This window comes from Ranitomeya imitator, chromosome 2, assembly GCF_032444005.1.
Source record: "Ranitomeya imitator isolate aRanImi1 chromosome 2, aRanImi1.pri, whole genome shotgun sequence".
NCBI classification, from domain to species: domain Eukaryota; kingdom Metazoa; phylum Chordata; class Amphibia; order Anura; family Dendrobatidae; genus Ranitomeya; species Ranitomeya imitator.
Genome location: NC_091283.1, coordinates 249,356,546 through 250,341,678, shown reverse-complemented (window position 1 = coordinate 250,341,678; position 985,133 = coordinate 249,356,546). Strand labels below are relative to the sequence as shown.

The following is a 985,133-nucleotide window of genomic DNA, read 5'->3' as shown; positions in this document are numbered from 1 at the left end:
TCTGATTTAAACATTGAAGATGTCAGCTGTCCTGCTGATCTTCTGGTACGATCATCTGCCAAGAATAAAACCAATTATTTTAGAATAAAATATCCTTGAATTCTATATTTTTGACCATTTCTACGTAAATGGTCTGTAAAAATGGCAAGTTATGCAAAATTATTGAATTATTCACCAAGACAATGACAATTTACAGTTTACTAGACTGTGCTCAAACCACATTAAGCATCAATGCTTTTGGCATTACTATAGTGAGAAGAAACCACTTATTGTATGGCATGTGTATCTCCTGGAGCACAATCTGGGCACTATGTGTTGGGTAATAACTTGGGATATTTGCAATTTTCACTTTCCAACATTCACTGCGCGTGCTAATATCTGGAAACTGCAAGTGGAGTTAAAATAGTCACTATTCCTATAATTTATTGAGGGTTATAATTTACAAAATGGAGTCATTTTAACCCCATCATGACCCCAGCTTTTTTTGGTTTTGCGTTTTCGTTTTTCGCTCTCCTCCTTCCCAGAGCCATACCTTTTTTTATTTTACCATCAATATGGCCATGTGAGGGCTTATTCTTTTGCAGGACGAGTTGCACTTTTGAACGACATTATTGGTTTTGGCATGTTGTGTACTAGAAAACGGGAAAAAAAATTCCAAGTGTGGTGAAATTGCAAAAAAGTGCAATCCCACACTTGTTTTTTGTTTGGCTTTTTTTGCTAGGTTCTCTAAATGCTAAAACTGACCTGCCATTATGATTTTCCAGGTCAGTATGAGTTCATAGACACCAAACATGTCTAGGTTATTATTTATCTAAGTGGTAAAAAAAATTCCAAACTTTGCTAAAAAAAAAGTTGCGCACTTTTCCGATACCTGTAGCGTCTCCATTTTTCGTGATCTAGGGTTGGGTGATGGCTTATTTTTTGTGTGCTATGCTGACATTTTTAATGCTACCATTTTGGTGCAGATACATTCTTTTGATCGCCCGTTATTGCATTTTAATGCAATGTCGCGGTGACCCAAAAAAATTGTAATTCTGACGTTTCAATTTTTTTCTCGCTACGCCGTTTAGCAATCAGGTTAATTTTTTTTATTGATAGATCGGGCAATTCTGAGCGCGGTGATATGAAATATGTGTATATTTGATTTTTTTTTTTTTTATTTTGAATGGGGCGAAAGGGGGGTGATTTAAAACTTCTATATTTTTTTCATATTTTTTAAAACATTTTTTTCACTTTTGCCAAGCTTCAATAGTCTCCATGGGAGGCTAGAAGCTAGCATAGCCTGATCAGCTCTGCTACATAGGAGCGATGCTCAGATTGCTCCTATGTAGTAGATTTACTGCATTGCTATGAGTGCTGACCACAGGGTGGCGCTCACAGCAATCAGGCATCAACAGCCATAGAGGTCTTCAATAGACGTCTGGTTGTCATGCCGACGCATTGCTGACCCCCGATCACGTAACGGGGGTCAGCAATGCACGCATTTTAGACCCGATGGCCGGAAGCGCTAGTTAAATGCTGCTGTCAGCGTTTGACAGTAGCATTTAACTAGTTAATAGTGTCGGGTGGATCGTGAATCCACCCCGGGTGGATCGTGAATCCACCCCACCCACCCCGCTATTGCGAGCACATGTCAGTTGTTTTGAACAGGCTTTGATGCGGGCTCACCGCCGGAGGCCACATCAAAGCGGGTGTTCTGACCTCGGATGTACTATCCTGTCCGAGGTCAGAAAGGGGTTACAGGGATTTCATCTGCTCTGGTTTTCTGCAATTTTGTCATATTAGGAATTCTGCAAATGGTGTGTCCTCTCTCCTCTTGTATCTGCTCCTGCAATGTCTGCTTTGGACACCAGACGCTGCCTTACTCATTCTGAAGGCAATGCTGGTAACAGAGGTGGGGTTGGAACCAGAAGCTCTTGGCGGTGCAGGCTCCTCCCACCCACTAAGATTAGGGTGCCTGGCATCTGTAGTACCATCCAGTCTGGCAGTATAGGTGTGTGTGTATTCAGCTGCAGTAATCTGCTCCCTGTTTTAGCCATTTGGAAAGCACCAAACATTTTTTAATCAGATAAATTTGTATTAACGATAACAAGATTCACATCAGATCGCATGTTTATACTCATTTTATGCTTAACAGTAAATTAACCCCCCCATGGAGGCCATATCAGGAGCAAACAATAATTTGTCTGTAGTTGACAATATCAAACAGAGTTCCAGTTTACCATAAGTTGTACTCTATAATACTATATACTGGTAGAACATTAATCCTATTCAACCACGGCTGCCATAATTTATGGAAGAAATCTAGCTCATCCCTCCTGGTGTAAATGCTTTTCTCAAGCTCAGTTATGTGGTTCGTTTGAGCAATGAATTCACGTCTGGACGGAGGCTCCTCTTTAACCCAATATTTTGCAATCAGTTTCCTTGCAGCAAACTATAATCTTGCAGTTACAATTTTAGTCGTATTGTCAGTTAATATTTACCCTAATATGCATATCAACGGATCCCTAGGGATAACGTACCCATACATCACTCCAATGAGGACAATCTGGGACAATGCCAAAGCATATGCAATATGTCTGCCTGAGGCCGGTTTCACACGTCAGTGGCTCCGGTACGTGAGGTGACAGTTTCCTCACGTACCGGAGCCACTGACACACGTACACACAGTGAAATCAATGCATCTGTGCAGATGTCATTGATTTTTTGCGGACCGTGTCTCCGTGTGCCAAACACGGAGACATGTCAGTATTTGTGGGAGCGCACGGATTACACGGACCCATTAAAGTCAATGGGTCCGTGTAAAACACGTACCACACACAGACGTTGTCCGTGTGCAGTCCGTGTGCCGTGCAGGAGACAGCGCTACTGTAAGCGCTGTCCCCCCACTGGTGCTGAAGCCGCGATTCATATCTTCCCTGCAGCAGCGTTTGCTGTAGAGAAGATATGAATAATCGTGTTTAAAATAAATATCTTCTATTGTATGAGCGGTCACGTGGGGCCGCCGATTACAGTCATGAATATGCGGCTCCACCTCCCATAGGGGTGGAGCCGCATATTCATTACTGTAAATGAGTGGCCCCACGTGACCGCTCATACAGTAGAAGGTGCGGCCAGGACAGGAAGCAGCGCCAGCCATCAAGGGAGCCGGGTGAGTATTTTAACAACAGCGGGGGGGGGGGCGCACAGGGGGTGGGAGGGGGTTTGGCACATGGATATTTATTTTAAACACGATTATTCATATCTTCTCTACAGCAAACGCTGCTGCAGGGAAGATATGAATCGTGGCTTCAGCACCAGATGCAGGGGACAGTGCTAAACTTTATATTAAATGGGAGCAAGCATATGGCAGACTATACTAGATTTGAGAAAAAATAATGAGATATGTCATGGAGCAGTGGAGAAATTCCAGATTACTTAATATATACAAGTGAAAGAAATTTTCAATATATATAAGTATACCGTGATAAGCAAGTGAGAAAATAGTATAAACAAATAACTAAAAAAAAATAATCCTTTTTTTTTTGTTTCTCGTGTTTACAATAAAGATCCATGTCCCCACCCCCCTCCCACCCCCTGTGTGCCCGCCCGCTGTTATTAAAATACTCACCCGGCTCATTCGTTGGCGCTGCTTCCTGTCCTGGCCGCACCTTCTACTGTATGAGCGGTCAAGTGGGGCCACTCATTTACAGTAATGAATATGCGGCTCTACCCCTATGGGAGGTGGAGCCGCATATTCATGACTGTAATCGGCGGCCCCACGTGACCGCTCATACAGTAGAAGGTGCGGCCAGGACAGGAAGCAGCGCCAGCGAGGGAGCTAGCCGAGTAAGTATTTTAAGAACAGCGGGGGGGGGGGGGGGGCGCACAGGGGGTGGGAGAGGGGTGGGGACATAGAGCTTTATTTTAAACACGAGAAACAAAAAAAACAAAAAAAGAATTATTCATATCTTCTCTACAGCAAACGCTGCTGCAGGGAAGATATGAATCGCGGCTTCAGCACCAGTGGGGGGGACAGCGCTTACTGTAGCGCTGCCTCCTGCATGGCACACGGACTGCACACGGACAACGTCCGTGTGCGGTACGTGTTTTACACGGACCCATTGACTTTAATGGGTCCGTGTAATCCGTGCGCTCCCACGAACACTGACATGTCTCCGTGTTTGGCACACGCAGACACGGTCCGCAAAAAATGAATGACATCTGCACAGATGCATTGATTTTAATGTGTCTACGAGTGTCAGTGGCTCCGGTACGTGAGGAAACTGTTACCTCACGTACCGGAGCCACTGACGTGTGAAACCGGCCTAAACTGGTGTTGCACTCATTTATGGTGGACCATTGGAGCTACTATGAATCCTGACCAGAAGATTACAGAAAATAATATTGCTCCCCATTTCAGGAGAGATTGTGCAGTAATCTGAATTCCTTAGGATGAAAAACAATGTAATTTATGAGGTGGAGTGAATCCATGAAACCAGGGCTGGAGCCAACACATCTCCTGCAGGCGGGAATAAATGTACGGTGGGTACAGAAAGTATTCAGACCCCTTTACATTTTTCACTCTTTGTTTCATTGCAGCCATTTGGTAAATTTAAAAAAGATCATTTTTCTCTCATTAAATGTACACGCTGCACCCCATCTTGACTGAAAAAAAATCAGAAACGTAGAAATTTTAGCAAATTTAATAAAAAAGAAAAACTGAAATATCACATGGTCATAAGTCTTCAGACCCTTTGCTCATACACTCATATATCAGTCACACGCTGTCCATTTCCTTGTGATCCTCCTTGAGATGGCTCTACTCCTTCATTGGAGGCCAGCTGGGTTTAATTAACTCCCAGAGCCTTTTTCAGTTTTGCGTTTTCATTTTTAACTCCCCTTCTCCTCAGAGCCATAACTTTTTTATTTTTCCATCAATATGGCCATGTGAGGACTTGTTTTTGCGGGACGAGTTGTACTTTTGAATGACACCATTTATTTTACCATGTCGTGTACTAGAAAATGGGGAAAAATTCCAAGTGTGGTGAAATTTTAAAAAAAGTGCACTCCCACACTTGTTTTTTGATTCTCCGGGTCATTATGAGTTTATAGACACCAAACATGTCTAGGTACTTTTTCATCTGTGTGGTGAAAAAACAAAAACAAACCTTTGTTAAAAAAAAAAAAGAAAGAAAATTTGCGCCATTTTCCGATACCCGTAGCGTCTCATTTTTCGCAATATCGGGTCGGGGGAGGGCTTATTTTTTGTGCGCCGAGCTGTCGTTTTTCAATAACATCATGTTGGTGCAGATACAATCTCTTGATCGCCCATTATTGCATTTTTATGCAATGTTGCGGCGACCAAAACAAGTAATTCTGTCAATTTTACTTTTTTCTCGCTATTCCGTTTAGCAATCAGGTTAATCCTTTTTTTATTGATAGATCGGGCGATTCTCAATGCGGCGATATCAAATATGTGTAGGTTTGATTTTATTTTTATTGTTTTATTTTGAATGGGGCGAAAGGGGGGTGATTTGAATTGTTATATTTTTTATTTTTATATATTTAAAAACTTTTTTGTTTTACTTTTGGCATGCATCAATAGTCTTCATAAGAGACTAGTAGCTGCTACAACCCGATCGGCTCTGCTACATAAAGGCGATGTTCAGATGGCCTGTATATAGCAGATTTACTCACTTGCTATGAGCGCCGACCACTGGGTTGTGCTCACAGGAAGCCAGCACTGACAACCATAGAGGTCTCCAGGATACCTCAGGTTGTCATGCCAACACATCGGTGACCCACGATCATGTGACGGGGTCACCAGTTTGCATATTTCCTTTGTGATTGCCATAAGTAAAATTTAAATGCCGCTTCAGAGTTTGACAGCGGCATTTAACTGGTTAATAGCCATGGGTGGATCTCTATTCCACCCGCGGCTATTGTGGGCACATGTCAGCTGCTCAAAACAGCTGACGTGTCCCCGGAAAGATGTGGGCTCACCGCCGGAGCCCACATCAAAGGGAGGGAGTCCGACTTCAGCATACTATTACTCCCGATGTTGTTAAGGGGTTAAACTGATAGGACTTGATTTGGAAAGGCACACACCTGTCTATATAAGACCTAATAGCTCACAGTGCATGTCAGACCAAATGAGAATCATGAGGTCAAAGGAACTGGCCAAGGAGCTCAGAGACAGAATTGTGGCAAGGCACAGATCTGGCCAAGGTTACAACAGAATTTCTGCAGTACTCAAGATTCCTAAGAGCACAGTGGCCTCCATAATCCTTAAATGGAAGAAGTTTGGGACCAACAGAAGTCTTCCCAGACCTGGCCGTCCAGCCAAACTGAGCAATTGGTAAGAGAGGTAAAGAAGAACCCCAAGATCACTGTGGCCGAGCTCCAGAGATGCAGTAGGGAGATGGGAGAAAGTTCCACAAAGTCACCTATCACGGCAGCCTCCACCAGTCAGGCCTTTATGGCAGAGTGGCCTGACGAAAGCCTCTCCTCAGTGCAAGACATATGAAAGCCGCATAGAGTTTGCTAAAAGCACATGAAGGACTCCCAGACTATGAGAAATAAGATTCTCTGCTCTGATGAGATGAAGACAGAACTTTTTGGTGATAATTCTCAGCGGTATCACTGCTCATCACCTGCCCAATACAATCCCAACATTTATACATGGTGGTGGCAGCATCATGCAATGGGGTGTTTTTCAGCTGCAGGGACAGGATGACTAGTTGTCATTGAAGGAAACATGAATGCGGCCAAGTACAGAGATATCCTGGATGAAAACCTCTTCCACAGTGCTCTGGACCTCAGACTTGGCCGAAGGTTCACCTTCCACCAAGACAATGACCCTAAGCACACAGCTAAAATAACAAAGGAACGGCTTCAGAACAACTCTGTGACCATTCTTGACCGGCCCAGCTAGAGCCCTGACCTAAACCCAATTGAGCATCTCTGGGAAGACCTGAAAATGGCATCCACCAGCGTTCACCATCCCACCTGACCATACTGGAGAGGATCTGCAAGGAAGAATGGCAGAGGATCCCCAAATCCAGGGGTGAAAAACTTGTTGCATCATTCCCAAGAAGTCTCAAGGCTGTACTAGCTCTAAAGGGTTAATACTGAGCAAAGGGGCTGAATACTTATGACCATGTGATATTTCACTTTTTCTTTTTTAATAAATTTGCAAAAATTACTACATTTATGTTTTTTTTCAGTGAAGATGGGGTGCAGAGTGTACATTAATCAGAAAAAATGAACTTTTTTTGAATTTCCAAATGGCTGCAATGAAACAATGAAAAATGTAAAGTCTTCTTCTGAATACTTTCCGCACCCAATGTATATTACAGCCATCAGCCACGCACAACTTAGAGATATATCATGGCACAGGTGTACTGTTTATTATGTGTATCACAATCTTGTATGAAGTTAGTCGGTTTAATAAGAAATTGAAAAGTCAGGATAAAGGGAAACTCTGTTATTGTCCAGAAATTCACACTTGGCCTCACTGCACATTTAATGCTGTCGATCATAGAAGGGAAGTTTGGCCAGAAAGCCGGGACCTGGTCTTGTAGGGAACATATGATCACATTCAGCAGCACAGAAGGGAGAGAAGGGAGATTCATCCAATATTAGGGATCTAAAAACGACCCCAGCGATCCATAATAGGATGACCAGCCAGAGACATAATATTAGGAAAGGTGTAATCTGTCTGTTTAGGCATTTCGTTTTAGAATATAAAAGAGATCCCACCAGTTTAACCCCTTAGTGACAGAGCCACTTTGGTACTTAATGACCGAGCCAATTTTTACAATTCTGACCACTGTCCTTTTATGAGGTCATAATTCTGGAACGCTTTAACGGATCCCACTGATTCTGAGACTGATTTTTCGTGACATATTGTACTTCATGTTAGTCATAACATTTCTTCGATAATACTTGCAATTATTCATGAAAAAAACGGAAATGTGAAAATTTTTAAAATTTTGCAATTTTAAAACTTTGAATTTTTGATGCCCTTAAATCGGAGAGATATGTGACACAAAATAGTTAATAAATAACTTTTCCCACATATCTACTTTACAGCCGCACAATTTTGGAAACAATTTTTTTTTGTTAGGAAGTTAAAAGGGTTAAAAGTTGACTAGCAATTTCTCATTCTTAAAACAAAATTTACAAAACCATTTTTTAGGGACCACATCACATTTAAAGTCACTTTGAGGGGTCTATATGGCTGAAAATACGCAAACTTGACACCATTCTAAAAACTGCATCCCTAAAGGTTCTCAAAACCACATTCAAAAAGTTTATTAACCCTTGACGTGCTTCACAGCAACTGAAACAATGTGGAAGGAAAAAATGAACATTTAACTTTTTTTTGCAAACATTTTACTTCAGAACCAATTTTTTTTTTAATTTTCACAAGAAAAAAAGAGAAAAAGAACCACAAAAAAGTTCTGGGCGACCGCACGCCATCTCACAGTCTCTATACGTCTCCATACACACAGCCTCATATGTTGCAGACACTACACACGCCAGCCCTCCTCTGACTAGTTCTCGTGGGTGTCTTGCATCGCTGTATCACAGTCTCTTTACAGACTCTTTACTCACACAGTCGCACACAGCTCAGGACATCCTCCAGATAGCAGCCGGGCACCATATCCACCTGTTTGCAATCGTTGCAAATGCTACTCCTTTTTTGGGTACAGGACATCCACCTCCAGGCACAGGACTGTCCACATCCGACTCGTTCGGGCACAGGACATCCACCTCCGGGCACAGGACTGTCCACTTCCGAGACCAGTACCATGGACGACTTGCATCTCTGTGTACGCTGCGGGTGCCAGGCTATTCAGCTGCCCTGGGTGCTGGCTCTGCTGGCCTCCATGCACTCTGCAGACCAGCACACACCAGACTGACACTGACGTGCACCTCGCACACCTGGCCTGACCTGGCCAGACACCTGACACACCCATACCCCTTACTGCAGGGTTTTTAAACACACACACCTGTGGCCTTCAGCCACATGGAAAAGCCGGACCGGAAATCCATGACTCTCATGCACACCTATGGACTTCATCCGTCTGCATGCACATTCTGGGAAGAACAAACAGCGCCCCCTAGCTGTATCAGAGGCCACAGCCTCACAATGGATATAGTGACCATTATCACTACATGGATGATTTCCAGAAACACGTAGTGGAAGTTTTAGAACAAAAATTGCCATTGTAGTGCCCAATATATTGTCCCCAGCTTGTGTCTCTGGAGACATCCCCCCACCTAGCCCTGGAAATTGTTAAGTCAGGTCTACTTAAATGTGTCTGTCACTAAATAAACCAAATGCTTGAATGTCAAAACACTTTAAAAACGTGGTTTTGTGCGGAAGATTATAAATCAGTCATGGAGGCATAAAGCTGGCAATGATGGGCGTTGTGGGCAGTAATAGCGGGTATCATGCCTCATTCCTCTCTTGGAACATACACAACATCTTCTCTGGGGGTTCTTTCTTGTTTCAGTTTCTTGGAAGAGTGCAATAGAATGTTGCTCAGTGAGTCTTCTGACATCTTCAGGTTCTGAAGGATTGGCGGGGATAATATTTTCAAAAACAAGATTTTCAATGACCTTTTCCTGATAATCAAGGAAAGTATCTGCATTTCCGGCTTTTTTCTATAACACAAAAGAATTATATGAGGCCACCTGAAACAAATGACAAACTTTTTATACCAGGTTTATGATTTTCTTGATGCCTGGTATGGCTGTAGAACCTAATCTGCAAGGTCCACACCCCCCATATATTTGTTGTAGTCAATGACAGACACAGGTTTTGGAGTAGTGGATCCCTGATGGTCTGCAGTGGCCCTTGTGGCATCTGTGTGGATCGAGCGCAGGATAAAAATATCTTTATCCTTATTCTTAAGGGCAAGCATCTATCCATTGCGTAAAGCCCCTGACTGCCCCTTTCGGAACATTTCATTGACCAATGATTGTGGAAACCCCTTATGGTTTTTGCGAATGGTTCCTTAAACCCTCATGTTATGTTCAACCAGACTTTTAAATGGGGGTATGCTGGTGTAGTAGTTGTCAACATACAGATTGAAGCCTTTTTGTAAATATGGAGTTATCCGCTTCCAAATGATTTTTTCAGATGTCCCCAGATAAGTAGAACATCCTGGTGGGATCATAAATGCGAAAACCTTGCCCTCTTAGAAGGAATAAATTGCTTGAGGTGCAGTCATCCTTTGAATTTTACAAGGGACTCCTCAATGGAAATGTTTTCTTTAAAGCTTTACACAAGCTTTAAGATCTTTTCTGTCATAGCCAAACCAGAATCTCAATTTCCAGACACTGCGTTTCGGGGTACTGCCCCTCGTCAGTGCAAAGCGGAGATCTGGTTTGGCTGTGCGAGAGGCGTCAGACCGTTATCCAAGAAGTATCGTTTCTCCTTGCGGAGATCGACATGCTAAACATGCCGAGATGAGGAGACTTAAAGCCGCAATGCTCTGACGCCTCACGCACAGCCAAACCAGATCTCTGCTTTGCACTGATGAGGGGCAGTACCCCAAAACACAGTGTCTGCAAACTGAGATTCTGGTTTGGCTATTATCCTAAGTCACATGACAAGGTGTTAGGTGTCAAGTTCCCGCCTCTGCACAGGGGGAATCTCGAACCACCTCTGCTGCGGTGTCCCATTCTTCTCCAGCCGCAGTGGAGCCTGCTCTGCAGAGACATCCATCCCAGGGTCTGGCTCAAGCTGATACTGTGCGGCTGGTTACAGCTGCCGCCCCATGTTCCGCTTTGTAACCAGCATTGATCAGCGGCGAGCAGACGTTCCAGGGACTAAGTCCTGCTTTTCATCTACTGAGCATGCCCATGGGACGATCTCTCATTGGAGTTCGGAGGTCACATGCTCAAGTCCTGTAGCAGCTCCGATTGGACCACTAGGATGGTCCTGTTAGGCTACATCTATAAAAGGCTCGCATGGCCGCTCGGCCATGCGCTAGTATAAATCAGTACTTGTGTGTGTGTGTTGTGAATTCTGCTTTTGAGCTCCCTCTGGTGGTAGCAGATGGTAATGCAAGTGTTCTTGGGCTGCAGTCTTGGACAGGTGTATCTGCTAATTACAGTGCTGACTGGGCTATTTAGGCTTGCTGGACTCATTAGTCCTGGCCAGTTGTCAATGTTTTTTGGGGATTATGGATCTCTTTCTGGCTTCTCCAGCTTGGCTGCCATTTCAGCAAAGATAAGTGTATGTTTCTTTTTCTGTGGCACACAGGCAGTGTGCTTGTTTTTGTTTGTATTCCTGCTCTGATTGTAGGATTCGCTGGAGTTGCAGATATACGCTCCTACGTCTTTAGTTAGATGTAGGAAGTTTTTGTATATTCTGCTGTGGATATTTTTGAAGGGTTTTAATACTGACCGCACAGAACTCTGTCCTATCCTGTCCTATTTTAGCTAGAGTGGCCTCCTGTGCTAAGTCCTGTTTTTCTGCCTGTGTATGTTTTTTCCTCTCCGACTTACCGCCAATATTTGTGGGGGGCTGTCTATCCTTTGGGGATCTGCTCTGAGGCAAGATAGTTTTCCTATTTCCATCTTTAGGGGTATTTAGTCCTCCGGCTGTGACGAGGTGTCTAGGATTGGTTAGGTACACTCCACGGCCACTTCTAGTTGCGGTGTTAAGTTCAGGATTGCGGTCAGTATAGTGACCACCTACTCCAGTGAAAGTTCTCATGCTGCTCCAAGGTCACCGGATCATAACGTGTGTGTGTGGATGTATGGCTGTTCTGGTGAAAGCTCCAAATCATTCCCATCCCTAGAGTTGATGAATGTTTGCGAATGTTGGAGCTGTCATCCAGCACCAAGCACAATCTATACTGCGTCTAACCAGCAGTGTCCGCCAGTGCATTGGTGTACGCACTCTGTGTGGCTATCTCCTGTTGCTCCTGACAAACCGTCAGTGTAGGGTGGGAACTCCCGCTTGGTCCCAGCATCTGACTCTGGGCGTCCTCAGGCGCAGGCTCAAAAGCCACCGACGGTCAGAGCGGGATCAACCAGCAGCATAGTGGGGGTGAATTGCAGGGATCCCACTAGTATCCATTTGCTGCACCCTGTGTCTGCTAACAGGGCACAGCGCTACCTTTATTCCCAGCGACTCTGTGAAGCAACAGAGTTCGCTCCTATACAGACCGGGTGACGGAACCCGTGTCTATTCTGGCGTAGTACCGCCATATAGTGCCGCCATTTACTAGCAGCTGGTCTCACTCCTGCACGGTGGACCTCGGGCTGCGAACGCACCTTTACTGTTATTATATTTACTTGCTGCGTTCCGCCAGCCCTAACACAAGGCTCGTTAAAGGGTCAACATTGACTTGTAGGATTGCTGCCTTCCAATAGGTGGCACTAGAGTTCTAGAGCTCTTCCTCTCTGAAGAGACAATTTGCATAATTAGCATATTACCCAGAGGAGCATTGCGGCTTTGAGTCTCCTCATCTCAGCATTCTTAGCATGTCTATCTCCGCAAGGAGAAGCGATATTTCTTTTCTAGGACATTAGTTGGTGCCCATAAATTTGACCTAACATAATAGGATTGTGGATTCTAGCTGATGAATTGGGACATATATAAATTTGTTTGTAGGACAATTTGCTCTAGCAAGCTATCTGTCAGAAACAAATTAAAAAAATTAACTGGTCCAAAATTTTCCACCTCCACATTTATACTAGGAATGGCATTAAAATTAAGGATGAATGGAGTAGCCAAATCCGAAGCCTCCCATCTGGGAAATGCTACATCAAGAGGCAAAACCCCTTGGACATTGGTGTGTGCCATTCACGAGTACTATGGACATCGCTAGTACTGGGCATTGTTCCCTGAGTTGGAGACATTTCTCCAGAAGCGCTATTTGTCCTTCTTGTTGTACTGGTCCTTGTGTGCGAGGATGGAGCAGAATCACTGCTCATTTCTAAACTATCACTGTCGCTGCTACTAAAGCCCTCAAAATCCACATCGCCATCTGGCACTGCACTTTCTTCGCTGTCAGAAAAAAAAAAGTGCATAAGCCTCCTCTGCACTATAATACTGAAAGGCCATTTTATTTGTTTTTTATTAATTTTTTTCTGGAAGTAGAAAACTCTGACGTGACGAAATTATTGGGGAGACAATTGGGAAAAGCCTAGTTCTTTAGCCTAACTCTAACTTTAGCCTAATGGCGACGCTAACTTTAGCCTAACGGCGACGCTAACTTTATGCAAAGAAAAAAGAAAAAAAGCCAGCTCACCATATCCAGCAGAGCACGGAACCAAGTCCTGACACGATGCGAACCAATGGAGAAAAAAAACCACGATGTTCCAGCTCCAAAAGGTAAAATAAACAAACTTTATTGGGAAAATTTAAAAACATGAAAAATCATGAGCTCCATGAAGACAACACCATGACCTGCGTGAGTTTGGCTACGCGTTTCGACCGGAAAGGTCTTTGTCAAAGCACATCTACCAAGATTCCTGTGAGAATACAAAGAACCCTTCTGCCAATCAGGTAACTACAAAAAGGTCACATGTTTAAGGTCTTATAGGACATGATATATCTAAACTAAAAAAAAAAAAAAAGGAACCCTTCTGCCAATCAGGTAACTACAAATAGGTCACATGTTTAAGGTCCTATAGGACATGATATATCTAAACTAAATTTAAGAAAACGTATACAAAAATATATACAAAACATGCAAAAACAACAAACAAATACATGAATAATAACAAAAATATGATAAAATTATCATGAAAGATCATTCTCAATAGTGAAACATAATTTCGTGACGTTTATTTAACCCTTCAGGAAATCTGGTCCCTAGATTAAATATCCAAAATGCTTCACGTGTGAGCAAAGATCTGGCCAGATCACCGCCGCGGGGAGGTTTTTTCACTTTTTCAATGCCGGTAATTGTTAAAGAACTAGTATTCCTGGCATGTACGTCCACAAAATGTTTTGCTGCTGCAGATATATTGCGGTTGATATTTCTGATACTGGAAATATCATACAGATGTTCGGAAAAACGTGTTTTTAGTTTCCGGGTGGTGCAACCAATATAAGATTTGTTACAAAGGTTGCAATCAATTTTGTAGACAACATGTCTTGAATTACAATTAATGAAATCACGAATATGAAAATCATAAAACGTTTTTGTAACAGCCATATGTTTGCACGTAGTGCAATTAACGGTGCCGCATTTGTAACTGCCCTTGCAGTCTAACCACGTTTTAGACCTGCGGTTATTCTGTGATACAAATAAACTCGGAGATAGAATGTTACCGAGAGTTAACTTTAGCCTAACGGCGACGCTAACGTTAGCCTAACGGCGACGCTAACGTTAGCCTAACGGCGACGCTAACGTTAGCCTAATAAACTCGGAGATAGAATGTTACCGAGAGTTGGAGCTCGTCTGGCCACAACATTGCAGCCTCTGTCCAATATTCTCGCTAAAATGGGATCCTCATACAATATAGGTATGGTTCTATTAACCCCTTCATGACCAGGGGATTTTTCGTTTTTCCGTGTTCGTTTTTCGCTCCCCTCCTTCCCAGAGCCATAACTTTTTTATTTTTCCGTCAATTTGGCCATGTGAGGGCTTATTTTTTGCGGGACGAGTTGTACTTTTGAACGACATCATTGGTTTTAGCATGTCGTGTACTAGAAAACGGGAAAAAAATTCCAAGTGCGGTGAAATTGCAAAAAAAGTGCAATCCCACATTGGTTTTTTGTTTGGCTTTTTTGCTAGGTTCACTAAATGCTAAAAATGACTTGCCATTATGATTCTCCAGGTCATTACGAGTTCATAGACACCAAACATGACTAGGTTATTTTTTATCTAAGTGGTGAAAAAAAATTCCAAACTTTGCTAAAAAAAAAAAAATTGCGCCATTTTCCGATACTCGTAGCGTCTCCATTTTTCGTGATCTGGGGTCGGTTGAGGGCTTATTTTTTGCGTGCCGAGATGACGTTTTTAATGATAGCATTTCGGTGCAGATACGTTCTTTTGATCGCCCGTTATTGCATTTTAATGCAATGTCGCGGCGACCAAAAAAACGTAATTCTGGCGTTTCGAGTTTTTTTCCCGCTACGCTGTTTAGCGATCAGGTTAATACTTTTTTTTATTTGATAGATCGGGCAATTCTGAGCGCGGCGATACCAAATATGCGTAGATTTGATTTTTTTTTATTGATTTATTTTGATTGGGGCGAAGGGGGGGGTGATTTAAACTTTTATGTTTTTTTTTATTTTTTTCACATTTTTTTAAACTTTTTTTTTTAACTTTTGCCATGCTTCAATAGCCTCCATGGGAGGCTAGAAGCAGGGACAGCACGATCGGCTCTGCTACATAGCAGCGATCTGCTGATCGCTGCTATGTAGCAGAATTGCACGTGTGCTGTGAGCGCCGACCACAGGGTGGCGCTCACAGCGACGGGCAATCAGTAACCATAGAGGTCTCAAGGACCTCTATGGCTACAATGGAGACGCATCGCCGACCCCCGGACATGTGACGGGGGTCGGCGATGACGTCATTTCCGGCCGCCCGGCTGGAAGCGGTAGTTAAATGCCGCTGTCTGCGTTTGACAGCGGCATTTAACTAGTTAATAGGTGCGGGCTGATCGCGATTCTGCCCGCGCCTATTACGGGCACATGTCAGCTGTTCAAAACAGCTGACATGTCCCGGCTTTGGTGCGGGCTCACCGCGGAGCCCTGCATCAAAGCAGGGGAGCCGGCATCGGACGGTATAGTACGTCCGATGCCGGTAAGGGGTTAATAATGGTTTTGATGGCATTAAATTGGGGACTATATTGCAGACATACGAATGGTTTGTTCGAGAATTCTTTTTTCTGTCTGTGTTTCATGATTCTTTTGAGATGAAATAAGGTCTTTTTGATTTTTATTAATAACGATGTTATAGGCTCGATTTAGCATCCAATTTGGGTAACCTCTATCATGAAATTTTTTACAAGATTTAGTTAAGTCGTTATTAAGGTGATCATTGTTGTTGCAGTTCCTTTTAAGTCTAATAAATTCACCAACTGGAATCGACTTTATTGTGTGCCTAGGATGGCCACTATTAGCACGCAAAATTGTATTGCCAGAAATTGGTTTGGAATATGTTCTGGTAGAAATACATTGCCCAGGAATACCAGTCAACTCCAAATCCAGAAAAGAAATAGTTGTTGTGTGATGAACAAAAGTAAATTTTATATTAAAATTATTAGTATTAATATAATCAATGAACATCGGTATGGCAGACACATCGCCCGACCACACGATCAACGTATCGTCGATGTATCTGCCATACCAATTGATACATGTAGAAAAAGGATTAGTAGATGAAAACAAAAAAGAAAATTCCCATGAGGCCATAACCAAATTGGCTAACGAAGGTGAAAATTTAGCACCCATGGCTACTCCAGTATGCTGTAAATAATATTTACAATCAAAAGAAAAAAAATTGTGTGTTAGAAGAAAAGAAGTCACCTGCAAAATAAAATTAATTAACTCATTTGAATAAGAACTGTAACGATCTAAATGAAACCGTAAAGCTTGAATGGCTATATTGAATGGTATACATGTATAAAGTGAAGTGACATCACAACTGAGCCAACTGTATTCAGAAGACCATTTCTTACATGATAATGGACCCAATACGTCCTTGGTGTCTTTAATAAGACCTGGAATCCTAAGAACAAGAGGCTGCAAAACAGAATCAAGCCACTGACCCAAATGTTCATTAATAGACCCAATGCTTGAAATTATGGGTCGCATGGGAGGAAAACCGCCAGTTTTATGTGTCTTAGGAAGACCATGTAAAATAGGCATGACGGGATGTGATACTTGTAAAAACTCTGCTTGTTTTTCAGAGAAAATGCCCAAAGACACACCCTCCATAATTATTTCATCTGCCTGCTTTTTAAACAAAATAGTGGGATCCGATGATAATTCTCGATAGACATCAACGTCAGATAATAACTCCAAAATACCGCTTTTATAGTCCTCAGAATCCATTATAACAATTAATCCGCTTTTATCGTTCATTTTGATGGTAATGTCCCCCATGTTTTGATGTCTTCAATAGCTTTCCTGTGTTTTTTGGATAAATTGCTGATCCTTTTGTTGGTAGAGACATCATTCTGAAGAATTTTAAGTTCACGTTCAATAATTTCCTGAAATCTGCTCATGCAATCAGATCTTGTTTGGACAGGATAGAAAAAATAATTTTTCGTGATAAAATTGTCAGAATAATGAACCAAATAATCAGGCACTTCATTGCTGTGTTGTAATTCTTGTAATGTTAAGAGGGACATTTGATCTTGAAAATCCAAAGGGCGAAATTCATTAACAGGAGTCACTTCAGAAACATCCTCGACCGTGTCATCATTAGTCCAAAAATGTTTCTTGATAGTAAGATTGCGAATGAATTTATTCAAATCCAAAATAGTCGAAAAAATATTGAAATTGTTATCCGGGACAAAATTGAGTCCATATGACAAAACTTCCAATTGTTCTTGTGAAAAAACCTTAGATGATAAATTTAACACATTGCTTGTATCAATTTTCAAGTGGCCTTCTTGCGGCGCGTTACCATGCCAGAACTGTTTTCGATGCTTACGCCCGCCACGCCTTTTACGTTTTTTGTTTTGTTAGAATACTTGTTCAAACCACCACTAAAAGATTCATTGGTTGAGGTATCAGACATATTGGGATTGCTATCACCAGAATCAGCATCATGTGAGCTAAAACTCACATAGCGTTTATGTTTTTTCCGGTAATACGTATTTCTTAAAATAGATCTTGGTGTTCTGGTGGAGGAATTGTCATCGTTCCAATCATAGATTTTGTTAGACGAGTAATCTTCCAAATCACGCTGGAATTTACGTTTTTTACGGGACATAATCTCATCCTCCAATTTATTAATTTCATCTTGTGTTTTTTTGAACGATGTATTATCCTCTATAACTGTGACATGTGTATTTAAACTCAATTTAGTAGCGTCAATCTCTTTTTGTATGTCTGTTAATTTTATTTCCTCATACTTGATGATCAGCCGCATCAGATTCAGTGAACAAGCGCTTAAGATAGAATTCCATTCATTGGAAAACTGATCACCAAAAGTGGTGGTACCTTTTTTCTTGATCCTCAGACCCCTAGGAATCATATCCTTAGAGACATAATTATTTAAAGTGGTATAATCACACCATGTTTTAGTCTCTTGGATCATTAACTTGTGCAACTGTGTCCACAAATTGGATACATCTGAGGTCTCTTTATCCATGGTGGAGGAATCAGAGAAAACATGTGCGGCTTTTTGAAGGCGATTTTTAGCAAAGTCAGACATGATAAAAAAATTGCTAATGACTGCGGTAGATGTTTAACTGACTTAAAAATAACAGGGTGGTGTGTCAAAAAAGTATAATATGTAAAAAATACAGAGCAAAAAAAAAAAAAAAAAGGAATGGGTGCACGGCAATCAATTGAAACATATGCAAAGAAAAAAGAAAAAAAGCCAGCTCACCATATCCAGCAGAGCACGGAACCAAGTCCTGTCATGATGCGAACCAATGGAAAAAAAAACCATGATGTTCCAGCTCCAAAAGGTAAAATAAACAAACTTTATTGGAAAAATATAAAAACATGAAAAATCATGAGCTCCATGAAGACAACACCATGACCTGCGTGAGTTTGGCTACGCGTTTCGACCGGAAAGGTCTTTGTCAAAGCACATCTACCAAGATTCCTGTGAGAATACAAAGAACCCTTCTGCCAATCAGGTAACTACAAAAAGGTCACATGTTTAAGGTCTTATAGGACATGATATATCTAAACTAAATTTAAGAAAACGAATACAAAAATATATACAAAACATGCAAATACAACAAACAAATACATGAATAATAACAAAAATATGATAAAATTATCATGAAAGATCATTCTCAATAGTGAAACATAATTTCGTGACGTTTAGTAACCCTTCAGGAAATCTGGTCCCTAGATTAAATATCCAAAATGCTTCACGTGTGAGCAAAGATCTGGCTAGATCACCGCCGCGGGGAGGTTTTTTCACTTTTTCAATGCCGGTAATTGTTAAAGAACTAGTATTCCTGGCATGTACGTCCACAAAATGTTTTGCTGCTGCAGATATATTGCGGTTGATATTTCTGATACTGGAAATATCATACAGATGTTCGGAAAAACGTGATTTTAGTTTCCGGGTGGTGCAACCAATATAAGATTTGTTACAAAGGTTGCAATCAATTTTGTAGACAACATGTCTTGAATTACAATTAATGAAATCACGAATATGAAAAAAATTAGTTTTATTAGAATCATAAAACGTTTTTGTAACAGCCATATGTTTGCACGTAGTGCAATTAACGGTGCCGCATTTGTAACTGCCCTTGCAGTCTAACCACGTTTTAGACCTGCGGTTATTCTGTGATACAAATAAACTTGGAGATAGAATGTTACCGAGAGTTAACTTTAGCCTAACGGCGATGCTAACTTTAGCCTAACAGCAATGCTAACGTTAGCCTAACGGCGACGCTAACGTTAGCCTAACGGCGACGCTAACGTTAGCCTAACGGCGACGCCAACGTTAGCCTAACGGTGACGCTAACGTTAGCCTAACGGCGACGCTAACGTTAGCCTAACGGCGACGCTAACGTTAGCCTAACGGCGACGCTAACGTTAGCCTAATGGCGACGGTAACATTAGCCTAACGGTGTTTTGTTAAGGTTCAAGGAATTGTGATGAATAAATAAATGCTCACACGAAAATTGAATAAACAAAATGAATTTACTTAATAAATAATAAGAAAATACACAGTCACTAAAAACCGTAAAATAACATTATTCATACATTACATTATGGTACAGGTCATCAGGCTGTGTCTCTCATCTCTCTTCCATGTGAGTGTTCCCTATATCTCCTCTCTTGCATGTCTGTCTTTATATCTTATACTGTCCAATGTACTTCAGTGAAAAACTTTGGTCATTGGAATGCCAGGAAGAAACCTCCTTAAAGGGAACCTGTCACCTGAATTTGGCGGGACAGGTTTGCGGTCGTATGGGCGGGGTTTTCAGGTGTATGATTCACCCTTTCCTTACCCGCTGGCTGCATGCTGGCCGCAATATTGGGTTGAAGTTCATGCTGTGTCCTCCGAAGTACACTCCTGCGCAATTCCAACCCTAAGGCTATGTGCCCACGTTGCGGATTTTTCCGCACCGTTTTTGAAAGTGTTTTTTGTGCGGATTTCACCTGCGGATTCCTATACAGGAACAGGTGTAAAACTCTGTGGAATCCACACAAAGAATTGACATGCTGTGGAAAATACCGAGCGGTATTTTCCTCACCATGGGCACAGCGGATTTGGTTTTCCATAGGTTTATATGGTCCTGTAAATGTGATGGAAAAGTGCTACGAATCCGCAGCGGCCAATTCTAACCCTAACCCTAATTCCAACCCTAATTCTAACCCTAACGCTAATTGCAACCCTAACCCTAACCCTAGTTGCAACCCTAACCCTAATTGAAGAAAAAAGGAATGTAGTCAGCTTACCGGTCTTAGACGAAATCCCCAGACCTGCCAATGCCCAGCACGGATCGGGGTGAGCGTCCACAGCAAATGAAGACAAAAAGAAATGATCCAGCTGGAGGTGGAGGCAGTTCAGACTTTGTGAGACTTTATTAGACAACTAATGCAATAAAAAGTTCTTCAACAAGAAAAATCTTTACATAGCAAACACCTGGCACACCAGTGAGGAGGATCAACGCGTTTCAACTATGAAGTCTTACTCATGATCTACCTAATAGTGCAATAAGAGCATATATATATATAGTGTGCACAAGGCATTGATTGGACAAACAATTAAAAATGCAAAAAAAAAAAAAAAGGAAAGAAAAAGGGGAAACACCAGTTAAAGTAATCATAAAAATAACAGATTGATATATGAAATGCCCTTGAGAGACATTGCTAGAACATACTTGAACATTAATTAATATTGCTTTATTAAATCATGTCTAGCATTGAGGCCATAGGGAATACGTGTGTCTAACATAAACATCCAGTACGTTTCCCGATTAAAAAGTTTCTGCTGTAAATTCCCTCCTCTCGGAGGTTTGTAAACCTTTTCTATTCCACAGAATCTGAGACTAGTTAAGTTACCTTTGTGCACGTGGTAAAAGTGTCTGGACACAGCTGAGGCACAGAGGGCCTTAGAATTCACTGCATCTGATAGATGCCGTCTCACTCGTACTTTAAGTGGACATGTAATGCAGCCTATGTACTGAACTTTACATGTAATACACTACATTTTCGGTGTTACAATTAATGTAGTCATGTATATCAAATTGTTTATGGTTGTGAAAAGATGAGAATTTGTTAGTTTTATGCACATAGTTACATGTTTTGCAACGAGTGGCTCCACATCTAAAAAACCATGTGGCGTTGAGCCATGTAGCTCTGTTAGTGTCCCGTAGAGAGCTGGAGAATAGGCTTGGAGATAGGATCGAGCCCAAGGTGGGAGCTCGTTTAGCAACGAATTTGATATCGTTCTGTATTAAAATTTGTTTTAATTTGTCATCTTGTTTTAGCATGGGTAAATGATTCTTGACAATATCCACGATCTGCCTGTATTGTGAGCTATATGGGGTACTGAATACTACATTATTGTTGTTTTTCTGGGGATTACTATAAGTAGATTTATAATTTTTCGTTGTTAAAGAATTTTTGCAATCTACTTTGGAGATTTTTCTTCGTGCTTTGTCCAGATTCCATTTAGGATACCCTCTATGAGAAAGACGCTCACAGGTTTTCTCTGTCTCTGCCAAAAAGACATCATTGTCAGAGCAATTCCTTCTTGTTCTGATAAGTTCACCATATGGAATGTTATTTATGACATGATTTGGATGGCAGGAATTGGCTCTAAGAATTGAATTACTTGAGGTAGGTTTTCTATAGGGAGTAATCTCAACAGTATGTTTTAGTGTATTACCTGAGAGATTCAAATCCAGAAAATTGGTGTGTGTTTTCTGAAAGGAATGGGTGAATTTTAAATTAAAATTATTATTATTGATATGATCAACAAATTTAGTCACTTCCTCCTGGGAACCCCTCCATACTAGGATCAGGTCATCTATATAGCGACCATACCATACAATATGTTTGCATATATAATTATCATCATTGTAGATATGGCTCTCTTCCCATTTCAACATAACAATATTCGCTAAAGAAGGCGAAAATTTAACGCCCATACTCACTCCCGTTAGTTGTCTGAAAAACCTATTGTCAAAACAAAAATAATTGTGATTAAGTAAGAAGTCCACTGCAGATATTAGAAAACTTTTTGTATCATTATTGTAGGGAGAGTATGTATCCAGATAGTATGACAAACTCGACAATGCCACTGAATAGGGAATTGATGGATATAAGCCTACCACATCACATGTAAGCCATGCATATTCTTCCTTCCAGTAAAATTGATCAAAAACTGAAGTTACATATTTTGAATCACGTATAAAGCTAGGGGTATTTTGCACCAATGGTTGCAGGTAATGGTCCACCCAAGATCCCAATCTTTCCCCTATGGAACCAATACCTGCAACTATTGGTCTCATTGGGGGAGGAAACACATTTTTGTGTAGTTTAGGGAATGAATGATAAATTGGTGTGACTGGATGATCGTTTTTTAAAAATTCTACTATTCTATCGTCAATAACATTCATATGTACACCTTCCTGTAATAGGTTGTGCAACAGTGAGTTAAATTCTTCGGTAGGGTTAGAACTAAGTTCAGAATACATCTCCTTATTTTCCAAGTCTTGTAAATTCAGTTTTTTATATACAGCCCTGCGTCTAGTAACACAATAGTGCCTCCTTTATCTGATTGTCTTATTATCAAATCCTGGTTATCATGCAGCTCTTTCAGCGTTTGTCTTTCCTTTTTTGTCAGATTAGAATAGTTAGTTTTGGAATCTAAAACAGATTTATTCAGATCGACCAATTCCTTTTCAACTAGGTCCTGAAATTGATCCAAGACTACTGGTCTGGATTTCAATGGATAAAAAGATGGATTACTGACAGGAAAAGAATCATTAAGAGAGACAGAACCTAAAAAAGATTCTCTCTCCAACGCTTTTAAACTGAGAAGTGCTTTTTGCTCATAAAACATGCGTATATTATCAGTAGTGGAATAATCAAGATTCTCTATACGTACAGCATTTTCACTAGCCGCATCTGGAAGAAAATGGCATTTTACTGTCAGGTTACGTGCAAATTTATTCAAGTCAAGTAAGGTTTTAAATATATCAAAGTCAATAGTTGGAGAAAAGCTTAATCCCTTGCTGAGAATTGCTATCTGTTCTTCCGAGATCACATAGCTGGATAAATTCCACACTGGAGCCTCTAGTAGTGGCGGCGATTCCTGTTCCGAGTTGGATATTTTCTTCCTCTTGTGCTTCCGGCCTGCACGTTTCCTGCGTTTTTTGGAATCGCTCCACTAGCACTCGGAATATTAGGAACTGATCTCTGCTGCATTGAATATGTGCTATTTGTGGAGCCTACTGATGAATCAGAAAGTTCCTCTGTGGTGGAAAAAAAGGAAGAAATATCCGAGGAGTAGTATTTATCTCTGAAACTCACTTTTCTGGTGGAGGAATTGTCATCGTTCCAATCATAGATTTTGTTAGACGAGTAATCTTCCAAATCACGCTGGAATTTACGTTTTTTAGGGGACATAATCTCATCCTCCAATTTATTAATTTCATCTTGTGTTTTTTTGAACGATGTATTAGCCTCTATAACTGTGACGTGTGTATTTAAACTCAATTTAGTAGCGTCAATCTCTTTTTGTATGTCTGTTAATTTTATTTCCTCATACTTGATGATCAGCCGCATCAGATTCAGTGAACAAGCGCTTAAGATAGAATTCCATTCATTGGAAAACTGATCACCAAAAGTGGTGGTACATTTTTTCTTGATCCTCAGACCCCTAGGAATCATATCCTTAGAGACATAATTATTTAAAGTGGTATAATCCCACCATGTTTTAGTCTCTTGGATCATTAACTTGTGCAACTGTGTCCACAAATTGGATACATCTGAGGTCTCTTTATCCATGGTGGAGGAATCAGAGAAAACATGTGCGGCTTTTTGAAGGCGATTTTTAGCAAAGTCAGACATCATAAAAAAATTGCTAATGACTGCGGTAGATGTTTAACTCACTTAAAAATAACAGGGTGGTTTGTCAAAAAAGTATAATATGTAAAAAATACGGAGCAAAAAAAAAAAAAAAGGAATGGGTGCACGGCAATCAATTGAAACATATGCAAAGAAAAAAGAAAAAAAGCCAGCTCACCATATCCAGCAGAGCACGGAACCAAGTCCTGACACGATGCGAACCAATGGAAAAAAAAACCACGATGTTCCAGCTCCAAAAGGTAAAATAAACAAACTTTATTGGGAAAATATAAAAACATGAAAAATCATGAGCTCCATGAAGACAACACCATGACCTGCGTGAGTTTGGCTACGCGTTTCGACCGTAAAGGTCTTTGTCAAAGCACATCTACCAAGATTCCTGTGAGAATACAAAGAACCCTTCTGCCAATCAGGTAACTACAAAAAGGTCACATGTTTAAAGTCCTATAGGACATGATATATCTAAACTAAATCTAAGAAAACGAATACAAAAATATATACAAAACATGCAAAACCAACAAACAAATACATGAATAATAACAAAAATATGATAAAATTATCATGAAAGATCATTCTCAATAGTGAAACATAATTTCGTGACGTTTATTTAACCCTTCAGGAAATCTGGTCCCTAGATTAAATATCCAAAATGCTTCACGTGTGAGCAAAGATCTGGCTAGATCACCGCCGCGGGGAGGTTTTTTCACTTTTTCAATGCCGGTAATTGTTAAAGAACTAGTATTCCTGGCATGTACGTCCACAAAATGTTTTGCTGCTGCAGATATATTGCGGTTGATATTTCTGATACTGGAAATATCATACAGATGTTCGGAAAAATGTGTTTTTAGTTTCCGGGTGGTGCAACCAATATAAGATTTGTTACAAACGTTGCAATCAATTTTGTAGACAACATGTCTTGAATTACAATTAATGAAATCACGAATATGAAAAAAATTAGTTTTATTAGAATCATAAAACGTTTTTGTAACAGCCATATGTTTGCACGTAGTGCAATTAACGGTGCCGCATTTGTAACTGCCCTTGCAGTCTAACCACGTTTTAGACCTGCGGTTATTCTGTGATACAAATAAACTCGGAGATAGAATGTTACCGAGAGTTAACTTTAGCCTAAAGGCGACGCTAACTTTAGCCTAACGGCAATGCTAACGTTAGCCTAACGGCGACGCTAACGTTAGCCTAACGGCGACGCTAACGTTAGCCTAACGGCGACGCCAACGTTAGCCTAACGGCGACGCCAACGTTAGCCTAACGGCGACGCCAACGTTAGCCTAACGGCGACGCCAACGTTAGCCTAACGGCGACGCTAACGTTAGCCTAACGGCGAAGCTAACGTTAGCCTAACGGCGACGCTAACGTTAGCCTAACGGCGAAGCTAACGTTAACCTAACGGCGACGGTAACGTTAGCCTAACGGTGTTTTGTTAAGGTTCAAGGAATTGTGATGAATAAATAAATGCTCACACGAAAATTGAATAAAGAAAATGAATTTACTTAATAAATAATAAGAAAATACACAGTCACTAAAAACCGTAAAATAACATTATTCATACATTACATTATGGTACAGGTCATCAGGCTGTCTCTCATCTCTCTTCCATGTGAGTGTTCCCTATATCTCCTCTCTTGCATGTCTGTCTTTATATCTTATACTGTCCAATGTACTTCAGTGAAAAACTTTGGTCATTGGAATGCCAGGAAGAAACCTCCTTAAAGGGAACCTGTCACCTGAATTTGGCGGGACAGCTTTGCGGTCGTATGGGCGGGGTTTTCGGGTGTTTGATTCACCCTTTCCTTACCCGCTGGCTGCATGCTGGCCGCAATATTGGGTTGAAGTTCATGCTGTGTCCTCCGAAGTACACTCCTGCGCAATTCCAACCCTAAGGCTATGTGCCCACGTTGCGGATTTTTCCGCACCGTTTTTGAAAGTGTTTTTTGTGCGGATTTCACCTGCGGATTCCTATACAGGAACAGGTGTAAAACTCTGTGGAATCCACACAAAGAATTGACATGCTGTGGAAAATACCGAGCGGTATTTTCCTCACCATGGGCACAGCGGATTTGGTTTTCCATAGGTTTATATGGTCCTGTAAATGTGATGGAAAAGTGCTACGAATCCACAGCGGCCAATTCTAACCCTAACCCTAATTCCAACCCTAATTCTAACCCTAACGCTAATTGCAACCCTAACCCTAACCCTAGTTGCAACCCTAACCCTAATTGAAGAAAAAAGGAATGTAGTCAGCTTACCGGTCTTAGACGAAATCCCCAGACCTGCCAATGCCCAGCACGGATCGGGGTGAGCGTCCACAGCAAATGAAGACAAAAAGAAATGATCCAGCTGGAGGTGGAGGCAGTTCAGACTTTGTGAGACTTTATTAGACAACTAATGCAATAAAAAGTTCTTCAACAAGAAAAATCTTTACATAGCAAACACCTGGCACACCAGTGAGGAGGATCAACGCGTTTCAACTATGAAGTCTTACTCATGATCTACCTAATAGTGCAATAAGAGCATATATATATAGTGTGCACAAGGCATTGATTGGACAAACAATTAAAAATGCAAAAAAAAAAAAAAAGGAAAGAAAAAGGGGAAACACCAGTTAAAGTAATCATAAAAATAACAGATTGATATATGAAATACCCTTGAGAGACATTGCTAGAACATACTTGAACATTAATTAATATTGCTTTATTAAATCATGTCTAGCATTGAGGCCATAGGGAATACGTGTGTCTAACATAAACATCCAGTACGTTTCCCGATTAAAAAGTTTCTGCTGTAAATTCCCTCCTCTCGGAGGTTTGTAAACCTTTTCTATTCCACAGAATCTGAGACTAGTTAAGTTACCTTTGTGCACGTTGTAAAAGTGTCTGGACACAGCTGAGGCAGAGAAGGCTTTAGAATTCACTGCATCTGATAGATGCCGTCTCACTCGTACTTTAAGTGGACATGTAGTGCAGCCTATGTACTGAACTTTACATGTAATACATTCTACTAAATACACTACATTTTCGGTGTTACAATTAATGTAGTCATGTATATCAAATTGTTTATGGTTGTGAAAAGATGAGAATTTGTTAGTTTTATGCACATAGTTACATGTTTTGCAACGAGTGGCTCCACATCTAAAAAACCATGTGGCGTTGAGCCATGTAGCTCTGTTAGTGTCCCGTAGAGAGCTGGAGAATAGGCTTGGAGATAGGATCGAGCCCAAGGTGGGAGCTCGTTTAGCAACGAATTTGATATCGCTCTGTATTAAAATTCGTTTTAATTTGTCATCTTGTTTTAGCATGGGTAAATGATTCTTGACAATATCCACGATCTGCCTGTATTGTGAGCTATATGGGGTACTGAATACTACATTATTGTTGTTTTTCTGGGGATTATTATAAGTAGATTTATAATGTTTCGTTGTTAAAGAATTTTTGCGATCTACTTTGGAGATTTTTCTTCGTGCTTTGTCCAGATTCCATTTAGGATACCCTCTATGAGAAAGACGCTCACAGGTTTTCTCTGTCTCTGCCAAAAAGACATCATTGTCAGAGCAATTCCTTCTTGTTCTGATAAGTTCACCATATGGAATGTTATTTATGACATGATTTGGATGGCAGGAATTGGCTCTAAGAATTGAATTACTTGAGGTAGGTTTTCTATAGGGAGTAATCTCAACAGTATGTTTTAGTGTATTACCTGAGAGATTCAAATCCAGAAAATTGGTGTGTTTTTTCTGAAAGGAATGGGTGAATTTTAAATTAAAATTATTATTATTGATATGATCAACAAATTTAGTCACTTCCTCCTGTGAACCCCTCCATACTAGGATCAGGTCATCTATATAGCGACCATACCATACAATATGTTTGCATATATAATTATCATCATTGTAGATATGGCTCTCTTCCCATTTCAACATAACAATATTCGCTAAAGAAGGCGAAAATTTAGCGCCCATACTCACTCCCGTTAGTTGTCTGAAAAACCTATTGTCAAAACAAAAATAATTGTGATTAAGTAAGAAGTCCACTGCAGATATTAGAAAACTTTTTGTATCATTATTGTAGGGAGAGTATGTATCCAGATAGTATGACAAACTCGACAATGCCACTGAATAGGGAATTGATGGATATAAGCCTACCACATCACATGTAAGCCATGCATATTCTTCCTTCCAGTAAAATTGATCAAAAACTGAAGTTACATATTTTGAATCACGTATAAAGCTAGGGGTATTTTGCACCAATGGTTGCAGGTAATGGTCCACCCAAGATCCCAATCTTTCCCCTATGGAACCAATACCTGCAACTATTGGTCTCATTGGGGGAGGAAACACATTTTTGTGTAGTTTAGGGAATGAATGATAAATTGGTGTGACTGGATGATCGTTTTTTAAAAATTCTACTATTCTATCGTCAATAACATTCATATGTACACCTTCCTGTAATAGGTTGTGCAACAGTGAGTTAAATTCTTCGGTAGGGTTAGAACTAAGTTCAGAATACATCTCCTTATTTTCCAAGTCTTGTAAATTCAGCTTTTTATATACAGCCCTGCGTCTAGTAACACAATAGTGCCTCCTTTATCTGATTGTCTTATTATCAGATCCTGGTTATCATGCAGCGCTTGTCTTTCCTTTTTTGTCAGATTAGAATAGTTAATTTTGGAATCTAAAACAGATTTATTCAGATCGACCAATTCCTTTTCAACTAGGTCCTGAAATTGATCCAAGACTACTGGTCTGGATTTCAATGGAAAAAAAGATGGATTACTGACAGGAAAAGAATCATTAAGAGAGACAGAACCTAAAAAAGATTCTCTCTCCAACGCTTTTAAACTGAGAAGTGCTTTTTGCTCATAAAACATGCGTATATTATCAGTAGTGGAATAATCAAGATTCTCTATACGTACAGCATTTTCACTAGCAGCATCTGGAAGAAAATGGCATTTTACTGTCAGGTTACGTGCAAATTTATTCAAGTCAAGTAAGGTTTTAAATATATCAAAGTCAATAGTTGGAGAAAAGCTTAATCCCTTGCTGAGAATTGCTATCTGTTCTTCCGAGATCACATAGCTGGATAAATTCCACACTGGAGCCTCTAGTAGTGGCGGCGATTCCTGTTCCGAGTTGGATATTTTCTTCCTCTTGTGCTTCCGGCCTGCACGTTTCCTGCGTTTTTTGGAATCGCTCCACTAGCACTCGGAATATTAGGAACTGATCTCTGCTGCATTGAATATGTGCTATTTGTGGAGCCTACTGATGAATCAGAAAGTTCCTCTGTGGTGGAAAAAAAGGAAGAAATATCCGAGGAGTAGTATTTATCTCTGAAACTCACTTTTCTGGTGGAGGAATTGTCATCGTTCCAATCATAGATTTTGTTAGACGAGTAATCTTCCAAATCACGCTGGAATTTACGTTTTTTAGGGGACATAATCTCATCCTCCAATTTATTAATTTCATCTTGTGTTTTTTTGAACGATGTATTAGCCTCTATAACTGTGACGTGTGTATTTAAACTCAATTTAGTAGCGTCAATCTCTTTTTGTATGTCTGTTAATTTTATTTCCTCATACTTGATGATCAGCCGCATCAGATTCAGTGAACAAGCGCTTAAGATAGAATTCCATTCATTGGAAAACTGATCACCAAAAGTGGTGGTACATTTTTTATTGATCCTCAGACCCCTAGGAATCATATCCTTAGAGACATAATTATTTAAAGTGGTATAATCCCACCATGTTTTAGTCTCTTGGATCATTAACTTGTGCAACTGTGTCCACAAATTGGATACATCTGAGGTCTCTTTATCCATGGTGGAGGAATCAGAGAAAACATGTGCGGCTTTTTGAAGGCGATTTTTAGCAAAGTCAGACATGATAAAAAAATTGCTAATGACTGCGGTAGATGTTTAACTGACTTAAAAATAACAGGGTGGTGTGTCAAAAAAGTATAATATGTAAAAAAAAAAAGGAATGGGTGCACGGCAATCAATTGAAACATATGCAAAGAAAAAAGAAAAAAAAGCCAGCTCACCATATCCAGCAGAGCACGGAACCAAGTCCTGACACGATGCGAACCAATGGAAAAAAAAACCACGATGTTCCAGCTCCAAAAGGTAAAATAATCAAACTTTATTGGGAAAATATAAAAACATGAAAAATCATGAGCTCCATCAAGACAACACCATGACCTGCGTGAGTTTGGCTACGCGTTTCGACCGTAAAGGTCTTTGTCAAAGCACATCTACCAAGATTCCTGTGAGAATACAAAGAACCCTTCTGCCAATCAGGTAACTACAAAAAGGTCACATGTTTAAGGTCCTATAGGACATGATATATCTAAACTAAAAAAAAAAAAGGAACCCTTCTGCCAATCAGGTAACTACAAATAGGTCACATGTTTAAGGTCCTATAGGACATGATATATCTAAACTAAATTTAAGAAAACGAATACAAAAATATATACAAAACATGCAAAAACAACAAACAAATACATGAATAATAACAAAAATATGATAAAATTATCATGAAAGATCATTCTCAATAGTGAAACATAATTTCGTGACGTTTATTTAACCCTTCAGGAAATCTGGTCCCTAGATTAAATATCCAAAATGCTTCACGTGTGAGCAAAGATCTGGCTAGATCACCGCCGCGGGGAGGTTTTTTCACTTTTTCAATGCCGGTAATTGTTAAAGAACTAGTATTCCTGGCATGTACGTCCACAAAATGTTTTGTTGCTGCAGACATATTGCGGTTGATATTTCTGATACTGGAACTATCATACAGATGTTCGGAAAAACGTGTTTTTAGTTTCCGGGTGGTGCAACCAATATAAGATTTGTTACAAAGGTTGCAATCAATTTTGTAGACAACATGTCTTGAATTACAATTAATGAAATCATGAATATGAAAAAAATTAGTTTTATTAGAATCATAAAATGTTTTTGTAACAGCCATATGTTTGCACGTAGTGCAATTAACGGTGCCGCATTTGTAACTGCCCTTGCAGTCTAACCACGTTTTAGACCTGCGGTTATTCTGTGATACAAATGAACTCGGAGATAGAATGTTACCGAGAGTTAACTTTAGCCTAACGGCGACGCTAACTTTAGCCTAACGGCGATGCTAACGTTAGCCTAACGGCGACGCTAACGTTAGCCTAACGGCGACGCTAACGTTAGCCTAACGGCGACGCTAACATTAGCGTGACGGCGACGCTAACGTTAACCTTACGGCGACGGTAACGTTAGCCTAACGGTGTTTTGTTAAGGTTCAAGGAATTGTGATGAATAAATAAATGCTCACACGAAAATTGAATAAATAAAAAACACCGTTTTTTAAAGTGTTTTTTGTGCGGATTTCACCTGCGGATTCCTATACAGGAACAGGTGTAAAACTCTGTGGAATCCACACAAAGAATTGACATTCTGTGAAAAATACCGAGCGGTATTTTCCTCACCATGGGCACAGCGGATTTGGTTTTCCATAGGTTTATATGGTCCTGTAAATGTGATGGAAAAGTGCTACGAATCCGCAGCGGCCAATTCTAACCCTAACCCTAATTCCAACCCTAATTCTAACCCTAACGCTAATTGCAACCCTAAGCCTAACCCTAGTTGCAACCCTAACCCTAATTGCAACCGTAAACTTAGTTCTAACCCTAATTGCAACCCTAACCCTAGTTGCAACCCTAACCCTAATTGCAACCCTAACGCTAATTGCAACCCTAAGCCTATCCTTAGTGGAAAAATAAAAATAAAAATATTTTCTTTATTTTATTATGTTCCATACCTATGGGGGTGCTAAAGTGGGGGGTTGTATACTATTTTTGTAATTTTGATCACGGTGATAGAACCTATCACCGTGATCAAAATGTACCTGGAATGGCAGATTCGGCGGGCGCACTACGCATGCGCCCGCCATTTTGGAAGATGGCGGCGCCCATGAAGAAGACAGATGAACACCGGGAGGGACACCGAAACTCGGTAAGTATGTGGGGGTGGGATCGGACAGCGGGGGGTGACAGCAGGGGGTGACATCGGACTGCGGGGGGAGCGGACGGGAGGACGGATGGGAGCAGAGGACTGGACAGAGGATGAAGGGGAGCAGTGGCGGAGGTAGATCGTGGTGTCCAGCCATGGCCGATGATATTGCAGCATCGGCCATGGCTGGATTGTAATATTTCACCAGTTTTAATTGGTGAAATATTACAGATTGCTCTGATTGGCTGTTTCACTTTCAACAGCCAATCAGAGCGATCGTAGCCACGGGGGGGTGAAGCCTCCCCCCGGGCTGAAGTACCACTCCCCCTGTCCCAGCTGGTTGGGTGAAATTACAGTTAACCCTTTCACCCGATCTGCAGGGACACGATCATTCTGTGACGCAGCATATGGGCCACAGGTCGGATTGGCACCGACTTTCTTGACGCATACGCTGTGTCACAGGTCGGGAAGGGGTTAAACCAGTCAGTTACTGACAACAAGTAGCTGGTCAGTTACTAACAACAAATGACCTTCTGCTAGATGGGTCATCTGGTTGGACATTTAAACTTCAATGACCTTATGCAAACTCCATACAGTAAGGATATACTGAATATTAGAACTGATTGAAACCATATCAATAATTAGTATTAATTAATTGGAGTGTTTGAAACCATTAAAGATAACTTACTACACAAACAGCAAAGCTAAATTTAGCCTAACAGCAACGCTAGCTTTAGCCCCAACACTAACCCTAACTATAGCACTAACCCTAACCTGCCTTATCTGTTTTTTTTTACTTTATACTAAGATCGCTGACTGACACAGCTGTTGCCAGCGGCACTTGTAACACTGTTTCTCCTCTAATCTCTCACTGACAGGAGATCTCAGAAGAAACAGCGTTTTTATGAGGCAGATCGCCCGAGAAAGTTTGTTGCTATAACAAAGTTTCCTAGTGATGTCTCATTGGCTTCTGTGATGCTGACATCATCAGGACCTTAACCAATCAGGTCTCGATAAAGTCGAAGGAAGCGTTATAAGGTACGAGGGGATCCTGATGAGCACAAAACCGCCATCCGTAGAGAAACGTCGGTGCTGCACAAAGCCCTGCTAGCACCGACATTTATCCACCGTTGGCGGTCACGTAGCGGTTAAGTTAAGGGTTCCATCATTTCTCTCCAGGCCTATTTCATGAGTTTTTTATTTTTTTTTAAATTCTGTGGAGGCATGGTTGAAAAGCAATGTCTGACATTCATTTTCATACATTTTTGATTTATTATTATTACTTTTGTCAGATTCAAGTTATTTCTGTGACCATTGTGGGTTTTTCTGTCATTAAACAATGGGTACCAACAATTTTGACCACGTGTGTAGGTGGAATTAATATTTTGACTCCACAGCCACTTTCTGGTGGATGTTGGAGAGTGAAAATTACATATTTTCCATTTTATTACCCAGCACATAGTGCCCAGATTGTGCTCCGGGAGACACACACTGCAAATTAAGTGGATTCATCTCACTATATAATATTGCTAAATACAGGGATCTTAATGGTATGTGCACATGTTGTGGATTTCCTGCAGATCCGCAGCATTTTTTTCCGTGCAGAAACGCTGCAGATTCACAAGTGATTTACAGTGCAATGTAAATCAATGGAAAAAAAATGCTGTGCTAATGGGGTGGAAAAATCCACACAGAAAACACAGCAGATTAAAAAAAGGACCATGTCAATTCTTTTTGCGGATCTGCAGCGTTTCTGCACCCATTCCATAACAGAAATCTGCAAGGGTAAAAAACGCCTGAAATCCACAGCAAATCCACAAAAAAAGCTGAAAAAACGTGCAGATTCTGACCTGTGTTTTCTGCCAAGAAATGCATAATCTGCACAGAAAATTCCACAGCCAAATCCGCAACTCGTTGATATAGCCTAAATGTTGTTTGAGCACACTGCAAGACTCAGAAGTGAGAGCGGATTTTGCTGGACTGGTTTATAGAAACTCTGTTGCTTTTCAACAGCCTTTGAGCCACTGATAGTGTGGGAACCTCTGTTTTTCCATTGACAGATGATGGACCTGAGTGGGGACTTGTTTTTTATGGGATGAGAATTGGTATTATTTTCTCCTAAAAAAGTCACAGAGAAAAAAGAAGAGATGATTACCTGCTGAAGCCTCCAAACAAATGCACTGGCAGGGTGCAGCGGACCCGACTAATGATGGCAAAAACACAGGTGCAAAAAATATCGATGAAACAACCACTTTCAATCCAGTGTTGGCTGTTTGGTATTAGTGCACAAAAAGATAAGAAATAATAGTCTGTATGTGGCATTGTTCACACAGGCAATGCAGAGCATCTGGTTTACAGCCTATTACTAATGCACATACAGGTGGGCCGCCCAGTGCTACAAAATGCATGCTGTGTGAATAGAGGCCTACAGTTTACAGAGCTATCTTGGTCCGACTGCACCCTGCAAGATAAAGTGCAAAAAAAAACATAATGTATGCAAGGTATTAGTTAATATTGGGGGCTCAATACGTAATCTGGCAACCCGCCTCAAGGGTCCTTACATTTTGCCAGTCCTAACGCTAAACATAGAGTAAAAGCTCACAGACACAAAAAGAGGACTTAAGAATCCTCCAAAAAATTGAAAAAAGTCACAGAGAAAAAAGCAGAGATGATTACCTGCTGAAACCTCCAAACAAATGCACTGTCAGGGTGCAGCGGACCCGATTAATGATGGTGGGAACACAGGTGCAAAAAATACCGATGAAACAACCACTTTCAATGCAGTGTTGGCTGTTTGGTATTAGTGCACAAAAAGATAAGAGATAATAGTCTGTATGCGACATTGTTCACACAGGCAATGCAGAGCATCTGGTCTACAGCCTATTACTAATGCACATACAGGCGGGCCGCCCAGTGCTATTATTTTCGCCTACATAACATTGATTGGTTTCTTTTTATTCTATATTGGGGAGGCAGAATGAACAAACAGTTGAACACCATGCACTACTGGCTCATCCAACACGGTTTTCTATTAGACTGTGAACTGTCATTGTCTTGGTAAATAATTCAAGTTTTTTACATAGCTTGCCATTTTTATGGACAGTTTAAGTAGAAATGTTCAAAAATATAAAACTCAAGGATATTTTATTTAAAAAAAATTGTTTTTTACCTTAGCAGATGACTGTACCAGGAGATCAGAGGGACAGCTGATATCTTCAATTTTTAAATCTGATGATCTTGAGATCCTACAAGATACAACTGAAGTGATTGCTGTTACTCCAGATATATCATCATCCATTCACAGCAAAGATCTGTCATCTGATCCTATGAAACAGGTCCCATTTTCTGATTCATTACTGACTACTAAGGAAAATCAAAGTCACAAAAGAGGCATTAAAACACAAACTGCTCCTAAAGCAAATAAGTCATTTTCATGTTCAGAATGTGGGAAATGTTTTAACCAGAAATCAGATTTGGTTTTTCACCACATAACTCACACAGGGGAAAAGCCTTTTTCCTGTTCAGAATGTGGGAAATGTTTTAAGCATAAATGGAAACTTGTCACACACCAGAGAACTCACACAGGGGAGAAGCCTTTTTCATGTTCAGAATGTGGGAAATGTTATAGCCAGAAAGGGAATCTTGATGAACACAAAAGAACTCACACAGGAGAGAAGCCTTTTTCATGTTCAGAATGTGGGAAATGTTTTACCTGCAAAAGGAATTTTGTTAAGCACCAGAGAAACCACACAGGGGAGAAGCCTTTTTCTGTTCAGAATGTGGGAAATGTTTTAACCAGAAATGGCATCTTGTTAGTCACCAGAGAACTCACACAGGGGAGAAGCCTTTTTCCTGTTCAGAATGTGGGAAATGTTTTAACCAGAAATCATGTTTGGTTACTCACCAGAGAGTTCACACAGGAGAGAAGCTTTTTTCCTGTTCAGAATGTGGGAAATGTTTTAACCAGAAATGGCATCTTGTTAGTCACCAGAGAACTCACACAGGGGAGAAGCCTTTTTACTGTTCAGAATGTGGGAAATGTTTTAACCAGAAATGGCATCTTGTTAGTCACCAGCGAACTCACACAGGGGAGAAGCCTTTTTCCTGTTCAGAATGTGGGAAAGGTTTTAACAGGAAAGTGCTTCTTGTTAGACATCAGAGCAGTCACACAGGGGAGAAGTCTTTTTCCTGTTCAGAATGTGGGAAATGTTTTACCTACAAAGGGAATCTTGTTATTCACCAAAGAACCCACAGAGGAGAGAAGCCTTTTTCCTGTTCAGAATGTGGGAAATGTTTTAACCAGAAATGGCAACTTGTTCGTCACCAGAGAACACACACAGGGGAAAAGCCTTTTTCCTGTTCAGAATGTGGGAAATGTTTTAACCAGAAATGGCATCTTGTTAGTCACCAGAGAACTCACACAGGGGAGAAGCCTTTTTACTGTTCAGAATGTGGGAAATGTTTTAACCAGAAATGGCATCTTGTTAGTCACCAGCGAACTCACACAGGGGAGAAGCCTTTTTCCTGTTCAGAATGTGGGAAAGGTTTTAACAGGAAAGTGCTTCTTGTTAGACATCAGAGCAGTCACACAGTGGAGAAGTCTTTTTCCTGTTCAGAATGTGGGAAATGTTTTACCTACAAAGGGAATCTTGTTATTCACCAAAGAACCCACAGAGGAGAGAAGCCTTTTTCCTGTTCAGAATGTGGGAAATGTTTTAACCAGAAATGGCAACTTGTTCGTCACCAGAGAACACACACAGGGGAAAAGCCTTTTTCCTGTTCAGAATGTGGGAAATGTTTTAACCAGAAATGGCATCTTGTTAGTCACCAGAGAACTCACACAGGGGAGAAGCCTTTTTACTGTTCAGAATGTGGGAAATGTTTTAACCAGAAATGGCATCTTGTTAGTCACCAGTGAACTCACACAGGGGAGAAGCCTTTTTCCTGTTCAGAATGTGGGAAAGATTTTAACAGGAAAGTGCTTCTTGTTAGACATCAGAGCAGTCACACAGGGGAGAAGTCTTTTTCCTGTTCAGAATGTGGGAAATGTTTTACCTACAAAGGGAATCTTGTTATTCACCAAAGAACCCACAGAGGAGAGAAGCCTTTTTCCTGTTCAGAATGTGGGAAATGTTTTAACCAGAAATGGCAACTTGTTCGTCACCAGAGAACACACACAGGGGAAAAGCCTTTTTCCTGTTCAGAATGTGGGAAAGGTTTTAACCAGAAATGGCATCTTGTTAGTCACCAGAGAACTCACACAGGGGAGAAGCCTTTTTCCTGTTCAGAATGTGGGAAAGGTTTTAAGAGGAAAGTGCTTCTTGTTAGACATCAGAGCAGTCACACAGGGGAGAAGTCTTTTTCATGTTCAGAATGTGGGAAATGTTTTACCTACAAAGGGAATCTTGTTATTCACCAAAGAACTCACACAGGAGAGAAGCCTTTTTCCTGTTCAGAATGTGGGAAATGTTTTTCCTACAAAGGGAATCTTGTTATTCACCAAAGAACTCACACAGGAGAGAAGCCTTTTTCCTGTTCAGAATGTGGGAAATGTTTTTCCTACAAAGGGAATCTTGTTATTCACCAAAGAACTCACACAGGGGAGAAGCCTTTTTCCTGTTCAGAATGTGGGAAATGTTTTAACCATAAATGGCAACTTGTTCGTCACCAGAGAACTCACACAGGGGAGAAGCCTTTTTCCTGTTCAGAATGTGGGAAAGGTTTTTACCAGAAATGGCATCTTGTTAGTCACCAGAGAACTCACACAAGGGAGAAGCCTTTTTCCTGTTCAGAATGTGGGAAAGGTTTTAACAGGAAAGCGCTTCTTGTTAGACATCAGAGCAGTCACTCAGGGGAGAAGCCTTTTTCATTTTCTTAATATGGGAAATATTTTACTTGGAAATAAACTGTTAATAAACATCAGAGAGGTCAGTCACATAGGGGAGAAGCCATTTTATGTTCATAATGTTGGAATAGTTTTAACCACAATTGAATCTTCCTAAATGGGTTGTCTCTTGTCGTTCTTCATGTTTGCTGACAAAAGGATAAAACTAAACTTTATTAATTCCAAATGTAAAACTATATCTTTAATTCACCCCCTGAAAGTTAGTTAATAGGTGACTACTAGAATAAACGTGTACCCCACAGTTCTGTATATAGGGTGAGGTGATGTATACACACTCACTCTCCAAGCCTCTCATTTCTACAGGTTTCATCGTCCTCACCAAAGGCGACTCATCAGGACACTATTTAATATTTACCTATATTCAAGCGAGACTAGACAAAAAAACTAAAATCATGTATCATGTTATCGGAAACAGTCAGAAAACCAGCCACATATTGCAAATTCCAGACCTCAAACTATATACTTTGTAAGTTTATAAACCACTCCAGTGTCAGGAATAGATAGTATGTGAAAATACAGTGTAATTCTTGTGTTTTCCTCCTATAGGGACTGCCCTAGTTTGGTATTGTAACAGCTGTTAATTAGTAGTGCAGACAAATTGTCCTAGACTAAACTCCGTTTTCAGACAGCCCAATATGTACCACTCAGGGAAAACTTACCTTTTCCAAAGATCAATAGCAGCTTCTAACTAATGGCCATGCTGCGGTCTGTCAAGGAATGAGTGCAATATCGTTATAAAGACTAGGGATGTGTGCAATCATAGTGTCTGGAAGATCTGTGCCATTATTTAGTATGAATATGGAAATTATCTCTGAAAGTTAATTGTTCCCTGGGCGGTATATACTGTATTTTCACATACTATCTATTCCTGACACTGGAGTGGTGTATAAACTTACGAAGTATATAGTTTGAAGTCTGGGGTCTTCCAATATGTGGCTAGTTTTCTGACTGTTTCGGATAACATGATACATGATTTTAGGGTTTTCTTCGTCTAGTCCCGCTTGAATATAGTTCAATATTAAATAATCTCCTGATGAATGAATCCAATGAATATTCATTTCTCTTAAGTAGTGGCACACGTGACCGCCGGCAGCAACAGGAAGCCGGTGGCTGACACTGCCCACTACTGAAGAGCAATGAATACTCACCACTCTCTGTGAACAGTCCCGGCGAGTACTCCAGCAGCTGTGCTCTGCTTGTGACGTCCCAGCCATGTGCTGCTTACAAGCATAAAGCAACTGCTGGCATCGGAGCAGGACGCTGCTAGGGAGCGCCGGGTAGGTAAGTGTAATGCTTTGGGTTTTTTTATGTTTTCTGATGGGGCCATGCAGACCAGGATGGGTATGGGGGGAGTTATAAGGATTGGGCCATGCATACCAGGACTGGGATGGGGGCCAATCATACCAGAATTGGGATGGGGCCCTGCATACTAGGACGAGATGGGGGCCCTGCATACCAGGATAGGGATGAGGGCCATGCATGCCAGGATAGGGATGAGGGCGATCATTCCTGCCAGGATAGTGATGAGGGCCATGCATACCAGGATAGGGATGGGGCCATGCATACCAGAATAGGGATGAGGGCGATCGTTCCTGATGGGATAGGGATGAGGAGACTTGCATGCCAGGCTAGGGATGAGGGGCCAGGTGTATCAGGATAGGGGATATTAACCCCTTCCCAACCTGTGACACCACGTAGGCATCATGAAAGTCAGTGCCAATCAAACCTGTGATGCTTATGTGACATCATGGTGGGATCACGTTTTTGCAGATCGGGTGAAAGGGTTAACTCTAATGTCACCTCACAAGCAGGTACAGGAGGAGTTGTACTTGAGCCCAGGGGGGTGGCTTTGCCCAAACCCCCCCCTCCCACCCCCGTGGCTACGATCGCTCTAATTGGCTGTTTCACTTTCAACAGCCAATCAGAGCAATTGTAATATTTCACCAATGAAGCTTGGTGAAACATTACAATCCAGCCATGGCCGATGCTGCAATATCATGCTTGAGACCCTGATCTGCCCCCCGCCACCGACTGATGGCAGCGATCTGCCGCTGCCGTCAGTCTTTCCTCCCCTCCGTCTTGTCCTCCACTGCCCTCCCCTCCCCTCTGACCTGTCCTCCGCTGTTTGATCCCACACTCCCGTACCTCCTGAGTTCCAGTGTCCGTCCATCTTCCCTCATGGGCACCGCCATCTTCCAAAATGGCAGCAGATTCATTCATTCATTCAGGCACATTTTGATCCCCCCCCCCCCCGATAAAGACGCTCTGAGAGTGTCGATGCGTGTGGGGTTTTGTTTCCTTCCTCCCCCCCCCCCCTTCCCATGGTGAGCACTCTATTTTTGGTTGTTGTATCTTCATCTGACCGTCTAGGTGTATTAGGTGTCCGGACTATCAGTTTTGATAAGTGACCTCAGGTTTTCTTGGGATGTCTTTTTCTATTTTATGGACCTGACTCCTGTGCATCATATCTGGTAAATATGTCTATATTAATGCCTCTATATTTAGGATATGAGTATTTCATCAGAGGGTTATTTTATATAACTGGCAGCAGACAGGCAGGGGGTTTGAGCATTCCTTATATACCTTAGTCTGGGCAGATTGTCTATTGTAAAGTGCTTTGTCAGTACATTCTTTACTTACCTGGGGGGATGTGTGGCTTACCAGCCGTCTTTTTGTGATTTTAAATGTTTTTAACAAGAATGTCTTGCCTTGCTGTGTTTTTGTTTTGAAAATAATAAACTTTGTATATTTTTTGAGGTTGATCCCAATTGTGTGCATATCTTTTCCTGTTTGAATTATATTGTGTGTGTGTGTATATGTATATATATATATATATATATATATATATATATATATATATATATGCACTTGGTTGATCCCGCTACCCTTTCTTTTTGGCACATCTTCACCACACGCACACAGTCTCGGCCCACACACAGTCACCGCCCACACTCCGTCCACACACTCTTCCTCCTCCCACTCTGCAGCTTTTCTCGCACCCAACTCCGCAGCAAAACCGCAGATCTTTTTTAAACCTGCGGTTTTGCTGCAGATTGGCCTGACACAATGGAAGTCAATGGGTGCAGAAACGCTGCAGATCCGCACAAAAGAAGTAACATGCTGCGAAAAATAAAACGCTGCATTTCTGTGCGGATTATTCCGTAGCATGTGCCCATCAAGTGTGCAGTTCCCATAGACTTACATTGGTTGTGCACTACATTGCGGATTTGATGCAATTTTGCGCCAAAAAAGCATTGCGGATCCGCAATAAAATCCGCAACGTGTGCACATAGCCTTACTGTTCATCCATACCTTCTTCGTTCTTCATCCATACCTTCTTCATTCTTCATCCGTACCTTCTTCGTTCTTCATCCGTACCTTCTTCGTTCTTAATCCGTACCTTCTTCATTCTTCATCCGTACCTTCTTCGTTCTTCATCCGTACCTTCTTCGTTCTTCATCCGTACCTTCTTCGTTCTTCATTCGTACCTTCTTCTTTCTTCATCCGTACCTTCTTCGTTCTTCATCCGTACCTTCTTCTTTCTTCATGCGTACCTTCTTCGTTCTTCATCCGTACCTTCTTCATTCTTCATCCGTACTTTCTTCATTCTTCATCCGTACCTTCTTCGTTCTTCATCCGTACCTTCTTCGTTCTTCATCCGTACCTTCTTCGTTCTTCATCCGTACCTTCTTCGTTCTTCATCCATACCTTCTTCATTCTTCATCCGTACCTTTTTCTTTCTTCATCCGTACCTTCTTCGTTCTTCATCCGTACCTTCTTCGTTCTTCATCCGTACCTTCTTCGTTCTTCATCCGTACCTTCTTCGTTCTTCATCCGTACCTTCTTCGTTCTTCATCCGTACCTTCTTCATTCTTCATTCATACCTTCTTCATTCTTCATCCGTACCTTCTTCATTCTTCATCCATACTTTCTTCGTTCTTCATCCGTACCTTCTTCGTTCTTCATCCGTACCTTCAGCGTTCTTCATCCGTACCTTCTTCGTTCTCTACCTATGGACTTTTTTTCAAATCTCCTGCTTTGATTCATGGTTTTTGTAATGCTATATTTGGCTTTCCCACCATGCACTGCTCTGCTCTATATTGACACGAAATCTTCATGTCTTTATAATATGTGGTTTAGGTTGCTGTGGGCTTGTTTTCATTATCTGTGGATCTTGTTAATTTTGAACACATACAAAAAAATCTTTTTTCGTCCAATCTTGAACATGCCTAATATGGGTCCATTTCCTAGTGAACAATATACATTCTTCTGACTCGCTGGCGCTTTCGGTGCTATATATTTGCTATTACATTCTATGCATTAAATCTCTAAGCAGCATTTTATGTTGTTCTTCGCCTTTTTAATTCTATTCTATCTGTACCGGGGGGGTTTGGGTTCGGGGCACTGACATCTGTCATAGATGCCTTGTGCATCTCCCCTTTATCGATGAATCATTTAATCTTACACCTACTGAGGGCTAATTTTACCCTTGATGTGCTGTTCTGCATTGCTGTACTGGCTTCCTCACACTTGTACACTACATATATTTAATACTCTTCCTTTTTTTTTACACACCTCTTACTTGTGCCTGAGTGACTGACTGCTATTTACAGACTGCATGACGTCTTTCCTACACTTCCCCTGAGGAAGCTCTGTAGCGATACGCGTGGGGCTTCCCACATCACTCTGGTCCCGGGACCACTGTTCTCTTGACTTTTAGACCCCTGACGCCCTGCAGTTGGCTGCCTCATATGGTGATTGCTATCTCAGCCCTCTTGTTTAACCCCTTGGTACATGCTTTCCTCCTCACTGCTCTATGTGGCAGCTCCCTCTCTAACTTCTTGCCTTAAGAGAGATTTTTTTCATCTTACTTCAATGGGATTTCTATGTTAGTTTCCCCACAGTATTAAATAGGCTTATTGTGACCTTTCAAATGTACCTTCCAAGTTATCCCAAGTACCCTCACTTGTCTTCCCTTCCTTTGAGGTCCATGCTGTCAGACTCTACATCCCCTTCTCCATGAGAGTGGCGGTGGTGTATCGTCCTCCCGACCCTCTCATCAGTTCCTGGATCACTTTGCCACCTGGCTTCCACACTTTCTCTCCTGTGACACCCCCACCCTCATCATGGGTGATTTCAACATCCTCATTGCTTCTCCCCTCTCCCCATCTGCTTCTCACCTTTTATCTCTAACCTCCTCTTTCGGCCTCTCGCAGCATACTAACTCTCCAACGCATGAAAATGGAAATTCCCTCGACTTGATTTCACAAACTCCCCCCTTCCGCTCTCTGACCACAACCTTCTTTCATTCTCTATCAAGAACTGCCATCCCGCTCAGGTCACCCCCACTTTCCACACGTATTGAAACATACAGGCCATTAACACCCAGAAACTTATGAAGAACTTGCAGTCCTCAATGGCCCCAATCTCCTCCATCTCATGTCCTGATTCTGCTCTGAAGCATTACAATAAAACCCTGCAAAGTGCCCTGGATGAAGCTGCACCTCCTATACATAGAACAACTCAGCACAGATGGCGAAAACCGTGGCACACGTTGCAAACACGTTTCCTGCAGCGGTGCTCCAGGTGCGCTGAATGTCTGTGGAGAAAATCTAATCTACCCGAAGATTTCATCCATTATAAGTTCATGCTAAAATCGTACAACATTCCCCTTCACCTCTCCAAACAAACCTATTTCAACACCCCCATCACCTCGCTGTCCAATAACCCTAAACATCTCTTTGACACTTTCCAGTCCCTACTCAACCCAAGACTGCAGGCCCCAAGCAAAGATCTCCACGCTGACGATCTGGCCAATTACTTCAAAGAAAAAATTTACCACATTTGACAGGAAATCATCTCCCAACCTCTTCACACCATGCACTGTCCTCCCTCCCCCACTGCATCTAGTTCACTCTCTGACTTTGAACCAGTTACAGAAGAAGAAGTAATCAGGCTCCTTGCATCTTCTCGCCTAACCACTTGCACCAGTGACCCCATTCTGTCACATCTCCTCCAGTCCCTTTCCCTGGTTGTCACCTCTCACCTAACAAAAATATTCAACCTTTCTCTCACTTCCGGTATTTTTCCATCCCCATTTAAGCATGCTATCATACACCCATTACTTAAAAAACCATCCCTCGATCAAAACTGTGCCGCTAATTATAGACCTGTCTCTAATCTTCCCTTCATCTCTAAACTCCTCGAACGCCTGGTCCACTCCCGTCTTACCCGCTATCTCTCAGATAACTCTTTTCTAGACCCTCTTCAATCTGGTTTCTGCTCTTTACACTCTACTGAAACTGCCCTCACTAAAGTCTCTAATGACCTACTAACAGCTAAATCTAATGGTCACTACTCCATGCTAATTCTCTTGGATCTCTCCGCAGCATTCGATACTGTGGATCATCAGATCCTCCTCACTATGCTCCGCTCCATCGGCCTCAAGGACACCGTTCTCTCCCGGTTCTCCTCCTATCTCTCTGACCGTTCCTTCACTGTATCTTTTGCTGGTTCCTCCTCCTCTCACCTTCCGCTTACTGTTGGGGTTCCTCAAGTCCTAGGCCCCCTCCTTTTCTCTTTGTATACTGCCCCTATTGGACAAACAATCAGTAGATTTGGTTTCCAGTACCATCTCTATGCTGACGACACCCAATTATACACTTCTTCTCCTGTTATCACGCCGACCTTTTTAGAAAACACCAGTGATTGTCTTACCGCTGTCTCTAACATCATGTCCTCCCTCTATCTGAAACTGAACCTGTCAAAAACTGAACTCCTTGTGTTTTCTCCCTCTATTAACCTACCTTTGCCTGACATTGCCATCTCCGCGTGCGGTTCCACCGTTACTCCCAAGCAACATGCCCACTGCTTTGGGGTCATACTTGATTCTGAGCTTTCATTCGCCCCCCCCCCCCCCCACATCTGATCACTGGCTCGCTCTTCTTATCTGCATCTCAAAAATATTTCTAGAATTCGCCCTTTTCTTACTTTCGACTCTGCAAAAACTCTTACTGTTTCACTTATTCATTCTCGTCTGGACTATTGTAGCTCTCTACTAATCGGCCTCCCTCTTACCAAACTCTCCCCGCTCCAATCTGTCCTGAATGCTGCTGCCAGGATTATATTCCTCACCAACAGTTACACCGATGCCTCTACCTTGTGCCAGTCATTACACTGGCAACCCATCCAATCAAGAATCCAGTACAAAACTACTACCCTCATCCACAAAGCACTCCATGGCTCAGCACCACCCTACATCTCCTCCCTGGTCTCACTCTACCACCCTACCCTTGCCCTCCGCTCCGCTAATGACCTCAGGTTAACATCCTCAATAATCAGAACCTCCCACTCCCGTCTCCAAGACTTTACATGTGCTGCGCCGATTCTTTGGAATGCACTACCTAGGTTAATACGATTAATCCCCACAGTTTTAAGCGTACCCTAAAAACTCATTTGTTCAGATTGGCCTACCACCTCAACGCATTAACTTAACTGTCCCTGTGTGGCCCATTAAAAAAAAAAAAAAAAAAAAAACATAATTGGGTTCCTCGCATCATGTTCTCATACACTTTATGCAGTTAATAGCCCTCTTTGTCTGTGCTGCTTCATACTTAGGCAGTTAACTGGTTCATGCAGCTTTATATGAACACCCGATCCTTACACTATGGCTGGTCCGACTAACTAAAGCAATTGTTACCATCCACCTCTCGTGTCTCCCCTTTTCCTCATAGTTTGTAAGCTTGCGAGCAGGGCCCTCACTCCTCTTGGTATCTATTTTGAACAGTGATTTCTGTTATGCTGTAATGTCTATTGTCTGTACAAGTCCCCTCTATAATTTGTAAAGCGCTGCGGAATATGTTGGCGCTATATAAATAAAATTATTGTTATTATAAGGGGGTTTCCATTATCTGGTTTTCTGGGGGCGCCCAGAACAGGGTTTTGTCTATTTCATGTGCAACTATTGTATGTATCTGTGGTGTAGTTTTAGGTATTTTTCTGTCATTTGAATATAATATTGTATACGCTATAGTGTTAATGTTTTTATTGTGGGCTTGACTACCAATAAACTTTGCATTTATTTTTCTCCATTATCTTGGGTGTGCGCCTAATATGCATGGTTCTTTCCTTTTTTGATGCATTACTTTATCCTGTGCATTGTGCAGCACCCCTATACATGTAAGACGCCAGCTATTTTTACGTTCGTTAGTGGTGCTCCCTGTTTCTCTTTATTTACCACAATTGTTAGCTTTAAGGGACGTAGCAGAGCTCAGTGTGCATGATAATACACAATCAATTACCTCTTGTTCCTGACAGTGGGTATCGCCTGGTACGGAGCCAGTGGAACTACTAATCTCACATTGGGAACTTGTGGACTGAGGACATTGTATCTTGACCATCTACGTGTATTTGTTGCACAACCATGGATGTAAGGAATAAAAAACAGTTGCATCATTAACCTGCCTAGGTGATTATTACAACCCACAACCTCAGATCTTCACAAGTGGTGGCAGCAGTGGGATCACCTATCTCTGGACAGGGGAAAGTTACTGAGCGGGGACTTGGCAGAAGAGATGGCAGACTCCATCTATAAGAGGCTAAAAAAGGAGGAGCTGAGGCGCATGCGTGGGACTCGATGATGGCGCTCAGGCGGCACTGAGCTCCGCTCCCTGATGAGCTAAAAGTAACCCCTTCCAGAGCACGGACGGTGTCAATGCCGACATCTGTGGCCCCCCACTCACCCGGGACCCCCACGCTGCACAATGCTGAAGAAGGGAGGCTCTGCATAGCTGGTAAGCCGCTCTATAGCTGATCTCATTGATAGCACCAGCTCCAAAATGGCGGCTACAGCAGCCTCAGCCATCTCCTCTCCTGCTGTGCAGACGAACGCTGCAGCAGACAGCGATGATCAATCCTCCCAGGAGGACCCTGTGGTGCCTACTGTAGCCCTCATAAAAACGCTCCAAGAGACATTTAAATAGGAACTCACTTCTATGCAGAATGTTACAGCACAACTGCAGGATATCATACAATGTACCTCCTCATTAGAGGAAAGAATGGACTCAGTAGCTGACACTTTAGAGGACGACCAGCAGACCATAAAACAACATATGGAACATATTAATGACTTGGAGCTGAAATGTGAAGACTATGAAAACAGATCTTGCAGAGGCAACCTGCGAATACGTGGCCTCCCTGAAAACAATCTTGCACTTAAAGACACAGCAACCGCTCTATTCACAGCACTACTCCCACAGATGGACCCGGCCATGCTTCACATACCCAGGATACACAGAGCTTTGAGAAAACCAAGATCGGATAATACCCCTAGAGATGTGGTGCTGAAGCTACACTATGAAGAGTCCTGAGACTTAATATTGGCCGCAGCGTGGGACTCTCCAGCTCTCCATGGCTTGCCGTACTCGGTCCACCTCTATGTGGACATCGCTCCGGCTACACTTAACAGAAGGAGAGCTCTCAGACCAATCACTTCAGCTTTGCAGGCCGCTCGAATAAAATATCAATGGGGATTCCTCTTTGCTTTATCTTTCTCTTAGAACAATAAATCGTTTATGTACTGCTCCCTGGAAGAAGGAAAACACGTCCTCGATCAGGCGGGCATTTCATTCTCAGATATTGCACAACCGTTACCACCGCGAAAGCCGAGACCAACCAGAGAGTGGAAAGAAGTCCTCAGAACCACAAGGAGTCAGTGGACGACTATTACCTGACCGAACTCTGGTTTGATGGCTGAAACTTCTAGTTGAATGGTTAATGATTCCCGTGTCTGACAGTTCAGATATTTGGCTCAGACTTGAGGATTTGACCTTTCTTCAGTTATTCATATATAAGCAATAGGTTTCTTTGCCTATTACAGAGAATGGGCTGATTGAGGGGGGTTACACGGGTCTTTATAGTTTTTGATTGATTAAGTTATGATTCCACAAGCGCAGTCAGTGTATTATTATCCGTGAGGTTCGATTATAACAAATAATAATAGTTAAGTTTGGCTTCTGAACCTCATGGACACCCATAAAAATATGGGGTTTGGCTCTCAGGGTCTATCCATGTTGCCTACCCCTAGTGATCTCTGGACCACCCTCATGATATGGGTTTCCAGTTCACTATGTTAACCGGGTTGTATGCCCGTATGATTGTAATTGTATGTTATGTGTTGTGTCTCTGTCTACCTTCCCTCCCTATTTCTCATCCTATTCTACCACAGGATTGTACATTTATATTTCGTTCATAATACCCAGGTTCCAGGGACTCTTACCAGACCGTGCTCTGTGAAATGCGCCAATGGGGGAGGAACCAAGGGTGAGCCCTATTATAGCAAAATGTATCATTTCTTTCATGTGTAAAGTACATTCTCATAATTTGCAGGGATTCCACTCCCCTATCAAACGTGAAAACGTAAGAAAAAAACTGATCCGGATTGTGCCTGAAACTGCCGGATTGTGCCTGAAAGAAAAAACCTGATTTGTGAAAGCAGCCTAAGGTCACCTTTTATAAATATGCTAACAAACCCAGTAGAATGCTAGCACGTAAACTACGCGTGAGAGAATCATTCAATACAATTTTTTCGATAATATCAACACCCACCCACTCAATTTATGAAAAAAGAAAATTACTTAACCTACCTGGTGTTAACTTAACAACAAATAGGTCGACCCTTTTTAAGTGGAACTGTACACCTCTTATTCAGAGCTTCCGAAATGATCTGACTAGATGGTCATCATGACTGCGTATTGCGAAGATTGGTCCTTCTCTCTCATGACATCATAATCCCACCATACCAAATTCTCCATAAAACCAAGACTTATTACTGAAAAAATTAACACATGACCATTTTTTCTTTGGATAAATTGGCCACAGTGGCCGTTTATTAACAAAACAAACACAATAACACTATTTATACAATTGTGTAAAAACTTGAGGGGAGGGTTCTTGGAGCTAACAAAACTGGCACACCATGGGCAAAAGCCCCCCCACAAACTTTTTTAACCTAACCTTCTTTACCCTCAGCCGTAACCACCAGCTCGAGGGCACCATGTAACCCGTTTCCGGGCAAACCAACTCCAAAAGCGACCGAGGTAAACATCCCGTCCAGAGCCCGTAAACCGAAGCCAGTTCAACCCCATAAAACATCAACTCCAAGAACCCAACCCCCCGCCAACCACGAGCAGCCCTGACAACCTCAGGCTCGCGAGTGCCCCACCACCGCCACTGCTCTCCCAACTCCTTCGTGTATGTCTAGCGCCTACAAGTCCAAACCTATATCGTTTAAATGAACACCGTCATTTCTCCAAAAGTTCCCCATCCAATCTTCCAATTCCAAATGCCGAATCGCCACACCCCCATTCCGGGAAACAAAAATTCCTACAGCCCTGTTCAGCTTGACCCGTGCCCTATTAATACCCTTATGAGAACATGCCACCCTCCAAGTCTTCCTCGGCACGATATCAGACCAAACCGTCACCATCCCAGGAAAAGATACCCACAATCTCAGAAAGTCAAAGCGGATATCCCGAATCAACTCCTTCACCGGCTTAGACCCCAAGTCGTTCCCTCCCAAATATACCACCACTATATCCTGCAAATTCAGACAACAATCTGCACCACAACATGCCCCAAAATCCCAACCAACAAACAACCACTGTATCTCTGCAAAAACCCAGTTGCCTCCCATTTTGCCTAACGTCAGCCCGAATCGCTCCTCAATGAACGAAGGAATGTCCAAGTATCCAAGCCAACAGATGAGTCAGACCTGCAAGATACAACAACAATTAATACCAAAATAACAAATGTCCACCCTCGATCAAGATACTCCCTTCAATGCCGAACGTAAGACAAATATCGATTAGACGTCCATCTTCCTATACGCCTTATTACATCCGCACCCAAACCCAAGCCATCCGACTCCGACGCTGCCCTAATTCTAAATGAGTGTGAGCCAAAGAAAAATGGGTCAAGATCTAACAACACTAAGACTTTTTTTTAACACCGCCGTCAATTGAAACTGCGACAAAAACTCCCCTTGACGGTGCCTCAACAGTGGACCGGACTGACCATACCACAATCCCCAATAATCCTCCAAACAACAACGTGTACACATCAAACCACCCACCACCTTCCCTAACACCACCCGTTTTCCCTTCCCCAGCTGATCAGTCTTTGAATGTCTAATCCAAAAGGTAATAGCCCCTGCCCAAAAATCTACATCCTCGGCTAACAAGCCCCCGGCCAAATCCTTTGTAGGGGACACCAGCTCCCCAAGTCTCAATGCCCCAAAAAAGGCCAAAGAAAAAGCCAAGCGAAACAGAACGGCCTCAAAATGAGAACTACAAATCTCCCCCAAAGCCCCCCCTTTCCCCCACACACACATTCCAACATCCCAAAAGTTATGGGCCTGCGCTTGTCGCAAATCAAGGATCCTTTACGAAAACCTCTTAATGCCTGTCGTATCAAAAAGTCTTTCGTAACATCTATAGAACCCTGAAGCTTGAGACCAAAAGCCACACCAGCTATAAATTTGTTCAACTTTGACACTGACCAATCCCATTCCTCCGTTGACCCTAACAATAACAAAAGCGCCATTATCTTATCACTGTCAGACACCACCGTACCCAACTGATCTAACCACTGCTCCTATGTATGCCACGACGATTCGTAACCTGACCAAGTCCGTCCTGACACCGAAGCCTGTATCAAACGACCGCCTCGTCCGCAACAATCTGCCACAAATGTGAAGGGCATCCTGTTCCTGCCTCCTCTGCGTATGGTGCCAACTCCCGGAAACGCTCCCACTGCAAACGAGACAAAGCATCCGCAATAGAATGTTGAACGTCGGGTACATGAACAGCTGAAATCCATATATTCAACTCCAGGCACCGCAACACCAACTCCCGCACCAATCTAATCACCGGGGAAGAGGAAGAAGAAAGGCTATTAATCACCGCCACCACACTCGCATTATGGTAATGGAAACGCACCCGCCTATCCTTAAACATGTCGCCCCAGATAAGCACAGATACAACAATTGGAAACAATTCCAGCAACACCAAATTTTTTGTAAATCCATTTTTACACCACCAATCGGGCCAAACGCCAACGCTCCATTTACCTTCACAATAGGCGCCGTAACCAACACTGCCCACCGCATCCGTAAAAATCTCACAATAAAAATCATTAAGTTCCTCCTGTAGAATCAAAGACCTTCCATTATATTTTTCTAAAAAACGCATCCACACAATTAAATCCTTTCTATGCTCTTTATTCAACCGAATGAAATGATGCGCCGACCGCACTCTAGAAGTCGCTCTGGATAATCTTCTGGAAAAAATTCTACCCATAGGCATAATACGACATGCAAAATTCAAACAACCTAACAGCGACTGTAACTCCTTCAATGTAACCTTGCACAATTTTTCAACTCTCAGCACCTCCTGCTGGAGAGATAACAACTTATCTTCGGGCAACCTGCACTCTATTCTCTCCGAATCAATAAGAATTCCCAAAAAACTCAACACCGTGCATGGGCCCTCCGTCTTTTCCTGCACTAATGGAACACCAAAGTGTCCCGACACCCATTCCATGGCAGCCAACAAATTCCTACACACTAATGAATCTGGCGGTCCAACAAACAAAAAATCATCCAGGTAGTGGATGACTGAAGGAACCAGCGAAACATCGCGCACAACCCACTCTAAAAAAGTACTAAAAGACTGAAATAGTGAGCAAGAAATCGAACAGCCCATGGGTAAAGACCTATCCAAATAAAAAAACCCATTTCAAAAGCAACCCAAAAGAGGAATGCTATCGGGGTGAACCAGAAGCAATCGGAAAGCCGATTCAACATCTGTCTTAGCCATTAACGCACCAACACCATGCCTACGTACCCATTGCACGGCTGCATCGAAAGATGTGTATACCACGGAGCACAGCTCCTCAGCAATGCCATCATTAACAGATAGCCCTTTAGGGTATGACAAATGTTGAATCAAACGAAACTTGTAACAGTAAAATATCGATATTTGCAGATGATACAAAACTATGTAAAGCAGTTAATACAAGAGAAGATAGTATTCTGCTACAGATGGATCTGGATAAGATGGAAACTTGGGCTGAAAGGTGGCAGATGAGGTTTAACAATGATAAATGTAATGTTATACACATGGGAAGAAGGAATCAATATCACCATTACACACTGAACGGGAAACCACTGGGTAAATCCGACAGGGAGAAGGACTTGGGGATCCTAGTCAATGATAAACTTACCTGGAGCAGCCAGTGCCAGGCAGCAGCTGCCAAGGCAAACAGGATCATGGGGTGCATTAAATGAGGTCTGGATACACATGATGAGAGCATTATACTGCCTCTGTACAAATCCCTAGTTAGACCGCACATGGAGTACTGTGTCCAGTTTTGAGCACCGGTGCTCAGGAAGGATATAATGGAACTAGAGAGAGTACAAAGGGGGGCAACAAAATGAATAAAGGGGATGGGAGAACTACAATACCTAGATAGATTAGCGAAATTAGGATTATTTAGTCTAGAAAAAAGACGACTGAGGGGCGATCTAATAACAATGTATAAGTATATAAGGGGACAATACAAATATCTCGCCAAGGATCTGTTTATACCAAGAAAGGTGACGGGCACAAGGGGGCATTCTTTGTGTCTGGAGGAGAGAAGGTTTTTCCACCAACATAGATGAGGCTTCTTTACTGTTAGGGCAGTGAGAATCTGGAATTGCTTGCCTGAGGAGGTGGTGATGGCGAACTCAGTCTTCCTGGAGCAGAACAATATTGTATCATACAATTATTAGGTTCAGTAGAAGGACGTAGATCTGGGGATTTATTATGATGGAATATAGGCTGAACTGGATGGACAAATGTCTTTTTTCGGCCTTACTATGTTACTATGTTGTTAGGTTCCTTTTTTGGAACAACCCCCAAGGGCAAAACAATCACTTCCTCCCCAGGTAAACAACTAAATGGCCCTGTCATTCGCCCCAAATCCACCTCCTTCGCCAATTTTGCCTTAACTACGTCTGCATGTAAATCAGCCGACCTCAGATTCTTTTTTGAAAAAGGGACTTCATGAGTAGGATGAGGAATCCGAAAACCCTCAAAAAAACCTTCGAAAAGTAACTTTGCCTTTAACCAATCCGGATACCTATTTAGATAAGGGGCCATCTTTTGTACATTCACTGGTGTCACCCCTTTGACCAAAACCCACTGCAGGTCTACCCCTTGCTTTTCTAAAACATTTGGCTACTCCATGTGAGGCCCCATTGCAGTGGGAACATACATGCTTGAATTTACAAGTGCTACCATACTTGCATTGGCCGTCCTTAAACTGCCAACACATCTCTGTTTTGTCTTTCGTCCCCTGAGTCCCTTGACCCCCACCTCCCTGTCCCGGATGCTGCCCAACACTCCCTCCGCCCCCTTGAAAGGACTGCCCAAACCGTGTTGGTGCCATAACTTTCAACCACAACCCTATATCTTTCTGGTCCCATTTTATCTCAGGCCTAACCGCCTTCCTTTGCCTAAATTGCTCATCGTACCGCAGCCACGCCAGGCCACCGTACGCCCTATGTGCTTCACCAATAGCATCCAAGTAACAAAAAAGACCTGAACAATTTTCCGGAAACTTTTCACCAATAACACTCGCCAGAATAGCAAACGCCTGCTGCCAATTAACGAATGTCTGCGGAATCAAACGCCACCTACGCTTTTCCTCCTCCTCTTTTCTGCTATCATCCTTACTCCCCTTTTCTAGATTAAATTTTTCCAAAGGAAGGAGGGAGAAAATCTCCACATATTCATCCTTCCAACTTTTTTCCTTTACTTCTTGTTTTAAATAAGCGCCTAAAGGCCCTTCAAAACAAACGTAAACCTCCCCTCTTGCCCTATCATAAAATTTAACCGTATCAGCCTTATCCTTTCCAGTTTGTATAGCCACTGACACCCCACCCGATGCTGACTGCTCCCCCCACTCAACATGTCCGAACCCAAAGGCCCTACTGAACCCTGACCCAAAGCAGGTAACCACGCTCCCACAGGGGATGCCTGTAAACTATCTGCGCCCCCCCCCCCCATCCAGCCTCCTCAAAATCTGTGACATACTTGACAAAAGCTCTTTCACCCCGGGAATCCCAAAACTACCAGCCTCACCACAGTTCTCCCCTAAAGGTACCGTCACATTAAGCGTCGCTGCAGCGATATAGACAACGAGCCGATTGCTGCAGCATCGCTGTTTAGGTCGCTAGGAGACGTCAAACACGGCAACAGCAGAACGATGCAGGAGCAATCCAGTGACATACTTATCGTTCTCGCTGGTTGTTAGCTCCATGAAAAAACATTGCAGGCATCGTTGCTTTTGCTGTCAAACATGACGAATCACTCCGACCTGACGACCAAATAAAGTTCGGGACTTCTAGCTACGACCATTGATGTCACAGCGGGATCCTGATCGCTGCTGCGTGTCAAACAGAACGATATCGCTATCCAGGACGCTGCAACGTCACGGATCGTTGTCGTTCTCGTTGGAAAGTTGTTCAGTGTGAAGGTACCTTTAGTCCCCCGACCAAACCCCACTAATTGGCATACAAGGACTATACTCACACACACATGAGGCTGCATAGGTGCTGTGTTCCCACCAGCCGTGCTTCCAGAATCCAGCGGTTCGCGATAGCCGCGTAGGTCACTGCAGGATCCGGAATCCTCCACGCCACCTTGTTGCTCCAGACCCGCGCCCCCCGCCTCCTCGTCACCGGGGGGGTACCAAAGCAGGAGATGATCTATTCCTTGATCTCCTCACCGACTTCGACCTGTCTGCCGCCTGTATGTCCCCACACCTGCCCTCCTGCTGAGCCTCCTGCTGACTTCGTCTGCGCGCCACCGCCGTCACAGTACGCCCCAGCCGCACAGGGCAAGGCTGAGGGCCAGGAATCTGTCTGCCCGCCGATCTGCTGCTCAGTGCACCGGACCTGCCAGGCACCCCCGCAGCGTCTGTTCCAGGGTCATTCGCCGCAGTGCATACATCTCCGGGCCGCTGCTGACCCGACGCTCCATTCCTGCTCCTCCTCCTCGTCGGCGCCAGAGCCACTGTCAGTGCCGCACCCCGCCTCTGATTGCCGCCTCTCTTCACCGCTGCCACGTGTCCCACCTCCATGGCCACCCCATGTGCAGCCATCGCTTCAGGGTGCGCCTGCACCTCCGCAGCCCTAGGCCGCCTACCGACGCCAGCAGCGCCGGTCGATGGATTCCTGCCAGAGGGCAGGCCAGGCTGGATACCATCACCGCGGCCTGTACCCTCTGCAGGGTCCCTAGAGGGGCTCCGTGGCCGGCGTCTACCGTGCGTACTTGCCTCAGGCGATAGACGTTCCGGTAGCCGGATTCTCCTTGTCCTGGTGCCCTGGGTTCCTTGTGCTCCAAGAAGCGTCGCCAGCTGGTCCTCCAGCCAGCCACCCCTTCTTGACCGGGCCAGCTGCGACAGCATGGAGTCTACAGAGGCCATGGTACGAACGTGTGCTTTCTTTCTTCTTTCCCTGCTAATGCCACATGTACTGTCCCTAACCACACATTTTTCTTTATACCCACACCCTCCTCAGCCTAAACACCCGCCCCCTCCTTTGTCCCCTTTCAACCAATCCCACTGCACTGCCTTTAAATGTTCCCACTCCCCTTGGCACTACAGTCATGGGGGGGCTTTCATTTAGCTGTGCATATTGCAGCCCCCTCGATTTAAATCTATCCTGGCTAGGTAGAATACACATAATAAATATGGTACCTTTACCTCAATTTTTCTACCTTTTTCGATCTTTACCAATAGCAATACCGGCCAAGATGTTTTCTAAATTACACTCCACTATTACCAGATTCATATGGCAAGGAGAGAAAGCTAGAATTTCACAAAAAGTATTGTTTCTCCATAGAAGACTAGGGGGTATATCACTTCTGAACTTTGCACTTTATTTTAAATCCGCCCAAATAGCACAATTGACAAATATCTGCTCCCAAAATAATAAGCCAAGATGGGTCCATTTAGAGTTCATCTCATTAAACCATTCTCATTACCCTGTCTAATGTGGTCTACAGAGAAAATCCCAAAAGATGTAAACTTAACGGCACCCTTTACAGCCCATTCTCTTATTCTTTGGAGGAAAGCTAGATTTAAATATAAGCTACAATCTGAACCTTCCCTGTTATGAAAGGCAATTCAGAATCACAATGGACATGGAGGTCAGAGCACATACAGTGAACTGACAATAACCCAAAATAATAGAACGAGCTCTGAGACATGGGAACTCTGCAGACCGCAATCCCTAAGCCTATCAAACCACACTAAAGGTAGCCGTGGAGCGCTCCTGACCAGAACCTAGGCGCCTCGTCACAGCCTGAGAAACTAGCTAATCCTGAAGATAGAAAAATAAGCCTACCTTGCCTCAGAGAAATTCCCCAAAGGAAAAGGCAGCCCCCCACATATAATGACTGTGAGTAAGATGAAAACACAAACATAGAGATGAAACAGATTTAGCAAAGTGAGGCCCGACTAGCTGAACAGAACGAGGATAGGGAAGATAACTTTGCGGTCAGCACAAAAACCTATAAAAAACCACGCAGAGGGGACAAAAAGACCCTCCGCACCGACTAACGGTACGGAGGTGGTCCCTCTGCGTCTCAGAGCTTCCAGCAGGCGAGAAAAACCAATAAAGCAAGCTGGACAGAAAAATAGCAACAAAATAACACAAGCAAAACTTAGCTTTGCAGAGCAGCAGGCCACAGGAATGATCCAGGGAAAAAACAAGTCCCACACTGAAACATTGACAGGAAGCATAGATCAAAGCATCAGGTGGAGTTAAGTAGAGAAGAAGCTAACGAGCTCACCAGATCACCTGAGGGAGGAAACTCAGAAGCTGCAGTACCACTTTCCTCCACAAACGGAAGATCCCAGAGAGAATCAGCCGAAGTACCACTTGTTACCACAGGAGTGAACTCTGCCACAGAATTCACAACACTTCCCCTCTGATTTCCATAGTATGCAACCCGATGTTCTTACCAGGCCTCAACTCAAACATGTTTACATGGTGGATCCTATGGGGGATTACTACTTTAAAACATTTGTGCTCTCCATTAAATATTGTATTAGGCCGGATTTTGTTCGGAAATTTGAGACTCCGGATAGAGAGACCATGCGCATAAACCAGGTCTTCCATTTTGCCAGTAGTTTTCTTCCAAACAAAAACTCCCTACGTGTGTCTAGTTTTGAGCAAGAAAGCATCAGTGACCCAATGGGAAGAGGAACAATATCTTTAATATACTCAATTATTAACCCACCTCATGATGAGAAAAAATTGAAATTTATAATACAGCGGGAGATGGGATTTGATTTGCCACTGGAGGATTGGAGATCTTGCTGTGATACATTGTCCAAGGGAAGCAATCAATCATCCCTTGTTGAGACCTCATTAAAGGTCCTCCACAGAACCCACCTAGTGCCCACTAAACTTCAGAGTATATATCCAAATATTTCAGCTGTATGCATTCGAGGCTGTGGTCTACCGGGGGACATGAAACACATCTGGTGGACCTGTCCAGCAGTCTCGGCTATCTGGCATAGAGTGAATCTCATGGTGACTCAATTGATAGGCAAAAAAATAATTCTATATCCTTCTGTCTTCCTCCTTGGGGCAAAGCACCCGTCTCTTCCTAAAGGTCTTCATAAGTTAGAAAATGTTCTTTTCATGGCTACCAAATTTCATATAGCAGGAAAATGGAAATCCCCAACGCTGTCATTACTGCTTGTTAAAGAAAGGATGATTATTATTATTATTATTATTATTATTTATTATTATAGCGCCATTTATTCCATGGCGCTTTACATGTGAGGAGGGGTATACATAATAAAACAAGTACAATAATCTTGAACAATACAAGTCACAACTGGTACAGGAGGAGAGAGGACCCTGCCCGCGAAGGCTCACAATCTACAAGGATGAATAATATTATGCTTTGTGAATGCATTGAAGCTACTAGAAATGACACGTGGGATCAGTTCATTATGATTTGGAGACCATGGATGGAATTGGAATCTAATACACAAATGGACCAGATTTTACGTCTTTCACTGTAACATCTTTGGACTGGGGAAATGGGGAATTAGATCTAGAACCTCAATACAAAATCAATCTGTGTTTGTCCTTGGTTCGTGGTGCGGTTGAGATCGGACTGGAACTATAATTGAAACCGAGGTATTGAAAAAATAATGATATTGTTACAATATTTACTGTGGATTCAATACTCCCTTTCCCTACTGTTTTATTCTCTTGTTGTCATTGTATTGTCTTTCCCCATGTCAGTTATGTTTCTTATAATAAGCCAAATATTCCCGTGAGGGAGTATGTTTCCAATGTGTTTTTTTTCTGTTAAAAATTCCAATAAAAACATGTTGAAATTAAAAAGGAGGGGCTGAGAGACCTTTGCTCTGAGAGAGAGCTAGAGTGGCTGCCGGAGGACCACCGGGCAACCCCAATACAATGCTTGAACAACTGGGACCGTGAACAACCACATCAGGAGGGACCACAGCCCAGGACCTACATCCAGATGGTGGAGGATCGACCGAATGAACTGAGGTGGATTCTGGATGCGCTAGGAGAGCGGGCCATGGAGATAGAGGGCGGCAGTGTTAAGCGAATATCTGGGTGTGCATGTAGCAGTACCACCACAAGCCCCAGCGCAGAGGACAGTGGATTACAGGAGAGATGGGCCCCCATCTTTAAGGTACCAGGATATACCACAGTTCAATGCGGACACCTCCAAAATTTATGAACATCTCCAGTTATTTGAGAACATCTGCCTGCTACATGAGGTGTCAGTCAGTGAATGGCCCAGATTTTTGAGCATTGGCCTGACTGGAAAAGCAAGAGAATCTTTTAATAACTTGTCTTCTGGAGATCAGAGATATTACTCTACAATTCGCAGCGCATTACTAGAGAAGCATGCCGTCATTCCTGAAACCTACCGGAGGAAGTTTTGGGAGTCTGACAAGCCTGATGCACACACACACACATCGGGGCTTTGCTAACACACTACATACGGCATGCACTTGGTGGATAGGACTGGGAGTTTGGGAAGTAGAACATGTGTTGGATATCTTCATGCTGGAACAATTTATGTCTAACCTCCCAGGTGGCGAATGGGTGGCGGATAGAAAACCACTCAGCCTGGATGAGGCTGAAAGATTGGCAGATGATTGGTCTGCTCATCGACCCGGGCTACAAGGAAGTACAGCCCCGGCGAGTCACGAACAGGAGCTTACATGGAGACCAGTGAGACCCATCGACTGGACAGAGGAGGAACTGAGGGGATTTCGGACTTCACAAAGAGGGGGGTTTTCCAAGCTCCCCAGTGCAGCCCTCGTCGGGATGAGGAGGGTTAAGCTGCCGTAACTGTGGACGCATGGGACACTTTGCCAGCAAATGCCGGGAACATTCTAGCCCACATCATCCATGTCCCCAGCCGATGAACACTGTGCTACAATGGGGCTGGAATGCTGAAGGAGAGGCTCCCACTATCCCAACTGGAAGAGACATATGTGGTGCAAGGCACAAGGGGGCATTCTTTGCGTCTGGAAGAGAGAAGGTTTTTCCACCAACATAGAAGAGGATTCTTTACTGTTAGGGCAGTGAGAATCTGGAATTGCTTGCCTGAGGAGGTGGTGATGGCGAACTCAGTCGAGGGGTTCAAGAGAGGCCTGGATGTCTTCCTGGAGCAGAACAATATTGTATCATACAATTATTAGGTTCTGTAGAAGGACGTAGATCTGGGGATTTATTATGATGGAATATAGGCTGAACTGGATGGACAAATGTCTTTTTTTGGCCTTACTAACTATGTTACTATGTTACTAAGTGTCCCGGACTAGGGACACCCCAGCGATAATGAACCAGCATCTGCAGTCGGTCTGGGTAGAGGGCGTGGAGGCTGCGGGGCTCCATGACTCCGGAGCCTCTGTTACATTGATCAAAGAACATCTAGTACCGGACCAGTGTATTGTTCCCGGCGGCCGGATGTTAGTCAAAATAGCCAGAGGAGAATCTCTGAACATTCGGAGGGCCCGACTACATTTAGACTGGGGTCACAGGTGTGGAATGGTGCATGTAGCAGTAGTGCAGCACCTACCAGTAGATGTGTTGTTGGGAAACAACCTAGGAGCAGGGTTGGTGTGCCACTGGGCCAATGTCGTAAACCAAAGCCAAGGATCGGTTCACACTGCATCAGCCGAGATGGAGGAGAGCAGTCTCAACATGCCGACTACTCCCCTGCCAGTGGTAATGCACAAAATGTAATGACTGTTACCATGAAGGAATAATAATCTTTATTTTTATATAGCGCTAACATATTCCGCAGCGCTTTACAGACATTATCATCGCTGTCCCCGTTGGGGCTCACAATCTAAATTCCCTATCAGTATGTCTTTGGAATGTGGGAGGAAACCAGAGTACCTGGAGGAAACCCACGCAAACACGGAGAGAACATACAAACTCTTTGCAGATGTTGTCCTTGGTGGGGTTTGAACCCAGGACTCCAGACTGCAAGGCTGCTGTGCTATGTGACCTGGGGGAGGTAAAGGACGTCAGAGAGGTGACCCCGGGACTTCGGTTCTACCATCACCGTGGTCAGCTCAAATAATGCCCCCCAGAACATTATTTACCAGGCCGTCAAGTGACCATTCCCCCAGCTGGGGGTCAGCACTCTGGGGTTGGATACAAGTTCAGTTCTCATCGGGTAGGTGTGGAGTTTCTCTGGTCCAACCTTTGATCAGGGGGAGGATATGGAGGACCCCGCAGATGAAACAGACCCCTGTCCCAGCTAACTTATACAGAGTCCTTGTCTCAGGGCTTCCCCCATCGGGGAGTTGGCAGGATCTGAAAGATCATATGAGACAAGCTGGTGATGTCTTCTATGCCGAATGTACACCAGGGAGGAATGGGGACTGTGGAGTTTATTCACAAGGATGACATTGTATATACCTTGAGGAAACTAGATGATACAAAGTTTTTGTTCTCATGAAGGTCCGTGCTGAAAAAAGTGGGGGAGGAATGTGAGGATATGGCCGCTTACCAAAGACTATAGGACAAATGGACGTAGAGCGGAGACTTTTTTCAGCACGGAGCACCGGTTGTGTCGATATTGTTGTTTTATTAGATATTTTCTGTCTGTGTTTTATTAGTGATTTTCTTGCTCCTCAGTTCATCCTCAGCAATGTTTACATACACTGATAGTAAGGCCAGCCAGTAGATTGCTAAAGGTACCTTCACACTAAATGATATCGCTAGCGATCCGTGACGTTGCAGCGTCCTCGCTAGCGATATCGTTCAGTTTGACACACAGCAGCGATCAGAATCCTGCTGTGATGTCGTTGGTCGGGGCTAGAGGGCCAGCACTTTCTTTAGTCGCTGGCTCTCCCGCTGACATCGCTGAATCGGCGTGTGTGACACCGATTCAGCGATGTCTTCGCTGGAAACCAGGGTAAACATCGGGTTACTAAGCGCAGGGCCGCGCTTAGTAACCCAATGTTTACCCTGGATACCATTCTAAAAGTAAAAAAAAACAAACGCTTCATACTTACCTTCGGCTGACTGTCCCCGGCGCTGTGCTTTCCTGCACTCACTGTGAGCACAGCGGCCGGAAAGCAGAGCGGTGACATCACCGCTCTGCTTTCCAGCCGCTGTGCTCACAGCCAGTACAGAGAAGCAGAGCGCCGGGGACAGACAGCCGGGACTGTGCGCAGAGAGCGGTGAATATTCATTTCTCTCCAGTAGTGCGCAGTGTCAGCCACCGGCTTCCTGCTCCTGCCGGTGGTCACGTGTGCCGCTACTTAAGAGAAATTAATATTCATTGGATTCATTCATCAGGAGACTATTTAATACTGAACTATATTCAAGCGGGACAAGACTAAGAAAACCCTAAAATCATGTATCATGTTATCCGCAACAGTCAGATAACCAGCCACATATTGGCAGATCAGACTTCAAACCATATACTTCCTAAGTTTATACTCCACTCCAGTGTCAGGAATTATTATTATTATTATTTATTTATATAGCACCATTGATTCCATGGTGCTTTACATGAGAAGGGGTTACATACAAGTTACAGATATCACATACAGTAAACAAACAAACAATGACAGGCTGATACAGAGGGGCGAGGGCCCTGCCCTTGCAGGCTTACATTCTACAGGATTATGGGGAAGGAGACAGTAGGTTGAGGGTTGCAGGAGCTCCGGTATTGGTGAGGCGGTAGCTTCGGTAGTGATGAGGCGGCAGCGGGGTCATTGCAGGCTCTAGGCTTTCGTGAAGAGATGGGTTTTCAGGTTCCGTCTGAAAGATCCGAATGTGGTTGATAGTCGGACGTGTTGGGGCAAAGAATTCCAGAGGATGGGGGATATTCGGGAGAAGACTTGTAGGCGGTTGGATGAGGAGCGAATAAGTGTGGAGAGAAGGAGGTCTTGGGAGAATAGAGGAATAGACAGTATGTGAAAATACAGTATATACCGCTCAGGGAACACTTAACTTTCAGAGATAATTTCCATATTCATAATAAATAATGGCACAGATCTTCCAGACATTATGATTGCTCACATCCCTAGTCTTTATAACGATATTGCACTCATTCCTTGACAGACCGCAGCATGGCCATTAGTTAGAAGCTGCTATTGATCTTTGGAGCAGTTAAGTTTTCCCTGAGTGGTACATATTGGGCCGTCTGAAAACGGAGTTTAGTCTAGGACAGTTTGTCTGCACTACTAATTAACAGCTGTTACTATACCAAACTAGGGCAGTCCTTTTGAAGAAACCAGATCTTAATATATAGTATCTTAATTACCCAGACAGCTACATTTTTGCAAAACAATAAGAACTGACTTTTCATCTGTATATTGGCTTGTGCATTTAAGTGTTTATGTCTGGTGGTTCAAGAAGACAGACTTGCAAACTGATACCATTTAACATACAGTGTAAGTCTGTAATAGTGACTTGTACATAGTGTGTGTTTATCTTTGTTTATTGATGTGTGCTGATATGCTAATGGTGCATTGAATTCCAGAACTAGCTTGGTGACTTCTAATTAAGAGAAGGAAAGACTGTGCAAATAGATTGAATGGTCAAGTAGTACTACATAATCTCATCACCATTGTTTGCCATATCTTGATGTTGAACTAAAGGACACTGGGTAATTCTAAAAACAGCTTACATGCCTTGGGTATAAATTGACTCAGAGATCACATCCTGGGGGACTGAAGTAACACAGAGCTACCAGCCAGACATTCTGCAAACCACCCAACAGACAAGAGAACGGACTGCAGCAAATTCATCATGGCACCATCACGAGGGACACTGATCTAGGATTCTATAGGATACAACCTAGGGGTTTTCGGCTCTGGTTGGAAGGACACAGATCTGATCCAGTGACCATCTCTGCACCATGGATATGTTTGGAGAAAACCAGGATTGGGACCCGCTGGTCGCCTGGTTCCATGGAGATGGTCCCATAAGACAGGTGGTGACTCACGTGTCAACTGGCTTTGGACCTTGTATAGACTCTATGGACAGTTCTTGGTCATCTCCCTATGCTTGTCGTTGCCCCTTCTCTGTGCGTTCATCCACAGATGGAGTAGCGACCCTGGGAGCTCTGACATCATGTCATACTGAAAACACATGGAGACGCAGTGATATTTTATATGCGCCCATGTACCCATACAATTCCAGGCATGTTGGGAATGCTCCGTTTGCTATTGTGTGCTGTGGTTCAATAAAGTATTGCCACCCTGTTTTACCTTAACCCTGTGTTGTCTGTGTAGTGTATTGCCCACTGGGAGATAGAGCGGGCGTTCAGTGGTATGAGCCGTGGTCCATGCAGTTTTGCTAAAGACAGCCGGGCCAGCGGACAAGAGCACCCACTGACCCCGCTTCTCCGTAACAGTCCTTATAGGAGAAAAACACAAGAATTATACTGTATTGTCACATACTATCTATTCCTGACACTGGAGTGGCTTATAAACTTACGAAGTATATAGTTTGAGGTCTGGGGTCTGCCAATATGTGGCTGGTTTTCTGTTTCGGGTAACATGATACTTGATTTTAGTGGTTTTTTTGTCTAGTCTCGCTTGAATAAAGGTCAATATTAAAGGGAACCTGTCACCCCCAAAATCGCGGGTGAGGTAAGCCCACGGCATCTGGGGCTTATCTACAACATTCTGGAATGCTGTAGATAAGCCCCTAATGTATCCTAAAAGAAGAGAAAAAGACGTTAGATTATACTCACTCAGGGGCGTTCCCGCTGTTGGTCCGGGTCCGGCGCCTCCCATCTTCATCAGATGACGTCCTCTTCTAGTCTTAACGCTGCGGCTCCAGCGCAGGAGTACTTTGTCTGCCTGTTGAGGGCAGAGCAAAGTACTGCTGTGCGCAGGCGCCGGGCCTCTCTGACCTTTCCCGGCGCCTGCGCACTGCAGTACTTTGCTCTGCCCTCAACAGGGCAAAGTATGCCTACGCTGGAGCGAAGGTGTTAAGACCAGAAGAGGACGTCATCTGATGAAGATGGGAGGCGCCAGACCCGGACCAACAGCGGGAATGCCCCTGGATGAGTATAATCTAATGTCTTTTTCTCATCTTTTAGGATATATTGGGGGTTATCTACAGCATTCCAGAATGCTGTAGATAAGCCCCTGATGCCGGTGGGCTTACCTCACCCGCGATTTTGGGGGTGACAGGTTCCTTTTAAATATTCTCCTGATGAGTCGCCTTCGATGAGGACGATGAAACCCGGAAGAAAAATAAGAGGCATGGAGAGTATGTATACGTCACCTCACCCTATATACTGAACTGTGGGGTACATGTTTTTCCTATTAGTCACCTTCTGACTAACCTTCAGCGGGTAAATTATAGGTCTAGTTTTACATTTGGAATTAATAAGGTTCAGTTTTATCCTTTTTTTCAACAAACGTGAGGAATGACAAGAGACAACCCATTTAAGAAGATTCAATTTTGGTTAAAACGATTCCAACATTATGAACATAAAAAAGGCTTCTCCCCTATGTGACATCTCTGATGTTTATTAACAATTGATTTCCAAGTAAAATATTTCCCACATTAAGAAAATGAAAAAGGCTTCTCCTCTGTGTGAGTTCTCTGATGTCTAACAAGAAGCGCTTTCCGGTTAAAATATTTCCCACATTCTGAACAGGAAAAAGGCTTCTCCCCTGTGTGGGTTATTTGATGTTCAACAAGATTCCCTTTATAGGTAAAACATTTCCCACATTCTGAACAGGAAAAAGGTTTCTCCCCTGTGTGAGTTCTATAGTGTTTAACCAAATCTAATTTCCATTTAAAACATTTTCCACATTCTGAACAGGAAAAAGGCTTCTCCCCCGTGTGAGTTCTATGGTGATTAACCAAATCTGATTTCTGGATAAAACATTTTCTACATTCTGAACATGAAAAAGGCTTCTCCCGAGTGTGGGTTCTTTGGTGTCTAACAAGATTCTCTTTGATGGTAAAACATTTCCCACATTCTGAACAGGAAAAAGGCTTCTCCCCTGTGTGAGTTCTATGGTGTTTAACCAAATCTAATTTCCATTTAAAACATTTTCCACATTCTGAACAGGAAAAAGGCTTCTCCCCCGTGTGAGTTCTCTGGTGATTAACCAAATCTGATTTCCGATTAAAACATTTCCCACAATCTGAACATGAAAATGACTTATTTGCTTTAGGAGCAGTTTGCTTTTTAATGCCTCTTTTGTGACTTTGATTTTCCTTAGTAGCCGGTAACGTATCAGAAGATGGGACCTGTTTCATAGGATTAGATGACAGATCTTTGCTGTGAATGGATGATGATATATCTGGAGTATGAGCAATCACTTCAGTTGTATCTTGTACGATCTCAAAATCATCAGATTTAAAAATTGAAGATGTCAGCTGTCCCTCTGATCTCCTGGTACAGTCATCTGCTAAGATAAAAACAATTATTTTTTAATAAAATATCCTTTAGTTTTATATTTTTGAACATTTCTACTTAAACTATCCATAAAAATGGCAAGCTATGTAAAAAAACACCTTTAATTACATAATGTAACAATAATTTTTTCTTCCTGAGTAGACAGTGTGTTTTCCTAACCTGTTATGCATAAAACAAATAGAAAATAATTGTTGTTCCACCAAAACTTTGCTTCTGTGATCAGGACAATGAAATTTTGAAATTTGTCTGTGTTCGGTAAAAATCTCGATTCGTATTCAATACTGAGTAGTCTTCTAGAATATTTTTGAATTGCTAGAATTGTGCAGAGGTTTCTACAATTTTCCAGAATTATCTAGAAGTTTCTAGAAACTTCTAGAACTTCCTAGAACATTCTCGGACTGTTCAATAGTAGTCATCTATAATATAACGGTAGGAGCAACACTCTGTCCAAAGCCTTTATAGACTGCGCAAATGCGACGCTCCGTATTCACGAAAAAATGGCGCCGGAAAGTGCAGACTGCGCTGGTGCTGAAATCTGTGTCACAATCCCGCCCATATCACTTAGTTTCCACCCCCACAGTGTCCCCACGCCCCCTGATTCCGGCCCATAAATGTCCCTCTGCTCCCGGAATCAGGGGGCGTGGGGACACGGTGGACACGATTCCGCCTTCATGACGTTGCAGCAGGTCATGCCACAGCAATTACTTACGCCCCTCATTCTGGCGCATGAATGTCCCCCTGCTCCCGGAATCGGCGCCTGCGCAGTCCGCGCTTTCCGGCGCTATTTTCTTGAATACATATTACAGTGTGTCTTCAAGAAAATGGCGCCGGAAAGCGCAGACTGCGCATGCGCGGATTCCAGGAGCAGGGGGACATTTATGAGCCGGAATCAGGTGGCGTGGGGACACGATCCCTCCCTCATGACGTTGTGGTTCATGCCACAGCAATTACTTAGGCCCCCTGATTCCAGGGCATGAATGTCCCCCTGGAATCGGCGCCTGCGCAGTCCGTGCCGTACTGACCGCACAGTATCCTTCCCTATCTATCAAGCTAGACTGGCCTCCTATGCTAAAATCTGATTTCATTTCTGCGTATGTTATTTTCCCCTCCTCTCACCGTCAATATTTGTGGGGGGCTATCTTTCCTTTGGGGATTTTCTCTCTGAGGCAAGATAGGTTTCCTGTTTCCATCTTTAGGGGAAGTTAGATGTTAGGCTGTGCCGAGGGGTCTAGGGAGCGTCAGGTACCCCCCACGGCTATTTTTAGTTGTGCTGCTAGACCACCAGATCATAACAGTACAAGTGGCCCAAAAATGAATTAAATGCATCTCAAAAGAAGGAAAAGAAAGTTCTGAACCATTTTTTTTTCTGTGCTTTGGTTTGTCCTTTTTTTTTCCCTCTTGATATCTGGGTGGTTCAGGATATATGTTTTGGCATGGATGTTCAGGGTTTGTTTTCTCGTGTGGATCAACTTGCTGCAAGAGTACAGAGTATCCAGGACTATGTTGTCCAGACTCCGGCTTTAGAGCCCAGAATTCCTACTCCTGATTTGTTTTTTGGGGACAGATCCAAGTTTTTGAACTTTAAAACTAACTGCAAATTGTCTTTTGCTTTGAAACCCCGTTCTTCTGGTGATCCCATTCAGCAAGTAAAAATCATCATATCCTTGCTGCGTGGTGACCCTCAAGACTGGGCCTTTTCTCTTGAAACAGGGGATCCGGCGTTATTGAATGTAGATGCATTTTTTCAGGCGCTCGGATTATTGTATGACGAACCTAATTCTGTGGATCATGCAGAAAAAACCCTGTTGGCCTTGTGTCAAGGTCAGGAAGCGGCAGAGTTATACTGCCAGAAATTTAGAAAATGGTCTGTGCTCACTAAATGGAATGAAGAGGCTCTGGCTGCTATTTTCAGAAAAGGTCTTTCTGAAACCCTTAAAGATGTTATGGTGGGCTTTCCTACGCCTGCCGGTTTGAGCGAATCGATGTCTCTATCCATTCAGATTGATCGGCGTCTGCACGAGCGCAAAGCTGTGCACCATATGGCAGTATCCTCTGAGCAAAGTCCTGAACCTATGCAATGTGATAGGATTTTGACTAGAATAGAACGGCAGGAATTCAGACGTCAGAATAGGCTGTGTTTTTACTGTGGTGATTCGGCTCATGTTATCTCTGATTGCCCTAAGCATACTAAGAGAGTCGCTAGGTCTGTTACCATTAGTACTATACAGCCTAAATTTCTCTTATCTGTGACCTTGATTTGCTCATTGTCGTCCTTTTCTGTCATGGCATTTGTGGATTCAGGCGCTGCCCTGAACTTAATGGACTTAGAATTCGCCAGGCGCTGTGGTTTTTCCTTGCAGCCTTTGCAGAGCCCTATTCCTTTGAGGGGCATTGATGCTACACCCTTGGCCAAGGATAAACCTCAGTACTGGACACAGATGACTATGTACATGGCTCCTGCACATCAGGAAGATTGCCGTTTTCTGGTGTTGCATAACCTGCATGATGTTGTTGTGCTGGGATTTCCATGGTTACAGGAACATAATCCGGTGCTGGATTGGAAAACTATGTCGGTGACTAGTTGGGGTTGTCGAGGAGTACATAGTGACGTTCCTTTGATGTCAATTTCCTCTTCCCCCTCTTCTGAGGTCCCTGAGTTTTTGTCGGATTTCCAGGATGTATTTGATGAGCCCAAGTCCAGTTCCCTTCTTCCACATAGGAACTGTGATTGTGCTATTAACTTGATTCCTGGTTGTAAGTTCCCTAAGGGCCGACTTTTCAATCTGTCTGTGCCAGAGCATGCCGCCATGCGGAGCTATGTTAAGGAATCTTTGGAGAAAGGGCATATTCGGTCCTCTTCGTCACCATTGGGAGCGGGTTTCTTTTTTGTTGCTAAGAAGGATGGCTCCTTGAGACCCTGTATTGATTATCGTCTTCTTAATAAGATCACGATCAAATTCCAATACCCCTTGCCTTTGCTTACTGATTTGTTTGCTCAGATTAAGGGGGCTAGTTGGTTTACTAAGATTGACCTCCGAGGGGCATATAATCTTATTCGTATTAAACAGGGTGACGAATGGAAAACTGCATTTAATACGCCCGAAGGCCATTTTGATTACCTTGTGATGCCATTTGGGCTCTTTAATGCTCCATCTGTGTTCCAGTCTTTCATGCATGATATTTTCCGCAATTATCTTGATAAATTCATGGTCGTATATTTGGATGATATTTTGATTTTTTCCAATGATTGGGAGTCTCATGTGAAGCAGGTCAGGATGGTGTTCCAGATCCTTCGTGATAATGCTTTATTTGTGAAGGGGTCTAAGTGCCTATTCGGAGTTCAGAAGGTCTCTTTTTTGGGTTTTATTTTTTCTCCCTCGTCTATAGAAATGGATCCTGTTAAGGTCCAAGCTATTCATGACTGGATCCAACCCACATCTGTGAAGGGTCTTCAAAAATTTTTGGGCTTTGCTAATTTCTATCGCCGTTTCATTGCCAACTTTTCTAGTGTGGTTAAGCCCCTTACTGATTTGACGAAGAAAGGCGCTGATGTGACGAATTGGTCCTCTGAGGCTGTTGAGGCCTTTCAGGAGCTTAAACGCCGATTTACTTCTGCCCCTGTGTTGCGTCAACCGGATGTTTCTCTTCCTTTTCAGGTTGAGGTCGACACTTCTGAGATTGGGGCAGAGGCCATTTTGTCTCAGAGGGAGTCTGGTGGTTCTTTGATGAAACCGTGTGCTTTTTTTTCCAGAAAGTTATCGCCTGCGGAACGCAATTATGATGTCGGCAATCGGGAGTTGTTGGCTATGAAGTGGGCGTTTGAGGAGTGGCGACATTGGCTTGAGGGAGCTAAACACCGTGTTGTGGTCCTGACCGATCATAAGAATCTGATTTACCTCGAGTCGGCCAAGTGGCTGAATCCTAGACAGGCTCGATGGTCCCTGTTTTTCTCCCGTTTTGATTTTGGGGTCTCGTATCTTCCGGGATCTAAGAATGTTAAGGCTGATGCCCTCTCTAGCAGTTTTTCGCCTGATTCTCCTGGAGTCCTTGAGCCGGTTGGTATTCTTAAGGAGGGGGTGATTCTTTCTGCTATCTCCCCTGATTTGCGGCAGGTGCTTCAGGAATTTCAGGCTGATAGGCCTGACTGCTGACCAGTGGGGAAGCTGTTTGTTCCTGATAGATGGACAAGTAAGGTAATTCCTGAGGTTCATTGTTCAGTGTAGGCTGGTCATCCTGGGATTTTTGGTACCAGAGATTTGGTTGCTAGGTCCTTTTGGTGGCCTTCCTTGTCTCGCGATGTCCGTGCTTTTGTGCAGTCCTGTGGGACTTGCGCCTGGGCCAAGCCTTGCTGTTCCCGCGCTAGTGGGTTGCTTTTGCCTTTGCCGGTCCCTGAGAGGCCCTGGACGTATATTTCCATGGATTTTATTTCGGATCTTCCTGTTTCCCAGAATATGTCTGTTATCTGGGTTGTTTGTGACCGGTTCTCTAAAATGGTCCATCTGGTACCTTTGCCTAAGTTGCCTTCCTCCTCAGATCTGGTTCCATTATTTTTTAAGCATGTGGTTCGTTTGCATGGCATTCCGGAGAATATTGTGTCTGACAGAGGTTCTCAGTTTGTCTCTAGATTTTGGCGGGCCTTTTGTGCTAGGATGGGCATTGATTTGTCTTTTTCTTCGGCGTTTCATCCTCAGACTAATGGCCAAACTGAGCGAACTAATCAGACATTGGAGACCTAATTGAGATGCTTTGTGTCTGCTGATCAGGATGATTGGGTGTCTTTCTTGCCGTTGGCCGAGTTTGCCCTTAATAATCGGGCTAGTTCGGCTACTTTGGTTTCACCTTTCTTTTGTAATTTTGGTTTTCATCCTCGTTTTTCTTCTGGGCAGGTTGAGCCTTCTGATTGTCCTGGTGTTTATTCTGTGGTGGACAGGCTGCAGCAGATTTGGACTCATGTGGTGGACAATTTGACGTCTCAGGAAAGGGCTCAATGTTTTGCTAACCGCCGTCGGCGTATTGGTCCCCGGCTTCGTGTGGGGGATTTGGTTTGGTTGTCTTCTCGTCATGTTCCTATGAAGGTTTCTTCTCCTAAGTTTAAGCCTCGGTTTATTGGTCCTTATAAAATTTCTGAAATTATTAATCCGGTGTCTTTTCGTTTGGCTCTTCCTGCCTCTTTTGCCATTCATGATGTTTTCCATAGATCTTTGTTGCGGAGATATGTGGTGCCCGTTGTTCCCTCGGTTGACCCTCCTGCCCCGGTGTTGGTTGAGGGAGAGTTGGAATATGAGGTTGAGAAGATTTTGGATTCTCGTTTTTCGAGGCGGAGGCTTCAGTATCTTGTCAAGTGGAAGGGTTATGGCCAGGAGGATAATTCTTGGGTTGTTGCCTCTGATGTCCATGCCACCGATTTGGTTCGTGCTTTTCACTTGGCTCGTCCTGATCGGCCTGGGGGCTCTGGTGAGGGTTCGGTGACCCCTCCTCAAGGGGGGGGTACTGTTGTGAATTCCGCTCTTGGGCTCCCTCCGGTGGTTTTAAGTGGCACTTTTGTGAGTTATGCTCTTGGGCTCCCTCTTGTGGTTTCTAGTGGTAAGGCTGTTCCTTGGAGTTAGCTGTCATCAGCTGCCTCCACTTATCGTCTCTTCTGCTCGGCTATTTAAGTCTGGCTCTTTCTTCAGCCTGTGCCACTTGTCAATGTTTCCTGGCTGGATTCACATCTCTGCTTGGATTCTCCTGGTTTCCTGACCAGTTCTGCAAAGATAAGTTCTGGCCTTGCTCATTTCAGTCCACATGTTGTGGACTTATTGTTCTGTGCATTCTATATTTGTCCAGCTTGTCAGTATGGATTATTTCTGTTAGCTGGTAGCTCAGGGAAGCAGATTTACCCTCCACACCTTTAGTCAGGTGTGATTTTTGTAAACTCTGTGTGGATTGTTTTGTAGTTTTTATACTGACCGCACAGTATCCTTTCCTGTCCTATCTATCAAACTAGACTGGCCTCCTATGCTAAAATCTGATTTCATTTCTGCTTATGTTATTTTCCCCTCCTCTCACCGTCAATATTTGTGGGGGGCTATCTTTCCTTTGGGGATTTTCTCTGAGGCAAGATAGGTTTCCTGTTTCCATCTTTAGGGGAAGTTAGATCTTAGGCTGTGCCGAGGGGTCTAGGGAGCGTCAGGTACCCCCACGGCTATTTTTAGTTGTGCTGCTAGGTTCAGGGTTTGCGGTCAGTACAGATACCACCTCCTTCAGAGCTTGTCTCATGTTGTTCCTAAACCACCAGATCATAACACGCTCCGTCTTCCCGTCCTCTGCACTGACTGTTCAGGTCAGAGGGCGCAATGACGTACAGTGTGCGCGCCGCCCTCTGCCTGAACAGTCAGTGCTTAGAGATGCCGAGAAGGGACGCTGAGGAGCTGCGGGCAGCAAGAGAGGTGAGTATGTCATTTTTTTTTATTGCAGCAGCAGCAGCATTATATATTGCACAGCTTTATATGGAGCGTCTATGTGGCCATAATGAACGGTGCAGAGTATTTTATATGGCACAGTTTTATATGGAGCATCTATGGGGCCATAATGAACGGTGCAGAGCATTATATATGGCACAGCTTTATATGGAGCATTTATGGGGCCATAATGAACGGCGCAGAGCATTATATATGGCACAGCTTTATATGGAGCATCTATGGGGCCATAATGAACGGTGCAGAGCATTCTATATGGCACAGCTTTATGTGAAGCATCTATGGGGCCACAATGAACGGTGCAGAGCATTCTATATGGCAGTTTTATATGGAGCATCTATGGGGCCATAATGAACGGTGCAGAGCATTATATATGGCACAGCTTTATATGGAGCATCTATGGGGCCATAATGAACAGTGCAGAGCATTATATATGGCACAGCTTTATATGGAGCATCTATGGGGCCATAATGAACGGTGCAGTGCATTCTATATGGCACAGTTTTATGTGGAGCATCTATGGGGCCATAATGAACGGTGCAGAGCATTATATGTGGCACAGCTTTATATGGAGCATCTATGGGACCATAATCAACGGTGCAGAGCATTCTATATGGCACAGCTTTATATGGAGCATCTATGGGGCAATAATGAACAGTATGGAGCATTATATATGTCACAGCTTTATATGGAGCATCTATGGGGCCATAATGAACGGTGCAGAGCATTATATATGGCACAGCTTTATATGGAGCATCTTATGGGGCAATAATGAACAGTATGGAGCATTATATATGGCACAGTTTTATATGGAGCATCTTATGGGGTAATAATGAACAGTATGGAGCATTATATGTGGCACAGTTTTATATGGAGCATCTTATGGGGCAATAATGAACAGTATGGAGCATTATATGTGGCACAGTTTTATATGGAGCATCTTATGGGGCAATAATGAACAGTATGGAGCATTATATGTGGCACATTGTTATATGGAGCATCTTATGGGGCAATAATGAACAGTATGGAGCATTATATGTGGCATAGTTTTATATGGAGCATCTATGGGGCCATAATGAAATGTATGGAGCATTCTATATGGCACAGTTTTATATGGAGCATCTATGGGGCCATAATGAATGATATGGAGCATTATATGTGGCACAGCTTTATATGGAGCATCTTATGGGGCAATAATGAACGGTATGGAGCATCTATTTTTATTTTTGAAATTCACCGGTAGCTGCTACATTTCCTACCCTAGGCTTATACTCGAGTCAATAAGTTTTCCCAGTTTTTTGTGGCAAAATTAGGGGGGTCGGCTTATACCCGGGTTGGCTTATACTCGAGTATATACGGTATATGCTTTTAATTAAATAAATACGATCACTCAGTCCCATATAGGGATGGGTACTAGGAAGTCACAAAACAGATGAAATAAACAAAATGAGTATAAATATTTTAGTAATGATTGCCCATTTTTTAAATAAAGTAACCACAACGCACCAATCACCGTAGCCATTATTGTTCCATCTACTTCTTACGTGTGTAATCCAGGAAAATGATCATCATTATTTTAATGATTTTTAGTGCATATAATTTCAATTTTTATGACTCCGACACAAATCTTGAACTTACATTTTATATTTATTCATGCACATAAGACATCCAGCATCTTAATGTATTTTACCGTATATACTCGAGTATAAGCCGACCCGAGTATAAGCCGACCCCCTAATTTTGCCACAAAAAACTGTGAAAACTTATTGATTCGAGTATAAGCCTAGGGTAGGAAATGCAGCAGCTACTGGTAAATTTCAAAAATAAAAATAGATGCTCTATACCGTTCATTATTGCCCCATAAGATGCTCCATATAAAGCTGTGCCATATATAATGCTCCATACTGTTCATTATTGCCCCATAGATGTGCCATAGAAAGCTCTGCCATATAGTGCTCTGCACCGTTCATTATTGCCCCATAGCTGCCATATAGTGCTGTGTGCCGTTCAGTACTGCCCCATAGCTGCCATATAGTGCTGTGTGCCGTTCAGTACTGTGTTATGAAACGCAATTCAGTAACACAATGTACATAGCGATCAGAGCACATACAGTGATCTGACAATAACCCAAAATAATAGAACGAGCTCTGAGACGTGGAAACTCTGTAGACCGCAATTCCTGATCCTCTCCAAACACAACTAGAGGCAGCTGTGGATTGCGCCTAACGCTCCCTATGCAACTCGGCACAGCCTGAGAAACTAACTAGCCTGAAGATAGAAAAATAAGCCTACCTTGCCTCAGAGAAATACCCCAAAGGAAAAGGCAGCCCCCCACATATAATGACTGTGAGTAAGATGAAAAGACAAACGTAGGGATGAAATAGATTCAGCAAAGTGAGGCCCGATATTCTAGACAGAATGAGGATAGGAAAGGTAACTTTGCGGTCTACACAAAACCCTAAAGAAAACCACGCAAAGGGGGCAAAAAGACCCTCCGTACCGAACTAACAGCACGGAGGTACACCCTTTGCGTCCCAGAGCTTCCAGCAAAACAAATAGACAAGCTGGACAGAAAAAATAGCAACAAATAGTAAAGAAGCACTTAGCTATGCAGAGCAGCAGGCCACAGGAATGATCCAGAGAAACACAAGTCTAACACTGGAACATAGACAGGAAGCATGGATCAAAGCATCAGGTGGAGTTAAGTAGAGAAGCAGCTAACGACCTCACCAGATCACCTGAGGGAGGAAACACAGAAGCTGCAGTACCACTTTCCTCCACAAACGGAAGCTCCCAGAGAGAATCAGCCGAAGTACCACTTGTGACCACAGGAGTGAACTCTGCCACAGAATTCACAACAGTACCCCCCCCTTGAGGAGGGGTCACCGAACCCTCACCAGAGCCCCCAGGCCGACCAGGATAAGCCACATGAAAGGCACGAACAAGATCGGGAGCATGGACATCAGAGGCAAAAACCCAGGAATTATCTTCCTGAGCATAACCCTTCCATTTAACCAGATACTGGAGTTTCCGTCTTGAAACACGAGAATCCAAAATCTTCTCCACAATATACTCCAATTCCCCCTCCACCAAAACCGGGGCAGGAGGCTCAACAGATGGGACCATAGGTGCCACGTATCTCCGCAACAATGACCTATGGAATACGTTATGTATGGAAAAAGAATCTGGAAGGGTCAGACGAAAAGACACAGGATTAAGAACCTCAGAAATCCTATACGGACCAATAAAACGAGGTTTAAACTTAGGAGAGGAAACCTTCATAGGAATATGACGAGAAGATAACCAAACCAGATCCCCAACACGAAGTCGGGGACCCACGCGGCGTCTGCGATTAGCGAAAAGTTGAGCCTTCTCCTGGGACAAGGTCAAATTGTCCACTACCTGAGTCCAAATCTGCTGCAACCTGTCCACCACAGTATCCACACCAGGACAGTCCGAAGACTCAACCTGTCCTGAAGAGAAACGAGGATGGAACCCAGAATTGCAGAAAAACGGCGAAACCAAGGTAGCCGAGCTGGCCCGATTATTAAGGGCGAACTCAGCCAAAGGCAAAAAGGACACCCAGTCATCCTGATCAGCAGAAACAAAGCATCTCAGATATGTTTCCAAGGTCTGATTGGTTCGTTCGGTCTGGCCATTAGTCTGAGGATGGAAAGCCGAGGAAAAAGACAAGTCAATGCCCATCCTACCACAAAAGGCTCGCCAAAACGTCGAAACAAACTGGGAACCTCTGTCAGAAACAACATTCTCTGGAATGCCATGCAAACGAACCACATGCTGGAAGCACAAAGGCACCAAATCAGAAGAGGAAGGCAATTTAGACAAGGGTACCAGATGGACCATCTTAGAAAAGCGATCACAGACCACCCAAATGACTGACATCTTTTGAGAAACGGGAAGGTCAGAAATAAAATCCATAGAGATATGTGTCCAAGGCCTCTTCGGGACCGGCAAGGGCAAAAGCAACCCACTGGCACGAGAACAGCAGGGCTTAGCCCGAGCACAAATCCCACAGGACTGCACAAAAGTATGCACATCCCGCGACAGAGAGGGCCACCAAAAGGATCTAGCCACTAACTCTCTGGTACCAAAGATTCCAGGATGACCAGCCAACACCGAACAATGAAGTTAAGAGATAACTCTATTCGTCCACCTATCAGGGACAAACAGTTTCTCCGCTGGGCAACGATCAGGTTTATTAGCCTGAAATTTTTGCAGCACCCGCCGCCAATCAGGGGAGATGGCAGACACAATTACTCCTTCCTTGAGGATACCCGCCGGCTCAGATAAAGCCGGAGAGTTGGGCACAAAACTCCTAGACAGAGCATCCGCCTTCACATTTTTAGAGCCCGGAAGGTACGAAATCACAAAGTCAAAACGGGCAAAAAACAGCGACCAACGAGCTTGTCTAGGATTCAAGCGCTTGGCAGACTCGAGATAAGTCAAGTTCTTATGATCAGTCAATACCACCACGCGATGCTTAGCTCCTTCAAGCCAATGACGCCACTCCTCGAATGCCCACTTCATGGCCAGCAACTCTCGGTTGCCCACATCATAATTTCGCTCAGCAGGCGAAAACTTCCTGGAAAAGAAAGCGCATGGTTTCATCACTGAGCAACCAGAACCTCTCTGTGACAAAACAGCCCCTGCTCCAAGCTCAGAAGCATCAACCTCGACCTGGAACGGAAGAGAAACATCTGGTTGACACAACACAGGGGCAGAAGAAAAACGACGCTTCAACTCTTGAAAAGCTTCCACAGCAGCAGAAGACCAATTGACCAAATCAGCACCCTTCTTGGTCAAATCGGTCAATGGTTTGGCAACACTAGAAAAATTGCAGATGAAGCGACGATAAAAATTAGCAAAGCCCAGGAACTTTTGCAGACTTTTCAGAGATGTCGGCTGAGTCCAATCATGGATGGCTTGGACCTTAACCGGATCCATCTCGATAGTAGAAGGGGAAAAGATGAACCCCAAAAATGAAACCTTCTGCACACCAAAGAGACACTTTGATCCCTTCACAAACAAAGAATTAGCACGCAGGACCTGAAAAACCGTTCTGACCTGCTTCACATGAGACTCCCAATCATCCGAGAAGATCAAAATGTCATCCAAGTACACAATCAGGAATTTATCCAGGTACTCACGGAAGATGTCATGCATAAAGGATTGAAACACTGATAGAGCATTGGCAAGTCCGAACGGCATCACTAGATACTCAAAATGACCCTCGGGCGTATTAAATGCAGTTTTCCATTCATCGCCTTGCCTGATTCTCACCAGATTATACGCACCACGAAGATCTATCTTAGTGAACCAACTAGCCCCCTTAATCCGAGCAAACAAATCAGATAACAATGGCAAGGGGTACTGAAATTTAACAGTGATCTTATTAAGAAGGCGGTAATCTATACACGGTCTCAGCGAACCATCCTTCTTGGCCACAAAAAAGAACCCTGCTCCCAATGGCGACGACGACGGGCGAATATGCCCCTTCTCCAGGGATTCCTTCACATAACTGCGCATAGCGGTGTGCTCAGGCACGGATAAATTAAACAGTCGACCTTTTGGGAATTTACTACCAGGAATCAAATTGATAGCACAATCACAATCCCTATGCGGAGGCAGGGCATCGGACTTGGGCTCATCAAATACATCCCGGTAATCAGACAAGAACTTTGGAACCTCAGAAGGGGTGGATGACGAAATTGACAGAAATGGAACATCACCATGTACCCCCTGACAACCCCAGCTGGACACCAACATGGAATTCCAATCCAATACTGGATTATGGGCTTGTAGCCATGGCAACCCCAACACGACCACATCATGCAGATTATGCAACACCAGAAAGCGAATAACCTCCTGATGTGCAGGATCCATGCACATGGCTGGTCAGCTGGGTCCAGTATTGAGGCTTATTCTTGGCCAAAGGTGTAGCATCAATTCCTCTCAATGGAATAGGACACTGCAAGGGCTCCAATAAAAACCCACAACGTTTAGCATAATCCAAGTCCATCAAATTCAGGGCAGCGCCTGAATCCACAAACGCCATGACAGAATACGACGACAAGGAGCATATCAAGGTAACGGACAGAAGAAATTTTGACTGTACAGTACCAATGGCGGCAGACCTAGCGAACCGCTTAGTGCGCTTAGGACAATCAGAGATAGCATGAGTGGAATCACCACAGTAGAAACACAGCCCATTCAGACGTCTGTGTTCTTGCCGTTCAACTCTGGTCATAGTCCTATCGCACTGCATAGGCTCAGGTTTAATCTCAGGTAATACCGCCAAATGGTACACAGATTTACGCTCACGCAAGCGTCGACCGATCTGAATGGCCAAAGACATAGACTCATTCAAACCAGCTGGCATAGGAAATCCCACCATGACATCCTTAATGGCTTCAGAGAGACCCTTTCTGAAAATGGCTGCAAGCGCAGATTCATTCCATTGAGTGAGCACGGACCATTTTCTAAATTTCTGGCAATATAGCTCTATCTCATCCTGAGCCTGACAAAGAGCCAGCAATTTTTTTTCTGCCTGATCTACTGAATTAGGCTCATCGTACAGCAATCCAAGCGCCAGGAAAAACGCATCGATATCACTCAATGCAGGATCTCCTGACGCAAGAGAAAATGCCCAGTCCTGAGGGTCGCAACGCAAAAAAGAAATGACGATCCTAACCTGTTGCGCTGGGTCACCAGAGGAACGAGGTTTCAAAGCCAGAAACAGTTTACAATTATTCTTGAAACTCAGAAATTTAGTTCTATCTCCAAAAAACAAATCTGGAATAGGAATTCTCGGTTCTAACAAAGAATTCTGAACCACAAAATTTTGAATATCTTGAACTCTTGCCGTGAGCTGATCTACACATGAAGACAGACCTTTAATGTCCATTGTAACACCTGTGTCCTGAACCACCCAAATGTCTAGGGGAAAAAAAAGACAAATCACAGTGCAAAGGAAAAAAAATGGTCTCAGAACTTTTTCCCTCTATTGAGAATCATTAGTACTTTTTGGCTTCCTGTACGGTTATGAAAGGCAATTCAGTAACACAATGTACATAGCGATCAGAGCACATACAGTGATCTGACAATAACCCAAAATAATAGAACGAGCTCTGAGACGTGGAAACTCTGTAGACCGCAATTCCTGATCCTCTCCAAACACAACTAGAGGCAGCTGTGGATTGCGCCTAACGCTCCCTATGCAACTCGGCACAGCCTGAGAAACTAACTAGCCTGAAGATAGAAAAATAAGCCTACCTTGCCTCAGAGAAATACCCCAAAGGAAAAGGCAGCCCCCCACATATAATGACTGTGAGTAAGATGAAAAGACAAACGTAGGGATGAAATAGATTCAGCAAAGTGAGGCCCGATATTCTAGACAGAACGAGGATAGGAAAGATAACTTTGCGGTCTACACAAAACCCTAAAGAAAACCACGCAAAGGGGGCAAAAAGACCCTCCGTACCGAACTAACAGCACGGAGGTACACCCTTTGCGTCCCAGAGCTTCCAGCAAAACAAATAGAAAAGCTGGACAGAAAAAATAGCAACAAATAGTAAAGAAGCACTTAGCTATGCAGAGCAGCAGGCCACAGGAATGATCCAGAGAAACACAAGTCCAACACTGGAACATAGACAGGAAGCATGGATCAAAGCATCAGGTGGAGTTAAGTAGAGAAGCAGCTAACGACCTCACCAGATCACCTGAGGGAGGAAACTCAGAAGCTGCAGTACCACTTTCCTCCACAAACGGAAGCTCCCAGAGAGAATCAGCTGAAGTACCACTTGTGACCACAGGAGTGAACTCTGCCACAGAATTCACAACAGTACCCCCCCCTTGAGGAGGGGTCACCGAACCCTCACCAGAGCCCCCAGGCCGACCAGGATAAGCCACATGAAAGGCACGAACAAGATCGGGAGCATGGACATCAGAGGCAAAAACCCAGGAATTATCTTCCTGAGCATAACCCTTCCATTTAACCAGATACTGGAGTTTCCGTCTTGAAACACGAGAATCCAAAATCTTCTCCACAATATACTCCAATTCCCCCTCCACCAAAACCGGGGCAGGAGGCTCAACAGATGGGACCATAGGTGCCACGTATCTCCGCAACAATGACCTATGGAATACGTTATGTATGGAAAAAGAATCTGGAAGGGTCAGACGAAAAGACACAGGATTAAGAACCTCAGAAATCCTATACGGACCAATAAAACGAGGTTTAAACTTAGGAGAGGAAACCTTCATAGAAATATGACGAGAAGATAACCAAACCAGATCCCCAACACGAAGTCGGGGACCCACGCGGCGTCTGCGATTAGCGAAAAGTTGAGCCTTCTCCTGGGACAAGGTCAAATTGTCCACTACCTGAGTCCAAATCTGCTGCAACCTGTCCACCACAGTATCCACACCAGGACAGTCCGAAGACTCAACCTGTCCTGAAGAGAAACGAGGATGGAACCCAGAATTGCAGAAAAACGGCGAAACCAAGGTAGCCGAGCTGGCCCGATTATTAAGGGCGAACTCAGCCAAAGGCAAAAAGGACACCCAGTCATCCTGATCAGCAGAAACAAAGCATCTCAGATATGTTTCCAAGGTCTGATTGGTTCGTTCGGTCTGGCCATTAGTCTGAGGATGGAAAGCCGAGGAAAAAGACAAGTCAATGCCCATCCTACCACAAAAGGCTCGCCAAAACTTCGAAACAAACTGGGAACCTCTGTCAGAAACAATATTCTCTGGAATGCCATGCAAACGAACCACATGCTGGAAGCACAAAGGCACCAAATCAGAAGAGGAAGGCAATTTAGACAAGGGTACCAGATGGACCATCTTAGAAAAGCGATCACAGACCACCCAAATGACTGACATCTTTTGAGAAACGGGAAGGTCAGAAATAAAATCCATAGAGATATGTGTCCAAGGCCTCTTCGGGACCGGCAAGGGCAAAAGCAACCCACTGGCACGAGAACAGCAGGGCTTAGCCCGAGCACAAATCCCACAGGACTGCACAAAAGTACGCACATCCCGCGACAGAGAGGGCCACCAAAAGGATCTAGCCACTAACTCTCTGGTACCAAAGATTTCAGGATGACCAGCCAACACCGAACAATGAAGTTAAGAGATAACTCTATTCGTCCACCTATCAGGGACAAACAGTTTCTCCGCTGGGCAACGATCAGGTTTATTAGCCTGAAATTTTTGCAGCACCCGCCGCAAATCAGGGGAGATGGCAGACACAATTATTCCTTCCTTGAGGATACCCGCCGGCTCAGATAAACCCGGAGAGTCGGGCACAAAACTCCTAGACAGAGCATCCGCCTTCACATTTTTAGAGCCCGGAAGGTACGAAATCACAAAGTCAAAACGGGCAAAAAACAACGACCAACGAGCTTGTCTAGGATTCAAGCGCTTGGCAGACTCGAGATAAGTCAAGTTCTTATGATCAGTCAATACCACCACGCGATGCTTAGCTCCTGAAGATAGAAAAATAAGCCTACCTTGCCTCAGAGAAATACCCCAAAGGAAAAGGCAGCCCCCCACATATAATGACTGTGAGTAAGATGAAAAGACAAACGTAGGGATGAAATAGATTCAGCAAAGTGAGGCCCGATATTCTAGACAGAACGAGGATAGGAAAGATAACTTTGCGGTCTACACAAAACCCTAAAGAAAACCACGCAAAGGGGGCAAAAAGACCCTCCGTACCGAACTAACGGCACGGAGGTACACCCTTTGCGTCCCAGAGCTTCCAGCAAAACAAATAGACAAGCTGGACAGAAAAAATAGCAACAAATAGCAAAGAAGCACTTAGCTATGCAGAGCAGCAGGCCACAGAAATGATCCAGAGAAACACAAGTCCAACACTGGAACATAGACAGGAAGCATGGATCAAAGCATCAGGTGGAGTTAAGTAGAGAAGCAGCTAACGACCTCACCAGATCACCTGAGGGAGGAAACTCAGAAGCTGCAGTACCACTTTCCTCCACAAACGGAATCTCCCAGAGAGAATCAGCCGAAGTACCACTTGTGACCACAGGAGTGAACTCTGCCACAGAATTCACAACAGTACTGCCCCATAGCTGCCATATAGTGCTGTGTGCCGTTCAGTACTGCCCCATAGCTGCCATATAGTGCTGTGTGCCGTTCAGTACTGCCCCATAGCTGCCATATAGTGCTGTGTGCCGTTCAGTACTGCCCCATAGCTGCCATATAGTGCTGTGTGCCGTTCAGTACTGCCCCATAGCTGCCATATAGTGCTGTGTGCCGTTCAGTATTGCCCCATAGCTGCCATATAGTGCTGTGTGCCGTTCAGTACTGCCCCATAGCTGCCATATACTGCTGTGCCGTTCAGTACTGCCCCATAGCTGTGCCATAGAAAGCTCTGCCATTGCTGCTGCTGCAATAAAAAAAAAAAAAGCCATACTCACCTCTCTTGCTTGCAGCTCCTCTGCGTCCGGTCCCGGCGTCTCTCCGCACTGACTGATCAGGCAGAGGGCGGCGCGCACACTATATGCGCCATCGCGCCCTCTGACCTGAACAGTCAGAGCGGAGCGACGCCGGGAAGATGGAGCGACGCCCGGCGGCTGGAACGCGGACAGGTGAATATTACATACTTACCTAGTCCCAGCGATCCTGACGCTCCCTCTGCCTGTCACAGCTGGTCTTCGGTGCCGCAGCCTCTTCCTCTATCAGCGGTCACCGGCACCGCTGATTAGAGAAATGGATACGCGGCTCCACCCCTATGGGAGGTGGAGCCGCCTATTCATTTTTCTAATGAGCGGTCCCACGTGACCGCTGAAGAGGGGAAGAAGCTGCAGCACAGAAGACCGTGAGACGGCAGGGGGAGCGCCAGGATCGCTGGGACTAGGTAAGTATACCTCAGCGCCCTCACCCGCCAACCCCACCGCTACCGTGACTCGAGTATAAGCCGAGAGGGGCACTTTCAGCCCAAAATTTTGGGCTGAAAATCTCGGCTTATACTCGAGTATATACGGTATTTAAATCTATGCAGTTCATCTGAATTATAAACATATTTTATAATTTTTATTCTCTCATATTAATTAAATTCTTTTTTACACACAAATGCTATTTCTAGAGGAACTTTTTTAATTATTGAAATAAATAAATCTCTTTTAAATTCTATTCGCGTCCTCCTACCTATTTACCTCTAGTTCTATCTACCCATTCATAACTAGGCAAGCACTTGTTTTATTTTCTGCCCTTTTTCAATTACTTGTAGGATACAGCCCATTCACCCATCCTTTCAGACAGACATCATTCTAATACTAAGTTTATCCTCCGCCGCAACAAGTAATACTTGGCACAGGTGACATGCAATCTAATTAGCATAGAAGGGGTGCGAGCGATAGGGCGTACCAATGCATCAAAGTCCTGATGAAGAGAGAACGATTTCCCTAAACCGTGTTGGCTATCCCACTGATCTCATTGGCACTTGTCCTCGCTAGTTCGTGATGTCATGCTTAGCTCCTCCCCTTCAATTCGCGCATCACTGCTTCCGGCTGGAGCACACCAGGCGCCGATGTCTCCACTGATTCAGCGTTAGTTCCTCCTCTTGATTGCAGCCACCGACAACTACCGCCACCGCGCTGTATCTACAGGTGGACTCGCGGCTGTGGTCCACCTTTAGGAACGGCACTCCAGCAAGACTATTCACACCACTAACAGCCCCACGGACCGCAGATTACCAACAACGCTCCAACAAGCAAGGTACTGCTATTTTGGTTTAAAAACCAGCAACTGTATGTACGTACCACACGTAAATCTCAGCCCTGTCTTAGATTGTTAAATTGAGTACAGTGTTGATTATTATTAAATATCCAGACAACCATGCTACAATCAGCGCAAAGACTCCATCTGGAACCTATCTATACTCCATCAAATTGGTAGAAGATTAACTATGTAAGTGTACAGCATATCTCCTCAAAACGGTGCGTTTTTGAACTGAGATTACCATAATCTACATATTATACCTATTCCAGCATTAGCAGCACGGGCCCCTGGAAATTAGAGGTCTATTCCAATTATCCACGGTGGAACAACAACATATCCCACCACTTCTATTGTCCCTTCAAGGTGAATCCATTATCCTTCGGGTACACTGAGTAAGCGCATTTATACATTTAACACTGATATATTAAGTATATACTCGAGTATAAGCCGAGAATTTCAGCCCATTTTTTTAGGCTGAAATTGCCCCTCTCGGCTTATACACGAGTCATACCCAGGGGTCAGCAGGGGAGGGGGAGCGGCGGCTGTGTAATCATGCTCACCTGCTCCTGGCGCGGTGTCCCTGGTTCCCCGGAGCCGGCAGCTTCTTCCTGTAGTGAGCGGTCACATGATACCACTCATTACAGTAATGAATATGGACCAGACTCCACTCCCATAGGGGTGGAGCCGCATATTTATTTCTGTAATGAGCCATACTATGTGACCACTCACTACAGGAAAAAGCTGTCAGCGACCGGAGAACCAGGGACATGCAGGTACCGCGCCAGGAGCAGGTGAGTATAACGCAGTGCGCGATATTCACCTGCTCCCCGTTCCACCGCCGCCGCTGTGTCTTCCCCATCCTCTGCAGTGACGCTCAGGTCAGAGGGTGCGATGACAGAATTAGTGTGCGTGCCGCCCTCTGCCTGATCAGTCAGTGCACAGGACGCGAAAGACGCAGTGGCGGCCGGCGGTGGAACGGGGAGCAGGAGACTATAGCAAGTGCCGGGGGCCACAGCGACGAGAGGAGAGTATGTGATTTATTTATTTTTTATCGCAGCAACAGCAAATGTCTACACGGAGCATCTTATGGGGCATAATCAATGTATGTGCAGCTTTATATGGGGCAACTGTCTTTATGGAGCATTTTATGGGGCATAATCAATGTTTGTGCAGCATTATATAGGGCAAATGTCTGTATGGAGCATCTTATGGTGCCATAATTAACGTTTGTGCAGCATTATATAGGGCAAATCTGTCTGTTGAGCATCTTATGGGGCCTTTATTAATCTTTATACAGGATTATATGTGGCATATTTTAATATGGAACATCTTATGGGGCCATCATAAACTTTATGGAGCATTATATGGGGTTCCTGATTCAATATGGATATTCAAAAACACTTAACCTACTAATGTCTCAATTAATTTTACTTTTATTAGTATCTATTTGTATTTTTGACATTTACCGGTAGCTGCTGCATTTCCCACCCTAGGCTTATACTCGAGTCATTAAGCTTTTTGTGGCAAAATTAGGGGGGTCGGCTTATACTCGGGTCGGCTTATACTCGAGTATATACGGTATATAAAAATCAGATGTAAGTGGCTCATTATATTACAGGTTCTAGAACCCAGCTGGGATGGTACGATTATATCACTGACAAACTTATCACCCACCCTCTATGTTGACTTCCCCACATGCAGTGGACAGACGCAGTACCACAGCCGCATATGTAAGTACATTTGTTGATCCAAACTATTAACTCTGTTCTTCAACTGTAATTAGCGCAGGTGATTACAATCCCTTTTTTTCATTTTTAATAGCACTAGTGCACAAACAGGAAACAGTACACAGAGCCTGTACAATCACCAGCAGCTTTTTCAGTTTTTTGCTACCAGTATCCTTTCTGGTGGATCGCCAGTGTATACAATTTAAGTAGTAAATTCCTGTTTTTTTTAATATGGCTTAATGTGGGAGAGTATACATCACTCTGAATAAACCCACTAGCCAAATATCACTACCCTAAGGATAAAAACGACACTCAAACAAAGTCCTGCTTACTAGTGATGAGCGAATATACTCGTTACTCGAGATTTCCTGAGCACGCTCGGGGGTCCTCCAAGTATTTGAAAGTACTTGGAGATTTAGTTTTCAGCGCCGCAGTTGAATGATTTTCATCTGTTAGCCAGCATAAGTACATGTGGGTGTTGACTGGTTGCTAGGGAATCCCCACATGTAATCAAGATGGCTAACAGATGTAAATCATTCAGCTGTGGCGCAGAAAACTAAATCTCCGAGTACTTACAAATACTCGGAGGACACCCGAACGTGCTCAGGAAATCTCGAGTAACGAGTATATTCGCTCATCACTACTGCTTACCCATGTTGCCTGTCAGCATGTGTTCAAGGCAGCCCCGACGCACATTCAGGAGGAAGCCTCCCAAAGAAGCCCACGCGAAACGCGCGTCGTGGCTGCCCTGGACACACGCTGACAGGCGAGATGGGTAAGCAGGACTTTGAGTGTCACTTTTAACCCTACGTTAGTGATATTTGGCTAATGGGTTTATTTACAGTGATGTATACTCTTCTACATTAAGCCATATTAAACCCTCTACTTTTTCGGATAATTGGTATAATGTTTGCACCTTATTTGCACTATGCACTTTTTTACTATTGCATTGAAGTTTATTGAGGTGGAGATTTATGACCTCTGCTTGCCCAGCCTGCTTTTTCTCAGTGCCACTGTTTTTCTGTCCTTCACACAGAAGCTCTCTATGTGCCTTGTTATTGATAAGCTGTTTTTATCATTTTGTTTGTGATTTTCGTGTAATATCAGGTTTTCAAATAACTTTATTTTTACGAAATAACTCTTTTTTGACTGTGAGTATCTGTAGCCCAATATACAGACCACTCACTGAATCCAAGATTGCAGACACCTGTGATGATAGTTAGTGGTCACACCGCGATTTAACATGTCCCTTTGTCACATTATTTTCAGGGGTACCATCATTTCTGTCCAGGCCTATTTCATGAGTTTTATTTTTTGGTTAAATTCTGTGGAAGCATGGTTGAAAAGCAATGTCTGACTTTCATTTCTTCATTTTCATAGATCTTTTATTTCGTATTACTTTTGTCAGATTCAAGTTATTTCTGTCACCATTGTGGGTTTTTCTGTCATTAAACGAGGGGAACCAACAATTTTGACCACATATGTATAGATTATAACCCTCAGTGAATTAATTTATTAAATGGAATCACTTTATGGGGATTTCGACTATTCTGGTTTTCTGTCATTTAGTCATATTAGGGCTTCTGCATATGGTGTGTCCAATCTCATCTGGGATCTGTTCCTGCTGTCCAGCTGGAGTAATCTGCTCCCTACTTCAGCCAACTGGAAAGTACCACACCCTACTAAAGCTCAAAGCACATGGCCGGAATCTGCCAGAATCAGCGTTGTTCTCCTCTGGTTCAGTCCTCTGTGCTCAGCTTGCGGCTTGTGTATTTGTTTCCTGTTGTGACCGTGGTCCGTTTACTGACTACTCTTGTGTCTTTTGATTCTGTATTCTGGCCTTCTGGTTCTGACCCAGCTACCTGACTATTCTTCTTGCCATCTAATACCACAGAATAGCAGGTAACGCCATGGTCCAAGCCTAGGGGTCCCAGTGTAAGTCCTGATCCATGTAATGGTGTTAAAGGGCGATGAGCAAGGCAATCCTTGGGATATGGAAAGCAGAGGAGATAGTGCCAAGCATGTTCATGGTGGAGATCTTTTGAGCTGCCAGTTGACCACGAACAGTGCTCCCAATACATTATATCTGCAAACTAGTCCAGCTAGATCTGCATTCAAACAGCTAAATGGCGCTCCTTCCCTTCTGAACACTGCCGTGTGCCCAGAGAGTAGTGTACAATCGTATGTAGGGTATTGTGAGAAGCTGGAAAATAATTTGTAAGATCCATTTGTTTTCTATTATCCTTTGTGAATAATTCCAAAGTTATCACCACATAAAGTGACACACGTCAGATTGTAAAAATGGGGCCTGATTAAGAACACAAAACTGGCTGCAGGAAGAGGATATATCAGAGGATTCTGGACACTACTGTAATCAGAAACTGACTATAGACAATAACATCTACTGAAATGCTCAAACTGAACAGTCTCCATCAGTAATAAATGAGCAGCTAGTGGTGAAACCTCTCTGGGGTAATTAGAGCACGGGGCTCGGTGACTTCACAATCTAAACTATCGGAGGCTCCAATATTTTCTGTCAGATGAGTTTCAAGAAGAAATATTACACATTTAAAGAGAACTGTGTATAATAGTGCAGAGGGGAGATGTTTTAAAGGGAACCTATCAGCACGATTGTGCTCAGTGACTACAGACACTGTCAGGTCGGTGCCGTTATACTGATTACACTGACATCTGGTGATGAAATCCGTCTTGTGGTTGTTGTTAAGTCTGTGTTTGTAGTTTTCAGTTAATGAGATTCTCGTGCTCTGGGGCGGAGATGTGGGCGGGGCTTTATGTGGTGCTCTGGGGCGCGGCTTTGGGTGGCCGATGGGTGGGGCTTTATGTGGTGCTCTGATTACATATTCATCTGTATTGACCTATGACAGGTCACTGATCCCTCACTGACCTGCCCCCATTTTTACATAATGCATATAATAGTGCTGATATTGTTGATAATGCCTATAATATTGTGGCTTTTGGGAGGCTTAGAAAAAAAATCACATCCAGTAATAAGCAAGAGACAGATGTTACTGGACAGGCGCCGGTGGTGGCATTTTGCTGGATGTAATTTTTTTCTAAGCCTCCCAATAGACACAATATTATAGGCATTATCAACAATATCAACACTATTATATGCATTATGTAAAAATGGGGGCAGGTCAGTGAGGGATCAGCAACCTGTCATAAGCCAATACCGATGAATATGTAAACAGAGCACCACATAAAGCCCCGCCCCAGAGCACCACATAAAGCCTCGCCCACAGCCTCGCCCCAGAGCACGAGAATCCCATTAACTGAAAACTACAAATACAGATTACACAACCGTAAACCAGAGTTGCATTCATTTATGGTGGACCATTGGAGCTACTATGAATCCTGACCAGAAGATTAGAGAAAATAATATTGCTCCCCATTTCAGGAGAGATTACTGCACAATCTGAATTTCTTAGGATCAAAAACAAAATGTAATTTATGAGGTGGAGTGAATCCATGAAACCAGGGCTGGAGCCAACACATCTCCTGCAGGCGGGAATAAATGTACCGTATTTTTCAGATTATAAGACGCTCCAGATTATAAGACACACGCCAAATTTGAGGCGAAAAATAAGAAAAAAATATTTTTTAATAAAATGGTGGTGCTTCTTATAATCCATGAGTCTTATTGCTTACAAGGGGTGGTGGCTGCGGTGAAGCGGAGTCCCAGGGTCGCTGCTGGAGGAGGCAGGAGTGGGGTGATGCTGCAGACCGCAGGCTAGTATGAAGTGGGCTCCGATGTGCGGTGCGCTGGTCTTGTGCTGGTGCATGTCCAGTGCTGCTGCCAGGTATCTCCGGGTGCTCGGCGGTTGCTGGCCGGTGCGGCTGGTTGGTGTCTCCGGTGCCCAGCGGTGCTGCGTGGGTGTCCGGCGCTGCCCGGGGCTCTGCCAACATTTTGCAACAGGCCAGAGCCCCAGTAATTCCATGGTTCCCTGTGCATGTGCGGTTCACTCCGGGAATATGGCTGCCGCCGGGGGCGGCGCATGTGTAGATGTGACCACAGGACCAAGATCTTGAGAAATGAGATCTCAGCGCTGAAATCTTATCTCTTGAGATCACATCTGTGCATGCGCTACCCCAGGCAGCAGCCATATTTCCGGAGTCCACCGGGAACCGAGGAGTTACCGAGGCTGTGGCCTAATGCAAAATGTCAGCAGAGCCCAGGGCAGCGCCGGACACCCACACAGCACTGCTGGGCACCGGAGACACCCGCAGCATGGGCCAGCAACCGCCGGGCACCTGGAGACACCCCCTCATCCCAGCCTACGGCCGACACCCATGGTATCGGTAAGGCATGTACGCTTTGTAAGACGCACCCCCCCATCTTTGGAGGAAAAAAGGGGGCTCCCTGCGTGCTTCCCTAAGATGATCGGTCCAAGGCGATGTGCTCACCTTGTACCGAGTGTCTCCTCCCTGCAGGCCCCGGATCCAAAATGGCTGCGGGGCTACTTCCGGGTCCTGCAGGGAGGTGGCTTACCGAGTGCCTGCTCAGAGCCGGCGCTGGTAAGCCTGCAGCTGTGCACGTCAGATCGCTGATCTGACACAGTGCTCTGCAAAGTGTCAGATCAGCGATCTGTCACTATACAGTGATGTCCCCCCTGGGACAAAGTAAAAAAAAAATTTTTTAAATGTGTAAAAAAAATTAAAAAATTCCCAAATAAAGAGAAAAAAAATGTTGTTCCCATAAATACATTTCATTATCTAAATTAAAAAAAAACAATAAAAGTACACATATTTAGTATCGCCGCGTCCGTAACGACCCGACCTATAAAACTGGCTCACCAGTTAACCCCTTCAGTGAACACCGTAAAAAAAAAAACGAGGCAAAAAACGCTTTATTATCATACCGCCGAACAAAAAGTGGAATAACACACGATCAAAAAGACGGATACAAAGAACCATGGTACCGCTGAAAACGTCATTTTGTCCCGCAAAAAATGGGGCGCCATACAGCATCATCAGTGAAAAAATAAAAAAGTTATAGTCCTCAGAATAAAGCGATGCAAAAATAATTATTTTTTCTATAAAATAGTTTTTATCATATAAAAGCGCCAAAGCATAAAACAATTATGTAAATGAGGTATCGCTGTAATCGTACTAACCTGAAGAACAAAACTGCCTTATCCATTTTACCAAAAGTGGAATGGTATAAACGCCCCTACCCCTAAAGAAATTCATGAATAGCTGGTTTTTGGTCATTCTGCCTCACAAAAATCGGAATAAAAAGCTATCAAAAAATGTCACATGCCCAAAAATGTTACCAATAAAAACGTCAACTCGTCCTGCAAAAAACAAGATGTCACATGACTCTGTGGACCAAAATCTGGAAAAATTATAGGTCTCAAAATGTGGTAACGCAAAAAATATTTTTTGCAATAAAAAGCGTCTTTTAGTGTGTGACAGCTGCCAATCATAAAAATCCGCTATAAAAGTAAATCAAACCCACCTTCATCACCCCCTTAGTTAGGGAAACATAAAAAAATTTAAACAATGTATTTATTTCCATTTTCCCAATAGGGCTAGGGTTAAGGCTAGGGTTGGGGCTAAGTTTAGGGTTGGGGCTAGCGTTAGGGCTACAGTTAGGGTTGGGGCTAAAGTTAGGGTTAGGGCTGGGGCTAAAGTTAGGGTTAGGGCTGGGGCTAAAGTTAGGGTTTGGATTACATTTACGGTTGGGATTAGGGTTAGGGGTGTGTCAAGGTTAGGGGAGTGGTTAGGGTTATGGTTGGGATTAGGGTTAGGGGTGTGTTTCGGATAGGGTTTCAGTTAGAATTGGGGGTTTCCACTGTTTAGGCACATCAGGGCTCTCCAAACGCGACATGGCATCCGATCTCAATTCCAGCCAATTCTGCATTGAAAAAGTAAAACAGTGCTCCTTCCCTTCCGAGCTCTGCCGTGCGCCAAAACAGGGGTTTACCCTTGGGAAAATAAAAATTTAGGGGCTAAAAAACATTTTTGTGGGAAAAAATGAATTTATTTAATGTATTATCACGACTATGCGTTATAAACTGTAGTGAAACACTTGGGGGATCAAAGTTCTCACCACACATCTAGATAAGTTCTTTGGGGGGTCTAGTTTCCAATATGGGGTCACTTTTTACTGTTTAGATGCATCAGGGGCTCTGCAAATGCAACGTGACGCCTGCAGACCAATCCATCTAAGTCTGCATTCCAAATGGCGCTCCTTCCCTTCCGAGCTCTGCCATGCACCCAAACGGTGGTTCCCCCCCCCACATATGAGGTATCAGCGTACTCAGGACAAATTGCACAACAACATTTGGGGTCCAATTTTAACTGTTACCCATGAAAAAATACAAAACTGGGGGCTGAAAAATAATTTTTGTGAAAAAAAAAAAGAATTTTTATTTTCACGGCTCTGTGTTATAAACTGTAGTGAAACACTTGGGGGTTCAAAGCTGTAAAAACACATCTAGATAAGTTCCCTAGGGGCTCTACTTTCCAAAATGGTGTCACTTGTGGGGGGTTTCAATGTTTAGGCACATCAGGGGCTCTCCAAACATGACATGGTGTCCCATCTCAATTCCAGTCAATTTTGCATTGAAAAGTCAAATGGTGCTCCTTCCCTTCCGAGCCCTGCCATGCGCCCACATATGGGGTATCGACGTACTCAGGATAAATGTCACAACAACTATTGGGGTCCAATTTCTTCTCTTACCCTTGGGAAAATAAAAAATTGGGAGTGAAAAGATCATATTTGTGAAAAAATATGATTTTTTATTTTGACGGCTCTGCATTATAAACTTCTGTGAAGCACTTGGTAGGTCAAAGTGCTCACCACACCTCTAGATAAGTTCCTTAGGGGGTCTACTTTCCAAAATGGTGTCACTTGTGGGTGGTTTCAATGTTTAGGCACATCAGGGGCTCTCCAAATGCAACATGGCGTCCCATCTCAATTCCAGTCAATTTTGCATTGAAATGTCAAACGGCGCTCCTTTCCTTCCGAGCTCTGCCATGCGCCCAAACAGTGGTTTACCCCCACATATGGGGTATCAGCGTACTCAGAACAAATTGTACAACAACTTTTGGGGTACATTTTCTACTGTTACCCTTGGTAAAATAAAACAAATTGGAGCTGAAGTAAATTTTTTGTGAAAAAAAGTTAAATGTTCATTTTTTTTAAAACATTCCAAAAATTCCTGTAAAACACCTGAAGGGTTAATAAACTTCTTTAATGTGGTTTTGAGCACCTTGAGGGGTGCAGTTTTTAGAATGGTGTCACACTTGGTTATTATCTATCATATAGACCCCTCAAAATGACATCAAATGTGATGTGGTCGCTAAAAAATATTGGTGGTGTAAAAATGAGAAATTGCTGGTCAACTTTTAATCCTTATAACTCCCTAAATAAAAAAATTTTGGTTCCAAAATTGTGCTGATGTAAAGTAGACATGTGGGAAATGTTACTTATTAATTATTTTATGTGACATATCTCTGTGATTTAAGGGCATAAAAATTCAAATTTGGAAAATTGAAAAATTTTCAAAATTTTCGCCTAATTTCCATTTTTTTTTCACAAATAAACAGACGTTATATTGAAGAAATTTTACCACTATCATGAAGTACAATATGTCACGAGAAAACAGTGTCAGAATCGCCAAGATCTGTTGAAGCGTTCCAGAGGTATAACCTCATAAAGGGACAGTGGTCAGAATTGTAAAAATTGACCCGGTCATTAAAGTGCAAACCACCCTTGGGGCTTAAAGGGTTAATGTTGTCGATCATAAAAGTAACGTTTGGCCAGAAAGATGGGACCTGGTCTTGTAGGGACCATATGATCACATTCAGCAGCACAGAAGGGAGAGAAGGGAGAATCATCTGATAAGATCTCAGGGTTCTAAGGAAGCCAACAGCATCATTACCCTCCGCTTTCTCTTACAGGACCATCACAATATTTTTCTTCAAGTGATTTTCTATCTTGTCAGCACATTCTACGTACGCTGTCATTTGGCTTTATAGTTTACAGATCTGGGCAGGTAACAGCGTCTCCTAAACCCAGGGGGGAGGTGGATCTACCAGGTTGTAAGTTCTATAGAAAAGGGCTTTCAATGCCCAAAGTCATTTGAACAGTTTTGGGTGGAGGAGAATGTTGTGGTCTAGAGGCAAAATGGTGATCATGGTAATACGGCCGGACTACACCACCGATAAAGCAGCCACAGCCAGTGATGAGAAGAATCTGTGACTTCTCTGCATTTAGTGGTTACTACTCACCTGGGTAGTCATATGCAGGAATCTCCTCTTTACACCGCTCATCCCCCCTCACATATGTCTCTTTAGTATTAATATGGGTCAGATTTTCACCCTGAAACAAATATTATGAAAGTCACCGACAGAAGGAGAAGTCCCATCTATGATCAGCTCTAATCCTGCCATCTCCACCGTTCTCATTACACAAGTATAAAACATATAATACTGGTGGATAAAACAAGACTGAGCACAAGACCTTCACCGGCGTCTACACATCATAGGGGAGATCTCCTGACACCTTCTCTCCATCTACCTGATGATCCTGAGGAGCATTGGGATCTTCTTGGTTACAGTCCTGTGGAAGAAGAGGACGGGGACATCTCTCTGGTGTTGTCCTCTTACTGGATAGATCTGGAGGAAACACATACAGGGAGTGAATTCATTCTTTACATACAGATAATTATAGGCCGTGTGTATTTAGTCCTGTCTATTACCTGGAGATGTGAGGGGCTGGGGAACCTCCATTATGACGTTCTTGTACAGATCTCTGTGTCCTTCTAAATACTCCCACTCCTCCATGGAGAAATAGACAGCGACATCCTGACACCTTATAGGAACCTGACACATACAATGATACCGTCATCCCCCGAGCCCTTCATAGTGTTACTGTATAATGTCCCAGCATTCCCAGCAGTGTCACCTCTCCAGTCAGCAGCTCAATCATCTTGTAGATGAGTTCTAGGATCTTCTGGTCATTGATGTCCTCATGTATCAGGGGGTGAGGTGGAGGCCCCGTGATTGGGCTCAGGGGTCTTCCCCATCCCTCAGACACAGGGTCCTGACAGCGATCACTAGAGGTCTTCTTCACCACTGTGTAATCCTGGTAATGGAGAGACACATTAATAAATCTCACTACAGACATTTCCAGAGTCCTCACCTCTCCTGTTCTGTCTATCTGTTATTCCCATAGATAAGAATGATGTAATGTGACGTCATCAGAATCTCTCACCTCTCCAGTAAGCCGGAAGAGGATCTCTAGGGTGAGGTGTAATATCCTCTCCGCCATCTTGTCTCTGTCCATATCCATCTTTGATGGGTAAATCAGGAAAATTCTCTTTTGTAGAAGATCTTCACTGAGAGGATCCGATATTGTAGATACCTGAATGAGAAGATGAGCTGATGTAACATCATAAGAATCCTGTGTAATAATACAATTACTGGAGATAATAAGGGAAACATATGAGATTTATTATTTTACAGTATTTAGTTTCCTTCTTTACATCTACTAATAAATCCTATATATTTAGGCCACAGACAACAAGCAGTTTCATCCTCGGAGTCGGCAGCTGAATACGTTTCTCATAGACTCATCTTCCATAACGCTAATTCTCGTCTCATTTACCGACCCTGGAATCGGCATTAGTAATACTGCAGGAGATATTCATTACACGCGACATGAGAAATAACTACTTCATGATGAGGACGACATCTTCATCTTCTACTACGGCTCTAGAGACATATTTGGCCAGAGTCGGTCACTGACTCCATCACCACCGGCCTCTATATGAAGGTTTCCCGTCTTCCCCGCACTGTAATCTTCTATCACGTTAGATCTCAGCTCTGATTCTCACACACAGAAGTTTGAGGCTTTTAGAAAAGATTTTTTGTTTCCACAATCAACGCGGACAGAAATGATCTGATCCCAAAGTCTCCATGTACAGTGATTTATAGGGTTTATTTCTGGCCTTAGGCTTTCCTATATTACAGGAAAAGCACCAGAAAAAAAAAACATATTAAAATGTTTCTAAAGAAAATTAGCTCCAACAATTCTTGTAAAAAGATAAAAACACAAGAAAAAGCAGAAGACACATTTTATAATTTTTAACATGTTAAACATTTATTAAAAAGAAATTAATCCTTTTGTGCACAGAACATAGATGTGCACCGCAGGGACGGCACAGATGAGGCTTCAACAAAAACCCTGGCAGTTTATCCACTTACTGCTGTGAAAAGCAAACATGACATCTAAGAAGGTGACAGAGTTAAGGTTCCTTCACATTTAGCGACGCTGCAGCGATCCAGACAACGATCCCGATCACTGCAGCGTCTCTGTTTGGTCGCTGGAGAGCTGTCACACAGACAGCTCTCCAGCGACCAACGATGCCAGTCCCCTGGTAACCAGGGTAAACATCGGGTTACTAAGTGTGCTTAGTAACCCGATGTTTACCCTGGTTACCAGCGTAAACGTAAAAAAAAAAAACACTACATACTTACCTTCCGCTGTCTGTCCTCCGGCGCTCTGCTTCTCTGCACTGACAGTGAGCGGCCAGCCGGAAAGCAGAGCGGTGACGTCACCGCTGTGCTCTGCTTTCCGGCTTGCCGGCGCTCACAGTGCAGAGAAGCACAGCGCCGGAGGACAGACAGCGGAAGGTAAGTATGTAGTGTTTGTTTTTTTTACGTTTACGCTGGTAACCAGGGTAAACATCGGGTTACTAAGCGCGGCCCTGCACTTAGTAACCCGATGTTTACCCTGGTTACCAGTGAAGACATCGCTGAATCGGCGTCACACACGCCGATTCAGCGATGTCTGCGGGAGATCCAGCGACAAAATAAAGTGCTGGCCTTCTAGCTCCGACCAACGATCTTCCAGCAGGATCCAGATCGCTGCTGCGTGTCAAACTCAACGATATCGCTATCCAGGACGCTGCAACGTCACGGATCGCTAGTGATATCGTTGAGTGTGAAAGTACCTTTAGGCTGAATGCCCCCCGCCCCCAAGTACTCGATAGTATGGGGCGGCCTAGTTATTACGATACTTACATGCCTAATAATGGGGTCTGAGCTGCAATGTATGAAGGTCTATTAGGCCGGGCCAGAGGCGGCGTCCAATAAGTTACCTTTTACCGCCCCCATACACATTACATAGTTACATAGTTATTAAGGTTGAAGGAAGACTATAAGTCCATCTAGTTCAACCCATAGCCTAACCTAACTTGCCCTAACATGTTGATCCAGAGGAAGGCAAAAAAAAACCCATGTGGCAAGAGTAAGCTCCACATTGGGGAAAAAAAATTCCTTCCCGACTCCACATACGGCAATCAGACTAGTTCCCTGGATCAACGCCCTATCAAGGAATCTAGTGTATATACCCTGTAACATTATACTTTTCCAGAAAGGTATCCAGTCCCCTCTTAAATTTAAGTAATGAATCACTCATTACAACATCATACGGCAGAGAGTTCCATAGTCTCACTGCTCTTACAGTAAAGAATCCAGTGAGGCTAAAGTTCCATGAAATCACTGATTTCGGGGGTTTGGGCAACTATATAATGTATTTGGGGGCCTCCCGACAGATGATGTCAGGGCAGAGAAGGATCTGACATCCTGAATTTCAGAGGATAATCCATTTGTTCTTCCTGTAGATAATCCTCCGCTAGAGGAGTCTGGAGGCGACTCTCTCATACAGACCCCAGGAAAGCTGGAATATTTGTGTGTATGGGGGAGTCGGGAGAGATGGCCGTCTGCCAAATGACCGTTCAGTCAACTCTTATCTCATGTGTATGGGGCCGTTAGTATTACACTGACAGCAGTGATGATACACGGCACTACAGTAGTACAGGGCATCACCGGAGCCATCAGAGGCTTGTATGCTGTATGATCGCACTGATCAGAGGTGTTTAACAAAGGTTTAAAGTGAAAAACATCATAGTTTCAGCAACAAGAAATATCCATCACTATATGGAAAGCAGAGTCACTGCACAATGTTAGTTAAGTCTCGTCCATAACTACTTTATTACACTTTATTATCCTGTACACAGTGGAGGAGATAGAAATCACAGGTCCGACAGCAACAGCTGGAATTGGGCCCTCCAACGTAAAGAAAAAAAATCTATATATATAAAGCTGAGTGTATGTATGTATGTATGTATGTGTGTGTGTGTGTGTGTGTCTGTATGTGTGTGTGTCAAGCCACACCCATTCCACATAGCAACCAATCACTAAGCATCTTTCATTTCACCAGAACTGTTTAAAAGAAGCTGAGCTGTGATTGGTTGCTATGAGCAGCAGTTTTCCCGCTCCACAACACCTCAGCAGACACTGACCGGGTGGGAGAAATCTAGCATCCCTGGGAACATAAGCTCCAGCCATTGTCTGCCCCCCAGAAAGGAGCAGAGAGCACATGACAGAAATGAATCCCCCTCCTCTATTACTGCCGCGCTCTATTGTTACCGGCGTAGAAAATCGCATCATCAGCGGCCGCACACAGAGCCGCACTGCCAGGTTACATAACAGCACATCTCCAGGAACTCCCTGCTCAGCGCCACCCAGCTCGGGACTATGGGATGGAGGATGTGTGATGGGTATATGGGCACTGGACTATGGGATGGAGGATGTGTGATGGGTATATGGGCACTGGACTATGGGATGGAGGATGTGTGATGGGTATATGGGCACGGGACTATGGGATGGAGGATGTGTGATGGGTACAGTGGGGCAAAAAAGTATTTAGTCAGTCAGCAATAGTGCAAGTTCCACCACTTAAAAAGATGAGAGGCGTCTGTAATTTACATCATAGGTAGACCTCAACTATGGGAGACAAACTGAGAAAAAAAAATCCAGAATATCACATTGTCTGTTTTTTTATAATTTTTTTTGCATATTATGGTGGAAAATAAGTATTTGGTCAGAAACAAACAATCAAGATTTCTGGCTCTCACAAACCTGTAACTTCTTCTTTAAGAGTCTCCTCTTTCCTCCACTCATTACCTGTAGTAATGGCACCTGTTTAATCTTGTTATCAGCATAAAAAGACACCTGTGCACACCCTCAAACAGTCTGACTCCAAACTCCACTATGGTGAAGACCAAAGAGCTGTCAAAGGACACCAGAAACAAAATTGTAGCCCTGCACCAGGCTGGGAAGACTGAATCTACAATAGCCAACCAGCTTGGAGTGAAGAAATCAACAGTGGGAGCAATAATTAGAAAATGGAAGACATACAAGACCACTGATAATCTCCCTCGATCTGGGGCTCCACGCAAAATCCCACCCCGTGGGGTCAGAATGATCACAAGAACGGTGAGCAAAAATCCCAGAACCACGCGGGGGGACCTAGTGAATGAACTTCAGAGAGCTGGGACCAATGTAACAAGGCCTACCATAAGTAACACACTACGCCACCATGGACTCAGATCCTGCAGTGCCAGACGTGTCCCACTGCTTAAGCCAGTACATGTCCGGGCCCGTCTGAAGTTTGCTAGAGAGCATTTGGATGATCCAGAGGAGTTTTGGGAGAATGTCCTATGGTCTGATGAAACCAAACTGGAACTGTTTGGTAGAAACACAACTTGTCGTGTTTGGAGGAAAAAGAATACTGAGTTGCATCCATCAAACACCATACCTACTGTAAAGCATGGTGGTGGAAACATCATGCTTTGGGGCTGTTTCTCTGCAAAGGGGCCAGGACGACTGATCCGGGTACATGAAAGAATGAATGGGGCCATGTATCGTGAGATTTTGAGTGCAAACCTCCTTCCATCAGCAAGGGCATTGAAGATGAAACGTGGCTGGGTCTTTCAACATGACAATGATCCAAAGCACACCGCCAGGGCAATGAAGGAGTGGCTTCGTCAGAAGCATTTTAAGGTCCTGGAGTGGCCTAGCCAGTCTCCAGATCTCAACCCCATAGAAAACCTTTGGAGGGAGTTGAAAGTCCGTGTTGCCAAGCGAAAAGCCAAAAACATCACTGCTCTAGAGGAGATCTGCATGGAGGAATGGGCCAACATACCAACAACAGTGTGTGGCAACCTTGTGAAGACTTACAGAAAACGTTTGACCTCTGTCATTACCAACAAAGGATATATTACAAAGTATTGAGATGAAATTTTGTTTCTGACCAAATACTTATTTTCCACCATAATATGCAAATAAAATGTTAAAAAAACAGACAATGTGATTTTCTGGATTTTTTTTTCTCAGTTTGTCTCCCACAGTTGAGGTCTACCTATGATGTAAATTACAGACGCCTCTCATCTTTTTAAGTGGTGGAGCTTGCACTATTGCTGACTGACTAAATACTTTTTTGCCTCACTGTATATGGCACGGGACTATGGGAGGGAGGATGTGTGATGGGTATATGGGCTCGGGACTATGGGATGGAGGATGTGTGATGGGTATATGGGCATGGGACTATGAGATGGAGAATATGTATGATGGGTATATGGGCACAGGAATATGGGATGGAGGATGTGTGATGGGTATATGGGCACTGGACTATGTGATGGAGGATGTGTGATGGGTATATGGGCTCGGGACTATGGGATGGAGGATGTGTGATGGGTATATGGGCACGGGACTATGAGATGGAGAATATGTATGATGGGTATATGGGCACAGGAATATGGGATGGAGGATGTGTGATGGGTATATGGGCACTGGACTATGGGATGGAGGATGTGTGATGGTTATATGGGCACTGGACTATGGGATGGAGGATGTGTATAATGGGTATATGGGCACTGGACTATGGGATGGAGGATGTGTGATGGGTATATGGCACTGGACTATGGGATGGAGGATGTGTGATGGGTATATGGGCACTGGACTATGGGATGGAGGATATGTATGATGGGTATATGGGCACTGGACTATGGGATTAAGGATATGTATGATGGGTATATGGGCACTGGACTATGGGATTGAGGATATGTATGATGGGTATATGGGCACTGGACTATGGGATTGAGGATATGTATGATGGGTATATGGGCACGGGACTATGGGATGGAGGATGTGTGATGGGTATATGGGCACTGGACTATGGAATGGAAGATATGTATTATTAGCATATGGGCACTGGATTATGGGATTGAGGATATGTATGATGGGTATATGGGCACTGGACTATGGGATGGAGGATGTGTGATGGGTATATGGGCACTGGACTATGGGATGGAGGATGTGTGATGGGTATATGGTCACTGGACTATGGAATGGAGGATATGTATGATGGGTATATGGGCACTGGACTATGGGATGGAGGATATGTATGATTGGGATATGGGCACGGGACTATGGAATGGAGGATATGTATGATGGGTATATGGGTACTGTACTATGGGATAGAGGATATGTATAATGGGTATATGGGCACTGGACTATGGGATGGAGGATGTGTGATGGGTATATGGGCACTGGACTATGGGATTGAGGATATGTATGATGGGTATATGGGCACTGGACTATGGGATTGAGGATATGTATGATGGGTATATGGGCACGGGACTATGGGATGGAGGATGTGTGATGGGTATATGGGCACTGGACTATGGTGTGGAGGATGTATGATGGGTATATGGGCACTGGACTATGGAATGGAAGATATGTATTATTGGCATATGGGCACTGGACTATGGGATTGAGGATATGTATGATGGGTATATGGGCACTGGACTATGGGATGGAGGATGTGTGATGGGTATATGGACACTGGACTATGGGATGGAGGATGTTTGATGGGTATATGGGCATGAGACTATGGGATGGAGGAAATGTATGATGGTATATGGGCACTGGACTATGGGGTGGATGATATGTGTGATGGATATATGGGCACTGCGCTATGGGATGGAGGATGTGTGATGATCTCCCGCTACGACTACTGCAACATCCTTTTCTGTGGCCTCCCTGGTAAAACCCTTGCACCTCTCCAGTCCAGCCTTAACTCTGCTGTCCGACTAATTCATCTCTCTCCTCGCTACTCCTCCGCTTCTCCCCTCTGCAAATCTCTTCACTGGCTTCCATTCCCTCAGCGTATCCAGTTCAAATTACTAACACTGACCAACAAGGGAATCTATAACCTGTCTCCTCCATACGTCTCTAAACTAATCTCCCGATATCTTCCCTCACGTAATCTCTGGTCCTCCCAAGACCTCCTCTCCTCCACACTTATTCGCTCCTCACCCAACCGCCCCCAAGACTTCTCCCGAATATCCCCCATCCTCTGGAATTCTGTGCCCCAACACGTCCGACTATCAACCACATTCGGATCCTTCATATGGAACCTGAAAACCTACCTCTTCAGGAAAGTCAACTGCCTGCACTGACGCCGCTGCCTCCTCACCACTACCGGAGCTACCGCCTCACCAACACTGGAGCTGCTGCAACCCCCCAACCTACTCTCTCCTTCCCCTGCCATCCTGTAGAATGTAAGCCCACAAGGGCAAGGTCCTCTCCCCTCTGTACCAGTCTGTGATTGTTAGTTTACTGTAAATGATAGCTATAATTTGTACATAACCACTTCTCATGTACAGCACCATGGAATCAATGGTGCCATATAAATAAATAATAATAATAGTATATGGGCACTGGATTATGGGATGGAGGATAATCATTATAAATTGTTATAACTAACCACAGTTAGTTACTATGCCCAGTGCCAAGATGTGACCGTTCAGGCTGAGAACCACTGATGAATGAGCTGCTGGGAACGCAGCATCAGTGACTAGCAGTGACATCACTGAGGCTGCGTTCCCAGCTGGGCTGAACTGCGGTGACCTCAGTGAGATCCCCGCTAGCACCATGAGAAAGTCGCACAGTGCAGAGGCGAGTTGAAATTCACCGCTGTGAAATTCTCCCGGTGAACTCGCCTCTGCATCGAGCGACTTCCTCACGTTGTTAGCGGGGATCTCACACAGCCCACGCCATCTTTTATTAATTAAATACATGTACAGTAAGCTGCACACACTGTACTAATTGTATTTGTCACTGACATCTGTATATCTACCTATTCTATTTGTATTTACTGTATGTAATCCATGTCTTCTAGCCTGACGGCTCCTGCTGTGATTTTACACTACTGCGGATGCTGAATTACCAGCTTTTCTTCTATCTACCGTATATACTCGAGTATAAGCCGACCCGAGTATAAGCCGACCCCCCTAATTTTGCCACAAAAAACTGGGAAAACTTATTGACTCGAGTATAAGCCTAGGGTGGAAATGCAGCATTTACCGGTGAATTTCAAAAATAAAAATAGATCATTATTTCCCCATAACTGTGCCATACAGTGCTCTGCACCGTTCATATTTCCCCATAGCTGTGCCATATACGGTGCTCTGCACTGTTCATTGTGCCCCATAGATGTGCCATATACGGTGCTCTGCTCCGTTCACTGTGCCCCATAGATGTGCCATATACGGTGCTCTGCACCGTTCACTGTGCCCCATAGATGTGCCATATACGGTGCTTAGCACCGTTCACTGTGCCCCATAGATGTGCCATATACGGTGCTCCGCACCGTTCACTGTGCCCCATAGATGTGCCATATACGGTGCTCTGCACCGTTCACTGTGCCCCATAGATGTGCCATATACGGTGCTCTGCACCGTTCACTGTGCCCCATAGATGTGCCATATACGGTGCTCTGCACCGTTCACTGTGCCCCATAGATGTGCCATATACGGTGCCCTGCACCGTTCACTGTGCCCCATAGATGCTCCACATAAATTTCTGCCGCCGCCGCTGCTGCAATAAAAAAAAAAAAACACATACTCACCTCCCTTGATTGCAGCTCCCGGCGTCTCGTTCCGGCGCCTCCATCTTCCCGGCGTCTCTGCTCTGACTGATCAGGCAGAGGGCGCCGCGCACACTATATGCGTCATCGCGCCCTCTGCCTGAGCAATCAGAGCGCAGACGCCGGGAAGATGGAGGCGCCGGCCGGGAAGATGGAGCGACGCTCGGCGGCTGGAACGAGGACAGGTGAATATGCTATACTTACCTAGTCCTGGCGATCCTCGCGCTGTCCCTCTGCCTGGTCTTCGGTGCCGCAGCTTCTTTCTCTATCAGCGGTCACCGGCACCGCTGATTAGAGGAATGAATAGGCGGCTCCACCCCTATGGGAGGTGGAGCCGCTTATTCATTTCTGTAATGAGCGGTCCCACGTGACTGCTGAAGAGGGGAAGAAGCTGCAGCACAGAAGACCGTGGGACGGCAGGGACAGCGCGAGGATCGCTGGGACTAGGTAAGTATGCCTCAGCGCCCTCACCCCCTCACCCGCCGACCCTGCCACCCACCTTGACTCGAGTATAAGCCGAGAGGGGCACTTTCAGCCCAAAATTTTGGGCTGAAAATCTCGGCTTATACTCGAGTATATACGGTATGTAATATATATATACACGGTGTCACTGACATCTATAAAAGCAAACTTCCTTCTCACCCCCAATGGAGGTGGTCTTTGTTGTCCTTTCTCATTCTCGGGTCCTCTACCAGAGACATGGGAGTTTGAGGGTTCTGCACAGGATCTTAGTCTTCTTGAAAGAGAGCTCAGATGTTGCTCCTGGGATCTGTTGTAGCCATTATTCCCACTTAGGGCTCACTGCTCCAAGTGCTCCTATCACCACTGGAACCACTGTTGCCTTCACCTTCCACATCTTCTCCAGTTCTCCTTTGAGGTCCTGGTATTTCTCCAGCTTCTCATATTCCTTCTTTCTGATGTTGCTGTCACTTGCCACTGCCACATCCATTATCACTGCTGTCTTCTGATCCTTTTCTACTATCACAATGTCTGGTTGGTTAGCCATCACCTGCTTCTCAGTCTGGATCTTGAAGTCGCACAGGATGTAGCCCTTTCATTCTCCACCACTTTTTCTGGGGTCTCCCATCTGGTCTTAGGGGGAATTAGCCCATATGCTGTGCAGATGTTCCTGTATACAATTCCCGCTACTTGGTTGTGGCATTCAGTAAACGCTGCTCCTGCATTTTGCATCCTGCCACTATGTGTTGGACGGTTTCTGAGATTTCTTCGCATAGTCTACACCTTGGGTCTTGTCTTGTGTGGTAGATTCCTGCTTCTATGGATCTGGTACTTTGTGCTGGCTCTTGTGCCGCTATGATTAGTGCCTCTGGCTTTCTCCAGCCATTGGTAGGATTTCTCCATGTCAGCCACCTCCATTATCTGTCGATGTTACATCCATGCAGCAGCTTGTCTTGCCATGGCGCTTCATGCTTCTCTTCTTCCTTCCAGATCTGTTGTTGTTGCTGCCTTAGGCTTTCTCTCAGCATCTCATATTTTGGTGCCATTTTTCTGATGTATTCCTGGATACTCCTTGTTTCATGTGTGATGGTGGCTTGGATGCTTATCAAGCCTTGACCACCCTCCTTTCTGTTGGTATACAATCTTTGGGTGTTAGACTTAGGGTGGAGACCTCCATGCATTGTGAGGAGCTTTCGGGTCTTCACATCTGCAGCTTCCATCTCTTCTTTTGGCCAGCACACTATGCCAGCAGGGTATCTGAGGGCATATATATTGATGGCGTGGATGGGATTCCTAATTGAGGCCCTATCAGCAGCTAATAATGTTAAAATCACTGAAACAGAAAATTACTGCAGACGGCAGATCTTAAAAGCTATATAGGAAAGGAACCTGCTAGCTAAAGCTCAGTCCCGTACAGCTAGATCTATAAATAGTGGACCTATCAGAACAGGAACTGTTGTTTCTTTCAACCTGGACAAAGCATGGGGGTTTATTAGAGAACAAGGAGGACATATGGAACTATTTATCAACCGCAGAGACGTGGAGTTGGATCGCCCCCAGAGACAGGGCCACAGGTTACTTGGTACCGGTCCTTTCTGTCTCAGTTCTGGGGTTGTCACGGTGGCTAGACCCGGTCCGTGACCCTGCTAAGGGGCGTCCAAGAAAGGGTGATGATGCGTAGTGCGAGGAATAACGAGGACACAGGGTTCAGTTTCTTTACCTTTTACTGAAGGTTTCAGGATCCTCAATCCAGGGCACTGTCACCAGGGCTGTCTGAGACCGGCCAGTCCGAAGGCACATCCAGAGTTCCCTTTGCAGGTGGAAATCAGTGTCTACCCACTAGCGCCTGTGTGTTGTAGTGCTTCCCTGCTGAGCATTCAGGATAGTCCTCACAACTTCTGTTCTCATTCGTTCTAGATCTTTCTCTTCTCCGTCCCCCAGGTATGTTATGGCTAGGACGCACCTTTATGACATGTAGGCCTGGAGGTATTCTGGAACCCTAGTGTCGCCCCTCTCCCATGATTGCCTCCTATGTCCTTCTTAGGTGTCGTATGGTAGACAGCCAACCTGTAATTAACTGTCCTGCCGCTGTTTGAAGTAATGCGTGGAGACTGTTACTTCTTCGGTGCTCCGGCCACCGGCTATGCGCCTCAGTAAGATGTTGCCGTTCTCGGGGCACGACTCCTACTGGATCTCCTTTGTGCTGATCTCGTTTCTCACTGTTCCACAATATCCTTCCTTTCTTGTCTCTTTCTTAGGATACCGCCGCAAGGTAGTGCAGGCGCGGTTCCGTAACAATCTGTCCTTTCGCTAGGTAACTGCCAGATTTCCCAGTTCTGACAGGTCCTCCCTAGAGCTCTCCCAGGCTTCGTTCCCCTAACTTCCTGTCCGACCCCTAGTTTTATTAATGTGAGAAGTGGCCCAATAAATAAGCCTTTTGCTCCCCCTAGTGGCCGGAGTGTGAAGTGTAGTGTGTGCTTGGTGATACCTGGTCAGTAGAACTCCTTCAGTGCCATCAGACATACCATCACTCCCCTTAGTGGCAGAGCGACGTTACTGCAATGAACAAATCTCTGGGGCGCTGCACTCCCCCCAGTTAAATCCAGTACTCCCAGACTGGGAAAAGAAGAACAACAATACATGTTAATAGAAAACACACAAAAATTCTTATATATATACTATGAACAAATATCCGTTATGGAAGGTAAGGATGCTTGAACGTTGCAAAAGATTGGTCATTGGTCTAACCTCTATTGTTGGTAAAATATTTGAAGGGTTTCTGAGGGATGTTATTCTGGATTATCTCAATGAGAATAACTGTTTAACTCCATATCAGCATGGGTTTATGAGAAATCGCTCCTGTCAAACCAATCTAATCAGTTTTTATGAAGAGGTAAGCTATAGGCTGGACCACGGTGAGTCATTGGACGTGGTATATCTCGATTTTTCAAAAGCGTTTGATACCGTGCCGCACAAGAGGTTGGTACACAAAATGAGAATGCTTGGTCTGGGGGAAATTGTGTGTAAATGGGTTAGTAACTGGCTTAGTGATAGAAAGCAGAGGGTGGTTATAAATGGTATAGTCTCTAACTGGGTCGCTGTGACCAGTGGGGTACCGCAGGGGTCAGTATTGGGACCTGTTCTCTTCAACATATTCATTAATGATCTGGTAGAAGGTTTACACAGTAAAATATCGATATTTGCAGATGATACAAAACTATGTAAAGCAGTTAATACAAGAGAAGATAGTATTCTGCTACAGATGGATCTGGATAAGTTGGAAACTTGGGCTGAAAGGTGGCAGATGAGGTTTAACAATGATAAATGTAAGGTTATACACATGGGAAGAAGGAATCAATGTCACCATTACACACTGAATGGGAAACCACTGGGTAAATCTGACAGGGAGAAGGTCTTGGGGATCCTAGTTAATGATAAACTTACCTGGAGCAGCCAGTGCCAGGCAGCAGCTGCCAAGGCAAACAGGATCATGGGGTGCATTAAAAGAGGTCTGGATACACATGATGAGAGCATTATACTGCCTCTGTACAAATCCCTAGTTAGACCGCACATGGAGTACTGTGTCCAGTTTTGGGCACCGGTGCTCAGGAAGGATATAATGGAACTAGAGAGAGTACAAAGGAGGGCAACAAAATTAATAAAGGGGATGGGAGAACTACAATACCCAGATAGATTAGCGAAATTAGGATTATTTAGTCTAGAAAAAAGACGACTGAGGGGCGATCTAATAACCATGTATAAGTATATAAGGGGACAATACAAATATCTCGCTGAGGATCTGTTTATACCAAGGAAGGTGACGGGCACAAGGGGGCATTCTTTGCGTCTGGAGGAGAGAAGGTTTTTCCACCAACATAGAAGAGGATTCTTTACTGTTAGGGCAGTGAGAATCTGGAATTGCTTGCCTGAGGAGGTGGTGATGGCGAACTCAGTCGAGGGGTTCAAGAGAGGCCTGGATGTCTTCCTGGAGCAGAACAATATTGTATCATACAATTAGGTTCTGTAGAAGGACGTAGATCTGGGGATTTATTATGATGGAATATAGGCTGAACTGGATGGACAAATGTCTTTTTTCGGCCTTACTAACTATGTTACTATGTTACTATGTATGCACAGTCCATGACTTCCAGTTCTGTAGGCGTAACCATAGAATAGCAGGGACCCCGGGTAAACAAAGGGGCCCCTGTGAAAGTTTTGGAGTGATTCACTGTCCATCACACCATTGTCCATTTTTTAACCTATAACACAAATATTTACACAAGCATTTTTTTTTTTAACCAAATAACAACTATCGTTAATATCGCCAAGGTCTGTAAGGAAGTGGAGTCTGATTCTTGGTGCTACACGTGGACCTCCGCAGCGCAGGGGTTGCTACTGGCCTGGCAGGACCTGCTACGCTTGCTATCGCTAGTGTAGTGCACTGTCTTCTAGCTACACTTCGAGTGAGTCTGGGCAGCACTGGCATACTGGCGTCCTCAGTGCTACCACTATTAGTGGTGGGCATGGCAGATTCACCGATGACAGAGGGAGGACCCGCTGGTTCGACCGTTGGCATCGCATATTCTGGTGGGGTCCAGCTGCCCTGGCACCACATTTAGTTCTGGCGGTCTTGGTTGACGGAACGTTAGGACAGGTACCACAATGGCCTGATTTATTTGAGTCCAGGACTGGGGAAAATCGCCAAGAATAGTGTGTATCATCTTCTCTTCTTCCACGGGCGGAGAAATCCTGGGATCTGTTTCCCCATCTTTCAGCTTATCCGGGCATATTTTCAGATGGTCTCTGGATATGGCCGCTGAGGTCTCTCCTCCGTCCTTACTGATGAGACAGACCTTTGTATTGTCGAAGTAGGAGGGGAGAACGGTATACGGTTCCGCTTCCCATTGATCATCAAGCATGTGCAGTCTCCTCTTTCTTTTGAGTACTTGCTCACCAGGTGCCAATGGAGCCGCGGGAGCATGCTGGTTGTAGTCCCTCTCTTGCTTCTGTCTGGCCTGAGCGAGACTCTTTTCCACACATTCCTGTACTTTGCGGTACCTCTGCTGCCTCTCGGTATCCCAATCCGCATCTGGTGATATATCTTCGGGGGTCAGAACCCCCATGTCCAGATCGACGGGTAAATTGCTAGACCTTCCTCGCATCAGGTACGCTGGGGTGCAGTTGGTGGAATTCACCGGAATGTGGTTGTACATGTCCACCAAGTCTGGTAACTTTGTAGGCCACAAGTTCCGCTCCTCTGCAGGTAAGGTTTTCAGTAAGTCGATCACCACTTGATTCATCTTTTCACACATCCCGTTGGTCTGTGGATGGTGTGGCGTGGTTCGGATCTTCTTACACCCGTACAAATTGCAGAACTCCTGGAACACCTCCGCTTCAAATGCCGGCCCCTGATCGGTCAACACCTTCTCTGGGTACCCATGGGGTTGACAGAAGTACTGCTGGAAGGTTTTGGCAGCCGTCCTAGCCGTCAGATCTTTGACTGGTACGACTACCAGGAACCTGGAATAGTGGTCCACCATGGTGAGAGCATAGATATACCCTGACCGGCTAGGTGTTAGCTTTACGTGATCCAGCGCGACCAACTCGAGCGGCCGTTTGGTGATGATGGGCTGCAGGGGAGCCCGTTGGCTGTCACGATCCTTCCGACGTAGGCCACAGGGGCCACACTCTCGACACCACTTCTCGATAGCCTTCCTCATGCCGACCCAGTAGAACCTCCCACGGAGTAGCCTCTCCAGCTTTCTCCATCCGAAGTGTCCTGCCCCATCATGGTATGCTCCCAGGACCATGGGCACATCTTGTCTGGGGACCACAATCTGCCACACTAATTCGTGAGTGCGAGGGTCGATGTTCCTTCGGCACAGCTTGCCATCGTGAAGAAACAGCTTGCCCCTCTCCTTCCACAACTGTAATGTCTCCGGTGGATCATCCGGGCCAGGATGCAAACCTGCCTGCGTCAGGAGCTCCTTCACCTGACGGACCGCAGGGTCACCATCCTGGTTCTCTGTCCACCCGTGGTGGGGCAGGGGATTCAACGGGGTGCCCTGTTTGTTTCTGCGCCTGTTCTCCACCTGATGGGAACACTGAGTTGCCTTGGGACGATGGAAAGCGGGCAACTCCACTTCTTCGAATGCTTCTTGGTCTTCCTCTGTTTCGGGTAGGTGAGGCTCTCGGGACAATGCATTGGCATTCGCATTCTTGTGCCCCGCCCGGTACTTGATGGTAAAATCGTAATTAGACAACCGGGCCATCCACCGCTGCTCCAAGGCGCCGAGTTTCGCTGTGTCCAAGTGCGTAAGTGGATTATTATCCGTGAAGACGGTGAATTTCGCTGAGGCCAGATAGTGCTTGAACCTCTCCGTCACGGCCCAAACGACTGCGAGGAACTCCAGCTTAAAGGAACTGTAGTTGTCTGGGTTTCTTTCAGTGGAGCGAAGCTTCCTGCTGGCATAAGCGATTACTCGTTCCTTGCCCTTCTGGACCTGGGACAGCATCGCTCTCAGCCCCACGTTGCTGGCGTCCGTGTACAATACAAATGGTTGGCCGTATTCTGGGTAGGCTAGTACTTCCTCTCCCGTTAATGCCGATTTTAAGCAAGTGAACGATCCTTCCAGTCCGTCGTTCCAATCCAACGGGGTATTCTTACCCTTGGACGGCGAGGCCTTCTTGGTGAAGTCCTTGATAAACCTCCGGTAGTAACCCACCAACCCGAGGAACTGCCGGACCTCATGAATGTTACTGGGCTGCGGCCAGTCCCTGATCACCGTGACATAGTAACATAGTAACATAGTAACATAGTTAGTAAGGCCGAAAAAAGACATTTGTCCATCCAGTTCAGCCTATATTCCATCATAATAAATACCCAGATCTACGTCCTTCTACAGAACCTAATAATTGTATGATACATTATTGTTCTGCTCCAGGAAGACATCCAGGACTCTCTTGAACCCCTCGACTGAGTTCGCCATCACCACCTCCTCAGGCAAGCAATTCCAGATTCTCACTGCCCTAACAGTAAAGAATCCTCTTCTATGTTGGTGGAAAAACCTTCTCTCCTCCAGACGCAAAGAATGCCCCCTTGTGCCCGTCACCTTCCTTGGTATAAACAGATCCTCAGCGAGATATTTGTATTGTCCCCTTATATACTTATACATGGTTATTAGATCGCCCCTCAGTCGTCTTTTTTCTAGACTAAATAATCCTAATTTCGCTAATCTATCTGGGTATTGTAGTTCTCCCATCCCCTTTATTAATTTTGTTGCCCTCCTTTGTACTCTCTCTAGTTCCATTATATCCTTCCTGAGCACCGGTGCCCAAAACTGGACACAGTACTCCATGTGCGGTCTAACTAGGGATTTGTACAGAGGCAGTATAATGCTCTCATCATGTGTATCCAGACCTCTTTTAATGCACCCCATGATCCTGTTTGCCTTGGCAGCTGCTGCCTGGCACTGGCTGCTCCAGGTAAGTTTATCATTAACTAGGATCCCCAAGTCCTTCTCCCTGTCAGATTTACCCAGTGGTTTCCCGTTCAGTGTGTAATGGTGATATTGATTCCCTCTTCCCATGTGTATAACCTTACATTTATCATTGTTAAACCTCATCTGCCACCTTTCAGCCCAAGTTTCCAACTTACCCAGATCCATCTGTAGCAGAATACTATCTTCTCTTGTATTAACTGCTTTACATAGTTTTGTATCATCTGCAAATATCGATATTTTACTGTGTAAACCTTCTACCAGATCATTAATGAATATGTTGAAGAGAACAGGTCCCAATACTGACCCCTGCGGTACCCCACTGGTCACAGCGACCTAGTTAGAGACTATACCATTTATAACCACCCTCTGCTTTCTATCACTAAGCCAGTTACTAACCCATTTACACACATTTTCCCCCAGACCAAGCATTCTCATTTTGTGTACCAACCTCTTGTGCGGCACGGTATCAAACGCTTTGGAAAAATCGAGATATACCACGTCCAATGACTCACCGTGGTCCAGTCTATAGCTTACCTCTTCATAAAAACTGATTAGATTGGTTTGACAGGAGCGATTTCTCATAAACCCATGCTGATATGGAGTTAAACAGTTATTCTCATTGAGATAATCCAGAATAACATCCCTCAGAAACCCTTCAAATATTTTACCAACAATAGAGGTTAGACTTACTGGCCTATAATTTCCAGGTTCACTTTTAGAGCCCTTTTTGAATATTGGCACCACATTTGCTATGCGCCAGTCCTGCGGAACAGACCCTGTCGCTATAGAGTCACTAAAAATAAGAAATAATGGTTTATCTATTACATTACTTAGTTCTCTTAGTACTCGTGGGTGTATGCCATCCGGACCCGGAGATTTATCTATTTTAATCTTATTTAGCCGGTTTCGCACCTCTTCTTGGGTTAGATTGGTGACCCTTAATATAGGGTTTTCATTGTTTCTTGGGATTTCACCTAGCATTTCATTTTCCACCGTGAATACCGTGGAGAAGAAGGTGTTTAATATGTTAGCTTTTTCCTCGTCATCTACAACCATTCTTTCCTCACTATTTTTTAAGGGGCCTACATTTTCAGTTTTTATTCTTTTATTATTGATATAGTTGAAGAACAGTTTGGGATTAGTTTTACTCTCCTTAGCAATGTGCTTCTCTGTTTCCTTTTTGGCAGCTTTAATTAGTTTTTTAGATAAAGTATTTTTCTCCCTATAGTTTTTTAGAGCTTCAATGGTGCCATCCTGCTTTAGTAGTGCAAATGCTTTCTTTTTACTGTTAATTGCCTGTCTTACTTCTTTGTTTAGCCACATTGGGTTTTTCCTATTTCTAGTCCTTTTATTCCCACAAGGTATAAACCGCTTACACTGCCTATTTAGGATGTTCTTAAACATTTCCCATTTATTATCTGTATTCTCATTTCTGAGGATATTGTCCCAGTCTACCAGATTAAGGGCATCTCTAAGCTGTTCAAACTTTGCCTTCCTAAAGTTCAATGTTTTTGTGACTCCCTGACAAGTCCCCCTAGTGAAAGACAGGTGAAACTGCACAATATTGTGGTCGCTATTTCCTAAATGCCCAACCACCTGCAGATTTGTTATTCTGTCAGGTCTATTAGATAGTATTAGGTCTAAAAGTGCTGCTCCTCTGGTTGGATTCTGCACCAATTGTGAAAGATAATTTTTCTTGGTTATTAGCAGAAACCTGTTGCCTTTATGGGTTTCACAGGTTTCTGTTTCCCAGTTAATATCCGGGTAGTTAAAGTCCCCCATAACCAGGACCTCATTATGGGTTGCAGCTTCATCTATCTGCTTTAGAAGTAGACTTTCCATGCTTTCTGTTATATTTGGGGGTTTGTAACAGACCCCAATGAGAATTTTGTTACCATTTTTCCCTCCATGAATTTCAACCCATATGGACTCGACATCCTCATTCCCTTCGCTAATATCCTCCCTTAAAGTGGACTTTAGACAAGACTTTACATAGAGACAAACCCCTCCTCATCTCCGATTTTTACGATCCTTTCTAAACAGACTGTAACCCTGTAAGTTAACTGCCCAGTCATAGCTTTCATCTAACCATGTCTCGGTTATTCCCACTATGTCAAAGTTACCTGTAGATATTTCTGCTTCTAGTTCTTCCATCTTGTTTGTCAGGCTTCTGGCGTTTGCGAGCATGCAGTTTAGAGGATTTTGTTTTGTTCCAATCTCCTCACTGTGGATTGTTTTAGAAATGTTCTTACCTCCCTTCTGAGTATGTTTTCCTGGGTCGTCTTTGTTCGAGTCTAATGTTTTTCTTCCCGTCCCCTCTTCTTCTAGTTTAACGCCCTCCTGATGAGTGTAGCGAGTCTTCTGGCGAATGTGTGTTTCCCAGGTTTGTTGAGGTGTAGTCCGTCTCTGGCGAGGAGTCCATCATACCAGTAATTCACACCGTGGTCCAGGAATCCAAATCCTTGTTGTCTGCACCATCGTCTTAGCCAGTTGTTTGCATCAAGGATCCTGTTCCATCTCCTGGTGCCATGCCCGTCTACTGGAAGGATAGAAGAAAAAACTACCTGTGCATCCAGTTCCTTTACTTTCTTCCCCAACTCTTCAAAGTCCTTGCAGATTGTCGGTAGGTCCTTCCTTGCCGTGTCATTGGTGCCAACATGTATCAGAAGAAATGGGTGGACGTCCTTGGAGCTGAAGAGCTTTGGTATCCTATCGGTCACATCCTTGATCATCGCACCTGGAAGGCAGCATACTTCTCTTGCAGTTATGTCCGGTCTGCAGATTGCTGCTTCGGTGCCTCTCAGTAGTGAGTCTCCCACCACCACCACTCTTCGTTGCTTCTTGGCTATACTTTTTGCTGTCACTTGTTGCTGTGTGCCCTTTTCTTTTTTGCTTGCTGGTATTGCTTCATTCTTAGGTGTGCCATCTTCATCCTCTACAAAGATTTGATATCGGTTCTTCAGTTGTGTGGTTGGTGATTTCTCCATGGTCTTCTTGCTTCTTTTGGTCACATGCTTCCACTCATCTGCTTTTGGAGGTTCTCTGACACTTTTTGCACCTTCTGTGACCAGTAGAGATGCTTCTGTTCTGTCTAGAAAGTCTTCATTCTCTTTGATGAGTTTCAAAGTTGCTATTCTTTCTTCCAGACCCCGCACCTTTTCTTCTAAAAGGGCCACTAGTCTACACTTCTGACAGGTGAAATTGGATTCTTCTTCTGGTCGATCTGTGAACATGTAGCACATGCTGCAGCTCACCATGTAGGTTGTCACATCTGCCATGTTGCTCCTAGATCCTGCTGACTTGCTGTGTGTTTTCCTTCTTGTGTAATCTACTCAGCCAAGCTCTCTTGCAATAATGTCCTACAGGCAAAAATTCGCGCGCCGTAAGGCGCGCGGTTTGGTGATGCTTTCGAAGCAGCTGGTCCTGGCTGTACCCAACGATCTTCTAGCTTAGGGAGACTTCGCTTCTCCCAGAAGGCACCTGGAATATGCAAATTAGCCTCCTGAAGCTTGAATCCCTGGTTTGGTGATGCTTTCGAAGCAGCTGGTCCCGGCTGTACCCAACGATCTTCTAGCTTAGGGAGACTTCGCTTCTCCCAGAAGGCACCTGGAATATGCAAATTAGCCTCCTGAAGCTTGAATCCCTGGTTTGGTGATGCTTTCGAAGCAGCTGGTCCCGGCTGTACCCAACGATCTTCTAGCTTAGGGAGACTTCGCTTCTCCCAGAAGGCACCTGGAATATGCAAATTAGCCTCCTGAAGCTTGAATCCCTGGTTTCCCTGACCTTGTCAGGGTCTGTGGCCACTCAGTCGGCACTCACCACATGGCCCAGGTACTGTACTTTGGGTTTGAGCAGATGGCATTTGGATGGTTTCACCTTTAAGCCAAAGTTGGACAGCGCTTCAAAGACCTCGGCCAGGTGCTTCAGATGGTCTTCATAGGTCTTAGAGAAGACAATGACATCATCCAAATACAGCAGCACGGTCTCAAAGTTCTTGTGTCCCAAACAGCACTCCATCATCCTCTGGAACGTCCCCGGGGCGTTGCACAATCCGAAGGGCATGTAATTGAACTCGCAGAGACCCATTGGCGTCGTGAAGGCTGTCTTTTCTTTGTCCGCCTCTGCCACGGGAACCTGCCAATACCCACTGGTGAGATCTAAAGTAGAGAAGTAATTAGCAGACTTCAACGCAGCCAAGGACTCCTCTATCCCAGGCAGGGGGTATGCGTCCTTATGTGTAATGCGGTTTAATTGCCTATAATCCACACACATCCTCATGGTGCCATCTTTCTTTCTAACGAGGACTAATGGAGCTGCCCAGGGGCTACAGCTGTCTCTCACTACCCCAACCTCCTTCGTCTCTCGCAACATGTCCTTGGCACACTGATAATGAGCTGGGGGTACAGGACGGTATCTTTCTTTTACGGGCGGGTGATCTCCTGTGGGGATGTGATGTTGAATCCCTTTTACCCGCCCGAAATCAAGGGGGTGTTTGCTGAATACCCGCTCATACTCGTGAACCACCCTGTAGGCCCCCTGTATCTGGTGAGATGGAGTAGCATCAGTGCCCACATGTAATTCTTGGCACCAATCTTTTGATTGCTCTGGAGAGCCGTTGTCCTCCACCGACTTGGACGGAGCCAAGGGCCCGGGTGCCTGTATCACACTATTATTAAAAGTAAACAGCTTGGCAAGTGTGACATATTTAGTTAGATGGACTTCCTCCTCCCCGCAGTTAAGAACACGTACCGGCACCCTCCCCTTGTGGACATCAACCACCCCTCTGGCTGTCAGGAGGGTAGGCCTATTCTGCGAATACACAGGTTCTACCAGGGCCTGATAGTCTTTACCCCCGAGACCTATGGCTGCCCGACACCATATTAACATTTCACTCCTGGGGGGTATTGCAATGGGTTTCGAATCACTCACTGTGACCCGGCCAATTTCACCACCAGTCAGCTCCACTTGCTGTCTCCGCATTAGGGCTCTGATTTCTTTCTGTAAGGCACGTTGTTCACTGTGACCAGCTGTCTCTGCTACTTGCTGCAACAAAACAATAACTTCTGCAAGACAATATTCTATGACATTAGTACCGATGGTCATCATGGGGTTACGTTCACGCCGGTCAATATCAACAATGACAATTCCTTGGGCCTCCAATTCTACCCGCCCCACCTTAATAGTGACCTCTTTATATCCCACTTGCGGCAGTGGCTGACCATTGCTAGCTATTATGGTGAAATCATCATCAGGGGCACGGGTGATGTCAGTGTCCTCCCAATAACACCTATAAAGAATGTAGGGCATAGTTGTCACCTGGGAACCGGTGTCCAGCAAAGCGTTCATGGGGATACCGTCGATCACGATGGGGAGAACAGGACGCCCCCCGACGTATTTGGCTCTCCAATTTTTCGGGCCTGGGCGTTCTACTCCTGGGGGTTGGCCCTTGGCCCCAGGGGTTGCGCGTTTAACTGACAGTACCATGCAAGATGGCCCACCTGATGGCAACGGCGGCAAATAGGTCGTCCATCCTGATGAAAACGATCGTCGTCTCTGCCTCTGGTCGATGGAACCCGCCTCTGTCGTTGCCAGGGGACATCCTCCGGTCTGGAAGCCAGCTGGATCTTCTCATTGGGGGCCTCCTGTAGGGACTGAACGGTCCGGGCTAGGGCAGCAACGCTCCTGGTCAGTTCCTGTATCTGGAGGCGCAGTCCTGCAGGGGAGTCGTCATCCAGGATCTGGGCATCGGCCTCGGCGGAGACAGGTGCGTCCGGCGCCACCTCCTGGTGGTATGTGAGGGCTTGCCGCCTGGGAAGTGTGGCACGGCTGAGCTGCCACTCCGGTAGCGCCTGGATAGCTTTATCTTTGAATTGCGCGAAAGTCAGGTCTGGATTCTGCATGGCCAGGAAGTGTAGCTGGGTCCTTTGGTTAGTGCACAGGAGCCCTTCGATGAACCGCTCTTTCAGGAGTTTATCTTCATCTTGCATGCTGTTTGGGTCACTTTGCTTGATGGCCCGCAGCGCCTCCTGCAGATTAAGGGCATAGTCCCGTAAGCTATCCTGCGGCCGCTGCTTGCACCCATAGAACGTCAATTTAATTTCCGTAGTGGTGCGGGTGTCAAAGGTGGGTTTAAGCTTGGCAAATAATTGTTGCGCAGTTTTCTTGTCCGCAGCGGGCCAGGACTTTACTTCCCTCAATGCCGCTCCAAAGAGTTGGCCGATTATCATATGAACCTTCTGAGGCTCCGTCAAGGGATAAAACTCGAGCAGGCTACAAATCCCTTCTTTAAAGTCAGTTAACGTATGAGCTTCTCCAAAGTATCGGGGGAGCCAGGCGGCCCCTGGTAGGTACGGCATAGAGAAGGGCATTATGGCTGCTGTAGCGGCGGCACTATCCGGCTAGTTGGTGGAAGCGGCAGCCCCGCGGCCTCTAGCGGTGATACCGGGTTTACGGCTGCGCATACCGCGGAATCCAGAAGTGCTCCCGAGTCTGCAGCTGTGGCCGCCGCCTCCGCTCCTCCGGGGTCCGACATGGCCGTTCCTCCCCCTTGCTAATCGGTCGGGGTTCTCCTTCCGGGGTCGGCGCCTCACCGCGTCTTCCGCTCTGCGCGCTTTTCCAGCCGGCTCCACCCACGAAGCTATGACTCCTCCCTTCACGCTCCACGCGGCGCGGCAATGGCGGATTTTTGGCGGCAAATAGCGGTACACAGTCTTTGCAATACGTCACAGTTCAATCACAGTTCCAAGGCACACATGACCTGATTCTTCAGGCTTAAGTACAATCCTGTTCGTGACGCCAAGTTGGATCGCCCCCAGACACAGGGCCACAGGTTACTTGGTACCGGTCCTTTCTGTCTCAGTTCTGGGGTTGTCACGGTGGCTAGACCCGGTCCGTGACCCTGCTAAGGGGCGTCCAATAAAGGGTGATGGTGCGTAGTGCGAGGAATAACGAGGACACAGGGTTCAGTTTCTTTACCTTTTACTGAAGGTTTCAGGATCCTCAATCCAGGGCACTGTCACCAGGGCTGTCTGAGACCGGCCGGTCCGAAGGCACATCCAGAGTTCCCTTTGCAGGTGGAAATCAGTGTCTACCCACTAGCGCCTGTGTGTTGTAGTGCTTCCCTGCTGAGCATTCAGGATAGTCCTCACAACTTCTGTTCTCGTTCGTTCTAGATCTTTCTCTTCTCCGTCCCCCAGGTATGTTATGGCTAGGACGCACCTTTATGACAGGTAGGCTTGGAGGTATTCTGGAACCCTAGTGTCGCCCCTCTCCCATGATTGCCTCCTATGTCCTTCTTAGGTGTCGTATGGTAGACAGCCAACCTGTAATTAACTGTCCTGCCGCTGTTTGAAGTAATGCGTGGAGACTGTTACTTCTTCGGTGCTCCGGCCACCGGCTATGCGCCTCAGTAAGATGTTGCCGTTCTCGGGGCACGACTCCTACTGGATCTCCTTTGTGCTGATCTCGTTTCTCACTGTTCCACAATATCCTTCCTTTCTTGTCTCTTTCTTAGGATACCGCCGCAAGGTAGTGCAGGCGCGGTTCCGTAACAATCTGTCCTTTCGCTAGGTACCTGCCAGATTTCCCAGTTCTGACAGGTCCTCCCTGGAGCTCTCCCAGGCTTCGTTCTCCCTAACTTCCTGTCCGACCCCTAGTTTTACCAATGTGAGAAGTGGCCCAATAAATAAGCCTTTTGCTCCACCTAGTGGCAGGAGTGTGAAGTGTAGTGTGTGCTTGGTGATACCTGGTCAGTAGAACTCCTTTAGTGCCATCAGACATACCATCACTCCCCTTAGTGGCAGAGCGACGTTACTGCAACGACCAGATCTCTGGGGCGCTGCAGAGTCACACCTCTTAAGGGGACACCCTGACCGTGATCTGTACTCCAGTGACAAAGTGACCTATTCCCAGCACCATGGAGAAAGGGGATACATTAATAGGTGCCCAACACAGCAGATTCGTACCCATGTAGCCACTGATAGTGGGATGCAGACCCGGGCTACACAGAATTTGGAAGCAGAACAGTTTTCTATGGAGTCACCTGTTGACACCTGCACCAAAAAGCTTCCCCAGTCAGGAGACTGTGCACACCAGGACCTGCCCTGGAAGAAACTATAAAGAGACATTCACCTGCGTAAACGTAATTTTGTGAATATGTTATAATGTTTTTCTTTACAGGTTAAATGGACAGTGCTACTTGAGGACAGTATTATAAATAGTGCCCTTATTGAAATTGCCATGCACTGGTAGCGTGAGCGGGGCTGCATGTATACCTGTTTTGCTTTTCAAACCTGGAGCAGAACTGCATGGCGTAGCCGAGACCAGGACTTGTAAATGCACCTTGCTATCCAAATGTTTGCACTTTACCCGAGTGCACTTATAATAAATAGAATAAATGCTTATGTAAAGTTTTGTTATGCAACATTCAAGAACCGTTCCTCCCATAAAGGGATGCTTAGCTTTTCACCAGTTAACCTGTTGACATGCATGTCTCAAAAATTGTCTTTAACCTGTATGCTTATGTTTTCCTTTCCCAGTCCAGGAGTACTGGAGTTAACAGGGGGGAGTGTAACACCCTAGGTAACCGGTTGTTACAGTGATGTTGCCTTCTCTTCGGGGAGGGCAATATCATGCTTCGAGGCAAGGGGAATTCTTTTTACCAGGTAAGGCACCCACACACAACACATTCCAAATCCAGGCCAGAAGGGGGAGCTCAGGACCCAGATTCAGGGGAGCTCCCCTTAGCTATAGGCATCCTGGTCTGGAGGAGGAGCTAGTTAATCTCCAGGAGGGAGAAATAGGAGAAGGAAGCCTGGAACTGGGTGCAGACAACGGAGCCGTGCAGCCAGACCAGTGCTGCAGCTACAGGGAAGACAGAGAACCCTAGGGGTTGAATGTGGTGGAGCTACAGAGGAAAGGAGCAGAGGAGAGGTAAAGGGCTCAGAGGGGAACTGCAGCCGGGCACCCTCAGAACCAGAGTGCAGTAACCTGGTACCGGGAGCCCGAGGTCGTGTCGTTCTCCAGGACGCACGACAGAACCGGAGGGTTAAGAAATTTAAGTGGTCGGCCCACACAACGCCTGAGATGCAGAAACACTTGAAGAGCCTGGGACATGATAGAGACCCTGTAAAACTGCTCAAGCTGCTCGTCATGCAAGTACCTGTTCCAGGACAGGGGAAAAGAGGAATTTGCCTGTAAGCTTCAGGCAGCAGGGACCTCATACAACAGCGCAAAGAGGAAAGGCTCACGGACCTCAACTGGGAAAGGGATTCTTCCATTGCCTCCGAGCCGGCCGAACCACAGGACACCTGTACCTGGTACTCTGGACTGAGATGCACTACTACCATCAGTAAACCAGGTAAAGATTTTACAACACTGTGTCTTCCACTTATTTACCGGCAATCTACCATCTCTGCCCTGGGGACCCCGCTTCACCTGTGGGAAGCGTTACCAACTAGCTGCCATCTCATCACCCCAGGGGACCCCTTTAAGCGGCGTCGGTCCCCACTGACCGAACACCACAGGTGGCGTCATGAACAATAGACTTTATTCACAATTCCCCTTAAAGGGAACCTGTCACCCCCCCTCCCCCAGGCGTTTTTAACTAAAAGAGCCACCTTGTGTAGCAGTAATGCTGCATTCTGTCAAGGTGGCTGTTTTAGTTCGGGTCCCTTCAAACGCTGAATTAATCTCTTTTCTGATGTGCCCCTCATACCTGAATTTGTCAGGGGGCATGTCTTTTCCTCCCTGACACAAACGCCTCCCAGCTGTCACTCAGGGTCTCTGTGCGCCGCCTCCATTTCCTTCATGAACGTCTCCGGTGCCTTCACTGTTCGAAGGGCAGTGCAAACTGCGCATGCCCGAAAAAAAAACCTTACAGTGCAGGCACCGGGGACGTTCAGGAAGGAAATGGAGGCGGCGCCCGGTGCATGGAGGCCCTGAGTGGCGGCTGGGAGGCGTTTATGTCAGGGGTGGGAAAGACATGCCCCCCTGACAAATTCAGGTATGAGGGGCACATTAGAAAAGCGATTATTTCAGCATTTGCAGGGTCCCGAACTAAAAAAGCCACCTTAACATAATGCAGCATTAGTGCTGCACAAGGTGGCCCTTTTAGTTAAAAACACCTTGGGGGGGGTGACAGGTTCCCTTTAAAAGACCTTTCCCTTTAAATGGGCGCCCAGGGCCACGGAGCGGGTCACAGCCGCCATGACATCGTCTTTAAGTGCGACCGAACCCGATACCGAGTACTCCACAGCCAAAGAAGGCAACCCACCAGCTGATGGTAAAGTGCCCGAGGCAGCTGGGTGTGGGGCAGAACCTGCTTACAGGGCATAATGGGGGCATTACACTGTGTGGGGCAAAGAAAGGGGCCCTGTACTAGGAGAACAATCCGCTCCCTCACTTCCTGTCCTCCATAGTTGGCTCGTATGTATCTATTACAGGAAACAGAACAACAACGTTATGATTCTTATAGTCTCAGTGCAGAAGGGGTTAATGTCCCCGCGCTCAGTAATGGGGAATCGGTAGAGGCTAAATCCAAGTCGGCTAAGGCAGGGGTCCCCAACTCCAGTCCTCAAGGCCCACCAACATGTCATGTTTTCAGGATTTCCTTAGTCTTGCCCAGGTAATAATTCCATCACCTGTGCAATGCAAAGGAAATCCTGAAAACATGACCTGTTGGTGGGCCTTGAGGACTGGAGTTGGGGACCTCTGGGCTAAGGGACCTCTGCTGACGTCGTGCCCATGTGACCGGAAGGGGCGGCGCTTCTTCCTCCATGGAGCAGACAGAGCAGACAGTCACAGGAGGAAGCTGTGGATGTCATGGCGGGATTTCGAGGATTTTGTACAAGAGTTGGAGTGTTTTGGGTCGTTCTCCATAGTCACAGATCAGGTAAGTGGGAGCCTGCCTGGAGAGAAGGGTGATGCTTGCATGGGGCTGCATGTGCATGCTGGAGGGGGCTTGCATGGGGCTGCATGTGCATGCTGGAGGGGGGCTTGCATGGGGCTGCATGTGCATGCTGAAGGGGGTCTGCCTGGGGAGAAGGGGGTGATGTTTGCATGGGGCTGCATGCGCATGCAGGACGGGGGTCTGCCTGGGGAGAAAGGGGTGATGCTTGCATGGGGCTGCATGTGCATGCTGGACGGGGGTCTGCCTGGGGAGAAGGGGGTGATGTTTGCATGGGGCTGCATGTGCATGCTGGAGGGGGGCTTGCATGTGCATGCTGGAGGGGGTCTGCCTGGGGAGAAGGGGGTGATGTTTGCATGGGGCTGCATGTGCATGCTGGAGGGGGTCTGCCTGGGGAGAAGGGGGTGATGCTTGCATGGGGCTGCATGTGCATGCTGGAGGGGGGGGGGCTTGCATGGGGCTGCATGTGCATGCTGGAGGGGGGGCTTGCATGGGGCTGCATGTGCATGCTGGAGGGGGGCTTGCATGGGGCTGCATGTGCATGCTGGAGGGGGCTTGCATGGGGCTGCATGTGCATGCTGGAGGGGGCTTGCATGGGGCTGCATGTGCATGCTGGAGGGGGCTTGCATGGGGCTGCATGTGCATGCTGGAGGGGGCTTGCATGGGGCTGCATGTGCATGCTGGAGGGGGCTTGCATGGGGCTGCATGTGCATGCTGGAGGGGGCTTGCATGGGGCTGCATGTGCATGCTGGAGGGGGCTTGCATGGGGCTGCATGTGCATGCTGGAGGGGGCTTGCATGGGGCTGCATGTGCATGCTGGAGGGGGTCTGCCTGGGGAGAAGGGGGTGATGCTTGCATGGGGCTGCATGTGCATGCAGGACGGGGGTCTGCCTGGGGAGAAGGGGGTGATGCTTGCATGGGGCTGCATGTGCATGCTGGAGGGGGCTTGCATGGGGCTGCATGTGCATGCTGGAGGGGGTCTGCCTGGGGAGAAGGGGGTGATGTTTGCATGGGGCTGCATGTGCATGCAGGACGGGGGGTCTGCCTGGGGAGAAAGGGGTGATGCTTGCATGGGGCTGTACGTGCATGGGACTGCATGTGCATGCTGGACGGGGGGTCTGCCTGGGGAGAAAGGGGTGATGCTTGCATGGGGCTGCATGTGCATGGGGCTGCATGTGCATGCTGGACGGGGGTCTGCCTGGGGAGAAAGGGGTGATGCTTGCATGGGGCTGCATGTGCATGCTGGAGGGGGGCTTGCATGGGGCTGCATGTGCATGCTGGACGGGGGTCTGCCTGGGGAGAAGGGGGTGATGTTTGCATGGGGCTGCATGTGCATGCTGGAGGGGGCTTGCATGGGGCTGCATGTGCATGCTGGAGGGGGTCTGCCTGGGGAGAAGGGGGTGATGTTTGCATGGGGCTGCATGTGCATGCAGGACGGGGGTCTGCCTGGGGAGAAGGGGGTGATGCTTGCATGGGGCTGCATGTGCATGCTGGAGGGGGCTTGCATGGGGCTGCATGTGCATGCTGGAGGGGGTCTGCCTGGGGAGAAGGGGGTGATGTTTGCATGGGGCTGCATGTGCATGCAGGACGGGGGGTCTGCCTGGGGAGAAAGGGGTGATGCTTGCATGGGGCTGTACGTGCATGGGACTGCATGTGCATGCTGGACGGGGGGTCTGCCTGGGGAGAAAGGGGTGATGCTTGCATGGGGCTGCATGTGCATGGGGCTGCATGTGCATGCTGGACGGGGGTCTGCCTGGGGAGAAAGGGGTGATGCTTGCATGGGGCTGCATGTGCATGCTGGAGGGGGGCTTGCATGGGGCTGCATGTGCATGCTGGACGGGGGTCTGCCTGGGGAGAAGGGGGTGATGTTTGCATGGGGCTGCATGTGCATGCAGGACGGGGGGTCTGCCTGGGGAGAAAGGGGTGATGTTTGCATGGGGCTGCACGTGCATGGGACTGCATGTGCATGCTGGACGGGGGGTCTGCCTGGGGAGAAGGGGGTAATGTTGCTTGCATGGGGCTGCATGTGTATAGTGGAGAGGGGTCTGTCTGGAGAGAAGGGGGTGATGCTTTCATGGGGCTGCATGTGCATGCTGGAGGAGGTCTGCCTTGGGGGAAGTGAGTGATGTTGCTTGCATGGGGCTGCATGTGCATGCTGGAGGGGGCTTGCATGGGGCTGCATGTGCATGCTGGAGGGGGCTTGCATGGGGCTGCATGTGCATGCTGGAGGGGGGCTTGCATGGGGCTGCATGTGCATGCTGGAGGGGGGCTTGCATGGGGCTGCATGTGCATGCTGGAGGGGGCTTGCATGGGGCTGCATGTGCATGCTGGAGGGGGCTTGCATGGGGCTGCATGTGCATGCTGGAGGGGGCTTGCATGGGGCTGCATGTGCATGCTGGAGGGGGCTTGCATGGGGCTGCATGTGCATGCTGGAGGGGGCTTGCATGGGGCTGCATGTGCATGCTGGAGGGGGCTTGCATGGGGCTGCATGTGCATGCTGGAGGGGGCTTGCATGGGGCTGCATGTGCATGCTGGAGGGGGCTTGCATGGGGCTGCATGTGCATGCTGGAGGGGGTCTGCCTGGGGAGAAGGGGGTGATGCTTGCATGGGGCTGCATGTGCATGCAGGACGGGGGTCTGCCTGGGGAGAAGGGGGTGATGCTTGCATGGGGCTGCATGTGCATGCTGGAGGGGGCTTGCATGGGGCTGCATGTGCATGCTGGAGGGGGTCTGCCTGGGGAGAAGGGGGTGATGTTTGCATGGGGCTGCATGTGCATGCAGGACGGGGGGTCTGCCTGGGGAGAAAGGGGTGATGCTTGCATGGGGCTGTACGTGCATGGGACTGCATGTGCATGCTGGACGGGGGGTCTGCCTGGGGAGAAAGGGGTGATGCTTGCATGGGGCTGCATGTGCATGGGGCTGCATGTGCATGCTGGACGGGGGTCTGCCTGGGGAGAAAGGGGTGATGCTTGCATGGGGCTGCATGTGCATGCTGGAGGGGGGCTTGCATGGGGCTGCATGTGCATGCTGGACGGGGGTCTGCCTGGGGAGAAGGGGGTGATGTTTGCATGGGGCTGCATGTGCATGCTGGAGGGGGGCTTGCATGGGGCTGCATGTGCATGCTGGAGGGGGTCTGCCTGGGGAGAAGGGGGTGATGTTTGCATGGGGCTGCATGTGCATGCAGGACGGGGGTCTGCCTGGGGAGAAGGGGGTGATGCTTGCATGGGGCTGCATGTGCATGCTGGAGGGGGCTTGCATGGGGCTGCATGTGCATGCTGGAGGGGGTCTGCCTGGGGAGAAGGGGGTGATGTTTGCATGGGGCTGCATGTGCATGCAGGACGGGGGGTCTGCCTGGGGAGAAAGGGGTGATGCTTGCATGGGGCTGTACGTGCATGGGACTGCATGTGCATGCTGGACGGGGGGTCTGCCTGGGGAGAAAGGGGTGATGCTTGCATGGGGCTGCATGTGCATGGGGCTGCATGTGCATGCTGGACGGGGGTCTGCCTGGGGAGAAAGGGGTGATGCTTGCATGGGGCTGCATGTGCATGCTGGAGGGGGGCTTGCATGGGGCTGCATGTGCATGCTGGACGGGGGTCTGCCTGGGGAGAAGGGGGTGATGTTTGCATGGGGCTGCATGTGCATGCAGGACGGGGGGTCTGCCTGGGGAGAAAGGGGTGATGTTTGCATGGGGCTGCACGTGCATGGGACTGCATGTGCATGCTGGACGGGGGGTCTGCCTGGGGAGAAGGGGGTAATGTTGCTTGCATGGGGCTGCATGTGTATAGTGGAGAGGGGTCTGTCTGGAGAGAAGGGGGTGATGCTTTCATGGGGCTGCATGTGCATGCTGGAGGAGGTCTGCCTTGGGGGAAGTGAGTGATGTTGCTTGCATGGGGCTGCATGTGCATGCTGGAGGGGGGGCTTGCATGGGGCTGCATGCGCATGCTGGAGGGGGTCTGCCTGGGGAGAAGGGGGTGATGCTTTCATGGGGCTGCATGTGCATGCTGGAGGAGGTCTGCCTTGGGGGAAGTGAGTGATGTTGCTTGCATGGGGCTGCATGTGCATGCTGGAAGGGGGGGTCTGCCAGGGGAGATGGTGCTTGCATGGGACTGTGTGCTGGTGGTCTGCCTGGGGAAGCTGGTGATGCTTGCATGGCACTGCGTGCTGGTGGTCTGCCTGGAGAAGGGGGTACGTTGCTTGCATGGGACTGCGTGCTGGGGGTCTGCCTGGGGAAAGGGGTGATGCTTGCATGGGACTGCACGCTGGAGGGGCCTGCCTGGGGAAGGGGGTGACATTGCTTGCCTGGGACTGTGTGCTGGAGGGGCCTGCCTGGGGAAGGGGGTGACGTTGCTTGCCTGGGACTGCATGCTGGAGGGGCCTGCCTGGGGAAGGGAGACTGCATGCTGGGGGTCTCTGTTGGAAGGGGGTCATGTTCCTTGCGAGCGGGGCTGGGTGTCTGTTGGGAAGGGGGGCAGCGTGCTGGGGGTCTCTGGGGAAGAGAGGCTGTGTGCTGGAGTCTCTGTTGGGAAGGGGGTCATGTTGCATGTGTGGGGGATCTGTGTGCAGGGGGGTCTACCTGCTGAGTGGGGCTGATGTCAGCCACTACTTGAGTTTTCTGCATGATTTTTTCTGTTTTATTCTAGGTATTGTGGCTTTTCCCCATCCTGTGTCCCCCAGAGCAGTGACCTCCCTACAGATGTCATTTCATCACTGGACTTCTCTTCACCAAGTGGAATGCTTGTGCCCCCACAATCCATGCGAGGACCCAAAGTGATGGCACTGTGGGTGTCTGATAATGTCAGATAGATGAGTATATTTCCTACAAAAAACCCCCAAGAAAGCAAAAGCCCCCTCCGCCTCCCTCCGGCCCCGTCGGCTCCCTCCGCCTCCCTCCGGCCCCGTCGGCTCCCTCCGCCTCCCTCCGGCCCCGTCGGCTCCCTCCGCCTCCCTCCGGCCCCGTCGGCTCCCTCCGCCTCCCTCCGGCCCCGTCGGCTCCCTCCGCCTCCCTCCGGCCCCGTCGGCTCCCTCCGCCTCCCTCCGGCCCCGTCGGCTCCCTCCGCCTCCCTCCGGCCCCGTCGGCTCCCTCCGCCTCCCTCCGGCCCCGTCGGCTCCCTCCGCCTCCCTCCGGCCCCGTCGGCTCCCTCCGCCTCCCTCCGGCCCCGTCGGCTCCCTCCGCCTCCCTCCGGCCCCGTCGGCTCCCTCCGGCCCCGTCGGCTCCCTCCGGCCCCGTCGGCTCCCTCCGCCTCCCTCCGGCCCCGTCGGCTCCCTCCGCCTCCCTCCGGCCCCGTCGGCTCCCTCCGCCTCCCTCCGGCCCCGTCGGCTCCCTCCGCCTCCCTCCGGCCCCGTCGGCTCCCTCCGCCTCCCTCCGGCCCCGTCGGCTCCCTCCGCCTCCCTCCGGCCCCGTCGGCTCCCTCCGCCTCCCTCCGGCCCCGTCGGCTCCCTCCGCCTCCCTCCGGCCCCGTCGGCTCCCTCCGCCTCCCTCCGGCCCCGTCGGCTCCCTCCGCCTCCCTCCGGCCCCGTCGGCTCCCTCCGCCTCCCTCCGGCCCCGTCGGCTCCCTCCGCCTCCCTCCGGCCCCGTCGGCTCCCTCCGCCTCCCTCCGGCCCCGTCGGCTCCCTCCGCCTCCCTCCGGCCCCGTCGGCTCCCTCCGCCTCCCTCCGGCCCCGTCGGCTCCCTCCGCCTCCCTCCGGCCCCGTCGGCTCCCTCCGCCTCCCTCCGGCCCCGTCGGCTCCCTCCGCCTCCCTCCGGCCCCGTCGGCTCCCTCCGCCTCCCTCCGGCCCCGTCGGCTCCCTCCGCCTCCCTCCGGCCCCGTCGGCTCCCTCCGCCTCCCTCCGGCCCCGTCGGCTCCCTCCGCCTCCCTCCGGCCCCGTCGGCTCCCTCCGCCTCCCTCCGGCCCCGTCGGCTCCCTCCGCCTCCCTCCGGCCCCGTCGGCTCCCTCCGCCTCCCTCCGGCCCCGTCGGCTCCCTCCGCCTCCCTCCGGCCCCGTCGGCTCCCTCCGCCTCCCTCCGGCCCCGTCGGCTCCCTCCGCCTCCCTCCGGCCCCGTCGGCTCCCTCCGCCTCCCTCCGGCCCCGTCGGCTCCCTCCGCCTCCCTCCGGCCCCGTCGGCTCCCTCCGCCTCCCTCCGGCCCCGTCGGCTCCCTCCGCCTCCCTCCGGCCCCGTCGGCTCCCTCCGCCTCCCTCCGGCCCCGTCGGCTCCCTCCGCCTCCCTCCGGCCCCGTCGGCTCCCTCCGCCTCCCTCCGGCCCCGTCGGCTCCCTCCGCCTCCCTCCGGCCCCGTCGGCTCCCTCCGCCTCCCTCCGGCCCCGTCGGCTCCCTCCGCCTCCCTCCGGCCCCGTCGGCTCCCTCCGCCTCCCTCCGGCCCCGTCGGCTCCCTCCGCCTCCCTCCGGCCCCGTCGGCTCCCTCCGCCTCCCTCCGGCCCCGTCGGCTCCCTCCGCCTCCCTCCGGCCCCGTCGGCTCCCTCCGCCTCCCTCCGGCCCCGTCGGCTCCCTCCGCCTCCCTCCGGCCCCGTCGGCTCCCTCCGCCTCCCTCCGGCCCCGTCGGCTCCCTCCGCCTCCCTCCGGCCCCGTCGGCTCCCTCCGCCTCCCTCCGGCCCCGTCGGCTCCCTCCGCCTCCCTCCGGCCCCGTCGGCTCCCTCCGCCTCCCTCCGGCCCCGTCGGCTCCCTCCGCCTCCCTCCGGCCCCGTCGGCTCCCTCCGCCTCCCTCCGGCCCCGTCGGCTCCCTCCGCCTCCCTCCGGCCCCGTCGGCTCCCTCCGGCCCCGTCGGCTCCCTCCGCCTCCCTCCGGCCCCGTCGGCTCCCTCCGCCTCCCTCCGGCCCCGTCGGCTCCCTCCGCCTCCCTCCGGCCCCGTCGGCTCCCTCCGCCTCCCTCCGGCCCCGTCGGCTCCCTCCGCCTCCCTCCGGCCCCGTCGGCTCCCTCCGCCTCCCTCCGGCCCCGTCGGCTCCCTCCGCCTCCCTCCGGCCCCGTCGGCTCCCTCCGCCTCCCTCCGGCCCCGTCGGCTCCCTCCGCCTCCCTCCGGCCCCGTCGGCTCCCTCCGCCTCCCTCCGGCCCCGTCGGCTCCCTCCGCCTCCCTCCGGCCCCGTCGGCTCCCTCCGCCTCCCTCCGGCCCCGTCGGCTCCCTCCGCCTCCCTCCGGCCCCGTCGGCTCCCTCCGCCTCCCTCCGGCCCCGTCGGCTCCCTCCGCCTCCCTCCGGCCCCGTCGGCTCCCTCCGCCTCCCTCCGGCCCCGTCGGCTCCCTCCGCCTCCCTCCGGCCCCGTCGGCTCCCTCCGCCTCCCTCCGGCCCCGTCGGCTCCCTCCGCCTCCCTCCGGCCCCGTCGGCTCCCTCCGCCTCCCTCCGGCCCCGTCGGCTCCCTCCGCCTCCCTCCGGCCCCGTCGGCTCCCTCCGCCTCCCTCCGGCCCCGTCGGCTCCCTCCGCCTCCCTCCGGCCCCGTCGGCTCCCTCCGCCTCCCTCCGGCCCCGTCGGCTCCCTCCGCCTCCCTCCGGCCCCGTCGGCTCCCTCCGCCTCCCTCCGGCCCCGTCGGCTCCCTCCGCCTCCCTCCGGCCCCGTCGGCTCCCTCCGCCTCCCTCCGGCCCCGTCGGCTCCCTCCGCCTCCCTCCGGCCCCGTCGGCTCCCTCCGCCTCCCTCCGGCCCCGTCGGCTCCCTCCGCCTCCCTCCGGCCCCGTCGGCTCCCTCCGCCTCCCTCCGGCCCCGTCGGCTCCCTCCGCCTCCCTCCGGCCCCGTCGGCTCCCTCCGCCTCCCTCCGGCCCCGTCGGCTCCCTCCGCCTCCCTCCGGCCCCGTCGGCTCCCTCCGCCTCCCTCCGGCCCCGTCGGCTCCCTCCGCCTCCCTCCGGCCCCGTCGGCTCCCTCCGGCCCCGTCGGCTCCCTCCGCCTCCCTCCGGCCCCGTCGGCTCCCTCCGCCTCCCTCCGGCCCCGTCGGCTCCCTCCGCCTCCCTCCGGCCCCGTCGGCTCCCTCCGCCTCCCTCCGGCCCCGTCGGCTCCCTCCGCCTCCCTCCGGCCCCGTCGGCTCCCTCCGCCTCCCTCCGGCCCCGTCGGCTCCCTCCGCCTCCCTCCGGCCCCGTCGGCTCCCTCCGCCTCCCTCCGGCCCCGTCGGCTCCCTCCGCCTCCCTCCGGCCCCGTCGGCTCCCTCCGCCTCCCTCCGGCCCCGTCGGCTCCCTCCGCCTCCCTCCGGCCCCGTCGGCTCCCTCCGCCTCCCTCCGGCCCCGTCGGCTCCCTCCGCCTCCCTCCGGCCCCGTCGGCTCCCTCCGCCTCCCTCCGGCCCCGTCGGCTCCCTCCGCCTCCCTCCGGCCCCGTCGGCTCCCTCCGCCTCCCTCCGGCCCCGTCGGCTCCCTCCGCCTCCCTCCGGCCCCGTCGGCTCCCTCCGCCTCCCTCCGGCCCCGTCGGCTCCCTCCGCCTCCCTCCGGCCCCGTCGGCTCCCTCCGCCTCCCTCCGGCCCCGTCGGCTCCCTCCGCCTCCCTCCGGCCCCGTCGGCTCCCTCCGCCTCCCTCCGGCCCCGTCGGCTCCCTCCGCCTCCCTCCGGCCCCGTCGGCTCCCTCCGCCTCCCCCCAAAATTCAAGTTGAGCTAAGCCAACCAGCATCAGGGGCTTATCTACAGCATTCTGTAATGCTGTTGCTGTAGATAAGCCCCCGATGTATCCTAAAAGATGAGAAAAAGAGGTTATAATATACTCATGCAGGCAGTCCGATCTGATGGGCGTCACGGTCCGGGGCCTCACATCTTGTTAGGATGACGTCCTCTTCTTGTCTTCACCCTGCGGTGCGCAGGCGCCGGGAAAGGTCAGAGATGCCTGGGGCCTGCGCACTGCAGTGCTTTGTGCTGGAGCCGCAGTGAGAAGACAAGAAGAGGACGTCATCTGATGAAGATAGGAGGTGCTGGACCGGACCGCGATGCCCATTGGACAGGACTGGGACTGTCCGTGGGTGAGTATAATCTAACCTCTTTTTCTCATTTGTTTAGGATACATCGGGGGCTTATCTACAGCATTACAGAATGCATTACAGAATGCTGTAGGTGAGCTCCTGATGCTGGTGGGCTTAGCTCACCCTTGATTTTGGGGGTGACAGGTTCCCTTTAAGCACCACAATACAATTTTTGCAGCTAAAGCACAGGGGACTTTGGTACAAAATGTGTTTTGCTTTTTTATCATTAATCTGTCTTTAATGTTTAATTTATTGTTTTGATTTCTAAAACACAACTTATTCATTTGTATTTATGCATATATTTATATATCTCTTTTATTTCTAACTATTTGACAGCTATGAGTTGAATTTTCATTTCTATAGTTCTTAAGCGCGGGGTGACATTAGTGGAGAGTAAGGAGTTGGATCTGTATCAGGCTGAGTTTACACATTGCAGGTTATTGGGGAAACTATCTGTAGGGACGTCCTCACCAGTAGACCGGACCCGCACTTGGGTGTTTTTTTTAAATCCATAATTGTTTTTTCTGTAAAAGACATAAGCTGGCTTTCTCTGAGGGTGCTGCTGCCACCACTGATGGGACAGGCTGTGACATATTTTCCAGAGGAATAATGTATCTCTGGAATGTTAGGCAATATTTACATACTTTTTTTTTTTTTTTTTTGTACTAATGGTTTACAAACTTCTAACGACCTGTGACACAGCTGGAATGAATGACAGATGTGAGCTTTCCTCCTGCTCCCTCTTCTGCTGCTGTCTTGACCTCTTCATTTAGCTCACGAACAACAGCCTACCCGCAAAGACAGGATGTGACAGCACCAGCAGTGTCACCAAGCATCTCCACCCTGTCCCATTGAAGTGTTCATCTCTCAATCACCCAAACCCCATAGAGAAAGAGGAAATACCCCACTACCCGCCCACAGGCCCTGGTCCTGAATAACCGCATTTACCAATTCCTGGCCTTTGAAACACTGCCATTCCAGCTGATGGAGAAAAAACATTTTAAATAAATGATGGTGGTGGCTGTTGCTAAGTACATGGTTCCCATCCACCACTAATGTTTCAAGTTGGCCATCCCTGCCCAGCACACACATGTTGCAACCAAAATCAGGTGTGCACTGTGCAACGCCATCAGTGGCAAGGTCCAGATAACTACCGATACGTGGACCAGTAAGTATGGGCAGGGACGTTACATCTCCCTATCTGCACACTGGGTAAATGTTGCAGCTGGGACAGAGGAGGAAGGCGTTCTAGCGCATGTCCTACATCTATTGTTGGACATTGCTCTGCCCATGTGGCCTACTCCGCTTACTCCATCACCTAGCAGTAAGACTTGCACCAGCAACTTCAACACAGCCAGGGGGAAAAGACAGTAGGCTGTTCTCAAATTCATCATTTTGGGGGACAAGTTCCATACTGCTCAAGAGCTGTGGACAAGGAATAAACGAGACTGATGAGTGGTTGGTGCTGCTGGACCTAAATCCAGGCCTGGTGGTGTGCAATAACGGGCGAAATCTGGTAGCACCTCTAGGCGTAGCTGGTTTGACCACATCCCTTGCCTGGCACATGTGTCAAGTTTAGTGGTGCATCTTTCTTAAAAATTACCCATATGTGAGAAGTCGTCTGTGCATGATTATGGCGTTCACACCCTGCAGCTGCTCGACGGTCTGCGCTGCAGCGTCACTTCTGCCTTCTCGATCAGCGCCTCATATGCAACATATCAACAAGGTGGAACTCAAAAGTTGCATACGCTGTAGAGGCTGTGCGAGCAGAAGCAATACTGGAGTTTCAGCTGCAGCACGCACGGGTGAGTAGTTCTGTGGAACAACACTTCACCATGTCGTGAACACAACAGGGTGGCACTTACAGGCATCACTGGAGCATGGCAGGGAGGACATAGACCATACACGTCCCACAGAGGACAGTTTCTTTGCCTCTGGGCAGCCTGGCATGAATTATTATTTATATAGCATCATTAATTCCATGGTGCTGTACATGAGAAAGGGGTTACATACCGGGTTATAGATATAATTTACAGTGAACAAATTTACAAAGACGGGTACAGAGGGGAGAGGACCCTGTCCTTGCGGATTTATGTTCTATGGGATAATGGGAAAGAGACAGAAGGTCGGGGGTGCAGCAGCTCTGGTGGTGGGGAGGTGGCAGAATGGTTATTGCAGGCTGTAGGCTTTCCTGAAGAGATGGGTTTTCAGGTTCTGTCTGAAGGATCCGAGGGTGGTGGCACTAGTGGCTAATCAGACGTGTTGAGGTGTTGAATTCCAGAGGATGGGGGATATTGGGGAGAAATCTTGGAGGCGGTTGTGTGAGGAATGAATAAGTGTGGAGGAGAGTAGGAGGTCTTGGGAGGATCGAAGATTACGTGAGGGAAGATATTTGGAGAATAGTGCAGAGATATAGGGAGGGGACAGGTTGTGGATGGCTTTGTAGGTCAGTGTTAGTAGTTTGAACTGGATTCGTTGGGGAATTGGGAGCCAGTGGAGGGATTTGCAGAGGGGAGGAGAGAGGTGGATTAGCCGGGCAGCAGAGTTGAGGACAGACTGGAGTGGTGCAAGAGAGTTAGCAGGGAGGCCACAGATGAGGGTGTTGCAGTAGTCGAGGCGAGAGATGATGAGGGCATGCACAAGCGTTTTAGTAGATTGAGGGCAGAGGAAGGGACGGATTCTGGCAATATGTTTGAGTTGGAGGCGACAGGAGGTGGCAAGAGTTTGGACGTGCGGTTTGATGGACAGGGCAGAGTCGAGAGTTAGGCCGGCGTCACACTAGCGAGTTTTACGGATGTATGAGAGGTGTAGAAAATACGGATTGTACAATGATTCTCTATGGCCCAGCTCCTATCTGCCGTATTTTATAGATCCGTATTATACGGTCTTTTACGGCCGTAGAAAATCGCAGCATGCTGCGTTTGTCAGCGTATTGCGCAAAAAAAAAATCGCCAATGAAAGTCTATGGGGGCGAGAAAAATACGGATTACACACGGACCAACAGTGTGTCTTGCGAGAAAGACACAGCGGTGTTCTATAGAAAAGTCGGCAATTCAGTGCGGTGTACAGTTAAATCACACTGACAGGTTAGAATAGAATAGCTAAAATAAATGTCTATACATAGTATAGGGATATATACAGTGGGGCAAAAAAGTATTTAGTCAGTCAGGAATAGTGCAAGTTCCACCACTTAAAAAGATGAGAGGCGTCTGTAATTTACATCATAGGTAGACCTCAACTATGGGAGACAAGCTGAGAAAAAAAAATCCAGAAAATCACATTGTCTGTTTTTTTAACATTTTATTTGCATATTATGGTGGAAAATAAGTATTTGGTCAGAAACAAAATTTCATCTCAATACTTTGTAATATATCCTTTGTTAGCAATGACAGAGGTCAAACGTTTTCTGTAAGTCTTCACAAGGTTGCCACACACTGTTGTTCGTATGTTGGCCCATTCCTCCATGCAGATCTCCTCTAGAGCAGTGATGTTTTTGGCTTTTCGCTTGGCAACACGGACTTTCAACTCCCTCCAAAGGTTTTCTATAGGGTTGAGATCTGGAGACTGGCTAGGCCACTCCAGGACCTTGAAATGCTTCTTACGAAGCCACTCGTTCGTTGCCCTGGCGGTGTGCTTTGGATCATTGTCATGTTGAAAGACCCAGCCACGTTTCATCTTCAATGCCCTTGCTGATGGAAGGAGGTTTGCACTCAAAATCTCACGATACATGGCCCCATTCATTCTTTCATGTACCCGGATCAGTCGTCCTGGCCCCTTTGCAGAGAAACAGCCCCAAAGCATGATGTTTCCACCACCATGCTTTACAGTAGGTATGGTGTTTGATGGATGCAACTCAGTATTCTTTTTCCTCCAAACACGACAAGTTGTGTTTCTACCAAACAGTTCCAGTTTGGTTTCATCAGACCATAGGACATTCTCCCAAAACTCCTCTGGATCATCCAAATGCTCTCTAGCAAACGTCAGAAGGGCCCGGACATGTACTGGCTTAAGCAATGGGACACGTCTGGCACTGCAGGATCTGAGTCCATGGTGGCGTAGTGTGTTACTTATGGTAGGCCTTGTTACATTGGTCCCAGCTCTCTGCAGTTCATTCACTAGGTCCCCCCGCGTGGTTCTGGGATTTTTGCTCACCGTTCTTGTGATCATTCTGACCCCACGGGGTGGGATTTTGCGTGGAGCCCCAGATCGAGGGAGATTATCAGGGGTCTTGTATGTCTTCCATTTTCTAATTATTGCTCCCACTGTTGATTTCTTCACTCCAAGCTGGTTGGCTATTGCAGATTCAGTCTTCCCAGCCTGGTGCAGGGCTACAATTTTGTTTCTGGTGTCCTTTGACAGCTCTTTGGTCTTCAACATAGTGGAGTTTGGAGTCAGACTGTTTGAGGGTGTGCACAGGTGTCTTTTTATACTGATAACAAGTTTAAACAGGTGCCATTACTACAGGTAATGAGTGGAGGAAAGAGGAGACTCTTAAAGAAGAAGTTACAGGTCTGTGAGAGCCAGAAATCTTGATTGTTTGTTTCTGACCAAATACTTATTTTCCACCATAATATGCAAAAAAAATGATAAAAAAACAGACAATGTGATTTTCTGGATTTTTTTTTTATCAGTTTGTCTCCCATAGTTGAGGTCTACCTATGATGTAAATTACAGACGCCTCTCATCTTTTTAAGTGGTGGAACTTGCACTAATGCTGACTGACTAAATACTTTTTTGCCCCACTGTATATATGTCAGTGAGACACATATATTAATATATATATATATATATATATATATATTTCATGCAGCGCTAGATAGCAGAAAAGCCGGTAATTCAATTGCCGGCTTTTCCTATCTCCTTCCCCAACCCGACATGATATGAGACATGGTTACATACAGTAAACCATCTCATATCTCTTCTTTTATTACATATTCCACTTTAGTAATGTAAGAAGTGTCTTGGTGTAAAATTTGGGGGCTCTATCTATTAAATTAAAGGGTAAAATTGCGGAAAAAATTGTTGTGGGCCCCCATGCAATTTTCTCCGCCAGAGTGGGAAAGCCAGTGACTGAGGGCAGATATTAATAGCCTGGAGAGGGACCATGGTTATTGCCCCCCCCCCTGGCTAAAAACATCTGACCCCAGCCACCCCAGAAAAGGCACATCTGGAAGATGCGCCTATTCTGGCACTTGGCCACTCTCTTCCCATTCCCGTGTAGCGGTGGGATATGGGGTAATGAAAGGTTAATGTCACCTTGCTATTGTAAGGTGACATTAAGCCAAATGAATAATGGAGAGGCGTCAATTATGACACCTATCCATCCAATACTAGTAAAGGGTTAAAAAAACACATTATTAAAAATTATTTCATTGAAATAAAAACAAAGGTTGTTGTAATAATTTATTCTACGCTCAATCCATCTGAAGACCCTCGCTCTGTAACAAAGTAAAAATAATAAACCAACAATATACATACCTTCCGAAGATCTGTAAGGTCCCACGATGTAAATCCATCTGAAGGGGTTAAAACATTTTGCAGCCAGGAGCTCTGCTAATGCAGCGCTGCTCCTAGCTGCAAAACCCCGGGGAATGAAGGTAAAGTAGGTCAATGACCTATATTTACCTTCATTCGCGGTGAGGCGCCCTCTGCTGGCTGTTCCTGGAGCGTGGGAACTTTCCTAGAAGGCTCCCAGGCTTGAGTTCATATGAGGACAACCAGCAGAGGGCGCTGTAGTAGTGTGGAATATGCAAAAAAATGGGGATATGACATGGTTTACTGTATATAAACCATGTCTCATTATGTCGGGTTTAGGAAGGAGATAGCAAAAGCCGGTGATTGAATTACCGGCTTTAAAGCTATCTCGCGCTGTATGAAATATTAATATATATACATATACTGTATGTGTCTACTGACATATATATATATATATATATATATAGACAGTATATATGTTTTTTTTTAAACATGGATCCCTTGTATAGCCGTATGTCGGTTTTGCAAGCCTGTGAAAAAAACACGCAGTACAGATGCCATACGGATTACATACGGAGGATGCCATGCGCAAAAAACGCTGAAACACCCTGCTTACGGAGGAGCTATGGACCACTATTTTGGGGACTTTTCAGCGTATTACGGCCATAATATACGGACCGCATTGTCTTACGCTGAGTGTGACGCCGGCCTATGGCTGATAGACACTTCTGCTGGTTGTCCTCATATGACCTCGAGTGTGGGAACTTTTCAGAATATTCTCCCAGCCTCGAGGTGATATGAGGACAACCAGCAGAGGGCGCATCACCGCGAATGAAGGTAACTACAGGTCATTGACCTACTTTACATTCATTCGCTGGGGTTTTACAGGCAGGAGCACAGCTGCATTATAGCAGAGCTCCTGCCTGTAAAATATTTTAACCCCTTCAGATGGATTTACATCGTGGGACGTGACAGATCATCGGAAGGTATGAGATATTGTTGTTTTTTTATTTTTCCTTTGTTACAGAGCGAGGGTCTTCAGGTGGATTACCAGGATAATAAAATATTCCAACAACCTGTGTTTGTATTTCATTAAAAGACTTTGTAATAATGTGTGTGTGTTTTTTAACCATTTCATACAATTGGATTAATAATGGATAGGTGTCATAATTGACGCCTCTCCATTATTAATCTGGCTTAATGTCACCTTACAATAGCAAGGTGACATTAACCCTTCATTACCCCATATCCCACTGCTACACGGGAATGGGAAGAGTGTGGCCAAGTGCCAGAATAGGCGCATCTTCCAGATGTGCCTTTTCTGGGGGCAGATGTTTTTAGCCAGGGAGGGGGCCAATAACCATGGACTATCTGCCCTCAGTCACTGGCTTTACTACTCTGGTGGAGATATGAAATAGGAAATATCTATCCGATGATTTCTAGGTAACTATAAAATACACTTAAGATTATATACCTGTGATGTTCGCTGTTCACCTTGGTGTAGTATTTCATCTGATTGTGAGGCACTGTTTTAATATTTATATGTTGTTTTATGTATGTTAAATAAAGATTTTGTCTTAAAGAATACACTTCGTGACTAGGGTTTATTACGTTATGGTCAATATGTTTATATTGAGCTTGGAATGTGGCCCATTGGTAACCTGAGGAAATGGGTTGGTGCGTTTTGTTCATTCATTGTATGTAAACCATGTCTCATATCATGTCGGGCTTAGGAAGGAGATAGCTTTAAAGCCGATAATTCAATTGCCGGCTTTTTCTATCTCGCGCTGGATGAAATATTAATATATATACATATGTGTCTACTGATTATATATATATATATATATATATATATATATGACAGTATATATGTTGTTACGATTTTTTGAGCACATGGATCCATTGTATGTCCATAGGTCGGTTTTGCAAGCCTGCGAGAAAATCTCGCAGTACGGATGCCATACGGATTACATACGGAGGATGCCATGCGCAAAATACGCTGATACACCCTGCCTACGGAGGAGATACGGACCACTATTTTGGGGACTTTTCTGCGTATTACGGCCGTAAATTACGGACCGTATTGTCTTACGCCGAGTGTGACCACGGCCTAAAGGTACTGTCACACTAGACGATATCGCTAGCGATCCGTGACGTTGCAGCGTCCTCGCTAGCGATATCGTCCAGTGTGACAGGCAGCAGCGATCAGGCCCCTGCTGGGAGATCGCTGGTCGGGGAAGAAAGTCCAGAACTTTATTTCGTCGCTGGACTCCCCGTAGACATCGCTGAATCGGCGTGTGTGACACCGATTCAGCGATGTCTTCACTGGTAACCAGGGTAAACATCGGTAACTAAGCGCAGGGCCGCGCTTAGTAACCCGCTGTTTACCCTGGTTACCAGCGTAAAAAAACAAACAGTACATACTTACATTCAGCTGTCTGTCCCTTGCCGTCTGGTTCCTGCACTGACTGCTGGCCGTAAAGTGAAAGCAGAGCACAGCCACAGCGGTGAGTCACCGCTGTGTGACTCACCGCTGTGCTTTCACTTTCACTTTACGGCCAGCAGTCAGTGCAGAAACCAGACGGCAAGGGACAGACAGCTGAATGTAAGTATGTACTGTTTGTTTTTTTACGCTGGTAACCAGGGTAAACATCGGGTTACTAAGCGCGGCCCTGCGCTTAGTTACCCGATGTTTACCCTGGTTACCGGGGACCTCGGGATCGTTGGTCGCTGGAGAGCTGTCTGTGTGACAGCTCTCCAGCGACCAAACAGCGACGCTGCAGCGATCCGGATCGTTGTCGGTATCGCTGCAGCGTCGCTAAGTGTGACGGTACCTTAAGGGTGGCATGGAAGCCACCACCTGTGAGGTCACTGGAGATTACAGTTTGTGGTTATCACAGAACCCTCTGAGCTGTCAACTGTCACTTGAGGTAACATAGTAACATAGTTAGTACGGCCGAAAAAAGACATACAGTGGGGCAAAAAAGTATTTAGTCAGTCAGCAATAGTGCAAATTCCACCACTTAAAAAGATGAGAGGCGTTTGTAATTTACATCATAGGTAGACCTCAACTATGGGAGACAAACTGAGAAAAAAAAAATCCAGAAAATCACATTGTCTGTTTTTTTAACATTTTATTTGCATATTATGGTGGAAAATAAGTATTTGGTCAGAAACAAAATTTCATCTCAATACTTTGTAATATATCCTTTGTTGGCAATGACAGAGGTCAAACGTTTTCTGTAAGTCTTCACAAGGTTGCCACACACTGTTGTTGGTATGTTGGCCCATTCCTCCATGCAGATCTCCTCCAAAGCAGTGATGTTTTTAGCTTTTCGCTTGGCAACACGGACTTTCAACTCCCTCCAAAGGTTTTCTATAGGGTTGAGATCTGGAGACTGGCTAGGCCACTCCAGGACCTTGAAATGCTTCTTACGAAGCCCCTCCTTCATTGCCCTGGCGGTGTGCTTTGGATCATTGTCATGTTGAAAGACCCAGCCACGTTTCATCTTCAATGCCCTTGCTGATGGAAGGAGGTTTGCACTCAAAATCTCACGATACATGGCCCCATTCATTCTTTCATGTACCCGGATCAGTCGTCCTGGCCCCTTTGCAGAGAAACAGCCCCAAAGCATGTTTCCACCACCATGCTTTACAGTAGGTATGGTGTTTGATGGATGCAACTCAGTATTCTTTTTCCTCCAAACACGACAAGTTGTGTTTCTACCAAACAGTTCCAGTTTGGTTTCATCAGACCATAGGACATTCTCCCAAAACTCCTCTGGATCATCCAAATGCTCTCTAGCAAACTTCAGACGGGCCCGGACATGTACTGGCTTAAGCAGTGGGACACGTCTAGCACTGCAGGATCTGAGTCCATGGTGGCGTAGTGTGTTACTTATGGTAGGCCTTGTTACATTGGTCCCAGCTCTCTGCAGTTCATTCACTAGGTCCCCCCGCGTGGTTCTGAGATTTTTGCTCACCGTTCTTGTGATCATTCTGACCCCACGGGGTGGGATTTTGCGTGGAGCCCCAGATCGAGGGAGATTATCAGTGGTCTTGTATGTCTTCCATTTTCTAATTATTGCTCCCACTGTTGATTTCTTCACTCCAAGCTGGTTGGCTATTGCAGATTCAGTCTTCCCAGCCTGGTGCAGGGCTACAATTTTGTTTCTGGTGTCCTTTGACAGCTCTTTGGTCTTCACCATAGTGGAGTTTGGAGTCAGACTGTTTGAGGGTGTGCACAGGTGTCTTTTTATACTGATAACAAGTTTAAACAGGTGCCATTACTACAGGTAATGAGTGGAGGAAAGAGGAGACTCTTAAAGAAGAAGTTACAGGTCTGTGAGAGCCAGAAATCTTGATTGTTTGTTTCTGACCAAATACTTATTTTCCACAATAATATGCAAATAAATTGTTAAAAAAAACAATGTGATTTTCTGGATTTTTTTTTCTCAGTTTGTCTCCCATAGTTGAGGTCTACCTAGGATGTAAATTACAGACGCCTCTCATCTTTTTAAGTGGTGGAACTTGCACTATTGCTGACTGACTAAATACTTTTTTGCCCCACTGTATGTCCATCCAGTTCAGCCTATATTCCATCATAATAAATACCCAGATCTACGTCCTTCTACAGAACCTAATAATTGTATGATACAATATTGTTCTGCTCCAGGAAGACATCCAGGCCTCTCTTGAACCCCTCGACTGAGTTCGCCATCACCACCTCCTCAGGCAAGCAATTCCAGATTCTCACTGCCCTAACAGTAAAGAATCCTCTTCTATGTTGGTGGAAAAACCTTCTCTCCTCCAGACGCAAAGAATGCCCCCTTGTGCCCGTCACCTTCCTTGGTATAAACAGATCCTCAGCGAGATATTTGTATTGTCCCCTTATATACTTATACATGGTTATTAGATCGCCCCTCAGTCGTCTTTTTTTCTAGACTAAATAATCCTAATTTCGCTAATCTATCTGGGTATTGTAGTTCTCCCATCCCCTTTATTAATTTTGTTGCCCTCCTTTGTACTCTCTCTAGTTCCATTATATCCTTCCTGAGCACCGGTGCCCAAAACTGGACACAGTACTCCATGTGCGGTCTAACTAGGGATTTGTACAGAGGCAGTATAATGCTCTCATCATGTGTATCCAGACCTCTTTTAATGCACCCCATGATCCTGTTTGCCTTGGCAGCTGCTGCCTGGCACTGGCTGCTCCAGGTAAGTTTATCATTAACTAGGATCCCCAAGTCCTTCTCCCTGTCAGATTTACCCAGTGGTTTCCCGTTCAGTGTGTAATGGTGATATTGATTCCCTCTTCCCATGTGTATAACCTTACATTTATCATTGTTAAACCTCATCTGCCACCTTTCAGCCCAAGTTTCCAACTTATCCAGATCCATCTGTAGCAGAATACTATCTTCTCTTGTATTAACTGCTTTACATAGTTTTGTATCCTCTGCAAATATCAATATTTTACTGTGTAAACCTTCTACCAGATCATTAATGAATATGTTGAAGAGAACAGGTCCCAATACCGACCCCTGCGGTACCCCACTGGTCACAGCGACCCAGTTAGAAACTATACCATTTATAACCATCCTCTGCTTTCTATCACTAAGCCAGTTACTAACCCATTTACACACATTTTCCCCCAGACCAAGCATTCTCATTTTGTGTACCAACCTCTTGTGCGGCACGGTATCAAACGCTTTGGAAAAATAGAGATATACCACGTCCAATGACTCACCGTGGTCCAGCCTATAGCTTACCTCTTCATAAAAACTGATTAGATTGGTTTGACAGGAGCGATTTCTCATAAACCCATGCTGATATGGAGTTAAACAGTTATTCTCATTGAGATAATCCAGAATAACATCCCTCAGAAACCCTTCAAATATTTTACCAACAATAGAGGTTAGACTTACTGGCCTATAATTTCCAGGTTCACTTTTAAAGCCCTTTTTGAATATTGGCACCACATTTGCTATGCGCCAATCCTGCGGAACAGACCCTGTCGCTATAGAGTCCCTAAAAATAAGAAATAATGGTTTATCTATTACATTACTTAGTTCTCTTAGTACTCGTGGGTGTATGCCATCCGGACCCGGAGATTTATCTATTTTAATCTTATTTAGCCGGTTTCGCACCTCTTCTTGGGTTAGATTGGTGACCCTTAATATAGGGTTTTCATTGTTTCTTGGGATTTCACCTAGCATTTCATTTTCCACCGTGAATACCGTGGAGAAGAAGGTGTTTAATATGTTAGCTTTTTCCTCGTCATCTACAACCATTCTTTCCTCACTATTTTGAGGTGAACTCAAGGAGCACAGTGACCGGCAATATGCATAACCTGGTGGAAACATTGTAGTAGGTTGGATTGCCGGACTGCCCCCTGCGTGACACAGGGACACTACAGTACGGAAGTCCGACAGTGAACCAGTGGAATCATTACAGTGCATCAGATGGCGAATCACTGTTGGACTGCGTTGCCCACTAGAATTTGTTACATACAGCAAGCTAAATCTAAGTGGGCATAAGGACCTGGTGTTTTAGCTTACTAAGCTTAGCTTACTAAGGCTAGGGTCACATTGCGTTAGGGCAGTCCGTTTAGCGCATAGCGCTATGGACTGCGCTAACGCAATGTCCCAAAAGGGATCGCATTAGCCGATCCCGCTAGCGCAGATCCCCGATCTGCGCTAGCGAGGAACGGACCGCGAACGCTGCAAGCAGTGTTCGCAGTCCGACACTCAAATGACGGCACATCGCTAGCGCACGCCCAATGTGGGCGTGCGCTAGTGATGCGTTCGCCATTACAGGCTATGGCGGCGTTAACGGACTACGTTACACCGCGTTATGCCGCGGTGTAACATAGTCAATTAATCGCGGTCACATAACGCAATGTGACCCTAGCCTAAGTCTGGTATTAAACCACTTCAAGGGACCTGGTCCTTTATCCCACTTGGATTTAGCTTTCTCACAGTGAGCAGGCTAAATTCAAGTTGGCAGAAGGACCTGGTCCTTTAGCCTGCTAGATCTAGTAGATCATCTTTCGTCGCAATGCGTCGGGCCGACGGACGTTGTGAAAGTTTTGCACGACGTGGGCAGCGGATACAGTTTTTCGACGCATCCGCTGCCCATTCTGCAGTCTGGGGAGGAGGGGGCGGAGTTTCAGCCGCGCATGCGCGGTCGAAAATGGCGGACGCGATGTACAAAAACACGTTACATTGAACATTTTTTTGTGACGACGGTCCGCCAAAACACGACGGATCTGTAGCACGACGGACGCGACGTGTGGCAATCCGTCGCTAATACAAGTTTATGGTTAAAAAACGCATCCTGCGAGAACATTTGCAGGATCCGTTTTTGCCCAAAATGACGGATTGCAACGGATTGCAAGAAAAGGAAGTGAGAAAGAGGCCTTAGCCGAATGGGATTTAGCTTTCTCACAGAGAGCAGGCTAAATTCAAGCTGGCAGATGCACCTGGTCCTTTAGCCTCCTATAGTATTATAACACTCACAGGCACCTGGTCCTTTAGCCAACTGGGATTTAGTTTTCTCACAGAGACCAGGATAAATCCAAGTTGAAAGAAGGACCTGGTCCGTTAGTCTGCTAGATCTAGTATTAAAACACTCACAGTGACCTGGTCCTTTAGCCAACTGGGATTTAGCTTTCTCACAGAGAGCAGGCTAAATCCAAGTTGGCAGAAGGACCTGGTCCCTTAGCCTCCTATAGTATTAAAACACTCACAGGGACCTGGTCCTTTAGCCGACCGGGATTTAGCTTTCTCACAGAGAGCAGGCTAAATTCAAGTTGGCAGAAGGACCTGGTCCTTTAGCCTGCTAGATCTAGTGTTAAAACACTCACAGGGACCTGGTCCTTCAGCCTGCTAGATCTAGTATTAAAACACTCACAGGGACCTGGTCCTTCAGTCTGCTAGATCTAGAATTAAAACACTCACAGGGACCTGGTCCTTTAGCCAACTGGGATTTAGCTTTCTCACAGAGAGCAGGCTAAATCCAAGTTGGCAGAAGGACCTGGTCCCTTAGCCTGCTAGATTTAGTGTTAAAACACTCACAGGGACCTGGTCCTTTAGCCGACCGGGATTTAGCTTTCTCACAGAGAGTAGGCTAAATCCAAGTCGGCAGAAGGACCTGGTCCATTTGGCCAATAGTTATAGAATTGACCCCTTCACAACGCATGATGTAGTTGCATCATATATCATAAAAATATATAAAAAAAATATCACTTTTGCTCCATTTAAAAAAAAAAAATAAATTGGAAATTTGGAATTGACGTGTTCAGAAAGGTCTGACCAATCAAAATGTAAAATAATCTGATCAGTAAACGGCACAAAGAGAAAAAAACTCGAAACGCCATAATGACTTTTTTTGGTTGCCGCAACATTGCAATAAAATAAGAGGTGATCAAAACATGGTATCCGCGCCAAAATGGCATCAATAAAAACGTCCCGCCAAAATAAAAAAAAATCCCAAAGGCGATGTGGATGGAAAAATAAGTTATGGGCAGGAAAAAAAATATTAAAAAAATGAAAATCGCCGGAGAGTTAAATCACTCCTAGGTGCATGCATGGAAAAAAATCTGTGGTTGTGTGATCTACAAGTTACGTCATATATCATAAAAATATAAGAAAAAAAAAATATCGCTTTTGCTCCATTTAAAAAAAAATAAATTGGGAATTGATGTGTTCAGAAAGGTCTGACCAATGAAAATATAAAATAATCTGATTGGTAAACGGCATAACGAGAAGTAAACTCGAAACGCCATAATTACGTTTTTTTTGTCGCCGCAACATTGCAATAAAATGAAATGAGGTGATCAAAACATGGTATCCGCGCCAAAATGGTATCAATAATAACGTCCCGCCAAAATAAAAATAAAAATCCCAACGGCGATGTGCATGGAAAAATAAGTTATGGGAAGGAAAAAAAAATGTTAAAAAACGGAAAATCGCCCGAGGGTTAAAACACTCCTAGGTGCATGCATGGAAAAAAATCTGTGGTCGTGTAATCTACAAAAATGATCACCAGAAAATAAAACGGGACACGGATGAGATTGGCGCAGAATATTGTACACACTGGGATTAAGGGGAAAATTCTTGCGTGTAATTGTCACATATAAATAAATGTGTGATCAGATGTCATATTTAGTCTGCGGCTCAAAAAAATTACATGACAGGATCCATCTATATCTATATACAATAAGGGGCCTTCTATCTACTGGGATTTATCCTTCTTATATAGAGCAGGCGGAATCCAAGTCACTAAAGGCCCCGGTCCGTCTGCAACCGGGAAATATCCGACTGTGTGAGAAAGCGGAATCCCAGTGCACAGAGGACCAGGTCCTTTTAGCCGACTGGGATTTAGCCACAACCATGGGGAATCTCCACATACCTCCACCTGCAGAGCTGCACTCCACATATATGGCTGCTCTGTGCGCACAGGACCTGTGATGAGGTCACAGGGGGAGGAGTCAGGGGTCACGTGATCAGGGCCTCAGTTAGTGATGGGCAGTTCGGCTCTTTTTCATAATAAAAATCCGTTTTCCTCAGTCCTCGCTCCGGTGTTTCCCTGTACAGTCACAGCCTCATGATTCACCTGTACAAGTCTCTAGTGCAGCAGGACACACATTGCTGTTTCCTCAGATTGTCGGCTCTTGTGATCAGGCCCCTGCTCCTCGGTTGTAATTCTAACCTGTATTACTCTGTAATTTGGGCCGTGTTTTGTCCTTTCTGAATTAGTAAGTGCTCTGATATATGTTGGTGCTGTATAAGATTGTAATTCATAAAAATAAAGGCGTGCTGCAAGCACTGTGCTAACACGCCCACTGTATACACACTACACTATACACACACTGTATACACACACTATATACATACATACACACTATAAACACGCACACACTTTACACACACACACTGTATACACACACACACTATATACACACACACACACTGTATACACACACACTATATACACACATACACACTGTATAAACGCACACACTGTACACACACACTATATACACACACTGTGTAAACACACACACTATAATATAACTAACAATATAATTGAGGTCGTATTACACATAGAATAAGTTTACAGAGATTGTCCATAACTAACATTGATGTCCTGGCCTTACTATAGGCGATCAATGTGTGATCCCTGGAGAGCAGATGTGCAGCACCGAGCCGCAGTCACTACATAGAAGATGGAGCAGATGTGCAGCACCGAGCCGCAGTCACTACATAGAAGATGGAGCAGATGTGCAGCACCGAGCCGCAGTCACTGCATAGAAGATGGAGCAGATATGCAGCACCGAGCCGCAGTCACTACAGAAGATGGAGCAGATGTGCAGCACCGAGCCGCAGTCACTACATAGAAGATGGAGCAGATGTGCAGCACCGAGCCGCAGTCACTACATAGAAGATGGAGCAGATGTGCAGCACCGAGCCGCAGTCACTACAGAAGATGGAGCAGATGTGCAGCACCGAGCCGCAGTCACAACATAGAAGATGGAGCAGATGTGCAGCACCGAGCCGCAGTCACTACATAGAAGATGGAGCAGATGTGCAGCACCGAGCCGCAGTCACAACATAGAAGATGGAGCAGATGTGCAGCACCGAGCCGCAGTCACTACAGAAGATGGAGCAGATGTGCAGCACCGAGCCGCAGTCACTACATAGAAGATGGAGCAGATGTGCAGCACCGAGCCGCAGTCACTACATAGAAGATGGAGCAGATGTGCAGCACCGAGCCGCAGTCACTACAGAAGATGGAGCAGATGTGCAGCACCGAGCCGCAGTCACAACATAGAAGATGGAGCAGATGTGCAGCACCGAGCCGCAGTCACTACATAGAAGATGGAGCAGATGTGCAGCACCGAGCCGCAGTCACTACATAGAAGATGGAGCAGATGTGCATCACCGAGCCGCAGTCACTACATAGAAGATGGAGCAGATGTGCAGCACCGAGCTGCAGTCACTACATAGAAGATGGAGCAGATGTGCAGCACCGAGCCGCAGTCACTACATAGAAGATGGAGCAGATGTGCAGCACCGAGCCGCAGTCACTACATAGAAGATGGAGGAGATGTGCAGCACCGAGCCGCAGTCACTACATAGAAGATGGAGCAGATGTGCAGCACCGAGCCGCAGTCACTACATAGAAGATGGAACAGATGTGCAGCACCGAGCCGCAGTCACTACATAGAAGATGGAACAGATGTGCAGCACCGAGCCGCAGTCACAACATAGAAGATGGAGCAGATGTGCAGCACCGAGCCGCAGTCACTACATAGAAGATGGAACAGATGTGCAGCACCGAGCCGCAGTCACAACATAGAAGATGAAGCAGATGTGCAGCACCGAGCCGCAGTCACTACAGAAGATGGAGCAGATGTGCAGCACCGAGCCGCAGTCACTACATAGAAGATGGAGCAGATGTGCAGCACCGAGCCGCAGTCACTGCATAGAAGATGGAGCAGATATGCAGCACCGAGCCGCAGTCACTACATAGAAGATGGAGCAGATGTGCAGCACCGAGCCGCAGTCACTACAGAAGATGGAGCAGATGTGCAGCACCGAGCCGCAGTCACTACATAGAAGATGGAGCAGATGTGCAGCACCGAGCCGCAGTCACTACATAGAAGATGGAGCAGATGTGCAGCACCGAGCCGCAGTCACTACAGAAGATGGAGCAGATGTGCAGCACCGAGCCGCAGTCACAACATAGAAGATGGAGCAGATGTGCAGCACCGAGCCGCAGTCACTACATAGAAGATGGAGCAGATGTGCAGCACCGAGCCGCAGTCACAACATAGAAGATGGAGCAGATGTGCAGCACCGAGCCGCAGTCACTACAGAAGATGGAGCAGATGTGCAGCACCGAGCCGCAGTCACTACATAGAAGATGGAGCAGATGTGCAGCACCGAGCCGCAGTCACTACATAGAAGATGGAGCAGATGTGCAGCACCGAGCCGCAGTCACTACAGAAGATGGAGCAGATGTGCAGCACCGAGCCGCAGTCACAACATAGAAGATGGAGCAGATGTGCAGCACCGAGCCGCAGTCACTACATAGAAGATGGAGCAGATGTGCAGCACCGAGCCGCAGTCACTACATAGAAGATGGAGCAGATGTGCATCACCGAGCCGCAGTCACTACATAGAAGATGGAGCAGATGTGCAGCACCGAGCCGCAGTCACTACATAGAAGATGGAGCAGATGTGCAGCACCGAGCCGCAGTCACTACATAGAAGATGGAGCAGATGTGCAGCACCGAGCCGCAGTCACTACATAGAAGATGGAGGAGATGTGCAGCACCGAGCCGCAGTCACTACATAGAAGATGGAGCAGATGTGCAGCACCGAGCCGCAGTCACTACATAGAAGATGGAACAGATGTGCAGCACCGAGCCGCAGTCACTACATAGAAGATGGAACAGATGTGCAGCACCGAGCCGCAGTCACAACATAGAAGATGGAGCAGATGTGCAGCACCGAGCCGCAGTCACTACATAGAAGATGGAACAGATGTGCAGCACCGAGCCGCAGTCACAACATAGAAGATGAAGCAGATGTGCAGCACCGAGCCGCAGTCACTACATAGAAGATGGAGCAGATGTGCAGCACCGAGCCGCAGTCACTACAGAAGATGGAGAAGATGTGCAGTACCGAGCCGCAGTCACTACATAGAAGATGGAGCAGATGTGCAGCACCGAGCCGCAGTCACTACATAGAAGATGGAACAGATGTGCAGCACCGAGCCGCAGTCACTACATAGAAGATGGAACAGATGTGCAGCACCGAGCCGCAGTCACAACATAGAAGATGGAGCAGATGTGCAGCACCGAGCCGCAGTCACTACATAGAAGATGGAACAGATGTGCAGCACCGAGCCGCAGTCACTACATAGAAGATGGAGCACCTTCATAACTCAGCAACTCTGGCCGACATTGAGAATAGCTGATCATCGGGGGGCCAGGATCACACATTGATCACCTAAAGCAGGTGTGGGGAACCCCAGGCCCCGAGGGCCAACACTGCCGCCTTCAGGATTTTCTTAGCATTGCACAGGTGATAATACAATCACCTGCACTGGTGATGATTCCAACCCCTGTGCAATGCTAAGGAAATCCTGAAGACATGCACTGATGATAAACATACAATTTGCTGAGCCATTCCTCCCTCCCACACATCGTCACATACCAAGGAGGAAGCCACTCAGGCCAGTGTAATAGTGGATCTTTATTTGGGTCACATGGTAACTCACATGCATTTATTTACAGTCCACAGACTCTGCATCTACCTCTCTCCTGTCTGCTCCTCCCACATGACTCGCTGTCACTTCACCAGCTGAATCCGATAAGCTGCAGGTGCCAGACAAGAAAGGAAAAAAAAAAGACTCGGCTCACTCACACTGCAGAGCCGACTCCTTTCCTTCACAGCAGGGAGCCGGCTCTTTGTGTCGGATCGTTCAGGAACGACACATCACTAATGGAAACTTCTCCTCAGTCAGTGACATTTCCGCCATTATTCGCCCTCACTACTGGCACAATTACCTCACGCCGCCTTTTCTACACAATGTTCTGTGTGGAATGTAACGTGTGATTTCTCTGGAGACAAATAGACCCCACACATGAGGGAATTATTACCGGTTACCGGACGTCTAGTATATGGCGGCATATGATTGTGCCATCGCCTCCACACCAGGAGCTAAAATGCCGAAATCTCGCTTATTTACCCCCTTCCAGTGTCCGGCTAAGGCCGGGGTAACACTAGACCGTAATACGGACGAGTGCAGTGCGCTAAAAAATCGCATAGCACTCGCCCCAATGTTAATCTATGGGGCAGCTCCCATCATCCGATATTTTCTCGGCCGTATTCAGGATCCGAGTGAAATCGCAGCATGCTGCGATTGTCAGCGTATCTCGGGCGAGAATCGCCAATGAAAGTCTATGGGTGCGAGAAAACATCGGATTACATACGGACCATGCGTGTGCATTGCGAGAAATACGGAAGACTTCTCCAGGTGACAGGAAATTGAATCATCCATTATCAGGAAGCTTTGGCATGCTAATTTCTGGCCCACGCTGGATTGCAAACCAGGAAGCACGCCTCCACGGAGTATTCTGTTGTAGCAGCATGGCCAGGCATATTAATGTGGAGATGCTCATTGCTCTGGTCCATGATAGGCCCGAATTATGGGACCAACGCGACGCACATTATGCGGACCGTGCACGTAAAGACGCAGCATGGAGGGCAATATGTCGCCACATGTTCCCCGATTTTGATGAGCGACCTCAAGAGGTTCAGCAAGAAATATGTAAGTACCATCCTTCAAATAAATTGTTTTTTTTTTTTTTTCATGATAAAAAAATAAGCCTGAAAGCATCATATGTGTTTTGCTTATGATGTGAGTAAATCATCCATGCTCTTGGTTGAAGATGCAAAAACATTACCAAGAGACACAAATATGGCTTTAAATTATTTTAGCTATAGTCCGTTAATATAGGGCCAAAGGAATTTTATGTCCCCCTAGCCTCCTGGGCCCATGTGTTTTTGCAAAGCCTGTAACTGTTTGTGTGTGATATTTATCTCAAATATTTTGTATATTTGCAGTCAATGATGTAAATAGACGCTGGCGGAGTTGCCGGGACCAATACCGCCGTGAACGACAACTTTCTGGTCGGAGTGGTGATGCAGCCACCAAAAAAAGGAAATACCTTTATTATGACCGTCTAAATTTTCTTGCCCCGGTGATGGAGCTACGACCGTAAGTGCATGCATGTCTACAAATATTTAACACATTTTATGATGTGAATATGTATGTATTTTTTAATATAAATAATGTTTTGTGAAATACAGAACAGAGTCAAATCTGACTGAAAGAGAGACTGGATCTGACTCTGAGTTGCTGATTGACCCTGTTGCTGAAGATGCAGAATTGGCTGGACTATCTGGGCAAGCAACAGGCAGCAACCACCCTCCACCACCACCACAACCAGCAGCAGCGTCTACCGCTCCACAGGAGGCAAATCCTGAGGTTGATGAAGGAGGCCAGAGCAGCAGTCCAACATTGGCTCTGGATACATCACCACAGCCTACTACCAGACCAAACCGTGGTCGTCGCAGAAGGGTGGCTTTGAACATTGGCACCAGGAGGCAAGTTGATACCGGGGTGTTGGACTATTTGTCCCGAGCTGCCAATGATGATGGGGAGGAAGCTTACTTCCGCAGTCTTTCCCGCTATTTACGGCCCATTCCCCGCTCGCTCAGGCTGCGGACCAGAGGTTGCATCCAAATTTTGCTAGATGCGGCAACACCCCCAAACAACCCGACTAATATCTTTAATTATCTGGAACGGTGGCAAATGTCATCTACCAACCTTCTGGCGGTGCAAGACCTTCCACAGGACCAATTACAAACTGTGTCAGCACCACCCCCGCAACCTATAGCTCCCCAACAACAGCCTGCACAAACCACACAACAAAGCCAAAACAGGGGTATTTATGATTTTGCAGCACATCCCCAATCTGACCACTTGAACAGACACATGTTTGGAGGCTGGTCCCAACATGTGTCTGCTCGACATGGCCATATTGGGGGTTCTGAACAAATGGGTCAAGCCAGTAGCCAGGACTTGATGCCCTTCTACCCTCCACATCAAGTGTTAGGTCATACACATGATCGCAGCTTGCAGCAACACCCGCAATTTCTATCTGCAATAACACAGGTAGACAGAGTGGTTGGTCAACCACCCAGGCCAAGTTCCGCACATGCTGGACACCCACCATCACCACCCCCAACCTACCATAACCTGTAATGTTTTGGATGTTATATTTTGCCTGTCATTTTGGCTTTTTGTTGGCCTTAGTTTTTTGTGACCATGGCATGTAAAGCTGTGTTGTTTGTTTTGGTTAAATTACATATGAAAATTGAAATATGTTTTTGGAATACATATATACAGTGGGGCAAAAAAGTATTTAGTCAGCAATAGTGCAAGTTCCACCACTTAAAAAGATGAGAGGCGTCTGTAATTTATATCATAGGTAGACCTCAACAATGGGAGACAAACTGAGAAAAAAAATTCCAGAAAATCACATTGTCTGTTTTTTTATCATTGTTTTTGCATATTATGGTGGAAAATAAGTATTTGGTCAGAAACAAACAATCAAGATTTCTGGCTCTCACAGACCTGTAACTTCTTCTTTAAGAGTCTCCTCTTTCCTCCACTCATTACCTGTAGTAATGGCACCTGTTTAAACTTGTTATCAGTATAAAAAGACACCTGTGCACACCCTCAAACAGTCTGACTCCAAACTCCACTATGGTGAAGACCAAAGAGCTGTCAAAGGACACCAGAAACAAAATTGTAGCCCTGCACCAGGCTGGGAAGACTGAATCTGCAATAGCCAACCAGCTTGGAGTGAAGAAATCAACAGTGGGAGCAATAATTAGAAAATGGAAGACATACAAGACCACTGATAATCTCCCTCGATCTGGGGCTCCACGCAAAATCCCACCCCGTGGGGTCAGAATGATCACAAGAACGGTGAGCAAAAATCCCAGAACCACGCGGGGGGACCTAGTGAATGAACTGCAGAGAGCTGGGACCAATGTAACAAGGCCTACCATAAGTAACACACTACGCCACCATGGACTCAGATCCTGCAGTGCCAGACGTGTCCCACTGCTTAAGCCAGTACATGTCCGGGCCCATCTGAAGTTTGCTAGAGAGCATTTGGATGATCCAGAGGAGTTTTGGGAGAATGTCCTATGGTCTGATTAAACCAAACTGGAACTGTTTGGTAGAAACACAACTTGTCGTGTTTGGAGGAAAAAGAATACTGAGTTGCATCCATCAAACACCATACCTACTGTAAAGCATGGTGGTGGAAACATCATGCTTTGGGGCTGTTTCTCTGCAAAGGGGCCAGGACGACTGATCCAGGTACATGAAAGAATGAATGGGGCCATGTATCGTGAGATTTTGAGTGCAAACCTCCTTCCATCAGCAAGGGCATTGAAGATGAAACGTGGCTGGGTCTTTCAACATGACAATGATCCAAAGCACACCGTCAGGGCAACGAAGGAGTGGCTTCGTAAGAAGCATTTCAAGGTCCTGGAGTGGCCTAGCCAGTCTCCAGATCTCAACCCTATAGAAAACCTTTGGAGGGAGTTGAAAGTCCGTGTTGCCAAGCGAAAAGCCAAAAACATCACTGCTCTAGAGGAGATCTGCATGGAGGAATGGGCCAACATACCAACAACAGTGTGTGGCAACCTTGTGAAGACTTACAGAAAACGTTTGACCTCTGTCATTGCCAACAAAGGATATATTACAAAGTATTGAGATGAAATTTTGTTTCTGACCAAATACTTATTTTCCACCATAATATGCAAATAAAATGTTAAAAAAACAGACAATGTGATTTTCTGGATTTTTTTTTCTCAGTTTGTCTCCCATAGTTGAGGTCTACCTATGATGTAAATTACAGACGCCTCTCATCTTTTTAAGTGGTGGAACTTGCACTATTGCTGACTGACTAAATAATTTTTTGCCCCACTGTATATGCGCAGAGCAGTAAAAATTTGTTCTGAAAACAGAGTCTTATGTATTTAACCATTTAAGTATCTAATTTGAATAAGGGGGATCGACAAAAAAATGTGTAACAGATTGGGTCAATTAGTATTAAGGCATACCGCAAGGTAAGGATAAGGCGCTCCTCAGCTGAAATAGATTTGCGCATCCTGGTGTCCTTCTTCGTGATCCCTGGACGCAAAATCTCCAACAAAATGTCAAAGGTTTGAATCCTCATCCGACAATAGTTGAAGAACTTGTCCGGATTAGTCCTCAGAGCAGCATACAGACGGCTGAAATGGCCTTTAGTGATACGTTGTTTGATAAGTGGATGTACCCACATCCGTCTCCGCCTCCTCGGATCTACAATAACTGGGTATGGCTGGCCAAAACGTTGGGAAAGTACCCAGTTGAAAAGCACACTCTCTGTGGTGTTGAAAGTCAGTCGATCAGACATGTTGCTCATCAATCCGAAGTGCATCAACACAAGCAGGGACTCTACTGCATAGATTGGTGGGTGGCACCTGTGTTTAGGGCCATTAAATAATGTTCTTGGTGATGATTTAAATTTTTTCAGGTGGAAAAACCGTTATATGTCCATTTTGCAAGCCTGCGAGAAATTCTCGCCATACGGATGCCATACGGATGTGACACGGATGTCAAACGGATCATTTGATGCGAGAAAATCGCATCCTCGCACTGCACTCAGATCACTGTTTTGTAAAAATTTGTGCGATTCTCGTCCGTCAAAAACAGACCGTTTTTTTTATACGTTGTGTGTGTCCCCGGCCTAAGGGTCATATACGGCCATGCCCCTCTCCAGTCACTGTGGGGGTTTGTTAATAGGATGGAGGGCGGCGTCCATGCTTGGACTTCAGAGACAGTAATAAAATCACAGCTCACCTTCCCTGTCCGTTACCCCTTACACCTGACCTGTTTAGCCAATTACCTGGAGATAAATGGTTTTACAGACTTAACGTGAGAGGGGCATATAACCTTATACGTATCGCCATGGTGACAGATGGGAGACCGCACACAATAGACCTGAGGGGCAGACTGAACATTTGGTGCAGCCATTCGGGGTAACCAATGCTTCGGCAGTCTTTGAAAATGCCATTAACCCCTTAGTGACAGAGCCAATTTGGTACTTAATGACCTGGCCAATTTTTACAATTCTGACCACTGTCATTTTATGAGGTTATAACTCTGGAATGCTTTAACGGATCCCGCTGATTCTGAGAATTTTTTTTCGGGACATATACTACTTCATGTTAGTGGTAACATTTCTTCGATATTACTTGCGATTAATTATGAAAAAAATGGAAATATGATGAAAATTTTTTAAATTTTACAATTTTCAAACTTTGAATTTTTATGCCCTTAAATCACAGAGATATGTCACACAAAGTAGTTAATAAATAACATTTCCCACATATCTACTTTATATCAGTACAATTTTGGAAACAATTTTTTTTTTTGTTAGGGAGTTATAAGGGATAAAAGTTGACCAGCAAATTCTCATTTTTACAACAAAATTTACAAAACCATTTTTTAGGGACCACCTCACATTTAAAGTCACTTTGATTGAGGGGTGTACATGACAGAAAATACCCAAACTTGACACCATTCTAAAAACTGCACCTCTCAAGGTGCTCAAAACCACATTCAAGAAGTTTATTAACCCTTTACGTGCTTCACAGCAACTGAAACAATGTGGAAGGAAAAAATGAACATTTAACTTCTTTTGCAAACATTTTACTTCAGAACCAATTTTTTTTTTCACAAAGGAAAAAGAGAAAACGAACCACAAAATTTGTTGTGCAATTTGTCCTGAATACGCCGATACCCCATATGTGGGGGTAAACCACTGTTTGGGTGCACGGCAAGGTTTAGAAGAGAAGGAGCACCGTTTGACTTTTTCAATTAAATTGACTGGAATTGAGATAGGACGCCATGTCGCGTTTGGAGAGCCCCTGATGTGCCTAAACAGTGGAAACCCCCCACAAGTCACACCATTTTGGAAACTAGACCTCTTAAGGAACTTATCTAGATGTGTGGTGAGCACTATATGAACCCCCCAAGTGCTTCACAGAAGTTTATAATGTAGAGCCGTGAAAATAAAAAAAAATTGCATTTTATACACAAAAATGATCTTTTCACCCAGAAATTTTTATTTTCACAAGGGTAACAGGAGAAATTGGACCCCCAAATTTATTGTGCAATTTATCCTGAGTACGCTGGAATTATCTTCCTGAGCATAACCCTTCCACTTAACCAGATACTGGAGTTTCCGTCTCGAAACACGAGAATCCAAAATCTTCTCCACAATATACTCCAACTCCCCCTCCACCAAAACCGGGGCAGGAGGATCAACAGATGGAACCATAGGTGCCACGTATCTCCGCAACAATGACCTATGGAACACGTTATGGATGGAAAAAGAATCTGGAAGGGTCAAACGAAAAGACACAGGATTAAGAACCTCAGAAATCCTATACGGACCAATGAAACGAGGCTTAAATTTAGGAGAGGAAACCTTCATAGGAATATGACGAGATGACAACCAAACCAAATCCCCAACACGAAGTCGGGGACCCACACAGCGTCTGCGATTAGCAAAACGTTGAGCCTTCTCCTGGGACAAGGTCAAATTGTCCACTACATGAGTCCAGATCTGCTGCAACCTGTCCACCAGAGTATCCACACCAGGACAGTCAGAAGACTCAACCTGCCCTGAAGAGAAACGAGGATGGAACCCAGAGTTGCAGAAAAACGGCGAAACCAAGGTAGCTGAGCTAGCCCGATTATTAAGGGCGAACTCAGCCAAAGGCAAAGAGGACACCCAGTCATCCTGATCAGCAGAAACAAAGCATCTCAGATATGTTTCCAAGGTCTGATTGGTTCGTTCGGTCTGGCTATTAGTCTGAGGATGGAAAGCCGAGGAAAAAGACAAGTCAATGCCCATCCTAGCACAAAAGGCTCGCCAAAACCTTGAAACAAACTGGGAACCTCTGTCAGAAACGATATTCTCCGGAATGCCATGTAAACGAACCACATGCTGGAAGAACAATGGCACCAAATCAGAGGAGGAAGGTAATTTAGACAAGGGTACCAAATGGACCATCTTAGAGAAGCGATCACAAACCACCCAAATGACTGACATTTTTTGAGAGACGGGAAGATCTGAAATAAAATCCATAGAGATATGTGTCCAAGGCCTCTTCGGGACCGGCAAGGGCAAAAGCAACCCACTGGCACGAGACCAGCAGGGCTTAGCCCGAGCACAAATCCCACAGGACTGCACAAAAGAACGCACATCCCGTGACAGAGATGGCCACCAAAAGGATCTAGCCACTAACTCTCTGGTAACAAAGATTCCAGAATGACCAGCCAACACCGAACAATGAACCTCAGAGATAACTCTATTCGTCCACCTATCAGGGACAAACAGTTTCTCCGCTGGGCAACGATCAGGTTTATTAGCCTGAAATTTTTGCAGCACCCGCCGCAAATCAGGGGAGATGGCAGACACAATTACTCCCTCTTTGAGAATACCCGCCGGCTCAGATAAACCCGGAGAGTCGGGCACAAAACTCCTAGACAGGGCATCCGCCTTCACATTTTTAGAGCCCGGAAGGTACGAAACCACAAAGTCGAACCGGGAGAAAAACAGCGACCAGCGAGCCTGTCTAGGATTCAACCGTTTGGCAGACTCGAGATAAGTCAAGTTCTTATGATCAGTCAAGACCACCACGCGAGGCTTAGCTCCTTCAAGCCAATGACGCCACTCCTCGAATGCCCACTTCATGGCCAGCAACTCTCGATTGCCAACATCATAATTTCGCTCAGCAGACGAAAACTTCCTGGAAAAGAAGGCGCATGGTTTCATCACCGAGCAATCAGAACTTCTCTGCGACAAAACAGCCCCCGCTCCAATTTCAGAAGCATCAACCTAGACCTGGAACGGAAGCGAAACATCTGGCTGACATAACACAGGGGCAGAAGAAAAACGACGCTTCAACTCTTGAAAAGCTTCCACAGCAGCAGAAGACCAATTGACCACATCAGCACCCTTCTTGGTCAAATCGTTCAATGGTTTAGCAATACTAGAAAAATTGCAGATGAAGCGACGATAAAAATTAGCAAAGCCCAGGAACGTTTGCAGACTTTTCAGAGAAGTCGGCTGAGTCCAATCATGGATGGCCTGGACCTTAACAGGATCCATCTCGATAGTAGAAGGGGAAAAAATGAACCCCAAAAATGAAACCTTCTGAACACCAAAGAGACACTTTGATCCCTTCACAAACAAAGAATTAGCACGCAGGACCTGAAACACCGTTCTGACCTGCTTCACATGAGACTCCCAATCATCCGAGAAGACCAAAATATCATCCAAGTACACAATCAGGAATTTATCCAGGTACTCTCGGAAGATGTCATGCATAAAGGACTGAAACACTGATGGAGCATTGGCAAGTCCGAATGGCATAACTAGGTATTCAAAATGGCCCTCGGGCATATTAAATGCAGTTTTCCATTCATCGCCTCGCTTTATACGCACAAGATTATATGCACCACGAAGATCTATCTTGGTGAACCAACTAGCCCCCTTAATCCGAGCAAACAAATCGGATAACAGCGGCAAGGGGTACTGAAATTTGACCGTGATCTTATTTAGAAGGCGGTAATCTATACAAGGTCTCAGCGAACCATCCTTCTTGGCCACAAAAAAGAACCCCGCTCCCAATGGCGACGATGACGGGCGAATGTGCCCCTTCTCCAAGGACTCCTTCACGTAACTCCGCATAGCGGCGTGCTCAGGTACAGATAAATTAAACAGTCGCCCTTTTGGAAATTTACTACCAGGAATCAAATCGATAGCACAATCACAATCCCTATGCGGAGGTAGGGCATCGGACTTGGGCTCATCAAATACATCCCGGTAATCAGACAAGAACTCTGGGACCTCAGAAGGGGTGGATGATGAAATAGACAGGAATGGAACATCACCATGTACCCCCTGACAACCCCAGCTGGACACAGACATGGATTTCCAATCTAATACTGGATTATGGACCTGTAGCCATGGCAACCCCAACACGACCACATCATGCAGATTATGCAACACCAGAAAGCGAATATCCTCCTGATGTGCAGGAGCCATGAACATGGTCAGCTGGGTCCAATACTGAGGCTTATTCTTGGCCAAAGGCGTAGCATCAATTCCTCTCAGTGGAATAGGACACTGCAAGGGCTCCAAGAAAAACCCACAACGCCTGGCATACTCCAAGTTCATCAAATTCAGGGCAGCGCCTGAATCCACAAATGCCATGACAGAATAGGATGACAAAGAGCAGATCAAAGTAACGGAAAAAAGAAATTTTGACTGTACTGTACCAATGGTGGCAGACCTAGCGAACCGCTTAGTGCGCTTAGGACAATCGGAGATAGCATGAGTGGAATCACCACAGTAGAAACACAGCCCATTCTGACGTCTGTGTTCTTGCCGTTCAACTCTGGTCAAAGTCCTATCGCACTGCATAGGCTCAGGTTTATGCTCAGATAATACCGCCAAATGGTGCACAGATTTACGCTCACGCAAGCGTCGACCAATCTGAATGGCCAGAAACATAGACTCATTTAGGCCCGCAGGCATAGGAAATCCCACCATGACATCCTTAAGGGCTTCAGAGAGACCCTTTCATCAGCAGCGCTGTCGCCATTGCATGGTGTATTTTCTGCAGCATGTCAATTTTGTGCGGATTCCGCAGCGTTTTACACCTGTTCCTCAATAGGAATCCGCAAGTGAAATCCGCACAAAAAAACATTGGAAATCCGCTGTAAATCCGCAGGTAAAACACAGTGCCTTTTACCTGCTGATTTTTCAAAAATCGTGCAGAAAATTCTCACACGAATCCGTAACGTGGGCACATAGCCTTAGGGTTAGGGTTGGAATTAGAGTTAGGGTTGGAATTAGGGCTAGGGTTGGAAATAGGGTTAAGATTAAGCTTGTGGTTAGGGTTATGGATAGGGTTAGGGGTGTGTTGGGGTTAAAGTTGTGGTTAAGGTTGGGATTAGGGTTAGGGTTGGGATTAGGGTTAGGGTTGGGATTAGGGTTACAGGTGTGTTGAGGTTAGGGTTGTGGTTAGGGGTGTGTTGGGGTTAGGGTTGTGATTAGGGTTATGGCTAAAGTTGGGATTAGGGTTAGGGGTGTGTTGGAGTTAGAATTGAGGGGTTTCCACTGTTTAGGCACATCAGGGGTCTCCAAACGCAATATGGCGCCACCATTGATTCCAGCCAATCTTGCGTTCAAAAAGTCAAATGGTGCTCCCTCCCTTCCGAGCCCCGACGTGCACCCAAACAGTGGTTTACCCCCACGTATGGGGTATCTGTGTACTCAGGACAAACTGGGCAACAACTATTGGGATCTAACTTCTTTTGTTACCATTGTGAAAATAAAAAATTGCTTGCTAAAACATCATTTTTTGAGGAAAGAAAAATGATTTTTATTTTCACGGCTCCGCGTTGTAAACTTCTGTGAAGCACTTGGGGGTTCAAAGTGCTCACCACATATCTAGATAAGTTCCTTGGGGGGTCTAGTTTCCAAAATGTGGTCACTTGTGGGGGGTTTCTACTGTTTAGGCACATCAGGGGCTCTGCAAACACAACGTGACGTCCGCAGAGCATTCCATCAAAGTCTTCATTTCAAAAGTCACTACTTCCCTTCTGAGCCCCGACGTGTGCCAAAACAGTGGTTCCCCCCCCACATATGGGGCACCAGCGTACTCAGGACAAACCGGACAACAACTTTTGGGGTCTAATTTCTCCTGTTACTCTTGTGAAAATAAAAAATTGCTTGCTAAAATATAATTTTTGAGGAAAGAAAAATGATTTTTTATTTTCACGGCTCTGAGTTATAAACTTCTATGAAGCACTTGGGGGTTTAAAGTGGTCACCACACATCTAGATTAGTTCCTTGGGAGGTTTAGTTTCCAAAATGGGGTCACATGTGGGGGAGCTCCAATGTTTAGGCACACAGGGGCTCTCCAAACGCGGCATGGTGTCCGCTAACGATTGGAGCTAATTTTTCATTCAAAAAGTCAAATGGCACTCCTTTCCTTCCGAGCCCTGCCGTGTGCTCAAACAGTGGTTTACCCCCACATGTGAAGTATCAGTGTACTCAGGAGAAATTGCCCAATAAATTTTAGGATCCATTTATCCTGTTGTCCATGTGGAAATGAACAAATTGAGGCTAAATTAAATTTTTTGTGAAAAAAAGTACTTTTTCATTTTTACGGATTAATTTGTGAAGCACCTGGGGGTTCAAAGTGCTCACTATGCATCTAGATAAGCTCCTTGGGGGGGTCTAGTTTCCAAAATGGGGTCACTTGTGGTGAAGCTCTAATGTTTAGGCACACAGGGGCTCTCCAAACGCGGCATGGTGTCCGCTAAAGATTGGAGCCAATTTTTCATTGAAAAAGTCAAATGGCGCTGCTTCCCTTCAGAGCCCTGTCGTGCACCCAGACAGTGGTTCCCCCCCACATATGAGGTATCGGCGTACTCAAGACAAATTGTACAATAAGGTTTGAGGTCAAGTTTCTCTTTTTACCCTTGGGAAAATAAAAAAATTGTTGCTAAAACATTTTTGTGACTATAAAGTTAAATGTTCATTTTTTCCTTCCATGTTGCTTCTGCTTCTGTGAAGTACCTGAAGGGTTAATAAACTTCTTGAATGTGGTTTTGAGCACCTTGAGGGGTGCAGTTTTTAGAATGGTGTCACTTTTGGGTATTTCAGCCCTACAGACCCCTCAAACTGACTTCAAATGTGAGGTGGTCCCTAAAAAAATGGTTTTGTAAATTTTGTTGTAAAAATGAGAAATCGCTGGTTAAATTTTAAAAAATTTTGTTTCCAAAATTGTGCTGATGTAAAGTAGACATGTGGAAAATGTTATTTATTAACTATTTTGTGTCATATAACTCTCTGGTTTAACAGAATAAAAATTCAAAATTTGAAAATTGCGAAATTTTCAAAATTTTAGCCAAATTTCTATGTCTGTCACAAATAAACGCAAAAATTATTGACCTAAATTTACCACTAACATGAAGCCCAATATGTCACGAAAAAACAATCTCGGAACCGTTACGATCTGTTGAAGCGTTCCTGAGTTATTACCTCATAAAGGGACACTGGTCAAAATTGCAAAAAATGGCCAGGTCATTAAGGTCAAAATAGGCTGGGTCATGAAGGGGTTAAAGGGAACCTGTCACCTGAATTTGGACTGGTTTTGGGTCATATGGGCATGTACTACGGAGGACAGAGAATGAACTTCAATCCAATATTGCGGCCAGCATGCAGCCAGCGGGTAAGGAAAGGGAGGATCAAACACCCGAAAACTCCGCCCATATGACCCAAAACTAGTCCCGCCAAATTCAGGTGACCGGTTCCCTTTAATGTGTGCAGTGATAGCTATATACCCACATACAGTGCCTGCAGGCCTCATATGTATAGCGCCACATACACTCCCCTGCCTACCTAGCACTGCAATCTATATACTCCGGAATTAGTCCTTAGAAGGACTGTTGGTTTAGCTGGATTTGTGGATTCTATGATGGTAGACCCTCACTAACTGAAACCCCCCACATCTGACCCTATCTCGGCAGAAGCTCTCCCTACACTGTCTGATTCCGGAGCTGAATGTGACGAGCAGGGCGGCGCCAGGTCTCTTATAGACCTGATGATGCTGTGCGGCCAGCCAATCACTGTAATGCCACAACCAACATGGCTACGGCATTACAGTGCGTGGCAGACAATCCCTGCATGTTTATTTGCTCTCTAAAGAGCGCCAAACATGCAGAGCGGGGACCCGAACTCCCGCCGAGCTAACTCGGAAATACTCGGTGCTCCCCGAGTACAGCGATGCTGGGCCAGTAACGACCATTACCGAGTATGCTCGCTCATCACTAGTGTAGTTCGTTCCCCCAGTTTTTCGTTGTCTCTGGCATCCAGAGTGCTCCTCCAATGGATCCTCCATTCTGTAGCCTGAGTGATCAGCCGACGCTCTTTTTATCGCATTATTGCCCTCATCATCACCTCCCTCATTTTCCCTTACTCCCATTCACTACACATTCTATCAGCTTCCACCATAGTAGCTTGACCCCGATACATGCTCACTAGGTTTATGTTTCCTGTCACCAGAACAGCCGCGATCAGGAACCAACACGCGCTCTTTGAATAGACAGCCGTCACATACAAGATCCAATCACATTCTTGTGTTGTCAGCACTTCCATTTCTCACTATGTAACACCCCAGGCTGACATTCATTCTTATTACTTATTAACCATTGGGTTACGGATTTGTCTTCTGGTTCAGTGGATTCTTTTCCAATAATCCTATTTTTTCAGTCCAATGCTGATCCATCAAGTTCACTAGTGGTGCCCAGCTTCACACCACTATACCTGTGACTTCAGAACCTTCCAGAACACCAGGTCACATCTCATATAGGAAACTACTGACACAACTCAATAACACCATTTATAAATGATTTATTTAATGGCAATAACTTTCTCATTCACATCACATACATGTTTATTCATTCTTTTAGGTGACCTCACTTCATTCATAAGTACTTTTTAATATAATTAATGTATGGAAATATTTTTAGTTTTTTCTCATGAACCATAATTTATCTTTGTTTGACGGACTTTCTCATGAACTTTGACATATCGTGCTTGGTTTGGCTTTTTTTTTTTCAAAAACACTGCATATAGAATGTTCCAAGCTTGACATGTTCATCCACTATCAGGTTTTGTCCCGAGGAAGAGGTCCTGCGTGACTCTGAAATGCGTTGACTGTGAAAACCTATTTGAATAAACGTTTTTAAGGAAATCTCCATATCTGATAGTCTTCATCAGCAGTGCAGGTACAGACACATTATACCCGGATCAGCTATTCTGCTCGGTCTTTGGCCCCGTGTCCTGCAGCAGCTGATTTATGCATTGAACATGTTGCTGAGGTGCCGCTCTATCAGGTGAGTGTAAAGGTACATTCACACTAAGCGACGCTGCAGCGATACCGATCGCTGCAGCGTCGCTGTTTAGGTCATTGTGTGGTCGCTGGAGAGCTGTCACACAGACAGCTCTCCAGCGACCAACGATGCCGGTAACCAGGGTAAACATCGGGTTACTAAGCGCAGGGCCGCGCTTAGTAACCCGATGTTTACCCTGGTTACCATCGTAAAAATAAAAAAAACAAACACTACATACTTTCCTTCCGCTGTCTGTCCTCGGCGCTCTGCTTTCCTGCACTGACTGTGAGCACAGCGGCCGGAAAGCAGAGCGGTGACGTCACCGCTCTGCTTACTGGCTGGCCGGCGCTCACAGCCAGTGCAGAGAAGCAGAACGCCGGGGACAGACAGTGAAGGTAAGTAGGTAGTGTTTGTTTTTTTTTTTAACTTTTACGCTGGTAACCAGGGTAAACATCGGGTTACTAAGCGTGGCCCTGCGCTTAGTAACCCGATGTTTACCCTGGTTACCAGTGAAGACATCGCTGAATCAGCGTCACACACGCCGATTCAGCGATGTCTGCAGGGAGTCCAGCGACAAAATAAAGTTCTGGACTTTCTGCAGCGACCAACGACAGCACAGCAGGGGCCTGGTCGCTGCTGCCTGTCACACTGGACGATATCGCTAGCCAGGACGCTGCAACGTCACGGATCGCTAGCGATATCGTTCAGTGTGAAGGTACCTTAATACTCCTCTATTCTCATTATATCTTGTTATCAGATAAGACCCTATTTTTCTCTGTTTGTTCCTCAGTATCTCGACTATATGAAATCTCTGTAACGCTTTCAGGTTACTTGGTTAGAAGCCATCAAGGACTGCTTGGACCTTAACGGGGTCCATCTGAAACCCCAATGCAGAAGCCAAATGTCCTGAGAACTGGACCTGCTGTACCACAAATTGCCATTTCTCCAGGTTAGCAAATAAATAGTTGTCACATAGAACCTGGAGAACCTGTCTGACATGCTCACCATGCTCCTCCAGAGAACGTGAGGAACTCATTATATCACCCAGGAAAATTACCACAAATCTACCAATCAGGGAGAAAAAATATAATTAATGACATTTTCAAAGACTGGAAGCATTGGTCACCCCGAATGGCAGCATCAAATGTTCAATCTGCCCCTCAGGTGTATTGTGTGCGGTCTCCCATCTGTCACCATGGCGATACGTATAAGGTTATATGCCCCTCTCACGTTAAGTCTGTAAAACCATTTATCTCCAGGTAATTGGCTAAACAGGTCAGGTGTAAGGGGTGAAGGACAGGGAAGGTGAGCTGTGATTTTATTACTCTCTCTGAAGTCCAAGCATGGACGCCGCCCTCCATCCTATTAACAAAACCCCACAGCGCCTGGAGAGGTGCATGGCCATATATGACCCTTAGCCGGACACTGGAAGGGGGTAAATAAGCGAGATTTCAGCATTTTAGCTCCCGGTGTGGAGGCAATAGCACAATCATATGCCGCCATATACTAGACGTCCGGTAACCGGTAATAATTCCCTCATGTGTGGGGTCTATTTGTCTCCAGAGAAATCACACGTTACATTCCACACATAACATTGTGTAGAAAAGGCGGCGCGAGGTAATTGTGCCAGTAGTGAGGGCGAATAATGGCGGAAATGTCACTGACTGAGGAGAAGGTTCCATGTAGCATCTTCACTGCGGATCACGTGACCCCTGACTCCTCCCTCCTGTGACCTCATCACAGGTCCTGTGCGCACAGAGCAGCCATATATGTGGAGTGCGGCTCTGCAGGTGGAGGTATGTGGAGATTCCCCATTACTGAGCGCGGGGACATTAACCCCTTCTGCACTGAGACTCTTTATAAGAATCATAACGTTGTTGTTCTGTTTCCTGTAATAGATACATACGAGCCAACTATGGAGGACAGGAAGTGAGGGAGCGGATTGTTCTCCTAGTACAGGGCCCCTTTCTTGGCCCCACACAGTGTAATGCCCCCATTATGCCCTGTAAGCAGGGTTCTGCCCCACACCCAGCTGCCTCGGGCACTTTACCATGAGCTGGTACCTCAGATTCTTCCCCGCACCCCTTTCCTTTGTTGGCGCCAAATCTGTTCTGCCTTTGGGGCTCCGGCCTTTATAATATCAGTAACTGCGTCATCAAGGTCTCCTGACCAGGTGCACCCTCTAGACTCTTCCCTCCGGAAACCCTCCCTCTTCCCATTGATGTCACATGGTCCCGTCTGGACGGCAGATAGCAGTCTTTTTGTACAAATGCAGCACAGCCCTGAGGAGTCTTTTTTATGGCCCTCCTTTTTACACCCCTTATGTAATATATATGATGGCGCTCACACAGTGTAATGTTTCCACAGTACTGGCATCTCTCGTAAAAAAGGAATTTCACACTACCGCCATACCCCCACACAGTATAATGTTCTCATAGTACCACCATACCCCCACACACAGTATAATGTTCTCATAGTACCGCCATACCCCACACACAGTATAATGTTCCTACAGTACCGCCATACCCTCACACACAGTATAATGTTCCTACAGTACCGCCATACCCCCACACACAGTATAATGTTTCCACAGTACCGCCATACCCCCTCACACAGTATAATGTTCTCATAGTACCACCATACCCCCTCACACAGTATAATGTTCTCATAGTACCGCCATACCCCCACACACAGTATAATGTTCCTACAGTACCGCCATACCCTCACACACAGTATAATGTTCCTACAGTACCACCATACCCCCACACACAGTATAATGCTTCCACAGTACCGCCATACCCCCTCACACAGTATAATGTTCTCATAGTACCGCCATACCCTCACACACAGTATAATGTTCCTACAGTACCGCCATACCCCCTCACACAGTATAATGTTCTCATAGTACCGCCATACCCCCTCACACAGTATAATGTTCTCATAGTACCGCCATACCCTCACACACAGTATAATGTTCCTACAGTACCGCCATACCCCGACACACAGTTTAATGTTCTCATAGTACCGCCATACCCCCCACTCACAGTATAATGTTCCTACAATACCGCCATCCCACCACACACAGTATAATGTTCCTACAGTACCGCCATACCCCCACACACAGTATAATGTTCTCATAGTACCGCCATCCCACCACACACAGTATAATGTTCCTACAGTACCACCATACCCCCACACACAGTATAATGTTCTCATAGTACCGCCATACCCCCACACACTGTATAATGTTCTCATAGTACCGCCATACCCCGGTGGTGGCAGGTGGCAGATGAGGTGGAAGGTGGCAGATGAGGTTTAACAATGATAAATGTAAGGTTATACACATGGGAAGAAGGAATCAATATCACCATTACACACTGAAAGGGAAACCACTGGGTAAATCTGACAGGGAGAAGGACTTGGGGATCCTAGTTAATGATAAACTGACGAAGGTGTTCCGAAACGCGCGTTGGGGCGGGCGCCGGGATCCCCACTGGCCAGCACTTGCCTATACTACACGGTGATGTATCCTGAACCTTTTTTTGCTATTTCTATTCCCCTATATGTGTAGCTCTATTGTGAGCCGGGACTGGTATTAAGGGGATACATCTCCCCTCTTTGTACTTATGTATGTATAGCAGTATGATGTCAGGACATCTCTCTCTATATATATATACATTTTGAATTAACTATTGAGGCTGATGTGGGTATCTAGCGCCTGTTGTTTGTTGTATTGGTGGCTTTCCGTTGCTGCCACCACTTCTATGTATTTCTAAATAAAGTATCTGTTGTATCCTTTAGACCTGTTTGTTGAGTGGAAGTTCTTTTCCCTCCCACTTTTTTGTATTAATGATAAACTTACCTGGAGCAGCCAGTGCCAGGCAGCAGCTGCCAAGGCAAACAGGATCATGGGGTGCATTAAAAGAGGTCTGGATACACATGATGAGAGCATTATACTGCCTCTGTACAAATCCCTAGTTAGACCGCACATGGAGTACTGTGTCCAGTTTTGGGCACCGGTGCTCAGGAAGGATATAATGGAACTAGAGAGAGTACAAAGGAGGGCAACAAAATTAATAAAGGGGATGGGAGATCTACAATACCCAGATAGATTAGCGAAATTAGGATTATTTAGTCTAGAAAAAAGACGACTGAGGGGCGATCTAATAACCATGTATAAGTATATAAGGGGACAATACAAATATCTCGCTGAGGATCTGTTTATACCAAGGAAGGTGACGGGCACAAGGGGGCATTCTTTGCGTCTGGAGGAGAGAAGGTTTTTCCACCAACATAGAAGAGGATTCTTTACTGTTAGGGCAGTGAGAATCTGGAATTGCTTGCCTGAGGAGTTGGTGATGGCGAACTCAGTCGAGGGGTTCAAGAGAGGCCTGGATGTCTTCCTGGAGCAGAACAATATTGTATCATACAATTATTAGGTTCTGTAGAAGGACGTAGATCTGGGGATTTATTATGATGGAATATAGGCTGAACTGGATGGACAAATGTCTTTTTTCGGCCTTACTAACTATGTTACTATGTTACTATGTTACCCCAACACACAGTATAATGTTCCTACAGTACCGCCATACCCCCACACACAGTATAATGTTCTCACAGTACCGCCATACCCCCACACACAGTATAATGTTCCTACAGTACCTCCATACCCCCACACACAGTATAATTTTCTCATAGTACCGCCATACCCCCACACACAGTATAATGTTCTCATAGTACCGCCATACCCACACACCGTATAATGTTCTCATAGTACCGCCATACCCTCCACATACAGTATAATGTTCTCATAGTACCGCCATACCCCACACACAGTATAATGTTCTCATAGTACCGCCATACCCCCCCACACAGCATAATGTTCCTACAGTACCGCCATTCCCCACACACAGTATAATGTTCTCATAGTACCACCATACCCCCACACACAGTATAATGTTCTCATAGTACCGCCATACCCCCACACACAGTATAATGTTCTCATAGTACTGCCATACCCCCCCACACAGTATAATGTTCTCATAGTACCGCCATACCCCCACACACAGTATAATGTTCTCATAGTACCGCCATACCCCCACACACAGTATAATGTTCCTACAGTACCGCCATACCCCCACACACAGTATAATGTTCTCATAGTACCACCATACCCCCACACAGTATAATGTTCTCATAGTACCGCCATACCCCCACACACAGTATAATGTTCCTACAGTACCGCCATACCCCTACACACAGTATAATGTTCTCATAGTACAGCCATACCCCCACACACAGTATAATGTTCTCATAGTACCGCCATACCCCCCGCACACACAGTATAATGTTCTCATTGTACCGCCATACCCCCATACACAGTCTAATGTTCTCATAGTACCGCCATACCCCCCCCACACAGAGTATAATGTTCTCATAATACCGCCATACCCCCACACGCAGTATAATGTTCTCATAGTACCACCATACCGCCCCCACACAGTATAATGTTCTCATATTACCGCCATTCCACCACACACAGTATAATGTTCTCATAGTACCGTCATAGCCCCACACACAGTATAATGTTCTCATAGTACCGCCATACCCCCACACACAGTATAATGTTCTCATAGTACTGCCATACCCCCACACACAGTATAATGTTCTCATATTACCGCCATACCCACACACACAGTATAATGTTCTCATAGTACTGCCATACCCCCACACACAGTATAATGTTCTCATATTACCGCCATACCCCCACACACAGTATAATGTTCTCATAGTACCGCCATACCCCACACAAAGTATAATGTTCTCATAGTACCGCCATACCCCCACACACACTAATATTCCTACAGTACCTCCATCCCACCACACACAGTATAATGGTTAGTGGTGAGTGAACGTGCTCGCCATTACTCGTTACTCGCCCAAGTATCATTATCCTCGGAGTACTCGGCGAGCAGCGAGCATTTCCGGGATTATTCGGCCGTAACTGGTTTCTCCACCCAGCATTTTTTGTTGGACATTAGAGATCCAATCACGGTTCAGGGATTGTCTGCCTTCTTTGCTGTGGTCATGCAGTGATTGGCTTGGCCGCACAGCATCATCCCGAGTATAAGAGACCTCTCGCCGCATTCTGTTCCTGTTTCAGCGAGAGTAGGGAGAGCTGGTGCCGAGTTGGGGTCAGAATCGTGGTTTTAGAGTTAGTGTAGGTCTGCAACTCTTACATCCACAACTCCTGAGAAACCAAAGTCCTTTTTAGGGCTAATTCGTGGGTCCCGATATTGCAGCGCTAGGCAGGCAGGGCACAGCATATCCACATCAGTGCAAGGCCTGCAGGCACTGTATGTGCGTCCATTGCTCCCACTGCATCCCTCCCAAAGCTCCATAACTGCCTACTGCTGCTGCAGCTTCTTTACTATATTCCTTTTTTTTTTCAAAAAATTCACCCCAAAAGAACAAAATATACAGTCTGTTCTGTCAGACTGAGGCCTGTTGAGAAATTCTAGTTTGTCAGGCATACATAGCATAGTTGTGTGTGCTAGCCTTGGGCCACTTTTTTTTCTTTGTGTTTTAAATTCACCGAAAAAGGCCTCATATATCTGCGTGCTCCAACTTTGGGCATTGTAAGCCGGTGGACCCCTTTTTTGCTGTCTCATACTCTAATTCTATACAGCACTATATAGCTTCCAAAATTAAAAAAGGCCACATATTTGCCAGAGTGGTATATTTCTGACAGCCCTCATATCTGTGTGCTGCTGATCTGAGCATAGGGAGAGGTTGCTGCAGCTTCATCAGAAGAAGGGCTATTGTTAGGGAGGGAAGATTAACCCCCAAATCGCTTGTGCTGTAGCAATTTCCACTGTCCAACACCACCTTTTTTTGCAGGGACAGTGGAGGCTACATTTTTGTGCATCGGCTCTGTAGTTTATAAGGCTCCCTGATAGCTGCATTGTTGTTTGTACGCCGCTGTGCAAACCAACTGCTTTATTAAAAGCAAAAATCCTGTTGCTCCTTTCTGCACAGCTATCTTGTTTATTTGTCCACACTTTTGTGTGTAGCAGTCCTTTTTATTGCTGCCATACTTGTCCTGAGATCATTGTAGGGAAATTGAAATTGTACTACAGTCCTTGTATTTTTTCATATATCTTCCTGTCACTTTCTGCCACTTACATTGTGTTGTTTTATGCACAGGGCCTGAGTTTTGGTTCAGTCTCCTAAAAAAAAGGGAGATTCAAATTCTCACAAAGTGGCTATACTTCAGTCTTCCTGGATCCACGATAGAAAGGAAAATTACAAAATATCATGCCACATGAGAACCTTGAGCAAATATTGGCTACCAAACAAGCAACTCTTGTAGACCGTTTGATTCAGGCATTCCCAGCACACAGCGCCGGTGATGGTTCTCACACGAGCTGCAGGGGGCAGCAGACCAGAGGTGTTAGAGGTGCACAAATCCGAAGTGGCGTTGGACAGAGGGGTTTTCTGACCAGGTTGTGGAGTGATTTCGCAATGACCGCAGACATGACAGGTAACGCTGCATCAATTCAAAGTGACAGGAGACAGCATTTGTCCAGTATTGTTACGAACTACTTTTCCTCCCTTATCGATGTTCTCCCTCACAGGTCATTCCCCTTTGATTACTGGGCATCTAAAATAGACACCTGGCCTGAATTGGCAGAATATGCATTACAGGAGCTCGCTTGCCCAGCTGCTAGTGTGCTATCAGAAAGAGTCTTCAGTGCTGCTGGTTCAATACTGACCGAAAAAAGGACACGTCTGGCTACCCAAAATGTTGATGATCTAGCCTTCATTAAAATGAACCAATCATGGATTTCAAATGATTTTGCCCCACCTTCCCCTGCTGACACATAGCTTGTAGAAAAATGTCTTGCTTTTGGCCTCCTCTTACTGACTTCTCCAATTCCTCCATTTGCAGCTGCTGAATGTCCACCATAGGCCATTTTTATACCTCCCTAAGTGGGCTGACTTCCCCCACAGGGCCGTGGTCACCACCCGGCACAAGCACCAGTGCGAGTGCCGTTTGCCTGGACAGATGGGTGTGCCCACTCTTGGGCGACGGCACTGGCACAGGGTCCCTCATAGTACAATGAAGTGTCTCTGACGGTGGTGGTGCACAACCAACGTCAGACACACCGTCGTAATATGAGGGGCCCTGTGCCAGTACCGCCACCCACGAGAGAGTGTCCCCCCCCCCCAGCTCGAACAGTGCTCTACCACTTGCAATACTTACCTCTCCCTGCTCCACCACTGTGTAGTCTGTGCTGTTAAATCCTTGAATGGCACTGCCATTACAAATTTGTTGAGATGATAGATGATAGTTAAAATATACAGGGGGCCTGGCCTCAATTTAGACCAGTTAATACTTTGCGCCTACTACCACTGTCTGCTACTCAGCAGAGGAGCCCATCCCTGTACCTAGCTATGCCACCTGTTTATTTATGAACAATTTTTTGGCAGACATTTAGCTCACTTTATTATTTAGGCTTACTAACTGTGTCAGCTACTCATTACAGTTTTCCTCCACTAAACAAAGCAATGCCGCCTGTTTAGTCCTGTTACAACATTTGAACTGCATTTAGCCTACTTTAGTATTTGGGCCTACTAACTGTGTCTGCCACTCATTACAGTTGTCCTCCACTGAACAAAGCTATGCCGCCTGTGTACTCCTGTTACCAATTTTGAACTGCATTTAGCCTACTTTATTATTTGGGCCTACTAACTGTGTCTGCCACTCATTACAGTTGTCCTCCACTGAACAAAGCAATGCCGCCTGGTTACTCCTGTTACCAATTTTGAACTGCATTTAGCCCACTTTATTATTTGGGCCTATATCTGTGTTTCCTCCTCATCCTGCACATTGCCCAGCCCCTGCTAGATGAGTCTGCTGGTACATTGACCCAGACCACTACATTCCCCTTGCACTCTACACAGCCAGAATCTGACCCTGTAGAAAGTCAGGTTCCCCTTCCCGCATACTATACCACCTTACATGGGGACAAAGAGGAAGGTGCAGATGAAAGTGCAGGTTCCTTCATCAGGTGGGGGGGGGGCATACTCGTTGGCGATGTCACTGGCACAGGGCCTCTCATAGGCTACGTTCACATTTGCGTTTGGCGCAGCGTCGTCAACGCAACGCACAACGCATGGCAAACACATACACAACGCAGCGTTTTTTGACGCATGCGTTGTCCTATACAATTGCAGATCCAAAACGCCCCAAAAAATACATTTAGTCAAGACGCATGCGTCAAAAAACGCGGCTCAACGCAGGCACCTGTGCCCTATGCGTTTTTCATAGACACTAATGTGTTTTTTTGGCGCATTTACGACGCAGGTGCGTTGCATGCGTTTTTCTTCGGAAATGTGACGCATCAAAACTGCAACCTGTAGCGTAGTCCGCGTCCTGTCTGGTGCGCCAAAAAAACGCATGCGTCATAAAACGCATGACAACGCATGTCCATGCGCCCCCCATGTTAAAGATAGGGGCGCATGACGCATGCGTCGGTATGCGTCGACGACGCTGCGCCCCATGGCGCAAATGTGAACGTAGCCTTAGTACGCAAAAGTGTCTCTGCCAGTGGGAGGCGCCACCCGCCGTCAAACACACCACCGTACTATAAGGGGCCCTGTGCCAGTGCCACTGCCAACGAGTGGGTCCCCCCCTGCTTGCTCAGGATCATAGCACTTGCAAAGTTGAAATACTTACCTCTCCCTGCTCCACCGCCGTGACGTATTCCGCATTTCCTGGGCCCACGAAAATCTTGAGCCAGTCCTACCCCCCACAACTTTAGCCAAATGACCCCTAGTTTTCAATGCCTAACTATTATTATAAAGTAAATTAAGATTGACAAGTTTAAGTAATAAGAATGGATGTTTTTGGCATTAAAATGGGCACTGTAGGTGTTTTCCTGTCCTCCACTCACTGCCGACTTTGATTCCCGATTGACTTGCATTGGGTTTCAGTCGACCCCCGACTTTTCGCAATAATAGGGCCGATTTCACCCGACCCGACTTTTGACAAAGTCGGGTTTCGCGAAACCTGACTCGATCCGAAAAAAGTAAAAGTCTCTCAACTCTACTATACAGCACTATTTTGCATTTTATAAAAAAAACAGGCCACATATTTGCCAGTGTGGTATTTCCGTGACAGCTCTCATATATCTATGTGCTCCAAGTTTGGGCATTGTAGGCCGGTGGACCCTTTTTTTGCTGTCTGATACTCAAATTCTATACAGCACTATTTAGCTTCAAAAATTAAAAAATGCCACATACAGAGTATCAGACAGCAAAAAAAGAGGTACACCGGCCTACAATACCCAAACTTGGAGCACGCAGATATATGAGGGATGTCCCAAAAATACCACACTGGCAAATACAGTTAGGTCCATATATATTTGGACAGAGACAACATTTTTCTAATTTTGGTTATAGATATTACCACAATGAATTTTAAACAAAACAATTCAGATGCAGTTGAAGTTCAGACTTTCAGCTTTCATTTGAGGGTATCCACATTAAAATTGGATGAAGGGTTTAGGAGTTTCAGCTCTTTAACATGTTTTTAAAGGGACCAAAAGTAATTAGACAGATTAAATAATTTTAAATAAAATGTTCATTTCTAATACTTGGTTGAAAACCCTTCGTTGGCAATGACTGGCTGAAGTCTTGAACTCATGGACATCACCAGACGCTGTGTTTTTTCCTTTTTGATGCTCTGCCAGGCCTTCACTGCGGTGGTTTTCAGTTGCTGTTTGTTTGTGGGTCTTCCTGTCTGAAGTTTAGTCTTTAACAAGTGAAATGCATGCTCAATTGGGTTGAGATCAGGTGACTGACTTGGCCATTCAAGAATATTCCACTTCTTTGCGTTAATAAACTCCTGGGTTTCTTTGGCTTTATGTTTTGGGTCATTGTCCATCTGTAGTGTGAAACGACGACCAGGAGTTTGGCTGCATTTGGCTGGATCTGAGCACACAGTATGGCTCTAAATACCTCAGAATTCATTCGGCTGCTTCTGTCCTGTGTCACATCATCAATAAACACTAGTGACCCAGTGCCACTGGCAGCCATGCATGCCCAAGCCATCACACTGCCTCCGCCGTGTTTTACAGATGATATGGTATACTTTGGATCATGAGCTGTACCACGCCTTCACCTTACTTTTCTCTTTCCATCATTCTGGTACAGGTTGATCTTGGTTTCATCTGTCCAAAGAATGTTCTTCCAGAACTGCGCTGGCTTTTTTGGATGTTTTTTTTTAGCAAAGTCCAGTTTAGCCTTTTTATTTTTGATGCTTATGAGTGGCTTGCACTGTGCAGTAAACCCTCTGTATTTACTTTCATGCAGTCTTCTCTTTATGGTAGATTTGGATATTGATACGCCTACCTCCTGGAGAGTGTTGTTCACTTGGTTGGCTGTTGTGAAGGGGTTTCTCTTCACCATGGAGATTATTCTGCGATCATCCACCACTGTTGTCTTCCGTGGGCGCCCAGATCTTTTTGCATTGATGAGTTCACAGTGCTTTCTTTCTTTTTCAGGATGTACGAGACTGTAGATTTTGCCACTCCTAATATTGTAGCAATTTCTCGGATGTTTTTTTTCTGTTTTCGCAGCTTAAGGATGGCTTGTATCACCTGCATGGAGAGCTCCTTTGACCACATGTTTACTTCACAGCAAAACCTTCCAAATGCAAGCACCACACCTCAAATCAACTCCAGGCCTTTTAGCTGCTTAATTGGGAATGACATAACGAAGGGATTCCCCGCACCTGTCCATGAAATGGCTTTGGAGTCAATTGTCCAATTACTTTTGGTCCCTTTAAAAACAGGGTGGCACATGTTAAGGAGCTGAAACTCCTAAACCCTTCATCCAATTTTAATGTGGATACCCTCAAATGAAAGCTGAAAGTCTGAACTTCAACTGCATCTGAATTGTTTTGTTTAAAATTCATTGTGGTAATATCTAGAACCAAAATTAGAAAAATGTTGTCTCTGTCCAAATATATATGGACCTAACTGTATTTGCCAGTGTGGTATTTTTGGGACATCCCTCATATATCTGCGTGCTCCAAGTTTGGGTATTGTAGGCCGGTGTACCTCTTTTTTTGCTGTCTGATACTCATTTCTATCCAGCACTATTTAGCATCTAAAAAAAGGTCACATGTTTGACAGTGCGGTATTTTTGGGACATCCCTCATATATCTGCATGCTCCAAGTTTGGGCATTGTAGGCTGGTGTACCTCTTTTTTTTGCTGTCTGATACTCTAATTCTATACAGCACTAATTTGCATTTTATAAAAAAAAAGGTCACATATTAGCCAGTGAGACTCCGTGCACTGCAGACACAATGACATCACTACATCACACCTGTAGTTCGGAGCCTCAGTACTCACACCGCACAGACCAGAGCAGCGCTCCTCAGGAACCGGGTTGGGTGAGTACTGTGTGTTTATATCAGGAATTGTGGGGGCATCATATTAAGAGAAGAGCTGTTGGGACTCTCATCCTGAATGGTGGCTGGTAGGGGCCATTATACTGGGGTTGTGGTGGACTGTAAATGCCTCCATACTGAGTGGGGGTTTTTATTTTGTGTAGCAGGTTGTGGTGGCCATAATTAGAGAGGAGCGAATATGTTCAGAAAATGATCAAACATAAATTCGGCAGGAATATGGTACATTCGGATTCATGATCGGTAACACGAGCATTTTTCTTAAGATCGGAAGAAGTCGGTAACATTCAGTAAAAGATATAATAGAAGGCAGCAATACATGTGCCACGTTTAGTTAAATCACAGCCACCAATGTGGGAGACTGGGGTTCAAATCCTGGCTCTGCCCTGTTGGACATAATATACCAGTAGTGGTCCATAACACTATGGTGCCTACCTCAATAAACATGAGTGTCACGAGCAAAGAGAGTCATGCCGGCTCGGACGTCACCTGGATTAACAAGGTCCGCTTCAGATGTCGAGGAACCAGGACAATCTGATGATACATGGGCTACTGGACCAAACCATACATGGACAAGGCAAGAGAACCTGGATCTGATGAAATGCTACTATAACAGCAGACCAAATAAGCAGACAAACTACAACAAATGTACCATATAGGAAATACGACAGCTGTCAGTCACATGACCTGTCTATTATGTGTATGTGTGAGCTAATATATACTGCCAGGGGGAGGGCTTCCTGTTGGCTGGGGCTTTATCAGGCTGCCAATTTAGCTTACAAATACTGAGGTAAAAATACTGAGCAAATAACGTGTGAACGAGGTCTAATACAGGAGGAGATGACACACAGGTATATACTATATACGGGAGATGACACACAGATATATACTATATACAAGAGAGATGACACACAGGTATATACTATATAGAGGAGGAGATGACATACAGGTACATATATATACAGGAGGAGATGACATACAGGTATATACTATATACAGGAGGAGATGACACACAGGTATATACTATATACAGGAGCAGATGACCTACAGGTATATACTATATACAGGAGGAGATGACATACAGGTATACGCTATGTATAGAAGATGACATGCAGGTATATACTATATACAGGAGGAGATGACACACAGATATATACTATATACAAGGGAGATGACACACAGGTATATACTATATACAGGAGGAGATGACATACAGGTATATACTATATATAGAAGGAGATGACATTCAGGTATATACTATATATAGGGGAGATGACACACAGCAGGTATATAATATATACAGGGGAGATGACATACAGGTATATACTATATACAGGAGATGACATACAGATGTATACGTATACTATTTATAAGGGAGATGACAAACATGTATATACTGAGGTGATGAGGTAAAAATGAGAGGTGTGAGGTGAAAATGAAAAGGTGTGAGTGCAAAATGAGAGGAGTGAGGAAAAATAATGGAGTGATCAGAAAATGACAGATGTGAGGTTGAAATGACAAGTGTTAGGGGGGAATGAGAGGAGTGAGGGAGAAAATGAGAGGTGTGAGGGGGAAAATGAAAGATGTGATTGGGAAAATGAGAGGCGTGATGGGAAAATAAGAGAAGTGAGGTGCTATAACTAACCACAGATATTTACTATGCCCAGGCAACGCCGGGCTCTTCAGCTAGTATATATATATATATATATATCTGTTCTATCTCTTCTATTCTAACCTGTCACGCTGTGATTTTACTGAACGCGGCACATGAATTTCCGGCTTTTGGAGGGACCCCTCTATTCTTGATAACCAACCTTGCTGAAGCTGACAGCTGAGGGTTGTAGTCCCCAGCTGTGAGTTTTGCCTGGCTGGTTATCAAAAATACAGGGGAAACCACACAGTTTCTTTTGTTATTATTTATTTACAGCGCAGTAGCGGCTGATGAATTCACCCATCAGCCGCTCTGGCTCTCACTGTTATTAGCGGCTGTAGGTGTCCGATGAAGGGAGCTGTAGTCCCATCAGCTGACACCAGTGACCGGAGGTAAACTTTATAGCTCCGATCACAGATGAGCGGTCACGCTGCCTTCTGACAGGGTGGGAACCGCGGCTCTCTGATCGGGATGATTTTACAGTAGATCACAAGCGCTACGCTGGTGATTACCACACTGTCACACAGCTTGGGAAACACCGGCTTTTGCACTGTGCATGTTCGGCTATAATGGTGATTTAGTCAACGATTTAATCTGCGAATATTGCAAATTCGACAATTGTGAGATGAACAGAACATTGAAATATTCGCTCATCTCTAGCCATAATACTGTGTGAGGTGCTGTGGGGCCGTCATACTGTGTGGAGACCTCATACTGAGCTACATGGGCACACAGTAGAACAATTTCCTTGTGATGAGTCAGATAGAAAGTGAGAAGTACAGACCTGTTGTGTGCCAGGAGGGAGACATCAGATAGTACGTCCTGAAGGTAAGCAAAGATATAATGGCAGTAAGAATTCGGATTCCAGGCAGGGAGCATAGTGGAGACAAAGAGCAGGAAGAGGTCATTAGCTCAGGTTTGCTGCACTATTAACAAAAGTTATGTACTGCCACATGTAACCGGAAAGTTCCTGACTCTGCACAATGCATTCATAAAGTGTTGTGCCTGCTCTCTGATGTATACAGTTTACTTCTCATCAAGTTCTTGTTAAGTAAAGGAAAGTCTATTTTTGAACTTTGGTCTCCCTCATTCATCTCCATATCATCTGGTCTGGGTCTTCAACGACAGCATGCAATTGTCGGGAGATACGACTCTGCCAAATGTATATACATACAGTGCCTTGAGAAAGTATTCGGCCACCTGGAACTTTTCAACCTTTTCCCACATATCATGCTTCAAACATAATGATGCCAAATGTAAATTTTTGGTGAAGAATCAACATCAAGTGGAACACAATTGTGAAGTTGAACGAAATTTATTGCTTATTTTAACTTTTGTGGAAATTCAAAAACTGAAAAGTGGAGCGTGCAATATTATTCGGCCCCTTTACTTTCAGTGCAGCAAACTCACTCCAGAAGTTCAAGTGAATCTCTGAATGATCCAATGTTGTCCTAAATGCCTAATGATGATAAATATAATCCACCTGTGTGTGATCAAGTCTCCGTATAAATGCACCTGCTCTGTGATAGTCTCAGGGTTCTGTTTGAAGCACAGAGAGCATCATGAAGACCAAGGAACACAACAGGAACGTCCGTGATACTGTGGTGGAGAAGTTTAAAGCAGGATTTGGATACAAAATGATTTCAAAAACTTTAAACATCCCAAGGAGCACAGTGCAAGTGATCATATTGAAATGGAAGGAGTATCATACCACTGCAAATCTACCAAGACCCGGCCGTCCCTCTAAACTTTCATCTCAAACATGGAGAAGATTGATCAGAGATGCAGCCAAGAGGCCCATGATTACTCTGGATGAACTGCAGAGATCTACAGCTGAGGTGGGACAGTCTGTCCATAAGACAACAATCAGTCGTACAATGCACAAATCTGGCCTTTATGGAAGTGTGGCAAGAAGAAAGACATTTCTCAAAGATATCCATAAAAAGTGTCATTTAAAGTTTGCAATAAGCCACCTGGGAGACACACCAAACATGTGGAAGAAGGTGCTCTGGTCAGATAAAACCAAAATCAAACTTTTTGGCAACAATGCCAAACGATATGTTTGGCGTAAAGGCAACACAGCTCATCACCTTGAACACACCATTCCCACTGTCAAACATGGTGGTGGCAGCATCATGGTTTGGGCCTGCTTTTCTTCAGCAGGGACAGGGAAGATGGTTAAAATTGATAGGAAGATGGATGGAGCCAAATACAGGACCATTCTCGAAGAAAACCTGTTGGAGTCTGCAAAAGACCTGAGACTGGAACAGAGATTTGTTTTCCAACAAGACAATGATCCCAAACATAAAGCAAAATCTACAATGGAATGGTTCACAAATAAAAGTATCCAGGTGTTAGAATGGCCAAGTCAGAGTCCAGACCTCAATCCAATCGAGAATCTGTGGAAAGAGCTGAAAACTGCTGTTCACAAACGATCTCCATCAAACCTCACTGAGCTCGAGCTGTTTGCCATGGAAGAATGGGCAAGAATTTCAGTCTCTCGATGTACAAAACTGATAGAGACATACCCCAAGCAACTTGTAATCACAGCAAAAGGTGGCGCAACAAAGTATTAAGTTACAGAGGCCGAATAATATTGCACGCCCCGCTTTTCAGTTTTGGAATTTTCACAAAAATGTAAAATAACCAATAAATTTTGTTCAACTTCACAATTGTGTTCCAATTGTTGTTGATTCTTCACCAAAAAGTTACATTTAGTATCTTTATGTTTGAAGCATGATATGTGGGAAAAGGTTGAAAAGTTCCAGGGAGCCGAATGCACAAGGCACTGTATACTAGCTGAAGAGCCGTCGTTGCCCGGGCATAGTAACTAACTGTGGTTAGTTATAACAAGGTATAATGATTATCCTCCAGCCATAGTCCAGTGCCCATATACTATTATTATTATTATTATTATTTATATGGCACCATTGATTCCATGGTCTGTACATGAGAAGGGGTTACATGCAAATTACAAACATCACTTACAATAAGCAAACTAACAATCACAGACTGATACAGAGGGGAGAGGACCCTGCCCTTGCGGGCTTATATTCTACATTCTGGGGGGCTGCAGCAGCTTGGGTGTTGTTGAGGCGATAGCTCTCTGTAGGCTTTCCTGAAGAGGTGGGTTTTCAGGTTCCGTCTGAAGGATCCGAATGTGGTTGATAGTCGGACGTGTTGGGGCACAGATTTCCAGAGGATGGGGATATTCGGGAGAAGTCTTGGAGGTGGTTGGGTGAGGATCCAATAAAGGTACCTTCACACTAAATAACTTCACAACGATATCGCTAGCGATCCGTGACGTTGCAGCGTCCTGACTAGCGATATCGTACAGGCAGCAGCGATCAGGATCCTGCTGTGCCATCGTTGGTCACTGCAGAAAGTCCAGAACTTTATTTTGTCGCTGGACCACCTGCAGACATCGCTAAATCGACCTGTGTGACGCCGATTCAGCGATGTCTTCACTGGTAACCAGGGTAAACATCGGGTTACTAAGCGCAGGGCCGCGCTTAGTAACCCGATGTTTACCCTGGTTACCATCGTAAAAGTAAAAAAAACAAACACTACATACAGTGGGGCAAAAAAGTATTTAGTCAGTCAGCAATAGTGCAAGTTCCACCACTTAAAAAGATGAGAGGCGTCTGTAATTTACATCATAGGTTGACCTCAACTATGGGAGACAAACTGAGAAAATAAATCCAGAAAATCACATTGTCTGTTTTTTTAACAATTTATTTGCATATTATGGTGGAAAATAAGTATTTGGTCAGAAACAAAATTTCATCTCAATACTTTGTAATATATCCTTTGTTGGGAATGACAGAGGTCAAACGTTTTCTGTAAGTCTTCACAAGGTTGCCACACACTGTTGTTGGTATGTTGGCCCATTCCTCCATGCAGATCTCCTCTAGAGCAGTGATGTTTTTGGCTTTTCGCTTGGCAACACGGACTTTCAACTCCCTCCAAAGGTTTTCTATAGGATTGAGATCTGGAGACTGGCTAGGCCACTCCAGGACCTTGAAATGCTTCTTACGAAGCCACTCCTTCGTTGCCCTGGCGGTGTGCTTTGGATCATTGTCATGTTGAAAGACCCAGCCACGTTTCATCTTCAATGCCCTGAGCCAAATGGGAGGAGTGCTGGTCCAAGAAGAAGACTAGAACATGCTTTGCAAAAAAGAAAAAAAAAAGAGCATGAACCGCACATCCCAAATCATACGTTGATCTAAAGCCGCTAGGCAAAAATTAATATAACTGAATATGAGGTTTTCAGTTTAACATTCTGATCAGACTGTATGAAGCCCACTGCCCCTTCACGGCAAACCTCGTAGTGGGTCCTATCGCCATAGCGGAGCGGAGCCGTGCGGCGCCCACCGCCACAGCGGCCATGCACCAGCAGGGCGGACGGCCTGTTGCCCCACAGCACCCATGCTGCAAGACTGAGTCCCCAAGACTCCAGACCGCGCCGCCCCACCAGCACAAAGCCACAGCAACAATGGCCGCCACACAGCACCAACACCAAAATGAAAGAAGCACTTAAACTCACCTTCCTACAGCTCTTCAGTGTAAAGCTTATGGATGACTTTGTAGGTCAGTATTGGTAATTTGAACTGGATACTCTGACGGAATGGGAGGCAGTGAAGAGATTTGCAGAGGGGAGAAGTGGAGGAGTAGCGAGGAGAGAGATGAATTAGTCGGGCAGCAGAGTTAAGGATGGACTGGAGAGGTGCAAGGGTGTTAGCAGGGAGGCCGCAGAAAAGGATGTTGCAGTAGTCGAAGCGGGAGATCATCACACATCCTGCATCCCATAGTCCAGTGTCCATATACCCATCATACATATCCTACATCCCACAGCCCAGTGCCCATTTACCCATCAAACATCCTCCGTCCCATGCCCATATATCCATCACACATCCTCCATCCCATAGTCCCGTGCCCATATACCCATCATACATATCCTCCATCCCATAGCACAATGCCCCTATACTCATCACACATCCTCCATCCCATAGTCCAGTGCACATATACCCATCATACATATCCTGCATCCCATAGTCTAGTACCCATATACCCATCATGCATATTCTCCATCCCATAGTCCCGTGCCCATATATCCATCACACATATCCTCCATCCAATAATCCAGTGCCCATATACCCATCATACATACTCCATCCCATAGTCCAGTGCCCATATACCCATCATACACATCCTCATTCCCATAGTCCAGTGCCCATATACCCATCATACACATCCTCAATCCCATAGTCCTGTGCCCATATTCCCATCACACATCCTCCATCCCATAGTACAGTAGTACAGTGCCCATATATCCATCATACACATCCTCCATCCCATAGTACAGTGCCCATATACCCATCATACACATCCTCCATCCCATAGTCCGGTGCCCATATACCCATTATACCCAATGCAAGTCAATGGGGGAGCATAGTCGGCAGTGAGTGGAGGCCAGGAAAACATGTACAGTGCCCATTTTAATAGCAGAAACATACATTCTTGTTACTGAAGCTTGTCAATCTTAATTTGCCTTATAATAATAGTAAGGCATTGGAACTGTAATGAGAGGCTGACACAGTGAGTAGGCCCAAATCAGTAAGTAGGCTAAATGCAGTTCAAAATTGGTAACAGAAGTAAACAGGCGGCACTGGTTTGTTCAGTGTAGGAGAACATCAAGGAGCGGCAGACACCGTTAGTAGACACCCCAACCCAACTAGTAGACCAAATGCAGTTGTTCCATTTAACAACTATTTAACAAGAGCCTGAAGATAGAAGCTCAGGAAACACAACCAGTAGAACACCTTGGAGCGGCAGACACCGTCTCTACAACCCAGACCCAACTTGTAGGCCTAATGCAGTGTTGTTTCAACAACTACAGTGGGGCAAAAAAGTATTTAGTCAGTCAGCAATAGTGCAAGTTCCACCACTTAAAAAGATGAGAGGCGTCTGTAATTTACATCATAGGTAGACCTCAACTATGGGAGACAAACTGAGAAAAAAAAATCCAGAAAATCACATTGTCTGTTTTTTTAACATTTTATTTGCATATTATGGTGGAAAATAAGTATTTGGTCAGAAACAAAATTTCATCTCAATACTTTGTAATATATCCTTTGTTGGCAATGACAGAGGTCAAACGTTTTCTGTAAGTCTTCACAAGGTTGCCACACACTGTTGTTGGTATGTTGGCCCATTCCTCCATGCAGATCTCCTCTAGAGCAGTGATGTTTTTGGCTTTTCGCTTGGCAACACGGACTTTCAACTCCCTCCAAAGGTTTTCTATAGGGTTGAGATCTGGAGACTGGCTAGGCCACTCCAGGACCTTGAAATGCTTCTTACGAAGCCACTCCTTCGTTGCCCTGGCGGTGTGCTTTGGATCATTGTCATGTTGAAAGACCCAGCCACGTTTCATCTTCAATGCCCTTGCTGATGGAAGGAGGTTTGCACTCAAAATCTCACGATACATGGCCCCATTCATTCTTTCATGTACCCGGATCAGTCGTCCTGGCCCCTTTGCAGAGAAACAGCCCCAAAGCATGATGTTTCCACCACCATGCTTTACAGTAGGTATGGTGTTTGATGGATGCAACTCAGTATTCTTTTTCCTCCAAACACGACAAGTTGTGTTTCTACCAAACAGTTCCAGTTTGGTTTCATCAGACCATAGGACATTCTTCCAAAACTCCTCTGGATCATCCAAATGCTCTCTAGCAAACTTCAGACGGGCCCGGACATGTACTGGCTTAAGCAGTGGGACACGTCTGGCACTGCAGGATCTGAGTCCATGGTGGCGTAGTGTGTTACTTATGGTAGGCCTTGTTACATTGGTCCCAGCTCTCTGCAGTTCATTCACTATGTCCCCCCGCGTGGTTCTGGGATTTTTGCTCAGCGTTCTTGTGATCATTCTGACCCCACGGGGTGGGATTTTGCGTGGAGCCCCAGATCGAGGGAGATTATCAGTGGTCTTGTATGTCTTCCATTTTCTAATTATTGCTCCCACTGTTGATTTCTTCACTCCAAGCTGGTTGGCTATTGCAGATTCAGTCTTCCCAGCCTGGTGCAGGGCTACAATTTTGTTTCTGGTGTCCTTTGACAGCTCTTTGGTCTTCACCATAGTGGAGTTTGGAGTCAGACTGTTTGAGGGTGTGCACAGGTGTCTTTTTATACTGATAACAAGTTTAAACAGGTGCCATTACTACAGGTAATGAGTGGAGGAAAGAGGAGACTCTTAAAGAAGAAGTTACAGGTCTGTGAGAGCCAGAAATCTTGATTGTTTGTTTCTGACCAAATACTTATTTTCCACCATAATATGCAAAAAAAATGATAAAAAAAACAGACAATGTGATTTTCTGGATTTTTTTTTCTCAGTTTGTCTCCCATAGTTGAGGTCTACCTATAATGTAAATTACAGACGCCTCTCATCTTTTTAAGTGGTGGAACTTGCACTATTGCTGACTGACTAAATACTTTTTTGCCCCACTGTACTTAATGAGAGCTTCAAGATAGAAGCTAGGGAGAGGCAACCTGGAGAACACCTTGGAGCGGCAGACACCGTCTCTACAACCCAGACCCAACTTGTAGGCCTAATGCAGTGTTGTTTCAACAACTACTTAATGAGAGCTTCAAGATAGAAGCTAGGGAGAGGCAACCTGGAGAACACCTTGGAGCGGCAGACACCGTCTCTACAACCCAGACCCAACTTGTAGGCCTAATGCAGTGTTGTTTCAACAACTACTTAACGAGAGCTTCAAGATAGAAGCTAGTGAGAGGCAACCTGGAGAACACCTTGGAGCGGCAGACACCGTCTCTACAACCAAGACCCAACTTGTAGGCCTAATGCAGTGTTGTTTCAACAACTACTTAATGAGAGCTTCAAGATAGAAGCTAGGGAGAGGCAACCTGGAGAACATCTTGGAGTGGCAGACACCGTCTCTACAACCCAGACCCAACTTGTAGGCCTAATGCAGTGTTGTTTCAACAACTACTTAATGAGAGCTTCAAGATAGAAGCTAGGGAGAGGCAACCTGGAGAACATCTTGGAGCGGCAGACACCGTCTCTACAACCCAGACCCAACTTGTAGGCCTAATGCAGTGTTGTTTCAACAACTACTTAATGAGAGCTTCAAGATAGAAGCTAGGGAGAGGCAACCTGGAGAACATCTTGGAGTGGCAGACACCGTCTCTACAACCCAGACCCAACTTGTAGGCCTAATGCATTGCTGTTTCAACAACTACTTAATGAGAGCCTGAAAATGGAATTTCAGGACAAGAAACCATGAGAACAGCATGGAGCGGCATACACCATTAGTAGGCCCCAACCACACTAGTAGGCCAAATTCAGTGTAATATTAACAACTACTTAAGGAGAGCCTGAAAATGGAATTTCAGGACAGGAAACCAGGAGAACAGCAAGGAGCGGCAGACACCGTTAGTAGGCCCCAACCCAACTAGTAGGCCAAATGCAGATGTTCCATTTAACAACTATTTAACTAGAGCCTGAAGATAGAAGCTCAGTAAAGGCAAACCTGAGAACACCTTGGAGCGGAAGACTCAGTTTGCAGACCACAACGAAACTTGTGGCCCCAATGCAGTTTTATAATTCCGACAGGCTGAAAACCAGCCTTTTTTTTTTTTTTTTTTTTAGAGGAGGACAGCTGTATTATGTGGCGCAGACAGACACTGCTAGTAGGCCTTACACCACAAAGTAGGCTCACTGCAGGTTGAAAAAAAGTTACATGGGTACACGGTCGGCATTGGTGTGCTCAGCGGAGGACAAATGGAAGGAGGGACCGCAGACACACTTAGTAGGCCTAAAATTAAAAAAAATAGGCTCAAAGCACCTTCGATTATGTGGCAGGGGTACACAGGCAGCATTGGTGTGGTCAGCGGAGGACGATTGGAAGGAGTGTCTGACACAGTTAGTACTGCCACAAAATAAAAAGATGTTAATGTCTCGCAAAACAACAAAACCAAAAAACAAAAGGGTGGCATACTTAGGTAGAGGGGAGATTCAGACATAGTAATTTGGCGCTAAGTATTTACTGGTGTCAATATAGGACACTGACCCTGACTATTTTAACTAGCATCATACATGTCAACAAATTGATATTGTCAGTGCCAGGCATTGAAGGATGTCAGCGCATAGACTAAACATTGTTGGAGCTGTGAGAGATAATTTTGCAAGTGGTAGAGCACTGTTTGAGCTGGGGGGGGGGGGAACTCTCTTGTGGCCGTCGGTACAGGCCCAGGGCCCCTCATGTTACAATGGTGTGTCTGATGTTGGGTGCGCGCCACCACCGCCAGAGATACTTTATTGTACTATGAGGGACCCAGTGGCAGTGCCATCGACCAAAAGCGGGCACACCCACCTCTTCAGACAAACGGCACTCTCACGGGTGCTTGCGCCAAGTGGCGAGACCACGGCCCCGTGGGGGGAGTTAGCCCATTTAGGGAGGTGTAAACATGTCGTATGCTGGACAAACAGCTGCTGCAAATTAAGAGATTGGAACAGTCAGTAAGACCAGTCCACAAGCAAGACCTTTTTATAGGAAAGCTAGGTGTCAGCTGGGAAAGGTGGGGCAAAATAATTATAAATCCATGAGTGGTTCATTTTAATGAAGGTTAGATCAGCAACATTTTGGGTAGCCAGACGAGTCCTTTTTTCGGTCAATATTGAACCAGCAGCACTGAATACTCTTTCTGATAGCACACTAGCTGCTGGGCAAGCAAGCTCCTGCAATGCATATTCGGCCAATTCAGGCCAGGTGGCTATTTTGGATGCCCAGTAATCAAATGGGAATGACGGTTGAGGGAGAACATCGATAAGGGATGAAAAATAGTTAGTAACCATACTGGACAAATGTTGTCTCCTGTCACTTTGAATTAATGCTGCAGTACCTGCCCTGTCTGCGGTCATTGCGAAATCACTCCACAACCTGGTCAGAAAACCCCTCTGTCCAACGCCACTTCTGATTTGTGCAACTCTAACACCTCTGCCCTGTTGCCCCCTGCAGCTCGTGTGAGAACCATCACCGGCGCTGTGTGCTGGGAATGTCTGAATCAAACGGTCTACAAGAGTTGCTTGTTTGGTTGCTAATATTTGTTCGAGGTTCTCATGTGGCATGATATTTTGCAATTTGCCTTTATAGCGAGGATCAAGGAGGCAGGCCAACCAGTAATCATCATCGGTCATCATTTTAATAATGCGTGGGTCCCTTTTGAGGATACGTAAGGCATAATCCGCCATGTGGGCCAAAGTTCCAGTTGTCAAATCTGCGGTTGTGTCTGGTTGAGGGGCAGTTTCAGGCAAATCTACGTCACTTGTCTCCCTCAAAAAACCTGAACCCGGCCTTGCAATGCCACCAGTTGCTATTGGCCCCGGAGAAGCTTCCTCATTCAAAAAATACTCATCCCCATCATCCCCTTAGTCCTCCTCCTCTTCGCCTGCTACCTCGTCCTGTAGACTGCCCTGACCAGACAATGGCTGACTCTCATCAAGGCTTCCCTCTTCCTCGGCTGCAGACGCCTGCTCCTTTATGTGCGTCAAACTTTGCATCAGCAGGTGCATTAGGGGGATGCTCATGCTTATTATGGCGTTGTCTGCACTAACCAGCCATGTGCATTCCTTAAAACACTGAAGGACTTGACACAGGTCTTGTACCTTCGACCACTGCACACCTGACAACTCCATGTCTGCCATCCAACTGCCTGCCCGTGTATGTGTATCCTCCCACAAATCCATAACAGCACGCCTCTGTTCGCACAGTCTCTGAAGCATGTGCACTGTGGAGTTCCACCTTGTTGCAACGTCGATGATTAGGCGATGCTGGGGAAGGTTCAAAGACCGCTGATGGTTCTGCAAACGGCTGGAGTGCACGAGCGAACGGCGGATATGCGAGCAAAGTCTGCGCACTTGGAGGAGCGGGTCGGGTAACTCCGGATAACTTTTCAGGAAGCACTGTTCCACCAGGTTTAAGGTGTGAACCAGGCAAGGAATGTGTTTCAGTTGTGAAAGGGCTATGGCAGCCATAAAATTCCTTCCGTTATCACTCACTACCTTGCCTACCTCAAGATGTACAGTGCCCAGCCATGACTGAGTTTCTTTCTGCAAGAACTAGGACAGAACTTCTGTGGTGTGTCTGTTGTCGCCCAAACACTTCATTGCCAATACAACCTGCTGACGCTTGCCACTAGCTGTCCCATAATGGGAAACCTCGTGTGCAACAGTGGCAGCTGCGGATGGAGTGCTCGTGCGACTGCGGTCTGTGGACGAGCTCTCGCTTCTGCAGGAGGACGAGGAGGAGGGGGGGCGAACGCCTACAGCCAACTGTTTCCTAGACCGTGGGCTAGGCAGAACTGTCCCAATATTGCTGTCCCCTGTGGACCCTGCATCCACCACATTAACCCAGTGTGCCGTGATGGACACGTAACGTCCCTGGCCATGCCTACTGGACCATGCATCTGTTGTCAGGTGCACCTTTCTACTCACAGATTGCCTGAGTGCATGGACGATGCGGTCTTTTACATGCTGGTGGAGGGCTGGGATGGCTTTTCTCAAAAAGAAGTGTCGACTGGGAAGCTCGTAGCGTGGTTCAGCGTAGTCCATCAGGGCTTTGAAAGCTTCGCTTTCAACTAACCGGTAGGGCATCATCTTTAATGAGATTAGTCTAGCAATGTGGGCGTTCAAACCCTGTGTACGCGGATGCAAGGATGAGTACTTCCTTTTCCTAACGAGAGTCTCATGTAGGGTGAGCTGGACTGGAGAGCTGCAGATCGTGGAACTAGCGGGGGTGCCGGTGGACATGGCAGACTGAGAGAGGGTTGGAGATGGTATTCTTGCTGGTGCCCTACATGCAGTGTTTCCTACTACGAAACTGGTGATTCCTTGACTGCTTTGGCCTGGCGACGAAATCTGCACATTTACTGCAGGTGGTGCGGGCAGGGCTGCCACTAGAAATTTCGGGGCCCCATACTGGCAAAATTTTCGGGGCCCCCTTGAGACTCCGCCCAGGCTCCACCCCAGCCCCGCCTCCAGGCTCCACCCCTCGAACTGTCCACAGTCCCACCGCTCTCTCTTGGAAAAACTCCACTTCTCACCAATCACACATTAACAGTTCCCATCACCAGATCACACATATAGCAGGCAGCTTTTGTTTTGGCCAAAAGATTTTTTAAGCCGCCACCATAACACGGTAGACACTTTTGGCCGGGCCCTACTCTGCTGTAACCTATTAAATATTTGTTAAAATATGCAATACAATTTAGGTATATTTTTATTTATTTTTCAATTTTTAAAATGCCCAATAATATCACATAGAAGGAACAAATACCACAACACCATGACCAGATGACATATTACCACCACAGTGATCGAATAATATCACATACAAGGAACAAATACCACAACACCATGACCAGACCACATATTACCACCACAGTGATCGAATAATATCACATACAAGGAACAAATACCACAACACCATGTCCAGACCACATATTACCACCACATAGTGACTGAATACTACAATTCTGATCAGTAATTTTTAAAAAAGCACCATACTATCACCATAAGTGCCATTATACACAGGAGATCTGTACTTAGTATGCAGTGTCTGTGTACAGATAATATAGTGATCACTAGTGAAATTATACACAGGAGCTCTGTATACAGTGTATAGTGTCAGTGTATAGGTAACACACTGACTCACCAGTGACGTCTCTAGGTGAAGTCCTTCATCTTTCATCCAACACAGACCGCCATCATTTCATCCAGCCAGGACTTCTCTCTGCAGGAAATAACACAGTTATCTCGAGCTCCGCTTGCAGAACACATTACTTAATTTTTCACAACTTCTACATTACACCACATGAAGAAGGCGACATAGTATCACTCTATACAGTAACAGGACCGCCCCCCATTTAAAACAGTATACTCAAAAAATAAAATAAATACATCACTGCAGTAATAATATCCCTAAATTAGCCCCTATGGTATTAATAATATCACCCAGCCTGGCCCCGTGTGTCTCATTCCTGGCGTCAGCCAGATATTCTCCCATCCTGCCCTCATGAGTATCCATTCTGCCCCATATGATCTCCTTATCCTGCCCCATATGATCGCCCCATGTGATCTCTCCATCCTGCCCCATCTGTCTCCATCATATACATCCTGCCCCATGATCCTGCACGATCTGTCTCCAATTCTGCCCCCAGTGTCTCCAATCATGCCCCATGTCTCCATTCTGCCCCCTATGTCTCCAACCATGCCCCCATGTCTGCAATCCTGACACTTGTCTCCAATCATGCCCCCTGTGTCTCCATTCTGCCCCATCTGTCTCCAATCCTGCCCCATCTGTCTCCAGTCATGCCCCCATGTCTTTCATCCTGCCCCGTGTCTCCAATCATGCCTCGTATCTCCATTCTGCCCCGTGTCTCGCATTCTGCCCCTGGGTCTCACAGTCTGCCCCTGGGTCCAGCATTCTGCACCTGTCACTGTGTCCAGCATTCTGCCCCTGTCACTGTGTCCAGCATTTCTGCCCCACTGTGTCCAGCATTCTGCCCCACTGTGTCCAACATTCTGCCCCACTGTGTGTCCTGCATTCTGCCCCACTGTGTCCAGCATTCTGCCCCACTGTGTCCAGCATTCTGCCCCACTGTGTCCAGCATTCTGTCCCACTGTGTCCAGCATTTCTGCCCCACTGTGTCCAGCATTCTGCCCCACTGTGTCCAGCATTCTGTCCCACTGTGTCCAGCATTTCTGCCCCACTGTGTCCAGCATTTCTGCCCCACTGTGTCCAGCATTTCTGCCCCACTGTGTCCAGCATTTCTGCCCCACTGTGTCCAGCATTTCTGCCCCACTGTGTCCAGCATTTCTGCCCCACTGTGTCCAGCATTTCTGCCCCACTGTGTCCAGCATTTCTGCCCCACTGTGTCCAGCATTTCTGCCCCACTGTGTCCAGCATTCTGCCCCACTGTGTCCAGCATTTCTGCCCCTGTGTGTCCACCATTCTGCCCCTGTGTGTCCACCATTCTGCCCCACTGTGTCCACCATTCTGCCCCACTGTGTCCAGCATTTCTGCCCCACTGTGTCCGGCATTTCTGCCCCTGTGTGTCCAGCATTCTGCCCCACTGTGTCCACCATTCTGCCCCTGTGTGTCCAGCATTTCTGCCCCTGTGTGTCCATCGTCCTGCCCCCCGGATCGCAGCAGCTCTCAAAGAAAAAAAAAAACACAACTTCTTACCTGGCCAAGCTCCAGCGCCGGGTGAAGCTCCCTCTCCAGGCTCCACACAGACGCACTCGCCGCCGGGCCCGGCGGCTGACAATTACGTCAGACGCCGGCGACGCCGGCGAGTTCGCACTGCGGCCCTATTCAGCCGCCAGCCTCAGACTGGCTGGCGGCTGTTAACTATTGACGTGCGGGCGCGGGCCCGCACGTCAATAGTGTGCCGCTGCCGCAGCGCCTGCAGGGGGGGCCCGGTGACCAGATGAGACGGGGCCCGATGCGGGCCCCCTCTGCTCACCGGGCCCCATACGCCAGTCACGGCTGTCATGCCCTGATGGCGGCCCTGGGTGCGGGAAATGGTGGGCTTACAGTGAGGGAAGGGATGTAGCGTTGCTGACTAGCTTCATTGGCCGAGGGTGCTACAACCTTAAGGGACGTTTGGTAGTGAGTCCAGGCTTGCAAATTCATGGTGGTTAAATGTCTACGCATGCAACTTGTATTGAGACTTTTAAGATTCTGACCTCTGCTTAAGGTAGTTGAACATTTTTGACAGATGACTTTGCGCTGATCATTTGGATGTTGTTTAAAAAAATGCCAGACTGCACTCTTTCTACTATCGGATACCTTTTCAGGTATTGCAGACTGAGCTTCTTTAACCGGATGTCCACGCTGTCCTACAACTGGTTTTGGTTTTGCCACGCGTTTTTGGCCAGATACGGGCCTGGCAGATGGAACCTGTTGCGATGTTGATGCCTTCTGCGGCTCCTCCTCCTCCGCTTCAGAGCTACTGCCGCCTGCACCCTGTTCCCCCAATGGCTGCCAATCGGGGTCAACAACTGGGTCATCTATGACCTCCTCTTCTATCTCGTGTGCAACTTTGTCTGTGTCACCATGTAAGCCTGTGGTATAGCGTTCGTGACGGGGCACCATAGTCTCATCAGGGTCTGATTCTGGATCAGTACACTGCGAGGGCAATGTTCTGGTCTGAGTCAAAGGACCAGCATAGTAATCTGGCTGTGGCTGTGCATCTGTGCACTCCATGTCCGATTCAACTTGTAATGGGCATGGCCTGTTAACTGTTTCACTTTCTAACTCAGGAACGGTATGTGTAAAGAGCTCCATGGAGTAACCCGTTGTGTCACCTGACGCATCCTTCTCTGTTGTTCTTGGTGAAGAAGACAAGGAAGCGACTTGTCCCTGACCATAAACATCCACTAACGACGCGCTGCTTTTACATTTAGCAGTTTCAGAAGAGGAGGCGAAAGAGCTAGAGGCTGAGTCAGCAAGGAAAGCCAAAACTTGTTCTTGCTGCTCTGAATTTAAAAGCGGTTTTCCTACTCCCAGAAAAGGGAGCGTTCGAGGCCTTGTGTAGCCAGACGACGAACCTGGCTCAACAACTCGAGACTTAGGTGCTATATTGCTTTTCCTACGACCACCTGATGCTCCACCACCACTACCATCATTACCAGCTGGCAATGACCGCCCACGGCCACGACCTCTTCCACCAGACTTCCTCATTGTTTGAAAAACGTAACCAAACTAATGGTATTTGTTACTGTAAAACCAGTTACAAGGTGAACTCAAACTTCTGTTGGATTTATATATCCCTTTATAGGTGGGTGAGACTGCAGGGAAAATCAGGCCCAATGTATAACAGTACAGAGCTTCAGTGGCAGACAGATATGCCACTAACAGGACTGACGCTGATGCAGACACTAACAATTACAATCTCCCCCTTTTTATTTTTTCTGGGAGAATATTGAAGAAATGTGGCCCACTCTTATACAGTATATGTTCTGTGGCACAAAATTAGAGACAGATGCCACAAACAGCACTGGCAATGAGGCAGAATTGCCAATCTTAATCTCCCATTATGTTTTTTTTTCAGGGAGAATTTAAAAGAAATCTGGCCCAGTATTACAAACTAGGTTTAATGTGGCACAAAATTTGAGACAGGTGGCACACACAGGAGTGGCACTGAAGCAGAAATGCCAATCTTAATCTCCCACTATGTTTATTTTTTCAAGGAGAATTGAAAAGAAATCTGGCCCAGTATTACACACTAGGTTTAATGTGGCACAAAATTTGAGACAGGTGGCACACACAGGAGTGGCACTGAAGCAGAAATGCCAATCTTAGGCTATGTGCACACGTTCAGGATTTCTCACAGAAAATTCCTGAGAAAAAACAGACATTTTCTGCAAGAAATCTGCAAAAAAACCGCATGCGTTTTTGCCGCGTTTTTGCCGCGGTTTTGATGCGTTTTTGCCGCGTTTTTTTCCGGACACTTCCCAATGCATTTTGTAGTGGGAAATCCGCAAAAAAAACCCGCAAAATTAACCCCTTTACCCCCAAGGGTGGTTTGCACGTTAATGACCGGGCCAATTTTTAGGCTATATTCACACTTTGCGGATTTTGCTGCGGATCCGCAGCGGATTTGACCGCTGCGGATCCGCAGCAGTTTCCCATGAGTTTACATTTCAATGTAAACCTATGGGAAACAAAAAACGCTGTGCACATGCTGCAGAAAAATCCGCGCGGAAACGCTGCGGATTACATTCCGCAGCATGTCACTTCTTTTCTGCGGATTTTCAGCTGCTCCAATAGAAAACTGCAGTTGAAAATCCGCAGAAGAAAACGCAGTAAAAACCGCGATAAATCCGCAGTAAAAACCACGATGGGTTTTCACTGCGGATTTTGCAATTCCGCTGCGGAAAAATCCGCAGTGGAATCTGCAAAGTGTGCACATAGCCTTACAATTCTGACCACTGTCCCTTTATGAGGTTATAACTCTGGAACGCTTCGATGGATCCCAGTGATTCTAACATTTTCTCGTGACATATTGTACTTCATGACAATGGTAAAAATTCTTTGATAGTACCTGCGATTATTTGTGAAAAAAACGGAAATTTGGCGAAAATTATGGAAATTTCGCAATTTTCCAACTTTGAATTTTTATGCAATTAAATCACAGAGATATGTCACACAAAATAATAATAAAATACTTAATAAGTAACATTTCCCACATGTCTACTTTACATCAGCACAATTTTGGAACCAAAATTTTTTTTTGTTAGGGAGTTATAAGGGTTAAAAGTTGACAAGCAATTTCTCATTTCTACAACACCATTTTTTTTTAGGGACCACATCTCATTTGAAGTCATTTTGAGGGGTCTATATGATAGAAAATACCCAAGTGTGACACCATTCTACAAACTACACCCCTCAAGGTGCTCAAACCATATTCAAGAAGTTTATTAACCCTTCTGGTGCTTCACAGGAATTTTTTGAATGTTTAAATAAAAATGAACATTTAACTTTTTTTCACAAAAAAATTAATTCAGCTCCAATTTGTTTTATTTTACCAAGGGTAACAGGAGAAAATGGACCCCAAACATTGTTGTACAATTTGTCCTGAGTACGCCAAATCCCCACATGTGGGGGTAAACCACTGTTTGGGCGCATGGCAGAGCTCGGAAGCGAAGGAGCGCCATTTGACTTTTCAATGCAAAATTGACAGGAATTGAGATGGGACGCCATGTTGCATTTGAAGAGCCACTGATGTGCCTAAACATTGAAACCCCCCACAAGTGACACCATTTTGGAAAGTAGACCCCCTAAGGAACTTATCTAGAGGTGTGGTGAGCACTTTGACCCACCAAGTGCTTCACAGAAGTTTATAATGCAGAGCCGTAAAAATAAAACAAAATTTTTTTCCCACGAAAATTATTTTTTTAGCCCCCAGTTTTGTATTTTCCCGAGGGTAACAGGAGAAATTGGACCCCAAAATGTGTTGCCCAATTTGTCCTGAGTGCGATGATACACCATATGTGGGGGGAACCACTGTTTGGGCACATGGGAGGGCTCGGAAGGGAAGGAGTGCCATTTGAATGCAGACTTATGGAATGGTCTGCAGGTGTCACATTGCGTTTGCAGAGCCCCTAATGTACCTAAACAGTAGAAACTCCCCACAAGTGACACCATTTTGGAAAGGAGACCCCCTTAGGAACTTATCTAGATGTGTGCTGAGCGCTTTGACCCACCAAGGGCTTCACAGAAGTTTATAATGGAGAGCCGTAAAAATAAAACAAAAATTTTTTCCCTCAAAAATTATTTTTTAGCCCCCAGTTTTGTATTTTCCCGAGGGTAACATGAGAAATTGGACCCCACAATTTGTTGTCCAATTTGTCTGGAGTGCGCTGATACCCCATATGTGGGGGGGAACCACTGTTTGGGCGCATGGGAGGGCTTGGAAGGGAAGGAGCTCCATTTGGAATGAGGACTTAGATGGAATGGTCTGCAGGTGTCACATTGCATTTGCAGAGCCCCTAATGTACCTAAACAGTAGAAACCTCCCACAAGTGACACCATTTTGGAAACTAGACCCCCTAAGGAACTCATCTAGATGTGTTGTGATAGCTTTGAACCCCCAAGTGTTTCACTACCGTTTGTAACGCAGAGCCATGAAAATTAAAAAAATCTTTCCCCCAAAATTATTTTTTAGCCCCCAGTTTTGTATTTTCCCGAGGGTAAGAGGAGAAATTCGACCCCAAAAGTTGTTGTCCAATTTGTCCTGAGTACGCTGATACCCCGTATGTTGGGGGGAACCACCGTTTGAGCGCATGGCAGAGCTCGGAAGGGAAGGAGCGCCATTTGCAATGCAGACTTAGATGGAATGGTCTGCAGGCGTCACATTGCGTTTGCAGAACCCCTTAATGTACCTAAACAGTAGAAACCCCCCACAAGTGACCCCATATTGGAAACTAGACCCCCAAGGGAACTAATTTAGATGTGTTGTGAGAACTTTGAACCCCCAAGTGTTTCACTACAGTTTATAACGCAGAGCCGTGAAGATAAAAAATCTTTTTTTTTCCCACAAAAATTATTTTTTAGCCCCCAGTTTTGTATTTTCCCAAGTGTAACAGGAGAAATTGGACCCGAAAAGTTGTTGTCCTATTTGTCCTGAGTACGCTGATACCCCATATGTTGGGGTAAACCCCTGTTTGGGCACACGGGAGAGCTCGGAAGGGAAGAAGCACTGTTTTACTTTTTCAATGCAGAATTGGCTGGAATTGAGATCGGACGCCATGTCGCGTTTGGAGAGCCCCTGATGTGCCTAAACAGTGGAAACCCCACAATTTTAACTGAAACCCTAATCCAAACACACCCCTAACCCTAATCCCAACAGTAACCCTAACCACACCTCTAACCCTGACACACCCCTAACCCTAATCCCAACCCTATTCCCAACTGTAAATGTAATCTAAACCCTATCTGTAACTTTAGCCCCAACCCGAACCCTAACTTTAGCCCCAACCCAAACTGTAGCCCTAACCCTAACCCTAACCCTAGCCCTCACCCTAGCCCTAACCCTAACCCTAGCCCTAACCCTAGCCCTAACCCTAGCCCTAACCCTAACCCTAACCCTAACCCTAGCCCTCACCCTAGCCCTAACCCTAGCCCTAACCCTAATGGGAAAATGGAAATAAATACATTTTTTTAATTTTTCCCTAACTAAGGGGGTGATGAAGGGGGGTTTGATTTACTTTTATAGCGGGTTATTTAGCGGATTTTTATGATTGGCAGCCGTCACACACTGAAAGACGCTTTTTATTGCAAAAAATATTTTTTGCGTTACCACATTTTGAGAGCTATAATTTTTCCATATTTTGGTCCACAGAGTCATGTGAGGTCTTGTTTTTTGCGGGACGAGTTGACGTTTTTATTGGTAACATTTTCGGGCACGTGACATTTTTTGATCGCTTTTTATTCCAATTTTTGTGAGGCAGAATGACCAAAAACCAGCTATTCATGAATTTCTTTTGGGGGAGGCGTTTATACCGTTCCGCGTTTGGTAAAATTGATAAAGCAGTTTTATTCTTCGGGTCAGTACGATTACAGCGACACCTCATTTATATCATTTTTTTTGTGTTTTAGCGCTTTTATACGATAAAAACTATTTTATAGAAAAAATAATTATTTTTGCATCGCTTTATTCTCAGGACTATAACTTTTTTATTTTTTTGCTGATGATGCTGTATCACGGCTCGTTTTTTGCGGGACAAGATGACGTTTTCAGCGGTACCATGGTTATTTTTATCTGTCTTTTTGATCGCGTGTTATTCCACTTTTTGTTCGGCGGTATGATAATAAAGCGTTGTTTTTTCTTGCCTCGTTTTTTTTTTTTTTTTCTTACGGTGTTTACTGAAGGGGTTAACTAGTGGGCCAGTTTTATAGGTTGGGCCGTTACGGACGCGGCGATACTAAATATATGTACTTTTATTGTTTTGGTTATTTTTTATTTAGATAAAGAAATGTATTTATGGGAATAATATATATATATTTTTTCATTATTTTGGAATATTTTTTTTTATTTTTTTTTTACACATTTGAAAAAATTTTTTTTAACTTTTTTACTTTGTCCCAGGGGGGGACATCACAGATCGGTGATCTGACAGTTTGCACAGCACTCTGTCAGATCACCGATCTGAGAGCAGTGCAGGCTGCTTCACAGTGCCTGCTCTGAGCAGGCTCTGTGAAGCCACCTCCCTCCCTGCAGGACCCGGATCCGCGGCCATCTTGGATCCGGGGCTCGAGCAGGCAGGGAGGGAGGTAAGACCGTCGCAGCAACGCGATCACATCGCGTTGCTGCGGGGGGCTCAGGGAAGCCCGCAGGGAGCCCCCTCCCTGTGCGATGCTTCCCTGCACCGCCGGCACATCGCGGGAAAAACCGCGAAAAAACCGCAACGTGTGCACACAGCCTTAACCCCTTTACCCCCAAGGGTGGTTTGCACGTTAATGACCAGGCCAATTTTTACAATTCTGACCACTGTCCCTTTATGAGGTTATAACTCCGAAACGCTTCAACGGATCTTAGCGATTCTGAGATTGTTTTCTTGTAACATATTGTACTTCATGATAGTGCTAAAATTTCTTCGATATAACTTGCGTTTATTTGTGAAAAAAACGGAAATTTGGCGAAAATTTTGAAAATTTCACAATTTTCCAACTTTGAATTTTTATTCTGTTAAACCAGAGAGTTATGTGACACAATATAGTTAATAAATAACATTTCCCACATGTCTACTTTACATCAGCACAATTTTTGAAACAAACTTTTTTTTTTCAAGGAAGTTATAAGGGTTAAAATTTGACCAGCAATTTCTCATTTTTACAACCAAATTTACAAAACCATTTTTTTTAGGGACCACCTCACATTTGAAGTCATTTTGAAGGGTCTATATGGCAGAAAATACCCAAAAGCGACACCATTCTAAAAACTGCACCCCTCAAGGTGCTCAAAACCACATTCAAGAAGTTTATTAACCCTTCAGGTGATTCACAGCAGCAGAAGCAACATGGAAGGAAAAAATTAACATTTTACTTTTTAGTCACAAAAATGATCTTTCAGCAATAATCTTTTTAATTTCCCAAGGGTAAAAAGAGAAAATGGACCTCAAAAGTTGTTGTCCAATTTATCCTGAGTACGCTGATACCCCACATGTGAGGGGGAACCACTTTTTGGGCGCATGGCAGGGCTCAGAAGGAAAGGAGCGCCGTTTGACTTTTTCAAGCTAAATTTGGCTGGAATTGAGATCGGACGCCATGTCGCGTTTGGCGACCCCCTGATGTGCCTAAACAGTGGAAACCCCCCACAAGTGACCCTATTTTGGAAACTAGACCCCCTAAGGAACTTATCTAGATGTGTCATGATCACTTTTATCCCCCAAGTGCTTCACGAAAGTTTATAACGCCCGGGCGTGAAAAAAATAAATCCTATTTTTTCCACAAACATGATCGTTTAGTCCCCAATTTTTTATTTTCTCAAGGGTAAAAGGAGAAATTGGACCCCAAAAGTTGTTGTCCAATTTGTCCTGAGTACGCTGATACCCCATATGTGGGGGGGGACCACTGTTTGGGCGCATGGCAGGGCTCAGAAGGAAAGGAGCGCCGTTTGACTTTTTCAAGCTAACTTTGGCTGGAATTGAGATCGGACGCCATGTCGCGTTTGGCGACCCCCTGATGTGCCTAAACAGTGGAAACCCCACACAAGTGACCCCATTTTGGAAACTAGACCCCCTAAGGAACTTATCTAGATGTGTCATGAGCACTTTTATCCCCCAAGTGCTTCACGAAAGTTTATAACGCCCTGGCGTGAAAAAAAAAATTCCTATTTTTTTCCACAAACATGATCGTTTAGTCCCCAATTTTTTATTTTCTCAAGGGTAAAAGGAGAAATTGGACCCCAAAAGTTGTTGTCCAATTTGTCCTGAGTACGCTGATACCCCATATTTGGGGGGAACCACTGTTTGGGCGCATGGCAGGGCTCAGAAGGAAAGGAGCGCCGTTTGACTTTTTCAAGCTAACTTTGGCTGGAATTGAGATCGGACGCCATGTCGCGTTTGGAGAGCCCATGATGTGCCTAAACAGTGGAAACCCCCCACAAGTGACCCCATTTTGGAAACTAGACCCTCTAAGGAACTTATCTAGTTGTGTGGTGAGAATTTTGAACCCCCACGTGCTTCACTAAAGTATATAATGCCCAGGCGTGAAAATAAAAAATCCTATTTTTTCCTACAAAAATGATATTTTAGTCCCCAATTTTTAATTTTCCCAAGGGTACCAGGAGAAATTGGACCCCAAAAGTTGTTGTCCAATTTGTCCTGAGTACGCTGATACCCCATATGTGGGGAGGAACTACTGTTTGGGCACACGTTGGGGCTCGAAAGGGAAGTAGTGACGTTTTGGAATGCAGACTTTGATGGAATGTTCTGCTGGCATCATGTTCCATTTGCAGAGCCCCTGATGTGACTAAACAGTAGAAACCCCCCACAAGTGACCCCATTTTGGAAACTGTACCCCCTAAGGAACTTATCTAGGTGTTTGGTGAGAAATTTGAACCCCCACGTGCTTCACTAAAGTTTATAATGCCCAGGCGTGAAAATAAAAAATCCTATTTTTTCCCACAAAAATGATATTTTAGTCCCCAATTTTTAATTTTCCCAAAGGTAACAGGAGAAATTGGACATCAAAAGTTGTTGTCCAAATTGTCCTGATTACGCTGGTACGCCATATGTGGGAAAAAACTGTTTAGGCACACGTTGGGGCTCGAAAGGGAAGTTGTGACGTTTTGGAATGCAGAAATTGTCTGCGGTCGTCATGTTCCGTTTGCAGAGCCCCTGATGTGCCTAAACAGTAAAAAAAACCCACAAGTGACATCATTTTGGAACCTAGACCCCCCCCCAAGGAACTTATCTAGATGTGCCCCCTTTTTGGAACTAATGTACGCTTTCTTGTAAAGTAAATTAGTAGTGCATGGAGGTGTGGTACAATCTGAAGCAATCCTTCATACACAGGCCAGGTTTTTCGGGGCAGGTGTCGCATTGATAAATGGTGTCCTTGCGTATTCCCCTTTTGTAACACACTCGGCACCTTTTTTGCGGCTTACCTTTTCTGCCGGTTGGCGGGACCACCCCCGGAAAATGCTGGCCTGGTACGATACGAGCACCTTCAGTTCCGGAAGTACTGGGGCCCTCTCCTTCCGGAGTACCAAATATCAGGGCCTTAACCACTACCTCCTGGAACTGAAGGTACGACGTATCGGTGTGGCGTGCACATCGTAACAGCAGGAAAGCGTTGAGCATTGCCATTTGTACGATGTGGACGGCCAACTTTTTGTACCACACCTTGGCCTTTCTCAAAGCACTGTATGGTTGGAGGAGTTGATCAGAGAGATCAACCCCCCCCATGCTTTTGTTGTAGCCCAGTACACAGTCCGGTTTGCAGACCTGTGTAAAGGTACCCCGTACAGTGCTGAGGGCTCTGCCATCACCATGTATGGTGGTCAAGAGAAGGACATCCCTCTTGTCCTTGTACTTGACCACCAGCAGGTGGTCGCTACATTGGGCCTTGCTCTCACCTTTTCTGAGCATCTGCCGAAGTAGCGTCTTTGGGAGGCCTCTCTGATTTTTGCGCACAGTACCGCAGGCTGCGGTACCTCGCGCAGAGAGGGATTTGTAGAGTGGGATGCTGGTATAAAAGTTATCAGTATAGAGGTGATAACCTTTATCCAGCAGTGGGTGCACCAAATCCCACACGATCTTCCCACTCACTCCCAGGACAGGAGGACACTCAGGGGGTTCAATCCTGCTGTCCTTCCCTTCATACACTCTAAACCTGTGGATGTACCCTGAGGCACTCTCACACAGCTTGTAGAGTTTGATTCCGTACCTGGCCCTTTTGTTGGGCAGGTATTGACGGAATCCGAGCCGCCCCTTAAAATGGACCAAGGACTCATCCACGCAGATGTCCCTTTTGGGCACGTACACTTCAGAAAACTTTTTGTTGAAGTGTTCGATGACCGGCCGAACTTTGAACAGACGGTCAAAGTTGGGGTCATCTCGTGCGGGACACTGTGCATTATCGGAATAATGCAGGAATTTATGGATGGCCTCAAAACGTCTCCGAACCATGGCCATTCGGAATACTGGAGTGTTATATAAAACATCTACACTCCAATATTGCCGCATTTCTGGCTTCTTCACGATCCCCATGTGGAGGACCAGGCCCCAAAACTGCATCATTTCAACTGCGTCTACAGGAGACCAGTTGGAAAATGATGTACCGGGGTTTTGCTCCAAAAATTGACGAGCATACAAATTAGTTTGCTCCACCATGAGGTTAATAAAATCCTCAGAGAAAAAGACTTTGAAAAAGTCTGTTTCTGTGAGGCCCGTGGTGTCAAACTTGATTCCTGATTCTGCCACAAAATCAGGAATCAGTGGCTCGTAATTTTCGGGGGGCGAGGTCCATGTGGGTTCCGCAGTGGGGAGCGCTGGTTCAGGAGTGGTGGGGGCTGCCTCATCTTCTGTCCTGGGGCGTCTGCGTGGTGGTTCCGCAGGACCCGAGGAGGAAGAGGAGGAGGAGGAGGAAGAGGAGGAGGAGGAGGAAGAGGATGAAGAATCAGAAAAGTGAAGAAAAGTGGGATCCTCTCCCTCGCTATCAGTGTCGGAGGCAAGGAAAGCATATGCCTCCTCCAATGAATAGCGCTGTTGGGACGAACGGGACGAGCGGGACATTTTTGTGTGAATATGGTGATTGGGTGCACTTTATTGATAACTGTATGTGTATGTGTGGGGGGATAGTGATTTGTGCAAACTTATCTGAAAAGAAAATGCTAAAAGGAGAAGAAAAACCTGTAAAAAAAAAAAAAAAGGCAGGCACAAACTCTGATAAGAGAACTGCGTCACTTATCAAAGTTTGGCGGCTGCGGGATGTGTGTACGGAGGTTGCGCAAAAAGGCTGAAGGGAAAAAAGCGAGCGCGAGAGTTGATCGGTGAACTGCGTCACCAATCAACGCTCGGCGGCTGTTAAATGGGCGCACGGAAGGAGGTGCAAAGGGGGGTAAAAAGAGGGGGAAGGGAGATGGGGGTGGAAGTGGGGATTTGGCAGGGATCAGTGATCAAAACGTACGGTTGTAGTCAGGTGGCGCAAAAGGGGGGTGAAAAAAAAAAAAAGGAAAACGGCAGGCACAAACTCTGATAAGTGAACTGCGTCACTTATCAAACTTTGGCGGCTGCGGAATGTGTGTACGGAGTTGGCGCAACGGGGGTGAGGGAAAAAAAGCGAGCGCGAGCGTTGATCGGTGAACTGCGTCACCAATCAACGTTCGGCGGCTGTTAAATGGGCGCACGGAAGGAGGTGCAAAGGGGGGTAAAAAGAGGGGGAAGGGAGATGGGGGTGGAAGTGGGGATTGGGCAGGGATCAGTGATCAAAACGTACGGTTGTAGTCAGGTGGCGCAAAAGGGGGGTGAAAAAAAAAAAAGGAAAACGGCAGGCACAAACTCTGATAAGTGAACTATCAAACTTTGGCGGCTGCGGAATGTGTGTACGGAGTTGGCGCAACGGGGGCGAGGGAAAAAAAGCGAGCGCGAGCGTTGATCGGTGAATTGCGTCACCAATCAACGCTCGGCGGCTACTAAATGTGCGCACGGAGGCGGCACAAATGGGGGTGGAGGGGGTAAAAAGAGGGGGAAGGGGGGATTGGGGTGGATGAACGGGGATTGGGGTGGATGAACGGGGATTGGGGTGGATGAACGGGGATTGGGCAGGGATCAGGGATAAAACTTACGTTTAGTTGTCTTCTTTCTTTAGCAGGGATTGTGGTGCTACAGGCTGCTGTGGCACCACAATACCCAGCACGGCAGGGAGATCCAGGCACAAAATCCAGCAGGGAGATCCAGCAGTATGACCGCTCTGTAGGAATCCTCAGCTAGAATGAGGACCCTGCAGAGCGGTCATACACAGGTCAGGCAGGTGACACAGACAGGTCACAGAGCGGTCATGCTGCTGCTGTGACCTGTCATTGGTGGGATCGACCATAACATCGATCCCACCAATCAGAGCTTTCCTGGTGACCTGGCTGTGACCTGCCTAGGATCGGATCTGTTCGCGCCATCCTAGGCAGGTCACAGCCAGGTCACCTGCAGGGCACAGAGCGGTCACAGAGTGATCGCCGCTGCGCCCTGTGATTGGCGCGATCGACGATGACATCGATCGCGCCAATCGGCTCCTGCAGGCCCTGCTGGGCCTGCACTGTGTCCTATCCTAGGATCGGTGCTATTAGAGCACCGATCCACGCAGGTTCCGGCAGGGCACAGCGCGGTAATACCGCGCGGTGCCCTGCGATTGGCGCGATCGATGCGATCGGCGATCGCGCCAATCCGGGGTGTTCTTGCCGGTGCCTGGCGTTGCCAGGCACCGGACCTAGGATCGAGTACATCGGTACTCGATCCTAGCCTGTGACCTCATTGTTTCAGCCGCTCCGATTGGCTGAAACAATGAGAATGGCTGTGATTGGCTGTTCAGAATTGAACAGCCAATCACAGCGATCGAGAGGGCGGGTGGGCGGCGACAATGCCCTGGATGCCGAGGCCATCTCCCCCCAGGTGAGATGGCGTCGGAATTTTAATGCGATCACCGCGACTTAAGTCGCGGTATCGCATTAAAGGGCAGGACGTACTATCCCGTCAAGGGTCAGATAGGCCCAGGGCACCTCGACGGGATAGTACGTCCAAGGTCACAGAGGGGTTAATCTCCCTCTACTTTTTTTTTTCAGGGAGAATTGAAAAGAAATCTGGCCCAGTATTATACACTAGGTTTAATGTGGCACAAAATTTGAGACAGGTGGCACACACAGCACTGGCAATGAGGCAGAAATGCCAATCTTAATCTCCCACTATTTTTTTTTTCAGGAGGAATTGAAAAGAAATCTGGCCCAGTATTACACACTAGGTTTAATGTGGCACAAAATTTGAGACAGGTGGCACACACAGGAGTGGCACTGAAGCAGAAATGCCAATCTTAATCTCCCACTATTTTTTTTTTTCAGGGAGAATTGAAAAGAAATCTGGCCCAGTATTACACACTAGGTTTAATGTGGCACAAAATTTGAGACAGGTGGCACACACAGCACTGGCAATGAGGCAGAAATGCCAATCTTAATCTCCCACTATTTTTATTTTTTCAGGGAGAATTGAAAAGAAATCTGGCCCAGTATTACACACTAGGTTTAATGTGGCACAAAATTTGAGACAGGTGGCACACGCAGGACTAGCACTGAAGCAGAAATGCCAATCTTAATCTCCCACTATTCTTATTTTTTCAGGGAGAATTGAAAAGAAATCTGGCCCAATATTACACACTCGGTTTAATGTGGCACAAAATTTGAGACAGGTGGCACACACAGGAGTGGCACTGAAGCAGAAATGCCAATCTTAATCTCCCACTATTTTTTTTTTTTTCAGGGAGAATTTAAAAAAAATCTGGCCCAGTATTACACACTAGGTTTAATGTGGCACAAAATTAGAGACAGATGCCACACACAGCACTGGCACTGAGGCAAAATTGCCAATCTTAATCTCCCACTATTTTTTTTTTATTTATGGGAGAATTGGCAAGAAATCAGGCCCACTGTTAGACTGTATGTTTTCTGTGCCAGAAAATGAGACACAGATGCCACACACAGGACTGCCACTGATACAGATTTGCCAATTTTAATCTGCACCCTTTTTTTTTTTTTTCTTCAGGGAGACTAGTGAATAAATCTGGGCCACTGTATTAGAGTATATTTTCTGTGGTAGAAAGTGGCTTGAAGAGATATAACGAAACAAAAAAAAGGGACTGTCCTACAATTACTATCTCCCTGCAGTAATCTCAGCAATGTATGGCAGGCAGCAATAACAAGGAGTGGACTGCTGCACAAAAAAAAAGTGTGGACAAACAAACAAGAAAGCTGTGCAGAAAGGAAGGAACAACAGGATTTGTGCTTTGAAAAAAAAGCAGTTGGTTTGCACAGCGGTGTACAAACAGCAATGCAGCTATCAGGGAGCATTCTAGGGCAGCCCAATGAGCTACAGCGCTGAGGAAAAAAAAATGTAGCCTCCACTGTCCCTGCTAAGAAAAGGTGGTGTTGGACAGTGGAAATCGCTACAGCACAAGCGGTTTGGGGGTTAATGTACCCTGCCTAACGCTATCCCTGCTTCTGACGAAGCGGCAGCAACCTCTCCCTATGCTCAGATCAGCAGCAGTAAGATGGAGGTCGGCGGGAACGCCCCTTTATAGCCCCTGTGACGCCGCAGAAAGCAAGCCAATCACTGCGATGCCCTTCTCTAAGATGGTGGGGACTGAGACCTATGTCATCATGCTGCCCACACTCTGCGTCCACCTTCATTGGCTGAGAAATGGCGCTTTTCGCGTCATTGAAACGCGAATTTGGCGTGAAAGTCGCGTACCGCATGGCCGACCCCACACAGGGATCGGGTCGGGTTTCATGAAACCCGACTGTGCCAAAAGTCGGCGACTTCTGAAAATGACCGACCCGTTTCGCTCAACCCTAGTCCCGTGCCCATATACCCATCATACATATCCTCCATCCCATAGTCCCGCACCCATATACCCATCATACGCATCTTCTATCCCAAAGTACAGTGCCCATATACCCATCGCACATCCTCCATCCCATAGTCCCATGCCCATATACCCATCACACATCCTGCATCCCATAGTCCCACGCCCATATACCCTTCATACATCCTCCATCCCATAGGCCAGTGCCCATCATACACATCCTCCATCCCATAGTCCTGTGCCCATATACCCATCATACATATCCTCCATCACATAGCACAATGCCTATATACCCATCACACGTCCTCCATCCCACAGTCCAGTGCCCATATATCCATCATACATCCTCCATCCCATAGTCCCGTGCCCATATACCCATCATACATATCCTCCATCCCATAGCCCAGTGCCCATATACCCATCGCACATATCCTCTATCCAATAATCCAGTGCCCATATACCCATCATCATATCCTCCATCCCATAGTCCCGCACCCATATACCCATCATACACATCTTCTATCCCATAGTACAGTGCCCATATACCCATCACACATCCTCCATCCCATAGTCCCATGCCCATATACCCATCAAACATCCTGCATCCCATAGTCCCATGCCCATATACCCTTCATACATCCTCCATCACAGAGTCTAGTACCCATATACCCATCACACATCCTCCATCCCATAGGCCAGTGCCCATCATACACATCCTCCATCCCATAGTCCTGTGCCCATATACCCATCATACATATCCTCCATCCCATAGCACAATGCCTATATACCCATCACACGTCCTCCATCCCACAGTCCAGTGCCCATATACCCATCATACATCCTCCATCCCATAGTCCCGTGCCCATATACCCATCATACATATCCTCCATCCCATAGTCCAGTGCCCATATACCCATCGCACATATCCTCCATCCAATAATCCAGTGCCCATATACCCATCATACATCCTCCATCCCACAGTCCAGTGCCCATATACCCAGCACACATCCTCCATCCCATAGTCCTGTGCCCATATACCCATCACACATCCTCCATCCCATAGTCCCGTGCCCATATACCCATCACACATCCTCCATCCCATAGTCCAGTGCCCATATACCCATCACACATCCTCCATCCCATAGTCCAGTGCCCATATACCCACCATACATCCTCCATCCCATAGTCCAGTGCCCATATACCCATCACACATCCTCCATCCCATAGTCCAGTGCCCATATACCCACCATACATCCTCCATCCCATAGTCCAATGCCCATATACCCATCATACATATCCTCCATCCAATAATCCATTGCCCATATACCCATCATGCATATCCTCCATCCCATAGTCCAGTGCCCATATAACCATCACACGTCCTCCATCCCACAGTCCAGTGCCCATATACCCATCACACATCCTCCATCCCATAGTCCTGTGCCCATCTACCCATCACACATCCTCCATCCCATAGTCCCGTGCCCATATACCCATCACACATCCTCCATCCCATAGTCCCGTGCCCATATACCCATCACACATCCTCCATCCCATAGTCCCGAGCTGGGTGGCGCTGAGCAGGGATTTCCTGGAGATGTGCTGTTATGTAACCTGGCAGTGCAGCTCTGTGTGCGGCCGCTAATGATGCGATTTTCTACGCCGGTAACAATAGAGCGCGGCAGTAATAGAGGAGGGGGATTCATTTCTGTCATGTGCTCTCTGCTCCTTTCTGGGGGGCAGACAATGGCTGGAGCTTATGTTCCCAGGGATGCTAGATTTCTCCCACCCGGTCAGTGTCTGCTGAGGTGTTGTGGAGCGGGAAAACTGCTGCTCATAGCAACCAATCACAGCTCAGCTTCTTCTAAACAGCTCTGGTGAAATGAAAGATGCTTAGTGATTGGTTGCTATGTGGAATGAGCGTGGCTTGAGACACACACACACACACACACACACACACACACATACACACATACACTCAGCTTTATATATAGATAGATTTTTTTTCTTTACGTCGGAGGGCCCAATTCCAGCTGTTGCTGTCGGACCTGTGATTTCTATCTCCTCCACTGTGTACAGGATAATAGAGTATAATAAAGTAGTTATGGACGAGACTTAACTAACATTGTGCAGTGACTCTGCTTTCCATATAGTGATGGATATTTCTTGTTGCTGAAACTCTGATGTTTTTCACTTTAACCCTTTGTTAAACCCTTTCTGCCAGCTGACTGAATAGTATGTCAGCTGGCAATATCCCTCGCTTTGAGGTGGGCTCCGGCGGAGAGCCCACCTCAAAGCCGTGACATGTTAGCTGACATGTGCGCCCAATGGGTGCAAGCGGAATCGTGGCATGACAGCGGCATTTAACAAGCGCTCCTGGCCACACGGCCGGATGTGCTCCACCGCGGACCCCCGTCATGTGATCAGGGGTCATCAGTGCATTGCCATCACAACCATAGTGGTTGGCACTCATAGCAACCCTGCATTTCTGCTACATAGAGGTGATCCAGTTGTGCATGCTTCTAGCCTCCCATGGAGGCTATTGAATCATGTCAAAATGTAAAAAAAAATGTGTTTGAAAATATAAAAGAAATGAAAAAAATATAAAAGTTCAAATCCCCCCCTTTCTCTCCAATCCAACTAAAACAATAAAAAACATAAAACCTACATATATTTGGTATCGCCGCTTTCAGAATCACCCGATCTATCAATAAAAAAAAGATTGACCTGATCACTTAACGGCGTAGCGAGAAATAAAATCAAAATGACAAAATTACATTTTTTTGGTCGCCGCGCCATTGCATTAAAATGCAATAATGGGCGATCAAAAAAACGTATCTGCACCGAAATGGTATTATTAAAAAAGTCAGCTCGGCGCACAAAAAATAAGCCCTCACATGACCCCAGATCACGAAAATAAATGGAGATGCTACATTATCGGAAAATTGATGACTTGTGATTCAGTGACTTTGGATTCATGGAGTTTCCAAGGGAGGAATTACTGAATTGCTGTCTGTATTTTATTAATACTTTGCTATTATTTTTTATTTCACTTTTCTGTCTGGTGCAATCCCCATTAGGAAATGTGCTCCACTATTGTTAATGCCATCCAGTGCACGTCTTGCCACATGTATGCAGTCCTTGATCAGCCGGTTGAGGGCGCATACTGCTGTGTGAGATGTCAGAACGTTGTGCATTTGGAAGCCCAGATTCTGGATCTAAATGTGCAGCTGGCAACACTGAGATCCATAGACACTATGGAGAGGAGTCTTCTGCTCACTGAGCAGACGCTCAGTGGGATAGATGGTAGGATGGAGCTACAGGACAGTGAAGTAGCAAGCTTGGTGACAGTTAGAAGGCCGGGTAGAGGGAAGAGTGCCAGGGAGGCTATTCCTGATCTGGCACACCCCAATAAGTTTACTAAGTTGGCAGATGAGGGGGGTGCCAGTACAGGGGTAGCACTGCTGCAGCCAGACATGTCCTCTGAAAGCCGGAGGAGTGACTGCTCCAGTAAGGAGGGAAATAGGAGAGCAGGGCAGGCCAGACAGGTGCTGGTACTGGGGGACTCAATTATTAGGGGAACAGATAGGGCAATCTGTCACAGACAGGGATCGTCGAACGGTGTGCTGCCTACCTGGTGCTCGAGTCCGACACATCGCTGATCGGGTGGACAGATTACTGGGAGGGGCTGGTGAGGACCCAGCGGTCATGGTGCACATTGGCACAAATGACAAAGTTAGAGGTAGGTGGAAGGTCCTTAAAAATGATTTCAGGGAATTAGCCTACAAGCTGAAAGCAAGGACCTCCAACGTGGTATTCTGCCTGTACCACGTGCCACACCAGAGAGGCAACGGGAGATTAGGGAGGTTAATAAGTGGCTCTAGAATTGGTGTAGGAAGGAGGGGTTGGGGTTCCTGCAGAACTGGGCCGACTTCTCAGTTGGCTACAGGTTCTACGCTAGGGATGGGCTGCACCTCAATGGGGAAGGTGCAGCTGTGCTGGGGGAGAGAATGGCTAGAAGGTTGGAGGAGTGTTTTAACTAGGGATTGGGGGGAGGGTACTCATTTTATAGGAGGGGAAGATAGTGCAGATAGATACCTGGGCACAAATAAGGAAGTTGGGGGTGGTGGTGGCATGGGGGGTGGGGTTAGAACAATTAATAATTTAAGAAAGAACAGAGGTACAGAGAGATACATAAAGTGCATGTATACTAATGCCAGAAGCCTTGCCAACAAAATGGATGAATTAGAATTAATGGTTTTGGAGCATAATTATGGCATGGTGGGGATATCTGAAACGTGGCTGGATGAAAGCCATGGCTGGGCTGTTAACTTGCAGGGTTATAGTCTGTTCAGAAATGACCGAACGGATAAGCGAGGGGGAGGGGTGTGTCTATATGTAAAATCATCCTTAAAACCCATCCTGCGTGATAATTTAGGTGAATCTAATGAAAATGTAGAGTCCCTGTAGGTGGAGATAAGGGGAGGGGGAAAAAATAATAAATTACTGATAGGGGTTTGTTATAAATCTCCAAAAATAATGGAAGCAACAGAGAATATCCTCCTAAAGCAAATAGATGAAGCTGCGACTCAAGAAGTCATTATTATGGGGGACTTCAACTACCCTGAAATAGATTGGGGATCAGAAATCTGCAGTTCAGCAAAGGTGATCAGTGTCTGACAACTATGAGAGACAATTACCTTTCACAATTGGTTCAGGACCCAACAAGAAGGGAGCACTGCTAGACCTAATATTAACCAGCAGGCCAGACCGCATATCAAATATAAGGGATGGGGGTCACTTGGGGAATAGTGATTACAAAATAATACGTTTTCATGTATCCTTTAATAAGATGTGTAGTAGAGGCGCTACAAGGACACTAAACTTCAGGAGGGCAAATTTCCAACGGATGAGAGATGATCTTAGTGCAATTAACTGGGACGATATCCTGAGACATAAAAATACACAAAGAAAATGGGAGACATTTATTAGCATCCTGGATAGGACCTGTGCACAGTATATACCGTATGGGAATAAACATACTAGAAATAGGAGGAAACCAATATGGCTAAATAGAGCTGTAAGGGGCACAATAAGTGACAAAAATAAAGAATATAGATAATTAAAGGAAGTAGGTAGTGATGAGGCATTAAATAAATACAGAAAATTAAATAAATTCTGTAAGAAGCAAATCAAGGCAGCAAAGATTGAGACAGAGAGACTCATTGCCAGAGAGAGTAAAAATAATCCCAAAATATTCTGCATAAATAGTAAGAAACTAAAAAGTGATAGTGTTGGCCCCCTTAAAAATAGTGTGGGTGAAATGGTGGAGGAGGATGAGGAAAAAGCCAGTATGCTAAATGACTTTTTTTATCAGTACTGTATTTTCCGCTTTGTAAGATGCACTTTATTTCCCCCAAAATTTGGGGGGGAAATGGGGGTGCATCTTACAAAGCATATATACCGCTTACCGTTACAGGCTGGGATGAGGGGGTGTCCGCCGCCGCCGCTGCTGCCCACCACCGCTGTCGCCCGCCACCGCTGCCGCGGTTGTCCGCTGCTGTCCCGGGAGATCCTGGAAACCCCGGCAATTCGTCCATGCGTTCCTCTATGACTGACTTCGGGAAAATGGCCGCCGGAATCTCGGGACATGAGATTTCAGTGCGGAGTCAGTCATACAGGAACGCATGGACGAACTGCCGGGGGGGCTCTGTTCTTTCACAAAATGTCGCCAGAGCCCCCCCGCAGCCCTGGAGACATCCCTGCAGCCCCCGAGACATCCCTGCAGCCCCCGAGACAGCCCTGCAGCCAGGGGCGGACTGGGCCGGGTTGCAAAGGGGCATTTGCCCCCTGGGCCGGTCACTGAGCAGCTGATTAAGGCCGCCAGGGGGCCGCCTTGTTTTATCTGTGCAGGCGGCATCACAGTGGAGCAGACACAGACGCAGCCACAGCTCCCTGTGTGCGGCCGTCTGCTCTGCTGAAGTGGAGAGAGCGCGGCTGTATCTTCATCCGGCCGGAGAGGAGCTTGTGGGCGGCTCAGACAGGAGGCCGGATGGTGAGTTGTAGAGCTTCTGTGTGGTGAGGAAGGGACGCTGATAAATCTAGGGCCGCTCCTGTATAGAATCAGCCGCCGGCCGCTGCTCTCCTGATGATCACTGAGATTTATTGCAGGAGAGTGAACTTTCAGGGTCGCCCTGCCAGTGACAGGTTATCAGCTCCAGGGTCACCAGCTCTGCAGGAAAGTTCAATCTCCTGCAATAAATCTCCATCCCTGTACCTCAGAGTGACCAGAGACATAATACTGAATCCTGCCCTGGACTGATCCAGCCTGAGCCTGGTACAAAGAATTATAATACAGAGATCAGAGGTTATACCATGTACACACACACACTATCCTAGATCTGTACATACATACAAAAATGTGTTTACTGTATTAGGCAAAGTTCACATTAGCTTTTGAGTCTGCAGCGCGGTGCTGCGGACTTCTTTCCTTAAGCTCCACCTCCTCTGCATGCGTCCTGCGTACCTATCTTTAACATTGTGTACGCAGGGACATGCATTGTATGTGGATGCATCCACGTGCATCATTTTGACGTCCCCTTAGAAAGCAAGAAAATGCAACATGTTGCTGCAGGCACGTCAAAACGTCGCACAAGGACGCACCGCATACAACACATCCCTGCATACACAATGTTAAAGATAGGTACACAGGACGCATGTGGAAGTAGGCAGAGCTTAAGGAAAGAAGTCCGAGGCACCACGCTGTGGACTCAAACGCTAATGTGAACCCAGCCTAACAGTATATCAAATGCCAGTTATATGTTATGTTGTATGTGTTAGGGCCTGTGCACACGCTGCAGATTGTCGCAGATTTTTCTGCACAGATTTCTCACCAAACCTAAAGGGATTCCTAATGCCAGCAAGTGACTGAGAATGCTGATGTCTCGTGCAAACATTCCTTATATTTTTTCCTTGCAGATTTGGTACAGATGTAAATCTTCAGCATGTCACTTTTATCAGTGCTTTTGCTGCAGATTTCACTCAGACTAAAGGTACCGTTACACTTAATGATTTACCTACGATCACGACCAGCGATACGACCTGGCCGTGATCGTTGGTAAGTTGCTGTGTGGTCACTGGAGAGCTGTCACACAGACAGCTCTCGAGCGACCAACGATGCCGAAGTCCCCGGGTAACCAGGGTAAACATCGGGTTACTAAGCGCAGGGCCGCGCTTAGTAACCCGATGTTTACCCTGGTTACCATTGTAAAAGTAAAAAAAAAACACTACATACTTACATTCCTGTCGCGTCCCCCAGCCTCAGCTTCCCTGCACTGTGTAAGCGCCAGCCGTAAAGCAGAGCGGTGACGTCACTGCTGTGCTCTTCTTTACGGCCGGCCGGCACTGACACTGGGGGACGCAGGGAAGCTGACGCTGAAGGACGTGACAGGAATGTATGTAGTGTTTTTTTTTTTTACTTTTACAATGGTAACCAGGGTAAACATCGAGTTACTAAGCGCGGCCCTGCGGTTAGTAACCCGATATTTACCCTGGTTACCAGTGAAGACATCGCTGGATCGGCGTCACACACGCCGATTCAGCGATGTCAGCGGGAGATCCAGCGACGAAATAAAGTCCTGGACTTTCCCCAGCGACCAACGATCTCCCAGGAGGGGCCTGATCGTTGGTCGCTGTCACGCATAACGATTTCGTTAACGATATCGTTGCTACGTCACAAAAAGCAACGATATCGTTATGTGTGACGGTACCTTAATAAGTGGGGAAAAATCTGCAATAAAAATGCATGTAAAAAAACACCTACTATATGCAGCCTTTTTCCTGCAAAGAAAGACAGAAATGGGGCAGAAATTTCTGCACCAAAACTGTGGACATACCCTTGGGGTATGCGTACAAAGTAAAATTTCAGCCTTTCTTGGCAGGAAACACGCAGCTACAAAACCGGTATTTTTTATCCCTGCGTTTTTAACTGATTTGACTGAAGTCAATGGTGAAAAACGCAGGGAAAAATGCACAGAGAATTGACATTCTGCAGATTATTCTCTGCACCGAATCTGAAAGCGTAAGTTCACACTATGCGGTTTTTCTGCAGCAAAACCTGATCTCTTGGCAGGAAAGAAGCTGCAGAAAAAAGTATGTTTTTCTTGCGTTTTTTGCTGCTTTTTTAATGAGGTTTTTGCTGCGGTTTTGGCATGCTAGATTTGTCTCTTGTGCATGCTGATAAAGTTTAGTATTGAAAAAAAAGTCCTATTCTATAGAATCAGGGTTTTGGCACACAAAACGCAGCAAAACCTGATACCTGAGCTTTTGGTGTGTTTTGTCAACATTTTTTCACCACCCATTCATTTCAGTGGGTAAACAAATGGTGAAAGTGACATGCTCCATTGTGCAAAAAAACATGCAAAGCACAAAATCCTGATGACAAAAAAAACAATGTGTGCATGAGATTTCTGAAATCTTATTAGACTTTGCTGGTTCTGTAAAATGCAGCTGAAAATTTGCATAAGAAAAGCATCAACAATAACATACATTGCAAAAACGCCCTGTGTTTACTAAGTCAAGAATACTCAACATCTGCATGACACTTCAGGTTTCTCATTCACTTTGCTGGCATCAGGTTTTGCTTTAGGTTGTGTTAACAAATCTGCGCAGAAAAAAACATGGCAAATATGCGCAAGTGTGAACATGGCCTTATACTTTGTGTACAGACATGAGAGGTCATGCGCAAGTGTGAACATGGCCTTATACTTTGCGTACAGACATGAGATGTTATACAGTATACACACTCTCATGTATACGTATCTACACACATACACATGTGTATACTGTATAACATCTGATGTTTGTATGACAGTGTTTCATATGCAAGTAATATATTATCCTATATGTGTAAGGGCATGTTTCCACGTGGCATAATAAATCAGGATTTGCTGCGGAATGGACACTGTGTATATCCGCAGCGTCCAGATATTACAGCATAGTGGAGATTTTATGAAATTCCATCTCCACTATGCGTGCAGGGACGCATCTGGCGGCCCTGCATTTACGCACGTGCGGCGCGTCTTTCTAGACCGCAGCATGTCTATCTTGCAGAGAAGACGCTCCGTCTCCGCAAGATCAATAACCCACTCTATGTACAGGATGGGGTGATTCCGCATGTGCTCAATGAACACAGGCGGAATCACCACGCGTACAAAGGGGGGCGGCACTTTGGGCGGAGCGGGGTATCCGCTGCATCCAAAGCGCTACGTTTCCGGACCATGGAAACATACCCTTATACTATGTGTACAGACATCAGATGTTATATAGTAGATAATATTGTATGTGATGGTCAAATACCTGATGTCTGTACTCTTAGTATAATATACAGTATACCAGTCACATACTATCCTGTATATGACATCTGATGTTTGTAGATATGTCTACAAATATCACCCACCAGTCACATATCCTGTATACTGTATGTAATATACTACGTGCACAGATATCTGATGGTATATACTGGATATGTGACTGGTGTAATATCTGATGTCTGTAGTCATTGTGTAATATACACCACTCACATAGTATCCTGTATACATAGTGGGTACGGAAAGTATTCAGACCCCTTTAAATTTTTCACTTTTTGTTTTATTGCAGCAATTTGGTAAATTCAAAAATCTTAATTTTTTTCTCATTAATGTACACTCTGCACCCCATCTTGACTGAAAAAAACAGGAATGTAGAAATTTTGGGTAATTTAATAAAAAAGAAAAACTGAAATATCTTATGGTCATAAGTATTCAGACCCTTTGCTCAGACACTCATATTTAAGTCACATGCTGTCCATTTCCTTGTGATCCTCCTTGATATTGTTCTACTCCTTCATTGGAGTCCAGCTGTGTTCAATTAAACTGATAGGACTTGATTTGGAAAGGCGCACACCTGTCTATATAAGACCTCACAGCTCACAGTGCATGTCTGACCAAATGAGAATCATGAGGTCAAAGGAACTGGCCAAGGAGCTCAGAGACAGAATTGTGGCAAGGCACAGATCTGGCCAAGGTTACAGCAGAATTTCTGCAGTTCTCAAGGCTCCTTATAGAACAGTCGCTTATAAATGGAAGAAGTTTGGGACCTCCGGAAGTCTTCCTAGACCTGGCCGTCCAGCCAAACTGAGCAATCGTGGGAGAAGAGCCTTGGTGAGAGACGTAAAGAAGAACCCCAAGATCACTGTGGCTGAGCTCCAGAGATGCAGTAGGGAGATGGGAGAAAGTTCCACAAAGTCACCTATCACTGCAGCCCTCCACCAGTCAGGCCTTTATGGCAGAGCAGCCCGACGGAAGCCTCTCCTCAGTGCAAGACATATGAAAGCCCCAATAGTTTGCTAAAAAACACATGAAGGACTCCCAGACTATGAGAAATAAGATTCTCTGGTGTGATGAGATGAAGATAGACCTTTTTAGTGATAATTCTAAGCAGTATGTGTGGAGAAAACCAGGCACTGCTCATCACCAGCCCAATACAATCCCAACAGTGAAACATGGTGGTGGCAGCATCATGCTATGGGGGTGTTTTCAGCTACAGGGACAGGATGACTGGTTATCATTGAAGGAAACATGAATGCGGCCAAGTGCAGAGATATCCTGGATGGAAACCTCTGCCAGAGTGCTCTGGACCTCAGACTTGGCCGAAGGTTCACCTTCCAACAAGACAATGACCCTAAGCACACAGCTAAAATATCAAAGGAGCGGCTTCAGAACAACTCTGTGACCATTCTTAACTGGCCCAGCCAGAGCCCTGACCTAAACCCAATGGAGCATCTCTGGAGAGACATGAAGGTGGCTGTCCACCAACATTCACCATCCAACCTGACGGAACTGGAGAGGATCTGCCAGGAAGAATGGCAGAGGATCCCCAAATCCAGGTGTGAAAAACTTGTTGCATCAGTCCCAAGAAGACTCCTGGCTGTACTAGCTCATAAGGGTGCTTCATTCAATACTGAGCAAAGGGTCTAAATACTTATGACCATGTGATATTTCAGTTTTTCCTTTTCCATAAATTTTTAAAAATTTCTACATTTCTGTTTTTTTTTTTTCAGTCAAGATGGGGTGCAGAGTGTACATTAATGTGAAAAAAATAAACTTTTTTGAATGTACCAAATGGCTGTAATGAAACAAAGAGTGAAAAATTTTAAGGGGTCTGAATACTTTCCGTACCCACTGTATACAGAGCTGGTTGGGAACTCAGAGGACATTATTTGTAAGGCCGGCGTCACACACAGCGTAAAACAATACGGTCCGTATATTACGGCCGTAATACGCTGAAAAGTCCCCAAAAAAATGGTCCGTTGCTCCTCCGTAGGCAGGCTGTGTCAGCGTTTTTTGCGCATGGCATCCTCCGTATGTAATCCGTATGGCATCCGTACTGCGTGGTTTTCTCGCAGGCTTGCAAAACCAACATACCGCTATAGAAGTGATCCATGTGTCCCAAAAAGAAAAGAATATATATATATATATATATATATATATATGTCAGTAGACACATATATGTATATATATTAATACTTATTCCAGCGCTATACAGCTTGAAAGCCGGTAATTCAATTACCGGCTTTTTCTTTCTCCTTCATAAAACCCGACATGATTTGAGACATGGTTTACATACAGTAAACCATGTCTTCTCTCCATTTTTTTTGCAGATTCCACACTACTAATGTCAGTAGTGTGTATCTGCAAAATTTGGCCGTTCTAGCTCTTAAAATAAAGGGTTAACTGGCGGAAAAAATTGGCGTGGGCTCCCGCGCAATTTTCTCCGCCAGAGTAGTAAAGCCAGTGACTGAGGGCAGATATTAATAGCCTGGAGAGGGTCCACGGTTATTGGCCCCCCCCTGGCTAAAAATATCTGCCCCCAGCCACCCCAGAACAGGCACATCTGGAAGATGCGCCTATTCTGGCACTTGGCCACTCTCTTCCCATTCCCGTGTAGCGGTGGGATATGGGGTAATGAAGGGTTAATGCCACCTTGCTATTGTAAGGTGACATTAAGCCTAATTAATAATGGAGAGGCGTCAATTATGACACCTATCCATTATTAATCCAATTGTAGTGAAGGGTTAAATAAAACACAAACACATTCTTTAAAATTATTTTAATGAAATAAAAACAATGGTTGTTGTAGTATTTTATTCAACGCCCAATCCAGTCACTGAAGACCCTCGTTCTGTGAGTAAAGAAACATAATAAACCAACAATATACTTACCCTCCGCAGATCTGTAACGTCCAACGATGTAAATCCTTCTGAAGGGGTTAAAACATTTTGCAGCAAGGAGCTGTGCTAATGCAGGCTGCTCCTCGCTGCAAAACCCCAGGGAATGAGGCTAAAAATAGATCAATGATCTATATTTAGCATCATTTGCGGTGAGGCGCCCTCTGCTGGCTGTTCATAGATCGTGGGAAATTACCTAGAAAGCCAGGGAGCCAGGGAGCTTTCTAGGTAATTTCCCACGATCTATGAACAGCCAGCAGAGGGCGCCTCACCGCAAATGATGCTAAATATAGATCATTGATCTATTTTTAGCCTCATTCCCTGGGGTTTTGCAGCGAGGAGCAGCCTGCATTAGCACAGCTCCTTGCTGCAAAATGTTTTAACCCCTTCAGAAGGATTTACATCGTTGGACGTTACAGATCTGCGGAGGGTAAGTATATTGTTGGTTTATTATGTTTCTTTACTCACAGAACGAGGGTCTTCAGTGACTGGATTGGACGTTGAATAAAATACTACAACAACCATTGTTTTTATTTCATTAAAATAATTTTAAAGAATGTGTTTGTGTTTTATTTAACCCTTCACTACAATTGGATTAATAATGGACAGGTGTCATAATTGACGCCTCTCCATTATTAATTAGGCTTAATGTCACCTTACAATAGCAAGGTGGCATTAACCCTTCATTACCCCATATCCCACCGCTACACGGGAATGGGAAGAGAGTGGCCAAGTGCCAGAATAGGCGCATCTTCCAGATGTGCCTGTTCTGGGGTGGCTGGGGGCAGATATTTTTAGCCAGGGGGGGGCCAATAACCGTGGACCCTCTCCAGGCTATTAATATCTGCCCTCAGTCACTGGCTTTACTACTCTGGCGGAGAAAATTGCGCGGGAGCCCACGCCAATTTTTTCCGCCAGTTAACCCTTTATTTTAAGAGCTAGAACGGCCAAATTTTGCAGATACACACTACTGACATTAGTAGTGTGGAATCTGCAAAAAAAATGGAGAGAAGACATGGTTTACTGTATGTAAACCATGTCTCAAATCATGTCGGGTTTTATGAAGGAGAAAGAAAAAGCCGGTAATTGAATTACCGGCTTTCAAGCTGTATAGCGCTGGAATAAATATTAATATATATACATATATGTGTCTCACTGACATATATATATATATATATATACCTATTCTATGTGTACACATTTATTATATCTATTGGACTGGAAGCTGTCAGTGTGATTTTACTGTACACCGCACTGAATTACCGGCTTTTCTCTCTAACAGCGCTGCGTATTTCTCGCAAGTCACACTGCTTGTCCGTGTGTAATCCGTATTTTTCACGCTTCCATAGACTTTCATTGGCGTATTTCTTGCGCAGTACGGTGACAAACGCAGCATGCTGCGATTTTGTACGGCCGTAGAAAGCCGTATAATACTGATCAGTAAAATACGGCAAATAGGAGCAGGGGCATAGAGAATAATTGTGCCGTATTTTTTGCGAGTTTTACGGACGTAGATTCTGCGCTCTTACGTCCGTAAAACTCGCATGTGTGACGGCGGCCTTATAAATAGGGAAATTAATAGTTTTCATAGGGGCACCTGAATCAGAAAAAACGTCATCTGCAAGTTACTATATATGACTGTACTGTAATCACATGTATGTGCAGGACTGTGATCTACCAATATACGGTTACGATAAGGTGGTATTATTGCTCTTTAGTAGCATTTTTGTTTTCTTTTTTTATTTAGTAACAGTTTAATGTGTTTCAGTCATTATGTAGTAGAACGTGTATAGTGGTGTCATTGGTATTTATATAAAGTGTTTTGTTATGTAGAGGTAATGGTAATATTATAATATTATGTATTCGCTATGTAGTGGTTATGGTAGTTGACATTGTGTAGCCGTATTATTTGGCATTTTATAGTAGAGTTGAGCGACCTTGACCTTTTTAGAGTCGAGCCGGGTTTTGCGAAACCCGACTATGTCCAAAGTCGGGTCGAGTGAAATCGGCCGATTATGACGTAAAGTCGGGATCGACCGAAACACGAAACCCAATGCAAGTCAATGGGGCAGCATAGTCGGCAGTGAGTGGGGGCCAGGAAAACACCTAGAGTGGCCATTTTAATGTCAAAACCATCCATTCTTCTTAATGAAGCTTGTCAAGCGTAATTTACCTTATAATAATTGGAAGGCATTTGAAATTGGGGGTCATTTGGCTAAAGTTGTGGGGGGTAGGGCTGGTTCAAGTAATTAGTGGGCCCAGGAAATCTGGACCACGTCACGGCAGTGGAGCAGGGAGAGGTAAGTATTTCAACTTTGCAAGTGCTGTGAACCTGAGCAAGCAGGGGGGGCCCACTCGTTGGCATTGGCACTGGCACAGGGCCCCTCAAAGTACAGCGGTGTGTTTGCACGGCGGGGGCGCCTCCCACCGGCAGCAACACTTTTGCGTACTATGAGAGGCCCTGTGCCAGTGACGTCGCCAACTAGTATTCCTCCCCCCACCTGATGAAGGAACCTGCACTTTCATCTGCACCTTCCTCTTTGTCCCCGTGTAAGGTGGTATGGTATGCGGGAAGAGCAACCTGACTTTCAGCAGGGTCACAATGTTGTTGTGTAGCGTGCACGGGGAATGTTGCGTTATGGGTCAATGTACCAGCAGACTCATCTATCACTGGCTGGGCAATGGGCACGATGAAGTGGAAACACAGATATAGGCCCAAAGAAGAAAGTGGGCTAAATGCAGTTCAAAATTGGTAACACAGGAATAACCAGGGGGCATTGCAGTGGAGGACAACTGGAATGAGAGGCTGACACAGAGAGTAGGGCCAAATCAGTAAGTAGTCGAAATGCAGTTCAAAATTGGCAACCGTAGTAAACAGGCGGCACAGCTTTGTTCAGTGGAGGAGAACAGCAAGGAGTGGCAGACACCGATAGTAGGCCCCAAACCAACTAGTACGCCAAATGCAGTTGTTCCATTTAACCACAATTTAATGAGAGCCTGAAGATAGAAGCTCAGGAAAGGCAACCTGGGGAACACCTTGGAGTGTAACACACCATCTCTCTCCACCCCATACCCATTTTGTATGGCCTAATGCAGTGTACTTTTCTACAACTACTAAACGAGAGTCGGAAGACCGAAGCAATGGCAAGGAAACCTGGGGAACACCTTAGAGTGTAACACACCCTCTCTCTACACCCCATACCCAATTTGAAGGCCTAATGCAGTGTAGTTTCCAAGAACTACTAAACGAGAGCCGGAAGATCGAAGCTCAGGAAAGGCAACCTGGGGAACACCTTGGAGTGTAACACACCCTCTCGCTACACCCCATACCCAATTTGAAGGCCTAATGCAGCGTAGTTTCCAACAACTACTAAACGAGAGCCGGAAGATCGAAGCTCAGGAAAGGCAACCTGGGGAACACCTTGGAGTGTAACAAACCCTCTCTCTACACCCCATACCCAATTTGTAGGCCTAATGCAGCGTAGTTTCCGACAACTACTAAACGAGAGCATGAAGATCGAAGCTCAGGAAAGGCAACCTGGGGAACACCTTGGAGTGTAACACACCCTCTCTCTACACCCCATACCCAATTTGTAGGCCTAATGCAGCGTAGTTTCCGACAACTACTAAACGAGAGCCGGAATATCGAAGCTCAGGAAAGGCAACCTGGGGAACACCTTGGAGTGTAACACACCCTCTCTCTACGCCCCATACCCAATTTGTAGGCCTAATGCAGCGTAGTTTCCGACAACTACTAAACGAGAGCCGGAATATCGAAGCTCAGGAAAGGCAACCTGGGGAACACCTTGGAGTGTAACACACCCTCTCTCTACACCCCATACCCAATTTGAAGGCCTAATGCAGTGTAGTTTCCAAGAACTACTAAACGAGAGCCGGAAGATCGAAGCTCAGGAAAGGCAACCTGGGGAACACCTTGGAGTGTAACACACCCTCTCGCTACACCCCATACCCAATTTGAAGGCCTAATGCAGCGTAGTTTCCAACAACTACTAAACGAGAGCCGGAAGATCGAAGCTCAGGAAAGGCAACCTGGGGAACACCTTGGAGTGGAACACACCATCTCTCTACACCCCATACCCAATTTGAAGGCCTAATGCAGAGTAGTTTCCAAGAACTACTAAACGAGAGCCGGAAGATCGAAGCTCAGGAAAGGCAACCTGGGGAACACCTTGGAGTGTAACACAACGTCTCTCTACACGACGGAAGGGCTGATTCTTAGGAAGGAAGGCTGTTGGAAATAAGCATTGCGCGTCCGAGGGTGATTATATTCTTATTAGGTATATACTCACCCTCGGACGCGCCCTGCTTCTTTATTTGGAATGAATGTTTATTTGCAATGTGGTGTTGACTTTCTCTATTATTTTGGTAATTAATGATTTTATTATTTTCATTATTTTGCATCTTCTCGGCAATAATATAAAGAAGACGCGACAGGACAACACTCGGTGGATGCCATATGTGTGTTTTCAATTTAAAAAAACTTTCAGTTAACTACTTGCAGGAGAAAGTAATTGTAGCTGGTGGCCATTTTTAGTACTGTACCAGATTAGAGTTGTGTGTTTGTTTTTAATGTTAAAATGTCTGCATTTGATATCTCACCAGTATTTTCTTTTTTATAAGCAAAATACTTATTTTTATATTTTCTGATGTTGGTTCCAGGGGTACACGGCCAGCAGTGCCCTGGTCAGTGTAGTAGTAGTTGAAAGAATGGACCGCAGACAGGCATCGAAGGCCTAAAATAATAACACATGGCTGTAGGCAATTTTAAATTGGTTCCAGGGGTACACGGACAGCAGTGGTGTGGTCAGTGGAGGCCTAGTGGAAGGAGTGACCGCTGACAGGCATCGAAGGCCTAAAATAATAACACATGGCTGTAGGCAATTTTAAATTGGTTCCAGGGGTACACGGACAGCAGTGGTGTGGTCAGTGGAGGCCTAGTGGAAGGAGTGACCGCAGACAGGCATCGAAGGCCTAAAATAAAAAAATTGGGCTGGCTGTAGGCAATTTTAAATTGGTTCCAGGGGTACACGGGCAGCAGTGGTGTGGTCAGTGGAGGCCTAGTGGAAGGAGTGACCGCAGACAGGCATCGAAGGCCTAAAATAATAACACATGGCTGTAGGCAATTTTAAATTGGTTCCAGGGGTACACGGGCAGCAGTGACCTGGTCAGTGTAGTAGTAGTTGAAAAAATGGACCGCAGACAGGCATCGAATGCCTAAAATAATAACACATGGCTGTAGGCAATTTTAAATTGGTTACAGGGGTACACGGACAGCAGTGACCTGGTCAGTGTAGTAGTAGTTGAAAGAATGGACCGCAGACAGGCATCGAAGGCCTAAAATAAAAAAATTGGGCTGGCTGTAGGCAATTTTAAATTGGTTCCAGGGGTACACGGACAGCAGTGGTGTGGTCAGTGGAGGCCTAGTGGAAGGAGTGACCGCAGACAGGCATCGAAGGCCTAAAATAATAACACATGGCTGTAGGCAATTTTAAATTGGTTCCAGGGGTACACGGACAGCAGTGGTGTGGTCAGTGGAGGCCTAGTGGAAGGAGTGACCGCAGACAGGCATCGAAGGCCTAAAATAATAACACATGGCTGTAGGCAATTTTAAATTGGTTCCAGGGGTACACGGACAGCAGTGACCTGGTCAGTGTAGTAGTAGTTGAAAGAATGGACCGCAGACAGGCATCGAAGGCCTAAAATAAAAAAATTGGGCTGGCTGTAGGCAATTTTAAATTGGTTCCAGGGGTACACGGGCAGCAGTGGTGTGGTCAGTGGAGGCCTAGTGGAAGGAGTGACCGCAGACAGGCATCGAAGGCCTAAAATAATAACACATGGCTGTAGGCAATTTTAAATTGGTTCCAGGGGTACACGGACAGCAGTGGTGTGGTCAGTGGAGGCCTAGTGGAAGGAGTGACCGCAGACAGGCATCGAAGGCCTAAAATAATAACACATGGCTGTAGGCAATTTTAAATTGGTTCCAGGGGTACACGGACAGCAGTGACCTGGTCAGTGTAGTAGTAGTTGAAAGAATGGACCGCAGACAGGCATCGAAGGCCTAAAATAAAAAAATTGGGCTGGCTGTAGGCAATTTTAAATTGGTTCCAGGGGTACACGGACAGCAGTGGTGTGGTCAGTGGAGGCCTAGTGGAAGGAGTGACCGCAGACAGGCATCGAAGGCCTAAAATAATAACACATGGCTGTAGGCAATTTTAAATTGGTTCCAGGGGTACACGGACAGCAGTGGTGTGGTCAGTGGAGGCCTAGTGGAAGGAGTGACCGCAGACAGGCATCGAAGGCCTAAAATAATAACACATGGCTGTAGGCAATTTTAAATTGGTTCCAGGGGTACACGGACAGCAGTGACCTGGTCAGTGTAGTAGTAGTTGAAAGAATGGACCGCAGACAGGCATCGAAGGCCTAAAATAAAAAAATTGGGCTGGCTGTAGGCAATTTTAAATTGGTTCCAGGGGTACACGGGCAGCAGTGGTGTGGTCAGTGGAGGCCTAGTGGAAGGAGTGACCGCAGACAGGCATCGAAGGCCTAAAATAATAACACATGGCTGTAGGCAATTTTAAATTGGTTCCAGGGGTACACGGACAGCAGTGGTGTGGTCAGTGGAGGCCTAGTGGAAGGAGTGACCGCAGACAGGCATCGAAGGCCTAAAATAATAACACATGGCTGTAGGCAATTTTAAATTGGTTCCAGGGGTACACGGGCAGCAGTGACCTGGTCAGTGTAGTAGTAGTTGAAAAAATGGACCGCAGACAGGCATCGAATGCCTAAAATAATAACACATGGCTGTAGGCAATTTTAAATTGGTTCCAGGGGTACACGGGCAGCAGTGACCTGGTCAGTGTAGTAGTAGTTGAAAGAATGGACCGCAGACAGGCATCGAAGGCCTAAAATAAAAAAATTGGGCTGGCTGTAGGCAATTTTAAATTGGTTCCAGGGGTACACGGACAGCAGTGGTGTGGTCAGTGGAGGCCTAGTGGAAGGAGTGACCGCAGACAGGCATCGAAGGCCTAAAATAATAACACATGGCTGTAGGCAATTTTAAATTGGTTCCAGGGGTACACGGACAGCAGTGGTGTGGTCAGTGGAGGCCTAGTGGAAGGAGTGACCGCAGACAGGCATCGAAGGCCTAAAATAATAACACATGGCTGTAGGCAATTTTAAATTGGTTCCAGGGGTACACGGACAGCAGTGGTGTGGTCAGTGGAGGCCTAGTGGAAGGAGTGACCGCAGACAGGCATCGAAGGCCTAAAATAATAACACATGGCTGTAGGCAATTTTAAATTGGTTCCAGGGGTACACGGGCAGCAGTGACCTGGTCAGTGTAGTAGTAGTTGAAAGAATGGACCGCAGACAGGCATCGAAGGCCTAAAATAAAAAAATTGGGCTGGCTGTAGGCAATTTTAAATTGGTTCCAGGGGTACACGGGCAGCAGTGGTGTGGTCAGTGGAGGCCTAGTGGAAGGAGTGACCGCAGACAGGCATCGAAGGCCTAAAATAATAACACATGGCTGTAGGCAATTTTAAATTGGTTCCAGGGGTACACGGGCAGCAGTGACCTGGTCAGTGTAGTAGTAGTTGAAAAAATGGACCGCAGACAGGCATCGAATGCCTAAAATAATAACACATGGCTGTAGGCAATTTTAAATTGGTTACAGGGGTACACGGACAGCAGTGACCTGGTCAGTGTAGTAGTAGTTGAAAGAATGGACCGCAGACAGGCATCGAAGGCCTAAAATAAAAAAATTGGGCTGGCTGTAGGCAATTTTAAATTGGTTCCAGGGGTACACGGACAGCAGTGGTGTGGTCAGTGGAGGCCTAGTGGAAGGAGTGACCGCAGACAGGCATCGAAGGCCTAAAATAATAACACATGGCTGTAGGCAATTTTAAATTGGTTCCAGGGGTACACGGACAGCAGTGACCTGGTCAGTGTAGTAGTAGTTGAAAGAATGGACCGCAGACAGGCATCGAAGGCCTAAAATAAAAAAATTGGGCTGGCTGTAGGCAATTTTAAATTGGTTCCAGGGGTACACGGGCAGCAGTGACCTGGTCAGTGTAGTAGTAGTTGAAAGAATGGACCGCAGACAGGCTTAGAAGGCCTAACATAACAAACTTGGGCTGGCTGTAGGCACTTTTAAATTGGTTCCAGGGGTACACGGGCAGCAGTGGTCTGGTCAGTGGAAGTCTAGTGGAAGGAGTGACCGCAGACAGGCTTCCAAGGCCTAACATAACAAACTTGGGCTGGCTGTAGGCACTTTTAAATTGGTTCCAGGGGTACACGGGCAGCAGTGGTCTGGTCAGTGGAAGTCTAGTGGAAGGAGTGACCGCAGACAGGCTTCCAAGGCCTAACATAACAAACTTGGGCTGGCTGTAGGCACTTTTAAATTGGTTCCAGGGGTACACGGGCAGCAGTGGTCTGGTCAGTGGAAGTCTAGTGGAAGGAGTGACCGCAGACAGGCTTCGAAGGCCTAACATAACAAAATTGGGCTGGCTGTAGGCACTTTAAATTGGTTCCAGGGGTACATGGGCAGCAGTGTATGGTCAGTGGAAGTCTAGTGGAAGGAGTGACGGCAGACAGTCTTCGAAGGCCTAACATAACAAAATTGGGCTGACTGTAGGCACTTTTAAATTGGTTCCAGGGTAACACGGCCAGCAGTGGCCTGGTCAGTGTAGTAGTTGTAGAAAGAAGGGACCGCAGACAGGCTTCGAAGGCCTAACATAACAAAAATGTCAAAACAATGGTATTGTCAGTGCCAGGCATTGAAGGATGTCAGCGGCTAGACTACACATTGGTGAAGCTGTGAGAGATAATTTTGCTAGTGGTAGAGCACTGTTTGAGCTGGGGGGGGGAACTGTCTTGTGGCCGGCGGTACAGGCACAGGGCCCCTCATATTACAACGGTGTGTCTGACGTTGGGTGCGCACCACCACCGCCAGAGACACTTTATTGTACTATGAGGGACCCAGTGGCAGTGCCGTCGACCAAAAGCGGCCACACCCACCTCTTCAGACAAACAGCACTCTCAAGGGTCCAAGCGCAAAGTGGCGATAGCACGGCCCCGTGTGGGGAGTTTGGCCATTTCGTGAGGTGGAAACATGTCGTATGCTGGACAATCAGGTGAAGAAAATTACGAGATTGGAAAAGTCATTCAGAATAGTCCACAGGCAAGACCTTTTCATAGGAAAGCTAGGTGTCAGCCGGGCAGGGTGGGGCAAAAGATTTTGAAATCCAGTTGTGGTTCATTTTAATGAAGGTTAGATCATCTACATTTTGGGTAGCCAGACGAGTCCTTTTTTCTGTTAGTATTGAACCTGCAGCACTGAATACTCTTTCTGATAGGACACTAGCTGCCGGGCAAGCAAGCTCCTGCAATGCATATTCTGCCAATTCTGGCCAGGTGTCTAATTTGGATGCCCAGTAATCAAATGGGAATGACGGTTGAGGGAGAACGTCGATAAGGGATGAAAAATAGTTTGTAACCATACTGGACAAATGTTGTCTCCTGTCACTTTGAATTGATGCTGCAGTACCTGTCCTGTCTGCGGTCATAGAAAAATCACTCCACAACCTGGTCAGAAAACCCCTCTGTCCAACGCCACTTCTGATTTCTGCCCCTCTAACACCTCTGGTCTGCTGGCCCCTGGAGCTCGTGTGAGAACGATCACGGGCGCTGTGTGCAGGGAATGCCAGAAGCAAACGGTCAACAAGAGTTGATTGTTTTGTTGCTAATATTAGTTCCAAGTTCTCATGTGGCATAATATTTTGCAATTTGCCTTTATAGCGAGGATCAAGGAGGCAGGCCAACCAGTAATCGTCATCGTTCATCATTTTTGTAATGCGTGTGTCCCTTTTGAGGATACGCAAGGCATAATCCGCCATGTGGGCCAAAGTTCCCGTTGTCAAATCTGCGGTTGTGCTTGGTTGAGGGGCAGTTGCAGGCAAATCTACGTCACTTGTGTCCCTCAAAAAACCAGAACCCGGCCTTGCCACGCCACCAATTTCCCGTGCCCCCGGGAAAGCTTCCTCATTAAAAATATACTCATCCCCATCATCCTCCTCATCCTCCACCTCCTCTTCGCCCGGTACCTCGTCATGTACACTGCCCTGACCAGACAATCGCTGACTGTCATCAAGGCTTTCCTCTTCCTCTGGTGCAGACGCCTGATCCTTTATGTGCGTCAAACTTTGCATCAGCAGACGCATTAGGGGGATGCTCATGCTTATTATGGCGTTGTCTGCACTAACCAGCCGTGTGCATTCCTCAAAACACTGAAGGACTTGACACATGTCTTGAATCTTCGACCACTGCACACCTGACAACTCCATGTCTGCCATCCTACTGCCTGCCCGTGTATGTGTATCCTCCCACAAAAACATAACAGCCCGCCTCTGTTCGCACAGTCTCTGAAGCATGTGCAGTGTTGAGTTCCACCTTGTTGCAACGTCTATGATTAGGCGATGCTGGGGAAGGTTCAAAGAACGCTGATAGGTCTGCATACGGCTGGAGTGTACAGGCGAACGGCGGATATGTGCGCAAAGTCCACGCACTTTGAGGAGCAGGTCGGATAACCCCGGATAACTTTTCAGGAAGCACTGCACCACCAGGTTTAAGGTGTGAGCCAGGCAAGGAATGTGTTTCAGTTGGGAAAGGGAGATGGCAGCCATGAAATTCCTTCCGTTATCACTCACTACCTTGCCTGCCTCAAGATCTACAGTGCCCAGCCACGACTGCGTTTCTTGCTGCAAGAACTCGGACAGAACTTCCGCGGTGTGTCTATTGTCGCCCAAACACTTCATAGCCAATACAGCCTGCTGACGTATGCCAGTAGCTGCCCCATAATGGGAGACCTGGTGTGCAACAGTGGCAGGTGCGGATGGAGTGTTTGTGCGACTGCGGTCTGTGGACGAGCTCTTGCTTCTGCAGGAGGACGAGGAGGAGGAGGAGGAGGGGGTGCGAACGGCTACAGACAACTGTTTACTAGACCGTGGGCTAGGCAGAACTGTCCCAAACTTGCTGTCCCCTGTGGACCCTGAATCCACCACATTTACCCAGTGTGCCGTGATGGACACGTAACGTCCCTGGCCATGCCTACTGGTCCATGCATCTGTTGTCAGGTGCACCTTTGTGCTCACAGATTGCCTGAGTGCATGGACGATGCGCTCTTTAACATGCTGGTGGAGGGCTGGGATGGCTTTTCTGGAAAAAAAGTGTCGACTGGGTAGCTCGTAGCGTGGTACAGCGTAGTCCATCAGGTCTTTGAAAGCTTCGCTTTCAACTAACCGGTAGGGCATCATCTCTAACGAGATTAGTCTAGCTATGTGGGCGTTCAAACCCTGTGTACGCGGATGCGAGGCTAAGTATTTCCTTTTTCTAACCATAGTCTCATGTAGGGTGAGCTGGACTGGAGAGCTGGAGATCGTGGAACTAGCGGGGGTGCCGGTGGACATGGCAGACTGAGAGACGGTGGGAGATGGTATTGTTGCCGCCGGTGCCCTAGATGCAGTGTTTCCTACTACGAAACTGGTGATTCCCTGACCCTGACTGCTTTGGCCTGGCAAAGATACCTGCACAGATACAGCAGGTGGTGCGCTAAATGGTGGTCCTACACTGCCGGAAGGGATGTTGCGTTGATGACTAGCTTCATTGGCCGAGGGTGCAACAACCTTAAGGGACGTTTGGTAGTTAGTCCAAGCTTTCAAATGCATGGTGGTTAAATGTCTATGCATGCAACTAGTATTGAGACTTTTCAGATTCTGACCTCTGCTTAAGGAAGTAGAACATTTTTGACAGATGACTTTGCGCTGATCAATTGGATGTTGTTTAAAAAAATGCCAGACTGCACTCTTTCTAGCATCGGATACCTTTTCAGGCATTGCAGACTGAGCTTTAACCGGATGGCCACGCTGTCCTCCACCAGGTTTTGGCTTTGCCACGCGTTTTGGGCAAGATACGGGCCCGGCAGATGGAACCTGTGGCGATGTTGATGCCTGCTGCGGCCCCTCCTCCTCCTCTGCTTCAGAACTGCTGCCGCCTGCACCCTGTTCCCCCAATGGCTGCCAATCGGGGTCAAGAACTGGGTCATCTAATAACTCTTCTTGTACCTCCTGCGCAACTTCGTCTGTGTCACCGTGTCGTTCGGTGGTATAGCGTTCGTGATGGGGCAACATAGTCTCATCAGGGTCTGATTCTTGATCAGCACCCTGCGAGGGCAATGTTGTGGTCTGAGTCAAAGGACCAGCATAGTAGTCTGGCTGTGGCTGTGCGTCAGTGCACTCCATGTCAGATTCAATTTGTAATGGGCATGGACTGTTAACTGCTTCACTTTCTAAGCCAGGGACGGTATGTGTAAAGAGCTCCATGGAGTAACCCGTTGTGTCGCCTGCTGCATTCTTCTCTGTTGTTGTTTTTGCTGAAGAGGACAAGGAAGTGACTTGTCCCTGACCGTGAACATCCACTAACGACGCGCTGCTTTTACTTTTACCAGTTTCACGAGATGAGGCAAAAGAGCTAGAGGCTGAGTCAGCAAGATAAGCCAAAACTTGCTCTTGCTGCTCCGGCTTTAAAAGCGGTTTTCCTAATCCCAGAAAAGGGAGCGTTCGAGGCCTTGTGTAGCCGGACGACGAACCTGGCTCCACAGCTCCAGACTTAGGTGCAATATTTTTTCCCCCACGACCACCTGATGCTCCACCACTACCACTACCCTCATTACCAGCTGACAATGAACGCCCCCGGCCACGACCTCTTCCACTAGACTTCCTCATTGTTTTAAAAACGTAACCAAACTAACGTTATTTGTTGCAGTCACACAACTTACACGGTGAGCTATAACTTCAGTATGATTTAGCTACCCCTTTACAGGTTGGTGAGACCACAGCGAAAATCAGGCCCAATGTTACACACTCTTTTTTTGGTGGCTGCAAATTAGAGAGATGCCCCACACGCAGGACTGTCACTGAAGCACAAATGTTAATATTAATGTCACACTATTATTTTTTTTTTATTTTTATTTTTTTCAGGAACACTTTAGAAACCCCCCAAAAAAAAAAAAATAGATTTTTGCAGGGAGAATTTAGAAAACAAATGTAACAAACTATATGCTTTCTATGGGCCACTGAGTGAGAGATGACGCACACAGGAATCAGGAGTGGCACACAAGCCCAGAGGCCAATATTTTTCTACCAATGATTGATGGAGTTATTTTCTCTGGTAGATTTTGGAACCCAAATCAAGGAAAAAAAATGTAGGCTTTCTATGGACCACAATTGGAGAGAGAGAGAGAGAGAGATGGCACACCCAGGAGTCAAGACTGGCACACAAGCAGAAAGGCCAATATTAATCTCCCACTGTTTTTTTTTTGTTTTTTTTTGTTTGTTTTTTTTTCAGGGAGACTTTAGAAAAAAAAATAATAAAAAAAATATGATTTTATCAGGAAGAATTTAGAAACCAAATAAAATAAAATGATTTTTTCAGGGAGAATTTATAAAACAAATAAAAACAAAAATAGGCGTTCTATGGCCCACTGACTGAGAGATGACGCACACAGGAGTCAGGAGTGGCACACAAACCCAGAGGCCAATATTTTTCTACCAATGATTGATGTAGTTATTTTCTCTGGTAGATTTTAGAACCCAAATCAAGGAAAAAAAATATAGGCTTTCTATGGACCACAATTGGAGAGAGAGAGAGAGAGAGAGAGAGAGAGATGGCACACCCAGGAGTCAAGACTGGCACACAAGCAGAAAGGCCAATATTAATCTCCCACTGTTTTTTTTGGTTGTTTTTTTTTTTTTTTTTTTCAGGGAGACTTTAGAAAAAAAAATAATAAAAAAAATATGATTTTATCAGGAAGAATTTAGAAACCAAATAAAATAAAATGATTTTTTCAGGGAGAATTTATAAAACAAATAAAACCAAAAATAGGCGTTCTATGGCCCACTGACTGAGAGATGACGCACCCAGGAGTCAAGACTGGCACACAAGCAGAAAGGCCAATATTAATCTCCCACTGTTTTTTTTGGTTGTTTTTTTTTTTTTTTTTTCAGGGAGACTTTAGAAAAAAAAATAATAAAAAAAATATGATTTTATCAGGAAGAATTTAGAAACCAAATAAAATAAAATGATTTTTTCAGGGAGAATTTATAAAACAAATAAAACCAAAAATAGGCGTTCTATGGCCCACTGACTGAGAGATGACGCACCCAGGAGTCAAGACTGGCACACAAGCAGAAAGGCCAATATTAATCTCCCACTGTTTTTTTTTTTTTTTTTCAGGGAGACTTTAGAAAAAAAAATAATAAAAAAAATATGATTTTATCAGGAAGAATTTAGAAACCAAATAAAATAAAATGATTTTTTCAGGGAGAATTTAGAAAACAAATAAAACCAAAAATAGGCGTTCTATGGCCCACTGACTGAGAGATGACGCACACAGGAGTCAGGAGTGGCACACAAACCCAGAGGCCAATATTTTTCTACCAATGATTGATGTAGTTATTTTCTCTGGTAGATTTTAGAACCCAAATCAAGGAAAAAAAATATAGGCTTTCTATGGACCACAATTGGAGAGAGAGAGAGAGAGAGAGAGAGATGGCACACCCAGGAGTCAAGACTGGCACACAAGCAGAAAGGCCAATATTAATCTCCCACTGTTTTTTTGGTTGTTTTTTTTTTTTTTTTTTCAGGGAGACTTTAGAAATAAAAATAATAAAAAAAATATGATTTTATCAGGAAGAATTTAGAAACCAAATAAAATAAAATGATTTTTTCAGGGAGAATTTAGAAAACAAATAAAACCAAAAATATGCGTTCTATGGCCCACTGACTGAGAGAGAGAGAGAGATGGAACGCTTAGTACTGGCACACAAGCCCAAAGGGCAATATTAATCTCCCTTTTTTTTTCCAGGGAGAATTTCTGAAACCCAAAAAAAAAATAAAATAGGCTTTCTATGGCCCACTATTTGTGAGAGAGATGGGACGCTCAGGACTGGCACAGATGGCACGCTCAGGACTGGCACAGAAGCCCAGAGGCCAATATTAATCTCCCTTTTTTTCTGGGAGAATTTATAAAACCAAAAAAATATTTAAATAGGCTTTCTATGGCCCACTATTTGTGAGAGAGATGGCACGCTCAGGACTGGCACAGATGGCACGCTCACAACTGGCACACAAGCCCAGAGGCCAATATTAATCTCCCTTTTTTCAGGGAGAATTTCTAAAACCCAAAAAAAAAATAAAATAGGCTTTCTATGGCCCACTATTTGTGAGAGAGATGGGACGCTCAGGACTGGCACAGATGGCACGCTCAGGACTGGCACAGAAGCCCAGAGGCCAATATTAATCTCCCTTTTTTTCTGGGAGAATTTATAAAACCAAAAAAATATTTAAATAGGCTTTCTATGGCCCACTATTTGTGAGAGAGATGGCACGCTCAGGACTGGCACAGATGGCACGCTCACAACTGGCACACAAGCCCAGAGGCCAATATTAATCTCCCTTTTTTCAGGGAAAATTGATAAAACAAAAAAAAAAATTAAATAGGCTTTCTATGGCCCACTATTTGTGAGAGAGATGGCACGCTCAGGGCTGGCTGGCACAGATGGCACGCTCAGGACTGGCACACAAGCCCAGAGGCCAATATTAATCTCCCTTTTTTTCTGGGAGAATTTATAAAACCAAAAAAATATTTAAATAGGCTTTCTATGGCCCACTATTTGTGAGAGAGATGGCACGCTCAGGACTGGCACAGATGGCACGCTCACAACTGGCACACAAGCCCAGAGGCCAATATTAATCTCCCTTTTTTCAGGGAAAATTGATAAAACAAAAAAAAAAATTAAATAGGCTTTCTATGGCCCACTATTTGTGAGAGAGATGGCACGCTCAGGGCTGGCTGGCACAGATGGCACGCTCAGGACTGGCACACAAGCCCAGAGGCCAATATTAATCTCCCTTTTTTTCTGGGAGAATTTATAAAACCAAAAAAATATTTAAATAGGCTTTCTATGGCCCACTATTTGTGAGAGAGATGGCACGCTCAGGACTGGCACAGATGGCACGCTCACAACTGGCACACAAGCCCAGAGGCCAATATTAATCTCCCTTTTTTCAGGGAAAATTTATAAAACAAAAAAAAAAATTAAATAGGCTTTCTATGGCCCACTATTTGTGAGAGAGATGGCACGCTCAGGGCTGGCACAGATGGCACGCTCAGGACTGGCACACAAGCCCAGAGGCCAATATTAATCTCCCTTTTTTTCAGGGAGAATTTATAAAACCAAAAAAAAAAATAAATAGGCTTTCTATGGCCCACTATTTGTGAGAGAGATGGCACACTCAGGACTGGCACACAAGCCCAAAGGCCAATATTAATCTCCCACTGTATTTTTATCAGGGAGAATTTATACACCCCACAAAAAAAAATACAGAAAAATGAAAAGGCTTTCTATGGCCCACTATGTGAGAGAGATGGCACACACAGGGATGGCACTCTAGCAGAAATGCCAAATTGCCAATCTTAATCTCCCACCAAAAAAAAAAAAAAAAAAAAAACAGGGAATGTCCTACAATTACTATCTCCCTGCCTGCAGTAATCTCAGCCAGGTATGGCAGGCAGCTACTATCTCCCTGCCTGCAGTAATCTCAGCCAGGTATGGCAGGCAGCAATAAGGAGTGGACTGATGCACAAATGAAATAAAAAGTGTGGACAAACAAAAAAGATAGCTGTGCAGAAAGGAAGGAACAAGAGGATTTGTGCTTTGAAAAAAGCAGTTGGTTTGCACAGCGGCGTACACACAGCAATGCAGCTATCAGGGAGCCTTCTAGGGCAGCCCAATGAGCTACAGCGCTGAGGGGAAAAAAAAAAAAAAAAAAACTTCCACTGTCCCTGCACACCGAGGGTGGTGTTGGACAGTGCAAATCGCTGCAGCACAAGCGGTTTTGTGGTTAATGGACCCTGCCTAACGCTATCCCTGCTTCTGACAAAGCGGCAGCAACCTCTCCCTAAGCTCAGATCAGCAGCAGTAAGATGGCGGTCGGCGGGAACGCCTCTTTATAGCCCCTGTGACGTCGCAGACAGCAAGCCAATCACTGCAATGCCCTTCTCTAAGATGGTGGGGACCAGGACCTATGTCATCACGCTGCCCACACTCTGCGTTTACCTTCATTGGCTGAGAAATGGCGCTTTTCGCGTCATTGAAACGCGACTTTGGCGCGAAAGTCGCGTACCGCATGGCCGACCCCGCACAGGGGTCGGATCGGGTTTCATGAAACCCCGACTTAGCCAAAAGTCGGCGACTTTTGAAAATGTTCGACCCGTTTCGCTCAACCCTATTTTATAGCCGTAATTTTATAATATTGGTCATTGCATTGTGTGTTTTTGGTTAGCAACAGTATATACTGTAATTATACATGTACAGTGGGGCAAAAAAGTATTTAGTCAGTCAGCAATAGTGCAAGTTCCACCACTTAAAAAGATGAGAGGCGTCTGTAATTTACATCATAGGTAGACCTCAACTATGGGAGACAAACTGAGAAAAAAAATCCAGAAAATCACATTGTCTGTTTTTTTTAACATTTTATTTGCATATTATGGTGGAAAATAAGTATTTGGTCAGAAACAAACAATCAAGATTTCAGGCTCTCACAGACCTGTAACTTCTTCTTTAAGAGTCTCCTGTTTCCTCCACTCATTACCTGTAGTAATGGCACCTGTTTAAACTTGTTATCAGTATAAAAAGACACCTGTGCACATCCTCAAATAGTCTGACTCCAAACTCCACTATGGTGAAGACCAAAGAGCTGTCAAAGGACACCAGAAACAAAATTGTAGCCCTGCACCAGGCTGGGAAGACTGAATCTGCAATAGCCAACCAGCTTGGAGTGAAAAATTCAACAGTGGGAGCAATAATTAGAAAATGGAAGACATACAAGACCACTGATAATCTCCCTCTATCTGGGGCTCCACGCAAAATCCCACCCCGTGGGGTCAGAATGATCACAAGAACGGTGAGCAAAAATCCCAGAACCACGCGGGGGGACCTAGTGAATGAACTGCAGAGAGCTGGGACCAATGTAACAAGGCCTACCATAAGTAACACACTACGCCACCATGGACTCAGATCCTGCAGTGCCAGACGTGTCCCACTGCTTAAGCTAGTACATGTCCGGGCCCGTCTGAAGTTTGCTAGAGAGCATTTGGATGATCCAGAGGAGTTTTGGGAGAATGTCCTATGGTCTGATGAAACCAAACTGGAACTGTTTGGTAGAAACTCAACTTGTTGTGTTTGGAGGAAAAAGAATACTGAGTTGCATCCATCAAACACCATACCTACTGTAAAGCATGGTGGTGGAAACATCATGCTTTGGGGCTGTTTCTCTGCAAAGGGGCCAGGACGACTGATCCGGGTACATGAAAGAATGAATGGGGCCATGTATCGTGAGATTTTGAGTGCAAACCTCCTTCCATCAGCAAGGGCATTGAAGATGAAACGTGGCTGGGTCTTTCAACATGATAATGATCCAAAGCACACCGCCAGGGCAACGAAGGAGTGGCTTCGTAAAAAGCATTTCAAGGTCCTGGAGTGGCCTAGCCAGTCTCCAGATCTCAACCCTATAGAAAACCTTTGGAGGGAGTTGAAAGTCCGTGTTGCCAAAACATCACTGCTCTAGAGGAGATCTGCATGGAGGAATGGGCCAACATACCAACAACAGTGTGTGGCAACCTTGTGAAGACTTACAGAAAACGTTTGACCTCTGTCATTGCCAACAAAGGATATATTACAAAGTATTGAGATGAAATTTTGTTTCTGACCAAATACTTATTTTCCACCATAATATGCAAATAAAATGTTTAAAAAACAGACAATGTGATTTTCTGGATTTTTTTTTTCTCAGTTTGTCTACCATAGTTGAGGTCTACCTATGATGTAAATTACAGACGCCTCTCATCTTTTTAAGTGGTGGAACTTGCACTATTGCTGACTGACTAAATACTTTTTTGCCCCACTGTATAGATGCTATTTTAAATAGCTATAGGGGGGTCGTATGGGGAGACATGCACTTTGGGGCTTGGGCCCCTGATCTTTTATGACCCTAGCAACACCCCTGCCATACTGTGTGTTTTACATGTCTGTGTTTCTGGAGTTGCATGTATGTTTGTAAATCAGCTCAGTTATGTTACCATATGTAAGCAGTAAGCTTGGTTCTGGTACTGTATCAATGTAGTAATCTAGATTCTGGTACCGTATGTATGCGGTAAGCTTGGTTCTGGTACTGTATCAATGTAGTAATCTAGATTCTGGTACCATATGTATGCGGTAAGCTTGGTTCTGTTCCCATATCTACGTAGGAGTCTTGGTTTTATTGCTCTATCTATGTAGTAGACTTAGTAAGCGAAAGCTTGGCTCTGCTCCCTTATCTCTGTAGTAAGCTCCGTGCTTTTCCCGTAGCTTTGTAGTAAGCTTGATTCTGCTCACATATCTTTTTTGTAAGCTCAATTCAGTTCAGGTATGTATGTAGTAATCTTGGTTCCATTCTCATGTCTATGCAGTCAGCTTGCTTCTGTTGCAGTATCTATATAGGTAGTAAGCTTGCTTGTGTTCACATATCTATTCAGCAAGCTCCGTTCTATTCCCATATCTATATACCATCCCGTTTTTTAACCCCTTACCGGCATCGGACGTACTATACCGTCCGATGCCGGCTCCCCTGCTTTGATGCAGGGCTCCGCGGTGAGCCCGCACCAAAGCCGGGACATGTCAGCTGTTTTGAACAGCTGACATGTGCCCGTAATAGGCGCGGGCAGAATCGCGATCTGCCCGCACCTATTAACTAGTTAAATGCCGCTGTCAAACGCAGACAGCGGCATTTAACTACCGCTTCCGGCCGGGCGGCCGGAAATGACGTCATCGCCGACCCCCGTCACATGTCCGGGGGTCGGCGATGCGTCTCCATTGTAGCCATAGAGGTCCTTGAGACCTCTATGGTTACTGATTGCCCGTCGCTGTGAGCGCCACCCTGTGGTCGGCGCTCACAGCACACGTGCAATTCTGCTACATAGCAGCGATCAGCAGATCGCTGCTATGTAGCAGAGCCGATCGTGCTGTGCCTGCTTCTAGCCTCCCATGGAGGCTATTGAAGCATGGCAAAAGTTAAAAAAAAAAGTTTAAAAAAATGTGAAAAAAATAAAAAAAACATAAAAGTTTAAATCACCCCCCTTTCGCCCCAATCAAAATAAATCAATAAAAAAAATATCAAATCTACGCATATTTGGTATCGCCACGCTCAGAATTGCCCGATCTATCAAATAAAAAAAAGTATTAACCTGATCGCTAAACAGCGTAGCGGGAAAAAACTCGAAACGCCAGAATTACGTTTTTTTGGTCGCCGCGACATTGCATTAAAATGCAATAACGGGCGATCAAAAGAACGTATCTGCACCGAAATGCTATCATTAAAAACGTCATCTCGGCACACAAAAAATAAGCCCTCAACCGACCCCAGATCACGAAAAATGGAGACGCTACGAGTATCGGAAAATGGCGCAATTTTTTTTTTTTTTTAGCAAAGTTTGGAATTTTTTTTCACCACTTAGATAAAAAATAACCTAGTCATGTTTGGTGTCTATGAACTCGTAATGACCTGGAGAATCATAATGGCAGGTCATTTTTAGCATTTAGTGAACCTAGCAAAAAAGCCAAACAAAAAACCAATGTGGGATTGCACTTTTTTTGCAATTTCACCGCACTTGGAATTTTTTTCCCGTTTTCTAGTACATGACATGCTAAAACCAATGATGTCGTTCAAAAGTACAACTCGTCCCGCAAAAAATAAGCCCTCACATGGCCAAATTGACGGAAAAATAAAAAAGTTATGGCTCTGGGAAGGAGGGGAGCGAAAAACGAACACGGAAAAACGAAAAATCCCCTGGTCATGAAGGGGTTAAAGGATGTTATTTCTGCTGTTTTAATGCAGGGACCAGAGATAAGCAGGGCAGGGGTGGTCCACCGCAACTGGTGGGCCACTGCCTTGTGATTGCCCCCCAGGCTTAAAAGTGCCAGCCAGCCCCTGCCTGCAGCACAGGAGCCCACATGCAGCACAGGAGCCCCCCTGCAGACCCCCTAATCCCAGCCTGCAGCACAGGAGCCTGTTGTGAATTCTGTGGCTGAATTCACTCCTGTGGTCACAAGTGGTACTGCAGCTTCTGAGCTTCCTCCCTCAGGTGTTCTGGTGAGCTCGTTAACTGCTTCATTACTTAACTCCGCCTGATGCTGCTATCCTTGCTCCTTGTCAATGTTTCAGTGTTGGATCTGAGCTTCTCCTGATTGTTCCTGTGACCTGCTGCTCTGTATAGCTAAGTGCCTTTTGCTTTTTTGTTGCTTTTTTTCTGTCCAGCTTGTCTTTTGTTTTGCTGGAAGCTCTGAGACGCAAAGGGTGTACCGCCGTGCCGTTAGTTCGGCACGGTGGTTTTTTTTTGCCCCCTTTGCGTGGTTTTGCTTTAGGGTTTTTTGTAGACTGCAAAGTTCGCTTTACTGTCCTCGCTCTGTCCTAGAATATCGGGCCCCACTTTGCTGAATCTATTTCATCCCTACGTTTTGTCTTTTCATCTTACTCACAGTCATTATATGTGGGGGGCTGCCTTTTCCTTTGGGGAATTTCTCTGGGGCAAGTCAGGCCTATTTTTCTATCTTCAGGCTAGCTAGTTTCTTAGGCTGTGCCGAGTTGCCTAGGTAGTTGTTAGGCGCAATCCACAGCCGCTTTTAGTTGTGTTTAGGATAGGATCAGGTGTGCAGTCTACAGAGTTTCCACGTCTCAGAGCTCGTTCTTGTATTTTTGGGTATTTGTCAGATCACTGTGTGCGCTCTGATCGCTAAGTACACTGTGTTTCTGGATTGCCTTCATAACACCTGTCATTAGCAAAGAGAACAGTACAAGGAGCCCCGACTAATGATTCTCAATAGAGGGAAAGAAAAAGTTCTGACATCATTTTTTTTTTTTTCTGCTCTGTGTTCACTTTTTTTTTTCCCCTAGACATTTGGGTGATTCTGGACACAGGTGTGGACATGGATATTCAGGGTCTGTGCTCTTCAATGGATAATCTCGTTATAAATGTACAAAAAATTCAAGATACTATTGATCAGAAATCTATGTTAGAACCAAGAATTCCTATTCCTGATTTGTTTTTTGGAGATAGAACTAAGTTTCTAAGTTTCAAAAATAATTGTAAGCTATTTCTGGCCTTGAAACCTCATTCTTCTGGTAATCCTATTCAACAGGTTTTGATTATTATTTCTTTTTTGCGCGGCGACCCTCAAGACTGGGCATTTTCTCTTGCGCCAGGAGACCCTGCATTGAGTAGTGTCGATGCGTTTTTCCTGGCGCTCGGATTGCTGTACGATGAGCCTAATTCAGTGGATCAGGCTGAGAAAAATTTGCTGGCTTTGTGCCAGGGTCAGGATGATATAGAAGTATATTGTCAGAAATTTAGGAAATGGTCAGTACTCACTCAGTGGAATGAATCTGCGCTGGCAGCTTTGTTCAGAAAGGGTCTCTCTGAGGCTCTTAAGGATGTCATGGTGGGATTTCCTATGCCTGCTGGTTTGAATGAGTCTTTGTCTTTGGCCATTCAGATCGGTCGACGCTTGCGCAAGTGTAAATCTGTGCACCATTTGGCGGTACTGCCTGAGGTTAAACCTGAGCCTATGCAGTGCGATAGGACTATGACTAGAGTTGAACGGCAGGAATACAGACGTCTGAATGGTCTGTGTTTCTACTGTGGTGATTCCACTCATGCTATTTCTGATTGTCCTAAGCGCACTAAGCGGTCCGCTAGGTCTGCCGTCATTGGTACTGTACAGTTCAAATTCCTTCTGTCCATTACCTTGATATGCTCTTTGTCGTCGTTTTCTGTCATGGCGTTTGTGGATTCGGGCGCTGCCCTGAATCTGATGGATTTGGATTATGCTAAACGTTGTGGGTTTTTCTTGGAGCCTTTGCGGTGTCCTATTCCATTGAGAGGAATTGATGCTACACCTTTGGCCAAGAATAAACCTCAATACTGGGCCCAGCTGACCATGTGCATGGCTCCTGCACATCAGGAAGTTATTCGCTTTCTGGTGTTGCATAATCTGCATGATGTGGTCGTGTTGGGGTTGCCATGGCTACAAACCCATAATCCAGTATTGGATTGGAATTCCATGTCGGTATCCAGCTGGGGTTGTCAGGGGGTACATGGTGATGTTCCATTTTTGTCGATTTCGTCATCCACCCCTTCTGAGGTCCCAGAGTTCTTGTCTGATTATCAGGATGTATTTGAAGAGCCCAAGTCCGATGCTCTACCTCCGCATAGGGATTGTGATTGTGCTATCAATTTGATTCCTGGTAGTAAATTCCCTAAAGGTCGATTATTTAATTTATCCGTGCCCGAACACGCCGCTATGCGCAGTTATGTGAAGGAATCCCTGGAGAAGGGACATATTCGCCCATCGTCATCACCACTGGGAGCAGGGTTCTTCTTTGTAGCCAAGAAGGATGGTTCGCTGAGACCGTGTATTGATTACCGCCTTCTTAATAAGATCACTGTTAAATTTCAGTATCCCTTGCCATTGTTATCTGACTTGTTTGCTCGGATTAAGGGGGCTAGTTGGTTCACTAAGATAGATCTTCGTGGTGCGTATAATCTGGTGAGAATCAGGCAAGGAGATGAATGGAAAACTGCATTCAATACGCCCGAGGGTCATTTTGAGTATCTAGTGATGCCGTTCGGACTTGCCAATGCTCCATCTGTGTTTCAGTCTTTTATGCATGACATCTTCCGTGAGTATCTGGATAAATTCCTGATTGTTTACTTGGATGACATTTTGATCTTCTCAGATGATTGGGAGTCTCATGTGAAGCAGGTCAGAATGGTTTTTCAGGTCCTGCGTGCTAACTCTTTGTTTGTGAAGGGATCAAAGTGTCTCTTCGGTGTGCAGAAAGTTTCATTTTTAGGGTTCATCTTTACCCCTTCTACTATCGAGATGGATCCAGTTAAGGTCCAAGCCATCCAGGATTGGATTCAGCCGACATCTCTGAAAAGTCTGCAAAAGTTCCTGGGCTTTGCTAATTTTTATCGTCGCTTCATCTGTAGTTTTTCTAGCATTGCCAAACCATTGACCGATTTGACCAAGAAGGGTGCTGATTTGGTTAATTGGTCTTCTGCTGCTGTGGAAGCTTTTCAGGAGTTGAAGCGTCGTTTTTGTTCTGCCCCTGTGTTGTGTCAGCCAGATGTTTCTCTTCCGTTCCAGGTCGAGGTTGATGCTTCTGAGATTGGAGCAGGGGCGGTTTTGTCACAGAGAGGTTCTGATTGCTCAGTGATGAAACCATGTGCTTTCTTTTCCAGGAAGTTTTCGCCCGCTGAGCGTAATTATGATGTGGGCAATCGAGAGTTGCTGGCCATGAAGTGGGCATTCGAGGAGTGGCGTCATTGGCTTGAAGGAGCTAAGCATCGCGTGGTGGTATTGACTGATCATAAGAACTTGACTTATCTCGAGTCTGCCAAGCGCTTGAATCCTAGACAGGCCCGTTGGTCGTTATTTTTTGCCCGCTTCGACTTTGTGATTTCGTACCTTCCGGGCTCTAAAAATGTGAAGGCGGATGCTCTGTCTAGGAGTTTTGTGCCCGACTCTCCGGGTTTATCTGAGCCAGCGGGTATCCTCAAGGAAGGAGTCATTGTGTCTGCCATCTCCCCTGATTTGCGGCGGGTGCTGCAAAAATTTCAGGCGAATAAACCTGATCGTTGTCCAGCAGAGAAACTGTTCGTCCCTGATAGGTGGACTAATAAACTTATCTCTGAACTTCATTGTTCGGTGTTGGCTGGTCATCCTGGAATCTTTGGTACCAGAGAGTTAGTGGCTAGATCCTTCTGGTGGCCATCTCTGTCACGGGATGTACGTACTTTTGTGCAGTCCTGTGGGATTTGTGCTAGGGCTAAGCCCTGCTGTTCTCGTGCCAGTGGGTTGCTTTTGCCCTTGCCGGTCCCAAAGAGGCCTTGGACACATATTTCGATGGATTTCATTTCTGACCTTCCCGTTTCTCAAAAGATGTCAGTCATTTGGGTGGTCTGTGATCGCTTTTCTAAAATGGTCCATCTGGTGCCCTTGGCTAAATTGCCTTCCTCCTCTGATTTGGTACCTTTGTTCTTTCAGCATGTGGTTCGGTTGCATGGCATTCCTGAGAATATTGTTTCTGACAGAGGTTCCCAGTTTGTTTCAAGGTTTTGGCGAGCCTTTTGTGGTAGGATGGGCATTGACCTATCCTTTTCCTCGGCTTTCCATCCTCAGACTAATGGCCAGACCGAACGAACCAATCAGACCTTGGAAACATATCTGAGATGTTTTGTTTCTGCAGACCAGGATGATTGGGTGTCCTTTTTGCCGTTGGCTGAGTTCGCCCTTAATAATCGGGCCAGCTCGGCTACCTTGGTTTCTCCATTTTTTTGCAATTCTGGGTTCCATCCTCGTTTCTCTTCAGGACAGGTTGAGTCTTCGGACTGTCCTGGTGTGGATTCTGTGGTGGATAGGTTGCAGCAGATCTGGACTCAGGTAGTGGACAATTTGACCTTGTCCCAGGAGAAGGCTCAACGTTTCGCTAATCGCAGACGCCGTGTGGGTCCCCGACTTCGTGTTGGGGATCTGGTTTGGTTATCTTCTCGTCATATTCCTATGAAGGTTTCCTCTCCTAAATTTAAACCTCGTTTTATTGGTCCGTATAGGATTTCTGAGGTTCTCAATCCTGTGTCTTTTCGTTTGACCCTCCCAGACTCCTTTTCCATACATAATGTATTCCATAGGTCGTTGTTGCGGAGATACGTGGCACCTATGGTTCCATCTGTTGAGCCTCCTGCCCCGGTTTTGGTGGAGGGGGAATTGGAGTATATTGTGGAGAAGATTTTGGATTCTCGTGTTTCTAGACGGAAACTCCAGTATCTGGTTAAATGGAAGGGTTATGCTCAGGAAGATAATTCCTGGGTTTTTGCCTCTGATGTTCATGCTTCCGATCTTGTTCGTGCCTTTCATGCGGCTCATCCTGGTCGGCCTGGGGGCTCTGGTGAGGGTTCGGTGACCCCTCCTCAAGGGGGGGGGGTACTGTTGTGAATTCTGTGGCTGAATTCACTCCTGTGGTCACAAGTGGTACTGCAGCTTCTGAGCTTCCTCCCTCAGGTGTTCTGGTGAGCTCGTTAACTGCTTCATTACTTAACTCCGCCTGATGCTGCTATCCTTGCTCCTTGTCAATGTTTCAGTGTTGGATCTGAGCTTCTCCTGATTGTTCCTGTGACCTGCTGCTCTGTATAGCTAAGTGCCTTTTGCTTTTTTGTTGCTTTTTTTCTGTCCAGCTTGTCTTTTGTTTTGCTGGAAGCTCTGAGACGCAAAGGGTGTACCGCCGTGCCGTTAGTTCGGCACGGTGGGTTTTTTTTGCCCCCTTTGCGTGGTTTTGCTTTAGGGTTTTTTGTAGACTGCAAAGTTCGCTTTACTGTCCTCGCTCTGTCCTAGAATATCGGGCCCCACTTTGCTGAATCTATTTCATCCCTACGTTTTGTCTTTTCATCTTACTCACAGTCATTATATGTGGGGGACTGCCTTTTCCTTTGGGGAATTTCTCTGGGGCAAGTCAGGCCTATTTTTCTATCTTCAGGCTAGCTAGTTTCTTAGGCTGTGCCGAGTTGCCTAGGTAGTTGTTAGGCGCAATCCACAGCCGCTTTTAGTTGTGTTTAGGATAGGATCAGGTGTGCAGTCTACAGAGTTTCCACGTCTCAGAGCTCGTTCTTGTATTTTTGGGTATTTGTCAGATCACTGTGTGCGCTCTGATCGCTAAGTACACTGTGTTTCTGGATTGCCTTCATAACACCTGTCATTAGCAAACATAACAGGAGCCCCCCTGCAGCACAGGAGCCCCCCAGCAGACCCCCTCATCCCAGCCTGCAGCAATGCTCCACTCTTGCCTCCAGCAACGACCCTGGGACCCTGATCCACTGCAGCCACAACCCCTTGTGAGTAATAAGACACATGGATTATAAGACGCCCCACCAATTTATTAAAAAAAGTTTTTTTCCTATTTTTCTCCTCAAAATTTGGGGTGCGTCTTATAATCCGGAGCGTCTTACAAAGCGAAAAATACGGTATTTACTCAGGAAAATCCCATGGCAGACAATATGATCAGTGATAACAAAAATTCCCCATTATATATCACCTGCTTAACCCAGCAGGAAGTAAGGCGGCATCTAAAAATCACTAAAATTGACAAATCTCCGGGCCCGTATGGGATACACCCCCGAGTACTGCAGGAATTAAGTACATTCATTGATAAACCATTTTCTCCATCGCCACATTGGGGACACAGGACGGTGGGTGTATGCTGCTGCCACTAGGAGGCTGACACTAAGTAAATACAAAAAAGGTTAGCTCCTCCTCTGTGGTATACACCGCCCACTGGCTCCGGATAATACCAGTTCTTGCTTAGTGTCCGTTGGAGGCACACTGCGTCTGAATTTTTCCAGACGTTTCATTTTTTTAATTTTTATTTTTATCTTTGCGCAATAGGACGAAGGGGGCGACGGACCCTTTTAACAGGGCTGATCTCCCCCGAAACACCAACAGGTGAGCACGACGAGTTTACTCCCCATATCCTTTCCTGCAACATGGGATGTTTGGCCGTGACCTAGCCCTGTGAAATCCTAGGGGAGCGAACACTTAGAATACACAGAGGCACTTTCACTGAGCACAGTCAGGCCGCCCTCCCTCTGCACCACCACTGTGGAACAGCGATGCTGCATGGAGCTCCTCAGTCCCTCTCCACGCCCTCATCAAGAGGGTGGTGGATTGAGGTTCACTGCTCCTTCCCTTGTACCTCACCTGAAGAGGAGCACAAGCGGTGAGTCTGATAGGGTAGGGGGCTCCCAAGCGCACCGCGGGCTCGGCCGCATTTCGTGGCTGGGCACCGCTAGTTTAGTCCCCGGCTTCGGCCTTAGCTAGGCCGCGTTCTGCCCACTGCTCGCGTCAAGCGAGAGGCCCTGCCCACCGCTTCAGCGCTTCTCGCACATTGCGAAAAGCGCCTCTTAACTCTTGGCAGCTATCTTGGACAGAAGAGAGAGCTCCCGCTGTCTCTCAGTAGCCTCAGAATGCCACCAAATCAAGGAGTACGTCCCTCTCCGGTCTCAGTGTGGCTTCCGGACACAGGACCTGGGTAGGTGCGCTGCACACTGACACAGGCCCTCCTACTCCTGCACACAGTGCTCCGATCACTAGCTGCACAGGTGCCCCACCGCCCTGCATGGAGGTTAGCTGACAACATGTCTCTGCATAAACCCAAAAAGTCTGCAAAAACACATACAGTGTTCTTCACTTCTTGCACCTCCTGTCAGGCTGCGCTACCAAGCGGGCATACTGTTCCACTCTGTAATGCTTGTGACCCTAAATGCACTCAAGAGCCCCCTGCTGCAAACGAACCCACAGTGACCAGTCCCACTGAGTGGGCTGTGTCACTTTCGCAATCTATGGCGTCTTTGACTAAAGCTATCGAGTCCCTCCAGGATCCAACCAGGAGCAGGACCACTAATCCGCCTATTCAGGAAGCTTCCCCTACGGCTGCGGAATCTTCAGCCTGCAGGGGCCGCTCTCACTCTAGGCACAAGCGGCTATCTAGGAAGCGTGTCTGTAGCTCGTCCCCCAGGTCCTCTGGTGCCTCGGCATCCGTTAGCTCCACTTCCTGTTCTCGCTCCTCATGCACCTCTTCCAACCAGGACTCTGATCCTGAGTCTGATGGGCCTCTAGATCTGGAGTCGCCACGTTATCAGAGCACTATAGATAGTCTCATCGAGGCCGTCAACCAGTCCCTTTAGGTTGATGAGGAACCGGCGACCTCCAGTATGGATAATTCGGTATCTTTTAAAAGGACAAAACGTACTCACAGGGTGTTTGCCAATCACCCGCAGTTCCAGGACATAGTCCAGTGGCATAAGGAGTGTCCAGACAAACGCTTTCAGGGCCAGAGATCTCTAGAGTCCAAATATCCTTTTTTCTCCTGATCTCCGCAAACAATGGACAGAATCCCCTCCTGTGGATCCTCCTGTCTCACGTTTGTCCTCTAAAACTGTCCTCTCCGTGCCGGACAGACCTTCTGTCAAAGATCCCACAGACCGCCTAGTTGATATCTTTCGAGGCTTCAGGCTCGGCACTCTTTCCCTCCTTCGCTGCTGCCTGGGTAGTCAAAGCCGTGACTTCTTGGGCAGACTCCCTGCACAAGGCCTTACAAAGCAGTGATCTTCCTTCTGACTTAGCGGAGCTAGCAAATCAAATTTCCCTGGTGGGTGATTACTTAGTAATCCAGTCCAGTTCGCCTGTACGCGGCGAACTGCTCTGCACTTACGGCTTCAAACGCTGTGGCGATTAGAAGAGCGCTATGCCTGAGGAATTGGCAAACGGTCTCCATCTCTAAAAAGTCCCTCACATCTCTGCCACATATCGGGGGCCGTCTATTTGGCGAAAAGCAGGACAAACTGATTTCAGACACTACGGGGGGAAAAAGTACTTCCCTTCCCCAGCAGAGGTTCAGACAACCGTTCTGACGACAGCCGCAGGCTCGTTTTCAGCCCTTTCGTGGATCTTACGCATGGCATTCCTCAGCCAATTCCCCTGGCTCGGGGCACCGCTCGACACAGCCTTGGTCCAGGGGATCCAGACCCCAACCGTCTTCCTCTAAATGACTCGCAATCTCTTCCGGATGACACCAGCAAAGTAGGCAGACGCCTTCTTTTGTTTCGTCATGTCTCGCTCTCAGTCGTTCACGATGAGTGGGTCAGGGATCTGGTGTCCTCCAATTACAAAATCGATTTTTCCTTCCCCCCTCCAACCCAGTTTTTCGCTTAGCGCCCTCTCGAAGTGGGAATGCGCGCTCGGGCTTTTTCCAAGGCCATTCAGTCGCTCCGACAAGACAGAGTGATTGTCCCTGTCCCAGAGGACGAAAGGTTCTGTGGCTTTTATTCAAATCTGTTTATGGTCCCCAAAAGGGATGGAACGGTAAGGCCCATCCTGGACCTAAAGCTCTTGAACAGATTTGTCAAAGTCCGTCATTTCATGGTGGAATCTCTCCGTTCCGTCATTGCCTCAATAGAACAAGGCGAATTCTTAGCATCCATCGACATCCGGGATGCGTACCTCCACATCCCAATCTTCCCACCTCATCAAAGGTTCCTTCGCTTCGCCGTCGGAGAAGAACATTTTCAATTCACGGCCTTGGCCTTCGGCCTTGCCACTGCCCCCAGAGTTTTCACAAAGGTCATGGTGGCTGTCATGGTCATTCTGCATTTTCGGGGTCTAATTGTGCTTCCTTACCTAGACGACTTACTGGTCAAAGGCACATCTTTCTGAGCTTGCGAGGAGAGCGTTCGCTTTTCCTTGGATAATCTTTCTCGGTTGGGCTGGTTGATCAACCTAAAAAAAGTAGTCTCCTGTTCCAGGTCAAAGTATCTCCTTTCTGGGCATGACCCTGGACACCTCCCTAGGGTTGGTGCTTCTTCCTCGGGACAAGGTCCTGGCTCTTCAACAGGGGGTCTGGAAGCTTCTTCAGCCGTCCCCTTGTTCCATCCATTTTGGCATGAGGATTCTCTGGAAGATGGTGGCCGCAATGGAGACAATTCCATTTGCGCAACTGTACCTCCGTCCCCTACAGCATGCTCTGCTGGACGCATGGGACGGGAGTCCCTTTTCCCTCGACCAACTGTGTCCTCTCCTTGGGGCAAGCAGTCACTCCAATGGTGGATGCTCCGATCCTCTCTCCTCCAAGGGAGGTCTTTCCTCCCAGTCCATTGGCTGGTAGTCACTTCCGATGCCAGCCTCCTATGCTGGGGTGTGGTTTTTCGCCATCACACTGTGCAGGGAACTTGAACTCATCACGAGTCTCACCTTTCCGATCAATATCCTGGAGATACGTGCAATTCGGCTATCCCTAAAGTGGTTCCATCATCTCCTAGCAGGCCGCCCCATCCGTATACAGTCAGACAATGCCACGGCTGTGGCTTATATAAACAATCAAGGGGGAACCCGCAGCAGAGCTGCAATGCGCGAGGTAGAGCACATCCTTCGCTGGGCCAAAAACAACCTCTCGGTCATATTGGCAGTTCACATTCCAGGAGTGAAGAATTGGGCCGCGGATTTCCTCAGCCGGCAAGGTCTCGCCTCAGGAGAGTGGTCTCTCCATCAGGACATATTCCAACAGATTTGCCATCGTTGAGGTACTCTGGACGTAGACTTGATGGCTTCCGGGTTCAATGCCAAGGTACCTCAATTTGTAGCCCGGTCCCGGGACCCCAGAGCAATCGGGGTGGACGCGCTAGGGTCCCGGGACCCCAGAGCAATAGGGGCGGACGCGCTAGTCCTTCCTTGGAGTCAGTTTCGCCTCCCTTACCTGTTTCCCCCCTGCCCCTGCTTCCCAGAGTAATCAGGAAGATCAAGGCAGAGTGTGTCCCAGTGATTCTCATCGCTCCGGATTGGCCTCGCAGGGCGTGGTATGCAGAGCTGATCCAGCTCCTCGCAGACGTTCCTTGGTGCCTACCAGATCGTCCAGATCTACTTTCTCAGGGCCCGATTTACCACCAGAACTCAGGGGCCCTGTGCTTGACGGCATGGCTGTTGAATCCTGGGTTCTGACTCAAGCGGGTTTCTCCCGCGAGATAGTTTCCACCTTGATCAATGCCCGAAAGCCGTTGTCATCGCGCATCTACCATCGGATCTGGAGGATCTTCTTCGATTGGTGCAGAAGCAGAGGCCGCCCTCTGATGGTTTTCAACATCCCTATCAACCTGGATTTCCTCCAATCCGGTCTGGACTTGGGGCTTAAAGTCCAGTCCCTTAAAGGGCAGATCTCGGCCTTGTAAGTCCTTTTTCAACGGAAAATCGCTTCCAAGCCTCAGGTCAGAACTTTTTTTCAGGGATTCTCTAGAGGCTTGGGACCTTAATTTGGTCCTAGGTGTCCTGCAGGAATCTCCCTTCGAGCCATTGCAGGACATCCCTCTATCTCTTCTTTCATGGAAAGTGACCTTCCTTGTCGCTATTACCTCGGTCAGACGACTCTCAGAGTTGGCTGCTCTTTCCTGTCGGACGCCGTTCCTTACGTTCCACTGAGACAAGGTGGTCCTCAGACCGTCCCCTACTTTCCTCCCGAAGGTGGTGTCTTCCTTCCACCTCAATGAAGAGATCGTACTTCCGTCACTTTGCCCTACTCCAACGCACCGCGTGGAGAAGGCTCTTCACTCCTTGAATCTTGCCAGAGCTCTCAGGAAGTACGTGTCCAGGACAGCATCCTTTCGTCAGACGGATGCTCTGTTCTTGCTCCCGGCTGGACACCGGAAGAGACTGGCCGCTTCTAAGTCGACAATTGCCAGATGGATTCGGTCGACCATTGAAGAGGCAAGCCTATTCCTGCGAGCCTCAGGGCACACTCCACTCGGTCGGTGGGTGCTTCCTGGGCCATTCGGAGTCAAGCATCTGCAGGGCAGGTTTGCAAAGCTGCAACCTGGTCTAGCCTGCACACCTTTTCAAAACATTACAATGTCCATACTCAGGCATCCTCAGAAGCAAGCCTGGGCAGGCGTATTCTGCAGGCTGCGGTTGCTCACCTGTAGACAGCAGGTGCCATAAGTTTACACTGTTGGGTTGTTATTCCCCAGAGACAAGGGGGCATCCTCTACTTCTGGTGGAATGAAGGTTTATGCATAATAACAGACGCGGATTCTTTACTGTAAGAGCAGTGAGACTGTGGAACTCTCTGCCGTATGATGTTGTAATGAGTGATTCATTACTAAAATTTAAGAGGGGACTGGATACCTTTCTGGAAAAGTATAATGTTACAGAGTATATACACTAGATTCCTTGATAGGGCGTTGATCCAGGGAACTAGTCTGATTGCCGTATGTGGAGTCGGGAAGGAATTTTTTTCCCCAATGTGGAGCTTACTCTTTGCCACATGGGTTTTTTTTTTGCCTTCCTCTGGAGCAACATGTTAGGGCATGTTAGGTTAGGCTATGGGTTGAACTAGATGGACATAAAGTCTTCTTTCAACCTTAATAACTATGTTACTATGTTCTTAAGGTACCTTCACACTGAGCAACTTTAGAACGATAACGATAGCGATCCGTGACGTTGCAGCGTCCTGGATAGCGATATCGTTGTGTTTGACATGCAGCAGCGATCAGGATCCTGCTGTGACATCGCTGGTCGGAGCTAGAAGGCCAGAACTTTATTTCATCGCTGGATCACCCGCTGACATCGCTGAATCGGCGTGTGTGACGCCGATCCAGCGATGTCTTCACTTGTAACCAGGGTAAACATCGGGTTACTAAGCGCAGGGCCACGCTTAATAACCCGATATTTACCCTGGTTACCATTGTAAATGTAAAAAAGAAAAACACTACATACTTACATTCCGGTGTCTGTCGCGTCCCCCGGCGTCAGCTTCCCTGCACTGTGTCAGCGCCGGACGGCCGTAAAGCAGACAGAGCACAGCGGTGACATCACCGCTGTGCTTTATGGCCGGCGCTTACACAGTGCAGGGAAGCTGACACCGGGGGACGCGACAGACACCGGAATGTGAGTATGTAGTGTTTGTTTTTTTTTACATTTACAATCGTAACCAGGGTAAACATCGGGTTACTAAGCGCGGCCCTGCGCTTAGTAACCCGATGTTTACCCTGGTTACCCGGGGACTTCGGCATCGTTGGTCGCTGGAGAACTGTCTGTGTGACAGCTCTCCAGCGACCACACAACGAAGAAACAGCGACGCTGCAGCGATCGGCATCGTTGTCTATATCGCTGCAGCGTCGCTCAGTGTGAAGGTACCTTTAGATGTCATGTTTGCTTTTCACAGTAGCAAGTGGTTAAACTGCCAGGGTTTTTGTTGAAGCCTCATTTGTGCCATCCCTGTGGTGTACATCTATGTTCTGGTGCACAAAAACATGTTAAAAATTATAAAATGTGTCTTCTGCTTTTTCTATGTTTTTTCTTTTTACAAGAATTGTTGGAGCCAATTTTCTATAGAAACATTTTAATATCTGTTTTTTTTCTGGTGTTTTTCCTGTAATATAGGAAAGCCTAAGGCCAGAAATAAACCCCATAAATCACTGTACATGGAGACTTTGGGATAATAATAATTTTATTTATATAGCGCCAACATATTCCGCAGCGCTTTACAAATTATAGAGGGGACTTGTACAGACAATAGACATTACAGCATAACAGAAATCACAGTTCACAATAGATACCAAGAGGAATGAGGGCCCTGCTGCTCGCAAGCTTACAAACTATGAGGAAAAGGGGAGACACGAGAGGTGGATGGTAACAATTGCTTTCGTTGTTCGGACCAGCCATAGTGTAAGGCTGGGGTGTTCATGTAAAGCTGCATGAACCAGTTAACTGCCTAAGTATGTAGCAGTACAGAACATGATGCGAGTAACCCGATTATGTTTTTTTTTGTTTTGTTTAGTTTTTTTAATGGGCCACACAGGGATAGTTAGGTTAATGCGTTGAGGTGGTAGGCCAAACAAATGAGTTTTTAGGGCACGCTTAAAACTGTGGGGATTGGGGATTAATCGTATTAACATGGGAAGTGTATTCCAAAGAATCGGTGCAGCACGTGTAAAGTCTTGGAGACAGGAGTTGGAGGTTCTGATTATTGAGGATGCTAACCTGAGGTCATTAGCGGAGCGGAGGGCACGGGTAGGTTGGTAGACTGAGACCAGAGAGGAGATGTAGGGTGGTACTGAGCGATGGAGTGCTTTGTTGATGAGGGTAGTAGTTTTGTACTGGATGGAGTGGATGGGTAACCAGTTTAATGACTGGCACAAGGTAGAGGCATCGGTGTAATGGTGAGGAATATGATCCTCGCTGCAGCATTCAGGACAAATTGGAGCGGGGAGATTTTGGTAAGAGGGAGGCCGATTAGTACAGAGTTACAATAGTCCAGACGAGAATGAATAAGTGAAACAGTAAGAGTTTTTGCTGAGTTGAAAGTTAGAAAAGGGTGAATTCTACAAATGTTTTTGAGATGCAGATAAGAAAAGCAATCCAGTGATCGGATGTGGGGGGTGAATGAAAGCTCGGAATCAAGTATGACCCCAAGGCAGCGGGCATGTTGCTTTGGAGTAATGGTGGATCCGCACACGGAGATGGCAATGTCAGGCAAAGGTAGGTTAGTAGAGGGAGCGAACACGAGAAGTTCAGTTTTTGACAGGTTCAGTTTCAGATAGAGGGAGGACATGATGTTAGAGACAGCGGTAAGACAATCACTGGTGTTTACTAAAAAGGTTGGCGTGATAACAGGAGAAGTGTATAATTGGGTGTTGTCAGCATAGAGATGGTACTGGAAACCAAATATACTGATTGTTTGTCCAATAGGGGCAGTATACAAAGAGAAGAGGAGGAGGCCTAGGACTGATCCTTGAGGAACCCCAACAGTAAGGGGAAGGTGAGAGGAGGAGGAACCAGCAAAAGATACAGTGAAGGAGTGGTTAGAGAGATAGGAGGAGAACCAGTAGAGAACGGTGTCCTTGAGGCCGATGGAGTGGAGCATAGTGAGGAGGAGCTGATGATCCACAGTGTCGAATGCTGCAGAGAGATCCAAGAGAATTAGCATGGAGTAGTGACCATTAGATTTAGCTGTTAGTAGATCATTAGAGACTTTAGTGAGGGCAGTTTCAGTAGAGTGCAAAGAGCGGAAACCAGATTGAAGAGGGTCGAGAAGAGAGTTATCTGAGAGATAGCGGGTAAGACGGGAGTGGACCAGGCGTTGGAGGAATTTAGAGATGAAGGGAAGATTAGAGACAGGTCTATAATTAGTGGCACAGTTTTGATCGAGGGATGGTTTTTTAAGTAATGGATGTATGATGGCATGCTTAAATGAGGATGGAAAAATACCGGAAGTGAGAGAAAGGTTGAATATTTTTCTTAGGTGAGAGGTGACAGCCGGGGAAAGGGACTGGAGGAGATGTGATGGAATGGGGTCACTGGTGCAAGTGGTTGGGCGAGAAGATGCAAGGAGCCTGATTACTTCTTCTTCTGTAACTGGTTCAAAGTCAGAGAGTGAACTAGATGCAGTGGGAGAGGGAGGACAGTGCATGGTATGAAGAGAATGGGAGATGATTTCCTGTCGAATGTGGTCAATTTTTTCTTTGAAGTAATTGGCCAGATCGTCAGCGCGGAGATCAGTGGTTGGGGCCTGCACTCTTGGGTTGAGTAGGGACTGGAAAGTGTCAAAGAGACGTTTAGGGTTATTGGACAGCGAGGTGATGAGGGTGTTGAAATAGGTTTGTTTGGAGAGGTGAAGGGCAGAGTTGTATGTTTTTAGTATGAACTTATAATGGATGAAATCTTCAGGTAAATTAGATTTTCTCCACAGACGTTCGGCGCACCTGGAGCACCGCTGCAGGAAATGTGTTTGCAGCATGTGCCACGGTTGTCGCCGTCTGTGCTGAGTTGTTTTATGTATAGGAGGTGTCGCTTCATCCAGGGCACTTTGCAGGGTTTCATTGTAATGCTTCAGAGCAGAATCAGGACATGAGATAGAGGAGATTGGGGCCAATGAGGACTGCAAGTTCTTCATAAGTTTCTGGGTGTTAATGGCCTGTATGTTGCTATAAGTGTGGAAAATGGGGGTGACCTGAGTGGGATGGCAGTTCTTGATAGAGAATGAAAGAAGGTTGTGGTCAGAGAGCGGGGGAGGGGAGTTTGTGAAATCATCCACTGAGCAAAGCCGGGAGAAGACAAAGTCGAGGGAGTTTCTATCTTCATGCATTGGGGAGTTAGTATGCTGCGAGAGGCCGAAAGAGGAGGTTAGAGATAAAAGGTGAGAAGCAGATGGGGAGAGGGAAGAAGCAATGGGGATGTTGAAATCACCCATGATGAGGGTGGGGGTGTCACAGGAGAGAAAGTGTGGAAGCCAGGTGGCAAAGTGATCCAGGAACTGATGAGAGGGGCCGGGAGGACGATACACCACCGCCACTCCCATGGAGAAGGGGATGTAGAGTCTGACAGCATGGACCTCAAAGGAAGGGAAGACAAGTGAGGGTACTTGGGGGATAACTTGGAAGGTACATTTGGGTGAAAGGAGCAGACCAACGCCTCCACCTGCTCTGTTGTCCGATCTTGGGGTATGAGAGAAATGTCCACCATATGAAAGAGCAGCAGCAGCGGTGGTGTCTGACTGCTGGATCCAGGTTTTAGTAAGGGCCAGGAGATTAAGGGTATGTGTCCACGATCAGGATGGCCGGCGGTATCGTCGGAGCGGCTTAGCCGCTCTGCGGTAAGCCCCGCCCCCTTTCTGGGACGCGATGATGCCGGATGTGTTCACAGCACACATCCGGCATCATCGAACCCCACCATAGGGCCCTGTGCTATATCTTGCGGCGACGCAGCGTCGCCGCAAGATATACGGACATGCTGCGATCTGAAAAGACGCGCATGTCCGGAGTCGCAGGGCCACCGCGTGCGTGTTACCACGCATAGTGGAGACGGGATTTCATTAAATCCCCTCCACTATGCTGTAACATCTGGACGCTGCGTGTCTGACGCTGCGGCTCTATGCAGCGTCAGACACGCAGCGTTTCCTGCACGTGGACACATACCCTAAGAGAATTAGAAAGGAAGAAATCATTGATGAAGGAGAGTTTATTACACACAATATCGAATGACAACACAATGATCAGATCATTTCTGTCCGCGTTGATTGTGGAAACCAAAAAGCTTTTATAAAAGCCTCAAACTTCTGTGTATGAATCAGAGCTGAGATCTAATGTGATAGAAGATTACAGTGTGGGGAAGAGGGGAAACCTTCATATAGAGGCCGGTGGCTTCATATAGTGACCGACTCTGGCCAAATCTGTCTCTTGAGCCGTAGTAGAAGATGAAGATGTCGTCCTCATCATGAAGTAGTTATTTCTCATGTCGCGTGTAATGAATATCTCCTGCAGTATTGCTAATGCCGATTCCAGGGTCGGTAAATGAGACGAGAATTAGCGTTATGGAAGATGAGTCTATGAGAAACGTATTCAGCTGCCGACTCCGAGGAGGAAACTGCTTGTTGTCTGTGGCCTAAATATATAGGATTTATTAGTAGATGTAAAGAAGGAAACTAAATACTGTAAAATAATAAATCTCCTCATATGTTTCCCTTATTATCTCCAGTAATTGTATTATTACAGGATTCTTCTGATGTTACATCGGCTCATCTTCTCATTCAGGTCTCTACAATATCAGATCCTCTCAGTGAAGATCCTCTACAAAAGAACATTTTCCTGATTTACCCATCAAAGATAGATATGGACAGAGACAAGATGGCGGAGAGGATATTACACCTCACCCTAGCGATCCTCTTCCGGCTTACTGGAGAGGTGAGAGATTCTGAAGACGTCACATTACATCATTCTTATCTATGGGAATAACAGATGGACAGAACTGGAGAGGTGAGGACTCTGGAAATGTCTGTACTGAGATTTATTAATGTGTCTCTCCATTACCAGGATTACACAGTGGTGAAGAAGACCTCTAGTGATCGCTGTCAGGACCCTGTGTCTGAGGGATGGGGAAGACCCCTGAGCCCAATCACGGGGCCTCCACCTCACCCCCTGATCCATGAGGACATCAATGACCAGAAGATCCTAGAACTCATCTACAAGATGATTGAGCTGCTGACTGGAGAGGTGACTGCTGGGAATGCTGGGACATTATACAGTAACACTATGAAGGGATCAGGGGGGTGACGGTATCATTGTATGTGTCAGGTTCCTATAAGGAGTCAGGATGTCGCTGTCTATTTCTCCATGGACGAGTGGGAGTATTTAGAAGGACACAGAGATCTGTACAAGGACGTCATAATGGAGGTTCCCCAGCCCCTCACATCTCCAGGTAATAGACAGGACTAAATACATACAGCCTAAAATTATCTGTATATGTAGAATGAATTCACTCCCTGTATGTGTTTCCCCCAGATCTATCTAGTAAGAAAACAACACCAGAGAGATGTCCCCGTCCTCTTCTTCCACAAGACTGCAAGCAAGAAGATCCCAATGCTCCTCAGGATCATCAGGTAGATGGAGAGAAGGTGTCAGGAGATCTCCACTACACTCCCTGACAGAATTTATGTGGCTTATCCATGTTATGTAAATAAAAGCTTATAACCTGACGTTAAATTCATCCATTGGTTGTATAAATTATTCTTTGGAAAGCTGAAACCCTCCGAAATGTGGTTTAGGTTAAGAAAATAAATTGGCATCAATGCAGAAATATCGATCAGTTAATGGACACAGAATGGTCAGATTTTGGCAAGACAAAAGTTTTGTCGCCCACAGAAAGTAATGTGATAAATAATTAACCTAAAATACAAATATATGTTGCATAACATTGGTGAATGAAGTTGTGGTGCAATTAGAGTCATATTTAATATTTGTGTGAATTCCGTGAGCTTGAAGGACTGCATCCATGCGGTTCAACAATGATTCATACAATTTATTAATGAAGTCATCAGGAATAGCAAAGGATGCAGTCTTACATGCCTCCCAGAGTTCATCTAGATTCTTTGGTTTTGTCTTCCAAGCTTCCTCTTTCATCCTACCCAAACACGTTCAATGATGTTCATGTCTGGTGACTGGGCTGGCCAGTCCTTGAGCACCTTGCTCTTTTTTGCCTGGAGGAACTTTGTTGTAGAGATGGATGGATGAGATAGAGCACCATCCGGCTGCAGAATTTGACCCCTTTTATGATTTGGAATATAAGAGGTAGCTAATACTTCTTGATATTTTAGGCTATATTGCCTTCCACCTTGCAAATGTTTTGCACACCCCATACTGAATGTAACCCCAGACCATGATCTTTCCACCATTAAATTTAACTGTTTTCTGGGTGTATTTTGGATCCATACGGGCTCCAGTAGGTCTCCTGTAGTAATTGCGGCAGCTGTGATGTAATCCTACTGAAGATTCATCAGAGAAATCCACCTTCTGCCACTTTTCCAGCCTCCATCTGTTTAGCAGGCTGTGAGACTTTGCAAATGCCACTCGGTTTTTTATTTGCCTTTTGTTTAGTGCTGGCTTCAGGGCACTGATTCAACCATGGAGGCAATTTCGAGACAGAATCCTACAAATTGTTCTAGTTGACACAGGGACTTGAGGTGACCAGGCCTGTTGGAGCTCTGCTGCAGTGGAAGAGGGGCTTCCTTTGGATTTTCTAACCAACAAACGTTCCTCCTGTGCAGTTGTCTTGCGGGGTCTGCCAGACCTGGGCTTCTCAAACACATCTCCAGTCTCTTCAAATCTTTTTTTAATTCTTTGTACTTGATGCTGAGGCATATTAAAGGTGCCAGCCACCTCTGCAGTGGATCTGGTCATCATCCTCTTGATAATCCAGGCTTTGGTCGCAGGGTGGATTTTTGGCATGTTGTCAGAACTCAAGTTGCAGTTCAAGTGAAGGTCTGGGGTGCTGGGTTTCTCTTTATACACACGAGTCACCCGCTTGGGCCGTGGTGTACTCCGTACCGGGTCCAGTACTTAAAGGGGATGTCACGGTGTACCTGGGTGCCCAATTAAAGGAAAGGTCTTTTAGGGGTTTTATGAATATAGTTTGTGACGCCACCTGTGGTATTCGGTCAGTAGGGACCGACGATGCTTAAAGCGGTCCACTGGGGTGATGGTATGGCAGCTAGATGGTATAACTTCCCGCAGGTGAAGTAGGTCCCCAGGGCTCCCAGTGTATAGGTGAAGATGATGAATGGTGCGATGAAGAACGAGGACACAGGTTTGCAATGTCTTTACCTGGTTTACTGTAGGCTTCAGGCAACTGCAGTCCAGGGCACCAGACAACAGGAAAGGCAGGGTCCGGCCGGCTTGGAGGCAACTCCAGAGTCCTCTCACCAGGTGTAGATTAAAGCCTTCCTCAAAGTGCCTAAGGCTTCAAATAAGGTCCTCACAGTTCCTCTCTGTCCCTCATAAAGATTAGGACACAACCCATATGACAGGTGAACTGGACCTTTTTACAGGGTCTTTATCATGACATAGTCTTCACTGTGTCTCCTGGGTATCAATGCGGACAAATGTTCTACAATCCAGCTGTCCTGCTGGTTTCTGCTATGCCACTGTATAGTTCAGCACGGCCACGGTCTTCCGGCTACCGGCATCTGCACTATCCAGGGAGGTAGCCAGCTCTCATCTCTGTTCCACTGGCGTTCTCCTCCTGCGCTTTCTCTCTCGTGCAATCTCTTCCACAATCTGTTTGTCCTTCTTAATCCTTTCAATGCTTGAGCTGCAGCACCTCCGGCTGCACAGCTCCAAACATGTCCCTATGCTCAGACTGCTCCAGTCTGCTGTCAGGCACTCTCTGCTCCCTTGGTCTCTCTGGACCAACTGCTCATTTCTCTGTCTGACAGAATGCTCTCTAACTTCCTGTCAAGCCAGAATATATAAGGGAAGTTCACTCTGAAACCGGGTTCGGAGCTCCCCCTTCTGGCCTGGAGTGTGAACGTGTTGTATGTGAGATTTACCTGGTGAAAGTTATCCTTCATCTCCTCCAAGCATGACATCACTCTCCCCAAGGGGAAAGCAATGCCACTGTGACAACCCGGACTCTGGGGCTTCATACACACACACACACACACACTAATTAACCAATCATTTACTGAGCACAGGTGAGGATGTAAGCTAGGATTGGGTGCATTATACGACCAGGCGACAAAACTTTTGTCTTGCCAAAATCTGACCATTCTGTGTCCTTTAAGTGATCAATATTTCTGCAATGATGCCAATTTATTTTCTTAACCTAAACTGTTGTGAATTCTGTGGCAGAGCTCCCTCCTGTGGTCACAAGTGGTACTTCGGCTGATTCTGTCTGTGAGCTTCCGTTGGTGGAGGAGAGTGGTACTGCGGCTTCTGAGTTTCCTTCCTCAGGTGATGTGGTGAAGTCGTTAGGTGCTGTTCTATTTAACTCCACCTGGTGCTCTGATCCTGGCCTCCAGTCAATGTTCTAGTATAGGACTTGCTTCCTCCTGGATCGTTCCTGTGGCCTGCTGCTCTGCATAGCTAAGTTCCGCTTTTGTTATTTTGTTTGCTGTTTTTTCCTGTCCAGCTTGCGTATTTGTTTTTTCTTGCTTGCTGGAAGCTCTGGGACGCAGAGGGTGTACCTCCGTGCCGTTAGTTCGGTACGGAGGGTCTTTTTGCCCCCTTTGCGTGGTTGTTTGTAGGGTTTTGTGTTGACCGCAAAGTTACCTTTTCTATCCTCGCTCTGTTCAGAAAGTCGGGCCTCACTTTGCTAAATCTATTTCATCTCTACGTTTGTCGTTTCATCTTAACTCACAGTCATTATATGTGGGGGCTGCCTTTTCCTTTGGGGTATTTCTCTGAGGCAAGGTAGGCTTATTTTCTATCTTCAGGCTAGCTAGTTTCTCAGGCTGTGCCGAGTTGCATCGGGAGCGTTAGGCGCAATCCACGGCTGCCTCTAGTGTGTGTTGGAGAGGATTAGGGGTTGCGGTCAACAGAGTTTCCACGTCTCAGAGCTCGTTCTATGTTTTTGGGTTATTGTCAGGTCACTGTGTGTGCTCTGGCTTCTATGTCCATTGTGGTACTGAATTGCCTTATCATAACACTAAACCACATTTCGGAGAGTTTCAGCTTTGAAAAGAATAATTTATACAACCAATGGATGAATTTAAATATCAGGTTATAAGCTTTTATTTACATAACATGAATAAGCGACATAACTTCTGTCAGGGAGTGTATGATGTGTAGACGCCGGTGAAGGTCTTGTGCTCAGTCTTGTTTTATCCACCAGTATTATATGTTTTATACTTGTGTAATGAGAACGGTGGAGATGGCAGGATTAGAGCTGATCATAGATGTGACTTCTCCATCTGTCGGTGACTTTTACAATATTTGTTTCAGGGTGAAGATCTGACCCATATTAATATTACAGAGACATATGTGAGGGGTGATGAGCGGTGTAAAGAGGAGATTCCCACATATGGCTACCCAGGTGAGTAGTAACCACTAAATGCAGAGAAGTCACAGATTCTTCTCAGTCACCGGCTGTGGCTGCTTTATCGGTGGTGTAGTCCGGCCGTATTAACATGATCACCATTTTGCCTCTAGACCACCACATTCTCCTCCACCCAAAATTGAATGCCCTTTTCTATAGATCTTACAATCTGGTAGATTCACCTACCCCTTGGGTTTAGGAGACGCTGTTACCTGCCCAGATCTGTGAACTATAAAGCCAAATGACAGCGTCCTTAGAATGTGCTGCCAAAATAGAAAATCACTAGAAGAAAAATATTATGATGGGTCTGTAAGAGAAAGCGGAGGGTAATGATGCTGTTGGCTTCCTAGAACCCTGAGATCTTATCGGATGAATCTCCCTTCTCTCCCTTCTGTGCTGCTGAATGTGATCATATGGTCCCTACAAGACCAGGTCCAGTCTTTCTGGCCAAACTTCACTTTTATGAGCGACAACATTAAATGTGCAGTGAGGCCAAGTGTGAATTTCTGGACAATAACAGAGTTTCCCTTTATCCTGACTTTTCAATTTGTATAAAAACCTACTAACTTCAAGGAGGATTGTGATAATCTACATAAACCCATCACACCGGTGCCATGATATATCTCTGAGCTGTGCGTGGCTGATGGCTGGAATATACATTTATTCCCGCCTGCAGGAGATGTGTTGGCTCCAGCCCTGGTTTCATGGATTCACTCCACCTCATAAATTACATTGTTTTTGATCCTAAGAAATTCAGATTACTGCACAATCTCTCCTGAAATGGGGAGCAATATTATTTCCTCTAATCTTCTGGTCAGGATTCATAGTAGCTCCAATGGTCCACCATAAATGAACGCAACTCTGATTTACTGTTGTTTAGTCTGTATTTGTAGTTTTCAGTTAGGCCGGCGTCACACCTAACGTATAAAAATACGGTCTGTTTTTTACAGTCGAGATACGCAGAAATATTCATGAAGGATGCGATTTTTTTTCTCCAAAAAGTATCCGTGTGTCATCTGTATGGCGAGACTTTCTCGCCGACTTGCAAAATGGACATATAATGGATCCATGGGCTCAAACATTCGTGAAAACATATATCCAGTCTATATATTGTAGGGATTTCATTCACTCAGGTGCGATGGCAGACACTCAGGAGGCACGTTCCTTTAAAAGTTCACAAAGGTTTATTGCATCATAAACCATTTGGTAAAAATAACAGAAAACAAATAGCCTCTGGCTCAGGCAAGAAAAAAAGTGTCCAGTCCTTCAGGCTCAGTCCTGGAGCCTTAACACACTCAGGAGGGTTCCACCTCCATACATATCTGCTGTGTAAAGCATTAGCCAGTCTTATATAGAGCTAACCACACCCAGAACCCATCACATGATTAGCCATGTGGTCTGACATCACCACAGGTCCTGAAACACATATATATATACAAGGTTATGTGCAAGAAAGAAATACTCCGGGCTACATTACAGCAACAAGGCACTTATGTGGCACATACCTCCGGTCGACTACAGACCCTTTAGCCATGCTACATACCTCCCCCCTCTGCCTAAAGCCGTAGGGCTTGGCACTTTCCCCCACTAAACAAGGGATTCTTGATAGGGCATCCGCATTACCGTGCAGCTTTCCGGCCCTATGTTCCACATGGAAACTGAAGTCCTGCAGGGCTAAGAACCAACGGGTGACTCTAGCATTTCTACCCTTCGTTTCCCTCATCCACCTAAGTGGGGCATGGTCGGATATCGGTCTAAATTTACGTCCCAGCAGATAGTACCGTAATGTGTCCACTGCCCATTTTATGGCCAAGCACTCCTTCTCAACGACTGAGTAGTTCTTTTCAGACGAGGACAGCTTCCTACTCAGATAGAGAACAGGATGCTCCTCCCCATGTAGTTCTTGGGAAAGGACTGCTCCCACCCCAACATCTGAGGCATCTGTCTGAAGAATAAACTCTTTCTTGAAGTTTGGGGCCATCAGAACGGGTTGCTTACATAAAGCCTCTTTCATTTCTTGGAAGGCTGACTCTGTTTCTTCGGACCACTTAACCATTACTGATTTTGTCCCTTTTAGCAGGTCAGTCAGAGGCGCAGCCATCGTGACGAAGTTTGGGATGAACCTCCTGTAATATCCCACGATTCCCAGGAAGGCTTTAACTTGCTTCTTGGAAACTGGTTTTGGCCATGTTTGAATTGCCTCCACTTTACTGATTTGGGGTCTTATTTCTCCATGACCCACTATGTATCCAAGGTACTTAGCTTCTTCTTTACCCAAGGCACACTTCTTCGGGTTTATTGTAAATCCGGCCTCTCTTATAGCATCAAACACCGCTTGGACTTTCTCCAGATGACTCTCCCAGTCCGGGCTAAAGATGATGATATCATCTAGGTACGCAGCAGCGTATGCCTTGTGGGGTGCAAGGATTCTATCCATAGCCCTTTGGAAGGTGGCCGGAGCTCCCTGTAGGCCAAATGGCATCCGGACATACTGGAAGCATCCATCTGGTGTAGAAAACGCCGTCTTCTCCTTGGCTTCCTGTGCCATGGGGATCTGCCAATACCCCTTCGTCAAATCCAAGGTGGTTATGTACCTGGCGGGCCCAAGCCTTTCAATGAGCTCATCAACGCGGGGCATGGGATATGCGTCGAACTTGGAGACCTCATTCAACTTCCTATAGTCGTTGCAAAATCTCCACTCCCCATCAGGTTTTGGGACCAGGACAATTGGGCTAGACCAACCGCTCTTGGATTCCTCAATGACTCCAAGCTTCAACATACGCTCCACTTCCTTGGAGACTACTTCTCGACGGGCCTCAGGAATTCTATAGGGCTTCATGTTCAGGCGCACATGTGGCTCTGTCAGGACCTCATGCTCTATGACCTTCGTGTACCCAGGCAACTCAGAAAACAGGTCCCTGTTTTTCTGGAGTAACTCCCGGCATTGCTGTTTCTGGGTCTTCGATAGCATCTCCGCTATAGTAACCGCTCCAACATCACCTTCTGGGTTGCTTAACAATGATGGAGTTACTGTCGGCTCTCTATCTTGCCACGGTTGACATGGTATACTTGGAATGGTTTCCGTCTTCCTGGTTGGTGAATTTTATAATTTACTTCACCAAGTTTCTCGACAACCTCATACAGCCCTTGCCATTTGGCCAAGAACTTGCTTTCCACCGTCGGAACTAACACAAGAACTCGGTCTCCCGGATTGAACTGCCTCACTCTTGCAGACCGGTTGTAGACTCTGGCCTGAGCTTCCTGTGCCTGGAGGAGGTGTTCTTTCACGATAGGCATCACCTTTGTAATCCTCTGCTGCATCAGGGCCACATGCTCAATGACGCTTCTGTGGGGCGTGACTTCGGCTTTCCAGGTTTCCTTGGCTATATCCAGGAGTCCTCGCGGATGTCGGCCATATAGAAGCTCAAACGGTGAGAACCCTGTGGAGGCCTGTGGAACTTCACGAATGGAAAACATCAGATAGGGTAAGAGACAATCCCAGTCTCTACCGTCTTTCTCTATAGCTTTTCTCAGCATGCTCTTCAGTGTCTTGTTAAACCTCTCAACAAGGCCATCTGACTGGGGAGGGTACACCGAGGTCCTCAACTGGGAGATTTTCAGGGCTTTGCATAATTCCCTCATCACCTTGCTCATGAAAGGTGTCCCCTGGTCAGTCAGGATCTCCTTCGGCAGACCTGTCCGGGAAAAGACATGGACCAACTCGCGAGCTATACTCTTTGAAGAAGAATTTCTCAAGGGAATTGCCTCAGGATAGCGTGTGGCATAGTCCAGGATGACTAATATATACTGATGGCCCCGGGCTGATTTAACTAAGGGACCGACCAAGTCCATGGCAATTCTCTCGAATGGCACCTCAATAATGGGCAGTGGCACAAGGGGGTTTCGGAAATGAGGAGTGGGAGCAGTTAGCTGACATGTAGGGCAGGACCTGCAATAGTTCACTATTTCCCGGTGACACCCAGGCCAATAGAACTTCTGCACAACCCGTTCCTGCGTTTTTTCCACCCCTGGGTGTCCACCCAAGATGTGTGAATGGGCCATATCCAACACCTTCCGTCTATATGGACCCGGCACTACCAACTGCTCCACCAACTCCTCCCTTATTTTCGTGACCCGGTACAACAACTCCCCACTCATTAGAAAATGGGGAAATCTTGTGTCCGCCCCCGGCTCCTGTACCACCCCATCAATAACTGTGACATTATTAAAGGCTTCCCTCAGAGTGGGGTCCCTATGTTGGGCAGTCCCAAAATTTTCACCGGTCACCTCTAACTCCAGAATGTCAGATGCAGGGGACACTTCCTCCTCATCCCCAACCAGAACACAAAAAGGAAACCTGTCTGACTCTGGGTGTGGCGACACCCTTCCAGGGTTCATTGGTTCCCTACTCTTGCTAGGGAGCTCATAACCTTTTCCCCACAAATCCCAAAACAAACAGAAATCCCGGCCAATAATTATAGGGTGCAACAAGTCCTGCACGACGCCGACTATGTGGGACTCACTGCCACATGCCGTTTCAATGTCCACCCTGGCCATAGGGTAGTCCTTTGCATCACCATGTATGCACCGCACTCTGACCTTTTTTCCCGGGAGCAGGTGGAGAGGAAAAGTGGCCCTCACCAGGGTCACTAGGCTCCCCGAGTCTAACAGTGCCGTTACTGCACGACCGTTCACCTTTACGGGACACGCTTGAGGTCCCTCGTTGGGCGGAGAATTCACACCGCAGGCTGGATATGCATAGTATGAACAACGGCGTCCCATGCTGCAGTCCATCTGCTCAGTGGTCTGGGTATAATGGGCAGCTATATGTCCTGGCCTGTGGCACCTCCAACAAATAACATCACCCGTAGGGACCTTGGGCACCACCTCCCCCGCCCTTTGTGACCTTGGACGTCCCACCCCTTTTTGGGACTCCGCTCCCTTCTGGGACCCCCAGTACGGCATGGGTTGCCTCCCGGAGGAGCCTTCCAACCTTTGGTATCTCTCAACCAGTCCGATGAGCTCATCAGCATTCTGGGGATCACCCTGGGAAACCCCAGTCTGTATGGACCTCGGGAGGGAATGCACAAACTAATCCATCATCACTCGTTCCACCATCTGTGCAGGTGTACATGACTCTGGCTGCAGCCATTTCTGGACCAGGTGCAACAGGTCAAACATTTGAGAGCGAGGCGGTTTGTCCCGGTGATAGGCCCAGCAGTGAACTTGCTGTGCTCTGACAGTCAGTGTCACCCCCAAACGTGCGAGAATCTCAACTTTCAATTTGTGATACTCTTTGGCATCCTGCAAGGTCAAATCATAGTACGCCTTCTGGGGTTCTCCCGTCAGGTATGGCGCCAGTACCTCTGCCCACTGCTCTGGCGGAAGTTTTTCCCTCTCAGCGACCCTCTCAAACACCGTCAGGAAGGCCTCAACATCATCCCCGGGAGTCATTTTCTGCAATGCGCATCTTACCGTCTTCCGGACGTGGGTGTCATCAGCCAGACCTGGGGTTGGGGCGCTCGCCTTGTCCTGGATGGCGGTTGCCAGAAGCTGCATCTACTGCTGATGCTCCTGCTGGCTCTGCCGTTGCTCTTGCTGGCTCTGTTGTATCTGCTGCATCAACAGCCTGTTGGTCTCTTGCTGCTTTTGCTCCTGCTGTGACTGCATCTGGACCAAGTGTTTCAGCAGGTCCTCCATTTTCTCCGGCAATGCTTGCTGGCTTGCAACAGACTTGACCCAAGACATTCAAAAATAGACTTGCGTCTCCGCTGGGAATGCTGCCCGCACGTCTACCACCAATTGTAGGGATTTCACTCACTCAGGTGCGACGGCTGACACTCAGGAGGCACGTTCCTTTAAAAGTTCACAAAGGTTTATTGCATCATAAACCATTTGGTAAAAATAACAGAAAACAAATAGCCTCTGGCTCAGGCAAGAAAAAAAGTGTCCAGTCCTTCAGGCTCAGTCCTGGAGCCTTAACACACTCAGGAGGGTTCCACCTCCATACATATCTGCTGTGTAAAGCATTAGCCAGTCTTATATAGAGCTAACCACACCCAGAACCCATCACATGATTAGCCATGTGGTCTGACATCACCACAGGTCCTGAAACACATATATATATATACAAGGTTATGTGCAAGAAAGAAATACTCCGGGCTACATTACAGCAACAAGGCACTTATGTGGCACATACCTCCCGTCGACTACAGACCCTTTAGCCATGCTATAATATATATACCGTATATACTCGAGTATAAGCCGAGATTTTCAGCCCATTTTCTTGGGCTGAAAGTCCCCCTCTCGGCTTATACTCGAGTCATACCTAGGGGTCGGCAGGGGAGGGGGATCAGGGATGTCAAATTATACTCACCTGCTCCTGGCGTGGTCCCTGCAGGTCTCTGCTTCCCCGACGCCGAAGCTTCTTCCGGTACTGAGTGGTCACATGGTACCGCTCATTACAGTGATGAATATGCAGCTCCACCTCCCATAGGGGTGGAGCCACATATTCATCACTGTAATGAGCAGTAACGGTGACCGCTCAATGCAGGAAGAAGGTGCGGCGTGGGGAAGCAGGGACTGCACAGCATCAGGAGCAAGTGAGTATAACGGGGAGGGGAGCTCTGCGCGATATTCACCTGCTCCCCGTTCCGGCGCCGCTCCGTCTTCAGCGTTTTCTCCAGTGACGCTCAGGTCAGAGGGCGCGATGATGTGGTTAGTGCGTGCCCTCTGCTGAACGTCAGTGCAGAAGATGCTGAAGATGGATCGGCGCCGGAACGGGGAGCAGGTGAACATTGAAAGTGTCGGGGGCCTGAGTGACGGAGAGGTGAGTATGTGATTTTTTTTTTTATCGCAGCAACAGCAAATGAGGCAAGTGTCTGTATGGAGCATCTATGGGGCCATAACGTTTGTGCAGCACTATATGGGGCAAGTGTCTGTATGCAGGGCTGGCGTCAGCACCTGGTGTACCCGGGCAAGTGCTGGGGCCCTGGCGAGACAGGCGGGCTCATTCAGGGCCGGCGTTAGGGGCAGGCAGCTGCCAGTGCCTAGGGCCCCTGCTCCCCCAGGGGCCCTCAGCTAGCGGCATTTCACGCAGCTGCTATGGGGCCCCTGTGAGGCAGGGGGGCCTATGGGGCCATAACGTTTGTGCAGCATTATATGGGGTAAATGTCTGTATGGAGCATCTTATGGGGCCATAATCAACGTTTGTGCAGCATTATATTGGGCAAATGTGTCTATGGAGCATCTTATGGGGTCATTATTAACCTTTATGGAGGATTATATGGGGCATATTTTAATATGGAGCATCTTATGGGGCCATCATGAACTGTATGGAGCATTATATGCGGCTCCTTATTCAATATGGATATTCAAAAACTCTTAACCTACTGATGTCTCAATTAATTTTACTTTTATTGGTATCTATTTTACTTTTGACATTTACCAGTAGCTGCTGCATTTTCCACCCTAGGCTTATACTCGAGTCATTAAGTTTTCCCAGTTTTTTGTGCCAAAATTAGGGGGGTTGGCTTATACTCGGGTCGGCTTATACTCGAGTATATACCGTATATATATATATATATATATATATATATATATATATATATATATATATATATATAATATATATATATATATATATATATATATATATATATATATATACTAGTATATAGTACTACGTGGCTTGTGGTATATACCATGTGGCTGCTATATACATACATACATATTGTGGAATACCCGATGCGTTAATATAGGCCACGCAGTAAATAACACAGCCCAGACCACGCAGTAAATAACACAGCCCACGTAGTATATAACTCAGCCCACACAGTATATAGCAGCCACGCAGTATATAGCAGCCACGCAGTATTTAACAGCCCACATAGTATGTAACACAGGCCACGTAATATATAACACAGCCCACGCAATATATAGCACAGCTCACATAGTATCTAACAGTGGGCACGTAGTAGATGGCACGCAGTAGAGAACATAGGCACGTAGTATATAACACTGCCCACGTAGTATATAGCAGCCATGTAATATAAAACGCAGTCCACGCAGTATAGAACACAGCCCACATAGTATATAACACTGCCAATGTAGTATATAGCAGCCACGCGGTATCTAACACAGCCCACATAGTATACAGCAGTGTGGGCACATATCCCTGTTAAAGAAAAATAATTAAAATAAAAAATAGTGATATACTCACCAGCCGGGATGCAGTGAAGCTCTGGCGATGAGCGCGCGGCTGCCACCATCTTTCGTTCCAGGATGCATTGCGAAATTACCCAGATCACTTAGCGGTCTTGCGAGAGCGCTAAGTCTTCTGGGTAATTTCGCAATGCATCTCTGGGAATGGAAGCTGGCGGCAGGCACGAGCGCATCGTCGGACTATGGAAGGTGAGAATAGCAGGTTTTTTTTACTATTATTATTTTTAACATTAGATCTTTTTACTATTGATGCTGCATAGGCAGCATCAATAGTAAAAACTTGGTCACACAGGGTTAATAGCGGCGGTAACGGAGTGAGTTACCCGCGGCATAACGCGGTCCGTTACCGCTGGCATTAACCCTGTGTGCGCGGTGACCGGAGGGGAGTATGGAGCGGGCGCCGGGCAATGACTGCAGGGGAGTAGGGAGGGATTAATCGGGCTGTGGCCGTCGCTGATTGGTCGCGGCAGCCATGACAGGCAGCTGGCGAGACCAATCAGCGACTTGGATTTCCATGACAGGCAGAGGCCGCGACCAATGAATATCCGTGACAGACAGAAGTGACCCTTAGACAATTTTATAGTAGATTTTATATATATATATATATATATATATATATATATATATATATATATATAGTGTGTGTATATATATATATATATATATACAGTATATATAATGCATGTCAATGAGACACATGTGTTTATATATTTATATTTCATACAGAGCTAGATAGCATAAAGTCCGGTAACTCAATTGTCGGCTTTTGCTAAATCCTTACCCAACGCGACAGGATATGAGACATGGTTACATACAGTAAACCATTGCATATTGTTTATATTTTTATATATCCCTCACAAATAATGTTAGTAGTGTATGTGCAAAATTTGGGGGCTCTACGTGTTAAAATAAAGGGTTAAATCATGGAAAAAACTGGCATTGGCTCCTGCGCAATCTCCACCAGAGAGGGAAAGCAGGTGACTGAGGGCAGATATTAATAGCCTACAGAGGGATCATGGTTATTGCCCCCCTCCTCCCCCCCCGACTAAAAACATCTGCCCCCAGCCACCCAGAAACTCCACATCTCTCTCTCTTCCCACTGCCCTGTAGCATTGGGATATGGGGTAATAAGGGGTTAATGTCACCTTGCTATTGTAAGGTGACAGTAAGCCTGGTTAATAATGGAGTGGTGTCAATTAGACACCTTTCCATTATTAAGCCACTAGTCTGAAGGGGTTAAAAAAACACATTAAGAATAAAGTATTTTAATGAAACAAGCACAAAGCTTTTATTATCTTTATTGTACGCTCAATCCAACCAAAAAACTCCCAAAATAAAAAAGCAACAATATCCCATACCTGTCCGCCGTACAGTCATGTCCCTCGCTGTAAATCCATCTCAAGGGGTTAAATACATTTACAACCTGGAGCGCTGCTAATGCGGCCGCTCCCACCTGTAAAACACTGGGGAATTAATGAAATGCAGGGAACGGAGCTTCGGTGACTAGCAGTGCCTTGTTAACTGGCAATAATTTCCATCTGTTGTCTCTTCCATTTGCACAGCAGCGTGTGACATTGATTGTCAAACAGTGAAGTTTGATTTACTTGGAGTTAGATTCTGTTGTTTAAAGGGAACCTGTCACCCCGTTTTTTGAGATTGAGCTATAAATACTGTTAAATAGGGCCTGCGCTGTGTGTTCCTATAGTGTATGTAGTGTACCCCGATTCCCCATGTATGCTGAGAAATAACTTACCAAAGTCGCCGTTTTCGCCTGTCAATCAGGCTGGTCAGGTGGGGAGGGCGTGGTGACATCGCTGGTTCTTCCTCAGCTTTACGTTGGTGGCGTAGTGGCGTAGTGGTGAACAAGCAGCGCGCGATCTGCGCTGTAATCCCTTGCATCGGTGGGGGCGGCCATCTTCCTGGGGCCGCGCGTGCGCAGATCGAGTGCTCTGCTGCACGGGGCTTCAGGAAAATGGCCGCGGGATGCCGCGCGTGCGCATTAGAGATCGCAGCGGCCATTTTCCCAAAGCCGAGTTTGCATCTCGGCTTTGGGAAAATGGCCGCCGCGATCTCTAATGCGCACGTGCGGCATCCCGCGGCCATTTTCCTGAAGCCCCGTGCAGCAGAGCACTCGATCTGCGCACGCGCGGCCCCAGGAAGATGGCCGCCCCCATCGATGCAAGGGATTACAGCGCAGATCGCGCGCTGCTTGTTCGCCACTACGCCACCAACGTAAAGCTGAGGAAGAACCAGCGATGTCACCACGCCCTCCCGACCTGACCAGCCTGATTGACAGGCGAAAACGGCGACTTTGGTAAGTTATTTCTCAGCATACATGGGGAATCGGGGTACACTACATACACTATAGGAACACACAGCGCAGGCCCTATTTAACAGTATTTATAGCTCAATCTCAAAAAACGGGGTGACAGGTTCCCTTTAAGGCTACTTTCACATTGCCGTCGGTAGTCGGCCGTCACAAAGCGTCGGCGCGACGTACCGACAAACGTTTGTGAAATAGTGTATATTGAGAGCAGCGGACGAAGTTTTTCAAGGGGTCCGCTGTCCTGTCTAAAGTCCCGGGGAGGAAAGAGTGAGAGCGAGATTTCCTGCCGGGCATGCGCAGTCGGAAACACAGGATACAACGTACAGATAAACGTTCCCTTGAACGTTTTTTGCAAAAGACGGGCCGTCACATTTTACGGGATCCAGTGCACAGCGGACAAAACGTGAGTCCATATGTCGCTAATACAAGTCTATGGGAAAATACAGCAATTTTTTTGGAGGATCCTGCATTTTCAAAAATCGACGTATTGCGACGGTAGCAGAAAGACAAAAATGTGAAAGTAGCCTAAGTGTTCCCTTTTTTTTTGAGCAGTATATATATATATATATATATATATATATATATATATATATATACTGTATATATCTACTTATACATTTATTCTATCTATTGTAACCTGTCAGTGTGATTTTACTGTGCACCGCACTGAATTGCTGGCTTTTCAATAGAACACCGCAGCGTATTTCTCACAAGTCACACTGATGGTCCGTGTGGTGTGCGAGCTTTTCTCGCACCCATAGACTTGCATTGGCGGATTTCTGGTGTAATACGATGACAATCGCATCATGCTGCTATTTCGTATGCACGTATAATACGGCCGAGAAAATAACGGATGATAGGAGCTGCCCCATAGATTTACATTGGCCCGAGTGCTGCATAGCATCGGTCCGTATTAAGGTGTAGTGTGACGCCGGCCTTAATGAGATTCTCATGCTCTGAGGTGGGGATGTGGGCGGGGCTTTATGTGGTGCTCTGGGGCGGGGCTGTGGGCGGGGCTTTGAGGTGATCTATGGTGGGGCTGTGGGTGGGACTTTATGTGGTGCTCGTGCCCCGCCCCAGAGCACCACAAAGCCCCGCCCACAGCCCCACCCCAGAGCACGAGAATCTCATTAACTGAAAACTACAAATGCAGATTAAACAACAACCACAAGACGGATTTCATCACCAAGTATCAGTGTAATCAGTATAACGGCACCGACCTGACAGTGTCTGTAGTCACTGAGCACAATCCTGCTGACAGGTTCCCTTTAAGACATCTCCGCTCTGCACTATTATACACAGTTCTCTTTAAATGTGTAATATTTCTTCTTGAAACTCATCTGACAGAAAATATTGGAGCTTCCGATAGTTTAGATTGTGAAGTCACCGAGCCCCGTGCTCTAATTACCCCAGAGAGGTTTCACCACTAGCTGCTCATTTATTACTGATGGAGACTGTTCAGTTTGATCATTTCAGTAGATGTTATTGTCTATAGTCAGGTTTTGATTACAGTAGTGTCCAGAATCCTCTGATTTAACCTCCTCCAGTTTTGTGTTCTTAATCCGGCCCCATTTTTACAATCTGACGTGTGTCACTTTATGTGGTGATAACTTTGGAATTATTCACAAAGGATAATAGAAAACAAATGGATCTTACAAATTATTTTCCACCTTCTCACAATACCCTACATACGATTGTACACTACTCTCTGGGCACATGGCCGTGTTCAGAAGGGAAGGAGCGCCATTTAGCTGTTTGACTGCAGATCTAGCTGGAATAGTTTGCAGACACAATGTATTGGGAGCAATGTTCATGGTCAACTGGCAGCTCAAAAGATCTCCCCCATGAACATGCTTGGCGCTATCTTCTCTGCCTTCCATATGCCAAGGATTGCCTTGCTCATCGCCCTTTAACACCATTACATGGATCTGGACTTACACTGGGATCCCTAGGCTTGGACCATGGTGTTACCTGCTATTCTGTGGTGTTAGATGGCAAGAAGAACAGTCAGGTAGCTGGGTCCAGGCTCGGACTGGCCCACCGGAGAACCGGATTCTCCAGTGGGCCCTGGCACTGACACCTGCTGGCATGCTGATCAGCAGCTGCCTAGGGCCCCACTGCTCCAGGGGCCGCTTGCCAGTGGCTATAGGGCCCCTGGGTGAAGGGGGCCCGCCCTGTGCCACTAGCAGCAGCCGGAGAAAGGATCGTGTCCCCGCTGCTAAAGCAGAATGAATATTCACCCTTCCCCACGCCCTTATGGGCGTGGAGAGGAGTGAATTCCATTTCTCTTTAATAGCGGGCAGCGTTAGCCGCAGGGTGCAGCTAAGGCTACGTTCAGATTAGCGTTTCCCGACGCTGCGTCGGGAAACGCAGCGGCGACGCACGCGTCATGCGCCCCTATGTTTTACATGGGGGACGCATGCGTTTTTCTTGTTGCGTTTTCCGACACGTGCGTCGTTTTTGACGCTAGCGTCGGACGCAAGAAAATGCAACAAGTTGCATTTTTCTTGCGTCCGATTTCGTCAAAAAAAGACGCACGCGTCGCAAAACGCAGCGTTTTTGCGTGTGTTTGCACGCGTTTTTTCGTGCGTCGTGCGTTGCGTCGCCGACGCAGCGGCGCGCAACGCTAATCTGAACGTAGCCTAACACTGCCCGCATGTAAAGCCGCACCACACACACACTCACAAAGTAACACACACACAGCACAGCACCGCACAATACACACACGCAGGCACACAGACTCACAGAGCAGCTCACCGACTCTCAGCATCCTGCTTCCTGTCTGAGGCAGCCCAGCTGGATGACGTCGTCATCCAGCGTGCTGCTGTCTCAGTCAGAAAGCTTCTTGGAATGAAGAGGCTGTTGGGGTGAGTTGCTGCTGCAGGGAGGTGAGCTGTGCTGTGAGTGTGACTGTGCTGTGTGTGTGTTGCTGCTGCTGCAGGGAGGTGAGCTGTGTTGTGCTGTGCTGTGTTGTGTGTGTGTGTGTGTTGCTGCTGCAGGGAGGTGAGCTGTGCTGTATGCCTGTGTGTGTGTGCTGCTGCTGCTGCAGGGAGGTGAGCTGTGTGTGTGTGTTGCTGCTGCTGCAGGGAGGTGAGCTGTGCTGTGTGCCTGTGTGTGTGCTGCTGCTGCTGCAGGGAGGTGAGCTGTGTGTGTGCTGCAGGGAGGTGAGCTGTGCTGTGTGCCGGTGTGTGGGTGCTGGCTCATCATCCCCCCCCCTGGTGTTGTGATATAGATCCTGGAGACGTGTGCATAGAGGGGCCCCTTGTGTGAGGTGTTGGGGCAGAGAGGGGCCCCTGTGTGAGGTGGCGGGGCAGAGAGGGGCCCCCTGTGTGGTGCTAAGATGTGGGCAGAGAGGGGCACACCCTCTGTGAGGTGGCAAAGCAGAGAGAGGCGTCCCCTGTGTGGTATTGAGACGTGGGCAGAGAGGGTCGCCCCCTGCGTGTGTGGTGGCGGGGCAAAGAAGGGTGCCCCCTGCATGTGCGGTGCGAGGCAGAGAGGAGCCCCCTGTAAGTAATACCAGCTACAGAGCCTCACATTTAGTGTGCGCCAGTGAGGAGTTCCCCTTATACCAAACGCCCCTATGCACCATGTGAACTAGAAAAAAATGCCACCATACATAGTACCCGATAGTGACTGCCCCCATAGTTTGCACCAGTCCATAGTGCTCTTATAAACATTGGCAGCCATCATGTTCCTCTGTGCCCCAATGTGATAGTGGAATCATCCAGCCTGGACTTCAGTGACTCCAGATTCTTGCCCCGTTCCTCACATCAGGAGATGTGTCCTAGCGCAGCAGTCTGTCTCCTCTTAGGCCGGGGCAACACCTGTGCATATTGTCTCTTCTAAGAGCATCGGCTCAGTTATGGAAATACTCCAATCACACTTCTCTCAGAGAAGATGGAAAAGCCAATGTCTCCAATTTGTCAGTCTGCGGAAATCTGACTGCACTTAAATGTCATCCAAGTGCAGATGAATTTTATACACGCACCCATAGACTTGAATGAGTCGGTGTGTGCCATCCGATTTGGGCAGCAATTTGCATTGTGCATGAAAAAAAGAGTTGCAGATCTACAATTCCCCATAGTGTAACATTAAAATACCACACAGCACTAGGCCATGTTATACACTTGTGTGAGTGAGCCTTTTATAGTGTGTGGCAGTGTTGTACTGTGTGTGTGTGTGTGTGTGTGTGTGGCAGTGTTGTACTGTGTGTGTATGTGTGTGTTGCAGTGTTGTACTCTGTGTGTGTATGTGTGTGTGGCAGTGTTGTACTCTGTGTGTGTGTGTGGCAGTGTTGTACTGTGTGTGTGTGGCAGTGTTGTACTGTGTGTGTGGCAGTGTTGTACTGTGTGTGTGGCAGTGTTGTACTGTGTGTGGCAGTGTTGTACTGTGTGTGGCAGTGTTGTACTGTGTGTGGCAGTGTTGTACTGTGTGTGTGGCAGTTTTGTACTGTGTGTGTTGCAGTGTTGTACTGTGTGTGGCAGTGTTGTACTGTGTGTGGCAGTGTTGTACTGTGTGTGGCAGTGTTGTACTGTGTGCGTGGCAGTTTTGTACTGTGTGTGTTGCAGTGTTGTACTGTGTGTGGCAGTGTTGTACTGTGTGTGGCAGTGTTGTACTGTGTGTGTGTGGCAGTGTTGTACTGTGTGTGTGGCAGTGTTGTACTGTGTGTGTGGCAGTGTTGTACTGTGTGTGGCAGTGTTGTACTGTGTGTGGCAGTGTTGTACTGTGTGTGGCAGTGTTGTACTGTGTGTGTGGCAGTGTTGTACTGTGTGTGTGTGGCAGTTTTGTACTGTGTGTGTGGCAGTGTTGTACTGTGTGTGTTGCAGTGTTGTACTGTGTGTTGCAGTGTTGTACTGTGTGTGGCAGTGTTGTACTGTGTGTGGCAGTGTTGTACTGTGTGTGGCAGTGTTGTACTGTGTGTGTGGCAGTGTTGTACTGTGTGTGTTGCAGTGTTGTACTGTGTGTGGCAGTGTTGTACTGTGTGTGGCAGTGTTGTACTGTGTGTGTTGCAGTGTTGTACTGTGTTTGTGGCAGTGTTGTACTGTGTGTGTGGCAGTGTTGTACTGTGTGTGTGGCAGTGTTGTACTGTGTGTGGCAGTGTTGTACTGTGTGTGTGGCAGTGTTGTACTGTGTGTGGCAGTGTTGTACTGTGTGTGTTGCAGTGTTGTACTGTGTGTGTGGCAGTTTTGTACTGTGTGTGTTGCAGTGTTGTACTGTGTGTGGCAGTGTTGTACTGTGTGTGGCAGTGTTGTACTGTGTGTGTTGCAGTGTTGTACTGTGTGTGTGGCAGTGTTGTACTGTGTGTGTGGCAGTGTTGTACTGTGTGTGTGGCAGTGTTGTACTGTGTGTGTTGCAGTGTTGTACTGTGTGTGGCAGTGTTGTACTGTGTGTGGCAGTGTTGTACTGTGTGTGGCAGTGTTGTACTGTGTGTGGCAGTGTTGTACTGTGTGTGTGGCAGTTTTGTACTGTGTGTGTGGCAGTGTTGTACTGTGTGTGGCAGTGTTGTACTGTGTGTGGCAGTGTTGTACTGTGTGTGTGGCAGTTTTGTACTGTGTGTGTTGCAGTGTTGTACTGTGTGTGTGGCAGTGTTGTACTGTGTGTGGCAGTGTTGTACTGTCTGTGTGGCAGTGTTGTACTGTGTGTGGCAGTTTTGTACTGTGTGTGTGGCAGTGTTGTACTGTGTGTGTGGCAGTGTTGTACTGTGTGTGTGGCAGTGTTGTACTGTGTGTGTGGCAGTGTTGTACTGTGTGTTGCAGTGTTGTACTGTGTGTGGCAGTGTTGTACTGTGTGTGTGGCAGTGTTGTACTGTGTGTGTGGCAGTTTTGTACTGTGTGTGGCAGTGTTGTACTGTGTGTGGCAGTGTTGTACTGTGTGTGTGGCAGTTTTGTACTGTGTGTGTTGCAGTGTTGTACTGTGTGTGTGGCAGTGTTGTACTGTGTGTGGCAGTGTTGTACTGTGTGTGTGGCAGTTTTGTACTGTGTGTGTGGCAGTGTTGTACTGTGTGTGTGGCAGTGTTGTACTGTGTGTGGCAGTGTTGTACTGTGTGTGTGGCAGTGTTGTACTGTGTGTGTGGCAGTGTTGTACTGTGTGTGGCAGTGTTGTACTGTGTGTGGCAGTTTTGTACTGTGTATTGCAGTGTTGTACTGTGTGTGGCAGTGTTGTACTGTGTGTGTGGCAGTGTTGTACTGTGTGTGGCAGTGTTGTACTGTGTGTGTGGCAGTTTTGTACTGTGTGTGTGGCAGTGTTGTACTGTGTGTGTGGCAGTGTTGTACTGTGTGTGTGGCAGTGTTGTACTGTGTGTGGCAGTGTTGTACTGTGTGTGTGGCAGTGTTGTACTGTGTGTGTGACAGTGTTGTACTGTGTGTGTATGTGTGTGTGGCAGTGTCCCTTTTTGTACGGATCTGCTTTGCAGTGGCATGCAGTGACGTTGGCTGTCACAGCCATGTCAGTGCATTTCACAATTCTGCAATCACACACTATGCTTTTTACAGATTTGTTCGTGGGCTCAAGAACGGATCCGTAAAAAGAATGAGCATTTAAATTCTTTTTGTGCTTTTTGGATGTGCTTTTACTCACCTTGCCTGCGCTCCCACGGTGATCTCGCAGGTCCGGAGGCTGCAGGACCTTTGAGATGACCTGGCACAACACTATGTGACTGAGCAGGGACCTAGAGGCACAGAATGCTGCAGCCTCCGAGACGAGGGGACATCGCTGGACATCACCGTGGGGGTGCAGGGAAGGTGAGTAATTAGCATAGCAGTATTCACACACACAAGACTGTGCTTTGTGAGGATGCAGTCAAAATGCTGTGTGTGAACGTAGCCTTAGGTGTTTTTTACGGATCATTTTTTTGCAGTGCACTGCACTGACCTCCCAACATCCCAACAAAGTCAATGAGTTTCCCAGAATTGCTCTTCAGACATGACCTTTTGTGAGAATCCGTATTTTTTGGTAGAAAACTGATCCTCACAAAAATAGAGCATGTCAATTCATGTTGCATTTTTCAGATTTATATATATATATATATATCTAATATATAATTGCCTAGAATACTACTTCCTGCAATTTGTGCCAACTTCCGTGGCTTTGTCCGGAGCTAATGTCCGGAGCTAATGTCCGGAGCTAATGTCCGGAGATTAATTGCCTAGAATACTACTTCCTGAAATTTCTGCCAACTTCCGTGGCTTTGTCCGGAGCTAATGTCCGGAGCTAATGTGCGGAGCTAATGTCCGGAGCTAATGTCCGGAGATAAGTGACGTCAACAGTGTCCAGTGTCTGATTGGTTGCCGCCTGCTGCGAGCGACCAATCAGAAACGTGCCGTACTGTGACACACTCCGCCCGCCATTTTGGTGTGATTTTTGAATTTTTACCTCACAGCAAGTTTCTACTGCGTGGAGGCGGGCCCAGTGACGTTGCTCTTCAAGCTCCTGCCGAATTTCGTCAAAAAAATGATAATACCATTTACCAAAACTATATATATTTAGTTGTGAAGTGGTTCAGTGACATTTTCACACCAATTTTGAACTTTTGTTTGGTGTTTTCTCCATATACTGCCTATTATTTTTGTTCTTTCTTACTATTATTTATTAATTGTATTATTCTTACATTTGAATAAATAAAGTATATATGGATTCTAGACTCCCGATTCTTTAGAATCGGGCTGCCATCTAGTATATATATATATATATATATATATATATATATATATATATATATATATATATATATATGTGTGTGTGTATATATATATATATATATATATATATATATATATATATATACGCATTTTTTGTACTGTAATTTTTTATTTCTAAGAAATTAAACATAGGAGCCTATACTTATTAAATATTGCACTGTAAAAAATTGCAACAAAACTATAGTGTGTGAAATGAATTCGCATCGGGGCCCATAACTTTGAGGTTACGCCTCTGTATGGAGGTGATGGGCAGGCAATGATGGAAGTGATGGGCAATTATGGTGAGGGAATGATGGAGGTGATAGGCAATGATGGTGAGGGAGGGAATGATGGAGGTGATGGGCAATGATGGTGGGGAGGCAATGATGGAGGTGATGGGCAATGATGATGGTATGAGAGGCAATGATGGAGGTGATGGGCAATGATGATGGTATGAGAGGCAATGATGGAGGTGATAGGCAATGATGGAGGTGATGGGCAATGGTGGTGGGGGAGGCAATAATTGAGATGATGGGCAATGATGGTGGTGGGGGAGACAATGATGGAGGTGATGGGCAATGATGGGGGGAAGACAATGATGGAGGTGATGGGCAATGATGGTGGTGGTGGGGAGGCAATGATGGAAGTGATGGGCAATGATGGTGGGGAGACAATGATGGAGGTGATGGGCAATCATGGTGAGGGAGGGAATGATGGAGGTGATGGGCAATGATGGAGGAGATGGGCAATGATGGTGGTGGGGAGAGGCAATGATGGAGGTGGGAGGCAATGGTGGTGGGGGAGGCAATGATGGTGGTGATGGGCAATGATGGAGGTGATGAAATGGACAATGATGGTGGGGGAGGAGGGAGGAGGCAATGATGCAGGTGGTGGAATGGGCAGTGATGGAGGTGGTGGGGGAGAAGGCAATGATGGAGGTGATGATGAGGACAATGATGGGGTGGAGAGGGGCTGCATTATACTTTATGAGGGGGCTACATTATATTCTGTGGGGGGACTGCATTATTCTCAGGGGACTACATTATATTATGGGAGGCTACATCATACTGTGTGAGGGGGCTACAGTATACTCTATGGGGGGCTGCATTCTCTCAGTTGACTACATTATATTCTGTGGTGGCTGCATTAAACTATATGAGGGGGGCTGCATTATACCCTATGAGGGTGCTACATTATATTCTATGGTGAAGATTGCATTATACCTGAGGGGGTTGCATTATATTTTGTGGGGTGCTGCATTATATTCTATGAGAGGGGACTGCGTTATATTTTATGAGGGGGCTAAATTATATTCTGTGAGGGGGCTAAATTATATTCTATGAGGGGGCTACCTCAACCCCTGCTACATAATTAAGATGTGAACTACCTTATATTATACCCTGATATTAGCACTTTCACTGTACAATTGGTGGTCTTGTATCTATTTCTATGTAGCTACATAGTGGGCCCCAAGAATGATTTTCTCTGGTGGGCCCAAGGTGCTCCAGTCCGACACTGGCTGGGTCAGAACCGGAAGGACAGAATACAGAATCAGAAGACACAAGAGTAGTCAGTAAACGGGCCACGGTCACAACTGGAAACAAATACACAAGCCACAAGCTGAGCACAGAGGACTGAACCAGAGGAGAACAATGCTGTATCTGGCAGATTCCGGCCATGTGCTTTGAGCATTAGTAGGGTGTGGTACTTTCCAATTGGCTGAAGTAGGGAGCAGATTACTCCAGCTGGACAGCAGGAACAGATCCCAGATGACATTGGACACACCATATGCAGAAGCCCTAATATGACTAAATGACATAAAACCAGTGTCACAGTTCACACCGTGCTGCCAACAATATGTCACGGATCACAACAATGTCAGGGATCCTGGGGAGGATATGTTTATCATCCCCACTACTCACACCAATTTGTCATGAACCGGGGTTGTTTGGGTGCCCCTGGCTCCTTCTGAAAGGGATTTATCTACATCCCAATTCCGGTTTGGAACTTGCAGCTCTCTGGCACCCCCCTTACACTCAGGTCAGATTAGATACTGTACTTACGGTAATTAGTCGCCAGAAAGGCTGAATGCTATGTACTGGCTAATGGGCACGCTGCAGCGAGGGCATTATACCTACTCCCACATAGGTAGGAACAATAATTATCAACGCTGCCAGTTGATACAAAGATGCCCAATTGCACAGAACAAGGTCGCTGCCACCAGCTCCGATTTTCACCAAAGGTTAACGGGTCCAGAGCCAACCCAAATCAGTAGCATAATTCACCTCAGAGGATGCACATCTTATAGAGCATGAAGAGACAAGCTAGTAAAATTATATATTTTACTCCATAAAAGATAGGCAGTATTTACAAAAATATTAAAAAGATATTATAAAGAAGACGAATCAGATGTATTTTACAATTACCAATAAAAAGGGATTAACGGTGAAAATTGACTTATGATTCTTTCATATCATTCAATGGTACGCCGTGTGCTGGCTGGGGGAGGGGGACCTTCCCTGTTTAATCTCAGGTCAGATTGCACAGCCTGTCGTAGCTGAATCTAAGATATCTCACAACCCAAAAACCCAGGCACTCCCCCTGTGGTGACATCACTTAGAAGCTGAAACCTCCTCTTTACTTACAATATGAAAACTATTTTTGTTATTCATAAATTGCTGTGTGAACCTCACATAAGTACGACACGATGCTCATGATGTTCCCCACGTCAGCATATGTCTTGTAAAGCTAGGCAGACTCAAACATGGCATATTCACATCATCGTGACACCTCCCCCTTTGAACTGCGCTATGGAGGCAGAACCTCTCGGTGCTCCTCCATGTGCACCTCAGCAGGTTCATCCCGGCGGGATAACCCATCTGTATTGGCATGCTCCCTGCCCATTTTGTGTTCGATGGTAAAGTCATACTGCTGGAGGGCAAGGCTCCAGTGTAGCAACCTTCCGTTGGTTCCACACATGGCTTGTAGCCAGTGCAGAGAGTTGTGGTCAGTCAACACAGTGAAGGTGAGACTGTACAAGTAGTGCTGCAACCGCTGCAGGGCCCATACTATGGCCAGGCACTCCTTCTCGATGGTGGGATAGGCCACTTCCCTCGGCAGAAGTTTCCTGCTCAGGTACAACACGGGATGCTCGTGATTCCCCGAGTCGACCTGGCTGAGCACAGCACCAAGGTCAAACTCGCTGGAGTCAGTCTGAACCAAGAACGGTCGACTTGCTTTCAACCCAGGAGCATTGCACAGTGCAGTTTTCAATGCCTGGAAGGCCGTGAGGTCCGTCAAGGGTTTTGCCAGGCAACTATAGCTCTGTACAAAACGCCTATAGCACACTGCAGTGCCCAAGAAGGACATCACCTGTTTCTTGGTCCTGGGGGTGGGCCAGGACACGATCGCATCCACTTTCCCCGGCTCTGGCTTTATAGAGCCCCCGCCTACCTGGTGCCCCAGGTAATGAACCTCACCAATGCCCATCTGGCACTTTCCCGGCTTGATGGTCAGACTGGCTTGGTGAATTTGCCTGAGCACCTCAAGTTCCTGCAGGTGCTCACCCCAGGAGGAACTGAAGATGGCAATGTCATCCAGGTATGTCACCGCGTACTTCACCACTCCCTGAAGCAGGTGGTTGACCATCCGCTGTAAAGTGGCAGGGGCATTCTTCATGCCAAAGGGCATGACCGTGGACTTGTACAGTCCAAAGGGTGTGATAAAGGCGGACTTCTCCTGTGCCTCGGGGCTCAGGGGAATCTGTCAGTATCCTCGACTCAGATCTATTATAGTCAGATATTTTGCGCCAGTTAACTTCTCAAGCAGCTCCTTGATGCGCGGCATTGGGTGCGCATCAGAGGTTGTGATGACATTGATCCCCCTGTAGTCCACGCAGAACCAGGTGGTCCGATCCTTCTTTGGCACAAGAACTACTGATGAGGCCCACGCACTCTTTGACCGTTAAATCACCCCCAGCTGTAACATCTCATCAAACTCATGGCGCATAACCTGCTGCACCTCGTTGGAAATCCGATAGGGTGTTCGCCGTAGTGGGGCATGATTCTCGGTGTCCACCTCGTGGACCGCTAACTCAGTCCTTCCAGGTCAGTTGGAAAACACGAACCGGAAGGGTTCCAGCTTGTTCCGCAACTGCGGCCGCTTGTGTTTGGTTAGTGAGGCGCTTACGTCCACGTCCTCAATGGACCCACCGGCCTTGGCTTGGGCCAGCATGTCCAGGAGGGGGTCTTCCTCCCCGTCTTTGGGCAGGCTGCAGACCAGTAGGACGTAAGGCTCAGGTTCATGATGAGTCTTCATCATGTTGACATGAAAGGCCTTTCGGCTACCCTGAGCGTGGTCAAGCATGACCACATAGGTGACCGGGTTGAGCTGTTGGTGGACGACGTACGGGCCTTCCCAGGCTGCCTGAAGCTTATCTTTTGGTACGGGGACCAGCACCCACACCTTTTGACCCAAATGGTAGGCCTGCTCCCGGGCATTCTGGTCGTACCAGTGCTTCTGATCAGCCTGAGCCTGCGTCACGTTGTCATGCACCAAGTGCGTCAAGGTCTGCATTTTGTCACGGAAGTGCATGACATGCTCCACTATGGACACTTCAGAAGGGTTTGGCTCCTCTTCCCAGGGTTCCCTTACCAACCCAAGGGGTCCCTGGACTCGCCTGCCGTACAGGAGCTCGAAGGGGAAGAACCCCGTTGAGGTCTGCAGAACCTCTCAGTAAGCAAACAGCAGGTGTGGGAGGTGCTGCTCCCAGTCACGTCCTTGGGTCTCAACCAGCATGTGTAGCATCTGTTTGGGGGAACATTGAAGCGCTCACACAAACCATTGGTCTATGGATGATACACACTCTATACAAAGATGCTTCAACTGCATTTTCTTACAGAGATCCTCCATTACGCGAGACATGAATTGGGTCCCTTGATCAGTATGCATCTCCCAAGGAAATCCTACATGTGAAAAGATAGCCAACAGTGCCGCCGCCACCTTATCTGCCCTAGTTGAGGACAGAGCCACTGCCTCTGGGTACCGGGTTGCGTAGTCTACCACAGTGAGTATGTATTGCTTTCCAGAGCTGCTGGGGACGGCCAGTGGGCCCACAATGTCCACCGCGATCCTCTGGAAAGGCTCCTCTATCACTGGCAAAGGGATCAGGGGAGCCTTAAGAGCAGGCCCTGCCTTCCCCACTCTTTGGCAGGTGATACAGGAGTGGTAGTAGTTAGTCACATCTGTCCCCATCTTGGGCCAATAGAAGTGGTGAGACAGCCGGGCCTTAGTTTTGCTGATCCCCAAGTGTCCAGCGAGCGGGATCTCATGGGCAACCCATAACAACTCACTCTGGAATTGCTGCGGGACAACCAGCTGTCTTTCCCTCAACCACTCCTTTTGCGATTTTCCAGGTACTGTCTCCCGATACAACTTACCTCTTTCCTAGAACACCCTCTCCTTATCAGTCACAAAGGTGGGTGTCTCGGCAAGGTGTCTCAAATTCTCCAGGCTCACATCCGAGTGCAGAGCGGCCTGGAACTCCTGGCTAGGGGCAGCCAGAAGCGACGTCAGGGTCCCTTCCCCACAAGAACCCACTGGGACCTGCTCATGGTCCATCTCTGGTTCAGTCACGCCTGTGACTGAGGAGGGTCCTGAAGGCAGAACGTTATCTGCGTTCCGGGCACTCTGACTGCGGGTGACAACATCTACGTAGGCTGTCTCCCCGGGGATTTCCACAGACCCATCAGCTGGCGCTGCTATGGGTTCTACCTCCCAATCCATCCCCAACATTCCAGGAGCAGTTCTACTTATGGGGCAGCTACCTTCCTCTGTGGCACTGATCATTTGCACGGCATCACCTTCCTCTATGGTTCCCATGCATCTCCCCATTTCCCTGAGCATCATCACTTTCTCCTGTTAGAGGTTCCTCAAACATCCCTCCCAGCGGAGCGATGTTGCTGAGCACTCCTGCACCTGTGAACACATCATTCCTAGGAAACAAATGGTTATCAGGTAGAACATGCAAATTTTCATCATTAGCATCATCAATATTACCCTCGGCATTTTCTGAAAAATCATTATCAAGTACATTATTAACCAGTAACGCATTGTCAGGTAACACATTCAATTTCCCGTTGCTATCATCAGCATTCGATCGGGGAGGAGAGTCATGGACATAGTTTGCAACCATTCTCCCCAATTCAGTGCCCAATAAACATCAGTGCGCAAGATATCGAACAGCCCCATTTCCTTCTCCCGCTCCGCCACCCCAATCTATATAAACCCGGGCCATTGGCAAGGGACAGCTAATGCCCTCAATTCCGGTGACAGTCAGGGTTTTCCCCAAAATGATCTCTTTAGGGACCGCCAGTTCGGGTCAGATGAGGGTTCGTTCAGCCCTGGTGTCCTTGAGGTCTGTAGCGACAAGGCCCCCACGGTAACGTTCTGCACATTGTCACTCACCCTCCCAACCGCCCCACCCACCAAAAGAACTGCTGCTTTAGGCCCTGGGGCCTTGGCTGGGGGGTTTCTCTGCTTCTCTGGACATAGGGCGCTGATGTAACCAGTCCGCTTGCAGGAAAAACACTGGCGAGGGTCGGTGGTAGGTCTGATGCTGTTGGCAACAGGGACAGAGCCTCTGTTGTGTTGGCTGGCAGGGGTACTGGCGTTGGTTGAATGCTTACCCCTCTCTAGCTGGCGGTGAATAGCTTCCGAACTTACGATTTACGGTTGGCCTCATAGGCATCGGTAATCTTCGCTTCTTTCGTCATGCCTTTGGGTTCTCTGTCTATCATGAACTGTCGCACCTCAGCTGGGCAAAGATGTAAGAACTGGTCTTGATCATCAGGTCCCGCAGCTGTGCTAAGGTGGTCACTGACAGTCCTTGTTTGAATGAGAAAAATGGCTAATGAAATCAATTATTAAACCTTATATAAGTCAGTTCAGATATGGTGTAGCAAGATGGAGTCTATTTCTTGATCAGCAGCATACTGGAAGGAACTTTTGGAAAGTGAAGAAGTCACTGGACATTGGACACTGGACATTGGACTGAATACCATATATGGAAATGAAGTTGGAATAGAGTGACACTAACTATTCAAAATTGTGCGACTTCCCCCATTTCCTGTTTCTAGTATCTTCCTTTGTTCAGAGAATAAAGCAGTTGTGCTCCAACTTTGGCTGAGATAGGAAGTATGTATCTGTCTCTGTGTATCAGATACATTTTTTGGCCTCTTAGCGCGCACTTTGCTTGTACCTGACCAAATATAAGCTATCATATAGATCTCACTTTAAGAGATCACCCTCACACTTTGATCCACTGATCAAAGTGGGTCCCGAGTCCATGCGCCTCATCACTGTAACTGTCGTGAGGGCCACGTTGGAGGTTCCAGAACTTTCTACAGTAAACCTCAGGTGTAAGCTGGTACTTGGTTATCAGGGCCTGCTTGATGGCCACATAATCTTCATTTTGGTCTTGAGGGAGAACAGCAAACACCTCCAGAGCATTGACTCTTAGCCCTGGGGTCAGGTATCGGGCCCATTGGTTCCCAGGCAGCCGATACTGTCTGCAGGCTTTCTCAAAAGCGCAGGAAAGTGTCCAAGTCCCCGTCCTTTTCCATCACAGGAAAGTGCTCTGGCCGTTGTTTAGGGGTCTGAGCGCTGTTGGACTCACTGCCCCACATTGTGGATGGTACTGCCCCAAGTTGGGCCATCTGCAGTTCATGGGCCCTCAAAGCTTGAGCCTCCCGCTCGGCTCTCTCTGCCTCTTGGAATTTCAGGACCAGCTGCATATGTCACTCTGTGTCATCTGCGGAGCATTGTTGCAGAGCCAGCTGTAGGCAGGGATCCAATCCGCCCTGGTTGCAAGTAGGGCCAGCATTCAGTGGTTAGACCTCTGCTGCAATACCATTTTAGCTTGTGCTGGCTTCTGCGGCCACTGGGCTCTGAGACCGGCCTTGGTCTGCTTCAAATTGCACCACAGCTGCGACCAGTTGGCTTTTGTTTTTGCCCATGGCGTCAATCTGCATCAACCCACAGAGGGCAATCAGAGTATCCTTGTTATGCTGCTTATACCAGCCTTCACCTTTTGCGGCCATCATTGCCAAATAAAAGATAGGATAGAAAACAAAGAGAAAGGGAGGGGGTAATCGCAAGTACACATGGTTTAGTCTCAGGAGCAGTAAACACTGAACTTGTTCTCCAAGCTTATTTGCACAGAGTCCTCTCCAGAACTGTGCAAGTTTTTAGTGAGAGGAATAATTGCTCAAATCAGATCACTAATGCTCTATTATCCCACCGCTCTGCCACCAATATGTCACGGTTCACACCATGCTGCCAACAATATGTTGCGGATCCCATCAATATGTCAGGGATCCCTGGGAGGATATCTTTACCGTCCCCACTACTCACACCAATTTGTCACAAACCGGGTTGTTTAGGTGCCCCTGGTTCCTTCTGAAGGGGATTTATCTACATCCCACTTCCCAGTTCTGGTTTGGAACTTGCAGCTCCCTGGCGCCCCCCTTAACCTCAGGTCAGATTAGGTACTGCACCTAGGGTAATTAGTTGCCAGAAAGGCTGAATGCTATGTACTGGCTATTGGGCACACTGCAGCGAGGGCTTTATAACTACTCCCACACAAGCAGGAACAATAATTATCAACGCCGCCACTCGATACAAAGACGCCCAATTGCACAGAAGAAGGTCCCTGCCACCAACTCTGATTTTCACCAAAGGTTAACGGATCCGGAGCCAACCCAAATCAGTAGCGTAATTCACCTCCGAGGTTGCATAGTCTTATAGGGCATGAAGAGACAAGCTAGTAAAATTATATATTTTACTCCATAAAAGATAGGCAGTATTTACAAAAAAATATTAAAAAGATATTATAAAGAAGACGAATCATTGTATTTTACAATTACAAGTAAAAAGGGATTAATGGTGAAAATTGACTGATTCTTTCATATCATTCAATGGTACGCCATGTGCTGTCTGGGGGAGGGGGACTTTCCCCACTTATTCTCAGGTCAGATTGGACAGCCTGTCATTTGTAGCTGAATCCCCTGGCAAAAGACACTGCTGGAATGCAGTCCCACTAAGATATCTCACAACCCAAAACCCAGGCACTCCCCCTGTGGTGACATCACTTTAGAAGCTGAAACATCCTCGTTACTTACAATATGAAAACTTTTTTTTACTCATAAATTGCTGTGTGAACCTCACATAAGTACGACACGATGCTCATGATGTTCCCCACGTCAAGGGCGTTCTTTTAAGTGTAAATACAGAACCATTACATGAACTGCTTAAAGGGAAGGTGCCGCAATTTTGTTTTTGTATTAAAAACTATTGTTTATATAAGCAATTATTTTTAATACAAAATTATTTTTTTTAACTTTAAGATCTTTTTTATTATTAATTTTTTTTTCAGCCACTGGGCGCCGCCATTTTGCTTTGCAGGAGTGTAAGAGTCCCAGCACGACACTTACACTCTGCAAATACGGCAGCCCTGGGCATAGGAGGCTGCGGTCGGGAGCCGACTCCATAGCTATCATTGTGCTGCTCCCTGCTCTGATGTGGCCACACCCCCTGGGCTGTCTCCACATCACAGCAGTGGCAGGAGGTCGGAGCCATCTTTCTTCAGCCCACAGTGGAGTGTACCTGTGAGCTCCACTCACTGTGTCTTGAGAGCCGTGCTGTTGGAGGGGCAGCTGTCTCCCCTTCAGACTGTCAGTGGCCTGTTGTGTATTCTGCTTTTGGGTTCCCTCCAGTGGTTGTAGGTGGTAATGCAGTTGTCCCTGAGTTGCAGTCCTGGCCAGGTGTATCTGCTGATTGCAGTTCCGACTGGGGTATTTAGGTGTGCAGGATTCATTAGTCCTTGCCAGTTGTCCATGGTTCTGGGAGGTTTTGGATCTTTGTCTGGTTCCTCCTGCCTTGCTGCCAATTCAGCAAAGATAATTGTCTGGTTTTTGTTTCTGTGGCACACATGCTGTGTGCTTAATAATTCTGTGCTATTCATTTGTTTTCTCTTGTCCAGCTTAGATTGTGTCAGTGTTTTCTCAGTCTTGGATTCTCTGGAGTTGCAGATATACGCTCCACATCTTTAGTTAGATGGTGGAGTTTTTTGTATTTTCTGCTGTGGATATTTTTGGAAGGGTTTTAATACTGACCGCTTAGTATTCTGTCCTAGCCTTTCCTATTTTAGCTAGAGTGGCCTCTTTTGCTAAATCCTGTTTCCTGCCTGCGTGTGTCTTTTCCTCTACTACTCACAGTCAATATTTGTGGGGGGCTGCCTATCCTTTGGGGTTCTGCTCTGAGGCAAGGTAGAATTCCTATTTCCATCTATAGGGGTATTTAGTCCTCCGGCTGTGTCGAGGTGTCTAGGATTTGTTAGGCACACCCCACGGCTACTTCTAGTTGCGGTGTTAAGTTCAGGATTTGCGGTCAGTACAGTTTCCACCAACTCAGAGAAAGTTCCATGCGGCTCCAAGGTCACCAGATCATAACAGCGGCCATTCCCTATCCTCTGCTCTGCTGCCTGGTGTGTGATCTCTAGAATCCCTAGAGAGGATGAAGTGCTGCGGTCTGATGTCCTTATCATACAGAGAGGTAACACGGGGGAGGGGAAGAGCCTCTCTGTGCTGCTCCCGCTCTGCCTCTCACTGCAGCCACTGATCAAGGACATCAGACCGTGTATCTATTACTATGCTGTGTGATACTGACTGCTGAGCTGTGCATCTAATCCTATCCTGTGTGATACTGACTGCTCTGCTGTGCATCTAATCCTATCCTGTGTGATACTGTGCTGAGCTGTGTATCTAATCCTATCCCATGTGATACTGTCTGCTGAGCCGTGCACCTAATCCTATCCTGTGTGATACTGACTGCCGCCCTGTGTATCTAATTCTCTCCTGTGTGATACTATCTGCTGAGCCGTGCACCTAATCCTATCCTGTGTGATACTGTCTGCTGAGCCGTGCACCTAATTCTATCCTGTGATACTGACTGTCGCCCTGTGTATCTAATTCTCTCCTGTGTGATACTGACTGCTGAGCCGTGCATTTAATACTATCCTGTGTGATACTGACTGACGCCCTGTGTATCTAATTCTCTCCTGTGTGATACTGACTGCTGAGCCGTGCATTTAATCCTATCCCGTGTGATACCGCCTGCTATGCTGTGTATCTAATCCTCTCTTGTGCGATACTGTCTGCTGAGCTGTGTATCTGATCCTCTCCTATGCACTCCTCTCCCCCTGCATGTCTTTCCCCATTGCACACAGCTCAGTGCGTGCATTAACAAGAGCTGTATTATGCTGTATTATGGCATTATGTGTGATTTATATGACTGTATTATATGTGATCTATATGGCAGTATTATGCTTGATCAGTATTGTGGAATGATGTAAAAGCTATATGACGGTATTATATGAGAACTATATTGTGGGATTATGTGTGATATGTGGCAGTATTATGTGAAAATTATATGGTGATATTGTGTGAGACGTATGTGGCGGTATTATGTGAGGCGTATGTGGTGGTATGTGTGATCTATATGGCGGTATTATGTGATGTATGAGGTGGCATTATGTGTGATCTATATGGTGGTATTATGTGTGATCTATATGGTGGCACTATGTGTGATCTATATGATGGCACTGATCTATATGGGGGCACTGTGTGATCTATATGGTGGCACTATGTGTGATCTACGTATATGGTGGCACTATGTGTGATCTATATGGTGGCATTATGTGTGATCTATATGGCGGCATTATGTGTGATCTATATGGCGGCATTATGTGTGATCTATATGGCAGCATTATGTGAGATCTATATGGCGGCATTATGTGTGATCTATATGGCGGTATTATGTGAGATCTATATGGCGGCATTATGTGTGATCTATATGGCGGTATTATGTGAGAACACTAAGGCGGTATTATGTGAGAACACTATGGCAGTATTATCTTCAAAAAGGGTACCCATTCTAGGGTTGGGTTCTGGCTGAGCAGCTGCACACGGGTCTGGGGTAATAGAGGGGGCAGCATGACCTCCAGTTAGGTGCCTTCAGGGGAGGGCTGGTGAGGCAGCTGAAGAGAGGCGTCTCATTTTTATTGTTACTATATGGCTACATTTCCCCCCAGCGTCACCCCGTACTTCGCCTGTCGCCTCGCTTTCACACATCGCCAGGACAGGAGCTGAGGAGGGGAATGGGGTCCTTGCATGCAATGTCTGGATCAGAACAGGCCATCAATCCACAGAAATGTTTCCTGGATTTCTGTGGAGCAGAAGGTCCATCCATGTGTATAAAAGACAGCGCTCTATGTACAATCCCTGGCTGCTCCACGCACCAAGCAGGGTGCCCACCCATAGACCAGCACACTGCTCTCCTGAAATACTCTGTGCTGCTGTCACCCTGCTCCCTCCACCATATATCTCCCAGAATCCTTGCTGCCTGCCATCCACGGTGTCTACTTGTCAGTATAACTTTGTAATCACCAACAAAATGGCTGCTCACTAGGTTCCTGAATCTCATCCTCTCTAATCCCTTAGCAAACACCCAGAAGGGGAGGAGAGGATTGATATCACACACGTCAGCAGACTCCGCCCATAATTACTGCAGTGCAGTAATGTGAGCTAATTGTACACTAGGTTTTTGTCAAATTTCAGCAGCTGCTCCCCCTAGTGTTTAAAAGTGGAAATGTCAAACCTTTTCAAATTATTTTTCATATTTTACTAAATAATAAACAAATGATAATATTTTTTAAAAAAATGTAAACATTAATTCTTTACATTTTTTCAATTGCTGTAAAAAAATTTTTTTGATGGCACCTTCCCTTTAAGGAGAAATCCGCACTTTGCACTCATTACGTTTAGCTGCTAGTGCTTACCATGATTGACAGATCTACCGAGGACATTCGTAATATGTACTCCTTATATTTCTAGTCCAGATTGGTGGCCCAATATATCGCTATAATAGAACAAAAAAATTCCTGCCTTTTGGAAGGGACTTATACCAGTTTTAGGTGGTACTAGATGGGAGGAGGGATGAGTAAGTTGCACAGAGCCTGGAATTTGCAGCTAGAAGCAATAAAACTTCGTCTTCACACACACACACATAGCAGCAGGCAGAAGAGAGGAGAGGGGGAATAGCCCGCAGCGTGTGTCTTGTAAAGCTAGGCAGACTCAAACATGGCATATTCACATTATCGTGACAACCAGAATAGTCGACATTCCCATAAAGTGAATCCATTTTATAAATTAATTCACTGAGGGTTATAATCAATACACATGTTGTCAAAATTGTTGGTACCCCTCGTTTAATGTCAGAAAAACCCACAATGGTCACAGAAATAACTTAAATCTGACAAAAGTAATAAGAAATAAAAGATCTATGAAAATGAACAAATGAAATTCAGACATTGCTTTTCAACCATGCTTCCACAGAATTTTCCAAAAAATAAAACTCATGAAATAGGCCTGGACAGAAATGATGTGACAAAAGGGATATGTTAAATCACGGTGTGTCCAGTAACTAGCATCACGGGTGTCTACAATCTTGGATTTCAATGAGTGGCCTGTATATAGGGCGACAGATACTCTCTGTCCAAAAAGAGTTATTTCATAAAAATAACAAAGTTTATTGAAAACATGATATTACATGAAAATCACAAAAAAATCATGATAAAAACAGCTTATCAATGACAAGGCACATAGAGAGCTTCTGTGTGAAGGACACAAAAACAGTGGCACTGAGAAAATGCAGGCTGGGCAAACAGAGGTCATAAATCTCCACCTCAATAAACTTCAATGCAATAGCAAAAAAATGCATAGTGCAAATAAGGTGCAAACATTATACCAAATAAATGTGGGAGAGTATACATCACTCTAAATAAACCCATTATCCAAATATCACTACCCTAGGGATAAAAGCGACACTCAAACTAAGTCCTGGTTACCCATGTCGCCTGTCAGTGTGTGTCCAAGGCAGCCGCGTGGGCTTCTTCAGGAGGCTGTACCCTGAACGTGCTTCGGGGCTACCTTAAAGCACGCTGACAGGCAACGTGGAAAAGCAGGACTTTGTTTGAGGATTGTTTTTTTGGGGATTGTTTTGTGCGGATTGAAGGTATGCAAGGTTTTTATGATCGTTGAATATGACTACCTGATGAAGTGTTCCTTCTAGAAGATGTCTCCATTCTTGCAAAGCTAATTTGATAGCCAACTATTCCCAATCTCCAACGGAATAGTTTCTCTGTGGGGGAAAAAAACTTAGGAAAAAAAAACCACAGGAGACCATTCTTCCGGTAGATGATTTTTGGGTGAGAACTGCTCCTGCACCTATGGAGGAAGCATCTACCTCAAGGAAAAATGGCTAATTAGAATTTGGACCATGGAGAATGGGTGCAGAAGTGAAGGCTTTGTTGAGAGAAAAAAAGGCCTCCTCTGCCTCAGAAGACCATTCCTTGGAGTTTACCCCTTTCCCGGTTAAAGTTGTGATGGGCACCACTCGGGCGGAAAAGTGAGGGATGAATTGCCGGTAGTAGTTGGCAAACCCAAGGACCCATTGTATGGCTTTTAGTCCAGACGGACGAGGCCACTTGAGAATGGCAGACAACTTCTCAGGGTCCATGTTTAATCCTGTAGAAGATGCAGTGTAACTGAGGAAAGGCAAAGAGGCCTGTTCAAAGAGGCATTTCTTGAGTTTGGCATAAAGACTGTTCTCTCTGAGTCTTCGTAGTACCAGACACACTTGCCTCCGATGCATGGCCAAGTCTGCAGAGAAAATCAGAATGTCGTCCAGGTAGACAAACCAGGATACACATAAAAACAGATTCTTTCAGAATTAGTTAGACCTACCCAGAGTTCTACAGACTCGGTTTGAAACCGCACAGGCTCGGTCAGTGGTTTGCCATCTACGGCGGTCACACGCAATGGATCAGGAAGACACTGGACTGGTAAGTGGTAGAGATCTACATCCGCCTGCTGGATGAAGTTCCCTGCAGCTCCAGAATCCAGCAAACAGAGTTCAGAGAATTCAATTGCTCCAAAATACATGGTGACTAAGACTTGCAAAGATGGAGAGGAATGTTCTCTACCTAGGGTAGCCTCTCCAACTGAACCTAGGCACTGGAGTTTTCCAACCTCTTTGGACAGGTACGAATAAGGTGTTCAAGACCAACGCAGTAGAGACAACTTCCCTCTTTGCGACGTGCATCCTGGCGGCGGCTGGCCAGACTTACACGATCAACCTCCATGGGCTCAGGGGAGGAAGATGAGGTAGCTGACTTAGGTGAAGTAGAGCCCAGGTGGTAGGGCCTCTTGTCTCATTTGATCTCCTTGCACGTTAATGAATACGCAGATCTATTCGAGTTGCAATAGAAATCAGGTCATCAAGGGTTTGTAGGCCTGCCTAGTCAGCTCTTTAATTCTTCCCGACAAACCCTCCCAGAAGGTAGCCAGCAACGACTCATTATTGTAGGATAATTCAGACAAAAGACTGCGGAATTGAACAACGTAGGCGAAGCAGAGCTGAAGCTGTCGATGTGACATGACCAGGTTCCTCGAAGGTCCTGCGAAATGCTTCTAAATAAGACTGGAGATCATTAACCAGTTGAACACCACACACTACTGGTTCATCCAACAAGGTTTTCTATTAGACTGTGAACAGTCATTGTCTTGGTAAATAACACCATGTAACACAATTTTTGTTCCTGGCTTCCAAGTGTAATATTTCAACTGCTTATGTTTAAAGACTATGGAAAAACGACTATATACAGCACAAACATTGATTTTATGACCACAGCCCAAAAAAATTTCGTATTTATTTTGAGAAAAAAAAGGAAATTATTATATTTTCGTTCATGCGGTATGATAAAAAAAACACTTGCATGGCAAATAGACAAAGGCAGTCAAAAATCTCTCAAAAAGGTTAAAAAATGATTAGGTGTTCTAAATTTGTGAGTGTTATGCAAATCGCTTTTTCGAAGAAGCCCTCAAATGTAGTCCCCCATCATGTTTTCATTATACTGTCCTTGGTAATAATGGTCAAAGTCCAATATAACTTGATGAAAGCACCCACCTTGCTCCTCTGAGTTCTCTTCTATAATTCTTTATGAGAGTCTGAACCAACTGCACATAGTTTTCAGCCTTGTAATTACCCAGGAAGCCATGAACCACTGCAACAAAACTGTTCCAAGCAGTTTTCACAGTAATGTTCAGCAGCTTGGCGAACTCGTCACATTCTATGATCTTCTTGATTTGCGGTCCGACGAAGATGCCAGCTTTGACCTTTGCCTCGGACAGCTTTGGAAAAAGACCTTGGAGGTACCTGAAAGCTGCTGACTACTTGTCAACAGCCGTGACATTGCTTGATGAGGCCTAACTTGATGTGCAGTGGTGGCATCAGCGCCTTCAGAGGTTCTATCAGTGTCTCCCACTTGACGTTGCTCTTCCCCACAGAGAACTCAGTCCGCTGTGGCCAGTCCTTTCTGTGATAGTGCGCCTTAGTGTCCCGGCTGTCCCAGAGGCAAAGGAAATTTTGTGAAACCACCTTGAAGGCCCATCAGGAATGATACCATTTTGAAGTCTCCGATGACCTTCCATCCATAGTCATCCTACTACAAGGCACTTAGCAACATCTTGACACTGGTGTAGTCCTCTTTGAGATACACAGAATGAGCCATAGGGAGAGAAGGGTAGTTGTTTCCGTTGTGAAGCAGCACGGCTTTGGAGCTCTGGGATGAACTGTCTATGAATAGGCGCCATTCACTCAGGTAACATGTAATACCTATAGCCTCAAAAAGACCGGCCACATTGTTGCAGAAGCACAACCCATCTTCTCAACAGAAGAAGTTGGAAATGTTTGACGCTTTCTGTGATCTGTGGCTTGCACGCTTTCATCCAACAAGTTCCACTGCTTGAGCCTGGATGTCAGAAGCTCAGCATTGGACTTGGTAAGATGAAGGTCTCTGATTAGATCGTTGATTTCTTTCTCGTTAGGAAAGCTGTCCGTCTTGCTGCTTTTTCCTGAAGATGGCTGATCCCTCTTCAGGGGAGTTGGAAAAGGCATCTCGGGGCAGTGTGGTACTGGGGGAATGGGGGAAGGAAGGTCTGGATAAATGAATTGAGGCGCATTCTTGCCTGTGCCACGTTTGGCAGGAGCCACCATTCAGAAGTAGCAGTTGCTTGAGTGGTTGGTCGGTTGCTGCCAAATTTGCGAGATAGCAAACGTCATGGCTCTTTTCTCCTCTGTACCAACCTGTAACATAGCAGATATAATTAATTATATAAATTTAAAAGCATGAAATTTTACACATTACTTAATACATATTTTACTATTGTGCATTGATATATGTGAAAATGTTGTCAATTGCAACTCCTTAAACTGTACTAGACCTAAATCATTGAAATTCTACAAAATAAAGCACTGCCATCTAAACAAGCAGCAATTGTTCACCTTACCTTCAAGAGTTTTCTTGCAATATTCGCATGTGAATCACTTGTCTTGATCACCAACAGGCATGCCAAAATATGCCTTGTAGGCCTCGCACATCTTACGACATGCTTTCATAGAATACTTTTTCTCTGTTGTCTTTATAAATTGTCCACACACGTAGCAAAATGCATCTGCTGGGCGCAAACAACCTATTGATGCCATCTAAAAAAAAATAATTACTGTTTAACTACTATTTGTTATTCTCTTACTCAGCAATATCATAAACCGAAATGTTGGTTCGAGTCACATGTGCTTTTATTCTTGTATGACTACTACTGAACAGTCTGAGAATGTTCTAGAAAGTTCTAAACGTTTCTAGAGACTTCTAGATAATTCTGGAAAATTGTAGAAACTTCTGCACAATTCTAGCAGTTCAAGAATATTCTAGAAGACTACTCAATATTGAATATGAATTGAGATTTTTACCGAAAACAGAAAATTTCAAAATTTGTTTGTCCTGATCACAGAAGCAAAGTTTTCTATTTTCTATTTGTTGAACACACAAAAAAGCACAGTAAAACCAAAAACACTCTGTTGCAAAAAAATCACTGTGAACAGCACGGACATTCCCTTTCTGAACCCTGCTGATACAAGTATTGTACAAATGATCAGGTTTTTAAATACATTAGATAGGGATTACATACATTAGTTAGGACTGCTCTGATATGGGTATACCTTGACGTTTGGTAGAGCGGCTTAATATACATTTTTTGCAAAAAACGTATCAACCAAATACCCTGTTTTTTCCATCTTTTTACTAGCACTTGCTGTTCACTGTGATTTTTTTGCAACAGAGTGTTTTTGGTTTCACTGTGCTTTTTTGTGTGTTCAAGTCTCTCGGTGGTGTGAACATGTCTCTATAGGTTTGTTCACTGTGCACACGGCTCATGCTTTTTTGTTCTATATATTTTCTATTTGTTTTAGACATAATGGATTAGGAAAATACACTTTCTATCCAGGGAGAAAAAAATTGTTACAGTTAGGGCCAGAAATATTTGGACAGTGACACAAGTTTTGTTATTTTATCTGTTTACAAAAACATGTTCAGAAATACAATTATATATATAATATGGGCTGAAAGTGCACACTCCCAGCTGCAATATGATAGTTTCCACATCCAAATCGGAGAAAGGGTTTAGGAATCATAGCTCTGTAATGCATAGCGTCCTCTTTTTCAAGGGACCAAAAGTAATTGGACAATGGACTCTAAGGGCTGCAATTAACTCTGAAGGCGTCTCCCTCGTTAACCTATAATCAATGAAGTAGTTAAAAGGTCAGGGGTGGATTCCAGGTGTGTGGTTTTGCATTTGGAAGCTGTTGCTGTGAGCAGACAACATGTGGTCAAGGGAACTCTCAATTGAGGTGAAGCAGAACATCCTGAGGCTGAAAAAAAAGAAAAAATCCATCAGAGAGATAGCAGACATGCTTGGAGTAGCAAAATCAACTGTTGGGTACATTCTGAGAAAAAAGGAATTGACTGGTGAGCTTGGGAACTCAAAAAGGCCTGGGCGTCCACGGATGACAACAGTGGTGGATGATCGCCGCATACTTAATTTGGTGAAGAAGAACCCGTTCACAACATCAACTGAAGTCCAGAACACTCTCAGTGAAGTAGGTGTATCTGTCTCTAAGTCAACAGTAAAGAGAAAACTCCATGACAGTAAATACAAAGGGTTCACATCTAGATGCAAACCATTCATTAATAACAAAAATAGACAGGCCAGAGTTAAATTTGCAGAAAAACACCTCAAGAAGCCAGCTCAGTTCTGGAAAAGTATTCTATGGACAGATGAGACAAAGATCAACCTGTACCAGAATGATGGGAAGAAAAAAGTTTGGAGAAGAAAGGGAACGGCACATGATCCAAGGCACACCACATCCTCTGTAAAACATGGTGGAGGCAACGTGATGGCATGGGCATGCATGGCTTTCAATGGCACTGGGTCACTTGTGTTTATTGATGACATAAGAGCAGACAAGAGTAGCCGGATGAATTCTGAAGTGTACCGGGATATACTTTCAGCCCAGATTCAGCCAAATGCTGCAAAGTTGATTGGACGGCGCTTCATAGTACAGATGGACAATGACCCCAAGCATACAGCCAAAGCTACCCAGGAGTTCATGAGTGCCAAAAAGTGGAACATTCTGCAATGGCCAAGTCAATCTCTAGATCTAAACCCAATTGAGCATGCATTTCACTTGCTCAAATCCAGACTTAAGACGGAAAGACCCACAAACAAGCAAGACCTGAAGGCTGCGGCTGTAAAGGCCTGGCAAAGCATTAAGAAGGAGGAAACCCAGCGTTTGGTGATGTCCATGGGTTCCAGACTTAAGGCAGTGATTGCCTCCAAAGGATTTGCAACAAAATATTGAAAATAAAAATATTTTGTTTGGGTTATGTTTATTTGTCCAATTACTTTTGACCTCCTAAAATGTGGAGTGTTTGTAAAGAAATGTGTACAATTCCTACATTTTCTATCAGATATTTTTGTTCAACCCTTCAAATTAAACGTTTACAATCTGCACTTGAATTCTGTTGTAGAGGTTTCATTTCAAATCCAATGTGGTGGCATGCAGAGCCCAACTCGCGAAAATTGTGTCACTGTCCAAATATTTCTGGCCCTAACTGTTATATAATTAAAGTTTTTTTTACATAGCTTGCTATTTTTATAGTAGTAGAAATGTTCAAAAATATAAAACTCAAGGATATTTTATTAAAAAATAATAATTGTTTATCTTAGCAGATGACTGTACCAGGAGATCAGAGGGACAGCTGACAACTTCAATTTTTAAATCTGATGATCTTGATATCGTACAAGATACAACTGAAGTAAATGCCATTACTCCAGATATATCATCATCCATTCACAGCAAAGATCTGTCATTTGATCCTATGAAACAGGTCCCATCTTCTGATTCATTACTTACTACTAAGGAAAATCAAAGTCACAAAATAGGCATTAAAAAACAAACTGCTCCTAAAGCAAAGAAGTCATTTTCATGTTCAGAATCTGGGAAATGTTTTAACCCGAAATCACATTTTGATAGACACCAAAGAACTCACACAGGGGAGAAGCCTTTTTCATGTTCAGAATGTGGGAAATGTTTTAGCCATAAATGGAATCTTGCTAGTCACCATAGAACTCACACAGGGGAGAAGCCTTTTTCATGTTCAGAATGTGGGAAATGTTTTAACCAGAAAGGACATTTTGTTGTTCACCAGAGAACTCACACAGGGGAGAAGCCTTTTTCCTGTTCAGAATGTGGGAAATGTTTTAACTGGAAATCCGATTTGGTTAGACACCAAACAATTCACACAGGGGAGAAGCCTTTTTCCTGTTCAGAATGTGGGAAATGTTTTCACCGGAAATCAGATTTGGTTATTCACCATAGAACCCACACGGGGAAGAAGCCGTTTTCATGTTCAGAATGTGGGAAATGTTTTAAAATAAAATCACATTTTGTTTTTCACTATAGAACTCACACAGGGGAGAAGCCTTTTTTCTGTTCAGAATGTGGGAAATGTTTTACCCTCAAAGAGAATTTTGTTAGACACCAAAAAACTCACACAGGGGAGAAGCCTTTTTTGTGTTCAGAATGTGGGAAATGTTTTAACCAGAAATCATATTTGGTTAGTCACCAGAGAACTCACACAGGGGAGAAGCCTTTTTTCTGTTCAGAATGTGGGAAATGTTTTAACCAGAAATCACATCTTGTTCGTCACCAAAAAACTCACGCAGGGGAGAAGCCTTTTTCATTTTCTTAATGTGGGAGATATTTTACTTGGAAATCAACGGTTAATAAACATCAGAGATGTCACATAGGGGAGAAGCCTTTTTTAATGTTCATAATGTTGGAATAGTTTTAACCAAGATTGAATCTTCTTAAAAGGGTTGTCTCTTGTCATTCCTCATGTTTGCTGATAAAAGGATAAAACTAAACTTTATTAATTCCAAATGTAAAACTATATCCATAATTTACCCCCTGAAGGTTAGTCAGTAGGTGACTAATAGAAAAAACATGTACCCCACAGTTCAGTATATAGGATGAGGTGATGTATACACACTCACTCTCCAAGCTTCTCATTTCTACGGGTTTCATCGTCCTCACCAAGGGCGACTCATCAGGAGACTATTTAATATTGACCTATATTAAAGCGAGACTTGACAAAAAAAACTAAAATCATGTATCATGTTATCCGAAACAGTCAGAAAACCAGCCACATATTGGCAGATCCCAGACCTCAAACTATATACTTCGTAAGTTTATACACCACTCCAGTGTCAGGAATAGATAGTATGTGAAAATACAGTATATACCGCTCAGGGAAAACTTACCTGCTCAAAAGATCAATAGCAGCTTCTAACTAATGGCCATGCTGCGGTCTGTCAAGGAATGAGTGCAATATCATTATAAAGACTAGGGATGTGTGCAATCATAATATCTGGAAGATCTGTGCCATTATTTAGTATGAATATGGATATTATCTCTGAAAGTTAAGTGTTCCCTGAGTGGTATATACTGTATTTTCACATACTATCTATTCCTGACACTGGATTGGCTTATAATCTTACAAAGTATATAGTTTGAGGTCGGGGGTCTGCCAATATGTGGCTGGTTTTCTGACTGTTTTGGATAACATGATACCCGATTGTAGGTTTCTTTTTGTCTAGTCCCGCTTGAATATAGGTCAATATTAAATAGTTTCCTGATGAATGAATGAATCCAATGAATATTCATTTCTCTTAAGTAGCGGCACACGTGACCGCCGGCAGCAGCAGGAAGCCGGTGGCTGATACTGTGCACTACTGAAGAGCAATGAATACTCACCGCTCTCTGTGCGCAAAGTCCCGGTGAGTTCTCCGGCAGCTGTGCTCTGCTTGTGACGTCCCTGCCATGTGCTGCTTACAAGCATAAAGCAGCTGCTGGCATCGGAGCAGGGAGGGAGCTCCGGGTAGGTAAGTGTAATGTTTTTTAATATTTTACGATGGGGCCATGCATACAATGATGGGGCCAATTATAAGGATTGGGCCATGCATACCAGGACTGGGATGGGGGCCAATCATACCAGTATAGGGATACGGCCCTGCATACCAGGATGAGATGGGGACCCTCCATATCAGGATGAGATGGGGGCCCTGCATACCAGGATAAGGACGGGGCCATGCATACTAATATAGGGATGAGGGAGATCATTCCTGCCAGGATAGGGATGAAGTCCATGCATACCAGGGTTAGGGATGAGGGGGCCATGTGTATCAGGATGGGGGTGAGGAGACTATGTGTATCAGGATGGGGATGAGGAGACCATATATACCAGGATAGGGGATACTAAGTGTAGAATTGACCACATTTTTTTGCTTCAATTTCTTTTCCTAATTTCCTCCTCTAAAACCTAGGTACATCTTAGAATCCAAAAAATATGGTGTATATATATATATCTTTTTTTTTTCTTAGTGAACTCAATCCTCATGTTTGGCCTCATTAAATTAAAAACACTCATACTCCGCTGGCATGCCGGCTCCACTTCTGCGGTGTCGAGACTCACTTATGTGACTCACTTATGTGAGGTTGTTACATCACACGAGCCCTGCACCCGATCAGAGGCAGCTTCACTGCTTCTTCCTTCGGACGTATTGAACATGACCAGGAAGCCAGGGTCGTGGCTGCTCTCTGACTGCCTCATGATGCTTGATTTGTCTGAAGGTGGTGACAGTGACGTCAGCGCTGATTGGGCACAGGGCTCACATGACGTAAAAACCTCAAAAGAGCCCCAAGGACACAAGCGCCAACATCACTGAAACGGTGCCAGCAAATATGAGGACCGAACATGAGGAATGAGAAGGGCTTATCCAACTAGTTGGCAACCTTTCTAAACATCAAAAATCCCACAGAGGGAAAAGCCATTATTATACCTAGAGGGTGAGAAATGAATTATAGGAAAATCGTATTTTGTTGACCTTCAAAAATAACTCAGACGGGAAGAACCTATATATATTATTGACAAATTGTACAAAAACATGATGCGCATGGCGTGCGTATAAGTTGAGAATATTATATGGGAGTTTTATAGGATAAACCAAATAACAACAGAAAATAAATGACCCAAAACAAACATTTATCAGTAAAAATAACTAATCGTTATTAGGTAAACTATAAAAGAACTGTGCCATTTTTCGATATCCGTGGCATCTTTATTTTTCATGATCTTGGGTTGGGTGAAGGCTGATTTTTTTAGGTGCCGAGCTGACATTTTAAATGATACCATTTTGGTGCAGACGCGATCTTTTGATCGCCCGTTATTGCATTTTAATGCAATGTTGTTATGGTGGCCAAAAAAACGTAATTTTGGCATTTTGACTTTTTCTTGTTACGCCGTTTAGCGATCAGGTTAATTATTTTTTATATTGATAGATCAAGCAATTCTGAACACGGCAATACCAAATATGTGCATGTTTGATTTTTCTTATTAATTTTGAATGAGGCAGAAAGGGGTGATTTGAACTTTTTTTTTCTTTTTAATATTAAAAACTTTTTTTTTTTTACTTTTGGCATTGAGAAAACATACAGCATTGTATCTTAATTAACCAGACGACTATTTTTAGCAAACGAAGAATAATAGAATGTTATGTGTATATTGGCTTGAAATTTAAGTGTTGATTTCTGGTTGGTCAAGAAAACAGACTTTTGTTTGTGTCAGCCTGTAATATTGACTTTTATTGAGGCTTAGCCTTGATCACTAGTGATATTTGCTGATATGCTAATTATGCATTGTATTATGGAACCAGTTTGTTGACTTCTAAAGCAGAGAGGATAAAACTATGCAAATAATTTAAATAATCAAGTAATGCTACTTGATCTCCTCTCTATTCTTATCCTTTATGTAAATACTGAATGAGGGACACTTGTTAAGTCTAAAGATAGGTTACATGCCTCTGTATAAAGAGACAGAGAGAAACAGCCAGAGAGATTCTGCCAAGACATCCATACATCTCAAAAGGATGAGAGACAGGACAGCAGTCATTTTACATCATGGCTCCATTACGAGGGACATGGGTCTATCATTCTATAGGAAACAACCTAGGGGTTTTCGGCCTCGGTTGCAGTAACACAGATCTGGTCCACTGACCCATCAATGAACCATGGATACATTTGGGGAAGCCAGGTTGTGATCCTCAGATCAACTGGCCTTGTATCTTGTATGGACTCTATGGACTCTTATCTTCCTATGCTTGTCATTACCTCCTCTGTGTGTGTGTGCCACAGGTGAGGTAACGACCCTATAAGATCTGTAGTCACAGCTGCTATTATCCCGGCGAGTCAGCGGAAGGGTGAGATTCTGTAATGTGTACCATCTTGGGAATTTTGCTTGGACTGTTCTGTTATCTGCTTATTTTGTGACTCAATAAAGCATTGCCATACTGTTTTACCCTCACCCTGTGTTGCCCGAGTAGCATTTTGCCCATGAAAAAGGACAGCGGGAATTCGGTGGGACGATTCCTGATCCATGCGTTTCCAGCTAGCGGGCGGCGCTCATAGCAATCTGGCAGTGACAACCATAGACTTCTGCTGGAGACCTCTGGTTGTCATGCCAACCCATCGGTGAGCCGCGATAATGTGACAGGGTCACTGATGGGCAGAATTTCCGGTGTGCTTGCTGACATGTCCCAGAAAAGATGTGGGCTCAGCGCTGGAGCCGGGGGTAGCCGAGACCCCAAAGAACATGATCAGGGTCAGTTTTTACCGACCCCTGTTTTGTGATTGCCGGTAATAACTTTTTATCGGTGACCGCAAAAATAAAGTGCGATGTTTCATTCTCTGTCCTCTGATGTGATCGCACATCAGAGGACAGAGAATAGGGTCCCCGATCCCCCCCCCTCATGCTTACCGGTGTCCCTGGGTCCTGCTGCTTCACCTCCTGGCCGCCGGCTTCTTACTCCTGTAAGAAAATGGCGGGCACATGCGCAGTGCGTCCGCCATGATCTGCTGGCCGGCAGAGGAAGATTCTTTCTCTTGTTTCATTTTGGTCACTGTGATAGGATCTATCACAGTGATCAAAATGAAAAAAGTAAATAACCCCCCCTTTATCACCCTCTTAGTTAGGAAAAAATGATAAAATAAAAAATATATATGTATTTCTATTTTGTAATTAGGGTTACAGTTGGGCTAAACTGAGTTGGGCTAAAGTTAAGGTTAGAGTTGGGGCTAAAGTTAGGGTTTGGGTTAGGTTTAGAGTTGGGGTTAAAGTTAGGGTTGGGGCTAAAGTTAGAGTTAGGGTTGGGGCTAAAGTTAGGGTTAGTGTTGGGATTAGGGTTGGCATTAGGGTTAGGGTTGGGATTAGGGTAAGGGTTGTATTGGGATTAGGGTTAGGTTTGGGGTTAGGGTTGAGATTAGGATTAGGGGGGTATGCTGGGCTTAGGGTTTTGATTAAGATTAGGGTTAGGGGTGTTTTGGGGTTAGGGTTGTGATTAGGGTTATGGTTAGGGTTGTGATTAGGATTATGGATCGGTTTGGGATTAGGGTTGGTGGTGTGTTGGGGTTAGGGTTGGAGTTAGAATTGGGGGGTTTCCACTGTTTAGGTACATCAGTGGGTCTCCAAACGCGACAGCCAATTTTTCGCTCAAAAAGTCAAATGGTGCTCCCTCCCTTCTGAGCTCTGCCGTGCGCCCAAACAGTGGTTTACCCCCACATATGGGGCATCAGCACACTCAGGACTAATTGGACAACAACTATTGGGGTCCAGTTTCTCCTGATACCCTTGCAAAAATAAAAAAAAATTTGGGGGCTAAAAAAATCATTTTTGTGGGAAAAAGGGATATTTTATTTTCACTGCTCTGCGTCAAACTTCTGTGAAGCACTTGGGTGTTCAAAATGCTCACCACATATCTAGATAAGTTCCTTGGGGGGGTCTGGTTTCCATAATGGGGTCATTTGTGGGAGGTTTCTACTGTTTAAGTACATCAGGGGCTCTGAAAATGCAACATGACACCAGCATTTTAAAATGTCACTACTTCCCTTCTGAGCCCCGATGTGTGCCCAAACAGTGATCCCCCCACACATGGGGGTATCAGCGTATTCAGGAAAAATTGGACAACAACTTTTGGGGTCCAATTTCTCCTGTTACATTTTGAAAATTAAAAAATTGGAGGCTAAAAAATCATTTTTGTGGAAAAAAATATTTTTTATTTTCACGACTCTGTATTATAAACTTCTGTGAAGCACTTGGGCATTCAAAGTGCTCACCACACATCTAGATAAGTTCCTTGAGGGGTCTAGTTTCCAAAATGATGTGACTTGTGTGGGGTTTCCACTGTTTAGGCACATCAGGGGCTCTCCAAACGCGACATGGCATCCGATCTCAATTCCAGCCAATTTTGCATTGAAAAAGTCAAACGGAACTCCTTCTCTTCCAAGCTCTGCCGTGCGCCGAAACAGCGGTTTACTACCACATATGTGGTATCAGCGTACTCAGGAGAAATTTCACAACAACTTTCATGGTCTAATTTCTCCCGTTACCCTTGTGAAACTAAGAATTTGTCGGCGAAAAGATCATTTTTGTGTAAAAAATACGATTTTTTATTTTCACGGCTCTGTTATAAACTTCTGTGAAGCACTTAGGGGTTCAAAGTGCTCACCACACATCTAGATAAGTTCTTTGGGGGATCTAGTTTCCAAAATAGGGTCACTTGTGGGGTGTCTCCACTGTTTAGGCACATCAGGGGCTCTCCAAATGCGACATGGTGTCCGATCTCAATTCCAGCCAATTCTGCATTGAAAAATTCAAACGGTGCTCCTTCTCTTCCAAGCCCTGCCGTGCGCCCAAACAGTGGTTTACCCCCACATATGGGGTATCAGCATATTCAGGAGAAATTGCACAACAAATTTTGTGGTTCATTTTCTCTTTTTACACTTGTGAAAATAAAAAAAAATTGGTTCTGAAATAAAATGTTTGCAAAAAGTTAAATGTTAATTTTTTCCTTCCACATTGTTTCAGTTCCTGTGAAGCACGTAAAGGGTTAATAAACTTCTTGAATGTGGTTTTGAGCACCTTGAGAGGTGCAGTTTTTAGAATGGTGTCAAGTTTGGGCATTTTCTGTCATGTACAACCCTCAAAGTGACTTTAAATGTGAGATAGTCCCTAAAAACAATGCTTTTGTAAATTTTGTTGTAAAAATGAGAAATCGCTGGTCAACTTTTAACCCTTGTAACTTCCTAACAAAAAAAAATTTGTTTCCAAAATTGTCTGATGTAAAGTAGACATGTGGGAAATGTTATTTATTAACTAGTTTGTGAGACATATCTCTCTGATTTATGGGCATAAAAAAAGTTTGAAAATTGCAAAATGTTTAAAATTGTCGCTATATTTCCATTTTTTCATAAATAATTGCAAGTAATATTGAAGAAATGTTACCACTAACATGAAGTACAATATGTCACGAAAAAACAATCTCAGAATCAGCGGGATCCATTGAAGCGTTCCAGAGTTGGGGGCTGCCATTTTACTTTGCAGGTCTGTAATGGCTGCTGAACAACACTTTCCATCCTCAAATACGGCAGTCCCTGTGCATAGGAGACAGCGGTCAGATGCTGACTCTATCTCTAACATTGCAGCCGCATCAGCTGTGAACTTGGCACGCTTCTGTGGGCTACCCAATTAACAGCTGTAGGTGTGGCCAGGCGTCATTTTATTAGAGACCAGCGCTATCCGCTGAACTCTATTTACACTATCGCAAGCCCTGTTATGCCGGATGCTGCACTGTTCACTTCTGGCATAACAGGTCTCGAATGGTCACATTGTGCATAACGGAGGAGCTTCAGGAGATCAGTACAGGATATGAGCTGCTGTAGACCAGAGGTACTGTTAGAGACAAGACAACCTGCTGTATACCAGGGGTGCTTCAGCGATGACAGGAGTGGGGTGGTGGCATCATCCATTGGTAACAGGGCTGCAGAGGTGAAGGGCCAGGAATACTGCTTTTTGTACAGAGGCAAAAATATGAGACATGGTTGGTATGTGTCAGGGGGGAAATAGCATACGGAGGTTGTGCATGGCATATACAGGGGGAGCTGGTATATGGAGGTTGTGCATGGCATATACAGTTGGGAGCTGGCATATGGAGGTTGTGCATGGCATATACAGGGGGAGCTGGCATATGGAGGTTGTGCATGGCATATACAAGGGGAGCTAGCATATGGAGGTTGTGTGTGGCATATACAGGGGGAGCTGACATGGAGGTTGTGCATGGCATATACAGGGGGAGCTGACATGGAGGTTGTGCGTGGCATATACAGGGGGAGCTGGTATACGGAGGCTGTGCGTGGCATATACAGGGGAGCTGGCATAAGGAGGTTGTGCGTGCCATATACAGGGGGAGCTGGCATATGGAGGTTGTGCGTAGCATATACAGGGGGAGCTGACATACGAAGGTTGTGCGTGGCATATACAGGGGGAGCTGGTATACGGAGGTTGTGCGTGGCATATACAGGGGAAGCTGGCATATGGAGATTGTGCGTGGCATATACAGGGGGGAGCTGACATGGAGGTTGTGCGCGGCATATACAGGGGGAGCTGACATACGGAGGTTGTGCGTGGCATATACAGGGGGAGCTGGTATACGGAGGTTGTGCATGGTACATACAGGGGGAGCTGACATATGGAGGTTGTGCGTGGCATGTACAGGGGGAGCTGACATATGGAGGTTGTGTGTGGCATATACAGGGGGAGCTGACATGGAGGTTGTGCGTGGCATATACAGGGGGAGCTAGCATATGGAGGTTGTGCGTGGCATATACAGGGGGAGCTGGTATACGGAGGTTGTGCGTGGCATATACAGGGGGAGCTGACATATGGAGGTTGTGCGTGCCATATACAGGGGGAACTGACATATGGAGGTTGTGCGTGGCATATACAGGGTGAGCTGGTATACGGAGGTTGTGCGTGGCATATACAGGGGAAGCTGGCATATGGAGATTGTGTGTGGCATATACAGGGGGAGCTGACATATGGAGGTTGTGTGTGGCATATACAGAAGGAGCTGGTATACGGAAGTTGTGCGTGACATATACGGGGGGAGCTGGTATACGGAGGTTGTGCATGGCACATACAGGGAGAGAAGAGAACAGAATTTTTCCAATGCATCTCTCATCATTTTCCAATTGGTGTTATACTGCGAGATGAATCGGACCTGTTGGGTATCTTCTTTCTTAACATTTGGTTTCAGTAACTCTAATATGGGGGTGTCTCTTACCCTCCTGAAGGCTTTGCGGATCATTCTTCTACTATATGCTGTAGTACAGTTGGTGTCCACGCTGTACAGTGATGAGGCAGTGACCCAAGAAAGTTCAAAAGTAAGCGTAGGTTTTAATGTCCAAAAAAAGTTACAAACAAAAGAAATGGTATCCTCCAGACCGCAACCGGGAAGCAAAACAGTCCATAAATGCGTTCGGCTGCTGGGGCCGACCGCATCACAGTATCATGCTGCGGGGTCCCAGGAGTTTGCCCCCACTGGGCTCTGTGTTCCCTCACACAGGGCTTTTGCTGAGCTGTCTGCTCTATACCATGCCATGTTTTTTTTTCCTCTACTCGACTCTCTGGCCATGGGCCACTTGTAAGATCCAGGCTGGAGGAAACGGACTGACCCCACTACCTTCCTGAAGTACGTTTCAAAAATAAAAGCCCTTACCGGGTTTTCCTTAACAATTCCTTGGCCAAATAACTTGACCAGGCTCATGCTTACTTTTAAGTCCAATAACGAAGAAAAGAAGAGGCAGCTCTCACCGATCCTTCCGAGACAGGTATCTTTATTTACTTACAATAAAATCTTCACGTCCGGGGGTGCAGATATACAGAGTGTGGCAAGCCTGACCTGTCGGTGAGTGCTGCCTCTTCTTTTTTTCGTTATTGGACTTGATGGCATGTTGTACTTGGCTGAAACACCCGTGATCCGGCGGCCACACTCCCATCGCAGGTGAGCAGGCTTAATTACCTTCTTAAGCAGTGGTGCGGTCAGCTGTGCCCTCTCATAGATTGACACTTCATGCTTACTTTTATTCTTCCTAGTGACTCACAGGCGTCCTGCTGTGACCACAATGTATTCCAGAGGATCTAATACTCTCCTGAGTGCATCCCGAGGGACACATAGCGAACCTCGCAAATCACACCAGTCGCTGCCTCGCATACCCCCCCTCTTCAAACTTGTGGGGTTGAACATTTGTTACCATACAGGGGGGCCTGGATAGGGCTTCAGTATTTCCCTGTAATTTTCCTGCCCGATATTCCACTGAGAAACTGAAGTTTTGCAGGGACCGGAACCATCTGGTGACCCGAGCATTCCTCTCTTTTGTGCTTCTCATCCGGACGAGGGATGAATGGTCTGTTACCAAACGAAACTGACGCCCGATCAAAAAATAGCATAGGGACTCCAAGGCCCAATTAAACGCCAAGCACTCATCCACTACGCTATAATTTTTCTCTGCCGGGGTCAGTTTCCTGCTCAGAAAGGTGACCGGATGCTCATCTCCATTCACCTCTTGCGACAGCACTGCTCCTAGGCCTACCTCTGAGGCATCGGTTTGCACAATAAAAGTTTCTTTGAAGTTTGGGCTGATGATCACTGGCTGTCCACACAATGCCGACTTCAGGGATTCGAATGCTTCCTCCACTTGAGGATTCCCCCAGACCATAACTGACTTCTTACCTTTTAACAGGTCAGTTAGGGGTGCTGATTTCCCCTCAAAATTGGGTATAAACCAGCATTAGTACCCAATGTTGCCAAGAAAAGCCCTCATCTGTTTGGTACTCAACGACTTGGGCAAGTTTTGGATGGCCTCGATCTTTTTTGCTTGGGGTGTGATAACCCCGCAGTCAATCACATAACCTATGTACCGGGCTTCCATGAGTCCTATCGCGCATTTCTTTGGGTTTGCTGTTAACCCTGCGACTCAGAGACTCCAGCACTGCTTGTACCTGGGATAGATGGGTCTCCCAGTTGGCACTAAAGATGACTATGTCATCCAAATACGCTGATGAGGCAGTAACTCTATGTCCATCAGGCTCTGGAATGTGGCCGGAGCCCCATGTAACCCAAAAGGCAAGACAACAGTGATATAGACCCTCTGGCATTATAAATGCGGTCTTCTCTTTCGCTGATTCTGTTAGCGGGACCTGCCAGTAATCTTTGGTGAGATAGAGCGTGGTGAAGTACTGGGCCTTTCCCAGTCTCTCAATTAGCTCATCCATTTGAGGCATTGGATAGAGGTCAAATTTTGACACCTCATTTAACTTTCTGAAGTCATTACAGAAGCGTAATGGCCCGTCTGGTTTAGGTATTAGCACCATGGGGCTAGCCTACTCACTTCGGGACTCCTCTATGGCTCCCAATTGAAGCATTTGCTTCACTTCAGCTGCTATGGCTTGCCTCTGGGCTTCTGGTACCTGGTATGGTTTCATCTATACCCTTACCTGGGGCTCAGTGACAATGTCATGTTGGATCATCGAGGTTCGCCCGGTAGCTCTGAGAATATGTACGTATTCCGCTGCACAAAAGCTTGAGCCTCTCGTTGCTGTTTTGAGAGGGCGTCATTTACTTTTTCCTCACACCTGGCTGCATCCCTGCCTGGACCCAGAGGGTTCCCCGTTGGTATGCTCAGAATCACCTCTGTGACTAAGCACTCCCGGTCCTTCCAGGCTTTTAGCAAGTTAACATGATACAGTTGCTCGGGTTTCCTTTTCCCAGGTTGGTGCACCCTGTAATTCACTTCGCCCACCTTCCCTCGTATCTCAAGTGGCCCCTGCCACTCTCTGGAGTGGGCACTAGTACCAACACCCGGTCTCCTTCTTTAAAGGTCCTGACTGTGGCCCTTTTATTACACGTGTGGTTCTGAGCAGCCTGGGCATCCAACAGATGCTCCTTTACTATGTGCCGCATGGCCGCAATCCGATCCTCTATACTTGCCATGTACTCGATGACACTCTTATGTAGAGTGGGTTCCCGTTCACACGTCTCCTTGGCTACATCCAGCAGTCCCCTCTGGTGCCTGCCATACAATAGTTCAAATGGGGAGAACCTCGTGGATGCCTGGTAACCTGTCCCAATTCCTCCCATCCTTGGCAACCACCTTTTTGAGCATGGCTTTGAAGGTCTGATTAAACCTCTCCACCAACCTGTCGGTTTGTGGGTGGTACACCGATGTACGCAGCTGTTTAATCCAGGGCAGCTTACATGGCTCCCTGGTCACCTTAGACATAAAAGGATTTTCCTGATCTGTAAGGATCTCCTTGTGTAGCCCAATGCAACAAAACATGGCAAATAGTTCACAAGCTATTAGTTTAGCCGAGGTGTAGCAGAGAGGTATTGCCTCTGGGTACCGGGTGGCGGAGTCTACTACTACTAATATGTGTTGGTGGCCCTGGGTGGATTTTACTATTAGCCCTCTATTAGTACCTCTATTATAGGCAAATGGACTCTGGTAGTTCGCGGTGCTTGAGGTTAGTTGGCAATCCGGACATATATTGCAGCACCTTTGGACCTCAGTGTAGACACTAGGCCAAAAAACTGCTGTAGTATGCGCTCATGCTTCTTTTTGGCCCCCAAATGTGCTCCCAGCATGTGAGCGTGAGCCATGTCGAGCACCGCCTGACAATCGGATTGGGGCACTACCAGTTGTTCTACCTCAACCTGGATTTTATCAATCCTGTACAGTACCTCCTGGTTGATCATCATCCGGGAAAACACTGTCTCCGCACCTGGTTGCTGAGCCTCCCCATTCACCTCGGTTACTCTTTCCCATGCCCAGGTCAGAGTGGGATCCTGGAGCTGGGTGGTCCCGAACTTACCAGGGGACACATCCAGCTCTGGGATCGGTGGGGTCTCCTCAACTTCATCTATTATTTGTCTGCTGCTGTTGCCGATACTGCTGCTCCTGGTACTGCTCACATTGCTGCTCCTGTTGCTGCCACTGACACTGTAGCTCCTGCTGGTGCTGCATGTGTTGCTGCTCCTGCTGCCCCTGCTGAGCGAGGACCAACTGTTTCAACAGCAAATCTATCTTGTCCGCAGGCTTCAGCTGTAGCGTTGCTGGCCTAATTATCGACATGCATCACACTTTGGGGTATGCCTCAGTTCACACTGCTCTGCATTCTCCAACCATATGTAGTGAAGCGGTGTCCACGCTATACAGTGATGAGGCAGTGACCCAAGAAAGTTCAAAGTAAACGTAGGTTTTAATGTCCAATAAAACTTACATACAAAAGAAGTAGTATACTCCGGATCGCAGCCGGGAAGCAAAACAGTCCATAAATGCGTCCAGTTGCCGGGGCTGACTGCACTATCGTATTATGTTGCGGGGTGCCAGGAGTTTGCCCCACTGGGCTCTGTGTTCCCTCACACAGACAGAGCTTTTGCACAACAAGCATGCCAACTCCAAACTGACACACCCAAACACCTTCCTGCAGGGTTTTATTTCCTCAACTTGACTCTGTGGCCATGGGCCACTTGTAAGATCCGGAATGCAGGAAACGGACCGGCCCCACTAACTTCCTGCAGTAAGTTTCAAAAATAAAAGCCCATACTGGGTTTTCCTTCACAATTCCTTGGCCAAATAACTTAATCGGTTCATGCTTTTATTCTTTCTTGTGACTCACAGGTGTCCTGCTGTGACCACAAGGCACTCCAGCGATCTAATATGCTTCTGAGCGCATCCTGGGGGACACATAGCGACCCTCGCAAATCACACCAGTTGCTGCTTCTCAATTCCCCCTCTCTAAATCTGTTTGATAATTATCTGGATTGCTCGAGGAAAGCCCTTTTGTCTGAACCGTTCTTCTGGATTATGAGGAACTCACCTGTGTGAATGGTATTAATCAGGGGTCTTGGATGTGAAGATTTTGCACATAATAGTGAATTAACCGCAGTTTACTTTCTAAATACCTTTGTTTGCAAGTTGTTATCGACATCTTTATAGATGGACATATCAAGGAAATCCATATTGAATTGATTATAGCTACTGATTGATATTCAGGGGATTTTCGATTAGATCCTGTACGAATGTTAGGAGTTCCTTCCCCTGCCAAATGAGAAATATGTCATCAATAAAGTGTAACCACAGGTGGACTTTCTCAATATTCTTTACCTGATTGAATGAAAAGATGTCCCTTTCCCACAGCCCCAGGAACAGATTAGCATAGGAGAGCGTGAAGGCCACCCCCATGGCTGTCCCCTGGAGCTACAGGAAGAAGGACCCCTTAAATGTGAAGAAGTTGTGTGTTCGTACATACTCCAAAGAATCCATAAGGAAACCAATGAATTCCCTGTCTTGGGTACCCATATAGAGAAAGTATCGTATACCCTGAAGACCATCCTAATGTTTGATACATGTGTACAGAACTTCAACATCTAAGGATACCAGCCACATGTATTGTTCCATGTTGATGTTATCTGTTTGCTATCTATTACAAATGGAAGGCCCAGAATGATCTGCAGGCGCAGCACGTGTTCCAGGGTGGAAAGCAAGGGATTATAGACGGTGATGTCTTTGTTTCAAAAAAGTCTGGTGATCGCAATCATCTTCCATTTAAGAATTATGGAGGACACTGTGCTCTTAGGAACCTTGAGTACTGCAGAAATTCTTTTGTAACCTTGGCCAGATCTGTGCCTTGCCACAATTCTGTCTCTGAGCTCCTTGGCTGTGTGCATAGGGGGGCGGCGCCTGGCAAATCCAGATTCTTATTGAGAATGTGTGCACCTCCCTAAGGTGTCCCTGGCCAACAGCCTAAAGGCCTATGATACTTAAGGCATCCTCACCCATTGGAGGATGCCTGAGCAAACTATTTCCATCAGATAGCATTTGCTACTGAGCTGCCAGGTCATGTCTGTTTCCTGTCTCTGAGGGCTGCAATACTCAGGCCTCTATCTGTGATCTGTTTGTGTCCTCCGTGTGCACCACCCAGTGGGGCGTTGTACACTGGTCTGAATCTGTGTTCCATTTCTTCTTTCTACCAGATCAACAGCCACTCTCCACATACCCCCCTATGTGGGCCTTTATTGTGCAATTGTATACTGGGCAGTCACCCCCTCCAGGAGTGGGTATGTGGAGAGTGGCTGTTGATCTGGTATTTTGCACCTGTGTTGCTAACATCTTGCTTTATGGGCTGGCTGCACCCTGCAGTGCATTTGTTCTAAGATCTGGGCAGGTAAGTGTTGCTGCCTTTTTTTTCTGCTGTTGAAAATTGAATTTTTGTAGACCTTGAGTCTCTAGTGGTTTTGCTATTTAGTCTTGGCCCCGCCTCCAGCGGCTCCGTCCTTAGCTCCTCCCTCTCCTCTGCCTTCTCCTTCTTTACTCTTAGCTCTGCCTTCCTCTTCTCTGCTCTTAGCTCTGTCTTCTCCTACTCAGCTCTTTCCTGCATTTCTGTTCTTGGTTCCGCCTCCTGCTCTTACTCCGCCTCCTGTGGTTCTGCTTTGCATCCGCTCTTGCTCTACCTCTGTTCTGCAACTTACCGTACAGGTCTCTACCTGTTTCTTTATATTCACCAGTCCGAACAGGTCCCTACCTGTTCCCATATACCCTCCAGTCTGAACAGGTTCTTACCTGTCTCCATACACCCACCTGTATATCAGTTCCTACCAGAGTATCAGCCCTGTCCGCCTGTCTGCCAGAGTGCCAGCCATGCCCGCCTGTCTACCAGAGTGCCAGCCGTGCCCATCTGCCTGCCTGTATCTCCATCAAGCCAGTCTGCCCATCAGGGCCTCTGCCATACCCATCCGTCAGCCTATGTCACAGCCGTGCCTGCCTGCCTGTGTCCTGTTCCCCGGAGGGATCAGCATCCACTGTCAGACTCCACCCTGGAGTGGTGCCTGGTAGCTACCTGCCGTACAAGTCTGACCTCACCATCAGAGGCTCCAGCGAACACCTAGGAAGCTACTTAATTACACTCATTCCAGGGAAGTCTGGTCTGTGGTCCAGTGGGGCTACACCCCCGCATGCCCGTGCCTACCAGTCTGGGCACGAGCGTTACACTGTTATTCCTGTTCCTCAGTCACAATTTTACCAGGGCCCCAGTCTCTTCTCTATAAAGAAAACCCCTCAAGGGGGTATTATACCATCATAAACATAAAGCACTTAAACCAGTGGGTCAAGTACAGGTTGTTCAGAATGGAAACAATAAGATCCACAATCCCTTTAATAGGAAAAGATACAGTAATGTGCACCTTGGATTTACAAGTTGGATATTACCATGTAACCATCCATCATTTTTTCAGCAGTTCCTGAGAAGAGATGGACGAACCGAACAGTAAAGTTCAGCATCTGTACAGAACACCTACTGTTCGGGCACGGACACCGAACATGGAGTTCACCAGGAAGTCAGTGTTACTGTCAGGTTCAGCCCCCCGAACAACGGGTGTTTGTCACGCTGTCATGTGCATGACAGCACGGTAATCACTGCATCTGATCGGCAGTAAAATCATAACCATCGGTCAGAAAGGCATGGTTCCTACGCTTTCAAATGACAGCATGAGCCAGCAACTGTGGTCAGAGGTAAAAAGTTTACCTGCGGTCACTGGTGTCAGCTGATGGGACTACTGCTCCCATCAGCCGATGCCTGCTGTAGATATAGGTAGCATTGCTCAACCCTGACAGGAAAAATTATATTTGGAGACATTATTATAGTTGTCTTCTCGGTATGGTGATGTAATACGCTAATAAGAATGACATATACCCAGATACTTCTGACATACAGCCAGTTCCCCTTTTAGGTTATAATGTTTAATAGATATGTATTGTCATTATCCATGTTAAGATGTCGAATATATATTTAACAATTGAGATTTAAATAAATTTGTACCTTTTTAAACATATTGCACCTTCATTGTTCTCTATTGGCCTTATGCTCCCATCAGCCGATGCCTGCTGCCTTTAATAACAGTGAAAGCAGGCGGCAGCTGATGGGTGTATTCATCAGCCGGCACCTGTTCTGTAAATACAGTCATGGCCAAAAGTATTGACACCCCTGCAATTCTGTCAGATAATACTCATTTCTTTCCTGAAAATGATTGCAAACACAAATTCTTTGGTATTATCTTCATTTAATTTGTCTTAAATGAAAAAACACTAAAAGAATTGTCCTAAAGCCAAATTGGATATAATTCCACAACAAACATAAAAAAGGGGGTTGACAAAAGTATTGGCACTGTTGGAAAAATCATGTGATGCTTCTCTAATTTGTGTAATTAACAGCACCTGTAACTTACCTGTGGCACCTAACAGGTGTTGGCAATAACTAAATCACACTTGCAGCCAGTTGACATGGATTAAAGTTGACTCAACCTCTGTCCTGTGTCCTTGTGTGTACCACATTGCGCATGGAGAAAAGAAAGAAGACCAAAGAACTGTCTGAGGACTTGAGAAACCAAATTGTGAGGAAGCATGAGCAATCTCAAGGCTACAAGTCCATCTCCAAAGACCTGAATGTTCCTGTGTCTACCGTGCGCAACGTCATCAAGAAGTTTAAAGCCCATGGCACTGTGGCTAACCTCCCTAGATGTGGACGGAAAAGAAAAATTGACAAGAGATTTCAACGCAAGATTGTGCGGATGTTGGATAAGGAACCGCGACTAACATTCAAACAAGTTTAAGCTGCCCTGCAGTCCGAGGGTACAAAGTGTCAACCCGTACTATCCGTCGGCATCTGAATGAAAAGAGACTGTATGGTAGGAGACCCAGGAAAACCCCACTTCTTATCCCGAGACATAAAAAAGCTAGGCTGGAGTTTGCCAAAACTTACCTGAAAAAGCCTAAAACATTTTGGAAGAATGTTCTCTGGTCAGATGAGACAAAAGTAGAGCTTTTTGGGCAAAGGCATCAACATAGAGTTTACAGGAGAAAAAAAGAGGCATTCAAAGAAAAGAACACGGTCCCTACAGTCAAACATGGCGGAGGCTCCCTGATGTTTTGGGGTTGATTTGCAGCATCTGACACTGGACTGCTTGACCGTGTGCATGGCATTATGAGGTCTGAAGACTACCAACAAATTTTGCAGCATAATGTAGGGCCCAGTGTGAGAAAGCTGGGTCTCCCTCAGAGGTCATGGGTCTTCCAGCAGGACAATGACCCAAAACACACTTCAAAAAGCACTAGAAAATGGTTTGAGAGAAAGCACTGGAGACTTCTAAGGTGACCAGCAATGAGTCCAGACCTAAATCCCATAGAACACCTGTGGAGAGATCTAAAAATGGCAGTTTGGAGAAGGCAGCCTTCAAATATCAGGGACCTGGAGCAGTTTGCCAAAGAAGAATGGTCTAAAACTCCAGCAGAGCATTGTAAGAAACTCATTGATGGTTACCGGAAGCGGTTGGTCGCAGTTATTTTGGCTAAAGGTTGTGCAACCAAGTATTAGGCTGAGGGTGCCAATACTTTTGTCTGGCCCATTTTTGGAGTTTTGTATGAAATGATCAATGTTTTGCTTTTTGCTTCATTCTCTTTTGTGTTTTTTTCATTTAAGACAACTTAAATGAAGATAATAATACCAAAGAATTTGTGATTGCAATCATTTTCAGGAAGAAAATTAGTATTATCTGACAGAATTGCAGGGGAGTCAATACTTTTGGCCATGACTGTGTATATGTATATATGTATAATCAGAGGCGTAGCTAGGGTTTCACCTTAGGGGGGGGGAAACACCTGAGTGGGCCCCTAACCAGCTAACCCTGATTACAACTACGGTTGCGCACTCTAATTGTGAATATAGTGGAACCTCAGAATATGACCGCGCTGTTATTGAAAATAAATCTATATACAAAAACAAACATTGATTTTACTGCCATATTGTGACCATATAGTGGTAGATACCAGTTCTGCAGACCATATAAGCGGTTACACTACAGTCATAGATGGAGACTTACAGCTGACGTTTTCTCTGATGGAGTCATTCACTTTCCCATCTCTTCCATCTGGCCCACACTGACATGACAACAACACATCTGACTCCTCACATTTCCTGGCCTGTCCCCATCTTTCCCCAATCTGCACAAACTCCTCATCCTGCTGATATCCCAATACTGAGCCGCTGCTGCCATATGTGTCCCTATTACTGCACCTACTGTGTGGTACAATAACAGCTCCTCTTACCGCCCCACATAATAATGCCACCAACGTGCTCCTTACATAGTTATAATGACTCCTTTTTGCTCTCTAGAGAGTAAAATTGCCTCCTAGAAAATATTAATGCCCTTTGCTAGTGCCCTCCACATTTTTGACCTAGAAAGTAATAATACCCCATATGCAACTTTGATGGTCACAATACTCTGAGTGCCCCTATAACAATGATGCTTAAGTACCCACTTAAAATTTAATAATGTCCCCTAAGTTCCCCCATGTACTGCTCCATTATACACAGTATGGTGAGCTCAAAGCTTCCCTATACACAGTATAAGGCCCCCACAGCTCCCCTATACAAATTATGATTCTACAACTCCCCTATACACAGTATGATGTTCCCACTGCTGCCGTATAGAAAGTATAAGCCCAATGCTCCCCTTTACACAGTATAATGCTGACAGAGCTCCACTATAGAAAGTATGACCCCCAGAGCCCCACTATATACAGTGTAATAGGCCAACAGCTCCCATATGCACAATTTAATGCCTTCACAGTTCACTATACAAAGTATGGTGGGTCGACAGCTCCCTTATACACAGTATGATTGGCCAGCAGCTCCCTTATACACAGTATGATTGGCCAGTAGCTCCCTTATACACAGTATGATTGGCCCACAGCTCCCTTATGCACAGTATGATGGGCCCGCAGCTCCCTTATACACAGTATGATGGGCCTGCAGCTCCCGTATATACAGTATGATTGGCCCATAGCTCCCTTATACACAGTATGATGGGCCTGCAGCTCCCGTATATACAGTGTGATTGGCCCGCAGCTTCCTTATACACAGTATCATGGGCCCGCAGCTCCCTTATACACAATATGATGGGGCCACAGCTTCCATATACACAGTATGATGGGGCCAGAGCTTCCTTATACACAATATGATGGGGCCACAGCTCCCTTATACACAGTATGATGGGCCCGCAACTCCCTTATACATAGTATGATGGGTCCGCAGCTCCCCTATACACAGTATGATGGGCCCGCAGCTCCCTTACACACAGTATGATGGGCCCACAGATCCCTTATACACAATATGATGGGCCCGCAGCTCACGATCATGATTTGGCAGTCTGCAGTCATATAAAGTGACTGCAGACATTTATTCCAAGCCTTTATCAACTTTATAGTAAAAAATTGCTTATTATTAAATTATTAAAGCACCTCTCTAGCAGGGGTTTTTTTTTCTACCGCTGGAATGGTGCTTTAAGCGCACTATTTTGTGGCACTGCTGCAGTGTGGCGGCTCAAACTTGTGAGCGCAGCTTCTGACTGGCCAGAAGTGAGAAGCTACCGTATGTCACAAGCGCTCAATGTAAGACTATGAGAGCGAGGAACATACCAGAACGAGGCTCCCATAGACTTACATGATTAGTGACCTCTGCACCGCTCCATGACATGAAACACTGCAGGAGACGGAGCTGAGGTGAAAACCGATGAAAACCCCTGAAGGTGAGTATTAGACAGGGGGCAGGGGACTTGGATTTTCAGCTCCGCTCCAGCAGTAAAATAAAAAAAAAATACTGGAGTGGTGCTGTAAATGTGATGCAGCTCTTGGTTACCGTATGGGGCGTCTTATACTAATACTCATAAAATACCCAAGTGGTACGTATCAAAAGCCCCCTACCCCCCCCCAGACAGCAAATATTACATGTGGAGTACATATAATAAAATAACATAACAAAACATAATATTCAGCCCCCAGTGCCCTGCCCCCCTTCCCCATTTCAGCCCCAACAATACCCCCATCATCTCACATCTACCCCCTCAGTGCCCTGTCCTCACCTCACCCACAACACCCCCATGGTCTCACATTCACCCTCCAGTGCCCTGTCTCCCCTCACCCACAACACCCCCATGGTCTCACATTCACCCTCCAGTGCCCTGTCTCCCCTCCCCCCCAATACCCCCGTGGTCTCACATTCACCCCCCCAGTGCCTTGTCTCCCTTCCCCCACAATACCCCCGTGGTCTCACATTCACCCCCCAGTGCCCTGTCTCCCCTCCCCCACAATACCCCCGTGGTCTCACATTCACCCTCCAGTGCCCTGTCTCCCCTCCCCCCAATACCCCCGTGGTCTCACATTCACCCCCCAGTGCCCTGTCTCCCCTCCCCCACAATACCCCCGTGGTCTCACATTCACCCCCCAGTGCCCTGTCTCCCCTCCCCCACAATACCCCCATTGCCTCACATTCACCCCCCAGTACCCTGTCTCCCCTTCCCCACAATACCCCCATTGCCTCACATTCACCCACCAGTACCCTGTCTCCCCTACCCCACAATACCCCCATTGCCTCACATTCACCCCCCAGTGCCCTGTCTCCCCTCCCCCACAATACCCCCATTGCCTCACATTCACCCCCCAGTGCCCTGTCTCCCCTCTTCCACAATACCTCCATGGTCTCACATTAACCCCCCCAGTGCCCTGTCTCCCCTCTTCCACAATACCTCCATGGTCTCACATTCACCCCCCCAGTGCCCTGTCTCCCCTCTCCCACAATACCCCAATGGTCTCACATTCACCTCACAGTGACATACCGGAATTTAGTAAAGCTAATAAGTTCCATCCCCACTTACTGATGAAGTTTGCAGGCAGGACCAGGAAGTGTCTCTGTGTCAGTGAAATGGCACTAGGACCCAGTGTGCACACTGCACAGAGTGAAGATTCAGAGCTGCAGCCCAGGAAAAGACGGGCAATACCATTCACTGCAGGGGGGAGACTGCAGCCGCCACTGTGCTAGCAGCGTGCAGAGTCTCCCTCAGACGGGAGCAGACATTATACTGCTCTGCTCCTATGCTGTGATCTGCCTCCTCACAGAAGTGGCCCTGCCCCGGTGGGCCCCTTCATGTGACAGGGCCCGGGGCGACGGCCCCCTCTGTCCCCCCAGTAGCTAAGCTACTGTGTATAATATATATATATATATATATATATATATATATATATATGTTTTTTCAATTGGATTTTATACGAACTGGACTTTAGCGTTCCTGCAATAACATACAGAAAATTGTTTTTAAGTACTATCATTCTTTATTATGGATATATTTTTTTATCTCATTGTTTTTAAACCTGTTATTTAACAATAAAATCATATGATAACAATATTGAAATATATTCTTTGGACTTTCTGGTCGGTCTTTTTTCTTCTTCTTGGTGGTATTGACATTGGAAAATAGGTAGATACGTAAATGGTCACTACACCAATAGATGAATTCGCAGAGGGGTGTAATTTCCAAAATGGGGTCACTTCAGGGGGGATTCTTTTGTTATGGCACTTTTGAGAGCCGCTACGTGCCAGAACAACAGAATCCCCCCTGAAGTGACCCCATTTTGGAAATGACACCCCTCTGGTTATTCATCTGTGGATATAGTGACCATTTTCACTACACTGGAGATTTCCAGAAACACGTAGTGGAAGTTTTAGAGAAAAACATGTCATTGTAGTGCCCAATATATTGTGCCCAGCTTGTGTCTCTGGAGACATCCCCCCAACCTACCCCCGGAAATTGTTATGTCAGCTCTACTCAGATGTGTCTGTCACTAAATAAACCAAATGCTTGAATGTCAAAACAGTGTAAAAACGTGGTTCTGTGTGGAAGATTATAAATCAGTCATGGAGGCATAAAGCTGGCAATGATGGGCATTGTGGGCAATAATAGCGGGTATCATGCCTCATGCCCCCAGGCTCACCCACCCACTTCCTGGACCACTTTTCTGCCTGGCTGCCGCACTTCATGTCCTCAGAACTCCCAACCCTTATCCTGGGAGACTTCAATATCCCCATTAACAGCCCCACTTCCACATCTGCATCCCAGCTTCTATCACTAACCACTTCCCTAGGCCTCTCACAGCTCTCAACCTCTGAAACACACAAAGATGGTAACACCCTGGACCTGGTTTTTGCACGCTCTGCTCAACCTCCTACCTAGATAACTCACCGCTTCCCCTCTCTGACCACAACATTCTCTCCTTCACACTCACAATTCCTCGCCCACCACAGCACTCTCCTACCTACCACACATTCAGAAATCTACAAGCCATTAACCCTCATACACTTTCAGACTCCTTACACTCATCATTGTCCCCAATCTCTTCTTTTTCCTGTCCTGATCTGGCGGTACATCACTTCAATGACACTCTTAGAAGCACCCTAGACCAAGTAGCTCCCCTCACCCTCAGAACCTCCAAACACAGAGTGAAACAGCCCTGGCTCACATCGCAAACCCGATTTCTCCAGCAATGCTCTAGGTGTGCTGAACGCTTATGGAGGAAAACTCGCACACCAGAAGACTTCATACACTTCAAATTTATGTTAAGGACCTATAATTCTGACCTTCACCTCGCCAAACAGACCTACTACACCACCCTGATCTCCTCACTAGCCAACAACCCCAAGAAACTTTTTAACACCTTTTACTCCCTCCTCAGGCCAAAAGCACAAGACCATATCACAGACATTTGTGCTGATGACCTGGCCTCCCACTTTATAGAGAAAATAGACAATATTCGTCAGGAAATCCGCTCCCAGACACCAAGTGCAATGACTCCCATTCCTCCCTGCATCTCCCCTGGCTCACTCTCCACATTCGATCCCATCACAGAAGAAGAAGTCTCCAGGCTCCTCTCCTCTTCTCGCCCGACTACATGCACCACCGACCCCATTCCCTCACACCTGCTCCAGTCTCTCTCTCCAGCTGTCACAACTCACCTAACTACAATTTTTAATCTCTCCCTTTCCTCTGGTATTTTTCCCTCCTCCTTCAAACACTCTATCATTACTCCATTACTAAAAAAACCCACCCTTGACCCATCCTGCACAAACAACTACAGACCGGTCTCCAATCTCCCCTTCATCTCAAAACTCCTGGAGCGCCTAGTCTACTCCCGCCTTACCCGTTACCTCTCCACTCATTCCCTCCTAGACCCTTCACAGTCCGGTTTCCGCCCCCTACATTCGACAGAAACTGCACTCATCAAGGTGACCAATGACCTTCTGACAGCAAAATGTAATGGTGACCACTCTCTGCTCATTCTTCTCGATCTTTCTGCAGCTTTCGACACTGTTGACCACCCTCTCTTACTCTCTAGGCTCCAGTCACTAGGCATTAAGGACACTGCTCTCTCCTGGTTCTCTTCCTATCTTTCTGACCGCTCCTTCAGTGTTCTGTTCTCTGGCTCCACTTCATCCCCTCTTCCTCTCACTGTCGGGGTACCTCAGGGCTCAGTCCTTGGCCCCCTTCTCTTCTCCCTCTACACAGCCCCAATTGGACAGACCATCAGCAGATTTGGATTTCAGTACCATCTTTACGCTGATGACACACAACTATATACGTCATCCCCTGACCTTACCCCCGCTGTACTACAGAACGCCACTGACTGTCTGTCCGCAGTCTCCAACATCATGTCCGCTCTCTATCTGAAACTCAACCTCTCCAAAACTGAACTTCTTCTGCTCCCGCCTTCTACTAACCTCCCTAAATCTGACATTTCCCTCTCCGTGGGTGGCACCATAATAACACCCCAGCAGCAGGCACGCTGTCTGGGTGTTATGTTTGACTCTGATCTCTCCTTCACCTCCCACATACAATCTCTTGCCCGCTCGTGCCGCTTACACCTAAAGAACATCTCTAGAATCCGCCCTTTTCTCACCATGGAGACAACAAAAACTCTCACTGTAGCCCTAATCCACTCCCATCTGGACTACTGTAACGCTCTATTAATTGGCCTCCCCCTCACTCGACTTTCCCCTCTCCAGTCTATCCTTAATGCAGCAGCCAGGGTTGTCCATCTGGCTAATCGTTACTCGGACGTGTCCGCTCTTCGCCAGTCGTTACACTGGCTGCCCATTCATTACAGGATACAATTCAAAGTACTTGTTCTCACCCACAAAGCTTTCCACAGTGCGTCACCCCCTTACATCTCCTCCCTCATTTCTGTCTATCGGCCTAACCGACCGCTGCACTCTGCAAATGACTTTCGACTAACATCTGCACTAATCCGTACCTCCCACTCCCGACTCCAAGACTTCTCCCGTGCTGCGCCAATCCTCTGGAATGCTCTACCCCAAGATATTAGGACCATCCACAACTTGCATAGTTTTAGGCGCTTGCTCAAAACTCATTTGTCCTATCACGTTCCCTAATCAAACTCATTTTATGTTTGTGTGTGTGTGTAGCCCATTCAGTATCTCCATCTACCCCCCACTCCATGAAGATGGCTGGACCATCATTGTAAATACATAATTGTAAATACACACCTGTACTTTGTATCTCCCCCACCTCATTGTAGATTGTAAGCTCTCACGAGCAGGGTTGTCTTATTTTGCTTTATTACTGTATTGTTAACATTGTTACCTATGACTGTTGTGTTTGAAACTGTTAAACTGTAAAGCGCTGCGGAATATGTTGGCGCTATATAAATAAAGATTATTATTATTATTATTATTATTATTCCTCTCTTGGAACATACACGACATCTTCTCTGGGGGTTCTTTCTTGTTTCAGTTGCTGGAATGAGTGCAATAAAATGTCGCTCAGTGAGTCTTCTGGCATCTTCAGATTTTAAAGGATTGGCGGGGACAACATTTTCAAAAACAAGAATTTCAATGACCATTTCCTAATAAACAAGGAAAGTTTCTGCATTTACAGCTTTTTTTGTTTAACACAAAAGAATTATATGTGGCCACCTGAAACAAATAAATGACTAACTTTCTATACCAGGTATATGATTTTTTTTTATACCTGGTATGGCTGTAGAACCTAATCTGCAAGGTCCACACCCCCCATATATTTGTTGTAGTCAATGACAGACACAGGTTTTGGAGTAGTGGATCCCTGTTGGTCTGCAGTGGCCCTTGTGGCATCTGTGTGGATCAAGCTCAGGATAAAAATATCTTTGTTATCCTTATTCTTAACCCCTTCAAGTCGCGGCCCTTTTTCGTTTTTGCGTTTTCATTTTTCACTTCCCTCCTTCCCAGAGCCATAACTTTTTTATTTTTCCATCAATATGGTCATGTGAGGGCTTATTTTTTGCGAGACGAGTTGTACTTTTGAACGACACCATTGGTTTTACCATGTCTTTTACTAGAAAACGGGAAAAAAATTTCAAGTGCGGTGAAATTGTAAAAAAAAGTGCAATCCCACACTTGTTTTTTGTTTGGCTTTTTTGCTAGGTTCATTAAATGCTAAAACTAACCTGCCATTGTGATTCTCTAGGTCATTACGAGTTCATAGACACCAAACATGACTAGGTTATTTTTTATCTAAGTGGTGAAAAAAAATTAAAAACTTTGCTTTAAAAAAAAAAAAAAAGTGCCATTTTCCGATACCCGAAGCGTCTCCATTTTTCGTGATCTGGGGTCGGGTGAGGGCTTATTTTTTGCGTGCTGAGCTGATGTTTTTAATGATAGCATTTCGGTGCAGATACGTTCTTTTGATCGCCCGTTATTGCGTTTTAATGCCTAATTCTGGCATTTCGGATTTTTTTCTCGCTACGCTGTTTAGCGATCAGGTTAATGCTTTTTTTTATTGATAGATCGGGCGATTCTGAACGCGGCGATACCAAATACGTGTAGGTTTGGTTTTTTTTTTAATTGTTTTATTTAGGATGGGGCGAAAGGGGGTGATTTAAACTTTTATATTTTTTTCATATTTTTAAAAACTTTTTTTTTACTTGTGCCATGCTTCAATAGCCTCCATGGGAGGCTAGAAGCTGGCATAGCCTGATCGGCTCAGCTACATCGCTGCTATGTAGCTGAAATGCAGGTGTGCTGTGAGCGCCGACCACAGGGGGGCGCTCACAGCAGGCCGGCATCAGTAACCATAGAGGTCTCAAGGACCTCTATGGTTATCATACTGATGCATCGCCGACCCCCGATCATGTGACGGGGGTCGGCGATGACATCATTTCCGGCCACCCGCCTGGAAGCGCCGGTTAAATGCCGCTGTCTGCGTTTGACAGCGGCATTTAACAGGTTAATAGCGGCGGGTGAATAGCGATTTCATCCGCCGCTATTGCGCGCACATGTCAGCTGTACAAAACAGCTGACCTGTCGCGACTTTGATGTGGGCTCACCACCGGAGCACACATCAAAGGGGGTGACACGGCATGCACAGTAATAGTACGGCGCATGTCGTGAAAGGGTTAAGGGCAAGCAGCTCTCCATTGTGTAAAGCCCCTGTCTGCTCCTTTCAGAACTTTTCGTTGACCAATGATTGTGGAAACCCCTGACAGTTTTTGCGAATGGTCCCACAAGCCCCCATGTTATGTTCAAACAGACTTTTAAATAGGGGTCTGCTGGCGTAGTAGTTGTCAACATACAGATTGTAGCCTTTTTGTAATAATGGAGTTATCAGCTCCCAAACGGTTTTTCCAGATGTCCCCAGATAAGTAGGGCATCCTGGTGGGTTTAGTTGGCTATCTTTCCTTCATAAATTCAAAAAGCTGATGTGTATCCGGTTGAATTGTCACACATTTTATAGAGGGACGCATCAATGGAAATGTTTTCTGTTATGGTGTAGAGCTTTAAGAATTTTTCTGTCAAGTCTTCGATGATGGGTCTGATTTTTAATAGTCTGTCATGTTCTGGAGCATTTCTGGGCAGGCATTGACTCTTGTCGTTAAAATGCCAAAATCTCATGAGCATTTCATAACGGGTCCTAGGAAGAACGGCAGAAAACATTGGGGTGGCTTGAACAGGGCAGTTGGACCAATAGGACCGAATGCTCATTTTTTTTTAACAAGCCCCATAGCGAATGTAAGTCCTAAAAATGTAATAGGAACATGGATTCTGGCTGATGAATTGGGATGCATATAAATTTATTTGTAGGACAGTATGCCCTAGCAAGCTAATAGAAAACTCTGAAGTGACCAAGTTATTGGGGAGACAATTGAGAAAAGCCTACTTCTTTAGCCTAACCCTAACTTTAGAATAAACTCTAACTTTAGCCTAACAGTAACCCTAACTATAGCACTAACCCTAACCTGCCTTCTCTGTTTTTTTTACTTTATAACCAGATCGCTGACTGACACAGCTGTTGCCAGCAGCTCTTCTAAAGGCCCCGTCACACATAGCGAGATCGCTAGCGAGATCGCTGCTGAGTCACAAGTTTTGTGACGCAACAGCGATCTCAGTAGCGATCTCGCTATGTGTGACACGTACCAGCGATCAGGCCCCTGCTGTGAGATCGCTGGTCGTGTCGGAATGGCCTGGGCCATTTTTTGATAGTTGAGGTCCCGCTGACATCGCTGAATCGGCGTGTGTGACGCCGATTCAGCGATGTCTTCGCTGGTAACCAGGGTAAACATCGGGTTACTAAGCGCAGGGCGGCGCTTAGTAACCCGATGTTTACCCTGGTTACCATCCTAAAAGTAAAAAAACAAACGCTACATACTTACCTATCGCTGTCTGTCCTCGGCGCTTTGCTTCTCTCGTCTGGCTGTGAGCGCCGGTCAGCCGGAAAGCAGAGCGGTGACGTCACCGCTCTGCTTTCCGGCCGCTGTGCTCACAGCCAGACCAGAGAAGCAGAGCGCCGGGGACAGACAGCGATAGGTAAGTATGTAGCGTTTGTTTTTTTTTACTTTAACGATGGTAACCAGGGTAAACATCGGGTTACTAAGCGCGGCCCTGCGCTTAGTTACCCGATGTTTACCCTGGTTACCGGGGACCTCGGGATCGTTGGTCGCTGGAGAGCGGTCTGTGTGACAGCTCTCCAGCGACCAAACAGCGACGCTGCAGCGATCCGGATCGTTGTCGGTATCGCTGCAGCGTCGCTATGTGTGACGGGGCCTTAACACTGTTTCTCCTCTAATCTCTCAATGACAGGAGATCTGAGGAGAAACAGCGTTTTTATCAGGCAGATCAACAGGGAAAGTTCATTGCTACAACAAACTTTCCTAGTGATTTGTCTCATTGGCTGGTGTGACGCTGACGTCATCAGGACCTGAACCAATCAGGTCTCGATGAGGTCGGGTGTCACACAGGAACTGTTGTGCGCCGGAATCCCCTCATTATAAGGTACGTGGGGGTCCCGATGAGCACAAAAATGCCGACCATAGACAAACGGTAGCTAAATGCCGGTGCTAGCAGGGCTTTGTGCAGCGCCAATGTTTATCTACGGTTGGTGGTCACAAAGCGGTTAAGTTAAGGGTACCATAATTTCTGTCCAGGCCTATTTCATGATTTTTTTTTTTTAAATCTGTGGAAACCTGGATGAAAAGCAATGTCTGACTTTAATTTGTTCATTTTCATAGATCTCTTATTTATTTTACTTTTGTCAAATTCAAGTTATTTCTGTGACCATTGTGGGTTTTTCAGTCATTAAACGAGGGGTACCAACAATTTTGACCAAGTGTGTAGGAGGAGTGAATATTTTGACTCCACAGCCATTTTCCGGAAATTAAGACTCGGTGGATGTAGAGTGAAAATTATACATTTGCCATTTTATTACCCAGCACAGATTGTGCTCCAGGAGACACACACCGCAAATGTAAAGCAGTTAATACAAGAGAAGATAGTATTCTGCTACAGATGGATCTGGATAAGTTGGAAACTTGGGCTGAAAGGTGGCAGATGAGGTTTAACAATGATAAATGTAAGGTTATACACATGGGAAGAAGGAATCAATATCACCATTACACACTGAACGGGAAACCACTGGGTAAATCTGACAGGGAGAAGGACTTGGGGATCCTAGTTAATGATAAACTTACCTGGAGCAGCCAGTGCCAGGCAGCAGCTGTCAAGGCAAACAGGATCATGGGGTGCATTAAAAGAGGTCTGGATACACATGATGAGAGCATTATACTGCCTCTGTACAAATCCCTAGTTAGACTGCACATGGAGTTCTGTGTCCAGTTTTGGGCACCGGTGCTCAGGAAGGATATAATGGAACTGGAGAGAGTATAAAGGAGGGCAACAAAATTAATAAAGGGGATGGGAGAACTACAATACCCAGATAGATTAGCGAAATTAGGATTATTTAGTCTAGAAAAAAGACGACTGAGGGGCGATCTAATAACCATGTATAAGTATATAAGGGGACAATACAAATATCTCGCTGAGGATCTGTTTATACCAAGGAAGGTGACGGGCACAAGGGGGCATTCTTTGCGTCTGGAGGAGAGAAGGTTTTTCCACCAACATAGAAGAGGATTCTTTACTGTTAGGGCAGTGAGAATCTGGAATTGCTTGCCTGAGGAGGTGGTGATGGCGAACTCAGTCGAGGGGTTCAAGAGAGGCCTGGATGTCTTCCTGGAGCAGAACAATATTGTATCATATTGTATCATGTTAAATTAAGTGGATTCTTCTCACTATATAATATTGCTAAATACAGGGATCCTAAATGTTGTTTGAGCACATTGCAAGACTCAGAAGTGAGAGCGGATTTTGCTGGATTGATTTATAGAAACTCTGTTGCTTTTCAACAGCCTTTGAGCCACTAATAGCGTGGAAACCTCTTTTTCCATTGACAGATGATGAACCTGAGTGGGGACTTGTTTTTTGTGAGACGAGAATTGGTATTATTTTTGCCTACATAACATTTATTGGTTTCTTTTTATTCGATATTTGGAAGGCAGAATGAACAAACAGTTGAACACCACGCAATACTGGCTCATCCAACAAGGTTTTCTATTAGACTGTGAACAGTCATTGTCTTAGTAAATAAAGTTGTACATAGCTTGCCATTTGTATGGACAGAAGTAGAAATGTTCAATAATATAAAACTCAAGGATATTGTGTTAAAAAATTGTTTATCTTAGCAGATGACTGTACCAGGAGATCAGAGGGACAGTTGACATCTTCAATGTTTAAATCTGATGATCTTGAGATCCTACAAGATACAACTAAAGTGATTGCTGTTTCTCCAGATATATCATCATCAATTCACACCAAAGATCTGTCATCTGATCCTATGAAACAGGTCCCATCTTCTGATTCATTACTGACTGCTAAGGAAAATCAAAGTCACAAAAGAGGCAACAAAAAACAAACTGCTCCTAAAGCAAAGAAGTCATTTTCATGTTCAGAATGTGGGAAATGTTTTAACCACAAATCAGATTTGGTTACTCACCATAGAACTCACACAGGGGAGAAGCCTTTTTCATGTTCAGAATGTGGGAAAAGTTTTAACCAGAAAGGGTATCTTGTTATTCACCAGAGAATTCACACAGGGGAGAAGCCTTTTTCCTGTTCAGAATGTGGGAAAAGTTTTAACCAGAAAGGGTATCTTGTTATTCACCAGAGAATTCACACAGGGGAGAAGCCTTTTTCCTGTTCAGAATGTGGGAAATGTTTTACACATAAATTTTATCTTGTTAGTCACCAGAGAACCCACACGGGGGAGAAGCCTTTTTATTGTTCAGAATGTGGGAAATGTTTTAACCAGGAAAGGAATCTTGTTAGTCACCGGAGAACTCACACAGGGAAGAAGCCTTTTTCGTGTTCAGAATGTGGGAAATGTTTTAACCGGAAAAGGAATCTTGTTATTCACCACAGAACGCACACAGGGGAGAAGCCTTTTTCCTGTTCAGAATGTGGGAAATGTTTTAAAGACAAAGGGTATCTTGTTGTTCACCAAAGAACCCACACATGGGAATATCCTTTTTCCTGTTCAGAATGTGGGAAATGTTTTACCCAGAAAGCAGATTTAGTTACTCACCAGATAACCCACACAGGAATGAAGCCTTTTTCATGTTCAGAATGTGGGAAATGTTTTACCCAGAAAGCAGATTTAGTTACTCACCAGATAACCCACACAGGGATAAAGCCTTTTTCATGTTCAGAATGTAAGAAAAGTTTTAACCAGAAATGGAATCTTGTTATTCACCAGAGAACCCATACAGGGGAGAAGCCTTTTTCGTGTTCAGAATGTGAGAAAAGTTTTAACCAGAAACGGTATCTTGTTATTCACCAGAGAACCCACAGAGGGGAGAAGCCTTTTTCCTGTTCAGAATGTGGGAAATGTTTTACCCAGAAAGCAGATTTGGTTAGGCACCATAGAACTCACACAGGGGAGAAGCCTTTTTCCTGTTCAGATTGTGGGAAATGTTTTAAATGGAAAGTGCTTCTTGTTAGACATCAGAGCAGTCACACAGAGGAGAAGCCTTTTTCATTTTCTTAATGTGGGAAATATTTTAATTGAAAATCAACTGTTAATAAACATCAGAGACGTCACATAGGGGAGAAGCCTTTTTATGTTCATAATGTTGGAATAGTTTGAACCAAAATTGAATCTTCTTAAATGGGTTATCTCTTGTCATTCCTCGTGTTTGCTGACAAAGGGGTAAAACTAAACTTTATTAATTCCAAATGTAAAACTATACCGATAATTCACCCCTTGAAGGTTAGTCAGTAGGTGACTAATAGAAAAAACATGTACCTCACAGTTCAGTATATAGGGTGAGGTGACATATACACACACTCACTCTCCAAGCCTCTCATTTCTACGTGTTTCATCATCCTCATCAAAGGCGACTCAACAGGAGACTATTTAATATTCACCTATATTCAAGTGAGACCAGACAAAAAAAAACTAGTCATGTATCATGTTATCCGAAACAGTCAGAAAACTAGCCACATTTTGGCAGATCCCAGACCTCAAGCTATATACTTCGTAAGTTTATAAGCCACTGCAGTGTCCGGAATAGATAGTATGTGAAAATACAGTACAGTATAATTCTTGTGTTTTTTCTCCTATGGGGACTGCCCCAGTTTGGTATTGTAACAGCTGTTAATTAGTAGTGCAGACAAATTGTCCTGGACTAAACTCAGTTTTCAGATGGCCCAATATGTATCACTCAGAAAACTTACCTGCTCCAAAGATAAATAGCAGCTTCTAACTAATGGCCATGCTGTAGTCTGTCAAGGAATGCAATATCGTTATAAAGGCTAGGCATGTGTGCAATCATAAGACATGAGAAGGACAGGACAGCAGCCATTTTACATCATGGCTCCATTACGAGGGACATGGATCTATCATTCCATAGGAAAACAACCTAGGGGTTTTCAGCCTCTGTTGCAAGAATACAGATCTGCTCCATTGACCATCATTGAACCATGGATACGTTTGGAAAAGCCAGGTTGTGATCCTCAGATCAACTGGCCTTGTACCTTGTATGGACTCAATGGACTGTCATCTTCCTACGCTTGTCGTTACCTCTTGTCTGTGTGCGTGACACAGGTGGAGTAAGCAACCCTGGAATATGAAGCTAAGTTGTGATCCTCGTATCAACTGGCCTTGCGTGGACTGACATCTTCGTACGCTTGTCGTTACCTCCTCTGTGTGCGTACCACAGGTGAGGTAGTGACCCTGGAAGATCTGTAGTCACAGCTGCTGTTTTCCAGGTGAGTCAGCGGAAGGGCGAGACTCTGTAATGTTTAACATCTTGGGTACTGTGCTGTGACTGTTCTGTGTTATCTGCCTATTTTGTGGTACAATAAAGCATTGCCACACTGTTTTACTCTCACCCTGTGTTGCCTGAGTAGCGTTTTGCCCATGTTTAAAGAGAGCAGGAGTTTGGCGAGATGATCCCTGGGTTCATACCTTTTCGGCTAGCGGGCGGCGCTCATAGCAATCCAGCAGTGACAACCATAGATTTCTGCTGGAGACCTCTGGTTCTCATGCCAACCCATCGGTAACCTGCAATCATGTGACTGGGTCACTGATGAGCGGGATTTCGGGTGCACTCGCTGACATGTGCCAGAAAAGATCTGATTCAGCGCTGGAGCCAACATCAAAGGGAGGGAGTCATACATCTGCGTACATTTACGCCTGATGTCGGAAAGGGGTTAAAAAGGATAGTTCTGTATGAAGGACCTATAGTACCTTGCAGTGCCCAAGAAGGACATCACCTGTTTCTTGGTCCTGGGGTGGGCCAGGACGCGATCGCGTCCACTTTCCCAGGCTCTAGCTTTATGGACTTCCCACTTACCCGGTGCCCAGGTAATGGACCTCTCTCATGCCCATCTGGCACTTTCCCGGCTTGATGGTCAAACCGGCTCAGTGAATTTGCCTGAGCACCTCCTGCTGATGCTGCAGGTGTTCATCCCAGGAGGACCTGAAGATGTTATTCAGGTACACCACTACGTACTTCTCCAGTCCCTGAAGCAGGTGCTTGACCATCCGCTGGAAAGTGGCAGGGGAATTCTTCTTGCCGAAGGGCATGACCGTGGACTCGTACCATCAGAAGGGGCTGACTTCTCCTGCGCCTCAGGGCTCAGGGGAATCTGCCAGTATCCTCAACTCAGATCCATTATGGTCAGATATTTTGCGCCAGCTGACAGCTCAAGTAGTTCCTCGATGTGCGGCATTGGGTGCGCGTCAGAGGCTGTGATGGTGTTGAGCCCCTTGTAGTCCACGCTGAACCGCGTGGTTCGATCCTTCTTTGGCACGAGAACTACAGGTGAGGCCCACGTGCTCTTTGACCGTTGAATCACCCCCAGCTGTAACATGTCATCGATCTCCTGGCGCATTAACATCTCATCGATCTCCTGGCGCATAACCTGCTGCACCTAGTCGGAGATCCGATAGGGTGTTCGCCGGAGTGGGGTATGATTCCTGGTGTCCACCTCGTGGACCGCTAACATGGTCCTTCCAGGTTGGTTGGAGAACACAGCCCGGAAGGATTCCAGCGTGGTCCGCAACTGCAATCGCTGAGGTTCGATTAACAAGGCGCTTACCTCCATGTCCTCAATGGACCCACCAGCCTGGGCTTGGGCCAGCATGTCCAGGAGGGGGTCTTCCTCCCTGTCTTCGGGCAGGCTGCAGACCGGTAGGATGCAAGCTTCACATTCGTGATGAGCCGTCATCATGTTGACATGAAAGGCCTCTCTAACCCGAGCGTGGTCAAGCGTGACCACGTAGGTGACCGGGTTGAGCTGTTGGTGGACGACGTTCGAGCCTTTCCAGGCTGCCTGAAGCTTATCCTTTGGTACGGGACCAGCACCCACACCTTTAGAACCATGTGGTAGGTCCGCTCCCAGGGCGTTCTGGTCGTACCAGTGCTTCTGATCAGCCTGACCCTGTGTCATGTTGTCATGCACCAACTTCGTCAAAGTCTGCATTTTGTCACGAAAGCGCATGACATACTCCACTATGGACACTTCAGAAGGGTTTGACTCCTCTTCCCAGGATTCCCTTACCAACCCAAGGGGTCCCCGGAGTCGCCTTCCGTACAGGAGCTTGAACGGGGAGAACCCCGTTGAGGCCTTTGGAACCTTTCGGTAAGTGAATAGCAGGTGTGGGAGGTACTGCTCCCAGTCATGTCCTTGGGTCTCAACCAGCTTGTGTAGCATCTGTTTGACGATACCATTGAAGCGCTCACACAAGCCATTTGTCTGTGGGTGATATGCACTCGATACAAGACGCTTCACCTGCATTCTCTTACAGAGAGCCTCCATTAGGCGAGACATGAATTGGGTCCCTTGATCGGTAAGCATCTCCCTGGGAAATCCTACATGTGAGAATATAGTCAACAGTGCATCCGCCACCTTATCTGCCCTAGTTGAGGACAGAGCCACTGTCTTTGGGTACCGGGTAGCGTAGCCTACCACAGTGAGGACTTAATGCTTGTCAGAGCTGCTGGGGACGGCCAGTGGGCCCACAATGTCCACCACGATCCTCTGGAAAAGCTCCTCGATCACTGGCAAAGGGATTATGGGAGCCTTAAGAGCAGGCCCCGCCTTCCCCACTCTTTGGCAGGTGATACAGGAGCGGCAGTAGTTTGTTACATCTGTCCCCATCTTGGGCCAATAGAAGTGTTGAGACAGCCAGGCCTTAGTTTTGCTGATCCCCAAGTGTCCAGCGAGCGGGATCTCGTGGGCAATCCGCAACAACTCACTCCTGAATTGGTGCAGGACTACCAGCTGTCTTTCCCTCAACCACTCCTTTTGCAATTTTTCATATACTATCTCCCGGTACAACCTCACTCGTTCCCAGAACACCCTCTCCTTATCAGTCACGGAGGTGGGCGTCTCGGGAAGGTGTATCAAATTCTCCAGGCTCGCATCTGAGTGCAGAGCAGCTTGAAATCCTAGCTAGTGGCAGCCAGAAGCGACATCAGAGTCCCTTCCCCATGGAAACCCTCTGGGACCTGTTCTGGGTCCATCTCTGGTTCAGTCAAACCTGTGACTGAGGAGGGTCCAGAAGGCAGAACGTTATCTACGTTCCGGGCACTCTGACTGCGGGTGACAGCAGCTACGTAGGCTGTCTCCCCGGGAATCTCCACAGACCCATCAGCCGGCGCTGCTATGGGTACTACCTCCCCATCCACCCCCAACATCCAAGGAGCAGTGCTACTTATGGAGCAGTTACCTTCCTCTGGGGCACTGGTCACTTGCATGGCATCACCTTCCTCACGGTTCCTATGCATCTCCCCATCTCCCATAGCACCATCGCTTGCTGATTCCTCAGCCATCCCACCCCGCAGAGTGACAAGGCTGAGCACTCCTGCACCTGTGAACACATCATTCTTGGGAAACAAATGGTTAGCAGGTAACACATGCACATTTTCAACATTAGCATTATTGGTATTACCCTCGGCATTTTCAGAAAAATGATTGTCAGGTACATCATTAATCGGTAAAGCATTGTCAGGTAACACATGCATTTTCCCATTGCTATCTTCAGCATTCGATCGGGGAGGGGAGTCAGGAACATAGTATGCAACCATCCTCCCCAAATCATTCCCTTATAAAACACCAGTGGGCAAGTTATCGGACTACTCCACTTCCTTCACCCCGCTCCCGGAACCCCAATCTATATACACCTGGGTCAATGGCAAGGGATAGCGGATGCCCCCAATCCCGGTGACAGTCAGGGTTTTCCTTGGAATGGTTTCTTCAGGGTCTGCCAGTTCAGGTCGGATAAGGCTTCATTCAGCCACGGTGTCCTTGAGGCCTGTAGCGACATGGCCCCCCCCCCCACGGTGACGTGCTGCACGTTGACACACACCCATCCGCCCCACCCACCAAAAGAACTGCTGCATTAGGCCCTGGGGCCTTGGCAGGAGGGTTCTTCTGCTTCTATGGACAGTAAGTTCTGATATGACCAGTCCACTTGCAGAAAAACACTTGAGGGTAGGTGGTAGGTCTGATGCTGTTGGCAATGGGGACAGGGTCTCTGGTGTGTTGGCTGGCAGGGGCACTGGCATTGGTTGCAGGCTTACCCACTCTCCAGCTGGTGGTGACTGGCTTCCGCAGTTCCGATTTATGGTTGGCCTCATATTCATCATCAATCTGCGCTGCTTTAGTCACATCTTCGGGCTCTCTGTCCTTCACGAACTGTCCTACCTCAGCTGGGCAAAGATATAAGAACTGGTCTTTGATCATCAGGTCCCGCAGCTGTGCAAAGGTGGTCACTGACAGTCCTTGGGTCCACTGGTCAAAGTGGGTCCCGAGTCCATGCGCCATATCACTGTAACTGTCATGTGGGCCACTTTGGAGGTTCCGGAACTTTCTACGGTAAACCTCAGGTGTTAGCTGGGACTTGGTTATCAGGGCCTGCTTGATGGCCTCATAACTACCATCTTGCTCTTGAGGGAGAGCAGCAATCGCTTCCAGAGCATTGCCTCGTAGCCCTGGGGTCAGGTATCTGGCCCTGTCACCGATCCCACCTTGCTTCCACCAATATGTCACGGATCCCACCAATCTGTCATGGTTTACAGGGAAGTTACCTTTATCATCCCCACCACTCACACCAATTTGTCATGAACCGGGGTTGGTTGGTTGCCCCTGGTTCCTTCTGTAGGGCATTTATCTATATCCCACTTCCCAGTTCCACTGTGAAACTTTCAGTTCTCTGGCACCCCTTACCCTCAGGTCAGGCCTGGGTTTAGGGATCTGAGTGCTGTTGGGCTCACGGTTCCACGTGGTAGATGGTACTGACGCAAGCTGGGCCATCTGCAGTTCATTGTCCCTCCAAGCTTGGGCCTCCTACTCAGCTCTCTCTGCTTCTTGGAATTGCAGGACCAGCTGCAGACGTCTGTGTCATCTGCGGAGCATTGTTGCAGAGCCAGCTGCAGGCGGTGGTCCAATCCACCCTGGTTGCTGGTAGGGTCGGCATTCTGTGGTTGGACCTCTGCCGCAGAACCATTTTCGCTTGGGCCGGCTTCTGCATCCTCTGGGCTCTGAGCAATTTCCCGTTGCACCAGAGCCGTGACAAGTTGGCTTTTGTTTTTGCCCATGGCGTCAATCTGCATCAACCTGCAGAGGGCAATAAGAGTGTCCTTTAGGGTGCCAAGGAAATGCATGGTAAAAATTAAGTAGCAAGTTTTTGAAGGTCTTACCTCCTAATTTTGATCTTTTTTGGTCATAGATATTTTATAATTTTCTTTTTTTAAATACTCCTACCTACTTTTTACTGACTTACTAAAGTACTTTTTTTGGTTTTCTAACCTCATTGAGCTTTGAACTTCATAGCCAGGTGTATGCAATCATGAGAAAAGCTACTTAAAGTGGCCACTTGCAAGTTGTTCCCCTGAATCTCCTCTGAAGAGTGGCATCATGGGCTCTTCAAAACAACTATCTAATGATCTTAAAACAAAGGTTATCCAACATAGTTATTCAGGGGAAGGATACAAAAAGCTGTCTCAGAGATTTAACCTGTCAATTTCCACTGTGAGGAACATAGTAAGGAAATGGAAAAACACAGGTACAGTTCTTGTTAAAGCCAGAAGTGGCAGGCCAAGAAAAACATCAGAAAGGCAGAGAAGAAGAATGGGGAGATCAGTCAAGGACAATCCTCAGACCACCTCCAGAGAGCTGCAGCATCAACTTGCTGCAGATGGTGTCACTGTGCATCGGTCAACTATACAACGCACTTTGCACAAGGAGAAGCTGTATGGGAGAGTGATGCGAAAGAAGCCGTTTCTGCAAGCACTCCACAAACAGAGTCGGCTGAGGTATGCAAAAGCACATTTGGAGAAGCCAATTTCTTCTTGGAAGAAGGTCCTGTGGACTGATGAAACCAAGATTGAGTTGTTTGGTCATACAAAAAGGCATTATGCATGGCGGCCAAAAAAACACAGCATTCCAAGAAAAACACTTGCTACCCACAGTAAAATTTGGTGGAGGCTCCATCATGCTTTGGGGCTGTGTGGCCAATGCCGGCACCGGGAATCTTGTTAAAGTTGAGGGACGCATGGATTCCTCTCAGTGTCAGCAGATTCTTGACAATAATGTTCATGAATCAGTGACAAAATTGAAGTTACGCAGGGGATGGATCTTTCAGCAAGACAATGATCCAAAACACCGCTCCAAATCTACTCAGGCATTCATGCAGAGGAACAATTACACTGTTCTGGAATGGCCATCCCAGTCCCCAGACCTGAATATCATTGAACATCTGTGGGATCATTTGAAGAGGGCTGTCCATGCTCGGCGACCATCAAACTTAACTGGACTGGATTTGTTTTGTAAAGAGGAATGGTCAAAAATACCTTCATCCAGGATCCAGGGACTCATTAAAAGCTACAGGAAGCAACTAGAGGCTGTTATTTTTGCAAAAGGAGGATCTACTAAATATTAATGTCACTTTTCTGGTGGGGTGCCCATACTTATGCACCTGTCAAATTTTGTTTGAATGCAGATTGCACATTTTCTGTTAGTACAATAAACCTCATTTCAAGGCAGAAACATTACTGTGTCCAACAGTTATTAGATATATGAAACTGAAATAGCTTTTGTAAAAAAAACAATTTTTATAAAACATTATGCTTAAAATTAATAGGGGTGCCGAAACTTTTTCATATAACTGTATATACCTGTATGTCATCTCCCCTCTATATAGTATATACATGAATGTCCTCTCCTCTGTATATAGTATATACCTGTATGTCATCTCCTCCTCTATATAGTGTATATACCTGTCTGTCATCTCCCTTGTATATAATATATACCTGTGTATCATCTCCCCTGTATATAGTATATACCTGTGTCATCTCCTCCTGTATATAGTATACACCTGTATATCATCTCCTCCTGTATATAGTATATACCTGTATGTCATCTCCCTGTATATAATATATACCTGTGTGCCGTCTCCCCTGTATATAGTATATACCCGTATGTCCTCTCCCCTGTATACAGTATATACCTGTGTGCCGTCTCCCCTGTATATAGTATATACCTGTATGTCCTCTCCCCTGTATACAGTATATACCTGTGTGTCATCTCCTGTATATAGTATATACCTGTATTTCATCTCCCCTGTATATAGTATATACCTGTGTGTCATGTCCCCTGTATACAGTATATACCTGTGTGTCCTCTCCACTGTATATAGTATATACCTGTTTCTCATCGCCTCCTCTATATAGTGTATATGCCTGTGTCATCTCCCCTCTATATAATATATACCTGTGTGTCATCTCCTCCTGTATATAGTATATACCTGTGTGTCCTCTCCCCTGTATATGTTATATACCTGTGTCATCTCTATATAGTATATACCTGTGTGTCCTGTCCCCTGTATATAGTATATACCTGTGTGTCCTCTCCCCTGTATATAGAATATACCTGTATGTCATCTACTCCTGTATATATACCTATGTGTCATCTCCTCCTGTATATAGTATATACCTGTGTGTCATCTGCTCCTGTATATAGTATGTACCTGTGTCATCGCCTCCTGTATATAGTATATACCTGTGTGCCGTCTCCCCTGTATATAGTATATACCTGTATGTCCTCTCCCTTGTATACAGTATATACCTGTGTCCTCTCCCCTGTATATAGTGTATATACCTGTGTGTCATCTCCCCTGTATATAGTATATACCTTGTGGTGCAGTAAAAGGTTTAGTGCTGGACGGAAGATATATTTCTCACAGCATGATAAGATTTGGCCTGGTTTTTCCCTAAGGTTGAGGACCTGCAGTGATGTCACGATCACGTGATCAGCCCATGTGATAGGTACCTTACCTGTGGGTGTGGATATAGTCTATGTAATGGAGTTTGTTTGATACGTGTTCTATGTGAGGAGCTAGACTGGAGTGAGCCTGAATTGTTTTTTGTCAGTTACATATGCTGCAAAGGTTGGTGACAAGAGTTATAGCAACACTGGGAATTGCAGCTGGTGGACGCCGCTGACCTGGCAGCCGCTTAGTTAAGCCCGTCCCATGCAAGTGTGAGTCTGAGACCAGTGGTTTTCCAAGCTGGAGTATGTTTGTGTTTTTTCCTTACTTTTTGCTGCCTAATGTTTAAATTGTTAATAAACCCCTGAAGTTTGGACTGAAAGCCTGTGTGTTGCTTCATCACTGCGGCACTGACAGTGCCTACCAGAGCAAATACCTACATTTTGGTGGCTTGAATGCGGGCATACGCAGTAAGGTCAGGCTGTTTTTGCTTATTTTTACTTTGGGCTCCAGCTTATGTCCTGAGTGAAAGGAGTGGCGCAGACCCAGTAGGGGAACTCTTATGAAATGGAGGCTACGATAAAAGTGCTTATGGAGGCCATGGGACAGCAGCAGCAGGCTACGCAGCAGCAGCAGGATACCGTGCGAGAGCAGCAGTAGTCTATGCAGCAGCAGCAGCAGGCCATGTGACAGCAGCAGCAACAGGCTATGCAGCAGCAGCTGATATTTAATCAACAGCAGCAGGAAACCAACCAGCTGTTGATACAGCACATCACAGCGTTGCAGACAATAGGAGCTTCACGGGAAACCCATGATGTCTGGATAGCGGTTCGTACAGCGATCCCCAAAATGGAGAAATCTGGCAACATCGAGACGTACCTGGAAAAGTTCGAGGGAGTGGCTGAGAGGGAAGGACTAACCCGGGACAAGTGGGCAGAAGTCATTTCTCTGTTTATGGCCCATGGACCTATGAAAGCCTATCAAGACCTACCCCCTGAGCACAGGGAGGACTACACGATCGTCAAGGGTGAGATACTGGCACGTCTTGGGGTAAATGTGTTAGTCTAGGCCCAATGGGTACACCAGTGGGAGTTTAACCCCTCCAAACCGTCCCGATCCCAGTATTATGACCTGTTGCACTTATTCCAAAAGTGGTTGCAGCCTGAGGTACTGTCTCCCATGACCATGATCGACCACATTTTGGAGGGCTTTGCCCCACTCCCTCTATTCATGGGTCGGGAAAGCTTCCCCTACTAATGCGCTCCAGATGATGGACCTGATAGAACAATATGGGGCTATCAAAGAGCTCCAGGGAGGGACTCCCCAGAAGGTGACTGGAAGGTTCCCTAAGTCTCCACCCCTGGCTCGGCGAGCAGAGCCTAGGAAAGCCGCTCGAGACTTGTCTGGGGGAGAAAGGGGCCCCATAGTCTTCTGGCGGTGCCAGGAGCCTGGCCATATGAGAGATGATTGCCCCCACCTGGCTGAGCTCATTAACACAAACTTTGGATATCGCCAATCCCATTATGCCGATCTGATTTGTGCAACAGGCACCCCGGAGGGATCCAATATGGGACATTTGTGTAAGGTTGTGTAAGGGAACCCCAGCTGTGGCCCTACTGGACTCGGGGAGTCTCATGGCCCTGGTACGAACCAGCCTGGTGCAAACCAGCGAGTACACTGGTTGGAAAATTGGGGTGTTGTGTATACATGGAGACGTAAAAGACTATCCTACCGCACTAGTGATAAAAACGGCAGCGGGGAGGTGGTGCCACGAGGTGGGGGTTGTGATTAAAATTATGAATTGATACTTGGAAGAGATTTCCTTCATTTTCTGTACTTTGGCCAACAGTTGTCTCACCCAGTGGACAACTGCCGACACCGGTGGCAACCAGGTTACATTTTCCAGATGTGGGGCATGAACCTGGTGGCCCAGAAGAAGAAGTGTTAGCGGTAGGGGTAACCACCCCTTTAGTAGAGGAGGGGGAAAATTCTCCCATAGAACTGATGGCCGAGGATTTGAAAGACTTGCCGCCAGGACCTGAATTGTCAGATTTAAATGTATCGGGCAATAATTTTGGTACGGCGCAACTCTGAGACCCTACTTTTGGCTCGAGCCAGGGAAAATGTACTGTTTATTAACGGGGAACCCCAACAACCTGGGGCAGCCACACTGCCTGAACTGAGACCTGTTGTATCGAGTCGAGAAAATACATGGGGAAATGGTAGAACAGTTACTGGTATGTCAGGCATATCGTAGGCTGGATAAAAACCAAAGAAGAAAGCCCGAAGCAATGTCCAATTATAGAATATATAACAACATTTATTCAAACATATATGTGTGATAGAGTGGGGAAAAATACTAAATAGGGGCACTACACCAGGGACATACAGAATTATAGGAGAGTGGCATCAATAAAACACATCAGCACTTAATATAGACACAATGCGACGTGGAGGGATGCGGGGACGACGGATGGAGATCCCTGGGGCGGTGTTATGGACCTGGTGGTTAGGAGCACCCGGAATGACCTGATGGATAAACTAACACAGGACAAGCTCTGGGAAGTGGGAGCTCTGCTGACCGCAACCCCTAATCCTATCACACACACTAAAAATAGCCGTGGAGCGTACCTAACTCTGCCTAGACGCCTCTTCACAGCCTAAGAGCTAACTAGCCCTAGAGATAGAAAATAAAGCCTACCTTGCCTCAGAGAAATTCCCCAAAGGAAAAGGCAGCCCCCCACAAATATTGACTGTGAGTTAAGATGAAAGTCACAAACACAGAAATGAAACAGGTTTCAGCAAAGGAGGCCAGACTTACTAAACAGACAGAGGATAGGAAAGGTATCTTTGCGGTCAGCACAAAAAACTACAAAAAGACCACGCAGAGTGTGCAAAAGACCCCCGCACCGACTCACGGTGCGGAGTTGCCACTCTGCATCCCAGAGCTTCCAGCTAGCAAGGCAAAATCATGATAGCAAGCTGGACAAGAAAACAATGAACAGATAATTAACTAGCAGGGACTTAGCTTCTGCTGGAGTAGACAGGTCACCAGAAAGATCCAAGAGCGAACTGAACCAGTACAAGAACATTGACAGTTGGCATGGAGTAACGATCTGAGTGGAGTTAAATAGAGCAGCCAGCCTAAGAATAAACTAAGTCACCTGTGGAAGGAACCTCAGAACCAGCAGCTCCACTCACAGCCACCAGAGGGAGTCCATGGACAGAACTCGACGAAGTACCATTCACGACCACAGGAGGGAGTTCGATAACAGAATTCACAACAGTACCTGTTGTGAATTCTGTTGTCGAACTCCCTCCTGTGGTCGTGAATGGTACTTCGGCGAGTTCTGTCTATGGGCTCCCTCTGGTGGCTTTGAGTGAAGCTGCTGCTTCTGAGGTTCCTTACACAGGTGACGTGGTTTATCCTTTGGTTGGCTGCTCTATTTAACTCCTCTCTGATCGTTACTCCATGCCAGCTGTCAATGTTTTTGCATTCGTTCAGTTCGCTCCTGGATCTCTCTGGTGACCTGCCTTCTCCTGCAGAAGCTAAGTTCCTTATAGTCTTATTTTGTTCTCTGTTTTCTTGTCCAGCTGGTTTTCATGATTTTGTCTTGCTAGCTGGAAGCTCTGGGATGCAGAGTGGCCCCTCCGCACCGTGAGTCGGTGCGGAGGTCTTTTTTTGCACACTCTGCGTGGTCTTTGTAGGTTTTTGTGCTGATTGCAAAGTTACCTTTCCTATCCTCTGTCTATTTAGTAAGTCTGGCCTCCCTTTGCTGAACCTGTTTCATTTCTGTGTTTGTGACTTTCATCTTACTCACAGTCAATATATGTGGGGGGCTTCCTTTACCTTTGGGGAATTTCTCTGATGCAAGGTAGGCTTTATTTTCTATCTCTAGGGCTAGATAGTTCTTAGGCTGTGACGAGGCGCCTAGGTCTGGTCAGGAGCGCTCCACGGCTATTTCTAGTGTGTGTGATAGGATTAGGGCTTGCGGTCAGCAGAGCTCCCACATCCCAGAGCTCGTCCTGTATGAGGTTTAATTATCATGTCATTCCGGGTGCTCCTAACCAACAGGTCATAACAGTACAGCTGGCCCAAAGTATTAATGCATCTCAATAGAGGGATAAGAGAACTTCTGAGACCATTTTTTTTCTTTATACTGTGTTTTGTCTTTCTTTTCCCCTAGACCTTTGGGTGGTTCAGGACAAGGTGTAGATATGGACATTCAAGGTCTGTCCTCTTGTTTGGATCATCTCACTGCAAGGGTGCAAAACATTCAAGATTTTGTGGTTCAGAATTTTATGTTAGAGCCTAGAATTCCAATTCCTGACTTATTTTCTGGGAATAGATCTAGGTTCTTGAATTTCAAAAATAATTGTAAACTGTTTCTAGCTTTGAAGCCCCGCTCCTCTGGTGACCCCGTTCAACAAGTAAAAATCATTATTTCTTTATTGCGTGGTGACCCTCAGGACTGGGCATTTTCCCTTGCGCCAGGAGATCCTGCATTGCGTGATGTTGATGCGTTTTTTCTGGCGCTTGGATTGCTTTATGATGAACCAAATTCAGTGGATCAGGCAGATAAAATCTTGCTGGCTTTGTGTCAGGGTCAGGATGAAGCGGAGGTGTACTGTCAGAAGTTTAGAAAGTGGTCTGTGCTTACTCAGTGGAATGAATGTGCCCTGGCGGCAATTTTCAGAAAGAGTCTTTCTGAAGCCCTTAAGGATGACATGGTGGGATTTCCCACGCCTGCTGGTCTGAATGAGTCTATGTCTTTGGCCATTCAGATCGATCGGCGCATGCGTGAGCGCAAAGCTGTGCACCATATGGCGGTATCCTCTGAGCATAGGCCTGAGCCTATGCAGTGTGATAGGACTTTGACCAGAGCTGAACGGCAAGAACACAGACGTCGGAATGGGCTGTGTTTTTACTGTGGTGAATCCACTCATGCTATCTCCGATTGTCCTAAGCGCACTAAGCGGTTCGCTAGGTCTGCCACCATTGGTACGGTACAGTCTAAATTTCTTTTGTCCGTTACTCTGATTTTCTCTCTATCGTCCTATTCTGTAATGGCATTTGTGGATTCAGGCGCTGCCCTGAATTTGATGGACTTAGAGTTTGCTAGGCGCTGTGATTTTTTCTTGGAGCCCTTGCAGTATCCTATTCCATTGAGAGGAATTGATGCTACGCCTTTGGCCAAGAATAAGCCTCAGTACTGGACTCAATTGACCATGTGCATGGCTCCTGCACATCAGGAGGATATTCGCTTTTTGGTGTTGCATAATCTGCATGATGTGGTCGTTTTGGGGTTGCCATGGCTACAGGTCCATAATCCAGTGTTGGATTGTGTCCAGCTGGGGTTGTCAGGGGGTACATGGTGATGTTCCATTGCTGTCAATTTCGCCATCCACTCCTTCTGAAGTCCCTGAGTTTTTATCAGATTACCGGGATGTATTTGAAGAGCCCAAATCTGGTGCCCTACCTCCTCATAGGGATTGCGACTGTGCTATTAATTTGATTCCTGGTAGTAAGTTTCCTAAGGGCCGTCTGTTTAATTTATCTGTGCCAGAGCACGCCGCTATGCGGAGTTATATAAAGGAATCCTTGGAGAAGGGTCATATTCGTCCGTCGTCGTCACCATTGGGAGCAGGGTTCTTCTTTGTGGCCAAGAAGGATGGTTCTTTGAGACCTTGTATTGATTACCGCCTTCTTAATAAGATCACAGTCAAATTTCAGTATCCTTTGCCGCTGCTGTCTGATTTATTTGCTCGGATTTAGGGGGCTAGTTGGTTCACCAAGATAGATCTTCGTGGTGCGTATAATCTTGTGCGAATTAAACAGGGTGATGAATGGAAAACGGCATTTAATACGCCCGAGGGCCATTTTGAGTACCTGGTTATGCCATTCGGGCTTTCTAATGCTCCATCTGTGTTTCAGTCCTTTATGCATGACATCTTTCGAGAGTACCTGGATAGATTCATGATTGTATATTTGGATGACATTTTGGTCTTTTCGGATGATTGGAAGTCTCATGTGAAGCAGGTCAGAATGGTGTTCCAGGTCCTTCGTGCGAATTCCTTGTTTGTGAAGGGGTCAAAGTGTCTCTTTGGAGTTCAGAAGGTTTCATTTTTGGGTTTCATTTTTTCCCCTTCTACTATCGAGATGGACCCTGTTAAAGTCCAGGCCTTTTACGATTGGACTCAGCCGACATCTGTGAAAAGCTTAAGGAAGTTCCTGGGCTTTGCTAATTTTTATCGTCGCTTCATCGCTAATTTTTCCAGTATTGCTAAACCGTTGACTGATTTGACTAAGAAAGGTGCTGATGTGGTCAATTGGTCCTCTGCGGCTGTAGAGGCTTTTCAGGAGTTGAAGCGTCATTTTGCTTCTGCCCCTGTGTTGTGTCAGCCAGATGTTTCGCCCCCTTTTCAGGTTGAGGTTGATGCTTCTGAAATTGGAGCAGGGGCTGTTTTGTCGCAAAGAAGTTCTGATGGCTCGGTGATGAAACCCTGTGCCTTCTTTTCTAGGAAATTCTCGCCTGCTGAGCGCAATTATGATGTGGGTAATCGGGAGTTGTTGGCCATGAAGTGGGCATTCGAGGAGTGGTGACATTGGCTTGAAGGAGCTAAACATCGTGTGGTGGTCTTGACGGATCACAAGAATTTGACTTATCTCGAGTCTGCCAAACGGTTGAATCCTAGACAGGCTCGATGGTCGCTCTTTTTCTCCCGTTTTGATTTTGTGGTTTCATACCTTCCGGGATCTAAGAATATGAAGGCTGACGCCCTGTCAAGGAGTTTTGTGCCTGACTCTCCGGGTGTTCCGGAGCCAGCGGGTATTCTTAAAGAAGGGAAAATTTTGTCTGCCATTTCCCCTGATTTGCGGCGTGTGCTGCAAAAGTTTCAGGCTGATAGACCTGACCGTTGTCCTACGGAGAAACTGTTTGTCCCTGATAGATGGACTAGTAGAGTTATCTCTGAGATTCATTGTTCAGTGTTGGCTGGTCATCCTGGAATCTTTGGTACCAGAGATTTGGTGGGTAGATCCTTTTGGTGGCCTTCTTTGTCACGGGATGTGCGTTCTTTTGTGCAGTCCTGTGGGACTTCTGCTCGGGCTAAACCCTGCTGTTCTCGTGCCAGTGGGTTGCTTTTGCCCTTGCCGATCCCGAAGAGGCCCTGGACGCATATTTCCATGGATTTTATTTCTGATCTCCCTGTTTCTCAAAGGATGTCGGTCATTTGGGTGGTTTGTGATCGCTTCTCTAAGATGGTACATTTGGTACCCTTGTCTAAATTGCCTTCCTCCACTGATTTGGTGCCATTGTTTTTCCGGCATGTGGTTCGTTTGCATGGCATTCCGGAGAACATCGTCTCGGACAGAGGTTCCCAGTTTGTTTCGAGGTTTTGGCGGTCCTTTTGCGCTAAGATGGGCATTGATTTGTCTTTTTCTTCGGCTTTCCATCCTCAGACTAATGGCCAAACCGAACGAACTAATCAGACTTTGGAGACATATCTGAGATGCTTTGTTTCTGCTGATCAGGATGATTGGGTGTCCTTCTTGCCTTTGGCTGAGTTCGCCCTTAATAATCGGGCCAGCTCAGCTACTTTAGTTTCTCCTTTTTTCTGTAATTCTGGTTTCCATCCTCGTTTTTCTTCAGGGCAGGTTGAGCCTTCGGACTGTCCTGGTGTCGATGCGGTGGTGGACAGGTTGCAGCAGATTTGGACTCATGTGGTGGACAATTTGGCATTGTCCCAGGAGAAGGCTCAACGTTTCGCTAACCGCCGGCGTTGTGTTGGTCCCCGACTTCGTGTGGGGGATTTGGTTTGGTTGTCATCTCGCCACGTTCCTATGAAGGTTTCCTCTCCTAAGTTTAAGCCTCGTTTCATTGGGCCATACAAGATTTCTGAAGTTCTTAATCCTGTGTCATTTCGTTTGGACCTTCCAGCTTCTTTTGCCATCCATAATGTGTTCCATAGGTCGTTGTTGCGGAGATACGTGGCGCCTATGGTTCCCTCCGTTGATCCTCCTGCCCCGGTGTTGGTCGAGGGGGAGTTGGAGTATGTGGTGGAGAAGATTTTGGATTCTCGCATTTCGAGACGGAAACTCCAGTACCTGGTCAAGTGGAAGGGTTATGGTCAGGAAGATAATTCCTGGGTTTTTGCCTCTGATGTTCATGCTGCCGATCTGGTTCGTGCCTTTCATTTGGCTCATCCTGATCGGCCTGGGGGCTCTGGTGAGGGTTCGGTGACCCCTCCTCAAGGGGGGGGTACTGTTGTGAATTCTGTTGTCGGGCTCCCTCCTGTGGTCGTGAATGGTACTTCGGCGAGTTCTGTCTATGGGCTCCTTCTGGTGGCTTTGAGTGAAGCTGCTGCTTCTGAGGTTCCTTACACAGGTGACGTGGTTTATCCTTTGGTTGGCTGCTGTATTTAACTCCTCTCTGATCGTTACTCCATGCCAGCTGTCAATGTTTTTGCATTCGTTCAGTTCGCTCCTGGATCTCTCTGGTGACCTGCCTTCTCCTGCAGAAGCTAAGTTCCTTATAGTCTTATTTTGTTCTCTGTTTTCTTGTCCAGCTGGTTTTCATGATTTTGTCTTGCTAGCTGGAAGCTCTGGGATTCAGAGTGGCCCCCCGACTCACGGTGCGGAGGTCTTTTTTTGCACACTCTGCGTGGTCTTTGTAGGTTTTTGTGCTGATTGCAAAGTTACCTTTCCTATCCTCTGTCTATTTAGTAAGTCTGGCCTCCCTTTGCTGAACCTGTTTCATTTCTGCGTTTGTGACTTTCATCTTACTCACAGTCAATATATGTAGGGGGCTTCCTTTACCTTTGGGGAATTTCTCTGAGGCAAGGTAGGCTTTATTTTCTATCTCTAGGGCTAGATAGTTCTTAGGCTGTGACGAGGCGCCTAGGTCTGGTCAGGAGCGATCCACGGCTATTTCTAGTGTGTGTGATAGGATTAGGGCTTGCGGTCAGCAGAGCTCCCACATCCCAGAGCTCGTCCTGTTTGAGGTTTAATTATCAGGTCATTCCGGGTGCTCCTAACCACCAGGTCATAACAAGTACCCCCCCCCCTTGAAGAGGGGTCACCGAACCCTCACCAGAGCCCCCAGGCCGATCAGGATGAGCCAAATGAAAGGCACGAACTAGATCGGCAGCATGAACATCAGAGGCAACAACCCAGGAATTATCTTCCTGCCCATAACCCTTCCACTTGACCAAGTACTGGAGTTTCCATCTCGAAATATGAGAATCTAAAATCTTCTCCACCACATACTGCAACTCCCCCTCGACCAAAACCGGGGCAGGATGGTCAACGGAGGGAACCATAGGCGCCACGTATCTCCGCAATAACGACCTATGGAACACATTATGGATGGCAAAAGAATCTGGAAGGGCCAAATGAAATGACACAGGATTGAGAACTTCAGAAATCTTATAAGGACCAATGAAAAGAGGCATAAACTTAGGAGAGGAAACCTTCATAGGAACATAACGAGACGACAACCAAACCAAATCCCCAACACGAAGTCGGGGACCAACACAGCGACGGCGGTTAGCGAAACGTTGAGCCTTCTCCTGGGACAATGTCAAATTGTCCACTACATGAGTCCAAATTTGCTGCAACCTGTCCACCACAGAATCTACACCAGGACAGTCCGAAGGCTCAACCTGTCCTGAAGAGAAACGAGGATGGAAACCAGAATTACAGAAAAAAGGCAAAACCAAAGTAGCCGAGCTGGCCCGATTATTAAGGGCGAACTCAGCCGAAGGCAAGAAGGACACCCAATCATCCTGATCAGCAGAAACAAAGCATCTCAGATATGTTTCCAAAGTCTGATTGGTTCGTTCGGTTTGACCATTTGTCTGAGGATGGAAAGCCGAAGAAAAAGACAAATCGATGCCCATCTTAGCACAAAAGGACCGCCAAAACCTCGAAACAAACTGGGAACCTCTGTCCGAGACGATGTTCTCCGGAATGCCATGCAAACGAACCACATGCTGGGAAAATAATGGCACCAAATCAGAGGAGGAAGGCAATTTAGACAAGGGTACCAAATGGACCATCTTAGAGAAGCGATCACAAACCACCCAAATGACCGACATCCTTTGAGAGACAGGGAGATCTGAAATAAAATCCATGGAAATATGCGTCCAGGGCCTCTTCGGGACCGGCAAGGGCAAAAGCAACCCACTGGCACGAGAACAGCAGGGCTTAGCCCGAGCACAAGTCCCACAGGACTGCACAAAAGAACGCACATCCCGTGACAAGGAAGGCCACCAAAAGGATCTAGCTACCAAATCTCTGGTACCAAAGATTCCAGGATGACCAGCTAACACCGAACAATGAACCTCAGAGATAACTCTACTAGTCCATCTATCAGGGACCAACAGTTTCTCCGCTGGACAACGGTCAGGTCTATCAGCCTGAAACTTCTGCATCACCCGCCGCAAATCAGGGGAGATGGCAGACAAAATTACCCCCTCTTTGAGAATACCAGCCGGCTCAGGAACACCCGGAGAGTCAGGCACAAAACTCCTTGAAAGGGCATCAGCCTTCACATTCTTAGAGCCCGGAAGGTATGAAACCACAAAATCAAAACGGGAGAAAAACAGCGACCATCGAGCCTGTCTAGGATTCAACCGTTAGGCAGACTCAAGATAAGTCAATTTCTTGTGATCCGTCAAGACCACCACGCGATGCTTGGCTCCTTCAAGCTAATGTCGCCACTCCTCGAATGCCCACTTCATAGCCAACAACTCTCGATTGCCAACATCATAATTGCGCTCAGCAGGCGAGAACTTTCTAGAAAAGAAGGCACATGGTTTCATCACCGAGCCATCAGAACTTCTTTGAGACAAAACAGCCCCTGCACCAATCTCAGAAGCATCAACCTCGACCTGAAACGGGAGTGAAACATCTGGCTGGCACAACACAGGGGCAGAAGAAAAACGACGCTTCAACGCCTGAAAAGCCTCAACGGCCGCAGAGGACCAATTGACCACATCAGCACCTTTCTTGGTCATATCAGTCAACGGTTTAGCAACACTAGAAAAATTAGCGATGAAGCGACAGTAAAAATTAGCAAAGCCCAGGAACTTCTGCAGGCTCTTCACAGAGGCTGAGTCCAATCATAAATGGCCTGAACTTTAACAGGGTCCATCTCGATAGTAGAAGGGGAAAAAATGAAACCCAAAAATGAAACCTTCTGAACTCCAAAGAGACATTTAGACGCCTTCACAAACAAGGAATTCGCACGAAGGACCTGGAACACCATTCTGACCTGCTTCACATGAGACTCCCAATCATCCGAAAAGACCAAAATATCATCCAAATATACAATCAGGAATCTATCCAGGTACTTTTGGAAGATGTCATGCATAAAGGACTGAAACACAGATGGAGCATTAGAAAGCCCGAATGGCATCACCAGGTACTCAAAATGGCCCTCGGGCATATTAAATGCTGTTTTCCATTCATCGCCCTCTTTAATACGCACAAGATTATACACCCCTCGAAGATCTATCTTGGTGAACCAACTAGCCCCCTTAATCCGAGCAAACAAATCAGACACTAGTGGCAAAGGGTACTGAAATTTGACCGTGATCTTATTGAGAAGGCGGTAATCAATACAAGGTCTCAAAGAACCATCCTTCTTGGCCACAAAAAAGAACCCTGCTCCCAATGGTGACGACGACGGGCGAATATGCCGTTTTTCCAAGGATTCCTTTATATAACTCCGCATAGCGGCGTGTTCTGGCACAGATAAATTGAACAGTCGGCCCTTAGGAAACTTACTACCAGGAATCAAATTAATTGCACAATCGCAATCCCTATGAGGAGGTAGGGCACTGGATTTGGGCTCATCAAATACATCCCGGTAATCCGACAAAAACTCAGGGACTTCAGAAGGAGTGGAAGATGAAATTGACAGCAATGGAACATCACCATGTACCCCTTCACAACCCCAGCTGGACACAGACATAGATTTCCAATCCAACACTGGATTATGGACCTGTAGCCATGGCAACCCGAAAACTACCACATCATGCAGATTATGCAACACCAAAAAGCGAATATCCTCCTGATGTGCAGGAGCCATGCACATGGTCAATTGAGTCCAGTACTGAGGCTTATTCTTGGCCAAAGGCGTAGCATCAATTCCTCTCAATGGAATAGGATACTGCAAGGGCTCCAAGAAAAAACCACAGCGCCTAGCAAACTCTAAGTCCATCAAATTCAGGGCAGCGCCTGAATCCACAAATGCCATAACAGAATAGGACGACAAAGAGCAAATCAGAGTAACGCACAAAAGAAATTTAGGCTGTACCGCACCAATGGTGGCAGACCTAGCGAACCGCTTAGTGCGCTTAGGACAATCGGAGATAGCATGAGTGGAGTCACCACAGTAAAAACAAAGCCCATTCTGATGTCTGTGTTCTTGCCGTTCAACTCTGGTCAAAGTCCTATCACATTGCATAGGCTCAGGCCTCTGCTCAGAGAATACCGCCAAATGGTGCACAGTTTTGCGCTCACGCAAGCGCCAATCGATCTGAATGGCCAAGGACATAGACTCATTCAGACCAGCAGGCGTGGGAAATCCCACCATGACATCCTTAAGGGCTTCAGAAAGACCCTTTCTGAAAATTGCCGCCAGGGCACACTCATTCCACTGAGTAAGCACAGACCACTTTCTAAACTTCTGACAATATACCTCCGCTTCATCCTGACCCTGACACAAAGCCAGCAAGATTTTCTCTGCCTGATCCACTGAATTTGGTTCATCATAAAGCAATCCAAGCGCCAGAAAAAACGCATCTACATCACGCAATGCAGGATCTCCTGGCGCAAGGGAAAATGCCCAGTCTTGAGGGTCGCCACGCAACAAAGAAATAATGAGTCCAACGCGTTTCGGAGACTTACGGCCACCGCTAGCGGTCACGTGATCTTCGCGTCACGAAGGTCCTGCGCACCTTCCGGATTCACCGCCGACATCTCACGCGGCACCGGTTACGCAGGACCCCGCGCTCTACATCGGAGGTCAGTTTTTAGGTGGCTGCTACCGGCCGGGGCAGCCACCTGTTCTAGTAACGTTTCACTGCCCGGATATACTCAGCACATTAACGGCACTATCATCGCCTCTTAAGCCGGGACTACTCCTATTCAAGGTAGGAACACCGCTTTACTTTCAAGGACTTTCTGCATCTATCGCAGGGGATTATATATATTTTTGGTGTTTTTCAGCTATTTTAGGATATTCAATTGCAAACTCAGTTCTGTGTCCTATTTAATTGTCTTACATCCTACCAGTGGACTTTTTGCTATTACCCAGCGCGTACCGGTATATACTCTGATATATACCAAGTTGATATAAATAATGATTTTTACTTGTTGAACGGGGTCACCAGAGGAGCGGGGTTTAAAAGCAAGAAACAGTTTACAATTATTTGTGAAATTCAGGAACTTAGATCTATCCCAAGAAAATAAATCAGGAATTGGAATTCTAGGCTCTAACATCGGATTCTGAACTACAAAATCTTGAATGCTTTGTACCCTTGCAGTGAGATGATCCACACAAGAGGACAGACCTTGAATGTCCATATCTACACCTGTGTCCTGAACCACCCAGAGGTTAAGGGGAAAAGACAAAACACACTGCAGAGAAAAAAAAATGGTCTCAGAACTTCTCTTATCCCTCTATTGAGATGCATTAACACTTTGGGCCAACTGCACTGTTATGGACCTGGTGGTTAGGAGCACCCGGAATGACCTGATGGATAAACTAACACAGGACAAGCTCTGGGAAGTGGGAGCTCTGCTGACCGCAACCCCTAATCCTATCACACACACTAAAAATAGCCGTGGAGCATACCTAACTCTGCCTAGACGCCTCTTCACAGCCTAAGAGCTAACTTGCCCTAGAGATAAAAAATAAAGCCTACCGTGCCTAAGAGAAATTCCCCAAAGGAAAAGGCAGCCCCCCACAAATATTGACTGTGAGTTAAGATGAAAGTCACAAACACAGAAATGAAACAGGTTTCAGCAAAGGAGGCCAGACTTACTAAACAGACAGAGGATAGGAAAGGTATCTTTGCGGTCAGCACAAAAAACTACAAAAAGACCACGCTGAGTGTGCAAAAAGACCCCCGCACCGACTCACGGTGCGGAGGTGCCACTCTGCATCCCAGAGCTTCCAGCTAGCAAGGCAAAATCATGATAGCAAGCTGGACAAGAAAACAATGAACAGATAATTAACTAGCAGGGACTTAGCTTCTGCTGGAGTAGACAGGTCACCAGAAAGATCCAAGAGCGAACTGAACCAGTACAAGAACATTGACAGTTGGCATGGAGTAACGATCTGAGTGGAGTTAAATAGAGCAGCCAGCCTAAGAATAAACTAAGTCACCTGTGGAAGGAACCTCAGAACCAGCAGCTCCACTCAGAGCCACCAGAGGGAGTCCATGGACAGAACTCGCCGAAGTACAATTCATGACCACAGGAGGGAGTTCGATAACAGAATTCACAACAGGGCGGATGGAGATCCCTGGAACTCAATGCTGGCCTGCTTTCCACCCGGCCCACTGTTATCGGATGGATGGTGGTCATGTGATACAAGGTCTTGGAAGGTGAGACAGAAGACAGAAAAGGTCCTTAAGTTGGCGTTGTGACTTGGCTGAGCCAAAGGTTCAATAAGACCTATATTTATATCTTATGGGTATGTTTTCTCAGGTGGGGATTCCGCAAGAGATTTTAACAGACCAAGGAACCCCCTTTATGTCAAAAATTATGAAAGAACTCTGCCGGTTGTTAAATGTCAAACAGTTGTGCACCTCAGTTTATCATCCCCAAACAGATGGGCTGGTAGAAAAATTCAATAAGACGCTAAAGTGCATGCTAAAAAAGCAGTTTCTAAAGATGGGAAGGATCAGGATCTCTTATTACCATATTTGTTGTTTGCAGTGCGGGAGGTGCCCCAGGCATCTACAAGGTTCTTGCCCTTTGAACTATTGTAAGGCAGACATCCCCGTGGCTTACTTGATATAGCCAGAGAGGCTTGGGAGAACCAAACAACCCCCCACAAGAGTGTGATAGAACATGTTGCAAAACTGCAGGAAAGAAAAGAATGGACAGTTGGTCTGGGAACATATGGAAGCAGCACAACGGTCTCAGAGTCGGGTCTATAAGGCTAGGAGGCTCTGGTGAGAACCTTTAGTCCTGGGAATCGGGTGTTGGTACTTGTGCCCACAGTGGATAGCAAATTTCTTGCAAGGTGGCAGGGGCCCTATGAGATTATGGAGAAGGTGGGATTGGTAGACTATAAAGTACACCAACCAGGACGGAGGAAGCCAGAGCAGGTTTATCATTAATTTGCTTAAACCGTGGAAAGAGAGACCACCTTGGCGGGGATAGTTCACTGCTTGCATTTCCTGTGGAGAAGGCTCCATTACCTCTGGGTGAGTTTGGAGTAGCATTCTCCGTAGTCAAAATAGCAAATACTTTGTCTCCTAAACAAGTTCAGGAGGTCTGGGAGTTTGTTAGTCGAAATACGGACATTTTCTCTGAGCTCCCTGAAAGTACTTCCATAATCCAACATGACATTGTCATGGAGCCACAGGTCAAAATCCAACTAAAGCCGTATCGGGTGCCTGAGGCCCGGCAATAAGCCATATCACAGGAGGTAAAAACTATGCTACAGTTAGGGGTCATTGAAGAGTCCCAAAGTGAGTGGGCCAGTCCAATAGTCATAATACTTAAGCCTGATAGGACGCTAAGGTTCTGTAATGACTTCAGAAAACTTAATGAAGTTTCAAAATTTGATGCTTACCCCATGCCCAGGGTGCATGAATTGATAGAGCGGTTTGGGCAGGCATGGTATTTTTCAACCCTTGACCTCACAACAGGATACTGGCAGGTGCCCCTAACAGAGGCAGCTAAGGAAAAATATGGCCTTTGCAATGCCCGAAGGGCTGTTCCTGTACAAAGTATTACCCTTTGGTTTGCATGGTGCACCAGCGACGTTCCAACGGTTAATGGATATTGTTTTCCGTCCCCATCGCCGTTATGCCTCAGCCTATCTGGAAGATATTGTTGTGTACATTGCAGTCTGGGAAAGTCACATACCCAAGGTACAGGAGGTGATAGATTCTCTGCAACAAGCAGGGTTAACCACCAATCCAAATAAGTGTTCCATAGGGTTGGAGGAAGCTCGGTACTTGGGTTATGTCATTGGGAGAGGAGTCCTTAAACCCCAAATAAACAAAATGGAGGCAATACAGAACTGGCCCCACCCCTCACAAAAAAGTAGGAAAAAGCCTTTTTGGGCTTAGTGGGTTATTACAGGCGATTTATTCCCAACTTTACAACGTTGTCCTCGCCTTTAACAGACTGCTTGAAAGGAAGTCTGTGATAGTCCACTGGAATGATCAGATAGAAGATGCCTGTGTAAAGTTAAAGTCGGTACTGTGGGGTACACCGGTTCTGATTACACCCGATTTCAAGAGAGTTCATCGTGCAGACCGATGTCTCTGAGATCTCTGAGGTTTTGGTGCTGTGTTGTCTCAAGAGATTAACGGGGAAGAGCATCCCGTTAGTTTCCTGCGCTGGAAGCTTACCCCAGCCGAAACCAGGTACAGTATACTGGAGAGAGAGTACCTGGCTATTAAGTGGGCACTTGAATCTCTTCACTATTATTTTCTGCGGAGAATATTTCCCTTGGTGACAGATCATTCCCCTCTTACATGGATGAGTCAAGCTAAGGAGAGGAATGCGCGAGTCAGCAGGTGGTTTCTGTCCCTGCAAAATGTTTAATTTTCAGTAGAACCTCGGGCAGGCAGACCACAGGGGAATGCAGATGCCCTGTCCAGAGTCCACTGTATGTCATATCTCCACCCCCATAGGGTTGAACAAAGGGGGGAGGTATGCGGTGCAGTAAAAGGTGTAATGCAGGACAGAAGATATATTTCTCCCAGCAGGATAAGATTTGGCCTGTTTTTTATCCTAAGGTTGAGGACCTGCAGTGATGTCACAATCACGTGGTCAGCCCATGTGATAAATACCTCACCTGTGGGTGCGGTTATGGGCTATGTATGGAGTTTGGCACATGTTCTGTGAGAGGAGCTAGGCTGGAATTAGCCTGAACTGGTTTTTGTCGGTTACATATGCTGCAAAGGTTGGCGACAAGACTGATAGCAACCCTGGGAATGGCACCTGGCAGAACCCGCTGACCTAGCATCCGCTTAGTTAAGCCTGTCCCGTGCAAGGGTGAGTCTGAGACTAGTGGTTCTCCAAGGTGGAGTATATTTGTATTTTTTCCTTACTTTCTGCTGCCTAATGTTTAAAGTGTTAATAAACCACTGAAGTTTGGACTTTAAGCCTGTGTGTAGCCTCATTACTGCGGCCCTGACACTGCCTACCAGAGCAAGTCCCTACACTATATACCCACTTACAGTGCCTGGATTCCTTGCACTGATATGTATAGAGCCACATACACTCCCCTGCCTACCTAGCATTGCAATCTATATACTCCGTAATTAGTCGTTAGATGGACTGTTGGTTTAGCTGGATTTGTGGTTTCTATGATGGTAGACCCTCGCTAACTGAAAACCCCCCCACATCTGACCCTATCTCGGCAGCAGCTCTCCCTACACTGTCTGAATCCAGAGCCGAATGCGACGAACAGGGCGGGGCCAGGTCTCTTATAGACCTGATGATGCTGTGCGGCCAGCCAATCACTGTAATGCCACAACCAACATGGCTACAGCATTACAGTGCGTGGCAGACAATCCCTGCATGTTTATTTGCTCTCTAAAGAGCGCCAAACATGCAGGGCGGGGACCCGAACTCCCACCGAGCAAACCCGGAAATGCTCGGTGCTCGCTGAGTACAGCGATGCTCGGACCAATAACGACCATTACCGAGTATGCTCGCTCATCACTAGTGTAGTTCGTTCCCCCAGTTTTTTCGTTTTTAGAAGTGCATTGAGCAGCAAGGTGGATTGCAGCTGAGGGGAAAAAAAATATTCTTTAAATCTTCAGCTTAGCGAGTGTGAGCGAGCTGTGAACTGAGCGTAAGTGTGAACGGCGGTAAGTGTGACTTGTGATTCAGTGAAGAGGTATTTGGAAAGCCTTTAACAAATACCTGTGTGAATTGGTGTGAGTTGCTGAATTGGGAGTTGCTATATTCACAAGGGGTTAACTTAGGGTGGGGGCTCATAATTAGGGGTTTATAAGGGGCAGCTGTTTGGGGCTCAAGTCCTTTTTGGAAGTGCATTGAGCAGCAAGGTGGATTGCAGCTGAGGGGAAAAAGAAAAAAAAAATATATATTCTTTAAATCTTCAGCTTAGTGAGTGTGAGCGAGCTGAGTGTGACCTGAGCGTAAGTGTGAACGGCGGTAAGTGTGACTTGTGATTCAGTGACTTTGGAGTCAGGGAGTTTCCAAGGGAGGAATTACTGAATTGCTGTTTGTGTTTTATTGATACTTTGCATTTATTTATTTTTATTTAACTTTTCTGTCTGGTGCAATCCCCATTAGGAAATGTGCTCCACTCTTGTTAATGCCATCCAGTGCACATCTTGCCACATGTATGCAATCCTTGAGCAGCCGGTCGAGGGTACATACTGCTGTGTGAGATGTGAACACGTTGTGCATTTGGAAGCCCAGATTCTGAATCTAAATGTGCAGGTGGCAACAATGAGATCCATTGACAACATGGAAAGGAGTCTTCTGCTCACTGAGCAGACGCTCAATAGGATAGATGAGGTGGGGGATGGTAGGATGGAGCTGCAGGACGGTGAAGTAGCAAGCTGGGTGACAGTTAGAAAGCCGGGTAGAGGGAAGAGTGCCAGGGAGGCTAGTCCTGATCTGGCACACCCCAATAAGTTTGCTAAGTTGGCAAATGAGGGGGGTGCAAGTACAGGGGTAGCACTGCTGCAGCCAGGCATGTCCTCTGAAAGCCGGAGGAGTGATTGCTCCAGTAAGGAGGGAAATAGGAGAGTAGGGCAGGCCAGACAGGTGCTGGTAGTGGGGGACTCATTATTAGGGGAACAGATAGGGCAATCTGTCACAAAGACAGGGATCGTCGAATGGTGTGCTGCTTACCTGGCGCTCGAGTCCGACACATCGCTGATCGGGTGGACAGATTACTGGGAGGGACTGGTGAGGACCCAGTGGTCATGGTGCACATTGGCACAAATGACAAAGTTAGAGGTAGGTGGAAGGTCCTTAAAGATAATTTCAGGGAATTAGGCTGCAAGCTGAAAGCAAGGACCTCCAACGTGGTATTTTCCAAAATACTGCCTATACCAAGTGCCACGCCAGAGAGGCAACGGGAGATTAGGGAGGTTAATAAGTGGCTCAAGAATTGGTGTAGGAAGGAGGGGTTTGGGTTCCTGCAGAACTGGGCTGACTTCTCAGTTGGCTACAGGCTCTACGCTAGGGACGGGTTGCACCTCAATGGGGAAGGTGCAGCTGTGCTGGGGGAGAAAATGGCTAGAAGGTTGGAGGAGTGTTTAAACCAGGGATTGGGGGGAGGGTATTCATTTTATAGGACGGGAAGATAGTGCAGACAGAGACCTGGGCACAAATAAGGAAGTAAGGAAGATGGGGGTGGCGGTGGCATGGGGGGTGGGGTTAGAACAGTTAATAATTTAAGAAAGAATAGAGGTGCAGAGAAGAACGTCAAGTGAATGTATACTAATGCCAGAAGCCTCGCCAACAAAATGGAGGAATTAGAACTAATGTTGTTGGAGCATAATTATGACATGGTGGGGATATCTGAGACGTGGCTGGATGAGAGCCATGACTGGGCTGTTAACTTGTAGGGCTATAGCCTGTTCAGAAATGACCGTACAGATAAGCGAGGGGGAGGGGTGTGTCTATATGTAAAATTGTCCTTAAAACCCATCCAGCGTGATATTATAGGTGAATCTAATGAAAATGTAGAGTCCCTGTGGGTGGAGATAAGGGGAGGGGGAAAAATAATAACTTACTGATAGGGGTTTGTTATAAATCTCCAAAAATAATGGAAGCAAGGGAGAATATCCTCGTAAAGCAAATAGATGTAGCTGCGACTCAAGGAGAAGTCATTATTATGGGGGACTTCAACTACCCTGAAATAGATTGGGGAACAGAAACCTGCAGTTCCAGCAAAGGTAATCAGTTTTTGACAACTATGAGAGACAATTATCTTTCACAATTGGTTCAGGACCCAACAAGAAGGGGGGCACTGCTAGACCTAATATTAACCAACAGGCCAGACCGCATATCAAACATAAGGGTTGGGGGTCACTTGGAAAATAGCGATCACAAAATAATAAGTTTTCATGTATCCTTTAATAAGATGTATAGTAGAGGGGTGACAAGGACACTAAACTTCAGGAGGGCAAATTTCCAACGGATGAGAGAGGATCTTGGTGCAATTAACTGGGATGATATCCTGAGACATAAAAATACACAAAGAAAATGGGAGACGTTTATTAGCATCCTGGATAGGACCTGTGCACAGTATATACCGTATGGGAATAAACATACTAGAAATAGGAGGAAACCAATATGGCTAAATAGAGCTGTAAGGGGCGCAATAAGTGACAAAAATAAAGCATTCAGAGAATTTGGAAGTAGGTAGTGAGGAGGGATTAAATAAATACAGAAAATTAAATAAATTCTGTAAAAAGCAAATCAAGGCAGCAAAGATTGAGACAGAGAAACTCATTGCCAGAGAGAGTAAAAATAATCCCAAAATATTCTTTAACTACGTAAATAGTAAGAAACTAAAAAATGATAGTGTTGGCCCCCTTAAAAATAGTCTGGGTGAAATGGTGGATGAGGATGAGGAAAAAGCCAATATGCTAAATGACTGTTTTTCATCAGTATTTACACAAGAAAATCCCATGGCAGACAATATGACTAGTGATAAAAATTCCCCATTAAATGTCACCTGCTTAACCCAGCAGGAAGTGCGGCGGCGTCTAAAAATCACTAAAATTGACAAATCTCCGGGCCCAGATGGGATACACTCTCGAGTACTGCAGGAATTAAGTACAGTCATTGATAGACCATTATTTTTAATCTTTAAAGAGTCCATAATAACAGGGTCTGTGCCACAGGACTGGCGTATAGCAAATGTGGTGCCAATATTCAAAAAGGGGACAAAAACTGAACTCGGAAATTATAGGCCAGTAAGCTTAACCTCTACTGTGGGTAAAATCCTGGAGGGCATTCTAAGGGATGCTATACTGGAGTATGTGAGGAGGAATAACCTCATGACCCAGTATCAGCACGGGTTTACTAGGGACCGTTCATGTCAGACTAATCTGATCAGCTTCTATGAAGAGGTAAGTTCCGGACTGGACCAAGGGAACCCAGTGGACATAGTGTATATGGACTTTTCAAAAGCTTTTGATACGGTGCCACACAAAAGGTTGATACATAAAATGAGAATAATGGGGATAGGGGAAAATATGTGTAAGTGGGTTAAGAGCTGGCTCAGGGATAGGAAACAAAGGGTGGTTATTAATGGAGCACACTCGGACTGGGTAGCGGTTAGCAGTGGGGTACCACAGGGGTCAGTATTGGGCCCTCTTCTTTTTAACATATTTATTAATGACCTTGTAGGGGGCATTCAGAGTAGAATTTCAATATTTGCAGATGACACTAAACTCTGCAGGATAATCAATACAGAGGAGGACAATTTTATATTACAGGATGATTTATGTAAACTAGAAGCTTGGGCTGATAAATGGCAAATGAGCTTTAATGGGGATAAATGTAAGGTCATGCACTTGGGTAGAAGTAATAAGATGTATAATTATGCGCTTAATTCTAAAACTCTGGGCAAAACAGTCAATGAAAAAGACCTGGGTGTATGGGTGGATGACAAACTCATATTCAGTGGCCATTGTCAGGCAGCTGCTACAAAGGCAAATAAAATAATGGGATGCATTAAAAGAGGCATAGATGCTCATGAGGAGAATATAATTTTACCTCTATACAAGTCACTAGTGCGACCACACTTAGAATACTGTGCACAGTTCTGGTCTCCGATGTATAAGAAAGACATAGCTGAACTAGAGCTGGTGCAGAGAAGAGCGACCAAGGTTATTAGAGGACTGGGGGGTCTGCAATACCAAGATAGGTTATTACACTTGGGGCTGTTTAGTTTGGAAAAACGAAGACTAAGGGGTGATCTTATATTAATGTATAAATATACTAGATTGTGGCCCGATTCTAACGCATCGGGTATTCTAGAATATGCATGTTCCCGTAGTATATGGACAATGATGATTCCAGAATTCGCGGCACACTGTGCCCGTCGCTGATTGGTCGAGGCAACCTTTATGACATCATTGTCGCCATGGCAACCATTATGACATCTACGTCGATACTGTGCCCATCGCTGAATCAGAAACGTGGGATTTCTACGTCCTTTATGACATCATCATCGCTGTGCCCGTCGCTGATTGGTCGAGGCCACCAGGCCTCGACCAATCAGAGACGCGGGATGTCTACTTCCTTTATGACATCATCGTCGCTGTGCCCGTCGCTGATTGGTCGAGGCCTGGCGGCCTCGACCAATCAGTGACGCGGGATTTCTACGTCGATACTGTGCCCGTCGCTGATTGGTCGAGGCCTGGCGGCCTAGACCAATCAGAGACGCGGGACTTCCAGGACAGACAGACAGAAAGACAGACGGAAAACCCTTAGACAATTATATATATAGATGAGGGGACAGTACAAAGACCTTTCTGATGATCTTTTTAATCATAGACCTAAGACAGGGACAAGGGGGCATCCTCTACGTCTGGAGGAAAGAAGGTTTAGGCATAATAACAGACGCGGATTCTTTACTGTAAGAGCAGTGAGACTATGGAACTCTCTGCCGTATGATGTTGTAATGAGTGATTCATTACTTAAATTTAAGAGGGGACCGGATACCTTTCTGGAAAAGTATAATGTTACAGGGTATATATACTAGATTCCTTGATAGGACGTTGATCCAGGGAACTAGTCTGATTGCCGTATGTGGAGTCGGGAAGGAATTTTTTTCCCCAAAGTGGAGCTTACTATTTGCCTTTGGTTTTTTTTGCCTTCCTCTGGATCAACATGTTAGGGCATGTTAGGCTAGGCTATGGGTTGGACTAGATGGACTTAAAGTCTTCCTTCAACCTTAACCCCTTCACCCCCGGAGCTTTTTCCGCTTTTTCATTTTCGTTTTTTGCTCCCCTCATTCCCAGAGCCATAACTTTTTTATTTTTCCGTCAATATGGCCATGTCAGGGCTTATTTTTTGCGGGAGGAGATGTACTTTTGAACAATACCATTGGTTTTACCATGCCATGTAACAGAAAACGGGAAAAAAATTCCAAGTGTGATGAAATTGCAAAAAAAGTGCAATCTCACACTTGTTTTTTGTTTGGCTTTTTTGCTAGGTTAACCAAATGCTAAAACTAACCTGCCATTATGATTCTCCAGGTCATTACGAGTTCATAGACACCTAACATGTCTAGGTTATTTTTTATCTAAGTGGTGAAAAAAAATTCCAAAATTTGCTTAAAAAAATTTTTTTTTAAAAATTGCGCGATTTTCCGATACCCGTAGCGTCTCCAATTTTCGTGATCTGGGGTCAGGTGAGGGCTTATTTTTTGCGTGCCGAGCTGGTGTTTTTAATGATACCGTTATGGTGTAGATACGTTCTTTTGATCGCCCGTTATTGCATTTTAATGCAATGTCACGGCGACCAAAAAAACGTAATTTTGGCGTTTTTTTTTCTCACTACGCCATTTAGCGGTCAGGTTAATCCTTTGTTTCTATTGATAGATCGGGCGATTCTGAAAGCGGCGATACCAAATATGTGTATGTTTGATTTTTTTTTTATTGTTTTATTTTGATTGGGGCGAAAGGGGGGTGATTTGAACTTTTATATATTTTTTATTTTTTTTATATTTTTAATCACTTTTTTTTTTTTTTAATTTTGGCATGCTTTAATAGCCTCCATAGGAGGCTAGAAGCATGCACAACTCGATCGCCTCTGCTACATAGACGTGATGCACAGATCACCTTTATGTAGCAGAAATGCAGGGTTGCTTTGAACGCCGACCACAGGGTGGTGCTCAAAGCAATCGGCCATCAACAACCATAGAGGTCTCAAGGAGACCTCTGGTTGTTATGGCAATGCACTGCTGACCCCCAATCATGTGACGGGGGTCAGCAGTGCGAGCACTTCCGGCCGCGCGGCCGTGAGCGCTAGTTAAATGCCGCTGTCAGCGCTTGACGTTGGCATTTAACTAGTTAATGGGCGCGGGCGGATCGCGATTCCGCTCGCGCTCATTGCACGCACATGTCAGCTGTACAAAACAGCTGACATGTCACGGCTTTGAGGTGGGCTCACCGCCGGAGCCCACCTCAAAGCAGGGGATCTGCCAGCTGACGTACTATTCCGTCAGCTGGCAGAAAGGGGTTAATAACTATGTTACTATGTCTCTGGCATCCAGAGTGCTCCTCCAATGGATCCTCCATTCTGTAGCCTGAGTGATCAGCCGACGCTCTTTGTATCACATTATTCCCGTCATCAACACCTCCCTCATTTTCCCTTACTCCCATTCACTACACATTCTATCAGCTTCCACCATAGTAGCTTGGCCCCGATACATGCTCACTAGGTTTATGTCTCCTGTCACCAGAACAGCCACGATCAGGAACCAACACGCGCTCTTCGAATAGACAGCCGTCACATACAAGATCCAATCACATTCTTGTGTTGTCAGCACTTCCATTTCTCACTATGTAACACCCCAGGGTGACATTCATTCTTATTAATTATTAACCATTGGGTTACATTACATATTTATTCATTCTTTTAGGTGACCTCACTTAATTCATAAGTACTTTTTAATATAATTAATGTATGTAAATGTTTTTTTTGTTTTTTTTCATGAACCATAATTTATGTTTGTTTGATGGAATTTTTCATGAACTTTGACATATCGTGCTTTGTTTGGCTTTTTTTCCCCCCAAAAGACGGCATATAAAACGTTCCAAGCTTGACATGTTCCTCCGCTATCAGGTTTTGTCCTGCGTGACTGTGAAAACCTATTTGAATAAACATATTTAAGGAAATCTCCATATCTGATAGTCTTCATCAGCAGTGCAGGTGCAGACACATTATACCCGGATCAGCTATTCTGCTCGGTCTTTGGCCCCGTGTCCGGCAGCAGCTGATTTATGCATTGAACATGTTGCTGAGGTGCCGCTCTATCAGGTGAGTGTAATACTCCTCTATTCTCATTAGATCTTGTTATCAGATAAGACCCTATTTTTCGCTTGTTTGTTCCTCAGTATCTCGACTACATGAAATCTCTGTAACGCTTTCAGGTTCCTTGGTTAGAAGCAATCAAGGACTGCTTGGACCTTAACGGGGTCCATCTGAAACCCCAATGCAGAAGCCAAATGTCCTGAGAACTGGACCTGCTGGACCACAAATTGCCATTTCTCCAGGTTAGCAAATAAATAGTCACGTAGAAGCTGGAGAACCTGTCTGACATGCTCACCATGCTCCTCCAGAGTACGTGAGGAACTCAATATATCACCCAGGAAAATTACCACAAATCTACTAATCAGTGAGAAAAATATAATTAATGACATTTTCAAAGACTGGCGAAGCATTGGTTACCCCGAATGGCAGCATCAAATGTTCAATCTGCCCCTCAGGTGTATTGTGTGCGGTCTTCCATCTGTCACCATGGCGATACGTATAAGGTTATATGTCCCTCTCACGTTAAGTCTGTAAAACCATTTATCTCCAGGTAATTGGCTAAACAGGTCAGGTGTAAGGGGTAAAGGATAGGGAAGGTGAGCTGTGATTTTATTACTCTCTCTGAAGTCCAAGCATGGACGCCGCCCTCCATCCTATTACCAAAACCCCACGGCGACTGGAGAGGAGCATGGCCGTATATGACCCTTAGCCGGACACTGGAAGGGGGTAAATAAGCGAGATTTCGGCATTTTAGCTCCTGGTGTGGAGGCGATAGCACAATCATATGCCGCCATATACTAGACGTCCGGTAACCGGTAATAATTCCCTCATGTGTGGGGTCTATTTGTCTCCAGAGAAATCACACGTTACATTCCACACATAACATTGTGTAGAAAAGGCAGCGCGAGGTAATTGTGCCAGTAGTGAGGGCGAATAATGGCGGAAATGTCACTGAGGAGAAGTCTCCATGTAGCGTCTTCACTGCGGATCACATGACCCCTGACTCCTCCCTCCTGTGACCTCATCACAGGTCCTGTGCGCACAGAGCGGCCATATATGTGGAGTGCGGCTCTGCAGGTGGAGGTATGTGGAGATTCCCCATTACTGAGCGCGGGGACATTAACCCCTTCTGCACGGAGACTCTTTTGGGGTTGTTGTTGCCACTTTATAAGAATCATAACGTTGTTCTGTTTCCTGTAATAGATACATACGAGCCAACTATGGAGGACAGGAAGTGAGGGAGCGGATTGTTCTCCTAGTACAGGGACCCTTTCTTGGCTAACATAGAAATAGTAAAAAAAAAACACAACATGAAGAGCAGACTCACCAAAACCTTGTTAAATGACAAATGCACTCACAGGGTGCAGCAGGCCCCCGATAATAAATGCTAAAGCAGCACGGGTGCCAGCTACTGATGAGAGCAACCACCCACTCGCCCAAACATTTGAGGGGTCGCTGCCTAGTAGCAAAAATGCACACAAGTAAGGCTTGAATAAGACACTATTCACACAGATAAATGTGATGCACAGTGTCTGGACAACCTATTGATCACGCCCATAGTATTAGCAGGCGGGCCGTCCAGCACTATATATATACATGCAACACACAAGGAAGAACATAAAGGGGCCCTGCCGCACCCTGCAAAAAAGATGATAAAAAGTGCAAAAAAGATAAAAAATTAAATAATGTATATAATACATTAGATGAGGCATTAGTTACAATTTTGGCCAAAATGGATAAGCTTGCATCCCAACGTCAAGGGTCCTCATCAACTTGCAAGTCCTACTCTAATATCAAAAACAGCCAACATAGAAAAACTAAAAAAAAAGCACAACATGTAGATCTTGCAAGTTGATGAGGACCCTTGACGTTGGGTTGCAATCCAATACTGGAGGAACATATGGGAGAAGGAAAAAACACACCACCAGTGCAATGTGGCTGAAATATCTGAGAATGAAGCACAGCAACCACCTAGAGCAAGAACCAGTTACCATTACAGAAACAGACATGCAACAGCGGGTCAAGAACATAAAGAGTTGGACAGCACCTGGCCCAGACATGATCCTTACCTATGGGCTAAAGAAATCCACAGCGGTACATGAAAGCATGGCAAAGCAGATGAACCAACTGCTAGAAGCAGGACACCACCCAGCTTGGCTAACACAAGGAAGAACGATGCTGATCATGAAGGATCCTCACACAGGAACAGTTCCATCCAACTACCGCCCAATAACCTGCCTTACAACAACATGGAAACTTCTGTCAGGCATCATAGCCACCAAGCTACAGAACCATATAAACCAGTACATGAATCCAGCTCAGAAAGGCATTGGGACTGACACCAGAGGCTCTAAGCACCAGCTCCTAGTAGATAGAGCAGTCACTCAAGACTCAAGATCCAGACAGACCAATCTCAGCACAGCCTGGATTGACTACAGGAAAGCCGATGACTCAATGCCACACACATGGATCTGTGAATGCTTGGCTCTGTACAATGTCAACAGGAAATTAAGAACCTTCCTCAGAAACTCAATGGGGCTGTGGAGAACAACATTGGAAGTCAATTCAAGACAACTAGCACAAGAGACCATTAAATGTATCATATGCCAAGGTGATGCACTGTCCCCATTGTGGTCTGCATAGGCTTAAACCCCCCTCAGTCAGATAATTACAGAGTCTGGCTATTAATACAAGTTCAAGAGTGGAAGCCCCAATAGCCACCTTCTCTGCATGGATGACATCAAGCTGTATGCGAAAAACTAACGAGACATCAATTACTGATCCACATGACAAGGATCTACAGTGAAGACATCGGGATGTCCTTCATACTGGAGAAGAGCATCTGGTTTGTAATAAAGAGAGGCAAGGTAGTCAAGACTGATGGAGTGGAATTACCAGCAGGGCACATAGCAGATGTAATAATAATAATAATAATAATCTTTATTTTTATATAGCGCTAACATATTCCGCAGCGCTTTACATTTCGCACACATTATCATCACTGTCCCCGATGGGGCTCACAATCTAAATGTACAGACATGCTACAAGTACCTCGGCATTCCACAGGGATATGGCAACCATGATGAGGACGGAAGGAAAGCAGCAACATCCAAATACCATCAAAGGTAAGACCGGTCCTGAGGAGCCAGCTCATTGGGAAGAATAAAATCCGCGCCATCAATACATATGCCCTGCCAGTTATCAGATACCCTGCTGGCATAGTGTGCTGGCCAAAAGAAGAGATGGAAGCTGCAGATGTGAAAACACAAAAGCTCCTCACAATGCATGGAGGTCTCCACCCTAAGTATAACACCCAAGGATACCAACAGAAAGGAGGGTGGTCGAGGCTTGATAAGCATCCTGGCCACCATCACGGATGAAACGAGGAGTATCCAGGAAAACATCAGAAAAATGGCACCAAAAGATGAGATGCTGAGAGAAAGCCTAAGGCAGGAACAACAACAGGTCTGGAAGGAAGAACAGGAACATGAACCGCCATGGCAAGACATGCCGCTGCATGGGCTGTACCATCGACAGATAATGGAGGTGGCTGACATGGAGAAATCTTACCAATGGCTGGAGAAAGCTGGACTCCGAGACTGCACAGAGGCACTAATCATAGCGGCACAAGAGCAAGCACTAAGTACCCTATCCATAGAAGCAGGAATCTACCACACAAGACAAGACCCAAGGTGCAGACTATGCAAAGAAACCTCAGAAACCATCTGACGCATAGTGGCAGGATGCAAAATGCAAGCAGGAACAGCGTATACAGAACGCCACAACCAAGTAGCGGGTATTGTATACAGGAACATCTGCACAGCATATGGGCTAAGTCCAGGTGGGAGACCCCAGAAAAAGTGGTGGACAATGAAAGGGCTAAAATCCTGTGGGACTTCAAGATCCAGACGGATAAGCAGGTGTTGGCTAACCAGCCAGACATTGTGATAGTAGACAAGGATCAGAAGACAGCATTGATAATAGATGTGGCAGTGCCAAGTGACAGCAACATCAGAGAGAAGGAATATGAGAAGCTGGAGAAATACCAGAGCCTCAAAGGAGAACTGGAGAAGATGTGGAAGGTGAAGGCAACAGTGATTCCAGTGGTGATAGGAGCACTTGGAGCAGTGATCCCTAAGTGGGAAGAATGGCTACAACAGATCACAGGAGCAGTATCTGAGCTCTCTGTCTAGTAAAGCGCAATGCTGGGAACAACTAAGATCCTGTGCAACAACCCTCGTACTCCAAGGCCTCTGGTAGAGGACCCGAGAATGAGCAAGAACAAAAAAGGCCACCCCCTTTGGGGGTGAGAAGGAAGTTTTTTTTTTATAGATTTTAGTGACAGTGTATAAATATATTACATAGAAAAAGAAAAGCCGGTAATTCTGAAGCCGCGGTAGTGTAAAATCACTACAGGAGGCGACAGCATAGAAGACATGGATTACATACAGTAAATACAAGTAGAATAGGTAGACAGTGGCGTAACTACCGCGGTCGCAGCGGTCGCCATTGCGACGGGGCCCGGGCTGGTCAGGGGCCCTCCGCCCGGCAGGTCAGAGGCACCGGCCGATACCATGTTGCAGTGCAGGAGAGAATCCCTCCCGCACGGCAACAGTCCCAGGCGTATCTAGGGGGAGGGGGCAGCCGGGGTATGGGAGAGGAACTTGGAAGCAGCTCCAGTCAGCACTGTGAGACTGTGACAGCGTCTCCTGCTCTGAGCCCCGGGACTGAAGGGGAGAGCGGGGGAGGGGCGGGACATGACAGCGGTGTGCAAGCAGGAGACGCTGAGGAGCTGCAGGTTAATATCAGCCTCCCCTTTACCAGAGAGGAGTGTGAGATGTGTGTATGAGCTGGTGTGTTTGTGTGTGATATCTATAGTGTGTGTGTGTGTGTGTGTGTGTGTTATATATGTAGTGTGTGTGTGTGTGTGTGTGTTATATATGTAGTGTGTGTGTGTGTGTGTGATATCTGTAGTGCGTGTGTTATATATGTAATGTGTGTATGACATCTGTAGTGTGTGTGTGATATCTGTAGTGTGTGTATGACATCTGTAGTGTGTGTGATATCTGTAGTGTGTGTGTGTGATATCTGTAGTGTGTGTGTGATATCTGTAGTGTGTGTGTGTGTGTGTGTGATATCTGTAGTGTGTGTGTGTCATCTGTAGTGTGTGTGTGTGTGATATCTGTAGTGCGTGTTATATATGTAGTGTGTGTGTGATATCTGTAGTGTGTGTGTGATATCTGTAGTGTGTGTGTGTGTGTGTGTGCATGTGTGTGATATCTGAAGTGTGTGTGTGATATCTGTAGTGTGTGTGAGGCAGGGGTGTAACTACGACAGACTGGCAAGTCAGGGGCCTGATAGGTCAGAGGCACCCGACTGCCCCCGTCGCAGCCGCCGCAGTGAACTATACCGGCGTTTATGATGCCGGTACAGTTCAAAGCAATGATGGAGGAGAGAGCGTCAGCTGATGCTCCCTCTCCCATCATTTCCCTCTGCCTCTGACACTGCGGGTGCGTGATGACATCACTTCATTGCGCACCCGCTGTGTGTGGGGCCAAGGCAGTGCAGCATCTGCACAGGTGATGGTGGCCGCCATATTGGCAAAGCCTGTGGCGGCTGCTGGGACCAGGAACAGGCGGTTCCGGAGCTAGTGGGGGGCACGTGGACCAAGCCGCCCAGGAGGGGGATGCCGCAGCGGCTCAGCCATATGGAGGATCCGGGGATGAACATGGAGGTGTACGGGACCGGCGGAAGTGAGGTGTGTCTGCTGCCCGTGTGTCGCCGTCTCGGCCCCCAGCGTCCCTGGCCCCCTGTGACACCAGCCCCGTTTCGTCCCTGCTGTCCCATGCCCCATGTCCTAGTAGGTCCCCAGGTTCAGGTCATGGTGCTCCTCTGGGCTCCCTGTACAAAAAAACAAACACTACATACTTACCTACAGCCGTCTGTCCTCCAGCGCTGTGCTCTGCACTCCTCCTGTACTGGCTGTGAGCGTCGGTCAGCCGGAAAGCAGAGCGGTGACGTCACCGCTCTGCTTTCCGGCCGCTGTGCTCACACAGACAGTACAGGAGGAGTGCAGAGCACAGCGCTGGAGGACAGACGGCTGTAGGTAAGTATGTAGTGTTTGTTTTTTTTACTTTTAGGATGGTAACCAGGGTAAACATCGGGTTACTAAGCGCGGCCCTGCGCTTAGTTACCCGATGTTTACCCTGGTTACCGGCATCGTTGGTCGCTGGAGAGCGCTCTGTGTGACAGCTCTCCAGCGACCAAACAGCGACGCTGCAGCGATCCGGATCGTTGTCGGTATCGCTGCAGCGTCGCTAAGTGTGACGGTACCTTAACTCTGATACCTTACTCTGATACCTTACTCTGATACCTTACTCTGATACCTTACTCTGATACCTGAAATTAGTAAAATTAGCTAAAATTAGCACCTGGGATCACTTGAGCTTGTGGTGCAATGGTAAGGCCAACGGCTGTAGTCTCTAGACGCAGGATCCGTTTTTTTTCCCGCCAGATCGTTTTTATTTTCCTGCTGGATCAGTTTTTGTCATCCGGTTCCGTTATTTTCCCGCTGGATCCGTTTATTTTCCGCCGGATCCATTTTTTTCCGCCGGATCCGTTTTGTTTCTGCCACATCCGTTTTTTGTGCGCAGGATCGGTTTTTTTTCCGCCGGATCCGGTTTTTTCCGCCAATCCGTTTTTTTTCTTGCCGGATCCGTTTTTTTTCCGGATCCGTTTTTTTCTGCCGGATCCGTTTTTTTGGCGCAGGACCCGTTTTTTCCGCCGGATCTGTTTTTTTCTGCCAGATCCGGTTTTTTTGCGCAGGATCCGTTTTTTCGCCTGATCCGTTTTTTGCGCAGGATCCGTTTTTTTCCTCCAGATCCGTTTTTTTCTCCCGGCTGTTTTTTTGGCGCAGGATCCGTTTTTTTTCCCCAGATCCGTTTTTTTGCGCAGGATCCGTTTTTTTTTTGCCGGATCCGTTTTTTCCTCCAGATCCGTTTTTTTTCTGGCGGATCCCTTTTTTTCCCGCAGGATCCGTTTTTTTCTGCCGGATCAGGTTTTTTGGCGCAGGATCCGTTTTTTTTTCCGGATCCGTTTTTTTTGCGCAGGATCCGTTTTCTTTTTTGCCAGATCCGTTTTCTTCCACCGATTCTTTTTATTTTCCGCCGTCATGTTTTTTTGCGCAGGATCCGTTTTTTTTTTTTTTTTGCAGAATCCGTTTTTTTCATAGTAACATAGTAAGGCCGAAAAAAGACATTTGTCCATCCAGTTCAGCCTATATTCCATCATAATAAATACCCAGATCTACGTCCTTCTACAGAACCTAATAATTGTATGATACAATATTGTTCTGCTCCAGGAAGACATCCAGGCCTCTCTTGAACCCCTCGACTGAGTTCGCCATCACCACCTCCTCAGGCAAGCAATTCCAGATTCTCACTGCCCTAACAGTAAAGAATCCTCTTCTATGTTGGTGGAAAAACCTTCTCTCCTCCAGACGCAAAGAATGCCCCCTTGTGCCCGTCACCTTCCTTGGTATAAACAGATCCTCAGCGAGATATTTGTATTGTCCCCTTATATACTTATGCATGGTTATTAGATCGCCCCTCAGTCGTCTTTTTTCTAGACTAAATAATCCTAATTTCGCTAATCTATCTGGGTATTGTAGTTCTCCCATCCCCTTTATTAATTTTGTTGCCCTCCTTTGTACTCTCTCTAGTTCCATTATATCCTTCCTGAGCACCGGTGCCCAAAACTGGACACAGTACTCCATGTGCGGTCTAACTAGGGATTTGTACAGAGGCAGTATAATGCTCTCATCATGTGTATCCAGACCTCTTTTAATGCACCCCATGATCCTGTTTGCCTTGGCAGCTGCTGCCTGGCACTGGCTGCTCCAGGTAAGTTTATCATTAACTAGGATCCCCAAGTCCTTCTCCCTGTCAGATTTACCCAGTGGTTTCCCGTTCAGTGTGTAATGGTGATATTGATTCCCTCTTCCCATGTGTATAACCTTACATTTATCATTGTTAAACCTCATCTGCCACCTTTCAGCCCAAGTTTCCAACTTATCCAGATCCATCTGTAGCAGAATACTATCTTCTCTTGTATTAACTGCTTTACATAGTTTTGTATCATCTGCAAATATCGATATTTTACTGTGTAAACCTTCTACCAGATCATTAATGAATATGTTGAAGAGAACAGGTCCCAATACCGACCCCTGCGGTACCCCACTGGTCACAGCGACCCAGTTAGAGACTATACCATTTATAACCACCCTCTGCTTTCTATCACTAAGCCAGTTACTAACCCATTTACACACATTTTCCCCCAGACCAAGCATTCTCATTTTGTGTACCAACCTCTTGTGCGGCACGGTATCAAACGCTTTGGAAAAATCGAGATATACCACGTCCAATGACTCACCGTGGTCCAGCCTATAGCTTACCTCTTCATAAAAACTGATTAGATTGGTTTGACAGGAGCGATTTCTCATAAACCCATGCTGATATGGAGTTAAACAGTTATTCTCATTGAGATAATCCAGAATAACATCCCTCAGAAACCCTTCAAATATTTTACCAACAATAGAGGTTAGACTTACTGGCCTATAATTTCCAGGTTCACTTTTAGAGCCCTTTTTGAATATTGGCACCACATTTGCTATGCGCCAGTCCTGCGGAACAGACCCTGTCGCTATAGAGTCACTAAAAATAAGAAATAATGGTTTATCTATTACATTACTTAGTTCTCTTAGTACTCGTGGGTGTATGCCATCCGGACCCGGAGATTTATCTATTTTAATCTTATTTAGCCGGTTTCGCACCTCTTCTTGGGTTAGATTGGTGACCCTTATTATAGGGTTTTCATTGTTTCTTGGGATTTCACCTAGCATTTCATTTTCCACCGTGAATACCGTGGAGAAGAAGGTGTTTAATATGTTAGCTTTTTCCTCGTCATCTACAACCATTCTTTCCTCACTATTTTTTAAGGGGCCTACATTTTCAGTTTTTATTCTTTTACTATTGATATAGTTGAAGAACAGTTTGGGATTAGTTTTACTCTCCTTAGCAATGTGCTTCTCTGTTTCCTTTTTGGCAGCTTTAATTAGTTTTTTAGATAAAGTATTTTTCTCCCTATAGATTTTTAGAGCTTCAATGGTGCCATCCTGCTTTAGTAGTGCAAATGCTTTCTTTTTACTGTTAATTGCCTGTCTTACTTCTTTGTTTAGCCACATTGGGTTTTTCCTATTTCTAGTCCTTTTATTCCCACAAGGTATAAACCGCTTACAGTGCCTATTTAGGATGTTCTTAAACATTTCCCATTTATTATCTGTATTCTTATTTCTGAGGATATTGTCCCAGTCTACCAGATTAAGGGCATCTCTAAGCTGGTCAAACTTTGCCTTCCTAAAGTTCAATGTTTTTGTGACTCCCTGACAAGTCCCCCTAGTGAAAGACAGGTGAAACTGCACAATATTGTGGTCGCTATTTCCTAAATGCCCAACCACCTGCAGATTTGTTATTCTGTCAGGTCTATTAGATAGTATTAGGTCTAAAAGTGCTGCTCCTCTGGTTGGATTCTGCACCAATTGTGAAAGATAATTTTTCTTGGTTATTAGCAGAAACCTGTTGCCTTTATGGGTTTCACAGGTTTCTGTTTCCCAGTTAATATCCGGGTAGTTAAAGTCCCCCATAACCAGGACCTCATTATGGGTTGCAGCTTCATCTATCTGCTTTAGAAGTAGACTTTCCATGGTTTCTGTTATATTTGGGGGTTTGTAACAGACCCCAATGAGAATTTTGTTACCATTTTTCCCTCCATGAATTTCAACCCATATGGACTCGACATCCTCATTCCCTTCGCTAATATCCTCCCTTAAAGTGGACTTTAGACAAGACTTTACATAGAGACAAACCCCTCCTCCTCTCCGATTTTTACGATCGTTTCTAAACAGACTGTAACCCTGTAAGTTAACTGCCCAGTCATGGCTTTCATCTAACCATGTCTCGGTTATTCCCACTATGTCAAAGTTACCTGTAGATATTTCTGCTTCTAGTTCTTCCATCTTGTTTGTCAGGCTTCTGGCGTTTGCGAGCATGCAGTTTAGAGGATTTTGTTTTGTTCCAATCTCCTCACTGTGGATTGTTTTAGAAATGTTCTTACCTCCCTTCTGAGTATGTTTTCCTGGGTCGTCTTTGTTCGAGTCTAATGTTTTTCTTCCCGTCCCCTCTTCTTCTAGTTTAACGCCCGCCTGATGAGTGTAGCGAGTCTTCTGGCGAATGTGTGTTTCCCAGGTTTGTTGAGGTGTAGTCCGTCTCTGGCGAGGAGTCCATCATACCAGTAATTCACACCGTGGTCCAGGAATCCAAATCCTTGTTGTCTGCACCATCGTCTTAGCCAGTTGTTTGCATCAAGGATCCTGTTCCATCTCCTGGTGCCATGCCCGTCTACTGGAAGGATAGAAGAAAAAACTACCTGTGCATCCAGTTCCTTTACTTTCTTCCCCAACTCTTCAAAGTCCTTGCAGATTGTCGGTAGGTCCTTCCTTTTCCTCCAGATCCATTTTTTTCTGGCAGATCCTTTTTTTCCCGCAGGATCCGTTTTTTTCCGCCGGATCCGTTTTTTTCTGCCGGATCAGTTTTTTTGGCGCAGGATCCGTTTTTTTTTTTGCCGAATCCATTTTTTTGCGCAAGATCCGTTTTTTTTTGCCGGATCCGGTTTTTTCCACCGATTCTTTTTATTTTCCGCCGTCCTGTTTTTTGGCGCAGGATCCGTTTTTTTTTTTTTTTTGCAGAATCCGTTTTTTTCCTCCAGATCCATTTTTTTCTGGCGGATCCCTTTTTTTTCCCGCAGGATCCGTTTTTTTCCGCCGGATCCGTTTTTTCTGCCGGATCAGTTTTTTTGCCGCAGGATCCGTTTTTTTTTTTTTGCCGGATCCTTTTTTTTTGCGCAGGATCCGTTTTTTCCACCGATTCTTTTTATTTTCCGCCGTCCTGTTTTTTTGCTCAGGATCCGTTTTTTTTTTTTTTTTTTTTGCAGAATCTGTTTTTTTCCTCCAGATCCATTTTTTTTTCCCGCAGGATCCGTTTTTTTCCGCCGGATCCGTTTTTTTCTGCTGGATTTTTTTTGGCGCAGGATCCGGTTTTTTTTTTGCCGGATCCGTTTTTTTTGCGCAGGATCCGTTTTCTTTTGGCGGATCCGTTTTTTTCCACCGATTCTTTTTATTTTCCGCCGTCCTGTTTTTTTGCGCAGGATCCGTTTTTTTTTTGTTTTTTTTTTGCAGAATCTGTTTTTTTTCCTCCAGATCCATTTCTTTTCTGGCGGATCCCTTGTTTTCCCGCAGGATCTGTTTTTTTCTGCCATATCTGTTTTTTTCCGCAGCATCCGTTTTTTGCAAAACTCGCCGGATCGTGCCCGACGACAAAAACCTGATGTGTGAAAGCAGCCTTATGCTTTTTCATCACACATAGTTTATAATAAGAAAAATAATAATAATAAAATTAATTTTCGTTGCTGGGGTTCAAACTCACAGCTCTCTGTTTGCAAGCCTGCACACCTAACCACTGTACTATAGACTCTGTTGTAATTTAACTGTCTTCTAGTTGGCTTATGCCACAGTCAATGTAAACTTGTGGCAGACACTCCTAGTTCTGTGATTTCCATAAATGAGTTTGATACCTGATACCTGATACTTGACTTTTGTCCAACATCAAAATCAAACATCAAAATCAAAATGTTTTTCAGATACCCTCAATGCAGCACATGAATGTTTCACCTCATAAGAAAAGGAAGCCATGCGCTCCCAGTTCAGCTGATGGCTGAGTGGTTAAGCTCTTTACTGCAGAGTGGGAATCATGGGTTCTAGCCCCAGTGAAAGTAAATTTCTTATTTATTTATTTTAAATGTGACATTCTGCACTAATCAAAGAGATGTTTCACTTTGATGGGTTAAGGCTGGTTTCACATTTGCGAATGGAGGGCTGTGTACGTCCTCCGTAAAGCTCTGCCCACCGCCGCGCCTCCTCCGGCCAGCTCCGTCTACGTCGGTACGCAGGCCATGCCGATGTATGCCGATGCCTCCGCATGCGTCATTTTGATGGTGAGGCGACCTGTGCCGCACGCAGCGAGTTGCAATTTGGTGCGGTTGCCACACCGTCAAATCGACGCATGTGGAGGCATCCGCATACATCGGCACGGCCTGCGTACCCAATGGTAAAGATAGGGTGCGCATGTCGCATGCAGCCGTAGGCAGAGCTGAATGAAGAGGCGCAGCAGTGGGCGAGGCTTCACGGAGGAACTACGCAGCCCTCCGCAGCCCTGCTGAACGCTAGTGTGAAACATGCCTAAGAAAGTCACCATATATCAGAAAAAAAATCAAAATGATTTTTCCAGTTCCTGAGAGTGTGCATAGATTTCATAGGTAAAGAAAATCAATGTAGGTTATCACTTGAGCTTATGGTACAGTGGTAAGGCTGCCGGCTGTGGACTCTCCAATGGAGCTTTTCCTGGGTTCAAATCCCACATTTGCCTGTTGTTTTTTTTTTAGTTTTTTTTTTTAAAGAATGCAGGTTACCACATAAACTCCAATCATGTTCCACTTTTAATATCTGACATATTAATTATTCTCCTGACGTGATAGCAGAGTTTCAGACATGCTGTGTATTTACATGGAAAATCACATGGCCAAAAAAATTGGGTGGGAGGCACTAATTTACTATATATCTATTTCCAAGTGACTGTACATTTAATGTTATAGGAAACGGTCTACTGATCAAATGACTTTATAGAATTTTTTTGTTTGCATCCACCCAAGAACTGGCTGCAAACTCATAAGCACTAGGGTCTCCCTAATCCGCTGTGTGGGAGGTCGGGTCCTTCTGTAGCAGCACAAACCAGACATATGGGCGAGTCCTGCACTATCTTGGTCTGTAGGGGCCGGACATATGGGCGAGTCCTGCACTATCTGATTCTGCAGGGGCCGGACATATGGGCGAGTCCTGCACTATCTGATTCTGCAGGGGCCGGACATATGGGCGAGTGCTGCACTATCTGATTCTGCAGGGGCCGGACATATGGGCGAGTCCTGCACTATATTGGTCTGCAGGGGCCGGACATATGAGCGAGTCCTGCACTATCTGATTCTGCAGGGGCCAGACATATGGGCGAGTCCTGCACTATCTGATTCTGCAGGGGCCGGACATATGAGCGAGTCCTGCACTATCTGATTCTGCAGGGGCCAGACATATGGGCGAGTCCTGCACTATCTGATTCTGCAGGGGCCGGACATATGAGCGAGTCCTGCACTATCTGGCTCTGCAGGGGCCGGACATATGGGCGAGTGCTGCACTATCTGGCTCTGCAGGGGCCGGACATATGGGCGAGTGCTGCACTATCTGGCTCTGCAGGGGCCGGACATATGGGCGAGTCCTGCACTATCTGGCTCTGCAGGGGCCGGACATATGGGCGAGTCCTGCACTATCTGGCTCTGCAGGGGCCGGACATATGGGCGAGTCCTGCACTATCTGGCTCTGCAGGGGCCGGACATATGGGCGAGTCCTGCACTATCTGGCTCTGCAGGGGCCGGACATATGGGCGAGTCCTGCACTATCTGGCTCTGCAGGGGCCGGACATATGGGCGAGTCCTGCACTATCTGGCTCTGCAGGGGCCGGACATATGGGCGAGTCCTGCACTATCTAGCTCTGCAGGGGCCGGACATATGGGCGAGTCCTGCACTATCTTGGTCTGCAGGGGCCAGACATATGGGCGAGTCCTGCACTATCTGGCTCTGCAGGGGCCGTGCATGTGTTCATTGCCATCTCACAGATCTGCGGAGCATCGTTTCTCTCTGCAAGTGATACCTTCATTCAACTTTTCCAAGTGTTTTTGAAGGGTCACTCCACAGCTGCAAGAAAAGAAAAGATTTTCTTTTTGGTCTTATGCTCAAGGACCAAGTGTTTTACCAGCTGAAGTTGCATGCACTTGTGACGCCCAGGAGACCGGGATACCCAGCACCGGACCAATGGAGTCTGTCTCTTGAGGGGGATGTCACGGGTGGCTTGACCCGGTGCTGTGGCCTCAGGCAATGCACAGTGTAAGGGGTATCATGAGGGGACAGGCACTTACTTGATCAGCAGCAGGTTCTCCCAGCGGTGACGATCCCGATCCTGGATAGATGGCTATTGTCCAAATGAAAGACTGAGGCACTGAAACGTATAACCAGTTTACTTTAACATAAAAGGATTTACAACCAGTCCTGTCACCGGAGTCTGTATGGGAACTCTGAGTTACTTTGACCCTGCCGGGGTCTTCGCCTCTTATTGTACGCAATATCTGTGTGGCCCTGCTGCTGTATGTGAACTGGCTGCCGGCCCAGTCTGTCCCCTCCGGGTCCTGGTTCGACGGGCAACCCGAATCCTTTTATCGGTTTACCCCCTCTGGGAGTACCGCTGAACTCTGTGTCTGTTGCTGCGTCCGGCCCTAGTGAAGCTGATATCACCTCACGTTTTTCCGGTTGCTGTATTATATATAATGAATACAGCCACGGATCCGGTATCCGTCTTTGCGCCTGTTCTGGGTAGTGATTAATGCTACCCGGTTCTCACAATGTCCTTTTTCTCTATCCCTCTTCTCCTCAGGCCGGTGATTTAGGCCTGGTAACAGTTACAGGGCTGTTAGAGATTCAATTGTATGACCTCTCACTTTCAGCTCCTTAGCCCAACTGCCAGTTCTTCTCTCAGACCAGAATGGATCAAGGGGAGTCTCTGGAGCTCCCCCTTCTGGCCGGAGGTGGTAGTGCAGTCTTGCTATTTTAGTATTTGCATTTACTGTCAGTAACTATTTTTGTGGCAAATACCCCTAGGGGTGCCACATTCCCCCTTAGTTAAGAACAGTACTCCGGGACTGTGGGACAATAACATTTTGAAATAACAATTAATATGTACAGAGTCTTAAAAATGAAAAGTTACAAAAACCACTCAAGGAAACAAAAATATAGTTCTGTACAAAGTCACTTCAAATAGCGTCCATTAATACAGTTCTATCCTTGAAGGTATTAGGAAAGGCACTGTACTTAGTGTCCAGGAATTTAGTTCCATTTTTCCAACGAAGTTATCAATATAAAGTCTAAAGAAAGTTCAAAAAGAGCGAGGAGCAAAGTTCAAAAAGCAGTCTTTCCGGAGCTTTGATTTAGTGCCTCCGGGCTGATAAAAAGTTCAAGAATATGCAAGAAGTTCATACAGACAAGTCTCTGTAGGCACTGGGCTTAAACGTTGCAGACTGATAACAATGACTATACTACATTTTCTGTTTAACTATATACGGCATAACATATATACAATTCACATTATGAGCTTTATAGTTGGTAATCTGCATACCTGGCCGGTAATTGACCCTGGGTACTACGCTGTGATCTACGTAATAGCGGTGTCTCTTCATGTGGTGTACTACTGTCTACTGCGGATGTAGTATCTGCCCGCTCTGCTAAAGATAATTCCACGACTATGGAGTTGGCAAGTCCACCGTGAATGGGATTACTCTGACCAGGAATCTGTTCTTCCTGGCCTGGAACCTCCTGTAGTACGGGGTCAGCCTCTTCCTGTCTTGGGACTTCTGGTATTGGGTTTGGTGTTGGGTAAAAGGCCACCATGGGAACCACTACTGCACCATGGTATGTTAGTAGGGTTTTGGGAAAGTCTCCTATACAGGTGTGATACACTTCCTCTTCTTTTTCCTTTACTGGTTGAACCTGTATGGGTTGAATAACTTCTGGTTCTGGCTGGACAACGTCTGGCTCTTTCAATGCTTCCGGACATAATTTAAGATTGTCTCTTGACACTAGTACAGATGTTAAGCCTCCGTTTTTGCTAATGAGACACATTTTAGGATTATCCACTCTTGTTGGTAAAACTGTGTAGGGTACGGCTTCCCACTGATTGTCCAGTTTATTGGTTCGACGATTTCTCTTGAGCACTTGGTCACCTGGTCTTAATGGGGTTCGCTAGAGCATTCTGGTTGAAAGTTCGCTCTTGTCTTTCTCTAGTTTGCTGAAGGCTTCTTTCCACACTCTCTTGCACTTGGCGATACTGCTTTTGCCGTATGATATCCCAATTGGAGTCTTGGACTTCTGCGTCTGGTTTCAGAATTCCCATTTCTAGATCGATTGGTAATTGGCCGGGTCTTGGAAAAACCAAAAAACAAAAAAGACCTAAAAAGTATATTTTTATTATTGTAAATAAATAAAACTAACGAACCACTGAGAACCTATAATACAAAAAGTAGGGATCCTAGGGTCAGGATAAGCTCATAAAAAATGATAGAGCAGAAAAAATATAATATAATACTATAAGGAAAGGGCTAGGGATGATAGTGGTGCCTCACCCTAGAACTGTACCCTTCCTTGCCGCGGAGGTTGGCACCCTGGGATACGAAGTGGCGCCCCCGCTCAACGTCGACTGACCCTGATAACCCTAGTAGGTATCCCTACCACAAGCCACCACCCAAACAAACACCACACAAAAACAAAAGAAAAAAGTGAAATATGAACACTGAAATGCTGTAACTAGTACTGACTGCTGATAGTAATGGTGAGCTTATAAAATAGACTCTGAGAAATAACCAAGACTCTTGATCATGTAAACACTAGAAGATAAAGTGATTTACAGAAATAGGGTATAGACTATATTAGATAACACACTATACTCCTCTAAAAGGTGGAATCAGATGGAGTACACGAGAAAAAAAAAATAAAAAAAATAATCAAATAGTCACTTATTAGCAGGCAGAAGAGTCTAGGTACAACTTATGGTGTCGATGCCAAACGGACTGTATATATAGGAACATGGCTATCAATGACGTTCAATACAGTCCTTTATAATGCGCAGTGGCATCAACGCCAGAAAGACATATATATTCATTCAGATATCTGAACATACGTGATGAACAATGTTTAGTCCTTTTATGGTGCACAATAACATCGGCGCCAGATAGATAATCACTCTATTTGATTTATACAAATATTTATAAGAGCATCTTTGCCAGACAAATGATGATAAAACATAATGACATCATCGCCAGAGAAAAAAAAAAAAACGAAAATGTCCCAAAAATAGAGCACAAATTGTAAACTGATCAAAGCTTGATGGCATCACCACCAAAAAATATAATAATAAAGCAGAGTCATAGCATATGCGAGGGCATCATCGCCAGAAGGTATCATGATCCAAAATTGTCAATAGCATCATCGTCAATCAGTGCTGACATATTTCTCACACCACATGTGGATATAGTTGACAGTGGTACTCTGATAGATGCTGTTTAATGTACAATGGCATCAACGCCAGAAAAAAGTGTGTCTATTCAGATATATGCGAGGGCATCATCCCCAGAGATATAATGATCTTTAGGTATCAGCAAATAGTGGCATCATCACCAAAACAGAGCCCTCAATAAGCCGATCCATACATAACGTCACCGCCAACAAGATGTAATTAGGATCATCGCATATGCATAAGCATCACCAGAAACTGTCATCAATCACCCATGCCAGTCGTATCCCAGTCAGTGCAGGAATAGTCCCAGAACATTAATATGTATAGTCAGGGGGAGTGGCATAGTGAGGCTGCATGATTAACATAGTGCAGCAGCAAGACAGGTGAAAAAAATCATAATAGACCGTCAGCACAGCAGCATCTGTGTGCATAGGTAATACACTTATCTTAGGAGACAGTGTCTCATCCCTACGCGTTTCACTCCGGAGGAGATCCTGCGGGGCTCATCAGGGGATGCCAATAATAGGCGTGGGCAGCGATGAATACAGACGCTGCATGCGGTCCGAAAATAAAGGGTTTGGGTTTGGTGTTGGGTAAAAGGCCACCATGGGAACCACTACTGCACCATGGTATGTTAGTAGGGTTTTGGGAAAGTCTCCTATACAGGTGTGATACACTTCCTCTTCTTTTTCCTTTACTGGTTGAACCTGTATGGGTTGAATAACTTCTGGTTCTGGCTGGACAACGTCTGGCTCTTTCAATGCTTCCGGACATAATTTAAGATTGTCTCTTGACACTAGTACAGATGTTAAGCCTCCGTTTTTGCTAATGAGACACATTTTAGGATTATCCACTCTTGTTGGTAAAACTGTGTAGGGTACGGCTTCCCACTGATTGTCCAGTTTATTGGTTCGACGATTTCTCTTGAGCACTTGGTCACCTGGTCTTAATGGGGTCGCTAGAGCATTCTGGTTGAAAGTTCGCTCTTGTCTTTCTCTAGTTTGCTGAAGGCTTCTTTCCACACTCTCTTGCACTTGGCGATACTGCTTTTGCCGTATGATATCCCAATTGGAGTCTTGGACTTCTGCGTCTGGTTTCAGAATTCCCATTTCTAGATCGATTGGTAATTGGCCGGGTCTTGCACGCATAAGGTAAGCTGGGGAGCAATTGGTGGAACTCACCGGGACATGATTATACAGATCCACCAAGTCAGGCAATTTCTCTGGCCATTGATTCCTTTCTGCCTCAGGTAAAGTCTTTAGTAGTTCTATTACAATATGGTTCATCTTCTCGCATAAGCCGTTTGTTTGTGGATGATAGGCCGTCGTCCGGATCTTTTTGCAACCATACATATTACAGAATTCTCTGAAGATCTCTGATTCAAAGGCTGTACCTTGGTCGGTGAGAACCTGTTCCGGATATCCATGGGGTCTACAAAAGTACGTTTGGAACGCTTTGGCTGCTGTTTTTGCTGTCAGATCTTTTACGGGTACTACTACCAAGAAGCGTGAATAATGGTCCACGATGGTCAAGGCATAGACATAGCCAGACCGGCTTGGTGTCAACTTCACGTGGTCCATGGCTACAAGTTCAAGTGGTTGTTTGGTGATTATGGGCTGCAGTGGTGCTCTTTGGTTCTTTTGATCGTTTCTTCTGAGGTTGCACGGGCCACAATTTCTGCACCACTGTTCGATTGATTTTCTCATCCCGACCCAATAAAATCTTTCTCTTAGAAGTACTTCTAACTTTTTCCAACCGAAGTGACCAGCACCATTATGGTAAGCTTCAAGGACCATCTTGACATCTTGTTTAGGCACGATAATCTGCCAAACCAATTCATGTGTTTTCGGATTGGTGTACCTTCTACAGAGCTTCCCTTGATACAGGAACATTTTGCCTCTCTCTTTCCAGAGTTGATGCGTCTCTTCTGGGGCATCCTCATCGGGATATGCACTTTGCTCAGTTAACAGTTCCTTCACCAACTTCACAGCCGGATTGCTGTCTTGGGTGTCAGCCCATCTATGGTGTGCTAACGGATTTAAATTCACCTCTTGTTGTTTCTGATAGGTACTTGACTGATGATGTTTTGCCTTGGGATGATGGAAGGCTGGTAGTTCAATTTCTTCAAGCTCCCCCATTTCTTCTTCTACATCTCTCAAGTGTGGCATCCGGGATAGGGCATCGGCATTTCCATTCTTGCGACCTGCTCGATACTTGATCTTGAAGTTGTAATTAGATAACCGGGCTATCCATCGCTGTTCTAACGCACCTAATTTGGCTGTGTCCAGGTGGGTCAACGGATTGTTGTCAGTATAGACAATAAATTCTGCAGCGGCCAGATAGTGTTTGAAACGTTCAGTCACAGCCCAAACTACTGCCAGTAGTTCCAATTTGAAGGAGCTGTAATTTTCTGAATTTCTTTCAGTAGGCCGGAGCTTTCTACTTGCAAAGGCGATGACTTTCTCCCGACCTTCTTGCTTTTGTGACAGCACCGCTCCTAGTCCCACATTACTGGCATCGGTGTAGAGGATGAAAGGTTGATGGTAATCTGGGTATGCCAGAACCTCTTCTCCGGTTAGTGCCTTCTTTAGTTGTTCAAAGGAGTCTTCCCTTTCGTCGTTCCACTGAAAAGGAGGGTTTCGGTTTGAAGGTTTCTTTGTCTGCCCTACCAAGGTGTCTTGCAAGGGTGCTGCCAACTTGGTAAATCCTTTTATAAATCTGCGATAGTAACCCACCAATCCCAGGAATCGTCTCACTTCTTTTGCGCTGGTAGGTCTTGGCCAATCCCTTATGGCGCTTATTTTCTCGGGATCTGGTGCTACTCCCTCCGAACTCACGATGTGTCCCAGGTACTGTACCTTTGGCTTGAGAAGGTGACATTTGGATGGCTTGACTTTCATGCCATACCTGGATAAGGCTTCGAACACTTCTGCCAGGTCTATTAAGTGTTGTTCGTAAGTCTTTGAGTAGACGATCACATCATCTAGGTACAGGAGGACGGTCTCGAAGTTCTTGTGTCCGAGGCAGCATTCCATCAGCCGCTGGAAGGTACCGGATGCGTTGCAGAGTCCGAACGGCATGCGATTAAATTCACATAGACCCATTGGTGTGGTGAATGCCGTCTTTTCCTTATCTCGCTCAGCCACAGGGACTTGCCAATACCCGCTTGTTAAGTCTAAGGTGGAAAAATAATTAGCAGATTTCAAAGCAGTTAAGGACTCTTCTATCCTAGGCAAGGGGTAGGCGTCTTTATGGGTGATGTTATTAATCTTCCGGTAGTCTACGCACATTCTCATGGTTCCGTCCTTTTTTTTGACAATCACTAGAGGGGCCGCCCAGGGGCTACAGCTGTCTCTTATTACCCCGGCCTGTTTCATCTCCCTCAGCATATCTTTTGCACATTGATAGTGAGCGGGCGGTATGGGTCTATATCTTTCTTTTATTGGGGGATGGTCACTGGTGGGGATTGTGTGTTCTACCCCTTCTATCCGTCCGAAGTCCAATGGGTGTTTACTGAAGACTTGTTCATATTCCGTCACTAGCCTATACACCCCTTGTTTTTGATGGGTAGGTGTTGAATTTATGCCCACGTGTAGCTGTTGGCACCAATCCTCCATTTCTCCATCTAAGCCATTGCCTTCCACCTGACAGGTTGGTTCTAAGGGCTCAATGGTTGTGATGGCATTGTTGTCAACAGTATATAGCTTTGCCATTGTAGCATACCTTGGCAAAGTGACCTCTTCCTCTCCACAGTTCAAAAGTCGTACCGGCACTCGTCCCCGGTGTACCTCGACTATCCCTCGTGCTGTGAGTATAGTGGGCCTGCTGTCGGTGTACACTGGTTCTATTAAGGCTTGATAATCTCGTCCCTTAGTACCAATGGCTGCTCTACACCATACCAGCATTTCTGTTTTTGGTGGGATTACAATAGATGTTGGATCACTTACCCTCACACTGCCGATTTCTCCACCTGCAACTTCTACCTGTTGCCTTAACATCAATACTTTTATTTCCCTCCGGAGAACTCTCTGCTGGCAGGATTGGGCAGTTTCAGCAATTTGCTGTAAGACAGAAATGACTTCGGAAAAGCAGTTCTCTAACACATTCATTCCTATCAATACAGTTGGTTCACAGTTCCGCCGGTCAACATCAACAACAATTATACCCTGTTTCTTCAATTCTACTTTACCAATCTTTATGGTCATCTCCCTGAATCCTAGTTTCGGTACCAACTTACCATTACTGGCCCATATATCTAGTTCAACATCAGAGGGCCCTTTATCAATATCTGCATCAGCCCAGTACCTCTTATAAAGGATATACGGTATAGATGAAATCTGGGAACCTGTGTCCAGCAAAGCGTTGAGGGGCATTCCGTCCAGCACGATAGGGATAATGGGTCGTCCTCCGATGTACCTGTCGTGCCAGGGTGTTGGGCCTTGAAAGTTCATTCCTGCGAAGCGGCCCGCATTCCCAGGGGATTCCCGTTTAAATCACAATCTCGTGCAAAGTGGCCTGGCTGCTGGCAACGGCGGCAAATGGGCTGTCCATCCGGTTGGTAGCGGTCGCGGGGTCGTCCTCTCCATGTCGGGTATCTCCGGGGTCTCATCCATGGAACACCTTCTCTACGGTTTGACAACTCCATCTTGGGTCCTCTCATCTCCTGCATGGTTTTAGCCATTGAAGCAACAACATCAGTTAAAGAGTCAAGCTTTTGTTGAAGAGTCTCATTAGTACTGGGCCCCAGGGGCTTAGCAATGGCCCCGGACATAGCTGATGTCACTGGTACTCCATGTTGTTGAGGAGCCTCTGCCATGAGTTGCGCAGGATCCTGATCCCGAGGTGCCTCTGCCAGCTGGAGACGTATAACGCTCTCCTTTAATTGGGCATTGTCAATTCAGGGTTCTTAAAAACAAGCATGCTCACATGCCCCCGGTGAGAAGGGGTGTAGAGTCCCTCAATAAATTGATCTCTTAGCAGTTTATCCGCTCCGGTGTTAAAAATGGGTTCAGCCAGTGTAAGTGATTTAAGGGCTTCCTGCAGGTTTAAGGCAAAGTCTCTCACGCCCTCATTAACTTTTTGTTTGCAATTAAAGAATCGTACTTTAGCTTTGCTGCTGGCAGTGGTTTCAAATGTAGCTTTTAATCCAGCAAATATGCGTTCAACAGTGCCTTTTAGATCAGCTGCCCATGCTGTGACTTCTCGCTTAGCATGGCCACTTAACTGCATCATCAGGAGACTAACACGCTGAACTTCACCCACAGGGAACATGTCAAAATGGGCCAGCATCTTTTCTCTGAAATCGTCAAGGGTATTAGGCTCACCTTCATACATTGGAAGCCATGGGCCACCCGGGGTCTATGGCATCAGCACCGGCATGATGGGCGCCACTCCTTGCACCGCTGCGCTACCGGACTCTCTATCGACACTCTGTCTTTCAGCTGCATTAGCGTCGCCGGGTGCTGCGGCGTCTCCGTGCTGCGACATACTGTGCCCCCTTAGTTAATCCGGACCCTTCCGGTCCTCCGCTTCCGTCGGGATAGTGTAGATTCGTTCCGCTGTGCAGCAGGATCGATTTTCCCCTTGCTCTGATGTCAGAGCGCTCAGCTTGGTGCCGCCCACAATGACACGCCCCCTGCTGCTCCCACCCACCGCGCTCTACCTGGTTGATCCTGCCAGTAGCATATGCTTGTCTCAAAGATTAAGCCATGCACGTGTAAGTACACACGGACGGTACAGTGAAACTGCGAATGGCTCATTAAATCAATAATGGCGGATTCTGAAGTTTTTCAGTTAGACTGGGGCTCAGGTGATGGCGTAGCTCAATTAACAGTCTCGTGCCTAACGGTTATGAAGTGATTACCTCAGGGGATGGCGGCCATCTTTACTCCATTATAACCAATGGGGAAAAGTCACTTTCAATAGTTTTCAATGGGGAATGGATTTTTCTTTAATAAAGTCAATTTTCAAGATTTTTCATCCCAGTTTTCACAGTTTTGGGCTCCAATCACGGCACACAATACCCGGTATACGGGCTGGCTAGATCCTGTTCGTGACGCCAATTGTGACGCCCAGGAGACCGGGATACCCAGCACCGGACCAATGGAGTCTGTCTCTTGAGGGGGATGTCACGGGTGGCTTGACCCGGTGCTGTGGCCTCAGGCAATGCACAGTGTAAGGGGTATCATGAGGGGACAGGCACTTACTTGATCAGCAGCAGGTTCTCCCAGCGGTGACGATCCCGATCCTGGATAGATGGCTATTGTCCAAATGAAAGACTGAGGCACTGAAACGTATAACCAGTTTACTTTAACATAAAAGGATTTACAACCAGTCCTGTCACCGGAGTCTGTATGGGAACTCTGAGTTACTTTGACCCTGCCGGGGTCTTCGCCTCTTATTGTACGCAATATCTGTGTGGCCCTGCTGCTGTATGTGAACTGGCTGCCGGCCCAATCTGTCCCCTCCGGGTCCTGGTTCGACGGGCAACCCGAATCCTTTTATCGGTTTACCCCCTCTGGGAGTACCGCTGAACTCTGTGTCTGTTGCTGCGTCCGGCCCTAGTGAAGCTGATATCACCTCACGTTTTTCCGGTTGCTGTATTATATATAATGAATACAGCCACGGATCCGGTATCCGTCTTTGCGCCTGTTCTGGGTAGTGATTAATGCTACCCGGTTCTCACAATGTCCTTTTTCTCTATCCCTCTTCTCCTCAGGCCGGTGATTTAGGCCTGGTAACAGTCACAGGGCTGTTAGAGATTCAATTGTATGACCTCTCACTTTCAGCTCCTTAGCCCAACTGCCAGTTCTTCTCTCAGACCAGAATGGATCAAGGGGAGTCTCTGGAGCTCCCCCTTCTGGCCGGAGGTGGTAGTGCAGTCTTGCTATTTTAGTATTTGCATTTACTGTCAGTAACTATTTTTGTGGCAAATACCCCTAGGGGTGCCACATTCTGTTACAATATATTGTTTTACTCCATACGGCAAACAGCATAATAGAAAAGAAATCTAAATGGCTGAATCTCCTTTTGTTTAGTGACTTCACATCTGTGAAAACATTCAAAAAGTGATACACACTATATAATCATAATTAAAAAGTAAAGGCTGTGACACAAAAAATGAGCTCTCACACAGATCCGGAAATATAAAAAAATATATATTTTAGACTATGGCAATGAAACAAGCAGAATAAAAATGTTCCCAAGTTGTCTTTTTTTCTAGTAAACACAAGTAATGCTCTACTTCTTGTTATGCTGCTGTAGTCATACTGACCTGGAGAAGGGCATTAAAGGGAACCTGTCAGCAAGACTGTGCGCAGTAACCTACACTCAGTGTCAGGTCTACGGCGTTATACTGAATAAAATGATACCTGGTAATGAAATTTGTCTTGTTGTTTCTTAAACTTAATTTCCAGTTTTGTGGTGCTGATATGCTCGAGTCCTAAGACGGGGTTCATGTACGTGGTGCTATTCATAATGCAGACTGCTGACAGGTCACTGATCCCTTGGCGATCCCCGAGAGCTGCTACTGCTCAAGCGGCACCATATTTGATGAGGATTTTTTTATCTTCTCAAGTAAGATGGCGCCGCCGGTGTATGCTGGTGTATGCGCAGTTGCAGCTATCAGATCTCTATACAAACCGATAGCTGCTACTGCACAGGTGCCCCAAGTGCCACTAACAAAATTGATATTTTATTTTTGCTCAAGTAAATCTGCAAAAGGGATGAAGTGCACAGTAGCCATGCGATTATGCTGCAGTGCAGGGGCCAAGGCTGGCATCTGCCTGCAAAAGCGTTTATTTTTTTTATTCACTATGTGATGGTATTCATTATGGAAACTAGGGGGCGGGTCAGTGAATGATGAGTGACCTGTCAGCATTTTGCATTATGAATAGCCAATCAGAGCACCACATGAAGACCCACCACAGGCCGCCCCGGAGCACGAGCATATCATTAACTCAATACTGAAAATATAGATTAAAGAACAACCACAAGATGAATCTCATCACCAGGTATCATTGTAATCAGTATAACAGCGCCGACCTGACATTGTCTGTAGTTTACTGAGCACAATCCTGCTGACAGGTTCCTCAGAGCATATAGGGAACAACATCAAAATAAAAGCCATAAAACTGTGGCAAAATCGAATTTTCTTTTCAAATTGCACCCTATTTTGATTTTTTTTTCTGCTTTCCACTTGTACCTAATATTACGTGCTGCCATTAGAACTTACAAGTTGTCCTGCAAAAAGATAAGCTGGTCATAAAACTATATTATTATTATTATTATTATTATTTATTGTTATAGCGCCATTTATTCCATGGCGCTTTACATGTGAGGAGGGGTATACATAATAAAAACAAGTACAATAATCTTAAACAATACAAATCATAACTGGTACAGGAGGAATGAGGACCCTGCCCGCGAAGGCTCACAATCTACAAGGGATGGGTGAGAATACAGTAGGTGAGGGTATAGCTGGTCATGCAGCGGTTTGGTCGATCGGTGGTTACTGCAGGTTGTAGGCTTGTCGGAAGAGGTGGGTCTTCAGGTTCTTTTTGAAGGTTTCGATGGTAGGCGAGAGTCTGATGTGTTGTGGTAGAGGGTTCCAGAGTAGGGGTGATACGCGAGAGAAATCTTGTATACGATTGTGAGAAGAGGAGATAAGAGGGGAGTAGAGATGGAGATCTTGTGAGGATCGGAGGTTGCGGGTAGGTAAGTACCGGGAGACGAGGTCACAGATGTATGGAGGACACAGGTTGTGGATGGCTTTGTACGTCATGGTAAGGGTTTTGTAGTGGAGTCTCTGGGCAATGGGGAGCCAGTGAAGGGATTGACAGAGGGGAGAGGCCGGGGAATAGCGGGGGGATAGGTGGATTAGTCGGGCAGCAGAGTTTAGAATAGATTGGAGGGGTGCGAGAGTGTTAGAGGGGAGGCCACAGAGCAGGAGGTTGCAGTAGTCAAGGCGAGAGATGATGAGGGCATGGACTAGGGTTTTTGCAGATTCATGGTTGAGGAATGAACGGATTCGTGAAATATTTTTGAGTTGAAAGCGGCAGGAAGTGGAAAGGGCTTGGATATGTGGTTTGAAGGAGAGATCAGCGTCAAGGATTACCCCGAGGCAGCGAGCTTGTGGGACTGGGGAGAGTGGGCAGCCATTTACTGTAATGGATAGGTTCGTTGGGGGGGTCGCGTGAGATGGGGGAAAGATGATGAATTCTGTTTTGTCCATGTTAAGTTTTAGAAATCTAGCGGAGAAGAAGGATGAAATAGCAGACAGACATTGAGGGATTCTGGTTAGAAGGGAGGTGATATCTGGTCCAGAGATGTAGATCTGTGTGTCATCAGCATAGAGGTGATACTGAAAACCGTGAGATTCTATGAGCTGTCCCAGGCCAAAGGTGTAAATGGAGAAGAGCAAGGGCCCAAGAACTGAACCTTGTGGGACTCCGACAGATAAGGGGCGAGGTGAGGAGGTGGTGTCTGAGTGGGAGACGCTGAATGTCCGGTCTGTTAGGTATGACGAGATCCAGGATAGGGCCAAGTCTGTGATGCCAAGGGATGAGAGGGTCTGTAATAATAGGGAATGGTCCACTGTGTCAAAGGCAGCCGACAGGTCGAGGAGGAGGAGGATAGAGTAGTGTCGCTTGCTCTTGGCGGTTAAGAGGTCATTGGTGACTTTAGTTAGGGCAGTTTTGGTGGAATGGTGTGACCGGAAGCCAGATTGTAGGCGGTCAAAGAGGGAGCAAGAAGAGAGATGGGAGGACAGTTCAAGGTAAATGTGTTGTTCCAGTAGTTTTGAGGCATAGGTGAGAAGTGATATAGGGCGATAGCTAGATACAGAGGATAGGTCAAGAGAGGGCTTTTTGAGGATAGGTGTGATGGAGGCATGTTTAAAGCTTGAGGGGAAAACACCAGTTGTTAGTGATAGGTTGAAGAGATGGGTTAGGGTTGGGATGAAGACTGTGGTGAGGTTTGGGATGAGGTGGGATGGGAGTGGGTCAAGTGCACAGGTGGTGAGATGCGATCTTGAGAGTAGAGTGGAGAGTCGATCTTCTGTAATGGTGGAGAAGTTGGTTTTGCAGGTGGAGGGCTGGGAAGTCGGGAGGAAGGGCTCTGGGGGTTGTTGACCAAAACTGTCTCTGAGGCTATCAATCTTCTGCTTGAAAAATGAGGCAAAGTCTTCAGCGGAGATAAGTGGGGAGGGAGGAGGTGCTGGGGGACGGAGGAGAGAATTGAAGGTGTTGAATAACTGTTTAGGGTTGTGAGAGAGAGAAGATATGAGAGATGAGAAGTACGTTTGTTTAGCTGTGGCGAGTGTGGTCTTGAAAGTAGTGAGGGACTGTTTGAATGCGATAAAGTGCTCGTTGGAGTGGGATCTTTTCCATCTGCGCTCAGCAGCCCTGGAAGCTTGCCTCAGTTCTTTGGTCAGGCTGGTGTGCCAGGGCTGTCTGTTGATTTTGCGAGCTTTGGTATGTGTAAGTGGGGCAGCAGATTCCAAAGCTGCAGCTATTGTGGTGTTATATAGAGCAGCAGCGTCATCCGCATTGTGTAAGGAACTTATGCCTGTGAGGGGGAGGAGGGATTTAGAGAATGAATGTAGGTCAAGATGCTTAAGATTTCTGCGAGGGTGTGAAAGTTTGTGGGGTGGGGATTGTAAACATGGAGTGGAGAGAGATGAGAATGTGAGAAGGTTGTGGTCATAGAGTGGAAGAGGTGAGTTAGAGAGGTTAGATAGAGAGCAGAGGCGGGTGAAGATGAGGTCTAGTGTGTGACCGTCTTTGTGAGTGGCTGCAGAAGACCATTGAGTGAGGCCAAAGGAGGAAGTGAGAGTTAGAAGTTTAGTGGCAGCTGAGAGGGAAGTGTCAATGGGGATGTTGAAGTCGCCCATGATGATAGTGGGAATGTCCGCAGAAAGGAAATGAAGTAGCCAGGTGGTGAAGTGGTCAAAGAAGGTGGTGGCTGGCCCTGGGGGGCGGTAAATGACAGCCAGTTGGAGGTTGGTGGGGGAGTAGATGCGCATAGAGTGCACCTCAAAGGAAGGGAGGGTAACAGAGGGTGGCAGTGGGATTGGGGTGAAGGAGCAGTTATCTGACAGGAGAAAACCAACTCCTCCGCCATGCTTGCTGCTGGGGCGGGGTGTGTGGGAAAGGTGGAAGCCACCGTAAGAGAGTGCAGCAGGGGAGACTGTGTCAGAAGGGGTGAGCCAGGTTTCGGTGATGGCGAGGAAGGAAAGTTTGGTAGTAATAAAAAGATCATGGATGAAGGAGAGCTTGTTGCAGACAGAGCTAGCGTTCCACAGAGCTCCTGTTAGTGGGACTGGGGAGGCGGGGGCTGGGCGAATGGGTATAAGGTTAGAGAGGTTACGGAAGTTTGTGATATAGCGTGGATGGGAGGTAGAAATGATTGTGGGAATATGGTGAGGAGGACCAGGATTTGGAGAGATATCACCAGCAGTAAGAAGGAGCAGAGAAAGTGTTAGCAAGTGGGAGCAGGAGAGGGCATGAGGTTGCTGTCTGTGCTTGGAGACAGAAGATTGTATGTTAAGGAACAGTTCTGTGGAGGAGATGAGGTGGATGGGGAGGATTGAAGAGGAGATGAACAGTTCCTTACTTGTTTTGGGGATTAGTGGAGGTAGCATAAAGTGAAGGATTATAGGGGTGAAAGTGAAAACAAACAGAAACATTGTATATAGTGACTGGCCAGTTACCTTCAGTTCCAATTCAGGTTTTAATTCTACTGTAATCCACACTTTTAAGGACACACTTCTAAGGGATCACACTGCAGACTGAAGTCCATGCAGACTTATGCTATGCAATATATGGCAAACTAAGTGCGTTCAGGTGTGAAGCAGAGAGGAGTGGTCTCTGCTCATCTTGGTCAGAGAATTAAGGGTGGACCAGATGCATACAATCAGGCCTGAGTAAATAAGGTCATAAATAACACTGGGGTAAGCTGGGGTTAGCTGAAAAGCATACCATGAGAATGCTAGGAGCAGAAGAAAGTCTGTGTGGAAAGTTGGGTGATGTATTATGTGCACTTCATAGACAAAGCAGGGGAGCAGGCTGGATAAACATACCATGAGAATGCTAGGAGCAGAGGAAAGTCTGTGTGGAAAGTTGGGTGATGTATTATGTGCACTTCATAGACAAAGCAGGGGAGCAGGCTGGATAAACATACCTGTTGGAAGAATAGAGATGCTTGTTAGAGTGCGATGGTGGCAGGTAGCAGGGCACAGTCTGTATACATCTTTCAGGTTTTAATTCTACTGTAATCCACACTTTTAAGGACACACTTCTAAGGGATCACACTGCAGACATATGAATATATAAAGCTATGGCTGCGAGAAGGGCGGGAGTGAAAGCGATAAACCAAAAATATAAACTTTTGTTTTTTTTCCCTTCTTTTTATCTCAAACTACCTTTGTCCCTTTTTGCTTCTTAAACAGGCTGTTTCACTTTAATAAATGGCATAGATTATGTACAGAAAGTTAATCAATGGCATTTACTAGTACATTGTGACTGTCCACATTGCCTCCTTTGTTGGCTTGACTCATGTTTCTATTGCAGTATACACTTCTCATTTCCATGGTTACAGACTACCCTGCAATTCAGCACCAGTTGCATTACCTGCTTACTGTAGAAAAATTGCTACCTCTGTGGTGCCTGCTCCCAGAGACACCAGTGCAAGAATGGGCACTGGTGATGGATGGCAGCATGGTCTGTAACAATGGAAATGAAAAGTGTATAATGCAATAGATAGATGAATCAAGCCAACAAAGGAGGCAATATATAACTACAGTAAATGCCTTGTATTAACTTTCTCTACATGATAAATGCTATTTGATAACGTTAGAGATTTCTTGCAAGGATTTGGACTATGCTATCATAACCTAGCTATAGGCATTCAATGTCACACAAGGAGCAACTGTGGCACCCCAGGAGTTCGGGTACCACAGTAGTGCTGTCTTCCTCACGGGGAGGATAGTGCTATGTCTGGAGACAAGTGAGATTTCCTTTGGTAGGTTTACACACACAACACCTTCCACTTCCAGGCCAGGAGGGTAGCTCCAAGCCCTGTTTTAGGGCAGCTTCCCTCAATAAAGATCTTGGTTTGGAGGCGGAGACAGCTCAGTTTGTAGCAGAAGTCTGTGTGCGAGGACAGACCGGAGTGGAGCACAGAGGAAAGAGAGAGCTCCAGGAGGCCATGAGCAGGCCCCTGAAGAGTAGCAGCGCAAGAATCCGGGTACCGGGAGCCCGAGACTTTTGTGGATTATAAAACACAGAGCAGAACCAGAGGGTATTGTTCTACAAGGACTTTGCCCATAATTACCTATGGCACAGCAGCACCTAGGAGCTTGGAGTCACTGAGAACAGACCCCAGTTCACACGGCCCGAGCTGCCTGCCATACAGGTACCTGTCCTAGGACAGCAGAACGATTAAAGACCTTGTTGAGACACTTAGTGGCCTCAGGGACTTAGAGACAGAAAGCGCAGACTGGTAGGCACCCACCTGACTTACCCAGAGGAACTTGCTTGTCTCTGGACTGCCCGGACTTCTCTGCCTGCCCTGTGGTCTGGTGCCCTGGACTGTGGATGCCAAAGTCTTCAGTAAAGGTAAAGAGACTGCAACCTTGTGTCCTCTTTCTTGCCTGTACCTCTCACCATACCACCATCTACACATCGGGAGCCCTGGGGACATACTTCCCCTGTGGGAAGGTATACCATCTAGCTGCCATAACATGACCCCTTAAAGCAGCGTCGGTCACCCTGACCGAATACCACAGATCGCATCACGAACATAAACCTTTCACCTTTTACATGGGCGCCCGGGGCCACGGACCGGGTCATGGCCACCGTGACATCCCCCTGAGAACACTGGACCCGGTACCGAGTACCCCTGGCCCGTGGGATGACTCACAACCCCTTTAAATGCCCATATACTGTATTTTTCAGACTATAAGATGCAGTTTTTTCCTCCCAAAATGTGGTGGAAAATGGGGGTGCGTCTTATAGTCCGGATATATTGGCTCTGGCTGTGGTGGGGGAGTGTTATCGGAGGAGCAGTGGGTCACAGAGGCCGGAGCCGGGGGCTCTGGCTAACTCCTGTGCCCACTGCTAAAGAGAAATGAATATGCACTGCATTCCACCTCCATGGGTATGAAGGGCAATGAATATTCATTTTGTCCTGGCATCCTGGTATGTTTGATTGGCCCCATCCCGTTGCTGGTATGATTGGCCCCCATCCCGTTCCTGGTATACATGGCCCCATCAGAAACGATTAAAAAAAATACATTACACCCCCCTACACGGCACTCCCTCGAAGCGTCCTGCTCCGGTGCCAGCAGCTGCTTAATGCTTGTAAGCAGCGCATGGCAGGGACGTCATGCACTGCACACAAACAAACCCCATCTGTCGGAATTCGTTCAGCGCAGAGTGCGGTGAGTATCCATTCCTCTTCAGTAGCACGTACTGTCAGCCGCCTGTTTCCTGCTGCTGTAGCGGTCACGTGTGCCGATACTTAAGAAAAATGAATATCTCGGCAATGAGATCTAGGAGCCGAAATCGGAATCTGCACATGCGCCGCCTCCAGGGCCATTTTCTCGGAGGCCACAGCATCGAGGCAATAGAAGGGTGGAGGCTTTGGGCTTTAACAAAATGTTGCCGGAGCCCCCAGCACCACCTAATCCACCGAACCAGCAGAAACAGGCTGGGTTGGGAGTGAGATTATCACCCTGCAGCTTCAGACTACTGGAAGAATCGCCCAACTCCTTCTGCCACCACACTAACTAAGTACAATACGACTATAAGACCCACCCCTGTTTCCCATAAAAATTTTAGTGTGTAAAAAGGGTGTCTTAGGCTACTTTCACACATCAGGTTTTCACCGTCAGACTAAATCCGGCTAAATTTCAAAAAAACGGATCAGGCGAATGTTACCGCCGGATCAGGTTTTTTTCCCATAGACTTGTATAAGTGCCGGATTGCACCAGATGACATTGCGTTTCATCCGGTTTTTGCTGGATCCGGCAAATCTGCCGCTTCCGGTTTCTTTAAAAAAACGTCCACTGCAACATTTTTTGTCGCCGGCAAAAAAGCCTGAAGCGCCGAATCCGGCACTTCCGGCTGTTTGCTAGAATGGAAGCCTATGGGAGCCGGAAGGTGCCGGATCCGGAAAAAGGCGGATCCGGCGGCCTCATCCGATTTTTTAAACTGAGCATGCTCCAAATTTCTTTTTTATCCAATAATCTAGATAGGCTAGCCGGATCCGTCAAAAAAACGGATCAGTCGCATCAGTTTTTCACAATCTGCGCCGGATCCAGTTTTTCCAACATTCGCCGGATTTAGCCTGACACTGAAAACCTGATGTGTGAAAGTAGCCTAACAGTCTGAAATATATGGTATATTAAAAGTAGTGCAAATGAAATTTTTTTTTTTTTTTTGCATCTTATACCTGCTCCTTTTATTGTGAAGCAATCCATAGCCCCCTTTTGTTCTAAATTAATTTGCTTGGTCACGCTGCAAACTACAGCCTGGTCATTTTGGTCATTGTAATTGAAGAGCGTTCAAATCTAAGAATTGTAATTTTTTTTTTGCCCCAGGCATCAGGTGTGAGTGCGCCAAAAAACATTTTTTTTTTGTACCATCTAATATTTTGTAGTGTCATACGATATTTTTGGCCACCATTTTGCTTCCCCTAAAGTAGTACTGGTCTAAAAGTATTTAGTTACAGTTCTTAGATTTATCACTGTGACTTGTACGCAACACGCATTGCATATACAGTGGGGCAAAAAAGTATTTAGTCAGTCAGCAATAGTGCAAGTTCCACCACTTAAAAAGATGAGAGGCGTCTGTAATTTACATCATAGGTAGACCTCAACTATGGGAGACAAACTGAGAAAAAAAAATCCAGAAAATCACATTGTCTGTTTTTTTATCATTTTATTTGCATATTATGGTGGAAAATAAGTATTTGGTCAGAAACAAAATTTCATCTCAATACTTTGTAATATATCCTTTGTTGGCAATGACAGAGGTCAAACGTTTTCTGTAAGTCTTCACAAGGTTGCCACACACTGTTGTTGGTATGTTGGCCCATTCCTCTATGCAGATCTCCTCTAGAGCAGTGATGTAAATGCATTTGTATGGGTTGAAAGCAATGTTAAAGTTGAAAAACGCATCAAAAACGCTGTGTGTGAACATAGCTCAAGTGGTGGAGGAGCATTTTGGTCTGGGGTTAATTATTTTGCCTTAAATACAAGTCATTACCCTGAAAAGGATGTACCTTAACATATTTCCCAGCAAAATCCATTTTGGTTTAGTTTTTGTATGTTTTTTTGATGCAACTGTAAAAATGGCATGAAACTCTGACAACATTGCTTACAGCTGTGACCTAGGAGTCCTCCGATAACACTAAAGAGAAGGAGATCCAGCTCAACGAAATAGTGAAAAATCCATAGTTTATTTCACTTAAAATATAGTGAAAGGACAAAACATCAGCATACCGAAAAATTAAAACCAAGGTCAACGCGTTTCCGGTGACTAAGCACCCTTAATCATGATACCTGGTACAAGACATGTCTATACTTTTATGCTAGTATCCGGTCATCACTCCGGTGCTGCAATTGGTAGAATTGTCTAATCAAACAAAAATAGGCACACATGATAATGAAAGCAAGACAAGCTTGATGGAAAGACAAAAACAGGTGTTTTAACTAAATAGAAATGCAGAGAAAACAAAAATAGCACAAAATACAAAAACTATATGCAAAATAATAATAACATTACAATAATCATTGAATAAATCCAAGAATATGATAGTAAAATAGTATGTACAGTGTCATATGTCGTGAACCCACATAACAATATAGAAAGAAACCATATTAGTCTACATAGACACAAACTCATGTGAGTTCTTAAGAAAATAAGACATACATGTAAATCTCATAATGAATAGAACTATAAAATTCCCTAGTACCTTTGAAAATAGCGAGCTCACAGACAACCATAGATGGAAAAACAGAACAATCAATGGCAGGAATCTCCCAAGCAGGGAGCTGTAGCAGCCAAACTAGGTTGGAGCAAATAGGTAAAAGCACAGCTGCAGATGCCGTAACAATGTAACAGCGGCCGGCAAGCAAGGGAAAAAAAAAAAAAAAAAAAGGGCGAGGCAAATTGATAGCTATTAGCCTCACAAAGGAGTCATTAATTATACGGGAAATGTAAACTACAAATTTAGTTAGTACTAGATGGCAAAAGAGCAACTTCATAGTTTGTAAACCCTCAGAATACTAATAAAAGAGCATGAGATCTTTCCTTTTGTTTAAACCATGTGGAATTCTTGTTCCGAGTTTAAAGATCCACCATGATTCCCTGTTTCTCAGGGTCACCTCAATGTCTCCTCCTCTAAATGGTTTATGAATTTTTTCAATCGCATAAATTTTAAGTGACTCAAGGTTAGATTGATGATAATTAATAAAATGTTGTGAAACTTGTGAAATGTTCCTATTGACACTAATATTTTCAGCATCATAAATATGTTCACGAATACGTGTTTTTAAAGACCGTATGGTACTCCCCACGTATTTAAGATGGCATGCCATGCATTCCATGATGTATACCACATTTTTAGTGTTACAGTTCATGAAAGTCTTGATGGGATAAACATTTTGATTACTGGCATCAGTGAAGTTATAGCATTTACCAGAGAATTTGCAAGTTTTACGTGCCATCGCACCACATTTAAAGAAGCCTTTTGTGCTGAGCCAATGAGAAGGTTGTGCAGAGTGGGTATGAAGAGAACTCGGAGATAAACTAGAGCCCAAAGAGGGGGCTCTTCTAGACACAATTGTGTATCCGTTACTCAAAATTTGGGCTATATCAGCATCCTCCTTAAGAATGGTCAAATTATTAGTCAATATTTTCCTGATTGCATTAAATTGATTACTATACTGGAAGACCACAGTGATTGGATTTTGAGGAGATAAATTTTGATTTCGTTTACTATGAAAACGAGGTCGTCGAGCGACAATTTTTTCTGCTCTTTTTAAATGCCAGTCACTGTAGCCTCTCTGCACAAGTCTACCCTTTATACCCTCAATCTCTTGGGAATAATCTTCCAATGTGCTACAATTACGTTTTGCTCTTACCATCTCCCCTATAGGGATACTTTTGATAGTATGTTTAGGGTGGTGACTGTTTGCACACAATATTGTATTCCCTGCTGTGGTTTTCCGAAAAGTAGAAGTAACAATCGGGGTATTAGGTATCCCCTTTAATTTTAAATCTAGAAACTCTATGCACGTATGGTCTTGACGTGAAATAAATTTAAGATTAAATGGATTGTAATTTAGATAGTTTGTTAAATCCTGTACGGTAGATACATCAGAACTCCAGATAAATATCAGGTCATCAATGTATCTACCGTACCATCGTATACAGTCTTTAAATGGATTCTCATCATTGTATATATAACATTCTTCCCACCAACTCATGACCAAATTGGCAATGGAAGGTGAGTATTTGGCACCCATTGAGACACCACTGGTTTGCATGAAATATATTTGATTAAAACAAAAGAAATTTGTAGTCATGAGAAAAGAAATGACCTCTATGACATAAGACTGTAAATCTATGGAAAAATCACTATACTTTTGCATGTGGAATTTAAGAGCAAATATCGCCACTTCATGTGGTATAGAGGTATATAACGAGGTGACATCTGAAGTGATCCAAGAGAAATTAGACTGCCATATAAACCCCTCCATGAAATTCAGGACATCGGTACTATCCCTAAGGTGCCCAGGTGTTCTCTGGACGAGAGGCTGGAGGAGCAGATCTAACCACTCTCCCAGCCTCTCACCCAGAGACCCAATTCCCGACACGATCGGCCTCATGGGTGGTGGGTACAAGTTTTTGTGGGTCTTAGGCAAGGCATACAGAATTGGAGTTACTGGATTGGCTACCTTGAGATAGTCACTTTCTTTTTTGTTAAAAAAACCCATACTGAACCCTTCATCTATAAGATTAAAAATTCTGTTCTGTATTAGTGCAGTAGGGTTAGTGGACAGACGCTTGTACACAGTCAGATCTGTAAGCATATCATTGACCCAGGTGATGTAATTAGCCTTATCCATCACAACAACTGACCCACCCTTATCAGAGTTTTTAATGACAAGGTCATCATTATTTTGTAGTTCCTGTAATGCCTTCTGTAGCCTAGGTTTAAGGTTACTACTGTGCAAGCGTGTATTACGCACACTTTCAGAAAGGCCCCTCAACTGAGACTCTATCACATTTTGGAATCTGTCCATGGCAGGTTTACGTGCCTGAACAGGATAGTAATGAGGATTAGGCACTTTAATTATATTTTTAGGAATGAATTAATCTACATTAGCCTCTAAACTTTCTTCCTGTAAATCTGATAGACTCATAAGTGACAGTTGGTCTGAAAAATCGAGAGACCTGAAATCATTACTTTGGGGGTCGATGTTACATTTTTTCTCTGTTGAATCATCCTTGAAATGCAATTTGAGAGCAATATTTCTAATAAATCTGTTCACATCACAAATTGTGGAAAAAAGATCAAAATTGCAACTTGGTACAAAGTTAAGACCATGTGATAAGAGTTCTAATTGGTCATCTGTAAGGGAAGAGGAAGACATGTTAACAACATTAAAATGTCCTAACGTTGACGTCTGAGATGATATCTCGAAGGATTTCTGTTTACTTCGATGTTTCCTTCCTTTTCTTCGATAGACCTTCTTCTGTTGACAAATGGGGGTTTGCTTTTCTTGAAATAGGAGTTTTTTGCACTCTGTGCGGGTTCAGAATCTGAGTCTTCTGTGACTCCAGTTGAAGTGTCCAGATCAGACGAACTAAAGGTGACCTGTCTCCGCATGCGATTTCTGTAAGTGCGGTTTCTGTGGGGTTTTAAGATAGATTTATGCGGTTGATTCATTTTATCCCACCTCCCCCACTCATAAACCTGATCATTGGCATAGTCATAAAGGTCCCGATCCAGCTTGCGTTTCTTCATATCCATGATGGTTTCTTCCGCTTTGGAAATTTTAGAGTTACTGGTGTTAATAAACTCATCAAATTGTGCCGATGTCATGTTATCCTTTGCCTCCTTGGTCATAGTTTCAATATCTTGTTGCAGTTGGATCAGAGAAATTTCCTCATATTGCACTATCAGGGCAATTAATTTCAACGAACAATCAGATAAAATTGTGTTCCATTCTTGAACAAAGGTATTGGAAAACACAGTATTAGGAATTTTCTTCACTCTCAGCCCTCTTGGGATGACATTTTTCTCTTTATAGTTTTTCAAAGAGCTGAGATCCCACCAAAGGCGATTTTCTTTGAGCATTGAAGATAATAAATTATCAAGTAGTCCATCCTTGTTACTGGTCGTTGGAGTTTCCTCCGTAGCCAGCGATGCAAACAGTTTCTCTGCTTTGTTTTGTCTTTTTGACATGTCCATTTTCTGACATCAAAATCAATTATGCTGATGTTTAGAGTGAAAAAAATCCTTTTGCCAAAATTATATATATATATATATAGGGAGTCCAGGCGAGCACGGAGACACGAAGGAATACAGGAAAAACAAAATCCAGCTCACCATACCGACATTCCCAACAGCTCGGAGCACGGAACCGCTGTGTCTGGGCGTGGACGAACAGGAAAGAGAAGGAGATCCAGCTCAAGGAGGGGTTTATATGGCAGTCTAATTTCTCTTGGATCACTTCAGATGTCACCTCGTTATATACCTCTATACCACATGAAGTGGCGATATTTGCTCTTAAATTCCACATGCAAAAGTATAGTGATTTTTCCATAGATTTACAGTCTTATGTCATAGAGGTCATTTCTTTTCTCATGACTACAAATTTCTTTTGTTTTAATCAAATATATTTCATGCAAACCAGTGGTGTCTCAATGGGTGCCAAATACTCACCTTCCATTGCCAATTTGGTCATGAGTTGGTGGGAAGAATGTTATATATACAATGATGAGAATCCATTTAAAGACTGTATACGATGGTACGGTAGATACATTGATGACCTGATATTTATCTGGAGTTCTGATGTATCTACCGTACAGGATTTAACAAACTATCTAAATTACAATCCATTCAATCTTAAATTTATTTCACGTCAAGACCATACGTGCATAGAGTTTCTAGATTTAAAATTAAAGGGGATACCTAATACCCCGATTGTTACTTCTACTTTTCGGAAAACCACAGCAGGGAATACAATATTGCGTGCAAACAGTCACCACCCTAAACATACTATTAAAAGTATCCCTATAGGGGAGATGGTAAGAGCTAAACGTAATTGTAGCACATTGGAAGATTATTCCCAAGAGATTGAGGGTATAAAGGGTAGACTTGTGCAGAGAGGCTACAGTGACTGGCATTTAAAAAGAGCAGAAAAAATTGTCGCTCGACGACCTCGTTTTCATAGTAAACGAAATCAAAATTTATCTCCTCAAAATCCAATCACTGTGGTCTTCCAGTATAGTAATCAATTTAATGCAATCAGGAAAATATTGACTAATAATTTGACCATTCTTAAGGAAGATGCTGATATAGCCCAAATTTTGAGTAACGGATACACAATTGTGTCTAGAAGAGCCCCCTCTTTGGGCTCTAGTTTATCTCCGAGTTCTCTTCATACCCACTCTGCACAACCTTCTCATTGGCTCAGCACAAAAGGCTTCTTTAAATGTGGTGCGATGGCATGTAAAACTTGCAAATTCTCTGGTAAATGCTATAACTTCACTGATGCCAGTAATCAAAATGTTTATCCCATCAAGACTTTCATGAACTGTAACACTAAAAATGTGGTATACATCATGGAATGCATGGCATGCCATCTTAAATACGTGGGGAGTACCATACGGTCTTTAAAAACACGTATTCGTGAACATATTTATGATGCTGAAAATATTAGTGTCAATAGGAACATTTCACAAGTTTCACAACATTTTATTAATTATCATCAATCTAACCTTGAGTCACTTAAAATTTATGCGATTGAAAAAATTCATAAACCATTTAGAGGAGGAGACATTGAGGTGACCCTGAGAAACAGGGAATCATGGTGGATCTTTAAACTCGGAACAAGAATTCCACATGGTTTAAACAAAAGGAAAGATCTCATGCTCTTTTATTAGTATTCTGAGGGTTTACAAACTATGAAGTTGCTCTTTTGCCATCTAGTACTAACTAAATTTGTAGTTTACATTTCCCGTATAATTAATGACTCCTTTGTGAGGCTAATAGCTATCAATTTGCCTCCCCCTTTTTTTTTTTTTTTTCCCTTGCTTGCCGGCCGCTGTTACATTGTCACGGCATCTGCAGCTGTGCTTTTACCTATTTGCTCCAACCTAGTTTGGCTGCTACAGCTCCCTGCTTGGGAGATTCCTGCCATTGATTGTTCTGTTTTTCCATCTATGGTTGTCTGTGAGCTCGCTATTTTCAAAGGTACTAGGGAATTTTATAGTTCTATTTATTATGAGATTTACATGTATGTCTTATTTTCTTAAGAACTCACATGAGTTTGTGTCTATGTAGACTAATATGGTTTCTTTCTATATTGTTATGTGGGTTCACGACATATGACACTGTACATACTATTTTACTATCATATTCTTGGATTTATTCAATGATTATTGTAATGTTATTATTATTTTGCATATAGTTTTTGTATTTTGTGCTATTTTTGTTTTCTCTGCATTTCTATTTAGTTAAAACACCTGTTTTTGTCTTTCCATCAAGCTTTCAAGCTTTCCATCAAGCTTTCATTATCATGTGTGCCTATTTTTGTTTGATTAGACAATTCTACCAATTGCAACACCGGAGTGATGACCGGATACTAGCATAAAAGTATAGACATGTCTTGTACCAGGTATCATGATTAAGGGTGCTTAGTCACCGGAAACGCGTTGACCTTGGTTTTAATTTTTCTGTATGCTGATGTTTTGTCCTTTCACTATATTTTAAGTGAAATAAACTATGGATTTTTCACTATTTCGTTGAGCTGGATCTCCTTCTCTTTCCTGTTCGTCCACGCCCAGACACAGCGGTTCCGTGCTCCGAGCTCCTGGGAATGTCGGTATGGTGAGCTGGATTTTGTTTTTCCTCCGATAACACTCCCACACCAAAGCCAGAGCCAATATATCCAGACTATAAGACGCACCCCCATTTTCCTCCACATTTTGGGAGGAAAAAAGTGCATCTTATAGTCTGAAAAATATGGCATATGGGCATTTAAAGGGGTTGTGAGTCATCCCGCGGGCCAGGGGTACTTGGTACCGGGTCCAGTGTTCCCAGGGGGATGTCGCGGTGGCCATAACTCGGTCCGTGACCCCGGGCGCCCATGTAAAAGGTGAAAGGTTTATGTTAGTGATGCGATCTGTGGTATTCGGTCAGGGTGACCGACGCTGCTTTAAGGGGTCATGTTATGGCAGCTAGATGGTATACCTTCCCACAGGGGAAGTATGTCCCCAGGGCTCCCGATGTGTAGATGGTGGTATGTTGAGAGGTACAGGGAAGAACGAGGACACAAGTTTGCAGTCTCTTTACCTTTACTGAAGACTTTGGCATCCACAGTCCAGGGCACCAGACCACAGGGCAGGCAGAGAAGTCCGGGCAGTCCAGAGACAAGCGAGTTCCTCTGGGTAAGTCAGGTGGGAGCCTACCAGTCTGCGCTTTCTGTCACTAAGTCCCTGAGGCCACTAAGTGTCTCAACAAGGTCTTTAATCGTTCTGCTGTCCTAGGACAGGTACCTGTATGGCAGGCAGCTCGGGCCGTGTGAACTGGGGTCTGTGACTCCAGGCTCCTAGGTGCTGCTGTGCCATAGGTAATTATGGGCAAAGTCCTTGTAGAACAATACCCTCTGGTTCTGCTCTGTGTTTTATAATCCACAAAAGCCTCGGGCTCCCGGTACCCGGATTCTTGCACTGATACTCTTCAGGGGCCTGCCCATGGCCTCCTGGAGCTCTCTCTTTCCTCTGTGCTCCACTCCTGTCTGTCCTAGCACACAGACTTCAGCTACAAACTGAGCTGTCTCCGCCTCCAAACCAAGATCTTTATTGAGGGAAGCTGCCCTAAAACAGGGCTTGGAGCTACCCTCCTGGCCTGGAAGTGGAAGGTGTTGTGTGTGTAAACCTACCAAAGGAAATCTCACTTGTCTCCAGACATAGCACTATCCTCCCCGTGAGGAAGACAGCACTACTGTGGTACCCGAACTCCTGGGGTGCCACAGTTGCTCCTTGTGTGACATTGAATGCCTATAGCTAGGTTATGATAGCATAGTCCAAATCCTTGCAAGAAATCTCTAACGTTATCAAATAGCATTTATCATGTAGAGAAAGTTAATACAAGGCATTTACTGTAGTTATATATTGCCTCCTTTGTTGGCTTGATTCATCTATCTATTGCTTCAGTGTTCCCCAACTCCAGTCCTCAAGAGCCACCAACAGGTCATGTTTTGAGGATTTCCTTAGTATTGCACAGGTCATTGAATGTTTGCCTGTCCAGGTGATGCAATTATCACCTGTGCAATACTAAGGAAATCCTGAAAACATGACCTGTTGGTAGCTCTTGAGGACCGGACTTGGGGAACACTGTATTGCATTATACACTTTTCATTTCCATTGTTACAGACCATGCTGCCATCCAGCACCAGTGCCCATTCTTGCACTGGTGTCTCTGGGAGCAGGCACCACAGAGGTAGCAATTTTTCTACAGTAAGCAGGTAATGCAACTGGTGCTGTATTGCAGGGTAGTCTGTAACCATGGAAATGAGAAGTGTATACTGCAATAGAAACATGAGTCAAGCCAACAAAGGAGGCAATGTGGACAGTCACAATGTACTAGTAAATGCCATTGATTAACTTTCTGTACATAATCAATGCCATTTATTAAAGTGAAACAGCCTGTTTAAGAAGCAAAAAGGGACAAAGGTAGTTTGAGATAAAAAGAGGGGACAATAACAATAGTTTATATTTTTGGTTTATCGCTTTCACTCCCGCCCTTCTCGCAGCCATCTTATATATAAAGCTGAATGTGTGTATGTGTGTGTGTGTGTGTGTATGTCCGGGATTGGCATCTGCACCGTCGCAGCTACAGCCACAACATTTTGCACAGTCACACGTCTGGACCCCGAGAGCGTCATAGGCTATGTTGTGAGGCGAAATTTTAACCCCGCTTGTTCCAATTCACCAAACAATTTTGCCCCTATCTACATAATGGGGAAAAATGAAAGAAAAAGTGTTGGAGGCGTCGCAGCTGCAGCCACAAAATTTTGCAGTCACACGTCTGGACCCTGAGAGCGTCATAGGCTATGTTGTGAGGTGAAATTTTAACCCCGCACTTTCCAATTCACCAAACAATTTTGCCCCTATCTACATAATGGGGAAAAGTGAAAGGAAAAGTGTTGGAGGCAAATTGACAGCTGCCAGATGTGAACAAGGGGGACTTAAAGATAGAGAGCGATGGCGCCAAAGAGTATATACCGTACAGTTGCTAAGGTGGGGCCCCGACATGGGATACTCACCACACACGGGGATATGAACACACACACAAAATGCGCCACACACTACCACGTGCTTGAACACATATTACCCTCAGCACACATTTCACCACACATACACCAACCTCGCCACATAAAAGTCGAAACACAAAAGTCGCCTCTCAAATCTCGCCACGCGCAAAACTCGCCACATGCAAAAACTAGGCTCACGCAAAACTCGCCACAAGTGCAAAACTCACCTCATGGAAAAATCGCCACATGCAAAACTTGCACACGCGGAAAAATTGCCACATGCACAAAAGTTGCAACACATGCAAAAGTTGCCTCACACAAAACTTGCACATACTCAACAGGCACCACACATAAAACTCGCCATGCGCAAAACTCGCCATGCGCAAAACTTGCTGCACACAACTTGCTACACTAACCTGTCACATGCAACTCGACACACAAAAAGTTGCTACACGCATGTTGCCACACAAAACTCATCTCACAAAAGTCGCTACATGCATGTCGCCACACGCAACTCAACACACACAACTTGACAAATGAAACTCGCCCTAAAACACACACAAGTCTGGTATTATCCTTCAAAAATAAAAATCTGATTAATAAGCAGACAAGCTACAAGAGCAACAAATGTACCATATAGGAAATACGGCAGCTGTCAGTCACATGACCTGTCTATTATGTGTATATGTGAGCTAATATATACTGTCAGGGGGAGGGCTTCCTGTTGGCTGGGGATTTATCAGGCTGTCAATTTAGCTTACAAATACTGAGGTAAAAATAGCGAGCAAATAACGTGTGAACGAGGTCTAATACAGGAGGAGATGACACACAGGTATATACTATATACAGGGGAGATGACACACAGATATATACTATATACAGGAGAGATGACACACAGGTATATACTATATAGAGGAGGAGATGACATACAGGTACATACTATATACAGGAGGAGATGACATACAGGTATATACTATATACAGGAGGAGATGACACACAGGTGTATACTATTTACAGGAGCAGATGACCTACAGGTATATACTATATACAGGAGGAGATGACATACATGTATATGCTATATATAGAAGATGACATACAGGGATATACTATATACAGGAGGAGATGACACACAGATATATACTATATACAGGGGAGATGACACACAGGTATATACTATATACAGGAGGAGATGACATACAGGTATATACTATATATAGAAGGAGATGACATACAGGTATATACTATATATAGGAGGAGATGACATACAGGTATATACTATATACAGGGGAGATGACACACATCTTGTATATACTATATCAGGGGAGATGACATACAGGTATATACTATATACAGGAGATGACATACAGGTGTATGCTATATATAAGGGAGATGACAAACATGTATATACTGAGGTGAGAATGAGAGGTGTGAGGTGAAAATGAAAAGGTGTGAGTGCAAAATGAAAGGAGTGAGGGAAAATAGTGGAGTGATCAGAAAATGACAAATGTGAGGTCAAAATGACAAGTGTTAGGGGGGAATGAGAGGTGTGAGGGAGAAAATGAGAGGTGTGAGGGAGAAAATGAGAGATGTGAGGGGGAAAATGAAAGATGTGATTGGGAAAATGAAAGGCGTGATGGGAAAATAAGAGAAGTGAGGTGCTATAACTAACCACAGATATTTACTATGCCCAGGCAACGCCGGGCTCTTCAGCTAGTAGCTTTATATATTCATATAGTTTTATGACCAGCTTATCTTTTTGCAGGACAACTTGTAAGTTCTAATGGCAGCACTTAATATTAGGTACAAGTGGAAAGCAGAAAAAAAAATCAAAATAGGGTGCAATTTGAAAAGAAAATTTGATTTTGCCACAGTTTTATGGCTTTTATTTTGATGTTCCCTATATGCTCTGAGGAACCTGTCAGCAGGATTGTGCTCAGTAAACTACAGACAGTGTCAGGTCGGCGCTGTTATACTGATTACAATGATACCTGGTGCTGAAATCCATCTTGTGGTTGTTCTTTAACCCCTTCCCGACCTGTGACACAGCGTATGCGTCATCAAAGTCGGTGCCAATCCGACCTGTGACGCATATGCTGTGTCACAGAAAGATCGCGTCCCTGCAGATCGGGTGAAAGGGTTAACTCCAATTTCACCCGATCTGCAGGGACAGGGGGAGTGGTAGTTTAGCCCAGGGGGGGTGGCTTCACCCCCCATGGCTACGATCGCTCTGATTGCCTGTTGAAAGTGAAACTGCCAATCAGAGCGATTTGTAATATTTCACCTAAAAAACTGGTGAAATATTACAATCCAGCCATGGCCGATGCTGCAATATCATCGGCCATGGCTGGAAACACTGATGTGCCCCCACCCCACCCCACCGATCGCCCCCCCAGCCCTCCGATCTGTGGTCCGCTCCCCTCCGTCCTGTGCTCCGCTCCCCTGTCCTCCTGTCCGCTCCCCCCGTGCTCCAATCCCACCTCCCGTGCTCCAATCCAACCCCCCTGCCCTCCGATCCACCCACCGCACTCCGATCCACCCCCCGCACTGAGATCCACCCCCCCATGCTCCAATCCACCCCCCGTGCTCCGATCCACCCCCCGTGTTCCGATCCACCCCCCCGTGTTCCGATCCACCCCCCGTGTTCCCCCCCCACTCCATCTTACTTACCGAGCCTCCCGGGGTCCGTCCGTCTTCTTTCCTGGGCGCCGCCATCTTCCAAAATGGCGGACGCATGCGCAGTGCGCCCACCGAATCTGCCGCCTGGCAGATTCGTTTCAAGTACATTTTGATCACTGTGATAAAACCTAACACAGTGATCAAAATGAAAAAAAAAACTAAATAACCCCCCCCCTCCCCTTTGTCACCCCCATAGGTAGGGACAATAATAAAATAAAGAAAAAATTTTTTTTTCTTCCACTAAGGTTGGGATTAGGGTTAGGGTTAGGGTTTCGGTATGTGCACACGTATTCTGGTCCTCTGCGGATTTTTCCGCAGCGGATTTGATAAATCCGCACTGCTAAACCGCTGCGGATTTATCGCGGATTTACCGCGGTTTTTCTGCGCATTTCACTGCGGTTTTACAACTGCGGTTTACTATTGGAGCAGTTGTAAAACCGCTGCGGAATCCGCAGAAAGAAGTGACATGCTGCGGAATGTAAACCGCTGCGTTTCCGTGCAGTTTTTCCGCAGCATGTGTACAGCGATTTTTGTTTCCTGTACGTTTACATTGAACTGTAAACTCATGGGAAACTGCTGCGGATCCACAGCGTTTTCCGCAGTGTGTGCACAAACCTTTAGAATTAGGCTATGTGCACACGGTGCGGATTTGGCTGCGGATCCGCAGCGGATTGGCCGCTGCGGATTCGCAGCAGTGTTCCATCAGGTTTACAGTACCATGTAAACCTATGGAAAAACAAATCCGCTGTGCCCATGGTGCGGAAAATACCGCGAGGAAACACTGCGTTGTATTTTCCGCAGCATGTCAATTCTTTGTGCGGATTCCGCAGCGTTTTACACCTGTTCCTCAATAGGAATCCGTAGGTGAAATCTGCACAAAAAACACTGGAAATCCGCGGTAAATCCACAGGTAAAACGCAGTGTCTTTTACCCACGAATTTTTCAAAAATGGTGCTGAAAAATCTCACACAAATCCGCCACGTGGGCACATAGCCTTAGGGTTAGGGTTGGAATTAGGGTTATGGCTACAGTTGGGATTAGGGTTAGGGGTGTGTTGGGGTTAGTGTTGGAGGTAGAATTGAGGGGTTTCCACTGTTTAGGCACATCAGGGGTCTCCAAACGCAACATGGCGCCACCATTGATTCCAACCAATCTTGTATTCAAATAGTCAAATGGTGCTCCCTCACTTCTGAGCCCCGACGTGTGCCCAAACAGTGGTTTACCCCCACATGTGGGGTAACAGCATATTCAGGATAAACTGCGCAACAATTACTGGGGTCCAATTTCTCCTGTTACCCTTGTGAAAATAAAAAATTGCTTGCTAAAACATCATTTTTGAGGAAAGAAAAATTATTTTTTATTTTCACGGCTCTGCGTTGTAAACGTCTGTGAAGCACTTGGGGGTTCAAAGTCCTCACCACACATCTAGATTAGTTCCTTTGGGGGTCTAGTTTCCAAAATGGGGTCATTTGTGGGGGATCTGCAATGTTTAGGCACACAGGGGCTCTCCAAACGCGACATGGTGTCTGCTAATGATTGGAGCTAATTTTCCATTTAAAAAGCCAAATGGAGTGCCTTCCCTTCCGAGCCCTGCCGTGCGCCCAAACAGTGGTTTACCCCCACATATGGGGTATCAGCATACTCAGGACAAACTGGACAACAACATTTGGGGTCCAATTTCTCCTATTACTCTTGGCAAAATAGGAAATTCCAGGCTAAAATATCATTTTTGAGGAAAGAAAAATTATTTTTTATTTTCATGGCTCTGCGTTATAAACTTCTGTGAAGCACCTGGGGGTTTAAAGTGCTCAATATGCATCTAGATAAGTTCCTTGTGGGGTCTAGTTTCCAAAATGGGGTCACTTGTGGGGGAGCTCCAATGTTTAGGCACACAGGGGCTCTCCAAAGGCGATATGGTGTCCGCTAACAATTGGAGCTAATTTTCCATTCAAAAAGTCAAATGGCGCGCCTTCCCTTTCGAGCCCTGCCGTGTGCCCAAACAGTGGTTTACCCCCACATATGAGGTATCAGCGTATTCGGGAGAAATTGCCCAACAAATTTTAGGATCCATTTTATCCTATTGCCCATGTGAAAATGAAAAAATTCCTGTCAATTTTGCATTGAAAAGTCAAACGGCGCTCCTTCCCTTCCGAGCTCTCCCATCCGCCCAAACAGTGGTTTACCCCCACATATGGGCTATCAGCGTACTCAGGACAAATTGTACAACAACTTTTGGGGTCCAATTTCTTCTCTTACCCTTGGGAAAATAAAAAATTGGGGGCGAAAAGATAATTTTTGTGAAAAAATATGTTTTTTTATTTTTACGGTTCTACATTATAAACTTCTGTGAAGCACTTGTTGGGTCAAAGTGCTCACCACACCTCTAGATAAGTTCCTTAGGGGGTCTACTTTCCAAAATGGTGTCACTTGTGGGGGGTTTCAATGTTTAGCCACATCAGGGGCTCTCCAAACGAAACATGGCGTCCCATCTCAATTCCAGTCAATTTTGCATTGAAAAGTCAAATGGCACTCCTTCGCTTCCGAGCTCTGCCATGCGCCCAAACAGTGGTTTACCCCCACATGTGGGGTATTGGCATACTCAGGACAAATTGTACAACAATGTTTGGGGTCCATTTTCTCCTGTTACCCTTGGTAAAATAAAACAAATTGGAGCTGAACTACATTTTTTGTGAAAAAAAGTTAAATGTTCATTTTTATTTAAACATTCAAAAAATTCCTGTGAAGCACCAGAAGGGTTAATAAACTTCTTGAATATGGTTTTGAGCACCTTGAGGGGTGTAGTTTTTAGAATGGTGTCACACTTGGGTATTTTCTATCATATAGACCCCTCAAAATGACTTCAAATGAGATGTGGTCCCTAAAATAAAATGGTGTTGTAGAAATGAGAAATTGCTGGTCAACTTTTAACCCTTATAACTCCCTAACAAAAAAAAATTTTGGTTCCAAAATTGTGCTGATGTAAAGTAGACATGTGGGAAATGTTACTTATTAAGTATTTTGTGTGACATATCTCTGTGATTTAATTGCATAAAAATTCAAAGTTGGAAAATTGCGAAATTTTCATAATTTTCGCCAAATTTCCGTTTTTTTCACAAATAAACGCAGGTACTATCAAATAATTTTTACCATTGTCATGAAGTACAATATGTCACGAGAAAACAATGTCAGAATCACCAGGATCCATTGAAGCGTTCCAGAGTTATAACCTCATAAAGGGACAGTGGTCAGAATTGTAAAAATTGGCCCGGTCATTAACGTGCAAACCACCCTTGGGGGTAAAGGGGTTAAGGTCAAAAAAGGCTGGGTCATGAAGGGGTTAATCTTTATTTTCAGTATTGAGTTAATGATATGCTCGTGCTCCGGGGCGGCCTGTGGTGGGTCTTCATGTGGTGCTCTGATTGGCTATTCATAATGCAAAATGCTGACAGGTCACTCATCATTCACTGACCCGCCCCCTAGTTTCCATAATGAATACCATCACATAGTGAATAAAAAAAATAAACGCTTTTGCAGGCAGATGCCAGCCTTGGCCCCTGCACTGCAGCATAATCGCATGGTTACTGTGCACTTCATCCCTTTTGCAGATTTACTTGAGCAAAAATAAAATATCAATTTTGTTAGCTGCTACTGCACATGTGCCCCAAGTGCCACTATCGGTTTGTATAGAGATCTGATAGCTGCAACTGCGCATACACCAGCATACACCGGCGGCGCCATCTTACTTGAGAAGATAAAAAAATCCTCATCAAATATGGTGCCGCTTGAGCAGTAGCAGCTCTCGGGGATCGCCAAGGGATTAGTGACCTGTCAGCAGTCTGCATTATGAATAGCACCACGTACATGAACCCCGTCTTAGGACTCGAGCATATCAGCACCACAAAACTGGAAATAAAGTTTAAGAAACAACAAGACAAATTTCATTACCAGGTATCATTTTATTCAGTATAACGCCGTAGACCTGACACTGAGTGTAGGTTACTGCGCACAGTCTTGCTGACAGGTTCCCTTTAACGCCCTTCTCCAGGTCAGTATGACTACAGCAGCATAACAAGAAGTAGAGCATTAATTGTGTTTACTAGAAAAAAAGAAAACTTGGGAACATTTTTATTCTGCTTGTTTCATTGCCATAGTCTAAAATATATATTTTTTTATATTTCCGGATCTGTGTGAGAGCTCAATTTTTGTGTCACAGCCTTTACTTTTTAATTATGATTATATAGTGTGTATCACTTTTTGAATGTTTTCACAGATGTGAAGTCACTAAACAAAAGGAGATTCAGCCATTTAGATTTCTTTTCTATTATGCTGTTTGCCGTATGGAGTAAAACAATATATTGTAACAGTGCATGCAACTTCAGCTGGTAAAACACTTGGTCCTTGAGCATAAGACCAAAAAGAAAATCTTTTCTTTTCTTGCAGCTGTGGAGTGACCCTTCAAAAACACTTGGACAAGTTGAATGAAGGTATCACTTGCAGAGAGAAACGATGCTCCGCAGATCTGTGAGATGGCAATGAACACATGCACGGCCCCTGCAGAGCCAGATAGTGCAGGACTCGCCCATATGTCCGGCCCCTGCAGACCAAGATAGTGCAGGACTCGCCCATATGTCCGGCCCCTGCAGACCAAGATAGTGCAGGACTCGCCCATATGTCCGGCCCCTGCAGAGCCAGATAGTGCAGGACTCGCCCATATGTCCGGCCCCTGCAGACCAAGATAGTGCAGGACTCGCCCATATATCCGGCCCCTGCAGAGCCAGATAGTGCAGGACTCGCCCATATGTCCGGCCCCTGCAGAGCCAGATAGTGCAGGACTCGCCCATATGTCCGGCCCCTGCAGAGCCAGATAGTGCAAGACTCACCCATATGTCCGTCCCCTGCAGAATCAGATAGTGCAGGACTCGCCCATATGTCCGGCCCCTGCAGAATCAGATAGTGCAGCACTCGCCCATATGTCCGGCCCCTGCAGACCAAGATATTGCAGGACTCGCCCATATGTCCGGCCCCTGCAGACCAAGATAGTGCAGGACTCGCCCATATGTCCGGCTCCTGCAGAGCCAGATAGTGCAGCACTCGCCCATATGTCCGGCCCCTGCAGAATCAGATAGTGCAGGACTCGCCCATATGTCCGGCCCCTGCAGAATCAGATAGTGCAGCACTCGCCCATATGTCCGGCCCCTGCAGAGCCAGATAGTGCAGGACTCGCCCATATGTCCGGCCCCTGCAGAGCCAGATAGTGCAGCACTCGCCCATATGTCCGGCCCCTGCAGAGCCAGATAGTGCAGGACTCGCCCATATGTCCGGCCCCTGCAGAATCAGATAGTGCAGGACTCGCCCATATGTCCGGCCCCTACAGACCAAGATAGTGCAGGACTCGCCCATATGTCCGGTTTGTGCTGCTACAGAAGGACCCGACCTCCCACACAGCGGATTAGGGAGACCCTAGTGCTTATGAGTTTGCAGCCAGTTCTTGGGTGGATGCAAACAAAAAAATTCTATAAAGTCATTTGATCAGTAGACCGTTTCCTATAACATTAAATGTACAGTCACTTGGAAATAGATATATAGTAAATTAGTGCCTCCCACCCAATTTCTTTGGCCATGTGATTTTCCATGTAAATACACAGCATGTCTGAAACTCTGCTATCACGTCAGGAGAATAATTAATATGTCAGATATTAAAAGTGGAACATGATTGGAGTTTATGTGGTAACCTGCATTCTTTAAAAAAAAAAAAACTAAAAAAAAAACAACAGGCAAATGTGGGATTTGAACCCAGGAAAAGCTCCATTGGAGAGTTCACAGCCAGCAGCTTTACCACTGTACCATAAGCTCAAGTGATAGCCTGCATTGATTTTCTTTACCTATGAAATCTATGCACACTCTCAGGAACTGGAAAAATCATTTTGATTTTTTTTCTGATATATGGTGACTTTCTTAGGCTAGTTTCACACTAGCGTTCAGCAGGGCTGCGGAGGGCTGCGTAGTTCCTCCGTGAAGCCCCGCCCACTGCTGCACCTCTTCATTCAGCTCCGCCTACGGCTGCATGCGACATGCGCACCCTATCTTTACCATTGGGTACGCAGGCCGTGCCGATGTATGCGGATGCCTCCACATGCGTCGATTTGACGGTGTGGCAACCGCACCAAATTGCAACTCGCTGCGTGTGGCACAGGTCGCCGCACCATCAAAATGACGCATGTGGAGGCATCGGCATGGCCTGCGTACCGACGTAGACGGAGCTGGCGCGGCGGTGGGCAGAGCTTTACGGAGGACGTACACAGCCCTCCATTCGCAAATGTGAAACCAGCCTTAACCCATCAAAGTGAAACATCTCTTTGATTAGTGCAGAATGTCACATTTAAAATAAATAAATAAGAAATTTACTTTCACTGGGGCTAGAACCCATGATTCCCACTCTGCAGTAAAGAGCTTAACCACTCAGCCATCAGCTGAACTGGGAGCGCATGGCTTCCTTTTCTTATGAGGTGAAACATTCATGTGCTGCATTGTGCGGGTATCTGAAAAACATTTTGATTTTGATGTTTGATTTTGATGTTTGACAAAAGTCAAGTATCAGGTATCAGGTATCAAACTCATTTATGGAAATCACAGAACTAGGAGTGTCTGCCACATGTTTACATTGACTGTGACATAAGCCAACTAGAAGACAGTGAAATTACAACAGAGTCTATAGTACAGTGGTTAGGTGTGCAGGCTTGCAAACAGAGAGCTGTGAGTTTGTACCCCAGCAACGAAAATTAATTTTATTATTATTATTATTTTTCTTATTATTTTAAACCAAAACTATGTGTGATGAAAAAGCATAAGGCTGCTTTCACACATCAGGTTTTTGTCGTCGGGCACGATCCGGCGAGTTTTGCAAAAAACGGATGCTGCGGAAAAAAACAGATATGGCAGAAAAAAACAGATCCTGCGGGAAAACAAGGGATCCGCCAGAAAAGAAATGGATCTGGAAGAAAAAAAACAGATTCTGCAAAAAAAAAAAAAAAAAAACGGATCCTGCGCAAAAAAACAGGACAGCGGAAAATAAAAAGAATCGGTGGAAAAAAACGGATCCGGCAAAAAAAACACGGATCCTGCGCCAAAAAAACTGATCCAGCAGAAAAAAACGGATCCGGCGGAAAAAAACGGATCCTGCGGGAAAAAAAAGGGATCCACCAGAAAAAAATGGATCTGGAGGAAAAAAACGGATTCTGCAAAAAAAAAAACGGATCCTGCACAAAAAAACAGGACGGCGGAAAATAAAAAGAATCGGTGGAAAAAAACGGATCCGGCAAAAAAAACGGATCCTGCGCAAAAAAAACGGATCCGGCAAAAAAAAAAACGGATCCTGCGCCAAAAAAACTGATCCGGCAGAAAAAAACGGATCCGGCGGAAAAAAAACTGATCCTGCGGGGAAAAAAAGGGATCCGCCAGAAAAAATGGATCTGGAGGAAAAAAACGGATTCTGCAAAAAAAAAAAAAAAAACGGATCCTGCGCAAAAAAACAGGACGGCGGAAAATAAAAAGAATCGGTGGAAAAAAACGGATCCGGCAAGAAAAAACGGATCCTGCGCAAAAAAAAAACAAATCCGGCAAAATAAAAACGGATCCTGCGCCAAAAAAAAATGATCCGGCAGAAAAAAACGGATCCGGCGGAAAAAAACGGATCCTGCGGGAAAAAAAAGGGATCCGCCAGAAAAAAATGGATCTGGAGGAAAAAAACGGATTCTGCAAAAAAAAAAACAAAAAAACGGATCCTGCGCAAAAAAACAGGACGGCGGAAAATAAAAAGAATCGGTGGAAAAAAACGGATCCGGCAAAAAAAACGGATCCTGCGCAAAAAAAACGGATCCGGCAAAAAATGGATCCTGTGCCAAAAAAACTGATCCGGCAGAAAAAAACGGATCCGGAGGAAAAAAACGGATCCTGCGGGAAAAAAAAGGGATCCGCCAGAAAAAAATGGATCTGGAGGAAAAAAACGGATTCTGCAAAAAAAAAAAAAAAACGGATCCTGCGCAAAAAAACAGGACGGCGGAAAATAAAAAGAATCGGTGGAAAAAAACGGATCTGGCAAAAAAAACGGATCCTGCGCAAAAAAACGGATACGGCAAAATAAAAACGGATCCTGCACCACAAAAACTGATCCGGCAGAAAAAAAACGGATCCTGCGGGAAAAAAAGGGATCCGCCAGAAAAAAACGGATCTGGAGGAAAAAAACGGATCCGGCAAAAAAAACGGATCCTGCGCAAAAAAACGGATCTGGCAAAAGAAAACGGATTCTGCGCCAAAAAACGGATTTTGCACCAAAAAACGGAGCCGGGAGAAAAAAACGGATCCGGCGAAAAAAAAATGGATCCTGCGCAAAAAAGCGGATCCGGCGAAAAAAACGGATCCTGCGCAAAAAAAACGGATCTGGCAGAAACAAACAGATCCGGCGGAAAAAAAACGGATCCTGCGCCAAAAAAACGGATCCGGCAGAAAAAAAAGGATCCCGAAAAAAAACGGATCCGGAAAAAAAACGGATTGGCGGAAAAAAACGGATCGACGGACAAAAAACGGATCCGGCAGAAACAAAACGGATCTGGCAGAAAAAAACGGATCGGCGGAAAAAACGGATCCGGCAGCAAAAAAAAAACGGATCCTGCGCACAAAAAACGGATCCGGCAGAAAAAACGGATCCGGCGGAAAAAAAAACGGATCCTGCGCACAAAAAACGGATGTGGCAGAAACAAAACGGATCCGGTGGAAAAAAACGGATCCGGCAGAAAATAAACAGATCGACGGAAAAAAACAGACCCGGAAGAAAAGAACGGATCCACGGAAAAAACGGATCCGGTGGAAAAAAACGGATCCAGCAGAAAAAAACGGATCCGGCGAGAAAATAACGGAACCGGATGACAAAAACTGATCCAGCAGAAAAATAAAAACGATCTGGCGGAAAAAAAAACAGATCCTGCGTCTAGAGACTACAGCCGTTGGCCTTACCATTGCACCACAAGCTCAAGTGATCCCAGGTGCTAATTTTAGCTAATTTTACTAATTTTACTAATTTCAGGTATCAGAGTAAGGTATCAGAGTAAGGTATCAGAGTAAAGGTACCGTCACACTTAGCGACGCTGCAGCGATACCGACAACGATCCGGATCGCTGCAGAGTCGCTGTTTGGTCGCTGGAGAGCTGTCACACAAACCGCTCTCCAGCGACCAACGATGCCGGTAACCAGGGTAAACATCGGGTAACTAAGCGCAGGGCCGCGCTTAGTAACCCGATGTTTACCCTGGTTACCATCCTAAAAGTAAAAAAAAAAAAAACATTACATACTTACCTACAGCCGTCTGTCCTCCAGCGCTGTGCTCTGCACTTCTCCTGTACTGTCTGTGTGAGCACAGCGGCCGGAAAGCAGAGCGGTGACGTCACCGCTCTGCTTTCCGGCTGATCGACGCTCACAGCCAGTACAGGAGGAGTGCAGAGCACAGCGCTGGAGGACAGACGGCTGTAGGTAAGTATGTAGTGTTTGTTTTTTTTTACTTTTAGGATGGTAACCAGGGTAAACATCGGGTTACTAAGCGCGGCCCTGCGCTTAGTTACCCGATGTTTACCCTGGTTACCAGTGAAGACATCGCTGAATCGGTGTCACACACACCGATTCAGCGATGTCTACGGGAAGTCCAGCGACCAAATAAAGTTCTGGACTTTCTTCCCCGACCAGCGACAGCACAGCAGGGGCCTGATCGCTGCTGCCTGTCACACTGGACGATATCGCTAGCGAGGACGCTGCAACGTCACGGATCGCTAGCGATATCGTCTAGTGTGACGGTACCTTAAGGTATCAGAATCAGGTATCAGAGTTAGGTATCAGAGTAAGGTATCAGAGTAAGGTATCAGAGTTAGGTATCAGAGTAAGGTATCAGAGTAAGGTATGAGAGTAAGGTATGAGAGTAAGGTATCAGAGTTAGGTATCAGAGTAAGGTATCAGAGTTAGGTATCAGAGTAAGGTATCAGAGTAAGGTATCAGAGTTAGGTATTACAGTAAGGTATCAGAGTAAGGTATCAGAGTTAGGTATCAGAGTAAGGTATCAGAGTTAGGTATCAGAGTTAGGTATCAGAGTTAGGTATCAGAGTCAAGTATCAGAGTCAAGTATCAGAGTTAGGTATCAGAGTCAAGTATCAAAGTAAGGTATCAGAGTTAGGTATCAGAGTCAAGTATCAAAGTAAGGTATCAGATTAAGGTATCAGAGTAAGGTATCAGAGTTAGGTATCAGAGTAAGGTATCAGAGTTAGGTATCAGAGTAAGGTATCAGAGTAAGGTATCAGAGTTAGGTATCAGAGTAAGGTATCAGAGTAAGGTATCAGAGTTAGGTATCAGAGTAAGGTATCAGAGTAAGTTATCAGAGTAAGGTATCAGAGTAAGGTATCAGAGTTAGGTATCAGAGTAAGGTATCAGAGTAAGGTATCAGAGTAAGGTATCAGAGTTAGGTATCAGAGTAAGGTATCAGAGTAAGGTATCAGAGTTAGGTATCAGAGTTAGGTATCAGAGTAAGGTATCAGAGTAAGGTATCAGAGTAAGGTATCAGAGTTAGGTATCAGAGTAAGGTATCAGAGTTAGGTATCAGAGTTAGGTATCAGAGTCAAGTATCAGAGTTAGGTATCAGAGTCAAGTATCAGAATGAGGTATCAGACAGAGTATTTCTGATGTTTGACTTTGATTTGTGACCATGTCCTAAAATGAACACCGTAGGACAGAACCACAGACAGGTATGGTATATTGTTGTCTTTTTTATTTTAGTTTTAGTACAGGAGATCGAGGGCTTTGGTGGAATTAGGCGAGGTCGTAAGTATGGTTTAATTGAGATTATTAAAGGAGTCTGTGTCCTTTTTTTCAGTTCACCTTATTCTTGCTGTGTCTTTATTTACCGTATAACTATAGGATTAGTAATGGATAGGTGTCTTACTCTCCATTACTAAGCCATGGGCTTGATGTTACCTGACAATACAAAGGTGACATCAACTACACAAATTTTAACCCCACTTTCAAGTAGGAATAGCCAGGCAAAGCACTAGAATTGGCGCATCTAACAGATGTGCCTTTTCTTGGCACCTGCGGGCTGTTATTGTTAGGCTTGGGGGTCAATATCCATGGCCCCTTAGCAGCCTGAGAATACCAGCCCCCAGCTGTCAGCTTTAGGCCGGGATCACACATGCGAGAAACACGTCCGTGTCTTGCATGTGAGATCCAAGCTCTGGTGCCGGCACTCCAGAGCGTTGCTATGCGGCCACACGCTCCGCTCCACAGTGCCGGCGCCAGAGCTTGGATTTCACATGCGAGACACGGACGTGTTTCTCGCATGTGTGATCCCGGCCTTAGAAAGGCTGGTGTTCACAAAATGGGGTGGACCCTCTGCCATTTTTTTTCAATTATTTAAATAATTTAAAAAGGAGCTCACAGCTGGGGGCTGCAACCCTCAACTGTCAGCTTCAGCAAGGCTAGTTATCAAGAATAGAGTGGTCCCCACAATGTATTTTTTAATAATTCTCCCAGTGAACTCGCCTCTGCACGACTTTCTCACGGTGCTAGCGGGGTTTCTCACCGAGGTCACAGCAGTTCAGCCCAGCTGGGAACAGAGCATTAGTGATGTCACAGCTAGATACTGAGGCTGCGCTCGCAGCAGCTCATTCACCAGAGGTTGTCAGCCTGTACGGTCACATCTTGGCACCGTCCAGGTTGGAAACTATTTCTCCCCCAGACATGGATTACAGCGTGGGACAGAATAATGGAGAGGTGAGGGATATTGCTGTTTTATTATTTTTGGTTTATTACAGGAGATTGCGGGCTTCGGTTGAATTGAGCAAGGTTGTAAGTATGGTTTAATTGAGATTATTAAAGGAGTCTGTGTCATTCTTTCAATTAAAGGAGTTTTTTTCTGGGTGTCTTGTGTTTTCTTTCAATGTGACTATGGGGTTAGTAATGGGGGCATCTTATTGATGCCTCTCCATTACTAGCCTTGAGGCTTGATGTCACCTAACAATACAAAGGTGTCACCAACCCCCAACTATTACCCCACTTGCCACCGCTAAAGGGCAAGTGGGAAGAGAGACGCTAAGTGCCAGAATTGGTGCATCTTAGAGATGTGCCTTTTCTGAGGTGGCTGAGAGCTAATGTTTTTAGCCTAGGGGGCCAGTATCCATGGCCCCTTCTTAGGCTATTAATATCAACCCGCAGCTGTCTGCATAGCCTTTGCTGGTTATTAAATACAGGGGGACCCTACGTCACTTTTTTGGGGGTCCCCCATTTTAATAGCCACTAAAGGCTAAGTATACAGTTGTGAGCTGATAATAACAGCCTGAGATGCTCCATGGGTATTACCCCCTTCCTAGGCTATAAACAAACTTCTGTGTGTGAATCAGACCTGAGATCTAACATGATAGAAGATTACAGGAAGACGGGAAACCTTCATATAGACGGCCGGTGGTGATGGAGTCAGTGACCGAGTCTGTCCAAATATGTTTCTAGAGTCGTAGTTGAAGATGGAGATGTCGCCCTCATCATGAAGTAGTTATTTCTCATGTCGTGTGTAATGAATATCTCCTGCAGTATTGCTAATGCCGATTCCAGGGGCGGTAAATGAGACGAGAATTAGCGTTATAGAAGATGAGTCTATGAGAAACGTATTCAGCTGCCGACTCCGAGGAGGAAACTGCTTGTTGTCTGTGGCCTAAATATATAGGTTTTATTAGTAGATGTAAAGAAGAAAACTAAATACTGTAAAATAATAACTCTCCTCATATGTTTCCCTTATTATCTCCAGTAATTGTATTATTACACAGGATTCTTATGATGTTACATCGGCTCGTCTTCTCATTCAGGTCTCTACAATATCGGATCCTCTCAGTGAAGATCTTCTAGAAAAGAGAATTTTCCTGATTTACCCATCACAGATGGATATGGACAGAGACAAGATGGCGGAGAGGATATTACACCTCACCCTAGAGATCCTCTTCCGGCTTACTGGAGAGGTGAGAGATTCTGATGACGTCACATTACATCATTCTTATCTATGGGAATAACAGATGGACAGAACTGGAGAGGTGAGGAGGACTCTGGAAATGTCTGTAGTGAGATTTATTAATGTGTCTCTCCATTACCAGGATTACACAGTGGTGAAGAAGACCTCTAGTGATCGCTGTCAGGACCCTGTGTCTGAGGGATGGGGAAGACCCCTGAGCCCAATCATGGGGCCTCCACCTCACCACCTGATCCATGAGGATATCAATGACCAGAAGATCCTAGAACTCATCTTCAAGATGATTGAGCTGCTGGTTGGAGAGGTGACGCTGCTGGGAATGCTGGGACATTATACAGCAACACTATGAAGGGATCGGGGGGATGACGGTATCATTGTATGTGTCAGGTTCCCATAAGGAGTCAGGATTTCGCTGTCTATTTCTCCATGGAGGAGTGGGAATATTTGGAAGGACACAGAGATCTATACAAGAACGTCATAATGGAGGTTCCCCAGCCCCTCACATCTCCAGGTAATAGACAGGACTAAATACACTGCTCAAAAAAATAAAGGTAACACTTAAACAGAATATAACTCCAAGTAAATCAAACTTCTGTGAAATCATACTGTCCACTTAGGAAGCAACACTGTTTGACAATCAATTTCACATGCTGTTGTGCAAATGGAATAGACAACAGATGGAAATTATTGGCAATTATCAAGACATCCCCTATAAAGGAGTGGTTCTGCAGGTGGGGACCACAGACCACATTTCAGTACCAATGCTTTCTGGCTGATGTTTTGGTCACTTTTGAATGTTGGTTGTGCTTTCACACTTGTGGTAGCATGAGCGTGACTCTACAACCCACACAAATGTCTCAGGTAGTGCAGCTCATCCAGGATGGCACATCAATGTGAGTTGTGGCAGGAAGGTTTGCTGTGCCTGTCAGCGTAGTGTCCAGAGGCTGGAGGCGCTACCAGGAGACAGGCCAGTACACCAGGAGACGTGAAGGAGGCCGTAAGAGGGCAACAACCCAGCAGCAGGACCGCTACCTCAGCCTTTGTGCAACGAGGAACAAGAGGAGCACTGCCAGAGCCCTGCAAAATTATTTCCAGGAGCCCACAAATGTACATGTATCTGCATAAATGGTTAGAAACCGACTCCATGAGGATGGTCTGTGTGCCCGACGTCCACAGATGGAGGTTGTGCTCTGAGCAACACCGTGCTTGGCATTTGCCACAGAACACCAGGATTGGCAAATTCGCCACTGGCGCCCTGTGCTCTTCACAGATGAAAGCAGGTTCACACTGAGCACATGTGACAGAGTCTGGAATCGCCGTTGAGAGTGATCTGCTACCTGCAACATCCTTCAGCATGACCGGTTTGGCAGTGGGTCAGTAATGGTGTGGGGTGGCATTTCTTTGGAGGGCCACACAGCCCTCCATGTTCTCACCAGAGGTAGCCTGACTGCCATTAGGTACCAAGATGAGATCCTCAGACCCCTTGTGGGACCATATACTGGTGCAGTTGGCCCTGAATTCCTCCTAATACAGAACAATGCCAGACCTCATGTGGCTGGAGTGTGTCAGCAGTTCCTGCACGATGAAGGTATTGAAGCTATGGACTGGCCCGCCAGTTCCTTAGACCTGAATCCGATTGAACACATCTGGGACATCATGTCTCGCAGCAATGTCCCGTTGCACCACAGACTGTTCAGGAGTTGGCGGATGCTTTAGTCTAGGTCTGGGAGGAGATACCTCAGGAGACCATCTACTGTCTCATTAGGAGCATGCCCAGGCATTGTAGGGAGGTCATACAGGTACGTGGAGGCCACACACACTACTGAGCATCATTTCCTTGTTTTAGGCATTTCCACTGAAGTTGGATCAGACTGTAATTTGATTTTCCACTTTGATTTTGAGAATCATTCCAAATCCAGGCCTCCATTGGTTAATAAATTGAATTCCATTCATGATTTTTGTGTGATTTTGTTGTCCTCACATTCAACTTTGTACAAAACAAAGTATTTAATGAGAATATATAATTAATTCAGATCTAGGATGTGTTATTTGAGTGTTCCCTATATTTTTTTGAGCAGTGTACATACAGCCTATAACTATCTGTATGTAAAGAATGAATTCACTCCCTGTATGTGTTTCCTCCAGATCTATCTAATAAGACAACACCTGAGAGATGTCCCCGTCCTCTTCTTCCACAAGACTGTAACCAAGAAGATCCCAATGCTCCTCAGGATAATCAGGTAGATGGAGAGAAGGTGTCAGGAGATGTCCCCTGTGTGCCCCATATATTAATAATGTCCCCTGTGTGCCCCCATATATTACTACTGGCCCCTATGTGCCCCCATATATTAGTACTGGTCCCTGTGTGCCCCCATATATTACTGGCCCCTGTGTGCCCCCATATATTACTACTGGCCCCTATGTGCCCCCATATATTAGTACTGGCCCCTATGTGTCCCCATATATTAGTACTGTCCCCTATGTGCCCCATATATTAGTAATGTCCCCTGTGTGCCCCCATATATTTGAATATTAGTAATGTCCCCTGTGTGCCCCAATATGTTAGTAATGTCCCCTGTGTGCCCCAATATATTAGTAATGTCACCTCTGTGCCCCCATATATTAGTAATGTCTAATGATGAGCAAGTATACTCGTTGCTCGGGTTTTCCCAAGGACGCTCGGGTGGTCTCCAAGTATTTATGACTGCTCAGAAATTTAGTTTTCCTTGCCGCAGCTGGATGATTTACGGCTACTAGCCAGCCTGAGTACATGTGGGAGTTGCATGGTTGCTAGGGAATCCCCACATGTAAACAAGCTGTCTAGTAGCCGCAAATCATCCAGCTACGGATAGGAAAACGAAATCTCTGAGCAGTCATAAATACTCGGAGACCACCCGAGCGTGTTCGGGAAAACCCAAGCAACGAGTATACTCGCTTATCACTGGTAATGTCCCCTATGTGCCCCCATATATTAGTACTCTCCCCTATGTGTCCCCATATATTAGTAATGTCCCCTATGTGCCCCCATGTATTAGTACTGTCCCCTATGTGCCCCAATATATCAGTACTCTCCCCTATGTGTCCCTATATATTAGTAAAGTCCCCTATGTGCCCCATATATTGGTAATGTCCACAATGTGCCGCCATATATTAGTAATGTCCCCTATGTGTCCCCATATATTAGTAATGTCACTTGTGTGCAACATATACTACACATGATTTTTATGATGTTACATCGGCTCATCTTCTCATTCAGGTCTCTACAATATCGGATCCTCTCAGTGAAGATCTTCTACAAAAGAAAATTGTCCTGATTTACCCATCAAAGATGGATATGGACAGAGACAAGATGGCGGAGAGGATATTACACCTCACCCTAGAGATCCTCTTCCGGCTTACTGGAGAGGTGAGAGATTCTGATGACGTCACATTACATCATTCTTATCTATGGGAATAACAGATGGACAGAACTGGAGAGGTGAGGACTCTGGAAATGTATGTAGTGAGATTTATTAATGTGTCTCTCCATTACCAGGATTACACAGTGGTGAAGAAGACCTCTAGTGATCGCTGTCAGGACCCTGTGTCTGAGGGATGGGGAAGACCCCTGAGCCCAATCACGGGGCCTCCACCTCACCACCTGATCCATGAGGATATCAATGACCAGAAGATCCTAGAACTCATCTTCAAGATGATTGAGCTGCTGACTGGAGAGGTGACACTGCTGGGAATGCTGGGACATTATACAGTAACACTATGAAGGGATTGGGGGGATGACGGTATCATTGCATGTGTCAGGTTCCTATAAGGTGTCAGGATGTCGCCGTCTATTTCTCCATGGAGGAGTGGGAGTATTTAGAAGGACACAGAGATCTGTACAAGAACGTCATAATGGAGGTTTCCCAGCCCCTCACATCTCCAGGTAATAGGACTAAATACACACGGCCTATAATTATCTGTATGTAAAGAATGAATTCACTCCCTGTATGTGTTTCCTCCAGATCTATCCAGTAAGAGGACAACACCAGAGAGATGTCCCCGTCCTCTTCTTCCACAGGACTGTAATCAAGAAGATCCCAATGCTCCTCAGGACCATCAGGTAGATGGAGAGAAGGTGTCAGGAGATCTCCCCTATGATGTGTAGACGCCGGTGAAGGTCTTGTGCTCAGTCTTGTTTTATCCACCAGTATTATATGTTTTATACTTGTGTAATGAGAACAGTGGAGATGTCAGGATTAGAGCTCATCACAGATGGGACTTCTCCATCTGTCGGTGACTTTTATAATATTTGTTTCAGGGTGAAGATCTGACCCATATTAATACTACAGAGACATATGTGAGGGGGGATGAGCGGTGTGAAGGGGAGATTCCCACATATGACTACCCAGGTGAGTAGTGACCACTAAATGCAGAGAAGTCACAGATTCTTCTCATCACCGGCTGTGGCCGCTTTATCGGTGGTGTAGTCCGGCCGTATTACCATGATCACCATTTTTCCTCTAGACCACAACATTCTCCTACACCCAAAACTGTTTAAATAACTTTGGTCATTGAAAGCCCTTTTTTATACAACTTAAAACCTGGTAGATCCACCTACCCCCTGGGTTTAGGAGACGCTGTTACCTGCCCAAATCTGTGAACTACAAAGCCAAATGACAGCGTACGTAGACAGAGGCGTAGCTAGAGCTTTTGCCGCCCGGGGCTGCTCCCGAGTTTGGAACACCACCCCCCCGCTCAATACACACAAAGTTTACCAGAAATAGTTTTCCTGTTTTGTAGAACTTAAACTGGGCCTAATGGTGTCACCCCCACATGCCAAACCTGTGACTTTTAATTAATTAATATCAGAGGGAACAAATGACCGCCATACACAACAGAATCCACTATACCAAGACCAATAATATCACATACAGGAAGAAACACCACCACACCATGACCAGACCATATAGTGACCGAATAATACTATATACAAGGGACAAATACCGCCTCACCATGACCAGATCACATATTACCACCACTTGGTGACCAAATAGCACATACAAGGGACAAATACCACAACACCATTTCCAGACCACATATTACCACCACATAGTGACTGAATACTACAATACTGATCAGTAATAAAAAAAAACACAATACTATCACCATAAGTGCCAGTATTTACAGGAGATCTGTACTTTGTATGCAGTGTCTGTGTAGAGGTAATACAGAGATCACTGGTGGTATTATACACAGGAGCTCTGTATATAATGTATAGGTAATACAGTGATCACTGGTGACATTGTACACAGGACCGCTGTATATAGTATATAGTGTATAGTGTCAGTGTATAGGTAACACTGACTCACCAGTGACGTCTCTAGGTGAAGTCCTTCATCTTTCATCCAGCACAGAACGCCATCATTTCTTCCAGCAAGCACTCGTTTCTGCAGGAAATAACACAGTTATCTCGAGCTCCGCTTGCAGAACACATTACTTAATTTTTAACAACTTCTACATTACACCACATGAAGAAAAAAAGGTGATATAGTGTCACTCTACACAGTAACAGGACCGATGTTATGTTTGCTAATGACAGGTGTTATGAAGGCAATCCAGAAACACAGTGTGCTTAGCGATCAGAGCGCACACAGTGATCTGACAAATACCCAAAAATACAGGAACGAGCTCTGAGACGTGGAAACTCTGTAGACTGCACACCTGATCCTATCCTAAACACAACTAAAAGCGGCTGTGGATTGCGCCTAACAACTACCTAGGCAACTCGGCACAGCCTAAGAAACTAGCTAGCCTGAAGATAGAAAAATAGGCCTGACTTGCCCCAGAGAAATTCCCCAAAGGAAAAGGCAGCCCCCCACATATAATGACTGTGAGTAAGATGAAAAGACAAAACGTAGGGATGAAATAGATTCAGCAAAGTGGGGCCCGATATTCTAGGACAGAGTGAAGACAGTAAAGCGAACTTTGCAGTCTACAAAAAACCCTAAAGGAAAACCACGCAAAGGGGGCAAAAAAAAAACCACCGTGCCGAACTAACGGCACGGCGGTACACCCTTTGCGTCTCAGAGCTTCCAGCAAAACAAAAGACAAGCTGGACAGAAAAAAAGAAACAAAAAAGCAAAAAGCACTTAGCTATACAGAGCAGCAGGTCACAGGAACAATCAGGAGAAGCTCAGATCCAACACTGAAACATTGACAAGGAGCAAGGATAGCAGCATCAGGCGGAGTTAAGTAATGAAGCAGTTAACGAGCTCACCAGAACACCTGAGGGAGGAAGCTCAGAAGCTGCAGTACCACTTGTGACCACAGGAGTGAATTCAGCCACAGAATTCACAACAGTACCCCCCCCCCCCCTTGAGGAGGGGTCACCGAACCCTCACCAGAGCCCCCAGGCCGACCAGGATGAGCCGCATGAAAGGCACGAACAAGATAGGAAGCATGAACATCAGAGGCAAAAACCCAGGAATTATCTTCCTGAGCATAACCCTTCCATTTAACCAGATACTGGAGTTTCCGTCTAGAAACACGAGAATCCAAAATCTTCTCCACAATATACTCCAATTCCCCCTCCACCAAAACCGGGGCAGGAGGCTCAACAGATGGAACCATAGGTGCCACGTATCTCCGCAACAACGACCTATGGAATACATTATGTATGGAAAAGGAGTCTGGGAGGGTCAAACGAAAAGACACAGGATTGAGAACCTCAGAAATCCTATACGGACCAATAAAACGAGGTTTAAATTTAGGAGAGGAAACCTTCATAGGAATATGACGAGAAGATAACCAAACCAGATCCCCAACACGAAGTCGGGGACCCACACGGCGTCTGCGATTAGCGAAAAGTTGAGCTTTCTCCTGGGACAAGATCAAATTGTCCACTACCTGAGTCCAGATCTGCTGCAACCTATCCACCACAGAATCCACACCAGGACAGTCCGAAGACTCAACCTGTCCTGAAGAGAAACGAGGATGGAACCCAGAATTGCAAAAAAATGGAGAAACCAAGGTAGCCGAGCTGGCCCGATTATTAAGGGCGAACTCAGCCAACGGCAAAAAGGACACCCAATCATCCTGGTCTGCAGAAACAAAACATCTCAGATATGTTTCCAAGGTCTGATTGGTTCGTTCGGTCTGGCCATTAGTCTGAGGATGGAAAGCCGAGGAAAAGGATAGGTCAATGCCCATCCTACCACAAAAGGCTCGCCAAAACCTTGAAACAAACTGGGAACCTCTGTCAGAAACAATATTCTCAGGAATGCCATGCAACCGAACCACATGCTGAAAGAACAAAGGTACCAAATCAGAGGATGAAGGCAATTTAGCCAAGGGCACCAGATGGACAATTTTAGAAAAGCGATCACAGACCACCCAAATGACTGACATCTTTTGAGAAACGGGAAGGTCAGAAATGAAATCCATCTAAATATGTGTCCAAGGCCTCTTTGGGACCGGCAAGGGCAAAAGCAACCCACTGGCACGAGAACAGCAGGGCTTAGCCCTAGCACAAATCCCACAGGACTGCACAAAAGTATGTACATCCCGTGACAGAGATGGCCACCAGAAGGATCTAGCCACTAACTCTCTGGTACCAAAGATTCCAGGATGACCAGCCAACACCGAACAATGAAGTTCAGAGATAAGTTTATTAGTCCACCTATCAGGGACGAACAGTTTCTCTGCTGGACAACGATCAGGTTTATTCGCCTGAAATTTTTGCAGCACCCGCCGCAAATCAGGGGAGATGGCAGACACAATGACTCCTTCCTTGAGGATACCCGCTGGCTCAGATAAACCTGGAGAGTCGGGCACAAAACTCCTAGACAGAGCATCCGCCTTCACATTTTTAGAGCCCGGAAGGTACGAAATCACAAAGTCGAAGCGGGCAAAAAATAACGACCAACGGGCCTGTCTAGGATTCAAGCGCTTGGCAGACTCGAGATAAGTCAAGTTCTTATGATCAGTCAATACCACCACGCGATGCTTAGCTCCTTCAAGCCAATGACGCCACTCCTCGAATGCCCACTTCATGGCCAGCAACTCTCGATTGCCCACATCATAATTACGCTCAGCGGGCGAAAACTTCCTGGAAAAGAAAGCACATGGTTTCATCACTGAGCAATCAGAACCTCTCTGTGACAAAACCGCCCCTGCTCCAATCTCAGAAGCATCAACCTCGACCTGGAACGGAAGAGAAACATCTGGCTGACACAACACAGGGGCAGAACAAAAACGACGCTTCAACTCCTGAAAAGCTTCCACAGCAGCAGAAGACCAATTAACCAAATCAGCACCCTTCTTGGTCAAATCGGTCAATGGTTTGGCAATGCTAGAAAAATTACAGATGAAGCGACGATAAAAATTAGCAAAGCCCAGGAACTTTTGCAGACTTTTCAGAGATGTCGGCTGAATCCAATCCTGGATGGCTTGGACCTTAACTGGATCCATCTCGATAGTAGAAGGGGTAAAGATGAACCCCAAAAATGAAACTTTCTGCACACCGAAGAGACACTTTGATCCCTTCACAAACAAAGAGTTAGCACGCAGGACCTGAAAAACCATTCTGACCTGCTTCACATGAGACTCCCAATCATCTGAGAAGATCAAAATGTCATCCAAGTAAACAATCAGGAATTTATCCAGATACTCACGGAAGATGTCATGCATAAAAGACTGAAACACAGATGGAGCATTGACAAGTCCGAACGGCATCACTAGATACTCAAAATGACCCTCGGGCGTATTGAATGCAGTTTTCCATTCATCTCCTTGCCTGATTCTCACCAGATTATACGCACCACGAAGATCTATCTTAGTGAACCAACTAGCCCCCTTAATCCGAGCAAACAAGTCAGATAACAATGGCAAGGGATACTGAAATTTAACAGTGATCTTATTAAGAAGGCGGTAATCAATACACGGTCTCAGCGAACCATCCTTCTTGGCTACAAAGAAGAACCCTGCTCCCAGTGGTGATGACGATGGGCGAATATGTCCCTTCTCCAGGGATTCCTTCACATAACTGCGCATAGCGGCGTGTTCGGGCACGGATAAATTAAATAATCGACCTTTAGGGAATTTACTACCAGGAATCAAATTGATAGCACAATCACAATCCCTATGCGGAGGTAGAGCATCGGACTTGGGCTCTTCAAATACATCCTGATAATCAGACAAGAACTCTGGGACCTCAGAAGGGGTGGATGACGAAATCGACAAAAATGGAACATCACCATGTACCCCCTGACAACCCCAGCTGGATACCGACATGGAATTCCAATCCAATACTGGATTATGGGTTTGTAGCCATGGCAACCCCAACACGACCACATCATGCAGATTATGCAACACCAGAAAGCGAATAACTTCCTGATGTGCAGGAGCCATGCACATGGTCAGCTGGGCCCAGTATTGAGGTTTATTCTTGGCCAAAGGTGTAGCATCAATTCCTCTCAATGGAATAGGACACCGCAAAGGCTCCAAGAAAAACCCACAACGTTTAGCATAATCCAAATCCATCAGATTCAGGGCAGCGCCCGAATCCACAAACGCCATGACAGAAAACGACGACAAAGAGCATATCAAGGTAATGGACAGAAGGAATTTGGACTGTACAGTACCAATGACGGCAGACCTAGCGGACCGCTTAGTGCGCTTAGGACAATCAGAAATAGCATGAGTGGAATCACCACAGTAGAAACACAGACCATTCAGACGTCTGTATTCCTGCCGTTCAACTCTGGTCATAGTCCTATCGCACTGCATAGGCTCAGGTTTAACCTCAGGCAGTACCGCCAAATGGTGCACAGATTTACGCTCGCGCAAGCGTCGACCGATCTGAATGGCCAAAGACAAAGACTCATTCAAACCAGCAGGCATAGGAAATCCCACCATGACATCCTTAAGAGCCTCAGAGAGACCCTTTCTGAACAAAGCTGCCAGCGCAGATTCATTCCACTGAGTGAGTACTGACCATTTCCTAAATTTCTGACAATATACTTCTATATCATCCTGACCCTGGCACAAAGCCAGCAAATTTTTCTCAGCCTGATCCACTGAATTAGGCTCATCGTACAGCAATCCGAGCGCCAGGAAAAACGCATCGACACTACTCAATGCAGGGTCTCCTGGTGCAAGAGAAAATGCCCAGTCTTGAGGGTCGCCGCGCAAAAAAGAAATAATAATCAAAACCTGTTGAATAGGATTACCAGAAGAATGAGGTTTCAAGGCCAGAAATAGCTTACAATTATTTTTGAAACTTAGAAACTTAGTTCTATCTCCAAAAAACAAATCAGGAATAGGAATTCTTGGTTCTAACATAGATTTCTGATCAATAGTATCATGAATTTTTTGTACATTTATAACGAGATTATCCATTGAAGAGCACAGACCCTGAATATCCATGTCCACACCTGAGTCCAGAATCACCCAAATGTCTAGGGGAAAAAAAAAAATGAACACAGAGCAGAAAAAAAAAAAAAAAAAAAAAATGATGTCAGAACTTTTTCTTTCCCTCTATTGAGAATCATTAGTTAGGCTCCTTGTACTGTTATGTTTGCTAATGACAGGTGTTATGAAGGCAATCCAGAAACACAGTGTGCTTAGCGATCAGAGCGCACACAGTGATCTGACAAATACCCAAAAATACAAGAACGAGCTCTGAGACGTGGAAACTCTGTAGACTGCACACCTGATCCTATCCTAAACACAACTAAAAGCGGCTGTGGATTGCGCCTAACAACTACCTAGGCAACTCGGCACAGCCTAAGAAACTAGCTAGCCTGAAGATAGAAAAATAGGCCTGACTTGCCCCAGAGAAATTCCCCAAAGGAAAAGGCAGCCCCCCACATATAATGACTGTGAGTAAGATGAAAAGACAAAACGTAGGGATGAAATAGATTCAGCAAAGTGGGGCCCGATATTCTAGGACAGAGCGAGGACAGTAAAGCGAACTTTGCAGTCTACAAAAAACCCTAAAGCAAAACCACGCAAAGGGGGCAAAAAAAAAACCACCGTGCCGAACTAACGGCACGGCGGTACACCCTTTGCGTCTCAGAGCTTCCAGCAAAACAAAAGACAAGCTGGACAGAAAAAAAGAAACAAAAAAGCAAAAAGCACTTAGCTATACAGAGCAGCAGGTCACAGGAACAATCAGGAGAAGCTCAGATCCAACACTGAAACATTGACAAGGAGCAAGGATAGCAGCATCAGGCGGAGTTAAGTAATGAAGCAGTTAACGAGCTCACCAGAACACCTGAGGGAGGAAGCTCAGAAGCTGCAGTACCACTTGTGACCACAGGAGTGAATTCAGCCACAGAATTCACAACAGACCGACCCCCATTTAAAACAGTGTCCTCAAAAAATAAAATAAATACATCACTGCAGTAATAATATCCCTTAATTAGCCCCTATGGTAATAATATTCCCCACCCTGGCCCCGTTTATCTCATTCCTGGCTCCAGCCATATGTTCTCGTATCCTGCCCTCATGAGTATCCATTCTACCCCATATGATCTCCCCATCCTGCCCCATCAGTCTCCATCGTATCCATCCTGCCCCATGATCCAATCCTGCCCCATGTCTTTCATTCTGCCCCGTGTCTCCAATCATGCCCCGTATCTACATTCTGCCCATGCCTCAAGTCCTGCCCCCAGTGTGTCCAGCAATCTGCCCCAGTGTGTCCAGCAATCAGCCCCAGTGTGTCCAGCAATCTGCCCCAGTGTGTCCAGCATATTACCCCCAGGTTGTCCAGCAATCTGCCCCAGTGTGTCCAGCATATTACCCCCAGTGTGTCCAGCAATCTGCCCCAGTATGTCCAGCAATCTGCCCCAGTGTGTCCAGCATTGCCCCAGTGTGTCCAGCATTGCCCCCAGTGTGTCCAGCATTGCCCCCAGTGTGTCCAGCATTGCCCCCAGTGTGTCCAGCGATCTGCCCCAGGGTCTACAGCATTGCCCCAGTGTGTCCAGCATTGCCCCCAGTGTGTCCAGCGATCTGCCCCAGTGTACACCATTGCCCCAGTGTGTCCAGCAATCTGCCCCAGGGTCTACAGCATTGCCCCAGTGTGTCCAGCATTGCCCCCAGTGTGTCCAGCAATCTGCCCCAGTGTCCAGCATTGCCCCAGTGTGTCCAGCAATCTGCCCCAGTGTCAAGCATTGCCCCAGTGTGTCCAGCATTGCCCCCAGTGTGTCCAGCATTGCCCCCAGTGTGTCCAGCATTGCCCCCAGTGTGTCCAGCATTGCCCCCAGTGTGTCCAGCATTGCCCCCAGTGTGTCCAGCGATCTGCCCCAGTGTCCACCATTGCCCCAGTGTGTCCAGCAATCTGCCCCAGGGTCTACAGCATTGCCCCAGTGTGTCCAGCATTGCCCCCAGTGTATCCAGCAATCTGCCCCAGTGTCCACCATTGCCCCAGTGTGTCCAGCAATCTGCCCTAGGGTCTACAGCATTGCCCCAGTGTGTCCAGCATTGCCCCCAGTGTGTCCAGCAATCTGCCCCAGTGTCCAGCATTGCCCCAGTGTGTCCAGCAATCTGCCCCAGTGTCAAGCATTGCCCCAGTGTGTCCAGAAATCTGCCCCAGGGTCTCCAGCATTGCCCCAGTGTGTCCAGCATTGCCTCAAGTGTGTCCAGCAATCTGCCCCCAGTGTGCCCAGCAATCTGCCCCAGGGTCTCCAGCATTGCCCCCAGTGTGTCCAGCATTGCCCCCAGTGTGTCCAGCATTGCCCCCAGTGTGTCCAGCATTGCCCCCAGTGTGTCCAGCAATCTGCCCCAGTGTCCAGCATTGCCCCAGCGTGTCCAGCAATCTGCCCCAGTGTCCAGCATTGCCCCAGTGTCCAGAAATCTGCCCCAGGGTCTCCACCATTGCCCCAGTCTGTCCAGAAATCTGCCCCAGTCTGTCCAGAAATCTGCCCCAGTCTGTCCAGAAATCTGCCCCAGTCTGTCCAGAAATCTACCCCAGTCTGTCCAGAAATCTGCCCCAGTCTGTCCAGAAATCTGCCCCAGGGTCTCCAGCATTGCACCCAGACAGACAGAGTCAGACAAAGAAAAAAAAAAGGAAAATCCTCACCTCTCCCGTTCCCAGCGCAGGTCCGGTGCACTCAACGTCTCTCCGGCTCTGCAACGCTCAGGACAGAGAGGCTGAGCGCGCAGTGATGACGTCATCGCACCCTCTGCCCTGAGACGTCGCAGTCAGAGGGCGCTGAAGACGCTGTAGCTACCGTGCAGCCGCAGGAACCAGGAGAGGTGAGTAATAGCGCTGGCACGGGGGGGGAGGCGCCCGAAGATTTAACCCCTTCCCGACCCATGACGCCACGTAAGCGTCATGAAAGTCGGTGCCAATCCGACCCATGACGCCTATGTGGCGTCATGGAAAGATCGCGTCCCTGCAGATCGGGTGAAAGGGTTAAATCCCATTTCACCCGATCTGCAGGGACAGGGGGAGTGGTGGTTTAGCCCAGGGGGGGTGGCTTCACCCCCTCGTGGCTACGATCGCTCTGATTGGCTGTTGAAAGTGAAACTGCCAATCAGAGCGATTTGTAATATTTCACCTATTATAACTGGTGAAATATTACAATCCAGCCATGGCCGATGCTGAAATATCATCGGCCATGGCTGGAAATACTAATGTGCCCCCACGCCACCCCACCGATCGCCCCCCCCAGCCCCCCGATCTGGCCGGTACACTGCTCCGGCTCCCCTCCGTCCAGTGCTCCGCTCCCCCCCCGTGCTCTTGTCCGCTCCCCCCGTGCTCCAATCACCCCCCCGTGCTCCAATCACCCCCCCTGCACTCCGATCCACCCCCCCGGTGCTCCGTTCCACCCCCCCGTGCTCCATTCCAGCCCCCCCGTGCTCCGTTCCACGCCCCCGTGCTCCGTTCCACCCCTCCCGCGCTCCGATTTCCCCCCCGTGCTCCGATCCCCCCCCCGTGGTCCCCCCCCCACCCCATCATACTTACCGATCCAGCCGGGGTCCCGTCCGTCTTCTCCCTGGGCGCCGCCATCTTCCAAAATGGCGGGCGCATGCGCAGTGCGCCCCCCGAATCTGCCGGCCGGCAGATTCGTTCCAAAGTGCATTTTGATCACTGAGAGATTATATCTCAGTGATCAAAATAAAAAAAATAATAAATGACCCCCCCCCCTTTGTCACCCCCATAGGTAGGGACAATAAAAAAATAAAGAAATTTTTTTTTTCCACTAATGTTAGAATAGGGTTAGGGGTAGGGTTAGGGGTAGGGTTAGGGGTAGGGTTAGGGGTAGGGTTAGGGGTAGGGGTAGGGTTAGGGGTAGGGTTAGGGTTAGGGGTAGGGTTAGGGCTAGGGTTACGGCTAGGGGTAGGGTTAGGGGTAGGGTTAGGGTTAGGGCTAGGGTTAGGGTTTCGGTATGTGCACACGTATTCTGGTCCTCTGCGGATTTTTCCGCTGTGGATTTGATAAATCCGCAGTGCTAAACCGCTGCGGATTTATGGCGGATTTACCGCGTTTTTTTCTGCGCATTTCACTGCGGTTTTACAACTGCGATTTTCTATTGGAGCAGTTGTAAAACCGCTGCGGAATCCGCACAAAGAAGTGACATGCTGCGGAATGTAAACCGCTGCGTTTCCGTGCAGTTTTTCCGCAGCATATGTACAGTGATTTTTGTTTCCCGTAGGTTTACATTGAACTGTAAACTCATGGGAAACTGCTGCGGATCCGCAGCGTTTTCCGCAGCGTGTGCACATACCTTTAGAATTAGGCTATGTGCACACTGTGCGGATTTGGCTGCGGATTGGCCGCTGCGGATTCGCAGCAGTGTTCCATCAGGTTTACAGTACCATGTAAACATATGAAAAACCAAATCCGCTGTGCCCATGGTGCGGAAAATACCGCGCGGAAACGCTGCGTTGTATTTTCCGCAGCATGTCAATTCTTTGTGCGGATTCCGCAGCGTTTTACACCTGTTCCTCAATAGGAATCCGCAGGTGAAATCCGCACAAAAAACACTGGAAATTCGCGGAAAATCCGCAGGTAAAACGCAGTGCCTTTTACCCGCGGATTTTTCAAAAATGGTGCGGAAATATCTCACACGAATCCGCAACGTGGGCACATAGCCTTAGGGTTAGGGTTGGAATTAGGGTTGTGGTTAGGGTTGTGATTAGGGTTATGGCTACAGTTGGGATTAGGGTTAGGGGTGTGGGGGGGTTAGTGTTGGAGTTAGAATTGAGGGGTTACCACTGTTTAGGCACATCAGGGGTCTCCAAACACAACATGGCGCCACCATTGATTCCAGCCAATCTCGTATTCAAAAAGTCAAATGGTGCTCCCTCACTTCCGAGCCCTGACGTGTGCCCAAACAGTGGTTTACCCCCACATATGGGGTACCAGCATACTCAGGACAAACTGCGCAACAATTACTGGGGTCCAATTTCTCCTGTTACCCTTGTGAATCTAAAAAAATGCTTGCTAAAACATAATTTTTGAGGAAAGAAAAATGATTTTTTATTTTCACGGCTCTGCGTTGTAAACCTCTGTGAAGCACTTGGGGGTTCAAAGTGCTCACCACATATCTAGATAAGTTCCTTAGGGGGTCTAGTTTCTAAAATGGGGTCACTTGTGGGGGTTTCTACTGTTTAGGCACACCAGGGGCTCTGCAAACGCAACGTGACACCCGCAGACCATTCCATCAAAGTCTGCATTTCAAAAGTCACTACTTCCCTTCTGAGCCCCGACGTGTGCCCAAACAGTGGTTTACCCCCACTCATGGGGTATCAGCGTACTCAGGAGAAACTGGACAACAACTTTTGGGGTCCAATTTCTCCTATTACCCTTGGGAAAATAAAAAATTCTGGGCTAAATAATTATTTTTGAGGAAAGAAAACGTATTTATTATTTTCACGGCTCTGCATTATAAACTTCTATGAAGCACTTGGGGGTTCAAAGTGCTCACCACACATCTAGATAAGTTCCTTTCGGGGTCTAGTTTCCAAAATGGGGTCAATTGTGGGGGGTTTCTACTGTTTAGGCACATCAGGGGCTCTGCAAACGCAACGTGATGCCCGCAGAGCATTCCATCAAAGTCTGCATTTCAAAACGTCACTACTTCAATTCCAAGCCCCGGCATGTGCCCAAACAGTAGTTTACCCCCACATATGGGGTATCACCGTACTCAGGAGAAACTGGACAACAAATATTGGGGTCAAATTTCTCCTGTTACCCTTGGGAAAATTAAAAAATTCTGGGCTAAATAATTATTTTTGAGGAAAGAAAACGTATTTATTATTTTCACGGCTCTGCATTATAAACTTCTATGAAGCGCTTGGGGGTTCAAAGTGCTCACCACACATCTAGATAAGTTCCTTTCGGGGTCTAGTTTCCAAAATGGGGTCACTTGTGGGGGGTTTCTACTGTTAAGCCACATCAGGGGCTCTGCAAACGCAACGTGATGCCCACAGAGCATTCCATCAAAGTCTGCATTTCAAAATGTCACTACTTCACTTCCGAGCCTCGGCATGTGCCCAAACAGTGGTTTACCCCCACATATGGGGTATTAGCGTACTCAGGAGAAACTGGACAACAACTTTTGGGGTCCAATTTCTTCTGTAACCCTTGGGAAAATAAAAAATTCTGGGCTAAATAATTATTTTTGAGGAAAGAAAACGTATTTATTATTTTCACGGCTCTGCATTATAAACTTCTATGAAGCACTTGGGGGTTCAAAGTGCTCACCACACATCTAGATAAGTTCCTTTGGGGGTCTAGTTTCCAAAATGGGGTCACTTGTGGGGGGTTTCTACTGTTAAGCCACATCAGGGTCTCTGCAAACGCAACGTGACGCCCACAGAGCATTCCATCAAAGTCTGCATTTCAAAACGTCAATACTTCACTTCCGAGCCCCGGCATGTGCCCAAACAGTGATTTACCCCCACATATGGGGTATCAGCGTACTCAGGAGAAACTGGACAACAAGTTTTGGGGTCAAATTTCTCCTGTTACCCTTGGGAAAATAAAAAATTGCAGGCTAAAAGATCATTTTTGAGAAAATAATTTTTTTTTTTTATTTTCATGGCTCTGCGTTATAAACTTCTGTGAAGCACTTGGGGGTTCAAAGTCCTCACCACACATCTAGATTAGTTCCTTTGGGGGTCTAGTTTCCAAAATGGTGTCATTTCTGGGGGATCTCCAATGTTTAGGCACACAGGGGCTCTCCAAACGTGACATGGTGTCCGCTAATGATTGGAGCTAATTTTCCATTTAAAAAGCCAAATGGCGTGCCATCCCTTCCGTGCCCTGCCGTGCGCCCAAACAGTGGTTTACCCCCACATATGGGGTATCAGCGTACTCAGGACAAACTGGACAACAATATTTGGGGTCCAATTTCTCCTATTATCCTTGGCAAAATAGGAAATTCCAGGCTAAAAAATCATTTTTGAGGAAAGAAAAATTATTTTTTATTTTCATGGCTCTGCGTTATAAACTTCTGTGAAGCACCTGGAGGTTTAAAGTGCTCAATATGCATCTAGATAAGTTCCTTGGGGGGTCTAGTTTCCAAAATGGGGTCACTTGTGGGGGAGCTCCAATGTTTAGGCACACAGGGGCTCTCCAAACGCGACATGGTGTCCGCTAACAATTGGAGCTAATTTTCCATTCAAAAAGTCAAATGGCGCGCCTTCCCTTCCAAGCCCTGCCGAGTGCCCAAACAGTGGTTTACCCCCACATATGAGGTATCGACGTACTCGGGAGAAATTGCCCAACAAATTTTATGATCCATTTTATCCTACTGCCCATGGGAAAATGAAAAAATTGAGGCGAAAAGAATTTTTTTGTGAAAAAAAAGTACTTTTTCATTTTTACAGATCAATTTGTGAAGCACCTGAGGGTTTAAAGTGCTCACTAGGCATCTAAATAAGTTCCTTGGGGGGTCTAGTTTCCAAAATGGGGTCACTTGTGGGGGAGCGCCAATGTTTAGGCACACAGGAGCTATCCAAACGCGACATGGTGTCCGCTAACGATGGAAATAATTTATCATTCAAAAAGTCAAATGGCGCTCCTTCCCTTCCGAGCCTTACCATGTGCCCACACAGTGGTTTACCTCCACATGTGAGGTATTGGTGTACTCAAGAGAAATTGCCCAACACATTTTAGGATCCATTTTATCCTGTTGGTGTACTCAAGAGAAATTGCCCAACACATTTTAGGATCCATTTTATCCTGTTGCCCATGTGAAAATGAAAAAATTGAGGCTAAAAGAATTTTTTTGTGAAAAAAAAGTACTTTTTCATTTTTACGGATCAATTTGTGAAGCACCTGAGGGTTCAAAGTGCTCACTATGCATCTAGATAAGTTCCTTGGGGCGTCTAGTTTCCAAAATGGGGTCACTTGTGGGGGAGCTCCAATTTTTAGGCACACGGGGGCTCTCCAAACGTGACATGGTGTCCGCTAAAGAGTGGAGCCAATTTTTGATTCAAAAAGTCAAATGGCGCTCCTTCCCTTCCAAGCCCTGCCGTGCGCCCAAACAGTGGTTTACCCCCACATATGAGGTATCAGCGTACTCAGGACAAATTGGACAACAACTTTCGTGGTTCAGTTTCTCCTTTTACCATTGGGAAAATAAAAAAATTGTTCCTAAAAGATAATTTTTGTGACTAAAAAGTTAAATGTTCATTTTTTCCTTCCATGTTGCTTCTGCTGCTGTGAAGCACCTGAAGGGTTAATAAACTTCTTGAATGTGGTTTTGAGTACGTTGAGGGGTGCAGTTTTTAGAATGGTGTCACTTTTGGGTATTTTCAGCCATATAGACCCCTCAAACTGACTTCAAATGTGAGGTGGTCCCTAAAAAAAATGGTTTTGTAAATTTCGTTGTAAAAATGACAAATCGCTGGTCAAATTTTAACCCTTATAACTTCCTAACAAAAAAAAATTTTGTTTCCAAAATTGTGCTGATGTAAAGTAAACATGTGGGAAATGTTATTTATTAACTATTTTGTGTCACATAACTCTCTGGTTTAACAGAATAAAAATTCAAAATGTGAAAATTGCAAAATTTTCAAAATTTTCGCCAAATTTCCGTTTTTATCACAAATAAACGCATAATTTATTGACCTAAATTTACCACTAACATGAAGCCCAATATGTCACGAAAAAACAATCTCAGAACCGCTAGGATCCGTTGAAGCGTTCCTGAATTATTACCTCATAAAGGGACACTGGTCAGAATTGCAAAAAACGGCAAGGTCTTTAAGGTCAAAATAGGCTGGGTTATGAAGGGGTTAAAGGGCACACATCTTTTTTTTTTCCCTCCTCCTGCAGCGCCGGCTGCGGCCCGGTGACCCGCCCCCGCAGTGTGCCGCCCGGGGGGGCCCGCCCCCCCGCACCCCCCTTCCTACGCCACTGTACGTACAATGTGCTGACAAGATAGAAAATCACTTGAAGAAAAATATTATGATGGGCCTGTAAGAGAAAGCGGAGGGTAATGATGCTGTTGGCTTCCTAGAACCCTGTGATCTTATCGGATGAATCTCCCTTCTCTCCCTTCTGTGCTGCTGAATGTGATCATATGGTCCCTACAAGACCAGGTCCAGTCTTTCTGGCCAAACTTCACTTTTATGATCGACAACATTAAATGTGCAGTGAGGCCAAGTGTGAATTTCTGGACAATAACAGAGTTTTCCTTTATCCGGACTTTTCAGTTTGTGTTAAAACTGACTAACTTCCAGGAGGATTGTGATAATCTACATAAACCCATCACACCGGTGCCATGATATATCTCTGAGCTGTGCGTGGCTGATGGCTGGAATATACATTTATTCCCGCCTGCAGGAGATGTGTTGGCTCCAGCCCTGGTTTCATGGATTCACTCCACCTCATAAATTACATTGTTTTTGATCCTAAGAAATTCAGATTACTGCACAATCTCTCCTGAAATGGGGAGCAATATTATTTTCTGTAATCTTCTGGTCAGGATTCATAGTAGCTCCAATGGTCCACCATAAATGAGTGCAATTCTGGTTTAATGTTGTGTAATCTGTATTTGTAGTTTTCAGTTAATGAGATTCTCGTGCTCTGGGGCGGGGCTGTGGGCGGGGCTTTATGTGGTGCTCTGGGGCGGGGCTGTGGGTGGGACTTTATGTGATGCTCTGGGGTGGGGCTTTATGTGGTGCTCTGGGGCGGCGTGTCATGATCCCAATGGCAGGGAATCACCAAAGGACAAGCACAGATACAAACAAGCTCTAGGGCGATGGAACCTGAGCTGACCGCGACCCTGAACCTAACACACAAATAAAAGTAGCCGGGGAACGTGCCTACGATGATCCTAGACGTCTCGCTCCAGCCGAAGATCTAACTTCCCCTATTAGTAGAAACACAGACCTCTCTTGCCTCCAGAGAAATCCCCCACAGAAATAGCAGCCCCCCACATATAATGACGGTGAAATGAGAGGAAAGCACATACGCAGTATGAAAACAGTTTCAGCAAAATGAGGCCCGCTAAAGCTAGATAGCAGAGGATACAAAAATGAACTGCGCGGTCAGCGAAAAACCCTTCAAAAAACCATCCTGAAATTACTTGAACTCATGTGCCAACTCATGGTACATGAGGAGCAATTTCAGCCCACTAGAGCAACCAGCAGCAAGAATCACATATCTGCAGGCTGGACTAAAAACCAAATAAAGCAAAACACCAGAACAGGAAAATCCAAACTTAGCTTGACCAGAAGGTTCTAGGAGCAGGGAGCAGAGGTAACAAGACACACTGGATACATTGATAACCGGCGAGGAAATGCCAGCAAAGCCAGGTTAAATAGGAAACTCCCATATGCTGATGGAACAGGTGGAACCCAGAAACCCAGGAAAGACAAGTCACCCAGTACCATCAGTAACCACCAGAGGGAGCCCAAAAACAGAACTCACAACAGTACCCCCCCCCTTGAGGAGGGGTCACCGAACCCTCACGAGAACCACCAGGGCGACCAGGATGAGCCCTATGAAAAGCGCGAACCAAATCATCAGCATGAACATCCGAGGCAACCACCCAAGAATTATCCTCCTGACCATAACCCTTCCACTTGACCAAATACTGGAGTTTCCGTCTGGAAACACGAGAATCCAAGATCTTCTCCACAACATACTCCAATTCTCCCTCCACCAGCACTGGAGCAGGAGGCTCAAGCGAAGGAACAACAGGTACCTCATACTTCCGCAACAACGACCGATGGAACACATTATGAATAGCAAACGATGCCGGGAGATCCAAACGAAACGACACAGGGTTAAGAATTTCCAAGATCCTATAGGGACCGATGAACCGAGGCTTGAACTTAGGAGAAGAGACCTTCATAGGAACAAAACGAGAAGACAACCACACCAAGTCACCAACAAGAAGTCGAGGACCCACGCGGCGACGGCGATTAGCAAACTGCTGAGCCTTCTCCTGGGACAACTTCAAATTGTCCACCACATGACTCCAAATCCGATGCAACCTATCCACCACCATGTCCACTCCAGGACAATCAGAAGGTTCCACCTGACCAGAGGAAAAACGAGGATGAAACCCCGAATTACAAAAGAAAGGAGAAACCAAGGTAGCAGAACTAGCCCGATTATTAAGGGCAAACTCGGCCAGCGGCAAAAAGGTAACCCAGTCATCCTGATCAGCAGAAACAAAACACCTTAAATAAGTTTCCAAGGTCTGATTAGTTCGTTCAGTCTGGCCATTCGTCTGAGGATGGAATGCAGACGAAAAGGACAAATCAATGCCCATCTTAGCACAGAACGTCCGCCAAAATCTAGACACAAACTGGGATCCCCTGTCAGAAACGATGTTCTCAGGAATCCCATGCAAACGAACCACATTCTGAAAAAACAGAGGGACCAACTCAGAGGAGGAAGGCAACTTAGGCAAGGGTACCAGATGAACCATTTTAGAAAAGCGATCACACACAACCCAGATGACGGACATTTTTTGAGAGACAGGGAGATCCGAAATAAAGTCCATGGAAATGTGCGTCCAAGGCCTCTTCGGGATAGGCAAAGGTGACAACAATCCACTGGCCCGAGAACAGCAAGGCTTAGCCCGAGCACAAACCTCACAATACTGCACAAAAGAACGCACATCCCTCGACAAGGAAGGCCACCAAAAAGACCTGGCCACCAAGTCTCTAGTACCAAATATTCCAGGATGACCTGCCAACGCAGAAGAATGGACCTCGGAGATGACTCTACTGGTCCAATTATCCGGAACAAACAGTCTCTCAGGCGGACAACGATCAGGTTTACCTGCCTGAAACTCCTGCAAAGCACGTCGCAAGTCTGGGGAGACAGCAGACAAAATCACCCCATCCCTAAGGATACCAGAGGGCTCAGAATTTCCAAGGGAGTCAGGCACAAAACTCCTAGAAAGAGCATCCGCCTTCACATTCTTTGAACCTGGCAGGTATGAAACCACAAAATTGAAACGAGAGAAAAACAGTGACCAACGAGCCTGTCTAGGATTCAGACGCCTGGCAGACTCAAGGTAAATCAAATTTTTGTGATCAGTCAAGACCACCACACGATGTCTAGCACCCTCTAGCCAATGATGCCACTCCTCAAATGCCCACTTCATGGCCAAAAGTTCCCGATTACCAACATCATAATTCCGCTCAGCCGGCGAAAACTTTCTAGAAAAAAACGCGCATGGCTTCATCACTGAGCCATCGGAGCTTCTCTGTGACAAAACCGCCCCCGCTCCAATCTCGGAAGCATCAACCTCAACCTGAAAAGGGAGCGAAACATCTGGCTGACGCAACACAGGAGCAGAAGAAAACCGGTGCTTAAGTTCCTGAAAGGCCTCCACAGCCGCAGGAGACCAATTAGCAACATCAGCACCCTTCTTAGTCAAATCCGTCAAAGGCTTAACAACACTAGAAAAATTAGTTATAAAACGACGATAGAAATTAGCAAAGCCCAAGAACTTCTGTAGACTCTTAAGAGATGTAGGCTGCGTCCAGTCACAAATAGCCTGAACCTTGACGGGATCCATCTCAATAGTAGAAGGGGAAAAAATATACCCCAAGAAAGAAATCTTCTGGACTCCAAAGAGACACTTTGAGCCTTTTACAAACAAGGAATTGGCCCGCAGGACCTGAAACACCTTCCTGACCTGCTGAACATGAGACTCCCAGTCATCAGAAAAAACCAAAATATCATCCAAATACACAATCATAAATTTATCCAGATATTCACGGAAAATATCGTGCATAAAGGACTGGAAGACTGAAGGAGCATTAGAAAGTCCAAAAGGCATTACCAAATACTCAAAATGGCCCTCAGGCGTATTAAATGCGGTTTTCCACTCATCACCTTGCTTTATTCGTATAAGATTATACGCACCCCGAAGATCAATCTTAGTGAACCATTTAGCCCCCTTAATGCGAGCAAACAAATCAGTCAACAATGGCAAAGGATACTGATATTTTACGGTAATCTTATTCAAAAGACGATAATCTATACAAGGCCTCAAGGAACCATCTTTTTTGGCCACGAAAAAAAAACCTGCTCCCAAAGGGGACAAAGATGGACGGATATGTCCCTTTTCCAAGGACTCCTTAACATAATCCCGCATAGCAGTATGCTCTGGCACTGACAGATTGAACAAACGACCTTTAGGAAATTTACTGCCTGGAATTAAATTTATAGCACAATCGCAATCCCTGTGAGGAGGAAGCGAACTGAGCCTAGGCTCCTCAAAAACATCCCGATAGTCAGACAAAAACACAGGAATCTCAGAAGGAGTAGATGAAGCGATAGAAATCGGAGGTGCATCATCATGAACCCCCTGACAACCCCAGCTCAACACAGACATTTTTTTCCAGTCAAGGACTGGATTATGAGTTTGTAACCATGGCAGACCAAGTACTAGAACATCATGCAAATTATACAGTACCAGGAAGCGAATCACCTCCTGATGAACGGGAGTCATACGCATGGTCACTTGTGTCCAGTACTGAGGTTTATTCATAGCCAAAGGTGTAGAGTCAATTCCCTTCAAAGGAATAGGGACTTCCAGAGGCTCCAGACTAAACCCACAGCGATTGGCAAATGACCAATCCATAAGACTCAGGGCAGCGCCTGAATCCACATAGGCATCGACGGAAATGGATGATAATGAACAAATCAGAGTCACAGACAGAATGAACTTAGACTGTAAAGTACTAATGGCAACAGACTTATCAACCTTTTTTGTGCGTTTAGAGCATGCTGATATAACATGAGCTGAATCACCACAATAAAAGCACAACCCTTTTTTCCGCCTATACTTTTGCCGTTCACTTCTGGACTGAATTCTATCACATTGCATTATCTCAGGTGACGGTTCAGACGACACCGCCAAATGATGCACAGGATTGCGCTCCCGTAAACGCCGATCAATCTGAACAGCCATAGTCATAGACTCATTCAGACCAGCAGGCGCAGGGAACCCCACCATAACATCTTTAATGGCCTCAGAAAGGCCATCTCTGAACTTTGCAGCCAGAGCGCACTCATTCCACTGAGTAAGCACCGACCACTTCCGAAATTTTTGACAATAAATTTCTGCTTCATCTTGCCCCTGAGAGAGGGCCAACAAAGCTTTTTCAGCCTGAATCTCTTGGTTAGGTTCCTCATAGAGCAAACCCAATGCCAGAAAAAACGCATCCGCATTAAGCAACGCAGGGTCCCCTGGTGCCAATGCAAATGCCCAATCCTGAGGGTCACCCCGCAGGAAAGATATAATTATCTTGACTTGCTGAGCAGGGTCTCCAGAGGAGCGAGATTTCAGAGAAAGAAACAACTTGCAATTGTTCCTAAAATTCAGAAAACGAGATCTATCTCCAGAAAAAAACTCTGGGACAGGAATTCTAGGTTCAGACATAGGAGCATGTACAACAAAATCCTGTATATTTTGAACCTTAGTGGCAAGATTATTCAGGCTGGAAGCCAAACTCTGGACGTCCATGATAAACAGCTGGGATCAGAGCCATTCAAAGATTAAGAGGAGGAGGAAGTAGCCAGGCTGCAATAAGGCTAGGCAGCAAACTCTGAGGGAAAGAGAAGGAAAAAAAAAAAAAAAAAAAAAACTTCCTCAGACTACTTATCCTCCTACTTCAGCCAATACAATTAACACTTTGTGGGCCGGTTATACTGTCATGATCCCAATGGCAGGGAATCACCAAAGGACAAGCACAGATACAAACAAGCTCTAGGGCGATGGAACCTGAGCTGACCGCGACCCTGAACCTAACACACAAATAAAAGTAGCCGGGGAACGTGCCTACGATGATCCTAGACGTCTCGCTCCAGCCGAAGATCTAACTTCCCCTATTAGTAGAAACACAGACCTCTCTTGCCTCCAGAGAAATCCCCCACAGAAATAGCAGCCCCCCACATATAATGACGGTGAAATGAGAGGAAAGCACATACGCAGTATGAAAACAGTTTCAGCAAAATGAGGCCTGCTAAAGCTAGATAGCAGAGGATACAAAAATGAACTGCGCGGTCAGCGAAAAACCCTTCAAAAAACCATCCTGAAATTACTTGAACTCATGTGCCAACTCATGGTACATGAGGAGCAATTTCAGCCCACTAGAGCAACCAGCAGCAAGAATCACATATCTGCAGGCTGGACTAAAAACCAAATAAAGCAAAACACCAGAACAGGAAAATCCAAACTTAGGTTGACCAGAAGGTTCTAGGAGCAGGGAGCAGAGGTAACAAGACACACTGGATACATTGATAACCGGCGAGGAAATGCCAGCAAAGCCAGGTTAAATAGGAAACTCCCATATGCTGATGGAACAGGTGGAACCCAGAAACCCAGGAAAGACAAGTCACCCAGTACCATCAGTAACCACCAGAGGGAGCCCAAAAACAGAACTCACAACAGCGGGGCTGTTAGTGGGGCTTTATGTGGTGCTCTGATTACATATTCATCTGTATTGGCTTACGACAGGTCACTGATCCGTCACTGACCTGCCCCCCATTTTTACATAATGCATATAATAGTGTTGATATTATTGCTGATAATGCCTATAATATTGTGGCTATTGGGAGGCTTAGAAAAAAAATTACATCCAGCAAAATGACACCAGCGGTACCTGTCCAGTAGCATCTATCTCTCATAGATAATACTGGACAGGCGCCGCCATCGCCGGTGACGTTTTGCTGGATGTAATTTTTTTTTCTAAGCCTCCCAATAACCACAATATTATAGGCATTATCAACAATAATATCAACACTATTATATGCATTATGTAAAAATGGGGGGCAGGTCAGTGAGGGATCAGTGACCTGTCGTAAGCCAATACAGATGAATATGTAATCAGAGCACCACATAAAGCCCCACCCACAGCCCGGCCCCAGAGCACCACAAAGCCCCGCCCACAGCCCCGCCCCAGAGCACAAGAATCTCATTAACTGAAAACTACAAATACAGATTAAACAACAACCATAAGACGGATTTCATCACCAGGTATCGGTGTAATCAGTATAACGGCACCGACCTGACAGTGTCTGTAGTTACTGAGCACAATCCTGCTGACAGGTTCCCTTTAAGACATCTCCGCTCTGCACTATTATACACAGTTCTCTTTAAATGTGTAATATTTCTTCTTGAAACTCATGTGACAGAAAATATTGGAGCTTCCCATAGTTTAGATTGTGAAGTCACCGAGCCCCGTGCTCTAATTCCCCCAGAGAGGTTTCACCACTAGCTGCTCATTTATTACTGATGGAGACTGTTCAGTTTGAGCATTTCAGTAGATATTATTGTCTATAGTCAGTTTTTGATTACAGTAGTGTCCAGAATCCTCTGATTTATGCTCTTCCTGCAGCCAGTTTTGTGTTCTTAATCCGGCCCCATTTTTACAATCTGACGTGGTCACTTTATGTGGTGATAACTTTGGAATTATTCACAAAGGATAATAGAAAACAAATGGATCTTACAAATTATTTTCCAGCTTCTCACAATACCCTACATACGATTGTACACTACTCTCTGGGCACATGGCCGTGTTCAGAAGGGAAGGAGCGCCATTTAGCTGTTTGAATGCAGATCTAGCTGGAATAGTTTGCAGACACAATGTATCGGGAGCACTGTTCGTGGTCAACTGGCAGCTCAAAAGATCTCCACCATGAACATGCTTGGCACTATCTTCTCTGCTTTCCATATCCCAAGGATCGCCTTGCTCATCGCCCTTTAACACCATTACATGGATCTGGACTTACACTGGGACCCCTAGGCTTGGACCATGGTGTTACCTGCTACTCTGTGGTTTTAGATGGCAAGAAGAATAGTCAGGTAGCTGGGTCAGAACCGGAAGGACAGAATACAGAATCAGAAGACACAAGAGTAGTCAGTAAACGGGCCACGGTCACAACAGGAAACAAATACACAAGCCACAAGCTGAGCACAGAGGACTGAACCAGTGGAGAACAATGCTGTTTCTGGCAGATTCCGGCCATGTGCTTTGAGCATTTGTAGGGTGTGGTACTTTCCAATTGGCTGAAGTAGGGAGCAGATTACTCCAGCTGGACAGCAGGAACAGATCCCAGATGAGATTGGACACACCATATGCAGAAGCCCTAATATGACTAAATGACAGAAAACCAGAATAGTCAAAATCCCCATAAAGTGATTCCATTTTATAAATTAATTCACTGAGGGTTATAATCTATACATATGTGGTCAAAATTGTTGGTAAACCTCGTTTAATGACCGAAAAACCCACAATGGTCACAGAAATAATTTGAATCTGACAAAAGTAATACGAAATAAAAGATCTATGAAAATAAAGAAATGAAAGTCAGACATTGTTTTTCAACCATGCTACTACAGAATTTAAAAAAAAAAAATCATGAAATAGGCCTGGACAGAAATGGTGGTACCCCTGAAAATAATGTGACAAAAGGGACATGTTAAATTGCGGTGTGACCACTAACTAGCATCACAGGTGTCTACAATCTTGGATTCAGTGAGTGGGTCTGTATATAGGGCTACAGATACTCACAGTCAAAAAAGAGTTATTTCGTAAAAATAAAGTTATTTGAAAACCTGATATTACACGAAAATCACAAAAAAATGATAAAAACAGCTTATCAATAACAAGGCACATAGAGAGCTTCTGTGTGAAGGACAGAAAAACAGTGGTACTGAGAAAAAGCAGGCTGGGCAAGCAGAGGTCATAAATCTCCACCTCAATAAACTTCAATGCAATAGTAAAAAAACGCATAGTGCAAATAAGGTGCAAACATTATACCAATTATCCGAAAAAATAGATGGCTTAATGTGGGAGAGTATACATCACTGTAAATAAACCCATTAGCCAAATATCACTAACGTAGGGTTGCATGTGACACTCAAAGTCCTGCTTACCCATGTCACCTGTCAGCGTGTGTCCAGGGCAGCCCCGACGCGCGTTTCGTGTGGTCTTCTTCGGGAGGCTGCCTCCTGAACGTGCGTCGGGGCTGCCTTGGACACATGCTGACAGGCAACATGGATAAGCAGTAGTGATGAGCGAATATACTCGGTACTTGAGATTTCCCGAGCACGTTCGGGTGTCCTCCGAGTATTTATAAGTACTCGGAGATTTAGTTTTCTGCGCCGCAGCTGAATGATTTACATATGTTAGCCAGCTTTATTACATGTGGGGATTCCCTAGCAACCAGGCAACCCCCACATGTACTTATGCTGGCTAACAGATGTAAATCATTCAACTGCGTCGCTGAAAACTAAATCTCCGAGTACTTACAAATACTCAGAGGACACCCGAGCGTGCTCCGGAAATCTCGAGTACCGAGTATATTCGCTCATCACTAGTAAGCAGGACTTTGAGTGTCGTTTTTATCCCTAGGGTAGTGATATTTGGCTAGTGGGTTTATTCAGAGTGATTTATACTCTCCCACATTAAGCCATATGAAAAAAAACGAGGAGGAATTTACTACGTAAATTGTATACACTGGCGCTCCACCAGAAACAATACTGGTAACAAAAAACTGAAAAAGCTGCTGGTGATTGTACAGGCTCTGTGTACTGTTTCCTGTTTGTGCACTAGTGCTATTAAAAATGAAAAAAAGGGATTGTAATCACCTGCACTAATTACAGTTGAAGAACAGAGTTAATAGTTTGGATCAACAAATGTTGTACTTACATATGCGCCTGTGATACTGCGACTGTCCACTGCATGTGGGGAAGTCAACATAGAGGGTGGGTGATAAGTTTGTCAGTGATATAATCGTACCATCCCAGCTGGGTGCTAGAACCTGTAATATAATGAGCCACTTAGATCCGATTTTTATATACCGTATATACTAGAGTATAAGCCGACCCGAGTATAAGCCGACCCCCCTAATTTTGCCACAAAAAACTGGGAAAACTTAATGACTCGGGTATAAGCCTATGGTGGGAAATGCAGCAGCTACCGCTAAATGTCAAAAGTAAAAATAGTTACCAATAAAAGTAAAATTAATTGAGACATCAGTAGGTTAAGTGTTTTTGAATATCCATATTGAATCAGGAGCCCCATATAATGCTCCATACAGTTCATTATGGGCCCCATAAGATGCTCCATATTAAAATATGCCCCATATAATGCTGCACAAATGCGGATTATGGCCCCATAAGATGCTCCATACAGACATTTGCCCTATATAATGCTGCACAAACACTGATTATGCTCCATAAGATGCTCCATAAAGAAATTTGCCCCATATAAAGCTGCACAAACATTGATTATGCCCCATAAGATACTCCGTGTAGACATTTGCCCCATATAAAGCTGCACAAACATTGATTATGCCCCATTAGATGCTCCGTGTAGACATTTGCCCTATATAATGCTGCACAAACATTGATTATGCTCCTTAAGATGCTCCATAAAGACATTTGCCCCATATAAAGCTGCACAAACATTGATTATGCCCCATAAGATACTCCATAAAAACAAATGCCCCATATAAAGCTGTACAAACATTGATTATGCCCCATAAGATGCTCCGTGTAGACATTTGCCCCATATAAAGCTGCACAAACATTGATTATGCCCCATAAGAAGCTCCATAAAGACAGTTGCCCAATATAAAGCTGTACAAACATTGATTATGCCCCATAAGATGCTCCGTGTAGACATTTGCCCCATCTGCTGTTGCTGCGATAAAAAAAAAAAAATCACATACTCTCCTCTCGTCGCTCACGCCCCTGACACTTGCTATAGTCTCCTGCTCCCCGTTCCACCGCCGGCCGCCATTGCGTCTTCCGCGTCCTCTGCACTGACTGATCAGGCAGAGGGCAGCACGCACACTAATTGTGTCATCGCACCCTCTGACCTGAGCATCACTGCAGAGGATGGGGAAGACGCAGCGGCGGCCGGTGGCAGTGGAACGGGGAGCAGGTGAATATCGCGCACTGCGTTATACTCACCTGCTCCTGGCGCGGTGTCCCTGGTTCTCTGGTCGCTGACAGCTTTTTCCTGTAGTGAGTGGTCACATAGTATGGCTCATTACAGTAATAAATATGCGGCTCCACCCCTATGGGAGTGGAGTGGGGTCCATATTCATTACTGTAATCAGTGGTACCATGTGACCGCTCACTACAGGAAGAAGCTGCTGGCACCGGGGAACCAGGGACACCGCGCCAGGAGCAGGTGAGCATGATTACACAGCCGCCCGCTCCTCCCCTACCGACCCCTGGGTATGTCTCGAGTATAAGCCGAGTGGGGCAATTTCAGCCTAAAAAAATGGGCTGAAATTCTCGGCTTATACTTGAGTATATACGATGTGTACTTAATATATCAGTGTTAAATGTATAAATGCGCTTACTCAGTGTACCCGAAGGATAATGGATTCACCTTGAAGGGACACTAGAAGAGGTGGGATATGTGGTTTTTCCACCGTGGATAATTGGAAGGGACCTCTAATTTCCATGGTCCCGTGCTGCTAAAGCTGCAATAGGTATAATATCTAGATTATGGTAATCTCAGTTCAAAAAAGCCCCGTTTTGAGGAGATGTGCTGGTGCACTTACTTAGTTAATCTACCGATTTGATGGAGTATAGATAGGTTCCAGATATAGTCTTTGCGCTGATTGTAGCGTGGTTGTCTGGATATTTAATAATAATCAACACTGTACTCAATTTATCTAAGACAGGGCTGAGATTTACGTGTGGTACGTATATAGCTGGTTTTTAAACCAAAATAGCGGTACCTTGCTTGTTGGAGCGTTGTTAGTAATCTGCGGTCCGTGGGGCTGTTAGTGGTGTTTATAGCCTTGCTGGAGTGGCGTTCCTAAAGGTGGACTACAGCCGCAAGTCCACCTGTAGATACTGCGCGGTGGCGGCAGTTGTCGGTGGCTGCAATCAAGAGGCAGAACTCACTCTGAATCAGCAGGGACGCTGGCGCCTGGCGTGCTCCGGCCAGAAGCAGCGACGTGCGAAATGAAGGGGAGGAGCTAAGCATGACGTCATGAGCTAGCGAGGACAAGTGCCAATGAGATCAATGGGATAGCCAACGCATTTTAGGGGAATCGTTCCCTCGTCATCAGGGCTTTGATGCATTGGTACGCCCTATCGCTTACACCCCTTCTATGCTAATTAGATTGCATGTCACCTGTGCCAAGAATTACTTGTTGCGGCGGAGGATAAACTTAGTATAAGGCCGGCCTCACACTAGCGTGTTTTACGGACGTAAGAGAGGTGCTGAAAATACGGATTGCATACAGTACAATGCTTCTCTATGCCCCAGCTCCTATCAGCCATATTTTACTGATCCGTATTATACGGTCTTCTAAGGCCGTAGAAAATCGCAGCATGCTGCGTTTGTCACCGTATTGTGTAAAAAATATGCCAATGAAAGTCTATGGAGGTTAGAAAAATACGGATTACACACGGACCAGCAGTGTGAGAAATACGCAGCGGTGTTCTAGCGAAAAGCCGGCAATTCAGTGCGGTGTACCGTAAAATCACACTGACAGGTTACAATAGAATAGCTAAAATAAATGTCTACACATAGAATAGGTATATATATATATATATATATATATATATATATATATATATATATATATCAGTGAGACACATATATGTATATATATATTAAGATTTCATACAGAGCTAGATAGTTTAAAAGCCGGTAATTCAATTGCCGGCTTTTGCTATCTACTTTCCAAACCCGACATGATATGAGACCTGGTTTGCATACAGTAAACCATCTCATATCCCTTTTTTTTTTGCATATTCCACACTACTAATGTTAGTAGTGTGTATGTGCAAAATTTGGGCGCTCTAGCTATTAATTTAAAGGGTTAAATCGCGGAAAAAATTGGCGTGGGCTCCCGCGCAATTTTCTCCGCCAGAATGGTAAAGCCAGTAACTGAGGGCAGATATTAATAGCCTGGAGAGGGTCCATGGTTATTAGGCCCCCCCCTGGCTAAAAACATCTGCCCCCAGCCACCCCAGAAAAGGCACATCTGGAAGATGCGCCTATTCTGGCACTTGGCCACTCTCTTCCCATTCCCATGTAGCGGTGGGATATGGGGTAATGAAGGGTTAATGTCACTTTGCTATTGTAAAAAAGGTAAAATAAAAAAAACAACAATATCCCATACCTTCTGTCGTTCTGTCACATCCAACGATGTAAATCCATCTGAAGGGGTTAACTAATTTTACAAGCAGAAGCTCTGCTAATGCAGCTGTGCTCCTGCCTGTAAAAACCCGGGGAATGAATGGAATGTAGATGAATGACCTGTATTTACCTTCAGTCGCGGTGATGCGCCCTCTGCTGGATGTCCTCATATGAACTCGAGCGTGGGAAAATATTCAGAAAAGTTCCCAGGTTCGAGTTCATATGAGGACATCCAGCAGAGGGCACATAGTGTAGATATTCTTACACATACTCCTGATATCTGTAACGAAATCATTAATGTGGGCGGAAATGCCACAACATCATGAGAGGGCGGGATTGTGACGCAGTAATCGGCGCCTGCGTAGTCCGCGCTGCAGTGTCTCTTCAGATGTATGTAAGTAACGTCATGAGGGCGGGATCGTGTCCCCACAGCCCCTGATTCCAGCCCATAAATGTCCCCCTGCTCCCTGAATCGGCGCCTGCGCAGTCCGCACTTTCTGGCACCATTTTCTTGAAGACACACTGCAGTATCCAAGAAAATGGTGCCAGAAAGCACGGACTGCGCAGGTGCCGATTCCAGGGGGACATTCATGCCCTGGAATCAGGGGGCCTAAGTAAGGAGAGCAGGGGGACATTCATGTCCTGGAATCAGGGGGCCTAAGTAAGTAATTGCTGTGGCATGAACTGCCACAACGTCATGAGGGAGGGATTGTGTCCACCGTGTCCCCACGCCCCCTGATTCCGGCTCATAAATGTCCCCCTGCTCCCGGAATTGGCGCATGCGCAGTCTGCGCTTTCCGGCGTCATTTTCTTGAAGACACACTGTAGTATGTATTCAAGAAAATGGCGCCAGAAAGCGCGGATTGCGCAGGCGCCGATTCCGGGAGCAGGGGGACATTCATGCGCCGGAATGAGGAGGCGTAAGTAATTGCTGTGGCATGACCTGCTGCAACGTCATGAAGGCGGGATCGTGTCCACCGTGTCCCCACGCCCCCTGATTCCAGGAGCAGGGGGACATTAAGGGTATGTGTCCACGTGCAGTAAACGCTGCGTGTTTGACGCTGCATAGGGACGCAGCGTCAAACACGCAGCGTCCAGATGTTACAGCATAGTGGAGGGGATTGAATGAAATCCCGTCTCCACTATGCGTGGTAACATGCACGCGGCGGCCCTGCGACTCCGGACATGCTGCGCGTCTTTTCAGATCGCAGCATGTCCGTATATCTTGCGGCGACGCTGCGTCGCCGCAAGATATAGCACAGGGCGCTATGGTGGGGAGCGATGATGCCGGATGTGTGCAAAGAACACATCCGGCATCATCGCGTCTCCAGAAGGGGGCGGGGCTTACCGCAGAGCGGCTAAGCCGCTCCGACGATACCGCCGGCTATCCTGATCGTGGACACGCAGCCTTATGGGCTGGAATCAGGGGGCGTGGGGACACTGTGGGGGTGGAAACTAAGTGACATGGGTGGGATTGTGACACAGATTTTGGCGCCAGCGCAGTCTGCGCTTTCCGGCGCCATTTTTTCGTGAATACGGACTCTGTCTATAATATAACAATAGGAGCGTCACGCTTGTGCAGTCTATAAAGGCTTCGGACAGAGTGATGCTCATACTGTTATATTATAGATGACTACTATTGAACAGTCCGAGAATGTTCTAGGAAGTTCTAAAAGTTTCTAGAAACTTCTAGATAATTCTGGAAAATTGTAGAAACCTCTGCACAATTCTAGCAGTTCAAAAATATTCTAGAAGACTACTCAGTATTGAATACAAATCGAGATTTTTACCGAAAACACAAATTTCAAAATTTCATTGTCCTGATCACAGAAGCAAAGTTTTGGTGGAACAACAATTATTTTCTATTTGTTTTATGCATAACGGGTTAGGAAAACACACTGTCTACCCAGGAAGAAAAAAACGGTTTTTACGTACCGGTAATAGGATTTTACAGAGTCCACGACAGCACCCACAACGAGAGAGGGGATCCGCCCACCTTCCGGACAGGAACCTACAGGTTAAAAAGGGGCGGTCCCCCTCGCCCTCCAGTTTGTGTTCCAGAGTACAAGGGATACCGCCAATGAATCAGTACATGACAATATTATATTAGACACTACTAAATACCACCACCTCTATGGAGTGATCCTTAAAGGCACACCTTCCAACAGAGTGCAAGAAAAGGTAACTAAATACGGGGGGGAATGTATGGGTGCTGTCGTGGACTCTGTAAAATCCTATTACCGGTACGTAAAAAACGGTTTTCCTATCGCCACGACAGCACCCACAACGAGAGACTTTCAAAGATTATCTATTTGGGAGGGACCACAGCACTAAGTACTGAACGGCCAAACTGTAAGCTGGAATTGGCGGATAGATCAAGGCGATAGTGCTTATAAAAGGTGGAAGGTGATGACCAAGTTGCCGCCTTACGTATCATTTCAATGGGGACATCTGCCTTCTCCGCCCAAGATGATGCCATAGCCCGAGTGGAATGCGCCCTGATGCCTTCTGGTGGTGTTACTCCCCTGGCAGAGTAAGCAAGACATATCGCTTCTCTAATCCATCTAGCGATAGAATTCTTCGTGATACTTGAACCCTTTTTCCGATTCTGGAAAGAAACAAACAAAGCCCTACTCTGTCTCCAGCTTTGTGTCCTATTCAAGTATTCTAATATCGCCCTCTTTACATCTAGAGTATGATATTTTTTCTCCTCTTCTGAACCTGGATTTTCATAAAAAGATGGTAAATAAATCTCCTGACTTCTATGAAATTTAGTTGCTACTTTTGGTAAGTATGCAGGATCGGGTTTTAAGACAATCTTATCCTGGAGAATTATTAGATAGGGAGGATCTACTGACAACGCATGTATATCACTGACCCTCCTGGCAGATGTTAACGCTAAAAGTAGAGCTGTTTTTAAGGTTAAATTTTTTATCGAAATAGAATCTAATGGCTCGAAAGGAGGTTCAGTCAACACCTCAAGCACCAAATTTAGATCCCAAGGGGGTATTCTTACAATATGGATTGGGTTAGAACGCTGACATGCCTTAATAAAAGTAGCAACCCATCTATTACCAGCTATATCACTGTTATACAGAGCCCCTAAGGCTGAAACATGAACTCTTAGAGTGTTGACTAGTGTTGAGCGATACCGTCCGATACTTGAAAGTATCGGTATCGGATAGTATCGGCCGATACCCGAAAAATATCGGATATCGCCGATACCGATATCCGATACCAATACAAGTCAATGGGACATCAAGTATCGGAATGTATCCTCATGGATCCCAGGGTCTGAAGGAGAGGAAACTCTCCTTCAGGCCCTGGGATCCATATTAAAGTGTAAAATAAAGAATTAAAATAAAAAATATTGTTATATTCACCTCTCCGGCGGCCCCTGGACATCAGCGGGAGGATCCGGCGTCCGGCACGGCTTCTTTCTTCAAAATGCGCGCCTTTAGGACCTGTGGAATGACGTCCCGGCTTCTGATTGGTCGCGTGCCGCCCATGTGACCGCCACGCGACCAATCAGAAGCCGCGACGTCATTCCTCAGGTCCTAAAAGGCGCTCATTCTAGGACTTTAGCTGAGGAATGACGTCGCGGCTTCTGATTGGTCGCGTGGCGGTCACATGGGCGGCACGCGACCAATCAGAAGCCGGGACGTCATACCACAGGTCCTAAAGGCGCGCATTTTGAAGAAAGAAGCCGTGCCGGACACCGGATCCTCCCGCTGATGTCCAGGGGCCGCCGGAGAGGTGAATATAACAATATTTTTTATTTTAATTCTTTATTTTACACTTCCGATACCGATACCCGATATCACAAAAATATCGGATCTCGGTATCGGAATTCCGATACCGCAAGTATCGGCCGATACCCGATACTTGCGGTATCGGAATGCTCAACACTAGTGTTGACTGCTAAACCCAATTCCCAGCCTTTCTGAAGGAATTCTAAAATAGCCGAAATCGGAGCTTTATCTCCTAATGGTTGCTGATAAAACATAAGGAATCTTTTCCAAATTTTTGTGTAGATTTTCGTAGTGACCTCCTTCCTGCTTTTCAATAAGGTAGCTATTAAAGCATTGGAGAACCCCCTCTCCCTCAGAAGCTCCCTCTCAAGTTCCAAGCTGTTAAGTGAAGAGTCTCCAAATTTGGATGACGAAATGGACCTTGAGAAAGGAGTTCCGGAACCACTGGCAACACCCAGGGATCGGTCACAGACATTGTCCTGAGGAGAGAGAACCAAGGCCTCCTGGGCCAGAAGGGGGCGATTAAGATCACTCTGGCTCTTTCCTCCCTGATCTTTCTGAGAACTATCGGAATCAGACACATTGGGGGAAAGGCATATGCCAGCTGGAAGTCCCAATGGACATGAAGGGAATCCACTATGAACGGTCGGTCTGCTATGTGTAAAGATGCAAACTTCCTGACCTTCCTGTTCTCCCTCGTAGCAAATAGATCTATTACCGGCAAACCCCAAAGATTGACTATCTGATTGAATATTTGTTTGTTTAGAGACCATTCTCCCTGACGAAGGGAATGGCGACTGAGATAGTCCGCCTCTATATTGAGTTCCCCTTTTATATGAACTGCCGACAGGGAATGCAAGTGATTCTCAGCCAGGGACAATATCTGTGCTGTAGTGGTCATTAGGGATCGTGACCTTGTCCCCCCCTGATGATTGATGTAGGCCACCACAGTCATATTGTCGGTTTGTATCTGTACATGCGAATTTTTCAGGGATGGTAGTAAGTGAAGAAGAGCTTGATTGACCGCAGCAAGCTCTCTTAGATTTGAGGAATTCTGGGATTCTTGGATCGACCATCGCCCTTGGGTTAGAATGTCTCCCATATGGGCTCCCCAACCGAATGGACTGGCATCTGTTGTAACTACGTTGTCCGGAGTGATGGTCCAGAGAACTCCCTTTGCTAAATGTGCTAGATTGAGCCACCATCTCAGATCGTGAAGAGTGGCGGGTGATAAACTGAACTTTCTGCTTAGAGAACCCCGAAGATCTCTTTCTGCTTGAATAACTTCGTACTGAAGCATTCGAGTATGAGCCTGAGCACATCTCACCGCCGGTATACACGCAGTCAATGATCCCAGTAGAGACATTGCGTCTCTTAAACTTAAGTTTGGAACTTTCCTTACGGTCATGATCTTCCGAATGATCTTCTGCTTCTTTTCTTCTGGTAGGAAGGATGACTGATTTTCTGAGTCTAGAAGAACTCCTAGGAACATTTGACATCTTGTAGGTTCTAGTTTTGACTTTTCCCTGTTGATTATCCATCTGAGTTCCTGTAGGGATGATATTATGGCATTTACCCTCTTCAAACACTGAGCAATTGAATTCCCGACTATTAAAAAATCATCTAGATAAGGCACTACAAGGGTTTCCCTTTCCCTGATATGGGCCATTACTTCCGAAATAACCTTTGTAAAAACTCTAGGTGCCATGGACAGGCCAAAGGGCATTGCCAGAAATTGGAAATGTTTAATCTGATGATTTACCCATACTGCCATCCTGAGAAATTGCTGGTGATTTCTGTGAACTGGAAGATGGTAGTACGCATCTTTTAGATCCAAGACCGACATGTAGCACCTAGGAAACAAAAGCTTAGTTGTTGATTTAATGGATTCCATCTTAAAAGCGTGGTACTGAAGATATTTATTTAATTTACACAAATTTATAATAGTCCTAAAGGACCCATCAGGTTTGGAAATCAAAAATAGCGGAGAATAAAAACCCGACTTCTCCTGATGTTTTGGAACCTCTTCAATAACTCGCTTTGTAAGCAATTGTTGAATCTCTAATTCTAAGGCCTGTTGTTGGCCGGAGAATCCAGTGATGTTGTTATAAAGTGATCTGGGGGGATTTTTAAAAATTCTAATTTTAACCCTGACTCAACTACCCCCATTATCCAGGCACTAGAAGTTATTTTTTTCCATTCATTTGAAAAGAACCTCAGTCTTCCCCCTACTGGTAGATCTGTTCTATCTGTAGTTACGTCTACGTCTTGAGAAAGATGAAGGGTTCTTATAGTATCCACCTTTCTTCTTTTGATCCGATGTTTCCCAGTCACGATTATATCCCTGCTGGTCTGACTGGAATCTTCTGAAGGGCAAGCGTCTCCGGAAGGCGTTCCTAAAGGTGGGATTAAATGTTTTAGGAAATCCCTTCTTTCTATCTTCTGCCTTTGCAAGGATGTCATCCAGCACCGGGCCGAATAGGTACTCACCCCTACACGGAATGGAGCACAACTTGGCTTTAGCCTGAGCATCCCCCTTCCAGGTCTTTAGCCATAGTGCCCGTCGGGCTGCATTTGAAAGACCCGCCGATCTTGCGGCCAATTTCAGGGAATCAATCGAAGCATCAGCTAGATAAGCCGCTCCTTCTCTGACCTGAGACAGGGAATTCAATAATTTATCCCTGTTGTTTGCTCTGGCTGTGGAACCGCTGGCTGCTAAGCTTCGACGGTCTGATGAGGTGACTGGGTTTAAATATGGGATGATTGAAGATAGGGTGGCGCTGTATGCGGATGACATTCTGCTCTTTCTGGCTGACCCAGGTACGTCCTTGGAGGGAGCCATTGGGATTGTTGAGCGTTTCGGATCGGTGTCGGGACTTAGGATAAACTGGAGTAAGTCTGTCTTGTTTAAGGTGGATGATGATGGTGGGGAGCCACTGGAGGATGGGCGACTGGAGGTGACTAGCCAATTTAAGTACCTTGGAATATGGGTATCTATGCCTGTTACTGACTATATACATAGAAATCTGACTCCAATCTTAGGTGTTCTTAAAGCGAAAGCGGATGCTTGGCTTAAACTGCATTTATCTGTGGTAGGTAGGGTGAATCTTATTAAAATGATTTTGATGCCAAAAATACTGTATATTCTTCATAATGCGCCAGTTTGGATACCACGCGGGAGATTTAGACAGATTAACTCTCTGTTCAGGAATTTGATATGGGGGAGACAGCATCCGCGTATCAAACTGGAGACACTTCATCGACCCAAGGAAGATGGGGGACTGGCATTGCCTAACCCTGAAATATATTTTCTTGCAGCCCAGAGTCAGCACTTAAAAGGCTGGGCGCATGAAGGGTCATCTGGGGCAGTACAGCGGCTGATGGAAGTGGTGACAAAAAGAAGGCCAGTAGTACAATGTTTGGAGGATGGATCCCTGGGGGATCTGGGGAAATTATACCCGACTGTGTTGTTGATACGCAGGCTGTGGGGTAGGCTGAGACATATACGGGGGGTCACGGATTTGACTAGATTCTCACCGCTATGGCATAACAGCAACTTACAGGACTTTAAGGCATTGGGGGTATTGACAGAATGGCAAGTCAAAGGGATTCAATAATTGAGCGAGGTGAATTGAAATCATTTTCCCAATTGCAGGCGGAATTTGGTCTTGGGACTGCAGGGGAGTATCAGTATTTGCAGATGAGGCATGCTTTTGGAGCTCAGAGTAGAAACGGAGGTATTGGAATTCAGAGGGATATAGTGCTGGAGTATGTGAGTAATGAAGGGACTACTGGGGGAGTCATGTCTACTTTGTATAAAGATCTGTTGCATACTTTCCTATTGGGGTTTCCAATAATGGCAAGAGCTAAGTGGGAGAGGGATCTTGGTCCAATGGAGAATGAGACTTGGGAGTCGGTGCTAGAATGGGTCCCACGATTGTCACTGCGCGAACCGTATAGACTGTCACAGCTCTATGTGATACACATGGTTTATAAGTCACCGATGGTGCTATATAAGGCTGGTTTGCATGATGATTCTTAATGCCCGAGGTGTAAAACTGCAGATGCTGATATACTCCATATGATGTGGACGTGTCCGAGACTGGCTGCTTTTTGGGTGGTAGTTTTGAGTCGTATGGAAGGTGCGTATGGATGTAAGTTGCCAAGGGATCCTATAGTGTGCTTGTTGGGATGTGTGGATGAGATTGGAGCGGATAACAACCTAAAGATAGCTATTGCCAGATTGTTATACATGGCTAGGAAGGTAATAGCTCGAAACTGGATTAGGGAAGAACCGCCGTCAAGAGGAGAGTTCCTCCAGTATGTGAAGCAGGGCCTGACACTGGAAAAGGGGTTTTATAAAAAAAGAGGGAAAATCGAAATGTTCAATAAAATGTGGTCTCCGTGGATTGCTATGGGATAGAGGTATTATAGAGGGAGAGGTAATTAAGGTTCCTAATTAATGGTAATGTTAAATGTGGCTTATATTATTGGCCGAGGGATTAGATAGTATATTGGTCTAATGATGGAAGTGCTAAGCAAGGTGAGCTGCTTTGTTGGGTGGGGTTGGGGGGTGGTGGGATTGAAGGGGAATGTTTGAAGGGGGGGAAAAAGCTTTGTATTGAAAATGGGAATGTAACATGTCATTTTTCTTGTTATTCTTAATAAAAATTTATTTGAATTAAAAAAAAAAAATAATTTATCCCTGGGTACTTTTGCTTTAAGCTGTTCCTCCAGCTGAGTCACCCAGACCATAATTGATCTAGCAGTACAGGTGCCTGCGATTGCGGACTTAAAGGCTCCAGATGATGACTCCCACAGCTTCTTAAGGAGCATGTCAGCCTTCCTGTCTGAAGGATCCTTAAGGAGTCCTACATCCTCTAGTGGTAGCGAGGCTGTTTTTGAAGTAGAGGCCACTGCCGCATCTACTTTCGGAATCTTCATCCACTGAGATAAGGCGTCATCCTCAAAGGGGTACCTTCTTTTTGCGGCCGAAGGTAAGAACCCTTTATCCAGCTTGTCCCACTCCCGTTTGACCAGATCTTTAATGGAATCTACCACCGGGAAAGCTTTACGACTTCTCTGGCTCAGCCCTGCAAACATAATCTCCTGGGTTGTTTTCGCTTCTTTACTCTCTGCAACCCCCATAGTCGCACGGACTGCCTTAATTAAAGTCTCCATATTGTCAATGGAAAAGCAAGGCCTTCCCTCCTCATCCGAGGAGGATGGTGAAGAACTTTCCGAGCATTCGCCCTCTTGTAACGAAGGGCTAGAATCGGACACCATCTCCATACTGATCTTTTCATGCCGTCTAGATTTAAGGGACGATTTTATTTCTTCCCTAATTACTTCCCTCAAATCCGATACCCGGAGAGGGGCCTCTTCTTCTAACGTACGGCATATACACGTCTGACATAACTTCTTTAAATAGGCATCAGGTAGTGACTCCGTGCATAAAGCACACTGTTTATGCTTAGATTTAGAAACCTTCTTTCCCTATAACAAAGCATAGTACAGAAAACAGTTGTATCAGCCACCGGTTCGGATATAACACTCACCACTGCTGACAAATATAGAGTACCGGTTTCTGAGGGGGCGAGCTGCGACGTGACGTCGGGTTGCCAGAGTCCTGCTGCCCGCGTACCACATCACCACTACGAGATCTGCTGCTGCTCCTCTGCTGCTCTCCTAGCTGTCGGTGTTCGGCGTCTCCTGTAGAAGACATGCTGCCGCACACACTCACCAAGCGCTGCCTTTCTTTTAAAAGTCCCGCGCTCCTCCTCCCGGTCTCCTCCGGAAGTCGAAAGCTTTACTTCCGGGTCATAAGCACCGACCTGCTCCAGCAGCATCGCGCGCGTGTGGACGACCCAGGGCGGCATGCCTTCCCCCAGGAACGCCACTGATCCTTGCCAGACGAGGAGGGAAGCTGAACACAGGACTTCCCCCGACGCTGCTTCCGGGCCCCCGACTCTGCCGTTCCCCCCGGACACCACACAGAGGCTTGGCAGACCCGGGTAAGACGAAATCCTGCAGGCTTCCGCCGTCCGGACAGGAACCCAAACTGGAGGGCGAGGGGGACCGCCCCTTTTTAACCTGTAGGTTCCTGTCCGGAAGGTGGGCGGATCCCCTCTCTCGTTGTGGGTGCTGTCGTGGCGATAGGAAAATTATTGTTACATTATGTAATTAAAGTTTTTTTTTTTACATAGCTTGCCATTTTTGTGGACAGTTTAAGTAGAAATGTTCAAAAATATAAAACTCAAGGATATTTTATTAAAACATAATAATTGTTTTTATCTTAGCAGATGACTGTACCAGGAGATCAGAGGGACAGCTGACATCTTCAGTTTTTAAATCTGATGATTTTGAGATCGTACAAGATACAACTGAAGTAATTGCTCTTACTCCAGATATATCATCATCCATTCACAGCAAAGATCGGTCATCTAATCCTATGAAACAGGTCCCATCTTCTGATTCGTTACTGACTACTAAGGAAAATCAAAGTCACAAAAGAGGCATTAAAAAACAAACTGCGCCTAAAGCAAAGAAGTCCTTTTCATGTTCAGATTGTGGGAAATGTTTTAACAAGAAATCACATTTTGTTACTCACCATAGAGCTCACACAAGGGAGAAGCCTTATTCATGTTCAGAATGTGGGAAATGTTTTAATCGGAAATCAGATTTGGTTAATCACCAGAGAACTCACACGGGGGAGAAGCCTTTTTCCTGTTCAGAATGTGGAAAATGTTTTAAATGGAAATTAGATTTGGTTAAACACCTTAGAATTCACACAGGGGAGAAGCCTTTTTCCTGTTCAGAATGTGGGAAATGTTTTACCATCAAAGAGAATCTTGTTAGACACCAAAGAACCCACACTGGGGAGAAGCCTTTTTCATGTTCAGAATGTGGAAAATGTTTTATCCAGAAATCAGATTTGGTTAATCACCATAGAACTCACACGGGGGAGAAGCCTTTTTCCTGTTCAGAATGTGGAAAATGTTTTAAATGGAAATTAGATTTGGTTAAACACCATAGAACTCACACAGGGGAGAAGCCTTTTTCCTGTTCAGAATGTGGGAAATATTTTACCTATAAAGGGAATCTTGTTGAACATCAAATAACCCACACAGGGGAGAAGCCTTTTTCCTGTTCAGAATGTGGGAAATGTTTTAACCAGAAAGGGAATCTTGTTAGACATCAGAGGGCTCACACAGGGGAGAAGCCTTTTTCATGTTCAGAATGTGGGAAATATTTTAACCGGAAAGCGCTTCTTGTTAGACATCAGAGAACTCATACAGAGGAGAAGCCTTTTTCATTTTCTTAATGTGGGAAATATTTTACTTGGAAATCAATTGTTAATTAACATCAGAGACGTCACATAGGGGAAAAGCCTTTTTTATGTTCATAATGTTGGAATCGTTTTAACCAAAGTTGAATCTTCTTAAATAGGTTGTCTCTTGTCATTCCTCATGTTTGCTGAAAAAAAGGATAAAACTGAACCTTATTAATTCCAAATGTAAAACTAGACCTATAATTTACCTCCTGAAGGTTAGTCAGAAGGTGACTAATAGAATAATCATGTACCCCACAGTTCAGTATATAGGGTGAGGTGACGTATACATACTCTCCATGCCTCTCATTTCTCCGGGTTTCATCGTCCTCACCGAAGGCGACTCGTCAGGAGACTATTTAAAAGGAACCTGTGACCCCCAAAATCACGGATTTGGGGGGGCATCGGGGGCTTATCTACAGCATTCTGGGTCTGGCGCCTCCCATCTTCATCAGATGATGTCCTCTTCTGGTCTTAACGCCTCGGCTCCAGCGCAGGCGTACTTTGTCTGCCCTGTTGAGGGCAGAGCAAAGTACTGCAGTGCACAGGCGCCGGGAAAGGTCAGAGAGGCCCGGCGCCTGCGCACTGCAGTACTTTGCCCTCAACAGGGTAGACAAAGTACACCTGCGCTGGAGCCGCAGTGTGAAGACCAGAAGAGGACGTCATCTGATGAAGATGGGAGGCGCCGGACCCGGAACAACAGCGGGAACACCCCTGGGTGAATATAATCTAACGTCTTTTTCTCATCTTTTAGGATACATCGGGGGCTTATCTACAGCATTCCAGAATGCTGTAGATAAGCCCCTGATGCCGGTGGGCTTACCTCACCCGCGATTTTGGGGGTGACAGGTTCCCTTTATTATTGACCTATATTCAAGCGAGACTAGACAAAAAAAAACACTAAAATCAGGTATCATGTTATCCGAAACAGTCAGAAAACTAGCCACATATTGGCAGATCCCAGACCTCAAACTATATACTTCGTAAGTTTATAAGCCACTCCAGTGTCAGGAATAGATAGTATGTGAAAATACATTATAATTCTTGTGTTTTTTTCTCCTATAGGGACTGCCCTAGTTTGGTATTGTAACAGCTGTTAATTAGTAGTGCAGACAAATTGTCCTGGACTAAACTCCGTTTTCAGACCGCCCAATATGTACCACTTAGGGAAAACTTACCTGCTCCAAAGATCAATAGCAGCTTCTAATGGCCATGCTGCGGTCTGTCACGGAATGAGTACAATATCGACTAGAGATGTGTGCAACCATAATGTCAGGAAGATCTGTGCCATTATTTACTATGAATATGGAGATTATCTCTGGAAGTTAAGTCTTCCCTGAGCGGTATATACTGTATTTTCACACACTATCGATTCCTGACACTGGAGTGGCGTATAAACTTATGAAGTATATAGTTTGAGGTCTGGGGTCTGCCAATATGTGGCTAGTTTTCTGATTGTTTCGGATAACATGATACATGATTTTAGGGTTTTCTTCATCTAGTCCCGCTTGAATATAGTTCAGTATTAAATAGTCTCCTGATGAATGAATCCAATGAATATTAATTTCTCTTAAGTAGCTGCACACGTGACCGCCGGCAGCAGCAGGAAGCCGGTGGCTGACACTGCGCACTACTGAAGAGCAATGAATACTCACCGCTCTGTGCGCACAGTCCCCGGCAAGTACTCCGGCAGGTGTGCTCTGCTTGTGACATCCCTGCCATGTGCTGCTTGCAAGCATAAAGCAGCTGCTGGCATTGGAGCAGGACGCTGCAAGGGAGCGCCGGGTCAGTAAGTGTAATGTTTTTTTTTTTTTTCTGATGCGGCCAGGCATATCAGGATCAGGTTGGGGGACAATTGTAAGGATTGGGCCATGCATACAAGGACCAGGATGGGGGCCAATCATACCAGGATAAGGATGAGGGCCATGCATACTATGACGAGATGGGGCACTGCATACCAGGTTCGGGATAGGGGCCAATCATACCAGAATAGCCATGGTGCCCTGCATACCAGGATGAGATGAGGGCCCTGCATACCAGGATAAGGATGGGGGCCATGCATACTATGACGAGATGGGGCACTGCATACCAGGACCGGGATGGGGGCCAATCATACCAAAATAAGGATGGTGCCTGCATACTACGATGAGTTAGGGGCCCTGCATAACAGGATAAGGATGGGTCATGCATACTAGGATGAGATGGGGGCCCTGCATACAAGGATAGGGATTGGGCCATGCATACTAGTATAGGGATGAGGCATGCATACCAGGGTAGGGATGAGGGAGCCATGCTGTCACGCCCGCACATACTTACCCATCTTCTTCCATCCAGCGGCGCACTCGTGATCCCGTTCCTCGCCGCTCTGCTGCTTCTTTCTCTGGCTCCCGGCGTCCAGCGTCTTTGCGCATGCGCGGTCGCGTCTCCTCCAGCGCTGAGCCCTCTGGGAGGTCGCGACCCGATAGCTCCGCCCCAACATGGCGGCGCCCATCGGCTATTTCTTCCCGGCGTCTTCCTAGGTAAGACGCCTTTGCTTTGTAGGTGCACTGTCTGCCGTCAGTGTCCCTATGCCCTAGGCTCCCCTGTACCAGTGTCTTTTCTCAGCCCAGTCTTTACTTTGTCTCAGTATCCTGCCAGTCCGTGTTCCTGCTGTGTCCTGCCTGTCCGTGTTCCTGCTGTGTCCTGCCTGTCCGTGTTCCTGCTGTATCCTGCCAGTCCGTGTTCCTGCTGTATCCTGCCAGTCCGTGTTCCCTCTGTACCCTGCCAGTCCGTGTTCCTGCTGTGTCCTGCCAGCCCGTGTTCCTGCTGTATCCTGCCTGTCCGTGTTCCTGCTGTATCCTGCCAGTCCGTGTTCCTGCTGTGTCCTGCCAGTCCGTGTTCCTGCTGTACCCTGCCAGTCCGTGTTCCTGCTGTGTTCTGCCGTTCCGTGTTCCAGTCATTTGCAGTTAAGTCTTGTTTTCCTATTATTCCCTGCCATCCTTATAGCCTGTGGTTTCCTTCTTTATCTTGGGTCGCCCCTTTGGCTCTAGCTGTTGTGTCTCCATTCCCTCGAGGTCCTGCTCCTAACACTCCCTGTAAAGGGGGTGATTCCATCTGGTCCGCTCGACCCCGGGGGCTCTAGAGTCACGACCCAGAGGGTCCACTCTCGGATTTCTGCCCGAGTACTTACAGTAAGCAAAGGCCATGGACCCCGCTGGGGCCTCTGCTGCGCAGAAAGAGCTACTCTTTTTGCGAGAGAATCAGTCCCGCATGATGTCTTTCATGAAAGCTATGGATTCTCGCTTGTCCACGCTCCAGTCCTCCGATCCTGGCAACGCTGCTCTACTCGTTGGCTTACAGCAAGAGTTAGCTCAGCAGCGTGACACCCAGGCCCATATACTTAGTTATATGTCTTCTATTGACGACCGGCTGCTTTCCATCCAGACAGCCGCTTCTACGTCTGCTCCTGCGTCCCACCCTCCACCCCGCTTGGCTAAACCACCTCGGTACAATGGGGATCCTAAGTCCTGCCGAGGATTTCTAAACCAATGCCATCTTCACTTTGAGCTTCTGCCCCAGCATTACCCGACAGATCGGTCCAAAGTTGCGTTTTTGATTTCCCATCTGGAGGGTGACTCCTTGGCATGGGTTAACCCACTCTGGGAGAGAGACGATCCCCTAGTCTCCCGGTTGTCTGAATTTTTGGAGACTTTCCGTCTTGTCTTTGACGAACCTGGACGTCTGGCCTCTACAACTGAAGCTCTATTTTCTCTCCATCAGGGATCGTTATCCGTAGGCCAGTACGCTATTCAGTTCCGCACCCTCTCCTCTGACTTGGGCTGGAACAATGAGGCGTTGGTGGGTGCTTTCTGGCGGGGGCTCTCTGGGCGCATAAAAGATGAGTTAGCTGGTCGGGACACCCCTACTGTTTTGGAGGAATTAATTTCCTTAGCTACCCGTATTGACCTTCGGTTCCAAGAACACGCCCGCGAGCGGAGATCTCTTCGCCCTTCTTCTGCCACCCGTAAGCCACTCAGTCCTCAGCCTAGAACCTCCTCTCAGGCGTCCGCACCAGAACCTATGCAAGTGGACCGTCTTAAGATGTCCGAACAACGTCATAAAGAGAGGCGTACTCAGGGGTTATGTTTTTACTGCGGAAGTTCTGCTCATTTATTGCGCTCTTGCCCTGAACGTCCGGAAAACTCCTCCGCCTAGGTCAGGTAAGAGAGGCCTCCCTAGGTGTATGTGATTCCTCTCAACCCCTTACTTTGTCCGTTCTTTTGCATATTGCGGGCAAGGGCATTTCTCTAGATGCGTATGTGGATTCGGGCGCAGCAGGGAATTTTATCAGGTTGGAAGAGGTTTTGAAATTCTCCATTCCAGTCAAAACCTTAGAGGCTCCTGTGGTTCTTGCATCTGTGGATGGTAAACCTTTACAAGAGACCATTACTCAAGTAACACTTGAGGTGGAACTTCAAGTTGGGGCTCTGCACAAGGAGAGAATTGCATTTTATGTTTTAGCGGGTCTGTCTCATCCTATGCTCTTAGGTCTTCCTTGGTTACGGTTCCACGAGCCCGTTTTAGATTGGCGCAATGGCAATATCTTGCGCTGGGGTGAGCTTTGTCGGGAGCGTTGTCTGCTGCCGGTGCGTCCTGTGGGGTCTTCCTCTAATTCTTCTCCTTCCTCTTCTCTTCCCGCTTTACCCTGTGTCTACAGCGCTTTTTCTGATGTCTTCAACAAGAAGGAGGCTGAGGGCCTTCCGCCTCACCGTCTCTATGATTGTCCCATAGATCTCGTGCCAGGAACTAATCCGCCCAGGGGCAGAATCTATCCTCTCTCTCCTGCTGAGACTCAAGCTATGTCTGAGTACATTCAAGAAAATCTTGCTAAAGGATTCATTCGCAAGTCTTCTTCACCGGCTGGAGCAGGGTTTTTTTTCGTGAAGAAGAAAGACGGTTCTCTCCGCCCCTGCATTGATTATCGAGGCTTAAACAACATCACGGTGAAGAACAAATATCCTCTGCCACTCATACCGGAACTCTTCGACCGTCTGCGGGGTGCGCAAATTTTTACCAAATTAGATCTACGTGGCGCATACAATCTGGTTCGTATTCGTGCAGGCGACGAATGGAAGACTGCCTTCAATACTCGTGACGGTCACTACGAATACTTGGTTATGCCGTTTGGTCTCTGCAACGCCCCCGCGGTTTTCCAGGAATTTGTGAACGATGTATTTCAGGATCTTCTCTACTCCTCAGTCGTGGTTTACCTTGACGACATTCTCATCTTTTCTCCGGATCTCTCCACTCACAGGCGAGATGTCCGCCGAGTTCTGCAAAGGCTAAGAGAGAATCATCTGTTCGCTAAGATTGAGAAGTGCGTCTTTGAACAATCTTCTCTTCCCTTCCTTGGGTATATTGTCTCAAGATCTGGCTTAGAGATGGATCCAGAGAAGGTTTCGGCTGTCCTGAATTGGCCTCGTCCTCTTGGAACAAAAGCAATCCAACGTTTTCTTGGCTTTGCCAATTACTATAGACAATTTATTCCTCATTTTTCTTCCATGACCAAGCCTATCTCTGCCCTAGTTCGCAAGGGAGTCAATTCCGGTCTTTGGACCCCTGAGGCTGAAGAGTCCTTTCTGTCCCTTAAACAAAGTTTCGCTACGGCCCCTGTGCTTCATCGTCCTGATGCTAATAGACCGTTTGTCCTTGAGGTCGACGCATCCTCTATTGGAGCTGGAGCAGTACTTTTGCAAAGATCTTCGTCCGGACGTTTGGTGACCTGTGGTTTCTTTTCTAAAACTTTTTCCGCTCCTGAGCGTAACTACTCTATAGGGGATAAGGAACTATTGGCTATCAAGCTAGCCTTGGAGGAATGGCGTTATCTTCTTGAGGGGTCTCTTCATCCATTCACCATTTACACAGACCACAAGAATCTGGCCTATATTCAGTCAGCCCAAAGACTAAATCCACGACAAGCCAGATGGTCTTTATTCTTCGGACGATTTGAGTTTGAGCTTCATTTCCGACCCGGAAATAAGAATGTCAAAGCAGATGCTCTTTCGAGATCCTTTCAGCCTCAGGACATTGAGGATTCTCCGGCTCACATCATTGATCCTACGAAGATCGTCACTCTTGCTCCTCTAAGAGTGATCTCAACTCCTCCTGGCAAGACTCTTGTGGCTAATCAAGACAAGGAGAGAGTTTTACGTTGGGGTCACTCCTCCAAAATTGCAGGACATGTAGGAGTCAAGAAAACACTTTCTCTTATCTCTCGGCACTACTGGTGGCCATCTCTCCGACAAGACGTCACCAAATTCATCGCTTCTTGTCCTTCTTGTGCTAAGAATAAAGTTCCTAGGCAGCCCCCTTTCGGTCTCCTGCATCCTCTGCCTGTACCTTCCGTTCCTTGGAGTTTTATAGCTATGGACTTCATCACTGATCTACCTTGTTCCTCGAATTGTTCTGTCATCTTGGTTGTTGTAGATCGGTTCTCTAAAATGGCTCACTTCATCGCATTGCCTGGTCTGCCTTCCGCTCCTGAGTTGGCAAAGATCTTTTTACACCAAGTCTTCCGTCTTCATGGTTTCCCACATCATATCGTCTCTGACCGTGGAGTACAATTTACCTCACGTTTTTGGAGAGCTCTCTGCAGTCTATTAAAGGTTAACTTGGACTTCTCTTCCACCTATCACCCTCAGTCCAACGGACAAGTGGAGCGAGTTAATCAAGTTCTGACTACATATCTGCGACATTTCTCCAATGCACACCAAGATGACTGGGTCTCTCTTCTCCCCTGGGCTGAATTCTCTTACAACAATCTTCCCAGCGAGTCTTCCTCCAAATCTCCCTTTTTTGTAGTCTATGGTCAACATCCGAACATTCCTCTTCCTGTTTCTCTCTCCTCGGGGGTACCGGCAGCGGATTTCTTGTCCCGGGAATTCTCTACAATTTGGAATGAGACCAAAGTGGCTCTTGAGAAAGCTAGCCTTAATATGAAAAAGTTTGCTGACAAGAAGCGTTTGGATGCTCCGCCATATTCTCCGGGTGATAAAGTTGGCTCTCCTCTCGCTATATCAAGCTTAAAATTCCCTCTTGTAAACTGGGTCCTCGCTATATTGGTCCGTTTCCTATCTTGAGTCGCATTAATGATGTCTCTTATAAGTTGAAGCTACCTGCCTCTTTGCGCATTCCCAATGCCTTCCATGTGTCTCTTCTCAAACCCGCAGTCTTTAATCGTTTTCACTCCGCTACCTCTCCCTCTCCTCAGCTCTGTACTTCTGATGGAATCTTTAACGTTAAAGATATTCTTGCCAAAAAGGTAGTTAGGGGTAAAACTTATTTTTTGATTGATTGGGAGGGATTTGGTCCTGAGGAGAGGTCCTGGGAGCCTCGAGAGAACATCAATGCTCCCCTTATCATGAAAAGATTCCTTTCTAGCCTTAAAAAAAGGGGGACTAAGGAGGGGGGTACTGTCACGCCCGCACATACTTACCCATCTTCTTCCATCCAGCGGCGCACTCGCGATCCCGTTCCTCGCCGCTCTGCTGCTTCTTTCTCTGGCTCCCGGCGTCCAGCGTCTTTGCGCATGCGCGGTCGCGTCTCCTCCAGCGCTGAGCCCTCTGGGAGGTCGCGACCCGATAGCTCCGCCCCAACATGGCGGCGCCCATCGGCTATTTCTTCCCGGCGTCTTCCTAGGTAAGACGCCTTTGCTTTGTAGGTGCACTGTCTGCCGTCAGTGTCCCTATGCCCTAGGCTCCCCTGTACCAGTGTCTTTTCTCAGCCCAGTCTTTACTTTGTCTCAATATCCTGCCAGTCCGTGTTCCTGCTGTGTCCTGCCTGTCCGTGTTCCTGCTGTGTCCTGCCTGTCCGTGTTCCTGCTGTATCCTGCCAGTCCGTGTTCCTGCTGTATCCTGCCAGTCCGTGTTCCTGCTGTACCCTGCCAGTCCGTGTTCCTGCTGTGTCCTGCCAGCCCGTGTTCCTGCTGTATCCTGCCTGTCCGTGTTCCTGCTGTATCCTGCCAGTCCGTGTTCCTGCTGTGTCCTGCCAGTCCGTGTTCCTGCTGTACCCTGCCAGTCCGTGTTCCTGCTGTGTTCTGCCGTTCCGTGTTCCAGTCATTTGCAGTTAAGTCTTGTTTTCCTATTATTCCCTGCCATCCTTATAGCCTGTGGTTTCCTTCTTTATCTTGGGTCGCCCCTTTGGCTCTAGCTGTTGTGTCTCCATTCCCTCGAGGTCCTGCTCCTAACACTCCCTGTATAGGGGGTGATTCCATCTGGTCCGCTCGACCCCGGGGGCTCTAGAGTCACGACCCAGAGGGTCCACTCTCGGATTTCTGCCCGAGTACTTACACATGCATACCAGGGTAGGGTTGAGTGGGCCATGTGTATCAGGATGGGGGTGAGGGGGCCATGTGTATCAGGATGGGGGCCATATATACCAGAATAGGGGATGTTAAGTACAGAATTGACCACAATTTTTGCTTCAATTTTCTTTTTCACCATACAACGATTTTTTATTCCATACATCCATGATTGTACAACAAATCCAGGTAGATGGCCAAAATACAATGTCCTCAGTTCACAAGTTCCCATTCTGAGATCAGTAGTTCCACTGGCTCCGTACCAGGCGATACCCACTGTCTCCCAAAAATTGGTTGGCCCACAGCTTTTGATATCTCTAGCCGGTATAGTGTGCAGTCACAGCCTATGTTCCTCTAGAACAGTATTTCCCAAACTCCAGTCCTCATGGACCCTACGGGTCATGTTTTCAGGATTTCCATAGTGTTGCACATGAAATAATTGCTGATGCCTTGATGATACTTCCATTACTTGATCAATACTAAGGAAATCCTGAAAACATGACCCGTGGGGTCAGTGAGGACTGGAGTTTGGGAAACACTGCTCTAGATGATGGATATCATGTCTGAAGCTCATTGATACCCCTCCAGCCAACAATCCCTCTCCAAAACTGCATAGTCCATCCATCCCAGCTCAGAACTTCTTACATAGAAGTCACTCCAACAACTGCCTGATTCAATCCATGTGCCTTTTTTCTCCCTCCCCTGAAACATTTCCTTTAGGTCAGAGAGCAAAGCATATTCCATCACCTGAGGCTGATGAGAGACCACCTGTTACGGACGGCTCCCCTGGGTCTTCAATGCCCATCCCCACAATGGGCCAATGGATAAGATGATTGCTTTACATTTACCCTTAGCAATCTACTGTCTGGCCTTACTATCAGTGTATGTAAACATTGTTTGCTGAGGATGAACTGAGGAGCAAGAAAATCACTAATAAAACACAGGCAGAAAATATCTAATAAAACAAAACAATATCGACACAACTGGTGCTCCGTGCTGAAAAAAGTCTCCGCTCTGCGTCCATTTGTCCTATAGTCTTTGGTAAGTGGCCATATCCTCACGTTCCTCCCCCATTTTTTTCAGCACGGACCTTCATGAGAACAAAAACTTTGTATCATCCAGTTTCCTCAAGGCATATACCATGTCATCCTTGTGAACAAACTCCACAGTCCCCATTCCTCCCTGGTGTACATCGGCATAGAAGACATCACCAGCTTGTCTCATATGATCTTTCAGATCCTGCCAACTCCCCAATGGGGGAAGCCCTGAGACAAGGACTCTGTATAAGTTAGCTGGGACAGGGGTCTGTTTCTTCTGCGGGGTCCTCCATATCCTCCCCCTGACCAAAGGTTGGACCAGAGAAACTCCACACCTACCCGATGAGAACTGAACTTGTATCCAACCCCAGAGTGCTGATCCCCAGCTGGGGAATGGTCACTTGGCGGCCTGGTAAATAATGTTCTGGGAGGCATTATTTGAGCTGACCAGGGTGATGGTAGAACCGAAGTCCCGAGGTCACCTCTCTGACGTCCTTTACCTCCCCCAGGTCACATAGCATAGCAGCCTTGCAGCGCTGGAGTCCTGGGTTCAAACCCCACCAAGGACAACATCCGCAAAGAGTTTGTATGTTTTCTCCGTGTTTGCGTGGGTTTCCTCCGGGTACCCAGATAGATTAGCGAAATTAGGATTATTTAGTCTAGAAAAAAGACGACTAAGGGGCGATCTAATAACCATGTATAAGTATATAAGGGGACAATACAAATATCTCGCTGAGGATCTGTTTATACCAAGGAAGGTGACGGGCACAAGGGGGCATTCTTTGCGTCTGGAGGAGAGAAGGTTTTTCCACCAACATAGAAGAGGATTCTTTACTGTTAGGGCAGTGAGAATCTGGAATTGCTTGCCTGAGGAGGTGGTGATGGCGAACTCAGTCGAGGGGTTCAAGAGAGGCCTGGATGTCTTCCTGGAGCAGAACAATATTGTATCATACAATTATTAGGTTCTGTAGAAGGACGTAGATCTGGGGATTTATTATGATGGAATATAGGCTGAACTGGATGGACAAATGTCTTTTTTCGGCCTTACTAACTATGTTACTATGTTACTCTGGTTTCCTCCCACATTCCAAAGACATACTGATAGGGAATTTAGATTGTGAGCCCCAACGGGGACAGCAATGATAATGTCTGTAAAGCACTGCGGAATATGTTAGCGCTATATAAAAATAAAGATTATTATTCCTTCATGGTAGTCATTACATTTTGTGCGTTACCACTGGCAGGGGAGAAGTCGGCATGTTGAGACTGCTCTCCTCCATCTCGGCTGATGCAGTGTGAACCGATCCTTGGCTTTGGTTTACGACATTGGCTCAGTGGCACACCAAGCCTGCTCCTAAGTTGTTTCCCAGCAACACATCTACTGGTAGGTGCTGCACTACTCCTACATGCACCATTCCACACCTGTGACCCCAGTCTAAATGTAGTCGGGCCCTCCGAATGTTCAGAGATTCTCCTCTGGCTATGTTGACTAACATCCGGCTGCCGGGAACAATACACTGGTCTGGTACTAGATGTTCTTTGATCAATGTAACAGAGGCCCGGAGTCATGGAGCCCCGCAGCCTCCACGCCCTCTACCCAGACCGACTGCAGATGCTGGTTCATTATCGCTGAAGTGTCCCTAGTCCGGGACACTTGTCCTTGCACCACATATGCCTCTTCCAGTCGGGGTAGCGGGAGCCTCTCTCCTTCAGCATTCCAGCCCCATTGTAGCACAGTGTTCACCGGTTGGGGACGTGGATGATGTGGGCTAGAATGTTCCCTGCATTTGCTGGCAAAGTGTCCCATGCGTCCACAGTTATGGCAGCTTAACCCTCCTAGCCCCGACGAGGGCAGCACTGGGGAGCTTGGAAAACCTTCCCTCTTTGTGAAGTCCGAAATCCCCTCAGTTCCTCCTCTGTCTAGTCGATGGGTCTCACTGGTCTCCATCTAAGCTCCTGTTCGTGACTCGCTGGGGCTGTACTTTCTTGTAGCCCGGGTCGATGAGCAGACCAATGATCCACCAATCTTGCAGCCTCATCCAGGCTGAGTGGTTTTCTATCCGCCACTAGGGTTGAGCGACTTTTACTTTCTTAGGGTCGAGTCGGGTTTCGCGAAACCCGACTATCTCAAAAGTCGAGTCGAGTGAAATCGGACGATTATGGCGAAAAGTCAGGGATCGACCGAAACACGAAACCCAATGCAAAGTCAATGGGAAATCTAACTCTTTTTTTTTTTTTTTTTTCTTCTCTCTCTCTCTCTCTCCCCTCCGTCCCTGAACAGAAAAGCTGGTGTTACACATTGCAAATCGCTACAGCGCACAAGCGACAAGATGGCGATAGGCGTCCACGCCCCTAAGACCTATGTCATCACTCTGCCCACGCTCCTTCATTGGCTGAAAAAATGGCGCCAAACACGTCACATGAAACGTGACTTTGGTGCGAAGATCGCCGACCGCATGGCCGATCCCGCACTAGGATCGGGTCGGGTTTCATGAAACCCGACTTTGCCAAAAGTCAACGACTTTTGAATTTGTCCGATCCGTTTCGCTCAAGCCTATCCGCCACCCATTCTTTTAAGTCACCTGGGAGGTTAGACATAAATTGTTCCAGCATGAAGATATCCAACACATGTTCTACTTCCTGAACTCCCAGTCCTATCCACCAAGTGCATGCCATAAGTAGTGTGTTAGCAAACCCCCAATGTGTGTGTGTACATCAGGCTTGTCAAACTCCCAAAACTTCCTCCGGTAGGTTTCAGGCATGACGGCATACTTCTCTAGTAATGCGCTGCGAATGGTAGAGTAATACCTCTGATCTCCAGAAGACAAGTTATTAAAAGCTTCTCTTGCTTTTCCAGTCAGGCCAATGCTCAAAATTCTGGGCCATTCACTGACTGACCCCTCATGTAGCAGGCAGAGGTTCTCAAATAACAGATGTTCATCAATATCGGAGGTGTCCTCATTGAACTGTGGTATATCCTGGTACCTTAAAGATGGGGGCCCATCTCTCCTGTAATCCACTGTCCTCTGCACTGGGACTGGTGGTGGTACTGCTACATACACACCCAGATATTCGCTTAACACTGCCACCCTCTATCTCCATGGCCCGCTCTCCTAGCGCATCCAGCATCTGCCTCAGCTCATTCGGTCGATCCTCCACCATCTGGATGTAGGTCCTGGGCTGTGGTCCCTCCTCATGTGGTTGTTCATGGTCCCAGTTGTCCAAGGATTGTATTAGGGTTGCCCGGTGGTCCTCCGGCAGCCACTCTAGCTCTCTCTCAGAGCAAAGGTCTCTCAGCCCCTCCTTTTTAATTTCAACATGTTTTTATTGGAATTTTTAACTGAAAAAAAACACATTGGAAACATACTCCCTCACGGGAATTTTTGGCTTATTATAAGAAACATAACTGACATGGGGAAAGAATACAATGACAACAAGAGGATAAAACAGTAGGGAAAGAGAGTATTGAATCCACAGTAAACATTGTAGCAACATCATTATTTTTTCGATTCCTCGGTTTCAATTATAGTTCCAGTCCGATCTCAACCGCACCACGAACCAAGGACAAACACAGATTGATTTTGTATTGAGGTTCTAGATCTAATTTCCCATTTCCCCAGTCCGAAGATGTTACGGTGAAAGACGTAAAATCTGGTCCATTTGTGTATTAGATTCCAATTCCATCCATGGTCTCCAAATCTTAATGAACTGATCCTACATGTCGTTTCTAGTAGCTTCAATGCGCTCACAAAGCATAATATTATTCATCTTTTCTTTAACAAGCAGTAATGACAGCGTTGGGGATTTCCATTTTCCTGCTATATGAAATTTGGTAGCCATGAAAAGAAAATGTACTAATTTATGAAGACCTTTAGGAAGAGACGGGTTCTTTGCCCCAAGGAGGAAGACAGAAGGATCTAGATTGATTTTTTTGCCTATCAATTGATTCACCATGGGATTCACTCTATGCCAGAGAGCCGAGACTGCTGGACAGGTCCACCAGATGTGTTTCATGTCCCCCGGTAGACCACAGCCTCAAAAGCATACAGGTGAAATATTTGGATATATACTGTGAAGTTTAGTGGGCACTAGGTGGGTTCTGTGGAGGACCTTTAATGAGGTCTCCAGAAGGGACGAATGATTGCTTCCCTTGGACAATGTATCATAGCAAGATCTCCAATCCTCCAGTGGTAAAACAAATCCCATCTCCCGCTGTATCATAAATTTCAATTTTTTCTCATCATGAGGTGGGTTAATAATTGAGTATATTAAAGATATTGTTCCTCTTCCCATTGGGTCACAGATGCATTTTTGCTCAAAGCTAGACACACTTAGGGAGTTTTAGTTTAGAAGAAAACTACTGGCAAAATAGAAGACCTTGTTTATGCGCATGGTCTCTCTAACCGGTGGCTCAAATTTCAGAACAAAATCCGGCCTAATAGAATATTAAATGGAGAGCACAAATGTTTTAAAGTAGTAATCCCCCAAAGGATCCACCATGTAAACATGTTTGAGTTGAGGCCTGGTAAGAACATCGGGTTGCATACTATGGAAATCAAAGGGGAAGGTTCAGATTGTAGCTTATATTTAAATCTAGCTTTCCTCCAAAGAATAAGAGAATGGGCTGTAAAGGGTGCCGTTAAGTTTACATCTTTTGAGATTTTCTCTGTAGACCACATAAGGGCAGTCCCACACGTCCAGATAATTCCGGTACCGGAAAAAATCGGTACCGGAATTATCCGTGTCCATGTGCCCTACGTTTCTGTGGTACATCAGTGTGGCACACGTGCGGCACACGTGTGCCACCCGTGTGCCCACTGGGTACCACACGGAGCGTGCCGGAGACAGCGCTAAAGTTTAGCGCTGTCCCCTGCATCGTTCTGAAGCCGCGATTCTTATCTTCTCTCCAGCAGCGTTTGCTGCAGGGAAGGCGGAGCCGCAAATATTCATATTTGGGAGGCGGAGCCGCATATTCATGATTGTAATCGGCGGCCCCACGTGACCGCATACAGTAGACAATGCAGCCAGGAGAGGACGCTGCGGCGAGGGATCCGGAAGCTAGGTGAGCATTTTAATCACAGCATGGGGGGGGCGCACAGGGGGTGGGAAGGGGGTGGGGACCTGGATCTGCATTTTAAACACTAATATTCATATCTTCCCTGCAGCAAACGCTGCTGGAGAGAAGATATGAATCGCGGCTTCAGCACCAGTGGGGGGGACAGCGCTAAATGTAGCGCTGTCTCCTGCACGGCGCACGGACTGCACACGGACAATGTCCGTGTGCGGTACGTGTTTTACACGGACCCATTGACTTTAATGGGTCCGTGTGATACGTGCGCTCCCACGAACACTGACATGTCTCCCTCCGTGTTTGGCACACGGAGACACGGTCCGCAAAAAATCAATGACATCTGAAAAGATGCATTGATTTTTATGTGTCTACGTGTGTCAGTGGCTCCGGTACGTGAGGAAACTGTCACCTCACGTACCGGAGCCACTGACGTGTGAAACTGGCCTTAGACAGGGTAATGAGAATGGTTTAATGAGATGAACTCTAAATGGACCCATCTTGGTTTATTATTTTGAGAGCAGATATTTGTCAATTGTGCTATTTGGGCGGATTTAAAATAAAGTGCAACGTTTGGAAGTGATATACCCCCTAGTTTTCTATGGAGAAACATTACTTTTTGTGAAACTCTAGCTTTCTTTCCTCGCCATATGAATCTGGTAATAGTGGAGTGTAATTTAGAAAATGTCTTGGCCGGTATTGCTATTGGTAAGGATCGAAAAAGGTATAAAAATTGAGGTAAAGATACAATTTTTATTGTGTGTATTCTACCTAGACAGGATAGATTTAATGATGACCATCTAGTCAGATCATTTTCGAAGCTCTGAATAAGAGGTGTATAGTTCCACTTAAAAAGTCTTGACCTATTTGTTGTTAACACCTAAGTAGGTTAAGTAATTTTCTTTTTTCATAAATTTGAAGCGGGTGTTGATATTATTGAAAAAATTGTATTGAATGATTCTCTCGCGTGTAGTTTAGGTGCTAGCATTCTACTTGGTTTGTTAGCATGTTTATAAAAGGTGGCCTTAAGGTACCGTCACACTGAACGATATCGCTAGCGATCCGTGACGTTGCAGCGTGCTGGCTAGCGATATCGTTCAGTTTGACACGCAGCAGCGATCTGGATCCTGCTGTGATGTCGTTGGTCACTGCAGAAAGGACAGAACTTTATTTCGTCGCTGGACTCCCTGCAGACATCGCTGAATCGGCGTGTGTGACGCCGATTCAGCGATGTCTTCACTGGTAACCAGGGTAAACATCGGGTTACTAAGCGCAGGGCCGCGCTTAGTAACCCGATGTTTACCCTGGTTACCATGGTAAAAGTAAAAAAAACAAACACTACATACTTACCTTCAGCTGTCTGTCCCCGGCGCTCTGCTTCTCTGCACTGGCTGTCAGCGCCGGCCAGCCGGAAAGCAAAGCGGTGACGTCATCGCTCTGCTTTCCGGCCGCTGTGCTCACAGTCAGTGCAGAGAAGCACAGCGCCGGGGACAGACAGCTGTCCCTGCGCTTAGTAACCCGATGTTTACCCTGGTTACCGGCATCGTTGGTCGCTGGAGAGCTGTCTGTGTGACAGCTCTCCAGCGACCAAACAGCGACGCTGCAGCGATCGACATCATTGTCGGTATCGCTGCAGCGTCGCTGAGTGTGAAGGTACCTTTAGTCCAAGTTAGTGCTTTTTCCGTCCTAGTGGTAAGTATAGCATCTAGTTGGAGTTTTGCGTCCTAGATTTGTTTAGAGAGATAAAGAGAAGTGGACATTTGATTTGCTACCTCTAGTTTTGTGAGTTTATTTTCTAATCTGGTTTGGAGGTCAGCTCTGGCCTTTTTTTGTTAGCCGCTAACCTAATTAAAGAGCCAGTAATGTACTTTTTATGCGCTAGCAAGATTATCCCCGGGGAGGATTCTTTTGTAGTATTAGGGTACCGTCACACAGTGCAATTTTCATCGCTACGACGGTACGATCCGTGACGCTCCAGCGTCGTAACAATATCGCTCCAGCGTCGTAGACTGCTGTCACACTTTGCAATCTACGACGCTGGAGCGATAATTTCATGACGTATGTGCGATGTAGAAGCCGTTGGTTACTATGCACACATCGTATACGATATATGTTACACCATGCAATCATGCCGCCACAGCAGGACACTAGACGACGAAAGAAAGTTTCAAACGATCTGCTACGACGTACGATTCTCAGCGGGGTCCCTGATCGCAGGAGCGTGTCAGACACTGCGATCTCGTAACTATATCGCTCGAACGTCATGAATCGTGCCGTCGTAGCGATCAAAATTGCACTGTGTGACGGTACCCTTACTTTCGAAGAATTTAGTTATATCTTCTTTAATTGTATTGGTAGTTACCTGGTCCGTCAACAGAGATTCGTTGAGCCTCCACCTATATAACCCTGAGGCCATGTGCACACGTTCAGGTTTTTTCTGCGTTTTTTCGCATTTTTTCATGCTAAAAACGCTATAAAAACTCATTACAAATGCATGCATTATGCATTCTATCATTTAGAATGCATTCTGCATGTTTTGTGCACATGGATGTGTTTTTTTCCGTGAAAAAAACGCATTGCGGTAAAAAAATGAGCATGTTGATTATTTTTGCGGATTTTCTGCTTTTTTCCCGCAATTCTATGCATTTGGGAAAAAACGCACAAAAAACGCATCAAAATCGCATCGAAACGCGTCAAAATTGCGGTAAAAACGCATGCGGATTTCTGGCAGAAATGTCCGGTTTTTGTCAGGAAAATTTCTGCAAGAAATCCTGACGTGTGCACATACCCTGAAGTAGTCACATCAGATTTAAAAACCGAAATGGTGGCATCATGGTCCGACAATGCTGAATGTAAATGGCGCGAGTATAAGACTGTTGTGAGTGAAGTGGCTTTCGTCAACTGGAGATCAATTCTGGAATATGTTTTGTGTGCTGGAGAGAAATATGTATATCCCCTGGTATTCCTGTTCAGCGCTCTCCGTATGTCCACCAGACGGTGTTTCATTAGGTGGAGAATTTTTTTCCTCTCAGTCTTAGTGATGTCAGTGCGTCTTAAGGTGCTACTCTCTAGTATTGAGTTTATGGTAAAATTGAAATTAAGTGCTGAAACGTGAGCGAATCAAGTTTAGATAGTATCAGTTTAAAAACTGAGAGTTGCGATGAAGCAGGAAGGTAACTGTTCACCATGCAGATATTTCGTCCTTGCATGGAGCCCAGTAATATTATAAATCTTCCCCCTTCGTCTGTGATGGAGTTGACAATTTAGAGTGGGAAGCCGTTCTTAAGAAAAATAGCTACCGCTTTTGTCTTGTTCAGCCCGATGATATGTAAACTCGTGAGTAAGCGGAATCAAAATATTTTGGGCACGAGGAGGTAGAGAAATGAGTCTCCTGAAGACAAATAATGTCAGGGTTCTGCTTTTTGTAATCTAGGAAAGCTATTTTACGTTTTATAGGGGAGTTGAATCCCCGCACATTATGAGATAGTACTTTACACATGAAAGAAATGATTAATTTTGCTATAATAGGGCTCACCCTCGGTTCCTCCCCCATTGGCACATTTCTCAGAGCACGGTCAGGTAAGAGTCCCTGGAACCTGGGTATTATGAACGAAATATAAATGTACAATCCTGTGGTAGAATAGGATGAGAAATAGGGAGGGAAGGTAGACAGAGACACAACACATAACATACAATTACAATCATACGGGCATACAACCCGGTTAACATAGTGAACTGGAAACCCATATCATGAGGGTGGTCCAGAGATCACTAGGGGTAGGCAACATGGATAGACCCTGAGAGCCAAACCCCATATCTTTATGGGTGTCCATGAGGTTCAGAAGCCAAACTTAATTATTATTATTTGTTATAATCGAACCTCACGGATAATAATGCACTGACCACACTTGTGGAATTATAACTTAATCATTCAAAAACTATAAAGACCCGTATAACCCCCCCCCCCCCCCATCAATCAGCCCATTCACTGTAATAGGCAAACAAACCAAATTGCTTATATATGATTAACTGACGAAAGGTCATATCCTCAAGTCTGACCCAAATATCTGAACTGTCAGACATGGGAATCGTTAACCATTCAACTAGACGTTTCAGCCATCGAACCAGAGTTCGGTCAGGTAATAGTCGTGCGCTGACTCCTTGTTGTTCTGGGGACTTCTTACCACTCTCTGGTTGGTCTCGGCTTTCGTGGTGGTAACGGTTGTGCAACATCTGAGAATGAAATGCCCGCCTGATCGAGGACGTGTTTTCCTTCTTCCAGGGAGCAGCACATAAACGATTTATTGTTCTAAGAGAAAGATAAAGCAAAGAGGAAACCCCATCAATATTTTATTTGAGTGGCTTGCAAAGCTGAAGTCATTGGTCTGAGAACTCTCCTTCTGTTTAGTGTAGCCGGAGCGATGTCCGCATAGAGGTGGACCGAGTCCGGCACGCCATGGAGAGCTGGAGAGTCCCACGCTGTGGCCAATATTATGTATGTTTATCCATGCTCTTGGTCCTTATACCGTGATCTTTATACTGTGGGCTTATCATATACAGGTACAATATGACCTTTTTCTGACATTCACCCACCATGACCATAGAACATATGCTGTGTTGATGCTGCAATGGAGATGCTTGGATTCGCATGTGTTTTGTAGCCAGTATCATTTTTTCCACCTCCATATACTGGTCTCTTCAGCTATTGTTTTCCATTCACCACTGTTTGTCCATATATGTATTTTGCCTATGTACAGTATATTTGATACTTTAATAAACTTGCTCTGATTGTTTTTGATACCTCTACCGCTTTGGCGTGGGTTTCTTGTCAATAATTTACTTTATTATAAATTATGGATTATTAGACCCATTAACATTTCTCACTGTTCCACAACTTAGCGTGACTCTCTATAGGTTTCTTGTGTTTTGACCTAGTGGTATGCCCTCTGTTGGTCGAGAGGGCACCTTTGTTTAGGTGTTTCTGCTAACTTTTATGTGTCTATAGATCCTCCTACAGGTTACATGGATTATAAGAAGCGGGACAAAACCTGGGTAACACAACTCAGGACGGTATTTGGTGAGAAGCAGCTGAATGATAAAGATACACATGATATAAAAGACTTGAAGTTGAAAATTAGGGATCTTTTGAAAAAAAGAACAAAAATCTGGTGGAACAAGACTGCCCTAGAAAATTACCTGCAAATTGATATTATCCCTAGGGGCTTGCGGGTTCAACTTTTTCCTACACTGGACGTGGAGGATTCATCCTTCACGACTAAGTGGGAGGAAACTCTCACCAAGTGCTCAAGGACTCTGTTGGAGCTACTGGTGGGAGTAGACAAAAGATCCCTTGAGACTCTCGAAAAAGAAATTGAGATCACACGAGAACAAATTCAAAGTATCATTTCCAGTGACGTGTAAAAAATTTGATCTATCCCTGGAAGAAGAACTTTCAAAGTGGGAACAGGAGATACAAAATAACAAAACCAAAAAATATCTACGTGATCTAGAGGATTACAAATTTATCGGTGGCACCAGAAGCAGCCTAGAAAACAACTCAGATCACAATCAGTCTCCAGTCTCTCTACCACTTCAGAAGGAGCATGTGGAGATCATTTTTTAGACAAAGGAATAACCTCAATCAATGGCAGATTGGGGAAAGGTCTGAACCCCCAATATCCCTCCACACCAGTAACCAAAAAGAAAAAATATCCATACAATATGAGAGACAAGAGGGCCAGGAGATTTTAAAGGTAATTATTCTATCACAACACTCTCTGAGTAAATCACAATTAGAGGTGCTGTCTAAAGGCCTCTCTTTTTCACCGGTGGAGGGTTCTGATAGATTTACCTTGATTAAGGACCTGGAACTTTTCACCAGAAAAATAATTTTAAAAAAATACTTAGCTTCTAAATATGATCCCTCCCTGTCCCCAATTGATTTGAAGGTTTTAAACGACCTGGAATCTTTGGAGACACAGAATGCTTGTACTGAGTCTTCTTCTCTTCCCACACATCTATATCGGCGATCACGTACCTTCCCACCTTTGTCTGCCTGCCCTTCAGTGGAAATTTTTGTTAATTTGGTCAGGAAGGAGATCAATAAACTAAATTCGGATTTTGATCAAGATAACCTCACTCCTCCACTAAGGAGAGCTAATAAGGAATTGAAGAATATGAAAGATGTAGTTATTAAGCGGGCAGACAAAGGTGGCAATGTTGTGATCTGGCCCATGTCACTCTACGAAGCTGAGGCATTTAGACAGCTTTACAGGCCTGAGCATTATAAAAAAACTTGATGTTATACCATTATCCGTTTTTCAACAGGGACTTAAATCTCTTCTGGATGAAGGAGTAGAATGCTCGGCAATTACCCACAGGATGAGAGAGGCCCTTTTGCCTGAATTTCCCATTGTTCCAACTTTTTATTTGCTGCCTAAGGTTCACAAGGACCCCTCATGCCCTCCGGGCAGACCCATTGTCTCGGGCATGGGGGGTCTTTGTGAACCTTCGTGCCAATTTATTGATTTCTATTTGCAAAAATGTGTGGAGACCCTCCCATCATTTGTGAGGGATACCACTGATGTGCTTAGAAGGGTTGATGGCCTGGTTCTTGAGGAGGACATGTGGCTTGTCACTTGTGACGTGGAGTCCCTGTACACGTTGATAGGCCATAGCCACGGGATGCGGGCTGCTAAATTCTTCTTGGATATGACTAATTTAGAACCGGAACGTATTAATTTCATTCTAGAGTTATTGCAATTTATATTGACTCATAACTTTTTTGTGTTCAAGGACCGCCCCTTCCTACAGCTCCAGGGCACTGCAATGGGGGCGTTTTGTGCACCCTCATATGCTAATTTGTTCCTGGGGCTGTGGGAGAGGGATGCGGTCCTTGACACACCCGGTCACAGCTCCGTTATCTCGTGGCTACGCTATATCGATATTTTTTTCATTTGGCAGGGCTCCACGTCACGACTTGACATGTTCCTTAACCATCTTAATGCTAATACGCTGAATATCAAACTGACCTGGAAATATAGCCAAAACTCCATTGATTTTTTGGATTTGGCTATTTCAAAATCATCTGACGGTACTATTGCCACCGATGTCTTCCGCAAGAGCACGGCCACCAATGCACTCCTACATTTTACTTCATCCCACCCACCTAAACTTAAAAGCTCTATACCAGTGGGACAGTTTTTACGAGTGCGCCGAATCTGTTCTGACGATGGCACCTTCTACAAGCAGGCAGGAGATTTAACACGCCGGTTTAGAGATAGGGGCTATAAACATGTGGACATCCATAGGGGCTACTCGCGGGCGTTGTATTCAGACAGGCCCTCTCTTCTGGCTGGACCGACTAGGGGTTGTTCAGTTAATACTAATTCAGTACCACGATTCATTACACAATTCAATTCGAACTGGTCAGAGATGAATAAAATCTTCAGAAAGCACTGGCCGGTCCTGCTAGCGGATAGGGACCTGTCCGGACAACTAACCCCATATCCACTCATCACATCGCGTAGATCTCGCACATTGGGTGATATATTATACAACAGCCATTATGTCCCCCAAAAAAGCAACCTCTTTGGTACGAGCCAAAAAGGCCCCCCATGGGGTTGTTTTCCTTGTGTAAACTGCTCTATTTGCAAATATGTCCCAAGGACAAAAGAATTTACTAATTCTGCCGGAGACAAAACTTATAAGATAGTACACCACATCACATGCAATACGGAAGCAATCGTGTACTATGCTCAGTGTCCATGTAACTGTATTTACATCGGCATGACAACTAGAGCCTTCAAAATCTGCGTCCAAGAGCATATTAGGGACATCAGAAATTCAGCTAACTGTTTTGAGCCTCTTCTGTTAAAGTCCATTCCAAAGCACTTTTTGAGGTCCATCACAGTAACCCCAAGGGCTTGAAATTTTGTGGAATTGACCATGTATATATGGGAATTCGAGACGGAAATGCTAAACAAAAACTCCTTCAGAAAGAGACACGCTGGATGGTTACATTAGATACACTTTCACCGACTGGCCTCAATGAGGCTATCAGCTTCAAGCCTTTTCTATAAATCCATGCATATTTTAATATTTGCACACTGGGGTTATTTTAATCAGCTTTATATTTCTCTATTCGTCTGTTTTTATTATATCTTTACTTATTTTTTTTGTATTTTCGATCTAGATGTTATTCTGTTCTACTTTTCATCTTCTTCTACCAAGGGAGACTCGTGGAGGACAATCGATATTAGAAGACACCAATCGGAACGACAATTTTTCGTCATTTCCCCTGCATTATAGCTTTAGTTTCATATACATTAATGCTATCTTATATGTCAAGAGATTTTTTCTATATATTACTATATATACTTTTGTGTATGTATTGACCTATTAATCTTTTGACATACGGTGTTCTACTTAAATAACCTTTGTAGTCTAGGTTTCTATAATCCGATCATCTTTTGTATCTTTTAGTCCCAGATGGGATATCATTATTCTGGACAATGAGTGAATCCCCTCCCCCCATCTATTATATATTTATAATGATCGGATTACTGAATCTGTGTATACACATTGTTCAACTATTTTATTTTCAGATAATTATGTAGTTTCTGTATTCTGACATCGGTTCTCTTTAATTGTATATATAATTGTGTATATTCAGTTGTGCTCTTAAAGCACTATATACTGAGAGTTACTCTTGTAATAACTGTAGGCGGAGATCTTCTAATTAGTTGATGGTTTTTTATGTTCATGCCATTCTAGGATCTCATCTACTATGAGACTATTCACTTGTCCTCAGTTCAAAACCGTTTTTCTTAGTTATACCCCTGAACACACCGCCCTTATACTCACGTCAGTAGAGTATACGCTCTTCCCTCTTTGACTGCTCAGGTATGTGCGAACCCCACGCATGCGCTGTGGTGCTCTCGGCCGTGTCGGACGCTGGCCGCGTTGCTGTGGAGATGGGCGGAGATGACGTTCGTCCTCCCACCCATACTGCATGGTGTGCAGCTGAGCTCGTCGGCCGCGAGCGACTACATCATGCAGGGACGTGCGCCGATTGGTCCGTGAGCTCCCCTTGGTCCCTATTTATACCCCAGTTCTTTCCTCTATTAGCCACGCCTCCTGACAAAGCCACGATGGTGAAACGCGCGTCGAGGCCCTCCTCCCCTTTTGCAGTATTCCGGCTTTCCACCATCTACATGTTCCAAGGTAATTATGTAGCACTATTAGTGCTCTAATACGTATCTCTTAGATGCCTGGGGTGTCATGTATGTTTATCCATGCTCTTGGTCCTTATACCGTGATCTTTATACTGTGGGCTTATCATATACAGGTATAATATGACCTTTTTCTGACATTCATCCACCATGACCATAGAACATATGCTGTGTTAATGCTGAAATGGGGATGCTTGGAATCACATGTGTTTCGTAGCCAGTATAATTTTTTCCACCTCCATATACTGGTCTCTTCAGCTGTTGTTTTCCATTCACCACTGTTTGTCCATATATGTATTTTGCCTATGTATATTTGATACTTTAATAAACTTGCTCTGATTGTTTTTGATACCTCTACCGCTTTGGCGTGGGTTTCTGGTCAATAATTTACTTTATTATAAATTATGGATTATTAGACCCATTGACATTTGTCACTGTTCCACAACTTAGCGTGACTCTCTATAGGTTTCCTGGCCAATATTAAGTCTCTGAACTCTTCATAGTGTAGCTTCAGCACGAGGGGTGTTATCCGATCTTGGTGTTCCCAAAGCTCTGTGTATCCTGGTTATGGGAAGCATGGCCGGGCCCATCTGTGGGAGTAGTGCTGTGAATAGAGCAGTTGCTGTGTCTTTAAGTGCAAGAATGTTTTCAGGGAGGCCACGTATTCGCAGGTTGCCTCTGCGAGATCTGTTTTCATAGTCTTCACATTTCAGCTCCAAGTCATTAGTATGTTCCATATGTTGTTTTATGGTCTCCTGGTCGTCCTCTAAAGTGACAGCTATTGAGTCCATTCTTTCCTCTAATGAGGAGGATCATTGTATGATATCCTGCAGTTGTGCTGTAACATTCTAGATAGCAGAAGTGAGTTCCTATTTAAATGTCTCTTGGAGCGTTTTTATGAGGGCTACAGTAGGCACCACAGTGTCCTCCTGGGAGGAGAGATCATCGCTGTCTGCACAGCAGGAGAGGAGGAGATGGCTGAGGCTGCTGTAGCCGCCATTTTGGAGCTGGTGCTGTCAATGAGGAGTGGGGGGCCACAGATGTCGGCATTGACTCCGTCCGTGCTCTGGAATGGGATATTTTTAGCTCATCAGGGAGCGGAGCTCAGTGCCGCCTGAGCGCCATCATCGAGTCCTACGCATGCGCCTCAGCTCCTCCTTTTTTAGCCTCTTATAGATGGAGTCTGCCATCTCTTCTGCCAAGTCCCCGCTCAGTAACTTTCCCCAGTATGCTGTCCAGAGATAGGTGATCGTACTGCTGCCACCACTTGTGAAGATCTGAGGTTGTGGGTTGTAATAATCACCTAGACAGGTTAATGATGCAACTGTTTTTTTATTCCTTACATCCATGGTTGTGCAACAAATCCAGGTAGATGGCCAAAATACAATGTCCTCAGTCCACAAGTTCCCAATCTGAGATCAGTAGTTCCACTGGCTCCGTACCAGGCGATACCCACTGTCAGGAACATGAGGTAATTGATTGTGTATTATCACGCACACTGAGCTCTGCTAAGTCCCTTAAAGCTGACAATTGTGGTAGATAAAGAGAAACAGGGAGCACCACTAACGGGCGTAAAAATAGCTGGAGTCATATATGTATAGGGGTGCTGCACAATGCACAGGATAAAGCAATGCATCAAAAAAGGAAAGACCCATGCATATCATGGGGTGCATTAAAAGAGGTCTGGATACACATGATGAGAGCATTATACTGCCTCTGTACAAATCCCTAGTTAGACCGCACATGGAGTACTGTGTCCAGTTTTGGGCACCGGTGCTCAGGAAGGATATAATGGAACTAGAGAGAGTGCAAAGGAGGGCAACAAAATTAATAAAGGGGATGGGAGAACTACAATACCCAGATAGATTAGCGAAATTAGGATTATTTAGTCTAGAAAAAAGACGACTGAGGGGCGATCTAAAAACCATGTTTATGTATATAAGGGGACAATACAAATATCTCGCTGAGGATCTGTTTATACCAAGGAAGGTGACGGGCACAAGGGGGCATTCTTTGCGTCTGGAGGAGAGAAGGTTTTTCCACCAACATAGAAGAGGATTCTTTACTGTTAGGGCAGTGAGAATCTGGAATTGCTTGCCTGAGGAGGTGGTGATGGCGAACTCAGTTGAGGGGTTCAAGAGAGGCCTGGATGTCTTTCTGGAGCAGAACAATATTGTATCATTCAATTATTAGGTTCTGTAGAAGGACGTAGATCTGGGGATTTATTATGATGGAATATAGGCTGAACTGGATGGACAAATGTCTTTTTTCGGCCTTACTAACTATGTTACTATGTTACTATTAGGCGCACACCCAAGATAATGGAGAAAAATAAATGCAAAGTTTATTGGTAGTCAAGCCCACAATAAAAACATTAAAAAGACAAACCGCATCACTTGTAGTCCCATAAAACTATAGCATATGCAATATCATATTTAAATGACAGAAACATACCTAAAACGACACCACAGATACATACAAAAGTTGCACATGAAAAAACCCTGTTCTGGGCGCCCCCAGAAAACCAGATAATAGAAACCCCCCTTATAATAACAATAATTTTATTTATATAGCGCCAACATATTCCATAGCGCTTTACAGATTATAGAGGGGACTTGTACAGACAATAGACATTACAGCATAACAGAAATCACTGTTCAAAATTGATACCAAGAGGAATGAGGGCCCTGCTGCTCACAAGCTTACAATCTATGAGGAAGAGTGGAGACACGAGAGGTGGATGGTAACAATTGCTTTAGTTATTTGGACCAGCCATAGTGTAAGGATCGGGTGTTCATGTAAAGCTGCAAGAACCAGTTAACTGCCTAAGTATGTAGCAGTACAGACACAGAGGGTTAATAACTGCATAAAGCGAATGAGAACATGATGCGAGGAACCCAATTATGTTTTTTGTTTTTTTTGTGAATGGACCACACAGGGATAGTTATGTTAATGCATTGAGGCGGTAGGCCAATCTGAACAAATGTATTTTTAGGGCACACGTAAAACTGTGGGAATTGGGGATTAATTGTATTAACCTAGGTAGTGCATTCCAAAGAATCGGCGCAGCACATGTAAAGTCTTGGAGACGGGAGTGGGAGGTTCTGATTATTGAGGATGCTAACCTGAGGTCATTAGCGGAGCGGAGGGCACGGGTAGGGTGGTAGACTAAGACCAGAGAGGAGATGTAGGGTGGTGCTGAGCCATGGAGTGCTTTGTGGATGAGGGTAGTAGTTTTGTACTGGATTCTTGAGTGGATGGATAACCAGTGTAATGACTGGCACAAGGTAGAGGCATCGGTGTAACGGTTGGTGAGGAATATGATCCTGGCTGCAGAATTCAGGACAGATTGGAGCGGGGAGAGTTTGGTAAGAGGGAGGCCGATTAGTAGAGAGTTACAATAGTCCAGACGAGAATGAATAAGTGAAACAGTAAGAGTTTTTGCAGAGTCGAAAGTAAGAAAAGGGCAAATTCTAGAAATGTTTTTGAGATGCAGATAAGAAGAGCAAGCTAGTGATCGGATGTGGGGAGTGAATGAAAGCTCGGAATCAAGGATGACCCCAAGGCAGCGGGCATGTTGCTTTGGAGTAATGATGGAACCGCACATGGAGATCCCAATGTCAGGCAAAGGTAGGTTAGTAGAAGGAGAGAACACGAGGAGTTCAGTTTTTGACAGGTTCAGTTTCAGATAGATAGTTACATAGTTACATAGTTATTAAGGTTGAAGGAAGACTATATGTCCATCTAGTTCAACCCATAGCCTAACCTAACATGCCCTAACATGTTGATCCAGAGGAAGGCAAAAAAAACCCATGTGCAAAGAGTAAGCTCCACATTGGGGAAAAAAATTCCTTCCCGACTCCACATACGGCAATCAGACTAGTTCCCTGGATCAACGCCCTATCAAGGAATCTAGTGTATATACCCTGTAACATTATACTTTTCCAGAAAGGTATCCAGTCCCCTCTTAAATTTAAGTAATGAATCACTCATTACAACATCATACGGCAGAGAGTTCCATAGTCTCACTGCTCTTACAGTAAAGAATCCGCGTCTGTTATTATGCTTAAACCTTTTTTCCTCCAACGGCAGAGGATGCCCCCTTGTCCCTGTTTCAGGTCTATGATTAAAAAGATCATCAGAAAGGTCTTTGTACTGTCCCCTCATATATTTATACATTAAAATAAGATCACCCCTTAGTCTTCGTTTTTCCAAACTAAATAGCCCCAAGTGTAATAACCTATCTTGGTATTGCAGACCCCCCAGTCCTCTAATAACCTTGGTCGCTCTTCTCTGCACCCGCTCCAGTTCAGCTATGTCTTTCTTATACACCGGAGACCAGAACTGTGCACAGTATTCTAAGTGTGGTCGAACTAGTGACTTGTATAGAGGTAAAATTATATTCTCCTCATGAGCATCTATGCTCTTTTAATGCATCCCATTATTTTATTTGCCTTTGTAGCAGCTGCCTGACACTGGCCACTGAATTTAAGTTTGTCATCCACCCATACACCCAGGTCTTTTTCATTGACGGTTTTGCCCAGAGTTTTAGAATTAAGCACATAATTATACATCTTATTACTTCTACCCAAGTGCATGACCTTACATTTATCCCCATTAAAGCTCATTTGCCATTTATCAGCCCAAGCTTCTAGTTTACATAAATCATCCTGTAATATAAAATTGTCCTCCTCTGTATTGATTACCCTGCAGAGTTTAGTGTCATCTGCAAATATTGAAATTCTACTCTGAATGCCCCCTACAAGGTCATTAATAAATATGTTAAAAAGAAGAGGGCCCAATACTGACCCCTGTGGTACCCCACTGCTAACCGCTACCCAGTCCGAGTGTGCTCCATTAATAACCACCCTTTGTTTCCTATCCCTGAGCCAGCTCTCAACCCACTTGCACATATTTTCCCCTATCCCCATTATTCTCATTTTATGTATCAACCTTTTGTGTGGCACCGTATCAAAAGCTTTTGAAAAGTCCATATACACTACATCCACTGGGTTCCCTTGGTCCAATCCGGAACTTACCTCTTCATAGAAACTGATCAAATTAGTCTGACATGAACGGTCCCTAGAGGGACATGATGAGGGAGGACATGATGTTAGAGACAGCGGTAAGACAATCACTGGTGTTTACTAAAAAGGTCGGCGTGATAACAGGAGAAGAAGTGTATAATTGGGTGTCGTCAGCATAGAGATGGTACTGGAAACCAAATGTACTGATTGTCCAATAGGGGCAGTATACAAAGAGAAGAGGAGGGGGCCTAGGACTGATTCTTGAGGAACCCCAACAGTAAAGGGAAGGTGAGAGGAGGAGGATCCAGCAAAAGATACAGTGAAGGAGCGGTCAGAGAGATAGGAGGAGAACCAGGAGAGAACGGTGTCCTTGAGGCCGATGGAGCGGAGCATAGCGAGGAGAAGCTGATGATCCAGTGTTGAATGATCCAAGAGAATTAGCATGGAGTAGTGACCATTAGATTTAGCTGTTAGTAGGTCATTAGAGACTTTAGTGAGGGCAGTTTCAGTAGAGTGTAAAGAGCGGAAGACAGATTGAAGAGGGTCTAGAAGAGAGTTATCTGAGAGATAGCGGGTAAGATGGTAGTGGACCAGGCGCTCGAGGAGTTTAGAGATGAAGGGAAGATTAGAGACAGGTCTATAATTAGCGGCACAGTTTTGATCGAGGGATGGTTTTTTAAGTAATGGATGTATGATGGCATGCTTAAATGATAATGGAAAAATACCGGAAGTGAGAGAAAGGTTGAATATTTTTGTTAGGCGAGAGGTGACAGCCGGCGAAAGGGACTGGAGGAGATGTGATGGAATGGGGTCACTGGGGCAAGTGGTTGGGCGAGAAGATGCAAGGAGCCTGATTACTTCTTCTGTAGCTGGTTCAAAGTCAGAGAGTGAACTAGATGCAGTGGGGGAGGGAGGACAGTGCATGGTATGAAGAGATTGGGAGATGATTTCCTGTCGAATGTGGTCAATTTTTTCTTTGAAGTAATTGGCCAGATCGTCAGCGCGGAGATCTGTGGTTGGGGCCTGCACTCTTGGGTTGAGTAGGGACTGGAAAGTGTCAAAGAGACGTTTAGGGTTATTGGACAGCGAGGTGATGAGGGTGTTGAAATAGGTTTGTTTGGAGAGGTGAAGGGCAGATTTGTATGTTTTTAGCATGAACTTATAATGGATGAAATCTTCGGGTAGATTAGATTTTTTCCACAGACGTTCAGCGCACCTGGAGCACCGCTGTAGGAAACGTGTTTGCAGTGTGTGCCATGGCTGTCGCCATCTGTGCTGAGTTGTTCTATGTATAGGAGGTGCAGCTTCATCCAGAGCACTTTGCAGGGTTTCATTGTAATGCTTGAGAGCAGAATCAGGACATGAGATGGAGGAGATTGGGGCCAATGAGGACTGCAAGTTCTTCATAAGTTTCTGGGTGTTAATGGCCTGTATGTTTCTATAAGTGTGGAAAGTGGGGGTGACCTGAGCGGGATGGCAGTTCTTGATAGAGAATGAAAGAAGGTTGTGGTCAGAGAGCGGGAGGGGGGAGTTTGTGAAATCATCCACTGAGCAAAGTCGGGAGAAGACCAAGTCGAGGGAGTTTCCATTTTCATGCGTTGGAGAGTTAGTATGCTGCGAGAGGCCGAAAGAGGAGGTTAGAGATAAAAGGTGAGAAGCAGATGGGGAGAAGGGAGAAGCAATGAGGATGTTGAAATCACCCATGATGAGGGTGGGGATATCGCAGACGAGAAAGTGTGGAAGCCAGGTGGCAAAGTGATCAGGAACTGATGAGAGGGGCCGGAAGGACGATACACCACCGCCACTCGCATGGAGAAGGGGATGTAAAGTCTGACAGCATGGACCTCAAAGGAAGGGAAGACAAGTGAGGGTACTTGGGGGATAACTTGGAAGGTACATTTGAAAGGCCACAATAAGCCTATTTAATAAAGTGGGAAAACTAACATAGAAATCCCATTGAAGTAAGAAGAAAAAAATCTCTCTTAAGGCAAGAAGTTAGAGAGGGAGCTGCCATATAGAGCAGTGAGGAGGAAAGCATGTACCAAGGGGTTAAACAAGAGGGCTGAGATATCCATATGAGGCAGTCCACTGCAGAGCGTCAGGGGTCTAAAAGTCAAGAGAACAGTGGTCCCGGGACCAGAGTGATGTGGGAAGCCCCACGCGTATTGCTGCAGAGCTTCCTCAGGGGGAGTGTCAGAAAGACGTCATGCAGTCTTTAAATAGCAGTCAGTCACTCAAGCACAAGTTAGGCTACGTTCAGACTAGCGTTGCGCGCCGCTGCGTCGGCGACGCAACGCACGACGTACACAAAAACGCAGCAAAACGCACGCAAAAACGCTGCGTTTTGCGACGCGTGCGTCGTTTTTTGCCGAAAATCGGACGCAAGAAAAATGCAACTTGCTGCGTTTTCTTGGTCCGACGCTAGCGGCAAAAAAGACGCAAGTGTTGCAAAACGCAACACACAAAAACGCATGCGTCCCCCATGTTAAACATAGGGGCGCATGACGCGTGCGTCGCCGCTGCATCGCCCGACGCTAAGGCGACGCACACTAGCAGAACGCTAGTGTGAACGTAGCCTAAGAGGTGTTTAAAAACAAAAAGGGAAGAGTATTAAATATATGTAGTGCACAAGTGTGAGGAAGCCAGTGACGTAAGTCGGAGGCTCACACGTGCGCAAAGCGTGAACCTCTCAATGGAAGGCGCAAGAAGCTGTCAGTAACATCAATTAATTAAAGGCTGGCGCATATATCTTGGAAAGCCATACCGCCATAAGGGTCTGCATGAAAAGCGCGTGCGTGCAAGAGGAAAACAGAGCATAATAGTTAGCATGCCCATAATTGGGACCGACATGAGAGAAGGAGAAATAAGTACACCCTATAACTAAAAACCAAGTACAAAGGTGCAGGGAGCACAGTCAAGCATATAACGGCGAGGGGAGCATACCCCACAATAAGATGGAAAATCATGATTTGGGAATGCAGTACAGCACATCAAGGGTAAAATTAGCCCTCAGTAGGTGTAAGATTAAATGATTCATCGATAAAGGGGAGATGCACAAGGCATCTATGACAGATGTCAGTGCCCAGAACCCAAACCCCCCAATACAGATAGAAGGAGAAATAGAATACAATTAAAAAGGCGAAGAACAACATAAAATGCTGCTTATAGATTTAATGCGTAGAATGTAATAGCACATATATAGCACCGAAAGCGAGTCAGAAGAATGTATACTATTCACTAGGAAATGGACGCATATTAGGCGTGTCCAAGATTGCACCAAAAAAGATTTTTTTGTATGTGTTCACAATTAACAAGATCCACAGATAATGAAAACAAGCCCACAGCAACCTAAACCACATATTATAAAGACATGAAGATTTTGTGTCAATACAGAGCAGAGCAGAGCATGGTGGGAAAGCCAAATATAGCATTACAAAAACCATGAATCAAAGCAGGAGATTTAAAAAAAAAGTCCATAGGTAGAGAACGAAGAAGGTACGGATGAAGAACGAAGAAGGTACGCATGAAGAACGAAGAAGGTACGCATGAAGAACGAAGAAGGTACGGATGAAGAAAGAAGGTACGGATGAAGAACGAAGAAGGTACGGATGAAGAACAAAGAAGGTACGGATGAAGAACGAAGAAGGTACGGATGAAGAACGAAGAAGGTACGGATGAAGAACGAAGAAGGTACGGATGAACAGTAAGGCTATGTGCACACGTTGTGGATTTTATTGCGGATCCGCAGCGCTTATTTTAGTGCAAAATTGCATCAAATCCGCAATGTAGTGCACAACCAATGTAAGTCTATGGAAACTGCACACTTGATGGGCACATGCTACGGAATAATCCGCACAGAAATGCAGCGTTTTATTTTTCGCAGCATGTTACTTCTTTTGTGCAGATCTGCAGCGTTTCTGCACCCACTGACTTCCATTTTGACTTCCATTTTGTCAGGTTAATCTGCAGCAAAACCGCAGGTTTAAAAAAGATCTGCGGTTTTGCTGCGGAGTTTGGTGCGAGAAACGCTGCAGAGTGGGAGGAGGAAGAGAGTGTGGACGGAGGGTGGGCGGTGACTGTGTGTGGGCCGAGACTGTGTGCGGGCCGAGACTGTGTGCGTGTGGTGAAGATGTGCCAAAAAGAAGGGGTAGCGGGCACCACACAGAGTATTTAGGGATCAACCAAGTGCATATATATATATATATATATATATATTATTATTATTTATTTATTTATATAGCACCATTAATTCCATGGTGCTGTACATGAGAAAGGAGTTACATACAGGGTTATAGATATCGATTACAGTAAGCAGGTTTACAGTGACAGACTGGTACAGAGGGGAGAGGACCCTGTCCTTGCGGACTTACATTCTATGGGATAGTGGGGAAGAGACAGAAGGTAGGGGCAAGGCGGCGGCTCTGGCGATACACACAATATAAACCAAACAAGATAAGATATGCACACAATTGGGATCAACCTCAAAAAATATACAAAGTTTATTATTTTCAATACAAAAACACAGCAAGGCATGACATTCTTGTTAAAAACATTTAAAATCACAAAAAGACGGCTGGTAAGCCACACATCCCCCCAGGTAAGTAAAGAATGTACTGACAAAGCACTTTACAATAGACAATCTGCCAAGACTAAAGGTACCGTCACACTCAGCAACTTTCCAACGATCACGACCAGCGATACGACCTGGCCGTGATCGTTGGAAAGTCCTTGTGTGGTCGCTGGAGAGCTGTCACACAGACAGCTCTCTCCAGCGACCAACGATGCCGAAGTCCCCGGGTAACCAGGGTAAACATCGGCTTACTAAGTGCAGGGCCGCGCTTAGTAACCCAATGTTTACCCTGGTTACCATTGTAAATATAAAAAAAACCAAAAACACATACTCACATTCCGGTGCCTGTCACGTCCCTCGGCATCTGCTTCCCTGCACTCCTCCTGCATCCTGTGTAAGCACCGAGCAAAGCCACCCCCCTGGGCTCAAGTACAACTCCTCCTGTACCTGCAGGTCGGGTGACATTTGAGTTATCTGCAGGAACGTGATCCCACCATGATGTCACATAAGCGTCACAGGTTGGATTGGCACTGACTTTCATGATGCCTACGTGGCGTCACAGGTCGAGAAGGGGTTAATATCCCCTATCCTGATACACATGGCCCCTCATCCCTAGCCTGGTATGCATGTCTCCTCATCCCTATCCTGTCAGGAATGATCGCCCTCATCCCTATTCTGGTATGCATGGCCCCTTACCTATCCTGGTATGCATGGCCCTCATCACTATCCTGGTAGGAATGATCGCCCTCATCCCTATCCTAGTATGCAGGGCCCCATCCCAATTCTGGTATGATTGGCCTCCATCCCGGTCCTGGTATGCATGGCCCAATCCTTATAACTCCCCCCACACCCATCCTGGTCAGCATGGCCCCAACAGAAAACATAAAAAAAAAACGAAGCATTACACTTACCTACCCGACGCTCCCTCGCAGCGTCCTGCTCTGATGCCAGCAGCTGCTTTATGCTTGTAAGCAGCACATGGCAGGGACGTCACAAGCAGAGCACAGCTGCCGGACTACTCGCCGGGACTGTTCACAGAGAGTGGTGAGTATTCATTGCTCTTCAGTAGTGCGCAGTGTCAGCCACCGGCTTCCTGCTGCTGCCAGCGGTCACGTGTGCCGCTACTTAAGAGAAATGAATATTCATTGGATTCATTCATCAGGAGACTATTTAATATTGAGCTACATTCAAGTGGGACTAGACGAAGAAAACCCTAAAATCTTGTATCATGTTATCCGAAACAGTCAGAAAACTAGCCACATATTGGCAGACCCCAGACTTCAAACTATATACTTCGTAAGTTTATAAGCCACTCCAGTGTCAGGAATAGATAGTATGTGACAATACAGTATATACCACTCAGGGAACACTTAACTTTCAGAGACAATCTCCATATTCATACTAAATAATGGCACAGATCTTCCAGACATTATGATTGCACACATCCCTAGTCTTTATAACGATATGACACTCATTCCTAGACAGACCACAGCATGGCCATTAGTTAGAAGCTGCTATTGACCTTTGGAGCAGGTAAGTTTTCCTTGAGTGGTACATTTTGGGCCGTCTTAAAAGCCGGATTACTTACCGGTAATACTCTTTTAGTGAGTCCACGACAGCACCCTACTGGAGAGAGGGATCTGCCCCACAGGAACAGGAAACCTACAGAAAGATAAAGGGGGGCGGTCCGCCTCTCCTCCTCAGTTTTGATTTCAGAGTACCTGGAGGACCGCCAATGTTAGGCAAATATCATTATTTAAAATCAAACTTATTTGCTCTATGTAAGATAAGAGGAATTTTTAACTTATTAATATATACTACTTTAACCTAGGGAGGGATGTGAGAGGGTGCTGTCGTGGACTCACTAAAAGAGTATTACCGGTAATTAATCCGGCTTTTTCCCTTTCGCCACGACAGCACCCCACTGGAGATCTTTCAGAGACCATCACCTGTAGATTGTCCACTTGAGGGTGGAAAAACGGTCCCTGGAAGAGAAGATTGGGTGTCGAGGGAAGGACCCAAGGGTCTGAGATCGACATGGTTTGCAGCCACGAGAACCATGGTCTCTTGGGCCAGAATGGAGCTATCAGTATCACTCTCGTTCCTTCTTCTCTGATTTTGCGTATGACCTGTGGTAGTAACATGATCGGGGGAAAGGTGTATGCTAGACTGAACTGCCAAGGGGCTTGGAGAGCGTCCAGAATGTCCGGATGATCCGCTGGAGATAAGGAGGCAAATTTTCGGACTTTTTTGTTTCTTTTTGTGGCAGAGAGATCTATTTGAGGACGACCCCATAGGGATACTATGTCCTGAAAGATATGATGCTTTAGGTACCATTCTCCCTGTCTCAAGGTGTGCCGACTCAAGAAGTCTGCTTGCTGGTTGCTTTCCCCTCTTATATGGAGCGCAGTAAGGGATGCTAGGTGACTTTCCGCTAGAGTCAAGATTTGCCCAGCAGAAGACATCAGAGTCTCTGATCAAGTGCCTCCTTGCCTGTTTAGATACGCCACTGTGGTGGTGTTGTCGGAAAGGATTCTGACGTCTCTTCCTCGAAGCTGTGGGAGAAAATGGTATAAGGCGTATTTTACCGCATTCAGTTCTTTAAGGTTAGATGAGTCGTAGCGTTCTTTCATGTTCCATAACCCCTGGCCAAAATCATTTCCCATATGAGCGCCCCATCCATGAGGACTGGCGTCAGTGGTTATGATATGAGTTGGCGTTACCACCCACGGAACACCGCTCATCAAATGGTCTGGATCTAGCCACAACGTTAAGGAAGATAAAACCTCCTCTGACAAGGTTATCTTTGCACTTAGGTGACCCAATAACCGTCTTTCTTCCTGCAAAATTTGGTGTTGCAGCGCCCGGGTGTGATATTGGGCCCATTTCACTGCAGGTATACAAGAAATAAGGGATCCTAGCAATGACATAGCTTGTCTTAGGGATATACGTGGACTATGTATTGCAGCTATGACTTTGTGTCTGATAAGTAGTATCTTTACCTGAGGCAGAAGACACTTTTGGGTTATGGAGTCTAGATGGAACCCCAAGAATGCTTGACGGGAAAGTGGAGTAAGTCTGGATTTGTTGGTATTGATAATCCAACCTAGATCCTGTAGAGAGGAAATCGCGTGAGCCAGGCGGTCAGCACATTGAGTAATTGAATTTCCTATAACCAAAAAGTCATCCAGGTAAGGTACAATTAATGTTTCTTTTTGACGGAGATAGGCCATCACCTCTAGCATTATCTTGGTGAAGATTCTTGGTGCTGTAGAAAGGCCGAAAGGCATGGCTACGTATTGGAAATGACGAATTTTGCCGTTGATTGTCACTGCTACCCTGAAGAATTTTTGGTACCTGTCATGGATAGGGAGATGATAATAAGCATCTTTTAAATCAATGCCCCCATCATACAGTTTGGAAAGAGGAGTTTTATAGTGGATCTAATGGATTCTATTTTAAAAGTGTGATTTTTGATAAAGGAATTGAGTTTTTTGAGGTTTATGATTGTCCTGAATGAACCATCGGGTTTGGAAATCAGGAATAAGGGAGAGTAGAATCCTCTACCTTCCTGACCTTCAGGAACCCGGACCAAAACCCGCTTTGATAACAGTGTTTGAATTTCAAGCTCCAGAGCCTGTTGTTGTACAGGCGAGCTGAGGGATGTTATAATATATGACCCGTGGGGAATACGAGAGAATTGCAATTTAATTCCATCTCGGACGATATTTAAAACCCACGAACTGGATGTTATTTTTTCCCACTGGGTGGCGAAAAATTTCAATCTACCCCGTACTGGTATATCCTCAGTACTTGTTATCTTTTGGGGGACTGTTTCTTCTGAACATGGTACCTCTCTGTTTATCTTCCTTAGAGGTCCATGCAGTTGATCTGTCTGTTCGCCTTCTCTTGCCGAACGGCCTTCTTTTAAAGGCTCTCCTATAAAAGGGGATAGAAGGGTCAGGAAAAGCTTTTTTCCTGTCTTTCGCTTTTTCCAATATGTCGTCTAAGGTTTTGCCAAAGAGGAACTCACCCTCACATGGGATTGCGCATATTTTCGATTTTGATTGCGCATTGCTTTTCCAGCTTTTCATCGATAATGCATGTCTTGCATTGTTTTCAAGACCTGCAGATCTAGCCGCCAACCGGAGAGAGTCTGCGGAAGCATCCGCCATAAAGGCTGCTGCGCCTCGTATTAAAGGGATAGCAGCCCGTAATTTTTCCCTTGAGATTTTCTTCTCAATCTGCTGGTCTAATTGATCAATCCAGATTAGCATTGATCTGGCGGTGCAAGTACTTGCTACTGCTGGTTTGAAAATGCCAGTAGTTGCCTCCCAGGATCTTTTTAGGGAGGACTCGGCTTTACGATCAAGAGGGTCAGCGAGCATACCCGCATCTTCTACGGGTAAGGAAGACTGCTTAGAGGTAGATGCTACAGCTGCATCAACCTTAGGGACTTTAGTCCATGTAAGAAGCTCCTCGTCACTAAACGGATATTTTCGTTTTGACGCTGAGGGTAGAAAACTTGTCTGATCCTGTTTCTCCCACTCCTTTCTTATTAACGCTTTTACTGCCGGGATAACTGGGAAACATCTCCTTTTTCTCTCTGTCAAACCCGCAAACATAATGTCTTGCACGGTTTGTGCACCCTTCGTCTCCCCACACCCCATAGTGTCTCTTATTGATTTAACTAAATTGTCCACACTCTCCACCAGAAAATAAGAACGTCCCTCAATCTCAGATGATGAAGACGATGATGAGGATGATAGGGAGACCTCTGAGCATACAGCCTGGTCACTATCCGAATCAGACGAAGGTGTTGGCATTTTAGGTTTAGATTTGTGAGGTTTATCATGGGACATAGCTCTCAACTCCTCCCTAATAATAGCACGCAAGTCCGTAACGGACACTGCCGCTCCCTGTGTGGTTTCAGTTATACAGTCCTTGCAGAGCCTCTTAGGGTATGAGTCTGGTAGGGGCTGGCAACATAAGGCGCATTCCTTATTTTTTTATTTTTTGTCGCTTTTTAGCCTGATCAGAGTTACAGAGAGAAGGAGGAAGAAAGAGAAAGAGGGGAGACTGTATTAGCTTAATAGGCAGAGTTAGACACACTCACCCAGTGAAGCAATTAATACCGGATCAGAAGCCCGAGATCCTGTCCTGGATCTAACCACCGAGCCGCTCTTATGACCGGTGTCTGAAGATCCTTTGTTGGCACGATCCTTGGCAGGGGGTACTTGGTCTCCTGCTTTAGGGTCCATGGCACCTGGGGATGACATCTTGCATCGCCAAATAATGGTGCCTATTTGATTTATATAGGGCGTTCTTTCCCCTCATTTTTTATTTTTTTTCCTTTTTGCGGCATTGCGCATGCGCGAAAGCCGTGCTTCCCCCCGCCGCTGGTTCCAGTCTGGATGCCCCGGAAGTTAAACCACTACTTCCGGGCAATCCTTGGTGGCGGTCGGCGCATGCGCAGTCCGGAATTTACCTCGGACTCACTTCCGGAACGCTCACCCAGGGCTCCAGCGCTTGCTTCCGCCACCCAATTTCGGAGGTGATGCCAGGCGGCTTCACCCGGACCTGGCCATCATCCGTGCTTCTTGCCAGATGAGGAGGGAGCCGTCAAACAGATCTCCCCCAACGCTGCCTCTGGACTGCAGCCCCTGCCGTTCCAAAAAGACACCGCACAGGAGGCGTGCATGCCCAGGTATTTTTTACATAGAAATCCTGCCATTCCCGCAGGAACAGGAAACCTAAACTGAGGAGGAGAGGCGAACCGCCCCCTTTTATCTTTCTGTAGGTTTCCTGTTCCTGTGGGGCGGATCCCTCTCTCCAGTAGGGTGCTGTCGTGGCTAAAGAAAAAAACGGAGTGTAGTCTAGGACAATTTGTCTGCACTACTAATTAACAGCTGTTACAATACCAAACTAGGGCAATCCCTATAGGAGGAAAAACACAAGAATTATACTGTATTTTCACATACTATCTATTCCTGACACTGGAGTGGCTTATAAACTTACGAAGTATATAGTTTGAGGTCTGGGATCTGCCAATATGTGGCTGGTCTTCTGACTGTTTCGGATAACATGATACACGATTTTAGTTTTTTTTGTATAGTCTCGCTTGAATGTAGGTCAATATTAAATAGTGTCCTGATGAGTCGCCTTTGGTGAGGACGATGAAAGCTGTAGAAATGAGAGGCTTGGAGAGTGAGTGTGTATACGTCACCTCACCCTATATACTGAACTGTGGGGTACACTTTTTTCTATTAGTCACCTACTAACAAACTTTCAGGGGGGGAATTAAGGATATAGTTTTACATTTGGAATTAATTAAGTTTAGTTTTATCCTTTTGTCAGCAAACATGAGGAATGACAAGAGACAACCCATTTAAGAAGATTCAATTGTGGTTAAAACTATTCCAACATTATGAACATAAAATGGCTTCTCCCCTATGTGACTGACGTCTCTGATGTTTATTAACAGTTGATTTCCAAGTAAAATATCTCCCACATTAAGAAAATGAAAAAGGCTCCTCCCCTGAGTGACTGCTCTGATGTCTAACAAGATGCCATTTATGGTTAAAACCTTTCCCACATTCTGAACAGGAAAAAGTCTTCTCCCCTGTGTGAGTTCTCCGGTGAGTAACAAGATGCCATTTCTGGTTAAAACTTTTCCAACATTCTGAATAGGAAAAATGTTTCTCCCCTGTGTGAGTTCTTTGGTGAACAACAAGATTCCCTTTGTAGGCAAAATATTTCCCACATTCTGAACAGAAAAAAGGCTTCTCTCCTGTGTGGGTTCTTTGGTGTTCATCAAGATTCCCTTTGTAGGTAAAATATTTCCCACATTCTGAACATGATAAAGTCTACTCCCCTGTGTGACTGCTCTGATGTCTAACAAGAAGCACTTTCCTGTTAAAACCTTTCCCACATTCTGAACAGGAAAAAGGCTTCTCCCCTGTGTGGTTTCTCTGGTGCTTAACAAAATTTTGCAGGTAAAACATTGCCCACATTCTGAACATGAAAAAGGCTTCTCTCCTGTGTGAGTTCTTTTGTGTTCATCAAGATTCCCTTTCTGGCTATAACATTTCCCACATTCTGAACAGGAAAAAGGCTTCTCCCCTGTGTGAGTTCTCTGGTGACGAACAAGTTGCCATTTCTGGTTAAAACATTTCCCACATTCTGAACAGGAAAAAGGCTTCTCTCCTGTGTGAGTTCTTTGGTGAATAACAAAATTCCCTTTGTAGGTAAAACATTTCCCACATTCTGAACAGGAAAAAGGCTTCTCTCCTGTGTGGGTTCTTTGGTGTTCATCAAGATTCTCTTTGTAGGTAAAACATTTCCCACATTCTGAACATGAAAAAGACTTCTCCCGTGTGTGACTGCTCTGATGTCTAACAAGAAGCACTTTCCTGTTAAAACCTTTCCCACATTCTGAACAGGAAAAGGCTTCTCCCCTGTGTGAGTTCTCTGGTGACTAACAAGATGCCATTTCTGGTTAAAACCTTTCCCACATTCTGAACAGGAAAAAGGCTTCTCTCCTGAGTGAGCTCTCTGGTGGGTAACCAAACATGATTTCTGGTTAAAACATTTTCCACATTCTGAACAGGAAAAAGGCTCCTCCCCTGTGTGGTTTCTCTGGTGCTTAACAAAATTTTGCAGGTAAAACATTTCCCACATTCTGAACATGAAAAAGGCTTCTCTCCTGTGTGAGTTCTTTTGTGTTTATCAAGATTCCCTTTCTGGCTATAACATTTCCCACATTCTGAACATGAAAAAGGCTTCTCCCCTGTGTGAGTTCTCTGGTGTGTGACAAGTTCCCCTTTATGCTTAAAACATTTCCCACATTCTGAACAGGAAAAAGGCTTCTCCCCTGTGTGTTTTCTGTGGTGAAAAACCAAATCTGATTTCTGGTTAAAACACTTCCCACATTCTGAACATGAAAATGACTTCTTTGCTTTAGGAGCAGTTTGTTTTTTAATGCCTCTTTTCTGACTTTGATTTTCCTTAGTAGTCAGTAATGAATCAGAAGATGGGACCTGTTTCATAGGATCAGATGACAGATCTTTGCTGTGAATGGATGATGAATGATATATCTGGAGTAAGAGCAATTACTTCAGTTGTATCTTGTAGGACCTCAAGATCATCAGATTTAAAAATTGAAGATGTCATCTGTCCCTCTGATCTCCTGGTACAGTCATCTGCTAACATAAAAAACATTTTTTTTTAAAATAAAATATCCTTGAGTTTTATATTTTTGAACATTTCTACTTAAACTGTCCATAAAAATGGCAAGCTATGTAAAAAAACTTTAATTATTTACCAAGACAATGACAGTTCACAGTCTAATAGAAAACCGTGTTGGATGAGCCAGTAGTGTGTGTAGTGTGTGGTGTTCAACTGTTTGTTCATTCTGCCTCCCCAATATAGAATAAAAAGAAACCAATCAATGTTATGTAGGCGAAAATAATAGCACTGGGCGGCCTGCCTGTATGTGCATTAGTAATAGGCTATAGACCAGATGCTCTGCATTACCTGTGTGAACAATGCCACACACAGACTATTATCTCTTATCTTTTTGTGCACTGAGGCCATGTGCACACATTCAGGTTTTTTTGCGTTTTTTTTCGCGTTTTTTCGCGCTAAAAACACTATAAAAACTCATTAAAAACGCATACATTATGCATTCTATAATTTAGAATGCATTCTGCATGTTTTGTGCACATGGATGCGTTTTTCTCCGCGAAAAAAACGCATCGCGGTAAAAAAATGAGCATGTTCATGCGGATTTTCTGCGTTTTTTCCCGCAATTCTATGCATTTGGGAAAAAACGCACAAAAAACGCACCAAAACGCGTCAAAAACGTGCCAAAATCATGGTAAAATCGCGGTAAAAACGCATGCAGATTTCTGGCAGAAATGTCCGTTTTTTGTCAGGAAAATTTCTGCAAGAAATCCTGACGTGTGCACATACCCTAATACCAAACAGCCAACACTGGATTGAAAGTGGTTGTTTCATCGGTATTTCTTTGCACCTGTGTTTTTGCCATCATTAATCAGGTCCGCTGCACCCTGCCAGTGCATTTGTTTGGAGGCTTCAGCAGGTAATCATCTCTTCTTTTTTCTCTGTGACGTTTTTTAGGCGAAAATAATACCAATTCTCATCTCACAAAAAACAAGTCCCCACTCAGGTCCATCATCTGTCAATGGAAAAACAGAGGTTCCCACACTATTAGTGGCTTAAAGGCTGTTGAAAAGCAACAGAGTTTCTATAAACCAATCCAGCAAAATCCGCTCTCACTTCTGAGTCTTGCAGTGTGCTCAAACAACATTTAGGCTATATCCACAAGTTGCGGATTTGCCTGTGGAATTTTCTGTGCAGGTTCTGCATTTCTTGGCAGAAAACACAGGTCAGAATCTGCACGTTTTTTCAGCTTTTTTTTTGCGCATTTGCTGCGGATTTCAGGCGTCTTTTACCCCTGCAGATTTTTGTTATGGAATGGGTGCAGAAACGCTGCAGATCCGCAAAAAGAATTGACATGGCCCTTTTTTGAATCTGCTGTGTTTTTTGTGTGGATTTTTCCACCCCATTAGCACAGCATTTTTTTTCCCATTGATTTACATTGTACTGTAAATCACTTGTGGATCTGCAGCGTTTCTGCACGGAAAAAAATGCTGCAGATCTGCAGGAAATCCACAACATGTGCACATACCATTAAGATCCCTGTATTTAGCAATATTATAATGAGAAGAATCCACTTAATTTGTAGTGTGTGTCTCCCGGAGCACAATCTGGGCACTATGTGCTGGGTAATATAATGGAAAATATGTAATTTTCACTCTCCAACATCCACTTTGTGCTAATTTCCAGAAAGTGGCTGTGGAGTCAAAATATTCATTCCACCTACATACTGTACGTGGTCAAAATTGTTGTGTTGGTACCCATCGTTTAATGACAGAAAAACCCACAATGGTCACAGAAATAACTTGAATCTGACAAAAGTAATAATAAATCAAAAATCTATGAAAATGAAAGTCAGACATTGCTTTTCAACCATGCTTCCACAGAATTTTTAAAAAAATAAAAAACTCATGAAATAGACCTGGAGAGAAATGATGGGACCCTTAACTTAACCGCTTCGTGATCGCCAACGGTAGATAAATGTCGGCGCTAGCAGGGCTTTGTGCAGCGCCAATGTTTCTCTACGGATGGCGGTTTTGTGCTCATCAGGATCCCCTCGTACCTTATAACGCTTCCTTCGACTTTATCGAGACCTGATTGGTTCAGATCCTGATGATGTCAGCATCACAGAAGCCAATGAGACATCACTAGGAAACTTTGTTATAGCAACAAACTTTCCCAGGTGATCTGCCTCATAAAATAGCTGTTTCTCCTCAGATCTCCTGTCAGTGAGAGATTAGAGGAGAAACAGTGTTACAAGTGCCGCTGGCAACAGCTGTGTCAGTCAGCGATCTTGTTATAAAGTAAAAAAAATCAGATAAGGCAGGTTAGGGTTAGTGCTATAGTTAGGGTTAGTGTTGGGGCTAAAGCTAGCGTTGCTGTTAGGCTAAATTTAGCTTTGCTGTTTGTGTAGTAAGTTATCTTTAATGGTTTCAAACACTCCAATTAATTAATACTAATTATTGATATATTGATATGGTTTCAATCAGTTCTAATATTCAGTATATCCTTACTGTATGGAGTTTGCATAAGGTCATTGAAGTTTAAATGTCCAACCAGATGACCAATCTAGCAGAAGATCATTTGTTGTTTAGTAACTGACCACTTAGTTGTTATTAGTGAATGTATTTGTTGTTAGTAACTGACCAGCTACTTGTTGTCAGTAACTGACTGGTTTAACCCCTTCCCGACCTGTGACACAGCGTATGCGTCAAGAAAGTCGGTGCCAATCCGACCTGTGACGCATATGCTGTGTCAAAGAATGATCGTGTCCCTGCAGATCACGTGAAAGGGTTAACTGTAATTTCACCCAACCAGCAGGGACAGGGGAAGTGTACTTCAGCCCGGGGGAGGCTTCACCCCCCCGTGGCTACGATCGCTCTGATTGGCTGTTGAAAGTGAAACAGCCAATCAGAGCAATCTGTAATATTTCACCAATGAAAACAGGTGAAATATTACAATCCAGACATGGCCGATGCTGCAATATCATTGGCCGATGCTGCAATATCATCGGCCATGGCTTGACACCATGATCTGCCTCCGCCACTGCTCCCCTTCATCCTCTGTCCTGTCCTCTGCTCCCCTCCGTCCTCCCGTCCTCTCCCCCTGCAGTCCGATGTCACCCCCTGCTGTCACCCCCCACTGTCCGATCCCACCCCCACATACTTACCGAGTTTCGGTGTCCCTCCCGATGTCCATCCGTCTTCTCCATGAGCGCCGCCATCTTCCAAAATGGCGGGCGCATGCGCAGTGCGCCCGCCGAATCTGCCAGCCGGCAGATTCATTCCAGGTACATTTTGATCACGGTGATAGAACCTATCACCATGATCAAAATTACAAAAATAGTATATAACCCCCCACTTTAGCACCCCCATAGGTATGGAACATAATAAAATAAAGAAAATATATTTATTTTTATTTTTCCACTAGGGATAGGCTTAGGGTTGCAATTAGCGTTAGGGTTGCAATTAGGGTTAGGGTTGCAACTAGGGTTAGGGTTGCAATTAGGGATAGGGTAAGGGTTGCAATTAGGGTTAGAACTAGGGTTACGGTTGCAATTAGGGTTAGGGTTGCAACTAGGGTTAGGGTTAGGGTTGCAATTAGCGTTAGGGTTAGAATTAGGGTTGGAATTAGGGTTAGGGTTAGAATTGGCCGCTGCGGATTCGTAGCACTTCGTAGCACTTTTCCATCACATTTACATAGCAAATGTGGTGCCAATATTCAAAAAGGGCTCTAAAAGTGAACCTGGAAATTATAGGCCAGTAAGTCTAACCTCTATTGTTGGTAAAATATTTGAAGGGTTTCTGAGGGATGTTATTCTGGATTATCTCAATGAGAATAACTGTTTAACTCCATATCAGCATGGGTTTATGAGAAATCGCTCCTGTCAAACCAATCTAATCAGTTTTTATGAAGAAGTAAGCTATAGGCTGGACCACAGTGAGTCATTGGACGTGGTATATCTCGATTTTTCCAAAGGGTTTGATACCGTGCCGCACAAGAGGTTGGTACACAAAATGAGAATGCTTGGTCTGGGGGAAAATGTGTGTAAATGGGTTAGTAACTGGCTTAGTGATAGAAAGCAGAGGGTGGTTATAAATGGTATAGTCTCTAACTGGGTCGCTGTGACCAGTGGGGTACCGCAGGGGTCGGTATTGGGACCTGTTCTCTTCAACATATTCATTAATGATCTGGTAGAAGGTTTACACAGTAAAATATCGATATTTGCAGATGATACAAAACTATGTAAAGCAGTTAATACAAGAGAAGATAGTATTCTGCTACAGATGGATCTGGATAAGTTGGAAACTTGGGCTGAAAGGTGGCAGATGAGGTTTAACAATGATAAATGTAAGGTTATACACATGGGAAGAAGGAATCAATATCACCATTACACACTGAACGGGAAACCACTGGGTAAATCTGACAGGGAGAAGGACTTGGGGATCCTAGTTAATGATAAACTTGCCTGGAGCAGCCAGTGCCAGGCAGCAGCTGCCAAGGCAAACAGGATCATGGGGTGCATTAAAAGAGGTCTGGATACACATGATGAGAGCACTATACTGCCTCTGTACAAATCCCTAGTTAGACCGCACATGGAGTACTGTGTCCAGTTTTGGGCACCGGTGCTCAGGAAGGATATAATGGAACTAGAGAGAGTACAAAGGAGGGCAACAAAATTAATAAAGGGGATGGGAGAACTACAATACCCAGATAGATTAGTGAAATTATGATTATTTAGTCTAGAAAAAAGATGACTGAGGGGCGATCTAATAATAAGGGGGGACAATACAAATATCTCGCTGAGGATCTGTTTATACCAAGGAAGGTGATGGGCACAAGGGGGCATTCTTTGCGTCTGGAGGAGAGAAGGTTTTTCCACCAACATAGAAGAAGATTCTTTACTGTTAGGGCGGTGAGAATCTGGAATTGCTTGCCTGAGGAGGTGGTGATGGCGAACTCAGTTGAGTGGTTCAAGAGAGGCCTGGATGGCTTCCTGGAGCAGAACAATATTGTATCATACAATTATTAGGTTCTGTAGAAGGACGTAGATCTGGGGATTTATTATGATGGAATATAGGCTGAACTGGATGGACAAATGTCTTTTTTCGGCCTTACTAACTATGTTACTATGTTACTATTCCAATGACCAAAGTTTTTCACTGAAGTACATTGGACAGTATAAGATATAAAAGACAGACATGCAAGAGAGGAGATATAGGGAACACTCACATGGAAGAGAGATGAGAGACACAGCCTGATGACCTGTACCATAATGTAATGTATGAATAATGTTATTTTACTGTTTTTAGTGACTGTGTATTTTCTTATTATTTATTAAGTAGATTCATTTTGTTTATTCAATTTTCGTGTGAGCATTTATTTATTCATCACAATTCCTTGAACCTTAACAAAACAACGTTAGGCTAACATTAGCGTCGCCGTTAGGCTAACGTTAGCGTCGCTCTTAGGCTAACGTTAGCGGCGCCGTTAGGCTAACGTTAGCGGCACCGTTAGGCTAACGTTAGCGGCGCCGTTAGGTTAACATTAGCGGCGCCGTTAGGCTAACGTTAACGTCGCCGTTAGGCTAACGTTAGCGTCGCCGTTAGGCTAAAGTTAGCGTCGCCGTTAGGCTAAAGTTAGCGTCTCCCGTCGCCGTTAGGCTAAAGTTAGCATCGCCGTTAGGCTAAAGTTAGCGTTGCCGTTAGGCTAAAGTTAGAGTTAGGCTAAAGAACTAGGCTTTTCTCAATTGTCTCCCCAATAATTTCGTCACGTCAGAGTTTTCTAATTCCAGAAAAATAAAAATAAATAAAAAACAAATAAAATGGCCCATCAGTATTATAGTGCAGAGCAGGCTTATGCACTTTTTTTTTTCTGACAGCAAAGAAAGTGCAGTGCCAGATGGGGATGTGGATTTTGAGGGCTTTAGTAGCATCGACAGTGATAGCTCAGAAATGAGCAGTGATTCTGGTCCATCCTCACACACAAGGACCAGTACAACAAGAAGGACAAATAGCGCTTCTGGAGAAATGTCTCCAACTCAGGGAACAATGCCCAGTACTAGTGCTCGTGAATGGCACACACCAATGTCCAAGGGGCTTTGCCTCTTGATGTAGCATTTCTCAGATGGGAGGCTTCGGATTTGGCTACTCCATTCATCCTTAATTTTAATGCCATTCCTAGTATAAATGTGGAGGTGGAAAATTTTGGACCAGTTAATTTTTTTAATTTGTTTCTGACAGATAGCTTGCTAGAGCAAATTGTCTTACAAACAAATTTATATATGTCCCAATTCATCAGCTAGAATCCACAATCCTATTATGTTAGGTCAAATTTATGGACACCAACTAATGTCCTAGAAAAGAAATATCGCTTCTCCTTGTGGAGATAGACATGCTAAGAATGCTGAGATGAGGAGACTCAAAGCCGCAATGCTCCTCTGGGTAATATGCTAATTATGCAAATTGTCTCTTCAGAGAGGAAGAGCTCTAGAACTCTAGTGCCACCTATTGGAAGGCAGCAATCCTACAAGTCAATGTTGACCCTTTAACGAGCCTTGTGTTAGGGCTGGCGGAACGCACCAAGTAAATATAATGATAGTAAAGGTGCGTTCGCAGCCCGAGGTCCACCGTGCAGGAGTGGGACCTGCTGCTAGTAAATGGCGGCACTATATGGCGGTACTACGCAAGAATAGACACGGGTTCCGTCACCCGGTCTGTATAGGAGCGAACTCTGTTGCTTCACAGAGTCGCCGGGAATAAAGGTAGCATTGTGCCCTGTTAGGAGACACAGGGTGCAGCAAATGGATACTAGTGGGATCCCTGCAATTCACCCCCACTATGCTGCTGGTTGATCCCGCTCTGACCGTCGGTGGCTTTTGAGCCTGCGCCTGAGGACGCCCAGAGTCAGATGCTGGGACCAAGCGGGAGTTCCCACCCTACACTGACGGTTTGTCAGGAGCAACAGGAGATAGTCACACAGAGTGCGTACAGCACTGCACTGGCGGACACTGCTGGTTAGACGCAGTATAGATTGTGCTTGGTGCTGGATGACAGCTCCAACATTCGCGAACATTCATCAACTCTAGGGATGGGAATGATTCGGAGCTTTCACCAGAACAGCCATACATCCACACACACACACACACACACACACACACACACACACACACACACACACACACACACACACACACAAGTACTGATTTATACTAGCGCATGGCCGAGCGGCCATGCGAGCCTTTTATAGATGTAGCCTTCCAGGACCATCCTAGTGGTCCAATCGGAGCTGCTACAGGACCTGAGCATGTGACTTCCGAACTCCAATGAGAGATCGTCCCATGGGCATGCTCAGTAAATGAAAAGCAGGACTTAGTCCCTGGAACGTCTGCTCACCGCTGATCAATGCTGGTTACAAAGGCTGAACATTGTGCGGCAGGTGTAACCAGCCGCACAGTATCAGCTTGAGCCAGACCCTGGGACGGACGTCTCTGCTGAGCAGGCTCCACTGCGGCTGGAGAAGAATGGGACACCGCAGCGGAGGTGGTTCGAGATTCCCCCTGTGCAGAGGCGGGAACTCGACACCTAACACCTTGTCATGTGACTTGGGATAATAGCCAAACCAGAATCTCAGTTTGCAGACACTGTGTTTTGGGGTACTGCTCCTCATCAGTGCAAAGCAGAGATCTGGTTTGGCTGTGCGTGAGGAGTCAGAGCATTGCGGCTTTAAGTCTCCTAATCTCGACATGTTTAGCATGTCGATCTCCGCAAGGAGAAACGATACTTCTTGGATAACGGTCTGACGCCTCTCGCACAGCCAAACCAGATCTCCGCTTTGCACTGACGAGGGGCAGTACCCTGAAACGCAGTGTCTGGAAATTGAGATTCTGGTTTGGCTATGACAGAAAAGATCTTAAAGCTTTACACCCCAACAGAAAACATTTCCATTGAGGAGTCCCTTGTAAAATTCAAAGGAAGACTGCACCTCAAGCAATTTATTACTTCTAAGAGGGCAAGGTTTTCGCATTTATGATCCCACCAGGATGTTCTACTTATCTGGGGACATCTGAAAAAATCATTTGAAAGCTGATAACTCCATATTTACAAAAAGGCTACAATCTGTACGTTGACAATTACTACACCAGCATACCCCCATTTAAAAGTCTGGTTGAACATAACATGGGGGCTTAAGGGACCATTCGCAAAAACCATAAGGGGTTTCCACAATCATTGGTCAATGAAATGTTCCGAAAGGGGCAGTCAGGGGCTTTACACAATGGATAGATGCTTGCCCTTAAGAATAAGGATAAAGATATTTTTATCCTGCGCTCGATCCACACAGATGCCACAAGGGCCACTGCAGACCATCAGGGATCCACTACTCCAAAACCTGTGTCTGTCATTGACTACAACAAATATATGGGGGGTGTGGACCTTGCAGATTAGGTTCTACAGCCATACAAGGCATCAAGAAAATCATATACCTGGTATAAAAAGTTTGTCATTTGTTTCAGGTGGCTTCATATAATTCTTTTGTGTTATAGAAAAAAGCCGGAAATGGAGATACTTTCCTTGATTATTAGGAAAAGGTCATTGAAAATCTTGTTTTTGAAAATGTTGTCTCCGCCAATCCTTCAGAATCTGAAGATGTCAGGAGACTCACTGAGCGACATTTTATTGCACTCATTCCAGCAACTGAAACAAGAAAGAACCCCCAGAGAAGATGTCGTGTATGTTCCAAGAGAGGAATGAGGCATGATACCCGCTATTACTGCCCACAACGCCCATCATTGCCAGCTTTATGCCTCCATGACTGATTTATAATCTTCCACACAAAACCACGTTTTTAAACTGTTTTGACATTCAAGCATTTGGTTTATTTAGTGACAGACACATTTAAGTAGACCTGACTTAACAATTTCCGGGCCCAGGTGGGGGCATGTCTCCAGAGACACAAGCTGGGCACAATATATTGGGCACTACAATGACAATTTTTGTTCTAAAACTTCCACTACGTGTTTCTGGAAATCATCCATGTAGTGATAATGGTCACTATATCCATTGTGAGGCTGTGGCCTCTGATACAGCTAGGGGGCGCTGTTTGTTCTCCCCAGAATGTGCATGCAGACGGATGAAGTCCATAGGTGTGCATGAGAGTCATGGATTTCCGGTCCGGATTTTCCATGTGGCTGAAGGCCACAGGTGTGTGTGTGTGTGTGTTTAAAAACCCTGCAGTAAGGGGTATGGGTGTGTCAGGTGTCTGGCCAGGTCAGGCCAGGTGTGCGAGGTGCACGTCAGTGTCAATCTGGTGTGTACTGGTCTGCAGAGTGCATGGAGGCCAGCAGAGCCAGCACACAGGGCAGCTCAATAGCCTGGCACCCGCAATGTACACAGAGATGCAAGTTGTTCATGGTACTGGTCTCGGAAGTGGACAGTCCTTTGCCCGGAGGTGGATGTCCTGTGCCCAAAGGAGTCGGATGTGGACAGTCCTGTGCCCGGAGGTGGATGTCCTGTACCCAAAAAAGGACTAGCATGTGCAACGATTGCAAACAGGTGGATATGGTGCCCGGCTGCTACCTGGAGGATATCCTGAGCTGTGTGCGACTATGTGAGTAAAGAGTCTGTAAAGAGACTGTGATACAGCGATGCAGGACACCCACGAGAACTAGTCAGAGGAGGGCTGGCGTGTGTAGTGTCTGCAACATATGAGGCTGTGTGTATGGAAACGTATAGAGACTGTGAGATGGCGTGCGGTCGCCCAGGGAAACTGGACAAGGGAAGCCTGGTCTGTTTAGGGACCGCAAATCTAAAGCCATGTGATATGTATTGCTTTGAACTGGTGTAAACTGGTCACTGATAATATCCACTGAAGTTATATGCATTTCTGTGAATTGGACTTTAATGCTGTGAAGAAACACATTAAAAGAGACTTTTGTGCTTGAATTTGTGGGTCACTGCTTCTTCACTGCGTACGATGCTACTGCAGCTTTACATATGGTGGAGAATGCGAGGGGCAGTGTGAACTGAGGCATACCCCAAAGTGTGCTGCATAGCATTGTGCAAAGTCGGCTGGAAATTTTTTTGTTTTTCTTCTCAAGACAGCTTGCTGTGGCTCGGCGGGGCCATGAAGATTGAAGGCTTCTGCCGGTAACTCGGTGGGGTTACGAAGATTTGCTGTGGATCTGCGGGTCCACGAAGTCTGCGCAGCAGGAGCTGCAGTTCTGGCAGCAGCAGCTAGAGGCGCTGCAGTTGCAGCAGAGAATGTGTTTATGTACTGTTTTGGGCATAGAACCTGGAAATATTGAGATACCTGCCATAGGGGTTGCCAAATTAGGGTCAGAGTGTAATCCTGATAGGCTTCCCCCTAGAGGTATTGGCAGGAGAAACTGAAAACGTTGTTTTGGGCGGGGATGTCACAGGGTCATACGGATGCCTTATTATCTCGCGCCCATACGGGGTAACAAATGTTCAACCCCCACAGGTATGAACAGGGGGGGAGGATATGTGAGGCTGTGGCCTCTGATACAGCTAGGGGGCGCTGTTTGTTCTCCCCAGAATGTGCGTGCAGACGGATGAAGTCCACAGGTGTGCATGAGTCATGGATTTCCGGTCCGGGTTTTCCATGTGGCTGAAGGCCACAGGTGTGTGTGTTTAAAAACCCTGCAGTAAGGGGTATGGGTGTGTCAGGTGTATGGCCAGGTCAGGCCAGGTGTGCGAGTTGCACGTCAGTGTCAATTTGGTGTGTGCTGGTCTGCAGAGTGCATGGAGGCCAGCAGAGCCAGCACCCAGGGGAGCTGAATAGCCTGGCACCCGCAGCGTACACAGAGATGCAAGTCGGCCATGGTACTGGTCTCGGATGTGGACAGTCCTGTGCCCGGATGTGGACAGTCCTGTGCCCGGAGGTGGATGTCCTGTGCCTGAAGGAGTCGGATGTGGACAGTCCTGTGCCCGGAGGTGGATGTCCTGTACCCGAAAGAGGACTAGCATGTGCAACGATTGCAAACAGGTGGATATGGTGCCCGGCTGCTATCCGGAGGATATCCTGAACTGTGTACGACTGTGTGAGTAAAGAGTCTGTAAAGAGACTGTGATACAGCGATGCAGGACACCCATGAGAACTAGTCAGAGGGCTGGCGTGTGTAGTGTCTGCAACATATGAGGCTGTGTGTATGGAGACGTATAGAGACTGTGAGATGGCATGCGGTCACCCAGGGAAACTGGACAAGGGAAGTCTGGCCTGTTTAGGGACCGCAAATCTAAAGCCATGTGATATGTATTGCTTTGAACTGGTGTAAACTGGTCACTGATAATATCCACTGAAGTTATATGCATTTATGTGAATTGGACTTTAATGCTGTGAAGAAACACATTAAAAGAGACTTTTGTGTTTGAATTTGTGGGTCACTGCTTCTTCACCGCATTCGATGCTACTGCAGCTTTACACCATAGATGAATAACCAGAGGGGTGTCATTTCCAAAATGGGGTCACTTCAACGAGATTCTGCTGTTCTGGCACTTAGCGACTCTCCAAAGTGCCATAACAGCAGAATTCCCCCTGAAGTTACCCCATTTTGGATATGACACCCCTCTGGGAATTGGAAATGACACCCTTCTGCGAATTCATCTATGGGTGTAGTGACATTTACCTATCTACCTAAATTCTGGGGTTAAAACAACATCTTAGTGGTAAAAATGTAATTATTTTTCTTCACTGTCCAATGGTATAATTTTCTATGGAACAGCTGTGGTGTCAGTATGTTCACTGCACCACTAAGATAATTCATTCAGGGAAGTATTTTGTAAAATGCAGTCACTTTTGGGGGCTTATACTGTTTTGGCACCTCAGGGGCTCTGACAATGTGACAGGTCACCCACAAACAATTCCAGCAAAATCTGCTCTCCAATATGTCGCTCCTTCCCTTCCGAGCTCTGCCATGCGCCCAAACAGTGGTTTACCCTCACATATGGGATACTCAGGACAAATTGCACAACAACTTTGGGGTCCAATTTCTCCCGTTACCCTTGAGAAAGTAAAAAAAAAATTAGTTCTAAATGAAAATTTTTGTGAAAGAAAAGTAAATGTTTATTTTTTCCTTCCACATTCCATTCATTCCTGTGAAGCACGTGAAGGGTTAATAAACTTCTTGAATGTGGTTTTGAGCACCTTATGGGGTGCAGTTTTTAGAATGGTTTCACTTTTGGGCATTTTCTGTCATATTGACCCCCCAAACGCACTTCAAATGTAAGGTGGTCCCTAAACAAAATGGTTTTGTAAGTTTTGTTGTAAAAATCAGAAATTGCTGGTCAAATTTTAACCCTTATAGCTTCCTAACAAAAAAAAAACTTTCCAAAATTATGCTGATGTAAAGTAGACATGTGGGAAAAGTTAATTAACTATTGTGTGATATGACTGTCTGATTTAAGATCATAAAAATTAAAATTTTGAAAATTGTGAAATGTTCAAAATTTTCGGCAAATTTCCATTTTTGTAACGAATAAATGCAAGTTATATCAGAGAAACTTTACCACTATCATAAAGAAAAATATGTCAAAAGAATACAGTCTCAGAATCATCAGCATTCATTGAACTTTTAGAGTTATGACCTCATAAAGTGACACTGGACAGAATTTAAAAAATGTGCAAAAACAGGCTCTGGCGTGAAAGGGTATATATTTTACTGCACAACCTTTTGAGGCAATCAAACGATTGCTGTAACTGTCAATGAGATTTCTGCACCTCTCGACAGGTATTTTGGCCGCTCCTCGAGAGCAAACTGCTCCATTTGTCTCGTGTTTGAAGGTTGCCTTTTCCAGACGGAATGTTTCAGCTCTTTCCAAAGATGCTCAATAGGATTTATGTCAGGGCTCATAGAAGACCACTTCAGAATAGTCCAATGTTTCCCTCTTAGGCTACTTTCACACTAGCGTCGGTACAGGTCCGTCGCAGTGCGTCGGGCCGACGTACCAACGCATACTGTGAAATAAAATCACAATGGGGCAGCGGATGCAGTTTTACAACGCATCCGCTGCCCCATTGTAAGCTCCGGGGAGATGGCGGCGGAGTTCCGGCCGTGCATGCGCGGTCGGAAAAAGTGGAACCGACAGACAAAAAAACGTTGCATGGAAGGCTTTTTAGTCCCGACGGACTGCAAAAACACAACGCATCCGTCGCACGACGGATGCGACGTGTGGCAATCCGTCGCAATGCGTCGCTAATGAAAGTCTATGGAGAAAAAACGCATCCTGCGGGCAACTTTGCGGGATGCGTTTTTTCTGCAAAACAACGAATTGCAATGTGCGTCGTACGACGCTAGTGTGAAAATAGCCTTAACCATTCTTGAGTGTTTTTAGCTGTGTGTGTTTTGGGTCATTATCCTGTTGCAAGACCCATGACCTGCGACTGAGACTAAGCTTTCTGAGACTAAGCTTTCTGACACTGGGCAGCACATTTCTCTCTAGAATCCCCTTATAGTCTTGAGATTTCATTGTATCCTGCACAGATTCCCTGTGCCAGATGCAGCAAAGCAGCCCCAGAACATAACAGAGCCTCCTCTATGTTTCACAGTAGGGACAGTGTTCTTTTCTTGATCTGCTTCATTTTTCCATCTGTGAACATAGAGCTGATGTGCCTTGCCAAAAAGTTCAATTTTTGTCTCATCTGTCCATAGTACATTCTCCCAGAAACTTTGTTGCTTGTCAACATGTAGTTTTGCAAATTCCAGTCTGGCTTTTTTATTATTTTTTTCAACAACGGTGTCCTCCATGGTCGTCTCCCATGAAGTCCACTTTGACTCATACAACGATGGATGGTGCGATCTGACTCTGATGTTCCTTGAAGTAGAGAATGACAAGGCACTCATCAAAAAATGACTTGTGGATGGTGCTCAAGAAGGGTATCAACCCGTAATCTAAGCAAAAATAAACTTGACGCTCAAAATGATGAAGTCCTCCTGTCCAGCTCCCAGGACCTACACACACGCAGTACTTTTAAAGCAGCGACCACAGTCGCCTCACATGGATGCGCTGCACATCATCTGATCTACATATAGAGCAACCAGCACTTGGTCACAGCGATAGTAGCTACCTATAAAGGACATGCTGAACTGAATTCTGATTCCCCACGCAGCATCCAGTACTCCACCACAGCGACGGCAGTTGCTATTTATGGACGCGCTACATTTAATTTAGCCACATTTAATCTTGCCTCCTTAAACAACATTCAGGCATTTAACTCTTATTGTTCTGCCCATCTTAATGCGCAGAGAGTTAATTATCATGTTATTCAAGTTGTGGCCACTGGAGGTCATCAGTTGCCTACTTTTCATGTTGTTTACCAACCTTTCCCTCCTAAGAGCAATGTCTTATGGGTTAGTTCCGCCCACATTCTTCAGTAGCCATTTTTCCTGAGATCTGCAGAGAGGCACACGTGCTCCTGTCTCGCTTACTTTCTTACCCCTGTCCTAACGGATCTCGGTACGTTTATAAAGGTTTAATGCATCTTATGTTTGTGTTAGTATTTAAGCCTTATGCAGCTCCTATAGTCAGATATAGTTAGGCAGATGTGCTTTGCAGCTTGCAGTTAGGTTCAGGTGTACTCTGCATGTAGATAGATGCATTCTTGTATAGAATAGGGCAGTGCTGTTAGAATTACTGTGTAATGCACTCTGTATAATTCTTGCTGTAATGTCCCAGTTATTTATGTGATTGCACCCTGTATGTGCATATACTGAAATGCTGTTATTCTTTACAGTTTTTCACCAGTCATCCACTATGATCAGTCATCCACTATGATCAGTCATCCACTATGATTATTCACTGAACATCCACTTTGTACATCAACATCATTCACTATTCGATCATCTACTATGAATACTGTCCACCATTGTTGTTCAACGTTATAGTTTTGGTTATCATCACCCTAATAAATAAGACTTAAGCATCAACACAGTCTGTTTACTGGGATGTGGATGAAGGTTTAGCCGTATGTTGGAATCCACACAGCATCCTACGTGGAGGAAGACAGAACAGTGAAAAACGAGACCGCCAGTCGCAGGCGGTGATTGTAAAGTAAGAACAGATTAGCTGCCTTCAGTGAAACTGATAGCCGGTCGCAGGCTGTAGTTGTTCAGACTGTACGGAACCGCTAACACCCACACTGCTCCGCATTCGGGTATCACAGCAGCCGCCATACAGCCGCAGGACTATACTGCAGCCCGCCAAGAGGAGCTACATCATTCCCGCCACGCGGAAGCTCACCGCACCTAGACTCAGTTTCCCGCCAAAACACTCAGCAGTACGCAGCTAAGCGCACAATGTTTCGAAACAGCACATCCTCACTCAAGACGAGGTCACGAGCAAGCTCTAACAGGTCATCATTAGCAGAGCTGGCTGCTGTCGCTCGTGCTGAAGCTGAAGCAGCCAAAGCGAGGTCCTCCTTTGCCGAGAAAGAAATGCATCTAAAGCTGAGACAAGCAGAGCATGAAGCAGAAAATGCACGTTTGCAGGCTGAAACCGCACGTTTGCGGGCAGAGCAAGAAGCAGAAGGTGCGCGCCTGCAAGTGTCTCTAGAAAGACTTATGGTAGACAAAGAGGCTGCAGCTGCAATAGCTAAGGCAGAGTACTTGGATGCCATGAAGGATCCTGATTATGAGGGACGCAGCAACGTTCTTGGAACAGATCTAGAGCAGCAAGATCCAGCTCAGCGCGTCGCAGAGTACGTTCATCGACACTCCAGCATGGACAACACCCTCGACAGACTACAACAATCAGCCTACGCCGATTATCATCGATCTAACCCCGAACTTCGCTACTACAAACAAGAAGACGTCCAACACAGAGGAGTCGGCCACAGCTATCGTTCCACTGAGAAGAAGGTACAGCTCCCACCTCACCTTAAAGAGACATCTTCTTCACCAGAAAGGTACTATGCAGACTGTCCGAAGCCAAGAGCGTCTCACAGGTATGGTGATGCACCACACACTAGACATGGCTATAACATACCGGCTCGTACCAACACTGATCAAGCCACCATAGACTTGGCAAAGTTCTTTGCCCGCCGAGAAATGGTAACAAAAGGACTTGTAAAGTTCACTGACAAAGCCAAAAACTACAGGTCATGGCGAGCTTCGTTCCAGAACGCCATTCAGGGACTGGACCTTTCTAGTAGTGAGGAGTTAGATCTCCTGGTAAAGTGGCTTGGAACTGAATCGGTCGAGCATGCTAAAAGACTAAGAGACATTAACATAGAATACCCACACATAGGTTTACGTAAAGTGTGGGAAAGACTTGACGAATGCTATGGGTCCGTAGAAGTAATAGAGAATGCTTTATTCAAAAGAATTGATGATTTCCCTAAGATAGGGCCCAAGGGTTATCAAAGACTTAGAGAATTGAGTGATTTATTGGTAGAGTTACAGGTCGCCCAGAAGGAAGGTCACTTGGCTGGATTGGCATTCTTAGACACTGCTAGGGGTGTCAATCCAATAGTACAGAAACTTCCTTACAATCTTCAAGAAAGGTGGATTATACATGGCTCACGGTATAAACAAATTCATAACGTACCATTCCCTCCTTTTACTGTATTTGTTGAGTTTGTCACCCAGCAAGCCAAGATCAGAAATGACCCTAGTTTTGATTTCACTCTGTCAAGTTCCACTACCCCTGGTGTCAAACCCAGTAAGACACCCGTGGCAGTCCATAAAACTGATATTGATTCCACAGGTCCTCCACACAAGACAACTAAGCCCCCTACGGAAGAGAGCAAACCTCAGGATGTCAGTAAGCAGTGTCCTCTACACAGGAAACCACATCCTCTACTAAAGTGCAGAGCCTTCAGGGAGAAGACTTTAGAGGATCGCAAAGGTTTCCTCAAGGAAAACAACATCTGCTTCAAATGCTGTGCTACGACCTCTCACTTCGCCAGGAACTGTGGAGCTAGCATGAAATGTGCAGAATGCAGCAGCACAGATCACAATACAGCCTTGCATCCTGGACCACCTCCGGTAGTGTTGTTACAAGCAGAGGAGCACGATGAGAAACAGAAGAACACCGTCGAAGACACCCCTGCGGTCACCTCTCAATGTACGGAGATCTGTAAGGGACTCAAGGGAGGAAGATCCTGCTCAAAAATCTGCCTTGTCCGAGTCTATCCAACAGGCCACAGAGACAAAGCGCTCAAGATATATGCAATCCTAGATGACCAAAGTAATAGGTCTTTAGCCAGGTCCATCTTCTTTGACAACTTCAGCATTGTAGGCCCCAGTTCTCCCTACTCCCTTAGGACATGTTCAGGTACCGTCGAGACGGCGGGGAGGAAAGCAACCGGATACAAAGTGGAGTCCATGGATGGCCAGACCTGTCTGTCACTACCGACCATCCTGGAGTGCAACCAGATTCCTGACAACAGGTCTGAGATACCTTCACCAGAGGTGGCAACGTATCATCCCCACCTGAAGCGTATAGCCCACCTGATACCTAAGTTGGAACCAGAAGCGCCAATAGCTTTACTTCTGGGAAGAGATATACTACGAGTCCACAAGACTAGAGAATATATCAACGGCTCACTGAATGCTCCATACGCGCAGAGGCAAGACCTTGGATGGGTCATTGTAGGAGATGTCTGTCTAGGAGGAGCACACAAGCCGGTCTCAGTCAACAGTATGCTTACCAGCACACTAGAAAATGGACGTCCATCTCTCTTCCAGCCATGTCACAATAGTCTGCTGGTAAAGGAACTACCGAGCAGCACTCCCCTACCTTGCCCTTTCTCAGTTCCTATCAACGAAGACCACGCCTGTGAAGGTGAACAAGACCACATAGGATGTACAGTCTTCCACAGGACGAAGGAAGACAACAAGGTTGCGATGTCTATAGAAGACAAGATATTCCTGGACATCATGGACGAACAAATAGTCAAGGATACGGCGAATAGTTGGGTCGCACCTCTACCATTTCGACCTCAGAGGAGACGCCTACCCAACAACAAGGAATTGGTCTACAGCAGATTCATCTCCCTAAGACACAAGCTTCAGAAGTCACCTGAGACGAAGGAACATTTCTTTACCTTCATGGGAAAGATATTCCAGAACAACCACGCAGAGATTGCACCTGCACTTCGACACTGAGAGGAGTGTTGGTACCTGCCCATCTTCGGAGTGTACCATCCTAAGAAGCCAGGTCAAATTAGAGTGGTATTCGACTCAAGTGCCAAATGCGAAGACGTGTCATTGAATGATGTCTTACTGTCGGGCCCAGACCTCAACAACAGACTTCTGGAAGTATTACTCTGTTTCCGTAGAGATTCAGTGGCATTTATGGCCGACATACAACAGATGTTCCACTGTTTTCTCGTCAAAGAGGAACACAGAAACTACCTGAGGTTCTTCTGGTACCGTGACAACGACCCGGACGAAGACATCGCAGAGTACCGGATGCGGGTACACATCCTTCCCCAGCGGTCGCAATCTACGGCCTCCGACATTCTGCCAAAAAGGGTGAAGAAGAGTATGGCTCGGACGTCAGGTCCTTTGTGGAAAAGGATTTTTACGTGGATGACTGTTTGAAGTCCACACCGACAATCAGTCTACTAAAGAGGACTCGTGACATGCTCGCTCAGTCTAACCTAAGGTTACACAAGATTTCTTCCAACAGCCGAGAGTTGATGGAAGCCTTTCCCTCTGAAGACTATTCCAGCGATCTAAAGGATTTAGACCCCAGCATCGACACCCTTCCTATGCAGCGGAGCCTTGGATTGCTGTGTGAGCTGAAGACAGATACCTTCACCTTTCAGATCAGCAAGGATGAGAAACCCTTCACGCGCAGAGGAGTTCTTTCCTTCGTGAATAGTTTATACGACCCCTTGGGGTTCGTAGCTCCAGTAACCATCCAAGGAAAGCTGATGCTCAGGGACTTCACCCAAGACACTACTGATTGGGATGATTCACTTCCAGCGGGAAAGGCTGACCTGTGGGCAGAGTGGAGGAAGTCTCTTGAAGCCCTGACCAACCTTCGTGTGAAACGACTGTATGCTCCTGTGCCATCCACAGAGGTCAAAACGCAAACACTTTGTATTTTCTGTGATGCATCAGTCAAAGCGATTGCAGCAGTAGCGTACCTCAAATCCACAGACGTAAGCGGACAATGCCATATCGGGTTCGTTATGAGCCGGACGAAATTGGCGCCACTTCGTGAACACACGATACCCAGACTGGAACTCTGTGCTGCTGTCCTCGCAGTTGAGTTGGCCGAGCTGGTCTCGGATGCGATGGGCCTGAAGATCGGGGATGCAGAGTTCTACACCGATAGCAAGGTGGTACTGGGGTACATCTGTAACGAGACATGACGCTTCTACGTCTACGTCAGCAACCGGGTACTTCGGGTAAGAAGATCCACCGACCCTAATCAGTGGCACTACGTACCTACTCATCACAATCCTGCGGACCACGCGACTAGATCCGTTGCACCCAGTCATCTGAAGGACACTTCATGGTTCACAGGTCCTACCTCTTTGTACCGTTCGATGTCCCACATCAGCAGGCCTGAAACTTTCGAACTAGTGGGTCCAGACACAGACGAAGAGATCCGACCTCAAGTGTCTGCTCTACATACAGAGATTTCAAGCTGCCACCTCGAATCTCACCGGTTCAGCAGGTTCTCCACATGGAAGTCACTTGTTCGAGCTATAGCTTGTCTATTTCATGTAACCCAGTCCTACAAGTCAGCACTACCTGATAGCCAGAGACGTTGGCCACGCAGGCTTGCGTTTACTGCTCCCGACCTGGAAAGAGCCAAGGTTATAATACTTCGTGCCGTACAAAGAGAAACCTATGGCAGAGAAATAGACAACCTCAACAAGGGACAACCCATTCCTGAGGTCAGTGGGCTGAGGAAGCTCGATCCGATTGTCGATCAAGAAGGGCTGCTGAGAGTCGGTGGTCGTCTTCAAGAAGCTGAGGTAGAAGTTTCAGAGAAGCACCCGGTGATAATTCCTGGACGTCATCACGTAACAACCCTGCTGATTCAACACCATCATGTCTTGGTGAGACACCAAGGCCGTTTGTTCACTGAAGGAAACCTAAGGGCAGCTGGACTATGGATAGTTGGAGCTAAGAGAAGAGTGAGCAAACTCATCTTCGACTGTGTTATGTGTCGCAAACTCCGGGGCACATTCCAAAATCCGAAGATGGCCAATCTTCCACCCGACAGACTCAGTTCTGAACCTCCCTTCACCAACGTTGGACTAGATGTATTCGATCCTTGGTCTGTGGCTACACGACGGACTAGAAAAATACTTACGGAAGCAAAGTGTTGGGCGGTTCTATTCATGTGTCTGTCCGTCAGAGCCGTTCATATCGAAGTAATCGAATCGATGGACACATCAAGTTTTATAAACGCACTTCGACGCTTCATCGCAATCAGAGGACCTGTGAAGCATATTCGTTCTGACCGAGGTACGAATTTCGTCGGAGCGGCAAGAGAACTCCAAATCCCTTCCAATCTGGACATCGATAATGTGGAAAGGTATCTAGGTGAGCAAGGATGTACCTGGACCTTCAATCCACCACACTCTTCGCACATGGGAGGTGCGTGGGAAAGGATGATAGGGATAGCATGCAGAATATTAGACTCTATCTTCTTGCAAGCTAACACCAGACTTACACAAGAGAGTTTATCCACGTTCTTGGCAGAGGTCTCAGCCATCATGAATGCCAGGCCACTGACAGCACTTTCTAGTGATTCTGGAGATCCATCCATCCTTACTCCTGCAATATTACTCACACAGAAAACCTGTGTCCCGAAAGCTCCACTCGGAGAATTCAATGACAAAGACCTCTACAGACGACAATGGAGGCAGGTACAAAGCGTGTCCAACGTCTTCTGGAATAGATGGAGGAAACAGTATCTTTCCACTCTGCAAAGCAGGACAAAGTGGCAGAAAGACCGCCCAAACATTCAATCTGGCGATGTTGTACTCGTCAAAGACAGTCAATCACATCGGAACGAGTGGCCACTTGGCCTAGTCATTACGACCCTGCCCAGTAAAGATGGGAAAGTGCGGAAAGTAGAGGTCAGAGTGTGCAAGCATGGAGAAAACAAACTGTTCCTCAGACCCATTACCGAGCTCGTATTATTATTTTCCCCAAAAGAACCTAATTGTGGCATCTGTTGATGCCAAGCGGGGAGTGTTCTGCCCATCTTAATGTGCAGAGAGTTAATTATCATGTTATTCAAGTTGTGGCCACTGGAGGTCATCAGTTGCCTACTTTTCATGTTGTTTACCAACCTTTCCCTCCTAAGAGCAATGTCTTATGGGTTAGTTCCGCCCACATTCTTCTTGTGAAGACAAGCTTCAGTAGCCATTTTTCCTGAGATCTGCAGAGAGGCACACGTGCTCCTGTCTCGCTTACTTTCTTACCCCTGTCCTAACGGATCTCGGTACGTTTATAAAGGTTTAATGCATCTTATGTTTGTGTTAGTATTTAAGCCTTATGCAGCTCCTATAGTCAGATATAGTTAGGCAGATGTGCTTTGCAGCTTGCAGTTAGGTTCAGGTGTACTCTGCATGTAGATAGATGCATTCTTGTATAGAATAGGGCAGTGCTGTTAGAATTACTGTGTAATGCACTCTGTATAATTCTTGCTGTAATGTCCCAGTTATTTATGTGATTGCACCCTGTATGTGCATATACTGAAATGCTGTTATTCTTTACAGTTTTTCACCAGTCATCCACTATGATCAGTCAGCCACTATGATCAGTCATCCACTATGATTATTCACTGAACATCCACTTTGTACATCAACATCATTCACTATTCGATCATCTACTATGAATACTGTCCACCATTGTTGTTCAACGTTATAGTTTTGGTTATCATCACCCTAATAAATAAGACTTAAGCATCAACACAGTCTGTTTACTGGGATGTGGATGAAGGTTTAGCCGTATGTTGGAATCCACACAGCATCCTACGTGGAGGAAGACAGAACACTTATCATCCTTCAAGCTTATTTGAAGCACACTGTCTTATCTTTCTGAACCAGCAAGATGCTCTGATGAAGGTCCAATGTGAGACCGAAAACGTTCAGTTATTTCTTCTGTTTTTGTCTGGATGCAAAATAAATGAAATTTCCTCATCTTTCATCATTCTGAGTGCCAAGTTTATTTTTGCACTCATGTTCCTTGAGCTTGAAGTTCAACTTTAATCTGTTTAGAAGTTTTTCTGGGCTCTTTTGTTACCATTCGTATTATCCATCTCTTTGATTTGTCATTAAAATTCCTCCTGCGGCCACGTCCAGGGAGGTTGGCTACAGTCCCATGGATATTACATTTCTGAATAATATGTGCAACTGTAGTCACAGGAACATCAAGCTGCTTGGAGATGGTCTCATAACTTTTACCTTTAACATGTTTGTCTATCATTTTCTTTGTAACCTACTCAGCCCTATATACAGGCCACTCACTGATTTCAAGACTGTAGACCCCTGTGATGCTAGTTAGTAGACACACCGCAATTTATCATGTCCCTTTTGTCACATTATTTTCAGGGGTAACACCCTTTCTGTCCAGGCCTATTTCATGTGTTTTCTTTTCAACCATGCTGCCACAGAATGTAAAAAAAATAAATGTCTGACTTTCATTTGTTCATTTTCATAGATCTTTTATTTCTTATTACTTTTGTCAGATTCAAGTTATTTCTGGCACCATTGTGGGTTTTTCTGTCATTAAACGAGGGGTACCAACAATTTTGACCACGTATGTGTAGATTATAACCCTCCGTGAATTAATTTATAAAATGGAATCACTTTATGGGGATTTTGACTATTCTGGTTTTCTGTCATTTAGTCATATTAGGGCTTCTGCATTTGGTGGGTCCAGTCTCATCTGGGATCTGTTCCTGCTGTCCAGCTGGAGTAATCTGCTCCCTACTTCAGCCAATTGGAAAGTACCACACCCTACTAAAGCTCAAAGCACATGGCCGGAATCTGCCAGAAACAGCGTTGTTCTCCTCTGGTTCAGTCCTCTGTGCTCAGCTTGTGGCTTGTGTATTTGTTTCCTGTTGTGACTGTGGCCCGTTTACTGACTACTCTTGTGTCTTCTGATTCTGTATTCTCTCCTTCCGGTTCTGACCCAGCTACCTGACTATTCTTCTTGCCATCTAATACCACAGAATAGCAGGTAACACCATGGTCCAAGCCTAGGGGTCCCAGTGTAAGTCCAGATCCATGTAATGGTGTTAAAGGGTGATGAGCAAGGCGATCCTTGGGATATGGAAAGCAGAGAAGATAGTGCCAAGCATGTTCATGGTGGAGATCTTTTGAGCTGCCAGTTGACCATGAACATTGCTCCCGATACATTGTGTCTGCAAACTATCCCAGCTATATCTGCAGTCAAACAGCTAAATGGCTCCTTCCCTTCTGAACACGGCCATGTGCCCAGAGAGTAGTGTACAATCGTATGTAGGGTATTGTGAGAAGTGGGAAAATAATTTGTAAGATCCATTTGTTTTCTATTATCCTTTGTGAATAATTCCAAAGTTATCACCACATAAAGTGACCACGTCAGATTTTAACCCCTTTCTGCCATCTGATGGAATAGTACGTCTGATGGCAGATCTCCTGCTTTGACGCGGCTCCTGCGGTGAGCCCGCATCAAAGCCGGGACATGTCAGCTGATTTGTACAGCTAACATATGCCTGCAATAGCGGCGGGTGGAATCGAGATGCTGACAGCGGCATTTAAAAAGCGCTTCTGGCCATACGGCTAGAAATGAGCGCACCGATGACCCCCATCACGTGATCAGAGGTCATCGGTGCGTTGACATAACAACCAGAGGTCTCCTGAAGACCCCTATGGTTGTTGATGCCAGATTGCTGTGAGCGCCACCCTGTGGTCGGAGCTCATAGGAATGCTGTAATTGAGATACATAGAGGTGATCTGAGCATCACCTCTATGTAGCAGAGCCGCTCAGGCTATGCCAGCTTCTAGCCTCCCATGGAGGCTATTGAAGCATGGCAAAAGAAAAAAAATAATTTTTAAATATGAAAAAAAAATTAAAAAAAATAAAAGTTCAAATCACCCCCCTTTCGCCCCATTCAAAATAAAACAATCAAAAAAATCAAACCTACACATATTTGGTATCACCGCGTTCAGAATCGCCCGATCTATCAAAAAAAAAATCAAGAAAAAACTTCCAAAAGCCAGTAATACTTTTTTTGGTCGCTGCGACATTACAGTAAAATGCAATAATGGGCGATCAAAAGGTCGTATCTTCACCAAAACGGTATCATTAAAAAACGTCAGCTTGACACACAAATAATAAGACCTCACCCAATCCGAGATCATGAAAAACGGAGACGCTACAGGTCTTTGAAATTTTTTTTTTTTTTTTTTTAGCAAAGTTTGGATTTTTTTTTTTACCAATTACATTAAAACCTAAACATGTTTTGTGTCTATGAACTCGTAAGACCAGGAGAAACATAATGGAAGTCAGCGTTAGCATTTAGTGAACCTAGCAAAAAAGGCAAACAAAAAACAAGTGTGGGATTGCACTTTTTGACAATTTCACCGCACTTGCAATATTTTTTTCCTGTTTTTGGGTACAAGACATGGTAAAACCAATGATGTCATTCAAAAGTACAACTTGTCCCGCAAAAAATAAGCCCTCACATGGCCATATTGAGGGAAAAATAAAAAAGTTATGGCTCTGGGAAGGAGGGGAGGGGAAAATGAAAAAAGCTCCAGGGGTTCAAAATGGCGCCTGATTAAGAACACAAAACTGGCTGCAGGAAGAGGTTAAATCAGAGGATTCTGGACACTACTGTAATCAAAAACTGACTATAGACAATAACATCTACTGAAATGCTCAAACTGAACAGTCTCCATCAGTAATAAATGAGCAGCTAGTGGTGAAACCTCTCTGGGGTAATTAGAGCACGGGGCTCGGTGACTTCACAATCTAAACTATCGGAAGCTCCAATATTTTCTGTCAGATGAGTTTCAAGAAGAAATATTACACAGTTATAGAGAACTGTGTATAATAGTGCAGAGCGGAGATGTCTTAAAGGGATCCTGTCAGCAGGATTGTGCTCAGTGACTACAGACACTGTCAGGTCGGTGCCGTTATACTGATTACACCGATACCTGGTGATGAAATCCGTCTTGTGGTTGTTGTTTAATCTTCGTAGTTTTCAGTTAATTAGATTCTTGTGCTCTGGGGTGGGGCTGTGGGCGGGGCTTTGTGCTGCTCTGGGGCGGGGCTGGGTGCGGGGCTTTATGTGGTGCTCTGGGGTGGGGCTTTATGCGGTGCTCTGGGGTGTGACTGTGGGTGGGGCTGTGCGTGTGGGATGTGGGTGGGGCTTTGTGGTACTCTGGGGGGGACTGTGGGTGGTGCTGTGGGTGGGGCTTTATGTGGTGGTTTGGGGCGGGGCTTTCTGTGGTGCTCTGATTACATATTCATCTGTATTGGCTTATGACAGGTCACCGATTCCTCACTGATCTGCCCCCATTTTTACATAATGCATATAATAGGATTGATAATTATTGTTGATAATGCCTATAATATTGTGGCTATTGGGAGGCTTACAAAAAAAATGACATCCAGCAAAATGTCTCCGGTGATGGCAGCGCCTGCGCAGTAGCATCTATTAGTAAGAGAGTAACCACCGATCGACCAAACTGCTGCATGACCAGCTCTACCCTCGCCTACTGTATTCTCACCCATCACTTGTAGATTGTGAGCCCTCGTGGGCAGGGTCCTCACTCCTCCTTTACCAGTTATGACTTGTATTGTTTAAGATTATTGTACCTGTTTTCATTATGTATACCCCTCCTCACATGTAAAGCGTCATGGAATAAATGGCGCTATAATAATAAATAATATTAATAAGAGATAGATGCTACTGGACAGGCGCCGCTGATGTCATTTTGCTGGATGTAATTTTTTTTCTACGCCTCCCAGTAGCCACAATATTATAGGTATTATCAACAATAATATCAACACTATTATATGCATTATGTAAAAATGGGGGCAGAACAGTGAGGGATCAGAGACCTGTCATAAGCCAATACAGATGAATATGTAATCAGAGCACCACATAAAGCCCCACCCCCAGAGCACCACATAAAGCCCCGCCCACAGCCCCACCCCAGAGCACCACATAAAGCCCCGCCCACAGCCCAGCCCCAGAGCATGAGGATCTCATTAACTGAAAACTATAAATACAGATTACAGAACAGTAAACCAGAGTAGCATTCATTTATGGTGGACCATTGGAGCTACTATGAATCCTGACCAGAAGATTAGAGGAAATAATATTGCTCCCCATTTCAGGAGAGATTGTGCAGTAATCTGAATTTCTTAGGATCAGAAACAATGTAATTTATGAGGTGGAGTGAATCCATGAAACCAGGGCTGGAGCCAACACATCTCCTGCAGGCGGGAATAAATGTATATTACAGCCGTCAGCCACACACAGCTCAGAGATATATCATGGCACCGGTGTGATGGGTTTATGTAGATCATCACAATCCTCCTGGAAGTTAGTCGGATTTAATACAAATTGAAAAGTCAGGATAAAGGGAAACTCTGTTATTGAGCAGAAATTCACACTAGGCCTCACTGCACATTTAATGTTGTCGATCATAAAAGTGAAGTTTGGCCAGAAAGACGGGACCTGGTCTTGTAGGGACCATATGATCACATTCAGCAGCACAGAAGGGAGAGAAGGGAGATTCCTCCGATAAGATCTCAGGGTTCTAGGAAGCCACCAGCATCATTACCCTCCGCTTTCTGTTACAGGCCCATCATAATATTTTTCTTCAAGTGATTTTTTATCTTGTCAGCACATTCTACGGACGCTGTCATTTGGCTTTATAGTTTACAGATCTGGGCAGGTAACAGCGTCTCCTAAACCCAGGGGGGAGGTGGATCCTCCAGGTTGTAAGTTCTATAGAAAAGGGCTTTCAATGCCCAAAGTCATTAGAACAGTTTTGGGTGGAGGAGAATGTTGTGGTCTAGAGGCAAAATGGTGATCATGGTAATACGGCCGTACTACACCACCGATAAAGCAGCCACAGCCGGTGATGAGAAGAATCTGTGACTTCTCTGCATTTAGTGGTCACTTGTTGTGAATTCCGCTCTTGGGCTCCCTCCGGTGGTTGTAAGTGGCACTTTTGTGAGTTCTGCTCTTGGGCTCCCTCCGGTGGTTTTAAGTGGAATGGCTGCTCCTTGGATTTAGCAGTCAGCAGCTGCTTCGACTAATTGTCTATTCTGCTCGGCTATTTAGCCTGGCTCTTTTCTTCAGCTTGTGACACTTGTCAATGGTTCCTGGTTGGATTCACATCTCTGCTTGGATTTCCCTGATATCCTGACCAGTTCAGCAAAGATAAGTCCTTGCTTTGCTCTTTTCTGTCCACATGTTGTGGACTTCATTGTTCGGTACATTCTATGTTTTTGTCCAGCTTGTCAGTATGGATTATTTCAGTTAAGCTGGAAGCTCTGGGAAGCAGATTTACCCTCCACACCTTTAGTCAGGTGTGGGGATTTTTGTAAACTCTGTGGTGGATTTTTCTAGTTTTTAATACTGACCGCACAGTATTCCGTCCTGTCCTATTTATCTAGCTAGACTGGCCTCCTTTGCTACATCCTGATTTCATTCTACGTATGTCTTTTCCCTCTCCACTCACAATCATTATTTGTGGGGGGCTATCTATTCTTTGGGGACTTTCTCTGAGGCAAGATAGCTTTCCTGTTTCTATCTTTAGGGGTAGTTAATTCTTAGGCTGTGACGAGGTGTCTAGGGAGTGACAGGAACATCCCACGTGTTGTGAATTCTGTTGTTGAACTCCCTCCTGTGGTCGTGAATGGTACTTCGGCGAGTTCTGTCCATGGACTCCCTCTGGTGGCTGTGACTGAAGCTGCTGCTTCTGAGGTTCCTTACACAGGTGACGTGGTTTATCCTTTGGTTGGCTGCTCTATTTAACTTCACTCAGATCGTTACTCCATGCCAGCTGTCAATGTTCCTGTGCTTGTTCAGTTCGCTCTTGGATCTTTCTGGAGACCTGTCTCTTCCTGCAAGAAGCTAAGTCCCCGTTTGTTATTTTCTGTTCATGGTTTTATAGTCCAGCTCGCTTTCATGATTTTGTCTTGCTAGCTGGAAGCTCTGGGATGCAGGGTGGCGCCTCCGCACCGTGAGTCGGTGCGGGGGTCTTTTTGCACACTCTGCGTGGTCTTTTGTAGTTTTTGTGCTGACCGCAAAGATACCTTTCCTATCCCCTGTCTATTTAGTTAGTCTGGCCTCCCTTTGCTAAAACCCTGTTTCATTTCTGTGTTTGTGACTTTCATCTTAACTCACAGTTAACATTTGTGGGGGGCTGCCTTTTCCTTTGGGGAAATTTCTCTGAGGCAAGGTAGGCTATATTTTCTATCTCTAGGGCTAGCTAGTTCTTAGGCTGTGCCGAGGCGTCTAGGCCTGTTAGGTACGCTCCATGGCTATTTCTAGTGTGTGTGATAGGATTAGGGATTGCGGTCAGCAAAGTTCCCACTTCCCAGAGCTTGTCCTGTGAGTTTAACCATCAGGTCATTCCTGGTGCTCCTAACCACCAGGTCATAACACCCACGGCTGCTTCTAGTGTGGTGTTGAGCTTAGGAACTGCGGTCAGTACAGGTACCACCTCCTTCAGAGCTTGTCCCATGTTGCTCCTAAACCACCAGTTCATAACAGTCACTACTCACCTGGGTAGCCATATGTGGGAATCTCCTCTTCACACCACTCATCACCCCTCACATATGTCTCTGTAGTATTAATATGGGTCAGATCTTCACCCTGAAACAAATATTATAAAAGTCACCGACAGATGGAGAAGTCCCATCTATGATCAGCTCTAATCCTGCCATCTCCACCGTTCTCATTACACAAGTATAAAACATATAATACTGGTGGATAAAACAAGACTGAGCACAAGATCTTCACCGGCGTCTACACATCATAGGGGAGATCTCCTGACACCTTCTCTCCATCTACCTGATGATCCTGAGGAACATTGGGATCTTCTTGGTTACAGTCCTGTGGAAGAAGAGGACGGGGACATCTCTCTGGTGTTGTCCTCTTACTGGATAGATCTGGAGGAAACACATACAGGGAGTGAATTCATTCTTTACATACAGATAATTATAGGCCATGTGTATTTAGTCCTGTCTATTACCTGGAGATGTGAGGGGCTGGGGAACCTCCATTATGACGTTCTTGTACAGATCTCTGTGTCATTCTAAATACTCCCACTCCTCCATGGAGAAATAGACAGTGACATCCTGACACCTTATAGGAACCTGACACATACAATGATACCGTCATCCCCCGATCCCTTCATAGCGTTACTGTATAATGTCCCAGCATTCCCAGCAGTGTCACCTCTCCAGTCAGCAGCTCAATCATCTTGTAGGTGAGTTCTAGGATCTTCTGGTCATTGATGTCCTCATGGATCAGGGCGTGAGGTGGAGGCCCTGTGATTGGGCTCAGGGGTCTTCCCCATCCCTCAGACACAGGGTCCTGACAGCGATCACTAGAGGTCTTCTTCACCACTGTGTAATCCTGGTAATGGAAAGACACATTAATAAATCTCACTACAGACATCTCCAGAGTCCTCACCTCTCCAGTTCTGTCCATCTGTTATTCCCATAGATAAGAATGATGTAATGTGACGTCATCAGAATCTCTCACCTCTCCAGTAAGCCGGAAGAGGATCTCTAGGGTGAGGTGTAATATCCTCTCCGCCATCTTGTCTCTGTCCATATCCATCTTTGATGGGTAAATCTGGAAAATTATCTTTTGTAGAAGATCTTCACTGAGAGGATCCGATATTGTAGAGACCTGAATGAGAAGATGAGCCGATGTAACATCATAAGAATCCTGTGTAATAATACAATTACTGGAGATAATAAGGGAAACATATGAGGAGATTTATTATTTTACAGTATTTAGTTTCCTCTTTACATCTACTAATAAATCCTATATATTTAGACCACAGATAACAAGCAGTTTCCTCCTCGGAGTCGGCAGCTGAATACGTTTCTCATAGACTCATCTTTCATAACGCTAATTCTCGTCTCATTTACCGACCCTGGAATCGGCATTAGCAATACTGCAGGAGATATTCATTACACACGAAATGAGAAATAACTACTTCATGATGAGGACGACATCTTCATCTTCTACTACGGCTCTAGAGACAGATTTGGCCAGAGTCGGTCACTGACTCCATCACCACCGGCCTCTATATGAAGGTTTCCCGTCTTCACCGCACTGTAATCTTCTATCACGTTACATCTCAGCTCTGATTCACACACAGAAGTTTGAGGTTTTTGGAAAAGTTTGTTTGTAAAAACATCAAGACAGGAAATATTTGATCCTAAAGTCTCCATGTACAGTGATTTATTGGGTTTATTTCTGGCCTTAGGCTTTCCTATATTACAGGAAAAACACCAGAAAAAACAGAAATTAAAATGTTTCTAAAGAAAATTGACTCCAACAATTCTTGTAAAAAGAAAAAAACATGGAAAAAGCAGAAGACACATTTTATCATTTCTAACATGTTAAACATTTATTAAAAAGAAATTAATCTTTTTGTGCCCCAGAACATAGATGTGCACCGCAGGGACAGCACAAATGAGGCTTCAACAAAAACCCTGGCAGTTTAACCACTTGCTGCTGTGAAAAGCAAACATGACATCTAAGAAGGTGACAGAGTTTGGCTGAATGCCCCCGCCCCCAAGTACTGGATAGTATGGGGCGGCCTAGTTATTACGATGTCTGGGCTGCAATGTATGAAGGTCTATTAGGCCAGAGGCAGCGTCCAATAAGTTACCTTTTACTGCCCCCATACACATTAGACTAAAGTTCCATGAAATCACTGATTTCGGGGGTTTGGGCGACTATATAATGTATTTGGGGGCCTCCCGACAGATGATGTCAGGGCAGAGAAGGATCTGACATCCTGAATGTCAGAGGATAATCCGTTTGTTCTTCCTATAGATAATCCTCCACTAGAGGAGTCTGGAGGCGACTCTCTCATACAGACCCCAGGAAAGCGGGAATATTTGTGTGTATGGGGGAGTCGGGAGAGATGGCCGTCTGCCAAATGACCATTCAGCCAACTCTTATCTCATGTGTATGGGGCCATTAGTATTACACTGACAGCAGTGATGATACACGGCACTACAGTAGTACAGGGCATCACCGGAGCCATCAGAGGCTTTTATGTTGTATGATTGCACTGATCAGAGGGGTTTAACAAAGGGTTAAACCCATCATAGTTTCAGCAACTCAGATAGCTACAGACCGGTCTCCAACCTCCTCTTCATTTCTAAACTCTTGGAGTGCCTAGTCTACTCCCGCCTTACCCATTACCTCTCCACTCATTCCCTCCTAGACCCTTCACAGTCCGGTTTCCGCCCCCTACATTCGACAGAAACTGCACTTATCAAGGTGACCAATGACCTTCTGACAGCAAAATGTAATGTTGACCACTCTCTGCTCATTCTTCTCGACCTTTCTTCATCTTTTGACACTGTTGACCACCTTCTCCTACTCTCTAGGCTCCAGTCACTAGGCATTAAGGACAGTGCTCTCTCCTGGTTCTCCTCCTATCTTTCTGACCGCTCCTTCAGTGTTCTGTTCTCTGGCTCCACTTCATCTCCTCTTCCTCTCACTGTTGGGGTATCTCGGGGCTCACTCCTTGGCCCCTTTCTCTTCTCCCTCTACACGGCCCCAATTGGACAGATCATCAGCAGATTTGGCTTTCGGTACCATCTTTATGCTGATGACACACAACTATACACGCCATCCCCTTACCTTACCCCTGCTGTACTACAGAACACCACTGACTGTCTGTCCACAGTCTCCGACATCATGTCCGCTATCTATCTGAAACTCAACCTCTCCAAAACTGAACTTCTTCTGCTCCCGCCATCTACTAACCTCCCTAAACCTGACGTTTCCCTCTCCATGGGTGGCACCATAATAACACCCCGGCAGCAGACGCGCTGTCTGGTGTTATGTGTGACTCCGATCTCTCCTTCACATCCCATATACAATCTCTTGCCCGCTCGTGCTGCTTACACCTAATGAACGTCTCTAGAATCCGCCCTTTTCTCACCATGTAAACAACAAAAACCCTCAATGTCGCCCTGATGTACTCCCGCCTGGACTACTGCAATGCTCTATTAATTGGCCTCTACCTCACTCTACTTTCCCCTCTCCAGTCTATCCTTAAGGCAGCAGCCAGGGTCGTCCATCTGGCTAATCGTTACTTGGATGCGTCTGCTCTTCGCCAGTCGTTACACTGGCTGCCCATTCATTACAGGATACAATTCAAAGTACTTGTTCTCACCCACAAAGCTCTCCACAGTGCGGCACCCCCTTACATCTCCTCCCTCATTTCTGTCTATCGGCCTTGCTGACCGCTGCGCTCTGCAAATAACTTTCGACTAACCTCTGCACTAATCCGTACCTCCCACTCCCGACTCCAAGACTTCTCCCTCGCTGCGCCAATCCTCTGGAATGCTCTACCACAAGATATTAGGACCATCCACAATTTGCATAGTTTTAGGCGCTCGCTCAACACACATTTGTTCAGAGCGGCCTATCATGTTCCCTAATCAGTTATTTTGCTTGTGTGTAGCCCATTTACTATCTCCATCTATCCCCGCACCCCCTGAAGATGGCTGGACCATCATTGTAAATACATCATTGTAAATACACACCTGTACTTTGTATCTCCCCCACCTCATTGTAGATTGTAAGCTCTCACGAGCAAGGGCGGCTTATTTCGCTTATTGTATTGTTAACATTGTTACTTATGACTGTTGTGTTTGAAACTGTTAAACTGTAAAGCGCTGCGGAATATGTTGGCGCTATATAAATAAAGATTACTATTTTTTATTATTACGATATGGAAAGCAGAGTCACTGCACAATGTTAGTTAAGTCTCGTCCATAACTACTTTATTATACTCTATTATCCTGTACACAGTGGAGGAGATAGAAATCACAGGTCCGACAGCAATAACTGGAATTGGGCCCTCCAAGGAAAAGAAAAAAAATCTATATAAATAAAGCTGAGTGTATGTATGTATGTATATATGTGTGAGTGTCAAGCCACGCCCATTCTGCATAGCAACCAATCACTGAGCATCTTTCATTTCAGAAGAGCTGTTTAAAAGAAGCAGAGCTGTGATTGGTTGCTGTGAGCAACAGTTTTCCCACTCCACAACACCTCAGCAGACACTGACCGGGTGGGAGACATCTAGCATCCCTGGGAACATAAGCTCCAGCCATTTTCTGCCCCCCAGAAAGGAGCAGAGAGCACATGACAGAAATGATTCCCCCTCCTCTATTACTGCCGCGCTCTATTGTTACCGGCGTAGAAAATCTCATCATCAGCGGCCGCACACAGAGCCGCACTGCCAGGTTACATAACAGCACATCTCCAGGAACTCCCTGCTCAGCGCCACCAGCTCGGGACTATGGGATGGAGGATGTGTGATGGGTATATGGGCACTGGACTATGGGATGGAGGATGTGTGATGGGTATATGGGCACTGGACTATGGGATGGAGGATGTGTGATGGGTATATGGGCACTGGACTATGGGATGGAGGATGTGTGATGGGTATATGGGCACGGGACTATGGGATGGAGGATGTGTCATGGCTATATGGGCACGGGACTATGGGATGGAGGATGTGTGATGGGTATATGGGCACAGGACTATGGGATGGAGGATGTGTGATGGGTATATGGGCACTGGACTATGGGATGGAGGATGTGTGATGGGTATATGGGCACGGGACTATGGGATGGAGGATGTGTGATGGGTATATGGGCACTGGACTATGGGATGGAGGATGTGTGATGGGTATATGGGCACAGGACTATGGGATGGAGGATGTGTGATGGGTATATGGGCACGGGACTATGGTATGGAGGATGTGTGATGGGTATATGGGCACGGGACTATGGGATGAAGGATGTATAAAGGCTATATGGGCACGGGACTATGGGATGGAGGATGTATGATGGGTATATGGGCACGGGACTATGGGATGGAGGATGTATCATGGGAATATGGGCACGGGACTATGGTATGGAGGATGTGTGATGGGTATATGGGCACGGGACTATGGGATGAAGGATGTATGAAGGCTATATGGGCACAGGACTATGGGATGGAGGATGTGTGATGGGTATATGGGCATGGGACTATGGGATGAAGGATGTATGAAGGCTATATGGGCACGGGACTATGGGATGGAGGATGTATGATGGGTATATGAGCACAGGACTATGGGATGGAGGATGTGTGATGGGAATATGGGCACGGGACTATGGTATGGAGGATGTGTGATGGGTATATGGGTATGGGACTATGGGATGAAGGATGTATGAAGGCTATATGGGCACGGGACTATGGGATGGAGGATGTGTGATGGGTATATGGGCACTGGACTATGGGATGCAGGATGTGTGATGGGTATATGGGCACTGGACTATGGGATGGAGGATGTGCGATGGGTATATGGGCACGAGACTATGGGATGGAGGATGTGTGATGGGTGTATGGGCATGGGACTATGGGATGGAGGATATGTATGATGGGTATATGGGCATGGGACTATGGGATGGAGGATGTGTGATGGATATATGGGCACTGGACTATTGGATGGAGGATGTGTGTGATGGGTATATGGGCACTGGACTATGGGATGGAGGATGTGTGATGGGTATGTGGGCACGGGACTATGGGATTGAGGATGTGTGATGGGTATATGGGCACTGGTCTATGGGATGGAAGATGTGTGATGGGTATATGGGCACTGGACTATGGGATGGAGGATGTGTGATGGGTCTCTGGGCATGGGACTATGGGATGGAGGATGTGTGATGGGTATATGGGCACTGGACTATGGGATGGAGGATACGTATGATGGGTATATGGGCACTGGACTATGGGATGCAGGATGTGTGATGGGTATATGGGCACTGGACTATGGGATGGAGGATGTGTGATGGTATATGGGCACAGGACTATGGGATGCAGGATGTGTGATGGGTATATGGGCACTGGACTATGGGATGGAGGATGTGTGATGGATATATGGGCACTGGACTATGGGACGGAGGAATTGTGATGGGTGTATGGGCATGGGACTATGGGATGGAGGATGTGTGATGGGTATATGGGCTTGGGACTATGGGATGGAAGATGTGTGATGGGTATATGGGCACTGGACTATGGGATGGAGGATGTGTGATGGGTATCTGGGCATGGGACTATGGGATGGAGGATGTGTGATGGGTATATGGGCACTGGACTATGGGATGGAGGATACGTATGATGGGTGTATGGGCACTGGACTATGGGATGCAGGATGTGTGATGGGTATATGGGCACTGGACTATGGGATGGAGGATGTGTGATGGGTATATGGGCACAGGACTATGGGATGCAGGATGTGTGATGGGTATATGGGCACTGGACTATGGGATGGAGGATGTGTGATGGGTAAATGGGCACTGGACTATGGGACGGAGGATTTGTGATGGGTGTATTGGCATGGGACTATGGGATGGAGGATATGTATGATGGGTATATGGGCATGGGACTATGGAATGGAGGATGTGTGATGGGTATATGGGCACTGGGCTATGGGATGGAGGATGTGCGATGGGTATATGGGCACTGGACTATGGGAAGGAGGATGTGTGATGGGTATGTGGGCACGGGACTATGGGATGGAGGATATGTATGATGGGTAAATGGGCATGGGACTATGGGATGGAGGATGTGTGATGGGTATTTGGGCACTAGACTATGGGATGGAGGATGTTTGTGATGGGTATATGGGCACAGGGTATGGGATGGAGGATATGTGTGATGGGTATACGGGCACTGGACTATGGAGTAGTAGTCCTTCCCAAAACAAAAATAATTGTGGGTAAGAATAAAATTTATACAATCAATAATAAAAGAAATTTGGTCACTTGGTAAAATTCCCTCTTTAGATAAGAAATATTGAACGGCTTCACAACCTTTCTGGTGCTGAATCACTGTATATAAGGAGGTGATGTCGAGTGTGCCTATTATATAGTGGTCCTCCCACCGAACCGTTTGTAATATCCATAGTATATGAGCACTATCCTTTAAATAGGAGGGAAGTGAAGGACATAGTTTCTGTAGGTGGCAATCGACGTATCTCGACATGTTGGTTGTGAGGCCTCCTATAGCTGAAATTATAGGCCTGCCTGGCGGACGTAACAGGTCTTTGTGAATCTTGGGTAGATAATAAAAACATGGGACTCTGGGGTGTGTTATATTTATAAAATCATATTCACATTTGTTTAGGAAGCCTTTTTGTAATCCCATTTTGATTAAACTTTGCATTTCAAGGATATAACTGTCAGTTGGATCTGCCTTAAGTGTTTTGTATGTACACTCATCTCCCAATAGGCGTAAAGATTCTTTGTTATAATCCTCAGTATTTAAAATTACTATACCACCCCCTTTATCTGCTGGCCTTATCGTGATATTTTTGTTTTCTTGAAGTTGTCTAATTGCTCTCCGTTCACGATGAGACAGATTGTACTTATATTTAGAGCAGTTTTTATTTGATATATTCCTGATGTCATTAATAACATTTCTCTGAAAAGCGTTAAAGGCCTCAGAGTATTCCTGGATGGGGTGGAAATTAGATTTATTTTTTAGGGAAGTATGTTGGTATGGATCGAATATCGCTACGGTGCCATCTGCTTCATGACTAGTACGTTTTTTCTTTACATAATATGTTTTGATGGCCAGCTTTCTCATAAACAATTTGATACCTACAAAAGCCTCGAATTTATTGAATTTTGTACTTGGGCATATTTTAAACCCTTATCTAATAACGTTACCTCACTCGTATCTAGTTTATGGTCACTGAGATTAAATATCTTTTGTTCTAGTGTTACTAGTTCACTCTTTTGTTGTGATTGTTGTTGCTGATGTTTGTTCTTTTTTTTGGTAAGTTTCCCGGCCCTACACCCCCTTTTTCGTGATTTTTTCGAACTACCTGAAAAAAAGGAAGATGACTCTGTTTGGTTTTCTGTTGTTTCGTTTTTCTCTGTTCTAGGGCTCGGAAGGATGTTTTACTAGTTGTTGGTAGCTGTGGACTACATTCTCTTTGATTGTTTTCAGAGGAGTTCACCACATTCTTAAGTGGAAGGAATCTATTTTGAGTTGTTACTGAAGATATGAGAGTGGAGATCTCGGGTACATTATTTTGAATGTTATCCTCAGTATTTATATCCGAATTTGGATTGCTATCAATGATCTCATTAGAAAAATTCTCCACATCCGAAGTGACATGGATGGAAAATCTTTCACTTAAAGACAGGGTGGAACCCTCACCACCCTGTATTTCATCCAATGTCACTAGTGGGCAATTCCCTCTCATGGAACACTCATCCTCCTGGTTTAGAGTGTTTCCCTTTGTTAGTTGGTATTCACCCATTTGATTTGTTTCATTTAACTGGAGGGTACCTCTATTATCTAATCTTAGATCCCTACCGAATTTTCTTAGTTTTTTTTCAATAATCTCCTTTTCTTTTGTTTTTATTCTCCTCCTTATACTGTTAGATAGATGTATGATCTCCTTGGAAGATTCAAATGGTTTGATCTCCTCAAACAAATTGGAGATCTCGTTACGGATCTTAATTAGCTCGTCTTTTCTTTTCTTAATAATAAACAGTACCACACTTCTAGAGAAATCGTTAAACATCGCATCCCATTCGGCCATGGTATCCAGATCCCCAATATCACCTGATAAGGTTTTATATACCACCAAGCCTTTAGGTATACAGTTCAGTGACAGATATCTTTCCAGCGTTGCTATTTCCCATAAGTCTCTCATCTCTTTAATTAAAAGTTGTTCTAAAGTCCTTAGAAATTCAATGGTTTTACTTAGGTCTTGCTTATTTGAATCCAGATATATTTCCTGGAGGTCTGTTTGAAAAAACTTCTGGATCTTATAGATCCTTTCTCTCCTACCATCCCAGAGTTCACTCATGTTGAAAAATTCTATGCGTGCTGCAGCCACTTAGTAATAGTAGTTACTGCTATTTTATAAAAATATATAAAATATGGAAGCCAAAATTTAAAAACAACCAAGGGCGCTGCACATTCCTCGGTCCTCCTCCTGCTGCAAGTACACGGACACAACTACAAAAATGTCCGATACCAAGTGTAAAAACACAAAAACTATATATATGTATGTAATCGCACTGGAGGTGCCGATAAATCTAATACACAAGAAAAGATTACTATATAGAAAAACATTCACACTATGCTTAATTAGTTACCTCATTAGCATTTGGCGTCTATTTCCCATGTACCTGCGGTGCCGGGTTTTCCTATTAGTTTTAATGGTCTTTCCAGATATATACACAATGCTGATTTTCCAGAAATATGCGAGGAAGTGGATGTTAAACTGTCCCGGCCGGTGACAGTCACCCGTTACCTCACATGCGGTGTATTCCCGATCTTCAGCGATGAAGCCGCGCTTCAATAAGCAGATTGCCGGCGAGGTGCAGTCGCGCTACAGGACCTCGCGTGACGTCACATGCACGTGGTACTCCACGTGATCGGCTGATGGAATGCACCTAGGACCAAAAAGTCTATCCAACGCGTTTCGAAGTCAGCAGACTTCTTCTTCAGGGATGGTCCGGTGCAGGATGTAGGTGCTTTTATATCTTTCAGTGAGTAGAAGCGCTAGATCTATTGGTTAAAGGCAAAAAGTTCAATTTCACTATTTAATCCATTCGGCATGAGTGTGTTCAATTCGAAGATCCACCTACTTTCTTCCCTTGACATCTGGTGGATGAAATTGCCTCTCCGCCAGTTCTTTTTTACTATTTTTATCCCGGTGACTAGGGTTGAGCGACCTTGACCTTTTTAGAGTCGAGCCGTGTTTCGCGAAACCCGACTATCTTAGAAGTCGAGTCGAGTGGAATCGGCTGATTATCGCGAAAAGTCGGGTATTGCCCGAAACACGAAACCCAATGCAAGTCAATGGGGGAGCATAGTCGGCAGTGAGTGGAGGCCAGGAAAACACCTACACTGGCCATTTTAATGGCAAAAACATCCATTCTTGTTACAGAAGCTTGTCAATCGTAATTTACCTTAAAATAATTAGAAGGCATTTGAAATTGGGGGTCATTTGGCTAAAGTTGTGGGGGGTAGGGCTGGTTCAAGTAATTAGTGGGCCCAGGAAATCTGGAACACGTCACGGCAGTGGAGCAGGGAGAGGTAAGTATTTCAACTTTGCAAGTGCTGAGATCCTGAGCAAGCAGGGGGGGCCCACTCGTTGGCATTGGCACTGGCACTCTCAAAGTACAGCGGTGTGTTTGCACGGCGGGGGCACCTCCCACCGGCAGCAACACTTTTGCGTACTATGAGAGGCCCTGTGCCAGTGACGTCGCCAACTAGTATTCCTCCCCTCACCTGATGAAGGAACCTGCACTTTCATCTGCACCTTCCTCTTTGTCCCCGTGTAAGGTGGTATGGTATGCGGGAAGAGGAACCTGACTTTCAGCAGGGTCACAATCTTGCTGTGTAGCGTGCACGGGGAATTTTGCGTTATGGGTCAATGTACCAGCAGACTCATCTATCACTGGCTGGGCAATGGACAGGATGAGGAGGAAACACAGATATAGGCCCAAAGAATAATGTGGGCTAAATGCAGTTCAAAATTGGTAACACAGGACTAACCAGGGGGCATTGCAGTGGAGGACAACTGGAATGAGAGGCTGACACAGAGAGTAGGCCCAAATCAGTAAGTAGTCGAAATGCAGTTCAAAATTGTCAACCGTAGTAAACAGGTGGCACAGCTTTGTTCAGTGGAGGAGAACAGCAAGGAGTGGCAGACACCGATAGTAGGCCCCAACCCAACTAGTAGGCCAAATGCAGTCTAACATTAACAACTACTTAACGAGAGCCTGAAAATGGAATTTCAGGACAGGAAACCAGGAGAACAGCAAGGAGAGGCAGACACTGTTAGTAGGCCCCAAACCAACTAGTACGCCAAATGCAGTTGTTCCATTTAACCACTATTTAACAAGAGCCTGAAGATAGAAGCTCAGGAAAGGCAACCTGGAGAACACCTTGGAGTGGAACACACCGTCTCTACACCCCATACCCAATTTGTAGGCCTAATGCAGTGTAGTTTCCAACAACTACTAAACGAGAGCATTAAGATCGAAGCAATGGCGAGGAAACCTGGGGAACACCTTGGAGTGGAACACACCATCTCTCTACACCCCATACCCAATTTGTAGGCCTAATGCAGTGTAGTTTCCAACAACTACTAAACGAGAGCATTAAGATCGAAGCAATGGCGAGGAAACCTGGGGAACATCTTGGAGTGTAACACACCATCTCTCTACACCCCATACCCAATTTGTAGGCCTAATGCAGTGTAGTTTTCTACAACTACTAAACGAGAGTCGGAAGACCGAAGCAATGTGGACGAAACCTGGGGAACACCTTGGAGTGGAACACACCATCTCTCTACACCCCATACCCAATTTGTAGGCCTAATGCAGTGTAGTTTCCAACAACTACTAAACGAGAGCATTAAGATCGAAGCAATGGCGAGGAAACCTGGGGAACACCTTGGAGTGGAACACACCATCTCTCTACACCCCATACCCATTTTGTAGGCCTAATGCAGTGTAGTTTCCAACAACTACTAAACGAGAGCCAGAAGATCGAAGCAATGGAGAGGAAACCTGGGGAACACCTTGGAGTGTAACACACCATCTCTCTACACCCCATACCCATTTTGTAGGCCTAATGCAGTGTAGTTTCCAACAACTACTAAACGAGAGCCAGAAGATCAAAGCAATGGAGAGGAAACCTGGGGAACACCTTGGAGTGGAACACACCATCTCTCTACACCCCATACCCAATTTGTAGGCCTAATGTAGTGTAGTTTCCAACAACTACTAAACGAGAGCATTAAGATCGAAGCAATGGCGAGGAAACCTGGAGAACACCTTGGAGTGGAACACACCATCTCTCTACACCCCATACCCATTTTGTAGGCCTAATGCAGTGTAGTTTCCAACAACTACTAAACGAGAGCCTGAAGATAGAAGCTCAGGAAAGGCAACCTGGAGAACACCTTGGAGTGGAACACACCGTCTCTACACCCCATACCCAATTTGTAGGCCTAATGCAGCGTAGTTTCCAACAACTACTAAACGAGAGCATTAAGATCGAAGCAATGGCGAGGAAACCTGGGGAACACCTTGGAGTGGAACACACCATCTCTCTACACCCCATCCCCATTTTGTAGGCCTAATGCAGTGTAGTTTCCAACAACTACTAAACGAGAGCCTGAAGATAGAAGCTCAGGAAAGGCAACCTGGAGAATACCTTGGAGTGGAACACACCATCTCTACACCCCATACCCAATTTGTAGGCCTAATGCAGTGTAGTTTCCAACAACTACTAAACGAGAGCATTAAGATCAAAGCAATGGCGAGGAAACCTGGGGAACACCTTGGAGTGGAACACACCATCTCTCTACACCCCATACCCAATTTGTAGGCCTAATGCAGTGTAGTTTCCAACAACTACTAAACGAGAGCATTAAGATCGAAGCAATGGCGAGAAAACCTGGGGAACACCTTGGAGTGTAACACACCATCTCTCTACACCCCATACCCAATTTGTAGGCCTAATGCAGTGTAGTTTTCTACAACTACTAAACGAGAGTCGGAAGACCGAAGCAATGTGGACGAAACCTGGGGAACACCTTGGAGTGGAACACACCATCTCTCTACACCCCATACCCAATTTGTAGGCCTAATGCAGTGTAGTTTCCAACAACTACTAAACGAGAGCATTAAGATCGAAGCAATGGCAAGGAAACCTGGGGAACACCTTGGAGTGGAACACACCATCTCTCTACACCCCATACCCATTTTGTAGGCCTAATGCAGTGTAGTTTCCAACAACTACTAAACGAGAGCCAGAAGATCGAAGCAATGGAGAGGAAACCTGGGGAACACCTTGGAGTGTAACACACCATCTCTCTACACCCCATACCCATTTTGTAGGCCTAACGCAGTGTAGTTTCCAACAACTACTAAACGAGAGCCTGAAGATAGAAGCTCAGGAAAGGCAACCTGGAGAACACCTTGGAGTGGAACACACCTTCTCTACACCCCATACCCAATTTGTAGGCCTAATGCAGCGTAGTTTCCAACAACTACTAAACGAGAGCATTAAGATCAAAGCAATGGCGAGGAAACCTGGGGAACACCTCGGAGTGGAACACACCATCTCTCTACACCCCATACCCAATTTGTAGGCCTAATGCAGTGTAGTTTTCTACAACTACTAAACGAGAGTCGGAAGACCGAAGCAATGTGGACGAAACCTGGGGAACACCTTGGAGTGGAACACACCATCTCTCTACACCCCATACCCAATTTGTAGGCCTAATGCAGTGTAGTTTCCAACAACTACTAAACGAGAGCATTAAGATCGAAGCAATGGCAAGGAAACCTGGGGAACACCTTGGAGTGGAACACACCATCTCTCTACACCCCATACCCATTTTGTAGGCCTAATGCAGTGTAGTTTCCAACAACTACTAAACGAGAGCCAGAAGATCGAAGCAATGGAGAGGAAACTTGGGGAACACCTTGGAGTGTAACACACCATCTCTCTACACCCCATACCCATTTTGTAGGCCTAACGCAGTGTAGTTTCCAACAACTACTAAACGAGAGCCTGAAGATAGAAGCTCAGGAAAGGCAACCTGGAGAACACCTTGGAGTGGAACACACCGTCTCTACACCCCATACCCAATTTGTAGGCCTAATGCAGCGTAGTTTCCAACAACTACTAAACGAGAGCATTAAGATCGAAGCAATGGCGAGGAAACCTGGGGAACACCTTGGAGTGGAACACACCATCTCTCTACACCCCATCCCCATTTTGTAGGCCTAATGCAGTGTAGTTTCCAACAACTACTAAACGAGAGCCTGAAGATAGAAGCTCAGGAAAGGCAACCTGGAGAACACCTTGGAGTGGAACACACCGTCTCTACACCCCATACCCAATTTGTAGGCCTAATGCAGTGTAGTTTTCACCAACTACTAAACGAGAGTAGGAAGATCGAAGCAATGTGGACGAAACTTGGGGACACACCTTGTGGCGGCAGACACCGTTAGTAGGCCCTACAAAAGTTGTAGCCCCAATGCAGTTTTAAAATTCCTAGAGGCTGAAAACAAGACTATTGACGCTCAGCTTTTTTCAAAGGAACACAGCTGAATTGAGTGGCACAGACAGACACAGCTAGTAGGCCTTAAACCAAAAATGTGGCTCACTGCAGCTTAAAAAAGGTTACAGGGGTACACAGGCAGCATTGCTCTGGGCAGTGGAGGACAATTTCAATAGTGGACCGCAGACAGACTTTGTACGCCTACTATTAAAAAAAGGATGCTCTATGCAATAAAAAATAGGTTCCAGGGGTACACGGGCAGCAGTGGTCTGGTCAGTGGAGGCCTAGTGGAAGGAGGCACCGCAGACAGGCTTCGAAGGCCTAACATAATAAAATTAGGCTGTAGGCAATTTAAAAAGGGTTCCAGGGGAACATGGGCAGCAGTAGACAGGTCAGTATAGTAGTAGTGGAAAGAACGGGCCGCAGACAGGCTTCGAAGGCCTAACATAATAAATTGGGCTGGCTGTAGGCAATTTAAAATTGGTTCCAGGGGTACACGGGCAGCAGTAGACAGGTCAGTGGAGGCCTAGTGGAAGGAGGGACCGCAGACAGGCTTCGAAGGCCAAACATAATAAAATTAGGCTGTAGGCAATTTAAAAATGGTTCCAGGGGAACACGGGCAGCAGTAGACAGGTCAGTGGAGGCCTACTGGAAGGAGGGACCGCAGACAGGCTTCGAAGGCCTAACATAATAAAATTGGGCTGGCTGTAGGCAATTTAAAATTAGTTCCAGGGGTACACGGGCAGCAGTAGACAGGTCAGTGGAGGCCTAGTGGAAGGAGGGACCGCAGACAGGCTTCGAAGGCCTAACATAATAAAATTAGGCTGTAGGCAATTTAAAAATGGTTCCAGGGGAACACGGGCAGCAGTAGACAGGTCAGTGGAGGCCTATTGGAAGGAGGGACCGCAGACAGGCTTCGAAGGCCTAACATAATAAAATTGGGCTGGCTGTAGGCAATTTAAAATTGGTTCCAGGGGTACACGGGCAGCAGTAGACAGGTCAGTGGAGGCCTAGTGGAAGGAGGGACCGCAGACAGGCTTCGAAGGCCTAACATAATAAATTAGGGCTGTAGGCACTTTAACATTGGTTCCAGGGGTACACGGGCAGCAGTAGACAGGTCAGTGTAGTAGTAGTGGAAAGAACGGGCCGCAGACAGGCTTCGAAGGCCTAACATAATAAATTGGGCTGGCTGTAGGCAATTTAAAATTGGTTACAGGGGTACACGGGCAGCAGTAGACAGGTCAGTGGAGGCCTAGTGGAAGGAGGGACCGCAGACAGGCTTCGAAGGCCTAACATAATAAAATTAGGCTGTAGGCAATTTAAAAATGGTTCCAGGGGAACACGGGCAGCAGTAGACAGGTCAGTGGAGGCCTACTGGAAGGAGGGACCGCAGACAGGCTTCGAAGGCCTAACATAATAAAATTGGGCTGGCTGTAGGCAATTTAAAATTAGTTCCAGGGGTACACGGGCAGCAGTAGACAGGTCAGTGGAGGCCTAGTGGAAGGAGGGACCGCAGACAGGCTTCGAAGGCCTAACATAATAAAATTAGGCTGTAGGCAATTTAAAAATGGTTCCAGGGGAACACGGGCAGCAGTAGACAGGTCAGTGGAGGCCTATTGGAAGGAGGGACCGCAGACAGGCTTCGAAGGCCTAACATAATAAAATTGGGCTGGCTGTAGGCAATTTAAAATTGGTTCCAGGGGTACACGGGCAGCAGTAGACAGGTCAGTGGAGGCCTAGTGGAAGGAGGGACCGCAGACAGGCTTCGAAGGCCTAACATAATAAATTAGGGCTGTAGGCACTTTAACATTGGTTCCAGGGGTACACGGGCAGCAGTAGACAGGTCAGTGTAGTAGTAGTGGAAAGAACGGGCCGCAGACAGGCTTCGAAGGCCTAACATAATAAATTGGGCTGGCTGTAGGCAATTTAAAATTGGTTACAGGGGTACACGGGCAGCAGTAGACAGGTCAGTGGAGGCCTAGTGGAAGGAGGGACCGCAGACAGGCTTCGAAGGCCTAACATAATAAAATTAGGCTGTAGGCAATTTAAAAATGGTTCCAGGGGAACACGGGCAGCAGTAGACAGGTCAGTGGAGGCCTACTGGAAGGAGGGACCGCAGACAGGCTTCGAAGGTCTAACATAATAAATTAGGGCTGTAGGCACTTTAACATTGGTTCCAGGGGAACACGGGCAGCAGTAGACAGGTCAGTGTAGTAGTAGTGGAAAGAACGGGCCGCAGACAGGCTTCGAAGGCCTGACATAATAAATTGGGCTGGCTGTAGGCAATTTAAAATTGGTTCCAGGGGTACACGGGCAGCAGTAGACAGGTCAGTGGAGGCCTAGTGGAAGGAGGGACCGCAGACAGGCTTCGAAGGCCTAACATAATAAAATTGGGCTGGCTGTAGGCACTTTATGATTGGTTCCAGGGGTACACGGGCAGCAGTAGACAGGTCAGTGGAGGCCTAGTGGAAGGAGGGACCGCAGACAGGCTTCGAAGGCCTAACATAATAAAATTGGGCTAGCTGTAGGCAATTTAAAATTGGTTCCAGGGGTACACGGGCAGCAGTAGACAGGTCAGTGGAGGCCTAGTGGAAGGAGGGACCGCAGACAGGCTTCGAAGGCCTAACATAATAAATTAGGGCTGTAGGCACTTTAACATTGGTTCCAGGGGTACACTGGCAGCAGTAGACAGGTCAGTGTAGTAGTAGTGGAAAGAACGGGCCGCAGACAGGCTTCGAAGGCCTAACATAATAAATTGGGCTGGCTGTAGGCAATTTAAAATTGGTTACAGGGGTACACGGGCAGCAGTAGACAGGTCAGTGGAGGCCTAGTGGAAGGAGGGACCGCAGACAGGCTTCGAAGGCCTAACATAATAAATTAGGGCTGTAGGCACTTTAACATTGGTTCCAGGGGTACACGGGCAGCAGTAGACAGGTCAGTGTAGTAGTAGTGGAAAGAACGGGCCGCAGACAGGCTTCGAAGGCCTAACATAATAAATTGGGCTGGCTGTAGGCAATTTAAAATTGGTTACAGGGGTACACGGGCAGCAGTAGACAGGTCAGTGGAGGCCTAGTGGAAGGAGGGACCGCAGACAGGCTTCGAAGGCCTAACATAATAAAATTAGGCTGTAGGCAATTTAAAAATGGTTCCAGGGGAACACGGGCAGCAGTAGACAGGTCAGTGGAGGCCTACTGGAAGGAGGGACCGCAGACAGGCTTCGAAGGCCTAACATAATAAAATTGGGCTGGCTGTAGGCAATTTAAAATTAGTTCCAGGGGTACACGGGCAGCAGTAGACAGGTCAGTGGAGGCCTAGTGGAAGGAGGGACCGCAGACAGGCTTCGAAGGCCTAACATAATAAAATTAGGCTGTAGGCAATTTAAAAATGGTTCCAGGGGAACACGGGCAGCAGTAGACAGGTCAGTGGAGGCCTATTGGAAGGAGGGACCGCAGACAGGCTTCGAAGGCCTAACATAATAAAATTGGGCTGGCTGTAGGCAATTTAAAATTGGTTCCAGGGGTACACGGGCAGCAGTAGACAGGTCAGTGGAGGCCTAGTGGAAGGAGGGACCGCAGACAGGCTTCGAAGGCCTAACATAATAAATTAGGGCTGTAGGCACTTTAACATTGGTTCCAGGGGTACACGGGCAGCAGTAGACAGGTCAGTGTAGTAGTAGTGGAAAGAACGGGCCGCAGACAGGCTTCGAAGGCCTAACATAATAAATTGGGCTGGCTGTAGGCAATTTAAAATTGGTTACAGGGGTACACGGGCAGCAGTAGACAGGTCAGTGGAGGCCTAGTGGAAGGAGGGACCGCAGACAGGCTTCGAAGGCCTAACATAATAAAATTAGGCTGTAGGCAATTTAAAAATGGTTCCAGGGGAACACGGGCAGCAGTAGACAGGTCAGTGGAGGCCTACTGGAAGGAGGGACCGCAGACAGGCTTCGAAGGTCTAACATAATAAATTAGGGCTGTAGGCACTTTGACATTGGTTCCAGGGGTACACGGGCAGCAGTAGACAGGTCAGTGTAGTAGTAGTGGAAAGAACGGGCCGCAGACAGGCTTCGAAGGCCTGACATAATAAATTGGGCTGGCTGTAGGCAATTTAAAATTGGTTCCAGGGGTACACGGGCAGCAGTAGACAGGTCAGTGGAGGCCTAGTGGAAGGAGGGACCGCAGACAGGCTTCGAAGGCCTAACATAATAAAATTGGGCTGGCTGTAGGCACTTTATGATTGGTTCCAGGGGTACACGGGCAGCAGTAGACAGGTCAGTGGAGGCCTAGTGGAAGGAGGGACCGCAGACAGGCTTCGAAGGCCTAACATAATAAAATTGGGCTAGCTGTAGGCAATTTAAAATTGGTTCCAGGGGTACACGGGCAGCAGTAGACAGGTCAGTGGAGGCCTAGTGGAAGGAGGGACCGCAGACAGGCTTCGAAGGCCTAACATAATAAATTAGGGCTGTAGGCACTTTAACATTGGTTCCAGGGGTACACGGGCAGCAGTAGACAGGTCAGTGTAGTAGTAGTGGAGATAACGGGCCGCAGACAGGCTTCGAAGGCCTAACATAATAAATTGGGCTGGCTGTAGGCAATTTAAAATTGGTTCCAGGGGTACACGGGCAGCAGTAGACAGGTCAGTGTAGTAGTAGTGGAAAGAACGGGCCGCAGACAGGCTTCGAAGGCCTAACATAATTAAATTGGACAGGCTGTAGGCACTTTATGATTGGTTCCAGGGGTACACGGGCAGCAGTAGACAGGTCAGTGGAGGCCTAGTGGAAGGACGGACCGCAGACAGGCTTCGAAGGCCTAACATAATTAAATTGGGCTGGCTGTAGGCAATTTAAAATTGGTTCCAGGGGTACACGTGCAGCAGTGGTCTGGTCAGCGGAGGCCGATTGTAATGAGTGTCTGCCAGTTAGTAGTCCAAAACAATAAATGAATGTGAATGCCTCGCATTAAAACAAAACGAAAACACTAAAGGGTGCAATCATTAGGTACAGGGGTGGGATCCTCTGCGTAGTTTCAGACCTACTAATTTAGCGCAAAGTATTTACTGTGGTAAATAGAGGACACTGCCCCTGACTATGTTAAGTACCATCATACATGTCAACACAATGGTATTGTCAGTGGCAGGAATGGAAGGATGTCAGCGCATAGACTAAACATTGGTTGAAGTGTGAGAGATAACTGTGGAAGTGGTAGAGCAATGTTTTACCTGGGGGTGGGTGAACTCTCTTGTGGCCGGCGGTACAGGCCCAGGGCCCCTCATGTTACAACAGTGTGTCTGACGTTGGGTGCGCACCACCACCGCCAGAGACACTTTATTGTACTATGAGGGACCCAGTGGCAGTGCCGTCGACCAAAAGCGGGCACACCCACCTCTTCAGACAAACAGCACTCTCACGGGTGCTTGCGCCAAGTCGCGATACCACGGCCCCGTGTGGGGAGTTTGGCCATTTAGGGAGGTGTAAACATGTCGTATGCTGGACAATCAGCTGCAGCAAATAAGACATGAGTACAGTAATTCACAGTAGTCCACAGGCAAGAGCTTTTCATAGGAAAGCTAGGTGTTGGCCGGGCAAGGTGGGGCAAAAGAATTCGAAATCCAGTTGTGGTTCATTTTAATGAATGTTAGATCATCAACATTTTGGGTAGCCAGACAAATCCTTTTTTCGGTTAATATTGAACCTGCAGCACTGAATACTCTTTCTGATAGGACACTAGCTGCCGGGCAAGCAAGCTCCTGCAATGCATATTCTGCCAATTCTGGCCAGGTGTCTAATTTTGATGCCCAGTAATCAAATGGGAATGACGGTTGAGGTAGAACTTCGATAAGGGATGAAAAATAGTTTGTAACCATACTGGACAAATGTTGTCTCCTGTCACTTTCAATTGATGCAGCAGTACCTGTCCTGTCTGCGGTCATAGCAAAATCACTCCACAGCCTGGTCAGAAAACCCCTCTGTACAACGCCACTTCTGATGTGTGCACCCCTAACACTCCTGGTCTGCTGCCCCCTGGAGCTCGTTTGAGAATGATCACGTGCGCTGTGTGCTGGGAATGCCTGAAGCAAACGGTCAACAAGAGTTGATTGTTTGGTTGCTAACATTAGTTCCAAGTTCTCATGTGGCATAATATTTAGCAATTTGCCTTTATAGCGTGGATCAAGGAGGCAGGCCAACCAGTAATCGTCATCGTTCATCATTTTAGTAATGCGTGTGTCCCTTTTGAGGATACGTAAGGCATAATCCGCCATGTGGGCCAAAGTTCCAGTTGTCAAATCTGCGGTTGTGATTGGTTGAGGGGCAGTTTCAGGCAAATCTACGTCACTTGTGTCCCTCAAAAAACCTGAACCCGGCCTTGCCACGCAACCAATTTCCAGTGCCCCCGGGAAAGCTTCCTCATTAAAAATATACTCATCCCCATCATCCTCCTCGTCCTCCACCTCCTCTTCGCCCGCTACCTCGTCCTGTACACTGCCCTGACCAGACAATGGCTGACTGTCATCAAGGCTTTCCTCTTCCTCTGGTGCAGACGCCTGATCCTTTATGTGCGTCAAACTTTGCATCAGCAGACACATTAGGGGGATGCTCATGCTTATTATGGCGTTGTCTGCACTAACCAGCCATGTGCATTCCTCAAAACACTGAAGGACTTGACACATGTCTTGTATCTTCGACCACTGCACACCTGACAACTCCATGTCTGCCATCCTACTGCCTGCCCGTGTATGTGTATCCTCCCACAAAAACATAACAGCCCGCCTCTGTTCGCACAGTCTCTGAAGCATGTGCAGTGTTGAGTTCCACCTTGTTGCAACGTCTATGATTAGGCGATGCTGGGGAAGGTTCAAAGACCGCTGATAGGTCTGCATACGGCTGGAGTGTACAGGCGAAAGTCGGATATGTGAGCAAAGTCCACGCACTTTGAGGAGCAGGTCGGAGAACCCAGGATAAGTTTTCAATAAGCACTGCACCACCAGGTTTAAGGTGTGAGCCAGGCAAGGAATGTGTTTCAGTTGGGAAAGGGAGATGGCAGCCATGAAATTCCTTCCGTTATCACTCACTACCTTGCCTGCCTCAAGATCTACTGTGCCCAGCCACGACTGCGTTTCTTGCTGCAAGAACTCGGACAGAACTTTCGCGGTGTGTCTGTTGTCACCCAAACACTTCATAGTCAATACAGCCTGCTGACGCTTGCCAGTAGCTGGCCCATAATGGGACAACTGGTGTGCAACAGTGTCAGCTGCCGATGGAGTGGTTGGCCGACTGCGGTCTGTGGAAGAGCTGTTGCTTCTGCAGGAGGACGAGGAGGAGGAGGAGGGGGTGCGAACGCCTACAGCCAACTGTTTCCTAGACCGTGGGCTAGGCACAACTGTCCTGAAATTGATGTCCCCTGTGGACCCTGCATCCACCACATTCACCCAGTGTGCCGTGATGGACACGTAACGTCCCTGGCCATGCCTACTGGTCCATGCATCTGTAGTCAGGTGCACCTTTGTACTCACAGATTGCCTGAGTGCATGGACGATGCGCTGTTTAACATGCTGGTGCAGGGCTGGGATGGCTTTTCTGGAAAAAAGTGTCGACTGGGTAGCTCGTAGCGTGGTTCAGCGTACTCCATCAGGGCTTTGAAAGCTTCACTTTCAACTAACCGGTAGGGCATCATCTCTAACGAGATAAGTCTAGCTATGTGGGCGTTAAAACCCTGTGTACGCGGATGCGAGGATAAGTACTTCCTTTTTCTAACCAGAGTCTCATGTAGGGTGAGCTGGACTGGAGAGCTGGAGATCGTGGAACTAGCGGGTGTGCTGGTGGACATGGCAGACTGAGAGACGGTTGGGGACGGTATTGTTTCCGCCGGTGCCCTAGATGCAATATTTCCTCCTACAAAACTGGTGATTCCCTGACCCTGACTGCTTTTGGCTGGCAAAGAAACCTGCACAGATACTGCCGGTGGTGCGGAAAATGGTGGCCTTACAGTGACGGAAGGGATGTTGCGTTGCTGACTAGCTTCATTGGCCGAGGGTGCTACAACCTTAAGGGACGTTTGGTAGTTAGTCCAGGCTTGAAAATGCATGGTGGTTAAATGTCTATGCATGCAACTTGTATTGAGACTTTTCAGATTCTGACCTCTGCTTAAGCTAGTTGAACATTTTTGACAGATGACTTTGCGCTGATCAATTGGATGTTGTTTAAAAAAATGCCAGACTGCACTCTTCCTAGCATCGGATTCCTTTTCAGGGATTGCAGACTGAGCTTTAACCGGATGGCCACGCTGTCCTCCAACAGGTTTTGGCTTTGACACGCGTTTTGGGCCAGATACGGGCGTGGCAGATGGAACCTGTTGCGATGTTGATGCCTGCTGCGGCCCCTCCTCCACCTCCGCTTCTGAACTACTGCCGCCTGCACCCTGTTCCCCCAATGGCTGCCAATCGGGGTCAACAACTGGGTCATCTATTACCTCCTCTTCTAGCTCATGTGCAACTTCGTCTGTGTCACCGTGTCGGTCGGTGGTATAGCGTTCGTGACGGGGCAACATAGTCTCATCATTGTCTGATTGTGGATCAGTACCCTGAGAGGGCAGTGTTGTGGTCTGAGTCAAAGGACCAGCAGAGTAGTCTGGCTGTGGCTGTGCATCAGTGCACTCCATGTCAGATTCAACTTGTAATGGGCATGGCCTGTTAACTGCTTCACTTTCTAAGCCAGGGACGGTATGTGTAAAGAGCTCCATGGAGTAACCCGTTGTGTCGCCTGCTGCATCCTTCTCTCTTGTTGTTTTTTTTGCTGAAGAGGACAAGGAAGCGACTTGTCCCTGACCGTGAACATCCACAAGCGACGCGCTGCTTTTACATTTACCAGTTTCAGAAGAGGAGGCAAAAGAGCTAGAGGCTGAGTCTGCAAGGTAAGCCAAAACTTGCTGTTGCTGCTCCGGCTTTAAAAGCGGTTTTCCTACTCCCAGAAAAGAGAGCGTTCGAGGCCTTGTGTAGCCAGACGACGAACCTGGCTCCACAGCTCCAGACTTAGGTGGAATATTTTTTTTCCCACGACCACCTGATGCTCCACTACCACTGCCATCACTACCAGGTGACAATGAACGCCCACGGCCACAACCTCTTGCACCAGACTTCCTCATTGTTTTAAAAACTTAACCAAAGTAACTTTATTTGTTGCTGTCAAACAACTTACACGGTGAGCTATAACTTCACTATGATTTCAATATCCCTTTACAGCTTGGTGAGACCTCAAGGAAAATCAGGCACAATGTTACACACTCTGTTTTCTGTGGCACCAAATCACAGAGATGCCACACACGCAGGACTGTCACTCAAGCACAAATGTCAATATTAATCTCCCACCTTTTTTTTTTCAGGGAGACTTTAGAAACAAAATAAAATAAAATGATTTTTTCAGGAAGAATTTAGAAACCAAATAAAATAAAATGATTTTTTCAGGGACAATTTAGAAACCAAATAAAAAAACAAAAACAGGCTTTCTATGGCCCACTGAGTGAGAGATGGCACACACAGGAGTCAGGAGTGGCACACAAGCCCAGAGGCCAATATTTTTCTCCCACTGATTGATGTAGTGATTTTTTCAGGTAGATTTTGGAACCCAAATCAAGCAAAAAAATAAATAGGCTTTCTATGGCCCACAATTTGAGAGAGAGAGAGATGGCACACCCAGGAGTCAAGACTGGCACACAAGCAGCAAGGGCAATATTAATCTCCCACCTATTTTTTTTTTTTTTCAGGGAGACTTTAGAAACAAATTAAAATAAAATGATTTTTTCAGGAAGAATTTAGAAACCAAATAAAATAAAATGATTTTTTCAGGGACAATTTAGAAACCAAATAAAAAAACAAAAAAAGGCTTTCTATGGCCCACTGAGTGAGAGATGGCACACACAGGAGTCAGGAGTGGCACACAAGCCCTGAGGCCAATATTTTTCTCCCACTGATTGATGTAGTGATTTTTTCAGGTAGATTTTAGAACCCAAATCAAGCAAAAAAATAAATAGGCTTTCTATGGCCCACTGAGTGAGAGATGGCACACACAGGAGTCAGGAGTGGCACACAAGCCCTGAGGCCAATATTTTTCTCCCACTGATTGATGTAGTGATTTTTTCAGGTAGATTTTAGAACCCAAACCAAGCAAAAAAATAAATAGGCTTTCTATGGCCCACTGAGTGAGAGATGGCACACACAGGAGTCAGGAGTGGCACACAAGCCCTGAGGCCAATATTTTTCTCCCACTGATTGATGTAGTGATTTTTTCAGGTAGATTTTGGAACCCAAATCAAGCAAAAAAATAAATAGGCTTTCTATGGCCCACAATTTGAGAGAGAGAGAGATGGCACACCCAGGAGTCAAGACTGGCACACAAGCAGCAAGGGCAATATTAATCTCCCACCTATTTTTTTTTTTTTTTCAGGGAGACTTTAGAAACAAATTAAAATAAAATGATTTTTTCAGGAAGAATTTAGAAACCAAATAAAATAAAATGATTTTTTCAGGGACAATTTAGAAACCAAATAAAAAAACAAAAAAAGGCTTTCTATGGCCCACTGAGTGAGAGATGGCACACACAGGAGTCAGGAGTGGCACACAAGCCCTGAGGCCAATATTTTTCTCCCACTGATTGATGTAGTGATTTTTTCAGGTAGATTTTAGAACCCAAATCAAGCAAAAAAATAAATAGGCTTTCTATGGCCCACTGAGTGAGAGATGGCACACACAGGAGTCAGGAGTGGCACACAAGCCCTGAGGCCAATATTTTTCTCCCACTGATTGAAGTAGTGTTTTTTTCAGGTAGATTTTAGAACCCAAATCAAGCAAAAAAATAAATAGGCTTTCTATGGCCCACTGAGTGAGAGATGGCACACACAGGAGTCAGGAGTGGCACACAAGCCCTGAGGCCAATATTTTTCTCCCACTGATTGAAGTAGTGTTTTTTTCAGGTAGATTTTAGAACCCAAATCAAGCAAAAAAATAAATAGGCTTTCTATGGCCCACTGAGTGAGAGATGGCACACACAGGAGTCAGGAGTGGCACACAAGCCCTGAGGCCAATATTTTTCTCCCACTGATTGATGTAGTGATTTTTTTCAGGTAGATTTTAGAACCCAAATCAAGCAAAAAAATAAATAGGCTTTCTATGGCCCACTGAGTGAGAGATGGCACACACAGGAGTCAGGAGTGGCACACAAGCCCAGAGGCCAATATTTTTCTCCCACTGATTGATGTAGTGATTTTTTCAGGTAGATTTTAGAACCCAAATCAAGCAAAAAAATAAATAGGCTTTCTATGGCCCACTGAGTGAGAGATGGCACACACAGGGATGGCACTGTAGCAGAAATGCCAATCTTAATCTCCCACAAAAAAAAAAAAAAACAGGGACTGTCCTACAATTACTATCTCCCTGCAGTAATCTCAGCCAGGTATGGCAGGCAGCAATAAGGAGTGGACTGATGCACAAATTAAATAAAAAGTGTGGACAAACAAACAAGATAGCTGTGCAGAACGGAAGGAACAACAGGATTTGTGCTTTGAAAAAAGCAGTTGGTTTGCACAGCGGCGTACACACAGCAATGCAGCTATCAGGGAGCCTTCTAGGGCAGCCCAATGAGCTACAGCGCTGATAAAAAAAAAAAAAAAAAATGTAGCTTCCACTGTCCCTGCAAACCGAAGGTGGTGTTGGACAGTGGAAATCGCTACAGCACAAGCGGTTTGGTGGTTAATGGACCCTGCCTAACACTATCCCTGCTTCTGACGAAGCGGCAGCAACCTCTCCCTAAGCTCAGATCAGCAGCAGTAAGATGGCGGTCGGCGGGAACGCCCCTTTATAGCCCCTGTGATGCCAATCACTGCAATGCCCTTCTCTAAGATGGTGGGGACCAGGACCTATGTCATCACGCTGCCCACACTCTGCGTTCACCTTCATTGGCTGAGAAATGGCGCTTTTCGCGTCATTGAAACGCGACTTTGGCGCGAAAGTCGCGTACCGCATGGCCGACCACGCATAGGGGTCGGATCGGGTTTCATGAAACCCGACTTTGCCAAAAGTCGGCGACTTTTGAAAATGAACGACCCGTTTCGCTCAACCCTACCGGTGACCACTATATTTTCTACTGAACCCGCATGATATTCCTCGAAATGTTGTAATAGAGGGTGACCCACAAATTTTGTATTAATATTACGCAAATGTTCCCCAATACATATGCTCATAGGTCGTATCGTGCGGCCTATATATAATTTCCTGCACGGGCATTTAATGCCATAGATTATTCCTCGGGTGGAACAGGTTATAAAGTCTTTAATTTCTACTTCATTGTCTTTATAAATAATACTCAGTTGTTTTTTCGTATTTAATTTTTTACATGGTAAACATCTTCCACATGGAAAAAAGCCAGACCGAGTCTTTGATGTAAGCGGCATCATGGAAGACACAGGTTTCCGCACAGTTGGTGCTATTATGTTGCCCAGGTTATTCGCCCTCCTAAAGACGAACCTGGGATGTTCGGCTAATATGTTCCCAATCACTTTATCTTCCTTTAGTATACTCCAGTATTTATTAACAATTTTTTTCAATAGATGACTATTAGAGTTATATGGGGTTATGATTGGTATCATTTCGTTTTCCATGACCATAAACTAGATACGAGTGAGGTAACGTTATTAGATAAGGGTTTAAAATATGCCCCAAGTACAAAATTCAATAAATTCGAGGCTTTTGTAGGTATCAAATTGTTTATGAGAAAGCTGGCCATCAAAAAATATTAGGTAAAGAAAAAACTTACTAGTCATGAAGCAGATGGCACCGTAGCAATATTCAATCCATACCAACATACTTCCCTAAAAAATAAATCTAATTTCCACCCCATCCAGGAATACTCTGAGGCCTTTAACGATTTTCAGAGAAATGTTATTAATGACATCAGGAATATATCAAATAAAAACTGCTCTAAATATAAGTACAATCTGTCTCATCGTGAACGGATAGCAATTAGACAACTTCAAGAAAACAAAAATATCACGATAAGGCCAGCAGATAAAGGGGGTGGTATAGTAATTTTAAATACTGAGGATTATAACAAAGAATCTTTATGCCTATTGGGAGATGAGTGTACATACAAAACACTTAAGGCAGATCCAACTGACAGTTATATCCTTGAAATGCAAAGTTTAATCAAAATGGGATTACAAAAAGGCTTCCTAAACAAATGTGAATATGATTTTATAAATATAACACACCCCGGAGTCCCATGTTTTTATTATCTACCCAAGATTCACAAAGACCTGTTACGTCCGCCAGGCAGGCCTATAATTTCAGCTATAGGAGGCCTCACAACCAACATGTCGAGATACGTCGATTGCCACCTACAGAAACTATGTCCTTCACTTCCCTCCTTTTTAAAGGATAGTGCTCATATACTACGGATATTACAAATGGTTCGGGGGGAGGACCACTATATAATAGGCACACTCGACATCACCTCCTTATATACAGTGATTCAGCACCAGAAAGGTTGTGAAGCCGTTCAATATTTCTTATCTAAAGAGGGAATTTTACCAAGTGACCAAAATTCTTTTATTATTGATTGTATAAATTTTATTCTTACCCACAATTATTTTTGTTTTGGGAAGGACTACTACTCCCAGCAGTGGGGCACTGCCATGGGTACCAGGTTCGCCCCCAGTTATGCCAACCTATACGTTGGCAGGTGGGAGGAGGACCATATTTATATAGATGGACTCCTGAGGGCGAACCTGGTCCTATGGCAGCGTTTTATAGACAATATAGTTTTTATCTGGTCAGGGGGACCGGTTTTATTATTGGATTTTATCAATGAACTTAATAAAAACAATTATTTTTTAAATTTTACAGTAAATACAAGCAATAAAGTAATTAATTTTTTAGATCTAAAATTTTTTATAGAAGGTAATGAGATTCAAACCAGCCTGCACCACAAACCCACTGATTCAAACAACTATATTGCACTAAATAGCTGCCATTTACCAAGTTGGCTTTTAAATGTCCCCAAAGGCCAATTTATCAGAGCTCATAGAAATTGCTCCAAATTAGAGGATTTTAGGAAGCAGACAGATATCCTGATAGAAAGATTCAGTCAGAAAGGATATGATAAAGAAACTCTGATACGGGTTAAGGAACAAGTAGGTAAACAATCTAGAAAAAAACTTCTTAAGATAAAAAATTGAATAACATGGAAAACGAAATGATACCAATCATAACCCCATATAACTCTAATAGTCATCTATTGAAAAAAATTGTTAATAAATACTGGAGTATACTAAAGGAAGATAAAGTGATTGGGAACATATTAGCCGAACATCCCAGGTTCGTCTTTAGGAGGGCGAATAACCTGGGCAACATAATAGCACCAACTGTGCGGAAACCTGTGTCTTCCATGATGCCGCTTACATCAAAGACTCGGTCTGGCTTTTTTCCATGTGGAAGATGTTTACCATGTAAAAAATTAAATACGAAAAAACAACTGAGTATTATTTATAAAGACAATAAAGTAGAAATTAAAGAATTTATACCCTGTTCCACCCGAGGAATAATCTATGGCATTAAATGCCCGTGCGGGAAATTATATATAGGCCGCACGATACGACCTATGAGCATACGCATTGGGGAACATTTGTGTAATATTAATAAAAAATTTGTGGGTCACACTCTATCACAACATTTCGAGGAATATCATGCGGATTCAGTAGAAAATATAGTGGTCACCGGGATAAAAATAGTAAAAAGAACTGGCGGAGAGGCAATTTCATCCACCAGATGTCAAGGGAAGAAAGTAGGTGGATCTTCGAATTGAACACACTCATGCCGAATGGATTAAATAGCGAAATTGAACTTTTTGCCTTTAACCAATAGATCTAACGCTTCTACTCACTGAAAGATATAAAAGCACCTACATCCTGCACCGGACCATCCCTGAAGAAGAAGTCTGCTGACTTCGAAACGCGTTGGATAGACTTTTTGGTCCTAGGTGCATTCCGTCAGCCGATCACGTGGAGTACCACGTGCATGTGACGTCACGCGAGGTCCTGCAGCGCGACTGCACCTCGCCGGCAATCTGCTTATTGAAGCACGGCTTCATCGCTGAAGATGGGGAATACACCGCATGTGAGGTAACGGGTGACTGTCACCGGCCGGGACAGTTTAACATCCACTTCTTCGCATATTTCTGGAAAATCAGCATTGTGTATATATCTGGAAAGACCATTAAAACTAATAGGAAAACCCGGCACCGCAGGTACATGGGAAATAGACGCCAAATGCTAATGAGGTAACTAATTAAGCATAGTGTGAATGTTTTTCTATATACCGTAGTAATCTTTTCTTGTGTATTAGATTTATCGGCACCTCCAGCGCGATTACATACATATATATAGTTTTTGTGTTTTTACACTTGGTATCGGACATTTTTGTAGTTGTGTCCGTGTACTTGCAGCAGGAGGAGGACCGAGGAATGTGCAGCGCCCTTGGTTGTTTTTAAATTTTGGCTTTCATATTTTATATATTTTTATAAAATAGCAGTAACTACTATTACTAAGTGGCTGCAGCACGCATAGAATTTTTCAACATGAGTGAACTCTGGGATGATAGGAGAGAAAGGATCTATAAGATCCAGAAGTTTTTTCAAACAGACCTCCAGGAAATATATCTGGATTCAAATAAGCAAGACCTAAGTAAAACCATTGAATCTCTAAGGACTTTAGAACAACTTTTAATTAAAGAGATGAGAGACTTATGGGAAATAGCAACGCTGGAAAGATATCTGTCACTGAACTGTATACCTAAAGGCTTGGTGGTATATAAAACCTTATCAGGTGATATTGGGGATCTGGATACCATGGCCGAATGGGATGCGATGTTTAACGATTTCTCTAGAAGTGTGGTACTGTTTATTATTAAGAAAAGAAAAGACGAGCTAATTAAGATCCGTAACGAGATCTCCAATTTGTTTGAGGAGATCAAACCATTTGAATCTTCCAAGGAGATCATACATCTGTCTAACAGTATAAGGAGGAGAATAAAAGCAAAAGAAAAGGAGATTATTGAAAAAAAAACAAAGAAAATTCGGTAGGGATCTAAGATTAGATAATAGAGGTACCCTCCAGTTAAATGAAACAAATCAAATGGGTGAATACCAACTAACAAAGGGAAACACTCTAAACCAGGAGGATGAGTGTTCCATGAGAGGGAATTGCCCACTAGTGACATTGGATGAAATACAGGGTGGTGAGGGTTCCACCCTGTCTTTAAGTGAAAGATTTTCCATCCATGTCACTTCGGATGTGGAGAATTTTTCTAATGAGATCATTGATAGCAATCCAAATTCGGATATAAATACTGAGGATAACATTCAAAATAATGTACCCGAGATCTCCACTCCGATATCTTCAGTAACAACTCAAAATAGATTCCTTCCACTTGAGAATGTGGTGAACTCCTCTGAAAACAATCAAAGAGAATGTAGTCCACAGCTACCAACAACTAGCAAAACATCCTTCCGAGCCCTAGAACAGAGAAAAACGAAACAACATAAAACCAAACAGAGTCATCTTCCTTTTTTTCAGGTGGTTCGAAAAAATCATGAAAAAGGGGGTGTAGGGCCGGGAAACTTACCAAAAAAAAGAACAAACATCAGCAACAACAATCACAACAAAAGAGTGAACTAGTAACACTAGAACAAAAGATATTTAATCTCAGTGACCATAAACTAGATACGAGTGAGGTAACGTTATTAGATAAGGGTTTAAAATATGCCCCAAGTACAAAATTCAATAAATTCGAGGCTTTTGTAGGTATCAAATTGTTTATGAGAAAGCTGGCCATCAAAAAATATTATGTAAAGAAAAAACTTACTAGTCATGAAGCAGATGGCACCGTAGCGATATTCGATCCATACCAACATACTTCCCTAAAAAATAAATCAAATTTCCACCCCATCCAGGAATACTCTGAGGCCTTTAACGCTTTTCAGAGAAATGCTATTAATGACATCAGGAATATATCAAATAAAAACTGCTCTTAATATAAGTACAATCTGTCTCATCGTGAACGGAGAGCAATTAGACAACTTCAAGAAAACAAAAATATCACGATAAGGCCAGCAGATAAAGGGGGTGGTATAGTAATTTTAAATACTGAGGATTATAACAAAGAATCTTTACGCCTATTGGGAGTTGAGTGTACATACAAAACACTTAAGGCAGATCCAACTGACAGTTATATCCTTGAAATGCAAAGTTTAATCAAAATGGGATTACAAAAAGGCTTCCTAAACAAATGTGAATATGATTTTATAAATATAACACACCCCAGAGTCCCATGTTTTTATTATCTACCCAAGATTCACAAAGACCTGTTACGTCTGCCAGGCAGGCCTATAATTTCAGCTATAGGAGGCCTCACAACCAACATGTCGAGATACGTCGATTGCCACCTACAGAAACTATGTCCTTCACTTCCCTCCTATTTAAAGGATAGTGCTCATATACTACGGATATTACAAATGGTTCGGGGGGAGGACCACTATATAATAGGCACACTCGACATCACCTCCTTATATACAGTGATTCAGCACCAGAAAGGTTGTGAAGCCGTTCAATATTTCTTATCTAAAGAGGGAATTTTACCAAGTGACCAAATTTCTTTTATTATTGATTGTATAAATTTTATTCTTACCCACAATTATTTTTGTTTTGGGAAGGACTACTACTCCCAGCAGTGGGGCACTGCCATGGGTACCAGGTTTGCCCCAGTTATGCCAACCTATACGTTGGCAGGTGGGAGGAGGACCATATTTATATAGATGGACTCCTGAGGGCGAACCTGGTCCTATGGCAGCGTTTTATAGACGATATAGTTTTTATCTGGTCAGGGAGACCGGTTTTATTATTGGATTTTATCAATGAACTTAATAAAAACAAATATTTTTTAAATTTTACAGTAAATACAAGCAATAAAGTAATTAATTTTTTAGATCTAAAATTTTTTTATAGAAGGTAATGAGATTCAAACCAGCCTGCACCACAAACCCACTGATTCAAACAACTATATTGCACTAAATAGCTGCCATTTACCAAGTTGGCTTTTCAATGTCCCCAAAGGCCAATTTATCAGAGCTCATAGAAATTGCTCCAAATTAGAGGATTTTTGGAAGGAGACAGATATCCTGATAGAAAGATTCAGTCAGAAAGGATATGATAAAGAAACTCTGATACGGGTTAAGGAACAAGTAGGTAAACAATCTAGAAAAAAACTTCTTAAACCGAAAGATAAAAAATTGAATAACATGGAAAACGAAATGATACCAATCATAACCCCATATAACTCTAATAGTCATCTATTGAAAAAAATTGTTAATAAATACTGGAGTATACTAAAGGAAGATAAAGTGATTGGGAACATATTAGCCGAACATCCCAGGTTCATCTTTAGGAGGACGAATAACCTGGGCAACATAATAGCACCAACTGTGCGGAAACCTGTGTCTTCCATGATGCCGCTTACATCAAAGACTCGGTCTGGCTTTTTTCCATGTGGAAGATGTTTACCATGTAAAAAAATTAAATACGAAAAAACAACTGAGTATTATTTATAAAGACAATGAAGTAGAAATTAAAGACTTTATAACCTGTTCCACCCGAGGAATAATCTATGGCATTAAATGCCCGTGCGGGAAATTATATATAGGCCGCACGATACGACCTATGAGCATACGCATTGGGGAACATTTGCGTAATATTAATAAAAAATTTGTGGGTCACCCTCTATCACAACATTTCGAGGAATATCATGCGGGTTCAGTAGAAAATATAGTGGTCACCGGGATAAAAATAGTAAAAAAGAACTGGCGGAGAGGCAATTTCATCCACCAGATGTCAAGGGAAGAAAGTAGGTGGATCTTCGAATTGAACACACTCATGCCGAATGGATTAAATAGCGAAATTGAACTTTTTGCCTTTAACCCCTTTACCCCCAAGGGTGGTTTGCACGTTAATGACCGGGCCAATTTTTACAATTCTGACCACTGTCCCTTTATGAGGTTATAACTCTGGAACGCTTCAATGGATCCTGGTGATTCTGACATTGTTTTCTCGTGACATATTGTACTTCATGACAATGGTAAAAATTATTTGATAGTACCTGCGTTTATTTGTGAAAAAAACGGAAATTTGGCGAAAATTATGAAAATTTCGCAATTTTCCAACTTTGAATTTTTATGCAATTAAATCACAGAGATATGTCACACAAAATACTTAATAAGTAACATTTCCCACATGTCTACTTTACATCAGCACAATTTTGGAACCAACATTTTTTTTTGTTAGGGAGTTATAAGGGTTAAAAGTTGACCAGCAATTTCTCATTTCTACAACACCATTTTATTTTAGGGACCACATCTCATTTGAAGTCATTTTGAGGGGTCTATATGATAGAAAATACCCAAGTGTGACACCATTCTAAAAACTACACCCCTCAAGATGCTCAAAACCATATTCAAGAAGTTTATTAACCCTTCTGGTGCTTCACAGGAATTTTTTGAATGTTTAAATAAAAATGAACATTTAACTTTTTTTCACAAAAAATTTAATTCAGCTCCAATTTGTTTTATTTTACCAAGGGTAACAGGAGAAAATGGACCCCAAACATTGTTGTACAATTTGTCCTGAGTATGCCAATACCCCACATGTGGGGGTAAACCACTGTTTGGGCGCATGGCAGAGCTCGGAAGCGAAGGAGTGCCATTTGACTTTTCAATGCAAAATTGACTGGAATTGAGATGGGACGCCATGTTTCGTTTGGAGAGCCCCTGATGTGGCTAAACATTGAAACCCCCCACAAGTGACACCATTTTGGAAAGTAGACCCCCTAAGGAACTTATCTAGAGGTGTGGTGAGCACTTTGACCCACCAAGTGCTTCACAGAAGTTTATAATGTAGAGCCGTAAAAATAAAAAATCATATTTTTTCACAAAAATTATCTTTTTGCCCCCAATTTTTTATTTTCCCAAGGGTAAGAGAAGAAATTGGACCCCAAAAGTTGTTGTACAATTTGTCCTGAGTACGCTGATACCCCATATGTGGGGGTAAACCACTGTTTGGGTGGATGGGAGAGCTCGGAAGGGAAGGAGCGCCGTTTGACTTTTCAAAACAAAATTGACAGGAATTGAGATGGGACGCCATGTTGCGTTTGAAGAGCCACTGATGTGCCTAAACATTGAAACCCCCCACAAATGACACCATTTTGGAAAGTAGACCCCCTAAGGAACTTATCTAGAGGTGTGGTGAGCACTTTGACCCACCAAGTGCTTCACAGAAGTTTATAATGCAGAGCCGTAAAAATAAAACAAAATTTTTTTCCCACAAAAATTATTTTTTTAGCCCCCAGTTTTGTATTTTCCTGAGGGTAACAGGAGAAATTGGACCCCAAAATTTGTTGCCCAATTTGTCCTGAGTGCGATGATACACCATATGTGGGGGGAACCACTGTTTGGGCACATGGGAGGGCTCAGAAGGGAAGGAGTGCCATTTGAATGCAGACTTAGATGGAATGGTCTGCAGGTGTCACATTGCGTTTGCAGAGCCCCTAATGTACCTAAACAGTAGAAACCCCCCACAAGTGACACCATTTTGGAAAGTAGACCCCCTTAGGAACTTATCTAGATGTGTGCTGAGCGCTTTGACCCACCAAGGGCTTCACAGAAGTTTATAACGGAGAGCCGTAAAAATAAAACAAAAATTTTTTCCCACAAAAATTATTTTTTAGCCCCCAGTTTTGTATTTTCCCGAGGGTAACAGGAGAAATTCGACACCACAATTTGTTGTCCAATTTGTCCTGAGTGCGCTGATACCCCATATGTGGGGGGGAACCACTGTTTGGGCGCATGGGAAGGCTCGGAAGGGAAGGAGCTCCATTTGGAATGAGGACTTAGATGGAATGGTCTGCAGGTGTCACATTGCATTTGCAGAGCCCCTAATGTACCTAAACAGTAGAAACCTCCCACAAGTGACACCATTTTGGAAACTAGACCCCCTAAGGAACTCATCTAGATGTGTTGTGATAGCTTTGAACCCCCAAGTATTTCACTACAGTTTGTAACGCAGAGCCGTGAAAATTAAAAAAAAAAATCTTTCCCCCCAAAATTATTTTTTAGCCCCCAGTTTTGTATTTTCCCGAGGGTAAGAGGAGAAATTCGACCCCAAAAGTTGTTGTCCAATTTGTCCTGAGTACGCTGATACCCCGTATGTTGGGGGAAACCAACGTTTGAGCGCATGGCAGAGCTCGGAAGGGAAGGAGCGCCATTTGGAATGCAGACTTAGATGGAATGGTCTGCAGACGTCACATTGCGTTTGCAGAACCCCTAATGTACCTAAACAGTAGAAACCCCCCACAAGTGACCCCATATTGGAAACTAGACCCCCCAGGGAACTAATCTAGATGTGTTGTGAGAACTTTGAACCCCCAAGTGTTTCACTACAGTTTATAACGCAGAGCCGTGAAAATAAAAAATCTTTTTTTTTCCCACAAAAAATATGTTTTAGCCCCGAGTTTTGTATTTTCCCAAGGGTAGCAGGAGAAATTGGACCCCAAAAGTTGTTGTCCTATTTGTCCTGAGTACGCTGATACCCCATATATTGGGGTAAACCCCTGTTTGGGCACACGGGAGAGCTCGGAAGGGAAGAAGCACTGTTTTACTTTTTCAACGCAGAATTGGCTGGAATTGAGATCGGACGCCATGTCGCGTTTGGAGAGCCCCTGATGTGCCTAAACAGTGGAAACCCCCCAATTATAACTGAAACCTTAATCCAAACACATCCCTAACCCTAATCCCAACAGTAACCCTAACCACACCTCTAACCCTGACACACCCCTAACCCTAATCCCAACCCTATTCCCAACCGTAAATGTAATCTAAACCCTAACTGTAACTTTAGCCCCAACCCAAACTGTAGCCCTAGCCCTAACCCTAGCCCTAACCCTAATCCTAACCCTAGCCCTAACCCTAGCCCTAACCCTAGCCCTAACCCTAGCCCTAGCCCTAACCCTAGCCCTAACCCTAGCCCTAACCCTAACCCTAACCCTAACCCTAACCCTAGCCCTAACCCTAGCCCTAACCCTAGCCCTAACCCTAACCCTAACCCTAGCCCTAACCCTAGCCCTAACCCTAGCCCTAACCCTAGCCCTAGCCCTAATGGGAAAATGGAAATAAATACATTTTTTAAATTTTTCCCTAACTAAGGAGGTGATGAAGGGGGGTTTGATTTACTTTTATAGCGGGTTTTTTAGCGGATTTTTATGATTGGCAGCCGTCACACACTGAAAGACGCTTTTTATTGCAAAAAATATTTTTTGCGTTACCACATTTTGAGAGCTATAATTTTTCTATATTTTGGTCCACAGAGTCATGTGAGGTCTTGTTTTTTGCGGGACGAGTTGATGTTTTTATTGGTAACATTTTCGGGCACGTGACATTTTTTGATCGCTTTTTATTCCGATTTTTGTGAGGCAGAATGACCAAAAACCAGCTATTCATGAATTTCTTTTGGGGGAGGCGTTTATACCGTTCCGCGTTTGGTAAAATTGATGAAGCAGTTTTATTCTTCGGGTCAGTACGATTACAGCGACACCTCATTTATATCATTTTTTTATGTTTTGGCGCTTTTATACGATAAAAACTATTTTATAGAAAAAATAATTATTTTTGCATCGCTTTATTCTCAGGACTATAACTTTTTTATTTTTTTGCTGATGATGCTGTATGGCGGCTCGTTTTTTGCGGGACAAGATGACGTTTTCAGCGGTACCATGGTTAGTTATATCTGTCTTTTTGATCGCGTGTTATTCCACTTTTTGTTCGGCGGTATGATAATAAAGCGTTGTTTTTTGCCTCGTTTTTTTTTTTTTTTTCTTACGGTGTTTACTGAAGGGGTTAACTAGTGGGCCAGTTTTATAGGTCGGGCCGTTACGGACGCGGCGATACTAAATATGTGTACTTTTATTGGTTTTTTTTTTATTTAGATAAAGAAATGTATTTATGGGAATAATATTTTTATTTTTTTTTCATTATTTTGGAATATTTTTTTTTATTTTTTTTTACACATTTGAAATTTTTTTTTTTTACTTTTTTACTTTGTCCCGGGGGGGACATCACAGATCAGTGATCTGACAGTTTGCACAGCACTCTGTCAGATCACTGATCTGACATGCAGCGCTGCAGCCTTCACAGTGCCTGCTCTGAGCAGGCTCTGTGAAGCCACCTCCCTCCCTGCAGGACCCGGATCCGCGGCCATCTTGGATCCGGGGCTGGAGGGAGCAGGGAGGGAGGTGAGACCCTCGCAGCAACGCGATCACATCGCGTTGCTGCGGGGGGCTCAGGGAAGCCCGCAGGGAGCCCCCTCCCTGCGCGGTGCTTCCCTGTACCGCCGGCACATCGCGATCATCTTTGATCGCGGTGTGCCGGGGGTTAATGTGCCGGGGGCGGTCCGTGACCGCTCCTGGCACATAGTGCCGGATGTCAGCTGCGATAAACAGCTGACACCCGGCCGTGATCGGCGGCGCTCCCCCCGTGAGCGCTGCCGATCGCATATGACGTACTATTGCGTCCTTGGGAAGTAAAGCCCACCCCACATGGACGCAATAGTACGTCTAATGGCAGAAAGGGGTTAACCAATAGATCTAGCGCTTCTACTCACTGAAAGATATAAAAGCACCTACATCCTGCACCGGACCATCCCTGAAGAAGAAGTCTGCTGACTTCGAAACGCGTTGGATAGACTTTTTGGTCCTAGGTGCATTCCGTCAGCCGATCATGTGGAGTACCACGTGCATGTGACGTCACGCGAGGTCCTGCAGCGCGACTGCACCTCGCCGGCAATCTGCTTATTGAAGCACGGCTTCATCGCTGAAGATGGGGAATACACCGCATGTGAGGTAACGGGTGACTGTCACCGGCCGGGACAGTTTAACATCCACTTCTTCGCATATTTCTGGAAAATCAGCATTGTGTATATATCTGGAAAGACCATTAAAACTAATAGGAAAACCCGGCACCGCAGGTACATGGGAAATAGACGCCAAATGCTAATGAGGTAACTAATTAAGCATAGTGTGAATGTTTTTCTATATAGTAATCTTTTCTTGTGTATTAGATTTATCGGCACCTCCAGTGCGATTACATACATATATATAGTTTTTGTGTTTTTACACTTGGTATCGGACATTTTTGTAGTTGTGTCCGTGTACTTGCAGCAGGAGGAGGACCGAGGAATGTGCAGCGCCCTTGGTTGTTTTTAAATTTTGAATAATACAAATGGTAACATAAGAGCCCAGAAAAACTTCTAAACAGATTAAAGGTGAACTTCAAGCTCAAGGAACATCAGTGTCAGGTCGCACCAACCGTCGTTGCATGAGCAAAGTGGACTTCATGGGAGACGACCAAGGAGGACAACATTGTTGAAAAAAAATCATAAAAAAGACAGACGAGTATTTGCTAAACTACATGATGACAAGCAACAAAGCTTCTGGGAGAATGACCTTTGGACAGATGAGACCAAAATGGAACTTTTTGGCAAGGCACATCAGCTCGATGTTAACAGACAGAAAAATGAAGCATATCAAGAAAAGAACACTATCCTTACTGTGAAACATGGAGGAGGCTCTGTTATGTTCTGGGGCTGCTTTGCTGCAACTGGCACAGGGTGTCTAGAATCTGTGCAGGGTAAATCTCGAGACTATCAAGGGATTCTAGAGAGAAATGTGATGCCCAGTGTCAGAAAGCTTCGTCTCAGGTGCAGGTCATGGATCTTGCAATAGGATAATTACCAAAAACGTATAGTTAAAAACACCCAAGAATGGATAAGAGGGAAACATTTGAATATTCTGAAGTGGCCTTCTATGAGCCCTGACCTACCGTAAATCCTATTGAGCATCTTTGGAAGGAGCTGAAACATCTGGAAACGGCAACCTTCAAACATGAGACAACAGGAGCAGTTTGCTCTTGAGGAGCGGCCAAAATACCTGTCGAGAGGTGCAGAAGTCTCATTGACAGTTACAGGAATTGTTTGATTGCAGCAATTGCCTCAAAAGGTTGTGCGAGCAAAATATTAACCCTTTCGTGCCAGAGCCTGTTTTTGCCTTCGTGACCTGGCCAATTTATTCAGTTCTGACCAGTGTTACTTTATGAGGTCATAACTCTAAGACGCTTCAATGAATCCTGGTGATTCTGAGAATGTTTTCTTGTGACATATTGTACTTTATGATAGTGGTAAAATTTCCCTGATATACCTTGTGTTTATTTGTTAAAAAAATGGAAATATGGCAAAAATGTTGAAAATTTCGCAATTTTCAAAATTTTTATTTTTATGCTCTTAAATCAGAGAGTCATATCACATGAAATATCTAATACATAACATTTCCCACATGTCTACTTTACATCAGCACAATCTTGGAAACAAAAGTTTTTCGGTTAGGAAAATGTAAGGGTTAAAAGTTGACCAGTGATTTCTCATTTTTACAACAACATTTACAAAACCAATTTTTTTAGGGGCCACAAGTGTTTGAGGAGTCAATATGACAGAAAATACCCAAAAGTGACACCATTCTAATAACTGCACCCCTCAAGGTGCTCAAAACCACATTCAAGAAGTTTATTAACCCTTCAGGTGTTTCACAGGAATGAATGGAATGTGGAAGGAAAAATAAACATTTACTTTTCTTACACACAAATTTTCATTTAGACCTAATTTTTTTTACTTTCACAGAGGTAACAGGAGAAAATGGACGATACATTTTGTTTTGCAATTTCTCCTGAGCATGCCGATACCCCATATGTGGCGGAATACCACTGTTTGGGGCATGACAAAGGTCGGAAGGGAAGGCGCACCATATTGGAGAGCAGATTTTGCTGGAATTGCTTGTGGGTGACATGTCACATTGTTAGAGCCCCTGAGGTGTCAAAACAGTGGAAACCCCCAACAAGTGACCCCATTTTGGAAACTAGACTGCCCAAGGAACTTATCTAGATGTGTGGTGGGCACCCAAGTGCTTCACAGAAGTTAATTATGTAGAGCTGTGAAAATAAAAAAAAAACATTTTTTCCACAAAAATGAACTTTTCACCTTCAATTTTTTTTTTCAAAATGGTAACAGGAAAAATTGGACCAAAAAAGTTGTTGTGCAATTTGTCCATAGTGTTGTAGCTGTTTTCTTTCTGGCCAATGTCAGATATGCCAGATCACCAGTGAGGCCACATCAGGAGGTTACGCACGTCATTTACAAGCGCGCTTGAAGAAAAAGGACACCGCACACCCGTTCTGTGAGCAAAGTCACTTTTATCTGATGTAATGCAGCAAGAGGCAATATTTTATACCATTTACAACAAATGTAACTCATGTAGCCCCCCATTGTTTCCCCGGGTCATGCTGACCTTTATTTCCCACATACCCAGAACATGCTGTTTGCTGAGTATTGAAAACATGTAAGATAAGAAGTATAAGATCCTTGAATCGTAGACTAACAGACTACGGTGTCACAAGAACAAATTCTAAACACATTCTAGCAATTAAAGGCAAAAGGCAATTAAAGGCAAAGGCAACTAAAGCAAAACATTAACCCTTCTATATCAATTTCCCCCTTTTGTAAATGGTATAACCTCTGCCACCGGGTCAGCTGATGTCCACAAAGGAGTTACTGTGTCGTGGGTCTACTTCCCATAAGGGGGCTTTCTACCTGCTTCGCCCATCCACCCTCAGTGTGGACACTCACTTCCTCAGTCAGCAGTGGTTATCCAGAGTCTATAATACACTATAATGCACAGCCTTAGATTCCTTTTTTACACATACTCTCTTCAATAACTTATGTAATGCATATATTAGTGCTTTTTCAGCTACATAAAACAATAAAGAAAATAAAACAATAAAATTTGCATACAAGTCTGTAGAATACCAAAAATAATCCATCCCACTAGGCCGCTAAGCTAATTGGCTGGATTTAAAAAGGAGTCTCTATATTGTATTAGTCTCATTAAGAGCCTTAAGGAACCTAGAGAATCTGAGTCCAAGTCTCATTGTCTATACAGTGAGGTGTTAATACCTTCCTTGGCTCCTGGGATAAGTCTAAGTACAGCATAGTCCTTGCAGATACTGGGCTGTGTGTACAGATCCAACAGTCCAGCAGTTTTTGTCCTTCCGTGTCTTTTATAAGAAAAGCAAGATGTTGAATGTGTTTGTTATACAGTGTCTCTGTAGGGTGCAAAAATCCTACCACTGCCAGCAAGGTGATTAGGACAACAGTCATTCTGCTGGTGAAAAGATCTTTTTGCAGTGACTGGCATGGATCCAGGTGGGCTTTCCCTCAAGTTTCACTGAGGTGAATGTGGTCAGCTGGACTTTAGAACGGGCCGTCAAACCGTGGGTCTAGGCTCCTTCTCACGTGTCTGTGTATGACCACCCAATCACCTGGATTCAGCTGATGTACGTCTGTGTATGACCACCCAATCACCTGGATTCAGCTGATGTACGTCTGTGTATGACCACCAATCACCTGGATTCAGCTGATGTACGTCTGTGTATGACCACCCAATCACCTGGATTCAGCTGATGCACGTCTGTGTATGACCACCAATCACCTGGATTCAGCTGATGTACGTCTGTGTATGACCACCCAATCACCTGGATTCAGCTGATGTACAACTGTGTATGACCACCAATCACCTGTATTCAGCTGATGCACGTCTGTGTATGACCACCAATCACCTGGATTCAGCTGATGCACGTCTGTGTATGACCACCAATCACCTGGTTTCAGCTGATGCACTTCTGTGTATGACCACCCAATCACCTGGATTCAGCTGATGTACGTCTGTGTATGACCACCCAATCACCTGGATTCAGCTGATGCACGTCTGTGTATGACCACCAATCACCTGGATTCAGCTGATGCACGTCTGTGTATGACCACCAATCACCTGGATTCAGCTGATGTACGTCTGTGTATGACCACCAATCACCTGGATTCAGCTGATGTACGTCTGTGTATGACCACCCAATCACCTGGAATCAGCTGATGCACGTCTGTGTATGACCACCAATCACCTGGATTCAGCTGATGCACGTCTGTGTATGACCACCCAATCACCTGGATTCAGCTGATGCACGTCTGTGTATGACCACACAATCACCTGGATTCAGCTGATGTACGTCTGTGTATGACCACCAATCACCTGGATTCAGCTGATGTACGTCTGTGTATGACCACCAATCACCTGGATTCAGCTGATGTACGTCTGTGTATGACCACCAATCACCTGGATTCAGCTGATGTACGTCTGTGTATGACCACCCAATCACCTGGATTCAGCTGATGCACGTCTGTGTATGACCACCAATCACCTGGATTCAGCTGATGTACGTCTGTGTATGACCACCCAATCACCTGGATTTAGCTGATGCACGTCTGTGTATGACCACCAATCACCTGGATTCAGCTGATGTACGTCTGTGTATGACCACCCAATCACCTGGATTCAGCTGATGCACGTCTGTGTATGACCACCCAATCACCTGGATTCAGCTGATGTACGTCTGTGTATGACCACCCAATCACCTGGATCCAGCTGATATACGTCTGTGTATGACCACACAATCACCTGGATCCAGCTGATGTACGTCTGTGTATGACCACCCAATCACCTGGATTCAGCTGATGTACGTCTGTGTATGACCACCCAATCACCTGGATTCAGTTGATGTACGTCTGTGTATGACCACCCAATCACCTGGATTCAGCTGATGTATGTCTGTGTATGACCACCCAATCATCTGGATTCAGCTGATGCACGTCTGTGTATGACCACCCAATCACCTGGATTCAGCTGATGTACGTCTGTGTATGACCACCCAATCACCTGGATTCAGCTGATGTACGTCTGTGTATGACCACCCAATCACCTGGATTCAGCTGATGTACGTCTGTGTATGACCACCCAATCACCTGGATTCAGCTGATGTACGTCTGTGTATGACCACCAATCACCTGGATTCAGCTGATGTACGTCTGTGTATGACCACCCAATCACCTGGATTCAGCTGATGTACGTCTGTGTATGACCACCCAATCACCTGGATTCAGCTGATGTACGTCTGTGTATGACCACCCAATCACCTGGATTCAGCTGATGTACGTCTGTGTATGACCACCAATCACCTGGATTCAGCTGATGTACGTCTGTGTATGACCACCCAATCACCTGGATTCAGCTGATGTACGTCTGTGTATGACCACCCAATCACCTGGATTCAGCTGATGTACGTCTGTGTATGACCACCCAATCACCTGGATTCAGCTGATGCACGTCTGTGTATGACCACCAATCACCTGTATTCAGCTGATGTACGTCTGTGTATGACCACCCAATCACCTGGATTCAGCTGATGTACGTCTGTGTATGACCACCCAATCAACTGGATTCAGCTGATGTACGTCTGTGTATGACCACCAATCACCTGGATTCAGCTGATGTACGTCTGTGTATGACCACCCAATCACCTGGATTCAGCTGATGTACGTCTGTGTATGACCACCCAATCACCTGGATTCAGCTGATGCACGTCTGTGTATGACCACCCAATCACCTGGATTCAGCTGATGTACGTCTGTGTATGACCACCCAATCACCTGGATCCAGCTGATGTACGTCAGTGTATGACCACCCAATCACCTGGATCCAGCTGATGTACGTCTCTGTATGACCACCCAATCACCTGGATTCAGCTGATGTACGTCTGTGTATGACCACCCAATCACCTGGATTCAGTTGATGTACGTCTGTGTATGACCACCCAATCACCTGGATTCAGCTGATGTATGTCTGTGTATGACCACCCAATCATCTGGATTCAGCTGATGCACGTCTGTGTATGACCACCAATCACCTGGATTCAGCTGATGTACGACTGTGTATGACCACCCAATCACCTGGATTCAGCTGATGTACGTCTGTGTATGACCACCAATCACCTGGATTCAGCAGATGTATGTCTGTGTATGACCACCCAATCACCTGGATTCAGCTGATGCACGTCTGTGTATGACCACCAATCACCTGGATTCAGCTGATGTACGTCTGTGTATGACCACCCAATCACCTGGATTCAGCTGATGCACGTCTGTGTATGACCACCAATCACCTGGATTCAGCTGATGTACGTCTGTGTATGACCACCCAATCACCTGGATTCAGCTGATGCACGTCTGTGTATGACCACCCAATCACCTGGATTCAGCTGATGTACGTCTGTGTATGACCACCCAATCACCTGGATCCAGCTGATATACGTCTGTGTATGACCACACAATCACCTGGATCCAGCTGATGTACGTCTGTGTATGACCACCCAATCACCTGGATTCAGCTGATGTACGTCTGTGTATGACCACCCAATCACCTGGATTCAGTTGATGTACGTCTGTGTATGACCACCCAATCACCTGGATTCAGCTGATGTATGTCTGTGTATGACCACCCAATCATCTGGATTCAACTGATGCACGTCTGTGTATGACCACCCAATCACCTGGATTCAGCTGATGTACGTCTGTGTATGACCACCCAATCACCTGGATTCAGCTGATGTACGTCTGTGTATGACCACCCAATCACCTGGATTCAGCTGATGTACGTCTGTGTATGACCACCCAATCACCTGGATTCAGCTGATGTACGTCTGTGTATGACCACCAATCACCTGGATTCAGCTGATGTACGTCTGTGTATGACCACCCAATCACCTGGATTCAGCTGATGTACGTCTGTGTATGACCACCCAATCACCTGGATTCAGCTGATGTACGTCTGTGTATGACCACCCAATCACCTGGATTCAGCTGATGTACGTCTGTGTATGACCACCAATCACCTGGATTCAGCTGATGTACGTCTGTGTATGACCACCCAATCACCTGGATTCAGCTGATGTACGTCTGTGTATGACCACCCAATCACCTGGATTCAGCTGATGTACGTCTGTGTATGACCACCCAATCACCTGGATTCAGCTGATGCACGTCTGTGTATGACCACCCAATCACCTGGATTCAGCTGATGTACGTCTGTGTATGACCACCCAATCACCTGGATCCAGCTGATATACGTCTGTGTATGACCACCCAATCACCTGGATCCAGCTGATGTACGTCTGTGTATGACCACCCAATCACCTGGATTCAGCTGATGTACGTCTGTGTATGACCACCCAATCACCTGGATTCAGTTGATGTACGTCTGTGTATGACCACCCAATCACCTGGATTCAGCTGATGTACGTCTGTGTATGACCACCCAATCACCTGGATTCAGCTGATGTACGTCTGTGTATGACCACCCAATCACCTGGATTCAGCTGATGTACGTCTGTGTATGACCACCCAATCACCTGGATTCAGCTGATGCACGTCTGTGTATGACCACCAATCACCTGTATTCAGCTGATGTACGTCTGTGTATGACCACCCAATCACCTGGATTCAGCTGATGTACGTCTGTGTATGACCACCCAATCAACTGGATTCAGCTGATGTACGTCTGTGTATGACCACCAATCACCTGGATTCAGCTGATGTACGTCTGTGTATGACCACCCAATCACCTGGATTCAGCTGATGTACGTCTGTGTATGACCACCCAATCACCTGGATTCAGCTGATGCACGTCTGTGTATGACCACCCAATCACCTGGATTCAGCTGATGTACGTCTGTGTATGACCACCCAATCACCTGGATCCAGCTGATGTACGTCTGTGTATGACCACCCAATCACCTGGATTCAGCTGATGTACGTCTGTGTATGACCACCCAATCACCTGGATTCAGCTGATGTACGTCTGTGTATGACCACCCAATCACCTGGATTCAGTTGATGTACGTCTGTGTATGACCACCCAATCACCTGGATTCAGCTGATGTATGTCTGTGTATGACCACCCAATCATCTGGATTCAGCTGATGCACGTCTGTGTATGACCACCAATCACCTGGATTCAGCTGATGTACGACTGTGTATGACCACCCAATCACCTGGATTCAGCTGATGTACGTCTGTGTATGACCACCAATCACCTGGATTCAGCAGATGTATGTCTGTGTATGACCACCCAATCACCTGGATTCAGCTGATGCACGTCTGTGTATGACCACCAATCACCTGGATTCAGCTGATGTACGTCTGTGTATGACCACCCAATCACCTGGATTCAGCTGATGCACGTCTGTGTATGAACACCAATCACCTGGATTCAGCTGATTTACGTCTGTGTATGACCACCCAATCACCTGGATTCAGCTGATGCACGTCTGTGTATGACCACCCAATCACCTGGATTCAGCTGATGTACGTCTGTGTATGACCACCCAATCACCTGGATCCAGCTGATATACGTCTGTGTATGACCACCCAATCACCTGGATCCAGCTGATGTACGTCTGTGTATGACCACCCAATCACCTGGATTCAGCTGATGTACGTCTGTGTATGACCACCCAATCACCTGGATTCAGTTGATGTACGTCTGTGTATGACCACCCAATCACCTGGATCCAGCTGATGTATGTCTGTGTATGACCACCCAATCACCTGGATTCAGCTGATGTACGTCTGTGTATGAGCACCCAATCACCTGGATTCAGTTGATGTACGTCTGTGTATGACCACCCAATCACCTGGATTCAGCTGATGTATGTCTGTGTATGACCACCCAATCATCTGGATTCAGCTGATGCACGTCTGTGTATGACCACCAATCACCTGGATTCAGCTGATGTACGACTGTGTATTACCACCCAATCACCTGGATTCAGCTGATGTACGTCTGTGTATGACCACCCAATCACCTGGATTCAGTTGATGTACGTCTGTGTATGACCACCCAATCACCTGGATTCAGCTGATGTATGTCTGTGTATGACCACCCAATCATCTAGATTCAGCTGATGCACGTCTGTGTATGACCACCAATCACCTGGATTCAGCTGATGTACGACTGTGTATGACCACCCAATCACCTGGATTCAGCTGATGTACGTCTGTGTATGACCACCAATCACCTGGATTCAGCAGATGTATGTCTGTGTATGACCACCCAATCACCTGGATTCAGCTGATGCACGTCTGTGTATGACCACCCAATCACCTGGATTCAGCTGATGTACGTCTGTGTATGACCACCCAATCACCTGGATTCAGCTGATGTACGTCTGTGTATGACCACCCAATCACCTGGATTCAGCTGATGTACGTCTGTGTATGACCACCCAATCACCTGGATTCAGCTGATGTACGTCTGTGTATGACCACCAATCACCTGGATTCAGCTGATGTACGTCTGTGTATGACCACCCAATCACCTGGATTCAGCTGATGTACGTCTGTGTATGACCACCCAATCACCTGGATTCAGCTGATGTACGTCTGTGTATGACCACCCAATCACCTGGATTCAGCTGATGTATGTCTGTGTATGACCACCAATCACCTGGATTCAGCTGATGCACGTCTGTGTATGACCACCAATCACCTGGATTCAGCTGATGTACGTCTGTGTATGACCACCAATCACCTGGATTCAGCTGATGCACGCCTGTGTATGACCACCAATCACCTGGATTCAGCTGATGTACGTCTGTGTATGACCACCCAATCACCTGGATTCAGCTGATGTATGTCTGTGTATGACCACCAATCACCTCGATTCAGCTGATGTACGTCTGTGTATGACCACCCAATCACCTGGACTCAGCTGATGTACGTCTGTGTATGACCACCCAATCACCTGGATTCAGCTGATGTACGTATGTGTATGACCACGCAATCACCTGGATTCAGCAGATGTACGTCTGTGTATGACCACCCAATCACCTGGATTCAGCTGATGTACGTCTGTGTATGACCACCCAATCACCTGGATCCAGCTGATGTATGTCTGTGTATGACCACCCAATCACCTGGATCCAGCTGATGTACGTCTGTGTATGACCACCAAATCACCTGGATTCAGCTGATGTACGTCTGTGTATGACCACCCAATCACCTGGATTCAGTTGATGTACGTCTGTGTATGACCACCCAATCACCTGGATTCAGCTGATGTATGTCTGTGTATGACCACTAGTGTTGAGCGATACCGTCCGATACTTGAAAGTATCGGTATCGGATAGTATCGGCCGATACCCGAAAAATATCGGATATCGCCGATACCGATATCCGATACCAATACAAGTCAATGGGACATCAAGTATCGGAATGTATCCTCATGGATCCCAGGGTCTGAAGGAGAGGAAACTCTCCTTCAGGCCCTGGGATCCATATTAAAGTGTAAAATAAAGAATTAAAATAAAAAATATTGTTATATTCACCTCTCCGGCGGCCCCTGGACATCAGCGGGAGGATCCGGCGTCCGGCACGGCTTCTTTCTTCAAAATGCGCGCCTTCAGGACCTGTGGAATGACGTCCCGGCTTCTGATTGGTCGCGTGCCGCCCATGTGACCGCCACGCGACCAATCAGAAGCCGCGACGTCATTCCTCAGGTCCTAGAAGGCGCTCATTCTAGGACTTTAGCTGAGGAATGACGTCGCGGCTTCTGATTGGTCGCGTGGCGGTCACATGGGCGGCACGCGACCAATCAGAAGCCGGGACGTCATTCCACAGGTCCTGAAGGCGCGCATTTTGAAGAAAGAAGCCGTGCCGGACGCCGGATCCTCCCGCTGATGTCCAGGGGCCGCCGGAGAGGTGAATATAACAATATTTTTTATTTTAATTCTTTATTTTACACTTCCGATACCGATACCCGATATCACAAAAATATCGGATCTCGGTATCGGAATTCCGATACCGCAAGTATCGGCCGATACCCGATACTTGCGGTATCGGAATGCTCAACACTAATGACCACCCAATCATCTGGATTCAGCTGATGCGCGTCTGTGTATGACGACCAATCACCTGGATTCAGCTGATGTACGTCTGTGTATGACCACCCAATCACCTGGATTCAGCTGATGTACGTCTGTGTATGACCCCCAATCACCTGGATTCAGCAGATGTATGTCTGTGTATGACCACCCAATCACCTGGATTCAGCTGATGCACGTCTGTGTATGACCACCAATCACCTGGATTCAGCTGATGTACGTCTGTGTATGACCACCCAATCACCTGGATTCAGCTGATGTACGTCTGTGTATGACCACCCAATCACCTGGATTCAGCTGATGTACGTCTGTGTATGACCACCAGTCACCTAGATTCAGCTGATGTACGTCTGTGTATGACCACCCAATCACCTGGATTCAGCTGATGCACGTCTGTGTATGACCACCAATCACCTGGATTCAGCTGATGCACCTCTGTGTATGACCACCAATCACCTGGATTCAGCTGATGCACGTCTGTGTATGACCACCAATCACCTGGATTCAGCTGATGTACGTCTGTGTATGACCACTAATCACCTGGATTCAGCTGATGTACGTTTGTGTATGACCACCCAATCACCTGTATTCAGCTGATGCACGTCTGTGTATGACCACCAATCACCTGGATTCAGCTGATGTACGTCAGTGTATGACCACCCAATCACCTGGATTCAGCTGATGCACGTCTGTGTATGACCACCAATCACCTGGATTCAGCTGATGCACGTCTGTGTATGACCACCAATCACCTGGATTCAGCTGATGCACGTCTGTGTATAACCACCCAATCACCTGGATTCAGCTGATGCACGTCTGTGTATGACCACCAATCACCTGGATTCAGCTCATGTACGTCTGTGTATGACCACCCAATCACCTGGATTCAGCTGATGCACGTCTGTGTATGACCACCAATCACCTGGATTCAGCTGATGTACGTCTGTGTATGACCACCCAATCACCTGGATTCAACTGATGTACGTCTGTGTATGACCACCGAATCACCTGGATTCAGCTGATGCACGTCTGTGTATGACCACCAATCACCTGGATTCAGCTGATGTACGTCTGTGTATGACCACCCAATCACCTGGATTCAGCTGATGCACGTCTGTGTATGACCACCAATCACCTGGATTCAGCTGATGTACGTCTGTGTATGACCACCCAATCACCTGGATTCAGCTGATGCACGTCTGTGTATGACCACCAATCACCTGGATTCAGCTGATGTACGTCTGTGTATGACCACCCAATCACCTGGATTCAGCTGATGTACGTCTGTGTATGACCAACCAATCACCTGGATTCAGCTGATGCACGTCTGTGTATGACCACCAATCACCTGGATTCAGCTGATGTACGTCTGTGTATGACCACCCTATCACCTGGATTCAGCTGATGCACGTCTGTGCATGACCACCCAATAACCTGGATTCAGCTTATGTATGTCTGTGTATGACCACCAATCACCTGGATTCAGCTGATGCACGTCTGTGTATGACCACCAATCACCTGGATTCAGCTGATGCACGCCTGTGTATGACCACCAATCACCTGGATTCAGCTGATGTACGTCTGTGTATGACCACCCAATCACCTGGATTCAGCTGATGTACGTTTGTGTATGACCACCCAATCACCTGGATTCAGCTGATGCACGTCTGTGTATGACCACCAATCACCTGGATTCAGCTGATGTACGTCTGTGTATGACCACCCTATCACCTGGATTCAGCTGATGCACGTCTGTGTATGACCACCCAATAACCTGGATTCAGCTTATGTACGTCTGTGTATGACCACCAATCACCTGGATTCAGCTGATGCACGTCTGTGTATGACCACCAATCACCTGGATTCAGCTGATGCACGCCTGTGTATGACCACCAATCACCTGGATTCAGCTGATGTACGTCTGTGTATGACCACCCAATCACCTGGATTCAGCTGATGTATGTCTGTGTATGACCACCAATCAACTGGATTCAGCTGATGTACGTCTGTGTATGACCACCCAATCACCTGGACTCAGCTGATGTACGTCTGTGTATAACCACCCAATCACCTAGATTCAGCTGATGTACGTCTGTGTATGACCACCCAATCACCTGGATTCAGCTGATGCACGTCTGTGTATGACCACCCAATCACCTGGATTCAGCTGATGCACGTCTGTGTATGACCACCAATCACCTGGATTCAGCTGATGTACGTCTGTGTATGACCACCCAATCACCTGGACTCAGCTGATGTACGTCTGTGTATGACCACCCAATCACCTGGATTCAGCTGATGCACGTCTGTGTATGACCACCCAATCACCTGGATTCAGCTGATGCACGTCTGTGTATGACCACCCAATCACCTGGATTCAGCTAATGCACGTCTGTGTATGACCACCAATCACCTGGATTCAGCTGATGCACGTCTGTGTATGACCACCAATCACCTGGATTCAGCTGATGTACGTCTGTGTATGACCACCCAATCACCTGGATTCAGCTGATGTAGGTCTGTGTATGACCACCCAATCACCTGGATTCAGCTGATGTAAGTCTGTGTATGACCACCAATCACCTGGATTCAGCTGATGTACGTCTGTGTATGACCACCCTATCACCTGGATTCAGCTGATGCACGTCTGTGTATGACCACCCAATAACCTGGATTCAGCTTATGTATGTCTGTGTATGACCACCAATCACCTGGATTCAGCTGATGCACGTCTGTGTATGACCACCAATCACCTGGATTCAGCTGATGCACACCTGTGTATGACCACCAATCACCTGGATTCAGCTGATGTACGTCTGTGTATGACCACCCAATCACCTGGATTCAGCTGATGTACGTTTGTGTATGACCACCCAATCACCTGGATTCAGCTGATGCACGTCTGTGTATGACCACCAATCACCTGGATTCAGCTGATGTACGTCTGTGTATGACCACCCTATCACCTGGATTCAGCTGATACACGTCTGTGTATGACCACCCAATAACCTGGATTCAGCTTATGTATGTCTGTGTATGACCACCAATCACCTGGATTCAGCTGATGCACGTCTGTGTATGACCACCAATCACCTGGATTCAGCTGATGCACGCCTGTGTATGACCACCAATCACCTGGATTCAGCTGATGTACGTCTGTGTATGACCACCCAATCACCTGGATTCAGCTGATGTATGTCTGTGTATGACCACCAATCAACTGGATTCAGCTGATGTACGTCTGTGTATGACCACCCAATCACCTGGACTCAGCTGATGTACGTCTGTGTATGACCACCCAATCACCTAGATTCAGCTGATGTACGTCTGTGTATGACCACCCAATCACCTGGATTCAGCTGATGCACGTCTGTGTATGACCACCCAATCACCTGGATTCAGCTGATGCACGTCTGTGTATGACCACCAATCACCTGGATTCAGCTGATGTACGTCTGTGTATGACCACCCAATCACCTGGACTCAGCTGATGTACGTCTGTGTATGACCACCCAATCACCTGGATTCAGCTGATGCACGTCTGTGTATGACCACCCAATCACCTGGATTCAGCTGATGCACGTCTGTGTATGACCACCCAATCACCTGGATTCAGCTAATGCACGTCTGTGTATGACCACCAATCACCTGGATTCAGCTGATGCACGTCTGTGTATGACCACCAATCACCTGGATTCAGCTGATGTACGTCTGTGTATGACCACCCAATCACCTGGATTCAGCTGATGTAGGTCTGTGTATGACCACCCAATCACCTGGATTCAGCTGATGTAAGTCTGTGTATGACCACCAATCACCTGGATTCAGCTGATGTACGTCTGTGTATGACCACCCAATCACCTGGATTCAGCTGATGCACGTCTGTGTATGACCACCCAATCACCTGGATTCAGCTGATGCACGTCTGTGTATGACCACCAATCACCTGGATTCAGCTAATGTACGTCTGTGTATGACCACCCAATCACCTGGATTCAGCTGATGCACGTCTGTGTATGACCACCAATCACCTGGATTCAGCTGATGTACGTCTGTGTATGACCACCCAATCACCTTGATTCAGCTGATGCACGTCTGTGTATGACCACCCAATCACCTGGATTTAGCTGATGTACGTCTGTGTATGACCACCCAATCACCTGGATTCAGCTGATGTACGTCTGTGTATGACCACCAATCACCTGGATTCAGCTGATGTACGTCTGTGTATGACCACCCAATCACCTGGATTCAGCTGATGTACGTCTGTGTGTGACCACCCAATCACCTGGATTCAGCTGATGTACGTCTGTGTATGACCACCCAATCACCTGGATTCAGCTGATGCACGTCTGTGTATGACCATCAATCACCTGGATTCAGCTGATGTACCTCTGTGTATGACCACCAATCACCTGGATTCAGCTGCTGTACGTCTGTGTATGACCACCCAATCACCTGGATTCAGCTGATGTACGTCTGTGTATGACCACCAATCACCTGGATTCAGCTGATGTACGTCTGTGTATGACCACCAATCACCTGGATTCAGCTGATGCACGTCTGTGTATGACCACCAATCACCTGGATTCAGCTGATGCACGTCTGTGTATGACCACCAATCACCTGGATTCAGCTGATGTACGTCTGTGTATGACCACCAATCACCTGGATTCAGCTGATGTATTTCTGTGTATGACCACCCAATCACTTGGATTCAGCTGATGTACGTCTGTGTATGACCACCAATCACCTGGATTCAGCTGATGTATGTCTGTGTATGACCACACAATCACCTGGATTCAGCTGATGCACGTATGAGTATGACCACCAATCACCTAAATTCAGCAGATGTACGTCTGTGTATGACCACCAATCACCTGGATTCAGCTGATGCACGTCTGTGTATGACCACCAATCACCTGGATTCAGCTGATGTATGTCTGTGTATGACCACCAATCACCTGGATTCAGCTGATGTACGTCTGTGTATGACCACCCAATCACCTGGATTCAGCTGATGTACGTCTGTGTATGACCACCCAATCACCTGGATTCAGCTGATGTACGTCTGTGTATGACCATCCAATCACCTGGATTACGCTGATGTACGTCTGTGTATGACCACCCAATCACCTGGATTCAGCTGATGTACGTCTGTGTATGACCACCAATCACCTGGATTCAGCTGATGTACGTCTGTGTATGACCACCCAATCACCTGGATTCAGCTGATGCACGTCTGTGTATGACCACCCAATCACCTGGATTCAGCTGATGCACGTCTGTGTATGACCACCCAATCACCTGGATTCAGCTGATGTACGTCTGTGTATGACCACCCAATCACCTCGATTCAGCTGATGTACGTCTGTGTATGACCACCCAATCACCTGGATTCAGCTGATGCACGTCTGTGTATGACCATCAATCACCTGGATTCAGCTGATGTACGTCTGTGTATGACCACCCAATCACCTGGATTCAGCTGATGCACGTCTGTGTATGACCACCAATCACCTGGATTCAGCTGATGTACGTCTGTGTTTGACCACCCAATCACCTGGATTCAGCTGATGCACGTCTGTGTATGACCACCAATCACCTGGATTCAGCTGATGTACGTCTGTGTATTACCAGCCAATCACCTGGATTCAGCTGATGCACGTCTGTGTATGACCACCCAATCACCAGGATTCAGCTGATGTATGTCTGTGTATGACCACCAATCACCTGGATTCAGCTGATGCACGTCTGTGTATGACCACCAATCACCTGGATTCAGCTGATGTACGTCTGTGTATGACCACCAATCACCTGGATTCAGCTGATGTACGTCTGTGTATGACCACCAATCACCTGGATTCAGCTGATGTATTTCTGTGTATGACCACCCAATCACTTGGATTCAGCTGATGTACGTCTGTGTATGACCACCAATCACCTGGATTCAGCTGATGTATGTCTGTGTATGACCACACAATCACCTGGATTCAGCTGATGCACGTATGAGTATGACCACCAATCACCTAAATTCAGCAGATGTACGTCTGTGTATGACCACCCAATCACCTGGATTCAGCTGATGTATGTCTGTGTATGACCACCAATCACCTGGATTCAGCTGATGTACGTCTGTGTATGACCACCCAATCACCTGGATTCAGCTGATGTACGTCTGTGTATGACCACCCAATCACCTGGATTCAGCTGATGTACGTCTGTGTATGACCATCCAATCACCTGGATTACGCTGATGTACGTCTGTGTATGACCACCCAATCACCTGGATTCAGCTGATGTACGTCTGTGTATGACCACCAATCACCTGGATTCAGCTGATGTACGTCTGTGTATGACCACCCAATCACCTGGATTCAGCTGATGCACGTCTGTGTATGACCACCCAATCACCTGGATTCAGCTGATGCACGTCTGTGTATGACCACCCAATCACCTGGATTCAGCTGATGTACGTCTGTGTATGACCACCCAATCACCTCGATTCAGCTGATGTACGTCTGTGTATGACCACCCAATCACCTGGATTCAGCTGATGCACGTCTGTGTATGACCATCAATCACCTGGATTCAGCTGATGTACGTCTGTGTATGACCACCCAATCACCTGGATTCAGCTGATGCACGTCTGTGTATGACCACCAATCACCTGGATTCAGCTGATGTACGTCTGTGTTTGACCACCCAATCACCTGGATTCAGCTGATGCACGTCTGTGTATGACCACCAATCACCTGGATTCAGCTGATGTACGTCTGTGTATTACCAGCCAATCACCTGGATTCAGCTGATGCACGTCTGTGTATGACCACCCAATCACCAGGATTCAGCTGATGTATGTCTGTGTATGACCACCAATCACCTGGATTCAGCTGATGCACGTCTGTGTATGACCACCAATCACCTGGATTCAGCTGATGTACGTCTGTGTATGACCACCAATCACCTGGATTCAGCTGATGCACGTCTGTGTATGACCATCAATCACGTGGATTCAGCTGATGTACGTCTTTGTATGACCACCCAATCACCTGGATTCAGCTGATGTATGTCTGTGTATGACCACCAATCACCTGGACTCAGCTGATGTACGTCTGTGTATGACCACACAATCACCTGGATTCAGCTGATGTACGTCTGTGTAGGACCACCCAATCACCTGGATTCAGCTTATGTACGTCTATGTATGACCACCCAATCACCTGGATTCAGCTGATGTACGTCTGTGTATGACCACCCAATCACCTGGATTCAGCTGATGTACGTCTGTGTATGACCACCCAATCACCTGGATTCAGCTGATGTACGTCTGTGTATGACCACCCAATCACCTGGATTCAGCTGATGTATGTCTGTGTATGACCACCCAATCACCTGGATTCAGCTGATGTATGTCTGTGTATGACCACCCAATCACCTGGATTCAGCTGCTGCACGTCTGTGTATGACCACCAATCACCTGGATTCAGCTGATGTACGTCTGTGTATGACCAGCCAATCACCTGGATTCAGCTGATGCACGTCTGTGTATGACCACCCAATCACCAGGATTCAGCTGATGTATGTCTGTGTATGGCCACCAATCACCTGGATTCAGCTGATGCACGTCTGTGTATGACCACCAATCACCTGGATTCAGCTGATGCACGTCTGTGTATGACCACCAATCACCTGGATTCAGCTGATGCACGTCTGTGTATGACCACCAATCACCTGGATTCAGCTGATGTACGTCTTTGTATGACCACCCAATTACCTGGATTCAGCTGATGTATGTCTGTGTATGACCACCAATCACCTAGACTCAGCTGAGGTACGTCTGTGTATGATCACCCAATCACCTGGATTCAGCTGATGTACGTCTGTGTATGACCACCAATCACCTGGATTCAGCTGATATACGTCTGTGTATGACCACCAATCACCTGGATTCAGCTGATGCACGTCTGTGTATGACCACCAATCACCTGGATTCAGCTGATGTACGTCTTTGTATGACCACCCAATCACCTGGATTCAGCTGATGTGTGTCTGTGTATGACCACCAATCACCTGGACTCAGCTGATGTACGTCTGTGTATGACCACCCAATCACCTGGATTCAGCTGATGTACGTCTGTGTATGACCACCCAATCACCTGGATTCAGCTTATGTACGTCTGTGTATGACCACCCAATCACCTGGATTCAGCTGATGTACGTCTGTGTATGACCACCCAATCACCTGGATTCAGCTGATGTACTTCTGTGTATGACCACCCAATCACCTGGATTCAGCTGATGTACGTCTGTGTATGACCACCCAATCACCTGGATTCAGCTGATGTACGTCTGTGTATGACCACCCAATCACCTGGATTCAGCTGATGTACGTCTGTGTATGACCACCCAATCACCTGGATTCAGCTGATTCACGTCTGTGTATGACCACCCAATCACCTGGATTCAGCTGATGCACGTCGGTGTATGACCACCAATCACCTGGATTCAGCTGATGTACGTCTGTGTATGACCACCCAATCACCTGGATTCAGCTGATGCACGTCTGTGTATGACCACCAATCACCTGGATTCAGCTGATGTACGTCTGTGTATGACCACCCAATCACCTGGATTCAGCTGATGCACGTCTGTGTATGACCACCCAATCACCTGGATTCAGCTGATGTACGTCTGTGTATGACCACCCAATCACCTGGATTCAGCTGATGTACGTCTGTGTATGACCACCAATCACTTGGATTCAACTGATGTACGTCTGTGTATGACCACCAATCACCTGGATTCAGCTGATGTACGTCTGTGTATGACCACCAATCACCTGGATTCAGCTGATGCACATCTGTGTATGACCACCCAATTACCTGGATTCAGCTGATGCACGTCTGTGTATGACCACCAATCACCTGGATTCAGCTGATGTACGTCTCTGTATGACCACCCAATCACCTGGATTCAGCTGATACACGTCTGTGTATGACCACCAATCACCTGGATTCAGCTGATGTACGTCTGTGTATGACCACCCAATCACCTGGATTCAGCTGATGTACGTCTGTGTATGACCACCCAATCACCTGGATTCAGCTAGTGCACGTCTGTGTATGACCACCAATCACCTAGATTCAGCTGATGTACGTCTGTGTATGACCACCCAATCACCTGGATTCAGCTGATGCACGTCTGTGTATGACCACCAATCACCTGGATTCAGCTGATGCACGTCTGTGTATGACCACCAATCACCTGGATTCAGCTGATTTACGTCTGTGTATGACCACCAATCACCTGGATTCAGCTGATGCACGTCTGTGTATGTTCACCAATTACCTGGATTCAGCTGATGTACGTCTTTGTATGACCACCCAATCACCTGGATTCAGCTGATGTATGTCTGTGTATGACCACCAATCACCTGGATTCAGCTGATGTACGTCTGTGTATGACCACCCAATCACCTGGATTCAGCTGATGTACGTCTGTGTATGACCACCCAATCACCTGGATTCAGCTGATGTACGTCTGTGTATGACCACCCAATCACCTGGATTCAGCTGATGTACGTCTGTGTATGACCACCCAATCACCTGGATTCAGCTGATGCACGTCTGTGTATGACCACCCAATCACCTGGATTCAGCTGATGCACGTCTGTGTATGACCAACCAATCACCTGGATTCAGCTGATGTACGTCTGTGTATGACCACCCAATCACCTGGATTCAGCTGATGCACGTCTGTGTATGACCACCCAATCACCTGGATTCAGCTGATGTACGTCTGTGTATGACCACCCAATCACCTGGATTCAGCTGATGCACGTCTGTGTATGACCACCAATCACCTGGATTCAGCTGATGCACGTCTGTGTATGACCACCAATCACCTGGATTCAGCTGATGTACGTCTGTGTATGACCACACAATCACCTGGATTCAGCTGATGCACGTCTGTGTATGACCACCCAATCACCTGGATTCAGCTGATGTACGTCTGTGTATGACCACCCAATCACCTGGATTCAGCTGATGTACGTCTGAGTATGACCACCAATCACCTGGATTCAACTGATGTACGTCTGTGTATGACCACCAATCACCTGGATTCAGCTGATGTACGTCTGTGTATGACCACCAATCACCTGGATTCAGCTGATGCACGTCTGTGTATGACCACCCAATTACCTGGATTCAGCTGATGCACGTCTGTGTATGACCACCAATCACCTGGATTCAGCTGATGTACGTCTGTGTATGACCACCCAATCACCTGGATTCAGCTGATGCACGTCTGTGTATGACCACCCAATCACCTGGATTCAGCTGATGTACGTTTGTGTATGACCACCCAATCACCTGGATTCAGCTGATGTACATCTGAGTATGACCACCAATCACCTGGATTCAACTGATGTACGTCTGGTATGACCACCAATCACCTGGATTCAGCTGATGTACGTCTGTGTATGACCACCAATCACCTGGATTCAGCTGATGCACATCTGTGTATGACCACCCAATTACCTGGATTCAGCTGATGCACGTCTGTGTATGACCACCAATCACCTGGATTCAGCTGATGTACGTCTGTGTATGACCACCCAATCACCTGGATTCAGCTGATGCACGTCTGTGTATGACCACCAATCACCTGGATTCAGCTGATGTACGTCTGTGTATGACCACCCAATCACCTGGATTTAGCTGATGTACGTCTGTGTATGACCACCCAATCACCTGGATTCAGCTGGTGCACGTCTGTGTATGACCACCAATCACCTGGATTCAGCTGATGTACGTCTGTGTATGACCACCCAGTCACCTGGATTCAGCTGATGCACGTCTGTGTATGACCACCAATCACCTGGATTCAGCTGATGTACGTCTGTGTATGACCACCCAATCACCTGGATTCAGCTGATGCACGTCTGTGTATGACCACCCAATCACCTGGATCCAGCTGATGTATGTCTGTGTATAACCACCAATCACCTGGATTCAGCTGATGCACGTCTGTGTATGACCACCAATCACCTGGATTCAGCTGATTTACGTCTGTGTATGACCACCAATCACCTGGATTCAGCTGATGCACGTCTGTGTATGTTCACCAATTACCTGGATTCAGCTGATGTACGTCTTTGTATGACCACCCAATCACCTGGAATCAGCTGATGTATGTCTGTGTATGACCACCAATCACCTGGATTCAGCTGATGTACGTCTGTGTATGACCACCCAATCACCTGGATTCAGCTGATGTACGTCTGTGTATGACCACCCAATCACCTGGATTCAGCTGATGTACGTCTGTGTATGACCACCCAATCACCTGGATTCAGCTGATGTACGTCTGTGTATGACCACCCAATCACCTGGATTCAGCTGATGTACGTCTGTGTATGACCACCCAATCACCTGGATTCAGCTGATTCACGTCTGTGTATGACCACCCAATCACCTGGATTCAGCTGATGCACGTCTGTGTATGACCACCAATCACCTTGATTCAGCTGATGTACGTCTGTGCATGACCACCCAATCACCTGGATTCAGCTGATGCACGTCTGTGTATGACCACCAATCACCTGGATTCAGCTGATGTACGTCTGTGTATGACCACCCAATCACCTGGATTCAGCTGATGCACGTCTGTGTATGACCACCCAATCACCTGGATTCAGCTGATGTACGTCTGTGTATGACCACCCAATCACCTGGATTCAGCTGATGCACGTCTGTGTATGACCACCCAATCACCTGGATTCAGCTGATGCACGTCTGTGTATGACCACCAATCACCTGGATTCAGCTGATGTACGTCTGTGTATGACCACCCAATCACCTGGATTCAGCTGATGCACGTCTGTGTATGACCACCAATCACCTGGATTCAGCTGATGTACGTCTGTGTATGACCACCCAATCACCTGGATTCAGCTGATGCACGTTTGTGTATGACCACCCAATCACCTGGATTCAGCTGATGTACGTCTGTGTATGACCACCCAATCACCTGGATTCAGCTGATGTACGTCTGTGTATGACCACCAATCACCTGGATTCAACTGATGTACGTCTGTGTATGACCACCAATCACCTGGATTCAGCTGATGTACGTCTGTGTATGACCACCAATCACCTGGATTCAGCTGATGCACGTCTGTGTATGACCACCCAATTACCTGGATTCAGCTGATGCACGTCTGTGTATGACCACCAATCACCTGGATTCAGCTGATGTACGTCTGTGTATGACCACCCAATCACCTGGATTCAGCTGATGCACGTCTGTGTATGACCACCAATCACCTGGATTCAGCTGATGTACGTCTGTGTATGACCACCCAATCACCTGGATTCAGCTGATGTACGTCTGTGTATGACCACCCAATCACCTGGATTCAGCTGATGCACGTCTGTGTATGACCACCAATCACCTGGATTCAGCTGATGTACGTCTGTGTATGACCACCCAATCACCTGGATTCAGCTGATGCACGTCTGTGTATGACCACCCAATCACCTGGATCCAGCTGATGTATGTCTGTGTATGACCACCAATCACCTGGATTCAGCTGATGCAAGTCTGTGTATGACCACCAATCACCTGGATTCAGCTGATGTACGTCTGTGTATGACCAGCAATCACCTGGATTCAGCTGATGCACGTCTGTGTATGACCACCAATCACCTGGATTCAGCTGATGTACGTCTGTGTATGACCACCCAATCACCTGGATTCAGCTGATGTATGTCTGTGTATGACCACCAATCACCAGGATTCAGCTGATGTACGTCTGTGTATGACCACCAATCACCTGGATTCAGCTGATGTACGTCTGTGTATGACCACCCAATCACCTGGATTCAGCTGATGTACGTCTGTGTATGACCACCCAATCACCTGGATTCAGCTGATGTACGTCTGTGTATGACCACCCAATCACCTGGATTCAGCTGATGTACGTCTGTGTATGACCACCCAATCACCTGGATTCAGCTGATGTACGTCTGTGTATGACCACCCAATCACCTGGATTCAGCTGATGCACGTCTGTGTATGACCACCCAATCACCTGGATTCAGCTGATGCACGTCTGTGTATGACCACCAATCACCTTGATTCAGCTGATGTACGTCTGTGTATGATCACCCAATCACCTGGATTCAGTTGATGCACGTCTGTGTATGACCACCAATCACCTGGATTCAGCTGATGTACGTCTGTGTATGACCACCCAATCACCTGGATTCAGCTGATGCACGTCTGTGTATGACCACCCAATCACCTGGATTCAGCTGATGTACGTCTGTGTATGACCACCCAATCACCTGGATTCAGCTGATGTACGTCTGTGTATGACCACCAATCACCTGGATTCAGCTGATGTATGTCTGTGTATGACCACCAATCATCTGGATTCAGCTGATGTACGTCTGTGTATGACCACCCAATCACCTGGATTCAGCTGATGCACGTCTGTGTATGACCACCCAATCACCTGGATTCAGCTGATGTACGTCTGTGTATGACCACCAATCACCTGGATTCAGCTGATGTACGTCTGTGTTTGACCATCAATCACCTGGATTCAGCTGATGCACGTCTGTGTATGACCACCAATCACCTGGATTCAGCTGATGTACGTCTGTGTATGACCACCAATCACCTGGATTCAGCTGATGTACGTCTGTGTATGACCACCAATCACCTAGATTCAGCTGATGTACTTCTGTGTATGACCACCCAATCACCTGGATTCAGCTGATGTACGTCTGTGTATGACCACCAATCACCTGGATTCAGCTGATGTACGTCTGTGTATGACCACCAATCACCTGGATTCAGCTGATGTACGTCTGTGTATGACCACCCAATCACCTGGATTCAGCTGATGCACGTCTGTGTATGACCACCCAATCACCTGGATTCAGCTGATGTACGTCTGTGTATGACCACCAATCACCTGGATTCAGCTGATGTACGTCTGTGTTTGACCATCAATCACCTGGATTCAGCTGATGCACGTCTGTGTATGACCACCAATCACCTGGATTCAGCTGATGTATGTCTGTGTATGACCACCAATCATCTGGATTCAACTGATGTACGTCTGTGTATGACCACCCAATCACCTGGATTCAGCTGATGCACGTCTGTGTATGACCACCCAATCACCTGGATTCAGCTGATGTACGTCTGTGTATGACCACCAATCACCTGGATTCAGCTGATGTACGTCTGTGTTTGACCATCAATCACCTGGATTCAGCTGATGCACGTCTGTGTATGACCACCAATCACCTGGATTCAGCTGATGTACGTCTGTGTATGACCACCAATCACCTGGATTCAGCTGATGTACGTCTGTGTATGACCACCAATCACCTAGATTCAGCTGATGTACTTCTGTGTATGACCACCCAATCACCTGGATTCAGCTGATGTACGTCTGTGTATGACCACCAATCACCTGGATTCAGCTGATGTACGTCTGTGTATGACCACCAATCACCTGGATTCAGCTGATGTACGTCTGTGTATGACCACCCAATCACCTGGATTCAGCTGATGCACGTCTGTGTATGACCACCCAATCACCTGGATTCAGCTGATGTACGTCTGTGTATGACCACCAATCACCTGGATTCAGCTGATGTACGTCTGTGTTTGACCATCAATCACCTGGATTCAGCTGATGCACGTCTGTGTATGACCACCAATCACCTGGATTCAGCTGATGTACGTCTGTGTATGACCACCAATCACCTGGATTCAGCTGATGTACGTCTGTGTATGACCACCAATCACCTGGATTCAGCTGATGTACTTCTGTGTATGACCACCCAATCACCTGGATTCAGCTGATGTACGTCTGTGTATGACCACCAATCACCTGGATTCAGCTGATGTACGTCTGTGTATGACCACCCAATCACCTGGATTCAGCTGATGCACGTCTGTGTATGACCACCCAATCACCTGGATTCAGCTGATGTACGTCTGTGTATGACCACACAATCACCTGGATTCAGCTGATGTACGTCTGTGTATGACCACCCAATCACCTGGATTCAGCTGATGTACGTCTGTGTATGACCACCCAATCACCTGGATTCAGCTGATGTACGTCTGTGTATGACCACCCAATCACCTGGATTCAGCTGATGCACGTCTGTGTATGACCACCAATCACCTGGATTCAGCTGATGCACGTCTGTGTATGAATACCAATCACCTGGATTCAGCTGATGTACGTCTGTGTATGACCACCCAATCAACTGGATTCAGCTGATGCACGTCTGTGTATGACCACCCAATCACCTGGATTCAGCTGATGTACGTCTGTGTATGACCACCCAATCACCTGGATTCAGCTGATGTACGTCTGAGTATGACCACCAATCACCTGGATTCAACTGATGTACGTCTGTGTATGACCACCAATCACCTGGATTCAGCTGATGTACGTCTGTGTATGACCACCAATCACCTGGATTCAGCTGATGCACATCTGTGTATGACCACCCAATTACCTGGATTCAGCTGATGCACGTCTGTGTATGACCACCAATCACCTGGATTCAGCTGATGTTCGTCTGTGTATGACCACCCAATCACCTGGATTCAGCTGATGCACGTCTGTGTATGACCACCTATCACCTGGATTCAGCTGATGTACGTCTGTGTATGACCACCCAATCACCTGGATTCAGCTGATGTACGTCTGTGTATGACCACCCAATCACCTGGATTCAGCTGGTGCACGTCTGTGTATGACCACCAATCACCTGGATTCAGCTGATGTACGTCTGTGTATGACCACCCAATCACCTGGATTCAGCTGATGCACGTCTGTGTATGACCACCAATCACCTGGATTCAGCTGATGTACGTCTGTGTATGACCACCCAATCACCTGGATTCAGCTGATGCACGTCTGTGTATGACCACCCAATCACCTGGATCCAGCTGATGTATGTCTGTGTATGACCACCAATCACCTGGATTCAGCTGATGCACGTCTGTGTATGACCACCAATCACCTGGATTCAGCTGATTTACGTCTGTGTATGACCACCAATCACCTGGATTCAGCTGATGCACGTCTGTGTATGTTCACCAATTACCTGGATTCAGCTGATGTACGTCTTTGTATGACCACCCAATCACCTGGATTCAGCTGATGTATGTCTGTGTATGACCACCAATCACCTGGATTCAGCTGATGTACGTCTGTGTATGACCACCCAATCACCTGGATTCAGCTGATGTACGTCTGTGTATGACCACACAATCACCTGGATTCAGCTGATGTACGTCTGTGTATGACCACCCAATCACCTGGATTCAGCTGATGTACGTCTGTGTATGACCACCCAATCACCTGGATTCAGCTGATGTACGTCTGTGTATGTCCACCCAATCACCTGGATTCAGCTGATTCACGTCTGTGTATGACCACCCAATCACCTGGATTCAGCTGATGCACGTCTGTGTATGACCACCAATCACCTTGATTCAGCTGATGTACGTCTGTGCATAACCACCCAATCACCTGGATTCAGCTGATGCACGTCTGTGTATGACCACCAATCACCTGGATTCAGCTGATGCACGTCTGTGTATGACCACCCAATCACCTGGATTCAGCTGATGTACGTCTGTGTATGACCACCCAATCACCTGGCTTCAGCTGATGCACGTCTGTGTATGACCACCCAATCACCTGGATTCAGCTGATGCACGTCTGTGTATGACCACCAATCACCTGGATTCAGCTGATGTACGTCTGTGTATGACCACCCAATCACCTGGATTCAGCTGATGCACGTCTGTGTATGACCACCAATCACCTGGATTCAGCTGATGTACGTCTATGTATGACCACCCAATCACCTGGATTCAGCTGATGCACGTCTGTGTATGACCACCCAATCACCTGGATTCAGCTGATGTACGTCTGTGTATGACCACCAATCACCTGGATTCAACTGATGTACGTCTGTGTATGACCACCAATCACCTGGATTCAGCTGATGTACGTCTGTGTATGACCACCAATCACCTGGATTCAGCTGATGCACGTCTGTGTATGACCACCCAATTACCTGGATTCAGCTGATGCACGTCTGTGTATGACCACCAATCACCTGGATTCAGCTGATGTACGTCTGTGTATGACCACCCAATCACCTGGATTCAGCTGATTCACGTCTGTGTATGACCACCAATCACCTGGATTCAGCTGATGTACGTCTGTGTATGACCACCCAATCACCTGGATTCAGCTGATGCACGTCTGTGTATGACCACCCAATCACCTGGATCCAGCTGATGTATGTCTGTGTATGACCACCAATCACCTGGATTCAGCTGATGCAAGTCTGTGTATGACCACCAATCACCTGGATTCAGCTGATGTACGTCTGTGTATGACCACCAATCACCTGGATTCAGCTGATGCACGTCTGTGTATGACCACCAATCACCTGGATTCAGCTGATGTACGTCTGTGTATGACCACCAATCACCTGGATTCAGCTGATGTACGTCTGTGTATGACCACCAATCACCTGGATTCAGCTGATGTACGTCTGTGTTTGACCATCAATCACCTGGATTCAGCTGATGCACGTCTGTGTATGACCACCAATCACCTGGATTCAGCTGATGTACGTCTGTGTATGACCACCAGTCACCTGGATTCAGCTGATGTACGTCTGTGTATGACCACCAATCACCTGGATTCAGCTGATGTACTTCTGTGTATGACCACCCAATCACCTGGATTCAGCTGATGTACGTCTGTGTATGACCACCAATCACCTGGATTCAGCTGATGTACGTCTGTGTATGACCACCCAATCACCTGGATTCAGCTGATGCACGTCTGTGTATGACCACCCAATCACCTGGATTCAGAGATGTACGTCTGTGTATGACCACACAATCACCTGGATTCAGCTGATGTACGTCTGTGTATGACCACCCAATCACCTGGATTCAGCTGATGTACGTCTGTGTATAACCACCCAATCACCTGGATTCAGCTGATGTACGTCTGTGTATGACCACCAATCACCTGGATTCAGCTGATGTACGTCTGTGTATGACCACCAATCACCTGGATTCAGCTGATGTACGTCTGTGTATGACCACCAATCACCTGGATTCAGCTGATGTACGTCTGTGTATGACCACCAATCACCTGGATTCAGCTGATGTACGTCTGTGTATGACCACCCAATCACCTGGATTCAGCTGATGTACGTCTGTGTATGACCACCAATCACCTGGATTCAGCTGATGTACGTCTGTGTATGACCACCAATCACCTGGATTCAGCTGATGTACGTCTGTGTATGACCACTAATCACCTGGATTCAGCTGATGTACGTCTGTGTATGACCACCCAATCACCTGGATTCAGCTGATGCACGTCTGTGTATGACCACCAATCACCTGGATTCAGCTGATGTACGTCTGTGTATGACCACCAATCACCTGGATTCAGCTGATGTACGTCTGTGTATGACCACCAATCACCTGGATTCAGCTGATGTACGTCTGTGTATGACCACCCAATCACCTGGATTCAGCTGATGTACGTCTGTGTATGACCACCAATCACCTGGATTCAGCTGATGTACGTCTGTGTATGACCACCCAATCACCTGGATTCAGCTGATGCACGTCTGTGTATGACCACCCAATCACCTGGATTCAGCTGATGCACGTCTGTGTATGACCACCCAATCACCTGGATTCAGCTGATGTACGTCTGTGTATGACCACCCAATCACCTGGATTCAGCTGATGTACGTCTGTGTATGACCACCCAATCACCTGGATTCAGCTGATGTACGTCTGTGTATGACCACCAATCACCTGGATTCAGCTGATGTACGTCTGTGTATGACCACCAATCACCTGGATTCAGCTGATGTACGTCTGTGTATGACCACCCAATCACCTGGATTCAGCTGATGTACGTCTGTGTATGACCACCAATCACCTGGATTCAGCTGATGTACGTCTGTGTTTGACCATCAATCACCTGGATTCAGCTGATGCACGTCTGTGTATGACCACCAATCACCTGGATTCAGCTGATGTACGTCTGTGTATGACCACCAGTCACCTGGATTCAGCTGATGTACGTCTGTGTATGACCACCAATCACCTGGATTCAGCTGATGTACTTCTGTGTATGACCACCCAATCACCTGGATTCAGCTGATGTACGTCTGTGTATGACCACCAATCACCTGGATTCAGCTGATGTACGTCTGTGTATGACCACCCAATCACCTGGATTCAGCTGATGCACGTCTGTGTATGACCACCCAATCACCTGGATTCAGAGATGTACGTCTGTGTATGACCACACAATCACCTGGATTCAGCTGATGTACGTCTGTGTATGACCACCCAATCACCTGGATTCAGCTGATGTACGTCTGTGTATAACCACCCAATCACCTGGATTCAGCTGATGTACGTCTGTGTATGACCACCCAATCACCTGGATTCAGCTGATGTACGTCTGTGTATGACCACCAATCACCTGGATTCAGCTGATGTACGTCTGTGTATGACCACCAATCACCTGGATTCAGCTGATGTACGTCTGTGTATGACCACTAATCACCTGGATTCAGCTGATGTACGTCTGTGTATGACCACCCAATCACCTGGATTCAGCTGATGCACGTCTGTGTATGACCACCAATCACCTGGATTCAGCTGATGTACGTCTGTGTATGACCACCAATCACCTGGATTCAGCTGATGTACGTCTGTGTATGACCACCAATCACCTGGATTCAGCTGATGTACGTCTGTGTATGACCACCCAATCACCTGGATTCAGCTGATGTACGTCTGTGTATGACCACCAATCACCTGGATTCAGCTGATGTACGTCTGTGTATGACCACCCAATCACCTGGATTCAGCTGATGCACGTCTGTGTATGACCACCCAATCACCTGGATTCAGCTGATGCACGTCTGTGTATGACCACCCAATCACCTGGATTCAGCTGATGTACGTCTGTGTATGACCACCCAATCACCTGGATTCAGCTGATGTACGTCTGTGTATGACCACCCAATCACCTGGATTCAGCTGATGTACGTCTATGTATGACCACCAATCACCTGGATTCAGCTGATGTACGTCTGTGTATGACCACCAATCACCTGGATTCAGCTGATGTACGTCTGTGTATGACCACCCAATCACCTGGATTCAGCTGATGTACGTCTGTGTATGACCACCAATCACCTGGATTCAGCTGATGCACGTCTGTGTATGACCACCAATCACCTGGATTCAGCTGATGTACGTCTGTGTATGACCACCCAATTACCTGGATTCAGCTGATGTAGGTCTGTGTATGACCACCTAATCACCTGGATTCAGCTGATGCACGTCTGTGTATGACCACCAATCACCTGGATTCAGCTGATGTACGTCTGTGTATGACCACCCAATCACCTGGATTCAGCTGATGCACATCTGTGTATGACCACCCAATCACCTGGATTCAGCTGATGCACGTCTGTGTATGACCACCAATCACCTGATTTCAGCTGATGTACGTCTGTGTATGACCACCCAATCACCTGGATTGAGCTGATGCACGTCTGTGTATGACCACCCAATCACCTGGATTCAGCTGATGTACGTCTGTGTATGACCACCCAATCACCTGGATTCAGCTGATGTACGTCTGTGTATGACCACCAATCACCTGGATTCAGCTGATGTACGTCTGTGTATGACCACCCAATCACCTGGATTCAGCTGATGTACGTCTGTGTATGACCACCCAATCACCTGGATTCAGCTGATGTACGTCTGTGTATGACCACCCAATCACCTGGATTCAGCTGATGCATGTCTGTGTGTGACCACCAATCACCTGGATTCAGCTGATGTACGTCTGTGTATGACCACCCAATCACCTGGATTCAGCTGATGTACGTCTGTGTATGACCACCTGTCACGATATGGTATGAAATATCATAAGTAGTTCTCTTGCTAGCCTGCGTGGGCTAAGCCCCCCTTCTTGGAATAACAGTTTGTAGCTGCCAATTCCTGGCTTTCCTTCTCAGAGAGTGTGGGGGGTTTTATGGCCGAACGGTATTTACGACCAGGTTAGAATCTTCCACTAGCTAGAACTGAAAAGTGGCTTCAAAAATTCATGAAAGATTCTTTTAGTTTTTGTTAGATATTAGGCAAACGATTTAAGCTAGAAATACGAAAAGATATATTCTGATTCTCACTCGGTGTATCTACCCATCCCTTGAAACTCGGGCTGCTAACTCCATCTGGTAAAGAAGTAGGGATTTCTCTGTAAATATGTATCCCAGATAGGACATATTTGATCTCATTAGAATGCCCACGTTAATCTGAGATGAATGATGAGTTTTTTTAGGACTCTGACATGTTTTGTAGTGAAGTTATAGAAATTAGAGAGAATAGTTTAAAGTTTAGGCAGAATGTAGAGAGAGGAGGGTCTGGATAAGCCAGCCTTTCTGTGATGTCACAGCCTTAATGTTTTAAGTGTCTGGCAGGCTCTGAGGAGTCACTTGCTGCTTGATTTCTTGTCTTCTCCTGGAAGAGCCCTGCTCACGTCCAAATGAGCTGGGACGTATGGGAAAAACTCCACTAGCCTGGTTGCCTGTCATGCTTTGAACATGCAAGTGTTGCTTTTTCTCATTTATTCCCTTTATGTTATAATAACCCTTGTACATATTTGCAATTGTCTCATTTGTAACATCTTTATAAAATATTTTTGATAAAGCACTGCCTAATTTTTCAATGGGATATACTATTATATGTTAGTTCATTCTCCTGTTCTAAACCGTACCCTAAGTCCCTTGAAGAGAATTACGCTACTGTGTTGGGTTAGCTGCGGACCCGTTTAATCGAAGCTGGTGGCAGCATACGTTTTGTACCGGGTAGTTGGGTGGCGTTATAGCGACTGCGGCATTGATAATTATTGATGCTGCCTAAGTGGGAGTAGTTATCGCGTCGTTGCAGCATGCCCAATAGCCAGTACATAGCAGGCAGCCTTTCTGGCGACTAATTACCCAGGGTGCAGTACCTAATCTGACCTGAGAGTAAGGGGGGCGCCAGAGAGCTGCAAGTGTTAAGTGGAACTGTAAGCGGGATATACATAAATCCCTGCAGTTCGTGGTATATAGAAAAGCAGTGGGATACCTAAAATAAGCCCCTGCTGTAAACTAAGAGGTCAATAGCCTTGTGTGTGTTTTTTTTTTCATCACATCGTGGAGTGGAGGGATAACTAAGATAAGCCCCCCTGCACATGTGATAGCCGTCTGTTGGCCTAAAGTCACCCCAACCCGTGACGTAGGGGTGACGGTCACGCTGTGAATCCTGACCCATTGGTGACAGCGGTCAGGGGAATCGTGACAATTGGTGGCAAGGCGGTGGGATATCTTAGAGCATTAATGATTTGGTTTGAGTAATCATTCCTCTCACTAAAAACTTGCAGAAAGTTCTTGCGAGGACTCTGCGCAAATAAGTTTGGAGAACGAACTCAGTGCTTTTTAGTTGTGAGACAATTGCGTACTGGTAATTATCCCTTCCCTTTCTCTTCGTTTTTCTATCCTATCTTTTCTTTGGCAACCATGGCTGCGAAAGGGGAAGCCTGGTACAACCAGCAGAAGAAGGACTTTCTTGCTGGGATATGCACGTGCCATGGCCTGAACCCCCAGGGCAAGACCAAGACTCAAATGGTCGCTGAACTGGTGCAATTTGAAGCAGACCAAGCCAGGCCACAGAGCCCAGAGGCCGCAGAAGCCAGCACAAGCGAACATGGTGCTGCAGCAGAGGTCCAACCACTGAATACGGGCCCTACTGGCAACCAGGGGGGTGCAGACCTCCTCCTGCAGCTGGCTCTGCAACAATGCGCCGCAGATGACCTAGAGGGACGTCGGCAGCTGATTCACCAATACCATGAGCGAGCCGAGCGAGAGGCCGAGCGAGCCGAGCGAGAGGCCCAGCGAGCCGAGCGGCAAGCGGAGCGGGAGTACCAGCTGCAGTTAGCCCAACTGCAAATGCAGGGGTCGTCCCAGTCCAGCGGTGAGCCCAACAGCGCTCAGATACCTAAGCCCCGGCCCGATCACTTTCCTGTTATGGAGAAGGACGGAGACTTGGACACTTTTCTGCGGGCCTTTGAGAAAGCCTGCAGACAGTATCGGCTGCCTACAGATGAATGGGCCCGATACCTGACACCAGGGCTGAGAGGCAAAGCTCTGGAGGCGTTTGCTGCCCTCCCTCAAGAACAAGATGGTGACTATGAGGCCATCAAGCAGGCTCTGATAGCCAAGTAACAGCTGACACCCGAGGTGTACCGTAGAAAGTTCCGGACCCTCCAACGTGGCCCACACGACAGTTACAGTGATGTGGTGCATGGACTGGGGACCCACTTTGACCAGTGGACCCAAGGACTGTCAGTGACCACCTTTGCACAGCTGCGAGACCTGATGATCAAAGACCAGTTCTTTCATCTTTGCGACAGTTCGTGATGGACAGAGAACCCAAAGACGTGACGAAAGCAGCACAGATTGCCGATGCCTATGAGGCCAACCGTAGATCGGAAGTGCGGAAGCCAGTCACCACCAGCTGGAGAGGGGGTAAGCCTGCAACCAACGCCGGTACCCCTGCCAGCCAGCACACCAGAGGTCCTGTCCCCGTAGCCAACAACACCAGACCTACCACCGAACCTCGCAAGTGTTACCACTGCAATCAGACTGGTCATATCAGTACCTACTGCCCAGCCAAGCCGTAGAACACCCCAGCCAAGGCCCCAGGGCCTAATGCAGCAGTTCTTTTGGTGGGTGGTGTGGTTGGGAGGGTGTGTGACAATGTACAGCACGTCACTGTGGGAGGCCATGTTGCGACAGGCCTCAAGGACACCGGGGCTGAACGAACCCTCATCCGACCCGAACTGGCGGCCCCTGAAGAAATCATTCCGGGGAAAACCCTAACTGTCACTGGGATTGGGGGCATCAGCTGTCCCTTACCGATGGCCTGGGTTTTTATTGATTGGGGTTCTGGAGGCGGGGTGAAGGAAGTGGGGCTGTCTGATAATTTGCCCACTGATGTTTTGTTGGGGACTGATTTGGGGAGGATGGTTGCATACTACGTCCCTGACACCCCTCCCCAATCTACTAATGCGGGTAAAGTTAACACTGATGATGATGATGATGATGGGAAATCGCATGTGTTACCTGACCATGCTTTATCTTGTAATGATGCATCTAATAACCATTTTTTTCCTAGGATTGATGGTGAAAATGTTGTACCTGTGCCAGCTGAACCTGATAATGATTTTTCTGTGAAGGTTAATGTGTCCATAGGTACAGGCGTGCCCAGCCACGTCGCTCTGCGGAGTGAGACGGCTGAGGAACCCCTAACAGGGGCAAGTGTCGGTGCTACAGGAAATGGGGAGATGCATGGGAACCGTGAGCAAGGTGACGCCATGAAGGTAACCAGTGCCACCGAGGAAGGTAACTGGCCCATAATTAGCACTGCCCCTGGAGTGTTGGGGGTGGATGGGGAGGTAGAGCCCATAGCAGCACCGGCTGATGGGTCTGTAGAAACCCCCGGGGAGACAGCCTATGTAGCTGCTGTCACCCGCAGTCAGAGTGCCCGGAACGCAGATAACTGTCTGCCTTCCGGACCCTCCTCAGTCATTACTGTGACTGAACCAGAGGTGGACCCAGAGCAGGTCCAAGAGGGTTCCCGTGGGGAAGGGGCCCTGACGTCGCTTTTGGCTTCCCCTAGCCAGGAGTTTCAGGCTGCTCTGCACACAGATGCGAGCCTAGAGAGTTTGAGACAACTTGCCCGGACGCACTTCTCCGAGACTGATAAGGAGAAGGTGTTCTGGGAACAAGGAAGGTTGTACCGGGAGACAGTACCCGGAGAATCACAAAAGGAGTGGTTGAGGGAAAGACAGCTGGTCGTCCCGCAGCAATTCCGGGGTGAGTTGTTGCGGATTGCCCATGAGATCCCGCTAGCTGGACACTTGGGGATCAGCAAAACTAAGGCCCGGCTGTCTCAACACTTCTATTTGCCTAAGATGGGGACAGATGTGTCAAACTACTGCCGCTCCTGTATCACTTGTCAAAGAGTGGGGAAGGCGGGGCCTGCTCTTAAGGCTCCCCTGATCCCTTTGCCAGTGATAGAAGAGCCTTTCCAGAGGATCACGGTGGACATTGTGGGCCCGCTGGCCGTCCCCAGCAGCTCTGGAAAGCAATACATCCTTACTGTGGTAGACTTCGCTACCCGGTACCCAGAGGCAGTAGCTCTGTCGTCAACTAGGGCAGATAAGGTGGCGGATGCCCTGTTGGCTATTTTTTCACGTGTAGGATTTCCCAGGGAAATGCTTACTGATCAAGGGACCCAATTTATGTCCCGCCTAATGGAGGCTCTCTGTAAGAGAATGCAGGTGAAGCACCTGGTATCGAGTGCGTATCACCCACAGACCAATGGCTTGTGTGAACGCTTCAATGGTACCCTCAAACAGATGCTACGCATGCTGGTTGAGACTCAAGGGCGCGACTGGGAGCGGTACCTCCCACACCTGTTGTTCGCTTACCGAGAGGTTCCGCAGGCCTCGACGGGGTTCTCCCCCTTCGAGCTCCTATACGGCAGGCGAGTCCGGGGACCCCTGGGGTTGGTAAGAGAGTCCTGGGAAGAGGAGCCGAACCCTTCTGAAGTGTCCATAGTGGAGTATGTCATGCGCTTCCGTGACAAGATGCAGACCTTGACGCAGTTGGTGCATGACAACATGACGCAGGCTCAGGCTGATCAGAAGCACTGGTACGACCAGAACGCCCGGGAGCGGACCTACCACGTGGGTCAAAAGGTGTGGGTGCTGGTCCCCGTACCAACGGATAAGCTTCAGGCAGCCTGGGAGGGCCCGTAAGTCGTCCACCAACAGCTCAACCCGGTCACTTACGTGGTCACTCTTGACCACGCTCGGGGTAGGCGAAAGGCCTTTCACGTCAACATGATGAAGGCTCATCACGAACGTGAACCTTTCGTCCTACCGGTCTGCAGCTTGCCCGAAGACGGTGAGGAAGACACCCTCCTGGACTTGCTGGCCCAAGCCAAGGCCAATGGGTCCATCAAGGATATGGAGGTAAGCGCCTCGTTAACTGAACCCCAGCGGGTGCAGTTGCAAACCACACTGGAACCCTTCCGGGTTGTGTTCTCCAACCGACCTGGGAGGACTAAGTTAGCTGTCCACGAGGTGGACACCGGGAATCACGCCCCACTATGGCGAACACCCTATCGAATCTCTGACCAGGTGCAGCAGATTATGCGCCAAGAGATCGATGAGATGTTACAGCTGGGGGTGATTCGACGGTCAAAGAGTGCTTGGGCCTCACCTGTAGTTCTTGTGCCAAAGAAGGACCGGACCACCCGGTTCTGCGTGGACTACAGGGGGCTCAACGCCATCACAGCCTCGGATGCGCACCCAATGCCGCGCATCGAGGAGCTGCTTGAGAAGTTAGCTGGCGCAAATTACCTAACAATAATGGATCTGAGTCAAGGATACTGGCAGATTCCCCTGAGCCCCGAGGCGCAGGACAAGTCCGCCTTTATCACACCCTTTGGACTGTACGAGTCCACGGTCATGCCCTTCGGCATGAAGAATGCCCCTGCCACTTTCCAGCGGATGGTCAACCTCCTGCTTCAGGGACTGGAGAAGTACGCCGTGGCGTACTTGGATGACATTGCCATCTTCAGTCTCTCCTGGGAGGAACACCTGCAGCATCTCGAGGAGGTGCTCAGGCGAATTCACCAAGCAGGACTAACTATCAAGCCGGGAAAGTGTCAGATGGGCATGAGGGAGGTTCACTACCTGGGGCACCGGGTAGGCGGGAACACCCTGAAGCCAGAGCCTGACAAAGTGGGAGTGATCGTGAATTGGCCCACTCCCGTGACCAAGAAACAGGTGATGTCCTTCTTGGGCACTGCAGGGTACTATAGGCGCTTCGTACAGCACTATAGTAGCCTGGCAAAACCTTTGACGGACCTCACCAGGAAGAAGCTACCCCACATCATCAACTGGACAGATGGCTGTGAGGGGGCCTTCAAGGCGTTGAAAACCGCACTGTGCAACGCCCCTGTGTTGAAAGCAGTCGACAGCAGTCGACCGTACTTGGTGCAGACTGACGCCAGTGAGTTTGGCCTTGGTGCTGTGCTCAGCCAGCTTGACTCGGAGGACCAAGAGCACCCCGTGTTATACCTGAGCCGGAAACTTTTGCCGAGGGAAGTGGCCTACTCCACAATCAAGAAGGAGTGCCTGGCCATAGTCTGGGCCCTGCAGCGCTTGCAGCACTACTTGTACGGTCGCACCTTCACTGTGGTGACCGACCACAACCCTCTGCGCTGGCTAAACGCCATGTGTGGAACCAACGGCAGGTTGCTACGCTGGAGCCTTGCCCTTCAGCAGTTTGACTTCACCATTGAACACAAAACGGGCAAAGAGCATGGGAATGCAGATGGACTCTCCCGCCAGGGTGAACCTACTGAGGTGCCCATGGAGGCATACCGTGGGGTACTGCCTCCCTAGCGCACACCAAAAGGGGGAGGTGTCACGATATGGTATGAAATATCATAAGTAGTTCTCTTGCTAGCCTGCGTGGGCTAAGCCCCCCTTCTTGGAGTGATACTGCAAATTCCTGGCTTTCCTTCTCAGAGAGTGTGGGGGTTAGGAGAGCCAAAAGGAATTTACGACCGGCATTTCCTGTGTAAGCTCTTGTTCAGCTATAAGTGAAGTAGAAACTGCGAGGATCCATGAAAGATTCTTTGTTTAGTTTTTGTTAGATATTAGGCAAACGATTTAAGCTAGACATACGAAAATACATATTCTTATTCTCACTCAGTGTACCTACCCATCCCTTGAAACTCAGGCTTCTAACTCCGTCTGGTAAAGAAATAGGGTTTTCTCTGTAAATATGTATCCCAGATAGGACATATTTGATCTCATTAGAATGCCCACGTTAATCTGAGATGAATGATGAGTTTTTTAGGACTCTGACATGTTTTGTAGTGAAGTTATAGAAATTAGAGAGAATAGTTTAAAGTTTAGGCAGAATGTAGAGAGAGGAGGGTCTGGATAAGCCAGCCTTTCTGTGATGTCACAGCCTTAATGTTTTAAGTGTCTGGCAGGCTCTGAGGAGTCACTTGCTGCTTGATTTCTTGTCTTCTCCTGGAAGAGCCCTGCTCAAGTCCAAATGAGCTGGGACGTATGGGAAAAACTCCACTAGCCTGGTTGCCTGTCATGCTTTGAACATGTAAGTGTTGCTTTTTCTCATTTATTCCCTTTATGTTATAATTACCCTTGTACATATTTGCAATTGTCTCATTTGTAACATCTTTATAAAATATTTTTGATAAAGCACTGCCTAATTTTTCAATGGGATATACTATTATATGTTAGTTCATTCTCCTGTTCTAAACCGTACCCTAAGTCCCTTGAAGAGAATTACGCTACTGTGTTGGGTTAGCTTCGGACCCGTTTAATCAAAGCTGGTGGCAGCATACGTTTTGTACCGGGTAGTTGGGTGGCGTTATAGCGACTGCGGCATTGATAATTATTGGTCCTGCCTAAGTGGGAGTAGTTATCGCGTCGTTGCAGCGTGCCCAATAGCCAGTACATAGCAGGCAGCCTTTCTGGCGACTAATTACCCAGGGTGCAGTACCTAATCTTACCTGAGAGTAAGGGGGGCGCCAGAGAGCTGCAAGTGTTAAGTGGAACTGTAAGCGGGATATACATAAATCCCTGCAGTTCGTGGTATATAGAAAAGCAGTGGGATACCTAAAATAAGCCCCTGCTGTAAACTAAGAGGTCAATAGCCTTGTGTGTGTTTTTTTTTTCATCACATCGTGGAGTGGAGGGATAACTAAGATAACCCCCCTGCACATGTGATAGCCGTCTGTTGGCCTAAAGTCACCCCAACCCGTGACGTAGGGGTGACGGTCACGCTGTGAATCCTGACCCATTGGTGACAGCAGTCAGGGGAATCGTGACACCACCCAATCACCTGGATTCAGCTGATATACGTCTGTGTATGACCACCAATCACCTGGATTCAGCTGATGTACGTCTGTGTATGACCACCCAATCACCTGGATTCAGCGGATGCACGTCTGTGTATGACCACCAATCACCTGGATTCAGCTGATGCACGTCTGTGTATGACCACCAATCACCTGGATTCAGCTGATGCACGTCTGTGTATGACCACCAATCACCTGGATTCAGCTGATGTACGTCTGTGTATGACCACCAATCACCTGGATTCAGCTGATGTACGTCTGTGTATGACCACCCAATCACCTGGATTCAGCTGATGTACGTCTGTGTATGACCACACAATCACCTGGATTCAGCTGATGAACGTCTGTGTATGACCACCAATCACCTGGATTCAGCTGATGTACGTCTGTGTATGACCACCCAATCACCTGGATACAGCTCATGCACGTCTGTGTATGACCACCAATCACCTGGATTCAGCTGATGTACGTCTGTGTATGACCACCCAATCACCTGGATTCAGCTGATGCACGTCTGTGTATGACCACCAATCACCTGGATTCAGCTGATGTACGTCTGTGTATGAACACCCAATCACCTGGATTCAGCTGATGTACGTCTGTGTATGACCACCCAATCACCTGGATTCAGCTGATGCACGTCTGTGTATGACCACCAATCACCTGGATTCAGCTGATGTACGTCTGTGTATGACCACCCAATCACCTGGATTCAGCTGATGCATGTCTGTGTATGACCACCAATCACCTGGATTCAGCTGATGTACGTCTGTGTATGACCACCCAATTACCTGGATTCAGCTGATGCACGTCTGTGTATGACCACCAATCACTTGGATTCAGCTGATGTACGTCTGTGTATGACCACCCAATCACCTGGATTCAGCTGATGTACGTCTGTGTATGACCACCCAATCACCTGGATTCAGCTGATGCACGTCTGTGTATGACCAGTCCACCCAATCACCTGGATTCAGCTGATGTACGTCTGTGTATGACCACCAATCACCTGGATTCAGCTGATGTACTTCTGTGTATGACCACCCAATCACCTGGATTCAGCTGATGTACGTCTGTGTATGACCACCAATCACCTGGATTCAGCTGATGCATGTCTGTGTATGACCACCCAATCACCTGGATTCAGCTGATGCACGTCTGTGTATGACCACCCAATCACCTGGATTCAGCTGATGTACGTCTGTGTATGACCACCCAATCACCTGGATTCAGCTGATGTACGTCTGTGTATGACCACCCAATCACCTGGATTCAGCTGATGTACGTCTGTGTATGACCACCCAATCACCTGGATTCAGCTGATGTACGTCTGTGTATGACCACCAATCACCTGGATTCAGCTAATGTACGTCTGTGTATGACCACCAATCACCTGGATTCAGCTGATGTACGTCTGTGTATGACCACCAATCACCTGGATTCAGCTGATGCACGTCTGTGTATGACCACCCAATCACCTGGATTCAGCTGATGCACGTCTGTGTATGACCACCCAATCACCTGGATTCAGCTGATGTACGTCTGTGTATGACCACCCAATCACCTGGATTCAGCTGATGTACGTCTGTGTATGACCACCCAATCACCTGGATTCAGCTGATGTACGTCTGTGTATGACCACCGATCACCTGTATTCAGCTGATGTACGTCTGTGTATGACCACCCAATCACCTAGATTCAGCTGATGTACGTCTGTGTATGACCACCAATCACCTGGATTCAGCTGATGTACGTCTGTGTATGACCACCAATCACCTGGATTCAGCTGATGTACGTCTGTGTATGACCACCAATCACCTGGATTCAGCTGATGTACGTCTGTGTATGACCACCGATCACCTGGATTCAGCTGATGTACGTCTGTGTATGACCACCGATCACCTGGATTCAGCTGATGTACGTCTGTGTATGACCACCCAATCACCTGGATTCAGCTGATGTACATCTGTGTATGACCACCTAATCACCTGGATTCAGCTGATGTACGTCTGTGTATGACCACCCAATCACCTGGATTCAGCTGATGTACGTCTGTGTATGACCACCAATCACCTGGATTCAGCTGATGTACGTCTGTGTATGACCACCAATCACCTGGATTCAGCTGATGTACGTCTGTGTATGACCACCAATCACCTGGATTCAGCTGATGTACGTCTGTGTATGACCACCCAATCACCTGGATTCAGCTGATGTACGTCTGTGTATGACCACCAATCACCTGGATTCAGCTGATGTACGTCTGTGTATGACCACCCAATCACCTGGATTCAGCTGATGTAAGTCTGTGTATGACCACCCAATCACCTGGATTCAGCTGATGTACGTCTGTGTATGACCACCCAATCAGTGGCGTAGGAAGGGGGGGCGGGGGGAGGCGGCACAATGCGGGGGGCGGGCATCTAGCCCTGCTGGCACAAGCATCTTCTCAGTCAGTGCAGAGCCAGGCAGTGCAGGCACATAGGGGTTAAGAACGCAGCCAGCGTGACATTGTTTGTGGGCGGAGAGAGCACGTTCTCCTGCTCTGCTCTCCCGCCTGCCCCTAGCTGGCTGCTGAACTTATCAGATTCAGGCAGATTCCGGAGGAGCTCCTTGCCGCCCTGAGTGAGTGCGATGTATCGCTGTATTCTGACAGTCTGGGTGACCTGGGGCGGCCACAGCTGATATACTGTATATTATATACTTCAGCAGCCGCCCAGGCCCCCAGCACCTGTCCTGTATATGTATATACTGTATCTGTACAGCCTGTATGACAGTATATATAATATATATACAGGACAGGTGCTGGGGGCCTGGGCTGGGCGGCTGTTGAAATATATACACTGCACAGTACCTCTCCCCTGTATATATACACTGCACAGTACCAATGCCCTGTATATATACACTGCACAGTACCTCTCCCCTGTATATACAGTTAGGTCCATATATTTTTGGACAGAGACAACATTTTTCTAATTTTGGTTATAGACATTGCCACAATGAATTTTAAACAAAACAATTCAGATGCAGTTGAAGTTCAGACTTTGAGCTTTCATTTGAGGGTATCCACATTAAAATTGGATGAAGGGTTTAGGAGTTTCAGCTCTTTAACATGTGCCACCCTGTTTTTAAAGGGACCAAAAGTAATTGGACAGATTCAATAATTTTAAATATAATGTTCATTTTTAGTACTTGGTTGAAAACCCTTTTTTGGCAATGACTGCCTGAAGTCATGAACTCATGGACATCACCAGACGCTGTGTTTCCTCCTTTTTGATGCTCTGCCAGGCCTTCACTGCGGTGGTTTTCAGTTGCTGTTTGTTTGTGGGCCTTTCTGTATGAAGTTTAGTCTTTAACATGTGAAATGCATGCTCAATTGGGTTGAGATCAGGTGACTGACTTGGCCATTCAATAATATTCCACTTCTTTGCTTTAATAAACTCCTGGGTTGCTTTGGCTTTATGTTTTGGGTTATTGGTCGTCGTTTCATACTACAGATGGACAATCAGTTTGGCTGCATTTGGCTGGATCTGAGCACACAGTATGGCTCTGAATACCTCAGAATTCATTCGGCTGCTTCTGTCCTGTGTCACATCATCAATAAACACTAGTGAGCCAGTGCCACTGGCAGCCATGCATGCCCAAGCCATCACACTGCCTCCGCCGTGTTTTACAGATGATGTGGTATGCTTTGGATCATGAGCTGTACCACGACTTCGCCATACTTTTCTCTTTCCATCATTCTGGTAGAGGTTGAGCTTGGTTTCATCTGTCCAAAGAATGTTCTTCCGGAACTGTGCTGGCTTTTTTAGATGTTTTTTAGCAAAGTCCAGTCTAGCCTTTTTATTCTTGATGCTTATGAGTGGCTGCACCGTGCAGTGAACCCTCTGAATTTACTTTCATGCAGTCTTCACTTTATGGAAGATTTTTATATTGATACGTCTACCTCCTGGAGAGTGTTGTTCACTTGGTTGGCTGTTGTGAAGGGGTTTCTCTTCACCATGGAGATTATTCTGCGATCATCCACCACTAGAGTGGAGCGACCTTGACCTTTTTAGAGTCGAGCCGGGTTTCGCGAAACCCGACTATCTCAAAAGTCGGGTCGAGTGAAATCGGCCGATTATGACGTAAAGTCGGGATCGACCGAAACACGAAACCCAATGCAAGTCAATGGGGCAGCATAGTCGGCAGTGAGTGGGGGCCAGGAAAACACCTAGAGTGCCCATTTTAATGTCAAAACCATCCATTCTTCTTAATGAAGCTTGTCAAGCGTAATTTACCTTATAATAATTGGAAGGCATTTGAAATTGGGGGTCATTTGGCTAAAGTTGTGGGGGGTAGGGCTGGTTCAAGAAATTAGTGGGCCCAGGAAATCTGGACCACGTCACGGCAGTGGAGCAGGGAGAGGTAAGTATTTCAACTTTGCAAGTGCTGTGAACCTGAGCAAGCAGGGGGGGCCCACTCGTTGGCATTGGCACTGGCACAGGGCCCCTCAAAGTACAGCGGTGTGTTTGCACGGCGGGGGCGCCTCCCACCAGCAGCAACACTTTTGCGTACTATGAGAGGCCCTGTGCCAGTGACGTCGCCAACTAGTATTCCTCCCCCCACCTGATGAAGGAACCTGCACTTTCATCTGCACCTTCCTCTTTGTCCCCGTGTAAGGTGGTATGGTATGCGGGAAGAGCAACCTGACTTTCAGCAGGGTCACAATGTTGTTGTGTAGCGTGCACGGGGAATGTTGCGTTATGGGTCAATGTACCAGCAGACTCATCTATCACTGGCTGGGCAATGGGCAGGATGAGGAGGAAACACAGATATAGGCCCAAAGAATAAAGTTGGCTAAATGCAGTTCAAAATTGGTAACACAGGAATAACCAGGGGGCATTGCAGTGGAGGACAACTGGAATGAGAGGCTGACACAGAGAGTAGGCCCAAATCAGTAAGTAGTCGAAATGCAGTTCAAAATTGGCAACCGTAGTAAACAGGCGGCACAGCTTTGTTCAGTGGAGGAGAACAGCAAGGAGTGGCAGACACCGATAGTAGGCCCCAACCCAACTAGTAGGCCAAATGCAGTCTAACATTAACAACTACTTAACGAGCGCCTGAAAACGGAATTTCAGGACAGGAAACCAGGAGAACAGCAAGGAGCGGCAGACACTGTTAGTAGGCCCCAAACCAACTAGTACGCCAAATGCATTTGTTCCATTTAACCACAATTTAACGAGAGCCTGAAGATAGAAGCTCAGGAAAGGCAACCTGGAGAACACCTTGGAGTGTAACACACCATCTCTCTCCACCCGATACCCATTTTGTAGGCCTAATGCAGTGTAGTTTTCTACAACTACTAAACGAGAGTCTGAAGACCGAAGCAATGGCAAGGAAACCTGGGGAACACCTTGGAGTGTAACACACCATCTCTCTCCACCCGATACCCATTTTGTAGGCCTAATGCAGTGTAGTTTTCTACAACTACTAAACGAGAGTCGGAAGACCGAAGCAATGGCAAGGAAACCTGGGGAACACCTTGGAGTGTAACACACCATCTCTCTCCACCCGATACCCATTTTGTAGGCCTAATGCAGTGTAGTTTTCTACAACTACTAAACGAGAGTCTGAAGACCGAAGCAATGGCAAGGAAACCTGGGGAACACCTTGGAGTGTAACACACCATCTCTGTCCACCCGATACCCATTTTGTAGGCCTAATGCAGTGTAGTTTTCTACAACTACTAAACGAGAGTCTGAAGACCGAAGCAATGGCAAGGAAACCTGGGGAACACCTTGGAGTGTAACACACCATCTCTCTCCACCCGATACCCATTTTGTAGGCCTAATGCAGTGTAGTTTTCTACAACTACTAAACGAGAGTCGGAAGACCGAAGCAATGGCAAGGAAACCTGGGGAACACCTTGGAGTGTAACACACCATCTCTCTCCACCCGATACCCATTTTGTAGGCCTAATGCAGTGTAGTTTTCTACAACTACTAAACGAGAGTCGGAAGACCGAAGCAATAGCAAGGAAACCTGGGGAACACCTTGGAGTGTAACACACCATCTCTCTCCAGCCGATACCCATTTTGTAGGCCTAATGCAGTGTAGTTTTCTACAACTACTAAACGAGAGTCGGAAGACCGAAGCAATGGCAAGGAAACCTAGGGAACACCTTGGAGTGTAACACACCATCTCTCTTCACCCGATACCCATTTTGTAGGCCTAATGCAGTGTAGTTTTCTACAACTACTAAACGAGAGTCGGAAGACCGAAGCAATGGCAAGGAAACCTGGGGAACACCTTGGAGTGTAACACACCATCTCTCTTCACCCGATACCCATTTTGTAGGCCTAATGCAGTGTAGTTTTCTACAACTACTAAACGAGAGTCGGAAGACCGAAGCAATGGCAAGGAAACCTGGGGAACACCTTGGAGTGTAACACACCATCTCTCTCCACCCGATACCCATTTTGTAGGCCTAATGCAGTGTAGTTTTCTACAACTACTAAACGAGAGTCTGAAGACCGAAGCAATGGCAAGGAAACCTGGGGAACACCTTGGAGTGTAACACACCATCTCTCTCCACCCGATACCCATTTTGTAGGCCTAATGCAGTGTAGTTTTCTACAACTACTAAACGAGAGTCGGAAGACCGAAGCAATGGCAAGGAAACCTGGGGAACACCTTGGAGTGTAACACACCATCTCTCTCCACCCGATACCCATTTTGTAGGCCTAATGCAGTGTAGTTTTCTACAACTACTAAACGAGAGTCGGAAGACCGAAGCAATGGCAAGGAAACCTGGGGAACACCTTGGAGTGTAACACACCATCTCTCTCCACCCGATACCCATTTTGTAGGCCTAATGCAGTGTAGTTTTCTACAACTACTAAACGAGAGTCTGAAGACCAAAGCAATGGCAAGGAAACCTGGGGAACACCTTGGAGTGTAACACACCATCTCTCTCCACCCGATACCCATTTTGTAGGCCTAATGCAGTGTAGTTTTCTACAACTACTAAACGAGAGTCGGAAGACCGAAGCAATGGCAAGGAAACCTGGGGAACACCTTGGAGTGTAACACACCATCTCTCTCCACCCGATATCCATTTTGTAGGCCTAATGCAGTGTAGTTTTCTACAACTACTAAACGAGAGTCGGAAGACCGAAGCAATGGCAAGGAAACCTAGGGAACACCTTGGAGTGTAACACACCATCTCTCTCCACCCGATACCCATTTTGTAGGCCTAATGCAGTGTAGTTTTCTACAACTACTAAACGAGAGTCGGAAGACCGAAGCAATGGCAAGGAAACCTGGGAAACACCTTGGAGTGTAACACACCATCTCTCTCCACCCGATACCCATTTTGTAGGCCTAATGCAGTGTAGTTTTCTACAACTACTAAACGAGAGTCGGAAGACCGAAGCAATGGCAAGGAAACCTGGGGAACACCTTGGAGTGTAACACACCATCTCTCTCCACCCGATACCCATTTTGTAGGCCTAATGCAGTGTAGTTTTCTACAACTACTAAACGAGAGTCGGAAGACCGAAGCAATGGCAAGGAAACCTGGGGAACACCTTGGAGTGTAACACACCATCTCTCTCCACCCGATACCCATTTTGTAGGCCTAATGCAGTGTAGTTTTGTACAACTACTAAACGAGAGTCGGAAGACCGAAGCAATGGCAAGGAAACCTGGGGAACACCTTGGAGTGTAACACACCATCTCTCTCCACCCGATACCCATTTTGTAGGCCTAATGCAGTGTAGTTTTCTACAACTACTAAACGAGAGTCTGAAGACCGAAGCAATGGCAAGGAAACCTGGGGAACACCTTGGAGTGTAACACACCATCTCTCTCCACCCGATACCCATTTTGTAGGCCTAATGCAGTGTAGTTTTCTACAACTACTAAACGAGAGTCGGAAGACCGAAGCAATGGCAAGGAAACCTGGGGAACACCTTGGAGTGTAACACACCATCTCTCTCCACCCGATACCCATTTTGTAGGCCTAATGCAGTGTAGTTTTCTACAACTACTAAACGAGAGTCGGAAGACCGAAGCAATGGCAAGGAAACCTGGGGAACACCTTGGAGTGTAACACACCATCTCTCTCCACCCGATACCCATTTTGTAGGCCTAATGCAGTGTAGTTTTCTACAACTACTAAACGAGAGTCGGAAGACCGAAGCAATGGCAAGGAAACCTGGGGAACACCTTGGAGTGTAACACACCATCTCTCTCCACCCCATACCCAATTTGTAGGCCTAATGCAGCCTACTTTCCGACAACTACTAAACGAGAGCATGAAGATCGAAGCTCAGGAAAGGCAACCTGGGGAACACCTTGGAGTGTAACACTCCCTCTCTCTACACCACGGAAGGGCTGATTCTTAGGAAGGAAGGCTGTCGGAAAGAAGCAGGGCGCGTCCGAGGGTGATTATATTCTTATTAGGTATATACTCACCCTCGGACGCGCCCTGCTTCTTTATTTGTAATGAATGTTTATTTGCAATGTGGTTTTGACTTACTCTATTTTTTTGGTAAATAATGATTTTATTATTTTCATTGTTTTGCATCTTCTTGGCAATAATATAAAGAAGACGCGACAGGACAACACTCGGTGGATGCCATATCTGTGTTTTAAATTGAAAAAAACTTTCAGTTAACTACTTGCAGGAGAAAGTTATTGTAGCTGGTGGCCATTTTTAGTACTGTACCAGATTTTTGTTGTATGTGTTTGTTTTTAATGTTAAAATGTCTGCATTTGATATCTCTCCAGTATTTTCTTTTTTATAAGCAAAATACTTATTTTTATATTTTCTGATGTTGGTTCAAGGGGTACACGGGCAGCAGTAGACAGGTCAGTGGAGGCCTAGTGGAAGGAGGGACCGCAGACAGGCTTCGAAGGCCTAACATAATAAATTGGGCTGGCTGTAGGCAATTTAAAATTTGTTCCAGGGGAACACGGGCAGCAGTGGCCTGGTCTGTGTAGTAGTAGTGGAAAGAAAGGGCCGCAGACAGGCTTCGAAGGCCTAACATAACAAAAATTGGGATGTAGGCAATTTACAATTGGTTCCAGGGGAACACGGACAGCAGTAGACAGGTCAGTGGAGGCCTAGTGGAAGGAGGGACCGCAGACAGGCTTCGAAGGCCTAACATAATAAATTGGGCTTGCTGTCGGCAATTTTAAATTGGTTCCAGGGGAACACGGGCGGCAGTAGCCAGGACAGTGTAGTAGTAGTAGAAAGAACGGGCCGCAGACAGGCTTCGAAGGCCTAACATAACAAAAATTGGGCTGTAGGCAATTTAAAATTGGTTCCAGGGGAACACGGGCAGCAGTAGACAGGTCAGTGGAGGCCTAGTGGAAGGAGGGACCGCAGACAGGCTTCGAAGCCCTAACATAATAAATTGGGCTTGCTGTCGGCAATTTTAAATTGGTTCCAGGGGAACACGGGCGGCAGTAGCCAGGTCAGTGTAGTAGTAGTGGAAAGAACGGGCCACAGACAGGCTTCGAAGGCCTAACATAACAAAAATTGGGCTGTAGGCAATTTAAAATTGGTTCCAGGGGAACACTGGCAGCAGTAGACAGGTCAGTGGAGGCCTAGTGGAAGGAGGGACCGCAGACAGGCTTCGAAGCCCTAACATAATAAATTGGGCTGGCTGTAGGCAATTTAAAATTGGTTCCAGGGGAACACGGGCAGCAGTAGACAGGTCAGTGGAGGCCTAGTGGAAGGAGGGACCGCAGACAGGCTTCGAAGGCCTAACATAATAAATTGGGCTGGCTGTAGGCAATTTAAAATTGGTTCCAGGGGAACACGGGCAGCAGTGGCCTGGTCAGTGTAGTAGTAGTGGAAAGAACGGGCCGCAGACAGGCTTCGAAGGCCTAACATAACAAAAATTGGGCTGTAGGCAATTTAAAATTGGTTCCAGGGGAACACGGGCAGCAGTAGACAGGTCAGTGGAGGCTTAGTGGAAGGAGTGACCGCAGACAGGCTTCGAAGGCCTAACATAACAAAAATGTCAATACAATGGTATTGACAGTGCCAGGCATTGAAGGATGTCAGCGCATAGACTAAACATTGGTGGAGCTGTGAGAGAAAATTTTGCAAGTGGTAGAGCACTGTTTGAGCTGGGGGGGGGGACTGTCTTGTGGCCGGCGGTACAGGCCCAGGGCCCCTCATATTACAACGGTGTGTCTGACGTTGGGTGCGCACCACCACCGCCAGACACTTTATTGTACTATGAGGGACCTAGTGGCAGTGCCGTCGACCAAAAGCGGGCACACCCACCTCCTCAGACAAACAGTACTCTCACGGGTGCTGGCGCCAAGTGGCGATACCACGGCCCCGTGTGGGGACTTTGGCCATTTAGGGAGGTGTTAACATGTCGGATGCTGGACAATCAGGTGCTGCAAATTACGAGATTGGAAAAGTCGTTCAGAATAGTCCACAGGCAAGACCTTTACATAGGAAAGCTAGGTGTCAGCCGGGCAAGGTGGGGCAAAAGATTTCGAAATCCAGTTGTGGTTCATTTTAATGAAGGTTGGATCATCTACATTTTGGGTAGCCAGACGAGTCCTTTTTTCTGTTAGTATTGAACCTGCAGCACTGAATACTCTTTCTGATAAGACACTAGCTGCCGGGCAAGCAAGCTCCTGCAATGCATATTCTGCCAATTCTGGCCAGGTGTCTAATTTTGATGCCCAGTAATCAAATGGGAATGACGGTTGAGGGAGAACGTCGATAAGGGATGAAAAATAGTTAGTAACCATACTGGACAAATGTTGTCTCCTGTCACTTTGAATTGATGCTGCAGTACCTGTCCTGTCTGCGGTCATAGCAAAATCACTCCACAACCTGGTCAGAAAACCCCTCTGGCCAACGCCACTTCTGATTTCTGCCCCTCTAACACCTCTGGTCTGCTGGCCCCTGCAGCTCGTGTTAGAACGATCACGGGAGCTGTGTGCAGGGAATGCCAGAAGCAAACGGTCAACAAGAGTTGATTGTTTGGTTGCTAATATTAGTTCCAAGTTCTCATGTGGCATTATATTTTGCAATTTGCCTTTATAGCGAGGATCAAGGAGGCAGGCCAACCAGTAATCGTCATCGTTCATCATTTTTGTTATGCGTGTGTCCCTTTTGAGGATACGTAAGGCATAATCCGCCATGTGGCCCAAAGTTCCAGTTCTCTAATCTGTGGTTGTGCTTGGTTTAGGGGCAGTTTCAGGCAAATCCACGTCACTTGTGTCCCTCCAAAAATCAGAACCCGGCCTTGCCGCGCCAACAATTTCCACTGGCCCCGGAAAAGATTCCTCATTAAAAATATAATCATCCCCATCATCCTCCTCGTCCTCCTCCTCCTGTTCGCCCGCTACCTCCTCCGCCTGTACACTGCCCTGGCCAGACAATGGCTGACTGTCATCAAGGCTTTCCTCTTCCTCAGCTGCAGACGCCTGATCCTTTATGTGCGTCAAACTTTGCATCAGCAGACGCATTAGGGGGATGCTCATGCTTATTATGGCGTTGTCTGCACTAACCAGCCGTGTGCATTCCTCAAAACACTGAAGGACTTGACACATGTCTTGAATCTTCGACCACTGCACACCTGACAACTCCATGTCTGCCATCCTACTGCCTGCCCGTGTATGTGTATCCTCCCACAAAAACATAACAGCCCGCCTCTGTTCACACAGTCTCTGAAGCATGTGCAGTGTTGAGTTCCACCTTGTTGCAACGTCTATGATTAGGCGATGCTGGGGAAGGTTCAAAGAACGCTGATAGGTCTGCATACGGCTGGAGTGTACGGGCGAACGGCGGATATGTGAGCAAAGTCCACGCACTTTGAGGAGCAGGTCGGATAACCCCGGATAACTTTTCAGGAAGCACTGCACCACCAGGTTTAAGGTGTGAGCCAGGCAAGGAATGTGTTTCAGTTGGGAAAGGGAGATGGCAGCCATGAAATTCCTTCCGTTATCACTCACTACCTTGCCTGCCTCAAGATCTACAGTGCCCAGCCACGACTGCGTTTCTTTCTGCAAGAACTCGGACAGAACTTCAGCGGTGTGTCTGTTGTCGCCCAAATACTTCATAGCCAATACAGCCTGCTGATGTTTGCCAGTAGCTGCCCCAAAATGGGAGACCTGGTGTGCAACAGTGGCAGCTGCGGATGGAGTGGTTGTGCGACTGCGGTCTGTGGACGAGGTCTCGCTTCTGCAGGAGGACGAGGAGGAGGAGGAGGGGGTGCGAACGGCTACAGCCAACTGTTTCCTAGACCGTGGGCTAGGCAGAACTGTCCCAAACTTGCTGTCCCCTGTGGACCCTGCATCCACCACATTTACCCAGTGTGCCGTGATGGACACGTAACGTCCCTGGCCATACCTACTGGTCCATGCATCTGTTGTCAGGTGCACCTTTGTGCTCACAGATTGCCTGAGTGCATGGACGATGCGCTCTTTAACATGCTGGTGGAGGGCTGGGATGGCTTTTCTGGAAAAAAAGTGTCGACTGGGTAGCTCGTAGCGTGGTACAGCGTAGTCCATCAGGGCTTTGAAAGCTTGGCTTTCAACTAATCGGTAGGGCATCATATCTAACGAGATTAGTCTAGCTATGTGGGCGTTCAAACTCTGTGTACGCGGATGCGAGGCTAAGTACTTCCTTTTTCTAACCATAGTCTCATGTAGGGTGAGCTGGACTGGAGAGCTGGAGATCGTGGAACTAGCGGGGGTGCCGGTGGACATGGCAGACTGAGAGACGGTGGGAGATGGTATTGTTGCCACCGGTGCCCTAGATGCAGTGTTTCCTACTACGAAACTGGTGATTCCCTGACCCTGACTGCTTTGGCCTGGCAAAGAAACCTGCACAGATACTGCAGGTGGTGCAGAAAATGGTGGCCCTACACTGCCGGAAGGGATGTTGCGTTGATGACTAGCTTCATTGGCCGAGGGTGCTACAACCTTAAGGGACGTTTGGTAGTTAGTCCAAGCTTGCAAATGCATGGTGGTTAAATGTCTATGCATGCAACTTGTATTGAGACTTTTCAGATTCTGCCCTCTGCTTAAGGTAGTTGAACATTTTTGACAGATGACTTTGCGCTGATCAATTGGATGTTGTTTAAAAAAAATGCCAGACTGCACTCTTTCTAGCATCGGATACCTTTTCAGGCATTGCAGACTGAGCTTTAACCGGATGGCCACGCTGTCCTCCAACAGGTTTTGACTTTGCCACGCGTTTTGGGCAAGATACGGGCCCGGCAGATGGAACCTGTTGCGATGTTGATGCCTGCTGCGGCCCCTCCTCCTCCGCTTCAGAACTGCTGCCGCCTGCACCCTGTTCCCCCAATGGCTGCCAATCGGGGTCAAGAACTGGGTCATCTATTACCTCTTCTTCTAGCTCGTGTGCAACTTCGTCTGTGTCACCGTGTCGGTCGGTGGTATAGCGTTCGTGATGGGGCAACATAGTCTCATCAGGGTCTGATTCTTGATCAGCACCCTGCGAGGGCAATGTTGTGGTCTGAGTCAAAGGACCAGCATAGTAGTCTGGCTGTGGCTGTGCATCAGTGCACTCCATGTCAGATTCAACTTGTAATGGGCATGGACTGTTAACTGCTTCACTTTCTAAGCCAGGGACGGTATGTGTAAAGAGCTCCATGGAGTAACCCGTTGTGTCGCCTGCTGCATTCTTCTCTGTTGTTGTTTTTGCTGAAGAGGACAAGGAAGCGACTTGTCCCTGACCGTGAACATCCACTAACGACGCGCTGCTTTTACTTTTACCAGTTTCACGAGAGGAGGCAAAAGAGCTAGAGGCTGAGTCAGCAAGATAAGCCAAAACTTGCTCTTGCTGCTCCGGCTTTAAAAGCGGTTTTCCTACTCCCAGAAAAGGGAGCGTTCGAGGCCTTGTGTAGCCAGACGACGAACCTGGCTCCACAGCTCCAGACTTAGGAGCAATATTTTTTTTCCCACGACCACCTGATGCTCCACCACTACCACTACCCTCATTACCAGCTGACAATGAACGCCCCCGGCCACGACCTCTTCCACCAGACTTCCTCATTGTTTTAAAAACGTTACCAAACTAACGGTATTTGTTGCTGTCACACAACTTACACGGTGAGCTATAACTTCAGTATGATTTAGCTAAGCCTTTACAGGTGGGTGAGACCACAACGAAAATCAGTCACAATGTTACACACTCTGTTGTTGGTGGCAACAAATGAGAGAGATGCCACACACGCAGGACTGTCACTGAAGCGCAAATGTAAATATTAATCTCCCACTGATTTGTTTTTTTTTTTTTAAAAGGGAGACTTTAGAAAAAAAAAATACAAAAAAAATGATTTTTTCAGGAATAATTTAGAAACCAAATAAAATAAAATGATTTTTTCAGGGAGAATTTAGAAAACAAATAAAACAAAAAATAGGCTTTCTAGGGCCCACTGAGTGAGAGATGACGCACACAGGAGTCAGGAGTGGCACACAAGCCCAGAGGCCAATATTTATCTCCCACTGATTGATTTAGTGATTTTTTCAGGTAGATTTTGGAACCCAAATCAAGCAAAAAAAAAAAAATAGGCTTTCTATGGCCCACAATTGGAGAGAGAGAGAGAGATGGCACACCCAGGAGTCAAGACTGGCACACAAGCAGAAAGGGCAATATTAATCTCCCACTGATTTGATTTTTTTTCTTTTTTTTCAGGGAGACTTTAGAAAAAAAAAAATACAAAAAAAATGATTTTTTCAGGAATAATTTAGAAACCAAATAAAATAAAATGATTTTTTCAGGGAGAATTTAGAAAACAAATAAAAAAAAAATAGGCTTTCTATGGCCCACTGAGTGAGAGAGGATGCACACAGGAGTCAGGAGTGGCACACAAGCCCAGAGGCCAATATTGTTCTCCCAATGATTGATGTAGTGATTTTTTCAGGTAGATTTTGGAAACCAAATCAAGCAAAAAAAAAATAGGCTTTCTATGGCCCACAATTGGAGAGAGAAAGAGAGATAGCACACCCAGGAGTCAAGACTGGCACACAAGCAGAAAGGGCAATATTAATCTCCCACTGATTTGATTTTTTTTTTTTTTCAGGGAGACTTTAGAAAAAAAAAATACAAAAAAATGAATTTTTCAGGAAGAATTTAGAAACAAAATAAAATAAAATGATTGTTTCAGGGAGAATTTAGAAAACAAATTAAAAAAAAATAGGCTTTGTAGGGCCCACTGAGTGAGAGAGGACGCACACAGGAGTCAGGAGTGGCACACAAGCCCAGAGGCCAATATTTATCTCCCACTGATTGATTTAGTGATTTTTTCAGGTAGATTTTGGAACCCAAATCAAGCAAAAAAATTAATAGGCTTTCTATGGCCCACAATTGGAGAGAGAGAGATGGCACACCCAGGAGTCAAGACTGGCACACAAGCAGAAAGGGCAATATTAATCTCCCACTGATTTCATTTTTTTCCTTTTTTTCAGGGAGACTTTAGAAAAAAAAATACAAAAAAAATGATTTTTTCAGGAATAATTTAGAAACCAAATAAAATAAAATGATTTTTTCAGGGAGAATTTAGAAAACAAATAAAACAAAAAATAGGCTTTCTAGGGCCCACTGAGTGAGAGATGATGCACACAGGAGTCAGGAGTGGCACACAAGCCCAGAGGCCAATATTTATCTCCCACTGATTGATTTAGTGATTTTTTCAGGTAGATTTTGGAACCCAAATCAAGCAAAAAAAAAAATAGGCTTTCTATGGCCCACTATTTGTGAGAGAGATGGCACGCTCAGGACTGGCACACAAGCCCAGAGGCCAATATTAATCTCCCACTTTTTTTTTTTTCCAGGGAAAATTTATAAACCCAATAAAAAAAATAATAAATAGGCTTTCTATGGCCCACTATCTGAGAGAGAGAGATGGCACGCTTAGGACTGGCACACAAGCCCAAAGGCCAATATTAATCTCCCACTGATTGATTTATTGATTTTTTCAGGTAGAATTTAGAACCCAAATCAACCAAGAAAATAAATAGGCTTTCTATGGCCCACTATTTGTGAGAGAGATGGCACGCTCAGGACTGGCACACAAGCCCAGAGGCCAATATTAATCTCCCACTTTTTTTTTTTTTTTCCAGGGAAAATTTATAAACCCAATAAAAAAAATAATAAATAGGCTTTCTATGGCCCACTATCTGAGAGAGAGAGATGGCACGCTTAGGACTGGCACACAAGCCCAAAGGCCAATATTAATCTCCCACTGATTGATTTATTGATTTTTTCAGGTAGAAAAGCGAAGAGTCTCCCTAAGCTAGAAGATCGTTGGGTACAGCCGGGACCAGCTGCTTGGAAAGAATCACCAAACCAGGGATTCAAGCTTGAGGAGGCTAATTTGCATATTCCAGGAGCCTTCTGGGAAAAGCGAAGAGTCTCCCTAAGCTAGAAGATCGTTGGGTACAGCCGGGACCAGCTGCTTGGAAAGAATCACCAAACCAGGGATTCAAGCTTGAGGAGGCTAATTTGCATATTCCAGGTGCCTTCTGGGAAAAGCGAAGAGTCTCCGTAAGCTAGAAGATCGTTGGGTACAGCCGGGACCAGCTGCTTGGAAAGAATCACCAAACCAGGGATTCAAGCTTGAGGAGGCTAATTTGCATATTCCAGGTGCCTTCTGGGAAAAGCGAAGAGTCTCCCTAAGCTAGAAGATCGTTGGGTACAGCCGGGACCAGCTGCTTGGAAAGAATCACCAAACCAGGGATTCAAGCTTGAGGAGGCTAATTTGCATATTCCAGGTGCCTTCTGGGAAAAGCGAAGAGTCTCCCTAAGCTAGAAGATCGTTGGGTACAGCCGGGACCAGCTGCTTGGAAAGAATCACCAAACCAGGGATTCAAGCTTGAGGAGGCTAATTTGCATATTCCAGGTGCCTTCTGGGAAAAGCGAAGAGTCTCCCTAAGCTAGAAGATCGTTGGGTACAGCCGGGACCAGCTGCTTGGAAAGAATCACCAAACCAGGGATTCAAGCTTGAGGAGGCTAATTTGCATATTCCAGGTGCCTTCTGGGAAAAGCGAAGAGTCTCCCTAAGCTAGAAGATCGTTGGGTACAGCCGGGACCAGCTGCTTGGAAAGAATCACCAAACCAGGGATTCAAGCTTGAGGAGGCTAATTTGCATATTCCAGGTGCCTTCTGGGAAAAGCGAAGAGTCTCCCTAAGCTAGAAGATCGTTGGGTACAGCCGGGACCAGCTGCTTGGAAAGAATCACCAAACCGCGCGCCTTATGGCGCGCAAATTTTTGCCTGTAGGACATTATTGCAAGAGAGCTTGGCTGAGTAGATTACACAAGAAGGAAAACACACAGCAAATCAGCAGGATCTAGGAGCAACATGGCAGATGTGACAACCTACATGGTGAGCTGCAGCATGTGCTACATGTTCACAGATCGACCAGAAGAAGAATTAAATTTCACCTGTCAGAAGTGTAGACTAGTGGCCCTTTTAGGAGAAAAGGTGCGGGGTCTGGAAGAAAGAATAGCAACTTTGAAACTCATCAAAGAGAATGAAGACTTTCTAGACAGAACAGAAGCATCTCTACTGGTCACAGAAGGTGAAAAAAGTGTCAGAGAACCTCCAAAAGCAGATGAGTGGAAGCATGTGACCAAAAGAAGCAAGAAGACCATGGAGAAATCACCAACCACACAACTGAAGAACCGATATCAAATCTTTGTAGAGGATGAAGATGGCACACCTAAGGATGAAGCAATACCAGCAAGCAAAAAAGAAAAGGGCACACAGCAACAAGTGACAGCAAAAAGTACAGCCAAGAAGCAACGAAGAGTGGTGGTGGTGGGAGACTCACTACTGAGAGGCACAGAAGCAGCCATCTGCAGACCGGACATAACTGCAAGAGAAGTATGCTGCCTTCCAGGTGCGATGATCAAGGATGTGACCGATAGGATACCAAAGCTCTTCAGCTCCAAGGACGTCCACCCATTTCTTCTGATACATGTTGGCACCAATGACACGGCAAGGAAGGACCTACCGACAATCTGCAAAGACTTTGAAGAGTTGGGGAAGAAAGTAAAGGAACTGGATGCACAGGTAGTTTTTTCTTCTATCCTTCCAGTAGACGGGCATGGCACCAGGAGATGGAACAGGATCCTTGATGCAAACAACTGGCTAAGACGATGGTGCAGACAACAAGGATTCGGATTCCTGGACCACGGTGTGAATTACTTGTACGATGGACTCCTCGCCAGAGACGGACTACACCTCAACAAACCTGGGAAACACACATTCGCCAGAAGACTCGCTACACTCATCAGGAGGGCGTTAAACTAGAAGAAGAGGGGAGGTGAAGAAAAACATTAGACTTGAACAAAGAAGATCCAGGAAATCATACTCAGAAGGGAGGTAAGAACATTTCTAAAACAATCCACAGCGAGGAGATTGGAACAAAACAAAATCCTCTAAACTGCATGCTCGCAAACGCCAGAAGCCTGACAAACAAGATGGAAGAACTGGAAGCAGAAATATCTACAGGTAACTTTGACATAGTGGGAATAACCGAGACATGGTTAGATGAAAGCTATGACTGGGCAGTTAACTTACAGGGTTACAGTCTGTTTAGAAAGGATCGTAAAAATCGGAGAGGAGGAGGGGTTTGTCTCTATGTAAAGTCTTGTCTAAAGTCCACTTTAAGGGAGGATATTAGCGAAGGAAATGAGGATGTCGAGTCCATATGGGTCGAAATTCATGGAGGGAAAAATGGTAACAAAATTCTCATTGGGGTCTGTTACAAACCCCCAAATATAACAGAAACCATGGAAAGTCTACTTCTAAAGCAGATAGATGAAGCTGCAACCCATAATGAGGACCTGGTTATGGGGGACTTTAACTACCCGGATATTAACTGGGAAACAGAAACCTGTGAAACCCATAAAGGCAACAGGTTTCTGCTAATAACCAAGAAAAATTATCTTTCACAATTGGTGCAGAATCCAACCAGAGGAGCAGCACTTTTAGACCTAATACTATCTAATAGACCTGACAGAATAACAAATCTGCAGGTGGTTGGGCATCTAGGAAATAGCGACCACAATATTGTACAGTTTCACCTTTCTTTCACTAGGGGGACTTGTCAGGGAGTCACAAAAACACTGAACTTTAGGAAGGCAAAGTTTGACCAGCTTAGAGATGCCCTTAATCTGGTAGACTGGGACAATATCCTCAGAAATAAGAATACAGATAATAAATGGGAAATGTTTAAGAACATCCTAAATAGGCACTGTAAGCGGTTTATAACTTGTGGGAATAAAAGGACTAGAAATAGGAAAAACCCAATGTGGCTAAACAAAGAAGTAAGACAGGCAATTAACAGTAAAAAGAAAGCATTTGCACTACTAAAGCAGGATGGCACCATTGAAGCTCTAAAAAACTATAGGGAGAAAAATACTTTATCTAAAAAACTAATTAAAGCTGCCAAAAAGGAAACAGAGAAGCACATTGCTAAGGAGAGTAAAACTAATCCCAAACTGTTCTTCAACTATATCAATAGTAAAAGAATAAAAACTGAAAATGTAGGCCCCTTAAAAAATAGTGAGGAAAGAATGGTTGTAGATGACGAGGAAAAAGCTAACATATTAAACACCTTCTTCTCCACGGTATTCACGGTGGAAAATGAAATGCTAGGTGAAATCCCAAGAAACAATGAAAACCCTATATTAAGGGTCACCAATCTAACCCAAGAAGAGGTGCGAAACCGGCTAAATAAGATTAAAATAGATAAATCTCCGGGTCCGGATGGCATACACCCACGAGTACTAAGAGAACTAAGTAATGTAATAGATAAACCATTATTTCTTATTTTTAGGGACTCTATAGAGACAGGGTCTGTTCCGCAGGATTGGCGGATAGCAAATGTGGTGCCAATATTCAAAAAGGGCTCTAAAAGTGAACCTGGAAATTATAGGCCAGTGAGTCTAACCTCTATTGTTGGTAAAATATTTGAAGGGTTTCTGAGGGATGTTATTCTGGATTATCTCAATGAGAATAACTGTTTAACTCCATATCAGCATGGGTTTATGAGAAATCGCTCCTGTCAAACCAATCTAATCAGTTTTTATGAAGAGGTAAGCTATAGGCTGGACCACGGTGAGTCATTGGACGTGGTATATCTCGATTTTTCCAAAGCGTTTGATACCGTGCCGCACAAGAGGTTGGTACACAAAATGAGAATGCTTGGTCTGGGGGAAATTGTGTGTAAATGGGTTAGTAACTGGCTTAGTGATAGAAAGCAGAGGGTGGTTATAAATGGTATAGTCTCTAACTGGGTCGCTGTGACCAGTGGGGTACCGCAGGGGTCAGTATTGGGACCTGTTCTCTTCAACATATTCATTAATGATCTGGTAGAAGGTTTACACAGTAAAATATCGATATTTGTAGATGATACAAAACTATGTAAAGCAGTTAATACAAGAGAAGATAGTATTCTGCTACAGATGGATCTGGATAAGTTGGAAACTTGGGCTGAAAGGTGGCAGATGAGGTTTAACAATGATAAATGTAAGGTTATACACATGGGAAGAAGGAATCAATGTCACCATTACACACTGAATGGGAAACCACTGGGTAAATCTGACAGGGAGAAGGACTTGGGGATCCTAGTTAATGATAAACTTACCTGGAGCAGCCAGTGCCAGGCAGCAGCTGCCAAGGCAAACAGGATCATGGGGTGCATTAAAAGAGGTCTGGATACACATGATGAGAGCATTATACTGCCTCTGTACAAATCCCTAGTTAGACCGCACAGTCTGTGTCCAGTTTTGGGCACCGGTGCTCAGGAAGGATATAATGGAACTAGAGAGAGTACAAAGGAGGGCAACAAAATTAATAAAGGGGATGGGAGAACTACAATACCCAGATAGATTAGCGAAATTAGGATTATTTAGTCTAGAAAAAAGACGACTGAGGGGCGATCTAATAACCAAGTATAAGTATATAAGGGGACAATACAAATATCTCGCTGAGGATCTGTTTATACCAAGGAAGGTGACGGGCACAAGGGGGCATTCTTTGCGTCTGGAGGAGAGAAGGTTTTTCCACCAACATAGAAGAGGATTCTTTACTGTTAGGGCAGTGAGAATCTGGAATTGCTTGCCTGAGGAGGTGGTGATGGCGAACTCAGTCGAGGGGTTCAAGAGAGGCCTGGATGTCTTTCTGGAGCAGAACAATATTGTATCATACAATTAGGTTCTGTAGAAGGACGTAGATCTGGGGATTTATTATGATGGAATATAGGCTGAACTGGATGGACAAATGTCTTTTTTCGGCCTTACTAACTATGTCACTATGTTACTATGTTACTAATTTGACACTGCACAGGACCACTGCCCTGTATATATACACTGCACAGCACCACTGCCCTGTATATATACACTGCACAGGACCACTGCCCTGTATATATACATTGCACAGTACCACTGCCCTGTATATATACACTGCACAGTACCACTGCCCTGTATATATACAGTGCACAGGACCACTGCCCTGTATATATACACTGCACGGCACCACTGCCCTGTATATATACATTGCACAGTACCACTGCCCTGTATATATACACTGCACAGTACCACTGCCCTGGATATATACACTGCACAGGACCACTGCCCTGTATATATACACTGCACAGTACTGCTCCTCCTGCCCTGTATATATACACTGCACAGTACCACTGCCCTGTATATATATACACTGCACAGTACCACTGCCCTGTATATATACACTGCACAGGACTACTGCCCTGTATATGTACACTGCACAGTACCACTGCCCTGTATATATACACTGCACAGTACCACTGCCCTGTATATGTACACTGCACAGTACCACTGCCCTGGATATATACACTGCACAGGACCACTGCCCTGTATATATACACTGCACAGTACCACTGCCCTGTATATATACACTGCACAGTACCACTACCCTGTATATATACACTGCACAGTACCACTGCCCTGTACATATACACTGCACAGGACCACTGCCTTGTATATATACACTGCACAGGACCACTGCCCTGTATATATACACTGCACAGGACCACTGCCCTGTATATATACACTGCACAGGACCACTGCCCGGTATATATACACTGCACAGGACCACTGCCCTGTATATATACACTGCACAGTACTGCTCCTCCTGCCCTGTATATATACACTGCACAGTACCACTGCCCTGTATATATACACTGCACAGGACCACTGCCCTGTATATATACACTGCACAGTACCACTGCCCTGTATATATACACTGCACAGTACCACTGCCCTGGATATACACTGCACAGTACCGCAACTCCTGTATATATACACTGCACAGTAATAATCTTTAATAATCTTTATTTTTATATAGCGCTAACATATTCCGCAGCGCTTTACAGTTTTGCACACATTATCATCACTGTCCCCGATGGGGGCTCACAATCTAGAATCTCTATCAGTATGTCTTTGGAATGTGGGAGGAAACCGGAGTGCCCGGAGGAAACCCACGCAAACACGGAGAGAACATACAAACTCTTTGCAGATGTAGTCCTGGGTGGGATTCGAACCCAGGACCCCAGCGCTGCAAGGCTGCAGTGCTATCCACTGAGCCACCGTGCTGCCCGCGTACCACTGCCCTGTATATATACACTGCACAGGACCACTGCCCTGTATATATACACTGCACAGTACTGCTCCTCCTGCCCTGTATATATACACTGCACAGTACCACTGCCCTGTGTATATACACTGCACAGTACCACTGCCCTGTATATATACACTGCACAGGACCACTGCCCTGTATATATACACTGCACAGTACCACTGCCCTGGATATATACACTGCACAGTACCGCTCCTCCTGTATATATACACTGCACAGTACCACTGCCCTGTATATATACACTGCACAGGACCACTGCCCTGTATATATACACTGCACAGTACTGCTCCTCCTGCCCTGTATATATACACTGCACAGTACCACTGCCCTGTGTATATACACTGCACAGGACCACTGCCCTGTATATATACACTGCACAGGACCACTGCCCTATATATACACTGCACAGTACTGCTCCTCCTGTCCTGTATATATACACTGCACAGTACCACTGCCCTGTATATATACACTGCACAGTACCACTCCACTGCCCTGTATATATACACTGCACAGGACCACTGCCCTGAATATATACACTGCACAGGACCACTGCCCTGTATATATACACTGCACAGTACCACTGTCCTGTATATATACACTGCACAGTACCACTGCCCTGAATATATACACTGCACAGGACCACTGCCCTGTATATATACACTGCACAGTACTGCTCCTCTTGCCCTGTATATATACACTGCACAGTACCACTGCCCTGTATATATACACTGCACAGTAACACTGCCCTGTATATATACACTGCACAGTACCTCTACCCTGTATATATACACTGCACAATACCGCTCCTCCTGCCCTGTATATATACACTATACAGTACCACTCCTCCTGTATATATACACTGCACAGTACCCCTGCCCTGTATATATACACTGCACAGTACCACTGCCCTGTATATATACACTGCACAGTACTGCTCCTCCTGCCCTGTATATATACACTGCACAGTACCGCTGCCCTGTATAAATACACTGCACAGTACCACTCCTCCTGTATATATACACTGCACAGTACCAATCCTCCTGCATATATACACTGCACAGTACCATCACTCCCCTGTGTATATATACACTGCACAGTACCACTGCCCTGTATATATACACTGCACAGTACCACTGCCCTGTATATATACACTGCACAGGACCACTGCCCTGTATTTATACACTGCACAGTATCACTGCCCTGTATATATACACTGCACAGTACCACTGCCCTGGATATATACACTGCACGGTACCACTGCCCTGTATATATACACTGCACAGTACCTCTACCCTGTATATATACACTGCACAGTACCACTGCCCTGTATATATACACTGCACAGTACCACTGCCCTGTACATATACACTGCACAGTACTGCTCCTACTGCCCTGTATATATACACTGCACAGTACCGCTGCCCTGTATAAATACACTGCACAGTACCACTCCTCCTGTATATATACACTGCACAGTACCAATCCTCCTGCATATATACACTGCACAGTACCATCACTCCCCTGTGTATATATACACTGCACAGTACCACTGCCCTGTATATATACACTGCACAGTACCACTGCCCTGCATATATACACTGCACCGGACCACTGCCCTGTATTTATACACTGCACAGTACCACTGCCCTGTATATATACACTGCACAGTACCACTGCCCTGGATATATACACTGCAGAGGACCACTGCCCTGTATATATACACTGCACAGTACTGCTCCTCCTGCCCTGTATATATACAATGCACAGTACTGCTCCTCCTGCCCTGTATATATACACTGCACAGTACCACTGCCCTGTATATATACACTGCACAGGACCACTGCCCTGTATATATACACTGCACAGTACCACTGCCCTGTATATATACACTGCACGGTACCACTGCCCTGTATATATACACTGCACAGTACCTCTACCCTGTATATATACACTGCACAGTACCACTGCCCTGTATATATACACTGCACAGTACCACTGCCCTGTATATATACACAGCACAGTACCTCTACCCTGTATATACACACTGCACAGGACCACTGCCCTGTATATATACACTGCACAGGACCACTGCCCTGTATATATACAATGCACAGTACTGCTCCTCCTGCCCTGTATATATACACTGCACAGTACCACTGCCCTGTATATATACACTGCACGGTACCACTGCCCTGTATATATACACTGCACAAAACCACTGCCCTGTATATATACACTGCACAGTACTGCTCCTCCTGCCCTGTATATATACACTGCACAGTACCACTGCCCTGTATATATACACGGCACAGTACCAGTGCCCTGTATATATACACTGCACAGGACCACTGCCCTGTATATATACACTGCACAGTACCACTGCCCTGTATATATACACTGCACAGTACTGCTCCTCCTGCCCTGTGTATATACACTGCACAGTACCACTGCCCTGTATATATATACACTGCACAGGACCACTGCCCTGTATATATACACTGCACAGGACCACTGCCCTGTATATATACACTGCACAGTACTGCTCCTCCTGTCCTGTATATATACACTGCACAGTACCACTGCCCTGTATATATACACTGCACAGTACCACTGCCCTGTATATATACACTGCACAGGGCCAATGCCCTGGATATATACACTGCACAGTACCGCTCCTCCTGTATATATACACTGCACAGTACCACTGCCCTGTATATATACACTGCACAGGACCACTGCCCTGTATATATACACTGCACAGTACTGCTCCTCCTGCCCTGTATATATACACTGCACAGTACCACTGCCCTGTATATATACACTGCACAGTACCACTGCCCTGTATATATACACTGCACAGGACCACTGCCCTGTATATATACACTGCACAGTAATGCTCCTCCTGCCCTGTATATATACACTGCACAGTACCACTGCCCTGTATATATACACTGCACAGGACCACTGCCCTGAATATATACACTGCACAGGACCACTGCCCTGTATATATACACTGCACAGTACCACTGTCCTGTATATATACACTGCACAGTACCACTGCCCTGAATATATACACTGCACAGGACCACTGCCCTGTATATATACACTGCACAGTACTGCTCCTCTTGCCCTGTATATATACACTGCACAGTACCATTGCCCTGTATATATACACTGCACAGTAACACTGCCCTGTATATATACACTGCACAGTACCTCTACCCTGTATATATACACTGCACAATACCGCTCCTCCTGCCCTGTATATATACACTATACAGTACCACTCCTCCTGTATATATACACTGCACAGTACCCCTGCCCTGTATATATACACTGCACAGTACCACTGCCCTGTATATATACACTGCACAGTACTGCTCCTCCTGCCCTGTATATATACACTGCACAGTACCGCTGCCCTGTATAAATACACTGCACAGTACCACTCCTCCTGTATATATACACTGCACAGTACCAATCCTCCTGCATATATACACTGCACAGTACCATCACTCCCCTGTGTATATATACACTGCACAGTACCACTGCCCTGTATATATACACTGCACAGTACCACTGCCCTGTATATATACACTGCACAGGACCACTGCCCTGTATTTATACACTGCACAGTATCACTGCCCTGTATATATACACTGCACAGTACCACTGCCCTGGATATATACACTGCACAGGACCACTGCCCTGTATATATACACTGCACAGTACTGCTCCTCCTGCCCTGTATATATACAATGCACAGTACTGCTCCTCCTGCCCTGTATATATACACTGCACAGTACCACTGCCCTGTATATATACACTGCACAGGACCACTGCCCTGTATATATACACTGCACAGTACCACTGCCCTGTATATATACACTGCACGGTACCACTGCCCTGTATATATACACTGCACAGTACCTCTACCCTGTATATATACACTGCACAGTACCACTGCCCTGTATATATACACTGCACAGTACCACTGCCCTGTACATATACACTGCACAGTACTGCTCCTCCTGCCCTGTATATATACACTGCACAGTACCGCTGCCCTGTATAAATACACTGCACAGTACCACTCCTCCTGTATATATACACTGCACAGTACCAATCCTCCTGCATATATACACTGCACAGTACCATCACTCCCCTGTGTATATATACACTGCACAGTACCACTGCCCTGTATATATACACTGCACAGTACCACTGCCCTGCATATATACACTGCACCGGACCACTGCCCTGTATTTATACACTGCACAGTACCACTGCCCTGTATATATACACTGCACAGTACCACTGCCCTGGATATATACACTGCACAGGACCACTGCCCTGTATATATACACTGCACAGTACTGCTCCTCCTGCCCTGTATATATACAATGCACAGTACTGCTCCTCCTGCCCTGTATATATACACTGCACAGTACCACTGCCCTGTATATATACACTGCACAGGACCACTGCCCTGTATATATACACTGCACAGTACCACTGCCCTGTATATATACACTGCACGGTACCACTGCCCTGTATATATACACTGCACAGTACCTCTACCCTGTATATATACACTGCACAGTACCACTGCCCTGTATATATACACTGCACAGTACCACTGCCCTGTATATATACACTGCACAGTACCTCTACCCTGTATATACACACTGCACAGGACCACTGCCCTGTATATATACACTGCACAGGACCACTGCCCTGTATATATACAATGCACAGTACTGCTCCTCCTGCCCTGTATATATACACTGCACAGTACCACTGCCCTGTATATATACACTGCACGGTACCACTGCCCTGTATATATACACTGCACAAAACCACTGCCCTGTATATATACACTGCACAGTACTGCTCCTCCTGCCCTGTATATATACACTGCACAGTATCACTGCCCTGTATATATACACGGCACAGTACCAGTGCCCTGTATATATACACTGCACAGGACCACTGCCCTGTATATATACACTGCACAGTACCACTGCCCTGTATATATACACTGCACAGTACTGCTCCTCCTGCCCTGTGTATATACACTGCACAGTACCACTGCCCTGTATATATATACACTGCACAGGACCACTGCCCTGTATATATACACTGCACAGGACCACTGCCCTGGATATATACACTGCACAGTACCGCTCCTCCTGTATGTATACACTGCACAGTACCACTGCCCTGTATATATACACTGCACAGGACCACTGCCCTGTATATATACACTGCACAGTACTGCTCCTCCTGCCCTGTATATATACACTGCACAGTACCACTGCCCTGTATATATACACTGCACAGTACCACTGCCCTGTATATATACACTGCACAGTACTGCTCCTCCTGCCCTGTGTATATACACTGCACAGTACCACTGCCCTGTATATATATACACTGCACAGGACCACTGCCCTGTATATATACACTGCACAGTACCACTGCCCTGTATATATACACTGCACAGGACCACTGCCCTGAATATATGCACTGCACAGGACCACTGCCCTGTATATATACACTGCACAGTACCACTGCCCTGTATATATACACTGCACAGCACCACTGCCCTGTATATATACACTGCACAGTACCACTGCCCTGAATATATACACTGCACAGGACCACTGCCCTGTATATATACACTGCACAGTACTGCTCCTCTTGCCCTGTATATATACACTGCACAGTACCACTGCCCTGTATATATACACTGCACAGTACCGCTCCTCCTGTATATATACACTGCTCAGTACCACTGCCCTGAATATATACACTGCACAGTACCACTGCCCTGTATATATACACTGCACAGTACCACTCCACTGCCCTGTATATATACACTGCACAGTACTGCTCCTCTTGCCCTGTATATATACACTGCACAGTACCACTGCCCTGTATATATACACTGCACAGTACCGCTCCTCCTGTATATATACACTGCTCAGTACCACTGCCCTGAATATATACACTGCACAGGACCACTGCCCTGTATATATACACTGCACAGTACCACTCCTCCAGTCCTGTATATACACACTGCACAGTACCATGCCTCCTGTCCTGTATATATACACTGCACAGTACCACTCCTCCAGTCATGTATATATACACTGCACAGTACCACTCCTCCTGTCCTGTATATATACTCTGCACAGTACCACTCCTCCTGTCCTGTATATATACACTGCACAGTACCACTCCTTCAGTCATGTATATATACACTGCACAGTACCACTCCTCCAGTTCTGTATATATACACTGCACAGTACCACTCCTCTAGTCCTGTATATATACTGCACAGTACCACTCCTCCAGTCCTGTATATATACACTGCACAGTACCACTCCTCCAGTCCTGTATATATACACTGCACAGTACCACTCCTCCAGTCCTGTATATATACACTGCACAGTACCACTCCTCCTGTCCTGTATATACACACTGCACAGTACCACTCCTCCAGTCCTGTATATATACACTGCACAGTACCACTCCTCCTGTCCTGTTTATACACACTGCACAGTACCACTCCTCCAGTCCTGTATATATACACTGCACAGTACCACTCCTCCAGTCCTGTATATATACACTGCACAGTACCACTCCTCCTGTCCTGTATATATACACTGCACAATACCACGCCTCCTGTCCTGTATATATACACTGCACAGTACCACTCCTCCTGTCCTGTATATACACACTGCACAATACCACGCCTCCTGTCCTGTATATATACACTGCACAGTACCACTCCTCCAGTCCTGTATATATACACTGCACAGTACCACTCCTCCAGTCCTGTATATATACACTACACAGTACCACTCCTTTAGTCCTGTATATATACACTGCACAGTACCACTCCTCCAGTCCTGTATATATACACTGCACAGCACCACTTCTCCAGTCCTGTATATATACACTGCACAGTACCACTCCTCCAGTCCTGTATATATACACTGCACAGTACCACTCCTCCTGTCCTGTGTATTCACACTGCACAGTACCACTCCTCCTGTCCTGTATATATACACTGCACAGTACCACTCCTCCAGTCCTGTATATATACACTGCACAGTACCACTCCTCCTGTCCTGCATATACACACTGCACAGTGCCACTCCTCCAGTACTGTATATATACACTGCACAGTACCACTCCTCCAGTCCTGTATATATGCACTGCACAGTACCACTCCTCCTGTCCTGTATATATACACTGCACAGTACCACTCCTCCTGTCCTGTATATATACACTGCACAGTACCACTCCTCCAGTCCTGTATATATACACTGCACAGTACCACTCCTCCTGTCCTGCATATACACACTGCACAGTGCCACTCCTCCAGTACTGTATATATACACTGCACAGTACCACTCCTCCAGTCCTGTATATATGCACTGCACAGTACCACTCCTCCTGTCCTGTATATACACACTGCACAGTACCACTCCTCCAGTCCTGTATATATACACTGCACAGTACAACTCCTCCTGTCGTGTATATACACACTGCACAGTACCACGCCTCCTGTCCTGTATATATACACAGCACAGTACCACTCCTCCTGTCCTGCATATACACACTGCACAGTGCCACTCCTCCAGTACTGTATATATACACTGCACAGTACCACTCCTCCAGTCCTGTATATATGCACTGCACAGTACCACTCCTCCTGTCCTGTATATATACACTGCACAGTACCACTCCTCCTGTCCTGTATATACACACTGCACAGTACCACTCCTCCAGTCCTGTATATATACACTGCACAGTACCACTCCTCCTGTCCTGTATATACACACTGCACAGTACCACTCCTCCTGTCCTGTATATATACACTGCACAGTACCACTTCTCCTGTCCTGTATATATACACTGCACAGTACCACTCCTCCTGTCCTGTATATATACACTGCACAGTACCACTCCTCCTGTCCTGTATATACACACTGCACAGTACCACTCCTCCTGTCCTGTATATATACACTGCACAGTACCACTTCTCCTGTCCTGTATATATACACTGCACAGTACCACTTCTCCTGTCCTGTATATATACACTGCACAGTACCACTCCTCCCGTCCTGTATATATACACTGCACAGTACCACTCCTCATGTCCTGTATATATACACTGCACAGTACCACTCCTCCTGTATATATACACTGCACAGTACCACTCCTCCTGTCCTGTATATATACACTGCACAGTACCACTCCTCCTGTCCTGTATATATACACTGCACAGTACCACTCCTCCTGTCCTGTATATGTATATACTGTATCTGTACAGCCTGTATGACAGTATATATAATATATATACAGGACAGGTGCTGGGGGCCTGGGCTGGGCGGCTGTTGAAATATATACACTGCACAGTACCTCTCCCCTGTATATATACACTGCACAGTACCACTGCCCTGTATATATACACTGCACAGTACCTCTCCCCTGTATATATACACTGCACAATACCGCTCCTCCTGCCCTGTATATATACACTGCACAGTACCACTCCTCCTGTATATATACACTGCACAGTACCACTGCCCTGTATATATACACTGCACAGTACCCCTGCCCTGTATATATACACTACACAGTACCACTGCCCTGTATATATACACTGCACAGTACTGCTCCTCCTACCCTGTATATATACACTGCACAGTACCGCTGCCCAGTATATATACACTGTACAGTACCACTCCTCCTATATATATACACTGCACAGTACCACTCCTCCTGTATATATACACTGCACAGTACCATCACTCCCCTGTATATATACACTGCACAGTACCACTGCCCTGTATATATACACTGCACAGTACCACTGCCCTGTATATATACACTGCACAGGACCACTGCCCTGTATATATACACTGCACAGTACCACTGCCCTGTATATATACACTGCACAGTCCTGCTCCTCCTGCCCTGTATATATACACTGCACAGTACTGCTCCTCCTACCCTGTATATATACACTGCACAGTACCACTCCTCCTGTCCTGTATATATACACTGCACAGTACCACTCCTCCTGTATATATACACTGCACAGTACCACTCCTCCTGTCCTGTATATATACACTGCACAGTACCACTCCTCCTGTCCTGTATATATACACTGCACAGTACCACTCCTCCTGTCCTGTATATGTATATACTGTATCTGTACAGCCTGTATGACAGTATATATAATATATATACAGGACAGGTGCTGGGGGCCTGGGCTGGGCGGCTGTTGAAATATATACACTGCACAGTACCTCTCTCCTGTATAAATACACTGCACAGTACCACTGCCCTGTATATATACACTGCACAGGACCTCTCCCCTGTATATATACACTGCACAATACCGCTCCTCCTGCCCTGTATATATACACTGCACAGTACCACTCCTCCTGTATATATACACTGCACAGTACCACTGCCCTGTATATATACACTGCACAGTACCCCTGCCCTGTATATATACACTACACAGTACCACTGCCCTGTATATATACACTGCACAGTACTGCTCCTCCTACTCTGTATATATACACTGCACAGTACCGCTGCCCTGTATATATACACTGCACAGTACCACTCCTCCTATATATATACACTGCACAGTACCACTCCTCCTGTATATATACACTGCACAGTACCATCACTCCCCTGTATATATACACTGCACAGTACCACTGCCCTGTATATATACACTGCACAGTACCACTGCCCTGTATATATACACTGCACAGGACCACTGCCCTGTATATATACACTGCACAGTACCACTGCCCTGTATATAAACACTGCACAGTCCTGCTCCTCCTGCCCTGTATATATACACTGCACAGTACCGCTGCCCTGTATATATACACTGCACAGGACCACTGCCCTGTATATATACACTGCACAGTACCACTGCCCTGTATATATACACTGCACAGGACCACTGCCCTGTATATATACACTGCACAGTACCACTGCCCTGTATATATACACTGCACAGTACCACTGCCCTGTATATATACACTGCACAGTACCACTGCCCTGTATATATACACTGCACAGTACCACTGCCCTGGATATATACACTGCACAGTACCTCTGCCCTGTATATATACCCTGCACAGTACCACTGCCCTGTATATATTCACTGCACAGTACCACTGCCCTGTATATATGCACTGCACAGTACCACTGCCCTGTATATATACACTGCACAGTACCACTGCCCTGGATATATACACTGCACAGTACCACTGCCCTGCATATATACACTGCACAGGACCACTGCCCTGTATATATACACTGCACAGTACCACTGCCCTGTATATATACACTGCACAGTACCACTGCCCTGGATATATACACTGCACAGGACCACTGCCCTGTATATATACACTGCACAGTACTGCTCCTCCTGCCCTGTATATATACACTGCACAGTACCATCACTGCACAGTACCATCAAAGAGAATGAAGACTTTCTAGACAGAACAGAAGCATCTCTACTGGTCACAGAAGGTGAAAAATGTGTCAGAGAACCTCCAAAAGCAGATGAGTGGAAGCATGTGACCAAAAGAAGCAAGAAGACCATGGAGAAATCACCAACCACACAACTGAAGAACCGATATCAAATCTTTGTAGAGGATGAAGATGGCACACCTAAGGATGAAGCAATACCAGCAAGCAAAAAAGAAAAGGGCACACAGCAACAAGTGACAGCAAAAAGTACAGCCAAGAAGCAACGAAGAGTGGTGGTGGTGGGAGACTCACTACTGAGAGGCACAGAAGCAGCCATCTGCAGACCGGACATAACTGCAAGAGAAGTATGCTGCCTTCCAGGTGCGATGATCAAGGATGTGACCGATAGGATACCAAAGCTCTTCAGCTCCAAGGACGTCCACCCATTTCTTCTGATACATGTTGGCACCAATGACACGGCAAGGAAGGACCTACCGACAATCTGCAAAGACTTTGAAGAGTTGGGGAAGAAAGTAAAGGAACTGGATGCACAGGTAGTTTTTTCTTCTATCCTTCCAGTAGACGGGCATGGCACCAGGAGATGGAACAGGATCCTTGATGCAAACAACTGGCTAAGACGATGGTGCAGACAACAAGGATTCGGATTCCTGGACCACGGTGTGAATTACTTGTACGATGGACTCCTTGCCAGAGACGGACTACACCTCAACAAACCTGGGAAACACACATTCGCCAGAAGACTCGCTACACTCATCAGGAGGGCGTTAAACTAGAAGAAGAGGGGATGGGAAGAAAAACATTAGACTTGAACAAAGAAGATCCAGGAAAACATACTCAGAAGGGAGGTAAGAACATTTCTAAAACAATCCACAGCGAGGAGATTGGAACAAAACAAAATCCTCTAAACTGCATGCTCGCAAACGCCAGAAGCCTGACAAACAAGATGGAAGAACTAGAAGCAGAAATATCTACAGCTAAATTTGACATAGTGGGAATAACCGAGACATGGTTAGATGAAAGCTATGACTGGGCAGTTAACTTACAGGGTTACAGTCTGTTTAGAAAGGATCGTTAAAATCAGAGAGGAGGAGGGTTTTGTCTCTATGTAAAGTCTTGTCTAAAGTCCACTTTAAGGGAGGATATTAGCGAAGGAAATGAGGATGTCGAGTCCATATGGGTCGAAATTCATGGAGGGAAAAATGGTAACAAAATTCTCATTGGGGTCTGTTACAAACCCCCAAATATAACAGAAACCATGGAAAGTCTACTTCTAAAACAGATAGATGAAGCTGCAACCCATAATGAGGTCCTGGTTATGGGGGACTTTAACTACCCGGATATTAACTGGGAAACAGAAACCTGTGAAACCCATAAAGGCAACAGGTTTCTGCTAATAACCAAGAAAAATTATCTTTCACAATTGGTGCAGAATCCAACCAGAGGAGCAGCACTTTTAGACCTAATACTATCTAATAGACCTGACAGAATAACAAATCTGCAGGTGGTCGGGCATCTAGGAAATAGCGACCACAATATTGTACAGTTTCACCTGTCTTTCACTAGGGGGACTTGTCAGGGAGTCACAAAAACACTGAACTTTAGGAAGGCAAAGTTTGACCAGCTTAGAGATGCCCTTAATCTGGTATACTGGGACATATCCTCAGAAATAAGAATACAGATAATAAATGGGAAATGTTTAAGAACATCCTAAATAGGCACTGTAAGCGGTTTATACCTTGTGGGAATAAAAGGACTAGAAATAGGAAAAACCCAATGTGGCTAAACAAAGAAGTAAGACAGGCAATTAACAGTAAAAAGAAAGCATTTGCACTACTAAAGCAGGATGGCACCATTGAAGCTCTAAAAAACTATAGGGAGAAAAATGCTTTATCTAAAAAACTAATTAAAGCTGCCAAAAAGGAAACAGAGAAGCACATTGCTAAGGAGAGTAAAACTAATCCCAAACTGTTCTTCAACTATATCAATAGTAAAAGAATAAAAACTGAAAATGTAGGCCCCTTAAAAAATAGTGAGGAAAGAATGGTTGTAGATGACGAGGAAAAAGCTAACATATTAAACACCTTCTTCTCCACGGTATTCACGGTGGAAAATGAAATGCTAGGTGAAATCCCAAGAAACAATGAAAACCCTACATTAAGGGTCACCAATCTAACCCAAGAAGAGGTGCGAAATCGGCTAAATAAGATTAAAATAGATAAATCTCCGGGTCCGGATGGCATACACCCACGAGTACTAAGAGAACTAAGTAATGTAATAGATAAACCATTATTTCTTATTTTTAGGGACTCTATAGCGACAGGGTCTGTTCCGCAGGATTGGCGCATAGCAAATGTGGTGCCAATATTCAAAAAGGGCTCTAAAAGTGAACCTGGAAATTATAGGCCAGTAAGTCTAACCTCTATTGTTGGTAAAATATTTGAAGGGTTTCTGAGGGATGTTATTCTGGATTATCTCAATGAGAATAACTGTTTAACTCCATATCAGCATGGGTTTATGAGAAATCGCTCCTGTCAAACCAATCTAATCAGTTTTTATGAAGAGGTAAGCTATAGGCTGGACCACGGTGAGTCATTGGACGTGGTATATCTCGATTTTTCCAAAGCGTTTGATACCGTGCCGCACAAGAGGTTGGTACACAAAATGAGAATGCTTGGTCTGGGGGAAAATGTGTGTAAATGGGTTAGTAACTGGCTTAGTGATAGAAAGCAGAGGATGGTTATAAATGGTATAGTCTCTAACTGCGTCGCTGTGACCAGTGGGGTACCGCAGGGGTCAGTATTGGGACCTGTTCTCTTCAACATATTCATTAATGATCTGGTAGAAGGTTTACACAGTAAAATATCGATATTTGTAGATGATACAAAACTATGTAAAGCAGTTAATACAAGAGAAGATAGTATTCTGCTACAGATGGATCTGGATAAGTTGGAAACTTGGGCTGAAAGGTGGCAGATGAGGTTTAACAATGATAAATGTAAGGTTATACACATGGGAAGAAGGAATCAATATCACCATTACACACTGAATGGGAAACTACTGGGTAAATCTGACAGGGAGAAGGACTTGGGGATCCTAGTTAATGATAAACTTACCTGGAGCAGCCAGTGCCAGGCAGCAGCTGCCAAGGCAAACAGGATCATGGGGTGCATTAAAAGAGGTCTGGATACACATGATGAGAGCATTATACTGCCTCTGTACAAATCCCTAGTTAGACCGCACATGGAGTACTGTGTCCAGTTTTGGGCACCGGTGCTCAGGAAGGATATAATGGAACTAGAGAGAGTACAAAGGAGGGCAACAAAATTAATAAAGGGGATGGGAGAACTACAATACCCAGATAGATTAGCGAAATTAGGATTATTTAGTCTAGAAAAAAGACGACTGAGGGGCGATCTAATAACCATGTATAAGTATATAAGGGGACAATACAAATATCTCGCTGAGGATCTGTTTATACCAAGGAAGGTGACGGGCACAAGGGGGCATTCTTTGCGTATGGAGGAGAGAAGGTTTTTCCACCAACATAGAAGAGGATTCTTTACTGTTAGGGCAGTGAGAATCTGGAATTGTTTGCCTGAGGAGGTGGTGATGGCGAACTCAGTCGAGGGGTTCAAGAGAGGCCTGGATGTCTTCCTGGAGCAGAACAATATTGTATCATACAATTAGGTTCTGTAGAAGGACGTAGATCTGGGGATTTATTATGATGGAATATAGGCTGAACTGGATGGACAAATGTCTTTCTTCGGCCTTACTAACTATGTTACTATGTTACTATGTTACTATGTTACCACTGCCCTGTATATATACACTGCACAGTACCACTTCCCTGTATATATACACTGCACAGGACCACTGCCCTGTATATATACACTGCACAGTACCACTGCCCTGTATATAAACACTGCACGGTACCACTGCCCTGGATATATACACTGCACAGTACCGCTCCTCCTGTATATATACACTGCACAGTACCACTGCCCTGTATATATACACTGCACAGGACCACTGCCCTGTATATATACACTGCACAGTACTGCTCCTCCTGCCCTGTATATATACACTGCACAGTACCACTGCCCTGTATATATACACTGCACAGTACCACTGCCCTGTATATATACACTGCACAGTGCTGCTCCTCCTGCCCTGTATATATACACTGCACAGTACCACTGCCCTGTATATATACACTGCATGTCACGATATGGTATGAAATATCATAAGTAGTTCTCTTGCTAGCCTGCGTGGGCTAAGCCCCCTTCTTGGAGTGATACTGCAAATTCCTGGCTTTCCTTCTCAGAGAGTGTGGGGGTTAGGAGAGCCAAAAGGAATTTACGACCGGCATTTCCTGTGTAAGCTCTTGTTCAGCTATAAGTGAAGTAGAAACTGCGAGGATCCATGAAAGATTCTTTGTTTAGTTTTTGTTAGATATTAGGCAAACGATTTAAGCTGGACATACGAAAATATATATTCTTATTCTCACTCGGTGTACCTACCCATCCCTTGAAACTCGGGCTTCTAACTCCGTCTGGTAAAGAAGTAGGGTTTTCTCTGTAAATATGTATCCCAGATAGGACATATTTGATCTCATTAGAATGCTCACGTTAATCCGAGATGAATGAGGAGTTTGTTAGAACTATGACGTGTTTTGTAGTGAAGTTATAGAAATTAGAGAAAATAGTTTAAAGTTTAGGCAGAATGTAGAGAGAGGAGGGTCTGGATAAGCCAGCCTTTCTGTGATGTCACAGCCTTAATGTTTTAAGTGTCTGGCAGGCTCTGAGGAGTCCCTTTCTGCTTGATTTCTTGTCTTCTCCTGGAAGAGCCCTGCACACGTCCAAATGAGCTGGGACGTATGGTTGCCTGTCATGCTTTAAACATGTGAGTGTTGCTTTTTCTCATTTATTCCCTTTATGTTATAATTACCCTTGTACATATTTGCAATTGTCTCATTTGTAACTTCTTTATAAAATATTTTTGATAAAGCACTGCCTAATTATTTTTATGGGATATAATATTTAATATTAGTTTGTTCATCCTGCTCTAAACTTACCCTGTCTTCTGAAGGGAAATACGCTACTGTTACTGTTGTGTTAGCTTCGGACCCGTTTAATCGAAGCTGGTGGCAGCGAGAGTGTGCTGACTTTTGGGGTTATGCTGAAGCGACTGCGGCATTGCTAATTATTGTTCCTGCCTGAGTGGGAGTAGTTATCGCGTCGCTGCAGCGTGCCCAATAGCCAGTACATAGCAGGCAGCCTTTCTGGCGACTACTTACCCAGGGTGCAGTACCTAATCTGACCTGAGAGTAAGGGGGCGCCAGAGAGCTGCAAGTGTTAAGTGGAACTGTAAGTGGGATATACATAAATCCCTGCAGTTCGTGGTATATAGAAAAGCAGTGGGATACCTAGAATAAGCCCCTGCTGTAAACTAAGAGGTCAATAGCCTTGTGTGTGGTTTTCATCACATCGTGGAGTGGAGGGATAACTAAGATAAGCCCCCCTGCACATGTGATAGCCGTCTGTTGGCCTAAAGTCACCTCAATCCGTGACGTAGGGGTGACGGTCACGGTGGGAATCCTGACCAATTGGTGACATCGGTCAGGGGAATCGTGACAATTGGTGGCAAGGCGGTGGGATATCTTAGAGCATTAGTGATTTGGTTTGAGCAATCATTCCTCTCACTAAAAACTTGCAGAAAGTTCTTGCGAGGACTCTGCACAAATAAGTTTGGAGAACGAACTCAGTGTTTTATTAGTCTTGAGACAATTGTGTGTACTGGTAATTATCCCCTCCCTTTCTCTTCGTTTTTCTATCCTATCTATTATTTGGCAACCATGGTTGTGCGGGGAGAAACCTTCTATGAGCAGCAGACGAGCCTTATGCAAGTCACAGCACATTGACTTTGCGGGCAAAAACAAAGCCCAACTGGTCGCAGTTCTGGTGCAATGGGAAGCCGACCAAGCCAGGTCACAGAGCACAGAGGCCGCAGAAGCCAGCACCAGCAAACATGGTGCTGCAGCAGAGGTCCAACCACTGAATGCTGGCCCTGTTAGCAATCTGGGCGAATTGGACCCCCACCTGCAGGCGGCCCTGAAAGAATTCCCCACTGACGACCATGAGGGACGTCGGCAGCTGATTCAGCAATACCGGCAGGAGGCCCAGCAAACCGAGAGAGAGGCCCGAGCTGAGAGAGAGGCCCAGCGAGCCGAGCGGGAGGCTGAGAGAGCCAAGCGCCAAGCCCAGTGAGAACATGAACTGGAGATGCTCCGGTAGGGGGGGATGCCCTCCACCGCCCAGAGACGTGAGCCCAGCAGCGCTCAGATACCTAAGCCCCGGCCCGATCACTTCCCTGTTATGGAGAAGGACGGAGACTTGGACACTTTTCTGCGGGCCTTTGAGAAAGCCTGCAGACAGTACCGGCTGCCTACAGATGAATGGGCCCAATACCTGACACCAGGGCTGAGAGGTAAAGCTCTGGAGGCGTTTGTTGCCCTCCCTCAAGAACAAGATGGAGACTATGAGGCCATCAAGCAGGCCCTGATAGCAAAGTACCAGCTTACACCCGAGGTGTACCGTAGAAAGTTCCGGACCCTCCAACGTGGCCGACACGACAGTTACAGTGATGTGGTGCATGGACTGGGGACCCACTTTGACCAATGGACCCAAGGACTGTCAGTGACCACCTTTGCACAGCTGCGAGACCTGATGATCAAAGACCAGTTCTTTCATCTTTGCCCAGCTGAGGTGCGACAGTTCGTGATGGACAGAGAACCCAAAGACGTGACGAAAGCAGCGCAGATTGCCGATGCCTATGAGGCCAACCGTAGATCGGAAGCGCGGAAGCCAGTCGCCACCAGCTGGAGAGGGGGTAAGCCTGCATCCAACGCCAGTACCCCTGCCAGCCAACACACCAGAGGTCCTGGCCCTGTGGCCAACAACACCAGACCTTCCACCGAACCTCGCCAGTGTTACTACTGCAAGCGGCCTGGGCATATCAGTACCTTCTGCCCAGACAGGCCGAAGAACCCCCCAGCCAAGGCCCCAGGGCCTAATGCAGCGGTTCTTTTGGTGGGTGGTGTGGTTGGGAGGGTGTGTGACAACGTACAGCCCGTCACTGTGGGGGGCCATGTTGCTACAGGCCTCAAGGACACCGGGGCTGAACGAACCCTCATCCGACCCGAACTGGCGGCCCCTGAAGAAATCATTCCGGGGAAAACAATAACTGTCACTGGGATTGGGGGCATCAGCTGTCCCTTACCGATGGCCCGGGTTTTTATTGATTGGGGTGCCGGGAGCGGGGTGAAGGAAGTGGGGCTGTCTGATAATTTGCCCACTGATGTTTTGTTGGGGACTGATTTGGGGAGGTTGGTTGCCCACTACGTCACTGATACCCCTCCCCAATCTTCTAATAAGGGTAAAGTTAACCCTGATGATGATGATGATGGGAAATCGCATGTGTTACCTGACTATGCTTTATCTTGTAATGATGCATCTATTAACCATTTTTTTCCTAGGATTGATGGTGAAAATGTTGTACCTGTGCCAGCTGAACCTGATAATGATTTTTCTGTGAAGGTTAATGTGTCCATAGGTACAGGCGTGCCCAGCCACGTCGCTCTGCGGAGTGAGACGGCTGAGAAACCCCTAACAGGGGCAAGTGTCGGTGCTACAGGAAATGGGGAGATACATGGGAACCGTGAGGAAGGTGATGCCATGAAAGTGACCAGTGCCACCGAGGAAGGTAACTGGCCCATAAGTAGCACTGCCCCTGGAGTGTTGGGGGTGGATGGGGAGGTAGAGCCCATAGCAGCGCCGGCTGATGGGACTGTAGAAACCCCCGGGGAGACAGCCTACGTAGCTGCTGTCACCCGCAGTCAGAGTGCCCGGAACGCAGATAACTGTCAGCCTTCCGGACCCTCTTCAGTCACCACTGTGACTGAACCAGAGGTGGACCCAGAGCAGGTCCAAGAGGGTTCCCGTGGGGAAGGGACCCTGACGTCGCTTCTGGCTTCCCCTAGCCAGGAGTTTCAGGCCGCTCTGCACACAGATGCGAGCCTAGAGAGTTTGAGACAACTTGCCCGGACGCACTTCTCCGAGACTGATAAGGAGAAGGTGTTCTGGGAACGAGGAAGGTTGTACCGGGAGACAGTACCCGGAGAATCACAAAAGGAGTGGTTGAGGGAAAGACAGCTGGTCGTCCCACAGCAATTCCGGGGTGAGTTGTTGCGGATTGCCCATGAGATCCCGCTAGCTGGACACTTGAGGATCAGCAAAACTAAGGCCCGGCTGTCTCAACACTTCTATTGGCCTAAGATGGGGACAGATGTGTCAAACTACTGCCGCTCCTGGGTCACCTGTCAAAGAGTGGGGAAGGCGGGGCCTGCTCTTAAGGCTCCCCTGATCCCTTTGCCAGTGATAGAGGAGCCTTTCCAGAGGATCGCGGTGGACATTGTGGGCCCGCTGGCCGTCCCCAGCAGCTCTGGAAAGCAATACATCCTTACTGTGGTAGACTATGCTACCCGGTACCCAGAGGCAGTAGCTCTGTCGTCACCTAGGGCAGATAAGGTGGCGGATGCCCTGTTGGCCATCTTTTCACGTGTAGGATTTCCCAGGGAAATGCTTACTGATCAAGGGACCCAATTTATGTCTCGCCTAATGGAGGCTCTCTGTAAGAGAATGCAGGTGAAGCACCTGGTATCGAGTGCGTATCACCCACAGACCAATGGCCTGTGTGAACGCTTCAATGGTACCCTCAAACAGATGCTACGCATGCTGGTTGAGACTCAAGGGAACGACTGGGAGCGGTACCTCCCACACCTGCTGTTCGCTTACTGAGAGGTTCCGCAGGCCTCGACGGGGTTCTCCCCCTTCGAGCTCCTGTACGGCAGGCGAGTTCGGGGACCCCTTGGGTTGGTAAGAGAATCCTGGGAAGAGGAGCCGAACCCTTCTGAAGTGTCCCTAGTGGAGTATGTCATGCGCTTCCATGACAAGATGCAGACCTTGACGCAGTTGGTGCATGACAACATGACGCAGGCTCAGGCTGATCAGAAGCACTGGTACGACCAGAACGCCCGGGAGCGGACCTACCACGTGGGTCAAAAGGTGTGGGTGCTGGTCCCCGTACCAACGGATAAGCTTCAGGCAGCCTGGGACGGCCCGTATGTTGTCCACCAACAGCTCAACCCGGTCACTTACGTGGTCACGCTTGACCACGCTCGGGGTAGGCGAAAGGCCTTTCACGTCAACATGATGAAGGCTCATCACGAACGTGAACCTTTCGTCCTACCGGTCTGCAGCTTGCCCTAAGACGGTGAGGAAGACACCCTCCTGGACATGCTGGCCCAAGCCAAGGCCAATGGGTCTATCGAGGACGTGGAGGTAAGCGCCTCGTTAACTGAACCCCAGCGGTTGCAGTTGCAAACCACACTGGAACCCTTCCGGGTCGTGTTCTCCAACCGACCTGGGAGGACTGAGTTAGCCGTCCACGAGGTGGACACCGGGAATCACGCCCCACTACGGCGAACACCCTATTGAATCTCTGACCAGGTGCAGCAGATTATGCGCCAAGAGATCGATGAGATGTTACAGATGGGGGTGATTCGACGGTCAAAGAGCGCGTGGGTATCACCTGTAGTTCTCGTGCCAAAGAAGGACCGGACCACCCGGTTCTGCGTGGACTACAGGGGGCTCAACGCCATCACAGCCTCGGATGCGCACCCAATGCCGCGCATCGAGGAGCTGCTTGAGAAGTTAGCTGGCGCAGATTACCTAACAATAATGGATCTGAGTCGAGGATACTGGCAGATTCCCCTGAGCCCCGAGGCGCAGGAAAAGTCCGCCTTTATCACACCCTTTGGACTGTACGAGTCCATGGTCATGCCCTTCGGCATGAAGAATGCCCCTGCCACTTTCCAGCGGATGGTCAACCTCCTGCTTCAGGGACTGGAGAAGTACGCCGTGGTGTACTTGGATGACATTGCCATCTTCAGTCTCTCCTGGGAGGAACACCTGCAGCATCTCGAGGAGGTGCTCAGGCGAATTCACCAAGCAGGACTGACTATCAAGCCGGGAAAGTGTCAGATGGGCATGAGGGAGGTTCACTACCTGGGGCACCGGGTAGGCGGGAACACCCTGAAGCCAGGGCCTGACAAAGTGGGAGTGATCGTGAACTGGCCCACTCCCGTGACCAAGAAACAGGTGATGTCCTTCTTGGGCACTGCAGGGTACTATAGGTGCTTCGTACAGCACTATAGTAGCCTGGCAAAACCTTTGACGGACCTCACCAGGAAGAAGCTACCCCACATCATCAACTGGACAGATGGCTGTGAGGGGGCCTTCAAGGCGTTGAAAAGCGCACTGTGCAATGCCCCTGTGTTGAAAGCAGTCGACAGCAGTCGACCGTACTTGGTGCAGACCGACGCCAGTGAGTTTGGCCTTGGTGCTGTGCTCAGCCAGGTTGACTCAGAGGACCAAGAGCACCCCGTGTTATACCTGAGCCGGAAAGTTTTGCCGAGGGAAGTGGCCTACTCCACAATCGAGAAGGAGTGCCTGGCCATAGTCTGGGCCCTGCAGCGCTTGCAGCACTACTTGTACGGTCGCACCTTCACTGTGGTGACCGACCACAACCCTCTGCGCTGGCTAAACGCCATGTGTGGAACCAACGGCAGGTTGCTATGCTGGAGCCTTGCCCTTCAGCAGTTTGACTTCACCATTGAACACAAAACGGGCAAAGAGCACGGGAATGCAGATGGACTCTCCCGCCAGGGTGAACCTACTGAGGTGCCCATGGGGGCATACCGTGGGGTACTGCCTCCCTAGCGCACACCAAAAGGGGGAGGTGTCACAATATGGTATGAAATATCATAAGTAGTTCTCTTGCTAGCCTGCGTGGGCTAAGCCCCCCTTCTTGGAGTGATACTGCAAATTCCTGGCTTTCCTTCTCAGAGAGTGTGGGGGTTAGGAGAGCCAAAAGGAATTTATGACCGGGATTTCCTGTGTAAGCTCTTGTTCAGCTATAAGTGAAGCAGAAACTGCGAGGATCCATGAAAGATTCTTTGTTTAGTTTTTGTTAGATATTAGGCAAACGATTTAAGCTAGACATACGAAAATATATATTCTTATTCTCACTCGGTGTACCTACCCATCCCTTGAAACTCGGGCTTCTAACTCCGTCTGGTAAAGAAGTAGGGTTTTCTCTGTAAATATGTATCCCAGATAGGACATATTTGATCTCATTAGAATGCTCACGTTAATCCGAAATGAATGAGGAGTTTGTTAGAACTATGACGTGTTTTGTAGTGAAGTTATAGAAATTAGAGAAAATAGTTTAAAGTTTAGGCAGAATGTAGAGAGAGGAGGGTCTGGATAAGCCAGCCTTTCTGTGATGTCACAGCCTTAATGTTTTAAGTGTCTGGCAGGCTCTGAGGAGTCCCTTTCTGCTTGATTTCTTGTCTTCACCTGGAAGAGCCCTGCACACGTCCAAATGAGCTGGGACGTATGGTTGCCTGTCATGCTTTAAACATGTGAGTGTTGCTTTTTCTCATTTATTCCCTTTATGTTATAATTACCCTTGTACATATTTGCAATTGTCTCATTTGTAACTTCTTTATAAAATATTTTTGATAAAGCACTGCCTAATTATTTTTATGGGATATAATATTTAATATTAGTTTGTTCATCCTGCTCTAAACTTACCCTGTCTTCTGAAGGGAAATACGCTACTGTTACTGTTGTGTTAGCTTCGGACCCGTTTAATCGAAGCTGGTGGCAGCGAGAGTGTGCTGACTTTTGGGGTTATGCTGAAGCGACTGCGGCATTGCTAATTATTGTTCCTGCCTGAGTGGGAGTAGTTATCGCGTCGCTGCAGCATGCCCAATAGCCAGTACATAGCAGGCAGCCTTTCTGGCGACTACTTACCCAGTGTGCAGTACCTAATCTGACCTGAGAGTAAGGGGGCGCCAGAGAGCTGCAAGTGTTAAGTGGAACTGTAAGTGGGATATACATAAATCCCTGCAGTTCGTGGTATATAGAAAAGCAGTGGGATACCTAGAATAAGCCCCTGCTGTAAACTAAGAGGTCAATAGCCTTGTGTGTGGTTTTCATCACATCGTGGAGTGGAGGGATAACTAAAATAAGCCCCCCTGCACATGTGATAGCCGTCTGTTGGCCTAAAGTCATCTCAATCCGTGACGTAGGGGTGACGGTCACGGTGGGAATCCTGACCAATTGGTGACAACGGTCAGGGGAATCGTGACACTGCACAAAACCACTGCCCTGTATATATACACTGCACAGGACCACTGCCCTGTATATATACACTGCACAGTACTGCTCCTCCTGTCCTGTATATATACACTGCACAGTACCACTGCCCTGTATATATACACTGCACAGTACCACTGCCCTGTATATATACACTGCACAGGACCACTGCCCTGAATATATACACTGCACCGGACCACTGCCCTGTCTATATACACTGCACAGTACCACTGCCCTGTATATACACACTGCACAGTACCACGCCTCCTGTCCTGTATATATACACTGCACAGTACCACTCCTCCAGTCATGTATATATACACTGCACAGTACCACTCCTCCAGTCCTGTATATATACACTGCACAGTACCACTCCTCCAGTCCTGTATATATACACTGCGTAACGAAAAAGAAAATCCAGCTCACCATAGTAACAGTTCAACTCGGAGCACGGAAACGCTGTGTCAAGGCGTGGGGAATCCAAAAAGCAAAAAAAGAATATCCAGCTCAACGAGACAGTGAAAAGTAAAAACTTGGTACTTTATTCACTTCATGTAGAAGCAGAGGATAAAAACATCAGCACAATAAGGATAAGAACACTATCTATCTACGCGTTTCAGGTGGCAAAGCACCCTTAATCATGATATCTAGTGTCTAGCCTGTTCCGTGCTTTTTATGTAAGAATCCATTGAACACACCGGTGCAATGGTCAGGTGGAAAAGTAATCCACTGAGAATGAAAACACCTGGTGGTAAATGTGAACCAGCAATTGGCCACATGAAACAAAATGTTCACGGAATAGGCAGAAATAGAAAAAAAGAAACACATATGTACTTTAACTGAACATAATACAAGAATATATGGAACACAACAAATCTTGTCACTAAATAATGTAACAATAATGATCTTATGCAACGACAAATGTCCAAAATGCATAAATACGCAAACTGCATGATGGTAAATTTTTCTTGAGATGGAAAAATGCAGAACTTGAGTGGAATCCGAAGAGGAAGACTTCATTGGATGATCAGCATGCATGTCACCTTAGTCAGTGTTAGGAGATGCCATCACAAGAGAAAAGGGTAAAAAAAAAAAAAAAAAATTAAAAAAATTTATTAAAAAAAAAAAAATATATATATATATATTTTTAAACTAACAAATTTCTCGAAATAATTAACTAGTCCAAAACCTGTAAAAATAATATACAAACACAAATCTGAGAAGCATATATGCAAACACAAATATGATATAGTTGGTGAACAGAGAAACTAAATGACTATAAAAAGTATATACCTATAAACATGACGTAAGCATCAGAGTGACATAACAAATAAGACAATGCAATACAATAGGATAGTCTTCTAACTAAAGAGTTCGCAGGCTCCGATGTATACATACAATAACTCAGATACCCTTCAGGAGCAATAGACAAATAGTTACATAAGAAGGGTGAAAAACCTGCAGACTGTAGCGCTACTAAATATTTATTTATTGGAGTACATCCCAAGAGCGATAACCTATGCAAAAAAAAAAAACTGGGTAGTCGTGTATGCTGGGCAGTGCAACGTCATACATGATCGGGCCAGCACGAGAACACATGATGTGCCAATAAAGAGAAGACATTCAAGGGGATAAGGTAAATGTAAGAAGTGATGTACAGTAACTAATAAAAAAGCATGATGTCTTTTCTCTTATTGAGACCATTAGGTGCCACTCCTCCCAGGGCCGGCTCCAGGTTTTTGAGGGCCCCGGGCGAACAAGTCTTAGTGGGCCCCCCCAACCCCCCCTTTAACACATCTGTGACGCAGTATATAACACACAGCCCACGCAGTATATAACACACAGCCCACGCAATATATAACACACAGCCCACCCCACGCAGTATATAACACACAGCCCACACAGTATATAACGCACAGCCCACGCAGTATATAACGCACAGCCCACGCAGGATATAGCGCACAGCCCACGCAGGATATAGCGCACAGCCCACGCAGGATATAGCGCACAGCCCACGCAGGATATAGCGCACAGCCCACGCAGGATATAGCGCACAGCCCACGCAGGATATAGCGCACAGCCCGTGAGTCTACACTGTCGGCGAACCATGATGTATATGTGCACAGATGTTACTTTCAGACTTTCAGTTCACGATTTAAATCTGTTACAAAAAAAACAAACATGAAAGCTGCAGACTGTACGAGTATCACAGGTGGCTGAATACATTAGATTCACATTTACTTAGTCATAACTTCCACCACTGACTCAGTAGTTATAGCGCTTACTTCTACTCCCCCGGCCGGCCGCCGCCGCGGAACAATGCTTCGGTTGATCCTTTGATTGACAGCCATATTGGCCATCTTTCTCATATACAGGAGCATTGCTTGGCCAACTACTGCGCTGTTCTCTGAGACATCTCTGTTAGAGACTTATCTTTGGTAGTACGAAGGGATCAGCAGTCAGAAATTAGACATGTCGGATGGACATTTCCACCACCATCAGTCGTCTGGCTCCTCCATACTTACACATTAGTTTTGCTATCTTACATTAGTGTGAAGCTTGAAACTGACCTAACCAATACTTTAAAGAGTTTGCAGATCAAATACAAGATGGAATAAAATGGTTAAATTATACCTTTATTGTAAATTAGAAAACATTCATATACTAACATGGTCTTATTAGCCCATGTAGATGTTGCATTTATGATTTTTGGCACTGGTGGACACAGACAGAATATGGGCTCTTTATATGTAAAATAAAAATAGTTTGTATTCAACTTCAGTGCCAGTGCCATTCTAGTGATATGTCTGATATGTACAAGAAGTTAGAACAATATGGGAACATTCCAGTCCAGTAGCTCATCATAATGCACAAGCGGTCCCCCCCCCCCCCCCCGACCTCCTTTCCCCCGCAAAGTGCAGCGTTGGGAGTTGGGACGGACCCTCACCCTCTTTTAACCTCACCGAAGATGATTCACTGTCTGACACTGACAGACTCACACAGAGACAGTACTCACTGCTTCGCCGGCCCCCTCGTTGTCGACACAGCAGGAGAGGGTGCACCGTCCTCACTGCAGGCTGCAGCTGCTGCTCGTCCTCTTCTCCTCCTGCTTGGCGCTGCCGGTCCGGATCTGTCCTCTCCTGTGCTGGATCATCTGGATGGTGGACGCAGCCTGGACGGATAGATTCTGGACCAGTGCCTGGAATGGGAAGGCTTCAGGCGGCGCGGTCCAACTCCGAACCGCAGCTCTCACTCTGTCCTCTCTGCCCGCCGACCGGATGTAAGGAGAGATGACCCAGCGTCGCGACCCGGAAGTGTCTTCTCTCTTCTGTATCCATGGTGAGGGCCGGGGCGGCGGTGAGACTGTATTGCTGCTATTGCAGCTGCGCAGCGCCAGGCAGGCGCCAGCGAAATGGCCTCAGAGAGACACAGCTGACTGTGCCCCCTCCCCCCTGCAGCCAAGGCGCCGCCGGGGGACGTGTGGATAATGTTGTGAGTGACGCGCGCTGGCAGCTGACGTCACCGTGTACTACCAAATGGGCCCCCCCGTCTTGCCAGGGCCCCGGCATTTGCCCGGGTGCGCCGGGTGCTGACGCCGGCCCTGACTCCTCCAGTCCTGTATATATACACTGCACAGTACCACTCCTCCAGTCCTGTATATATGCACTGCACAGTACCACTCCTGTCCTGTATATATACACTGCACAGTACCACTCCTCCTGTCCTGTGTATATATACACTGCACAGTACCACTCCTCCTGTCCTGTATATACACACTGCACAGTACCACTCCTCCTGTATATATACACTGCACAGTACCACTCCTCCTGTCCTGTATATATACACTGCACAGTACCTCTCCTCCTATCCTGTATATATACACTGCACAGTACCACTCTTCCTGTCCTGTATATATACACTGCACAGTACCACTCCTCCAGTCCTGTATATACACACTGCACAGTACCACTCCTCCTGTCCTGTATATATACACTGCACAGTACCACTCCTCCTGTCCTGTATATATACACTGCACAGTACCACTCCTCCTGTCCTGTATATACACACTGCACAGTACCACTCCTCCTGTCCTGTATATATACACTGCACAGTACCACTCCTCCTGTCCTGTATATATACACTGCACAGTACCACTTCTCCTGTCCTGTATATATACACTGCACAGTACCACTCCTCCCGTCCTGTATATATACACTGCACAGTACCACTCCTCCTGTCCTGTATATATACACTGCACAGTACCACTTCTCCTGTCCTGTATATATACACTGCACAGTACCACTCCTCCTGTATATATACACTGCACAGTACCACTCCTCCTGTCCTGTATATATACACTGCACAGTACCACTCCTCCTGTCCTGCATATATACACTGCACAGTACCACTCCTACTGTTCTGTATATACACACTGCACAGTACCACTCCTCCTGTCCTGTATATATACACTGCACAGTACCACTCCTCCTGTCCTGTATATATACACTGCACAGTACCACTTCTCCTGTCCTGTATATATACACTGCACAGTACCACTCCTCCTGTATATATACACTGCACAGTACCACTCCTCCTGTCCTGTATATATACACTGCACAGTACCACTCCTCCTGTCCTGTATATATACACTGCACAGTACCACTCCTACTGTTCTGTATATACACACTGCACAGTACCACTCCTCCTGTCCTGTATATATACACTGCACAGTACCACTCCTCCTGTCCTGTATATATACACTGCACAGTACCACTTCTCCTGTCCTGTATATATACACTGCACAGTACCACTCCTCCCGTCCTGTATATATACACTGCACAGTACCACTCCTCCTGTCCTGTATATATACACTGCACAGTACCACTCCTCCTGTCCTGTATATATACACTGCACAGTACCACTCCTCCTGTCCTGTATATATACACTGCACAGTACCACTTCTCCTGTCCTGTATATATACACTGCACAGTACCACTTCTCCTATCCTGTATATATACACTGCACAGTACCACTCCTCCTGTATATACACACTGCACAGTACCTCTCCTCCTATCCTGTATATATACACTGTAGAATTTGCAATAGCTGTCACTCATGTTAGAAGTGAAATCTGGCATTGTACTATACCTAGATTTCTCTGCTGTATCTGGGCATTATGAATCGTGGTATGTGTTAAAGGGGGGGGCCCTCTGAGACTCTTTTGCCCGGGGCCCTCAAAATCCTGGAGCCGGCCCTGGGGGTGGGTCACAGGGCCGCGGCCGGCGCTGCAGCTGTTTAACGCTATTGACGTGCGGGCCCGCGCCCGCATGTCAATAGTTAACAGCCGCCAGCCAATCTGAGGCTGGCAGCTGACGTCAGTCCCAGTGTGCATGTCGCCGGCGTCTGACATCATTGTCAGTCGCTGGCGAGTGCACGCTTCAGCTGCGTGGAGAGAGGAGGAGCGCAGTCAGGTAAGCAGAACTTTTTTTGCAGTCCCGATCATGTGATGGTAACATTCACCGGCGAAACAATTTAACTTGTCCATCTGAGGTCTTATTCCTGCTGGGGGGGGGGCGCCAAACTCGGGAACAGCCCCGGGCGGCAAAAGCTCTAGCTACGCCTCTGCACCCAATCACCTGGATTCAGCTGATGCACGTCTGTGTATGACCACCAATCACCTGGATTCAGCTGATGCACGTCTGTGTATGACCACCAATCACCTGGATTCAGCTGATGTACGTCTGCACTGGCATTAGGATCCAGAATGGATGACAACACATGTTTATGCATCACATTAAGTCTTTTCTGCAAGGCCTGGACATGGGCTGTCATAGCACCGTGTTGCATTTATAGCACCTGTGGGAAGTACAGACCAGTCTTTGGCAAACTACCAAACAGGACTTCAAAAGGACACAAGCCTGTCTTTCTATTTGGAGTGTGTCTGACTGACAAGAGTGCAGGAGACGAGCACTCTACCCCGCTCTTTCCTGTGTCTGCCGTGACCTTTGATTTTCCAGTTTAAGTGTCCCATTTAGTCTTTCCACTTTCCCACTACTTTGTGGTCTATATGGTGCATGATATGCTTGCTGTACTCCCAGGGCCTGCATGACTTCCCTCATTATTTCTCCCGTGAAGTGTGTACCCCTATCGCTCTCTATGGTTTCTGGGACACCATACCTGCAGATCAGTTCTTTCATCAGTTTGTTTGCAGTCGTCTTAGCATTTGCACATTTTGCCAGATAGGCTTCCGGCCAACCAGAGAAGAGATCTACACATACTAGGACATATTCATACACTCCTACCTTGGGTAGCTATATGTAGCCAGTCTGCAGTCTCTGAGACGGTTAGAGAGGCCTGAGTGTCGCTTTCTTAGGGATTTTTACTGTTTTACCTGGGTTGTGCTGTGCACAGATGAGGCATGACTGTACGAGTTTTGCGGCTGCGTAACTGAAATCAGGAGCAATCCAGAAGGCATCTACCATGGACACATGTGACATTTTGAGGTGTGAGTGGGGCCATGTGTTGCTTGCGCCATAATTAGGAACAGGGACCTTGGTATATACAATTTATCTTTATTCTCCCATTCTCCTTCTGAGTTCAGCTCAGCTCCCATTCTACCACAGTGTTTTTTCTCTGTTTGGGCACCTGGAGGGATTTCAGAACATCTGGGCTCAGTGTGGCTGGAATATGCTGACTCTCCGCCACCGTCCATTGCTTCTTAGGCTGCCTTGCTGCTACTTTAGCAGCCTCATCCGCCCTTCTGTTGCCCTCTACCTCCACAGAGTCACCGTCCATGTGTGCTTTTTACCTTGACGATGCCAACCTGGACTGATAACGTCAATGCCTCCATTAATTGTTTCACCAGCTCTGCATTTTTAATGGGCTTACCGGCTGATGTAAGAAACGCTCTGCTTCTCCAGATAGGGCCATAATCATGGGATATTCCCCATGCACAATTCGAATCTTTATTTAATATTAGCGACTTTACCTGCAGCAGCTCTACACGCCTCTGTGAGTGCCTTCAAACCTGCCTCCTGCACCAACATGTGAGGAGGGAGTGGTTCAGCTCGGATTACCTCATGTGAGTACTGTATGTCCAGTGTAGAATCGCCCATCCTGGTGGTATCTAGAGCCATCTACAAGAAAAAAAACTCAAAATATGCATTAGGAACAGGTTTTTTCCATGAACATATGTAAAATCCACTGTCTCCTGACTCATCAGTTCCTATGCAGTCATGTTCGTGCGTCATGTCAAGTACCAGAGTACTTTTTTTTCACCTGCCAACGCTGTCACCAATTCTCCCTTTTCTGAATCCACAGGCAGATGAGTGGCTGGATTCAGAACATTATATCTTTTGAGGGTGACATATTCAGGAATTAGTATTAGAGCACATTCAAGTCTGATCTGTCTATCCATCGACAGGTGTTTAGGTTGAACTTGTGTGAATATGGCATTAATGTCATGTGGGGTGTAAATTGTCAAAGGAAAAGTCAGTGTGATCTCACATGCCTAGCAGTAATACAGCAGCTCTTACAGCACAGACACACGTAGGAGATCCTCTAATCACTGGGTCTAACTGTGATAGAAAAAAAAAGGGAGAAGAGAAGTCGTTTTAATCTTTTTTTTATTACTCTTTTGAAGGTCTTTATTCTGTTTTTTCATATTCTTAAAGTTTTTTAAGTTTTTTTTATTAATTAAGTTTTCCTAAGTTTTCCTTCAACCTCTTTACTTTTTACTTTAAAAAAAAGTTTTTTTTCCTTTTGTATCAAAATTTTGAGTTTTTGATCGTGTACCAGGTTTTTGATTGTTTTCTGTTCTTTTGGGGGGTTTTTTTTGGAGTTTTTATATACTCATTTTTAGAAGTTTTTTCAGTTTTTTTCCTTTTTTGTTTGTTTTTCATTTTTATTTTTGCAATGGGGAATAAAGTGGCCAAGCAACAGGAGGGTCTTTTACTTCCGGATAAGAAAACGGCCCCCAGATAGTGGCAGAGTAAGAAGGTGTTAAGTACGTGAAGAATTTTAGAAGGTATAAAGTATGTGAAATTCATCAGAACGGCAGAATTCAAGCTGAAGAATGGCATGACGTAGAAAGGAAAATAAGGGAAGTTAGCTGATGTTACATTGCTCAATGCTGATACATGGTATACAGTAGCAGCAGAGCTTACATCGTTTAGGTGGTACAGCGAGATATGTGAGCAAACCAGGAAGTGATTTTTATGTATATAAAATGGGGAAAGGTAATAAGCCATCAGCGCCTCCCCATGCTCTCAATAGATTCCATGGTATAGGGAGTTTTTGCACAGTATGTGGTGCGCCCCGCCCAACCTTTGTACATGGAGATGGCACTGTTGCTCTGACCATGCAGTCTCAGGCTGCATCTGCCATCAAAGAAGAAGGAATTTTCTTCTTGTCTTTCTCCTCCATCTTTCTTCTCTCTATCCTCCTTTTTCTCTGTCACTCTTTCTCTCCTACTTCTCCTCTCTCACTCTCTTTTCCTCTCCCTCTCTATCTCCTCTACACATCTACTCCTCCTTCTTCTTCTCCACACCTCTTTCCTTCTTCACTCCCCCACCACACCTATCTCCTCCTGCTCTTCCTTCTCCACACCCATCTCCACGCCTCTCTTCTTCTCCTCCTCTCTCTCCTCCACACCTCCCATCTTCTCCTCCCTCCTTCTACATCACACTCCACACCTCCTCCTTCTCTTTCACCACACCCTTTGCCTCTCTCTCTCTCCTTCTTCCTTCTACATCACACTCCACACCTCCTCCTTCTCTTTTGCCACACCCTTTGCCTCCTCTCTTTCTCTCCCTTCTCTAAAACCACCTGTCTTTTGCTCTATCAGCTCCCCTCCCTCACTCTTCACCTCCGCACGTCCTGCCTTCTGCGCACCTTACATCTCTACCTCCTTCTTTTCCTCTGCACCATGTATCTCTTCCTGTTTCACAATCTCCTTCTCCTGCTTTGTTGCCTGTTGGGCAGATGCCAGATTCAAGCAGTGAAGTGTCTCTGTATCCGGTGCTCACAGCACAAGGCACATTCTATGTTCCCAATACAGCCCAGCCTCTGACAGTCATGGTATCGGGGGAGAAAGGTGGAGATCCCCCAGTAGAAGGCAGCCCCCAAGCTGCAGTAGGCGGCAGACAGCTCAGCCCTGGGTGCAGACGGGGGAAGGACTGACATCATCATCATCACCATCTGTTGATGTACAACTTCAGCACTGGTCAGAGCTGCCTACATTCACATCAACATAGAGCTATAAGCCTAGTCCACCACAGCGTCAGCAAGGGGGGAGACATCCTCACACAAAAAGGCAGCCTCTAAGTCCAAAATCAGCCAGTGTATGACCCCAGCACATGCTATCACAACTATTCCTCTGATGAAGATGAGGAGGGAACATCATACATGCTGTCCAGTACTAGTTAAAGAAACCCACAGGCACCAAGAATGCAGGGGCAGATAGAGGCACCACCATTACACTTTGTGCACTTCAAGTCAGGTGACAATCTTCCAGACCCAGGGATGCATCCCATGCCATTTTACTGAAGAATGTAGCAGAATCAGCGAACATATATAGCCACCTGGAATGATCTCTGGGCCATAAATGGAACTGAAAAGCAGGTGATGCACTCTGGCCAATCATGAAGGAACAATTCAAACTTCCAGCAGAATTAGATGTACACGCTTGTGAGTCAGGGCCACAGCTAATTGAACAGCTCAGAGAGTGGGCCAAAGGCAGATTGGCAGGACAAGCCCTCAGCTTACATGACATGAGCCAAGACAAGACAGAGTCTGTGGAGAAGTTTCATGGCAGAATAATGCAAGTAGTCCAAGACTTGGGCTTCACCATTCATGACCAGATACACACACAAATGTTGGCACAGGCCTTTGTGCATGGACTGAGACAGCCAATCAGGAAGCCACTGATAGTGGCTAGGCCCGAGAACAGGTCAATAGCAGTGGACTGACCCAGCAAAACTGGTTATGTGCGCCTGGGAGACTGTTTATTGCCAATTGTCACCAAAACTGCTGCCATTATAGCGCCACAAAGAGCGCAAAGAAGGAAACGGGTGCCGTGCTGCTGAGAACGCCGGAAGGGGAGCCAGAGGTGAAGATGCTGCAAAGTGCCGAACGACACATCGGAAGAACCGCTGCAGACTCCGGAGAGGAGACACCAACCTCAATAAGGTTAGCAAAGGGGAGAAGCTATGTCAAAGCAGGGGGAAGAAGTGATGGCAGATGCAGCCGCAGCCCCTGTAATGCCCCAAGACCTTGGGTTGAATGCAGCCACCGGTCTCATGGCACCCCCGAGCCTCGCCATGGACACACCTGCAGGCTCCATCTTACAGTGTCCATCATGCCGTTGTCCACAGTAGCCAAAGGGATTGAGTTCCAACCAGGAGTGCAGAAGACAGCCCCTCTCATGGTGACTACTGACCTGGAAGCGCAACCACCCTACAAAGACAGAGGAAGTGTCAAGTGTTACATCTATGGCAAGTTTGGCCATTTCTGGAACCAGTGCAGAGCACCCATGCAACCCAAGAGTTGGTCCAGAGAAACAGGTCAAGGAAGAAGTACAGAAGGCAGTGAAGTACCCCGTCCATGGGACTGGGGTAAGCAAGCCAGGTCTGCAAGACACTACGCTCCTGACATGTAAAACCCCGTCTGCAGGACCAATACCTCAAATTGCCCTGAAAGTGGATGGCGGTGTCAGATCTTTTCTTCTGCACAACCGGTGCAGCCAGAAGTGTGATGAGACCTGTGGAACTCGCTGATCCCACCTGCCTATCAGAATGCTCTGTGTCTTGCATGGGCATTGATGGTCAAAGGGAACCTGTCACCCCGTTTTTTGAGATTGAGCTATAAATACTGTTAAATAGGGCCTGCGCTGTGTGTTCCTATAGTGTATGTAGTGTACCCCGATTCCCCATGTATGCTGAGAAATAACTTACCAAAGTCGCCGTTTTCGCCTGTCAATCAGGCTGGTCAGGTCGGGAGGGTGTGGTGACATCGCTGGTTCTTCCTCAGCTTTACGTTGGTGGCGTAGTGGCGTAGTGGTGAACAAGCAGCGCGCGATCTGCGCTGTCATCCCTTTCCTCGGTGGGGGCGGCCATCTTCCTGGGGCCGCGCGTGCGCAGATCGAGTGCTCTGCTGCACGGGGCTTCAGGAAAATGGCCGCGGGATGCCGCGCGTGCGCATTAGAGATCGCGGCGGCCATTTTCCCAAAGCCGAGTTTGCATCTCGGCTTTGGGAAAATGGCCGCCGCGATCTCTAATGCGCACGCGCGGCATCCCGCGGCCATTTTCCTGAAGCCCCGTGCAGCAGAGCACTCGATCTGCGCACGCGCGGCCCCAGGAAGATGGCCGCCCCCACCGACGAAAGGGATGACAGCGCAGATCGCGCGCTGCTTGTTCACCACTACGCCACTACGCCACCAACGTAAAGCTGAGGAAGAACCAGCGATGTCACCACGCCCTCCCGACCTGACCAGCCTGATTGACAGGCGAAAACGGCGACTTTGGTAAGTTATTTCTCAGCATACATGGGGAATCGGGGTACACTACATATACTATAGGAACACACAGCGCAGGCCCTATTTAACAGTATTTATAGCTCAATCTCAAAAAACGGGGTGACAGGTTCCCTTCAAGTCAGACATTCCCAGCTTACAAAACCTCTGAGTGTGTGCACTCAGCCAGGACACTCTATCCTGTCCCAGTTTGTGGTGTCAAGAACCTGCCACTTAACCTGCTGGGAGCAGACCTACTGCAGAAGCTGAAGCAACCACAGTGTTCCAGGAAGATGGGACCGTGACACTTTCTTCATCCCTGACCCAAGAAGAATCATGCTGGCGGTGGCCCTACAAGAACCTCAAAACAACTGATGAGGCCTACCCAAGGAGGTACTGGAAGTAGTACCAGAGAGTCTTTGGTCTAAGGGACCCCAGAACGTGGGAAAACCTCTAGTTGCCCCAGTACGGCTGTCACTCAAGCCAGGTACCCCGTACCCTCATAAGGCCCAGGCCAGGCCTAGAGTCAAGCTGTCTCTGACCAACTGAAGGTCTACTTGGAAATAGGAATCATTGTTCCTTGCACATTGCCTTGCAATACCCCGCTTTGCCCGGTCAAGGAAAAAAGACTGTAAAAGGAGAGCCAACCAAGTTCAAAATGGTACATGACCTGAGAGACGTGAATGACGCCACGGTGTTTAAAACTCCAATTGTGCCGAATCCACACACTCTGCTCTCAAAATGTGCCTTCCACAGCAAAAGTGTTCACAGTGACCGACCTGGCTAATGCTTTCTCCAGTGTTCACTTCATCCAGAAGACCAGTACCTGTTTGCCTTAACGCACCAGGGGGGACAGCACACATGGACAGTTATGCCACAGCGGGCCCAGAACAGCCCTTCACAGTTCAGCAAAGCAATGTCCACAGTCCTTACCAACTGGGTCACATAACATGCAGAAGTAACCCTGCTACAATACGTGGACAATCTACTCCTTTGTGCACGTGTAAAGCCCATTCCTTGTCTCTCCTACTCTACCTGGCGGAGCAGCACTGCAAGGTCTCAAAGAACCAAGTCCAGTGGTGTCTGAAGCAAGTTACGTTCCAGAGACACTGTATTGCTCACCAGTCGAAACATCTGACAGATAACCGGAGGACCACAGTGGCGAAGACGGTTCCTCCAACAACTCCAAAGGCGCTACAGGCCTTCCTTGGTCTAGTTTCGTATTGCAGAGCCTGGATCCCTGATGCTTCAGTCCTAATGCAGCCTCTGTATGACTGTGTCAACATAACCCCGTTCCTCCTGACAGATGCAGCCTTCAGCTCGTTCAAGAAGTTAAAAGACTCTGTAGTCTCAGCGCCAGCACTAGGCTTACCTGACTACAAGAAGCCATTCCGTCTCTACCTGATGGAAAAGAAGGCCTTGCTAATGGAGTCCTGACGCAGCTTCAGGGGGGAAAGCAGAGACCTTTGGACTACTTTTCAGCTCGCCTGGATCCAGTTGCAAGGGAAGCCCCCTCCTGCATGGGAGCAGCATTTGCAGCACAGGCCCTCCTGGACAAGACTGCTGTCATCATTCTTGGGTATCCATTGGAAATCCTGGCTCTGCATGACATCTCAGCAATCTTCAACCGAACCCAGCCAAAACATCTCTCCACCGCCAGGCATCTTCGCCTCTAGTGCTCTCTACTCTTGCCCGACAATGTCACCATCTCCAGATGCACAGTCCTCAACCCGTCCACTCTACTCCCACTCCCAAGGAGGGATACAGATATGGACCCTCAGATCAAAATTCTGATCAAAAATCTGCATGATACCTTCCGCAGGGATCTGGATTGGCTCCGGATGGATGACCATGATTGCTTCAGCATCAGGCAACAGGAAACAGCAGGACTACCCAAGGTGGCAGAAGAGCCACTGACCAACCCAGAGTTGATCCTCTATGTGGATGGTTCCAGATTTGCAGATGATGAAGGAAGATTCCAGACAGGATATGCAGAGACCAGCAATCAAGAGATCCAGTGGTCCAGTAGTCTGCCGCCTACTCTGTCAGTTCAGGAAGCAGAATGGATAGCGTTGACGAAGGCCTGCCAGATTGCAGAAGGAAAAACTGCGAACATATACACCGATTCAAGGTACTCGTATGACATAGCACACGACTCTGGACCCGTCTGGGCTGCAAGAGACTTCATCACAGCAAGCAGAACAACCGTGAAGCATCATGGAGCCATCAAGGACCTGCTGGATGCACTCCAACTTCCAAAAAATAGTGGCAGTACTAAAAGTTAAAGCATATGGAAAATTGAACACAGTAGAGGCACGGGGTAACAACATAGCAGATATAGCGGCCAAAGAAGCAGCCAAAGGAAGGTAATATGGAGAAGTGGGAGACGTAAAGCCAGACGGCTACTACATGATGACTGAAGACAAGAAACCTGACCAGATGACGTCCTGGGATCTGCTCAAAAAGCTGCAAGAGCAAGCCCCAAAAAAGGACAAGAAGGAATGCTGGATGCGGAAGAGAGCAACACATGAAGAAGGAAGGGTATAAGCAATGGACTACAAACCCTGTTCATCCCGAAGCATGTATCCTATGGTGGTCCAGTGGGCACAGGGGCCCACACACAGATCAAAGACACAGATGAATGATCTGATTGGTGCTTACTGGTTCGCTCCAGGGATCTCCACCCTAACAGCCAAGTTCACTAGCAGCTGTCTGACCTGCGGCAAATGCAACCCTGGAAGAAAGGAAAAAGTTCCCACACGTCATCTTGCCAAACCGCTGTACCCCTTCCAGAGGATCCAGATAGACCACATCCAGATGCCACCAAGTGGAGGATTCAAATACGCTCTTGTGGTCGTGGACGTGTTCTCAGGATGGCCAGAAGTTTTCCCAGTGAGGAACCAGTCAGCAAAGACTACTGCAAAGAAGCTACTCTCAGACATCGTGTGCAGATATGGGGTCCCAGAAGTGATAGAGAGTGATCAGGGATCCGCATTCACAGCAAATCTCACACGGGAGATCTGGTCAGCAGTAGGGTCAGACTTAGGCCTACGCCCTCCCTACAATCCCCAGAGTAGCGAGAAAGTGGAAAGACTGAATGGGACACTTAAGAACAGGATGTTGAAAGTTGCTCAAGAAACAAACAAACCATGGCAGGAGACACTCCCAATCACACTACTCAGTGTTAGGCACACTTCCAGAGACCCAGAAAAGCTGTCACCATATGAAATTTTGTTTGTGTCTAGTCCCAGGTTAGGGGTATTCTTTCCCTCAGCAGCTGACTATGCAATATGATACTTTGTCTGCTTATGTAATTGAACTCACCAAGAAACTTGCTAATATCCATTCTCGAGTTTTTTCTTCATTGCCAGATCCAGATTCAGTGTCCGGTACGCACTCCTTGAAGCCAGGAGACTGGGTGTTGGTGAAAAAGTTTGTAAGGAGAACACCACTCGATCCCAGATCTGATGGTCCTGTCCAAAGTGCCGCTGATGACACCAACCTCTGTGAAGCTGGAGGGAAGACCCACTTGGATCCACGCATCGCATGAACGCTCCCCTACCAGAAGTTGGCACCCAAGCCAGAACGATGTTGTGGATGCCCTGCCTGACCGAATAGATGACCTACCTGTTAAAGAATACACCTCACATGCTATTGACTAAGAGACTGATTGCAACGAACCCCCGTTAGGGACAGATCTCCTGACCGCCCATTTGCGAAAAGTCTGTACGGTGTAGGGCGTGGGCACTAGGCTTGCGTCAGTTTGCCGGCAGCACAAAAGAGTTGCAGCGCTTTGGGACAGGAGGCTAGGTTTAGGGCAAGTGATATCTAAGGGGGGCTTGTGATAGAAATATTTATATCATGTAGATCTCACTTGCATGTATACTCCTCTATAATCATATATACTCATATAAACGCAAATATATCTATATACATTATAATCAATGGCTTAAAATGGCTGACATAAACTAATATAAGCCAGACAGACTGTTCAGTGTTTTCCACCCAAAAAGCAGAAGAACTCCAGATGTATTAAGTGCTGATGAGATGTCTCAACTTTGTCCCAGATGCCGAGAACTTCATTTTAGTTACTTAATCAGCAATCATATGTGCATTAATCACAATATTCCATATATATTCAGATAACCAATAACAGAGGAGCTAGACAATATGTTAATTAACTAACCACCCCTAACCACTCCTTTCTATATGCAATTATAAAACTATGTATCAGGAAATAAAGGATCAGTATTGATGGAATGCTTTCCTGTCACAATCGTGTACAGACTCATTCTTGATGAGCGCTCAAAATACTCAGTCTTATTGGGAACGGCCGCAGCACACACGGGATAGATTTATCCAACCCAAATTTCCATATCATAACTGTGCTGAGTAGTAAGCTGTCGATCTCTTCTTCCCTCTATGCTGCTGTTGTCAGCACTGCCTGTTTTTTTTTCTTTAATCAGGAGTCTTATACTTTTAGCAATATTGTGGCCTAAAAATGTCACCTTTTGTTTGCAATACTGTAGTTTGTCACATGAGACTTTGCAACCCTTTTCTGCTAAAAAGCCACAGTGACCGTACGGTGTGTGTATTAGGGACAATTGAGGTCACACTCACTGTAACATCATTAATAGCCCGTTAGTCATGAACTATTCTGTAAGTGTCAGGGGAACCCTTGGGTCCTTTTTCTTCTTAATGGAATAAAAAGGGGTGTTGCAGGGGGGAGATCTCTGCACTAGAACCCCTGCCTTTACATACTCTTTAATATCCCTGCTCAGGGCCATTGATTTGACTAGGCTCAAAGGGGTATTGCTGGTATTGCTTTAACCAAAGAGGAGTGGTTCCTTCTTTAAATTTATCATGATGGGGAATGGGCTGCCGACCCATATCAGATTTTCCCCTTGCCCAAATGGTGTCTGGTACCTGACTCTTTTCCCTGTCCTCAGACATTCTGGTGTCAGGCGTTACTTTCACTACTCTTGCCATATACACCATTTCTGCAATATTACACAAGTGTTTATATAAGTCACACCGTCCAAATATTATTTATACCCGTATTAGATTGGGCAGAGTACCTCTTAAAGAACTAAATTTGATTCACAAGGTATGTTACCAAAAGAAAATTATATATATTAAAATATATAATTACAAATGCTGCTGAGTCATAAAATGGGAGAGCACAATGCCATAGGCCACAGCAAAGCACAAGCTTATTCAAAGAAAGTAGCAGCCCTATATAAATCCATAACTAACAGTTCCAAATACAAAAAGAAGGGATTTGAAAAATACCAAATATCAATACCAGTTGCTTGCGATAAGGTATAAGAAGTAGAAAAGACAAATAAACAGTGACTATGGTTTGAGCCAATATAATGAATGGCTAAAAAACTATATATCATATGAAGACAACCTAGAAATACACTGTAACTATACCATTTTGTGTAAGGAAAACTACTAAACTGGCAAATGAATGGAATTAAGTGTAACTAGAATAGGGCATGATTTACCTGTGGTATAATGTGCACGTGGACACCCTGGCGTCCCTCTGCCCCAAGTATTAATATGAAAGGGGACTTGTGACTGTAATACCCTCAGGAGAGTACTGAATAGTGGCCTAGACAGCACTCAACTCTGCTCCCAGCAAAATCATAGGGGTATTGTCACTAACAATAAGTTTGTAAGCACCTCTTGGCTGTCTCGTGATTCTAGTCTTATTTGTTTAGTCATAGGGGCTTCAGTCGCTTGTCCCTCTACCCTCACACATTCCACAGTCTCATCAGTAATCATGTCTGGCAGTATCAAGTCTTTGTGTACCACAGTTCCGGCTGCCCCAGTGTCAGTTAAGAATTCTGTCTCTTTCCCTCCCGGCACTGGTATGGTGGTCATCAAGGCAGGACCAGGTCCGGAGGGGACAGGAACAGGGCACACATTTGTCACTGGGTTGTCAGTTTCCTAGTCTGAAGGTGAAGGAGATGGAAGATTAGTCTGAGTGTCCATTTTCTCCACAATTCCAGCACTTCACTGTTTCTAAGTCCTTAGGTCCCTTACTATGTCTCCACTGTTTTCCTTGTGCTCCAGCATACATGACAGGTCATCTTATTGTCCTAGTTTGTTCAACTCCTTTAGCAACCTTCAGGAGGTCTTTTGGATCTACATTTCTCCATTCAGGTCTGGCTGGCTGTACTGCGTCTCGTAAGCCTTTTGTCATACCGTCAATGAATGTATTTACCAATATTTTAACATCAAGTGGGTTTACTGGACTGTACCCCATGTCTGCCGATTTCAGCTGTAACCGTCCAAAGTACATCTCTACACTCTCTCCTTTTGTCACATCTGTAAAAGTCTTAATTTGCGTCCTGGTACGTCACATGCTTTCGTGCTCACTAACTCTCTAGGTTTGCCCAGGTGTACTTATACGTCCGTCATATTGTCTTTGTCTGTAAAATGGGAAAGGTTTGTTCTCAGGGTCAGCCAATTGTTTTAGCACAGCTAGCTAGTCAGAGGGCTTCTAGGGATAATACTCCTGTATCCGTCTTACCCTACCTGATGTGGTTGGTTCTCTGGTGGTGGGGGTGACTAGATGACCGGTTGGGGGTGACATGACATGCTGGTCTACAGCTCCTTCCCAAAAGGATTACTGTCAGCTTACTCCCAAAAGTTAATGTACCCACTAACCACAATGCTGTGTCAGCTTCTTATGTCACTACATGTGATCTTGTCTGGACAGTGTAATTCACTTAGGTCGGGTTGCAGCACAGATCATACAAGCATTTCTCCAGTCTGGGTTTGTCTGGCCACAGTGTTTACAAGTCCATCTGTCTTGTCTGGGTCTCTGGTTATACAAAGGTATGACCGCAGCAGTAATGTGTCGGTCATAGTCGGACTTTTGAGCATCAAAACATTCATAATACACCTTACTTCCGTCCTGCTGCACTCTCTCAGACGCCATTTATTCACTTGCTATTTTCTTCCCTTGTCTGTGCCATTCTGTACATCCAAACATCCACACACTGGCATTTTTGCCTTTTTTTCAATATTGGTCCCACATCTTTCACTGCTTCCTTTTTCAATCTGTACAGCGGTTCTGGATCCCATTGGGGGTCCTGACTGCACACAGAACAAGTTGCCCATGGCTTCAACTTATTCGCTCAAACAACTCACCTCTAAAAATGCCCTTTTTTAGTGTGCCTTGCCTTAACCAGGGTTGCAACACGTGACAAGTCAGAGTGAGTGTCAAGATTTAGCGGGAAAGGTTACACCACCTATTTCCCGGTACACCTAAAGGATTCTAGCGGGCAGGTTAACCACCTACCACCCGGTAGATCAGCTGGCTAGCACAGCTCCATGGAACGGCAAGGTTACACCACCTATTTGCCGTAGGCTGACTGTAGCAGGTTACACCACCTACTACATCAGCCGTGCAGTTGGCTACCTCCTCTGTTGATCCTCAATTTGCTATATATACATATCAATTACTCAACTTGAAGCAGGTGAATCTTTTACCAATCTTTCAATCACTTACAAGTTTCCTCTAAAATAGGCACAATTCTTTCATTTTCAAATTCCAACTTCAACCTACGATATTTCTTTCTACTTCAATACATACAGTACTATTGCTTTAAACACAAATCTCTCAGCGCATACTGAACCGAGGACAGAATATGCACAGCTCCCTATTCTTCAGTGCAGCTGCATGGCCCCCTTTCTCTGGCCCGCAGCACAGAGAGGAGAAATCAAAAACAATTCACGCAGGGGTTCGACTCCCCCCTCCCATCAGGTATAAACACAGATAAGAACTTGTCTTACACACAGAAACAGAATGCAGCAGTTTTCAGACTTAATCTCTACAAAACATTCATCTTGGAATAAAAAAAAACAGTTTCTCTATACAGGCAGATCACTGCACAACTTGAATAAGCTGATTCTGACCGCGTTCTGCCAAAACACATATAGAAACCTATCCAATGTCAAACCATATATAACACGGGTTTCACTGAATCTCATTTGTAAATTAAATGTACATTAAAAATATCCACAACGCATTCATCCTGGACAATCAACAACAGATAAGTAAAGAAACCACCGGAGACTAGACGGAGGTGGACATGACTTGGGGATGGGTGGTCTGAGAACTCCTGCAGCCTTTGTTTGTATTGCAGTGTAGATTTTAAACAAGAGTGTTGTTGCTTTAAGAGGAAGGAGTTTAGATGTTTGTGCCTGGTCTATTACTGTGAGGAGGGTGTGGCTTCTATAGGGGAGGCAACTCTGGCTCTCCCTCTTTCTCTCAAACGATGGACAGGAGGAAATATTAGAGGAAACATGTCTGCAGTTTCAGGGAGTATAATACTTGGGTTATCACCTCACATTATAGCTGATAGGAGCACATTCACTTCACACATCATATATTAGTGTAGTATCAGCTCCTACATCATATATGGGATCAATTTTACCTCAGAAATTCATGTAGCCGCCATGTTCCCTCATGTGTACCTCACTGCAGACATGGCTGATATACTGCTCCACATTCATCATGTATTAGTGTAGTCTCAGCTCTTACATCTTATTTGGGAGCAATATCACCTCAGAGATTCATGTAGCTGCCATGTTCCCTCATGGGTCTGTTACAAGTTGCTTCACACACTGCAGAGACAGCTCCTGTGTGACCTGCTTACAGACATAGCTGTTGTGTCTTATTTCTGCTGTATTATGCAGAGTCTTCATGAGTTTTGGGTATCTGTGTGATGGGTCAGAGCATTGGCACATACAGTGTCTGCAATTCATCAGGTTTTTAAATACATCAGATAGGGATTGCATACATTAGTTAGGACTGCTCTGATAAGGGTATACCGTGAAGATTGGTAGAGCAGCTTAGTATACATTTTTTGCAAAAAACGTATCAACCAAATACCCTGTTTTTTACATCTTTTACTAGCACTTGCGGATTACTGCAACATTTTTTCAAACTGAGTGTTTTTGGTTTTACTATTCTCTTTTGTGTCTTCAGGTTTCTTGGTGGTGTGTGAACATGATCATACAGACTTGTTCACTGTGCAAGTAGCCCATGTGTTCCTGTTTCCATAATTGTTCTCTTGTGTCTACAAGACTGGGGAGTTCCACCACTCCTCTTGGGCTATCTGCACAAAAGCTGTTCTACCCTGTATGCACACATGGATTTTTCCTCTCTGAACCCTGTTCACACAGGTTATATACAGATGATCAGGTTTTTAAATACATCAGATAGGGATTGCATACATTAGTTAGGACTGCTCTGATAAGGGTATACCGTGAAGATTGGTAGAGCAGCTTAGTATACATTTTTTGCAAAAAACGTATCAACCAAATACCCTGTTTTTTACATCTTTTACTAGCACTTGCGGATTACTGCAACATTTTTTCAAACTGAGTGTTTTTGGTTTTACTATTCTCTTTTGTGTCTTCAGTGTCTGCTATTGGTAGCGTTGGAGCTGGGCAGTTACAGGGACTAGTCACTGGTGAGAGGGAGCAGTAAAGGGATGGTATATATATATACCTTATATATATGAGGGTAAGAGGCTTCATGTATGTGCATTGTATGCTGCTATGTGCTGATTCCCTCCCTTCCCATTTATGGAGCCTGGTGACCTGTATGTGACCTCATCTCTGCTGCAGTACAGTCTGATGATGCTGGGTGATAACCAGGTTACTCTCACTATCTATATGTGATAGATGAGTAAAGGCTCCATCTCTGCGCAGCATGCTTATCATGTATACAGACTTTGAGTACATGTTAGATCACGGGTCTCCAGGTTATTTTCCTTGCTGCACATATAATTTCTGGAGATAAGGCAGCCTTTAGTCTCATTATGTTGCATGCTGTCCTGCCTGATATATCCACCCCTTTTTCTGTATATACTTATGGCTGCAGGCAGCTTATCACAAGCCTGAGTGGATTACCTGGAGCCTTACTATATATGTTTTATCAGGTGTCAATAATTATTCGGGGAGTAATTCAGCACATGGTGGGGTGGTGAGTGGGCACTAATAACTCAGCACATGGCGGGCAGTGAGTGGGCACTAATAACTCAGCACATGGCGGGCAGTGAGTGGGCACTCCTAGTGTGATGCTGCACCTTGCTCTGGAGAACACATCATGGGCCCAGTTTTCAGCCCTGTCTCTCGTCTATTGTATGTAGGTAGTGTGACTGACTGGGGACACAGACCTTGCAGTTTTCTGCACATACACTTATGGCTGCAGGCAGCTTATACTAGACCTACATATTATATTTTCTTATGATGTATGTGCAGCTGGTGATTAGAGAGCCTGTCTGTAACTGCTGTAGAGGAGCAGGCGGCTTCTTTATTGTTACAGCATATAACAGCATTGCCCATCATCGAATGTATCTGACCTTATGATGGGACATTTTCCAGGATCAACCTGTAATATGCCTTGGTTGTAAACTTACATGGTGTTTTCATCTTCACTTATCCCACTTATAGTGCAGTTGGGGGGGGGGGGTCCTTGAAGTTGGTTATAAATTGGTCTGGGGGATCCATTGGGATATGGATTCCTCTTTTTGGAATTTAATTTGGTTCTTGATCTGGTGAATGGTAGAGGGGATTTTCAGCAAGGGTTTGTTGAATCCTCAGGAAGTTCAAGTGAACATTGGAACCCTGTGGTTGTGGTGTTCCCAAGCTAGTGGTGTAACGGCTGGGAGTAATTGTTGGTACATTTTATGTTCACTTTTTGTTTGGTAATCACCAGATCTTATGAGCTTCAAGGACTCCTCCCAGCATGTTAATGTTCTTTATGCTTTGATGTTTTATTGTATGCTGTTTTTAATTCTTATATTGTCCCCTTCATATATTTGCAGGAATGGTGTATTTCCACTGAGTGCTAAATTTTATATTACCTAAGATGGTGGATAGCACAGACTAAGTGGATTACATGGAGCCGGGCAGTTGGGGGGTTCCTTGAAGTTGGTTACAAATTGGTCTGGGGGATCCATTGGGATATGGATTCTTCCTTTTGGTATTAAATATGGTTCTGATCTGGTGAAATGTGGAGGGGAGTTTTGGCAAAGGTTTGTGGGATCCTCAGGATGTTCAAGTGAACATTGGAACCCTGTGGTTATGGTGCTCCCGAGCTAGTGGGGTAACGGCTGGGAGTAATTGTTGGTACATTTTATGTTCACTTTATGCTTGGTAATCTTCAGATCTTATGAGCTTCAAGGACTCCTCCCAGCTAGCTAAGGTTATTTATGCTTTGTTGGGTTATTGTATGTTTGTATTATTTGTATTAATAAAGGTGTGTATTTAAAAAAAAAAAAAAAAAAGCACTTGTTTCTTTTTTAGTGGGTCCTTGAAGCTAATTATAATTTGGTCAGTAGGGGTAACCATCTCAGGGATGGACCCTCTGTTTAGGGGGGAAGTGTTCATCATAGTATCACCCCTTGTGTGGAGGAGTAAACATCTCGGGTGTGGCCCCTGGATGGAGGGGTGTACATAATAGTATGACCCCCTGGAATGGAGATGTAACCATCTTTGGTATGGCCCCCTGGTGTGGAGGAGTGACCATCACGGTATGGCCCCCTGGTCTCCAGAAGCATTTATATCTTACTAGACCCTATTAGGGTAAAGTCCCTGTGGTCATGGCAATCATATTCTACATGCATACAAATTGGGTGTTGGACAAGGTACTGAATAGTACCTGGACAGGTTATATGCCTGGGGTGTTGGACAAGGTCCTGAATAGTACCTGGACAGGTCATATGCCTGGGGTGTTGAACGAGGTCCTGAATAACACCTGGACAGGTCATATGCCTGGGGTGTTGGACTACATTCTCAATAGCACCTGGACAGGTTATATGCCTGGGGTATTGGACTGACGTCCTGAATAGCACCTGGACAGGTCATATGCCTGGGATGTTGGACTGATGTCCTGAATAGCACCTGGACAGGTTATATGCCTGGGGTGTTGGACAAGGTCCTGAATAGTACCTGGACAGGTCATATGCCTGGGGTGTTGGACGAGGTCCTGAATAACACCTGGACAGGTCATATGCCTGGGGTGTTGGACTACGTTCTGAATAGCACCTGGACAGGTTATATGCCTGGGGTATTGGACTAATGTCCTGAATAGCACCTGGACAGGTCATATGCCTGGGATGTTGGACTGATGTCCTGAATAACACCTGGACAGGTTATATGCCTGGGGTGTTGGACTGACGTCCTGAATAGCACCTGGACAGGTCATATGCCTGGGGTGTTGGATGAGGTCCTGAATAGTACCTGTGACTTGAGAATGCTGAGGCACAGATTTTGACTGTTTATATTGACCAACTCCTATTTCTTTCAAGGTTGTTGTCTGGACAATGCAGTAATCTGGGGCAATACACTGAAGAGCAATGTACCTAATATGGGTTCCCTGGAGTCAGTGGGAGTGACTAAGAGAAAAGTAATAAAGTGCATCCCGATGCCCTTGAGCCAGTGGGAGCGGCTAGGGGTGCATTAACACGAAGGGCAATGTGCCTATTCCCAATGCCTTTGTCCCAGTTGGAGAAGGTTAATGGTATATGTTATCAAGTGCTTGTAAAGCAATTAACAATGGCGTGGCAAGGTTATTAATAATGTCTTTGTAGACTTTTCTGCTATAGGCTTATTTCATTTGCCATGTCCAAATATTGCAGAAATTATTTAAATTATTTAATGATCGGTTATAATGTCGATATTATATTGTGTATGGCTTTTAATTACTCCTTGTTTATAGTATCTTTCTCTTTCTATACACTCATCACTTTTTGGGTAGTAATAGTAAGTGGGTTTAAGAATTGGTTACTGCACAGCCCAGCTACTGTATGTAATGGTGGTTTCTTGAACTGAAATCTGTGAATTAGTGAGTTATTAGAGATGGCTACAATACATGCAGTATAATAGTTTTTGAGGCATCACAGATGTCATTATACAGGTAGTCAGACTGTGGCTACCCCTTTGTTATGGTTTAGTTTCTGCATTCCCTATTATAGGATCCACATTGCAGGATGTTTAGCGGCTGGTATTTTGCTGTAGTTACCATATTATCGATCATAATTTGGTAGTGTTGCATTGTTAAAATTAATCTGTTGCAGTCCTGGAATTTTGTTCCTTATATGCACAGTCTTTCCATAGCATGCAGATCTGGTTGATGACTTTATTAGGCATGGGTGATGGGGGTCGAGTCCATTCAAGGTGTCAAATGACCTCGCTGGTGGTGGTTTAGGAGTCAGGTGGAAGTTGCAGACAAGTTAAGGTGGACTCATTTTAACTAATAGAGGATGTAAAACCTCATGGTGGTGAGCAGGCTCGGCTTTGGTGGCCAGCCTCAAGGACGTTGTAATGGTAACATCAATCAGGGGCGGGCACAGTGGTTAAGCACAGGAGTGAGGATAATAGGGTCATTGGTGCCCTGAAAGTTTACTGGCTCTGCTTGAATGGCAAGCCAGTGCGTGCCGCCCCTTTATGGCTGTCTGTCCTGGTGCTGTATGTCAGACAGCTGGGGATATCGCAGTACTTGTGAATCCCAATGTACTAGCACTCCACCTGACTCCTACTGTGATTATTTAATCCTGTGATTTGATTAAAAGCTGTGGCCATTTTGACAACCAAAATAATGTGTTTTGTGTATTTATTTTAGTACCTAGGTTTACAGTAGTTATGGTGGTTTTAAGAAGGAGTGGGGTCCATCCCATATCCAAAAGTCAAGAAACCACCGGAGACTAGACGGAGGTGGACATGACTTGGGGATGGGTGGACTGAGAACTCCTGCAGCCTTTGTTTGTATTGCAGTGTAGATTTTAAACAAGAGTGTTGTTGCTTTAAGAGGAAGGAGTTTAGATGTTTGTGCCTGGTCTATTACTGTGAGGAGGGTGGGGCTTCTATAGGGGAGGCAACTCTGGCTCTCCCTCTTTCTCTCAAACGATGGACAGGAGGAAATATTACCTGCCCTCCCGCCCTGTTTATAATCTCTGTCCTTAAACTTTTTAATTATTGCTTGTATAATGATAAATGCTTTATTGTATTTTTGAATTTGTCATTGTATATCTTGTACCAGGTTCAATTGTATATTGGCTATAAAGAGTTATTATTTGCGGTAACCTTCTAAGCCCAAGGGAAGGGCAATCCTTCAGCCATGGTTCCCTGGAGGTTTCCTCCACAGGGGGTTTTTCCTCTCCTGAGCGCTGTAGGATGACTCTTTGTGAGTCGGGGGTTTGCCAAGTTTAGTCCCATTAATGCTTTTGCAGGGACTCCTAGTTTTTAAGTTTGCAAAAATGATTTAATTATATAAAAAAAAAAAGGTGTCAAATGAGACTTGGAATGTATAACCCGTCACGGCTTTGCGGTTTAGGAGTCAGGTGGAAGTTGCAGACAAGTTAAGGTGGACTCATTTTAACTAATAGAGGATGTAAAACCTCATGGTGGTGAGCAGGCTCGGCTTTGGTGGCCAGCCTCAAGGACATTGTAATGGTAACATCAATCAGGGGCGGGCACAGTGGTTAAGCACAGGAGTGAGGATAATAGGGTCATTGGTGCCCTGAAAGTTTACTGGCTCTGCTTGAATGGCAAGCCAGTGCGTGCCGCCCCTTTATGGCTGTCTGTCCTGGTGCTGTATGTCAGACAGCTGGGGATATCGCAGTACTTGTGAATCCCAATGTACTAGCACTCCACCTGACTCCTACTGTGATTATTTAATCCTGTGATTTGAATAAAAGCTGTGGCCACTTTGACAACCAAAATAATGTGTTTTGTGTATTTATTTTAGTACCTAGGTTTACAGTAGTTATGGTGGTTTTAAGAAGGAGTGGGGTCCATCCCATATCCAAAAGTCATGATACTTATAATAATAATAATAATAATTTTATTTATATAGCGCCAACATATTCCGCAGCGCTTTACAAATTATAGAGGGGACTTGTACAGACAATAGACATTACAGCATAACAGAAATACAGTTCAAAACAGATACCAGGAGGAGTGAGGGCCCTGCTCGCAAGCTTACAAACTATGGGGAAAAGGGGAGACACGAGAGGTGGATGGTAACAATTGCTTTAGTTATTCGGACCGGCCATAGTGTAAGGCTCAGGTGTTCATGTAAAGCTGCATGAACCAGTTACCTGCCTAAGTATGTAGCAGTACAGACACAGAGGGCTAATACTGCATAAAGTGTATGAGAACATGATGCGAGGAACCCTTTTTTTTTATTTTTTTTTTTATTATAAATAGGCCACACAGGGATCGTTAGGTTAATGCATTGAGGCGGTAGGCCAGTCTGAACAAATGAGTTTTTAGGGCACGCTTAAAACTGTGGGGATTGGGGATTAATCGTATTAACCTAGGTAGTGCATTCCAAAGAATCGGCGCAGCACGTGTAAAGTCTTGGAGACGGGAGTGGGAGGTTCTGATTATTGAGGATGCTAACCTGAGGTCATTAGCGGAGCGGAGGGCACGGGTAGGGTGGTAGACTGATACCAGGGAGGAGATGTAGGGTGGTGCTGAGCCATGGAGTGCTTTGTGGATGAGGGTAGTAGTTTTGTACTGGATTCTGGAGTGGATGGGTAGCCAGTGTAATGACTGGCACAGGGTAGAGGCATCGGTGTAACGGTTGGTGAGGAATATGATCCTGGCTGCAGCATTCAGGACAGATTGGAGCGGGGAGAGTTTTGCAAGAGGGAGACCGATTAGTAGAGAGTTACAATAGTCCAGACGAGAATGAATAAGTGAAACAGTCAGAGTTTTTGCAGAGTCGAAATTAAGAAAAGGGCGAATTCTAGAAATGTTTTTGAGATGCAGGTAAGAAGAGCGAGCCAGTGATCGGATGTAGGGGGTGAATGAAAGGTCAGAATCAAGGATGACCCCAAGGCAGCGGGCATGTTGCTTTGGAGTAATGGTGGAACCGCACACGGAGATGGCAATGTCAGGCAAAGGTAGGTTAGTAGAGGGAGAGAACACGAGGAGTTCAGTTTTTGACAGGTTTAGTTTCAGATAGAGGGAGGACATGATGTTAGAGACAGCGGTAAGACAATCACTGGTGTTTTCTAAAAAGGTCGGTGTGATATCGGGAGCAGAAGTGTATAATTGGGTGTCGTCAGCATAGAGATGGTACTGGAAACCAAATCTACTGATTGTTTGTCCAATAGGGGCAGTATACAACGAGAAGAGTAGGGGGCCTAGGACTGATCCTTGAGGAACCCCAACAGTAAGGGGAAGGTGAGAGGAGGAGGAACCAGCAAAACATACAGTGAAGGATCGGTCAGAGAGATAGGAGGAGAACCAGGAGAGAACGGTGTCCTTGAGGCCGATGGAGCGGAGCATAGTGAGGAGGAGCTGATGATCCACAGTGTCGAATGCTGCAGAGAGATCCAAGAGAATTAGCATGGAGTAGTGACCATTAGATTTAGCTGTTAGTAGGTCATTAGAGACTTTAATGAGGGCAGTTTCAGTAGAGTGTAAAGAGCGGAAGCCAGATTGAAGAGGGTCGAGAAGAGAGTTATCTGAGAGATAGCGGGTAAGACGGGAGTGGACCAGGCGTTCGAGGAGTTTAGAGATGAAGGGAAGATTAGAGACAGGTCTATAATTAGCGGCACAGTTTTGATCGAGGGATGGTTTTTTAAGTAATGGATGTATGATGGCATGCTTAAATGAGGAGGGAAAAATACCGGAAGTGAGGGAAAGGTTGAATATTTTTGTTAGGTGAGAGGTGATAGCCGGGGAAAGGGACTGGAGGAGATGTGACGGAATGGGGTCACTGGTGCAAGTGGTCGGGCGAGAAGATGCAAGGAGCCTGCTTACTTCTTCTTCTGTAACTGCTTCAAAGTCAGAGAGTGAACTAGATGCAGTGGGGGAGGGAGGACAGTGCATGGTATGAAGAGATTGGGAGATGATTTCCTGTCGAATGTGGTCAATTTTTTCTTTGAAGTAATTGGCCAGATCGTCAGCACGGAGATCCGTGGTTGGGGCCTGCTCTCTTGGGTTGAGTAGGGACTGGAACGTGTCAAAGAGACGTTTAGGGTTATTGGACAGGGAGGTGATGAGGGTGTTGAAGTAGGTTTGTTTGGAGAGGTGAAGGGCAGAATTGTATGTCTTTAGCATGAACTTATAATGGATGAAATCTTCGGGTAGATTAGATTTTCTCCACAGACGTTCTGCGCACCTGGAGCACCGCTGCAGGAAACGTGTTTGCAGCGTGTGCCACGGTTGTTGCCGTCTGTGCCGAGTTGTTTTATGTATAGGAGGAGCAGCTTCATCCAGAGCACTTTGCAGGGTTTCATTGTAATGCTTCAATGCAGAATCAGGACATGAGATGGAGGAAATAGGGGCCAATGAGGACTGCAAGTTCATCATAAGTTTCTGGGTGTTAATGGCCTGTATGTTTCTATAGGTGTGGAAAGTGGGGGTGACCTGAGCGGGATGGCAGTTCTTGATAGAGAATGAAAGAAGGTTGTGGTCAGAGAGCGGGAGAGGGGAGTTTGTGAAGTCATCCACTGAGCAAAGTCGGGAGAAGACCAAGTCAAGGGAGTTTCCATCTTCATGTGTTGGAGAGTTAGTATGCTGCGAGAGGCCAAAAGAGGAGGATAGAGATAAAAGGTGAGAAGCAGATGGGGAGAGGGGAGAGGCAATGGGGATGTTGAAATCACCCATGATAAGGGTGGGGGTGTCACAGGAGAGAAAGTGTGTTAGCCAGGTGGCAAAGTGATCCAGGAACTGATGAGAGGGGCCGGGAGGACGATACACCACCGCCACTCGCATGGAGAAGGGGACGTAGAGTCTGACCACATGGACCTCAAAGGAAGGGAAGACAAGTGAGGGTACTTGGGGGATAACTTGGAAAGTACATTTGGGTGAAAGGAGCAGACCAACGCCTCCACCTGCTCTGTTGTCTGATCTTGGGGTATGAGAAAAGTGTAGTCCACCATATGAAAGAGCAGCAGCAGCGGTGGTGTCTGACTGCTGGATCCAGGTTTCAGTAAGAGCCAGGAGATTAAGAGAATTAGAAAGGAAGAAGTCATGAATGAAGGAGAGTTTATTACACACAGAGCGAGAATTCCAAAGGGCACAATTGAAAGAGACAGCAGGCATGCAGGGAATATTAATAAGGTTAGAGGGGTTTCTGGGTGTAGCAATTGGGAGGTTTGACTGGCTATAACATGGGGGGCCGGGGTTTGGAGATATGTCTCCAGCGACTAGGAGAAGGAGGATCGAAAGAGTGAGCAGATGGTTAAGTGATTTGTGAGAGCGTCTCTTGTGTTGGATGTTGGGACTGAATGGATCTGTGCTGTTAAGCAATGTGAATAGAGCATGAGTGCTATACATAGGAGAGGCAAGGACAGAGGGGCCGATATGGATGGAGTGTAGAGAGTTAATGCGAGGGCGGTGAATGTGAGTGAATGCAGCAGCCAGAATATAGATTATACAAATAAATATGGTGAGTATTTGTGCTGTTTCTAGTGAATATGGATTAGATTTAGTTTTTCTTACCTGTCTCCTGCCCTGTCTAACTGCCATGTTATAACTGCCGAGTACTTAGAAAAAAAAGTACTTTGAATAAAAAAAAAAAACGAATAACAGTGCACGAATGCACCCCTGCACGAATGCATCCCCAAGCTACATCTACATTTATAGAAGGCTAGCCCTTAGATCTCTTTTTTTTTTTTTTTTTTGTGTTAAAGCTCGTTAGCAATCAATCTAACTCAGTTGAGACAACAGGACACAATAAATGTAGTGATCAGATAAACAAATGTCCAGGTCTACATGGATCATAAAGCACTTTGAAACAGTTATGTGATCTCTCTGAGTAAGGACATGCAAAAGTGAGTTAAATATCTATAAACACAAACAAACGCATAATAGGATGACTAACATATATAGATACATGCAGGATTCAATGCCGAAGATAGAATGACTCAGATACCATCCAAGCTGCTTGCTGTCAGGGACTGGAGCAATAGACATGCAGGATATTTCAGCTCAGAGAATGAATGATATGTTTACCATCCAAGCTGCTTGCTGTCAGGGACTGGAGCAATAGACATGCAGGATATTTCAGCTCAGAGAATGAATGATATGTTTACCATCCAAGCTGCTTGCTGTCAGGGACTGGAGCAATAGACATGCAGGATATTTCAGCTCAGAGAATGAATGATATGTTTACCATCCAAGCTGCTTGCTGTCAGGGACTGGAGCAATAGACATGCAGGATATGTGATCATTCATTCATACATGCTCATTCAGGGATTGTTTTTCCTTTCACTTTCCAGTTGATTTTTACAAGAAGAAAATCCCTTATCTCAATCACTCCACCTAATTCAGCTCAAAGTGGGTTAAATAATGTCTTCTGTCACATACAGAGGACCACACCTAACGGAACCCCTCATCAATCAGGGATTTATCTATTTATCCCTTATTTTCATTTACTCACCTGCCATCTCATTCAAAGCTTCTCATAGACATACAAGGTTCACACAGCCTGCCTAATTTGCACTTTGGAATTAACACAACTCTATATAAAAAAACTGCAGCAGTGTCTACTGACACTCTGAAAACACTTTAAGGCCAAACAACAAAAACCACGGCCCTTATACAAAATACAGCTTCATATAATGTACTGCCAATCCAAAATGACCAAAATAACAACACTGCACGGAACCTATTCCAGCTCTGTATTAGGCACACACAAATACACAACCAATTAGGATACTTACAAATAATACAGATAACAATTATCACAATTATTACTCTATTATTCAATTCTTATATGGACATAAACAAACAAAACACAAAACTCACTGGTGATGTGGATTCTTTGAACCGTGCTCGCAGCCTTTTACCCAGAGGTATGGAGAGATCCAGATGAGAGATTGCAAGTGCAAAACAGATTGTAAGAATAAAATTTCTCACCTTGCTGCAGCTGGTGTTTTGCATGTCCAATCTCCCAGGAAGCTCCCACATACGGATTCCGAATAGGCTGGTCACACGGCCTCAGTCAGGCGCCAAAACTGTCGTAGCTGTTTTCGTTCTGACCCAGTGTCAGCTGACAGATCACCAGTGAAGGCCAAATTGTGGAATTACGCCCGTCATTTTTACAAGCACTTGGAGACAAAAGAATCGCACACGTTGTTCTGTGTGAAATTCACTTTTATCTGATGTAATGCAGCAAGAGGCAATATTTTATACCATTTACAACAAATGCATTTCAATGTAAGTCATGTAGCCCCCACCATCACCCAGGGTCATACTTTATTTACTATAACCCAGAACATGTTGTTGCTGACTATTAAGAACATACATTGATAAGAAGTATGGTCTCCTTGAAAGGAGACCATCAGACTACTGCGTCAACAGATTCTAGTAATTCTAACAATTAAAGGCAAAAGGCACTTAAAGGCAAACTATTAACCCTTCTATATCAAAAGGTCAGAGCCCCCCGCAGTTCAATGCTTTCCTGTACGGTGGACTCCGGGATGAGATCTTGGTGCCGAGATCTCCATCTGCGCATGTGCCGCCCCTCGGTGGCCATTTTCCTGGAGTCCACCGCACAGAAAAGCATGGAACTGCGAAGGGCTCTGGCCTTTCACAAAATGTCAGCCAGGTACTTGCAGCACCATCCCAGCCTGCAGCAATGGTATTGGTAAGGTATATTTGCATTATTACCCGCACCCCAATATTCGGGGAAAAAAAGTGAGTCTTATATTCTGAAAAACACGGTATACTTACCTTGAGAAAGACTCTTCAGGTGTCGGTACGCGTGGGTCCATGGACCCGTTTAGCCAGATTATTTGTACACAGGGGTGACTGTAGGACTTGGTCAGGACTGAGTATCACATTTCTATATCCTTGTGTTTTCTTTATTATGTTCCCATGTTTTTTTATTTTACCATGCCACTGTGATTATGCACATTATGGTGCTGACATTGTATAGATTGCTTTGCTCTCACTGTGGCATGGTGCAGCTATTGTGCTGACAGCATCTATATATGGTAAATGGGGTATATTCCTCTGGTTGATAAGTGTTATACATTGATGCCCTTTATTCCAGGGATATTGCTTGATACGTGGACTGTCATTTATTAGGCTAATGGGTCCTCGAGTATTATACTGTTTATTTTGGATCTTGATTTTTTGAATCCATGTTGTGGACTATTTTAAGTGTTTTTAAATTGTATGTGTTCTCTAATAACTAATTGTTTATCTTTTAGTGATCCCTGTTTTGTGTGCATATACTTTCCTTGCTTGTTGCTATGTTTACCATTGATATGCATTAGGTGATCCCGATTTATTTTGAGGTGGTGCCTGCTCATACATATTTACTTTACATACTTCACCTACATAACAATGATTGGTTTCTTTTTATTCGATATTTGGGAGGCAGAATGAACAAACAGTTGAACACCACACACTACTGGTTCATCCAACAAGGTTTTCTATTAGACTGTGAACAGTCATTGTCTTGGTAAATAATTATTTTTTTACATAACTTTCCATTTTTATGGACAGTTTAAGTAGAAATGTTCAAAAATCTAAAACTCAAGGATGTTTTATTAAAAAAATAATTGTTTTTTTATCTTAGCAGATGACTGTACCAGGAGATCAGAGGGACAGCTGACATCTTCAATTTTTAAATCTGATAATCTTGAGATCCTCCAAGATTCAACTGAAGTGATTGCTGTTACTTCAGATATATCATCATCTCTTCACAGCAAAGATCTGTCATCTGATCCTATGAAACAGGTCCCATCTTCTGATTCATTACTGACTACTAAGGCAAATCAAAGTCACAAAAGAGGCATTAAAAAAACAAACTGCTCCTAAAGCAAAGAAGTCATTTTCATGTTCAGAATGTGGGAAATATTTTACATGGAAATCACATTTTGTTACTCACCAGAGAATTCACACAGGGGAGACGCCTTTTTTATGTTCAGAATGTGGGACATGTTTTAACCAGAATTCAGAACTTTTAAGTCACCAGAGAACTCACACAGGGGAGAATCCTTTTTCATGTTCAGAATGTGGGAACTGTTTTAACCCTGCTGTTCTGTTCGGTCTGGGGAGACCTATTTTGAACTTTGGTATTTTTTGGGGTGTTCAAGATGCGGTTCTGAAACTTGTGGTTGATTGACTTAAATGAGGATGGGTCGGTCGGCCACGGGTTTCAGAGACGCATCTTGAATATTTTAAAGAATATTGAAGTTCAAAGTCGGTCATTTTTGACCAACAGAACAGCAGGGTTAAATGGAAAACAAATCTTGATCGCCATCAGAGAACTCACACAGGGGAGAAGCCTTTTTCCTGTTCAGAATGTGCGAAATGTTTTATCCAGAAAAGTAATTTTATTATACATCAAAGAATTCACACAGGGGAGAAGTCTTTTTCCTGTTCAGAATGTGGGAAATGTTTTAATTGAAAATCTATTCTTGATATCCACCAGAAAGCTCACACAGGGGAGAAGCTTTTTTCCTGTTCAGAATGTGGGAAATGTTTTAAACAGAAATCGGTTCTTGATATCCACCAGAGAGCTCACACAGAGGAGAAGCCTTTTTCCTGTTCAGAATGTGGGAAGTGTTTTAATCAGAAATCGGTTCTTGATATCCACCAGAGATATCACACAGGGGAGAAGCCCTTTACCTGTTCAGAATGTGGGGAATGTTTTACATGGAAATCGGCTCTTGATAGCCACCAGAGAGCTCACACAGGGAAGAAGCCTTTTTCCTGTTCAGAATGTGGGAAAAGTTTTAATTGGAAATCGGTTCTTAATATCCACCAGAGAGCTCACACAGGGGAGAAGCCCTTTTCCTGTCAGAATGTGGGAAATGTTTTAACCAAAAAGCGAATCTTGATAGCCACCAGAGAACGCACACAGGGGGGCAACCTTTTTCCTGTTCAGAATGTGGGAAATGTTATACACAGAAATGGTATCTTAATAGACACCAGAGAACCCACACAGGGGAAAATCCTTTTTCCTGTTCAGAATGTGGGAAATGTTTTACACAGAAATCAGGTCTTAATAGACACCAGAGAACCCACACAGGGGAAAAGCCTTTTTCCTGTTCAGAATGTGGGAAATGTTTTACACAGAAATCGGTTCTTAATAGACACCAGAGAACCCTGAAGGTTAGTCAGAAGGTGACTAATAGAAAAAACATATACCCCACATCTCAGCCTGAGCCTGAGTCATGTTGTCATGCACCAACTGCGTCAAGGTCTGCATCTTGTCACGGAAGCGCATGACATAATCCACTATGGACACTTCAGAAGGGTTCGGCTCCTCTTCCCAGGATTCCCTTACCAACCCAAGGGGTTCCTGGACTGCCGTACAGGAGCTCGAAGGGGGAGAACCCCATTGAGGACTGCGGAACCTCTCGGTAAGCGAATAGCAGGTGTGGGAGGTACCGCTCCCAGTCGCGCCCTTGGGTCTCAACCAGCATGCGTAGCATCTGAGGGTACCATTGAAGCGCTCACACAAGCCATTGGTCTGTGGGTGATACGCACTCGATACCAGACACTTCACCTGCATTCTCTTACAGAGCGCCTCCATTAGGCGAGACATGAATTGGGTCCCATGATTAGTAAGCATCTCCCTGGGAAATTCTATACATGAAAAGATAGCCAACAGGGCATCCGCCACCTTATCTACCCTACTTGACGACAGAGCTACTGCCTCTGGGTACCGGGTAGCGTAGTCTACCACAGTAAGGATGTATTGCTTTCTGGAGCTGCTGGGAACGGCCAGTGGGCCCACAATGTCTACCGCGATCCTCTGGAAAGGCTCCTCTATCACTGGCAAATGGATCATGGGAGCCTTAAGAGCAGGCCCCACCTTCCCAACTCTTTGACAGGTGACACAGGAGCGGCAGTAGTTTGACACATCTGTCACCATCTTAGGCCAATAGAAGTGTTGAGACAGCCGGGCCTTACTTTTGCTGATTCCCAAGTGTCCAGCGAGCGGGATCTCATGGCCAATCCGCAACAACTCACTCCGGAATGGCTGCGGAACGACCAGCTGTCTCTCCCTCAACCACTCCTTTTGCGATTTTCTGGGTACTATTTCCCAGTACAACCTCCCTCGTTCCCAGAACACCCTCTCCTTATCAGTCACGGAGGTGGGCGTCTCGGCAAGGTACCTCAAATTCTCCAGGATCGCATCTGTGTGCAGAGTGGCCTGAAACTCCTGGCTAGGGGAAGTCAGAAGCGACATCGGGGTCCCTTCCCATGGGAACTCTCTGGGTCCATCTCTGGTTCAGTCACGCCTGTGACTGCGGAGGGTCCAGAAGGCAGAACAGTAACTGCGTTCCGGGCACTCTGACTTCGGGTGACAGCAGCCACGTAGGCTGTCTCCCCGGGGATTTCCACAGACCCATCAGCCGGCGCTGCTCTGGGCTCTACCTCCTCATCCACCCCCAACACTTAAGGGGCAGTGCTACTTATGGGCCCGTTACCTTCCTCGGTGACACTGGTCAATTTCATGGCATCACCTACCTCACGGTTCCCATGCATCTCCCCATTTCCTGCAGCACCGACACTTGCCCCTGCTAGGGGTTCCTCAGCCGTCTCACTCCGCAGAGCGACGGGGCTGAGCATTCCTGTACCTATAAACAAATCAACTTTTGTATAAAAATGGTTATCAGGTTCAGTTGGCACATTTACAACATTTTCATCACCAATCCTAGGGAAAAATGATTATCAGATGCATCATTACTGGATAAAGCATGGTCAGGTAACACATGCGATTTCACGTCATCATTATCAGGGTTAACGTTACCCTTATTAGCAGATTGGGGAGGGGTGCCAGGAATGTAGTATGCAACCATCCTCCCCAAATCAGTCCCCAACAAAACATCAGTGGGCAAATTATCAGACAGCCCGGCTCCCGGCACCCCAATCAATATAAACCCGGGCCATTGGCAAGGGAGAGATGATGACCCCAATCCCGGTGACAGTTAGGGTTTTCCCCGGAATGATCTCTTCAGGGGCCGCCAGTTCGAGTCGGATGAGGGTCCATTCAGCCCCGGTGTCCTTGAGGCCTTTAGCGACATGGCCTCCCACAGAGACATGCTGTACGTTGTCACATCCCCTCCCAGCCACCCCACCCACCAAAAGAACTGCTGCGTTAGGGCCTGGGCTGGGGGTTCTTCTGCTTATCTGGACAGTAGGGACTGATATGGCCAGTCCGTTTGCAAACAAAACACTGGCGGTCAGTGGTAGGTGTGACACTCTGACTGCACTCTGATGTAATCTGAGCACAGTCCTATAGTGACCGTGAGGACGGAAGACTGTGACAATCTGGCTGCACTCTGATGTAATCTGAGCGCAGTCCAATAGTGAACGTGAGGACGGAAGAACCGGACAGAGAGTGGACCCTCTGGGTCATGGTACTGATACACCCAGGGGCGAGCGACCCCGAGATGACAACCCCTATACAGGGATAGTTGGGGAGCAGGCCCGAGGGGAACAATACCGCAACAGCTGGCACCAAGAGGGACGGCTCAGGAAAAACGGAGAGAAGACAGGAGGAGAATAAGCCTGAGAAAACAGACCAGACCGGAGCAGAAAAGGATCTGAACCAGACAGGGCCAAACGAAGGTACAAACTGCACACAACAATCAGGCACCTCCATTATGGAGGCGAGGCCTGATATAGCCCAAAGAAATACCTGATTGGAGAAGACAGGAGCAGGGAGGATCCGAAATGGTTAATTGAAGGAAGAAGTGCACGCCCGCGTCCGGTGCATGTGTGGAGCAGGTACAGGACGGGAGGGAAGAGGAGCGCGCACCCCACGCCGAAATCCCCGAGCAGCAGGAAGAGGACGCGGGGAACCGGCGCGACACTGAGAGCGGCGAGGAGAAATGGAGAGAGCGGGACTGATAGGAGAAGTGGCCGCAGCGTCAGAGGAGGCCGGTATGACAGTAGGTCTGATGATGTTGACAACAGAGACAGGACCTCTGTTGTGTTGGCTGGCAGGGCACTGGCGTTGGTTGCACGCTTACCCCCTCTCCAGCTGGTGGTGACTGGCTTCCGCACTTACGATCTATGTTTGGCCTCATAGGCATCGGCAATCTGCGCTGCTTTCGTCACGTCTTTGGGTTCTCTGTCCATCACGAACTGTTGCACCTCATCTGGGCAAAGATGTAAGAACTGGTCTTTGATCATCAGGTCTCGCAGCTGTGCAAAGGTGGTCACAGTCCTTGGGTCCACTTTTCAAAGTGGGTCCCGGGTCCATGCACCACATCGCTGTAACTATTGTGTGGGCCATGTTGGAGGTTCCAGAACTTTCTACGGTAAACCTCAGGTGTAAGCTGGTACTTTGTTATCAGGGCCTGCTTGATGGCCTCGTAGTCACCATCTTGTTCTGGCGGAAGCGAAGCAAATGCCTCCAGAGCTTAGCCTTTTTAGCCCTGGGGTCAGGTATCGTGCCCATTGGTCCCCAGGCAGCCCGTACTGTCTGCACGCCTTCTCAAAGGCCTGCAGAAAAGTGTCCAAGTCCCCGTCCTTTTCCATCACAGGAAAGCTCGGGCCCGCCAGCAGGTGGGGGTCCAATTCACCCTGGTTGCTAGTAGGGCTGGCATTCAGTGGTTGGACCTCTACTGCAGCACCACCTCTGCTTGGGCCGGGTTCTGCGCTCGCTGGGCTCTGGCCATTTTCCTGTTGCACCAGAGCCGCGACCAGTTGGCCTTTGTTTTTGTTCATGGCGTCGATCCGCCACACTCCGCAGAGGGCAATAAGAGCGTCTTTCTTAAGCTGCTTATACCACTCTTCTCCCATTGCACCATGGTTGCCAAATAAAAGATAGGAAAGAAAAATGAAGAGAAGGGTAAGGGATAATCACCAGTACATACAATTGTCTCAGGACTAATAAACACTGAGTTCATTCTCCAAACTTTTTTGCGCAGAGTCCTCGCAAGAACTTTGCAAGTTTTAGTGAGAGGAATGATTGCTCAAACCAGATCACTAATGCTCTGCAATCTCGCCGCGCTGCCACCAATATGTCACGATTCACACCGTGACTGTCAACAGTACGTCACGATCAGGGTTGCTACGCTACCCGATACCCAGAGGCAGTAGCTCTGTCGGCTATCACAAGTGCAGGGGGCTTATCTTAGTTATCCCTCCACTGCTCCAATGTGATGAAAACAAACAATGGCTATTGACCTCTCAATTTACCGCAGGGGCTTATTTTAGTTATCCCACTGCTCTGCAATACAAGAAGAACTGCAGGGATTTATGTATATCCCGCTTTACAGTTCTGCTTGAAAACTTGCAGCTCTCTGGCACCCCCCTTACGCTCAGGTCAGATTAGGTACAGCACCTAGGGTAATTAGTCGCCAGAAAGGCTGCCTGCTATATACTGGCTATTGGGCACGCTGCAGCATGGCGATAAAACTACTCCCCCTCAGGCAGGAACAAGAATTAACAACGACGCCATTGCTACAACGACTCCCAAAAGCGCAGGACAAGGTATGCCGCCACCAGCTTCGATTAACGGGTCCAAAGCTAACCCAAAACTGTAGCGTATTTCCCTTCAGAAGACTTAGGGTACGTTTTAGAGCAGGAAAACGAAGCTAGTATTTTAAATATTTTACTGCATAAAGATCAGGCAGTGTTTATAAAAAGGTATATAAAGATATTAGACACATTATGTATGTACAAAGCATTTGTAAAATAACATGGATTAAAGAAGAAAGATAAAACTTACATGTGCTCAGATCATCTCAGGCAAACATGCTGGTAGGCGGAGCCCCAAATATCCCAGTGCATCAGGAGGTCTGGATAGGAACAGCTCCTCAGGCAAGACTGAATGCTGGGTGAAGTGCAGAAACTAATAACTGCAGCCTTGTGACATCACTAAAGGGGTTGGGTTAACATCGCCCTTCCCTCTCCTTAGCTGTACAGTTTTCTCCAACAATTCTTATTACTCATATCTTTGCTCGATAATCTGGCAGAGTCATAACACACACCTCATCCATCTTGTATTAAAATTAGCTCTCTATTCATACCAAACTCGTCCTAGTTGTTCCACATGGTTCCGGAGAAATCCGTACTTTTTACTTGTTGCGTTTAGCTGCTAGTGGTTACAGTGGTTGACAGACCCACCGATGGAAGTTAGCAATATATACTAATTAATTTTCTAGCCCAAATCGGTGGCCCAATATCTTACTATAATAGAACAAAGAACCTCCTGTCTTTTGAGACAGATCAGACCAGTTTCAGTTGGAGCTGGAGGGAGATTTTTGCAGTTACAACGCAATAAAAATTCTTGTGGGGGGCCATGAGGGATTTGGGATCCACATACACACATCTCTGCCAGCAGAAACGCAGAGAGAAAGGGGAGGTCAGAGCCCACAGTATGTGTGCAAACAGGGACAACTAAAAAATCATATTATACATTATCATCACACCTCATAAGCAGTCAGGGAGTACACATAATACCAGAAGGCCCCCATAAGCAGTCAGGGAGTACACATAACAATACCAGAGCACCCCCATAAGCAGTCAGGGAGTAAACAAAACAATACCAGGGTGCCCCCATAAGCATTCAGGGAGTAAACAATACCAGAGCACCCCATAAGCAGTCAGGAAGTAAACATAACAATACTAGAGCACCCCCATAATCAGTCAGGGAGTAAACAACAATACCAGAGCACCCCCATAAGCAGTCAGGGAGTACACATAATACCAGAATGCCCCCATAAGCAGTCAGGGAGTAAATATAACAATACCAGAGCACCCCCATAAGCAGTCAGGGAGTGCACATAACAATACCAGAGCACCCCCATAGCAGTCAGGGAGTAAACAAAACAATGCCAGGATGCCCCCATAAGCATTCAGGGAGTAAACAACAATACCAGAGCACCCCATAAGCAGTCAGGAAGTAAACATAACAATACTAGAGCACCCCCATAATCAGGGAGTAAACAACAATACCAGAGCACCCCCATAAGCAGTCAGGGAGTACACATAATACCAGAATGCCCCCATAAGCAGTCAGGGAGTAAATATAACAATATCAGAGCGCCCCCATAAGCAGTCAGGGAGTGCACATAATACCAGAACACCCCCATAAGCAGTCGGAGTAAATATAACAATACCAGAGTGCCCCCGTAAGCAGTCAGGGAGTAAATATAACAATACCAGAGTGCCCCCATAAGCAGTCATGGAGTAAACATAACAATACCAGAGCGCCCCCATAAGCAGTCAGGGAGTAAACATAACAACACCAGAGCGCCCCCATAAGGAGACAGGGAGTACACATAATACCAGAGTGCCCCCATAAGCAGTCAGGGAGTAAACATAACACCAGAGCACCCCCATGAGCAGTCACTGAGTAAACATAACAACACCAGAGCGCCCCCATAAGCAATCAGGGAGTACACATAACGATACCAAAGCGCCCCTATAACCAGTCAGGGAATACACATAATAACAGAGCGCCCCCATAAGCAGTCAGGGAGTGCACAAAACAATACCAGAGTGCCCCCTTAAGCAGTCAGAGAGTACACATAATAATACCAGAATGCTCCCATAAGCAGTCACAGAGTACACATAATACCAGAGCGCCCCCATAAGCAGTCAGGGAGTACACATAAAAATACCAGAGTGCCCCCATAAGCAGTCAGGGAGTAAACATAACAATACCAGAGTACCGCCATAAGCAGTCAAGGAGTAAACATATCAATACCAGAGCGCCCCCATAAGCAGTCAGGGAGTGCACATAACAATACCAGAGCGCCCCCATAAGCAGTCAGGGAGTACACATATCAATACCAGAGCGCCCCCATAAGCAGTCAGGGAGTGCACATAACAATACCAGAGCGCCCCATAAGCAGTCAAGGAGTGCAAATAACAATACCAGAGCACCCCCATAAGCAGTCAGGGAGTACATATAACAATGCCAGAGTGCCCCCATAAGCAGTCAGGGAGTACCCATAACAATACCAGAGCGCCCCCATAAGCAGTCAGTGAGTAAACATAACAATACCAGAGCGCCCCCATAAGCAGTCAGGGAGTAAACATAACAATACCAGAGCTCCCCCATAAGCAGTCAGGGAGTACACATAATACCAGAGCGCCCCATAAGCAGTCAGGGAGTAAATATAACAATACCAGAGTGCCCCCATAAGCAGTCAGGGAGTACATATAACAATACCAGAGCGCCCCCATAAGCAGTCAGTGAGTAAACATAACAATACCAGAGCGCCCCCATAAGCAGTCAGGGAGTAAACATAACAATACCAGAGCGCCCCATAAGCAGTCAGGGAGTAAATATAACAATACCAGAGCGCCCCCATAAACAGTCAGGGAGTACACATAATACCAGAGCGCCCCATAAGCAGTCAGGGAGTAAACATAACAATACAAGAGCGCCCCCATAAGCAGTCAGGGAGTACATATAACAATGCCAGAGTGCCCCCATAAGCAGTCAGGGAGTACACATAACAATACCAAAGCGCCCCCATAAGCAGTCAGGGAGTACATATAACAATGCCAGAGTGCCCCCATAAGCAGTCAGGGAGTACCCATAACAATACCAGAGTGCCCCCATAAGCAGTCAGTGAGTAAACATAACAATACCAGAGCGCCCCCATAAGCAGTCAGGGAGTAAACATAACAATACCAGAGCGCCCCCATAAGCAGTCAGGGAGTACACATAATACCAGAGCACCCCATAAGCAGTCAGGGAGTAAATATAACAATACCAGAGCGCCCCCATAAGCAGTCAGGGAGTACACATAATACCAGAGCGCCCCATAAGCAGTCAGGGAGTAAATATAACAATACCAGAGTGCCCCCATAAGCAGTTAGGGAGTACATATAACAATACCAGAGTGCCCCCATAAGCAGTCAGGGAGTACATATAACAATACCAGAGTGCCCCCATAAGCAGTCAGGGAGTACATATAACAATACTAGAGTGCCCCCATAAGCAGTCAGGGAGTACACCTAACAATACCAGAGCGCCCCCATAAGCAGTCAGGGAGTACCCGTAACAATACCAGAGCGCCCCCATAAGCAGTCAGAGAGTTCACATAATACCAGAGCGCCTCTGTAAGCAGTCAGAGAGTACACATAACGATATCAGAGAGCCCCCATAAGCAGTCAGGGAGCACACAACAATACTACAGCACCCCCATAAGCAGTGAGGGAGTACACAGAATACCTGAGTGCCCCCATAAGCGGTCAGGGAATAAACACCAGTACCAGAGCGCTCCCATAAGCAATTAGGGAGTACACATAACAATACCGAAGCCCCCCCATAGGCAGTCAGGGAGTAAACAATACCAGAGCGCCCCCATAAGCAGTCAGGGAGTACACATAACAATACCAGAGTGCCTCCATAAGCAGTCAAGGAGTAAACATATCAATACCAGAGCGCCCCCATATGCAGTCAGAGAGTACACATAATGCCAGAGCTCCCCCATAATCAGTCAGAGAGTAAACATAACAATACCAGAGCGCCTCCATAAGCAGTCAGGGAGAACATATAACAATAATAGAGCACCCTGATAAGCAGTCAGGGAGTGCACAAAACAATACCAGAGCGCCCCCATAAGCAGTCAGGGAGTACCCATAACAATACCAGAGTGCCCCCATAAGCAGTCAGAGAGTAAACATAACAATACCAGAGCGGACCCATAAGCAGTCAGGAAGTACACAAAACAATACCAGAGTTCCCCCATAAGTAGTCAGAGAGTAAACATAACAATACAAGAGTGCCCCCATAAGCAGTTGGAGTACACAGAAAAATACCAGAGCGCCCCCATAAGCAGTCAGGGAGTACACTTAACAATACCAGAGTGCCCCCATTAGTAGTCAGGGAGTAAGCATAACAATACCAGAGCGCCCATATAAGCAGTCAAGGAGTACACAAAACAATACCAGCGCGCCCCCATAAGCAGTCAGGGAGTACATATAACAATGCCAGTGTGCCCCCATAAGCAGTCAGGGAGAACACAGAACAATACCAGAGTGCCCATATAACCAGTCAGGGAGTACACATAACAATGCCAGAGCGCCCCCATAAGCAGTCAGGGAGTAAAACATAACAATTCCAGAACGCCCCCATAAGCAGTCAGGGGGTACACATAACAATACCAGAGTCCCCCCATAAGCGGACAGGGAGTAAACATAAGAATACCAGAATGCCCCCATAACCAGTCAGAGAGTACACATAATACCAGAGTGCCCCCATTAGTAGTCAGGGAGTAAGCATAACAATACCAGAGCGCCCCTATAAGCAGTCAAGGAGTACACAAAACAATACCAGCGCGCCCCCATAAGCAGTCAGGGAGTACATATAACAATGCCAGTGTGCCCCCATAAGCAGTCAGGGAGTACACAGAACAATACCAGAGTGCCCATATAACCAGTCAGGGAGTACACATAAAAATACCAGAGTGCCCCCATAAGCAGTCAGGGAGTACACATAATGCCAGAGTGTCCCCATAAGCAGTCAGAGAGTAAACATAACAATACCAGAGCGCCCCCATAAACAGTGTCAGACTTTACTCATAAGCAGTCCTAGAGAATACACATAAGTGCCAGAGTGCCCCCATAAACAATGTCATATTGTCTCCATAGACAGTGTCAGACAGTACACAAACAGTACCAGAGTCCCCCAATAAACAGCGTTAGTGTGCATAAGCAGTGCCAGAGAGTACACATAAACTACCAGAGTGCCCCATAAGCAGTGTCAGAATGCCCCCATAAACAATGCCAGAGAGCACACAAACAGCGCCAGGGTGCCCCCATAAACAGTTCCAGGGTGACCCCATAAACAGTGGCAGACAGTACACATGAACAAAAAGTGCCAAAGGGCCCCTATGAACGGTACCATTGTCCTCATAAGCTCTACCAACCTACGCACACTCAGTGCCAGAATGCACCATAAACATTGCCACGGTCTCCCTATAAAAGTGCCAGAGTTCCACTAATAGTACCCAAACAGTGCCAGGATGTCCCCATATAAGTGTCAGTGTGTCCACATACACTGTACTAATGTAGAAATGACGAGTACAGATATTAGAAAATAACACAAGTCAGCAATACAAGCTGGGAGTGAGGGCATGATCCCAGGAGCTACTGGATCGGCCCCAGGGGCTGTGGGGTACTCGGTACCAGGTCCTGCGGATCACAGGGGGATGTCACGTTGGCTGACCCGGTCCATGGCCCTGGACATCCGTGTGAAAGGGAAAGGTCTTTAAGGGGAATGTTCGTGACGCCACCTGTGGTATTCGGTCAGGGTGACCGATGCTGCTTTAAGGGGTCCGCTGGGGTGATGTTATGGCAGCTAGATGGTATATCTTCCCACAGGTGAAGTATATCCCCAGGGTTTCCCAGTGTGTAGATGGTAGGATGATGAGAGGCGCATTGAAGAACGAGGACACAAGGTTGCAGTCTCTTTACCTTTACTGTAGACTTCAGCATCCACAGTCCACCAGGGCACCAGATCACAGGCAGGCAGAGTCCGGACGGTTTGGAGGCAAGTCTAGAGTCCCCTTGTCCATGTGGAAATCAGTAGCCTTCCCTTGCGCTGCAGTGGTGTAGTCCCTTACTGCCTATGGCTTCACATAAGGGTCTCACAGGTGTGGTATTCTTCTCCCTCTCTGTCCTCCATATAGGATAGGACAAAACCCGTATGACTAGTGACCTGAGCCTGTTTATAGGGTCTCTTAAATGACCCGGCTCTGTGGAGTGTCACTGTGCCTCCTGGGTATAGGTCAGACAGGTAACGTGGAATTAGCTGCCGGTCTCTGAAATAAGGCGTAGAGGTCCTTACTCCCTAGGTGTTCCGGCTACCGGGCTTTTCCGCCTCAGGAGACAGCTTGAGCGGGGCTGGTCCCCTTCTGGTATCCTCTCCTTTGCTTCGACTTCCTTCACGCTCTCTGCAATACAATTCTGCCTTTCAATGTCTCTTTCTGGGAGCTGCAGCTCTGAGGGCATGCACAGCTCCTTTGACCCTCTGTCCTCCTCAGATTCTGGTCTGGAACTAACAGAGCTTCTGTCTGGAGCCCTGCCAGGAACTGACTCCAGTCTGGAACTGACTAACTTTCCCTACAGACTACCAGTTATATATATGGGGAGTGTCACGATATTAGAAATGTGAAGATTGTTCCAGCTCCTTTTCGATTAAAAGTCCTTTATTGATCCATATCCTTAAAAATCATCCCTGCACAAAAGGGAATGTGAACAGCGACAAAAACCTGCTAATAGCAACGCGTTTCGATCTAAAAGATCTTCATCATGGCACGATATGGTATGAAATGTAATATAATTTTGTAGCTTTGCCTGTTAGCACCCATGCTGTGGGCTAAAACCCCCCTTCTCTGTGTGTTTCTGTTTGCTGAGATGTGTATGTATAGATCCCAAACCCCTCATGCCCCTACCAGAAGAATTTTTATTGCGATTGCAGCTGTAAGCCGATCTCCCTACATTTCTCACTCTCCCTCCTCCCATCTAGAATCAGCTAGAACTGGTACAGAATTTCTCTAAAGACAGGAAGTCCTTTGTTCCATTATAATAACATATTGGGCCACCGATTTGGGCTAGGAAAATGAGAAGTCCATGTCGCGAATCTCCATCGGCGGATCTATCATCCACTGTAAGAGCGAGCAGCTTGCCCCAATGAGTGCAAAGTGCGGATTTCTCCTCAAATGTGCGGAACAACTAGGACAAACTTGGTCTCATTAGAAAGCCAATTTTAACAAAAGATGAATGCTGGGTGTGTTATTATTCTGACACGTTCGGGAGCGAAAATACAAAAATTATAAGAATTGTTGGAGAAAACTGTACAGCTGAGGAGAGGGGAGGGCGATGTTAACTCAACCCTTTTAGTGACATCACCAGGCTGCAGCTCTAAGTTTTCTGCAAGGCACCTAGCAGTTAGTCTTACCTGAGGAGCTCTTACTGCCAGCCCTGATGAACTAGGATATTTGGAGCTCCACCCACTAGCCTGGTTTTGCCTGAAATGACCTGAACACATGTAAGTGTTAACTTCTCATTTAATCCCTGTTATTTTATAATTACCTTTGTACATATTTCCAATTGTCTCTTTTGTAACATCCTTGTAATATTTTGATAAACACTGCCTTAATCTTTCGGAGTAAAATATTTAAATTACTAGTTTTCGTTCTCCTGCTCTAAAACGTACCCTAAGTCTTCTGAAGAGAATTTTGCTACTGTTTTGGGTTAGCTTCGGACCCGTTAATCGAAGCTGGTGGCAGCATACCTTGTCCTGCGCTTTTGGGAGTCGTTGTAGCGACGGCGGCGTTGATAATTATTGTTCCTGCCTGAGTGGGAGTAGTTATATCGCTTCGCTGCAGAGTGCCCAATAGCCAGTACATAGCAGGCAGCCTTTCTGGCTACTAATTACCCTAGGTGCAGTACCTAATCTGACCTGAGCGTAAGGGGAGCGCCAGAGAGCTGCAAGTTTGCAAGAGGACCTGGAAAGCGGGATATACATAAATCCCCGCAGTTCGTGTTATATTGCAGAGCAGTGGGATAACTAAAATAAGCCCCTGCGGTCAACTAAGAGGTCAATAGCCTTGTGTGTTTTCATCACATTGTAGCAGAGGGATAACTAAGATAAGCCCCCCTGCACATGTGATAGCCGTCTGTTGGCCTAAAGTCACCTCGATCCGTGACGTAGGGGTGACAGTCACGGTGTGAATCGTGACAGGGAGTGACCCAATAAATAGGAGCAGAAGCTCCCCCTGGTGGCCTGGAGTGTGAAATGTGTTGCATGTTTGTGATACCTGGATGCAGTTACCCTTCTTTGCCTCCAAGCGTTGCATCACTCTCCCTGAGAGGAAAGCAATACCTTTGTGACGCCCAGGATCCTGGGGCGCCGCACTCCCTCCCACCCCCGTTAAATCCAGTACTCCCAGACTGGGAAAATAAACAACAGTTACAGGTTAGCAAATAGACTTACAAATTTTGAAATGCTGGGAAACAAATTAATACTATATAAACTAGAGCTTTCCTTTATGGGAGGGGAGGACACTTGAACGTTACGTAACAAAACATATTTGCATCGTATGCATACTTTATTTCTATTAACCATAGAAGACAATCTATTAACTATTAAGTGCAAGTACCCTCTGAGGGTATTCTATCTTTAAGTGCAAAAACTTTTATTTTCTTTATTCTCTATTAAGTGTAAAGTTCTCGAATAACCCTCACGGGTTTACTTTATTCACTACAGCTTATCAAAAGTACATCCATTCTCAAAGTCTCCATTTTATTCTATCTCATCACATACTCTTGGCTATATAAACTACAAGGCTATCTGACTTCTCAATACTTGCAAACATTATCACCTTTAGGAAACAGTGCAACGAATAAATATTCCCTCTAAGGGTGCGAACAACATTCAAGTCTGTCATTGTGCAATAATATAATTCACATTAATATTCAAGTCAATTGGAATGATGCAATGCGAGGGACCTGTTAATAACCCCCAACGTTGGGCCTGGGCGGGCTACAAGGTGTGTATCCTGACCCAGAATTCTGCCACACCAATGGGTTTTTCTTCAGGTCTCTGTGAACAAATAAGGTCCTTCCCACGCCGGCAGATGGGCAGGACCAGGGAGCACCATGAGGGTGCCAACTAATTACAAAGTAAGTTCGTGGACCATTCACTGTCCATGATCCGAATGTTCTTTTTAAATTTTTAAACTTTAAGAACAAGTCATTTCTGGAAATTTTGCAGGGAAAAGAAGTAACTATGTACAATCATTTTTCATCTTCATTTGCTTTCATTTTATTGGAGCAGCATCCAGGGTATCAGTCGTTGGCGAACAATGCATGGCCCAGAAAAACTTTCATCTGCTATATCAACATCATGGGTCAGTTGCTCATGTGTGTTAAAAATGATTATTTCGCAAAAATATTTAATCAGGACTATTCACCAGGTGCTTACTCTTAAAAGAAAAATGTCATGATATTCTGATGAAAAGTATAGTGGTTTATTGAATTATCCACAGGAAAACCACATTGCAGCAATAACATAAAAGTAGATGAAATAGTTATGAACAGATTGTCCATGTGTAAAAATCAGCGCTTGTCTTGTTACTCATCTTTCCCAAGGTCCTGAATGGTAAAACCGTCTGTCTGTGTGAAGTCTGAAGTCATCATGGCATGGAGTAGAATTATGACTATCAGCTGTTGCTTCTTTGTCCGACGTCCATGGTGAAGGCAGGGGTGACAGTCCCACGTGACAAAAGGCCCAACACCCTCCTTAGAGACGTTATTTATATGTCCAACACAGATCACGTGTTCTCTGTATATGGTGTTAACTTATACTCTGAGCTACATACACAGAAATAGCTTTTGATAGTGTCAGCAAGAAGCAATGTGCTCAGTACAGAATAAGAATAATTAATATTTAACAATTCCCCCTTTTGAGGGTGACAGACATTGATTGGAACCCTCAAATTAAAAATATTAATAAGATCTTTCTTCTTTGGCAAAATGATGTAATAAATAATAATATCAATAATAATATTGTTATATGTTTTCAATAATATAATGATATGTAAATTCATGTTATGGTAAGCCGTGACTTATATTCATATAAAATGTATAATTATACTTCCCTATATCTACTTGAAGCATCTCAGGCCTGATGTCATCTGGTTTTCATATTGATATCTTGGTTCTTTTAAAACAATCGTTATTATAATTCTTTTGAAATAGATGATAGCATGTAGATATGTAGAGACTGTGTGTCGTGTGTCAATCAAAGTCCATAAAATCAAATGTTGATAAGAAAACAAAGTTCATAGATGAAATGTAGCTTTAATATCTGTGCAGTGTCACCTTTAGAGACCTGGACTTACATTGGCTCGCCTTGGAAATCATCTGGAATCCTTCCATATCATCCGCACTGGTCTTGGAACGGGTGTGACGTCTTTGGTCAGCACAGCAAGGGTTACATTGACTCTTCCTTGCTAAGCATAGCACCATAACCAGTCCTTAGTGCACAGGACACATGTCAGGGTTGTTGTAGCGTCCTGACATGTTGTGATGTCACCGCTGTGCTTTCCGGCCGCTGTGCTTACACAGGGCAGAGAAGCAGAGCGACGAGGGACAGACAGCGGAAGGTAAGTATGTAGTGTTTGTTTTTTTTTACCGTATATACTCGAGTATAAGCCGAGATTTTCAACCCAAATTTTTGGGCTGAAAGTGCCCCTCTCGGCTTATACTCGAGTCAAGGTGGGTGGCAGGGTCGGCGGGTGAGGGGGTGAGGCATACTTACCTAGTCCTGGCGACCCTCGCGCTCCCCCTGCCATCCCACGGTCTTCTGTGCTGCAGCTTCTTCCCCTCTTCAGCGGTCACGTGGGACTGCTCATTAAAAAAATGAATAGGCGGCTCCACCTCCCATAGGTGTGGAGCCGCGTATTCATTTCTCTAATCAGCGGTGCCGGTGACCGCTGATAGAGAAAGAGGCTGCGGCACCGAAGACCAGGCAGAGGGAGCGTCAGGATCGCTGGGACTAGGTAAGTATTTTATATTCACCTGTCCGCGTTCCAGCCGCCGGGCGTCGCTCCATCTTCCCAACGCCTCCATCTTCCCGGCGTCTACGCTCTGACTGTTCAGGTCAGAGGGCGCGATGACGCATATAGTGTGCGCGGCGCCCTCTGCCTGATCAGTCAGAGCAGAGACGCCGGGAAGATGGAGGCGCCGGGACCGGACGCTGGGAGCTGCAAGCAAGAGAGGTGAGTATGTGTTTTTTTTTTTTTATTGCAGCAGCAGCAGCGACAATGGCAGAGCATCTATGGGGAAATATGAACGGTGCAGAGCACTGTATATGGGGCACAGCTATGGGGCACAATGAACGGTGCAGAGCACCGTATATGGGGCACAGCTATGGGGCACAATGAACGGTGCAGAGCACTGTATATGGGGCACAGCTATGGGGCACAATGAACGGTGCAGAGCACTGTATATGGGACACAATGAACAGTGCAGAGCACTGTATATGGGGCACAGCTATTGGGCACAATGAACGGTGCAGAGCACTATATGGGGCACAGATATGGGGCACAATGAACGGTGCAGAGCACTGTATGGGGCACAGCTATGGGACATAATGAACGGTGCAGAGCATTGTATATGGGGCACAGATATGGGGCAATAATGAACGGTGCCAAGCACAGTATGGGGCACAGATATGGGACAAAATGAACGGTGCCGAGCACAGTATGGGGCACAGCTATGGGACAAAATGAACGGTGCCGAGCACAGTATGGGGCACAGCTATGGGACAATAATGAACGGTGCAGAGCATTGTATATGGGGCACAGATATGGGGCAATAATGAACGGTGCCGAGCACAGTATGGGGCACAGATATGGGACAAAATGAACGGTGCCGAGCACAGTATGGGGCACAGATATGGGACAAAATGAACGGTGCCGAGCACAGTATGGGGCACAGCTATGGGACAAAATGAACAGTGCCGAGCACAGTATGGGGCACAGCTATGGGACAATAATGAACGGTGCAGAGCATTGTATATGGGGCACAGATATGGGGCAATAATGAACAGTGCCGAGCACAGTATGGGGCACAGCTATGGGACAAAATGAATGGTGCAGAGCACTATACGGGGCACAGCTATGGGACAAAATGAACGGTGCAGAGCACTATATGGGGCACAGCTATGGGGAAATATGAACGGTGCAGAGCACTATATGGCACAGCTATGGGGAAATAATGATCTATTTTTATTTTTGAAATTCACCGGTAAATGCTGCATTTCCTGTTATGGCTGGCAATCAGGCAACACAGCGTGCAGTAATCAGCGCACATACAGAGATCTGGCAATAACCCAACACAATAGGACGAGCTCTGAGACGTGGAATCTCTGTAGACTGCAGTACCTGATCTATCCTCACACAACTGGAAGCAGCAGTGGATTGCGCCTATCAACTACCTATGCAACTCGGCACTGCCTGAGGAGCTGACTAGCCTGAAGATAGAAATACAAGCCTGACTTACCTCAGAGAAATACCCCAAAGGAATAGGCAGCCCCCACATATAATGACTGTTAGCAAGATGAAAAGACAAACGTAGGAATGAAATAGATTCAGCAAAGTGAGGCCCGATATTCTAGACAGAGCGAGGATAGCAAAGAGAACTATGCAGTCTACAAAAAACCCTAAAACGAAAACCACGCAAAGGGGCAAAAAGACCCACCGTGCCGAACTAACAGCACGGCGGTGCACCCCTTTGCTTCTCAGAGCTTCCAGCAAAAGATAATAACAAGCTGGACAGAAAAAACAGAAAACAAACTAGAAGCACTTATCTAGCAGAGCAGCAGGCCCAAGGAAAGATGCAGTAGCTCAGATCCAACACTGGAACATTGACAAGGAGCAAGGAAGACAGACTCAGGTGGAGCTAAATAGCAAGGCAGCCAACGAGCTCACCAAAACACCTGAGGGAGGAAGCCCAGAGACTGCAATACCACTTGTGACCACAGAAGTGAACTCAGCCACAGAATTCACAACAGTACCCCCCCCTTGAGGAGGGGTCACCGAACCCTCACCAGAACCCCCAGGCCGACCAGGATGAGCCACATGAAAGGCACGAACAAGATCTGGGGCATGGACATCAGAGGCAAAAACCCAGGAATTATCTTCCTGAGCATAACCCTTCCATTTGACCAGATACTGGAGTTTCCGTCTAGAGACACGAGAATCCAAAATCTTCTCCACAATATACTCCAATTCCCCCTCCACCAAAACAGGGGCAGGAGGCTCCACAGATGGAACCATAGGTGCCACGTATCTCCTCAACAACGACCTATGGAATACATTATGTATGGAAAAGGAGTCTGGGAGGGTCAGACGAAAAGACACCGGATTGAGAATCTCAGAAATCCTATACGGACCAATAAAACGAGGTTTAAATTTAGGAGAGGAAACCTTCATAGGTATATGACGAGAAGATAACCAAACCAGATCCCCAACACGAAGTCGGGGTCCCACACGGCGTCTGCGATTAGCGAAAAGCTGAGCCTTCTCCTGGGACAAGGTCAAATTGTCCACTACCTGAGTCCAGATCTGCTGCAACCTGTCCACCACATAATCCACACCAGGACAGTCCGAAGACTCAACCTGTCCTGAAGAGAAACGAGGATGGAACCCAGAATTGCAGAAAAATGGAGAGACCAAGGTAGCCGAGCTGGCCCGATTATTAAGGGCGAACTCAGCCAACGGCAAAAATGACACCCAATCATCCTGGTCAGCGGAAACAAAACATCTCAGATATGTTTCCAAGGTCTGATTGGTTCGTTCGGTCTGGCCATTAGTCTGAGGATGGAAGGCCGAGGAAAAAGATAGGTCAATGCCCATCCTACCACAAAAGGCTCGCCAGAACCTCGAGACAAACTGGGAACCTCTGTCAGAAACAATATTCTCAGGAATGCCATGTAAACGAACCACATGCTGGAAGAACAAAGGCACCAAATCAGAGGAGGAAGGCAATTTAACCAAGGGCACCAGATGGACCATTTTAGAAAAGCGATCACAGACCACCCAAATGACAGACATCTTTTGAGAAACGGGAAGGTCAGAAATGAAATCCATCGAAATATGTGTCCAAGGCCTCTTCGGGACCGGCAAGGGCAAAAGCAACCCACTGGCACGTGAACAGCAGGGCTTAGCCCTAGCACAAATTCCACAGGACTGCACAAAAGCACGCACATCCCGTGACAGAGATGGCCACCAGAAGGATCTAGCAACCAACTCCCTGGTACCAAAGATTCCTGGATGACCGGCCAGCACCGAACAATGAAGTTCAGAGATAACTTTACTAGTCCACCTATCAGGGACGAACAGTTTCTCGGCCGGACAACGATCAGGTTTATTAGCCTGAAATTTCTGCAACACTCTCCGCAAATCAGGGGAGATGGCAGACACAATGACTCCTTCCTTGAGGATACTCGCCGGCTCAGATAACCCCGGAGAGTCGGGCACAAAACTCCTAGACAGAGCATCCGCCTTCACATTTTTAGAGCCCGGAAGGTATGAAATCACAAAATCAAAACGAGCAAAAAATAACGACTAACGGGCCTGTCTAGGATTCAAGCGCTTGGCAGACTCAAGATAAGTAAGGTTCTTATGATCAGTCAAAACCACCACGCGATGCTTAGCACCCTCAAGCCAATGACGCCACTCCTCGAATGCCCACTTCATGGCCAGCAACTCTCGGTTGCCCACATCATAATTACGCTCAGCAGCAGAAAATTTCCTGGAAAAGAAAGCACATGGTTTGAACACTGAGCAACCAGAACCTCTCTGTGACAAAACCGCCCCTGCACCAATCTCAGAAGCATCAACCTCGACCTGGAACGGAAGAGAAACATCAGGTTGACACAACACAGGGGCACAGCAAAAACGACGCTTCAACTCCTGAAAAGCTTCCACGGCAGCAGAAGACCAATTAACCAAATCAGCACCCTTCTTGGTCAAATCGGTCAATGGTCTGGCAATGCTAGAAAAATTACAGATGAAGCGACGATAAAAATTAGCAAAGCCCAGGAATTTCTGCAAACTTTTTAGAGATGTCGGCTGAGTCCAATCCTGGATGGCCTGAACCTTAACCGGATCCATCTCGATAGTAGAAGGGGAAAAGATGAACCCCAAAAATGAAACTTTCTGCACACCGAAGAGACACTTTGATCCCTTCACGAACAAGGAATTAGCACGCAGTACCTGGAAAACCATTCTGACTTGCTTCACATGAGACTCCCAATCATCTGAGAAGATCAAAATGTCATCCAAGTAAACAATCAAGAATTTATCCAGATACTCACGGAAAATGTCATGCATAAAAGACTGAAAAACAGATGGAGCATTGGCAAGTCCGAACGGCATCACCAGATACTCAAAATGACCCTCGGGCGTATTAAATGCCGTTTTCCATTCATCTCCCTGCCTGATTCTCACCAGATTATACACACCACGAAGATCAATCTTAGTAAACCAACTAGCCCCCTTAATCCGAGCAAACAAGTCAGAAATCAATGGCAAGGGATACTGAAACTTAACAGTGATCTTATTAAGAAGGCGGTAATCAATACACGGTCTTAGCGAACCATCCTTCTTGGCTACAAAAAAGAACCCTGCTCCCAATGGTGACGACGATGGGCGAATATGTCCCTTCTCCAGGGACTCCTTCACATAACTGCACATAGCGGTGTGTTCAGGTACGGACAAATTAAATAAACGACCCTTAGGGAATTTACTACCAGGAATCAAATCGATAGCACAATCACAATTCCTATGCGGAGGAAGGGCATCAGACTTGGACTCTTCAAATACATCCTGAAAGTCCGACAAGAACTCTGGGATGTCAGAAGGAATGGATGACGAAATAGACAAAAATGGAACATCACCATGTACTCCCTGACAACCCCAGCTGGTTACCGACATAGAGTTCCAATCCAATACTGGATTATGGGTTTGTAGCCATGGCAACCCCAACACGACCACATCATGCAAATTATGCAATACCAAAAAGCGAATAACTTCCTGATGTGCAGGAGCCATGCACATGGTCAGCTGGGCCCAGTACTGAGGCTTATTCTTGGCCAGAGGTGTAGCATCAATTCCTCTCAACGGAATAGGACACCGCAAAGGCTCCAAGAAAAATCCACAACGTTTAGCATAATCCAAATCCATCAGATTCAGGGCAGCGCCTGAATCCACAAACGCCATGACAGAATATGATGACAAAGAGCACATTAAGGTAATGGACAAAAGGAATTTGGACTGTACAGTACCAATAACGGCAGAGCTATCGAACCGCCTAGTGCGTTTAGGACAATTAGAAATAGCATGAGTAGAATCACCACAATAGAAACACAGTCTGTTCAGACGTCTGTGTTCGTGCCGTTCCACTTTAGTCATAGTCCTGTCGCACTGCATAGGCTCAGGCTTACTCTCAGACAATACCGCCAGATGGTGCACAGATTTACGCTCGCGCAAGCGACGACCGATCTGAATGGCCAAGGACATAGACTCATTCAAACCAGCAGGCATAGGAAATCCCACCATTACATCCTTAAGAGCTTCAGAGAGACCCTTTCTGAACAAAGCCGCTAGTGCAGATTCATTCCACAGAGTGAGTACTGACCATTTTCTAAATTTCTGACAATATACTTCTACATCATCCTGACCCTGGCATAAAGCCAGCAGATTTTTCTCAGCTTGATCCACTGAATTAGGCTCATCGTAAAGCAATCCCAGCGCCTGGAAAAATGCATCAACATTACTCAATGCAGAATCTCCTGGTGCAAGAGAAAACGCCCAGTCCTGTGGGTCGCCGCGCAAAAAAGAAATAATAATCAAAACCTGTTGAATAGGATTACCAGAAGAATGAGGTTTCAAGGCCAAAAATAGCTTACAATTATTTCTGAAGCTCAGGAACTTAGTTCTGTCACCAAAAAACAAATCAGGAATCGGAATTCTTGGTTCTAGCATCGATTTCTGATCAATAGTATCTTGAATCTTTTGTACATTTACAACGAGATTATCCATTGAGGAGCACAGAGCCTGAATATCCATGTCCACAGCTGTGTCCTGAAGCACTCTAATGTCTAGGGGAAAAAAAAGACTGAAGACAGAGCTAAGAAAAAAAAATGATGTCAGGATTTCTTTTTTCCCTCTATTGGAAATCATTGAATGGGCTCCTTGTACTGTTATGGCTGGCAATCAGGCAACACAGCGTGCAGTAATCAGCGCACATACAGAGATCTGGCAATAACCCAAAACAATAGGACGAGCTCTGAGACGTGGAATCTCTGTAGACTGCAGTACCTGATCTATCCTCACACAACTGGAAGCAGCAGTGGATTGCGCCTATCAACTACCTATGCAACTCGGCACTGCCTGAGGAGCTGACTAGCCTGAAGATAGAAATACAAGCCTGACTTACCTCAGAGAAATACCCCAAAGGAATAGGCAGCCCCCACATATAATGACTGTTAGCAAGATGAAAAGACAAACGTAGGAATGAAATAGATTCAGCAAAGTGAGGCCCGATATTCTAGACAGAGCGAGGATAGCAAAGAGAACTATGCAGTCTACAAAAAACCCTAAAACGAAAACCACGCAAAGGGGCAAAAAGACCCACCGTGCCGAACTAACAGCACGGCGGTGCACCCCTTTGCTTCTCAGAGCTTCCAGCAAAAGATAATAACAAGCTGGACAGAAAAAACAGAAAACAAACTAGAAGCACTTATCTAGCAGAGCAGCAGGCCCAAGGAAAGATGCAGTAGCTCAGATCCAACACTGGAACATTGACAAGGAGCAAGGAAGACAGACTCAGGTGGAGCTAAATAGCAAGGCAGCCAACGAGCTCACCAAAACACCTGAGGGAGGAAGCCCAGAGACTGCAATACCACTTGTGACCACAGAAGTGAACTCAGCCACAGAATTCACAACAATTTCCACCCTAGGCTTATACTCGAGTCAATCAGTTTTCCCAGTTTTTGTGGCAAAATTAGGGGGGTCGGCTTATACTCGGGTCGGCTTATACTCGAGTATATACGGTACTTTTACGCTGGTAACCAGGGTAAACATCGGGTTACTAAGCGCGGCCCTGCGCTTAGTAACCCGATGTTTACCCTGGTTACCGACATAGTTGGTCGCTGGAGAGCTGTCTGTGTGACAGCTCTCCAGCGACCAAACAGCGATGCTGCAGCGATCCGGATCGTTGTCGGTATCGCTGCAGCGTCGCTTAGTGTGACGGTACCTTAAGCCAAATTTTAAACAATTGATTTCTCTCCTGATTAGTCAAATCAAACTTATCAGCAAAACTCTCAAATATCTCTGAATTTCTGCACACATGGATATTCTCATCATATGCAGGAATGGTTTTGCATAATTTTAACAGGATTTTCCTAGATTTAGGTTGGAGTTGGGCCTCTGAGTCGTCGATTTTTAATGGCAATGGTACATCTGTCCCTCGTAGATCATTTTTGTCAGTTGTCATGTCTCCTACGCTTCCTCCATCTTGTTTTTCATCATGTGTCACAAAGTCAAGGTCACCTTGAGTGGCCGCCATTACAGACACGTGCGTCACCTCTTGCTCACTCTTCACATTACAGTCAATCTTGGGAACATCATTAATTTCCATTTCCTTAGAAATTCTTTCTACACAGTCTTTTTTGGACTTTTCTGTAACAAACTTGTGAAATACATTAACCATATGTAATATATTTTTCAGTTGCTCTTTTTCTTTTTTCCTAGACATTAGCTTAGAATCTAACTTTAAATTTGCCATCTTGCATTCTGCAAATAAAGAAAGCCAAAATATTTCTAAGCTAGATTTGTACAAACTTACAAATTCTATCTGACTTGATTTAGCATATGAATTAATCAAATCCATTTCTTACCTTAAAATGTCTCAGCTTGTAGTCCCTTTGCTTTTACAACGCTGGGCTCTGGTCATCAGCACGGCTATTTTCAGCACGTCTGTCTTCAGCACATCCGATGCTAGTGATTGTCAATCCATCTGACACCTGTTAAAGTCTCCGTCATTCTTAGGCTCCTGTATGAGATCTTTGTGACTTGAAGTTTTGAAGTGAAATTTCGGAAAACTTGCATAACATCTAGCGGAGCTCTTCTCTCCTCCCCCGTGTGCAAGATTGAAGGAAATTCACGTAAAAATAGCACAAAAAATCAAAACTGGCTGGCTTGGCCAATGTTAAAAATGATTATTTCGCACATATATTTAATCAGGACTATTCACCAGGTGCTTACTCTTAAAAGAAAAATGTCACGGTATTCTCATGAAAAATATAGTGGTTTATTGAATTATCCACAGAAACCCACATTGCAGCAATAACATAAAAGTAGATGAAATAGTTATGAACAGATTGTCCATGTGTAAATATCAGCGCTTGTCTTGTTACTCATCTTTCCCAAGGTCCTGAATGGTAAAACCGTCTGTCTGTGTGAACTCTGAAATCATCATGGCATGGAGTAGAATTATAGCATGGCTAACAGCTGTTGCTTCTTTGTCCGATGTCCATGGAGATTGACGGTGAAGGCAGGGGTGACAGTCCCACGTGACAAAAGGCCCCCACACCCTCCTAAGAGACGTTTATATACGTTTCCTACAGACCACGTGTCCTCTGTATATGGAGCTAACTTATACTCTGAGCTACATACACAGAAAAAGCTTTTGATAGTGTCAGCAAGAAGCAATGTGCTCAGTACAGAATTGAGAATAATTCAATTACGGTAATAATTAATATTTAACAGCAGCCACGTAGTATATTGCCCAGTGACGTAGTATACAGCACAGAGCCATGTAGTATATTGCCCAGTTACGTAGTATATTGCCCAGTGACTTAGTATACAGCACAGAGCCACGTAGTATATTGGCGAGTCACGTAGTATTTTGCCCAGCTACGTAGTATATTGCCCAGCCAGGTTTGTCACAGTTTAAAAAATAAAAAATAAACATATACTCACCTTTCCGAAGGCCCCTTGTAGTCCACGGCAGCTTCTGGTCCCAGGGTTGGTATGAGCGCAGGGCCTGTGATGATGTCACGGGTACATGACCGTGACATCATGGCAGGTCCTTCTTGTGCAGGCGCGCAGGGCCTGGGATGACGTCGTGGTCACATGACCGTGACGTCATGGCAGGTCCTTCTCCCATACCATCTTTGCCACCGGAACCTGCAACGGAAGATGGCGGCTGGCGCGAGCGACTATGGAGGGTGAGTATAGCAGGTTTTTTATTATTATTATTATTTTTAACATTAAATTTTTTACTATTGATGCTGCATACGCATCAATAGTAAAAAGTTGGGTAAAGTAAATAACGCAGCACACTGCAGCGCTAGAACATACAAACTTGAAAAACGAAATTTTTCATATTTCTAGTGCAGTAATGCAGTTCAAATTTCGTTTTTCAAGTTTGTATGTTCTAGCGCTGCAGTGTGCTGCCTTATTTACTTAACTATATACGAGTTGGCGACTCTAGGTTCAGCACCTGTTCACACTGAGTCTATGTTTGGATGTGTCGGTCAGGTTTTTGAAATGTATTCTTTAGCCTTCTGATCGTGCACTCCGCCTCCTAGCTTCAGGTGTTTTAATTACAGCAGGTCCAATACCCCTCCACAGAGAGAGAGAATTTTGGTCTAGTAAGAGGTTTTCACATGTACCCATTCAGATGGAGACGTTTATTCTCAGCGAGGTAAGGCAAGTTTAGGACCTGGTATAAGAGAGATGCCGTAACGGGGCTACCAGGTACACATAAAATTGGCCATTTTTATGCGCTAAAAGCTCTCATTTTTCATATTTCTAGTGCAGTAATGCAGTTCAAATTTTGTTTTTCAAGTTTGTATGTTCTAGCGCTGCAGTGTGCTGCCTTATTTACTTAACTATATACGAGTTGGCGACTCTAGGTTCAGCACCTGTTCACACTGAGTCTATGTTTGGATGTGCCGGTCAGGTTTTTGAAATAGTAAAAAGTTGGGGACACTAATAGCGGCGGTAACGGAGTGCGTTACCCACAGCATAACGCGGTCCGTTACCACTGGCATTAACCCTGTGTTATGCTACGTTCACTGTTATGAACTGGTGGTTTAGGAGCAACATGGGACGAGCTCTGAAGGAGGTGGTACCTGTACTGACCGCAGTCCCTAAGCTCAACACAACACTAGAAGTAGCCATGGGATGCTCCTGTCACTCCCTAGGCACCTCGTCACAGCCTGAGAATTAACTACCCCTAAAGATAGAAACAGGAAAACTATCTTGCCTCAGAGAAAATCCCCAAAGGATAGATAGCCCCCCACAAGTAATGACTGTGAGTGGAGAGGGAAAAGACATACACAGAATGAAACCAGGATGTAGCACAGGAGGCCAGTCTAGCTAGATAGATAGGACAGGATAGAATACTGTGCGGTCAGTATTAAAAACTACAAAAATCCACACAGAGTTTACAAAAATCTCCACACCTGACTAAAGGTGTGGAGGGTAAATCTGCTTCCCAGAGCTTCCAGCTTAACTGAATTAATCCATACTGACAAGCTGGACAAAACATAGAATGCACAGAATGAATAAGTCCACAACATGTGGACAGAAAAGAGCAAAGCAAGGACTTATCTTTGCTGAACTGGTCAGGATATCACGGAAATCCAAGAGAGATGAGAATCCAACCAGGAACCATAGACAAGTGGCACTGACTAACGAAAGAGCCAAGCATAAATAGCCGAGCAGAAAGACAATCAGTCGAAGCAGCTGCAGGCTGCTAAATCCAAGGAGCAGCCATTCCACTTAAAACCACCGGAGGGAGCCCAAGAGCAGAACTCACAAAAGTGCCACTTACAACCACCGGAGGGAGCCCGAGAGCGGAATTCACAACAGTTCACATTTGCATTGCTGGGCGCAGCATCGTCGACGCAACCCACAATGCATATACACAACGCAGCGTTTTCTGATGCATGTGTTGTCATAAAATAGTAAAGTTCTGGAATTTTGGTGCAGGTAAAACGCTACAAGTAGCGTCGTCCGCGCCCTGTCTGGTGCGTCAAAACCATGCATGCGTCGTAAAACGCATTACAACGCATACCGGCGCATGTCCATGCGCCCCCTCATGTAAAAGATAGGGGCGCATGACGCATGCGTCGGTATCCGTTGACGACGCTGCGCCCAACAACGCAAATGTGAACGTACCGTTAGCGGTGACTGGAGGGGAATATGCGGGCGACAGGCACTGACAGTGGGGAGTAAGGAGCGGCCATTTTCTTCTGGACTGTGGCCGTCGCTGATTGGACACGGCAGCCATGACAGGCAGCTGGCGAGACCAATCAGCGAATGTATAACCATGACAGAAGGACAGACGGAAGTGACCCTTAGGCAATTATATAGTAGATTACATGAAACAGAACAACAACGTTATGATTCTTATAAAGTGGCAACAACAACCCCAAAAAAAGAGTCTCCGTGCAGAAAGGGTTAATGTCTGTCATGATCCCAATGGCAGGGGATCACAAAAGGACAAGCACACAAAAAAACAGAACAAGCTCTAGGGTGATGGAAACTGAGCTGACCGCGATCCTGAACCTAATTCACAACACTAGCAGTAGCCGGGGAACGTCTACGATTCTAGACGTCTCGCGCCAGCCGAAGGACTAGCTTCCCCTATTAGAAGAAACAAAGACCTCTCTTGCCTCCAGAGAAACACCCCACAGAAATAGCAGCCCCCCACATGTAATGACGGTGAAATGAGAGGAAAGCACATACGTAGTAATGAAAACAGATTCAGCAAAATGAGGCCCGCTAAAACTAGATAGCAGAGGATACAAAAGTGAACTGCGCGGTCAGCGAAAAACCCTACAAAAAACCATCCTGAAATTACCTGAACTCATGTGCCAACTCATGGAACATGAGGAGTAATATCAGCCCACTAGAGCAACCAGCAACAAGGAATCACATAACTGCAAGCTGGACTAAAACAAAAATAAAACAAAACGTGGAACAGGAAAATCAAAAACTTAGCTTGTCCTGAAGATTACTGAAGCGGAAAGCAGAGGTAACAAGACACACTGATTACATTGATCGCCGGCGAGGAAATGACAAGAAAGCCAGGTTAAATAGGAAACTCCCATATCCTGATAGAACAGGTGGACACCAGAGACCGCAGAGAACACAAGTCACCCAGTACCATCTGTAACCACCAGAGGGAGCCCAAAAACAGAATCCACAACAGTACCCCCCCTTGAGGAGGGGTCACCGAACCCTCACGAGAACCACCAGGGCGACCAGGATGAGCCCTATGAAATGCACGGACCAAATCAGCCGCATGAACATCAGAGGCAACCACCCAAGAATTATCCTCCTGACCATAACCCTTCCACTTGACCAAATACTGAAGTTTCCGTCTGGAAACACGAGAATCCAAGATCTTCTCCACCACATACTCCAATTCTCCCTCCACCAGCACCGGAGCAGGAGGCTCAAGCGAAGGAACAACAGGTACCTCATACTTCCGCAACAACGACCGATGGAACACATTATGAATAGCAAACGATGCCGGGAGATCCAAACGAAACGACACAGGGTTAAGAATTTCCAAGATCCTATAGGGACCGATGAACCGAGGCTTGAGAGACCTTCATAGGAACAAAACGAGAAGACAACCACACCAAGTCCCCAACACGAAGTCGAGGACCCACGCGGCGACGGCGATTAGCAAACTGCTGAGCCCTCTCCTGGGACAACTTCAAATTGTCCACCACATGACTCCAAATCTGATGCAACCTATCCACCACCATGTCCACTCCAGGACAATCAGAAGGCTCCACCTGACCAGAGGAAAAACGAGGATGAAACCCCGAATTACAAAAGAAAGGAGAAACCAAGGTAGCAGAACTAGCCCGATTATTAAGGGCAAATTCGGCAAGCGGCAAAAAGGTAACCCAGTCATCTTGATCAGCAGAAACAAAACACCTTAAATAAGTTTCCAAGGTCTGATTAGTTCGTTCCGTCTGGCCATTCGTCTGAGGATGGAATGCAGACGAAAAGGACAAATCAATGCCCATCTTAGCACAGAACGTCCGCCAAAATCTAGACACAAACTGGGATCCCCTGTCAGAAACAATGTTCTCCGGAATCCCATGCAAACGAACCACGTTCTGAAAAAACAGAGGGACCAACTCAGAGGAGGAAGGTAACTTAGGCAAGGGTACCAGATGAACCATCTTAGAAAAGCGGTCACACACAACCCAGATCACGGACATTTTTTGAGAGACAGGGAGATCCGAAATAAAGTCCATGGAAATGTGCGTCCAAGGCCTCTTCGGGATAGGCAAAGGTGACAACAATCCACTGGCCCGAGAACAGCAAGGCTTAGCCCGAGCGCAAACTTCACAAGACTGCACAAAAGAACGCACATCCCTCGACAAGGAAGGCCACCAAAAAGACCTGGCCACCAAGTCTCTAGTGCCAAATATTCCAGGATGACCTGCCAATGCAGAAGAATGGACCTCGGAGATGACTCTACTGGTCCAATTATCCGGAACAAACAGTCTTTCAGGCGGACAACGATCAGGTTTATCCACCTGAAACTCCTGCAAAGCACGTCGCAAGTCTGGGAAGACAGCCGACAAAATCACCCCATCCCTAAGGATACCAGTGGGCTCAGAATTTCCAGGGGAATCAGGCACAAAACTCCTAGAAAGAGCATCCGCCTTCACATTCTTTGAACCTGGCAGGTATGAAACCACAAAATCGAAACGGGAGAAAAACAGTGACCAACGAGCCTGTCTAGGATTCAGACGCTTGGCAGACTCAAGGTAAATCAGATTTTTGTGATCAGTCAAGACCACCACACGATGTCTAGCACCCTCAAGCCAATGACTCCACTCCTCAAATGCCCACTTCATGGCCAAAAGCTCCCGATTACCAACATCATAATTCCGCTCAGTGGGCGAAAACTTTCTAGAAAAGAACGCACATGGCTTCATCACCGAGCAATCGGAGCTTCTCTGCGACAAAACCGCCCCCGCTCCAATCTCAGAAGCATCAACCTCAACCTGAAAAGGAAGCAAAACATCTGGCTGACGCAACACAGGAGCAGAAGAAAACCGGCGCTTAAGTTCCTGAAAGGCCTCCACAGCCGCAGGAGACCAATCAGCAACATCAGCACCCTTCTTAGTCAGATCCGTCAAAGGCTTAACAACACTAGAAAAATTAGTTATGAAACGACGATAAAAATTAGCAAAGCCCAAGAACTTCTGTAGACTCTTAAGAGAAGTAGGCTGCGTCCAGTCACAAATAGCTTGAACCTTGACGGGATCCATCTCAATAGTAGAAGGGGAAAAAATATACCCCAAAAAAGAAATCTTCTGGACTCCAAAGAGACACTTTGAACCTTTTACAAACAAAGAATTGGCCCGCAGGACCTGAAACACCTTCCTGACCTGCTGAACATGGGACTCCCAGTCATCAGAAAAACCAAAACATCATCCAAATACACAATCATAAATTTATCCAGATATTCACGGAAAATATCGTGCATAAAGGACTGGAAGACAGAAGGAGCATTAGAAAGTCCAAAAGGCATCACCAAATACTCAAAATGGCCCTCAGGCGTATTAAATGCGGTTTTCCACTCATCACCCTGCTTAATCCGCACAAGATTATACGCACCCCGAAGATCAATCTTAGTGAACCATTTAGCCCCCTTAATGCGAGCGAACAAATCAGTCAACAATGGCAAAGGATACTGATATTTGACCGTAATCTTATTCAAAAGACGGTAATCTATACAAGGCCTCAAAGAACCATCTTTTTTGGCCACGAAAAAAAAACCTGCTCCCAAAGGAAACGAAGATGGACGGATATGTCCCTTTTCCAAGGACTCCTTAACATAATCCCGCATAGCAGTATGCTCTGGCACTGACAGATTGAATAAACGACCTTTAGGAAATTTACTGCCAGGAATCAAATCTATAGCACAATTGCAATCCCTGTGAGGAGGAAGCGAATTGAGCTTAGGCTCCTCAAAAACATCCCGATAATCAGACAAAAATACAGGAACCTCAGAAGGAGTAGATGAAGCGATAGAAATCGGAGGTGCATCATCATGAACCCCCCGACATCCCCAGCTTAACACAGACATCGTTTTCCAGTCCAAGACTGGGTTATGAGTTTGTAACCATGGCAGACCAAGCACTAAGACATCATGTAAATTATACAGTACCAGGAAGCGAATCACCTCCTGATGAACGGGAGTCATACGCATGGTCACGTGTGTCCAGTACTGAGGTTTATTCATAGCCAAAGGTGTAGAGTCAATTCCTTTCAAAGGAATAGGGACTTCCAGAGGCTCCAGACTAAACCCACAGCGGTTGGCAAATGACCAATCCATAAGACTCAGGGCAGCGCCTGAATCCACATAGGCATCGACGGAAATGGCTGATAATGAACAAATCAGAGTCACAGACAGAATGAACTTAGACTGTAAAGTACTAATGGCAACAGACTTATCAAACTTTTTTGTGCGTTTAGAGCATGCTGATATAACATGAGCTGAATCACCACAATAAAAACACAACCCATTTTTCCGCCTATAGTTTTGCCGTTCACTTCTGGACTGAATTCTATCACATTGCATTGTCTCAGGTGCCTGTTCAGAAGACACCGCCAAATGGTGCACAGGTTTGCGCTCCCGTAAACGCCGATCAATCTGAATAGCCATAGTCATAGACTCATTCAGACCAGTAGGCGCAGGGAACCCCACCATAACATCTTTAATGGTCTCAGAAAGGCCATCTCTGAATCTTGCAGCCAGGGCGCACTCATTCCACTGAGTAAGCACCGACCATTTCCGAAATTTCTGACAATATAATTCTGCTTCATCTTGCCCCTGAGAGAGAGCCAATAAAGCTTTTTCAGCCTGAATCTCTAGGTTAGGTTCCTCATAGAGCAAACCCAATGCCAGAAAAAACGCATCCACATTGAGCAACGCAGGATCCCCTGGTGCCAATGCAAATGCCCAATTCTGAGGGTCACCCCGCAGGAAAGATATTACAATCTTGACTTGCTGAGCAGGGTCTCCAGAGGAGCGAGATTTCAAAGAAAAAAACAACTTGCAATTGTTCCTAAAATTCAGAAAACTAGATCTATCTCCAGAAAAAAACTCTGGGATAGGAATTCTAGGTTCAGACATAGGAGCATGTACAACAAAATCTTGTATATTTTGAACCTTAGCAGCAAGATTATTCAGGCTGGAAGCCAAACTCTGGACGTCCATGATAAACAGCTGAGGTCAGAGCCATTCAAGGATTAAGAGGAGGTAAGACGCAGCAAACACTGAGGGAAGGAAAAAAAAAAAAAAAAAACTTCCTCAGACTACTTTTCCTCCTACTTCAGCCAATATGATTACCACTTTTCTGGCCGGCGATACTGTCATGATCCCAATGGCAGGGGATCACAAAAGGACAAGCACACAAAAAACAGAACAAGCTCTAGGGTGATGGAAACTGAGCTGACCGCGATCCTGAACCTAATTCACAACACTAGCAGTAGCCGGGGAACGTGCCTACGATGATTCTAGACGTCTCGCGCCAGCCGAAGGACTAGCTTCCCCTATTAGAAGAAACAAAGACCTCTCTTGCCTCCAGAGAAACACCCCACAGAAATAGCAGCCCCCCACATGTAATGACGGTGAAATGAGAGGAAAGCACATACATAGTAATGAAAACAGATTCAGCAAAATGAGGCCCGCTAAAACTAGATAGCAGAGGATACAAAAGTGAACTGCGCGGTCAGCGAAAAACCCTACAAAAAACCATCCTGAAATTACCTGAACTCATGTGCCAACTCATGGAACATGAGGAGTAATATCAGCCCACTAGAGCAACCAGCAACAAGGAATCACATAACTGCAAGCTGGACTAAAACAAAAATAAAACAAAACGTGGAACAGGAAAATCAAAAACTTAGCTTGTCCTGAAGATTACTGAAGCGGAAAGCAGAGGTAACAAGACACACTGATTACATTGATCGCTGGCGAGGAAATGACAAGAAAGCCAGGTTAAATAGGAAACTCCCATATCCTGATAGAACAGGTGGACACCAGAGACCGCAGAGAACACAAGTCACCCAGTACCATCTGTAACCACCAGAGGGAGCCCAAAAACAGAATCCACAACAAATGTCCCCGCGCTCAGTAATGGGGAATCTCCACATACCTCCACCTGCAGATCCGCACTCCACATATATGGCAGCTAGAGGCTAAAGGACCTCTGGTGACGTCATGCCCATGTGACCGGAGGGGGCGGCGCCTCTTCCTCCATAGAGCAGACAGGAGGAAGCTGTGGATGTCAAGGCGGATTCCGAGGATTTTGTGCAGGATTTGGGGTATTTTTGGGGTCATTCTCCATAGTCACAGATCAGGTAAGTGGGAGTCTGCCTGGGGAGAATGCGGTGATGTTTCTTGCATGGGGCTGCCTGTGCATGCTGGACGGGTGGTTTGCCTGGGGAGAAAGTTGGTGATGTTGCTTGCATGGGGGATCTGTGTGCAGGGGGGTCTACCTGCAGAGTGGGACTGATGTTACTTGCATGGGTCTGCATGGTGTGGGGGGCTGAAGTCACGTTCTGTGCAGGTCAGTGTGTGATGTCACTTGCGGTGGGGGGTGCAGGGATGTATAGTGCTACGTGTGTGGGGGCGAACAGGAGAGGGGATGAATGATGATGGAGATCTGAGGGATTGATGTTACTTAAAGGGACTCTGTCACCTGAATTTGGAGGGAACAATCTTCAGCCATAGAAGCAGGGTTTTCGGGTGTTTGATTCACCCTTTCCTTACCCGCTGGCTGCATGCTGGCTGCAGTATTGCATTGAAGTTCATTCTCTGTCCTCCATAGTACACGCCTTCGCAAGGCAAGACAAGATCTCCAGATCCTGGGCTTTATTCTGTGCTGCTCAGTATTAGCCCGGTGGCCACTGGTGTCAGCCATTACTTGTATCCAGCTTTCTGCATGATTTTTTCTTTTATTCTAGGTATTGTGGCTTATCCCCATCCTGTGTCCCCGGAGCAGTGACCTCCCTGCAGATGTCATCTCATCGCTGGACTTCTCACCAAGTGGAATGCTGGAGCCCCACAATCCATGCGAGGACCCAAAGGGATGACACTGTGGGCATCTGATAATGTCAGATAGATCAGTATAATTTCTACAAAAAAAACCTCCCTTTCTCTCTATTTATATTGTCTTGCTAGCCTCTGTCTCCCCGGCCCCGCCCGGGCCTCTTTCTCCCCAATTTCAAGTTGAGCTAAGCCCACCGGCATCAGGGGCTTATCTCCAGCATTCTGCAATACATTCTGTAATGCTGTAGATAAGCCCCCGATGTATCCTAAACAAATGAGAAAAAGAGGTTATATTATACTTACCCAGGGGCGGTCCGATCTGATGGGCGTCGTGGTCCGGTCCGGGGCCTCCCATCTTGATAGGATGACGTCCTCTTCTTGTCTTCACGCTGCGGTGCGCTGGGAAAGGTCAGAGAGGCCTGGGGCCTGCGCACTGCAGTACTTTGTGCTGGAGCCGCAGCGTGAAGACAAGAAGAGGACGTCATCTGATGAAGATGGGAGGCGCCGGACAGGACCGCGATGCCCATCTGACAGGACCGGGACTGTCCCTGGGTGAGTATAATATAACCTCTTTTTCTCATTTGTTTAGGATACATCGGGGGCTTACCTACAGCATTACAGAACGCATTACAGAATGCTGGAGATAAGCCCCTGATGCTGGTGGGCTTAGTTCACCCTCGATTTTGGGGGTGACAGGTCCCCTTTAAGCACCACAATACAATTTTTGCAGCTAAAGCACAGGGGACTTTGGTACAAAATGTGTTTTGCTTTTTTGTCATTAATCTGTCTTTAATGTTTAATTCATTGTTTTGATTTCTAAAACTCTTTATTATTCATTTGTATGTATGCATACAGTTATATGAAAAAGTTTGGGCACCCTTATTAATCTTAAGCTTAATATTTTATAAAAATTGTTTTTTGCAACAGCTATTTCAGTTTCATATATCTAATAACTGTTGGACACAGTAATGTTTCTGCCTTGAAATGAGATTTATTGTACTAACAGAAAATGTGCAATCTGCATTCAAACAAAATTTGACAGGTGCATAAGTATGGGCACCCTTATCATTTTCTTATTTTAAATACTCCTACCTACTTTTTACTGGCTTACTAAAGCACTTTTTTTTGGTTTTCTAACCTCATTGAGCTTTGAACTTCATAGCCAGCCAGGTGTATGCAATTATGAGAAAAGCTACTTAAAGTGGCCACTTGCAAGTTGTTCCCCTGTTTGAATCTCCTCTGAAGAGTGGCATCATGGGCTCCTCAAAACAACTGTCTAATGATCTGAAAACAAAGATTATTCAACATAGTTGTTCAGGGGAAGGATACAAAAAGCTGTCTCAGAGATTTAACCTGTAAATTTCCACTGTGAGGAACATAGTAAGGAAATGGAAGAACACAGGTACAGTTCTTGTTAAGGCCAGAAGTGGCAGGCCAAGAAAAACATCAGAAAGGCAGAGAAGAAGAATGGTTAGATCAGTCAAGGACAATCCTCAGACCACTGTTATGGACCTGGTGGTTAGGAGCATCCGAAATGACCTGATGGTTAAACCGATACAGGACAAGCTCTGGGAAGTGGGAACTCTGCTGACCGCAATCCCTAATCCTATCACACACACTAGAAATAGCCGTGGAGCGTACCTGACATGGCCTAGACGCCTCGACACAGCCTAAGAACTAGCTAGCCCTAGAGATAGAAAATAAAGCCTACCTTGCCTCAGAGAAATTTCCCCAAAGGAAAAGGCAGCCCCCCACAAATATTAACTGTGAGTTAAGATGAAAGTCACAAACACAGAAATGAAACAGGTTTTAGCAAAGGGAGGCCAGACTAACTAAACAGACAGAGGATGGGAAAGGTATCTTTGCGGTCAGCACAAAAAACTACAAAAGACCACGCAGAGTGTGCAAAAAGACCCCCGCACCGACTCACGGTGCGGAGGTGCCACACTGCATCCCAGAGCTTCCAGCTAGCAAAGCAAAATCATGAAAGCAAGCTGGACAAGAAAACAATGAACAGAAAATAACAATCGGGGACTTAGCTTCTTGCAGGAAGAGACAGGTCACCAGAAAGATCCAAGAGCGAACTGAACCAGTACAGGAACATTGACAGCTGGCATGGAGTAACGATCTGAGTGGAGTTAACTAGAGAAGCCAGCCTAAGAATAACCTAGGTCACCTGTGGAAGGAACCTCAGAACCAGCAACTCCACCCACAGCCACCAGAGGGAGTCCATGGACAGAACTCGCCGAAGTACCATTCATGACCACAGGAGGGAGTTCGATAACAGAATTCACAACAGACCACCTCCAGAGAGCTGCAGCATCAGCTAGCTGCAGATGGTGTCACTGTGCATCGGTCAACTATACAACGCACTTTGCACAAGGAGAAGCTGTATGGGAGAGTGATGCGAAAGAAGCCGTTTCTGCAAGCACGCCACAAACAAAGTCGGCTGAGGTATGCAAAAGCACATTTGGAGATGTCAATTTCTTTTTGGGAGAAGGTCCTGTGGACTGATGAAACCAAGATTGAGTTGTTTGGTCATACAAAAAGGCGTTATGCATGGCGGCCAAAAAACACAGCATTCCAAGAAAAACACTTGCTACCCACAGTAAAATTAGGTGGAGGTTCCATCATGCTTTGGGGCTGTGTGGCCAATGCCGGCACCAGGAATCTTGTTAAAGTTGAGGGACGCATGGATTCCTCTCAGTATCAGCAGATTCTTGACAATAATGTTCATGAATCAGTGATAAAGTTGAAGTTACGCAGGGGATGGATCTTTCAGCAAGACAATGATCCAAAACACCGCTCTGAATCTACTCAGGCATTCATGCAGAGGAACAATTACACTGTTCTGGAATGGCCATCCCAGTCCCCAGACCTGAATATCATTGAACATCTGTGGGATCATTTGAAGATGGCTGTCCATGCTCGGCGACCATCAAACTTAACTGAATTGGAATTGTTTTGTAAAGAGGAATGGTCAAACATACCTTCATCCAGGATCTCATTAAAAGCTACAGGAAGCGACTGGAGGCTGTTATTTTTGCAAAAGGAGGATCTACTAAATATTAATGTCACTTTTCTGGTGGGGTGCCCATACTTATGCACCTGTCAAATTTTGTTTGAATGCAGATTGCACATTTTCTGTTAGTACAATAAACCTCATTTCAAGGCAGAAACATTACTGTGTCCAACAGTTATTAGATATATGAAACTGAAATAGCTATTGTAAAAAAAAACAATTTTTATAAAACATTAAGATTAATAGGGGTGCCCAAACTTTTTCATATAACTGTATATTTATATATTTCTTTTTGATTTTTAACTATTTGACTTGTAATAAACTTGTGAGTTGACTTTTCATTTCTATAATTCTTAACCTCGGGGTGACATTAGTGGAGAGTAACGCAGTTGGATCTGTATCAGGCTGAGTTTACACATTGCAGGTTATTGGGGAAACTATCTGTAGGGACGTCCTCACCAGTAGACCGGACCCGCACTGCCATGTAGCCCATACAGCCGGACTAGCTGTGTGTTGTGTTTTTTTTAAATCCATAATTGTTTTTTCTTTATAAGACATAAGCTGCTTTTTGCTGAGGGTTTGGCTGCTGCTGCCACCACTGATGGGACTGGCTGTGACATATTTTCCAGAGGAATAATGTATCTCTGGAATGTTAGGCAATATTCACATTTTTATTTTGTTGTGCTAATGGTTTACAAAATTCTGACGACCTGCGACACAGCTGGAATGAATGTGTCGCATGGATTTGTCGTTCTCCTCAGACCTCCTGGATCAGACCTAAATCTCAGGACAATAAAACCTCACCCTCCTTATCTATGAACTGCCCCAATATTTATGGCCACAACTGTTTCCCCCTCCCATATTGATAGTTCTGCATCACTTGTCTTATTTACGGCCAGTTCTCTATAATATGTGACTCTTCACATTGTGTCTCGCTTATGTTAGCATAACAATCAGATGAGGGCAATCCTGTAAATGTCGGCTGCCCTCGGAGCAATGTTCTTCTATCAGGCTGGGCAGATCTGTATTCAGCTGCAATGTGACTGAGATCAGATGGGTGTGAGCAGAAAACATTGGACGCCGTACGGCCCATCAGTGCGACATTTATAAAGATACAATTCTGTAATATGGAAGACTGGAAATGAAGAAAAACTTGGCTAGTCCACCAATGAGAAGTGAGAACAAATCACCCGTTCTCCTGGATGAGGACGGCAGCGCTTTCTGTATCCACTGCTGTCAGCGTCCTCCTATACTGAGCCTGATAGAGACCGGAGGAGACGCCGGCTACAATCATTGTTACACTTCTCCTTTAAAAGGTTATCGACCACTGATGATTCTCAAATTTTAATATTTTACTTTTTTTTTTTTTTTTTTAAAGAAAAATGTAGACAATTACCGTATCCTGTTTATTTACCACCCTTGTGCAGCATGCCGTAACAACCTGATGCACGCTGCCAGTAATGAAGCATGGTTCAGTGTGCCCTAATTCAGCCTCTTCTCTACTGGGAATTATTGTTGGGGGGGAACATGAGGAGAGCATCAAATGAAGGTCGTGGTGGAGGTATACCTGCTTCAAGGAGATAACATGGTTGATCTGTGCTCGTTACGTGTCTACATGAAACGCGTTCCTCTGGTGCATGCAGTCCACGGGATATTGTGCACCATATCCTAGGCACGAGCACCGCTGGATGGATAGTGAGGCAAGAACATGTGCAGACGGTGTTAGATTGGATGGCTGAGAGCACCTGCAGTTCCTTCCACTGGGTCCACTGCTGAAAGCGCAGGGTTTTCACCTGAGGACCGTGGGCATCTTTCTACCACCTCACCCCCTTCCAAATCGGCCAAGCAGTATCAACCCAAAGTCAGGAACCAGTCTCTTCTGATTTTTTTTTTTTAACATTTTCTTAACCTGAGCACCACCTGCATCTGAGTTCTAAGTACGAGCTGCAGTAGAGTAGACACCTTAAAAAGCATGACAGATGTGAGCTTTCCTCCTGCTCCCTCTTCTGCTGCGGTCTTGACCTCTTCATCCAGCTCACGAACAACAGCCTACCCGCAAAGACAGGATGTGACAGCACCACCACCGGCAGTGTCACCGAGCATCTCCACCCTGTCCCATGGAAGTGTTCATCTCTCCATCACCCAAACTCCATAGAGAAAGAGGAAATACCCCACTACCCGCCCACAGGCCCTGGTCCTGAATAACAGCATTTACCAATTCCTGGCCTTTGAAACGCTGTCATTCCAGCTGATGGAGAAAAACCATTAAAAAAAAATTATGGTGGTGGCTGTTGCGAAGTACGTGGTTCCCATCCACCACTAATGTTTCAAGTTGGCCATCCCTGCCCAGCACACACATGTTGCAACCAAAATCAGGTGTGCACTGTGCAACGCCATCAGTGGCAAGGTCCAGATAACTACCGATACGTGGACCAGTAAGCATGGGCAGGGACGTTACATCTCCCTATCTGCACACTGGGCAAATGTGGCAGCTGGGACAGAGGAGGAAGGCGTTCTAGCGCATGTCCTACATCTATTGTTGGACATTGCTTTGCTTATGTGGCCTACTCCGCTTACTCCATCACCTAGCAGTAAGACTAGCACCTGTAACTTCAACACAGCCAGGGGGAAAAGACAGTAGGCTGTTCTCAAACTCATCATTTTGGGGGACAAGTTCCATACTGCACAAGAGCTGTGGACAGGGATTAAACAAGAGACTGATGAGTGGTTGGTGCCGCTGGACCTAAATCCAGGCCTGGTGGTGTGCGATAACGGGCGAAATCTGGTAGCAGCTGTAGGCCTAGCTGGTTTGACCACATCCCTTGCCTGGCACATGTGGTAAGTTTAGTGGTGCAGATCTTTCTTAAAACTTTCCCATATGTGAGAGGTTGTGTGTGCACGATTATGGCGTTCACACCCTGCAGCTGCTAGACGGTCTGCGCTGCAGCGTCACTTCTACCTTCTCGCTCAGCGCCTCATGCGACATATCAACAAGGTGGAACTCAAAAGTTGAATACGCTGTAGAGGCTGTGCGAGCAGAAGCAATACTGGAGTTTCAGCTGCAGCACGCACGGGCGAGTAGTTCTGTGGAACAACACTTCACCATGTCGTGAACACAACAGGGTGGCACTGAAAGTAGCTCACGGGCATCACTGGAGCATGGCAGGGAGGACATAGACCATACACCTCCCACAGAGGACAGTTTGTCTTTGCGTCTGGGCAGCCTGGCATGAATTATTATTATTTATATAGCATCGTTAATTCCATGGTGCTGTACATGAGAAAGGGGTTACATACCGGGTTATAGATATCATTTACAGTGAACAAATTTACAATGACAGACTGGTACGGAGGGGAGAGTACCCTTTCCTTGCGGATTTACATTCTATGGGATACTGGGGAAGAGACAGAAGGTCGGGGGTGCAGCAGCTCTGGTGGTGTTGAGGCGGCAGAATGGTTATTGCAGGCTGTAGGCTTTCCTGAAGAGATGGGTTTTCAGGTTCCGTCTGAAGGATCCGAGGGTGGTGGATAATCGGACATGTTGAGGCGTTGAATTCCAGAGGATGGGGGATATTCGGGAGAAATCTTGGAGGCGGTTGTGTGAGGAACGAATAAGTGTGGAGGAGAGTAGGAGGTCTTGGGAGGATCGAAGATTACGTGAGGGAAGATATTGGGAGATTAGTTCAGAGATATAGGGAGGGGACAGGTTGTGGATGGCTTTGTAGATTAGTGTTAGTAGTTTGAACTGGATTCGTTGGGGAATTGGGTGCCAGTGGAGGGATTTGCAGAGGGGAGGAGAGAGGTGGATTAGCCGGGCAGCAGAGATGAGGACAGACTGGAGTTGTGCAAGAGAATTAGCCGGGAGGCCACAGAGGAGGATGTTGCAGTAGTCGAGGCGAGAGATGATGAGGGCATGCACAAGCGTTTTAGTAGATTGAGGGCAGAGGAAGGGACGGATTCTGGCAATATGTTTGAGTTGGAGGCGACAGGAGGTGGCAAGAGTTTCGACGTGTGGTTTGATGGACAGGGCAGAGTCGAGAGTTACCGCGAGGCAGCGGATTTCAGGTGTGGGAGAGAGCGTGATGCCGCTTACCAAAATAGATAGATCAGGTAAGGGGGATACGCGAGATGGAGGAAAGATGATGAGTTCGGTATGGCCTACATTGAGTTTTAGGAAGCCAGAGGTGAAGGAGGATATGGCTGATAGACACTTCAGGATTCTGGACAGCAGAGAGGTGACATCTGGGCCATCTGGGTAGATCTGAGTGTCATCAGCATACAGGTGATACTGGAAGCCATGGGACTTTGAGTTGTCCTAGGCCAAGGGTATAGATGGAAAAAAGCACAGGACAGAGCGTTGAGGGACTCCAACAGAGAGAGGACGGAATGAGCCAATACAGTCTGCTGTGCCTGCGCAATGACCACAGAGTTGTCCAGATCATACCCCTACTGATTACTGGGTGGCCACCCTGCTGCAAAGACAAAGTACCATTATTACTTCCGTCACTGTGGTGGGATGGCAAAATGTGTGAATACAAGCACATGCTGGTAGGGGCACTACTGGCGGCATTCCCACCTGACAGAAGAAACACAAGGCAGAGGAGGAGGAAGTCGCCAACGCAGCTGGGGCACCACCTCGGAAGGGAGGGTTAGCATGGCTAAAATGTGAAAAAAAATTAATCAGCATGCCACAGCGTCCAGCACCACCATCTGATACGGTCTATACAACCAGGTGCCAGCGTTATAACCACATGGTGGAAGAGTCCATGTCCACAAGTCTGCATGTGCTAAGTGATGGGTCTGCCCATTTAACTTCTTGGTTTCCAAACTGGACACATGGCCTAGGCTTGTACTTTTTGACTTGGAAGTGCTGGCATGCCCCGTGGCAAGTGTAATGCTGGAACGTGTGTTTATCACAGCAGGGGATATAATCACACACAGGCGCATCCACCTGTCCAAGGCCAACGTGGGCACTCTCACATTCATTAAAAGAAACCAGGAGCGGAGTCCACAGGACTTGTCTGTACCTTTGGCTGACCAGACAAATGTACCATCTGCACCCAGACATTGTTATATTTTATTTGCCATTTGTTTTATTTTGGAGCCTTACCAAAAAGGAAGAGAAATAAAATCCACAAAAATAATGTTGGATACCATCAGGCCAGCCTCTTCCACCTACACTGCAATGTCAACCTACTGCTGGTCCACCTACACCACCTCCTCCTCCACTAGGACATCCGACTACTGTATCTACATTGTTCTTTTTTATTTTATTTTATACTATGTTCTTTTAAGTGCTGTCCCTAAAAAAAAATAATAATAATAGGAACCCCCCCCCCAAAAAAAAAATGTTGGACACCTCATCCCCTGCCTCTTCCACCTTCATCGCCACATTCGCCTCAAGCTCATCCACCTACTACACCTCCTCCTACATTTGGACCTATGCCTCTTTTTTCAAGATTATTATTATTACTTTTTATTCTCTCTTATTTTAAGTGATCTTACTGTCCACATTTGTTTTCAGGGCTATTGTCCTGCTTACCCCCTTTTTGTTCCATTTTTCACCTTTACCGCTTACTACCCCCATTTTACAGCACGAAAGTTCAAGACCATTTTGGCTGTGAGCTGGTCTCATTATGCTGGGAAGGGTCCAATAAACATTTACCTTTTCAGCCTATTAATCAGTCAACAGCTGTCTGCTTTTTCTTTGCTGGTTATTAAAAAATGGGTGGACTCACCCAAAAAATTAATTGTGTCCCCCTCCATCTATATATATACCGGTAATTGTCTAAGGGTTTTTTCCGTCTGTCTGTCTGTCTGTCTGTCCTGGAAATCCCGCGTCTCTTATTGGTCGAGGCCGCCAGGCCTTGACCAATCAGCGCAAGGGGCACAGCGACGATGATGTCATAAAGGACATAGACATCCCGCGTCTCTGATTGGTCGAGGCCTGGCGGCCTCGACCAATCAGCAACGGGCACAGCGACGATGATGTCATAAAGGACGTAGAAATCACATTTCTGATTCAGCGACGGGCACAGTATCGACGTAGATGTATAATTGTCTAAGGGTTTTTCCGTCTGTCCTGGAAATCCCGCGTCTCTGATTGGTCGAGGCCGCTAAGCCTCGACCAATCAGCGACGGGCACAGTATCGACGTAGATGTCATAATGGTTGCCATGGCGACGATGATGTCATAAAGATTGCCTCGACCAATCAGTGACGGGCACAGTCTGCCGCAAATTCTGGAATCATCATTGTCCATATACTACGGGGACATGCATATTCTAGAATACCCGATGCGTTAGAATCGGGCCACAATCTAGTTTTTAATAACCAGCTAAGGCAAAACAGACAGCTAAGGGCTGATATGAAAAAGCTGTGAAGGTCCATGGATATTGGCCCATACCAACACTAATAAGACTAGTCCTCAGCCGCACGAGAAATGGAGCATCTATTACAAGCACTAATTCTTGAGCATCGAAACAAAGAGAGAGGGGAGCGCACATGAATGGTATCAGCCAAGAAAGGAATGCAGAAAGGTCAAAGACCTACTCACCGTAGACAGTTATGCTGGACAAGCATAACAATGTGGAAAAGCTCAGAAAGATTCCTGATCCTGTACGACAGATGAATAGCAGCTCCCAGACCTCAACACGGAAGGCGCAGGGCGATGATGGACGGTTGAAGTCCGGAGATGTGCCGGCGTGCAGGAGACTCCGAGTACTGCGTCCCACGTGATCAATGACCTGCCGGTCACGTGGTGAAAGGTCCTGGAGCAATGAAGGGCGATTTGGCTTGTCAACTGCAGCTCCCACCGCAATCCCTGAAAGAGGGAGCAGCAATACAAATAAAAGGATATAGCGGTCTAGATGGAGCGCTGATGACAGAGGCCACCGAAGCACAGATTTAGAGATTTAAAATCTTTAATCACAAAGCGTTTCAACAGCCAATCGCTGTCTTCTTCAGGTGACAATAAATAATACAATTTTTTTATTTATTGTCACCTGAAGACGACAGCGATTGGCTGTTGAAACGCTTTGTGATTAAAGATTTTAAACCTCTAAATCTGTGCTTCAGTGGCCTCTGTCATCAGCGCTCCATCTAGACCGCTATATCCTTTTATTTGTAATTCTTGAGCATCGACTCAGCTCTTCCTGATTGCTTTTGTGCAGTGGCAATTGGGGTAATATATACAGCTCTGGCAAAAATTAAGAAACCACCACATCAAAACCCTGTCATGGGCAGCCCATTCTCCAGACCTGAACCCCATTGGAAACCTCTGGAATGTAATCAAGAGGATGATGGATAGTCACAAGCCATCAAACAAAGAAGAACTGCTTACATCTTTGCGCCAGAAGCAGTGTGAAACACTGCTGGAAAGCATGCCAAGATACATGAAAGCTGTGATTAAAAATCATGGTTATTCCACAAAATATTAATTTCTGAATAGTGATGAGCGAGCACTAAAATGCTCGGGTGCACGTTGTTCGGGTCGAGCAAATTGAAATACTCGGGTACTCGGCCAGAATAACGAACCCAATGTAAGTCTATGGGAGACCCGAGTATTTTTACCGCGATCCCCCCTGGGTCCTTTTAAGGTCTAAAAACATCTGAAAATGATGGAAACACTGCTCAAATAACACAGGAGCATCATGGGGATCGCCCCTGGAAGCATTCCTGACTCCTAGTTCACAGCCTTAATCATTTTTTTCCAAGATTCATGCCATTTTTCCCGGTGCCACAAAAGACACATTAAAGCAAAACCAAAACGGGTTTTGCTGGGAAAGATGTAGGTAAAGTACATCCTTTGTAGGTTAATGACTTGCCTGTAAAGCCAAATATTTAACCCCAGACCGAAAATTTCCTCTCCCTCTTAGGCTTAGTTCAGACGCAGCGTTTTTGAAGCGTTTTTCAACTTTAGCATTGCTTTCAACCACTACAAATGCATTCACTGGGAAATGTCATTGTAACATGTAACACCCCTAGCTGGCCATGTGGTATGTGACACATAAGCAGACCCATCTTGTTTCATTTACAAAGAAGGGACTCAAAGTCACAGAGCCTATTTTTACCAGTATGAAACAGTGGGTCTCCTAAGCTGTTGTAGCCTATGCTGTGAGTGGATGAGCTGCCAAGAATTACGATGCACCACAATACCCCTGTCATAAGATATCCAGGGGGACTCCTGAAAAAGTGTTGCATTGAATTCAAGGCCTGCCCTGCTACCAATTCATATGCACCCCAATAAGCCTTTGAACCCACATAGTGTATGGGCCCATGAAAATCCACTTCCCAATATGCATTTTGTACTCTGTACTCCTTTGTTTTACACATTGGCGGCAAGGCCAGCCCTGCTGAATAGTCATATTTACCCCATTAGGCCTTGGAACCCACATACTGTATGTGCCCATGAAAATCCACTCGTATTTTTTATGGTATGATGGTTCCCTCTTTGCAGAATTATTTACAGGAGAATTTGGCAATTGTGTTTGCCATGTTTTTAACACTAAGGTTCAGATACGGCTTTAAAAAAGTCTAATCCTTGCAATACCAAGCAATTTCATTGCAAACTACAAAATTCAAGGAATATTAAGATTGAATAGTGTGAGTGCGTACATTTTTGTATATGTTAACAATAACATACAAAGGTTAATAATTACATATAAGGATTACATAAATATACTGATTATGTATATATGAAGATTAACTTCATACAGTCTACTTAGATCATCACCAAGAGGCTTTTAAATATCCGTCTGGAATATCCGAGAAGCAACACCAAGAGAGAGAACCCCTGGGAGATTACCTACACTGCATGGGCGTCCCCAATTATGCAGGTATCAGCACACTGTACATGTACAGGTACCCCAGTTTTGGCATCTGTCTTAGTCATGTTTCTCTGGTCTTATATCATGATTTACACTATGTAGTAACTCTAGTTTCACCCAGACCTTCAAGTGGCCAGCTTTCAAGGTTGTATGAAACTGAGATATCATGGAGTCATCAGACGAGGGGCGATAAACCACTAGAAAATAAAAGCCACAAGGATTTAGATCAAACCACCACAGGCAGAGGTTCAGTAAACCTAAATGTTTTACAATGATAAACAGCAAACATATAGAGGCTTCAAACTGTTTCTGAAGTGAGAAAACAAACATTTATCAAGATTTTGTCACTATGAGCATTGTCTGTCACATCTGTAAATGTTTAACAAGACATGCAGCTATGGGATTGTCTGAATGCATTCGGTGTACAGTATATCAATCGCCATTTGTATATTCGCCATTTGTACATTTGAGGCAGCCAAAGTTATGGCTTTCAAGGAGAGAAACTAATATAGTGGACAAAGAAATATTTGTAATAAACTACTGAGCCAAACTAACAGCATTGCTTAATCAAATTTATATGAAGTGTATTGTGTCCAATTTGAGCAACCAAGCAACACAAAAAGGAGCTTTTCCAGCGAGCTCTTTAAGGTACACAAATGTGAAGTGTTTGCCATCAAGGATGTGCTTTCACTAATGGGGGGTACCTTTCTAAAAAATATACTATTGCCATCACAGCCACCCTTGCACAAACTTCACGGACCTATAACAATACAAAGCATGTTCACCCAGGTCATGTCGTCGTAGATAAGAAAGAGACATTGCAGGAAACAGAGTTAAGAATTACGGAAAATGTAGTGGTGTGTGGCTCTGAGACTTGTAATGCAGTGCATGATCTGCCAAACAATTCCCCAATGGGAGTACCTTTTTTAAAAATACACTAGTGCCATCGCATGCCCCTAGCCCAAATATCAACGGCCTATAACGGTAATGAGCACGTTTACCCTGGTGATCTAGTGGCAGGAACATTTTAGATTGCAGGAGACCGAGTTAAGAAGTCGGCCCAATGGAATGTCATGCACAATTCCCCAATGTGGGATCCTTTTTTTAAAAAATAAAAGAGTGCCATCACAGCCCCTTGGCCAAAATGCACCGTACACAGCACGTTCACCCTGGTGATCTACTGGCTGGTACAGGACAGTTTGCAGGAGACCGAGTTAAGAAGTCGGCCCAATGGAATGTCATGCCCAGTTCCCCAATGTGTTGTCCTTTTTTAAAAAAAATAAAAGAGTGCCATCACAGCATCCTTGGCCAAAATGCACCTTACAGACCATGTTCACCCTGGTGATATATTGGTTCTAGAAGAGGAGGATGAGGATAAGGAGGAAGATAAGAACAAACAGACCCAATCTGGAAGCGTATACCCATGTGGGGTTGTGAAGAGGTACGCCTCTCCAAAAGAGAGAATGTATATCAATTTATGTTTCGCTGTTTTCACTTGGTGGTGTACAGAAGTCTTTCCCAATCCAGGCCTTGTTCATTTTTATAACAGTCAGCCTGTCAGCATTTTCAGTGGACAGGCAGATGAGCTTATCTGTTATAATTCCACCAGCGGCACTGAAAAACCCTCTCTGACAGAACGCTAGCAGCAGGGCAGGCCAGGACCACCAATGTTATGATCCGGTGACCTAGGAGCTGCATGAGAACTTTCACTGGAGAAAGTGGCCACTGTACTGACCGCAATCCTGAACTTAACACCGCAACTAGAAGTAGCCGTGGAGTGTACCTAACACACCTAGACACCTCGTCACAGCCGGAGAACTAAATACCCCTAAAGATGGAAATAGGAATACTATCTTGCCTCATAGAAAATCCCCAAAGGATAGACAGCCCCCCACAAATATTGGCGGTGAGTCGGAGAGGAAAAAACAGACACAGGCAGAAAAACAGGATTAGCACAAGAGGCCACTCTAGCTAGATAGGACAGGATAGGACAGAGTTCTGTGCGGTCAGTATAAAAACCCTTCAAAACATCCACAGCAGAATATACAAAAACTTCCTACATCTTACTAAAAGATGTAGGAGCGTAAATCTGCAACTCCAGTGAATCCTACAATCAGAGCAGGAATAAAACTGAAACAAGCACACTGGCAGTGTGCCACAGAAACAAAAACCAAACACTTATCTTTGCTGAAATTGGCAGCGAGCAGGAGAAGCCAGAAAGTGATAGTAACATAGTAACATAGTAACATAGTAACATAGTTAGTAAGGCCGAAAAAAGACATTTGTCCATCCAGTTCAGCCTATATTCCATCATAATAAATACCCAGATCTACGTCCTTCTACAGAACCTAATAATTGTATGATACAATATTGTTCTGCTCCAGGAAGACATCCAGGCCTCTCTTGATCCAACACTTCACAAGGAACATTGACTACTGGCAAGGGCTAAAGGATCCTGCCCACTTAAATATCCCAGTCAGAATTGTAATCATCCTATACACCTGGCCAGGTCTGTGACTCAGAGACAACTGCATTCCCACCTACAACCACTGGAGGGAACCCAAGAGCAGAATTCACAACACACCAAGGCGTAGAGAGCCAGTTCATGCCACGTGTCCAGCTTGGATACCCAATAATTCAAAGGCACAGAATAATCACGGAGGACGTTTGTACGATCTGCAAGGTACTCCCTCACCATCTTCCCAAACATTGCACTTCTTGTGACAGCACCCCTTGCCTCTGTGCCGCAACGATGGGAGTGTCTGAGAAAACTGTCCCAGAACTTGGCCATTGTTCCCCTGCCTGAGCTGGATTGTACTTCTGTCTCTTTCTTGCTTGGAGTCCTTGGTTGTACAACAAACTCTGATGTCTGCTGCCAGCGTTCTCACATGGGAATTTTCTAAGTAATTCCGCTACAAGGGCCCTGTGGTACTGCAAAATTTTAGTACACCTCTCTGCCTCAGGCAGAAGAGATTGAAAAGTTATCCTTGCAGCGTGGGTCTAGAAGTGTCACCAACCAGTAATGAGTGTCACCCGAAATTTTGATAATCCGAGGGTCACGTGAAAAGCATAAAGTCAGCCATGCGTGCCAGACTGCTAACAGGCAAGACTTCCATGTCCTCACCAACAGGACGACTGACTATGCTGTCCTCCTCCTCCTCCCTGCCCTCAGGTCATCCCCGCTGAACGGAAGCTAATACAGATGTGTTTGTAGTACCATCTATAGCACATGAAAGTAGCTCCTGTTCTTCCTCCTTCTCATTGCCTACCAATCCACGTTGAGAAGACATGAGGCTGGGCTGAGTGTAATCCCCCTGTATGTTTCCTTCCTCCATGTCCTCGTGTTCCGCCTGCAATGCATCCTCTTTGATTGTGAGCAGAGAGTTTTTCAGAATGCTGAGAAGCGGATAGTGATGCTAATTATGGCATCATCGCCACTCACCATCTTATTGCAGTCTTCAAAGTTTTAGAGGATGTTACATATGTCTGACATCCATGTCCACTCCTGAGGTCTTATGTGTGTAGTCTGACCTGAAATTCGACGGCCTTGTTGATGTTGGTAGTCAACAACGGCCCTCTTCTGCTCACAAATCCTTTCCAAAATATGCAGCGTAGAGTTTCAGCACGTGGGGATGGGGACATCACACAACAGTCGGTGAGCTGGAATCTGAAAACGCTGCTGAAGCACGGCAAGAGCGGCTGAAGCTGTAGCTGACTTTCTAAAATGGGCAGACGGCGTACTTTCACTAGCAGATCCGGCAGCTCAGGGTAGCTTTTCAGAAAACATTGAACCAAGAGGTTAAGCACGTGGGCCAAGCAAGGTACGTGTGTGAGCTCACCTTGCCTCAGAGCCGCCACCAGGTTATGGCCATTTTCACACACGACCATGTCTGACTGTAGGTTCAGCGGTGTCATTCAAACATCTGACTGCTCTTTCAGCGCTGTCCACAACTCTTCTGCATTGTGCGGTTTGTCATCTATGCAGATTAGCTTCAGCACAGCCTGTTGCCACTTGGCTGAGGCAGTGCTGCAGTGCTTCCAGCTTCTGACTGATGTGTTGATTTCAGAGATGGAGGATGAAGAGGAGGAGGAGGAGGTGAAGGAGCTGTAGACTGTGGGGGCAACCCTGATTGACATAGGGCCAGCAATCCTCCCGTGTGGGGAGGATGTGTTCCATCCCAAGGTCCAACTGGGTCCTGGCTTCCACTATGTTAACCCATTGTGCTGTGATTGAGATGTACTGTCCCTGCCCACAAGCACTTGTCCACGTGTCCGTGGTTAGGTGGACTTAGCCGGTAACAGCATTGTTGAGGGCACGGGTAATGTTGTAGGACACATGCTGGTGTAATGCCGGTATGGCACACTGGGAGAAATAGTGGCAACTGGGGAACGAGTACCTTGGGATGACCGCCCCCATCAGGTTGCAGAAAGCTTCCATCTCAACAAGCCTAAAAGGCAGCATTTCTAGCGCAAGCAGAAGAGAAATATTAGAATTGAGGACTGTGGCCTGTGGGGCGTTGGCTGGGTATTTCTGCTTGCTTTCCAAAGACTGGGTTATAGACAACTGAATGCAGTGCTGGGACAAGGACGTGGACGGGCTCGCTGATGGTGCTGCTTGACTGTGGGCCACAACAGGTGCCGGGCTAGAGGCATCTTTACATGCACGGTGTACTGGGGATTGGCTTCTACGCAAAACAGTGGAAGAAGCAGTGGTGTGACCAGCAGGCAGTGGTCCTCGAGCCTGGGGTTCGGCCCACAAAGTCGGGTGCTTTGCTTGCATGTGCCTGATCATGCTGGTGGTCAGACTGGTTGTTTTGCTACCCCTGCTGAAGCGGGCATGGCAGGTGCTGCAAATGGCCTGTTTAGGGTTATCGGCAGAGTCTTTAAAAAATAACCAGACTTGGGAAGATCTCACAGGTGGAATGGCAACTTCACTCATGTTGGTGTTACGGGGAACGGATGCACGCCTTCTGTCTGTGGCCACCACACTGCTTCTTCCTGCCTGTTGGGGGGATATGCCTCCTTCCCCATTTGTGCTGCTGTCCTCGCTACGCATGTCCTCCTGCCAGGTTGGGTCAGTTACTATGTCATCCACCACCTCATCTTCCACATCCGCACCCCGCTCCTCCTCCTGACTTTCTAACAATTGTGTCTCATCATCGTCCTTCTCTTGTGACACTTTCTCACCATTGCCTTCGTGTGACTGGGGCTGGTCAAAGCTTTGGGCAGCTCTACATGCGATCTCATCTTTCCCCACTTCAAGTTGACTGGGAGAGATTTCTGAATCTTGAAATGGAAAACTGAACAGCTCTTCAGAGTGTCCAAGTGTGGGATCAGTTGTCTCAGGGCACTCGGCATGGTGGGAGGAAGGAGGATCAGGGTGAATATCCTGGCCACACTCACGGCTACTCAGACTTGACCGTGTGGAAGACAAGGTGGTGGTGGTGGTGGCTAAGTGACTGGAAGCATTATCCACTATCCAACCAACAACCGTTACACACTGCTCTAGCTTCAATAGTGGTGTGCTGCGGTCCCCTAGAAACTGGGACAGGAATGTCTAGCGAGAAGATGTGGGTCTTTGTTGTTGCCCACTTTCACCTTGCCCACGGCCTCATCCTCTAAATGGACCACTGCACTATTTCAAATGCTTAACACAAATGTCTTTATTAGTAGCGAAATAATATGTGATCAGTATTCCTGCAAATTTACGATTTTTCAAACCCAAACACCAGGCAGGCCTCAGCCTGACCTAACAGACTGTATTCAATTTTTTTTTTTTTTAAAGTTAATTTATGCAAAATAGTGCTGCATAGAATTTGAGTATCACACAGCCAAAAAATAAGTACACCGGCCTCCAATGCCCAAACTGGGAGCACAGAGATATATGACGGCTGTAACGGAAATACCACACTGGCAAATCTGTGGCCTTTGAAATTTTTGATGCGAAATAGTGCTGTATAGAATTTGACTATCACACAACCAAAAAATCAGTACACCGGCCTCCAATGACCAAACATGGAGCACGCAGATATATGAGGTCTTTTTCGGTGAATTTAAAACACCAAAAAAAAGGGGCACATGGGTTGCACACAACTATGCTACGTATGCCTGACAAACTATAACTTTTCAACAGTCTGACAGAACAGACTGTATTTTTTTTTTTTGGGGGGGGGGGATTTTTGGAAAAAAAAGAAGGAAGAATAGGTATATAGACAGTAAATAAGCTGCAGCAGCAGGCAGTTATGGAGCTTTGGGAGGGATGCAGTGGGAGCAATGGACGCACATACAGTGCCTGCAGGCCTTGCACTGATGTGGATATGCTGTGCTCTTCCTGTCTAGCGCTGCAATATCGGGACCCACGAATTAGCCCTAAAAAGGACTTTTGGTTTCTGAGGAGTTGTGGATGTAAGAGTTGCAGACCTACACTAACTCTAAAAACCACGATTGTGACCCTATCTCGGCAGCAGCTCTCCCTACTCTCGCTTAAACAGGAACAGAATGCGGCGAGCAGGGCGGCTCCAGGTCTCTTATACTCGGGATAATGCTGTACGGCCCAGCCAATCACTGCACGACACAACAAAGATGGCTGCCGCGTTTCATGGCCTGGCAGACAATCCCTGCACCGTGATTGGGTCTCTAAAGTCCACCAAAGCTGCTGGGTGGAGACTGCAGTTACCGCCAAATAATACTGGAAATGCTCGCTGCTCGCCGAGTACCCCGATACTCAGGCGAATAACGAGTAGTGGCAAGCATGTTCACTCATCACTATTTCTGAACTCTTCTTGACTTAAAACATTAGTATTGTTCTCTCTAAATGATTATGAACTTGTTTTCTTTGCATTATTTGAGGTCTGAAAGCACTGGGGGTTATTTTGACCATTTTTCTTTGTTAGAAAAAAATACTAAATTTATTGCTTGAAAATTCTGAGACATGTCAGAAGTTTATAGAATAAAAGAACAATTTACATTTTACTCAAAAATATACCTATAAAGAGAAAAATCAGACAACCTGGACATTTTGCAGTGGTCTCTTAATTTTTGCCAGGGCTGTAAGTATAATTGCAACTGTGATTTGTCAAAAATCAGAGCTGACATCAAGCCCAGGGTTAGTAATAGAGAAGTGTCTATGAAACACCCCGATTACTGACACTGTAAGTAAAAATAAAGAAACACAGATTAAAAACATGTAATTAAAGTATAAAAACAGACCCCCTCTTTCACCCATTTACCAAAAAAACACCTGCAGGTTCAATGAGATCCACAAGGTCCAGCGTAATCCACATCGAGGTCCCAAGATGATCCCCGGCTCCAATACATACAGAAGCCACAGTGACATCATAAAACGTGACCCCTCCCCGTGTCCGCCGTACACACACTAAGGGTGGCATGGAAGCCGCCACCTGTGAGGTCACCGGAGATTACAGTTTGCGGTTATCACAGACCCTCTGAGCTGCCAACTGTCACGTGGGGTGAACTCAAGGAGCACAGTGACCGGCAATATGCATAACCTGGCGGAAACATTGTAGTAGGTTGGATTGCCGGACTGCCCCCTGCGTGACACAGGGGCACTACAGTACGGAAGTCCGACAGTGAACAGTGGAATCATTACAGTGCATCAGATTGGTGAATCACTGTTGTACTGCGTTGCCCACTAGAATTTGTTACATACAGCAAGCTAAATCTAAGTGGGCAGAAGGACCTGGTGTTTTAGCTTACTAAGTCTGGTATTAAACCACTCCAAGGGACCTGGTCCTTTATCCCACTGGGATTTAGCTTTCTCACAGAGAGCAGGAAGGCTAAATCCAAGTCGGCAGAAGGACCTGGTCCATTTGGCCAATAGCTACAGTATTTAACCCTTCACAACGCATGATGTAGTTACGTCATATATCATAGAAATAAAAGAAAAAAAATATTGCTTTTGCTCAATTAAAAAAAATACACAAATTTTGAATTGACGTGTTCAGAAAGGTCTGACCAACCAAAATGTAAAATAATCTGATCAGTAAACGGCATAACGAGAAAAAACTCGAAACGCCATAATGACTTTTTTTTTTGTTGCCGCAACATTGCAATAAAATGAAATAAGAGGTGATCACAACATGGTATCCGCGCCAAAATGGCATCAATAAGAACGTCCCGCCAAAATAAAAAAAATTCCCAACGGCGATGTGGATGGAAAAATAAATAAGTTATGGGAAGGAAAAAATTTTTTTGAAAACGGAAAATCGTCCGAGGGTTAAAACACTCCTAGGTGCATGCATGGAAAAAATCTGTGGTTGTGTGATCTACAAAAATGATCACCAGTAAATAAAACGGGACGCGGATGAGATTGGCGCAGAATATTGTACACACTGGGATTAAGGGGAAAATTCTTCTGTATAATTGTCACATATAAATAAATGTGTGATCAGATGTCAGATCTAGTCTGCGGCTCAATATTACTGGAAAAAAATCACATGACAGGATCCATATATATCTATATACAATAAGGGTCCTTCTGTCTACTGGGATTCAGCATTCTTATATAGAGCAGGCGGAATCCAAGTCACTAAAGGCCCCGGTCCGTCTGCAACCGGGAAATATCCGACTGTGTGAGGAAGCGGAATCCCAGTGCACAGAGGACCAGGGCTACAGCCACAACAATCTCATCCCTGAGGGACCTGATCACGTGACCCCTGACTCCTCCCTCCTGTGACCTCATCACAGGTCCTGTGCGCACAGAGCAGCCATATATGTGGAGTGCGGCTCTGCAGGTGGAGGTATGTGGAGATTCCCCATTACTGAGCGCGGGGACATTAACCCCTTCTGCACGGAGACTCTTTATAAGAATCATAACGTTGTTCTGTTCCCTGTAATAGATACATACGAGCCAACTATGGAGGACAGAAAGTGAGGGAGCGGATTGTTCTCCTAGTACAGGGCCCCTTTCTTGGCCCCACACAGTGTAATGCTCCTTATGTAGTATGTATGATGCCCCCACACACAGTATAATGTTCCTACAGTACCGCCATACCCCCACAGAGTAAAATATTCCCACACACACACACACACACACACACACACACACACACACACACACACACACACTGTAATGCCCCCATTATGTCCCTGTATTGAGTGACCAGATACAACACACAAACAAACACAAGGCAGAAGTAACCAATATCATTACTTATTTCCCTGATAATGGTGGAATTGTGATAATAACTATAGCAACAGTGAATAATATAAAACATGGTGATTACAAGGTGAAATATACACTATCATAAATACACTGTTCAAAAAAAGGGAACACTAAAATCCCACATCCTAGAAATCACCGAATTAAATATTCCAGTTGTAAATCTTTATTCATTACATAGTGGAATGTGTTGAGAACAATAAAAACTAAAAATTATCAACATAAATCACAACTAATATCCCACGGAGGTCTGGAGTTGGAATGATGCTCAAAACCAAAGTGGAAAATGAAGTTACAGGCTGATCCAACTTCAGTGGAAATGCCTCAAGACAAGTAAATGATGCTCAGTAATGTGTGTGGTCTCCACGTGCATGTATGATCTCCCTACAACGCCTGCGCATGCTCCTGATGAAGCAACGGATGGTCTCCTGAGGGATCTCCTCCCAGACCTGGACTAAAGCATCCGCCAACTTCTGGACAGTCTGTGGTGCAACATGACGTTGGTGGATGGTGCGAGACATGATGTCCCAGATATATTCAATTGGATTCAGGTCGGCGGAACGGGCGGTCTAGTCCATAGCTTCAACTGCTGACACACTCCAGCCACATGAGGTCTGGCATTGTCCTGCATTAGGAGGAAGCCAGGGCCAACCACACCAGCATATGGTCTCACAAGGGGTCTGAGAATCTCATTTTGGTACCTAATGGCAGTCAGGCTACCTCTGGCAAGCACAGCCCTCCAAAGAAATTCCACCTCACACCATTACTGACCCACTGCCAAACCGGTCATGCTGAAAGATGTTGCAGGCAGCAGATCACTCTCCACGGCATCTCCAGAATCTGTCATGTCTGTCACATGTGCTCAGTGTGAACCTGCTTTCATCTGAAGAGCACAGGGCACCAGTGGTGAATTTGCCAATCCTGGTGTTCTGTGGCAAATGCCAAGCATCCTGCGCAGTGTTGGGCTGTGAGCACAACCCCGTCTGTGGACGTCGGGCACTTAGACCATCCTCATGGAGTCAGTTTCTAACCGTTTGTGCAGACACAAGCACATTTGTGGCCTGCTGGAGGTCATTTTGCAGGGCTCTGGCCTGAGGTTGTGGTCCTGCTGCTGGGTTGTTGCCCTCCTACGGCCCCCTCCACATCTCCTATTGTACTGGCCTGTCTCATGGTAGCGCCTCCAGCCTCTAGACACTATGCTGACAGACACAGTAAACCTTGCCACAGCTCACATTGATATGCCATCCTGGATGAGCTGCACAACCTGAGCCACTTGTGTGGGTTGTAGAGTTCATCTCATGCTACCACGAGTGTGAAAGCACAACCAACATTCAAAAGTTACCAAAACATCAGCCAGAAAGCATTGATACTGAGATGGGGTTTGTGGTCCCCATATTCAGAACCACTCCTTTATTGAGGGTGTCTTGATAATTGCCAATAATTTCCATCTGTTGTCTATTCTATTTGCACAACAGCATGTGAAATTGATTGTCAATCAGTGTTGCTTCCTAAGCGGACAGTTTGATTTCACAGAAGTTTGATTTACTTGGAGTTATATTCTGTTGTTTAGGTGGTCCCTTTATTTTTTCAAACAGTGTATAGATAGATACAAGAAATAGAAAAATAGAGCAGCACATGCAGCATGGAAAGAATCTGTGTGCAAAAGAGCTTCCACAGGCATATACCAAACATTGCATGTAGTAGTCCAAAAAAGGAAGCAGCACACCACTGTCTGTGAATAAGGAGCTATTTTATTTAGCCCATGATGGCGACGTTTTGGTTCAGTGCAGCTTGAAAAAGGTTAGCTTTAAACCTGCCAAGGTCAAAACCAAGAGATAACAAGGTAACCTAGGGGTAAGGTGGAGGGATAATGAGAAAGGAAGCCAAAGGTCAGAAAGCCAACAGAACAAACAACCAGAGCAAAACAAGCAAATGCAAACCGAGCACACACTCAAGGGGTCAGACACACAGGCTAAACAAAAGTATAGCTGACAGGGAATCCTAGTCTGGAGTGTGTATAATGACCCCTCCAGATCCAACGAGAGGCCAGCAATATTAACCCTGAGAGAGCAGGACATGAACCGCGTCCTGTACCATGACACGTAGTAGAAGATGAAGATGTCGTCCTCATCATTAAGTAGTTATTTCTCATGTCGTGTGTAATGAATATCTCCTGCAGTATTGCTAATGCCGATCCCAGGGTCGGTAAATGAGACAAGAATTAGCGTTATGGAAGATGAGTCTATGAGAAACGTATTCAGCTGCCGACTCCGAGGAAGAAACTGCTTGTTGTCTGTGGCCTAAATATATAGGATTTATTAGTAGATGTAAAGAAGGAAACTAAATACTGTAAAATAATAAATCTCCTCATATGTTTCCCTTATTATCTCCAGTAATTGTATTATTACACAGGATTCTTATGATGTTACATCGGCTCATCTTCTCATTCAGGTCTCTACAATATCGGATCCTCTCAGTGAAGATCTTCTACAAAAGAACATTTTCCTGATTTACCCATCAAAGATGGATATGGACAGAGACAAGATGGCGGAGAGGATATTACACCTCACCCTAGAGATCCTCTTCCGGCTTACTGGAGAGGTGAGAGATTCTGATGACGTCACATTACATCATTCTTATCTATGGGAATAACAGATGGACAGAACTGGAGAGGTGAGGACTCTGGAAATGTCTGTAGTGAGATTTATTAATGTGTCTCTCCATTACCAGGATTACACAGTGGTGAAGAAGACCTCTAGTGATCGCTGTCAGGACCCTGTGTCTGAGGGATGGGGAAGACCCCTGAGCCCAATCACGGGGCCTCCACCTCACCCCCTGATCCATGAGGACATCAATGACCAGAAGATCCTAGAACTCATCTACAAGATGATTGAGCTGCTGACTGGAGAGGTGACACTGCTGGGAATGCTGGGACATTATACAGTAACACTATGAAGGGATCGGGGGGATGACGGTATCATTGTATGTGTCAGGTTCCTATAAGGTGTCAGGATGTCGCTGTCTATTTCTCCATGGAGGAGTGGGAGTATTTAGAAGGACACAGAGATCTGTACAAGAACGTCATAATGGAGGTTCCCCAGCCCCTCACATCTCCAGGTAATAGACAGGACTAAATACACACGGCCTATAATTATCTGTATGTAAAGAATGAATTCACTCCCTGTATGTGTTTCCTCCAGATCTATCCAGTAAGAGGACAACACCAGAGAGATGTCCCCGTCCTCTTCTTCCACAGGACTGTAACCAAGAAGATCCCAATGCTCCTCAGGATCATCAGGTAGATGGAGAGAAGGTGTCAGGAGATCTCACCTATGATGTGTAGACGCCGGTGAAGGTCTTGTGCTCAGTCTTGCTTTATCCACCAGTATTATATGTTTTATACTTGTGTAATGAGAACGGTGGAGATGGCAGGATTAGAGCTGATCATAGATGTGACTTCTCCATCTGTTGGTGACTTTTATAATATTTGTTTCAGGGTGAAGATCTGACCCATATTAATACTACAGAGACATATGTGAGGGGGGATGAGCGGTGCAAAGAGGAAATTCCTACATATGACTACACAGGTGAGTAGTATCCGCTAAATACTGATGTCACAGATTCTTCTCATCACCGGCTGTGGCTGCTTTATCGGTGGTGTAGTCCGGCCGTATTACCATGATCACCATTTTGCCTCTAGACTACAACATTCTCCTTCTATACACTGACCTGAGAGACTTCCTGATCATCACTGCGCATGACAGGAAGCCTCTCAGGTCTGGAGACCCGGATGTTGTCATGACTACATGGGGTCTCCATGGCAGTGATTGATACCACGCGTCATGCCACAGGGTCTAGGATCCAAAGGCAGAGGGGCTGTCGGCCCATGTAGTGAGGGACCAGCGACCTGTCATAAGCCAATACAGATGCATATGTAATCAGCACACCACATAAAGCCCCGCCCCAGAGCACCACATAAAGCCCCGCCCACAGCCCCACCCCAGAGCATGAGAATCTCATTAACTGAAAACTACAAATACAGATTAAACAACAACCACAAGACGGATTTCATCACCAGGTATCGGTGTAATCAGTATAACGGCACCGACCTGACAGTGTCTGTAGTCACTGAGCACAATTCTGCTGACAGGTTCCCTTTAAGACATCTCCGCTCTGCACTATTATACACAGTTCTCTTTAAATGTGTAATATTTCTTCTTGAAACTCATCTGACAGAAAATATTGGAGCTTCCGATAGTTTAGATTGTGAAGTCACCGAGCCCCGTGCTCTAATTACCCCAGAGAGGTTTCAACACTAGCTGCTCATTTATTACTGATGGAGACTGTTCAGTTTGAGCATTTCAGTAGATATTATTGTCTATAGTCAGTTTTTGATTACAGTAGTGTCCAGAATCCTCTGATTTATCCTCTTCCCACAGCCAGTTTTGTGTTCTTAATCCGGCCCCATTTTTACAATCTGACGTGGTCACTTTATGTGGTGATAACTTTGGAATTATTCATAAAGGATAATAGAAAGCAAATGGATCTTGCAAATTATTTTCCACCTTCTCACAATACCCTACATACGATTGTACACTACTCTCTGGGCACATGGCCGTGTTCAGAAGGGAAGGAGCGCCATTTGGCTGTTTGAATGCAGATCTAGCTGGAATAGTTTGCAGACACAATGTATTGGGAGCACTGTTCGTGGTCAACTGGCAGCTCAAAAGATCTCCACCATGAACATGCTTGGCACTATCTTCTCTGCTTTCCATATCCCTAGGATTGCCTTGCTCATCGCCCTTTGAACTAAACTATACTACATGTTGACAAGCCACAAATCTTCTGGGAGAATGTCCTATGGACAGATGAGACAAGAATGGAACTTTTTGGCAAGGCACATCAGCTCTATGTTAGCAGACGGAAAATTGAAGCATATAAAAAAAAGAGCACAGTCCCCAGCGTGAAACATGGAGGAGGCTCTGTTATGTTCTGGGGCTGCTTTGCTGCATCTGGCACATGGTGTCTAGAATCTGTGCAGGGTACAATGAAATCTCAAGACTATCAAGGGATTCTAGAGAGAAATGTGCTGCCCAGTGTCAGAAAGTTTGGTCTCAGTCACAGGTCATGGGTCTTGCAACAGAATAATGACCCAAAACACAGCTAAAAGCACCCAAGAATGGCTAAGAGGAAAACATTGGATTATCAGCCCCAACTAGAAGCTTGGGCTGATAAATGGCAAATGAGCTTTAATGGGGATAAATGTAAGGTCATGCACTTGGGTACAAGTAATAAGATGTATAATTATGTGCTTAATTCTAAAACTCTGGGCAAAACCGTCAATGAAAAAGACCTGGGTGTATGGGTGGATGACAAACTCATATTTAGTGGCCAGTGTCAGGCAGCTGCTACAAAGGCAAATAAAATAATGGGATGCATTAAAAGAGGCATAGATGCTCATGAGGAGAACATCATTTTGCCTCTATACAAGTCACTAGTTCGACCACACTTAGAATACTGTGCACAGTTCTGGTCTCCGGTGTATAAGAAAGACATAGCTGAACTGGAGCAGGTGCAGAGAAGAGCGACCAAGGTTATTAGAGGACTGGGGGGGTCTGCAATACCAAGATAGGTTATTACACTTAGGGCTTTTTAGTTTGGAAAAACGAAGACTAAGGGGTGATCTTATTCTAATGTATAAACATATGAGGGGACAGTACAAAGACCTTTCTTATGATCTTTTTAATCATAGACCTGAAACAGGGACAAGGGGCATCCTCTACGTTTGGAGGAAAAAAGGTTTAAGCATAATAACAGAAGCGGATTCTTTACTGTAAGAGCAGTGAAACTATGGAACTCTCTGCCGTATGATGTTGTAATGAGTGATTCATTACTTAAATTTAAGAGGGGACTGGATACCTTTCTGGAAAAGTATAATGTTACAGGGTAGATACACTAGATTCCTTGATAGGGCGTTGATCCTGGGAACTAGTCTGATTGCCGTATGTGGAGTCGGGAAGGAATTTTTTTCCCCAATGTGGAGCTTACTCTTTGCCACATGGGGTTTTTTGCCTTCCTCTGGATCAACATGTTAGGGCATGTTAGGTTAGGCTATGGGTTGAACTAGATGGACTTATAGTCTTCCTTCAACCTTAATAACTATGTATCTATTCTGAACCATCTTTGGAAAGAGCTGAAACATGCCATCTGGAAAAGGCAACCTTCAAACACGAGACAACTGGAGCAGTTTACTCTTGAGCAGTGGCCAAAATATCAGTCGAGAGGCGCAGAAGTATCATTGACAGTTACAGGAATCATTTGATTGCAGTGACTGCCTCAAAAGATTGTGCAGCAAGAAGGGGCGTGGCCAGCAGCCAAAGGAGCAGGACGTGCCTCTCTGAGCTCCCAATCCGCCGGTTTTTCGGCACTTTAGAGGCCCATCCAAGCTGCAAAAAGCAGCAGCATATAGCCCCTAGGCCACAGAAGTAAAACCGGGCCGCGGTGGTGAGAGAGGCAGACTGGAGTTGCGGCGCCGGTTTGGGGCCTACTGTCAGGCCTGAAGCCTGAGAGACGCTGGCGCAGCCCATCTCCGGCTGGGAGGCTTTCGGCGTCTCCCCGCCCTCTTGGAGCAGCCCGGACTGTGCCTCCCCGGGAAGCCTGTATCAGCCGCCCCGGAGCGGAGGGAACCGGAGGCCGCCGCACAGTAAGTCGCGGCAGCTTCGCGAGACCGCGCCCTGCTCGGCCTCCTCCCGCTCCTTGGGGGTGACGTCGCGGACCCCGGCTCGCGCCGCTGGAGCATCGGCGGTGCTTACCTGCCGCCGGCGGTCCCGGAACCTCTGCTGCACTGTACCGCCCGCTCTCCCACGCGCTCTCCTCTGAAGTGCGGGCCCTGCGGAGATCGCTGCTGCCGCTGGGAGGCGGGTAGCCCACGCTGGAAGCCGACTGCCCAGGAGACACACAGCCACTAGCTGCGGACTGGCGGGCGCAGCACACCGGATCCCTGGGGCTGCTGCCCTGACAGCTCTGCCATAGGAGACCCAGCACCCCCCGGTGGACGGCAGGCCTATCAGCACCCAATAGCAAAGGTGAGAGACTTTTGCTACACCCCTCCCCCCCCCCCCCCCCGCTTGAACTACCTGTGAGGGGAGTGGGATCTGGAGGCTGGGGAACTGTCATCCCCTTCGGCTAGGCGCACACGACCCGTGAGAGTCTGGAACTTTTGCGGTGTTCTGGCTCCCGCAGAGAGCACCCCACGCCACCGGCCTCCCGATCTGTTAATCCTTCTCCACTGGCACAATTGTACAGGGGACTATTCTCTAATGCAACACCTTCCTAGTAAGACCCAGCCTACAAAATACCCCGAAATCGCTGCAATGCCCTAACCTTCCCCTCATACACCTGCTAGGGAATACAGTGCAATATGCCATATCCTAGACTTCATTCTCTTTAATATGGAATATACATCACGAGGATCTACTTCCACCCATATTCTAATCGCCCTCATGCCTAAAGCGCGTAGAGCCAATTCAAAACAACCTAGTAACAGGTTTGCCGCATTAACAGACTTGGACGCCGACATTTGTGGACCATTTTCCCAGTCGGAGTCCTCCAATTCTTCCATGCCTGACTGAGCAGACTCTGAGATGATTCCGGCTTCTACCACCAAAACCCCAAACACCCCTACTCCGGACCAAACGGCTCTACTGTCGCAGTTCCAATCTATCTTACATTCTGAATTGCTCAAGATGTCGGACAAGTTGACTAAGGACATAACCAAAGAGATCAGAGAACTTGGTTCCGGTATTTCCGACCTTGAAGATAAAATGGAGTCGACCCTTGTAAATCTAGCAACCCATGAAAAAGATATCGAAATGTTACAGAACGAGATCCTCACCCTAAACAGCAAGCTAGAAGACTTTGAAAACCGAGACCGTAGGAGCAATATTAGGATTAGGGGAATACCAGAAACGGTCACCGACCTCCAGTCCACTGCGACAGCTCTGTTTCAAGAACTACTACCGGGGATCTCCATCGAGCGCTTAGAAATGGACCGCATCCACAGAGCCTTAAGTAGATGTAAGACAAATGGTCTGCCGCGAGACATGATCCTTAAAATGCACTTTGACAAAACTAAGGAACAGCTCCTACAAGCGGCAAGAAAATCTGCACCGCTATCATTCCAAGGCCACCCATACGAGCTGTTCTCAGACCTGGCCCCTACCACTATCGCCAAGTGACAAGCTATGAACTATGAAGCCATACCTGGAGATTCTACGATCCAATAACATCAAATATTGCTGTGGATTCCCCTTTAGACTGACATTCTCCCACCTTTATATGACCCACACAATTTTCTCTGCCGAAGTAGCGAGCCGTTGCTTGGCTAAACTACAACTCATGGTTCCCTCTTTGGCCCCCCCCCTCCCCCTTGCTTCCTCTCAGCCTTGGCCAGAGAGTTGCCGATCCCGACCACAAGTTCCACCTGATCCACCGTGATGAGCAGTGCAACCGCTGGCTCTATTCTAGGCCTCTGATACCATACAGGCAACTCTGCCTGACACTCCTACAGTTCCAGGATGACATGGTCATATATGTATTTTCAGTTTATTTTTGCAGAGGTTCCTGAATTGCACAACTCTAACATTCCCTCATCGGAAACTACTGCGCCTTTTGCGTCTATTGAAACCCTGGACTGGAGTGAACCTACCTCCCGACTTGATCTTCACTGCAGACATGTGAATATGTTTAACCCATAAGCTAATATAGTGTTTTTTCCCTCTTTTTTACCTATTGATTGTTAAGTTCTAGCGACAAGTTACATATATTCTATTCTACCACAATGTTTCAAATACAACACAAAGTTTTATAACGGCTTCAGTTAGTTATGCTATTGGGCGTAGTTGTTATCTTTTGTAACTCGACCTATGCCCTCTATTTACTAGCCGCTACAATAGGTTGATAAGATAGAACATCATTGAACACCCCCTAGAAGGTTGAATCAGGCCCCCAGTTCGACTTTATCACGTACTTGATTACATTTCTGTATTCCGTTACGATCACATAAAGTTAATTTCTTGCGCTGCCCCTAGCACACCTTTATGACCCCACAGTGTCCTCACACACTGCCGCTCAGCACATAGTGCTTAGCCAACACTACAGTTGCTCCTTCCCCCTTAACAGACTTTCTCACCCTACCCAAACTACAGACACCATTCAATCTACCCTATTCCCCAACCCAACCACTTACCGGGCCCAAACTACCTGCTTAGTTCATTCTGCAATACCTCCTCTGCTCCTACTGATAAACCACAATCAACGATAACCACAAGCAAATCACACAACCTTCTAAAATGCCACTCAAAATCATATCGCACAATGTGAGGGGACTTAACTCTCCACATAAACGCACCAAGGCCTTCCGCTACTATAGATCCCAGCAGGCAGATGTGGTATGTCTTCAAGAAACGCACTTTTCAACTAAATCTTGCCCTAGATTTTTGGCCGCTTCTTACCCGCTTTTCTATACAGCAAACGCCCCAAACATAACTAAAGGCGTAGCTATCTGTTTTAAGAAATCTGTCCCGTTTGTTTTTAAATCTTCAGTAGATGATAAAGGAAGGTCGCTATATCATGGTGACGGGCACAATAACTGACGAACTGGTGACCTTTGTTTCCTACTATGCCCCTAATACCCACCAAGCCGCCTTCTTTTCTCAACTACTAGAATTGATTTCAGAGTATGCCCAAGGCACCACAATCTTATGCGGAGACTCCAATTGTGTACTTAAAGCTAGCCTAGACAAGTCCTTAAGCTGCCACTCATCTACTCCTCCGCCACCATACCCTTCTGCAGACTCAGCCGTCCTCAACAAACTCCTTTCCCAGTACCACTGGATAGACCTATGAAGGGAACTTCACCCTACCGAAAAAGACTTCACCTTTTTCTCCGCACGCCACCTAGTGTACACTAGAATTGATCATATTCTGGTTCATCCTTCCTTTATCCCAAATGTATCAAATATCTCAATCCAATCTACTCCCTGGGCGGACCATTCCCCAAATCTAATCACATGCTCAACATTCCACCCACGGCCCCGCTCATTCAACTGGACCCTTAATGATTCACTGCTCTCCTATCCTGAAATCGCCCAAAAATTGAAAAATCATATCGATGAATATTTCTCTTTGAACAAACAATCAGCCTCTTCGCCGATTTCCTTATGGGAGGCACACAAAGCAGTACTTAGAGGTCTCTGCATCCAAGAAGCCTCTCGCAAGAAAAAAGATAGAAATGCGAAAATAGCCGATTTGGAGAGCAGGGTGTCGGCTTTGGAGTCCCAGATGAAAACCACACCTTCACCCACCACATATCGAGACCTCCTCCACACTCGGACAGAACTAGACCTTCACCTCTCCAAGAACGTTGACCGTACTATACGTTCGTCACAGCAACGCTTCTACGCCCTTAATAATAAAAATAATTCTATCCTCGCCCGCCGCTTAAAATGCAATTTTCTACCTAGACCCCCATACGCTTGCGCACATCCACAGGTGTTACAACTAACCCACAGCAAATTATTCATGTTTTCCAGCAAAAACTAAAACGGCTGTATAATATAATGCCCCATCTACCACAAATATTGATACCGTGGAGAACTTTTTAGACTCTGTCCCCCTCCCGGCCCTTAGTTCTGATATGGTCGAACTTCTTGACCAAGCCATAACCCCTAATGAAATCGAGATAGCCATTGAAAATTTGAAAAGTAACAAAAAACCATGCCCTGACGGGTTTACGGCCCTTTATTATAAAAAATATGCCCCGGCACTGACCCCGCACCTCACTAATTATTTCAAATCCCTGAGAGATGGTAATAAACCAGGCACAGCCTCATTAATGGCAGCAATATCCATGATACCTAAGCCCAACTCAGATCACTTATTTCGGTCCAATTATAGAGCAATATCTTTAGTTAACATAGATCTTAAAATACTGGCTAAAATCCTATCCCAAAGGTTGAATTCAGGCTTAGGTGCATTAATACAGAAAGACCAAGTAGGCTTCGTCCCGCGCCGACAAGCCTCAGACAACATACGGAGGGTCTCCCACTTACTACATCTCTGTAAGCATCGCAGCATATCAAGCATGTTACTGTCATTAGACATCAAAAAAGCCTTCGACTCTGTATCGTGGCCTTACCTGTTTGCGGAGATGGAAGTTTCCGGACCACTTCCTCTCCTGGATCTACGCTCTCTATATTTCCCCTTCCGCCTACGTGCACTACAGCGGCTTCTCCTCTACACTAAGCAGAGGTACCAGACAGGGTTGTCCCCTCTCACCCCTATTGTTTCTCCTAGCGCTCGAACCACTGGCTATCCAGCTGCGTCTCAACTCCAAAATACAGGGTGTAGAAGTGGTAACAGTCCCACACAAGCTATTCATGTTTGCAGATGATATTCTACTCCTTCTATCGTCCCCTCAGACGTCCTTACCGGCCCTTCTCCAAACCTTACAAGATTTTGAATCTACAGTTAGGGCCAGAAATATTTGTACAGTGACACAATTTTCGCAAGTTAGGCTCTGCATGCCACCACATTGGATTTGAAATGAAACCTCTACAACAGAATTCAAGTGCAGATTGTAACGTTTAATTTGAAGGGTTGAACAAAAATATCTGATAGAAAATGTAGGAATTGTACACATTTGTTTACAAACACTCCACATTTTAGGAGGTCAAAAGTAATTGGACAAATAAACATAACCCAAACAAAATATTTTTATTTTCAATATTTTGTTGCAAATCCTTTGGAGGCAATCACTGCCTTAAGTCTGGAACCCATGGACATCACCAAACGCTGGGTTTCCTCCTTCTTAATGCTTTGCCAGGCCTTTACAGCCGCAGCCTTCAGGTCTTGCTTGTTTGTGGGTCTTTCCGTCTTAAGTCTGGATTTGAGCAAGTGAAATGCATGCTCAATTGGGTTTAGATCTGGAGATTGACTTGGCCATTGCAGAATGTTCCACTTTTTTGGCACTCATGAACTCCTGGGTAGCTTTGGATGTATGCTTGGGGTCATTGTCCATCTGTACTATGAAGCGCCGTCCAATCAACTTTGCAGCATTTGGCTGAATCTGGGCTGAAAGTATATCCCGGTACACTTCAGAATTCATCCGGCTACTCTTGTCTGCTCTTATGTCATCAATAAACACAAGTGACCCAGTGCCATTGAAAGCCCATGCCATCACGTTGCCTCCACCATGTTTTACAGAGGATGTGGTGTGCCTTGGATCATGTGCCGTTCCCTTTCTTCTCCAAACTTTTTTCTTCCCATCATTCTGGTACAGGTTGATCTTTGTCTCATCTGTCCATAGAATACTTTTCCAGAACTGAGCTGGCTTCTTGAGGTGTTTTTCTGCAAATTTAACTCTGGCCTGTCTATTTTTGGTATTGATGGTTTGCATCTAGATGTGAACCCTTTGTATTTACTGTCATGGAGTCTTCTCTTTACTGTTGACTTAGAGACAGATACACCTACTTCACTGAGAGTGTTCTGGACTTCAGTTGATGTTGTGAACGGGTTCTTCTTCACCAAATTAAGTATGCGGCGATCATCCACCACTGTTTTCATCCGTGGACGCCCAGGCCTTTTTGAGTTCCCAAGCTCACCAGTCAATTCCTTTTTTCTCAGAATGTACCCAACTGTTGATTTTGCTACTCCAAGCATGTCTGCTATCTCTCTGATGGATTTTTTTTTTTTTCAGCCTCAGGATGTTCTGCTTCACCTCAATTGAGAGTTCCTTTGACCGCATGTTGTCTGCTCACAGCAACAGCTTCCAAATGCAAAACCACACACCTGGAATCCACCCCTGACCTTTTAACTACTTCATTGATTACAGGTTAACGAGGGAGACGCCTTCAGAGTTAATTGCAGCCCTTAGAGTCCATTGTCCAATTACTTTTGGTCCCTTGAAAAAGAGGACGCTATGCATTACAGAGCTATGATTCCTAAACCCTTTCTCCGATTTGGATGTGGAAACTATCATATTGCAGCTGGGAGTGTGCACTTTCAGCCCATATTATATATATAATTGTATTTCTGAACATGTTTTTGTAAACAGCTAAAATAACAAAACTTGTGTCACTGTCCAAATATTTCTGGCCCTAACTGTATATCCGGTCTGCAAATAAATACCGCCAAATCTTACGCAATGAATATATCCCTCCCGCAATCAACTATAACACATCTCCAAAAAGATTTTCAGTTCCAGTGGGTTACTAAACATTTAGATTATTTAGGAGTAAAACTGATGACTAATTTAGACTCCCTCTACACAGCCAATTATCCACCCATGCTCTGAAAACTTTGCCTTTTGCTTCAATCCTGGGAGAAGCTGCACCTCTCATGGCTAGGCCGAGTGCGTGCCTTGAAGATGTCGATTCTTCCTAAGCTACTTTATCTATTGTGTGTCCTGCCAATCCCTATCCCTTCACACTTCCTTAAAATGGCCCAAAGATTAACCCCTTCCCGACCTGTGACACAGCGTATGCGTCATGAAAGTCGGTGCCAATCCGACCTGTGACGCATATGCTGTGTCACAGAAAGATCGCGTCCCTGCAGGCCGGATGAAAGGGTTAACTCCCATTTCACCCGGCCTGCAGGGACAGGGGGAGTGGTAGTTTAGCCCAGGGGGGGTGGCTTCACCCCCCCGTGGCTACGATCGCTCTGATTGGCTGTTGAAAGTGAAACTGCCAATCAGAGCGATTTGTAATATTTCACCTAAAAGACTGGTGAAATATTACAATCCAGCCATGGCCGATGCTGCAATATCATCGGCCATGGCTGGAAACACTTATGTGCACCCACCCCACCGATCGCCCCCCCAGCCCTCCGATCTGCGGTCTGCTCCCCTCCGTCCTGTGCTCCGCTCCCCCGTCCTCCTGTCCACTCCCCCCGTGCTCCAATCAACCCCCCCGCACTCCGATCAGCCCCCCCGCACAGCGATCCCCCCCCCCCGTGCTCCGATCCACCCCCCTGCACAGCGATCCCCCACCCCGTGCTCCAATCCACCCCCCCGTGTTCCGATCCACCCCCCCATGCTCTGATCCACCCCCCCGTGCTCCGACGTCCCCCCGTGCCCTGATCTCCCCCCCTTTATACTTACCTAGCCTCCCGGGATCCGTCCGTCTTCTTTCCTGGGCGCCGCCATCTTCCAAAATGGCGGGCGCATGTGCAGTGCGCCCGCCGAATCTGCCGGCTGGCAGATTCATTCCAAAGTGAGTTTTGATCACTGAGATAGGTTATATCTCAGTGATCAAAATAAAAAAAATAGTAAATGCCCCCCCCCCCTTTGTCACCCCCATAGGTAGGGACAATAAAAAAAAAAAATATTTTTTTTCCCCACTAAGGTTGCGGTAAGAACTAGGGGTAGGGTTAGGGTTAGGGGTAGGGTTAGGGTTAGGGGTAGGGTTAGGGCTAGGGGTAGGGTTAAGGTTAGGGTTTCGGTATGTGCACACGTATTCTGTTCCTCTGCGGATTTTTCCGCTGCGGATTTGATAAATCCGCAGTGCTAAACCGCTGTGGATTTATCGCGGATTTACCGCGGTTTTTCTGCGCATTTCACTGCGGTTTTACAACTGCGATTTTCTATTGGAGCAGTTGTAAAACCGCTGCGGAATCCGCAGAAAGAAGTGACATGCTGCAGAATGTAAACCACTGCGTTTCCGTGCAGTTTTTCTGCAGCATGTGTACAGCGATTTTTGTTTCCCATAGGTTTACATTGAACTGTAAACTCATGGGAAACTGCTGCGGATCCGCAGCGTTTTCTGCAGCATGTGCACATACCTTTAGAATTAGGCTATGTGCACACGGTGCGGATTTGGCTGCGGATCCGCAGCGGATTGGCCGCTGCGGATTCGCAGCAGTGTTCCATCAGGTTTACAGTTCCATGTAAACATATGGAAAACCAAATCCGCTGTGCCCATGGTGCGGAAAATACCACGCGGAAATGCTGTGTTGTATTTTCCGCAGCATGTCAATTCTTTGTGCGGATTCCGCAGCGTTTTACACCTGTTCCTCAATAGGAATCCACAGGTGAAATCCGCACAAAAAACACTGGAAATCCACGGTAAATCCGCAGGTAAAACGCAGTGCCCTTTACCCACGGATTTTTCAAAAATGATGCTGAAAAATCTCACTTGAATCCGCAACGTGAGCACATAGCCTTAGGGTTAGGGTTGGAATTAGGGTTGTGGTTAGGGTTAGGGGTGTGTTGCGGTTAGGGTTGTGATTAGGGTTATGGCTACAGTTGGGATTAGGGTTAGGGGTGTGTTGGGGTTAGTGTTGGAGTTAGAATTGAGGGGTTTCCACTGTTTAGGCACATCAGGGGTCTCCAAACGCAACATGGCGCCACCATTGATTCCAGCCAATCTTGTATTCATAAAGTCAAATGGTGCTCCCTCACTTCCGAGCCCCGATGTGTGCCCAAACAGTGGTTTACCCCCACATATGGGGTACCAGCATACTCAGGACAAACTGCGCAACAATTACTGGGGTCCAATTTCTCCTGTTACCCTTGTGAAAATAAAAAAAATGCTTGCTAAAACATCATTTTTGAGGAAAGAAAAATTATTTTTTATTTTCACGGCTCTGCGTTGTAAACGTCTGTGAAGCACTTGGGGGTTCAAAGTGCTCACCACATACCTAGATAAGTTCCTTGGGGGGTCTAGTTTCTAAAATGGGGTCACTTGTGGGGGGTTTCTACTGTTTAGGCACACCAGGGGCTCTGCAAACGCAATGTGACGTCCGCAGACCATTCCATCAAAGTCTGCATTTCAAAAGTCACTACTTCCCTTCTGAGCCCCGACGTGTGCCCAAACAGTGGTTTACCCCCACACATGGGGTATCAGCGTACTCAGGAGAAACTGGACAACAACTATTGGGGTACAATTTCTCCTGTTACCCTTGGGAAAATAAAAAATTCTGGGCTAAAATATTATTTTTGAGGAAAGAAAACGTATTTATTATTTTCACTACTCTGTGTTATGAACTTCGGTGAAGCACTTGGGGGTTCAAAGTGCTCACCTCACATCTAGATAAGTTCCTTTCGGGGTCTAGTTTCCAAAATGGGGTCACTTGTGGGGGGTTTCTACTGTTTAGCCACATCAGGGGCTCTGCAAACGCAACGTGACGCCCGCAGAGCATTCCATCAAAGTCTGCATTTCAAAACGTCACTACTTCACTTCCGAGCCCCAGCATGTGCCTAAACAGTGGTTTACCCCCACATATGGGGTATCAGCGTACTCAGGAGAAACTGGACAACAAGTTTTGGGGTCAAATTTCTCCTGTTACCCTTGGGAAAATAAAAAATTGCGGGCTAAAAAATCATTTTTGAGAAAATAAATTTGTTTTTTAATTTTCATGGCTCTGCGTTATAAACTTCTGTGAAGCACTTGAGGATTCAAAGTGCTCACCACACATCTAGATTAGTTCCTTTGGGGGTCTAGTTTCCAAAATGGGGTCATTTGTGGGGGATCTCCAATGTTTAGGCACACAGGGGCTCTCCAAACGCGACATGGTGTCCGCTAATGATTGGAGCTAATTTTCCATTTAAAAAGCCAAATGGCATGCCTTCCCTTCTGAGCCCTGCCGTGCGCCCAAACAGTTGTTTACCCCCACATATGGGGTATCAGCGTACTCAGGACAAACTGGACAACAACATTTGTGGTCTAATTTCTCCTATTACCATTGGCAAAATAGGAAATTCCAGGCTAAAAAATCATTTTTGAGAAAAGAAAAATTATTTTTTATTTTCATGGCTCTACATTATAAACTTCTGTGAAGCACCTGGGGGTTTAAAGTGCTCAGTATGCATCTAGATAAGTTCCTTGGGGGGTCTAGTTTCCAAAATGGGGTCACTTGTGGGGGAGCTCCAATGCATAGGCACACAGGGGCTCTCCAAACGCGACATGGTGTCCGCTAACAATTGGAGCTAATTTTCCATTCAAAAAGTCAAAAGGCGCGCCTTCCCTTCCGAGTCCTGCCGTGTGCCCAAACAGTGGTTTACCCCCACATATGAGGTATCGGCGTACTCGGGAGAAATTGCTCAACAAATTTTAGGATCCATTTTATCCTATTGCCCATGTGAAAATGAAAAAATTGAGGCAAAAAGAAATTTTTTGTGAAAAAAAAGTACTTTTTCATTTTTACGGATCAATTTGTGAAGCACCTGAGGGTTTAAAGTGCTCACTAGGCATCTAGATAAGTTCCTTGGGGGGTCCAGTTTCCAAAATGGGGTCACTTGTGGGGGAGCGCCAATGTTTAGGCACACAGGGTCTCTCCAAACGCGACATGGTGTCCGCTAACGATGGAGATAATTTTTCATTCAAAAAGTCAAACGGCGCTCCTTCCCTCCCGAGCCTTACCATGTGCCCAAACAGTGGTTTGCCCCACATGTGAGGTATCAGTGTACTCACGAGAAATTGCCCAACAAATTTTAGGATCCATTTTATCCTGTTGTCCATGTGAAAATGAAAAAATTGAGGCTAAAAGAATTTTTTTGTGAAAAAAAAGTACTTTTTCATTTTTACGGATCAATTTGTGAAGCACCTGGGGGTTTAAAGGGCTCACTATGCATGTAGATAAGTTCCTTAGGGCGTCTAGTTTCCAAAATGGGGTCACTTGTGGGGGAGCTCCAATTTTTAGGCACACGGGGGCTCTCCAAACGTGACATGGTGTCCGCTAAAGAGTGCAGCCAATTTTTCAGTCAAATGGCTCTCCTTCCCTTCCAAGCTCTGCCGTGCGCCCAAACAGTGGTTTACCCCCACATATGAGGTATCAGCGTACTCAGGACAAATTGGACAACAACTTTCGTGGTTCAGTTTCTCCTTTTACCATTGGGAAAATAAAAAAATTGTTGCTGAAAAATCATTTTTGTGACTAAAAAGTTAAATGTTCATTTTTTCCTTCCATGTTGCTTCTGCTGCTGTGAAGCACCTGAAGGGTTAATAAACTTCTTGAATGTGGTTTTGTGCACCTTGAGGGGTGCAGTTTTTAGAATGGTGTCACTTTTGGGTATTTTCAGCCATATAGACCCCTCAAACTGACTTCAAATGTGAGGTGGTCCCTAAAAAAAATGGTTTTGTAAATTTCGTTGTAAAAATGAAAAATCGCTGGTCAAATTTTAACCCTTATAACTTCCTAGCAAAAAAAAATTTTGTTTCCAAAATTGTGCTGATGTAAACTAGACGTGTGGGAAATGTTATTTATTAACTATTTTGTGTCACATAACTCTCTGGTTTAACAGAATAAAAATTCAAGATGTGAAAATTGCGAAATTTTCAAAATTTTCGCTAAATTTCCGTTTTTATCACAAATACACAAATAAACACAGAATTTATTGACCTAAATTTACCACTAACATGAAGCCCAATATGTCACGAAAAAACAATCTCAGAACCGCTAGGATCCATTGAAGCGTTCCTGAGTTATTACCTCATAAAGGGACACTGGTCAGAATTGCAAAAAACGGCAAGGTCTTTAAGGTCAAAATAGGCTGGGTCATGAAGGGGTTAATAGATACTTTCGTTTGGAGGGGAGGTCTCCCCAGAGTAAATAAAGCCACCCTCTACCGTCACCGCCTGAAAGGGGGCTTGGGTGTTCCCAACCTTTCTAAGTATTACCGCGCCGCCCAGTTGGGCCAACTGACCCTATACCATGCCTACACTGAACCTCCATTATGGCTATCCTTAGAGGCCTCCGAGCTACAACCCGATACCATAGATACAATATTATGGATTCTCCCAACCCAACGCAAACATATCTCGAACCCCATTATAAAACACTCTTTTGCAATCTGGGACTCACATAAAGCTAATTTCACCCTTTTTGCCCCTCGCTCCACTATGGGACAACATCCTATTCCCCCCAGGCATGAAATCCCTTAGATACTTCCATAAGTGGGTTGAAGTGGGGATAACTAGAGTTCACCATCTCTTCAATGTGGACGGGATTATCCCATTCCCGGCCCTTAAAGAAAAACACGGTTTCCCCCCTGGAGAGATATTTAGATACTTACAACTAAAGAACTTTGTCTGCTCTTTATTAAAAAATTCTACCCCTCCATACTCCTTTACCTCATTTGAACAAAGGTGTCGTCAAAGCCCCCACGCCTCAGGTACTATATCTCTCCTCTACTCACAAATAAACTCCCCCTCACATAGAAACTGCTTGAAATACACCTCTCGCTGGGAGTCCGATATTGGGTCTACCATGTCTGACTCAGAGTGGTCCCAAATCTGGTCCTCCTCCACTGGAGGAATACTAAATACCCTCATGCTGGAAACCAACTATAAAGTTCTGACCCGTTGGTATCTGACCCCAGCTAGAGTGGCCAAGGCAGTTGCCAACTACTCCCCAAACTGCTTTAGAGGTTGTAACTCTAATGGAGACATGTTCCATATCTGGTGGCTATGCCCAACTGTTATGAGACTATGGATCAGAATCTACCATTTAGTGTTCTCTGTCACAAATATAAATCTCAGAAAAAACCCTTGGGAGGCCCTACTCAACAAACGTATCTCCAACATTCCCAAACACACCCAGGCTCTTATATCATTCATATTTTTAGCAACCAAGCAAACTATAGCTTTGGATTGGAAAAAATCAACCATAGACTTCTCCGCAGTTAAAACACGACTCTCTTGGTACATGGTCAATGAAAAACTGTCAGCTATTCTTATGGACAAAGTGGGTAAATTTGAGAAAGTATGGCTACCTTGGGCGGAATATAGTAATCACACTGCCTTTGCCGTACCTACGTTCTACTTAACTAACCCTGAACCATCTGACTCAGAATGACTTTCCGCAATTATCGCTCACAAAGTGATTTTACCCCCGGGCCCCCCTTTCCCCCTTCCTCCCCCCTCCCTCTTTCCTTACCCCCTCCTCCCCCTACCCCCCATTGTTGTTAATATATAGGATTGCGTACTACTCGTTTACATGCATTTCTGCACATATTGTATTTACAGCTTTGTAACGATACTTTATTACTGCACCATATGTAAATTGCAAATTTTCAATAAAAATTTATTGTTGGAAAAAAAAGATTGTACAGCAAAATATTAACCCTTTTGCGCCAATTTTTTCAGTTCTGACCAGTGTCACTTTATGAGGTCATAACTCTAAAACTCTTCAACAAATCCTGGTGATTCTGAGATTGTTTTCTTGGGACATATTGTACTTTATGATAGTGGTAAAATTTCTCTGATAGAACTTGCGTTTATTTGTTAAAAAAAAAAAAAAATATAGCGAAAATTTTGAAAATTTCAAAATTTTCATTTTTATGCCCTTAAATCAGTCATATCACACAAAATAGTTAATAAATAATATTTCCCTCATGTCTACTTTAAATCAGCACAATTTTTGGAAAAAAAAATTTGTTAGGAAGTTATAAGGGTTAAAAATTTACCAGCAATTTCTCATTTTTACAACAAAATTTACAAAACAATTTTTTTAGGGACCACCTCACATTTGATGTGACTTTGGGGGGTTAATATAACAGAAAACACCCAAAAGTGACACCATTCTAAAAACTGCACCCCTCAAGGTGCTCAAAACCACATTCAAGAAGTTTATTAACCCTTCAGGTGCTTCACAGGAATGAATGGAATGTGGAAGGAAAAAATAAACATTTACTTTTCTTTCACAAAAATTTTCTTTTAGACCTAATTTTTTTTACTATCGCAAGAGTAACGTGACCCAATTTTGGAAACTAGACCCCTTAGGGAACTTATCTGGATGTGTATTGAGCACCTTGAACCCAGAGGTGCATCACAGAAGCTTATAATGTAGAGCTGAGGAAAGAAGAAAAAAATAACATTTTTCACAAATCTTTTTAGCTCCATATTTTGCATTTTCATTAGGGTAACAGGAGAAATTGCTCCATACAATTTGTTGTGCAATTTCTCCTGAGCACGTCGATACCCCATATGTGGGGTAATACTACTGTTTGGGCGCATGGCAGAGCTCAGAATGGATGGAGCGCCATATTGGAGAGCAGATTTTGCTGGAATTTGTGGGTGACATGTCACATTGTTAGAGCCCCTGATGTGTCTAAACAGTGGAAACCCCCAACAAGTGACCCCATTTTGGAAACTAAACCCCCCTAGGAACTTATCTAGCTATGTGGTGGGCACTTTGAACCCTCAGGTGCTTCACAGAAGTTAATTACGTAGAGGCGTGAAAGTAAAAAATATTTTTTGGTGGAAAAAATATGATCTTTTCGCCCTCAATTATTTTTTTCAAAAGGGTAACAGGAGAAATTCGACCCACAAAAGTTGTTGTTCAATTTCTTCTGAGTATGCGGACATCCCATATGTCGGGGTAAACGACTGTTTTGGCACATGGCACAGCTCACAAGAGAAGGAGGGCCATATTGGAGAGCAGATTTTGCTGGAATTGTTTGTGGGTGACATGTCACATTGTCAGAGCCCCTGAGGTGCCAGAACAGCATAAGCCCCCAAAAGTGTCTGCATTTTACAAAATACTTCCCTGAATGAATTCTTCTAGTGGTGCAGTGAGCAAACTGACACCACAGCTGTTCCATAGAAAATTATACCATTGGGCAGTGAAGAAAAATAACATTTTACCACTAAAATGTTTTTAACCCCAGATTTTACATTGGAAAATAGGTAGCTAGGTAAATGGTCACTATACCCATAGATGAATTCTCAGAGGGGTGTCATTTCCAAAATGAGATCACTTCAGGGGGGATTCTGCTTTTACAGCACTTTGGAGAGCCGCTAAGTAACAGAATCCCCCCTGAAGTGACCCCATTTTGGAAATGACACCCCTCTGGGAATTCATCTATGGATATAGTGACCATTTTCTCTACATGGTTGATTTCCAGAAACACGTAGTGGAAGTTTTAGAGCAAAAAATTGCAAAAATGTCATTGTAGTGCCCAATATATTGTACCCAGCTTGTGTCTCTGGAGACATCCCCCCCACCTACCCCTGGAAATTATGCCAGCTCTACTCAAATGTGTCTGTCACTAAATAAACCAAATGCTTGAATGTCAAAACAGTGTAAAAACGTGGTTCTGTGTGGAAGATTGTAAATCAGTCATGGAGGCATAAGGCCGGCAATGATGGGCATTGTGGGCAATAATAGCGGGTATCATGCCTCATTCCTCTCTTGGAACATACACGACATCTTCTCTGGGGGCTCTTTCTTGTTTCAGTTGTTGGAATGAGGGCAATAAAATGTCGCTCAATGAGTCTTCTGACATCTTCACATTCTAAAGGATTGGCGGGGATAATATTTTCAAAAACAAGAATTTCAATGAGATACCAAGAGGTTGCAGTCCAATAAGCTTTATTGCAAAATCTTCATTAAAAGCATGGACAACCGAGAATAGAAAAATGGCATAAATAGCAGGGGTCCCAGACACAGGTTTACGCGTTTCAGGGCCAAATATGCCCCTTAGTCATAACCTAGTGTTATACCAGTGACTCGGGGTTTATATAAAACGCCCCATCACAGGGTTCAGTTATTTCACATCCACAACATTAAAACTCTTTTACCAGTACAAAAATACAAACTTAAACCCAACAATACGCTGCTGTGATTATACACAGTCAAGAGGTCGGTGAACAATATTAACCCCTTTCTGACCTCGGACGGGATAGTACGTCTGAGGTTAGAACCCCCACTTTGATGCGGGCTCCGGCGGTGAGGCATTCTGTCACTAAGACCACAGGAGCACCACCTCCCTCCTGTGACCTCACTGGAACGCTGCACGCCCACCCACTGGAGCGCAGGACTCACTTCCGGAACGTCACATCCGCTCTAGCGAACACAGGATTACCGCACTATTTCACTGGCAGTTGCACGGAGCAGGACACACATCCCTCACTCCTTTGACAAGCGGTGGACACCGCGTCAGGCCGAGGACACACAGCCAGCAAGGTAATGGACTCCTGGATTGACTCCCATGGCTACGTGGTGTCTATATACAGGCACGATCATGCTTGATTTTACAGCATCTTGCGATATTTCACCCCTCTGCACCTGACCGGAGGGTCATACTTACCATAACCACCCAAGGTAATCCTACCTAGTAGTGAGCACTACTCACCACCACCGACCTCTGAATAACAGCACGTGCACATACTGTATATACTTTATTATATCTACAGAGTAGGTGGCTCACGTTAGACTCTGACTAAGCGGCGGCATTCTCACTCCTAAAATTGCAGTCGGTATGCTACCCATTTACTTATGAATGTGCTATATATGCTATATACATGTGATTACAGAATATTTGATGGCTCCCTATCGCGGAGTTGAGATTTCCATATATAACATACGACCGCATTACTATTTGTGTATATACTTTTGTAGGGTTTTTTTCTGGTTTTCCTGTTTTTCTATTTTCTCCTTCGCCTCATTGGGGGACACAGGACTTCTGCCGCCAGGAGGCTGACACTAAGTAAACATTAAAAAAAAAAAAGTTTAGCTCCTCCTCCATCGTATACACCCTGACACTGGCTACCAGAGAATCCAGTTCATGCTTAGTGTCTGAAGGAGGCACACCTCTGGGTCCCGGATCCTTTGGACCCTTTTTTCATCTCTACATCATATGGATTGAGAGGGGCGACGGACCCTTTTTTGAGGGGGTCCGTTCTCCCCAAACCAGCAACGGGCAAGCACGTGCGAGTATCCTCCACGTATCCTTTCCCAAGACGTGGGATTGCAAACCGGACTTGGCCCTGACCACCCTAAGGTATTTAAGACCATAGGCTGTACAGGTGCCCACAGATGTCCGTGTGACCCCCCTGTTTTTTACACCTATGTTTCGGCAGCGGTGATAGCGGGGTGGTGGACGGTCCCTCTCCTTATCCCAGGGCAGAAAATGGAGCTAGGGTTCCTGCACCGTCATGTATTCTGCTCACCCCCCGCTAGATTTTTAAAACCCACGCTGGTCCTCTTTTCACACAGGGTTCAGCTTGCAAAAGAGGGGCTCCTGATGCAGCACAGATTACCTTTTAGGCAGGTTCGAGCATCCCTGCGCCGGTCTGGCGCCGGGTTAATATGTGGCGCCGCAGTCCTCCAAAGCTCCGGTCGGCGCTGCTGTTCGTCCGACGCTTGTCAGCGCTGCAGCGGTCCAGTGCGGCTTTCCAGAGGCTCCAGGCTCTGGTCTAGCATCCCGGATACACTTCTGGGTCAATCAGGCCCGCCTTCCGTCCTGGACAGACGGCGCTGTGAGGCTCCGCCCCCTCCGGCGCATCTTCTTCCGGTCCTCCCCCTCCTCTCCTCGCTGGGGCAAATCAAGGCCCCGGCTTCGGCCCCCTGAGGTCAAGTGAAGATAAAGGTGGTACATTTGTTCGTCTTTCTGTGTTCGGACTGTATGCGGTGGACACAGGACTGGGGTAAGTGCTTCTCCCTCCAGCCTGACAGCAGAAGCATTATTTTTTCCCAGTCTAAGGCCATGGGTAGAGCATTTACAGATCACTATGTCTAGAGGGATCAAGTCTCCCACGGTCCTATATACCGTTTGTGTAGCCTGTCATTCTGCCTTCCCGCTTGCCCAGAGCAATTGTCTCTGTGAGGCCTGTGACTCCGAACGCGCTCAGGAGCCCCCCTCTGCTAGTTCCCCTGCAATCTCCCCGGCGGGTACTCCTGCCTTTCTGGCAGAGACTGGGGTGGTTCCACCGGAATGGGTCACGTCATTATCGCAATCTATGGCATCCCTAACTAAAGCGATCGAGTCCCTTCAGTCCCCGGCTGGAGTCAGGGACAGCAGTTCATCTGTCTTAGAGAGAGCCTCGGATTCTCAGGGGCCTCCGGCCTGCAGGGGCTGCGCTCACACTAGGCAGACGCGGGGGAAGCGAAATCTCACAGCGTCTCCCGGGCCATCAGGTGCATCAGCATCCTGGAGTTCCATCTCGCGCTCTCCTTCCCCAGCAGAAAGCGGGGAACTCTGGTCAGAATATGATTCAGAGGTGTCCCTTAATTTAGAGACTCCTGGGTTTCAGGAGTCAGTAGGGTAGCCTGATTGAGGCTGTCAGTCAGACCCTGGGAATAGAAGACGAACCCGTCTTACCCTCGGATCACAAGGTTTCTTTTAAGCGGGCCAGACTCTCATAAAGTGTTTTCCTCTCACCCCGAGTTTGAGGACCTGGTTCAGCGAAACCGGGAGCACCCGGACAAACGTTTTTCAGGGCAGAAGGCCTTGAAAGCAAGATACCCTTTTTCTCCTGAGCTACGTAGTAAATAATAATATAATAATAATTTTTATTTATATAGCGCCAACATATTCCACAGCGCTTTACAGTTTAACAGTTTCAAACACAACAGTCATAAGTAACAACATTAACAATACAATAATTAAAGCGAAATAAGACGACCCTGCTCATGAGAGCTTACAATCTACAATGAGGTGCAGGAGATACAGAGCACAGGTTTGTAGTTACAATGATGTATTTACAATGATGGTCTAGCCATCTTCAGGGGGTGGGGGTAGATGGAGATAGTGAATGGGCTACGCACACACAAACATAAAATGACTTTGATTATTGAATGTGATAGGCCGCTCTGAACAAATGTGTTTTGAGCGAGCGCCTAAAACTATGCGAATTGTGGATGGTCCTAATATCTTGGGGTAGAGCATTCCAGAGGATTGGCGCAGCGCGGGAGAAGTCTTGGAGTCAGGAATGGGAGGTACGGATTAGTGCAGAGGTTAGTCGAAGTCATTTGCAGAGCGCAGCGGTCAGTTAGGCCGATAGACAGAAATGAGGGAGGAGATGTAAGGGGGTGTCGCACTGTGGAGAGCTTTGTGGGTGAGAAAAAGTACTTTGAATTGTATCCTGTAATGAATGGGCAGCCAGTGTAACGACTGGCGAAGAGCGGACGCGGCCAAGTAATGATTAGCCAGATGGACGACCCTGGCTGCCTCATTAAGGATGGACTGGAGAGGGGAAAGTCGAGTGAGGGGGAGGCCAATTAATAGAGCGTTACAGTATTCCAGGCGGGAGTGGATCAGGGCGACAGTGAGGGTTTTTGTTTCCATGGTGGGAAAAGGGCGGATTCTAGAGATGTTCTCTAGGTGTAAGCGGTACGAGCGGGCAAGAGATTGTATACAGGAGATGAAGGAGAGATCGGAGTCAAACATAACACCCAGACAGCGCGCCTGCTGTTGGGGTGTTATTATGGTGCCACCCACGGAGAGGGAAATGTCAGATTTAGGGAGGTTAGTAGATGGCGGGAGCAGAAGAAGTTCAGTTTTGGAGAGGTTGAGTTTCAGATAGAGAGCAGACATGATGTTGGAGACTGCAGACACAGTCAGTGGCGTTCTGTAGTACAGCGGGGGTAAGGTCAGGGGATGATGTGTATAGTTGTGTGTCATCAGCATAAAGATGGTACTGAAAGCCAAATCTGCGGATGGTCTGTTCAATTGGGGCCGTGTGGCGGAATCTCCTTCGGTAGATCCACCTGTCCCACTTAGCCTCTAACACTCTGTTATCCCTTCCAAACGGCTGTTCTATTAAGGATCCCACAGATCGTCTTAGAGAAAGTTTGGCCCGTTCCGTTTTTGCATCTTCAAGTTCAGACCTGTTTCCCTCTTTTGCGGCAACTTGGGTTGCTAAGGCTATGATGTCTTGGTCAGAATCTTTGACAAAGGCTCTTCAAGAGAGAGAATTGCCAGCGGAATTGACAGAAATGTCAAGTCAGATAACCCTTGCTCGGAGCTATCTGATTAATGCATTCTTAGATGCAGCAGACTGTGCTGCTTCTGCAACAGCAAATGCAATTGCCATTAGAAGGGCTTTGTGGTTAAGAACTTCACGGGCAGACTCTACCTCTAAAAAATCTCTTACAACCCTCCCGTATCAGGGGGGTCGCTTATTCGGAGAGAAGCTGGATCAGCTTATCTCTGATACCACAGGGGGGAAAAGCACTTTTCTCCCACAGCAGAGGACTAGACAGCCTTTTCGTCTCCAATTTCATGCTCGTTTCAAACCCTTTCGCAATACCAGATGGACCCCAGCATCAGGTTCCGCTATGCAGGTTTGACCTAATCTGGACCAAGACAATTGGATCTCCTATAGAGCCAACCCGGGGGAAGAATACGTTCCCAGCCGCCTAGATCCAGGGGGTCCATGTTTTAAAGGTTTTCAGCCAAGTGACTGGAGGCATCCTCGGATTGCTGCCAACAGAGTAGGCGGGTGCCTACTTTTGTTTCACCAGGCCTGGCTCCATTCAATTCACGACAAGTGGGTAGGAGAGCTCGTGTCCTCAGGGTACAAGATAGAGCTGGTTTGTCAACCCTCACACCGGTTCTTCCCATCCCGTCTTCCCAGGTTCGAGTCCCAGCGTCAAGCCTTTTTGATTCTATAGAGTCCCTTCGTCTCCACGGGGTCATCAGTCCTGTTCCAAGAGAGGAGAGATTTCAGGGGTTCTTTTCCAACCTATTTGTAGTACCCAAAAAGGACGGATCAGTAAGGCCCATTCTGGATCTAAAAAGCTTAAACAGGTTTGTCAAGATTCGTCACTTTCGGATGGAATCTCTCCGGTCAGTCATTGCGTCGATGGAAAAGCTGGAGTTCTTGGCTTCGATAGACATTCAGGATGCCTACCTGCATATTCCCATTTTTCCCTCCCATCAAAGATTTCTACGGTTTGCCATAAACAACTTACACTTCCAGTTCACGGCTTTATCCTTCGGGCTGGCCTCCGCCCCCAGGGTGTTCACAAAGGTCATGTCAACTGTGGTGTCCATTCTGCACTCCCGAGGCATAGTAGTCTTAACATATTTAGACGAACTTCTCATCAAATGGCCGACCTTTTGTGCCTGCGAGGAGAATGTCAGCATTTCTCTAGACACACTTTTCGTCTGGGTTGGCTAGTGAATTTAAAGAAATCATCCCTGGTACCATCCCGGAGAATCTCATTTCTAGGGATAATTTTCGACACCTCTCAAACCCTCTCGATCCTGCCCCAGGACAAGGTCCTAGCCCTTCGGCGAGAGGTGAGGATCCTTCGACAACCATACTTTCATACAATCCGGTCCTGCATGAAGGCCTTAGGAAGGATGGTTGCAACCATCCATCCTGCATGAAGGTCTTAGGAAGGATGGTTGCAACAATACAGGCAGTACCATTTGCACAGCTTCATCTTCGGCCTCTCCAGCATGCACTTTTAGCAGCATGGGACAAGAATCCATTCTCCCTCAACCTCAGGTTCCGGTTGTCTCCCAAGGTCAGGCATGCTCTTTCATGGTGGTTAAACAGCTCGTCCCTACGAAAGGGGATACCCTTTCCTTCAACTAATTGGCTGGTGGTTACAACGGTTGCCAGTCTCCTAGGTTGGGGAGCGTTGCTCTTTCACCACACTGCTCAGGGGCGTTGGTCCCCCCGGGAGTCAGCTCTTCCTATCAATCTCTTGGAGATTCGGGCAGTTCGACTGGCTCTACAGTGTTTCCATTATCTTCTGGCGGGTCGTCCTGTCCAGATTCAATCGGACAATGCCACAGCTGTGGAATACATAAATCATCAGGGAGGCACCCGCAGCAGGGCGGCCATGCAGGAAGTAAAGGAAATTCTGTACTGGGCCGAGAGGAATCACTCAGTGATTTCGGCAGTCCACATTCCGGGCGAAGAGAACTGGGCGGCAGACTTCCTCAGTCGGCAGGGCCTGGCTTCTGGGGAGTGGTCCCTCCATCACGAGGTATTTCAGCAAATATGCCATCAATGGGGGACTTCGGACGTGGATCTAATGGCGTCCGGGATGAATGCCAAGGTACCCAGATTCGTCGCCCGTTATCGAGATCCACAGACAATCGCCGTGGATGCGCTAGTTCTGACCTGGAACCAGTTTCATCTCCCATATCTGTTTCCCCCTCTGGCACTATTCCCGAAAGTAATTAAGAAAATCAAGTCCGAGAGAGTGCCTGCTATTCTGGTCGCCCCGAATTGGCCGCGGCGGTCATGGTACGCAGACCTAGTACAGCTTCTCTCCGGAGCTCCGTGGCGGCTCCCCGACCATCCAGATCTTTTATCTCAAAGGCCGATTTACCACCAGAACTCAGGAGTCCTGCATTTGATGGCCTGGCTGTTGAATCTTGGGTGTTAACTAAGGCCGGGTTCTCCCAAGAGGTGGCTGATACCATGATCAGTGCCCGAAAGACCGTTTCGGCTCGGCTTTATTATCATACTTGGAGGGTTTTTCTTTCGTGGTGCAGAGAGCGCGGGCTGCCTCCACTGCGTTTTTCCGTTCCATATATTCTTGCTTTTCTCCAGGCAGGCCTGGATTCAGGACTGGCTCCAAGTACTCTTAAAAGGCAGATTTCAGCCTTGTCGGTCCTTTTTCAGCACAGGATTGCTACTAACCTACAAGTAAGGACATTTTTTCAGGGAGTTGCTCATAAGGTCCCTCCTTATAACACTCCGTTGGAAGCTTGGGACCTTAATTTGATCTTAAGGGCTATACAGGAAGTTCCTTTCGAACCTCTTCAGGATATTTCCTTAACTTTCCTTTCCTGGAAGGTCGTTTTCTTAGTGGCCATAACTTCCATAAGGCGGGTATCAGAGCTGGCAGCCCTTTCCTGTCGTGCTCCTTTTTTACGGTTTCATCAGGCTAAGGTGGTGCTCAGAGCAGCGGGCTCCTTTTTGCCGAAGGTTGTTTCCTCATTCCACATTAACGAGGATATAGTTCATCCTTCTTTTTGTTCGCCACCGATGCACTGTGTGGAAAAAGCTCTCCATACGTTGGACCTAGTGAGAGCGCTGAGGAGGTACATTTCTCGAACAGCTCCTTTTCTGTTTGTTCTCCCAGAGGGTCGCAGGAAGGGATTCGGAGCCTCGAAATCTACCTTGGCCAGGTGGATACGTTCAGCTATTCAGGAGGCCTACTGCGCCAAGGGCATGACGGTCCCGGCTGGAATCAAAACTCATTCCCTAGATCTGTGGGGGCTTCCTGGGCGATTCGGCACCAGGCCTCAACAGAACAGGTTTGCAGAGCTGCGACTTGGTCTAGTCTGCATACCTTTGCCAAGCATTACAATGTCCACTCCCAGATCTCTGCAGATGCAAGTCTGGGTAGAAGGATTCTTCAGGCAGCAGTAACGCACTTCTAACGACAGCTGCTTGGATAATTATAACGGTGAGTTAATTCCCCACCCAGGGACTGCTTTAGGACATCCCACTGTCCTGTGTCCCTCAATGAGGCGCAGGAGAAATAGGGATTTTTGTGTTACTCACCGTAAAATCCTTTTCTCCGAGACGCTCATTGGGGGACACAGCTCCCTCCCTGGTAGCCTGATGGCTGCTTTTGTTGTTTCTGAATTTATCAGTCAGTAGGTCTTTTCTAGACATAAGTTTTCTGTATTTATGCTGTTACATTTCTCGTTTTTTTTTCTCCTACTGCTTTTGCATCAAACTGGATTCTCTGGTAGCCAGTGTCAGGGTGTATATGACGGAGGAGGAGCTAAACTTTTTTTTTTTTTTATGTTTACTTAGTGTCAGCCTCCTGGCGGCAGAAGCATACACCCACTGTCCTGTGTCCCCCAATGAGCGTCTCGTAGAAAAGGATTTTACGGTGAGTAACGCAAAAATCCCTATTTTTTCCCTCTCCCGCCCCCCCTCCTTTTCAGTTTATCTTATTTTTCATGGTAACAGACAGCTTAGTCTGTACACCATGTCTGTAACATTTTGTGAGCTGTGGTATGTCACGTTATCTGTACCTCTGAATTACTGTTCTCTTGATTATTGTAGCAAATGAGGAAGGTCTCCTAGACCAAAACTTTTTATTGGTACTACACACTATTACTATACTGGTACTATTGGTTACTCACACTTAAGTTGAGTGGCAGGTTCTTTTTGTATCTGTGAACTCGTAATGACCTGGAGAATCATAATAGCAGGTCAGTTTTAGCATTTAGTGAACCTAGCAAAAAAGCCAAACAAAAAACCAGTGTGGGATTGCAATTTTTTTGCAACTTCACCGCACTTGAAATTTTTTTCCCGTTTTCTAGTACATGATATGGTAAAACCAATGATGTCATTCAAAAATACAACTTGTCCCGCAAAAAATAAGCCCTCACATGGCCAAATTCATGGAAAGATTAAAAAGTTATGACTGAGTGAGGGGAGCGAAAATCCGCGAAGCTGGAGTCATGAAGGGGTTAACAAAACAATATTCTATCTGTGCGCTGATTTGCATCGGTGGGACGTGCGGTCTCTATCATCAGGATAAAGTGGTTTCTTGGCTAAGAAGTTTTTGTTGCCGAGTTCCGCCCCTTCTGGGCTTGCTGACCCATTCCATTCTGAAAAACTGGAAACCGCTCAAATCGCCACCGTGCACCTGATAAAATGTCTGGAAACAGAGGGATTAGGTCTCTGGTCACTGGATCCCTGAGATGTTCACTGAGGCTGCCGGAGTTCTCGTGTTGTGCAGCCGATATAGGAGAGATCAGATACTGCAGGTAACCATGTACAGCGCCTTGCGAAAATATTTGCCCCCCTGGAACTTTTCAACCTTTTCCCACATATCATGCTACAAACATAAAGATACCAAATGTAAATTTTTGGTGAAGAATCAACAAGTGGAACACAATTGTGAAGTTGAAAGAAATGTATTGGTTATTTTAAATTTTTTTTTGTAAATACAACAACTGAAAAGTGGGGCGTGCAATATTATTCGGGCGGTACAGTGGCGCATTGGATAGCACAGCAGCCTTGCAGCACTGGAGTCCTGGGTTCAAACCCCACCAAGGACAACATCTGCAAAGAGTTTGTATGTTCTCTCCGTGTTTGCGTGGGTTTCCTCCGGGCACTCCGGTTTCCTCCCACATTCCAAAGACATACTGATAGGGAATTTAGATTGTGAGCCCCATCGGGGACAGTGATGATAATGTGTGCAAACTGTAAAGCGCTGCGGAATATGTTAGCGGTATCTAAAAATAAAGATTATTATTCAGCCCGTTTACTTTCAGTGCAGCAAACTCATTCCAGAAGTTCATTGTGGATCTCTGAATGATCCAGTGTTGTCCTAAATGCCTAATGATGATAAATATAATCCACCTGTGTGTAATAAAGTCTCCGTATAAATGCACCTGCTCTGTGATAGTCTCAGGGTTCTGTTTGAAGCACAGAGAGCATTATTTAGACCAAGGAACACAACAGGCAGGTCCGTGATACTGTTGTGGAGAAGTTTAAAGCCGGATTTGGATGCAAAATGATTTCCAAAACTTTAAACATCCCAAGGAGCACTGTGCAAGCGATCACATTGAAATGGAAGGAGTGTCATACCACTGCAGATCTACAAAGACCTGGTCGTCCCTCTAAACTTTCATCTCAAACAAGGAGAAGACTGATCAGAGATGCAGCCAAGAGGCCCATGATCACTCTGGATGAACTGCAGAGATCTACAGCTGAGGTGGGACAGTCTGTCCATAGGACAACAATCAGTTGTACACTGCACAAATCTGGCCTTTATGGAGGAGTGGCAAGAAGAAAGCCATTTCTCAAAGATATCCATAAAAAGTTACATTTAAAGTTTGCAACAAGCCACCTGGGAGACACACCAAACATGTGGAAGAAGGTGCTCTGGTCATATGAAACCAAAATCGAACTTTTTGGCAACAATGCTAACCGATATGTTTGACGTAAAGGCAACACAGCTCATCGTCCTGAACACACCATCCCCACTGTCAAACATGGTGGTGGCAGCATCATGGTTTGGGCCTGCTTTTCTTCAGCAAGGACAGGGAAGATGGTTAAAATTGATGGGAAGATGGATTGAGCCAAATACAGGACCATTCTTGTAGAAAACTGTTATGATCCGGTGACCTTGGAGTCGCATGAAACTTTCTCTGGAGTAGGTGGTAACTGTACTGACCGCAAATCCTGAATGAACACCGCAACTAGAAGTAGCCGTGGGGTGTGCCTAACAAACCCTAGACACCTCGACACAGCCGGAGGACTAAATACCCCTATAGATGGAAATAGGAATTCTACCTTGCCTCAGAGCAGAACCCCAAAGGATAGGCAGCCCCCCACGAATATTGACTGTGAGTAGGAGAGGAAAGACACACGCAGGCAGAAAACAGGATTTAGCAAAAGAGGCCACTCTAGCTAAATAGGAAAGGATAGGACAGAATACTAAGCGATCAGTATTAAAACCCTTCCAAAAATATCCACAGCAGATAATACAAAAATTCCACCATCTAACTAAAGACGTGGAACGTATATCTGCAACTCCTGAGAATCCAACTAGACTGAGTAAATATTGACACAATCTAAGCTGGACAAGAAAAAACAAATGAATAGCACTGAATTATCAAGCACACAGCATGTGTGCCACAGAAACAAAACCAGACACTTATCTTTGCTGATTTGGCAGCTAGGCAGGAGGAACCAGACAGAGGTCCAACACCTCCCAAAAACCATGGACAAATGGCAAGGACTAATGAATCCTGCACACCTAAATACCCCAGTCAGAACTGCAATCAACAGATACACCTGACCAGGACTGCAACCCAGGGACAACTGCATTACCACCTACAACCACCGGAGGGAGCCCAAAGGCAGAATTCACAACAGAAAACCTGTTGGAGTCTGCAAAAGACCTGAGACTGGGACGGAGATTTGTCTTCCAACAAGACAATGATCCCAAGCATAAAGCAAAATCTACAATGGAATGGTTCACAAATAAATATCCAGGTGTTAGAATGGCCAAGTCAAAGTCCAGACCTGAATCCAATCGAGAATCTGTGGAAAGAGCTGAAAACTGCTGTTCACAAACGATCTCCATTCAACCTCACTGAGCTCGAGCTGTTTGCCAAGGAAGAATGGGCAAGAATTTCAGTGTCTCGATGTACAAAACTGATAGAGACATACCCCAAGCGACTTGCAGCTGTAATCGTAGCAAAAGGTGGCGCAACAAAGAATTAAGTTAAAGGGGCCAAATAATATCGCACGCCCCACTTTTCAGTTTTTAAATTTCCACAAAAATTTTAAATAACCAGTAAATTTTGTTCAACTTTACAATTGTGTCCCACTTGTTGCTGACTCCTCACCAACAATTTACATTTGGTATCTTTTTGTTTGAGCATAATATGTAGGAAAAGGTTGAAAAGTTCCAGGGAGCTGAATACTTTCGCAAAGCACTGTATATGACACATGTACTACTGCAAGTCATAAAGTCACCAAAAATCATTGTTTCAGGCCTCACTTAATAAATTGCAGGTATTTCCTGCTTATTTACATGCGACACATTTTCCCCCGCAGCTGAAGAAACCTTTAGTAGACATCCAGGTCGTTCTACCAGGACCATCCATTACCAGACTAGGGGTCAGCAGATTAGGAAGGGTGGGAGCTCTCCTTGTGGAGAATAAACCCCCTCCTGAAGAATACTCTCCAGAGCAGGATCGCTTCTGAGCATTGGTGAGTATTTATTGAGAATCATCTTTGGGTGTATTCTCTGCTATAGGTGGTGACAAATGTGGGTTTTTGATCCTCTTGTTTTTTTGCTCTTTTTCTATGGAATTTTACCAGGTCAGTTCTGGGTATTTTTTCACCAGTTTTTTTTTTTTTTGCTTTTTCCAAAGCCCAATTCTGATGACCTCTTTCTCCATCGCCACATTGGGGGACACAGGACCGGGAGTGTATGCTGCTGCCACTAGGAGGCTGACACCAAGTAAATACAAAACGGGTTTGCTCCTCCTCTGCAGTATACACCGCCCACTGGCTCCAGATAATACCAGTTCTTGCTTAGTGTCCGTAGGAGGCACACTGCCTGATTTTTTTCCAGACGTTTTATTTTTTCATTTTTATTTTTATCTTTGTGCAAGAGGACGAAAGGGGCGAAGGAACCCTTTTAAGGGGGCCGATCTCCCCCGAAACACCAACAGGCGAGCATGGCGAGTTTACCCCCCATACCCTTTCCTGCGACGTGGGATGTTCGGCCGTGAACTGGCCCTGTGAAATCCTAGGGAAGCGAACCCTTAGGATACACAGAGGCACTTTCCCTGAGCAGTCCGGCCGCCCTCCCTCTGCACCACCACTGTGGAACAGCGGTGCTGCATGGAGCTCCTCAGTCCCTCTCCACCCCCTCATCAAGAGGGGGGTGGATTGAGGTTGACTGCACCTTCCCTCGTACCTCACCTGAAGAGGACCACAAGCAGTGAGTCTGATAGGGTGGGGGGGCTCCCAAGCCCACCGCGGGCTCGGCCGCATTTCGCGGCCGGGCACCGCTAATTTAGTCCCCGGCTTCAGCCTCAGCTAGGCTGCGTTCCGCTCATAGTGCGCGTCACTCGCGAGGCCCCGCCCACCGCTTCAGCGCTTCTCAACTGTCGGTGGCCATCTTGGACAGAAGATAGAGCTCCCAGTGTCTCTCTGGAGCCTCAGAACGCCACCAAATCAAGGAGTACGTCCCTCTCCGGTCTCAGTGCGGCATCCGGAAACAGGACCTAGGAAGGTGCGCTGCACACTTAACACAGGCCCTCCTACTCCTGCAAACAGTGCTCCGCTCACTAGCTGCACAGGTGCTCCACAGCCCTGCACGGAGGTTGACTGACAACATGTCTCTGCATAAACCCAAAAAGTCTGCAAAAACACATACAGTGTTCTTCACTTCTTGCACCTCCTGTCAGGCTGCGCTACCAAGCGGGCATACTGCTCTGCTCTGTAATGCTTGTGACCTTAAGTGCGTTCAGGAGCCCCCCGCCGCAAACGAGCTCGCGGTGACCAGTCCCCCTGAGTGGGCTTTGTCACTTTCGCAATCTATGGCTTCATTGACCAAAGCTATCGAGTCCCTCCAGGATCCAACCTGGAGCCGGACCACTAATCCGCCTATTCAGGATGTTTTCCCTACGGCTGCGGAATCTTCAGCCTGCAGGGGCCGCTCTCATTCTAAGCACAAGCGGTCATCTAGGAAGCGCGTCCGTAGCTCGTCCCCCAGGCCCTCTGGTGCCTCGGCGTCCGTTAGCTCTGCTTCCCGCTCTCGCTCCCCAAGCACCTCTTCTGACCAGAACTCTGATCCTGAGTATGATGGGCCTCTAGATCTGGAGTTGCCAGGTTATCAGAGCACTATAGATAGTCTCATCGAGGCTGTCAACCAGTCCCTTCAGGTTGATGAGGAACCAGCGACCATCAGTACGGATAATTCGGTGTCTTTCAAAAGGACCTAACGTACTCACAGGGTGTTCGCCAATCACCCAGACATAGTCCAGGGACATAGGGAGCGTCCAGACAAACGCTTTCAGGGCCAGAAATCTCTGGAGTCCAAATACCCCTTTTCTCCTGATCTCCGCAAACAATGGACAGAATCCCCTCCTGTGGATCCTCCTGTGTCATGTTTGTCCTCTAAAAACTGTCCTATCCGTGCCGGACGGATCTTTGATCAAAGATCCCACAGATCTCCTAGTTGACAGTCTCACTCGCTCAGCTTTCGAGGCTTCAGGCTTTGCACTCTTTCCCTCCTTCCCTGCTACCTGGGTAGCCAAAGCCGTGACTTCTTGGGCACACTCCCTGCACCAGGCCTTACAAAGCAGTGATCTTCCTTCTAACTTAGCGGAGCTAGCAAATCAAATTTCCCTGGTGGGCAATTACTTAGTAAACGCTTCCCTGGACGCGGCGAACTGCTCTGTACTTACGGCTTCAAACACTGTGGCGATTAGGAGAGCGATGTGCCTGTGAAATTGCCGAGCGGACTCCGTCTCTAATAAGTCCCTCACGTCTCTGCCATATCTCGGTGGCCTTCTATTTGGTGAAAAGCTGGACAAACTGATTTCAGACACCACGGGGGGGAAAAGTACTTCCCTTCCCCAGCAGAGGTTCAGACAACCGTTCCGACAACAGCCGCAGGCTCGTTTTCGGCCCTTTCGTGGATCTTACGCATGACATTCCTCAGCCAATTCCCCTGGCTCGGGGCGCCGCACCGGCAGAGACAAAAGCCCTCAGGCTCCATACAGGACCAACCATTCCTGGAGGGGCCGCTCCACACAGTCTAGGTCCAGGGGATCCAGACCCCAACCGTCTTCCTCTAAATGACTCGCAATCTCTTCCGGACGACACTAGCAAAGTAAGCGGACGCCTTCTCTTGTTTCGTCATGTCTGGCTCGCAGTCGTTCACAACGAGTGCGTCAGAGATCTGGTGTCCTCCGGTTACAAAATCGATTTTTCCTTCCCCCCTCCAACCTGGTTTTTCGCTTCCCGCCCTCCCAAAGCAGGAATACACGCTCGGGCTTTTTCCAAGGCCACTCAGTCGCTCAGACAAGACGGAGTGATTGTCCCTGTCCCAGAGGACGAAAGGTTCCGCAGTTTTTATTCAAATCTGTTTATGGTCCCCAAAAAGGATGGAACAGTAGGGCCCATCCTGGACCTAAAGCTCTTGAACAGATTTGTCATAGTCCGTCATTTCAGGATGGAATCTCTCTGTTCCGTCATTGCCTCGATGGAACAAGGTGAATTCTTAGCATCCATCGACATCTGGGATGCGTACCTCCACATCCCAATCTTCCCACCTCATCAAAGGTTCCTTCGCTTCGCCGTCGGCGAAGAACATTTTCAGTTCACGGCCTTGCCTTTCGGCCTCGCCACCGAGCCAAGAGTTTTCACAAAGGTCATGGCGGCTGTCAGGGCCATTCTGCATTCTCGAGGTCTAGTCGTGCTTCCCTACCTAGACGACTTACTGGTCAAAGGCCCATCTTTCCGATCCTGCGATGAGTGCATCCGCATTTCCTTGGATACTCTTGTCGGTTGGACTGGTTGATCAATCTAAAAAAGTCATCTCTTGTTCCAGCTCAACGGATCTCCTTCCTGGGCATGACCCTGGACGCCTCCCGAGGGTTGGTGTTTCTTCCTCAGGACAAGGTCCTGGCTCTTCAACAGGGGGTCTGGAAGCTTCTTCAGCCGTCCCCTTGTTCCATCCGTTTCGGCATGAGGATTCTCGGGAAGATGTTGGCCGCAATGGAGGCAATTCCATTTGCACAACTGCACCTCCGTCCCCTACAGCATGCTCTGCTGGACGCATGGGACGGGAGTCCCTTTTCCCTCGACCGTGTCCTCTCTCTCCTCGGGTCAAGCAGTCACTCCAATGGTTCCTCTCTCCTCCAAGGGAGGTCCTTCCTCCCAGTCCATTGGCTGGTATTCACTACCGACGCCAGCCTCCTAGGCTGGGGTGCGGTCTTTCGCCATCACACTGCGCAGGGAACCTGGACTCATCACGAGTCTCGTCTTCCCATCAATATCCTGGAGATACGTGCGAATCGGCTATCCCTAAAGCGGTTCCATCATCTCCCCATCTGTATCCAGTCGGACAATGCCACGGCTGTGGCTTATATCACCATCAAGGAGGAACCCGCAGAAGAGCTGCAATGCGCGAGGTAGAGCACATCCTTCGCTGGGCCGAAAACAACCACTCAGTCATATCGGCCGTTCACATTCCAGGAGTGGAGAATTGGGCTGCAGATTTCCTCAGCAGGCAAGGTCTTGCCTCAGGATAGTGGTCTCTCCATCAGGACATATTCCAACAGATTTGCCTTCGTTGGGGTACTCCGGACGTAGACTTGATGGCTTCCTGGTTCAATGCCCAGGTACCTCAGTTTGTAGCCCGGTACCCCAGAGCATTTGGGGCGGATGCGCTAGTCCTTCCATGGAGTCAGTTTTGCCTCCCTTACCTGTTTCCCCCACTGCCCCTGCTTTCCAGAGTAATCAGGAAGATCAGGACAGAGGATGTCCCTGTGATTCTCATCGCCCCGGATTGGCCTCGCAGGGCGTAGTATGCAGAGCTGGTCCAGCTCCTCGCAGACGTTCCTTGGCGCCTACCAGATCGTCCAGATCTATTTTCTCAGGGCCCGATTTACCACCAGAACTCAGGGGCCCTGTGTTTGACCGCATGGCTATTGAATCCTGGGTTCTGACTCAAGCAGGTTTTTCCCGTGAAGTAGTTTCCACCTTGATCAATGCCCGAAAGCCAAGTCATCGCGCATCTACCATCGGATCTGGAGGATCTTCTTCGATTGGTGCAGAAGCAGAGGTCGCCCTCTGATGGTTTTCAACATTCCTACCATCCTGGATTTCCTCCAATCCGGTCTGGACTTGGGGCTTTCGCCGAGTTCCCTTAAAGGTCTCGGCCTTGTCAGTCCTTTTTCAACGAAAAATCGCTTCCAAGCCTCAGGTCAGAACGCTTTTTCAGGGAGTCTCATGTGGTGCCTCCCTACAGAGCGCCTCTAGAGGCTTGGGACCTTAATCTGGTCCTAGGTGTCCTGCAGGAATCTCCCTTCAAGCCGTTGCAGGACATCCCTCTATCTCTTCTTTCATGGAAGGTGACCTTCCTCGCCACCATTAACTTGATCAGAGGAGTCTCGGAGTTGGCTGCTCTCTTCTGTCGGACGCCGTTCCTTACGTTCCACCGAGACAAGGTGGTCCTCAGACCGTCCCCTACTTTCCTCCCGAAGGTGGTGTCTTCCTTCCACCTCAATTAAGCTATCATACTTCCGTCTCTTTGCCCTACTCCAACGCACCGCGTGGAGAAGGCTCTTCACTCCTTGGATCTTGTCAGTGTTCTCAGGAAGTACGTGTCCAGGGCGGCATCTTTTCGTCAGATGGATGCTCTGTTCGTGCTCCCGGCGGGACACCGGAAGGGACTGGCCGCTTCTAAGTAGACAATCGACAGATGGATTCAGTCGACCATTCAAGAGGCTTACCACGTCAGAGGCAAGCCTATCCCTGTGGGCCTCAGGGCACACTCCACTCGGTCGGTGGGTGCTTCCTGGGCCATTCGGAATCAAGCGTATGCAGAGCAGGTTTGAAAAGCTGTGACCTGGTCTAGCCTGCACACCTTTTCAAAGCATTACAATGTCCATACTCAGGCATCCTCAGATGCAAGCCTGGTTAGGCGTATTCTGCAGGCAGCGGTTGCGCACCTGTAGACAGCAGGTGCCATAAGTTTACACTGTTGTTGTTATTCCCCACCAAGGGACTGCTTTTGGACGTCCCACGGTCCTGTGTTCCCCAATGTGGCGATGGAGAAATAGGGATTTTTGTGTACTCACCATAAAATCCTTTTCTCCGAGACGCTCATTATGATGAGTGTTTTAGTCTTCGACATGTTGTTACTACGGTTAAATCTTGTTAATCTCCTACTGCTTGGCTACGAACTGGTATTATCCGGAGCCAGTGGGCGGTGTATACTGCAGAGGAGGAGCTAACCCTTTTTGTATTTATTAGTGTCAGTCTCCTAGTGGCAGCAGCATACACCCCCGGTCCTGTGTCCCCAATGAGTGGCTCGGAGAAAAAGATTTTACGGTGAGTACACAAAAATCCCTATTTCCCTCCAGCATTCACAAATTTCTCCTCTCTTGAATATAGAATTCATGGTCACTGCGGATTCTTCAGATCTATGTAATTCTTCCCTAGGGATATTAACCCTCACATGTCTGGGATGACAGGAATCAGCTCTCAGAATGATGTTGCCCATAGTTTCCTTGCGGAAAGTAGTTTTTACCTTATTCCTGTCATCCACAGAGATCAGTAATTCCAAAAAACTGATGCTAGTTTTATTTTGGGTGTGGGTAAAAAAAAGGTTACAGTTATTATTGTTCAGATAACTCATAAGTTTGGGAATCTCAGAAATGTCAGTGCCAATGCTCAGAAACGATCCTGCTCTGGAGAGTATTCTTCAGGAGGGGGTTTATTTTCCACAAGGAGAGCTCCCACCCTTCGTAATCTGATAACCCCTAGTCTGGTAATGGATGGTCCTAGTAGAGCATCCTGGCAGTCTACTAAAGGTTTCTTCAGCTGCGGGGGCAAATGTGAAGCATGTAAATGTGCAGGAAATACCAAGCAATTTATTAAGTGAGGCCTGAAACAATGGTTATTGGTGACTTTATGACTTGCAGTAGTACATGTGTCATATACGTGGTTACCTGCAGTATCTGTGATCTCTCCTATATCGGCTGCACAACGAGATCTCCGGCAGCCTCAGTGAGCCCTTCAGGGATCAGTGACCAGAGATTCACCTAATGTATCCAAACATTTTATCAGGTGCACAGTGGCGATTTGAGCTGGTTCCAGTTTTTCGGAATGGAAAAGGGTCAGTAATCCCAGAATGGGTGGAGCTTGGTGACAAACTTCATAGCCGAGAAACCCATTGGATCCTGATGATGGAGACCGCCCATCCCACCGGTGTAAATAAGAGCACAGATAGAATATTGTGTTATTAATATTGTTCACCGCATCATATTGTTGGGTTTAAGTTTGTATTTTCGTACTGGTAAGAGTTTTAATGTTGTGGGTGTGAAATAACTGAACCATGTGATGGGGCGTCTTATATTATTTATGTATAGAGCACCATTGAATCCATGGTGCTGTACATGAGAATGGGTTACATACAAATTATAGATATCACTATAGATATCATTATACACATCAAAACACTGAACTTTAGGAAGGCAAAGTTTGACCAGCTTAGAGATGCCCTTAATCTGGTAGACTGGGACAATATCCTCAGAAATAAGAATACAGATAATAAATGGAAAATGTTTAAGAACATCCTAAATAGGCACTGTAAGCGGTTTATACCTTGTGGGAATAAAAGGACTAGAAATAGGAAAAACCCAATGTGGCTAAACAAAGAAGTAAGACAGGCAATTAACATTAAAAAGAAAGCATTTGCACTACTAAAGCAGGATGGCACCAATGAAGCTCTAAAAAAACTATAGGAAGAAAAATACTTTATCTAAAAAACTAATTAAAGCTGCCAAAAAGGAAACAGAGAAGCACATTGCTAAGGAGAGTAAAACTAATCCCAAACTGTTCTTCAACTATATCAATTGTAAAAGAATGAAAACTGAAAATGTAGGCCCCTTAAAAAATAGTGAGGAGAGAATGGTTGTAGATGACGAGGAAAAAGCTAACATATTAAACACCTTTTCTCTTACCCCATGACGGCACCACGGAGAGAGAGAGGGATACGCCCTCAGGGACAGGAAACCCACAGGTTAAAAAGGCGGGACCTCTCCTCCACCTCAGTTTGGTTTCCTGTCCCTGACGGGGATCCCACAGCTCACAACATCCAGGATTCCAGGGACCATCAGGCCGAGTACAGGCAGCGGGGGGACCCTGCCACGGTCACGGGTGGATTCCTCCCTGAGGGCACATTCCAGGGTCGGCGGGCCTCGTAGATATGTGCGGAGGGGAGGCAGTGAAGAGGACCGAGTCTGCCTCTCCTCTTCTTCTTTAAAAAAAAAAAAAGCGGCCGGTAATAGGTAGCGGCGGCTACCTGGAGTATCTCCGCCGGTCCACGGGGCTCACAGGAGAAGGTGAAGCCGATCACCGACAGGCGGCCTAATGCAGGGAGCAGCGGCGGCTGCGGGAGCTCCATTCCTCCTGTGAGCCAGCAGCTAGTGAGCGCGCGGGGGGGGGCCCGGATACTTACTGTGCAGGTGCGGGGGTCACTTCCGGGGTGGCGCAGGGTGCCTCTGGGTAATCCGGATGTTACCTTGCACCGCACTATTAGGATATAACCGAAAGGGAAGACGCATACCGCTGCTCAGAAAGTACCACCATGAGTGGAATAGAGCAGTCGGTGGAAGAAATTTCACAGGCCCCTGTGACAAAAGACGCGAAGGAGCGCCGTTCCTCGCAAAGGCCTACACAGCGCAGCAGCTCAGGATCCCAGCGCAGCAGAGCCTCTGGTGGATCCAGGAGGAAAACTGTGGTTCAAATGGAGGAGGCATCCCCAAGACCAGAACCGGTATCTTCCTCACGTTAGGAGGGTAAGTGACCTCCGTGAAAGTGTATATTTTAATAGGGGTTTATTGTTTTTCTTAGGGAAAGAAATGCCAGGCGAAAAATAAGCATAGAGTGTGCCCGCTTTGCTCGGCAGATTTGCCGGATACATGGGTCAAAAAACTCTGTGCTTTATGCATTGAGAACACCATTAATGAGGAGACTCCGAGATTCACGTCTGAAATAAAAGACTTAATTAAAACCCAAGTGGCAGACGCACTAAAAAGCGAAAAAAGCCGTAAAAGGAAACGTAAAGAGAAAACCCCAGATTACAGTTCCGGCAAGGAAGATAGCACGAGTGATGATTCGGATAGCTCTACAGCTTCAGCATCCTCCTCCGCATCTTCAGAAAGCGGCCGCAACTGTTTCCCAATTGAAGAAACGGATGCGCTGGTAAAAATGGTTAGGGCAACTATGGGTCTGGCAGACACTCGTTCTAAAAAATCTGTGCAAGATCTTATGTTTAGTGGCCTGGAACAAAAGAAATATAGAATGTTTCTATTAAACGAAAAAATACAGGCCCTAATAAAAAAGGAGTGGAAAAGGCCGGATAAAGTATTGTTAACACCTCAAAGGAAGTATCCATTTGATGACCCAGCCTGTGCCTCATGGGGAAAGGCGCCAAAATTAGATGTCGCTATTGCGAAGGCTTCTAAAAAATTCGCCCTGCCCTTCGAGAATTTGGGGACCCTCAAGGATCCTATGGATAAGAGGGCTGATGTCTTCTTAAAAGGGTCCTGGGAAGCCGCCAGCGGGGGATTGAAACCCGGTATAGCTGCTGCATGTACAGCTAGAGCGCTGATGGTTTGGTTGGATCACTTAGAAACTCAATTAAAAAATAAAACCCCGAGAGAGTCTATATTGGACTCCGTGTCAGCTATGAGAGGAGCTGCTGCTTATTTAGCAGATGCCTCCATAGATTCAGTAAGGCTGACAGCAAGATCAGCTTCATTCTCAAATGCGGCCAGGAGATCACTATGGCTGAAGTGCTGGCCGGGTGATTTGCAAACTAATGCCAAGTTATGTTCCATACCGTGCGAAGGTGAATTTTTGTTCGGACCCACCCTAGACGATGTCCTCCAGAAAGCAGTAGATAAAAAGAAAGCCTTTCCAGGATTTCCAAATCAGTCCTATAGGCGACCCTTTCGAGGGAGGAGGTTCACACAAAGACGCCCCCCAAAAAACCAAAAGGAGGGGTGGGAAGACAGAAAATTCAAAAGAGGAGGTTTTATGTTTAACAAACCGGATAATAAAAAACAGCCACAATGAGGGTGCGCCCCAGGTAGGAGGGAGACTGACCCACTTTCTTCAAACCTGGGAAAAAATTTCTGGAAGTGCTTGGACTTTAAACATTATAAAGACGGGCCTAAAGCTAACGTTTCACACAATACCACACAATCAGTTTGTGGTAACACCACAAAGAAAGTCGGAGGTCGAGCAGCTGAGTATCCAAAGAGAAGTTCTCAGTCTTCTGGAAAAGAAAGTTATACAGGAAGTTCCACAACAGGAAGAGACAACGGGGTTCTATTCTCCGCTCTTTCTTCGAGCAAAGCCAGACGGAACTTTCAGGGTAATAATACATTTGAGACAATTAAACAAATACCTGGTGATAGAGAAATTCAAAATGGAAACAATAAAATCATGTGTCAGATCCCTTATCCCGTCTTGTTTCATGACTGTTATAGACTTAAAAGACGCATACTATCATGTGCCAATCCATCCGGATTTCCAAAAATACCTCAGAGTGGCGGTGATGATACAAGTGAAACTGAAACATTACCAATACAGGGCTCTTCCGTTTGGTCTAGCCATTGCCCCGAGGGTGTTTACAAAGTTAATGGCGGAAGTAATGGCCCACGTAAGGGAACAAGATATATTGATTGTCCCTTATCTGGACGACCTCCTAGTGATGGGCAGTTCCTCTTTACATTGCAGTCAGCAACTAGGCAGAGTGATGGTAGCCCTATCGAATCTAGGATGGTTATTGAACCTGGAAAAGGCCAGGCTTATCCCGTCTCATGTGCAACTGTACTTAGGGATAATAATAGACTCAACAAAGCAAGAGTGTCGTCTGCCGGAAGTAAAAGTATCCAACATGATACACCTAGTGGACCATTTGAGTCTCACTCCGCTGATCACTTTAAGGAAAGCCATGTCCATACTGGGGTCAATGACAGCTTGTATCCCAGCGGTTCAGTGGGCTCAGAGCCACTCGAGAGATCTCCAGTGGGAGATACTAGAGGCGGAACCCCGCGCAAGAGGAAATTTAGAGAAGCAATTAAAAATATCCTCTCGGACAAAAGCTTCGCTAGCTTGGTGGACAGATCCGTCCAATCTCAGGAGGGGGGTTCCATGGGTGTGGCCGGTTTCAGTAATCCTGACCACAGACGCAAGCCCTTGGGGGTGGGGAGCCCACCTAAACAGTCAAATTGCCCAAGGTCCTTGGTCAAGGGAAGAAAAAGGCCTTACTTCAAACATGAAAGAGCTTTTAGCAGTTCAGTACGCCGTCAATCATTTTTTAACATCCCTCCGTTCCCACCACGTGAGAGTACTGACACAACAGGGTGGTAGTAGCATATTTAAATCATCAGGGGGAACGAGGTCTCAATCCCTAATGAAAGTAACAAATCTCATCCTGTCACAAGCAGAAGCCAACCTGTCCTCCCTGACAGCCCTTCACATCAAAGGGTCAGAAAATCAGACTGCAGATTTTTTAAGCAGAACTCAATTAAAACAGGGGGAATGGGAGTTAAATACAGAAATATTCAAACGCATAGTGGATCAATGGGGGGCCCCAGATATAGATCTATTTGCAAACAATGAAAACCGGAAAACGAAGACCTTCTGCTCAATAGATCCACGGGGGAGTCCAGTGGCTCTAGACGCGTTGCTAATTCCATGGAGTTTCCAGCTAGCTTATGCTTTTCCTCCGATATCTCTAATTCCCTTAGCCTTGAAGAAAATAAGGGAGGACAGAGCCAAAGTGATATTGATAGCCCCGTTCTGGCCGAAAAGAGTTTGGTTCCCATGGCTACGCCTAATATCCATAGCGGATCCATGGGAACTCCCAGATATCCCAGACCTTCTGCACCAAGGGCCGGTGAATCACCCACAAATAAAAAGTTTACATATGACGGCCTGGCTTTTGAAAGGGAACTGTTAACAAAAAGGGGGGTTTTCTTCAAATCTAATTTCAACCCTGCTGGCCAGTAGAAAACCAATAAGTACCAGAGCGTACGGTAAAGTCTGGAAAAAGTTCCTCTCCACTTCAGGGGTTATTCTATCAGAACAGATCCCAATTCAGGAAATTCTAGAATTTCTTCAAAAAGGATTAGAGAAAGGCCTGGCAACAAACACTCTGAAAGTTCAGATTGCAGCATTAGGTGCCCTTTATAACCAGGATTTGGCTGGGAATCACTGGGTAAAAAGGTTTATTAAAGCATCTACTAGGTCCAGACCAGTTATACATCTCACCGCTCCTCCATGGGATCTGAAGCTAGTCCTTTCGGCACTAACTAAAGCACCTTTTGAACCCTTATCTCAGGCTTCTTTAAAAATAATATCTCTGAAAACCTGTTTGTTAGTGGCCCTAACTTCAGCTCGCAGAATTAGTGATCTGCAAGCCTTATCAGCTTACCCACCTCTAACCCAAATATTAGATGACAGAGTGGTCCTTAGAACTGACCCATCCTACCTCCCCAAAGTGGCGTCAAAATTCCACAGATCTCAGAAGATAGCTTTACCATCCTTTTGCCCTAATCCTAAAAACAAAAAAGAGGAAGCTCTACACACACTAGATGTGAAGAGATGTCGAACACACTATCTATCAGCTACAAGGGACTGTAGGAAAGGGAGGGCTCTGTTTGTCTGCTTTCAGGGACCAAATAAGGGTCACAAAGCATCGAAAGCCACGTTGGCAAGGTGGGTAAGAGATGCCATCACGATGTCATATACCTCATCCGGGGAACAAGTTCCAGACGCAATTAAGGCCCATACACCAGGTCGGTGGCAACCTCTTGGGCAGAACGGGGTGGAGCATCAATTGATCAGCTATGTAGAGCAGCCACTTGGTCTTCCCCCTCTACATTATTCAAGCACTATCAGCTGAATCTATCTTCTTCCTCAGACTTAACTTTTGGTAGGAGAGTTCTTGAGGCAGTAGTCCCACCCTAAATACTCATTCTTTGAAATTCTCTCCGTGGTGCCGTCATGGGGTAAGAGAATATCGTAGTTACTTACCGATAACGGTATTTCTCTGGTCCCATGACGGCACCCGTACATTCCCTCCCCTCACATGTGGGTGTTCACACTACTAATATTTTAGGTCACGCGGTGTCGCAAAAAAAAAAAAAAAGTTTATAGATATATATGTATAGTTAAGATTTCTTGTGTATAAATAACCAATTAAGTTACAGCAGAAAGTCCCTGCAAGGCTCTGTAAACCAAACTAAGGTGGAGGAGAGGTCCCGCCTTTTTAACCTGTGGGTTTCCTGTCCCTGAGGGCGGATCCCTCTCTCTCTCCGTGGTGCCGTCATGGGATCAGAGAAATACCGTTATTGGTAAGTAACTACGATATTTCTCCACGGTATTCACGGTGGAAAATGAAATGCTAGGTGAAATCCCAAGAAACAATGAAAACCCTATATTAAGGGTCACCAATCTAACCCAAGAAGAGGTGCAAAACCGGCTAAATAAGATTAAAATAGATAAATCTCCGGGTCCGGATGGCATACACCCACAAGTACTAAGAGAACTAAGTAATGTAATAGATAAACCATTATTTCTTATTTTTAGGGACTCTATAGCGACGGGGTCTGTTCCGCAGGACTGGCGCATAGCAAATGTGGTGCCAATATTCAAAAAGGGCTCTAAAAGTGAACCTGGAAATTATAGGCCAGTAAGTCTAACCTCTATTGTTGGTAAAATATTTGAAGGGTTTCTGAGGGATGTTATTCTGGATTATCTCAATGAGAATAACTGTTTAACTCCATATCAACATGGGTTTATGAGAAGTCGCTCCTGTCAAACCAATCTAATCAGTTTTTATGAAGAGGTAAGCTATAGGCTGGACCACGGTGAGTCATTGGACATGGTATATCTCGATTTTTCTAAAGCATTTGATACCGTGCCGCACAAGAGGTTGGTACACAAAATGAGAATGCTTGGTCTGGGGGAAAATGTGTGTAAATGGGTTAGTAACTGGCTTAGTGATAGAAAGCAGAGGGTGGTTATAAATGGTATAGTCTCTAACTGGGTCGCTGTGACCAGTGGGGTACCGCCGGGGTTGGTATTGGGACCTGTTCTCTTCAACATATTCATTAATGATCTGGTAGAAGGTTTACACAGTAAAATATCGATATTTGCAGATGATACAAAACTATGTAAAGCAGTTAATACAAGAGAAGATAGTATTCTGCTACAGATGGATCTGGATAAGTTGGAAACTTGGGCTGAAAGGTGGCAGATGAGGTTTAACAATGATAAATGTAAGGTTATACACATGGGAAGAAGGAATCAATATCACCATTACACACTGAACGGGAAACCACTGGGTAAATCTGACAGGGAGAAGGACTTGGGGATCCTAGTTAATGATAAACTTACCTGGAGCAGCCAGTGTCAGGCAGCAGCTGCCAAGGCAAACAGGATCATGGGGTGCATTAAAAGAGGTCTGGATACACATGATGAGAGCATTATACTGCCTCTGTACAAATCTAGTTAGACCGCACATGGAGTACTGTGTCCAGTTTTGGGCACCGGTGCTCAGGAAGGATATAATGGAACTAGAGAGAGTACAAAGGAGGGCAACAAAATTAATAAAGGGGATGGGAGAACTACAATACCCAGATAGATTAGGGAAATTAGGATTATTTAGTCTAGAAAAAAGACTGAGGGGCGATCTAATATCCATGTATAAGTATATAAGGGGACAATACAAATATCTCGCTGAGGATCTGTTTATACCAAGGAAGGTGACGGGCACAAGGGGGCATTCTTTGCGTCTGGAAGAGAGAAGGTTTTTCCACCAACATAGAAGAGGATTCTTTACTGTTAGGGCAGTGAGAATCTGGAATTGCTTGCCTGAGCAGGTGGTGATGGCGAACTCAGTCGAGGGGTTCAAGAGAGGCCTGGATGTCTTCCTGGAGCAGAACAATATTGTATCATACAATTATTAGGTTCTGTAGAAGGACATAGATCTGGGGATTTATTATGATGGAATATATGCTGAACTGGATGGACAAATGTCTTTTTTCAGCCTTACTAACTATGTTACTATGTTACTTACAGTAAGCAAACTAACAATTACAGACTGATACAGAGGGGCGAGGACCCTGCCCTTGCGGGCTTACATTCTACAGGATGGTGGGGATGGAGACAATAGGTTGAGGGTTGCAGCAGCTCCGGTGTTGGTGAGGCGGTATCTCCGGTAGTGGTGAGGAGGCAGCTGGGTCAGTGCAGGCTGTAGGCTTTCCTGAAGAGGTGGGTTTTCAGGTTCCGTCTGAAGGATCCGAATGTGGTTGATAGTCGGACTTGTTGGGGCACAGAATTCCAGAGGATGAGGGATATTCGCGAGAAGTCTTGGAGGCGGTTATATAAACCCTGACTCACTGGTAAAACACTAGGTTATGACTAAGGGGCATATTTGGCCCTGAAACTCGTAAACCGGTGTCTCAGACCCCTGCTATTTATGCCATTTTTCTATTCTCGGTTGTCCATGCTTTTAATTAATATTTTTGCAATAAAGTTTATTGGACTGCAACCTCTTGGTGCTGGATTTTTTACTACTTGTTAGATTTTCCTGGGATGGCAGCCATGCACAGAGTGGACAGATGAGATGAAAAAATACTTTTTTTATTTACTTAAGAACTTCAATGACCGTTTCCTGATAATCAAGGAAAGTATCTGCATTTCTGGCTTTTTTGTATAACACAAAATAATTATATGTGGCCACCTGAAACAAATAAATGACTAACTTCTTATACTAGATATATGATTTTCTTGATACCTGGTATGGCTTGCAGAACCTGATCTAGAAGGTCCGCACCCCCCATATACTTGTTGTAGTCAATGACAGACACAGGTTTTGAAGTAGTGGATCCCTGTTGGTCTGCAGTGGCCCTTGTGGTATCTGTGTGGATCGAGCTCAGGATAAAAATATATTTTTTATCCTTGTGCTTGGGGGCAAGCATCTCTCCATTGCGTAAAGCCCCTGACTGGCCCTTTCGGAACTTTTCATTGACCAATGATTGTGGAAACCCCTGACTGTTTTTGCAAATGGTCCCACAAGCCCCCATGTTATGTTCAACCAGACTTTTAAAATAGGCATATGCTGGTGTAGTAGTTGTCAACATACAGATCGTAGCCTTTATGTAATAATGGAGTTATCAGCTGCCCCAAATTTTTTCCAGATATCCCCAGATAAGGAGGGCATCCTGGTGGGTTTAGTTGGCTATCTTTCCCCTCATAAATGCAAAAAGCTGATGTGTATCCGGTTGAAGTCTCGCACATTTTATAGAGCTTTATTCTGAAACTTGCCCTCTTAGAAGGAATAAATTGCTTGAGCTGCAGTCTTCCTTTGAATTTTACAAGGGACTCATCAATGGAAATGTTTTCTGTTGGGGTGTAAAGCTTTAAAGGGAACCTGTCACCCCGATTTTTGAAGATGAGATAAAAATAGCGTTAAATAGGGGCAGAGCTGTGCTTTACATTAGTGTATATTTTGTGCCTTTATTCCCCCCTATGCTGCGGAAATACCTTTGTAAAGTCGCCGTTTTGGGCTGTCACTCACGCTGGTCTGGTCATATGGGCGTTGTGACATCCCTGTTTCTCCCCCAGTTCTTGCTCATCTTTCCGTTGGTGGCGTAGTGGTTTGCGCATGCCAAGCTGCCCAATCCACTGGGCAGCTGAAGAAAAAGAGCGCGATCTGCGCTATAGTATGGATTAGCGCTGGCGGCGGCCATCCTCCGGAGGCTGCGCCTGCGCAGATGGTAGTGCTCAGCTTCCCGGGCTTCCGGTAAAATGGCCTCGGGATGCCGCACGTGCGCAGATGGAGATCGCGGCGGCCGTTTTCCTGAAGCCAGTTGGGGATTTCCCTGGAATGATTTCCTCAGGGGCTGCCAGTTCGGGTCGGATGAGGGTTTGTTCAGCCCCGGTGTACTTGAGGCCTGTAGCAACATGGCCTCCCACCGTGACGTGCTGTACGTTGTCACACACCCTCCCAACCACACCACCCACCAAAAGAACTGCTGCATTAGGCCCTGGGGCCTTGGCTGGGAGGTTCTTCTGCTTGTCAGGACAGTAGGTACTGATATGACCAGGCCGCTTGCAGTGGTAACAGTGGCGAGGTTCGGTGGTAGGTCTGGTGTTGGCCACGGGGACAGGACCTCTGGTGTGTTGGCTGGCAGGGGTACTGGCGTTGGTTGCAGGCTTACCCCCTCTCCAGCTGGTGGTGACTGGCTTCCGCACTTCCGATCTACAGTTGGCCTCATAGGCATCGGCAATCTGCGCTGCTTTCGTCACGTCTTTGGGTTCTCTGTCCATCACGAACTGTCGCACCTCAGCTGGGCAAAGATGGAAGAACTGGTCTTTGATCATCAGGTCTCGCAGCTGTGCAAAGGTGGTCACTGACAGTCCGTGGGTCCCCAGTCCATGCACCACATCACTGTAACTGTCGTGTGGGCCACGTTGGAGGGTCCAGAACTTTCTACGGTACACCTCGGGTGTAAGCTGGTACTTTGCTATCAGGGCCTGCTTGATGGCCTCATGGTCACCATCTTGTTCTTGAGGGAGGGCAGCAAACGCCTCCAGAGCTTTGCCTCTCAGCCCTGGTGTCAGGTATCTGGCCCATTCATCTGTAGGCAGCCGGTACTGTCTGCAGGCTTTCTCAAAGGCCCACAGAAACGTGTCCAAATCCCCGTCCTACTCCATAACAGGGAAGTGATCGGGCCGGGGCTTAGGTATCTGAGCGCTGCTGGGCTCACGGCTCTGGGCGGTGGAGGGCATCCCCCCTGCCGGAGCATCTCCAGTTCATGTTCTCGCTGGGCTTGGCGCTCGGCTCTCTCAGCCTCCCGCTCGGCTCGCTGGGCCTCTCGCTCGGCTCGGGCCTTGGCCTCCTGCCGGTATTGCTGGATCAGCTGCCGACGTCCCTCATGGTCGTCAGTAGGGAATTCTTTCAAGGCCGCCTGCAGGTGGGGGTCCAATTCACCCTGGTTGCTAATCGGTCCCATATTCAGTAGTTGGACCTCTGCTGCACCACCTCTGCTCGTGCTGGCTTCTGCGGCCACTGGGATCTGAGAGTGGTGTAGAGCGGCTTCCCATTGCACCAGATCTGCGACCAGTTGGGCTTTGTTTTTGCCTGCAAAGTCCATGTGCTGTGACTTGCATAAGGCAATAAGGGTGTCTCTGGTCTGCTGCTCATAAAAGGTTTCTCCCAGCACAACCATGGTTGCCAAATAAAAGATAGGACAGAAAAACAAAGAGAAAGGGAGGGGATAATTACCAGTACACAATTGTCTCAAGACTAATAAACTGAGTTCGTTCTCCAAACTTATTTGCGCAGAGTCCTCGCAAGAACTTTCTGCAAGTTGTTAGTTAGAGGAATGAATGCTCAAACCAAAACACTAATGCTCTAATATCCCACCGCTGCCACCAATTTGTCACTATTCACACCGTGACCGTCACCCCTACATCCCGAATCGGGGTGACTTTAGGCCAACAGACGGCTATCACATGTGCAGGGGGGCTTATCTTAGTTATCCCTCCACTCCACAATGTGATGAAAAATCACACAAGGCTATTGACCTCTTAGTTTACAGCAGGGGCTTATTTTAGGTATCCCACTGCTCTTCAATATACCACGAACTGCAGGGATTTATGTATATCCCGCTTACAGTTCCCCTTGAAACTTGCAGCTCTCTGGCGCCCCCCTTACTCTCAGGTCAGATTAGGTACTGCACCCTGGGTAATTAGTCGCCAGAAAGGCTGCCTGCTATGTACTGGCTATTGGGCACACTGCAGCGACGCGATTAACTACTCCTGCACGGGCAGGAGCAATAATTATCAACGCCGCAGTCGCTACGACAACACCCAAAAGCCTGCACACGGTAAGCTGCCACCAGCTTCGATTAAATGGGTCCGAAGCTAACCCAAAACAGTAGCGTAATTCCCTTCAGGAGACAGGGTACGTTTTAGAACAGGAGAACGAATCTAGTATATTAAATATTATACTCCATAAATGATTTTAAGGCAGTGTTTATCGAAAAATATTGCAAGGATGTTACAAAAGAGACAATTGCAAATATGTACAAGGTAATTATAAAATAATCAGGGGTTAAATGAGAAGTAACACTTACATGTGCTCAGTTCATATCAGTTCAGGCAACCAGGCTAGTGGGCTTCCATCTGTCCCAATGAATTAGGACTGGTTAGGTACAGCCCTTCAGGTCAAACTCACATGGCTTCCAGCAGACAGACTCACTGCTGGAATCTGGCCAGAAATCTTATAGCTGCAGCCTGTGACATCACAGAAAGGGGTTGGAGTACTTTGTCCCTCCTACCTCCTCAGTCTTAGTAATTCAACTTAAAATTTGTCTAATTTCTATAACTCCGCTCCAGAACATGTCATAGTCATAACAAACCCAGCATTCATCTCGTATTAACGTTGGCATTCTAATGAGATCAAATATGTCCTATGTGTCATGTGTCATTACAGAGAAATCCCTACTTTATTCCCTGATGGAGTTAGAAGCTCATGTTTACCGTGATGGACAGATGCTCCGATGGACTTTAGCAATATCTATCTAAGATTCTCTTGGCCCCAGTCATTGGCCCAATATCTTACAATAATGGAACAAAGGACTCTCATGGATTCTAGAAACTTCTAATCCAGTTTCTGCTAGAGGAAGATTCCAGCCTGGTCATAAATTCCTTTGCTCTCAGAGCTAGAGGCAATAAAATCTCCCCCACACGCACTGAAAAGGAAAGCTAAACACAGAGTGAAGGGGGGGTCGCCGCCCACACTATATGTGCTGGCAGGGAAACAAACTTATATGATATTTCATACAATATCGTGACAATGGACCTTAGTGGGGACTTGTTTTTTGTGAGAAGAGAATTGGTATTATTTTCGCCTACATAACATTGATTGGTTTCTTTTTATTCGATATTTGGGAGGCAGAATGAACAAACGGTTGATCACTACACACTACTTGTTCATCCAACAAGGTTTTCTATTAGACTGTGAACTGTCATTGTCTTGGTAAATAAAGTATTTTTTTACATAGCTTGCCATTTTATAGACCGTTTAAGTAGAAATGTTCAAAAATATAAAACTCAAGAATATCTTTATAAAAAAAAGAATTGTTTTTTATCTTAGATGACTGTACCAGGAGATCAGAGGGACAGCTGACATCTTCAATTTTTAAATCTGATGATCTTGAAATCCTACAAGATACAACTGAAGTGATTGCTTTTACTCCAGATATTCCATCATCCATTCACAGCAAAGATTTGTCATCTGATCCTATTAAACAGGTCCCATCTTCTGATTCATTACTGACTACTAAGGAAAATCAAAGTCACAAAAAAGGCATTAAAAAACAAACTGCTCCTAAAGCAAAGAAGTCATTTTCATGTTCAGAATGTGGCAAATGTTTTAGCAAGAAATCAGAATTGGTTTATCACCATAGAACTCACACAGGAGAGAAGCCTTTTTCCTGTTCAGAATGTGGGAAATGTTTTGCGCGCAAATCACAGCTTGTTATTCACCAGAGAACTCACACAGGGGAGAAGCCATATTCATGTTCAGAATGTGGGAAATGTTTTAAATTCAAACAAACTTGTGATAGCCATCAAAGAACCCACAAAGGGGAGAAGCCTTTTTCCTGTCCAGAATGTGGTAAATGTTTTATCCAGAACTCACATCTTGTTAGCCATCAAAAAACCCACACAGGGGAGAAGCCTTTTTCCTGTTCAGAATGTGGGAAATGTTTTATCCAGAAATCACATCTTGCTAGCCATCAAAGAACCCACACAGGGGAGAAGCTTTTTTGCTGTTCAGAATGTGGAAAATGTTTTAACCATAAATGTAGTCTTGTTAGACACAAAATAACTCACAAGGGGGAGAAGCCTTTTTCTTGTTCAGAATGTGGAAAATGTTTTGCACATAAAAAAGTGCTTGTTAATCACCATAGAACTCACACAGGAGAGAAGCCTTTTTCCTGTTCAGAATGTGGGAAATGTTTTGCGCGTAAATCACTGCTTGTTATTCACCAGAGAACTCACACAGGGGAGAAGCCATATTCATGTTCAGAATGTGGGAAATGTTTTATCCAGAAATCACATCTTGCTAGCCATCAAAGAACCCACACAGGGGAGAAGCTTTTTTCCTGTTCAGAATCTGGAAAATGTTTTAACCATAAATGTAGTCTTGTTACACACAAAATAACTCACACGGGGGAGAAGCCTTTTTCTTGTTCAGAATGTGGAAAATGTTTTGCACATAAAAAAGTGCTTGTTAATCACCAGATAATTCACACGGGGGAGAAGCCTTTTTCCTGTTCAGAATGTGGGAAATGTTTTAACTATAAAAGTAATCTTGTTACACACACAATAACTCACACGGGGGAGAAGCCTTTTTCTTGTTCAGAATGTGGGAAATGTTTTAAATGGAAAGCGCTTCTTGTTAGACATCAGAGCAGTCACTCGGAAGAGAAGCCTTTTTCATTTTCTTAATGTGGGAAATATTTTACTTGGAAATCAACTGTTAATAAACATCAGAGACATCACATAGGGGAATGTTGGAATAGTTTTAACCAGTGATGCGCGAGCACTAAAATGCTCGGGTGCTCGTTGCTCGGGTCGAGCAAATTGGAATTCTCGGGTACTCGATCAGAGCAACCAACCCAATATAAGTCTATGGGAAACCCGAATAATTTTACCTCGACCCCCCTTTTTAAGGCCTAAAAGTGTCTGAAAATGAAAACTCTGCTCAAGTGACCCAGGAACATCATGGGGAATCGCCCCTGGAAGCATTTCTGACTCCTAGGTCACAGCTGTAAGCAATGTTGTCAGAGTTTCACGCCATTTTTACAGGTGCACAAAAAACATACGAAAACTAAACCAAAATGGATTTTGCTGGGAAATATGTTAAAGTACATCCTTTCCAGGGTAATGAGTTGAATATAAGGCAAAATTATTAACCCCAGACCAAAATGTTCCTCCATCACTTGGACTATGTTCACACGCAGAGTTTTTGATGCGTTTTTCAACTGTAACATTGCTTTCAACCAATACAAATGCATTCACTGGGAAATGTCATTGTAAGATTTAACAACCCTAGCTGGCCATGTGGTGTATGACACATAAGGAGACATCTTGTTTCATTTATGAAGGAGGGACTCTTAAAGTCACAAAGCCTATTTTTAGAGGGGCATCAGGCGGCATTAATATTCTTAAAGGGCCATTATTAAACAGTGAGTCTCCTATGCTGTTATTGCCGATGAAGTGAGTGACTGGGCTGCCAAGAATTACAACGCACCCCTTTCACGAGAGGTACAGGAGGGCTTCATTAAAAAATGTTGAATTGAAAGCAAGGCCTGCCCTGCTTTCAAGTCATATGCATCCCAATAAGTCTATGCACCCAGGTACTGGATGGCCACAGGAAAGCCCACTTCACATTATTCAGTTGGTCCTGCCATACCGTTTTCTTATGCATTGAATGCAAGAGCCGCCTTGACCCAAATTTGCACGCACCCCAATCCCCCTTTGGAAGAAACATGGAGGAGGGCCTCATAAAAAAAAAAAAAAGTCCCATTACAAAGGAGCGGGTCTCCTAGACTCGTAATACCCATACACTAAGTGTATGGGCTGACAACCATTTCACCATGGGGGTACATTTTTAAGCACAATTTTTTATGGGGATCATAGACACCCTTGCCAAAAAATTGATTGGCTGTAGCAGCACGGAACACGTTAACCCTGGTGATCTAGTGGCAGTGGATGATGAGATGTGGAGGAAGGCCCTTACACTAAGGCTATGTTCACACGTTGCAGATTTTGCTGCGGATCTGCAGCGGATTGGCTGCTGTCGATTCGCAGCAGTTTTCCATGAGTTTACAGTACCATGTAAACCTATGGAAAACAAAATCTGCAGTGCACATGCTGCTGAAAAAAACGCGTGGAAACGCTGCGTTGTTTATTCCACAGCATGTCAATTCTTTGTGCGGATTCCGCAGCAGTTTACACCTGCTCCATAATAGGAATCCGCACAAAAACTGTCACAATTCCGCAGTAAATCCGCAGTGCGAATTTCCTGCAGATTTACCAAAATCATTGCGGAAAAATCCGCACATCTTTCTGCAACGTGTGCACATACCTTAAGTGTATGGGCTGACAAACATTTCCCCATGGGGTAATTTTTTATTTTTTTTTTACATTCAGCCCAAAATAGTGTTTACTGTTTAGAGCTAGGGTAACACACAGCAAAAAAGGTGAATGGAAGCCTGAAAGACACTTTGTAGACCAAAGATACATGAGGCGTGTCACGGAGATACCACACTGTAAAATATGTGGCCTGTGTTTTTATTTTAGCCCCAAAATAGTGTATAGAAATCAGGTCAAAGGCAGCAAACACAGTGGAATGTAGCTCTGAAATGCCACAATTTGTAGGCCACAGATTCATCTGGCGTTTGAGATACCAGATTCATTAATATGTGGCCAATATATTTTTTACTGCTAAATAGTTTTTATAGCTAGGGTAACACACCACAAAAAAAGGAGAATGGAAGCCTCAAAAGCACACTTTGTAGCCCACCGATAGATGAGGCGTGTCACGGAACTACTGTACCACACTGTAGTATATGTTGTTTTTTTGTTTTTTACCAAAATAGTGTATAGACCTAGGGTATTAGACAGACCAAAAATTGGAATGTATGCATGAAAAACAACTATTTTTAGACCACACATAGAACGGGCATCGGACGTAGGTAACAGACTGTTTCAATATGTGGCCTGTATATTTTTAAAACCACAAAATACTGTATACACCAAGGGTAGCAGACCAAAAACTGGAATGTATGCCTGAAAAGCCAAGATTTGCAGACCACAGATAGACTAGACATGTGACTGAAATAACAGAGTGTTTCAATACGTGGCCTGCATTTTTCACAATTTTAAAAACATACTGTATACACCAAGAGTAGCAAACTAAAAACTGTAATGTGTGCCTGAAAAGCCAAGATTTGAAGACCACAGATAGACCAGACTTGTGACTGAGATAAGACTGTTTCAATATGTGGGCTGTATTTTTTACAATTTTAAAAACAAGAAAATTTGGTGGAGCAGCTTAGCATACATTTTTTGTAAAATAACGTATCAACTAAATACCCTGTTTTTTTCCATCTTTTGACAAGCACTTGCTTATTACTGTGATTTTTTTTTACAACAGAGTATTTTTGGCCTCACTGTGCTCTTTTGTGTCTTCAAGTTTCTTGGTGGTGTGTGAACATGTTCCTACAGACTTGTTCAATGTGCAAGTAGCCCATGTGTTTCTGGTCCGTATGTCTGCAAAGCAAGGATTTGGACACCACAGATACACCGTGCAATCAGGGCATTACTGCCCTGAGTAGCGTATGGGGCCCGGTGGGCAGAGGGGGCCCTGTCTCATCTGCTCACCAGGCCCCTACCCGCAGCCGCAGGCTAAACCGGGCCCTTAGGGTACTGGCTGAGCACGGAACCCAAGCCCACTTATCATTTATGAGTGGGAAAAAAAGACTCGAGGTGAAAGGTTTACGCCCATCCTGACGTCACTGCCGCTTATTGGGTGCCTGTACTTGACTCTGTTTGGCGGCAAAAGAGAGCGGAGTCTTCCTGTTTATGTGGCTACTGTGAGGAAAGAACGGGCCACAGGGACGAAGGACGGGTCCATGCACAGTGGGGGGATGCGGGATGTGGGAAATGCAGGATGGGGGAGCCGCTAGTGTGGACGGCTGATAGAGCAGGGCCGTGCCTACCGCAGAATATACGAGGTCGGTCACCAGGTCGGAAGTGGCCTGTGTCAGAGCGCATGTCTCATTTCCGCTGGGCATGCTACCTCTGTGTTATTACTCCCTGGTCCCAAAGACATGGGCCTCTGTAGATAGTGCTGATGGTCATCATGGTCTTACAAGGGGGTGTGTCCAAGTAATATTCTGAGGGTGTGCCTTTTGACTGTGCCGCATTATTACAATGTGAGCCACGCCCTTTTGTATTTTTAGCTCTATATAAAAGGTCCTTGTGTGGGAAAAGGGCAGAACGCTGGACATGGGCATAATACTGGACACTGGGGCAGAACGCTGAACACATTGGAGCAGAATGGAGACAGGGCAGGATGGAAGACATGGCATGACTGGAGAAACTGGGGGCATGACTGGAGACAGATGGGGCAGAATGGAGACACGAGGCAGGATTGCAGACATGGCATGATTGGAGACGGGGCAGAATGGAGATACGGGCATGATTGGAGACACTGGGGGCAGGATTGGCGACAGATGGGGCAGGATGGGGAGATCATATGGGGCAGAATGAATACTCATGAGGGCAGGATGGGAGAACATATGGCTGAAGCCAGGAATGAGACACACGGGGGCCAGGATGGGGAATATTATTACCATAGGGGCTAAATAAAGGATATTATTACTGCAGTGACGTATTTATTTTATTTTTTGAGTATACTGTTTTAAATAGGGGGGCAGGCCTGTTACTGTGTAAAGCAGTGTTCCCCAACTCCGGTCCTCAAGAGCCACCAACAGGTCATGTTGTCAGGATTTCCTTAGTATTGCACAGGTGACTCAATTCTTGCCTGTCCAGGTAATGCAATTATCACTTGTGCAATAAGTAGGAAATCCTGAAAACATGACCTGATGGTGGCTCTTGAGGACCGGAGTTGGGGAACACTGGTGTAAAGTGATACTATGTCGCCTTTTTTTCTTCATGTGGTGTAATGTAGGAGTTGGGAAAAATAAGTAATGTGTTCTGCAAGCGGAGCTCGAGATAACTTATTTCCTGCAGAGATGAGCCCTGGCTGGAAGAAGTGATGGCGGTCTGTGCTGGATGAAAGATGAAAAACAAAGATGAAGGACTTCACCTAGAGACGTCACTGGTGAGTCAGTGTGTTACCTATACACTGACACTATACACTGTATACTATATACAGCGCTCCTGTGTATAATATCACCAGTGATCACTGGATTACCTATACACTATATACAGAGCTCCTGTGTATAATGTCACCAGTGATCACTGGATTACCTGTACACAGACACTGCATACTAAGTACAGATCTCCTGCGTATAATGGCACTGATGGTGATAGTAGTGTTTTTTTTTTTTTATTACTGATCAGTATTGGAGTATTCAGTATTTTCCTCATAGTTTGTAAGCTTGCGAGCAGGGCCCTCATTCCTCTTTGTATCTATTTTGAACTGTGATTTCTGTTATGCTGTAATGTATATTGTCTGTACAAGTCCCCTCTATAATTTGTAAAGCGCTGCGGAATATGTTGGCGCTATATAAATAATTATAATTCAGTCAATATGTGGTGGTAATATGTGGTCTGGTCATGGTGTTGTATTTCCTTGTATTTGATATTATTTGATCACTGTGGTAATATGTGGTCTGGACATGGTGTGGTATTTGTCCCTTTGGATGTGATATTGGTCATTTTAAAGATTGAAAAATAAATCAAAATATACCTAAATTGTATTACTTATTTTAACAAATATTTAATAGGTTAGCTGTCATGATTCCAATGGCAGGGAATCACAAAAGGACAAGCACCAACGAGCTCTAGGGTGATGGAACCTGAGCTGACCGCGACCCTAAACCTGAACACACAAATAACAATAGCCGGGGAACGTGCCTACGTTGATCCTAGACGTCTCGCACCAGCCGAAGATCTAACTTCCCCTATTAGAAGAAACACAGACCTCTCTTGCCTCCAGAGAAATACCCCACAGAAATAGCAGCCCCCCACATATAATGACGGTGAAATGAGAGGAAGGCACATACACAGTATGAAAACAGATTCAGCAAAATGAGGCCCGCTAAAACTAGATAGCAGAGGATACAAAAGTAAACTGCGTGGTCAGCAAAAAACCCTTCAAAAAACCATCCTGTAATTACTTGAACTCATGTTCCAACTCATGGAACATGAGGAGCAATTACAGCCCACTAAAGCAACCAGCAGCAGAGAGACAATTATATGCAAGCTGGACAAGACAAAAATAAAGCAAAACGTGGAACAAGAAAATCAAAACTTAGCTTGTCCTGAAGATTACTGAAGCCAGAAGCTGAGGTAACAAAACACTCTGATAACCTTGATAGCCGGCGGGGAAATGACAAGAAAGCCCGGTTAAATAGGAAACGCCCAAATCCTAATAGAACAGGTGGACACCAGAGACAGCAGAACACAAATCACCCAGTACCATCAGTAACCACCAGAGGGAGCCCAAAAACAGAACTCACAACAGTACCCCCCCCTTGAGGAGGGGTCACCGAACCCTCACGAGAACCAAAAGGGCGACCAGGATGAGCCCTTTGAAAAGCGCGGACCAAATCATCAGCATGAACATCAGAGGCAACCACCCAAGAATTATCCTCCTGACCATAACCCTTCCACTTGACCAAATATTGGAGTTTCCGTCTGGAAACACGAGAATCCAAGATCTTCTCCACAACATACTCCAATTCTCCCTCCACCAGCACCGGAGCAGGAGGCTCAAGCGAAGGAACAACAGGTACCTCATACCTCCGCAACAACGACCGATGGAACACATTATGAATAGCAAACGATGCCGGGAGATCCAAACGAAACGACACAGGGTTAAGAATTTCCAAGATCCTATAAGGACCGATGAACCGAGGCTTGAACTTAGGAGAAGAGACCTTCATAGGAACAAAACGAGAAGACAACCACACCAAGTCCCCAACACGAAGTCGAGGACCCACGCGGCGACGGCGATTAGCAAACTGCTGAGCCTTCTCCTGGGACAACTTCAAATTGTCCACCACATGACTCCAAATCCGATGCAACCCATCCACCACCATGTCCACTCCAGGATAATCAGAAGGCTCCACCTGACCAGAGGAAAAACGAGGATGAAACCCCGAATTACAAAAGAAAGGAGAAACCAAGGTAGCAGAACTAGCCCGATTATTAAGGGCAAACTCGGCCAGCGGCAAAAAGGTAACCCAGTCATCCTGATCAGCAGAAACAAAACACCTCAAATAAGTTTCCAAGGTCTGATTAGTACGCTCCGTCTGGCCATTCGTCTGAGGATGGAATGCAGACGAAAAGGACAAATCAATGCCCATCTTAGCACAGAACGTCCGCCAAAATCTAGACACAAACTGGGATCCCCTGTCAGAAACGATGTTCTCCGGAATCCCATGCAAACGAACCACGTTCTGGAAAAACAGAGGGACCAACTCAGAGGAGGAAGGCAACTTAGGCAAGGGTACAAGATGAACCATTTTAGAAAAGCGGTCACACACAACCCAGATGACAGACATTTTTTGAAAGACAGGGAGATCCGAAATAAAGTCCATGGAAATGTGCGTCCAAGGCCTCTTCGGGATAGGCAAATGTGACAACAATCCACTGGCTCGAGAACAGCAAGGCTTAGCCTGAGCACAAACCTCACAAGACTGCACAAAAGAACGCACATCCCTCGACAAGGAAGGCCACCAAAAAGACCTGGCCACCAAGTCTCTAGTACCAAATATTCCAGGATGACCTGCCAACGCAGAAGAATGGACCTCGGAGATGACTCTACTGGTCCAACTATCCGGAACAAACAGTCTCTCAGGCGGACAACGATCAGGTTTACCCGCCTGAAACTCCTGCAAAGCACGTCGCAAGTCTGGGAAGACGGCCGACAAAATCACCCCATCCCTAAGGATACCAGTGGGCTCAGAATTTCCAGAGGAGTCAGGCACAAACCTCCTAGAAAGAGCATCCGCCTTCACATTCTTTGAACCTGGCAGGTATGAAACCACAAAATTGAAACGAGAGAAAAACAGTGACCAACGAGCCTGTCTAGGATTCAGACGCCTGGCAGACTCAAGGTAAATCAGATTTTTGTGATCAGTCAAGACCACCACACGATGTCTAGCACCCTCCAGCCAATGACGCCACTCCTCAAATGCCCACTTCATGGCCAAAAGTTCCCGATTACCCACATCATAATTCCGCTCAGCGGGCGAAAATTTTCTAGAAAAGAACGCACATGGCTTCATCACCGAGCAATCGGAGCTTCTCTGTGACAAAACCGCCCCCGCTCCAATCTCGGAAGCATCAACCTCAACTTGGAAAGGAAGCGAAACAGGCTGACGCAACACAGGAGCAGAAGAAAACTGGCGTTTAAGTTCCCGAAAGGCCTCCACAGCCGCAGGAGACCAATCAGCAACATCAGCACCCTTCTTAGTCAAATCCGTCAAAGGCTTAACAACACTAGAAAAATTAGTTATAAAACGACAATAGAAATTAGCAAAGCCTAAGAACTTCTGCAGACTCTTAAGAGATGCAGGCTGCGTCCAGTCACAAATAGCCCGAACCTTGACGGGATCCATCTCAATAGTAGAAGGGGAAAAAATATACCCCAAGAAAGAAATCTTCTGGACTCCAAAGAGACACTTTGAGCCTTTTACAAACAAGGAATTAGCCCGCAGGACCTGAAACACCTTCCTGACCTGCTGAACGTGAGACTCCCAGTCATCAGAAAAAACCAAAATATCATCCAAATACACAATCATAAATTTATCCAGATATTCACGGAAAATATTGTGCATAAAGGACTGGAAGACTGAAGGAGCATTAGAAAGTCCGAAAGGCATTGCCAAATACTCAAAATGGCCCTCAGGCGTATTAAATGCGGTTTTCCACTCATCACCTTGCTTTATTCGTATAAGATTATACGCACCCCGAAGATCAATCTTAGTGAACCATTTAGCCCCCTTAATGCGAGCAAACCAATCAGTCAACAAAGGCAAAGGATACTGATATTTTACGGTAATCTTATTCAAAAGACGATAATCTATACAAGGCCTCAAGGACCCATCTTTTTTGGCCACGAAAAATAAACCTGCTCCCAAAGGGGACGAAGATGGACGGATATGTCCCCTTTCCAAGGACTCCTTAACATAATCCCGCATAGCAGTATGCTCTGGCACTGACAGATTGAACAAACGACCTTTAGGAAATTTACTACCAGGAATTAAATCTATAGCACAATCGCAATCCCTGTGAGGAGGAAGCGAACTGAGCTTAGGCTCCTCAAAAACATCCCGATAATCAGACAAAAATACAGGAACCTCAGAAGGAGTAGATGAAGCGATAGAAATCGGAGGTGCATCATCATGAACCCCCTGACATCCCCAGCTTAACACAGACATTGTTTTCCAGTCAAGGACTGGATTATGAGTTTGTAACCATGGCAGACCAAGTACTAGAACATCATGTAAATTATACAATACCAGGAAGCGAATCACCTCCTGATGAACGGGAGTCATACGCATGGTCACTTGTGTCCAGTACTGAGGTTTATTCATAGCTAAAGGTGTAGAGTCAATTCCCTTCAAAGGAATAGGGACTTCCAGAGGCTCAAGACTAAACCCACATCGCTTGGCAAATGACCAATCCATAAGACTCAGGGCAGCGCCTGAATCTACATAGGCATCGACGGAAATGGATGATACTGAGCAAATCAGAGTCACAGACAGAATGAACTTAGACTGTAACGTACTAATGGCAACAGATTTATCAACCTTTTTTGTGCGTTTAGAGCATGCTGATATAACATGAGCTGAATCACCACAATAAAAGCACAACCCATTTTTCCGCCTATAGTTTTGCCGTTCACTTCTAGACTGAACTCTATCACATTGCATTGTCTCAAGTGCCTGTTCAGAAGACACCGCCAAATGGTGCACAGGTTTGCGCTCCCGTAAACGCCGATCAATCTGAATAGCCATAGTCATAGACTCATTCAGACCCGTAGGCGCAGGGAACCCCACCATAACATCTTTAATGGCCTCAGAAAGGCCATCTCTGAACTTTGCAGCCAGGGCGCACTCATTCCACTGAGTAAGCACTGACCATTTCCGAAATTTTTGACAATATATTTCTGCTTCATCTTGCCCCTGAGAGAGAGCTAATAAAGCTTTTTCAGCCTGAATCTCCTGGTTAGGTTCCTCATAGAGCAAACCCAATGCCAGAAAAAACGCATCAACATTAAGCAACGCAGGATCCCCTGGTGCCAATGCAAATGCCCAATTTTGAGGGTCACCCCGCAGGAAAGATATAATAATCTTAACCTGCTGAGCAGGGTCTCCAGAAGAGCGAGATTTCAAAGAAAGGAACAGCTTGCAATTGTTCCTAAAATTCAGAAAACTAGATCTATCTCCAGCAAAGAACTCTGGAATAGGAATTCTAGGTTCAGACATAGGAACATGTACAACAAAATCTTGTATATTTTGAACCTTAGCAGCAAGATTATTCAAGCTGGAAGCTAAACTCTGGACGTCCATGATAAACAGCTAAGGTCAGAGCCATTCAGGGATTAAGAGGAGGAAAAAAAAAATCAGCCTGGCTGCAATTAAGGCTAGGCAGCAACCTCAGAGGAGAGAGAAAAAAAAAAAAAAAACTTCCTCAGACTACTTTTCCTCCTACTTCAGCCCAAACATTTTGGCCGGCTATACTGTCATGATTCCAATGGCAGGGAATCACAAAAGGACAAGCACCAACGAGCTCTAGGGTGATGGAACCTGAGCTGACCGCGACCCTAAACCTGAACACACAAATAACAATAGCCGGGGAACGTGCCTACGTTGATCCTAGACGTCTCGCACCAGCCGAAGATCTAACTTCCCCTATTAGAAGAAACAGACCTCTCTTGCCTCCAGAGAAATACCCCACAGAAATAGCAGCCCCCCACATATAATGACGGTGAAATGAGAGGAAGGCACATACACAGTATGAAAACAGATTCAGCAAAATGAGGCCCGCTAAAACTAGATAGCAGAGGATACAAAAGTAAACTGCGCGGTCAGCAAAAAACCCTTCAAAAAACCATCCTGTAATTACTTGAACTCATGTTCCAACTCATGGAACATGAGGAGCAATTACAGCCCACTAAAGCAACCAGCAGCAAAGAGACAATTATATGCAAGCTGGACAAGACAAAAATGAAGCAAAACGTGGAACAAGAAAATCAAAACTTAGCTTGTCCTGAAGATTACTGAAGCCAGAAGCTGAGGTAACAAAACACTCTGATAACCTTGATAGCCGGCGGGGAAATGACAAGAAAGCCCGGTTAAATAGGAAACTCCCAAATCCTAATAGAACAGGTGGACACCAGAGACAGCAGAACACAAATCACCCAGTACCATCAGTAACCACCAGAGGGAGCCCAAAAACAGAACTCACAACAGTTAGCGTAGAGTAGGGCCCGGCCAAAAGTGTCTACCGTGTCAATTTTGGCGGCTTAAAAAAATCTTTTGGCCATAACAAAACCTGCCGGCTGTATGTGTGATCTGGTGATGGGAACTGGTTAATGTGTGATAGGTGAGAAGTGGAGTTTTTCCAAGAGAGCGGTGGGACTGTGGACAGTTCGATGGGTGGAGCCTGGGCAAAGTCTCAAGGGGGTCCCAAAAATTTTGCCAGTATGGGGCCCCGAAATTTCTAGTGGCAGCCCTGCGTGCATCTGATGGAGATGATAGATTGATCAAAATCTGGCCTTGATTTTTTTGGGATGACTCAAATTGTGTCAATAAGTAGGCTATGACACTAAAATAAAAAATTTGGAGTAATAAAATTGTACAATATTTAGCGCAATGATATGCGACGCGTGTGGTGTACAAATCACTGTGCTAAATATAAGAACTGTAGCTAAAGATTTTTTTGACAGCTAAAGATTTTTTGGTCACCAAAATGTTGCCAAAAATGTTGTAAGACACTCCCCAAAAAACTATAGTAAGGCCAGAATTTTATGCCCACTCACATCTGATGCCTGGGACAAAAACAACCTTTTTAAATTGTTCAATTTTAATGCTCTTGTATTAAAACTTCCTGACTGTATCCTGCAGTGTGACCAAGCAAATAAATGTAGGGTTGAGCGACTTTTACTTTTTTAGGATCGAGTCGGGTTTCACGAAACCCGACTATCTCAAAAGTCGAGTTGAGTGAAATCGGCCAATCATCGCGAAAAGTCGGGGATCGACCGAAACACGAAACTCAATGCAAGTCAGTGGGGAAGCATAGTCTGCAGTGAGTGGAGGCCAGGAAACCACCTACAGTGCCCATTTTAATGGCACAAACATCCATTCTTGTTACTGAAGCTTGTCAATCTTAATTTACCTTATAATAATAGTTAGGCATTGGAAATTGGGGGTCATTTGGCTAAAGTTGTAGGGGGTAAGGCTGGTTCAAGTATTTAGTGGGCCCAGGAAATCTGGACCATGTCACGCAGTGGAGCAGGGAGAGGTAAGTATTACAACTTTGCAAGTGCTGTGATCCTGATCAAGCAGGGGGGGCCCACTCGTTTGCATTGGCACTGGCACAGGGCCCCTCAAAGTACGGCGGTGTGTTTGCACAGTGGGGGCGCCTCCAACCGGCAGCGACACTTTTGCGTACTATGAGGGGCCCTGTGCGAGTGACGTCGCCAATGAGTATTCCCCCCCCAACCTGATGAAGGAACCTGCACTTTCATCTGCACCTTCCTCTTTGTCCCCGTGTAAGGTGGTGTGGTATGCGGGAAGGGGAACCTGACTTTCAGCAGGGTCACATTCTGGCTGTGTAGCGTGCAAGGGGAATGTAGTGGTCTGGGTCAATGTACCAGCAGACTCATCTAGCATTGGCTGGGCAATGGGCAGGATGAGGAGGAACCACAGATATAGGCCCAAATAATAAAGTGGGCTAAAAGCATTTCAAAATTGGTAACAGGACTAACCAGGCGGCATTGCTTTGTTCAGTGGAGGACAACTGTAATGAGAGGCTGACACAGTGAGTAGGCCCAAATCAGTAAGTAGGCTAAATGCAGTTCAAAATTGGTAACAGTAGTAAACAGGCGGCACTGCTTTGTTCAGTGGAGAACAGCAAGGAGCGGCAGACACCGTTAGTAGGGCCAACAAAACTAGTAGGCCAAATGCAGTGTTATATTAAAAACTATTTAACGAGAGCCTGAAGATTGAAGCTCAGGAAAGGCAACCTGGAAAACACCTTGGAGCGGCAGACACCGTTAGTAGAACTCAACCAAACTTGTAGCCCCAATGCAGTTGTTAGATTAAAATTGGCTGAAAACCTGACAATTGCAGCTCAGCTTTTTTAAGAGGAGGACAGCTGTATTGAGTGGCGCAGACAGACACTGGTAGTAGGCCTTACACCACAAAGTTGGCTCAATGCAGTTTAAAAAAGGTTACAGGCGTACACGGGCAGCATTGGTGTGGTCAGCGGAGGACAATTGAAAGGAGGGACCGCAGACAGAGTAACTAGGCCTAAAATAAGAAAAGTAGGCTCTATGCAGGTTTAAATAGGTTCCAGGGGTACACAGGCAGCATTGGTGTGGTCAGCGGAGGAGTATTGGAAGGAAGCACCGCAGACAGACTAACTAGGCCTAAAATAAGAAAAGTAGTCTCTATGCAGGTTTAAATAGGTTCCAGGGGTACACAGGCAGCATTGGTGTTGTCAGCAGAGGATTATTGGAAGGAGGGACCGCAGACAGAGTAACTAGGCCTAAAATAAGAAAAGTAGGCTCTGTGCAGGTTTAAATAGGTTCCAGGGGTACACAGGCAGCATTGGTGTGGTCAGCGGAGGACAATTTGAAGGAGTGTCTGACACAGTTAGTACTCCAAAATAATAAATAGATGTTAATGTCTAAAATAAATAAACAGGTGGAATACTTAGGTACAGGGGTGGGCTCCTTTGCTGACTTTCAGACATTGGTATTTGGCGTAAAGTATTTACTGGTGTAAATGTAGGACAGGGCCCCTGAATATTTTAACTAGCATCATACAAATTGGCATTGCCAGTGCCATTGAAGAATTTAACCGCATAGACTAAACAGTAGTGGAGCAGTGAGAGATAATTTTGCAAGTGGTAGAGCACTGTTTGAGCTGGGGGGGAACACTCGTGGCCGGCGGTACTGGCCCAGGGCCCCTCATGTTACAACGGTGTGTCTGACGTTGGGTGCGCACCACCACCGCCGGAGGCACTTCACTGTACTATGAGGGACCCTGTGCCAGTGCCGTTGCCCAAAAGTGGGCACACCCACCTCTTCAGACAAACGGCACTCTCACGGGTGCTTGCGCCAAGTGGTGACCACGGCCCCGTGGGGGGACTCAGCCCATTTAGGGAGGTGTAAACATGTTTTATGCTGGAAATTAAGAGATTGGAACAGTCAGTGAGACCAGTCCAAAAGCAAGACCTTTTTACAGGAAAGCTAGGTGTCAGCTGGGAAAGGTGGGGCAAAATAATTAGAAATCCATGAGTGGTTCATTTTAATGAAGGTTAGATCATCAACATTTTGGGTAGCCAGATGAGTCCTTTTTTCGGTCAGTATTGAACCAGCAGCACTAAATACTCTTTCTGATAGCACACTAGCTGCTGGGCAAGCAAGCTCCTGCATTGCATATTCGGCCAATTCAGGCCAGGTGGCTATTTTGGATGCCCAGTAATCAAATGGGAATGACGGGTGAGGGAGAACATCGATAAGGGAGGAAAAATAGTTAGTAAACATACTGGACAAATGTTGTCTCCTGTCACTTTGAATTGATGCTGCAGTACCTGTCCTGTCTGCGGTCATTGCGAAATCACTCCACAACCTGGTCAGAAAACCCCTCTGTCCAACGCCACTTCTGATTTGTGCAACTCTAACACCTCTGCCCTGTTGCCCCCTGCAGCTTGTGTGAGAACCATCACCGCCGCTGTGTGCTGGGAATGCCTGAATCAAACGGTCTACAAGAGTTGCTTGTTTGGTTGCCAATATTTGTTCAAGGTTCTCATGTGGCATGATATTTTGCAATTTCCCTTTATAGTGTGGATCCAGGAGGCAGGCCAACCAGTAATAGTCATCGGTCATCATTTTTATAATGCGGGGGTCCCTTTTTAGGATACGCAAGGCATAATCCGCCATGTGGGCCAATGTTCCAGGTGTCAATTCAATGCTTGTGCTGGGTTGAGGAGCACTTTCTGGCAAAACAACGTCACTTGTCTCCATAAAAAACCCTTACCCTGGCCTTGAAACGCCACCAGTTTCTATTGCCCCCTGAAAAGCTTCCTCATCTAAAAAATATTCATCCCCATCATCCTCGTCCTCCTCCTCTTCGCCCACCACCTCGTCCAGTAGACTTCCCTGACCAGACAATGGCTGACTTATCAAGGCTTCCCTCGTCCTCGGCTGCAGATGCCTGCTCCTTTATGTGCGTCAAACTTTGCCTCAGCAGACGCATTAGGGGATGCTCATGCTTATTATGGCGTCGTCTGCACTAACCAGGCGTGTGCATTCCTCAAAACACTGAAGGACTTGACACAGGTCTTGTAGCTTCGACCACTGCACACCTGACAACTCCATGTCTGCCATCCAACTGCCTGCCCGTGTATGTAACAAAAGAAACAAGACCCGCACCTACTACCAAAGTAAAGGATGGTGCAGTAAGTATAAGGTAAGTGCCAATAGCAGCAGAAAATCATATAGAGACAAAGCACTAATCAATACCCAGTATAAAATTCCAAGATTTATTTGAATAAATTAAAAGTAGCAAAACAAAAAAATACAAAGGGATGTGACAAGGTAAGCCAGAAAAGTGTGGCACCACAGCCAGAGACAGGTACATTCATGTTTTGTACCATATTTGTGTACACCTGAATGTACCTGTCTCTGGCTGTGGTGCCACACTTTTCTGGCTTACCTTGTCACATCCCTTTGTGTTTATTTTTTTGTTTTGCTACTTTTAATTTATTCAAATAAATCTTGGAATTTTATACTGGGTATTGATTAGTGCTTTTTCTCTATATGATTTTCTGCCCGTGTATGTGTATCCTCCCACAAATACATAACAGCACGCCTCTGTTCACACAGCCTCTGAAGCATGTGCAGTGTGGAGTTCCACCTTGTTGCAACGTCGATGATTAGGCGATGCTGGGAAAGCTTCAAAGATCGCTGATGGTTCTGCATACGGCTGGAGTGTACGGGCGAACGGCGGATGTGCGAGCAAAGTCTGCGCACCTTCAGGAGCAGGTCGGGTAACCCCGGATAACTTTTCAGGAAACACTGCACCACCAGGTTCAAGGTGTGAGCCAGGCAAGGAATGTGTTTCAGTTGTGAAAGGGCTATGGCAGCCATAAAATTCCTTCCATTATCACTCACTACCTTGCCTGCCTCAAGATGTACACTGCCCAGCCATGACTGAGTTTCTTGCTGCAAGAACTCAGACAGAACTTCCGCAGTGTGTCTGTTGTCGCCCAAACACTTCATTGCCAACACAGCCTGCTGACGCTTGCCACTAGCTGTTCCATAATGGGACACCTCGTGTGCAACAGTGGCAGCTGCAGATGGAGTGGTCGTGCGACTGCGGTCTGTGGACGAGCTCTCGCTTCTGCTGGAGGACGAGGGGGAGGAGGGGGGGCGAACGCCTACAGCCAACTGTTTCCTAGACCGTGGGCTAGGCAGAACTGTCCCAATATGCCTGTCCCCTGTGGACCCTGCATCCACCACATTAACTCACTGTGCCGTGAGGGACACGTAACGACCCTGGCCATGCCTACTGGTCCATGCATCTGTTGTCAGGTGCACCTTTCTACTCACAGATTTCCTGAGTGCATGGACAATGTGGTCTTTTACATGCTGGTGGAGGGCTGGGATGGCTTTTCTCGAAAAGTGTCGACTGGGTAGCTCGTAGCGTGGTTCAGCGTAGTCCATCAGGGCTTTGAAAGCTTTGCTTTCAACTAACCGGTAGGGCATCATCTCTAACGAGATTAGTCTAGCAATGTGGGCGTTCAAACCCTGTGTACGCGGATGAGAGGATGAGTACTTCCTTTTCCTAACGAGAGTCTCTTGCAGGGTGAGCTGGACTGGAGAGCTGCATAGGGTGGAACTAGCGGAGGTGCCGGTGGACATGGCAGACTGAGAGAGGGTTGGTGATGGTATTCTTGCTGTTGGCCTACATACAGTGTTTCCTACCATGAACCTGGTGATTCCCTGACTGCTTTGGCCTTGCGACGAAACCTCCACATTTGCTGCAGGTGGTGTGGTAAACGGTGGGCTTACAGTGAGGGAAGGAATGTAGCGTTGCTGACTAGCTTCATTGGGAGAGGGTGCAGCAACGTTACGGGACGTTTGGTAGTTAGTCCAGGCTTGCAAGTGCATGGTGTTAAATGTCTACGCATGCAACTTGTATTTAGATTTTTAACATTCTGGCCTCTGCTGAAGGTCCTTGAGCATTTCTTACAGATGAGTTTGCACTGATCATTTGTTTAAAAAAGTGCCAGACTGCACTCTTCCTACTATCGGATACCTTTTCAGGCATTGCACACTGAGCTACTTTAACCGGATAGCCACGCTGTCCTCCATCTGTTTTTGGTTTTGACACATGTTTTTGGGCAGATACGGGCCTGCCAGATGGAAGCTGTTGCGATGTTGATGCCTGCTGCGGCTCCTCCTCCTCCGCTTCAGAGCTACTGCCGGCGGCACCCTGTTCCCCCAATGGCTGCCAATCGGGGTCAACAACTGGGTCATCCTTCACCTCCTCTTCTATGTCCTGTGCACCTTCCTCTGTGTCACCGTGTAAGCCGGTGCTATAGCGTTCGGGACGGGGCACCATAGTCTCATCAGGGTCAGATTCTGGATAAGTACACTACGAGGGCAATGTTGTGATCTGAGTCAATGGAACAGCATAATAATGTGGCTGTGCATCTGTGCACTCCATGTCCGATTCATCTTGTAATGGGCATGGCCTGTTAACAATTTCCCTTTCTAACCCAGGCACGGTATGTGTAAAGAGCTCCATGGAGTAACTCGTTGTGTTGCCTGACGCATCCTTCTCTGTTGTTCTGGGTGAAGGACACAAGGAAGCGACTTGTTCCTGATCGGGAGCATCCACTGACGACGCACTGCTTTTAAATTTTGCACTTTCTGAAGAGGAGGCGAAAGAGCTAGAGACAGAGTCAGCAAGGAAAGCAAAAACTTGTTCCTGCTGCTCCTGCTTTAAAAGACTCCCAGAAAAGCGAGCGTTCGAGGCCTTGTGTAGCCAGACGATGACGCTGGCTCAACAACTCGAGACTTAGGTGCTATATTGCTTTTCCCACGACCACCTGATGCTCCACCACCACTACCATCGTTACCAGCTGGCAATGGCCGACCACGGCCACGACCTCTTCCACCAGACTTTCTCATTCTTGGAAAAATGTGACCAAACTAACAAACGTTATATGGTACTGTAAAACCAGTTAGAAGGTGTACATAAACTTGCTGTGAGTTTAAATCTCCCTTTATAGGTGTGTGAGACAGCAGGAAAAAATCAGGCCCACTGTATTACACTACAGGTTGAGTGGCAGAAAGCAGAGGCGTAGCTAGAGCTTTTGCCGCCCGGGGCTGTTCCCGAGTTTGGCGCCCCCCCCAGCTCAATACACACAAAGGTTACCAAAAATGGTTTTCCTGTTTTGTAGAACTTAAACTGGGCCTAATGGTGTCACCCCCACATGCCACACCTGTGACTTAATACCACCACACCATGACCAGGCCACATAGTGACCGAATAATACTACATACAAGGGACAAATACCACCGCACCATTTCCAGACCACATATTACCACCACATAGTGACTGAATACTACAATACTGATCAGTAATAAAAAAAAACCACAATACTATCACCATAAGTGCCAGTATTCACAGGAGATCTGTACTTAGTATGCAGTGTCTGTGTAGAGGTAATACAGAGATCACTGGTGACATTATACACAGGACCTCTATATAGTATACAGTGTATAGTGTCAGTGTATAGGTAACACTGACTCACCAGTGACGTCTCTAGGTGAAGTCCTTCATCTTTCATCCAGCACAGACCGGCATCATTCCTTCCAGCCAGGACTCGTTTCTGCAGGAAATAACACAGTTATCTCGAGCTCCGCTTGCAGAACACATTACTTAATTTTTCACAACTTCTACATTACACCACATGAAGAAAAAAAGGTGATATAGTGTCACTCTGCACAGTAACAGGACCGCCCCCCCATTTAAAACAGTATACTCAAAAAATAAAATAAATACATCACTGCAGTAACAATATCCCTTAATTATCCCCTATGGTAATAATATTCCCCACCCTGGCCCCGTTTATCTCATTCCTGGCTCCAGCCATATGTTGTCGTATCCTGCCCTCATGAGTATCCATTCTACCCCATATGATCTCCCCATCCTGCCCCACCAGCCTCCATCGTATCCGTCCTGCCCCATGATCCAATCCTGCCCCGTGTCTCCAATCATGCCCCGTATCTACATTCTGCCCATGCCTCAAGTCCTGCCCCCAGTGTGTCCAGCATATTACCCCCATGTTGTCCAGCAATCTGCCCCAGTGTGTCCAGCATATTACCCCCATGTTGTCCAGCAATCTGCCCCAGTGTGTCCAGCATATTACCCCCAGTGTGTCCAGCAATCTGCCCCAGTATGTCCAGCATATTACCCCCAGTGTGTCCAGCAATCTGCCCTCAGTGTGTCCAGCAATCTGCCCCAGTGTCCAGCCTTTCCCCAGTGTGTCCAGCAGTCTGCCCCAGTGTGTCCAGCATATTACCCCCAGTGTCCAGCATTGCCCCAGTGTGTCCAGTATATTACCCCCAGTGTGTCCAGCAATCTGCCCCAGTGTCCAGCATTGCCCCAGTGTGTCCAGAAGTCTGCCCCAGGGTCTCCAGCATTGCCTCAATGTGTCCAGAAATCTGCCCCAGGGTCTCCAGTATTGCCCCAGTGTGTCCAGCAATCTGCCCCAGGGTCTCCAGTATTGCCCCAGTGTGTCCAGCATTCTGCCCCATAGTCTCCTGTACTGCCCCAGTGTGTCCAGCATTCTGCCCCATGGTCTCCAGTATTGCCCCAGTGTGTCCAGCAATCTGCCCCATGGTCTCCTGTATTGCCCCAGTGTGTCCAGCATTCTGCCCCATGGTCTCCAGTATTGCCCCGGTGTGTCCAGCAATCTGCCCCATGGTCTCCAGTATTGCCCCAGTATGTCCAGAAGTCTGCCCCAGGGTCTTCAGCATTGCCTCAATGTGTCCTGAGATCTGCCCCATGGTCTCCAGTATTCAGAGTGTCCAGCATTCTGCCCCATAGTCTCCTGTACTGCCCCAGTGTGTCCAGCATTCTGCCCCATGGTCTCCAGTATTGCCCCAGTGTGTCCAGCATTCTGCCCCATGGTCTCCAGTATTGCCCCAGTGTGTCCAGCATTCTGCCCCATGGTCTCCAGTATTGCCCCAGTGTGTCCAGCATTCTGCCCCATGGTCTCCAGTATTGCCCCAGTGTGTCCAGCAATCTGCCCCATAGTCTCCTGTATTGCCCCAGTGTGTCCAGCAATCTGCCCCATGGTCTCCTGTATTGCCCCAGTGTGTCCAGCAATCTGCCCCATGGTCTCCTGTATTGCCCCAGTGTGTCCAGCAATCTGCCCCATAGTCTCCTGTATTGCCCCAGTGTGTCCAGCAATCTGCCCCATGGTCTCCTGTATTGCCCCAGAGTGTCCAGCATTCTGCCCCATGGTCTCCAGCATTGCCCCAGCCCCAGACAGTCAGAAATAAAGAAAAAAAAAAAAAAGTAAAATCCTCACCTCTCCCGTTCCCAGCGCAGGTCCGGTGCAGTCAGCGTCTCTCCGGCTCTGCGACGCTCAGGACAGAGAGGCAGAGCGGCGCGCACAGTAGTGACGTCATCGCGCCCTCTGCTCTGAGACGTCGCAGAGTCAGAGGACGCTGAAGCCGCAGGAACCAGGAGAGGTGAGTATTAGAGCGGGGGGCGGGGGCGGGACCCGGGGGTGGGGGGAGCTGGCCCTGGTCGTGGCGGCGGACGGCGCCGCCCGAAGATTTAAAGGGGCGCCTTTTTTTTTTTTTTTTTTATCTTCTTCTCCTGCAGCGCCGGCCGCCCCCAGCATTGTGCCGCCCGGGGCGGACCGCCCCCCCCGCACCCCCCTTCCTACGCCACTGGCAGAAAGTGTATGACAGATGCCACAAACAGGACTGACGCAGATGCAATCAGTGGCAATACAAATCTCCCTTTTTTATGTGTGGGAGACAGCAGTTAAAAATCAGACCCACTGTATTACACAACAGTTTGACTGGCACAAAGTGGATGATAGATGCCACAAACAGGACTGACGCAGATGCACTCAGTGGCAATACAAATCTCCCTTTTTTATGTGGGAGACAGCGGTCACATGGGCGGTCGCGCGACCAATCACAAGCCGCGACGTCATCTAAGGTCATTCACGCGCTGATTCTAAGGAAGGAAAACTGCCGGTTAGTACCAGGGCGCGTCCGAGGGTGAGTATATTCCTATTAGGTATATACTCACCCTCGGACGCGCCCTGCTTCTTTCCGGCAGCCTTCCTTCCTAAGAATCAGCGCTTGAAGGACCTTCGGTGACGTCGCGGCTTGTGATTGGTCGCGTGAGCGGTCACATGGGCGGTCGCGCGACTAATCACAAGCCGCGACGTCATCTAAGGGAGGAAAACTGCCGCTTAGTACCAGGGCGCATCAGAGGGTGAGTATAGCAATATTTTTTATTTTAATTCTTTATTTTACACTTAAATATGGATTCCGATACCGATTTCCGATATTGCAAACATATCGGAACTCCGTATCGGAATTCCGATACCAGATTCAGAAGATCACCGACCTCATGGCCGACCCCACACAGGGGTTGGGTCGGGTTTCATGAAACCCGACTTTGCCAAAAGTCGGCGACTTCTGAAAATGGCCGACCCGTTTCGCTCAACCCTACTCAGTGGCAATACAAATCTTCCTTTTTTATGTGTGGGAGACAGCTGGAAAAAATCAGGCCCACTGTATTACACTACAGGTTGAGTGGCAGGAAGTGGTTGGCAGATATATTAAAAAATACAAGGGCTGTAGTAGAATTTCAATCTCCCTACAATGATCAAAGGACAGGTATGGCAGCAATAAAAAGGACTGCTGCACACGAGTGTGGACAAAGAAACGAGAACTGTGCAGAAAAGAAGGAGCAACAGGATTTTTGCTTTGAAAAAAGCAGTTGGTTTGCACAGCGGAGTACAAACAGCAATGCAGCTATCAGGAAGGCAGCCTAATAAGCTACAGAGCTGATGCACCCAAAAAAAACCTCCACTGTCCCTGCAAAGAAAACGTGGTGTTGGACAGTGGAAATCGCTACAGCACAAGCGGTTTGGGGGTTAATATTCCCTTCCTAACAATATCCCTGCTTCAGACGAAGCTACAGCAACCTCTCCCTATGCTCAGATCGGCAGAAGTAAGATGGCGGTCGGTGTGCACGCCCCTTTATAGCCCCTGTGACGCCGCAGAAAGCAAGCCAATCACTGCCATGCCCTTCTCTAAGATGGTGGGGACCGAGACCTATGTCATCACGCTGCCCACACTCTGCGTCCACCTTCATTGGCTGAGAAATGGCGCTTAACGCGTCATATGAAACGCGACTTTGGCGCGAAGATCGCCGACCACGTGGCCGATCCCACACTGGGATCGGCTCGGGTTTCACGAAACCTGACTTTGCCGAAATTCGGTGACTTATGAAATTGACCGATCCGTTTCGCTCAACCCTAAATAAATGTTGAAAAAAATGGGGCTCTGGATTGCTTTGTACTAAAATTTGCAGGTTTAAGGTGCCGAACAAAAACAATCATGGCCACGGATGCCTGCAGCTAGGTATATATAAAATACGCAGCAGCAGAGAGTAATGGAGCCTTTTGATGTATGCAGGGAGATCTATAGACTCACATACAGTGCCTGCAGGCCTTGCAGTGATGTGGATATGTGCACATAGACTCCCCTGCCTGCCTAGCACAATGATCTATATACCCGCGAAATAGCCCTAAAAAGTACTGTTGGTTTATCAGGATTTGTGGATTGAACACTAGTAGACCCACACTAACTAATAAAAGAATAGATCTGACCCTATCTCAGCAGTAGCGCTCCCTACACTAACTGAGTCCGGTGCAGAGTGCGCCGAGCAGGGCGGTGCCTGGTCTCATATAGACCTGATGCCGCTGTGCTGCCAGCCAATCACTGTAATACCACAACAAAGATGGCTGCGGTATTACAGTGCATGGCAGACAATCCCTGCAGGTTCATTGGCTCTGTAAAGAGCTCCAAAATTGCAGGGCGGAGACAAGCTCCTGCCTAATAATTCCAGAAATGCTCGGTGCTCACCGAATACACCGAGCACAATGATACTCGGGTAAGTACAGAGTACTGGCGAGCATATTCGCTCGTCATCAGTGATCACTAGTGGTGGATGATGAGACGTGGAGGAAGGCCTTATTAAAAACTAGGCCCAATGTAAAGGAGCAGGTCTCCTACACTTGTAATGCCCATACACGAAGTGCATGGGCTGACAAACGTTTCCCCATGGTGGGGGGGGTACATTTTTTAAAATATTTTAGGGGCATCATAGACACCCTTGCACAAAAAATGAGTGACTTTTGCATCACGGAATACATTCACCCTGGTGTTTGTATGTTTGTGGATGATGAGGATAACACCAAACAGACTAAATCAGGAAGCGTATATCTATGTGTGGTTGTGAAGAGGTACATGAGAATACACCTCCACAAAAAAGACAATGTATTTGAGGTTATGTTTTGCTGTTTTCACTTGGTGGTGTACAGAAGTCTTGCCCAATCCAGCCCTTGATCATTTTTATGAGATACTGTAGAGATTTAAGCTCAAATGCACTCTAAAAATAACCAGATTGGTGCTCTTAAAGGGAACCTGTCACCCCAAAAATCAAAGATGAGCTGCGGCCACCGGCATCAGGGGCTTATCTACAGAATTCTGTAGCGCAGTAGATAAGCCCCCAATGTATCCTGAAAGATGAGAAAAAGAGGTTAATTATACTCACCCAGGGGCGGTCTTGCTGTGGTCCAGGTCCAATGGGCGTCGCGGACCGGTCCAGCGCCTCCTATCTTTCGATGACGTCCTCTTGTCTTCACACCGCAGCTCTGGTGCAGGCGTACTTTGCTCTGTTGTGCGCAGGCGCTGGGCCTCTCTGACCTTTCCTGGCACCTGCGCACTGCAGTACTTTGCTCTGCCCTCAACAGAGCAGACAAAGTACGCCTGTGGCGTGAAGACTAGAAGAGGATCTTAAAAAGATGGGAGGCGCTGGACCGGACCGCGACACCCATCAGACCCGGACCGCAGCGGGACCGCCCCTGGGTGAGTATAATCTAACCTCTTTTTCTCATCTTTTAGGTTACATCGGGGGCTTATCTACAGCATTACAGAATTCTGTAGATAAGCCCCTGATGCCGGTGGCCGCAGCTCATCTTTGATTTTTGGGGTGACAGGTTCCCTTTAAGGAAAAATAAAGTCACTATAATCAAGACTACCTTAAGCATTCAAAATATATCCAAAAAGACTCTGTCCATATGATGGAAAAGAAAATATTTTGCAGCTTATTGTGGTTCGCAGCCAAACAATGAATAAACAGAAATAATATTCCCAACGTTTCGGCCTTTATGGCCTTTTTCAAGGAATTTTTCTAAAGAGAAAAATATTAAGAATTCACCATATAACCGGTATGGTGGATCTTACAAATATATACAGTACAGACCAAAAGTTTGGACACACCTCATTTAAAGATTTTTCTGTATTTTCATGACTATGAAAATTGTACATTCACACTGAAGGCATCAAAACTATGAATTAACACATGTGGAATTATATACTTAACAAAAAAGTGTGAAACAACTGAAAATATGTCTTATATTCTAGATTCTTCAAAGTAGCCACCTTTTGCTTTGATGACTGCTTTGCGCACATGTGTTAATTCATAGTTTTGATGCCTTCAGTGTGAATGTACAATTTTCATAGTCATGAAAATACAGAAAAATCCTTAAATGAGAGGGTGTGTCCAAACCTTTGGTCTGTACTGTATATATATATATATATATATATATATATATATATATATATGAACAAACTTTTTTCTCCAGCGATCAGTCCAATGGTAGAGTAAAATATACATTTTATTTATCCAATAACAAGTTCCAGATTTCTTCAGTAACAATATTGCATACATTCAATCCCGTATGGACGACATATTTCGACACCACATGTGTCTTTCTCCAGGTCCAAATGAGTACTGAATAGTGTTGAGCATTCCGATACCGCAAGTATCGGGTATCGGCCGATACTTGCGGTATCGGAATTCCGATACCGAGATCCGATACTTTTGTGGTATCGGGTATCGGTATCGGATCCATAGGGATGTGTAAAATAAAGAATTAAAATAAAAAATATTGATATATTCACCTCTCCGGCGGCCCCTGGACATCACGCTGGTAACCGGCAGGCTTCTTTGTTTAAAATGAGCGCCTTTAGGACCTGCGAATGACGTCGTGGCTTCTGATTGGTCGCGTGCCGCTCATGTGACCGCCACGCGACCAATCAGAAGCCGCGACGTCATTCTCATTCACTAAACTCCTAATTCTAGGAATTAAGGACCTGCGAATGACGTCGCGGCTTCTGATTGGTCGCGTGGCGGTCACATGAGCGGCACGCGACCAATCAGAAGCCGCGACGTCATTCGCAGGTCCTAAAGGCGCTCATTTTAAACAAAGAAGCCTGCCGGTTACCAGCGTGATGTCCAGGGGCCGCCGGAGAGGTGAATATATCAATATTTTTTATTTTAATTCTTTATTTTACACATTAATATGGATCCCAGGGCCTGAAGGAGAGTTTCCTCTCCTTCAGACCCTGGGAACCATCAGGATTAGAGTTGAGCGACCTTGACCTTTTTAGAGTCGAGCCGGGTTTTGCGAAACCCGACTATGTCCAAAGTCGGGTCGAGTGAAATCGGCCGATTATGACGTAAAGTCGGGATCGACCGAAACACGAAACCCAATGCAAGTCAATGGGGCAGCATAGTCGGCAGTGAGTGGGGGCCAGGAAAACACCTAGAGTGCCCATTTTAATGTCAAAACCATCCATTCTTCTTAATGAAGCTTGTCAAGCGTAATTTACCTTATAATAATTGGAAGGCATTTGAAATTGGGGGTCATTTGGCTAAAGTTGTGGGGGGTAGGGCTGGTTCAAGTAATTAGTGGGCCCAGGAAATCTGGACCACGTCACGGCAGTGGAGCAGGGAGAGGTAAGTATTTCAACTTTGCAAGTGCTGTGAACCTGAGCAAGCAGGGGGGGCCCACTCGTTGGCATTGGCACTGGCACAGGGCCCCTCAAAGTACAGCGGTGTGTTTGCACGGCGGGGGCGCCTCCCACCGGCAGCAACACTTTTGCGTACTATGAGAGGCCCTGTGCCAGTGACGTCGCCAACTAGTATTCCTCCCCCCACCTGATGAAGGAACCTGCACTTTCATCTGCACCTTCCTCTTTGTCCCCGTGTAAGGTGGTATGGTATGCGGGAAGAGCAACCTGACTTTCAGCAGGGTCACAATGTTGTTGTGTAGCGTGCACGGGGAATGTTGCGTTATGGGTCAATGTACCAGCAGACTCATCTATCACTGGCTGGGCAATGGGCACGATGAAGTGGAAACACAGATATAGGCCCAAAGAAGAAAGTGGGCTAAATGCAGTTCAAAATTGGTAACACAGGAATAACCAGGGGGCATTGCAGTGGAGGACAACTGGAATGAGAGGCTGACACAGAGAGTAGGGCCAAATCAGTAAGTAGTCGAAATGCAGTTCAAAATTGGCAACCGTAGTAAACAGGCGGCACAGCTTTGTTCAGTGGAGGAGAACAGCAAGGAGTGGCAGACACCGATAGTTGGCCCCAAACCAACTAGTACGCCAAATGCAGTTGTTCCATTTAACCACAATTTAATGAGAGCCTGAAGATAGAAGCTCAGGAAAGGCAACCTGGGGAACACCTTGGAGTGTAACACACCATCTCTCTCCACCCCATACCCATTTTGTATGGCCTAATGCAGTGTACTTTTCTACAACTACTAAACGAGAGTCGGAAGACCGAAGCAATGGCAAGGAAACCTGGGGAACACCTTAGAGTGTAACACACCCTCTCTCTACACCCCATACCCAATTTGAAGGTCTAATGCAGTGTAGTTTCCAAGAACTACTAAACGAGAGCCGGAAGATCGAAGCTCAGGAAAGGCAACCTGGGGAACACCTTGGAGTGTAACACACCCTCTCGCTACACCCCATACCCAATTTGAAGGCCTAATGCAGCGTAGTTTCCAACAACTACTAAACGAGAGCCGGAAGATCGAAGCTCAGGAAAGGCAACCTGGGGAACACCTTGGAGTGTAACAAACCCTCTCTCTACACCCCATACCCAATTTGTAGGCCTAATGCAGCGTAGTTTCCGACAACTACTAAACGAGAGCATGAAGATCGAAGCTCAGGAAAGGCAACCTGGGGAACACCTTGGAGTGTAACAAACCCTCTCTCTACACCCCATACCCAATTTGTAGGCCTAATGCAGCGTAGTTTCCGACAACTACTAAACGAGAGCATGAAGATCGAAGCTCAGGAAAGGCAACCTGGGGAACACCTTGGAGTGTAACACACCCTCTCTCTACACCCCATACCCAATTTGTAGGCCTAATGCAGCGTAGTTTCCGACAACTACTAAACGAGAGCCGGAATATCGAAGCTCAGGAAAGGCAACCTGGGGAACACCTTGGAGTGTAACACACCCTCTCTCTACACCCCATACCCAATTTGAAGGCCTAATGCAGTGTAGTTTCCAAGAACTACTAAACGAGAGCCGGAAGATCGAAGCTCAGGAAAGGCAACCTGGGGAACACCTTGGAGTGGAACACACCATCTCTCTACACCCCATACCCAATTTGAAGGCCTAATGCAGCGTAGTTTCCAACAACTACTAAACGAGAGCCGGTAGATCGAAGCTCAGGAAAGGCAACCTGGGGAACACCTTGGAGTGTAACACAACGTCTCTCTACACCACGGAAGGGATGATTCTTAGGAAGGAAGGCTGTTGGAAATAAGCATTGCGCGTCCGAGGGTGATTAGATTCTTATTAGGTATATACTCACCCTCGGACGCGCCCTGCTTCTTTATTTGGAATGAATGTTTATTTGCAATGTGGTGTTGACTTTCTCTATTATTTTGGTAATTAATGATTTTATTATTTTCATTATTTTGCATCTTCTCGGCAATAATATAAAGAAGACGCGACAGGACAACACTCGGTGGATGCCATATGTGTGTTTTCAATTTAAAAAAACTTTCAGTTAACTACTTGCAGGAGAAAGTAATTGTAGCTGGTGGCCATTTTTAGTACTGTACCAGATTTTAGTTGTGTGTTTGTTTTTAATGTTAAAATGTCTGCATTTGATATCTCACCAGTATTTTCTTTTTTATAAGCAAAATACTTATTTTTATATTTTCTGATGTTGGTTCCAGGGGTACACGGCCAGCAGTGCCCTGGTCAGTGTAGTAGTAGTTGAAAGAATGGACCGCAGACAGGCATCGAAGGCCTAAAATAAAAACACATGGCTGTAGGCAATTTTAAATTGGTTCCAGGGGTACACGGACAGCAGTGGTGTGGTCAGTGGAGGCCTAGTGGAAGGAGTGACCGCAGACAGGCATCGAAGGCCTAAAATAATAACACATGGCTGTAGGCAATTTTAAATTGGTTCCAGGGGTACACGGGCAGCAGTGACCTGGTCAGTGTAGTAGTAGTTGAAAGAATGGACCGCAGACAGGCATCGAAGGCCTAAAATAAAAAAATTGGGCTGGCTGTAGGCAATTTTAAATTGGTTCCAGGGGTACACGGACAGCAGTGGTGTGGTCAGTGGAGGCCTAGTGGAAGGAGTGACCGCAGACAGGCATCGAAGGCCTAAAATAATAACACATGGCTGTAGGCAATTTTAAATTGGTTCCAGGGGTACACGGACAGCAGTGGTGTGGTCAGTGGAGGCCTAGTGGAAGGAGTGACCGCAGACAGGCATCGAAGGCCTAAAATAATAACACATGGCTGTAGGCAATTTTAAATTGGTTCCAGGGGTAGACGGGCAGCAGTGACCTGGTCAGTGTAGTAGTAGTTGAAAGAATGGACCGCAGACAGGCATCGAAGGCCTAAAATAAAAAAATTGGGCTGGCTGTAGGCAATTTTAAATTGGTTCCAGGGGTACACGGGCAGCAGTGACCTGGTCAGTGTAGTAGTAGTTGAAAGAATGGACCGCAGACAGGCATCGAAGGCCTAAAATAAAAAAATTGGGCTGGCTGTAGGCAATTTTAAATTGGTTCCAGGGGTACACGGGCAGCAGTGGTCTGGTCAGTGGAAGTCTAGTGGAAGGAGTGACCGCAGACAGGCTTCCAAGGCCTAACATAACAAACTTGGGCTGGCTGTAGGCACTTTTAAATTGGTTCCAGGGGTACACGGGCAGCAGTGACCTGGTCAGTGTAGTTGTAGTTGAAAGAATGGACCGCAGACAGGCATCGAAGGCCTAAAATAAAAAAATTGGGCTGGCTGTAGGCAATTTTAAATTGGTTCCAGGGGTACACGGGCAGCAGTGGTGTGGTCAGTGGAGGCCTAGTGGAAGGAGTGACCGCAGACAGGCATCGAAGGCCTAAAATAATAACACATGGCTGTAGGCAATTTTAAATTGGTTCCAGGGGTACACGGGCAGCAGTGACCTGGTCAGTGTAGTAGTAGTTGAAAGAATGGACCGCAGACAGGCATCGAAGGCCTAAAATAAAAAAATTGGGCTGGCTGTAGGCAATTTTAAATTGGTTCCAGGGGTACACGGGCAGCAGTGGTGTGGTCAGTGGAGGCCTAGTGGAAGGAGTGACCGCAGACAGGCATCGAAGGCCTAAAATAATAACACATGGCTGTAGGCAATTTTAAATTGGTTCCAGGGGTACACGGGCAGCAGTGGTCTGGTCAGTGGAAGTCTAGTGGAAGGAGTGACCGCAGACAGGCTTCCAAGGCCTAACATAACAAACTTGGGCTGGCTGTAGGCACTTTTAAATTGGTTCCAGGGGTACACGGGCAGCAGTGACCTGGTCAGTGTAGTAGTAGTTGAAAGAATGGACCGCAGACAGGCATCGAAGGCCTAAAATAAAAAAATTGGGCTGGCTGTAGGCAATTTTAAATTGGTTCCAGGGGTACACGGGCAGCAGTGGTGTGGTCAGTGGAGGCCTAGTGGAAGGAGTGACCGCAGACAGGCATCGAAGGCCTAAAATAATAACACATGGCTGTAGGCAATTTTAAATTGGTTCCAGGGGTACACGGGCAGCAGTGACCTGGTCAGTGTAGTAGTAGTTGAAAGAATGGACCGCAGACAGGCATCGAAGGCCTAAAATAAAAAAATTGGGCTGGCTGTAGGCAATTTTAAATTGGTTCCAGGGGTACACGGACAGCAGTGGTGTGGTCAGTGGAGGCCTAGTGGAAGGAGTGACCGCAGACAGGCATCGAAGGCCTAAAATAATAACACATGGCTGTAGGCAATTTTAAATTGGTTCCAGGGGTACACGGACAGCAGTGGTGTGGTCAGTGGAGGCCTAGTGGAAGGAGTGACCGCAGACAGGCTTCCAAGGCCTAACATAACAAACTTGGGCTGGCTGTAGGCACTTTTAAATTGGTTCCAGGGGTACACGGGCAGCAGTGGTCTGGTCAGTGGAAGTCTAGTGGAAGGAGTGACCGCAGACAGGCTTCCAAGGCCTAACATAACAAACTTGGGCTGGCTGTAGGCACTTTTAAATTGGTTCCAGGGGTACACGGGCAGCAGTGACCTGGTCAGTGTAGTAGTAGTTGAAAGAATGGACCGCAGACAGGCTTCGAAGGCCTAACATAACAAACTTGGGCTGGCTGTAGGCACTTTTAAATTGGTTCCAGGGGTACACGGGCAGCAGTGGTCTGGTCAGTGGAAGTCTAGTGGAAGGAGTGACCGCAGACAGGCTTCCAAGGCCTAACATAACAAACTTGGGCTGGCTGTAGGCACTTTTAAATTGGTTCCAGGGGTACACGGGCAGCAGTGGTCTGGTCAGTGGAAGTCTAGTGGAAGGAGTGACCGCAGACAGGCTTCCAAGGCCTAACATAACAAACTTGGGCTGGCTGTAGGCACTTTTAAATTGGTTCCAGGGGTACACGGGCAGCAGTGGTCTGGTCAGTGGAAGTCTAGTGGAAGGAGTGACCGCAGACAGGCTTCGAAGGCCTAACATAACAAAATTGGGCTGGCTGTAGGCACTTTAAATTGGTTCCAGGGGTACATGGGCAGCAGTGTATGGTCAGTGGAAGTCTAGTGGAAGGAGTGACGGCAGACAGTCTTCGAAGGCCTAACATAACAAAATTGGGCTGACTGTAGGCACTTTTAAATTGGTTCCAGGGTAACACGGCCAGCAGTGGCCTGGTCAGTGTAGTAGTTGTAGAAAGAAGGGACCGCAGACAGGCTTCGAAGGCCTAACATAACAAAAATGTCAAAACAATGGTATTGTCAGTGCCAGGCATTGAAGGATGTCAGCGCCTAGACTACACATTGGTGAAGCTGTGAGAGATAATTTTGCTAGTGGTAGAGCACTGTTTGAGCTGGGGGGGGGAACTGTCTTGTGGCCGGCGTTACAGGCACAGGGCCCCTCATATTACAACGGTGTGTCTGACGTTGGGTGCGCACCACCACCGCCAGAGACACTTTATTGTACTATGAGGGACCCAGTGGCAGTGCCGTCGACCAAAAGCGGCCACACCCACCTCTTCAGACAAACAGCACTCTCAAGGGTCCAAGCGCAAAGTGGCGATAGCACGGCCCCGTGTGGGGAGTTTGGCCATTTCGTGAGGTGGAAACATGTCGTATGCTGGACAATCAGGTGAAGAAAATTACGAGATTGGAAAAGTCATTCAGAATAGTCCACAGGCAAGACCTTTTCATAGGAAAGCTAGGTGTCAGCCGGGCAGGGTGGGGCAAAAGATTTTGAAATCCAGTTGTGGTTCATTTTAATGAAGGTTAGATCATCTACATTTTGGGTAGCCAGACGAGTCCTTTTTTCTGTTAGTATTGAACCTGCAGCACTGAATACTCTTTCTGATAGGACACTAGCTGCCGGGCAAGCAAGCTCCTGCAATGCATATTCTGCCAATTCTGGCCAGGTGTCTAATTTGGATGCCCAGTAATCAAATGGGAATGACGGTTGAGGGAGAACGTCGATAAGGGATGAAAAATAGTTTGTAACCATACTGGACAAATGTTGTCTCCTGTCACTTTGAATTGATGCTGCAGTACCTGTCCTGTCTGCGGTCATAGAAAAATCACTCCACAACCTGGTCAGAAAACCCCTCTGGCCAACGCCACTTCTGATTTCTGCCCCTCTAACACCTCTGGTCTGCTGGCCCCTGGAGCTCGTGTGAGAACGATCACGGGCGCTGTGTGCAGGGAATGCCAGAAGCAAACGGTCAACAAGAGTTGATTGTTTTGTTGCTAATATTAGTTCCAAGTTCTCATGTGGCATAATATTTTGCAATTTGCCTTTATAGCGAGGATCAAGGAGGCAGGCCAACCAGTAATCGTCATCGTTCATCATTTTTGTAATGCGTGTGTCCCTTTTGAGGATACGCAAGGCATAATCCGCCATGTGGGCCAAAGTTCCCGTTGTCAAATCTGCGGTTGTGCTTGGTTGAGGGGCAGTTGCAGGCAAATCTACGTCACTTGTGTCCCTCAAAAAACCAGAACCCGGCCTTGCCACGCCACCAATTTCCCGTGCCCCCGGGAAAGCTTCCTCATTAAAAATATACTCATCCCCATCATCCTCCTCATCCTCCACCTCCTCTTCGCCCGGTACCTCGTCATGTACACTGCCCTGACCAGACAATCGCTGACTGTCATCAAGGCTTTCCTCTTCCTCTGGTGCAGACGCCTGATCCTTTATGTGCGTCAAACTTTGCATCAGCAGACGCATTAGGGGGATGCTCATGCTTATTATGGCGTTGTCTGCACTAACCAGCCGTGTGCATTCCTCAAAACACTGAAGGACTTGACACATGTCTTGAATCTTCGACCACTGCACACCTGACAACTCCATGTCTGCCATCCTACTGCCTGCCCGTGTATGTGTATCCTCCCACAAAAACATAACAGCCCGCCTCTGTTCGCACAGTCTCTGAAGCATGTGCAGTGTTGAGTTCCACCTTGTTGCAACGTCTATGATTAGGCGATGCTGGGGAAGGTTCAAAGAACGCTGATAGGTCTGCATACGGCTGGAGTGTACAGGCGAACGGCGGATATGTGCGCAAAGTCCACGCACTTTGAGGAGCAGGTCGGATAACCCCGGATAACTTTTCAGGAAGCACTGCACCACCAGGTTTAAGGTGTGAGCCAGGCAAGGAATGTGTTTCAGTTGGGAAAGGGAGATGGCAGCCATGAAATTCCTTCCGTTATCACTCACTACCTTGCCTGCCTCAAGATCTACAGTGCCCAGCCACGACTGCGTTTCTTGCTGCAAGAACTCGGACAGAACTTCCGCGGTGTGTCTATTGTCGCCCAAACACTTCATAGCCAATACAGCCTGCTGACGTATGCCAGTAGCTGCCCCATAATGGGAGACCTGGTGTGCAACAGTGGCAGGTGCGGATGGAGTGTTTGTGCGACTGCGGTCTGTGGACGAGCTCTTGCTTCTGCAGGAGGACGAGGAGGAGGAGGAGGAGGAGGAGGGGGTGCGAACGGCTACAGACAACTCTTTACTAGACCGTGGGCTAGGCAGAACTGTCCCAAACTTGCTGTCCCCTGTGGACCCTGAATCCACCACATTTACCCAGTGTGCCGTGATGGACACGTAACGTCCCTGGCCATGCCTACTGGTCCATGCATCTGTTGTCAGGTGCACCTTTGTGCTCACAGATTGCCTGAGTGCATGGACGATGCGCTCTTTAACATGCTGGTGGAGGGCTGGGATGGCTTTTCTGGAAAAAAAGTGTCGACTGGGTAGCTCGTAGCGTGGTACAGCGTAGTCCATCAGGTCTTTGAAAGCTTCGCTTTCAACTAACCGGTAGGGCATCATCTCTAACGAGATTAGTCTAGCTATGTGGGCGTTCAAACCCTGTGTACGCGGATGCGAGGCTAAGTATTTCCTTTTTCTAACCATAGTCTCATGTAGGGTGAGCTGGACTGGAGAGCTGGAGATCGTGGAACTAGCGGGGGTGCCGGTGGACATGGCAGACTGAGAGACGGTGGGAGATGGTATTGTTGCCGCCGGTGCCCTAGATGCAGTGTTTCCTACTACGAAACTGGTGATTCCCTGACCCTGACTGCTTTGGCCTGGCAAAGATACCTGCACAGATACAGCAGGTGGTGCGCTAAATGGTGGTCCTACACTGCCGGAAGGGATGTTGCGTTGATGACTAGCTTCATTGGCCGAGGGTGCAACAACCTTAAGGGACGTTTGGTAGTTAGTCCAAGCTTTCAAATGCATGGTGGTTAAATGTCTATGCATGCAACTAGTATTGAGACTTTTCAGATTCTGACCTCTGCTTAAGGAAGTAGAACATTTTTGACAGATGACTTTGCGCTGATCAATTGGATGTTGTTTAAAAAAATGCCAGACTGCACTCTTTCTAGCATCGGATACCTTTTCAGGCATTGCAGACTGAGCTTTAACCGGATGGCCACGCTGTCCTCCACCAGGTTTTGGCTTTGCCACGCGTTTTGGGCAAGATACGGGCCCGGCAGATGGAACCTGTGGCGATGTTGATGCCTGCTGCGGCCCCTCCTCCTCCTCTGCTTCAGAACTGCTGCCGCCTGCACCCTGTTCCCCCAATGGCTGCCAATCGGGGTCAAGAACTGGGTCATCTAATAACTCTTCTTGTACCTCCTGCGCAACTTCGTCTGTGTCACCGTGTCGTTCGGTGGTATAGCGTTCGTGATGGGGCAACATAGTCTCATCAGGGTCTGATTCTTGATCAGCACCCTGCGAGGGCAATGTTGTGGTCTGAGTCAAAGGACCAGCATAGTAGTCTGGCTGTGGCTGTGCGTCAGTGCACTCCATGTCAGATTCAATTTGTAATGGGCATGGACTGTTAACTGCTTCACTTTCTAAGCCAGGGACGGTATGTGTAAAGAGCTCCATGGAGTAACCCGTTGTGTCGCCTGCTGCATTCTTCTCTGTTGTTGTTTTTGCTGAAGAGGACAAGGAAGTGACTTGTCCCTGACCGTGAACATCCACTAACGACGCGCTGCTTTTACTTTTACCAGTTTCACGAGATGAGGCAAAAGAGCTAGAGGCTGAGTCAGCAAGATAAGCCAAAACTTGCTCTTGCTGCTCCGGCTTTAAAAGCGGTTTTCCTAATCCCAGAAAAGGGAGCGTTCGAGGCCTTGTGTAGCCGGACGACGAACCTGGCTCCACAGCTCCAGACTTAGGTGCAATATTTTTTCCCCCACGACCACCTGATGCTCCACCACTACCACTACCCTCATTACCAGCTGACAATGAACGCCCCCGGCCACGACCTCTTCCACTAGACTTCCTCATTGTTTTAAAAACGTAACCAAACTAACGTTATTTGTTGCAGTCACACAACTTACACGGTGAGCTATAACTTCAGTATGATTTAGCTACCCCTTTACAGGTTGGTGAGACCACAGCGAAAATCAGGCCCAATGTTACACACTCTTTTTTTGGTGGCTGCAAATTAGAGAGATGCCCCACACGCAGGACTGTCACTGAAGCACAAATGTTAATATTAATGTCACACTATTATTTTTTTTTTATTTTTATTTTTTTCAGGAACACTTTAGAAACCCCCCAAAAAAAAAAAAAAAGATTTTTGCAGGGAGAATTTAGAAAACAAATAAAACCAAAAATAGGCGTTCTATGGCCCACTGACTGAGAGATGACGCACCCAGGAGTCAAGACTGGCACACAAGCAGAAAGGCCAATATTAATCTCCCACTGTTTTTTTTTTTTTTTTTCAGGGAGACTTTAGAAAAAAAAATAATAAAAAAAATGTGATTTTATCAGGAAGAATTTAGAAACCAAATAAAATAAAATGATTTTTTCAGGGAGAATTTAGAAAACAAATAAAACCAAAAATAGGCGTTCTATGGCCCACTGACTGAGAGATGACGCACCCAGGAGTCAAGACTGGCACACAAGCAGAAAGGCCAATATTAATCTCCCACTGTTTTTTTTTTTTTTTTCAGGGAGACTTTAGAAAAAAAAATAATAAAAAAAATGTGATTTTATCAGGAAGAATTTAGAAACCAAATAAAATAAAATGATTTTTTCAGGGAGAATTTAGAAAACAAATAAAACCAAAAATAGGCGTTCTATGGCCCACTGACTGAGAGATGACGCACCCAGGAGTCAAGACTGGCACACAAGCAGAAAGGCCAATATTAATCTCCCACTGTTTTTTTTTTTTTTTTTCAGGGAGACTTTAGAAAAAAAAATAATAAAAAAAATGTGATTTTATCAGGAAGAATTTAGAAACCAAATAAAATAAAATGATTTTTTCAGGGAGAATTTAGAAAACAAATAAAACCAAAAATAGGCGTTCTATGGCCCACTGACTGAGAGATGACGCACCCAGGAGTCAAGACTGGCACACAAGCAGAAAGGCCAATATTAATCTCCCACTGTTTTTTTTTTTTTTTTTTCAGGGAGACTTTAGAAAAAAAAATAATAAAAAAAATATGATTTTATCAGGAAGAATTTAGAAACCAAATAAAATAAAATGATTTTTTCAGGGAGAATTTATAAAACAAATAAAAACAAAAATAGGCGTTCTATGGCCCACTGACTGAGAGATGACGCACACAGGAGTCAGGAGTGGCACACAAACCCAGAGGCCAATATTTTTCTACCAATGATTGATGTAGTTATTTTCTCTGGTAGATTTTAGAACCCAAATCAAGGAAAAAAAATATAGGCTTTCTATGGACCACAATTGGAGAGAGAGAGAGAGAGAGAGAGAGAGAGAGAGAGAGATGGCACACCCAGGAGTCAAGACTGGCACACAAGCAGAAAGGCCAATATTAATCTCCCACTGTTTTTTTTTTTTTTTTTCAGGGAGACTTTAGAAAAAAAAATAATAAAAAAAAAAAGATTTTATCAGGAAGAATTTAGAAACCAAATAAAATAAAATGATTTTTTCAGGGAGAATTTATAAAACAAATAAAACCAAAAATAGGCGTTCTATGGCCCACTGACTGAGAGAGAGAGAGAGAGAGAGAGATGGAACGCTTAGTACTGGCACACAAGCCCAAAGGGCAATATTAATCTCCCTTTTTTTTTCCAGGGAGAATTTCTAAAACCCCAAAAAAAAATAAAATAGGCTTTCTATGGACCACAATTGGAGAGAGAGAGAGAGAGAGAGAGAGAGAGAGAGATGGCACACCCAGGAGTCAAGACTGGCACACAAGCAGAAAGGCCAATATTAATCTCCCACTGTTTTTTTTTTTTTTTTCAGGGAGACTTTAGAAAAAAAAATAATAAAAAAAATATGATTTTATCAGGAAGAATTTAGAAACCAAATAAAATAAAATGATTTTTTCAGGGAGAATTTATAAAACAAATAAAAACAAAAATAGGCGTTCTATGGCCCACTGACTGAGAGATGACGCACACAGGAGTCAGGAGTGGCACACAAACCCAGAGGCCAATATTTTTCTACCAATGATTGATGTAGTTATTTTCTCTGGTAGATTTTAGAACCCAAATCAAGGAAAAAAAATATAGGCTTTCTATGGACCACAATTGGAGAGAGAGAGAGAGAGAGAGAGAGAGAGAGAGAGAGAGAGATGGCACACCCAGGAGTCAAGACTGGCACACAAGCAGAAAGGCCAATATTAATCTCCCACTGTTTTTTTTTTTTTTTTTCAGGGAGACTTTAGAAAAAAAAATAATAAAAAAAAAAAGATTTTATCAGGAAGAATTTAGAAACCAAATAAAATAAAATGATTTTTTCAGGGAGAATTTATAAAACAAATAAAACCAAAAATAGGCGTTCTATGGCCCACTGACTGAGAGAGAGAGAGAGAGAGATGGAACGCTTAGTACTGGCACACAAGCCCAAAGGGCAATATTAATCTCCCTTTTTTTTTCCAGGGAGAATTTCTAAAACCCAAAAAAAAAATAAAATAGGCTTTCTATGGCCCACTATTTGTGAGAGAGATGGGACGCTCAGGACTGGCACAGATGGCACGCTCAGGACTGGCACAGAAGCCCAGAGGCCAATATTAATCTCCCTTTTTTTCTGGGAGAATTTATAAAACCAAAAAAATATTTAAATAGGCTTTCTATGGCCCACTATTTGTGAGAGAGATGGCACGCTCAGGACTGGCACAGATGGCACGCTCACAACTGGCACACAAGCCCAGAGGCCAATATTAATCTCCCTTTTTTCAGGGAAAATTTATAAAACAAAAAAAAAAAATAAATAGGCTTTCTATGGCCCACTATTTGTGAGAGAGATGGCACGCTCAGGGCTGGCACAGATGGCACGCTCAGGACTGGCACACAAGCCCAGAGGCCAATATTAATCTCCCTTTTTTTCAGGGAGAATTTATAAAACCCCCCAAAAAAATAAAATAGGCTTTCTGTGGCCCACTATTTGTGAGAGAGATGGGACGCTCAGGACTGGCACAGATGGCACGCTCAGGACTGGCACAGAAGCCCAGAGGCCAATATTAATCTCCCTTTTTTTCTGGGAGAATTTATAAAACCAAAAAAAAATTTAAATAGGCTTTCTATGGCCCACTATTTGTGAGAGAGATGGCACGCTCAGGACTGGCACAGATGGCACGCTCACAACTGGCACACAAGCCCAGAGGCCAATATTAATCTCCCTTTTTTCAGGGAAAATTTATAAAACAAAAAAAAAAATTAAATAGGCTTTCTATGGCCCACTATTTGTGAGAGAGATGGCACGCTCAGGGCTGGCACAGATGGCACGCTCAGGACTGGCACACAAGCCCAGAGGCCAATATTAATCTCCCTTTTTTTCAGGGAGAATTTATAAAACCAAAAAAAAAAAAAAATAGGCTTTCTATGGCCCACTATTTGTGAGAGAGATGGCACGCTCAGGGCTGGCACAGATGGCACGCTCAGGACTGGCACACAAGCCCAGAGGCCAATATTAATCTCCCTTTTTTTCAGGGAGAATTTATAAAACCCCAAAAAAAATAAAATAGGCTTTCTATGGCCCACTATTTGTGAGAGAGATGGCACACTCAGGACTGGCACACAAGCCCAAAGGCCAATATTAATCTCCCACTGTATTTTTATCAGGGAGAATTTATACACCCCACAAAAAAAAATACAGAAAAATGAAAAGGCTTTCTATGGCCCACTATGTGAGAGAGATGGCACACACAGGGATGGCACTCTAGCAGAAATGCCAAATTGCCAATCTTAATCTCCCACCAAAAAAAAAAAAAAAAAAAAAACAGGGAATGTCCTACAATTACTATCTCCCTGCCTGCAGTAATCTCAGCCAGGTATGGCAGGCAGCTACTATCTCCCTGCCTGCAGTAATCTCAGCCAGGTATGGCAGGCAGCAATAAGGAGTGGACTGATGCACAAATGAAATAAAAAGTGTGGACAAACAAAAAAGATAGCTGTGCAGAAAGGAAGGAACAAGAGGATTTGTGCTTTGAAAAAAGCAGTTGATTTGCACAGCGGCGTACACACAGCAATGCAGCTATCAGGGAGCCTTCTAGGGCAGCCCAATGAGCTACAGCGCTGAGGGGAAAAAAAAAAAACAAAAAACTTCCACTGTCCCTGCACACCGAGGGTGGTGTTGGACAGTGCAAATCGCTGCAGCACAAGCGGTTTTGTGGTTAATGGACCCTGCCTAACGCTATCCCTGCTTCTGACAAAGCGGCAGCAACCTCTCCCTAAGCTCAGATCAGCAGCAGTAAGATGGCGGTCGGCGGGAACGCCTCTTTATAGCCCCTGTGACGTCGCAGACAGCAAGCCAATCACTGCAATGCCCTTCTCTAAGATGGTGGGGACCAGGACCTATGTCATCACGCTGCCCACACTCTGCGTTTACCTTCATTGGCTGAGAAATGGCGCTTTTCGCGTCATTGAAACGCGACTTTGGCGCGAAAGTCGCGTACCGCATGGCCGACCCCGCACAGGGGTCGGATCGGGTTTCATGAAACCCCGACTTAGCCAAAAGTCGGCGACTTTTGAAAATGTTCGACCCGTTTCGCTCAACCCTAATCAGGATACCTTCCGATACTTGGTGTCCCATTGACTTGTATTGGTATCGGATATCGGTATCGGCGATATCCGATATTTTTCGGGTATCGGCCGATACTATCCGATACTTTCAAGTATCGGACGGTATCGCTCAACACTAGTACTGAATCAAGACCGCATATATAGTATTGGGGAGGCAAAAAAAGAAAAAAAAAAGAGGCCCATATGAGTTACTGGGTATCACAGGTGTATAGAGAATTCCAATAGATTTGATTTAACCTGGTTAACCCCGTAGCCAACAGTAACCCCTTGCGGTATTGATTCTTCCCCAGGGGTTTCAACAACATGAAAAAAAGAATGATTAAAATCGACATTAAATACAAATTAAAATCAACCATATCTATAGGATACAAAAAAAATCATATTAAATATTCAGATCTTCACAGCACAAAAAAATGGTTAATAGTGGAATTGTTTCATATTAAATAAATTACTGTGACTGTAGAACTTCTATTATAACATCTTAATTTATATTGCGTTATCCATGCGGCTATTTAGACCACACGGCACTCTAGTTTCCAGTACAAAAATCCCCTTTCCCTTGCCAAGATTTTTTCGTGTAAGTTGCCCCCCCTAACGGGCTTAGACACTTTCTCTATTCCTTTGAAGGAAAAAGATTTAAGATCCCCATTATGCTAATTGGCGAAATGTCGTGAAAGTGCAGAGAAACTTGCTGGAGGAAAATTAACAGCCTCGGACAAGTGTTTACGGAGGTGTTGTTTAAATATTCGAGAAAATATTGGGCATCATCCTCCATATCTTTCAGCACAAAGACCAGATCATCAATATATCTTCCCATCCACACCTGATAGTCTCTCAATGGATTTGAAGATATATAGATAAAATTCTCTTCCAAGGTTACCATACAATATTAGCGAGTAAAGGGGAGAATTTTGCTCCCATACTTACACCACTAGTCTGCAAAAAATACCTATTGTCAAACATGCAATAATTATAACTCAAGAGCAATTTAGTTGCTTCAAGTAAAAAATCACATAAAACCTCCGGAATAACTGCTATATTTCCTGAAATAGGGCTCCTCACTTGCGAGAAATACGTCCAAGTCTCGCAGGTTAAAACCCTGCTGTGGCGCCGGCACTCCAGAGCGGAGCATGCGGCTCCATGTATTTCTGTGCGGCTGCACGCTCCACTCTGGAGTGCCGGTGCCACAGCAGGGTTTTAACCTGCGAGACTCGGACGTATTTCTCAAAAGTGAGATGGAGCCCATAGAAGGATAAACATTTAAGAGCTACATTGTGGGGAATAGAGGGATACAGTCTAATTACATCACACGAGAACCATGTGAAACCAGCCTCTCACTTAAAAGCATGCATCATGGTAACCACTGCCTTCGTGTCACATATATGGCTAGGAGTCAAAGAAACTAGTGGCTGGAGATATGCATCCAACCACTCAGCCAGCCTTTCACCCAGTGCACCATTCCCTGCCACTATGGGTCTCATAGGAGGTGGAAATATATTTTTATGAATTTTTGGTAGGGACTAGTATACTGGAATGACAGGGTGGTCCAAATAGCAATATCTTTATTTTATTTTTTTCAAAGCTCCAGTTGTTACACCTTCCTGGAGTAAATTTAGAAGTTCACCGTTAAATCTCACAGTAGGATTTTCTTTTAATTCCAAATAAACATCCGGATTCTCTAGATCTCTAAGGTTTAGGATTTTAGACAGTCCAGCATTAATCACCACAATCGCCCCACCTTTGTCCGCATTTTTAATTAGAAGATCTTTATTTTGTGCTAATTGATCTAACGTTATTTTTTTCTTTTCTACTCAAATTGCCCTTGGATTTTGTTGTTGTATTTTTACTCAATTCAGTCAGTTCCCATTCAGCAACCTCTTGGAATTTATCCAGGATTGCTGGTCTTGACATCAGCGGATAATAATCCGTATTAGATGTTAGGAACTTAACCGACTGATCCCCAGATTTTTATCAGTGGTATCCAAATCATATAAATCTTTTAATGTCCTCTGTTCTTCAAACATCAGTAATTCATCTTCTTCCAAGGAAAGTTCCATATTCGACTTGGTCTCAGCAGTTTCCAGAATGCTGTTATCTTTAATATAGTGGCATCTTAAAGTTAAGTTCCGTGCAAACCTGTTGATATCCATAATGGTTTGGTAAACATTGAAGTCTTTAGTAGGGGAGAAGCCCAATCCCTTTGATAACAGGGATATCTGGGCTTGGGAAAGCACATAGCTGGATAGGTTACAAATCGGGATATTTACCGTCTCTGGTTTTTCCCATGTCTGGTAACCCCCTCCTTCGATGCTTGCGCCCCCCTCTTTTCCTGTTTTTTGACCTTATTGTGACCAAATCTCCATTCACATTAGGTTTGGCATTAGGATTACGTGTTTCGGCACCTGTACTCACTGAGGTGTCTGAAGCTTCATCTGACGAATAGAAAAAGAATATTTCTTATTGTTTTTACTTTTTCTCGGCTTTCTAAGAATGGGACGAGGGGTTTGTTCCACTCATAAACCATGTTGTTTTATAGTCCTCCAAATCCCTTTTAAACTTTCTTCGCTTCGTTTCAGTTATTGTGTTTAATTACATTTTTATCCATTCTTCGTTGTAATTTTTTATGTTCCTCGTTTTTTTGAAAGGATTGATTTTGATCTTGTAGGGATATAAAGGGATCCTATTACCCCCCAAAATCAATGGTGAGCTAAGCCCACCGGCATCAGGGGCTTATCTACAGCATTCTGCAATGCTGTAGATACAGTTAGGTCCATATATATTTGGACAGAGACAACATTTTTCTAATTTTGGTTCTAGACATTACCACAATGAATTTTAAACAAAACAATTCAGATGAAGTTGAAGTTCAGACTTTCAGCTTTCATTTGAGGGTATCCTCATTAACATTGGATGAAGGGTTTAGGAGTTTTAGCTCCTTTACATATGCCACCCTGTTTTTAAAGGGACCAAAAGTAATTGGACAATTGACTCCAAGGCTATTTCATGGACAGGTGTGGGCAATCCCTTCGTTATGTCATTCTCAATTAAGCAGATAAAAGGCCTGGAGTTGATTTGAGGTGTGGTGTTTGCATTTAGAAGGTTTTGCTGTGAAGTAAACATGCGGTCATAGGAGCTCTCCATGCAGGTGAAACAAGCCATCCTTAACCCCTTCATGACAAATCCCTAGTTAGACCGCACATGGAGTACTGTGTCCAGTTTTGGGCACCGGTGCTCAGGAAGGATATAATGGAACTAGAGAGACTACAAAGGAGGGCAACAAAATTAATAAAGGGGATGGGAGAACTACAATACCCAGATAGATTAGCGAAATTAGGATTATTTAGTCTAGAAAAAAGACGACTGAGGGGCGATCTAATAACCATGTATAAGTATATAAGGGGACAATACAAATATCTCGCTGAGGATCTGTTTATACCAAGGAAGGTGACGGGCACAAGGGGGCATTCTTTGCGTATGGAGGAGAGAAGGTTTTTCCACCAACATAGAAGAGGATTCTTTACTGTTAGGGCAGTGAGAATCTGGAATTGCTTGCCTGAGGAGGTGGTGATGGCGAACTCAGTCGAGGGGTTCAAGAGAGGCCTGGATGTCTTCCTGGAGCAGAACAATATTGTATCATACAATTATTAGGTTCTGTAGAAGGACGTAGATCTGGGTATTTATTATGATGGAATATAGGCTGAACTGGATGGACAAATGTCTTTTTTCGGCCTTACTAACTATGCTATGTTACTATGTTACTATGACCTTGGGATTTTTAGTTTTTCCGTGTTCGTTTTTCACTCCCCTCCTTCCCAGAGCCATAACTTTTTTATTTTTCCGTCAATTTGGCCATGTGAGGGCTTATTTTTTGCGGGACGAGTTGTACTTTTGAACGACATCATTGGTTTTAGCATGTCTTGCACTAGAAAACGGGAAAAAAATTCCAAGTGCGGTGAAATTGCAAAAAAAGTGCAATCCCACACTTGTTTTTTGTTTGGCTTTTTTGCTAGGTTCACTAAATGCTAAACTGACCTGCCATTATGATTCTCCAGGTCAGTACGAGTTTATAGACACCTAACATGACTAGATTATTTTTTATCTAAGTGGTGAAAAAAAAATCCAAACTTTGCTAAAAAAAAAAAAAAAAAAATTGCGCCATTTTCCGATACCCGTAGCGTCTCCATTTTTCGTGATCTGGGGTCGGTTGAGGGCTTATTTTTTGCGTGCCGAGATGACGTTTTTAATGATAGCATTTCGGTGCAGATACGTTCTTTTGATCGCCCGTTATTGCATTTTAATGCAATGTCGTGGCGACCAAAAAAAGCGTAATTCTGGCGTTTTTAATTTTTTTCCCGCTACGCTGTTTAGCGATCAGGTTAATACTTTTTTTGTTGATAGATCGGGCGTATCTGAGCGCGGCGATACCAAATATGCGTAGATTTTATATTTTTTTTATTGATTTATTTTGATTGGGGCGAAAGGGGGGTGATTTAAACTTTTATATTTTTTTATTTTTTTAACATTTTTTTCAACTTTTTTTTTTTACTTTTGCCATGCTTCAATAGCCTCCATGGGAGGCTAGAAGCAGGCACAACGCAATCGCCTCTGCTACATAGCAGCGATCTGATGATTGCTGCTATGTAGCAGAAATGGAGGTGTGCTGTGAGCGCCGACCACAGGGTGGCGCTCACAGCCACCGGCGATCAGTAACCATAGAGGTCTCGAGGACCTCTATGGTTACAATGTAGACAAATCGCCGATCCCCGATCATGTGACGGGGGTCGGTGATGACGTCATTACGTAGTTAAATGCCGCTGTCTGCGTTTGACAGCGGCATTTAACTAGTTAATAGGTGCGGGCAGATCGCGATTCTGACCGCGCCTATTACGGGCACATGTCAGCTGTTCAAAACAGCTGACATGTCCCGGCTTTGATGCGGGCTCACCGCGGAGCCCTGCATCAAAGCAGGGGATCTGACCTCGGACGTACTATCCCGTCCGAGGTCAGATAGGGGTTAAGCTGCCAAAACAGAAAAAACCCATCCGAGAAATTGCTACAATATTAGGAGTGGCAAAATCTACAGTTTGGTATATCGTGAGAAAGAAAGAAAGCACTGGTGAACTCATCAATGCAAAAAGACCTGGGCGCCCACGGAAGACAACAGTGGTGGATGATCGCAGAATAATCTCCAAGGTGAAGAGAAACCCCTTCACAACAGCCAACCAAGTGAACAACACTCTCCAGGAGGTCGGCGTATCAATATCCAAATCTACCATAAAGAGAAGACTGCATGAAAGTAAATCCAGAGGGTTCACTGCACGGTGCAAGCCACTCATAAGCATCAAGAATAAAAAGGCTAGACTGGACTTTGCTAAAAAACATCTAAAAGAGAAAGCACAGTTCTGGAAGAACATTCTTTGTACAGATGAAACCAAGATCAACCTCTACCAGAATGATGGAAAGAGAAAAGTATGGCGAAGGCGTGGTACAGCTCATGATCCAAAGCATACCACATCATCTGTAAACCACGGCGGAGGCAGTGTGATGGCGTGGGCATGCATGGCTGCCAGTGGCGCTGGGTCACTAGTGTTTATTGATGATGTGACAAAAGACAGAAGTAGCCAAATGAATCCTGAGGTCTTCAGAGCCGCCATACTGTGTGCTCAGATCCAGTCAAATGCAGCCAAACGGATTGGTCGTCGTTTCATACTACAGATGGACAATGACCCAAAACATAAAGCCAAAGCAACCCAGGAGTTTATTAAAGCAAAGAAGTGAAATATTCTTTAATGACCAAGTCAGTCACCTGATCTCAACCCAATTGAGCAGCATTTCACTTGTTAAAGACTAAACTTCAGACAGAAAGGCCCACAAGCAAACAGTAACTGAAAACCACCGCGGTGAAGGCCTGGCCGAGCATCAAAAAGGAGGAAACAAAGCGTCTGGTGATGTCCATGAGTTCAAGACTTCCGGCAGTCATTGCCAACAAAGGGTTTTCAACCAAGTACTAAAAATGAACATTTTATTTAAAATTATTGAATCTGTCCAATTACCTTTGGTCCTTTTAAAAACAGGGTGACACATGTTAAGGAGCTGAAACTCCTAAACCCTTCATCCAATTTTAATGTGGATACCCTCAAATGAAAGCTGAAAGTCTCTACTTCAACTGCATCTGAATTGTTTAGTTTAAAATCCATTGTGGTAATGTCTATAACCAAAATTAGAAAAATGTTGTCTCTGTCCAAATATATATGGACTTAACTGTAAGCCCCCGACGTATCCTTAAAGATGAGAAAAAGCTATTAGATTATACTCACGCGGGCAGTCCGATCCGATGGGTGTCGCGGTCCGGGGCATCCCATCTTCATAGGATGACGTCCTCTTCTGGTCTTCTTGCTGCAGCTCCGGCATACTTTGTCTGACCTGTTGAGGGCAGAGCAAAGTACTGCAGTGCGCAGGCGCTGGGAAAGGTCAGAGAGGCCCAACACCTGCACACTGCAGTACAACAGAGCAGACAAAGTACGCCTGCACCGGAGCCGCAGCGTGAAGACCAGAAGAGGACATCATCTGATGAAGATAAGAGGTACCAGACCGGACCACGACACCCATCGGACCAGACCAGCAGCCAGACCGCCCCTGGGTGAGTATAATATAACCTTTTTCTCATCTTTCAGGATACATCAGGGGCTTATCTACAGCATTACAGAATGCTGTAAATAAGCCCGTGATGCTGGTAGGCTTACCTTACCCTCGATTTCGGAGGTGACAGGTTCCCTTTAATCGTGGTTTTAATGGTGTTTAGTTCTTTTTCTTCCTCTTCAATAATCAGGTGGATGAGATCCATTGAACAGTTGCTTAACATTTCTTCCCATTTTAGTCTAAACACTTCTCCATAATTTGCAGTTGTTAGTTTTTTATTCTTAAGCCTCTGGGGATCATATTCTTATCTCCACAAGTACTAAGTGAGTTGTGATCCCACCAGAGCCTGAGCTCCTTATGCTTTGCAGATTCCAACTTTCTCATAATAGTTTTCAGATCATTTTCACCTTCTGCTGTGTTTTCATTATCTTCATTAAAAATATCTGCTGATTTATGCAATCTAGCTGTGTAATTGTCAGTAACCCACCAAATCCTCGTTTGAAAGATCCATGTTATTTAACATTAATATTATAAGGCAATTTGTTTTGAGCGGTTTTGAGCAAGGCTATTAAATCCCACAAAAATATATAAAAAAGAGCTTTGAAGAAAGAGGAATACATCCAACCTGTGGTTACAGTTCGCACGGAAAACGGATTGGGAAAAATCCACACATGTAAGGCTGGTTTCACACTTGCGTTTTTGAACGCATGCGTTTAAAAAAAAAACGCATGGTGCAAAAACGCATGTAAACGCAGCGTTTTTTTTGACGCATGCGTTTAACGCATGCGTCAAAAAAACGCAGCGTTTACACGCGTTTTTGCATGCGTTTGCGTTTTTTAAAGCATTTCCCCCCCCAAAAAAAAATACAAAAAAAAGGTAACCAGACACAACCAATGGGAATAGAGAGGACGTATATGATTGTCTCTCAATACAGTGGGGCAAAAAAGTATTTAGTCAGTCAGCAATAGTGCAAGTTCCACCACTTAAAAAGATGAGAGGCGTCTGTAATTTACATCATAGGTAGACCTCAACTATGGGAGACAAACTGAGAAAAAAAAATCCAGAAAATCACATTGTCTGTTTTTTTAACATTTTATTTGCATATTATGGTGGAAAATAAGTATTTGGTCAGAAACAAACAATCAAGATTTCTGGCTCTCACAGACCTGTAACTTCTTCTTTAAGAGTCTCCTCTTTCCTCCACTCATTACCTGTAGTAATGGCACCTGTTTAAACTTGTTATCAGTATAAAAAGACACCTGTGCACACCCTCAAACAGTCTGACTCCAAACTCCACTATGGTGAAGACCAAAGAGCTGTCAAAGGACACCAGAAACAAAATTGTAGCCCTGTACCAGGCTGGGAAGACTGAATCTGCAATAGCCAACCAGCTTGGAGTGAAGAAATCAACAGTGGGAGCAATAATTAGAAAATGGAAGACATACAAGACCACTGATAATCTCACTCGATCTGGGACTCCACGCAAAATCCCACCCCGTGGGGTCAGAATGATCACAAGAACGGTGAGCAAAAATCCCAGAACCACGCGGGGGGACCTAGTGAATGAACTACAGAGAGCTGGGACCAATGTAACAAGGCCTACCATAAGTAACACACTACGCCACCATGGACTCAGATCCTGCAGTGCCAGACGTGTCCCACTGCTTAAGCCAGTACATGTCCGGGCCCGTCTGAAGTTTGCTAGAGAGCATTTGGATGATCCAGAGGAGTTTTGGGAGAATGTCCTATGGTCTGATGAAACCAAACTGGAACTGTTTGGTAGAAACACAACTTATCGTGTTTGGAGGAAAAAGAATACTGAGTTGCATCCATCAAACACCATACCTACTGTAAAGCATGGTGGTGGAAACATCATGCTTTGGGGCTGTTTCTCTGCAAAGGGGCCAGGACGACTGATCCGGGTACATGAAAGAATGAATGGGGCCATGTATCGTGAGATTTTGAGTGCAAACCTCCTTTCATCAGCAAGGGCATTGAAGATGAAACGTGGCTGGGTCTTTCAACATGACAATGATCCAAAGCACACTGCCAGGGCAACGAAGGAGTGGCTTCGTAAGAAGCATTTCAAGGTCCTGGAGTGGCCTAGCCAGTCTCCAGATCTCAATCCTATAGAAAACCTTTGGAGGGAGTTGAAAGTCCGTGTTGCCAAGAGAAAAGCCAAAAACATCACTGTTCTAGAGGAGATCTGCATGGAGGAATGGGCCAACATACCAACAACAGTGTGTGGCAACCTTGTGAAGACTTACAGAAAACGTTTGACCTCTGTCATTGCCAACAAAGGATATATTACAAAGTATTGAGATGAAATTTTGTTTCTGACCAAATACTTATTTTCCACCATAATATGCAAATAAAATGTTAAAAAAAACAGACAATGTGATTTTCTGGATTTTTTTTCTCAGTTTGTCTCCCATAGTTGAGGTCTACCTATGATGTAAATTACAGACGCCTCTCATCTTTTTAAGTGGTGGAACTTGCACTATTGCTGACTGACTAAATACTTTTTTGCCCCACTGTATATTGACCCTAGGGGTACAGAAATTTTCACAGCTTGCTACTGTTTCCGGTGTCATGATGGATCTTTCCATGGAGAGCTTTTATTTCAAACTGGAGTTCAGCTTCAAGATTTTCCTTGCCTGTGTTTTTGCTTGGGAGCAAGACCGAAACCGCCAAAGATGGAGAAGGAGACAGCGTAGGCGTTTTTGGAGGCACCCCATCATTGAAGTGCGTGAGAGCCGTGGAGCATATCACACGCTCTATGCGGAGCTGAATGCCAACCCGGAGAAATTCCAGGATTACACGAGAATGTCACAAGAATCTTTCCAGCATTTACTGTCTCGTGTCCAAGGATCCATACGACGACAGGACACACGGCTCCGTAGAGCGATTCCACCAGAGGAACGTCTGTTAGTGACATTACGGTACGTTCCAAAACTAAACCAATGACCGTCAAATTTTTGGTTATGACATGTATTTTATGTTGTTTTTTTCTTTTTCTTATTTTTAAACACACCATAAAAAGAGTAGATTTTAAATGTTTTTTTTTGTTTCTTTTTCTTCTAGATTTCTTGCCACAGGAGAGAGTTTATCTTCCCTCCATTTCCAATACCGCCTTGGAATCTCAACCCTGTCCGGAATTGTTGTGGACACTTGTCGTGCGTTATGGAATGTACTCCATGAGGAGTTTATACCAGTACCCACCGTGGAGGTGTGGCATGAAATTTCTGATAAATTTTTGAACGTGTGTGATTTCCCCGTTTAGGGGCGGTGGATGGAAAGCACATCCGCATTATCAAACCTGCCAGAACCGGATCTGAGTTTTTTAACTACAAAAAATATTTTTCGGTAGTTCTCATGGCAATAGCGGATGCGGAGTGTCGCTTCATCGCCGTGGACATTGGAGCTTTTGGCCGTGGCAATGATTCCCAGACTTTTAAGAGCTCGGATATGGGCCGTCGTGTGTATGGCAACAATTTTAATTTTCCCCCTCCACAGCCTCTCCCCAACAGTCAAGACCCACCGCTGCCATTTGTTATGGTTGGGGATGAGGCCTTCCAGATGTGTGAAAATCTCCTGAAGCCATATTCTAGTAGGGACTTGGACCACACTAGAAGAATCTTCAACTACAGACTGACCAGGGCCAGAAGAACCGTAGAGTGCACCTTTGGCATTCTGGTTGCTAAATGGCGCATTCTTGCAACAGCCATCAATCTAAAAGTGGAAACAGTGGACGAGGTGGTCAAAGCCTGTGTGGTTCTACACAATTACCTCATTGCTAAGGAGCGACCCCACATTGAACTTGATGAACCAGTTTCACACCCACTGCCTAATTTTCAGCATCTCCCGATGCGGTTAACTGCAGCCGTTGGTCTTATGCGGGACCAATTTGCGGCCTATTTTGTTTCCGATATTGGTAGGGTGTCATGGCAGGACAATGTTGTGTAAATGTCCTGTTGTATGTTTATCTTTACCAATTCTTAAATACTGATACAAATTTTTCAAATTAATAAACTTGAGTGTTGGTTGTGTTGACCATGTCTCCTATCTTTTTCCTCTCTAAACAAAGGTTGTCCAAAGATGGGCAGTAGATATGTATATCATATTTTGTAATCCAAAACCAGGAGTGGGTGATAGATGATGAGGTAATAGTTATTATTTTTTTATCATAATTGACCTCTTATATTGTTGCACTCCCTATTTTGGTTTACAAATAATGATATAAAACACAGGCCGCATACTTATAATAATGAAAAAAATGTTGATTTATTGGTAATCTTGTTGACGTCATTGCGTCAAGACTGTCACGCTCTCTATACCCATCAAGTCAAGTGTAAGAAATAATGAATTCATGATAAACATATACATGCTCATGAATTCACAATTTCTTACACCTGGCCAGGTGAGCATAGATATGTAGCGTGTGACAACCATTGTCCCATCAGTTTGACAACCATTGTCACATAATTTGCTATATAAATAAGAGAATATTGTGAATATACAAGGCAGTAATCAACTCAATAGGTCAGGTGTCTATTTTGACATCTGACCGGTTCAGTTGAGTACTGAACTTGATTTCCACCATTTTCTCTTTGTACAGTGACACTACACTAGGTACAAAAATAAGAGTATGGAAATAACTAATATTTTTTTGGCCAACTCATATCTGTATACTGAAGAAACACATATAGATGTAGTCTTGTATTTTATACTACTGGAGATATGTTTTGGCCAAAAGAATAAGTGTGTGGCGAAGTTTGTTGGTGTGTATTGACAGCGGAGAAAGACACAATAAACCAAACATAATTGTTGCAAATTAAATTTTTTTTATTGAGTCAACAAAGAAATTGTAAAATGTATTTTTTTGTACCGTGACGCGTTGTACCGCGACGGCTTGGGGTAGAGTGACGTAACCGGGGGGTATTAAGAACTGAAGCCTGGCTCACCGTGGAGGTGGCAGGAGAAGGGGCAATAAAACTGGAAGGGTCTGGAAGTTCGGGGATGGGGCTTAAAACATGAGGGGCTTGAGACACACTGGAAGGGTGAGACACAACAGATAATACAGACACATCGGTAGGTGATGGGGGAGGAATACTCAGAGTTTTTTGTTTTTTATGTGTTTTGGGGGTTTTCCTTTGGGTTTTCCTGGTAGGGGGATGTCTTCTTGGGCTAATAGGATGTTGAGTGTTGGCGGGAGACACGTCAGGATCCGGCTCCACAATAACACAGTCCGTTTCCATTGTGGAGCACTCGGCAACACCAGAGTCCAACTGCATCGTTGGGGGGGGACCTAAACCCCTCCCAGGGTCCTGCTGCATTGCTGGTGGGGGGGAACATAAAACCCTGGCAGGGTCCTGCTGCATCGGGGTGGGTCCTGCTCAGAAAGCTATGGCTTGGTCCTGCTGCATCGTGGGGGGGCCGGTGCGATACGCCATGCCTGGGTCCTGCTGCATGGGGGGGGGCCTGTTATGACCTGGTGGTTATGAGCACCCGGAATGACCTGATAGTTAAACCTCATACAGGACGAGCTCTGGGAGGTGGGAACTCTGCTGACCGCAAGCTCTAATCCTATCACACACACTAAAAATAGCCGTGGAGCGCTCCTGACCAGACCTAGGTGCCTCGTCACAGCCTAAGAACTATCTAGCCCTAGAGATGGAAAATAAAGCCTACCTTGCCTCAGAGAAATTCCCCAAAGGTAAAGGAAGCCCCCCACATATATTGACTGTGAGTAAAGATGAATGTCACAAACGCAGAAATGAAACAGGTTTCAGGCAAAGGGAGGCCAGACTTACTAAATAGACAGAGGATAGGAAAGGTAACTTTGCGATCAGCACAAAAACCTACAAAAGACCACGCAGAGTGTGCAAAAAAGACCTCCGCACCGACTCACGGTGCGGAGGGACCACTCTGCATCCCAGAGCTTCCAGCTAGCAAGACAAAATCATGATAACCAGCTGGACAAGAAAACAAAGAACAAATAATGACTATCAGGAACTTAGCTTCTGCAGGAGAAGGCAAGTCATCAGAGAGATCCAGGAGCGAACTGAACAAATGCAAAAACATTGACAGCTGGCATGGAGTAACGATCTGAGAGGAGTTAAATAGAGCAGCCAACCAAAGGATAAACCACGTCACCTGTGTAAGGAACCTCAGAAGCCGCAGCTTCACTCATAGCCACCAGAGGGAGCCCATAGACAGAACTCGCCGAAGTACCATTCACGACCACAGGAGGGAGCTCGACAACAGAATTCACAACAGTACCCCCCCTTGAGGAGGGGTCACCGAACCCTCACCAGAGCACCCAGGCCGATCAGGATGAGCCAGATGAAAGGCACGAACAAGATCGGCAGCATGAACATCAGAGGCAAAAACCCAGGAATTATCTTCCTGACCATAACCCGTCCACTTGACCAGGTACTAAAGTTTCCGTCTCGAAACACGAGAATCCAAAATCTTCTCCACCACATACTCCAACTCCCCCTCAAACAACACCGGGGCAGGGGGATCAACGGAGGGAACCATAGGCGCCACGTATCTCCGCAACAACGACCTATGGAACACATTATGGATGGCAAAAGAAGCTGGAAGGTCCAAACGAAATGAAACAGGATTAAGAACTTCAGAAATCTTATAAGGCCTAATGAAACGAGGCTTAAACTTAGGAGAGGAACCTTCATAGGAACGTGACGAGATGACAACCAAACCAAATCCCCAACACGAAGTCGGGGACCAACATAACGCCGTCGGTTAGCGAAACGTTGAGCCTTTTCCTGGGACAATGTCAAATTGGCCACCACATGAGTCCAAATCGGCTGCAACCCGTCCACCACCGCATCCACATCAGGACAGTCCGAAGGCTCAACCTGCCCTGAAGAGAAACGAGGATGGAAACCAGAATTACAGAAAAAAGGAGAAACTAAAGTAGCCGAGCTGGCCCGATTATTGAGGGCGAACTCAGCCAAAGGCAAGAAGGACACCCAATCATCCTGATCAGCAGAAACAAAGCATCTCAGATATGTCTCCAAAGTCTGATTAGTTCGTTCGGTTTGGCCATTAGTCTGAGGATGGAAAGCCGAAGAAAAAGACAAATCAATGCCCATCTTAGCGCAAAAGGACCGCCAAAACCTCAAAACAAACTGGGAACCTCTGTCCGAGACGATGTTCTCTGGAATGCCATGCAAACGAACCACATGCTGGAAAAACAATGGCACCAAATCAGAGGAGGAAGGCAATTTAGATAAGGGTACCAAATGGACCGTCTTAGAGAAGCGATCACAAACCACCCAAATGACCGACATCCTTTGAGAAACAGGGAGATCTGAAATAAAATCCATGGAAATATGCGTCCAGGGCCTCTTCGGGATCGGCAAGGGCAAAAGCAACCCACTGGCACGAGAACAGCAGGGCTTAGCCCGAGCACAAGTCCCACAGGACTGCACAAAAGAACGTACATCCCGTGACAAAGAAGGCCACCAAAAGGATCTAGCCACCAAATGTCTGGTACCAAAGATTCCAGGATGACCAGCCAACACTGAACAATGAATCTCAGAGATAACTCTACTAGTCCATCTATCAGGGACAAACAGTTTCTCCGTAGGACAACGGTCAGGTCTATCAGCCTGAAACTTTTCCAGCACACGCCGCAAATCAGGGGAAATGGCAGACAAAATTACCCCTTCTTTAAGAATACCCGCCGGCTCCGGAACACCCGGAGAGTCAGGCACAAAACTCCTTGACAGGGCGTCAGCCTTCACATTCTTAGATCCCGGAAGGTATGAAACCACAAAATCAAAACGGGAGAAAAAGAGCGACCATCGAGCCTGTCTAGGATTCAACCGTTTGGCAGACTCAAGATAAGTTAAATTCTTGTGATCCGTCAAGACCACCATGCGATGTTTAGCTTCTTCAAGCCAATGTAGCCACTCCTCGAATGCCCACTTCATGGCCAACAACTCCCGATTGCCCACATCATAATTGCGCTCAGCAGGCGAGAATTTTCTAGAAAAGAAGGCACAGGGTTTCATCACCGAGCCATCAGAACTTCTTTGCGACAAAACAGCCCCTGCTCCAATTTCAGAAGCATCAACCTCAACCTGAAAAGGGAGCGAAACATCTGGCTGGCACAACAGAGGGGCAGAAGCAAAACGTCGCTTCAACTCCTGAAAAGCCTCTACAGTCGCAGAGGACCAATTGACCACATCAGCACCTTTCTTGGTCAAATCAGTCAACGGTTTAGCAATACTGGAAAAATTAGCGATGAAGCGACGATAAAAATTAGCAAAGCCCAGGAACGTCTGCAAGCTCTTCACAGATGTAGGCTCAGTCCAATCGTGAATGGCCTGAACTTTAACAGGGTCCATCTCAATAGTAGAAGGGGAAAAAATGAAACCCAAAAATGAAACCTTCTGAACACCAAAGAGACACTTTGACCCCTTCACAAACAAGGAATTCGCACGAAGGACCTGGAACACCATTCTGACCTGCTTCACATGAGACTCCCAATCATCCGAAAAGACCAAAATGTCATCCAAATATACGATCATGAATCTATCCAGGTACTCTCGGAAGATGTCATGCATAAAGGACTGAAACACAGATGGAGCATTAGAAAGCCCGAAAGGCATAACCAGGTACTCAAAATGGCCCTCGGGCGTATTAAATGCCGTTTTCCATTCATCACCCTGCTTAATTCGCACAAGATTATACGCACCACGCAGATCTATCTTGGTGAACCAACTAGCCCCCTTAATCCGAGCAAATAAATCAGACAGCAGCGGCAAAGGATACTGAAATTTGACTGATCTTATTAAGAAGGCGGTAATCAATTCAAGGTCTCAAAGAACCATCCTTCTTGGCCACCAAAAAGAACCCTGCTCCCAATGGTGACGACGATGGACGAATATGACCCTTCTCCAAGGATTCCTTTATATAACTCCGCATAGCGGCGTGCTCTGGCACAGATAAATTAAACAGACGGCCCTTAGGAAACTTACTACCAGGAATCAAATTAATAGCACAGTCGCAATCCCTATGAGGGGGTAGGGCACCGGATTTGGGTTCTTCAAATACATCCCGGTAATCTGATAAAAACTCAGGGACTTCAGAAGGAGTGGAAGGCGAAATAGACAGCAATGTAACATCACCATGTACCCCCTGACAACCCCAGCTGGACACAGACATAGATTTCCAATCCAACACTGGATTATGGACCTGTAGCCATGGCAACCCCAAAACGACCACATCATGCAGATTATGCAACACCAAAAAGCGAATATCCTCCTGATGTGCAGGAGCCATGCACATGGTCAATTGAGTCCAGTACTGAGGCTTATTCTTGGCCAAAGGCGTAGCATCAATTCCTCTCAATGGAATAGGATACTGCAAGGGCTCCAAGAAAAAACCACAGCGCCTGGCAAACTCCAGATCCATCAAATTCAGGGCAGCGCCTGATTCCACAAATGCCATTACAGAATAGGATGACAGAGAGCAAATCAGAGTAACGGACAAAAGAAATTTAGACTGTACCGTACCAATGGTGACAGACCTAGCGAACCGCTTAGTGCGCTTAGGACAATCGGAGATAGCATGAGTGGATTCACCACAGTAAAAACACAGCCCATTCCGACGTCTGTGTTCTTGCCTTTCAGCTCTGGTCAAAGTCCTATCACACTGCATAGGCTCAGGCCTAAGCTCAGAGAAGACCGCCAGATGGTGCACAGCTTTGCGCTCACGCATACGCCGATCGATCTGAATGGCCAAAGACATAGACTCATTCAGACCAGCAGGCGTGGGAAATCCCACCATGACATCCTTAAGGGCTTCAGAAAGACCCTTTCTGAAAATTGCTGCCAGGGCACATTCATTCCACTGAGTAAGCACAGACCACTTTCTAAACTTCTGACAGTACACCTCCGCTTCATCCTGACCCTGACACAAAGCCAGCAAGATTTTTACTTGTTGAGCGGGGTCACCAGAGGAGCGGGGTTTCAAAGCTAGAAACAGTTTACAATTATTTTTGAAATTCAAGAACCTAGATCTATCCCCAGAAAATAAGTCAGGAATAGGAATTCTAGGCTCTAACATAGGATTCTGAACCACAAAATCTTGAATGTTTTGTACCCTTGTAGTGAGATGATCCACACAAGAGGACAGACCTTGAATGTCCATACCTACACCTGTGTCCTGAACCACCCAGAGATCTAGGGGAAAAGAGAAACAAAACACAGTGCAAAGAAAAAAAAATGGTCTCAGAAGTTCTCTTATCCCTCTATTGAGATGCATTAATACTTTGGGCCAGCTGTACTGTTATGACCTGGTGGTTAGGAGCACCCGGAATGACCTGATAGTTAAACCTCATACAGGACGAGCTCTGGGAGGTGGGAACTCTGCTGACCGCAAGCCCTAATCCTATCACACACACTAGAAATAGCCGTGGAGCGCTCCTGACCAGACCTAGGCGCCTCGTCACAGTCTAAGAACTATCTAGCCCTAGAGATGGAAAATAAAGCCTACCTTGCCTCAGAGAAATTCCCCAAAGGTAAAGGAAGCCCCCCACATATATTGACTGTAAAGATGAAAGTCACAAACGCAGAAATGAAACAGGTTTCAGGCAAAGGGAGGCCAGACTTACTAAATAGACAGAGGATACGAAAGGTAACTTTGCGATCAGCACAAAAACCTACAAAAGACCATGCAGAGTGTGCAAAAAAGACCTCCGCACCGACTCACGGTGCGGAGGGACCACTCTGCATCCCAGAGCTTCCAGCTAGCAAGACAAAATCATGATAACCAGCTGGACAAGAAAACAAAGAACAAATAATGACTATCAGGAACTTAGCTTCTGCAGGAGAAGGCAAGTCATCAGAGAGATCCAGGAGCGAACTGAACAAATGCAAAAACATTGACAGCTGGCATGGAGTAACGATCTGAGAGGAGTTAAATAGAGCAGCCAACCAAAGGATAAACCACGTCACCTGTGTAAGGAACCTCAGAAGCCGCAGCTTCACTCATAGCCACCAGAGGGAGCCCATAGACAGAACTTGCCGAAGTACCATTCACGAGCACAGGAGGGAGCTCGACAACAGAATTCACAACAGGGGCCGTCCCATTCGCCTGGCCTGGGTCCTGCTGCATCGGGGGGTGTCCTGCCCGGAAAGCAATGCCTCGGTCCTGCTGCATCGGGGGGGGGGCCGGTCCGATATGCCATGCCTGGGTCCTGCTGCATCGGGAGGGGGCCGGGCCGATAAGCCACGCCAGGGTCCTGCGTCATCGTGGTGTCAGCGGAGGAGGTCCAAGCCGGAGCAGCGGTTGTCACGGTGGTGGCGGTGGAATGTCCAACAGCACTCGTCATCGTGTTGGCGCTGTAGTGGAGTACACCTGTGGATGGAATAGAGGTGGCCGTGCAGTGGTATACAGCAGAGGTAGGAATGGTGGTTAATCGTGACAGTGACGGCACAGTTGGATATGCCGCCACATTACGACTCTGACTCTGCTGCATAGCCTGCACAAAAGCAACATTGCAGGCCTGCATCACACTCAGCTGGAGATCAGGGCTAAGGTGTTCTGACATGCCCTGCTGTATTTGGTTAAAAAAATGATGAGCTGGCCTCTGGAGGTCGGCTTTCTCTTGATCAAGGCTTTTGGCGACATCCTGGATCCGGCAATCTAAGAGGTTATGTGACACATCCATTCTGTCACCTAAAGCCTTGATTGCTTCGTGTAAAACCGAGCTCAAGTGCAAAAACTCGGGCATGAGTTATCCGAAGCCCTCTGTCGCTGCCGGGATGAGCCTGCAAAAATGGGTGCAGTGAAAGAGGACTGCGAAAGGGGAATACCTGATGGGCCAGCTCCCTGGTCTCCACTTAGTGTGGAAGGCCCACCTGCTGCTGCGCTGCTGGATGGCTGGGACGGGTCCGTGGCTGCCGGCTGAAGGACCGCTCCAGAACCTGTTGCGACAGTCGTGCAGTGTGTGCTGTGAAAAAAGAAAACAGAAAATTAATACCAAAATATAACAAGACGGTACATCCTGTGGAATTTAAAATTACAGATTATGTCAATGCAATACAACCGGAAGCATGTGAGAAATACTTACATTCTCATGAGAAGGACCGGTCTTAAAAAGGCCAGCACACGGTCCTTGTTGAAGCGGTCCTTCATGAAACGCCAACGTGTTCTTATTTTGTCCACTGTGAAATAACAATAACATATAATGGTCAGAAAATGTACTTTTGGCCGTGCTCTCTTGACTGTGTGTGATGACAGAAACTCCGAAAAGTTACTTTCATCACACACAGTCAAGAGAGCCCGGCCAAGGTCTCTGCTGCTTCACAATGCAGTGCAATACTTACCAAATGCATTACGGACCCGTGGCGGGGCATTCTCCCAGCCATCCCACAACGCTTGGGCCACCTCACTCCACAACCGACGGAGCGTACTATTGACTGCGTGCTGTGGTTCCCGGCTGTCCCACAACGGGACTCGCTCCTGGACCAGGGTGATCAGGAGGTCATTATCGATCCGGTCATCGTCCCGTTGTGAAACCTAAAAGTAAAAGAAAATCATATAAGTTTGCTCAATCACATTGGGAAAAAAAATTACCAGAAGATGAGAAAGGGCAGGAATATGAAAGTCAACTTTCAGAAAAGGATCATACAAGAAAAATTAAAAGAAAATCAAGGGTACAGAAAGGAAGATTCAAGAATATTACAATGAGGACAGTCTGCCTTGTATACATACCCGCTGCCGTCTTCCCACCGGACCTTGACTCCTCTGCTCCGTCCCTCTCTGTCCTTCAGTTGAAGTGCTCTATAAAAAAAAAAAAATCAAATTGTCTCATGTGTCGATGTGACAGTCAATACATACCAAGCTGAAGGACAAAAAACTAACCTCACTGACATGATCCACTTCTGACTGACGTGGCTCAAACTCCTCATCAGATGAAGACTCCGCAGAAGACATTCTGATGCATGTTGAAATAAAAAAAAAGAAGAAATTAGGACATGTAGATACAAAAAATTTAAAATAAATGCATTGGCTAGGATATACTCACATTGCTCTGGGTCTTGTCCACCAATGCGTCCGGGCAGGGTCTTGTCTTCTTTGGAGTCTGATGAGAAGTGACCAGAAACTTCCCCCAACCTTCCTTTTATAACCTTGCTGCTATTGGGGAGGCTTATCAGTGTCTAGACAACCTTATCTACAGTCTATTCAATCCTTGTTAAAAAAAAAACGCATGCGTCAAAAAAACGCATGCGTCCCCATTGACTCCAATGTATTTTTGGACCCCAAAAAAACGCATGAAAACGCATGCGTTTTTATGTGTCCAAAAAACGCCTCTCAAAAATACTACAAGTTGCATTTTTGAAAATGAATGCATGCAGTAAAAAAAACGCATGCGATTGAAAACGCGACCAAACGCGAACACAAAAAAACGCATGTGTTTTCAATGTTAAATATAGAAAAAAAACGCATGCGTTTTTTTGTGCAAAAAACGCTGCAGAGAAAAACGCAAGTGTGAAACCACCCTAAAGAAAAAACTTTTTGTTTCTCCAGCGAACAGTCCAATGGTAGAGTAAAATATATCTTTTATTTATCCATTAAAAAGTTCCAGATTTCTTCAGTAACAGTATTGCATACCTTCAATCATAAATCAAGATCAACCATATCTATAGAATACAAGAAAAATCATAATAAATATTCTAAGCCCGTTTGGGGGGGGGGGGGGGGCAACTTACATGAAAACATCTTGTCAAGGGAAAGTAAGTAAGTGGATTTTTGTACTGGAAACTAGAGTGCCGCGTGGGTTAAATAGCCGCATGGACTTGATAATGCAATATTAAATATAAATTGAGATGTTATAATAGAAGTTCTACAGTCAAAGTAATTTATTTAATATGAAATAATTCCACTATTAACCATTTTTTTGTGCTGTGAATATCTGAATATTTAATGAATTTTTTTGTATCCTATAGATATGGATGATTTTAATTTAATGTCGATTTTAATCATTAGGCTTTTTCATGGTGTTGAAACCCTTGGGGAAGGATCAATACCGCAAGGGGTTACTGTTAGCTACGGGGTTAACCGGGTTAAATCAAATCTATTGGAATTCTCTATACACCTGTGACACCCAGTAACTCATATGGGCCTTTTTTTTGGCCTCCCCAATACTATATATACAGTCTTGATTCAGTACTCATTTGGACCTGGAGGAAGACACATGTGGTGTCGAAACATGTCTTCCATACGGGATTGAATGTATGCAATATTGTTACTGAAGAGATCTGGAACTTGTTATTGGATAAATAAAATGTATATTTTACTCTACCATTGGACTGATCGCTGGAGAAACAAAATGTTTTTTCTTTACATGTGTGGATTTATCCCAATTCTTTTTCCGTGCGAACTGTAACCACAGGTTAGATGTATTCCTGTTTCTTCAAAGCCGTGAGCTGGCTTTGCCAAAAACTCTTTTTTATATAGTATATACAGTACAGACCAAAAGTTTGGACACACCTTCTCATTTAAAGATTTTTCTGTATTTTCATGACTATGAAAATTGTACATTCACACTGAAGGCATCAAAACTATGAATTAACACACGTGGAATTATATACTTAACAAAAAAGTGTGAAACAACTGAAAATATGTCTTATATTCTAGGTTCTTCAAAGTAGCCACCTTTTGCTTTGATGACTGCTTTGCACACTCTTGGCATTCTCTTGATGAGCTTCAAGAGGTAGTCACCGGGAATGGTCTTCCGACAATCTTGAAGGCGTTCTCAGAGATGCTTACCACTTGTTGGCCCTTTGCCTTCACTCTGCGGTCCAGTTCACCCTAAACCATCTCGATTGGGTTCAGGTCTGATGACTGTGGAGGCCAGGTCATCTGGAGTAGCACCCCATCACTCTCCTCCTTAGTCAAATAGCCTGGAGGTGTTTGGGGTCATTGTCCTGTTGAAAAATAAATGATGGTCCAACTAAACGCAAACTGGATCTTGCAGCATGCCGCTGCAAGATGCTGTGGTAGCCATGCTGGTTCAGTATGCCTTCAGTTTTGAATAAATCCCCAACATTGTCACCAGCAAAGCACCCACACACCATCATACCTCCTCCTCCATGCTTCACGGTGGGAACCAGGCATGTAGAGTCCATCCGTTCACCTTTTCTGCGTCACACAAAGACTCGGTGGTTGGAACCAAAGATCTCAAATTTGGACTCGTCAGACCAAAGCACAGATTTCCACTGGTCTAATGGTCATTCCTTGTGTTCTTTAGCCCAAACATGTCTCTTCTCCTTGTTGCTTGTCCTTAGCAGAGGTTTCCTAGCAGCTATTTTACCATTCACACTGAAGGCATCAAAACTATGAATTAACACATGTGGAATTATATACTTAACAAAAAAGTATGAAACAACTGAAATTATGTCTTATATTCTAGATTCTTCAAAGTAGCCACCTTTTGCTTTGATGACTGCTTTGCACACTCTTGGCATTCTCTTGATGAGCTTCAAGAGGTAGTCACCGGAAATGGTTTTCACTTCACAGGTGTGCCCTGTCAGGTTTAATAAGTGGGATTTCTTGCCTTATAAATAGTGTTGGGACCATCAGTTGTGTTGTGCAGAAGTCTGGTGGATACACAGCTGATAGTCCTACTGTATAGACTGTTGGCTGCTTTTTTCTTGCCATAATACGAATTCTAAGAAAAGAAAAAACGAGTGGCCATCATTACTTTAAGAAATGAAGGGCAGTCAGTCCGAAAAATTGGGAAAACTTTGAAAGTGTCCCCAAGTGCAGTGGCAAAAACCATCAAGTGCTACAAAGTAATTGGCTCACATGAGGACCGCCCCAGGAAAGGAAGACCAAGAGTCACCTCTGCTTCTGAGGATAAGTTTATCCGAGTCACCAGCCTAAGAAATCGCAGGTTAACAGCAGCTCAGATTAGAGACCAGGTCAATGCCACACAGAGTTCTAGCAGCAGACACATCTACTACAACTGTTAAAAGGAGACTTTGTGCAGCAGGCCTTCATGGTAAAATAGCTGCTAGGGAAGCTCTGCCAAGGACAGGGATCAAGCAGGAGAGACTAGTTTGGGCTAAAGAACACAAGGAATAGACATTAGACCAGTGGAAATCTGTGCTTTGGTCTGACGAGTCCAAATTAGAGATCTTTGGTTCCAACTACCGTGTCTTTGTGCGACGCAGAAAAGGTGAACAGATTGACTCTACATGCCTGGTTACCACCGAGAAGCATGGAGGAGGTGTGATGGTGTGGGGGTGCTTTGCTGGTGACACTGTTGGGGATTTATTCAAAATTGAAGGCATACTGAACCAGCATGGCTACCACGGGAACTTGCAGCGGCATGCTATTCCATCCGGTTTGCGGTTAGTTGGACCATCATTTATTTTTCAACAGGACAATAATAATAATAATAATAATAATAATTTTTTATTTATATAGCGCCAATGTATTCTGCAGCACTTTACAATTAAGTGGGGACATGTACAGACAATATATTCAATACAAGTTAATACAATTTAAACAGTGACATTAGGGGTGAGGTCCCTGCTCGCAAGCTTACAATCTACAAGGAAATGGGGGACACAATAGGTGAAAAGTGCTTGTTATTTCAGGTCTGGCAATTATGATAAATAGGGATTTTCATATAAAGCTGCTTGGTCCAGTCATCAGCCTTTGTGTTTAAGTGCAATAGTCAAGTATCAAGTGCAGTTATTATGTGCATGGAGGGTGTGGAGACAGATAAATAGTAGGGTGCATATTCAGAATATTTAGAAGGAGAAAACAGGGCAAAGCTACAGTAGGTTACTGAGTAGTTGATGTGGTAGGCTTGTTTGAAGAGATGGATTTTCAAAGCGCGCTTGAATAGGTCGGGGCTAGGTATCAGCCTGATCGTCTGGGGAAGTGCATTCCAGAGAGCTGGCGCAGCACAAGAGAAGTCTTGGAGACGGAGGTGCACGGTTCGGATTATGGGGGATGTTAGTCTTAGGTCATTTGTAGAACGGAGGGCACGTGTAGTGCGATAGACAGAGATGAGAGACGAGATATAAGGCGGTGCAGAACTGTGGAGCGCTTTGTGGGTGAGAGAGATGAGTTTATACTGGACCCTGTAGCGAATGGGTAGCCAATGTAATGACTGGCACAAGATGGAGGCATCGGTGAAATGACTGGACAGAAATATGAAGTAACAGCATTTAGCATTTTGTCCAAAGTCACAAACTCTAGTGACTTTTTGCGCACACCCACACAGGATATTAGAAGCAAGGACTATGAGAAAGAGCGCCGAAGACTGATGTCATATGATCTCCATTCCATCACCTTGGGGAATATCACAAGTTGAGCCATATTCCGAGGGGCCTCCGGTGTAGTCTACGCCCTACGCCGTTTTCAGATAGACCGGATTACTGTGAAAGATATAAGCAAATTCTGAACAAGTGCTCACTTGATCTAATTCTCCTTACCATAGAAACCCTTCAGACAGCCATACTTGAGACTGAAGCCAAGGTCAAATCTACAGAAGAACAACTCTGTTCAACCATCTCCAGCGTGGATTGGCAGAATTTGAAAACGAAGATAGACAAGACTATAGAAGACAACCGTAAAACACTTCAAGAGAAGAAAAGAAACAAGTTCCATAGAGACTCTGAGGACTACAGGTTGGAACGTGTCTACAGATGGAACGAATCCACAAACTTTCGTCGAGGATATCACTCTTCAAGGCGCCCTGGCTCCTTCAGTTCCAACAGCAGTGGGTCCTCATACCAAGGACGTTTTTTTTAGGGAACAGACCACTCGGGAGAAGCAACCCGAGACAACGAGGTGGAGACCGTCAAGGAGATCCAAGCGTAAATCTAACCGATCGCATGGTGACGAGATCACAGGTAGGAGCACGAAATCTGTGACTAACATTTCCTCTTACACTCTAAACCCCACTGAACTCTCAGTCCTACAAAAAGGTCTCTCCTTTTGCCCCACCCCCCCATGGGATAGCTTTAAGCTTGAACAGGATTTACAATACTTCTATCGCAGCATCAGGCTTAAAACCCACTTCGGTCTGCAGAGTAATCCTGGCGGCAATAGATCTCCCCCGGCTGGGGGTAGCTCTATATCTGATTTATCTCCTCCCTAGGTCTATACAATAAGAGCTCCTTTCGCCCACCACGCACATATCATGCAGAAGAGGCGTGTATTGACCTATTTCAGAGAGACATTCAGGATCTGCTCTTGAAGCAACAAAAAGGTGACTTCCCCACCAGTCATAACACTACTACCCTTGAGAAACAGGCCATAGAATCTTTACGTACCAATAAGGATATAATTATTAAACCGGCGGATAAGGGGGGCGCCATAGTTATCATGAACCGTAACGATTACATTAAAGAAGTCAACAATCAACTTTCTGATACATCGACCTATCAGAGGTTAACACATGACCCCACTCCCAGTATTAGGTCTAAGATTGACGCAATACTTAGAAAATACCTCTCCAGTAATTGCATAGACCATAAAACGGCCACATTCCTAACAAACCCACACCCAACAATATCGGTATTCTACGTCCTCCCCAAAATACACAAGTCCCTGATTAACCCCCCGGGTCATCCCATCGTGGCGTCTACTAATTCCATCCTTTCTCCACTCTCAATCCTTCTGGAAAAATACCTCACCCCATATGTTAAAGAAACTAAATCTTTCATTCTTGACATGGGCCACTTTATCAAGAAAATTAGAGAGTTCTCCACCCTATCACCACAATGTCTCTTAGCAACGTTGGACGTTAAGAGTCTCTATACCTCAATAAAGCACGAGTTAGGTCTAGAAGCAGTGAGCAATCTCCTACAGACCTCTGACCTGAGTCCACAAGCCCAACATCTCATCCTTGATCTTCTCTCCACTGTTCTCAGGGAGAACTATTTCCTGCTTGGTGACCAATTCTACTTACAAACCTGCGGGACCGCCATGGGGTCTAACATGGCACCAGCTTACGCAAACATTTACATGTACACCTTTGAGAACTTGCACATCTACAATAACGTCCTCTTCAAGCTACATTCTAAATGCTGGTTGCATTACATAGATGACGTCTTCTGTCTATGGGATGGACCGGCTGACACTTTCTCCCTTTTTGTATCGCAGATCAATGACGTCCGACCTGAGTTACAATTCACACCCGTCTGTGACATCCAGAAGATTCCGTTTCTTGACACCTTGGTTATCAAGAATGACTGGGGGGGCCTTGATACGGATATCTTCACAAAGCCCACTGATTCTAATAATCTACTCCTATTTTCAAGCTGCCATCCCAAATCGACACAGGAAAGCCTTCCATGCTCCCAATTCCATAGGGTCACCAATATAGTATCAAATCCCAACTTGACTGTATGCTGACTAGATGACATGGTACACAAATTTAAGGACAGGAATTATCCGGATAGGATCCTCTTAAAAGAAAAAACAAGGGCCCTTGAGTCTTCTCCTCCAAGATCGCAAACCCCTAAACCGGAATGAATACCCTTCATACACACCCACCACCCCACCATAACTTTGATCTACAAGACCATTAACAAACATTGGCCCCTGCTCTCTGAGGCTTACCCACAGGTAGCTTCCTTTCAGGCCCCAGCACTAATGTGCAAACGCAGACCAAGAAATTTTAGAGGCAGCCTAGTTAAGGCCGATATCGGAAGTTTCACCAGACAATCGAGACAACAATTCCTTGGAACTCAGAGGATGGGGACATTCCCCTGTTTGGGTTGTGCCTGTTGTGCCAACGTGATTAGGTCGAGTGAAGTTTTACATCCTCACACAGGTAAGAGGTTCAGGATCAAGGGATTCTACACTTGTGAAACAAACTATGTTGTATACCTAATCAAGTGTTCCTGCGACCTTATGTACATGGGCGAGACCGTACAGCACGTACGTGATAGGATCTCAAGCCACAAGTCTACCATTAGACTTAAGAAAACTTGGCTCCCGCTCCCTCATCATTTTGCCTCGGCCAACCACTCCGTATCTCAACTCCGGTACCAGGTAATAGAGAGAGTTGAACAACCGAGGCGGGGTGGGGACCATATCAAACTCCTCAAAGAACGGGAATCTTTCTGGATATATACTCTACAGACTATGGTCCCCAGGGGCCTCAATAGGGAATTGGACTTTACTTTTTTAAACATTGTTACACGTGTTGGTTGTATGCTAACTCCTGTTGTTACGGTGTCTTCTAGGTTACCGGATCAAGACCGCCACTCTAATCACTTCCTCACCTCTTTCTTTTTCTAGACTTCATCGGCAGGAAGTACATGAAAACTCTTTTTCTTGGTATTTTCACTACAATTTGCTACCTCTTGGTAAGTTTTTTAGGTTCAAAATTCCTTTTTTTGGTTGTAGTTTTATTTTTTATTTTTTTATTTTTTTACTTTCTGTTTTGTAGTTTTCTATTTTTTATTTTTATATTTTATTAATTTTTGATTATTTTTTCTATTTTTATCTATTTCTAATTTTCTATTTGTTTTTTTATTTTTTGTTTTTTATTTTTTCTATTTGGTTCAAATTTTTTTGCTTCCTTTTGGTTCTACATTATTTCGTTTTTTACCTCCCAATCTAACGTCTTCTTTTCTGCAGCAACATTACTATTACGGTTCACCCATACGGTACCTAGCTCCTGTCTCCTCCTTTCCCCCTCCTTCCCTCCCTTTCCTCCCCCACCCCCTCCCCCGTTTTTCCATTTGCTCAATAAAATTATTCTTGTCAGTATTCATCATTAATATTTATCATTATTTATTATCATTTTCATTATTATTTTTCACTTTTTATTTTTAATTTTTATTACTCCTCACTTGGCTTATTTTTATTTTTATTTTATTTTTATTTCCATTTTGTCCTATTGTTGTTTTCATTTTGTCTCATTGACCATTTTTTTCACAGCAATTTTTACATTTTTTTCATGTCCTTAGATTCCCCCCCTTTCTTTTACTCATTGCTTCTGTCCTGTATCATTGATGGGGATGTTAAAGTCTCCCATAATGAGGGTGGGGATGTCACAGGATAGTGTTATGATCCGGTGACCTTGGAGCAGCATGAAAACTTTCACTGGAGTAGGTGGTAACTGTACTGACCGCAAATCCTGATCTTAACACCGCAACTGGAAGTAGCCGTGGGGTGTGCCTAACAAACCCTAGACACCTCGTCACAGCCGGAGGACTAAATACTCCTAAAGATGGAAATAGGAATTCTACCTTGCCTCAGAGCAGAACCCCAAAGGATAGGCAGCCCCCCACAAATATTGGCTGTGAGTAGGAGAGGAAAGACACACACAGGCAGAAAACACGATTTAGCAAAAGAGGCAACTCTAGCTAAAATAGGAAAGTATAGGACAGAATACTGTGCGGTCAGTATTAAAACCCTTCCAAAAATATCCACAGCAGATTATACAAAAAATTCCTCCATCTAACTAAAGACGTGGAATGTATATCTGCAACTCCAGAGAATCCTACACTCAGAGCAGGAATACAATCAAAAATCAAGCACACAGCATCTGTACCATAGAAAAAGAAACAGACACTTATCTTTGCTGAATTGGCAGCTAAGCAGGAGAAACCAGACAGAGGTCCAACACCTCCCAAGAACCATTGACAACTGGCAAGGACTAATGAATCCTGCAAACCTAAATACCCCAGTCAGAATTGCAAAAATCAGATACACCTGACCAGGACTGCAGCCCAGGGACAACTGCATTACCACCTACAACCACCGGAGGGAGCCCAAAAGCAGAATTCACAACAGTATTCCCCCTGAGGAGGGGTCACCGAACCCTCACCAGAGCTCCCAGGCCGATCAGGACGAGCCAAATGGAAAGCACGAACCAAATCAGCGGCATGTACATCAGAGGCAAAAACCCAAGAATTATCCTCCTGGCCATAACCTTTCCATTTGACAAGGTACTGAAGCCTCCGCCTCAAAAAACGGGAATCCAAAATCTTCTCAACAACATATTCCAACTCCCCATCAACCAACACAGGGGCCGGAGGATCAACAGAGGGAACAACGGGCTCCACATATTTCCGCAATAAAGATCTATGGAAGACATTATGGATCGCAAAAGAGGCCGGAAGCGCCAGTCGAAAAGACACCGGATTAATGATCTCAGAAATCCTGTAAGGACCAATAAACCGAGGCTTAAACTTAGGAGAAGAAACCATCATAGGAACATGACGGGAAGACAACCAGACCAGATCCCCAACCCGAAGCTGGGAACCAACACACCGACGACTGTTAGCAAAATGTTGAGCCTCTTCCTGAGACAACACCAAATTGTCCACCACATGAGCCCAAATCTGCTGCAACCTGTCAACCACAGAATCCACACCAGGACAGTCAGAAGGCTCAACCTGCCCAGAAGAAAAACGAGGATGAAAACCAAAATTACAAAAGAAAGGCGAAACCAAAGTAGCCGAACTAGCCCGATTATTAAGGGCAAACTTGGCCAATGACAAGAAAGCCACCCAATCATCTTGATCAGCAGACACAAAGCATCTCAAATAAGTCTCCAAAGTCTGATTAGTTCGCTCGGTCTGACCATTTGTCTGAGGATGAAACGCAGAAGAAAAAGACAAATCAATGCCCAGTCTAGCACAAAAGGCCCGCCAAAACCTAGAAACAAACTGGGAACCTCTGTCGGACACAATATTCTCCGGAATACCATGCAAACGGACCACATGCTGAAAAAACAATGGAACCAAATCCGAAGAGGAAGGCAATTTAGACAAAGGCACCAAATGAACCATCTTAGAGAACCGGTCACAAACAACCCAGATAACCAGCATCCTCTGGGAAACCAGAAGATCAGAAATAAAATCCATAGAAATATGCGTCCAGGGCCTCTCAGGGACCGCCAATGGCAAAAGCAACCCACTAGCACGGGAACAACAAGGCTTGGCCCGCGCACAAGTCCCACAGGACTGCACAAAAGAACGCACATCACGCGACAAAGAAGGCCACCAAAAGGACCTACCAACCAAGTCTCTGGTACCAAAAATGCCAGGATGACCAGCCAACACGGAACAGTGAACCTCAGAAATCACTCTACTAGTCCATCGTCAGGAACAAACAGTTTCCCCACAGGACAGCGGTCAGGTTTGTCAGCCTGAAATTCCTGAAGAACCCGTCGTAAATCAGGGGAAATGGCAGAAAGGACCACCTGTTCTTTCAGAATACCGACCGGTTCCAAGACCTCAGGAGAATCAGGCAAAAAACTTCTAGAGAGGGCATCAGCCTTAATGTTCTTAGAACCCAGAAGCTACGAGACCACGAAATCAAAACGGGAAAAAAACAAGGACCATCGAGCCTGTCTAGGATTCAGCCGTTTGGCAGACTCGAGGTAAATCAAATTCTTATGATCGGTCAAGACCACAATACGGTGCTTAGCTCCCTCAAGCCAATGTCGCCACTCCTCAAACGCCCACTTCATAGCCAACAACTCCCGATTGCCGACATCATAATTGCGTTCAGCAGGCGAAAACTTACGGGAAAAGAAGGCACACGGTTTCATTAAGGAACCAACAGGATCCCTCTGAGACAAAACGGCCCCTGCCCCAATCTCAGAAGCGTCAACCTCAACCTGAAACAGAAGAGAAACATCCGGTTGGCGCAACACCAGAGCAGAAGTAAATCGACGTTTAAGCTCCTGAAAGGCAGAGACAGCCGCAGAGGACCAATTCGCCACATCAGCGCCTTTCTTCGTCAAATCGGTCAAGGGTTTAACCACGCTGGAAAAATTAGCAATGAAACGGCGATAAAAATTTGCAAAACCCAAAAATTTCTGAAGGCTCTTCACGGATGTGGGCTGAATCCAATCATGAATGGCCTGAACCTTAACCGGATCCATCTCAATAGACGAGGGAGAAAAAATGAAGCCCAAAAAAGAAACCTTCTGCAAACCAAAGAGACACTTAGATCCTTTCACAAACAGGGCATTGTCACAAAGGATCTGAAATACCATCCTGACCTGTTCCACATGAGACTCCCAATCATCGGAAAAAATCAAAATATCGTCCAAATATACAATCAAGAACTTATCAATAGAAGTCCGGAAGATATCATGCATGAAGGACTGAAAAACAGATGGAGCATTAGTGAGCCCGAATGGCATCACAAGGTATTCAAAATGGCCTTCGGGCGTGTTAAACGCAGTTTTCCATTAATCACCCTGCTTAATACGAACAAGATCATATGCCCCCCGAAGGTCAATCTTCATAAACCAACTAGCTCCCTTAATCCTAGCAAACAAATCGGTAAGCAAAGGTAAAGGGTATTGAAACTTGACCGTGATTTTATTCAAGAGGCGATAATCAATACAGGGTCTCAAGGAGCCATCTTTTTTAGCAACAAAAAAGAATCCCGCTCCCAATGGTGAAGAAGATGGCCGAATATGCCCTTTCTCCAAAGACTCAATATAGCTCCGCAAGGCGGTATGTTCAGGCACAGACAGGTTGAAAAGTCGACCCTTAGGAAACTTACAGCCTGGAATCAAGTCAATAGCACAATCGCAGTCCCTGTGCGGTGGAAGGAAACTGGACTTGGGCTCATCGAATACATCTTAAAAATCAGACAAAAACTCTGGAATTTCAGAAGAGGAAGAAGAGGAGATTGACATCAAAGGAACATCATTATGAACCCCTGACAATCCCAACTAGTCACAGACATGGACTTCCAATCCAACACAGGATTATGTACCTGCGACCACGGAAAACCCAGCACGATAGCATCATGCAAATTATACAACACCAGAAATCGACAATCTTCCTGATGGGCTGGCGCCATGCGCATGGTCACCTGTGTCCAAAACTGGGGCTTATTTTTATTCAAGGGTGTAGCATCAATGCCCCTTAAAGGAATAGGGTTCTGCAAAGGCTGCAAGGGAAAACCACAACGCCTGGCAAACTCAAAGTCCATTAAGTTCAAGGCCTGAATCCACAAACGCCATGACAGAAAATGATGACAATGAGCAGATCAAGGACACAGATAACAGAAATTTAGGTTGTACAGTACTGATAGTAAATGAACTAGCGATCCTCTTTGTCCGCTTAGGGCAGACTGAAATTACATAAGAAGCGTCGCCACAATAATAACACAACCCATTCTGACGTCTGAATCCTTTACGTTCCGTTCTAGACAGAATCCTATCACACTGCATTGGCTCAGGAATCTGCTCTGAGGACAACGCCACAGCGCGCACAGTTCTGCGCTCCCGCAAGCGCCGGTCAATCTGAATGGCCAGAGACATAGAATCACTCAGACCGGAAACCCCACCATAACATCTTTAACGGATTCAGAAAGACCCTTTCTGAAAATTGCCGCCAAAGCATCATTATTCCATTTAGTCAACACAGACCATTTTCTGAATTTCTGACAATACAATTCTGCCGCCTCTTGACCCTGAGACAGGGCCAACAAGGTCTTCTCAGCTTGATCCACAGAATTAGGTTCATCATATAATAATCCTAAAGCCTGAAAAAAGGAGTCTATATTAAGCAAAGCCGGATTCCCAGATTCCAGGGAAAACGCCCAATCCTGAGGATCGCCACGCAGCAGGGAGATGACGATTTTAACCGGCTGAATGGAATCACCGGAGGATCGAGGTCTCAGAGCAAAAAACAGTTTACAGTTGTTTTTAAAACTCAAAAATTTGGACCTATCACCAAAAAACAAATCAGGAGTAGGAATCTTCGGTTCTAGAACAGGAGTCTGAACAATATAATCAGAAATACCCTGTACCCTAGCAGCAAGCTGGTCTACCTGAGAAGCTAATTCCTGAACATCCATGCTAGCACAAGACTCCTCAGCCACCCAGAGAAAAAGAGGGAAGAGAAGACAAAGCAGACTGCAGAAAAAAATGGCTCAACACCTTTCTTCCCTTCTTCTGAGATGCATTTAACTCATTATGGGCCAGTTGTACTGTTATGATCCGGTGACCTTGGAGCAGCATGAAAACTTTCACTGAAGTAGGTGGTAACTGTACTGACCGCAAATCCTGATCTTAACACCGCAACTAGAAGTAGCCGTAGGGTGTGCCTAACAAACCCTAGACACCTCGTCACAGCCGGAGAACTAAATACTCCTAAAGATGGAAATAGGAATTCTACCTTGCCTCAGAGCAGAACCCCAAAGGATAGGCAGCCCCCCACAAATATTGGCTGTGAGTAGGAGAGGAAAGACACACACAGGCAGAAAACACGATTTAGCAAAAGAGGCAACTCTAGCTAAAATAGGAAAATATAGGACAGAATACTGTGCGGTCAGTATTAAAACCCTTCCAAAAATATCCACAGCAGACTATACAAAAAATTCCTCCATCTAACTAAAGACGTGGAGCGTATATCTGCAACTCCAGAGAATCCTACACTCAGAGCAGGAATACAATCAAAAATCAAGCACACAGCATCTGTGCCATAGAAAAAGAAACAGACACTTATCTTTGCTGAATTGGCAGCTAAGCAGGAGAAACCAGACAGAGGTCCAACACCTCCCAAGAACCATTGACAACTGTCAAGGACTAATGAATCCTGCAAACCTAAATACCCCAGTCAGAATTGCAATCATCAGATACACCTGACCAGGACTGCAGCCCAGGGACAACTGCATTACCACCTACAACCACCGGAGGGAGCCCAAAAGCAGAATTCACAACAGGTAGAAAGTAAGTAAGCCAGGTGGCAAAGTGGTCTAGAAACAGGCGGGAGGAGCCTGGAGGGCGATAAACAACCGCCTCTCACAAGGAGAAGGCTTAAAGAGTCTGACGGCGTGGACTTCAAAGGAAGGAAATGTAACTTAGGGAACCGGGGGGATGACCGGGAAAGCACATTGTGATGAAAGGAGTAAATCAACATCTCCACCCTGTCTGTTCTCAGGTCTGGCGGTATGTGAAAATTTCAGCCCACCAAACGAGAGCGCGGCAGCGGCGGTGGTGTCTGAGTACTAGATCCAGCTTTCTGTAATAGTCAGAAGCTTAAGGGAATTAGAGAGGAAAAGATCGTGAATGTAAGTTAGTTTCTTACACACAGACCGTGCATTCCAGAGAGCACAGTGGAAAGCATAGGAGAAGGCATGCACTGAATGTTAATAAGATTAGCAGGGTTTCTATATGCAGCTGGAGGAGAGGAACGTATGCTGGTGGAGGGAGGCCCAGTGTTGGGGGAGATGTCTCCTGCAACTAGTAGAAGGAGAAAAAACAGAAAGAGCAGGTGGTGGGATGATTTGTATGAACGTTTTGAGGGCTGCATGGAGGTAGTGGCTGGTTTGGAGTGGGTAAGAAATGTCAGTAGAGGCTCAGAGTTATACATGGGAGAGGGGAGAAGGGAGGGGTGGATATAGAGAGAGTGCCCAGAATGTGATAAAGCGCGGGCAAGTTGTGAGAAAGCAGAAGTAAAAACAAATAAGAAGCAGATTGATATGATCAATGCATAATGTAGTATGACTGACCAAGAAGCATGATTGTTTGAAAAACTTATACATCTTACCTGTCTCCTGCCCTGTCCAACTGCCATTGTCTAACTGCCAAGCACTTTATACTGTTGCACACACGACCCCGCGCACGTGCTATCCAAGCCAGACTAAATATATATGAAATGACTGCTAGCATCAGGAACCAAATGGCCACAGTCAGCAATTAACCAACTAGCATAAGGCCAGAGCAGGCATTACTATGCAGGGTAAACAACCAATGCTGAACAAGGCCATAAAACAGAGGGAAAAAAGGAAAGAAAAAAAAACCTTTGAACACATTAAATCAGAAACTAAAAACAGAGGGAAAAAAAAGCAACACAGGAGTGATGGATAAATTACCATGAGCAAAGCTTGCTAGGTATGGTTCTGTTCACACTTGCAGTCAGCACACAAATGGATGATGGATAATTTACCTGTGTGAGGAACATCAGCTTCAATGCCATTGTCTAACTGCCAAGCACTTTATACTGTTGCACTTAATATCTGTCAGCAATTAACCAATTAGCATAAAGTCAGAGCAGGCATTACTATGCAGGGTAAACAACCAATGCTGAACATGGCCATAAAACAGAGGGAAAAAAGGAAAGAAAAAAAAAAGCTTTGAACACTTTAAATCAGAAACCAAAAACAGAGGGAAAAAAGCAACACAGGAGTGATGGATAAATTACCATGAGCAAAGCTTGCTAGATATGGTTCTATTCACATTTGCAGTTAGCACAGAAATGGATGATGGATAAATTACCATGAGCAAAGCTTGCTAGATATGGTTCTGTTCACACTTGCAGTCAGCACACAAATGGATGATGGATAAATTACCATGAGCAAAGCTTGCTAGATACGGTTCTGTTCACACTTGCAGTCAGCCCACAAATGGATGATGGATAAATTACCTGTGTGAAGGAGAGGAACATCAGCTTCAATTCCATTGTCTAACTGCCAAGCACTTTATACTGTTGCACTTAATATCTGTTGCACACGCGACCCCGTGCGCGTGCTATCCCAGCCAGGCTAAATATATATGACCCCAAACACACCTCCAGGCTGTGTAAGGGCTATTTGACTAAGGAGAGTCATGGGGTGCTACGCCAGATGACCTGGCCTCCACAGTCACCAGACCTGAACCCAATCGAGATGGTTTGGGGTGAGCTGGTCCACAGGGTGAAGACAAAAGGGCCAACAAGTGCTATGCATCTCTGGGAACTCCTTCAAGATTGTTGGAAGACCATTCCCAGTGACTACCTCTTGAAGCTCATCAAGAGAATGCCAAGAGTGTGCAAAGCAGTCATCAAAGCAAAAGGTGGCCACTTCGAAGAACCTAGAATATAAGACATATTTTCAGTTGTTTCACACTTTTTTGTTAAGTATATAATTCCACAAGTGTTAATTCATAGTTGTAATGCCTTCAGTGTGAATGTACAATTTTCATAGTCATGAAAATACAGAAAAATCTTTAAATGAGGTGTGTCCAAACTTTTGGTATGAACTGTACCTGTGTGTCATCTCCTCCTGTATATGGTATATATGTGGGTCATCTCCTCCTGTATATAGTATATACCTTTGTGTCTTCTCCCCTGTATATAGTATATATGTGTGTCCTCTCCTCTGTATATAGTATATACCTGTGTGTCTTCTCCCCTGTATACAGTATATACCTGTGTGTCGTCTCCAGGTTGCCCCCTGTCTGTACACTGTGGAGGCGCAGTGTCCCTGCAGCACAGAGCATTTCAGTAATGCCATTTAGTTAGACATTGTATAGGAGGAGTCATTTAGAGCGGCATTAGTTGTAGCTGTATAAATAGGTATACAGTGAACCCGGCATTGTCAGGGTGACGCTGTTACACAGAGTAAAATGGTTCCTGGGTTGGAGAAATCCATCTTGTGTTTCTTTCTTTAACCCCTTTACCCCCAAGGGTGGTTTGCACGTTATGGACCGGGCAAATTTTTACAATTCTGACAACTGTCCTTTATGAGGTTATAACTCTGGAACGCTTCAACGGATCCCGGTGATTCTGACAATGTTTTCTCGTGACATATTGTACTTCATGATAGTGGTAACATTTCGTTGATATTACCTGTGTTTATTTGTGAAAAAAACGGAAATATGGCGAAAATTGTGAAAATTTCGCAATTTTCCAACTTTGAATTTTTATGCAACTAAATCACAGAGATATGTCACACAAAATACTTAATAAGTAACATTTCCCACATGTCTACTTTACATCAGCACAATTTTGGAACCAAAATTTTTTTTTGTTAGGGAGTTATAAGGGTTAAAAGTTGACCAGCAATTTCTCATTTTTACAACACCATTTTATTTTAGGGACCACATCTCATTTGAAGTCATTTTGAGGGGTCTATATGATAGAAAATACCCAAGTGTGACACCATTCTAAAAACTGCACCCCTCAAGGTTCTCAAAACCACATTTAAGAAGTTTATTAACCCTTCAGATGTTTCACAGGAATTTTTGGAATGTTTAAATAAAAATTAACATTTAACTTTTTTTCACAAAAAATTTACTTCAGCTCCAATTTGTTTTATTTTACCAAGAGTTACTGGAGAAAATGGACCCCAAACCTTGTTGTACAATTTGTCCTGAGTACGCTGATACCCCATAAGTGGAGGTAAACCACTGTTTGGGCGCATGACAGAGCTTGGAAGCGAAGGAGCACCATTTGACTTTTTAATGCAAAATTGACTGGAATTGAGATGAGACGCCATGTTGCGTTTGGAGAGCCATTGATGTGCCTAAACATTGAAACCCCCCACAAGTGACACCATTTTGGAAAGTAGACCCCCTAAGGAACTTATCTAGAGGTGTGGTGAGCACTTTGACCCACCAAGTGCTTCACAGAAGTTTATAATGCAGAACCGTAAAAATAAAAAATAATTTTTTTTTCACAAAAATTATCTTTTCACCCCCAGTTTTTTATTTTTCCAATGGTAAGAGAAGAAATTGGAACCAAAAAGTTGTTGCACAATTTGTCCTGAGTACTCTGATACCCCATATGTGGGGGTAAACCACTGTTTGGGCGCATGGGAGAGCTCGGAAGGGAAGGAGCGCCGTTTGACCTTTCAATGCAAAATTGACAGGAATTGAGATGGGACGCCATGTTGCGTTTGAAGAGCCACTGATGTGCCTAAACATTGAAACCCCCCACAAGTGACACCATTTTGGAAAGTAGACCCCCTAAGGAACTTATCTAGAGGTGTGGTGAGCACTTTGACCCACTAAGTGCTTCACAGAAGTTTATAATGCAGAACCGTAAAAATAAAACAAACATTTTTTCCCACAAATATTATTTTTTAGCCCCCAGTTTTGTATTTTCCCGAGGGTAACAGGAGAAATTGGACCCCAAAATTTGTTGTGCAATTTGTCCCGAGTGCGCTCATACCCCATATGTGGGGGGGGGGGGGGACCACCGTTTGGGCGCATGGGAAGGCTCGGAAGGGAAGGAGCGCCATTTGAAATACAGACTTAGATGGAATGGTCTGCAGGCGTCACATTGCGTTTGCAGAGCCCCTAATGTACCTAAACAGTAGAAACCCCCCACAAGTGACCCCATATTGGAAACTAGACCCCCCCATGAACTTATCTAGATGTGTTGTGAGAACTCTGAGCCCCCAAGTGTTTCACTACAGTTTATAACGCAGAGCCGTGAAAATTAAAAAATCTTTTTTTCCCACAAAACTTATTTTTTAGCCCCCAGTTTTGTATTTTCCCAAGGGTAACAGGAGAAATTGGACCCCAAAAGTTGTTGTCCAATTTGTCCTGAGTACGCTGATACCCCATATGTTGGGCACACAGGAGAGCTCGGAAGGGAAGGAGCACTGTTTTTACTTTTTCAACGCAGAATTGGCTGGAATTGAGATCGGACGCCATGTTGCGTTTGGAGAGCCCCTGATGTGTCTAAACAGTGGAAACCCCCAATTATAACTGAAACCCTAATATAAACACACCCCTAACCCTAATTCCAATGGTAACCCTAACCACACCTCCAACCCTGACACACCCCTAACCCTAATCCCAACCCTATTCCCAACCGCAAATGTAATCCAAACCCTAACCCTAATTTTAGCCCCAACCCTAACTGTAGCCTTAACCCTAACTGTAGCCTAAACCCTAGCCCTAACCCTAGCTCTAACCATAGCCCTAGCCCTAACCATAACCCTAACCCTAGCCCTAACCCTAGCTCTAACCCTAGTCCTAACCCTAACCCTAGCCCTAACCCTAACCCTAATGGGAAAATGGAAATAAATACATTTTTTAAATTTTTTTATTTTTCCCTAAGGGGGTGATGAAGGGGGGTTTGATTTACTTTTATAGCGGGTTTTTTAGCGGATTTTTATGATTGGCAGCCGTCACACACTGAAAGACGCTTTTTATTGCAAAAAATATTTTTTGCGTCACCACATTTTGAGAGCTGTAATTTTTCCATATTTTGGTCCACAGAGTCATGTGAGGTCTTGTTTTTTGCGGGACGAGTTGACGTTTTTATTGGTAAAATTTTCGGGCACGTGACATTTTTTGATCGCTTTTATTCCGATTTTTGTGAGGCAGAATTACCAAAAACCAGCTATTCATGAATTTCTTTTGGGGGAGGCGTTTATACCTTTCCGCGTTTGGTAAAATTGATGAAGCAGTTTTATTCTTCGGGTCAGTACGATTACAGCGACACCTCATTTATATCATTTTTTTATGTTTTGGCGCTTTTATACGATAAAAACTATTTTATAGAAAAAATAATTATTTTTGCATCGCTTTATTCTGAGGACTATAACTTTTTTATTTTTTTGCTGATGTTGTTGTATGGTGGCTCGTTTTTTGTGGGACAAGATGTCGCTTTCAGCGGTACCATGGTTATTTATATCCGTCTTTTTGATCGCGTGTTATTCCACTTTTTGTTCGGCGGTATGATAATAAAGCGTTGTTTTTTGCCTCTTTTTTTTTTTTTTTTTTTACGGTGTTTACTGAAGGGGTTAACTACTGGGCGAGTTTTATATGTCGGGTCGTTACGGACGCGGCGATACTAAATATGTGTACTTTTATTGTTTTGTTTTTTTTATTTAGATAAAGAAATGTATTTATGGGAATAATATATATATTTTTTTTTTTCATTATTTAGGATTTTTTTTTTTTTTTTTTTAAACACTTGTAAAAAAGTTTTTTTACTTTTTTACTTTGTCCCGGGGGGGACAATACAGATCGGTGATCTGCCAGTTTGCACAGCACTCTGACAGATCACCGATCTGTCAAACAGCGCTGCAGCGTTACCAAGTGCCTGCTCTGAACAGGCACTTGGTAAGCCACCTCCCTCCCTGCAGGACCCGGATCCGCGGCCATCTTTGATCCGGGATTTGCTGCAGGGAAGAAGGTAGGAGACCCCCGGAGCAACGCGATCACATCGCGTTGCTGCGGGGGTCTCAGGGAAGCCCGCAGGGAGCCCCCTCCCTGCGCGATGCTTCCCTGCACCGCCGACACATCACGATCATGTTTGATCGCGGTGTGCCAGGGGTTAATGTGCCGGGGGCGGTCCGTGACCGCTCCTGGCACATAGTGCCGAATGTCAGCTGCGATAAGCAGCTGACACCCGGCCGCGCTCCCCCCGAGAGCGCGGCCGATCGCCTATGACGTACTATTCCGTCCTTGGGAAGTAAGGCCCACCCCACATGGACGGAATAGTACGTCTAATGGTAGAAAGGGGTTAATCTGTGGTTGAAGTTAATGGGATGCTTCATGCCAGACAAAGATGTTCCTGATTCTGGGCCCCCTGCTGTCTGTGGCAGAGGGGGGTCTGTGTCGGCACGGTAATAAATTGTGTCATTTCCAGCTTTACAGAAGGAAGATAACACCTTAGAAATGAGAAGAATAATAGGCGTCAGTTACCACAACTGTCTACAAGGAAAACTGTTGCTCATAGCAGCCAATCACAGCTCAGCTTTCATCTTCTAAACAGCTCTGATGAAATGAAAGATGCTTAGTGATTGGTTGCTATGGGCAACACAGGCAGTGTAAGCTATTGTGGTCAAGAAGATGTGCCTATGAAATAGATATATTAGATATTATATGGGGCTTTGCGTGTGGAGTGATTGTGGCTATGCGGAGTGGGCGGGGCTTCATACACACATACATATATGTATGTATACATTATTGATTACCACTTCTGTCTCTGTAAAAACAACCCCTTCTAACCCCTTTACGACACCAGCCGTAAATGTACGCCGATGTCAGACTCCCCTTCCTTTGATGTGGGCTCCAGCGCTGAGCCACATCTTTTCTGGCACATGTCAGCAAGCGCGCGTGAAATCCCGCTCATCAGTGATCCTGTCACATGATCGTGGCTCACCAATGGGTTGGCATGATAACCAGAGGTCTCCAGCATAAGTCTATGGTTGTCACTGCCGGATTGCTATGAGCGCTGCCCGCTAGCCGAAAACGCATGCACCAGGGATTGTCTCGCCGAACTCCCGCTCTCCTTTTAACATGGGAAAAACGCTACTCAGGCAACACAGGGTGAGGGTAAAACAGAGTGGCAATGCTTTATTGTACCACAAAACAGGCAGATTACACATAGAACAGTCCCAGCAAACATCCCAAGATGGTGAACATTAGAGTCTCGCCCTTCCGCTGACTCGCCGAGATAATAGCACCTGTGACTACAGATCTTTCAGGGTCGCCACCCCACCTGTGGCATGCACAGAGAGGAGGTAACTACAAGCATAGGAAGATGACAGTCCACTGAGTCCATTACAAGCTACAAGGCCAGTGGATATGAGGATCACAACCTGGCTTCATATTCCAGGGTCGGTTACTCCACCTGTGACACACACACAGAGAGGAGGCAACAACAAGTGTAGGAAGATGACAGTCCACCGAGTCCATACAAGGTACCAGGCCAGTTGATCTTAGGATCACAACCTGGCTTCCCCAAACGTATCTATGGTTCAGCGATGGTCAGTGGAGCAGATCTGTATTCTTCCAACTGAGGCTGAAAACCCCTAGGTTGTTACCTATAGAATGATTGCTCCGTGTCCCTCATAATGGAACCATGATGTAAAATGGCTGCTGTCCTTTCTCTGGTCCTTTTGAGATATATGGATGATTTGGCAGAATCTCTCTGGCTGTTTCTCTCAGTATCTTTATACAGAGGCATGTAACCTATTTTTAGACTTAACAAGTGGCCCTCATTCAGTATTTACATAAAGTTTAAAGGTACCTTCACACTAAACAACTTTCCAACGAGAATGACAACGATCCGTGACGTTGCAGTGTCCTGGATAGCGATCTCGTTGTGTTTGATATGCAGCAGCGATCTGGATCCCGCTGTGATATTGCTGGTCGGAGCTAGAAGTCCAGAACTTTATTTCGTCGCTGATGACCCGCTGTCATCGCTGGATCGGCGTGTGTGACGCTGGATCGGCGTGTGTGACGCCGATCCAGCGATGTGTTCACTTGTAACCAGGGTAAATATCGGGTTACTAAGCGCAGGGCCCCGCTTAGTAACCCGATATTTACCCTGGTTGCCATTGTAAAAGTTAAAAGAAAAACACTACATACTCACATTCTGATGTCTGTCACGTCCCCCGGCGTCCACAGGGTTAAAACTGCTTTCGGCAAGAGCGCTGCTTAATGCACGCGCTGCTGCCGAGAGCTTCCCTGCACTGACTGTCACCGCCGGCCGTAAAGCAGACACATTCTGCCGGCCAGCGCTGACACATTCAGTGCAGGGAAGCTCTCGGCAGCAGCGCGTGCATTAAGCAGCGCTCTTGCCGAAAGCAGTTTTAACTCTGTGGACGCCGGCGGGGGACGTGACAGACATCAGAATGTAAGTATGGAGTTTTTTTTTTTTCACTTTTACAATGGTAACCAGGGTAAATATCGGGTTACTAAGCGCGGCCCTGCACTTAGTAACCCGATGTTTACCCTGGTTACCCGGGTACTGCAGGGGGACTTCAGCATCGTTGAAGACAGTTTTCAACGATGCCGAAGTCGTTCCCCTGATCGTTGGTCGCTGGAGAGAGCTGTCTGTGTGACAGCTCCCCAGCGACCACACAATGACTTACCAACGATCATGACCAGGTCGTATCGCTGGTCGTGATCGTTGGTAAGTCACTAAGTGTAACGGTACCTTTAGTCTTTATAACAATATTGCACTCATTTTTTGACAGCATGGCCATTAGAAGCTGCTTTTGATCTTTGCAGTAGGTAAGTTTTCCCTGAGTGGTAAATATTGGGCCATCTGAAAACGGAGTTTAGCCTAGGACAGTTTGCACTACTAATTAACAGCTGTTACAATACCAAACTAGGGCAGTCACTATAGGAGAAAAACACAAGAATTATACTGTATTGTCACATACTATCGATTCCTGACACTGGAGTGGCTTATAAACTTATGAAGTATATATTTTGAGGTCTGGGATCTGCCAATATGTGGCTGGTTTTCTGACTGTTTCGGATAACATGATACATGGTTTTAGTTTTCTTGTCTAGTTTTGCTTAAATATAGGTCAATATTAAATAGTCTCCTGATGAGTTGCCTTTGGTGAGGATGATGAAACCCGTAGAAATGAGAGGCTTGGAGAGTGAGTGTGTATGCGTCACCTCACCCCATATACTGAACTGTGGGGTACATGTTTTTTCTATTAGTCACCTACTAACTAACCTTCAGGGGGTAAATTATAGGTATAATTTTACATTTGGAATTAATAAAGTTTAGTTTTATCCTTTTGTCAGCAAACATGAGGAATGATAAGAGATAACCCATTTAAGAAGATTCAATTTTGGTTAAAACTATTCCAACATTATGAACATAAAAAAGGCTTCTCCCCTATGTGATGTGCAGCGCCCCAGAGTCCTAGTCGTTGCAGTAGTGTCGTTCTTCCACTAGGGGGAGTGCTATTACGTCTGAAGGCAATAAAGGAATTCTCTTTGCCAGGTATCACAATCCATACAACACACTTTACACTCCAGGCCGCCAGGGGGAGCTACGCTCCTATCTATTAGGGCACTCCTCACAATTAGGTAAAACTGGTGGTCTGGATAGAAAGTTAGTCAGAACCCGACGGAGTTTGGCAGAAGCTGGCTGGAGTGACCTCCAGCCAGATCCAGACTTTGGTCTGAGGAGGACGAGGGTTTATGGAGCTGCGCCTGCCCCACATGCGGCAGCATCCTAGGAAAGAGATATTAGAGGAGAAGTGTATTGTAGAGGGTGAGAAAAGAAGTCATAGCAAAAAGGAGAGGAAACCAGAAGGAGTTCTGCCCTGTGAAAGGCTGCCTCCTTCTGAGGCGCAGTAATCCGGTAGCCAGAATACCGAGGGAGTAAGGATCTCTATGCTTTACTTCAGAGACTGCAGGACAGTTAATTCCATGTTGGCTGCCTGACCTTATACGCAGGAGGCACGGTGGCAACTTGTGGGGGCCGGGGCATCGTAGGGTCCCTGTAAAAAGCTTCAGGCCACCAGTCATACGGGTTTTGTCCTATCCTAACCATCAGGGGGACAGAGACAAAGAAACTAAACATCTCCAAAAGTTGTGAGGACCTTACCAAGAAGCTCAGCAGGGAGGTACTACAAAACCCAGGCGCTAGAGGAAGGCTACTGATTTCCACCTGGATAAGGGGACTATGGATTTGCCTTCAGACCAGCCGGACTCTGCCCTGTGGTCTAGTACCCTGGAGTGCGGACACTGAAGCCTTCAGTAAAGGTAAAGAGACTGCAACCTGGTGTCCTCGTTATTCACTATGCCTCACACCATTCACCATCTACACTCTGGGAAGCCCTGGGGATACACTTCACCTGTGGGAAAGTATACCATCTAGCTGCCATTACATCACCCCAGCGGACCCCTAAGCAGCGTTGGTCACCCTGACCGAATACCACAGGTGGCGTCAGGAAAACTATTCCCTTTAAAGGCCTTTCCCCCATTTATCAATGGACGCCCCTAGGGCCATGGAGCGGGTCAGCCACCGTGACATTACCGCCGAGAACCAAATGACCCGATACCAAGTACCCCACTGCCCTACTGGGGCGCTCCAGATGTCTCTGATGTTTATTAACAGTTGATTTCCAAGTATTTCCCACATTAAGAAAATGAAAAAAGGCTTCTCTGTGTTACTACTCTGATGCCTAACAAGAATCGCTTTCCTGTTAAAACATATCCCACATTCTGAACAGGAAAAAGGCTTCTCCCCTGTGTGAGTTCTATGGTGCCTAACCAAATCTGATTTCAGGTTAAAACATTTCCCACATTCTGAACAGGAAAAAGGCTTCTCCTCTTTGTGAGTTCTCTCGTGACTAACTAACATTTCCCACATTCTGAACAGGAAAAAGGCTTCTCCTGTGTGTGAGTTCCGTGGTGCCTAACCAAATCTGATTTCTTGTTAAAACATTTCCCACATTCTGAACAGGAAAAAGGCTTCTCCCCTGTGTGAATTCTATGGTGAGTAACAAGCAGTGATTTACGTGTAAAACGTTTCCCACATTCTGAACAGGAAAAAGACTTCTCCCCTGTGTGAGTCCTATGGTGCCTAACCAAATCTGATTTCTGGATAAAACATTTCCCACATTCTGAACAGGAAAAAGACTTCTCCTCTTTGTGACTGCTCTGATGTCTAGCAAGATGCCATTTCTGGTTAAAACATTTCCCACATTCTGAACAGGAAAAAGACTTCTTCCCTGTGTGAGTTCTATGGTGCCTAACCAAATCTGATTTCTGGATAAAACATTTCCCACATTCTGAACAGGAAAAAGGCTTCCCCTCTTTGTGACTGCTCTGATGTCTAACAAGATGCCATTTCTGGTTAAAACATTTCCCACATTCTGAACAGGAAAAAGGCTTCTCCCCTGTGTGAATTCTATGGTGAGTAACAAGCAGTGAATTACATCTAAAACATTTCCCACATTCTGAACAGGAAAAAGACTTCTCCCCTGTGTGAGTTCTATGGTGCCTAACCAAATCTGATTTCTGGATAAAACATTTCCCACATTCTGAACAGGAAAAAGGCTTCTCCTCTTTGTGACTGCTCTGATGTCTAACAAGATTCCATTTCTGGTTAAAACATTTCCCACATTCTGAACAGGAAAAAGGCTTCTCCCCTGTGTGAGTTCTATGGTGATTAACCAAATCTATTTTCCATTTAAAACATTTCCCACATTCTGAACATAAAAAAGGCTTCTCCCCTGTGTGAATTCTCTGATGTCTAACAAGATGCCATTTCTGGTAAAAACCTTTCCCACATTCTGAACAGGTAAAAGGTTTCTCTCCTGTGTGGATTCTTTGATGGCTATCAAGATTTATTTTACATTTAAAACCTTTCCCACATTCTGAACAGGTAAAAGGTTTCTCCCCTGTGTGGATTCTTTGATGGCTACCAAGATTTATTTTACATTTAAAACATTTCCCACATTCAGAACAGGAAAAAGGCTTCTCCCCTGTGTGAGTCCTATGGTGCCTAACCAAATCTGATTTCTGGTTAAAACATTTCCCACATTCTGAACAGGAAAAAGGCTGCTCCCCTGTGTGAGTTCTATGGTGATTAACCAAATCTGATTTGCGGTTAAAACATTTCCCACATTCTGAACAGGAAAAAGGCTTCTCTACTGTGTGATTTCTCTGGTGACTAACAAGATGCCATTTCTGGTTAAAACATTTCCCACATTCTGAACAGGAAAATAACTTATTTGCTTTAGGAGCAGTTTGTCTTTCAATGCCTCGTTTATGACTTTGATTTTCCTTAGTAGTTAGCAATGAATCAGAAGATGGGACCTGTTTCATAGGACCAGATGACAGATCTTTGCTGTGAATGATGCTATATCTGGAGTAATGGCATTCCCTTCAGTTGTATCTTGTAGGATCTTAAGATCATCAGATTTAAAAACTGAAGATGTCAGCTGTCCCGCTGAGCTCCTGGTACAGTCATCTGCTAAGATAAAAAAACAACATTTGGTTGTAATAAAATATCCTTGAGTTTTATATTTTTGAACATTTCAACTTAAACCATCCATAAAAATGGCAAGCTATGTAAAAACTTTAATTATTTACCAAACAATGACTGCTCACAGTCTAATAGAAAACCTTGTTGGATGAACCAGTAGTGTGTGGTGTTCAACTGTTTGTTCATTCTGCCTCCCAAATATTGAATAAAAAGAATCAATCAATGTTATGTAGGCAAAAATAATACCAATTCTTATCTCACAAAAAAGTCCCCTGTCAGGTCCATCAACGATCAATGGATAAACAGAGGTTAGAATATAGCATGGAGAGTCTCCCAATAATTAAAACTTAACTTTTAATCACTAAGATAAAATGGACAAACTAACATGACAAAATTAACACATGTGAATAAGGTGCTCATGCAAGCCAGTGCTCAAGATAAAAATTGGTTTGGTCTCACCAATGGGAATGACAAACGTCCACAGCAGGCTCCTCCTGTTGCCTTCTCTAGATAGGAGGAGAGGAAAGAGAGGGAGGGGGTATAGGGCTTTACTAAACTCCCTGTCGTGCCCCTTGTATTTCTCCTGTCCTAACAAGGACAGGCCCCAAGTATACCCTGCTAGGGACAACAACCATCCACTACATATAATATATAAGTCTCCCTACGTGTTTCCTCCCCAGTCACAGGAATTCATCAGGGGAGTTGATTTAAAGCCAATGGGACATAAAGTATGCAAAAAAAAAACTAAGTGTCCATTGTCACAATATTGTATGAAATGTAATATGATTTTGTAGCTTTGCCTGTCAGACCCATGCTGTGGGCTAAAAAAAAAACCCTTCTCTGTGTGTTTCTGCTGTGTGTAGGAGAAGGTTTTATTGCTAGCTGTAAATTCCAGGCTCTGGGCAACTTACTCATCTCTCCTCCCATCTAGAATCAGCTAGAACTGGTATAGAATTTCCCAAAATTCATGAAGTTCTTTGTTCAAATATTGTAAGATGTTGGGCCAACGCTTTTGGCTAGGAAAATAATAAATCCATTTTGCGAATCTCCATTGGCGGATTTATCAGCTACTGTAAACGGGAGCCTCTAGTTCCAACATGGACAGAGTACAGATTTCTCCAGAACCAGGCGTCCGAACGAGCCCGAATTTACTACCCATAGAAAGCCAATGGTAAAAGAAGATGAATGAGGGGTGTGCTGGGATTCTGGAGTGGAGATACTAGCATTATAAGACTTTGTGTTAAATTTGGTAACTCTGATGAGAGGGGAGGGCGATGTTAACTCAACCCCTTTAGTGATGTCACGAGTCTCCAGGTTTTTAAGGGACTCCACTTAACCCAGCCTTCAGTCTTAGTCTGAGTCTTACTAGAGGAGCTCTGACTGCTACGTTATGACCTGGTGGTTAGGAGCACCCGGCACGACCTGATAGTTAAACTCACACAGGACAAGCTCTGGGATGTGGGAGCTCTGCTGACCGCAGGCCCTAATCCTATCACAACAACTAGAAAAAGCCGTGGAGCGTTCCTGACTCTCCCTAGACGCCTCTTCACAGCCTAAGAGCTAGCTAGCCCTAGAAATAGAAAATAAAGCCTACCTTGCCTCAGAGAAATTCCCCAAATGAAAAGGCAGCCCCCCACATATATTGACTGTGAGTAAAGATGAAAGTCACAAACGCAGAAATGAAACAGGTTTCAGCAAAGGGAGGCCAGACTTACTAAACAGACAGAGGATAGGAAAGGTATCTTTGCGGTCAGCACAAAAAACTACAAAAGACCAAGCAGAGTGTGCAAAAAGACCTCCGCACCGACTAACGGTGCGGAGATGCCACTCTGCAACCCAGAGCTTCCAGCTAGCAAGACAAAATCATGATAACCAGCTGGACAAGGAAACAATGAACAAATAATAACTATCAGGAACTTAGCTTCTGCTGGAGAAGACAGGTCACTAGAAAGATCCAAGAGCGAACTGAACCAATGCAGGAACATTGACAGCTGGCATGGAGTAACGATCTGAGTGGAGTTAAATAGAGCAGCAAACCAAAGGATAAACCACGTCACCTGTGTAAGGAACCTCAGAAGCAGCAGCTTCACTCACAGCCACCAGAGGGAGTCCATGGACAGAACTCGCCGAAGTACCATTCACGACCACAGGAGGGAGTTCTACAACAGAATTCACAACAGTACCCCCCCCCCTTGAGGAGGGGTCACCGAACCCTCACCAAAGCCCCCAGGCCGATCAGGATGAGCCAAATGAAAGGCACGAACTAGATCGGCAGCATGAACATCAGAGGCAAAAACCCAGGAATTATCTTCCTGACCATAACCCTTCCACTTGACCAGGTACTGGAGTTTCCGTCTCGAAACACGAGAATCCAAAATCTTCTCCACCACATACTCCAACTCCCCCTCGACCAACACCGGGGCAGGAGGATCAACGGAGGGAACCATAGGCGCCACGTATCTCCGCAACAACGACCTATGGAACACATTATGGATGGCAAAAGAAGCCGGAAGGTCCAAACGAAATGACACAGGATTAAGAACTTCAGAAATCTTATATGGCCCAATGAAACGAGGCTGAAACTTAGGAGAGGAAACCTTCATAGGAACATGACGAGATGACAACCAAACCAAATCCCCAACACGAAGTCGGGGACCAACACAGCGCCAGCGGTTAGCGAAACGTTGAGCCTTCTCCTGGGACAATGTCAAATTGTCCACCACATGAGTCCAAATCTGCTGCAACCTGTCCACCACCGTATCCACACCAGGACAGTCCGAAGGCTCAACCTGCCCTGAAGAGAAATGAGGATGGAAACCAGAATTACAGAAAAAAGGAGAAACTAAAGTAGCCGAGCTGGCCCGATTATTAAGGGCGAACTCAGCCAAAGGCAAGAAGGAAACCCAATCATCCTGATAAGCAGAAACAAAGCATCTCAGATATGTTTCCAAAGTCTGATTAGTTCGTTCGGTTTGGCCATTAGTCTGAGGATGGAAAGCTGAAGAAAAAGACAAATCAATGCCCATCTTAGCGCAAAAGGACCGCCAAAACCTCGAAACAAACTGGGAACCTCTGTCCGAGACGATGTTCTCTGGAATGCCATGCAAACGAACCACATGCTGGAAAAACAATGGCACCAAATCAGAGGAGGAAGGCAATTTAGACAAGGGCACCAAATGGACCATCTTAGAGAAACGATCACAAACCACCCAAATGACCGACATCCTTTGAGAAACAGGGAGATCAGAAATAAAATCCATGGAAATATGCATCCAGGGCCTCTTCGGGACCGGCAAGGGCAAAAGCAACCCACTGGCACGAGAACAGCAGGGCTTAGCCCGAGCACAAGTCCCACAGGACTGCACAAAAGAACACATATCCCGTGACAAAGAAGGCCACCAAAAGGATCTAGCCACCAAATCTCTGGTACCAAAGATTCCAGGACCAGCCAACACCGAACAATGAACCTCAGAGATAACTCTACTAGTCCATCTATCAGGGACAAACAGTCTCTCCGCTGGACAACGGTCAGGTCTATCAGCCTGAAACTTCTGCAGCTTGCGCCGCAAATCAGGGGAGATGGCAGACAAAATTACCCCCTCTTTAAGAATACCCGCCGGCTCCAGAACACCCAGAGAGTCAGGCACAAAACTCCTTGACAGGGCATCAGCCTTCACATTCTTCGATCCCGGAAGGTATGAAACCACAAAATCAAAACGGGAGAAAAAGAGCGACCATCGAGCCTGTCTAGGATTCAACCATTTGGCAGACTCGAGATAAGTCAAATTCTTGTGATCCGTCAAGACCACCACGCGATGTTTAGCTCCTTCAAGCCAATGTCGCCACTCCTCGAATGCCCACTTCATGGCCAACAACTCTCGATTGCCAACATCATAATTGCGCTCAGCAGGCGAGAATTTTCTAGAAAAGAAGGCACATGGTTTCATCACCGAGCCATCAGAACTTCTTTGCAACAAAACAGCCCCTGCTCCAATCTCAGAAGCATCAACCTCGACCTGAAACGGGAGCGAAACATCTGGCTGGCACAACACAGGGGCAGAAGAAAAACGACGCTTCAACTCCTGAAAAGCCTCTACAGCCGCAGAGGACCAATTGACCACATCAGCACCTTTCTTGGTCAAATTAGTCAACGGTTTAGCAATACAAGAAAAATTAGCGATGAAGCGACGGTAAAAATTAGCAAAGCCCAGGAACTTCTGCAGGCTCTTCACAGATGTCGGCTGAGTCCAATCATAAATGGCCTGAACTTTAACAGGGTCCATCTCGATAGTAGAAGGGGAAAAAATGAAACCCAAAAATGAAACCTTCTGAACTCCAAAGAGACACTTTGACCCCTTCACAAACAAGGAATTCGCACGAAGGACCTGGAACACCATTCTGACCTGCTTCACATGAGACTCCCAATCATCTGAAAAGACCAAACTGTCATCCAAATATACAATCATGAATCTATCCAGGTACTCTCGAAAGATGTCATGCATAAAGGACTGAAACACAGATGGAGCATTAGAAAGCCCGAATGACATAACCAGGTACACAAAATGGCCCTCGGGCATATTAAATGCTGTTTTCCATTCATCGCCCTGTTTAATTCGCACAAGATTATACGCCCCTCGAAGATCTATCTTGGTGAACCAACTAGCCCCCTTAATCCGAGCAAACAAATCAGACAGCAGCGGCAAAAGGCAAAGGCAAAAATCAATACAAGGTCTCAAAGAGCCATCCTTCTTGGCCACAAAAAAGAACCCTGCTCCCAATGGTGACGACGACGGGCGAATATGACCCTTCTCCAAGGATTCCTTTATATAACTCCGCATAGCGGCGTGCTCTGGCACAGATAAATTAAACAGACAGCCCTTAGGAAACTTACTACCAGGAATCAAATTAATAGCACAATCGCAATCCCTATGAGGAGGTAGGGCACCGGATTTGGGCTCTTCAAATATATCCCGGTAATCTGATAAAAACTCAGGGACTTCAGAAGGAGTGGAAGGCGAAATTGACAACAATGGAACATCACCATGTACCCCCTGACAACCCCAGCCGGACACAGACATAGATTTCCAATCTAACACTGGATTATGGACCTGTAGGCATGGCAACCCCAAAACGACCACATCATGCAGATTATGCATCACCAAAAAGCGAATATCCTCCTGATGTGCAGGAGCCATGCACATGGTCAATTGACCTAATCACCACACACAATGCAGATAGATCCCATAAAAATTTACCTTTATTAATACATATTAAAAACAATGAATCGAAACAGGTACAAAAAAGCACAGGTATGGACAATACAACACTAAGTGGCAGTACATAAAAAGGGCCCAAGGTACCACCCACCGCCAAAGCATACCATACTCAAAATATATTGGACATCAATCCATAAATATAGGCAAAGAATATACAAAGCGCTGGTACTATGACCCGATATCCAAAAAGCAAAGAAGTATCACAGAATAGTATGACGCACATTACCTGGTATACTCAGCAATGGGGGACCCAGAGCCCACCCCAACGCGCGTTTCGGAGCCACAGACCAGCTCCTTCCTCAGGGGGCGTGGGGGACAAATGCAATCAGCCAACCTTAAATACGCCCAGTGAGTCAGGCCCAGAGGTAATTACCTCCATAAAGATGCGGCACCTGCAGATGCCGCCGACCACGGCGCCACCCCCACCCGCCGGAGCCGGAAACACGCGTACACACACGTGATGCAGCCCCATGCGGCGGCTAATGCCAACCACGGCGCTCACGCCGCCAACCGGAACCGGAAACACGCGGGCCCACGTGATCCGGTATCCATGGCGACGGAGACGCCGCTGGCAACCAACTACAGGAACAGCGCCTGCGCAGACATAGCAGGGTGGAAGAACAAACAGGGGAAACAAAACCAAGATAAAGAGGCATGTATATAGGAGAAAAACTCACATAATAAAACAAATTACTTAGCAACGCCTCAAAAACTATGGATGTAGAATCGTCATTGCCCATACACTATAATCCATGGACAAGACATACAACTAAAATACAACAAAATCACAAGAACAAACAAATCATGCACAAAAATACACAAAAATACAAATAATACCAACATAAATCCCACTACAAAAACACCCCACAAAAGAAAAAGAACATATGCAAAAATATATATATAGCACCGAACAAGACGCAGAAAAATAATACATATATAAACACATATACATATATGTACAGCAGGGCGACGGCTGAGCTGACACACATCCCGCTGGCATAGTGTTATTCAGATATATCTTCTTCGCCTATACATAGCAATAGCACCGATATAGAGCACCCTAAATAACAACAAATACACAAGTTAAAAACAAATTAAAAAACAATGTACATGACACTTATGATAGAAACAGAATACCCATAAATGGGAAGGGAAGATCACAGAAAAGGAGCAAATGAGATATTCTCATTCAATCCATCAGGGTGGATTGTCCGTAATGTCCATATCCACCTCGCTTCCAACTGCGCCAGACGTTTAGCGAGATTACCACCTCTGATATTAATATGCAAGAGGTCAATACCACGGACGCGCAATAGTGTACTGTCACTATGATGGAATTCTCTAAAATGACGAGGCAAGGTCTTAAGGGTGGTCACGTCCACGCAGGAGGCTGCCGCCTGTATACCCAACACGTGCTCACGTACCCGAACCTTCAACTGCCGTGTGGTCAAACCCACATAAATCAGGCCACATGGGCACGTAGCATAGTATATGACAAAACGGAATATACATGAAATGCGTTGTCTGATGGTGAATTGCTTCATACCATCAGAGGTAGCAAATGTTGTACATTTGTCGATGTTAGGACAGGCGACACACCTCCCACACGGAGCACAACCACCCTGCCGCATATCATACAGAAAAGTTGATGTATTTTGCCCAACATAGTGACTACGCGTCAATTGGTCTCGCAGATTTTTAGCACGTCTGAATGTAATTGGAGGATTATCAGGGAGGAAATTTTTAATGATCGGATCGACCTTCAAAATAGGCCAAGCATTTTTGAGGGCCAGGCGTAGCTTCTCATGCTGAGGGTTATAAGATGTAATAAATCTAACTATATTATTACCACCAGATTTTTTTGTGGCTTTATTATATAGTAACCCATTATGGTTGGAGTATTTGGCACGGTGGTATGCCCTCTTCACGCTCCGACCGCTATAACCCCTAGACATGAAGCGTTGTCTCAGTTCCTCCGCTCGTAACTCGAAATCGGCATCAGTAGAGCAGATCCGACGGAGTCGGAGGAACTGGCCCACTGGAATCGCTTGGATCATGTGGTGCGGATGACAGGAAGACGCATGCAACAAGGTGTTGGTGGCTGTTTGTTTACGAAAAATATCCGTCTGGAGTAGGCCCCGTCCATCCTTACGGATAGTAACGTCGAGAAAATCAATCCTCTCAGAGTCCCACACCGGGGTGAGACGTATGTTAAGATCGTTGCTGTTCAAAGAGGAGATAAATTGCGCAAGGTCGACGGCGGTGCCCTGCCAGACAAAGAAGATATCGTCAATGTATCGCGTCCATAAAAGGACGCGATCCACTGACCCCTGTTTGTCCGACAGGAAGAGATCCCTCTCCCACAGCCCCAGGAACAACCCAGCATAGGCCGGCGCAAAGGCCGCACCCATCGCTGTGCCCTGGAGCTGTAGGTAGAAGGATCCCTTAAACACAAAAAAATTGTGTGTAAGGGTGAACTCCAATAACTCCAGGATGAGGTCCCTCAGGGCTGTAGAAAGCATAGATGTACTGAGAAAAAATCTAACGGCACGTAGCCCATCACAATGGCGAATATTCGTATATAGGGACTCAACATCAACTGAAGCCAGAAGAGTATCACCCCCTAAGCACAGGCCGTCGACCCTGCGCAACAGATCCCCAGTATCCCTCAGGAAGGAAGGAAGATTAAGCACCAAAGGCTGCAGATGGTAATCGATCCACCTATTTACTTGTTCCAAAAAGTTCCCCCTCCCAGATACAATGGGTCGGCCGGGTGGTGACTTAATATCCTTATGGACTTTAGGAAGAAGATACAGTGTGGGGAAAGTGGGATCCTTAACTAGTAGCGCCGAAGCCAGATCCTTGGTGACAATGTCGTTGTCCACTGCTTTTTTAAGAATTACCTCTAATTTTGCACTAAATGCCGAGAGGGGATTGTATGTGAGTTTTTTATAACATACAGCGTTATTAAGCTGGCAAAACGCCTCCCTCTCGTACATCACTTTAGGCCACACAACGACATTGCCACCCTTATCCGCTGGCTTCAGCACCACATCCGGAAGATTTTGGAGATATTTAAACCGGATTCTTTCCTCCTTAGTCAAATTATCCCCTCCACCATATCTAGGAATCTGCAAAAGTTCCTCAGTCACCACCCGTACGAATAAATCAATACTGGGACAGGATGTAAACAGGGGGAACTTATTGGACCGAGGGCGGATACATGGAGGAACCCTACCTCCTTTGTTATCGTGCTCAAGTGCCAGTTCTTCCAAGATTCTTATGGCTTCTTGTTCCTCCTCTGTAGGGAAAAGACGTTGTAATTCGTCATTATAAAAATATCTTTTGAACAGCAACGATCATGCAAAAATGAGTAGATCTTTAACCACAGAAAAAGTGTCGAACCCCGGTGTGGGAGAGAAGGACAGGCCCCTACCCAGAACAGACAGATCCACCTCAGATAATACATAATTGCTCAAATTAATCACCTTGTTGTCCCTGACATCCGCACCAGATGAGTACAAGGGACGTCTCTTGTATGGGTGATATGCATGATTTCGTAATCTCTGGGTTTCACCCATACCATATGTTGAGGCAGAAGATACAGATGTATCCGATTGTCCACTTATAGATGGAATGGATATACTAGAGGATGTTCTACGTATTTCTGGACCAGTCTTGTTTCTCCAAAGATACACCTTTTTCATCTGGTACACATTTTTGCAAGATCGATGCTGTTCAAAAGATATTTTTATAATGACGAATTACAACGTCTTTTCCCTACAGAGGAGGAACAAGAAGCCATAAGAATCTTGGAAGAACTGGCACTTGAGCACGATAACAAAGGAGGTAAGGTTCCTCCATGTATCCGCCCTCGGTCCAATAAGTTCCCCCTGTTTACATCCTGTCCCAGTATTGATTTATTCGTACGGGTGGTGACTGAGGAACTTTTGCAGATTCCTAGATATGGTGGAGGGGATAATTTGACTAAGGAGGAAAGAATCCGGTTTAAATATCTCCAAAATCTTCCGGATGTGGTGCTGAAGCCAGCGGATAAGGGTGGCAATGTCGTTGTGTGGCCTAAAGTGATGGAGGCGTTTTGCCAGCTTAATAACGCTGTATGTTATAAAAAACTCACATACAATCCCCTCTCGGCATTTAGTGCAAAATTAGAGGTAATTCTTAAAAAAGCAGTGGACAACGACATTGTCACCAAGGATCTGGCTTCGGCGCTACTAGTTAAGGATCCCACTTTCCCCACACTGTATCTTCTTCCAAAAGTCCATAAGGATATTAAGTCACCACCCGGCCGACCCATTGTATCTGGGAGGGGGAACTTTTTGGAACAAGTGAATAGGTGGATTGATTACCATCTGCAGCCTTTGGTGCTTAATCTTCCTTCCTTCCTGAGGGATACTGGGGATCTGTTGCGCAGGGTCGACGGCCTGTGCTTAGGGGGTGATACTCTTCTGGCTTCAGTTGATGTTGAGTCCCTATATACGAATATTCGCCATTGTGATGGGCTACGTGCCGTTAGATTTTTTCTCAGTACATCTATGCTTTCTACAGCCCTGAGGGACCTCATCCTGGAGTTATTGGAGTTCACCCTTACACACAATTTTTTTGTGTTTAAGGGATCCTTCTACCTACAGCTCCAGGGCACAGCGATGGGTGCGGCCTTTGCGCCGGCCTATGCTGGGTTGTTCCTGGGGCTGTGGGAGAGGGATCTCTTCCTGTCGGACAAACAGGGGTCAGTGGATCGCGTCCTTTTATGGACGCGATACATTGACGATATCTTCTTTGTCTGGCAGGGCTCCGCCGTCGACCTTGCGCAATTTATCTCCTCTTTGAACAGCAATGATCTTAACATACGTCTCACCCCGGTGTGGGACTCTGAGAGGATTGATTTTCTCGACGTTACTATCCGTAAGGATGGACGGGGCCTACTCCAGACGGATATTTTTCGTAAACAAACAGCCACCAACACCTTGTTGCATGCGTCTTCCTGTCACCCGCACCACATGATCCAAGCGATTCCAGTGGGCCAGTTCCTCCGGCTCCGTCGGATCTGCTCTACTGATGCCGATTTCGAGTTACGAGTGGAGGAACTGAGACAACGCTTCATGTCTAGGGGTTATAGCGGTCGGAGCGTGAAGAGGGCATACCACCGTGCCAAATACTCCAACCGTAATGGGTTACTTTATAATAAAGCCACAAAAAAATCTGGTGGTAATAATATAGTTAGATTTATTACATCTTATAACCCTCAGCATGAGAAGCTACGCCTGGCCCTCAAAAATGCTTGGCCTATTTTGAAGGTCGATCCGATCATTAAAAATTTCCTCCCTGATAATCCTCCAATTACGTTCAGACGTGCTAAAAATCTGCGAGACCAATTGACGCGTAGTCACTATGTTGGGCAAAATACATCAACTTTTCTGTATGATATGCGGCAGGGTGGTTGTGCTCCGTGTGGGAGGTGTGTCGCCTGTCCTAACATCGACAAATGTACAACATTTGCTACCTCTGATGGTATGAAGCAATTCACCATCAGACAACGCATTTCATGTATATCCCGTTTTGTCATATACTATGCTACGTGCCCATGTGGCCTGATTTATGTGGGTTTGACCACACGGCAGTTGAAGGTTCGGGTACGTGAGCACGTGTTGGGTATACAGGCGGCAGCCTCCTGCGTGGACGTGACCACCCTTAAGACCTTGCCGCATCATTTTAGAGAATTCCATCATAGTGACAGTACACTATTGCGCATCCGTGGTATTGACCTCTTGCATATTAATATCAGAGGTGGTAATCTCGCTAAACGTCTGGCGCAGTTGGAAACGAGGTGGATATGGACATTACGGACAATCCACCCTAATGGATTGAATGAGAATATCTAATTTGCTCCTTTTCTGTGATCTTCCCTTCCCATTTATGGGTATTCTGTTTCTATCATAAGTGTCATGTACATTGTTTTTTAATTTGTTTTTAACTTGTGTATTTGTTGTTATTTAGGGTGCTCTATATCGGTGCTATTGCTATGGATAGGCGAAGAAGATATATCTGAATAACACTATGCCAGCGGGATGTGTGTCAGCTCAGCCGTCGCCCTGCTGTACATATATGTATATGTGTTTATATATGTATTATTTTTCTGCGTCTTGTTCGGTGCTATATATGAATTTTTGCATATGTTCTTTTTCTTTTGTGGGGTGTTTTTGTAGTGGGATTTATGTTGGTATTATTTGTATTTTTGTGTATTTTTGTGCATGATTTGTTTGTTCTTGTGATTTTGTTGTATTTTAGTTGTATGTCTTGTCCATGGATTATAGTGTATGGGCAATGACGATTCTGCATCCATAGTTTTTGAGGCGTTGCTAAGTAATTTGTTTTATTATGTGGGTTTTTCTCCTATGTACATGCCTCTTTATCTTGGTTTTGTTTCCCGTTTGTTCTTCCACCCTGCTATGTCCGCGCAGGCGCTGTTCCTGTAGTTGGTTGCCAGCGGCGTCTCCGTCGCCATGGATACCGGATCACGTGGGCCCGCGTGTTTCCGGTTCCGGTTGGCGGCGTGAGCGCCGTGGTTGGCATTAGCCGCCGATTTCGGCGTCCTCGCCGCCGCATGGGGCTGCATCACGTGTGTGTACGCGTGTTTCCGGCTCCGGTGGGTGGGGGTGGCGCCGCGGTCGGCGGCATCTGCAGGTGCCGCATCTTTATGGAGGTAATTACCTCTGGGCCTGACTCACTGGGCGTATTTAAGGTTGGCTGATTGCATTTGTCCCCCACGCCCCCTGAGGAAGGAGCTGGTCTGTGGCTCCGAAACGCGCGTTGGGGTGGGCTCTGGGTCCCCCATTGCTGAGTATACCAGGTAATGTGCGTCATACTATTCTGTGATACTTCTTTGCTTTTTGGATATCGGGTCATAGTACCAGCGCTTTTTATATTCTTTGCCCATATTTATGGATTGATGTCCAATAGATTTTGAGTATGGTATGCTTTGGCGGTGGGTGGTACCTTGGGCCCTTTTTATGTACTGCCACTTAGTGTTGTATTGTCCATACCTGTGCTTTTTTGTACCGGTTTCGATTCATTGTTTTTAATATGTATTAATAAAGGTAAGTTTTTATGGGATCTATCTGCATTGTGTGTGGTGATTAGGATAACTGTTATGTCTGCAGCTGTCCCTTTATGGTCCTTGGCATACATACACGGGGTAATTGATTTTTGGGTTTCTATTTATGTTCCCATATATTAGATTATAATTTTTCCCTGTATGTAAAATGCAAGTTGCAACTTTATTGTCTACATGGTCAATTGAGTCCAGTACTGAGGTTTATTCTTGGCCAAAGGCGTAGCATCAATTCCTCTCAATGGAATAGGATACTGCAAGGGCTCCAAGAAAAAACCACAGCGCCTGGCAAACTCCAAGTCCATCAAATTCAGGGCAGCGCCTGAATCCACAAATGCCATAACAGAATAGGATGACAGAGAGCAGATCAGAGTAACGGACAAAAGAAATTTAGACTGTACCGTACCAATGGTGGCAGACCTAGCGAACCGCTTAGTGCGCTTAGGACAATCGGAGATAGCATGAGTGGATTCACCACAGTAAAAACACAGCCCATTCCGACGTCTGTGTTCTTGCCGTTCAGCTCTGGTCAAAGTCCTATCACACTGCATAGGCTCAGGCCTATGCTCAGAGAATACCGCCAGATGGTGCACAGCTTTGTGCTCACGCAAGCGCCGATCGATCTGAATGGCCAAGGACATAGACTCATTCAGACCAGTAGGCGTGGGAAATCCCACCATGACATCTTTAAGGGCTTCAGAAAGACCCTTTCTGAAAATTGCCGCCAGGGCACACTCATTCCACTGAGTAAGCACAGACCACTTTCTAAACTTCTGACAGTACACCTCCGCTTCATCCTGACCCTGACACAAAGCCAGCAAGATTTTCTCTGCCTGATCCACTGAATTTGGTTCATCATAAAGCAATCCAAGCGCCAGAAAAAACGCATCAACATCACGCAATGCAGGATCTCCTGGCGCAAGGGAAAATGCCCAGTCTTGAGGGTCACCTGTCAGAAATTTCACCTGTCAGAAGTGTAGACTAGTGGCCCTTTTAGAAGAAAAGGTGCGGGGTCTGGAAGAAAGAATAGCAACTTTGAAACTCATCAAAGAGAATGAAGACTTTCTAGACAGAACAGAAGCATCTCTACTGGTCACAGAAGGTGAAAAAAGTGTCAGAGAACCTCCAAAAGCAGATGAGTGGAAGCATGTGACCAAAAGAAGCAAGAAGACCATGGAGAAATCACCAACCACGCAACTGAAGAACCGATATCAAATCTTTGTAGAGGATGAAGATGACACACCTAAAGATGAAGCAATACCAGCAAGCAAAAAAGAAAAGGGCACACAGCAACATGTGACAGCAAAAAGTACAGCCAAGAAGCAACGAAGAGTGGTGGTGGTGGGAGACTCACTACTGAGAGGCACAGAAGCAGCCATCTGCAGACCGGACATAACTGCAAGAGAAGTATGCTGCCTTCCAGGTGCGATGATCAATGATGTGACCGATAGGATACCAAAGCTCTTCAGCTGCAAGGATGTCCACCCATTTCTTCTGATACATGTTGGCACCAATGACACGGCAAGGAAGGACCTACCGACAATCTGCAAGGACTTTGAAGAGTTGGGGAAGAAAGTAAAGGAACTGGATGCACAGGTAGTTTTTTCTTCTATCCTTCCAGTAGACGGGCATGGCACCAGGAGATGGAACAGGATCCTTGATGCAAACAACTGGCTAAGATGATGGTGCAGACAACAAGGATTCGGATTCCTGGACCACGGTGTGAATTACTTGTACGATGGACTCCTCGCCAGAGACGGACTACACCTCAACAAACCAGGGAAACACACATTCGCCAGAAGACTCGCTACACTCATCAGGAGGGCGTTAAACTAGAAGAAGAGGGGACGGGAAGAAAAACATTAGACTTGAACAAAGAAGACCCAGGAAAACATACTCAGAAGGGAGGTAAGAACATTTCTAAAACAATCCACAGCGAGGAGATTGGAACAAAAAAAAATCCTCTAAACTGCATGCTCACAAACGCCAGAAGTCTGACAAACCAGATGGAAGAACTAGAAGCAGAAATATCTACAGGTAACTTTGACATAGTGGGAATAACCGAGACATGGTTAGATGAAAGCTATGACTGGGCAGTTAACTTACAGGGTTACAGTCTGTTTAGAAAGGATCGTAAAAATCGGAGAGGAGGAGGGGTTTGTCTCTATGTAAAGTCTTGTCTAAAGTCCACTTTAAAGGAGGATATTAGCGAAGGAAATGAGGATGTCGAGTCCATATGGGTCGAAATTCATGGAGGGAAAAATGGTAACAAAATTCTCATTGGGGTCTGTTACAAACCCCCAAATATAACAGAAACCATGGAAAGTCTACTTCTAAAGCAGATAGATGAAGCTGCAACCCATAATGAGGTCCTGGTTATGGGGGACTTTAACTACCCAGATATTAACTGGGAAACAGAAACCTGTGAAACCCATAAAGGCAACAGGTTTCTGCTAATAACCAAGAAAAATTATCTTTCACAATTGGTGCAGAATCCAACCAGAGGAGCAGCACTTTTAGACCTAATACTATCTAATAGACCTGACAGAATAACAAATCTGCAGGTGGTCGGGCATCTAGGAAATAGCGACCACAATATTGTACAGTTTCACCTGTCTTTCACTAGGGGGACTTGTCAGGGAGTCACAAAAACACTGAACTTTAGGAAGGCAAAGTTTGACCAGCTTAGAGATGCCCTTAATCTGGTAGACTGGGACAATATCCCCAGAAATAAGAATACAGATAATAAATGGGAAATGTTTAAGAACATCCTAAATAGGCACTGTAAGCGGTTTATACCTTGTGGGAATAAAAGGACTAGAAATAGGAAAAACCTAATGTGGCTAAACAAAGAAGTAAGACAGGCAATTAACAGTAAAAAGAAAGCATTTGCACTACTAAAGCAGGATGGCACCATTGAAGCTCTAAAAAACTATAGGGAGAAAAATACTTTATCTAAAAAACTAATTAAAGCTGCCAAAAAGGAAACAGAGAAGCACATTGCTAAGGAGAGTAAAACTAATCCCAAACTGTTCTTCAACTATATCAATAGTAAAAGAATAAAAACTGAAAATGTAGGTCCCTTAAAAAATAGTGAGGAAAGAATGGTTGTAGATGACGAGGAAAAAGCTAACATATTAAACACCTTCTTCTCCACGGTATTCACGGCGGAAAATGAAATGCTAGGTGAAATCCCAAGAAACAATGAAAACCCTATATTAAGGGTCACCAATCTAACCCAAGAAGAGGTGCGGAACCGGCTAAATAGGATTAAAATAGATAAATCTCCGGGTCCGGATGGTATACACCCACGAGTACTAAGAGAACTAAGTAATGTAATAGATAAACCATTATTTCTTATTTTTAGGGACTCTATAGCGACAGGGTCTGTTCCGCAGGACTGGCGCATAGCAAATGTGGTGCCAATATTCAAAAAGGGCTCTAAAAGTGAACCTGGAAATTATAGGCCAGTAAGTCTAACCTCTATTGTTGGTAAAATATTTGAAATGTTTCTGAGGGATGTTATTCTGGATTATCTCAATGAGAATAACTGTTTAACTCCATATCAGCATGGGTTTATGAGAAATCGCTCCTGTCAAACCAATCTAATCAGTTTTTATGAAGAGGTAAGCTATAGGCTGGACCACGGTGAGTCATTGGACGTGGTATATCTCGATTTTTCCAAAGCGTTTGATACCGTACCGCACAAGAGGTTGGTACACAAAATGAGAATGCTTGGTCTGGGGGAAAATGTGTGTAAATGGGTTAGTAACTGGCTTAGTGATAGAAAGCAGAGGGTGGTTATAAATGGTATAGTCTCTAACTGGGTCGCTGTGACCAGTGGGGTACCGCAGGGGTCAGTATTGGGACCTGTTCTCTTCAACATATTCATTAATGATCTGGTAGAAGGTTTACACAGTAAAATATCGATATTTGCAGATGATACAAAACTATGTAAAGCAGTTAATACAAGAGAAGATAGTATTCTGCTACAGATGGATCTGGATAAGTTGGAAACTTGGGCTGAAAGGTGGCAGATGAGGTTTAACAATGATAAATGTAAGGTTATACACATGGGAAGAAGGAATCAATGTCACCACTACACACTGAACGGGAAACCACTGGGTAAATCTGACAGGGAGAAGGACTTGGGGATCCTAGTTAATGATAAACTTACCTGGAGCAGCCAGTGCCAGGCAGCAGCTGCCAAGGTAAACAGGATCATGGGGTGCATTAAAAGAGGTCTGGATACACATGATGAGAGCATTATACTGCCTCTGTACAAATCCCTAGTTAGACCGCACATGGAGTACTGTGTCCAGTTTTGGGCACTGGTGCTCATGAAGGATATAATGGAACTAGAGAGAGTACAAAGGAGGGCAACAAAATTAATAAAGGGGATGGGAGAACTACAATACCCAGATAGATTAGCGAAATTAGGATTATTTAGTCTAGGAAAAAGACGACTGAGGGGCGATCTAATAACCATTTATAAGTATATAAGGGGACAATACAAATATCTCGCTGAGGATCTGTTTATACCAAGGAAGGTGACGGGCACAAGGGGGCATTCTTTGCGTCTCGAGGAGAGAAGGTTTTTCCACCAACATAGAAGAGGATTCTTTACTGTTAGGGCAGTGAGAATCTGGAATTGCTTGCCTGAGGAGGTGGTGATGGCGAACTCAGTCGAGGGGTTCAAGAGAGGCCTGGATGTCTTCCTGGAGCAGAACAATATTGTATCATACAATTATTAGGTTCTGTAGAAGGACGTAGATCTGGGGATTTATTATGATGGAATATAGGCTGAACTGGATGGACAAATGTCTTTTTTCGGCCTTACTAACTATGTTACTATGTTACTATGTTACCACGCAACAAAGAAATAATGATTTTTACTTGTTGAACGGGGTCACCAGAGGAGCGGGGTTTCAAAGCTAGAAACAGTTTACAATTATTTTTGAAATTCAGAAACTTAGATCTATTCCCAGAAAATAAATCAGGAATAGGAATTCTAGGCTCTAACATAGGATTCTGAACCACAAAATCTTGAATGTTTTGTACCCTTGCAGTGAGATGATCCACAAGAGGACAGACCTTGAATGTCCATATCTACACCTGTGTCCTGAACCACCCAAAGGTTTAGGGGAAAATATAAGACAAAACACAGTGCAAAGAAAAAAAAATGGTCTCAGAGCTTCTCTTATCCCTCTATTGAGATGCATTAATACTTTAGGCCAGCTGTACTGTTATGACCTGGTGGTTAGGAGCACCCGGCACGACCTGATAGTTAAACTCACACAGGACAAGCTCTGGGATGTGGGAGCTCTGCTGACCGCAGGCCCTAATCCTATCACAACAAGTAGAAAAAGCCGTGGAGCGTTCCTGACTCTCCCTAGATGCCTCTTCACAGCCTAAAAGATAGCTAGCCCTAGAAATAGAAAATAAAGCCTACCTTGCCTCAGAGAAATTCCCCAAATGAAAAGGCAGCCCCTCACATATATTGACTGTGAGTAAAGATGAAAGTCACAAACGCAGAAATGAAACAGGTTTCAGCAAAGGGAGGCCAGACTTACTAAACAGACAGAGGATAGGAAAGGTATCTTTGCGGTCAGCACAAAAAACCGACTAGCGGTGCGGAGATGCCACTCTGCATCCCAGAGCTTCCAGCTAGCAAGACAAAATCATGATAACCAGCTGGACAAGGAAACAATGAACAAATAATAACTATCAGGAACTTAGCTTCTGCTGGAGAAGACAGGTCACCAGAAAGATCCAAGAGCGAACTGAACCAATGCAGGAACATTGACAGCTGGCATGGAGTAACGATCTGAGTGGAGTTAAATAGAGCAGCCAACCAAAGGATAAACCACGTCACCTGTGTAAGGAACCTCAGAAGCAGCAGCTTCACTCACAGCCACCAGAGGGAGTCCATGGACAGAACTCGCCGAAGTATCATTCACGACCACAGGAGGGAGTTCGACAACAGAATTCACAACACTGCTAGCCCTGATGAACTGGGACATATGGGAACTCCGCCCACTAGCCTGGTTGCCTGCAATGTCCTGAACACATGTAAGTGTTAATTTCTCATTTAACCCCTGTTATTTTTATTATTACCTTGTACATATTTTCAATTGTCTCATATTGTAACATCTTTATATGACTTTTTGTAAACACTGCCTTAATTTTTTACAGAGTAAAATATCTAAATACTAGTTTCGTTCTCTTGTTCTAAAACGTACCCTAAGTCTTCTGAAGGGAATTACGCTACTGTTTTGGGTTAGCTTCGGACCCGTTTAATCAAAGCTGGTGGCAGCATACCTTGTACGGTGCCTTTGGGAGTCGTAGTGACGGCGGCATTGTTAATTATTGTTCCTGCCTGAGTGGGAGTAGTTATATCGCCTCGCTGCAGCTTGCCCAATAGCCAGTACAAAGCAGGCAGCCTTTCTGGTGACTAATTACTCTAGGTGCAGTACCTAGTCTGACCTGAGGGTAAGGGGGGCGCCAGAGTGCTGCAAGTTCTCAAGCAGAACTGTAAAGCGGGATATACATAAATCCCTGCAGTTCGTGGTATATTGAAGAGCAGTGGGATAACTAAAATAAGCCCCTGCTGTAAACTAAGAGGTCAATAGCCTTGTGTGTGTTTTTTCATCACATTGTAGCAGTGGAGGGATAACAAGGATAAGGCCCCCTGCCCATGTGATAGCCATCTGTTGGCCTAAAGTCCGTGACGTTTGGGTGACGGTCACAGTGTGAATCGTGACATCCGTCATCTAAGTAACCCTGCAGTGACAGGGTACCTATCAATGGGTGTGACAATTTGTGTCACTGCCTATGGATAGTCATGAATGCCCGTGACTGAGGAGGAAACACATAGGGAGACCTATATATTACATGTAGTGGATGGTGATTGTCCCTAGCAGGGTATACTTGGGGCCTGTCCTTGTTAGGACAGGGGCAATACAAGGGGCACGATAGGAAGTTTAGTAAAGCCCTATACCCCCTCCCTCTCTTTCCTCCTCTCCTATTTAGAGAAGACAACAGGAGGAATCTGCTGTGGACATTTGTCTGTTCCCATTGGTGAGATCAAAACAATTTTTATCTTGAGCACTGGTTTGCAGGAGCACCTTATTCACGTGTTAATTGTGTCATGTTAGTTTGTCCATTTTATCTAAATGATTAAAGATTAAGTTTAAAATTATTGGGAGACGCTCCATGTTATATTCTACTGATATCCCTGAGGGTATTGTATAGGTGTGACCCATCTCACACTTTTGAAAAACAGCTATTAGTAGCTCAAAGACTGTTGAAAAGCAGCAGGGTTTCTATAAACCAATCCAGCAAAATCTGCTCTCACTTCTGAGTCTTGCAGTGTGCTCAAACAACATTTAGAATCCCTGTATTTAGCAATATTTGTGGTGTGTGTCTCCTGGAGCACAATCTGGGCCCTATGTGCTGGGTAATAAAATGGCAAATGTGTAATTTTGACATCCACTTCGTGCTAATTTCCAGAAAGTGGATGTGGATTTAAAATATTCACTCCTCCTACACATGTGGTAAAAATTGTTGGTACCCCTCGTTTAATGACTGAAAACCCCACAATGGTCACAGAAATATCTTGAATCTGAGAAAAAGTAATAAATCAAAAATCTATGAAAATGAACAAATAAAAGTCAGACATTGCTTTTCAACCATGCTTTCACAGAATAAAAAAAATAAAAAATAAAACTCAGGAAATAGGCCTGGACAGAAATGATGATACCCTTAACTTAACCACTTTGTGACCGCCAACGGTAGATAAACGTCAGCGCTGCACAAAGCCCTGCTAGCGCCGACGTTTATCTACCGTTTGTCTACGGTCGGCGATTTTGTGCTCATCAGGACCCCCACGTACCTTATAACGCAGGGAGAAATGAGCAGTGATTCTGGTCCATCCTCACACACAAAGACCAGTACAACAAGAAGGACAAATAGCGCTTCTGGAGAAATGTCTCCAACTCAGGGAACAATGCCCAGTACTAGCGCTGTCCCTAGTGCTCGTGAATTGGCGCACACTAATGTCCAAAGGGCTTTGCCTCTTGATGTAGCATTTCCCAGATGGGAGGCTTCGGATTCGGCTACTCCAGTCATCCCTAATTTTAATGCCATTCCTGGTATAAATGTGGAGGTGGAAAATTTTGGACTAATCAATTTTTTTTTTCATTTGTTTGACAGATAGCATGCTAGAGCAAATTGTCCTACAAACAAATTTGTGTGTCCTAATTCATCGGCCAGAATCCATGGCAATCATGGTAATACGGCCGGACTACACCACCGATAAAGCAGCCACAGCCGGTGACTGAGAAGAATCTGTGACTTCTCTGCATTTAGTGGTTACTACTCACCTGGGTAGTCACATGTAGGAATCTCCTCTTTACACCGCTCATCCCCCCTCGCATATGTCTCCGTAGTATTAATATGGGTCAGATCTTCACCCTGAAACAAATATTATAAAAGTCACCAACAGATGGAGAAGTCACATCTATGATCAGCTCTAATCCTGCCATCTCCACCGTTCTCATTACACAAGTATAAAACATATAATACTGGTGGGTAAAACAAGACTGAGCACAAGACCTTCACCGGCGTCTACACATCATAGGGGAGATCTCCTGACACCTTCTCTCCATCTACCTGATGGTCCTGAGAAGCATTGGGATCTTCTTGGTTACAGTCCTGTGGAAGAAGAGGACGGGGACATCTCTCTGGTGTTGTCCTCTTACTGGATAGATCTGGAGGAAACACATACAGGAAGTGAATTCATTCTTTACATACAGATAATTATAGGCCGTGTGTATTTAGTCCTGTCTATTACCTGGAGATGTGAGGGGCTGGGGAACCTCCATTATGACGTTCTTGTACAGATCTCTGTGTCCTTCTAAATACTCCCACTCCTCCATGGAGAAATAGACAGCGACATCCTGACACCTTATAGGAACCTGACACATACAATGATACCGTCATCCCCCGATCCCTTCATAGTGTTACTGTATAATGTCCCAGCATTCCCAGCAGTGTCACCTCTCCACTCAGCAGCTCAATCATCTTGTAGAGGAGTTCTAGGATCTTCTGGTCATTGATGTCCTCATGGATCAGGGGGTGAGGTGGAGGCCCCGTGATTGGGCTCAGGGGTCTTCCCCATCCGTCAGACACAGGGTCCTGACAGCGATCACTAGAGGTCTTCTTCACCACTGTGTAATCCTGGTAATGGAGAGACACATTAATAAATCTCACTACAGACATTTCCAGAGTCCTCACCTCTCCAGTTCTGTCCATCTGTTATTCCTATAGATAAGAATGATGTAATGTGACATCATCAGAATCTCTCACCTCTCCAGTAAGCCGGAAGAGGATCTCTAGGGTGAGGTGTAATATCCTCTCCGCCATCTTGTCTCTTTCCATATCCATCTTTGATGGGTAAATCAGGAAAATTCTCTTTTGTAGAAGATCTTCACTGAGAGGATCCGATATTGTAGAGACCTGAATGAGAAGATGAGCCGATGTAACATCATAAGAATCCTGTAATAATACAATTACTGGAGATAATAAGGGAAACATATGAGGAGATTTATTATTTTACAGTATTTAGTTTCCTTCTTTACATCTACTAATAAATCCTATATATTTAGGCCACAGACAACAAGCAGTTTCCTCCTCGGAGTCGGCAGCTGAATACGTTTCTCATAGACTCATCTTCCATAACGCTAATTCTCGTCTCATTTACCGACCCTGGAATCGGCATTAGCAAAACTGCAGGAGATATTCATTACACGCGACATGAGAAATAACTACTTCATGATGAGGACGACATCTTCATCTTCTACTACGGCTCTAGAGACATATTTGTCCGGAGTCGGTCACTGACTCCATCACCACCGGCCTCTATATGAAGGTTTCCCGTCTTCCCCGCACTTTAATCTTCTATCACGTTAGAGCTCAGGTCTGATTCACACACAGAAGTTTGAGGCTTTTAGAAAAGATTTTTTGTTTCCACAATCAACACGGACAAAAATGATCTGATCCCAAAGTCTCCATGTACAGTGATTTATGGGGTTTATTTCTGGCCTAGAAATTAAAATGTTTCTAAACAAAATTGGCTCCAACACTTCTTGTAAAAAAAAAAAAAAAAGTGGAAAAAGCAGAAGACACATTTTATAATTTTTAACATGTTAAACATTTATTATAAGTAATTAATTTTTTTGTGCACAGAACATAGATGTGCACCGCAGGGACGGCACAGATGAGGCTTCAACAAAAACCCTGGCAGTTTAACCACTTGCTGCTGTGAAAATGAAACATGGCGTCTAAGAAGGTGACAGAGTTTGGCCGAATGCCCCCCGCCCCCAAGTACTGGATAGTATGGGGCGGTCTAGTTATTACGGTACTTACATGCCTAATAATGGTGTCTGGGCTGCAATGTATGAAGGTCTATTAGGCCAGAGGCAGCGTCCAATAAGTTACCTTTTACCGCCCCCATACACATTAGACTATAGTTCCATGTAATCACTGATTTCGGGGGTTTGGGCGACTATATAATGTATTTGGGGCCTCCCGACAGATGATGTCAGGGCAGAGAAGGATCTGACATCCTGAATTTCAGAGGACAATCCCTTTGTTCTTCCTGTAGATAATCCTCCGCTAGATGAGTCTGGAGACGACTCTCTCATACAGACCCCAGGAAAGCTGGAATATTTGTGTGTATGGGGGAGTCGGGAGAGATGGCCATCTGCCAAATGACCGTTCAGCCAACTTTTATCTCATGTGTATGGGGCCGTTAGTATTACACTGACAGCAGTGATGATACACGGCACTACAGTAGTACAGGGCATCACCGGAGCCATCAGAGGCTTGTATGATCGCACTGATCAGAGGGGTTTAACAAAGGTTTAAAGTGAAAGCATCATAGTTTTAACAACAAGAAATATCCATCACTATATGGAAAGCAGAGTCACTGTGCAGCGCCCCAGAGACCTGGTCGTTGCAGTATTGCACTCTGCCACTAAGGAGAGTAGCGGTACGTCTGATGGCACTAAAGAGTTCTCCTGGCCAGGTATCACCAGAACACATTACACTTCACACTCCGGCCACTAGGGGGAGAAAAAGGCTTTATTTATTGGGCCACTCCGCACACTGGTAAAACTAGGGACTGGGGAGGAAGTTAGTCAGAAGCTGACTGGGTTGGAACCAGGCAACATCCCGTGGCAGGGGGTGTTGCAGGGAGAAGGCACAGGGGGGTCCCTGTCAGGCGTGGGAACCTGGCAGGTGCCTAGCGAACAGAACAGAACGTAACGGAACCGCGCCTGCACTACCTTGCGGCGGTATCCCAAGAGAGAGACACGAAGTGAAGAATATTGTGGAACAGTGTAAACGAGCTCAGCACAAAGGAGAGCCAGTAAGAGTCATGCCGAGAGAGAGAGGCAACATCTTACTGAGGCGCGTAGTCGGTGGCCGGATCACCGTAGGAGTAACTGACTTCAGGCATTACTTCAAATTCCGCTGGACAGTTGATTATAGGTTGGCTGTCTACCTTCTACACCTACGAAGACATAGGGGGCAACATTGGGAGAGGGGCGTCTCTAGGGTCCCGGAAGACCTCCAAGCCTTCCCGTCAAACGGGTGGCATCCTAGCCAAAATATACCTGGGGGACGTTAGAAACTAGTAACATCTGGAACCAAAGCACGAGAGAGAGAAAGAAAGCTGTAGAGAACGATCGAAGGAGAACAGCAGTTGTGAGGACTATTCCGAATGCTCAGCAGGGTAGGACTACAACACACAGGCGCTATTGGTAGGCAACGATTTCCATCTGCGAGGGAAACTCTGGATGTGCCCATCGGACCGGCCGGTCTCTGATAGCCCGGTAGAACGTGCTCTGGACTGAGTATATTGAAGCCTTCAGTTAAAAGGTAAAGAGACTGCAACCTTGTGTCCTCGTTATTGCCTGCACCTCACACCATCACCATCCACCTCACTGGGAAGCCCTGGGGACATACTTCACCTGTGGGAAGGTATAAAAATCCAGCTGCTATTCCATCACCCCAGCGGACCCCACAGCAGCGTCGGTCACCCTGACCGAACACCACAGGTGGCGTCACGAACCCCTGACAGACTGTACTACAACCTTTATTGGACGCCCCTTAGCAGGGTCACGACCGGGTCCAGCCACCGTGACAACCGCAGAACTGAGCAGAAAGGACCGGTACCGAGTGACTTGTGGCCCTGTGTCTGGGGGCGCTCCAACTTGGCGTCATGAACAGGATCGTACTTAAGCCTGAAGAATTGGGTCATGTGTGCCTTAGAACTGTGATTGAGACGTGTTGGAATTGTGATTTATTGCAAGGACTGTGCATTGCTATTGACGCAAGATTCCCGCCAAAACTGCCGCCATTGCCACGCCACGAGGAGCACAGGAGAAGAAGAAAGGCGTGGAAGTGGGTGTAGAAGAACTGGAGAGCGTGAACGATAATGGCCGCCCAGTCTAAATATTTCTGCACCTTGAGGACGTGTCCGTCAGCAGCCGAGATCCGCCTCCTGATCCTCAATGGGGGTGGAGGAACAAGAAACGAAACCGCCCACGAAGAAGAGAGCGGGAAAGAGACCAGGAAGCGACCAACGTGGAGGACGCGATGGCCAGTAGCTCAGACCCAGACTGCGGGGTTGAAGCAGAGGGCTCCCCCAGCTACCCGGATGAGCCCAGCAGCCAAACCTCCACTATTGGGACCGGTCTCCTGCAGAGTGAAATGGAGGATCTCATGGAGCAGCTGCTCCAGTGGTGGCTGGAGACTAAGGCCCCGTGCCAAGAGACGCTGGCGGAGGAGCCCCTGATCCCGGATCCTATGCCATCACAGGAGCCGACTGCAGGGGAGGAAGTCGCCTCGACCGGTGAGTCTGCCGACCCCGTCCCACAGGCAAAGGACCTGTTAATCGGCCCCGTCGCAGCGCCCCCTCTCCCTGGGACCCATAGACTTCAACGTCTCCCGCAATGGGACCAACCCACGGGCATGGAGCACTTCCTTAAGGCCCCGATCTCGCCGCTTACCACGCCAGGCGAGGTCTACGCAGAGCGTACGGTGTGCCGCTGGGTGAACCCGGGGACGAACATCATGGGGTTTCCCGGGGTGCGGACGCAGGAGGGAGAGCTGGTCGAGGCCCTTAGCTGGGAACAGTACCAGGCCAAGCTGGATCAGCAGTGGAAGGAGTCAGAGAAGCATCGCCAGGTCCAGCGGGAGGCCCACTACCGGCAGGACCTTGAGGTGAAGGACCGGGCCCGCAAAGACCGTACCGCCCACCAGGCCCCGCGCAGGCAGGGCACCGTTGTCGGGTTCCAGCTCCGTGGAGGATGGGGCTTTATTAAGGAGCCGGACCTATATTCTGAGGTTTTTGTAAACCGGAGGGATGTAGAGTCCCATCTCAGAGAGGGCCACCCGGATCGGGATTTGTACAAGGGGGATGAGGTCACCTACACCCGGCACTTCGGGGAGAGGGGTTGGATCGCCCTGAATGTGCGTAAGCGGCCAGCCCCCATGACATCATCCATCAAAGCGGCGGAGAAGCCGTCCCCCATAGCGAGGGTGCCCCCTTGTGATCGGACCATGACTGTCACCGAGACCACGGTGGTGCTCCCCACATGTACTGTTGTGGAAACTACTACCTGCACTGTGGACACTGTCGCGGTGGTGACCGAAAGTTCCGCCTCTGGGGTGGTCAGTTCCTCGGGTGTTGCGGGATTCAGAACCGTCGCCACTCAGACCCCGGATTGGAGCTCAGAATTTCCTGTGACCACACCAAGTGCCCACCAGTACCCGGGTGGGTGCCCCCGCCCAATGCTGTCGGTGGAGATGTCACAGTCACTAATGCCGAGGAAATAAACCTTGAAACCCCGAGATTTGTACATAGTTCATTGTTTCCTGCTGCTACCTTCAACCCGTCCAGGGTTAACTCCTAGGGATCCCTTCGTTTACCCGGGATCCCTATTGTTTTCTATTGTTTTTTCTACTGTTACACAACGTTCATCATTGTTTTAAAGACTGCCGGATCATGGACGGTGAATGATTCAGAACTGCTTTGTAAATAGTTTGCACCTTCTTAAAGGTGCTCCCTACTGGTTTTATAAGCCAAAGAAGACTTTGCGAAGACATGATGCAGAAGGACTTGCTTGCTGTGAACTTGCTTGCTGAGAGAGAATCTGCACCAGAGACTTGGGTCCCTCTTAAAAGGAATGTTTGATAATTACTTTCATAAAGGTTGAAACGTTAATAATGTTGAAGAATTTAGACAGTTAATAATGTTGATAAAGATTGAGGACAGGAAAGCCTGGAAGTGAACCCGTAGGGGTTAGAGAGAGAGTCCTCCTGAGAAACATAGAAAGATGGTGGGTACAATGACAGTAGGCCCAGCCAAGGAACTAGGCGGTCCTGCATTGGGGAAGTTGGAACGGAAAGAAACGAGTTATGTAGCATTTTATGGAAGGCCTTTAGTGGGTTCAGCGAACACGCCCTTAAAGGAAGAGTTAGTTATTTGTTCAAAATTTGCACTTAGTAGAATACCCGGCTGGGTACTAAAGGTTATTTATGATCTAAATGTTATTTAAAACTATTTAATCTTGTTATTGTTTGCAACGTTTAAGCGTCCTCACCTCCCATAAAGGGAAGCACCTTTTCTAATTACTTGTTCTTAGCATTCTATAAATTTTTGTATGTCTTGCACTGTATTATATTGTTGTTCTTCTTTTCAGTCCAGGAGTACTGGATTTAACCGGGGGGAGTGCAGCGCCCCAGAGACCTGGTCGTTGCAGTATAGCACTCTGCCACTAAGGAGAGTAGCGGTACGTCTGATGGCACTAAAGAGTTCTCCTGACCAGGTATCACCAGAACACATTACACTTCACAGTCCGGCCACTAGGGGGAGAAAAAGGCTTTATTTATTGGGCCACTCCGCACACTGGTAAAACTAGGGACTGGGGAGGAAGTTAGTCAGAAGCTGACTGGGTTGGAACCAGGCAACATCCTGTGGCAGGGGGTGTTGCAGGGAGAAGGCACAGGGGCTCCCTGTCAGGCGTGGGAACCTGGCAGGTGCCTAGCGAACAGAACAGAACGTAACAGAACCGCGCCTGCACTACCTTGCGGCGGTATCCCAAGAGAGAGACACGAAGGGAATAATATTGTGGAACAGTGTAAACGAGATCAGCACAAAGGAGAGCCAGTAAGAGTCGTGCCGAGAGAGAGAGGCAACATCTTACTGAGGCGCGTAGTCGGTGGCCGGATCACCGTAGGAGTAACTGACTTCAGGCATTACTTCAAATTCCGCTGGACAGTTGATTATAGGTTGGCTGTCTACCTTCTACACCTACGAAGACATAGGGGGCAACATTGGGAGAGGGGCGTCTCTAGGGTCCCGGAAGACCTCCAAGCCTTCCCGTCAAACGGGTGGCATCCTAGCCAAAATATACCTGGCGGACGTTAGAAACTAGTAACATCTGGAACCAAAGAACGAGAGAGAGAAAGAAAGCTGCAGAGAGCGAATGAAGGAGAACAGCAGTTGTGAGGACTATTCCGAATGCTCAGCAGGGTAGGACTACAACACACAGGCGCTATTGGTAGGCAACGATTTCCATCTGCGAGGGAAACTCTGGATGTGCCCATCGGACCGGCCGGTCTCTGATAGCCCGGTTGAACGTGCTCTGGACTGAGTATATTGAAGCCTTCAGTAAAGAGGTAAAGAGACTGCAACCTTGTGTCCTCGTTATTGCCTGCACCTCACACCATCACCATCCACCTCACTGGGAAGCCCTGGGGACATACTTCACCTGTGGGAAGGTATACCATCCAGCTGCTATTCCATCACCCCAGGGGACCCCACAGCAGCGTCGGTCACCCTGACCGAACACCACAGGTGGCGTCACGAACCCCTGACAGACTGTACTACCACCTTTATTGGATGCCCCTTAGCAGGGTCACGACCGGGTTCAGCCACCGTGACAACCGCAGAACTGAGCAGAAAGGACCGGTACCGAGTGACTTGTGGCCCTGTGTCTGGGGGCGCTCCAACTGCACAATGTTAGTTAAGTCTCGTCCATAACTACTTTATTATACTCTATTATCCTGTACACAGTGGAGGAGATAGAAATCACAGGTCCGACAGCAACAGCTGGAATTGAGCCCTCCAACGTAAAGAAAAAAAATCCATATATATAAAGCTGAGTGTATGTATGTATGTGTGTATGTGTGTGTGTGTCAAGCCACGCTCATTCCACATAGCAACCAAACACTAAGCATCTTTCATTTCACCAGAGCTGTTTAAAAGAAGCTGAGCTGTGATTGGTTGCTATGAGCAACAGTTTTCCCACCCTACAACACCTCAGCAGACACTGACCGGGTGGGAGAAATCTAGCATCCCTGGGAACATAAGCTCCAGCCATTGTCTGCCCCCAGAAAGGAGCAGAGAGCACATGACAGAAATGGATCCCCCTCATCTATTACTGCCGCGCTCTATTGTTACCAGCGTAGAAAATCGCATCATCAGCGGCCGCACACAGAGCCGCACTGCCAGGTTACATAAAAGCACATCTCCAGGAACTCCCTGCTCAGCGCCACCCAGCTCGGGACTATGGGATGGAGGATGTGTATGAAGGCTATATGGGCACGGGACTATGGGATGGAGGATGTATGATGGGTATATGGGCGCTGGACTATGGGATGGAGGATGTGTAATGGGTATATGGGCACGGGACTATGGGATGGAGGATGTATGATCGGTATATGGGCACTGGACTATGGGATGGAGGATGTGTGATGGGTATATGGGCACTGGACTACGGGATGGAGGATATGTATGATGGTATATGGGCACTGGACTATGGGATGGAGGATGTGTGATTTGTATATGGACACTGGACTATGGGATGGAGGATATGTATGATGGGTATATTGGCACTGGACTATGGGATGCAGGATGTGTGATGATCTCCAGCTTCGACTACTGCAACATCCTTTTCTGTGGCCTCCCTGCTAACACCCTTGCACCTCTCCAGTCTGTCCTTAACTCTGCTATCCGACTAATTCCTCTCGCTCCTCGCTACTCCTCCCCTCTGCAAATCTCTTCACTGGCTCCCATTCCCTCAGCGTATCCACTTCAAATTACTAATACTGACCTACAAGGCCATCTATAAACCGTCTTCTCCATATGTCTCTGAACTAATCTCCCGATATCTTCCCTCACGTGATCTCCGGTCCTCCTAAGACCTCCTTCTCTCCTCCACACTTATTCGCTCCTCACCCAATCACCTCCAAGACTTCTCCCGAATATCCCCCATACTCTGGAATTCTTTGCCCCAACACGTTTGACTATCAAGCACATTCGGATCCTTCAGACGGAACCTGAAAACCCATCTCTCCAGGAAAGCCTACAGCCTGCACTGACCCTGCTGCCTCCTCACCACTACCGGAGCTACCGCCTCACCAACACCGGAGCTGCTGCAATTCTCAACCTACTGTCTCCTTCCCCACCATCCTGTAGAATGTAAGCCCGCAAGGGCAGGGTCCTCGCCCCTCTGTATCTGTGATTGTTCGTTTATTTACTGTAAGTGATATCTGTAATTTGTATGTAACCCCTTCTCATGTACAGCACCATGGAATCAATGGTGCTATATAAATAATAATAATAGTATATGGGTACTGGACTATGGGATGCAGGATGTGTGATGATCTCCAGCTTCGACTTCTGCAACATCCTTTTCTGTGGCCTCCCTGCTAACACCCTTGCACCTCTCCAGTCCATCCTTTCCTCTGCTGCCCGACTAATTCATCTCTGCCCTCGCTACTTCTCCGCTTCTCCTCTCTGCAAATCTATTCACTGGCGACCATTCCCTCTTGCCTTGTCCATGTATGGTTTGGTCCAGTAGCCCATATATCATCAGATTGTCCTGGTTCCTCGACAGCTGACACGGACATTGTTAACCCCTTTACCCCCAAGGGTGGTTTGCACGTTAATGACAGGGCCAATTTTTTCAATTCTGACCACTGTCCCTTTGTGAGGTTATAACTCTGGAACGCTTCAACGGATCCCAGTGATTCTGACATTGTTTTCTCGTGACATATTGTACTTCATGACAATGGTAAAAATTCTTTGATAGTACCTGCGTTTATTTGTGAAAAAAACGGAAATTTGGCAAAAATTATGAAAATTTCGCAATTTTCCAACTTTGAATTTTTATGCAATTAAATCACAGAGATATGTCACACAAAATACTTAATAAGTAACATTTCCCACATGTCTACTTTACATCAGCACAATTTTGGAACCCAAATTTTTTTTTGTTAGGGAGTTATAAGGGTTAAAAGTTGACCAGCAATTTCTCATTTCTACAACACCATTTTTTGTTAGGGACCACATCTCATTTGAAGTCATTTTGAGGGGTCGATATGATAGAAAATACCCAAGTGTGACACCATTCTAAAAACTACACCCCTCAAGGTGCTCAAAACCATATTCAAGAAGTTTATTAACCCTTCTGGTGCTTCACAGGAATTTTTTGAATGTTTAAATAAAAATGAACATTTAACTTTTTTTCACAAAAAATTTAATTCAGCTCCAATTTGTTTAATTTTACCAAGGGTAACAGGAGAAAATGGACCCCAAACATTGTTGTACAATTTGTCCTGAGTACGACAATACCCCACATGTGGGGGTAAACCACTGTTTGGGCGCATGGCAGAGCTCGGAAGCGAAGGAGCGCCATTTGACTTTTCAATGCAAAATTGACTGGAATTGAGATGGGACGCCATGTTTCGTTTGGAGAGCCCCTGATGTGCCTAAACATTGAAACCCCCCACAAGTGACACCATTTTGGAAAGTAGACCCCCTAAGGAACTTATCTAGAGGTGTGGTAAGCACTTTGACCCACCAAGTGCTTCACAGAAGTTTATAATGTAGAACCGTAAAAATAAAAAATCATATTTTTTCACAAAAATTAACTTTCCGCCCCCAATTTTTTATTTTCCCAAGGGTAAGAGAAGAAATTGGACCCCAAAAGTTGTTGTACAATTTGTCCTGAGTACGCTGATACCCCATATGTGGGGGTAAACCACTGTTTGGGCGGATGGGAGAGCTCGGAAGGGAAGGAGCGCCGTTTGACTTTACAATGCAAAATTGACAGGAATTGAGATGGGACGCCATGTTGCGTTTGGAGAGCCACTGATGTGCCTATACATTGAAACCCCCCACAATTGACACCATTTTGGAAAGTAGACCCCCTAAGGAACTTATCTAGAGGTGTGGTGAGCACTTTGACCCACCAAGTGCTTCACAGAAGTTTATAATGCAGAGCCGTAAAAATAAAACAAAAATTTTTTCCCACAAACATTATTTTTTAGCCCCCAGTTTTGTATTTTCCCGAGGGTAACAGGAGAAATTGGACCCCAAAAGTTGTTGTGCAATTTGTCCTGAGTACGCTGATACCCCATATGTTGGGGGGGAACCACCGTTTGGGCACATGGGAGGGCTCGGAAGGGAAGGAGTGCCATTTGGAATGCAGACTTAGATGGAATGGTCTGCAGGCGTCACATTGCGTTTGCAGAACCCCTAATGTACCTAAACAGTAGAAATCCCCCACAAGTGACCCCATATTGGAAACTAGACCCCCTAGGGAACTTATCTAGATGTGTTGTGAGAACTTTGAACCCCCAAGTGTTTCACTACAGTTTATAACGCAGAGCCGTGAAAATAAAAAATCTTTTTTTTCCCACAAAAATTATTTTTTAGCCCCCAGTTTTTTATTTTCCCAAGGGTAACAGGAGAAATTGGACCCCAAAAGTTGTTGTCCTATTTGTCCTGAGTACACTGATACCCCATATGTTGGGGTAAACCCCTGTTTGGGCACACGGGAGAGCTCGGAAGGGAAGAAGCACTGTTTTACTTTTTCAATGCAGAATTGGCTGGAATTGAGATCGGACGCCATGTCGCGTTTGGAGAGCCCCTGATGTGCCTAAACAGTGGAAACCCCCCAATTATAACTGAAACCCTAATCCAAACACACCCCTAACCCTAATCCCAACAGTAACCCTAACCACACCTCTAACCCTGACACACCCCTAACCCTAATCCCAACCCTATTCCCAACTGTAAATGTAATCTAAACCCTAACCGTAACTTTAGCCCCAACCCTAACTGTAGCCTTAACCCTAGCCCTAACCCTAGCCCTAACCCTAACCCTAGCCCTAACCCTAACCCTAGCCCTAACCCTAGCCCTAACCATAGCCCTAATGGAAAAATGGAAATAAATACATTTTTTTAATTTTTCCCTAACTAAGGGGGGTTTGATTTACTTTTATAGCGGGTTTTTTAGCGGATTTTTATGATTGGCAGCCGTCACACACTGAAAGACGCTTTTTATTGCAAAAAATATTTTTTGCGTTACCACATTTTGAGAGCTATAATTTTTCCATATTTTGGTCCACAGAGTCATGTGAGGTCTTGTTTTTTGCGGGACGAGTTGTCGTTTTTATTGGTAAAATTTTCGGGCACGTGACATTTTTTGATCGCTTTTTATTCCGATTTTTGTGAGGCAGAATGACCAAAAACCAGCTATTCATGAATTTCTTTTGGGGGAGGCGTTTATACCGTTCCGCGTTTGGTAAAATTGATAAATCAGTTTTATTCTTCGGGTCAGTACGATTACAGCGACACCTCATTTATATCATTTTTTTATGTTTTGGCGCTTTTATACGATAAAAACTATTTTATAGAAAAAATAATTATTTTTGCATCGCTTTATTCTCAGGACTATAACTTTTTTTTTTTTTGCTGATGATGCTGTATGGCGGCTCGTTTTTTGCGGGAAAAGATGACGCTTTCAGCGGTATCATGGTTATTTATATCTGTCTTTTTGATTGCGTGTTATTCCACTTTTTGTTCGGCGGTATGATAATAAAGCGTTGTTTTTTGCCTCGGTTTTTTTTTTTTTTTCTTACGGTGTTTACTGAAGGGGTTAACTAGTGGGCCAGTTTTATAGGTCGGGCCGTTACGGACGCGGCGATACTAAATATGTGTACTTTTATTGTTTTTTTTTTAAATTTAGATAAAGAAATGTATTTATGGGAATAATATTTTTTTTTTTTTTCATTATTTAGGAATATTTTTTTTTTTACACATTTTGAACATTTTTTTTTAACTTTTTTACATTGTCCCAGGGGGGGACATCACAGATCGGTGATCTGACAGTTTGCACAGCACTCTGTCAGATCACCGATCTGAGAGCAGTGCAGGCTGCTTCACAGTGCCTGCTCTGAGCAGGCTCTGTGAAGCCACCTCCCTCCCTGCAGGACCCGGATCCGCGGCCATCTTGGATCCGGGCCTGGAACAAGCAGGGAGGGAGGTAAGACCCTTGCAGCAACGCGATCACATCGCGTTGCTGCGGGGGGCTCAGGGAAGCCCGCAGGGAGCCCCCTCCCTGCGGGAAGCTTCCCTATACCGCCGGCACATCGCGATGATCTTTGATCGCGGTGTGCCAGGGGTTAATGTGCCGGGAGCGGTCCGTGACCACTCCTGGCACATAGTGCCGGATGTCAGCTGCGATAAACAGCTGACACCCGGCCGCGATCGGCGGCGCTTTCCCCGTGAGCGCCGCCGATCGCGCTGGACGTACTATCCCGTCCGTGGTCATGGGGGCCCACCCCACCTCGACGGGATAGTACGTCCGATGTCAGAAAGGGGTTAATCCAGGCAACGTCCGAGCCGGCATGACTTTCCTTGTTCAGGACACTCATGTTTATTGAGGGAGGCACCATAGTGTTATGGATCACTACTGGTATATTATGTCCAACAGGGTAGAGCCAGGATTTGAACCCCAGTTTCCCACATTGGTCGCTGTGATTTTACTAAAAGTGGCACATGTATTGCCGGCTTCTATTATATCTTTTATTGAATGTTACAGACTTTTTCCGATGTTAAGAAAAATGCTCCTGTTACCGATCATGAATTTGAATGTACAATATTTGTGCTGAATTTATATTTGGCGGCCGTTTTCTGAACATATTCGCTCATCTCTAATTATGGCCACCACAACCTGCTACACAAAATAAACCCCCCACTCAGTACGGAGGCATTTACAGTCCACCACAACCCCAGTATAATGGCCCCTACCAGCTACACATTCAGTATGAGAGTCCCAACAGCTCTTCGCTTAATATGATGCCCCCAAAATTCCTGATATAAACACACACTACTCAGCCAACCTGGTTCCTGAGGTGCGCTGCTCTGTGCGGTGTGAGTGTAGAGACGTCATTGTGTCTGCAGTGCACGGAGTCTCAGACTCAGAAGTGAAGGCTGAATGGTGGATCAGGAGCTTTCCACTCCCTGATTCACTAATCTATTCAGCGGTGTCACCGTCATGGGAATGTGGATATCGCTGAAATTGTGATGATGGGAAGGAGAGGGTGACCAATACCACACCCCACCGAGCCCTGTCACTTCATAGGCATCATAGCAACCGAGTGGGCGACCTTTATGGATGATGCACTCCTGCCTATCCAACTATCGTATGGTAAATATCTCATAGATCCTGAGTTCATTAGTATCTGCACCAAGAATGAGGCTAAGTGAGTATTTATTAATTGTCGGTGGTCGGAGGTAGTCAGTGAGGTGGATGGTACCATATTGTGCATGTAGGGGGCAGTACTGTGGGAACATTAGAAAGAGGGGGATGGCAGTACAGTGGGGACACACTGTGTGTGAGGGGGATGCCAGTCCTGTGGAAACATTGTCCTATGTCTGTGGGAAGCCACTAATGTGGAAACATTATACTGTGTGTGGGGGTATGGCGGTAATATGAGAACATTATACTGTGTGTGGGGGTATGGGGGTACTATGAGAACATTATACTGTGTGTGGGGGTATGGCGGTACTATGAGAACATTATACTGTGTGTGGGGGTATGGGGGTACTATGAGAACATTATACTGTGTGTGGGGGTATGGCGGTAGTGTGAAAATACCTTTTTTACGAGAGATGCCAGTACTGTAGGAACATTATACTGTGTGAGCGGCATCATATATATTACATAAGGGGTGTAAAAAGGAGAGTCATAAAAAAGACTCCTCAGGGCTGTGCTGCATTTGTACAGACTGCTATCTGCCGTCCAAACGGGACCATGTGACATCAATGGGAAGAGGGAGGTTTTCCGGAGGGAAGAGTCTAGAGGGTGCACCTGGTCAGGAGACCTTGATGACGCAGTTACTGATATTATAAAGGCCGGAACCCCAAAGGCAGAACAGATTTGGCGCCAACAAAGGAAAGGGGTGCGGGGAAGAATCTGAGGTACCAGCTGATGGTAAAGTGCCCGAGGCAGCTGGGTGTGGGGCAGAACCCTGCTTACAGGGCATAATGGGGGCATTACACTGTGTGGGGCCAAGAAAGGGGCCCTGTACTAGGAGAACAATCTGCTCCCTCACTTCCTGTCCTCCATAGTTGGCTCGTATGTATCTATTACAGGAAACAGAACAACAACGTTATGATTCTTATAAAGAGTCTCCGTGCAGAAGGGGTTAATGTCCCCGCGCTCAGTAATGGGGAATCTCCACATACCTCCACCTGCAGAGCCGCACTCCACATATATGGCTGCTCTGTGCGCACAGGACCTGTGATGAGGTCACAGGGGGAGGAGTCAGGGGTCACGTGATCCGCAGTGAAGACGCTACATGGAGACTTCTCCTCAGTCAGTGACATTTCCGCCATTATTCGCCCTCACTACTGGCACAATTACCTCGTGCCGCCTTTTCTACACAATGTTCTGTGTGGAATGTAACGTGTGATTTCTTGGGAGACAAATAGACCCCACACATGAGGGAATTATTACCGGTTACCGGACGTCTAGTATATGGCGGCATATGATTGTGCTATCGCCTCCACACCAGGAGCTAAAATGCCGAAATCTCGCTTATTTACCCCCTTCCAGTGTCCGGCTAAGGGTCATATACGGCCATGCACCTCTCCAGTCGCTGTGGGGTTTTTGGTAATAGGATGGAGGGCGGCGTCCATGCTTGGACTTCAGAGAGAGTAATAAAATCACAGCTCACCTTCCCTGTCCTTTACCCCTTACACCTGACCTGTTTAGCCAATTACCTGGAGATAAATGGTTTTACAGACTTAACGTGAGAGGGACATATAACCTTATACGTATCGCCATGGTGACGAATGGAAGACCGAACACAATACACCTGAGGGGAAGATTGAACATTTGATGCTGCCATTCGGGGTAACCAATGCTTCGGCAGTCTCTGAAAATGTCATTAATTATATTTTTTCTCCCTGATTGGTGGATTTGTGGTAATTTTCCTGGATGATATATTGAGTTCCTCACGTTCTCTGGAGGAGCATGGTGAGCATGTCAGACAGGTTCTCCAGGTTCTACGTGACATCTATTTATTTGCTAACCTGGAGAAATGGCAATTTGCGGTACAGCAGGTCCAGTTCTCAGGACATTTGGCTTCTGCATTGGGGTTTCAGATGGACCCCGTTAAGGTCCAAGCAGTCCTTGATTGCTTCTAACCAAGTAACCTGAAAGCGTTACAGAGATTTCTTGTAGTCGAGATACTGAGGAACAAACAAGCGAAAAATAGGGTCTTATCTGATAACAAGATCTAATGAGAATAGAGGAGTATTACACTCACCTGATAGAGCGGCACCTCAGCAACATGTTCAATGCATAAATCAGCTGCTGCCGGACACGGGGCCAAAGACCGAGCAGAATAGCTGATCCGGGTATAATGTGTCTGTACCTGCACTGCTGATGAAGATTTCCTTAAAAACATTTATTCAAATAGGTTTTCAAAGTCAACGTGTTTTAAAGTCCCGCAGGACCTCTTCCTCAGGACAAAACCTGATAGCGGATGAACATGTCAAGCTTGAAACGTTTTATATGGAGTCTTTATGAAAAAAAAAGCCAAACAAAGCACGATATGTCAAAGTTCATGAGAAAGTCTGTCAAACAAAGATAAATTATGGTTCATGAAAAAAAAAAAGCTTAAACATTAATTATATTAAAAAGTACTATCTGTCTTCTATTCGAAGAGCGCGTGTTGGTTCCTGATCGTGGCTGTTCTGGTGACAGGAGAAATAAACCTAGGGAGCATGTATCGGGGCCAAGCTACTATGGTGGAAGCAGAAGACACAAAAGAGAATAGTAAAACCAAAAACACTCAGTTTGAAAAAATGTTGCAATGTTGATACATTTTTTGCAAAAAACGTATCAACCAAATACCCTGTTTTTTACATCTTTTACTAGCACTTGCGGATTACTGCAACATTTTTTCAAACTGAGTGTTTTTGGTTTTACTATTCTCTTTTGTGTCTTCAGGTTTCTTGGTGGTGTGTGAACATGATCATACAGACTTGTTCACTGTGCAAGTAGCCCATGTGTTCCTGTTTCCATAATTGTTCTCTTGTGTCTACAAGACTGGGGAGTTCCACCACTCCTCTTGGGCTATCTGCACAAAAGCTGTTCTACCCTGTATGCACACATGGATTTTTCCTCTCTGAACCCTGTTCACACAGGTTATATACCGATGATCAGGTTTTTAAATACATCAGATAGGGATTGCATACATTAGTTAGGACTGCTCTGATAAGGGTATACCGTGAAGATTGGTAGAGCAGCTTAGTATACATTTTTTGCAAAAAACGTATCAACCAAATACCCTGTTTTTTACATCTTTTACTAGCACTTGCGGATTACTGCAACATTTTTTCAAACTGAGTGTTTTTGGTTTTACTATTCTCTTTTGTGTCTTCAGGTTTCTTGGTGGTGTGTGAACATGATCATACAGACTTGTTCACTGTGCAAGTAGCCCATGTGTTCCTGTTTCCATAATTGTTCTCTTGTGTCTACAAGACTGGGGAGTTCCACCACTCCTCTTGGGCTATCTGCACAAAAGCTGTTCTACCCTGTATGCACACATGGATTTTTCCTCTCTGAACCCTGTTCACACAGGTTATATACAGATGATCAGGTTTTTAAATACATCAGATAGGGATTGCATACATTAGTTAGGACTGCTCTGATAAGGGTATACCGTGAAGATTGGTAGAGCAGCTTAGTATACATTTTTTGCAAAAAACGTATCAACCAAATACCCTGTTTTTTACATCTTTTACTAGCACTTGCGGATTACTGCAACATTTTTTCAAACTGAGTGTTTTTGGTTTTACTATTCTCTTTTGTGTCTTCAGGTTTCTTGGTGGTGTGTGAACATGATCATACAGACTTGTTCACTGTGCAAGTAGCCCATGTGTTCCTGTTTCCATAATTGTTCTCTTGTGTCTACAAGACTGGGGAGTTCCACCACTCCTCTTGGGCTATCTGCACAAAAGCTGTTCTACCCTGTATGCACACATGGATTTTTCCTCTCTGAACCCTGTTCACACAGGTTATATACAGATGATCAGGTTTTTAAATACATCAGATAGGGATTGCATACATTAGTTAGGACTGCTCTGATAAGGGTATACCGTGAAGATTGGTAGAGCAGCTTAGTATACATTTTTTGCAAAAAACGTATCAACCAAATACCCTGTTTTTTACATCTTTTACTAGCACTTGCGGATTACTGCAACATTTTTTCAAACTGAGTGTTTTTGGTTTTACTATTCTCTTTTGTGTCTTCAGGTTTCTTGGTGGTGTGTGAACATGATCATACAGACTTGTTCACTGTGCAAGTAGCCCATGTATGGTGGAAGCAGATAGAATGTGTAGTGAATGGGAGTAAGGGAAAATGAGGGAGGTGTTGATGATGAGGTGAATAATGCGAAACAAAGAGCGCCGGCTGATCACTCAGGCTACAGAATGGAGGATCCATTGGAGGAGCACTCTGGATGCCAGAGACAACGGAAAAAACTGGGGGAACGAACTTCACTAGTGATGAGCGAGCAAACTCGGTAATGGTCATTACTGGCCTGAGCATCGCTGTACTCGGCGAGCACCGAGCATTTCCGGGTTTACTCAGTGGGAGTTCGGGTCCCCGCGCTGCATGTTTGGCGCTCTTTAGAGAACCAATAAACATGCAGGGATTGTCTGCCACGGACTGTAATGCCGTAGCCATGTTGGTTTTGGCATTACAGTGATTGGCTGGCCGCACAGCATCATCAGGTCTATAAGAGACCTGGCGCCGCCCTGCTCGTCACATTCAGCTCCGGATTCAGACAGTGTAGGGAGAGCTTCTGCCGAGATAGGGTCAGATGTGGGGGGTTTTCAGTTAGTGAGGGTCTACCATCATAGAATCCACAAATCCAGCTAAACCAACAGTCCTTCTAAGGACTAATTCCGGAGTATATAGATTGCAGTGCTAGGTAGGCAGGGGAGTGTATGTGGCTCTATACATATCAGTACAAGGCCTGCAGGCACTGTATGTGGGTATATAGATATCACTGCATACATCAAGAGGGTCCATTCCATTATTGTCTGCTGCTGCCTATTACATATATACATAGCCCCAGGTGTCAGTGGCCAGGAATAAATTTTTTTGCATCTTAATCCTGATTATTTTATTCCAGAGCCTCTTTTTTTTCTCCATTTGCTTGTTGACACTGCAGACTACAGCCAGATCCTTTTCATAGTTCAGTGTAAAAATCCGGCTATTTTACACGGGTTTGCCCGTCCCAGCGATCACATCTGAGTGCACAGAAAATTCCTTTTTTTTTGTGGTATTGTAAAATGTTTTGGGAGTGTCTTGTACAATTTCTGGACACAATTTTGCTGCCCAAAAATATTTCGTAACAGGGCAGATATTTTAAACCGAGTTTTGTACGCCACACGGATGACATCATTGCGCTCTACATTGCGCCATTTCAGGGCTCCATAGAATTTTTGTTGTTGTGCCATTGGCTACTTATTGACACAATTTTCCTGGCCAAAAAAAAAAATACATGCCTGATATTTGAAAGTGGGATATCTCTGCCACATGCCTCATCTATCTGTGGGCTACAAATTGTGGCATTTGAGGCTTCCATTCACCTTTTTTTTGCCCTGAAAATGTAACCTTTTAGGGCTCCTTCTCACTTGCGAGAAATACGTCCGAGTCTCGCAGGTTAAAACCCTGCTCTGACACCGGCACTCCAGAGCGGAGCGTGGAGCCGCACAGCAATACATGGAGCCGCACGCTCCGCTCTGGAGTGCCATCGCCAGAGCAGGGTTTTAACCTGCGAGACTCGGATGTATTTCTCGCAAGTGAGAAGGAGCCCTAAAAGGTTACATTTTCAGGGCAAACAGATGAGAAATGTGTGAATTTAGTACTGTGGCCTGTTGGCGTTGGCTGCGTATTTCCGCTTGCATTCCAATAACTGGGCCTGTATTTTTATTTTTTTTTTGGCCACGAAAATTGTGTCACTAAGTAGGCAATGACACAACAAAAAATATTCTATGGATCCCTGAAATGGCTCAATAATGTTTAGTTTACAATATCTGCTCTGTTGCTAAATATTTTTTGGGCAGCAAAATAGTGTCAAGAAATTGGATAAGACAGTTCAAAATTTTTTACAGTACCACAAAAAATGGCAGAATTGTCTGCGCCCTCAGATGTGATCGCTGAGACGGACAAACCCGTGTAAAATAGCCGGATTTTACGCTGAACTATGAAAAGGATTTGGCTGTAGTCTGCAGTGTCAACAAGCGAATGGAGAAAAAAAGGGGGCTCTGGAATAAAATAATCAGAATTAAGATGCAAAAATATTATTCCTGGCCACTGACACCTGGGGCTATGTACCGTATATACTCGAGTATAAGCCGACCCAAGTATAAGCCGACCCCCCTAATTTTGCCACAAAAAACTGGGAAAACTTATTGCCTCGAGTATAAGCCTAGGGTGGAAATGCAGCATTTACCGGTGAATTTCAAAAATAAAAATAGATCATTATTTCCCCATATCTGTGCCATATAGTGCTCTGCACCGTTCATATTTCCCCATAGCTGCCATATAGTGCTCTGCACGTTCATATTTCCCCATATCTGTGCCCCATATAGTGCTCTGCACCGTTCATATTTCCCCATAGCTGCCATATAGTGCTCTGCACCGTTCATATTTCCCCATAGCTGTGCCCCATATAGTGCTCTGCACCGTTCATTTTGTCCCATAGCTGTGCCATATAGTGCTCTGCACCGTTCATTTTGTCCCATAGCTGTGCCCCATACAGTGCTCTGCACCGTTCATTTTGTCCCATAGCTGTGCCCCATACAGTGCTCTGCACCGTTCATTTTGTCCCATAGCTGTGCCCCATACAGTGCTCTGCACCGTTCATTTTGTCCTATAGCTGTGCCCCATACAGTGCTCTGCACCGTTCATTTTGTCCCATAGCTGTGCCCCATACAGTGCTCTGCACCGTTCATTTTGTCCCATAGCTGTGCCCCATACAGTGCTCTGCACCGTTCATTTTGTCCCATAGCTGTGCCCCATACAGTGCTCTGCACCGTTCAATTTGTCCCATAGCTGTGCCCCATACTGTGCTCTGCACCATTCATTTTGTCCCATATCTGTGCCCCATACAGTGCTCTGCACCTTTCATTTTGTCCCATAGCTGTGCCCCATATATGCTCTGCACCGTTCATTTTGTCCCATAGATGTGCCCCATACAGTGCTCTGCACCGTTCATTTTGTCCCATAGCTGTGCCCCATATATGCTCTGCACCGTTCATTTTGTCCCATAGCTGTGCCCCATACAGTGCTCTGCACTGTTCATTTTGTCCCATAGCTGTGCCCCATACAGTGCTCTGCACCGTTCATTTTGTCCCATAGCTGTGCCCCATATAGTGCTCTGCACCGTTCAATTTATCCCATAGCTGGGCCCCATACTGTGCTCTGCACCGTTCATTTTGTCCCATAGCTGTGCCCCATACAGTGCTCTGCACCGCACCGTTCATTTTGTCCCATAGATGCTCCACATAAATCTGTGCCGCCGCTGCTGCTGCTGCAATAAAAAAAAACAACACATACTCACCTCTCTTGATTGCAGCTCCCAGCGTCCGGTCCTGGCGTCTCTCTGCACTGACTGATCAGGCAGAGGGCGCCGCGCACACTATATGCGTCATCGCGCCCTCTGACCTGAACAGTCAGAGCGGAGAGACGCCGGGAAGATGGAGCAGCGCTGGGAAGATGGAGCGGCGCCAGGAAGATGGAGCGGCGCCCGGCGGCTGGAACGGGGACAGGTAAATATGACATACTTACCTGGTCCCGGCGTCCGGCTCCCTCTGCCTGTCACAGCTGTCTTCGGTGCCGCAGCCTCTTCCTCTATCAGCGGTCACCGGCACCGCTGATTAGAGAAATGAATAGGCGGCTCCACCCCTATGGGAGGTGGAGCCGCCTATTCATTTTTCTAATGAGCGGTCCCACGTGACCGCTGAAGAGGGGAAGAGCTGCAGCACCGAAGACCGTGGGACAGGCGGGGAGCACCAGGATCGCCGGGACTAGGTGAGTATGCCTCAGCGTCCTCTCCCCCTCACCCGCCGACCCTGCCACCCACCTTGACTCAAGTATAAGCCGAGAGGGGCACTTTCAGCCCTAAGAATGAGCGCGTTAAGGACCTTCGATGACGTCGCGGCTTGTGATCGGTCGCTGAGCGGTCATGTGACCGCTCAGCGACCAATCACAAGCCGCGACGTCATCGAAGGTACTTAACAAGCTCATTCATAGAAAGGAAAACATGGCGATTGCAGCGGTGACAACCAGGGCCCGTCCGAGGGTAAGTATATCAATATTTTTTATTTTTATTCTTTATTTTACACATTAATATGGATCCCAGGGCCTGAAGGAGAGTTTTCTCTCCTTCAGACCCTGGGAACCATTACGGATACCTTCCGATATTTTTCGGATATCGGCCGATACCATTCGATACCGATACTTTCAAATATCGGACGGTATCGCTCAACACTAATAGAGCCACATACACTCCCCTGCCTACCTAGCACTGCAATCTATATACTCCAGAATTAGTCCTTAGGGCTCCTTTCCACTTGCGAGAAAAAAACGGTCCGTAATCTGGACCGAAAAAATGTATGTAACGTATGCGATTGTCATGCGATTGTCATGCGAGTGCGATGCGATTTTTAATCGTATCATCCGTTTTTACATCCGTATGCAATGCGTTTTAAACGGAGATCAAATGCACAAGCAATCATAATTCATGTGTGCTATCCCTATCTAAAGGCATTTACCAACATGTGTGATGGCTTGGTGTGATTTTGGGTGGGTGTATTTTTTGATAACCCCCAAGCAACCATGGCTGCAAGAAATCTTAGTCTGGACCCTACTGAGGAGCTCCTCTTTAACTGGATGTTATCCCGGGAATATGGAGTGGGATATCCCCTTGTTGGTGCTCCGAGGAGGTGGCGTAGATTTTGGGTGCATCCGCTCCTCACCCAGCCTCCTAGAAAAGGACATTTTGCGCGCCTATATCAACATATGCAGATGCATAGGGATACATTTTTGGCTACACAAGGATGTCAGTTGAGGTATTTGACTTTCTCCTTGCAGAGCTTCGTCCAGCCATCACTTTTAAAAATACCCGTTTTCGTCGCTGCATTTCTGCTGAAGAACATCTCATGTTAACCTTAAGGTATATTTTTAAATAAAAATCACATATTGTAAACATATATGAATGTCGATATTTAACCCAGAAAATGTACATGTTTGGTTACATGATTTTAACCCATTCACACACAATTTTATTGGTCACGCTAATGACTGGCCCAATTTCTAAATTCTCATAACTCTCCCTTTATGATTTAAACTCAGGTATGGATCCTGATGATTCAGACATTGTTTGCTCGCGACATATTGTACTTCAAGATATGAGTACATGTATTTTGAAATTAACTACCGTATATACTCGAGTATAAGCCGAGATTTTCAGCCCAAATTTTTGGGCTGAAAGTGCCCCCCTCGGCTTATACTCGAGTCACGGTAGTGGCAGGGTCGGCGGGTGAGGGGCTGAGGGCGCTGAGGTATACTTACCTAGTCCCAGCGATCCTCGCGCTGTCCCTGCCGTCCCACGGGCTTCCGCGCTGCAGCTTCTTCCTCTCTTCAGCGGTCACGTGGGACCGCTCATTAGAGATATGAATAAGCGGCTCCACCTCCCATAGGGGCGGAGCCGCGTATTCATTTCTCTGTCAGCGGTGCCGGTGACCGCTGACAGAGAAAGAAGCTGCAGCGCGGAAGACAGGAGGGGACAGCGCGAGGATCGCCAGGACTAGGTGAGTATGTTATATTCACCTGTCCTCGTTCCAGCCGCCGATCCATCTTCCCGGCGTCTATCTGCGCTCTGACTGTTCAGGTCAGAGGGCGCGATGACGCACTAGTGGGCGCGGCGCCCTCTGCCTGATCAGTCAGTGCAGACAGACGCCGGGACCAGACGCTGGGAGCTGCAAGTAGCGAGGTGAGTATGGCTTTTTTTTTTTTATTGCAGCAGCAGCGGCCATCGCACAGATTAATGTGGGGCATCTATGGGCCACTATGAACACTGCAGAGCACTGTATTGGGGCATCTATGGGGCCACTATGAACACTGCAGAGCACTGTATTGGGGCATCTATGGGGCCACTATGAACACTGCAGAGCACTGTATTGGGGCATCTATGGGGCCAATATAAACACTGCAGAGCACTGTATTGGGGCATCTATGGGGCCAGTATAAACACTGCAGAGCACTGTATTGGGGCATCTATGGGGCCAGTATAAACACTGCAGAGCACTGTATTGGGGCATCTATGGGGCCAGTATAAACACTGCAGAGCACTGTATTGGGGCATCTATGGGGCCAATATAAACAGTGCAGAGCACTGTATTGGGGCATCTATGGGGCCAATATAAACAGTGCAGAGCACTGTATTGGGGCATCTATGGGGCCACTATAAACACTGCAGAGCACTGTATTGGGGCATCTATGGGGCCAGTATAAACACTGCAGAGCACTGTATTGGGGCATCTATGGGGCCAGTATAAACACTGCAGAGCACTGTATTGGGGCATCTATGGGGCCAGTATAAACACTGCATTTCCACCCTAGGCTTATACTCGAGTCAATAAGTTTTCCCAGTTTTTTGTGGCAAAATTAGGGGGGTCGGCTTATACTCGGGTCGGCTTATACTCGAGTATATACGGTATGTTTATTTGGTAATAAAATAATTAAATCATGGTAAATCACATTTGGATACTTTCTAATTTTTGAAACAGTTTTTAATCTGTTAACTCATAGACATATGTCACGGCAAATCCTAAATAAGTAACTTTTCACACGTGTCTACTTTACATTTGCACAATTGTTTTTTCTACATTTTGTAAAGGAGTTATAAGTGTTAAAAGTTGACCAGCAATATAGCAATTTAACAGCATTTTTGTAAAGAACCACCTCTCAATTTAACTCACTTTGAGGGGTCTATATGCTAGAAAATACCCAAATGTTACACCATTCTAAACCCGCCACCCCTCAAGGTGCTGAAACACACTTTATAGAAGTTTATAAAAACTTAAGGTGTTTCACAGGAATTTTAGCTATGCTAAACACAAAATCATTTAATTTTTTTAATAGAAACATTTTGTTATGGTACAATTTGTTTTATTTGAGCAAGGGTAACATGAGAAATGGTACCCCAAAAGTTGTCCAATTTGTCCTGAGTACGCCAATAACCCATATGTGTGGTTAACCCACTGTTTGGTTGTAACCCTACCCCTAACCATAACCCTACCCCTAACCCTACCTATACTTAGGGTTTAGGGGTAGGGGTCAGGTTACGGTTTGTATTTGGATTCAATTTAATTTTTGGCGAGTAACTCTATTTTATTTAAACATGGTGTGATATACATCAGTTTTAGCTTTGCATGATTTTTGTTTGGTCTTTCCATTTATAGGTTTTTGTCAACGGGACAATCCTATTCTTCCCTCCATCTAGAGTTTCTTCTGGGCATACCTACAATATCAAATATAGTGAAGCACACATGCTCCCAAATATGGATTTCCCTAAAGAACAAAGTGATGCCTGAGCCCACAACCGAAGATTGGGAACGTATTGCTAATGGCATCTACGACACCTGCCACTTTCCTAATTGTCTAGGTGCCCCAGATGGGAAGCACATCCGGGTCAAGAAGCCGCCGAACTCTGGGTCCCTATACTACAATTATAAGGGTTATTTTTCAGTTGTCTTGTTGGCCTTAGTTGACAGCAAGTACAATTTTATAATTGTAGCTATAGGGGCCTATGGAAGAACTGGAGATTCTCGAATCTTCAGTTCTTCCATTATGGGTCGGCGGCTGAAGGCCAATGATTTGGGTGTGCCACCCCCAAGGAGTCTTCCTTCTTCTGGTGGTCAACCAGTGCCATATGTTGTAGTTGGTGATGAGGCATTTCAGCTAACACGGAATGTGATGAGGCCTTATCCGCGACGGCGTCTGGACAGACGTGGGCGCATTTTTAACTACCGATTAACTCATGCACGTCATCTGGTGTTATGTGCATTTGGGATCTTGATAGCTAAATGGAGGGTCTTGCACAGTGCCCTCCAGTTAAGCCCAAACAATGTGGACATAGTAGTGAAGGCATGCGTCATACTACACAACTTTCCCCGTCAACATGATGTCTCTGTGTGTCAGGATGCCGTTTTAGGATCAACAGTCAATCGTCGACACATTGCACAGGCTTTGCCCATACGCACCCAGCTGTCAGGCCTCAGAGTCTGAAACTTTTTTGCAAATTATTTTATTTCGCCGGAGGGAGAAATACCCTGCCAAGAAAATGTTGTAATATGATTGTTTATAATTCTGGTTTATTCATTATGTTTTTAAAAAATAGCAAAAAGATTTTGTTTCTATTTTGATCACAACAATGGTTTTATTTTTCAAAATAATTGAAACAAAAATCCTGAACAAACGTGTTGTTTAATTCTACAAACATACAAACACAAATTAGCCTTCATTTAGTACTAAATCAAATGCCATACTTGCCAATGCCTTGTTAATTTTACAAATAAGAAACATTACAAGTCCAACAAAGAATGATTGGCTGTTGAGGGTCAGGTTGGTGTTTGTGATGTTTGTCTTCAAGAGAATGGTTGTAGGCAAAGGAACATTGTGTGAATGGGTGGGTCAATGATGTTAGGTTATGGCTTAGTGACTGTGGCGATACGCATCAGGTGGTACATAACAGCAACCATTAGCTTTTTCAGAATGGCACAATACTCTTGGTTTGCGTGTTCCAAAAGGCCCATGGTGTTGTCCTTGCTGCCAAAATTTAACATGGCCATAAGCATTCCAAGAACAAGTTAGTGGCCCATGGTGGTACCTCTCACTCCATAAATGTGACGGAGCAGATGATGGAGGCATTTCTTTGTAGCTATGCAAACTCCTCAATCTGTGTTGTCCATAGAGCTGATAATGTTGAGCGTGAGCCACTTTAGAACACCCCTCTATTCCCAGCCTTCATCAATGCTCCACTCTTGGCTCCTCCATAAACGAATGGGACCCTCCATTCAGCACAGCCAACACCCCCAGTAAATATATGGCCAATGGATTCTAAGAACCAACAACATTTTCAGTACCACAAATTTTTATTAAAGTTTTAATTTTGAAAGCATGGTTGTCAGTTGACAGGCAATTAAAATTTTGAAAGGTAGATATTGTGGTTTATGTAAGAACTGGAGATTGTCGCATATTCAATTCTTACATAATGGGTTGGCGGATTAATCACAACCAAATGGGTGGTCCGCCTCCAAGGAGCTTTCCAGGTTCAGTTTGTTCAACAATTCCTTACATGATAGTGGCTGAGGAGGCTTTTTAAAATAATGGGCAATGTTATGAGGCCTTATCCTCGGCGGGGTCTTCACCGTAGTCTGATGAATTTTAATTACAGATTAATTATTTGAACCACATACTGTATACTGTAGTATAAGCGGAGATTTAATGCCCATTTTTTAAGTGCTGAAAGTCCCCTCTTGGCTTATACTCGGGTAATTAATGTTAAAATTTTTGTTTAACTATATTAGGGGGGTCGTCTTATACTCGAGTATATACGGTAATCATTTGTGATCATTACAATGGCTACATGTTTTCTTGAAATAATAAACACATATCTTGTTTTGAAGACAATATTTGCTTTTATTTAGCAAAAAAACCCATAAATAACAAGGCTTCCTTTAGCCTAAAGTTTCAAATAGCCAATGTTGGCAAATAATTAACCATTACAACAGTTGCAAACATTACAAATCAATAAAAGACTGATGTGATGCGGTTGGTGGAGATGTAGAAATGTTAATGCTGTGGTTTTCTGGACCAGTGCTTTGCTGATGTGTTTGATTTTGATTTATTGCTGCTGGGGGGTTGGTCTGTGTTCGTATTGGTTGGTGATGACTGGGCACATAATCAACTGGTCTCTGAGAATAGAAAGCAGGTTCTTGTGTTTGTTGATGGTGAAATATATTGCTGTGTTGGGCAATATTTGAATTTTGGTGTGGACCCCGAGGAAGCCAGCCTTCACCTTGCCCAACTACATTTGCTGCCCTATACTGTGGCCCATATTGGCCTTGATGACCATAATGTCTTTGGTATGGGGGCCATTGTTGCTGAGTATGTGTGGGGGGAATATTGGTGATGGTGGGGTTGGAATACCCAACAAAAAGAGGCGGTTGGCCTATGTTGCCATGCTCCTGTCCAAATTGGCGTTCCACACTCATGTGACGTTGCCATGATTGGGTTAAAATGACAGATGAAGATGGACGCCCAGAGTCAGTATTTGGCCTACTGATAGGTGATTCTTGTGTCTCCCTAGTTGCAGGGCCATGAGCAGCGGCAGAGCTGGATGCATTGGGGCAGTCAGACAGCTGTTGGTGGTGTCTCTCAATTATTGCAAAAAGATCCCGAGGATTTTGGGGTGGGGTTGCAGCATGTATGAGGTGCATTATAGATGTTTTGGTATTTAGCCTTAAATAGATTGGTATTCGGCGAAGATGTTGGGCCAAGCTGCGCCAAAATGCCTCCTCTCCATCATCACAAATGGTGCGACCAATGTAATCCATTACACGTCTATCAATCTCCCTCCTTGTCCCAAGATTGTGTGCTTCTCTCCTCCGCATTCGCTGTGGTATTGATGCCTGGGGTGAGCTACTGTATATAGGGGCAATGTTGGACTGCTGCTCCTGGCATGCTTTTCCTGCTGTGCAGCATCCTCTGTAGGGTTTGGTGGTTCTCGACCTTCCTCCGCTGATGGTCCAGGGACATTTTCCTCACATGGCTGTTGTTCTTCAGGTTGTGATGTCCCTGCCTCTGCCTCCGAGCCTGTGTCTGTTTCTCAAATGTTAGATTTGGTTCTAGATATAAAGAATTTTTAAGATTAATACATTTTTTGAATACAACTAGGAATTTCTGTCCTAAAATTATCGATGCGCCATAAAATCAGGTAGCATACATACTCGTGTAGAAGCCAAGATTATCTTCAAATTTCGGATTATACACAAGTAAATTTGCCACAATGCTGGCAGGGGAAGGGCAACGCCATAGCAACAGCTGGAGCCGACTTTCACAATACATCATACTCAACCTCCGTCGATGCATCTCCGTTGTCACAGCGCCACCATCTCTCCGCTCCTGGGCTAAGCAGTCACGTGGTACCGCTTATTAAGGTAATAAATTTGCACACATCTCCACTCCCATAGGCATGGAGTGCATAATCATAACCTTAATGAGGGGTAACACGTGACCGCATGGGAGAGCAGCCGACGTCGGACAACGGAGATGCAGGGACAGAGATGCAGCGACAGAGGGTGAGTATGATGTGAAGGGGAGGGGATGTCAGCCATGCCTACAACCATGGTAATGGTGGGTAGCTGAGCAATGCGTGCCTAGGAGAGCCATGCATACAACAGGGTGAGCCACACATACCAATACAGGACAAGGGGAGCCACAGACCAGGACAGAACGGGGTTAGGCACGCATAGCAGGACAGGGATGAGGGTGACAACGCATACCCGGCTTATACTCGAGTGTATAGGGTACTTATGGTCTTAGGTCAATGATGCGTGATAAAAAGTTTAAGCGACTCATATACACATATGGCCTTTTTTTATAGCCCCAGAACCACTTTGCTGACGTAGTTGGCGCTCTCTCCTGTATTGATCCCGGCAACTCCACCACCTCCGGGTTACATCATTCACTGCAAAAGATAAATAAAAAAAAAACATTTACACATACAATTATTAGTACTGTGAAGCGTATATATATTGTAGGGATTTCACTCACTCAGGTGCGACGGCTGATACTCAGAAGACACGTTCCTCCAAAAGTTCACAGGGTTTATTGCTTCATAAACCACATGGCAAAAAATAACAGAAAACAAATAGCCTTTGGCTCAGGAAAGAAAAGCAAGTGTCCAATCCTTCAGGCTCAGTCCTGGAGCCTTAACACACTCAGGAGGGTTGCACCTCCACACATATCTCCTGTGTAAAGCATTAGCCAGTCTTAAATAGAGCTAACCACACCCAGTATCCCATCACACGATTAGACATGTGGTCTGACATCACCACAGGTCCTGAAACACATATATACATGGCTATGGGAAATAAAGAAAACACTCCGGGCTACATAACAGCGACACGCCACCTAGGTGACACATACCTCCCGTCGACTACACACCCTTTAGCCATGCTACATACCTCCCCCGTCTGCCTAAAGCCGTGGGGCTTGGCACTTTCTCCCACTAAACAAGGGATTCTTGATAGGGCATTCGCATTACCGTGCAGCTTTCCGGCCCTATGTTCCACATGGAAACTGAAGTCCTGCAGGGCTAAAAACCAACGGGTGACCCTAGCATTTCTACCTTTTGTTTCCCTCATCCACTTAAGTGGGGCATTGTCGGATATTAGTCTGAATTTACGTCCCAGCAGATAGTACCGTAACGTGTCCACCGCCCACTTTATGGCCAAACACTCTTTTTCTACGACTGAGTAGTTCTTCTCAGATGAAGACAGCTTTCTACTCAGAGAATAGGATGTTCCTCCCCATGTAGCTCTTGAGAAAGGACTGCTCCTACCCCAACATCTGAGGCATCTGTCTGAAGAATAAATTCTTTCTTGAAATCTGGGGCCATCAGAACGGGTTGCTTACATAGAGCCCCTTTCAATTCTTGGAAGGCTGATTCTGTCTCTTTGGACCATTTAACCATCACTGATTTTGTCCCCTTTAGCAGATCGGTCAGAGGCGCAGCCACTGTGGCGAAGTTCGGGATGAACCTCCTGTAATATCCCACGATTCCCAGAAAGACTTTAACTTGCTTTTTGGAGAGTGGTTTTGGCCATGTTTGGATTGCCTCCACTTTCCTGATTTGAGGCGTTATTTCTCCACGACCCACTATATAGCCTAGGTACTTAGTTTCTTCCTTTCCCAAGGCACATTTCTTCGGGTCTATTGTAAACCCCGCCTCTCTTAAAGCATCAAACACTGCTTGGACTTTTTCCAGATGACTCTCCCAGTCTGGGCTAAAGATGACGATATCATCCAGGTACGCAGCAGCGTATGGCTTATGGGATGCAAGGACTCTATCCATAGCCCTCTGGAAGGTCGCTGGAGCTCCCTGTAGGCCAAATGGCATCCGGACATACTGGAAGCATCCATCTGGTGTAGAAAACGCCGTCTTCTCCTTGGCTTCCTGTGCCATGGGGATCTGCCAATACCCCTTCGTCAAATCCAAGGTGGTTATATATCTGGCGTGCCCAAGCCTTTCGATGAGCTCATCAATGCGGAGCATGGGATAAGCATCGAACTTGGAGACCTCATTCAACTTCCGATAATTGTTGCAAAACCTCCACTCTCCATCAGGTTTTGGGACCAGGACAATTGGACTCGATCAACCGCTCTTGGATTCCTCAATGACTCCAAGCTTCAACATACGCTCCACCTCCTTGGAGATTACTTCTCAACGAGCTTCAGGAATACGATAGGGCTTCATGTTCACGTTCACAGAGAAGAAAAAATATCTTTGGGGACCTATATCCTTTAGAAAAAAGTTCACAGAAAAAAATCCCCGGTGTTGACCAGATAAAAATTACCTTTATTATTATAATATTAAAAACCAAAAAAAATAAGTGCACTCAACACAAACCATCACCATGACAGCAACATATCATAGGAAATACCAGGGTGGTGCCTAGCCCTGTCCTGCACTACCTGCACCCTACCTGCCAGTGGAGGTTGGCACCCTATAATCCTGCGCAATTGGCGCCCCCGCTCACCGTCGACTATCCCTCCTACCCCTATTGAGCCCTAGTAGGATGGGATAGGAACACATAAACAGTCATAACAAATTGTTTGCATGATTGAAGCAAAACTGGGGTCTATAATGCTATCTACTCTGCCCCTGCCTGTCAGCGGAGGTTGGCACCCTGAAATAGTACGACAATGGCGCCCCCGCTCAACGACGACTATCCACTAACCTGTCCCTTGTTAGATAATTAAGGGTATAATATATAGTAAGGTGCTGTAGTGCTTATTAAAAATATACAAAATGCTCCCCAGGGTTACATATATATATACGGGTCCCCTTGGTATGACACTCATTCGTAAGGCATGTATTCCAGACACAATGCAGTTTGATGTACAAAAATCACAAGTATCTGGCCCAATACACATCCAGATCAACCTGATGCGTTAATTATTACCAAATATATACAATTAACAATCAATCGGTGTCACCACTATTCGGACCCCAAGAGATAGACCACAATCAATCGGTCTCTTTGCTAATAGGATACCGTACAAAAACCCTTGGGCACGACCATATATATTACTTATATGTATGTAAGAGTATCCCTTCTAAACTCGACACGTTTCCCCTCACTCTTGCAAGAGGTTCATCAGGAGCAATACATATTTCTAAAGGGTTACTTAGCTCATCATGACAGGTGTCATAACTGATATATGGTACAGCATCTCAGGGCGGATCCCCTATTGATATGGTGCCTCGGAGAAAGTGCCAAAGTACATGCGCTTTATACCTTTCTTTCTAATCATTACTCACACCTGGTACCTTGGCGTGCATGTAGACATAAACATCCGGTATGCTGTTAGTGCTCCAGATGTGAACCGCGGTCCCGGTCACATGACCCTGGATCCCGCAATGCGCTCTACCGCGCATGCGCCGACGCCACAGCGCTCCACAAGCGTGTCCCATCTACTGCGCCTGCGCGCCCATCACCAAGCTCGGCATAGGGAGCGCTGATATAACAAATACGCATGCGCAAACACTGAGAGCACGCCAGCGCTCAAAATACAGGTCTCACCACTGCGCCTGAGTGCCCCCCGCCGCATCCAACATAGGAAGAGTCCACCCTGTTAGTGCGCGTGTGTATCAGCATAAGCGTCTGGTATACTATTAGGGTTCCGGATGTAAATCATGGTCCCGATCACATGACCCTGGAATATGCAGTGTAGTGCGCACATGCAGAAATATCCTGCACACGCGCCGACGCCACCGCAATCCACAAGCGCGTACTAACCGCTGCGCCTGCGCACCCACCATCACAATCAATACAAGGAGCACCGATACAACAAAAGCGCATGCGCAAATACTGATAGCGCACCAGCGTTCAAGAAACGGGTCCCATTATTGCATGCCCAATACTGTGTGTGACACAGACCTTGTTAGTGCGCATGCGCCCATTGAGGACACCAGAGAACCTGTATATCCGAACCGATCCATCTCTATATAACAGTGTGCGTCTCCACTATTGTGCCCACGCTGTTGCTACCCATAAGGTACACAAACATATCATTGCGCCCATATATACAATACCTCCACCACATATACATTCCTTGCACACCAACCAAGTCTTGTAAGACCAAAAATCGACTTCCGGTTCCGGCGCCGCCATGTGCAGACGTGTGTGAAGGAGCTCCTGTTACCTCCGCAGCAATCTTGCAATTACACAGAGCCCTGACACAAACCAGACATCGGGGGAGTCTCAGGACGGATCGTAAAGCTGTCACAACATGGACCGCTTTGTTATCAGAGGCACGGGGAAAGAGCAGGAGGATGAAGAGAACGGAGGAGACCTACAGAGCGGGAAAGAGACAATGGCGGCGGAGTCACAGACAGGTACAACAAGACCGAATAGAGAATCTGGGGTGATGATCTCATCACGTGGCAGCTGGTAGAAAATCTGCGACTTCCGGTTTTACTGGTACTGAGTGATTTTCGCAAAAGAGAGACTTATGTGAAATTTGGACATTGATGAACAGTTTTGATTCACACATCGGGTGGATACATAATGTTCAAATTGAATATATTACTATGTTTCATACTAAAACCCCTTTTAGGGGAGATTTACCTTGTAAATGTTAATCTTGAATGAGGAGATTTTTGAGGGGGGGGGGGGGCGAGCCTCATATCCCTCTAGTTTCAACGTGGGAGAGGTGGAAGGAAACTGTTACTGCTATAGATATTGAAAACGCCAAAATGTCTATGAGAATTTAGGAAAAATATAAGGCGCTTTATGTTTTTGAAGTTTCAGGGTTGCAAGAAGTTCAGGGCTCAGGTATTAAATGTATATAACATTAGATGTTATTGTTAAATTTAAAAAAAAAAAAAAAAAAAGTAGGCGGACGGGAGACTGATCGGTTTGGTTTGGTTTAGTTAATGGCGGAAAAAAGAGAAGTCAATGAAGAGGTTAATGTGTGGGGAGGGGGAGGGGGGGGGAGGGAGAGAAAGAAGGGGAGGGAGGGAAGTAAATGTTCATGAGTCCACTTCTAATATACTAATAAGCTTACTACCAGCTGTGATGACATTGTTTGACAGATCATATCCGAACGGGAAGAACTCCACTAGATCTCGCAGAAGAAAATGCTTTGTAGTCAAAAATGGTTAGGTTGATAACTTGGAATATAAAAGGGATGCGTTCACCGAACAAAAGGCTGATGATACTCCGTCACCTGAAAAGATTAAAAGTAGATATAGCCTTGCTTCAAGAGACACATCTGGATAAAGAAGATTTTTTTAGGATGAAGAAGTTATGGGTGGGTGAAGTCTATGGCTCTAGTTCATTAGATAGGAAAGCGGGGGTCTTAATACTTATACATAAAGCGCTGGCGCATAAAGTAACATCTGCAGAAACGGATCAGGAGGGCAGGTTGATTCATTTGAAACTCCAGATACACAATGACAGTATTAGTTTATATAACATATATGCTCCTAACGCAAACCAAAAGAAATTCTTTATGTCTCTACAGAATAAAGTGCTGACTGACAATAGTGACAACATAATTATAGGAGGAGACTGTAACGAAGTGCTTAGGGAGGAGGAAGACAGACAGGGGAGTTTAATGAGACTGAGTTTAGGTGGGGGAAGTAGACTTACAGGGAAAAAAGGCTATTTAGAAGACATGATAATGAATTGACAGCTGAAAGACGCGTGGAGAACAACACATCCTATGGATCGGGAGTACACACATTACTCTCACGCACACAAGACATGGTCAAGATTAGACATGTTCTTTATTTCAGACAAGGTATTACATAAAATGCTAGATACTAATATTGAGGACATGGTGATCTCGGATCATAGCCCTGTTACTCTAGATTTGGCTGACACACATCGGAAAGGGACAGACTATTTATGGCGTTTCCCAGAGACCATGACAAAAGATCATGATTTTGTGAAACGGATGAGGGAATGGTGGACGGAATTTGCATCTCATAACGGAGAACATAAATCAAATTCTAGATTATATTGGGAAACTGCAAAGGCGGTACTAAGGGGAAACATTATAGCTCACACACAGAGATTAAAGAAGCGCATAAAAGACCAGTTCTTAATGGCAAGCAGTGAAGTTAGGACCACGTTTATAACGTATAAAAACTCACTGTTAGATGAGGATAAAAATAATTGGATACGAGCCAAAAAAAATTTTGAAGAGTGGGCGGAAAAAAGGGAACAATTATATAAAAGTAACTTGGAAATAGAGTTGAATAGATATGGGGATAAAGCAGGGAAAATATTGGCTAATCTAGCTAGGGGAAGATATGCTTATGCATCTATAATGGCAATTAGAGACTCAAGAGGGCAACGCCTGATGGACCCCAAAGATATAAATAAGGAATTGGGCAAATTTTACACTAAGTTGTACAAAGAGGAGGGACGACAGGACGTAGCAGGGGATGTATGGCTTGACAAAATTAAAATTCCCGGATTGACAGATGAGGAACTACAAGAATTGAATGGATGCATTACGGAAGAAGAAATTAGTATGGCAATAAAGGGGATGGGAGCCAATAAGGCACCTGGACCCGATGGATTTAATGGTTCTTTCTATAAAGCAATGAGTGAGCAAATAACTCCCACACTTAAAGGTTTATATAATCGTATTTTACAAGGAGAAACTATGTCAGAAGTCATGAATACGGCTTACATAAAACTTCTCCCAAAGGGAGGGAAAGACTTAGAGGACCCCTCAGGTTATAGACCGATATCACTGATAAATCAAGATGTCAAACTCCTCTCAAAAATTATGGCAGATAGGTTGGCTAAAATACTGCCAAGATTAATATCGAAACATCAAACAGGCTTTGTAAAGGGAAGGTCAGCCGTTGCTAATATAAGAAAAGCCATGTTGTTGTTAGACATGGTTAGGAACAAACAATTGGAAAAGGGGGAGGATCCAGCAATGGTCACATTAGATGCAGAAAAAGCATTCGATAATGTGAGGTGGCCATGGCTGGGTCAAGTACTAGACAAAATAAACCTAGTAGGCCCATTTAGGCAATTTCTGGAGGTATTGTACCATAACCCCAAGGCAAAGGTATATACAACGGGGTTTCTTTCCGATGCCTTTGAGCTGAAGAAGGGAACAAGGCAGGGATGCCCTTTATCTCCTTTGTTGTTTAATCTAGCAATCGAACCCTTGTCAAGGTACCTAACTGATCATAGCTCTTACAAGGGGATAAAGGTGGGAAAGGAGGTGGTCAAAACTGCTTTGTTTGCAGATGACATAATTTTGTTCATGAGAAATCCAGAAGAAGATCTCCCTAGGTTACTATTAGAGATTGAAAAATTTGGGGAGTTCTCGGGCTTTCGATTAAACAAGACTAAATGTGAAATTCTGTTCATGAGAAATAATGTGAAACGTGGTCAGGGAAATAATATAATGGGCATCCCGAAAGCGACAGCATCTGTAAAATATTTGGGAATACATTTGGGAAGTTCGCCGAAACAAATATATGACCTAAATTATAAGCCTATTATTGACAAAATAGAGAAAGAATTGGAAAGATGGGGAAATCTACCCCTCTCACTACTAGGCCGCTGTCATCTAATTAAGATGACAAGCTTTGCGAGATTATTATATCCAATGCAGACTATTCCAATGCTAATCCGACACGTCGATGTTCTCAAATTGAATAGGGCTTTCTCTAAATTTATTTGGAGGGGGAGAAAAGCGAGACTTGTTATGAGAACACTAATGCGTCCAAAAGAGGGAGGAGGAGTACGGTTGCCGAATATTAGAGGGTATAATCTCTCGTGCTTAATGAGGAATGTAGTTGATTGGATTAAAAAGACAGGACGCTATACAGATTATACACTAGAAACGGAATTTTGTGGCTCATGGGATTTGACAGCATTGCTTCACACGCCACTGTCATACTTACCACCAAATATTAAACACTCGGTTATTTGTAAAGACACTATTGCTACATGGAAAGCAGTAAGGAAAAAACTGAAAATGTCATGGAGAGTGTCAAAGCACCTGAATCCTTGGTCATTTCCAGCCTTTAAATTGGGAAGGGAAAATAAATTATTCATAGAATGGTCTAGAAAAGGAGTACAGACACTAGAAGATTTACTCCATTTACAGGAAGGTCGGTGGCTGACGGGATCTGAGGTATTAGACAAATATGAGCTACCGGGATTCCATTTGATGCTATATAGTCAACTGAAACATTATGTACTAGATCTCTTACAAGATGTAAGGAAGGAGGTTGACTCAGATGTGTGGGGAGACTTAGTCACTAAAGACATTAAGGAAATATCGATCTCCTCGATATATGGGTCGTTGAGAGATGTATTAAGACCATCAGGGTCAGACAAAGTGTTTTGCAAATGGGAAAAATTCATGCAAGATGAAGAACTTGAGCATAAAATACTACATGGATGGAAATTGGTAAGGGAACATATCATAAATGAGCAATGGAGGGATAGCCAATTTAGAATAATGCATAAAATAATATGTGGCTTTAATATACCGCCAACTCCACAGAACCCTGATAGGCAGATGAGTTGCCCCAAATGTAGCGCATCAAGAACAGATATGGAGCATGGCATGTGGTCGTGTCCCAAGACACAAGAGCTTTGGACCATGGTTCAGGATATGTATCTACAGATGTGTGGGATTTGGGTAGACTCTAGCCCGATGTGCTGGTTGTTTCATTATACGACAGGCAAAACAAGAGGGGGACAGTTACATGATCTGTTCCATACTATTGCTTTGGTGACAAAACGTTTAATTTTGCAATATTGGTTGGCTAGTTTACTCCCAGGGATAAAAGAGATTAAAGCAGGACTAATGGCTGTCCTATATTTAGAAAAAAGAGAAGCAGAAAGGGATAAAGATAAGATGACGAAAAGATTTTTCAAAAAATGGAGAGTGTTCATAGAATCCCTATTGTCGACAGGGGAAATTCAAGAGATAATGAGGCCCTTTGTTAATTCAGATTGGTATTTGTTAGAAGATTTAAGTGGTAGTTTGGATAAATTAAAATTTGTCACATGATAAAGGCATCAGTTGGTGTATGTTCTAGATTTGATTGTCGGACTCCAATCATTGAAGTGGGTTAGATGTGGACATTAGGGGACATGTTAATATTATTTGTGTTATAAAGATTAACGAGTGTTTTATTTCTGTGTAATAATTTAAAGTAACACTTGCAATATGTATTGTACTTATTTGTTTAAAAAAAAAAAACAACCAATAAAAATGATGTTTAAAAAAAAATAGACCAAAAATCTAGTACTCTTTTCTTATGATAATACAGTATTTATATATATCTACTGAATTGATCTAAATTTAGGCTTATATTCTCTACATTACTATTATATAGCCATATCATAAAGCGCATGTCACCATCTAGTTTACATTTTAGTTCTCATGTCAGGGAATATGTTTCTACCAGACAAATATAGATACAGTGTCCCAAGATTGAGACCAATAAATGTATACTTATTTGGCCCATTAGGGTCAATGCTGCAGGTAAATCAAATGACCAATATTTCATCAATAGGAAATGACTCATAAATAACACCCAAAGTTCATCTGTTCATTTAACCCCCTTGGGGAAACCGTGTCCAATCTGTGGATTCCAAGCCGATTTCAAGGAAAGGAAACATAAACAATTTAATCGTGATAGTCGTGATTTTAAGGATAACAGGGTGTTTTGTTTTTTGGAGGAAGATCTGCCCCAGAAAAGTGACGTCCCAAGTGCATCATCATCAGACATAGAGACATCAGATAGTAAAAGAAGCGGGCCCCCTAGGAGTACAGGCAGTAATAACACTAGCCAAGCTTTTAGACCCCGGAGAGAAAAATGGGGAAGGAATGCAAAAAGGAGATATGTTGCGCCAAGAGGTGGAATGAGTTATCAACCACCTTATTCGGGTCATTCCGCCACATCTGGATTCTCGGCTATGTCCTCCTCTTCCACATTTTTAGAGAGGCGAGGGTTCCCTTACCAACTGAGGGAGCGGTTGGGGGTTCCCCGCTACTAAGGAAAGAGAATAATGATAATGGGATTATCAATTTATCATCTTACACCCTGTCTGATGTAGAGAAGAGAGTCCTTGATAGAGGTCTAGGTTTTGTCCCGACTAATAGGTTTAACGAATTTGAGTGGGTAAAGGACATTAATCTGTTTGCCCGCAAGCTAAAGTGGAAATTTTTTTTTATAAATCATGATCAGGCTGAATGCCTAAATTTGGGTATTGACATGACTGAACTATCTGATGTCAGAATTTTGACAGATATGTTGGAGGAAGGCATGAGACCAATAGGTACGGGTCCATTTACCAAACTCAGGCCCGGTAGCACGAGGATGCCTCCCTTGCCAATGAATACCAGTATAGATATATTTATGCAATTGGTGTTAATTGATCTTAAGAAACTAGGGGCCAATAAGAAGAAGACCATATCAAATCTATCATCATATGAAAGAAGGGCCCTGGATGCTTTATCAGAAAAGAAGGAGCTGGTGTTCAAACCATCAGACAGGGGGGTAACCTCGTAATTCTGGACTGTGATGACTATAGAAACATGTGTCTTAAAATATTAAGGGATGAGTCTACATATGGGCTGTTAAAGAAAGATCCCACTGATAAATTCAATTCTGAACTCATCTATCTGTTGGACGAGGCCTTGACACATGGGTTGATATCGAAGAATGAAAAGGATTTCATGGTACAAAAAACACCAACAATACCCGTATTCTATGCCCTTCCAAAAGTGCATAAGGGGTTGGTACCCTTGAAGGGACGACCGATAGTCTCAGGCAACGACTCAATCATACAGAACTGTGGCATATACATCGATAAGGTCCTAAGGGAATTTGTAACATCTTTACCTTCCTATATAACATCTTTACCTTCCTATTTGCTGATCTCTTACTGAAAATAGAGGATATTATGGTTGGGGAAGATACGTGGCTAGCATCTATTGATGTTGAAGCGTTGTATAGCAGTATACCCCATGACGCAGGTCTTCGAGCTGTCGATTACTTCCTGAAAACCAAGGGGATTCAGTTTGTGGAACACAATCAGTTCATAGGCCGCCTCCTACAATTTGTGTTGACCCATAACTACTTTCTTTTTGATGGAAAGTTTTACCACCAGCTCAGGGGCACGGCTATGGGCAGTCCATGTGCCCCCACCTACGCCAACCTGCTCCTGGGCTGGTGGGAGGACACCGTTGTTTTTGATGAAGGGAGATCGTCTTGGTGGTGCCCCCAGATATTATTCTGGGGGCGATATATAGATGATGTTCTAATTTTGTGGACAGGCGATGCCACCTCTTTCAATACCTTCGTCCGCGATTTAAATAAGAACGATATTGGTCTAAGATTTACAGCAGAAATTGACAAAGAAAAAATCAACTTCCTGGACGTTACAATCAGTAAGGATAACGAAGGTCGCCTGGGAACTGCAATATATAGAAAGCCAACCTCCACTAATAATTTGCTTAGATAGAGCAGTCATCATCCCTATGGGCTCAGGAGGGGGATACCCAAAGGTCAATATATGAGGGCCAGGAGAAATTGCTTCTCAGACTCGTCTTTCTACGTGGAAACATGGGACCTAAGAGACAGATTCCGGGAAAGGGGCTATCCCAACAATATCCTTCGGGATACATTCAAGTATGTGGAGAAAATCTCAAGGAGTAGCCTCTTACAACCTAAAAACAAGGTGGAATCTCACTCTATTGTGAGACTCATAGGTAATTTTGATGACTGCTCCCGGGAGGTAAGAGATATCATCGGTAGACACTGGGACATTCTGTTGGCAGATACAGACATCAAAGAATTCCTGTCTGAAAGACCTACCATCACCTATAAAAGGGGGAGGTCACTGAGAGATCAGTTGGTACATAGTACCTTTATCCCCCCTAAAAAGAGTGGTACTTGGCTTGATAAAAGGCAGATGGGTACATTTAGGTGTGGTGGGTGTTCCTTTTGTGGGTACATATCAACAGGCAATCGCTTTTCTAGTGCGAGCACAGGTCAAGTATTCGAGACCAGACATTTTGCTAATTGCAAAACGAGCGGCCTGGTGTATTTATTCAAGTGTACTTGTCCAAAGAACTACGTGGGAAAAACCAAAAGGGAACTAAGGAGAAGGATAGGGGATCACCTGGGGGACATCAGGCACGCTAGGGACACCCCTATTTCTAGATATGTCCGGGATGTTCACCAGGGTGACCTCAGTTCCTTCTCATTCTGTGCAGTGGAAGTTGTGGCTCCATCAGTTCGGGGCGGCAACTGGGATAGAACTATTTTACAAAAGGAGGTTAAATAGATCCACAGATTAAACACGGTTTCCCCAAGGGGGTTAAATGAACAGATGAACTTTGGGTGTTATTTGTGAGTCATTTCCTATTGATGAAATATTGGTCATTTGATTTACCTGCAGCATTGACCCTAATGGGCCAATTAAGTATACATTTATTGGTCTCAATCTTAGGACACTGTATCTATATTTGTCTGGTGGAAACATATTCCCTGACATGAGAACTAAAATGTAAACTAGATGGTGACATGCGCTTTATGATATGGCTATATAATGGTAATGTAGAGAATATAAGCCTAAATTTAGATCAATTCAGTAGATATATATAAATACTGTATTATCATAAGAAAAGAGTACTAGATTTTTGGTCTTACAACACTTGGTTGGTATGCAAGGAATGTATATGCGGTGGAGGTATTGTATATACGGGCGCAATGATATGTTTGTGTACCTTATGGGTAGCAACAGCGTGGGCACAATAGTGGAGACGCACACTGTTATATAGAGATGGATCGGTTCGGATATACAGGTTCTCTGGTGTCCTCAATGGGCGCATGCGCACTAACAAGGTCTGTGTCACACACAGTGTTGGGCACGCAGGCGCAATAATGGGACCCGTTTCTTGAACATTGGTGCGCTATCAGTATTTGCACATGCGCTTTTGTTGTATCGGTGCTCCTTGTATTGATTGTGATGGTGGGCGCGCAGGCGCAGCAGTTGGTACACGCTTGTGGACTGCTGTGGCGTCGGCACGTGCGCAGGATATTTCTGCATGTGCGCACTACACTGCATATTCCAGGGTCATGTGATCGGGACCATGATTTACATCCGGAACCCTAATAGTATACCGGACGCTTATGCTGATACACACGCGCACTAACAGGGTGGACTCCTCCTATGTTGGATGCAGCGGGGGGCACACAGGCGCAGTGGTGAGACCTGTATTTTGAGCGCTGGCGTGCTCTCAGTGTTTGCGCATGCGTATTTGTTATATCAGCGCTCCCTATGCCAAGCTTGGTGATGGGCGCGCAGGCGCAGTAGATGGGACGCACTTGTGGAGCGCTGTGGCGTCGGCGCGTGCGCGGTAGAGGGTCATGTGACCGGGACCGCGGTTCACATCTGGAGCACTAACAGCATACCGGATGTTTATGTCTACATGCACGCCAAGGTACCAGGTGTGAGTAATGATTAGAAAGAAAGGTATAAAGCGCATGTACTTTGGCACTTTCTCCGAGGCACCATATCAAGAGGGGATCCGCCCTGAGATGCTGTACCATATATCGGTTATGACACCTGTCATGATGAGCTAAGTAACCCTTTAGAAATCTGTATTGCCCCTGATGAACCTCATGCATGAGTGAGGGAAAATGTGTCGAGTTTAGAAGGGATACTCTGACAGACATATAAGCAATATATATGGTCATGCCCAAGGGTTTTTGTACGGTATCCTATTAGCAAAGAGACCGATTGATTGTGGTCTATCTCTTGGGGTCCGAATAGTGGTGAAACCGATTGATTGTTAATTGTATATATTTGGTAATAATTAACGCATCAGGTTGATCTGGATGTGTATTGGGCCAGATACTTGTGATTTTTGTACATCAAACTGCATTGTGTCTGGAATACATGCCTTACGAATGAGTGTCATACCAAGGGGACCCGTACATATATATGTAACCCTGGGGAGCATTTTGTATATTTTTAATAAGCATTACAGCACCTTACTATATATTATACCCTTAATTATCTAACAAGGGACAGGTTAGTGGATAGTCGTCGTTGAGCGGGGGTGCCATTGTCGTACTATTTCAGGGTGCCAACCTCCGCTGACAGGCAGGGGCAGAGTAGATAGCATTATAGACCCCAGTTTTGCTTCAATCATGCAAACGATTTGTTATGACTGTTTATGCGTTCCTATCCCATCCTACTAGAGCTCAATAGGGGTAGGAGGGATAGTCGACGGTGAGCGGGGGCGCCAATTGCGCAGGATTATATGGTGCCAACCTCCGCTGGCAGGTAGGGTGCAGGTAGTGCAGGACAGGGCTAGGCACAACCCTGGTCTTTCCTATGATATGTTGCTGTCATGGTGATGGTTTGTGTTGAGTGAACTTATTTTTTTTGGTTTTTAATATTATAATAATAAAGGTAATTTTTATCTGGTCAACACCGGGGATTTTTTTCTGTGAACTTTTTTCTAAGGGCTTCATGTTCACCCGCACATGTGGTTCTGTTAGGACCTTGTGCTCTATGACCTTCGTGTGTCCTGGCAACTCTGAAAACAGGTCCCTGTTTTTCTGGAGTAACTCTCGGCACTGCTGTTCCTGGGTCTTCGATAGCGTCTCCGCTATAGTAACCACTCCAACCTCACCTTCTGGGTTGCTTAACAAAGATGGAGTTACTGCCGGCTCTCTATCTTGCCACGGCTTGATGAGGTTGATATGGTACACTTGGAATGGTTTCCGTCTTCCTGGTTGGTGACCCTGGCCTGAGCTTCTTGTGCCTGGAGGAGGTGTTCTTTCATGACAGGCATCACCTTTGCAATCCTCTGCTGCATCAGGGCCACATGCTCAATGACGCTTCTGTGGGGCGTGACTTCCGCTTCCCAGGTTTCCTTGGCTATATCCAGGAGTCCTCGCGGATGTCGGCCATATAGAAGCTCAAATGGTGAGAACCCTGTGGAGGCCTGTGGAACTTCACGAATGGAAAACATCAGATATGGTAAGAGACAATCCCAGTCTCTACCGTCTTTCTCTATAGCTTTTCTCAGCATGCTCTTCAGTGTCTTGTTAAATCTCTCAACAAGGCCATCTGACTGGGGATGGTACACCGAGGTCCTCAACTGGGAGATTTTCAGGACTTTGCATAACTCCCTCATCACCTTGCTCATGAAAGGTGTCCCCTGGTCAGTCAAGATCTTCTTCGGCAGACCTGTCCGGGAAAACACATGGACCAACTCATGGGCTATACTCTTCGAGGATGAATTTCTCAAGGGAATTGCCTCAGGATAGCGTGTGGCATAGTCCAGGATGACTAATATATACTGATGGCCCCGGGCTGATTTAACTAAGGGACCGACCAAGTCCATGGCAATTCTCTCGAACGGCACCTCAATAATTATTGCTTCATAAACCACATGGCAAAAAATAACAGAAAACAAATAGCCTTTGGCTCAGGAAAGAAAAGCAAGTGTCCAGTCCTTCAGGCTCAGTCCTGGAGCCTTAACACACTCAGGAGGGTTTCACCTCCACACATATCTCCTGTGTAAAGCATTAGCCTGTCTTATATAGAGCTAACCACACCCATCACATGATAAGACATGTGGTCTGACATCACCACAGGTCCTGAAACACATATATACATGGCTATGGGAAATAAAGAAAACACTCCGGGCTACATAACAGCGACATGCCACCTAGGTGACACATACATTATGGCCCCATAGATGCTCTACATAATGCTGTGCCCCATATATAATGCTCTGCACTGTTCATTATGGCCCCATAGATGCTCCATAGAAAGCTGTGCCATATATAATGCTCTGCACTGTTGATTATTGCCCCATAGATGCTCCATATAAAGCTGTCCAATATATAATGCTGCTGCAATAAAAAAAAATCACATACTCACCTCTCTTCGCTCATGACGCCGGCGCTTTCAATATTTACCTGCTCCTCGTGCGGCTCAGTCTCCAGCACTGACGCTCAGCAGAGGGCGCGCACTGACTACGTCACCGCGCCCTCTAACCTGAGCGTCACTGCCAGATGACGCTGGAGACGGAGCCGCACCGGAGCGAGGAGCAGGTAAATATCGCGCAGCTCTCCCCTCTCCGTATACTTACCTGCTCCTGGCGCGGTCCCTGCATCTCCCGGCGCTGCATTTTCTTCCTGTATTGAGCGGTCACAGTTACTGCTCATTTTCAGTCATGAATATGCGGCTCCACCTTTATGGGCGGGTAGATATATATGTGTGTATATATATATATATATATATATAAATATATATGTGTGTATATATATATATATATATATATATATATATATATATATATATATATATATATATAAAGAAATTAGAGTTTACATATTAACTATATATAACGTTTTTACATACTCGGCCTCAGTTGGACATCTTATTAATCATTGGGTTACGGATTTGTCTTCTGGTTCCGTGGATTCTTTTACAATAATCCTATTTTTTCAGTCCAATGCTGATCCATCAAGTTCACTAGTGGTGCCCAGCTTTACACCACTATACCTGTGACTTCAGAACCTTCCAGAACACCAGGTCACATCTCATATAGGAAACTACTGACACAACTCAATAACACCATTTATAAATGATTTATTTACTGGCAAGAACTTTCTCATTCACATCACATACATGTTTATTCATTCTTTTAGGTGACCTCACTTCATTCATAAGCACTTTTTAATATAATTAATGCATGTAAATGTTTTTTTTTTCATGAACCATAATTTATCTTTATTTGACGGACTTTCACATGAACTTTGACATATTGCGCTTTGTTTGGCTTTTTTTTCTCAAAAAGAAACTGCATATAAAATGTTCCAAGCTTGACATGTTCATCTGCTATCAGGTTTTGTCCTGAGGAAGAGGTCCTGCGTGACTGTGAAACGTGTTGACTGTGAAAACCTATGTGAATAAACGTTTTTAAGGAAATCTCCATATCTGATAGTCTTCATCAGCAGACATTATACCCGGATCAGCTATTCTGCTCGGTCTTTGGCCCCGTGTCCTGCAGCAGCTGATTTATGCATTGAACATGTTGCTGAGGTGCCGCTCTATCAGGTGAGTGTAATACTCCTCTATTCTCATTATATCTTGTTATCAGATAAGACCCTATTTTTCTCTGTTTGTTCCTCAGTATCTCGACTACAAGAAATCTCTGTAACGCTTTCAGGTTACTTGGTTAGAAGCCATCAAGGACTGCTTGGACCTTAACGGGGTCCATCTGAAACCCCAATGCAGAAGCCAAATGTCCTGAGAACTGGACCTGCTGGACCACAAATTGCCATTTCTCCAGGTTAGCAAATAAATAGTTGTCACACAGAACTTGGAGAACCTGTCTGACATGCTCACCGTGCTCCTCCAGAGTACGTGAGGAACTCAATATATCATCCAGGAAAATTACCACAAATCTACCAATCAGTGAGAAAAAATATAATTAATGACATTTTCAAAGACTGGAAGCATTGGTTACCCCGAATGGCAGCATCAAATGTTCAATCTGCCCCTCAGGTGTATTGTGTGCGGTCTTCCATCCGTCACCATGGCGATACGTATAAGGTTATAGGCCCCTCTCACGTTAAGTCTGTAAAACCATTTATCTCCAGGTAATTGGCTAAACAGGTCAGGTGTAAGGGGTGAAGGACAGGGAAGGTGAGCTGTGATTTTATTACTCTCTCTGAAGTCCAAGCATGGACGCCGCCCTCCGTCCTATTACCAAAACCTCACAGCGACTGGAGAGGGGCATGGCCGTATATGACCCTTAGCCGGACACTGGAAGGGGGTAAATAAGCGAGATTTCGGCATTTTAGCTCCTGGTGTGGAGGCGATAGCACAATCAAATGCCGCTATATACTAGACACCCGGTAACCGGTAATAATTCCCTCATGTGTGGGGTCTATTTGTCTCCAGAGAAATCACACGTTACATTTCACACATAACATTGTGTAGAAAAGGCGGCGCGAGGTAATTGTGCCAGTAGTGAGGGCGAATAATGGCGGAAATGTCACTGACTGAGAAGTCTCCATGTAGCGTCTTCACTGCAGATCACGTGACCCCTGACTCCTCCCCCCTGTGACCTCATCACAGGTCCTGTGCGCACAGAGCAGCCATATATGTGGAGTGCGGCTCTGCAGGTGGAGGTATGTGGAGATTCCCCATTACTGAGCGCCGGGACATTAACCCCTTCTGCACGGAGACTCTTTTGGGGTTGTTGTTGCCACTTTATAAGAATCATAACGTTGTTGTTCTGTTTCCTGTAATAGATACATACGAGCCAACTATGGAGGACAGGAAGTGAGGGAGTGGATTGTTCTCCTAGTACAGGGCCCCTTTCTTGGCCCCACACAGTGTAATGCCCCCATTATGCCCTGTAAGCAGGGTTCTGCCCCACACCCAGCTGCCTCGGGCACTTTACCATCAGCTGGTACCTCAGATTCTTCCCCGCACCCCTTTCCTTTGTTGGCGCCAAATCTGTTCTGCCTTTGGGGCTCCGGCCTTTATAATATCAGTAACTGCGTCATCAAGGTCTCCTGACCAGGTGCACCCTCTAGACTCTTCCCTCCGGAAACCCTCCCTCTTCCCATTGATGTCACATGGTCCCGTCTGGACGGCAGATAGCAGTCTTTTTGTACAAATGCAGCACAGCACAAATCTTCTCATAGTATCTCCATCCCACCACACACAGTATGATCTCATAGTACCGCCATACCCCCACACACAGTATTTTGTTCCCACAATAGTGGCTTCCCACAGACACAGGATAATGTTTCCACAGGACTGGCATCCCCCTCACACACAGTACAATGTCCCCACAGTACTGCCATCCCCACACTTTCTAATGTTCCCACTGTACTGCCCCCTACATGCACAATATGGTACCATCCACCTCACTGACTACCTCTGACCACCGACAATTAATAAATACTCACTTACCCTCATTCTTGGTGCAGATACTAATGAACCCAGGATCTATGAGATATTTACTATACGATAGTTGGATAGGCAGGAGTGTATCATCCATAAAGGTCGCCCACTCGGTTGCTATGATGCCTATGAATTGACAGGGCTCGGTGCGGTGTATTGGTCACCCTCTCCTTCCCATCATCACAATTTCAGTGATATCCACATTCCCATGACGGTGATACCGCTGAATATATTGGTGAATCAGGGAGTGGAAAGCTCCTGATTCACCATTCAGCCTTCACTTCTGAGTCTGAGACTCCGTGCACTGCAGGCACAATGACGTCACTACATCACACCTGTAGTACGGAGCCTCAGAACTCACACCGCACAGACCAGAGCAGCGCTCCTCAGGATCCGGGTTGGCTGGGTAGTGTGTGTGTTTTTTTTTTTTTTTTCAAATATCAGGAATCATATGGGGGCATCATATTAAGAGAAGAGCTGTTGGGACTCTCATACTGAATGTGAGGCTGGTAGGGGCCATTATACTGGGGTTGTGGTGGACTGTAAATGCCTCCATACTGATTGGGCGTTTTTATTTTGTGTAGCAGGTTGTGGTGGCCATAATTAGAGATGAGCGAATATGTTCAGAAAACGATCGCCAAACATAAATTAGGCATGAATATGGTACATCCGGATTCATGATCGGTAACACGAGCATTTTCCTTAAGATCGGAAAAATTTGGTAACATGCGGTAAAAGATATAATAGAAGCCGGCAATACGTGTGCCTCGTTTAGTAAAATCACAGCCACCAATGTGGGAGACTGGGGTTCAAATCCTGGCTCTGCCCTGTTGGACATAATATACCAGTAGTGGTCCACAACACTATGGTGCATACCTCAATAACCATGAGAGTGTCACGAGCAAAGACAGTCATGCCGGCTCGGACGTCTCCTAGATTAACAAGGTCCGCGTCAGATGCCATGAAGGAAAGTCAGCCAACTCTCAGAAATACCGAAGCAATTAGTATAAAGAGCGTAAACAACAATAAGACCAAGCTGGACAAGTACAAAGGCCTGATCCCAACTGAAGAGACTGTTAAATAAAGGCTCACAGCACTCGCGGCAAGACAAGGGAGATACATTAGAGAAGCTGAGGCCAAGAAGATAAATGCCCTGTTCTCCAAAAAACCATCCAAAGTGTAAAAATCACAACACCAGTGCAATGTGGCTGCAATATCTGAGAATGAAACACAGCAACCACCTAGAGCAAGAACCAGTCACCATTACAGAAGCAGACATCCAACAGCGGGTCAAGAACATGATGAGCTGTACAGCACCTGGCCCAGACATGATCCTCACCTACTGGCTAAAGAAATTCACAGCGGCACATGAATGCATGGCAATGCAGATGAACCAACTGCTAGAAGCAGGCCACCACCCAGCTTGGCTAACACAAGGAAGAACAGTGCTGATCATGAAGGATCCTCACAAATCCATCCATCTACCACCCAATAAGCTTCCTTACAACAACATGGAAACTTCTGTCAGGCATCATAGCCACCAAGCTACAGAACCATATGAACCAGTATATGAATCCAGCTCAGAAAGGCATTGAGACTGACACTAGAGGCTCTAAGCACCAGCTCCTAGTAGATAGAGCAGTCGCTCAAGACTCAAAATCCAGACGGCCCAATCTCCGCACAGCCTGGATTGATTACAGGAAAGCCTATGACTCAGGTAGTCTCAGGTAATCAAAACTGATGGAGTGGAATTACCAGCAGAGCACATAGCAGATGTACAGACATGCTACAAGTACCTCGGCATCCCACAGGGATACGGTAACCATGATGAGGAGGCAAGGAAGCAGCAATATCCAAATACCATCAAAGGGTAAAACAGGTCCTGAAGAGCCAGCTCAATGGGAAGAATAAAATCCACGCCATCAATATATATTCCCTGCCAGTTATCAGATACCCTGCTGGCATAGTGTGCTGGCCCAAAGAAGAGATGGAAGCTGCAGATGTGAAGACATGAAAGCGCCTCACAATGCATGGAGGTCTCCACCCTAAGTCTAACACCCAAAGATTGTATACCAACAGAAAGGAGGGTGGTCGAGGCTTGATAAGCATCCAAGCCACCATCACGGATGAAACAAGGAGTATCCAGGAATACATCAGAAAAATGGCACCAAAAGATGAGATGCTGAGAGAAAGCCTAAGGCAGCAACAACAACAGATCTAGAAGGAAGAACAGGAACATGAGGCACCATGGCAAGACAATTTGCTGCATAGGATGTACCATCAACAGATAATGGAGGTGGGTGACATGAAGAAATCCTACCAATGACTGGAGAAACCTGGACTCTGAGACAGCACAGAGGCACTAATCATAGCGGCACAAGAGCAAACACTAAGTACCAGATCCATAGAAACAGGAATCACAAGACCCAAGGTGCAGACTATGCAAAGAAACCTCAGAAACCATCTATCGCATAGTGGCAGGATGCAAAATGCAAGCAGGAACAGCGTATACTGAACGCCACAACCAAGTAGCCGGAATTGTATACATGAACATCTGCACAGCATATGGGCTAATTCCCCCTAAGTCCAGGTGGGAGACCCCAGAAAAAGTGGTGGAGAATGAAAGGGCTAAAATCCTGTGGGTCTTCAAGATCCAGATGGATAAGCAGGTGTTGGCTAACCAACCAGACATTGTGATAGTAGACAAGGATCAGAAGACAGCAGTGATAATAGACGTGACAGCAACATCAGAAAGAAGGAATATGAGAAGCTGGAGAAATACCAGGGCCTCAAAGGAGAACTCGAGAAGATGTGGAAGGTGAAGGCAATAGTGATTCCAGTGGTGATAGGAGCACTTGGAGCAGTGACCCCTAAGTTGGAAGAATGGCTACAATAGATCCCAGGAGCAACATCTGAGCTCTCTGTCTAGTAAAACGCAATGCTAGGAACAACTAAGATCCTGCGCAACAACCCTCGTACTCCCAGGCCTCTGGTAGAGGACCCGAGAATGAGAAAGGACAACAAAGACCACCTCCATTGGTGGTGAGAAGGAAGGTTTTTTTTTTATAGAGGTCAGTGACACATTGTATATATATTACATAGATGGATAGAAGAAAAGCCGGTAATTCAGCAACCGCGGTAGTGTAAAATCACTGCAGGAGCCGACAGGATAGAAGACATGGATTACATACAGTAAATACAAACAGAATAGGTAGATATATAGATGTCAGTGACAAATACAATTAGTACAGTGTGTGGAGCTTACTGTACATGTATTTAATTAATAAAAGATAATTTTTATGAAAAAAATGGTGTGGGCGCTGTGAGATCCCCACTAGCACCGTTAGGAAGTCGCACGGTGCAGAGGCGAGTTCATCTGGAGAATTTCACTGCGGTGAATTTCAACTCTCCTCTGCACTGTGCGACTTTCTCATGGTTCTAGCGGGGATCTCACTGAGGTCACCACAGTTCAGCCCGGCTGGGAACGCAGCCTCAGTGATGTCACCGCTAGTCACTGACGCTATGTTCCCAGCAGCTCATTCACCAGTGGTTCTGTGCCTGGATGGTCACATCTTGGCACAGTCCAGTTTGAAAACGATTTCTCTGCCAGACATGGATTACAGCGTGGAACAGAATAACAGACAGGTATGGTATGTTGATTTTTTATTTTAGTTTTAGTACAGGAGATCGAGGGCTTTGGTGAAATTAGGCAAAGTCGTTAAGTATGGTTTAATTTGAGATTATTAAAGGAGTCTGTGTCATTTTTTTCAATTCCCTTTATTCTTGCTGTGTCTTTATTTACCATATAACTATAGGATTAGTAATGGATAGGTGTCTTACTCTCTATTACTAAGCCGTGGGCTTGATGTCACCTGACAATACAAAGATGACATCAACTACACAAATTTGAACCCCACTTGCCACAGCTACAGGGCAAGTGGGAAGAGCTGGGCAAAGCACCAGAATTGGCGCATCTAGTAGATGTGGCTTTTCTGGGCAGCTGCGGGCTGTTACTTTTAGGCTGGGGGGTCAATATCCATGGCCCCTTACCAGCCTGAGAATGCCAGCCCTCAGCTGTCAGCTTTAGAAAGGCTGGTTGTTACAAAATGGGGTGGACCCTACGCCATATTTTAAAATTATGTATTTAAATAATTTAAAAAAGCGTGGGGACCTCTTTTTTCTTCATAACCAACCTTGCTGAAGCTGACAGCTTAGGGTTGCAGCCCCCAGCTCTGAGTTTTCCCTGGCTGATTATCAAAAATAGGGGGGGAACCTATGCCTTTTTTATTATTTATTTACAGCGCCAGACCAGCTGATTCATACCCTCCATCATCCGCTCCTGCTCTCACGGGTATGTTCACACTGGGCGTTTTTGCTGCGTTTTTTTGACATAGAGCATGCCACTTCTTTCAGCGTTTTTGCAGCGTTTTTCGCCCCTTGACTTGAATGGATGGTAAAAAATGCTGCAAATACGCAGGTTGACCATTTTTTGTAGCATATTTGCTGCCAAAAAGTCAAGGACAGCCGGATGTCACCTCACACTCGGCTCTGCTACCTCTAGATGGCAGGCTGCATGATGCATCCATGCAGCCTGTCATTGAGCAGAGTGGACCCGAACCCCATTCACTTGAATAGGGGGCCCGACAATACTGTGTTTGTCATGCTGTCATATGCATGAGAGCGCAGCAAACGCCACTTCTGAATGGTGGTGAAACCATCCCCACCGGTCAGAGAGCCGCAGTTCCCCCACTGTCAAAAGACAGTGGGATCGCTCAGCTGTGATCGGAGGTGTACAGGTTACCTCCAGTCACTGGTGTCAGCTGATGGGACAACTGCTCCCATCATCCGACACCTGCTACCTCCTAATAACAGTGAGAGCAGGAGCGGATGATAGGAGTATTCATCAGCTGCTTCTGTGCCGTAAATACATAATTTACTAAAAACCTGCTTGGGTTCCCCCTATTTTTGATAACAAGCCAGGCAAAACTCATAGCTGGGGGCTTCAGCCCTCAATTGTCAGCTTCAGCAAGGCTAGTTATCAAGAATAGAGGGGTACCCACCCTGTATTTTGGAATAATTCTCCCGGTGAACTCGCCTCTGCACTGTGCAACTTTCCCACAGAGCTAGCAGGGTTTCCCACCGAGGTCACCGCAGTTTTGCCCGGCTGAGAACGGAGCATCAGTGATGTCACCGCTAGACACTGAGGCTGCGCTCGCAGCAGCTCATTCACCAGTGGTTCTCAGCCTGGACGGTCACATCTTGGCACCGTCCAGGTTGGAAACTATTTCTCCCCCAGACATGGATTACAGCGTGGGACAGAATGATGGAGAGATGAGGGATATAGTTGTTTTATTATTTTTGGTTTATTACAGGAGATCGAGGGCTTCAGTTGAATTAGGCAAGGTTGTAAGTATGGTTTAATTGAGATTATTAAAGGAGTATGTGTTATTCTTTCAATTAAAGGACTTTTTTCTTGGTGTCTGTATTTTCTTACAATCTGACTATGGGGTTAGTAATGGGGGCGTCTTATTGATGCCTCTCCATTACTAACCTCGGGGCTTGATGTCACCAGACAATACAAAGGTGACACCAACACCCTCAACTATTACCTCTCTTGCCACCGCTAAAGGGCAAGTGGGAAGAGAGAGGCTAAGTGCCAGAATTGGTGCATCTTAGAGATGTGCCTTTTCCAGGGTAGCTAAGGCTAGGTTTACATTGCGTTAGTGGGTGTCTGCTGACGGAATCCATTATATAGCGGCACTAACTATATGTAACGGATCCGTTAGCGCACCCATTGACCACAAATATGTAGCGCATCGCTAACGCATGTCATTATTGCCATGCGTTAGTGATGTGCCGTTTTTTTTGTGATGTACCTCGAACGCTGTCTGCAGCGTTTTTGGGTCCGTCACCGCAAGCGCAGATAGAGCATCTGCGCTAGCGCGATCGCATAACGCGATCCTTTTTCGGCAATTGCGTTAGCGCAGTCCGTTAGTGTATGCGCTGAATGGACTGCACTAATGCAATGTGAACCTAGCCTAAGAGCTGATGTTTTTAGCCTGGGGGGCCAGTATCCATGGTCCCTTCCTAGGCTATTAATACCAACCCACAGCTGTCTGCATAGCCTTTGCTGGTTATTAAATATAGGGGGACCCTATATCACTTTTTGGGGGGTCCCCCAAGTTAATAGCCACTAAAAGCTAATTATACTGTTGTGAGCTGATAATAATAGCCTGGAAAGCTCCATGAGTATTACCCCCCTCCCCTTCCTAGCCTATAAACAACCTGCTGTGTGTGAATCAGAGCTGAGATCTAACGTGATAGAAGATTACAGTGCAGGAAGACGGGAAACCTTCCTATAGACGGCCGGTGGTGATGGAGTCAGTGACCGACTCTGGCCAAATATGTCTCTAGAGCCGTAGTAGAAGATGAAGATGTCGTCCTCATCATGAAGTAGTTATTTCTCATGTCGCGTGTAATGAATATCTCCTGCAGTTTTGCTAATGCCGATTCCAGGGTCGGTAAATGAGACGAGAATTAGCGTTATGGAAGAAGAGTCTATGAGAAACGTATTCAGCTGCCGACTCCGAGGAAGAAACTGCTTGTTGTCTGTGGCCTAAATATATAGGATTTATTAGTAGATGTAAAGAAGGAAACTAAATACTGTAAAATAATAAATCTCCTCATATGTTTCCCTTATTATCTCCAGTAATTGTATTATTACACAGGATTCTTATGATGTTACATCGGCTCATCTTCTCATTCAGGTCTCTACAATATCCGATCCTCTCAGTGAAGATCTTCTACAAAAGAACATTTTACTGATTTACCCATCAAAGATGGATATGGACAGAGACAAGATGGCGGAGAGGATATTACACCTCACCCTAGAGATCCTCTTCCGGCTTACTGGAGAGGTGAGAGATTCTGATGACGTCACATTACATCATTCTTATCTATGGGAATAACAGATGGACAGAACTGGAGAGGTGAGGACTCTGGAAATGTCTGTAGTGAGATTTATTAATGTGTCTCTCCATTACCAGGATTACACAGTGGTGAAGAAGACCTCTAGTGATCGCTGTCAGGACCCTGTGTCTGAGGGATGGGGAAGACCCCTGAGCCCAATCACGGGGCCTCCACCTCACCCCCTGATCCATGAGGACATCGATGACCAGAAGATCCTAGAACTCATCTACAAGATGATTGAGCTGCTGACTGGAGAGGTGACAGTGCTGGGAATGCTGGGACATTATACAGTAACACTATGAAGGGATCGGGGGATGACGGTATCATTGTATGTGTCAGGTTCCTATAAGGTGTCAGGATGTCGCTGTCTATTTCTCCATGGAGGAGTGGGAGTATTTAGAAGGACACAGAGATCTGTACAAGAACGTCATAATGGAGGTTCCCCAGCCCCTCACATCTCCAGGTAATAGACAGGACTAAATACATACGGCCTATAATTATCTGTATGTAAAGAATGAATTCACTCCCTGTATGTGTTTCCTCCAGATCTATCCAGTAAGAGGACAACGCCAGAGAGATGTCCCCGTCCTCTTCTTCCACAAGACTGCAAGCAAGAAGATCCCAATGCTCCTCAGGATCATCAGGTAGATGGAGAGAAGGTGTCAGGAGATCTCCCCTATGATGTGTAGACGCCGGTGAAGGTCTTGTGCTCAGTGTTGTTTTATCCACCAGTATTATATGTTTTATACTTGTGTAATGAGAACGGTGGAGATGGCAGGATTAGAGCTGATATTAACATCAGAAACCGTGGTGCATAAAGACCACATATCGAATACAATCCTTAAATTCAAATCTTTATTGTTATAGTTAGAATCAAACAATAGTTAAAATTAGATCTATTGGACACCACTCCTCCAGGGACAGGATGCAACCTTCATGTATTTTAGCCTTTTTAAACAATTATTACAACATTTCTTCCAACAATACAGTTTGAACTTCGACTCTACCAGTGCTGACATATATTAGCAGCAATCTTGGACTCAATAAAAATAAAGTGCCTTGTGCATAGTAACTGGTCCAGAATATACCGCTCAAACACTCAATCCAAACACAGCGGAGAAATGTGACATACTTACTGAATATATAAAGGCAGCGTGCCGATAACAAGCTGTCCCCGCCGCCCCAATGCACGTTTCGTTAAGATTTGCTCAGGAGGCCTACGTGCGTTGGGGCGGCGGGGACAGTCGAACTGCCTATATACTTCAAATTGTATTGTTGCAAGAAATGTTGTCATAATTGTTTAAAAAGGCTAAAATACGTGAAGGTTGCATCCTGTCCCTGGAGGAGTGGTGTCCACTAGATCTAATTTTAACTATTGTTTGATTCTAACTATAACAATAAAGATTTGAATTTAAGGATTGTGCTCGATATGTGGTCTTTATGCACCATGGTTTCTGATGTTAATATGATATCTTGAGTTTTTTGTCTTGTTTATTCTTTGGGATAGTCTTCCAATGTTAATAGGATTAGAGCTGATCATAGACTTCTCCATCTGTCGGTGACTTTTATAATATTTGTTTCAGGGTGAAGATCGGACCCATATTAATACTACAGAGACGTATGTGAGGGGGGATGAGCGGTGTAAAGAGGAGATTCCCACATATGGCTACCCAGGTGAGTAGTAACCACTAAATGCAGAGAAGTCACAGATTCTTCTCAGTCACCGGCTGTGGCTGCTTTATCGGTGGTGTAGTCCAGCCGTATTATCATAATCACCATTTTGCCTCTAGACCACAACATTCTCCTCCACCCAAAACTGTTCAAATGACTTTGGGCATTGAAAGCCCTTTTCTATAGAACTTACAATCTGGAGGATCCACCTACCCCCTGGTATTTTTTAATTCATTCTTAGTTTTCCACTGTGTCCCACTATGGGACAATCATTTTGTGCAGGCTGATCGCTTCCATAGCAGATCTGTCAGCGCTGCAGCTTCTATACACTGACCTGGGAGACTTCCTGATCATCACTGTGCATGACAGGAAGCCTCTCAAGTCTGGAGACCTGGATGTCGTCATGGCAGCGATGGTCTCCTTGGCAGCGATAGGGATCCCACGCGTCATGCCATGGGGTCACCGATTCAAAGTGAGAGGGGCTGTCAGCCCCTGTAGTGAGTGATTAGTGACCTGTCATAAGCCAATTCAGATGCATATGTAATGAGAGCACTACATAAAGCCCCGCCCACAGACCCGCCCCAGAGCACCACATAAAGCCCCGCCCACAGCCCCGCCCCAGAGCACGAAAATCTCATAAGCAGAAAACTACAAATACAGATTAAACAACAACCACAAAACGGATTTCATCACCAGGTATCAGTAGAATCAGCATAACGGCACCGACCTGACACTGTCTGCAGTCACTGAGCACAATCCTGCTGACAGGTTCCCTTTAAGACATCTCCGCTCTGCACTATTATACACAGTTCTCTTTAAATGTGTAATATTTCTTCTTGAAACTCATCTGACAGAAAATATTGGAGCTTCCGATAGTTTAGATTGTGAAGTCACCGAGCCCCGTGCTCTAATTACCCCAGAGAGGTTTCACCACTAGCTGCTCATTTATTACTGATGGAGACTGTTCAGTTTGAGCATTTCAGTAGATGTTATTGTCTATAGTCAGTTTTTGATTACAGTAGTGTCCAGAATACTCTGATTTATCTTCTTTCCGCAGCCAGTTTTGTGTTCTTAATCAGACCCCATTTTTACAATCTGACGTGGTCACTTTATGTGGTGATAACTTTGGAATTATTCACAAAGGATAATAGAAAACAAATGGATCTTACAAATTATTTTCCAGCTTCTCACAATACCCTACATACGATTGTACACTACTATCTAGGCACATGGCCGTGTTCAGAAGGGAAGGAGCGCCATTTAGCTGTTTGACTGCAGATCTAGCTGGAATAGTTTGCAGACACAATGTATTGGGAGCAATGTTCGTGGTCAACTGGCAGCTCAAAAGATCTCCACCATGAACATGCTTGGCACTATCTTCTCTGCTTTCCATAACCCAAGGATTGCCTTGCTCATCGCCCTTTAACACCATTACATGGATCTGGATTTACACTGGAACCCCTAGGCTTGGACCATGGTGTTACCTGCTATTCTGTGGTATTAGATGGCAAGAAGAATAGTCAGGAAGCTGGGTCAGAACCAGAAGGACAGAATACAGAATCAGAAGACACGAGTAGTCAGTAAACGGGCCACGGTCACAACAGGAAACAAATACACAAGCCGCAAGCTGAGCACAGAGGACTGAACAAGAGGAGAACAACGCTGTTTCTGCAAGATTCCGGCCATGTGCTTTGAGCTTTAGTAGGGTGTGGTACTTTCCAATTGGCTGAAGTAGGGAGCAGATTACTCCAGCTGGACAGCAGGAGGAGATCCCAGTTGAGATTGGACACACCATATTCAGAAGCCCTAATATGACTAAATGACAGAAATCCAGAATAGTCAAAATCCCGATAATGTGATAAATTAATTCACTGAGGGTTATAATCTATACATATGTCGTCAAAATTGTTGGTACCCCTCGTTTAATGACAGAAAAACCCACAATTGTGCCAAAAATAACTTGAATCTGACAAAAGTAATAAGAAATAAAAAAATCTATGAAAATGAACAAATGAAAGTCAGACATTGCTTTTCAACCATGCTTCCACAGAATTTCAAAAAAAACTAAAACTCATGAAATAGGCCTGGACAGAAATGATGGTACCCCTGAAAATAATGTGACAAAAGGGATATATTAAATCGCGGTGTGTCCACTAATTGGCATCACAGGTGTCTACAGTCTTGGAATCAGTGAGGGGCCGGTATATAGGGCTACAGATACTCACTGTGCGGTGACATGGTGTGTATCACACTCAACATGGACCAGAGGAAGCGAAGGAAAGAGTTGTCTCAGGAGATTAGAAAGAAAATTATAGACAAACATGATAAAGGTAAAAGTTATAAGACCATCTCCAAGCAGCTTGATGTTCCTGTGACTACAGTTGCACATATTATTCAGAAATGTAAGATCCATGGGACTGTAGACCACCTCACTGGACGTGGCCGCAGGAGGAAAGTTGATGACAAATCAAAGAGACGGATAATACGAATGGTAACAAGAGCCCAGAAAAACTTCTAAACAGATTAAAGGTGAACTTCAAGCTCAAGGAACATCAGTGTCAGATCGCACCATTTGTCGTTGTATGAGCCAAAGTGGACTTCATGGGAGATGACCAAGGAGGACAACATTGTTGAAAAAAAAATCATAAAAAAGCCAGACTGGAATTTGCCAAACTACATGATGACAAGCCACAAAGCTTCTGGGAGAATGTCCTATGGACAGATGAGACAAAAATTGAACTTTTTGGAAAGGCACATCAGCTCTATGTTCACAGACAGAAAAATGAAGCATATCAAGAAAAGAACACTGTCCCTACTGTGAAACATGGAGGAGGCTCTGTTATGCTCTGGGGCTGCTTTGCTGCATCTGGCACAGTGTGTCTAGAACCTGTGCAGGGTACAATGAAATCTCAAGACGATCAAGGGATTCTAGAGAAAAATGTGCTGCCCAGTGTCAGAAAGCTTGGTCTCAGTCGCAGGTCATGGGTCTTGCAACAGGATAATGACCCAAAACATACAGCTAAAATCACCCAAGAATGGCTAAGAGGAAAACATTGTACTATTCTGAAGTGGCCTTCTATGAGCCCTGATATAAATCCTAGTGAGCATCTTTGGAAAGAGTTGAAACATGGCGTCTGGAAAAGGCAACCTTCAGACAACTGAAGCAGTTTGCTCTTGAGGAGCGGCCAAAATACCTGTCAAGAGGTGCAGAAGTCTCATTGACAGTTACAGGAATCCTTTGATTGCAGTGATTGCCTCAAAAGGTTGTGCAGCAAAATATTAACCCTTTCTCGCCAGAGCCTGTTTTGCCTTCGTGACTGGGCCAATTTTTGCAATTCTGACCCATGTCACTTTATGAGGTCATAACTCTAACACTTCAATGAATCCTGGTCATTCTGAGATGGTTTTCTTGTGACATATTGTACTTTATGATAGTGGTAAAATTTCTCTGATATAACTTGCGTTTATTTGTTAAGAAAATTGAAATTTGGCGAAAACTGAAAATTTCACAATTTTCAAAATTTTAATTTTAATTCTCTTAAATCAGGGAGTCATTTCACACAAAATAGTTAATAAATAACATTTCCCACATCTCTACTTTACATCAGCACAATTTTGGAAATTTCTTTTTTTTTGTTAGGAAGTTATAACGGTTAAAAGTTGACCAGCGATTTCTTATTTTTACAACAAAATTTACAAAACTATTTTGTTTAGGGACCACATCACATTTGAAGTGAGTTTGGGGGGTCAATATGACAGAAAATACCTAAAAGTAACACCATTCTAAAAACTGCACCCCTCAAGGTGCTCAAAACCACATTCAGGAAGTTTATTAACCCTTCAGGTGCTTCATAGGAATGAATGGAATGTGGAAGGAAAAAATAAACATGTAGTTTTCTTTCACACAAATTTTCATTTAGACCTAATTTTATTTTACTTTTACAAGGGTAACAGGAGAAAATGGACTATATAATTTGTTTTACAATTTCTCCTGAGCATGGCGATACCCCATATGTGGGGGGAAATCTACTGTTTGGGTGTACGGCAGAGCTCGGAAGGGAAGGAGCACCATATTGGAGAACAGATTTTGCTGGAATTGTTTGTGGGTGACATGTCACATTGTCAGAGCCCCTGACGTGTCTAAACAGTGGAAACCCCCAACCAGTGACCCATTTTGTGAACTAGACCCGCAATGAACTTATCTAGATGTGTGGTGGGCACTTTGAACCCCCAAGTGCTTCACAGAAGTTAATTACATAGAGCTGTGACAATAAAAAATCATATTTTTCCACAAAAAATGATCTCAATCTTTTTCCAAAGGGTAACAGGAGAAATTGGACCCCAAAAGTTGTTGTGCAATTTGTGCAGAGTATGCTGACATCCCAAATGTGGGGGTAAACCACTGTGTGGGGGCACGGCAGAGCTCGGAAGGGAAGGAGCGCCCTATTGGAGATCATATTTTGCTGGAGTTGTTTGTGGGTGACCTGTCACATTGTCAGAGCCCCTGAGGTGCCAAAACAGTATAAGCCCCCAAAAGTGACTGCATTTTACAAAATACTTCCCTGAATGAATTCTTCTAGTGGTGCAGTGAGCAAACTGACACCACAGCTGTTCCATAGAAAATTATACCATTGGGCAGTGAAGAAAAAATAACATTTTAACCACTAAAATGTTGTTTTAACACCAGGTTTTACATTGGAAAATAGGTAGATAGGTAAATGGCCACTACACCCATAGAGTATAGAAAAATAGGAGACAAAAAAAAGCGCAAATAGGGTCTTATCCCCAGGATTGTTTCTAATCAATTGTGAGAGAACTGCTCACCTGGTAGTACACAGTACAGGCGTGTAGTTTGTCAGCTGCTGCAGATCCACAGGTCGGCGCTGCGACCTCTCAGAACCGTTAAACTAGATGAAATGTGGATTAAATCCACGCTGCTGCGACAAATAATGGATCCAGATATAATTGTAAGGTGTTCGAGTGGTTTATTCAACGCGTTTCGAAGCTCACGGCTTCTTCTTCAGGAAGTTTCCACACAAAGGTATCCATAGATGAATTCCCAGAGGGGTGTCATTTCCAAAATGGAGTCACTTCAGGGGGTATTCTGCTGTTATGGAAGTTTGGAGAGCCACTATGTACCAGAACAACAGAATGCCCCTAAAGTGACCCCATTTTGGAAATGACACCCCTCTGGGAATTCATCCATGTATATAGTGACCATTTTCACTACACGGATGATTTCCAGAAACACGTAGTGGAAGTTTTAGAGCAAAAACAGCAAAAATGCCATTGTAGTGCCCAATATATTGTGCCCAGCTTGTGTCTCTGGAGACATTCCCCCACCTACCCCCGGAAATTGTTATCAGCTCTACCCAGATGTGTCTGTCACTAAATAAACCAAATGCTTGAATGTCAAACAGTTTAAAAACGTGGTTCTGCGTGGAAGATTGTAAATCAGTCATGGAGGCATAAGGCCGGCAATGAAGGGCATTGTGGGCAATAACAGCGGGTATCATGCCTCATTGCTCTCTTGGAACATACACAACATCTTCTCTGGAGGTTCTTACTTGTTTCAGTTGCTGGAATGAGTGCAATAAAATGTCGCTCAGCGAGTCTTCTGACATCTTCAGATTCTAAAGGATTGGCGGGGACAACATTTTCAATGACCTTTTCCTGATAATCAAGGAAAGTTTCTGCATTTCCGGCTTTTTTGTGTAGCACAAAAGAATTATATGTGGCCACCTGAAACAAATAAATGACTTTCTATACCAGGTATATGATTTTCTTGATAACTGGTATGGCTGTAGAACCTGGTCTGCAAGGTCCACACCCCCCATATATTTGTTTTAGTCAATGACAGACACAGGTTTTGGAGTAGTGGATCCCTGTTGGTCTGCAGTGGCCCTTGTGGCATCTGTGTGGATCGAGCTCATGATAAAATATCTTTGTTATCCTTATATTTAAGGGCAAGCAGCTCTCCATTGTATAAAGCCCCTGATTTCCCCTTTTGGCACTTTTTGTTGACCAATGATTGTGGAAACCCCTGATGGTTTTTGCGAATGGTCCCACAAGCCCCATGTTATATTCAACCAGACTTTTAAATAGGGGTATGCTGGTGTAGTAGTTGTCAACATACAGGTTGAAGCCTTTTTGTAAAAATGGAGTTATCAGCTTCCAAACTGATTTTCCAGATGTCCCCAGATAAGTAGGGCATCCTGGTGGGTTCAGTTGGCTATCTTTCCCCACATAAATGTGAAAAGCTAATTTGTATCCGTTTGAACTCTCGCGCATTTTATAGAGCTTTATTCTGAATCTTGCCCTCTTAGAAGGAATAAATTGCTTGAGGTGCAGTCTACCTTTGAATTTTACAAGTGATTCATCAATGGAAATGTTTTCTGTTGGGGTGTAAATCTTTAAGAACTTTTCTGTCAAGTCTTCGATGATGGGTCTGGTTTTAAATATTCATTTCTGGGTATTTCTGGGCAAGCATTGACTCTTGTCGTTAAAATGCCAAAATCTGAGCATTTCATAATGGGTCCTAGGTAGAGCGGCAGAAAACATTGGGTTGGCTTGAACATGGCGGTTGGACCAATAGGACCGAACGATCATTTTTTAACAAGCCCCATTGCGAATGTAAGTCCTAAAAAATTTTTATTTCTAGGACAATAGTTGGTGTCCCTAAATTTGACCTAGCATAATAGGATCGTGGATTCTGGCTGATGAATTTGGTCACTTATACATTTGTTTGTAGGACAATATGCTCTAGCAAGCTATCTGTCAGAAACAAATAAAAAAAATGAACTGGTCCAAAATTTTCCACCTCCACATTTATACCAGGAATGGCATTAAAATTAGGGATGACTGAAGTAGCAAAATCTGGGAAATGCTACATCAAGAGGCAAAGCCCCTTGGACATTGGTGTGCGCCAATTCACGAGCACTAGGGACAGCGCTAGCACTGGGCATTGTTCCCTGAGTTGGAGACATTTGTCCAGAAGCGCTATTTGTCCTTCTTGTTGTACTGGTCCTTGTGTGTAAGGATGGACCAGAATCACTGCTCATTTCTGAGCTATCACTGTCCTTGCTACGGAAGCCCTCGAAATCCACATCGCCATCTGGCACTGCACTTTCTTCGCTGTCAGAACATAAAAGTGCCTAAGCCTCCTCTGCACTATAATACTGACAGGAAATAGAAAACTCTGACGTGACTGACTGAGGTGACCAAATTATTGGGGAGACAATTGAGAAAAGCCAAATTCTTTAGCCTAAGGCCTCTTTCACATTTCCGTCGGTACGGGCCGTCTAAGCGTCGGCCCGACGTACCGACGGACAATGTGCAAATTCTGCACAACGTGTGCAGCGGACGCAGTGTTTCAACGCGTCCGCTGCCCGCTGTAAAGTCCCGGGGAGGAGGGGGCGGAGTTCCGGACGCACATGCGCGGTCGGTAATGCAGGACTCGACGTGCGAAAAAAACATTCCCTTGAACGTTTTTTCGCAACGACGGGCCGCCAAATACTGACGCATCCAGTGCACGACGTATGGAACGTGTGTCCATACGTCGGTAATACAAGTCTATGTGCAAAAAACGCATCGTGCAAGCAACTTTTCAGGATGCGTTTTTTGCACAGACCGACGCATTGCGACGGCCTCTAAACGACGCAAGTGTGAAAGAAGGCTAACCCTAACTTTAGCCTAACAGTATTAGGGCACACGGGATGCGCATGTTCTCATCTTAATTGTCTGCTGTCAAATTGAATGTGAGGCTTATGGCCGGAAAAATCGAGTACAAATGCAAGCAATTGTGCCTCAAATGATTTCTTGCCTGGCGAATACAGCTCCTTTATAAGAAAAATCGTGCAGTCTCAGTACATTACATCATGGGTTTTTCCAACTTAATAATTATCACAAGTCACTATTGATCGCACATGTTCCATGTTATTATCTTTATTACTATAGGATCATTGCTCTAATTGCTTTTAGGCTATTTCTGTACAGTTATCACCCTAATGGTCTGCTTTAGGGCAGGCTGACATTTCTCTATGCACGTATTCTAGTGATCTTTTACATTTACTCTTGATAAAACTGGGTGGATTATACAGCCTCTTATCGTCCATCCGGACCTTGGTATATCTTGGTACATCCTGGTACAGAATAATAAACAGAATTAAGTCTCATGACAGAAATTCTTAAAGCTACGATTCTAATATTCAGCAAGCGTCCTTTTTGATTTTACCATATTTTCATATGCCAAACATTACCTCCTTAACAACAGTAACCCTAACTTTAGCCCCAACACTAACCCTAACTATAGCACTAACCCTAACCTGCCTAATCTGTTTTTTTACTTTTATAACAAGATCGCTGACTGACACAGCTTTGCCAGCAGCACTTGTAACATTGTTTCTCCTCTAATCTCTCACTGACAGGCGATCTGAGGAGAAACAGCGTTTTTATGAGGCAGATCGCCCGGGAAAGTTCGTTGCTACAACACACTTTCCTAGTGATTTGTCTCATTGGCTGGTATGACGCTGACGTCATCAGGACCTGAACCAACCAGGTCTCGATGAGGTCGGGGGTCACAGGAAGTGTTGTGCGCCGGAATCCCCTCGTTATAAGGTACATGGGGGTCCTGATGAGCATAAAACCGCCGTCCATAGACAAATGTCGGCACTGCACAAAGCCCTGCTAGCGCCGACGTTTATCTACCGTAGGTGGGCATGCAGCGGTTAAGTTAAAGGGAATCTGTCACCCCAAAATTGGCCTATAAACTAAGGCCACCAGCATCAGGGGCTTATCTACAGCATTCTGTAATGCTGTAGAAAAGCTCCTAATGTATCCTGAAAGATAAGAAAAACTGGTTATATTATACTCACCCAGGGGCGGTCCCGCTGCGGTTCGGGTCCGATGGGCTTCGCGGTCCGGGTCCAGCAACGCCCATCGGACCGGACCGCAGCGGGACCGCCCCTGGGTGAGTATAATATAACCTGTTTTTCTTATCTTTCAGGATACATCGGGGGCTTATCTACAGCATTACAGAATGCTGTAGATAAGCCCCTGATGTCAGTGACCTTAGTTTGTAGGCCAATTTTGGGGTGACAGATTCCCTTTAAGGTTCCATCATTTCTGTCCAGGCCTATTTCATGAGGTTTTTTTTTTTTTTTAAATTCTGTGAAAGTATAGTTGAAAAGCAATGTCTGACTTTCATTTGTTCATTTTCATACATTTTTGATTATTACTTCTGTCAGATTCAAGTTATTTCTGTGACCATTGTGGGTTTTTGTGTCATTAAACGAGGGGTACCAACAATTTTGACCACATGCGTAGGAGGCGTGAATATTTTGACTCCTCAGCCACCTTCCGGAAACTAACAGGCAGTGGATGTTGGAGACTGAAAATTAAAAATTTGCCATTTTATTACCCAGCACATAGAGCCCAGATTGTGCTCCAGGAGACACACACCACAGATTAACTGGATTCTTCTCACTATAATATTGCTAAATACAGGGATCCTAAATGTTGTTTGAGCACACTGCAAGACTCAGAAGTGGTTTATAGCAACTCTGTTGCTTTTCAACAGCCTTTGAGCCACTAATAGTGTGGGAACCTCTGTTTTTCCATTGACAGATGATGAACCTGAGTGGGGACTTGTTTTTGTGAGATGAGAATTAGTATCATTTTCACCTACATAACATTGATTGGTTTCTTTTTATTCAATATTTGGGAGGCAGAATGAACAAACGGTTGAACACCACGCACTTCTGGCTTATCCAACAAGGTTTTCTGTTAGACTGTGAACAGTCATTGTCTTGGAAAATAATTAAAGTTTTTTACATAGCTTGCCATTTTTATGACTGTTTAAGTAGAAATGTTAAAAAATATAAAACTCAAGATATTTTATTAAAAAAAAATGTTTTTTTTTATCTTAGCAGAGGGACAGTTGACATCTTCAGTTTTTAAATATGATGATCTTGAGATCCTACAAGATACAACTGAAGTGAATGCCATTACTCCAGATATATCATCATCCATTAACAGCAAAGATCTGTCATCTGATCCTATGAAACAGGTCCCATCTTCTGATTCAGTACTGACTACTAAGGAAAATCAAAGTCACAAAAGAGGCATTAAAAAACAAACTGCTCCTAAAGCAAAGAAGTCATTTTCATGTACAGAATGTGGGAAATGTTTTAACAAGAAATCACATTTTGTTACTCACCATAGAACTCACACAAGGGAGAAGCCTTTTTCCTGTTCAGAATGTGGGAAATGTTTTAACAAGAAATGGCATCTTGCTAGTCACCATAGAACTCACACAGGAGAGAAGCCTTTTTCCTGTTCAGAATGTGGGAAATATTTTAACTGGAAAATAAATCTTGATCGCCATCAAAGAACCCACACAGGGGAGAAGCCTTTTTCCTGTTCAGAATGTGGGAAATGTTTTATCCAGAAATCAGATTTGGTTAATCACCATAGAACTCACACGGGGGAGAAGCCTTTTTCTTGTTCAGAATGTGGGAAATGTTTTAAATGGAAAAATAATCTTGATAGCCATCAAGGAACCCACACAGGGGAGAAGCCTTTTTCCTGTTCAGAATGTGGGAAATGTTTTAACCGGAAATGGCAACTTGTTAGTCACCAGAGAACTCACACAGGGGAGAAGCCTTTTTCCTGTTCAGATTGTTGGAAATGTTTTAAATGGAAAATAGATTTGGTTAATCACCATAGAACTCACACAGGGGAGAAGCCTTTTTCCTGTTCAGAATGTGGGAAATGTTTTAACCATAAAGGGCATCTTGTTTGTCACCAGAGAACTCACAAAGAGGAGAAGCCTTTTTCCTGTTCAGAATGTGGGAAATGTTTCATCCGGAAATCAGATTTGGTTAGGCACCACAGAACTCACATAGGGGAGAAGCCCTTTTCCTGTTCAGAATGTGGGAAATGTTTTAACCAGAAATGGCATCTTGTTTGTCACCAGAGAACTCACAAAGAGGAGAAGCCTTTTTCCTGTTCAGAATGTGGGAAATGTTTTATCCGGAAATCAGATTTGGTTAGGCACCACAGAACTCACAGAGGGGAGAAGCCTTTTTCCTGTTTAGAATGTGGAAAAAGTTTTAGCCAGAAATCGCATCTTGTTTGTCACCAGAGAACTCACAAAGAGGAGAAGCCTTTTTCCTGTTCAGAATGTGGGAAATGTTTTATCCGGAAATCAAATTTGGTTAGGCATCATAGAACTCACACAGAGGAGAAGCCTTTTTCATGTTCTTAATGTGGGAAATATTTTACTTGGAAATCAACTGTTAATAAACATCAGGAACGTCACATAGGGGAGAGACCTTTTTTATGTTCATAATGTTGGAATAGTTTTAACCAAAATTGAATCTTCTTAAATGGGTTGTCTCTTGTCATTCCTCATGTTTGCTGACAAAGGATAAAACTAAACTTTATTAATTCCAAATGTAAAACTATACCCATAATTCACCCCCTGAAGGTTAGTCAGTAGGTGACTAATATAAAAAGCATGTACCCCACAGTTCAGTATATAGGGTGAGGTGACGTATACACTCTCACTCTCCAAGCCTCTCACTTCTACGGGTTTCATTGTCCTCACCAAAGGCGACTCATCAAGAGACTATTTAATATTGACCTATATTCAAGCGAGACTAGACAAAAAAACTAAAATTATGTTATCCGAAACAGTCAGAAAACCAGCCACATATTGGCAGACCCCAGACTTCAAACTATATACTTTGTAACATAGTAACATAGTTAGTAAGGCCGAAAAAAGACATTTGTCCATCCAGTTCAGCCTATATTCCATCATAATAAATACCCAGATCTACGTCCTTCTACAGAACCTAATAATTGTATGATACAATATTGTTC

The 985,133-nt window shown here is 45.8% G+C and overlaps 7 protein-coding genes across 11 annotated transcripts; 4 read left to right on the top strand and 3 right to left on the bottom strand.

The window, feature by feature from the left end:
• Positions 1-65,232: 65,232 nt before the first annotated feature.
• Positions 65,233-931,531, bottom strand: LOC138662926 (oocyte zinc finger protein XlCOF8.4-like). 2 transcript variants are annotated; one of them, XM_069748934.1, is made up of 8 exons: positions 931,466-931,531; positions 106,090-106,985; positions 95,346-95,495; positions 95,037-95,216; positions 94,831-94,954; positions 94,650-94,747; positions 94,361-94,451; positions 65,233-66,142 (listed from the first exon to the last, which is right to left on the bottom strand). In XM_069748934.1, the coding sequence occupies exons 3-8, from the start codon at positions 95,421-95,423 to the stop codon at positions 65,286-65,288; spliced, it is 1,428 nt and encodes a 475-aa protein (XP_069605035.1). In that variant the 5' UTR covers positions 95,424-95,495; positions 106,090-106,985; positions 931,466-931,531; the 3' UTR covers positions 65,233-65,285. The 2 variants fall into 2 exon arrangements, with proteins under 2 accessions (XP_069605035.1, XP_069605036.1); XM_069748935.1 differs by lacking the exon at positions 931,466-931,531 and adding an exon at positions 146,571-146,618 and having other exon boundaries at positions 65,233-66,139.
• LOC138667353 (oocyte zinc finger protein XlCOF22-like) lies at positions 258,636-302,959 on the top strand. The gene is made up of 6 exons (XM_069755583.1): positions 258,636-258,772; positions 258,902-259,081; positions 259,163-259,286; positions 259,370-259,467; positions 263,306-263,396; positions 301,868-302,959. The coding sequence occupies exons 1-6, from the start codon at positions 258,701-258,703 to the stop codon at positions 302,887-302,889; spliced, it is 1,587 nt and encodes a 528-aa protein (XP_069611684.1). The 5' UTR covers positions 258,636-258,700; the 3' UTR covers positions 302,890-302,959.
• On the top strand, positions 369,390-470,777 carry LOC138667352 (zinc finger protein 773-like). Of its 2 annotated transcripts, none has more exons than XM_069755581.1 (11): positions 369,390-369,449; positions 426,758-426,907; positions 427,040-427,219; positions 427,303-427,426; positions 429,061-429,155; positions 430,172-430,321; positions 430,451-430,630; positions 430,714-430,837; positions 430,917-431,014; positions 431,213-431,303; positions 469,559-470,777. In XM_069755581.1, exons 1-11 carry the CDS (start codon positions 369,423-369,425, stop codon positions 470,581-470,583), a joined length of 2,244 nt encoding a protein of 747 aa, XP_069611682.1. In that variant the 5' UTR covers positions 369,390-369,422; the 3' UTR covers positions 470,584-470,777. The 2 variants fall into 2 exon arrangements, with proteins under 2 accessions (XP_069611682.1, XP_069611683.1); XM_069755582.1 differs by having other exon boundaries at positions 369,396-369,449; positions 469,562-470,718.
• LOC138666356 (oocyte zinc finger protein XlCOF22-like) lies at positions 510,375-550,137 on the bottom strand. Its single transcript, XM_069754584.1, has 5 exons — positions 549,222-550,137; positions 511,532-511,819; positions 511,368-511,487; positions 510,874-511,152; positions 510,375-510,685 (listed from the first exon to the last, which is right to left on the bottom strand). The coding sequence occupies exons 1-5, from the start codon at positions 550,135-550,137 to the stop codon at positions 510,375-510,377; spliced, it is 1,914 nt and encodes a 637-aa protein (XP_069610685.1).
• Positions 753,681-814,680, top strand: LOC138662917 (oocyte zinc finger protein XlCOF22-like). The gene is made up of 7 exons (XM_069748918.1): positions 753,681-753,740; positions 756,614-756,763; positions 756,893-757,072; positions 757,156-757,279; positions 757,363-757,460; positions 757,659-757,749; positions 808,325-814,680. The coding sequence occupies exons 1-7, from the start codon at positions 753,714-753,716 to the stop codon at positions 809,680-809,682; spliced, it is 2,028 nt and encodes a 675-aa protein (XP_069605019.1). The 5' UTR covers positions 753,681-753,713; the 3' UTR covers positions 809,683-814,680.
• LOC138662916 (zinc finger protein 84-like) lies at positions 891,414-916,628 on the bottom strand. Of its 3 annotated transcripts, XR_011318091.1 has the most exons (4): positions 916,525-916,628; positions 916,236-916,326; positions 903,958-904,020; positions 900,707-901,779 (listed from the first exon to the last, which is right to left on the bottom strand). XR_011318091.1 is itself a non-coding variant. In XM_069748916.1 (3 exons), exon 3 carries the CDS (start codon positions 895,281-895,283, stop codon positions 893,808-893,810), a length of 1,476 nt encoding a protein of 491 aa, XP_069605017.1. In that variant the 5' UTR covers positions 895,284-895,431; positions 916,236-916,326; positions 916,525-916,628; the 3' UTR covers positions 891,414-893,807. The 3 variants fall into 3 exon arrangements, 2 of the variants coding, with proteins under 2 accessions (XP_069605017.1, XP_069605018.1); XM_069748916.1 differs by lacking the exons at positions 900,707-901,779; positions 903,958-904,020 and adding an exon at positions 891,414-895,431; XM_069748917.1 differs by lacking the exons at positions 900,707-901,779; positions 903,958-904,020 and adding an exon at positions 891,414-895,428.
• A 32,253-nt stretch (positions 931,532-963,784) lies between the features above and the next one.
• LOC138667351 (oocyte zinc finger protein XlCOF22-like) lies at positions 963,785-984,642 on the top strand. Its single transcript, XM_069755580.1, has 7 exons — positions 963,785-963,826; positions 971,378-971,527; positions 971,657-971,836; positions 971,919-972,042; positions 972,126-972,223; positions 973,163-973,253; positions 983,177-984,642. Exons 1-7 carry the CDS (start codon positions 963,800-963,802, stop codon positions 984,514-984,516), a joined length of 2,010 nt encoding a protein of 669 aa, XP_069611681.1. The 5' UTR covers positions 963,785-963,799; the 3' UTR covers positions 984,517-984,642.
• Positions 984,643-985,133: the final 491 nt, after the last annotated feature.

Bases quoted from the DNA above. Each gene is read 5' to 3' on its own strand.
- LOC138662917 (XM_069748918.1), top strand. From the start codon at position 753,714: ATGTGGAGTGCGGCTCTGCAGGTGGAG. The intron at 757,073-757,155 runs GTGACACTGCTG...TGTATGTGTCAG, and splicing joins TTGAGCTGCTGACTGGAGAG to GTTCCTATAAGGTGTCAGGA. The intron at 757,750-808,324 runs GTGAGTAGTATC...TTTTTATCTTAG, and splicing joins TCCTACATATGACTACACAG to ATGACTGTACCAGGAGATCA.
- LOC138666356 (XM_069754584.1), bottom strand. From the start codon at position 550,137: ATGAGTGAACTCTGGGATGGTAGGAGAGAAAGGATCTATAAGATCCAG. The intron at 511,820-549,221 runs GTAAAACATCCT...CTGCTCCTAAAG, and splicing joins TCCACAGCTACCAACAACTA to CAAAGAAGTCATTTTCATGT. The intron at 511,488-511,531 runs GTTTTACCTGCA...GAAACCACACAG, and splicing joins ATGTTCAGAATGTGGGAAAT to GGGAGGAGCCTTTTTCCTGT.
- LOC138667352 (XM_069755581.1), top strand. From the start codon at position 369,423: ATGTGGAGTGCGGCTCTGCAGGTGGAG. The intron at 430,838-430,916 runs GTAATAGGACTA...TGTTTCCTCCAG, and splicing joins CCAGCCCCTCACATCTCCAG to ATCTATCCAGTAAGAGGACA. The intron at 431,304-469,558 runs GTGAGTAGTGAC...TTTTTATCTTAG, and splicing joins TCCCACATATGACTACCCAG to CAGATGACTGTACCAGGAGA.
- LOC138662926 (XM_069748934.1), bottom strand. From the start codon at position 95,423: ATGGATATGGACAGAGACAAGATGGCGGAGAGGATATTACACCTCACC. The intron at 94,955-95,036 runs GTGACACTGCTG...TGTATGTGTCAG, and splicing joins TTGAGCTGCTGACTGGAGAG to GTTCCTATAAGGTGTCAGGA. The intron at 94,452-94,649 runs GTAGATGGAGAG...TATTTGTTTCAG, and splicing joins ATGCTCCTCAGGATCATCAG to GGTGAAAATCTGACCCATAT.
- LOC138662916 (XM_069748916.1), bottom strand. From the start codon at position 895,283: ATGAAACAGGTCCCATCTTCTGATTCATTGCTAACTACTAAGGAAAAT.
- LOC138667353 (XM_069755583.1), top strand. From the start codon at position 258,701: ATGGACAGAGACAAGATGGCGGAGAGGATATTACACCTCACCCTAGCG. The intron at 259,082-259,162 runs GTGACTGCTGGG...TGTATGTGTCAG, and splicing joins TTGAGCTGCTGACTGGAGAG to GTTCCTATAAGGAGTCAGGA. The intron at 259,468-263,305 runs GTAGATGGAGAG...TATTTGTTTCAG, and splicing joins ATGCTCCTCAGGATCATCAG to GGTGAAGATCTGACCCATAT.
- LOC138667351 (XM_069755580.1), top strand. From the start codon at position 963,800: ATGTGGAGTGCGGCTCTGCAGGTGGAG. The intron at 971,837-971,918 runs GTGACAGTGCTG...TGTATGTGTCAG, and splicing joins TTGAGCTGCTGACTGGAGAG to GTTCCTATAAGGTGTCAGGA. The intron at 972,224-973,162 runs GTAGATGGAGAG...TATTTGTTTCAG, and splicing joins ATGCTCCTCAGGATCATCAG to GGTGAAGATCGGACCCATAT.